Source organism: Syngnathus floridae, chromosome 1 (genome assembly GCF_059516105.1).
Source record: "Syngnathus floridae isolate MCC-2025c chromosome 1, RoL_Sflo_1.0, whole genome shotgun sequence".
In the NCBI taxonomy this organism is placed as follows: domain Eukaryota; kingdom Metazoa; phylum Chordata; class Actinopteri; order Syngnathiformes; family Syngnathidae; genus Syngnathus; species Syngnathus floridae.
In genome coordinates, this window is record NC_142413.1 from 3331392 (window position 1) to 4443873 (window position 1112482).

At 45.5% G+C, this 1112482-nt stretch overlaps 75 protein-coding genes, 8 long non-coding RNA genes and 16 other non-coding genes across 225 annotated transcripts in view; 40 read left to right on the forward strand and 59 right to left on the reverse strand.

Moving 5' to 3' along the window:
- Window positions 1–712, reverse strand: part of LOC148403394 (uncharacterized) — a 1166-nt gene extending 454 nt beyond the window's left edge. The window contains exon 1 of the long non-coding RNA XR_015862284.1: window positions 244–712. This is a non-coding gene — a long non-coding RNA (uncharacterized LOC148403394). The remainder of the gene's footprint in view (window positions 1–243) is intronic.
- On the forward strand, window positions 88–2305 carry LOC148403395 (uncharacterized). 4 transcript variants are annotated; one of them, XR_015862291.1, is made up of 3 exons: window positions 88–146; window positions 229–468; window positions 1084–2305. It is a non-coding gene; the product is annotated as an uncharacterized LOC148403395 (long non-coding RNA). The 4 variants fall into 4 exon arrangements; XR_015862289.1 differs by lacking the exon at window positions 88–146 and having other exon boundaries at window positions 153–468; window positions 1084–1288; window positions 1414–2305; XR_015862290.1 differs by lacking the exon at window positions 88–146 and having other exon boundaries at window positions 153–468; window positions 1081–2305.
- Window positions 872–2802, reverse strand: tmem179ba (transmembrane protein 179Ba). The gene is made up of 5 exons (XM_088394948.1): window positions 2679–2802; window positions 1694–1890; window positions 1491–1628; window positions 1335–1413; window positions 872–1258 (listed from the first exon to the last, which is right to left on the reverse strand). The coding sequence occupies exons 1-5, from the start codon at window positions 2775–2777 to the stop codon at window positions 1067–1069; spliced, it is 705 nt and encodes a 234-aa protein (XP_088251074.1). The 5' UTR covers window positions 2778–2802; the 3' UTR covers window positions 872–1066.
- Window positions 2803–3038: 236 nt separating this feature from the next.
- LOC148403397 (uncharacterized) lies at window positions 3039–15174 on the forward strand. Of its 3 annotated transcripts, XR_015862294.1 has the most exons (5): window positions 3039–3210; window positions 5005–5104; window positions 11923–12076; window positions 12675–13475; window positions 13727–15174. It is a non-coding gene; the product is annotated as an uncharacterized LOC148403397 (long non-coding RNA). The 3 variants fall into 3 exon arrangements; XR_015862292.1 differs by having other exon boundaries at window positions 11923–13475; window positions 13727–15169; XR_015862293.1 differs by lacking the exon at window positions 12675–13475 and having other exon boundaries at window positions 3045–3210; window positions 13727–15164.
- Window positions 4049–9178, reverse strand: prox3 (prospero homeobox 3). The gene is made up of 6 exons (XM_088394906.1): window positions 8803–9178; window positions 6243–7661; window positions 5767–5873; window positions 5344–5456; window positions 5163–5262; window positions 4049–5087 (listed from the first exon to the last, which is right to left on the reverse strand). Exons 2-6 carry the CDS (start codon window positions 7657–7659, stop codon window positions 4914–4916), a joined length of 1911 nt encoding a protein of 636 aa, XP_088251032.1. The 5' UTR covers window positions 7660–7661; window positions 8803–9178; the 3' UTR covers window positions 4049–4913.
- Window positions 11710–14518, reverse strand: snx15 (sorting nexin 15). Its single transcript, XM_088394917.1, has 7 exons — window positions 14339–14518; window positions 13807–13969; window positions 13601–13716; window positions 13210–13459; window positions 12980–13141; window positions 12706–12903; window positions 11710–12032 (listed from the first exon to the last, which is right to left on the reverse strand). Exons 1-7 carry the CDS (start codon window positions 14432–14434, stop codon window positions 11860–11862), a joined length of 1158 nt encoding a protein of 385 aa, XP_088251043.1. The 5' UTR covers window positions 14435–14518; the 3' UTR covers window positions 11710–11859.
- Window positions 15175–15186: 12 nt separating the features above from the next.
- Window positions 15187–15258, reverse strand: trnam-cau (transfer RNA methionine (anticodon CAU)). The gene has a single exon. It is a non-coding gene; the product is annotated as a tRNA-Met (tRNA).
- Window positions 15259–15349: 91 nt separating this feature from the next.
- Window positions 15350–15421, reverse strand: trnam-cau (transfer RNA methionine (anticodon CAU)). Its single transcript has one exon. It is a non-coding gene; the product is annotated as a tRNA-Met (tRNA).
- Window positions 15422–15686: 265 nt separating this feature from the next.
- On the reverse strand, window positions 15687–15758 carry trnam-cau (transfer RNA methionine (anticodon CAU)). Its single transcript has one exon. It is a non-coding gene; the product is annotated as a tRNA-Met (tRNA).
- Window positions 15759–15851: 93 nt separating this feature from the next.
- Window positions 15852–15923, reverse strand: trnam-cau (transfer RNA methionine (anticodon CAU)). The gene has a single exon. It is a non-coding gene; the product is annotated as a tRNA-Met (tRNA).
- A 428-nt stretch (window positions 15924–16351) lies between these two features.
- trnam-cau (transfer RNA methionine (anticodon CAU)) lies at window positions 16352–16423 on the reverse strand. Its single transcript has one exon. It is a non-coding gene; the product is annotated as a tRNA-Met (tRNA).
- Window positions 16424–16519: 96 nt separating this feature from the next.
- trnam-cau (transfer RNA methionine (anticodon CAU)) lies at window positions 16520–16591 on the reverse strand. The gene has a single exon. It is a non-coding gene; the product is annotated as a tRNA-Met (tRNA).
- A 105-nt stretch (window positions 16592–16696) lies between these two features.
- Window positions 16697–16768, reverse strand: trnam-cau (transfer RNA methionine (anticodon CAU)). Its single transcript has one exon. It is a non-coding gene; the product is annotated as a tRNA-Met (tRNA).
- Window positions 16769–17041: 273 nt separating this feature from the next.
- trnam-cau (transfer RNA methionine (anticodon CAU)) lies at window positions 17042–17113 on the reverse strand. The gene has a single exon. It is a non-coding gene; the product is annotated as a tRNA-Met (tRNA).
- A 103-nt stretch (window positions 17114–17216) lies between these two features.
- On the reverse strand, window positions 17217–17288 carry trnam-cau (transfer RNA methionine (anticodon CAU)). Its single transcript has one exon. It is a non-coding gene; the product is annotated as a tRNA-Met (tRNA).
- A 100-nt stretch (window positions 17289–17388) lies between these two features.
- Window positions 17389–17460, reverse strand: trnam-cau (transfer RNA methionine (anticodon CAU)). Its single transcript has one exon. It is a non-coding gene; the product is annotated as a tRNA-Met (tRNA).
- Window positions 17461–17565: 105 nt separating this feature from the next.
- trnam-cau (transfer RNA methionine (anticodon CAU)) lies at window positions 17566–17637 on the reverse strand. The gene has a single exon. It is a non-coding gene; the product is annotated as a tRNA-Met (tRNA).
- Window positions 17638–17923: 286 nt separating this feature from the next.
- trnam-cau (transfer RNA methionine (anticodon CAU)) lies at window positions 17924–17995 on the reverse strand. The gene has a single exon. It is a non-coding gene; the product is annotated as a tRNA-Met (tRNA).
- Window positions 17996–18106: 111 nt separating this feature from the next.
- trnam-cau (transfer RNA methionine (anticodon CAU)) lies at window positions 18107–18178 on the reverse strand. Its single transcript has one exon. It is a non-coding gene; the product is annotated as a tRNA-Met (tRNA).
- Window positions 18179–18281: 103 nt separating this feature from the next.
- On the reverse strand, window positions 18282–18353 carry trnam-cau (transfer RNA methionine (anticodon CAU)). Its single transcript has one exon. It is a non-coding gene; the product is annotated as a tRNA-Met (tRNA).
- A 96-nt stretch (window positions 18354–18449) lies between these two features.
- Window positions 18450–18521, reverse strand: trnam-cau (transfer RNA methionine (anticodon CAU)). Its single transcript has one exon. It is a non-coding gene; the product is annotated as a tRNA-Met (tRNA).
- A 111-nt stretch (window positions 18522–18632) lies between these two features.
- trnam-cau (transfer RNA methionine (anticodon CAU)) lies at window positions 18633–18704 on the reverse strand. Its single transcript has one exon. It is a non-coding gene; the product is annotated as a tRNA-Met (tRNA).
- Window positions 18705–20285: 1581 nt separating this feature from the next.
- On the forward strand, window positions 20286–25576 carry slc3a2a (solute carrier family 3 member 2a). 2 transcript variants are annotated; one of them, XM_088388553.1, is made up of 11 exons: window positions 20286–20576; window positions 21248–21454; window positions 21526–21710; window positions 22219–22392; window positions 22745–22839; window positions 22918–23057; window positions 23538–23647; window positions 23719–23918; window positions 24233–24313; window positions 24387–24606; window positions 25011–25576. In XM_088388553.1, exons 2-11 carry the CDS (start codon window positions 21264–21266, stop codon window positions 25151–25153), a joined length of 1539 nt encoding a protein of 512 aa, XP_088244679.1. In that variant the 5' UTR covers window positions 20286–20576; window positions 21248–21263; the 3' UTR covers window positions 25154–25576. The 2 variants fall into 2 exon arrangements, with proteins under 2 accessions (XP_088244679.1, XP_088244689.1); XM_088388563.1 differs by having other exon boundaries at window positions 25014–25576.
- A 688-nt stretch (window positions 25577–26264) lies between these two features.
- Window positions 26265–31319, forward strand: LOC148403417 (uncharacterized). Of its 3 annotated transcripts, none has more exons than XM_088395869.1 (13): window positions 26265–26314; window positions 26929–27013; window positions 27326–27440; window positions 27916–28782; window positions 28935–29032; window positions 29101–29273; window positions 29522–29661; window positions 29741–29844; window positions 29919–29979; window positions 30182–30270; window positions 30348–30476; window positions 30544–30644; window positions 30732–31319. In XM_088395869.1, exons 4-13 carry the CDS (start codon window positions 27930–27932, stop codon window positions 31066–31068), a joined length of 2085 nt encoding a protein of 694 aa, XP_088251995.1. In that variant the 5' UTR covers window positions 26265–26314; window positions 26929–27013; window positions 27326–27440; window positions 27916–27929; the 3' UTR covers window positions 31069–31319. The 3 variants fall into 3 exon arrangements, with proteins under 3 accessions (XP_088251995.1, XP_088251988.1, XP_088252005.1); XM_088395862.1 differs by having other exon boundaries at window positions 26302–26356; XM_088395879.1 differs by having other exon boundaries at window positions 26302–26356; window positions 30544–30635.
- Window positions 31320–31556: 237 nt separating this feature from the next.
- Window positions 31557–33984, reverse strand: LOC148403418 (uncharacterized). 4 transcript variants are annotated; one of them, XR_015862510.1, is made up of 4 exons: window positions 33818–33984; window positions 33263–33406; window positions 33044–33177; window positions 31557–32970 (listed from the first exon to the last, which is right to left on the reverse strand). It is a non-coding gene; the product is annotated as an uncharacterized LOC148403418 (long non-coding RNA). The 4 variants fall into 4 exon arrangements; XR_015862509.1 differs by having other exon boundaries at window positions 31558–32970; window positions 33263–33370; XR_015862507.1 differs by having other exon boundaries at window positions 31558–32970; window positions 33263–33370; window positions 33696–33827.
- On the forward strand, window positions 32484–146466 carry LOC148403419 (pyruvate carboxylase, mitochondrial-like). 2 transcript variants are annotated; one of them, XM_088395836.1, is made up of 27 exons: window positions 32484–32839; window positions 36982–37118; window positions 37970–38063; window positions 38429–38519; window positions 40004–40169; window positions 40249–40394; window positions 42128–42245; window positions 43048–43115; window positions 43916–43999; window positions 53301–53419; window positions 65465–65627; window positions 86071–86253; window positions 121382–121526; window positions 121610–121699; window positions 125357–125578; window positions 126945–127101; window positions 130261–130501; window positions 130608–130775; window positions 131166–131247; window positions 135790–135947; window positions 136828–136914; window positions 139627–139806; window positions 141168–141342; window positions 141589–141662; window positions 143745–143885; window positions 144092–144193; window positions 144915–146466. In XM_088395836.1, exons 1-27 carry the CDS (start codon window positions 32829–32831, stop codon window positions 145062–145064), a joined length of 3552 nt encoding a protein of 1183 aa, XP_088251962.1. In that variant the 5' UTR covers window positions 32484–32828; the 3' UTR covers window positions 145065–146466. The 2 variants fall into 2 exon arrangements, with proteins under 2 accessions (XP_088251962.1, XP_088251952.1); XM_088395826.1 differs by lacking the exon at window positions 32484–32839 and adding an exon at window positions 36429–36533.
- On the reverse strand, window positions 91813–114019 carry LOC148403420 (leucine-rich repeat and fibronectin type-III domain-containing protein 4). The gene is made up of 8 exons (XM_088395848.1): window positions 113497–114019; window positions 112050–112777; window positions 102273–102869; window positions 102045–102207; window positions 101757–101927; window positions 101023–101184; window positions 99602–100309; window positions 91813–94535 (listed from the first exon to the last, which is right to left on the reverse strand). The coding sequence occupies exons 3-8, from the start codon at window positions 102841–102843 to the stop codon at window positions 93215–93217; spliced, it is 3096 nt and encodes a 1031-aa protein (XP_088251974.1). The 5' UTR covers window positions 102844–102869; window positions 112050–112777; window positions 113497–114019; the 3' UTR covers window positions 91813–93214.
- Window positions 146467–150334: 3868 nt separating the features above from the next.
- LOC148403421 (macrophage mannose receptor 1-like) lies at window positions 150335–166699 on the reverse strand. Of its 6 annotated transcripts, XM_088379644.1 has the most exons (52): window positions 166381–166692; window positions 164115–164332; window positions 163943–164049; window positions 163634–163749; window positions 163502–163564; window positions 163269–163424; window positions 163099–163184; window positions 162591–162705; window positions 162467–162517; window positions 161924–162144; window positions 161752–161858; window positions 161442–161563; window positions 161310–161372; window positions 161077–161232; window positions 160910–160992; window positions 160337–160451; window positions 160213–160263; window positions 159673–159890; window positions 159495–159607; window positions 159185–159306; window positions 159047–159109; window positions 158801–158956; window positions 158634–158716; window positions 157971–158085; window positions 157841–157891; window positions 157594–157764; window positions 157245–157361; window positions 157068–157178; window positions 156638–156846; window positions 156447–156562; window positions 156145–156266; window positions 156000–156062; window positions 155758–155913; window positions 155571–155659; window positions 154955–155075; window positions 154843–154881; window positions 154597–154764; window positions 154308–154427; window positions 154117–154227; window positions 154012–154047; window positions 153794–153946; window positions 153359–153505; window positions 153071–153205; window positions 152845–153005; window positions 152645–152768; window positions 152506–152560; window positions 152362–152428; window positions 152147–152280; window positions 152033–152076; window positions 151789–151962; window positions 151526–151680; window positions 150335–151454 (listed from the first exon to the last, which is right to left on the reverse strand). In XM_088379644.1, the coding sequence occupies exons 1-52, from the start codon at window positions 166451–166453 to the stop codon at window positions 151197–151199; spliced, it is 6180 nt and encodes a 2059-aa protein (XP_088235770.1). In that variant the 5' UTR covers window positions 166454–166692; the 3' UTR covers window positions 150335–151196. The 6 variants fall into 6 exon arrangements, with proteins under 6 accessions (XP_088235770.1, XP_088235764.1, XP_088235755.1 ...); XM_088379638.1 differs by having other exon boundaries at window positions 152506–152768; window positions 162645–162705; window positions 166381–166695; XM_088379629.1 differs by having other exon boundaries at window positions 152506–152768; window positions 166381–166695.
- Window positions 166700–171917: 5218 nt separating this feature from the next.
- Window positions 171918–214198, reverse strand: LOC148403422 (uncharacterized). The gene is given in 27 exon segments (XM_088372709.1): window positions 171918–173111; window positions 173184–173354; window positions 173837–173963; window positions 174068–174209; window positions 174289–174476; window positions 174559–174673; window positions 174745–174893; window positions 174968–175036; window positions 175628–175743; window positions 175814–176019; window positions 176101–176206; window positions 176298–176424; window positions 176498–177912; window positions 177914–179521; window positions 179853–180353; window positions 180435–180599; window positions 180662–180835; window positions 180947–181024; window positions 181120–181414; window positions 181485–181580; window positions 181694–181817; window positions 181919–182184; window positions 183510–183595; window positions 191819–191888; window positions 212655–212693; window positions 213275–213399; window positions 213809–214198. Coding segments are annotated over 21 exon segments (6003 nt in total). The 5' UTR covers window positions 181813–181817; window positions 181919–182184; window positions 183510–183595; window positions 191819–191888; window positions 212655–212693; window positions 213275–213399; window positions 213809–214198; the 3' UTR covers window positions 171918–173075.
- Window positions 214199–215692: 1494 nt separating this feature from the next.
- Window positions 215693–239533, reverse strand: dnah2 (dynein, axonemal, heavy chain 2). 4 transcript variants are annotated; one of them, XM_088372508.1, is made up of 88 exons: window positions 239392–239533; window positions 238960–239084; window positions 238736–238840; window positions 238326–238624; window positions 238076–238240; window positions 237770–237998; window positions 237356–237466; window positions 237042–237277; window positions 236766–236957; window positions 235958–236115; window positions 235783–235870; window positions 235513–235718; window positions 235298–235427; window positions 235041–235223; window positions 234765–234973; window positions 234306–234452; window positions 234074–234230; window positions 233879–233988; window positions 233652–233781; window positions 233391–233579; window positions 233171–233315; window positions 232898–233090; window positions 232639–232839; window positions 232394–232550; window positions 232106–232280; window positions 231857–232020; window positions 231631–231792; window positions 231453–231556; window positions 231236–231392; window positions 231070–231152; window positions 230826–231006; window positions 230611–230749; window positions 230319–230536; window positions 230163–230255; window positions 229961–230086; window positions 229789–229899; window positions 229539–229727; window positions 229351–229454; window positions 229090–229279; window positions 228823–229003; window positions 228616–228743; window positions 228384–228536; window positions 228194–228319; window positions 227906–228124; window positions 227711–227828; window positions 227372–227646; window positions 227149–227301; window positions 226862–227014; window positions 226676–226767; window positions 226410–226608; window positions 226075–226299; window positions 225899–226003; window positions 225640–225828; window positions 225478–225563; window positions 225279–225409; window positions 225062–225211; window positions 224823–224990; window positions 224443–224743; window positions 224207–224339; window positions 224001–224140; window positions 223725–223935; window positions 223533–223649; window positions 223302–223443; window positions 223055–223224; window positions 222868–222984; window positions 222638–222802; window positions 222437–222559; window positions 222206–222354; window positions 222052–222118; window positions 221772–221922; window positions 221537–221685; window positions 221312–221445; window positions 221105–221249; window positions 220818–221017; window positions 220613–220739; window positions 220345–220531; window positions 220006–220154; window positions 219734–219917; window positions 219468–219658; window positions 219206–219397; window positions 218961–219145; window positions 218489–218723; window positions 218235–218383; window positions 217700–217814; window positions 216890–217066; window positions 216282–216356; window positions 216072–216222; window positions 215693–215984 (listed from the first exon to the last, which is right to left on the reverse strand). In XM_088372508.1, the coding sequence occupies exons 2-88, from the start codon at window positions 239021–239023 to the stop codon at window positions 215830–215832; spliced, it is 13737 nt and encodes a 4578-aa protein (XP_088228634.1). In that variant the 5' UTR covers window positions 239024–239084; window positions 239392–239533; the 3' UTR covers window positions 215693–215829. The 4 variants fall into 4 exon arrangements, with proteins under 4 accessions (XP_088228634.1, XP_088228580.1, XP_088228499.1 ...); XM_088372454.1 differs by having other exon boundaries at window positions 226075–226329; XM_088372373.1 differs by having other exon boundaries at window positions 230163–230536.
- Window positions 239534–239936: 403 nt separating this feature from the next.
- acadvl (acyl-CoA dehydrogenase very long chain) lies at window positions 239937–244765 on the reverse strand. The gene is made up of 21 exons (XM_088388750.1): window positions 244611–244765; window positions 244326–244413; window positions 244155–244218; window positions 243633–243701; window positions 243473–243545; window positions 243332–243396; window positions 243126–243260; window positions 242912–243056; window positions 242702–242831; window positions 242403–242528; window positions 242106–242304; window positions 241921–242025; window positions 241761–241847; window positions 241614–241676; window positions 241437–241538; window positions 241281–241378; window positions 241134–241206; window positions 240971–241043; window positions 240812–240884; window positions 240649–240724; window positions 239937–240564 (listed from the first exon to the last, which is right to left on the reverse strand). The coding sequence occupies exons 2-21, from the start codon at window positions 244397–244399 to the stop codon at window positions 240427–240429; spliced, it is 1968 nt and encodes a 655-aa protein (XP_088244876.1). The 5' UTR covers window positions 244400–244413; window positions 244611–244765; the 3' UTR covers window positions 239937–240426.
- A 2309-nt stretch (window positions 244766–247074) lies between these two features.
- On the forward strand, window positions 247075–249154 carry pnp5a (purine nucleoside phosphorylase 5a). Its single transcript, XM_088369145.1, has 6 exons — window positions 247075–247224; window positions 247765–247934; window positions 248006–248109; window positions 248189–248364; window positions 248429–248619; window positions 248761–249154. The coding sequence occupies exons 1-6, from the start codon at window positions 247202–247204 to the stop codon at window positions 248976–248978; spliced, it is 882 nt and encodes a 293-aa protein (XP_088225271.1). The 5' UTR covers window positions 247075–247201; the 3' UTR covers window positions 248979–249154.
- A 41-nt stretch (window positions 249155–249195) lies between these two features.
- On the reverse strand, window positions 249196–257889 carry capn1 (calpain 1). The gene is made up of 22 exons (XM_088368948.1): window positions 257662–257889; window positions 256724–257081; window positions 254422–254491; window positions 253925–254043; window positions 253152–253285; window positions 252906–253074; window positions 252585–252668; window positions 252443–252528; window positions 252183–252257; window positions 251945–252105; window positions 251723–251883; window positions 251640–251651; window positions 251360–251571; window positions 251258–251297; window positions 251126–251191; window positions 250992–251049; window positions 250855–250919; window positions 250713–250781; window positions 250563–250641; window positions 250379–250495; window positions 250253–250311; window positions 249196–250183 (listed from the first exon to the last, which is right to left on the reverse strand). Exons 2-22 carry the CDS (start codon window positions 256976–256978, stop codon window positions 250157–250159), a joined length of 2118 nt encoding a protein of 705 aa, XP_088225074.1. The 5' UTR covers window positions 256979–257081; window positions 257662–257889; the 3' UTR covers window positions 249196–250156.
- A 352-nt stretch (window positions 257890–258241) lies between these two features.
- Window positions 258242–262994, forward strand: sf3b2 (splicing factor 3b, subunit 2). The gene is made up of 21 exons (XM_088368918.1): window positions 258242–258436; window positions 258704–258750; window positions 258837–258887; window positions 258973–259185; window positions 259260–259311; window positions 259380–259477; window positions 259552–259654; window positions 259744–259844; window positions 259911–260108; window positions 260264–260386; window positions 260504–260584; window positions 260649–260876; window positions 261120–261269; window positions 261332–261421; window positions 261490–261597; window positions 261668–261775; window positions 261851–261996; window positions 262088–262189; window positions 262265–262364; window positions 262449–262637; window positions 262821–262994. The coding sequence occupies exons 1-21, from the start codon at window positions 258307–258309 to the stop codon at window positions 262890–262892; spliced, it is 2490 nt and encodes an 829-aa protein (XP_088225044.1). The 5' UTR covers window positions 258242–258306; the 3' UTR covers window positions 262893–262994.
- A 504-nt stretch (window positions 262995–263498) lies between these two features.
- Window positions 263499–271205, forward strand: pacs1b (phosphofurin acidic cluster sorting protein 1b). The gene is made up of 23 exons (XM_088368906.1): window positions 263499–263770; window positions 264567–264654; window positions 264760–264849; window positions 264985–265110; window positions 265179–265323; window positions 265385–265476; window positions 265565–265642; window positions 265728–265787; window positions 265861–266021; window positions 266468–266561; window positions 266641–266721; window positions 266897–267018; window positions 267864–267993; window positions 268065–268169; window positions 268263–268369; window positions 268440–268594; window positions 268667–268777; window positions 268948–269050; window positions 269124–269209; window positions 269299–269437; window positions 269505–269755; window positions 269829–269948; window positions 270050–271205. Exons 1-23 carry the CDS (start codon window positions 263643–263645, stop codon window positions 270166–270168), a joined length of 2691 nt encoding a protein of 896 aa, XP_088225032.1. The 5' UTR covers window positions 263499–263642; the 3' UTR covers window positions 270169–271205.
- Window positions 271206–271352: 147 nt separating this feature from the next.
- Window positions 271353–276842, forward strand: ccdc171 (coiled-coil domain containing 171). Of its 5 annotated transcripts, none has more exons than XM_088368901.1 (20): window positions 271353–271425; window positions 271975–272084; window positions 272154–272313; window positions 272379–272520; window positions 272747–272895; window positions 272963–273028; window positions 273098–273178; window positions 273280–273419; window positions 273483–273621; window positions 273776–273851; window positions 273915–274003; window positions 274081–274170; window positions 274240–274335; window positions 274465–274629; window positions 274705–274860; window positions 274948–275329; window positions 275441–275562; window positions 275629–275769; window positions 275829–276008; window positions 276147–276842. In XM_088368901.1, exons 2-20 carry the CDS (start codon window positions 272005–272007, stop codon window positions 276372–276374), a joined length of 2682 nt encoding a protein of 893 aa, XP_088225027.1. In that variant the 5' UTR covers window positions 271353–271425; window positions 271975–272004; the 3' UTR covers window positions 276375–276842. The 5 variants fall into 5 exon arrangements, with proteins under 5 accessions (XP_088225027.1, XP_088225017.1, XP_088225004.1 ...); XM_088368891.1 differs by having other exon boundaries at window positions 274948–275011; window positions 275072–275562; XM_088368878.1 differs by having other exon boundaries at window positions 274705–275562; window positions 276147–276375; window positions 276709–276842.
- A 365-nt stretch (window positions 276843–277207) lies between these two features.
- On the forward strand, window positions 277208–278433 carry LOC148403430 (uncharacterized). Its single transcript, XM_088369179.1, has 4 exons — window positions 277208–277350; window positions 277435–277638; window positions 277709–277838; window positions 277909–278433. The coding sequence occupies exons 1-4, from the start codon at window positions 277303–277305 to the stop codon at window positions 278199–278201; spliced, it is 675 nt and encodes a 224-aa protein (XP_088225305.1). The 5' UTR covers window positions 277208–277302; the 3' UTR covers window positions 278202–278433.
- A 142-nt stretch (window positions 278434–278575) lies between these two features.
- LOC148403431 (uncharacterized) lies at window positions 278576–290305 on the forward strand. 3 transcript variants are annotated; one of them, XR_015857114.1, is made up of 21 exons: window positions 278577–278884; window positions 278955–279055; window positions 279116–279185; window positions 279252–279382; window positions 279664–279752; window positions 279816–279915; window positions 279997–280040; window positions 280140–280217; window positions 280283–280479; window positions 280552–280616; window positions 280684–280790; window positions 280958–281060; window positions 281120–281219; window positions 281384–281423; window positions 281499–281659; window positions 282198–282281; window positions 282343–282460; window positions 283241–283331; window positions 283423–283492; window positions 289046–289125; window positions 290268–290305. XR_015857114.1 is itself a non-coding variant. In XM_088368987.1 (19 exons), exons 1-19 carry the CDS (start codon window positions 278722–278724, stop codon window positions 283495–283497), a joined length of 1917 nt encoding a protein of 638 aa, XP_088225113.1. In that variant the 5' UTR covers window positions 278578–278721; the 3' UTR covers window positions 283498–283795. The 3 variants fall into 3 exon arrangements, 2 of the variants coding, with proteins under 2 accessions (XP_088225118.1, XP_088225113.1); XM_088368987.1 differs by lacking the exons at window positions 289046–289125; window positions 290268–290305 and having other exon boundaries at window positions 278578–278884; window positions 283423–283795; XM_088368992.1 differs by lacking the exons at window positions 282343–282460; window positions 283241–283331; window positions 283423–283492; window positions 289046–289125; window positions 290268–290305 and having other exon boundaries at window positions 278576–278884; window positions 282146–282279.
- On the forward strand, window positions 283941–286232 carry LOC148403432 (lecithin retinol acyltransferase-like). Its single transcript, XM_088369167.1, has 2 exons — window positions 283941–285130; window positions 285997–286232. The coding sequence occupies exons 1-2, from the start codon at window positions 284531–284533 to the stop codon at window positions 286147–286149; spliced, it is 753 nt and encodes a 250-aa protein (XP_088225293.1). The 5' UTR covers window positions 283941–284530; the 3' UTR covers window positions 286150–286232.
- Window positions 290306–292333: 2028 nt separating the features above from the next.
- npy2rl (neuropeptide Y receptor Y2, like) lies at window positions 292334–294674 on the forward strand. Its single transcript, XM_088369111.1, has 5 exons — window positions 292334–292483; window positions 292554–292686; window positions 293362–293527; window positions 293592–293745; window positions 293897–294674. The coding sequence occupies exons 1-5, from the start codon at window positions 292334–292336 to the stop codon at window positions 294464–294466; spliced, it is 1173 nt and encodes a 390-aa protein (XP_088225237.1). The 3' UTR covers window positions 294467–294674.
- A 148-nt stretch (window positions 294675–294822) lies between these two features.
- On the forward strand, window positions 294823–297927 carry fga (fibrinogen alpha chain). The gene is made up of 8 exons (XM_088368960.1): window positions 294823–294989; window positions 295057–295161; window positions 295236–295419; window positions 295497–295642; window positions 295720–295818; window positions 295982–296128; window positions 296240–296798; window positions 297197–297927. The coding sequence occupies exons 1-8, from the start codon at window positions 294933–294935 to the stop codon at window positions 297832–297834; spliced, it is 1935 nt and encodes a 644-aa protein (XP_088225086.1). The 5' UTR covers window positions 294823–294932; the 3' UTR covers window positions 297835–297927.
- Window positions 297928–298074: 147 nt separating this feature from the next.
- Window positions 298075–300642, forward strand: LOC148403435 (fibrinogen alpha chain). 3 transcript variants are annotated; one of them, XM_088369198.1, is made up of 4 exons: window positions 298075–298683; window positions 298830–299016; window positions 299397–299542; window positions 299672–300642. In XM_088369198.1, the coding sequence occupies exons 2-4, from the start codon at window positions 298887–298889 to the stop codon at window positions 299984–299986; spliced, it is 591 nt and encodes a 196-aa protein (XP_088225324.1). In that variant the 5' UTR covers window positions 298075–298683; window positions 298830–298886; the 3' UTR covers window positions 299987–300642. The 3 variants fall into 3 exon arrangements, with proteins under 3 accessions (XP_088225324.1, XP_088225317.1, XP_088225328.1); XM_088369191.1 differs by having other exon boundaries at window positions 298833–299016; XM_088369202.1 differs by having other exon boundaries at window positions 298881–299016.
- A 508-nt stretch (window positions 300643–301150) lies between these two features.
- fgb (fibrinogen beta chain) lies at window positions 301151–304214 on the reverse strand. Its single transcript, XM_088369060.1, has 13 exons — window positions 304059–304214; window positions 303957–303989; window positions 303739–303842; window positions 303572–303674; window positions 303275–303343; window positions 302977–303091; window positions 302794–302900; window positions 302443–302557; window positions 302262–302381; window positions 302067–302189; window positions 301899–301993; window positions 301642–301832; window positions 301151–301431 (listed from the first exon to the last, which is right to left on the reverse strand). The coding sequence occupies exons 1-13, from the start codon at window positions 304146–304148 to the stop codon at window positions 301203–301205; spliced, it is 1494 nt and encodes a 497-aa protein (XP_088225186.1). The 5' UTR covers window positions 304149–304214; the 3' UTR covers window positions 301151–301202.
- trim2b (tripartite motif containing 2b) lies at window positions 302780–315059 on the forward strand. Its single transcript, XM_088368974.1, has 16 exons — window positions 302780–302945; window positions 304827–304982; window positions 305551–305741; window positions 306592–309051; window positions 310361–310531; window positions 310603–310748; window positions 310825–311005; window positions 311087–311346; window positions 311478–311616; window positions 311689–311859; window positions 311929–312228; window positions 312328–312495; window positions 312656–312824; window positions 312893–312963; window positions 313056–313196; window positions 313295–315059. Exons 5-16 carry the CDS (start codon window positions 310433–310435, stop codon window positions 313445–313447), a joined length of 1998 nt encoding a protein of 665 aa, XP_088225100.1. The 5' UTR covers window positions 302780–302945; window positions 304827–304982; window positions 305551–305741; window positions 306592–309051; window positions 310361–310432; the 3' UTR covers window positions 313448–315059.
- Window positions 304335–306408, reverse strand: rnf175 (ring finger protein 175). The gene is made up of 9 exons (XM_088369133.1): window positions 306264–306408; window positions 306040–306077; window positions 305792–305933; window positions 305572–305726; window positions 305347–305454; window positions 305164–305284; window positions 304963–305096; window positions 304785–304886; window positions 304335–304701 (listed from the first exon to the last, which is right to left on the reverse strand). The coding sequence occupies exons 1-9, from the start codon at window positions 306282–306284 to the stop codon at window positions 304581–304583; spliced, it is 942 nt and encodes a 313-aa protein (XP_088225259.1). The 5' UTR covers window positions 306285–306408; the 3' UTR covers window positions 304335–304580.
- gltpd2a (glycolipid transfer protein domain containing 2a) lies at window positions 314490–316739 on the reverse strand. The gene is made up of 6 exons (XM_088369153.1): window positions 316534–316739; window positions 316386–316447; window positions 316150–316316; window positions 315982–316087; window positions 315441–315637; window positions 314490–315333 (listed from the first exon to the last, which is right to left on the reverse strand). Exons 1-6 carry the CDS (start codon window positions 316622–316624, stop codon window positions 315105–315107), a joined length of 852 nt encoding a protein of 283 aa, XP_088225279.1. The 5' UTR covers window positions 316625–316739; the 3' UTR covers window positions 314490–315104.
- A 774-nt stretch (window positions 316740–317513) lies between these two features.
- Window positions 317514–322986, reverse strand: LOC148403440 (atrial natriuretic peptide receptor 1). Its single transcript, XM_088395621.1, has 23 exons — window positions 322957–322986; window positions 322695–322806; window positions 322495–322627; window positions 322293–322425; window positions 322116–322220; window positions 321941–322043; window positions 321739–321884; window positions 321603–321675; window positions 321398–321542; window positions 321247–321333; window positions 320969–321112; window positions 320788–320909; window positions 320571–320709; window positions 320424–320472; window positions 320207–320308; window positions 320026–320145; window positions 319869–319962; window positions 319710–319797; window positions 319488–319627; window positions 319135–319287; window positions 318925–319023; window positions 318722–318813; window positions 317514–318659 (listed from the first exon to the last, which is right to left on the reverse strand). The coding sequence occupies exons 1-23, from the start codon at window positions 322984–322986 to the stop codon at window positions 318519–318521; spliced, it is 2550 nt and encodes an 849-aa protein (XP_088251747.1). The 3' UTR covers window positions 317514–318518.
- A 4113-nt stretch (window positions 322987–327099) lies between these two features.
- Window positions 327100–329179, forward strand: gpha2 (glycoprotein hormone subunit alpha 2). Of its 2 annotated transcripts, XM_088369215.1 has the most exons (4): window positions 327100–327448; window positions 328173–328296; window positions 328488–328672; window positions 328736–329179. In XM_088369215.1, exons 2-4 carry the CDS (start codon window positions 328173–328175, stop codon window positions 328838–328840), a joined length of 414 nt encoding a protein of 137 aa, XP_088225341.1. In that variant the 5' UTR covers window positions 327100–327448; the 3' UTR covers window positions 328841–329179. The 2 variants fall into 2 exon arrangements, with proteins under 2 accessions (XP_088225341.1, XP_088225346.1); XM_088369220.1 differs by lacking the exon at window positions 327100–327448 and having other exon boundaries at window positions 327456–328296.
- A 2256-nt stretch (window positions 329180–331435) lies between these two features.
- Window positions 331436–332614, reverse strand: gphb5 (glycoprotein hormone subunit beta 5). Its single transcript, XM_088369228.1, has 3 exons — window positions 332342–332614; window positions 331853–332051; window positions 331436–331676 (listed from the first exon to the last, which is right to left on the reverse strand). The coding sequence occupies exons 2-3, from the start codon at window positions 332048–332050 to the stop codon at window positions 331488–331490; spliced, it is 387 nt and encodes a 128-aa protein (XP_088225354.1). The 5' UTR covers window position 332051; window positions 332342–332614; the 3' UTR covers window positions 331436–331487.
- A 674-nt stretch (window positions 332615–333288) lies between these two features.
- On the reverse strand, window positions 333289–340647 carry ppp2r5b (protein phosphatase 2, regulatory subunit B', beta). 3 transcript variants are annotated; one of them, XM_088369083.1, is made up of 14 exons: window positions 340498–340647; window positions 340055–340421; window positions 339033–339229; window positions 338851–338952; window positions 338696–338788; window positions 338494–338624; window positions 338359–338418; window positions 337685–337793; window positions 336101–336154; window positions 335512–335682; window positions 335161–335288; window positions 334973–335086; window positions 334734–334907; window positions 333289–334651 (listed from the first exon to the last, which is right to left on the reverse strand). In XM_088369083.1, the coding sequence occupies exons 2-13, from the start codon at window positions 340245–340247 to the stop codon at window positions 334766–334768; spliced, it is 1494 nt and encodes a 497-aa protein (XP_088225209.1). In that variant the 5' UTR covers window positions 340248–340421; window positions 340498–340647; the 3' UTR covers window positions 333289–334651; window positions 334734–334765. The 3 variants fall into 3 exon arrangements, with proteins under 3 accessions (XP_088225209.1, XP_088225214.1, XP_088225200.1); XM_088369088.1 differs by having other exon boundaries at window positions 333289–334907; window positions 334973–335074; XM_088369074.1 differs by having other exon boundaries at window positions 333289–334907.
- Window positions 340648–341727: 1080 nt separating this feature from the next.
- On the reverse strand, window positions 341728–346455 carry mus81 (MUS81 structure-specific endonuclease subunit). The gene is made up of 15 exons (XM_088369037.1): window positions 346084–346455; window positions 345694–345823; window positions 345066–345142; window positions 344782–344889; window positions 344627–344707; window positions 344454–344542; window positions 344032–344196; window positions 343825–343911; window positions 343619–343746; window positions 343429–343541; window positions 343027–343242; window positions 342667–342789; window positions 342496–342599; window positions 342340–342423; window positions 341728–342245 (listed from the first exon to the last, which is right to left on the reverse strand). The coding sequence occupies exons 1-15, from the start codon at window positions 346222–346224 to the stop codon at window positions 342179–342181; spliced, it is 1713 nt and encodes a 570-aa protein (XP_088225163.1). The 5' UTR covers window positions 346225–346455; the 3' UTR covers window positions 341728–342178.
- Window positions 346456–346977: 522 nt separating this feature from the next.
- Window positions 346978–351572, reverse strand: ovol1a (ovo-like zinc finger 1a). The gene is made up of 5 exons (XM_088369121.1): window positions 351184–351572; window positions 348238–348467; window positions 347899–348090; window positions 347671–347815; window positions 346978–347595 (listed from the first exon to the last, which is right to left on the reverse strand). Exons 1-5 carry the CDS (start codon window positions 351281–351283, stop codon window positions 347270–347272), a joined length of 993 nt encoding a protein of 330 aa, XP_088225247.1. The 5' UTR covers window positions 351284–351572; the 3' UTR covers window positions 346978–347269.
- A 1300-nt stretch (window positions 351573–352872) lies between these two features.
- LOC148403446 (N-acylneuraminate cytidylyltransferase-like) lies at window positions 352873–355652 on the forward strand. The gene is made up of 8 exons (XM_088369099.1): window positions 352873–353370; window positions 353909–354051; window positions 354129–354284; window positions 354357–354490; window positions 354560–354654; window positions 354714–354885; window positions 354958–355123; window positions 355194–355652. The coding sequence occupies exons 1-8, from the start codon at window positions 353147–353149 to the stop codon at window positions 355394–355396; spliced, it is 1293 nt and encodes a 430-aa protein (XP_088225225.1). The 5' UTR covers window positions 352873–353146; the 3' UTR covers window positions 355397–355652.
- LOC148403447 (E3 ubiquitin-protein ligase TRIM39) lies at window positions 355645–360571 on the reverse strand. 2 transcript variants are annotated; one of them, XM_088369007.1, is made up of 14 exons: window positions 360372–360571; window positions 359483–359624; window positions 359160–359409; window positions 358867–359072; window positions 358696–358800; window positions 358398–358493; window positions 358063–358296; window positions 357745–357892; window positions 357623–357670; window positions 357432–357458; window positions 357278–357342; window positions 357100–357210; window positions 356924–357042; window positions 355645–356040 (listed from the first exon to the last, which is right to left on the reverse strand). In XM_088369007.1, the coding sequence occupies exons 2-14, from the start codon at window positions 359621–359623 to the stop codon at window positions 355791–355793; spliced, it is 1800 nt and encodes a 599-aa protein (XP_088225133.1). In that variant the 5' UTR covers window position 359624; window positions 360372–360571; the 3' UTR covers window positions 355645–355790. The 2 variants fall into 2 exon arrangements, with proteins under 2 accessions (XP_088225133.1, XP_088225142.1); XM_088369016.1 differs by having other exon boundaries at window positions 358063–358291; window positions 358396–358493.
- A 155-nt stretch (window positions 360572–360726) lies between these two features.
- tkfc (triokinase/FMN cyclase) lies at window positions 360727–372288 on the reverse strand. Its single transcript, XM_088369028.1, is given in 24 exon segments — window positions 360727–360932; window positions 360934–360962; window positions 361054–361146; window positions 361237–361270; window positions 361569–361675; window positions 361746–361852; window positions 361960–362097; window positions 362243–362362; window positions 362521–362637; window positions 362711–362800; window positions 362872–362956; window positions 363015–363049; window positions 363226–363315; window positions 363383–363461; window positions 363539–363726; window positions 363812–363916; window positions 363976–364165; window positions 364621–364705; window positions 367545–368068; window positions 368144–368327; window positions 368405–368743; window positions 370816–370956; window positions 371038–371709; window positions 371868–372288. Coding segments are annotated over 18 exon segments (1731 nt in total). The 5' UTR covers window positions 364627–364705; window positions 367545–368068; window positions 368144–368327; window positions 368405–368743; window positions 370816–370956; window positions 371038–371709; window positions 371868–372288; the 3' UTR covers window positions 360727–360814.
- exoc6b (exocyst complex component 6B) lies at window positions 365027–382379 on the forward strand. 2 transcript variants are annotated; one of them, XM_088368929.1, is made up of 23 exons: window positions 365027–365269; window positions 366399–366564; window positions 366638–366685; window positions 366756–366846; window positions 366926–366971; window positions 367524–367728; window positions 368606–368776; window positions 369416–369484; window positions 370507–370590; window positions 370725–370771; window positions 370838–370958; window positions 371032–371103; window positions 371188–371285; window positions 371886–371991; window positions 372062–372171; window positions 373903–374014; window positions 374088–374222; window positions 374292–374480; window positions 375425–375454; window positions 375991–376132; window positions 377858–377931; window positions 381241–381353; window positions 382146–382379. In XM_088368929.1, the coding sequence occupies exons 1-23, from the start codon at window positions 365181–365183 to the stop codon at window positions 382270–382272; spliced, it is 2445 nt and encodes an 814-aa protein (XP_088225055.1). In that variant the 5' UTR covers window positions 365027–365180; the 3' UTR covers window positions 382273–382379. The 2 variants fall into 2 exon arrangements, with proteins under 2 accessions (XP_088225055.1, XP_088225064.1); XM_088368938.1 differs by lacking the exon at window positions 375425–375454 and having other exon boundaries at window positions 365030–365269.
- A 1330-nt stretch (window positions 382380–383709) lies between these two features.
- Window positions 383710–396362, forward strand: cyp26b1 (cytochrome P450, family 26, subfamily b, polypeptide 1). Its single transcript, XM_088369048.1, has 7 exons — window positions 383710–384102; window positions 389957–390181; window positions 392952–393070; window positions 393146–393302; window positions 393375–393530; window positions 393941–394225; window positions 394314–396362. The coding sequence occupies exons 1-7, from the start codon at window positions 383899–383901 to the stop codon at window positions 394704–394706; spliced, it is 1539 nt and encodes a 512-aa protein (XP_088225174.1). The 5' UTR covers window positions 383710–383898; the 3' UTR covers window positions 394707–396362.
- Window positions 396363–421062: 24700 nt separating this feature from the next.
- Window positions 421063–439686, reverse strand: dysf (dysferlin, limb girdle muscular dystrophy 2B (autosomal recessive)). Of its 4 annotated transcripts, none has more exons than XM_088368833.1 (57): window positions 439469–439686; window positions 438020–438075; window positions 437849–437940; window positions 437670–437775; window positions 437344–437467; window positions 437007–437263; window positions 436815–436943; window positions 436636–436698; window positions 436527–436577; window positions 436428–436458; window positions 436244–436359; window positions 435974–436100; window positions 435808–435911; window positions 435654–435722; window positions 435543–435586; window positions 435378–435460; window positions 434811–434926; window positions 434552–434665; window positions 434302–434479; window positions 434102–434226; window positions 433933–434039; window positions 433654–433849; window positions 433439–433585; window positions 433133–433264; window positions 432898–433064; window positions 432717–432831; window positions 432520–432625; window positions 432296–432438; window positions 431528–431701; window positions 431372–431456; window positions 431228–431305; window positions 430578–430759; window positions 430362–430502; window positions 430269–430298; window positions 430160–430195; window positions 429831–429872; window positions 429644–429746; window positions 429262–429506; window positions 429064–429162; window positions 428685–428871; window positions 428543–428616; window positions 428118–428177; window positions 426201–426299; window positions 426001–426129; window positions 425767–425922; window positions 425590–425681; window positions 425342–425512; window positions 425135–425277; window positions 424909–425048; window positions 424754–424842; window positions 424519–424614; window positions 424319–424460; window positions 424151–424250; window positions 422899–423071; window positions 422678–422787; window positions 422462–422609; window positions 421063–421991 (listed from the first exon to the last, which is right to left on the reverse strand). In XM_088368833.1, the coding sequence occupies exons 1-57, from the start codon at window positions 439554–439556 to the stop codon at window positions 421935–421937; spliced, it is 6567 nt and encodes a 2188-aa protein (XP_088224959.1). In that variant the 5' UTR covers window positions 439557–439686; the 3' UTR covers window positions 421063–421934. The 4 variants fall into 4 exon arrangements, with proteins under 4 accessions (XP_088224959.1, XP_088224968.1, XP_088224975.1 ...); XM_088368842.1 differs by lacking the exon at window positions 429064–429162 and adding an exon at window positions 435006–435038 and having other exon boundaries at window positions 429346–429506; window positions 439469–439685; XM_088368849.1 differs by lacking the exons at window positions 428118–428177; window positions 429064–429162 and adding an exon at window positions 435006–435038 and having other exon boundaries at window positions 429346–429506; window positions 439469–439685.
- A 954-nt stretch (window positions 439687–440640) lies between these two features.
- znf638 (zinc finger protein 638) lies at window positions 440641–454748 on the reverse strand. 4 transcript variants are annotated; one of them, XM_088368804.1, is made up of 32 exons: window positions 454643–454748; window positions 451840–453851; window positions 451127–451188; window positions 450781–450996; window positions 450273–450703; window positions 449965–450200; window positions 449748–449882; window positions 449546–449644; window positions 449434–449471; window positions 448890–449356; window positions 447931–448560; window positions 447833–447861; window positions 447610–447744; window positions 447409–447537; window positions 447306–447344; window positions 447100–447225; window positions 446903–447029; window positions 446654–446824; window positions 446386–446588; window positions 446176–446310; window positions 446067–446108; window positions 445835–445978; window positions 445666–445748; window positions 445557–445580; window positions 444940–445480; window positions 442680–444854; window positions 442154–442259; window positions 441971–442069; window positions 441604–441894; window positions 441212–441322; window positions 441014–441135; window positions 440641–440941 (listed from the first exon to the last, which is right to left on the reverse strand). In XM_088368804.1, the coding sequence occupies exons 2-32, from the start codon at window positions 453745–453747 to the stop codon at window positions 440879–440881; spliced, it is 9117 nt and encodes a 3038-aa protein (XP_088224930.1). In that variant the 5' UTR covers window positions 453748–453851; window positions 454643–454748; the 3' UTR covers window positions 440641–440878. The 4 variants fall into 4 exon arrangements, with proteins under 4 accessions (XP_088224930.1, XP_088224949.1, XP_088224939.1 ...); XM_088368823.1 differs by having other exon boundaries at window positions 449965–450048; window positions 450091–450200; window positions 451840–454733; XM_088368813.1 differs by having other exon boundaries at window positions 447100–447222; window positions 451840–454733.
- Window positions 454749–455240: 492 nt separating this feature from the next.
- On the reverse strand, window positions 455241–465678 carry LOC148403453 (type I phosphatidylinositol 4,5-bisphosphate 4-phosphatase-A-like). Of its 3 annotated transcripts, XM_088369476.1 has the most exons (9): window positions 465524–465678; window positions 465337–465440; window positions 457377–457610; window positions 456547–456713; window positions 456366–456472; window positions 456162–456273; window positions 456040–456092; window positions 455872–455962; window positions 455241–455805 (listed from the first exon to the last, which is right to left on the reverse strand). In XM_088369476.1, exons 3-9 carry the CDS (start codon window positions 457480–457482, stop codon window positions 455668–455670), a joined length of 774 nt encoding a protein of 257 aa, XP_088225602.1. In that variant the 5' UTR covers window positions 457483–457610; window positions 465337–465440; window positions 465524–465678; the 3' UTR covers window positions 455241–455667. The 3 variants fall into 3 exon arrangements, with proteins under 3 accessions (XP_088225602.1, XP_088225595.1, XP_088225585.1); XM_088369469.1 differs by lacking the exon at window positions 465524–465678 and having other exon boundaries at window positions 465337–465512; XM_088369459.1 differs by lacking the exons at window positions 465337–465440; window positions 465524–465678 and having other exon boundaries at window positions 457377–457665.
- Window positions 458974–461776, forward strand: LOC148403454 (uncharacterized). The gene is made up of 10 exons (XM_088369378.1): window positions 458974–459207; window positions 459265–459446; window positions 459510–459656; window positions 459722–459830; window positions 459905–460079; window positions 460192–460333; window positions 460440–460580; window positions 460675–460721; window positions 461053–461123; window positions 461206–461776. The coding sequence occupies exons 1-10, from the start codon at window positions 459106–459108 to the stop codon at window positions 461302–461304; spliced, it is 1215 nt and encodes a 404-aa protein (XP_088225504.1). The 5' UTR covers window positions 458974–459105; the 3' UTR covers window positions 461305–461776.
- Window positions 462250–466160, forward strand: LOC148403455 (uncharacterized). The gene is made up of 10 exons (XM_088369364.1): window positions 462250–462567; window positions 462644–462825; window positions 463157–463294; window positions 463370–463502; window positions 463578–463770; window positions 464137–464278; window positions 464539–464691; window positions 465056–465102; window positions 465396–465478; window positions 465552–466160. Exons 1-10 carry the CDS (start codon window positions 462460–462462, stop codon window positions 465639–465641), a joined length of 1269 nt encoding a protein of 422 aa, XP_088225490.1. The 5' UTR covers window positions 462250–462459; the 3' UTR covers window positions 465642–466160.
- A 150-nt stretch (window positions 466161–466310) lies between these two features.
- Window positions 466311–472426, reverse strand: otud4 (OTU deubiquitinase 4). The gene is made up of 18 exons (XM_088369237.1): window positions 472026–472426; window positions 471556–471639; window positions 471145–471195; window positions 471014–471060; window positions 470870–470942; window positions 470628–470709; window positions 470356–470540; window positions 470187–470289; window positions 470054–470118; window positions 469879–469979; window positions 469377–469474; window positions 469176–469293; window positions 468995–469109; window positions 468126–468921; window positions 468015–468055; window positions 467585–467927; window positions 467134–467183; window positions 466311–466542 (listed from the first exon to the last, which is right to left on the reverse strand). Exons 1-18 carry the CDS (start codon window positions 472155–472157, stop codon window positions 466339–466341), a joined length of 2688 nt encoding a protein of 895 aa, XP_088225363.1. The 5' UTR covers window positions 472158–472426; the 3' UTR covers window positions 466311–466338.
- A 558-nt stretch (window positions 472427–472984) lies between these two features.
- On the reverse strand, window positions 472985–478843 carry LOC148403457 (uncharacterized). 2 transcript variants are annotated; one of them, XM_088369285.1, is made up of 9 exons: window positions 478382–478843; window positions 476897–477221; window positions 476638–476829; window positions 476077–476535; window positions 475945–476005; window positions 475816–475868; window positions 475300–475342; window positions 475043–475222; window positions 472985–474805 (listed from the first exon to the last, which is right to left on the reverse strand). In XM_088369285.1, the coding sequence occupies exons 2-9, from the start codon at window positions 477075–477077 to the stop codon at window positions 474157–474159; spliced, it is 1818 nt and encodes a 605-aa protein (XP_088225411.1). In that variant the 5' UTR covers window positions 477078–477221; window positions 478382–478843; the 3' UTR covers window positions 472985–474156. The 2 variants fall into 2 exon arrangements, with proteins under 2 accessions (XP_088225411.1, XP_088225418.1); XM_088369292.1 differs by having other exon boundaries at window positions 478003–478843.
- Window positions 478844–479903: 1060 nt separating this feature from the next.
- Window positions 479904–483342, forward strand: reeld1 (reeler domain containing 1). Its single transcript, XM_088369249.1, has 5 exons — window positions 479904–480158; window positions 480301–480508; window positions 480581–480857; window positions 480924–481084; window positions 481164–483342. The coding sequence occupies exons 1-5, from the start codon at window positions 480045–480047 to the stop codon at window positions 483026–483028; spliced, it is 2625 nt and encodes an 874-aa protein (XP_088225375.1). The 5' UTR covers window positions 479904–480044; the 3' UTR covers window positions 483029–483342.
- slc10a7 (solute carrier family 10 member 7) lies at window positions 483043–486836 on the reverse strand. 4 transcript variants are annotated; one of them, XM_088369444.1, is made up of 12 exons: window positions 486578–486836; window positions 485881–485963; window positions 485672–485808; window positions 485349–485424; window positions 485239–485277; window positions 485132–485167; window positions 484566–484649; window positions 484330–484495; window positions 484139–484190; window positions 483985–484058; window positions 483765–483910; window positions 483043–483607 (listed from the first exon to the last, which is right to left on the reverse strand). In XM_088369444.1, the coding sequence occupies exons 1-12, from the start codon at window positions 486675–486677 to the stop codon at window positions 483587–483589; spliced, it is 1014 nt and encodes a 337-aa protein (XP_088225570.1). In that variant the 5' UTR covers window positions 486678–486836; the 3' UTR covers window positions 483043–483586. The 4 variants fall into 4 exon arrangements, with proteins under 4 accessions (XP_088225570.1, XP_088225563.1, XP_088225554.1 ...); XM_088369437.1 differs by having other exon boundaries at window positions 483043–483610; XM_088369428.1 differs by having other exon boundaries at window positions 483758–483910.
- A 310-nt stretch (window positions 486837–487146) lies between these two features.
- On the reverse strand, window positions 487147–497848 carry ttc29 (tetratricopeptide repeat domain 29). 4 transcript variants are annotated; one of them, XM_088369345.1, is made up of 22 exons: window positions 497830–497848; window positions 496664–496840; window positions 496024–496110; window positions 494719–494838; window positions 493706–493942; window positions 493461–493559; window positions 493255–493373; window positions 492695–492848; window positions 491695–492156; window positions 491432–491597; window positions 489656–491340; window positions 489338–489417; window positions 489173–489232; window positions 489035–489094; window positions 488712–488875; window positions 488468–488647; window positions 488172–488384; window positions 488016–488101; window positions 487868–487959; window positions 487682–487805; window positions 487531–487620; window positions 487147–487457 (listed from the first exon to the last, which is right to left on the reverse strand). In XM_088369345.1, exons 12-22 carry the CDS (start codon window positions 489397–489399, stop codon window positions 487302–487304), a joined length of 1287 nt encoding a protein of 428 aa, XP_088225471.1. In that variant the 5' UTR covers window positions 489400–489417; window positions 489656–491340; window positions 491432–491597; window positions 491695–492156; window positions 492695–492848; window positions 493255–493373; window positions 493461–493559; window positions 493706–493942; window positions 494719–494838; window positions 496024–496110; window positions 496664–496840; window positions 497830–497848; the 3' UTR covers window positions 487147–487301. The 4 variants fall into 4 exon arrangements, with proteins under 4 accessions (XP_088225471.1, XP_088225477.1, XP_088225457.1 ...); XM_088369351.1 differs by lacking the exon at window positions 493706–493942; XM_088369331.1 differs by lacking the exons at window positions 496024–496110; window positions 496664–496840; window positions 497830–497848 and adding an exon at window positions 495073–496000 and having other exon boundaries at window positions 493635–493942.
- On the forward strand, window positions 490372–492283 carry LOC148403461 (endothelin-1 receptor-like). Of its 3 annotated transcripts, XM_088369398.1 has the most exons (7): window positions 490381–490834; window positions 491002–491129; window positions 491206–491404; window positions 491478–491630; window positions 491700–491833; window positions 491902–492010; window positions 492098–492279. In XM_088369398.1, the coding sequence occupies exons 1-7, from the start codon at window positions 490493–490495 to the stop codon at window positions 492158–492160; spliced, it is 1128 nt and encodes a 375-aa protein (XP_088225524.1). In that variant the 5' UTR covers window positions 490381–490492; the 3' UTR covers window positions 492161–492279. The 3 variants fall into 3 exon arrangements, with proteins under 3 accessions (XP_088225516.1, XP_088225524.1, XP_088225532.1); XM_088369390.1 differs by having other exon boundaries at window positions 490372–490834; window positions 491478–491833; window positions 492098–492282; XM_088369406.1 differs by having other exon boundaries at window positions 491902–492283.
- On the forward strand, window positions 492650–496018 carry LOC148403462 (transmembrane protein 184C-like). Of its 3 annotated transcripts, none has more exons than XM_088369312.1 (12): window positions 492650–492937; window positions 493262–493388; window positions 493449–493579; window positions 493653–493689; window positions 493752–493957; window positions 494026–494100; window positions 494404–494497; window positions 494560–494672; window positions 494745–494844; window positions 494916–494993; window positions 495052–495145; window positions 495221–496018. In XM_088369312.1, exons 2-12 carry the CDS (start codon window positions 493272–493274, stop codon window positions 495481–495483), a joined length of 1308 nt encoding a protein of 435 aa, XP_088225438.1. In that variant the 5' UTR covers window positions 492650–492937; window positions 493262–493271; the 3' UTR covers window positions 495484–496018. The 3 variants fall into 3 exon arrangements, with proteins under 3 accessions (XP_088225438.1, XP_088225428.1, XP_088225447.1); XM_088369302.1 differs by having other exon boundaries at window positions 492650–492934; window positions 493264–493388; XM_088369321.1 differs by having other exon boundaries at window positions 492650–492910; window positions 493264–493388; window positions 493653–493957.
- LOC148403463 (serine/threonine-protein kinase DCLK2-like) lies at window positions 496600–503198 on the forward strand. The gene is made up of 17 exons (XM_088369273.1): window positions 496600–496927; window positions 496996–497126; window positions 497493–498053; window positions 498605–498984; window positions 499217–499343; window positions 499605–499730; window positions 499791–499879; window positions 499965–500037; window positions 500109–500214; window positions 500277–500334; window positions 500502–500621; window positions 500692–500838; window positions 500895–501028; window positions 501103–501180; window positions 501251–501347; window positions 501702–501782; window positions 501875–503198. Exons 3-17 carry the CDS (start codon window positions 497663–497665, stop codon window positions 501971–501973), a joined length of 2106 nt encoding a protein of 701 aa, XP_088225399.1. The 5' UTR covers window positions 496600–496927; window positions 496996–497126; window positions 497493–497662; the 3' UTR covers window positions 501974–503198.
- A 294-nt stretch (window positions 503199–503492) lies between these two features.
- On the reverse strand, window positions 503493–510954 carry LOC148403464 (uncharacterized). The gene is made up of 16 exons (XM_088369260.1): window positions 510731–510954; window positions 509521–509557; window positions 509094–509134; window positions 508947–509004; window positions 508730–508880; window positions 508504–508660; window positions 507441–508388; window positions 505939–506053; window positions 505558–505768; window positions 505355–505495; window positions 504967–505004; window positions 504677–504870; window positions 504574–504602; window positions 504285–504459; window positions 504066–504160; window positions 503493–504000 (listed from the first exon to the last, which is right to left on the reverse strand). The coding sequence occupies exons 1-16, from the start codon at window positions 510819–510821 to the stop codon at window positions 503893–503895; spliced, it is 2589 nt and encodes an 862-aa protein (XP_088225386.1). The 5' UTR covers window positions 510822–510954; the 3' UTR covers window positions 503493–503892.
- A 1045-nt stretch (window positions 510955–511999) lies between these two features.
- tm4sf5 (transmembrane 4 L six family member 5) lies at window positions 512000–513419 on the forward strand. The gene is made up of 5 exons (XM_088379110.1): window positions 512000–512264; window positions 512484–512564; window positions 512665–512807; window positions 512878–513070; window positions 513151–513419. Exons 1-5 carry the CDS (start codon window positions 512091–512093, stop codon window positions 513166–513168), a joined length of 609 nt encoding a protein of 202 aa, XP_088235236.1. The 5' UTR covers window positions 512000–512090; the 3' UTR covers window positions 513169–513419.
- Window positions 513420–514006: 587 nt separating this feature from the next.
- Window positions 514007–521707, reverse strand: lgi2a (leucine-rich repeat LGI family, member 2a). Of its 2 annotated transcripts, XM_088379094.1 has the most exons (10): window positions 521434–521707; window positions 521202–521273; window positions 520091–520162; window positions 519952–520023; window positions 519767–519838; window positions 519539–519705; window positions 518937–519101; window positions 517980–518793; window positions 515243–515283; window positions 514007–514791 (listed from the first exon to the last, which is right to left on the reverse strand). In XM_088379094.1, exons 1-9 carry the CDS (start codon window positions 521598–521600, stop codon window positions 515280–515282), a joined length of 1605 nt encoding a protein of 534 aa, XP_088235220.1. In that variant the 5' UTR covers window positions 521601–521707; the 3' UTR covers window positions 514007–514791; window positions 515243–515279. The 2 variants fall into 2 exon arrangements, with proteins under 2 accessions (XP_088235220.1, XP_088235212.1); XM_088379086.1 differs by lacking the exons at window positions 514007–514791; window positions 515243–515283 and having other exon boundaries at window positions 516025–518793.
- On the forward strand, window positions 514477–516738 carry LOC148403467 (uncharacterized protein C17orf114). Its single transcript, XM_088379122.1, has 3 exons — window positions 514477–514590; window positions 515366–515459; window positions 515526–516738. Exons 2-3 carry the CDS (start codon window positions 515375–515377, stop codon window positions 515672–515674), a joined length of 234 nt encoding a protein of 77 aa, XP_088235248.1. The 5' UTR covers window positions 514477–514590; window positions 515366–515374; the 3' UTR covers window positions 515675–516738.
- A 491-nt stretch (window positions 521708–522198) lies between the features above and the next one.
- sepsecs (Sep (O-phosphoserine) tRNA:Sec (selenocysteine) tRNA synthase) lies at window positions 522199–526437 on the reverse strand. The gene is made up of 11 exons (XM_088369688.1): window positions 526069–526437; window positions 525162–525277; window positions 524947–525101; window positions 524754–524872; window positions 524360–524672; window positions 524130–524232; window positions 523930–524059; window positions 523393–523484; window positions 522921–523014; window positions 522746–522836; window positions 522199–522641 (listed from the first exon to the last, which is right to left on the reverse strand). Exons 2-11 carry the CDS (start codon window positions 525273–525275, stop codon window positions 522410–522412), a joined length of 1443 nt encoding a protein of 480 aa, XP_088225814.1. The 5' UTR covers window positions 525276–525277; window positions 526069–526437; the 3' UTR covers window positions 522199–522409.
- Window positions 526438–528368: 1931 nt separating this feature from the next.
- LOC148403469 (sodium/potassium/calcium exchanger 2-like) lies at window positions 528369–549621 on the reverse strand. 8 transcript variants are annotated; one of them, XM_088369628.1, is made up of 12 exons: window positions 545451–549621; window positions 543654–544738; window positions 537940–537978; window positions 537301–537409; window positions 535979–535993; window positions 534604–534654; window positions 533414–533512; window positions 532633–532715; window positions 530989–531123; window positions 530817–530906; window positions 530533–530699; window positions 528369–530425 (listed from the first exon to the last, which is right to left on the reverse strand). In XM_088369628.1, exons 2-12 carry the CDS (start codon window positions 544536–544538, stop codon window positions 530176–530178), a joined length of 1923 nt encoding a protein of 640 aa, XP_088225754.1. In that variant the 5' UTR covers window positions 544539–544738; window positions 545451–549621; the 3' UTR covers window positions 528369–530175. The 8 variants fall into 8 exon arrangements, with proteins under 8 accessions (XP_088225754.1, XP_088225747.1, XP_088225761.1 ...); XM_088369621.1 differs by having other exon boundaries at window positions 537940–537986; window positions 543653–544738; XM_088369635.1 differs by lacking the exon at window positions 537940–537978.
- On the forward strand, window positions 548968–550017 carry rpl34 (ribosomal protein L34). 2 transcript variants are annotated; one of them, XM_088369699.1, is made up of 5 exons: window positions 548968–549044; window positions 549380–549451; window positions 549526–549625; window positions 549696–549799; window positions 549885–550017. In XM_088369699.1, the coding sequence occupies exons 2-5, from the start codon at window positions 549387–549389 to the stop codon at window positions 549967–549969; spliced, it is 354 nt and encodes a 117-aa protein (XP_088225825.1). In that variant the 5' UTR covers window positions 548968–549044; window positions 549380–549386; the 3' UTR covers window positions 549970–550017. The 2 variants fall into 2 exon arrangements, with proteins under 2 accessions (XP_088225825.1, XP_088225830.1); XM_088369704.1 differs by lacking the exon at window positions 548968–549044 and adding an exon at window positions 549142–549166.
- A 528-nt stretch (window positions 550018–550545) lies between these two features.
- On the forward strand, window positions 550546–552126 carry ostc (oligosaccharyltransferase complex subunit). The gene is made up of 4 exons (XM_088368428.1): window positions 550546–550784; window positions 551529–551622; window positions 551693–551890; window positions 551966–552126. The coding sequence occupies exons 1-4, from the start codon at window positions 550646–550648 to the stop codon at window positions 551982–551984; spliced, it is 450 nt and encodes a 149-aa protein (XP_088224554.1). The 5' UTR covers window positions 550546–550645; the 3' UTR covers window positions 551985–552126.
- A 56-nt stretch (window positions 552127–552182) lies between these two features.
- On the reverse strand, window positions 552183–557680 carry etnppl (ethanolamine-phosphate phospho-lyase). The gene is made up of 13 exons (XM_088368413.1): window positions 557565–557680; window positions 557361–557479; window positions 556578–556737; window positions 555552–555626; window positions 555390–555483; window positions 555171–555287; window positions 555014–555096; window positions 554711–554936; window positions 553530–553684; window positions 553376–553465; window positions 553177–553307; window positions 552846–552890; window positions 552183–552699 (listed from the first exon to the last, which is right to left on the reverse strand). Exons 1-13 carry the CDS (start codon window positions 557621–557623, stop codon window positions 552686–552688), a joined length of 1368 nt encoding a protein of 455 aa, XP_088224539.1. The 5' UTR covers window positions 557624–557680; the 3' UTR covers window positions 552183–552685.
- Window positions 557681–558222: 542 nt separating this feature from the next.
- On the reverse strand, window positions 558223–588820 carry col25a1 (collagen type XXV alpha 1 chain). Of its 18 annotated transcripts, none has more exons than XM_088368163.1 (35): window positions 588795–588820; window positions 587573–587599; window positions 582379–582450; window positions 582018–582134; window positions 581326–581361; window positions 577316–577342; window positions 576669–576713; window positions 576161–576205; window positions 575834–575860; window positions 575276–575320; window positions 571889–571921; window positions 571783–571818; window positions 569858–569902; window positions 568706–568768; window positions 567784–567852; window positions 566598–566642; window positions 566478–566522; window positions 566328–566405; window positions 566145–566168; window positions 565386–565430; window positions 565271–565315; window positions 565125–565205; window positions 564990–565052; window positions 564875–564925; window positions 564739–564765; window positions 564598–564678; window positions 564313–564348; window positions 563907–563960; window positions 563782–563835; window positions 563678–563704; window positions 563323–563376; window positions 562575–562661; window positions 562243–562320; window positions 560756–560794; window positions 558223–560072 (listed from the first exon to the last, which is right to left on the reverse strand). In XM_088368163.1, exons 3-35 carry the CDS (start codon window positions 582448–582450, stop codon window positions 560046–560048), a joined length of 1701 nt encoding a protein of 566 aa, XP_088224289.1. In that variant the 5' UTR covers window positions 587573–587599; window positions 588795–588820; the 3' UTR covers window positions 558223–560045. The 18 variants fall into 18 exon arrangements, with proteins under 18 accessions (XP_088224289.1, XP_088224332.1, XP_088224404.1 ...); XM_088368206.1 differs by having other exon boundaries at window positions 558223–560620; XM_088368278.1 differs by lacking the exon at window positions 562575–562661.
- Window positions 588821–593717: 4897 nt separating this feature from the next.
- LOC148403474 (collagen alpha-1(XXV) chain-like) lies at window positions 593718–620441 on the reverse strand. The gene is made up of 5 exons (XM_088395634.1): window positions 619524–620441; window positions 619374–619443; window positions 595506–595550; window positions 594434–594441; window positions 593718–593732 (listed from the first exon to the last, which is right to left on the reverse strand). The coding sequence occupies exons 1-5, from the start codon at window positions 619767–619769 to the stop codon at window positions 593718–593720; spliced, it is 384 nt and encodes a 127-aa protein (XP_088251760.1). The 5' UTR covers window positions 619770–620441.
- Window positions 620442–620573: 132 nt separating this feature from the next.
- larp7 (La ribonucleoprotein 7, transcriptional regulator) lies at window positions 620574–624154 on the reverse strand. Of its 2 annotated transcripts, XM_088368400.1 has the most exons (12): window positions 623670–624153; window positions 623502–623602; window positions 623344–623427; window positions 623066–623230; window positions 622884–622986; window positions 622377–622667; window positions 622168–622303; window positions 621953–622077; window positions 621759–621874; window positions 621101–621260; window positions 620937–621028; window positions 620574–620878 (listed from the first exon to the last, which is right to left on the reverse strand). In XM_088368400.1, exons 1-12 carry the CDS (start codon window positions 623854–623856, stop codon window positions 620801–620803), a joined length of 1638 nt encoding a protein of 545 aa, XP_088224526.1. In that variant the 5' UTR covers window positions 623857–624153; the 3' UTR covers window positions 620574–620800. The 2 variants fall into 2 exon arrangements, with proteins under 2 accessions (XP_088224526.1, XP_088224515.1); XM_088368389.1 differs by having other exon boundaries at window positions 621759–622077; window positions 623670–624154.
- Window positions 624155–624425: 271 nt separating this feature from the next.
- adamtsl3 (ADAMTS like 3) lies at window positions 624426–712460 on the reverse strand. Of its 8 annotated transcripts, none has more exons than XM_088382830.1 (29): window positions 712324–712460; window positions 711939–711988; window positions 711367–711504; window positions 659367–659424; window positions 644931–645047; window positions 636015–636142; window positions 634639–634684; window positions 634303–634539; window positions 633964–634090; window positions 633794–633868; window positions 633012–633169; window positions 632828–632939; window positions 632592–632730; window positions 632471–632521; window positions 632196–632400; window positions 631676–631823; window positions 631513–631597; window positions 629538–629842; window positions 629333–629465; window positions 628715–628925; window positions 628469–628648; window positions 628243–628396; window positions 627345–628176; window positions 627141–627268; window positions 626507–626591; window positions 626236–626443; window positions 625689–625793; window positions 625408–625610; window positions 624426–625317 (listed from the first exon to the last, which is right to left on the reverse strand). In XM_088382830.1, exons 1-29 carry the CDS (start codon window positions 712333–712335, stop codon window positions 625239–625241), a joined length of 4509 nt encoding a protein of 1502 aa, XP_088238956.1. In that variant the 5' UTR covers window positions 712336–712460; the 3' UTR covers window positions 624426–625238. The 8 variants fall into 8 exon arrangements, with proteins under 8 accessions (XP_088238956.1, XP_088238940.1, XP_088238923.1 ...); XM_088382814.1 differs by having other exon boundaries at window positions 625689–625798; XM_088382797.1 differs by having other exon boundaries at window positions 625689–625798; window positions 626236–626591.
- Window positions 661006–663835, forward strand: gba3 (glucosidase, beta, acid 3). Of its 2 annotated transcripts, XM_088382871.1 has the most exons (7): window positions 661006–661187; window positions 661765–661989; window positions 662126–662145; window positions 662215–662487; window positions 662598–663038; window positions 663145–663268; window positions 663331–663835. In XM_088382871.1, exons 1-7 carry the CDS (start codon window positions 661133–661135, stop codon window positions 663531–663533), a joined length of 1341 nt encoding a protein of 446 aa, XP_088238997.1. In that variant the 5' UTR covers window positions 661006–661132; the 3' UTR covers window positions 663534–663835. The 2 variants fall into 2 exon arrangements, with proteins under 2 accessions (XP_088238997.1, XP_088238985.1); XM_088382859.1 differs by having other exon boundaries at window positions 662126–662487.
- Window positions 712461–716743: 4283 nt separating the features above from the next.
- Window positions 716744–863264, reverse strand: ppargc1a (peroxisome proliferator-activated receptor gamma, coactivator 1 alpha). 11 transcript variants are annotated; one of them, XM_088372472.1, is made up of 15 exons: window positions 862851–863264; window positions 804426–804467; window positions 760866–760985; window positions 744230–744409; window positions 733461–733652; window positions 732612–732737; window positions 730068–731223; window positions 729219–729264; window positions 728927–729000; window positions 725915–727037; window positions 724687–724770; window positions 723854–723974; window positions 721980–722101; window positions 721380–721531; window positions 716744–719256 (listed from the first exon to the last, which is right to left on the reverse strand). In XM_088372472.1, exons 1-15 carry the CDS (start codon window positions 862917–862919, stop codon window positions 719153–719155), a joined length of 3711 nt encoding a protein of 1236 aa, XP_088228598.1. In that variant the 5' UTR covers window positions 862920–863264; the 3' UTR covers window positions 716744–719152. The 11 variants fall into 11 exon arrangements, with proteins under 11 accessions (XP_088228598.1, XP_088228592.1, XP_088228627.1 ...); XM_088372466.1 differs by having other exon boundaries at window positions 733461–733655; window positions 862851–863263; XM_088372501.1 differs by having other exon boundaries at window positions 730875–731223; window positions 862851–863260.
- Window positions 859556–861253, forward strand: LOC148403479 (uncharacterized). The gene is made up of 2 exons (XR_015857854.1): window positions 859556–859707; window positions 860639–861253. It is a non-coding gene; the product is annotated as an uncharacterized LOC148403479 (long non-coding RNA).
- A 1017-nt stretch (window positions 863265–864281) lies between the features above and the next one.
- On the reverse strand, window positions 864282–878526 carry dhx15 (DEAH (Asp-Glu-Ala-His) box helicase 15). Of its 2 annotated transcripts, XM_088384675.1 has the most exons (15): window positions 878361–878526; window positions 877353–877626; window positions 876998–877191; window positions 876763–876922; window positions 875874–876092; window positions 873155–873322; window positions 870604–870690; window positions 870382–870531; window positions 870208–870316; window positions 867927–868118; window positions 867721–867843; window positions 867483–867661; window positions 867252–867421; window positions 866212–866351; window positions 864282–865716 (listed from the first exon to the last, which is right to left on the reverse strand). In XM_088384675.1, exons 1-14 carry the CDS (start codon window positions 878363–878365, stop codon window positions 866243–866245), a joined length of 2139 nt encoding a protein of 712 aa, XP_088240801.1. In that variant the 5' UTR covers window positions 878366–878526; the 3' UTR covers window positions 864282–865716; window positions 866212–866242. The 2 variants fall into 2 exon arrangements, with proteins under 2 accessions (XP_088240801.1, XP_088240796.1); XM_088384670.1 differs by lacking the exon at window positions 864282–865716 and having other exon boundaries at window positions 866097–866351.
- LOC148403481 (uncharacterized) lies at window positions 870114–870588 on the forward strand. The gene is made up of 2 exons (XR_015860255.1): window positions 870114–870304; window positions 870401–870588. It is a non-coding gene; the product is annotated as an uncharacterized LOC148403481 (long non-coding RNA).
- Window positions 878527–880941: 2415 nt separating the features above from the next.
- On the reverse strand, window positions 880942–886075 carry LOC148403482 (coiled-coil domain-containing protein 149-like). 4 transcript variants are annotated; one of them, XM_088391841.1, is made up of 14 exons: window positions 885922–886075; window positions 884949–885110; window positions 884836–884874; window positions 884695–884736; window positions 884498–884605; window positions 884310–884426; window positions 884074–884246; window positions 883932–884004; window positions 883691–883775; window positions 883432–883576; window positions 883277–883353; window positions 883142–883174; window positions 882047–882136; window positions 880942–881387 (listed from the first exon to the last, which is right to left on the reverse strand). In XM_088391841.1, the coding sequence occupies exons 1-14, from the start codon at window positions 885967–885969 to the stop codon at window positions 881044–881046; spliced, it is 1536 nt and encodes a 511-aa protein (XP_088247967.1). In that variant the 5' UTR covers window positions 885970–886075; the 3' UTR covers window positions 880942–881043. The 4 variants fall into 4 exon arrangements, with proteins under 4 accessions (XP_088247967.1, XP_088247977.1, XP_088247993.1 ...); XM_088391851.1 differs by lacking the exon at window positions 885922–886075 and adding an exon at window positions 885675–885816; XM_088391867.1 differs by lacking the exon at window positions 884695–884736.
- Window positions 886076–886497: 422 nt separating this feature from the next.
- On the forward strand, window positions 886498–898293 carry adgra3 (adhesion G protein-coupled receptor A3). The gene is made up of 19 exons (XM_088385400.1): window positions 886498–887296; window positions 888669–888740; window positions 890177–890248; window positions 891938–892009; window positions 892094–892165; window positions 892242–892402; window positions 893456–893669; window positions 893762–893926; window positions 894068–894269; window positions 894350–894499; window positions 894601–894759; window positions 894848–895015; window positions 895213–895423; window positions 895502–895710; window positions 895854–895978; window positions 896052–896175; window positions 896253–896398; window positions 896474–896569; window positions 896780–898293. Exons 1-19 carry the CDS (start codon window positions 887091–887093, stop codon window positions 898101–898103), a joined length of 3948 nt encoding a protein of 1315 aa, XP_088241526.1. The 5' UTR covers window positions 886498–887090; the 3' UTR covers window positions 898104–898293.
- A 976-nt stretch (window positions 898294–899269) lies between these two features.
- Window positions 899270–931627, forward strand: kcnip4a (potassium voltage-gated channel interacting protein 4a). 3 transcript variants are annotated; one of them, XM_088360278.1, is made up of 8 exons: window positions 899270–899456; window positions 928413–928512; window positions 928854–928974; window positions 929388–929457; window positions 929563–929741; window positions 929809–929913; window positions 930175–930237; window positions 930317–931627. In XM_088360278.1, the coding sequence occupies exons 1-8, from the start codon at window positions 899279–899281 to the stop codon at window positions 930362–930364; spliced, it is 864 nt and encodes a 287-aa protein (XP_088216404.1). In that variant the 5' UTR covers window positions 899270–899278; the 3' UTR covers window positions 930365–931627. The 3 variants fall into 3 exon arrangements, with proteins under 3 accessions (XP_088216404.1, XP_088216555.1, XP_088216477.1); XM_088360429.1 differs by lacking the exons at window positions 899270–899456; window positions 928413–928512 and adding an exon at window positions 915957–916029 and having other exon boundaries at window positions 928850–928974; XM_088360351.1 differs by lacking the exons at window positions 899270–899456; window positions 928413–928512 and adding an exon at window positions 919999–920131 and having other exon boundaries at window positions 928850–928974.
- Window positions 931628–931813: 186 nt separating this feature from the next.
- Window positions 931814–939924, reverse strand: sec24d (SEC24 homolog D, COPII coat complex component). The gene is made up of 22 exons (XM_088360152.1): window positions 939834–939924; window positions 938405–938595; window positions 938219–938321; window positions 938008–938129; window positions 937693–937938; window positions 937140–937255; window positions 936951–937062; window positions 936743–936870; window positions 935663–935801; window positions 935471–935586; window positions 935279–935403; window positions 935016–935207; window positions 934848–934941; window positions 934473–934760; window positions 934304–934400; window positions 934093–934238; window positions 933884–934022; window positions 933698–933816; window positions 933057–933236; window positions 932788–932979; window positions 932510–932599; window positions 931814–932438 (listed from the first exon to the last, which is right to left on the reverse strand). Exons 2-22 carry the CDS (start codon window positions 938553–938555, stop codon window positions 932298–932300), a joined length of 3036 nt encoding a protein of 1011 aa, XP_088216278.1. The 5' UTR covers window positions 938556–938595; window positions 939834–939924; the 3' UTR covers window positions 931814–932297.
- Window positions 935369–949472, forward strand: synpo2a (synaptopodin 2a). 5 transcript variants are annotated; one of them, XM_088360029.1, is made up of 7 exons: window positions 935369–936897; window positions 938205–938346; window positions 940702–940842; window positions 942409–942560; window positions 943239–943729; window positions 944540–947736; window positions 948636–949472. In XM_088360029.1, exons 3-7 carry the CDS (start codon window positions 940735–940737, stop codon window positions 949113–949115), a joined length of 4428 nt encoding a protein of 1475 aa, XP_088216155.1. In that variant the 5' UTR covers window positions 935369–936897; window positions 938205–938346; window positions 940702–940734; the 3' UTR covers window positions 949116–949472. The 5 variants fall into 5 exon arrangements, with proteins under 5 accessions (XP_088216155.1, XP_088215811.1, XP_088216068.1 ...); XM_088359942.1 differs by having other exon boundaries at window positions 935371–936897; window positions 944540–947106; window positions 948670–949461; XM_088359856.1 differs by having other exon boundaries at window positions 935372–936897; window positions 944540–947106; window positions 948636–949456.
- Window positions 949473–949662: 190 nt separating this feature from the next.
- Window positions 949663–954276, forward strand: myoz2a (myozenin 2a). 2 transcript variants are annotated; one of them, XM_088360551.1, is made up of 6 exons: window positions 949663–950026; window positions 950358–950447; window positions 951128–951294; window positions 952279–952423; window positions 953502–953676; window positions 953736–954276. In XM_088360551.1, exons 2-6 carry the CDS (start codon window positions 950366–950368, stop codon window positions 953926–953928), a joined length of 762 nt encoding a protein of 253 aa, XP_088216677.1. In that variant the 5' UTR covers window positions 949663–950026; window positions 950358–950365; the 3' UTR covers window positions 953929–954276. The 2 variants fall into 2 exon arrangements, with proteins under 2 accessions (XP_088216677.1, XP_088216746.1); XM_088360620.1 differs by lacking the exon at window positions 949663–950026 and having other exon boundaries at window positions 950040–950447.
- A 3662-nt stretch (window positions 954277–957938) lies between these two features.
- usp53a (ubiquitin specific peptidase 53a) lies at window positions 957939–975312 on the forward strand. 2 transcript variants are annotated; one of them, XM_088384284.1, is made up of 18 exons: window positions 957939–958337; window positions 961325–961514; window positions 962151–962593; window positions 963511–963603; window positions 963684–963818; window positions 964950–965060; window positions 965881–965963; window positions 966037–966121; window positions 966249–966395; window positions 967268–967417; window positions 968230–968392; window positions 968653–968802; window positions 969292–969432; window positions 969998–970763; window positions 971205–971263; window positions 973489–973543; window positions 973740–974392; window positions 974462–975312. In XM_088384284.1, exons 3-18 carry the CDS (start codon window positions 962450–962452, stop codon window positions 974539–974541), a joined length of 3015 nt encoding a protein of 1004 aa, XP_088240410.1. In that variant the 5' UTR covers window positions 957939–958337; window positions 961325–961514; window positions 962151–962449; the 3' UTR covers window positions 974542–975312. The 2 variants fall into 2 exon arrangements, with proteins under 2 accessions (XP_088240410.1, XP_088240400.1); XM_088384274.1 differs by lacking the exon at window positions 961325–961514.
- Window positions 975313–975856: 544 nt separating this feature from the next.
- On the forward strand, window positions 975857–1004906 carry LOC148403489 (uncharacterized). 9 transcript variants are annotated; one of them, XR_015861336.1, is made up of 9 exons: window positions 975857–976074; window positions 976404–976491; window positions 982566–982745; window positions 986510–986571; window positions 986648–986675; window positions 986745–986815; window positions 991570–991664; window positions 1003788–1003852; window positions 1003917–1004906. XR_015861336.1 is itself a non-coding variant. In XM_088389885.1 (6 exons), the coding sequence occupies exons 1-6, from the start codon at window positions 976026–976028 to the stop codon at window positions 1003996–1003998; spliced, it is 441 nt and encodes a 146-aa protein (XP_088246011.1). In that variant the 5' UTR covers window positions 975857–976025; the 3' UTR covers window positions 1003999–1004906. The 9 variants fall into 9 exon arrangements, 2 of the variants coding, with proteins under 2 accessions (XP_088246011.1, XP_088246019.1); XR_015861335.1 differs by having other exon boundaries at window positions 986759–986815; XR_015861324.1 differs by lacking the exon at window positions 982566–982745 and having other exon boundaries at window positions 986759–986815; window positions 990392–991664.
- LOC148403490 (uncharacterized) lies at window positions 997003–1000700 on the reverse strand. The gene is made up of 3 exons (XR_015861338.1): window positions 1000590–1000700; window positions 998487–998603; window positions 997003–997319 (listed from the first exon to the last, which is right to left on the reverse strand). It is a non-coding gene; the product is annotated as an uncharacterized LOC148403490 (long non-coding RNA).
- A 5337-nt stretch (window positions 1004907–1010243) lies between the features above and the next one.
- Window positions 1010244–1112482, reverse strand: part of ptprda (protein tyrosine phosphatase receptor type Da) — a 196149-nt gene continuing 93910 nt past the window's right edge. Inside the window, exons 10-47 of one of the 9 annotated variants that reach the window (XM_088394179.1) lie at window positions 1100220–1100257; window positions 1070046–1070226; window positions 1056384–1056529; window positions 1053130–1053271; window positions 1044054–1044242; window positions 1042723–1042731; window positions 1042190–1042207; window positions 1039805–1039915; window positions 1038920–1038931; window positions 1037020–1037289; window positions 1034831–1035412; window positions 1034430–1034575; window positions 1034222–1034366; window positions 1032137–1032442; window positions 1031348–1031541; window positions 1031162–1031188; window positions 1030811–1030928; window positions 1030036–1030623; window positions 1029616–1029716; window positions 1028861–1029117; window positions 1028268–1028361; window positions 1026505–1026714; window positions 1025259–1025419; window positions 1024411–1024422; window positions 1024120–1024232; window positions 1021754–1021795; window positions 1021170–1021267; window positions 1020777–1020900; window positions 1018361–1018536; window positions 1018159–1018278; window positions 1017942–1018096; window positions 1015055–1015340; window positions 1014520–1014698; window positions 1014326–1014452; window positions 1014133–1014258; window positions 1013648–1013802; window positions 1013372–1013507; window positions 1010244–1013138 (exon numbers count right to left, since the gene is read on the reverse strand). In XM_088394179.1, coding sequence (XP_088250305.1) covers window positions 1013070–1013138; window positions 1013372–1013507; window positions 1013648–1013802; window positions 1014133–1014258; window positions 1014326–1014452; window positions 1014520–1014698; window positions 1015055–1015340; window positions 1017942–1018096; window positions 1018159–1018278; window positions 1018361–1018536; window positions 1020777–1020900; window positions 1021170–1021267; window positions 1021754–1021795; window positions 1024120–1024232; window positions 1024411–1024422; window positions 1025259–1025419; window positions 1026505–1026714; window positions 1028268–1028361; window positions 1028861–1029117; window positions 1029616–1029716; window positions 1030036–1030623; window positions 1030811–1030928; window positions 1031162–1031188; window positions 1031348–1031541; window positions 1032137–1032442; window positions 1034222–1034366; window positions 1034430–1034575; window positions 1034831–1035412; window positions 1037020–1037289; window positions 1038920–1038931; window positions 1039805–1039915; window positions 1042190–1042207; window positions 1042723–1042731; window positions 1044054–1044242; window positions 1053130–1053271; window positions 1056384–1056529; window positions 1070046–1070139 — 5838 coding nt within the window. In that variant the 5' untranslated portion in view covers window positions 1070140–1070226; window positions 1100220–1100257 and the 3' untranslated portion in view covers window positions 1010244–1013069. Of the gene's footprint in view, window positions 1013139–1013371; window positions 1013508–1013647; window positions 1013803–1014132; window positions 1014259–1014325; window positions 1014453–1014519; window positions 1014699–1015054; window positions 1015341–1017941; window positions 1018097–1018158; window positions 1018279–1018360; window positions 1018537–1020776; window positions 1020901–1021169; window positions 1021268–1021753; window positions 1021796–1024119; window positions 1024233–1024410; window positions 1024423–1025258; window positions 1025420–1026504; window positions 1026715–1028267; window positions 1028362–1028860; window positions 1029118–1029615; window positions 1029717–1030035; window positions 1030624–1030810; window positions 1030929–1031161; window positions 1031189–1031347; window positions 1031542–1032136; window positions 1032443–1034221; window positions 1034367–1034429; window positions 1034576–1034830; window positions 1035413–1037019; window positions 1037290–1038919; window positions 1038932–1039804; window positions 1039916–1042189; window positions 1042208–1042722; window positions 1042732–1044053; window positions 1044243–1053129; window positions 1053272–1056380; window positions 1056530–1070045; window positions 1070227–1091003; window positions 1091309–1100219; window positions 1100258–1112482 lie in introns of those variants that run through there. The other 8 variants (XM_088394169.1, XM_088394186.1, XM_088394204.1 and 5 more) reach the window with 8 other exon arrangements.
- LOC148403492 (uncharacterized) lies at window positions 1021181–1024935 on the forward strand. Of its 2 annotated transcripts, none has more exons than XR_015862141.1 (3): window positions 1021181–1021290; window positions 1022656–1022970; window positions 1023042–1024935. It is a non-coding gene; the product is annotated as an uncharacterized LOC148403492 (long non-coding RNA). The 2 variants fall into 2 exon arrangements; XR_015862142.1 differs by having other exon boundaries at window positions 1021190–1021290; window positions 1022860–1022970.

Genomic DNA, 1112482 nt, shown 5'->3' on the forward strand with positions numbered 1-1112482 from the left:
AACGCTGCCGTGTATGTGATGTTGAATGTGTGTGGCTTTAAAAGGCGGGGCTTAATCTGGTGGATGACGTCACAATTTAGCAAAAAGGTTTTGGGGCACACTACTTGCTCGGTTTTGTTGCGCTAACAAACACCGTTGGCATTCATGTAAATAGATTTTAAATTTGACTTCGAATTCCCGTTTTAGCCCCCCGCCCCCAAATATAAATTGTGTTTATTTTTTTTACAGTGTGGAATATCTTACCATGGGTTCCAGAGTCAGATCTATAATAATCCTGGTACCTGTCTTTTCAGACTCAATTTCCAGACGTTCCTCGGTCTGCTCCAGAGTGCTTCTCTTCTTTGGTCTTGCGCGTCAGAAAATGGTGTGTGCTTGAAAAACGAATGTATCTCAAATACACTACTTCTTTAGGCCATGGAAGAAGCCCTCCCCGCGTCTCGTCCCATGGCGTCTTCCTGTCAGCGTCGAGTGAGTATGCTTAACCTTCGAGCTCAAGTACAGTCTGTTAATCTGAAGGGATTAGACATTTACGCGAGAGCGAAAGGGAGCCGCGAGAAGGCAAACCGTAAGCTTATTAAGTTTATTTCCATTGATCTTGGCGATGACACTTTGGAATGCTGATTCAACAAAATGTCGGCTTTCAACATAGAAAAGTCAACACCTCATTTGACAAGATTTGTCCATTTTAAAGCGCAAACGCATGCAGGAAAGGGACAACTATTTCCTTGGCCGGTCACACATCCAATTCACAACGCTTCAAACAATACTGCATTTTCCATTTTGACCAACAGAGGGAGACAAATACCTTTTTATCTGGCCTAACGGAGAGGACTATTCAAAACTTGGTTTTATGCCAAAATAAAAGAAAGTGTTTAAAGTGGAGAATTTATTTCATGAAATAATAGAACAGGAGGTCAAAAACAACTGACAATTTACATTATGTTTAAAGCGGTACTTGCCAGAGTCATTAAATACATAATATATTATTTAGCCAATATGTATGAAATTAAGTGCATACAGTCAGTACAAAAAAGTATGTGTATGTGTGTGTGTGTTCAACGCCACATCACTGTGGCCTAGCAGGGTGGTTGAAAAAGGGCTCAGTTTCGGCAGCTGTAACCCCCGGGTCACCGAAAAGCCCGCCGGTCGGCCCTCCCAGACCTCCTGTGATCACTTTAGGCCCCAAGTTCTGGCGCCTCTGAATGAAGATCAGCGCGCCGATGAGGAGCCAGAGGAAGAAGTTCACCCACACAGCAGTCTTGAGAGGAAATATACTGGTGATTAGCAGGTAGCCATGATGTACTTCTAGTAGCTTGATTGAACATAATGCTGACCTCTGCCTTCTGCAGTCCGGTGAAAAAGTTGTCTCCTTTGATCGGACTGACCCATTTCTTTGTCTGGGCCTCCTCGCAGCTTCATATGCATCCCAAGTAAATATATCATTCATCTGCAATGTCCTTCAGCAAGCAAAACGTGAGCGAGCAGACTACCTGGTCATGTTGGGAACGCTGCGTGTCACAGAATTGCAAAGCGTATCTCGGCCGATCTTGAGCACGCAGCCCGAGATGAGGAGGAAGAAGAGAAAGATGCCGCTCATGCCCACCGTCACGTTCATCCACACGACCTCCCTGCGTTCAGACAGAAATATATATATGTATGCATGTGTGTGTGTGTGTGTATTATTTTCGATTACCTGCGAGCGTCACCGTCGATGCAGACGGCGTACAACCAGTACAGGGAGAGCGAGAAGCACAGCACGGCCACCATTACCGATATGGCCGACACAAAGTAGCACAGGGAGGCTGAGCTGGTATCCTGAACCCCAAGGACGCTTGCTGTCGCATTGTACCTCACAGCTCCATACAGCATGCATAGCCCTCCAAAATTACCCTGGAAGAGATTGTAAATATCCCTCACTGACTTCTGTTTACAACCTCAATTAGAATTGTTTGTCATTCGTTATGTTATGATGTTTCGTGCAGTCCTAATTAGTTAGATGACATCATATCACTTTTTTGCATCACTCCATTGGATTCCTGTTTGACTTTTATATGATGTCATCTCCCCTTTTCATCTGGTTTTTAAAATATCTTTACTGTTATTGCTTTAACTTCACATAAGATTTTTTTTATCCTAATGTGTTTTATTTGTTATTTTTTAAATTATGATATTGCCTGGCTGTATCTATGTTTTTTTGTTGTAGCTGTACATAAATGTTTATGCTACGTGATCATGACGTTTGACAAAGCACTTGTTTTCAATCGCGACATGTAAAATAAATGTATTTTTATTACTACGGTGAGAACCGTTTGGAACATTTTGACCCAAATGGTGGCCAGTAATCAATTTAGATGAAGAGAAACAGCAGCATCCGAATGTTTTCTGCTGGTGAGACGGTTGCACGGGTCCGGCAAAATGGGGCACGAGGACCCTGTGGTCACATGATTGCACATGAACCCATGACTGTTGTTATGACGAACAAGCTTGATAAATAACAGTTTATTTCAAGTTAACATGCTGCGGTGTGAGGAAAATTAGCGATGCATTGACTGGTTTGAGGGGGGGGGGGGGGGGGGGGGTCTCAGAACTTTCTGTCAAGGCAACTTTTCCCGGAAGGGGATGGTGACGAAATGGCGTTTAAAGTTGTAAACGGCGCGTTGATCGGTGTGTCAAGTCACCTGGACGATGGTGAGGGATGCGGCGGTGACAATCCCGCAGACGAAGCAGCTGGCGTACAGCACCAGCTCCAGAAGCAACAGCCCGGTGAGCTCCATCATTACCCAACGGCCAGATTCTCCTCTTCTGTGGTGGTCAAGACAGTGTGATTGAGATCGATAAACATCCGCTTCAAAACCCCACTTCAAAATAAAAGCTTAGCGGAAGTAAATGTAAAGCTGTGGGCATTGAATTAATATACGGAGTTTTTTTTTTAAATTGACACAAATGTTAAAACATACTCACCACAAAACAGAATACTGTTATAACAATTAATTTATTTATCAACTAATTATTTTAGCCGTTCATCCATGCGTCATAATTATGCGACAGCAATGACGCATTGACTGTGCGCCCAGACTGTCGAAAAACTTATTTTAGTATCCCACTGTAAAAAAAAAGGAAATAAGATAAAAGTCCTACACAGTGACTAAGAAGTACACAATGATTAAAATATCCTGATGCAAGCCAAGGAGAGGCGAATCGTTCACAACGGTAACTATTTTATTTTTTTCGTTTACAACTGCCCGCCGTACAAGCTAACAGTTAGCCTAGCTTCATTCATTTCGGCTTCGTTTGTCAGTCTGCAAGCCCATGTTGCCTCACATCGGTCAGCCTTTGTACTACAGCTCGCGTGTACTATGACTTTTACTGTAAATTTTTAACTTTTTATTTCCAAAAACGACATCGCACCCAATTTAGCTCCTCGTAACCCAATGGAAAATAAAACGTATGGATTGTCCCTCTAAACAACACAAGATAATTGTTTTCTCTCACAGAAATTCAAACACATGGCCTGTCTGCAAAGTGCATTGTGAATTACTGAATTGATTTTGATTTGTTTTCACTGCCTATTCTTCCCAGCTACGTTCCTGGACCCGATGCCGGCTGACTTTGAGCGAGAGTATAACGGAATTTTTTAGTTTGAATTTGTGTCATCTCATCAGATGCCCATAGAAGAGTGAACTGACCTTTTAAGTTCAGGTTGCTGGGGTTGAATGGGAAAAATGTCCTCCGTCAGGTTAAGCTGGCTGAACTTCACTCAGATGTCGGTCATGTAGTGAGACAAACTTCTCTCTTAATCTCCCTTACTTCCCTCCCCCGGTAAAAATGCGTGGAAATGTGAACAATTGGTCACACTGAGTGCTCGACATACTCGAACACTGGCTGCCATGCACAAAGATTAGCTTTGGGTCACATACTTCTCTCAAACGTTACGATAAAGTGGACAAACATTGGTGAGAATCGGATTGAGGTTGTGTATAAACAGGCGTTGTCATTTGCCAACCTGGGAAAAGCCTCAAGAAACTTTCCGACACAGCAACAACCCCCCTGACATTTTTTTTTTTTTTTTAATTCACTGCTCATTTTAAACATCCAGTTTCACATGAGTGTATTAGAATGAGGCACGGATTTCAAGAATACGCTCACTGTACATTTAGAATAGAAAGCAACAGGTTATAATTCAAAATGCAAATACATCACACATTCACTTGAAGCTACATCACAAATAAAGTCAAAAATTGAAGAGTAACAACAAAAATAGCTGCAGGCTGAACCTTTGTAGAGTTCATGTGTCATTTTAAATATATCGTTGCAGTGAACAGATTGATTATAAATCCGCTGTACTGAATGTCCTCATATTTCGCCAATAATTTTCAAATGTTTTATAATACATACAAAGACACAAGAAAGGACTTTAAAGGAGCCATATCATGCTATTTTGTTAGATATTTTTTATGTTCAAATACAAATTAGATGTGCCAAAGGTAGTATATAATCACATATATGCTTATAATTAACCGCAGAAAGCATAAAATAGGATGATAGAGCTCCTTTAAATTTAAAACAGAGACTCAAGTATGTGTAAACATCGTGTCTGAAACCTGTACGGTTTTAAACGTCAAATGTAGAGTAGAAACTCGTCTTTTTATGTCTGAAGGAATACGTTGGTGCATGCATGTATGTTCATCTTGTGTACAGTGGTGCCTTGAGATACAAGTTCAATTCATCCCATGACCGTCGTCCTAACTCAAAGCACCTGAATCTCAACTCATCTTCCATAAGAAAAAAAAAAAATACAATAGTCACACAATTACATAGAATTTAAAGAAGTATTTGGCTCATATCTTGACATGACTCCCAGATACGCCGGCTCTTATCTCAAGGCACCAATGTATTTCAAAACAAAACGATTATTAGCCAACTGGGCAACCAGGCAGTCTGAAGGCATCTGGCACGCCACTGTCAAGTTTACAGATTATTTTGTATATTCCTTTCTTCCAACAGGGGTCGCTGTCTCTGCCTGTCCAAATGGCCGAGTGGAACTCCCTTAGGGCCACCTCAGACACTTCGATGAACCTCTCCGGGACCTGGAAACAGCGAGAAGGTAAAGTCATTGTTTTGTGCTCCCAACGTGTATAGAAACTTGCGGAGCTTAACCTCACCTGGTAGATGTTACTCTTATTGTAGTGCATGTTGAGTATACGGTAAAGTTCGGTATCCCGGCCCACTCGCAGCTGATTCTCTCTGCGAGGTGCGCCGTCCCTGGGTCGAACACACACGGACCCGAAAAATAACGTTTTCGATGCTTCACCATTTAAAAAAAAAAAAAAAAAGCAAACTAACCGGGTGAGAGCCTCGCGGACAGCCTGCCTCGCAAAGCGCTCCATCTGAATGTAGAAGAACTCCCGGAAGTTGCTGAACCATTTAATCATCTGGGAGGTCACGCAGCGGTTGAACTGGACAGACAAAACATAGAAACGAATTGGGAGTGGTGGGAAGTAACCAAGTACGAATACTCGGTATTTAAAGTCGAACTAGTCGAAATTGTTCTGTTTCATTTAATGGGATATGAATTAAACAGGCAAAAATCCACCCGTTTTTATCCATGTCAAGGGGCGGCCATTTTAATACTTGCTTTCCACAGCAAGCAGCAAAATGGCCGCCCCAACACCAATTGGTTTAAAGCGAGTGAATTCTGCTGCTTAACTCGTATTCCACAAACGCAATATTGATCAGAATGCTTTCTTAGCGCACACACGCACGCACCTTGACATCAGGGAAGTATGTCTTGAGTGTATTGGAGCTGGGATAGCGAGCGTAGAAGAACATGAGTTTGGCTTTTTTCAGGTGGCAAGGAGACAAGCCCTCCTGGGTGTATACATGAGGAAGGTTAAGGAGACATGCTCTTCAATTCAAGGTCAATCTATTCCGTTCCCAATCTGATTTCAAGCGTCGGCCTTCAGTGATTTCTTCACGACGCTATGTTTTCATGTCGATATATTTTTGTGCATTATTACCAATTTTAGGTGTTCAAAATAGCTTGAGAACCAAAGTGCAAACTCTCTTGAGGTTTGACAAGTGTTGTATATTGACTTAATCAATATCAGAAGTTAAGTATCGGTAGCTAGTATCAGCAGTACCGGACACCTTAAAACAAAGCTGATATCAATACCCGGTATGGGTACCTTCCGATCCCGAGTTTAAAAGATAATCATGCCGAGTTTTTTGTCCACAAAAGGATATTCCCCCGGTGCTCAGGTAAAGCTCTCCTCCGTCCATCATGCCCCCTCCCCTCACCCCCCTCTCCCTCTCTCGGCCCCCATGGGCGTGGCGCACCAGGGAGGGTCCCAGGGGAGCGAGCAGGGGCAGCGGGGGGAAGGACGGGTGCGTGGGGAATTCTAGGTAGGGGTCAGAGCTGAGGAAATCCTTGCGCGGCGACGGCGGGAGATGGGGCATCTGCGGGTGGTGGAGTGAGCGGGAGAAGAGCTGCTGCATGGAGTAGTGGAGCAGCGGGAGGGCCAGGGGAGGGGCGTGGAAGGAGGAGGAAGAGGAGGGCGGTAGGCCGGAGGAGGGCTCCTTGGCTTGAGGAGCCGGGGCTAAAAGAAGAGGAGGTCGGGGGAGAAGCGGGCTGAGGAGGGGGTGTGTCTTCTGGAGGTCAGGTGACTTGTGTGCCACTAATGGGGATGCCAAATCGGCCGTCTGGACGCCATGAGGCGCCAGGCTGCTCATGATTTGAAGCGCTCTTTCTCCGTCTTCGTCGTTCCCCCCGGGTGTATCCTCCTGACCTCTGACCTCCTCCTCCGCTCTTGCACTCGCCTCGCCGCCTTCGGGGCAGGACGCGTCGGTGTATAGACGCAGGACGCGGTCAATGACTCTGGCCACGGCGCTGCCCAGCTCCAGCTTCAACGCCTGGGCGAACTTGTGGCCGCCCTCCTCGTCCTCGTCTTTTATCCCTCCGTCCCAGTCCAACCACAGGCCCACTCCTTCCATCGCACCTTCGCCTCTCCCCCGCTCCATCCTCGCTTTGTCGTTTTGCTTCTCCTCCCTTGACTTGAAGCTATAAAAAGGGGTCATCGGGGAGAGGGTCTCATTTCCCAGAGGACCTCCATCGAGGTCCTCCTCTTCGTCGAACATCCGCTCGTCATCATCCTCCACATCTCCGTTCCCGCTCCTTTTGTGCTCCTCTTCCTCCATGTTGCTCTCCCCAAAGGCCCTCAGCACTTTCTTCTGCAGGGCCTGCAGTCTTTCCCGGGCCTCGTCCAGCTGCTCCTTCAGCTCCGCTCTCCTCCTCCTCCTCAGCTCCCTCCCTCCCCCACCGCGCCTCCCGCCGCCCTCCTCCAGCTTCATCCTTTTCACCCTCGCCAAATCCGGACCCCAGCGGGCGCCCGATCGCTTCTTCACCTCGTCGCCCTCCCGGCCGTCTCGCTCTCCTCTCTCCACGTTGCTCTCCTCGGCCGGGAGGGCGCTTGGCGTGCCGCGAGAGGTTCCGTAGGACTGGCTGAGCTCATGCTGGATGAGGGGAAAGCCGAGGGGTCTGAAGTTACTCGGAGGAGGGCGACCTCCAAACACGTCTGCCGAGAGGAGCGGGGGGCCGAACGGGCGGCCGAACGGGCGGCCTTGCGGATTGGAGTCTTCAAACGGGCCTGGGGGCGAGTCCATCACTGGGGAAGAATTTAAGAGCGCAAATTAGGATTATTTGCTTTGAAAGACTTTGCAGCTTTTTTTTTTTTTTTTTTTTTTGGTCCAATCGGCCATATCAATAAAGCTGTACCTCATTGTATTTTTACGGCACGGAAGAATACGCCGGCAACTGTCAGGTGTTTAATTGTGACATTTCGCTCCATACATCAACGCCAAATACCCCCGGCCCCCCCCTTCCTTCCTCTGTACCCCAGCAATCCCGCCCGCCCCCCTTCCCCTCTGCCTCTTATCAGGTCAGGCAGCCTGTTAAGCACTGTTTGATCAGAGAGTGTTTACCATCACACGCACACACAGGATGATTCACACTGTAGTGAAGCATGAGAGGCTTGTGAGAGGGCTAACAATGCTCTCTGCTTGTGAGCGAGATGGACTCCACACGTGTGTGTGTGTGTGTGTGTGTGTGTGATCAGTATAGTCCGACTTAGCTCTGATAACACCCTTAATCCACTTCAGATGGATACACTCACCGCACACAGAGATAGATGGACTACTGGACGGACGGATGGATGGATTGATAGTGAGCATGTAAGGTCCCCTTGGTGAAAGACTAAGAGAATAATCCCCCTATAAATAGCTAAATATCAATTATTCAAATGCCCTCTCCTCCCTGCTATAACACAGCCCAGATGGCAGGCAGGCAGGCAGGCCAATGCGCTTATATGCGCCGGCCAGATTAGCTTTTTTAAAGCCAGCCGCAAAGCTGGCCAAAATATTAACACCGAGAAATGGACATGAAAGCCGTGTCGCACTCGATTCGATTTAAGCGGGGGATATTATTCACGATGCGTGGATGAGGGAAATTGAGAAAAACAAAATATGTTGGTACATATAGTTAAATTTTAAAAAAAAATTGTTGGTCTAATCTAATCAAGATGTTTGTTTGTTTAATTCGAATTATTCTTTGCGACAATTTATGTATGAATCGATCACAATTAAAAAAAAAAAAACACTTGGCAACATCTGTCCGAGGAATACGTGCGCGTGCCAGCTAATTGGCAGTTGGACAGAGGATGTCGCATTGTCAAATAATAATAACTTCAAAAATGCAGATTTTTTTCTGAATGCACAAAATAAAAACTCTTAAGGAAACAAAACACTCACCGTTAAACAGCAGAGCCGACCGAGGCTTTTCCGCTCAGGTGTCTGCTGATGTGCGGCTCTTCCTCGCTCGACTGTCCTCAGCTGGCACCCGTGATGATGCTGCTGATGGTGGTGGTTAAAAAAAAAAAAAAGGGGGGGGGAGAGAGAGACAGAGAGGAAAAGGGGGTGGGAGGGCTCGGACATGTGAGTCCACAGCTCTTCGGCCGTGTTGTTTTGTATTTTTCAACCGCCCCCTCTCGTGATCCACTTCTTCCCGTCCCTCGGCAAAACAATCTGTACTCGGCTGGCACAGTGTGTCATCATGCTTCAATGCTGCTGCTTCTGCTCTTGATGTCCACTTGATGACTCTGCTCCGCCCATAGTTGGGCTCACTCACTATGGCAGTGCTTGAGTAGAAGTATGCGTCCCAGATTCGGAACTGGTGTACTTTAAAATACAGGAAGTTGCCCAAAAAAATAGCAAATAATTCGCCTCCATTATCTCTCGCTCCCACTAATTAATGTTGTCATCGCTGCCCTTCACATTAGCACCCCTTTTTTATTGTCTCCCTCTGCTTCGGTGAAGGCAACTCACCCAAAGCCCTCAGTTGTCATGGAACCAGGAAGGCTGGCGAACAACAGATGGACGCCGGCTTCCGACGAGGTCGAGTTTATGGGGCTTAGATGAAGATGTGGATGAGGCTGACATACAAGCAGCTAGTCAATTATTATTAATAGGAATCGTAAAAAGAAACATGCAGAGGGGAGGATGGCAGGAGATAACAAGGTCAATGATGGCTGCATCTGATCTAAATAACAAAGGACCGTGCACGGGCAGCGTGTGTGTGAGTGTGTGTGTGCGAGAATGCAGTTGATGGCCTAAAACAGTCCCCTCTAAAAAGCGCGTGAAGCCCGAAGCCGAAAAATTGTGCGTCATTTCTCTCAGGTTTGATATTATGTAAACTACTCAAACACTATCCTTCTCATCCATCCATAGTGGGAGCTTAGAAATACAGCGTACCAGAGTGAGAAGTACCAACAATAATTTGTTAAGGGGGTGGAGGGGGGCGGGGGGGGTGCATAAAAAGGATCAATAGAAAGCATAAAGTGTATGTCCATTGATTTGCTTATGAGAGAGTGCAGCGGGCTCGATGGAAACATGGGAGGGTAGCAGGAAATGGCAAGAAAACAGGATAAAGATCATTTTTCAGATCTAAAAGCAAGCCACAATGTGTGCTTCCGTGCCTGGACTTTGAAACCGTTGTGATACATGCATGATGGATAACACGCGCAAACGTAGCCTTGTTTCTGCAGCTGAGCCCGTCAAATTACGTCGCATTACTTTCCTGTGGCTAAATAACACTCGGAGAGTTTATTGAGCTTGCTTGCTTACATTTTCTTACACATGAGAGGCCAATGACATAAATTAAAACAGGCAGAAGAAAGGCTCAAATCAGCGTTCTCCATTGAAATGAACGGGACCATGCCATTCATGTGGTCCAGTTTTGTTTTGTAATGTGTTTTATGCAAAGAGAATTTCAACCATATTTTGACAGAATTATTATTATTTTTTTGACATCATTTTTGTTTCCTGTCAACATACATCGGGCTGCTCCTACTGCCACTGAACGCATACAACCAACACTGCCATCTAGAGGAGTCTTAAAGTACAACAACTGGTTCATGAAGCAGATATGAAGCTTTGAATTCCCATACAGTATTTAAATGATTTTTTTTTTCTTCTCAAAATTTCGAATAAAATTTGGATTCTTTTGTATCTCAAAGCACCACTGTAATGCAATTGTGCGCGTGAGAGAGGCGTGCAAAAGTACACCGAAATAGCTGAGGGCAAGGTGAATGGAAATGAACAGTGAAATGACAGTGAATAAAGCTCATAAAGGCGGAGTGTGTGGGTGGAAGGGGGGGGGGGGTAGTGTGTATGTATGTGCTGAAGAGGGAAAGAGGAAGCAGCAAAAGCTAGGGCTGGAGTCGAACAAAAAGAGTGTGGCGGCGGACAACCAAAGGTGTCAACTTTCACCCACGGAGGTCGGAATGACTCCTCGGCGTGCGACTAAAAACCCGACTAATGTCGAGCGCATTGGGAAGTGGGCCTCTCACCATGTGCTTGTGGGCAAAAGGTTGGAGAAGCAATTTTTACACCCCGCGCCGTAAATTGGCTTGCGTACGAACAGCTGCCCTCCCCTGTCATACATGCGCAGGTAATGCACCATGGTATGGCACTAAATCATCGCACACACAAGACACACATCCCTCTTGTGATAACACACACACACACATATGCGCGGTGATAAGCTATTATGCTCTCAGGGCTGGAGTGTTTTGATGGTATAATTGCAGTGACCAGTGAGGAGAAAAAGGCAGCAGGGATGGAAAGGGGGGATGGTGAGAGAGGTGGGGAGAGGGTAAAAAAAAAAAAAGAGCATGCTGACACTCAGCATGCTAATGTTATTCCTCCTCTGTTTCATCCATCCCTCCCTCCATCCATCTCTTTTGTCTGTGCTCGTTCTGGCTTCCACACAGGTGGAGGGCTAGAGGGATATGTAACAGGATAGAGCGGCGTTATCTCCCGCTTTCATCCCTCCGTCCAAAGCTCAAAGTGCCAGGGAAAAAAAAAAAAAAAAAAATGGCTGAATACAGAGGACGAGGGAGGGTCACTTTTTCCCATCCCTTCAACAATAAATGGATGATCTGTGCTTATCTTCTAATCGCATCCCTCTTTCTCTCATCTCCCCTACCAGCGCTGTCTGTCCTTCCACTCGTCCATCATCCCTCGTTCTTCTCCGGGGAGGCTGTATGCCACTGTTATGCTTCCTCTGCTTCCTCAAAAACCGTTTTTGCCCCCCCCCCTCCCTCCTCCTAACTTCCCTTTGCAAATCTCATTACATCTGGAAATAATCACTCCGTGACATCATTCCAAATAGTATTTATAAAGAAATCAGTGCAAATTACATTCACGCATATATAACAAGAAAACAAACTTTACAGTGTACTCGTCAACGTTTTGGTCCAAACCAGCCAGTGTCCACCATGTTTTTTTTTTTTCTTGGTTTTTCAAATGTCAGTCCTGAGAATTTGGAGATACGTCTTTGATATTTGTTTTTACAAGGTGTGCTCCTTTCAGGTCCGGCACATGTGTGGGCGAGTCGTGTCCTTCCAGCAGCTTCTCGGCATGTTCCAGATACTGAGCGATCCTACGAACGACGGCCTCTTTTCGCGCTGGATCCGGATCGTCTGGAAAACAAGAATTCACAGTTGCGAGGAGAATCCTAAATCAGGTTTGCGGCTAACAAGGCGGGGGGGGGGTCACAGGATATTTCATGCGGTTTTCCGTTAAGGCCACCAAAGATAAAGAGCACGAGACTGCTCGCTTCATTCTGTTCACTTGAGAAGTTCAGCTTCAGAACAGAACCACATCCAAATCCATTCACGGTCATGATATTATGAATTTAATCTTTTTAATTATGAACCTATTTATTTAATCTAATCAAATCTATTCTCTTCCTCTTTTGTTATTGTTTTTGTCGTGTCCGATGTTTATATTGTCTATTAGCAATTTTCTTTTTAACTGAATGCGGCTCTTTCTTGAGTCAACCTTTTGCTCGACTGATCCTCACTGAACTTGTGCAATCCATCTTAGCTGCAGTACCGACTTTTAAACAACAGAGGGCGCTAATAGACGACAAGATGGTCATAGGGACCACGACTTGGATTTGCTTAAATGTTGATATCGTGTTCAATCAAAGATAAACGTGACCTTTAGGATAAATTAGCCATTTATATTGATTTTGCATTGTCTTCTGTCTTTTTTATTTGTGGACGCCGACTTTTAAAAACGGATTAATGACGAAAACTAAAGTTTCGAACATTCTCTAGGTGTTAACGGCATTCCGTGCACTTCGCTCACCCTTCACTCCTGTGATGAGTATTTCCACCGCCGCCCTGTATCCACAAATGGCGGCGCTCACTGCTCCTTGCGCCTCCTTCGCAATGGCACACTTGAGCTCGGCATCCGCTCGGGTCAAATACATCGCCGCCTCGTTTACCGGATTGCCTATCGGCAACGAAAACAACTCGGAATGGTCGTCGCGGTATTTGCATCTGTCTGCAACAGAAGGAGAAATGAGAAGAAGTCACGGTGGTCAATGCCGGATTCGTCTACTTTCTGGTTGTGAGTTCACCTCGTTTATAGCAAGGATCAAACACTTCCAGGTCATTGTCAGAAAGCACGGGCCAGACATCCTCCCTTGGTGGTGAGGCGCAAACTTCGGCCGCCACGTCGAAAAGTGACTCAACCCCCTCTTGAGACCTTCGCGATGTGCACCTTCTGGCTGCAGACGTGACTAGAGGTTGCAAAGGTGAGCTGCTACTTTAACGGCTTAGAAGTCAAGGCGAGAAAAATGTACCCTACCTCTGGCGTCCATCTCGGCGCATTCCCCCCCTTTACTCATCTCGTTGTAGGCCTCCGCCGCCACTTCCGGCTTCCCCATGTCTATCCGTAGATTGGTGCCCAGGTCCTGGGGCAAAGTGGGGGCCTCCCTGCCGGCCTCCTCCTCTGCCGGCTCACAGTCCGAGGCTCTCCGCTTGGGGAGGGGGATGAGAGGGGGAGGTAGAACGACGGAGTCGGGGGAGGGGTCCTGTGGCCTCGTGACATCTCCGTCCTGAGGAGGACAAAACGTACGTCAGCAAATTAATATTGTTCCAGATGAGTGTTTTGTACCGTTCTTTGAGACGTGCCAACTTCCGTAAGCTCATCGGTACAGCACTAACTGTTCTTATGTATTCATGCTCCACATCATTACCCTGAAGAAGTCAATAAGGTGTGGGCTCTTGTAGAGTGCGGGTATGCCCATACAGAAGACCAGCATGTCTTCCGCAGCCTTCCTCCTCTCCTCAATCACAGCCTCATCAAATCTTCCTGCCAACAGGAACTTCAGTTTAACAGCGTGGTCGTTGACGTAGCAAAGACGAGACAACCGAGATGTCCAATTGTTTCCCGGAAGCCCACCTCTGCCAAAGCGTTGTGCTGTCGGAAACGGCGGGAATTCCTCCTCTCTTCGGAACAAGTTCCTGTGGGTGTTGGCCAGCTCGGTGTGGAGCTTCTTCAGCTCCGAGTACCTCGTCCACACGACCACCTCTTTCACGTCCTCGGGGCAAGGCTTGGGCACAAACTAGAAGGTAAAAGGATCCAATCCATGTTGAGATTGAACATGCCATTTGCCTCATTTATGCGGGGTGGGGGAGCAAGTCATGAGTTTGGATTTGCCAAGGAGGATCAAGGCCACCTTCAGGCCTATTATGATATGGAACAATGATTCCCCTTTGATTGTGTCTGAAGGAATTTCCAAAGCGATTGTCATGAAACAATCTCAAGTTCTCATTCGCTGCGCTCAATATGTTTGGCATTACAAAACAAAACTTGACTTTGAAAGATTACAAGAAACTTAAAAAAAGGACATCATCAAATCAAGACTGTCTTGGTGTCAAGTTATGGCGTAACCACGAGTCAATACAAAGTCGTAACTTTGAACGTAACTGACCCTTCCGATCACTTTGTACTCCGTGTATCCTTTCTCGTGCGTGCGTATGTCAGTAACGCTAAAGAACCGGTAAAATTCTTCTTCTTTCCGTGACATGGTCGATTTCGACGGGAAACAAAATCAAAACAACGCGTTGGGACGGAGAGAGCCTCCCAACTGACTTCCGTGTTCTACGTACGTGCGTGATGACGTACGCATAAACGTTCAAACTCGACTTTTTTTTTTCTCTTGTTGCCATTAATTACTTTTATTTACGGTTTTGCATACACCCTCTCGCCAAATATAGATTCAATTAAAATCTCATTAATCTAATAATATAAAAGAGTGGTAGAAATATATGAAATGACGTTTTTATTATCCAGTTTGTAGTCCTCATACAGCAGTTTGATCGATCGATTTGATTTAGTGTTTTGTGCAATCATCAAAAATAACGTTACTCGAGGAAACAAAGCCACTTGTTTGCGTAAGAGCTAAAACAACTATGATCAGGAGTCCGCTTTAACTATAGTAACACAAAACACCCCCCAGGGGGCGCTCAAAGCAAAACTAGAACGGCTTGAAGCCTTATTGTCACGTTTCCTTTTTTTCAGACAATACGTTAAAAGCTGCATATTTTTTCAAAGCAGACAAAATAATAACGTTTGGGGCCTCATCCTGTCTCACACAACAGAACAAAAGCAGCAACAACAAATATATTGGGGAAGTCAACGTCAGAGGGAATGCAGATCACTTCTGAATTCATATCACTTCCGTCCCAAATATGCGTTGATATTTGATATAAAAAAATAGACGACATAAAGTGGTGGCAACAATTTTAACTTATAGGTGATCAGGTGAAAAAATGTAGATAGCAGAGGATGGTTTCGATCCATCGACCTCTGGGTTATGGGCCCAGCACGCTTCCGCTGCGCCACTCTGCTCTACGTACTCAAATTGGACAAATGTCGTATATATACACTTGATAAAAAAAAAAAAAGGAAACTTGTAGGTGATCAGGTGAAAAATTGTAGATAGCAGAGGATGGTTTCGATCCATCGACCTCTGGGTTATGGGCCCAGCACGCTTCCGCTGCGCCACTCTGCTCTACGTGTAAAGTTAGGACAGATGTCGTATATATAGACTTGATTAAAAATATACATAAAGGTGGGAACAATTTTAACTTGTAGGTGATCAAATGAAGATAGCAGAGGATGGTTTCGATCCATGGACCTCTGGGTTATGGGCCCAGCACGCTTCCGCTGCGCCACTCTGCTCTACATGTGAAGTCAGCACAAATGTCGTATAGATACACTTGATTCAAACATATATAAGTGGCAACAATTTTAACTTGTAGATGATCAAATGTAGATAGCAGAGGATGGTTTCGATCCATCGACCTCTGGGTTATGGGCCCAGCACGCTTCCGCTGCGCCACTCTGCTCTACATGTGAAGTCTGCACAAATGTCGTATATACACTTGATTCAAACATATATAAGTGGCAACAATTTTAACTTGTAGATGATCAAATGTAGATAGCAGAGGATGGTTTCGATCCATCGACCTCTGGGTTATGGGCCCAGCACGCTTCCGCTGCGCCACTCTGCTCTACATGTGAAGTCCGCACAAATGTCGTATATACACTTGATTCAAACATATATAAGTGGCAACAATTTTAACTTGTAGATGATCAAATGTAGATAGCAGAGGATGGTTTCGATCCATCGACCTCTGGGTTATGGGCCCAGCACGCTCTGCTGCGCCACTCTGCTCTACGTATAAGGCCCGGACAAATGTCGTATATACACTTGATAAAAAAAAAAAAGAGCAATTTTAACCTGTAGGTGATCAGGTGAAAAGTTGTAGATAGCAGAGAATGGTTTCGATCCATCGACCTCTGGGTTATGGGCCCAGCACGCTTCCGCTGCGCCACTCTGCTCCACATATGACACCTGGACAAATGTCGTATATATACACTTGATTAAAAAATATATAGTAGTGGCAACAATTTTAACTTGCAGGTGATCAAATGTAGATAGCAGAGGATGGTTTCGATCCATCGACCTCTGGGTTATGGGCCCAGCACGCTTCCGCTGCGCCACTCTGCTCGACGTGAGAAACTTGGACAAATGTTGTATATATATACACTTGATTAAAAAATGTAAAGTGGCAACAATTTTAACTAGTAGGTGATCAAATGTAGATAGCAGAGGATGGTTTCGATCCATCGACCTCTGGGTTATGGGCCCAGCACGCTTCCGCTGCGCCACTCTGCTCAATGTGTGGTCTTCGGACAAATGTCGTATATATGCACTTGACTAAAATATATATATATATAAAGTTGAGGCAACAATTTTAACTTGTAGGTGATCAAATGTAGATAGCAGAGGATGGTTTCGATCCATCGGCCTCTGGGTTATGGGCCCAGCACGCTTCCGCTGCGCCACTCTGCTCTACATATAAGGCCCGGACAAATGTCGTATATACACTTGATAAAAAAAAAAAAAAAATAGTGGAAGCAATTTTAACTTGTACGTGATCAGGTGAAAAATTGTAGATAGCAGCGAATGGTTTCGATCCATTGACCTCTGGGTTATGGGCCCAGCACGCTTCCGCTGCGCCACTCTGCTCAACGTGAGAAACTTGGACAAATGTTGTATATATATACACTTGATTAAAAAATGTAAAGTGGCAACAATTTTAACTTGTAGGTGATCAAATGTAGATAGCAGAGGATGGTTTCGATCCATCGACCTCTGGGTTATGGGCCCAGCACGCTTCCGCTGCGCCACTCTGCTCAACGTATAATATTCGGACGAATGTCGTATATATACACTTGACTAAAAAATATATATATAAAGTTGAGGCAACAATTTTAACTTGTAGGTGATCAAATGTAGGTAGCAGAGGATGGTTTCGATCCATCGACCTCTGGGTTATGGGCCCAGCACGCTTCCGCTGCGCCACTCTGCTCTACATATGAAGTCTGGACAAATTTTGTATATATATATATTTGATTAAAAAATATATATAAAGTAGCAACAATTTTAACTTGTAGGTGATCAAATGTAGATAGCAGAGGATGGTTTCGATCCATCGACCTCTGGGTTATGGGCCCAGCACGCTTCCGCTGCGCCACTCTGCTCTACGTATGAAACCTGGACAAATGTCGTATATATACACTTGATTAAAAAAAAAAAATAGTGGCAGCAATTTTAACTTGTAGGTGATCAGGTGAAAAAAATGTAGATAGCAGAGGATGGTTTCGATCCATCGACCTCTGGGTTATGGGCCCAGCACGCTTCCGCTGCGCCACTCTGCTCTATGTATATGTAAAAAGTCTGGACAAATGTCGTATATATACACTTGATTAATAAAGCGCAAAGTGGTGGCAACAATTTTAACTTGTAGGTGATCAGGTGAAAAAATGTAGATAGCAGAGGATGGTTTAGATCCATCGACCTCTGGGTTATGGGCCCAGCACGCTTCCGCTGCGCCACTCTGCTCTACGTATACGTAGAAAGTACGGACAAATGTCGTATATATACACTTGATTAAAAAACCCACAACAATTCTAACTTGTAGGTGATCAGGTGAAAAAATGTAGATAGCAGAGGATGGTTTCGATCCATCGACCTCTGGGTTATGGGCCCAGCACGCTTCCGCTGCGCCACTCTGCTTTACGAATACGTTTGAAGTCAGGACAAATGTCGTATACATACACTTGATTAATAAACGCAAAGTGGTGGCAACAATTTTAACTTGTAGGTGATCAGGTGAAAAAATGTAGATAGCAGAGGATGGTTTCGATCCATCGACCTCTGGGTTATGGGCCCAGCGCGCTTCCGCTGCGCCACTCTGCTCTACATATACGTATAACATACGGACAAATGTCGTATATATACACTTGATTAAAGTACACAAAGTTGTGGCAACAGTTTTAACTTGTAGGTGATCAAATGTAGATAGCAGAGGATGGTTTCGATCCATCGACCTCTGGGTTATGGGCCCAGCACGCTTCCGCTGCGCCACTCTGCTCTACGTGTGAAATGCGGACAAATGTCGTATATATACACTTGATTAAAAAATATATAACGTGGCAACAATTTTAACTTGGAGGTGATCAAATGTAGATAGCAGAGGATGGTTTCGATCCATCGACCTCTGGGTTATGGGCCCAGCACGCTTCCGCTGCGCCACTCTGCTCTACGTATATGTATAAAGTCCGGACAAATGTTGTATATATACACTTGATTAATAAACGCAACGTAGTGGCAACAATTTTAACTTGTAGGTGATCAGGTGAAAAAATGTAGATAGCAGAGGATGGTTTCGATCCATCGACCTCTGGGTTATGGGCCCAGCACGCTTCCGCTGCGCCACTCTGCTCTACGTATAATGCTAGGACAAATGTCGTATATATACACTTGATTAAAAAAAATATACGGGAAAAATTTTAATCTGTAGGTGATCGGGTGAAAACATGTAGTTAGCAGAGAATGGTTTCGATCCATCGACCTCTGGGTTATGGGCCCAGCACGCTTCCGCTGCGCCACTCTGCTCCATGATTCCAACTTCGGCAAATGTCGTATATATACACTTATGATAAAAAGGAGTAAGTTAATGTATACCGACCATACCCGCGAGTTATCAGTGAAAGCCCATAAAGCAATAATATGACATCACAGTTTGACTTTCCTTTATGCCATAACAGTCCTAAACGGGTGTTTGCACGGTGTATTCTGGGAATTTGAATGCAAGCCACGTTGCAAGGAAAGTTCAAGTGTGCGTCAGTGTGACCTGTGACAATGACTTGAATTGCACAGCCTTCAAAAGGGAGGCAAGTCTAAACCGGTTTTCGTGCATGTGCGTGCGTGTGAGAACTTCCATCTTGTTCAGACAAAATAAACCCCCTCAGATCAGACAGGAATTTCCAGTGAGGCCCTGCATGTGTGCACTCACGTGCTTTCGCTTGGCCTTTCAGACTTGCTTTGTAGCTTGAAACTGCGCTCACTCCAAAACATGTTAAGTCAACGCTTGCGGCCTTTGCCCTATTTCCTTCAGCTCCACCTCATTTCCTGGTTCATCAATTCTCATCCTGATATCTTTTATCTCCCTGCAAAGGAGATGTGCAGGGTCGACGTACATGTGCTAGGTCAACGGCTGTGTTACAGAAACGCCGCCAAGAGCAGGCAAACACGCTCAACGGTTAAAAACAGCAACAGGTGGTGTGTGTGTTTGACTTGCCTCCAAGTCACATGCGTTTGATGTCACTTTGAATACGTCACGTTCCTGTTGATTTATCTCCAATCAAGTTTGAAGATTTCCACACTAACAGTGGAATGATATAATTGATGATGTCAATGATTTTGTACCACATAACGGATACTTTTAAATGTGTGGCATATTTCAATGCACTGGCACAGAAACAAATAATAAAATAACTCATCATTCCATCAATTTTAATTTACTGGAGCCCATCGAGAGGCCCTTCGACTCGGCGAAACAAGTCTGAATAAATCTTTGCAGAGCCGATAGTACAAAAAGCTCTCCCATCTTTGTCCCCAAAATATTATGTTGCGTAATGCACAGACAACATCTTACTTTATTCATCAACAAAAAATACTTTTAAAATATTACTCAGATTAATGATGTCTGTTGGAAGAAAATCAACTCCCATCAAGATAAGGATACACAACAGGAGCTACATGACATTTCCTTTCTTTAAAAGCTTTTCCCAGAACTAAGCTTAGCTCAGTGTAAAGTTATTTTTGTAACATTACTTGCATAATATTTGGAACTTGCAAAAAAAAAAAACCTTCAATGATCCAATCAAGAGGTGAATAAAACATGAATCATTAAGAATATACCGTATTTGTGGATTCTACTGATTTAATCACGTTTGAATGACGTATTTGATTGCATCAGAAGTTGGTTATCATAGCGATTGCTTTGTTGTTACAGCAAACTAGTTTTTCGGGCTTTTCTTGCACACATTTTGCAAAGTACACAAAATTAAACAAAAACAGGCAACGGTATTCAATCGAAGTTTAATTTAGCTGAAATATGGTTTTTAAAAAAAATGTTTTTAGGGCGTCGTCTGGAGTCGTTTTCTAGGAAGAGTGTCGACACCCACACGGGAGGAGGGCTCAACTCACCACCGCAGCTTCATAAACAAAGAGCTGCTATCCTAATCAGATTACAAACTGACTGGAAGGAGCGCCGAGGTGCAGCTACGGATTCATAATTTACACAAAGCAGGTAAATACAATCATTTTCTTTACAGTTTTTTCCCCAATACGTCATTACAAAGTACATGTGCTTTTGATGATAACGTCCTAGGTTGCGCCATCTTTTTTTTTTGTGTAAAAATTAGGGTGAAAAGATTAATGATCGACGAACTGCATTCAGAATCAGCGTTCTGATTGCCCATTTGGTGTTTATTAGAAAAGAACGATATCTTTTTTATTCAACTATTTGCTGGATAGCACGCTAGCTAGCAATTTAGCCTCGTGCAACGTGTACGGACCATTACATCATACTGTTGGCTGCGGTGCACAGATGTATTATCGACAATAGAACCTCAAAGTAGTAAATAGATAAAGTAGCGTCTTAAAAAAACAATATTTACTATAAAGACCTTTTTAAAGTGATTTTATTTGTATTTGTAAGCATGGCTAAAGCGCAGTATGCTCTTCAATTGGATTTTGAAAATGTTTAAAACGCCACACTTGCTCCAATGGCTACAAAAGTGAAAATTTACCCCACGTAATTTACAATACTTACACTAAAGGCCTTTAAAGTGGCATTTGAACATTTTTAACTTAAAATAGTATTTCTCTGCTGAACCCAACTCATGACAAGGTTGGTTTATTGTGACTAAGGTGACACAAAGTCAAATTGCCTAAATGACACTCTGTGTGTGTTTTCAGTCAGAGTCGAATAAAGATGACCGCTGAAGTGGACATGAAGGATGTGGAGCTCAACGAGCTGGACCCTGAGAAGCAGCCCATGACCGCCGACGGGCAGGCGGTCAGCGGTGAGAAAAATGGCAGCGTCAAGGTGAAGATTCCGACAGAAGAGGCGGCGTTCACGGGCCTGTCCAAAGAAGAACTCATGAAGGTTGCTGGCACTCCAGGGTAAGAGCCGCTGGGAACGTTTCCTAAAAACTGGAATGTCACCAAAAGAGAATTTCCTTTTTATTTTTTAGATGGGTGAGGACCCGCTGGGTGCTGCTCATCCTCTTCTGGCTGGGCTGGGTGGGCATGCTGGCCGGCGCCATCGCCATCATTGTCAAAGCCCCACGTTGCAAACCCATCCCGGAGATGAACTGGTGGAACCAGGGACCTCTGTACCAGATCTCTGACGTTGAGGCTTTCTCCGAAGGATTGGCAGGTATATTGCTTTGTGACTCTTAACATTAAGATTGCGAGGTTTTTGACCCTTGATAACCTCCTCGAAATAGACTTCACGAGACATCACGTGTCCCGGCTCAAGTTCTCACAGGCCGGCTTCATAGCAAACTGCTGACACGTGGTGTCTAAGGGACACTAAAAGCCCTGAGTCATTTCTTTAGTATCATGTGCTCTGATATCAGATGAAGGTTAAGCAACTGCGGCGATTTTTATGTGTAGCTCGGAGTGGCAAGTTTTACAGCTTTAGCTAAGCTCAGCGTTTTAGTTTCCACATTTGGTCCTCCTTTAGAAGACGGCAGCATTTATTCAGCGTTCCAACAGATCCTTGGCAGGATTCCAAGTACCACCACCACGCATGACCTGTCCCCCCATAAAGGATCTTTTTGTTCTCACATGGCCGCCAGACGGCTAGGCGACAATTGTTCACGTGTTCCTGCCTCGTGCCTCCTCATCAGGCAAACATTCCCATCTGCTCTCTCCTCGCGCAGGTATCGAGCAAAAGCTGGACAGCGTGAACCAGTTGAAGGTGAAAGCTTTGGTGCTCGGCCCTTTTCACACCGTGCAGGCCGACCAGCCCAGCACTCTCAACCTGAAGCAGATCGACCCGACTCAGGGGAGCGAGAAAGACCTGATCACTGTGCTGGAGAAGGCCCGCAAGAAGGGTGGGTTGCTGTTACACTCGCTGGATAACTAATGGACGTCAAAATGCTTAAAATTGCATTTTGCAACAGTTCTCTTAAAACTCTTCAAAATATTTCAAACGCAATATTCATTCTCAACGCAAATTATTTAGGAGTTGCCAGGGCTTTGGCGCCATCTTGGGGTCTGAGCAAAAAAAGACCCAAAATATCTCCGCTTAGCATATGAAATAAATTTGGCTCGCTTATAACTTTTGTTATACACAGAAAATAATCCTGTTGTATTTACCAAATGTTGCCTCTGTATTAGTGTCGTAGTATCGGAGTCGTCGCATTCCACATTTGCATGAATTGAGAGCTTTCCTTACGATTTTAGGTATTTCCGTGGTGCTTGACTTGACTCCAAACTATCCGGGAGCTTCCCCGTGGTTCGGCACCAGCGACATCAACAATGTGTTGGACCACGTCCAGGTCGGGGGCTCACTCAGATAGACCATTTTTCCAAATGGTTGCTTCCCATTCGCTTCAACGTCTCCTCGCGTCTCGCAGGAGGCGGCGGAGTACTGGCTCAAGCTGGGCGTGGACGGCATCAAGATCGCCGATCTCGCCACGGCCTCCAACACTGGGGACTTGTCGCGATTGCTGGCCGTGGTCAAGGGCAATGACACCGACGGGGACGCCAAGAAAAAGTAATTGCACTTAACCACACTTTCGGTCGACAAAGTTAGTTTCCCTCTCAAAGCAGTTTGAGATGATTTCCAAGACTCGTGGGAATGTTTAGGTTGGGCATTTAGACGCTGTTGGTGAAAAGCATTCCAGCTCCGCGGGGGGAGGCTTAGCCGGAGACAAACGGCGAGGGCTTCAAAGTCAACTCTTGCGTAATGGCTGAACATGGATTCTTGTGTAATCAGACTTCAAATTGAGTTTGCTCGCTCAAGATTTGACGTAAAGGAGAGGCCCAAAGTGTTTAATACAGTTCTAATTGAAGCCGATTAAATCATTTTTTTGTTTGTTAAGAAAAAACAGCAAGAAGAATATTGAGGGGCAACAATGATGATGATTCCTCAAAATTGTTCAGCCCTGCCACACACTAGGAACAAATGTTATAATGGACACGGGTGAGAAGCTTAGCATTCAGGTTATGTCCTAATTGCAACGGTCTTCTCCAGGATGCTGATGGGCGTGGCCCAAGGCGTTTCGGCCACAGAGCTCTCCCAGCTGGTCAACACCACCGGCGCTGATCTGGTGCTGTCGGACCTGCTCAGCGCCAAGGGTCAAGGTAGGTTGGCGCACGCTCACACACACTCCCCAGTGTCGTCAGGCAATTGACAGCCAATTGATCCCCAAAAGGTGGAGAGCGTATCAACGCTTTGAACATTCTACACTCCGACCAGAGAAGTCTGGGCTGGGGTCTCGGCGCCGCCCAGGGGGATCAGCTGTCTAAACGGGCCGCATCTCAGGCGCTGATCCGCCTCTACCAGCTGCTGCTCTTCACCATGCCCGGAACGCCTGTCTTTAGCTATGGGGACGAGATTGGCCTTCAGATGGATGTAAGGCCATTTTGGGCTTTTATTATTATTTTTATTTTTATGATCCCGACTTGGCCACAGTGGCTTAAAATCCACTTTTGGTATTGAAACAAGTCTATTTTGCATCAGAAAAAGAAAAAAACCTCATAGCACACCAGCAAACAAAACGGAGCAAAGCATGATGATCTCCATTTTGTGTAAAATTTCTCCAGAGTGAAATCTGGGCCTGTTTATTTGCGCAAAATGCTTTCTTCTGCCATCTAGTGGCTTGTACTTGTTAGGCCTTTGGTGGAATTGCTAACTAAATCGACCGTGTGTATTTGTGCCCTCATTAGGGTGAAAAATCTCCCAAAATGGTTTGGAACCTCGAGGAGGACCCCGCCGCCGAAGGAGCCCCCGGCAATGAAACCGCAGAGGTGGTCAACGCTTGAGGAAGCCCGACGTTGGTAAAGGAGGACGTTTGGTTCTCACACTCGCCGCTTTGCACAGGCTCAGCGCAAGGAATACGTCGGCGTGAGGAAGTGGTTCCGATCCCTCAGCGACCTGCGAGGCAAAGAGCGCTCCCTCCTTTATGGCGACTACTACACTCTCCAGTCCTCCGTCTCCTCGCTCGCTTTCCTGCGCCTGTGGGACCAGAGCGAACGATATGTCACGGCGGTCAACTGGGGCGATGCGCCAGAGACACTCCAGCTCGCAGTCGCGCCGACAGGCAAGTATTGCCGTGCGAATCAAGTTGAACTTTCCCCCTTTGTTTATTTTCTCAAATGTCTGCCAGGGCGTAGTTAAGCCATACCCAAAAGACTTTTTCTCATTTCGGAAACCTGAGATAACAAGACGTTTTTATTTCTTATATAAATTATTTATATGAATAAAATAAATGTATATAACGAAATGTATTGAATACATTTGGATTTGACACAAAATTCGTATAAATAATTTGTATAAGAAACAAAATGAATTGTCTCCAACTGGTGAACAATGTGAGGAATTATTATAGTGCGTGTGGTATTGCTGGACGGTTGTAATTTTATTTCCTATTTTTTTACGTTATTAACAAATGTGTATAGTGTGTTTTAAAACAAATCTCTGAATTCACTTGATATTTTTTTCCAGCAGAAAAAGTGGAGTTACCAAAAATGGCTACGGTCAAGATGTCCACGGATCCAGAAATGGAGGCTGACTCGACGGTGGACCTGGACAAACTCACCCTGGGACCTGGACAAGGCGTCCTCCTGCAGTTCCCCTACAATGGCTAAAGATGGCGCCAGATGATTAATGTTGAATCTATAGTTTTACAACTAATGTAGCTTGTTCAAAAGATTCACATTTGTCTTGACGCGTTTTACAGAACTAAATTAGGTAAAAAAAACATTATATATTGCGCATAGGCCAGTCTACTTGCATTTGATTGGTTTTTAAAAGCTGGCTACCTTTCACACATGCACTCCGTGAATATGCAGATTGTTTACAAAAAAAAATTACATTCCGTTATTGTTGTTTGGCCATTTCTCTGTGAGCTGTTTGGATGTTTTTTTGTTTTTTTTAAAGAAGTAACTTTTATTGTCATTTTTTTAAACATCAGATTGAAAGTTTGAACCTGAGAGGCGTGTATGTTCTCACACTAAAGCGTTCTTGACAAAATGGTCACGAAAATGAATAAACAGAAAGTTCTGTACTGACTTGCGTTTAATTATTGGGTATGCCAAACTAAATGCACTCTTTGTATAAAAAGTGCAAATGTGTTTAGCAGCACTTTCATTATTTCGTTATGTGTTTCTGTTCAACTTGATGGCGTTTTAAATGTCAAAAAGGTGTGAAGGAAATTTGGGGTCGTTGTGGTGTCGACAGGGGAAGTTTGAAGGTGACTTCTGGGAATCAAGCCTGACATATTGTCTTAGCCGCCTCCATTGACACTCAAGGCCAATTCTCAGTCTGACTCGCTCCCTCATCTGACAATTCCAACAAGAACCAAAAAAAAATTGCCTTTAACTTCAAAGCTACCTTAATGCTAACACAAACACCCTGTATATTTTAGCTTGTGCAAAAAAACTGCAAACATTACAACTTATTGAGCGTTTGTGAGATGATTAATAGAAGGAGCAGCTTGATAAATTAAAGCATTACATTTTGAGGCAGGAACAGTTTGACTCTTTACATTTATTCATGTTATTGCTCTGTTTTAAGGAAGAACAATATTACTATTTTAGTGGTGTGAGAAAAACAACAAAAAAAAAACAAGGTGAACTAGTGACTTGGACTGGATTCTTTTTCTAGTCTTTTAAAGTGGAAAAAGTTTTATAAGATTCTAATGTCAGCGTAATAGATATTCCACACGATATATATGCATAAAATTTAAAAAAATAAATATATAAATATTTTTTTTTTTATTACTGCTGCTGCACCAGAGACCTCGACAGGTATTTCGGCCGTGTAACACGCGGACGATTTGATATCGTTGGGTATTGTACTGCTTACTTTTCTTGTATATACGTATATATTTTTTGTTTCAGCAAATCCTTGAATGAATAGATTCAGGCAGTGTTTAGTACTTGACAGAAAGGTTTCATGGAAATACAGTAAACAGTTTCTTTTTGCGACCTGCTACTAGACTGCTAGCCCGTTAGCATTAGCAAGCCGTGTTCCTCGAGTGACCTTCCTTGTTTCTGTCCGTAATTTGTGATTTAATTACTGTAAATTAGGGATCCTAAGTGAAGAGAAGGAAGACAATGTATGAGTTTATTAGTAGTTGGTAGTTAATTCAATTTTCAATCGTTTGGGTATACGTATAGGCTGGTCCACTAGAGGGTGCTATTGTGCCTGTTGATTTTTCATTAAAACTAAGAAGTTTTGTAGCCTCCCAATCCGGAAATTATTTGTACTTTTGTACTTTGTTCTTCAGATGGCAATTGGAAGTCCACCCATCCTTGTCTTGTATCATCTTTTAACCACCCCGCCATAAAATACTAAACAGAAAAAATATTAGGACATTTCAAAAGCACTTTATCTGATAAATTGTTCATTGTGACCCCAGAGAGGAAAACCAGCATGACTCAGTTGCATGCGGGGCCAGATGAGCGTAGGTGACAACAGCCGGCTAAAGACAAGAAGAAAGCAAAGTAAGTGTGAAAAAGTGATGAAGACAACGAGATGGAAAAAACGGGAGGGGGGCATGTAGACTTAAACATAGACGAGAGGAGGGAGATCCGTCAGTGTTTGTTTCCTCAGGATGTGGTTACCACGACGACGAAAAGGCAAAGCGGCAACATCACGACATTGCGGGTCTTTTCTGACACCTGTCTTTAGTGTCAAAGTGTGTGTGTTTTTTGAAAGAGTGATGTATGCGGTTTGCAGCGCCTGCGTGTCTTTTGTTTTACTTCCGTGTGACACTGTCTTTGTACTCATCTTTGTGGGCGTGCGCAAACTTTCAGGTGACGCACAAAAAAAGAAGGCAGCTGTGCAGAGACGATGGTCTGAGAGAGGCCGTCCAAGACAGGATAGCGGAGAATGAGGACGACCTGCACAAGACATGAGCGCCGAAAACTGGTAAAAACACACACACCGAAAAAAATGCGTACTTCATTCCGTCTTTCCGCTCGTCGACGCTTTCTATCGTGTCATGCGCTGCACGCATAACGTCTGCTTTATGTATTTTTCTTATTTTTGCTTATTTAACTTAAATTGATTATTTGCAATCAGTTCTGGTGGATTTTACTATCCTTTCCTTTGTGCCGATTTTTGGTCACATGCAGCTTTTTGAATATTTGGTCAAATGTAAAACAAATTGGGTGGTACAGTTAACCCAGCGATGGGTCCAACAACAACTAAAAAGTAGTTCTCATGTGTTTCATCTTGTCACAATAGCGCCAAATGGTTGATGCAACCCCCCCAAATATAATATATTTAAAGAGTAGAATTTGGAAATGAGAAAATCAAACCAAAATCGCTGTTTTGCAATAACGCTGTAAAAATGCTTTTCAAAATGCATAACTTTGTAATTTTTTTTGCATCTCTCCTATAGTTAAACAAACAGCCATGATGGATGATGACTTTTGGTCCACTCAGCAATTTTCCAATCGCCATCCCCATCATCCCGAAAGACCCTCCTTCCACCTGATACCTGTGATGGGTTCCCCCCAGGACTTCCCTCAGCAATTTGGGAGTCAAGAAAAAATACACGTGACCTCCTTCTTTTCTGCAAGACGGAGCACGAACGCCTTCGAGTGGTTGGAGTGCGGTGAGAAAGAGAGAAGCTGCGACGATGCGGAGGCTGAATTTTACAGCAGCCCGAACTGGGACGTCAACTCAGGTCAAAATTTCAACCCTGATTTGCACAAGTGGAGCGAGAGCTGTGGAGAGCTGCAAAATTGGGATTTGGGTTCGAGCTGCGAGACCCCAAGCCCATTGGCGGAGATGCCCTGGCCGACTCAAATTGGGACCCGCCAAGTTTTACCCTCGCCGAAGTCAGCAACCCAGAAACCGGACCCGGTTCTAGAGACTTTCCCCCTGCAACCGAAGCAAAGCATCCAAGAATCTCACTGGCCCATTTGGAGATCGGGGGCGACCAAAGTACAGCATTTTGGATCAGAGAAGTTTTTCAGTCTAAACACTTGCTCGTCCGCCGCGCCGCCCTTCCCGTTCTCTCAGCTGGAGGAATCCTCAATGCTCAGTCCTCCTCTCACGCCTTTGCCTCCCCCGTCTCACTCGCCAGCCACGCCATGCATCCAGTCGCACTCGCAGGCCGGAGACGACAACGGGGCGCTCCACTTTTTTGCTTCCAATCCGCAGCCGCTGCCGTCGCTCAACTCCCTTGGCGTGACGTGGATGTTTCCCGCCGGGTCAAACGGGACTGCGCAGGGCAACTTGAGATCTTCATACAACATCCAAGGTACAATACAATACAATTTAGCATAGATAGCTACAATAGCTAGCTAGTAGGGCAGTGCAAGTAATGGAAATATCCTATAACCCTAACCCTACTAGCTGGCTTTGCCTACACCCTCAAAAAATGTGTCGTTAATCTTTTCCCATAATTTACAGAGCAGCTCGCCTCACTTGGAAAATCCTCTATCAACTCACGCAGAGACCCGAATCACGCACTTCCAAGTCATGCGACAGGAAGTGCCGCTCACTATTGGGTAATGAACAATTTCAGCTTTTTCTTTTTTTTCCCTAAAACGCCCTAACACGCTGCTCGTTCTTGTAGAAAAGCCAAACCTACACCGGAACTCCATTTCCCAGCCTCCTTCACGCTAATGTGGAAAAAAGAGATCATTATACACCTCGACCCCTCCTCAACCCGGCTCGGGAAGGGACAGGCCTTTACTCCTCCTTCTCCTCCATTCAGCAAAGAAAGCAGGATGATCATGCTATTGAAGCGTAAGTATAGTCAGAGACCCGGATGGGCAAAAAAGGATTTTAAAAATGAACAATTATCGACCAATTAGCATCTATTTGCTGACGTTGGCATTTAATCAATCAAGCAATATATTCTTTATCCTCCGCATAGAACACCAGTACTATATATATACTCGTACATCTGTCTTATACTGCCCCCAGGTGGCCAAGGTGCGAAAGCGTCAATCCTCATTAATTATGAACCTTCATTTGCCCTTTATCCTCCTCAGAAAGATCAACATCGGCAGTGATTTCCAGGCGGAGCTCCCCCCTCTCAGATTTGGTGCTGGGGCGTCGACACGAACCCGGGAACAGTCTCTGTGGAAGCCACGGGAGAAGATCACGGAGAATCGCCAGGCGCAGGAACAAGGTGAAGAGTCGTCCGAATGAGATATTCCGAATCTTTGCCTCAGTTCACGACACAAGGCATCTTTGGTGCGTGCGCTTAGTGGAAAAGCTGCTGTTACTGAGTAGCTCCAGTTGCCTACCAGGAGGGGGCAGCAACGTCGAGCTGGCGCTGCATTCTCTGCATGCCTGTCAGGGCGACGTCATGGTAAGCCGCCTCCGTGTCTTTTTCATGTCGTTTCATGTTTGCATGCTTTACAGCTCAGTGGCTTTCCCGTGCAGGCCGCACTGGAGATGCTACTGCTAACAGGGACATTACCGACCGAGGACTACCACTATGCTGGTAACCTTTAACCTCAAACTACTACATAATTACGACACAAGTGATATTGAGCTTTTAAACAACGTAATTAGCCAGCAAAGGTCAGCCTATTTCCCATCGTGCGTACAAAGGGGGTCTTTGTGTGACCCCCTCACCCCCACCCCACCCGCCCACCACCACTTGTTGTGTTCCCCGCTTACAATTCCACATTTGTCATCTCCAGGTAGCGACGCTTGGAGCGAGAGCGAAAAGAGCACCTTCAACGTAGCCCTGAACACTCATGGAAAAAACTTTTCGCTCATACACAAATTGGTATATTATTTAGTGAATATTGCAGTAGTATGGGAAGAATACTGTACAAAATAGAAACATATATTTTTGTGTTGCAGGTGAAGACAAAAACAGTGAACCAGTGCGTGGAGTTTTATTACCTGGTCAATAAAAGCCAAGCTAAGCTGCACAAACAAACAAAGCTGAAGATTTGTGATGTGAAGTCAGAGCAACACCAGAGTCAAATTGTGAGTTAGTTTGTTAGTTTTGGTTAACTATCATAACCTTGGTTCACACCGGTACCATCTCCTACAGGAAATCCCCGCCTCGCTGCCAACAGAGACACAGCCTGGACAGGAAGAGGCGGATGCCGCAACGCCATTGGCTGGCTCCTACCCTTGCACAAAGTGCGGCAAGTGGGTCCACCCTGTCTTTTGTTGTATTTTTTTTTTTTTTTCTGAGGCCTTGTTGTGATCGAATAACATCTCCCCTGTTTGCTCCAGAATTTTCACCAAGGTCAAGTCTCGCAACGCTCACATGAAAATCCACCGAAAGGCTCTCAAGGACTGGCCCAACAAAATCCATTTGGCTCCTGTGGTTGACTCGGCAGCCAACGACTTCTACCATCCATGCGCTTATAAAGTCAATCCTGGTTACTTTGCTTTGAACGACGCCGGCCCGCCTGGAGCGTCCTCCTACACCGGTGGCCCGAACACTGACGTAAGCGCCATCGTTGACGGCGATGGCTCAAAACAAAGAGAACAACCCGCATATGCCTCCATTTTTAACCAATCGTGGCACTCCTTTGAAGAGTTTGAAACGCAGGCTCACGCACCTTGAATCAAAGTTTCCCAACTTTTCAAATTGAAATCAACGTCAAACTTCTAAAAAGCAACGTCACATCTCACTTGTTTTCCGGGTTCGAGATGTTCACAATGCGAGGCGGAAATCGAAAACTGTTGTAATCCCGAAGGCGGTCTGAGGTTTGTTTCATATAAATTCAAAATGGACACTTTGTTTAAAATGACATTGTTTCGTTTAAAGTTGTTGTGGTATTATTCTGCCACCATACAAGTCATGTTTTGAATTTATATTGTTTGGATCTTTGGGTGTCAGAATTGGCTGCTAAATATAGATTTTTTTTACTCCTGCCCAATTTTCTATCTCCTTCCCGTCTGCTGCCACGTTTGTCTTTCAACGTTTTTTTTCATGTGTTATCAAATCTGTTATGAAAAGCAATCAAGAGAAGTTAGGTAACATGACACCCGCTAGTGCTTTTTAATAGCGCAGGATACACCTGGTATGGCAAAGGGCTTTTATAAAGTTTTTTTTTTCTTTTTTTTGCAGTGAAAAAAAAACAGATCAAATCCTCACGAGTAAAAAGAAGTCATAAAACTTGTGACAACAATGTGAAGGGTGTGCCAGGTATTACGCAACCAAATACCAACAGTTTGGGAAGTCGGCTGTAATTACAACCTCCGAGGAAGCACTTACAGGGATGGAGATAGAAAAAAAGTTCAGTGCATGCGTGGAAAAAGTGGGTCAATGCACATTGGACGGCATTTGAAATGTTATTTTGTGACGCCTATGTCAGCTTGTTTATTCAGAACTGGTAGACCAGCAAACACAAGAACAGCAAATGGCAATCACGAGTACAGCAGTCATGAGTTTTGTCAGTTTTTGCTCTCAAAAACGTTTCGTTTCAAGTTTTACATCGGAATTGTCACATGGTTTTACTCATAGCAGCTCACATTTGATGTAAGTAAATCTAAAAATACTGTGGCAAAAGCTTTTATACCTTCAAGAGTAGGAATGTACATATGCATTTTGGTGGCAATTAATCACCATTTCAGACCACACCAGATTTAAAGAAAATTGAAAAAAAAAAAAGATTGCTCTATGTTGGTAAGTAGCTAATTATTGCAGTAAATTTATGGTGGAAAATTGTGTTTTGCTGATGTGTTTTGCGTATTTCAAAAAGTATTTTTTATATTTTAATATAAAACCAGTAAAAAATGTTTTGACAAAAATAAACAAATAAATTAGGGAGAAAAAAATAAAAATAAAATAATATATCAATAATATAACCACTGAATGATTTACACTAATATATATTTGTTAATTACTGTATTATTTTCAATGCACCAAAATACCTTCATCGAAACTCGCGCCAGCTGATGACGCCACGCCCTCTTCTCTGATTGGCCGAGAGCAGAGGGGGTGTCGTGTGACGTCAAAACTGAGCGAGAAGGATCAGAGTTTGTGCGAGAAGGGAAGAGATTAACTCGGGGGACGCGCAGGCAAACCACGGAGCCGCTAGCAGTTAGCCTTAGCCTCCTTGCCACTTCTCCGTCCTCAAGTCCTCTCCCGGCCACTCTGCTCTCCAGCCCCGTCCTCTCCACGCCATTTCTTTGAGTTCGCATATGAAGCAAATTGATCCAAAGTAGCAAAGGATCTCCCTCCCCACCATCCCGCTTCTTCCTCCTTCAAGCGTGACCGTGTGTGTGTGTGAGCTACGTGGGCAAAACCCAAACAAACAAGCCAACGCGCCCTTCAAATAGGCTACTGTATACAATCGGTGTCCTGTTACCTGTCATCGGATGCACAACACGTGAGTACTGATGAGAGACAGTGTGCTAGCTTTCCGGATCTTCTTCTTCCATGTGTGCCTTTTTTGCCTCCAGGCTGTCCGGTTTGCCATTTGTCTCTCCATGCACGGGCTCATGTGTCACGCTGTCACATCTGTCGGAGAGCATTTATATAGGTGTAAAAAAAACAAAAGGGGGCTGTTAGGAGCTAGTTGACTTGCACTAGCCTGCTAGTTTGGAGCATGCTGGCTTTTTAAACGTGGATGTTTGCAGCCTGCAATGCAGTTGCTCCCGAAGGAAGTCTTGTCGACAACTTTGGCGAAGATTCACCCCCGGCCCCATATATAGTGTATTCTTGATTCTAAAAAAAAAAAACCCCAAAACGAAGTAAAGTAACTTTTAATTATTTTCTTTTTAAAGAATTTTCAAATCCGTTGCGTGCTTACAATAGGGTTATTGTTGCCAGGCACGGCTGGTGAACAACCATCCTGCATACCAACCAGCCGATCACTCGCCTGGTGGCCGGTCATAGTTATTCCAAACCAGGGGCGAGCCTAGGGTCAAATGTTTAGAGGTGCTGAGCCCCTGGCCTTGCAAGATAAACGTAATAAACAGTCATGTAGAATTAATCAACAGTAATGGTGGATTTTTTTTAATACACTGTAATGTAAATAAATTATCTGATGCTAATCAATTCTAAAAATATTCAGTAGCGATAGCCTCATAACATCGTAAGATTAAAATTACGATGTATAACATTCATATTTTATAACGATACATTCCACGTGATAAATATCACCTTATCATATTTTATGTCGCGTATTGTTAGCATACAAAGTTGTTAGCATACAAAAAGACCCTGGATGAATTACATGTTACCGATTATCCGTGTAATTGTTTTTCCTCTTCTCTGTTGCTAGAGTTGTTTAGTTAGTTTAGTTAGATGATGTATCACTCATCAGCATTGTTTACTAACTGTAATGCGAGGCACCAAACCCAACCTTGTTGACATGTTGAAACCTGCTGGAGTGCGCAAAGTGCTTGTTTGCTTGCCGGCCACACGCTGCGCACGTCCTCATTCCGCTGTCTCCTTTTAACCTTTGAACTGTGTGTCTCTTCTTCTGTTTTAACAACCTTTACTCCACTCACGCTTCATCCCTAATCTGAGCGACGCTTACTGTCTTGGTTGAGCGACAAGCACAAGTTCATCTTCTCAGGCCTTTCGTTTTTCCTCCCCCCCCGATGTTGTTGTTGCGTTACATTCTTTTACGAGTCGCTAAAGGAAGCATATGGAGTTGATCAAGTGTGTTGTGTAATGAAATTAAATTAAATCCAGAGATGCATCTGAGAAGTATTTGTAATATGAGAGTTTTGGACATGAGCTGAATAAAATTGTCCGAATCGTGGAGCTGTTTGAACCCAAAGTGGAGGAAGGCGTATGCACTCGTAGCATGTTGTTTATGAATGTGTGTGTGGGTGTGCGTGCGTGCGTTTGCAAAACACCGAACGTGGAATTCTCGTGAATCTGTGCCATGTCTGCCCAGCAAAACCGTTGCCTGCTGGGAACTGTAGTGGAAACACGATGCCAGGCAGCACTAGTCGAAAATAGAAAGCGTGATCTCGTAGCAAGTGGGTTACCCAATTTGACCTTTTCATTTTGGACTTCAGAAGTTGCTTGTTGTGGACTTTGCGACCTCTGATGCAACCTCTGATGCAAATGCGTGTGTGCCTTTGTGTGTCACAAGGTCGCGCGTGCGACAAAACAGAACTTTGCTCACTGAAAGGTTAATAAGTCAACCGCAAAACATCCTCTGCTCTTGCAAACCAGACATTGATTAAACTTTTTTTTTTTTTTTTGTCCCTGTCGCAATGCTTGTGTATCATTGAACGAGATGTGCGTGCGATTGAGAGGCTGAGGTCAGGGAGTTGACTTGGCATCGGAAGTTACATTCCTCTTTGCTGACTGTAATTTTGCTCGAAGATAAAGTTTCTAAAATCACCTCATATCAACTCTGAAGATTTTGTCAGGAGCGTTTGGATTTCACTTGCATCTCAGCTGAAACAAACACACCACCAGAAAGACTCCCAGCAGCACCCATAGTTTGAATATTTTTGGAAATATTATATTTAGGATGATTTAAAAATCCAGTACAATTTTTGCAATGGGCAAAGTCAGTGATTCGCAAATTTACACCAAGTACTAGGCTTTAGATTTTGGAGCCGATTTCCCGATCAATGAGTTTCAAAAAAAAAAAAAAGGAAGATAACTGATCACAAGAAGGACCAGGCATGAGTGAGCGTAAGGAAGCCAAATCGATCCAAATTTCTACTCGCGTTGCCGCATTGAACCACAAGAGGGCGCTACCGACTTATTTCTGTCCTTTTGCCAATTCAGCCTGGTGGTGTTGACATTTTAATCACACATTTTGTATGATTTGCATGTGAATCTTTGACTTGTGTCAGTCCCACCTCATAAAGAAGATAACGGGGCAAAGTCGAGCTGTTGAAAAGGGACCTCACCTACTGACATTCCGCTCATTCCACACCTGATTCTCCATTTATTGTCCCCCATAAGTGACGCTACATGACAAAGTACAAAATGATTTTTTACCTGGGGGATATTTTCATGGCTGCGTGTGTTACGAGAGGTTCAGAAGATGTTCTCTGCTGCAAGGCTGCGCTGCCTGCTGTATTTCCATCTTCAGAAGTGATCAAAGAGCATTTTTGATACTCGGCTCCAGCTTCACTCACCATCTGCGGGCTGGCTAGTTCCCACCATGCTTGATAGATTTAAATTCCGGTCATGGAGTGCAAGGCTATCAAAATGCCACCTTTCATTTCTTATTTAGTCCGAGACGATATCATGTTTTTATTAATACCACGATGACAGCATACAAGATTAGCAAAAAAAAAAAGTAATTTATGTGTTTACAACAGCAGGCAGTAGCACTGGATGTGACATCTGTACATGAATAAATAAATGTAACGACAGAAGGTAGCAATGTTTTAGAAATAGATTTGTGTAGTATTTAACTAGAGGTGTCAAAATTGATTCATCGATTGTCAAATTGATCGCCTGGTGTTTTAATAATCCAATAATAGTTGAGAGCCATTTTTTAAACTAAAGCTTGGCCATTTTTTTTTTATCAGGTTCTCAAAAGTCATTTTTTATCTGATATCAATAGTTTTTCATGACATAATTAACTTGTGTGTATAATCAAAATAAGACATTTGCAAACATCTACTTTAGGTATTTTTGAAATAGAAAGATTTAAATTTCAATTGTGATCCATGTAAATGTGTCATGTTGATTTTTGAAAAATATTGAAATTGGACCGTTAATTACAGGAAGAATTTGCAAGGCGATGCATGCCAAAAAGTTTAAGGAATAAACAAATATAAACAGTGTAAAGGCTTTCACATAATTAGTATCTCCGTTTTTACCATCAAATGTAAAGGTATGTTTAAATAGATCACGGCTGATTTTTAATTGGATTTTATAACTACTGACAACTCCCGGTAACGCCAAAATTCCAACTGTTATTTTTTTAAATGAAATATGATCTCGTTTTGTGATGCTACCAATTGGCCACGCGGTGGCAGTAACGTCCCAAGGTGCTTTGAAAAACAACCACTTAGTCTTCCTCTACCGTTATTACGGATACCAATTAAAGAACTGGAACAAGCTTATTTATTCATTTTCATGCACCATGCTGGGTATTTTTATTTTATTTTTATTTTTTTTAGCCTTAGACATCAATATTATTGAGGAAAAACATCAGTTGAGTGTTAAGTAACCAGTAGTCCTCACTTAGCATTTGTAATTAGCATGCTAAGCCGTCATTCTCTAAACAAAAACACGGCTGAATATAGATATATAGGGGCGTAGTTGTGGTTTATTTTTATTTTTTTAATAGTTTGACAGTGTTGTTGTGATTTGGAGGCAAAGTTAGACAGCTGGGTGTTATTTAGGAAACATCTGCAGCTAGTTTAGTTGGGCCGTGGGAGGCTGAGCAGCTGCCGGTTGGCCGTCACACTTCCTGCTTGTAAAATGATAATTGCAATGCAATTTTTTTTAAATGTGGTTTGCCGTGCCCCAAAATGATTCATTTCTATCTTGACCGCCAGGTAATTAAATAAATGTTATTATTTATGTCGCACGTAGGATGATGCGCTACGTTGCAGTGCAAGGCGGCCTCGGCTTGCTTGCCGTGAGGAGGGCGTGTCTGCTCTACCGGTTCGCCCATTCGGCCCCGCAGAGCCACTACCGGCCCATCAAGAAAGTGATGGTGGCTAATCGAGGTAAGAATGGAAAATCTCCAAAAAATAAAGCAACCTGATTTTGGTGATCATTCATGTTTGAACACTGTGTGGGCGGCTGCACGATTTTTTTCTCTCCCCGCATCACTGAATAGATTTAAACACTCCAAAGTGTCGTCTATTAATATTACTGCAGAAAGTCAGGTTACATTTAACACATATTAGTGTTTTTTCACTTCAACGCTTTGAGGGGGGAAAAAAAAAATGTCCTGAAGAGGATTTGCATGCCATCAGTTATGCTATTTAATTAGCGGGCTCTTTGCAATTTCATTCCTGGGTTGAAAAATACGAAACATAAAACCTCAGACAAATTATCCAATTAAGACTCGTAACATCTGCTGAATATTACGACTTATTTCATACTTTATCTGACAATAGCCAGTACTATAGAGACCCCCCCCCCCCCTTCCGGACGGCGTGCACATTGAAAGATTCATGTCAGCCTTCCTCCCTTCAAAGCTCTATTAAACTGCTTTAATCCATCATTTTGATTCAGATGGGTTTTGGTCTGACACACGTGCACACACACACACGCACACACTGCAGGGCTTTCCGTCAGTGTCTGTCCTTCACTTTGGTGTGACACGATATCTACACCACATTAGATCACATTCATCACACTGCAGTGCACCAGAATAAGCTGGGCTGCAGTGTGTGTGTTGTGTCCATGTGTATGAGTGTGAGAAATTTTCCAGAAGTTTCCCAAGGTCTTTTTTTTTATTTTGGTGTTCCGATCCAAAACTTGTACCTTTTGAACTGTGATGCCATGTACGTCATTCCAAAGCCAAAAATCGGTCCCCCTTTCAACTTTCTCAAAACTCCTCCCCTCCCAGGTGAAATCGCCATCCGTGTGTTCAGAGCTTGCACCGAGCTGGGGATTCGGACGGTGGCCGTCTACTCTGAGCAGGACACTGGCCAGATGCACAGGTAAGTTCCGCCCGCCCGCCCGCCCGCGTGGGGGCGCGCTCAAACTCTCAAGCCCAATTAAGCCGCTTACAAAATGGCACCCCGCAGCATGCAGAAGCTCCCGCGGCGGTCGAACCGCCGAATCCGGCAGCCAGACTCGTGAGCTCAGTTGCCACGGCAGATTATTGATCACACAATTAGAAGAAGCCTTTCAGCGCGTCTTTGTGATGCCTCGCCAGGATGACATCGACGCAATTATATCGACATGACGTACAAACATTTCGGCCAGCGTGTTTGCCCGAACGTCCCCCCCCCACAGCTCCTCTATTTAAATGTCACATCCTTCTGAGATAAATCACACATGCACATTTTTTTTTTTTTTGCAGGCAAAAAGCAGATGAGGCCTACCTGATTGGAAAAGGTCTGGCGCCGGTCGCCGCTTACTTGCACATCCCTGACATCATCAAAGTAGCCAAGGTAAACCCGTCAATCAACTTTATTGATTGAGCACTTTTCAGCACACAATCTTGAAACAAACTCAAAAGTGCATCGGCAGCCCCAATCTGATATGCTCCCGCCTACATGTTCCAGGTAACTCATTCAGTGCCATTGACGGTTATAAACGTTAAAGATATGAAGTAGGTTGGCAGTGAATGAGTTGGTAAATAGACATAATTTTCACCATGCAGCTGCAATTTGTTTGTAATCTGATTTATTTTTTAACACATGGAAATATGAAAAAAAATACAACCTCATATTAAACTGGAAGATTGAGGGGGAAATTAGATTCGTCTTTTAAAAATGGTGGTATCGATTACTCCAATAATTGTATTTCACAACAATCTCAACCACTAAAACTGCAGATCTTTCAATCCACCATTCTTCCCCCAACCTAAGATATAAAAATGTCAGGGGAAAAAAGAAGCCGCCTTTTTTATGAGCGTTTCCATAAGCTTGACATTTAATATGTGCGCGTACGTCATGTTGCAGCCCCTCCTCTCGTCGGCAGCCGCATCGAGCAATTATCTTGTCACTTCTCTCTCTTTTGTCTTTTTCTTCCCTTTATACACATTTGAGCACATCCACAGAAAAGCTGATAAAGAGCTAAAATAATGTTACGTGCTACTTGCACATGCTACCGTACTGCTCTCTTGTGTGACATTATTGTCGTCTTGTGTGTGTGTGTGTCTTTGTGTGTCCATACTTCCCTTGACAACGGTCTGGTTATATTCAGCCTTGAATCATGGAACAGATGGTACACACTGGTGTGTGTGTTTGTGTGAGAGTGACCTTGTCATCATTATATGCGTCATTTTGTTCGTATATGACTAACTTTGAAAGCTCCTGCAGGTCCAGTCTTCAGGCTTGTGGACACTCGAGCAGTTTTCCCCGTCAATTAAATTCAATCATCTAATTAGCCACTGAGGTTAGAGTGAAAACAAAAACAATGGGGGGGGGGAGATACATTAGCAAGACCGTTTCATAGATGTGTAGGAAGAACAGAAGAGATAAAAAGCCAGCTTCAATCTTTCTAAACAAGTACGCCATTTTTCTTGGTGGCAAGGTATAGGTGGAATTGAAAATCACATCACTCATCAAACCCTTCACCGAACACTCTCTCGATGATGGAACCATTAGCGGCAGAGATAAAAACAGTGTTAGGAGCTTTAGCCTTGGAAAACATTTTGTTCTGCTCATGTTAAGGGCAGGCTGCAGATAATAAACAAGAGCTTCTTGAAATTGATGACGAGAAATTGGCAGGTTTTCAACCAATTTTGCAACGGGGTCAGCTACGTAATTATAAAATTGTGTCATCGGCGTAAAGATGATGATTGTTACTTTCCAGAGCCGCAATATTTTGAAAAAGCACTGGACCTAGAATTGACCCCTGAGGGACACCATGAGGTCAGAGCAGACGCCCCACTTTCTATCTTTTCGACAACGTTCCTTTCTTTCCACAGGACAACAACGTGGACGCCATCCACCCAGGCTACGGATTCCTGTCAGAGCGCTCGGACTTCGCTCAAGCTTGCGTCGACGCCGACGTGATGTTTGTCGGACCGACTCCGGAAACCGTCCGCAAGATGGGCGACAAAGTCGAGGCCCGCTCCCTTGCCATCAGTGCCGGTACGAAGATCAACAGAGAGCGACCGAGTTTCAGGAACTGAAGGCTTGTTTCGATCTACGTGACTTTGTTCTCGTCAAGGTGTACCGGTGGTCCCGGGAACCGACTCCCCCATCAGCAGCCTACAGGAGGCCCACGCCTTCGCCCAGACCTACGGCTTCCCCATCATCTTCAAAGCGGCCTACGGGGGCGGCGGCCGAGGCATGAGGGTGGTCCGAGAGTACGAGGTGAGCCCCCAGCGTTTTCTATTCATGGCATTTCTGTTTTGCGCGGAATTGCTTGGATTTTATGACCGTGGCTGCCAATCACTTTTCTGCTCGTCATTCTGTCATGCGAAATTGCCTCCGGAGGTTCCTCAAGCATGCATGGCGGCTAAAAACATTGAGATCAATTTTCTGCCTGCCCGTGGTCCAATTACCAGAATGTATCCTAGCATTTATTGCGCATGTGGAACGTATGCCTTCTATTTCTCACATAAGTGATTTTTTGTTTTTTTTTTCCGCAAAAACAACCCTGCCAATGTCTAAATGTAAATCTCCCGAGATGCAGGCAGCAATGATTGACACATTTCCTTCTCTCTGATAACGCTCGCCTTACGGCATTTATTCTGCTTTTTTTTTTTTTTTCCTCCGCAAGCCCCAGCTATTTGTTTTTTGCATCTTATGAAAACTAATTGAATTCTCTTGTCGACGACGCAATGCAGATTTTCGCATAACAAAGTCAACGCGGAGTGACGCATTTTTTTTTTTTTTTTTTTTTCCCTCCTTTGGTGCAAGCGGGACTGACGACGCGTCTTTCCTCGTCGCTTTCATGTCCTACCTGAAACGTGGAGCTGGAATGTTCAAATGACCTCCCGCAGGCGCAGCTACATGCGCGCCGACGCTGTGCGATATTTCACTGACAGCCTGCCGCCAGCTTCTTATGCTAGCAATGTTTATTTTTGGGGCCTCCCATTTCTTAAAGCCGACCACGTCCGACCAACTTCAGGTTTTTATTTTTTTCCCACCGCCAACTTTTTTGTTGCCATCTCTGAATATGTGAGAACTTCAAAATGTAGGATGGATATGTAATACTCGCAAAGGCATATATTCTTTATTATCCGCAAAGAAAGACAAATATATGTGTAATTGAAATCTTAAGTGTGTGCATTCACCCAACATAATGGCAAAGGACATTATTCTCCACTTTTTGTTCCATTTGATGCATTTTAACCTTTTCGAAGCGTGACAAATTCGTTGTTGACATTTGTGACTATTGCGTTTAAGGTACTTAAGTGGTGACAAGATTTTGAAAAGCAACTAAACACAGGTCGAGTTAAAAGAAAAAAAAAATCCAATCTTGACATATCACAGATCGCTTGCCGGGTTTCTTCTTACCGATACACAAGCTACATTTTTTTTTTTTTTTTTTGGGTGGCATTTGTACATTCAATTTCACTCTCATCATTTACACAGCGCTAAATGTTGGCTGCTAATTAGAATGCTAATTAGCCTTTCCGCTAGCTGCTCACATAACCAAAGAAGTCGTCTTGTTTATCGAGTCAAAGTTTGGGCTGGCGCTCGTGACGCATGCCACGGCCTTTCTTTTGCCTCCCTTGGAGAGGACAGCTCCCGGGTTGGCCGCAATGAGTCACCTCTCGCCTCGTCCCAAAGTCGGATTTCACACGATGGCCCGGCAAGATGTCGCAGACCGACAACACAGATTGAGTCACGACCTTGACTTGCCCTTGCGCCTCAGTGCCGCATTGTCTCCCCGTGGATCGTTCGCAACAAATTCTCTGCTGATGGAAGGAAAGGGGAAAAATGGAAAGTGATAAATTGGATAATATACCAGCAATGGTTTTAAAACGTAACGACCAGCTGCCGAGGTGCACAAGTTGACGTTTTCATTGTTCATTACGAAGAGCTATTTTTTTTGCCTCCTGACTGATGCTTATGGATTTTCTTGCTCTGTTTGTCAGGAACTTGAAGAGAATTACCAGCGGGCCTACTCGGAAGCGCTGACGGCTTTCGGCAATGGCGCTCTGTTTGTGGAGAAGTTTATTGAAAAACCGAGACATATTGAAGTGCAGATCCTCGGTAAGTGCACTTGACGACGTGCGCCTATTCCCGAGTGGACCGAGCTCCCCGGTGGTGTTGCCACAGTAAATCCGTTACCTTACTACTGATCACATGACTTTGAAAATCCCTTATTGCTTACAAGTTAGGTACTTAAAGATACTTTATGAGTTACATTTAACAGATGCGGACACTCTTAAGACGTTTTTATGGATTTCACTTCACCTAAAAGTAGTCTGTATTTAATTGGATTTTTTTGAAAAAATATTTATTTTTTATTTATATACATATTTTATTTATTCATATTTTTTATTTATAATTATTTTATTTATAATTTTTGAAGCTAGATCGACAGCACAGTCTGTGTGCAGCCTAACTTATTTTACTCTTATTATTTTACTCTTATATTTTTTAATTCTGATTATTTCTAACTCATTCACTGCCAGCTCTGGGGGAAATACATTTTTGACGTTTTTAGCCATCAATGGCAGCGAATGAGCTGATAAAACAGACTATTTTCGTTTGTTATGCGTAAACATGATGCTCCTTAATATCGCGCGGCTGCCGCAGTGCGAGTAAAGTACTTATCGATTGATTTTTGAGCTATTTTCCAACACCATCAATTGGTTAATAATGCGTCAAAATAACACACGACGTGGGCATCGATTTGTGGAACAAAATATGAAATTCACCTCTGGGCTTTTTTCTGGAAATGAGTCATAGCACTACCGGTTTTTAAATATATATATATATTTTTTCCCCTTTTACTTTTGAGTGGGGGGAGGTCAATTGTTTTCACCTTCTGGATTGTGTGTTTCCGCAGGAGATAAATACGGTAATGTCATCCACCTCTACGAGAGAGACTGCTCCATTCAGCGGCGCCACCAAAAGGTGACGTTCTCACACTCGGTCTCTCCTTCAAGCGCGGCCGTTACGATAAAACTTCACGAGAAGCTTTTGTCTTCCGCCCAGCGTCTCATTAGGCAACATATTAATACTCGATTATGATAATGGAGATTACAGCGCGTGCCGCAGGTACCGAGAGGATAATACGGCAATGAAATCGTCCTAATGCCGTTATCCGCGGCGCTTAAAGAAGCCTCCGTCAAATGGACTTTGCGCTCGGAATTATCTCGGGAATTCATTCCAGCCCCTTTGGGCTTGCTCTTTGATTCCTTCCCAATTAATTAGCGGTAATAACGTCACCTTAATAAATGCACAAATATCCGTCATCATATATGCGCTACGCTGTAACTTTCATGCTGATCATATTAATATGCTAGCTAGGCGCGCTGCTTTTTGAGCTGACGTGACTTGATCTGCATTTGGCCTAAATCGAAGATTTTTTTTTTTTCCCCTGGCCCCTCGCTCACATGAAGAGCCGCCTGTTGGAATAGATTTGGAATGGTGGAGTACTGATGGGATATTTTTAGTCCCTCTGTCTTAGAAGCGAAATTCCGAGATGCGATAAGAAGGCTAATTGACTTCCTGCTGTGTTTTGTTTTTATTTTTGGTGCCCAACTGAATTTCCTTGGCTCACAGTCCAGCATTTTTTTTTCCCTCCTCAATCTTCAGCTTAAAAATGTTGTATCACACTCTTGTCTCAAAAAAGCCACCAAATAGGGACGTGTTCTCTCCATCGTCGCGCAAACATGCTAGCTTGTCGCTAACACAGTGACCTTACTTTGAAGGTGGTGGAGATCGCGCCGGGTTTCCAACTGGACCCTCAGCTAAGAAACCGGCTTCATTCGGACGCTGTCAATCTCGCCAAATTGGTAAGTGCTCGCTCCCCCGCTGTGTTATAGTATATATATATATATTTTTTTATAGCACTCAAACGTGTCACTGTAAGAAGTAGAAAGTTTGACAATAGTTAGAGCCAATGAGGAGAAAAAGAACCAATGACATTTAACTTGCGCTAGCTCATTTTATGCATTTTTTTTGGGGGGGTTCAAATGTACTTAGTGTTTTTTCAAAAGGTGTTTTCATATTTTAAAGTATTTAAAGGACATTTGGAGTGCAGTCCCAAGCGCATGTGTGTGTGAGTGAACTTGAAATCTGTGGAAATCAAATGTGATGAGTGTATTTGGAATCAACTCTTAATAATATCCAGGCTGCCTGACTTTGGCCTAAAGTAGCTTTGACAGCATCATCTGAAGGAGTGGGTGGCGTGGGTGGGTTGGGGGGGGAAGCTCAAAGAGGAGATTTCACGCAGATAGCAGATGAAGACAAGGACAAGGGATTTGCCAAAGAAATAACGGAGAGAATATCTTATGTAAGAGAGGGGCAGAATACAAAGTGTTTACACTGGCCGGGGATGATTATTGGTCATGGCACAAGACTGATTTTTCTTTTTTTTTTTTTGGGTTGACCGCCCCCACCCACTCTCCCCCTTCCTGTAATGACGACTCTTTGAACACGTTCGGGACGTCTCCTTAAAAGCCTCATCAAATCACACATTTAACGAACCATGTGATCTAATAATGTGTCACTGCTAAATTCTAAATAAGATGAAATGGCTGCCATCAAGGCAAAATGGGCTGCTTCTTCCTCTGTCAGTTGTAGCATGAGGGCATTTTTCAGAATATGCTATATCAATTAAATTATATGAATTAAATTAATTACTATAATATATATATATACACACATTTTTTTTAACATTTTGTTGGAATATTTTACAACAATAACCTTTCTCTTTATTGACGACTTCAATCTAATAAATAACAAATATAGCATAGATAGTATTTTTGTATGCCACAAATGATTTTGGGACTTTCTGAAATCACAAATTTCACACTGACACAAATACTCGCAAGTGGATGGTGGAGAATGCGCAAAAGTACGACAGACTTGCTCGGTTGAATTTGCCTTTAGCATAAGGCTAACAAAGAGCACAAAGCATTTATCTGTAAAAAAAAAAAAAGTTTATTCCAATACATATGCATTACTTTATTGTTTTATTAATCCCATTTTTTGGAGTGCAGCCATTGTTGTGGCCGAAAGTGCCCTCTCAATGTGTACAATCCTTGCAAATGAGAGGGAAAGCACTTTGGGGTGGCCCCCACTGGGAGGACACAGAAGCCTTTCGCTTCAACCTCAACTAGTCTCTCGGCAGGGATTGAAAGCTGCTCCCTAGCAACGTTCCACTTCGATCGCCCGCCACCAAACACAAAACAATGAGTTGCTCTTAAGCAGAAAATTGTGCTCAAGCATCTTCTTGCAAAGCCTCGGAGTGAATAAATTGCGTACATTTGTACTTGTTAAATACGCGATGCAATTGTAGCCTTTTCATGCTAATCAGCGTCTCATTGGGCAGTAATGACATGTTCTTGCGGACATTCAACCTGCTATTGTGGTGATTAGTGGTTTCTTCAAACTCAACTTTTATGCTGACAGTATTAACTAATTTGGAGAAAAAAAAAAAAAACCCACATAGCTGTGTTTTTCTCGACATGAGATTTAAAGAAGCAAAATCCATTTGTCATTGAATTTAAAAGATTTTGTGTCCTGTGCCAGCCCCAAAATTACCAGTTTCGGGCACTCGAAAATTCTCCATCTCACCTGAAAAAAAAAATAAATACAAAAAAAAAAAAATGAATTCGCTAATTTTGCATCTTTGTGTTTCTCAAATTCACAATATTAGCAAAACTATAGAAACACTTTCCTGCCCGTTGTAGTTATCAAAACAAGTATTGTTTAGAATTCACAGAAAACCTCATTTTAGTACTTTTTTGCGTTTATTTAACCCGTTCACTGCCATTGACGCTTATAGACATCGACGATCCATTTTTCCTGTTTTTGAACCATTTTTGATGGCAATATAAATTTAAAAAAATCAATATTAACTGGCAGTGACTTAATTAAGCACCAAAGTTGAATCAGTACATTTTTATGTGAGAATTTTTGCCATTTCTGATCCCTTGCACATCGCCTCAGAATTCTGCAAATGATTTCTCATTGGTAATCACTTACACACATGCATGCCTGCAATTTGTACATTGCGTTCTCTGTTGTCTGAGTAAGCCAAAGTGCCTTTTTGCATGCAAATGCTGGTGAATTCTCTCGCAGAAAGAACGGTGTGAAGTAATTTCATGCTTGTGTAGCTCCAGACAGCGCAGATCGGCGCTGACAAAAGCATTATTACGCGCAAACATTTACACCGGGCGTCTCGAGATGGGCGCGGGAGGGGGGGAGATTTTATGCAGACGTGCTTTTGACAACTCATTAGACATTTTTTGCTTCTTCTCTGAAATATTTTGATCATAATCTTCTCTGGGGTGTTTGAGAGGCTGACGGACTGAGTGTTAAAAGTTAGACCCAATCCACCTTAACTTGGCGCTCTGTACAGTGAACCGTGTCATGCTAACATTTTTAGCATAGATGTTCTAATTATTTTATAACTTTCAAAATCTGGTCCTTCATGGACCTGTTTTGTACGTTTAATTGCAGTAGATCAGTAAATTGTCTTCCTTATGAATTAATTTTTTAGCTATAAGTATCGGTGGTTGGTATTGAGTTCCCGATATTACTCGATACCTTAATTTGAGGCCAGTATCGACCCGACGTCGCTTTTATCTTAGGGTTAAGAACCTTTTTTTTTTCTTCCTTTTTCATATTTCCCTGAACGTGTCGGGTGCCTGCGGTGCTTTCAAGTGCCGATCGTGATGGAGTTCTCGCAGCGCTTAGATGCCGTCTGCCCTCCAAGCAGATCAAGCTCCTTTCAAATCGAAAAAGAGAGGTTTCAACTTTTGCTTAAAGCGAGCACAAATGCTAAGCGCGCTCAAGAAATAAATAATAGGTTATCTTCATTGACGAGGATCGTGTTTAACATGCAAGGAGGCTCTTCCGAGATGTCCGCGGGCAAGAAAAACAAAACGATCTGTCTAATTAGCTCAGGGTTTTCTGTGGATTCTTATAACTTGCTTTTATATCAGCGAGGCTTCGTACTGTATTTAACCTTCAGACACAGAGGAATGGTTTTCATAGTAATAATATCTTGTTTGTATTGTTTGACTTGTTTATATACTTTGTTTAGAGGTTAACTCAAAGCTAAGCTTCTTTACGTGGCTAGAGAAATTCTATAAATGGCACCGAAGGCTCTGATAAAGAACACAAAGGCCATAATAAGTAATAAAATGCAAAACGCATGCAAACGAGGATGCGTGGGTTGCCGAGAACGAGTGTGTTGTGTTGACACCGGGCGCTTTGTATGTATAATACACACATCACATATACATAATTAGGACACGCAGACATTCATCGTGTCGACTCCCACTCTTCCCGTGCGTCCTTGCTCTTTATGCACGACGTACGCAACCTGCGTTATGAAAGCGGAAACCTTATTTATTTTTTTTCACCCCAACATTTTGTCTCTAATATCAGCGCCGAGAATAGAACCTATCGGTTGCACGCGTGGCCGTGCGTGCTCATGTGGCGCTCTGTGATCACTCGGTGGCTTTATTCCCTCTACTTTTTCATCATTTCACAGACAAGAAGCTCATTATGCTTCCATTAAAGTGCTGACGGCGCAAGGGGAGGGGGGAAGGGCAGATCTGGGCCAGTGAGAGAGCTCTAAGACCGAGATGAGCACGGAATCAAGGTTCCGAGAAGTGAGGGAATTTTTACACCAAGGGCCTGATTTACTAAGATCACAAGGAATGGCTGCTTAATTGCCACTGAAAAATCAGTAACAGAATAAAAATGTAAAAAAAAAAAATGGCCACTACTTAAAGCATCTTTTTTGCTTCGCGGGTGAAAGTAAATATTACTTTCTTAAGATGGAACAATATAAATCGCAAGGGCCCTAAAATTGTGGAACACCTGCCACTCAGGGAAACCAAAGCTAACGCACAAAAATTCTTGCCAACATAATATCGTAAATCCTCACGACGTCGATTTTCGTCCATCGATAAACGAGTGACTAATTCATATGGATATATAGATTACATTAAGAAATAAAATGTAAAATCTGAAATTGGGAGCTCGTAACCTAGGGCAGGAAAAAATTATGACGCAATATAGGTCAAAAAGAAAAAAATGCGGCCACTTTTACGTGGTAACCTTTTATTTTTACAGTGTCATTAAACGAATCGGGTTGGCGTTCCTCTTCTCTCAATATGTCGAAAATTATGGCTCTACTTGGATGCTTTTTCCTCCCATTAATTGATAGTTAACATCCATTTTTACGAGCCCACAATGTTGTACTTGGCCTCTTATATCACGCATAAATATGGATAGAATTTCAGCGACGGAATTTCAGACGACTCTCCGCGTTCTCTTTAGCTTCTTTGGGTCCACTTTACGGCTTCATTGTACCCTTCTCGTAAAACATTCGTCTTCTACATCTTTCTCTTGCTGAATAATACGAGTACAGCGGTACCTCCGCTTAGAAGTCATCTGACTTTTTCAAGATACAAGCCGTCGCTAGGGCTAACTTAACCGCATAAAGTCTTCAAATTATTCCACTAGCTTAATGCTAATAGATATTAACTTAACGCTGGAAAAAATACATAGACAGGCTAATGAAACTAGCATCAATGTTGTAATTATAACCAACAACTTAATATGGTGCGGCACAAAAAAAAAGAAAAGTTTCAAGTGCTACTTTACTTATTAAACATTTGCGTTAAGCTCCATCGCTTCTCGTTTGGAACTCCGATTGTTTCCTTTCAACCATGCCCATGCATTGCTCCCTTGCCATCTGCCCACGTGTGACCTTTGAACCTCCTAGCCACATCTGCCATGCTTTTTAATTAGATTTCACGGAGAGTTAGTCGCGAGAAGACTATTACCATTACTTTTGGACTCGTAGTCATAAAGGTGTGGATAAGTGTGTGGCGGCAGGAAAGAAGGTTAGAAAGGTCTTACCACACAAATGGAGCTGATGTATTGGTGAGTGTGTGTGTGTTTTCACTTCTATCAGCGAGAATTGTGTGTCCAGAGTCTGAGTAGGAATTGGATAAGATTAAGGTAGAATCATCTCCAACAGCAGTTCTTGCCGGAGAAGCGAGAGACAGGTTTGCAGAGGAACAAAGTTGCAGCCAACTCACGACACGCCGCCTTTCACTTTTTAAGATGCTCTCGTGTCTCACCCCAGAATTGGAAATGAAAAGGAAGCGACACAGTGGCAATTTTCCGGTTCATGCCATCTCCCCGCTCAGCGCGAGCAAATGAAAGGCATGAGCGACGAGGAAAAAGGCTTTTCTGGCCTCACGGCGCGTCGCCACTTGACTTTGCTTGATTATGTCAGGAAAAGGAAAGGGATGCTTTTGTCTTCGGTTTTCTTTCTGGGGATTTAGGAAAGAGTCCCATTTCCTGTGTATTATTAGAAGCATTCTTTACGCATTTTAAATATTCACTTGTAACCTTGCAAAAGAAGAGCACTAAAAATAAATTGCCTGAGTAGAATGCGCCTACAGAGAATTGACTGTACCCCGAATGATTAAACTCGAAAAATATGCAAACACATAAAATGGAGGACATGGGGAGCAAACGTTTTTTCGAAAGATATCAGAGGAACATTTTTGAGTTGCTTGCTCCATGTTTGCATTTTGATTAATGCATGCTGTTGAATTAATACGCTTTAACTGCTTTGAAATGATGGGGGGGGAAACGATATTGCCATTTCACCGCTACATTAAATGTAGTCTTTTCGTCATAAAATATTACGTCATTTAGCGGGCTGCCGGAGAAGATTTTCATTTACTTTACATTTAACGCTTACATTTTCAAGAGGAGTATTTGTTGTTTGTATGGGTTAAAAAAAAAAAAAAACTACCACAAAATCATTGGCTTTATCAGAATTTCATTCTGCCAAATATATTGGTCAGGCCTTAACCAATACACTTAACTCAAACTATTTCTTCCACAAAATGAATAGAGGGACATTAATCTGCTTCAGCCCCGCCCCCCAAAAATGTGGTACTGTTTTTTTAATAATAATAATAAATAACTTTGTCTATATGCTGCACTGTTTGTGTTCATAGATCCACTATGCCAATGCTATTCGTTAGCATCTCAATGACATTATGCATTGTTTGTTAGCCTCAAGCTAATATTACTTTATTAAGGCCAAGTTTCGTGAGGTTTTTTTTTTTCTTTTTCCCCAAAAAATCAAATTTTTATCTTATGTTTGGCACTGGAATAAACAGCTTGAAGCCTCTTTTTGAAAAACTGCCTATCATTTATCCTCACATTTAAAAGCAAAAAAAAAAATGAATGATGAGTCACTCCATCTCAAGTTACCACTCCAAATTTTTACAAAGGGGAGTTCACTGGGTTGTTGCAAATTTTGTGTATAAACTTGAGTTTACAATTACCATTCGCCATTGGGTTAGTGTTGATCTCAGCATCGCATAGAAATACTAGTCAAAATATGAATCTGTAAATAAACACGGGAGCAATGGCTTAGTGCTGTCTGTTAGAAAAAAAATATGCAAATGCTGCAAATATTGCGTATATGCACATAAATTTACCTGCAGGGTAAAAAAAAAACTGTATTGCACTGGAGGAAAGCATCGCACAAAATAAACAGCATATGAAATGCAGCAGAATGATAAATTGATGGGGGTTGAATTGAAACAGGGGAGGAGAGCGAGTGGCTGGGATGGATTCTTCAAAGTTTACTGAAGTACTTTTTGCAAAATCCTACAAATTAACAAACAATAATCGAACAAGCTAAGGCGACTTATCAGCCTCTCGCTCTCTCGCACTCTCTCTCTCTCGCTCTCTGCAAGCACTTCACCCTTAAAAACCATTTGCAATATTTGGAGAGGATGTCAGAAATTCTAATTCAAGCAGTGCACTCCACATTATTATTATTTTTTTTTTGCCAAGACCAAAACATCACATCACATCTACCATGTTGAACTGTTGAGAGGACTCTTTTAGCTTCAAGAGGCAGGGAAGAACAAGTGGCATAAAAGCACTCTTTTTCTCACCCCTCCCAGAATATATTTGATCACACCGCCGAGCAGCTCAAATTACACATCAAAAATAGATTTACATCCTAAATTCAAACATTTGTTTCATCTGCTTCGTTTGCTAGTGTTTTTCTAGGCTGCCCTGCTTCCAGCATGTACATTTTTTTTTTTGTCCAATCCAATTTCAGCTTCTACTTGCTAGCATGTCACAAAAATCTGCCCACAGCCTTGAGAATTACTTTTGCTGATGATTTCTTTAACCAATCACTTGACAAATTTATCCTCACACAATTCAAATAATAATTAGCCTCACTAGTGTAATATTATGCTATTTCATTTCACAGTGTTGGCACTGTGATGTAAATAAATAAATAAAGAAAGAAAGAAGCAAACAAATGAACAATTAAATAAATAGACAACTGACTAAATAAAAACAAACACACACGTAAAAAATACATAAAATAACAAATGAATAAGTAAATAAATAAATAAATACATAGACAACTGAATAAATAAAAATAAGCACACACGCGTAAAAAATACATAAAATAACAAACGAATAATTAAATGAATAGACAAATAAATAAATAAATAAATGAACTAAAGAGTTTACGATATGAACTACTGTCCATAAAGAAAATGGAAAATATGAACAGAAAAATATTTAAAAGTCTCATTCAGCATTACAAACGTCCAAAATAAAATACAACAGGGGACACACGATGTAAATCACAATCGCAATAATGAGGTAAATAGTGTAACGCCAATTCCGACCAGCAGAAGGCAGCGCTACCTTACGAGATTCAAATAGCGAAGAAGAGACACCTGTCGGAACGTTACAAACGTGTCAATCACCCTAAAATGTATCAGCGACCACAATCACATAATCATTCATCACGATTACGTTATGGCCCAGCTTTTCTCCAAAACGGCACCAGAAGCAGCTTGGTGGATGTGCAAGTAATCACACAGCCAGATATTTTTGTTGACACTGGTCTTTTCCTAGTGCAATTGGCGCAAATTCATCTGGACAATGTGCCTGGATGTCTCCAGGCGGTTGAGCCGAGTGCTTGTTTACTGTCGCCTAGCGCCGAACATTCAGGCTGGCAGTTTTGAGAGGTGCTCACAGCATTATTTCTCCGTCGCCATTTTCTACCGCTGCTACACATTTTGAGTGCAGCAGTATCGCCGACACCTCTTTTTTTTTTTTCTCTTCCCCCCCTCACCTTACATAGCAGACATTTGCAATTAGGCTTTGTGCATCTGCTTGGTGCTTCAGAGCAAGTTCTCTCAGCTTTCCCCGCAAGGACATCTCGGTGAAGAATCCAAACAGAAGACGGGTGGCGGCGAGCATAACAATCCCTCCAGTCTTTGAACTCCAAGGACAGAAACAAGCGCAAACTAAGTTTAGCAGGCGGGAGGGGGAGCACCACATGAAAAGTTTAAAATTCTCTTTTTTTTTTTTTTTACATCAAAACAGTCCCAAGCCTGTTCAGACTACGCTCGCATTGAAAAAATACGATACGATTTAGACTGTTTTGTGTTGAAAAATAATCGGACACAGGTCGCATATTGGCAAAAATTGAGCTGCAATGCAAACGTAGCCTTGGCCATGGTGTGTGTGTGCGTGTGTAACGGCGGCCTTGTGTGCGAACGTGGCTATTTTACTGTCGTCGAACAGGCCTTGAGCGTTGCGTATCCATCATGATTAGTGCGAGAGGTTCTGGTGGAAGCTCTCCTTTTTGTTTGCAGAGCACATCCGTTTATGCTTCAATTCTCGAAGTGAGGATGAATCAGCGGGCTCTTTGTCAGTTTACAATTGTGATTTCTTGTAAAAACATATTTGTCAATAAGGAAATAAAAAACTGAAAGGAAAAAAAAACGGTTGTTTTTGCTCTACTTTTTAATGAGATGAAAATAAAACAAAGGAGTCTGACTTGTGTGAAGCCCTGTCCCAGATTTTATATTTTTCAGCTTGAATCAAGTTTCTTGAAGTTTCTTTTTATGTTTGTTTAGTCTAGCAGAACAAATAGGTCTGCTTTCTGCTGTGGGAATTATTATTATTATTATTATTTTTTACATGTTAGTGTTTAATTCATACTGCAAAGAGCAGAGGAGTTAACCCAGGGTGATTTTTTTTTTCTTCCTCCTGCAGGTGGGCTACGAAAACGCGGGCACGGTGGAGTTCTTGGTGGACAAACACGGCAAGCACTACTTTATCGAAGTCAACTCGCGGCTTCAGGTGGAGCACACGGTGACGGAGGAAATCACTGAGTAAGTACTAAGGAATTTTACAGTTACATATATTAATTCGCATATAATCTGATTTGTCAGTGATGTCCACCACAAAGCATAATTTTTTAAAAATGTAATAATTTCTTTCCACTCAATATTGCAATTCAATATGCAATTATTTTGTCAAGGTCAGTTTCGCATGTATTATTATTTTTTAGATGTATTTTTTTCCACGCAATATTGCAATTTAATATGCGATTATTTTTTCAAGGTTAGTTCGGCATGTATTTTAATTTTTAAGCTAAATTACCAAATGCCTTCCTGTCACAAAGAAAAGACAGACAATTGACATTATAAACATTCAAAATGAACGTTGACTGTCGCCCTGGCCCCCACCCAACCTTTCCTGTTTCACAAAATTTACAGAACTCTCCCAAGAATCCTCCAAACACTTAATTGGAGTTAAACTTTTACAATTTCCGACTATCTCCGAGGCGGGGAAAGTGTCTAAATGTGATTCCGCAAGTGGGTCGGGCTGGGCGACGCCGACTGCATCATAGAGGAGCGAGGAGCAAGTCTCCGTATGTTTGCACGATCAGTTGAAGTCATTTCCATCAAAAGTCGGCGTTGAAAATTTTTTGCATTAATTTCGAGCTGGAGGCTGATTTGACTTGGCCCGAGAGGAGCGGCGTCCTGCGTGAAGGTGGCCGTGTGGCGGTCATCTCGTTTGCACAGGCAGTCGTCGGGCCCCGGTGGCCGGCCGCAGATTACGCCGGTGAGGGGAAAATCGCATGAAACTCGAAAAAAGCATGTTTGTTAAATTCGCTCTCCAAGCTCGTTCGTCGTCAGGCTTTTTCCCAAGGCTGTCCGATCAAACTCTCTGTGTGCTTGACATCATTTTCATCCTAAAAAGCCAAAGCCCTCCCCGTCTTGCCTTAAATTCCCCTCCATCCCTCTTCACACCTTGCCTCTCTATTCCTTCCCTCATTTCAACTAGCTCCAAACTGGCAGAGATTTAAAAAAAAAAAATGGTTGCCTCCCCGGACTGCAGGTGGTCTTGTGAGCCCCTAAAGTCCTTCTTGAAAGCCCCTCCAGTCGCTGTTTGATCAACAAAGCCCGGCTGTGTTTGCTGGAGATTATATCCGCCCGTTTCCTTGGCATCCTCGCAGCGGGCCCGGTGGACCCGTGCCCTTGTCAACGTTTGCGGCTATTTCTGCCTTCCCGTCTTTAAAACCAGAGCTTGTTTTAGCGCCGGTTAACTTGTCTCTCATCACCTCCCGTCCCTACATCCATCTGTCTCTCCGTTATCACCGCTGTCACATTTGATAGCTAGCCCGCTCATTCATCTCTCCACTTGATGGTGCCGTCCCGAACTTCACCCTTTGGCTCATTTGCTCCACGTGGCGCTTCGTATTTCTCATCCTGCCCCCTCTCTTTTCAAGTTGAGTTTTCAGAATCTTGCTTGTCATTGCACCACGAGCGATACCAAATACTCAACCAGAAAAATAATGACCAACAAGGGGATACCGCCAAGTTACCTGACAGCACCCTATTTACGCAGATGAAAGGAAAAACATAAGGGAGGGGGAGGGGGAAAAAAATAAACAATCCTAAAACTGAGTTCCTCGAAGGAAAGCATAATTTGTAGTTGGTAAAAAAAAAAAACCTCAGCAAACAGACCTGTTGAGGTGTGGGTGAATCTCTCTTTTGGCTTTAGAGCGCCTCGTTGTTAGCCACGAGTGCACGCAAAGGTGGGCGGAAGAGTGACAAGGAATCCTCGCACATCACATTTCTTCGCCGCAAATACGAGAACGCTTTTGTGTCATTCGGAGAAAGGAAGCAACATCTCTCATTCGCGCGTGGGAAAATACACCCTCGCGTCGAGAACTCTTGACGTCCAAAGACTCTACTCTACTAATGCCTTCACTCCACGCTCCTCGATATGCGTGTGAGAGACCAAAAAATAGCGTGTTGTATAATCTCGCCAAACATTCAGAATATCATCTTTTGAGTGGCAGACGTTGTGTGTGCAGGATTCGTGAGAAAAAAAAACACCAAAACAACAAAAAGCCCGCCTCTCAGTCCAACTCTGCCCTCCCCTCCTCAATTTGTCCTTAATTTAGCTGTGAGTAATCTTTGCGCTGCTCTCATGTTAAGTATGCGTGAGCGGCCCAGTGCTCACCACGGCGAGCCCGTCAGATCCTCAGCTCGCCCGTGTGGGACAGACTTATATTGAACGCGGGGAGCCCTGTCTGTAACGTGCAACATATTTATCGTGTGTTGCCGGGAGATGTCTTCTCTCCCCACCCTAACCCTAACCCTAACCCCCCCCCGGCAACGCTCAAGCAGCCCTGTGGGGTGGACAGTAGTAGCGTTTTCTTCTCATTAAGTGCCGAGGCCCGGGTAGCCGCCTCTGCCGCATCTTAAGAGACTGCGGGCAAACAGAAGCAAATGAACATCTTCATCAGTGTGACAGCGCGCGAGGAAGAGTGAGAAAAATCTGCATGAAGGAATTTAATTCATCCATGCCACACGTATGAGAGTGAATGAATAAACCATAAACGCCGGAGCAGCCTCGTCTTCATGTAGGCCACTTAACGGAATTGTCTTCAGGCTGCTGATGATCATCATCATCATGCTGTTCATGCGCGCGCAAGTTAAAAGTGATTAAATGTCAACTTGACATCGGCTTGAAGTGCTTTCTATTGACAAGCTTTATTGATGGCTTTCACAACGAGTCAGACCGCATCCATCCATCCATCATCGTGACAAGTCACACAGTGACGCCCCCTTATCGGGCATATCGTTTACAGACTCAACCGTAATGGGTAGAAAATCCCTGATGAATGTATATACGATATTTCTACAGCACACATGTTTATATAATATAAAATAATATATAAAACAATATAATATAACATAATATAACAATGTATAATAATCAGAACAATAATAATAATAATAATATAATGTAATATAATATAATATAATCCATTAGAGCCTCTAAGAAGATTTCACAGTGCAAATTTGTAGTTCTATGTAATAATCAGGAAGTAACATTCATATTTCCAGGCCATTGTCGTGTCACTTTATTGACAGCTGACATAAAAAGAAATAGAATTGATTAAAAAAAGAATCAATATAAATAAAAAGAATTGAATTGAGTATGTCCAACCCATATCGTTTCGACTGATAAAAGTCCCCTAGCTTAACGCTAACATTTAATGGGAAACTCCATAGATGGGCTAAGGAAAATTAGCATGGACTTTATTGTAGTTATTATAATCCGCGCTGAACCACCGCACTGTTAACACTTGGGCAGCAGGAAGATGTCTTAAAGTATTGTCGTGCGCTTTCAATGCACGCCCTACGTGGACTCGCCCTGCCAACGCTGGAGGTTCTGAGGCCGTGCCTGCACATGCATCGGCATGTCATTGCCTCCTGCTAATTTGTCTCAAATGACTGCGGTCCATCTTCACCAGAGCCACAAATAGCGACGAAGCGTCAGGAAGAAGCAGAGATTCATTTACAAAAAAAAAACCGGGGCTGACAAATGAGTCAGGTAAGAAGGAAGAGGGATGCGGTGAATTGGAAGAGGAGGTGAATGACCGCAGGCTACAATGGGAATATCGTCCTGAATAAGCGGCGCAAAGGTTTCCGCCTGCGTGGCTTCGATACGTTTCAGCCCGACGTCGACTTGCCGGCATTAGTACATGACACACGTTCTTATCTCCTCGCCGCACTCTTTTGTCTCCTCGCATTGTCGTCGATGAAAGCAGCTGCCATTAGCTGCTTTTGCCGTGAAGCAGTGTCACATTTATCCCCCCCCCCAACCCTCACCGCACCCCCCCTCCCATGTCCTGCCTCGTCTTAGTCATTCCCTCTTAACCCTTCTTCAGCGTGGGCTCTCTGCTCCGCTGCTCCATTTCCCTCCAATTTTACTTATTTATGTCACTCATGGATAATTGAATGTGTTTTGCCATCGCCGTCTTGGCCTCACCTTGGCCTTCCTCGACCTTCTTGAGTCCTCGGCATCCCCCTGCCAGCGCCATACCGAGCGGCGTTCCCTCCGGTTCTTTTCGTTTGTTGCATTTCCACGTCGTCGACAAGCTCGAATATTGATTATGATGATTGCAGCTGATTTCGAGTCACCCATTTTGCTGAATACCAGCTTCTTACGTACGTGTATTGTCGCGCAAGCGCATTTATGCGGTGCGGCGTTTCGTCCGTCCGTCCGCGCGTGCGTTTCCGTGGCCTCCTCGAGCGAGCCGTGAAAAAAAATTCAGGTGATTGCAATTGTGCAGCGATGCATCCCAGCGAGTGATTGAGAAGCAGGCTGATGAATGAGTGGAAACGCTCGAATTGTTATTATTTATGATAATGACACAGATGCTTATCACGACGACGCTCACGTCCGTCATTGTTTCGGATGGGATGTTTTTGTTTGCGCCTCTCTGCTAGCATTTATGCCTTTTTAATTTGCCGTTTGCCACGTTTGCTGGTCCGCTAACGTGCAGTAATTGTATTGCGCACGCCCATAAAGCACAGCGGTTGATTCATTTAGCCAATAAACAGTCTTACCCTGCTTTGTTGCCGTTCATCATACCCGAGCAGCTGTTTTTTTTTTTTTTAAAAAAAGCTTGTTCACAGTATCATTATTGTATTTAAAACCTTTTTCCCCATTCAAATGAATGAAAATGCAATTAAACCATTCCAGCCTACGCTAAAATCACAACAAAAATGACGGTGAGCAAAAATAGCGCTCCCGAATATTTGTGCGTTATTTAAAAAAAATAAATGAATTAAGACCATCCGACGTTATAACTCCTCTTATCAGTACGGCACTAATATCAGTCCTTTTTCGCAGAAATGTGACTATTTTTCGTTTTGTTCTACATACGTTGCTTTTATTCAATTCGACGCTTGAGCGCAACAGATGCTATTTAGCATTAGCAAGATGCTAGCAGACTGAAAATCTAAGGTTGTTTTAAATACACCGAGAGTTATTCTCACTTTTATTTTTCCTGTCACCTCGGTTTTATGTTTGACGGTAAATTTCTACCGGGAGTGGCATTAGTCGGATGTAAAATTGATGCCGAAATAAAAATAAAAACGAAATGACAAAATTCACAACAAGCATCAAGTCATGCTTTTATAAGACAAGCCTAGCATTAATAAAACCCCTCATTTACATAAATTACCGTGACCTAAATGATAAATTAGACTGTAATTTCCATACATTCTATCCAATAATCCCCCTTTGGAGTCCTACTAAGCCTTTTTCGCCCTCTCGGGGGTTGTGAGCCGGGTGCGATCAAAGGTTAGACACCAGCATGGGGATTAAGCATGGTGAGGATGGAAAGGTCCTGACACGCACACACATGAAGACTCAAGCACGCACACACTCTTTTTGGAATCCCGCGATCCCTCTGCCTCTCCGCATTCCGATGTCTACCGCCACTCAACGACTATCAATAATAAAGAAGTCACTTTTTCCTGAGCCGGGCTCTCACATTCATAAAGCACGCTGGGTTTGCTCAACAGCGATTTGCTGGGAGTGATACGACTCCTGCACTTATGTTTAGTCGACGCCACTTGCCGCGCACACACGAACACGGTCAGAGCTGGCCGAATGCCTGAAGGGAGATGTCGTGGCGTGAAATGACAGATTCAAGACCTGCGGCCTTTTCCGCCAGCTGGTGGGTCTTACCTGTGCTGATGTCATCATCCCCATTTTACACACACGATGCATATAATTGGCCCAATTTGCTTCCACGTGCTTGTTACTCATGCATACGATGTTTGCCAAGATGTTTATTCTTAGTGTGAAAAAAGAAAGTCATGTCAGGCTAAATCTTTGCGGTTGTAATGTTTTTTTAACGACTTGTACACATTAGCATTTTCCGCTGTCTTTACTGTGTCTCTCGTCAAGGTTGTTTGCGGGTGAGACGGCGGTCTCGGTTGCAATTTGACATTTGTGTTGTCTCTTGTTTCCCAAAAAAAAAAAAACAACAGTAGAGAGAGCTAATGTGGCGTGATGCTGAGTTTTAGTTAATGTGCTCCTATTAATCAAGGGCGCAAAGCCGCAATGATTTTAATTCGACAATTAAGCAACCCCAATCAATCAATGTTTTAATATGACCTAACTTTTCCAAACTTCTGCATTAATGTCAACTGTAGGCGTCTTTGAGCAACACTTAAAACCTGAATAAAGCAAATTACATCGGAGAACAAAATGCTTTGAGGAATTGTACGTCAGGGGCCGAAGGTGTTTCCTGTTGAAAGCCAACCTGAGGGCTCATGAATATTCCCTTCACGAGTGTGAGCTAGAGACGTCCGGCCTTTATGGAAATAATTGGAATTAAGCACCGGGCGCAGAGTTGAGTTGCACACCAACCAAATGTCAAATAGCGGTTTAAAACGTTGTTAAGCGTAGAGCGAGCTGTTAAGTCGTGTGTGTGTGTGTGTGTATGTGTGTGTTAATACAGAGGAATACATGGATTACCTTGCCAAATGGACTTACTAACTTCCCTCCCGTATTACATGTGTAAGTTCATGCAAAGCACCTCGAACCACGTCACTTGTTAGCATAACGCGATTTCATTTTTGTCATTTTAGCCGAAAAGCTGAAATGAAAGAAGGCTAACGTGCGTTTGAGTGTACCATCGTTTACTCCACAGTGTTACGGATAAACCTTAACCTCTATGAAATGAAAAATGTGCTCGTTTAAACGTAGTATTGTAATTGATGTTGGGTTTTGCGGAATTTGAATTCACTCGTTTTTCTCCATCTCGCGCAAAATGGCCGCCCCTGAGAGAGATAACGTTTTTTTCTATTTGTCACTCACAGTGAAAGTTTTGTGTAAACCAAAGAAAATTAAATATTGTATATGTAAATGCAAAACTATTAAAGCAAGTCATATTTCGTCGAACAAACGTTTCCTAGCTTAATGTGAATTTTGCTAGCTCAATGCTAATTGTAGAGACTGGCTAACAGAAATTAGCATAGATGTTACGGTAATGATTAAAAGTTCCGCGTTTTGACTTATTTTGCCGACACGTTTTGATTGTTTGCGGCGTATTGGCGTGTCATGTAAAATGCAGTGCGAAGACGCCGTAGAAGAAGAAGTCGTAGCGACGCTCTTGTTGTTTTGAGTATGCTAATCGGATTTGTATCTCATCCGATGTGGCAGCGAATTTTGGGTGCATAAATATCACATGCGGGGGCACATTAATGATTCATTAGGTCTCTAAAATGATGCTTTCATGTGATGTGCTATCCATACATTGGCGCAAAGGGGGTTCCGTGCGTGTTTGTCGTTGACCTCGCATGTTGGCCGTAACGGAAAAAGGCGTCGCTCCTCCTCTTCTCGTCTTTCTCGTCTCATCCACCGCTGCCTTCTGGACGCCAGGCTTATTTTGTTTTCTCCTCCTCACTCTCCCATCTGGTTCATAACAAGGCAAGCAAGAATTAATTAGGGGGCAGATTGCCAGGCGGAAGAAAATGACGGAGCCTGCGAGCTGAAAAGGAGACGGAATCGCATCAGATAGTTGCGTGCGTCTTTGCTAAATATATTTTCAGAGGCTGCTGTCCATGCTTTGTTTGCGTTGGCCATCTTTTCGGCTTCTTTGCTAAATTGGAGTCAAAATGGCATCCTCGTACCGCAGTGATTGCAATTCCTTATTTCTCATCCTCTGTGTGGCACGCGCCTCCCCGCCATCTCATCTGTTTCCTTTTCTAAAAGCATCTAATGAAATTCATACAAGAGCCTCGACGCATTCCTCGCCACCTGTGTTTTGTGTGATTATTCATACATACACATCCTCTCCCCTGGCTTTTCTCCACCAGCTTCTTTTTTCACGGGTTGCCATTTTTCTTTTATTCGTCCCTCCTTCGCTTAAACGATTTTAGCAGAGCCAATGCTACTCTAATAGCTAAACCGGGTCCAGCGGTAAGCAGTTGATTAGGATTGTGTTCCCTAAAACTGTATTGTGGCAAGGGAGTTTGCTATTTAGCATTTAGCGCTATTTCCGCCACCGCGGGTTCCAAGCCTCTAATCAATTGGACGTCCATTAGCATCTCCTCCTCCCACGCCACCAGCTCCATCCTTTCTTTCACAGACTTCCCCTTCGAGTGAGGCCAAATTCAATCCCTTTCCACACTCCCACTTTGAAAGCAGCTGTTTATCCTCTTCCACACTCCCACCGCCGCATCGCTCCCCCCCCTCCTCGCCTTCCGTCGGAAACGTCGAGCTTTCATCTTGTTTGTTTCTCACTCTCTTCTTTGTCAGTGTGCACCGAAGGACGACGGTTTTCCGCTTTACCTGCCGACTTCTTCTCGATCACATCGTCGTCTTCTCGCGCCCGCTGCGTTTAGTGCAATGACCTTTAGTGATCGGTGACTGGAATAATGAGGCTAATGTACTGTTAGAATGGAGCGAGCGTACGTTTTGTTTTTGTGTGTGCGCGCTTTCACGTCTTGCACTCCGAATAAGTATTGGGGGTTACATAAGCGTGTTTTATTTGTAGTGATACAGGGGCATGGGAGCTTAAAGGTGCTGCTCTACCTTTGTCAGTATGATACACCCGTCCTTTGTAGGCTTTGCAGATAATATCCAGTGCAAGAAAGCATCCTTTTAGAGAGCCAGAAACTGTCTTTGTATTCTGGCGTGCCAGTGTTATTGATTTTGGACAGATTTTCTTTCTTTTGGACAAAAGTATCATGAAATGTTCTTTATTTGTTGTTTAGGGACCGATTCATTTATGTATTTTTATTTACCGTAATTTCCGGACTATAAGCCGCACCGGACTATAAGCCGCACCAGCTAAAATTCAGGGATATTTTAGTTTTTTTCTTACATAAGCCGCACCGGACTATAAGCCGCACGTGCACATGAGTTTTTTACAAAGAAAGACAGTACACAGAAAGCCGTAAAAATCCATAAATACGCCGCACCGCCATTTAAGCCTCAGGCTTCAAAGTAACCCTCTGAATAAAATGCATTAAAAGTTCACATTCATTACAACTTGTTTTTGGTGAGCAAAATGTCAGAAGAATTGAATTTAAATGCTGATTGATTGGGTTTTAATACAATGCAGATGGTCCAAACAGCGCCACTGCTTTGTGTAATCGCTGAGTCACATGGCAGAGTAAGAGAAAGGGTTTAGAGCCCTTTGACGCAGGTCACCTAGTGTGCATTCCTACTAAAGCTCATAATAGTCACAAGCAACACAGCCAGAATAAGCAGGAGCCATAGTGTTTCAAAATAGTATTTTTGTTGTTGTTTTTTTCAAGATACCGCACAACAGTGGTCCACAGCCTTTTTACGAGTGTATAAAAGTGATCAAGTCATCACAAAAATCACGAAAACAATTTTATATAAGCCGCACCTGACTATAAGCCGCAGGGTTCAAAATTTTGGAAAAAAGACGCGGCTTATAGTCCGGAAATTACGGTATTTGTTGATAGATTAACCGGTTAACAGAGTTTCCGTCTGCCTAGAATCAGCATTACGTTGGAAAAATCCTTATTGACTCAAATCAGCTCATCTTTATTTCTAGAACAATTTAAAAACAAACTTTTTTGCTTAGCCGGGCCATAGATCTAACTGCATCGCGGTGAAAGGAAAGGACTTTTCTTAAGACTTAACCCAGGGGCAGCAAATTCAATGAAAACAGTAGGGGCTCCGAAGTTGAACCCTGTGGAACACCAAATGAAAGTGAGGCAAAGTCGGACTTGGAGCACCCAGTGCTAACCCAAAATGTCCTATTTGCTAAGTAGGATCTATACTACTCTTGCTCACCTGGTCTTGCAAATGAGCAAACAGGATACTGCGATCCACTGTATCAAACGTTGCAGTCAGGTCCAACAAAAAACAAAACAAAAGTCTTTAAAGAGAGCCAGTCACACTTAAGTCATAAAAATCCATCAAACAGAGCGAGAACATTCTTACCGCCTTGATGAAAAGGACTTCAAGTGCTGCCATTTCCTCATCTGCCGAATAGCCAATCAGGAGATTTTTTTTTTGAGTCCGACGCACGGAACGATGTGCAAGGTGGAGGACCGGTGCTCCTCGAAGCATTTTGTTTTTTTTTGACTGTCAGCGATAAAATCGAAACTTGGCAGCCATTCAAAGGCCTGAGAGAAAACAAATGCTCGAGTACTCAGCTGGAATTGCCTGCAAGAGAAATAGATGTACAGCATCGGGCTTGACATCTCGGTATGGCGGAAATAAATAGATTGACACTTGAGAACATCACGTAAGGCAACACCAACGTACGACTCTGCGAAATAATCTCCTTGGAAGTGAGTCATTGATGGATTGAAAATTCAAGGAGGAGAGAAATTAAATTGATCGTGTCCCTTTATTATTTCAGTAGATATAAAAAAAATTTCAAAATGTGCTGGGTTGGTTTTAAAAAATATGGACAAATTTCCGTCACTCAACTCCGAGCAAAGACGGTAGCGTGCCAGCGGAGCCGTCAGAACAACAACACGAGCGTCAAGTTGTCTACCATTCGACTTTCTCCAGCAACACATTTCACAGCAGGCGGCCGCATAATCGTCCTTCTGCTCGCCCAGTGTGACACAAGCGCTAATTGAGACGAGCGGTCCGAGACGGCTAGCTTCTGCTTGTCGCACATCCCGCACTTGTTGACTTCTGCTGCTGTGTGTTTTATTATGAAAGGTCAATTATCTGAACCCAGAAATGAGCGCTCTCTCGCTCTATTTTTTTTTTTATTTATTTATTTTTTATTATTTGACATTCTGTGTCAAGTCGTAAAGTGGAATACCGTATTTTCCGGACTATAAGGCGCACCTAAAAACCTCACATTTTCTCTAAAGCCGACAGTGCGCCTTATAGTCAGGTGCATCTTATATATGGACCAAATTCCGGCCCGTGGGCCGCATAATTTTATACTGGCCCAAAGCATTGTGTCATAAAATCAATCATAAGTGGCGCCGCTGAAGACTATGAATCATGAATCAAAAAGACTATGAATCCATATTTTGTGATTATAAAGTAATTTGTTGCGTCTGAAGTTGAAATAAAAAAGATAAAATGGAGAATGATTTGATTTGGATTAAAAATCTGACATGATGCAACCTGGCCTGTTTACTGCAGTCACAAACACCAATATCACCCTTCTTATTCATACAACACTCACAACAATAAAACAAACTTAATACATCTAATAAAAAAAATTCATTCACCTTTCATAAAATTATTTTATTATTTCAATCTTTAACTTTAACTTTTAAAGTTTACTGATCTATCTGACTGTTTTGTACTTATTAAAGTAAGCTTTACATGTTTATTTTGTGTGTTGAGTGATATTAACATTATTGATATATTGTTATTGTTTTTACTATTTCAAGTTATTATCTTGTGATTGCATTAATATATGGACAAAGTTTTAAAATGGGCCATTTATTGAAGGTGCGCCTTATAGTCCAGTGCGCCTTATAGTCGGGAAAATACGATAACTAAAACCTCCCGCATACAGTACAGACAATAGCACAAAATTGGAGAAGCGTACTAAATGACAAAGATATTTCTTGGACTCACCAGTAATCAATTCAGGTTTTGCTCCCACCAACCAATCAGTGGATGGAAACATTTATAGGTCCCTCTATAGGCAAATTCTTCTTGAACTCAGATGTGTTTTTTATTTGCTAGCTTCTTTTTGCAGGCTTCCTTGCACTCAATAATAATCTCCAACCTGATATCCTTAATTCCAGGCTAATGACATAAGACTAAACTGGAATTAATGATTTCCTTTTTGAGTGTAGCCAAGCCTTTCCTCGGGAGACACACTTACATGATCACATTACACCTTTTGTATTTTAATCAAATTTGCTTTCTTATTTGACGGCATATTCATGCGGGCTTTATTTCCTTTCACGCGTGGCGGATTCATTTGCCCAAATGTGATGTGCTTTACAAAGTCAGCCATCCACGGCAAATTCCCGCGCACTTCATTTGAGTCCATGAGGAGCTACTTAGCGCACTTTTGAATAGAAAGGTGCAAACCGTATTTACAGCAGGTTCTCAAAATGTCCGCTCTTTCTGTTTCTTCTCAGCGTGGACCTGGTGCACGCTCAGCTACACGTGTGCGCCGGCCGCAGCTTGCCCGAACTGGGCCTCAGACAGGACAAGATCAGAGTCAACGGCTGCGCCATCCAGTGCAGGGTGACCACCGAGGACCCGTCCAGAGGTTTTCAGCCAGACACCGGCAGGATCGAGGTAGGACTCATAGCAAGTTGCGCTAATACCTGCTGAGACTTCTGCGTTAGCTTAAACGCTATCAGAAGCATTGACCCGTATTCATAACCTGAGTTGAAATATTTGTTGAAAAGCTAAATGTAAAAATATAAGAAACATATTCACTAAAGAAACCAGCAGAAATAACTAACAGGATCGAGATAGGACTCGTAGCAAGTTGCGTTAAAACCTGCTGAGACATCTGCGTTAGCTTAAACGCTATCAGAAGCAGTGATTGTTGAAAAGCTAAATGTAAAAATATAATAAGCATATCCATGGAACAAACTAGCAAAACTAACTTGGTCTGTTTAGCGGGATAGCTAACTCTCCTTTCTCATTCGCTCATACACATACTTTAGCGTTAGCTTAAACGCTATCAGAAGCACTGACCCACATTCATAACCTAAATTCAATTATTTGTTGAAAAGCTAACTGTAAAAATATAATAAGCATCTTTATGGAACAAACTAGCAAAAATAACTCGCTGACACCCACGTCACTCACCACACACGCGATATTACATCCAATGACTCAAATAATTGTTGATAAATGACTTGAGAGCTTTTTGATGGACCGGATAACAAATTCACAGCCACACCACTGGAAATTCCGAGTCCATTTTCTTCTTGGCATTTGTTGTGAACACAGCAAATGTGCCGCTTTGAACGGTGCCTTTTCAACAAATGCGTTTCTCTCACCACGGGCTGGCGTTTTATCACTCATCCTCCACATCTTTGTTTATCTCAAGGGCCTTGTGAGCAATTCAGCGGTAATGAGGGCCGGTAAGAGTCCATAAAAGCGCAAGTGCGTATTTTTATTTATTTTTTTATTAGGATGACGGTAAGATCACTGGGACCCCCCTCCCCCCCCCAACCCGAGCACACGCAGGACATTCGACTTTCTGCGCAGTCGTAAACAAAACGTTATTTTTTTTGGTCTCCTTTTAAATATGATTGAATTCGTCTCGCGTTATTGACTTGGCGATAAAACAAACCATCAGTCTTTTGTCAGGTGGGGGCGGGGTGGGTTATGTGCTCAAAGCCTCATTTCAATCAAGGCGTTCATTTATCAGCCACGTTTGTTTCGTTATGTGCTTCAATTACCGACAGCCTATCATCATTAACTCTCATATTGGAGTATAATCCGGAAAGAAGCGCAGGGTGCGCTCCCGTTTGCTTTCAGGTCGCTGACATTCTCACTTTCAGGCTATGTTGCTCCCCACGTGAGGTTACGCTACGGGAAAAAAAAAAAGGACAACCAAATATAAAAAACCACAGCGGCATATCCGTGAAATAGCTTGCGACCTTTCTACTTGGATGACATTTCTGCCTGCTTTCCTCCCCATCTTCTCCTCCGTGTTCCTTCTCTGTGCATCACCCCTTCCCTCCCACCCTCCAAGCGTCTTAAAACGATGTACATATTTTCCCCCTCATCCTTTATAGCTTCCTCATCTCTCATCTTTGCCACCATTGTTGCCTTCACAATCCCCACCCTGCGCTCGCCTATTTTCATCTCTCTCTCTCTCGTACCGCTATCTGGGCTCACATCGACCCCCCCCCACCCCTCCCCCTCCCTTGCACCACTTTGCCATGCCGTTGAGTTATGAAACGTGTTGACACAGTGAAAACCTCCCCAGTCGCTATCCATTATGAATGAGCCAAACACAATCAAGACAAAAAAAAAAAAACGTCAGGATGGAGCAGTTGGGAGGCTTGGAGGATGAATAAATGATTAATCAAGGGCAGCGGCAAGGTCATGGCGAGCGTTCTTATTGCCTTTGACAATGTCTTCTCCTTTTTTCGTCTTGCTGAAAAATAGAGAGCCTGCCTTCAAACGTTATCATTAAAAGCAAATTAGGTTTTCAGAAGCCAAACTCTGTGAGTGAACAGCATTCCAAATATTTACCTCGCGTCATTTCCAAAGTCGGAGACAAAGCATGACCGCCGTTTTTCTCGGAATACTTTGAACATTTCTTGCGATAGACAAGCCTTAAAAAGCCTTTAAAACATTTAAGGGATTTTTTTTTTTTTTTTTTTGAAGGTGTCTCAATTGTAGGATGACTTTTCACGTCTGTTCCACCATAATAATAAACTTTTGTGCGTCTTTGGATGTGTCAGTCAAGTTTGAGCGCTATTATCCTTGTCGAGGGAGAATTTTGGATTGTTATTGAGTCGAGTAAAGCCCAGTTGATCAGTGCTGCATGATGAGACACAATGTGGTACACAAAATTAACACTAATAGTTCTATTCTTCTATGAAATATCAACCATAAAAATGTGCTTTTGACGTCAAAATATTTACAATGAATCACGACGTAACAATTTTACATTTAACAAACGTATCTGTATGTTATTTAGTAATAGTATTTTGTAGTGTGTGCGTGCCATGCATGTCAATGTGTGTGTTTGTACTTAAATGATGTCATCACTTTTCCATACTTAAATAGTTTTCATCATTTTTAACTTCAAAGTAGACTTGGCCAAGACTCTCGTCCATCCCCATTAAAAAAAAAAAAGGATTTACGGCATTTCACGTCATTGGCACTCAGTGTTAAAAAGCTTTAGTAAGCTCAACATTTTAAAACAAACAAAAAAAAAATATATATATATATATATATATATATTTTTTTTTTATTGTGAGAAAATTCATTCTCTGTGTGTGAGAATGAATTTTGTAGTGTATCAAATTAATGTTTTGTTTTTTTTCCCTGGGGTGATTTTGTGTTGGTATAAGGTGTAATCCCACCTGGATGTGCAAGAAAATTGCCGTGTTTTTTTTAATTTTTTTTTCGGGAGAAGCCAGGATTCCGCCCGCTATCGACGATAGAGTTGAATGGCTGAGCCTCAAGCGGTGACTTACAATGTTCTCCAGCCTTGAGCAATGCATTTCAAAGAGTGATGCCACGACAAAATCCAGGGCCGAGTCTGGCGGTAACAAGAGTAAACAGCGCAGAGGACAAGCGCTGATGGATGTCATAGCTCCAAAAAGAGGTCACTCGTATTGACGGAGACGGAATAACCGCAAAGGCCGGACTGCACGCCGGCGGGGGGGGCGTTAAAGCGACACCTTGATATTTTCTCTCCAACAAAAAAAAAAAATGGCAGCACAACGGCGGCGGCCATCACTCTTTTTTGCCTCTTCATCAATCCCATGCCACATTTCATTCCTCAACCCTGATTAAGTTCTCCCGTTTCTCCGTCCTGTACGCCATCTTTGGCTTTCTCTCATCTTGCTCCGCCTCCTTCCGTTGCCAGTAATAAGGTTCAGTTTTCTGCTGTAGCTCTCCCTCCTGTGTTTCTATTATCCACCCGGCACCTCATTTCACGTCTTCCAGCTCCCATCCCGCTGTCATGTGCGATTCGGTGTGCTTGTTTTACCCGAAGCGAAGCATGTAGCTCTGGAAGGCAGCATCACCCTTAATCTTGGAATCTTTGCCTGCCTAGAGACATGCAGAGAAAGTGAGAAGGAGAGATTGAGCAATGTCCCTTATTGTTTTTCCAGACAGAATTGGAATACAGTATGGGGAAAAAAAAAAAAAAATCATCATCATCATAATTTATCCCATACATCATGTCACCATCCCAATATCCGGTCTTCAGTGTTGACGTGCATCAGTTTTTATTTACCCGCCTAAGCGCGTTTGCATCGATCGATCATTGTGACAGGACTGCGTGATTTATTGATACGGATGGATTACATTAATATTAATTCATGTTTTTGTTGTTGAAATGGACTGTCGCGTTAAGCTTGAGTGGATTACATGTTGTATGTTTAAAACCACCACAGGTTTGCCTTAGCGGAGCGCGCTAAGTTTAATGCTAACAATAGGTTCCTTAGCATGCTAAGTTCAATGCTATCAATGCAAAATGCCACGCTAACAGCTAGCATTGACAGTTGTGGGTATTGAAACACAAATGATGCAGCAGCACTTGTAGACAGACAATACTCCCAGGCGTATATTCTTTATCCTCATTGCCATTCATTTCGATGATGATCGATGAGCTTCAGAGACTAGAAAGATAATAAGTCGTGTTCCGATTGGGCAAGCCCTAACGCCACCAAAAGAGCACACCCTTTGACCTCGACAAGGTCACACTTTGAGATGTCATCCGACACGCAGCGCAGGTGGAGACAATGTCAAGGCCGAGGTAATTATCGGAGCAAATTCATGCTGTGTTTAAGGACTCGATTGTCTGCTTTTGTGCCTTTTCCGCTGCTTCCTCTTCCTGCGTGTCATCTTTTGGCATTTCATACGGCCAAATTTAGCCCAACTGAAATTGTAGCCGCATCCGCCGCCAGACAATTTAATTGCAAAGATTTGACAGCTGAAATGGGTGAAAAATGTTCACCGCGCCGTCCCAGCTCTGAGTCGATACGTAAAGACTATTTGTGGCTCTGCTAACCGCACAGCTTAATGGAATATTTATAAAAACTCCAGATGCCCCCCCAGTGGCTTTTCTTCTTTTTTTTTTTTTTTTTTTTTTTAAATGTTGTGTGGTAAGAGGACAGGCCTCGCTATTACTGGAGACAATCAGCCTTTGGATGTTCCGACCCGCTCGGACAAAGCGATTAGTAATGATTACCTGTTTGTTTGCAAAGTGAGCAGCTAAGATACTCATTCATTCGGGGAAATTGGTCTTGCGATGGAGTACGTTTGTACACTTGAATCGACTCGTCCATTTATTTTGCTCTGCTCACTGCGGGTAGCTTTTTTTTTTTTAAAGTTTTATGAGATTGTTTTTCCACCTAAGAATTGAGTCAATATTGCCCTGCATAAAATAAATCGTGATTGAAATTGTCCATTGAAAATCATATTGCATTAAGATCTTATGTTGTTAGAAATACATACTGGTCACGCTCCCACAGTTTATTTTAATTACAGAAATTAATTGTAAACAGAGAAAATGAAAACAGAGGAATAATTGATGTGAGCTTGCTGACAAGGTGGACATTTTTGCTTAATGTTAGCATTGCGGACAGGGTGGACATATTTGCTTAACGTTAGCATTGCCGTGAACGTTTTTGGCTAATCTTAGCATTTCTAACTTGTTGGACGATGACAGTATGGACATTTTTGCCTCACGTTAATATTGCTGGAAGGGAGATTTTTTTTTTTTGCGCCAATGTTAGCATTGCTGACAAATTGGATAATATTAGCTTAATGTTAGCATTTCTTACAGGGTGGACATTTTTTGTCAACATGATTGACAGGGTGGCGCACAAAGAGCTTTTTTTTTTTTTTTTTTAAGGTAATGATTCAACCTTTCTACTCTGCCCACCGCTTCTCTCAAAACCACCATCGAGCAGACACTGACATGTTGTGTTTGATTCTCGCCATAACGGCGCGCACGGCGATAGCTGCCCTTTCTCTTCTGTACTTATTACCTCTTGGCCCACGCAATGTCTTTACGCTGCCATTTTGCAGCCTGCCGCCATCGATCGTGTTTATTCCAGCCGTTTGGACTCGCAGGTGTTGAATGTGTCTTCTTTCTGTTTCTCATCATCTATCATCCAGTGGCGCTGTTGAACTTTTCTACAATATTTGTTGGATAGCTGGGCGCTGTCCAGCGCTGTTGCAGTCAATCCTCATCTTTCCCTGGCATGCTTATGTGTCTTGCATCCAATCCTTTATTTGTCCTTTTCAAGCTCTATTTTTGCATCCTTTCCTCGCCTCGCCTTTCTCTCGTCTCGGCGATTTATTTTAGTGGTTCTTCCTTCACGCCCCCGCCCCATCCAATATTTACCCCACATTCTCTCCATTCCTCCTTTATGGAAATCTCCTTAGTCGTCACTTTTTTTTTTTGGGGCTCCTTCCTCCCCCCTTCTCCCTTTCCTAATTCACTTTGAAATCACATTCTCCGCAGGCCCTCAATTTTCACCTTGTCTCCGGTTTCTTCAATAAAAAACTCCTTTCTTCCGCGGCCATTTTTCATTCGTTTGTCTTCGGGATTTGTCTCCATTTGTCTGCACTGTCCTCATTTCCTCATCCTGGCTCAATCCGCCTCTTTTGCAATAATTTCCTTCCGCGCGCGCTCGCATCATTCACTCGTCTCCCGACTACGCTATAAATACGGCACCTGTTATTGTTTCGGATTGGACGGCGCTCGGCGGAGGAGTGCGTGTCGGTTTTACTTTTTGCATTGTTTGCTAAAGACTAAGACTTTGTGTGCGCGATTAAATTACATAAAAGAAAACTAAAAATACATAATAAAAATAATGAAATAATACATAATAATATATATATATTATATAATTATTTAATTCCCCATTCTGCGGCACAAAAAAAACCATATATATATATATATATATATATATATATATATATATATATATATATATATGCGTGTCGGTTTTACTTTTTGCATTGTCTGCTAAAGACTAAGACTTTGTGTGCGCGATTAAATTACATAAAAAAAACCTAAAAATACATAATAAAAATAATGAAATAATACATAATAATATATATATATATATATTATATAATTTAATTCCCCATTCTGCGGCACAAAAAAAAAAAAATAATATATATACTATATATATATATATATATATATATATATATATATATATATATATATATATATATTTATTTTTATTTTTAAATTTATTTAGTTCCCCATTCCAGAGCATTCCGGGATATTTTGCAGCAATATAAAACCGCTTAACATTTCAGCAAAGCAGGCCGGCGTTTGAAAATAAACGAATGTGAAAACCTGCAAGGTGGCTAACCTTGAGATAAAAAATGTTCAAAGGCAGTAGCGTAAGTTGTCAGTGTCAAATTAGGGAATGTGATCTGAGGAGCCGCCGTCGCACGTGATGAACTTTTAATGTGTTGCCCAAGTCTGCAGAAGCTGTCAAATTTTTTTCCCCCCCCATGAGACCAAATCAGCGCCCTCTTCCTCTTCAATGGTCCAAATTACAGAAGGTTAAAAGCTGCACTATTTTTACCTGGACTTACCGGCTTGTCACCCCAAAGCGACTTTTCAGTATTATATATGTGAACATGTGCTCCGCCTTCCATTTTGCACTTTTCCTTCTCATGCATCTCTTCTATATTGCTCATCTTTAGTCCAGCTGCCATCTTGTTAAACCAAACATCTGGTTTCGTCTCCTTTTTCTACCGCTCGTCACCTGCGAGAAAGGCCCGGTACATTCTGCGGAGGCCTTCCTTTTGAATGTCGGCCGAGCACTCTTGTCTGTTTCATTCCGCCGTTATCAGCATGCGCAGACATCCCGACGCCTCCCCCATCCATCCTTCCAGTGAATCCCTCCGAAGAGCGAAGGCAGGGAAGACGGGGATTGACACAAGAGGCGCGGGGGAGAGATTAGCGACAGAGTGGACAGAGAGACTCCGTTGCGGGAGTGTGTCGTCTCAAATGAAATGACACCAAATGTGACTTTTTAAGTGGGCGGGTGGAAACGTTGTGCAATGTTTGCCGCTGATACTTACATGGCGTTAGCTCGGGGAGGGAAGGCAACAAGATGGAGGATGGTAATTGACAAAAGATGTCGGGGAAGGTGAAGAAAGGGGAAAAGCATCCACAGAATCAAAGCAGAGTCTTCGGGGAGTCGGTGCTAGCGTGTGTAGCCCCCGCTCACTTTGGCCTGTGAAATGTCACATCACGCCAGCTTTCTATTATGTCGGTCAAAAGGGCAGCGCAATATTGGCATGCCGACATGGCGGGACGCACAACGGGGAGAGCGCAATCCCGCCATTCTACTCCTCCAATGGGAAATGTTCCCTTCGCGCTTCATAGCAACCGATGGCTTCGAGTATTTCGGCCTTCCTGTCTTACACGCAAATACGTTGACTTTCTTCTTATTGTTTTGATTAAGCTCTAACGCCAATTTTTGGAGAATCCTTCATTATTTGATGTTCTTGCTTGTGAAGCGATATATTTTCTGTCGATAAGAGCAAGGCCGTTGAAATTGCTCGGAGGATGGAAGGGAGAATTTAACAAGGTGTAGCAGGTGCACTTATCTTCCATCGTGAATGCGATGCGACACTGCAGAAGACACCTGTTTTTGTTTACGCAGCACAGCCTTGAATCCTTCCCACGCGGGTAGCGATGCGCTTAACACCCCACACACACCCTCCCCGGCAAAAGCGGGCCTTTTAAATGTCACACCAATAATTCAATTCATCCGACGCAGTCAGACGGGCGTCGGCCAGCAGTCGCGCGGCAACGGCGAGATGGCATTGAGAACTGTTTCGAGGCAGGGCTGCGTTTTTGCTATCAACGTCTTTTAATACCGCCGCTCTCGCGTAGTATTTGAAAAAATATGAAGCGAAACAGACAGGATACAATAATATGAGATGTTTGCGTGTCAACGACTTCTCAAATGGCACCTTTGAGAAACAATTTGGTTTTAGGAGATCGAAATGGGAGATGTTTGTTTCCCGGCATGCTTTGCTTGAGTTACAATTATCGTGTTTGATTGTCATGATTTTTTTTAATGTATTCATTTCCATGGAAATGTTTCTTGGCGTGGAAAGTACACTTCAATTTTGACTGCTTTTGGTTGCGGCAAATGTGGAATTAATGCATATTTGTGATAGTTTTGGTGAAAAACTCAAACACACACTGAATGGTCATTTTTAAATGTTTCATGGGTCGGATTTTGCTCGTGGAACACTTTCGCCATCCAATCAGACGAAACCGATTGTGAGGACAATGTAGATGAAATCGATGCCAAATTTGTCTTTTGCGGGCCACTTAAAATGATTCGGGGGGGCCTTGAGTTTGACACCGATAGTTTAAGCCCTACTGAGTGTGAAGGGAAATTAGCTTAACATGGCAACACACAGTTGCTGAAATCTGATTGGGTAAAAAAAATGAATCTCACAGTTAAGAAAACCACAATTAAATCGAGTCCCTTAAAATCGCAAGCTAATTAATCAGGTGTCACGTGGACACGTTTCCTATTTCCATCGGCTCCGATTCTACTTTCCCCGAATGTCTCATATCTTGGCCGTGGGCTGGCAGCTGGCTAAGTATCCATCCCTCATCACACACGCCGCCGCCAGGTGCCCCTTCCCTGACAGTTTTGACATACGAGAGAGGTGATACGGATGCTATGATGGGAAAAAAATGCTGCAGAGGATTCCGGAAAGATGTTGTTGTCTCCGCGAGCACCCTAATGGAGTATTTAGGGCGAGGGCTGAGATGGGAGAAAAGAACTCTCCCCCCCCCCCACTGTGCAGTGGTGCGTTGATAAGCAAGATTCAATATCTAATAATAGTCTGGCAGCTCGGCCACGTGGGCGCCTAACGTGGTCAACGCCGGCTGGCGGGGGGTCGCCGCGCCGACAGCCTCTCGTTGTCTCGTAACACCGTCGCGGTAATCATGTTGTTTAACAGCTGCCCGCCACGCAAAACACATCCGTCCTGCTAATAAGCTCGACATCTGAGCTCCATTTAGTACACTCGTCTCTCGGTATTCCAAAACGCTTTTCAATGAATTCATCCGTTTAGTCAGCGGAAGGAAGATAAACAGAAGGCCACCTGTTTTTTTTTTTTTCTGTCGCTGAATAAGTCTCGTAATCGCGGAATGCAAACCTTGAACTGGATACCCGCACATGGCTGCTGGTTTATTCTTTGTTGTCTGATATTTGTCAGATATTCCACCTTGTTTGAAAATGAGCAATATTGCTTGGCATCAAACAGACAAGAGCCACAGAGTGCTGTCATAATTCATTTGCGATAAATGCTCCATTGGGAAAACAGCAGTGAACAAATTAAGCATATCAGCACAACTTAATCGGATTTTTTTTTCTTTTCTTTTCATCGTATCAAGATGAGACCAAAGCCTCGGCGTGCCTATATGATTTCTCCATTGAGTGTTTTTTTTTTTTTTTTTTTTAATAATCTCCACCTTTGCCTTTTGTTCGTGTCAGAGCCAAACAGACGCCATGCGCGCGAGCGTGACTCAGATTTAACACCTATCAGCTCAGGATTAGAAGCCGCCGCTTCGGAGGTGCTAAAGAGAGAAAGAAGCGAGCTCGTCCTTGTTAGAAAAGTGTGAAGTTGCGTGGGTGGCTCTCGAAGACCTCCGGAATCTTTTTGGATTTGAAGTAAGGCACCAGGATCGGATGGCTTCAAAGAGTGTAGCGAAAAAAAAACCCCGATTTGAATCGGAAAATCGGTGTCGATTTACAAGCTGCGAGCGCATCGAATTGAACCGAAGCGAGTAGTTCCACTTTCACGTGAAGCGTATCAAATTGTCTTTTATTGGACGGATGCACAAAATATTTGAACATTATTTAAAATCTTAATTTTGTTCCACTTTCTCGTCCACAAATTGATACGACTGGGCTGGCTCATTGGCTTTGTGACGGCAAGTCCGAATTTCACCAATCAAAGTTTGACAGTCTGCAACCTAGCGCGCCACTGCTGACGCTAGTAGCAACCAGCGGGCATCCACGTTGAGAATATCGCTCTGTGAGCATAATTCCTCGATGGAGTGGCGTCGGCGGGGGGCGCCGGCCGACCCACCAGGGAGCAAAGGCAATAAAGGGATGTGTGAGTGGGAGAGCTCCAATTCTCTCCCTGGCGCGGCGGCCATCTGCGCAGAGTTCGATTAATCATCCCGCTTCCCCAGACGTGGCGAGCCGATGCCGTGACACTCAAAGCCCGTCTGTGTGTGCGCGTGTCTTTGCCCAGTCAAGCATTTGCAAGTTTGGTCGTGTCAGCGCTGTCTCTGCAGCCATGTGTCGAGCCACGCGTTGGCATTTGTTAAGCCTTCTATTTACTACGGTGCCACCGGTGGTTCGGAGCAGTCCCGCCGGTCAGCGGCAGTTGTTGATGGTGTTAATTAGCAACACGTCCCCGATGGTCCGCTTGACTGGCGCGTCGGGAAGGCTTGAAAGATGCACATGGCCTCTCTGACAGATGAGCCCGTCTTCTTAAAATTAGCTTATCGTGCAACTTCCCGGCGTCAACAAAGAAAACGCCGCCGTTGTCAATCACTTTGACTAGTTGATGAGAAGAGGGAAGATTTCCCGGAGGAACATCTTTGAGGGAGGAGGCTTTTTTTTTGGGGGGGGCGAAAGACATGTCGTCCGTGAATCACACTAAGGAGTCCAAAGATGTGCTGCGGTTTGGAAGACGTCCAACGAGGCTAAACAAGCTAAATCTGGATCAGCAGCAAGTTGTGCACCTTCGAAGAGCTCCTGAATATGCATGGTTTTCTCATTAAGCCTCATGAATTATTCAATGTGAAATGAAGGAAATGTCAAAAATGCTAGTTAGGCTAACACCAACATTCTCTGTGCTAGTTAATAAAACAAGAGGAAACATGAACATTACACGCGGAAAGACGTTAAACTGTCAAATAATTTTGCCATTTCACTTACGATCATGATGTAAGTCATGATCATGTTAGCTTAGCGGTTAGCACGACTTTTCCGCCTTGTTTCACATGCAGTGTCTCCATCTAATTTAGTCATAACTCAAAAATTTACTTTATAACTAAGACTTGGAGGAGAGGCCAAGCTAGCCCGCTGAGCAACTTAGCTTAGCGCCTAGCATTCCTCTTGCGTTTCCCCAGCAGAATTAATAAAATGTATTTTTCGCTTGACACGAGACAATGCTTTTGTCATAACCAATAATGTCTCTACAAAATTCAAACATTATTTAAAAATAACCTCCCTATTTTTTAACACGCTAACAAAGCTGCATAAGCGAGAAGTGATGATTGAGATAAACTAACGTTGACTGCTTGATGAGAGATGGCAGGAGGCACTGAGGAAAGGCACGCCAGAAAAGTGACACCAGCTTCACTCGTTGGCATCTAGCAGAGATGAGAGAGCGAAATGCTGAGAGCGCGCTAATGAGGATGATCTGCAGCTTTTGGGGGAGGAAGCGTGAGTTTATCCCAATGTCAGGCTAATTCCCCAGTCAACAAGCAGCCCTGGCGGGACGGGGGCTGCTAGACATTTTGAAAACAAGATCCGGGCTCTATTTATGCTACTGCCCCGGATAATAGCACTAATATGTTTTAAACAGTCTTAGCCTCGGGGTGGCTGGGCTCGTTCACTTGAAATTCCTCCGCCTCCCGGGTGTAAATGCGGGCTTCGACTTAATATCCTTACATTAGAAAAACAGACAACACTACAATCATATTGTGACCGACAACCGCTATTAATCAGTATGGAAAAATATGCCAAGGAGGAACATCGGCGTCTGCTTGTTTGCACTCGTTTGACCTCGAGAAAAAGCCCGGCGTCCACCGGCGTCGAGCACAAAAAACACTCTGGTGCCCAAAAAAAATAAATAAAGACAATTCTTTTTGAAATTTCAAAGCGGCCCAACAAGAGCTTGTAATCATTGTGAGAGGATGCAGGAAGACACACGAGGGCTGCGGAGGGAAATAAATAATAGATGGCGAGCAGGGAGGGCAAACTAATGAGGGTCTGATTTCAAAGCGTCAATGATTGTCAAGTTTAATAGCACCGATCCTGACACTCACAAGCCGGCCTGGCTCGACATGCCAAATGGAGCGAGCCCAATTCCATTGAAGCTGGAAAATAGTCGAAGCGCATTGAAAACAGTTTTTGTTGACGCACTTGTTTCCTCTTTCCGGTTTGCGCTCATAAAAGTTACGATTCCTGCCCATTATTGTTCAATATAGGACACAAAGTTTAAGTAGATCAAGGCAGAGGAATAACGATCAAAGTGCTTTTAAAAATACGAGAAGGACGTGGGGGAACCTTCGCCGACTATTTTACATTTCTCATTAAAACAGAATCCCGCTTATGCAGCCACAAAAAAAAAAAAAAAAAAACTCACGTTCCGTCACAACATTCACTTCCAGCTTCAGAAATGCATCAGCGGCTAATTCATTAGTCTGGCTGATGAGGAATGCGACTCGTTAATTCACAAGCAGGAGGGGTCACCGGTAAAATTGGGCTAGATTGGAAATTAATTTCAGTGCGGTGTGTGTCAGTGAGCGAGTCCGTTAAGCAGCTGTGCCGCTCGAAGCCGAACCACATTTGGGGGGGGGGGTTCTTTTGCGTTCACGGGAGAAGGTTGCTTGCTGATGGAGATGTCAAAGCGAGGCCAGCAAAGGTGGCGACTGTGAGACGTTGCGTGCCGATGAAAGAGGATTACGAGGGATAACGTCCTATCAGAGGTGCCGGAGGATAGCCAAGATAAGAAGACGTTGGATGAATACGCAAACAGCTCACAACGGCTTGTCGTTTCCGAGACGCTACGGTTAGCTTGCGCCTGGAATTAGCTTGCACCTCTTAATCTGTCCTTTGATGGCCTTTTATTTTCTTGAATGGTCGCACTGTTCAAACCCGTTCTCTTGATCACGTTTGCTTCTTTTCTTTTTCACATGCGATCGGAATAATTTCTTCCCAATAGAGCATAAAAATTACGTGAAATCAACACACACATTTTTTTTTTTTTTTTTTTAATGCGGGAAATGACTGCTCTTTATTGTTTTAGATCACATCAGATGGTGCCGGTAGAGTTAATGAAGCAACCTCAGAGTGCATCGGACAATTTATTGTAGGGCCAGATTCCATTTCAGCTTTAGTATTCATGTCGGGCAGCCGGCCAGCGTTGGCTTGCGAGTCCTTGTCTGGCCATCACGGAGAGAAGCTCTAGAGTGGGGGAGAGAAGCTATAATGACGGGGAAATGTATCCAAAGAGCTGCAGAGGAAATGGATTAGTGGCAGTCGGCCATGTTGGATCGACTGGCTGAAGTCGGTGAAGCTTCTAATGCATCTAATGTGTAAAAATGAAGAAAAAAAAAAGTTTTCTTATACATTAGATATATTGTATCAATTGATAATGCTCCATTTTTTTTTTATTGCCCTGAGCATGAAATGTTATTTTTATTATGAGCCAAAGTTTGAACAGTTACCTCATGTGTCCCCTTTTTAAAAGTTCACCATTCATTATTAATGAGCACTGTGCGCACATGAATCACATTGCATCAGCGCTCTAAGACACGCCACGTTGATGGCACTTTTTTTTTTTTTTTTATGGGTTGAGGTTGGGAGAATTGTGAGCGTTTTGTCTTCCCTGTTATGTCAAATATACATTCTTACACCAATGTTTCAAATCGTTTCATGAGTGAGATTATCGAGGTGTACCTAATGAAGTGACCTCGCCGCTTGACCACTTAAATTTAGGCCGCTCATTTTTAAAACCATTTAATTCAAATTAATATGTACGGGAAGCTATATCTGGAAATCTAGAGCAAAGTTTTCGTACAATGATTGCGTTTTGTTGATGCGTTCTGTTGAAGCAAATGTACGAGTTATGTAACAGATGAGCTTTTGTAAAAGTGCCTGTGCAGATGGGAGTCAGGCCTTTTGTATTTCGCCGCATTAATGTGCAAAACATGAACATTTTATGCCAACCTTTCTCGCAGCGAGGCAATTACGAACATTCCCCCCCTTTTTTTCCTGCAACAATTGCGACGAGGCGGAAAGTGACGACGATACGCGAGTTTGAAATTAGGCGTGATGAAAGGGCGGGGAAGGGGGAGAGCGGTCGGGGTGGCTGGTGAAAAGGCGACGGAGGAGAAGGTGAGGAGGGATGAGAGAGCCTTGTGAGGAGGCAAAGCAGAATGGGCCTTAATTGATAGAACATTCAGACAGCGAGGAAAGCAGAGCGGCTTCTCTGCCGCTTGCTCATTAAGGTCATTATACCTCCGTCTGGAACACACACACACACACACTGAAAGGAGAAGCCAATTTGGACGTGCATCAAAAATGAACCTTTTGATGAGCGGCAACTCCAGGACTGAGTGTTTTGTTTGTGTCAAAGCAGTTAGCGCATGCTCACGGAAAGGCATTTTGTAGCCCCGGCCCGTAATTGCCCCGCTCGCTGACAGAGCCAGACGACGACGTCCTCTTGAAAAGGCACCAAAAGAAGAAGCGGAAGAACAAATGAGTGGGCTGAAGAGGTGGAAAGGAAGAAAGAGTGAAAGGAGAAATGATTCCATAGACGCTCTGGGGAGCCATAAAGGCTGACGCTGAGATCAATAACGAAAACAAATCATTGTCGCTATACAGACAGGAAATGAAGGTGGAAGTGGGCGAACGTCGATGGCCGGCGAAATGATTCCAATTTGATTTCGGGTGCAAGCGGCAGACTCGTGAAACTTTAGCCAGACAAGATTTCACGTGGTCACCAGTTTTCAATGTCCTATTAGCAAGAAGTGAATGAAGTCAGTATTAGTCACTCAATAGCAATATTGAATCCAATCAATAGGCCCGCTCGTTAACCGTTTAACGTTTCGAGTAAGTTGATCGTTAGCGAGCACAACGTCGGCCGAATGACTTTTAATTAAAGTACAGGGGGGCAACTGGCTGCTCACGAGTGGAAAGCCTGGGAAGAAAATCCTATTAAGGCCTCACGGCGCCATGATCAATTCCCGGGCTCCACAATGGGTCCGCTTAAAGGCCTGCGCAAGAATCGCTCGGCCGGTTCGGTCCATGTCAATGCGGATCGATACTCAAGTTGCTGAGTGGGAGCCGACGGCCGAGGAGCACTAGGTTGACCCCCAAGTGTGCTTCCTTTGACAATTTCCTGAGAACCAGTGGTTGACCGACGCATTTGTTCTTGTATGTGATGGAATTTGATTTGAATTCGATTGATCGTAGGGCGCCACTCACCCTGTATGGTCTGAATATTTTAACATTAGTGGTGGTCAGAATGGCCTCAATCTGGCCAAGCTAACTCCTATTCTCATCCGCCACTTCCGTATACTCACTGACCCACTCAGAACGATCCAGACCACATTTGACGGGCATTTCGTTGCTTCGCAGCGTGTTGTCGTCCGGCGAGGGCAGCAGATGCGGAAGTTGCAAATCCTCCGTAAATTAGCCGACTGGAAGACGAGATGCTAATAACAAACAGAGGAGCCATTTGTCTGTCTGTCTGTCTGTCTATCTGTCTATCTCTCTCTATCTATCTCTATCTATCTCTATCTATCTCTATCTATCTCTATCTATCTCTATCTATCTCTATCTCTATCTATCTCTATCTATCTCTATCTATCTCTATCTATCTCTATCTCTATCTATCTCTATCTATTTCTATCTATCTCTATCTATCTCTATCTCTATCTCTATCTATCTATCTATCTATCTCTATCTATCTATCTCTATCTGTCTATCTCTATCTCTATCTATCTCTCTATCTCTCTCTATCTCTCTCTATCTCTCTCTATCTCTCTCTATCTCTCTCTATCTCTCTCTATCTATCTATCTATCTCTATCTCTATCTATCTCTATCTCTATCTCTGTCTATCTCTGTCTATCTCTGTCTACCTCTATCTCTCTATCTCTATCTCTCTATCTCTATCTCTCTATCTCTATCGCTATCTATATCTATCTCTATATCTATCTATATCGCTATCTATATCGCTATCTATATCGCTATCTATATCGCTATCTATCGCTATCTATCGCTATCTATCACTATCTATCACTATCTCTACCTCTCTATCTCTATCTCTATCTATCTCTGTCTATCCCTATCTATCCCTATCGATCTCTATCTCTCTCTATCTCTCTCTATCTCTATCTTGTGCCCTCTCTCTCTTTCTCTCTCTCTCTCTCTCTCTCTCTCTCTCTCTCTCTCTCTCTCTCGCTCTCTCTCGTATTGTGTTAAAAAGTATGGTCTGACTACACCGCAGATTTCCACATATGGCAGGTGGGTCTGCACCACGTTCCGCATGATAAATGGGGTTGATTATACGACGTTGCATTTAAATACGCTTTCAATTCAGGATTTTCCATCCACTCTTTTCCTTGCACGTCAGCCTATTCTAATAGTCACAATATTGACTGTGCTACTTTTCTGTGTGCATAGGAAAGAAGAAATGACACAATAGCAAAGTACTGCTCGTGATGGGCCAATTTGGAAGGACTATTTCAAGCCGCTGCCTTATAGTCACGCTCAGCTGTTATTACTTCTCGATGAATTGAAAATGGCGCGCCAGCGTCACCCGCCACACGATCCCCGTAGGCATTATTTGTTTGCACTCGCAGGTAAAAGAGTTGTTTAAATTGAATTGGAAATTTAATGGAAACCGGTAAAGTGAGCGTGTCACGACGTTTTCCCTTCCTCCAAGAACAAGCAATCTGTGAAATGCTGAAACCTAAAATGGGAGGTTCACAAAGAAACAAGGTCCAGCCATTTTCATTGCTCGAAAACAAGAATGCACAATAACATTTGAAAATCTTGTTTTGGCTGCCAGGCAATCATCTCTTCATGTATAATTCAGCTTGCGCGCAGAGATATTTATCTCGGGGATCCTTTGCGGCGCACTGTGACAAAATTCACATTTGCCGTGCAATTTTTTTTTTCGTCTGGGCATCGCACCAGCAAATGCCATTAAAACATTGAGTCTCTCAAACTTCATTTGGAACTCAAAATCATTCCAAGGTGTTTTTGGAAAACCTTTTAGGTTGCACTCTTAACACGCTGAGACCGTTTCAGCCGTTTGTGGAGAGATGTGACATTGCAAATTCGTCTGTGGATTTACCCTTGCTGCACTGTTGCCTTGACTTCAATTCTTCTTAACATTGTGCTCCGGCTTTTTGTGTGTGATCAAGGAGCACCATCTTATCTGTGGGCGACTGCTGTGCCAGCACTCATCTGCTGCGTCTCTGTGCCCCAAGGCAAAAACGTATATAGAGTGGTGCCATTAATCTGTCTCAAATATTTTTTTTTACAAAGAAAATGGGTCTCTATCATAAAAAAACCCACAAACAATTAAATAGAACGTAAAGAACAGGTACAAAAAATACAATATTTTTGTGAGGAAAAAGACTCCCTATTAAGTAGAATTGAAAGAACAGATAAAAATTATTTTTGCTATTTTTTGCGAAGAAAATGGCTCCCTTTAATAAAAAATAAATAAATAGAATGTAAAGAACAGGAAAATAGCTGCCTATGATAAAAAATTAAATAGAATGGAAATAACAGGTAATTGGATTTTTTTTAATTATTATTTTTTGCTTTATTTTAGTGGACATTGGGCAGCTCCTTCTGGTGTGCTCACCTTGGCCACCTGGGGGCAGTATGATAGAGCCCAGGGAATAAACAGTAAAAAGAGAGGCTCATTTTCCAAGAGGATAAAGAATATATGCCTCAGAGTATTGTGAGGTCTGCTTACGGTTTAGTTACTGCGTTAAAATAGGCTTAAAATACGACGATGCTGATGCGGTTTGTTTGCCTGTTCATGGCTTTTGGCGTTTTTTTGTTAGCATTAGGCTTTGTAGTTTTAAATACCCAACATGAAATTCTCTTTGTTTTATGTTTGGTTTGATTGTGAACTAAAAAAAATATTGGTATTTTGAAAAACCTGAAAAATGCGTCATGTCGTGTAAATATAAAAACCAACCCTCATTAGCATATATGCCGACAAACGTAAATATTCTTTGCGCGTGACAACGTCTAGCTTTTGTTTTGAAATTATTTGCATCGGCCACGCTTTTTCGAGCGGCCGTTAGAGGCCACGGAGGGCGTTGCGCATCCGCAGAGGAAGACGGCGGCGGCGGCGGTGGCTTCAACTTTGATTACAGCAACCATATACAATAAGTATGTGCGTAGTAAAGTGAAACAGCAAACATCTGTCTTGCAGCGTCTTTTGATTTAATGTCCTGACAGGACAAGATTCGCAGGCTTGCAATTCAATTTCAAGCCACGCGATGCGAAAACGGCTCGCGTGCGCACGCACGCACGCACATCGCCGCCGCGTATTTAAAAATGCATGGATGCATTCCGCCGCAGCGCCGTTTATTCGGCTCTTTTCACTCGGCCGCGATGCTCCTGCCATTTTGATTTGTCGGTTTGTCGTCTTTAGGGAGGCTCTGGGCTTTTACGGATAAAATGTGTTAAGATGCGTTCGCTCCATTTTCAGGTCCCAGGCGGAATTTTTTTTTCTTTTTTTCTTGTTTTTGTTTTAGCCGCATTGCAACAACGGTTGCTTGACACCTGCTGTTCGAAACCCGTCTACAAACACAAATGGACAAATAATCACTGTTGGACTTCCAAATGGGACGTTACCACCTGGGTCCTTTTTTTTTTTTTTTTTTTTATCGCAGTGCCTTTGAGTCGCAGCCGCCGATCTCTGGCCTCTCCTCTTTCATCATTGCAAATTGTTATGGATAAAAGTGTGCACATCAAGTGTGCACTTGCCGGAGGGGGTTTCCGAAAATAACCCTGATACTCACTCCTCGGCCCTCCTTGGATGTAAACTGAAACGAGATTCCGGCGGCAGTGTTGTGTTGCAGTCCCCCCCAGAAATAATGGGATTGAATCCATGAGTCTAAAAAGAAAACATTGGCATTAAAATGTTTCAGCTTTCTAAAGCCTTTAAAATATTAACACACGATAAGTAAAAAAATTTTATGGTAGTAAAATATTTGCGTAACGTAAAAAAAAAAAAAATCCACTTGTGTGTTAAAAATGATAAGTCGAATTTTTGATTGTAATAGATATTATTGCGGCAGAGTTTGTTAAAAAAAATATACAAGGGAAGAAGACCTTGAAAATAAATAATCGCTTATTCGCTATATTCAGGAAAGAAAAGACACAATTAGTTCATTTTTCCAAAATTGTTCAGCCGCTCTCACAAGCATTGTTGAATTGAATTAATAACTAATAAGCTTGCGTTAGCCATCTTTTGGATCAAAGCGAAGTGGAAATGTTTCATGGTGGTAAAATGTTTGCGGTCCTGTGCAGCTGCTGACGTGGGCTGGCAACTCACCAGAGTGGCACAACATTGTTATAATTACAATTGCGACTCATCTCTCCCTTGCAGCCCTCCAGGGGCTCCATATGTTGCCGAGTTGGCCCCGGCCCTCGCTTCCCCTCCTCACATTTCCTCCCTCGCCTGCTCTGCTCTCCTGCCAAGTGTTTTGGAGTGCTCCACCCTTTTCCACCCCCCCCTCCTCTCTCACCTCTGCCGCCTCTCGCTCACAGTGCAGGTTCATTCGGCACTTAGCGAACGTGATGCACTGTCTTCCCGTCATTCCATTAAAAAAAGATCAAGTCTTGCATTTTTTTTATTTTTTTTCAGTCAAATTAATCTTCAATACTTGGAAGTGGGAATTTGAGGACATCAAATAAACGCAATCATGATGAACGAGAGCGTAACTGACACTTTATGCGCGGAAAAAAGCAACACTGCTGGCATTCATTCGCCGAGCACCGGTAGTACGCTAATGAAAACACTAAATCTTCCTGACAAATTGTGCGTGCATGTTTCCAAAATGCAGGAAAATGTGCAAAACTAAAGTCCTCAGTGTTGCTCAAGGCGTTGCTTCCCGCGGCCCAATCGCTTTTTTTTTTATGTGACAATTTTTTTTTTTTATGTCATGATGCCAAACCATATTTTAAGTAATTGTCTGTATTGCAAATTCAGTTTGTCATTGTTTTTTCCGGTTTGCAGGTATTCCGAAGCGGCGAAGGCATGGGCATCCGTCTGGACAGCGCCTCGGCCTTTCAGGGCGCTGTCATCTCGCCGCACTACGACTCCCTTCTGGTCAAAGTCATCGCCAGCGGCAAGGACCTGTCCACCGCCGCCTCCAAGATGAGCCGAGCTCTGGCCGAGTTCAGAGTGAGGGGGGTCAAGGTAGGACAGCCAAATAGCAAATATGAACCCAACATTGATTTGGTTCCATTGATGATTCCATTTGATTGAATCTCAAAATTGAATGAATGCTTAAGAGGCTCCATGTGAAGCCACCAAACACGTCAAGGTAAAGATTGTGTTGTGCTATTCGGCACTGGCCAGCAAAGGGCTCACTCACTTTGTGAAAAACCTTCGCTTGCGTCTGCACGCATTCATTCATTCATTCAAGGAATGAAAGCATTTGGTTTCAAGGTAAAAGAAGAACCACGAGCAATCACAAGAATATGTTTTAAGGTAAATCATTTTCATGCATAAATAGATTCCCGCTGGTGAAAGCGGAGATTTTTTTCCCCAAGTCACCTCAACTGTCCTTATACAAATGTGAAAGAAACACAGAAAGTACTATACATAGTCAAAAGCAGAGACAGTTGAAATAACAAATTAATGACTTAATTAAATTAAATTAAGAAAAAATTAGACACAATAAACGCAAAAACAATGCAGGGTATCACGTCGAAAGCCAAATAATAAAGATTAGCAGAGGGGGTGGGGCTTGCCTATTGTTTCACAGAAAGTCACTCCAAAGAGAGGGACTGGCAACAGAAAAAACTCGAGGCCTTCGGCGTCTTCGCTTAGTCGTCAGTCACTCTAGTAGCGTTACTTGAGACGTGACACCGTTCTTATTTTTAGACACCCTACTACCTCCCAAACGTATCATTTGCTTCACAGGAAAAGGAAAGATGGAATCCAGGGGCAGTAAATACAAAAAAACCCAGCAGGGGCCCCGAAACGGAACCCAGTGGAACGCCGTATTGACTAAGGGCAACCAACACCAAGTCCTGCCTGCCAAATTGGTTCTAAAGCGCCTAATGCCCTGAGTGTGTTTATTAAATGAATGATTCTTTAAATGATTTTTTTCCCATATTGACATGCATATTTTGTCCCCTTTCCTCAAATTTCCACGTTACGTAGGCGTATATCAAGACTAGGTGTCGGGTTGAGTCGAGCTCATCCTCCACCTGGCGTCCCCGCTGATTAAATCTTCACAAAAACACCAGATGGGTTTCAGGTTTGGAGAATCTGGCTGGCTTATTGTGGCGCTAACGGATGTTACCGCGTTTTGCCATAATTGGGATATATTTCCTCAAGCTGTAAGCGAGCATATTGCATTGAAATTACTGCAAGCAAGTCATTAACGCAATTATTTGTGTGCGTGTGGTTTTAGAGGAGGCATTAAGGCATGCTTGGAATTTTTTTTGTTGTGGTGGATCTTTTGTTTATACTCGTGTGGTTCAGCTGCCCAGTGTGAGGAAGAGCGTATTGTGGCTTCAGATTTCTGTCAGTCAATCTAACCCGATGTAAAGCTTATTAAAGCCGCTCTTATTGACATGTCGGCAAGTCGGAGGGAAAGAGAGGGGCAACAAACGTCAGCCTTTTCAAACATCAAGCCGCTTGTTTGCTCGCCCTCACTGCGGGGTGCAATTACATTCGGCACTGCGTGAAGCTTTGTTTTGATAAGACTGCAACCCCGAAAAAAAATGAGGGGTGTGAAGTGGCATTTCAGCCATGGCCTGTTTGTAAAAAAAAAAAAAAAAAAATGTGCGCTTTCGTCACATCGGACCCCGAGAATTTCGAATAATACAACTTGTATTGCGTTTCCGTTTAAAGACGCCATTTTGAAGTTCAGCTCTGTCACTTAAATGTCACGTTGATGTAAACGCTCCCTTGATAAATAACTTGACACAAGATAGATGCGTTTATTTGCGCTGTCGTCGGAATCAACGGCGCAAAGCGCTTGTTCGACGGGGCGAAGTCCGCGGGGGGAAAAAAAAGGGATTTAACGCTCGGAAATCATCTGTGACAACGGCGGGGAGGAAACGGGCTCTGACTAAATAGGCGAATGTTTCTGTTGTGATGTGTGCGGATTTTAAGTGTCTTATATCGTCATCATATTGTTCAGAAGTTCGAAAAAATGAACAAATTGTTGGCCATCCATTTTGTTTCTGGGGTCGGGTGGTGAGGGCAGCAACCCGAGCGGTGAAGCCAAGACAAAACTTCGACACTCTCTTGTCTCCCAGTGCAGAAGCCGGAACATCTCTGAATGGTAATTTATCATCAGAGGATGTTGAGCAGCAAAGCGGTAGGGGAGGGGCGGGGTGAAGCAGAAGGTGATGACCTTGCAGTAGATAATAAATGTGATTAGTCACAAAGAAGGAGGTCGGCCTCATTGCGGAGTGACGCAGTATCCCGCAACACGGGTCAGGCTCGCTTCACTCTCAGGCACCTCGAAGGACGACTCGTGCGCTTACTCGGAACGACTGCTGCAGCGTTGAGAGATGACGACGAACCGCGTGGGCAGTGAGAATAAAAGAAAAACAAATTGGCTTGCTTTGAAAGTAGGCAGCGGATGATTCAACCGGGAAGGGAATTGCTTTGCTTTCGTCCGTCCATCCGTCCCTGACATACCGCCTTTAAGGACAATTAACTCATTCACGGCCAGCCCAGTAAAACGTGTTAATTGACTCGTCAGTGGTAGCCACCGCGTCAAAAACGCACGTGCTCTTTAGAACTGCAATCATCTCATCGTTTAAACGGCTTCACCTGAAGCTGGAAAAAAGCTTTAGGCATCTCCGGTTCCTCCAGTTGTGTCCGAGGAGGAGAACAATGATGAGATGCAACATTGACGAGCCAACCGATTTTCCCTGTTGACGAGTCTTTATGCTCGCAGATCAAAAGCGACACCATTTTGTAGTTTTGCTACGACGGTACCGTGGAAACGCCCCTAAATGGCCGACATGAATCAGAATGTAAACGAGGGTGTTTATGATCTCGTTCTAGTCCCGTCTGCTTCTTTTTGAGATGAGTAGCACTTTGAACGATGACTTCAGACAGACGAGTCAATCTGTGCACGAGTGGGATTCAAATGTTCGCGAAGAGGAGCCGTGTCGCCGACAACACCTGTTGCCGATGCTCGGGTCGCTCCGATGACTGGCTGAGAACAAAAGTCTTCATTCTCATTCTAATGAGTTTAATTATGGCTTGCGCGGCGATATGAGATGGCGCCTGTATTCATTAATCGTCAATTCAAAGGAAAATCAAGCGCAGACTCCCCCGAGCCCAAGGAAGCGTTCCAAACTGTTAAGTGCTTGTTGTAGCGTCTTTGCTAAGAAGTGGCGTTCGACTCCTTCACTGCCAACTGATTTCAAAGCAGATTCACATTTTCCATAAGGGCCGGAGCCACGCATGGGCTGCCACGCTTCTGTCAGCCTGCCCCAGGGCAGCGGTGGCCATGTTGTGTCGTTTACCAACACCAGAGTGTAAATGTGTAAGCGTATGAATAATGCATCCATTGCAAACGCTTTGAGTATGCTAAAGAAAAACGCTATATGAATGCAATGCATTATTATTATTACTACAGAAAATGGATGGATGGATGATTATATTATTTAATATATTATTATCATCATTATTATTATTGTTCTTCTTATTATTATTACTACAGAAAATGGATGGATGATTATATTATTCAATATTATATTATTATCATCATTATTATTATTGTTCTTCTTCTTATTATTATTATTATTAATATTATTATTATTGCCAGTATTTTAACTGATCTTTCAAGACCCAAAGAACATTGTGCCAATATAAGCACCAAACCTAGCCAAAAAAAATGTAGATTCTCTTCTTTGACCATAAGAGGTTTGATTCTACTGTATTTTATGTTTTTATTTTTTATTTTTAATCAATTCATCAGAGTCTGTTATTACCACGGTTTACAAATCAGAATTTCACTGACTAGCTGTTGAAAAACGGCCATATTTGTCAGTGGGAGTGAACGGTTGGATTCCAGATGACGGATATAAACATCCATGGCAGTGAATGATGAGTATCCAATAGCACAATGGTGGACGGTTTTGGTGGCGGTGGGCTGGAATATTTGACTCTGTTGATGTTTAGTCATCTTAAAGCAACTTGGATCAGCATCATGGTGACCTTGGGCATACAGATAAAAAGGTTTATACCTCGGCGACGTCGTTCCTTTCCCGGTTTTATCATCCGTGTCGAGCTGCTTTAATCGAAGGCGCGCGGCGGCACAATGGTCCCCCGGGAGTCTCCCGCTTTAAATCTGTGAGCACTCTGTAAATATTGTCCAAACGTTGTTGTGCAACCAGAGATAAGGAAGGTCTCTACCTCCATCAAAGTGGCAGCATCTTTCGCTGGAGCGCCTTTTTTGTTCATTTATGTGGCTTTTTGTTTTTTGGAACAAGAGATTTCAGGATTTCAAGTGTTAGGTGGCCGAAACATCACAAGGACAATTGCCATGTTGTCGCCTGTTACCAGACGGCACACTTGTCTTCATTTCCTAAGTTCAAACGAGTCCAATACTAGAAAGTCGATAAGCTTTTTCGAATGTTCAGAAAAAGCAGTGATGGGGGAATAAAAGCCAGTGGGTGAACTTCAAACATATAAAAATATAAATAAATAAATAAATAAATGAATAAATACCAATAAATAAATAGGATGGATGAATGAATAAATGAATGAATAAAATGGATGAATGGATGAATAAGTAAATACTAATAATATAATCAAATTAATAAATAATTAATGCAATTAATAATTGATTAATGAATGAATAAGTACCAAATAAATGAATGAATAATAGTAAATACTAATTTTCTAATAATAAAACTAATTAAACAGTCAATGCACGGATGGATGAGTGAATGAATGAATGACTGAAGGAACACATAAATAAATAAATAAATAAATAAATAAATAAATAAATAAATAAATAAATGTTTGTCTGATGGTGGGAGAAAACGTAGCCAGCCAGAAAAGGTCACGCGTCGGAAAGACAATGAGCCGGTCATTAAAGTGACCATGACGGGTGACAAATATTTTCTCCTCATCTTGCCCAGAAAAGCGAATCAAATGGAGGGCCGTCATGTTGACGATGATGGGGAAAACAGGCTCGTGAAGATGAAGTGGAAAAGTAAATGGTGCATTAAGGGTGCTCAATCACTTTCATCCCCGAGACTAGGACAAACACTTTTGCCTCTCCGCCATTTTTCTTCTTTGTCTCTTCCACTTTGAACTTAAGTGCACGCTGTCGTAATAAAGTATCTCCAAGCGACATAGCTTGCTTCCGGATGCACTGGGCTCGCTCGTTCCCGTTTTTCCGCACGAAAAGAACATCCCGCACGCTATCTCTCCATCAATTTCACTTTCATCTTAACCCCATGATTACTTTTTGGGGAATGGTCCCAACTGGTCCTCGTGCTGACGCATGGTGAGCGGGCGCTTGCTCATGCGGCGCACCGGAGGCCCGGGACATGGCGATGACTGTAAATGTCACACTCGCAAGGTTGCTTTGGCTACGGGCGGACGTCCTCCACGATGGCTTGTTGGTGTCTCAGAGTCTTGACGTTTGGAGGAGGCTGCGTGAGCTTGCTTGTTACTCAGCATTTTGGATTAGTCAAATTGGGGGCCGTGCTTTTGCCTTTAGCCGAAAAAGCAGCGCGGGAGAAATGACGCCGGCTAAACTTCAACTCACTCGCTTTAAGCGTTTGACAGTGTTCCATAATTTTTATTCATATCATGTCAAGAGAACAATATTGACTTTGGCAAAATGAAAAAAAAAAAAAGCAAGGGAACAATGGTAATGTTTAAAATGGATCATTTATGCAAGAGTTTCTTTTCAAAGGAATCGCTGTCTGTGCTTCGTGTTTTGCGCTTTTGATCTTGTCACCAGACTCGTTTTCGCTATTGCTGTTTTTTTTTTTTTTTTGGGGGGGCCTAACACCATTCCCAGAAAATTCCAAAGAAGAGAAACGCATAGTGCAACAAATACAATTATTTCAACGTGTGTGTGTGTGTGTGTGTGTGTGTGTGTGTGTGTGTGTGTGTGTGTGTGTGTGTGTATATCTATATACAGTATATTTATATACCATATATGTACTTTTTTTTTTGGTCCAAACAAGTTTTGTGGCTTCTATTGTCTTTCATTCCGTCCATCTTGTAATACTTTCACCATTTCAATGGAGATTCTGTGTGGCACAAATGAACTAACAAGAAAAAAAAAAACCAAAAAACATCATATTTATCTCACATTAAACATGTTTCAGTCCAAGCCACAGAAATAGTGATTCGATTGATCGTGGTGTCGAAGCTTTTTCAATTACAGACTTCTGTGTGTTGCAAGAAAAAACAAACAAACATAAAAAAAAAAAAAAACAGGAACAGAGGTGCCGAACTCTAAAACTCCTCACATAAACACACACAGGCACATTGACACACATCCTGTCCGTGATCCTTCGTTGCATGCACGCCGGAAGCAGCAGAGCGTGGCGAAAAAGTTCCATCCAATGCCGCCGCCGCCATTTTGTAATCCACATCGACCGCGTGGTTTAATAAACGTCCGTGCCCCGCCGCGCTCGCGCCGGCACGCATCGATTGATCATGGCCGGTGCGCACAGCTCGCTATTTATGCTCCTATAATCCGAAGGCATGGCTGGCCAAAGTTCAGCCACAGAGGACGTGTAGAAGTCACATTCGTTGTTTTGCTGAGTCCCAAAAGCACTTTGACAAAGTGCAGCCGCATGGAACTCCACCCCCCCCCCTCCCCTGCGGTGTTGATCCAGTTCTGTGATGGTACTCGATCCAGCGCGAACCTTTGCGTTGTTGTGTGGGATGCGACGAGTTCGATTAGTGTCGAGGTTTTTCTCGGATCCACGCTGAGCTCTGGGCCTTGTTCTCGCTTCACCTCTTGGATTGTTTTGTCATGTGAGAACTTTTGCGTGGTTGATTTCAATGCCATGAACACCTCGCAGCTATTTGACTCTCAAGGCTGTATGGATTGTTTGCTTCTTGAACTCAATTTCTGTCCTCTCTTTATCTCGTTACGATACAATCTTCCTTCTGTCATTTGCAGTCTTTGCCTTCCGCCAACATTCTACACGACGCTTTCCTCCAGCTCTTCGGCGCTTCTTCCGGCCTTGCCTTTCTGTTTCACTCTCTCTTTCCCAGCGCTTTCTCTCCCGGTAGCGATGCCGCTGTTAGAGTTGGAGTTGGTGGTGTTGTAAGCGTGGATGTATCCACGTTGAAAGTCGCACGGCGCCCCGAACGGCCCGCCGCCGCCTTCGCCCTCGTCGCTGGTGGCGGAGGAGCCGGTGCTGGTGGTGGAGGCGCACTGCACCAGCATCCCGTGGAGCGACTGGCTCCGCCTGGTCCAGATCACGCTCAGCCGTTTGGCGTAGCCGATGGCACCGTAGCGTTTGGCCACGGCGGCCGCCGCGTCGGTCGCCAGGGCGACGGGGGAGCCCATGTCCAGCGAGTGGCGGCGTTTGCTGACCGTCCCGCAGGCGGACTTGAGAGGGGAAATGGGGCTCTGATAAGCCTGAGAGGAGTTCCATTTGTCCCTGCCGGGGGACGTAATCCTCCAGGCCAGCATATCGGAGTCTCTCAGGGGCGCCGCCAGAGAAAAGCTGGCACGGTTGGTCAGCTCTCGCTCCAGACGGGGTTTGGGCCCTTCCCTGAAGCGTGACTGCCGGGGCAGGGTGGACGAAATGGAGGGCGGATAGTCCAGCAGAGTTCTGTTACTCTCGGCGCTGTACGGTGGGGCTTGGTCCGACTTCCTCTGCCGCACAACCAAGGCCATCTCCCCTCCCGCCCCCGCCATGGTGGAGACCACGCCCCCGGCCGAAAGAAACTGCTCCAGGTTGACCTTTGGCTTGAACCTCGGCTTCGGGGGGAGCTTCGGCGGCAGAGAGGACGCGCAATCTGCGGCTTCCTTGTCCTTTTCGCCCTCCCCGGTCCTCTTGGACGGCAGACCATTAGGTAGGACCACCATCATCATGTCGCCAGCGCCGTTGGACTGGTAGCACCCGCCGGCGTCCCCTCCTTTATCCCGCGCCGCCACGCCTCCCCCCTGACCGCAAAGCCCGACCGCTGCCTCGCCGTTGCCGTTGTGACACAGGACGTGGTCGGCGTGATCGCACACGCGATGGCGGACCATCAACGCAACGGTGAAAACCAGCAGGGTCACCACCACCACGCCGCCGACCAAGATAGTCAGCGTTCCTCCCAGGAAGTGAGCTTGCAGAGAGCTACAGGCGGGGTAAACGTCTTTGGTGGAGAACGTGGTGCAGCCCAGCACTTTTGTCGCCGCCAGCGCTGTGATGGAGTCATCGAAAATGGCCAACACACACAAGTTGTAATCCACTCCCGACACCAAGTTCTTCAGCAGGAAGCGGTCACTGGTGGACGGCAGGATCCTGAAGAAGGCCAAACAAAAAAAGAAGGTGATGGTTACGCTTTCATCAACTGGCTGAATGTGAAATACTTGCGGCAAATTGAAGGCCTGCCATGCCGACTACGATGGGGAAAAAATATGAAGTATTGAGAGAACCTGCGGCAAGGAGAGCCAAATAGCCCACGAGTGAATACAGCACGGCGGGAAAATGAGGCTATTGATGAAGTGTGCGCCAAGGGAGCATGAAAAGAGAACTCTGTCTGCCCACCCCGCCCCGCGTGTGCGCGTGCGCTCAAATTGCCCCGAAGAAACAAATGTCAGGCCGTTTTGTGCTAAGAAGCCATTTTAGGTGCTCGCAAGATTACAGTAATGCTGAAGCCACTCGAATTCTTCGACAATGTGTCAATGTTTTGTCACAAGGGAGTCACCGGCGATGTCGTAGAATCAGCAAGCGCTTGCTTTTGGGGCTCGCGTAAAGACAACCGCTGTAAATTTGTCACCGGCTAAGCTAAAGCTAGCAAGCTAGCGAACCACGAGGCGGTCCGTTGTGGAGCATGTATGTATTTGTAGAATCGTGAGCTTGTTTTGTGTTTGCGTGTGTGGGAGAGAAGAGCGCGGCTCAAGTGTCTCTCGCTGACCAAAATGACTTTGGCCTCCGCTCTCACCCTCTTGTGTGGGCAACCATGTTTGCGTTGTTATCGAAAACAAAACGCGACTCCTTTAGCTGTGTTTTTCTTTTTCTTTCATCCGCCGTGGCCGTGAGCGCCTCGTTGCTTATTCGGTTCTGCTTACACACGCCAAATGAGTTCTAATAAGCCCAGAAAACCTTTCGCTAGTTTTCCCGTGAAGCGAAATGAATTCACGCTATGCCAGTGTGGGTCTAATCTGAACGGCCGCACGAGGCTTTCCTGTTAAAACGGCCGTGTCCAGATGTCATTAAGTCGCCATAGATTGACATCTAATGCCGACAGAAATCCACTTATGAACTCCTGCTACCCGGGGGGAGCGCCGTGCATGTTGCCATGGCAAAGGCTCATTACTTAGCCCAATAGTGCAGTGAAAAGAATCGCCACACGCGGCGGCGTCAGCTGGCCTCGGTCACGTGATCAACACGGTCGGAAAGCCAACGCCGGGCGAGGACCAGGCCACCGAGTGGTTGTGGGGAGAAAAAAAAATGAAATACGTGGAGGACTCTGCGGTGCATTTGAAAGTCTTTATGAGTGCCGTTTGATTTGTATTCTGCACGGCGCCGCCATGCTGCGCAGTGTGGATGAAAATAAGCGTCCGGGAATGCTATGCATGCTAAAGTGGGACACGCGGAAACACACCTCGAGTCACTCCCCGAGTTCTTTTCTTACCCGGGCCTCTTTTTACATTTTTGATTGCAATCACTTACTGAACTTGCTCTCTGGTTCTTTAGGTTTTTCACATTCCCGCCTCCATCTTTGTCCCTCTGCCCCGCCCCTCACCTCCGAGCGTGAGCCACAAATCCTTTTGGCATTCCTCGCCGGACGCTCGCTGACCCTGCACCTTCTGCCTCCGCCTTTTCTTCTTTCCCAGACACGGCGCTACATCTCCATTAGCCCGCGCTAGAACCGCTTGTAGCGTTATTTAACGACCAAGGTCACGTCTTCTCCCTCCTCACTGATCATTTCTTTTCTGCCCCCCCATCATTCTTTTATCCTTCCTCTTTTTTTATGAGCCTGTGAATCACTTATAGTGCTTTTTTTTTTTTTTTTTTTCTTTTTCCTTCACAGACACAATTCACTGAAATGTGCATACAATCCCAATTGCGATGAATGGTCATCACAATTTGAACAAGCCGGGATAGCAAATTGTCTATAAGGTGCGGCGGCGATGAATCGAAATGGCAGCGAAGTTATTTATAGACACCACATGTGCGAGTGTACACACGCTTGTCTCACTACTTCTAATTCTGCTTAATCTCAGCTAAGGCATGCTGACACTCGCCATCACAGATGCTGGGAGAAAGTCGAGTCAACGGGAGGAAATTTTGAGGTGGGGGAGGGGCGGTGTCATAGAAAGAAGTTATTATTAGCGCTTGTGATAGTCAGGAAAGATGGCGTATTATTTTCCATCATCCTACTTGTTTGCTCCCCAAGTAAGCTGGAGGAGGAGGACGAGGAGGAGGGACAACAGAACGATTATCTTCTCTCTGGCGCCGGCCTCATTTCCCTCCTTTTACATATCATGTTTGTTTACCCTTTCCTCCGTGTTTGCTGTGGATTTCTGCGGTCTGCTTGTCGGCTGTCTGCCGCAATTGTGTCTGAGCTCTTCTTCTGTTCTCCTTCATCACTTTCTCTGCCTGTCTAAGCGCCAGGAGGATCACCTTTTATTTTCTCTTTCGAGGCCTCTTCTAATTCTGGAACGTCTTGCACTTTCTGGTTCAATATTAATTGCATAACCAACACTTTATTCTTCTCCTGCGTGTCCTTTCATGCCCGTGTCGGGCTTCCTGACACCACTTTTGTGTTCTCGCTGCGCGGCGTGTAAGGTACATAATGAGCGGCAGCCATATTCTTTCCCGCTCTGCTTTTCCAATTGGCTCCTGGTTCCGTGGGTGTCTGTCGGCTTCGCAGCGCGTTTCCTCTCCACTGTATGTAAGCGCCATCCACTTTCATTCTCGTTATTTCCTCCACTCTGCGGTGTTCACTTGTGACGCTTTCAAAGTTGGATTGCTCAGCGTGAAGGCCGCTCCTGTTGTGCCTGCAACTTTAATAGACTGGAAGGCCTTAAAAAAAAAAGTCGATCATGTCATCCAATTGCATACGTTCGAAGGGTTCATTTGCAGTAAATTTAATGTCAAGTCCAGCCATCTTACAGAGGCCCAGAAGCACGGCGTGGTTTTTTTGGCCAAAGTAGCAGATGGCATCGTGTGAGTGTATTTAAGTGGTGCTGCCTCATTAACATGGAGGGACATTATCTCCCCCGTTGCGCGTCCTTCAGGTGGGATGCGCTCCAAAGGAACCCAGTGTGAAGTCTCCCCCCCCCCCCCCCCCCCCCCCCCCCCACAGCGTTGTCGTGTACCGCGGAGGCCGAGCTCCAGGATACGTTCTCAGATGATCACGTCAGGCCCTGACAGCTCGAGCGGTTCCGAGCAGATGCCACGCGGTCGCTGTCCCACCTGGCCCTGTCACACCACGCCGTCCAAATGAGACAAGTTGTGTCTCTAGTACTGCTGACCTTTTGAAGAAATGATTCCATCTGACAGAAGCACCAAGTCCTCATTCTAGACACCGACGCCATCTCATTATTTTGCTGCCCCAAATGAATTTGGAGTGCATTCGATTCTCCCGGCTTTGTTTTATTTATTTATTTATTTATTTATTTATATACAAATTCAGCTGCCAATTTAATCATGACAAAAACAACAGTCTAAAAAAAGTAATGTTTTCCTTTTTTTTTTTTTTTTTTAAATTAATTATTTTTTTTATATAAATTCAGCCGCCAATTTAATCGTGACAAAAACAACAATCTAAGAAAGTAACGTTTTGCTTGATTTATTTATTCATTTATTTATTTATTTAAATTTATTGATTTAGATTTCATTATTTTTTATTTTTTTTAAAAAAAAATATCAATTCAGCCACCAATTTAATCGTGACAAAAACAACAATCTAAGAAAGTAACGTTTTGCTTGATTTATTTATTCATTTATTTATTTATTTAAATTTATTGATTTAGATTTCGTTATTTTTATTTTTTTTTTTTTAAATATATAAATTCAGCCACCAATTTAATCACGGCAAAAACAATTTGAAAAAAGTAATGGGACCGTGCGCTTGGATTTATCTCCGCGCTCGCTGGTGCGATATGGCACGATAGAAATCTATACTGGAGATCCCTGCCGCCATTTTGCCGCACCTTCTTCCATCCTCATTCTTTCTGCTCACAAACCTGATTTGCCTGCGCGCACTCTCAAAGCTTTCCGACATCTTGTCGTCTCCATCAGTCTTTGTTTTGTTTTTTTTCCCTCTCTCTCTCAATTTTAACAAGCGAGCTACAGAGCAGCATCATTATGTCGCCGGTTTGTGCGGCTCTCTCACTTGCGTGTTTCCTTATCGCAAAGCGCACACCTCAACTCCTGCTCCACTCTCAATTACGGCGTGTCAACTTTTTTGTCTCGAAGAACTAAATGCAACTCGGATTTAAGAAAACCAAAAAATGAAAAACAGGCGTGTCACTAACGACTAATCCAGCCACTGCGGCAGTCCATTTGTCAAGCAGCCCGACTTGCGATCCATATTTTATTTATTTTTTGCCATGAGTTTGCATTTCAGCAGAAAACGGCAAATCCTGTTATGCAGCCAGCCACTTTCTTCTATTATTAGCGTATTTGTCATGGCGAAATTAGCAGAGCTGATCAGCGAGGGAGCTCAGATCTCATTCAATTCAATCATTTATTTAATTAGTTCTCCCTGCTTAATTGCTGCGCCTTTGCTGATGCGGAGGAAGACGCTCTGTGTTTGTTTTCGTTTGCCATTTCTTTTCTCCTCACTTGATTTTATTCCTCCTTTTCATCCCTCTCCTCACCTCGGCGTTACCCCGCATTTTTGTCTCCTCCCCCTCTGTCTTTCATTACATCTGGCGCCGAGCCCCTGCATTCATCCCAGATGTATTTTTCCATCTAACTCTATTCCACTGATGGATTTACTTCTTCTCCTGCTGCGTTTTCCTAAAGGAGCATTCAGCCCACCCATCTCCCTTTTTTGCCTCGGCCTCACCCGCTTTCTTCCCTTTCAACAGTCCTCCCTTTTCACTCTAATCTTTCCCATGGGGATTTGTTTCCAGTCAATCTCAGATCTTCAAATAGCAAAATCTCATCCCGGTCCTAAAATCCACCAGCATCCATCTATTCAAAAAAACAAACATCATCCTCATTCATTTTTTATGCATGAGATCCCAAAAGCCATATTTCTACTTGCCCCATTCAAGCCACTAATATTCTCTCCTTAATACCTGAGGGACGCTTTCGTCACTTAGTCCAGTCGTTCGTTAGCACACCTCATAATGCACATCTTGATAGGTAGTCGTAGCAACCGGCCGGCTTTCAAAAGTTGGACTGACCTGTAGATGAGGGTCTCGTCGGCCGTGCAGTTGTATTGTATCTGGTACATCCACACGGCGTACGCTCCGGACAAACGTCCCAAATCCCACCGGACCTGAGCCGAGGTGGACGTTATTCCCTGTACTCCAACCGTCCTCCTGTCTCCTTCGTCCCCGTCGTCATCCTCGGCGATCCCGTCGTCGATTCTCTCCCCTTCGGGCTCCCCGCCAAAGTCGCCTTCTTCGTCTTTTTTTCCGTCCTCTACGTCGCCGCCGCGCCCCGCGCCGTTATTTTTCCCCGTGCTGATATCCGAGGATCCCGGATCAGTCCGTAAGATCCCATTGGTTACGTTCCTGTTTTTATTGTTCCCGTTGTTATTCCCGCTTTTTCCACCCGCTCCGCCCCGGTGAGGGAGGGGGATTATTTTCAGGTCTACAGTGGCGGTGGCTTCGCCCGCCGCGTTTATTGCGATGCACGTGTACGCCCCGTCGTCCCGGGCCACCGTCACCAAGATATCCAAAGTGCCGTTGTTGAACGAGCTGGTCCGCGATGAGTTTGCAATGATGCGGTCGTCCGGCGACACCCAGTGCACCACCGGCTCTGGGTCGCCGATGGAGCGGCATTTCAGGGTGGCCCGCTGACCTTCCAGCACCCACAGCTTGTGAGTGTGGCGGGTGATGAGGGGGGGCTCACACGTGAACTCCTCCTCGGGAATCGACCAGAAGTACCTGCGAGAGGAGCGAAAAAATGTGAGCCATATCGATCATATGTATGAGTCTGACCTGTGATTTGTCACAGTCGTAGTTATCAGTTACTACAGAAGATCCTGGCAGCAGATGCTCATTTTCCTCCTCGATACTTTGCTGGCACGGCGTCATTTTAATGACACGCTTAGGCTGGAATAGGATGGAAGATAAATGCAGGGACGATGCCAAGTAGCACTGTAATGACTTTTACGGTGTTACAGATCCATGAATTATGGCGCAGTCAGTGTATCGCCATTAGCGGCACATTATCCCTCAAATCAGTTCCGTTCTGAAGGCATACAAGTTTGTGCTTTCAGTTCTAATTGTCCAATTAAGGAACCGTAAGAATAGCGATTGCTGTGCGATTGCCGAGATGCTCAAAGAAGCTGGATCCAAACTAAAAAAAAAAAAAAAGGTTTGCGTGCATATGGCTTGGGGGAAGATGCTAATGCTAAAGTTTATCAGTGAATGAAACTTATAAAAAACAGGTTTGCGTGCATATGGCTTGGGGGAAGATGCTAATGCTAAAGTTTATAAATGAATGAAACAAAAAAAAAAAACGGGTTTGCGTGCATGTGGCTTCGGGGAAGATGCTAATGCTAATGTTTATATGTGAATGAAACTAAAAACGGCTTTGCGTGCATGTGGCTTGGGGAAAGATGCTAATGCTAAAGTTTATAAGTGAATGAATGTACCTTGCAGCCAAGTGGATCGGCGTGGCGCAGGTCTCCATGTCATCACGGCGGATAAGCCGTCGAAGCCACAACAGTTCGCAGTTGCAGTGCAGCGGATTCCCCCCGAAATTCAGACTAATGACAGCGTTGTAAGGGGTGGGGCTTATTGCGCCTGTCTGGGACCTGGGAATGGTATAGAATAGTTCATTTTAATCAACAGCCAAAAATATTATCCACACAAAGGCAGAGGAGCGTCAAAAAATAAGGGTCATTTGTGATTTTTTTTACACGTCAGTCTTTGCGATACACTTTCTGAGCGCCAACTCTTCCTCCAGAAAGAATGCAGTCCTTCTCAGACTGCTTTAACAGACTGAGTTCATTGACTCCGTCACAGCTGCTATTTGCTTGACAGTTGGAGCTCAGTCGTTGTTTTACTTGCAGTCGATTTTATCAAGCTGGTAGTCGCCTGTCTGTAAATGTGATCTCTGGGCTGACTTGTAAGGGCCTCTATTAGTCACCCCGAAGCCACTTAGACCTCTGCAATCTGGATCAAGCGGATGCCTCAGTCATGTATGTGAAAGGGAATGAGGACAGCAGATTTGACTAATCCCTCACTGGAACAGCTGGCTCACGTCTTGTCTGTGTTGCTCTGTGGTGCAACAATAGTGAATCATCTGACAATTAACATTTCCTCGCGTGCTGTTTTGTCGAAGCTCCGCCTTTGAGCACCATGAAGGAATAATTATGTGCACTACCTTGCGAAGAGAGGGTCAGGTGGCAGAGTCCTGAGCCGGTTGGAGGTCATATCAAGCCTGGCGAGCTTGTACAACTCCCCAAAGACTCCCGCCGCGATGTGGTCTATGAGGTTGTGGTCCAGGTTCAGAGTGTGCAGACTGGCCATGTTCTGGATGGACTCCCACGGTACCCTGGTGAGATCAAATTGCGGCAATGAGAGTCGGTCCTTCTCGGCGTTCTTCTTCACAGCGGGGGACGATGGATTTGAAGCTCACTCGTAACGCAGGGTAGCACGTTTCGGAACCTACTTTCGAAGGTTGTTGTAGGACATGTCGAGATCCTCTAGCGTGAGTAAGAAGTCGTCAAAGGCCTGCGCGGACACTTTGACCAACTGATTGTTGTTGACGATCAGATGTTGTAGATTGACCAACCCGGCCAGGTCCCTGGGGCCCACGATTGTTAAACGATTACCTGGAAGGAAGAAGAAGAAAATGAGACGCCGGTTCTTGTCGATTCGAGCTTCTGATGCTATTCACCGTCCAGATGCAAGGAACGGAGACTCTCCAGATCAGCAAAGGCCATCGGTCGAATCAGGTGGATGGTATTTCTCGACAGAGTCAAATCAACCAGTCCGCTCATGTTGACAAAGTCCGATCCTCCGACTTCCGTGATGAAATTGTCAGCCAGCCGCAGCTCCACAGTCCGCCGGTCGACGTGCGGCGGCACGAAGAGGAGCCCCTTGTCGGCGCACAGCGTGCTGAGCGATTCGGAAAGGTTCCGACACACGCAGTGGAACGGACAGGCCGACACCACGCCCCACGTCTCCCCCGCTCCGATCAGAGAGGGCAGCAGGCAACATGTGACCAAGGTCAGAAAGTGGAAAGCCGGGAACTGGACGCCGCTTGGGAGTGTTCTCCTCGAGGCGCCCAAGCAGACGCAAGGGATCTCCCGGGACGAGGAGGGCAGAGGTGAGACCAGATGAGGGGCGCCGGCAAGCGAGAAGACGGACGGGGGGAAGGTGGGCTGCTTCGCCTGTCGATCAGGGCGGGGACCTGTGTGAGGCGGGTGCTTCTCTCTGCTGGGGTTTCGGGTTGGGGGGGCAGGCATGGTAGAAAGCCTGGCTATCCACAGACCTAAAGACAAAGAGAAATTCAGAATTTGTCTAAAAACAGGCCCTTTTTACTTTTCAGCCAGTACGGCCTTGAAAAAACACCTTACAAGGCTGAACACGGCCAGTCACCATGGTGACGGTTACCTAGAAACCTGTAAGAGAGGATTCGGTATGTGTTTTATCATCGGACAGTTTCTTAAGGCTGAGGGTCAGGGAACCAAAGTGGGTCAGCGGCCGGATCTGCCTCGATTGTACCGTGTGAAAAAAGGCGGTATCGGTGGTTTCGGTCCGCACTCGATATGACAGCGTCTGGTGTGACAAGGTGTAGAGATGAGTCACAGAAGCTGATTGTCATGCATATGGGTTGCCTTAGCAACGTGGATCCGCAGGGGGACACAGGCAGAAGTGGCTCGATAGCACTTTTCGACTTTTCGACCGCGGTCGTCATATTGGCGGTGTTGTCGTGCGCGTAAGCAACCGCTTCATGCTGCCGCCGCCGCATTGGCCTTCGCACATTCAGCGTGAAAGATCAACAGGCTTTGTTTTATCGCACCTTGGAAAAACATGATGAAAGCATCACCGTCCAATTTAAGAATTTCAAGTTTGCATTAAAAGTTTTACAATAACGGTGAAAGAACATTTTCGCACGTGCAAAATACGAATGTCAGAAATTAAGACGCCTCAGTGGCATTGATTGAAAAACTGAATGGAGGTGCTGAACATGAAAATGATTTTGATTGAACCTGCCACTTTTCTTTGCTATGTTGGCCATTTTAATGGAATCTGGATTCATTTTGCTCCAAAAAAAAGATAAAAGCTCAAAACCAGAACACACAAACTCCAAGCACCCGATCAAGTCATTCACAAATTTGAGCTCTGTCAAAACTATTTCCAATAATTTGAGGCTACTTTAAGGGACCGAAATAGACCCCTTGTGTCTTTCAGCTTGCCATTACGCTTTGTCATCAATCCTCCAGCACGATTTCTCGCTGCTCCTTGTGTTTTCCGTCTTGCTCACTTGGCTCCATCTCTGAGCCGTTGTGCCTCTAGCGGTGCTGTAACTTTCTACAATTTCCTTGTCTTATTCCCCACAATCTGTTCCCCACTGTCTCGTCTGCCCTTGAGGCAACCCGAGGATGGCGGCGTTATCAGTCACAGCTCTGCCTGGCCACGTCCTTTCGTCTCTTCCTAATCTTTTATACGCCTCGCTCGCGTACCTTTGCGCCTCTGTGATATTCAACCGCCGCGGTCGCCGTGTGACCCGTCTATTTTGGCGTCTGTGGCGGTGCGGGCCCCGGCAGCGAATCCGGGACACACTGGCAGGCACGCAATGATCGATGCGACCCCCTGAGAGACGCTTGGCTGCTTGTCCCCTTCATTTACACCGCTGTCGTTTGCTTCTGTGTCCTCCGTGCAAGCCGAGCTCGTCAATCCACTGATTGATTTTCCTGACGGGTGTGTTGACCAGTGGCGGGCGAGTTGTGCATTTGGTACCTGGCTCGGCCAGACCTGACTTAATGCAGCTCTTTATTGCACAACGATCACGTCCTAAGAACCCATCTATTTGATACAATAGCTACTAGCTAGCTATTAGCGAACCCTAAGGCTAATCTGGAGCAGTCCCTAATCAAGATTGATGGATGGATGGATGGATGGATGGATGGATGGATGGATGGATGGATGGATGGATGGATGGATGGATGGATGGATGGATGGATGGATGGATGGATGGCTTAGGGGGAGAAATTCAGGAGCCAGTGGTTATTTCTTTGATAACATGACAGAAATAAAAAACATAACCAAAATGCATCATGCAAACTGAGTATGATGCCTTGATATTCTTGATGGTGATTTTATTGCACTTTGCAGATGTAGCAAAGCTGCCCAAGAACACAAATGGGCCTGCAGTGGCTCGGATCATCACTGAGATTGCTCAAAACCGATGAGAGTGGAAATTGCTGAAATGCATATTGACAAGCCACGATTCCTCTGGGACAATTTTCTTCTGATTGTTGAGAGTTTGTCGCTTGCGATCAAAAGCTGCCTCAGTCATGCTGCGTCTAAGGCCGTTCGGTTCGCGTATGACTCCCTCCTCCAACACATCAGATTCAAATGATCGGCTCATCAGAAAGCTCGGCGGGATTCTTGTAATGATCATTAGAGTCAGGTGTGCAGAACTGAAAAAAGCGAGATAACGGCCTTTGAGGGTCTGTGGCCTAAGGTCCCTATCTGATCTGAATCCTATTGAACATCAACCGAAAAATAGATTCTTGAGTCAGAATATATTTGGCCACGTCTATGAGCACCATATTAGTGTCCGCTGCAGTTCGCAGTGTTCTCTCTTATTTATTTCCCTGCGTTTCAGTCCCGCACTATTTTGGGCAATGTCTCGCTTACGCTACCCCGCATGAACTCACCAAGTCATCGCAACGGTACAAAAAGAAATCTTCTGAAACTCCGTGTTGGCTCATGACTCACCGCCGTCGGGCTGAACTTGCCCTGACTGAACTCCCGACTTCCCCTAGAGTTCCTTTTCCAGTCAGCACTCATGCCCCGGCAATTTAAGAGTTCAAATTGGGCTCGAATGAAGTCATTAGCTTTTTTTTTTCACATTAAAGCTCGTCAGTGCATATTTTCATCCGGACCCGTGCAATTAAAAGAGGCTTGGGGCTCAAAGTGGAAAGTGCCTGTTGTTTCCATATAGCCGACCTATCGCACTTTAGGACTTCATTTCCTTTCAGCCTCAGTCTGTAATCCCCCACTGAGGACTATAAATGTCAAGGCCCTCATTAAATGCCAACTACAATTTAGAACCTTAAAACACATGATGTATGTGTGTGTGTGTTTATATTTGCATGCCTATTCTCTCATCAAGTCATCTTCGGAGCAGCTAGCGTGGCCTTCCCGAAATGCCACCAGTCCCTAATGGACTCAAATTGGCTAGTGCTACAGTATTGATAAACGTGGAGGCTAGCTATTAGCTCCCACGAGCCACTTATCGTCCTCCACAGAGCCGATGGCACAACCGGCAAATAGAAAAGACCCGAGATGAAGAAGCAATATGTTCACGTGCCCCCCCCCCCCAAAAAAAAGGCAACGATAAAGTGGAGTCAAAGAGGAATTCTTTCAGTCGCACAATGGTCTCGATATTAATTGTGCGTTTGCATGCAGTCTCCCACACAGTCGTAATTATAGTGAAGCCGACAGATACGTTCGCTCTCTCGCCTTCTTTCTGTCTCGCTCTTTCGCTCTTTCTCCGGGCGAGGAAGAACACAACGCCCACGTCGCTTCTTGTTGTGGCAGTCGTGCGCATGCAAGCCTACTCATCCTTTTGATACTATCGCTTCTTTGTCACTCGTCTGTCAAACTCTGCTTCTCGTCGGACGAAAAAAATGCGTCGATAGCGCGGCGGTTGGGAAAAAAAAACGATCGCAAACCACGGGCCCGAAAGTGAAGCCTCGAGCGACCGGGCCGGTACGGATGCGTATCATCAAGCAGATGGGCAGAGAAATATGTAAAGACGATAAACAGGTGAAGGGCGCCATCCGTCACTGTCGCGGCCAGAGGAGGAGGAGGCGCACGGACGATTTGATTAGGGCCGTGCGGAGCTGTGCCGGAAATGAGTTTGTGGGAGGAGCCCCGAGACGCTTGTGGAGGAGGCATCGCCGCAGGTGAAAGTCTGATTACAGTGGCGGGGCGCACCTTTCATCCGCGCCACTTGTCTGCTCGCAGCGTGGCCTCGAGATAATGAGTGCACTTCCTCAAAAATACCGACTCGTTCCTCCAAAGGCGACGACGACACATCATCCTTGTTTGTTTGTTTGGCGAAAAGAAATTAAGCGCCGCATGACTGTCATTGTCCTTTTCTTCAAACTCTTTGAAAATGGCCGCCGTTGTAGCCCTTTGTGGAATAAAGACAGTTTCGTTTTCTGTGTTCTACTGCTCTTGGATGCCAGGCACTGCTTTCTGGTGTCTACTATCATATAAGTGCTTTCAAGTGCGGCCTTTTTAAGCGCAGGTCGTCTTTTTTTTTTTTTTATTGCCGAGATAAGTGCGGAAACTAATATTATGTCTGCGTTCCGTCGTCTCTGCTCGGTGGGTGGGAACGTTGCTCTGAGTGAGGCTTTTTTGATGTTTGGAGAATAGGCAGTGTGCCACAATTTGTGGGCAAGCAGATCATAAGCTTAAATTTGGCTTCTTTAACGCAGGGAAAAGTCAAGTCCAAAAAAAATGAAGTACTGTTCAAATTAGTCGTCCAAATTAGCCACAGCTTGGTCGTCACGGCGGACTTATTCCCCCACCCCGCTTGCTCGTTCGTCTTCTCTCCGTACACTCGTGGCCAACAACGAGGCGCTCTGAAGCAGCCGTGACAGCCCCGAGCTCCCGGTCCACATGCTGACTGTCAGCTCGGACTCACCCTGCCCGCTCACCATGACGCGTGCACTCGTGGCAGACAACGAGGCGCTCTAAACCAGACACACCAGCATGGATCTGTTCCCACCCTAACGACAAGGTCTCCCTCGTTAATTCCCGACCAGAAAGTTTCTGGGATTTTGAAATGTTTGGCGTGTTTGCAGCCGGTTCGTCTTGGAAAGTGTGCGCGGCTGGCGGGGGGATTCCACTGTTGTGTGCTGACGATAAACTGAAGTGGCAAACAACAGAGGTGACAGTGATTTTCTTTGGCAACTCTGTTGGCTCACACAGAACTTTACATGATCTGGAATGAAAAGCTCCCATTTCTCGCATGCCCTCGATGCAGCCTCGATTAGTATGAGGCTCACTGTGTGTGTGTGCGTGTTTTGGCACAGGTTAGCGAACAGCCCCCCCCCCCCCTATTTTGTAATGTCACGGGGCTGACTGCAAAGTATCATGTCAATGTTATCTGTCAGCAAAGCCCTGGTGTAAACATCTGTAAGACTCAAAGGCAGCTAAGCGGGAAAGCGATGGGCACAGTCGAGCCCTGGCACTCCAGTTTCGGAGAAACACTCGAGTGCAAAAAAAAAAAAAAACGTTAGCTTGGCGGCGCGTCGTTTTTCACCCATTGTGAGCTTGTCACCGGTGCAAAAAGCCGACTCCATATTGTTTTACTTCATCCGACTGGATCGTTTCTTTTTTTATTTTATTTTCACGCAATTTGCATGATCAATAACCGTACATGAAAGAGTTCCTGAAACGAACAAACCCATCAAGCTGTATTTCATTAATTTTTCCGCACCGTGCACTCCAGTCTCGGAAAATAATTATTCCAATACGTCCGAGTCCTCCACGCGCTGTTCCACATGCCCGCTTTCAAAGTTGCAGACGCACCAAAAAGTGGACGCGCTTGTGCCGACGCTCGTAAATTTCCATTTGCATGTATGAACTGACCTGCCACTGTGGCTGCACATTATGTGCTTGCACTTTATTTATTTTTTTATCATTATTATTTCTTATCATCATCCTCCTCCCGAATGCAACCCAATCGTTACTACACTGCCGCATTGGCTGTCAATTTTTTTTTTTTAGATCCTCACTTTCTTTTTTTCTCCGGAAAAGCCATTTTGTGTGCCGCACGTTTGTACGTCGCTAAAAGCCAGAAATGAAGCTAATCTAGTGCTAGTTGCGAGCCGCTCACGCTCAATCGGAACCCCCGCAGGGCCAATGATATGGACCCTGATTTACTGACAGCACAACTTGTTTCCAGTTTGACAAAAGTAAATCTGAGTGTGTATGTGGAATGATTCTGCTAGCTTCCAGGGTGGAAATCTTAGGAAATCCAATGATTAGCCAATCATCACTCAGCTTCCAGCGCGGTCAGTCAATGACATGTCAACCAGGGCGCGTTTATGGCGGTGACGGATGTATTGACAGATGCTATAAACACACTAAACCGCACTTCTCTGCTCTTCCCATGACAAGAAGGATTACATAAAATCGGATTTCGACTCCACTCACTTTATATTAAGCAACAACTTTGTCAAATTGAATTCTTAAAAAAACAAAAAGTCAAACAATCCTGTTTATTTTTTAGCTTTTTAGTCCACTGTCTTAACGCTAATGCTAAATAGCATCTTATGTTACAATGTTAAAACCCTTTTCCCATGACAAGAAGGCTTACATAAGATCGGATTTCGACTCGGCTCGCTTTATTTTAAGCAACAGGTTTGTCAAATTGAATTGTTCAAAAAAAACTTTGTGTATTTAAAAGAACTTTTTAGCTCAGCTTTTTAGTCCACTTTCTTAATGCTAATGCTAAATAGCATCTTATGTTACGGTGTTAAAACCTTTTAAACACAAAAGATACCGTAACACGTCTAGACAGACAATATTACAGTACCTACAGTCGTGTTCCGAGGAACAACTTTTATTTTTTGCCGTACTGAGCTGAGAGGAGGAGCAGCCAAAAACAATGCAGTATGACAAAATATACCTTATTGTCATTCTGTTTTGATTACGTATAATGTCTGAATGTGCTACATTTACCCATTAAAATAGAGGCAAGGCATTTCAATGGGAAATGATGATTTGGGATTTGAATGTTTTACTATTTGGCAATCAAGTACCTCAAGGCACCACCAAATCTTTTTTACAATGTATTTGTACATAGGTCACTGCGGCTCTCGCTCTAAAAAGAAAAAAATATCTATTCTTTATTTCATTGATATTATAATCAAGCAATTGATGGCGGTTACATTTTTTATTGTGCTGTATTCAGTCATATAATGGCACAATAATTCAGCTCCTCGTTTAGGAATCTTTTATTTGGCACCCATGTCACTCACCACCCACTAGAGCCTCAGTCGCTCGCTTTCTTTAGTCTCTCTCTTCCAAAGCATCCCTCCGTCTGTCACCCACGGTTGCCGTGGTTACACTTTCTTCTGCTCATCAGGCTCCTGTTGTGCCTCAACAGACTGTTAACATTTTAATTACTCATCCTCGCGACCTCGCCGCAGTAAAACAAACCAGCCCGTCGTGTTAGCTTAGCTCTGCTTTTGAATAAACTATTGCGCCAAGCATTTCCCCGCTCTGAATAAGTCCTCCGTTCACATGCCCGGCTGCCATTTCCACCCCTCGTGCTGGTCTCCTCCTCCAGTCGCTCGCCGGTCTGCTCATTTTGACAGCAAGCGTCCCCATCTGCCGGCATCTCGGAATGGCAGACGCCCTCGCCAACGCTGACGGGATAATTGAAGGAATGACAAATGCTCGTGGCGCTCCAGCCATATGACGCTTACCCTAAATGTATCACCAGCATGAAAGCGAAGCCAATTAGTGTTCGCTGTGCATTCGCGCCAAGGCGCTGCATGCTTTTTGAGTCAGGTATACAACTCAGCCCAGGCCAACAAATTGATTCAATACCAAAGTGTGCGCCTTCAAGAGCTGCTTCCTACATACCCTTCAATGTTGTCCTATCGAGGTAATCAAATCAAATTGAAAAGACGGATATAATATAATATCAGCTCCTCTCCTCAGTACGGCACTAATATTAGTTGTTCTTCGCAGAGGACAAACAATATATGTGTGATTATCAGTCTGTGTATTGCTAATTGCAAGGCTAATTGAAGTAGATGAACTCTTTCATTCATGCTTCATTTGTCTTTATTTCAGAGAAGACCAAAACATTGACTTATAATACATCTAAAATTTTAAAATCGGTTGATTTTCTGGAGTAAAAAAAAAAAAAAATACACGGGGAGAGGACCTTGGAAAAAAAAAAAAAAATCACCGTCTATTAAATTGCAATTAAAAATTGAGGGGAAGCAAAAAAAAAAAATCATCATCACAATTGGATCATTTTTCAAAATTGTTCATCCTTAGTCAGGAGCACTAGTAGATAATGACAACTCATCTTTCATGTCTGACTGCTCTCATTCATCTTCCTATGATGTCAATCATCAAAATGTCTGCAAATGAATCACTGCTATTACACTCCTATCAATGAATCCTTCATTTTTTTTTTTTTTTTACTCTTCTTTTCGCTGACCTCTTAGTCCTCATCATGTTGCGGCAACCTTCTCCCTTTTCATTCTCTCCGCATTATCGCCTCTCCTCACTTTATCTTTGGCTCTCTCCATGTCTCGCGGCCCTCTTATCCTCCCATACATCCACTCAGTCAGTTTCCTGTGTCAGCAGGCCAAATAAATGCAAGCGTGTGCGTTTGCGTGTGTGCTTATGTAAAACCCCTCCGAGGTTGCCGCCCGGAGCCCCAAATCCCCGCGCGGCGACACCCAAACGACACGCCATGCGAGATTACATCGAAGCTTGTGAGTAAAGTGATACAGCATCTGGCGCACACACACATGCTTGCACACTGGAGGTGAGAGATGTTCTCATGGGATCTAAAAGCACGAGAAACTTCAATTAGAGGTGTTAATGGATGGAAATTGAAAGGAAAAGCTAAAAATAACCCGCAGGTGTGGGCTCCGTGCGCTTATGTTGTTACCAAGACACATGTGTTTATTATTTATAAGACAGCCCAGTGTGTGTTTTAGAGTCAGAACACAGAGTTCCTTTCCTACTCGCAGTCAATTGCTCTATGATTCAGCACAAGTGAGCTAAATGTGAATACATTGATTTCATCTTGACTGGACCGATATACATCTAATGTGTGAGCCTAGTTTTTTTTTTTTTTTTTTTGGGTGTATGTGCACCGTGAAAATATTGTGTTGGTATCCTTAGACCCCTTGAGACTTAGATAGCGCTTCTGTACCTTTGGTACTCGAAGGGCTTCACACTGAATTCACATGTTGACCCACTGATGACGAGGGTTCGGTGTCTTGGTAAAGGACAATGGATGGGAATCGAACCCCTGACCTCAGGGTTGAGAGATCACCATTCTACCACTAATCCACGCCCCCTCACGGCTTCAAAAAGTTCGTTTATTACAATGTCAATCAGAATAGCAGGATAGCAAACAACCAACATGGGTGACAAGTTTGCCATCCACATTCATGGTTCCATCAAATTAAATCCACACATACTTGGACCCTTGCTCAACGGCACGTATTCACAAAACAAGCAGGAGCAAAGCGAAGCGCAGATTAGCATTGTGGAGAGTAGAGATTTTTTTTTCTCATCGTGCTTTTCAGATAGGATACGAATGAATGGGCCGTCAAAATGCAATGCTGGCTCTGATTAGCTGTTGGCTAGCGAAAATGGGGAGGGGGGGGGCGTGTGTGTGTGCGAGCGGGCGAGTGAGAAGATTTAGGGAGCACTTTTATCTTACCTTTTCTGTCTGTGCTGAACAATTGGAATCAGCTCCTCATGTTGACCAGGTTATTGGCATTGTTTGAGTGTGTGTTGTTGTTTTGTGTGTTCATCACATCTGCCTTGGGTGCTTTGTGCTGCTCAGGGCGGGGGGGGGGGTCCAGTAAGCTTTGTGTGTTTAAGTCTGAAACCCGTTCTCGGTGCCCTTCTCGCCACACGCATCGAAAGATACGTGAAAAGCCAATCCGGGTTGGAGAAATTCCACAATATCCTCTTAAGCTTCGACCGCGGGAGGGAAAGAGAGAGAGAACCTGGAAAATTCCGAATTACTCGCCCAATCCTGGCCCGTTATTCCGAGATGGGGACCTCAGTTTGAAGAAGGAAGAAAGAGCGAGGGGGGGCAACCAAGAATCCACTTTACTTTAAATCCTCTTAAAGGCCTTTTTGATACGTGGCTGCCTTGGATGTCGATTTGCTCGGCTCGAGTTCTGCCAGGATTGGAATCCAAACGGCAGCGAGGCGTTTCTCTCTTCCCGGCCTGCGCATCGTCGCGCATCCCGGCCGTCGTCGCCTTGCTTATTTATTCATCGCCTCCTCTTGGGCTCCATCCCATCACGTGTCGACTTCCTCTTCCTCGCTTAGTTCCTGGAAGGACTTCCGGGGAGCGCCGCCGCTCGGCCTCCCCCTGGCCGCATTTGGCAGCCGGCGACTCGGTGACCTTGGCCAGAGGGCGTGACAGGGAGGGGCCTATGAGAGAAGACAAATAAGAAGTGTGTCCTGTTGTTGTGAACCCCCCCCCCCCCCCCTTCCCCTCCCCGCTTTCTTGGGAGCAGGTGCCCGTCCATCATCAACTCCTCCCTGATGGCGGCGGTAAATCCTCCCCTCACCTCTTGGCAGCCTGTCTCCCTTACCTGTCTGTCAAGAGGCGATCAATAGTCCCGGGACCCCCTGAACGTCTCTCTGCAGGCTGCCCTGGTGTCGAAACGCGAGCGCACAAAGTAGCGCATTCATGCGCGCGCACACGCACGCACACACACACTCGCACGGGCGGGCTGATGAAACAACCGGCCTATTGATCTGCAATGTGAATGTCAGACAGTTCAAAAGTCCGCCCGCTCCGCTCCAGCCCGTCAATCATCTCTGACACCTCGGAGAAGTCGATTTTGGGATCATTTTTTGCGCTCGAGCCGCACGCTCGCTCGCTCGCTCGCTCACTGGCCGCCTTTTCTTGCCTACGATGTGCGTCCCGCATTCCATATGCGGCGTTCTTGCCCTGCATAGAACAATCTGTCTTTTTTTTTTTCTTCTTCTTCTTTCCGTCATCCCCCCTCCCCAAGGTGTTTATTTGCCACTTCAAAAGCACAATGGAGCTATTTTGCCTCCCTTCATCCTCTATGCTGCTTTCATGCACCCCCCCTCCCCCTCCCCCCTCTGTCCGAAGCAGATGAAAAGGTGAAATTACTCACCTTGCTTTCCTAACCATTCCACCTGCCAGCTGCGAAGCCGTCACAGCCCCATCTCGGCGACACGCTGGCGCTCCCTCAACTCGGCGGCGGAACAACACCCATCACTCTCTCCCTTCCTCTAACCCCCTTCGTCTCTCCCCTCCTCTTCACCGTCACTCTCTCTCTCTCCCCCCCCCTCGACTGGCTCGCTCTGGACAGCTGCGGCGCTCTGTCTGCCGCCTCTGCCGCTCTTTGCTCGGGCTGCAGGCTGATTGAAATTTAAGTCGTGTTAATCCCAGAGTACAGGTAGTGAATGAAGGAGGAGGAGACGGCGAGCGCGGAAAAATGCCGCTTGTCCTCTTCCGAATGTCCTCGTCCTGCCGTTCTCGCTCTCTGCGTTCATTTGCCTCCCGGTACACTTGTTTTGACTCTTATGTTTTTCTGGCGCCTGAGAAGGAAAAGAAGACGGGACTCAGGTCCTTCTACGCTGGCGCCGATGTGTGACGGAGCGAACGCGAGAGAGATAGAGATGTGGAGCCGGAGTGATGAAGTCGAGAGGGGTGGGGGTGGGGGGGGTGCAGACATGAGGGGAGGGAGAGGGAAGGCAGCAGGATGGAAATGGAAAATGCTGCGTAGGAACAATACACATAATGATCAAGTCAATATTCTGTGTTGATCCTGTTTTACAAAGCTCGGAAGCAGCAAGGAGCAACTTTCTAATTTTGTGGAGCAATTTTTTGGGTTTTTTTTTTTGGGCAGGTTAGTCCCACAGACACGATGCAAGGTTTTTAATAATATGACAATATAACGAAAACAGCAATTTTTTGGCGTATTATGTAATCAACAGTTTTTATTTCATATATTCACATCGAATATGGCCGCAAACTGGATTTTCTTATTTCAAAGCAAAGCTAAATCGATAAAGAAAAAAAGAATACAATTTACTCTAATGTAATTTTGAGATCTTTTGTTTCGCAGTCTTCAGAAGTCAAAATCAAAACTCAGGATTCTGTTGTGAAAAGAAACAAATAGCATTAACGATATAAATATTTTAGACTGCTTTCTGTACTTTTAACTTTATAGCTCAAAATTGCTCTTTGCTTTAATGTGGTTCCAGACATCTGTGTAGTGCTCAATCACCCAAGCACTTCATTCCAAGTTGAAACGCCCTCGCTGTGTCAATTTTAATTTAGCTTAGCTATTAGCATGGCTCCTGCCTTTATCACGAAATTTCTTGTCAGAAGTGTAGCTTATTGACGGCGATTTCTGACTTTGGAGCGAATCCGTCTTTAGCCGCAGCAGTAGCTACGTAGCTATCTCTTTGCTAGCTAACCGGTACAACCGGGTTGTGCGTCAACTTTGCAGCTGTTGACGTTAGCTCAAACCAGCTCAGCGAAGCTTTTTGGAACAAAACGGAAGAGGCGCATAAATATATCATGTTGGATGGCATTCATTCAAATGAAAAAAAAAAAAAATCAAAGTACGGCTATACGTGCTCCGTGCCGTCGAGCTGCTTATAGTAGTTAGCGATGCGGTTTATTTTTAGTTGTCCTTGGAGGACTAGCATGACGGACATATGGAGGAAGAGCGTGAGATGAAAGGAAGACAAGCTCTTAGCGCCTGCAGCTACTCTGGGGCCGATGAGAGGGGAGGGGGGGACAGGAGGTGAAGAAGGGAAGAGCAAGGCCGGGGCTCTCCGAGGGCGTTGGCAAGATAAGCGGGCGAGCGCAGGCTTGCCGAGGAATGGATTTCAGCCCAACACGTGTAGCTCGTATCAAACGCGTCTTAAATGGAATCAGGTGTGGCGGCAGAAAAGATGGAGATGAAAGTGAGATGGGACGCAGCACTTTGGTTTTGCCACGGCTCAATTTCTTCCGACTTCTGGTGCGCCTTGACCTCGCTTGATCCCCGTCCCCCTCCGACGGTAATTATTTGTCCTGCCGTCAGGTATTTTTGGACCTCCCATGGCGCGAGCAGTTTTGATAGCTCATCCGGCCCAATCATCTCCCGCTTACGGTGTTCCGCTTCACGGCTCATTGGCTGGCAATTAATGCGCCTTGCGGCAAATGTTATGAGGCACCTTGGTGTTCTGTGACCTCGGTATTCATGTGGGTAATATTTATTATTAGCTTTTGTATGCATTCACCGATTTAACTAGACTTCAAAACCCGGGAAAGGGAAATGTTTTTATAAATGCATTATGCACCACAATCCAATTTATTAATAATAATAATAGAAATAAATTATTACGTAACATTTTTATTACTTTTTAAAATATTAAATTTTCTTATCAGAGATGTGATTTAACTTTTCTTAATTTGCCCTCATTTTTTCTAGCACATTTTTTAATTAAGGGGTGACGTCAGGAACTAGTGTTTTTTTTAGAAATGTCACAACACATGATAAAGCAAAATTAGAAAATGAAAATTAGTGTGAACTATGCTCATCAATCGAATCCATTCGTAGTCATGGTATTTGATTGACAGCTGAGCGGGGGCGTGGTTTGAGTGCATTCTGCGGACACGACCACGTTTCAGGATGGAGATGAGAATTTTTCTACCTTTTTTAATTTTTTTTTTTCTTCCATTCAAATTTGGCAACGCTGTTGTGTCACATGTCAAATTTGCAAAGCCATTTCCCCCCCACTTTGCGAGGACCTATAACGACACACACTCAGGTTGATCACATGATTGTGCGCCCACACACACTGTTACTCAGCTGTGATGTCGGTTTGAAATTCTTTGAAGGCTGAAGGGCTGATCCCCCTCCATTTGTCACGATCCAAAGATAATGAAAGACAAGAACACACGCACACACACATGAACCAGTTCCAAGTTCCGCCCTCTAATTTTGTCTTCAGAGCTGTTTACATGTCATTGTGCTTTATTTATGTGATGTGCATTAGTAATACGCTTTCCTAATGATTACCCGCTTACTGCCGCCGCTGGGAAGCGGTCAATGGACTCACAAGAAAAAGTACGGTGCTTCTCGTTTGCCGGCATCGCTCCGACTGCTAAAAATCTCCACTCACGCGCTCGGATCTTAGCGAAGAAATTACTTGAGGGAGACGGTGGCCCGTATTGGGAAATCAAAGATGCGAGCCAAATGTTTCCAAGGGAGGCTTGCCGTGCATAATCAACTGGCGGGATTTCGCAATCGGACTCAAGCCTGAAGAAAAATGACGATTGGCCCTCACCCGCTGCTTTTTCTTGTTTTGACATTTTTCTTCTCACCAGCCAGCGGAAGGTTTTCCCCTGAGGGAGCAAGTTTCTTTCTCGCGCTCATCAAGACAGCGCTGCTCGAGTGTCACACCAGCTGACATCTTTGGCATCCTTAATGGTGCCGTCACTACGACATTGTGTCTTAAAGATTAGATTAGAGCTCCTGAAGAGTTGGCTGAAAGGTGCAACTCGAGAAAATGTGCAGCCTTCAAAATGAAGACTGGTAATGTGCGGTTGCCCTGGCGACGACCTGACCGCACTTGATGTTTAATTATGGAAAATGGTGAGCGGTTATTTCTTTAATATCGCTCCGCCCGCTCGCATTAATTGGATGCCGGGCTGCACCTGGGGTGTGAGATGTCTGATGCCGGAACGCGAGGCAATCGTTTTTGTTGTCGCTCTTCACAACAGATTGTACGCTGTGTCACTTTGCTGAGGCCGCAGTCGCCGCTTTGTGAAAATGGAGCGCGGTGTGGGGGGGGGGGGGGGATTATTTTCCTCTTGTGAACATTTGTCTTGCGTCGCTGCTCAACACCGGAGGTGTCCTTTACAAGCGCACGGTTATCATAACACCCCAATGATGTGTTTGTCTCTTGCGTGCAGGCCGGTCTTGGCAAACACTTTCAGGACCACGGACAGCTCCCCGACAATCCCATGTATTTCAGGACTGCGGATAGCTCCACTGCCCACTGCAATGCTTTGCATGTTACATGCAATGCCGCTCTTGGCAAAGCTTTCAGGACCACGGACAGCTCCACTGCAATGCACCGCATGTTACATGCAATGCCGCTCTTGGTGAAGTTTTCAGGACCACGGACAGCTCTGCCGCCCAGTACAATGCAACGCATGTTACATGCAATGCCGCTTTTGGCGAAGTTTTCAGGACCACGGACAGTTCTGCTGCCCGCTGCAAAGCGTTGCATGTCACATGCATGCCGCTTTTGGCAAACGCTTTTTGGACCACGGACAGCTCCACGGTCCACTGCAGTGCATTGCATGTTACATGCCTGCCGCTTTTGGCAAACGCTTTCAGAACCACGGACAGCTCCCTGACCCATTTCAATGCATTGCATGTTCCATGCGTGCCGTTCTTGGCAAACGCTTTCAGGACCACGGACAGCCCCACGACACACTGCAATGCATTGTATGTTCCATGCATGCCGCTTTTGGCAAACGCTTTCAGGACAACGGACAGCTCCACAGCCCACTGCAACGCATCATCGCATGTTGCTTACTGCTGAACAAGTTCTACCAAATCATTTTGTATGGCAAAAAAACATCAGAACTAACAAAGAGAAGCTTCATCACACAACAAAAAAATGACCCCCCCCCACACAAATAATTTTCATTCTGATCACGAGAATACCTGAAATGAATCTCTGAAGATTTGCAGTTCATACCGTTGCTTCCAGACATTTTGGTGGTTCACTATTGAGGAAATTAGTTATACTATTAACATATAAAATGTTTGGCTCCACCCCTAATACACAAGTGAGCCCCCTTGACCATGTGGCGGGCTATTATTATAAAGTTGTTAGCAGCCAGCTGGGAGCAAGCAGTGCGGAATTTTTTCTGTTTGTGTCCTCCTGTTTATCTGTCAGAGCTGGCGGTTAAGGCGTGACAGATGGGCGAGCAAGTGGAGACGGAGGAGAAAGCATGAATGACCCAACGGTGCCTCTATTCAGCTCCTAATCAGTGAAGGGAGCACAGAGCGAGGGAGGGAGGGAGGCGATCTGTGATCCCCGGCGCGTCACGTCACGCGCCACAAATCGACCTTTGTGCCTTCTCCTGTTTGGAGTTTCCAAGCATTCTGGATTGGCCTTTAAGACTGCATATATGCGACGCGGAGCTTTTATGATATGTCGTCGTTTGTGGGCAAGGATTTAGGAGCGCTCATTTTTGAAGATGTTATCGGTTTGAATTTTTTGGGTGGTGTCTGCAATCGATATAAAAATCTGAAAGAAATGATGAACCCACCCGTTGAGCAGAAATGTCGCTAATCCCCAACGTAGATATTCCATCATAGTTTCAGCAAAGCCTCCAAGGTAGCAAAGGGTTGAGATTTTGTCAGTGACAATTTTTTTTCCTCAACCTTCAGGGATGAGAATTTTCCGCGGAACTGCGGATTTCCGTGTTTTATTCCGTCAAAAGTATTTTCGTGAATCGTGTAAATCCGTTAAGAAAATTATTTCTTTATATATGGGGGGTGGAGCGGCCGGCTAGCTGGCCGGGCAAAGTTAGCCTCGGCGACTCTCGCGACAGCGTGTTCCCCCCCCCCCCCCCCTTCCGTGTTTTTTCACATTTGCCATTCTCATCCCTGAACCTTTGTATCAGTACAGCTTTTTGGTACTTAACACTGCGGCCCTCGATTGCCGATTGCGACGTGATCGACGAGCAGTGAGAGGCAATGCGGCAGCCATTTACGATGAGACGACGTAAACACAAGGCCACTCACAAGTTCACGTCATCTTCTGGAGCTGAGCGACATTTTTGGGACTAATGTGGGGGGGGGGGCGTCATTTGCATGCAGCCAGCATAACTCTGAGAGCTGTATCCAAACGGATGTTACAGCGCATCCAAATCAGGGAAGGGGGGTGTCTGTTGAGGGGAGGTGAGTGTGTGATGTTGTGTAAAACAGGAGGGGGAGGGGCTGAGCAAGCGCGTGCGTGTATTGTAGCGCCAGGCATGTCAAGCAGCCTGCTAATGAACGCATTGATCTGATACAGCAGAGTGCAAAAGGACGCGGCTCCCCTCGTATCGGTTGCAGTCATTAATAGCAGCAGCTTGTGTTATTTGTCTCCATTCATATTTCACAACATTGGGTTCGTGCGCACTCCATCTCATTAGAAACGGCACGGGAGCCGCCTCGAGCGCGGTTGTGCCTTTGCAAAGATTCTAAGGCTCAATTCGAGTGTTTTCATCACACATCTTACTGAGAATTGTTTTTTGTTTTATTGTATTTATTTGTATCGCTGAGCTGTTAAATGCAATTATGCCTATTGGTGTGGCAGGGTTGGCTATTAATTGAAAAAAATAAATAAATGTGTATTTTAAAATGTATTTATTATTGAATTCATTTATTTAAAATGTTTTAAAACTCAAAAAAATAAGCAGTTATTTTGAAATCACCATTATTTGTTGACTTCAAAACTTTTTTTTTTTATTGAACTACCCAAACTCAGCTAGTCAGAACGACCATCGTCCCCACGTCCCTGCACGTCGAACACTTTCTTCTAAAAGACGGTATTCTTTTTGTCAAGTATAAAAATGACCTTGTCAAATATTGTGTTTTTTGCCATATTATGTGAAAATTTGTGTTTGTATGACAAGCGCAATTGTCAAAAACTACGTTTAAAAAAACTGAAAATCGGTAATAAAATAAGAATATACACAAACAAATTCATCTGTGCACACATGTCGGCCTCTTAATATTGTTCTTTTTAATATATATTATAATGCTAATTGACAGTTAGCATGTCAATGAGATTTTTCATTGAGTGTAGCATTAGCACTAGTGCTGTTTATAAAACGGAGCAAGCCTTGTGTTTTGTGGATTGTGCAGCACATTTTCAATTTGAATGTTTGCGAGATCGCGAGAAGCCCAAATCAAAATTCCTATTAAATTTTGATTCATTTTTCAGCCCAATGTTGTGGGGGTATTGACTAACTTTTTTTGTCTCCTTTTGACTCTGTTTCGCTGTTTGTCTTTGAACGTTTTCTCATATGCCGCCAGCCAGGTGGAATAGTGATGCAATAAAAGCGGACGCAATCGATGTTTCATAGGTTGCATGTTTGTCCTTGGAGACAGTTATCTGCACGCGCGACATCCATTCTAATGCGATTACCATCGGCTATCCTATAAATGCGAAGGAGAGTCATAGTCCGGCCGCGGCGTCCATCACTTTGAGTTTTGTCTTTCGGTCCACAACAGCTTGCGGCAGCCCAAAGCCGGCAGACGTCAGAGAGCCTCGTGAATCCCTCGGCTGTCTTTGTCCCTAGCTGGCCTAAGAATATAACCCCCCTACCAAGTCCTCCTTTTGCCTGCGCTTCCACTTTTCCTCTCACTTTCTTAACCCTAAGGTCTTTTGCGAGCTCCTACAAAGTGCTGCCGATGTAAAATCGCTCTCTCTCTGTTGTTTTTCATTTTTTTGCGCACCCCCCTACAAAACAATCCGCGTCTCATTTGTGTGACCCACTTGTGCATTGACTCGCCCCCACAGATTGACCTCTTTGCTCTGCGGCGCTCTCTCGGGAGCACTAATGAGTTCTGTTTGTTTTATTTTTTGCCTTTTTTTTTTTTTTTTTTGCGTGTTGCGTTTACTGCACCTGCTAATTATTGGATTCCTGAGTGACTGCGGTGCTAATTATCTCAAGTCACTCTCTCCAGGTGATTGGGAATGCTAGCTAGCTAAATGCCAACATGCGTGCCTTGTCACAATGTGTCCGTCTGATCTATTTATAGACTTCCTGTGTAAGACGCTGAGGCGTAAGCGTGGGCTTAGAGGGGGGACGCTTTTTACCCAATACCCGGGGGGGGTCTTGGTTAGGGACCTTGCGCTGAGAGCGTGCTGAATAAGAACCTAGCCTGGTGTTATTTTTAAAGACCGCACAGCGGGTTGCATGCAAAGACATAATTAGCATCCAGCGACGTTTGTAATGTTTGTCTACCTTTCTCGCCATCCTAGACCAACATCCCGTTCCTGCAGAATGTATTCTCCAACCACCAGTTCCTCCACTCCACCGTGGACACGCAGTTCATCGACGAGAACCAGGAGCTGTTCAACCTCAAGCCCACGCAGAACCGAGCACAGAAGCTGCTGCACTATCTGGGTCAGGACAGGCCCTAACCACAACCTACACATTGTTCATGTGTGCGTTTGTTGATGCGGTGCGACCGTCTGCTCCGTTTGAAGGTCACGTGATGGTGAACGGACCGACCACGCCCATCCCGGTGAAGGCCAAGCCGTCTTCTATTGACCCGGTCATCCCACCTGTCACCATGGGTATGTGTCTTAGCTTGGCTTCCCCCCTCCTCCCCCTTTTTCCCCTCTTCCTCCCCCTTGTTTCCTCTTTCTTCTCTGAGAAATATGGATGCCACCTGGCGATCCGACACATTTCGCGTTCGTGTCTCCCTCGGTTAGGTGTCATCATTATTTCATGTTTCTTGGACGGGTTGAAACTGTAAAAAGAATTTATCTTGCTCTGTAGTTGTGGCGTGCATTAACCTTTTCTTTTCCAGTTACACGAGGGCTGAACAATTAGTGTTTAAAAAAAAAGGGGAAAAAAAACAACCTTCTATATTAATTTATTTACTTATAATGTATTATCATGTTAATTTATTGATTCATAATATTTATTTATAATAAAACATATTGTGTATTGTGATAACGTGTAGTACAAAAATACACGAGAAAAGGTCCTGAAAGAATGATCGCGTTTTAAACGGCGTTCGTAATATTGAGGCAGAAAAAAAAAATACACAATTAGATCATTTTCCAAACTCGTTTCCCATTTATCAAAGTCAAAGTCAGCTTTATTGTCAATTTCTCCACATGCCAAAGACACACAAAGAAACCGAAATTTCGTTCCCCCCTATCCCACGGTGACAAGACATGGCTCACAACAGACAAACAGTAAACAAGTATAACAAAAGCGTGCTGAATAAATAATGAATAAATAACACAACAATAAATAAAAAAATAAATAATTAAGAGGAGAAAAAAAAAAAAAAAAAGGAGCAAGTGCGCGTACAGCAGACATTCCCGAAAATAGCGCAACAGTGCCGCACGCTACGCAGAAGGGGGTAGCATCGCATTTAAGGAATTTCTCAGTACGACACAAAAATGCAGCTGTTCTCCTTTCTGACTTAACAAGTTATAGTGATTAAAACACAATTTGCAAATTACATAAACTGTATAAAATTATTGCTTGAGGAGAAAGGGTTCCCTTCCCTCTGGGCCTGGCGTTCTTAAATTGTAAACACTTGTGGAACCTGAGGGCACTTTGGATACAAATAGTGTCTGAATGACAAATGGTCTGTCCAACAGTCGGATGGCTTCAGGCAGAAAAAGCTTCTCTATAAGGTTCCGTGCGTTGAGCGATGAGCAAATCAACAGGCGAGCACGTTAGCATCCCACAAGTGCTGCAGGACGGACGTAACGGTCGAGCTGCGCTACTGCGGGGCCGAGCGGTTTCAGCAGTCGTGCTCTTTAGCCTCGTCGTTCCTTTACAAATTTGCCCCAAACGTTCTCAACGCGTTGCACTTTGGTTCGATTAACCAACCGGAGGTTCTGTTTTTTTTCGAATGAACAGTGGATGCGTTTCATTTTGCTCCGTCAGAAATATGTCTAGACTGCAAGTCAAAGTGTCAAGTCAACACCTCGAATGGAGTAGATAAAAAAAAAAAGGTGTGTCACATGAATCAGTCTCTCGTCTGCTTTTATTTTAGCACAAGACTGACCGACGTAGAAAGAATTTTTTTTTTTTTTTTGTCATACAAATTTGTTTGTTGCTCATATTTGTTAAGCATACACTGAAAGAAGACCTTGAAAAATTATTTGCGTATTAGGAAAAAGGAAAAAGAATAAAAATGAAGTCATTTCTCAAAAGGTTCAGCCTTTCTGTGGACACACTTTTTTTTTTTTTTTTTTTTTTTTTATTGATGGACCTGCAAACATATTGAGTCAGCATTTTTGAATGACTGTTATTGGATTTATTTAATTTTTGCGACCATGACTGTGCGCTTCATCTTTTGCATGGATTTCAATGACATTCTCAAGTCTCAGGAAAAGTATATCATTGAAATCCATCTTAGTGGTTCCCCATTCATTACCAGCCAAGGTTATAGCAAAGTAGGTAAAGAAAAGTAAATAAATAACTCAAATTGAAACATTTTTTTCTTTAACTAAATAAAATAGAATTAAACAGCTGTTCAGTGCATGCATTAAAAACTAAAATACTAAATACTAAAAGTAATAATACCTCATAAAATGAATAAAAAAAATAAAATAAAGTGAAAAACGGTGAAAGTCAAAATTAACTATAATATAATATTAATTTACAATATATTGATATTCCTGCACACAGCGGGTGTGTGCAACCTTCCGACGGGAGATTCTGCATTTCTGAAAAGTCCAGCTGCTTTTAAACAGACCTCTCTCAGCTTGTATCAGAGTACTGTGAGGAGCAGCTCTGCTGGACTGCATGAACCTAAAACCGAGTAATGAGATTTGTAACGTTTGTTTCTTTCATTCAATTGAGGAATTGTGGGCGAGAAGACAGAGATTAGTCCGGCATTATCACACTTTACCAAGGGAGAGCGACGTGGAAGGAGAGCGCGGCTCTAAAAAGAGGACAAGAGCGGCTTTGGGACGTTCCAGGCAATAATCCTCCCATCCTCCCCGCATACACGGGCAATCATCGGCCAGGTGCCGACATGAGGAGCGATGAAGTGATCCTGAGAGCGCCGCGCCGCATGATTGACATTAAAACGTAAACTTTTAGTCAAACTTCTCCCTGATGGAGGTCATAAAATGGCCAATTAACTCCACCACCGTGCGTGTAGGTTACGTCGCGTTTGTGATTGCAGTAATCGTAACGCACACGGTAGGCGTGCAACGCAAATGGATTTATAATGCGTGTTGTGGCGCTCTAAGTGACATTCTATTGCTTGTTGTATTATTTATGCGGGTGCCTGCCTGCGCCATTATGTCTGTCGCCTGGCCTTGGAAATACATTTGGCATTTGCTGTGAAAACGGACGGCCAAATGTTTTGCCTAATTCCTTTTTGATAAGTTTAAAGTGTCCTTTTTAGTCGGGGCTGAGTTTGCGCAGCTCATTACTGCCGTGTCCCGCGACACGGGAGTTCATTTGCTTTGGGTGAGAGGGGGGGGGGAAAGGTCAAGTGCAAAGAAAGCCAAAGGAGAAGTATGAGAGGGCTGCGAGCATGCGGGCGGGTAGACGCTAGCTCATTAACTGGACTAATTGATTGATGAACATCCAGTCCCCAGCTCAGATTGATCTCACTCGGGCTACCAATATTTGGAATCTCTGATTGGGCTCATGTTTATTTGCCTAGCAGAGGCTTGGTGGGATCAGCGTGGGAGGAAAAAACGTGTTGTTTGTGCTTTGATGGCAGTGTTGATGTTGACGTGAACCCTTGTTTATTGACACGTTGCAGACCCATCCACGATAGGCAAAAAGCCCCTCGAGAGACACCTCGAAAGATAATACAAAACATAATAAAGAATTGCACGTTTTGTTTTTTTAACAATAGCTAAAAATCTGTTAGCTCAATGCTAGCATACAATGTAAAACACCATAGACAGGCTCCCTGAAATTAGCATTGTTGTGTTACAGTCAGTGTAACAACAATGCTAACACTAACTAAAAATATGTTAGCTCAATGCCAACATACAATGCGAAACACCATAGACAGGCTACCTGAAATTAGCATTGTTGTGTTAGTCAACCTTACTGACTGTAACAACAATGCTAACAATGACTAAAAATCAGTTAGCTCAATGCTAACATACAATGTGAAACGCCATAGACAGGCTATCTGAAACTTGGATTGTTGTCAGTCTAAACATTGTACATAAAGTGAAATGGCTTTACTGGAGTTATAAACAATTTTATTGTCCTCTCATTTTCCCTTTTAGGAGATCCTCCGGTGGGATTCCGCGACATCCTGCTGCGCGATGGGCCGGAGGGATTCGCCAAAGCCGTGCGTGACCACCAGGGCCTCTTACTGATGGACACCACCTTCAGAGATGCCCACCAGTCCCTGCTGGCAACCAGAGTGCGCACCCACGACTTGAAGAGAATCTCACCCTTTGTCAGTCATAATTTCAACAACCTTTTCAGCCTGGAGAACTGGGGAGGTAAGTTGCGTAATGACAGTGCGCACGCACACTACTAAATATTACTAGCAAATAGCCTGCAATTAGTTTGTAAAATGTACTAAATGTAAAATTGTCATACTCATTATTTTTCCATTGTCTATTTTTGTTTTGGGTATTTTAGCAAAGAAAATGAGATTCAGATGGTCGAGGCAACTCCCAAAACAAAAATTATTTGCATCAAACATCTTTTCACCCCAAAAATATTTTGTGAGTTTTTTTTAATTGTTTTTGATTTGCCACATCCTATTCCTGATTACTAAAAGAAATGGAATGAATTACAAACGGGTTTTTTTTTCCCCTGTGATAAAAGAACAGAGTCTAATCTTTCATCAACAGGTGTGTGTTTACATTGTCTTAAAAGACTTTTTTTTTTAATGTTCGCCTTTGAAAGGGTTAATATCTCAGGGATTAAAAAAAATAAACAGTTTAAAACACAGATGAGTCAACAGGGTTGTCGCCATACACGCTGTCCAACGATACATTTAGCACGCGGAGGTGTCAATCTGTGACGAGGCGACGCTCGGTTATCTTGGCATATTGTCTCGGCGCCGCGCTTTCGGCTCATATTGGGCGTCACGTGTTCCCGCCGCTCGGGGGCACAATGAATCATTGGGCAGATTAAGCTGCGAAAGCCCTTTGAGGATTACTCCCTTCCCGATATAGCCTTTCTCCCAACACCGTGGAGGATACACCACATTTGATTTGGGTCACGTAACGTATGGCTCCACTTACGCCGCGCAACACCCGTATCAGATCCGCCAAATGTGGAGCGGATCCGATTCATTTCAAAATGAATGCAAATGAGGGCGAAGATGCTCTTCTCGACCGCGGTCCGGACCGGCTCGCTCGTGCTAGTTCCCGCAATCTAATTAAGCGCCGCCGAGCCCGCCCGCCGTTTGGGACCGACTCCTCGGCTCAGCTTCATTCCATATCAAAGTCCGGTGAGCTGACGTCGGCTGAAATCCAACTTGGGCGGCGCGGTAAACAATTGATAAAGCAGAGGCTGCTTCCGGGGCTTTCCCGCTCTTCCCACACTCACTCCATTTCCAAACGAACGCTGCAAATGAGATTTAATGGTGACAGTGTTGGATCAGCACAAAACCACCGGCGGCTTCAATATTTCTGGCTTACATGATAAATGTCTAATCCACGACGGAAAATGAGAGATTGCTATCGTGCCGCCGCCCCCTCCCGCCACGATGGAGACATTTCATCCAAACGGCCTCAAGATGGCAAGGTGGTGGAACGAAAACCAAACATTTAGATTTTACATGTTATTTGCTAGCGTTTAGTTCCAACCTGACATTTAATGTCAATGTATGTGTGTGTTTGTGCGCACACCCAGGTGCCACCTTCGACGTGGCGATGCGCTTCCTGTCCGAGTGCCCGTGGAAGAGGCTGCAGGAGTTGAGGGCTTTGATCCCAAATGTTCCCTTCCAGATGTTGCTGAGGGGAGCCAACGCCGTGGGCTACACCAACTACCCCGACAACGCCGTCTTCAAGTGAGTCACGCTCGCGCGTGCGTGCTTGTGTGTGTGCGTGCGCGCGCTACCCGGCCACTCCATTAAGCACATCTGTGCCAATATTAGTCGTATGGAATAATCGTGGTAATAATATTATAATCGGGAACTCGTTTTTATTTCTCCTTTGTGTAATTGTTTCTGACGTGGTGTCAAACTCAAGGCCCGGGGGCCAGATACGGCCACCACATATGGTTTCATGTGGCCCGCAAATTGCGCCCGGACGTCACAAATTACAATTTGTCTTTGCTTTGAAAAAAATCGAAAAATTGCAAGCAACGTCCATTCACCTTTTTAAAATATTTTAAATAATTACATTTTAAATATTATTCATCAGTTTGTTGTGTAGCCTGTACTTTATATGATATAAGGTGTTGACAGTCATAATGGCCCTCTGAAGGAAACTACAACTACAATGTGGCCTGCGCCAAAAATTAGTTTGGCACCCGTGATTTAGAGTTTGAGGAAGCACTCTTTATTGTAATTTATAGAAACATACAGTTGAAGTTGAATACAATGAAGTGATGGCAAAATGAAGCTTCAAATTTGCGTCATGAACCACTTTTTTTTTCGGACTTTTGACCAATTTGCTATACTGCTTTGATTCAGTAATGCGCCGTACAATGAAAAATACAGTGTATGATGGAGGTTATCGATCCTCAGCAAACTCCTGTATTCGCCATTTCCAGCGAGGATAAAGAATATATGCCTGTATTATATTACTTTTGATAGAGAGTTTTGAATGGGTTGAGAAATATCGATGATAACTGTACAAAATGGGATACTATAAAGTGATCCTTAGAAGTACTCAGCGCGCTTCCGTTTGCTTGGATTCCATTACACACGCACACACACGTGCATACACACATTTCATCAAATTGCATGACACACATATTGACAATGGTGTGAAGCTTTTGAGAGCCCCTGAATAATAAATGTCATATCTGCCTCAAGCCCTTTCCCAAATAGATTGATTAGTCATCTCCTTGTCGTGGGTGACTCATGTCTGTACACACACACACACACACACACGCGCGCACACACAAACACTAAGATGTGAGAACCCTCCCTCCTCCACTCACACGTAAATTAGCGGCGGCTTTATTACACGTGCGCACGCGCACACACACCGACCTCCCGTGTCCTCTCTGATGTTGATGCAGCCGCTCCTCCCTCTTCAATTTGATTTATTTATCCCTCCTCTTAGCGCTGCTTTTTATGCTTCCATTCATCTCTCATCTCTCTCTTTATGCTGCCACGGAAAATGGGCACCATTGCGATTAATGTCTTTGATCCATTTGCCTCGTTTTCACTCTCTCTCTCTCTCTTGACAGTTCCTTTTTTTTTTTTTTTTTTTTCCTCCTCCTAGTGCTGCCGGCTGCGAGTGAAATGGCCCAAAGCGGCGCTATCGACACGATGAAATCAAAGTGTAATTCTGTGGTGTCTAATTGATTTAAAGTGGGTTTTATCCAGTCACGCTACAAGTTCTCCCAATGCTAATGAGGTTCTTCCTGTCGCTTCAGTACTCGGGGTCTTCTTTTATCTTTTTTTTTTCTTGATCACGGCAACATTTAGGACGTGTTTGTGTTTTGGTGGTGCCAAGCAGCGGCACGAGCACTTGTGTAAACACCGGACACAGCGCCTGATAATACTCCCCTTGTGGCCCGCTGCTAAGTACGCGTGTTTGTCGAGCGAGACAATGACTTTGTGCAAATGTTGTGTTGAAGCGGCTGCAGTCAGGTGCTGACAAACCCGATTAGGATTGCCAGGTAGCGCCATAAAAGCACGCATTTCCCCGCTCGGGCTTTTTATGGTTGGATTTGAACAGCTTATCCCGGCTGGCATGTGCGCCGTTATCTGTGACACGACCACTTATTTGCTGCGTGTGTGTGCGCACGTGTGTGTAAGCAACAAATCTTTGCTGTGTTAACTCTAAATCATGAGGTGTCAAACTTGTTTTCAGTGCTGGCTACGTCAAAGTTATTGGTACCTTCCGGGGCCTTGTTTATAACGGTGAAACCACGGAAATTGAAAATTTGTCAGAATGTCACAGAAAAGGCAAAAGTGATGATTTTAAAGGATCGGGTTTACGTCGGCTGCGGTTGTTTTGTTGAATCGGGTACCGGTTTGATTTTAATTTAATTTTAAAATGAAAAATAACAGGAAACGTGTATTTAGGAAAGTACGTTAATAGTATGTCTTCTTTTGGCACTCTTAGTCCATATTCGTATCCGCTGGACTTTCCCCCCCCACCCCTCCATTATAGGCACAAATCTTGGAAATTATTATTTTTTTATTTCACAGGGTTGTCAAACTCATTTTTGTAGTCATAGTTTCCTTCAGAGGGCCATTATGACCCAAATAAATGTATGAGTCCCCATATTATATTCTGTTCATTAATCCCTCGCTACATCGCGGTTCGTTTATCGCGGCTTCAGTACATTACAGATTTTTTTCCAAATAAAGAAGAAAATATCACAATTTCAAAATAAACCTTCTAAATTGAGGACTTATGGCACGAAAGTTACCCCCACGCCACCAGAAGGCAGGGAGTGTCCACACAATTGTAGTACTTAGTTGTACCTTTTTATAAAAAGTTCTAAAAACATATTTACAGTCTTGTACCTTGTTATAAAAAATATGGTAATAAGAGTTCTAAAAACATATTTACAATAGGTACACTTGTACCTTGTTGTAAAAAAAGTTGTTATAATAATAAAACAGCTCTACACACGTGCGCGCACACACACACACACACACACACACACGATAAACGAGGGACTACTGTATAGGCTACACAACAAACTGATGAATAACTAGTTTTGAAATCAGAGACTATTAAGAACTGTTCACATTTTTAAAATGGTGAAATTGAAATAAAAATGACAAGAAACATCTCAGTTTTTCCAAATTTAAGACAACTTGCAATTTTACTACAGACAGTTTGTCTTCACGGGCTGAATATAATTACACTGTGGGCCAAATTCAACTCCTGGGCCCAGAGTGTGACACCCCTGATCTAAGAAATCCGGGTCTAGCATTTTGTCTCCTCCTGTTGGTCATTTTTTTTGTATGTCGCTTGTAAAACTGTGACGTGAATTTCATTGTTCTGTACTCAGATGGCAAAGTTTGTCTCTTCAGGTTCTGCGAGGTGGCAAAAGAGAACGGCATGGATGTCTTCCGGGTTTTCGATTCCCTCAACTACCTGCCCAACATGCTGCTGGGCATGGAAGCCGCCGGGTCGGCGGGAGGCGTGGTGGAGGCCGCCATCTCGTACACGGGCGACGTGTCGGACCCCGCCAGACAGAAGTATTCCCTCGGCTACTATCTGGAGCTGGCGGAGGAGCTCGTCAAAGCCGGAACGCACATCCTTTGCATCAAGGTGGGGAAGTAGCATTGGTTCCGTTGGACCTTCATCTTTCGCCGTCTAGGACCGGTCCGATGAGGGCGAACATTATCGAGGCTTTTTCCACGTCTTTGGATTCCAGGATATGGCCGGCCTGCTGAAGCCCGAGTCCAGCAAGCTACTTATCGGAGCCTTGAGGGACCGCTTCCCGCACGTGCCCATCCACGTGCACACGCACGACACGGCCGGCGCCGGCGTGGCTGCCATGCTGGCGTGCGCGGAGGCCGGAGCTGACGTTGTGGATGTGGCGGTGAGGGAGACCCACATGGTTGTTATTTGGGGGAAGGGGATGAGTAACCGCGTCCACGTCTGCGCTCTCATCTCGCGGGGAAAAGCGCCACAGCGTCATTCCATTAACGTGAACAAATAGGATTTTTCTCATCTTTGCATAGTGAGATCGGAAAATATGCTCAAAAGCATTCGTTGAACCAAGAAGCTGCTATTTGCAATTTGGACCTGTGAACATTTCAATCCTACTTGTTGATTCTACATGACAATAAAAGAAAGTCGAGTTTATTTGCATTGTCTGGCTGCCGCCCAGATGAATGTGGCGCTTTCATTTCTTTCCCCCATTCCCCCCCACCCCCACCCCAATTTTCTTTATGTCACATACCAACTCCGCTGTTTTGCGATCCCCCAGGTTGACTCGATGGCTGGCATGACGTCTCAACCCAGCATGGGAGCGATGGTCGCCTGCGCCAAAGGAACCAAGATGGACACCGGTAAGCTCGTTCCCGTCCCTCTGAAGAAAAGTGCGAGCGTGCCTAATGTGTCCCGAGCGCACGGGGGTGAACAAAAGCGCGCGCCTTGTGCGAGATATAAATCGTGGAAGGGTCGTTATTAATGATCTGGAACATGTCTGGGCCGGCAGTGATTTGCGTTGTGAGAGCGTCCTTCCCACACGCTCGGGGAAAACAAGCAATCGATGAACGGCAGCGTGTTTCTTCTTGTAGTCGCCGACTCGTCGGACTCGCTACGATCGGGCCAATTATGAAGGGGGGGAAAAAAACGGAGCTGGAGCCAAATACGTAGTCATCAATAATAAAGACGTTGGCTGGCTTCATTAATGACATGATTTGAAGTTGTGCGAGATGGTGGAATGTACATTTGGAGATTTTATTAGCGTAATTGTGACATGCGCTAAGGTATGCCCACTGCTGGCGAGGCTGCTTTAGAGCGCCTCGTTGTTGCTGTGAGTAAGCGCATCTCATGCAGGGAAAGTTGGAAAAGCCAGGAGTGGGAGTTTTTTTCCTTATTCTTATTTTTTATAGTCTGATTTGATAGCCAACTTGGCTTTGGTGCCTCGTTGTCAGCTGTGAGTGTGCAGGTGTCATTGAGAAAACGTTCAATGTCAAATTGGGTATTTTTCTTATTTACCAAAACAAAAAGTCAATTGACAAATGACCAAATTAGATTAATGAGTATAAATAAATAAATTGTAATGAACAATTTAACCAAAAAACATTGATTTTTCTTATTTACCAAAAAATCAATTGACAAATGACCAAATTAGATTAATGAGTATAAATAAATACATTTTAATGAATAATTTAAAAACATTGATTGCACCAGTTATTACAGGACTCTTAGGTGGAACTAAAGAACCAAGTGGGGCTCTCCGTGCTCTGTACTTTCCCTTAACCTTATTTATAATTTAAAAAAAAAAAGCCTGGAGTCTCTGTGGCTTTCAAATCCTTTTTATCCAGAATCGAGTTTCTGTTATCAAATTCCATAAGGTACGACTTTGAATTTCCGTCCAAACCGTCACCTTGTGTGCTGGGTTTTTCTTTTGAAGGCCTTCCGCCTCTCATCTTTTCAGTCTCACCAAACAACACGGCCTTGGATTCATCGAAATAGTTGCTGACCTTAGAGTGTTTCCATCCCTACCCCCCCCCCCCCCCCCTCGCGTTATATGGTTGTTGTTTTTTTATCCCAGCTGGACTCTTGAGCAATAATGAGTAGTTTTCTGCGTGCTCTGCTTCCTCTTTTCTGTCATCTCCCCCTCTTCCTCCTCCTCGTCCTCCTCGGTGGCATAGCAATTAACAGCACTTTGCATGCACATTTCAGCATCCGCCCCCTTGGCAAGCACGAGCGTCACTATTTGTTTGTGGTGAAAAGTGACTGTTCATCCTTTTGTCTCCTCATTCAATTACTGGCACACTTGCGGTTTGACATATTTATCCGGCAAAGCGGCCATTTGTTGCTCTTTCTTACTGACTGTGAAGATGATTTTGTTAATGCCGAGAGAACGTCGTCGTTTGAAGACGCACGGGCCAGCCAACAACAACACGTGCGGCTCGTTTAAAGTGAACTTGAACTTGAACTTAATGCAAATATGCAGAAAGGAGACACAAAGGTAGAAATTGAGGAAAAAGGCGTTCAAATCAATTATATTTTACCGTTTCAAAAAAGATGATTGCCTTCAAACACATACCAATTAGTCCAACCTGCCTTGGATTTGTGCCAATAAAAAGCTGATAGGATTGTAATATCCTGTTACAAAAAGCATAGTTCTTAGAATAGTATTTATTTTATTATTATTTTATTTTTATAGTTTTTCGTTTTTTAATTTATTTTTTAAAGACTATGGGTATCCCTCCAAAATTTCTATTATAACCTCTTTTTTCACTTATAGATCATATTATGTATGATATTACTTTTACTTAAATATAATGAATATCTCAAACTATATATACAAAACAACTTTTTGTCATGTTTGTAGTTTGTGTAGGAAAAGGAAAATAACACTCTATAGTTCTGATATTGTACTTTATATATATTTATAAATACAAAATTAAAGATTTTGTTTTATATATAGATATGTAATTTGTTTCGTATATATAGTTTGGGATATATATTTTGGAATTTATATATATATATATATATATATATATATATATATATATATATATATATATATATATATATATATATATGGCATGCCGTTCAGGAAATTAATATTTGAATATATTGAATGAACCTTGAATATATTGAATGAACTTCGGAATATATTGAATGAAACTTGAATATATTGAATGAACTTCGGAATATATTGAATGAAACTTGAATATATTGAATGAACTTCGGAATATATTGAATGAAACTTGAATATATTGAATGAAACTTGAATATATTGAATGAACTTCGGAATATATTGAATGAACCTTGAATATATTGAATGAACCTTGAATATATTGAATGAACTTCGGAATATATTGAATGAACCTTGAATATATTGAATGAACTTCGGAATATATTGAATGAACCTTGAATATATTGAATGAATTTCGGAATATATTGAATGAATTTCGGAATATATTGAATGAACCTTGAATATATTGAATGAACATTGGAATATATTGAATGAACCTTGAATATATTGAATGAACTTCGGAATATATTGAATGAACTTCGGAATATATTGAATGAACTTCGGAATATATTGAATGAACTTCGGAATATATTGAATGAACTTCGGAATATATTGAATGAATTTCGGAATATATTGAATGAACTTCGGAATATATTGAATGAATTTTGGAATATATTGAATGAACTTCGGAATATATTGAATGAACTTCGGAATATATTGAATGAACTTCGGAATATATTGAATGAACTTCGGAATATATTGAATGAATTTCGGAATATATTGAATGAACTTCGGAATATATTGAATGAATTTTGGAATATATTGAATGAATTTCGGAATATATTGAATGAACCTTGAATATATTGAATGAATTTCGGAATATATTGAATGAACTTCGGAATATATTGAATGAACTTCGGAATATATTGAATGAAACTTGACTGACGTCATCATTGCCGCCATCTTGTACATGCATTTCGTTGCTGCCGCAATTATGAACCAGTCAGCTCGCAATATCGTGTCAGCTATTCTTAGCAATGATGAAATTGTCAATGCACTGGCGAGTGCTTGTACCACCCAAAATCCCCCGGAGACACATGCCCAGCAATATCATGCTTTGGACGAAGAAGTCCAGGCTGCTTTTAATCGGGGCGGTTTAATGTCAGACAATATTTTCACGGACCATATTCACGGCTCAACGTGCGGTTTAAATTAACCCTACCTATTCTTACTTCTTCTGTCTTGGGCCCTTTCTAGTGAACGGGCGTAGATTGTTGTGGGGCACTGCTGTGAGGTCGATGGCAAGCTGAGGTTGCGATGATTAACAGAAGCCTGGTCTGTTGTGCGCCCAGGTCTGCCCCGATTAAAAGCAGCCTGGACTTCTTCGTCCAAAGTATTATATTGCTGGGCATGTGTCTCCGGGGGATTTTGGGTGGTACAAGCACTCGCCAGTGCATTGACAATGTCATCATTGCTAAGAATAGCTGACACGATATTGCGAGCTGACTGGTTCATAATTGCGGCAGCAACGAAATGCATGTACAAGATGGCGGCAATGATGACGTCAGTCAAGTTTCATTCAATATATTCCGAAGTTCATTCAATATATTCCGAAGTTCATTCAATATATTCCGAAGTTCATTCAATATATTCAAGGTTCATTCAATATATTCCGAAGTTCATTCAATATATTCCGAAGTTCATTCAATATATTCCGAAATTCATTCAATATATTCCGAAGTTCATTCAATATATTCCGAAGTTCATTCAATATATTCAAGGTTCATTCAATATATTCAAGGTTCATTCAATATATTCCGAAGTTCATTCAATATATTCCGAAGTTCATTCAATATATTCAAATATTAATTTCCTGAACGGCATGCCATATATATATATATATATATATATATATATATATATATATATATATATATATATATATATATATATATATATATATATATATATATAGGGGGCAGTATAATACAGACATTCAGAAATCCATGGTCACAATTTCACAGTACGCCACATTAATGTAAGTCCAAGAATACGTCTTGTGTCCTTCAATAGAGTTTGGGTGTGGGCAACAGTGGACAACGGTGTCCTCAGTCCACAAACGTGCGTAAGGCCACGAACGACATGTGACTGATGCGCGCCCGCCGCGATGCCGCCGTGATGGATGCGCGGGGGAGTTTTAACCACACAGCCACAAATAAACATTGCCACTGATTTCTACCTCCGGCTCCGTCATTGAACATTTAATGCGCCGTTAAGCTTTTCGGCATAACACGAGAAAAGTCTGCCTTGGTAATAATACAAATGAGTGGCCAAGCCACATTACTGCTTAGATCCTGAAAGGCATTTGAGGTTGCTTTCAAACTTGTGCCAGGTATCGCTCTGGAGAAGGTGTTTGACTACAGCGAGTACTGGGAAGTGGCTCGAGGCCTCTACGCTCCGTTCGACTGCACGGCCACCATGAAGTCCGGCAACGCCGACGTCTACGAGAACGAGATACCCGGAGGACAGTACACCAACCTTCACTTCCAGGTGCCCCGTGGCTATTCTTAACCACTCGTCCCCACCCGCACACGTTTGTTTTTTCCCCAAGATCAATGAAGCGAAATGGCGTTTTAGTCTCACAGCTGACCTGTGAAATTGAACTGATGTAAACACAGGCCCCACTGTACGCCTGTAGGGCCAGCCATGACAGTCTAATAATAGAGCTGCTTTTCCACCAGAAGACATGTTGATGTGTCACACAAAGTACAGAAAATGTCTTTGCTCTCCTCAGACCACTTTTTTTCTCACCACGCCTTCACAAGAGATCCACTACATAAATGTCAGTTCAAACAAAGTATTGCAGTGCACTGCATCATAGTGACTGTGAGGTCACAGTAATTCTCAGAAGTGTACTAGTGGTACACTGGCTCCCTCTAGAGGTATATGAAAGAATCGCCACCTAAGGACAGGTCAGTTGTGTTTAACTTTTTCCAGTACTCTATATGTTTTTAAACATTTAATTAGGTACAGTTGTTATGTAACTCCTGCGTGCATTGGATTTTTCTTTTGTTTGTTTTCGATATAGTTTTTTATTTTTACTTGTTTTAAGCACAGTGCTAATTTTCAAACTATGCCTAATGTTATAGTAGCTTACAAAAATAGTTTCCAAGCCTTAGCACCACCCAGGACTACTACACTTCTCTTTTTGGCGTTGCAATGATGGTGAGACTAAGTTTCAGCACCGCTGCATTAGAAAGCACATTTTCAGCACTATGGACAGCTCCGACACACTTTGAGCTGTCCGTGATTGTCTTTCTGGCGCAGTGCAGAGTTTTTTTCCATGGGCAAAAGAACATTAGAACAGAAGCTGACCCACAATTTCCATCTTTCTCTCGCCCTTGTTGTTGTCGTTATTGCGTGACCACAGGCGCACAGTATGGGCCTGGGGAACAAGTTCAAGGAGGTGAAGAAGGCCTACACCGAAGCCAACAAGCTACTTGGAGACCTCATTAAGGTGAGACATGAAGATGAACAGTGTAGTGCCGGGCTCACATGGTCGACATATCAGGTTAAATTTCAACATATATGTTCCGTAGTTAAAACATAAATTTGCCTCTAAGTCTACTAGCTTAATGCTAACACATAATTGGGAACACCATAGACGGGCTAACGAATAGCGTTGCTGTTACACTGTGTGTTAGGGCAAGTGAATTTAATTATGAGCTGGAACCAAAAACTTGTAACTGGAGTTACAAGGAGCTCCGTCTGGGTTCTTGTTTATTTTTTGCCCCCAAATCAATACTGTGCTCCCTTTTTGGACAGATTGTGTCAGTTCCATTTCATTGCACCCTGTGGTGCAATGACAATAAAGCTCATCGGAGCTATTCTGAAGTGTACCACTTTTTAGTCTTTAAATTGCCTCCGGTTTCAGTTGCGCAACAGTGAGGCCTGTCTTCCTGCTCACTCTGTGAAGTGCCTTGCAATAGAGCGACGATTTGTGCACGTATTTGTCAGTATTCGCTCGTTATCTTTACGTCAGCTTCCTTATGTAATTAGAGGCCACACACACACACACACCCACGTTTTCAGCACTCTTGCACCGGCTGCAGGACTGCACGTGGTCTCAGTCGGCCTTTACTCGCTCCCATTTTTGTTTTTTCCTTCCTTCACTCCATCATCGCCTGCCGCTTGCACGCCGCCTCCATTTGGTCCCGACTCAGACGTCTGTCTAGCCCTCATTTTGATTAGACTCTGGGCTCGTATCTCTAATCTTCGCGTCGTTTCCCCCACTTCGGCCGGCTCTCCCAGTGTCTCGTTATCGCGCCTGTCTGCTGTCTCCTCCTCCGGTGACAGGTACCATTCTTCACCGCCGCCACTTCCCTGCCTGGCTCCCTTGACGCTGTAAAAAGCGAGAGAGTTGTTTATGTGCTCTCACACACACACACACACACACACACACAAAGGAGTGAGAAAGATGAACACATTCCTCAGGGTGGGTTTTAGGAGGAGGAAGAGGAAGCACGGAGGTATTAAGAACAGAAATACCTAGCAGAGGGGAAAGTAAAGGAGCGATAACATCGCAGTATATGAGCATGTACGTGATTTATTTTTATACATATATATATATATATATATATATATATATATATATATATATGTATATATATATATATGTATGTATGTATACATACATATATATACATATATATGTATGTATGTATATGTATGTATGTATACATATATATACATATATATGTATGTATGTATATGTATGTATGTATACATATATATAAAAAAAAAAAACTTTTCCTCACCCCCCGTGGGTGGTCTCTTTTTCCCTTCAAGCTCGGGTCCTCTACCAGAGGCCTGGGAGCTTGAGGGTTCTACGCAGTATCTTTGCTGTTCCTAGTACTGCACTTTTCTGGACTGAGATGTCCAGATGTGTGTGTGTGTGTGTGTGTGTGTGTGTGTGTGTGTGTGTGTGTGTGTGTGTGTGTGTGTGTGTGTGTGTGTGTGTGTGTGTGTGTGTGTGTGTGTGTGTGTGTGTGTGTGTGTATATATATATATATATATATATATATATACACACACATACACATATATATAAACTGTGTATATATATAAAATTATATGTGTGTGTCTTTTTTTGGTACTAATACTTTTTCCCTCGTGTGTGTGCACGTGAATTATAGGCGCTGGTCGAGAACGAACACAGGCGCGCGCGCATGTTAAGATGATGAGTGGGTCGAGTACTTGACGTGTATGAGGAGCAAATCCAAGAGTGTATAAATGGGGGCGTTGAAGTGCACACAGGGTGACAGATGAGATGAGAGTGACGAGTGAGCACAGTGTGTCGCCGCTGTCAACAATTCGTCCGTATTGAAGTGCATGAAAAGACGCATATAGACCAAAAAACAAGTAGGGATGTTTTTGATTATTAGGTTGTGGATTATTACTGCAACAGATTGTAATATTGAAAGAAAGAGGTCTGTAAGTGAAGAAAGGGAGTGTTTTAGTGTTATGACAAATGCTGCTAGTAAGCAGCCAGGGAGAAAGTCATGATTCTTAAAGACACATGAGAAAACAAAAGGCAATGGTCCTTTTACTTTGCAATAAATAAGCAAAGATTGCCCTTAGGAAATGCTGATAACATTGGAGAAAGGGAAACTTGGGATGCACAGTCACGCTTTGACTTTAGTGTGGTTTTTTTTGGGGGGGGGGGGGTGTTAACTTGCTGAACTCGCATAATGGCCACTCTGAAGGTTTTAGCCGCCTCTTCCGATACCTCGGGCATTCCTGCGAACAAGTGTTTCAAAAACAAAAAGGGAGAGGGAAAAGACCACTATTTAATTGCCTCGAATTCACCAATAAAAAAAGCTTTGATAAGGTATCCGGGGATGACACCTGTCACCAACACTTGGGTGCCGGTGCCTCATAGCTTCAAGTGAAACGTCAAGTTAACATTCCGTTCACTTCTGCAACAAAGCCGCTTTGTCTTGCGAGAGCCAATTTCATTTTTGTTGCTGAGTCAACTGCTCGTCTTTTGTGACCCACTTAGCAACGGGAGACGGATGCGCTCGTCCTCGGTAACGGATGCCACCGATACTTGCGTGCCTGTCCAGAAAAACTCTTCTCATCGCCGTTATGCAAATGATTAGCATCACAATCTGCCGGCTCGATGTTTTGCTTCCGCGCAGCGCTCAACTGTCGATGTGTTGTCTTTCAGGTGACACCGTCCTCCAAGATTGTAGGGGACCTGGCTCAGTTCATGGTCCAGAACAACCTGAGCCGCGCCGAGGTGGAGGAGAGGGCCGACGAGCTTTCCTTCCCTCTGTCCGTAGTGGAATTTCTTCAGGGTTACGTTGGGATACCGCACGGAGGATTCCCTGAGCCCTTTCGATCCAAGGTAATCCAACCTCTTCCTAAACGCACACACACGCTCCACAACATGGGAAAATCCACACGATAGATTTTATTAAGACATTTTCAAATTAGTTTTACACTCCCCACGTGCTTTATTGAAAGTCACTTTTGAAACATTCCAATGAATTGGAACACTTAATGTATGTTTTAGGAGTACTACGCATGCCTGGTGCGGTGGTCAGCTTGTGAGTGTGAGCTGTGGTCTAGTACAGCTGCGCTTTCATTAGTTTCCTCTTTCATTTTGTGGTAAACTTTTCCTCCGACAATCAACAAAAGCTGAAAAGTGTGTCAGAGACTCATAATGAGTGAATGAGATATTATAATTTTTTTATTTACTTGAGGTAGATGCCAATACCGATATTTAAGTTAAATTTTGATTAATCTGACAATCATTCAAAAACTAAATACAATAATTTATGTTTTGGGGCCACTTAATGCTTAGAATTTTTTTTTTAATTAAGGGCAGAATATTTGACTTTTTTACAATACTTGACTTCTTTAACTTAAACAGAAACAAAAATCAGTTGATTTGTTTTGGGGCGGTAGGAATGTTTTAATGTAATATAACATTATAATATTAAAATATATCATATATAACATCATTATAATATATATTAATATTTAATGTAATATAATTTTGTCTTATATTGTAATGTGTTAAATTTTTTTTAGAAATTTAGCGGGCACATTACATCACACGACATCAGTCCAGCGTTTGTTTGTTTTTTTCTTAGGTTTTTTTTTTTTTTTTTCTCTTCATGCAAATGCGCCCACCCCAAAAAAGAAAAGTGGCCCCTGTTGTTTTGTCCTTAAACATATCTTTGAAGAGAATGAACTCATGGACCTTGCGTGGGAGTGCACTCTTTAATAATTGCAAACGAGCAAGCAAACTGCTTTTGTCTTCATTTGTTCGAGGTACCTCTCGAGGACGCGGCGTCGATAACAAGCGGGAACTTCAGCGGCACGGTCGTCTCTGAAGTGTCGACGTGACACATACGTTGAGTCAGCTGCCGTCGAGCCGCCAAAGCCGCGCGTGACTAATAGCTCACCGCCGCCGCACCTCGAGCCTCGGCGAGGACCTGCTCATATGTAATTTTAGCAACACGGAAGCAGAAATGCTTTGAAGGAGCGATTTTGAATTTCTTTGCTCTCCTATGATGGTCCAAGTCAAAGTCAGGGTAAAGCTTTCATGGAAAGGCGAGAAGTACGCCGTGAACTTTCCCAGCTCTTAACACATCACAAAGTCTTGCGAATCCCACGAGGGTTTTCCTTTTGACGTGAAACGTCTCGGCCCTTTTCCCAGCTCAATAGAAAACGACTCAAACAAGTCTTCACTTTGTCTAGGTCCTCAAGTCGCTCCCCCGCATAGAGGGCCGCCCCGGCGCCTCGCTGCCGCCGATGGACTTCAAATCCCTGGAGGAGGGTTTACGGGCGGCGCACGGCGATGACATCACCCCCGAAGACGTCATGTCAGCGGCCATGTATCCCAAGGTGTTCCAGGAGTTCAAGGAATTCACTGGTGGGTTAGGATGGCCAATAATGATGTTTTTGAAATATTTTATTATTTATTTATTTTCTTGTTGTATTTTTTTGTTTTTTATTTGATTTATTTATTTATATATGTATATATATATATATATATATTTTTTTTTTTTTTTAATGTTTTTGAAATATTTTATTTCTTAATTTATAGACGCGTTTGTACAAATCCTGCACACACACATCTTTATGCAACATATTTACTATTATCTGTCCTCCACTGCAGCTAACTTCGGGCCAGTGGACTGTCTCAGCACCAGACTCTTCCTGGATGGACCAAAGATCGCCGAGGAGTTTGAGGTAATGTTCCACACTGTGAAGCTTTCAACTTTAATTAGAATTCAGCAGAACCGCCACTGCCCTTGACCTTTGACCCATAAGACCCAGGGAGGAAGTAATTGGGATTGTTGTTGTTTGTAGCAAGTGCCTTGACAAGTGTGAGTGGGCTGATAAATGAGTGGTTCCCCAAAGTGTCGCATGCTTTTCATGTGTCAAGCTCGATCGACTCTGGGGTCGATCAAGCGCCTCCCCCCACCCCCCCCTCCTCCTACTTTCTCCCTCATGTTAACAAAGTAGTTCACATCTTCATTCCAGTCAGGCAGGCAGTCTTCATTTATTTATTTATTTGCACCTGCAGCAACATTTAGTCCTCATATGTGAAATGAACACATTCACATCCGCCTTGATGAATAATTTCCTCTTTTTCCCCACAATATCAATATTTTCATTACGGGCACGCTACGTTATCGTGCGGGGCCAAAGGCGCGCGTGCATCATTTGACGGCAGCAGGGCACCAGGTTGATGTTAATTGATTTTTATATTGCTCGGGACCCAAGGAGCAGCACTCGGGCGCTGCCGCGTTATCAAAGATTCAACAGTTGCATCGATCGCTCAGATATGCTATTGACCCAAACGTGCGAAGCGCTAACACGCCACTCAAGCATTCCAATGGATTTTACTGTTTCTCCACACTTGCTTTTTACGCTCTTTGCGCTTCCCATCAGTCATTGCGGGAAACAATGAGCCTTTTGTTGTCATGACGATGGGTTATTCCCACCGGATGGCGTCCTATTAGCGGCAGCGAGGAGCGAGAGACGGACTGAAAGCGTGTCAAAAAAAGTGACAACTTTTTGCTTTTCCGCAAGCGTCGCTTTATGGCCTGTGAAAGGAGGCGAGGGAGACAAATGGCACTGCAAAGAAAAAGGCGCCCTTAGTCTTCCGAGCGGAGAGCAAATCATATACTTTTCATGGTCTTTCTGCAACTTTTCCATTCTACAACGGAGCAACATCGGCTTATCTGTCATCTTTTGTTGCCATTTTGAGGGCTGTCCAAACTGAGATCCACTACAAAGATGATATTTAGATAAATAAATAACTATTACAGAGCTGCCAACGACGAGGCGCTCTAAATCGCCCCACCCCCGTCCAACGAACCGACTCCCAACGACCGAACGAATCGGAATGATTGAGTTCTAAGGGCTAGTTTGCAAATCCGCAACTTGTTGACATGCGAGGTGCCTCTGGCGTCATTTCACACTTCATTTCCAGTCCCTCGCAAATCTGGTCCAAAATGCGGCATGTGGCGTGCACGCATCCGCACCGCTGTCAGTCACCCACACGTACGGGCTAATAAAAACCTCCACTTGGCCGGCTTTGAGCTAGTGATTCAGTATCATTCTAACGATGTTTGACAGAAATGTAAACTTAGATTTGCATAAACATGGAGTCGGACACACACGTGCGTGATTTCATGATCTTATTCCGGGACAGCTTATTAATAAGTTCACCTCAAGTTTAGTATCAAACCTGTTTTGAGTCAGAGACGCCATGAGAGCCCATCGTGTTGTTCGCTTAGCGCTGGAGGACGCTCCTGTGTTTGCTCACAGCGTTGGACAAACACGCCCGACTCGACACACAATGAAAGGATCTTCTGAGCATTATTATACGCTTCTTGACTGTTTAGGCAAGAAAGGGAAATTATGAGCTGGCTGTTTTGCACGTTGCACTTGACTGTGTTGAAAAGAAAAGCAATCACATGCGAGATTTCACTTGTCACCTCACGAGTGGAGAATAACAACGCGGGGGCTGATGAAGCCGGAGCTTCTCACGTCAGTCGATGCTGATGTTTACCTTTGTGACACTCGTGCTTTAATTGGTCTGCCGGCTTGATGAGACTGGCAGGCAAAGGCGCAAGGCGCCAGCGAGAAAAAAATAAAATGATAATAATAAAAAATAATATGAAATATATATGGAATATAATAATGAAAATAAAAACGAATGATTTTTATTTTAATTTTTTTGGTTTTATTTTTTTATGATAATTCTAAAGATCTTTTGTTGGTCTCTCCGGCAACGTCTTATATTCCGCCCTCGGCCTGCAGGTGGAGCTAGAGAGGGGTAAGATCCTGCACATCAAGGCCCTGGCCCTGGGTGACCTGAACAAGGCCGGCCAGAGGGAAGTCTTCTTTGAGCTGAATGGACAGCTGAGATCTGTGCTGGTGAAAGACACGGTCGCCATGAAGGTACGACGTGATGGATCGCGCTGAAAAGAGAACGAGAGAGACGGATAAATGATGGGTGCGGCGTAAAAAGAGGATGAAGTGCTCCGAGTCAACAATGAGGACGTGTATTAATGGCGAGAGAGCTTTGCGATGATGACGTTCTATTTCTCCTCACACCTGTAAGCGCATTTGTACCAATGATGGATGCTTGAAATCTTCCCCTCCAGGAGATGAAGTTCCATCCCAAGGCCCAAAAGTCCATCAAGGGTCAAGTGGGCGCGCCCATGCCCGGAAAAGTATTGGAGGTCAAAGTGGCAGTAGGCGACAAGGTCAGTTGTTTGCCAGACACAAGCCCACGCAAGATTTTTGGGGTTGTGGTGGGAAGTACGTACGTCACAAAGTACTTGAGTACTGTGATTGAGAATTTATAGAAAACTAAAAGTTGTTTCATCATCATGCTAATTTAGCTAAAGCTAAACGAGAGAAACTCCTAAATTCAAACTCGAATAAATACCAGCAAACTAACTCCTAGAAAAGCCTACAAAATCCAATTAGCTCCAACAAGGATCCTACAGACTCAACTAACTCCTACTAATGCCTATAAAAAAAATCTTGCAACCTACCAACAATGTGGCTAGCAACAATTAGCAACGACTTAATTAGCTCCAAACTAACTCCTAGAAACTCCCAACTCGCGCCGAGTTGAGTCCCAACGAGCTCCCACAAACTCCCGACTGCTACAAACTCCCAACCCCACCATACTATTGACTAACTCCCGACTAACATTTACAGATTCCCAGCTAACTCCCAACTGAGTCCTTACTTAGTCCTTCATCACTCTCTACTAAGTCATTCAAACGCCAGACACCAACAAACTCAGTGAAGTCCAACTAACACCAAAAAAAAAAAAAAAAAACGCTCAAATTGATTCATGACAACTACGTTTTAAGTTTTTCTACTTTTGACGTTCCTTAAGTATGTCTACTTAAGTCCACGATGCAAGTATTTTTCCAAGTTGTGGTGCTGACTGACGCCGTTGTCCCTTTTTAGGTGGAGAAAGGGCAGCCTCTGTGCGTCCTCTCCGCCATGAAAATGGAGACGGTGGTCAACTCGCCGCTGTCTGGCACCATCAAGGCGGTGCACGTCGTCGCCGACTCCACCCTGGAGGGCGACGACCTCATCCTTGAGATTGAGGAGTAGAGTGAGAAGGTCTGTTGGGTGGGGTGGGGGGCAGCAGGGGATAGGGGGATTCTGTCTAGTTTGCTGCAAGTGAGGTGCGGGCTTTATTTTTACATACACACACATAGCCAGGAGGATGTAGAGTAGAAACGCACAATAATATATACAATGTAAAATAGTAATTATTTAGTCATTCTCCAGGATGAGGACTAGTTTCGCCTGAGCTACATTCCATCACTCGTCTTAAACTAAAACACGCGCAACGCTACCTTGCAATCAAATGTTGTCAGCGGGCCGATGATTTGCAACGATAAGACGGAGCAAGTAGGCGCCGCGTAATGCCGTCGGCTCGACTTATTCCTTTTCCGTCATCTCAAAGTTCCGAGGCCAAGTGTTAAGGCCCCGGTATCGGCGCTTTCTAATCATTAGGCTTTCGTGTCAAGTGCATTCTGGGAATGTGTGATAGTGGTTGGGAGGTTGGGACCGTTTGTTTGGGCCGTATTCCAGCTCGTCATCACGGCAAAGGTCGCGTTACTGTATCAGTAACATCAGCGAGCGCTCGTTAATCCGTATCACGTCGGAGTGTAGACTTTACGTGGTGTAAACGAGACAAGGCCCCGATGTGAGGCAGACTCGCTGTGTTGACCCCCCGCCCCCCTCCCTCCATGAAACTCTGCTGATTCATTTCTTCGTTAATACTCTGTCAAGTGATGTGAAATTAGCCGGACTAATAAGAGACTCTGGAGACCCCCGGCAGCAGCGGCGCGGCTCCGATTCTTCTTGTGCCCTTGCATACATTAGCCTAATTGTGTGTACGCAAGCAAATTTCCAAGCGGCTCCTGCCATGCTGCACCTCCAGAGGTTGAAAAAGTAAAACAGCTTCTAAACGAAATGGCGTATTGACAAACACGGAGGCATTAAAGCGTGTGGAGGAAATAACTATGCACCAATGGTAAATTCAAACACCTATGGCCCCGCCCCCTTTCCTCCCCTTCAGTGCCGCTTCCGCCACACTCTCCCCTCGACATCATGCTAGTATACGGTTGGCTGGCGCCGTCGCCGACCTGAACGCTGGCTCCGTCCTCGCCAGCCTCTGCTCGTCAGGTCATCAAATACTTCTATCGTTACGCCATCTACTGGTCAGTTACTGTGATGTATGTTTTGTTTTTTTTTTAATCTCCATATAGTTATATCCAAGCAACCAAAATGTTTACGCTTTCAAAAGCAAAATATTTTGCAAAAGTGTTAGTTTACATTTGCTGAAGGTGCCCATGTGTAGCCTGTACTAGATTAGAAGCACAACTGAAACAACAAAGACACGAAAAAAATAATAATAATGAAGAAAAAAAGGGAAATGATTACATATCGAGAGCTCTAATTGTAATCGTTGTCTTTACCTACCAATAAAGGTGAATTAACGAAACCTCTCGGTATCTGTGTCATATATTTAGAACCAGGTGAGCAAAGAAACACAACGCTCAAGTGCTGGTGTGTCCACTCTGCGTTCTTTTGAGGGGATTTTTCTAGTGAAGCTGTTTAATTATGGCTTAATGGCCGAACCCTAAGTGCGAGACTGACAGGACGTTCCCGCGCGGCCGGATGATGAATGAGGATGCCCCTTGCAGCCTTGCAGGGTATCTGCTTAAATACCGACGGAGCGCACTGAATCGATCACGCCTGTCGCCTGAGCGACTTCATCGATCAGCTGCCCGACAATCACTAGGATGGCGTTTTTGCGGCTTGTTTGGGACGCCGTGCGGCTAATGACACGCTTGCCGCTCGTTCAGGCGGAAGACGAAGAAAGAACGGGATGTTCGAAGACGAACCGGCATGGCCGGTAATTGGTCTGACCTTGCTTCAACTTTTGTCGTCACCGTGATTGACATGTTGACGTTTCACCCTCGGCGGTTTGAGGTTATTTTAGTATTGTCTGAAGCAAGCCCTTTGACAAAACGTCTTTCACAAATGAACTTAGCTTGGCAGACACTGAATAATACTTTAAAAAAGAGGCTTCAAGATTTTCATCACCTCTTTTTAATCAAACCACATAAGTGAGGAAAATCCGCTAGCCTAATGCTAACCAAGAATGCAAAATGCCATGCATACGCTAATGGAACTAGCCTCACTGTTGTAGTTAGCCATTTGACAAAACTTCTTTCACAAACGAACTTCGTTTGGCAGACAGTGAATAATACTTTAAGAAAGAGGCTTCAAGATTTGCATCACCTCTTTTTAATCAAACCACATAAGTGAGGAAAATCTGCTAGCTTAATGCTAACCAAGAATGCAAAATGCCATGCATATGCTAATGGAACTAGCCTCACTGTTATACCTTTAATTCTTTAAGCAATGAGTATTTGACCACAATATTCTCACATGCATATATTGTTTATCCTCTGAAGAATGAGTAACATTATTGCGGATTGATAGGGAGTTGTGATCCCGCCCCCGCCTCCTTCTATGTCTCGAGACACCTCTGCACACCACGTAAGCACGAGAGAGCCCCGAGACGGACGAGTATGTGTTTTGTCTGTCTCTGTGCGTGCATGTTGTGTGTGCCTCCACTTTGAGAACAGTGCGCTGTTACCGTGGCAACAGGCACATTCAGGCCAAAAGGATGCTGTTTGGGGAAGAGCGCGCAATGTTTTTGGGTTTTTTTGTTTTTTTATCTGTGACGCTGCACGCACGCACGTGTTTCGGTGACGGGAAAAAAAACGTCGATTTCTCTGACAGGACCCCGTATAGCAAATTAACCCAAGCCCTTTTTCATGCCCACAAGTGAAAAGCATGGCCGCAGTAATATGTTTAGAATGGGAGTGTAGTTGTAAGACGTAAATGTAATCATCTGAGGCTGTGAGTGCGGCGAAATATGATTTAGTGCAGTCTGTCACTTGTTATCAGCTCCAGCACACCTTTTAAGATGACAGACGACACACACTGCGTCGTGTGATCGCTCCATCTGCACTCTGCTGGGATGAAGCCCCCCGTATCGTCCTAATTATCAACTGTTCAAAAAAAACTTCATATCTTATCTGTTATGAGATTTTTGGGGGGTTTGTTTGCAATAAGTGTCTCGCCACTCCGTAACCTTTAAAGCTTCCCTGAGCCCTCTTCCCAAAAGATGATTTCATCTTTTCCGATGGTGACGACAGGACATCAGGTCCCACTTGGAGGAAAGGAGTTATTTGGACACTGTTAGAAGTTTTCATATGAAGCAAATTGCCATGATATGGTGGGGGTCCCTCAAGGGTCAATCCTTGGGCCCCTTTTGTTCAGCTGCCCTTGGGTCCAAATCATCACAATGTGCCAATGTTACTAGCTTGATTGACCAACATTGCCTTCAACTAAAAGGGGGGGAAAAAAAAGAAGAAAAAACGCCAACCCCAAAACCGAGGCATTGTTTTGTTTATTTAACACAGAGTCACTGTGTTTAAAGACTGCGGACCAAGTCCGAAAACCCCGGATTCGTCTTGAAGACGCATTTCTAAATGGGAATGACTGTAAATCACAGTTAGTTCTTCAAGATCTTTCCATTAAGACTGTATTGTGGTGTACAAGCTCTCGACACTTTGTCTCTCAAGTGCGAATGAGGCAGGAGACGTGCGGCTCCCAATACAATGAGATATCGGCGTCCCGGCCAAGCCTCCATGGCGGCGTGTCGCTTCCAGAAAAGTCAACCAATCGGCCGAGGCAGCGCTGTAAAGCGCTACATTGCCACCGTGACATTATTTGCTGACCAGATCCACATTTTGCCAGCCGGGAGGGAGCGTATGCCAAAGCAAAGTGTCGCGGATATTTCAACACAAACTGTGCAGCACCATATAGAGTGGTCCACGCATATATTCTTGAGTGCTCAGAAGCTGTCATTCGACACGGAAGCTCGAGAGTTCTGTCGGCTAAATGCTGCCCCCAAGTGGCTAAGTTGATTCTCGATGTTTTTTCATGATACCCAGAGTAGAAAACAAGAATGAGTTATGGCTCAAATTGCATGTGGCCACATAGGATGTACACACCAGGACCAGTCAGTGACTTTCAAGACTATCAGTGCAGTTTTTCAGATTTTGGTCTACTGCGCACCTTGTGTGTGTGTGTGTGTGTGTTTCAACCACTTATTGGCGCACCGTTTGCGTCTTCTCGCAGATGGCGTTCACGTTGTGCGCTCAAGCAGTCTTCGAGCATGTGGAACAGGGGTGGGCAATTAATTTTTACAAGGGGCCACATGGAAAAACCCGAGTTGTGTCAGAGGGCCACACCTACGATCACTTAAACCTGCTCAATTTTCTTCCATTGTAAAATGCACTAAATTATTTATTTTAAATAGTTGGTACTGGTAATTAGAAGAATACAATTATTCTGTTCATATTTATATGAAGCTATGTGAAATTGTGGTGTCAAGGTGAAATAAAAAAAACCACACGCAATTATTAATCAGTACAATTTATTCTCAACTTCTTTAACTTTTCCTCAAATGACAAAGCCGCTCCATCTCTGGGTGTGAAGTTTGATAAAAAAAAAAGTCCTTGTTGGGCTTGCAGTTTTGCTCGCAATGCATCAGCCTCTGATGCGCCCTGTTTATCAGACACATGTATTTTTTTCTCATGCTTGGTCGTGGAGTGGCGACTCAAATTCTATTCTTTAAACCCAGCGCTCTGTGTACCACCAATCAGGCACTTGGCTTTACCTTTCATTTCTGTGAAGAAATACTTGGCAGTCCATGTCTTGTTGAATACACGGCGCTCCTCGTCAACTTGTCTTTTCTTCGCGGTGGCACCCATTTTGAGGGCAGCATGACTTGGCGCTGTTCACCTACACGCGCAGCTCACGTGCACGCACGCTCCACGCAAGTGCGACGCCTTTCAAAATAAAAGCGAAACAGTTGCATTGTACGCACGAGACAGTTCTTCTTTTCTTTTTATTTTTAAATTACGGTTGGCCTCATGCGGGCCGGACAGGGACGCACAAAGGGCCGGATGTGGCCCGCGGGCCGTGATTTGCCCAGGTTTGAATTGTGGAAGAACGTCGAGCAAGGCCCGCAGCGAACAACATCAACATTCAAGCGCTCTTGTGTGGCGCTACCCAGTTTCCATCAGCGGAGCACCTCCGGGGGGAATCTGCCGTTCACCCAAAACAAAAGGTTAAAGCTGCTAATAGCTGACATCCTTTTGATAGTATTCGCTCTCACCGGGCCAAGGTCGGGTTCAGATTTGATTCAACCAAAGACATTGAGAGTTTATTTTAAAAATGTGACTTTCGTAGCAAGCAAGCAAGCAAACAAACAAACAAACCCAGAATCGTAATCAATTGCTTTTATTTTGGAATGTTTACAACAACAGCGAAAACCAATTTTTTTTTCTGACAGCAGCGATTGATTCGAGTACTGCAGTCAGTGTTGGAAAAGTGTAATCCATGACTGGATATACATCTCCATGATCGACAGTGAGCTGTAAATGCAAAAACGTCCCGTCGAGAGAACGACAGTGAAAGGCAACATTTGTCCGACAGTAGTGACCGGGTCAAAAACTGCAATCAGTCATCAAAAATGCAATAAGTGGATATAAATTGACAGTGAATTGTAGATGCGGTAACAGACCATAGAAAATGATGGAAAATACCGGATTGCCCTTCCAGTGACATTCCTACGGTCGCAGACATCATTGGCAGTAACATAACTCTCTAATGATTCCACCTTCGTTATTTGTAATCGCACAATCTACGGAAACTTGTTTTTTTTTTTATTTATAAACTAGAACGAAACAAAAAGCTGTCATGTCTGGGCGCGCTTTTGAAAGGGCGACGAGGACAAGACAACGCGACACGAATAATAACAAAACAATGAAGGAGAGCAACAACCGACTTTGGACTCTGGTCAATCGGGCTCTTTGAAGGCACTGGAATTTCTGTACAGTGTGTTCAGCTCTGCGTCAGTAACTTCACGAAAAGGCAGTCAAAGTTGTCAAGCGCGCAAAAAAAAAGGCACAAACCAAGTAGAGTCGAGGGTTAGTGAACATAGCACGCTCGCTCACATTGCATCTGGACACGACATCTCGTTGGCTAATACCAGCTAAGCTAAATGCAGCTACTGTAGGAATTACAAACTGTTCTGATGACCAGTGTGATACTATTTATAGTTACCGCGCAGAGTAGAGTGGGCTATTAATTCTGCTTCTTCTTCTTCTTCTTCTTTGATGACTTGCTTGGAGGGCGCCTTTGTAGAGTTTCCCCGCCGGCAGCCTGCGGCTCGGATGAGGGACTTTTGCCCGGGGCAAGCATCGGGCTCGGGTTGGCCACGACCTTGGGGACTGACACGACGGGCATGGTGGGAGTCGGTGAGGCAATTGGAAAATGCGCTGTGGGCACTTTGCACATGAAGCTGTTGACCTGGGCGCAGGACATGAGCTTCCATCTTCCAGTCTGAAAGAAAACAGTCCATTTGAGCGGGACGCAAAGCTCTTCTTCTTCCAAATGCGGATTTGAGCACGCACCTGCCGTAGCACAGCCACACAGTGTTTGCCGAGGCCGCCGCGCTGGCTGGGTTCTCCCGCGGCCCAGTGGGTGAAGGTCACCTCGTGGCCGTCCGACCACACCAAGGTGCCGGCAAGCGCCAGGTCGTTCAGTCCGGTCCACATGTCGCTGGTTTCTGCAAAGGACGGAAGGGAGGGAACAGAGCTCTCACTCGGTTCTCAGAGGTTGCACCCGTCGAGTCGCTCGACGGGGACTGTTGGGAATTCAAGGTTGGGGTGCGCACCGAGGTTGGAGACATTTTTCACCGTCGCCTGCTCCACCTCGGAGCGGATGGACACCAGATGGGCACCGAGACCACGGCAGACGAGTTGCGCATCATCCCATTTCTTTTTGCCCTCAAAGGTTTTGTAGCAGAAACCGGCAAACTCCTCCCAGTCAGCCGCTGAGCATCTGGGCTCTGCAGGTGAGGTGCCGCCACGTGGCGTTCAGTCGCCATCAACAGTTGGGGAGATCGTTTTTCGACTCACCTCCGTCTCCAAACGTGTGCGACGCGCCCAGTGGGTCGACCAAACTGCAAATAGCAAAGCGATAATTAGCCGGTGGCTCTTCGTGGGACTTTTCGGTGAAGGTCGCCCACTCACTCGCTGGAGGTGATCCCGTTCCTGCTGGAGCCCGTGTAGACTTGCTGTTTGGGAGCTCTCATCACCACACAATCTCCTCCGACGTCGCTCCGGATGACACCGGCGTGAATAGCGGCCGCGCAGATGTGCGAGCCCTGCATTTGCACAAAGTTGCAGTCACAGACAAGAGGTCGACGGACCGGCCGGCCGGCCGGCGGGGTCAGGCAAGCCCGTACCGCAGAGTAGACCATCGATCCAAAGACAAAGTGTTCCTCTTTGTCACAGCCCGGGGGACAGTAGAACCTGCAGAAGAAGACGCACATGTTGCGAAATTGACGACAGGCGCTCGTGAAAGAAACATTGGGTCGAGCGTGACTCACGTCATCGCATCGGTCACGTGGAGGCTGTTGAACGTTCTGGCACAGGTCGTCTCATCTGTCGGACAAAAGGCGAGAGTTTGCGGCACGTTTGGGCTTGTTGTTTTGGGCGAGCAAAGCGGCCGCGGGTTGCGTTGCTCACCCTCGTGTGGGCATCCCAAGATGTCGAAGCGGAGGCCAAACTCTGGACGATTCTCCAGCGGCAGGATGCGGACGTACTGAGCGAACGCGGGCGTCTCAAGCAGGTGAGTCCCACCGCCGATGAACTAGAAATACAATGTTTCCTGGTTTGTTGTGACAAGTTTGGAGGTTGAGGTCGACTCGATTGGCCCTCGCGCTCACCTTCCCGTTTGGGTGCTCGGTCCACCGCCTCCAGTTAACGCTCAGCTTCATCTCGAGATGGATGTTCCAGGAGCTAGTATTAGCGCCATCGCAGCCCTGGGTCACGATCCCCGTCACCTTTCTCGTGTAGCCGAGGTTCACCTGGATCCAACTGCCGATGGCTGGAGGGGGCAGACATGAGAACGCTCAGGAGACCAAAGGGCCAAGCTGTCAATTATCCACATACGAGCTTTTGACGGCTTCCAGCAGGACTCCCCGTCGAGGCGGGCTTTTTCTGGGGTGGCGTCTTCCATTGAGGAGGAGGCTATGAAGGACGAGTCTGCGAGGCTCCCGTCGGCGATGCCCAGACTCTCGAGACATACTGAGGGCAGCCGAAAGTCATTGGAATCTGACACCGATGCTTAAAGGCCAGATGAAACACAAATCTGGCCACCCAGGTACTCCTTGCATGGGACTTTGAAGAGTCCTAGATTCGGTGCAGAGCGGAAGGAAGATCACGGGACGTGAAACCCACCTTTCTCTTCACAGCTATAGACCATCTGCAGATATTTGGAGGAGGAGGCAGGGCAGGACTCGTCGGACAAAAGCTCAATGTGGCATTCTTGCTGGCTGTTGCACATTGTCCTGTAGCGAGGGAGGATGCCTTCCACTGCGCAGTACTCTGAAAGTTACAACACATCACTACGTCTGTGCGGGGGCCTGACGAGCATGGATGCAGCTTGAATTTGGATTTGAGAATTTGACATTGAGTTCAACAAGACAAAGTCGAACCACGCTAGCGTCTGTCTCTTTCTGCAAACAGTTCCATTCTGGCATCTGAACGATTTGCGAGCATTGGATCGTTTTCAACGGCAGGAAACCAAGCAAAGCTCGCCGAGTGGGCCTTCAGAGGTGGGCGGGCAAATGACTCAATTGGAATCATCAAAACGATTGGATTCTCGGCTCTTACCGTAATTGTATGAGTCGCCGTCGGCCAAGCAAACATCCCAGCTCCGCCGACCGTAAAAGGCAGACTGGATGCTGATGCGACCTTGCTTCTGACCCTCAGCCTCACATACCAGGTCAGCAGAGCGGTCGTTGCAGACAAGGATCTCCTTAAAGCCTGCAAAAGCGTCGGGTCGTTTGTTTGTCTCGCATCCTTCGAAGCCACCGTTGAAGGAGACTTACCGTCATGAGGCTGCTGCGAAGGTTTCGGAACGTTTCCTGCAAGACAAAAGTCAAAAATGCGAGTCGGCACGTTGCGAGGATCGGCCGAGCGTCGCCACGTCTTACCTCTTTTCTTGCAGACGTAGCCTTTCCTCTTTCGGCAATCGTCAAACTTCCAGCGGTCGTTGCTTTTGCGCAGGGAAAGACAGGACGCACCAGAGAGGTCACCGGGGTCATCTGGAAGGAGACGACAGATGCTCAGCTCCGTGCCTCCGCAACGTCGCAGACGTTTAACGTTGGTTGGGTTTTTGAGCCACCTCCGTCCATGACGATGTAAGCGAACGGGGATCCGTCAGTCCACTGGCTGCCGTCTTTCGTGATGTTGTTGTTCACGCCCAACCACAGAGAGGGAGCGCTCGGCAGAAAATTGAACAGATCTTTGGAGGTAAAATGGTCAAATGTGCAACAAGAGTTGGAAACATTCCACGTTGGGGGAATTTAACAGCCCTGATCGCCACCCGACGGACAGACAGACAGGCAGGCAGGCAGGCAGGCAGGCAGACAGACAGACAGACAGACAGACAGACAGACAGACAGACAGCCCACTTTGTACGAAGTCCTGTTCTTGTGAGTCGGTGATGCTGAGCAGGTCACCCCCGCGGCGGCGGCAGTCGTCTCGCGCCTCCTTCCAGATCTTGGTTGGCCTGCGTTGGATCAGGTAGCAGAAGTCGGAGGAGGTCCGCTCCAGCCACCAGCCGCACTTTGCGCTCCGGCCTGCAAACGAGAGTGGAGTCACTCGAGGGCAAACCTGCGACAAGAGACCACGCGTCGACTGCCGAGCGGGATGCCCACCTGGTGGCGGCAGAGAAAGAAGAAAGTCTTGGACCTTGGCTGCAAGGAAAGAAGAGGGATGATTATGAGCGAGCGCATAAAAGTGGAGAGCGAGTGCTCGTCATTTGCGGACCTTTTTTACAGATGAATGGCTGGTTTTTGGTGCATGGCCAGTCCTCAAGTTTTCCAGTCTGCGTCAAGGCAGCACAGTCGCCACGTCCTATCGGCCCGTTTGGAACCCACTCGGTGTTGCCCTGCGGACGACACGCCAGACGTGACTTTGGCGCGTTTGGTCTCGCTTGCCACCACATTTGAGTCCTTTGTTCCTCGCACTAATCAATATTTTCCTCAAACCTTTTCTCACCGTATAGCCGATCTATTTTTGTGGAGCCGCTTTGTGGTCGTTTGGCAATTTTCTTGCAATTGAATCACAGCTCGAGTTTCGCACTCAAGTCATTTTATTCTCAGAAATGTGCAGCTTCTGCATTATTTGTTCACTTCTTTCAAGTTTTCCTGAAGATGACAATTTTGTTCTTTTGATTCCACAACTTTGTCCTTGTTATTGCTCCAGCCGATTAACACCTTCAATATTGATCACTTCTTGCCAAAGTCGAACTTTTGTTCCCCCTAGTTCATTGTTCTGCTAAAATGTGCCTTTTGTCCTCACTTGGACCTTTCGCCTTCCAATCTGACACCTTCATTCTGGACCAGTGACAACTTTTGCGGACCGCTCTAAACCTTTCACTTACTGCAGGGGTTGAGTCGCTCCACTCAAAGTTGCCTTTGTTCTTCTTGAGTCCCACCCAAGATTGCAAACCTTCTACATATGGCGCGTGAGCTGGGGGAAATCAGAAGAAGCCATTTAGCATTGAAACGTGACAGACTTTGCGAAGCGCCGGCTGGCGGACGGTTGCTGCCACAGGCAATTTGACTCACCAGCCAAGAATTGGCGCTCTTCCCATGAGAGGACGCTGGTCAGGTGGCCGTTCCATTCTTGGCAGAACCTCTCGGCTCCCGCCCAAGGGCGCGCCATTCCCTCAAAGTGATAGCAAGAGTCCTTGTACAGGAAGTCGCCAGTGTCGCAGTAGGAAGCTGAAGCCGGCAAGAAACATGGATTACAACTCCACAAGGGGGCGCTGCAGGTGTGAAAAGAAAGAAGAAGCGTCGCTGCCACTCACTCTCCACTCGATGGTAGCCCAATCCGTAGTCTTTGTAGGAACACAGCCGTCCCTCCTGGCAGGCTGCAGGAGGACAACGTGATTGCATTTGGGTTTGTTTTCCTCCTTTGAGCGTCAACATGGCAAGGGACGTGCGCACACTTACCGTCGAGCGGCCGCTCGCACATGTACGCCAAGGAGGATCCGCACGAGCCATGTCTCCACTTGCCAGGCTGACTGCCTCCGTGCGCACCTTGGTTGACGTACGCGCAGGAACCAACGTCGGCGCTGTCGGGAGAAGTCGTGAAAAGCCAGAGACGCATCTGACAAACGTGCTGGCAATTTGAAAGCGGCGGCGGCGGCGGCGGCGATATGTGCGCTCTCTCAAATTCTGCAGACGGGTTCCATAACCTCGCTATGTGTGTCCCGCCTGGCAATGAAAGGACGCAAAGCGGTGACCCTTCTTACCTTCCGTCTTGACGCGAGTCCCAGTTGGCATAGGTCGGAGTCGCAGCGGTGTCGTCGGACCCGGCCAGCCTCTTTTCTCCCGCTTCCGAAAGCTGACACCAGGCCTCGTTGCATTTCTGCAGAGTCCAAACTTGTCAACAACGGCGTACCAATAGCGAGTCAACGGTTGCTTTCCTGCGCTTGCGTCTCACCAGATTGGAGCGTCCGATCCAGAACGGCTTGTCGCCCATTTGCTCCTTCGCAAAGATTTCCTCGTAAGGCGAGGTGATGGAGACCAGGTCGCCGCCTTCTAAGACGCAATCGTAACGAGCCCCCAGCCAACCGTTGGTGGTCGCCATCTTCTTGTAGCACTTGGAGCCCAAGCGGCGCCACCCTTTGGTCCTATCACATGTCTGGAGGACTGAGGAGACACATATTAGGATTATCCTGACGCCATAGCACCATGTTTTCTGCATTCTTCGGCATTTGGCGAAATTGAGATACGCGACAAAGTAGCGGACCGCCCCTTCATTCGGTTTCAGCCTGTCACTGACGTCAGACAAAAAAAAGTAACAATCGCCATTTTGCTCTTCTGATCCGATGACACCCATTTGGCAGAGTCGCCCGAGCACCTTGTCTCACCTCTTCTCTTGCAGACGTAGCCGCGCTTCTTCTCGCAATCGCCAACTTCCCGGCCGCCCTTGCCAGCGAGTAAGGAGTTGCAGCGTGGGCCGGAGGGGTCACCAGGGTTACCTGCACGGAGACCACAGACGCTCAGTGTTCCTCCGTTCCTCCACACCGACCAGGTTTTAGACCCACCTGCGGCGGCCAACTGGACGGAACTCGGTGAGGACTGCTCAGACTTCTTGCTGCCGTCTTCTACCATGGTGTCGTCGGCGTCCAACCACAAAGAGGAGGAAGCGTTTGGCAGAAGACCTATGGGTCAAAGGTAAACAAACACGTTTGAAACATCTTACAGGCAAAACGCTTCACGGCAATAAAGTGCGGGAGACGTCTGGCTCGTGTCCTTGTGGGTGGGGGCTGGCCGCAAGCTTATTATGGGTCTTTTCTTTGGAACGAAAGAAACTTGGCAAAAAGTGAGTCGGTGGTCCCTCGAGGTCACTTTCTTCCGCACGGATTCTTTCATCAAGCGCGCGAGACAGCCTACCTTGGACGAAGGTGTGATCCTGCGAGTCGGAGATGCCGAGCAGGTTGCCTCTGAGGCGGGCGCACTTGTCTCGCGCCTCCTTCCAGGTCTTGGTGGGCTTGGAGTTGATCAGGTAGCAGAAGTCGTCGTTGGCGGGGTTTTCCTGCCACCAGCCGCACTTTGCGCTCTTGCCTGCAAGCGAGACTCGAGTCACTTGAGGGCAAACGGGATTTTGCACGTGGGCTGCAGGGTGGGACCTGATGCCCACCTGTTGCCGATGTCGGCGCCGGAAGAAGCGGCAGAGACTCTCTGGCCTTGCCTGTAAGGACGTGAGAGGGATCACATATGAGAGAGCAACCAGGAGACAAAGGGAAAATGAGAGGTCGTGACTTTCCGACCTTTTTGACAGATGGATGGACGAAGGGTTTCGCAAGTGTCCATGTAAACTTCACCGTCACTCGTCAATTTGGAGCAGTTAAAGGGTGTTGTCGGAAGATACAACGGGACGTCATCCTGCGGAGGGAGGGAGGGAGGGAGGGAGGCAGGGAGGGAGGGAGGGAGGCAGGGAGGGAGGGAGGGAGGGAGGGAGGACGCAGCGGGTGGGCGTGACTTGAGCGTGTTAGGTGTTGCAGTTGTTCCGATGGCCTCCCAGCAAATTCCTCCAAAGTCACTTTACTGATTCAAATCTCTCCAGTTCCTTTCCATCACCTCATTGTCACAATCAGAATTGTTGCCATATTCAGATTGAAACTTTTCAATGAAAAAACATTACCCTGTCAAATGAGCGGTGGTGCACTTTGATTCGACCGATCACTTTGTTGTTTTTTTCCTTCTAAATTATCATTTGAATCCTCATCAAATGAAGACCAAAAAAAAAACAGTTTTTCTTGTAACATGACTCCAGTCACAATCCAATCTATTTGACAGGGAGAGCATTCGTGTCACGTTTTTCCTCCTAAATTGATCGGCTCAAATGACACTTTTGCCCTCTCACGTGACAGCTTCATTCTGGCCAATTGACAACTTTTTGGACCTCGATCTGTTGCACGCGTGTCACTTACTGTAGCTGATCCGTCGCGCCACTCCAAGTTGCCATTGTTCATCTTGAGTCCCAGCCAAGACCACCATCCTCGTGGCCGGTGAGCTTGCGGAAATCAAAACAAACACTTGTTGTGAAACATTGCGGGTGGATGGCTGGCCTGGTCAGTTTGTCTTGGCGCTCGCTCACCAGCCAAAAATTGTCCGTCAACCTGTGAGTGGATGCTGGCCAAGAGACCTTTTTTTTCTTTGCACGAACCCTCAGCCGCTTCCCAAGTCAGGTTCCCGCCCTCAAAATGGTAACACGAGTCCTTGTACAGGAACTCGCCAGCGTCGCAGAAGGAAGCTGAAACCCAAAAGAAAAATTCGATGATAAGTCGTTGGAAAAGCACAAGGAGATAGTGCAGGTGTAGAAAGAAACGTGGCTGCCACTCACTCTCAACTCGTCTGTAACCGTAACCCAAGTCTTTGTAGGAACACGGCCATCCGTCCGGGCAGTCTGCAGGAGGACCACGTGATTGCAATTCCTCCTACTTTCAGCGTCGTCAACGTCCCATGAACGGTTCAGACTCACCATCCGGGGACCACTTGCACATGTACGCCAAGGAGGATCCGCACGATCCATGTCTCCACTTTCCAGGCTGACTGGAGAGGTGCACACCTTGGTTGACGTACGCGCAGGAGCCAACGTTGGCGCTGACGGAGAAAAGTGGGGAAAAACGAGACACGCATCTGACAAAGGAGCTGCCAATTTGGAGTTTATTTTCCTCTTTTTTGTCCAAAAGAAAACCAAGGCTGCTTTTTAACCTGCTCACACATTTGTGCAAAGGGGTTCCAAAATGTTCCTGAGCGTCTTGCTCGGCCGACACTGGGGACCTTCTTACCTTCCGTCTTGACGCGAGTCCCAGTTGGCGTAGGTGGGCGTCACAGCGGCGTCGGACCAAGTCAGCCTCTTTTCTCCCGCTTCCAAAAACTCACACACGTCCTCGTCGCAGTTCTGCCGAAACCAATCCCGGTTGTCAATTAGTAGCGAGCCAACAGCCGCTAGCACTTTGGTCTTACCAGATTGGAGAGTCCGATCCAGAACGGCTTGTCGCCCATCTGCTCCTTCACAAACATTTCCTCGACCTCGGAGGTGATGGAAACAAGGTCGCCGCCCTCCCAGAGGCAGTCGTAACGAGCCCCCAGCCAACCGTTGGGGGTCTCCATCTTCTTGTAGCAGTGGGAGCCGTGAGAACTCCATCCGCGGGCTGTGTCACATGTCTTAAGATTGATTGATCCTGATGAAACAGCAAAGCTGCCTTGGTCATTTTCCAGCATTTGGTGAAAAGCAGAAATTCCGCAAAGAGACAAGCATGCAGTCGGCCCAATTCAGTTTTTGCCAAAATGCGTCTCACCTGCATGACTGACAAGAATATAATGTGAAATCAATAAAGTGAAAGTTCAATGTGGTCCAGAGGCTGAGATCAACCGGAGTCAAATTCCCTGTTTAGCGTGCAAAAACGTTTTGGGTCAAATTGGCTAATTTGATTCTGAAATAATCTAGGGGTCGCCCATATTGCCCATAGCAAAACGCGCCCCTGCGCGGGACTCCCACCTCACCTGATGCTGATGTCGATGCCGGAAGAACCGAAAGAGAATTTCTGGCCTTGCCTGGAAGGATGGGATCAAATATGAGAGCGCAACCAGAAGACAAAGGGCAAATGAGAGGTCGTGACTTTCTGACCCTTTTGACAGATGGATGGACGAAGGGTTTCGCAAGTGTCCAATTCAACTTTACCGTCATCCGTCAATTTGGAGCAGTCATACGATGCTGTGGGATTAACCAACGGGACGTCAGCCTGCAGAGGGAGGACACAGCGGACGTGACTTGAGCGTGTTAGGCGTTGCAGTTGCTCAGATGGCTTCCTATTAAATTCCTTCAAAGTCACTTTATTGATTCAAATCTCTCCAATTCATTTTCATAATCTCTTTCTCACAATCAGAATTGTTGCCATCTTCCAAACGTTTTTCCCTGTAAAATGAACGGTGCACTTTGATTCTACTGATCACTTGATTGCTCTTTCCCTCTAAATTATCATTTGAATCCTCCTAAACTAAAAAAATAAATAAAAAGCTGTTCGTCTTGTAACATGACTCCAGTCACAATCCAATCTATTTGACAGGGAGAGCATTCGTGTCACGTTTTTCCTCCTGAATTGATCGGCTCAAATGACACTTTTGCCCTCTCACGTGACAGCTTCATTCTGGCCAATTGACAACTTTTTGGACCTCGATCTGTTGCGCACGTGGCACTTACTGTAGCTGATCTGTCGCGCCACTCCAAGTTGCCATTGGTCCGGTTGAGTCCCAGCCAAGACCACCATCCTTGTGGCCGGTGAGCTTGCGGAAATCAAAACAAACACTTGTTGGGAAACATTGCGGGTCGATTGCTGGCCTGGTCAGTTTGCCTTGGCGCTCGCTCACCAGCCAAAAATTGTCCGTCAACCTGTGAGTGGACGCTGGCCAGCTGACCGCTCTTGTTCTTGCACAAATCCTCAGCCGCTTGCCAGGTTTTCCATGTCCCCTCAAAATGATAACAGGAGTCCTTGTACAGGAACTCGCTAGAGTTGCAGAAGGAAGCTGAAAACCAAAAGAACCTCATTAGAAAAGCACAAGGAGACAGTGCGGGTGGAGAAAGAAGGGTCGCTGCCACTCACTCTCAACTCGACTGTAATTGTAACCGAAGTCTTTGTAGGAACACGGCCGTCCGTCCGGGCAGTCTGCAGAAAGATGACGTGGTTGCGCTTTTCCGCTTTCAGCATCAACATCCCGAGAAGAGACAGACTCACCATCCGGCGACCACTTGCACATAAACGCCAAGGAGGATCCGCATGATCCATGTCTCCACTTTCCAGGCTGACTGGAGAGGTGCACACCTTGGTTGACGTACGCGCAGGAGACAACGTTGGCGCTGACGGAGAAAAGTGGGGAAAAATCAGACACGCATCTGACAAAGGAGCTGCCAATTTGGAGTTTATTTTCCTCTTTTCTGTTCAAAAGAAAACCAAGGCTGCTTTTTAACCTGCTCACACATTTGTGCAAAGGGGTTCCAAAATGTTCCTGAGCGTCTTGCTCGGCCGACACTGGGGACCTTCTTACCTTCCGTCTTGATGCGAGTCCCAGTTGGCGTAGGTCGGCGTCATATTGGTGCTGGACCAAGTCAGCCTCTTTTCTCCCAAAAAGATACACCAGCCCTTGTCGCAGTTCTGCCGAAACCAATCCCGGTTGTCAATTAGTAGCGAGCCATCAGCCGCTAGCACTTTGGTTTTACCAGATTGGAGAGTCCGATCCAGAACGGCTTGTCGCCCATTTGCTCCTTCACAAAGATTTCCTCGTCCTTGGAGGTGATGGAGACAAGGTCGGCGCCCTCCCAGAGGCAGTAGTGATGAGCCCCCATCCAACCGTTGGGGGTCTCCATCTTCTTGTAGCAGTGGGAGCCGTGAGCAGTCCAACCATCGACTGCGTCGCATGTTGTCTTGGGATTGATTAATCCTGATGAAACAGCAAAGCTGCCTTGGTCATTTTCCAGCATTTGGTGAAAAGCAGAAATTCCGCAAAGAGACAAGCATGCAGTCGGCCCAATTCAGTTTTTGCCAAAATGCGTCTCACCTGCATGACTGACAAGAATATAATGTGAAATCAATAAAGTGAAAGTTCAATGTGGTCCAGAGGCTGAGATCAACCGGAGTCAAATTCCCTGTTTAGCGTGCAAAAACGTTTTGGGTCAAATTGGCTAATTTGATTCTGAAATAATCTAGGGGTCGCCCATATTGCCCATAGCAAAACGCGCCCCTGCGCGGGACTCCCACCTCACCTGATGCTGATGTCGACGCCGGAAGAACCGAAAGAGAATTTCTGGCCTTGCCTGGAAGGATGGGATCAAATATGAGAGCGCAACCAGAAGACAAAGGGCAAATGAGAGGTCGTGACTTTCTGACCCTTTTGACAGATGGATGGACGAAGGGTTTCGCAAGTGTCCAATTCAACTTTACCGTCATCCGTCAATTTGGAGCAGTCATACGATGCTGTGGGATTAACCAACGGGACGTCAGCCTGCAGAGGGAGGACACAGCGGACGTGACTTGAGCGTGTTAGGCGTTGCAGTTGCTCAGATGGCTTCCTATTAAATTCCTTCAAAGTCACTTTATTGATTCAAATCTCTCCAATTCATTTTCATAATCTCTTTCTCACAATCAGAATTGTTGCCATCTTCCAAACGTTTTTCCCTGTAAAATGAACGGTGCACTTTGATTCTACTGATCACTTGATTGCTCTTTCCCTCTAAATTATCATTTGAATCCTCCTAAACTAAAAAAAAATAAATAAAAAGCTGTTCGTCTTGTAACATGACTCCAGTCACAATCCAATCTATTTGACAGGGAGAGCATTCGTGTCACATTTTTCCGCCTAATTCAGCACAACTTTGTTCTGCTCAATGTCACTTACTGTAGTTGATCCGTCGCGCCACTCCAAGTTGCCATTGGTCCGCTTGAGTCCCAGCCAAGAATACCATCCTACTCCTCGCGTGTGATCTTGAGGAAAGCAGAACAAACACTGGTGGTGAAACGTTGCGGGTGGATGGCTGGCCTGCTCGGTTTGTCTTGGCGCTCGCTCACCAGCCAAAAATTGCCCGTCAACCAGTGAGTGGACGCTGGCCAAGAGACCTTTCTTTTCTTTGCACAAATCCCCAGCCGCTTTCCAGGTTTTCTCTGTCCCCTCAAAAAGATAACAGGAGTCCTTGTACAGGAACTCGCTAGAGTTGCAGAAGGAAGCTGAAAACCAAAAGAACCTCATTAGAAAAGCACAAGGAGACAGTGCGGGTGGAGAAAGAAGCGTCGCTGCCACTCACTCTCCACTCGATAGTCGCTCAATCCGTAGTCTTTGTAGGAACACGGCCATCCGTCCGGGCAGTCTGCAGAAAGATGACGTGGTTGCGCTTTTCCGCTTTCAGCATCAACGTCCCGAGAAGAGACAGACTCACCATTCGGCGACCGCTTGCACATGTACGCCAAGGAGGATCCGCACGATCCATGTCTCCACTTTCCAGGGTTATTGAACCCACCTTGGTTGACGTAGGCGCAGGACTCAACGTTGGCGCTGTCGGGGAAAAGTGGGGAAAAATGAGACACACGTCTGACAAACGAGCAGATTTGGAGTTTATTTTGCTTTTTTTCTGATGAAAAGAAAACAAAAGCTGCTTTTTAACCTGCTCACACATTTTTGGAAAGGGGTTCCAAAGTGTTCCTGCGTATCTTGCCTGACACCGAACGCAAAGAGGCGACCTTCTTACCTTCCGTCTTGACTCGAGTCCCAGTTGGTGTAGGTCGGCGTCACAGCGGTGTCGGACCAATTCAGCTTCTTTTCTCCCGAAAAGATACACCAGTCCTTGTCGCACTTCTGCCGAAACCAATCCCGGTTGTCAATCAACTACTAGTAGCGAGCCAACAGCCGCTAGGACTTACCAGATTGGAGAGTCCGATCCAGAACGGCTTGTCGCCCAGTTGCTCCTTCACAAAGAGTTCTTCGTCCTCGGTGGTGATGGAGACAAGGTCGGCGCGCTCCAAGAAGCAGTCGTAACGAGCCCCCAGCCAACCGTTGGGGGTGTCCATCTTCTTGTAGCAGTTGGAGCCGTGAGAACTCCATCCGTGGGCTGTGTCACATGTCTTAGGATTGATTGATCCTGATGAAACAGCAAAGTTGCCTTGGTCATTTTCCAGCATTTGGTGAAAAGCAGAAATTGAGCAAACGTACAAGAATGAAGTTGGCCGAATGCACTTTTTGCTAAATTGCGTCGTCACCTGCATGACTTGACTTGGGCATTAAAGGCCATTGGCCGGAGAGCATACAAGAGATAAACAAGGCAATTTTTTTTTTTTTTGTCAGTTTCAAGGTGCTGAATAATTTCAGGGACTATTGCACGTGTCTAAAACTGGAGGAATTTCAGTTCAATCGTTTCATTCTGACCCTCGGACAGAGAAAAGTTTGTTTATTACTCAAGTGCTGCGCACGTCAAGAGTCCACATCCAACTTTTTATTGTTTACATCTATCGCCAAAAGATACGTTTGCAATCTATATGCAAAGGAAGACGTCTTGACAAGTCATGCCTCTTTTTTTTAACACAGGTACCTAACAATTTAAGCTTCCTGTTTTTTTCTGATTTCATGCCCAGTTGCAAGTTTTTTTCAAATTGCGTCATCTGCATGACTGACGAACATAACATGAAATTGTCACGGACGGAATGAGTGGAGCAGGGGCGACCAAATGCACTTTGATCCAGGGTTTCTTGAAGTGAAAAGGGGGGTGAACAAGACACAGGCGGGATGGAGACTCACGGCCAGCAGACAGACAGACAGACAGACGGACTGACAGGCGGACAGACAGACAGGCGGACAGACAGGCGCACAGACAGACCGACAGGCGGACGGACAGGCGCACAGACAGACAGACAGACGTGAGAAATAACATTCACAAAAAATTAACGAGGCACATTTTTCACAAGATAACCATCAACCAGTTTCAAGATGGTGAGTATTTTCAAGGACTGTTGCACATGTCTAAAAACGGAGGAAATTCAGTCCACCTCTGTCATTCTGCGACTCGGGGAGAGAAGAGAAAAGCTTTTCGCGCTCATTTTCTGCCCACAGGATGGCGCTAGAGGCCAACAAATTCCACATCCAACTTTTTATTTTCATCAATTACCAAAAGATACTTTGGCAATCTATGCAAAGGAGGACACGTTGGAATTTCATGCCTCTTGTAACTTGGCTACAGAATAACCTCTGTGACTATCACTTCCTTTATACCCCCCCCCCCACCCACCCCACCCCGCCGCCCCCACACGCTCCAGTGCCAAGGCGCCTCCTCGAGAGCGCGCTGGAGGGCTCTGGATACACTCCATTAGTATTAAAATGATTATTTGATCACTTATGCTTATCGTCTCATTGAAAAGCACACTTCTGTTTTTTTGTTGTTTTTTTTTGCAGAGCGGACATGGTCATGACCATTATGTACAAAATTGGCTTATTTCCAATGCAGTATGCGAGGAGAAAAACGGAGGTTGGCTTTTAAGAGAAACGATCCATCATTTTGTCCTCACTGGGGCTCTTTTACTCCCCAAACTCACAACATATTTCTCACATGTCTACGCTGAGGAGTTGCTGTATCAAAAGATATCATCCTCCCTGTGATATTGGGCTTCTCGCATGTTCATATTTATCAATTACAATCATTTTCTTCTGCTCTGTCACTTCAGTTAAGGAGTCATTTTAAGATTCGGTTTCCTCGCAAACTTCTTTCTCTAGAATTGCCGTGCGCATTGGAGGGAGGGGGGAGTCGGGTTGGAATGCGCCATTGTGTCTCACAATCAATGTCAGCTTGTTAAAGAGGTATAGAAAGAGGTCAACCAAAAAGACAGAAGACTGAGATAACTCCAGGGAAAACGCAAGGACAAGCGCTACGTTACATCCATTTGAAAACCACTCCATTTGGGTCCGAAAAGTGGACCGAAGTTGGGCCATGAAACCAAAGCAAACGCTTTAGCGCAGAACAGTCCATTTTGTAGAAAACAACTGTTAAAATGCCCAAACAAGTCATAGTTGAGACCAATTCAGCCACTTTTTAACCCAGCAGCGGATCCGCACTGCCACCCGAACCATTTATGCGTCCTTCCAAAGTTACAATTAGAGCAGAACAATGGCAGAGTTGGACATTTTCTTTGGCGTACTCACCGGCGGTGCAGCTGTAGAACATCCATATAGCGCAAGCTAGGACCAGCGCCAGGCGCACGGCCTGCGGGGTCATCGCGGCTTCGGAAGCCCCCCAGAGATCTCAAGGCAACGAATGTCGATGTGGTGCATGCACTTGCTCCGCTCAAAACAAGAGATGGCCGCTCCGCCGCTCGCTCCGCTCGACTACCTGCTACTGCTTCCGCCGCCGCCGCCGCCGCCGCTGCTGCTGCTCGGCCCCCACCTTCTTGACTTACGCACCTTGGAAGAGCGCGTTCCTGCGGAGACGTTCTATTCTTGTGCACGTCTTTGACTGAGGGAACGCGATATCATTTTCTTTTGTCCAGACTTTATGACACCACTATGATTTCATTGGGGATGAGAAAACAGGGGAAGTAAGCAGAAAAAGAGCGACAACCTTTGTGGCCATTTAAACCTACGTTTTGAAGTGAAGCCAAGTAAGGTGGAAACGTATTTGGCTCGACATCGGTGCAAGTGGATTCAGCTCATCACAACGTTGGCTGGCCGAAAGATCAAAAACATGGGTTCACTCAGTCAGCTGACATTTTCTCATCACTTGTGTCACATCAGGGCTGCTTGCCAAAAGGTCAAACGAGCAGCAGGTTGGCATGTCACGTTTTGGGCTATGGAGCCAAATGCAGGCAAGCCGGTCGATATGGCTTCCCAAAAGGCTCCGGCGGTTTTAGACAGTTTGGATTCACTTTCACGATCCGTCTCCGTTGGTTTAAAGTTAAGTGAAGGTCCCAATGATCATCACAAACACATCTGGGTGTGGTGAAATGTGTCCTCTGCATTTAAGCCGTGAGCAGCAGTGAGCAGCAGCAGTGAGCAGCAGCGGTGCCGCGCTCGACAATCATTTGGCGATCTCACCCCCCAATTCCAACCCTTAATGCAGTGGGTCCCATTTTTATAGCCTTTGGTATGACCCGGCCGGAGTTTGAACCCACAACCTTCCGGTCTAAGGGCGGACCCTCTACCGCTAGGCCACTGAACTGAGTTTTAACGTTGCCATGGTTTGTGTTTGCGTCGCCCCTCCCCTCCTGTGTCTGCTCACAATCTACGTCATTGCCGTCACCCGCCTCTCGTTACCTGTCTTGTCCGTCTGCGTCCTGTCTGCGTGTCACTCCCGCTCGGATTGTTCTCGTCTCATGTTTGCTTGTTTCTAGTCTCCACTCCGTTCTGTTCTGTTCTGTTCTGTTCTAGTCTCGTCGTGTCCTGTCCTGTCCTGTCCTGTCCTGTCCTGTCCTGTCCTGTCCCGTCCCGTCCTGTCCCTAGTCGAACCTCCAGTCTATCTTCGGAGTTCTTCAATACAGCCTGGTCCGAGCTGCTTTTGGTCGCCCAGCTCCAATCACTTCATGACATTCTCTCTTTTTCCGCATTGCCCACATGTCAGGTTTTATGCATATCGCATGAATCACATATCTGAATGCGAGTTTCAATTCAGGCAGCCACCAATGCTCCTTTGACGAGTCAACCATGGTAGTCACTATTAAGCTATCCCATCTCACAGCAGCCAGCAGCTGCTCTTGCATAACCGTTATGACAAAGTGCTCAAAGTCTTTATGAGATGTACAGAAATCAAAAGTACATTCAGCTTTGACGGAACTGCGCAGCTTGGACTCCTAGTTCCCGACACGCTTTCTAAGTGATGGCGCTGTGGTCTGAACGTCTTGAGCACGAAATGCATTTGAACACGCAACCAACGCCGACCGACTGTACACACTTGCACTGTTGGCAACGTTCATTTTCCACACCGACAGGTTGAAAGGTTGGTTTTCAAACGAATTGGGTCAGTTCAGCGTTCATAATTGAAATTCTATCAACTAAGTTCATCATTCCCAAAATAGAAACGTCATCGCTCTTTTCTGCCCGCCTTCCCGACTTGCTCCCACATCTGCAAATGGCACAAGTGACATGAAGGTTGGGACACGTTCGGAAGGGCTCCTTTTCTTTTCTCTACCACCGCTCTTATCCTGGAGCCTGAATTTGTTCCAGAAATATTTCCAACAAGATGCTGCTGGTAACAAGTGCTTCCAGCACAGTGATGACGCTCAGGCTGTCTTGGTTTCATTCCATTCGTCTCCATTCCATTTTCATCGATTGGAATTTCACTCGCTGTCATTCCACAATTGTGGTTTTCAGTGACACACACACCCACTCTCATTCACGAGGAGCGCCTAAAGGATCGTCCGGCTCACTTTTACGTGGCACCTGCATCAATTGGCATCAATTGGCAACTAGCAAATACCAAAGCTACTTTGACACCAGGCAAAAGAAAACTTGCAGTAGTATTCATTTTGCAACAAACGTTTCCATTTTGCAACAAACTGTGAGTTAGGTTTCGTTTCCTTTTCTCTGCCTCTTCCCTTGTTTCCAGCAAAGTGATACCCAGACAGCCAAGGTCATTCGTTGGTGCACCGCCTCCTTGCCGTCCTGAGTCATGCAGCCTTGGTGGGGGTCCTTTCAATGCCTGGGAGGGGAGCGCTCATGGTGTGTGTGTGTGTGCGTGTGTTGGTTGTGTGCGCGCGTGCGTGCGTGTCTGTGTGCGAGAGAGAGTTAGGTTTTGTTTTCTTATCTTGTTCCAGACATATTTCTGACGAGATGCTGCTGGTAACAAATGTGTCTATTTCCAGCACTCTCGGGTCAAAGTCAAAGTCAAAGTCAGCTTTATTGTCAATTTCTCCACATGCCAAAGACACACAAAGAAACCGAAATTTCGTTCCCCCCTATCCCACGGTGACAAGACATGGCTCACAACAGGGTTGACTTGCTTTCATTCAAGATTATTCAAAGATGCCTTCATCGATTGACTCTCTGGGATTCCACAATTGTCATTTTCAGTGACATACACTCACTCGTGCACGAGAGCACCCGAATGACCGTCCGGCTCACTTTTACGTGGCACCTGCATGATGGCATCAGTTGGCAACAAGCAAATACCAAAGCTACTTTGCCACCAGGGATAAAACAAGTATCAATTTGGGAACAGACGTTTACCTGAGTAGGTTTCAATTTTTTGGTTTCTTTTTGTGCCAGAATGCAATGAGGAGTGCCCAGCTCAGCCGCTGTTGAATTGCAAAGTGCTTTATTTGCCTTCAAAATTAACTCTATCACAACAACAACAACATCAACAAAAGTACACATGCACATTTCCACTGCATTTCAGCCCTGCCACAAAAGGTCAGAAGGTCAATGGCAAACGGGTGTCGCACATTGCTGTGGATGTTGATGACAACGAGGCTGGAGATCAAGAGGTGGAATTGAAGCCGCAACCCTCCTAACCGTGAGGCGGACGTGCTAACCAGTGCTCCACCCTGGATTTGAAATACGTAAACCTTACCATTCCGATTTTTTTTTTTTTTTTCCAACTAAAAAGCCTTTCTATACATCAGTGTTTCCCAACCAGTTTCCCAACTGGTGTGCCGTGAGAGATGTTCAGCTGTGCCGTGGGAAATAGTCCAACATTAAATACCGAGCGCATTGTAAACAGGATTGCCAGACCACAGGTCAGGCCTGGTCAGCCACTTGTTAATCGTGCACGCGCGGCAAATCGGAGAATCTTGAGATGTCATGTTGTGGCATCAGCACATACTCTGTTTAAGTGTGTGTTGCTGTTAGTGTTGGCTCGTGAGTGAACGATTCGTTCAAAAGAACGATTTGTTTTTCAGTGAACGAGAGCGAGCGAATCACTTCCTAACGTGAAGTGGTCTGTGATTAGGTACACCTGAAAATGGCGCTGTACCTAATAGAGTGTCCGAATGACGTCAGATCAAACTGCCAATCAGAAAGTGGGGGTGAGGGCGGCTGTGGCACTTTTCACTTTCACTTAAGCTTTTTCCCGAATGAAGTGGCCTGCGATTAGGTACACCTCATGGACACTTCAATAGGTACACTACACGAGGTAAATAAATAAATACATAAATATAAAAATAAATAAATAAGAAAGTGTACCGAACGATTCGGGTAACGATTCTTTTGAACAAATCTTTTGAGTGAACCGATTCTAAAGATTCAGTTCACTTAACAACTGGAATGTACATCACTAGTACAAAAAAGTGCAGACAGCCAAGGGCTGCCAGGTCGAAATAGTTAGTGATACGGGCTCTCGCTCGGAAAGAACTTGGTTTGATCCCAGGTATGAGCATGTACCTAAATGTGCTTTTGGAATTGGAACCTCGCTACGTACGCATATGCAAACAAATGCAAGCATTTATGTGTAAATACATAAGGTGGCCCGCCGGAGCAAACCAATGTATCACGCCCGCTACGTAGGGGGCGGGGTGGAATCCAGTAGTGTAAGGGGCGGGGTGAAGAGAGTTAGGGTTCCAAAGTAGGGTTCAAAGCTAGGATTAGGGGCAGGCCACCTAATGTATGCCCTTGGCCGTCTGCACTCTTTTATACGAGTGATGTGCATTCCATTCTTTTAAGTGAAGTGAATCTTTAGAATCGGTTCACACAAAAGATTCGTTCAAATGAATCGTTCAACAAATCCTCCCCCCCCCCCACCCACACACACACACACACACAGATTTTTTTTTTTTTTTAATAAATCAAATAATCGGAAATCATGGTCAAAGCTTCACGGAAAGTGAAAAGTGCCACACCCGCCCTCAACCCCACTTTCTGATTGGCTGTTTGATCTGTGACGTCACTTGGACACTCCGTTGGGTACACCTCCATTTTCAAGTGTACCTGATGACAGGCCACTTTATTAGGGAAATATCATGGTCAAAGGTCACAGGTGTCAAGCGCTAGTCCTCGGGACCGCATTCCAACATGTTTTCCAAGATTCCCTTGTTAACTGCACCTACGTGAAAGGTTTTAGCTCCTGCAGACATAAAAATGACCAAAATCTTTTTGGTCATAGAGCTAGTCTAAAACAGTAAACAAAGCCATATTGATTCTTTTGGATTTTGATCACAGTCACTTTCAATATTTTATTCCTTACACTGTCTGAAACCTTTTTTCAAAAACTGTCACTTTCATTTCCAAAAGAAATACAATTTAAAGAATATTCATTTTCATTCAATTATTCGACTCTCCATACGTATATAGGAATAGAACTTTACGTCTTTTGTTGTAATATAACTGATTTTAATATAGAAAATCAACACAGATTTTTGTTGGTGGTGTGCCTCGAGATTTTTACCAATGAAAGCTGTGCTGTGAATGAAAAAAGGTTGGGAAACACTTGCTATACATTATCGTTCTTTTATCGAGCTGCAAAAATATAATGATATAGTTGGTCATTGTGAAGATTTTTACTGCCACGACAACGAGGCACTGTAAAACTCTCCCCCAAAGTGTTGATCCACAAATGTATTATCGAGTAAAGTTTCATTTCCCAACACGCTTCTTTAACCTTTCTCACTGTCGTCTGCAGACAATGAGGCACTCTAAAGCTGTCATCCCAGCAGACGATCATCCAAAGTGAAGATCAATTTTCAGAGTGGAGGGAAAAGCGATCTAACTAAGTGCATGTTGCAATCATTCCGTTTTGTGAGAGGTAACCAGGCGGGTTATACAATTCGTCTCGGTTTATTAATAGTCATGATAATGTCACACAAGTTCACAAAGTGTTTTAAGACAAGTCTGGCTCAGTTTGGTGTGTGTGTGTGTGTGTGTGTGTGTGTGTGTGTGTGTGTGTGTGTGTGTGTGCGCAAACTTTCTACACAGTGTAGTTATAAATTAATGAGCACAAAGAAGAAGGAAAAGTGTAATATTGCAACAGGAAAAATAGTATTCTCAAGAACACAAAAAGAGCACCATCTAGCCCATTGACATCTTTGCCAGATTGTAGAATAAAAACCAAAACAAAAATAACTGAAGTGTCATTGAAAAGTTCCCCAAAAAAGATCATACAAATTCTACGTAAGCAGTGTCTTTAGTCTACAGAAAAATGTGACGTCATATAGGTTCATACACATCGGAAGTGGGAACAAAAAAACTGCATCATCATCAAAGGACAGCTTTAAAATGACGGAAAGCCCTGTTTTGTTTTTTGAAGTAAAAAAAGGCTGTGAAATTCTGTTATCCAATAAATAGAGGGAATGTTTTTAAATTAAATGTACAATTTCCCCTCTTCAAGAGGACACACTGGAACAAAACAAGTAGGTCAGCACCAACCAAATGACGAAAGAAAAAAACAACTTTGAATACTCATCATTTCCAGGAGCGCTAAATGTACAATTCATTAAAAATAAAAAATAGAAGAAGACAACAATAAAATGAAACCCCACCCCTAATTTTTTCTTTAATGAAAACCCGTATGTTTTGAAGCATCCCGAACAATTTTACTTTTCAAAATTCTTAATGCTTTCGAGAAAAACCTTCCATATTCTCTATTATTAGTATTTTTTTTTTATTTTCCTTCCTAAATACAAGTGACAAGGCCAATGTGGTATATATATCTAGGTGAATCTAGTTTAAGAAAACAAATAAATTATTTTTATTTTCAAACCCAACATGTACAAATGTATTCAAGACAAGGAGAGAAGCAAAAGAATCAAAGCACCATCTGAGAGGCGTAAACTGCTGCGTCTTGATTTGTAAACAGTAAAAGAGGAGTAAACAAACCCATTCGACGATCTCCAAGAATCAACATTGAAAGTGTTTTTCTCTTTTGTCCTGACTCGCAGGAGTTTTGGTTGCGGCTGGGGGGGGGGGGGGGGCTCCTGTCACCGTGACGACGGTGACGAGAAGGAAGAGGAGGCCTAGAAGAGAGGAGTGATGAGTGGTGAAAAAGGCGAACGAGCGACCGAGGCGGTGTGCGTGAGTCGGCGTACCAGGCTGAAGGAATCGTACGTGCCGGTGAGCTCCTCCATGGAGTACTGCTCCAGCACCACCACGTTGTTGAGGTTGGGGGTGCGCTCGCGGGCGCAGTCCTCACAGTGCACCACATACGTCTTCCTGCTGCTGCTCTCGCTTGTCACAAACAGCAAATTGAACACTTCCACCTGGAATGGAAGCAAAAAGATGATTAGAAAAAAAATACGCCACATGATGGAATGGGGTAGCTGGTCATTTTTGCATTTGTAGTTTGCAGCGGTGGCCTCTAGAGGGCATAAACACAACAACAAGGCTACACAGGACTATTTTAATATATATAAAACGTTATCTTTATATTTTACTTATTCATTCATTTATTTAATGATTAATTCAAGAATTTATTGATTGATTTATTTGTTCATGTATCCATCTATTTATATATTTGTTTATGTATCGATTTATATGTATCGGTTTATTTATTCATTTATTTAGTTAGTTGTTCATTTATATGTATCCATTATTTATTTATTGGTTTATGTATTGGTTTATTTATTTATTCATTCATAATGGTGTTCTACTTTAATTTACTTACTTGTATATTTATTTATTTGAGCTACACAGAGGAGGAAGGAAGGTGTAACTTGGAGGGCGTAACTTGGAGGGCACTCACGTCACACTCGTTGCAGTAGTAAGCCGGCTCGTCCTTGACGCGGCCCTGGTAGGAGATCTTCTTGCCTTGAGCCACCAGTTGGTCACGCAGGATTTGGATGTGCTTCATGGACTGCAGCAGACAATGTCTGACCATGGAGCAATGGGAAGAGAAAAAGGCGTTGAGACTTTGCCTCCTTCATTTTTTTTCCACTCAGTGCAACCAACATTAAAATCATAAAGTAATCCTCACCTGATCATCTTGTAGGTGTCCGGGTCGGTGATTTTGAGTGTGCGGGCCACGTTCCACGACACGTGAATCATGGGTACGATGGACTTGACCTTCTTGACTTCGTTCCACTCGAACCTTTCCAGGGCCAGCTGGTACTGGTACGCTGCACAGAGAGCACAAAGCAGCCACCGCGCTGAGCAGGCCCGGTTCCACCTCCATCAGCTTTGCCGCGTTTCTCTTACCGTTCAGAGGTCCCACGTTCCAGGCAATGTTGTTGCACCAGCCCACGGCCTGAACCCAGTGAACGGTCCCGGCGTTGATCCACACCAAGTCGCCCGGCCTCTGGATGAAACGGTACACTGGGATGTTGGCGTTGTAGAGGTCCTCCAACACGGGCCACCAGGACCCCGTCAGGTAGTCCACCCCGTGCCTGCGGTAAACACGACCAAGACCGAATCACTATTTGGATTCCAATTCCGAAATTTGTTTGTGTCATCTTCTCAGCGACTCACTTCTCACAAAAGTCACTGATGGCCTGCCAGTAGTTCTCGTGCACGGAAAACCACTCGCAGTCTCCGGGGCCGATGTTGATGTTCACCGAGCAAAAGTTGTTGTTCTCTTGGTGGCCTGCGGCGACATATTTGGTCAGTGAAGCGTTACGTTTACGAGACGGTCAAGATGGGCGAGCGAGGGCTCACCTGGAGTTCGGCTCCCCGGGACCTTCATGTAGAGCTGGACGGTGTTCATGCCCAGGATGGTGTGTCCAACATGGCTCAGCATGTTGCCGCTGGATGCCACGCGCATGAAGGCAGGCAGCTTTTGGAGCTCTTGCAGCTGCGGTTTCCATCTGAAAGACCATTGATGTTGTTTTTGTTGTCGTCGTCTGAGAGGAGGGAAGCTCCAGCAGCACGCAGAACTCACCTCTTGGGATCCGACAGGTCAATATTGGTGCCAAATTTAATGATCTTCCCCACTGGCTTCTGCTCGCCGCTGTGGAGAAGAACGTCGTTAGGTATTGGGTGGACAGTGAGAAGGGGGGGGGGGGGGGGGGTTAGGGTTAGGGGGGACAAATGAATATTGTGATTTATTATTATTTTTGGTTAAAGAGCCTCTTGATGCATATTTTTTAGGAAACATAAGCAATAAATCCGAATCATAAAAAAAAAAAAAAAACATGTATTATATAGAAACATTTTGGTCTTGTTAATGCTAAAATTAAAGGCAAATTAATCCGTAATTTGATTTAAAAAATCCAATTAAATTAATTAAATTATTATTATGCACTTCAATTACTGTTAAATTGTCAAACAAAACCTTCTTTTAAGCATTTCTACCGAACAAGCGTGGAGCAAACATAATTCAGTAAACCATAAAGTCAAAATCAAACAATATATAAATACATGAACTGCACTTTTTACATGTTAAACAATTGAAAAGAAAAAAAAAAAAAAACGTGGGTTTTTTTCACACTCATTGTAGGTTTATCAATTTGAAAATTGGATTCTACTACACTGCAATGTCTACTTGAATTCTCTAAATTCTTCGACCCAGTTGCGCTTGGTCATGAAAAGCAAAACATACCTGCTAGTTTCTTTGGCGTTGTTGTTGTCCTTATTTGGGGTTTCCGAATTGCTGAGCGGCTCCTTGTCTTCTTCGTCATCGTCGTCGTCCTCCTCTTCATCGCTCCCTTTCTCCTCCTAACACACGGCGTTGTGACATTGCGTCCAAGCGGCGGCTCCATCGCCAGCCAAACTGGCGCCGCCTTACCTGCAGACTCTCCTGGAAGCTGGACGCCTGGTACTGCGCGTACTTAGCGATGGTGGTGTGCGAGCGGCTGCTCTCGCATGGCCACGTCTGACCCGTCCCGCTGGGGTCCCAGTTCTCATCCGCCGGCTGCTGCACCTGAGTCCGCACCTCCACCGCTTGCTCCGCGTTGGCCTCCACCAGAGACTTGGTGGAAAACAGACCCAAGTCTGTCAAACGAGACGAGGAGCGTTACGAGAAGCGGGGGGGCGGGGCGGGGGGGGGGGCGACCCGCACGAGTGCAAACTTACTGATCCGTAACGATCCGGCCAGTCCTCGGATGACCGTGACGGGATTCTTTGGGTCTGTACAGAACTGCAGCAGCACGGGAGAGAAGGCGTCCCTCTTGCTCTCCAGCTACATGGAACAAGAAAACGAATGAGCGACTGCAATTTGCTAGAATTGTGTAAATCAATCGTGTAGTCAAATGGCTGGGCAATGGTTTTACATAAATGCTAGGTGTGGGGGGGTTGAGTTTCTCTCTGGGAATGGGCTCCTCCGAGGTCATGATGGGCTTGACGGAGAAAGCCGGCAGCAAGAAAGACTCCCTGAACTTCCCCTTTACTCGGGCCCCCCTGAGAGAATAAAAGAGCGTTATTGAGGGTGTGCCGATTTTTGCAACTTGTGGGTCCCATGTGGAGTACTGACTTGCAAGATCGGATGATTTCAGCGGCTGTGTTCTTGATGCTTATCTGCTCCAGGGGAATCCTCTTGTCCTCCACTTCGGAGGCGATGAAGGTCTCCCGGTCGCCGCTCTCCACTTTGATGAGTCGGATCTTCAGCTCCTTGGGGGGTCCGTCCGACAGAGCCTTCAGCTTTAGCAAGTCCGGCGACGAATCTTCGCTTTTCTTTGACCTCCACTCGGTGTGCTCGCCCTCGCCGGCGGAGGTGGCGCCAGACGCGTCTTTGCGTTTCTTCTTCTCGGAGTCGTGGTGTCTGCAAGTTTTTCCCTCCTTGCTCTGGAGGTTGAGGTCGCAGAGGATTCGCCGGTCCTTCTTGTCCTTGTGGCTCTTGCCCTCCTTGTGTCGCCTGCGGCCGCTGCTGGAGGACGACGAAGACGAGGAGGAGGAGAAGACCGCCTCTTCCCTCTTGTCTCGGTGCTTCTTCCTCTCCTTTGTGTCTTCCTGCTTGTGGCTGTGGCCGTGTTTCCTCTTCTTCTCCCGCTCTCTGTCCTTGTGTCGCTCCTTCTCGCGGTGCTCCTTCGCTTTTTCCGGCTTGTGTCTGTCCTCAGTTTTGGCGCGACGCGCCAGCTTGTCCGACTCGCGAGAGAGCGTCACCTTGGATCCGTCGGTCAGCTCTGCCAGCGACGACTCGGAGATGGTGGTCAGACGATGCTCCTCCTTGATGGCGCGGTAACGCCCTACGCCGGGCGTGATCTCCTTTTGGGCAACCCTTTCCACTGTGATGGTTTCATCAACGAGCTCCACCTTGACGTCTTCGAGCGGACGCGCCGGAGAGGACTTTGGAGGAGCTACGGCTGGACTGAAAGGAGCATTGGTGGAATCGGACGTGGGTGAGCCGCCGTGCTGTTGTCGGCAAATGTCGGGACCCAGCGAGAGCGACGAGGAATATTTGACTCCGAGCAGAGCCGACGGCGGGGGTCTCCCGAAAGGTCCGCCTCGGTACGCGTACTTCTGTCTCTCCAGGGCCGTGCTCATGGACTTGAACGTGCTGTTGACGTCTGTCTGGTGGAGGTGGGGTCTTTGAGGTGGCGGGGAACACGACGGGGCCTCCTCTTCCTCCTCCTCGTCTTCATCGTCATCAGCCTCGCTTTTCTCCTGCTCAGGAAGACCGTAAAGTTTGGCCAGGTCGCTGTGGCGGTAGGTGCTGTTCCTGACTCCCAGTGTGCTTTGCAGAGATGTTTTCAGGTAATCCTCCTCCTCCTCCTCCTCCTCCAGTTCCTCGTTGAGAGAAGACGTCCGGCTGCACGGGGAAGCCAATGAGCCTTGGCGGCTGAGCACGGGCGGGCTGGCGTGGGGGTCAGCCCCAAAGTCTTCCTGATTTGGCTGACCCTTGAGCGCCGGGAGGAGGTCAGGAGCGCAGAGGTAAGCCTTGACGGGGGGGGGGGGCGCTCGGCGCAAACGTATCCAGGAGACCCTCGGTGTACATCTCCTCCTCCTTTTTGATGGATTCGTCCAGCATGGCCATGATGTTGGCCAGGCCATCGGGGAGCAGCGTGGACAACTCCGACGGCTCTTCCTCAAACGGAGAACTGTCCGAGCGCGGGGTGGGCGCGGGCGGGTTCTCCCTAGGAAACGCCTGATAGAGTTTGGGGGGCTCTCGGAGCGCGGGCAGAGAGACGGCTGGCTCTTTGGCCTGCGTGGCGGGGGGCTTGCCAGAGTAGAGCGGCTGCTGCTGGTTGATCCCTGAGGTACTGTTGTGTATGGTGGTGGGAGGGGGGCTGCCCCACATCTCGCGCTGCCTCTGCTTCTCGCGGGCGTAGTCCGTCTGCGGCGTGAGCGGAGGCGGTCGCAGCCTTTCCAGCGGAGCGCCGCTGACGGTCGGCTGGCCGGAGGAGCCGCCGCGGCTCAGCCACGGGTAGTGGGGCGAGGTCTCCGACGGGGCGGGGGCCGGGGGAGCGGACGAGGCGTCGCCACACAGAAGCCTCTCTAGACTCTCCATGGCCGTCTGCTCTTGAGGCTTTTTCACCATGGCTTCTTCCTCCTCCCTCCTCTTTTTCTCCTCCGCCTCCTTCCTTTCTCTGGCCATCCTCTGGCGCTCCTCCTCTTCTCGCCTCTTCTTCTCCTCTGCTCGCCTCTCCCACTCTCTCCTCTTGCGCTCGCGCTCTTGCTTGTCACATTCCCTCTTCTTCCTCTCCTCCTCCTGCAGCCTCTCCACTTCCCTCCTCTTCCTCTCTTGCTCCTGCAGCTCCCACTCTCTCCTCCGCCGATACTCCTCCTCCTTGCGTTTCTCCAGCTCTCTCTTCTTCCTCTCCTCCTCCCTCCTTTTCTCCTCCTCCTGCTTTTGCTTCATCTCCAAGTCTCTCTTGCGCCGCTCGCCGTCTTCTCTCTCCTTCCTCCTCCTCTCTTCAGCTTGCATGTGGCCCTCGAGCTCCGCGTCCAGTTTGTCCAGCGCCTCCACGATGGACTGGGGATTCGAAGCGGGAACCGGATGGTTCTGCCGCTGGCAGTACGCCTGGGAGGACACCTGCCGGTGGCCGGAAGGTGGGAAATACACGGGAGGAGAAATGGGAACAGCCTTGGAGGCTCTGCTCATAATGACGCTGTCCCCCGTCCTGGGTAGCCCTGAGGAGAACAAAGACGACGACGTGGAACACGTCGGAACGTGCGTCGCCTGAGGGTAGAAGGAGGTCTTCCCCTTGGAGGGTCCATTTTCTTGAAGTCTTCCTCGTACCTCGTGGTGAAACTGGCTGGCACTCAACTGAGGGCCGGGGGGACATCCATGGGGACCTCCGATGGAGCTTTGGGGCGCCGGCTCGTTACTCCTCTGCCAGTTCCTGCTGGCGCCGTTCACCTGGCAACCGCCGTCTGAGACACTGCTGTTACCATAGCCACCGACGTGGCAGGAGGAGCGATTGGCGGTGATGACAGGGGTGCGGGTCGAGCTGACAGGGGGCGGGCCGACGTGAGGTTGATGCTGACTGTCTGGACCCTGATTGTGGCTCTGCTGGTGATGAGGTATCGGTCCTGGAGGTCTGGGGATGCCGGCGTCCTGGGGGACGACATCAACACTATCAAAATCACAATTTCAGCACATCCTTTTTTTCCACATATTGCGCTTCTGATGGTTTTCAACCATTGAACATTTTGCGAGAGAGCCGCAAGCGCAAAATACGATTGCAGATCTTTGTCATAGGTGACATGACTCCTTTTTGTGATTGGCTCAAGAAAACGTCAGAATTTGGACCAGATGAAACAATACAATATTGATTTCACGATTTCAGTATTTATCGACACAAAATCAGCCACTGCAATGCAAAATTTCAACCATTTTGCATTTGTAGGAACCGAGTCGATTCACTTTTGGTGTTACCACAACTTACCACGGGGTGACTGCTGGACCTACTCTGGTACCTCCACACATCATAGAGCCCACTCTGCTGAGGTACTGAGGTGGTGCTGGTGGGAGGTGGTGGAGGCACACGTTGACCCAGAACTGGGTGAGGCTGAAAGTGGCTGTAAGGCACACCGCCGCTGCCGCCGCCGCCGCCGCCGGCTGGGGGTTTTGCTGGTGAAGACTGAGCGTGCCGATGTTGATCCCTGTCCCCTCTGCTGGGGGCCGGCGCCCCAGTGAGATGGCTTCTGTGGCCGTGGGCCTCCGTGGTGTGACAGAGGGGAGCCGGTTTGGAAGAGGGGCTGCGATAGGAGGAGTGGGGGGACTGCTGGTTGACAGCCTGAGGTTGAAAGCAGTCTCGAGGAAGAGGAGGCACACAAGCCGGGTTGTAGCTCGGCGGCGAGTTGACGGGAGGTGACACGGTGGAAGGAGAGGAGGTGGCCGGGGGCGTCTTTTGGGGGTAGCCGCTTAGTGCTTGTTTGTGGGCCTCCTGAATGAGAAAGAAGGCGAGATTCATATTTGGTGTCATGTTCAGATCAATGAGAGCAGCAATCGGCCCAAACGCTCTCACAATTCGGCCTTGGAACTCCAAAGATGCCTTGCGATCGCAGCTCGGAGGCTGCCAAGTACTGTTGTCCTTTTGAAGTGGGTTCCAGAAGGCCGGTTTGGGGTGATGGGCCTGAGATAGCAAAGCCTGGCCCGGTCCAGGGAAGCGCTGCTGGCCAGGATGCAAAACCTGCACAGGTGGAAATGTGAGTGTGAAAGAGCAAAGATGCAAAATGTAAGGTTCTGTGTTACCTGATCGGAACTTTTCTTCCTCTTGCTGGGGCTGGGCCAGTCTTCGCTGGACGAGCGGTTGGGCAGGTGCACGGACGACGACGCGGCAGTGTGCTGGATGACAGAGTGTTCGCCGAGCGGAGGGCGCGGTCGCTTTAGCTGACTGGCAGGCATCTTGCCAGCGTGTCCCCTCTGCTGCTAAGAGGGGATTTCAAGTGGCACTGAAGCGAGCGTGTCGTGACGATTGCCATTGCTGCCGTGCGGGTTTCGTGATGAAACATGATCGCAGCCAATTAGAGCGCTCACCTGATGCACCTGAGCCCACATGTCGTCTCCCGGCAGTGGCGGCCCCCGTGGGGCATGGTGCTCCTGAAGACCCCCAAACTTGACAAAAAAGCAGCACGGGGGAAAAAGAGAAATCATTTAACAACAGCGCACAAACCTAAGTTTGAATTCATCACGAGCAGACCGGCTAAAACCTTTAGCGGTTGGTTCGGCCTATTGGCAGGGGGATGCGGGGTAGGGGGCGGGCCGCCACTGCCAGTGTAGCCGCCATTGTGGAGGCGGAGCGAGTGCTCGGGGAGAGTGGCGCCTGGATGTCCTTGGGGAGGGTGGTGGGATTCGTACAGCTGGCCGAGTTGCTCCCATGCTCGGTGAGGAGGGGGAGGATGAAGATGATGAAGAGGATGATGAGGAAGCGGCCTCAGCTGCTCCCTCGGCAGACCCGGCAACATTGGCTGGGGGAGATCCAGCTTCTCCCCGCCTCGCAAGGGCCTGGGAAACAGAAAAATAGTCAACTACAGCTGCGCTGCGTCGTCCATTTGTCACTTTTACGCACACTTACCCATTGTTGAAGAATTTATTGGCTTGGCTGAGTCCATGAATTGGACCAGGAGGTAGATGAGGAAGGAGCTGGTGTTGGCTCATTCCCGGCAAACACCTGATGGACGGAACAAAACACCACAGCTTCATCCCGTTCCAATTTGAACTTAACATTCTTGCGTGTGCCCGGTTAGAGAATCTGTCCGTGTTTATGCGGGCATGGCAACCCACCTGCCAGGTGGCTGCCATGCGCGGCCGCCCACGGGAGCCCAAGGTCCCCGGTTGAGTCCATCCAGAGAGAAGGAATCCCGTGTGCCACGCCCGCCAAACTGCTCCACTGCGTGATGCATTCAGCCTGCCGACAGGAACCGAGACGCACCAAAAAAGCTCACAATGTGGAAGTACACTATGAGCATATTTGTCTTCCTTGCAGAGATGGGAGGTGTTTGTACCCACCAGACTAGCTGTGTCCGTGAAGCCCTCCACTGCAGCACAGAGAGGGCCTCACTCCAGTGCTTGAAATCGCTCGACTGTCCCGTTTCTCTGTTTTCAGCTGTGACAGAAGAGTACATTTAAGTCAAATGTATTATTCATATCCAAAAGTCATGTCATCCTAGCAACCTTGGACAGAACTCTAATATATATTGCACGTATTGTCAACCAGTGGTCCGTGGCCCTCTAGTGGTCCGTGGCAGTATTGCAGGTGGTCCGCGCAATTGGAACTGGAAAATAATTGTAACATTTTTAGAAATATTGATTAGACTTATTTTCCTGCCATTTTTATGAATCATTTACCCATCCAAATTATGTCAAATGTAGCTATAATTCCCCAAATAGACACACTGATGCAAATAAATAGCCTGTATAGGTCTATCCTCCTTGGGTCCAAAATAAAATAATGTTTTGCCAAAGCAGTGATCCCAGAGTTGCTTCTTGGTTATGATGGCGGTCCATTGGACGTAACCAGTTGAAAACCCCTGATATGATCATGGATGGAGGAGGCCTTTGTGTGTGTTGGGCATGCACTACATCAGATGGCCTGCTGGGGGCGTTAGCACAACAGTCAGAGGATTATTATCAGGGCGCAGATGGCCATTGGGGGAAGGGGGGGGGGGGTCACCTACGAGGACATACCCTGGTTACTGTAATCCTTCCAAAGGCCTTGTGATGATAAAAGGAAAAGAAAGACTTGCTGTGCCAAGTGTGTGTTTAAGTGTGTGCGACAATGAAAGTGTTGCCAAGTGTGAGAAGTGGGCGACTGTGTGCATAAATTGTGTGCCTGTCGGATACATGGAGGTTTAATCTCATTACGACAGACATGATGGAAGAAGGGGGGGCAGTGACAGACGGTCTGAACTGGACGGAAGGACAGATTAAGGAGAAACGATGGAGATGGAAGGCGTGAAGTGTGGGAACATGGAGGACACCCACGCATCTTCACACGAGGGGGAAAATACTCGCTCGATCGCCTCCCTGCTGCTCTTGGAACAGCAAAGCACACAAAAGATGGATGCTGTAAACAACATACCAGGAGGGCTTCCAAAGTACTTGAAATTGGTCGGGGGGAATCAAAATTTGGGGCTTTTGGGGGAAAACAAATTTCCAAGGAGAAATTTTGATGATCCCTAATATCAATTAAACACAAATACTGTGTAATTTATTGCGCTTGTTAAAAAAATACATTGGAGGAGGACCTCGCATATTAAATCACAATTGCAATATTGAGCGTGGGAATTGCAATTAAAAAATGTAATAGTGCACGTACACTCAATTAACTTTTCCTGGCTGTGTATGGGCGCCCGTTTTTACCAGGGCTCCCAAATTCGCTTCACTCATACGCAATTCCGCCTCTAATGCACCCACACACTCTTCATTTCTATTTAAAGCGGTGGATATTTCAGTCGCCGTGCACTTTTAGTTCGCCGGGACCGCCGCTGCCCGAGCTTATCTAGACACCTCCTGCCTAGTCCAAAGCATGCGTGAGAGACCAGATAGGCCGCCGACTTTTAACTGTAAAGTTCAGGCACGTGCGCACGACCTTGTTTACCTCCACAGTAGCAGTCGGTTCCCGACTGACAATCGTGTCGCGCCTCAGCTTCGGCCGCCGGTCATCTCTCGGGTGCCTCCTGGACGCTGGAAGACACAGACACGACATACAGACATCAATCGTTGTAATGAAGGCTTTGTTGAGTCACCGCTCAGGAACACGACACGGGTGAAACGGACTGCAGGCGTCGTTAGAAAGTGATGTTAGCAATAATAGCAAAGCACACCGGTGTGTGTGTGAAAGTGATGACTCAGCGGGAACAGGGCATACCCCCCAAAACTGTTCTGAAATGTCACTTTGCAGCTAGGTGAGAGGGAATTTCTCAAGAGCTGATATGTCATGTGTAGTCTACAAGCGAGCGGGTTTGCGTGTGTATAACAAACAAGTGGGTGGGGGGGTTCAAGTGAAAGGCCACGAAAAACACAAAGCGGCTTAAGATGAACGTTTGACAGCCATCTGGTGGAATGTCCCCACCACCACGCTCATCATCATCATCATCATCATCATCCTCATTAAGCTAATACATTGGTGCCTTGAGATGATTTGTTAAGAAAAATAATAGCACTTGCATCAAGTTAGCAAAGGTTGTATGTAAGCTGCTGTAAGATCAGTCGCTCTTCGTGGAGGATAAAGAAAATATGCCCGTGAGAAGCGCAATTAGCTGGTTAAATGAGTTACTTTATCTTTGTGCTCGCTGCTTAAAAGGTGACACAGATGTCGTATATTAGCTCGTATATGGAATTTTCAATTATGTGTTAGCATTAAGCTAGCAAACGCGGCACCTAAGGCACCAGTGTACAACAGCGATTTAGCTCTGGGCTCAGTACGTTAACCAGTCCCGCCTTAGCCTTCAAGCCCAACAGTCAGTCAAAACAAAGCAGATTCGAGCTGCTCCCGTCTCTTTCTGTTCTGTATTTTGGAGAATCACCTTGAACCACACAGGACGATGAAAAAGCCCCAGAAAGGAGGGAATTTGCGGAAACAAAATCAGAAGACTCTTCTCGTTTAGTGTCACTTACAAAGTGCTTAAATGCGGCTTTGGAGAACACACCAGAGGCGGGAAATGTTCCCGATTCGGGCCGGCGTCACTGACGGACGGCCATTTTGAATAATGTTAATGACGTTTACACTGACGGAACTTCAAAAATAATTGCAGATTAAATCACAATACCAATATTGCGGGGAGGAGGAAAAACATGCGATTAAGGCGCTTGGATTATGCAGGTGTACCTAATAAAGTGGCCAGCCAGTGTCTGTACATGTTGGAGATTAAAGAGAGGAAGTGAAGCTTTGAGGGGAACAGGAAGTCACACCCGAAGAGGAAGTAGGCCTCCCAACTGGCGAATGAAGCGGAGACACGCAGGATTGCGACTTCCTCTCGGACACAAACTGCATGTGCGCTTTAAGGGCAACTGAGGTCACGACACGTGAGCTTTGGTGTACACACACACTAAAAAAGTACTTCCAACGTTGGCGGTGGCCTGGCTTTGCGTGTAGCATGACTCACAAAAGCCTCTTCGGAAAAAAAAAAAAAAAAAAAAAAAAAAAACACCGATGTCACCCCCCCCATAAAAGAAAAAAAAAAAAAAAAAAAAAAGAGGACGTAAGCCTTGCTTCCTACTCTGGTAAGATTCTGATGAAGATGTGTCCATGTGTGACACCGGCGATTACTCAACATTTCTGTACGTCGTTTCAAGCAACACGTGCCAGACAAAAAGACAGTGACTCAACTCCCGGCCCGGAATGCTGACACACAAAGTACAAGCGTAGGCGACTCACTCTCCATTTCCACAACGCTCATCATCAAAATCCCCGTCAACGTTTACTTTTCGTGGTGACTGCAACAAGCCCCGCCCCCTAGTATGACCTCACAGGCTCTCTGACAAAACAGGACGTTTCATTGGCCGCAGAAGGGGAATGCTGTCATCACACCCACAGAGCGTGTTGACTTTGTTGAGGGAAGGTCCGCGGAAGATCCCGGGTCTGTTTGGGTTGGTCTTCCGGGCCCAATTTGGGTTGAAACGGCCACCTCTTATCCACATGAGCGACCACATGAAGCGGAAAGGACTTTGTCGCTGTTCCACCCGAGCGTGATGCTCCCTCTCATTTCACGTTAGGGGTTTGCTCAGACTTTCATATCAAACGCCACTGTGTCATTTTCTCAACTGGCCTATAAAGTCTCAAAGAAGTTTATTATGATAGTGAAACCCTAACAACCACAGACTAAACACATATACTGCTGCGATGCAGTTAAACTTTTACGGCACTCTATTTCTTGCAAGAGATCATTAAATGATAGAGAATTAGGCAGAGAAGAGTTGCTACTAATTTGAAGTAATAATTGTTTTATATATGATGGAGTAACGATACTGGTTTGGTTGAATATTTTTAAAAGATTATAATAATAAATAACATTTCATTCTCTTTTATTCTATTTGCTATTTTTACAGTCAAAAGTGACCAACAACTTGAGGCATGCACACTGTGCCTCTTTATTTTGAGAATTCACATGTGCCAGACGACTGAAAAAAGTGAGCCTTAAAATATGAGGGTTTTTTTTTCTTTTTCTTTTTTTTAAATGACACGTTAGGGTCTGGAGCTGTGGTTCTTAACCTTGTGTGAGGCACCGAACCCCATCAGTTTCATATGCGCATTCACCGAACCCCTCTTTAGTCAATTTTTTTTTTTCAAGACAGAGATGTTTTTACTGGTGCACAAAAATGAGCCGTGCATAAACATCACCTTGTTCAAAGAATAAAACCAACACAATGCATGAATTCACAACAAATGACATACCAGAAAATCAGTGTGACTTCTGCTTTTGCCTTTGCAAAACCAGTTCAGATATGCGGATATATAAATCAGGTGTGTTCGGACCTCTGCAGTGGAGGCTCTGCCGAACCCCTGAAACCGACTCACCGAACCCCCAGGGTTCGACCGAACCCAGGTTAAGAACCACCGGTCTGGAGCATATCTACGGCGATAAACATGGGTTCACATTGCACTCAAAGTGAAAAGTCACATGTGTGTGGGAACAGCAGCATGCATACAAAGCTCAGTCTCACTGCATGGTGGAATTCCACATGTAGCCGCTTGTGGAGCACTAAAAGCTTCCTCTGTCTCACCTTGTGGGGGGGGACAAGGTGTCTGCGTAAGGTAGACCGCAACAGTGTGCCACCACCAAGACAACTGTTTGGAGTCCCCTCTGAGTGACGGAAAAGCTGCGTTAACGCTTAACCTGTTGCTGTGTGCCCAATGTTATTCCACACCTGCCTTCGCTCCATGGCGGAAAAATGACACCCCAGACAGCAACACACACACACACACACACACACACACACACACAAAGATGCCGTTTCTCCTTTATTTAAGCATGACATCCAATCCGGATTGTCGCCTGCTGTCTGGAGAAGGCAACAAAAGCAGTCACATGCAGGGTGGCGGACAGCTCCATGTCCCCCCCCCCCCAAAAAAGTCACAAAGCCAATATACACGGCAGCTTGTTCCCTACGTTGCCAGGCAACCTGTGAGTAAACAGTTGAATGCACCCTACTGACCCATTTCTTTTGATAAATGCAGTAAAATACTCAACTAACACATTTAATTATCATTCATTGGTGTTGAATTGTTGAGGCTGAAATGTGGATGTCACTTTAACAAAAGTCATTATTCATAGTGCACACACGGGATAGACGTAGGGGGCATGTGTGTGGGGGGGGTCTTTTAGCTTTTTACTGCCTCACCATCAAAGCTGTTTTTCCATGTCAATCGATCAGATCGGAAGCGAACGTTCAAAGGCTTTTTGAAGGGGGAGGGACTCGGCCAACACACACTCCAGGGGGTTGGTGTAGAACTTTATGACCCGTAATATAGCGGCGCACATCAAGAGGAGTCGACCAAACAACAACACTTGGTCTTTACTGCACCGTTTGTCTGGGTTGGGCTGTGCGTAATTTGCGTAAAAATACGCACAAAACACACGCGGCAGTCAGCATGCTTGATGACGTAACAAAACCACCCCCATCTCTCTTCCCACAGAGCCTGATTAAAGTCTTCGCCGATTCAAGGGTGGGGAGGCAGACATTGCCCCTCCCCCGCCAAACAGAGAGGTGATGCAAATCACTTCTTTTCAATCCGTCTCTTTGTGTGCGTCAGGAATGACTTGGTGGGGGTGTGTGGGGGCAGCTCGCCATTCACTTCATACGGCTGCCGACCCACCCCCAACTCCTACTCATGCACAATAGTGTGAGATCTCCTTACACAGGCATTTTCTTTTTTCAAAACTGCTCGCTTGCTTCCTTTTTCTAGTAAACGAACCATAAGAGGCGCCTATTACTAATGAATGAAACTCCGCAAGTGGACCAATTACGGGAATGAGTCTCCCCCACGTGTGGAATGATTATAAATAGAATAAAAATAAATCGAAACGTGGGACTGAGGTCACCTGCAAGAAAAAATTACGCACCAATATTCCCCCACCTGTGAATATTTCTACCTACTATGACAATACATTGACAAACAAGAGTTCCACCAGGTCACGTGATAAGAACTACTCCGAAGCGCTTATGACATAATACTGAGACAAGTTGTAAAAGTCCACGCACTCACCGGGTATTCCAAGTCAAACACGAAAACGCCGATAATCTCCGAATCGGAATATGTATCCACTTCCCTTGCGTGCGTTTATATCCTCAATTTGGCAAAACAACTCTCCGGGGAAACGTAATCCTGCGAACGAGTTCCGTGCGTCCCCCCAGTCCCCAGTCGCCCCCCCCCCCGACAAGATCCGAAAAGGTAGCCGAGAACGACGCCTCGTATTCCGCTTGTGTTGCTCCTCGTCGAGCTCGTCTCGCTGTGGCTTTTTACACACACGCAAGAACCACGGTTGCGCTCGGCTCACTTTTTAAAGGGCCAGAGCCAGCCACGCACAGTCACACGCTGACGTCATCCACGGCCCCGGAATTCCCTGACAGAGCACACTGGCACCGAGTCAGGCCGCCTCACGACTCGCGCTACCCGAACCGCCCCCTCAACCCACGCCACACTTGAACACACAATCACAGTAGCACAGGCGGTGATTAATAGACAGTTGCCAGTCATAAAAATGGTGTCCCCACGCTACATGTCAAGAAATAACATGGAATAGGAAATGGTTGCTCGACAGCGCCCCCTAAAGACGCACTGGGTTAAAAAAAACAACAACAACGACAATATTCAGACAAAATATACATATGTGGTCTTGTAGCCACAGACAAGCAGTTTACTAAATGTTGGCAGTCTATCCTTTGTTTGTCGTTCGAAAATTAGCATGTGTTAAAACAATGCAACTTTGAATAGCGACATTAGAACCATCACAACATTAGACAGCGCCCTGACTGGGCCACGAATATTATAGACTTGTAAAGAAGGTCATCCTGGGCCACTGTGACAACGTCTAAAATCGAGTAGTCCCTGGAGTACAAAATGTGCCTTTCTCACAGGCCACAAACATTTCTATCTTATGTATTAATTTTCCCATTCAGTAATAACCGCAAAGAGCAGTGTGTGTGTCACACGCTTGTAAACACAAAAGCGGTTATATTTAGCAAGCCTTGGCTCAGCGGGACAAGGGGAAGCCGAATTATCAGGGAGAACGAGAGGATGAAGCAGAGAGGATGATATAAGGAATAATAACCATAATAACGCAGATGACGCACGCTCACATGGCTCCTTTTGGTCTAATTGACAAAGAAAAAAAAATGTAATGAGAACATTGTGAGCAAGCCTTTGTGCTTCAACAGTTGTGTTGGCTCACATGACAACAAGTGGCCCATTGACAACAGAAGACGTTTTGTAGGAAGGAGTAATGGAGTGTATGCATGGAGCATTTGCGTCCACGGGAGTCCATTGTTAAGTGGTACTGAATAAATAAGTCGCACCTCGTAGTTTTTACAGTCAACCTCTGCCAACTGGTATTGAGTATTGTAGCACATCTAACATCTATGCTCAATTTTGTTAAAACTATATGGCGTATCACCTAATGTCAGCATTAAGCTAGCTGACTTTCATGATATTATATCTTTAGTCTGCACGCAGAATTGTCCAAGTTATTGTGGGTTTTTTCCCCTCTATGCCTGCGTAGATTCTCAGTTACCCGGGTCATGGAAACATGCAAATTTTCAATTGAGGGAAATTGACTTACCTTTTTTTTTTTTTAAAGCTTGAAGCTTATATAGCACTTTTCAGGAGGCAATGGAGACAAAACAAATAACAGTAAGAAACGCGTTTAGCGTGAAGTGCGCCAGCAAGCTAACTCGCAAAAGGAGGTAGAAGTCCAAGGTAAAGGGGATTGACCAACCCAGATTGACCAAACCTCGATGATTTTGATTGACACTAAAACAAATAAAAATAAAATAAATAAATAAAACAAAATTCCAAAAAAGCTTTCTCGAGCGAGAAGCAGAAGCCAAAATGTACCAGTCATTCTCCTTCAATCAGTTTGGTTGAGCAGGTTCATGTTTTCATATACAGTATCAATTTTTTTTTTTTTTTAAAATATGCCAGTTTTACAGAAAACCTCCACTGGGAGCGACGGTCTCAACTATCAGAGGGAGGGGGAGCGAGAACAGGTGCTAAATGCTATTTTCATATCTTTTTATGTTTTATATGGTCGTCGTATAATGGGTACTTTAACCAAGTCCGGGTGTGTCTGGAACGTAAGGGGCTCACTGTATAATAAAGCTATTGTTCAGCCCTCGCCACCTTATGATGAAAGGAGCCAGATTTTATGATTGGCAGATGTGGGAACACACACCACACGTACCACACACATTGTGGATGAATGACAATATGAAGCCGCAACAAAGAACGCTAAACCGTGGCAATCGGTCGTGGAGGTCCAACTTAGTGTGTGGCGCAGGGAGCGACAACTTCACGCTTATCACTCCGATATTGATCAAAAGGGAGCAGGAGGGCATGCGAGTACGATGGGTTTAATTAAAGACCACGGCTTAGTAGTTCTCACACTCTCATAAACATATACACTTAGCCGAGAATTCCCACCACACCAGATGCGTGTAATTCCACAAATCAACCTTAAAAAAAAGAAATGAAGCCTGCATGGCATGTTCGTAGGAGACCGTGTGTGTCCCCACCCGCTGCAGATGGCTCGTGTGTGTGTGTGTGTGTGTGTGTGCGTGTGTGACCACGCATGAGTATGAGCGAGACGGCGTGAGTCAGACTTTTGGGTACACTGAGAGACAGGCAGACACAATAATAATAATAATCATAACGATCATAAAAATACAGTCACTATTTCGCGGTTCGTTCTAAGTGAAACAAAAGGGTATTTTTGAGGGTTACATTGATTAGGACAGTTGTGCGTCTTTAGTGTAGTACCACATTGTGGCACAATATGGCCAGGCTACTGTTCAAAATATTTTGCATGCCTGTTTGTGTTCTTTTGTTACAGAAATATCTTTGCTAATTTTCGTTAGCCCCTCAATGGTATTTTCATAATAAATCAGATTTAAGCAAGCGGACTTTTGTTAAGACAAAATTCCACATTTGGTTCAAAGGTTTTAGTGTCAACACATGATATTGAGTAGTGTCGCATGATACCGATACTAATATCGACAGGGGTCCCGATAGGACATATGAACTCTATAGAACGTAGAATGCAGCTCCTTTGGGCTTGCTTTCACACGCCACTCACTGACTTGTGATCACGTGTTCAGGGCATGCTATTGGTCGCCAAAATAAGGGCTCGCTAACCCTAACATTGAGAATAGAATGTTCAAAATGAGGGCCGACATTGCCCCGCAACATTTCATGAATGAAACGGAAGGTGATGATGAAATGATGTTACTCCTCATTTTCATTATGAGGCGTCACTGTTGTCAGTTGGATTGTCGTCCTGTGCCCATCCCTATTTATTTATTTATTTATTTATTTATTTTTTAAATCGATACACACCTCCAGTTCATTTACAGACTACTGAAGTTCAGTGTTGAAGTGCAATTTGCATGTTTGGAACATGAAGTGTGAACCTTGAATCACAGGGGCAAGGAAATAGCGATTAGATTATTTTAAGACTTCCACATTCTTGCCAAAAAATCCTATCAAATCCATTTCTGGCTTTGACAAGAGGCCACACAAGTACATGTTTGACAGCTTACACAATCTTATCTTGCGAGTCCTGCTCACACGCCCAATTCTTACTCAAGCCACAACCTTCGCAAGTGATGACGGCGTGGGCCGCTGCTCACGCTTGCAACACATCTGGCGTCATCTCGGCTAAAAGAGCCAAAACAAAGAGGAAGCGGCCTTACCACGTGAGCATGGGGGTGGGAGTCGGTCTCTCGCTCGATTTCACCGGGCCGACATCATGCTTTCCGCCTCCTAAAAAAAAAAAAAAAAAGCACACAAAAAATGCTGAGATTTAAAAGCGGTCGAAAAAATGGGAGTTCCTTCTAAACTTTGCTGCCGTTGTTGAGTTTCTCTAAAACTGAGGTAGTGGCCTGAGGTAGTGTGTGTGTGTGTGTGTGTGTGTGTGTGTGTGTGTGTGTGTGTGCGTGCGTGTGCGTGTGACTCATTCAAAGTGTCAATGCCAAGCCGCTTGGCATGAACAGGTGGCCCTTCTGACGTCCCTCCCCGCCCCCAAAACACACCTCCATTTGCACCATGAGCACACACGACACCTGCGATATGTGTTCGTGTCACAAACACACCCACACACCTTGTCCTCGAATGACACCTCCTCTCCCTCCCTCTTGACACTTCCCGTAGAAACCGTAATGCAGTCGCCACAACACAAATCAAGATATTCACAACTACTGAAAGCGTCTTAATTTGTTGTTTTCGGCAGAAGGGAAAGAATATATGCCTGTGAGGATTGTTATACTGTCTGTCTTTGTGTTGCCGCACCGTTTGTGTTCCAATCCCAGTTGCTGGAAGCTTCCCATGTGTGCCGCAGCCTCGGGTGTTCCGTGTGCATGTGTGAGACAGCTTTGTCAATACAAACGCACATACAGTTGGCCCGGCTCCATTGATCTTGCAGCCTGGAGGGTCGCCCCCCCCCCCCCTGTGACCTCTGAACTCTAGTTCAGAGGTCTCACCCTTCTACGCCACAGCTGGCCTCAGTGTTGCGCACATGTGCGCGCAGGTGGGCAACTATTTACGTAGCGCCGACCCCCACGGCAACGCGGTCATAAACCAAATCAAGTATGTAGAAAAGTACCAGCAGAAAAAAGCATGCAATGGACAAGAAGTGGAGCAGTGAGCATAATCTGGAAGCCACACCGGTTGTTAATGAGCTTCTCACATGACATTCTTGTATTTATTTGTTTTCAGCTGGTAAATATTTTTATATTGTGGGTATGGTACTGAAACTTCTATAGAATAATCAAGTATTCCGCAAAAATATATTTTGGGTTATTTGAAGAACGATTATTAAAAATACAGAAGAGAACAACAAAGATTTTTTCTTCAATTTAAATTGTGTGTAGCGACAAAAATATTCTTGTTTGCGAAACACGAGTAGGTAAAATTTTGGCCAATGGGATGACAAGACATCAGAACCGTCGTAGCGTTTTTGCCGGCTAAAACAGCCCATTTGAGTAACGTCTGGTTTCTTCAAATTTGCCAAGCTGTTAGCATTCAAATGTGCATTCTGTTTGATAAACTACCTTTGAAAAGCAGTTTGACAGCGGCTGCTAACTTATAGTGCTAGAAGCAAGCTGCTAGCTGCTAACTACTAACGGCGGCAACTAGTATTATACAATGAGAGCGCAAGGAATAAGCTTGGTTAGAGTCTATAATTAGCGACTAAACGGCTAGCTGCTAGCTACTAACGGCGGCGACTAGCCTGTATTGTTCAATGAGAGCGCAACGAATAAGCTTTGTTAGCGTCTATAATTAGCGACTGCACATGATTTTGGCATGTTTGACAACAGAATGTCATGGCCATAAAAACTGGGCTCAGAGCAGCCTCCAGTTGGGACGCCGTCACACGCTGCGAGAGCCAACTTCAAAATAAAAGACAAAGACCAAATTATTTGGGAAGCACGTTGGCATCTTATTACGTCACGCATGGCATGAAGAACTTTTGTTGTGGCTGGCTTGTCTCGTCTTGCGGACTCACTTTCACAAAGCGCCAATCCAAATGACCATTTGTCGCATGCTCTGTGAACTTTGAACCGCAGCCAAGTAGCAGGCGGCGTGCGCGAGCGAGCCCACATGGCGTGAGCGGAGTTAGTCAGCGCTGATTCAGCGGCTGCCTTCAAGTTGGGTCCGACTCTCGCTCTCCACGCGGGCGGTCGTTACATTCCGAGCTTTTGCCGTGCAGCCGCATTACTTTTAGGATGGCAAGAGCCTGAAACAAACTTGCCCGAACAAACCATCGCATTAACGTGACGGGATACAAGGAGTTCTATTTTAGCTCAATCTGTGGGTGCATACAAGGTCACGTGTGTCACTTTCTGCCATAACCGCCGGTCAGTGCGCACGCCAGGCCGGACATGGCGAAACTACAGACATGGTGGAGGCGCGTCAGGCCCGCAAGTGGCCGGCGCGGTTTTACTCCTGACCCTCAGCCAAAAGGTCACGTGAGCACACTCACAAACGGACTTTGTCCCACGTGAGGAGGAAGAGGAAGGTGGCAGTCAAGTAGCTTGTTTTTGACAGCAAAACCATTTTTGGGGGTTACTGGCAGCACCATTTTCATTCAAGTGAAGCAAAAAAAACAAAAAAAGGATTTTTCTATTTTAAAAAAAGAATCGCATCACAAAATGTCTACTGTGAGTCTCAAGTGGTTCTCTTGTGCCTTTCCTGATTTACACACACAGACACACACACACACACACATTGAGCGGTACAGCAGATGACAGTCATGTGACGAACCATGAGCGCTCCCCTCCCAGGCATTGAAAGGACACCCACCAAGGCTGCGTGAGCACCAACAACACATTTATGGAGCCGCTTCTTCAAGCGAAAGAGACTCATCCCCACAGTACTCCCGGCAGCCGGCACGCCTCGACTCGCTTTTCCCACACCCTTTTTCCCTTCTCATTTCTCCTCTTCTTTTCATGCCAATTCTTGTTTTACTTTGAAAGTGCACTTTGGACCATTTGTGAGTGTGCGTGAAATGCAAGTTTACGCAATATATTGTAGTGTTGCACAATTCACTTTCTTTTTTTTCACTTCACCGTCACATTGTAATTAAACTGACCCGGAAATGCTTTTGCATGTGAATCGGGTTGAAAATGTTTTTGCCTTATATGTATTGAAAATCCAACAATACCCAAAAAGCATCCACATAAGGTCACGTTTCAAAGGGCTGCAATTTGCTGACTGCAGATTAGCTCATGCGGCAGAAGTACTTTTTTTTTTTTAAATTATTTTAAATTCATTCATCCTCTATACCGTACGCGAGTACCAAAACGCCACACCATTCAAAAATCAGTCAAGAGTTGCCATGGAAATACATGTATGAGTGTGTGTGTGTGTGTGTGTGTGTGTGTGTGTGTGTGTGTGTGTGTGTGTGTGTGTGTGTGTGTGTGTGTGTGTGTGTGTGTGTGTGTGTGTGTGTGCGTGTGTTTGTCCTTGACCAGCTGCACAAAGCAGAGGAAATGAGACGGAACCCAATCTGGTCTTCACCTGTTTGTCTTTTTTTTCTCTGGAGAGGCCTCCAACACACACACACACACACACACACACAGGCACACACACACAATCTCAGCTCGAGTCTTCCTGCTCAATTTCGAGACACAACCCCGCCAAGCGGCATAGCGCAACATCCCGACGCAGGAATCTTGTCGGACGGCGACAATTGCTCGCGACACAACAGGGCGACGTAAGCGCAGGAAAAGAACGAGCGAGGGAGAGAGAGAGTGAGAGAGATTGGTATGTGAGCGAGGTGACAGGGGAAGGGAGGGTTTACTCTAGGACGCCAGAACCCGGTGACATGACACAGATGCACTCTGCTACTGTGCGCGGAGGCAGAGAGGAGGTGGGGGAGGGGGAGTGATGCTGTAATGGGAGCGACTGGGATGAAGAAGAGGAGGGAAGAGGAGGGAGGGCGGGCGGCGTGTGCCGATGCACAGAGACGCCTTTATCTGCTTCCATTACAGTTGTAAACTTACTCAACACCTTGACTACAAGCAGTCTTGTAAGCGTTCACAGTCTATTTGTAATTCTACCAAACAAGTGTAGCGTAAAAAGAAAAAAAAAAGAAATAAAAATCTGATTGGGCTCAGACTAATTGCTGGAGCACAGCTGGAGTCCACGCCCGCCCGCCGTGCCAAAGTCATTTCACCACTGACGCTTCAAATGTATGTCAGGAGGTCACGTTAGCGCAATGTCATCAGGTAGCAGATAGGGGGCGCTTTGCCGACAATAAAGCACAAATGACTCAGAAATGATGCAGGATTGTCTGGACGCATCACATCAATTATAAGCGCTGAAACGTACAGGCAATGAATTTGCTTCCACCCTCACGTCCATATTATTTCTTCTCACCGCAGTGTTTTACACATTAGCATGCGTATATACGGGCAAGCTATCAGTCTGCCACCCTTCCCGTAACACCTGCCAGCCCTACACCAAGGTCACACACCTCAATTACCCCGTGCACATGCACACACAAAGAGTGAGCGCATGCGAGATCAGAGAGGGAGTGAGGGGAGAGGGTGGAGTGGAGCCTGAACAGATTTCACGCTAGCCTGAACACTAGCTAACACGCGCTGGCGCTGCCGACATTATTTATGATGTGCAATGTTTGGGACGTGCCCTCTCGGAGCAACTGGGGGGGAATAATGTCCCCATGAGGTGTTTCAAATTAAAACGGCCACATTATATCACTGTTCAAAATGAAAAATTTCACAGAATAATTTTAAGTGGAGCATATCGTCTCCAAAAAAAACACACCCTCCTCTGATCTCTGTAATCAACACCATCTAATCAGAGTCACAAGCTTTTTGGACTAGACGCAGCGAGGATTTGGACAGCTGGACGTCGGCTTCGATTGACACAGGATTTAGAGAGGGGGGAAAAAGAAAGTAGGATGATAAAGAGGAGGGTAAGGAAAGAAGAGAAGGCTGCGGCGGGGAGAGCAAGATGCAGGCAAGAACAAGGAGGGTGCAGACAGACAGGGAGGAGATGGAATGGCTCCCCAAGACAGATCATGTTAACGCCCCCCCCCCACACACACAAAGTCAGACCCATAAAGGTCAAAGTCCACCCTGGCCCTCCTGACACACTCACACAGTCTGAGTTTTCAAAAAAAAACTGTAATCTTAAAGCAAGCAAAGAAACAAAAGCAAGCAGAGGCGCGGCGCCGGTGCCGAACTTGTGCGTCACAATTCTGACGTTTATCTCTGGCAGTTACACAAGCGAGCGACGGGGTCAGGGTTCAGCGAGGAACTGGGTTAAAGAGCCAATCGGTGCAGGAAGAGCTCCAAGTGCACAGGTGGCTAACCAAAATGGAGTCACATGCAAACACCGTCAATCCGTTTACAACAATCAGGTTAATGCATTAGCGTAAGCTGATCAGCTGCATTGATTGAAGTCAGGGGCAGGGTCACGTATGTCATGTGCTCTCTTACGTGTGTGCCAGTGATAGATTGATAGGGAAAGTGTGTGTGTGTGTGTGTGTTTGAAAGCAGAGCAGCTCGTATGACTGGTGAAACCAGTAAGTCAGGTCTTTACAAAATACTTCAGATGCACATTTTCATTCATGAAATGTGCACGCTGTTGTTTGTTTGTGGCCTCACAAACACACATAATTATGAATTTCAGTCACGCCTTCAGATAGAATTACCATAATTTGCTGTAGAAAAAAAAACATCCTCTAACATGATACGGGTCAAGTCAGTTTACACTGCGGTCAACTTGCACCCGTATAATTTCAGGTTAGGGGTGCTCTTGGTAAAACTTCATCTGGAACCCCGCAACTGCCTTGCCCATTGATATCCTGCCCTAAATAAAATGCTGGAATTCACAAAAACATGGAGGATTTGAAGGAACGACACCATCTAGTGGCTGGAAAAATAATTACGTTCAGAAACATTATGAAAAGTTTATTTTATTTTTCTATATTTTAACTTAAAATAAAATAAGAACTTCAATAGTGATTTTTAAGAAGCAACGGTCGTTGCCATGTGGCGGTACAGTATGCAGATAGCCAACAAGATACCCTTATGTGTTCACAAAAAGTGCCGTTAATGCTTTGTGGCCAATGCTAGTAGGCTAATGTCGCTAAATAATGCACAACAATACAGATTAACTGCAGGATACAAGCGCACATGTGCCTACTTTTTGTCAATAAGCTAGTGTTGAGGAGTACATCAATGAGATTAAGTTTAACGTTAAATAACATGTTGGAATGTAGGTACACTTTTTTACAATCTGGTAAATGTAAAAAAAATGTGGAAAAAAAATCATCTGAATTTTTAATGAGCCTTGCATATGGGACGACTGCTTTCTGTCTTTTTGGCCCAAAAATTATGTATAAGTCAATTAATCTCTATGATGACTATGACATGGCACTGTACAGCGTATAACACCATCTGCAAGTATACATTCTTTATCCTCTACAAAGAACAACTAATAGGTGGCTTACTGAGCAATGACCAATCTTTGGGAGGGGGGGGGGCGTTAATGACATTTTCCTTCATTTTGATGTGAAAAGTGCTGACACCCGTCCAACTGAGATAACTGATTTACATTATCTGAAGAACACAAAGCTCAGTACAGAGTCTCCTTTTTCTCTTCTCCTATTCTTTCTCTTTCCGTTTTACGCAGTCCATCGGCATGGCCGTGACCTTGCAGCACACGTCTGTCCCTCCCATGTAGCCCCGCCCTCCTGCGGACTAATTACACACACAGCTATCTTGTGCGCTCCTGCGGTTGACATGAAAGCAGCAAGGCCCAAAAAGCGAATCTGCCTCAGCCCTTTGACAAGCGCATAATAGAATTAAGGGCATAACGCTAATCCAAAGTGCACTCTGCGACCCGGCGAGGCCCCCGGAGTGTTTAGCGGCGGAACAAAATGCGGCTACTGTTTCAAGCATGTGTACAGTATGTTCCGCGGCTCAGTTGGGATCATAAAGAACTGGCAGCCAGTCATGAAAAATATGCTCGCTTAACAAGCCGACGGCTATGTGCACTTGCACGCGTGTGCAGATTATTGCAACAAAGGCGGCTGGTGCCATCTATACTTGTATACTTGCAACAACAACAAAACTTTGAAATTGGGTCACTCGTATCATCAGGGACGACTGTTATGTCTATTCCACAAGATATTTATAGTTCAAGTTTGCACGGCGGCATGACTTTCCCAGGGTTCCTTGCAGATGTGCATTTATTTACATGGCGAGTGCCCAGTTGTAGACACGGCGCCAGCCAGCCAGCCTCCTCTCACCTCACCTCCTCTACTGGCTGTCTGCTTCTCACCATCTTCCCCCCCCCCCCCCCCCCCTCCTGTTTTTAAACACAAGGCATCAGCCGGCCCCTTCCTCCCCCCTTCTTCTTTTTCTTCTCCGTGCAGGCAGCACACTCAATCACCCCGCTCCTCTCTCTCTCTCTCTCTCTCTCTCTCACTCGTCATCTCAACCTCCATTCCAATGAATGCACAATCTCCCTCCTTCAGCTGTGAGGGGGCAGCCCCCGTGCACATGGCAGAGGAAGGAGAGCAGCAACACTCGACTACAAAAAGAAAACACCCCCTCATGTGCGTTTGCACATCTGCAGGGGATAAGCAGGAAGTAGACAACCGTCATCATGTTCATGCATACCCCAACATGTTCAAGAGAACTCGAGCTGCCAAAACCACAAAACTTCAACAATAAAACTACATGGCGCCGTAAAAAACTGCCGATCCGACGAATCAACAATCAGTTTACTTGCCGTTATGCCATCGCCGCACTCAATCCTAACCAATTCCCTTGTATCGTAATTGAATTTAGCACGCATGTCAGTTCACATCATAATAAACAACATAATAGATACAAGGGGAGCAGTCGTGTAAACAGATTAGCGTAGCATTAGCATCCTGCGCTGTCAAATGACGGGCGACCCGGGCTGAACCGCGCCTGGCACGCTGCTACGCGACGATGCCAGATGGACAGGAAGTGGCGGTGGGATTTAAAGTCTGAGAAGAGGAGGAGGGGAGGAGGAGGAGGAGGAGGAGGAGGAGGAGGAGGAGGAGGAGGAGGAGGAGGAGAAGATGATGATGATGCTCCACTTCCGCTGGTGGCGAAGGAGCAGATTTGCCTCTTGGACGGCCGGGTGCAGCAAACGGAAGGGTGGAGAAGTGCGTGCTATCACTTGACACTGTGAGGTGTCTTTCTAGGAATCTTGAAACACGGGGACAAGGACTAAATGAGGACATGCGCATACAAACACACACACACGGATCATTAGCTCCAGGCAGACAGCAGAACAAGTGTTGTGTTTCTCACACTACACACGCCGGCTACTTTTAGCTCGATGCTGACCGCAGACCAGACGAATGATCCGTACATGTTGAGGCCACAACACAACACACTGCGCTTCCTCCTCAGTCCAGATTACGGGGAAGGGTGCAGAACTAAAAAAAGAGGGGGATGAATGTGCAAGAAGGAAAAGAAAGAAAATGTGCATTGTGAGGACTGAGCGGGGGATTTAAATGCCCTGTCGTCTTCTCCTTTGTTCAAATTGCTGCTTTCAACACAATTCTGAGAGGGTTCCGTATTACTCGCTGGCACATGCAAAAAGTTTGGGATGCCCCATGACATAAACATTCCATCCACAGAGGCACACACACAAACCCAGCTGGAGCACACAAGCTCCCTTTGTGCGGCATTCCTTCCCTCCTGCCTGCTAGCCAGCTAGCTTAGCCCCTCTCCCATCTGCTTCGCAACTTTCCCCCCTCGGCTTTTGTCCGAGGGCCAGCCGGCCGGCAAGGAAGACTCGTCTTACCATGGGAGACGCCGGGGAGGGGGAGCGACGAGGTCCAAAAAAAAAAAAAAAAAAAAATATCCAAAAGGGGTCCGTGAGTTCAAGCGGCAGCCAGCTCAGCAGATTCCCAGCAGTTCTACGGCGGCGATCCTGCTGCCCGCTTGGCTCTCTGCACTCGCAGCTTTGTGTGCTGTGTGTTTTCCCTTTAAATTGCTCCGGCTGCCTCCCCCCACCGCCTTCGCTCGCTCGCTCGCTCGCTCACTCGCTTTCACACGCACACACGGAAACACACACATGCATATACAGTCAGTCCAGCTAATGCACTAAAAGCACTCACATAAATGACATTGTTGTCAAAAGCATCTGGTTCAAGTAATCTTGCCCCTATTCCTCACTGAAATCCCCTTTGTCTTCAGGAAGAAGAAAAAAAAAAGACCCCAAAAAAAGCGTGACACTGGTTTTGGAATTTTTTTTTTCCCCTCTCATGTGTTTTCTCCTCCTCACCCTCTCTCGATATTGCGTCTCGCTTTTTTTTTTCTCCCACTCAGTAGTCAAACAAAGAAAGGAAAGGAAGAGAGCGAGCTCACACACACGCGCACAAACACGCGCACACACACGCAAGCACGAGCTCAGAGCCCAACCCCCAGATTTTTTTTCACATTGCCTTTTTCTAAACTGCACGCATGCACACGAGCACTCCCCTCCCCTCCACCTCCCTCTCTCCCTCCCTCAGCCTGATCTGGCCTCGTTCTTATTCGTCTACTCCCTCCCTACCTCCCTCCCTCCCTCCCTCCCACCACTACACACTCCCCCCTTGTGTCAAGCAGATGGGATTGGAGCGCTCACACTCCCTCCACGCCTCATACGCACGCTTAACGTGCACGCCCGGCGCGGGTTCGGATCACGCCGGGAACCAGGTATGCATGTCTTGCATAAGAATGACAATAATACAATGACAAGAAAGCAATAAAAGGTGCTAATGACATTTGAAAGGGGACACAACATGCTAAAACCTAGCAAGATTATATGGCGTATAAAGCAAATACACAATGAACAAGAAGTGACTTTAATCAAATGCATCAGAACTTATTGGTTAACTTGATTGATTTAGTTTATATTTGTGTTCTGCAATTGACTGGCAACCAGTTCAGGGTATTTTTCGTCAACCGCCCGGGTTAGGCTTCGAGCACATCCGCAATCCAAATGAGGATGAGCAAAAATATCGATGATGTCATCGATGGACTCTACTTTTACCACAATATGGCTTCACACTTGTTGGCATGTCACAGCCAAAACTTGTTTCACTGTTTTCCTACAAAAGACACATTAGCAGTCACGTGCGGATTGAAGATGGAATTCCAGGCTCGAAAGGAAGGAAGGAAGGAAGGAAGGAAGAAGGGTGCCGAGAGAAGCAGATGAGGGATGATGGGATGGAAACTTCAACAGCGAGTGAGTGGTCGCGTGCTCTCTCTGACCAGGGCAGCGGCGAAAGGAAATATAGGTGCTCTCGCTGACTCCTATAGAGCAGCATTGTTATTCTCTAGACTTTTCTTTTGGGATAATATACATTATCAGAAAAGTATCATCTGCTCTGGTTAAATGAAGACAAAGACAAGTGGATGGACAAGCGTCCGTAGACAAATCTTACATAATTTTCTGGCAATATTGATTCATCATGTTAGCCATCTGGAACCCTGCCAGCGAGCTGAAGCATTTCTAGTATTTCTGCCGCTGGTGCGAGAGAGGGACAAGGGAGATCGGATGGACCGATATGGGCTTAAAAAAAGACGAGGCGATGGGACTAATCGGCGGGAATCATGGGATGCCGCCAAAGAGTCGGCGATAAAGTGGGCAGGCGATATTGGATAACGGAGGAAGAAAAGAGGGGAGACAAAGCGTTTAGGAAAACGTTTAATTGAGCGGTGACTGAAGGGGGGGGGGCGGAAAAAAAACAAAAAAACACGGGTAGCAACCCTTTTTGGGAGTCATTACATAAGAGCTGGTAGCATCGAAAAGACCGGGGACAATAGTGGGACGGACAAGAATGCAAAAAGTGAAATTCCTCTGGGAAGGCCCTTTTATCTTGCAGCATGACAAAGCAAGACTTGTTATGTAACTTGTTAAGTCACAATGGGAAAAAAAACAAGCCGACGAGTCGGCTAAATTTCAAGCGAGTCGGGTCACGCCCTATATACGATCTTCCACATTAGCCACTTTGTTAACTAGCTAGCTAGCATCGGTACAGATAGCAAATGAACAAAGATGAGCTATTTTGAAAAATTAACTGATTTCCCATCAAGATGGAGCTCTAACATGCAATTATTATTTAGTTTCATGATTTGTTAGCAAACACAAGCAATCAATTAGTCGGTATGACAATAAACAAGATCAGATTCCTTATAAATACAACATTTTTGGTTTAAAGTAAATGAGCCATAAATTAATAAAGACATCTATCTACTATACATAAATTAGAGTTGGAAACTTAGACTTTGATGGATCACATTCGAAAACTGTTTTCAGTCCCACGTCAGGTGAGTTTGGTTTGGAATCAGCCTGACAAAAAGATACGTATGTTGATAATAACTCATCGAATGGAGCTCAATGGACCACAAACGCTAAAAAAGATCAATTAATTGCCAGTTAATGTTTGATGAGCGACGACTGTGTTCAATTAACGTTGCCTTCGAGCACACACGCACATGCTCACATCACATGCTCACATCACGTCACTGCCACACTGCTGACTAGGACCTGACCGATTAATCGACTGGCCGATTCAATTTGCCGATAATGGCTTTTTTAAAATTGTCCGAAATCGTAAAAATCATCCAAATCTGCCTTTTTTCTTTTACTTCAATACAGTTCAACATAAGAGAAAAAGAACGACCCCCCAAATTCCTCTCCCCAAGGAAAAAAAAAAATCATATATTTTCAATTAATCAGCTGATTATTGGTTATCATTTTATTATTTGTATTATTAATTTAATCTTATTTCGTCAAATCAAATCGGCATCTGCCTCATAAAATTTATATATATCGGGCGCAATAGCTGACAAAATAAACAAACTACCCCGATGATTCATCAAACTATACAAAGCATGATGCAATCCAGAGACAAAGACGAACAAAAACAAAGTCGTGACGAGATTTGAGGCGTGCACACGTTAATCACACGACGTGGCCACAGTAACTCACACGAGCGGGACAAAGACAAACAAGATCGTAGCGTCGTGATGTAACTGCGTGCAACGACAACAACACACGTAGGCGGAGCGGCCGGCTTGTTTTTGCCGGCGCGTTAAAGTAGGACAGGATGAGATCAATGCAATCTGACACGGATGCGTGACAACATTTTACACACAATATCGTAAATCCCGACCATGTTGTCTGTCAGTCAACACAGTCAATCAGGACTATTTTCAGCCAATCGTTGCTTTAATTGCCAAGATTGACGCAATCATTTCAGGTAAACACTTCAATATTCCATCATCCGCAATTTTCCTCAGATAATCGTATCGTCTAGAATTCCTCCACGGATTATCCTTTGGTTGAACAATGACGAGAGCTGAGGGGTGAAATCTTGTTTTGAGTCTGTGAATCTTGCTGGGCTTGCATTTCCCCCGCGGACATGCTTTGTGCACATCCACGAATGTGCTCCCCACCCCCTTTTTTTTTATTCGCATTCCCTTCTAAGTATGGACTGGGGCTACGCCGCAACAGCCCGGGGGCCCCGTCACAACACAGTGAAGGCAAACGAGAGAAAAGAGGAGCCCCGAGACGCAGCCTTGAGGCACTCCATCCCGCCGACACAGCAGGCAGCGCCTTCTTTTTAAACAGCATGGCCGACCGACCAACCGACCGCCTTTGTTTGGCAGAGTGACGACAAGGACCCACTCCCCCAGTTTTCCCGAGGAGTTGGCTCGGAGCGGAATGTACAGTGGGAGCAGCTCGCGTTACACGGCGGGGCGGGGAGCCCCGTGAACTCGGGGCTGCATAGAGGGAAGGGTGAGTGAGTTTAGCTTCTATTTTTAGGCCAGATGGCAGTCTGCTTTTAAAAATCCTCACCCATCTGCATGTCGGCTTGCAAATCCCACTTGATTAATGCGGCGGGAATCCCTCTGAGACACCTGCAGAAATCAACACCTCACTCCAACTTTTTTTTTGCAATTAGCTCCTCTCGCTCCCTTTGCTTTCTTTTGTTCGCCGTCGTCGACGCGACATCTTGCTCTGCCCAGTGAGGCGAGTGTGACAGTCTGCACATGGAGCACACCAGTGAGAAGGGAGAAAAAAAAAAAAAAAGATTTTTGCTGACAATGCGGAATAAACACCACAGGCACTGTTTTTTTTTAAAGGCTGGCGAGGGCAGCCTGTGATTTACGTCTCCTAATAAGTCAGTTCACTTGCTTTTATGATGTCGTCATTATGAATTATAGCGGGCCTAATGAGGGCGGCGGCCGTGTCCTTACAAGCTCTGGAATAACGTTGGCTCAAGAGAGGGCGCGCAAAAGGCCAGGATGCCAACCGCGGCCGGTCAACGGCGGTCGTAAATAAAAAAAGATGTGAAGCGAGGGAGGTGAATGAAAAGATCCAAAGATGCACGTGTGAGGGAGTTTCACGGGGCGGTTGCTAGGACAACCGCTCGAGGCACGTGCATGTATGGCCCTGAACTTTGACCTCACCGAGCACTTGCTGTCCTCCGTAGAAACATCAGCAATAGAAGCGTCAACTGCATACAAAGTAAAAATCCCCAAAAATGTCCCTGCCCAAAATTACATTCGACCACATTGCGATGTTGATTTGAATTTGAACTATTCAGCCTTTGCATAAAACGTCAAAATGCGTAACACACTAAAGTACAAAAAGCAGCCGAGTCAGCATGTGTGAACAGAGGAGATAGACCAAACACAACCCCACGCACATATGCCACACAAAAAGTGTGCTTGCAACTATAAAAGGACAACACAAAGTCCGAAACACACACACACAAACGTGCACATCTGGCTCCTTTTACACACACAAGCATATGAATGCCGCATTGTGTGCATGTGTCGGAGAGTGAGTCGCTGTCAGACACACAAACACAAACACAAACCACATGCAGCTGTGCGGTGTCGGTCACAGATGCACGTGACACACACACACACACACACACAGGCGCCGTAGCAACAGAAGAAAACATGGCTGAAAGCCACTGCGGTATGTTGGATGAGTTCAACACCACATGCGACTGTGGAAATCCTTAAGTGTGTGTGTGTGTATGTGTGTGTGCATGTGAGAAATGAGAAAAGGGGCAAGTGAGGTAAACCAGCTTTCCAATTCCAAACAGCGTTTGAAGTTCCCTCCCCGCTCAGCCACGTGCAAACTTTAACATGAAACGCTTTTAAGATGGGGGGGGGGGTGCTCCTCTCGGCCTTCATCACGACGTCCACCTCCTCTCCGCTCATCATCCTAACGCCCCCTTAACCCACTCCCCCACTCCCGCTCTCTGATCTGGTGGAGTGTCCTGCAGATAAAGCGGCGGCCGGTCAGATTAGACGTAGTGACGCCAAGCTTTCTCAAACACAAACAGGTACACACACACACACACACACAGGTCAGCTTGCCCTTGAGCGATGGTGGGACAGAGAAAAAGATAAGACGATAATCGACCCGCCTCTTATCTGTCAATGGAAAAATAGTTGATTCAAATTTGGATTCTTCAAGGACCATTGCAATTATTGCAGTTTTTGTACGATGCTCATCACGCACAATTTTCTTTTTTAAACACTTTGCAAAAAATGTCAGCAGAAATGTATTTGGCGTTACTCAACCGGACTTAACATGACTTGTGATTGGTTGATTCTCAACACATCCCAGTCATGAGGGTGTGCAGAATTTTGCAACCTCCTTTTTTTTCCCATTTGGGTTGTACGTTATAAGTCACAATGGCAGAAAACACTTTGAAATGATTTATCTTGCTTTTTTGATATGACAAAAAGGCAGCAATTGAACAGGGGTGTGTAGACTTTTTATATATACGGTAAAAGGATGTGGGTGGTGAAGCAAACAAATGAAGATGATGATAGTCACACAGTGGGAGGCTAGGATAAACGCACATGGTGGCATGTGTTCGCCTTTATCGGTTCGCCAGAAAGTTTGATGTGGCGGGGGCGCGGCCACACACACGACGGACACATGGAACACACACTGCAACGAGTGTCAATAAAGTCTCAACACATTTGTAACAGACAAGCTCACAAATTCAGTGGGCTACGTTTATAGGGCCTATACAAAATAGATTTTCCGATGGGTGGCAGAAAAAAAATCAAATAACTAATTCACCAATAACTTTAAAAATATACGTTGACATTTTTTTTGCAGCATGAGTGAATTTACTGGCGAAACTTTATTTACGTGTGATCCCATTTCTTCTACGCTAGTATTTTTTATATTTTTTTTTGGTCATTCGTGCCATCACAGGAAAGTCAGAGCTCCATCTAGTGGACTGATGGCTCAAGGACGACAACGTAATTGACTTCAACACTGAACTGGATTTACTGTTTTCATGCCAAATTATATATCAATGTTTTATCGGGAAAACTGACCGCTTATGATTATTTTGAAAAGGGCAGTTAAAATCATCTGCCCGACACTCTCCATTCGAAGAGTTTTATCAACATCTCAGTTCGCAAATTCGACCCTACTCGTGTCCGTCAAGAGAATATTCACCTCATTCGTGCCTTAAAGCTTTATTAAATAAGTAAATAAAGCTTTTACAGTGGATAAAGAAATTGGATGTTGCTAATAAAGAAACCAAGCGACAGCCACATACTAAGATTGAAAAAAAAAAAGAAAAAAAAAAAAGGGCGGCAGGCGATAAAACGAGAGTGGAGCGTCTGGCTCAGTCCCAGCTTTGTCTGCGTTCTCAGGGGAGGTAGGTTGGCAGAGGCGAGCGGTCCGTCTGTCCTGGCTCGGTGCCAGGCGGAACGCCGCACTGCCGTGCTACCCCCGGGAAAAAAGCCCGAGAGTGGCGGGAGGCAGCGGAGATCCTGAGTCAAAAATCACAACCTCGGCCCGGAAAGGACAACCGAGTTGCGTCTGGCTCGTTCACTTTGACGTTGGGCCAAGGTTGTGACCCACTCAAGCCATTTGTCCACTTCAACTCAATAGATAGAGAACGCTCAAATGTTCTTTAGTCTGACGTCGCAGAGCTGACCAAAGTCCATTTTCAAATCAGCTATTAGCATCAGAGTCTCCATGGCAACGTTGCTTTGCTATTGCATCACTGCGACAACACAAAGTACACATGGAGGCATGTGTGTGTGTCAATGACCTCTGTGTTGGCTGCGAACTCATCACCTCAGCTCACGTTACCGCCAAGGCTTCCCTCTCTGAGCAGGTATCAACTTTCCATTGGCTCCAGACTGGTCTTGCTCGTATTGAGCTTGCCTCGCCTCACCTGACCGACCGGCGACCGCACACACATCGGGCCACGATGAACCCTCTCACCCCATTTAATGAAAACGATGCCAGGGTCCTTGACGGGTTCACGCACACGCCCGACTTTGACCCTTAGCCACAAAGTAGCCTTTGAGATGCTAAAAGGGAGGCGTTAGAATATGTAGTAGTCAAACTATGCAATGACGACTTCCTCTTTACAATTCCACCGATGGAACCCTAACCCTTTGTAAACCACTGTAATGACAAACAACTTCCTGTAGATGGCGGCGTTGCGTTGGATTCGAGATCAGTAAACGTTTGCGTACAAGATAAAGCATGGGCTGAATTTTGGTACCTCACGCTGGAAAATTATGTACTTGTTGGTTTAAGCGGAGGCGGCCGACTAAAGCAACGTGTCGAACGCGTGAAGAAAATGACGGCGAGTCCTCACAAAGAAGCGGCTTCTTTTTATTTAAGAGATGAGAGACAAATGTACGATTTTCTATTTTTATCCTTGCTCACCAACACGTTGCCAGCTGCGCACTTGGAAACGTCCTCAGTGTGTGCGTGTACGACATTTTCCGTTGGAGGAGGACATGCACACACGTTCTTCTCACCCACGTTTTGCAGACGTCGCCAATCGTGACTATTTTTGTCATTCCCAACTGGAAGTTAAACTTGCTGCGGCACCACAAACACACACCAAAAAAAAAAAACACAAACTGCAAATTAAAAAGAACAAGTAGTCTTAGGCGGGATTTATCTTGGTTGGATTTGAGGGTTGTTGTTTTTTTTTTTTCAATTGCACGAGGTGAACGTTGCCCCCGTTAACCTGCACTTCCTGTTCTCCTTAATGAATGAATGATGTGCGAGTGTTGCTGCCTGCCGACTTTGATTCACAAGCAGGAAGGCGCATGCACTTAAGTGATCCCCCTCAGCGCGGCGGATCCATTCCACGCACAAAAGGCGGAGAGGCGGAAGGAGAGGCGAGCGATGACAGCGGAAGGAGAGAAGAAATGTGGCTGAGGGAGAGCTGAACAAAGAGAGCCAGGAAACAGGAAGTGTGCTGGGAGGAAATGGGAAAATGTGTTGAGAGAGCAGATGCTTTGTTGGGGTGACGTACAACATTCCTGCTGGGATGATGGCGCGCCGGATGCATGGCGGGCTGCGCGCCATTTATTCACTGTAAAAACAACGATATCACAGAAATTCTATAAAGCTCCCCCTATTGGCCACTTAAGTGAAGCTACTCTAAGGTGTAAACAAATATGTCGCTGTCAAATTGAAACGGGCAAAAACAACCTATCATCAATATGAAATATAATTTTAAAAAATCTGGAAAACTGAACTTATAAATAACGATTTCACACTATAACTTGACAGTCCGCCCAGAATTCCGAAAAGTATGACGGAGTGAACAGCATGGCAAGTACCGGCAACAAGTGACCAATCAGCTCGCTACGCACTGACCAAAAAAAAACTACGATAGTAACAATTTCCTGCATATACCATAAAATTATGAACCTCGTTATCCCAAAGTGCTCTTCATTTAAATAATTACACTCTGCTGACACTGATTGCAGCTGCAGAGACTTCCGTTTATGATGTCCCAAAAGTTTAAAGGCAGAGTTCAGCGGGGGTATACGTGGAGGTGCCAAGTCAATGGGGAGCTGCGGGGTACCGAAAAGGATGGAGGGCAAGGGGGATCGGGGCTCCGACATTCATGCGAGATACAAACAAAGAAAAGACACGCATCTACAAACACACACGGCAGCTTGTAGAGAGGGAGCACAACACTGCATTAAATATTCAGTGACTTTTTCCAGCATGTGCACTTTCCCCTTTCACACGTGTAGAAGTGCTAAAAAAAAAAAATGCAGCGGGAGAGGGATGGGAAGGCAGCGAGCGACAAGGGGGGAAGGAGTCAATGAGGGCAAAGCAGCGCGAGAGTGCGAGTGAGCGAGCTTGAAAATGTCAGAGAGAGGCGAGAGAGAGAGAGAGAGAGAGAGAGAGAGAGAGAGAGAGAGAGAGAGAGAGAGAGAGAGAGAGAGAGAGAGAGAGAGAGAGAGAGAGAGAGAGAAAAGCAATCTGACTCTGTTCCAAGCTACTCCCCTTAGCAACAGCCCGGCTCAGCCTGCATCCTATTGGCCCGATGACAGCATGCATCACGATCCCATGCATGGCGCCGCAGCCAATCGGGGGACACTTTGCAACTCTTGCATTTTGGATTACGTCGGCATGGAAACACAAGCCAGCACTTGGCCCTGAATGTGAAGCGCTCAAAAGTTGAGGAAAGCGCCCGTAAAAATAAAGGGAGCTTGCAAATTAAAAAATCTTTGCTGAAACCTGACCATAACCAGCACAGGTGTCAAACTCAAGGCCCGGGGGCCAGATACGGCCCGCCACGTCATTTGATGTGGCCTGCGAAGACAAATTGTGCATCAAATTCTATTACTAGAATTGCAAATTGTCTTCACTTTTAATAATATCTTTTTTTTTTCAATATTTGACCAGTTTTTACTCGTCTGATCTGAAAACAAATTATTTGTCAGTTTATTTTGTAGCTTTTACTGTATATAACCACTCACCCGAGCACTTTAACACATGTCATGTCTTAGGTTAGCTTAGCATTTAGCATGGCTTCCATGTCTTTTCTCGCCATCCCTTTGTGAGACTACTTGTCAGGAACGTATCTTATTGGCCACCCCGAAGGCAATGATTACCGACTTAAATGCGACTCCGCAACTTGTTTAGGTGGACTAATCGCCATCCACAGCTGGTTGCTAGCAAGCTAGCTGCTGTGGTGTAAGTAGTGCAGACCTTCCTTCGACTTCTGGCTACCAGTGATAAGTGACATGAGCCCAGCGAAGCTTTTTTATGGACCAATTTCAGTGGTTGATTCTCAGTTTTGCTTTTAAGTGTGTTTTGATGAAGCAAAAAAAAAAAAAAAAAAAAAAAAGCTAATTCTGCCGGGCAAACTGCAATGCAAAACCACTTAGATTGACCCCTGCATAGTGTCAAAGAGGTCATTGCCCGTACATGTTTGTATGTCAATATGCCAAGAACGGCTAATTAATAACAACAGCAACGCTTCCCCCTTGGATTTGGTGATAAGCGGTGTAAGTATACCAAACCAGCAGCAATTAGCCAGCTAATTACCCCGGGGCCTAATTACAGTCGGCAACCACGGGACCAATGAGGATGGAAATAACAGGGCGTGCTTGTACGCAAGCTTGTGTTTATCTAAATACTAAGTGATCAACCATTAGCGTGACGGCAGCTAAAGGTCAGCCCCTCACAGGAGATAGCAGAGGCACACGAGCTGACATTTTGGCGGCGCCGTGGACCAGCGGTTTACCCACAATGCCTTTCTGTGACAGTTGAAGCTGCAAATTCAATAATGTGGCTCGGTTTCAACATCAATAGGAGTCGGTGTGCGTGCGCGTGAGTGCTCGGCTAATGGAGTTAGCTGTGATAACAGACAGAGGCGGCAGCTGGCTTTCCAGGAATATTCTTATTCGCATGTCACGCGCACGCAGCTATCCACGGATTTTTAAAAATGCATGCGAAGGGCTCGGCGAATCCATAATGAATGTTCACATTCGGAGACGAGTGTATTAATGTTGGCACATCACGATGCTTGACATTAGGTACGCCTGCATAATCGAATGATGTCCTCTGGGAGAGATCATCGGGTGTACCGGGGGAAATACATATTTGACTAAACTGATCAGAAATATAATTTATAAGAGAGAGAGCAAAATATCGGCCGATCCAATGCAGCCAATTATATCTGTCTAAAGTCTACATGACATTGTCAAAAAAAAAAAAAAAAAAAAAAAAAGGACTTATAATCGGTGCCACATAATATTTGCATCATCTTAATAAAAGTTGTGGAACTTTATGATACGAGTCTAAATCTGCTTGTGTACCAACAAAGGTGTGAGGGGTAGCTAAACTAAGGCTAAACCTGCAAATCCAAAAAGAAAAATAATCCATCTCATTTGGCTCTACCGCCTCATACTGCTCTTCTCCCTTCACTGGCCTCTTCACACAAAGGCTGGGGGTGGAGAAAGCGGCGAGGGGGGGGTAAGCACAAAAAGGACTCTTGCCTGGGGGAGAGGGAGCGTGATAAAGGGGGTAGATGGAGGGCAACACAAGGGTCAACGGAGATGGGGGGTATGAAACCTGAGAGGCAAAAAGCCAGCAAATGAGGAGCTGAGCTACAAATATGAGCTGCAGTGATTGTTCTGTCGGTGGACAAAATACTTCCAAGTATCCCTTCAAGTACGGTTGTATGGAAAATCCAGGTTTGGAAATCACAAACAGATCCACGTAGATGGTGATGTTGCATCGCTTTGTGATCAGCAAGATAAAGATTAGGGCTGAATCTCAAGCAACTATGTACACGCCTCCAGGCAGAGGAGCTTCATTCAAAACACCTTCACGGTTTGTATTTTTATGAACGGGATAAGCGTTGAGACGCCCTCACGAAGCACCCGCAGGCGCATGATGTCATCCACGCCTCTCCTTCAGCAGAGGATGACAGGAGCGGCAAGAGGACGAAGAGGAGGAGGCTCACACACCCCCTGTCCGTCCTCTTCCTTACCCACGGCTTCCTGCCGTCCACACACACACACACACACACACACACACACACACACTTCTGATCTGACTCAGCTGCACCTCGCCAACCCTACTCACAAAATCGTTACGATGACAAAAGCTTCCATCATTAAATTATTTTGCTCTTCAGCACAACCGCCCCTTTTGTTTGTCTACTAATATAAAAATATGAGGTCGACTCACCAATGTCGTCAGATGATTCGAGACAGGAGCAGCAAAATCCTGAAGAGACATGAATTTGGATCATTACATTTTCAACATAAACATTCTGCTGTTATTTGCAAGCAAGTCGTGAGAGGCTGTGTGAATAAGTCTCCATCTAGCGAACAGCGTGTTGTATCGCAGCTCTCACGAGCCACAAGATTGCTGATTATCTCCCCCCCCAAAATATTTAACCTTATATTCACTGTATTTGGTATTAGAGATTTTGTCACGAGATCTGCAGTTGCCACATAATGACCGTGGACAACAATTTCAGGGACACCTGCAAGATGTTCACTGACCACAAAAATAAAATATAATTGATTTTAAAAAATGTGCTTGTTTTGAGACTTGTGCATTTTGTGGCGCGTACCAAAATGAATTAGAAAGTGGTATAAAAAAAACAACACATTTTAAGTGACTTTGAGTGACTTATTTGAAGCACCTGTGGAATGGTACATGAATGCACACTGCAAACACATTCTGTAATTTGAAATAATCGGCCATTTTTCTTAATTTTAAATCTCGATATCAAATTATTTTTCAATGTCACTTGGGCTTGAATACACTTAAAACGCAACGCCGTTGGGAAGTCAGCTCACCAGTTCCCCGCAGTGCTGTAGCGCCCTCCGGTGGCGCTGAGCCCAAAGTGCAGCAGGATCGGCGCGCAGAGGGGTGGAGACACCAACTGCATCCATTCCGGAGGAAGAACATTCAAACGCTCTTCCTGGAAATTACAGAGAACCCGCCACAACTTCACTAGATGACATAACGTGAGACAAAATACAACGAAGCCTCCTGCCCGACGAAAACATAACCCCCGCCCAAAAAAAAAAAAATTAATAAAATAAAAAACAGTTCCCCTCCCAGAAATTGTCCGCCAGCGCTTCACGCAGCGTGGGCACGACTCTACGCAGATTTAGGAGAACGTCGATTGCGACATCTCACCTTCCCGTAAACTATTCCCCGTGTGGCATCAGCAGCATCGAGCGATCGAGTCAAAGTTAACATGGCTGCGAAGTGGATCCACGTAAACGTTCATTCACACGCTGCTCATGAGTTTCTGTCCAAAAAGGCCTGCAACATAGTCACGGCGTTTTCTAACAGCTGCAGCAAAAATTTGGGATTTTTCTCACCTTTTCCACGGCCTGGTAGTTTTAATGGAGATTGCGCATCTCCTCTCCCGGCCGCGGATGACGCAGAACAAGTGGCGATGTGCACATCCATGACGCGTTTTGATGCAAACATGCGCAGGCAGGGAAGGTGTCGGCCCATGGGCAAGGCATGATCCACAGCTCGCTTCTCCTCCTCTTGATGCGATTGTGGAACCATCTGCTGGGAAAATCGGCCGCTCAAATAGAATCAAATGCGATCTGGGCTGACGATAGAATCCGCTCCGGAACATTTCCACGGGGGAATGTCCACGCAGGCACTCGGTCAAAAGAAATTGCGCAGTTTTATTTTCCAGTGACACGCAGAGGCTCCCTTTTTCTTGTGTCCCCGTTGAAGGGCCCTTTCCCCCTCCTCCTCCTCCTCCCTTCCTCTCCTCTCCTTTCTCTCTTCCCTCATGCAGGTTTATTTTCGGTGGAACTGCCTCGCTCGGACATTAATCGCCCCGCCCCCGTAGTCACATACTGTAAGAACTAAAAAAAAAAAAAAAAAACTCCAAAATGTCTCGATGCAGCCATTAGTAGACCTCCCACTCTCTTGGCTCCGCTTCAGGAATCAAATGTCGGGAGATGCTATGCGTGCTGCTAATCGTATTTTCCCCGAAGAGAACGAAATTTGAAGCAGCTAAGCCCCGAAGGTCGTCTAAACTTGATTCGAGTCAACAGTATTTTACAGTCGCATAATATACACCGCGTAGTATTGGTAGATGATAATCAATCAAGTTGACGATCGTAGCAATTAGTTTTGCATTTTTGGGGACATCAATAAAATTCAAATGATTTGCATTGCTATCTTGGAATATTGTATTCACATCATTTTCCATCTGGATTGTTTTTTTTTTTTTTTTACTTTTTATGAACAGTATATTTTTTAAGCACATTTCTGTTGTAATTAATTTGACGCCAGTGCATTTGCATTTTTTGAACTCTTATGTGCAATACTTAATTGAATCACAAAGTATTTTTCCACATCTGGCTAGGATCACCCATGTTGAAAATTCAATCAATTTGTTTTGGGGAAATCAGAACATACGTAAGTACTGTTGGAACACTTCTAAAAGCAGTGCCAATGTTTCTTTTGGGTTCTTTTAAGTGCAGTGGTTCCAATTAGTTTTACCCTGGCTAATAATAACACAGTTAAACTTTTTGGGAAGAAAACCGCATTCATCTTTTTTGGGGGGGGGCAACTACATTCCAGTATTTGAATGTTGATCTTTATGGTCATATACTTACTTGGAGAGCCACATATGTTGTTTTTTTACGGCGGTACTTAGTGGCAAAAATCACAGTAACCTCACAATTCTGCAAATCAAATCCAGGCTTTGGCTTCCTCCCACAATTTCAAAACATTTTCAAAGGGTCTAAATTGTCTGTAGGTATGAATATTACTGTTCATGTGGATGCGGTTGGCTGGCAACATGTCCCGGATGTATCCCGTCCTCTGGCGCAACGTCAGCTGTAGCTCTCCAGCGATCCTAATGAGGACAAGCGGAAGAGAAAATGGACGGAATTTGAATTTGAATCTCCCACCCACATGGAGACCACCAGTGGCTCTGCACAGAATGAGCCTGCTCTGATAAAGAGCCTCTTCAAGCCAAAGGAAGTCTGTTTGGGCTTTCAGGGGACAATCCTTGAGTCTGAATACGACCTTGACCCCCCCCCCGCCCCCCTCATTGGCTCTATTCTTCTTCCAACTCACTTTCTCCTGTGCCTCCCTGACCGGTGGGGAAATGTGGGCCTGAAAGATTGCGTCTTGCCTGAGAGGCTTCATTAAAATTCATTTGTTTGAATAGCTTCATTTTTTCCCTCCTCCCTTGGTCAAAATTTGCATGAAAATAGACCTCCCTCACCTTGATTAACCACTGCATGTTTTTTCTTATTTTTTTTTCCAGGGAAAGGACTTTGTGGAGGTGGGGAAAAAAACTAAGAAAAGCAAACAAAAAAAAAAAAAAAAAGAAAGTGGATGGTGTCCAGAGTATGCGAGTATGTCAGCTGTCCAAGCTCATGAGGAGCGCTGTCCCCCTCTTGATCCAGTGATCTGGATTGACATTGCCGGATTTCAGCTCCACGGCGATCACGAAGGAGGCCCTGCCCGCCCCGCCCGATCGTATGGGAAAGTAGTAGCAAGGGCACAGGTACATGTCTACAAAAACGGAGAGGTGAAAGTATTCAGCCATTAAATATAATTGCACTGAAAAGTAGACAAAGAAAAAAAAAATAAGGCCCTTACTCTTGGCCATCTTCTTGCGGTTCTCCACGGGCTTAAAGTTGATGGCGGGGATGGAACACACCATCTGCATGGGCCTGGCCTCCACCAGGCACGTGGCCTTTTTATCCCAGGCGGCGCCCTCCAGGTACAAACCTCGCACGTACACGCCATCCTGGAGGCCGACAGACAACCGGTTAGACGTTGACTCGGGGTGGGAGGGGAAGGGGTTACCTTTGGTGGGTTCTGGATGTGAGTGTCCTCTAGACTAGACACTGTAAAGTCCCACGATAGGGTGTCAACTGAGACCTGCATAAAAACAAAAGGCATAAAGCAATCAAAATCAATGGTTTGGTATTAATCCAATGACTTCCAGCGAACGAGGCACCTTCGCACACAGATTACTTCCCTCTGATACATCCAACACGACATGAAGCACTGCTTCATAGTCCTGAATGGCAGCTATTTTATATTCATAGTCCTGAATGGCAGCTATTTTATATATATATATATATATATATATATATATATATATATATATATATATATAAAATAGCTGCCATTCAGGACTATGAAGCAGTGCTTCTTGAATAGTGGGGCGGGCCACCCTGAGAGGGGGGTGCAAATGTTAATTAGAAAAAAAAATGATGCAGAGTACAATTGGGTTATACTGCCCCTGGTGGCCAAGGTAAGAGCACCAAGTAGAAGCAGCCCAATGAATTGAACGGAAACATTCAATTGTGTAATTATTTACATGTGAAACTTATGTTTTCAATAATATACAATAACATAGCTATTTTTCTATTATTGATGAAAAAATGTGAAACTGCCACCTATGTCACCTTGTTTTGACGGGCGGCCGACTGCAACACGGCGGTGAGGAAGCCGTTGGGGAAGGTAAAGCCGGAAAGCCAGAACAAGACGGGGGGCTGCGCCAGCTGGGCCCAGCGTGAAAACTGAAGAACCCGCTGGCAGAGGTCGCGGGTCCACGCTGCCAGGGGCTTGAGCGAGGGGTAAGCCTGGTGGAGCGAGACCACGGCACTTTTCAGCAACTTTGCTTGCTAGCTTGGAGTCAAAAGAACAATTAGACGCCGTACGGGATAACCGCGTGGACGCGGAAGTTGGACGGCCGAGTCATTCTTAATATTGCTGCCTGATTCAAATGAGCCTCGCACAGATGAGAAAGGAAGAACGTGAAGCGGAAGGGAGAGAAAAACAAGCAAGGGATGGCAGTGAGAAATGAACTGGAGAGTTTTCTGGCACGCAAGCAGTCGGTTAAAAAGAGACAAGCCGAGCTGAAGGCAACGGAGCTAATAGCTGTCCAGTGCTCCTATGAAATGGAATGCGCACACACACACACGCACACACACACACACACACACACACACACACACACAGTAATAAGCCTTTGGCCGGCGCTCAATAAGCTCAGGGTCCTTTTCGGAAAGTGGGGCCGGCCTAAAAAGCTTTAGCTGCTTATTACTCTGCGATTAGATCCACAGATGCTGGCTTTGTTGGTGCATACGCTCCACTGGAGTGAAAGAGGGCTAAATACATTTTTTAATAGCAGAGAAATAGGAGGGAACGTAGGGAAAGGTACACGTCATGCTTGAGAATATGTCAGCGTGTGAATCGCATATGTTGTGTGTCACCTTCTCCCAAAGCGGTGGGACTCTGGCGTCGTACATGCAGTTGAAGGTCTCCTCCAAGCTGGATGTCATCACCACCAAGCCTTTGATTCCCTTCTCCAGCTCCAGTAAAGATGACCTACACATAAACATTCAGATGAAGTGGTGCTTGAAGATTCGAGGGACCCGTTTTTATTATTATTATCATTATAGTTACAAGTTGAAATTTAGATTTAATATCAAACTAAGTTGGCATCCAATTATTTAAAAACTATACAGTACACACTGACACAGACAAAATATTGAAATAAAATCTGTGAATAGTATGCATATATATATATTATTCATTTGCTAAACTTACTGTGTTAGGAAGTAGAAGTCTATTCTTTGTTTGACTAAACGTTGACTAAGATACTTCCTTCTAGTGGCCAAGACGGGCACACCAGAGGAAGCAGCACAATGAACGACTACAGTGCGTTGTTTTGATAAATATTACAGAGGGCTAATTTTTCTTTTTGAAAAAACAATAAAAACATTTAGACTAATGTTAAATTTGTACTTGATCATGCTCAGCAGGGCGTTGTATCTTTGGATCTCTTGCAGCAAAACTACATCCAGGGGTGTAGGATCCAGGAAGTGCGAGCTGGCGCTTTCATAGTCAATGATGGCCGGAATGGTCTGACGCACATCCGCCAAAAGATCTAAAACCTGGAGCCATTACAAAGCCAGCGTGTGGGACGGGCAAAAAAAATACGGGCAAATGTTGTGTTCCTGTTAAAGTTGTCAGAACTAGCAAAGGTGTTTTGGCCTCACCTTGTCCTCACGACTGGGACCGGCCCCCGCCGTACTGGCACTGGTCACCTGTGGCTGCAGGGACAGAAGGGTGTCGAACAGAGACCTGGTCTCAGCGATCTGGCTGGCAATGTCGGCGTTTGGGTGCTGGCCAAACAAGTCCGGGTGCTCGTGGGTGGGCAGCATGTTGATGAAGTCCTTGTAGGAGGACAGGGGACCATCGTGGGGGATGTAATAGGCAGACAGAGTTGACAATCTAGGAGTGAAAGGAAAAAAAATTGCTTCAGTAACAGCACACATTGGCCGACAACGATAACAAAAATTCAATTGCCAAACATATTTGAATTGTTCGTGGTTAATTGGAGGCTGCTGAGTCTAAAAATACATTTCATGTATGTTCTTGCCACCAAAATGTGAGCTGACCACTTTAACTGTTTGGATTGGCAGAGATTGTTCACTTTCCGTCCACTTGGTGGCACTGTGTGTCACTAACTTGAAGTAAGCCTCAGTGACGGCAGCTTCGCAGAAATAGTCGTTGATGTACGTGGTGAGAAGGCGTCTGTCCCAGTCGTCTGTCACGTGACCTCCGTAGTTGACCTCGGCGATGAGATACTTGAGGGCGTCCCATGGTATCTGCTCATACTCGTTCAGGTACAGACTCAGAAGATTCTCGCTCACCTGTAGGAGAAACGTCACGGGGGTGATTTGAAATCAAAACTCACATTGGTCCTGATTTACCTCAAAATCTGAATTGTTGAAACCGTAGATGATGTTCCAGCCCAGCTGCAGGAATTTCTTCCTTTCCAGCAGTATGCTGTGAAAAAAGCAGAGGGAGAAGAGCAGCTTCCTGTAGAAGACGGGTTTGGCGCAGCGGGTGAACTGAGCCTCGGTCACCAGGTGGTACAAACGCTTCATGTTGGCTCTCACGCCCTGCGGACGACAAAAGGCGCAAAGCCGTGACACGCGTGGACGCCTGCATTTTGCCGGCTCCAGGTTCTACCTTGGGCGGCTCCGTGGTCATCTTGATGCCCGCCTGCAGGATGTTGATGGGAAACTCAGGATGGGGCGAAGAGCTGAGCCATAGTCGAAAGTCTCCGTGAGGCTTCTGGACCTCCAGCTGCTCCACTAGCTTGTCCAGCTCGGGCATCCAGGAGAGAGATAAGTGGCAGTTGGCCAGAAAGACCCAGTGACCTGGAACAGTTTAAAAAAAAAGGAATGAGCAGGAAAAGGATATCAAATAGATTTTACACAAAAGACGACAAGCACCCTTTTTGACTCCCTCTTCGATCATTCTCTTGGCGATGGGCGCCTGGCCTTGACCCAGAGAGAGCGCGTGGAAGAGTTTACTCATGCCGCTTGTCTCGGCGAGCTGCAGCAGGGCTCCAGTGGGATCCACGCCGGGAGATAAGACAAAAACCAGAGGAGTCATGCACGTGGATTCCTCTACGACCTGGAGAGACGACGAGCAAGGGCAGCGGTGAGCCAGAAGCAACAATTTGAAATGACCAAAAAAAAAAAAAAAAAAAAAGATAACTTACAGCCTTCATGTCAAGAACAGGTGGCTCCACAAAGCGAGGGCCCAGATAGTTGACGATGAAGGTGGTCGCGCAGAACAAGACACGGTCCGGCCGCAGAGAACGGACGATGAGCATCCTCTGGAGCTCGTTACAGTTGTTCTCCCAGTCTCCTGTAGGGGGCGCGCCGGGACACAACAAGTGCAAGAAATGCCACAAACAATAACAAAAAGTCAACAAAATGCCTCACTCAGTAAAGTTTGTGAAGTTTGCGAACCGCCCGGTTTTGTTGTCGTGAATGCCGACCCAAATAATCAATCAATTACATTTTTTTCCCATTCATCATAGTTATAATTCACACACCTGGTAGCGGGGACTTCTCAGGCTCCGCACTGGTGAACCAAAGCTTCCAGTCCCGTGGATGTTTCTCAAATGAGGACATGATGCCGTGGAAGTTGGCCAGCTTGTCCAATTCTGTGACATTGTCCCAGCTGGAATCCACAAGCCAACTACTGCACGGATTTTCCATCTGAGCCCTCTTGTCAAGTACCTGAAAACACAAAGAGGAGTCCACGCGTCGTCACGGAGGGATCGGGCGAAACCTTCGGCGATCCCAGTTGCCTTTTCTTACAATCCCGCCACGGAGGAAGAAGCTATACTCGTCCATGTTGAGTGTGCCGGCGACCTCGAGGATTTTGGCGCACATTTGGAAGCTGAAGAGGAGTTTGTGCATCTCAAACAGACCCCGGCAGGCATACCTTTAAAGAAACATACAGAGAGGGGAGGGGGGGAGTGAATGATGACAATTGAGCAGCCTACCCCTTAAGGCGTCTTACTTGTACACGGCATATGTGTGGTAGTCGTTGAGGTTGCCGATCCGTTCCTCCAGTTTTAGGCTGCTCTTGCTCTTCTCAATGCTCAAGTTGAACAGGTTGATGTAAGCATCCAGTGAGAACTGGTACATGGGATCAATGCGGCCCATGTCGTTGAGGATGAAGAACAAGATGGACGCCCGCTGAGCACACGCACGGTAGGCCTGTGGAAAAACAATACAATATTTTTTTCAAAAAACAGGAGTTAAAAATCATGATCGAATTTGCGGGGTGGTTGCTTGGTATCGGACCTCTCGAGCGGTGTCGATCTTGATTTCCGTCACTTCGCTGCGCTCCAGCTGCTCTGAAACCGCAGTGGCCGTCACTTTGGACGTCTGCAAGGTGTTGACCAGCTGCACGTCGTCCAGCAAGGAGCCGCTTGCCTCGTTCAGCAGCCTGTCGGACGCAACGTCAAAGAAAAAGCTTTTGGAAGGAGGGGAAAAAGCAAATGTCTTCACCTGAGGATCTCATCCTCCAGCTCCTGCAGGCTTCGCTTTCCCGAAGCGATGCTCATCACCAGGTTGTCCTTTTGTTCTTCCAGGTCTGGACGTTCCTTACGCACCACAATGCCGAGGAGTTGGGCTTCCAAACCCTGCCGCAAAACCCGAGGAGGTCACACTCGAGCTCAGTGAGCACTTGGCAGCAATTCAGATGAAATTTGAAACAAACAAACAAGATCCAACCTGCTCCTTAACGGCAAAATTGACAATGGTGGTCTTTGTTGATATCTCCGGGGTATAATGTGGATTCGACAGTTTGGTGGTGATGTAGAAACGGAATTCCGGACTATATTCCAACTCCTTGTCGCCCAACTTCAACAACAGCCTGCCACCTAGGAGCAAAAGCCAAGAACATTTATTTTAATCGTACGGCGGCCGACCATTCCACCAAGAGAAAGTATGTCTGTGCGGGTGTCACCTATTCGTGTCAAGGACTTATTGAGAACTGGGTTGAGAGACGGGTCCAAGTCCTCCTGGACGTTCTGCAGCAAGACAGGATTCCCAAACTGGATGGCGTTCTCCAGTATAAGCATGTAATCCGACATCTGAAAGTCGATTAATTTTAACCCCTGCGCAAAGTCGCACACACAATTAGGTAGTTAGTCAGATTAATTAATACATATTAAAAAAATAGAATTGTATTATTATTTAGTATTATTATTTAAATATTAGTGTTATCGTCCTGGGACATGACTTGCTTTCTTCATCTCCATTTTCTTGATCCACTTCAGAGCTTGGCCTTGTGGGTCGACCATCAGCGGCCATCTTAAAAAATAATAATAATAATATGAAATTTTACATTGCATTTACGTATGTACACACACATATATATATATATGTATTTGTTCTGACCGGTTGCCACGGGTAACGATGACGCCGTTCTCAGTGGAGAAAGCATCAGAAGGCAGGCCTTGAATGTTCCAGTCCCTGACTGCTGTGGGGTTTGAGAGGAACGTTGCAAAACTGAAGCCTGGAGTGCAAGGGATATTCTGGCGCTGGACCTGAGAAGATGAGTAGCGAGAAGACCAAAATGGACACTTCTAGTGTTACACCATCGCAACACATTCAAAATGTTGTTTTTACCTCTGTCATCCAGACTTCAAGCAGTTCTACTCGGTAGTTGGAAAGGAAGGGGCCCATATAGGAGAGAAATGACGCTGCCAGCAAACAATCTCCAACCAGGAAGCCCATGTTATCTTCAAGACCCTGAAAGCACAGCGTGAGCTCACAATTTTCTACAACAGAGTGTACGAGTGTGTGTGTGCGCGTGTGTGTGTGTCCTACCTTAACCGTCTGCTCCCAGCGGACACCCTCCCCGGCCAGACCTTTCACCAGCTTGTCGGCTCGGTCCAGTTTCACTTCCATCTCGTCCGACCTCCTCTTCAGATCTTCCTTGGTGGCCACTTTTTCCGCATATTGTTTGTTGAGCCGCATCAGCGTGTCCGCCACCTGCACACGACCATCCCATCAGCTGTCCCTAATTTTATGGCCGATGGCCGAAACAGCGCAGGTACCTCTTTCAGTTTGTTCTCGGACTCGGCCAGTTCGGCTTGCTTCTGTGCGAGTTGGGTCTCGGCGGCGTTGAGCAGCTCCCGCTTTGGCTCCACTACCCTGAAGACACATCCGTAGACCTGCAACACATTTCTCCTTAGTTCCGTCCCAAATTGTTGCCGTCGTTGACGCACGGCGACGAGGGCGCACCTCCATGGCTCTGACCCACATGCAAAGCGACTTGGCAGCCAGAGACACTTTGCCGATGATGTCTGGCTGGAAGTCGGGCTGCCTGCAGTAGTTGCCGATCCTCTTCAAAACACGGTCCGATATGTTTTCCTTGTCAAAGTTGATCAGGGTTTTGATAAAGTTGGCCTCACCTGCCACAAATATTTTCAAGTGAGAAAGCGTACGCCGTCCGCATTAAGATAAAAAAAAAAATGTCGTCCTTACTGACCCAACTGTCTCTTGGCTTCTGCCCACGTAGGCTCCTTATTGAGAAGCGTCATGACCGCCTGCATGACCCTCTCCACCAGAGCAGGAGGACGACCGTATGACTTAATCTCTGTCATGTCCTTCTTGTTCAGAGACTCCAACGCCTTTGTTGCGGGCAAAATGGTCCAAGTTGCCGAGCAGATTTGCACATGGACGCGATCGAGTGGTCTTAATATGGCGAGTTGCGTAATACCTTGGTGGCCTCATCCAGGGCCGGCAGGGCTTCATCCAGCTCTTTTAATGCGGTCTGCGCCAGAGCTTTGCATTGAGCCTCCTCTGCTGAAATCTTCTCCTTTTTGGCACCCACCGTCTAATCGCGCACAGAAACGCAGTCTGCACAGGACTGGACGGGATTTGCAAAGGAACCCGTCTTTGGCGTCCTTACCTTCTGCTGAGTGTCGGCTTCCCTCGTCTGCTGTACGATGACGGTCAGGTACTCGTCGCACTCCTTCTGGTAGTCGGCCACTTGCCGATTGGACTCCTCCAGCTGCACGGTCATGGCGGCCACCTTCTCGCCCGTGTCGCTGATCTTAAAAAGTCCGTTTTTCAGCTTGTTGACCTGCTCCCCCAGTTCACAGCGCTTCTCTCCCAGAAGCCTGAATCGGCAAAGACAACCATTCGTAAAGCCATGAAATTGACACGAGTCCATCGCGGTTCCTACTTCTTGTATCCAGACACCAGCTCCAGGTAGTTGGTGGGTGTCACGTAATTATGCCTTTTCAGCTCCAGCTTCATCTTCTCCGAGCCGGTCACCACTGACTGATGTGTCGTCACAAAGATGGAGGCCACCTTGGTCTTGGCCTGTTATGAACTAAATTTAATAATCTCGTTTGGCAAGATTACACACAGATGTTGAATGTGTCCCACGTTCTCAGCGGATCCCAGCTCCAGCCCTTCCAAGTAGCGCTCGGCAACCTCCAGCAGAGCATCCTTGGGCCACTCGCAGAACCAGTCGATGGTAGTGCAGTTCACGAGAGCCGGGTATTGCAGGATTCGGTTTCTGCAAGTGGCAAACACTTCTGCTTGGGATGGGAACTTTTTTTTTTTTTTTGCATCAAATAAATTGTTGTGCAACTTCAGGAGAAGAAACGCGTGGAGGCTACCTGAAGGGGTCTCCCACTGGACTCATGCAGAGAACAACATGCATGTTGCTTCTGACCCGCTCTATCAGAAAGCTAAACAAAGAGTTGGGCGTCTCCAACACATTCTCCTTTCTGGCGGCGTCGGACAGAGCATTGCAGATCTCCACAAACTCGTCCTGCTTATACAGGTTGGGGACTTCTCCAGAGCTGAGGATATTGTTGATGTCCTCCAGGAAAGATTCGACCACAATCTGCGTATCGTTGAACAGGAAGACGGTGGGCTTGTTGTCCACACCGGTCAAACGGTAGAGCTTCTTAATGTCTAGGGATAAGATGGAGAAGGTCCTTGTTTTCTTTGAGTGGATGAGAGGAGGGATGGAAGCTTCCTGGTGTCAGCTTACCTTCTCTGAATTCCAGCTTGCGGTACTGTTTGGTGATTTCCACCTCGAACACCTGGTACTCGCAGATGAAAGCCGCCATCCTGGACAAGCTCTGTCGACCCGAGCCCCCAACGCCCACCAGCAGCATGTTGCCCCTCGGCTGGCTGATCACGCGGACCACGCGGGTTACTGCGAACGCAGCAACAAAAAGGTTGGTGGAAACCCGGCAATGGCAGCCCGTGGCGTTCTCGTGTTCTCACTGTGTTCAATGGCGTCCCTGAAGAGGACCAAGTTCATGGGCACGACACCGGGCGTCAGGTTGTAGTCCTCCAGCTGGGTCTCCATGAACTTCTTGAGACTCGCCATGTCCAGAAGATCTTCGTACACTCCGGAATCAGTTAGGAAATCACCTGACGAGTACCAGAATAATCTCAGAAACGGCAACCATGACGAGGCCATCTTTGTGAGAGTGCGTACCAAATACTGGGGGTTGCTTATCGGGGCAGATATTGTGGAAAACAAGGTCAAAGATGGAGCCCATCTTCTCCCCCAACAACGTGATGAAGGTATCCATGTCACTGCGGTCGATAAGTCGGTCGGAGAAAACCCTGCGAGAACATCGTACCAAGTAGCGCCAATCAAATCTCTGGACTCAACCGACGAGTGTGTGTGATACCTGAAGCACTCGTGGATCCACAGTCGAACCATGCTGTTTTTACTATCCTGGAATTCTGGATGCGATCTCAGCAGACCTTGAAACACCTGCAGTCAAAGGAATGGTCCAGGAAGACAGAAATCAGATCGACACTGTAAAATCAGTCCAACGGGTGAGGTGTACCTTGGAGATATCTCTGAGGTTGAAGAGGTAGTGCGTCTTGGCCGGAGTAGGAAGGAAACGAGACGTAACCGAATAATACAGCTCCAAAGTAGCCTGGGTGACAAGCTCTCCGACGGGCTTGAGGTCCTCCTTAAAAACTTGAAGCTTCTGGTTAATCATGGTGCTGAAGATGCGCTTGATTTGGGAGTCCTGAAGGAATGACGTTTTGTTTTTTATGTGGATGTTGATCCAAACATGAAGGAAGGTGAGCGAAACCTACGTTGGGGAAGGTCATGTTGATGAGGTTGAAACGACTTTGCAGGCGGCCAGAAATATGAGTCCTTCCACCTCCGGGGGGACCCATAGCAGCCAGCAGAGACATTTTCTAAAAGTCGCATGCAACAATTACATCTACTTTTGGATTTCGGCAGAATCTTTCCATCCGTCTCCTCTCACCTTGACATACGTCGTGGTCTGCTTCTGACGGTCAAACCAGAAGCCGTAGTCGATCCAGAGGCGCATCAGCTCCAGTGGCGGTTGTGAACCAAAGAAGTCGTGAGCTGGCATGTTGAGGTCGTCCAGGAAACACAGCAGGTCTTTCCCGCCCACAGGGACATACACACCTTTGGTCCTCTTCTCTAAGCGGCTCTCCACAATCGCCTGGATGTTGTTTGAGGTGGTCTGGACAGACACAGAAACAGCGAGGCGGAACTATCAAAAGACCCCGAAAGCGAGCATTGATGAATATTAATCAAAGTTTGACATTTCAAGTGTCCAGGTAGCGCACCAACCTGCGAGGACATATTGATAGTGAGCGTGGACCACTTGCCGGTGTCCAGACTATGCAAGACCCCGTGAATCACCGAGGTCTTCCCGGTGCCGACCGGCCCGCTGAGCAGCACCGGGTACTGAGCATTCACCATCGCCGTGACCAAGAAGTTGTAGCGGACCGTGTCAACAGTCGGAACCATAATCTTGTAGAACGGAGCACTGTAAAAGAGGGACGGGTTTTTTTCCGAGTGTTTTGTCTGGAACGCAAAGCTATCTTGTTACTCACTTGGGATTGAAGCGCCAGCCCTTTGGCAGTTTGTTTTCAAACGGAGCCCAGGATCTGCTTTTGGTGTCTACGTAGTACTCGTAGACTGTGTCCTAAAGGATGGAAAATGAAAACAAGAACTTGATTTGTTTTTTTGTTACTATTGATGATGTTTAATGTGCATTCTCCAGATGCTCAGACAGGGACCTTAATGGGAAATGTGCCATCCAACTCCCGTAGAAAAGTATCCATCTTCTTGCGGCCCTCCTCATTGACGGAGGCACAAATGGACCAGATGAGGCTGAAGGTGAACCAGAGCTCCACGACCCGACCCAGGTTCTCCTCGTCAGCCATGTTCAACTGCGGATGGAATGGAGTTGGAACATTAACTCTTTCAGTGCCAGCCCAGTTAAAAATGGGTGTTTGACGTCTATAGTCGACAATGGCAGTGAACGAGTTCAAAACTGGTCACGATGCGTTTTAAAATCGGCAACCTTTTTTGTGGTCAGGGCGTCGTAGAGGCGGCAGAGCGAAACGAGGCCGTTGAGTTCGGTGATGGGGATCAACTCCTTGCAGTTTTTCTTCTTGAAGGTCAGTGTCTTCTCAATGAAACTGTCAAACAAAGGCTTCAGATGTGCCACCTCGGCCTGCAAAAACGTGCGAGGGAATAAATACTGCGGCGCGGCGTCGGGTTAGCCTGAAGACTTTGTGGCGTACCTTCTCACGTTTCTCCAGCCAGGACTTGACAAATGGCTTCCAACCCAGGTCGACGTAATCATTGTAAACCATCCCGCAGCGGGACACTGTCGCGGGAGAGGCCTGCGCCAGGTTCTCCACTTCAAACAGCAAAGAGACCTGCTCGGGCATGGAAATTCTCTCCCCGTTGATGAGCGTGAGCACCTTGTTGTCGTCCATGACAGAATTCATGCTCTCGATCCACAGCGTGTCCACCGGCCCGTCAAATACGATCCACTTCTCATCTGGTTTGTCGTCTACAAAAGTTCGGGTCGTCATATTTTCACGTGTCGTGACGCATCGGAATGTCTTTTGGTTTACCTGCGCAGGCCGTTCTCATGACAGACGAGAGGACTCCATCAGACCACTCGTTGGTGGCGAGGTCATTCTCACCATACAGCTCTCCAAGACTCATGGATTTTGGATTCAGGGGATAATCCTGAGGAGCAGTGAATGGTCATCACGCTTTGAAGACATGACGATATCAAGCCATGGGGAAAAAAAAAAAAAAAATACCTGCACAAGCTCGTAGCCGGGCTCTTCCTTGTTGTGCATGGCAATGAGGGAATTTTTCAACGTCTTCCACGTGACAGTCTTACCGCAGCCCGTCTTGCCCACCAACATGGACGAGTGTCGGGAGTTTTTGGTCTCGTAGAGTTGGATGACTTTCGTCACTGTGAAAGGAGTGACCTGCAGGCCTTTCTGACGAAGCTCCACCTGGATGGCTTCCTTGAGCTTGAAGAAGAAATGGCAGCTCAAAACAAAGCACATTTGAAGACTGTTTTGGAATGAAACCCGGCTGACCTTGCCGTAATCTATAACGGGCGTTTCCGCGTCAGGGAACAAGTCCTGGGTGATCCCGTTGAATAGCGGCAGGTCAGCTGACGTCAGTTTAGCAATATTCATATCTTTCATGGCCATGAGCAAGACCTGAGGACAGAGACGGTACAAGTTGGGAATGGATAGAAAAGACAGACATTTCTCTAAGACTTACCTCTTCACCGGGGACGTTGGGGCAAACGCGTCGCTTCTTGCCGGCATAGCGAAGCAAGGAGGTGAGCGCCCGGAGGCCAAAGTCGTAATGGTCCTGTTTGGACAACTGCTGCATGGCCAGGGAGTAAAGGGTGAACACCTTCTTAGCTAGTAGCTGCAAGCACAAAGTCACAAACCGAGCAGATGTTAGTTTACCATTTTCAGATGGGTGTCGTAAATTGCCGTGACGTTACCTTGCAGTCATTGAAGCCCTCTCCGAACAGAATGATCTCAGCGATTAGAGTAGAGTCGGGCACCACCATGGAGATGGGTCGGAACATGGACTTGAGGTTATCCGGAAGCTCGGAACGACCGGCGTAACCTAAGAAAAACAACAACGGAGAGTGGAAGTACCTCAAGAGTCCGTTTTCAGGAGAGCACCTTCTCAATCGTTGACCGACCTGGATTCATGGTGATGAAGACGCCGCATGACGCCACCAGGGCGATGTTGTGTTCCTCAAACTGGAACCTGGTTTGCAGCGCCGACAAGGCGGACAGAATGGAGAGGATCTGCTGGGCCACCACGGACAACACCTCGATGTTGATTCGGTTGAACTCGTCGAAGCAGCCCCACGCTCCCGTCTGGTTCGGCCACGACGAGGAGAAAATTGATTATTTGGCTCGCCGAGCGACGGGACAAGTATCTTGCTCTCCTGCGGTCTTCCTACCTGCGCCAGCCCGGAGAACATGCGGCCCATGGACTTGTAATCGAGTCCTTCGGAGCAGTTGATGACGATGACGTACATCCCTAAACTTTTACCCAAGTCTTTTGTGGTCTCCGTCTTCCCGGTGCCAGCGGGCCCTTTGGGGGAGCCGCCTCGATGCAGATGGAGCGCCGTCGTCAAGGTCATGTAACACCTGAGCAGTCATACACCGTCATTGTCTATCTATTTCGGAGGATCCATCTCAACCACGAGAAGGCCAGCAACCTGTCTGTGAGCGGAGTGATGACAAGCCGGCCGGAGTTCCCCAAGTACTCGTAGCCGTATTTGAAATGCGTGTTGGTCTGTCGGATGATGCAGTTGTGCAAATCCTGTGGCGAGGGACAAATAAAAAATAGCCTTCAAGAATCTTTTTTGGGATAACCAGGAGGGGCGTGATGGGCGATGTTCAGGACCTTCTCCCAGTAGAGTCTCAGCTGGCACAGCCACTCAAATGCGTTGACGTCGTTGCAGCCCGCCTTGGCCAGTTTGGCGATGACATCACGCGCGTGGACCTCCACTGTGACCAAGCCGACGATCTTCAGACGCAACACCTTGGACAGGTTGCTACGGATCATATCGGAGTATCGCCGAAGAAGGGACACCTGGGCGAGGAAAGGGCCTTTAATAACAAATGCATGCAGAAAAAGTTGCACGTGTCAGCACCTGTTTCTTCATCATGGTTTTAAGAGGGCCCTTGTCGTCCGTCTCCTTGCAGCTAGCGAGGGATTGCGTGACATCCGTTGTCCACTGGATCTGGCTGGCTGTAATGAGCATCTAAAAAATCCAAGCGGGTTAGTGATAATCATCCTGAAATTGTCAGCTGGTGGTTGTGTACCTGTCCTGGCCAGTCTTTGGACCACTTGTCCCTCTGGCTTTTCATCTTCTTGAGCGCGACCATGCAGTCGTAGAGGCAATTCTTGAGAGTGGCCCGCATGGCTACCTCAATATCGCACAGCCAAATCTAGACCAAATACGAGACCTTTTTTTTTTTTTTTACAGATTTGCGGTCACGGTCGAGCTGTTGAAAATTACTGTACCTCCACAGCCTTGTCCAGTGGGACCGCCTTGATAAATTCCACCATCTCTCCATCCGAGGAGAACATGGCAGTGGCGTCCAACCTTCTGAGCACCTGCAGGAGACATAAACACACGACGTAAGAGATGCTCTCCTCTTCTGTGTTCAAGCGACTCGCCTTTTCGGTGCGCAGGCTCTTGATGTTGTCAAAACACTTCTTGAGATGCGGCTGCATGGCCTCCGGGTTCTGCGACTGGCCTAGGATCTCCAGAACGTCGTCGTTGGACAGGAAGTAGAATCGTGGGAATATCTGCCTCTTGGTCTCCAGGTACATGTCCAGGGCTTTCTGGATCTCCTCTAACTTGCTATTCATGCTGGATAATGTCTCCTGCAAGCCTGAGCCATGACAGACCGGTTAAAAGGCAATTTTACGGTTCCGCTCAAGTCATCAGATGAAACTTTTGAGATACCAGGATGGTGTGTTCCCTGCAGGGCGTTGTTGTTCTCATGGAACCGTGTCATGATGATCTTCCAACTGCAACTGATCTCTTCAAATTCCTTGCACTCTTTCGGTAGCTGCTCCCTGATGTCCTTTCCTTGGAAAATATTCTGGAGGAGTGGAAGAATGGGAAAATTCAAACGGCAGTGGCGAGAGTCAGCCTCGTTTCGAAACGAACGGCTATACCTCAAGATAGATCCACTGGCGCTGCACCGTGAGCACCATCTCGATGATTTCCATAACTTGGGACAGCTGACGCTCCCAAATGTCCACCTCTTTGTCAAAAGCTTTGACAAATCGAGAAGCCTTCATGGTGGACAAGGTCACCTGGTTGTCTTCCAAGGCCTGGAAAACGTCCTCTGTGCCCCTGCAAGGTGTTTTGCCAATTAGGCGTCTCCTCCTGCTTCCATCTCTCACTTCTCGGCCTCACCTGAGACGAAAGTGGCCTTTCTCTTTGTAAGCTATAATATCCAGGGTCATCTCCTCCCACGTCTTGACAATCTCTTCCAGACCCTTCCAGGGAAATACATCAGAAGTATTAATTTTCCAGCCGGAGATAAATCCTCCCCACTGAGATTCGGGTAAGTAAGAGGGACCTGTTCTATGGAGAGTTCCTTGCTGGCGGCTCCGGAGATGGCGTTGATCTTGTCCGAATACTTGTCGAAACCCAGGGAAATAATCTTCTCCAGGTTGAAATCAGCACTCGTGGGATCAAAGGAGCTCTGCACCTCATTACAGATATCCTTCCAGTGTCTGGAGGAGGCATTGGAGATGTTGACTCGAGCCACACCGCCGACGTCATCGGTACTTTACCTTTCTCTCATGGCTGGGTTCCTCAAGTCAGCAATAAGAGGGATGATTCTCCTGAATTGGTCAACCTTTTTTTTGGACACATCCACAATTTCCCAGTTCTTATCCTGCAAAGCAAAACATATAAGGAAGGTCAAAATGGAGTCAAGATCAAATCCGTGACCATTGCATGAACTCGTACCCTGAGTTGTCTTTGGAGTTTGTGGAGGATTTTATAGATATCCTGCGCTTTGGTCTCCATGTTCTCAGTGCGAAGGGTGGCCAACTGTCCACCTTTCCATTCGTTCCAGTTGGTTTCCCACTCCTGCGTGACCTCCCAGACCTGCTGCAAGAAGTCCATATCCTGCGCCAGAGAGTCCAAATCAGCACCACGTTCTACTGGAATGACATTGATGGCTATATCAGACCTTCTCCAGGGCTTGGATGGCTTTGGAAGGTTCCTGCTCTATCTTGAAGAAGCTCAAGCCGTTCAGAATGAAGTTCTCCTCCTCTTTGAGAGTCTCAAGATGTTTGTGGTGCTCCGCGGTCATCCTCAGGGCCAAGCTGGTGGTAACGGCAGGATCGAACGGACCTAGATGTGAAAAACACTTTTGGTTTCATATCTGAAGAAAAGTCAATGTCCAAATCACACAGAATTAAAAAAAGGTGTGTGGGACCTGAGGTGTTGAACTCCTCCATAGCGGTGAGGACTTTCTCATTCAGCTCATCAGAGGAGCTGAGCAAGTCGCTCTTGAAATTATGCTTTTGTCCTTGCAGCATGACGTCGCTGTCGGTAAGAACCTGCTGGAACCACTCCCACTTGGTGTTAAGCGTCCCACGCAGGTCTTGAAGCTGAAGAGAGAAAATTGCAGATGTACCGAATTAAGTGACGGTGGTCAACTCTTCAAAAACTGAGCGACGCGCTCCATTTTTTTTAGCATTTTTCTCGTCACATGGATGCTTACATTCTGATCAAGAGGGAAACCATATTTGTCCAGAACAGCAAATTGTTCATGGATTAGATCAATGCCCGCCTCTGTCTTGGCTAAACTGCCTTGGAAGGACTCCAGGAGCGCCAAGCTCTCACCGAGTTCCGCTAGAGTTGCGTTGGGTTCACCCAACCTCAAAACATAAAAAACAAAGATCTCAAATCAGAACTCGGATAAACAGAAACGTTCCGTTCGGTTGGTGTCACTCTTTGACGACTCACCTCTTGGCGTTCCGATTCATGGAGGCGTGCATGTCTTTGAGGGAGTTGCCGGCGATGCGGACGAGGAGCTGCATGAACTTGGTTTGCCAGCGGCTGCAGTGCTGCACCAGTGAGGTCTTAAGCGGCGAGCAGTCCAGCACAATGAATTGGAAGTTGGTGACCGTCTCCTCCTGCTGGATGCTCGTTTCGATTTCTGTGTACCTGAGTTTCACGGTGGTCTTAGAGCAAAATTCACCCGACGGGAATATGGCGACGGTACCTGTGGATGTCTGCATCGAAGGAGGCGACTGGTTGATTGAGCTTTTGGTAACGTTGTATGTAGTTGTCCTTGTTGGTCTCCCAAATGTCCCGATACTTGTCCCAAGTTGTTAAATATTCCTTGAGATGGCTGGCAGTAGCTGCCATCCCTGCACCAACTGCAGCCTGAATGCCTTTTATTTCTTCATCATTTTCTACGCAATCAAGATGGAGAGTTAAAAACAAAGGCAGCTCAACAGAAGAACAAGGCGGATCAATTATTTTGTCCCCAAACCGATGTTGACGTGTATGGGAGTCTCGTGGGACTGTTCGCAGGAGAGCAGCTGGGGCAGTCGCTTGAATTTGGAGACGGTGTTGATCAGCTGAGGTAGAACGTCCAAGATCTGACCCAGGTCTCGGAGAGACGGCGAGAACTCAACCTGGACGTTGGACGCACCTTTGAGATGTGCGTGCATTTGACAGGTTGGAATGAAGGCCGATACGGTCGCTCGTACCCTGAGATCGGATTTGAGGTCCGATTGGCGTAGCGACAACAGCACTCGGAACAAAGGGGTGGGTGAGGACTTGCGATCTCCGTTGATGGCCTGCGCTAACTTCTGCATGGAGCGCTTGACGTTGGTACGGAGGGCCTGCTCCAGCATGTGGTCCACATTCTCCGTGTATGTGACCCAGTGCACCTGAACCTGCAGCACCAAGGTTACATCATCTTGAGAAACGCCTCTTACTCAAAGTGAAGGAATGTGCCCGGAACGAACCTCGGGTCCATCTTTAGCGAAGGTGTTGTGGATGTCGACCATGATGTCAACGATGCGCTGAAGAGCACCGCGCATTTGATCTTGCTGTCGCAGCCGGTGAGTTCTCTGGTCGTTCTCAAACTCCCAATTCCTGACAGCGATGAGGGGGGAGGGGGGGGGGGGGAGAAACAGCACCGATATATTGGAAGTCCGAGTAAAGCCGCGCTTGATACGTAACGATCGTTCACCTGTAGAGACTCTTCCCATCCAGCCGAACAAGAAGTGTTTCACTGATCTGGCGGCAGAGGTTCATGATGGTCAGATTGGATGCTTTGAAACCGTCAACTATCACCTGCAACTGAAGCAGAAATATGAAGGAGACTTCAAATCAAGCACTTGAACTCGGCTGAACATTCAAACGAGACTCGGTCATGGATTGAAACCTTGGAAATATGTTCGATGCAATCCTTCACAAAGGTATTGGAGGAAATTTTAAACATCCAGAAGAGTTTGGTGAAGCCCGGTTGAATCTTTTTGTCAAGGATGTGGATTTTCTTGGAAAACAAACCCAGCTCGAGGGGAGAAAGCATTGCGATGATCCTGCCACACACCAGGTTAGACACACGGTAAATCAATACAAAATGGCGCTGGAGCAGATCTTCGGTGTCCGCTGACCGGTTGTAGTCCCGGGCCAGGTGCAGCGCTCGTTCCCTGAGGCATCGGAGTCCTTCGCGATCCTGGTAAATCTCGTTCACAAAGTCTGGGATGTCATGACCCTGGCGACTCCATAACTTGATCTCGGCAAAGAGGTTCAATAGATTGCTGAGAGGGAAGGTAGGAACAAATAAATCAAACGAGAATGGCACTCATGGGCGCCCCGGTGAGTGGTCATGACTTTGCAGCAGTAATGGGCAAAACGAAGCTTCAAATTTGCTTCATGAAAAGGTGGGTGTATTTTTCAGTCCTCTAGGTGGCACTGCCTGTTCAACATTGGGCTAAAAGCACACTGACTTTCCATTTCTTAAACACTTTTATTTAAACCAACAGCGCCATCTGGAGGAGTGGAAAAATACAACTAGTTCATGAAACAAATTTGAAGCTTCATTTTCCAATCACAACTTTGCAGTGCCCCACCTGTCAAAGTTGACCTCGATCCGGTTGTCCTTGCCGTGCAGCAAAAGAGGCCGCTCCAACTTCTTGGTGTATTGCAGCTCCAGACTCTGGTGCCACTCGGCAAACCTCTGCGTCACCATGTCATTCAGAGTCTGAATGGATTGGTCGTAGAAAGTCCGCACCTGCTTGCAGATGTGTGACTCCTTTTGGACGGGGATCTTTTGGAGCACCTGATTGGGAAACGCAGATGGGAGTCATACGCGCAGATTGATCAGGAATCTATTTGTCCGGACTCACCTCCATGAGGCTTTCCAAGTGGAATTTAACGGCCCTGGCTCGGTGGGCTTGACCAGCCAAAGTTGGCAGGTAATCGGGGATGGCGACCTTCTTCTCATCAATTTGTCTCATGAGCGTAGCGAGCTCCTTCTTGAAGATGCCATAAATTGCATCCACCATCTCGGTTATTTTGCTCTTGATGGACTGTGACGGGACAGAACGTAGCACACGATTTTATTTAGTCATGTTGCGATGTCTTATCGCTACGAACAACTCACATCGCGGGCAGAAATGGTTTTAAAAATGTCCATCAGCCGAAGACCTTCCTCCACAGAGTTCACGGTCTGGAACACCGAGGTGATCAAGTTTTGAAGCATTATGTCCAGATCCTTTAAAAACGCACGGAACCTGAACACAAGCGCACATGAAAACTTAGGATCCAAACCAGACTTGAATATTTTGGCTTTCTTCTCGTGGCAATGCTCGTTCCTACCTGTTGAACTCAATCAGCCATGCCGTGTTCTCCACCTCCAGGATACCTCGGTCAACGGAGCGAAGGATCTGAAGGCCGTGCTGGAACTTGGCCTCGATCTTCACAAGGGAGAGGGTGTGTTCCGGGCCCTGGTAACCGCTGAACCACGGCAAAGGTCTTTGGTCCCCGTCTTCCCAACGGGCAAATTGCTGCTGGGTGTTGCACACCTACAACAAAGTCATCGGGAGAGTTTGAACGAATTCAGAGCGGCGCATGCAGATACAAAATTACCTCAACCAAGTCTTTCATTCTTTGAATGCAGGCATCAATCGGGACAAAAATATTTGTTTGGTCCAGCGTCCACCCTTTTGGCGAATTCCTGAGGTGTAAAAAGAGTGGAAATGTATTTCGAAAACACAACAAGAATTCCAAGTCAACGTCAATTTGATCGGCTTCTAGGTCTTACTCGTCGTGCACCTTAGAGATTTGTGAGTACATGTTCTTCCAGGTCAGACAGCACTGGATGCAGGTGTTAAGGTCTTTCTTGCTGGAGATCACGTAGCCTGCAAAGATCCTGTCCAATGAGATGGTCTTGATGCACAGGTTGATTATCTCATAACTCATCTGCACACACACACACACACACAATATAAGGATTCATTTTGGGAGCCGGTTAAAAAAAAAAGAAATTATTCCAGAGTGTTAAGAAGGCAATTGTCCTATTTTCAAAGTGTCTGGTTCAGACTTGCTTGGAAATGAAATAATATATTATCATTATTACATAACAATATTTAAATTATTTGTACTTTGGACTGTTTTACGGCAAATTCTCGTCACTACTAACCCTAACCCTCTGTGGTTTGAAAGCGTCTTTCTACAACAGCGATTATCAACCGGTCGTCCGCGGTCCTCCAGTGGTTCGTGGCGGTATTGCAGGTGGATTGGAAATGGAAAACTATTGTAACGTTTTAAAAAATAAAATGGATTCATTATTTAGACTTGATTTATTTTCCCAGCTAATTTTGTGACTCATTCACCCATCCAAATGATGTCAAATTTAGCTGAGATTCCCAAAATAGACATACAGATGCAAATCTAGCCTCCTTCGGTGCAAAATAAAATAATATTCCGCCAAAGCAGTGGTCCCCGAGTTGAAAACCAGTTGAAAACGCCTGTTCTACAACTCTGCGCTATCAATTTGAATTCGATTAATAGTTCTGCCCTAATAAAGAGCCACACAAATGAGCATGACTTTTAAAATAGCGCCGACGTACCTTTAGGAAAAGGCCCGTGATGCGCTCCTTGGTGTTGTAGTGGGTGGAGTTATTCCAGATGATGCGAATGACATAAATTATGTGCTGCAGTTTGGGAGCCAGTTCGCTGATGTTAAGAGTACGCAATTCTTCGCATGGGCCTGCTAGTAAGGACAGGAAGTTCAAGTTGGATTGCGCCTCCATTGACAAATCCTGGGCAACAAAACAATATTATTCAATTATGTCTGTGAGCTGAAAACAATAATCAGTTTTAAAAATAAAAATAGAGGCCTTCACCTGAAGTTCCGAGGACAATTTCGTAAAGCGCTTGACATATAACGAGTTGGCCAGCTCCAGTAGTTTCTGAATATGCCTGACGCCGGGCTTCTGCAGCTGCTTACTCATGTCTCGTAACTTTTTGGAGTGACTCTCCCAGTACGCGATCTCCTGGAGCGGGCCGCTGTTGTCGTTCCTGCCCGTGTCTTGTATGTTCAGCAGCTCCTTGATCTGATCCGACCAGTGGATTAAGACGGCTAAAAATGCGGACGAGAACGAAGCGCATCAGGTTGGGCTGTGATGAACTTTGTGGGCTTTGTCATTCGAATCCTTACATTCCATCCTCTGCACGAGACGGGTGTCCTTGCTGCCTTCCGCGGCACTGTCGTTCAGGCCTTCCATTGGGATGTACAGCACTGTCTTACCTTCCTTCTTACTAACATCATCTGTTCAAAACGGGATAGACAGGGCATTACACATGGGAATTTTGATTTGTGTTTTTTTTTTATCAATAAACCATCTAAATATGTTCAGTGCTTGAGAAGTACAGTCCACATGAGTGAATACGGCCACCCAAGTAAAAAAAAAAAGGATGTTTGACGTCAATGGCAGTGAACGAGTTAAAAGGTAGAAAGAGGGAAAAAAGAAAACGATGGCAAATTGATTTTTTTTTTTCCTTCAAAATCATTGAGCTCTCCTCCCAGTCTAATATGATGACGATCGAGCCGCTCGAGCATCCCCGTCGGTACCTGTGAGGATGGCCAGATAGGTATGCATGCCGTTAATGTAGTTGTCCTTGATGCCCGCTTCCCACTCGCTGCTGATGTCATTTTCATCCGAATGCAAACTGGTCAGAAAGTGAAGCAAGCTCTCGGTGGGGTCGCCCTGCACCGTGCTGTATTCGACGTCTTCGTAGAAGTTCTCCGATGTAATCACTGTTCCAGGCTCACGGATAAAGTAGCCCAGCTGCTCTACCGCCTGGAATGAAAACGGATTTTCCAATAAACGTTCAAATGAAAGCACAACGGGGTTCAAAATCCAGTCGTCCACTGTACCTGTGTGGGAACGGTGTATTCCACCTGCAACGTCAAGCTCGCGTCCAAGTAGACCATCAAGGTGGGAATGGAGGTGTCCTCGATAAAGTGTTCGAGTGACTTGACATTTTCCTCCTGCCACGATTCTTTGGTGACACCTGAAATATCCACGCGACGGATGAACTTCTACAAAAGAGGAGGAGGAGGCACTGATCGAAATGTCATTCGACAAAACGGAAGAGAACAATTCCAAAATAAATGCTAGTTTTACATCACAAATCTTCCGTAAGATTTCTAAGGGGTCGATTTGTTCAACGACTTCAATGGGACCGGCGTCCTCGTCGTCAATTTTCTCCTCGTCGTCGTTCTTCTCTTCCTCGTTGTTGTTGTTGTACGAGCTGTTCTCTTTACTGTCTTCGTCATTGTTCATGCTGTTCTCTTTACTGTCGTCGTTGGTGATTTCAGTGTTGCTGTCATCGGCGGGGCCGTCGTTGCCTTCGTCCTTGGCACCATTGTTGTCGTTGTCATTGGCGTTACTGTCACCTTCAATTTCCTCCGCGGTAACTGGAGCTGAATAATGAATTATTCGGCAGAGGGTCAGCCATAAAACACCAATTGAACATAACGGAACTAGAAGCAGATTTGTATGATATCTGGAGTCATTTCATGTGAGGTACTAACTAGTATCTTTGTCAGCATCGTCTCCATTGTTTTCCTTGTTTTCCATGTTGTCGTTTTCAATGTTTTCATTAGCGTTACTCTCATCTTCCTTCTCCTGAGTGGGAACTTAAGCAGTAACGGGAGAAGACAGAGTTAAAAGTCATTTTAAAAATAGAGAAAACACACATTTGACATAACGATGCTACAAGGAGGAGACTTCTATTCAATTACTCGATACAACTTACCGGCATTTTTGTTGTCATCTTCACCCTCAGGTGTTTCTGTGACATCCTGGCCTGGTGACTCCATCTCACACACACTTTCAATTCGACAAAACAGAGGCAAAAAACGTCTCACAGATGTGGAGAAACTACGAGAAAGTGAGAGAAACATTCATTGAAACTCACACTCAAGCCAGACTTTACGAAGTTTTCGAGCTGCGCGGGACAACAGGCGCGTCAATGTCACCATAGTAACCACACGAAACAAGGCGACTTGAAGTTGGGTTCCATAGCGCAGCAACATTTACACGGTAATGTTTTAATTCAATTCAGTTGAATATTTGAAAACCGGAATAATGTCCTAGACGTAGAGCAATGGTGGCGTATTTTCATGGCAGACAAACAAAGCCACAGAGTGGACAGCAACTCTTGGCGAAAAACATTTTCCAAACATACCTTTGCAGAAAGTTTCCCTTCTTTTCCCTCAGTTTTCATTGCAAAAAAATATATTTACTATCGTCGAATAAAACTATTTGACGCAGCTAATTTCCGTAATGGTTGCAGGTGCGGGGCACCTCCATGCGAGGAACCGATGACGTCATAAACATGTGCCGTCATTTAATGACATCACCCAATGATGTCAACAAGTGTTTTTTTTTTAGCATAATTTGCGTGTTTATGTGATTCATTGAACGTAGTTCGTTAACAGTGATAAATGTGTATCCAAAAAGGACAGATTTTTGTTGACAAAACCTCAGTCACTATAAATGACCGTATACTTTGTAACAAAGCATACCGTATATTACTATTTTAAAAAAAGATTGGCAAATGTACATTTCAGGCACAAAAAAATATATTTAACACTTAAGCTTAAAATACTCTGGTACATTTACTTATTGGCTTACGTATTCAACCAATACACTTACTAAAGAACTGTGAATCTCATGAGCGTCATGGTCCTGGCAAATAATTGTAATATACAAATTTGAAATACAGAAAAATGCACCAGAACAAATAACTATTTTATTGAGTGTCATATGTTACATAAGGCAAAGGCGTTACATTTGTTAGTGGTGATGAAAACCCAACATGCAGAAAAGCACTGAGAACATAGTCATTAAATGTATCATAAAATTTGATGACACTCAACAAGAATCCATTTCAAAGTATACAATTAAAACAAGTGTGATGCATCAGTCCCTTTCTACAGCTTAAATAATGTTCAGGAAGATCGGCGGTACATTGAGGAGTCACATATCATGAGGACATTTGGTTCATTGGCGCTTGTGGTGTTTGTTAGAAGGCCTTTTCACTCAAAAAATGTTATTTCTGCAGCTGAGAAGTTCCAAGTGCAGATTTGGAACACCAACAGACAATCTGACGCCCTTACAGATATAGACACCAAAGATGAACCTCACGACCAGCTCGACGGACAAAGATGTGCTGCTTGGCGATTCCACAAAAGATAAAATCGAACAAACCATTAAGGGTTTAGAAACCCAGCGGGTGAGGGGCGACCGTTCCGCCATTTTCCACCACTGCTGCGGAAATAGCCCGAAAGTTTTTGTATAGTTGCCTGGACTGGCTGGAGCGCAGAGCCTTAATATCCCGCTCGAGTCTGCCGGAAGCCTGCGGGACCGAAGGAGCGTGAGCAAAGAGAGCAGGGAGCATTTGGAGTCAACATATGTGATGAGATTTTGGAGAAACTCTCACCTCCACACACCAGGTCTCGCACAGAACTTTCTCATGTTGGGCCGAGGGGTGGCCCTGAGTCAGGGAGCGCGACGCCCTGCGGAAAACAACAATCCCATCTGGCCTATGAACATACTCGGAGGTGCTTATTAGACACAGAGTGTGTGTGCGTGTGTGTGTGTACCTCGAGAGGACAACAATCATGGTGTAAATGTCAATGGCACAGTCTGCGACTCTCATCAACACAAACTGCTCATCTGAAACGAGAAAGTATCGTTCATTTCCTCCTCGATGCGTCAACATGCCGAACCGCCGGTTCTCGCGGGAGGTTTTGCACGCTCACCAATAATCTTCTTGCCGTGCTTAATGAGAAGCTCCTCGACAGCCACGCCAAATTGTTCGATGGCTTTCACGGCCTGTGTGGCGGACAAAAAAAGTGATGATAGACACACAAAAAAAAAAAAAAAAAAAAAAGGAGTTGCACTAATTCGGCTATGACAACACACCATATCGCCGCTTTGTGCCAGCTCAGGGTGGATATTTCCTTGGAGTGTCAACCCCGTGCTCATGCCTGCCTTCCTAAAACAAGACGGCAAAGCCAGTTTTACCCCGACGTGAACTAAGCGGCACTCCGCTGCATCTCGTGATGTTACCTCTTTGCTCTCTTGGTGAGTTCTTCCGCCAGCAGCCCAGCGTTGCCAAGTGGGTTCTTCAGTGCTTTTTGTAAGCTCTTCAACTGGTTGCCCGCATTCTGAGGAGAAAGGGTTGAAGTCAAAGATGGAGTGGGAAAAGATGACGGGAAGGCTCACCTGGAACCCGTTGAGTGCCACAAAAAGCCGGAGGATATCGTTGGTGCCCTCGAAGATCCGGAAAATTCTCAGATCCCTCATTACCCTCTCGATTCCAGAATCCTGTTAAAAATGAGGCCATTTGTAAACGTGCGTTGGTTTTACTCGACTTTCAGAGGCTGTGGAGTGATCCCTCACTTTCATGAAGCCCATGCCGCCCATGACTTGAATACACTCGTCCGTCACGGTCCACGCGGCTTCCTGTCAGAGGTTCACCGAGACAAAGAACCAGTTGAGCTACGGCGAAGTACCAATCAGCTGACCTTGAACGGAGAAGGTTCTCACAGAAGCGAAGATCTTGCTGATGGCCGCCTCGATCTGGAACTCGGTCGCTCCGCTGTCCATGTTGCCGCTGATCATGTAAGCCAGAGACTGCGGGAAGCGCAAAGAAGCTATCAGCGTAAATTCATGGCGAGCCATTTGCGTGAGCTGAACCTCTACTGACCTCGGTGACGTACTGCAGCATGGTCATGCGGGCCACCTTCTCCTGGATGGCCCCATAGGTGTGGATCTTGTTGCCAAATTGGGTCCTGTTGGTTGCATGGTCCACCTGACGAAAGAAGGAAAGTCTAACAGTAACAATATGCTCCACCTATGCGTGGAGGCGGTGGTGTCGAAGCAGGAGGTCACCGCTTTGTGGATGGCCCCCTTCATGGTGCCGGAGAGGGCGGCCGCCATGCCGAAGCGGCCGTTGTTGAGGATGTTCATAGCCACCTTGAAGCCACCTCCAACCTCACCCAGCACGCAGTCGGCTGGCACGCGGACGTTATCGAAGTAAACTTCGGCCGTGTTAGAGGCTTTGATGCCCATCTTCTTCTCTGGTGGTCCGCTGGAAATGGGTGACGGTCCAAAGAAACACGTGAGAATCTCCACACATGGTATAATTGAGTCTATTTTCGAATGAAAAACTAAACAGGGTATTCTCACTGTGTCACGCCACCAAAACTCTTTTCCACAACAAAAGCTGTGATCTTGTCCTTCATCTCTCCTGTCTTGGGATCCTTCATTGGTGTCTTGGCAAACACAGTGAAGATCTCAGCCAGACCGCCATTACTGAATGGGAGGGAACAAAATAAGTCTCACAAGTAATAAAAGATTCTCGAGCCAATGATTCCTTTTTGGGAGAACGTATGCAAAATGATTAGGAATATTTTGGCTCGAGAAAGGATTAGAAGAATTTGCTTGAGTTCATTGAGGGCAAAAAAATTCTTCTTCTGTGGTCTCACCTTATCCAGATTTTGCTTCCATTGAGAGTAAAGTACTTTCCACACGGGGACTGTACAGCCATGGTTTTGATGGACGCGGCATCAGAACCACTAGCCGGTTCAGTCAGGCAAAAGGCAGCAATGTGCTCACCTGGACACACAAACCACAAGCGGCTTGTGTCTGACCTTCATGACGCACAAAGCGCTGAGTGAACCAGCGAGCCAGATTACCTGATGCAAGTTTCGGCAAGTATTTCTCTTTTTGTGCTGGATTCCCAAAAAGCAAGATGCCCTTGAAGCCGATGGACTGGTGGGCACCGAGCGTGATGCCGACGCCGAGATCATGAGTGCCGACGATCTCCACCAGCCGAGCGTACTGAGGGGAGATGGACGAGCTTATTGCCGATTGTGTGAACGTCATCCACGCTGGTTAAATAATAAGCACCTGTGTGTTGGTGAGGCCCAGTCCTCCCAGGTCGGCCGGCACCTGCAGGCCAAAGGCGCCCATCTCTTTCAGGCCCTCCATTGTGTGGTCCTCGACTTTCTCCAGCATATCATTCTTGGCCGGATCGTTCACCTCCTGTAGACAGGATGAGAGTCACGAGGGAATGAAGGATAATTAACAGCGAGCCAGAGCGGCTTCAATATTACCTCAAAAAACTTTCCCACAGGGGGCACGAGTTCACGCAGGAACTGCTCCTGCTCTTCGTTCAACACTAAACACAGAGGGAAAATTGCTCATTAAGGTTGTCTGTAAATTTAAATAACTTGTCTGTGAAACGTTTGGTTTACCGGAAGGGTAGGGAAATACTTGAGCTGTGGCAATCTGCCCCTTGAAAATGTTGACGGCAAAGGATTTGGACTCCTGTGGAATAATTAAGCAGCACAAAACCATCAGAAGCTGTCAAACACTATTCAGACGTGCTTGATAACATTCGGGGAAGCGACTTACTGCTGCAGCCGTCTTTTCCACTGCAGTGGCAGCGTTTGACGCGACTGCTGCTGGCTTCTCCAACACTGCCTACAATGAGAGAACATTGCAGCTCAAATCAACATTGAGGTTATTTTCTAAATTGTATGTTTGCGTCCAAAAGGCCCAAACACCATGTAGTGATTTAGAAAACTGAGTTGGTGTGAAAGAGGTGAAAGTTGAGTTGAAAGGTAACCATGTCCACATTTGGAAATGTCTATATAACATTACTATGCATGGAAAAAACAAAGAAACATTCGAGAACAATTGTGGCAACCACTAAAAATATGACTACTTCCTATTTGTGTGCTGATCACGACAGCTGAAGTGTCACCTTAAATATGAACCATGTGACCAGTGAACTTTCACCTACTTACTCTGGAATGGGACGATTGTGTTATGTCATCAACAGTATCACAGCATTGGGCCATAAATGATGTATAAGGTGTGCAAGGATCAAAATATTCATAAAACGGGCGCATTAAAAGGCATTCGGAGACATACCTGTGTAGCTTGACTAGCATAGAGACGTGTGTTGTTTACAGCCACGACAGCCTGACGTTTAGCCCTGAATAACACACACTTAAATGTAAATAAACAACATTGGAAAAAATATATATTTTAAGTGTGTATTTGTGACGTGAAGTATTGATTGTAAACATTAACGCTACCAACCCAGTGAGTCCGGGTGCGATCCGTAGAACGGCACCACAAAGCGCAGACGACTGGCCAACTTTAAGAAGCAGCATGATTGTTCCGTGAACTTAAGAGAGAACAAGAACAAATTCGTTCGTAATTCGAAAGAAGAGTTGAAATCTTGGCTAACCGTTAGCATCGCGTTGACACCGGCGGTCAAACGTTACGTCACGACTATACCACCAAAGCGTTTTGTATTAGTAGTTTTATACTTAGTAGATTATTAAGGTCAAGTGGATAACAGAAACCATATTTATGTCATACCTGTATAGGTTGTAATTTAATAAACGCCCTCTTTCCGAGCAGAAGCAGACCTTATTCTTGAAAAGTGGCAGATTTTTTTCTCCTCCCCTTGACCGGGTTACCCGGATAATGACTGCACGTCGTGGTGCATTATGGGACATGTAGTTTTAGAGCATATTGCGGCCACGTAGGACCTACGTAAAGTACTTTCTACGTCGTAGGCTATAAATAACTTGGTTGCTCCCGGTAGGGGTCGCCAATTCCAACGCTTTTCCCAATGTTACGGTGAAAATAATGACAATTTATCTATTATTATCTTGTTTCAAATCTTGTTTCAATCACATAAGAAAATGTCTTATTCATATTCATTTTCAACAAACACAAATTGGTGTTTGTGATGTGGAGAAGACAGATATCCAACATTATTTTACTATCTTGAACATTTCCACATCCATCTGGTCTACAATAAATTTACATACATGGTGTGGTAGTAAATGAAACCAAACCAACCTCTTTTGAACTGAAACTGTTGACTGACATTTTGTAATATTCAGTGTCTTAACATATTTCAATAGTATTCTTTTTCACATACCTATTTGCTTCACAGTGCAAAAGTGGCACAGCATTTTGTGTGACGTAAGCCAGCTTTGCCCCCGAAACTTGACATCTTTTAGCCTTTACAAAGACATCAATATCTGGCATGAAATCCTGCGCAGCAGCCAATTTCAGTAGTTGTTAGTGCTTCCTCCAGTGGACAAAATTAAAAACGAACATTGCTTTTCGCCTAAATGCCAAATATGGCCCGCCACATCATTTTATGTGGCCCGCGAAGACAAATTGTGCATCAAATTCGTGTCATTACTAGAATTGCAAATTGTCTTCACTTTTAATAAAAAAAAATTTTTTAAGTATTTGACCAGTTTTTACTCGTCTTATTTGAAAACGAGTTATTTGTCAGTTTGTTTTGTAGCCCATTTATTTGGGTTGACAGCCATAATGGCCCTCCAAAAGAAGCTATGACGACAATGCGGCCCGCGAAAAAAATGAGTTTGACACCCCTGCCGTAAGGCACTGACTCATTTCTATGGAGAAGCTGTTGTTTTTCAATTCCTGGACATTTTTTCTTAACTTGGCAGCAAGCACCTGGGACCTGTGCTGGTGTTCTCACGAAGACTCTTTTGTGCCACGTCACATAGTTATTTACATAGTTAGTTACCAGTTACATAAACCACGCTACTCGTGGTTCTCATGCGGTGCTAATCAACACGCTAAGTCTTAGAAATGTGTGCGAAATGTGTCATGTGAACTTGAAGCTGCTTCACATTCTTCTCCCATCTTGGCAGTGCCCTTTAATTTATTGGACCTTTGAACGTTGCGAACAAGTTCAATAAAGGAAGAGCAGACAGGATGTGTATTTAGTTAAAAGATATTTTAGCATTGTTATGCTAAGCTCAGCGGCTGTCGGCGGCTTGTTGGCTTATCATGTCAACGCAAAATGTCACAGGGTTGTCATAAAATCGTCGATGCAACTGACAGACGATTTATTTTAACCCAATAAAAGTTTATGTAACTTCTTACAGTCGCCATACTCGGTACTTGCTTGTGCATTTTTAGGACTGACCGTGTTCCCGCTCAGGTTTCACCATTCTCACGTCCACATCTCATCAGGTCACATGTCATGACACCCCCGTGTCACAAAGTCAAGCTAGCGTAGCCACAGTGTGCTCATGATTGTGGACGATTAGAATTGGCACGTGGATTAAGTGTAACTTGAACGTGGCAAGGAGACAATTAGATGCGGAGGGTATTTGGACATGGCGTGGGGCCAACGACATGCGGTTCAGGCCTCGTGAAGTCGTCTGTTTATCTCGTGAGGTCTGTTATGTCAAGTGGCCGCTTCATCGATCAGCTTTGCTGTTTGATGACATCGGATGGGATACAAAAACACAATACAATGGTTGTTCTGGTTCACGTGTTTCCTTGACAAAAGCTGTTTTGAACGTGACTGAACTTTGTTTAGCTCCTTATCTCGACCCTATGTCCCAGTTTAAACTTTATTAGTTTAACACAGATCAACATCTGTTCTGTTTATTAGCACTAAGGTGTATGCACTCCTGACATGTTAATGTTGTCTTTTTGGAATAATATCAATCTGGACGCCAGCTTGTCCGGGGAGATAACGTGCGGGGACACTCAAGGTCAACTCTGTGGAACCACTAAAGTTATTATTTGATTTATTGGATTTAAAGTCATCACATACCTGCAGACAGGTTGTAGACAGGGTGTTTTGATTGGGCTCAAATAAATATTTCTTATCACACAATATATAATGATGACTGATAGTGGTGATGAATGATAAAGTAGGCTGCAATAAAATATTTCAAAAAAAGAAAAAAGAAGCAGAGGTTTTGGGGCGGGTTATTTGAGCCAATGAGAATGCCGTTTGTGCATGCGTCATTCGGAATGGGGGGGCAGCCTTATAAATTGCGCGCGCTCCCTGGAAAGTCGGAGACAACGTGTAACTGCAGGAAAATAGAGCGCGCAACGTGACACAACGTGACTTGTTTGTTTTTGTACCCGTCTGCTTTTTCTGATTATTGCACTGCGCCGTCATGTTTCCTCAAGGTAACAAGTGGTAAGTCATGAACGGATTTAACATTTTTCTTAACAAAATATTGAAAGGGGTTTAAATGTGAGCCCCCAATGCATCTTTGCCCACTAATCAATACAAAACATAACAGACGTGTTATGCTTGTCGAAATTGGCTGTAACAAATTTTGCCGTGACCAAAAAATAGAGAGTAGAAAAATGCTGACGTGGTCTGGTTGAACTTTCGATAATGAATTTGAAATCTGATTGGTTAAAAAAAAAAAAAAAATGTGCGTACTGGAAGGGATTCAACCAAATGGTTAGATTAGAATGTGGGGATATAAACTGACTTTATGGGACAAATATTAATTAAGTAAAAATATTAAAATTGTAGTTGTTGGTCAGTGCATGTAATATTGTTTTATTACTATTCGTATCATGATGATTATCCTTTACACATGTATTAATTAAGCCAAGTGATGTAATTTTTGTAATAGAGATGGGGGTTTTTTTTCCCAAAAAAGAGGACCATAATAATAGCTTAAGAACAAAAAGTTACACGTCTCACATTCTTTTGGTGCTGCAGCTACACGTATGAGGACTGCAAGGCCACAGCTGATTGGCTGCTGGCTCAGACAAACATGCAGCCTTCCGTTGGCATCGTGTGCGGCTCGGGCCTCGGCGGCTTGGCGGCCATGTTGAAGGACCAGGTGGCGTTCAACTACAAGGACATTCCAAACTTCCCGCAAAGCACAGGTGAGTCCGGTCATCTCTTCCGTAAACATCCCACCGGATGATTGGCTGATTTGCCGTTTGGTCTCGTACAGTGCACGGACACGCCGGACGGCTCGTTTTTGGAACATTGAAAGGGCGATCATGTGTGTGCATGCAGGGTCGCTTCCACCTGTACGAGGGCTACCCCATCCAGAAGGTTGCTTGCCATATAAGCTCGAGTCATATGTCAGTCCAACAAGGCTAAACCCAATTTGGTGCTTTTTGGTTTTGTTCAGATCACGCTGCCCATGCGCATCTTCAAGCTGCTGGGCGTGGGCACGGTCATCCTGACCAACGCGGCTGGCGGTCTCAATCAAGACTTCAAGGTGGGAGACATCATGATCATGAAAGACCACATCAACATGCCGGGCTTCGCAGGGAACAGCCCACTCGCCGGACCCAACGACGAGAGGTAGGACGCCGACTAAGCCCTAAAGCAACCAGCAGTATCGTTAAGCGTAAAATGTGCAACGTAGGTTCGGAGTGCGCTTCCCGTGCATGTCCGACGCGTACGACCGAGAGCTTCAGCAGCTGGCCATGGACGTGGGGCAAGAACTGGGCTTTGGGGATTTCCTGAGGGAGGGTGTCTATTGCGTGCTGGGCGGTCCCTCATTTGAGACCATCGCCGAGTGCAGGATGATGCATAAACTTGGCGCTGATGCTGTCGGTGAGTTGCGCCGGGTAACCGGTCAACGTTGACTCATTACTGGCCAATATCAAGCAAGTCCATAGAATCTTTAAGTCTGACATGAGCCAAGACATGTGACTCACCCCCCCCTCCCTGCACATCTCTCTTCCCCCACGCCAGGTATGAGCACGGTCCACGAGGTGATCGTGGCTCGCCACTCCGGCATGCGCGTCTTCGCCCTGTCACTGATCAGCAACCAGGCGGTGATGGATTACGACAGCGAGGCAAAGGCCAGCCACGAGGAGGTCCTCCTGACGGGCAAGCAGAGAGCGGAGCAACTGGAGCAGCTCATCTCCACCATGGTGAGCAGGATGGAGCACAACAACAATGACGTCTAAAGCCACCTCGCCTTATTCTGTAGGTTAGACTTTCGTTCCATTCCAAAGTCCGACATTCCGTTCTCCCTCCTTGTTATATATTTTTTATGTTAATAATTGATCAACATGTACAAGTGTAATTGAAGTCAGCCTGTTTTTTTTTTCTTTCTATTGTTAATAAAGGTTATTTAATACAACACACTGTGACATTGATTTTACAATGCGTGTAAACAGGAAGTTCTTTTTAAGAGTACCAAAAGTTTTATTTTGTTCCACCGATAAAAAAAACAGACATGCACAGCCTCGTAGGCGCTTGGAAAAACAGCCAGCAGTTTGGCACAAGAAGCAGAGCTCAAAGCTGTGTTGACACTTTGCAGCCATGTTTGGCTTGAAGCACGGTGGCGGAAGTGGACAAAAAGTTGAATACTGGCGTCCCAAGTTGGTCCACACCAGATTTCAGTGAGGTTACAAGAGGCTACAGTAAACTAATGGAATTGATGTCAAACCAGATACGGCCGCCGCTTGACTTTATGTGGCCCACCAAAGCAAACGGCGTATGATTGTGATTTTTTTTCATTTTGGCTTAAAATCAGGACCACCGTTGCCCTTGTTGTTCACTTTTAACAGATATGGCAAGCATTTTCCCCGAATCCTTTCTTAACGTAAACTGAACGATACTCGTATGCTTTAATAATTGCATGCTACAATTCTATGATTGAATGTGCTCCAGCACGCCCGTACCCCTCGTGAGTAAATGTGGTTCAGAAAATGGATGAATGGATGATTCCAAGTTCAACTTGGTGTTAGCAATATTAAGTTATTAAAAAAAAAAGCGGATACTAGGCTTGTAATTATTTATATGATTGAACCTACAATGCACTATAAATTTTACTTAAATTGACCTGTACCCCAAAAAAATTTATAGTGCATTTTTGGTTCAATCTGTATTTTGCCGTCTTTCTCTAACTTTGAGTGAGAAGTGTATTTTTCTAACAATTTCCCGGGCGATTGTGTTTCTATGCAGCAATGTGATGAGGTGATTATACATTTAAATGGTTTTCATAGTCGCAACAGCCCAAAAAAGCCCCGCGACGAAAAGGCGTCGGGCACCCCTACGTTGTCGCAACACGCCTGTGTGACGCACCGTCGGTGATGATGTCACGGCGTTCGAAGGCACCAGATACGCCGTCCGCTGACATCTAGGCGAACATGGTGAGGGAGAGCCACTGTAGGCAGGAAAAAGGAAATGGTGACACATGATGGCATAAACTTGCCGTCGAGAGATTTTCTGTTACCTGGGAGAAGTTGAGCGAGATGAAGCCATCTGCGTCCGTGTCCATGACCTTAAAGGTTTCTGTGGAAACATTAAGGTCAGAGCGAGGTGGGCTGCAAAGCAGACCGGGCTCCCGGACGACACTCACTAAACATGGACTCCAGGCGGACCAGACATGTGACAAAATTGTCAAAGTCCACGGCCATGTCTTCCTCCGTGTATCGCAGGATGATGAGCTGGAACAGGTGATTGGTCAGCTTGAAGCCTAAGGCGAGGCGGAGGGGCAAAGGTCAGCGCTAGAGTGACTGTTAAGGTCGTGCACGCAAGCCCACCTGCGGACTCCAGCGCCATCCTCATCTCGTAGGAACTCATGGTTCCCGACTTGTCCAGGTCATAGTTCCGGAATATGGTCTGTTTAAGAGGAGGAGGGTTGATGTGATTGCGGGAGTGACCAGCAGGTGTTTGCGTGTGGGAAAAGTTACCAGGTAGCGTTTAATCTTCTCCCAAAGTACATGGAACTCAACCAGGCCCAGCTTCCCACTGCCGTCCGTCTGCCGAGACGTTGAGGAAAACGTTGAGTCGTGTGACTTGACTTCAAACCCAAAAAGGAGACGGCAAGGATACATCCATGAGGTTGATCATGCTGCGACACGCCTCCTTGGTGAACCCGTCCGTCTTCAGGTCTTTGTCTGTCGCCGTGGAAACCGTGTTAATATCCACGCGGGTGAGTTGGAGCAGCGCTACGAAATAATCTCACTTACGCTTGCTGATGATGCGGTTTAGGATGGTTTGTAGCTCGTTGATGCTGATTTCCATGTCCTTCACGCCCGCGCCGGCAAACGAGACAACGGTGAGGTCACACACGAAGCAGAAGGAGGAAGGAACGTGTGCTTACCGGGCCGGCCAACTGTCGGAAGAGACTCTTGAAGCCAGCCTCAATTTGACTCTCGTCCAAATAGTTCTATAAGGACAAGTTGTCTCATGTTATTAGATAGCGTCAATATCGATTGTACTGTACTTTCCTCACCTCGGTCGGAAGGTCTGCCACCACGTCGTCGTCCAGCTCCCTGAAAGGTAAAAACGTTAGCGACCGGCTTTGTTTTCAAGGACGCTATTAAATGTCGCTCACTCTGAATCGGCAGGTTTCTCGGAGAAAACCCGCAGGACGAAGTCGGCCTCCTTGTGGGGCTCGAAGGTGGACGGCACGATGACGTATTCGCCGGCCGGGAGACGGAGACGCGAGCTGACTTCCCTCAGGTTGATGAAGAGTTCGGAGCGGGCGCTGGAGGCGTGCGTCAGGAAGAAGTTCTGCTTCAAGTGGACCCGGGTCTGCCCTTTGGCCTGAGACGGAAGTCGGTTACCACCATCGTTCGGATTTGTCGGAAAAAGCCTGACTATAGAGCTTGTACCTCGCTAGGAACCTGCGAGAAGAGGACTTGGTGAGATTACAGAGGATGAAGTACCGGCAGGAGTTTTGCGGGCTGACACCGACCTCGTAGACGGCGAAGCCGATGGTCTCCATGTCTTTGCCCTCCCGTCGTTTCTTCCTGCGGTCCTTCTGCATGAGCGCCACCAGGAAGCTACAGTCCGACATACCGGGCGCGTCGGGATTCTGCAGCAGCAACTTGAACTGCGGGTTCAGCCAAAAGGTCGCTGGGTGGAAGCGATTAAAGGTCAGGCTCGTCTTTTCAGCCCCTCCCCGCTCATTTCTCACCTGGATAGTTCCGGCAGCCTCCGGCCGTGCTGCCCCGTCTCCACTCTCCCGGGTACAGTGATGTGCTCCAGGTTTTCATCTGGCTGTTCTGGAGGGCGTCAGCTGTCAGGTTGCAGATTTCCAAACGGGTGAACTCGCGCAGGAAGTCGCTGAAGGACATCCTGCAGCGAGAGAGGAGGGGTGAGGGACGAGCCGAGGGTTTTAAAGAAACCATCCTTCACGGGAGCACCAAACTCACCAGAACTCGCCATCCTCGCTGCGGTTTTGGAGTCGAGAACGGACTCCGCGATCTATACCGTCCCATTCTCGAGAACTGTCCGGGAAAAGAATCAAGTGAATGGAATGCACCAGCAGGGAAAACTTTGGAATGTGTGCTTACATAATCCTGCTCCTCCAACCACCCCACCCCACCCCACCCCACCCTACGCCTTCCCAGACTCTCAGTTGAGCACAAGGCGTGTTTACACAAGGCACGTTTTCCAACACGAGAAGTCTCACTTGTCGCTCCAAGCGCCGGTCCACTCCACTTCCCCCCACGGGTTTCTGATGCGGACCAACTTGGTCATGTTTCCACGATAGACCACCTACAAATAAAAATAACAAATGAGGACACAACACCACCACCGGGACGCTCCCGTACCTCGTCCAGGCCCGTGACGGAGTAAGCGTGCCCCTTGACCAGCTTCTTGAAGGTGACTGCCTCCATGTCTCTGGTACTGGTGATCTAGTATCAAAAACAACAGAGGTCGGAGGAAGTCAGAGGTCGCATCTCAAGTCATCTTGTTCCATTGAAATGAATGTAAATGACATTAATTAGCTCCAGCTTCACCAGAAAACATAAATTTGAGGATTTAGGTCATTTTACAAAAGACAGACGGATATTATGCACAATATATAGTATGTCTTAGCTCTTTACAGAGGATAAAGAATATATGACGATCGGGTTGATGTTCTGACTCACGTCAATGGAGCAGCCGAGCAGCGAGCCCCTCTCGATGGCCCGGCCCATGATGCTGAAGAGGTCGGAGGGCGCCTTATTCAGCTCGAACATTTCCGTCACGCCACCCGTGAAGTCCTCGAAGCCTTCGGATGTGCTGCCGCCGGACAGCGCCTCGTAGCAGCCGTTCAATCTGGGGCGGGGAGAGTCCACATGTGAATTTGTCAGCGTCCGGCTCGGACCTGAGCGGCGACTCGGCGCTCCACTTACTTGGCGTAGGCCTTCTCGATCAGAGCACTCCAGAACTCTCCGCCCTCCGCGGAGTGGACGAAGAGCAGTTTGCCATCTTTGACAGGCAGACGGTCATCGATCACTACCTCCACCCACTCGCCAAATTGCCAGAACTGCCGGAACAGGCGATTTGGAAGTTGTATTAAACTTTTGCATTTAATAATGTGCATTGGCATTTCATTGTTGGTGACATTTATTTATTGATGTCGAATTTGCTATCTAACTTTTTAGATCATTATATTTTATAGGATCGTCATTTCGCTATTTTTTTTTTCTAAAATCCACAATTATTTAACGCAAAAGAATCACTGCTAAAAAACAAGTGTATTTGACTTTCAATTGTTAACTAAAAGATCATTCATAAATTGCCTATAGACGTCATAAGATTGCATCAAAGCACTACTTTTCTATATGATCAGGCTATGACCTGACTAAATGACGCTCCTCCTTTCAACATACGGTACCGAGGTGCCACAAATGGCACCAAAGCGTTACTTTTATATTGGACAGGACCAAAAGGATGGAGCACAAAAGCAGCCATTAACAAATCTGCAAATCGCAAATATGTGACGGATCAATTTGGGGCCAAGTAAAAGCTCTGCTATGATTGTGACACGTCACAAATCATTCCTATGGCATTTAAGATCACACAGTAGTTACTAGCATTAGAGTCCTTGGATTTTTTTTCTTTTCCAATGTAGCAGAACCAAAACAAATCAATTCTGACTGCAATACTACCCCGCAAAAAATACCTGGAAGTGGAAAATTCCGGCATATCCCTGCTCAAAACTCTGTCCGTGCGGGACCACTCGATGGAGTAGGGTGTCATTTAAGGTCAGCGAGGCGATGGCGGCCAGCAGCCAGCAATCCCCTGTGAACACACACCCACACATCGTCAGGCATGTCACATGACCAGGCTGAGTATGGAAAAACCATTTGAGCATTTATTTATGATATCCAAATCATTTACAATTGCTCGACTACATTCCGTACGACTAGCAAGGCATTTCTGTATATTGGTAGAAAAACTTTAGCATGCTAGTGTAATAAGACAAAGACTTGGACCTTGAGCTGGACATCAAATACATGGTCCAACTTCAGTCCATGTTGAAAAGATGTATTGTTCCACCCCCTAGTGGTGAGTTAGGCATACGTGTACAGTATGTACTGCATGTGCCCATTGAGCACGGGTGGAGCTTTCAGTTTGCATTTGAATTCTCAATGTGACGTGCAAAGAATTCTCGCTCACCCAGAGCTCCCTGGCAGATGTCAGTTCGGGTCGCTCCGTCCACAATGAAAGCGGGACGCTTGCACAACTCCTGTAGACACACACAAACACACAGCTCTTGAACATGGACACACACTCCTCTCATTGCTATAGCGCAGGGGTGTCAAACTCTTTTTTTTTTCCGCGGGCCGCATTGTAGTTATAGCTTCTGTCAACCCAAATAAATGTACGAGCACCTCATATTGTATACAGTAAAAGCTACAAAACAAACTGACAAATAACTCGTTTTCAAATCAGACGAGTAAAAACTGGTCAAATATTTTAAAAAATATATATATATTAAAAGATCTTTATTAGACAAGATATATGTGAATGTTGCAATGTTTTGTCCAACCTGTATTTGACATTGGTGTTCCATCCATACCTGAATATATTAAGCTGAGAGGAGACATTAAGGGCTAGTAGGGAAAGAACGAGCAAAACAGGAAACACCTGCATCCGGTGGCCGGTGGCTGTCGGGCGCAGTGGTTGCTGCTTGAAGCAGGGTTGCCAAGACAACCAGAGGGGCAGGGATTCTGACTTTTTATCTACATATTCCAATGAGGTAATGCTGGAAGCCTATAAATATGATGCCCGAATGCAAAGCGGCGCTTCTTCCTAATCAGGGCGTTAGCCGTGACGCTGCTAAAAGAACGAAGATGGATTTTTCATTCTTTTTGAAATTGAACTAAAATCTACTAAGATGAATTTCCAGAGTCTTCAAATTGGACTTGGTCAAATTTTAAGCTTTGAGGAAGGGCAGAGGAAACAGCCGCTCCGGGCAGAAAGGGGAATTCGCCAGTTTTACTTTTTAGGCTACGCTCCTCACGGCCAGAACCTTTCCTATTTTTTAAACATAATTCGGATTTTGGAACAAAGGAGAGCTGATCACTCGACTTGTTCAACCAAATAGGTTTTTAGACCTTTAGTCTCCTCTTCTGTTTTGAGTGGGTGAGTCTTGTTTTCTTTGTTTTTTCGACTTGGAATACTTTTGCTTGCTTATTCATTAAATCTCTTCTTAAGCCTTAATTCGGTTATCGATTATTTCGTAGTAACTATGTTGAGCATGGTTTTATATGCAGTAATTACAACTTTAAAATGTTTTTATTCCCCTATCGTAGTCATTCTTTAAAGCCGTTCAATTCTTTTTAAAGTGAAGACAGCTTTAATCCTTAACATCAGGAATTGTCATATCTGGTTCGAAGTAGTTATCTTGAGCTCAGCTAGGGCGAGGGCGCTCTAGTAAATTAATGAATCCTTGAGGTCTTAACAAAGACATCGAAAAATATCCGTAACATAACAACAGCTTCAAACAGAAAAAAGGGGAGCCATCAATACGATGCGGTCACTTCGAAGTTTTGCCTCGAATTGAGTTACTCGGCTCGAGCTTCGGGTGACTTGAGAGGGATTGGCGTCGTAAAGAAATTAGATTGATTCTGGTAGAGTCAATTTAACTCGGGTGGTTAGATTACGGACGAATCCCCTAATCCCGGCTAAGACAAACCCGTTACCGGGAAGCCGGTGCCACCTTAATGAAAAAGGTGCGTTTGACAGGATGGAGATAGCAAAGAGTAGCTGAGCTAAAGCGTCACCTGTGACACTGATTTGTCAATCCAAAGATCATAAAAAGTTTTGTTAGGACAAAGATAATTGGTCAAGTAATAAAACGATAACAGAACTGATTGATGTGGTGCGTCCGAACAATGTCTTCGCGTGTCTAGACTCGACAATTCTCACCTGTTGAATGAGGAAATATCAGATTCCCCGTGGTTAGCTGTATGGCTAACTTTAGCATCATAGCATGTGAGAGGGCGCTGCTTTTATAATTAGAAATAGATTCTATATTTTATAAGCTCTATTTCTGACAGTGCTGCATGCTAGCGCTTGTGTGTGCGCTCAGTGGAAGCGCAGCTAAAAAAAGGAGCGCGCTTATTTGTGTCATCGCACACGTGTGTACGCTTGACTTCACGTTTACATTTGAGTGCAGACATGTGTTGAAAGTGCCGTGCGCGGGTAGCAACTTGGGGCGCACAATCACTGCCGCTCGTGTCACGCTAACATGCAATAAGATCAGCACGCTACTGTCATGTTTGTGAACATGTGAGGGAGGCGAGCTGAATGTGTGACTCCTGAAATAAGTCAAAAATTGTTAAGCTCCATTCAGTTGTATTTAACTTTGGAATACAGTACATTCATTCTGTAGAAATCTCAGAAAACCACTCGGTAATTCTCAATTACTATCTTAGAACACTCCGGAAGCGCTGTACGGTTTGCTTTGTCTCACCGGGGGCCTCATCCAGCGCACGCCGGATGTCTTGGACGACCTCGGTCCCAGCTCGTTGAAGCCCAGAGAGGAGGATGCGCAGGGGAACAGGCTGTCCTCAAACAGTCTCCTGCTCCGGATACATTCCGCTCGCAGACTTTCATAGTCTTGACCCAGGAACTTGACGGCGTTGTCGTTTTGGCCCAGACCTTCTTCTCGGTCCCTCAGATTTCGCAATTGCGCCGCCGCACCCGTAGCACATATGGGCTCCACCATGTTGGGGGCGTGTGGGTGTGTTGTGAAGTGTGTCAGGTTCTAATGTAGCTCATGAACGGGTCAGAACCCACCTGTCTGGATCTTTGGGAATGGTATGGTGCTTCTGAAAGTAAACATGAGAAGCTGATTAAGAAAAGACCATGTTCTAGTCAGGGATTTGTCTCTATCGGGGTCAGAAACAAGTTTCCTGTATAACAGCGGCTGTCAATCATATGCACATTTCCTGAGCTTCTGTGCCAAACAACACCCAAGCTTATCACTATCCACGCATGACGGCAGTAAGGCCACGCCACCCTGCATGACTACGCAAACAATGACGAATTCCTGGTTCATCTCTCACGTACACACACGCATAAAATTGACTGTAATATTCAGTGTTGTATTACACTCATGATGTGTCAGTAAACAGAAGGCATGTCAACAAAACTTCAGAGATAAAAGGTGAGAGGTCAACTATGACTCCTGGTGGTGGGCGTGGCCTCACATCCGCCTGTCAACGGCCGGGGGACACACGAAGTAGCAGCTGCACCCAGGTTTGGTCACGTGACAACTTCCCCACCCACCCAATAAGACATTTGTCCCGTTGAAGACAAAAAGTTCTGGCAACTTGAAAGGTTGTGGAAGTGTTGCAAGAACCGGAAATATTTGCAAGTGAAAGAGTGCGGAATTGGAAGGGGTGTTACCTGCGCGCGTGCACGTTTTCTCGCGTTCTTTTGCAGCACTGAAGACAAGAAGTGTGTTAAGATAGACAAGGAACACACGTACTCCTTGTTTTTCTCCTTCTTTTGCCTTCTTTTGCCTTCTTTCCTTTTCAGCCCTTTTCCTTCTTAGCTTTCTACTACCTTCTAGTTCCGTTCCCTTCTGCCTTCTGGTTATGCCGTGCTCGTTTGGGTCGATCCGGTGCGCATGCGCGAGAGGGAGGTGATGGCAATGTTTTTTTTTTTGTTTTGTTTTGTTCTGTCTTGGGGTTCGGTAGCTCGCTACTGAAACCCCTTGAAGGTTTACCTGACATGCACACACGCGTATTTTTACACGATTACTACATGATAATAGTGTAGATGTGTATAACAAAGGCTAAAATTAGACCAAATATATTTCAAATATATTGAGAAAAAAAAACAGTTCAAAGTGTAAAGAAATAACATGCATTGTCCGCACAAATATATTAGAATTACATATATCCAAGTCAAAAGGCACGCCCGTTGCTGGTCTATGACTACATTTCCCAGATGTCAGTGCGCCTCATACATTCCCACCATGCATTGCGTCGCATCGAAGCTTTTCCCTCTAACACGCGCCGCCATTGTTGCAGCCATCGAAAGTTCAACATGGCCTCCGACCAGCCACCGGGATCTGATGCTCACCAGAACGACCTGGGGATTGCTATCGCGGGTTTGAATTCATGGACCCACCGGGAGCTCCAGGTCAAGCTGGCCGAATTGGGCATGCCCGTCATGGGTAAGAAAAGGCTCTAGACAGTTCGATATCGACGCTTGTGATTAGCCGAATGTTGCTATGCTAATGGTGACTGCTAACCCCGTTTACCTAAATTAGCTCTCTGTACTCATTAACGATCGTTTGTACGTATGCACACTTAGACTAAACATCCATATATGTTTACTAATCTACTAATTTTATTCACTTCAACGTGCATTTGTTTATTGTTAGCATGGTGAGCTATTTGTCGTTGCGGAAACATAAACCTTCTCTGTTTTTGCCGTGTAGGTCCAAGAGAAGAGTTGATGGATAGATGTAAAAATTACATGATCCAGGTAGAGTTAAAGAAGTTTCTGTCGGCTGCTAGCTTATTGTATGTATGTCTTTATTTATTTTTATGGAATGATTTTTCACTCTGTAGACAGGTATCCTGTTTGGAAAAGTTCATGATGACAATGGAATGGTGTCTCAGGTACACGTTTCACCTTATCACTGAATGTTTGTGTCACCCACCCAATCCGTGCCTTGCTTGCTCACTTTTGTGACCTACACACCAGATGCCTCCTGGAATGGGGGGAATGATGCACCCAGCGATGGGCATGATGCCCGCTGGCATGCACATGGCCATGGAGGGCTCCAGCCTGCCGCCTCCTGGCCTGTCACATGATGACCATCTGCATATGGCTCAGCATAGGGCTGCAATGATGATGCACGACGAGCACGATTCTCGTGTCATGGATGACCAGGACCTCCTGGAGCAGCAAAACAGGGTAAGAGTAGGAGACGCAAACCTATGATGGAAGTGCCAACGTGGACATCATGTAACTTGTTTGAAACTCCTCAGGCCGCCATGCTGTTGGAGCAGGAACGCCACCATCCGGTCACTGCAGTCCAAAGTATGTCTGTGATCTTCTTCACGGAGGATATCCTTCGTTTCCTCATTCCTCGCTTGTGTGTCCTTCAGTTCCTTTGGATGCACATGGGGCGCTGCCGCCAGGCATTGCCATGCTGGCCCAGCGACATAGATTGCCACCGCCGCCCCCAGGGGAGGACAACAGGGAGGTGAGCATCCTAATCATAAGAAAGAGAGGAGCATTATGTTGCACAACAATTTGATGTGTGATGTTTCATTCGAGGCCTGGCAGGGTGATGACATCATTATTGGAGGGCCCAAGATCCCCCAGGCCTTGGAGAAGATCCTGCAGCTGAAGGAAATCCGACAGGAGCAGCACATTGACCCTGCAGGTTGATATCCTGTAGCTCCTCGTCAACAGAAAGACCTCTTTCTTTGCCAGCATTCATCTTGACAACTGTCCCGTGTTTTCCACCTGCAGAAGCAGCGGAAGACGATGGGCACCTGGGTGGCAGCAACTCTGCGCTAGGAGCGCTGGAGGCGGGAGACGACGACAGTCGCATGTCCAAAAAGGATGTGAGTCTTTTAGGACTTGAGTCTCTTTTGCTAGGCTGAGCTGTAACCAGAGCTCTTCCCTTTTAGAAGAACCGCCGGCGCAGGAACCGCAAGAAGAAGAGCAAGAACAAGCGGGCTCAGGAAAAGAAGGAGAAGGGTGAGGGAAAGGACGACGGCAGCGACAAGGAAGACGAGCCGGAAGTGGAGATCGAATATGTCACAGAGGAGCCGGACATATACGACTCCGGCTACATCATCTTCAAGCGCATCTTTGACGCCTTCAAGGTGAGTCCATCTGTAGCACGGGGGAAAAAAAAGGTTTAGTATGAACAAACAATTTTCCTGTCAGGAAACCATGTTGTAGTCATCTAGTGGACAAACCGATTAATCTGTCAGACTCTAGTCCAATGCAGTAATGAGCAACATCATTTGATTTACAGGTCACTGACGATCTGAAGAAAGAGAAGGAGAAAGAACCAGAAAAAGCGGAAAAGCAGGAAATTGGCTTTCTGAGGAAGAAAGCCTTCGAGTTGGAGAGGAAAGACAGCGACGACAGTGACGAGGTTGGACAGTTGTCCTTGTTTTGATGAACGGCTGTATTTGGAATTACTCATCCGCGGTATAGTACTATGTCTATTCAGACAATCCAAGATATTTTTCTTGTGTCCCAAACCTGACAGGATGTCCGCCACGATGTGCCCAAGTTGTCCAAGAAGAAGTTGAGGAGGATGAATCGCCTCACCGTGGCCGAGCTCAAGCAGGTAAGTCACGTCACCATGCGTCCTCGCCTTGAGCCAGTCGGTGACATCGACCTCCGCCCCTCAGCTGGTAGCCCGTCCGGATGTGGTGGAGATGCACGACGTGACGGCGCAGGAGCCCAAGCTGCTGGTGCACTTGAAGGCCACCCGGAACACCGTGCCGGTTCCTCGCCACTGGTGCTTCAAACGCAAGTACCTTCAAGGCAAGAGGGGGATTGAGAAGCCACCCTTCCTGCTCCCAGAATTCATCAGGAGGACTGGTATCCAGGAGATGAGGGAGGCTCTGCAGGAGAAGGTGGGTTAGGCCAGACCATCATTGCTGGCTTTATGAATTTGGATGTTTGCGCTCTTGAACTGGAATATCGAAAAAGTGATTTTTCATTATTCAGTTGTCGGCTTGAATCTGATATCAACATTTGTTTTTGCGGTTCCAGTCCTGTTAACTATTTTCTCAAATGTCAAATCTGTATTTTCCTTTCTTCTGCCAATTGAACATTAGCAGAGTTAATAATAAATTGTTTTATTTTGTGTCTTGCAGGAGGACGCCAAAACCATGAAGACCAAAATGAGAGAGAAAGTCCGTCCCAAGATGGGAAAGATTGACATCGACTATCAAAAACTTCACGACGCCTTCTTCAAGTGGCAGATCAAACCCAAGCTGACCATCCACGGAGACCTTTACTACGAGGTAATGACATCGGCCGTCCCGAGCTGTCCGTCAACGTCACTGACTGACGTCGCTATGTACAGGGTAAAGAGTTTGAAACCCGCCTGAAGGAGAAGAAGCCGGGCGACCTTTCCGAGGAGCTACGCATCGCGCTGGGAATGCCGGTCGGCCCTGTAAGTTTCGGCTCACTGTGGCATTGTTGAGCACCGGTCATTGGGGGTGTGTTTGTCTCCGTTCCCAGAACTCCCACAAGGTTCCTCCCCCCTGGTTGATTGCCATGCAGAGGTATGGCCCCCCTCCATCATACCCAAACCTGAAAATCCCAGGACTCAACTCACCCATCCCAGAGGTAACAAGTAGCATTTAGCATTTAGCAAAGTGCAGATACCTGACGTCTATCTGCTTTTCCTTTTCTTCAGAACTGCACCTTTGGTTACCACGCCGGCGGCTGGGGGAAGCCCCCCGTGGACGAGATGGGCAAGCCGCTTTACGGCGATGTGTTTGGGACCAACTCGGCTGATTTCCAGGTGAGTCAGTGCCACCTCCACCACAAAGACTCTCCTGTGATACATGCGCTCATATGTGCTGGCTGATGCGGGCAGGCCAAAGCGGAGGAGGAAGAAGTGGACCGCACGCCGTGGGGCGAGCTAGAGCCTTCTGATGAGGAGTCTTCTGAGGAAGAGGAGGAGGAGGAAGAGAGCGATGAGGAGAAACCGGACGAGACAGGATTCTTCACACCAGCGGACAGGTAGAGAGTGGACCCGTTAGAAAAATCTCACAGTCACAAACATGTCATTGGGGGATTGGAAATAAATAAATTATTCTCCCCCCCATCTCAGCGGGCTGATCACGCCAGGAGGCTTCTCGTCCGTCCCCGCCGGCATGGAGACTCCTGAACTCATCGAGCTGAGAAAGAAGAAGATCGAGGAGGCGATGGACGGGTGAGAGACATCCCCGTTAGGTGTCCCAGTCGCTTGCTCGCTCTCTCTTCGTTAAGTGTACTCCTCTCCTCGCAGCAATGAAACGCCGCAGTTGTTCACCGTTCTCCCGGAGAGACGAACGGGTCCGGTGGGCGCCGCCATGATGGCCTCCACTCACATCTACGACATGTCAGCGGTGAGCCAGCAAGCACACGCGCGTACTTTCAACGTATTTATTTTTCCATCGGGAGGTTTTGACGTGCACATTTGTGCCCACCAGGCCATGGCAGGGCGCAAGGCCGGCATAGGTGATACTCACGGCGTGGAGGTGGCGCTGGCGCCCGATGAGTTGGAGCTGGATCCGATGGCTATGACTCAGAAGTACGAGGAACATGTGCGGGAGCAGCAGGCCCAGGTGGAGAAGGAGGACTTCAGCGACATGGTGGCCGAGCACGCAGCCAAACAGAAGGTACGCAACGACTTGAGGGCGACGATTTATTGTTCTTTTTTTTTAGGGGGGGCATGCAAGATAAAAATATTATAATTTTACAAAAAAATCACCATACCATATACATTTATATATGGAACCCTCTTGTACCCTTGATTTTAATTATAATGATGTCATGCTTCACAATGTCTTTGTGACCTCCAGCAAAAGAAGAGGAAGGCTCAACCACAGGACACACGAGGCGGTGCCAAGAAATACAAAGAGTTCAAGTTCTAGACAACGAGAAGACATTTTATTTCATGTTTTTGTTTTTTTCATATAATGTGAGAACCCTCATGTGTTTCCTCTTTTTTTGTAAATAAATCCCAACCAGCCGTTGCTGTTTTTTTGTTTTTTTTAAGAGTATTCAATCTGGGGCCACTTTGTGTGGTTTACAGACACACACACACACACACACACACATTGAGGTTTCTTCTACATTTCTGGCCGCCTGCCTGCTAACAAGTGTACACTTAATAGACTTGGCGTCACCTGACACGAATGAAAGGTGACCCTGCTCGGATTATCTGTTAACCTCCTCTAATCGTCTCCTTCTAATCACCTCTGACGAATGTAATTCAAATTCCTTGTGGGTGGCCACGCCCTCCGCATGACAAGAAGAAGCAAGCTTTACAAAATATGAATAAAAAACTTTCGACAGTTTTTTTTTTTTATACTTGCAAAATGCAGCAAACTGCCCAATTACGTGTTGTTTTGTATTCGTACTCAAATTAAACGTTGAAGTAAGATTTCAAAATGCGTTTTTCTGCTTTACTGAACGGTAGAAGGCACGTCGATCCCGGTAGCGCGCACGTACGCCGCGCTGCTGCGCGCGCTCTCGATTTCCGCTTCCTGCGTGCTCAGCGACGTGCTCGTCGACGTGCTGGCGGCCATTAGCGCGCGCACACTCCGCCTCCGTCGATTGCGGAAAGTAACGCGGAGGAGGAAGCGGAGAGGACGGCTTGCGAGCCTCCTGCAAGCGCCAGCATGGAGCGAGGCTTAGGGGGGCTTCCGCAGCCCTCCAAGCCGGTCAGCATCTCATCCAACCGGCCAGTTCACATGAACTTGTTCGCCACCTGGGAAGTGGACCGTTCTTCGCCCAGCTGCGTGCCCAGGTACGAGAAGGGGAAGTGGGGTGAGCTCATCGAGGCAGTCGGTGGCAGTGGCGATGGTGGTTGTGGGGGTCACCTTTTGTTTACCAGCCACCTCCTTTTGTGTGCGTCACGTGACTTTGGCTATCACCTGCTGCTTTGTTCTGACGAGAACATGTATTGTATACTTATCAATGACATCATATGGCAACCACTAATTTCATCTTGGCGTGTATGCAATGCACGCATATGAGTGGGTCGTGATAATTGCCGGTTGCAGCCTGTTGCCATGGCAACGCAGCCCTTCAAACCGAGGCGTCAAAAATGGCTGTCTTCGTTCTTTTTTTTGTTGTTTTTTTGTTGTTGTGAAGAGCATTGTCCTCTTGTGTTGTTGTCGCAACACCCCCAGGCACTTCCTGTTTACCTCAGACACTCGTCATGTTCTTCCAGGAAGTGATGTTGCAATAAGGTTGCGTGATTGGTCGCCTGCTGAAAGCAATCGAGAAGCTCTCATTGGCCTGAATGGCCTCTGACCTCAAGGTGGTCTTGTGATGTGTCATGTTCATGGAACAACAAAGCAACATTGTCAATACTGTAAAGTGTACAAAATTGGAAGGTGGCTGCTAAAAACTCAGACATCATAAAAACTGTTCTTACACGAGCGGGGTCACTTTTAAAAGATTGATTTTTCTTTCTGTTTTTGCGTGTAATAAGCAAGTCACACACGTGCGACTTTGCTAGCTTTGTTTGTGTACGTTTTTCACCACGCTTTCCTGAATGACTGTTTTGTGACATGATATGATCACGTGTGCTGTGTCAGGCTCTTCAGCTTGACCCTGAAGAAGCTGGTCTTGCTCAAGGAACTGGACAAAGACCTCACCTCGGTGGTCGTGGCCGTCAAACTGCAGGTGAGCGCTTGCAGGTCACGTGGATTTTCTGCCGAGTCTAGGATAGGGGACTTGAGCTAGGTTGTCACGACATCACTGTGAGCTTTCTACTTGCGTTGTGTTCAGGGTTCCAAACGGATCCTTCGCTCCAACGAGATTGTTCTGTCGTCGTTGGGCCTGACGGAGACCGACCTTCAGCTCACCTTCTCTCTGCAGGTGAACATCACCCTCGCTCTCACGAGTCCCTTAAAAGAAGAAGAAAACCCTCAACTGTCCTTCGCTGTTTGTTGATATGTACGAGTTCTGCGATTTCCAACACGTTAGCCAGTTTCACTCTTGTTGTGTGTGCAGTACCCTCACTTCCTGAAGAGGGACGCCAACAAGCTGCAGATCATGCTGCAGCGCCGTAAGCGCTACAAGAACCGGACCATCCTGGGCTACAAGACGCTCGCCCTGGGCCTCATCAACATGGCCGAGGTACGTCGCCATCCCCGCCGCTTGTTTAGGAGTGAGTGAAAAGCGGGACGCCGTGTCTCCTCTCGCAGGTGATGCAACACCCGAGCGAGGGTGCCCAGGTTCTTGGCTTGCATAGCCAGCTGAAGGACGCCTCGCTGCCCGTGGCTGAGATGCGCGTCTACTCGCTGTCCAGCCAACCCATCGACCACGAGGGACCCAAGGCCAAGATGTCGGGTAAGGCCTCCATATTGATGCATAATACGATGTTATTTAAAATGCATCTTTTTCTGTCCAGACCGATCTCCGGACATCGACAACTACTCTGAGGAGGAAGAGGAGAGCTACTCATCTGAGCAGGAGGGTAGCGACGATCCCATCCACGGACAAGTAGGCGGGCCCTTGTCTTGATTTTGGAAGCACGTCCCTGTTAGCCCAGTTTAGCCACAACCGGTAATTCCCTTCCCGCCCCTTTAAGTACCTGTACGATGAAGATGAGGAAGTGAGGAAGAAAAAGCCCAGACGGAAGCTGACGTCAAACGCCGCCATCACCAGGGTGAGCTCTTGTGTGCGACGCACATCAACTGGTCATCTTGATCCTTTTTCATCTTAGTCATTATCATCTTCATTTTGGCTTGCAGCAGCCAAATATCAAGCAAAAATTTGTGGCCTTGCTGAAGAGGTTTAAAGTCACTGACGAGGTACGTCTGGATGCCGGGTGAGGGATCGGTTGTGATCTGCGGCTTACCCGTGTCCCCTCGCTGCCGCCTCCAGGTGGGCTTCGGTCTGGAGCACGTGTCCAGGGAACAGATCCAGGAAGTGGAGGAGGACCTGGACGAGCTCTACGATAGCCTAGAAATGTACAACCCAAGCGACAGCGGGCCCGACATGGAGGAGACCGACAGCATCATGAGCACACCCAAACCAAAACTCAGGTAACAGCGCCCCCTTTTGGACTGCAGTGATAACCCCCCCATAAAAAAAAACACACATTTTTATATGGTACAGAAAATATCATCCTAGAATTCTGTAATTCATAAAAACATAGCGCAGTAAGATTTACATAGAATGTGAAAAGTCGAACATTTTGTGCATGAATTCATCGTTCAATTCATGCTACTCCTCTTGTGCCCGCTTTGGCCACTAGGGGCGCACGATACTGTAGTCATGTAGACAGACACAAGACTACTACTTATTTAATAGGAACGTAATATTTTGTTGTCGATGAGTATGTTGAATTTTTACATTCTAGACTTGGAATGCATGCACACATGCACTCAAGGTGCATTATTTTTTAAAAAAATGTTGCAAAATAACTTTGAAACGCAAATGGTGGACCCACAGCCACAAGGGAGAAGCACTAAACTCTCTTTGTGTGCAGGCCCTTCTTCGAGGGCATGTCTCAGTCCAGCTCTCAGACGGAGATCGGAAGTCTTAACAGCAAAGGCAGTTTGGGCCGGGACACTCTGAGCCCAGTACGTTAGGATGGGGGTCTTTAGGGGTTCTTTTTGTGCGTGTGTGTGCGTCATATGACGAGCACTGTTCTGCCAACAGGGGGAGCCGCCTTCTGCGGACAAGATGAAAACATCCCGCAGCCGCATTCTAGATGAGGCACTGTCAGAGAGCGAGACGCTGGTACAAACTTCCTACTGAGAGTTTGCGTGTGTTTATCATGTTAATTATGTTTTTTTTATGCGGGCTTTTTAGCTCTTGGGGTCCCCCTAGAGGTTGCATGGCCCAAAATACAGCGCGCTTAAGGTTTGGTGTTTTGTGTGTGTCTTTGTGTGTGTGTCTGTGTGTGTGTATACAGGAAGGGGCAGATCTGGAGCTGCTCGCTGACGCCGCGCCCTGCATCACAGTGTCCGTGCCGGAAAAACCCCGTACACCCATGAAGACGGGCAAAAACGAAAGTCAACCGGCGCCGTCACCACGGTAACCAGAAAGCCGCCAACGTCGTTGCACCGCCCAACCCCTAATAGACCTTATCGCCCTGAGATCGCACATAGAAGAAAGAAAGGCGAACTACCGTGTTTACAGCTCGAAGTGAAGTATTCTTGGACTTGACAATTTGCATTCTCCTCGGGGAGAGTGACGTCACGTATGTGCCATGGCACATTTCGACCACGTGAAAAATAAAAATGGAGGAAGGAGAGGCAGTGGTGTTTTCAAGGTGGACATCCAGTCAATATTTTTGAGTTTGTGTCAGCTAAAGAAAATATAAAGGTACGTTGCACTCTCTGCTGTTGACAGTAGCTTCAAAAATTAAACCGCTATTACAAAAAACAAACCTTGATGGCAGCACATTCAAGCTTAAAGAGAAAGACACAGACTGTATGTGGTCCCCACATTTCATTATTTTATTTATAAACGATATTCTGAAATGTTGTAAATGTGCAATGACAATCTTAACAGTTATATGTCAGACAAAAACCGATTGCCTTAAAAATATATTTATTTTAAGTGAAGTTTAGAAATACTTTTACATTCATATTTAAAAACAAGTTGCTTTTTTTATGTTATCTTTTTTAAAATAAAAAGACCTATGATAAGTAAAAAAGCTTGTCGTTATTTTATTTGTAATAAAAAAATACTTTTAAACCTCACTATTAAAAATGCACTACAGTTGAGGAATAGCAAAATCGATTATCAATTTTATGGTAAGCAGGGTGGTTGGCATCTGTTGAATTTAACTAAAGTAACTTGTAATCCAATCACATTCTGCTTCCTGAAAGTACGCTGGCGCCTATCGTTGACAATCTTTATGAAACGATATGCAGGTTGGACGGAGGCCACACCCCTTCACGGCAGAAGCGCAGCAGCACCACCCCCATCAAATCCAAAGCGCCGAGCGAGCGCGCCAACAGCTCCGACTCGGAGAGGTCTCCCGAGATGGGCCACGGCACGCCGGTAAACATGGCCGCCCGATCCCACCTCGCTTGTCGGGCCCCTTTAAATCGAGCGCCCACCCGTTCGCGTAGGTATTGAGGAAGGCCATGTACGACCAGCTCAACCACATCCTGTTGGCTGACTCCGCCCTCCCGGAGAGCCTCATCCTGGTCAACGGCGGAGACTGGCAGGGGCAGGTAGGCCCGGCTCGCTCGCCAACCCATGGAGGTGTCTCCGCCCACTTTGTTACCTGACTGTATGTGCGCACCTATTTCCTCTGTGTGTCTCAGTACGTGTTGGAGCAGCTGCAGATGCACAAGCAGCCGGTAGTGTGCACGTGCTCGCCGGCGGAGATCCAGGCCGTCCTCTCCGCCATTCTCACGCGCATCCAAAAGTTGTGAGTACATGTGGGGGATCCCACACCTCAGTTATGATTTATGGGAGCTTGTTTGTGTTTGTCTATGCAGCTGCAACTGTAACGCCTCAATGCCACGGGCGGTCAAAGTGGTGGCGGTGGGCAGCCAGAATTACCTGGCGGCCATCTTGCAATTCTTCGTGACGCAGTTGGCCAACAAGACGTCGGACTGGCTCAACCACATGCGCTTCCTGGTGGTTCCTCTGGGTGAGCTGCAACGCCGGTGCTCAATAAGCCCCGCCCACAGCATCTTGTGACATCATAACGTTCCCTCCTCAGGCTCCCATCCCGTCGCCAAGCATCTGGGCGCCTTGGACAACCGCTACAGCTCGTCCTTCCTGGACGGCGCTTGGCGAGACGTCTTCAGCCGTACCGAACCTCCTCCCACAGGTAAAGCCCCACTGGTGATGTCATCAATGTGGCGTCTACACGTGTTACTACAATGCAAATATATGTTGTGACTGAGAAGGATTTAAGAATTGACCTTGACTTGCTTGATTTTGACCACTGTAACTTTGGACTTGCTTTAAATTTGACGGTTAAGCTTTTATGACTTTCAGACCAACTGGACGTGGCGGGAAGGATATCTCAGTTCATCAGCGGCGCCACGCTGACGCACCAGCTTCCCATCGCCGAGGCCATGTTGACCTGCAAACACAGGACGTGAGTAACGCGCCCGCCGGCCACGCACTCGCCATTTCCTGTGCACGCAGTCATGGCTGATGTTTTTCTGCAGGCGAGAGGAAGAATCCTACCAGAAGTTTATTCCCTTCATTGGCGTGGTCAAGGTGGGCGTGATCGAGTCTGGACCCTTGCAGGCCGGTGAGTAAAAGAAAATAAAAATGAATACAGCCACCCTCTCTTCTTGATGACATCATAGTCTCCCTTGATTTTTTTTTATGGTTGTCAAGGCGATGCAGATGAAGGGGTAGCCGTGAGCTTGGCCGTCCCCTCCTCGTCTCCTCCCTCCCACGGTTCCCCCGCAGGGATGATCAAGGAGGCAGCCACTCCCCCTTCGTCCCCGTCAATGGGAAGCGTCTCCGTGCAGGGGTAAGAATCTTCCCCTAAGACGCCTGCTGCTCTGCTAGCATCCTAAAAGGCAGACGCTCGCCCTTAGGAGTCCCGGCATGTCACATGGCGTGGACGCCATCGGCCTGCAGGTTGACTACTGGCTGGCTTCGCTGGCTGACAAGAGGCGGGAAGGTGAGCGGCGGGACACGGCGTGCAAGAACACGCTGAAGAGCGCCTTCCGCTCGCTGCAAGTCAGCAGGCTGCCCGGCGGTGGCGCCGGCGGGGGAGGCGAACCTCACGGCGTTCAATTCAGCACCATGGCCATGACGGTGGTCACCAAGGAGAAAAACAAGAAAGGTGTGAGGGAATTCTAAACACTCTTATCATCTTGGGGAACGTTCTGCTCACATGGTGTGTCTTTTGTACCTAGTGGCCACCATCTTCCTGGGAAAAAAGCCCAAAGAGAAGGAGGTGGATTCCAAAAGTCAAGTGATCGAAGGCATCAGTCGCCTCATCTGCTCGGCCAAGCAGCAGCAGACCATCCTGAAAGGTAACCGCAACAAGTCATTTGCGTCAGGTGTAGTCAAGAATGAAGATGAACTCACATCTCCACTATTTGGCACGCTGACTTTTTCCTCCGTTGCCCTTCAGTGTCCATCGACGGAGTCGAGTGGAACGACGTCAAGTTCTTCCAGCTAGCCGCCCAGTGGCCGACTCACGTCAAATATCTTCCTGTCGGCCTTTTCGGTTACACCAAGCCCCCTTCCTAGATGGCAGTGGCGGTCATTGGGCACCCCGGCTTAAGCTTTGCCCCTCCTCCATTCTGCAAACGCACAAACGTTGCGCTTTATGCAATCCGGGCGACCTGTCACATTCCTTTGCGCTTTCCTCTTGGCAACAGGGCCCCTTAGTGTGAAAGCTCAAGAACTACAGTGTTCCCCTGCTAATCTGTGAGTAATTGACACCCCGCCTCCAAAAAAGGTTTGTCGTTGCCATAAGATGGTGGCAAAGCACTATTTTTTTTTTTGTTAGACAGGGTTGTGGCCTGACTACATAAAACTGGGATGAGTTTGTTTTCAAATAACAGAAAATATGTTTAAAAGAAAAAAAAAATTGAATTAGCAAATAAGGGGAACACTATACATTAAAAATGGAAATGTATGTGTAAGAATATAGCTTCCATGGCACAGAACAGGTTTGTCATGCCACTGTGTATACGTTGTATTGTGTGAACAGGAAATATGGCATCTGTGTTCCATCAAAAGAAGGACACCAAAATGGGTGACTGTCCCAAAAAAAAATGAACATTAGTGCTGTCTAAATGTCTGAATAGCCACATGGAAAATTCATGCAAAACAAAAGCAAATGGAGTCGTAGATTTTTATTTCCAACTCGGTGCTTTAAAGTGTTCTCTGTGCTCAAGTCCACGTTCACAGTTCTGTTGTGTTGCTTGTAAATGGACTCCGGTTGTAGGTTGTAAGTGACGTGTGGAGAGATGTTTTTGCACATTAGCCGTCGTCTCTTCAGCGTTTTGCCTCTAATAATAATAACATTGATGATGATGATGCTTGTACATATGTGACATTATTTCATGTTTTGTATGACTGCTTTTTCATGGTTGCATTTGTCAGTCAAACAATTGAATGGAAAGTGCTTGTTTTGTTGACTCGAAAAAAAATGGCACAATTGGATATTGTGTGAGTATGTGTGTGTACACTTTGTTGACAACGCATAAGTCATATAACAATGTGTATGAGGAATATTATGAGGAATCTGTGAAAAACCACTAAAAAAATGTGGAAACAAACTGTGCAGAGTAAAAATTCATTTAAATTCATTTACATCTGGTTCAGCCTATTTGATTGACGTTACATTTATTTACTGATGATCTGTTTTTAAAGTAATGTACTGTAAAGTGTCAACAAAATTAGCGGAAGTATGAGAAAACCAATCGGGGCATTTTGCGGAAATGACGTAACGACACAAAAATGGCGTCTGATTCAAACGACTTCGGCTCGATTTCAGCAGTGAGTAACAAAAAAATACGCTTGTGTGACACGTTTCACAATGAACCAGCGTGCTTTATCTACACAAAACCAACACAATTTTTTTTTTATTTTAAAATATATTTTTAGTGCTTAAAATAAGCGCTGTTAATTCCTCTCACGAATCATGTTGACATTCGGCAATAGCGCTCATGAATCAGGTTGACATTCGATAATCGATAGCTTGTAAGAACACGCCTGTAAAATGTAACAACTTTAAATTGGTCTGTACCAAAATGCATTCGGTGCATTTTGCTTGATGATATTCGTGAGAAGACTAACTGTTTGCAGTGTAAGAAAATACTTTGTTGTGTCTTCCGTACTAAAAAGCAAATGTCGAGTTGGTATGGTGTTTGGGTCAGAAATCAAAATGTCGGACAAATCACTTCACCTATCACCCAAATATACAATAGTGTGTGACGCCCATTGGTATAAACGGTTGCCCTGCTACCTAGGCAACCAAACACCATCCTCACTCAGGGCGTTACACACTTGTTGCTCCCATGAACATCATTTGCAACGCTTTTTCAGCGTGGTGACGCTACCGTTTGAGGAGCCATAATGCAGGACAAGCCAAAGGAGCAAAGGAGAGCACCCGGCCAGGCGGTGGAGAACGCGGCAATGATGCAAAATGCTGGCAGGTGACCAAGGGGCCAAATGCACTTCAATCATGTGGTCATGTCTCGCTATTTGTTGGGTTTTCTTCTCAGCTGCACCGAGCTGGATGCCTCCCGGCAGCCACGAATGAAAGCGGGTGAGGAAGGGAAGGACAAAGTCAAAGCATCTTGTGACAGCGACCTGACAGGAAGGAGGAGGCTCCATCAGTTGGAAAAGGAAAAGCTGGAGATGATGTCCACACACAACCAGCAGGTCAGACCACATACGCCGCTAACCATCATGTAGCAGATGGTGTCATCCGTGTGTGTATGTTGCAGCTGTGTACGTTGGAGGCGGAACTCACCCGCCTCCGGGCCTCTGTGGAGCACGGGGAAGCTCAGAAGGCAGAGCTGCAGTACCAGTTGACCGTGAGCCGCAGAGATGCCCAGCGAGCGTGCGACAAAAACGAAGCACTCAAAGGTATGGAAATCATTTCTAGGTTCTATCTGTCTGCCTGTCTGTCCACTCCAGCCTCCACCCCAAAAAAAACAACAAGATTTTGGGGCACGTTTTTTTTTTATGACAAAAAATACCAATACTGATTTTACTATAATAATACATAAAAATACTGGATAATTAGTGTTTTTTTTAGGTGACGTTATTTTTCTCAGAACACGCTATAAATATGTAAATGTTTGTGTGTCAGAGGAAGCTGCATCACTGCAGAAGGTTCTGGACATGACTCAACAGGCCCGGCAGGAGGAACGGCTCGCTTTGCAGCAGGAAGTGGCCGAGCGTGACGCATTAATTGACAGCTTGACTTCAGAGAGCGAACGACTGCACCGACTCCTGCAGGCAGGTCTCACACACACATGTACACACACGGAATCCATGAAAGCTTGAATATGGTGTTTGTGTCCAGAATCAAAAGGAGACTCTGGAGGAAGTGCAGAGGAGCATGATGGCGCTGCAGAAGGAGCAAGAGAAGGTTAGCAGAAGAGGAAGTTACACAGACAGAGAGGAGTTGAGAATAATTTCCTTGTCTCTTTGTCAACAGGATCACAAATCTCTGGAGGCCAGCATGGCAGCCGAACGAGCGGCTCACCTTGAGTTCAAGCAGAAGTGTGAGGTCACACAGGTGAGACCCATGAAACAAAATCTTTAGAATCATTCACTAACCGACTAGTCGACTCCGTACAGCCACATAAAATAAGTCATTCCCAATACACTTGTTTGAAGGCGATGCTTGCAATTCAGCGGCGTGCCCAGCAGGAGGCGCAGTGCAATCTAGAGCTATTAAGAAGAGAGCGTCAAGATTTGGAGAGAGATTACCAGGATGAGAAAGAGAGCAGCCAACGCACTGAGCAAACTCTGCAGCAGTGAGTGTGCACACACACGCGAATATCTTGATTACTTGTTGACATATTTGTGTCTGTGTGTAGGCTCCAGACGGAGTACCAGCAGTACAAGTGCGATCTGAGCGTTGCCTTGGAGACAGAGAAAAAGAACATCGTTGACCTGGCTGCGAAGCTGGAGGAGGAGAAAAGGCAACACGGCAAAACACACCTGCATCTGGAACAGGTCTCAAACACACAAACAGACACACACACAAATAGCTAAAATCTGTGAGTATACGGAGCAACAAAGCACTACTTGTGTCTAAATTAAACTCATATTTACGCGTATTTCCTTGTCAAATATGGGCACAAAGATCAATTGCTTTGACTGTGTTCAGCTGCTGAAGAAAGAGGTGCATTATGGGAAACTCCTGGAAGACATCATGGAGGTTCTCCAACAGCACACACGTAAAGGTACGGCAATGACGTGATCGCTTTAAGAAGCCACGCCCACCTGCTGTCAACTCATGTTTGCAGGTTCAAAGAATGATGGAAATCAAAGTCCTGCCAACGTGATGCAGCTGCTCAGTTTGACGCTCAGCAGACAGGAAGTAGCTGAGCAACAGGTGGATTTCTTGGCAGGTCCAGGATCCGTTTGTAACTAAGAGAGGCTTGACCAAAAAAGTGTTGTGCATCTTGGCAGGTCCAGGATCTGCTGTTGGCCTGCGAGAGACTGGACGAGGAGAAGCGGACCCTCAAAGGCGTGGCTGCGCATCAGAAGCAACTTCTTCAAGTAAGCAAAACTTCATTTGTTTGGCTAACGGGCAGGACACTTTGATTGACGAATGTCCGCATGCCGCAGGAGGCTCGCCAGCTGTCACTCACGCTGCGGGAGCGAGCGACCCACCTGCAGGAGGAGAGCCATGATTGGTCCGTGGAACTCCAGAAACAGTCAAAGGTGAGTTTGTTGAGTTTGTTGACTTGAACTGCTCTGTAAAAAAAAGCTGTGTGCGCTTGTGTGTGTGTGTGTGTGTGTGTGTGTGTGTGTGTGTGTGTGTGTGTGTGTGTACATGTATGTGTGTGTTAGGCCCATCTATCCTTCCTGCACTGCGTCTATCAGCGCCTACTTGCGGGCCGCGTGCTGGCAGAGCCGCAAAGCATGCTGGGCACTTTCAGCCGGTCAGACTTGTGTGACCTCATCAAGGAGCTGGTGGAGCAGCTGACCTCTGACCTCCAGGAAGCCAACGATAAGGTTGGACTGTCAAAATGTCATCGCACTGAAGTTAGCTCATGCCCCCACCTGACGTTTTGCCCTCCTCACCCGTAGGTGGCGCATTGGCAGGCGGCGTGCGAGGAGAAGAGCGGATGCTTGAACCAGCTGCAGCGGCGTCACAAGCTTATGCAAGTTCGTGCTCAGGAGAGCGGGAAGAAGCGGGCGGAAGCCTGGATCGGCCGACACGCGCGCACTGTCACTAAGCTGCGGGTAACTGGCATCACATCTTGTTGTCCATCACTTGATGTTTCATTAGGGAGGGTCAACCACACCCACTCTGTCGATTGCCACCTCCAGGACCTCCTCTCGCAGAGCCGCAGAAAATCATCCTCCTTCTTGTCGGCATGCGCGCTCCTCGCCGGTATGACGGCGCACACCCAGCGCCGCCTGAGAAGCCTCGCTGAGCAAAACCGTCTTCTAGCCTCGCGCTTGGCAGCGAGGGAGGAGCTGGAGGAGGAGCTGCGGCGGCTTGCCGGCGCTCTGAGCGGAGACGGAGGGGAGAAAACACTGGAGGGGACACTGGCCAAGAGGCGATGGAAGAAGTACGTGTGCGTGGTGTCAGCGCTGAGGTGGTGGCGCGCCGTCGGAAGGAGGAGCATGGAGTTGTTTCGGCTGGAGATGGGTGGGGCGGGTCCCGTGGTGTGCGTCGCTACGGCAGCTCTGACGGGAGAGGATGTTGGTAAAGATCCCGATGCATTGTGTGCTCGCTGGCTTCGCTCCAAACGTCTATCCTCCACCATCTTGGCCTGCATGGTCGACCTGCCTCCTCCCGCCTCCTCTCCAACAAAAGTGAGGTCAGCAGCACGGTCTGGATTGGCTCGGCTCCTGGATCAGATTGCGAGCCAATCGGAATCTGCCCCTGACATCCTGCGTGAGATGATCCCACAGACTCTGCCCCCCAGTGATTTGAAGGTCTCGTCAAATAAATAAACCCCGAATCTCACCTTCTTCTGACCTTCACCTCTGTCTTCCCGTTAGATGCTGGTGTCCCGCCTCCAGCAGCACTTTCTCCTCCTCAGCCAACGGCTGCACTCGGCTGAGGTGGAGAGGCGGAGCCTGAGACTGCAGGTGGCCCATCTGAGGAGGACAGAGTGCAGCAGGGAGGACAACTGCAGGACGGTGAGAACACACAAACTCACACACTTGTAGTCATATGACGTGTGTGTGTGTGTTTACAGGTTCCAGCAAAACACTTCCACAGCGTGTGCGCGGACCTACGGCGAGCACTCACTGGCGAACAGGAAGCACGCGCACTGCTTCTTGAACAATCGACACAGCGCGACGCTCTACAGCTACGAGTCAACGCACACACTACCGAGCGGGACCAAGCCCACCGTGCGCTTAACCGCATGGCGGAGGTATACGTACGCAAATACGTGATCTCGTAAGGCACAAAACGATTGTGGTGAAATGGTATCGATGTGTAGTATCGGTGCATTTAACTTCTGTCAAGGTGTCTGCGCATCCCGAGCTTACACTTCTTTGTTCTCACACAGGCGCTGGCAAAGGCTCGACGGCGCCTGAGAAGAAAGGAGCGCTCGTTGAGGATTCTGGGCAAGCACCTGTCACGAGTGGACAAAGAGAGGCGGCGACTGGAAGGGCGACTGCGACATGCCTCGGCCGGCAGACGCCAGGATCACGCGATCGGTTATCAGAAGGCAGCGGCGCGCCACTGCAAGGAGATGTCCAACGAACTGCCAAACCCAGGAAGTGAAAGTCTTTAAGGTCAGAGGTGCCCAATTCTGGGCTACAGAGAGACTGAGCAAAAATGTTTGGGAAAAAAAAATGGGCTGACTTTTCCTAAATGGAAGCTTCTTATCCTTTTTGTCAGTCACCATCACAAATTGAGGTTGAATGAACTTCCAAGGACAACGCGTCGCTGGTTTCCATAGTGACAGCACTTTTTATATCCCATTATTCATGCTTGACATTTGTCTCAAAGGAATATCACATACGAAAACGCATGTTTCTCTGTGTTAGACTAAGTTAAAAAAAAAAAAGTAGCGGAAAAGTAGCACAAGCGCTGACACCAGTGTTTTCATTCACTTTCTGTCACAGTCCGAGTTTGTCCCACCAGATTGAAGTCAAATTCCGCACATAACAGGACGCCTTTTCCTCCTGATGGGCGAAGCACAAGGATCAAAGTCTTAATCCCCCTGACAAAGAAATAAAACGGAATCATTGAAGTATCATCTCAGTGAATCACTGCCTCTAAACACGGCGGCTCAGAACTGTAAATCCTCTCGAGTCCCCAGAGTCATTTTGACAGCAAGACGACGCTAATCGGCTTCCTTGTCGTTTTCACCCTCAGGCGACAAACAAGTTGTCGCAGCAACAAGAAAAAAATAACTTGCCCTACTTGGAGCTGCCATCCAGAACCTCTCATGAGCGCCTTCTTGTCATGTCAACTTTCCTGGAGGTCCTTTTGTCACGTCCACGATCCCGAGTGCCTTTTTGTCATGTCATCTCTCACCTACTTGAACTTCGTGAAGATTCAGCTGCAGGCATTCCTCGAGCTTTTTTCACCGTTATCCAATTGGAGGCTGGTGGGCGGAGTCAAAGAGTCAAGAAAAAGAATAAAACAGCCAAGCGGCATGCAGATAGGCGAGAAGACGACGAGGACTCGAAGGAAGGTGCTGCTGTTGAGAGACCATGTCTGAAGAAGTCATCTTCTCCACCAATCGGCAGATGAAGCATGAGGTACGATGTAAAACCCTGGAGACACATCATGTGCATGGCGCTTCAAACCGGCGAGTGTTGATGCTCACTTTCTGTCGCCTGCAGGTTTGTCACATCCTCCAGTCGCAGGGTCAAAAGCCATCCCAGTTGCTTCTCGTTGCCGATGTTTCCGACAACATTCAATTGGGAAGGTGCCGAAGCCCTGAGGAGGAGCTGCTACTCCTCCAACAATTACTCTGCTTTGCCAAGACATGGCAATTCATCCATGGAATGGCTACTGCCAATCACATAAATCCTTTCCCCGCCAAGGTGACGACAAACTTGGGATCTCCTGACCTGGTGATGACATCATGACATACACCTACTTTTGTTCTCCCAGGATCAGGTGGGTGGGGCCAGGTGGAATCCTTCCCCCCCGCATCTGGCCACCTCTACCCTCAGGTCTCTACAATGGCCTCATAAAGGACGAGTCTTGTGCGGCCTGTGTGGGAAAAGTTTCTATGACAAAGGTAGGTGCAACCTGGTGTGGTCATGTGATGCTCATGTGATGTCACATTTTAATTTTTTTCCTGTGCAAAGGAACGTTGAAGATCCATCACAGCGGTGTGCATCTCAAGATCAAACACGGCTGCACAGTAGCAGGCTGCGCCATGCTCTTTAGCTCTCTACGCAGTCGGAACCGACATAGCGCCAACCCCAACCCACGTCTGCATCGTGGTGCTTTCACAATGAAAGATGACTGGACCCCTCCGCAAAGTACAGGTGGCAATGCCCCTGGCATAGGAACAACGTGCCAGTCAGCATCATTATGTGGCAGTGCGAGCAAAGCAGAGCAACTAGTTGCTGTCGCCGGCTTGCCGGCCAATCAGTAGCCGTCCTGAGAGTCACATGACAGCTTGCCCCAAAACAAAAAGTCTAGATTCTAGAAAGTTGAGCATGCCGCTAAAAGTCGTCGGTCAATTGGAATGAATAATATATTTTAAAAACTCGAATGATTCACTTTGTCGCCATCTAGTGGACAAACAAGTTGCTCCAGAAAAATGCATGCTTTTTGTTCTTTCTTTACTGTCAACTACGGGGGGAAAAACAATACAAAGAAGACAAATAAAAATCACAAACGATCTTTTTTTCGTTTTACTTTACGGAAGCGTTTTGTGAAAGCGGAGATTTGTTTCTTTTGTTGGTTTAAAATTTTAGCTTGTCAGAAACCGAAACAGTCACCTTTATATTCCACCACAAGGGGGTGCCATCGTGATACATCAGAAAAAAAAACATCAAAGAAGACAGACCGGAAGTGCCTCCAGTCTCAATCCAGAGCACCTTGAACTAAGAAACTTTTCTTTATTTTATTGTTTTATACTCTTATTTTGTTTCGTCTTCCACCTTTTGAGAATGTTTGCGTGTTTGCTGTGTCGTGTAAGGGCACCAAAGTGTGTCGCGCGCTCCTGTATCGGCTCGTTCGCAAACACTAGACACTTAACGGACACCTGTAGTGACAAGGGGCCAATCCGCATCGGCTGCGCCTCGGGATTCTGGGGGGACACGGCCACCTCAGGTACAGCCCACCTACCGTGCTAATACAAACTTAGTACATATTCATCTTTATTTTGTGTGCGTGTACACAGTACCTCAGCTGATCCATGGCGGTAAACTGGACTTTTTGGTGTTTGATTACCTGAGTGAGATCACTATGTCGCTCCTAACAGCAGCCAAGGCAAAGGCACCTGTAAGTATCATATGATAGCATGTGAGAGTGGGACATTCAACTGATGGCATTGTCTGGTAGAATCTGGGTTACGCTCCAGACTTTGTCCATGCTGCCTTGGCGCCGTCCATCCACGAAATCCACAGAAAAGGTGAGTCTCTTGTTTGCATAGCAACCTGGATGGATCTCCACAGCAACCAACTTTGTCCCCTCACAGGTGTGCGTGTGGTCAGTAACGCGGGTGGGGTGAACCCATTAGCTTGTGCCGCGGCCATACAGGACGTGGTCAAGAAGGCCGGCCTGGACCTCAAGGTTGCAGTGGTGACGGGTGATGATCTCATGGCCCACGTGAGGAACACTGCTACTCACTGACCTCTTGTGACTAACTCGGTTACGTTTGACACACTGGCTCGTTTCCTTTTGACAGGCTTTTTGACTCATTGACTTTCTGCCATGTTGCCATATTGTTGTTACGTCACCAAGATTGACTTATTGACATGTTAATTCATTACTATTTTGCTCAATAATTTTCGCCTCACATTCTCAGTGACTTGTGGCTCACTTTATTGTTGACGTTTTGACTCAATGCGACTCATTCATTGGATTTCTTTTTAACCGTGTCTCCACAGAGAAGCAGCCTCGCAGAGGTCAAGATGGCCGACGACGGCAGCAGCCGCGCTTTGCCAAAAACGCTGCACAGCATGAACGCATACCTCGGGTATGTGAATGCTCACGTGCGCATCTCGTTCACCTACATGCTAATGTCTTGATGTGTGCACAGGGCACTGCCCATCCGCCGCTGCCTGGACCTTGGCGCTGACATCGTGGTAACAGGCCGTTGCGTGGACAGCGCCCTCGCTCTCGGCCCTCTCATGCACGCCGTACGTTTTCAACTTTTGGGTTTTTAAAATATGTCGTTGCCCTAAAAACATGCCTTCACTTGCTAATCTGCTCCTTCGCAGTTTAGATGGGGAAAAAGCGACTTGGATCTGCTGGCCGCCGGAAGGTGAGGAAACTGACTCTGATTCACCGGCTCTTTGACTTACTGACTCATCATACATGCTGCCTCGCTGACGTGTTGACCGCTCCTTGTCATGTGGTTCAGTCTGGCAGGCCACCTGATCGAGTGCGGCGCCCAGAGCACTGGCGGGATCTTCACCGACTGGCACCGCGTCCCTGACTGGTGAGAACCTCGCCAGCCGCCGAGATCCCTGCTAAGCCCTGGTGAACTCCGATGACCTCTGGCAGGGACAACATCGGCTTCCCGGTGGTGGAATGTTCCGCTGACGGCTCCTTCGTTCTCTCCAAACCACCAAAGACGGGCGGGCTGGTGGCGTTTGGCACGGTGGCCGAACAGCTGGTGTACGAGATTGGCGACCCGCGGCGATACGCGTTGCCTGACGTCGTCTGCGACTTCAGCCGTGTGCTCATACAGGAAGTCCCCGGTATGTGTGCTATTTTGATGTTGAATCTTAATATTGATAGTGATGGCAACGATGTGTTTTGTGTGCGCGCAGGTATCGATGGCGGCGCCGTCAAAGTGAGCGGCGCTAAAGGCTTTGCTCCGTCACCTAACTACAAGGTGAGCTATGACGAAATTAGCCCAGGGGGCGTGGCTACAACCTCAACATTTCCCGCTCCGTCCGCAGGTGTGCGCCACGTACATGGACGGCTTTCGTGCGACCGCCGTGTGTCCGCTCGGCGGGCCGAGAGCAGCGGAAAAAGCCCGCAAGACCGCGGAGAGCATCGTCAAAAGGTTTGTTCGTCGTCATGGAAACATCCGGAATGCTCACTGCTCAAAAAATCTGGGGATAATCAGATTTTGGCTCAAATTAACATCATCTGTGAAGGTTATAGTACATCTTAGGTTCATTCTTAAATTTCACCTGAGAGATGCGTATTCCAAACTTGATGTTTGCGTAGGGCAAAGCGCATATTTGAGCATTTGCGTCTGGAGGACTTCTCAGCCGTCAACATCCAGGTTTTGGGAGCAGAGGACACGTACGGCGCCAACGGCTCCAACAAGGTGAGACCTTTCACCTTTGACCTCAGGATGCCAACGAGGCTAACGCGTTGGCTTTGCAGGATGCCAGGGAGGCGGTCCTCTGGTTGGCTGTCCACCACAAAGACAAGAAGGCACTGGAACTCTTCTCCAGAGAGATTGCCGCTGCCGGGACCGGCATGGGTACGATTGTCACTCTCACGCTGTCGTCATTCAGTATCTGTACTTGTGTTACTTTCCCAGCACTTTTGTCGTGACAAACTTTTGAAGGTGGCAAGTAATGTCTGTTCCTTTTAGTCGCGCGCGTTTGCCCGTGTGTCCTGTGACGTTTGTCCCCTTGCTCACAGCTCCTGGACTGTGCGGCATTGTGGGCGGGCGTCCCCGAGTGTGAGTACGATGGCCACTTCTGTCAAATACATTTTTGTCAGACAGTCATTCACCTCAATGTCGTCATCTTCCAAGGTCGCCGGTCCTGAAGCCGCTTTTCTTCTTCCACCCCAAGTCGCAACTCCAGCTCGACATCTACGTAGATGGACAGTGGGTGGAGTCTCTCTCGGAGGCGGAGCCTGACACGCCGGAGCCGGAAGCCCCTCTCGACTGTGCAGAGGAAGCACCTGACGCAGGTGAGCTGGGAACGGCTTGTGGTTCTTAAACTTTTTACACCCAGTACCAACTCATAAATATGTAACTCTCCGAGAATGTCATGATCAAGATTGAAATAAAGCAACATGAAGTAACATTATGGATCATTTGAACACCTTAAATTCAGGAAAGAACAATTAATGTTATTAAATATCTTGCGCAAAAAAATTCAACGAAAAAAAAACGATGCTTTTTTTCCAAATACAAGTGAGCTGTACTAAAACTATAATTAAGTGAAATTAAAAAGAAATCTGAGCAGTTTAAACCAGTTTGAATCTGCAGGGCCCTTAATTTTAGCCAATAAACTGTTCTTGAACAATGATTAAATTAATCTAAATAAATGTTTGAAAACAAGACTGGTTTCAAAAGTCAAATCTGATTTGGACTTAACAAATGCACTGTACTGGATTAAAAAGGAAAGTTTGATGTTGCCCAGTATATTTCAGTGATCCTTTTTGTATCACTAGAGGGCGCAGCGTTCGGGCTCCCATTGTGATATATTGCCCGTTGATGTTGTAGCGCTTCCTAGCGGGCCGCACTGCTACCGGCTGGAGGACGTGGCCTACGCTAGAAGCGGCGACAAAGGAGACTCTGCCAACATCGGTGAGCCTCGCTAACCGCTCGCACTTCTTCACGCTAAGCTAACCGTTAGCTTCCGACGCAGGAGTGATCGCCCGCGACGCCTGCCTCTACCCCTACCTGAAGAAACACCTGACTGCCTCTGTGGTGGAGGAATACCTGGCCCACCTCTTCCCGCCGGGTCTGCACGGCGCCGTGACACGGTGAGTGGCTTGCGAGCGGGCCACGTGGAACAACCGCAATACTTTTTGCGAACCGCTGTGACTCGTCATGACTAAGCAGATGACTGCTTCAGGCTGTTCGTGTTCTGTTCCTAATTGGTCCCAAATGTCTTTCGCCGCCACCACCACCACATGGAATCTTGGCGCTGAAAGACTCCACTGTTTGTCTTCACAGCAACGCCAAAATGGGACGACATGCAGCCAAAACTCTGTACTTGAGTAGAAGTACAGATACTGGTTTAAGACTTGTAACTAGATGAAACAAAATGCATTCATTGTTTTTTGTTTCGCTGTATCTATTGAATGGCCATTGTGCTCCTCTTGGCCACTTGGTGGTAGTATAATACAGATAGATATAGTCACAACTCTCAGCTCATCAGTACAGCACTGATATTAGTAGTTCTTTGCAGATGATAAAGAATAGTGTTAGCTTTAGGCTAGCACACTGAAAGATTAAGCCTTTTTTTTTTTTTTTTAAAGAAATGTTCCGTCTGTTGAGTGCTGCTTATTGTGATGCGAGTTGAGTTCACTGCCACACAACAGCATAAGTACGATTGCAAAGTATTTGTATTTCATCATTGCCAACACTGGTTACCCGTTTGCTATCAGCATGTGTTAGCGATTAGCTGTAAAAGACGCAATGAAATGCAACGTGGCCGCCGCAGGCACTTCATTAGTACGTGTTGAAGTCTCGTTAAAGTGGTGGAAACGTGCACACGCATTTGTGTTGTCGTGGTTACAAGTGCTTTTGTGTGTGTGTAGGTACACTCTACCAGGGATCAATGGACTCAATTTTGTCCTGAAGAATTCACTCGGTGGGGGAGGGGTGGCGTCCCTGCGCAGTGACCCCCAGGTAAGACCCTCACGCACGCACACATTCACACACACGCCCACATGGGGTGGCTGTCAATCAACATGGGTTTGTGTGTGTGGACCTCCTGCAGGGAAAAGCCTTGGCTCAGATGTTGCTGGACTTGAAACTCCGTGGACTTCCTGACCTCACGACCATGCTCGGTTAACACACACACACACACACACATACACATGTGCACACATGGTTTTAGCTGCAGAGGACTTGACTGTCAGCTTCGATCACATGACCTTACCGGACTTCATTGGAGTGGCGACCTCTCACCTCGCTCTGTGGAATGTCACTTCTTCCTTAATTGCAAACAGGCCTTCGGTCGTCATCACGACCGCTGCCAGTTTGGCCCCTTCACTCTTTGGGAAAACCATTGCAGAACAATTGCGACGTAGCCAAGCTTTCATTGAAAGTGCCTTCCTTCATTGGCAGGAATTAAAAGGTGTCGACAAGTACGGCCCGTGTGTCTGGGAGACTGCCTTTTACGACCTTTAACCTCTCTGATGTTGTTTTTCGGCTTCTTGCGAAGTCTGGTGACAAGTTGGCTCGCTACTCGCACATCTGGCCAGCGTTTCTCTCTCTCTCTCTCTCTCTCTCTCTCTCTCTCTCTCTCTCTCTCTCTCTCTCATGCTGTTTGTCAGTCAACATGTGGATTGTTGTCCCGTCAACACACCCAGGGGGTGGGGGCTTAATGATGTGTGTATGTGTGTGTGCGCACGTATGTGTGTGTGAATGAGAGAGCGCAAAAGCGAGAAGCCATTTGGTGGTCTGGAAGCAGTGATGTCAGCCTCACTGCTAAACACACTTTATTTTCCTTCGTGCTTTTTGTGTGTGTGCCTGGAAAGTTGCTGGAGAAAGAAAACAAAGTGCTCTTTCTTTAAGTGTGCTGTATGACCCCCCCCCCCCCTTACTTCCTTTCACGTTTGCGTCCTGTGCTTCTATTGGCTGGCTGGATTGTGTGTGTCCTTGTGTGTCTGTTAAACCATCCAGGTGGTATTAAGTACTGCTGCTTTGCATTAAGTTCCACATAGTAAATAACCATACTTATAACTAGTCTCTTTACCGCCCCCTGTTGGAGGCGTGGTGGTCTAGCAGCGCCACTTCCCAATTTTTTGTGGTAAAATCAGAATTATTCACACCCCAAAAAGTGGGTCGCTTGTCACGCCCATCTGGCCCCGCCCCTGGTGCCAATGTGCCCGGGCCCATTCGGAGCATCAGGCGCGTGGCGTCATGGTGGCCGCGCTCACCTTCTTGCCGGACAAAGTGCTCTTCTAATCCTTTACGTCATGCTGGACGCGCTCGCCTTTTTTCTGGACAAAGTGGTCTTCTTGGTGACGTGCGCGCACCCACCACCTCCGCCCCTTGAGCGTGGGCGCGTCTATAGGCGCGGCGACTTGTTGGAGGTGCCGCGCACGCTTTTCACGCACTTCGGTATCTACCTGGGCGACGGCCGCGTGGCGCACCTCATTCCAGACATCCTCCCCGCCGTCACGTCGGATGCGCGCCACCTCCGCCACAAGGTGACCAACACGCGCCTGCTCCTCGGCGTGCTAGCCAAGCGAGCGAGCGTGCGCGTGGATTCCGTGGAGGACTTCGCGTACGGCGCAAGCGTGAGGCTCAACACGCACGCCATGGAGCGCGGCGGCCGCGTTCCTCCCGACGCGGAGGACGCGGCGCGGCGGGCCGAAAGTCTGCTCGGCAGCGTCCCCTACAGCCTGCTGTGGAACAACTGCGAGCATTTCGTCACATGGTGCCGCTACGGAGCTGCGCGCAGCCTGCAGACGGAACAGGTAAGAAACGTCTCCGTTAAACGCGGCACCGGGCGTTTATAGTTTTGCCATGTCTGTGTAGTATTTGCTTGTTGACATGTCAGAAAATCGGCAAAAAATATTGATCCGTTCTCTCAAGGTAGTTATTTCGCTTTAAACAGTGGTTTTTGAATCTTTTACACCAAGCACTTTCTAAAAGTACTTGGATTTTTGAATACTGTAACAATTACATATGTACATCTTTATATAAATATATATTTTGTAGGGTGTGTATACATCGTGTATAGCGTGTTTAGAGATATTTTGTATACACTGTAGCTACCTGTGTGTACCTTACGCAGTGTTAATTAAAAATGAGTCAAGTACATTTAATATTGCAAACTTGAGTGAAAAGCACAGTATTGTTTCGTTTGCCGTTTCAGTTTTTCCCCCCTGCAAATGAAAACAAAATCAGCTACTTAGCAATTCAGTTAAAAGTATCATAAAATTGTACCTGAATAACTGCTTGAAAACGGTGTTATCTTTAAGTTAATTACAAGGGAACTCAACCAAAACACTGCTGGTTAAAAAAGAAATAATATGGATGATTCTTTGCATACCACTAGAGAGAGCCCATGTGCCACTACTTTGAAAATCACTGCTTCAAGCACGTTTGCTTTCTAGAAACACTTATGTTAAAACACGAAGAGATAAGGATAAAAGGATAAAAAGACTTATCTTTTGATAAAAGATTGCCAGAAAAAACAGAATTTTACAGAAGTTTAGTGTTTCCATTGGGCATTTAGTTATTTGGCTACTTAAGTTTTTGCTGTCATTGTGTTTTTAATTCAGGAAGTTAGACGGTCGAATACAAGATGATAATTCACAACTCTTTTGTTCTTTTTCAGTTCTGCCAGTGGTTGAAGTCTCAGATCCGAGACCAGCGGAACGCATTTGTGGCTGGTCTGCTGGGCCTCCTCTCCCTGGCTTGCTGGGGCGTGTCCTCCGGGACCACCCTGCCTGTCATCCTAATCCCCTTCACGTTGTGGATGGCCAGCTGAATGAACATTTCAAACCACCTAACACTAATTTGTGAATTTTTCTATGCAATCTTTCTGTTTTCAGGAGCCTGTAATGTTTTCAACTTTTGTAAATAAAGAATTCATTCGGAAAGGCCTCGTACTGTTGGTCTTTATGTGAGAGCGTTTCAGTATGTTTTAGATTGTAGCCTATTACAAGATGTGTAAGAGAGCGCTTTAGTCTAGTGAGGCAAAATGAAGCTTCAAATTAGCTTCATGAACAAGTGGGTGTATTCTTCAGTCCTCTAGATGGCACTGTCTGCCTAACATTGTGCTGAAAGCACACTGTCTTTCCATTTTTTTAACCTCCCGTATTTAAACTAACAGTGCCATCTAGAGGACTGAAAAAATTACAACTGCTTCATGAAGCAAATTTGAAGCTTCATTTTCCCATTACTAGTGAAAAACAACAAAAAAGTTTCAAGTGTGTGTTGAGGCAGATATTTTTCCGTACGTGTGAGTGAAAACATTTTCTGTTGTGTGTGAGAGCATTTTAGTTGTGTGAGTCAAACATATTTTAGTATTTTGTGGGGGGGCTTCCGTTCTGTGCGAATGGAAAAAAGTCAGGGTGTGTGAGAGCAATTCAGTTACGCGTGAAGCAAAACGTTTTAGTAGTTTGTGTGTGCCTATGTAAGATTGATTTAGTATTGAACACTTTCATTTGTCATGATTTTTTTTGGCTGGTGTGACGCGGGCAGAAATTGTTCTTAGTAGTGTGGGAGCGTTTTAGTAGAGCGGTGTGTGTGTGTGTGTGTGTGTGTGAGAGAGAGCATGAACAAAATGGAGCACTGCGCGTGACAGAGCATTTCAATCAGGGACGTGTGTGTGTGCATTGTGACCCCGTCGCCCCCTTGTAATGCTGCAGGTGTGTTCCTAGCAAACGAGTCTACTGAGGTGGGGGATGGATGGTAATTGTTGTCATGGTTACCATGTATTGTTACCGACAATGTTCGTCATTGTTGCGCTGGGAGTTTATTTTCCGGCCCGGCGTCTCTCGGGATGCTCCCTTGTCCGGAATGTTCTTGACGGTTCGACCTTGGAACCCGGTGTCATTTCCGTGGTTCCGGCTGTCAGCCTGACCTTTTGCCGTGAATGCCGTCATGCGATTGGTTGAATCCCCCCCCCCTCCCCTTGCCTTTTGTCTTGGGCTGTGCAAGCGTGTGGTCGTAATTTGCTCATTGTTGTCAGCCCTGACAAGGACGGGCGGCTGCCAGTCAAAAGCGCATTAATGTGCAGCGCGGTGTGTAGTGGTTAGCGATTCTGCCTCGCAGCTCTGGGTTCGAATCCCATTTGAATATTTCCTTTTCCGTACATTGAGGACTTGTGCCGTGCTAGTCGTTTGTCTAACCAGTCTGGGTTCATTCCTTTGTTTTTGTTGGATGCTTAATCAAATTTATAAAATAAATTATTTGGATTCCTACTCAGAAAACAGATGAGACAAGAGTTCAGAATTCCAGCTTTTTTTTATAGTCTTTACTTGTAGCAACAACTACACCAAGTATGACCATGACTTTACCAGACTGACATATTGTATATAAAAATACTTTTCCAGGTCTGTCTTTCTTTTCTTTGTTTTGGGTTCTTTCTCCATTCAGTTCCCTCTTCAGGAGGTAACGTACATGCTCAATTGGGTTGAGGTCGGAGAAACAAACAAAAGGCAGTCAAGGCCCGGAAAAGCATTTCAAATGAATAAAGCGGTGGCCTCAAAGAAAAGGGGCTGGGCCCAAATTCCATGATATAAAAGCAGTCTTGCTTTGTCTGTGATATTCCTCTTTTGATTAGAACCCCAAATGTTTTGTGTACACAACAAAAACAAAGGAATTGATCTTGCCATTCCCATACTTTGAGAGGAGACTGCATGTATGTGCAAGCGTGATAGAAAATGGCTGGATGGATGCCTTTCACGCAAATTAACATCCTCGTCCTCCTCCCCCCTCTTGGCCTCCTTTGTGACTTTGCTCCCCGCCCCCAAGTTGCGTTCCCTTGGCGTCGGCCTTGACGCGGCACCACCTTGATGTGACGTCAGTTCTGACATCAGGAGCCAGCGTGCGCTCCTTCACACACCTCCTCTGTGCCGTGTGGAAGAGGGAAAGCATGTGTGCGGTTGGGGGTGGTGGGGGGTGGGGAGGATGGGACGATCTCGAGAGACCACCATAATAGTCTATTTTTATTTTTCTGCTGGCAACCGACCACGCCGGCGAGCTGCTGGGGTAACAACCATCTTGTCGCTAGTGCAAGGGTGGGTAAACTTTGTGTACATTTGGTATTTATAAATAGAAGCCAGGATCAGTAATGAATATATGTAGTCTCATTTTTCTTTATAAAATGTTTAAAGTGGCAGATGCTTACACTTGTTTGTTCCAATAATATGTTACTTTATTTACAATAAAGGCCTTGATGAATTACATCATGAAATAAATAAATACAAAATACATTGCAATTTAGAAAAGAATGCTAAATTAACACATTTTGCTGAAGAAAATGTTAAAAAATCAAAAATAATATACTACTTAATTTAAGATGAATTATCTGATATTACGATAGGATTGTTTGACCTCAACAATTTTCTTTGGAGCCCCACCAGAACACCACTATGTAGTTGTGGCTGAAAAAGCAAAGCGTGAAGAGTCTCTGTCACAGAGATATGGAGCCTCAAAATCTATAAGAACACCTAGCGCTCACAGTTTTTCCGCTACAGTGAGTCGATAAAAGTGCATCAATCAATCGCCAGATGTTCCGGCCTGAGTCTAGACTGTATTTTTTTTTTAATGCGACTCCAGTTTATTCACGTCTGGCCAGATCACTCAGTGTGCTTTAATTCTGCAATCTGAGTCGGATTGGAATTTTCAAAGCATAATAATGTACTTCCTTATTGCAGTAAGCGTCTGTCCCAGAAGGAGGCGATGAAGCGCTCGGCTGCTGCCCCTTCATTTCTGATTGACTGCCAACATCAAACAGGTGTGTTTAAATGTCGAACAAGAATGTTAGATAAGATGAGGCAAAACTTTAAACTTCTCCTCTCGTTTGACTGCATCGGTAAACAGAGCGCTTCCATCTAGGCCAAACCTTTATCTCGACCCTGCGCTGTGCCCTTTTATGGTCACGCCAGCAAAATGGTGCGCACGAATTTTGCCCACGATTTTTCTTCCGAGAGCTGCATACTTAAAAATCGAAGGACGTAAGGGCCACTTTGACAATCTACGATTTAATAAACACTACTTCTTATCAATTTAATGGTGTCATCTTAATTAGGGCGCCACCAATGTGGATTTCTTTTGGCCGATTCTAATATTTGGCAGAATACAATTCCTCCATCCGATTAATTAAAAAAAAAGTAGGCTAATGAGTATAATAACTCCCTAATGAATTAAACACACAACTGTTCTCCCATAATTAGTTTTTTTACCGCATGTAATTATACAACAGACAAAAAAATTGACCGAATATTTAAATGTCATCATTTTTTAATGTGTTTAAAAATTTATAGAATTTAAAAACATGATTAAGTGGGACATCCAATTAATTGGTTGGGCCCTAATCTTGAAATAACGCGATGCACTTTGATCTTTACTAAGCAGCTTTTCTCGGCCGTGTAGCATCAGCGCAGCTAGCTTCTTTGTGGGTGGAATATTCCTTTGGGATGTTTGGCCGAGGGGAAAGTGGATCCACTTTCGCCCCAGTGCTTCCATTTGCTTGAATTTTCTACTTGTTTCTTGAGCATTCATCCATTCATTTTGTCACACTTTTTTACCACTGAGATCATCCCATTTCATCCATTTTGTATTTTTCATTCATTTATTGATTAATTGATTTTAGTCAATGGCTGTGATTTTGTATTGTCATGGCAATGCATTGTGCCACCTCCCGTCTGCTCACTTTGATTTGCTCTTCCTCCTCCATCATCTTCCTCCTCTCACTCACAAACACGCCCCGCCTCCACAATGTGACGCTCCCCTGCCTCGCTTGCGTCTTTTTCTTCTTTGCCGCCTCCTCGCACTCGCGCAGTGATGCAACGTGCTCGTCTTCTGTGACAAGGCATTGGATGATTTGGAAAAGTAAACAACAACGCCTTTCTTCTTTTTCTGTGTTTGTCCGGACAGCCAAGGACTTTTAGAGGCCGGACCACGGAGACGCCACCGGTCAGTGTGACAGCTTTTTAATATATATGTAGATTAATATTCATACAAATAAGTGTCACTTTTATTTTGGGGGATGATGTCAGAGGCTTGTCATTTCTCAGAGAAACACGTCTGCGATAACATGAATTTTTTACATACATTATGTAAATGTAAGCGAATACACTATTATTGAAGTCATCATTCACTGGCAGACATATTTTGGAGCATTTTGAAAATTTGGGGGTTTAAGAAATAGAAAAAGTTTGACTGTGCCTTTTTCTCTTCTTTTATAATCATCTGTAGAAAAAAGGCAGGTGGCACAAAATTTGTCCCAATGGACTCCCAGTGTGCCAATCTCATTTCTAAAATGGTACATTAATGTTATCTAACATTGATTGTGCTTCTGTAAAGTTATTTCCAAGCTTGGAATTTACAGTATGCCAACATTGGACTCTCCCTTACCCAACGGCTGTAAATAAGTTTATGAAAAAAGTACGTATATGTAAAAATAAAAATACATTCATCATAATATGCCACTAATTTTGTGACACTACTGTATACCTATTTTTGCACCCCCTTGCATATTATGTAATTAGCCCTGATGCCACACCGCCGTCAGCCTGCCCATTTCCATACAGCCACATATAGCTACATACGTAGTTTACCACCATCAGAGTGTGAATGTGTGAACGCATGAATAAAAGAGCCAGAAAATATACAAATATACAATATATAAACATGATTCATTATTATTATTTATTTATTTGTTTATCTATTTATCTATTTATTTGTTTATTATTATTATTATTATTATTATTATTATTATTATTATTATTATTATTATTATTATATTATTATGATGAGGATTATTATTTAATTAGCCCAGGGTGTCACAATGACGCACTGGTTTGCACGTCCGCCTCTCAATGTGGGGGTTGCGGTTTTGATTCCAGCTCCTGGAGTTTGTTCTCTTCCGTCCTACGTGGGTTTTCTTCGGGTTCTCCAGTTTCCTCCCACATTCCAAAAACATGCACGGTAGCCCGATTGATCGCTTCAAATTGTCCGTAGGTGTGGTTGAGAGTGGGAATGCTTGCTCGTCTTTGCGTGCTTTAACGATTGGCTGGAAAGCAGTTGTGAGGAGAAGCGGTTCGGAAGAGGAATGAATGAATGAATGAATGAATGAATGAATGAATGAATGAATGAATGAAATTAGCCCTTATGAAGACGCGGACTTGGTCTGAGTTGATAGTATTAGCCATCAAGTCAGCAAATTTTCTTTGCAAAGTGATCAATACAATCAATGTCCACAAGTGGCGTCAGCACTTATACAGTATGTATAATTCTCCACCAGATGTATTTGACTTCTATGGTGTTGCCATGTCGGGAGGCCTTCAAATGTCACTTCCCTATGCCGTCGTTTATCTCGTCTCGAAAACATTAGCATTTGGGTGTGGCGTCCCTCAGGGCAGCATGCCCGGCCCCTGTTGGTTTGTTTATCGTAAATGCTGAACAGACACCTCCGTCCAGGTGATGTCCGCGCCTCTCGCTACATCGGCTCCTCCAGATGAGAGTGAGCCAAAAATAGCGTCGGCGGGAAACGTGTTGATGAATAAATCAGTGTCCGCTCATGCTTCGCTAACTGCCACGCACTCCGTTGCTCTTGATCCCAAACGTCGCAGCCGACTTAAATTCTTTAAATGTTTCTGTCCTCTCACCTTCTGCAGGCAACGTGGGATGGCCCTGCCAAGCCGACAAGAACGACAGGACGTTTCGTGTGTGCAACTGGACATACAAAGTGTGTGAGTTCACAAACTGTATGTTTGCCTTCGGAGTTCCCAGCCGCGACATGTGAGAGCCGGACGAGAAATGATTGAGCATCTTCAGTTGGTCGTTAGACTTGCGGGCAGGGACATGGGCCCGGAACTGGACATGCGAGATACTTAATTGGACGTCGGACCCATGCGATTGGACAAAAGTGTGTGAATCGCTAACTGTGCATTTTTGTCGACTACGAGTCGCTCTTAAACGTGTGTGATTGGACATACGACATGGACTGGCTTGACGTCAGTCAGGAGGACCCACCCACGCCCGGGGCTGAGAACCTCAGTTGCAAATACGACTTTGCGGCCGACGCAGAGCGCCTCGGCTTCGAAGGCGGGACCTTTCTGGAAGACCCCATCCGACTGCCCGGCGTGCAGGTGAGTGGCAGGTTGACCCCTGAAGCAAATGCCCGTCGGCTAACTCCTGCGCGTGTGTCGCTCCTGGCAGGTGGTATTGATTGTGGCCTACACCGCCATCATCCTGCTGGGGCTTGTGGGTAATTCGCTAGTCATCTACGTCATCTACCGCTTCAAGACACTGCGCACCGTCACCAACTTCTTCATCGCCAACTTGGCTGTCGGTATGTTCGTTAAGAGGCACACGTGGTAGTTATGTTAGGGTCATGTGATGGGGTCGGCGTTGTTCATAACTAATATTATTTGTTAAATTAATAATAATTAATAATTAAATTAATTATAATTATTATTTTTGTATTGCTAGTTTGGGATTTGTAAATGACAGTTAATTCTCACATTTTTTTAAAGCATTTTTGTTTTTATTTCATTGACATTTTTTTCTCAATTTTTTTAAATTTTGTTTTTGTTTTTTCTCATATTATTTTTTAAATTAACGATTAATAATTAAATGAATAATGATTAAAATTCATATTTTTTATTGTTAGTTTGAGATTATAATTTTTATTTTTTTAAAGCATTTTTGTTTTTATTTCATTAACAATTTTCTTTCTCAATTTTTGTTTTAATTTTGGTCGTTTTTCTTAACTCTATTAACCGGATGAGGTCCATGTGAAACGTTTTTACAATTTTTAAATATATATATATATTTTTTTTAAAGAAAAACAACTTTATCCAAGGCGTAGATCAGATATTTCAGCTTTTAACTGGCCCAAAGTGAAGGTAGCAAGGAGTAATTTGTTTAATATGTTGTTTTTCAAAAAGCCCCCGAGCTACAGCTCGCTCGCAAAGTCCAGTTTAAATGTTGCGTGTTTGTTAAATGCCACTTCCTGCCCCCTCAGCCGACCTGCTGGTGAACGCGCTGTGTCTCCCGTTCACGCTGGTCTACACGCTGCAAGGCGAGTGGCACTTTGGCGCCACCCTCTGCTTCCTGGTGCCCTTCGCCCAAGGCCTCGCCGTCCACGTCTCCACTCTGACCCTCAACGTCATCGCCCTGGACCGCCACAGGTCAGCTGGCAAGGGAGCGCACCTCCGTGGGCCGAGGTTTGACAGTATGTTGCCGTGGTTACAGGTGTATCATTCACCATCTGGAAACCAGGATGCGTAAGGTCACGTGCTTCTGGGTCATCGCAGTCACGTGGTTGCTGAGCGCCGCGCTCGCCAGCCCCCTCGCCATCTTCCGAGAGTACGGATCGTTCACGCTGACGCCGGGACACAGCATCCAGGTAGAGGGCGCCGTCTGTATATCAGTGAGATAGGGACTTTACTCGAGATTAGGTGAAAAAGTTTAAGACCTGATAATTGACTTGAAGATTAAACTTGAGATTTGCTCTTTTGACTGTGAACCCAAAAAATAATTGGCGCCTTTGACTGCAGGTGTGCACAGAGAAGTGGCCCGGGTCCAGCACGGACGGGACGGTGTACAGCGTCTCCATGCTGGTGCTGCAATACTTCCTCCCGCTCTCCATCATCTCCTTTGCCTACGCCCGCATTTGGTCCAAGCTGCGACGTCACGTCAGCCCAGCAGAGGGCAGGGGCGACGGAGCGTCGGCAGGTTCCGAGCGCCACCGCCGCCACTGTAAGGCGACCAAAATGCTGGTGACCATGGTGGTGGTGTTCGCCGTCAGTTGGCTCCCTTACCACGCCTTCCAGCTGGCCACCGACATCGACAGCAGCGTGCTGGACATGCCGCACTTCCGCCTGCTCTACACCCTCTTCCACGTGGTGGCCATGTGCTCCACCTTTGCCAACCCGTTGCTCTACGGATGGATGAACCGCAACTACCGCGCCGCCTTCCTCGCCGCCTTCAAGCTCAGCGATAAAGGCTGTCGGCGCAGACGCCAAGACGCCATCCACCAGGTGGGCGTGGGGGACGGAGGGAGGACCAAGATAGCGGAGGGCAGGCAGGAAGTTGCGTCCGCCTGCCTCAAAGCTACTGACGTGTGAACGTGACATTTCTTTACGGGTTAGAAAAAGCAGCTGACTTTGGGAAAGCGCTCGCCATTTCAAATTGACGTCTTTCCGTTCTCTGATTGGCTGGTCAGAGCAAAACACACATGAATAGATGTAATAATCAGCACTTTTGTGAGTACAAGATGTCTTATCAATTTTATGTTTTGTCACGTTTTCATATAAATATTGATTGTAAACAGTTGATGTTGCCTCCGTTCGTATTTTATTTGATATCAATGTTTTCTAAAATTGCAAGTCTCAGGTGCCAAACATAACTTTTCACATTTACCGGACGAGCGTAAGCATGATGGGAAAAGCGCGAGTCCGTGTTTGCGTACAAAGGGCAGCCGCACAAAAGGTCGTCGCCCCCTCGACGGTTTGCTCAACCTGGTTTGAGTCACAAGTGTCAGGGGAGGCTTCAAAACCAGCCAGCTCCGGGATCTTCGGAACATTCGACGAAATGCAACGTTTGAGTTTGCTGCTCTGCCTCGGCCTCGTGTGCGCCGCCGCCTCACAGGTGAGACGAATACTTTGCGGTGCTTGAATGTTAAGGGACGGATATTCACCCTAAAAAATTTCCTCAGGGGACCGTGGTGGACCCCAGGGGAGCGCGACCCGTGGTGCCCAACACCCGATCTGAGAAATGCGCCACCGAGAAGGAGTGGCCGTTCTGCACCGACGACGACTGGGTAATGTTAGTTTTTCGCCAAATTTAGCAAGCACCAAGAGTGTGAGTATTTTATTTTCCCACCTCTGCTGCCAGGGTCACAAGTGCCCATCAGGCTGCAGAATCCAAGGTTTGATGGACCACCAAGATCACAGTCTCCTGAAAAAAATCGAGAAGATCCGCAGCGTGCTGGAGCAGAACCAAGTTGGGCATCGCTCGGCCGATCAGGTGACCAAGCAAACGTACGACTTCCTGAAGGAGAAGCTCATCCTGAACTCCGGTCGGTCCTCGCACACCTTCTGAAACCCCGCCCCTCTTTCGAAGCGTTACGTGACGTGTTCCGTGTGCCTCTCGCAGGTCAAGACGACCGCTACTACAACTTGGCGCAAAATCTTCGCCAGAGGATCTCTGATATGAAGGTTAAGATCGATCGACAGCTGCGGGTTCTGGCGGCCCTCCGTGACCGAGTGACGGATCAGGTGGCAGACATGCAGAAGCTGGAGGTGAGCCTTGTTTCACCACGTCGAGTGGAGAAATCAGAAGCAAGTTCCTAAGGGTCCTTTCCCCTCCCTCCCTTTAGGTGGACATTGACATCAAGTTGCGTTCCTGCAAAGGTTCCTGCGAGAAGTACTCTGAGTACAAGGTGGACCACGACACCTACGTGGCTCTGGGCAAACAGGTTCGCCGTTTTCTCAATATATGTTCTCAAATATTTTGTATCAGGGAGAATTTTTTCTAAAGGCTCCTTCATTACGCTAAATTCTTTATCCTCTGCAAAGAGTGACCGATATGAATGAGTAGCTGACATTTTACAGCGTTCTGAATTCTATTGGCCTTTCCAGATGAATCAGCTCCAGGGCCAGCAGCTGCAGAGCATCCATACTGTCCACCAGCTGGGAGTGATGCAGAGCAGGCCGCTAGACCAAGTGTCCTCGACCACCGTCTTCAAGTCCAAGACGGGACAGCAGCTACAAGATGTCTTCCAGGAGGTGAGGGCGCCTCAAGACGCAGGGAACATTCTTTCAAATATAGTCTGACAAATGATGACCTTATCTTCACTCTCATGTTGACCTCATCTTCTCTTGTTCTCCACTGATCAGGTGAAATCATTCCAGTTGACGCTTCAGACCGAAGGCTCCAGCTCCTCCCCCGCAACTATCTCCAAAGTTCCAGGTATTTCCACCTCTTCATCAACCTCCTCCACGCACTCCAAGTCCATCACTGAGGTCTCAGGAGGCAACAACGAAGGCTTTTTTGGCGGCAACTTTGATGACGTCCACCTCACCAGTATGGACACACAAAATTGCGTGATTGTGACCAAGCAGACCACGGTGATGACGCCAGATGGCCCCGTGGAAAAGTTAGTGGAGACCAGGGAGGGTGGTCCCGCCTGTCAGGGGGTCTCCGGCACCAAGGGTGGGCTGGATTCCCTTTTCCCCGGCGTGAGTCACGTCTCCTCCAACATCAAAACCGTTCACGTGAGCGGCGTCAAAGGAAGCCTCTCAGACGTTAAAGCCGGCATCTCTGAACCCTTTACGGAGGTGGGCTTCGACCTGGGAAAGTTCTTTAACGACAACAAGGAAGACGACGTTCCCGCCGTGCACGCTCGCAGCGTGCAGAGTGAGCACGTCGTACGCCAGAGCGATTACACGGGAAAAGGTACCGCGACCTCCGGCCTGGAGTGACGGCGGGTTCTGCTAGCTTAGCGTCGTTAGCCCCAGCCCCACCTTACACTACTCGCAGAAAGTTAGGAAGTGAATAACTATACTAAACTTGTGAATTAAAATTTCAGATGTGCCTCAAATATGCGATGGCAAGGTGAACTAAATTTGAGCTCTAAAATATCCAACCGTTGAAGCTTCCTCCATCTTTTCGTGTTCTCCAACTAGGAGCTAAATGGCAAATTTTAGAGTTCAAATTAAGTTCAATATTGTGAAATTCCACCCCAAAATGGAATATCCCCAACTTTTTCCGAGTAGTGAAACGAAATCTGATTTTTAGCTTTAGCATCCGTGTTGAACTTTCTGGAATTTGAAGAACCGAATGATGTGTTGCAGATTGCGTGGATATCTTTCACAAGCACAGCCGCGGAGAAACGAGCGGCTTGTTTAACATCAAAGCCTCGGCTACTGCCGACCTCGTGTCGGCGTACTGCCTTCAGGAGGGGCTGTTGGCCGGCTGGTTGTTAGTCCAGCAAAGAGAAAACCAGAACGGCTTGCTCAACTTCAACCGAACTTGGGCCGAGTACCGCGACGGTTTCGGACGTGTGGACGCGCAGGGGAGGGGGGAGATGTGGCTGGGAAATCAGAACCTCCACTTATTGACCAAGCAGGGTGAAACCCTGCTGAGGGTGGACATGGAGGACGGGCAGGGGGGCGCAACCACCGCAGAATATGTCATTAGGGTGGGTCCCGAGGAGGAGGGGTACCCTTTACACGTCTCGGGCTACAGCGGCACCGCGGGGGACTCCCTCGCTACGGTCGATGCGACGTCCTCCGTGTCCCACAGCGGGATGAAGTTCACCACTTGGGACCGTGATAATGACACGGGAGATGAAAACTGCGCAGCCACACACGGCGGGGGCTGGTGGTACCACAACTGCCAGTCGGCCAACCTCAACGATGGCGACGGTGCGGTGTGGGCCGGTCGGCGCATGAAGAGAGTGCAAATGTTTGTGCGACCTGCGTCTTTGTGACCTTCTGTATTGACATTTGGTTCTGTTGCCTTTCCACCCCTTGTGTCCAGAATGTTCAGCGCTGAACTCAATAAAGAATCGATGTTCACCTCATCTGATCTGTGCGTGTGTTTTAGTGGGATCCAGTTCTCGGGGCTTCAATGGTGAAAGTTTTTCGGGAAGAACCTAAAATGCTCTCGAAGCTTCACAGGTTTCCTTAATATTTTGAATGCGCATTCCACGGGATCTGGTGTCCTCACCGGTCAAGTCCACACATAAACTACTTACAAAAAATAACGACCAACCTAATTTTTTGAATGAGCATATCCAGCTGGTTCAATAGGTTTTGCAAAATTCCGTTTTTTGTTTTGTAATTTCTCAAGACGTCCACTTTTCCGTCTTTCCGTGGCTCTTTCGGTTGTCGTATCCCAGCTGCTACCTCTGAGAACATTTGAAGCCTGGAGTTTATGATGTCATCAGGAGGTTGCAACAGAGATAAAGAGAGACTGGAAGAGTCACAGAAAGTTATAGAAGTAGACATCCTGTAACTCGGGAAATTAAAGTTCATTTCGAGTTGACTCCACGGATGCTTGGTAGCTGCGTCAACAGGGAGTTGCGTTTTTCATTCTTGTGTTGGGCAAACCAATTTGTCAGTGTGTGTTTGTGTCCAAGTTTGATCCAAGAGCAAACAAACATGGCGTCCTTGGACCCTCCGTGTCCCCGTGTGCTCGCTAACCACATATTTGCTCTGCGCCCACAGCATGTGCAAGGCCTCACATCCAACATGGCCGCCAGCAGCCCGGCCTCTTCCCCCATGAACGACGCTGCCCCGCCCGGTCGGACGTGCCGTCGTGTTCCCATGGCGACTGGGTAAGAACAGCAAATGTGTCTCGTAGGTCTGAAAGCCAATAGGATGACACCCAAGCGTTCGCATAGTAAACAAATCGTTATGTGTCATTTGACTGAAAAAAACGGGAAATAGCTTGAATGAATATTTTAGCCTTCTTCTCTACAAGCAGGTCAGGAAGTGTCCATCTGGCTGCCGACTGCAAGCTGTCCTCTTGCAGGCAGAAATGGAAATGGACAGGAAGCTGGACGGGTTCTGCAAGAATGCCAAGACGTTGGAGAACACGTTTGAAGAGTTCATGGCGAAGGTCGTGAACGTCTACCGTCATCATCGGAAGGCCCTGGTCTTCCAACATGGTAAAACCCTTCAATTGTTTCATGCAATTGTTCTGCAACTACTTCTCATAGCACTACTTTTGTTTAAATTAAATTCCTTGACTTTCTTCATCACCAGAATGCCATGCTGCCAAAGCACTACTTTTGTCTAAATAAAACTCATTGGCCTCACTTCAACATGGTTCCTTGGCACCAAAATGACATAAGCTGTCACCAAGGCACTACTTATTTATTTTACTCGTATCAACTACTTTTCCCAACACAATGATGTGATGCAATATCAACAAAGCATAACTTTTTTCTTAATGAAGCTCTCAACTCACTCGCAGTGTAACTCCTTAGCAGTATTGGTATTTGTACATGTCTGTTGTCAATTAATCACTGTAATGTGTCCTCTGCAGTGTCGGAGCTGAAGTTCGTGCGAGACGCTACTGAGCTGGCGAAGAACTTGACTTTGCTGCGGCAACGATCTTGGCGGCTGCAGCAGCGGATGGACGAGCTGAATGAACGTGTCCAGCAGCAGGTGGAAGAACTGTGGAGGGCTGAGGTGAGGCACCTAATGGTCTGGGAGGTGGCCTTCTGGTGACTCGGCAACTAATTAACCGCTGCCACCCAGTGCGGTTCCACATTAATTGCTAGATTTAGTCATAAAAATTTTTGCATCCATGCTCGCCAGGTGGACGTGGACATGAAGCTGCGAGCATGTAGGGGTTCCTGCAGGGTGGCGCTGCCATTCAGCATCGACCATGATACTTATCGGACACTTCGGGGCGATGCAGCTCAATTTGGCCATCGGAGATCGAAGCAGGCTTCACCTCCAAGAGATATCCCACAAATCAAACTGCGGCCTGTGCTTGTGGGCCCGCCTCCATCCAAAGAGTACAAGCAGATCCCGATCGTGCGGAGCGAACTGCTTACCCAGTTTGAGGACATTGGACAAAATCAGCTATTCGTGGAAAAGTCTGAAAATGACAAACCTCAAGAATCCTAACACTTCCCCAACAAACACTACCAACAATATTATTATTACTATGTAGATTAGTTCCACGGTAACGCCTAGCCTGGCAAGCCACACCCACTAAAAAAAAAAAACTGGTCGCAAAGCGAACCGTCCAATCAAATTCATTTACTTGCTGTGACGTAGAAAACGTCACAACTGCGGAAGTCCATCCTCATTCAAAATGGCGCGCGGGAGAAATGGTACTTTGTTGACGCCATTCAGCATTAAATCAGTTTTAACTAATTGGAAACACACAAGAAAATTAAACCCCGAGTAGTTGACGACACTGGAATCATTTATTTCAAAAGAAAACCTTGTTTTGTTTGTTTCTTTGGCGTCACGTCCACCCCTTGCTGTTGAGGTCCTTCGAACCGTCTTTGCCCCGCCTCATAAATGCACTTGAAGCGACTCCCCCCATCCGACCCAACCCGACAGCGTTGGATCTGGCTTGCCAGGCTAAGTAACGCCACCATCGAATCTATTCTAGGACGGCTTGACTTCTCTCTATCGAGTAAGCCCACCCACACCAAGTCAGCGTATGAGTAAGATAGCACCCAATGTTAGCAAACTTAGTTTTTGTATTGCAGCGGTGCCATTACGATAAAATGTCAATCTTGAGCTTAATAAATTCCAGTAATTAACTTTGACCGGCTTGACATGCCACTGACAAGGGAATTCGCCTTTGTCATATCTTACTGAGGAGCTACTTACTGCACATTTAACTTATTAGTCAAATCAATGGGTAAAGATTTCTGGCCCCAAAGACCGGAAATGCGCCACGAGATCAGACACCAGAGATAAATAAAACAATTTTAGTCATCATTGACTACTGGATTCGATTTATCTTGCTAATCTGAAAATAGATATGCATATTGGCTCCAATGCGCCCACGACTCTCGTGGGGATGAGCGGTTCAGATAATGAATGGATGGATGGATTTCATTAATTAAAGCTATTTTTAGTCTTTAAGGTATTAGATGTGGTGGGGCGGCGTATAGCGCCCTCTGTTGACCAGTCGACAAAATCCCAATACAGTACAGCATCCTTATTTAGCAGTGTTATATGTGTACTGTGCTAATGTTATTGAATGAATTACGAATGAGCTGGTAAACACGTTGACTGTATTTTGACAAAGATGAAATGGACACAAGTTCCTCAAGTAAGTGTGACATTTATTAACAAAGTCTCTTATTATTGTTGTTGTTTATCAAGAGGCGAAGACGGGTCGTATCTTCATGCTGATGGCTTTGAGCGAGTACCAGCTTCCCTTCCAGTTCATCCACACGATGCCGTCGTCTGTGCCGTGTTTGGCCATCTGCTTGGTGTAGGCTCCGCCAATATAGTATCGGCCGTTGGGATTGGCTGAATGGCAGCGGTTGTACCACCAGCCGCCGCCGTCCTCTCTGGCACACTGCTTTGAGGGGTCGCCGGGGTTCCTGGGGTCAAGTGGAAAAGTGTGAGGTCAGTTGGAAGCATTATTGATGGCATTCAGGGCTGAACACTTAAAATGGTCAATATCCATTATGCATCTAGCTCATACACAATCATGAACCCTGAAATGTAGTAGCGAGCATACTCGTTTAAAAACACACTAGCACAAACTGGTCTGAGTGATGGTTACATGGGCCGTAAATGGCCACACCCACCAGTTGTCGTTGTCTCTGTCGTAAGTGCTGAACTTTGCGCCATGGTGTTTGGTCATCGTGCGGTTTTCCCCAAACAGCTCCAGAGCGCCGTCCAGGAGACAGTTCCCGGCGTTGCCCGAGTATTCGCTCACTGCCAGCATGTAGTTAGACGACTCGGACTGCATTGTGAACTGGCGATAAAGGCCGGAGACCTGAACGCAAAATGACACAACGATGACTGGTAAGTACATTTGTGTTTGTTGAGACACCAAGCTCACCTTAGCGCCCGTCCAGTCCTGCATCTCGATGAGGAGCTCCGTCGGACCCATCTTGGTCAGCTGACTGATGCGTTCGTTGCCCAGCCAGTATTCACCTGTCCCATGATTGGAAGTGAGATTTTTCGTTCTGCTGCCTTTCTAGGCAACATAAAAAAAAACAAGACTGACCTGGAGTCTCGCAGTGACCCTTGCCCACATCCATTGCGATGTTCCCAAAACCACGGCGGTACTCGTCCCAGCGTCGGCCAAAGTCCACGCTGCCGTCCAGTCGGTTCTGGATGAGGAGCCATCCTGGTGGACAACGTTTACGTGAGACAATGCTCCTTGCGAGCCAGCCAATACCCCCCCCCCCCCCCTACTAACCTCCGTTCTGGGAGCTTTGATCACAGAAGACTCTATATGGGGCAACGAAGGGGTCCGGTTGGATCAGGTACATCTGCGACTCTTTTCCGCCACGGCGGTAGATGTCCTCACACTCCTTTCCTGGAATTTCAGAAGGCCGCTTGAGCATCTGTTTTCCTCCTCTGCCATTTTTTTTTCTCACCAGTCACCACGGGGATGGGGCATTTGGTCTTGCACGGCTCCTTGCACTGCTCCCTCTGCGTTTGGATGGCCTTCTCCAGCTTCTCGATCTTCTGACGGAGCTTATCCACCACGCCCTGCAAGGGTATGACAACAACGCCCCCTGGTGGTGAAGTCTGTCACTGACGATGACTAATTCAGTCAGTTTTGCCAATTAACCAAGATGGAATGTAGCTATATTTGTCACGAAAAAACGTCATTGCGTGGCCAGAACGTTCTTTGTTGCTAAGGAGTTGCTAAGGTAGTCTGAAAAGTTGCTAAATACGGCAGCAAACGTGCTAATTGCAATCAAAGCATGTGGTGTGCCACCCACTTGCAGGACTCGAATGGTGGAGGGGAAGATGGTGTCGACCGTCTCCTTGATGAAGGCGTGCTGTTCCTCGACCTGACTCGTGAACTGATTGACCACCCGCCCGTTGTCTGTGGGGACAGGAAGCGCATGATTGGATGTGAGGAGCGCGGGAGGTAAGAACGCTTCGCGGGCGAGTGGCGTCACCTCCGATGATTCTCTGGCGCTCGGTGAGCGAGGAGGACATCTGAGTGGCGAAGTTGTAGACGACATTGGACGAGCGCGACAGGTCGTCCACCAGAGGTGTCAGCTGCTTGATGCTCTGGAACAAATAGGAAGCGTCTGATTGGCCAAGGGCTTGTTTAGGGGCTCCGCTCAGTATGAAGCTAGAAATGGAGCAGTAATTCCAAACCAGTGTGCTGCGGCAAGATTTTTTGGGGACATTTTAGTTTAGTCCACCTTGATATGTAAAATAAATTCCTTGGAAACTGTGGCGTAGACTTACCGTCGAGACGCTCTTCTCCTGCTTGAGCAGCGCAACTTGCAGCTCGCAGCCAGTCGGACACAAAACACCCTGGCGAGGACGGTAGAAGCGTAGAAATGAATCGTAGCAATAGTTTTACTCTCAAAGCTAAGGCTGAACCGTGTCGAAAAATATTTAATCAGTGATGACATGGTGTCCCTGAAATTATTTTAGAAAGAAGAAAAAAATATTTATTTATTAATAAGAAAATTATTACAACTACACATTTTCTGGGAAAAAAAATTGCTGACGTTACCATTTTTGAAAAATGTAACGTACCAATTCTCCGCCGCCATACGAGCAGCCGCCTGACTCGGGGTGCACCTTCTTCTCCTCTTCCACTTTGGGTCCTCTGGACGTGGTGGTGGGGCGTCCTCGATACCTGGGCAGATAACATGTTGTTATCGTGGCTCATACGTACACACATGCGTGTGCAAAACACTGACCTGTTGCCACCACTAATCGGGGGTGGCGAATAGCGGTTGGGGTTGTAGGAGTCCCGGCCGTGGGTGACTGGGCGGTGACCGCGGGCGTCGGGTCCATCTGGGTTCTGTGAAAACGACGACGCTTAGTGGACGTGGACAGTGAAGAGTCCGACAGATGTTAGGACCCAATGACCGCAAAATGGCCATCTGACTAAATGAAGAGCGCGACGTAGTCGTACCGTGGCGTTGGTCTTCAAAGGCTTCTTCGTGTCCTGAATGCAAAGCACAAAAGTGTCAGCAACTCATTTGAAGAATGAATTCACGCGGATTGCCGGGCTCACCGAGTCGTATTCGTCGTAGTCCAGGTCATCCTGTGGGGCGACGCCGCTCACGCAAAGGAGCAGCAGCAGCAACACGCATGTGGTCTTCATCTTGGCTTTGCTCTTGTGTCCCGCGGCCCTCAAAGACGCTTTTTATGCTGGCGCGCTCCACCCCTTGCTCCTATTGGTGGTTCTCTGAGCGTCCAGGTCATCGCACGGCAAACATGACCAGGGACTGACGGGAAACTTAGTCAGTGTCAGGAACCTGCCGGATGTTTGAGTCCAAAGGGTCATCAGCATGTTGAAGTTGAGTTTATTTGATTGGATTTTTGTTTTTGTAAAAAACAACACCTCAGTGACACACAAAACATTACAACCTCCAAAAGAGATGTAAAGTGAGACAGACATTGTCCAAAAACACGTCAAGCAAAAGGACGCTAGTGTTCAGGAAGCAAAAAAAAAAAAGCATCCTGATATTTAGTCCATAAAATGGCGACGTTGCTTCAAGACTCTAGTTTTCGGGAGGCGTCCTCCTCAGGGATACTATTCCAGTCCCAAAGAGAAGTTGATCCCGTGGACGATGCCGATGATGATGGGTTGCCAGGCAACCAGGTACCGGAGCCAGTCCAGCAACTGTCCGTACAGAACATGTGTCTTTTCCCAGCTGGGTGCGGAACCATGTTAAGGATTGACACACACGAACGTGCACACACACATACACACACACATACACACTTAGAAGGATACGGGTTGTTCATCATTGTCTTCAAGTCCACTTTCTCGTTGCAGTAAGGACACGTCTGCTTCTTCCCCACTATGCACCAACCACGGATGCAGAATTCGTGGAATCTAAAAGTTCAGGTGGCCAGTTAAGATGCAACAGGAAGCTGCTATTCTGGAGATGCTTTGGAGGCGGTGAGGATACATGTGACCGCAGGACAGCTGGTACGTATCTTCGATGACGCCCTCCTCATCCAGGTCCACCAGGATCTTCTGAGCGCACACGGCGCAGATGTGCTCGCTTAAACTTCGGCTCGGAATACCGCCGCCGCTGTAGTACTATGCACCCCCCCAAAAAAATGTTTTATTAGCAACTGTGAATGAGCAAGTGATTTATTTCTGTTACCCCGATGGTAGACGCCATAAAGTCGGAGCAGATCTCAGCAAAGTCTCGGCCCAGCACGCCGTAATAAAGCCCGTAGAACAACATGACCACGCCCACATCCATGGAGTCCTCCGCCTTGATCCTGCACATTGGTAAACGTATCGTGAAGTGCATCACGTAATCGGGTACGCCACGTAGACTCACCTGAAGAAGACGTTGAAGCCAAACATGGTGAACATGATGGCCATGTAGCCCAACAGCCCGACGGCATAGCTCAGTTTGTAGATCAACAAGAACCACTTGTACACCATCCTGAAGAGAGAGAATTAAGGAAGGAGCTTGACGCTATATAAAGATATTATGCATGGATAATTTTTTTTATATACTTTTTTTCCCTCTTTCCCACAGGAACGTTGGACTGCCGCCTACCTTGGCGTCCTGCAGGCCAGCGGTTTGCGCGTGGCTCTGAAGATGACATAGCTGGTGATAACGGAGAAGACGCCCCACATGGATAGGAATCTCCACCAGTAGAGTTTGAGAGTGAAGTAAAGAGGAACTACCCACATTTGGACCAGCGTGACCAGCTGAGGACAACAAATGTGAGACTTTCTGAAGCATCACACACAAACACACGCACCTACACGCTTACGTTGTAGGAGCGGTGGTGGCGTTGCTTCCACTGGACCAGCACGATCTGGGCGACCACCAGAGTGGCCACCAAGATCATAACCATCTCGGCGTGCATGGCCTCGTGACCTTGGTGTTTGGCGTGCAGACGCTCGTGTTGCATCCTGCAGACACGATTGCAAAATAAGAGTCCTCAATTTAGGAATTTCTTTATTTTTATAATAGCTTAGTGTTGATCATCAAGTGTGAATGTTCAACGGCTCCACTCACCGCCAGTTTTCTCGGTGAGTCATTTTTAGTAGGTCATCCTAGAAACATTAGTGGAGATTGGGTATGTGTGGAGAAAAATAACTCATTTACAGATACACAGACTTCCTTCTGGAGCTATGTGCCACGTCAAAGAAGCAGTATATTTCCGCCCCCTCCCCAACATGGATATTAGCCATGATGACGAGTGAGTTTTCAAAAACGAAGTTTATCATTGTCTGCCCTACCTGAGGTTGTACATCCACCATCCTGGCAGAATGAGAGTGCCCTGGTGCCGGCAGGTTAGCCGAACGGGCTAACAGGAGCTGCTAGCTTAAAGGGCTCAGCTGGGTAACACAACCCCCGACCGTACGGCACACCGAGAGGGTCATAACACATCATGAAGTCATTTCATTCTGCTTGCTACAAAAAAATGAATTAACACGCTATTTTCACCCAATTTAAAGTCAATGTATGTGCAAGGGAGTTATGAAAAATAATCATCCACACAGCAGGTATTGCAAGTGTTTTTATTATGGTCAAACAGTCATTTATAAGAAAAAACGTTTCTTCCAGATGCGAAGACTTGAAGTCAACCTGTGGAAAGAGAACAAGACAAGCATCAGCATTCTGCCCCATGACCACGACAGACGTGACAATCCAGCTATTCGCTCAGACATCCAAGGAGCAACCATCTTTGGTCATGTGACCTCCGGTGGAAACTGCGAATGTTTGACTCAAGTTGTCATCACAGTGAGAGAAAGGTAAAGTAGCTTTTATTTTTTACATACCTGACTGGCTTGCTTGCTAACAAAATGGCCAACACCGGATTTTCACCTGGAACAGACAACAGAGACTGTCAGTTTTCAATATAAACAATTACGACAAGAAGCAGGACTACAAAGTTAGCTCAGACATCCAAGAAAGCGTTTGGCCGTCTTTGGTCGTGTGACCTCCGGTGGAAACTGCGAATGTGGGTGAAAGTCATCACAGCGAAAGTAAAAAAATCCAAAGTAGCTTTATTTTTTTTACATACCTTACTGGCTTGCTTGCTAACAAAATGGCCAACACCGGACTTTCACCTGGAACAGAAAATGGAGACCGTCAGTTTTCAATATAAACAATTACGACAAGAAGCAGGACTACAAAGTGAGCTCAGACATCCAAGAAAGCGTTTGGCCGTCTTTGGTCGTGTGACCTCCGGTGGAAACTGCGAATGTGGGTGAAATAGTCATCACAGCGAGAGTAAAAAAATCCAAAGTAGCTTTATTTTTTTTACATACCTTACTGGCTTGCTTGCTAACAAAATGGCCAACACCGGACTTTCACCTGGAACAGAAAATGGAGACCGTCAGTTTTCAATATAAACAATTACGACAAGAAGCAGGACTACAAAGTTAGCTCAGACATCCAAGAAAGCGTTTGGCCGTCTTTGGTCGTGTGACCTCCGGTGGAAACTGCGAACGTTTGGGTGAAATAGTCATCACAGCGAAAGTAAAAAATCTAAAGTAGCTTTATTTTATTTTTTTTTAAACATACCTTACTGGCTTGCTTGCTAACAAAATGGCCAGCACTGGACTTTCACCTGGAACAAAAAATAGAGACCGTCAGTTTTCAATGTAATCAATTACGACAAGAAGCAGGATTATAAAGTTCGCTCAGACATCCAAGGAATTGCCGTCTTTGGTCGTGTGACCTCCGGTGGAAACTGCGAATGTTGGGTTCAAGTCATCACAGCGAAAGTAAAAAATCTAAAGTAGCTTTTTTTTTTTTAAAAACATACCTTACTAGCTTGGTTGCTAACAAAATGGCCAGCACTGGACTTTCACCTGGAACAAAAAATAGAGACAGTCAGTTTTTAATGTAATCAATTACGACAAGAAGCAGGATTATAAAGTTCGCTCAGACATCCAAGGAATTGCCGTCTTTGGTCGTGTGACCTCCGGTGGAAACTGCGAATGTTGGGTTCAAGTCATCACAGTGAAAGGAAAAAATCTAAAGTAGCTTTTTTTTATTTTTTTTAACATACCTTACTAGCTTGCTTGCTAACAAAATGGCCAGCACTGGACTTTCACCTGGAACAAAAAATAGAGACCGTCAGTTTTCAATGTAATCAATTACGACAAGAAGCAGGATTATAAAGTTCGCTCAGACATCCAAGGAATTGCCGTCTTTGGTCGTGTGACCTCTGGTGGAAACTACGAATGGTTAGGAGGAAAATCATCATCACTGCGAGTGGATGGGAAAAAAAAAAAAAAAATCAATGTAGTATAGAACAATGTTTCAAACCTGTTGTAGTTTCCTGATGAGATGACTACCAAGTCCTGCAATCACAATGAATCATAAACTTGAAACGGGCACTCGACCACGTGTTAGCATTAGCCCACGTGTTGACATATCAAGCGAATATGGTTTAATATAGTAGTTAAACTAGTTTCAAAAACCCAAGAGGCGGTTGAAAAGTGTGTAACTAAGTATTCGGTATGCTATTGACAAATTAAGCAACGGTGATCTCTCAGAACGAGGCGCAAAGACCATCGTCAACCATCCTTGTAGTACAGTAATCCCACATGCAAACTACTTGCACGATAAGATATACTGTGCTATTCTTCTAAAAGAGAGAAAAATATTAAGTGATCAAAGATGGACATTGCATTTTAGTTACCACTTTCTTAGAGCTTACCTAACGCCTTAGCAAGCAGGATCCAAATAGGCTCTTCCAACTCCGACTCTTCGTATATATAGCCTCTTGCACATTATCGCCACCTGGCGGCTGGAGGGGAAACGACGGATTCCTCCTTTAACCCTTTTCATGATTGGCGGACGTTACATTGAAGCCGATTGGACGCCCTATCCCCACCCCCGCCTCCGTCTGTTTCTGCTGCTGCTGCTGGTGTTGCCATGATGATGATGATGATGGTGACAGCCCCCCTCCTCACACACACACACACACGCAGACAGAGGCAGAAAAGGATGGCTTGAGGCTGGAAAACGCACACATGCTGTTCGGCCGTGCGTCCGTCGCACTGGAACCTGGTGAGTATCTCCCCGCCCGCCTTTTGCATGACACTACGTGGTGATGAAATGGTGGGTGAAGGAGTGAAGATGGAGGGATGATGATGGAGGGAGGAGACAGGAGCATCTGTAGCTTGTCCCTGTGCGACATCCGGCCTGCGTGTGAGCCTGAAGTTAGCATCCCGGGTGCTAATAGTGACAGCGGCTATGCCACCAAAGTGACATATGTCATCATAGTAATAATCATATAATGACTGTAAAATCGTTAAATGCAAACTATATTCAATGTCACTTTGCAAAAATACAGAATGGATGATGATACCATATAGTAAACGCCCGGGGAGTTTCCATTAATTCAAATGAGCAAAGACCAAGCCCTGCCGATTTTTTATAATTACCTCTATCAACAGTTTAAAACAGTAAATATAACACGAATCACGATCCATAAACCCAATAAACTTGCAGTTGACTAAACAGCTGTGCATTGAGATAACAGTGTGGATAGATTTTCGAGATAAGAGCCATCGTTCGGACGATTTGTTTGCTTTGACTTAAGAGCATTATATCGTTACATCTAAAAATTTGAGATAAGAGCATTATATTGTTACCTTTAAAAAAAAGACGCTTCAGGCTGTTGAAAAGAATTACATGTTGTGTACTCTATGTGAAACAATAGCTTTGCTTCTGGAGCGTTCATTAGCTAAATGCTAACAAAAAGTGCAAAATGAGCTAAAAAATCTGTCATAGTCGTCGCTGTGATCTTTTAATGAATTGATATTTAAACACAAATAGTGAGGTGACATGAGTAGACTGACCATAAAACAAGACTTTCAACCAGCTATTCTTTATCCTCTGCGGAGATCAACAAAAATAATTTTCTCTTACTGGGTCAATTAGAGTTATTGTGAAACTCTTTAATTTGTGTCTGCAGGAGTGCATTATTCGTCTCCTTGGAAGGGTTTAATGTCATTCCCATGAATCGAAATGAGCAAAAAAGATTTTGTGTTTTGACTTATGAGTGAGGTCACAGAAAAAATGAGATTTGTATGTCAAGCTGCTAATGCAAATGCACGTGTATGCATAAATGTAACATTTTAGGATCAAAAGCTCCGCTTTTGGTCTCCATGGCAACCACAGCATCACCCTCACTAAAGACATGAGTGTGACCTACTTAACTGTTCTCGCGTGTGTGTGTGTGTGTGTGTGTGGGGGGGGGGGGGGGGCGTTTCCGTCATAAACATCTTCTCTTTCTATTCCGTAAGATGCCGAGTGAACGTCGTTTGTGTGTTTGCGGGCTCGGTTCGCTCATGACTTGGGTCGGCTCCGACAGCCTCATGGACTGAGGGCGGTGCGGAGAGCATCGCAGCAGAGACGTCCCTCGACAGTCTCGCCGCCCAAGCTGATGGCGGGGCATCAACACTCTCCAGACAGCAGCAGTGAGGAGTGCACCGTGCTCGAGGCTCCGCCCACTAAAGACGCTTGCCCGCAACATGGTGGCAAGGTGAGCTTTGCCGGACAACCACGTGATACGCGGCCGCTCCGTCGCCATCCTTGACGTCGCGTCATCCGCAGGTGTCCGAGTACTGCCGGGCGTGCACACGTGCGCTGTGTTGCGAGTGCGTGCCTGAGCACAGCGAGCACCCCAGGATGTCTTTAAGCGAAGCCTTGGAGCAGCACCGACGCACCTTGGAGGCAGGGATGAGGGCGGCTCATGACAGGTGAAAGGAGATGGTGACTTGAGTATTGGTCACTTGGGTTCAAGTTGCCAAATTTGGGACTGCTCCTGCTCTCCAGACTACCGCAGATTTCCGCCGCTGCCGCGGTGGTGGGAGAGATGGTCCAGCAGTTGACCAATCAGAGAACGGCCATCGAGGAGGACATCCAGTCTAGCTTCGAGGATCTTCACAAGCAGCTTGACGTGAGGAAGAGCGTTCTTCTCATGGAGCTGGAGGTCACTTTTGGCCTCAAGCACAAGGTGATTGAAGTGAAACACAAGTAACCATGAAGTGAAGTGGTTCTGAGTCCACGAGTTATTTGTCGTATGTGGTGACCCCAGGTGCTCCAGTCTCAGCTTGAGAGCCTCCTGCAGGGAGAGGCCACCGTGTCGTCTGCTTGCACCCGCGCAGAGAAAGTCTTGGCGACGGAGGCGTGTGCGAGTGACTTGGAAGTGGAGCTGGACCTCAAGGAGAAGCTGGAGGAGCTGGCCGGACGAGGCGTGTCGTGCCAGCCGGAGGAGAACGACCAGCTGGACCTGGTCCTGGAGACAGATGGACTGCGCAAATGGATCCACAATCTGGGCACCATTGTGACCACCAGGTAGGAGGCTTCTAATTTAGAGATTCCAGCGGAAACTTAACTGAAAAGGTTTTTGGGAATGCGTTGAACAGACAGAGTGAGGCTAAGCCTCAAGGCGGTTTGACTTTAATCCACGTTATCCTCTTTCTCAGTGCCGTGGCGAGCCAGAGCGAGGCTATGGGCACCGGACTGGAACAGTGCATCGTGGGACTCCCTTCCTCCGTCACCATAGTAACCAGAGACAAATCCGGAGGGGCTTGCAAGAGCGGCAATGCCATCTTGTCAGCTGAGGTCGTGAATATGGCCGCCGAAGCAAAATGTGGCTTAGGCTTTCTGAACTTTTTCTTTTTCTTTTTTCCACAGGTCTTCACGCCTGACGGCAGCATCGTGGACGGCGAGATCGTGGACCACAAGAACGGAACGTACGAATTTGTTTACGTGCTCCCCAAAGAGGGCGACTTTTCACTGGCGCTGCGTCTGTACGACCAACACATTAAGGGAAGTCCCTTCAAGCTGAACGTTGGCACGTCTCAGGTAGGCCAAAAACTCAGGAGTGTGTGCGTGGTTTAAAGCGATGCTCATAACACCAGTTTTGACCACCAGGTGTCGCCCTCCACCACCACGCCGTCCAACTCTGCGGCCAACGCCACGCCGTCCACAGGCTCCTCAGAGGGCGCCAAGAGACGTGGAAAGTCCCCCGGCCAGAAGAAGAAAGGCTCCAAGAGGGCCAGCAGCGCCCTGGGAACACCACGCCGTAAAACCCAGAACCCCATCGAGGACGATCTCATCTTTCGGATCGGAACCAAGGGACGGAACAAAGGGGAGTTTACCAACCTTCAAGGGGTCGCCGCAGCTGCCAGCGGGAACATCTTGATCGCTGACAGCAACAACCAGTGTGTGCAGGTGACACATTGCGATCACCATATTGAAGGGAAAAAATGCACTTTGAGGAGATCTGTTTTCAAAGTTGTTTTGTTTGAATAATTGTTTCTGGTGCTTCAGGTGTTCTCCAGCCAGGGAGAGTTCAAGAGTCGATTTGGGGTCCGCGGACGGTCGCCGGGGCAACTGCAGCGACCCACGGGTGTGGCGGTTCACGCCAGCGGTGACATCATCATCGCCGACTATGACAACAAGTGGGTTAGCATCTTCTCCAGCGATGGCAAGTTCAAGGTGGGTGTCAATCACATTCATTGTAAATTCTAAATTGTCCAACTAGTGAGGAAAAAGGGTGATGGACCTGAAGCTGGATGATAACAAGGATATGGAATAATTGCTCAAATCGCGTTGGGCTTGCTAACGCTAAGGTTGTCACGCTCACACGGGTGGACAGGCCAAGCTGGGCTCGGGCAGGCTGATGGGACCTAAAGGTGTGTCGGTGGACAATGAGGGTCACGTGATTGTGGTGGACAACAAAGCGTGCACGGTCTTCATCTTCCAGCTGAGCGGAAAGCTCGTCACCAAATTCGGGAGCCGCGGGAATGGCGCCAAACAGTTTGCAGGTAAGACGCGTCGGACGGATCACGTGACCGACTCGACGGCTTCACCTTTGTGTGCTTGCGTCTCCGAGGTCCGCACTTCGCCGCCGTCAACAAGAACAATGAGATCATCGTGACCGACTTCCACAACCACTCCGTCAAGGTAGCAAAGTTCGCCCAATCAAAGATTCAAGACTTCTTTGTTCTGTCATAGACATTGTTTTCAGATTCAAGACTTGCATCTGTGCCTGCCAGGTATTCACGCCCGAAGGAGAGCTGCTCCTCAAGTTCGGCTCCAATGGCGAAGGCAACGGACAGTTTAACGCCCCCACCGGCGTGGCTGTGGACACCAACGGGAATATCATTGTGGCTGACTGGGGCAACAGTAGAATACAGGTCCGCTGTGTTTGTGCCCCCCACAAAAAAAAAACCTTCCCTAGTCCTCTGCAATAAAACTAAAACATCCTTATTGTTTTCCTGTTCAAACCATGAAGGTGTTTGACGGTAGCGGTTCTTTCCTGTCCTACATCAACACGTCGGCCGACCCCCTGTATGGGCCGCAGGGATTGGCCCTGACCCAGGATGGACACGTGGTGGTGGCTGACTCAGGAAACCACTGCTTCAAAGTTTACCGCTATCTGCAATGATGGCAAGACAGAGGAAGATCCAGCAGGCGGCGGCTGCCATTTTCATTCCGTTGAGGTCAATATTCGTTTAACATCCTTGGATGGACAGCCAAGATGGCGGACGTGAGTGATGTCCTCTGATCGATTCGATGTCATTTTGTGATCGTTCAATTTGGGTATGTATTCCACCTCCCGGCCTCCAGGAGGCAGTTAAGTGCTAACTTCCTTAGCATGGATGGCTAACGGGCAAAGCTAGCAGTCGGCAGTATTGTGACTCGCAGTGCAGGCCCCCTCCCTTACCGGGACAACACGGTGACCAATCATCCCTTTAAAGTGACCAGTTCAAATTTGACACTTTTGCGTGATCGAAGGAATGAATCCGTGTGCGTGCTCACCAGCGGCGAGAAAGACTGAGTGGGCGGAGTCGGTGAATGACATCAAACTTAATTAGCAAATTCATGAATTCATTTCATGGCATTCTTACTTTTGATTGTGTTCCATTGTGTGCATTGAAATTCTTAAGTGCCAAAGCGTTATGTTCACCTCTCAATTGGTTCGACTCACAAAAAGTTGCGGGTTTTGACCTTTTTGTCTGACGTTTCAGGAGTAGCCTAAAATGCACCACCACCGATGGTGTATATTTTCTTTCCATCTTTGAAAAGCTTATAGTGCATTTTAAGTTCACCCTAAAATTGCAACCGAAAGCCCAGCACCCATAACTCTTTGTGAGTTGCAAATTTTCTTTGATATTCAGTAGTCAATAGTCAAAATGTGACGCTAACAAGCCAGCACACACCACTAGCTCAGTGCTTATGCTTGTTTTTAACTATTTCCCCACCAAGATTGTCATTAGCATAGTTTATTAGCATGTTCCCCAACCGCGGCTAATGTTCTACGTTTTGTGGCACTAGCAAAGCTGACATTATGATTTTATTAGCATGTGGGCCAATTCGGCTAATGTTATTAGCATGTTGACAGCGTGGCTAACACTTTTTTTTTTTTTTTTTAAAGACAAAATATATATCAGCATGCTTAACGAACGTAATAATGCTACCGCAACTAGTTTCTACATTACACTTGGCGTCAAATTTTATTGATTAGTTTTTGTGGTACACGTAATGCATTAATCCCCTGCTATTCAGGAATAGCGAGCAGCCTAATGGATGCCCAACACAAATATTTATGGTTGCTTATATTAATAGTTTAAACCTTAAATATAGCTTACCACAAACTATAAAAAAATGAAAATACTCATCGTACAATATTACCTTTAAAAATAAATATATTCAAGATTATTTGATCTCAGTCGAGGAAAAATCGCAAATAACACCAGCCAATGTGAATCTATCAAGATACAAAGATGATAAAGAGTCTAAATCTGTCAGAGGTAAATTTCTGAATGGTGAATATTCAGGGGATTTCTGTAAATTGGTTGCATCATATTTCCATAAAGAACCAGCCTAGTCGACCAAAGATTGATGGGGAAAAAGTTAACAAACCAGCTAGTTATGCTATCAGCGCTAACAGTCAAATAACGACCAATGAGGGATGTTTGTGTGCTATTGATTGTTAATCAGTTGTGAATGTTTCCTGCATGTCCATTCAATAACCAATAAATGACTTCCTTCATCCATGCCGAGCAGCATTTAGTCCTTTTCGTAATACGGGAAGGCCACATTCAGGGCAGGTCCAGCATGGCGTGCTGCTCCAGAATGCGCTGGGTCGCAGCGTGGACCCTCTGGAGAGCGCGGATGATGACGCGGAGGACGGGCTCCGCCTCACGTTGATTCTGGGCGCACACCAGCTTCAGAAAGTACTCCCGGTCCGGGAGAGCGAGGAAGACCAGCTCTGCGGCCTGCCGGAGCATCCACGAGTGGTAGGGTGCCAGCGCTACCTGGTAGGCGTCCCTGCGGGGCAGAGGTGGCAAAAGTGCTCACACCCAAATCAATCCAAACATTGACCATCATGAAGGTGGAAACAGGTGATGACATCATCAGCTAGCACTTGTGCATACCTGCCGAGCTCGCCTGGCGTCTTTAGGTGTCCGTGCTGGTCGGGCACGTGCCTCAGGCCGTCCAATGTCATGGTGAGCCACAGTAGCGAGCGATGCAAACGCAGCAGCGTCCTGCAGCCCGAATCGGTTCGGCGGGAAAAGTTCACCAAGCCCGCTTGTAGCTCCGCCTCCACCATAGACCTTACTGAACGGTACGCCTGCAGCGAGAGCACAGGAAGCCCTTTTAGGTCCACCGTACGTCTGAACTACAGTGATAATCAGCATCCCGTTTAGGCAGCAATTATGTATGGCCCGTTTTGACAACAAACCGGTTAAGGCCGCTAACAACCCATTTAGACAGCCCTTGATATTCCCCTCTGCAACCCGTCAGGTGTCAAATGGGTTCAGTTCTACCATCCGCAACCCGTTTAAGCAGCAAACGGGTTAAGTTCCTAATGCTATGTAGACGCTAGGCAACTAATGAGAATTTGTTGCAGAATCACACACACTGCGCATTTGGTCATGCAGCCGCTTGAGGTCGCATGTCCTCAGCCCCTCTCACCCCTCCCTTCAGCCCATGTGTGCGAGCCAGCTGTCGGATCAGGTCCATCTTCTCGTTGACCTTCTGAGAGAAGAATGAGACTACCGGTCCGAGAGACTCCATGAAGCTGTTGACATCACAGAGTGCGGTCAGTCTCCGATCCCGCCATTGTGTGTGATTGGAACGTACATAATCAGCTGGTCCCAGCTTTGCAGGTACGGTTCCAGGAGGACATCGTCGGCAACCGAGACGCTAGATGTCAAAAAGCGCAGCAGATGTGACGCCTGAAACAATTGGCCGGGACACTCCTTGATTGTGGGCAGGGCCTCGTCGGGCTCCACCAATGGAGGCTGAGGCTGAGAGAAAAGGACTTTACACCAGGGAAAACAAATTCCAAACACAACCTAACGTAGGTTTATTTTTACCGTTTTACTATATGGCAAGCATGGGAAGTGTGCTGGGCCACAGTCTCCAACGCCACCTTGAGCTGCGGAGTGTGCGGTGAGCATTAAAAGCAAGGAGAGTGGGTTGGTTGACGAGCCACCGTAATAACGTGTGAGTGAAGTGACTTACGGAGCCACTCAGAGCTGAGGAAGACAACCACCGCCAAGATGGCCGACAACAGCAGGCAACAAAGTCGCGCCGTCCGTGCGAGCGTGACCATGACGACCGCTCACACAAAAACCTTCAAAACACACATACAAACACACACATTGATCATATTGGACACTCCGTGACAGACGAGCACTTGTCACTGGATGAACTTTAAACTTGACCTTCGCTCTCTGGTGTTTATCTTTTCCACATAGACTCACAGAAACGATAAGTTGTAAAAGGTAATCGGGAAACAAGTACTCAAATGTAGCACATACAATCCAATACCATACAACTTTATTTGGATCGCGCATTTCACAAAAAGCTGGACCAGTAACAAATCGCTTTACATTTAACAATGGGAAAACCACAAAAATAGTGAAAACAGAATAGTAGACCACTTGATTAACACGAAAATAAGGTAGGAAAATAACAATAAAGTCAGTCGAAACATGTTGTAGTGTAGTATATGTTCCTAAAACTCAGTAGCAGCAGTATTTGGACTTTAAAAAGTAGTTTACCCGTTATTCGAGTAAATGTAGTTTTAGGTTAGAACACAGAGCGGCGCTGTGACTACGTGCCAGCCCTACCAATATAGCAACGAAGAACGTGGCGTGACGTCACTGGATAGCAAATTATTTAAAATTCCAGCTTCGCTTTTTGAAAAAAAAACAGTGCCTTTGAAAGGATACGGATTATAAATTGCACCCAAAAGTGACAACATGATGATAGTCAACGGACGAACTCTGGACTGGATTTATTCTGTGGTAAAATTCACGCTCGTTTTAAGTAATGCCAAACAGCTCTGTTTCTGTGGAGCTAGCAGCTAGCTAAGTTGCGAGCAGCTAGCCAAATAATAACTTCGTATTCACAGTACCACCATGTCAATTTTGAAGAAATTGCAATATTTTTTGAATGTTTAATATAATTAATTTATACAGTTCAATTTCAGCACGCATTTAGGGTAATTTGATAGATTGAACATGTAATCATATTACAAAATGAAACTAACAAGAACAAGTTAATGACTGCATGGACATAAGACAAATAAATCATTTTAAAACTTTTATAAGTCCCAGTTTTCTAGCGGTACACTTCTAATGCAATGAGCATTGTTCTCATGTTGCTCAAACCTTTGCTTCTGTGTGTTTCTGTTAGGTTTTGTTTGCTGTTGTGATCTTGTCGTGGTCTTACGTCATCTACGCTGGCAGGGTGTCAGCCCAATGGTTGCTGGATGAGATGACCACTCTGCAGCGCCATTGACAGGTGCTCCAGTGTTAAATATGTTGCCCAGTACGTACGACATTATGACCAAATTTAAAAATAGCAGTAAACAGGAAGAAACACAACAAGGTGGACAAAGCAGCCATGGAAACGATGCATGGGGCTTCATTGTTTGCATCTGTGCTCTGATGTATTCTGTAATTAAAAGACGGGCGGGACGCACGCTCACACACTCGTGCTGCCAAGCTTAAGAGTGCTTTGAAATGTGCGCGTGCACATGGATCTCAGATATGTAAATGCTTAACAGTAATGAATGAGCCAGCTTCAGAGCGGCGAGAACGTATACTTGACACGAGTGGCCCTCTACACACACACATGCACACGGCCGTATAATTAAAAAGCTGTTTTGCATGTGCGCTGCAAATGGTCTTTGGAAATTCAGTGGAAATGATTATATATTTATTTTTGCCGACATTATGTTTACCATCATTACTAATCCACATCACATTACAACATAACATCAGACATTTTGTGGCTGTTTAGTGGACAAAGTTATGAGTAAGTAAAAGTCTTTTTGCTATGGCAAAAATCAAGCTTGAGCACCTTCCACGTCCTTCTTATGCGTGTTTTCAAATTCTACAAGTATTTATGTACAAAAAATAAATACTAATATAAATATAAAATAATACACGACTGCTCCTTATCTACCTAACATTTTCCAACATGTTGCCTTCAGCGGTTCAAGGGTCTCCATCATCGAGCTCGCCTGGGAGGGAGGACCCCACTTCCCTGTCTCTGACCGTCCCCGCGGGGACGCATTTGCCGTCCAACTCCTTGGAGGTCTTCCCGTCCAGCCAGTACGTCACCATATCACCTTTACCCTGACGAGAAGACGCTCGCCATCAGCGGCCGCCGGCATCCATGCGACGCTGGCGGCGCTCACCTTGACCTGCAGCATTCCTCGGCAAACCAGCACGTAGCCACCGATCTCCTCCAGCAGGTAAAAGACGCTGGCGCTGCACTGGATCTTCAGTGCTGTGTGATAACGTAACGCAACGACAACACGCGCGACACAACACGTTCACTCACTCATGGCGAGGGCAGAGGACGGACATGGCATATGCATGTGTGTGGTGGATACAATACCCAGGCTAGTGGACTCCATACGAGAAGCCGTGTTTACCGTGTCGCCAAAAAGACAGTAGCGAGGCATTTTGGTCCCGACCACACCCGCCACCACTGGACCTAACCATAAACACAAACACACACTTTTGTATACGCTAAGGTTTATATAATTTATAAGAATTATTTTTTTCAATACTACTCCCGATGGTGCATGTGCACCTGGGAGCGTACCCGAATGGATGCCGGCGCGGATCTGCAGCTGCGTGTTGGGCTTGTGTGGGATCCGAAAGGTGCGACACACACCCACCAGGTCCAACGCCATGCTGGCGATCTCGGAGGCGTGACGGATGCCGTTCTCTTGTGGGACACCCGACACCACCATGTCTACATACAAATAAGGCGTGACATAGCCTTTTTGACATACTGATTAAAAAAGTAATTCTGGATTTTCCAGAAAATAAATTGTCTGCTTGTTTTAGCTTAAAAAATAGTTTCCCTAGGCTTCACTTAGCATTTTTCTTTTACACAAAACAAAAACTGCTCTACTGCACATGTGCATGGTTGCGTCACCGTGCGTCGCTCACAGGCGTCTCCGATGGTTTCCACTTTGTAGACGTCGTAGTTGTCGATGATGTCGTCAAAGGTGGTGTAGAGCTTGTTGAGAAAGTCCACTACCTGGTATGGAGTGCTACTGCTGGACAGTTGCGTGAAGCCTACGATGTCACTGCTCACACACACACGCACGTGTTGAGTCAACCCGTCCGCCTGTCAATCAACACCGTCTGCTTTCTTCCCGTCGGGCTAACCTAAAGAAGACGGTGGCGCTGACGTAGCTCTGAGCCTCAGACGACTTCCCTTGCCGTAGATCGTCGGCCACCTGGCGAGGAAGCATGCCTACACTCGCGTGCACACACAGCAGATCAATTTCTGTGTGTGTGTGTTGCCTGTGTGTGTTTGCTTCATACTGTAGAGCAGTCTGTCAGTCTTCTGCTTCTCATGCATCAGATCTTGCGTACGCTCGGCCACCAGCACTTCCAGATGTTTGCTGTACTTCTCCATCTGAAACGCAGTGCACGCGTGTGCGCACAAGTGTGCGCGTTTTCAAGGTGCATCACGTCTTACCAGGTTCATCATCATGTCCACCGGGCTGACTTTGACCGGGTTGATGCGGTAGACAAACTTGCGGATTTGTTCAAAAGTGGGTCGCTGGGCGGGATTGTGGGCGCCGCATCGCCGGATGAGCTGCATCATCCAAGACGAAGTTAGCGCCCAACGCTAGCGTCGCGTTAGTTAGCCGACTCACCTCCACGTAGTCGGCCGGGCACGGGCAAGTATTGTCGGCTTTGCTGGAGATCAGCTCGGGCAGAGGCAGACAGCAAGAACAGTCCAGACTGGACTCGTCCACCTGCAGAGCATTGAAGGTTGCTTTTTAGTGGCGGGATTCCCAACCACTCTGCGGTTACAGATAATCAAGTGTGTCGAGGGAAACAAGCGCAACTATATATTGCATGCACACTTACAGGTACGGGGTCACTGCGTGTGGCGATCTCCAGTAGGATTATGGAAAAACTGCACACACACACACACATATGGATTGTTGTTAATGTGTGCTGGGTCTTCAATACAAATTCCAAATAACTCTTTGTGTTCTGTTCTTGTGTGTTCACCTGAAGACGTCTCCAGCCAACGTCGGCTCAGCGTTGGCGTCTTGAAACTCGGGAGGCATGTACACTTCCTGGAGTCTCTGCTGATAGGTGGAGAGAGGCTCCGTCCCTTCCCCGCGGCGATACACTCCCAGCCCGTAATCTGCCGGGGCGACACGCAGGTCAAAGGTGGGTGGAGTTCGGTCCATATATGTGTGTGTGTGTGGGGGGGCGACCTCACCGGTGATCTTGCACACCCAGCGGTCGTCCAGCACACAGTTAAGAGACTTAAGACGGCCGTGACAGATGCGGTGTTGGTGCAGGTACGCCATCCCTCTGGCGATGTCAGTGGCGAAGGAGAACCTAGGAGGTGCTGATGTCATGGCCGCATTGTCCTAAACAGCATGCTGTGGCCAGCTTACCTGAAGCCCCAGTTGAGTGGGACCTCCTCATTGAGCAGGACGTCGTTGAGGCTCCCCTTGGGGCAGTACTCGGTCACTATGGCAACATTGGGCACCTGGACGCAACCTCCGATGAACTTGCACAAGTTTGGGTGGTCCAACTCCCTGGACACACGCAAGCTCTGTTTGGAATCGCTTCGTACCGACGACAATAGTCGGACTCAAATTGCTGCAAAACTATCCGCATACAGTGACGAGGGATTATGGAATGACGCCGTTTCCATCTTGTGACGTCTTACCTGACTTGCTTGACTTCCTGCCTGATGCTCTTGGATAGAGAAAAGGACTTGCTGGGAATCTTCTTGATGGCCACCGTCCTTCCATCACTGTAAAACACCGACACCACTTGCCTTTGTGTCCAAGGGTGAAAGGTCAAATATTTGAGCGTACTAGATCCCCGTGCGGGTGAAGGTGATCTTCTTGCTTCCCGCCTGCCCCCCGCAGGAAGTGAAGGCCGTCACGCAGCTGGTGTTGCTGTCGCTGTGAGCCACGGGCACGCTCATCAAACTGCTCATGGTCACCCGCGCGTGCTGGTCTGTGGCGGCAAAAGACCCCTAATGAGTAGTTGCTGCTCGGCCGTGGCGGATTTCCGTACCTTGCTTGATGAGGTCAAAATCGATGATCCAGCTCTCATCCCACAGCAGTTTCTGCTTCTGGTACCTCAGCCACTAAACACACAGCAGACACGCTCAGAGGCACGCACGTGGCGGCGGCCCGAGGCCATTTCTCACCATGGCGGTCAGGACGAAGCAGAGGCACAGCAGGCTCAGCGGCAGTCCAATTGCCAATTTGGCCGACGGGTTCATGGGGCATTCGCCACAGTCGGCGGGACAGGTGGAGCAATGCTCCTCTTCCTGGCACTCGCCGTCGCCGCAGACTGAAACGGCCGGAAGGTGGTTAGGTGTCGACGTTGCGGCGGCATTCGTCTCGTACCTGTGGAGGGCAGTACGGTGCTCTTGGCCTCCAGAGCCACCTGCATTTGGCCCACTCGGATGTGAGCGATGAGGGAAGTCAGGCCCACGTGGTGCAGAACCACCTGGGAGAAGGTGACGTGTCTTCATGAGGCCCCTCTAACCCCCCGCTGTGCTGCCCGTCAAATCTGTCTCACCTTGGCGCTCCAGTTGGTCTGTGTCATCTTGCCTGATGTGGAGATGGTGTGCGTGAAAATCTTTCCATCATCAGGAATCCATGGACCGCAGATGCTCTCCGAAGTCTGGAAACAAGTATGAGTGATCGGTGCACGCGAGCGTCCCGCCCGCCCGCGTATGCTCGTGCGGGTCAGTACCATGTGCGCCAGCGGACAGGAGTGGATGTTGGCATGATGAATGCAGCAGTTTTCACCGTCGGCATCCTTCCAGTTGGCGGGACACTCGTGATGCTCACAGAACCTCCGAGCGTCTTCCGCGTCCACTATGGAACTGAACACGTGTACGGTCAAGCATACATGTGCACACGCCTGCCGGCAGTGACTGCGTGTGCAGGGCTACCCGTGAGGGAAGATGCGGTTGTCCACGGCCCAGCTGTAAAAAGAGTCATGGACGGAGACCGAGTAGATGACGCTGAACACCTCGCCGCTCTTCACCATCTCGGGAGGCCGCACTACCCACGCCATTTCCAGACCTGCGCGCGACACGCCGCCATTAGCGCTGCCGGCACCGGCATGCCTGGATGCGATGAAGGCTCTCACCTCCGCAACTGATCATGTTGGAGTCGTTGGGGCGCTCCAGAGGCCAGCAGTCGTACTCGCTGTTGTCGAGATCGTGCCAGGAGAACGCGGGTGTGACGCAGCACACGCACACCTTTGCGCGCACATCACAATAAGGTTCTATTTCATTCATTCGCAGGCAGCCTCAAATAACGAAATATTTGTACCACCATTGATTATTTTCACATGTTGCATTCACCACACTGAACAGGACAAGATGGAGGCGGTTGGTGAAAGGTCTCACCCAGAAGATGTAGCACAGTTTGCTCCTCATGACGGACCAGACTAGACCGGGATGGAAGAGGACGTACAACTGTGATCAGATCCAGGATGGAGAGATTCAAGGAGGACGCAGCAGACCCGACCAAAATGGAGCAGGACGTGTGCAAGCTGGTGGACGTCTGAGTACTGAGTGAGTGTTGAGCAGCTGGTTGTCACTTTTCGCCCTTTTGAACATCAAGCGGTAATGTTGCCCTCTGCTGCAGGACACTGGTAGTACAGCTAGTGTTACGATTTATTTTAGGCCGTCTTTTTTTGTCGAAGTAAACACACTTTACACATAATAACATTTTTTTTTATTATTATTATTTTAGAGCATGTCAGTTTTTAGTAAGACTACTTATCTTTTTTTTTTCAGACAGCTTGACTTTTTTCAATAATGATTTACACATCTGCATATACATCACATATACATATACATTTGATTCAATATGCTACGGCTTTAGGTTTTGTCATATTTCTTAACATGTGATGCGTAAAAGTTCTCCAAAGCCCAAAATTTTTAAGGTAATTAAATTCAAAGAAACAACAAATCTGATTACTGATTACGTGGATGATCTTAATACATTTCAACATCTTAATAATTGATGTATTTGTCTATTCTTTTTTTCAGTTATTTGATTAATCTAATTTGATTCTAAATTCGAATCTAAATTTCAAACCTCTATTACTGTACACAAAAACAGGTCATTATTTCGAAACGACATTGCCGAAAATGCGTAAGCTTATAATTCAGTTACAGTACTGCTTTGGCACCTTTATCATGTAGCTTGCCACTAGAGGGCACCAAATTCAAGCTCCTGCTCTAGCCATTGGAATTCCACGATCTGACATTTTGCCGAAACTTAAAGTAAAAGCCCAATTTGCAGCACTAATGCATTGCAATAAAACGTTAATTGTAATTCTTTGAAATTTTCCATGACATAATACACAGGAGTAATTTCCCCCATCACTTTAACTGCTGATTAGCCGCCATTGCTCAATCCCGGTGCGGTCGCCCCCCAACACCAAACGCCCATACAAACAGTGGCCGTATTGTCACTTGTGAGGCAGCCTCAGGCAAGCATGAGTGCAGACAGGTAGCAAAAGAAGTGTGATTAAGTTTAATGATAGCATTGCGGCAGTCAGAGAGAGTGCACGTGTAATTGTGTGTTCTTGGTGATGGCAACCAAGTCCCCAAATTATATCCTCTTTCTTTGCCACTTGTCCACTCCAACTTCCCAACACTTCCACCTCCACCCGCCCAGTGTGCATTCGTTTCGAATGGAAAAAATGATTTACACTAATTGTACCGTCCTATTGAGTTATTTGTTTTCCTAAAATAAGAATGAGGCGCCTTTACAAAGCTTGCAGGGCTTTCAAAAGTATTACATTTGATCTGGAGAGTGAGCTCATCTCCGGCGCTGTCGCACACAACCAAATGAAAAGGAGTGAAATGCGCAGCGATAATGACACTTCCAACGTTCAATTTGAAAAAAAAGAAAAAGCCTTCGATTCACTTTAGACTGAAAAGAAAGAAAAAACAGCTTAGCTCAACTGTTGCTAACAGATTTAGCTGGATGAAGTAGAAATACTTAGTTACTGTTCTTAAGTACACTGCCTGGGAACTTTTACCGACTACATTTCCTGAAATGATCTTGAATTTGAGGAGGTCTTGGAATTATTCCCCGCACTGACTTAAAACGCACCGAAGCGCTGGCGCACTTGAGATGTTGGATACTGAACCAGGATTTCCTTGAAGTTGTTCTCCATGATCTCACAGAACTCCTTCCATGCCTGACTTTTTGCCTCAGTAACCGTCAAAACCGCCTTTTGCTTGACAGGACTCGTTTCTTAGCTTGATGGTGTCCCTCATGTCCACTGACGGCTTTGGGAATTGTTGCCCTGACAGGCACCGGGCCATTGCACCAGTCAGCCACCTCAACGATGGAGTCACGGAACATGGTCCACTCAGATTCAATGCCCCCTCGCCTAGGATGGACAGTGGACAGGGAACTCTGCCAGACAGTCCTTCAGACCTTCACAATACGTTTCGGTATTCGCCACTGTCTGCTTCGGGGGCTTTACAAGGGCTGAGGTTAATGTCAGTGGCGGAGCTATGAGGGGAGGCACGGGGGCACTGCCACCCCCCACAAATATGCTTGGACCGGATATCCGACTAGATAATAGACCTTTGGATTTTTCAATATAGTTTTTGATATCGTTTTGACTTTTTAAATTCAATTATTTTGTTTATTAGTTTATCAATTTGTATTAGTTTTTTTTTTTAATGGCTTTATTTCAAATGAGTTTTAATCAGTTTTAGTATTGGTTCTAGTAAAAAATAAATCTAGTATTTGTCGAGTACGAGATATAAAAAAAGGCTCACTGTTTTGTGATAAAATCTAGTAAATTACATTCTTCTGTACGGACGTTGAGCAATATTGAATAGAAAAAATACATTCATGTAAACAAAAAAGTTGAAGTGTTAATTTGTTAGGTTGGGTTATAACCTTGCTCTGGACATTAACAAAACAAAAGCTAATATTCGACCAAATATCACCACCTAAATTGTCTTTTTAGTTTCTATGGACTTTCCGGCCTTTTTGGATGATGATAGAGATAATCCCTCCAGGATGGATTTCCTCTCTTTCATGTCATTTATATTAAACGGATTTTATGGATTAGACGCTTTTCTCTTCCGTCTCTTCATGTAATATGGAACACATTCCAAGGCTTTACTCTGCTAATTGATGGACATAACGCCGCTCGCCTCATGTTTCCACTTGATGGTGTCGTGTGTGTGTGTGTGTGTGTGTGTGTGTGTGTGTGTGCGTGCGCGTGCCGAATCTTCAGTGAGTGTCGCCATATGGAAACTCCACTTTCCTCCCGTCAATCTAAATTAGTCAAGTGTTCCGGCTCCAAGGGTGTGTGCGTGAGGCATTGTCACGATTTTTGGCACACACACCTAAATAAGTCGATTGCGTTATGTGTTAGCTTATCGGTGGTGCACATGTGAGATTTCCACACGTATGTATGAATATAGTTCAATATTTTGGGGAGGGGCCGGGGCGCTAAGGGAAACTTTGCCTCATCCTCTCCTCACATTATCACACAGCCCAGAATAACATGGACTAAACACTAGAATACAATTCATATAATGTAACACACACACACACACACGCACACACACTCGTAGATCTTAAAGTAACAGTAATGACAGGGACGCCATGGTAACCGAGGTAACAAAGGTGCTATGAATTAATACAAACATCAGTCATCCCTGCTGAGTCACAGTGTACGTGTGTTTGTGCATGTGTATTAAGTGGGTGTCCCCTTGTTGAGGAAAGAAAAAAAAAAAAAAAAGGTCCCCCACGTTTAATCTGAGGAGGCCATTCACTCGTGTTCCGTCGCTGCCACTAACTGTCACCACAATAATTGTGTGTGTGTGTGTGTGCATGTAATTGGGGGTTTGGATGATGATGATGATGTCACAAATTCCACATTTCCATAGCCAGATTGAGAATGTGTGGGGTAGTGGGGCCATAAATTGATCACTACGTTTTCCTGCTTTGTGTGTGTGCATGTGTGTGCCATTTCATAGTGATCAAATCGTTATGACTTTTTATTGTCACATTGGAATTTTCATTTCATCTTCTTTTGTGCTGAGGAACTATGTACCTTTAATAATTAGGTCAAATTAAACTCAACAAATCTTTAAATTTTTTAACCAGAGATGGAACTTTTCTAGATGATTTTAGCACTGATTTTGAATCTGAGTAATAATAATAATAATAATAATTTATATAGTATTAAATGTAGTAATTTATTAATGAAGGGTTAGTTTCAGCAACAGGTGGAATTTTTGTGCTGAAACGTCAGAGCAATAAATTACAATCATGTTAAAATTTTTATTCTGCAATCTTGAAAAAAAATGTGGTGAATTTGTATTTGAATTGGATGGTTATAAATTTATTTACAAACGAGAGCACCAAATGGAATTATTTGGAGCCAGATACTTATTTTGTATAGTATACATAATGCTGTGTGTGTGTGTGTGTGTGTATGTGTGTGTGTGTGTGTGTGTATGCATTGATGGAAAGTCTAATCTATTTTTCCTTTGTGTCAAAGAGACCCCCCCCCCCCCCCCCCCCCCCCCGCCACCCCCTTTAAAGGTTTTGTGAGGGAGGTGGTACCCTGGCTGACATGCTAACACGCCGCTGTTGGAGGACAAAGAGCAGCGAAGGACATTTTGGGAAAAATTCTTACCCTCAACTCCAGAAGGATAAAAGTAAAAAGGGGACCTGAATGGAAAAAAATTGTGGGCGTGTTCTTAGCTATAATTGGACTCTCTCGTACCTGCTGCTGGCATCACCACATGAGCCTCACAACACACATAAACACACACACGCACACACACACACCCAGGCTTACACACACCTCCGTGCTGCTGTCAAGTTGTGCTCTCCACTCTGCAGGTAAGAATCGAATTGAATTTTTACTTTACAGAAATTCAAGTTTTTTTGTAATTCATTTTTTATGTTAAATGCTTCTATACAAATTATGTGATTATTTTTTTGTGAAGAATTTTTTTGGGGAGTTTCAAGTTTGGTTGGTGGTTCGCTTGTTTACATCTAAGAGTTTTCATTCATTCCGATTACACTTGATGACACTTTTAATGATACAATTAGCACACAAAGTCCACACACACACTCACACTTTTGCAACCAAAACATCAACTCTAAAAATGTGAACATGCTTCTAAATACAAACCGCAGGCATGAAAATCCTTCAGAGGAAAAAACTTGGGTACCCCCCCTCGCCATTCCAAGCAGTTGACACAAAGTTAATTATGCCTCACATACACACACATATAGTCAGGATCATTTAGCTGGAGTGTAAAATGGGGGTGCCCTGTGGTCCCGTTGGAAGGAAACCAAATGGCAAAGGTCAGGCCGAGCAAATTACTGGGAAAACCTGACTTAGATTGTGTGTAAAACCAGTTTGTGTGTGTGTGTGTTTAGCCTGGGTTGTTATAGAAAATCTTTGCCGCATCTCATTTGTTTGTTTTAAGGGTAATGTTGTCAGTGACCTTCAAACGACATTGAACAGATTTATATGATTAAACAATTAACCATGGCCATAAGAACGTTTTTTGGCGGTGAATAACGCATCCACCTGCGTCTGTTTGTTTTATCCCAGATGTCACACCCGATGAGCCTCAACGTGTGTTTGCTGGTGCTGCCGGCGATGTCACTGCTGCTCTTCTCTCCCATCAGTCGGAGCGACGAGAACGTCACCCTCAGCCCGGGCTGTCACTTGCATCGTGAGTCCAAAAATACCCAACGGCAAATCGACAAAGTAACTTAGCTCCTTTTATTCAAGGGATCGGAAATGCAGGCGTTCGGCTTCACACTTTTCCGAAAAGTCATTCTTGGAATACTGAAGTTATGCAATATCCAATCTGACTTTTCCATGAGAGTATTGAATACTAAGTGGGCCGTTTATGCTCTTCAGCTTTCAACGTGAGCGTCCGCAGCGACCGGCGGGGCACCTGTCGAGGCACCTACCTGGTGCACGCCTGTGTGGGCTACTGCGAGTCCAGCGCATTTCCGTCCAGGTACTCGGTGCTGGTGGCCTCCAACTTCACGCACAACATCACGTCAGCGGCAAGATGTTGCACCATCACCAAGGAGGCAAAGGTGAGGAAGCGGACGGGTTAGCGGTACCATGTTTGCTCAACGGCGCCACCTCTTGCCGCCCAGGTCAAAGTCCGCCTGGAGTGTCCCGGAGGACGTCACCACGACGAATTGGAGATCGTGACGGCCAAGGCGTGCCGCTGCGACATGTGCCGCACGTCCCGCTACTGACCGCAACCAGGATCGGAATCGACCGTTACAGTTGACGTGCACTAAAATACAGCAAAATCAGTTTTCCTATTTCCGCAGTTGGTTCAGAAAATGGATGGACTTTGAAAATGTCATGTACAATCCACTTCAAGACAAGAGTGGACATTTTGGATAGAATTACACAATTTACAATAATCACTAACCATGAACAAAAAGACTAAAGAATGTAAAAGCATCAAATATTTATTTGATTTTAATGTTTTTTTTTTGTAAATTATATATTATGGAGAAACTAAAAAGTGTTTGAAATGGCTGTAAAGGAAAAGGTACATATTTTGAATATTTTTTACATTGTGAGAATTAAAGCAAGACTTTGGAATTTTGGACTTGGGTATTTTATTCCCCTTTATTGCAAGGATGCACAACCCGAAAGAGAACCTGGTGGGCATTTACAAAATGTTGCCACTCTTTCATTCATCAGCCGCCTGGCCACCCAACCATCCCATTGTCAGTCCTTCTAGTGTTGGCTCGTAAGTGAACGATTCGTTCAAAAGAAGGGATTGTTTTTCAGTGAACAAGAGTGAACGAATCACTTCCTAAAGTGACTCGTTCTTTTTTCAGTTCATATGACGTCAACCAGTAGGTGTCGGTAATGCGCATTGAAGCTGGTGCCACCTCGCCGCTGTTATTAGGTACCTAATGGAGTGTCTGTGTGATTCCCTCGTTAAGTGCACCTGCGTGAAAAGTTTTAGCTCCTGCAGAACTGAAAATGACCAAAAACTTTTCACGCAGGTGTGTTTAACGAGGGTAACTTGGAAAACATATTGGAAAACGGCCCCGAGGACTAGAGCTTGGCACCTGTGACCTTTGACCATGATATTTCCCTAATAAAGTGGCCTGTTATTAGGTACACTTGAAAATGGCGGTGTACCTAATGGAGTGTCCGTGTGATTCCCTCGTTAAGCGCACTTGCGTGAAAAGTTTTAGCTCCTGCAGAACTGAAAATGACCAAAAACTTTTCACGCAGGTGTGTTTAACGAGGGTAACTTGGAAAACATATTGGAACGCGGCCCCAAGGACTAGAGCTTGGCACCTGTGACCTTTGACCATGATATTTCCCTAATAAAGTGGCCTGTTATTAGGTACACTTGAAAATGGCGGTGTACCTAATGGAGTGTCCGTGTGATTCCCTCGTTAAGCGCACCTGCGTGAAAAGTTTTAGCTCCTGCAGAACTGAAAATGACCAAAAACTTTTCACGCAGGTGTGTTTAACGAGGGTAACTTGGAAAACATATTGGAACGCGGCCCCGAGGACTAGAGCTTGGCACCTGTGACCTTTGACCATGATATTTCCCTAATAAAGTGGCCTGTTATTAGGTACACTTGAAAATGGCGGTGTACCTAATGGAGTGTCCGTGTGATTCCCTCGTTAAGCGCACCTGCGTGAAAAGTTTTAGCTCCTGCAGAACTGAAAATGACCAAAAACTTTTCACGCAGGTGTGTTTAACGAGGGTAACTTGGAAACCATATTGGAACGCGGCCCCGAGGACTAGAGCTTGGCACCTGTGACCTTTGACCATGATATTTCCCTAATAAAGTGGCCTGTTATTAGATACACTTGAAAATGGCGGTGTACCTAATGGAGTGTCCGTGTGATTCCCTCGTTAAGCGCACCTGCGTGAAAAGTTTTAGCTCCTGCAGAACTGAAAATGACCAAAAACTTTTCACGCAGGTGTGTTTAACGAGGGTAACTTGGAAAACATATTGGAACGCGGCCCCGAGGACTAGAGCTTGGCACCTGTGACCTTTGACCATGATATTTCCCGAATAAAGTGGCCTGTTATTAGGTACACTTGAAAATGGCGGTGTACCTAATGGAGTGTCCGTGTGATTCCCTCGTTAAGCGCACCTGCGTGAAAAGTTTTAGCTCCTGCAGAACTGAAAATGACCAAAAACTTTTCACGCAGGTGTGTTTAACGAGGTTAACTTGGAAACCATATTGGAACGCGGCCCCGAGGACTAGAGCTTGGCACCTGTGACCTTTGACCATGATATTTCCCTAATAAAGTGGCCTGTTATTAGGTACACTTGAAAATGGCGGTGTGCCTAATGGAGTGTCCGTGTGATTCCCTCGTTAAGCGCACCTGCGTGAAAAGTTTTAGCTCCTGCAGAACTGAAAATGACCCAAAACTTTTCACGCAGGTGTGTTTAACGAGGGTAACTTGGAAAACATATTGGAACGCGGCCCCGAGGACTAGAGCCTGAAAATGGCGGTGTACCTAATGGAGTGTCCTAATGTACCTAATGGAGTGAACTGATTCTAAAGATTCAGTTCACTTAAAAGATCTGGAATGCACATCACTAAGTCCTTCATCGAACTAAATTGTAATTTCATCATTGCTTCCGTCACTAAATTTCACCGGTCTGATAATCGTCACGCCTCTCGTCATCCGATTGTCAGTCTTGTTGAAATGTAATGTAATGTAATGTAATGTAATGTAATGTAATGTAATGTAATGTAATGGCTCCACAAAAAAAATTATGCATAATCTTATTTTCACACATTCAAAATACAGCAGTAAAGAAGAAAGCAAAAATCACACATCGATATTTTGTTTGCATGGTTTTAATGAGGATCTCACACACTCACATGTTGGTGACATGATGGTTAGAAGCTCTCACATTCGCTGTCCAGGGTGGTGCACACGGCGCAGTGACAGTGCACGGCCACCGGGTAGTGATAAAGAGGCGAGATGCCGGGCTGGCAGCCGGGCAGCCGCGCGCTAGCATAGCGGGTCAGCGCATACGTGCACACGCGGTGGTGCCGATGGATGTAGGGAGGGTCCAAGATTGGCCTCTGGGGGGGGGATAAAAACAAGCAAGTATGGCGGTCAGCAATATCAAAATACTATGTAATATGCTGAAAGAGTCACAAAAATGAACCTTCCTTGGAAATTTTTATATTGTGAGTTTTGTCAAAATTGTGTACATGACTGTATATTTTTAGTGAAGGTTAATGGAATATCGTTCTACCTCCCAGGTGTGACAGCGCCCCCAGCAGGCTTCCGTGGTGACCCGCACACCCTTGCAGCCCGGCTTCTGGGCCACGAAGGTGAACTCTCGCACTGCGCAGCCGCGGAAGCCATGCAGGGCCGTCGTCTCTGCGACGCGCATCACAGCCGAGCTCTGGCCCAGCAGCAGCAGCAGCAGCAGCGGTGGAAGGACGCGCATGCTGTGGAGCAAAGGCACGCTTGTTATACATGAACAAAGCTGCCCTCTGGTGGTCACCTGACGAATCGCTACAACAAGGTACTTTATAGTAATTCGAACTTCAAAGGAGAAAAATGTTTTAAGTGAAATAATCTTAACTCGGAAATTTTGACAGATGTTCGAATGGGTTTATTTGGGGGGGGGGGGGGGGGGTTCAAGACTAAATAGCAAAATTGACCACAGTTTCTTTTCTACGCACAAAGTAGCAGTCTAAAATGTTTGACTTTTAGAAAGAAGAAAAAAAGCTCTCACCTTGAATGTCTCACCTACAGCCGGGATCGGAATGTGTGTGGCTCCGTCCGTGTGACAAGCAAGTGAAATGGAAGCTGGAAGGCTTGTCTTTGTTGTTTTTTTCCCTCCCTTTTTTTTCTGTGTGAGAAAGTCATTAGAGAGGACGGACACTCTGACATCATCGTAATTACAATTAAAATACCACACGAGAGACCCAAGGCAGTAATAATGGAGTCTCCCTCCCTGGAAAATACTGATAGTCGTCTATACTATATTATTTTCTTAACCTTGGCGCGCATGTGCAGTTGCAGGTCACGTCTCTACACTCGTGGCCAATACACTACACCTGCGTAATCCTAGGAGTTTTTTTTTTTCAAAGATAACGCATGTCACACATTTCTAAATAAGGTAACAACAATAATAAACACTAGACCGATATGGCTGAAAAAAGCTCTCAATATGCTGATTGGAGATAACGGAGTCAGCGCTCCACCTAGTGGACAGACAACACAAAGACATCGTTCGGAGACATCGTCCCAACATTGAACAGCATTTACGGTTTCACGAGAAAGTAAGGCTTTTTTTTTTAAAAAAAATGAGCATTTATAATAAGCTTTTTTTTTAATGACTATGTATAGTAAGACTTTTTTTAAATGACCACGTATAACCCTAACCCTGAGCTTTGACCCATGGCCTCTAACTCTAACCTTTGACCGCTGATCCTTCACCCCTGACACTTGACCACTGACCCCTGGACTTAGACTCCTGACATTTGACCCCTCACCTTTGGTTCCTGACCCTTCACCCCTGACCTTTGACCCCGGACACTAACCCAAACAAAATAATCATGTCTACATGATGTATTGCATAGTAGAGCTTTTTTTTTTTTCTGAAAAAAAAAGATGTATTTATAGATAGAATAGAATACATGAGACATTGTTCATGAATCAAAACACACACAGCCAGAGTTGTTTTGTCAAAGTGAAGTGTAATGTTATGTTACTTACAGTAAGCTTTCTATATACACACCCAACTTCCCCCATCCCACACCCTAAACAAACATCTTTTCCAGCTGTTTCTTCTCGGAGACAACAAAAACAAGTGAGTGAAATTGCTACGTGTAATGCCGCGACTCAGTCAGACTTCTTTGGAATTTAAAAAAAAAAAGGTACATAAATAAAAACATAAATAAATAAATAAATACATACATAAATAAGATAGATAGATAGATAGATAGATAGATAGATAGATAGATAGATAGATAGATAGATAGATAGATAGATAGATAGATAGATAGATAGATAGATAGATAGATAGATAGATAGATAGATAGATAGATAGATAGATCAGCAGCATCAATCAAATGCTCCCTGCTTTCTTGCTGTTTTTTTATTTCATTTTTTTGCACTGTGACAAAATAAAATATTTTAACCAAGGCTTTAGCTGACAGGTAGATTATTAAAACAACAATAAAGACAATCAATTTTGTTTCACTATACATTCAAATGTAAACCCTGTCTCTCTCGCTCACACACGCACGCACGCACACACACATTCAAATGACGGTGCTCATTGAGTACAAAATAATTATATCATTCAAATCATTTAACTGATGTACAGGTAAAAGTACCGTTTAAGACAACGGGAAGAACAGTGATCAAATGGTACATCCAAAGTATTGCTAAAGTAAGATGGACGAAAGCACACTTAAGGTGCAGTTGCTCAAGCCAGAGGTCAACTTGTTTTGATGAAATAAAAAAAAAAAAAAAAACGTTCCGCTACCAACAAAGAAGAAAAGAGCCACTGGCATCCAGTTGTTTTCCCTTAAAGGGCAGTTGTGTGGAATTTCTGCACACACAATTTCTGTTATCTGCTACACGTGTTTCTTTCATCACACACTACAGACACGTTATGAATGCACATAGAATGATATAAAGATAGAAAACATCCTCATTGTCATTAGTACTAGCGATAATGATGACGTTTAGATACGGCGCCGTGAAAAAGGGGGGCAAATCCACTTTTCACGCCGCCGTATAGAGTAGATTAGTGGGAGAGTAACAAGTAAGGAGAAGGAACTTTGTTGTACTTTACATCATCTCTTGTAAATAAACAATTAATCCGAGTGCGTGGACAACTTTTTGGAAAACACAAGCGTTGATGATTTGCGTACGTGACACACGTTTGATTGAGCCAACTTGAATCTTGTGTCGTGTTGACAGAGTCGATCCCAAAAATTGTCCGCTTGCGTGTTTTCGGATCCATTTCTGATTTATTAAGCGGCGCAACTCAGTCCCGGAAAAAAAAGGTACGATCTTGACCTTGTGTACTCTTTGAAAAAAGTAAAAGCAGGAAAAAAAAAATTCTACCACTTCCGTGACACAAATAAATAAAATATCGATCGGGTTTGTACCTCTATCGATCTTAGACCGCCTGACTTGGCGCCTAGGTGGCGCTCTCCCCGGCCTCGGGCCGGTCTGCGCCTGCCGCGGGGCTCGGCTGCTCCCCTTTGTCGTGATGCTCGCGGTCGGCCCGTTCCTCCAGACGTCGCCACAGCTCGGCCTGCTCCCTCTCCCGCTTGACGTCCCTGAGGAGGGCGCACGAATAAGGACCGGCACCGACCGTGCGCCGACCGCTCCGACTTCTACTCACTTTTGTTTCTCCGCCTTATAGGAAGTCGCCAGCTGTTCAAACAGCTCGCCGTTCATTTTCATGAAGGTCTCCAGGATGTCGAAGACGAGCGCCACGATGGGTCTAGGGGGAGACCTTTGCATGTTCAATGTGGTTAGGGGAGCTCCGATTCACAGCCAAAGCCAAACGTCCGTGTGAGCGCCACCTACTGGTTCCATTGCTCCTTGGAGAACGTGTAGAGGCTGGCGAAAACCAGCGGGAGGACAACTTGACAGTTCTCCTCGATCAGACTCAGGATGTATTCGTTGTTCCAAAAATAACAGGCTCGCTCCACCACCTGATGCAGACGCCGGAATGCTTTCGATTCATTTCACACGTTTCAACATCGCCGGTGCTCAAGCTAGCAGTCAATGAAAAATCCAATAGAGACGCTAACAGGAGAAATTATATGAATGAATAAAATTTCAATGATGTTTCCAGGTAATAATAAAAATAACAATAATACATTTCATTTCATTTCATTTGGTTGTTCAAAACACTGACAGGAAATAAAAATGGACCTGGAAGTGAGGACTGGCGATGCAGGCGGCGATCTTTTTGAAGAGCGGCTCCTGCACTCGGACGAACTGAGACGGCTCGATGGCGTCTAGGATCTGCTCCATCTCGCCCAAGAACATCACCTCCTTCCGCGTGCACGTCTTGGGCCAGTATTTTAGCATCCCTCGGATGATCTGAAATAAAAGAACATACAGTACAGTGGATAGAAAAAGTCTACACACCCCTGTTTTAAATGCTAGCTTTTTGTGATAAAAAAAAAAAAAAATCAAGACTAAAATGAATCATTTTGTGTTCCACCATAAATATGACCTATGACCCATGGAACTTGCGTGTTGCATAACTGTACACACCCTTTGCTGTATACATTCTCACATATGACTAGGGATGCATTTGAATGACTCTTGGTGGTGCCCTTTTTTTTATAAAATCCCAATCAATTGGCTTTTGAACAGGGGTGTGTCAACTTTTTCTACCCACTGCCTTCTTGGATGATTTTGTACTCTCTCGATGATGACTCATTTGACAAGCAACGCTCGACATTTCCTCGTCCCTGGCGTCATTGTCAACTGTGAAAAACAAACTTCAACTTACATGTTCAGCGCACGTGGAGTCTTTCTCAATGAACTGCACAATACAGTAGGTCAGCTGGGAAGGACCACACACACACACACAAACACACACACACAAACACACGCACAAAACAGTTGCGAGCATGAGACACGAGTGTCTTTTTGTTGCGCAATGTCACAAAGATCTTTTCCACCTGTAAACGTGTGCGGCACGTGTGTGCATGTTTGGTGTTCGCCCAGTTGCCGTCGCCACGGCGATTGTGAGCGACAACATTGGGCAAAAACAAGCGAGTGACTTTCTCTGCTTTTCATTTGACGAACGAGGTTATGAGACATTGTAAAGTTCAAAGAAGAAACGACAAGAAAAACGCCGGAAAATAATTGTCAGGATTAGAATAAAACGTGAGGATGGGTCAAGCTATTTGACGTTTTGTTCAAAGTCTTAGCCGGCGTTAAGCCCGCATGGGATAAACACGACGTTTGGATTTTGTTGCCAAGACGGCCTTTTGTGGGAACGGGAGGTCGTTGTCAGGGGAAGGATTACGGAGACAGACGAACTTCCTAAAGGCGGATTTTTTTAGGTGTCAGTTTGCATTCGGTGCATTTTCATTCATGAAGAGAAAGCTCGTTTGGATGGCAGCTAAGAAACGCAAGATCGGCTTTTCTATAAAAGCGCTGTTAAGCTGGTCTTTTTTTTTTTTTTTTTTAATTTCTTGCGGCGTCTCAGAGGGATTTTTGAAGGGAAAAGCTCTTCGAGGCGGAATAAATGGAAATGGCGAAAAAATGCGGTTCCAGAATCAAATCCTGAGAAGTTTAGGGGAAAAGATTCACAGGTAGAATTTCGAGCACTTGTAAGAAATGTTTCAACATCGCAATCCGCCGTGGGAACGCTATAAACAAACGGAAGCTGTTCTCTTCCTGACAGGGAGTGATGTCACCGGGCAGATTATACGCTTCTCCCCTTCCAAAAACATTGTCACCGTTATTATACTCAAAGCGCCTATTGAGCCACTGACATGATTAAAAGGTCTTGCACTCATTTCTCACTTTTGTTGGCATTGCCAACAAAAACTCCACCTGAGCTTGGTCTGCACAAGATTGAGTGTAAGAATCAATGCGTGTGTGTGTGTGTTTGTGTGTGTGTGCAGGCAGGAGGACTGGGAGATGTGTCATCACTTTCTGTATAACAATCAAATTTTGTGACAATAAAAAAACCCCAAAAAAAACAGGCAAAACCAAACATTATGACCACATTCACAACAATTGTTTCTCACACACACACATAGGGAAGAAGAGAGACATCCACACACACACACAAACACACACAGACTAAACAGAAACATGCAGACAAAGCGCGCAAAATACACAAAAACAAACACACACTGACGTGCAGAAAGAGAGACAGGGAGAAACGAACGCAGCAACACAGACTCACTCACGGTCACACGGTGAGACTCAGACGCAAAATGCATTTTGATGACATCTAGTGGCCAATTAGTGTTATCACCAAAAAGTCAGTGACTCAACTGACAGGGAAAAACATTCTCGTCCAAATGACTGAAAGCCCTGTGAGCGAAAAATGTAACGGAATCGGAGCGTGACTGACCGGCGCGTGGAAGACGGACAAAGACTTTGCCGTGTGCAGCGGGATGAGAACCCGAACCAGGAACTGCTTGTGTTCGGCCTTCAAGGGCTGAGCGAAGCCGTTGATGATGCTGGCGGGCGACACAAAAGCCAAAATTAGCACCAGCTCATGGTAAAGAACATTTGCTCGATATTCATCAAGGCTCATGCCAAGAAATTGGGGACTTTGCATTCCATTACTAGCTAGTGGAGCTCCGCCCCTTTATGGTGGCGTGACGTCGGCTCAGCCGTCTCTCCTCCGGCGTGTCCTCCTTCATACATAATCGCCAGTGTGGGCGGGGCTATGAATAGTAGCAACATGACTGCCAGCCTCTCTCTCCTCCCTCTACCTTGGCTTCCAACGTTTTTTTTGTTTGCCATTTGTTTCTGAACTCAAATCATCTTTCCCACTGATTTGAACGGAAACGCCATCAATGCTCAGCTCCTCTCTGGACTCCTCGCTGCGGCAGTTATATTAAGTCGCTCGTCGTAGAGGATAAAGAATAGATGCCTGCGCGTAATGTTATATTGACTGTCACGCGTTGCGTAGCGATATCACCACATGGATGCTAACTGTTAGCCTGAGCACCTATGGAGTTTTTCATTGTACGTTGGCAACAAGGTAACAGAAGCTAAAGCAGTCATTTTTGTGCTCACCTGCCGAGGATCTCCAACAGCTCCGCGACGCCGTTAAATTGCTCAGCCTCATAAATGAACCTGGACAACAAATAACGCTTTATCATTAATATTACTCAGAAAGGGCTTGAGAATTGGCAGAAAGTGGACCGGTACCTGAGGAAGATGTTATTGATCTGCTTGCGGATATAGGCTCGCAGGCCGAGAAGTTTTCCATACATGCGGTGTAAAATGGTCTTGAGGTACTCCCTCTCCCTGGGGTCCTCGCTATCAAAAAGTTCCAGGAGCTAAACACATAGTAAACGGTTCTGGTGGTGGTCTGTCTGGAACACCGGCACACGTGGGAAGGACAGATTACCTGGAATACGAATTTCTGGTCCACGTAGCGCTTGGCCACGGAGGGCTTGAAATCAGGACTTTCCAAGAAGCGCAAGAAGAATTCATACACCAGCTAGGAAAGAGGCGCAAAGTTTGTTCACTTTTTTGGACACTTTGTGACAAGATGGAGTCTACCTGAAGATGTGGCCAGGAGGCCTCTTGCGGGGGGTCGTCCTCTTCCGGGTCAAACTCGGGATTCTCGCACGGTGGGAGACAGCGGAAGATATTGTCGGATATCTGCGATGAAAGACAAAAGTGGACGGCGGAAATGAGCTGACAGGGGAGAGAAGATGAGCGAGGGCGTTCTCCTGCCGTACCATCTTAATGGCCTCCGGGTACAGCGGCTCGATGAGGACTCCTTTGCTGGTGGCCACGTTCTCCACCAGCTCGTTGAGCGCTGCACGCTTGATCTCCTTCCCGTTTAGGTCGGCCACGCAGTCCAGGAAGTCAAAGGTCACGCAGCACTGCTGCAACTTCTTGCTGAAGAGGTCGTGGAATTCAGCTGCGGGGGCGTCTGCCGACCGGTAAACCGTACAAGAAGAACGAGAACAGGTTTTTGCCGTGATGTACCACATAACACAAGAGCAACCTATGTTTTGAACACAACCAGATCCTCAGTTATAACAGGGTGTGTACACTTATGCAAAGACATAGTCTCATTTATTTTTATTCCCCCTCCATAGAATATTTATTTTTGTCAATTGGGTTTCACAGGTTTGAAATTCTGTATCTTGTTTTTTTTTTAAGTATCACAAAACCCATTTGAACAGGGGGTGTAGACTTTTGCTATCCGTTGTAAAATGAGGCAAATATTCAAATGCTCAATCGTATGACTTCAGACAGCTTTTTTCTTTTGCTTCCAAGAGACCTCTACTTTATTAGCCGTGCCTTATTTGTTGGTGTTCATGAGATGGTGCCTCGATGTGTATTAATGGTACAAGATTAAAAAAACAAACAGTTTAAGTTAATTTAAGTTCAAATAAAGACTGAGACTAAGCGAAATCATTTCAAAACTTTTTCTGCCGTTAATCAGACTTATACTCTTAACAACTTAAGTGATTTAAAAACAGACCATGCACAAGTGTTCACACCCTCTTAACGGAACACTGACACTAGCATTTAAAGCAGGGGTAAGCAACTCCGGTCCTGGATGGCCGTTGTCCTGCTGCATGTCCTGCTGCATGTCTCCGTGTTGCAACACACCTGATTCAAATCTGATCAGTTGAATCAGGTGTGTTGCAACACTAGTAACACTAGCAATGTTAACTTTACAAGGAAATTGACCGGCAACTTTTGGATGACTGACAAATGATGTGTGTGTTGTGTGGTGCGGACTGACCTTTGAGAAGGGGCAATGGCGTAAGCTCCACCAGGGAGCTCTGGTAGCGGAAGTTTGACGAGCTAGGGGACCTCCTTCGGCGCGCCCTGCGGATGGAGCGTCGCACGAAGCCGTCCACTTTCTCCGCTGACGGCACCGAGAAGCTGCTGGTGGGTGAGGACGGACTGGATGGGGGGAGCTTGGTGGTCTCCATGGTTGGGGGGCGGGGGGTAGGGGGTGGGGGGGCTCACCAAATGCGGGTGATGGGGGGCCTCCGAATCACAGATGGGACAAGGTGAGGTGAGGAAGGGAATCTTCTGGGACTTGTGGGGGACAATGATGTCAAAACTCGCACGATGAATGAACGGCAGTCCTGCTGGTCCTGATCCTAGTCCACATCCGAACACGTACACTCCTGATAAACGAGCCTGCAGGTTGTGGTTTTAAGTGCAATCCGGGCCCACCTCGGGCTCCTCGTCAAGCACCTCGAGGCTCGTCTCCTTTGCTCCAGGCCTCCCTCGGATGCTGGTCCTGATGCTCGCCGTCCTCCAGACGCGCGCGCAGATCAGGGCGGGGGAAGGAAGCCTCACCTCACCTCGCCGCGCGACTCCCCTCCGTCTGGCTGGACGACGAGACGAGGCTTTCCTGGCAGTGGCAACCAAAGAGACCAAATCTTAACTCGGAAATGTTCTTTGTGAGACAATAGCGATGGGCTCGCCGTCCTTCGCAAGTCGTTATTCGAAACGGGCAAGGCTCAACCGCTCAGGTTCGACTGCTCATCGTTAAGCTAGACGCTAGCTAGGACCACGCCGGAAATACACGATCTACTCTTTCACAATTACACACAAAGAAACGCGTCGAAAACCATTGGAAGCCGTCAAAATGAGAAGACAACACAACACTAGGTGCATGGTAGTTAGTCTGAATCGAAAGCGACCCACTGCGTCTGCTTGAAATATTTTTGATACGCACTCTGAACCAGGTTGAGGCTTTATTTTGAAACGACAAGACCAGACGACGTAGGATCTCAACCTGAACATTCTGACTTGATGCAGGAGGAGACGAGGCTCCATCCATACTGCGGATGACGCTAGCAGACGGAGAGATGGATGGAGTTATTCATGTCATTCTGCATATAAGACCACCGTCTAATGAGCTTCAGCGGGTAAACTTTTAAAATAATTTTTGGTCTCGTTTTTGGGGCTGATCAGACTGTCAATTTTGTTTGATCTAGAGAGCACTTTCAACAGCCGTACCTGTAAAAATACTGCACATAAGATCGAACATAAAATGCAAGAAGTGATGTAACCATTTTAAGAAAGCATTATGAAATAATTAATTCAACGTTATTTATAGAACACTTTAAAAACAACCAGAGCCGCAGAGAAAATTCTGTAGCTACGTATTAAGTAATAATCAGAAATATAAAAACAAGTAAAACAATACTTTAACTGAGTTAAAACAATTGAACACTAAAACAATGCCAAGTCTCATGTTGAGTCAAAAGCCAAAGAATAAAAATGTTTTATGAACATATATTACGTGCCTATTAATTCATTATCTGGTAATAATTTAAGAACTACAAAAACTGTCCAGTTCTGCCCAAGGAAAGTGTAACTTACCTGGTAGTAGTTGCAAGCATGTGGTCTATCCCAAGTCAATGTTCTAGAATTTTCTTAGGGGACTGACAGCACTGAAGATAAACATTTTATTTTAAAACGGGATCTAAAAAAAAAATACAAAACAGGTTGACACAACCCAATTGAGACACACAACAACCATACAATTAAAATAAAGTTCAATAAAAAATTTCGAGCTGACAGGAAATTTGGAACTTCAAACTTGGCAGGAACTGTTTTTTTTGTTTGTTTTGTTCTTCTCCTGTTTTTAAGAACATCAATAAAAAAAAATGGGGACCAGGGGAAAAGAAATCAGTTGCCCTGTTTTCATCAACAGAATCCCAATCAATTTGGCTCTTCTTCATCTTGTGGTGTTGGTTTCCAGTGACATTCCTGAGGAACTCCAACCAACAGTTGGGATGGAAATGTACAATTTGTAGTCCCGTGATCTGTTTGACTACTTCCTGTATCAGCACAAAATCAAAATAAAAGCAGCAAAGACTCCTTGATTCACTTGGACCACAATTTAAGACAGCGCTCCTTTGGTGCAGTACAGCTGGTAGAGAGTTCGGCTCAAAGCGGGACCCAGGTTCCTCGGGAAACAAAGTGGCACATTTTTAATGTCTTTTGAGGAAATTGTTTGTGTTATTAGAGTGAACATTTCAAATAGCAATGCTATTGGCCAACCTGTTGAGCCTCCCGCATGGAATGGCGGACAGCAGCTTCTCCTTGCCTGCTTCGCTTGCACACTGGCCGTAGGCCGCCAGGAGACTTAAGGGAGGAAGATTCGAGATCAGCAGCTCACTTTTGTCCTCTGAGGAGTTCACAAAGCGAGTCAAGTACCTGTGGGGCGTGGTGTATCGCTCCAGGATGGCCGCTGCTTTGTCTGCGGACAAGCCGCTCACTTGCATCAACTGTCTGGCAAAGGCTTCACGCACTGTCTGACTCTAAAACAGAGGCGGGGCGTCGGTCGGTTAAAGTGCCGGGCGCGACCCCGGGAACTAGGCGGCTCACCTTGTTCTTGACGGCGCCGTGGTTAAACTCGGCGAAAGACTGGAGGGAGCACAAGGGGGCGTTGTGGTCACGGGGGTCCTGGTCACCGTTCAGTTCGCGAGAGTAACACACCAGTGTGCGCTTCTGAGGATTTCAGGTCACATGCTTGAACAACATTTTGTTTCCATTTTTTAGCTAATGTTTTTGCCAATATTTGTATTTTGTCAGTTTAAGAATTTGACTTTTTTTTATTAGTTTTTCAGCTAGCAAATTTTTTGTTTGGATTTCTGTATGTTTTTCTAATATTTGTATTTTAACACAATTTATTTTTGGGAGTTTTTACTTAACAGCAGTTTGAGAATGAGAGAATTATGGTCTGACCTGGTAGAGTTTGCTGAGGTGAGTGGTCATGAAGGCCAGGTAGGCGGCCGATTCCCTGATGTCGCACACCCGTTTGACGAAGAAGCCGTCTACCACTTGCGTGTTGACCACGGCCTGCTGCAGCGTCATTTCGGGGAGACTCAGCTGGGATGCCGCTTTCCCGTGTCCCTCCACCAGGTAGATGGGCCTGCGTAGGCCGCACCTCTTCAGGCGAAACTTGACAGGGACACGGCGTGTTATGCCAAAATCTCTTTCCACTGTATTTACGGTGGAACTTCCATTTTTGTTCTCAATCTGCTCCAGGCAATTTGCATGCTTTTATTTTGTATTATGATGTCAAAATGTAGTCATGTAAAGTAATATATTGGGTTCAACCTGTAAATTAAATTGTTCTTAGCTGACCTTCTGTTCCCGGAAACGTCCGTCGATGATGCTACCACACAGGTCGTCCATCCGCTTCCTTTCAATGATGTAATCGAGGACCAGCTCTCTGCCTGCGCTTGCTCGCGAGTGACCTGAGAAATCTTTAATGTTAACGAGGACACTCAAACGGGACGGAGGCAGGCTGGCCGGACGAGAGCAGAAATCCCACCTGACGCGGGCGTGACCTTTTCCCGGGCCACCCACAGGAAGTCGCCCACGTTGAGCTTCCTGATGTCAAAGTTGACGCCTCTCCTTCGCAGCTCAGTGACCAGCTCCTGCTTGCAGTTGCGGCTGCCACTGCGGGCGCACCAGTGCGTGAAGATAAGTGGCGGGCGAACGAGATGACAACACGGCCTTTCGGGCCGCTGCACTCACCCGGTCGTCTCGCTGACGTCCACGCAAAGGACGATGTCGAAGGTGCCGGCCAGTAGGCGTTCTCCGCTTGACGTCTCGCACTTTGGCCTGATACAAACACTTGGCTCATTTTATAGCTCCCCATTTTAAAATAAGAAAAATTGAAGTGATTGCAAATTGCGCTCCTAAGCTACCACTAGAGGGTGCTAATTTTACTCGCGTACTTACTCGACTGTGTCTTTGTTGACGTCATCCTCATCACTCACAGTGAGGTCCACGGCCACAGGACAACCTTCCTCAACCTCTTTGTCGTCCTCCAGAGGCGCCTCGGACGTACACGCCGCCGAATCCAGACGCCGCGCCAAAGACACGCCTTCCTCCGTCAAAGAGTAGCTGACAGGACGACATGCCAGTCAGTCATCGACAGACGAAAATTTGCAACTAAAATATTTTCAATTTTGTCAAAGTATTATGTTCTTTTTTTCCCTGATATTTTTATAGTGCTCTGTTGTGAATATTTTGGTTCATTTTACATTTTGTTTTTTAATTTATATATTAGTAATTTGTGGTCTAATATTTTTGTACATCTGGTCTAATTCTGATTTGTGTATTTTCCCATCTACTATTCCATGATAATGGGTGAAAGGTACCGTGCAGGATTGTGCGTCTTCATCAGCAGGTTCCTCTTGATCAGGGTGGCGACCGCCGACCAGGCGGCGTATTTACTTCCAATCTCCGGCTATGGGCGGAGAAAGCGGAGACGTCTTGACTTGCCTTGGCACGAGAAGTCAATCTGGAAGTGCGGACGCTGAGCGGGACTGACCACGGTGAAGGATTTCTGGCAGAGATGCTGCGCTTGGGTCTGCAACTCCATCTTGAACATGAAACCTTTACTGCCCGCCGCCTGCGCTCAGACACGACGCTTGCTAAGTCGGTTGAAAAAAAATCAAGACACCAGCGGAATCGTGATAACATTACCTGCGAGTGTCTATAAAGGGTGAGTAGCACAGCGTAACCGCCGGATCCTTTTTGGGGCGCGTACTCCCTCTTCTTCCTCTTGGTCGCTCCTCTTTCTCTTTTCTGATCCTGGGTCGATTTACACAGAAAAGCATCACAGAGGGAAACATTTTATGCTTTTGTTTTCTGGATGAAGAGGTAAAGAACGCTCATGGAGGCAGCACTTCGCAGGGCACTGAATACGCATGTCGGAATGCCACGTGTCGTTTCCCTGAAAAGACAGAAGATGTTTTGAATCGTGTCACCTTTCCGCTGGGACCCGGACTCTCGTCGTCGGAGCGGCCGGGAGGCGACCCTTCTCTGCCGACGGCTGTGTGCTCACCTGAGGAGAGGATGAGGTCAAGTCAAAATTATATTTTTGTCTGTTTCCTATCATAGAATGTTGTGCTTTTTTAAAAAAAAATAATTTATTGTCATATTTATGAACTTTTGCAAAATGGTTGTACTATTTCATCTAGTAGTTTTATAATTTTTTACATTTCTTTTCCTATATTTTAATGTTTTTAACCCTTAATAGTTTATATTTGAAGTCAATTTTATGTTTGTTGTAATATTCATGTAGGTTTGTGTCCAATGTTATTTTTTTATCAAATATTTTGGTAGTTTCATCTGGTATTTTGTATTAATTTCTTTGTCTTTCTTGGAATGTGTTCTGTTTGTGTATTTTTGTCTTTTTCAAGCTAATATTTCTGTATATTCTGTTAAATACTGCATTTTACATGTTGGTGTAATATTTGCGTGTTTTTACTTATTCTGGATTTCTACCAATCAACTGTTGAACTGCACTGAATCAATCAATTTATTTTATAATACAACAAAATTGGAGTGAAAAACAAATCATCAGAGTAATTGCGTATGTTCTGCACAACTCACCGCACTCTCTGTAGTGTTGTTGCAGCTTTGAGTCCAGGATCTTGCATATGCCGTCTCCAAAGTTCTGCAGAATTTTCGCCTCTCTGGCATCCCGAAGCGGAAGAGGATATTTATTCAGAGAATTGATGGCCTTAAAAACAAACAAACAAACAAACAACAACGGTTGACTATTTTCCCCCCGATTAATTCAAAAGGGACTTGAGTAAATCTGATTAAAATTGGAACTGTTTGTATTTATTTTAATTTAGAGGTCGTTTCACAAGGTGGAGTTGGTTGGGTAAGTAAACATTTAAATATTTTTCTCTGTATTTCCTAACATATACAGCCCAATTTTGGCTCTGGGAAGCAATTCGGAGAATCTGGAAAGAAATATAAGCAGACATTGTGTACCTTCTGGTAAGTGTACTGGATCTTCTGGCCTTTCTCCTTGGCTTCGTCTCGGAGTTCCGTGAGCCACTTGAGGAATAGCGGGTTCGGGCACGCAGGCAGGGCGCGTTTACGGCCCATTAGAACAGGTTCGGGGGCGGACATGTCGCTGGATGAGCCGTGGAATGCATAAAGTGACACAGTTGGCCACTAATTACACTGTGTCAAGAACAGACTAGTTGTGGTGTTTGGGATATGGACTGCTTCTCTGTCCGCATTTTACCGACAATATTAATTCGGGATAATCGACAAACATACCATTTTAATGTTAACTAAATTCACCATCCACTCTGGTCCAATCGGAAGTCTCGCGGGCATTACTTCCTGGTTTGCCACGAAGAAGAAGAAGGAGGAGATAACCCAGCTAAGCGCAATGGCAACATCGCCGTCTAGCGGTAATTTCCTGAACTAGCATTAACATTTGTAAACAAAGCATGTTATTCTGTATTTCGCACACCATTACCTTATTTTCAAATAAGTCTATATAAAGTTAATAATAACATTAGGTCACGATTTTTATGAAATGTTGTGACCATTTTCATTTTGAACGATTTAATGAAGGTGTGTTTTTTTTTTCTAATCAGACACTTGATTTGTAAACTATTTCACATTTTCTTTTTTCTCCTGACAGTTACCAAGTTACGATCGGCCCAAGTGGAATTTCCAGACCGTTATCCAGGCCTGCACACATCCTCAAGCGAAGAGGGCGTTTGCCGGATTCCTCCAACAAGACCTGACAAGAGACCAGGAATCTGACTGCGCCCTCTCATCCAGCTCGGTCACATGATACTGTCTCTGCTTTGCAAGTGGCAAGTTTGCATAGCTGCTCGATGAATACAACACACCCAGAGAACTCCATTGTCATTCCATCTACATGTCCCTTTTTAATGAAAAGTTGTCTTTCATAGAAAAGTTAGATTATTAAGTTGCTTTACAGTAAATCCCGCGGGTCATATTCACAAGCAGTAAAAAGGTGTAAAAGTAGGTTTATAGGCGATCCCCGTTGAATTCCACGCAGAAATCAAATTGCTTGTTGTGCTTTTCATACACACACACACACACACACACACACACACACACACACACACACACACAAACACACACACACGAACACACAGCGTCGAGTCTTTTTGGCGCCTCTGTCCTCGCTTCACTGGCCCGCCGATCCGGTGGTGTCGTCACTATCGGCTCCTTGCGGGGAGCCTGGCGTGGACTCGCCCTCCCCTCCCCCCATCCCTCGCCGCGCCCCCTTGCTCTTCAAGAGGGCACTGTCGGGATGCGTGGAGTGCAGGTGCAGCAGCAGCTCGTCCTGGGTGGCCGCCGTGTGGCCGCACTCCTCGCACACGTAGAGCTTGTTGCGGCGCTCCTTGTAGGCGTACTGCAGCGTCACGCTGTGGATCTTCTTCATGTGGGACTCCAGAGAGCAGCGCTGCGTGAAGGCTTTGTCGCACAGCTCACACTTGTACGGCCGTACTCCTGCGTGGACAAAAGCGTCAACGACTACGGGAGGACGTTTGAGCAGCTTGAGGTCCATATTTGGACCTGACGTACCCGTATGCGTGCGCACATGTCTCTTGAGGTCGAAGGTGTCGTTGAATCCTTTGCCACAGAACGTGCATAGGTGGCGCTTGGTCTCGTTGTGACACTTCATGTGTCTGTTTAACATGCGCTGGTACTGGAACGTCTTGTGACAAATCTATATTCAACAAAAGATGACGAGTCAGCTCCACACTAGTGCCCCAAAAGCCTCCGCCCCTAAGAACGTGGTCCGAGGGTTACCTGACAAGCGTAAAGCGGAGCCGCCACGCTTGCGGAGTTCTGACCCGTCGATCGGATCATCGAGGACGCAAACCTGGCGGGGGCGTCGTCTGTCGTCATGGGGACGGCCGTCTCGGTGGAAGGTGGCAGCGTCAGTGGGGTCAAGGTTGTAAGTTGGAGGTCAGCGTCCGATAACAATTCGCCTGTGGTCACCTATGATGAGAGAGAAGCAGAGGTTACTAAAGGGTCCCCTCCCCCCCTCTTTTTTTTGTATTTTTTATATTTTTCGTTTTGTAGACCCCCAATATGTGCTTGGCCACGCCCCAAAAAAATCCTTCCTCCGCCAGTGATGATCCTCACCTTTATTTTGGAGCGGACAAAGACCAGGCCACCCTGCGACTTCATCCTAACCTCTGAACTCTCGTCCGGGGGGGCCGCCGGACTCGACGGCCGGCCCAGCGCCGTGCAGGACGGCAGCTCAGCATGTGCGTGGCGCTCGGGTAGTGATGGCTTGGCCAGGCACAGCGGCGTCACTTCCGCTGGACTCGCTTTGTCCTCGACCATCAACACGGACGGCGGGAAGATGGAGACTGCACATAGATTTTAGGGGGGGGAGCGTTAGTTATATATTTTTTTTAAACAGAAGCTTTCAACAGCGATTCATGAAAAGATACTTTGAAGAACCGTGTTGGACCTGTCTGACCAGACAAGCTTGCAGGGCCAGCACCTTTCATCTCTGAGTGTGCATGAGAGAGAGAGAGCGAGAGAGAGAGAGAGAGAGAGAGAGAGAGAGAGAGAGAGAGAAAGAGAGAGAGAGAGAGAAAAATTTGATTTCGAGGTGGTGCTCCTATGAAACCCAAAGTGAAATGCAAATAGACGTTGCGAATGGTGTGTTCAAGTGCTTTGCTCTGCAGTTATTGTCAACTAAGCGGGGCTTTTATTGTATATGTGAGTGGGGGGGCTTTTTTGTGGCCTGTCACAAACTGGAAGTGGTGACGTGGAGCGTTTAAACATCTTTGTAATTAGTCCCGATAGTTTCCGTGGTGACTGCTGCAGGCTGGATATTTAATCTCATCTTATTGTTTGCTCAGCCCGCCCTCCTTTACCAAAGAATGAATGTGAGTGTGTGAGTGTGCATGTATCTGTGTGTAACACTAGTGTTGTTGGGGGAGTGTTTGTGTCTATGTGGGGCAGGAGGGGGGGGGGTGTCTTTAAGTCAGAGAGAAGAGGAGAAACCTGACTTGACTTGTTAACATAATTTATACTTCATATTTTCATGTCATTCAAGCTCACTCAGATGTGAGAGTCTACTCGTGCATGTGTGTGTTTGCTCAAGGCGTATAGCATCTGCAGGGTCCGTTATAAGTCCTGGCGTCCAATAAACATTAACCTAGTGGAGGAAGCGTAAGACACACACACGGACACGCACACACGCACGCACGCACACACGCACGCACACACGCACGCACACACTATCAAGCCAATTTAGCTGATTTTGTGTTGTTACATCCTTTGTCCTCTGGGGGCATTGGGGCTGAGTAGGCATACTTTTTACCTACAATACAAGCTTAGCGTGTTAGTTTAGCGTGAGACCATAATAGTGAAATGTTAGCGTCAAGTAAAATAGTTTGTGAGAGATTATAAAATGCACCATTGGTGAAGTTTCAAAAATTGATGAGATTGTACGTAAAGTTGTGGGCTAAAAACAATGTGAGGACTTTTGGATGTGAAAAGTTTAGCTGGTGAATGAAAAATGCTGGCGAGTGCTAAGTTAAAAAGATGCCAGGTGATTTTGGAACTTACCAGAGACTCACACGCACATACACACACGTAGACACAAACACACGGGTCAGGCAGGTAGAGCAAGTAACGGCACATACCACAAGTCTGGAGACCGTTGTTGGGCTTGGTGGAATCCGTTTTAGCGCATTGAAAATTATTCATACATCGTTCTTCCTTCTATTGCTTACTAGGGATGAACCATTTTTAAAAACACAATTACAATTTTTTCTTGGAATTGTGTTTACGATTGAATACGATTATTATACAATATCAGGTTCATCAGGCATACATGTTTGGGTTTTATCGGTTCGGCTTATGCCAAATAAAGGCAAATAAACAATGCAACAAATTATAGTTTATTTATCTACATGGGAGAGAAACTTGTGTTCACTACAACAACTGAATTGTACTCCACAGTAATGTCGATTTAAATTCGATTATTGGTTCAGCCTTATCGCTTACACTTGCCTTTGTGCTTTCCTTCCTTCAAACATAAAAAAAACATGCTTTTAAAACAGTATCGCCTCTTCTGTCTAACAAGACGGCACACTATTAGAAAAAGTTGGGGTCCATGCAGGACAATGATGACAAGGTGATGGGGGGAGTTTGGGTGGAGTCTGTTATTTGTTATCTGATGGTGACGGTCAAACGCAACAATGGAGATTGTTGTCTTGAGGGGGTGCGCTTCAATGTAAAGTTGGTGTGTGGAGGGGGGGGGGGGCAGCAAGGTGGGGGCAAAACTGATTTAATTTTTTTTATTTCAATGATTCGAAGCAGGGATAACAGATGCCTGAAATTTGCTCCTGTCTAGTGGGAAGTAAGAAACTACAAATGATTTGTCAATGAACTTAATTGAGGAGAATATTTTTCGAGTCTTTATTTATTTTTATAGTAGTATTTATATTTGATGTAGTAGTATAATAGTATATATTAATTTTTAACATGAAAATTGATAAAAGTGTGAAGAATTTGTTTTGAATTACAAGAGATTTGAAGAAGCAAGGTATACCACATCCCTTGCATTATTATTATTATTATTATTTTAACATTGTTGATCGAAAAACCACCAGCTTGTGTGTGTGTGTGTGTGTGGGGGGGGGTGTTCTAATTAAAAACAACAACAACCCGGAAAAATCGAATTAAGGTGCAGTTTTCACTTGTCATCAACTAATTTAGTAATTTCCCCGTACTTGTCAGTTAAGGTTAACAATGGCGTTGTTTTGATTGTCCAGTATTTTTTCCCCCTGTGTACGATTATGTGAGCAAAAATGTGACAAATATCCCCCCCAAATTTTCAAAACGGATATTGTACGGTATTCTTTTCAACTTTTGTGAAAGAAACTACTCAACCAGAGGACTCCAATCCGTAGTTTTGACTTTCGCTTTGACACCCAGAGCGTGCTCACCACCGCTGCCCGTTACTCGGCCGCTCGCTCGGTCCCGTTACAACGCAGCCCCCACCCGCCCCCAAGACCCGAAAGCAGCCGGAACCGGAGAGCTACAGCCGAGCTAGCGGGCACTCACCTGGGATGTAGACGTCTCCTCGCTCGTCGTCCCGTAGCTCGCTCCAGTTCCGCTTACCCGGCGAAACGTTGGCCTTCTTCACCAGGAACGCTCGGGGCATGTTGATTCTTTTCCTCCTTGGTCTTCTTTTCTTTTCCCTCCACCTCCGCACACCTGAGCTTCTCCGTGCAGTTGCAAGCAGGTGAGGAGTCCACCTGGGCAAAAGTCCGTTATTTATTCCCCGCGTGGACTGAGAGCGACGAGGACTTGTCCACGCACTTGCGCGCACACGTAAGGAAGCCCGCGTCGCGACAACTTTGGCGGATCGAGCGGTACGGCCACGCACAGGTAGTCGCTTTTAGAGTAGGGCGAGCGGTGGCAGCGCGCATGCGCCTCAGAAATAACGGTGACAAGGAGAGGTAGAAAAAGAAGGGAGACGAGAGGCTCTCCCTTTGGGGCGGAGGCCTCAATTTACCTGCTCGACCGGTTCGCCAGCCTGTCCTACTCTGCCTGCACCGAGGAGGGCTGCAAATGAATGCGCTCGTGTCAGCGTCACAAATCCCCATCAGATTAAAAAATGCTACAAATACACTAAGAAATGATTATTGGTTCCAATATAGCACATTTTGATCACGTGTTCCCGATGCACATGGTCGAATTACGTCTTTTCAAGTGACTTGACTTGTTTTACATCTTTTTTTTATGCTAAAATAAAATCAAAAGCATAATACCAAACAATGCACATTTTACCCACTGGGGAAAAAAAAGAAAGAAGCGAAAAACACCAAAACAATGGGAATCGTTAGCTTACGAGAAAAACAAGATAAGAATATGCATTACTATGACTAAGCGGTAAATAATCAACCATATTCACGTAAAAATAAACAAGTGAATAATAGCACATTTTAATCATAAGCATCTGATGCATATGTTCGAATTAAAACTATCAAATTATAGTTTTTAAGTAAATTAGATCGAATTAAGTAAATTCAAATGACAGTTCGTTTTTTTTAACGTTTTAACTTTAAAGACTAAATAAAAACAAAAATCAATGCTCATTTTTCACACTGGAAAAAAAAGCCAAAAACACAATCTCAACTAAGTTTTACAGGCAAAACAACAATAAAACAAAGCATGCTTAGCTCTCTTGCATGTGAGGTCACACAAACCTGGCTGTACACTGAGATTTGCTGAGTTGATAGATCTTGTACCTATTTTTACATTTTTTTGTTTCCACATTACTATTTTTCAGTTACTGCGGGGGGAAAAAACTACATGAAACGTTCAGCCCTGTTCAACAATGTGCAAAAATGCTATTACAAGTTGCAATTCTTTTAACAGTTGGTGTGAACATGCACGCGTCACATAGGAGAGGCTGATGGGTGTGTGGTATGCTACCCGGGCGGTCCAGGGAGTTTGGGCCGTCAGAGAGCGGGGAAGTTCCACATCTCTCTGACCGTTGGACCTCTTGCCTTTCAATCCCTTTACACAACGTACACATCTTACTCTATGGTACACACAAACAAAAACCTTTTGGGTGGGGAAAATCAACTGTGAGGGACTACTCACATGCATATACATGTATTTTAGTCGGGCCTGATTCCTCCATGATGGGCAGAAATACTGGTCAGGTGGCATACCTGTGCGTGTGTGCAAAGAGATTATTGCACTTAATGCGGAACAGTTTGTTGCATACGTGCCTTGACATTGACTGCTGCGCTGGAGGAATAATAGTTGTCTTTTGTATCCCGCCTCTCGCCCAAAAGTCATCTGGGGAAATGCTGGATGAATAATCGGGTTGGCACTTTTGGGTCGGTAAAATACATTTCCAGATGCTTTACTGCAACTGACCAACAGAGGGCAGCAGATAGCATTCATGTGCCAAGAGTGCTGAAGAAGAGCGCAACCCGGATGCATCAGAGACACGCCCCACTCGGACTTACCCAGCTCCTCGAATCGAAGCAACCTTCTACACTTCCTAACTATGTCCTCCAGGAAGAGATTTATGGACGGCGACGCTATCGCCGCCGGCGGTAGGGCCGGAGGCAAACTGAGTAAATCTGGAAGTGGGAAGCGGCACATTGCTGCACTCGTCCTGGCGAGGGGCGGAAGCAAGGGTATCCCCCTGAAGAACATTAAGATGCTGGCCGGGGTGCCGCTCATTGGCTGGGTCCTCAGAGCCGCGGTGGACTCTGAGCTCTTCGACAGGTACAGTCACTTAATGTCGTCGCGATGGTGAAGCGAGCCGTGCACTTGCCAGTGAACTTTGACGTCGATCCTTTACTTTGTTCTCTGTCGTTATCTGCGCATGCTCAATGAAATGTCAAAAGGTAGCAACTTTTAGATCGGTTTACGACGACTCTTTACTAAAAAGCAATGCACCATCGCTACAATATCTGAGAATTAATTATTTAAGTACATATCGATGGCTGAAACTGCAAAAAAAAAAAACGTGATCTGGAAGCAGACGTCAGTGACCCTGGTTGGAGGTAGGTCATGTGACTTCTGTCACAACACAGGGCGGGATGTTATTGTTAAGTGACTAAACTGAGAGATTCTCGCAGGTAGTTGTGCGTTTAGGATCTACAAAATAGGCGGAACAGCCACATCTGGTGCAACTGTAGAATGAATAGTTTGATTACTCTGAGGCAATGTGTCTAACTTTCATTTGTAAATGCTTTTAAATGTTGAATTTAGTGAAGGCACCTTGTTTGTTTTTTTTGACTGTGCACGTATCTGTTCACAGTGTGTGGGTGTCGACCGACCACGACAAGATCGAGGAGGTTGCCCTGGCTTGGGGTGCCCAGGTGCACCGACGAAGTCCCGAAGTCTCCCGAGACTCTTCATCTTCGCTGGAGACCATGCAGGAGTTTGTCCGACTCAATCCACGTACGGAATGGCACGCTTGTGAATATTTTGAGCCCTCACTCGAAAAGGAACGCTGAGCTGTTTGTCTTTCTGTGCAGAGGTGGACGTCGTGTGCCACTTCCAGGCCACGTCGCCGTGTCTCCACCCGTTCCACATCAAGGAAGCCTTGGAGTTCATCACCGAGCACGGCTACGACTCGGTCTTCTCTGTGGTCCGGAGGCACCAGTTCCGCTGGCAGGAGGTCAAGAAAGGATGTAGGTGAAGCCACGTGCCGGGCGCCTCTGCTTTCCGCTGCCTTCGTTTCAAAGTGCTGCTCTTCCCCTCAGGTCCAGAAACGACCAAGGCCCTCAACCTGGACCCGTGCAACCGTCCTCGGCGTCAGGACTGGGATGGCGAGCTGTGTGAGAACGGCTCCTTTTACTTTAACACCAAAGAGCTCATCGAGCAGGGGAACCCGCAGGTGAAGTAGTCACTTTGTCGTGTGGTGGAATTCAGCAAGCGTGAGACTAACTAGCCCGCTGTTGTGCAGAGTGGGAAGGTGTCCTACTACGAGATGCTTCCCGAGTACAGCGTAGACATTGACGTCGATATCGACTGGCCTGTCGCAGAGCAGAGAGTCCTCAGGTAAAGATCAAATCAAGCCCTTCCTGCAGATGAACATCTCAAATCTCCAAATTTGGCAGATACGGCTACTTCGGCCGAGGGACTCCGGAAGTTGTTCGATTGATGTTCTGTAAAGTATCAGGATGTTTAACGGACGGGAAGATCTACCTGTCGGCGGCCGGGGACGAGATGATGTCCATCAACAGCCGAGACACCTCCGCCATTCGCATGTTGCAGGAAGAGGACGTGGAGGTTGTGGACACACGCCGGTCGCGAGCCGCCGCCCGGGTCTTCTCCATTTGACTTGTGCGCGCTCGTCCGCAGGTGGTGCTGTTGACGACCACCGAGGACCCGGTGGAGCAGACGCTGGCCGATAAATTGGCCAAGCGGACGGGCTGCCGGGTGATGCGGGTTGGAGCCAAGCCCGTCAACGATTTGGCGTCCGAGTTGCAACGCAGCAAGTTGGTTTGGAAGGATGTGGCATACATGGGTAATCCGCCTCTCTGACCCTCGTGAGAACCGCACATGGCTCCATCCGTGACGTCTTTGTCTGTCGCCAGGTAACGACGCGCCAGACGTGGACTGCCTCAACCTGGCCGGCTTGAGCGCCGTGCCCGCCGACGCGCCGGTTCTGGCCATCAACGCGTGCAAGTACACGTGCCACCGCGCGTCTGGCGACGGCGTCGTCCGGGAGTTTGCTGAGCACATTTTGATGCAGAAGGCGAAGGCCAAGTCTCAACTGAAGCAAGACCGGATCAACTGACGTCAGGGGCTGAAACCTGACCTTTTTGATTCGAATCGGGGACTGAATCGACGCTCATTAGTGGCGCTGCATTACAATCAAGATTACTCCACTTTATGATTTGAGGTGCGACCAATTGAAGCCAATCATGAAGGAAATAGGTATGCTAATGCTAATTAGCTAACTCACTATATTAAAGTCGCTGACTTCAATGAAAATGATCAAAATCTAAAATTGTTTGCAATAGTACATAATAAAATCATTTGATCTAAAACAATCAAGCTGTATATATATTTTTTTTTGCTTGCATAAATATCTTTGAAATAAGACAGTTTCAATCGATTGAAGAAATCCAGCAAGAAGAATCAACGTGAATCAGGTGTGGCGTCAAGCAAACAGGACGTGTTGGGTTGGCTCATTCTGACATGTCGACGGGCGTAATGACAAGCGGCCCGTCGTTCTTTCCGGACCTGTTGGTGCAGGGGCTGAAGAAGGGGAGGATGCACTCTGTGAACGTGTCGTTGAACGTATAGATGTGCATTTTGGCCTCCACGTTGTAGAAGGAAACCTGTCCTCGTTCATAGTCGACAAAAATCCCAATCTTGTTGGGTCGGAGGTTGAGGTGGACGTCGGTAGACGGCTCGGTGCGAAAAGCGTACTTGTTCCTGTGAACGGGTTAGGGTTGCTTGTTTTAGGATGGGTATGTGACTCACAAACAAAAATTGTGATTTTTAGCCGTTGGGAGCAATTTCAGGATGAACCTAAATTGACATTTACAGGTGAATTCAACACTGCGACCGAACTGAAAAACTGGGAAAAAATAAATGGTGGTCTTATCTGCACTGATAAGATTTTTTTTTTGCCTTTCGGGGGCCCAAAAACCTTTATTTAATTTTCCTTTTACTATTTAAAAAATGGTTGATTAAATATTCCCTCCAGGGTACAGTGAAAATGTGGCAACATTTTCCCGGGAAAAAATACCATAAAGTTTGAACTGGAACCTTGGGGGGGGTTCAGTGCCCCCACGGCTTTCCCACTAGCTCCGGCAGTGCTTATCAGGAAGCATCATTTTGTGGACTACTTCACAATAGCAAACAACTGATTACATCCTCTTCTCAAATTTGTTCTCAAAGGTCATGGAGCCATGAGTGATGCAATCAATACAACAACGAGCTGACGAAGTGGTTTGATAGTAGGAAATTAATTTGCAAGCGAACTAACCTTGATTACGGCTTACCGAAATGTAATCTAAACATTTGATTTGCGCAGAGGGAAGAGGCGGATTTTTAAAACAGACATTCATTGGTTTGTTTTCAACTGATTTTCAAAACTTTGTATTATTTGCATGTATTATTTACATTTGTTTTGAATTTATTTTTAAATATCATGTGTTACGGCGGCAGATTTTGATTGACTGTCTCATCCTGAAAATTGTCTGACTTTCGTGTCGACTTCAGCTATGATTGTGCTCTCTAAATAAAGTTTATTTTAGCTTCATCCTGAAATTTCACATCATGTTTTACTAGCTTGATTATTGTGATGACTCACTTGTCTCTCAAACTGAGGAACCAGTATCCATTATTTGGTGTCACCTCAATCTTGCCTTTCCTGTTGATGGACTGTTTGGCGACGCCCAGATCCCAGTCTGTCTTCCCGCCTACTTGAACCTGACCCGGAGGCACAACGTTCAAACGGCTCGTACGATAGCTAACGTGCGCGCTTACCTCCCAGTAATGTCGCCCGGAGGAGATGGCCTCCCTCCCCAGGACGCAAACGACGCGATCAAACCGTTCCACGTTGTCGGGAAGCAACTGGTGTCGATCGCTGCAGCGCACCTGCACAAGCGGACACCGACGTGAGAGCGCCGCAAACCCGCTTCGAAAGACGACTTTGACGCCTCACGCTCTTCATGTCGTCGGACAGGATAAGTCTGGGATGGGCCGTATTACAGTCCAGAGTTACGTCCACTGCGGGATGGGAGAAAGAAGGCGGATGTTAGCTCAGGGGCAGGTCCATGTACACAAACATGCATGCTTGCACTGCTTGGCCAACCTACCTGCGTACTCTTGCACTCTTCTCATCTCTGCGGAGAAGCAGACATGTTATGACATCACACAAATATGTCTGTACTGTATGTGTGAACGTGTGTGTGGTCCAGCGGTGTCTAAAGTCAAACCCAGGGCATGTTGTGTTTTACCACGTTTGGATTTTTGGAAAGTGTTTGGATGTACACAATGCGACACTCACTTGGCTGAGGACGTGCCAGACTGGTCTCCAGTGATGAGGCAATGAAACCTAAAGAATTCACATTATTGAAAGGAAAAATAGTTTTTATACCGTTGGAGTGAAATGAGATATTTTGGACTCACCTGTCTCTGTGATGCCCCTCAGCTGCTCCTGGAACTTTTCCACCTCTCCAGCCAGCGACCTGTAGATGGTGCTGATCCCCAGGTCGGATGATAGAGAAACGCCCGACCAGTCTTTGGTGGGCGGAGGAGCAGGAACTGTGGCGAAATTCTGCGGCGAAGACAAATTGAACTCTTTTCCCCCAGAATCTTGCTATCCAGCTTTAGCTACTAGTACGATATTTGTTTTTACGTGTAAGGAACAGCGTGAAATTGCAAAACCAACACATTGGCACTTCTTTCGTTCATAATCTGACAATCCGAAATTTACTCACGGCTCACCTTGACACCCTGCAGGTGGTCGTCGGTTGTGGAGAGTTGTGTGAGAACGCTCTCTCTCTTTCGCAGTTCTTCCACCTCCAACTCCAGTTGTCGTATCAACATGTTGGCCTGGTTCTCCGCCACGCGCCGGTTGGCCTCCATGACCTGCATTAGCTCAGCCTGCGCTCGCTCGATGGTCGCCATCAGCGCCGAGAACATACAGACGCTGTCCGTCGTGGCCCGCTCCACCACCAGCTGGGTCCAGACAAAAAATCCAAAAGAAACTTCTCAAAACAGACGGACAATTCTCCCCGGTGGAACAGTCGAACAAAGCAAAGTGCGCGTAAAGGACAGACCTCCAGTTGGGACACCGATGTTCGGATCTCTTCGACCTTCAGGAGTCTTTCTTGGATCATCTCCCGAGTCTCCTGCTCCGTCTCTTTGAGCTGGGCCTGTATGTGCAGACAAAGCACAATTTCATGACATTTTAATGAAAATTGCTATTTTGGGAAACATACATCGAGTCTTATATTGTATAAGAACATCGTAAAACAATTACAATTGTTTTGTTTACGATGCTTCAACTGTAACTGTGGCTCTCCTTGCTCACATGAGGACCTTCATTGCTGAGAGGATTCATCTTTATTCGCCCACCTGCTTCTCTGTCCACGCCGCTTCCACCGTCACCGTGTCGTGACCGGAATGCGTCTCGACCTCGCAGTTGGGACAGATGCACTCCCCGTCGGTGCGACAGAAAATCTGCCACCAAAGACCGCAATGAATTTGTTGCCGCTGTCAACAAAAAGTGTGCAACCGTGCGGTTACCATGATGCCCCTGTGGTGAAGGTTGCAAAGAGGAATGCTGTGTCCGCTCGCCGCCCCGCTCACGGTGAACCTTCTTCGGCCGTAGGATTCGACCAAGCGCGGGGCCACTTGGGGGGGTCCACCGGGTGCAGAGATTGGACTTTGGACCGGGACGGAAGAGGCCGTGAAGGATGTGGACATGAGAGTCCCGGGGATGGTTTGACCACCTTGTTTGTCAAACAACAGTGGTCGTGAGCCCAGAAGCGCCGCCTAAATTCTAAAATTTCTTCCGACATTGTGGAGCTCCAACTGACCTTGCTCGTTGATGCTCACTGGCAAGCTAGCGTGGGGTCGTGGCAGCTTCCTTGTCAGTTCGTCCAACAAGTCGTTGGGCATGGCGCACTCTCGCCCTTTTACTTCCTTCTTGTCCTTGGCCACGCCTCCTCCCTCTGCCCCGCCCCCGGACATGGACCTGAACTGCTCGGTGATCTCACGGAGGGTCCGGTTGATCTGGAGGTCCGGACGCTTCTGGAAGGTTCTTTTGCACAGAGGACACTGACATACCTGCAGAGGGAGAAGACATGGTGATGTTTGAGTGCACGGCAGGGGATTTTTGCGGAGTCCTTCAAGGATCTACCTTAGCCCCATCCCAGTACTGGTTGATGCAGGCGACGCAAAAGCTGTGGCCACACGGCGTGGACGACGGGTTATTAAAAATGTCCAAGCAGATTGAGCACTGGAATTGGTCGATTGACAGCAGACCACCATATAAGGACATCCTGCGGAAACACACAAGTCATGTGATCAAACAAAACATAATCTTAAAAATAAACGCACCGACAATGAAAATAAACCAGTTATGCTGTTTTAGTTATGAGACCATTTTGAAAAAAGTGGAGATGTTTGAATCAGAGGTAAAAAAAATCGGGCCCAATGATCGCCGACCTAATTTCGCAGTCCAACTTCAAAACCCAACCTTGAGACGAGGGCGACATGTGCGAAGGAGTCCGAGTCAACACACATAAACACGTAAATCTGATTAGGATGAAGCGAAGATTTTAGGAATGAAGCGGAGTGAGATTTTATCACATCCCAAAGACCACATTCTGTACAAAGTCAATGTTTTTAATATGTTGCTCTTGTCAAGCTGGTTAGCTCCATTCCCCCCCAAAAAACAACCTTTGTCAAGCTCAAAATATGCCCAAAAATACACGAAGACCTAATTACCATGTCAGCAAATTCCTGATGACGTCAACAACATGACATTTACCACTGTTTTGGTTAAGCTAGTTGGTGTCATAACACTCTCAAATACGATAACCGGCAACAATAATATCTTCAGAAGAAAATGCTGAATTAACTCAAACCAGAGAATGAAACCAAAGACATGAAGACATTTGATAGCTTCCTTGTTTCAACCACAAATTCCTGTTGGCCTGCCTTCAAATCTCCTCCCGCTGATGACAACCACTTAACTTGACAATTAATTTCCACTTGATGCTTTACTGATGGTCGGGAGTGTGTACCTGATTCTCAAGGGGTCGTCTCTGACGTCGACGCGGCCCTCTCGGGGATATGGAACCGCTCTGCTGGGAGCCGGTCGTCAAAGTGAGAAATCAGGGTGTGTGACGACTGCGACTTTCCCTCGAGGCCACGCCCACTTGAGTGTCAACTTCCCGGCTCAATGTGGCCGGACTGGTTGAGTTGGGAGAACTGGGCACCTCCACCTTTATTTTGGCCAAAACAATTTCTGCTTTTTCCCTTGCGGAGAAGGCTTTGCAAAAATCTTTCAAAGTTAATTTTTAGAGTTTTGTGAAATTATTCATGCTGTATTAACTGAGACATTCCTTTGTATGTGTGTTTACAAATGAAATGCATCCATTTATTCTACACTTTATTTCTTGCGGAATGGGTCTAAGTTTTGTGCACTATGAACTTGTCATACAGTCGTGATGATGCGTTTCTACCACTACAACTCTTCGAGGGCCTCCACCACGGCGCTCAAAATGGCGGCGACGGCCTTGGCTCCGGGGTCAGGCAGGGTGAGGCGCTCGGCTGCGATGTAGCTGGCTCTGCCCGCCTTGGCCGCGAGTCGATTCGGCGCCGTCGGCTGCTCTCTGGACAGCGGCGCGAGTCTGTTAGGTTTCTCACATGCTTGCGCAATCGCGAGCAGCAATCGGAAAACAGGTTGAGGATGTTTTGCCGCACCTGAGCAGCTGCTTTCAGCGCGGCCATCTCTCCACCGGGGGGCGTGCTGTTGACTTTCATCAGCTCGTCTACGGCGGGGCACAGAGCGTCTAACTGCGGCGGGAGAGGACAGAAAGCAGCTCGGGAAAAACAAACAAAAAAGTGCTGAGTAACGCAGAGCAAAAAACATTCCAAGTGACTCACCATGGTTCTGTCTCCCAAATCAGCACCGCCATATCTGTTGATACCAAAATGGATCCATTTTAGCATTGCCAGTAATAAGTCATCAGATTCTTTCAGGGTCCAGTTTAGTTGAACACTAAGCTAATATTCTGCTGGATAAATCACAAAATTCTAACTGTACCTTCTACCATCATAGTGGAAAATTATTTAATTGTTTTCTCTGTCCTGACAGGAAACGTCATCGGCATTGATAGATGAGCAAAGATATCGTTTGTAGTAAATAAATCATTGTCTGACCATGATGCCTGCTGATCGGCACATTGGTTGAGATCAAGTCAAATACTTACACTCACCTTCTCATGGCCTGCATCCCTGCATGCACTGCATTGGCCCATGCTGCAGTGTGACTCCGCCCCCCGGTCATGTGACCGCTCGCTGCCGTGAGGAACAAACTGTACAACTGACAAAGACATCAATGGGTGAAAAATGAGAAAATTCTTAAAAAACAAAATAAAATCTTAATTACTTACTGCGCCTGAAGACCCGCCCATTTTCTCCTGAACCAATCCAGCAAGGGCAGACAACAGTTGCCCGGGGCAACCGGGGACCACGTGACTCTGGAGCCACACCTGAATGGCTGAGTGAGCATTGTCTTTCAATGAGGTGTGGTTCTCAAACGGAGACCCGGGGACCCCAAGGATGCTGCGAGTCCTAATATTGAGGTCCGTGAAAACAATTGGTCACCTTTGGCCGCCTGCGCATGAGTATTCCCACAGTCGCCGTCCCCAGAAGCACGGTCCAATGCGTTGAGCTCTTCTTGGTATTCCAAAAGTGTAGAACACACCCTCTCCAGCACCTTGCGCATCACAGGACTTTGGGGTCCTAGCAGGGAGGAAAATTACCAGTAAACAGGAAGTAGAGGTGGTGCACCCCGAGAGGACACCCGGTTCAGTCACAAAGGTGCAACGCTAGTCACGGGTTTAAAAATAAAAGTTGCAGACACAGAAATTATTCCATGAGTCTCAACCTTCGAGCAGCACATCTTGGGGCGCTCCTTTAGACATCGGGGTCGGGTCTGTGAGGTAGCTGCGGCCACTCGCACAACCGCCGCTGAGGTTCGGCCAGGCGGGGGCGCTAGTCTTGGCATCTAGATGAGAACGGGAGGGTAACATTGTCAGTAGGCTCCTCTGTTAATGCGCTCGTTGTGTTTTAGTAAAGTACCACGTTCAGAATAAACATCAAGGGGAACATTTGATCACATCCCATTTTATATTTGCCTGTTTTAAAGAGTTGTGTCTCCTTTACCAAAGAGTTTAAGTATTTCAGGATTGGCCCTCATCAAGGTCAGCGACATTCCAGCCATCTCCAGTGAGGTCATGAAAGACCCGGCCATCACCCTGGCGACCACCATCCCACGATTTTCTGCAAGCATTTGGAGACCATGAGTGCTGTGGGTTATTTTTGTTCATTAGCATGTGATCAAATGCGTCATCACCCAGACAGAGGATGGCGGCACGAGTCACCACGGCCATCTCCAGACGTGACAGCGCCCCGAGATTGTTCACGCAGACAACGAGCACGTCACCTTTGTCAGAGTGGCACAACGGCTCAAAATAACACACAAAGAGGAGGTCGCAAACACGATGCCCGGCCTACCAGTCCGCAGGTGCAAGCACGACTGACTCGCTGCGTTGGTCATGTGATCAATCATGGCTGACACCACTTCGTCTGCTGTCGCCACCTGGTGGGCAGAAATACAAGAGGGCATTTACAAACGTTTTGCTCATTTTGGGACTCACCTTTGATCTTCTGACCCCAGGCTCCCCGTGGATTCCTGCACGAGACAAACAGCACTTGGCCAAGGAAGTTCTGTTTTAATAAAAATAGTGCAGCAATCTTGGCTAACTAGTCACACATTCACTTATCTTTTTTTTTTTTTTAGGGGGCATCATTATGTGAATTTGGGGGTGGGGGTGGGGGGGGACACTGCACATCAATCTCCATGCTCACCCAGGCCGAGCTCCATGTCACCTGGAGGAAGCTCAAAAGATGGCCAACAGCCCGGAACGCTGCACGGAGACAAGCTAACTCCCAGCGTACCTGGAACACAACGCGGCGTTGTTTCCGGCTAGTCGGAAAACGGGAACAATCCAGCACGGAGCCTCACCTATGCCTTGCAAAACCTCCGTCACCTTGGCAACGATATGGACCAATGAGCAGCCTTCGTCCGCTAAGGCACCTGCCAGCTAAAGTAAACGTGTCATTACACCCTCCAAATGTGTTTTTGACACTGGGGGGATATTTTGGCGTTTGTTTTTTTTACCTTGTGAATGAGAATAGTGCCACACAAGCCCCGCTTCCCGGCCTTACTGGGGCAGGTGAAAGCGCAGTCGTCAGCGACGACCACCATTTCAACATCCACCCCGTGGTTGCGGGCCTGCTCTGCGGCCAGCCCAAAGTTGAGGCGGTCTCCCGTGTAGTTCTTTACGATGAGAAGGACCCCTGATGCTCCTGAAGGCATGATTCATCATTTAAAACCGGGTCACTGCTTTGATTGTGTTTAGGCCAGCAGATTGGGAACAACAGGTCAATTTACCTGCACCATGTAGGCAAAGTATGGCAGCCAAGATGCTGGCAGGAGGTGGAGATGCAAAGACGCCCCCCGCGACTGCCGCCGACAGCATACCAGCACCTACGTAACCTGGACGCAACGTTTTCAAAGAGTTGCCATGTGGGTTGTTTGAGAGGTGTTAGACGTACCTCCGTGTGCAGGTTCGTGTCCTGCTCCTCCTCCTGACAAAAGCGCCACTCTGCCGCTCATTTGGTCCAGGTCTGAGCGCAGCACGACCCGGTGGCCCCGCAGCAGAGACAGCCCGCTGGAGGCCCGGACGAGGCCGCAGAGAGCCTCATCAACGCAGTCCTCTGTAGAGTTGATCAGCTTCTTTGGGGGCTGCAACACAAAAGGAAAAAGTTTGCATGATTCGTATGACATGGACTCAAATTGAGTACATTTGGTTCTCTGGTTTGTTAAACAACACCAGCCTTGGACGATCAATCAATAGCTCATTAATTCGGAACAATTAGAGATTGGTGACATACATCATAAATTCTGCCTTCAGAGAGAAACAAATAGGTATTTATTAAAAAAGTGTCCACATTATGAAGTTTGTACTTTGCAACCACAGTAGTTTTTAACATTTCTGTTGGGCACTTTAGCTCCATAAGTCAATATTGTGAAATGAGCAAGTCTAGGCTGTCGTTCACGCACGGACTTTGATCTCAGTCTGCAAAAACGTCTCTTTAAAGGTGTCAAAAGTCCTCATAACAAATACAAACAAGCGTGAAAGTGCTGGACTCTAAGGCTACCTCTTGAGGCTCTGCATTTAAAAAAAAAAAATTTCTTACCTCCATGACAAGTTGACAACACTCGTGGGCGCGCTCCCTCTTTGCTCAGCGTGTGACGTCACACAGACCCAACCGGATTTTCTCCCTTCGAAATAAAAGTAATTAATCGGGATAGTTATCAAATTAAATGTTTAACCATGCGAGAGGGTGACCAAAAATGTTTAGAGACCTTGGATTTAATTCACGACCTGTATCGTATTTTTTTTTTTATTTTATAAGCAAAAAAAGAGCACTGGTTTGCTGGGCAAAACTTACGATTCAAACCAAAATGTTTCTAGTTTAGTGACAAATAATGTACATGTTCATATGGCGATCGGATGAAATGTAAACAAACCGATGCATTGTGACTGATTTTATCACGCTACACGCCGGCAGTCTATTATGTGCATATGAAGCGATTATAAACAGGCGTAGCTCCGCTCAGTCGGGTTGTCCCGAGCTCACATATCGAAGCAACCCCCGGCAGCGCGACATGACGCACTGAGCTGAGCCCAGCTCGCTCGTCCGCTCAACCCAGCTCGGTTCAACTCATCTCGGAACCGTCCGGAGCAACATGCGCCATGGCGAGTGTGGAGACAGCCGCCGAGCACGAGCGAATTCTCCGCGAGATCGAGAGCACGGACACCAACTGTATCGGTCCCACGCTGCGGTAGGTCTTCGTCGGCCAAAACTTTAAAATGACGACGTCCATTATCGGACAGCTAGCAAACACGCCTTTTTTTTAGCTGATGTTAAATGATAAAGAGCTTAGCTTCGGCGAATGAGCTTTTGTTCACAAATAGATGTTGGTTGGCTACCTTTAGCCGATTGCGCTAACTGATTATAATGTCGGTCACTGCTGTCGGATGTGACATACCGGGGTGTCGAACCCGAAACATTCGGGTTGAAAGAAGGCTACACTGCTCCACTTGTTTGAGTGGCTGGCAAGTGGAAACAAGTGGGGCAGTATTTCTGCCAAGTGTGTCAAATCCAAGAGTTCAGGAACAAAGTTCCGGTGTCGGAGGTAATCAGATCACATCTTCCAGCACGGTGTGGTAGTGGTGAACACGTCTGCCTCACAAGTCTGAGGTCATGGGGTTCGAATCTCAGTGCCGGCCTTCGACATCCAAAAACATGCAAGTTAGATGAATTGAAGTTTCGTAATTTGTTGATGCTACTTTATGCATCTGTGCCTTTCAAGTGCCTCCAGCTCATCCGTGACCCAGGATAAGAACAGAAAATCAATTAATAGATTGCAATGCAAGCGTCCAATCACTGAATCACATTACATTGACGTCATCGCTTATGCCGCTCATAGCCACTAGGGGAGGACATGTCTGCCGAGTCAAAGGTAGGAACTATTCAATCCATTGAAGAAAGCGTTCCTGGTTGCGTGAGCAGGATGAGACAAGCAGCAACATACTTCTGATGCGTTTTGGAGTCACCCAATCGAATGGCAGCGATGGCGCTAATGCTTTGCTCATTTGATGACTTGACTGTTGTGCTGTGGATCTTCAGAAACTCAGTTATCGCACACCCTATTTAGTTGGCTGACGCACACACACACGCATCCATTGTACTCCTCAACACGTTGGCCACTTCCTGGTTGATAGGAGGCTTGGGGATTTACGCAGGTGTACAAAGGAAAAGAACACAGGAAGAAGCTCGTCCTTTGTTGCTTAAAATAGAACCGCGAGCCTGCGTCCGCCTTCCTGCTCCTTTACCTCCCAACCATCTAGTGCTTCCAGTCTGCCTCCCCGACAGGAACTCACATGACCCTTCTCCCCCGTCTTGTCCAGGTCGGTGTACGATGGCCAGGAACATGGCCTGTTCATGGCCAAGCTGGATGCCCGGATCAGGAACCACGACCGCGAGATCGAGAAGATGTGCAACCATCACTTCCAGGGCTTTGTCGACTCCATCACGGAGCTGCTGAAAGTGCGCGGCGAGGCGCAGAAGCTGAAGGTAGCGTGGGGGTGAAGACGAGGGCAGACGTCATATCACCTTCCTCACCTGTCGCTCCTTTTTCACACTTCAGAGTCAGGTGACTGAGACCAACAGGTCTATTCAGGGCGACGGCAAAGAGGCAAGTCTCCTCACCGCCACCCTAAACCTTCACCTCAATTATCCTCACAACTTTTCCTGCTCTTGTGCAGCTCATGAGCTCCATGGAGGAGCTCAGACAGTGTCGAGTGCAACAGAGAAACATTGCGACCACTGTCGACAAACTAACGCACTGCCTGCCAGGTAACACACACGCACAGATAAGCACACAACCCATCCATCAAGTCCTGACAAAAACTTTTTTTTTTGGGGGGGGTGCCAGTCCTGGAGATGTACAGACGCCTCCAGGAGCAAATGGACGCCAAAAGGTATGACAGCAGAGAGCGTCTCATGCAAAGCACATGTCCGAGCAGCAGGTGGTGCTAAATGACCTGCAAATGTAAACTCGAATCCAAACTCAATTCACCATTTGTGTTTCTCTCATTGAAAACTTTACACAATTTGACGATTAATTAAAAATCTTTGTGGGGATGGGCGGTATAAATTATTTGGATTTTTTCTTATTCAGTCAATCTTTGGTCTCTATTGCTTGCGAATATCAATCAGATTATTATGACACACTGGAGTAGAATGTTTTCCTGTGAGGTAGTTTACCAACCACCCACGAGGTGGCGCCAGAACACTAGGAATTTCTTCCAAATGGCCCGTTCCTGACCTGAAGACAGAAGTCTCTGCTCATAAATGAATGCTTTGTTTGTGTGCTTTTTTGTGTCCCCTCTGAGAGCACAGAGCATCATAAGGTCAGCCAACGTTGACACATGCACAAATATGCGTGTGTGTGTGTGTTCTGTGATTGTGCTAATTTTCCCCTCATGTCTGAGAGTATTGTATTTTAAAAAAAATATTTTCGTGTGTGTTAGGTATTACCCAGCTCTGCGCACCTCGGAGCAGCTGGAGCAGACATGTCTTCCAAGGGCAGGCCAGTACCGGTTCTGCGCCATCATGGCGGAAAATCTTCCCAAGTTGCGGACGCAGATCCGCGACACGGCCATGACCCAGCTCAAGGACTTCCTGGAGAGCATCCGGAAACACTCGGACAAGATTGGAGAGACGGCTATCAGACAGGTATGTCGGGACGGGGGCCGTGGCGGTCAGACGCTGGATTACCTCTGCGCGCGTTGACAAGGGCACACACACACCATTCATCAAGCGTCCTCTCATAGTTGTGCGCACACACATGCAGAAATCTGCTTTTCAGCACTTAGCTCATTGTTTTTGTGTTTTCCAAGGCCAAGGAAGCTCCAAGTGGAGGCCTCTTGTTTATTTGGGGAGTGTTGTTGGGTGAAAAGTGCAGGAAGAGGTGGGGGGGGGCGGGACGGGAACAGGCAAGGAACGGTTGGCCAGGGACAGATGAGCCTCCGAGGAAAAGCGGGCCGACTGTCTTGTCGAGCTGCGCAACCGTGATCTGAAATAAATACAACACCTTTTATTGTTCTATCGCCGGCGGCTCTAAAAATGTTCCGAGCGGTTCGAATGTTACTCATGTTTGTCGCCATTGTTCAGTCACAAACTCGTCTGTCCCGGAACGTCTTCCTTTCCATGTCCTCATCTTTCCATGCGTTGGCTCTCTCGCCTCCTCTCGCGTATTTACTCGGAGAAAGACGCCGGGTGTTCGGTAGTCCGAAACACGCGCACGCGCGCTAATGGGAAACAGATTGTTGGGTCTGTGAAGTGGAAGAAGATTGATTACCTGTATTTAGTTACTGAACACACACATGCGTGCGCGCGTGGCGGAGAGTACCCGCTGGGTCGCCATCATAGAGAAAATGCAGCGGCTGCCCCCCGGCCGGCGCGCCGCGTCTGCCCGCCGAGTTCACCGCCGGCCGGGGACGCCCCCCCCCGTCTGGAGCTTTCCTGTTTCTGACCTGCCGAATCGATTCAGTGACATTGAGCGGCGCCGTGTCACCTTTCTAATGGCCGCTGATCCGTTTGTGGGTTTCAGGCCCAGCTGCAGCGCTCTCTGGACAGCTCCACGCAGCCTGGGGTTGTCGTGGGCCGGCGCCCCGGGAGACAGCCGGCGGCCAGCAGGGTCACACAGAGCAACGGGCAGGTCGACAGGCTGGAATTGGACTCTGGCGTCCTGGATTTGGGGGATGAAGAGGAGACTGACCAAGTGAGTCACACACACACAACAATTGGACTCGGTTGTTTCAATTTGAAAACGTGTGCTGAAGTGAAAAGGAGAAACAAATAGCGGAGCATTAATGGGAATGTGGGAATTAACGAGGATGTTTACTCGGAACTTGTGCCACTATTGCCAAAGTGCGGGGACAATGAACTCCTCGAGTTGCCCCTGGCGGGATCCGAGCTCTTTTATGCCGCCGACGTGTTCGCGTTCAAGGAAGGCCGAGCACAATGCGGCTGAACTTGTCACCCTGGTGCTGCCATTCTCTTCGCAGGTCCCCGTTGTCCCTTTTGGCTTATTTACGTCCTGTAAACTGGCCCGAAGCCTCGGCTCCCACAAAGGCTTGACCCCGCGGTCGCCGGGGTTACGGCCGCGTCGGCGCCCGTGCCAACCTTACGCCGTCCCTGCCCCTGGCACGTCTTCCCCTTCCCGTCATTCACGGCTGTCCCCTTGAGTCTCTTCTTCCTCTGCTCCTTTTGTCCTCCTCCTTTCCTCCTCAAGGCCTCGAGATTTTTTTTTACCTGCTTTCCCCGTCTCTGGAATGTCATCGTGCCTCCTCCTATGTCCTCGTGAGTGACCTCAAGCAGTTCAGTCCTCAACGAGCACTTCCTGTTTGCTTGTGCGCAGGTGACCGGCGCCCAGGATTTGGTGGACTTCTCACCGGTGTACCGCTGTCTCCACATCTACACTGTGCTGGTGAGCTCATCACACCTCCTGGACCAATTGGAACACCTTGGTTCCGAACCTCTCGGCAGCTCAAGAAAGACGTTGCGAAATGATGCGACACTGCTTCCATGGAATTAGCGACGAGCGACAGCGGCTCATCACATGTTGCAGCTTGATGGGGGGGGGGGTAAAGTTCCGATGAAGCGGAGAAGAAAAACCTGGCTGAGGTCCAACCAGGTGGCCGCAGTGTGTGTGTGTCATGTCAGTTGGAGTGTATGTGTGGAGGTGTAGCCTGGGCCACAACTGAGTTAGCTGCACATTTTGTGTGCGCGCGGCTGCAGGCTCTTTGGGGTTGTGACCGGGGCAACACATCGGCTGAGTTTCTGTTCACCGTATGTGTGTGTCTGTGTGTGTGTGTACGTGCGCTCTCTGGCAGGGGGACAGGAAGTGCATGAACTTTGACAGGAAGGAGAAAGTGAGCGATGGCGGGAGGGAGCCGAGGGAAGAGAGAGGTTAGGGAGAGGCTAACTGGGTGACATGACGGCGAGGAAAGAGGTCAGCGAAAGGTTTGCTGCGAGCGAGAGCGCGTTAGCTACACGCTAGTAGCTGACAGTAGCCTGACATCACTTAGCGATACTAATGCCTTGTTGTTTTTCTCCCCCCACTCCCCGCCCGCCCGCCGGGACCCCGAGGTGAAAAAGGTTAAATCTTTCAGCACCTTCTCCTGACACGGCACACTACTTTCCCTGCTCCCTACCACTTGACCTCGTTATCTACTCGCTGGTCTTATCCGCGCGCCGCCCCCTCCCCCGCAAAAGAAGAGCAGCCGTGATAAGGTGCTGCGTCATGGAAGGAGGAGATACTAGCGCTTTTAGTTTGATGCTGGACGCTTCAGTCCAACTTTATCTCAACTCCAGGCGTGCGTTATCGCAACTTTCCCATCACAGAGTCATTCTGGCCTTCGATGTCCGTTTGGTCACATCCTCCCGGCGCATCTCACGAGTTTTAACATCACGGCACGCTCCCACTTGTACCTGTCATGTGTGTTGCAGGGCTTGCGTGATGTGTTTGAGAACTACTACCGAAAGCAACGGAGGAAACAGGCTCGCCTCGTGCTGCAGCCGCACTCTAACATGGTATCACGTCACTTTGTTTGTGTCCACACGCACACCCCGCTAACCGCACTCCTGTAACGTGGATGACAAAAACGGACCACCTTTTAAATCTCTCAAATTCCAAAAGTATGCTCATGTGCTGTTCTCCCTCCCAGCACGAAACTCTGGAGGGCTACCGACGCTACTTCAATCAGATCGTCGGGTACGTTTGGACGTGACGCGGTGACAAAAGTACGATGACATCACCTGCAGCGTATGCTCTTCTCAGGTTCTTCGTGGTGGAGGATCACGTGCTTCACACCACGCAAGGTTTGGTCAACAGAGCCTATGTGGAGGAGCTGTGGGAGCTGGCGCTGTCCAAAATCGTGGCCGCTTTGAGGACGCACTCTGTAAAGACACACATGACGTGAGCGGGAAAAACACGCGTGCAAACACGTATTGATCCCGAGCGTGTGTTCGCAGTCTTACTGTGACGACCCGGATCTGGTGCTGGATCTGAAGAACCTCATTGTCCTCTTTGCTGACACACTTCAGGTACTGAAGCGGAGTGCCTTTCATTTTGTCGCCGCGGTGACGTGTAATTAAAAGCCGCATTTTGAATGAGCACCTCTCGGGCAGGGCTACGGCTTCCCAGTGTCGCAGCTCTTCGACATGCTGCTGGAGATGAGGGAGCAGTACGGCGAGATCCTCCTCAAGAGATGGAACGTCACCTTCAGGTACATTTGACATGTTCCTGACCTTGCCAGCCCTTCGCAGGTTGCCCGGTCAAAAGGGCGCACACCCAACAGTCAACACAGCGCTTTGTGGGAAATGTCGCCCTTTTTGAAGTTTTAACGAGCGCCCCGAGGCAGGAAGTGTTTTAAAACCACGTCCGCAACGTTCAGGATGGGTAGTGGCCCTCACAAGATGTGTGCGAGGGCACCGCACGCCATTGTTCCTCCGTCTGTGCAGTGACACCAGTGGGACTTTGAGAGGCAGCGTGCAAACAAACATGCTGAAAGTTTTTTTTTTTTGCTTTTCTTCCCCCCCTGCGTGCACACGCACGCACACACGGGAAAGCCACAGGAATGCGTTGCATTGTTGGAGAGGGAGCACTCTCCGGTTCATGGCCTCTCCATGGAACGTTGGAACGTCCGAAGTCTCGAGAGCCAAACAAGAAAGGGGGTGATGAAAGAAGAAGAGGGTGGGGGGGGTAGGGGGGAAGAAAACCTCAAGCATTAGAATGACACCCCCTCCCCACTCTGCGAGACGACTGCAGCCGACTTCTCGCGGCCTCAGCAGAAAAGACGTTTGCTCACCTGCATCTCCTTCCACAGGCAGGTGTTGGACCAGGACAACTTCAGTCCCATCCCCGTGTCCACGGAGCAGGAGTACCGACACTACACCTCGCAGTTTCCCCTGCAAGACCCCGAGCTGGAGAAGGTAGAGGGCGCTAGAGGCCCGCCGATCCCAGCTTTTCAATTGACATGAAAATGTGCATTGTTGTGTGCAGCTTCCCTTCCCCAAGAAGCTTCCCTTCTCTGAGTTTGTGCCAAAAGTCTACAGCCAGCTCAAAGAGTTCATCTACGCTTGTCTCAAGTACTCTGAAGACCTGCACCTCAGGTACACGTCGCCTCTTTCCTCGCCTTCATCAAAATTCCTCGCGAGCCCGCTCTGGCCTCCTTTTTACAAAAAGCGCTCACCCGATCTGACCGCGCCTGAGACCGCTTTCAAGACAAAAAAGCTGTGAAGACGTCCCCCCACCCTCGTCGGTGGGTGCAAAGTCCGGTCGTGGAAACGGACGAAATTGACCGCGAGGTGGAGCTGCGCTGGCGACGCCATCCGGATTTGATCTGCGCGCTCGTACGCCGGCTGCGGCGCGTGCGTGCGCTGGTTACGCTTGATGTAACAAGGAACTCAAACAAAGCGGCTACTTTTCCACTGAGGAGACGAGCAATCAGGGAACATCTTGCACTGTGCGGCGGGAGGATTCCACAAAGCTGGCACTGCGCCACACACACACACACACACACACACACACACATAGTTAAAATCCAATTCAACTACAAGGCATTTCAAAATAGCGCAATCATTAAACCAGACAGAGCTATAAAGAAAGTAATGAGCACAACTTTACATTTCGGATGCCCACAAAGTTCCTGGACTGAAAAGCAAACGTTTGATTGAAGATCATTTGAAGTTTGCCTCGGGAGCAGGTCGGCGTTCCTTTCCGTGTGACCTTTGCGATTTATACAGCCGCTTGAGATGTTGGGGGGAGCATTTGGGCTACTTGAAGAAAGGCTGGAAGGTTAAAAAAGGGGCGCAAAGGTGTTGAGCCGCGAAATCCGAGCGCGGCGTCGGCGAGAAAGAACATGCGGCGATCGCTGCGAGCGCTTTTTTCATGCGTACGTCCATTTTGGCGCTTTTCCTTCTTGCTCTGGTTGGGCTGCAGCTTCTGTTGCGTTGTCAACGCTGGCTCTCTCACATTGGGCCCTGTAATCCACCCCAGACGATTCCTCGCATTTAGGGAAGCATATGTAGCGTTTAAGTAGCTGCTTACGTGCCCTCTGGCCTCTGGACGCCGGCGTGCTGGCCTCCCCCTGACTGCAACAACCTCCCCCCTCCCCCGCCCCTCGCACATCTGTTGTGGCGGCGCAAACGCAATGAAATTTGATCAAAATTCTGCGGTGCGTCCGTCTATATTTGTGCGCTTCAAGGGTTCACTCGCGGACGTTGACTTTTTGACACGCCGCCGCCGCCCCCCCCCACACACACACCATGCCGCCTGGGGTGAGCTACAGTTAGAACTCGCAGTGTTTCCAAAAAAGTACAAGAATCCTAAATACATTCCAACAATTAAAAGCAGGGGGGAAAAATTCCTGCAGAAGTGCAGAGTGAGCAGAAGTTTGCATGTGTGCGTTTTCAGTTCCAGGCACAGACAATCGAGTGAATTGGCCGGAATGTGCTTATTAGCCGCAGGCCGCTGGAATTGAACTCACAATCACACATGGACGCAGCACAGAGTTGTTTGCGTCGCCCTTAATTAGACTCCATGTTTGATGAGCATTTTGCTGCCCGGTTGGTCTGGAGAACGCGAGCTTTGGCCCAGACAGACGATCCTTGAGCAGACTTCCAAAAGCTGTTTTTCTTCAGCCGGACACGCAACGCGTTTCAAAGCAAACAAACTCGAGAGTGTGCTGCTGCAGACTCGCTAAGCGGCTCGTGAACTCGGAACGTGAGATTCTTGGAGAATCAACAGCTGAGCAAATTGGAAATAATTTCAAGAAATAATCATTTCTTGCCAAAGGATTTTTTTTTTTTTTTGGACACGTTAATCTTTGTGTACTTTCTCAGCTCCACAGAGGTGGATGACATGATCCGCAAATCCACTAATCTGCTGCTAACCCGAACCTTGAGCAACTGTCTGCACTACGCCATTAAGAAGAAGAATGTCGGGCTGGCTGAGGTTACTGCGCCTGTCCTTGTCACTCTTTGACATTTTCTTCAGCATTGTGATAACTAGCTTACTTGTGCTCCAGTTGGTGCAGGTGATCATCAACACCACCCACCTGGAGCAGAGCTGCCATTTTATGGAGGAGTTTATATCAAACATCACCAACGTCCCGTCAGACACGGCCAACGCCACCAAGCTGTACGGGACCTCCACCTTTAAGGTGAGCGTCTGCACCAACCCGGCCCGCCGTTTCACGGATATGCCCGTCACGACCCGTCTGCTCTCGCAGGATGCTCGCCACGCAGCCGAGGCGGAGATCTACACCGGCCTCAACGCCAAAATCGACCAGTTCCTGCAGCTGGCGGATTATGACTGGATGGCGGGCGTGCCCAGCGGCGCGGCACCGGCGCCCAGCGACTACCTATTGGACCTGGTGGCCTTCCTGAAAAGCACCTTCAGTGTCTTCACCAACTTGCCCGTGAGTCATCAGAGAGAGAAATCGAAATCGTTTTGCGAAAAGAGTACGCCACCCTTGTGGTGGCTCATACAACAAAGCAGTTTACAAAGCAGTCTTGCACATTCAAGATGGCCGACATGCTTTCGTAGCCCCCTCGAGGTGGCGTCTACGTGGACAAACGCGTGTTAGCGCCACACGTCGACGGGACGTTACGAGGCGCTCGCGTCGCTTTAAGATCATTAACGCCACGCCTGGCTCAGCTCATTAACGCGCTCAGCTGCAGATTACGCCGCCGCAGCTCAGATTATCGACTCCGTGGCCACGCATCGGCGCCGACGCAACACACCGACACACTCGACGCGGTCGTCGTGTCGCCATCGAGCCGGTCCGATTGTTGCTCGAATATAAACACACGCACACACAGGGCGGTTGAGCAAAGTGTTTTTCAACACTTCTAAGGAGCTTTACTTTCCACCCCCACGAGCCCCGGACGTGACCCTGTCACACACACACAGAGTGGGGCCGCCTAAGCAGATCGGATGCTGCGGATCAGTAAATCTGAGTGGCATGACCCTCTGAAATGAGAGAAGTGGAGTTGCTCACACTCGGGGCCCAAAAGTCACATCCTGGTAGCGTTACCGCGTGACCATGAGGAGATCATTACGTAGCGGAAAATCGCTTCGCAAATTTAATTCCGTTACGCGACCGTTTGCAAACAGAAGCGATTTAGTTCCCCTTATATAAATAATAAAAAAAACATATATAATTAATATAATACATACAGAAAATAAGAACCTACAGCGAGTTATGTTTACCTTGTTTGAATGAGTTTAGTATTTAAAAAAAAAAAGTTATTGGGATTTCAAAAGACATTTCAGAATCGCCCTTAAATTTCAGCCGAAATCCAAACAGACACAACTTTCTTGTGAGTAGTCTATTTGTGGTTTATGTCTCTCCCCATTCAGGGAGCGCCCGTAGAACATGCTATCTTGCCGGTGAGTATGTGTGTGTGGCGCCTTGCTAACCCCTCAACGTTTGCCCTCACGTTGTGGCCCGAGACTTCAGCCAGCCAGCCAGCCAGCAGCATGTCCAGGAGCAGTCGTGCACGTTTGTGTCATGTGTGAAGTGTTCTGACGCAAATGGGGGGGGGGGGGTGCAATTTAGACGCCATCAAGATCTCGCTCATCTTGTGTGCTGTTTTGCAGATTTTTCGAATGATAGTGGTAGTAAGAGGCGGGTTGAGTCCCAACTGAAGGCCCAGGTAGCAAAAGCACGGCCCGCATGTCGGTCGGAACCGTGCCAATACAATTAGCTCGTTTCACGCTCAATCTCACCCTATTATGACTGACCCAGAGGTTGCGTGTGTGTGGACATCCGGTGTGTGTTCCTCCGATGTGTGTAATTGGATTTCCACGCGAGGTGAAGCCGTCGTGAACTAGGGGTGGGCCGGAAGATCGTGTTTCAAGCTTCTTCACACCCCTCCCCCTCAGCTCCCCTGGCAGCTTTTTAACAGTGTCTGTTTCTTGGTCAGGGCAAAGTGGCGCAGACGGCGTGCATGTCGGCGTGCAAGCACATCTCCACGTCGCTGATGCAGCTGCTGCTGGACCCCGAGGTCAAGCAGATCTCCATGGGGGCGCTGCACCAGCTCAACGCCGACGTCGACGAGTGCGAAGGTGAGCGCTGGTGGATGACGGAACATTGCTCATGTCCATGACACTCGTGCAAACTCGCCTACGTCACACCCTGGCCCACCTGGACACGCCTTTTACGTAAAGCCAAACATTTCGCATACGGCTACGACAATACGCATTTTATGCTTACAAAATATCCTTTGGGCAAAATTTTGGGGGATTTGATTGGTTCATCTATTCTGTGGATTTTCGCTGACTACGGAAAAAGGGGGTGCAAAGTACATGACTTTTTTAATCCGTGCCGCGGGTGTAGTTTGTATTCTGACCCAGAGGGGGCACTGTGAATCAACTTCCATTTCCCGCCGGGTCAAAATCGGAACTTTTTCTCCCCAAAGACACAATTTAAAATGGATTAAAAGGAGACAAAAGGCGCAATGGGATGAAAGGGCCCGAGGGAAAATAGGATTAAATGAATGAGGTGCGAGGAGGAAAAAAAAAGACGAATTCGGCAGACAAAAGAGAGAAACATGCACGGCTGAGGGGAGCGAGGGAATGAAAACCAACGTGGACTTTGAAAGGGAGGGATTAGAGGTGAACTTTGGGCTTCAAACGTGTTTAGAGAAAGATGGCCGCCATCAAGCTCCACGCAGGAAGGAAGCGACAGACATCAGACGAGGGGGGTAAAGGAACAAAGAAGGAAAAAGGAAATCAAAGTTGAGTCGCCGGTGTCGGCGTTCAGCGGCAAAGCCGCCTCTTGTGTGTCACGGGGTCACTGGAAATGGCAGGCATGTAATCGGCACCGTGGTGCGTAGGGGCCGCCATTTTGTGTCAAGTGAAAGCCTCGTCGGGAAACACCGGCGGTGTCCAAGCTATGGCCTGAGGGCCATTTTTGGCCCAATGTTAATTTTTTTAAGCCTATTGTAGAAGCGACACGGAAAACTTTTTGGGTGCAAAGTTCTACAAAATTGCTTTTATACCGAGCTTTTCCAGATCAGTCAAACGTTTCTCTGCAACAAATGAAATCAGCGCAGCAATTGGCGCGAGTCATGCTTTTTGACTGACAGCCTTTCATAGTAAACAAAAGCAAACCATTGAGTTGACATCATCTTCACAAACTCTCTCTCTCCGAAGGCTTAGCGCCACGAGTGATGCAATCGGCACGAAAATGAGCTGACTCAGCAGTTTCATCGGCAAAACTAAATCTGCTTGCGCTTACTTCAAAGGCTGCGCAGTATATCGAATAAATATCGATGCCACGATATCGGTAAACATCATCGAGGTTAAAAATGTCTTATTTTTGGGTACGCTAATTTTTCACACGCCAAAAAAAAAAAAGAAAATCCAGACTACTTTCAATCTCAAGGCAGCACAATTTCACGTTGGCCCTTGTGGATTTTTTGAGAAGCAAAAGCTTGGCCACCTCTGCTCCCTCGCACACCTCTCCTCTTCCCCGTGGGCTCGTTTGCCAAGTGACGCCGAGACCCCTGCTAGCACTCCGCACGCACCAGCATCACCACAACAATGACATGCTACACACGGACACACTCACACACACATACGCACTCTCCCCTCTCTGACATGACTTGAACAGCCACCCCTCCCCCCTCCTGCTCCTCCCCCCCGCCCGTCATTTGTCTGCCAATCTGTCCTGATGCATAGCGAATCTAACCAGGTCTTTTATTCTTCCCTTTTTTTTTTTTATTCTTCCCTCCTCCTCCTCCTCTCTTCCCTCGCTCCGGGGGTGGACCGTTTGTATTTTTCCCACAGGTTTTGCCAGAGCCGGCCCGGTCGCAGGCTTCCAGGGTGACACGTTGCTTCTGGCCTTCAGTGACTTGAGACAAGTAGGTCTTTGTCTACGTCGTCGTTGTCGTCGTCTTCTTCGGTCCTTGCTGTCTCCCCCCCCCCCCCCACTTCTTTCATCCTTCCGCACATCCTCCTCCTCTCCTCGGACAAACGTCCATTAAAAGTCTGCAGACTTCTTGGGAAGAGAGTCGTGTTTTACTTCACTTGTAATTTTCTTGCTGCCCTAATTTTATATTCAATCAATTTATATTTTTGTAGTATTTTATTTTATCTTCAATTTTGATTTTTTTAAGCCAAATTCTAAAAAAATATATGGCAACCTCCATCACGATGAAAATAAATAGCAAGGAATCAATGAAATCCCGAGAAGATTCCCTGACAGGAAGTCTCCCGGCTCGGCGTCTCACGCGGGCCCAAACAGAATCGCCGTTGGTGTTTTTTGGAACTCGGGCGGCTGAGGTCGGCTTGTGTGCGCGTGACAGCGGATGACGGATGGGCCGGCAGGACGGAGCGGGAAGGATGAATGAGGTGACGGACAGAGACGGATAGCCCTTTATCCCCGCTGTCACAATCCCGCTTTCTCCCCGCCTCGCTTCTCTTTCTGCGCCTGTCGGGATGATGCAGTGCCTCGGCTTCATCCTCCTCTTCCTCATCTGGTCCCTCCTTTTCCTGCCTCCCGTCCATCTCCTTCCTCCGCATTGTTTCTGACGCCATTCTCATCACGTCAAAAGGAGCTTTTCATACCTCGCATGTGTCACGTGCCAGCGCTTTCACAGGCGCATTCTTCTCACGCGGGCTCGCCGCTCCCGTACGCCCTCCGTCGAGCCCGCCCAGGAACGCTCGATAAATCACGCTGACGGGGCCCCGTTAGCCGCTTGCTCCCGTAGACATTTTTCTCTGTCAATTATGTCACGTTTGAAGAATTCTCTCAAGCCGATCAACGTGACTGATTAGATTTTCCCATTGATTTGACCGGCTGAAGAAAAAAAAAATTCAGATGCGGAAAATCTACTCGAGTGATGCACTTGCGTATCAAATCGATTTTTTAACCCTGTATGAAATTGAAAGGCCATTAATCTATTCCAGCCCCCCAAAAATAAAAGCGCTGTAGGAGAATGTCGAGAAATACACAGGAAACGGCAGACATTGTATCGGTGGCTCTCCTTTCCCACACGCGAGGGCATCTCAACACCTAAATTGCTCCCATTTACAAAAAAAATAAAATAAAAATCATCTTCGCAAAGGCAGAATTGGCACGGCTATTTTTAGACTGGACGCAAACGCGAATGTGTTTCGTCGCATGCTAGCTCGCAAGCCGATGTCTCGGCTTTGGCGTCGTTTTCGATTCGGGTCCCGCTTGTGAATGTGGCGGCGTGTTGATGCCGAGTGAAAGCGTCCAGTCAGGTGAAAGTGATACGTACAGGGTGGTCTCTCGACCTCGCTCCCCCTCGCTCTCCTCGGGAGGCCGACACTTCCCTTCAAGCGTGTGAGCGCTCACATGGGGCGGTTGGGGGGGGGGGGGTTCGCCATCAATAGTGGGGCGAAAAAGGCCGAAAGGGAGGATGAGCAGCAGATGGACGTGTAAATGCTCGCCCGCCGATCCCGTGCACACACGCAAACGTGACTGTTTTTACAAACGCAAAATACGACACTTTTGATGGACAAAGAAAAGCCTTGATGGACCCCCCCTCCCAAATTCCCCTACTTCCTTTTTGCTTCCCGGTGTGTGAACAAGCGTATCAATAATGAAAAAAAAAATCCTAATTTGGAAGTTTAAAGGTCAAATGAAGTTCACCCCGAAACGTGAACATCCGTTTTATCCCAAAATCGGAACATCCGCCGCAACTTTAGCCTACTGTTTGTCGATCATATATGAGGATAAGCACTACTTTTATCTGCGGTGAAAGGGTGATTATGTGATATCAGAGAGACACACACGCCGGTGCAGTGCAGTGGAAGGTCAGTGGGCTCACTGGTGCCAGGGAGGGTGGAAACTTGTCTTAAGACCCCCGCAAGTCTCTTATCTGATGCCACATGTGTGTGTGTGCGCATACAGCAGCTCGGGCTAACGCGGCGCCCGAGATGACGGCGCAAAGTAAAAGCGTTCTTATCTGCCGGGATTTATGACTTCAAGCTTGTGTCGGTGTGGGAGAGGTCGCCGCGCGTTCTTCTCGACCCCCGCCTCAACTTCCTGCCCCGTCTGTGGCCGGGCCTTATCGCCGTGACGACGGGTCAGCCAGTGGTCATGACAACATCGCCGCTCGGGGGGCCCGCCCGATGGGACGGGACGGCCGCTTCCGAGCGATAGGCGCTCGGCATGCGCCCGCGCCTCGGCATCGGCTCATTGTTCCGCGCTATCGGACGGGCCGATAGCACCTGCGTGCGCGAGCGCTTCCTGTTTGCGCCACGGCGGCCATCTTGGTTGGCGATGATTAGTAAGCCGTAATTACGTTGTGTCGGTATAATTTTTCATAGTACAATATTTGTCTTTATTTCTTCGGATTTATAACGTAATTAGCATTCATGAACCACTTATTTAACTACTTTACTACCCTTTATACTCATCAAGTGGAATCTAACTTGCCCTAAACTTGGCAAAAGTGCGCAAAAAGATGGAGTCAAGGGAAAAAAAAAACGTAAACGTTCAACTAATCATTTCATCGTTGTCTACCGGCGTATATTTGGAAATAAATTCATATTTTGCCTTTCCTTCGACATGTTTTTATTGTTTTAAAGTTTCAGGTGTCAAAAAGTGAAAAGTATATTAGTGTCTAAGTCATTATCAGCCTAAAATATTTTTTTCTTTCTGAGTCTACCTAATATTTTGTGTCTGGAAAGTCCTGTCACAATATTACCTAGCCCTATTTTTTATTTCACTACTATTTTTCTATTGTTCACAATGAACCAATTATAGAAGTTCAAAGCTGACCAAATAACCGAACGTAACAGCAATATTTTTATTTGGAGAAGGACTGGCCTGTACCTTTGGTGCCTCCTCGCCGCCGTCTTGCGGCACTTTTGTTTGCGAGCGGTCGCGCCGGCGTGACGCCGCGCGCTTCGCCCGCTCTAAGGCACCGGCGGCTGTCGTCCAAGTGGCTTGTGTATTTCCACTCCCTTCCCCCAACATGTGGTTTCGCTCGCCATCCCTCTGCATCCCCCTCGTCCTCTCTCATCCCTCGCTCACATATGGTTTCTCTCTTGTGTGTTTGGTGTTACCCGGAGTTCACTGGGGCTCCCGGCTCGCGTGTTCTTAAAGGCGCGGATCGTGCGTGCGCGGGATTGGGGGCAGGTTATGCAACACTTTGAAACGTGGGTCACTTATTTTGTTGTTGTTATTGTTGTTGTAGCTGCTGGAGCTCTTCACGCAGTGGGACTGGTCCAGCTACCTGGCCGACTACGGCAAAGCCAGCTGCAAGTATCTGCGCGTCAACCCGCACGCCGCGCTGGCCGTGTTGGAAAAGTGAGTGGCCTGCGCGCCCCCGTCCTCATCCTCAAGCGCTGTCCGCGCGCTCAGCTTTCTTTTCTCTCTCTTGTGTTTGTCGCGTGTCAGCAGGTTGTCCAAGCCGTGAGTATTGTTTTCCGCATGTACGCGCAAACAACTTGCAGTGTCTAGTTTGGTCTGATTTGCTGCCATTTGAATAACGTGGATTTTAAAAAAAAGCGCAATTAAGGTTACTGATACCTTCGCATGTGGGAAAGGAGAGCCACAGTCACAGATGTTTACGGAACAGGACGTACGGGACTCGTAAGGACTCACACGTGGACTAACCGCCCAATCTGACGACAGTAGAAGTTGGTCAAAGTTGCATGTTGTGCACATGTTTGTGTTTTTTTTTGGGGTGCTGTGATTAAATGCCACAATCCCAAGAGATGCATGACAATAACAACGCCGACTGAAGTGGACCATTACAGAAAAATTACAGTTAGCAACTCTTCATTGCACAACTCCTGACTAACATGCAACCAAGTATAAGGCTTTGAGGTGACTCTACTTTTTTTGTAAACAATTAAGAATCTAATTGCTACAAAGTGAGGAAACAGGTGAGAAGAAGAAGAGTGTGGATTTTGCGAGAAGGTTTTGCGTGATAGGCGCACGGGGACTATCTGCACTTTGCTTTTTAGTCAACAATCATTGTAAAATATGCATTGAATTCTGTCGATGGGCAAAACTGCTATCAAGGCCTAATGTTTCATTTTCCAAACGTTTCTTGGCAACTCCTAATTGGGCAACACTGATTCTTCCGTGTCTCAGGATGCGGGAGAGCAGCAGGAAGAACGTGGTCTTCGCGCAATTCCGAAAGACGGAACGCGACAGACAGAAGCTCATCGACACCGTCATCAAGCAGTTACGCAACCTCATCGCACAGCACCAGGCCTGAACGGACACCCGCGCACCTCTCTCCCGCACAAAAGCCACATCTATGCATTCTCACCGACGGGGATTTGTTTCTTTTCACTTCACAATAAATGTTAGACTTGTACGTGATAGACCGTGTCGTGTCATCATTACATCGAGGAGGAGGAGCTTGTCCTACCTTCAATCGGTGCTTTGCTTTTGGTGATGGTGGGCGGTCACATCACTGATGGAAGGCGTCCTGAACCAATGCCAATGTGGCCATTTTGCTCCTGTCAAAAAAGAAAACCAACACATTAGTGTAACTTGCTTCGACTAAAGTTCAGATTATTGGGCTTTCTCATGAAATGTATTGATTAGTCTAAAATGCACGATAGCCTTGACAGGTGAAATCATTTTGATTCTCGAAGATGTCTTTGCTTGCACACACATGTTGCATTCTTCAACGAGCTCAAGCCGGAGTGTGTTGCACAACAGATGTGAGCTGTCGGGTCGAATGCCAGCATTCGGCTTAAAGCAAATTATTTCTCTACTTGTATTTTTATTTTTTTTAACGTAACATTTACCCAGGTAAAGGCGTTGACAACAAATTCGCGTTTACGTTGCTGACCTCAGCAGAGTAAAATAAACTAAACTATGTATAAAAAAAAAAGTTTTTTAATGTATTACAAAAAAAGCATCTCTCCTTAATGTTTATAATAATACATGCATGTTTTCCACAGGAAAAGATTACATTGGAATAGCAATTTTTTAAATAAAAATCCCTCCTTCACATCAATTGAGCAATAGTAATAATTTACTTGTCACTGTTTTTCCATTACTTTTGATGATTTTAATAAGTTGTTAAAATAAATTAATAATGAAATGCTGTGCCAATGTAATACTAAGAAGTGACAATTAAATGATACATCGATGTGGTTTTCTTGCTACATTCCAAAGCGTTGGCACGCTGCTGTGCGCCGCGTTGCCACCAGGCGGCGACATTGCGCTTCTGTCTCAACAACAAGCAGGAGCGGAGCGCAAGATGCGCTTGACACAAACTCTCACACAACCACGCACGAAACCGTTGCGTACCTATGACGTGACACTTGTTTCCCCACACAAGATCGATTAAGGTCAATTTAACTTCTGTAGCACCAGCTCCTGCGCAGAAGTTGTCCCAGCAAGAGCGCGCGCTTCTCCGACGTGAACGGGCCAACAAAAGCCGCTCGATCTAATTCAAACATCACCACTTGACGCAGCTGCACGCCAAAAAAAGCAACTTTTGGAAAGTTGACGTGAGTTTGGCGCACTTCCGGCGCGCAGGTGACTAGTTCAACAGTTGACACGCCGGGCGCACTCCTCCTCCTCCTGCTGAGAGGAGATGTGGGTGGGGTGGGGGTCCTCCAGGAGCCGAAGGAGGTGGAGCAGAGGGGCGGGGAGGGGGGAGACCTTGGCCGCTGCCTGCGCGCTATATAAACACTCATTTGACTGACGCACACACGCACAGTGCGCCCACACGCGCGCGCCCACAGAAGCAGCAACCGAAGCATCCTCCGCGCCTCCTCCTCCTCCCTGCGCTCGTCATCATCATCTTCACCTTCACGCGAGCGGCATGAGGTGGTCCGGCTGCTAGGAGCTCGTCGCGTCCCCTCCCACCCCCGGCCCCAGCATGCTCTTCGACACCTTCGACCTGCTGTCTGCGCTGGCCACGCTGGCGGCGTGCGCGCTGTGCGTAGCGCTGCTGCTCGCCGTGTCACAGCAGCTGTGGCAGCTGCGCTGGACCGCCACGCGGGACAAAAAGTGCAAGCTGCCCATGCCCAAGGGCTCCATGGGCTTCCCTTTCATCGGCGAGACGTGCCACTGGCTCCTGCAGGTAAGCGGCGCCTGTCCAGCCCTTCCCTTCCCTGCCTGCCTGGCTCGCGTTGCGTCTGCTTGTTTCATTTGCGTGCGCAACACTTGGCACCGCTGACTTGGAGCGCGTGCTTTGATTGGCAGGCCGGAGGAGGCTGGAGATGCTCATTCTTGTTTCTCGCTCACAAATTGAAAATATCAATGAAGCGCCGGTTGCTTTATGGGGTTGCCAAAACGCATGAATGTTTGGATTCAATTTATATTTTTAAACACGTTCAACGTAAATATGGTGGAAGTGGAGTCCCTAAATTTAAATTGTGCTTAAGGCTTGTGCAATTATCTCATCATCTTGCGTGGTGTTTCTGTCCATCCCAAACGAGATCCGTGGGGGTTTGGTCTGTGGGGACGCTGCCTAAAATGTCTAAAATTAAGATTATTTTTTAGTTTTGGGAAATCTTATTTTTTTCAGCAGTAACCCTCGCATCAAACGAGCTTCTCAATAAATTTCAACTGCTTTCAATTGGAAAAAAAAATTATGGTGTTCAGAAACGTTTGACTAATATACAAGTTAAATTTAAAGGTCAATGGCATAGTAACAACCAAATACTTGATTGATGTAAACAGAAGTTGAACGATCATAGTCAGGGAACCATAAATTGTGAAACTGATTTTTATACCAAAATCAAGAGAAAAAAATATATTTGTGAAAGAAACATTTGCTTTGTTGTGCCTTATAAAATGAAAACAATTGATCTGACAAATCTTTTTAATAACAAATTAAATTTTGTAGCCATTGAAATGAGATGACAACACAACTATTGTGAGAAGCGATTTTTTTTTAAACCAATTTTAGATAATGTGCAACTTTATTCCCTATTTTCTGCCAAAATAAAATAATCAAATCCGTATTATAAGTCTTGACCTATTAGGCTATTATAAGCCTACCCCCCTTCAAAAAAAAAATATGTGCACATTTTGTGATCCTATCATGAATTTTCCTGGTGAACCTTGGTAGAGGTCACTTTGTTGTTGTTTTTTTGTCCCATGTACTAAATGGTGTGTCAAACTAAAGGCTTGAGGTTCAGATCTGGCTCACCACATTATTCTATATGGCCCACAAAGGCAAATAAAGTGCCCGCAACAGCGCCCAAAATTGAAAAAACACGGCAACATTTACTCACCACTATTTAAAATACCGACGATGATTACACAATTTGACGCTCATGTTAAAAAAAAAAAGTCTCAAATGGCGTTGCTTTTAAATTTGAATTTCCACGCGTGTCAATAAATGGCGAGGGGCAAAAAAAAAAAAAAAAAAAAAAAAAAAGTTGGCGACTTTTCCTGGCTATTACACAGATTCAAAGCACATGGACGCGGGCAACGGGAGATGTTTGAAACGGACCAGAACTCGCTCGTCGCCACCATCGTGCGTTTGTGTGATTGGTGTCTTTGCCGTCGAAGGTTCCATTACTGCCTTTCGTGGCATACTTGTGGTTACGCACACACAGCAGACTTTTTTTTTTTCAGCAGCTCAGATTCAGTTTTGGGACCTGACGTGTGTGTCTTTGGCAGTGGTGGGAAATCCAATTTCTTTTTTTTCTTTTCAAGAATTTTGATTGCCCTACATTTGAAAACAAATATCAGTCCTTTCAAGTTCTTACTTTGTCCAAATAGGTTTGTAAGCTCCTTTGACCTCCACCAGACGACAACGTGACATCGAAATGAAAGCGGTCAAATCTGTCAAGGTTGAGCTCTTGATTGTAAAAACTCAACATTTTTGTCCTCAAAGTCTGTGTGAAGTGAAAATAAATTTCTTGAAAATTTCACACGCCACAAATAAGAGTGCGTCAAATCTAAAATGAAAAAAATTGGCAAAATGAGGCTTAAAAATTGTGGAAAATCAAGTTGTTTGTTTCTCCACTCTCAAATGCTACTTTGTCTAGCACTTTTTTTTAATGCTTGGCCACGTCTATGAAGTCAGATTAAAACTCCAAATTAAAAAAACAAAATAGCGGTCAAGTCACATTTCAAACGTTTTTTTTCGAACCTCACCCGTCATGTGTGCACTCACGGCAGACAACAAGGCGCTCTAAAGTGGCCGCGTCAATTCCTTGTCCACATGCTGATTGCCAAATCAGACTAAAAATATTTAGCGCTCTAAAATACCCAAGGGCCAATCTGAAGCAAAAACAAATCAGCAAAACCGAAATGGTGAAAAACGCTATGTGACCACAATTAAGCCCGACACAGTTCTCAGTTTTTGCATGTTTTCAGCAATTACCTTCAAACATGGAAGGTCTTTTCTACATTTGGGCAGACTAGTTTATGCGGCGGAGGAGCACGCCTCGGTGCTGCCGAGTGTGTGCGTGTGTGTGTCGGGGGTATTAGCGGGGGTCCCGGGGTGAGCGCTTAGAGCGTTTTCAACAAGCATAATCTCCTTTTCTAAAATGTCCTCAGGTCAGGGGCCAACGCTCTCGCTCTCTCTCTCTCTCCTCTCGATCGCCCTCGCCGCATTCTACTCGTGTTCTGGCTGAACTATCTGAAGCCCTTCTTCGCTAATCCGCCCCCCTCCTCCTCCTCCTCCTCCGCCGCCGCACTCTCGCTCTCCCTCGTTTCGCCTTCCTCCTTTTCTTTTCCCGCCTCCTCGCCTTCCTTCCTTCCTTCCTCTGCTCTTTCTGATGCGACGGCGTGACCGCAAGGCGACGCGGGTCATTGTCGAGTCGAGGCCCTATCGCGGCGTTCACACACATGCGCGCGCACACGCAGGTTCCCTGGCATCTCTGGCAGCGTCTGAATGATTGACAGCTGAAAAGAGGGAAGGAATTCCCTCGCAGCCTTTGGCCGCCTCTTGTCCTCACGCTGCTCCTCCTCCTCCTCCTCCTCCTTTCCCCCCTCATTTCTAACCTTCGTTTCACCCACTCTGGCTTCGAACGTCAATCAGGCCGAGTGGCGGGTTCGAAACTCCGGACGGCGATCGCCCGCTCGGCCATTGCGGGAATAATAAAACTCGTTCGGCTGAAGTTGACAGAAAACAAAGAGAATGGCCAGTGTTGTATGGGACGAGCGCGTAAGTCAGCTAGCTTAATGCTAACACGGAATGGGAAACATCATAGACGCGCTAACTAACAGCACTTATGTAGTGGCCTCATAACACTTTGAAGGAGTCCGACCACATCACAAAACTCAACGGCATCTTTTTTTTTTTTTTATCTTCAACGAAAACTACGTCAATAAACTCTGCCTTTGACGTTACCTTTGACTGGAAGATATGTGCATGTTCTTTCCTTGCTCCATTCAGGTGCCCCCCTTTCTTGCCATAACACGAACCCCCGCTGTCTCCCTGCTAAGCATCACCGTGATATGTCACACACACACACGTACACACACACGCACGCAAATCTAAGTCAACATAATTAGCTGTGTTTTTTTGTCATGGCCTAATAAAAGAGTCATTTGTTGGACATTTCCACGGCGCTACAAAGGGGACATTTATAAGGCCCCGGCGCAGGTTCGTCGGCGGGCCAAGGCCAACAGAACACGCGGGTATTTTTAGCGCCGCTCGGACCCTGGGCGTGTGCGCATGGCGGAGAAACGCGGGCGCTTTTTCTGGGATGTTCACTTTCGGACGAAAAGCGGCAAAAGTCGCTTATTATTTTACCGATTTGAATATGTGGAGGTGCCCGTTTTGCGATTTGGCTTTCTGCGTCTGAGTGTGTGTGTCACAAATCCTGTATGTGGTTATGTTCTCTTGCGAGAAAAGAGTGGCGTCATTACATCGCAACTTTTCCATGCTTGCTGTGCGTGTGTGTGTGTGTGATTGTCTTTGTGCATATTGCCAGATTTGGGACAGCGAGGGGGGGGGGGGAGCCGACTTCTCACCTTTTTAGCTAAATGTCATCCACAACACACCTCCGCCCCCACACACACACAGTGTAGTATTTGCCAGCGACAAGACATGAAAACATTTTGTATGCTGTGTGGAAAAACTAAAAATGGAGGAAAACAAAATGGAAAATCATATAGTGTCGTAACGTATTGCGCCTACACGCGCACACGCATCAATCTGATGGTGTATCTTGGGAGTGTGAAAGGGAGCCTTGTCTGGCTGCTGAAGGAACTCCCCTTCCACTGTGTGTGTGTGTGTGTGTGCATGTGTGTGTGTGTGCGTGGGTGCGTACGTGCGTGTAGGCCGGCATGCCAAGCAGACATACTAAACCACTCTACATCCATGTGGCAGCAAAATGTAGCTTGGAAAACAACCCTCACACACACACGCGCGTGCACAAAACACACACGTACACACACACCCTGAGGGCTCCAGAGGCCAGTCAGCAACCTGGTGAATGTGTGCGTGCGTGTGTGTTGTAAAAAAGAGGAAGTATACAGGAGCTGTGAAAACACTTCAGATCAGTAGATTGAAGATGAAATCACGTGTTGAGGATTCCTCGTCGCAGCCAAAGGAAATTTCGAAATGCAGTGGCGGGGGGGTGGGGGGTCGCGGCAGGGTTGCAGGGGTCACGGCGGTGGAGACAAAACGTCGACACCTCGTGAGGGCGCGCACATCTGAGGCGGGTTAGCGCAATTACAAAATGCTAATTAGCGGCATCTGGGCTCAATTGGTGCGAGCCGACGTCGCAGGCGACAAGAACGTGGGCGTGTTGCTCACAGAGAAAAGAACCATACAGTGAGGCCTGGTTAGCCGCAGGGGTTAGGGAGCAAGCCCCCAATGCCTCCCGCCCGAAATGCTTCAAATGGCCTGTGGAAAAGTATTTGTCCCTTTCCTGAACCGTTTGGTAACTATTTCCAAAATGCAATTTCTAAATTAAGCTATTATTAATTAAATGGCAGCTGTTGTCAAAGCTGAGTGCGCCAGTGTGCCTGTAAAAATACAGAACTACTTTCCTGCTAGCCATTTTATTAGGGATTTTATTTCAAGTGTTTGACTCAGGCACAGTAGCAATTCATGACAATTCTGGGTAGCTTTCGGTGAGCACTTAGTGTATCTTACGTTGAGCATCTGTCTGCAACGTCAACCGTTGCCATTAGCGATTCTGTCCTTTGTCTTGAGAAATGTATGCACCTCTCCAAAAACGAAGCTACCGCTTAATATTGCCACACAGTTTTGCTTTAAAACTGAACACAATGACACATTGCGTAGTTGACCAAAACACTTTCCCTTTTCTCTAACTTGATGCTAACACATAATGGTAACTCCCATTGACGGGCTAACAAAACTATCATTGATGTCGCAGCAATTACAAACGTTAAAATAACTTACGATTGAGCACAAATGGTAGCAACACACGCAAACTGAACATACAGCAAACAGTCTTCTTCTGTTTCTCACTATTACATGTAAGCATGAATTATACTGCCCCCTGGTGGCTAAGGCGCACACAAACTAATGAGCCTGCCCTAGCAAGTGACTGCCCCCTGCTGGTCTGGAGTGTGACTTGCGCAAATGTTCGAGAGCTGCAGCAAGATCTGCAGAAACAGAGAAACAAATGTTCGCCATACCTCACAGTCGTTGTCGGCATGTGTGTGAGTGTGTGACTCTCGCACATATCTCCCCCCCCGAGAGGCCTCCGGGGTCAAACCAGTTAGTGTTGTCACACTGCGGCCTCGCCATGTTTGTTTACTTTGCACGTTTTTGTGAATTTTATGAATTCACTGCGAGCATGTGTGTCACCACACGTGTTTGTGTGAATAACGCACTTGTGTGTAACACGGTAAACTGCTTCAGGCGCACACACACACAGCCCATTTACAGGGCAAGAATCCAAAACGTCTCGCACCGGCCGAGAGATGGCATCTGTTGCGGACGGCGACGGAGTGACCCGCTTGACCCGGATGTTTCTCGCTTCCCTCCCACGCAGGGTTCGAGTTTCCACGCCTCGCGGAGACAAAAGTACGGCAACGTGTTCAAGACGCACCTGCTGGGCCGCCCGCTGATCCGCGTGACGGGCGCCGAGAACGTGCGCAAGGTGCTGATGGGCGAGCACACGCTGGTGACGGTGGACTGGCCGCAGAGCACCGCCGCCCTGCTCGGACCCAACTCGCTCGCCAACAGCATTGGTGACATCCACCGCAAGAGGAGGAAGGTCAGTACGCCGTCTCTTTTTTTTTTTTTTTTTTTTTTTTTTTTTTAAATTTGACCCATAAAAGTTTACGCAACACAAATTTTTACCATGAGTAATAATTTATGATGATAATTTATAACTACGGCGTTTCCGAAAAAATCCACCTGTTGCTGAACCTATCCCATAATTCATAAATATTACTTAAGATTACTATATAATGTAATAATAATACAAATAATAATAATATAATATATATATATATATAACAATAATAATAAAATGATTATAATATAATTAGATATTACAATAATATTGATAATATTAATAACATTAATAATAAAAATGATAATTATAATAATAATTGATATTATTATGACGATGATGAAAGCTCTATGAGCTGAAGGAAAAAAAAGTCAGATTTGGAATCAGTGCTAAAATATATCTATAAAAGTTTATTCCGTTTCAAAATAATGTCATAAAATGATATTTGAAGCCGGACTCAATTAGGTCATCTCCTCCACCGAATTTCTAACCGGCAAACAAAACAATGTGGCCGTCATTTTGGGTGTTTTGGGCGAGTCACTCCTCAGGTCGTGACTGTGCACCACTTAATTCCTCCCTGACGCCGCCTATTATCTCTCTTTCCGCCATCTTTTCCTCGCCAGGACCATTTCAGGTAATCAGCCACTTAGCGCCATTATCCCCTCGTCCCTGGGGCAAATATCTACCTTGCTCACACTCAGGCGCAATCCAGTGCATTTCCTGTAAATCGTTCTCCCGCCGGATCCTGGAGGGGGGCGGGCGGGGTGGAGCACGGCGAGGCCGCGAGAGGTCGGCCGGGTCGATTTTGGGCTGTGATCGGGCCGGCACAATGTGTGACCTCAGCTTTCCAAGTGGGGTTAACGTTTCAAACTCGGGTTTCAAACTAGGGTTAGGCTTTCAATTTAAGTTTCTGATCTGGGCTCCCGACTCCCCGGAGACCCCCCCTTGCGCTAACCTCGTGTAATGACCCTTGATTAGGAAGGCACAAAGAGGGGCATTCTGCGGGGGGGGGGGGCACCGACACACACACAGCGACCCGCTCGGCGAAAGACGGCAAACCCCAGACGGAAAAGCTGGCGACGTGCTTGAATTTGGGAGCAGCTCAGAGAGAGGCTGCTGCACCTGCAGGCCTGGAGCCAGTAGAGGGGGCTGCCACGTGAGACGCAAACCACTGCGCGGGCGTTCTAACGGAGCGTGGCCAAGTCCGCTGTGCCATTGCAGAATAGAGAATGGAAGCTGGGGAGGACCATTTTGTGCGCGTGTGTCCATGTGGACAAGAAGGATTGATTTCGATTCACGTAAAGCACTTTGCGCTATATAAATCAAGTTTGATTGATTGATTGATGGGAGTTACTTAGTAAAGTAGAAAATAAAAGCAGGGGAGTCGGGAGAGAATAAAATAGAGAAAGAGGGGATCGTGGAAGTTTGGGTGAAGGCAGGAGCGAGGGAAAAGAAGGCCGGCGAGAAGAATAAAGGAGTCTTTACATGTTTGAGGAACCAGCAGCTCACAGCACTTAAAGCACATAATTTAAGACATATGGACGTTATTAGGACCACTGTGTCTGTGTGTCGCTCACTATGCCGCGCTGTGCGAGTGTGTGTGTGTGTGTGTGTGTGTGCATGCCGCGGGCTACAGAAAGACAGTCACGTTTTTGTGGCGTAGCAGAATGACTCTTGAACAATTAACCCCCCCCCCTGCACCCGAACCACACCCCTCTCTCGTGCCAAGTTTAGAACGTCCCAAAATGTCGCAGATGCCCAATTTAGACAATTCAAACAATTTTTTTCCAAACCTGGTATAGTTGCGGCAATCTCGTCCGGACCGTCGCGCCAATCGTGCTCACTGGGGTGCCGGTCGTCACATGATCACGTTGTGGCGGCGTCACCTGGAGAAGTCAAAATAGCAGACAATGTTATTTTACATTCTGTAAAACCATTAGCATGTGGCTAATGCTACACATCCATGTCGGTTAAAATGAGTTAATATAGTTAAAGAGTTAAAATAAATTAATGACATAAAAATGGTAAACAACAAAACACCAAAAGAATGCAAAATGCCATGCTGAGACGAAAGACAAAGAATAAAACTGCAACGGAAAAGGTTTGACTAGCTAACGCCAGTAGCGTCTGGTTTGCGGACCTGAAGTACCGGGCAGGCAAGATTGAAAGAGAAATAAAAGTATCTTAAAATGAAGTCTCAAATATACAAGGAGGCCAGAATTTGAGTTTTGTGCTCCCTCCTACGAGCTCCAGTTAGGTGAGAAACAGCATTTTGTTGTGGAATACGACATTCACTGCCAGCACAGTAGATGTTTGACGTCTATAGCCGTCAATGGCAGTGAATGAGTTACAAAAAAAAAAAAAATTAACAACAGCACCAATTTGCCGTTCCGATTTTCAATCTCCTGAATAGATTTTTATTGATTGAAAAGAAAATCATCCATCAAGCAGGAACTATCCCCCACAAGCACAAACATGCCCCAAGAGTCTAATCCATCATGTGTCATGAAGTCACCTCGGGAGATTTGTGACAATGTACAGAAATGAATCCCCGATGGTATAAATTTCCCATCAGCATTTTTGTCTGCGTCAAATAACAAACGTGTAAATCATCTCGCCGCATAAACAACGTTGCGGTTGTGCTGACTCCAGGGAGATTACGCGCTCGCGACGCCACGTGGGGGGGGGGCGAAAATGGCCGCCATCAACCGACCGCTTCGTTAACGTTGATCCGTTTTGATTCATGCAGGTGTTTGCAAAAGTGTTCAGCCATGAGGCCTTGGAGTCGTACCTGCCCAAAATCCAGCAGGTGATCCAAGAGAGCCTGCGAGTGTGGAGCTCCAACCCCGAGCCCATCAATGTCTACAGGTAAAACCCGCCCCGCCACTGACACGAGCGGCACCGGCGAGTGTCCTGAGTGGAATTTCTTGCGTCTTCCCTCAGGGAGAGCCAGAGGTTGTCCTTCACCATGGCCGTGAGGGTGCTTCTGGGATTTCGGGTCTCCGAGGAGGAGATGAAGCACTTGTTCTCCACCTTCCAGGACTTTGTCAACAATCTCTTCAGCCTGCCCATCGACATGCCCTTCAGCGGCTATAGGAAGGTACGTGGGCCCAATCTCATGCGGTGAGAACTACCACAACTCAAAGTGATTTTGGCATTTCTTCATGTTCAGGGTCTGCGAGCTCGCGACAAGCTGCAGAAGAGCATCGAGAAAGCCATCAGAGAGAAGCCGCTGTGTACGCACGGCAAAGACTACAGCGACGCTCTGGACGTCCTCATGGACAGCGCCAAGGAGAACGGCGCCGAGCTCACCATGCAGGAGCTCAAGGTTGGACTCAAAGTTTTTCACGCGACGCACATAAGCGCGCTTGTCACTCATCAATCATCCGAGCTAGAGCGAGAACATGAGACAGACACGCACAGAGTAGCGTAGGGGCACACCCTCTGTTTACCTATTCAAGTCATTCCGAGGAATTCTGTGGAAACTCAACTCGCTCTCTCTCCATGTGGTTTCTGGGTTAAGTCCAGGGCCAAAAATAAGTCAACACTCCCCCTGGAGGGGTCTGAAAGAGGCCTCCTGTACACACACACATTCACGCACATAAACACACACAGACGGAAAGTGAACTGGGGAGGCCCTGTCGTGCACACGCAAGAGCCTCCGTGTTATTTATTCCACTGGCCGCTTCTTCCCGCCAACAAAATTTGTCAAGAGCTCATATTTGCGCATTGTTACAGGAGTCCACCATCGAGCTGATATTCGCCGCCTTCGCCACCACGGCCAGCGCCAGCACCTCCCTCATTATGCAGCTCCTGCGCCACCCGCCGGTCCTGGAGCGCCTACGGGAGGAGCTGAGGGGGCGGGGCTTCCTCCATAACGGCCGCCTGTGCCCCGAAGGCGAGTTGCGTCTGGACACCATCGTCAGTCTCAAGTATCTGGATTGCGTCATCAAGGAGGTCTTGAGGCTCTTCACGCCCGTCTCAGGGGCTTACCGGACCGCCATGCAGACCTTTGAACTTGACGTAAGTGTGGAACGTGTCACCGGTGATTCGGCCCTGAGATGAGAGTCAGCCCTTTTGAATTTTTTTTTTTTTGTCTTGCGGCTTGCAGGGGGTGCAGATTCCAAAGGGCTGGAGCGTGATGTACAGCATCCGAGACACCCATGACACGTCGTCCGTCTTCAAGGACGTGGACGCCTTCGACCCCGACCGCTTCAGCCAGGAGCGAGGCGAAGACAAAGAGGGGCGCTTCCACTACCTGCCCTTCGGCGGCGGCGTGCGTTCCTGCCTGGGCAAGCAGCTGGCCACGCTCTTCCTCCGCCTCCTGGCCATCGAGCTGGCCAGCACCAGCCGCTTCGAGCTGGCCACGCGACACTTCCCCCGCGTCATCACCGTGCCCGTGGTCCACCCGGTGGACGGGCTGAAGGTTAAGTTCTACGGCCTGGACTCCAACCAGAACGAGATCATGGCCAAGTCGGAGGAGCTGCTCGGAGCCACCGTGTGAAGGCGTCGATGGGTGGGATTGAAGGAGGGAAAAGAAGGACGCCACATTTTCTTCTCCACGTTTTCGGACTAATAGGAACATTTTTTTTTTCATCTCCTGTTCCGACGGAAGAGGAATAAGCTGCCATAAGGATTCTGCTCTCAACTTAACAAAAAAGTGATGGAATATCTTGGGAATGCATCGAGGGGTGCCGGGGAAATGAGGTGTTGATAGGCAAGGTGGATCAAACAGGGTACCGGAGAACAGGAAGCAAAGGCTTTGGGGAATTTGCTTCATCCAAATTGGTCAATCATCGGAGCAGGGTAAACAGGGGTGACAAAGATCCAGTCGTCCGGACGCCAAAAAAAAAATCTAAAGTAAAACGTGAGCTAAAGTGTCGAGTTCAACTGCATTCCCAATGACTGAAAATCACCTTGGTCTGGCTTCAGAAATGCCTTTGGAAAGTTCGCTGCCTCCCAGCCTCCCCATTGGCTAAATCTCCCCGCCTGCTCATTTCCGACATTATTTCATTGGAAAGTCGCCGAAGAGGGAGCGCGTCGGAAGCAAACGAGCACCCGCTGCTTCCAATATACATCGCTCATAGCTAGCATCGCAAACACCGGCGAGTGATGAACGCAAAAATGGCCCACTTGACATGTAAACGCTGCTCGTCCTCGTCTTGTCGTCGTGTTCGTTCTTGAATGTCGCTCCCGCTTTGCTGCTCCTCGCAAGCACGTCGATAAAAATAAAAAGAAAAGAAAATCATTCCATCCCGGCGTCCCTCAAACCAACCAAAAGCCCGAGCGGCGCGGACCAATGAGGTTTGAGGGGCGGGGCACGGAGAACGACCATTAGCGTGGCTCGCCGTCCTGTCTTAACACACCACTGACTTGTTCAGGAAAACACATGACGAGTATTCTCTTTGCTGCTTTTTTGTGGACGTCGTCTCACGGAGACGTTGAGATGTCCAAACGTGTTTGTTTTTGTCAAACTCACTTTGTCTCACTAGATACACGTTAGTAGGCGCGAGCTAGCTAACTAGCTAGCTAGCGCAATGAATGAAACTAATCAACGGTCAAGTACGTACAGTACACACGCGTCAGTATCTAATTTGAAGGTCTGCATTTTGTATAAAGCAACACAAGAAAAAAAAGAGCGTTCACATGCTACTGTTTGAAATCGTGTCATACTCAAGCAAGCTCGCAAACCGCGGGAAAAAAAAAATCAGCTATCGACTAATAACCTAACATTATAATGTTATTATTGTTGTTCTACTTTTTATTCTACCACAGAGTGATTTTAGTTTTGAGCCGAAATGAAAAAAAAGGAAAATACTGGATTTCTATAGAATGTTATGTATTTCATTTACATTGTGTACACATTGTTTATAGTGTTAATTGATTCCTGTCATGATGTTTTGTTATTCAAGACTTATTATCGCTGCTTTTGCTATTAATTATGGAAAAAAACGCAAAGCACTTGGGGGTAAGACTATTTTTTAAGGGCCAGGCGACTACGTTTCTTCTTTCCTGAACGTCCTGTACATATTTTGGATTTCTTTTCATAGGAAATATTGTGTTGCTTAGCTGCATTACGAATGTCTTCTTTCTCGGTTGTTTTTGTAACCGTGATGGTTTAAATGTACTCCTGCAATAAACTATGTAGTTAAAAAAAAAAAAAAAAATGGCTGTGAAATTAATTCAATTCAGAATATTCCAAAAATGATGTTCTACATTTAAGACCAAGCGTGTTTGAAATGAACTCGTTTTAGTGGCGACCCCCCGGTGTGACGGGAATGATGCAAGAGGATTCCTGAAGTTTTAAGACTCTTGCTGGGCAAAGGTCAAGGTGAATCAAACGGGTCACTAGCGCAACATCGCTCTCATTCTCTCGCTAACTCGCATACGCTGGCAAGCGGCAAACGTGAGGTCCAAGGTCAGGTCGGCTGCGGAAGTTTTTTCCCAGCTTTCTTCCATTTTGAAGAAGGGAAACGCACACACACACCTACACACACTTCAAAGATGTGCGCTAAGTGCTTCAAGATGACGAAACCGCACGTCCTCACACGTGACATCCGACACCGGCTAGCAGGAAATGATCAGTGATCGCTGTTGCCGTAGCAACCAGAGTGCCGACGCTTCCGGGAAAGCGAAAGCGGAGCTCCTCGTCTCCGATGGCTTTGCTTATCGTCTCGCCGTGATCTCACAGCGCCAAAAAAATCAATCAAGAACAAGCTCGTATAGACCAGCGGGCCGCTTCTGGCATTCGGACGTGTTTCCGCGATGCTGTGATGTCATCGCACTCGCTCACCGGCGGCATCGGCGGTTCCTTCCAGAAGGAACAATGGCTTCTTTCTGTCCGACATTTGTCGGCGCTTTGGGTGCATGCTTACATGGACACTCAAAGTGGGCAGCGGATTTGGGCGACAAAGCACTTTGTTAACACGCATGCAAACTTGAAGGCCTCTGCTCCAATATAGATCCTCCATCATTGTTTTTTTTTCTCCTTGAAGGTTTCGTTTGCCAGTTCAACGGTCGTACAGAATCATTTTGTTTCCACAGAGCTCGCTTCAACTCAATAAAGCGAAAGACCGGATCCAAAGCCTACAGTGGCGCTGGCCGAGGATTCCCTCTGGCGCGTCTGGCGTTGTTTTCACGAGCTATCTAATTGCAAGCTAGCGTCAGAGGGAGGAGAAAATGACCAGCAGACACCTAACGCACGACGGCTCGACGCGCTCCGTTACAAGAGAAGAAAAAGTTTTCTGTCCTCCGCATGAATCTGTCTGGGCTCGTATGGATGGATTAGATTTCAGGACGTAGCCAAGCCCAAAATCGCCGCAGCTGGCTGAGGTCGGGGCATGGCTCATACCGAGAGTGAGTCACTGATCACTTGCTTTGTCTCTAATGGATTTCATTTTGGCCCGTATCAGCTGACAGCCCACACAAACATTCACCATCAAACCAACAGCACCAGTACCAGGTCATAAGGTCTGCTACTAAACTCATTTTCTTGACAAAACCACTTCAACATCAACCAGTTCACAGAACAAGCGGCGCAAATGTGCGTCACTGATTTTTGTCTACAGGCCACAAAGGTAAAATGAATAAAAAGTGAATTAAATACACGCACACAAAAATCTTTCCCGACACTCGTGATGCACGTATACTAGATCAGTGGTCCCCAACCTTTTTTGCGCCACGGACTGGTTACGTGACAGAAATATTTTAGCGGACCGGCCTTTATAACAAATATAACAAACAAATATAAACCACATAAAAATAAAACTCACCTTTACGTTGAATTAGTGGAGGTTTGTTTCTCAGAAATCTTCACCAATAATAAAAGGTTTCTTCGCCTTAGCAATACGGTTAGCCAATAAGGACGATGCTCTTAGTGTACTCCCATTTGTTGATGTGGTTGCGGTGGCCTTCAGTAATTGCTTCCGTCCTTGTTATTCACGATTTTTTTTCTTTAAAAAAAAAAAAAAAATCCAAAGGTTTGTCTTTTAATGCGGGATGCTTGGTCTCCATGTGCCGAAGCAGTTTTGAAGGCTTCATTGCCTCGTTAGCTAGCCTGTCGCCACCTATTATGCAGAGTGGGCTTGGCTCGTCACCTGTGGCAATAAATCCATATTTTAAGTAGGACTCCAGAATTTTCCTTTTAAACGCAGCTTTTCTTTACTTAGAAGTCGTAGCCTCTTCTTCTTCCGTCTCTTCATTGGGCTTTTTTCCCTTTCCGAAGAAGCTTTCCAAACATCTCTGTTTCTTGCTAATTTTTGCGAGCTTCGCGGGCTCGACCGAGGTGACATATCACGTGACGGGGACGAAGGTCAAGAGACACAGATGCACTGACGGATGTAATTAGGAGAGAATCGCCAAATGTTTTATATTTTCAAAATAAAATCTTACTCATTTTTGCTAGTTTTACGGGCTCGACTGGGGAAACATGTCATTGACCGGGACGAGCGTCTTGACCTGAATTAATTGATCGCCGATTAAAAAAAAAAAAAAAAATACGAGATGTCTAACACAAGAAATATGCAGGTTGTAAAATTGTAACTTAAAAGTCTACCAAAAACATGAAGCATGATATTTCTAGATTAGAGGTATGGAACATGAAAGAAGATGTAAATAAATACATTTCAGAAATATACATTAGGCATATAGTCAACAATATTTATGATTTTTTTTTTCCTATTATTTTCTTCCATGACATTGGGCCAGGTGGAACTTTTTTGGAGGTGTTCAGTTTAACGTCAACACAGAATTGTGCACTTAGCCCGAAACTGTGCTGTGTACTGCACAAGACAGGACTTGATTGTCTGCAACACACACACACTCGCACTTGCACACACTCACGTCGGCTCTAAATTCTCAACTGGAAACGTTTCTCTTTCTGTTGCTAATTTACACTCGCGCGGCGACCTGCTTGGCTGCTGCTCTGGGCGTCGCGCAAACTGCTGATGTGCTGAGATTTTCTGGCACGCCGCTCGTGTACCACAGCGTGGGTGTGCGCGTGCGCGCCAAATAAATGGAGGGCTACTAAATGAGCGGTCCTCTCTGCGAGACATTCATCTTAGCGTGGTGAGAGAGAGAGAGAGATAGAAGAGCGAGAGAGAGAGAGAGAGAGAGAGAGAGAGAGATGGGCGAGTCCAAAATATTTATTTCGCTCATCAATCAGTCGGTGGAAAGAAGTGCGTGTGTGTGCAGTGTGTACAAAAAGAACAGCAGGTAGAGCTGAAGGCCACTTTAAGTGGCGGGGCTCAAATTGTTGCCCCTGTGCGTGTGTGTGCGTGCATGTGTGTGTGTGTCTGTGTGTGTGTGTATGTGTGTGTGTCTGTCTGCAGTGGCACTCCAACCGGCATTAACATTTGGGCTAGGGTCTGCCTGCCAAGTGACGTCGTCTTCGGGCTATGCTGCGGTTCTGCTTCACACACACACACGCACACACACACATATAGACGCACACACATACACACAGACACACTTGTGGCGTCATGACATAGGAGCACGCTGTCGTGATCCATATGAAATCCGAGCTACTGTCAGACGACGACTCCAACTCTGCTTTGTCACCACCACGCGAGTGTGTGCGAGGACGACTTGGCACGGTGTGTGTGTGTGCGTGTGTGTCACCGATGGGAATGTCGACTTTGGTGAGCCGTCGGGGCCAGCAAGGCCTTCCCTGCTGGTCTAAACACGGTTCAAAAATATTTACATTCCTCCCAACAATCTTGTGTGTATGTTAGATTTGCTTCGTCCAATCAAATCCCAACCTGTGTTGCCATGTCAATCGAATCTGCCCACGGCCTTTGGTTATCTTTGACGTAATCTAAACAATCTTTTTTATTTTTTAAGTTTTTATTTTTAGATCTGCAATCTAGTCATAGCGTGCTGTTGTATTGCATTTCGACAGTATTAAAAGAAGAAAAAAAAAAATCGCTGTAGGTTTTGTACTTGGGCGATCCCTCCTCGTGTTGCACCTTTCACACTTTGCTGGAAGATACCAACTGACCAAAACGACCTTTGCTGCCGTTGGCGTACACAAACGTGACTCATTCATTCCTTTCATTCAACACACAAACGCACATGCTGGTGAGCAATGCTGCGGTCACGCGAACCACAACCAAACAGAGCCGAGTCCTCGATGCTGTGACGCGACATACTATCTGTGGGCGGAAAGGGGCGTGGCCAAATGCATCACTAATATCTTGCTTATGATGACATCACCGCACTGGTTTCCCAAAGTTGCGATCAAAGGGAACGAGCGATGATGCTGGTGCGTTTGGGTGGATTCCCGGCAGGTCAGCCAGAGGTCGGCCGAGCGTGGAATCTTCTGGGAGTCAAGCTATCTTTGTTCTCTGCTTACCGTGCGTACCACAAGTCTCAATTGCCTAACTTGGATAAGTCAAGTTTAAAAAAATAAATTAATAAACGTGGGGCAATTTGGACGAACCAAAACGAATGCCCGTTTGGTTGTCTGATCCGATTCTGATGGATTGCGCTGCAGTCCAAAGCAGGATGGAAAAGCGAGTCAAAGAAGGGTCATTTTTCTAAATCGTCTCTCCGCATGAGTCACCTTCGGGGACGACGCGAAGATAAAACACACACGCAGACAGCCGCGCACGCGCGCTCCTACACGTGGCCGGCGGTAGCGAGATGACTTGTTTTGGCGAGCGTCTGTATCGCTGAGCTCAAGCAAAACACACTCAGTGGAAGTTGGGCGCCGGGCCAAGGATGCTGCATGCTTCTGGTCAGCTTTGCTATTCATAGAAGCCCGCAAATGTAGAACTCAGCACGGGCGCGTGTGCGCCGCGGCCGGAGCCGGCTCGTCAATCTGAACAAAAACGGCCCGCAAACAGATCAGAGGCGGGCATTCCTCCGGGTTCCTGAATGCATCACGAGAAAGCCGTGAACACATACAAAAAAGTCATAGCTGTGGTTTTGGAACGTCCTGCGGTGGGGATCCAGTCCCTGAACTCGTGCTGACCTGCAGCCTCCAAGGACAAAAGAAAAGAAACGAGACCGGGCCGGCGTGCCACCTAAAAGTTGGCCATATTGTTGAAAAGTCCCACCTGACCGGCGGCGGGGACAAGTGCGGCGATCAGGTGAGCGCGTTGGGATAAACGCGCGTGCGGCAGTTTTACGGCCGGAGCGAATCGCAAACAGATGAGAGGAGAGACGGGAGTCAAGTTAAGGACGCACACGAGGATTAGGGAGCTGATTTACAGCAGACGGCTTCTGGCGACCGCAGGAGGCCTGATTAGAGGTTTGGACGCGGCGCGTGGGGGGGGGGCAGCATCTTGTAACTTGTGACCTCCTCACCCCAGACCGAGCAGGCGTCATGTCGGAGGACGGGCAGCCGACAACAATATCGTCACAAGTTCAACCTTGAAAGGTCATCAACAAATATGTGGCATTCAAATTATTATGTTAGCCGCACATAGAAATCGGAAAATCAATTTAACTTGTTTTCAAGACTAGCGCAAGTTTAGCTAGCGCAAGGTGAAAGGTCATCAACAAATACATATATGGCACTCAAATTATTACGCTAGCCACACAAATTGGAAAGCCTAGCGCAAGTTTAGCTAGCCCATGTTATTCAGTGCAGGTATAGCTAGCGCAAGTTAGTTAGCGCAAGTTTAGGTAGCGCGAATTAGCCAGCGCAGGTTTAGCTAGTGCAAGTTACCCAGCGCAAGTTTAGCCAGCGCAGGTTTAGCTAGTGCAAGGTGTACACACGGGTTTGTGTCTTCTGGTAGAAGGGAGGACGAGTACTTTTGCCCCATTGGCTGACGCTTCGACGCGTGTGTCAGCAGCGTGGAGCTGATAGAGATACAAGACAGCCGATGGAAACCTCCACATCTTTGACCCGTTCACTTATTTTTAGACGGGACGGCGTCCAAGGAGCATTTATGGGCCTTCAAACCCTCGGCTGTCATGTAGCGGGAAGACGAGCGGGGAAATGTATCCGCTCGCCGCCGCCAAATAGTCCGAGTCGTGCAAACACAAGACACACACTCCGCCTTTGTGTTGCGGTGAAAACGAGCCGGTCAGCACTCGGTTGGATTCCCGTAACTGAAGGCTTTTCCTTTTTTCATTTCACGCTTTCTGCATTCCTCAAATAAGCGTGACTGTTAACATTCCTCTTTCTGCTCTCCGTGAAGGTTACGCGCTTCCACCGCACGTGTCCAGCCGCGTCCGCGAGTCTTGCTCACGTCTCGCGCGGCGGCGTCAGGTGAGCGCCATCTTGGGCTCCCTCTAGTGAGCTCACCTTGAAAATTCCAAAAAGTTTTTGCTCAGAAAAAAAATTAAAAAATGATGGGAACTGAAAGTTGAGCGTCAAAGGAAAATAAAAACTCGTTTTTGTTCTTTTCAGTCTTTGAGGTGTCATTATCCAGCCTTCACCCCACCTCCCTCCCTCCCTCCCTCCCTCCTTCGCTCTCTCTCTCTCTCGCTGTCTCTCTATTGTGCCGGCACACTACCTGGCGAGCAACTTTATTCGGTGAGTGCGGCCAACGTTTGTGCACATTATTGCTTTCATTCTCCATCAATGGATTCAGCATCTGTCTGCACTAAAGTCAAGGCTTGCTGGCTGGAACACACACGCACACACACACACACACACACACACACGCACACACGCAAACACACACGCCTGCACGCACGTAAACTGATTTCCAATAAGGTTTGAGCATGCCAAGATTTGGAATTTTTGACTGGAGGATTTTTGCTTGACCCCGGCCCGCAATGACACATTTGATTGAGAGATGATGGCGAGCGTGCGCACACGCACACACATTTCTCTCCAGCCTCGCTCGGTACTGCTGCCGTAAACACGTCATAAAGGCCTGTCCCGACGAACGACTCGGCTAAATCGCCTGGCTCCGTCCGGCTCGTCCGCCCTTTGTCGAAAATGATCGCTTAAGTATTCCTGACGCCACAAGCACCTTTTTTATGGGTCGGTCGGGGCGAGTTTTGGACTTTTGAGGAACGCTATCGAAGAAGAAAGCCCAGGTGGCGTTCGCCGTTCGCTCCATGCCAGGCTGATCGGCTCCGCAGCCAAGCACAATAATATTGTAAGACGTCGGGAGACCCGCACTTATAAACACTTCCACATTACTGGAATAGTTAGGGAGGGGGGGCTGGAGGACGCTCGTGCGGGGGTCTTCCAGAGGGCAAGGCGTTTGATGATCGCTGACGGGAAAAGGAAAAGAGAGAAGTCGGCTCGTTGTTCTCTACGGCTCCCCCGGAAAACCTTCCATAAGGATCTGGAGCGCTGACAAGCAAAATGAAGAAGCTTCTGTAGGCCACAACTCGCGCCTGAACTCTTACACGCAGACCTGAAGTCGTTCCTTGCCAAACCCCCAACGAGCTCCACTTTCTCCTCTTCCTCGCTTCCTTCTCTTCCGCTTCTTCCGCAACACCTTTTGACCCGAAACTCGACTCTGCAGCTCCTGCCCCGCTAACACTCAACTCACCTCGTCGCCTCTCGGCAACCCCAAAACTCTCACTCGGTCCAAGCAAAAGCCCCCCCCCACCCCCGCCGCCAGCTGTAATCCGAAACGCACCTTTACACATTGTCACACCCCCACTTTCCACAACACGCACACACACACACATACACAAACACACACCAAGTCTCCCATAACTTCACACGGTGCTGAACTTGTGACCTGCTTTTCTCCGAGACCTGCACCAACCCCTATAACACACACATATACACACACACACACACACACACACACACACGCACACGCACTCACAATTCCAAATTTTGATTAAGGGCAACGTTTTGTCCTCAAAACGTGGCAAGAGATACAAGTCCATCCAAACGCAGGCATGCATTCAATGCAAACAACTGGTGTCAACACGGATGCTAATGCTAACGTTAGCAATGCTAGCAGCGCGAACCCTGCCAAGTGTTTTTTTTTACAGACAGTGACAGCGGGCTTATACCACTGAGGACAAGTTATGCTGTGGTTTGATTTGGTGATACACAGTCCTTGCACTGCGGTCAAATCATTGCCACAAAAATGTTTTATATAACTTTATGGGCCCATTTCTTATATTTAGAGCACAATGCCGCATCTTATGTTACCTACTGTCTTTTTTTTGTGTGTGTGTGTGTGTACGTGCGTGTGTTGCTACAAGGTCTGTTCTTTTTATTTATTGCTCTCTGGGCTCCAAGTGAAAAGCAAATCTTCAACTTCAGCCTCCGCCTGACCCGAGCCCACGTGTGCGTGCGTTTGTGCGTGAACATCGCGCCAACAGTGTCATCGTTACCTCGACTCGACCTGCATGTGCGCCTGTGCGCGCGAGTGAAAAGCGGAATCGTTTTCACCTATTAACCTTGTCAACTCTCAACTCCCCACAGGACTCACTTTCACAACTATGTGTTGGCATGTGTGATTTTACGTAACATCGGCGTTGTCGTTAACGCTCACCTAATCCCGACCTCGCCGCATAAAAAAAGAGAAGAGTGTAAAACACGGGCTTCAAAGCAGCTGCAGCTCACTTGCAGCGGCGGCGGCGGCGGCAGCGGCCAACGCTTGTGAGCGTGCGCAAAAACAAAATGTGATATTATTCACTGCAACGTCAATGAAAGTGAAGAGAATAATAAAAGTGTCGGAACACATTAAGACCACACAAAATTACACTACTTTTTCAAAACCGTGTATATCCATAATCATGCCGCGTCTCACAATTGGCCGTGTAAATAAAACCATATAAATCCTGCCGAATTCGAAAAACATGGCGACCCTTCTTTTACCTCGGAAACACCTGCGCTTGTTGCTCCTCCAACCCCTGCGGCTCCCCGTATTGGCAAGGTGAGGCGGCCTTTCAAAGCTCTGGCATGTGTGTTTTACAAGCACATGGACATACTTGAGCAGGTAAATAATAGAAGGCATCACACTGAAAACATGAATGAGGAATGCGCGAGCCTTTTTCCACCCCGACTGCAACACGTTATTTCTTTGTGCCATGCGTCTACGTACTTAATATTGAGGTGTGAGATGACTACATTTGTCCGAAGTTGCCATATTATACGGGGCGTCCCACAGGGTTCCATTTTAGGCCCAGTGCTTTTTAGCATGTCTGCGCCCTTCTTTGTGATGTCACTTTTCATTTACCCTGACGAGACAGTAATGTACCTGTCCAGGTGAGAACAGATGCAATTTTTAACTTCATCTTCGATCTCAGATCCTGGAAGGTAGAAAAAGTTTTTATCATCAGTGCTGAAGCACTTTACTTAAACTACAGTAACTATATTGTAATTTGTTTGAATGTACATAATAAAAATACTATATTTAATAATACTAATATTTTTACTCCAGCAGCTCCACTTTTCTGGAGTGTTCTCAAATCTAAAGTGACTCAACGCCGCCATGAGGGAGTCGCTGGTCATGACAATGGACTACAACGCTGAATTTCACAGACAACCTCCCCAGCAGTGACCGAGTTCATTTCAAGAATGGATGTTTGATTTATTATCATTAATGGGACATGTTTTCTCACACTTTAAATTTGGCCACAAACGCACATACGCACAAACGTGGAACTGACAAAATCATACACGCACTAGTTGGTGATTAACAGCTGACTTGTTTGTCCACAAAGCCAAAAGTCATGCACGACTTCACCCCAACAAACCAAAAGCAGTCGAAAAATGTGGACGACATCAAAACAACATAACCGCACAAACATCTGCAAATGTGTGTCAGAAAGGCAACACACATGCACGCACACACACACTGCATTGGCACCGACTCGCCAAAACATCCCAAGTTACGCAAGATTTCCAGGAAAACATCAAAGGTTGTGACCTTTGGAGCGCTCGCACGCACGCACCCACACACACACACACACACACACAATCTGCAAGTGCTCGTGCACGTACGCGATCAGATATGATCTGCGACATTTTATCTTTGGCTTCTCACCGTCAGCTGCCAGACAAGTTCAGGGCTCGTTCAGGTCGTTTATCGGCGCGCGAGGGGGAGATGATGTCACGGGGTCATCGGCAGGTGGGGAGGACTCATCCGCGTGTTTACCGCGGGCACGCACGTCCGCATCACGTCTTATCATTGTTTTGTTTTTAAAAAAGGGATTTTCCAAAAGAAAAAGTGAACACCTGCACGATAACGTTACATTAGGCGTCAGGAGTTTTGCTGAAACTATCGTGGAATATCTAGAAAATTGCCCATGCCTTGATCAAGTGCGCTTGTTTTGTGCATCCATGCTGAGGATGTGTACAGTCCTGGTGTGTGCGTGTGTGTGTGTCTGTGTGTGCGTGTGTGTGTCAGGTGTCAAGTTTACCCCTGGATCGACCCAAGCTGGGAATGATCTCGTCTCAGCGGGGGAAGCCAAGAAGTGCTCTTCTATATGCTGTGTGTGTGTGTGTGTGTGTGTGTGTGTGTGTGTGTGTGTGTGTGTGTGTGTGTGTGTGTGTGTGCACATCTAACCCGAGGATGACTCACAAACCATCTGGTGGCCAGATGCAAATTTCACCCCCCCCCATCCCCCACAACCGCATCCGCCACCATACCCCCCCCCCCCAGTTTCTGAGTCCCCTTAGTTAACCTGTGAACTTTGACCTGCGCTTGGATAACGGTGGCGTGTGAGCCGTCAGTGGGCGCACGGCTTTCCGGTCAAGTTCACGTCACGTTTTGGAGCCGGCAACGGGGCCGCTCGGTGGCGACGGTTACAGCTTGGACTCGATTAATCGGCAACACGGAGGGCGCACTGAAATCAGATGGTGGTTTCGCCCACCAAGCTGGCAGTGGTGCCGCGAGCAAATCAGTACCTTCTACTAAGACCCAAATCACAAACAGTCGGAATTTGCCAAAGTCATGCAACAATTCACGGAACACAACTGCAGCTTTATTCGCTCCTCGTGTCAATTCCTAACATTAGGAACAGCGTAGCACGAAGCGCCCCTTCAAGTTGCGCTAGCTAGCGTCTTACAATTTTTTTTCCGAGGCCTCGAAGACGGGAAATCTTACTTGTGTGACAGTTATGAATTTTAATTGTTTCTAAAACACCGCACCGAGTTCTAAGACGGCTTCAATTGTTTTTGAAATGGCGTGAGTTGGGCGCCAAAAGGGATTGCGGTCGACGTATTTGCACACAAAAAGGAGGCGTAATAATAATGATAAAGGTAGCGAAGGAAGTGGTTTGACATCAATGCGCTCGAAAGCCGCCGTCGGGGCCTGGAAGCCATTGCGCGACACTCTGGGTGATGATTAGGAGATAATTGGTGGACACGGATAATGTCTTAATTGCAGCCATAACGTTTCCCCCGGCGTGAGAACAAAGGGCATCTTTCAGCGGCGACACACAGCCCCTTTCGTGTATGTTTGTTGTCGCGCCTCTTCGCCAAGCAGTAAATCTCGCGCTGACCTCAACTGGCGCGCCGTTGGAACGCGCCTTTGTCACGCTTACGTCATTTCCAACGCCTCGCGTTGTGCGTCACCTCGGCGGCGCCTTTATTTGGAAGGGATTCGATTCGATCTTGTTCTGGTTGACTGGATTACGCGGCGTTTGAACCATGTTTACATAATTGCTCAAAACGTGCCGGGGCGGAGAACTACGTAGGATGCAACTGTGGACATTTGTGACATCTAGCTAGCTAGCCATCGTAGCTAGCTAGCGAGCTACGATGCTCGATGGAAAAAAGCTTGATGTCACAGTGATCGATCTATATTAGCTAGCTAGCTAAAAGCTTGACGTCACAGTGATCGATCTATATCAAAATTTTTGGTGATGATACATAGCATTTATCTGATATGATTGTTTTAGACTGTCCCTGAAAATGTTCCTTGAGTGACTCACGTATGTCGCAAGAGTACAAGATTTCAAAGTCGTCCAGGTTGCCGTGGCTGCTTTAGAGCGCCTCGTTGTCGCAATGTCAAAATTTTGCGTATGCAATTAATTAATCAACCCCAATAAAATCAGGTTGTTGTTGTTTTTTCAACACGCTTAGCTGGAAATGTGTAAAAGAGTGGTCAGTAGCTGGCCCTTGCGCCGCCGCCGATTCCGCTGCCCCGCAACCCCCGCTGACATTTCCATGAACCGCTGCTTGATGTTCCTCAGATGACGAGGAGTGGGATGAAAGCGCAACTCCAAAAAGAAACAATCAAAATCTGCCGCGCAGATGTCTGGTGTGCGTGCGCGGCGACTGGAGGAAAATCGGCCCTCCCACCCCCACCCCCGGTTTTCTCCAGGATGAGACCAGAGCGCGCGTCCCCCGATGGGAGACAACGTGACATTGACAACGTGTGCGCGATTGGACGCAACTTAGGTGAAGGTGAAGCACGAGAGGAAATCACGAGGACACAAAATTAAGAACAAGCAATGGGCCTAAGGAGACTTACCAATAAAATGTAATTAAAATGTTACAAAACTTTTAAAACTTGACAAAAGCAAATAAGTGTGCTTACATAAGCTTCCCAAATTCCTTCTCTGATGCAGTAATAGTAGAAAAAAATAGACAACTAAGCTAAGTGAATCTGCCCACCTTTACCCGTTCCTTCTGCGACAAAGCATTCCCACGATTCATTTTTAACACAACAGACTCATTCAAATGGATCTGACCCAAGTAAATGTAGCTTCACTTGTCTCAAAAAAACATCCGGAGCATTCCTTTAATTTTACCGTGAAATGACTCATTGCATGACAGGAAGGTGAAAGAATGAACACTTCAAAAAAAAAAAAAACTACTTACATGTGATCCAGCCTGGAAGTCCAGCCAAGTAGAACAGGCTGACGGGAATCACTCACTTCCTGCACGTCACCACCTGTAGCCGTGAGAGAAACAAGAAATCGTCTCACACACAAACACAGGTAATAAACATCCCAAAAACGGCCGATATTCATCTTCGGCTTTCCTCGCCTTGTTCTTCTTGTTTTGTTATTGGTCGGGGAAGTGTAACACAACAAAAACGATGCTCGGTGCTCTAACCCCAGTGAGTGAGCAAAACGGAAAAAAAAAGAATCAAGAGCACTGTATTTTATTCAAACATAGTAAAGGAGTCTGGTTTGTGTGAGTGTTAAAGTGTGAGCTGTGGCCTATAGCAGCTCCTTGACCGTGTTTTCATTTTCTATTTCTGTTTGTCTTGTTTGTTAAATGGTGACTGGGGGTCTTCTTGCCCACTAGCGAGAGCGTTAGCTGTTACCCACCCCTGCCCCCTCCTCCCCAAAAGCGGCGGTGAATCTGAATCTCGCTCATCAGCAACTCAAAAAAACGGATTACGTCGTATCTGTTTGACACGGAGCAGAAGACGATGTGACGTTTGTCTTTGGCAAACAGAAGCCAGGAGTGCGTCTCGGCACAGGAAGAGTGGGGGGGGGGGGGGGGGCGTTTATGAAGCTCTGGACCTTTCCCTGACCCTCCCCCAGCAGTTCCTTGAACACATTCTGCTCTCCACCGCCGCCATAAAAACGCTTTCCACACAACGTTTTCCCAGCCGCCGAAATTCATATGCGTGCCCCCTCGCCAACCTTCCTAACTGGACCTTCCCTCCTTCCCGTTTGAGCTCCCCCTTTCATGGTCCCGCTCGGTCTGTCATCCAACCGTACGTGCGCCTCGCCTGCCTTTTTCCTACTCTCCGCATACGTCGTTCCAGCTGGCGGGCGCAACCGCCGCGGCGAGCCAGCGGCCGCTCGCGATTTGTAAAGCAGAGACGGCGGCGGGCCCTGACACGGGATGATTTCATAGTCTAGTGAAAGGAAGGGGGGGATACGGCAGATATATTGTGAAGACGACGCAGGGCCAAGAAAGTAAAGCTCCAGCCGTGTCACGAGTTGATTAAAAGATCAAGCCAGGACGCCCCCTCGTGACACGAATAAGCGCTCCCGGAAGCGCCCAAACCGTTTGCACCGCACGACACGGACTCTGGCTAAAGTCTCCGGCTTTTCGGTGGTCGCTACGCTAACGCAGAAAGCAAAAATCTCACGCTAGCGAGCGCGAAGCAGCCGCGTGTGGAGGCGTTGGAAAAGAAAAAAATCGTACTTTAATTGACGGTCGATAACCTTCGGAAGTCGATAAGGTCTACCTCCGAGTCAGACGGATGAGGTGATAAAGAGCAATGGGCCCGCGGCGGTGCCGTGTGGGAACAGAGCTGTAAAACAAGGCCTTGGACACGCTACTGACAGCAAACGCTGCTATTAAAACGTAGCTTACAGGTGCGTGTGTGTTCAAGGAAACTTGCAAATGAGATTAAGAGGAGAAAGTCTTGCCATGTGTGTGTGCGTGTGTGTAGCTGTAAAAGCCTATACAAGGTGCCAACGGCTCTGACCCTTCACCTCTTTTCAATGTTGCTATATGTCGGAATGCGTATTAGCAGGATTTGGTGTTCCGGTGCCCCCGAGGGTGTGTGTGTGTGTGTGTGTGTGTGTGTGTGTGTGACCTCAGACATGTGTTGGTGTTAACTGGCACCACGAAGCCTGGAGGGGATCATTAGTGGGCTCTACACGCTTTCTTTACTGTACATAGCGGGAGGCGCTTTGCACACCAACGCACTTTGTGTGTGCGTGTGTGTCCGCATCAAAACGTCCCGACCGCGGCGACGCCAAGATGGCGGCCTGAGCGCTGCCCCCCGCAAGCATGCCATTAAAGGTCCTAAAAGGACCATAAACATGCATCAGCGTCAACACGGATGTTTGTTTGGGTTACCTGCCGTGATGGGGGGGGTGATTTTTTTTTTTTTTTAATATAGTAAATCTACTGGCAATGCTTGGCGGCGGTAAAGACGACGAAGGTGACGAGGGCCGCCCCGAGAGGAGGGAGCCTAAGCTTGTGGGCCCTTGCAAACACACTCACCAACTTCTTGGGGAAGTTTTAAGTGGTCCCTTTTGTCTGCCGTCATGGTTCCCTTCCCTCCTTTTCTGCCCGTCCTTTCTTCGGGCCTTTTAACAGTAACCAGAGAGGCCAAGAACAACGCTGGGACACAGCGGGAGACGGGGAGGGTGAGTGGGGGACACCGAGGGCGGAGGCAGGGGAGACAGCGAGGCGCTTAAAGGGAGCTCGGAGATAAGAACTGTCTCCACGCTGTAAGAGAATCCCGTCTTCCTTTTCCCCTTCTGTTTTCAGATAAGAGAAAGAGCAGGTTTATCTGCGTCTCTCTGTGTGTGCATCTCTGTGTGTGTGTGTGTGTGTGTGTGTGTGTGTGTGTGTGTGTGTGTGTGTGTGTGTGTGTGTGGGCGCACCAGACAGCTTTCTCAGACCCTTGATGCCGATCATCTGTTTTCCACCATTCATCCATTCACAACTGTGTGTGTGTGTGGTACACGGATAGGGGTCGAGGAAAAGGCTGGTCCCGTCTGACGCGACTCGCTGTGGAAACTAAGCAACTACTGCGGACGTTATGCCCCTCCCCCCCCCAACACCTTCCTTAGCATGAGGTTACACGTTAGCCAAATCAGGTGCCAGCCAGTCTTGACGTGTCGGCGCTTTAATCATTATTATTGCAGAAACAGGTGGACGTGCAGGTTCGTTCTTCTCTGAGCAGTTCCTGGTTGTGCTTGTCAATATACGTCACTGCCATAGATAGAGATTTAGAGCGCCTCGTTGTCTCGCCTTCTGTTTTGTTAAACGCTCAAAATTGGCAGGTTTGTTAACAACATTCGTCTCAGTGATACATCAAATTTATAAGACATTTACGGTATTTTCACTTTACGGGGACTATAAGTGAAATTGGATGACAACTATTGCTTTTCTTGACTCATACACGGCCAAAGTTGTTTTTAATGAGTGGCGGGCGATGGAAAAAAATGGTCGTGAAGATCGTTCCCGCGGTTGCTCAAGCAGCGAGCGGGGGACACGCGTCAGTGCAAGAAGAGGCGCTACGCTTCATTTGATGGCTCGCGGCCTCCCAATCAAGAGCGCGACGCCTCTCATTAGCCCGTCTGCAACCCTCGGCCATTTCCTCCGACGGGCCCCGTGAAAACAAGGCGAGCGAGCGCACGCCTTTCGCACCCTGTCAGTCACGCCCCTTCTGATGGATGGCCCGGCGGCCCGTGCAAACATTCCCTGTTGGTTTTGAGGTGCGCGCGGCACCTGCTCGGCGCGGTGATTAAACGGCGACATTTACGGGCGAGAGCTAGAAAAACAGAGGAGTGAGGATTCGCCACCGCTTAATGATTTCACCATGTTGGGTGGTGAAACGCTGCCATCTCATGAAAGGCAAGAAACCCGAGCCCCTCCTATCGTCCGCTCGCTCTCCCCCGTCCTTTCTCCATTGACGGCGCTCAATGCTATCAGCGGCGCGTAATGCCCGCCATTACATCGCGACTCTTTGTCCGGCTTATCGGGCCGCATCGGGGCTTTGCTTGAGTTTCCATTCTGCGAGCGACATAAGTGGAACGGAGCCGTCCAGGATGAGAAGACAGAACTTCTGGGTCGTCAACTTCCAGCCACAAGCCGACGTGTTGCGTCATGTCCCGAGAGGGAAGACAGATGGCGCTCATGAAACCATCAAAGCCGATGTTTGAACGGAACCGAGCGTTGTTGTTTACGAGATGTCGCCTGGAATATTTCGTGCTTTGGCTGATTTATAAAGATGCCCCACAGACCGAGTTGCCCATAATTACGCCGACTGAGCGGAGGTTTTGGTGGCTTCCTCAAAGAGGGGGCAGACAAACCATTTCGAGGAGGAGGGGAGGGGGGTGGGGGGGGCGGTCGACCATGTGAGAGGTTGAAAAGATCCCCCCCATCCCACCCACTGACAGATCCTTACAATCCTTTTCCAAACCATTTGCCGATGTTCCCCCCACGAATTCATCTTGCCAGTTCCCATGGTAACGCAAGGCAGCAGCGCATCTTTGAAGCGCGTGCCATCCAATAACGGCTCTGATTGATACCGCCGGCCAGCGCGACCCTCGGCGCGTTGCCGCGGGAACGGCTGACAACAAACAGGCCGCTGATTGGGGAAGTTGTCAAAACAAAGAGCGCCGCCGCCATCAAACACTCCTGCTCGGACACGTCACAGCTCCCCAAAAACGTCTGCGTGCTGGCGTGGAGTGAAGCACGCTGGGAAATATCGAGAGTCATCTTGAGGCCTTTGGCTCTGTAAAGGCCTGATGAGTTTAGAATGGCCTCTTGTTCCCGGAGAAATCTGCGGTCGTGGCATACGAGAGTCGGCGAGGACGAAGAAGAGGAGGAGGAGGTTGGTGGTGGTAGTGGTGGCGGCTGCTCTACCAGGAAGCAACGACTCTTCGCTAAAAAGTCAACGAAAAATCCCCGCGCAGTGATTAGGGAGTCGGGAATGATGGACGATTTCGAACGCAGTCTCGTTCATCATTCCGACTCGCTAATCACTACGCAGGGATTTTTACAAGTTCTTCTGGCCATGACTGCGGCAACGTGGAATAAAAAGAGTTGGGTCAAAAATAACCCAAATTTGCTCCAAAAGGGACTGACCAAAATTTTTGGGGTTATTGATTTAAGGCAAAATGTCTGTCAAAAGCAACCTGACTTTTGAGGTTAAACGAATATCCCAAAAAAGTTGGGTCGGCCCATTATTGACGCAAATTGGGGTTACTTTTGACCAAACTGTTTTTCAGCGTGTCAACCATGAAGCTGAAGATGATTTTTTTTTCTTTGGGTTGACTTTAGGGGTTATTTATTGAACTCAAAACGTGTACTAAAAATCCATTTTAACCTCCAAATTGGGTTAAATGAATAACCCACAATATAACCCAACTTGGATAACCCAAAAAATTGCGTCGGAAAATTATTGTCCTAATTGGAGTTATTTTTGACCAAACCGTTTTAATTTTGCAGATTGAACTTTACCAAGTGCAACACACGTTTAGAAGGGTGGAAACCGTATGCAATCATTGTTTTTGAGGACACCTGACCTTATAGGGGATAACCTAACAAAATGGCGCCCGCCCTCTTTCCCAACGTGGCCTCGGATGCCACGCTGACTCATTTCTTGTGGGCAAGCAGGCCTCGGGTCCCGCTTGACCATTTGACACACGTCCAAGACGGACAGTGTAATTACACCTCTATCTAGGCTTCTATTTATATGCGATGGACGGTTGCCTAGGCGACCGTCAGGATCACGACCCCCCCTCATCGTGCACGAACGTGCTACACAGTAGCTGACGGCTGCTGGATTCGCAAATGTGTGTGCACGTGTGAGTGAGACATCTCAATCAAGTGAATGGAAAGCGTGAAAGTGCTGACCTGACACGGGGTGGAAGCGTAGCGTGGCACGTCCTCCCCACGTGGGAACGACTCAAAAGGAACATGTGGATCCTGTTGGGAGACAAGAGGGGGAGGGGGGGGAGGCATAAACACTTTTGCCAAAGTTTTGTTTTGCGCGCGTCTGTCTGATGTTGATTTTCACCGCGACCAAGACGGAGGAAATGAAAGAGGAGAGGACCGAGCGGGAGGAGACGGACAAAGAGGACACGATTGAGGTCGTTGGTTAGGTCACATGACATCAGTGAGGTATCAAAAGAGGTCAAAGAATCAAGTTGAGCCTTCCTTTATGAAACCTTTGAATGCAGCTATTGAACGCCCCCCCCCCTCCCCTTCCGCCCCTCCCCGAGGCTCAAAACGAATCATTAGCATTCCGCGTGAGACGCCGACAAGCCCGTTCGGGAGGAAATGAGAACTTTCGTCTTTCATATTTGACATTTTCCAAGCTGCCGTCGAAGCTCGGAGTGATGAAGTGATTTGGATGGTGAACTCTTCGTCTTAATCCAGGTGGGAAGACGAGGAGGCGGCCTGTCCAAAATCATGTTTGCTCTCGCGACTTTCATCTCAGAGTTCTTTTCTCATTTCCTCGCGCATTCCTCCCTCTCCTCCGTCCAAGGCCGCGGGGCCAAGGCGCTCGCTCCTTCCTGCGCCGCCGCGGACAACAAATGGACTCAATCATCAAGCGTGACGCTCGCATGCCGGAGACCAACGTCCGGCGTTTGACGGCATCTGCCGCCAGACGCTGGGCCGCGCGCGCTCGACGTCCTTCGTCGCGAGGTCATTAGGACCGCCGGCGAGTTTAGAGCTGCGCGCTGAGAAAGAGCCCAAAAGTGTGGGAAAGGTTTTGAAAAGAGAAAAACAAATGGCAATAAAATTCAACATTGTGAGAACGAGGAACTCACACACGCTAAATCGCCGTTTGTGGTGAGCCCCGAAGAATTAGACTTCTTCTGTCATAACTGTGTGTGTGTGTGCGTGGACACAAAACACCAGCAGCATGCGACCATGAATGATGACCAACGTTAATCACAAACATATTTCCACATGTGCGCGGAAGACACAACAGGCCGCGCCTCTCTCCTTTGCTACGCGAGCGAAGCGTCCGCAGGAGGGAAAGCAAAGATGGGAAGATAGCAGACGTGACATGACATCATCGCGTTTGGAGTCGATTCACTCGTGTTACCTTGACTTCAATCTGGGGGAGAGGGGGTAAAAAAAAAAAAAAAAAAAAAAATCGTATTGATCTCTATCTAAGGTCTGAGCGCAAAATCGGCAAATACGTGAGTAATGGAATAACAGAAGATTGTTTCTGATTAAGCAAATTTGTGAATTCTTATTTGCACGCAAGTCAGGCCTGGACCATGTCCACAAGTCACATGACCTGGCCAAAGAAAACGCCACTTGCTTCGTTGTCGCCCATTAACCTTTGCCGCCACGCTGCTGATGTCACCGCAGCGTTGCGACCCCCGAGGCGCGAGCTCGGCGCGCCCAAAAGTGTCCCCCCCCCCACCCCGCCCTCGGCGCGTCTGTCTGCAGCGTCCATCCATCATACGGTGACGGCACTTAGTTGCCATGGCGGCCGGTGAGTGAGCGGGACTTTTGGAGTCATAAAAAGATGATGTCATATTTGGACTTGAGCGGCAAAACAAATAGATTTCAATCCAGCGATGCGTCATGAACGTACACCCGGCTTTTTACGCGACGCCCTTTCATTTACGACGCCAATAAAAAATATTGATTAGCTGAGCATTAGCGAGTCACTAAATCCCCCTCTCAGCACCTTTGACCCTCGCCGCAGCCGTAAAGTAGCACCTTATTATCACAAGTTGGGCGCGTCACGTCCCTCCTCCTGCGCTTTCATCATCGGGTTCCAAGCCGGCGGGAGGCCTGCGTGCGCTTTTCACATCGGCCCGACAAGACGAACAAATCACTTTGGAAAAAAGGTGCTAAACCGAACATCACACACCCACGCACACAAAAGCCCGCTTCCTGCGCCATCCTGTTCTCCGTCGCCATTGTACAGTACAATGTGGCGTCTGTGCGAGGGCGCAGGTACAGTAACGGCGCCTCCATATGGCTCCCATTCCTCGCAGGAAGAAAGACTATATTGTTGGCGGCCTGTAAAAAATTAACTGGGCGCGCTCTTGAAAGTGTAACAAAAGCGCCGCCCCTGCCGCTTAACGTGGTCTGGACGACTCCTTTCACCTGGACGTCGGTGCCAGTGGACCAAAAATGAAGGCGACAAACGCGACGTTTACACCAAACTCGTGGTCGTGGAACGTTTCAAATATGTTTACGATTGCCTAACAATAGCTTAAACTAGTTATAGTGTGATACGAACACTATGAGTGGGACACAGACTCCCTCTAGTGGTATGCAAATGTATCACCTAATTCTATAGTTGGGTGCTATTGTAAAAGTTCAAATGTTAAATACAGTTTAGTTGTATGTAATGCGCGCTATAAATAAAGTTATATTGTATTGTAAGTAGGGATGAGAAAGCGCAGGATCGGTATAAGTTCCTCGAGGAGTAATTTTGTCATTGTGTCAAAATTTTACACATCAGAAGTCTGACAATGGTAGCTACTACTGAAATATGCACATTTGTGAGAAGAGATTTTTATTTTTAACAAATACTCATTAAACAGAAAAGGCGAGTCATTTTTTTACCATTTTTGTGATTGTCATTTGAATAGAAGTGCTTTTATTCTAGTTTAACACACATATATTTAACCTGCCTCCTTTAATTGGCCGAGAGCTCTGATTGGCTCCTGGACCACTGCCAAAGACCACTGAGAGGCCTGTGTGCCACATCAAAGATACATGTGTGTGTGTGTGTGTGTGTGGGTGCATGTGGGTACTTCAAGGTGACCACACACACGCTACGTTTACTATTAAACCTTATATCAATTAAACGTGTGGTTGTGTGTGTAGGGGTCTTGACACTCACAGTAGGGGGGGACATCGAAGTCACAATGGTCCTTGTAGTCTTACAGCTGCTGTGCCTAAACACACACACACACACACACGCACTAAAGTCAGTTATAAAAAAATGCAGACGAGCAAATTAAAAGAAAAGTGCAGCGAACAGGAAATGGCATCATGGCGCTGGCGGCTTTCCCAACTCTTTGAGGCGCCGTTATGGCTCCAAACATTTAGGCTGAGTTGGGAATCACTCCCTATCCGCTATATATATACAGTGCCCTATAGAATGAGTTTGCCATGTAGTAGTGCTGTTGGAATGTTTAGTGAGTATGGGTTATCCTCGATATAGTGCCTTCAATGTATCCCACAATGCATCATGACAGTCCAAGCATGAATGACACCCAGGGCGAGACATTCTTGGCTTGTTTAAAATATACATTCGCCATTCTTGCAGCAATTTCTCCCGGTCCGGTCTCACATAATGCACATGGCCAGAAACCGCCGATGCAATCAGTGGTCACTACAAAAGCAATATATCCCATGATCCATTGCACCGATGCATTGTTGGTTGATTTTTAACACAGGACACAATCATGCCTTGTGGCCCTTAAAATCTTTGATAAATTTATCACAGGACTGGTCATAAAGTCATCAGAATGTTTGTCTAATATTTATGACAAAAGGCTAACGTTGATCTGCTATGTTACAATTATGCAAAAGCAAGTAGTGTTCCAAAACAATTTGTTCATTGGAAAAAATACTTAGAGCGTGTCATTTAAAAACTCCAATCTACAACTTCATTTGTTTATCATTGCCTAATTCATCATCTTCAAGTCTACTGCACTGAATATTTTTTTTTTAAAAAGTTTCACTTTTGTATTTAAGACATCACAGATTCAATACTCGACAAGTTAAAAGCCATACATCACCTGAAACTTAACGGCGTCTTGTTCGTATTTTTAATTATTCTAACTTCGAACAAACGTCACGGCTGCGTCACATGAAGTGATTCAGCCCGCAACCAGAGGCGAAACATTTCGCTTTTTCTTGATTTAAAACTCGTAAAACACCACAAACTTCGTTCTTCTTTCTGAAGATCTACATAATTTTGTCATGCTTGGATATACGTAACAATGTTTGCTTACCTGTCAAAAAGTGTGTTTCCCCGCAAAAATTAATTACGTTTCTTCTTCGGTTCACATGACTAACGGAAGCAACACAACGAAGGCAAGCGTGCGCCCTCTAGCGGTGATTCTTTGTATAGCAGTTGTAGGAAGTTGGGGGGGCGCATTCTCACCAGGAAAATGTACGTGACAAACAACGATGAGTGTTTTTAATGACTCACATTTATAGAGCAATCATCACAGCACGACACAAAGTTTACAACACGGCTTAGATTGTGCAAGTGTGAACACACAATGACTGACATATGCACATTAAATTTCCTATATATATTTTTTTTTAGGTAAATACTCATTTAAATTACTCATTAAATGTAATTACTGATTGGAATTGCTGATGGTGTTTCAGCACATTGCTGTGAATTAAAGATTCCGGTTAAGAGCACTGATTCAGCTCCTTACTAAAGTAAAAACAGAAAACAGACTTTGAAGATTTTAAAAAATAGATGTATTTTGATGGAGTAGAATTTTTTTTTTCAATTTTCAAATGTAAGCCGTAAAAGTAAAAAGCGTTGAGCTAGATTTAGCCAGTAACAACAGTACTAATATTGTTACATTCCACCATTGCCTGTGTGTGTACGTGTGTGAAAGAAAAAAGGTTCCAGCTCCCACAGCCGTGGTGACTGTGCTGCCGTTTAATTGGTTGGAAAATCATGAAAAGCAGGATGCTTTTAGTCACCTTGCGTGACTTCCTGTCCCACGCAGGAAGTTGACCTGTGTGTTTGACATTCTGTTCATTTGCAGCAGTTTTCTTTTAAAAGTCCCTTCAGAATAAAGCCGTCCCCGGCTTGATTGTTCCATAACCGGCGTCAAAGGGGCGAAGGTCAGGACATGGGAAATTTCCAGGATTGCGGTATCTTTTTTTTTTTGTGAGGGGAGATGGTGGGGGCAGGATGGAGTCAGTGGCGTCACTCCTGTGATCTTTATTTAGCGGGCATTCTTGAAGTCTGGGGTTCGGGATGACCCAGAGGAAGAGGTGAGTGAGGCGCAGCAGCGGGCCCGGGCCACGCTCTGACTTCACGCCGCAACAATCCCGTGATTAACAATCTTGTTAAATTATACAGCTTTTTCCCAGCAAGCATTCCTGTCCGCCATTTAACACCAAGACTGAGAGGAACATGGCGTGGAAAATGCTGGATAACAGGAAACAAATAACACCCGTTCATCAGACAAGTTGTGAACTGGCACTGAAATGGCACTTTTATAAGGAGTTGAACTCTGACTTTTACCCGAGTATTTTTTGACATAAGTATCTGTACTTTTCCTTTAGTACAGAATGTGAATACCAGCCCTGCTAACAATGCAGGTACAGATGTTTGACTTCTCCGAAACACATCTGCTTGATGTCTCATCGTTTTTGTTGGCTGATGTCATCATGCGTTATTCGACGCTGACATCGCTACCTTTTACGAGCCGCAAACATTTGATGTTGCCGGCCTCCTCACGTGTTCGAGGTGAGAACCAAACAACGAACGAACGCTCGCCCGCAGCCATTTTCCGCCACATCTGGTCGAGGTTGACCCATCCATTGCGGATTTGAGTGAACGAGATTGAAATGAGAGAAGGAGCGCTGATAATGAGCGGAGGACTTGAATGTTTAAGGTTCCTAAAACGGAACCCAGAGGGACACCAACATAGATTTTTTTTTTTTTTTTTATCGTGAGCGATATGTTCCTGAAGTGGGGAAAATCTGCAAAACAATAGATCAATAAAAAAAACTTTTTAAAAAGGGTTTTACAAAATCTGGAGGCCGTTTCAGAGCTTAAAACAAAACTATTTTTTCATGAATCGATACTATTGGTCTGTCCCCACGTTCTGTTATTTTTACACGTTATTAAACATTGTAAAAAATAGCTTGGGAAAGAATCTATTAACTCTCCCGGACACTCGGTTTGATTAATTTCTTCCTCACGCCACAAAGCCGTGTTGTATTATGTCTCAAGATTTAAAGTCTGGGTTTTACGTAAGCTAAGCTAGTTTTGTTAAAAACGTAGTGCAAAATTGCTCTAGAGGCAAATTTCCGCTGTGACAAGTAGATACCTTCGCAATAAAAATCATTGGGGCCTCCTAAAAGCGAATCACGGGTCAGTGTCAAGCCCCATCTGTGTACCTTTTAACACACAGGGAGAAAAACTTTGACGGGCAATGTAAAAGGAAAACACACAAGTTCATAGGTGAAAAGACAAAGCGAGGAGGACGAGGAGGCGAGACGACATCGCGGAGGAGGAGGAGGAAGCGGGTGAAGGTCGACAAAAAAGGGAGACGGAGGAGCCAAGTCGGATCCCCGCCGCAGCCCACCCACACCGCGCAACACACACACAGACTGCGGTCGGCGGTTCACCTGCAGTTCACGATGACCATAACAAGGCCCCGAGGACGAGGGCGAAACCCAAGACGAGACAAGGACGAGGCGAGCGGCCGAGGATGAGGCCGGATGCGGTAACGCCAGGCATGGAGAGGAAAGGCGAGGCGGGAAGGCTCATTTGGAGCGCCGGGAGCTCCGGACACAAATCACTCCCGAAAGTTTGGCGGCGAGTTCACAACCAGGTCAGAACAGGAGCCGGTGCTGTCGAGTCAACCTTTATTGATAATACAGCTAAAACAAAAACATGGAGACAAACTGCACAAAAATTTCAGGATACCTGGCTGCATGCACCTAAAATCATCTATGCAGGTGAACTTAATCCGACTAGTTTGACAGGTCAAATTAAATGCACATTATAGCTCAATTTGCCATTTTGTTTTTTGTGAGCAGTAGCTTCAAGAAGCCTCAAGGCACGTGAGATAAGTTTGCATAAATGAGTGCAACGGAGCGAGTGAAAGGAAGAGGAAGAACTAACAAGCGACACCGGCTTTGGGCCTGGCACGTGGGCACGGTCCCAAAAGTCTTTCCAATGTTTGAGCACTCAATGGGACTTTTGTTTACAAGGCTCGCTCGCTCGCTCTTTGCCGGCGGGCTGACTAAGTCAACTTTTCCACTCGGGTCGAGTTCGCAGACTAACTTTTCCATCGGTGGCTTGATCCACCTTTGCGGCTGCTGATGATGACGCCGACGGAAGCGATGAAGATGAGAAAAAGAAGCATCTGAGGGCAAGAGGAGGAGGAAACGAGGATCTGAAAATTTCGGCACGAACGGAGCGGCGTTCAAAGAGAATAACGAGCCCGTTTGGAGCGTTTCCTCCTCGCCGCAGCGAAACGAGTCGGAGGCGTCACAGCGGGCGTTCGCAACATCAGAATCCATCTCCAATTCGGTGGCAGCCGTTCAGCGTCTGCTGGCTGCTCTTCCTCCGCCCGCCTCGCTGCGTGAGCGCACATGAGAGGAACGCATGAAACAGAAAGAAAGATGAGAGACGCCACGAGGGAGACGGGCGTGACGCAGACGAGACGAGCGCGCGTCACGACTCGTGCCTTCTGATGGGGAGAATTCTCGCCGGGGTCACTCGGCTACCCGGGCCGGTCCAAATGGGCCCACCATCCGCATGGCGGCGTAGTTCTGACACGGAAAACAAAAACAGAACATTTAACTTCCAACTGGGTGCGTTGGGAAGTGAGAAAAGTGTGCTGGCATTTTGTAATGCTGTTTGAATAATTTGTGAGAAGGGCTGCCAGGCGGCGGAAAAGTTCCAATAAATTTTTCTGACTGTTTCATAACGTAATACCCGCTGGCATATTTATTCTTTATAGTCTGCAAAGAACAACAAATATTAGCACACATTCCTGAGTCACTTAATTGTTGAGTTGAACTCTTCTTTGTTTGTCTACATGACTAATATAGTGCCACTCGGTGGCCAAGTTGTGCACACCAGAAAGAGTCGCAATAAAATCATCTTTTCATTGTCATTAATTTTGATTGGTCCGCTGTACGGAGTGATTTTGAGTTGACATTTTAGTGAACTACCACTAGAAAAAAAAATAGTATAGCGATTGGAAAATGAGTAAATAACTTTTAAGTCTCAAACTTACCGGGAAGGAGTAGAGGAAGACGCAAACGAAGAGGAAGATGAGGAAGAGGATGAGGAAGCAGATAATGAACCACTTGTATCGTCTCCACAGGATGAAGCGCATCGTCTTGTAGGGGGACGAGAACCACAGGAAGGAGGTCTCGGGACGCCTGAGCAGACCGCCGGCAAAATTCGTCCTTGTTTTTTACACCAAGTTTTGTTTTCTGTTTGCTCTCACCGAGGTTCCTCCAGGTGGGGGTTGACGTTGGGCTCGTCTCGGCCGAGCCCGGCCGGTCTCTCTTCTTCTTCTTGCTCTGTCACGATCTCCAGAGACATCTCCACCTTGCCCTGCAGCGCCATGGAACGTCACAAACATGTCACGGCACAAACACGTCTGCCGTCCCAATACTTTTTGAAGGGCTGTATATTTGGCATTTTTGTGCGTTGTCATTATCTCACAGCAAGGAGTTTTTGTCCATCCTGCTCACGGACGCAGGGCCACCAACCCTTGACGGTTTTCTGCTCAAAGAGAGACACCCGCGGATCGGCCGGCTGCTCCAGCAGATGCAGGTCGCACTTCTCCGGCGACTTGGCGGGACGTATCATGCGGTTCAGGTCCATCACTAAGTGACCTGAAGGGAAGACAAGTTGATTTAAATTACACCATTTCAAATCCAAACTGCTTTACAGAGCCCAAAAGATCAGCCAACAGTTGACTGTATTGAAAATGAATTCATAGAGCAGCTTTTCTGTGTCTTGTTTGGACAGAAGAGTTCTGATTGGTGAGATGTTGTCAGGTGGTCATAAATGTGAAGGAATAGCGTAGTGTTTTTATGTTTTACTTTTTTCATTCGCTCGCTCGCTGGCCACAGGAATTTTCAAGATGGCCGCCGAGTGGCGCGCCGCTTAATGCGTCCCGACTTGGAAACGTGTCTCCCTTGAAAGGTCAAAGCTGTTTCTGATGATTTTATGGATTATGAAGGAAAATGAGATCAGCGTCAGCCCCTTTTTCCATATTTACGGACCTTTGAGGGATCCCGAGGTGAACGTTAGCGCAGTTTGATCAGGGTTGACGTTAAATATGGAGGCATTGCGGCGTGATGAACGACTGGAGCGAGACGACGCGTCCACTGGAAGTGTTTTTCCAGGGTTCCCGAGTATCCGACGGTAGGAAAATGTCTGACCCTCACACCGAGCGGGAGCATGAAGAAAGGCAGCGGTCGCGCTGATGAGCTGAAGACAGGCCGGAATGGAAGAAATGCTTTGAGGTGGCCGCGCCGCCGCTCCGAGTACGAGCCGAATAAACCTGAGCGACAGGAAACGCCGACATGGTGACAGATCACAATCTGGATTCCTCATCTTCCTCCTCTCGCGTCTCGGTCGAAGGGAGAACAGACGAGCCGAGCGACCCGGTTATTCACCGGGACGAGGCTCGAAGGAGGGCGGAATTTTGATACATAGCTCCGAGGTTATCGACATGTGACTGGCGAGCTCCATTTCGTTCAGGGCCCAATATGAGCTGGAAGGAACTTAATGTCACCCGGCATGAATTCAATGTTTTTCTAAGGTGCTTTAATGGCTCTGGCAATACGGCATCCTTTCCAGGAAGCATTTACCCAGGCCCCAGCAGCTCGGGGAGCTCTACGTTATTGCAGGTTGAAGGTTCAATTCCTGACTGACAGTGACACACACACACACACACGTGATTTACCAAGGTAGTCGTCGAAGGAGAACTTGTCATTGTCCCACACTTGAATGGTGAATCTGGGAGCAAGTTTACTTTCACTTTTGTCCAGATTCCAGAAATGTTCCTGCAGATGGAGACAAGCAGGTCACGCCAGACATAATATTCCACCGTCGACCGTTTTCCTGTCCTCACCTTTTTGTCCACCACGCACAGCTGCTCGGCGGGTAAGTAGAGGAAAGGAAAGACGAATCGGTAGTTGAAGTTGGCTTCCCCGTCCAGCGAGCGGTAGTGGACGTCCGTCTTTTGTTTGTTGTGCTCGTGGCCGTCCAGCCAGCTGAGGGAAAAAGACGAAGAATTCAGCGGGAGATGACACGCGAGTTTCTCGCACCTACCCTTTCACGTAGATGTCGCTCATCTTCTCCCCGCTGATGCTGACGTCGTCGAGGATGACATCGCTGGTGTTCCAGATGATGCAGCGTAGCAAGAACCTGCACATCTATTGATTAGAACAGTGATTCCCAGCCTTAGCCTAGTTCGTCTAATTTTAGCTACGTTTGGTTTGGAGTCCCGTGAATCTTTTCAAGTATAAACCTTGACTCAAAAATGTGATTTTGTGTGAGGTCCTACTTCTTGGCCTTGCGTGGTGTGATGTTGAAAGGAGGTCCAGGAGGTCCCAGAGACTTGGGGAACAGGTCCACCCACATCATCAAACGTCCCTGCACGGAGGGACAAAACAGCCAATCAGACGTGAGCAGGAGACACAAAATATAACAGTGACTTACCTGCTCGATGTCGGGTTGCAGGGGGTTGTACAGCGCCCGGGTCTCGACGTGTTCCGGCACCAGACCCATTTTCCTCAGAATGTGCAGCGAGAGACGCTCCTCGATGGGGCCCAGATGCCGTTGGCACTTGAGTCCGTCCGCTAAGAGGCAAATTTGAAATCAAGTTAAAGCTTTCCCACGCTTAAAAAAAAATCAATTCTAAGATTATAAACTAAAAGTGTCTCACCGAGATCAGCTTTGGTGTACTGCACCCCTCTGAAGAGAACCGTGTCCCTGTGGTAGATGGGCTTCGGCAGGTTCCGCCGCTCGCACAATCCGGATAGCAGCTGTCTGGGGGTGAGCTGGTCCCGCCATCGGTTCACACCCGAGCTAACATAAAAGGCGGGTGATTGTGTGCCCGTAATCATGGTGAGCGGTGGCGTAAAACACCCACAGGCAGTACGACTGCGGCAGACCGCAGCCGGCTCCGTATTTAGACAGGAAGCGGTTCTCCAAGTCGATGACCGTCTCGCCGATCTTCTCGTCTTTGGTCAGCCTGTCGTGGTCGTACAGCGTCACGTGCAGGTCCTTCTCCTGGGGGAGCGAGCAGCTCAGCTCGAACATCCTGGGCAAGAGACGGCAAATGAAAACGGGGGCCAGGTGGCGGCGACGTTGCCTTCTCCACGATGTAACTGCACCTACTTTCCAAAAACAGGCTCCAAAGTGCAAGGGATGTAATTTTCATGATCATTGATGGTCTTCTTTCCGAGTGTGGTCTTCACGTAGGGGTCACACTAAAAAAAAAAAAAAAAAAAAACACAAAAAGATTCAAAGACAATACATCAAAAATGTATTTTTTTTTAATCTCGCAGGACAAACCTTGCCGTTGGCATCTTTCGGTTGAAGTCCTCGAGCCTGGATGACGTATACTCGGACCAAACACTCCACCACGCCGTTGGGAGGAAGCTTCCTAAACTTTCGTGGAGGCGGTGGGGCCATAGGGTCATCCGGCAAGGCGTAGATCTTAAACATACCCTGCCCCGGCACACAACACAAAGATTTTACGGCTCCGGTTGTTGCATCACTACTGGGACACGATGGAGAGATGCTCACCTTGAATTGTCCCACCACCGAAGGATCCTCACCTTCCCCCTGCGTCTTCCCTCGGCGTAGCTTGAAGGTTTGACAGAAATCCGACAGACCCCCGAAGGCCTCGACCTTCTCCAACTCTCTGTCGTAAACCTGAGGATGAGAAAAATTGAAAGCGGGAGAAAAAAAATGGACGCTCAGTTAAGAAAACGAGACTCGCTGACCTGCAAGGTGTCCGAGCCTTGGTCCAGATACGTTCCGCACTTGTTTGTCTCTCCTGTGGAGGCATAAAACTTGCTCCACCAGTCCATCAACTCTTCTTCCTATTGGGGGCACAATCAGAGGTCAATGTTCACCGGCGCCGAATCGTGCACCTGACGGCGGAATCGGTGAATAAATCAAGGAAAGCGGTGCCTCCGGAGATGTCGGAGCGGTCCCAAAGTAGAAGATTAAACACGTTCTAAGTCGCTTGTTAACACATTTCTGCGACTTTTTCCTCAAACCACATGAAAAGTTTGCTCTTGGAGAAAACAAGAAGTCTCTTTGTTCTGGAATGTGCGCTGGCGTGAAAGTAAAGCTTGTAAAGTGCGAGCGCGGCTGCCATGAGTCATGTGAGGCCGCGCTCGCCGTCTTCCATTCTCGACAAATGTTGACTGACGGCTTTCTGCGGTTTGGATGCGAGGCCGTCCGCTTTTTATGTCACTTTTTTTATGGAGACTCATTTTCCCAGTATGAGAGCGAGCGCGTCGTCAAGTTGACTAAAAGTCATCTCACTTTCGCTTTGGCCATTTTTCTCACAGTGCAACTGTGAAAGCGGTGACTACAAAGCGGCACGCACACACACACACGTTTGATTTGGAACCCGCCGTTGCCCGCCCGCCAACCTTCAACCCTCCGAGGAGCGCTAAAAGGCTCATGCGCCACTTTTTCCTTTTGTGTGGGCGCTGCGATGTTGAACAAGAGCGTTCTCATAGCGGGGTGGGCTCAGCGTAGGATCCCCTCTCGTCTGTTTCCCACAAGCCCGCATAAACACCACGACTTTCCGGCATGGCATGGAAAAGGGCAGAACCTGGCGTCTAACTTTGCGCCAATATCGACTTGCGCCGCCATTACTAAAAATATATATTGAAGATATCGAAAGGGGTCAACGATGACGTCGCCGACAGACGATTCTCTGAAAAGCTTCCGAGGCCGAAAGAAAATAGGACACGACGGGTAATCTGGTCATCATCACGACTCATGATCGAGCCCATGAAAGAAGAAGCGGCGGGCCATGAGAGCGCTTTTTTTTTTTTTTGGCTGCCATGACTTATTATCCCTCCCTTTTTCGGCTCCCTTTTTTAACGTCGTGCTTCTGCTTTATTGACTTTGTCCCTCCTTAAGCCGCTCTTTGCTCACTGTCTGCGGTGCAAAGGATCTACAGTGTAGCGGCACTGTTGACTTTGGCTGTAGCCAGACAGAAAGCCAAGCCTTTAATTTGACTGGCTTCAATATCGGACCCTTAATAAAACAAATATCTGTGTTTAGAGAGAAAGAAATCACCCCCAATTACTGGTGAGCAAGGGGACGGGGTGGGGGGAGGGGCAGGACAGGCCAGGAAGTGTACCCGCGCATGCAACGTGAGCGTCAGCGTGTGTAGTCTGGTCCGGGTCACGCTAAGTCTTCTAATTGACCTGGCTTGGATAAATAAAATGGAAGAATGTTACGAGGAGCACGGTCTCCCGCTCAAATGGGGGGATCCGATTTCGCGCGTAACCGCACAGCGCGGCGTGCGGCGCTTCGCGAAGGCCTCGTCTCGCGAGCGCCGCTTCTTTTGCCGAGCCGCCGACCGCAAGAGCACAATGTAAGAAGTGTCGTGTTTCATCCCCCTTCCATCCTCCGTCTTCATCTCGGCGCAGGCACTGTGATCCATCAGTGTCGCGCTGGAAATAAACGCCATCAATAAAAACGTTCCAGCGGCCCGAACGCTAGTTAGCAGCGAGGTAACGTCTTTTGTCTGCCGCTCGTGAAACAGTAGCGCTTAAAATAAAAGTCACAAGTAGAACGTGTGCTTTCTGTTCCGAAGAGCCGACTGACACCGCATTGACATGTTGGCGAACCGAACGGACTCGAAGAAGGCGAGATGCAAGTTTGTTACCCACGTGGAGGCTGCAGCTAGAAGCGGAGAGGTTAATAATAGCGGAACTGGCTCCGTCTGCAAACTACACACACACACATAAAAGTTAGTGGCATTAAACAGTCAGTGCAAACCGAGAAAAGAAATTGCATGGGCAAAATATTTTTGTGATATTATTTGCGGAACTGAGGTGGGCATAAGACACAAATGATTAATTATTAACATCATTACTGGATGATTGGGTAAGCAAATTGAGCGCATTTTCTCCCAAAACAAGAAGGTGTGCTCCATTTGCTGACCTGGACGTCCAGCATGTTTGTGGAACAGACAAATTAGTATTTTGTTAACATCATATTAGTAAAAGCCCACATACGAAAGTGCTAAACTCGAGTTGGGCGACAAAGTGTTTCGTTAGACAAGGACAAGAAAGAACTTTCAAGATGACGCAACCTGATGAGGGATGAGCGGCTCCTCGTCATCCACGGTGATGAAGACGTCGCCGCTGACCAAGCGGGGCATCAGACCTACAAGCGAACACGGCAGAGACGTTGACGACGCGATGGGGATCACACCCCCCTCGCCGTCTCCTCACCTTGGCTTTCGTCCGCCTCCGACTGGTCCGTCTGCCCCGCCTCCTCGTCCTCCTCCCCGGGAGAGCAGCGGTACTCCTCCAAGGAGCGGATGGTGCACTGTCCCACCACGGGCTTCCTGCCAAACTGACGGTTGTCGATGACCTTGATGACGATGGGGGGCATGTAGAGCTCCTCCAGGGGGAGCCTCTGCGACAAGGAAGAACCCAAAGTCAGTCCCTGCCAACCCACTGTGCAATGAGACATTATCCAATTTCACTTGAGTGGAAAAATGAATTTAGGCTACTACAAAAATACACGTTTTGAACTCAAAGGGGCCCCGATTACACGCTGAGTAAGTGAATCGGGAGCGGATCGAGATTATTACCACTGCTCGTTTACCTGAAAGCAGACATACAATAGCTGGCGCGATTGAAAGGGAAAATATGTGAACGTTTCCATCGTGGGGGCTGTGAATGTCACACTGAAGCACCCTGACGGCTGTTTGGGGGAAAGTGATGAGAATGTTTCCATCCGCCAGCGCTCGCTGCCACAATAAGACAACAGCGATCGCGCCGCAGCTGGAAAAAAGTGTGCAACCTTTTCCACATTTTGCTGCGGCTTTTCCAAAGGTGAGATGTAAAGGCAGAACGGAAAGGTCAGTCCCCGCCGTTTGCCGCTTACCACGTCGAGAAAGAGGGTGTTGACGTCAAAGTTGGCCTTCTTCTTCACGCTGCGGATGACGCAGCTTTGGACGGTGGTGCCGCCGCACTCCACCTGCAGGCTGGGAGAGGTAACGCTGGCCAACTGGAAGCTCTTCAGGTTACGGACACCCCATGCCAACACCTACACACAACGGATTATCTTATCGTGGATGTACCTGATCCCAATTTTGACTGCCCCTTCTGACAGAAAAAAAAAATTCAATTTGCCTTTTGGCATCTAAATTTAAAGGAGTAGTCATAAAAAACACTTAGCCGTTCCTCGATGGCGGTTCTCTGCAGAACAGGTTTGATCCCCTGAGGCACCACGAAGACATTGGGCTCCCTCTGAGGGGGTAGGCATGGAAGGTCCGATTCTTCCGGCTGCCAAAAGGAGGCGACATTTGTAAACGATTATTCGATCAACTTTGAGTTCATTCGGGAAAAATGAGTGTTCAATTTGCATACCCATGTCTGCGCGCTGTCACAGAGGAATCCCGGGAACATCAACTGAGGGCGACACAAAGAAATTGTTTTTTTTCTTCAACCCAACATTTCACATTTGTGAGGAAGTTGACATGAGATAATCATTATTTGAGTGTATAAAATGCTTGTGACTTTTTTTGGGTCATACGCCGTAACATTCACACTCACATTTAAACGATAAGGCTTTAATGAAGCTAACATGAATGAATGAATGAATGAATGAATGAATGAATGAATGAATGAATGAATGAATGAATGAATGAATGAATGAATGGTGAACACAGCAGGCCGTACCCCCAAGTTGAACTTACCTCATCTAGAACATGGCTAGAAGCCCCAATGTCAGCCTGAGTGGGAACAAGCAACATTTTAATGAAGAGCAAATCAACCTAAAGACTGAGAGGAAGGCGATGAAGTCACCTCGAGCCCCGGAACGTGATGAACTGCTGGCTGCAGAGTGACATCATGAATCAACACCTCAAACACTTACAACATCCAAAAATGACCACCGACCTTCTCCCGGCGTATGAGCTCAAAAGCTGCCAGCAGTTCACCGGCGTCTTTGTCGGCGAGGCGGATGGGGAACCAGGCCAGGCTGGGCGAGCGGCTCAGCGAGGGCGAGCAAACGCAGCGACCCATGAACTCGTCTGCTCCCTGCGGCGTGGTGTTGACAACCAATTTTGCAATTGGGTTCATTTAGAGTACTCGGCATACTGCGTTTCAACTCACGTATGTGTCCTGGTCGTAAAGTTCCACCACCACATGCGGGGGGCTGGCCACGGTGGCTTCGGGGTCCCCAAAAATCTCCACGTCGTAGAAGATGAGCGTCTGATCCCAGGTGGGATTGAGGGTGTTTCGCACAGTTACCGTCTTCTGGGACTGATGGAGGAAAGACACGATGGCGTAGGGGTCTGAAATTCAAAACAGCGCCATCATTTTTGCGGGCCGAGTGGAGTGTGAGGTTTCGGCGTGACCCCGAGCGCTCACAGAGAGGTACAGTGACGTGCGCGGCTGTTTGTTTTTCCAGGCCGGGGGAAGAGTCTCAGAGGAGCCGTTAGCGCTGGAATCAACTGAAGCTATGTTGCCTTTTTCCCACCAGTGCTCAATTAACCTCCTCAATGACCTTGCATCCTTGTGTCCTTCCTTTCTTTCATTCCTTTCCTCTTTATGCACTCTTCTAATGTTACACACAGGCACTCACACACACACACACTCACAGTACTAACAACTAGACCACTCATGGCCAGCTATTCAAATAGCCCATTAGCTCACGTAAACAGAAATACAAACAGCCCAGAGGTGTTATGCAAGTGTGTGTGTGTTGCAGTAGATGGGGCTTCAGTCACGGCACTTTAAGCTGAGAGTGTCCAGGACTATACCAGAAAAGCTGTCCTTGTCCATGGCCATCAGGTCCCTGGCTTGATACAAGTAGCAGCGCAAGTGGTAGCGGGTGCCCCCTAAAAATAGACAACAACATGAGCAGACTGAAAAGGGCGAAGACACGGTTAGGAGCGGTGACTCACGGTCAAAGAAGCAGGAAATGGTGGGTCTGTTGACTCCAAAGGTGGTGGTGACGGACTTGTCGTCGTGTTTGTCTTCGATGCTGCTCTGCGGGGGTGAAACGAGGTACGGGGTTCAACGGCGAGTTGGGCAATGTGCTCTCCGAGGGCGCTTCTCACCAGGGAACACTCCAGAGCAAAGATGGCCGCCGGGCCTGTCTTTTCCAGGGGCTCCATGCGGCATCTCCACCTGCGCCTGCGGAAGCTGTCCGTCTTCCTCGGCTTTAGGTGGAACCTCCAGCCGAATAGCGAGGTGTACTCCCAGCCCTCCCACATCGCCTCGTCCGGACGCTGCTAAGAGGGAACAGAGGCGGAAAAACTCACAAAGACTTCAAACTGATGCGTGGAAGGCAATGGTGGAAAGCAAACGAGCACTACTCTGTTACTGTAGTTCACCCATACTTGAGTATTTGTTTTTCACTTTTACTCCCTGTATTTAAAAACAGCTTTACTTTCTATTTTAATAATCATAATCTAAAAATAATTTGAATGTTTTTTACATCTTATTTAAAAATTACAAATAATTTGTCAATACTGGTTCACACTTTATCAACCGTCAGCGGATGACACATATTACAAAAGACCCTAAAGAAAATTCTTTATAATTGACAGTACATTTGTCATTTTTACTTTGGTAGAAAAGTTTCCGTCTAAAGTTTTTTTTTTTAAACATCTGTACTTTTAAGTACAGCGCGAGGACTTGGCCACATTCAGTAGCAAGAGAAAAGCTGCGAGTAGATTTGTGCGGCAACAGCGACACCTGGTGGATTATTCCTGTTACAGCAATCAACTTGTTCATTAATGTTGGTGGTGATTAGCGGGCTACCAGTCTGAGAACAACAGATTACTGTGGATTTAAGTCAAGTTTTAAAAGTTGCAATTATTCACCTTTCTGAGCGCATCCATCTTCTGCTGGTCCCGCCTTCTCATGCGCATCCACCGCCTCCGCCGGTTGGTGTGGTACATCTTCTCGGCAGGGACCCACGACTTGGGCCGGCGATCTGGTGGGATGGTGATGCCGTACTCCCAACCTGTACAAAGAACATGACGCCAAAGAAGAGGCGCGTCAAACACGCACCTTCACTGCGCATTTTTAGCAGATGCCGACGCACCGTGATCGTCCACGCCTCTGTTGAGGTCCTCGCTCCACTCTGGCTCCTCCCACACCCAACCCGGAGGACACTCCACATCGTCTTTAGGCACGGCCTTCTCGCCATTCTGCCACACAGAGAATAAAGGACCCCCCCAGCCACAGGATCATTTTCAAAAAAATGTTTTTTTGAGTGCAAGTGGTCTTTGTAGCACATACCACGTCGGTGTAGCCTTCATTCATGCCAATCCACTGGCCACCAGGTAACCTCATCTGGTTTTCAAAGACTTCCTCCGTGTAGGTCATGTGACCGGCATCCGCATCAAACAGCAGTCTGTCATGGGATTGAAGCCAGATTCAATATTTTTTATGTGTTCTACTGTGAGCCATAATGACTTACGTCCTCTCGGGACTTATGTACCAGTCCCCAGCCCAGGTCCAGCCGGGCGAGGGTTTGAAACTCTCCTTGGGCAGTTTTACCCTTCCTGTCACATCACTGAACTTGGGGCAAGTAAGACCAGTCGTCCCCCAGCTGCCCACTAGGGCGAGCCGAGTCTGATTTTCATACTGTGGGTAGAATAAAGTTTCAAAGTTAGCTGTTAGCGCTAACGCGATGAGGATGGCGGTGAATTTACCGTTTCTGCAAAGACGGACAGCTTTCCTTCAGCGTAGACGTTGAAGTGTTTGTCGTCGGCAGCCAGTCCGAACCAAACTTTGATCCTGAGCTGACCGGGAAGTTTGGCCTCTCCATCGCCACCTTGTGGATACTACCACAAAAGGGCAGATATGATAGGTGAGTAACCTTGATTTTTTTTCTGTTTTTACTCGGATGGGAGGGGCATAATCTATTTGTAACATTTTGGTTTTGACTTGTAATATATGTGTCTCGACACAATAAAGAATAGAAAACTTGTTTAGGAAAGAGTTGCTTTTTTTCTCACTTTGAGGAAGATGGTCTGCAGCTGTCCGCAGTGTTTGCCACCGTGACGCTCAGAGTAGAGGACGGTGTGTGCTGGAATGCGATGGTACGCCACCCTCCGTTCACCCTGCAGCATCCAGATCACGATGTCGGGAAGGCTGTTCTGGGGCTGTAGAGAGACAAAATTAGCTTTTCTCGGCAAATGTTTGTCTTTCCCAGCTCTCTTCACGTACGCACCTCTTCAGCCAAGTCCCTGAGCCGGCTGGCCCAGTCCTCTGCCTGCTCCATGACGGTGGAAAGTTCCGTGGCAGGTCCGTGTTTGAGTGCCAGCGCCGCCGCCATGATCTGCTGCAGGTGCAGAGAGCGGATGTGTCGGAGCGAGCGGTCCAGCGGGGTCGCGCACGGCCAGCGTTCAAGAGAGGGCAGCTCCTGACTGCAGAATCCCAGCACGACATCAAAAATCTTTTGTCACCCATCAAATCAACGAGTGGGACAAGCACAGCAACTTGATCTTACCTGCAGTCTATGATCACCTGATCCAACATCTCCACCACTCGGAGCTCCAGCTCGTCCATATCGCTTCCCGCCTTTATTTCCAGCTGCACCCGCTGCAAGTTGGCCTCCTGGAAACACACACACATTGGCATCTGAGCCAACATGACGATATTCCGCAGCCAAACCTCACCAATCGATCCAGCGCGGCCAAAAGCATGTTGAGAGCCTCGATCCTCGGCGCGATATCTTCCCACGCCGACGACAGAACAACCACCGGCTTCACGTTCCCCCACGGGAGGTAATAGTAGTGACAACCTGCGAGACGCAGGAGGACAAGGCATCCGTTTGAAGAACGCGAACGGTCACGTGGGTTGCACGCACGTGACCCACCGTCGAACACGGCTCTGCTGAACTGCGTGGTGGAGGCCAGCGGCAGGCAGCTGTAGTCAAACTTGTTGCCGTAGTTGCCGATGCTGACCTCAAACTGGATTGCGTCGTCAACGTCCTGGAGATGCGTGGCGGAGTAGAACGCCACAAAGAGGGAGAACTTCCTCTTCCGGAGGAACTTCTGTCGAGTGAAAAGGAAAGCAACAATTTGAGATTTTCATGTTGTGTGACTTTTTCTTCGCGTCTGTCTCACCTCAACCACGAGCAGATCATCTGACGGGATGTCTTCATTTTTGGGCTCCGGTTTGTCCACCAGCTTTGTGGTCAGCTCCACCAAGACTCGACCTCGATAGGCCACGCCCTCCCCCTGAGGAAGCCGTGTTAGCGTGTTATATTACGACCCTTAAAGATCAGGTAAGGAATGCATCATCTCTATATCGCAAATTTTGCAGATGGGTAACCCTCGCCTCAAACAGTGGCAAACAATAATAATGTGATTTTAAGAAGATTACTTTTCCGAGGTTCAGGACTTCATGGGGGTCATTGAAGGTGCTGAACTCTCTGGGACTGCCGTAAAAGTTGACAAAACAGGGACCAAATGTGGGAAGGAATCCCAGCGTGTCGTCCACTGTGAACAGACAGACGGAAACTTAAAATGGTGACGAGCTTTAGCGCACGGGAAATTGACAAGAGGACAGCGGACGTACGGCCAGAGGGGACGCCCCGCGGGGTCAAGTCGTCTGAAGCGTGGACAGGAAGTCAGAAAGGCAGATAGAGATCGAAAACAAGAGAAAAAGAAGTTTTTCAAAGTCCCAAAGGATTAGTTGAATGCGTAAAGGAAAAGAATTGAGCAGTGATGGAGAGATGATTAAGTGCTTATCCAAAATGCAAATACAAAAATAACTACTTGCCACTGTTACACAGATGTAAATTTTGATCGATTTTTCCAAGATGTCAGCTGGCGTACATCTGTTCGCTATGCACTTTGGGTAACCACAAAGTCTACTTGACAAGCCAAGCCAATGTTTCCGAAGATTTATTGAGCCAAAAACGACACAAATGTTTCAAGCACAACTCACCCTCAATCTCGCCTCCAGGTGCGGAAATCTTGGACATACAGAGGTGGGCGGTGCCGATGACATCATTATGACTGGCTCGGTCCCTAAACAAAAACGGAGGGAAAAGAAAATATCTTGACGTGATTTACAGATGCAAATGTAAATGGTCCGAATCAAAATGTCAACCAGTCAAGAAGTCGAATCCTCATCTTCTCACACATGGACGGAAACTGAGTGGAAGGAAAAAAATTGTTGAACATCTCCTCAGACTTCAATCACACACACAAGAGGTCTCACCCGAATTGGCATCGTGAGACTCTGGTGCCACTGCGGATTGGCATTCTTCTCCAGAACCTTTGTGCAGACCTAAATAGAAGCAAACGTTAAGTTTCAAATATGTACCGCGGCACATCTGCAACGTGGCGATGAAATCATTGTCGGAGGCGCGTACTGTTTTGCCGGCAAAATGGATCTCCACCAGAGGATCCACCAAGTTCTTCCTGTTGCTGTCGAATCCAAAAATCTGCTTCACTCCATCCATGAAGGCGTCGTCCACTGCGCACGAGAGGATGTCAGCTGACAGTGTCCGCGGCCCATCCATGGTGCACACGACTCACTCTGAGGAAGATCCTCGGCCCTGAAGACCCTTAAAGTGAAGGCTGCGCCTCTGAGGGACAGGCCGGCGGGTCTCAGAAGGTTCCCCTCGATGTCCTCCTTGTCCTCCACGCACTCGCGCTTATCTGCCTGAAAGTCCAACGCAAAGAATCAATCTGATATGTTGAGATTTAAATAAAAAAAGGACTCGGAATGAAAATAATGTGGACAGCACTGTCTTAAAGTGACACGTGGCAGATAAGAGCAAGGTCATCAATGCGTTGGCCTCTCACCGGCGGCTCGTCTCCGGCGGCCAACACCCACAGGCTGACTTTGAGGTAACCTCGAACCCCAGCAGACAGGTCGTCGGGGTCACAAAGGAGCAGCCACTTCCTCAAGTAGCAGTGTCCTAGCAAGAGTAGACATGGGTTGCTTATTTCACGTTGGCTGACTCGGGATGAGCTCGTCGCTACTCACGATGCTCGCTGTAGATTGCGCCCACGTCCAGCTGTGGACACAAGCACGAAAATTCAGTTTTGACACGGCCTCATTTTTGACCCCACCCTGAACGCTCACCTTGAATTCTCCGATGACGGCGTCGGTTCTGAGTGAGCGCGAGTCGCACACCTGTGGGGCCACACGTCAGTTGGGAAGGGTGGGAGAAACGAGGACGAGGTCCACTCACCGTGATGAAGATGGGTTCGTCAAACATGTCGGACGGCGTTTCAAAGAAGTTCAAGAAAAAAGTCTGCACACAGGAAATGCGCTTGGCATGTATTTAACGCGTAGTAAAATTGTTTTCTACTGTAATACAAAAATAATATTTTATCATTGAATGAAAAAATGAATGGTTAATTTGACCACCTCATCAAAAGCGGGGTTGTTGCCTTTGCGGATGCGCGTCCTCCTGCTCTGCCCTGCTACCGAAACTTTGACGACAGGGTTGATGTTGACGCCCGGCAGCTGTCGAGCCTGGATGATTCTCATGCGAACCTGCGCAGGTAACGTAAACGTAAGAACAAGCCACTAGAGGGCGCTCACGTCCTCTTTGCGTACCTGAATGTCCTGAGGCTTGTTAGCAAGTGCTTTGGGACGACTACTGGCACCCCTACGCCTCTTCTTCAGCCCTCCGTGAGTGTTGTAAGACGGCGGTGAGCGTTTGGGGGTCTGGGCGGCGGGCGAATCCTGTCCCTGATGCCCCTGGGGGCCGACCACAACCATAGAGCGCCCGTCGTCTGCACCCTGCTCCTCCGGGACCTCCAGCATGATCATGCTCTCCGTGTCCTCCTCGCCCAGTGTGTCCAGGGAGATCACTGCATGGACACACATCAATACAAAACTGTTGAACAACAGGCGACCGGCGCCCCTTGTGGGTGGGAGTGAGACGTGTTACTTGTGACAGTGTCCATTTCCACATTGGGGTTGGTATGAGGCAGGGGCTCAGGCAGCGAAGGGGACTGGAAGATGGGAGCTGATCCTGGGGGAGGGATGTAGGAAATCTGCAAGGTGAGTGTAGCCTAAAAAAAAAAGAAAAAATAATCACGTAAACTCATGTTTATTGCGAACATTTTACTGAAGCGACAGAGAAGATGTCGCTGGCTCACTTCACTAAAGTTTCGCCTAAATAGGATTCATGTGCTAGCGGGACCAAAATCTAGCTGGGGAACACGGTGACATCCAAAAGAATGTTGAGAAAAGCATTGGGCCAAACTCTCTCACCCCCGTGTTGTTCCTCTTGGTGTCCAGCAAAGAGACGGTGAAGGAGGCGGCGAAGTTGGGAGAACTGAGCACGTCCCTGAGGGCGAGCCGACTTTCACCCAGAAACCTGCAGACAAGCCATCTGTGGAAATATCTGCCAACATCTGGGTGTCGTCCAAGCTAGCATTAGCTGCAGTCACCTGTTCCTCCCCATCTTCTCATGGTCCTTAACGACGCAGTGAAGCTCAGCTCCCGGGTCCAAAGGAACTCCCTTAAGATCCCATTCAAAGCCCTGCAAGTGAAAGTTCGTAGCTGTAAATTAACACGATGGCTTGTTGAGTTTCGGGTTTGCAAAGTTCTGAAGAGCCCACCTCGTTCCAAACGGGATTGGGGTTGTTCTTGATGACCTTGGTCTTCTTCTTAGACCCTGAAGGAAGTGAGAAGACATCATCATCTATAATATATGCACCTTGGTACACGGAAAAGGCTCATTCTTTTCTCCTGCTTGTTTGCTTTCCTGTTTTTGGCGAGAACACGCACACAAACACCACGTAAGCGCACCTCCGCTCTCGGCAGATATCTTAACAAAACACCTCCGCCCTTCCTCGGAAGGGTCAAGAGGGTGCGCTTAGAATCCATCTCCCGAGAGCCAACGTTCTGACTTGACGTCTCCGGGACGGGAAGTGGCACAGCGTCAACTTCCTGGCGGTTTCAGCTTGGCACGGGTTCACGGGCCGAGAATAGACGGAGACCGGAGCGTGGCGCCGTGAACCTTTTCTATTCCGTTTTCCTGTGAAAACGTTTCAATCACATCACACCAACTCGGTGCGGTACGAGGACGAAGGCGCTCATCATCGGCATGCCATACTGCAGGAAATGGCGCTAACACAAAGGCAGGAAGTTAATAGAAGCGTTCACCTCATAAAAACTAGGACACTACTTTGTGGAAATATGACAGCAGTTTTAAAATTTGGAGCTTCAACCGCGACAGTACCACAAGTCCTATATGTCAACCATGACTCAGCATTTTAAAGATGAGCAAGCTTTAAAGGAGACAACGCTTCCCCTCAAGTCTCCATCCTCTTCTTACCTCGAAAGGTGACACTAGCCAAGGGGTGCGAGTGCCTCAGGTTGTTGGCCCGCTGAACAACACAGCGCAACATGGTCGAAAAAATGAGTTGGCGAGTACGATGCTACAGATCGTTACATCAAGATGACGAAAAATGACAATCAGCAAAAAACAAACTAACAAAAAACAATCAATTAAAATTAAACCTTGGAGATGTTCACATAAAAAAAAAAAAACGTGAAAGAAAATTAATAAAGAACCCAAAGGAGATAAGTCCTCACTGTGGCAGCTTGTCCCCAAGACTGATCCCACTCAGAGGAAAAGTGGGTAACAATCAACTCACACACATACACACACACACAAACACACACACACACCCCTCACATCCAGAGGAAATCCCAACATTTCCTGCTCTCTTTTCCTCGCCTGTCTCCTGCTTAACTGCAGTGCCGCCATCACTTTTTATTTACTGATTTTATCTGTGTTTGTATATTCCTTCACACAACTTTCTCTCCCTGATTACAAAAACGGGAAAACATTGTCGGGGAGCATGAATCGGCAGCGTGACCCCCACCCAGCCCCCTCCCTGGGGGGACACTGAAGCCAGCTTTCCAATAATAGCCTCTCAGCTGTTTGGCAGGAGGGGGAGGAGTGCTTTGATCAATTCTAACACAAATATTAACAATGTCTATCTTTCATTCATATTTCACACCTCCATCATATTTGCCAGCTGTCTCAACCACGCCCTTACCTTCATGGGTGACGGTGCAGTAGGCGTCGCTGATGTCGTCATCCGGCGTATGCAGGCGTTCTGCACACAGAATGAAAACACGCAGCATGACAAACACACACGATCACAACCGAACCGTGTTGGAATATCCAAATGCGGTCCTGATAGCGACTGTAAGGGAGAGAAAGCAACCGACTGCTGCTGCTCTAAGCTGTCTCACTTTGCCCAGCATACACCCTCTGACACACATACACAACAGTGGATTTTATTTTCAGACCACAAGTGCATGCACACACCAAAATACCAAACACACGCAGACTGAGGTCAGACTTCACCAACCGTAATAGAATTTTTTTTTCAAAAATTAAACAGTAAATAATATACAGGGATGTACAAGTACTAAGTTGTGGTTATATTTGGTTTATTATTTACGTTATTATATATATATTGTTTTAGCCACAACGATCATCATATCTCAACCCAATGGATTTCTAACTGTAGGTAATTGTCAAAGTTAAAAGTATGTTAAAAAAGGCACTCGGAAATTTACCTGTCAAGTGTGCTTGGGCACAGAAATGAGACGACAGCAATGAGGAAAAAAAAAAAAAAAAGCCAGCAATGAGCTTGTACTTAAATTTTACTTTTTATTTCATATTGTCAAGAATATTTTCCGCACAATAAAAACTGCTTACTGTACAACCACATAAATTGTCGTTATTCAAAGTTTGTTATTCGGGCTTTGAAAAAAAATCCATCTTTTGCGGAATGTGCTTGTGTCGCGCTGCTTTTTTTCCTGGCGGTACTCAGCTAATAGCTGTGATGCTAGCTGAGTCGGCGGTGTTTAATGACAAAAGCTGAATTAAACTCACATTTCAACTTACTGCTTTTCTCCAAATTCTCCAAAGCGGTGGAGGCTTCCAATTTGTTCCGTTTCGTACGACTGTAAATGAATATGGACAAAGTATGAGTAGTTTGCTTCCTTAATTACTTTCAATCCGGGGGCCCTGATCTGAATTGTTAGGTGTCCGTGATAAATGCCTGAAACAAACAAAAGGTTATAGTGCAAATTCGTTCTTTTGTCGGTTGTTCAGCTACTGCAGAAATAATAATAATAATAAATAATAATAATAAAACATGGATACTTATAATAAATACCTATATACATTGAAAAAGAAACAGTTCAAGTCCAGGCAGCTATTTTACTGTGAACCTTTAATAATCGTTTTACATGTTTAACTTTTTGTTTAATGAATACACAAAAACACAAACTTGTCAAGATGACAACTTTTGCTGCCTCCCTTTTGCAGCACACAAACAAACCAAAAGGCCTAAAAACGTACATCAAGATGGAACTCTGAAATTTGATTGGACAATGGAAAACTTAACAGTGTGAAGACAAAAATTAAAACGCATTAGTCATGGGAAAGGAGCTCAATCAGAGATGGAGCCTTGAGTGGATGCTCGTGAATTCTGCTCACACTTGCGGTAGTATTTCTGTGGAGAGACAACATGGAAGTTATAGAAGGGGAGATTTGCAGCAAAGCACTTTAACGGAAGGAAGCGCACCTTTAGGTTGTCGTAGTGCCTCCTGCTGCTGCAGTGCACATTATTGGCCGTGCTCTCTTTCAGGTAAAATACTGAGCAGAGTTCGCAGAAATAACCAGATTTGGGCAAGACGAACTCCCTGCCTGTCACACCAATAAATGACACGAATTGTCAAAAAAGGGAACAAATGAAAAGGGAAAACAAGTGTGCGTTTTGTACCGAGAGGGTTGTTTGGTTTGTACGCTGGTAGAACATAAGCTGGAGTGCTGCACGGAGACTCAGAACGCGATCGTTTCGCTGAGGTTGTGGTCAGCTCAGCTGCGCGTTTGCCTGGGGAAGAACACAATGGTCACATGATCGGTCACATGGTCATTGAAAATAAGCATCCAGAAGGTACTTTCACTATAAAACTCAAATCTAACCAAGACTAAAAACCTCCCAGATTTTTCTTCCTACCAGGCAGTTGGCTTCAAGTATTTTGTCCGTAAAAATCTTACGTTATTGTAAATTGTTATTAAAAGCTTATTTTACAATACAAAATGCAAATCTTCAAATGCAGGTTGACATAATGCCCCAATTCTGGTTCAATTCGGCAATATATTGACCGTTACCTTTCCTCAATTTCTGCAGTGAACCTTGCAGAGACTGCCCAGCAGATGGCGCTTCCTCTTCATTCTCCTCTGCGTTTTCCTTCTCCTTTTCTGTGTTTTCCTCCACTTCCTCCCCCTCCTCCTTTGCCTTCTCTTCCTCTTTTTCCTTGTTCTCCGCCTTCTCATTTTTCTTCTCCACCACTTTTTCCCTCTCCTCTTCCTCCTCCTCATGGTGGTCGCTCGGAGGCCGGGGAGCGTCGCCAGAGGCCGCTGCTTCCATCTCGTCTTGGTCTGCTCCGGTTGAGATTGTGGCTGCGGCACAACAAAGTGTAACCGTTTAATTCCAATTCACATCATTTTGTCAACCCATCCATCCCGTGAGACTAACCAGAAGCCGATCGGTGTCGCTTTTCAATCGTGCTTCTCAAGACGTCCTCTTCAACGTCTCCCACCTGGTCCAGCGTCACCAAGTTTGTGTTGTCCTCTTCTACAGGCACAAAAAAGCAAAACATCTCATGTACTCCTTTGAACCACCATGTTTTTTTTGGTCTCCAGCGACTCCATGCTGTACCTGCATCGTCGCTACGTTTGCGTTTAATAGACTGCGAGGTCCCCGCAGCTTCACTTTTCTCATCCTCGTCCTCCTCTCCACCGGTCTCGTCCAAAGTCAGAAGAGTCTGCAAAATACAAGCCAGGTTTAGTGACGTCCAAAGATATCAGAAGAGACTTTGGATGACGTGTGGCATTGTCATATTTGTATTTTAGGTCCCATTTGTCACAAATCAAATTCGCTAGCAAATAAAATTATTTAAAAAAACTGTGACATGGAAAGATCACTAGAAAAGGCTAACCTGACTCTAAAATGGCTGCTTCGAGACAAAATGGCCGACTTTAACTTAAGCTAAGGCACCAAATCACCAATGTTGGTTAAAAACCTCATATCCTAAAAGCAAGGTCAGTTTCATATTTTCCTCACAAAAAGATTGTCCTCGAGTCATTTGTTATTTTAACACAATCAATTAAAAGCTTGAGCACAAATCTATTAACCCTCTTGGACACGTCAAGAATGTTTTTGCACGGCACGCTCATTAGTGTACCTCGGGGTTGAGACAGCCCTCCGATTGTTCTCCCTCGCTGGATGGGCGTGGCCCTTTTGCCTCTTCCTGCTCTTCCACAAGCTCGTCCAGAGTAACTAGAGCTAGCTCGCCCTCAGAGACATCGCTGTCCGGCGCCAGCTGCTCGCCGCCCTCCTCCGCCACCACTTGGTCCAGCGTGAGCAGCTCGTCCTCATCCTCGCGTCTCCTGGCCTGCCATCTGCTGGAGCCGTCGCGTTCCAGGCCCCGGTCGCTCTTCTTCTGTTCTTTCTCGGCGTGCTCCGTTGGCTTCTTGGCGCCGTCGTCGGGGAAGTCCTCCTCTTCGTCGCTCACTTGGTCCAGCGCGAGCGTGCTCGGCGTGTCGTCTTTGGTAGCAAGCGGCGGGCTCTGAGCGGAGCGTTGTTGCGACCTGGTCTTCATTTGGGAAGGCGCATCTTCTCCTTTGACGTCAGCCTCTTGTTTGTTCTCGCCTTCCGTCGCTTCATCTTTCAATTCAGTTTGTCCTTCTTCCGTCGTCATCGGAGCACAAACGTCCGAGACACGCGCCTCTTCTTCGGCCGGATCTTCCTCTAAAGAATCAACCACCTGATACGTTGGTTCCTCTTCATCCTCTAGCTTCACCAGAGACGTCCCATCGGTCACGTCTTCCTGTTTTGGGCTGTGTGGCGCGTTCTCAGAGGACGCCATTTCCTGGCCCGTCTCATCGTCCACAGAGTCCACGACCTGGAAAGTCGCCGCTTCTTCATCATCATCATCATCGTTGTTGTTTTCCTCCGTTTTGACCACTTTCTTGGGTCTTCCTTTTCTTCCTCTGCCTCTTGGAGCTGGAGGAATCTTCACCTGGTCCAGGACTTGACAGCTGGGCTCCTCTTTAATGATGGCCTCAATTTTCATTTTGGCCTGGGGCCCTTCCTGTGACGTTCTCAAAGGGTAAGTCCTCCTCGTGGCGGGCTTTTCTTCTTGAGCTCTATTCTCGCTCGATGCGTCTCTCTTGGGCGGCCTTCCTCTTTTGCCTCTGGTGCCTCTTGGGGTTGTGCTCGATTCATCGTCCACGGAGTCTATCACGTGGAAAGTGGGCTCCTCGTCTTTCGCAGATATTTTGGCGCTTTGCTCTTGTGCTTTTCCACGGGTGCTCCGCCTCCTACCAACCGTTTGTTCAACTTGTACAGAATCGACCACGAGGTACTTGGCAAAATCAGAAGTTTTGGGGGTGGCGGTGGACTCTTGGTTCTTTAGAGACGTGCGCGCTTTACTCTTGAGTGTTCTGCTTGAAGCGGCACGACTCTCGCACGCTTCGGGGACGCTGTGCTCATCCTCAGCGGAATTTGGCGGCTCTTCGACAGAGTCAATCACCTGGTATGCTTCTGCTTCCTCCTCGCCTTCTTCTTGTCCAGAGGCCACGGTGTCTTCTTTGCTCAGCAGGCCAGCGGAGGTCTCAGCAACTTGTCGGTCGAGCTCGGCTGAGGTGGGCTCCTCAGCAGCATCCTTGTTTGTTTGCGAGGATTGTGCCGTCTGCTCTTCACCTACGCCGTTGTCCTTCACATCTGTCACCTCATTTTCTCCTCCTCTGTTTTCCTGCTCTTCAACTTGAGATTTAGGAACTGGCGGCGCCTGCTCTTCCTCAACTCCATCAACCTGACCGATGTTGTCTTGCTCCGGAGAGGCTTGGAGCTCAGTAGCGCCGGTTTCGGAGAGCTCCACGTGGCCGACTTCCACCGAGAGAGGTTTCTGGTCTTCGCCGACACTATCCAACACTTGATAACTTTCCTCGCTGGCCATTGTTTCCAGACTCTCATCTTTGCAGTCAGTGGTGGACAACTTGATTGTCTGATGTTGTGAAGCCTTTGGTTGTTTTCTTTGCCTTTTTTTGGCTGACATTGAAACGGGCGAAGGCGTGAACCCAGAAGAGAGGCCCATTCTTGTTGAGCTTCTGGTGGCCCTGGAGGAGGGAGACGGGGTGGACGCGGAGACCTTTGACTCTTTTGAGGTGCTCGCTTTGGTCCGTTTGGAAGCAGGCGGCAGCTCTGCTTGGGAAGAAGATCTCTTAAGCCCTGAGGGGGCCTCGCCGGCGCTGTCCTCCTGTTCGCCCACTTCATCGACTGTGACAAACTCGTCTATATTGAAGGGGGGCTGGTCAAAAGGAACTGCGTTTGAAGAAACGTCTTTTTCACAATCCCCCTGCATCGGAACGGTGACGACAAAAGTCAACATTTGTCAATCCTCCACACAAGAGTCGGTGCGAGGTGAAGTCGACGCTACTTACCAGGGCATTGTCACTTTTCACAAGGCTTTCCTCTTTGTCCTGATCTACGGCGGCTGATGCATTGTTAACATCTGGAACATCTGGGACGTCATTGGCACCACCAGTGGAAGCTGGCAGCGTCGCATCTTTATTGTCCTGAACCTCCGGAACAGCTATGGTCTCTTCAGCCATCGAACGTTCCACTTTTATAGCTGCCGTTTCTTCAGCGCATGGTGCTGAAACGAGGATCTCGACAGGTTTTCCGGGATTACTAACTGCCGATGGAGCGGTCGGGAAGTCCGACGATATGGGCGGGGGATCTGATGAGTTCGCAGTCTGAGCAGCCAATGATGAAAGCGGGGCATCCGATGAGGTGGCGGTCTGGGCGGCCGATGAAGAAGGCGGAGCATCCGATGGGGTGTTGGTCTGGGCGGCCGATAATGTGGGCGGGGCGGGCAATGGGATAGCGCTCGGGGCGGTCCGGGAGGCTGACACCGCGTAGATCTTATGGTCCAATGAAATCTGCCTTGGGTCCTGAAGGCACTCTTCCAGCCTCTTAGCGCTGAAACGAAACAAAAGGGCTGTTACTTCTGCTACGACTTGCTCGTATCATTTATTCAGTTATTGGAAAGTCCTACCTGCAAAAGCTTTGAACTGGCTTCCTGATAACAAGAGTAAAAATGAGTTAGTACAACACTCTTGATGAAACAAAACACCCACATTATAAAGAAAAAAAAAAATACCTACCAAGCTATGTCGTTAATTTTCAAATCTCTGCATTTCTCTACCACGCAGGCAACCCCCGCGGCGTCTTCCATCTCAATGCATATCTACCGAGGAGAAAGTCGTTCAAACGGAGAAACGACAACCTTCATTTGTCCGGGTTTACAAATCGGAAACGTTGTCACTCTTGTACCCGGTTGGCCAGAGGGAGGAAGTTGACAATCTTGGCGTGAGACGAGACCTTGTCCAAAACCATCTCATAGGTGTCTTTTCGGGCCTGCGAGATCTCCACGCAAAGCAGTCGCTCGGACAGCGTCTTCAAATCTTCTCCGACGTACTGAAAGACACGCGGCAAAGAAGCATTGCAGAGGGCGGACACGCGGAGACGCACGCGGGGTCCCGCGGCTTTTGCGCTGGCCACTCACCGAGTTGCTGAGCCGCATCAGCGACACGTACATGTCGGCTTCCTGTCAACAGAGCACAAATGGCACAGTCAGCGACGTCATCACTAGTTGTTGTCTCTGGTGTCCGTACCTGGCTGCGTTGCGCGTAAAAAGGCTTCAGGACAAAGTGCACCCCTAGAATGTCGCGGTCCAGCCGAAGCGGGCTTGGTAAGTGAGTGAGGGCAAAGTTGCAACACGAGTTCCAGTCGTTGAATTGCACAAAGGCCTGTAAGGCAGGAGAAAACGAGATGGGGTGCAACCAGTGTGCGATGGCGGCGGCGCAAAGCTGCGGCGTCCTCACCCTCCGCTGGGCCGGCAGCACGATCACATTGTAGTAAAGTGCCCGCAGGTCCTTCTTGGCAAGAAACGGCCAGGCCAGCTTCGCCACATCCTCGTGTGTGTAACATCCTTGAGGCAAGCCGGTCAACATGACGGTTTTCACCATGGCCGCGCCGCCAAACTCGGCATTGATAATGTCGGCTTTTCTTTTGACCGACCGGAAGGCTGCGAGAAGCACGACGGATTGGATGTTAGACGGGCACCGGGCAAAGAAGCGGCGTGGCTCTCACCTGGAATGATGAACCAAGGGGAAATGGTGGAAAACAGGAAGGGTTTTTTCCTCAAGGTCAGGTAAAATGGGGAAGCGGTGCGACCCGGAAAGTCGGGCTTAAAGTCGATAAGAGTAGCCTCGGCAAACGCCGCATGCCTGTCCGGCATGGCTAGCTCAGGGCTTCTTGATTCTGTGGAGAAAAGACCACATGATCTCCTCGAGTCCTCATTTGACATTCTGATGCCGGCCGGCTGCCCGGGAGACTTACTTGGTGAACATTTGTTAGCATTAGGCTGCCCCAACCTGTAGATCTGATAGGTCGGACACTGAGCGTGGAGCGAGTACCAAACACCAAAGCGATCGACGTCATAAATCGACCCAAATTCTACAAAGACCTGCAACAAAAGGGTCAAACAAACAACCATTAAGCACTGCCTTCTGACACAAAACTTCCACACAACTAACCTTGGTCATAAGCGGCATGAAGTTTACGATTACGCAGATACGCCTCAAAACTTCCCGGAGGACGGGGATCTCGCTCGGCTCAATGTTTTTGATGTAGACCGTTTTCGGGCTGCGCGTGCTCACCTGCTGCGGGGTCAAGGTCAAAAAGGTCAAAAACGGATGGACAATGTTGGGACTTTTGACTCAGATTGTTCAACTTAACTTACATAATTCAACAGCATCATCACTGACTGATAGAAGCCGCCCTGCAGGACAAACATCAGGTTATCAATATTGCCAATATTGGGCCATTTTGTTTGGACTGCGTACCGGCCACATGGGGATATCCACCACTTGCGCATTCAACTTCTCCTTGTGGCCTTTGAGAGCCAACATTCCGTTTTCGCTGGCTTTTGTGGCAGATAACACACCTGCGTAGCCCTTCAGTTGAATAAATGCCTGAAAAGAAGTTTTCGAATCAGACGACAAAACTTCGCAAGAGTACATTTGGATCTATGAAGCGATGCTTACTATTTCTAATTGAGGAATAACATAGATGTTGTCATCGGAGTTTGCCATTCCAAACGGCTTGAACACGTCAATGACATCTTGCTCGCAGTAGGTGTCTTCATCATCGGGCAGGTTGGTGATCAACATCTGAGAACTCTGGTTTTGATAAAAACAAATAAATAAAAGGAAAGACACAACAGCATAACCACCAGCTGCTTTTCAATCTGTTAAAATTCAATCTTACGTCTCGTTTCCAGCTTGTGGTTCTGATATCTGCAATAGACAAATGGACATTTTAGCAACGAGGAGTGATTGGATGTGGACAAAAATGTTGGGGCTTACGGAGATTTTCGGGAACCAGATGTACTTTCATTTCCTCTCCGACGGTATAGAGTCTGCTTGATTTAAAAACGCCTGGAGGTTCCGCATTCTTCTTTGATGAAGCTTTGGGGCCACACGGGGGCGCTGTAGACTTCTTCGCTGCATCCTTCTTTGCTGATGCATCTGAGCTATGAGAGGGTGCTGCCCCCTCCTTCACCGTTGCGGCCGAGTCATGCGGGAGCGCGACGTCCGTCTTCGTTGCTGCGTCAGATGACGCCGCCGAGCCATTTTTCTCAGCTGTGCCCGAGACGCAAGAGGTCTCCGGATTCTCCTCTGCTAATTGATTGGATTCACCCGAGGTCGCCGGATCCTTCTTCAGTGTTGGGTTGGAGGCGGGTTGGGGCGCCATATCATTTTTAACCGTTGGGTCTGAACCACACGGATCTGCCACATGGTCCTTCGCCCCCGGATGGGATTCACCCGAGGTTGGCGGATCTGTCTTCGCTGCTGTGTCAGAGTCACGTGGGGGTGCAGTATCTTCCTTGACTGCTTCCTCACCCTTGAGTGAGGAACCCCCGTCGGGCTCTGATTTTACAAAGCCAGGTTGGGACACGGGCTCCTCCGCCGGTGCTGCATCGGTAATTGTCTTGGCTGACATCAGCAAGGAAAAAAAAGATTGAATGAGTGACAGTTGTAGTATAAATTGTTTCGTATTGGACATTAACATATTTCCATATCCGAGTTTTGAGTATTCATTTTTCTTACTACTTATTTTTTTCATTTGTAAGCAGATAACAGTAGATATAAAACCAAGTATATACACCATTTTTCAAATACCTTTTTTTAGTCATAAAGAATTTAAATTTTAAGACTATTTCCACAATGTTCCCAACATTATAATTGCTACACGGGCGGTACAATATAACAAAAATATTGATATCGCGACAATTTCGCCGTGACGGTAATTTTGATCGACAAACCTTGCGCGGCAGCTCTTTCAGCGTCAGTTGAGTCGCCTTGGGCACACGCCGGCCCTCCAGCGGGTTCTGCTTGAGCCCCGATGGTCTGCTGGTTCTGCTCCTCAGTCGCTACACCCGGGTTCACTTCCATGGGCTCGGGCGGAGGTTGCGAGTGGCTTTCGGCTTTGGACGGCGACTTGCTTTTACCCGTAGCTTGCTGAGGGACTTTAGTCGTCTTTCCCGGCTGCGTCGTCTTGGCTACCGGAGTGGTCGTGTCGAATTTCTTCCCAGCAGCACCTCCTGATGGCTTCACTGTTTTTGTTTGAGCTTTTACATCGCTGACCTTGGGTGTTATCTTGGCCTGCACTGGAACTTTTTTCACCACCTTGGTAGTCTGCTTGCTTGGAACAGTCTTTGCTTTGTCCTGAGCGGCGGAGGTACTTTTCGATGTTTGCGTCTTTGAGGCTTTGGACGGCGCAGGTGCATTTCTACGAAAACAAAACGATTGCGACGTTATGACCTTTTACCAAACGTGATCACGCGAGGGGAAAGCAATGCCTCTTACTTTTCAGGAATGTTCTTCTGCACTTTGGAGTCGCTCTCCTGCCGCAGAGCACAACGTCGTTTAGATTTAGCGACAGAGAAACCGCGCAGATACAATATCAACACACCCCCACCTTGTCTTCCACAACGAAGACTGGCCATCCTTTGATTCTGGGGTTTCTTGTGTTCCTCAGTTTGTCTGCGTCTTCCTTATTCTCAAAGCACACAACTGCCTGCGTGGACAGAAACACACACACGCAAGCAGTGAACATAGCGGGGAGTCTGAAGACAAAGTGTCACTGAGCGTGAGTGTCAAGATACGACAAAGATCACTACCTCCCCTTTGGTGCGAAACACGACGACCGATTTAGTTTTTCCGCACTGCTCGGCGGCTGCCAAGATGTCCTCGTAGGAGAGAGTACGGTGGATTGATCCAAGAGTCACAATGGTTGGGACGGAGGCTTTGACGGACTGCGCAAAGACAAAAAGCATGATGTGACTTTGAAGGCAAGCAAAAAGACGACCCTTCATCTCGCGATCAAGTACGGCAAACCTTGGGTCTTGCAGCATAAGCTCTCTCCTGGCCAGGAGTGGTTTTGGTCGCTGCTGGCTTTTTGTTGGCCGCAACGTAGGAGGAGGAAGAGCCGGCGGCCGTTGATGTCGCGGCGGCGCTTCCTTTGGAAGAGGTTGAAGGAGTCGACTTCATTTTGGCCAATTCGGCCAACAAGGCGGGGGCCAGAGTTTTGACCATAGTCTCCACGTCAGACTCCTTCGACAAAGACTGGACGGCTGGAAAGAAGACAAAGTGGTTAACTCACAAGCTTTGCTACCTGGCGGGTGTGTCGAGGACGCCGGCCGGACCTGATGATTCCAGAAGCTTCTTTGCAAGTCTCTCGGCGCTGGTTGAGGTCTCTTGACTCTTTCGGGCGGCAGTGCTCTCTTCATGGCTCCTTTTAGGAGGCGACCGTCTCTGACGGCTTCTCTGTGGTGACGGGCGCCTATCATGGCGGCTACGTGACGAAGACCTCCTGCGCGATGAAGACCGCTTTTGCGACGAAGACCGCTTTCGCGACGAAGATCGCCTGCGAGACGAAGACCGCCTGCGAGACGAAGACCGCCTGCGAGACGAAGACCGTCTGCGAGACGAAGATCGCCTGCGAGATGAGGGCCTCTTTTCGTGGCTCCTCCTCGACGATGAGTGGCCCTCTTTGCTTGGGCGCGGATGGCGCCTCTCGTAACTTCTCGAGCGTGAGCGATGGTGGTCGGACGAGCTCGTGGAGTAAGAGCGGGACCTGAAACATTTACAGAATGACAACTTCATACCTGCCAAAAAAGCAATCCGGCAAGGAGATTGAAAATGTGCTAGCACCTGCGTTTGTATCTGGAGCTGGGAGGCGAGCGGGATCGTGTCCGCCTCCTCGTCCTCTTCTCTCTCGGGGCGTCCGAGCCGCGCCGGCACCGGGGCGTGCTAGAGCGGGAAGACGAGCGAGACCCATCACGGGGTGTCTTACTTTGGACGGGCGCTGACTTGTTTTTCTCTTCCTCCTCGTGGACATGCAAGACCTCGCCCTGCCAATTTGGATATCTGCACAAAAACATCACACAAACACCTTGAACAAAACATAAGCATACAATTATATCTAATTAATAGAATTAACAAATGCAATTGTGTCTTTTGAAGTAGACAAGGTGAAAAGAAAAAAGAAAACACTGACTGCTTGCGAAGGACTTTGCAGTTCTCAAGGTGGAGATTGGTGTTCTGGTGAGAGATCCAGTCCTGGCAGGCAAAACACAGCAATTAATAAAAAGACCAGACAACACAAGGCATTAATACCAGCGTTCTAAAATTTACAATGACAGCTGCCACAGGACTTTTGGTATTCCGCAGGAGTCATAAAAACACACACACACGAAAAGTACTCGGTTCCTCGCTGAAACACAAATCGTCGTGGTAACCAGTCCATCGGGCCCCAGTGACGTTATCCCCCCGCCCCCCCAAAAAATATCCTTCTTGACTTGGTTCTGCTATAGTTGGAGGTCACGTCAGGAAGAGCCAAAAAAAAAAGGTCATCACAGGGAGGAAGAAAATGTGATCCCACAAGTCAATACAAAGTGGACATAGTTGGCTTAAAAAAAATAAAAATCACTATCAAATATGATCCAAATGTTTGTCCATGAGTACAATTGCTTCGAAGATAAACAGATAATCGCAAAAAAAAAAAAAAAAAACTTTAAAAGGCTTCTTCTTCATCATCATCGTCGTTGCTGGTTTCTTCTGTTGATGTTCAAACGCCGGCAGTTGATTGGTCGAAATGAAACACCGGTTCACAACAGTGTGTGTACAAAATGTATAGAACAGCGTGACGTACAAAGTGTGACGGAAAGAGAGAAACGGGCATCCAGAACAAGAGAGGGCAACTGCACTCACCTGCATCACGGTGCATCGTATGTTACACAGAGAACATGTGTGTGGAAGGACTCTGGGCGTGGTCGCCGCATAGTCCAGCGTCATGGCTGCCGTCGGCAAACCCTTGAAGACGGCCACCGGCGGTACCACGCTGGCGCCCGGGCCGAACAACTGCATTTGGGGTACGTTCAAGACGTTGGCGATGGGTTGAAACTGCTGGCTCACTGGGTAACCTTGCTGCCACGCCACCTGCCCCAACGGAGGAGTCTGCAATAATGTCTTCTTTTTGACCGGCTGTTGAGGCTTGGCCTTGGCTTTGACCTGGGTCTTGGCCACCTGCTGCTTCTTCACTTGCTGAGTCTTCTGTGCGGGCACCTGCACTTTCTTGACATCAGACAACGTCGCAGGCGTTGCAGGCGTCTTTGGTTTCGTGGACTTGTTAGGATCCTCCGCGGGCTTGACAGATTTTTTCATTTGTGGTTGGTTGCCGCCGCTGAGCATCACGAGGTCAGGTCTGGTGGGGTGGACACGGCGAACAAAAGTGGGCGCCGGTTGCGGTTTTAAGATGGGCTTGGGCTCATCCCGCATTTGTTCAAAAGCCGTGGGTTTCGGCGCTTGAGGTTTGATGTCTCGAGCGTCTGTGTCTTCAGTCGCCAAAGTGAAAGGGCGAAACGTTGACGGCACGCCAGTCGCCGCCGGTTTAACCAGGTCCTGACTTTTGGGAGGGTTAGATTTCAGGATGGAGCTGAACAAAGATCTGAGACTTTCCTTCTGATCACGGAGAGAAGGTGCTAGGCTAGCATTTCTTGTCGTCTGCTGCACCAGCTCCTGACCGCCTCCTCTTCTGTCCAAATTGTCCATGCTCAGTAAATTGTCACCGTCACCTTTTTTAGCGCTGCACTCAACGTCCCCCTCCAACCTTCCAGTGTATTTGCTCGTATGTCCATAGTCTTCTCCACGTTGAGAAGGTGCCAAGTTAGCACTTCTTGTCATCTGCTGCACCAGCTCCTGGTCGCTTCTTCTTCTGTCCAAATTGTCCATTTTCAGTAAATGGTCACCCTCAGCTTTTTGAGCTCTGCACTCAACGTTCTCTTCCAACCTGCCAGCGTATTTGCTCGTATGTCCATAGTCTATAACTTTACTTGACTGGAGAAGAGAAGACGGCGCGTTCACTCCTCCCGTCCTGGCCGGTCCTGGACCTCGCCAATTGTCCCCACTAGCAGGTCCGCCTCGAGCGGGGGCGTGACCAGAGAACACTTTGGTTCGATCGGCTTCAGTTGCCTTCTTGGTCTTCTGAATGCGGATTTGGCGCAAGATGAAGGGCAGGTTGGCAGGTGTGATCTGGTCTTCAGGGTAGGAGATAAGATGTTCCAAATCGTCCTTTTCAAGTCCAAAGTGCACCAGGATGTTGGCGGCCGTCTCAGAAGTATATTTGGGTTGAGCGGATTCGGAAGATTGAGATTGGCCTGACTCGCCGAAATCTCGCCTTGGAATAGGGCGGAGGTTGCGATCATCCTTACCGGAGGCGCTATACAAAGAACGACCCCCTGATGTTGACGGCTGATAATAAGCGGAGGAGGAGGAGGAGGCGCCGCCATCTGCTCGGCCATAATTGGACAAGCGATCGAGAGAACCGCCGCTGCCGTCAAACGACCTGCTAAGGTTTTGGGCCGAGCTTGCTGCCGTACCCGAGGAGCGAAACTCCTGTCTGCGAGCGTCTTGATCCAAACCCGGGATGTCTTCATTGGTATTGGCTCTTTGCTGAGGCCGAAAATTGGCCATCAGCGAAGAAACCGGCTGGCTTTCAGAAGGCTGCAGCCGACCCGTGGAAGAGCTGAGACTCTGTCCAAGTTCTACAAGAGAAGACACCCTGCGGGGCTCGTTCTCTGGCTGCCTTTGGGCATAGGGGTTGTAGAGAGGACGGGACATGGTGACAATCGGGAGCGAGCTCCCGGCTCGTCCGCCAAACAGGGGTCTGTTTGGTGGGGCCTGGAGCAGGAGAAGCAGTACAATGCTTCGATGTCAACACAAAGCTGGAAAAGTTACAAAAACAAAATCTGGTTACTGCAGGGAACTGGACTGCTGCTCACTGGACAGGAACGCTTCCTCGGGGGGAACGTCTCGTCTCAGCCGGCCCGTTCTGCTTCTCCTTTCGGACAGTCCCGCAGTCGTGGTCACTTCCTGCTCGTGACTCGCATAAAATTACACACAGATGAAGTAGCACCAGCATCAACCACACACAAATCCTAACATGATTTATTGGGTTGTCTTGAATACAAATCCAACAGGAAGCACGCAATGTATCAACATGTCTTCCAAGGCGATGCACACATATGTTCATTTAATCCTACCTTAACATGAGATACATCTTAAAACCATCCCAAATGGTCCTGTTGTTTACACAACTAAAATATTTGTAGAAGAGTGGAGTTAAATGCAAAAAAAAAAAAAAGCGGAAGTAAGGATGAAAATTCAAGCTAATATGTTTGAAGTTCCTCAAAGTATGGTTCGGGTCGTGTGGCGTTATCGGGCCGAGGATGAGAACTGCGCCCAGCAGATGGATATGGACTAAAAGCATTCATACATCCGAAAAGAAAACACGACAAAACTTTCACAGTTCTGATAACGACAGAAAACTATTTCAATACTTTGAATTATCAGGGGGGGGAAGAAATGAAGAAATAAACGGCCACCGTGTCGGTTGGTTGACAAAAGCAAAGGCCTTTAAAATCCCAACAATACAAATGGATGACTATCCAAACAATACCAAAATAAACCTGGTATTGTTAAAACAAAATACCAAACAAATTGCTTTTGTGTTTACCTTTGTTGAACAGAAGCACATGCAAGCGCTCGCGTTCTTCGCTGCGATGCTGCTAGCAAGCCGCTGGTGTAGCAACTAGCGTTAGCCTCACCACGAACGGAAGTATATACACTTCCGCTTTAATGAGTAAAAAATAAAATCCAGGAAAACTATATTTCTGTACAAAACGGAGTAACACGACACTGTCAACAATATTTTGCCATTGTGGTGAATTGTCTTCGGTGCTCAAATGGAAGGAAAACTTTTAGTGACACATGGCTGATTGGGAAAATATTTTATTCAACCGATGTCAAATGAAGTGTCTCACGCCCAAGGAAAATTTATTGAGTGTGCCCCCCCCCCCCCCCCCCCCCGAGTCTTCCAGTCTCCATGCCTTATACCCCGCGACTCTTGACCCCGTCGCTCTGCTTAACAGCTGCGGGTTGACCCCCAACTCGCCAATTGACCGTTCTATATTCTGTTGTCTGTAACGATACATTCCTGAAACCGAATCCCAATATCCCGCACGAACTGGCCTGACCTGGTACATGACCCCAGCCTTATGAGAGAAACATACAAGAATAGGAGCAGAATAAAAATATACCACACCACCCTCATATGAAATTAGTTTCACATTAATATTCTAGCAGCGAGACATATTTGACAGTACAGTTGTTTTTGCACATTACCATCCCTTGACCGCCACGTTTCCTTCTTAGTGCAACAAAAAATAGATTTGTTATTTAGTTTTTTTAAATTATTAGTTTGTCCGACAATACAAAAAGAATCAGAACTTGGTAAAACAGTGGATCCAGTCGGCAGAGCTCACGTTGAATCAGAATGACGAACTAACGAATACAGTGACTAAAATCGATTCACGCATACCCGCATTTAGAAACATCAATGACTTCCGAATTTACTACGATTAGCACCTTGCTCAGTCCTTAAGCTCAGTGAATAGCAAGGCTTCACTGTATTGCTAATAAACAAACTAAAGGCACATATTGAAAAGTTAGTCATTGATGCGGCGCACGATGATTCCGACATCACGTTGAAATGGGGTGGCTAATTTTTAGGCAACTCCAGTAGACGGTTCTGGCCAGGGCAAAGGCGGCGATAAGAAGGAGCAGCACCCACGCGGCGTAGATCCCTTTGGACTCCCGAGCGGGCCGCCACGTTCCCACCTGGATGCAAAATGAGGGTTACGTACGCCCTGGTATTGCGTTCACATGGCCTCTGTCAACACTCACCATTAGTCCAGCGGTGGAAGCGGCCACCACGGCGAAGACCATGAGACACAGCAGGGTCCTCCTCCTGGGGTACCGCCGGCCAACTGAGGAACTGGAAGAACACCGAACAAAAATGTCTCCACTTCCTATTGAGGAGTTCTCGATACAAAGCGACAAAGAGGCGCTTACACTTTACGACAGTGCGGACATCTAGACAAGGTCCTGTCGGAAATTTCTGTCCACTGGGAGAGAAACAGAAGGTGAGTCAGTTGCGTGAGATGTTACGGAGGAAGAGGGACAGGAACAGGCACCAGGAACGTATTGGAGCAATGGCCACAGATGACTCGGACACCGACGGGTGGGTTCTGCAGCTCCGGACTATCCTCGCCGACGTGAACTGGGCCCAGATTGATGATACGTTTACTGGAAGGAAAATCACAAACAAACGTTGTCATCTGAGCTTCCGTTTCGCTTTCAGCCAGTGTAGGCCAAAACTCATGAATGAGTGAACTGACCAGTACGGTCGTGGACATGCGATCTTCTGCGACGTGACTTTGCAGATGAGCAGACAGCTACACGGACATCTGACATATTTCTTGCCAGCCGGGGCGTTCTTGATGGGCTGCAGAAGGGAGGAGCGTTTTAAACTCTCGCAGGCGCACACTACGTGGGGGGTAAAGGTCACACGGGACTCACAGTCGCTTCATTGCAAACGCTGCACTTGACCACATGCTGGTGCGTCTTGCCTTCCACGCATATGGCTCCCTGACAAACGCGGCAGCTGATGACTGGAGCGCTCCCACTGAAGCTTTCCGGGCTGCTGTGTGGCGAGTAGGGCGGCGGGGGTTCATCAGGCACCAAACCTACAGGAGGAGGAGGGGGCATTCATTTAACATTCATCACTGATACCTTCCTCAGCAGCATTTTAGATCTACTGTATAGTGTTATGAGGCACGGTTATTATTTTGTCCACTTGGGGTCGCCATATTCAAGTTCCACACTGTCGGAGCTTCCTCAACAGCATTTTAAATCTACTGTATACTGATGTGAAGCACGGGTATTATTTTGTCCACTTGGGGTCGCCATACTCAAGTCCCACACTGTCGGAGCTGTAACTTTTGAATATCTGCGAGTTCAAAAGGCAGTTTTTACCTTTACTGCAAATTCTCATATGGCAAAAATGAGCTATGTAAAATTAGAGATCACAATTTCAAAATCCACGATACGGCGTGAACGGTGATACGATGAAGGGACATTAGTAGACATTTTATATTTTTGTACACTCTGCTAAAGTCAGATAGATGTCTATGATTCTATAATATTAAAGAACTTTACGTGCTCATACTTGGTATGAATAATTCTTACAACGTGACCACCAAGAACAAACCATCATGTGACCACCAACTATTATCTATGGATCTTTAAAAGAAACACAATACAATGTTCATCTAAGCTTGGGCGAATTTAAAGCCCCTAACATTTCGCGAATCGTTTATGTCGACATATTTCTTGCATTTCTGACATACTCTGGGGTTCAGCGAGGAGTCCGTAGGACGTTCTACCGAGAAAATTGCCATTTGTCTCGTCGTGGTGCTCGGAGGACAGCAGCGGTGAGCTCTCCCCGTCCGCCATCACTCCCAACGGGCCTCTACTAGTCCCACAGCACGAAGGAAGAGGCCGAAGGACAGCGGCGACAACTCAGGGGCTCACTCTTGCAACTTTTTAGCGAGATTTTCAGTCCCAAACTTCGGATGATGACACTGTGGAGTGAGACGGCGGAAGGCGGAAGTGAAACACTGTAAACACGAGTCACATGACCGTGGTATGTGATTGACAGTGCGCTCCACCTCTGGGAGAATCTCAGAGAAAGTAGGCGGGGTCAATTACAAAGCTACCGTCACCTGATTGGCTGCAAGTCACCTGATTAGTTGACAAAGACTTATGATAAAGACTTTTGTCTTTCGTGCAGCGAAGTTTACCAAAATGTACAAGAAAACATGAAAAAAAAATTGGAACTTGGCTATTAATTATGTGACAAACAACAAAGTGTGAAAAATCTATTCATCTAATTGTCGTAAATTTTAAAGATTGGTAGACGTCTCGTTTATTTTCACTTGCTGGTTTATCTAATTTAACCTAATCCGATAATATCAGCAATGTATACTTTTTTTCAGTTTCCTCAGATGTGCTCAGCAGAGGCCTAAAAACAGCATAGAGAAACTTTGGATGAGAAAGTGGCCATTGTACAAAAATACTATCTCGACACAATTCAAACACCCCTAACCACCTAACTGTGTGCGAAGACAAGCAACAATAAAACTGGGACTGTTCTACCAAATGTCTTAGTATCTTATATATTTTATAGATGTCCGGACTCTGTAGGAGTGAAAACAGCTCTGTTGTTTTGTGAAAACCACTATCTAATTGTTGTCTCCATGACAAATGTACTGTCTTCTTGCCAGTTGGAATGCTTTATGAAACCGGAGTTCCCCAAGAAGAAGCACCAAGAACATTTTAACTTCACACAGGAAGGATTAACCTCAGATGTGAAACCCTCAACTTTAGACACGAGACATCATGTTAACCATTAGCTCAAAATGATTCCCCTCCCAAATTATTTTATTTGTCAAGTTCTGCTTCTTTCCACAAAGTCTTGCTATTGCGCAATGGTTACAGCACCTTGTTAAAAATTCCACTTAGGTTAGCTAAGTTGTTTGTTACCACAATGAAATCTTTTGGAATGCTGTCGACCGACATTTTTGTCTACCTGTCCTTTTGTAACGTCAGAAATCAGGAAGCTGTGATGTTTAAAAAGCTCATCCGTGTAAACACAGCTAACCACATAAATGTCTAATTAGAATCTAAATTAATCCGTCTTCTTCCTTTTTCAAATAAATTTTTCTGCGTGTGTGACAAGAACTGGTCCGGCAACCACTGTAGCGCAGAACATTTTAGCCGTGACTTGCAATTTCACTCAACCATAAAGTGTCCCTCCTTTTCTCAAGCATAGAGAAATATTATTGAAGGGCCAAAAAATGTTGCTTTGGAAATCATTTCAACACGGCAAAATATGAAGCGGCAAGCAATTTTTTTAAAGTCTCGCAAATGTGCACAGGCATAGACAGACACAGTCACCCACTGTTTTCAGAATCTCCTCATGCCAGGCCACGCCCTTGGACATTGTTCACTGCAATGCAAGAAGCTGGCCAGACCAGAGGCACGAACGTCCGTGACTAAGACCATCCACTGTTCATCATGTGGTGCCACCTGCTCGTCTTGTCTCTGCTCGTCTGCGGCTCCCATGCATCCACCTTCCTGAGCGCGGTCATGATCTATGACCCCTCCGTGAATAATACGGTACGTAACCTCGACCCGTTTGCAAAAACCTGTTGGAATGACTCGACGTCTACGCAGGTGGTTGTTCGCTCCAAAATGACATACCAAAACAAGTGCCCTGGATCCTTTTGGACGTGCCAGTCAAAGAACTGCACCGCAGGTGCATCTCGGGCCGTAGCCACCATTGATACTAACGGAACGTGTCAAAATGACGTAGAAACATATTATGATGTGACGCAGACCTCCAAGCTGGTGCTGCGGTAAGTTGCGTGGACGTCCCAACCGCCTTGAAATAGTAAAAAAAATTATGTGTGTTGGTCTAGCCTTTCTGCTCCAGTTGTACTCCAGTGGATCAACGTCACCAATAACGTAACAGAGGTGGTGGCCATCGCACACGCACATACCTGGACGAGGTCCGACACTGGCCGGGCAAACGCGTCGCCCCGGGCCAACATGCTGCCCGTTCTCAGGTACAGTAAGACCACCCTAACGTGGAAGCGTGATTGACTTCCAGCTGTTTGCGTGCACCCCGTAGAGTCGCCTCCAACTGCCAGAGGAACGTGACCCTACCCACCTTCGACCCTGACGGAGACGTGGTGAGGTGTCGCTATCAAAACGCAACATCTGTTCTCAAGCTCTCGGCAGTAAGTGACCCTTGAAAACAATCTCAAACGATTACTTCAGTCGTAAAAAAGTCCTGACTACTCCGTGTTTGCAGGATTGCAACATGTTTTTCGTCCCAAGCATTGACATTGCGGAAGGTGCGTACGCCGTGCAGGTGCTCATGGAGGACTTTCCTCGCCAGAACATCACGCTGGCTTACGGCAGTGGGAGTGAGAATCTCACAAGCGAGGATCCCCTCAGCCAAATCCCCGTCCAGTTTGTTCTGATCGGTAAGAAAATGGACACATTTGGACTCTAGACTGTTGATTTTTTCTAATGGTGTTGTTCCTCATCAGAGGCTTGCCGTTAAATTCTTCCGTCTGCGTGCTAAAAAATGTGTAGTAGGTCCTCGGGTGAAGTCCTGCGTGGATGGAGAGTACCTGCCTGTCTTCTGGCTTTCTACACCAGCCAACGGAGATCATCTGTTCGCCTCAGTCAATCAGACCCTGATAATCCGCTTAAGTTTTTTCGCGCCATCTATTCAGTATGTGTTTGATGAACGTGATACTAGAAAAATAGTAGCGCATAAAAAGAATCGAATCAGTAGCAGCTTGTGTCATCCATTTTCTGAAGAAGGTTTTATGTTTTAGGAGCCTGCGTCTGCTGTTTAGCGGGCCATTGGACATGACTAATAGGAGGAACGTTGAGCTGGTCTGGACGCCGAATGAGAAGGACTTGGGTCTAAGTCACCCAGTCTGCTTTGTCCTTGAAACGGTTGACTTTGAAGTGATGTAGGTGTCTTAAGTTTATGAGCAGTACCGCTCATCAGTGACAACCATAGTCACGCACTTAGCATGCTAACACGCTAATATTACTCTCTCGTAGCACACGTCACTCAGAGATGCGCTGTGTCATTGTGACGGTTCATCCTGGTGAGTTTGTTCCTTCAATTCTCAAATGTTTTGAGTCCAGGAAGTTTGAAAACTTTTTTTTTTTTAACCTAAGATGGTACGATCAAAGCGAATCAAAATGGTGGATTGTATCAAATAAAAACCCTTCCTAATTTTTTTTTTCAAGCAGACAGGACGATTTATAATGACACGTCATAATTAGCGCTTTTACTTGCCCCAAAATTTAAGAAGCATGAATAATTGCTTAATTGTTTTGTCGGGGATTGGCTCAATAATCATTTAAAAATCAGATGACATCATCACCAACTCGCTGCCAAGCCAGCCAAAAACTAAAAGTCATTTCTGCATTTAGTTGTGGTTACAGTGACAGCAAGGCTCCAGTCGGCATTCCCGCTGTCTGCGGACCACATCGACGTAGCGCAGGTCCGTCATTCAGCATCAGGTGTGCAACACACTCAAGTCAACGCTAGCACGCTTTTGAATCTCCCGTTTTTTTGACCCGCAGCTGAAAGCAGAGCTGGTGTTACGAGGGCTGCCCTCAAACATCACCCTGAAATTGGTGAGCTTCAGCGAGACCGCAACACAAAGCTCCTTTGTACCCTGAGCAAAGTGGGATTCTGGGGCCTTCACTTTGTGCCAATGCCAATTATTTATGTTCATCATTCATACATTGAACACACATTGGACCAATTAATTTTTTTTTCGTAGCGAGTACACACATTCGAGTGCTTGCCGATAATAAGCAGTGAAGATACTTGATGTCATTACATCTGTGATCACGATTGTGATTAAAGTGTGTTTTTAATTTTAATTTACTTATAACAAAAAATTATGTTCGGAAACAGAATCTTGTGCTGAACGCTATCGGTGATGTGGTATCGGAACTTTTTTTTAGTACAGATATATCATATTGATGCCTCTGTAGTTTTTGCTGCAAAAATGAGCTAACTAAGCAAATTTTTTTTTTAATCCTGATTTTTGAAGAAAATACAATCGGGAAAACAAAAATTTATCTGTCTTTATTTCTTATTTTATCTATCTACACGCACAATAAAGTAACTTTTAAAGAGCAGTGACTTTTGCTGTAAGAATTTGTTTTAAGACTTCTGAGTAAGACTAAAAAAACACACGGGCAGACCGGTCACACCGCCGTTCAATTTTATAAAAAAGATGAGCACATCTTTTCTTGGGACTCCCCCTCCATTTGGCACTATAATTAACCTTTTGTGAAACTTTTTTCAGGCTTTTTCTTGGCAAGTTACCAGCACATGTCTAACAATTATAATGACTGCATGTGAGTTTGTGTGTGTGCATTCATTATACAATTTTTTTAGGTGAAAAGATGTTTCTGTAAATTGAAAATTAAAGCCATTGACATTTGAAAAATAAAAATAAAATTGCTTCCCGTCTTACTCTACTTGACGTGTGCGCACTCACGGCTAACAACGAGGCACTCTAATGCTGTTGCAGTGTAGACAGAGCACGCTAGCAAACTACACGTTAGCAAATTGTAAGATGAAACATGTGATGAGCAGCCAGTATGAGGAAAGAATAGTTTTGTCAAATGCGCAATAACATTAACGAGCTGTCACACTGACGTTAATTACAATGGCAAGCTGCCAGGCCTCACCTTTGCATTCTGCTGGTAAATCAGAACACAGTTTTTCCCCTGAGAACAAGTCAGACCGCATAAAGAAGCCGGCGTCAGACGCTCGACTCGTTATTGTGAGTCGCACCAGTTGAGGTCCAGTCGTCCGTCATGCGTTGCTGCCTGTTGGTTTTGTCGTTGCTGGTCTGCAGCTGCCGGGCCTTGAACTACACGGGCTCGGCGTTCACCTACCACCCCCTCAATGGCACGGCCAACACGGTGCGTATTCCACCTTTCCCGAAGCGTATATCAACGTCTGCGCTGTCGGGTGACATCACAAGTTTATGCTCGGCAGGCGGTCGTTCGCGCCAAGGTGGCCTTCCAGGAGTGCAACAACTTCACCTTGGGGAACTGTGAGGCAGAGGTCTGCACAGTCAACTTGGTGTCTGTGAACTTTGTGGACGAGAACAGCGGAGAGTGGTGTCAATATGAACTCATCTTGCATGTGAACAACTCCCAAGAACCTTTTCATCTGGCGTGAGTCTTGAGAGCTTCACTTTCGGGCTATTGGATATATTTATGGATACAGAGAAAGGATAAGTTAACCACGCTCGATCTTGATTGACTAATGGGGACTTATGGATCAGGCTGAAAAAAAGAACAGACAGATAGATCCCGCCCTTCCTCTGAAGCTCTCTGTCTCTCTCTCTCCCCCTCTGGTCTTCAATTGGCTCAATTTCTAAACAATCCTAAACCAGGGTTATCTTGTTTCCAAACCTTCCAGTCAGTGCTGTTCCGATTGACGATCTTCCTGATTCTGTCCATCCCAAATCCACTCAAGAACGACTTTTTTTTTTTGTTCTTCCAGACTGGACGGCATCAACTGGATCGACAATATCAACAATGTCACGGAAGTCAACGCCTCGACATACCTCGAGCTGAGGACAAGGTCCGACACAGGTCGGCCAAATTCGTCCCCCCGGACCACCATGCTTCCCATCTACAGGTACGACCACCCTGACATTGACATGTGGGCGCCATGGCAACCAGCCTCCAAAGAATGTTTGTGTCAATCCCAAAGGGTCCCCTCCAACTGCGACAGAGTAATAAGGCTGCCCATGTATGACACAGACGGAGATGAAGTTCACTGGTATGAGAAGATTAACAGCTTTGCGAAATTTAGTTTCTTTCCCAAAGTTCTTTATCACAATCCAGTAAGTGACCCCCACCGGCTCAAAACAACACCCTCCTCAAGCCCAAGCCTAGTGCTGACTGCTCCTTCTTTGCAGGATGGTCATTTATTCTATGATGCCATCGTGCCTGAGGACGTCGAGGTGGCCATGGAGGGCGCGTACGCTGTAGAGCTGATGATGAAGGATTTCCCACACGACGACTTGCTTCTAATTGACCCAAATGGGGTCAAGACATTTCACTCACATTTGGATCCCCTCAGCGAGGTCCCCATTCAGTTTGTTCTGAAGGGTGAGAAAATGTGAACGTTTGGATTTGACTCATGTTCATTCTCAGTGAAAAAGTCGGGAGAGTCAAAATGCGGAAAACATTCATAATACTGGTGTTATTGTTTTGTATTTTCAGTGGCGGGAATGGGAATGAGTAGAGCTACGTGATTTATGAATTTTCAGGGCATTAAGCTTTTTTTACTGTTGAGGAGTCAGAGCGTGACGGTAAAACAGAAAGTTCTGTCTTGCAATGCAATTTTGTTGACGCTAAAAATCACGACTGCTAAAGTGGTATGATAATGCTACATAATTCTGTTTCAAGTGATTTTGTAATGTGTGTCACTATATTAACTATAACTTTTCCCCTGTGTGAATTGTTAATTTCCAGTGGATCCACCAGTGGAGTCGTGTATACCAGGGGATATTGTACCCAAATTTGTGTCTCCTACACCTGAAGATGAAACTCACCTTTACGCCTTTGTAAACCATACGCTGAACATTGACATTTATGCAAGCGCGCTGAGATCAAGGTAGGAATTTTAAATAATTTAATACCACCACAGAATCATGCAGTACTGAAAGTGCCAAAATGAAATAAATAAATACCCCATGAAATATTTACTTAAAAAGCTCATTAATTAGTTTACGATTTTATGTATTCATTGGATATGGCATTTATTAAATGAAACAAATAAATGGTTAAATATTTAAATGCATGATTCAAAAATTAAATGTCTCATTGTTTCATTTATTAATCAAATATGGAATGAATTCAATCCATGTGTGATAGCATCGAACAAGTGCTGTTCAGCGGGCCGGCTGGCACAAAGAAGGAGGATCTCGGCGACGGCCATTTTGTTTTGTCCTGGACACCGACTGTAGAAGATTCGGGCCTACGTCACGCCATCTGCTTTGTTGTTGAATCGATTCTAGATCCAGAACGGTATGTATATACAGTAATCCTTCGTTTATCGCGGATAATTGGTTCCAAAAACCACCCGCGATAAGTGAAATCCGCAAAGTACGGTCACCAACGAGAAGGACAGGCTAACGAGTTAGCGGAAAGATGCTAATTCGCGATCGTGCTAACACAGACTTCTAAAGGAATGTAAACGAACATTTGGAGCAATACTACATTATCCTAAAGGTTAAACACACGTTTGCTCACTTTAGAAGTTTTAATTTGACTTTTAAATGTTGTTTTAATGTGGGGGAAAAAATCCGCGAAGTAGTGCAGCCGCGATAAACGAAACGCAAAGTAGCGAGGGATCACTGTATACTAACATGTCAATTTTGCCGTCCTACAGCAAACTTAATTCGGAGATGCGCTGCGTCATCGTAGCAGTGGACCACTGTGAGTCAAACCTCTTATTGTCTCTTTTATATAATAATAAAACAGACTTGACATCACCATGTGACAGTGGCGGGCCTAACGTCCTCATTTAAAAATGTCAGCAAGCTAGCTAGCTAGCTAATTGCAATTCTGTCTGCTCTTAAAAGTTAATTGGCGTGCATATATAATTCTAAAGGCCCTGGGGAGATTAGACATGGTTGAAATGTTGATGGGGGAGAAAAAACAACAACTCACCACTGCCACTGGGTCCATCCAGGCCACCCGATTTAAACTGTGCGACGTTTTCTTTTTAGTGTATTTTGCCCTGGATGCCAGGTTGTCGGTCCGAAGCAACTATCCTGTCGAAGACGTCATCAAAAATTACGGTTTAAAGGGGGTATGTAGTCTCCGTGTCACATACACAACCCATTATTATGCACACCGTTTAAGTGTCTTGTTTTGTCCTGCAGTTGAAGGAGGAGCTGGTTAAGCGAGGACTGCCCACCGACATCCAAGTGCGATTGGGGACGATAACAAAAAAAAAACACTTATATGAATGATTTATATATTAATAAAAATGAGGACGAAATATCGTCCTGTACGGGACTTTATGGCGTGAGGGAGACGAGACGTAACGATAATGCCGGTTACATAACAATAACTAAATCTGTAATGCCTTTTCGTTGACGAATAAAATCGGGACTAAATGTGATTTAGAAACAAAATTAGCATAAAATGTCGTTTTCATTTACCAAAACGTGACAAAATGTCGTGCTCAATCCCGATCGGTATGACGGCGTACTAGTCATCCCCCCCCCCCCCCAATATTATCAGACTTGTATTTTTTTTTCTTTTTCTGAAGTGTACTAAATATTATTTGATGTTTTAAGCACCTTGTTAGTTTTCTCCGTGATCGCGTGTATTTGCATAGGGTTTCTGATTACCTAGTAGCAACTTCCGTGTTACAGGTCAGGTTACTCTTAATTAACCAGTCATTAGGCGCCTTCATAAGGTAGCAATATCTTTGTGTCTTGAAATTTAATAGTCAAAGCTCATTAAAAGAATGAGGTCTATTGTCATATTTGACTTGTTGCTGCACAACCAGTTGGGGCAGAGTTGATGCGCCACGCCCTCAATGAGGCCTGGAGCAGAATTTGACACTTTTGAATTTGTATTACCTCTCTTCAAAATATATGTGAATAACAATAAAAAAAAAAACATGAGAAAAGTTGCAGTTTGAACATCTTTATAGGTGCATTAGAAGTAGTTGCCTGGTTCCCGCCCACGTCTCCTCCTGTAGCCTCCTCGCCCACCTGGTCTTCGTCCTCTGTAGTGTCTGCTCGGCCCTAGCCGCAAATTGGCTGACTCGTCAATTTCATCGGTGTTGCAGCCCACTGACGGGTGATGATGAGGCGCCCTGTGACCCCCCGGAGGGATGTGGGCCAAAGGGGCTGCCCTTCCCTTCCCGAAAAATCAAAAAGGAAATGTTACAAAAAGTGGGTGGGATAAGGAAAACCTTTCTTAGGTATAACTGCTCAATTTCCCCATTTATTTTGAAGATATTAACATACTAACCAAAAAATTGTTATTGTTGGTTAAATTTGTTGTTTTTGCCTGTATTTAACTTTATTGGACATGTTTTTAGTTTCATAATTTTAGTGCAATAGATTTTAGGCTAATATTTTTTATATTTACGCGCAATGGTAATGATCAACCTACAGAATTACATAGAGAGCTATTTAATGTTTAAAAAAAAATTGCATAAAATGTTAGATAACCACTGCACAATTAGACTATTAGACTACTTAGCTAAATTACAGACATTATTAGTGTGTAAAAAAATCTGTAAAATCCAACAAAATATTTAAAAACTAACTAAAAAAAAAAACAGCACATTGCTTTAAAAAAAAAAAAAAAAAAAGACCATTATCGCCTGAATTTCCTGCCCCCTCCCTAACAACAACCCACTTTTCTCAATAGCTTCCACACGACATATACAGAGAAAGGAAAGCGCTTCAGACCGAAAAAAGGAGATATAAGGAGATACAGTACCAGTGCTGGGGGGATGTCAGGCCGCGGCATCGCGTTCATGCCATTGTCTCCTGAAAACAGCGGAAAAACTCTTGTAACGTACACGATGTGTGTCGACATAAACTTAAAATAACACTACTCATAAAAAATTTCAGGTGAAATTTCAGAATGAACCTACAACGCACTAGATCCTTTACACATGAACTTCAGTTGGCTTTCTTCGAAGCTGCTGATAAGTTCACCTGGAAAGGTTCCAGTGCCATTTTAGGTTCCTCGTGAAACTTCATCCGAAAGCAGAATTCAGTGGTGCCTTGAGCTGGGTGGACCACGTGGGTATTTCAAAACATCTTATTGCACACAAATGAGCTGAAATATAATGAATCCGTTTCAGCCTGACCGATTTTTTTTTTTTCTGGTGAGAGAAAATCAGCAATCTATTACGATGTAAACAAGAAAGACTGTATGTTGATACCCATATTATGTGCAAGCGCCGCGTTGACTGGAAAAGCATGCAGGGAGCCTCTGTGGAGCACATTGAGGTGGGGGTCCTGAGGGTACGACGGCAACGCGGCACACTGTGGAGTCAGCATGTCGGATCCCGCTGCCTGGTACGCAGGTCTGTGGGGTGCAGGCCACGCGTCACCACAGCCGTTAGCGGGCTCACCTGGTTGCACAGGAACCGCTGCGGAGGGACACGTGGGCTGGAGGGGGGCTTCGGGAGGGCAGTGGGGCATCTGGACTCGGGGCTGCATGATGTGGGCCTGCTGGAGGGGCAGCAGGTACAGGTAGGGCATGTAGAAGGGCCAAGTGTATGCCTAAAGCAAAACAATGAAGATCTGAATCAAACAGTGGACGTAACATGGGCTCATTATGGTGTACGTGCTACATGGTTGCTGCTTTACCTTCACACCCAAGTTGAAGAAAAACCTCAAGACGTTTACATCTGTGGAAGGAAAATCATCCATCAGCAGACCGACACGAGGTGCTGCAATACTTGATTTGACATCCCTCACCCTGGGGGAGGTCTTCTCCCGAAGTGGAAAACTCTGGAGCTGGCAGCACATTGCCGTTCTCTCCTTGGGGGAAGCCGGGGTACAGGGGATCCTGGTAGAGGTGGTGCACCAGGATGCCTCCGGGGAGTGTCGGGGGCTGTCCGAGTGGGAAGGGAGAAGTGGGCAAAAGCTGGGGGGAGCCAGAGGATGGGGCGGGCAAGGCCTCATGAGCTGGTGAATTCTCACTGGGATTCTGGAGTGTCGGACTGATGGGGGGAGAGGGAGTAGGCCGCGATTGGACCTGAAGGTCTTGGCTGGGAAGGGGATCCCACGTTTTGCTGCCGACATCCGCCACCCGATCCTTCAATTCTTGAGCGGCCATCGGGTCCATTGTTGCACTGCCCTGGTTGTGGAGCACCGACACACTCCCGGCGTCTCCGGCATCCGGACATTTAACTGGAAAGACAGAGAGGTCCCATGTCTTACGTGGCCTCTGAGCTGAAGGTCGGAGGGCATCAGTGACTTGTGGAAGAGGAGGCACCGGTGACGAGGAGCTCGGGTACACTGGAGGACTGGGTGAGGATGGACGGGGAACAAAGGCCCTCGTGGCCCCTGGACACGGTGCGATGGGAGCTATGAACGTGGGAGCTGGGAAGCTCGTGGGTGCGGGAGGAGGAACATTTGAGGGCGGGACAGCGGTCACCGGGGAAGGAGGGACAGGCGAGGGAGACGCGTCACCCATGTGAAGAGGCTCAGGGGTGATCTTCTGTGTTTCCGCAGCAGAGAGAGAACGCCTGCCAACAACTTCAAGTGGACTCTGAAGAAGACAAAATTCATTCATTTCATTCTGTGGACAAATGGAGAGAACGACCGACGAGTGGATTCCTAACCCTAAGAGCCGGGAAGCTGAGCTCATCCTTGAGATGGATTTCCACCTGCTCCTCCTCTTTGGGCAAATGCTCCCCACTGGTCATACCAAATGACAAAGTGTCTGCTGAGCTCCTCCTGAAGAACACCACCAACTTGGAACAACGCTGTGACCAAAAGAAGCAGGCCAATCTCCGCACTTACTTGTAGCGTCTCGGATCTTCATGCGGCGCTCGTGACTTCTGCTGGTACCCACGTCCACTTGAGCCCACTCTGAAACCAGATGACTTTGGTCCGGACTTGCCAGAGCCCCGAGGCCCTTCTGGAAGACAAAGCACGCGTCATTCTTGACATGGACATCAAATGAGTGGAAGGCCCATCTTTTAAGATCAAACATGCCAATACCTTGCTGTCCGTTGCAGATTCTCCTCTCCCGACGGTGGGCGGGGCTCCGTTCCGGGCTTTCTGACGTCACAGGTCGCAGGCTCCACAGAGGAACACGTCTGCAGTCACGCATGTGCAGCAGTTAGCATGACTGAGCGTATACAGTGGCGTCTTGAGATACGAATTTTGATGACAAGCAATCGTTAACCTGATTTTTATTTTATTTTTTTTGCCTTGGCTTAGCTTAATGCTAACAAACAATGCAAAACACTATAGACGGGCTAAAGAATTCTACCAGTGTTGTGGTGTTCAAAAACTTTAAGCAAGAGATATTTGAATATACAAACAGTGGAGCAACACAGACAGAAAATATAACACTATTCAATATTTATTAATACTGAGAAAATAAATAGATAAAAAATCAAATAGCTAAAGTCACAGGTGAATATTTGAGGGGCATAATGGTGATAGTAAAAGTGAGTTGCATGATAACATTTGCAGTTTGTGTATATGCGTTACGTACAGTTGGCCTTCTTCTTCCGTGTAAATAGTCACCGGGCCGTCATCAAGCGGGATTTCCTCAATGGTGGCGTTGTAGCTCTGCTCACTTCCATCCAGCCACACCTACAGCCATTGAGCAACAATCAGTATGCGTGCATATATAAAACATAAAATGCACATTTTAAAGTGTGCAAGACCTGACATCGTTGGCCGACAGTGTACTGCATCCCGGCAGCCATGCAGTAATCCTGCTTGAGTTGAGCTGAAAGACGGGAGAGTTGATTAGTGTGGGTGGATTTAAACAGGAGGAAACCTCTTTCTCTGCCTCACCTTTTTTGGACTTGTGCCACACGTCATATGCAACATTTCGGTACAGACTCTCGCTCAGTGAACGGCGCACACTCTCTGGCAACGGAAGGCCGCGACCCCGCCCCTGCACTCACATAAAGGGCATTGTGGGATTTACATTAGGCTAAAAAATATGGTTAACTGTGTTTACCCTCGTCCGGCTGTTGTTGCTCCTGAACAAGTTCTCCGCTTCCGAGTCGGAGTCGTCGCTGCTGAGGCACGGCGCCATACTGTCGTCGGTCAGCCGCTCGCTGGTTCGGCCTCTCGACTGACAGGAAGTCACGGTGTGCCGGCTCAGCTTGAAGACGTCGGCGTACAGCAGCTCGTACAAGATGGCTGCAGCGTAAACACACGTGTCAGCGATCAAGTCTTCCCTTACTCCAGCAAACCATATTTTGGGAAGCCACTTGTGACTCGACTCACACTGGCAGAGTGCAGCATTCTTTATATGGCTGATGGGATAAACACTGTCGTAGTGATTTCCATTCAGAAAAATTAGCTGGAACTGAAAAGGGGGGGGGGGGGGGGAGGTTCAGTTTAGGCAGAGTATTTACATGCATGGTAAAAAAAAAACTGATTATGTGTTGTGGAAGGTCAAGGTGATGTGGTTCATGGAATGGAAAATAAAAAAATCCACCAAATGGAGCCATGTGTGGAACGCAGACCTTCTCCTTGAATTTGTTGCCTGTGATATCCACCGGGGATTTGCCAGGCTCTTGAAAGATCACAAAATCCCTCCTGTGCACACACAAATGGTTCAAATCTTGAATAAGCTGAAAAGCGGAGCACATACAAAAACTTAGGCTTACTTGAACATGACGGCCAGCGCGTTCATCTCCACTTCACCTGCCCACTGCTGCAAAAACAACCAATTGTTCGCTTTCGCTCAAACAAAAGCTAACAAGTGTTTGAGTGTGTTGGGAGTACACAGAGGTCTTACCTGCGGGTCCTGAAGCCGCTGCAGGTACTCTTCAAAATCACCTTCAATGAACTTCACACACATGCACACACAATTTTAAAAAATTCCAGCGGCAACGCAAGCGCATCATAATGTCAAGTTGATTATTACTAATTACAGCGTGTGCCAACTTTCAGGCGCACTATAGCTTAAGTGGCTTTTTAATGTCTTTGAATACAGCGCCATCTGTTGGAGTGGATGAATTACTGCCAGCCCCAATGCATTAAAAAAAAAACAAAGCAGCAAATAGCAGCATTGCTTCCATGTCACCTGCCCTGCTGCTCAGGCTAAAAGCCCCACACGCAGCACATAAACACGGCTCATTGTAAAAAAGTGACATATTAAACAATTTGAGGGACTTTTTGGTTTTGCAGAAACCTGATGTGCACTTACTGCCTCATAGCTTTCTCTATGTTGCCTTAGGAAGGAAACACACTGGGTGCGAACTTGTAAGTGAAGACTTTGGGAGTGAAGAACCTGCAACAAGAGCATCCATGAGCACATTTGAGAGCATACAACAAATAGGTCAAATATTTTTTTCCTTTGTATTTATTAAAGAACAGCTCTGACAACCCAACTGTTTGAGATAAATGGGGAGTAAAAAATGTAAAAACTTATTATCTGTTTGTTTGGGTCAGAGCATTGTGACGGGCTGGGGGGGGGGGGGGGGATCGCCATGGCAACACATTTGCTAAAATATTTTCAGAGGTACCTTAAAAAGTCTGGGTTGAATTTTATCCGGGCAAATCAAAATAAAGAATACAAAACATGTACATTATGAGCAATATGAATACGCTCTGCTTAATGGCAGTTAATGACGTCACACGGGCTAAACTACAAATTGTTTGTCACATTGTATTTACCTGTTCGGCCACGGCACGAAACAAGCACGACCCGTCCTTGGCGACCCGTTTCCGATGCAGTCCGATGGAGGCCAAATAGTCGTCCATAAGCGTCTCTTCCTCGCTCGCTCGCATGTTCCCAACACGGCTCATGCTAACTCAGCTTAGCGCTGGTATTTTAAGCAATCTGAAACGCACTAAAGACAAGCACTCGCCATCGACCCAACAATCAGATGACGCATCCCGTATGACGGCGTTTAGTTTCGTTTCCGAGGAAGGCCCACTCTTCCTACTCCGCCTGCTCCTAATCCAGGCAGTCATGAAAGTGAAAGTAAACTTTTCTTTTGACAGGCGCTCGCTCGATGTCGTCAATATCATTTAAAAAGCCCACCACTTCCGCGTTCCGGCTACTCATTTCCCGCCAAGACCCGGAAGTCATGCTGCCAATAAACACGTGACGAGAACGCATCGTCGATACGTTGATTGGCTGTCAGCACAAAATGATCGTAAAGTCTTTTAATTTGGATGATTACGTAATTAATCAAACACTGTCCCGGCTAACCTTGTGACAATAAACACAATATGATAATGGCCGTTTTCAGAGATGGATTACGTCACGTAAATCCCCAGTGAAGGCCCAGGTACCAAAGGCACTGCTTTCTCGAGCCCCTCTTCCCTTGCTTCCTCCCATCCTCCTCCTTTCATTTAGTGAAATCTAATAATGACCTGTTTGTAAAGCTCCCTCGGCTACAACAGGCCAGGTTACCGTGGCAACCAGAAGGGGGGGGGAGACAGTGGGGCAGGGCCCATGGCGATTGACACTCATCCTCCCACTTGTTTGTGTGTGTGCGGAGTGAGGACTGTGACCTTCATGGCTCTGACTTATTTATTAATTTCCGGCCTCTAGTCATACTTTGTGACGATGGTCATGATCATGCCATGACAGAAAAGGAACCAACGAAGGCGTCATTCGTGAAATGAAACTTTATTGATCAAGCAGAAGCAAACAGGATTCAGCAGAATAGACCACAGTGACCTTCTTCATCTCTGACTCTGCTGAATCTGTGAGCTTATTTGTAACAAGACAATCAATCGACAGTCGCTGGTCAAACTGTCCCGACAAACAATCTTGGTATGCGATATACGTATATAAAAAATGGCGTAAATCTTATGATTAGTCTTTTTTTTTGCATCAGCAAGCCAACAAAGTGCACATGGATCGCTATATACAACAGAAAGATCAGAAAGAGCATCTTTGTCCTTCAGAACCTCCATCAACACAACTACAATGCAAGCAAACCAAGATAAGTAACACACAAAAAGGAAACAAAACATACTGCAGCATTGATTTAGAACTGGTTTGGCAAGAAAAAAAGACTGATACATTTTCATGCAGATAATTTGGGCAATCATCACGTTAATTAGGGATGCTCCAATAGCACTTTTTTCCAGATTCCGTGCAAGTAGAAGTCGATAGAAAGTACCGATACTTAATGCCAATGTGGTTTGCAATTGTGATTAAAGTGTGTATTATTTTAACCAATTTTTTCATACGTCTAATTTAAATCTAACTCCTTTGACATAAACAATTTGTCATTTTAACATCCAACTGCAAGTTTTTCTTGCCACACTTCAAGTAAATGAAGTTATTTAGTGTCTCAGTTCGAACACTAGGGGGCCCTATGTAAAAGATCACAGACAAGAATGTAGTCTAGTGCAACTCTATTGCATTGTGGGCAATATTATTTCCCCATTGCCAAGGTATATTGGAGCATCTTGAACATGAATTGCCGTTAGCTGCTAGCTAAATCAAAATGTTGAGGGTGCTAATGACCTCAAGGTAATATTTACAGTTTTGGTCCAATGATCTGGCTGTCATCATCCATCACGTTGTAAATTCACCCCAAAACTTGACGAAGCTGGCAGTTTCTGAAGGACAACACATACTGAGTAGTAATAATAATTCAAGATAAGAAAAGGAGTCAAGTGCTTTACGAGCTAGCACTTCAATGATTAGCGAAAAACAGGCAGCGGGTACTGCGCCGCTGCTGCCGCCGTTCAGCGTGTCGGTTTTGGACATTCTCAAATGGGGAGGCGGGAGCGTTACATCCATCGTGAGCGAAAGATGAGGACGGAGGAGAAAAGAAGACATTCATAAAGATGTCAGGCCAAGGTAGCCAAGGAAAGAATGTTTGTTGGAAGAGGAGGAGGAGGAGGAAGAGGAGGAGGGAGCGGACGGAGGCGCAGTAAATTGAGGCTTCAGCGAGAGGAGAGTCGTGATGGGCACGAGAGGAGACAAATCCCTCCACCCTGCTAGCTCACATAGCGAGGCCTGAAGAGGAAGATGAGGAGAGGATGAAGATGAGGAGGGCACGTTGGTGTGCAGCCGCCGAACGTGTTTGCTGGGATTGTCCGCGTGCACGTAGGAGCGGTGCGTGTGCACGTTGCTGGGGGCGCTGGCAGCGGCCACGTTGGCGTGCGCTCCGTGCTTGACCTTGCAGTGCAGGCGCAGGCTGTCCCGCCGCTTGGCGCTGTACGGGCAAAGGTGGCAGGTGAAGGGCCGCTCACCCGTGTGCACGCGTACGTGCTCCACCAGCTTGTTGGCGGTGCGCGTCAGGTGGCCGCAGCGCTCGCAACGGTACTGGTTGCCTTGGCGATGACCCTGGAAGTGAACCAGCAGCTCCGGTTGCCCGGGAAACGACCTCTGGCAGATGCGGCAGCGATGCTCCGAGGTGCTCGTCTCCGGCGGGGTTGCCGTGGCAACTGTGGGCGCGCTGCCGGCGGGAAGGGTGAGGGGGCATCTGGCGGGGGTGGAGGTGAAGAGCGGTGGTTAGCGCCGCGCGCAGTCATTGATGCAGTCACACATTTGGCGCTAGCAACTTTTTGCCCCCATAAAGCACCATGGCAGCAAATTTAGCTTCAGTTGGTTTAAATACTAGGAAACCTTCAGAAATAACCCAAATACTAAAAGGCACACTTTGTTTCCCGTAAATGACAAACTAGATTATGGATTGCCAATTAGGGGTTAAGATTTTCACCTGGTTGCTCTGCCCAGCACGTGCTTGTCGGCGTGCGCCCTCATGGCCGCCTCCTGATTGGTGGAGTGGTCGCACACGCAGCAGTGCAGTGAAAAGGAGCCGCGCTCCTGCCGCCGATGCTCCGTCATGTGAGATCGGAAAAGGAGGCGCCCGTCGGTCTCGAAGCCGCACACGTGACACCTGACCACAGGGGAGGAAGGTCCTTCGTGTCCGTGGCGACGGCAAACCTAGCTTCTCGGTAGATGAGGTCAACTCACCGGTAGAAGAAGCTCGCACTTCCTGGCGGGCTGCTTGGGGTGCCTGTCAGAGACATAAATCAACAAATGTCAATATGAAGAGTGACAAGCAAAACAATGGAAGTTTTTCCACTAGATGGCCACCAGGGGGCTCTAAAAGCAAATAACAGGCAAACAGTTTGGAGTTTTTCGGATTATGGATAAATGGAAAAAAAACTGTTATGTTTGCGACGGTTTGAGTTTCCTTTATTTGTGTATTCATGATTTTCTTATACTGCCCTCTGGCGGCTAAATCGCCGAAGTGACAGCGGTGATACCGAAACAGTTTTATACATTTAATTCAATTAATTACTCAATTACTGATATATGCGACACACATGGGAGGCTCCCAAAAGGAGCATGAAAACAAGTCGGCATGCTGCAATGAGTTGACGCTACAGTTTGTAAATAAACAATTAATAATAATAACAACAGAGGGCGCCAAAATGAAATTTTGCTAACGGTGCCAGTGAGGTTCTGACTGTGTGTGTTTCATACCATATGCAGACTCCAAGGGAGAGGACCAGGCTGGCTCCACCTTCAGGACAGGGCTAAACGTGACACAAAGACATGGACACACTGCTTAGGAGAAGTAAAAGAAGAAGAAGAGACTAGCGGGACACTCACCTGCTCCTGGCAGGGGGGCTGGACCTCAGCGTAAGCACACTGCCGGACTTAGCGACCCGCTCTGGAGGGCGGCAAAAGCGCGAGGTGAACATGATACTTGACGTGACAAAAGTAAACGGTGCTGTGTGATACCTGAGAGCTGTTGCAGTAACGTGGACGCCAGGTTGACGGACATGTCCTGCCATAGCGCCGCCCGGAGGCACTGCTCCGCCATTTTGGCTCCGGAACCTAACTGGTCTCCAAAGAACTGCTGTTCCTCCACCGCGACCCCTGAAAACAACCTGGGTCGGGTCTCCTCTTCCGTTTTCCCTCTGAGGAGAATCTGCTCCGCCAGGGTGTCAGCGGAGATCTCCTCCCCCTCCTGTTTGACACCAAGCGGAACGTTGGGAACATCGCCGTCCAGATGTGGATCTTCCATCTCCGCCACCCCGCCGTGTTCCGTTTTGACGGCCAGAAGACGGTGACCTCCATCGCCTCGGAGGTCTCCTATTGGTCCTTCACGGATGACGCTTGACATCCTCGGCGTTTCTATTTCCATGGCGTCCTCTTCCTCCTTGACCTTCACGTTGGGCTGGGTCAGGAGCTGACTCTCTGCCATTAAAAACATGATTTGCTCATCTTCTCTATCCGTCAATAAATGACTTAATCCATGTCTTCATACAAACAGATGGATGAACACACACGTGCACAAACCTGCCAGTTTCCTGAGCAAGTCTGAAGCCAGCGTGTCAGTGGCGGCGTCCCCCTCAGGTGTGTGCGTGAGCGAGGGTGGGTCGGGACTGGCCCCGGGACCATCGGGGGACAGAGCCAGGCCCGGCTCCTCCTGCTGTCCCCCTCGTCCCTCGGCTCGACCCCCAGGGAGGACCTGAGCCTTCTGAGTGGCCTCTGAAGACACACAGACATAAGACAGACGCCTCGTTTGTGTGTGTATGTGTGTGTGTGTTTTAACCACCTGACATCCTAATGAGAAGGTCAGACGCCATCTTGGTGCTGACATCAGGGCTGAAGAGAGAGGTGGCTGCCAGGAAGGGGCTCGAACCCGCCTCGCGCGACTCCGCGTGAGCCGCCCGCGTGTGTCGACCGGCCGCGTCCGAAGGAGGAGCAGGCTGTAACACGCTCAGCCCACGCTTCATTTTCCAGCGACGAGTAAGAGAGTCACACTCAAAAGAGAGGCGAGCGATACGAGAGGAGGGATGCTAAAATAAGACGTGAAGGTTCTTGGCCACTCGGAGGAGAGGAGAGCATGATGCAAATCTACTCCTCTGACAGATTCTGACCTGTGAGCGAAGGATGAAGGCAAAACGAGAGACAAGACGGAAGGTGGATGACGAGCATGACAAGAAATAAAACACGATCAAAGTGAATCTCTAATTAGGCAATGATTGACTGGATAAGGCCCGATAATGTCATAATCACATCGCCATGGTAACAGGCTGCAGCATCTCCTGCCATGACCTTACTGGCAGAAATCAATTGTGATCATGGGGGTTAAAATACATCGATTAATCGACGCATCGCAATAGCTCCACGAGGCTGTCATTTTTCAGTATTTAATTAATTTGTACACAACTGCCACGTTTATTACTTTTGTAAGTTATTCTGCAAATTTCTATTTTCAGATGTGTTGCACAAAAACCTGAGGCGGCATACCCCATGTTCACAATAATTGTTGACAAGTATGCTAATCGTATTTACCAAATCATAAGCAAATCATTTAAATTCGCATAAAATTGCAACCTAGACAATCGAATGGAATCAGGCCAAAAACATTGTTAAATACATTTTTAAATATCAAAAAATAGTCCACACATGGCAATCCAAAGTGGCTAAAAAACGTAAAAATGACGACGAGAATCTCCGAGTGGAATTGTAATTCAGTCAAATTGTTGCAAACTATAAATATGTAAATAATAATCGAACATCAAATCGGTCCACTCTGACACCACAAGACCCGGTTCGCTCCAGCCTCTCGACTCATTCATGCCTCACGGGAGTCTGCAAATGAGCGTGACCCCGTTCCTCCCTGCTCGGTACCGGTCGGACGGTGGCTGTCCGAACCTTCCGGACGAAGCCAGAGTTCTGGAGCACACGCTCGTCCCCTTTCCCGTCGCAACATGGCTGACACACCGAGTCACAAAGTCAATTCCCGGCGTGGGAGGACGGTGCGCCAATTCAGTACCAACGAAGCGGCGAAATTGTTCCGTTTCAGCTGGTACCGGGAAGCAGGGCAGGTGTCAAGAGTCCAGTCGCCCCCTCCCTCCTCCCTCTCGCTCTCTCTCTCTCCATCACGCCCCTGCAACATGGCTGAGCGGAACTCGACCTCACGAGACCTCTGAAGTCATCCACTCGGGTCATTTGGCGTCGACAACCCGCCCCGGGACGACCAGACGACGCCTTGTCGCCGGCTCCCTTTCCCCGCTCACCCTCGGAGACTTACCGGTGCCGGGAGGGCAGGTGGCGGCGGTGGTTGAGATGGTGCAGTCCGGGGCAGAGCCTATATATAGACCGCACATTTTACTGGCGGTAAATTCGCTCTTTTTTTTTTTGGCCCCCCTCTTGCGTCGACCCCCGGGCTTGCTCCGCCACTTTCCGACAGTGCCAGTGGAGGGAGGGAGGGGGGCGAGGGGAGGAGTGAGGCGAAAGCCGCGCGGAGATGTCTTTTTCCAGGCCGAGAGGAGGATGACGGGTCGGTCACTGAGCAGGGCAGATGGAGGTTTCCGCCTCCTTTCTCCCTCTCTCTCTTCCTCTCTCTCCCTCTCTCTCTCTCGTTCACACGCGTGAGCGTGCGCGCGCGCGAAAGGGACGCAGTGAGTCCGTCCACGCGCCAAGCTAACACGGGCACACGCAAGGTGAACATTTGTTCATTTGAACAGAACAGTCAACACTTTTGAGAGCGCACAACCCGAACCCAAGATAATTTTTTTAACCTATGAAAACATCTGAACTTTATATTCGTTACGTTATCAAAACGCTTTTGTATTTTGTTTTTCAACTTGAGCGAAATAAATAAACGTGCAAACCAACCTCATATGAGAGAAACAAGATATTCCCAGGCAACCTCAGGTAGAGGGGTTATTTCATTGGAAACGGCCCTTTTTGTTCAAAATGGCGCCCGGGGAGATGGGTGTTTTTCCTTTTTAATTTGGTACTGGAACCACGAATAAAGTGATAATTTTATCACCCGGGTAGCACAGCGACTGAAATGTGTTAAGAGTGGGACACATGTTGACACCTGGAAGACAATTCGAAGTTTGGCCTTGTACTAAGTCTGCATCGTAGTACTTTATAAAACTTGTGAAAGCAATGCAGTCACACAAAATTTGGTGGACTGTATTCTTGCTTTGCAACTTCATGGCAATACCATATAGTGGGGCAGGCACGTCAACTGCTGTAATGCCCTTCCTGAGCCTCTAGAGGGAGACAAACAGCAGTAACGTGACACACATGCAACCACCAGCGTCATCAACGCGAGAGAACCATCAGCACCGGCAAGAGTCACCTAAATTTATTTTACTGCATCAATTTAATATATGTTGAATTTGAATCTAGGGTCATAGGTGACGCACCTATGACATCTCCACCCGACGACCTGATATTCCACGTGACATCTTTCATGCCGTCTGGTGTCTGTAGTGTGTTTCTCCGCTCCAAACGATGGAGGCTGATTTAAGCCAGTCCCCAAAGTGTAAGAACTGAACCAGAGTGGCTTACATAATTTCCCGCGGCACACTTTTATGATATCTTAAAGAATCAGGTTGGGAATCAGTGCACTACAACCCCGCATGTGACACTGGATTGGACTTGTTATCTCGGAGGGAGGAGGAGGAGGAGGGGGTTGCCTCTGTTCAAATGCTCCGGAGATCCTGTAGGGAGGCGGCTGCAGCTGGTGTACATCCTGTTGGTGTGTTGGATGAGGGGTGGGGGGCAGGGGGGGGGTCTTAATCCTGTAGAACTATAGATCCTCCAGACAACACTTAAGACAAAAATCTATCCAGTGCTTTACTCGACCTTTCTTGAGTGTTGGCCAACCCTGCTTGTTCAAATCGTCACTAGAGGGAGTGCTCAGAAGCACCAGCAGCAGATCTAGTAATTGTGGCTCTATGCCCACCCACCTCCCTACCATCTCACTTCAAAGTCCCCTGCCCAAAATCCCTCCAGCTCATCTTCAGACACTCTCACACATTTGCTCAGCACTGAGAAGACATCCTAGCAAGGTAGGAACAAATGTCATCTCTTTTTAGATTTTGCAAATACAACATCAATGTTGTCCCAAGATAGTCCAAAGATTTGATTTAGGTTAAAAAACAAAGAAATACTCGTAGATTACAGCAACCTTTCTTTTTATGTCCTGCTAAGATGCAGTCCTCCCTGCTTCATTTGGGGACAACCGTGATCTTGTCATGCTTTGTCCTGCCTGCTGCTGCGTTCTCTCGCGGCGCGGGTCCCGCTTCCTGCCAGGCAATGAGGCCGGGCCACATTCGGGTCCAACCTCAGGACCCGCAGCAGAGCTATGTCACAATTCGTACGTCGGTGGACTCGTATCTGCCCGGACAGTTGGTAACAGGTAATGGTGACAAATTCTCCAGTTGATGGATAATAGTGATGATGCAACAACGGTCCAATCTTCGGTCCGCAGTGACAGTCCGAAGCTCTCGGGACTTCATGGGCTTCCTGCTGCAGGCCCGGCGTGTTGAAGATTCAGAAGCCACGGCTAGAGTCGCAGGTGGGGCAGGGTCCCCTCCAGAAGGTCCGGTTCTGGTGGGCGGATCCTGGACCCTGGCCCCGCCCGGGACCCACACGTTGCGCTGCCTGTCGGAGGGCGATACGCTCACCCACTCGGACAAACAGCTGAAACGAAACCTGTCGTTCGTGTGGAGGGCTCCTGATGCACCCGTCGGAGACATTCGCTTCTAGTGAGTCCAGAATCCAAACGTGCACATTTCTGTCAAACATTCACTGGGGGTTTTGTGTCCTCCTAGTATCACAGTGGTTCAGTCCTACTTTGTTTACTGGGCCGGGATTAAGTCTGCAGTGGTGCGTGATGGGACTCGAAGTCTTTGGACTACGAGAAACACAACAGGAGCCGAGACAGGACGAGCAGTTTTTGGGCTTCATGATGAGACTTTTACTCCGATACCAGGTACAAACACATAGAGCTTGAACCTTCAATTGTGTTTTCATGACTAACAGTCCTTTTGGTTTCATCTTTTGGCCTGAAGCTCCACTGAACCAACCCAGTCAATCCATCGGTTCTGCTTCGTTAGGAAAGCAAAGCTTTACCCCCAAAAAGTTCTGGAAGAGCACTTCAAGTCCAGTGACGCTCGCAAGGTACCAAAAGGGCCGAAGAACTAAGAACTACTCAGTCCTTCAAACTTCAAGAGATCATTCAAGCAGCAACTACCTGGACTCAGGATCTCTGGCTGAAGAGTCAGGCGGAGATCCTTATCCTTTCATCACCCCTTTCCCACCAGATGAAGGTGTCTCTCGTCGATATTGGAAGGGTGCAGAAACAACAACACCAAGTCCACTTACGTCTCCAGAAAATAAGCGTCTCCTTAACACGAACCCCTCAGAGCCAACATCGTATAAACCGACAAGACTGCTTAATGTTCCAACGACTTTGTTTGGTTACAAGATCCAAAGTAGCTTACAAACATCTCAGAAGAGCCTCACGACACATGACGTAAGAAGCCAGTCTAAGTCTTCACTTCAATCACAGTCCAACACCGACATGGAGAGTCCTTCCAGCCGGACAGTTTCCAAATCCACAACCTTTTTACCGACTTCTCTGAAGTCTACAACCCAAAGTCTTCTTCAGCAGCCCTTAGACTCCAGAGATGGACCATCGCACCCTCCCAATAGCGCTCGTCAAACTCTGTTCCAGACATCCATGTCTCAATCTCCGCAGGACGTTAGCGACACCTTAAAAAATCTTCTCCTGTCTGACAAAGCAGTTGAGGGAGCAAGAACGACACCACAACCATGGTCCAAAGAACATCCTCAAACTGTGACTCACAACAGTCAACCGTCAGTTTCCACTAGAAGATTGAACACTTTGGTTTTCACAACAAAGTCTGAACATGCTGCTGGCTCTTCAACCACAATGGCAAAAAGCATGAGCTCATTTGATTCTTCTGGTTCTCCTCAATCTTCACCAAGCCACAATGTCACGAAACACCCAACCAAGAATCCTTTCACACCTTCTTCCAGCCAAGAACAAACCATTCCTGTTTATTCCCATCTTCCAAAACCTTCTCCTATGTCTACACCTCCTAAATGGATCTCAAGCATTCTGTCCTCCACTTACCAAACCATGTCCCCCACAACATCAACATTTCCCTCGAGTAGCTCCGTCAACTCTCCATCATCAGTCACATTTGACCTTCATGGTCCATTCAAGATTTCCGTCCCGGGAAGCACAAATTCCCCATCCTCTCCTACAACAATGCCCTCCTCCTCCTTGATCCCTTCAAGTTCTCACCTTCCTCTCACCTCAGTGGGATCCTTGTCTTTTATTTTAGCTGCCTCACCTTCCTCCCACGCAACTTCCCCACATCCAGGACCTTCTCCAGCTCCACGTCGCTCCCTCAACAACCGACCCTCAATATCTCCCGTACCTTTCCCATCCCAAAGACAGACCCACGTTGCATCATCTAACCCCAAAGAAAAATATAATCCATTAACCTCTAGCCACAAACTCCATTCCAACATCAGGGAGGAACTAAAACCCAAACCTCCAAAAATGGACACCAAGCTTCCCTTGAATCCCTTGAAAACTCCAGGCATGGAGGGTAAGTATCCGGAAATTGTGACCAGGCATAGCTCTTGGGAGCTGGGAATGCTGCTGGGCTGCTCGGCCGGTCTGGGAATGGCGCTGGTGGTCGGCGTGCGCTACGTCTACAGACAGGCCTGCGGAAAACACACCGAGGTGACGCTGCACGACCGGGAGAGAGATTACGGGAGGGGCGAGCGAGGGATGATCCACGTTCAGGAGTGCGGCGATTTGGTGCGAGTCCGCCGAATCCGAGAGAACAGCCTGGTGCTCCTTGCCGAGTACGACATACTAGCCTCGCCTGGAGACTGAGACGGAATCCAGTGTGAAAATGATTTGGATTTATTTCCTTTTCTGAAAATAGAGGAACATTTCTGATTCTTTCTGTAGACTCAAAAGCAGTAAATGTGCCGTGACACTCAAAGTAGAAACTCTTTGGTATTAGGTGGTGGGAAAATGCTTTGTAAACGTTCGTAGCATCAAACACATGAAAACACAATGTTCATGTCGGGTCATCATCACTATTAAACATTCAAGGCTTTAAGTTAAATTAAATACATAATCTAGCCTCAAGACTCTTGTAACAATATCAAAACCATTGTAACAAAAGTTCACATTCCCTGTTACTGGAAGCTGGAATGCTGAGTAGAAAATGTAGAAAAGACAATTAAAAAAATGGTCCCAGCCACCCCACGTGTCCTTTATCAAATATAAAATGTGTACCTTTGCTTCTGTTAAATAAAGAAGAATAAACGTTTTGTGTTTTGTCCTTTGCGGAGGGCGGCAAGCCAGCCTTTGGTCCTCGTGTCCGAGGTCGCTGCTGATTGGCCACGGGAAGGCACACGATCGTTCGGTGAGTCGCTCACTTGGTCAGACGGGCTGCAGGCTGGTCTGCTGGACCCACACACAAGTCAAAAAGTCTTTCTCAAGCAACTCAAGCCCTCACAAGAACCTTTATGGAAACTACTTGAGCGTGGAATGACAAAAAAATCGATTCCAAAAAGTCTGACTGAAGGACGAGGAACAAAGAGGCATGCTCACCGCTCACCTTCTGGCGGCCGGTCATCCAGCCGCGCATGGTCGGCACCAGCACGGATCCGAGGAGGATCTGGGCCGGGTGGTAGATAAGCAGGGGGACAGAGATCAGCGACAGACGCTCGTCGCCCGCAAACACGATCTTCAGCATGGGGATACCTGCGCAGGTCCATGTCGGACACATGCCAATCAATACCAGCAACATCTCATTGACCGTAAAGGCGGGCTCGTACCTAGCGTCAGCGACTTGTGCGTGGAGCAGAACATGATTGCCACCGTGTCGGCGGGACTAAATCCTGAGCCGGCTCTGACGACAAAATAAGCAGCCGGACGGACATGTAGAGATTAGACAACTTTGAAAATGGACAGAAAGAGAATGGTGCTCACCTGCTGGAAAATCCAAAAGTGAACAGCATGAAAGTCAGCTGGATGGAGAAAACTGCAAGAAAACAGGGGATCACACAACTTTCTCAGATGAACCAGAACTGAGCAGTCACAAGTATACACAGGAGAAAAAAATCCCCCGTGAGCAGATACAATATTTTCTTTGCGGTAGTTGAGGATGTGCGTGCACTCACTGATGAGGACGACCATCAGCAGGCTGGTGGGGTCCAGCTCCATGTTGGCGTTGCTGAACGTGTCGCAGAAGGTGCTGTAGATGATCATGAGGAGGACGGCGCTGCTGACGGTGCCGAACGGAGGCTTCCTGCGCTCTAGACACTCCCTCAGGAAGCGGCGGCACACCTGCGAGGAATGGGGGGGGGGAAATCATTCAGGTGGCGCTCGTCGCAGCCACCAAGATTCCCTTGCGTACCTGACCCACGACAAGCGGCACCACCACAGTCATGAAAAGCTGAGAGAAGATGGAGCCAAAGGCCACGGAGGATGAGGAGCCCAGCTGGAAGAAACATTTTACTTCAAAAGCTGATGATTTTTACTCATTATTAATGTTTCTTTTTTTTTTAGCCTAGTCAATCCCTTAAAATTATTTGTAATATTCTGTGTGCACCCTAACTAGTCAAAACACAATGTTCTGATTTATGTTTCGTTTGTGGAATATGAATTAAACAGAAAAAAATCTACCTGTTTCAATCCGTCTCACGGGGCGGCCATTTTACCACTTGCTGTCACTTGAAAATGACATCACACTTGCTACAACCAATCACGGCTCACCAGTTTTCTGAAGCTGACCCGTGATTGGTTGTGACCCGAGACCTGGCAACTGTGATGTCATTTTTAGTCGACAGCAAATGGCAAAATGCCCCCACTCCTCTGAAGGGTCTTTCATTGTGTGAATTGAAACTTTCTGTATAAAAAAAATGGAATCCGTACTTGAGTAAATACTCATACTTATTGACTGGCCTGTCAGGTGTGACTTACAAAGAGCAGGAGGAGGGTCGGTGTCACCACGATACCCTGCACAAAACAAAAACATGCTGAAACGGTGCTTCATGTTCTTGACAAGCACTGCGCCACTCCAACCTTACCAGGAAGCTCCCAAACGCAGAGTTGAAGATGGCAGCCGCCTGGCGAGATAAACCCAATCAGTCACCATGGCAACGACACATTGTTTCTCACCTCGCGAGGTGCGTCTTACCTCGTTACCGCCGACGGCTTTGGTGAGAATGACGGCCGACGAGACCGGAGGCGGCATACAGCTCACTGTCTGTAACCTAGGCAACGATGACACCATGATCATGTTACCGTCAGAGATTGGATGCCTTCAATGCAATACACATGGCAGCAGTAAAACTTTTTTTTTTTTTTTTCAGAGTCAAAGTGCGTCAGGAAATTGACAATAAAGCTGACTTTGACTTTGAACTGCAACGAATGGGGAGGGCATGAATGAGACTTTTGTGAGTACTTCCAGGTAAAGTCAACAGTGCTCAGATTAAAGACTACATTCACATGAAGTCTTACCCTCTGAGCAGCCATTGGTCGATGTTAGTCAGCGTCAGCACTCTGACCAGCAGCCAAATGGTCATTGGGAAGAAGACTAGCGTGAAGGACTGCACGAAGAGGTGAAGGCGCACATGAAGTAAAGCGCTGGTCAACTCCTGCACACACGCAAAAAGAATAATGTGAAATCCCGAGAATTTTTCAGGCATTCTCATCAGGGGGGGCGTCACCTCTGTTTTCAGCGAGAGGCCGCTGTTGAAGAAGATCAGCGAGACCGCGAGATACGAGATGGTGATTTCTGGCTTCAGCGGTCCTGAGGCAGACAAAGGGAAGAGTGGTCACTATGGTAACCATGGAAACACCCAGCCACGTTTCTTCGTCCCGTTTAATAGTTAAACTCTGCAATCAGCAAGGCATGTCATATTCAGTAGCAGGGTTATCTTACAAGATGTAATGGACCCTAGTCCCTGAACGCATCACACGGTAGCTCTTATCATCCCAGACGATAAACGTGTTTGCTCGAGCAAATTACGATCGTGACAATTCATCTTATCGTCACCCAAGCGACACTTTTACTGGCTGTGATCCAAATGTGTAGCGGTGGGAGAGGCGCGTGTGTGTGTTGACATAAGTACAGGATGCAACGTGTCACACAAACTCCCTGCGAAACTTCCGGATCGTACGTTTCCATTCAATTTGGAGAGAACGTCGAAAATGTTTCCCTTGATGTGATTTGTCAGATGATTTCATCACGTTTCAACTCACCTTCAACAGTAATATTAAAAAATACTGATCTGAAAGACGAGTCAAAAATAAGTGGCAAAATAACCACGTCTGGAAGCTCAAAGCTGAGATGTCACACAACAAGGTACGGGTTATTTGAAGTCCATTAAATGTCGTCGTGCCGTATGCAAATCCGGTTCTCACCTCCTTTGACACCGAAGCTGGGCTGCACTTTAGCCGACAATATCACCAGTACAATCCCAATGATGAACCATTCTCTCCGTATCGTGGCCAGCAGTCCCATGTTTCAGCGCCGGCCTCTTCCGGATCACCCGGCGGGCCCGTAAAACGCTGAACGACTCTCTTTTCTCGGGTCTTCTTGTCCACTCGAAGTCCGCTTGACAAGAGTTCCTTGTTGCGATGTCAAGAGTTCCTCAAACGCAGCGTCTTCCTTCTTCTTCATATCAATAGTAGTTGTTAAATAAATTGAGAAGTGCAATGCTGCCACCTTTTGGTTAAAACGTGCATCGGCCTGCTTCAAGAGTGTGTCGCTCCAGTGCGTTCCTTGCTTTCCTCTTCGCGGAAGTCATCAGTTGAAATAAGTGTATCCAAATTGGATATCTAGTTTTTTATTTTTAATCGTGGGCTTTCTCTCATTTCCTATCACAGCCCGAATATTACATAATTTCCTGCCAAGAGTTTTATTAATTGGTTGTTTGAGTGCACCGCCAACATCCCAGTGTGGATTGAAACACTAATGATAATAATAATAATAATAATAGCTTTGATTTATATGGCTTTATGTTAGCAAAGTCAAATATTTATTAAAATGCTTAAAAGGAAAGTAGTGCTAGCGACACATTTGCTGGCATCCTTGGCAATCCTTGGCTCGGGGAAACGTCAAAGTAACTCAGTCCATGACATGTGTCTAGTAGTCGCAGATGTCAGCATTGCCGCTGGTCTCGTGAAGTCCTCTTGACACTTTCCAGGCCAGCAGCCGCGACAGAGCGGGCGACGTGGCCGACTCCACATCCGAGCTGTACTTCCCCACAATGCAACGAGTGTGAGCACTGGCCAGTGACACCTGACGGATGCAAACACTTGTAGCATTACACACTTTTGTAAAAAAAGAAAAATGAACCAAACAGATAACATACCTGAGCTTTCTGCACCAAAGCCACATCTCCGATGTCACAGGCAACGTTGTAACCTTGGAGTAAGCTCTCTCGAGCTTGGTCATACTGTTTCTGCAGGGAGGGAGTGAGGACCATGATTTTGTGTATGTGTGTGTATGTGTGTGAGTGTTACCATGTTAGTGTAGACATGGCCCAGGCATAGGCATGCGTCGACGAGGTGGTGATGTAAGCTCTTGCTCCGGGAGATGTCAACCAACGTCTCCAAAAGCTTGATGGTGTTCTTGATGTTTCCCTTACTGAAACACAAACACACTTTTGTCGGAAAAGGGCGAGTCTCATTTTCAGTATCCGAGAGTACCTTTCATATAACTTGGCCATGGCCTTGTAAGCCTTTCCCAGACCGTCAAAATTCTCCGTGCTGCTGCAGATGGTCATGGAGGTGTTGAGGTACTGCAAAAAAAACCGAGTTACATTTCAGACATCAACTCTCAAGCGCTCGCACGCACCTGTTTGGACGTGTCGTAGTCTCCGACTCTGTAGTAGGCGAGTCCGAGCTGATAGGCGGCTTCCCCTTCGATGTTTTTGTTTGCAGCTGCAACAACGCACGTCTGGTGTTTTACGAGCGGGATGGCGGCGAGGGCGAGCGGCGGCGGTCCACTCACACTCGGTGGCGGTGGTGTAGCCTTTGTGGAGGAGCTCCAGAGCCTTGTCGGTTTTGCCCACCTTGATGCGAGCGTCTGCCTGGCGACTGTAGATGGACCAGAGGCTCTCGCGGGCTCGACGCGGCAGGGAGCGACCGGACGAGTCCACCCAACCGCCTTCGTCGGCCATTTGCACGCAAAGTTCGGCCTGGTGCCTTGCCTTGTCCAGCTGACCTGCATGTGTACGAATTGTTATTTTGATGGCAAATAATTTGAGGGAAGACTAAAAATGAATTTCAGGAAAGAAGGTTGCCTGCCTTGCTGCAGGTAGAGCTCGGCCAAGCAGGCCCGCCCCTCGGTGGCGTGCCGCTTGCATCCTTCCTCCTGCGCGTCGGTGCACGTGTGGTAGAAGTGCAAGCTGAGCCATAAGTCCTCCAACTCGGCCGTGAAATAGGCGCCCAAATGCAGACGTTGCTCGTACGCCGCCGGCCAGCGACCTGCCGCAACCGTCCGTTAGACCCCGCCCCCGAAAAGTCAGATCTCAGAAGTGAGTCAGTATACCGTCCCGTTGCGCCTGCTCGGCACGGCTCAGGTAAAGACCGATGCTCTCCATTTTGGCGTGCTGCTCCTCCAGCGGCGTTTGAAGACTGAGCGCCGAGTTGATCTCCGCCCCCTCCCGGCGCTCCTGATCCAACCGCAGCAGAAGGAAGAGCTCCGAGAAGGACCTGGAACAAGAGCACATTTTGGACAACGAGGCGCTCGAATGGCTATCAACTCAAAAGGGAATTCTGTTTTTTTTTTGAACAACTGCAATAACATGAAAATTTTTTCAACCACTCAAAACTGTCCAACAAGACATACAAGCAATAATTCACGTGAGCTACCTGTGGAAGCCATGTTTTAGCAGGCCCACGCAGATGTTCTGCTTCCGGCTATTGATGAACCTGCGAGAAGGGACATTCGTTAAATCAAATTCATGCTTAGCAGTGAAACAAATTGGTCACCGTGGCGACCAAACTCACTTTGCGATATCTTCTTTGGAGAGACAATGTGCTGATTTTTCATTGTGTTGGACAGGCTTTCTATAAAAGACACACAGAATGTTCCAGTAACTAATTCAAGTCAATGTTCCACAATGTTCCCATCGTAGCGTAGATAGATTTATCGTAAATAACCGATTTTCTTACTTGCTTCTCTGCCTCCTGACCCTCGAGGACACTCCTGGTAGAGAGCTGCCTTGCGCTTCCATTCTCGGCTGTCACTCAACCTGGAGGCGGGGCCAATATTTTAGAAAAGGTGAGCGGAAAGGAAGGAAAAAGAGGACGAAGGTAAGAAAGGAAACTTAGGGAGAAGTTAAGAAACGAAGGCAGAAAAGTAGGTTTAGCTAAACCTAGTAAGATGGGAGGATAAAAATCGCAGAAGTAGCTTATAGCTACTTTTGTGCAACCATGTGGACCTGTTCGTAAAGTTCATTTCACGTTATTTACAATTGAAAGTGGACTTACATTTTAGCCTTATTTCCTGTCTGCAGTAACCTGAATTAGTAGCTCACCTCCACTCGGCCTGGCGACAACAACGTACAGTCGGCGTCTCCTCTTTTAATTTCGCTAGCGTCACCAAGGAGCTCTGTTTTCAGTCAGCTTGTCATGTTACCCTGGCAACGCACGTCCCCCACGCGACATTTATCTCCATGGCAACCAAGGCCGATCGTCGCCGGCGCGGTCGAGCGAGAGCAAGAGTCGCCACGAGCAGGTTGCTAAGCAGTTGAAACGTGCCAACTGATTTAAGAGCTCTTGAAATTGTCTTTCCCGAGTGTGCGTCCACGAGAGGTGAGTTTAAGTAGGGTGATCAGACGTCCTCTTTTTCCCGGACATGTCCTACTTTTGAGCCCTAAAAAAAACGTCCGAGGGTTAATGTCGTACAATCAGTCTTTTGCATTTTGTCATCTGTTGTTGACAACTTAAGAGGATGGAAATTGTATGCGTTTGATTTGCCACACAACTTGTTAAAGTCTGAAGTCACGTGTGGCGCACAACACAAACACATCTCATCGTTGTGGTTCGATGGGGACTCGTCTTTTCTTTCTAAGTGAACCAATTAGGCCGACAACGTAAAGAACATACGACACATGGCAACACTTCGCTTCAAACGTACTAATAAAGTCAACGCTAGGCCGCCGACTCTTTATTAGCCAAAATAAAAGCAAATTTGTGTTTACAAGATGTTCCACTGGGAGGTGGCAAGGGGGAGGAAGGGCGTCGACATGTGTCCCTCTAAAGCAGGGACCCACAGGATGGGGTTCAAGATACAGACTGAGTTCTCGAGGTCCATCCGTGGCAACAATGCTGTCTTCACTGCTGGTTGTTTTGCTTCTATCAGCCGGGTCCCGTTGCCATGGGAACATCTCAACTGACCCAGGGGACACGGAATCTCCCTCGTCCCGGTCCGACTCTTCCGCCATCCCCGGCTGCACGAGGACCACGGCCATCGACGGTACCTTCAAGTGCATCAACACCGTCGTGTCATGCCTCATCTTCGTCGTGGGCGTCGCCGGCAACGTCACCCTGTTGAGGATCATCTACCAGAATAAAAGCATGAGGAACGGCCCCAATGCTCTCATTGCCAGCTTGGCCCTAGGTGACCTCATCTATATCGCCATTGACATTCCCATCAACGTATACAAGGTACCGGTTACCGTCTCCCACTGAATTTTGCAAGCTGGTAGTACGTTCAGATGATGTCATTATTATGATATATCAGATCTTCTAAAAGTTGTGGGGTGGGCCCTCCGAGGAGAGCAAGGTGCGACCCAAGAATTTGACGGTTTTAAGACAAATTCTCGTGCTTGTAGCTTTTAGCTATGCGCTGGCCTTTTGAGGACAGCCGCTTTGGTCTCGTCCTGTGCAAGCTCTTCCCCTTCCTCCAAAAAGCCTCGGTCGGCATCACCGTCCTCAACCTGTGCGCTCTCAGCGTGGACAGGTAGACACGTACACACTGCCCGAGAATATTTCAGTCCAGGTTGTACTTAAACGGAACTGCAAAATGGCGGCGCCAGGTACCGCGCAGTGGCATCCTGGTCACGCTTACCGAGCAGGGGCATTCCCACGGCAACGGCGGCGGAGATCCTGGCCATCTGGCTGCTGTCGGCCGCGCTAGCCGCGCCCGAGGCCGTCGGCTTCGACATGGTCACCTTTGAGTACAACAACGTTACCATGACGACCTGCATGCTGCGGCCCACTTCGCCATTTATGACGGTGAGTGAGTGTGACCAAAGTACTCACACTCTACTCAAGTCAAAGTACTTAGAGTCTCTGACTTGTGTTTCAGTTTTATCGGGATGTCAAGGACTGGTGGTTGTTTGCTTTCTACTTCTGCGTCCCGCTGGCGTGCTCCGCCATCTTTTACGGCTTGATGACCTGCGAAATGCTCCGACACCGCAAGGGAAGTCTGCGGATTGCATTAAGTGAACACTTGAAGCAGGTTGGACTCAATTTGTCGCCCATGATGACGAGTCAATCAACATCGATGTTAATGCTTCCCTCACCAAAGCGTCGTGACGTGGCCAAAGCCGTCTTCTGCCTGGTGCTGATCTTCGCGCTGTGCTGGTTCCCGTTGCATCTCAGTCGCTTGCTCAAGAGGACGACCTACAAATCTCACGACGCACATCGATGTGACCTCTTGAAGTATACTTGTAGATAACCTTTCCATTCTGTTTTATATCAGTGATTTCAAGTTGCTTTTATTTTTTCAGCTTCCTGTTGGTGCTGGACTACTTCAGCATCAACATGGCCACCATTAACTCCTGCATTAATCCCATCATCCTCTATTTTGTCTCCAGGAAGTTCAAAAACTGCTTCAAGGTAACGACGAGATTTTTTTTTTTTGTAGCCACGATACCTGAAAGCATGTCGGTCATCTTCTTGCTCTGTGCGTGTCTTTTCCTGCAGTCCTGTTTGTGTTGCTGGTGCCAATCCAACTCCGAGCTGCTGTACAAGCACACGCAAAGCTGAGCCAGGAGAGAATCAAGAACATGGAAGAGAAAAGACAGTTTTCATTTTATTCATAGTCAACTCTTTTAAATGTGTTACAAGACCCATATTTTACATTAAAATGTGTGCACGTTTCATGTTTCTCACATTCAATTCCCTGGAAAATGTGATTCCGTAAATCCTCTTTACTAATTAGTGCCCTCTGGTGGCTGGTTTAAACACTGCATCACAGAACAAATCTTTTGTTTTACTACAGCCAACAAACGAAATCTATCGCTCGTATTTTTAAACGTTTTATGCATGTATACAAGAGGCTAATACTTAATTATCGTTGTTTTCCGTTCCACTGCTCATTTCACTTTATTTTAAATGTACTCCGATTAAGAAAATATAGACACGTCACCGTAAATATGACTTATAAAAAACATTCATTCATTAAACTATGCGTAAAATCATTTTCAATATCGAAATCTACATCTTCACGTGACTGAGCTCGCGTACGTGACGCAACACACAAACAAGGCGAGCACGCGCATCGTGCTCGCGCGTACGTACATGTTCTGTGGATGGCGATTGATTGATTCAGCAGCTAAATCGGCTGGTGTTCCTCGGTCGGGATCGCATGGCGGGACCTGGGAGGAGGTTACGACGGTTTGGGGCGGGGGACACAAGAGGCGTTGCCTGGTAACAGAATCCCCCCCTCGGCAGCCTGCAAGAAGACAGCAGAGCAGGCCCACCAGCGCCTCCATCAACAAGCTTCGACGTTCAAACGTAAAAGAAACAGTAAACATACCTGTAAGTTACAGACATTATTTGTAATATTTAAAATGCTATTTTTATGCAATACACAATATTTATTAAATACTGCTTACAGTTTGTATGGAGCCAAGATATATTATGAGTGAAATTTAACTGTGGCCAGACGTAATGTGAATACAAAAAGCTATGAAATAGATGTAATGAGAGCACAAAATAAAAATGTATGGAAATATAGTTGTGGCTCCGTTTTTGGAGAGCTCAGTATCCTTATCTAGTGCCCAGACTTGGGAAAGGGGGGGTAAAGACTAAATAGTGAACTAAGTGAATCTCCCGATCGATATTAAAAGGTGTCTCACGATGTATAGGTCCCGCAATGCCGTGCTCGTGCGTCCAGTGGCGGCGATGGATCCGCCCGCTGGTTCTGCTCCTATACGTCGTCCTGCTGTTGGCTGTGGTTCCATTGTGCGTCTGGGAGCTGCACAAGGATAAGGTTGGGGAATTGTCTTGATGAATGTCCCCTCTGAGCTTCTGAGTGAGTGTGTGTTTTCAGGTGGGGACTCACGGCAAAGCATGGTTCATCGCCGGTATCTTTGTCTTCCTCACCATTCCCATCTCAATGTGGGACATCCTGCAGCATCTGGTCCACTACACCCAGCCGGAGCTGCAGAGGCCAATCATCAGGTGAGTACCACCACAATTTAAACCCTAGTAACCATGGCAACATGTAATTAACTACCCGCTTGGACTTCCTCAGGATACTATGGATGGTGCCTATCTACAGTCTGGACAGCGTGAGTCAAAACACACATCCAAATGTGTCCTCACAGTGTCCCTCACGGTCTTGTCTCGCCAGTGGCTGGCCCTGAGGTATCCCGGCCTGGCCATCTACGTGGACACGTGCAGGGAATGCTACGAGGCGTACGTCATCTACAACTTCCTGGTGTTCCTGCTCAACTTCCTGAGTAACCAGTATCCAAGTCTGGTGCTGATGCTGGAGGTGCAGCAGCAGCAGGATCACCTGCCACCGCTTTGCTGCTGCCCGCCCTGGCCCATGGGAGAGTAAGAGGAGGGGGGGGGAGGGGTCGCATGAGTAGCGTGTAAAAAAATAAAACTTCATGTCCCGTCAGAGTGCTTCTCTTCAGATGCAAGCTAGGAGTCCTCCAGTACACTGTGGTTCGGCCCGTAACCACGGTGACCGCGCTGTAAGTTCCCTTCTGTACTTCAGATGCCGGTAAATCATAATCGGTATCATATGACACTATTCTCAGTTTTATTTGACTGTATTTACTTTACAAAGCAAAATGTCAAGAGGTTCCCATTTAGTCCGTTGTCATGGTGACGGGAGAACATAATTCAAGGAGACCCAATGGTAACAACACAGCATGATTTGCTACCACTGCGGCGGCAACACCGCAGAATGGTTACGGAAACCATGGCGACGCACGACCAACCGTGACGACAACTCGGTGACACAACACGTGATTCACTTCCTGGGTGTCCCTCAGGGTCTGTCAGCTGTGTGGCGTTTACGACGAAGCCAACTTCAGCTTTCGCAACGCTTGGTCCTACCTGGTCATCATCAACAATATATCGCAGCTGGTAAAGAATTGATTTTTGGATTTAAAGGATTAAGTCTTGGATATAACTGTGTATGCGCATAGTTTGCCATGTACTGCCTGGTGTTGCTCTACCGAGCGCTAAAGGAGGAGCTGACCCCCATCAGACCCGTGGGCAAGTTCCTCTGCGTCAAACTGGTGGTCTTCGTCTCCTTCTGGTACTAACGTCAACTATCGAGGCAGAATTTAGATTTCACGCAGCACCTGATGTCACCATGATGTTGGTCCAGGCAGGCGGTGTTGATCGCGTTCCTGGTGAAGGTGGGCGTCATCTCGGAGAAACGTACATGGGACTGGGCCAGCGTGGAGGCGGTGGCCACTGGACTGCAGGTGAGAACAGACAAGAAAACAAACTTGAATTTATGATGGCAATGCTGTTGTGTATTTCACCCACAATCCAGGACTTCATCATCTGCATAGAAATGTTCCTGGCGGCCATTGCGCACCATTACACCTTCACCCACAAGCCCTACATACAGGTGCGCACACACACACACACACACGCACACACACACTAACTGTGGGTGAAACATTTAGGAGGCAGAAGAAGGAACGTGCTTGGATAGCTTTCTGGCCATGTGGGACTTCTCGGACATCAGGGCCGACGTCACCGAGCAGGTCCGCCACGTTGGTGAGCACGCGTCCTTCCCTTCTGCCGCCGTTCGAACGAGAACACAAAAGAACACCGAACCTTTTTGTCCCTGAGGCCGCACCTTCGTGGGCCGACCCAACAAGATGTACTTTGGCGCAGCCGCCCGACCTGAGCACAGCGAACACACCGGGCTGCTGTCTCAGGATGCCGCGCCCGCTTCCGTGCCCGCCTCGCCTTCTTCGACCGGTCGCTACCAAGGCCTCGGACACACCGTGGCCCCGCACTCCGTCTCGGCCCCGGCGGGTTTCACCGCGGCATCTTGGGCAGAAGACGACGATGGCGACCGCTCACCAACGCAGGCGGGAGACGCGCATTAACAGGTCAACATGCAACGCTTGCTTCTCAGTGTCGTGAATGGAGCTGGGCGACCAAATGCAGCTTGGACCAGGGTTTATTGAAGGAACTCAAAAGTTCCTCGACTTGGGACAAGAATAACTGAACAGAAAGACCAAACAAGACGAGAACATACAAGCAACTAGAGAACCACGAAACAAGAAGACATGCGACGCAAACAATCCGACTGGAGTGAGGGGGCAGACGGGACTTAAATACGAGACAGCTAACGAGAGGCAGGGTGAGGGTGATCACACTGATCAGGGCACAGGAGGGGAGGGGCGAGCACACAGACAGGCAAACCGAAACTATGACAACAAGGAAACGAACTGTGACAGATCTTGACACTCAGTCAAGATGTGCCACTTTGTCATACTTCCTTGATATCAATTCCATCTTAGGAAATTTCAGGGAGCACAAAAAATGTCCCACTAGTGGTATGTATATAAAAATAGACTTTAAGTTTACATATTAAGTCTGCTTGTTTTATGTGCAATAAATAATACGGTGAAAATCAAACTGACTTGCTTCCTTTAATATTTCTTTACGTGGCACTTGATTCTGGATGAGGCGATCTGGGCCCAGCGACAAAACTATGGCATCTCGGGTCTCTGCAAATGAAATGAAGAAATTATTTTCAATATTGTCAGACAACACATGCTAACTCAACATGTACGTACATGTACGTAAACTTAGACAATCATCAACATTCACTCTGGCAGGCACGGACGGCTTAAGGATTTTTTTTCTGTCCCGGGGCAAAAGAGGTTCTTGACTGATACATAGATATAAATTAAAAAAAACATAAAAATAAATATACATATTTTTTTTAATGACCGTGACTGTCATTAGCAAAAAATGACCATGTACTATAGTGAGGCTTTTTTTTTTTTTTTTAGTCCCAAAAATGATCATATATCTTTTTTTTATTTTAGTAAAAAATATATTTTTCAGCTTAACTTGACAAGAATGGGACAAGATTAAGCTGTGGGGGTCGAGTGGGGTACACAAAAGACGCGGAGAGAGAGCGAATGGAATCGAGAGTGACAGACTGGCGAAGTGTGAGAGACAGAGAAAGAGAGCGAGAGAGAAAGAGAGCGAGAGAGAGAGCCTCGGAGGAGGGGCGGGAGCAGAAGCTCGTTGTGCCGGCGTCTCCTCTCTTGCCTCTGCTGCAGCGGCCGCGCAGCTGCTGATACCCGGACCCCGTCGCGGCGCATCCCTCTCCGATCTCGCCGCTTCTAGATCGCCAATCCCCGGATAGCATCTCGGCTTGGCCCGAACCGGTCGTCGTCACGGTCCAATCCACATGCAGCCGCCGTTTCAGCCGGAAAATACCGGAACCTGCGCACCGGGGAGGAGAGAAGGGAAGGGTTGGGGAGGGGGGGGGGCGAGACTCCATAGCAACAAACCGGCTCCACGGCATTATTGGTAGGTGCCTCCCTCCGCCGTGCGCGCGTTTGGGTGGATTCGTGCTTTTGTTCTAATCCTGTGTGCAGGTTGTGCCGAATGGGATGTAAGGCAAAACACGTGACTGGACTGCACCTGCAACCTTGACTGACATGCTTGCATGCTGCAAGGTGATGCTGAAGCTCTTCTGACCTTACGGCGCGTGAAAACCGGCTCATCGGTGAGCTTGTGGCCCGGGTCAGACAATGTCTGGACCTGGAGGCTGCTGCTGCAGGATGCTGTCGTGACCTCTATTCCCAAATCAGGCTTATCGCTTCTTTTTAGGATCTAATTGGAGATTTGCTTTCTGTTAAAATTATTGTGATTCACAGAAAATGACTGAGTTCATTTCCGTTTGACTCCAAATGAAGATTGTCAGAATGAACTGATAATTCTGCAAAGCAAGTACATAAATTGTGCACCTGAAATGCTAAATTGCAGCCTCAAAATCCAGAATGAAATTACTTTGAGCAAAATTTATGGAGGCTCAGCTTCATTGTGGCCATTTTCTCCAGCTGTAATTAAATATTTCACTTCTTATTTTTAGGATCCAAGTGGATTCTCAATTTCCCACCAGAATCTTCCCATCTCCTGAAATCTGGAATGACGTCCTAGAAACATTCCAGAGCAGTCTTCTAAAAATTTCCACGGAAGCTTCTCAAAATGAATCGCAAGTAGCAGGACTGTCCATCTGGACCCGATCCTGACATCAAGACCATGGAGGTGGAGCACTTTGATGAACGCGATAAAGTCCGTCGAGGGCGCTCAGCTCGGGCCAAGCGGGAGGACTCGGGCCCGAGCTCGCGGGGGAGCAGCCTGGTTCCGAGCCCGGCGCACAGCACCAACTGCAGCTACTACCGCACGCGCACTTTGCAGGCGCTCACCTTGGAGAAGCGTGCCAAGAAGGTCCGCTTCTACCGCAACGGGGACCGCTCCTTTAAGGGACTGGTGTACGCCGTTTCCAGCGACCGCTTCCGCTCATATGACGCCCTGCTGGTGGAGCTGACCCGCTCGCTGGCCGACAACCTCCACCTGCCGCAAGGGGTGCGAACCATTTACACCATCGACGGCTCAAAGAAGATCAGCAGCCTGGATGAGCTGGCGGAAGGTGAGCACAATATTTCGATAGTGATCATATGGAATGATAGAAACACTCAAGAATAGCATCTACGTTTTTTTTAAAATAAAATTAACAAGCATTGCTTCAACTTATAGACAGAATAACAATTCTGACATACATATATTCTTTATCCTCTGCGAAGAACAACTAATATAGCAGCTTACGGAGGAGTTGCTAGTGTCTCTCTCTCTTAAGCATTTGATCTAAATACAGACTGAACAAGAAGGGGATGAGGATTGACCCTTGAGGGACACCAACATAGTCCATGTGTAGTAGCTATCTATACTTAGGCCCATGAAATACTTTCCGGATGCATTTTATTAAGACTAAAAGGATTCCAGCTCAAGGGACTTGAACTGCTCCTTTACATCCGCTCATCAATATTGATCACCGCTAATGTGCACTAATGTACGGAAACGACATCATCTCTTTGTGACACAAAAGCAGACAGTACAACAAAAGTCACGAGGATAGTTTGCAGGACATTTTTGGTTCATCTGAAATTTTAAGGTCCTCACAACTCACGTTTCCGTGCCCAGGCGAGTGCTACGTTTGCGCCTCCAATCAGCCTTACCGTAAAGTGGACTACACCAAGATCTCTGTCCCGAACTGGAAACCCGGTGCTAGTTCTGGGAGCAGCGCGGTGAGCTCTAGCAGGTCTTCCGCCGCGTCCGGCGGAACCGTGACCGGAGTCGGCGGGAGCGTCAAAGAGCGCCAAGAGAGCCGAGAGAGCAAAGACTTCATCAAGCCCAAGCTGGTGACGGTGATCCGAAGCGGCGTTAAGCCTCGCAAGGCGGTGCGGATCCTCCTGAACAAGAAGACAGCTCACTCCTTCGACCAAGTGCTGGCCGACATCACGGAGGCCATCAAGTTGGACTCGGGAGCCGTTAAGCGGCTATACACCCTGGATGGAAAACAGGTGAGCTCAGTTCGGAACACAAACTTAAGCAGACATTCATTGTTGAGATTTTACCTTCAAAGTGTTTTAAGCCAAGACAGTCAAACTTCTGTTTGAAGATTCTCTTTCTGCACAGACTAAATGGATCACGAGACTATTTTTAGACATACACTTACGGATTGAAGAAAGATAACAAAAAACAGACAGGGCTACTGACAGCCCAGGCTTCAAATAAGTTTTTTTTTTTGTGTAGCTGACATGTTTGCAAGATTTCTTCGGGGACGACGACGTGTTCATGGCGTGCGGTCTGGAGAAGTTTCGCTACGCTCAGGACGACTTTGTGCTCACTCACAGTGGCAAGACGGCGGCCTTTGTTAACGGTCTGGCGCCAACACAACTACAAATGCAGACAGCAAGTGTTAAATCCAGATCCAGAAAGTAAAAAGCAAAGCTACCTCAGTTTGGTTTGGTTCTTCTACTCAAAGGGAAGCTGAAGGAGCTCCCCAGGTAAAGCACCTGAGGCTTAAGCCAAACTGTGGCAGCCATTTTACTTTCTGGATCTGAGACCTTTGTCTAAGATACGGGTGCTCATATCAAATATCACCATTTTTTTGCGTAATTAGTCTTCTCATCTTCTCTAGAATGTCGAGTCAAAGTGACTCGTCCTCCTGCATCTCAGAAGACTTCGACTCCTAAGAGTCCCAGTGGATTGGGCTCCTCCAAGGCCTCAGTAAAAGCAGTGCCGCAGTCAAAGTCACCAGGATCAGGTAAAACATTCCAAACCGTTCATAGTTGTTTTGAATCTCGTCCTCATCTCTCTTCCGCAGCCAATGAGACGTCAGGATCCCAGGTCCCAGCAAAGTCGTCCAGGTCGAGCCCCTCCCCCACAAGTCCCGGGACTCGCAGCAGTCTCAAGGTGAGCTATTCAGTTAAAATCCAATATCTCGTTATGTCATCTTCACCGAGACGATCGGCGTCAAGCATCTCTGCTTCGTCTGCAGGTTTCTTCTCATCGCTCTTCTTCCGCGGACATCAATGGCGCGGATGAACACGCCGATGACGTCGCTCTCGAAGGTACGTTATGGCGTCCTTCCAACTGTTTGTCCAACGGCCACGTGACCACACCGTCAAACTTCTCTCCCAAGTGAATGGAAACCTGTCGGTGTCGTCATCGCTCATCAGCAGCAAGTACAAAATCGGGAAAGTGATCGGCGATGGGAACTTCGCGGTAGTCAAGGAGTGCGCTGAGAGGTAAAGACAAGGTAAGTTCTTGTTCGGTGAAAGTGGAGTGACGGTTCTGATGTTCCTGGCAGGTCAACTGGGCAGGAGTTTGCGCTGAAGATCATTGACAAAGCTCGCTGCTGTGGGAAGGTATTTTATGACAATACACAAATTAGCATTTTGTGCAGATTAGTATCTGTGTTGGTGTCCCTCAAGGGTCAATCCTCATCCCCTTCGTGTTCAGTCTGTGTTAGATCAAATGCTTCAGAATCACAATTCTGGTTATGATGGTCATGACTTGCCTTCTGTTCGAACAGGAGCACCTGATTGAGAACGAAGTGGCAGTCTTGCGCCGTGTTCGACACCCCAGCATCATCCAGCTCATCGAGGTGGACGAAACGCCGTCCCAGCTCTTCCTGGTCATGGAGCTGGTCAAGGTGCTCCTAAAAGAGTGACGACGGGTTATCGGGACAAAATTGCAACTCGGTCTCTCTCTGCCTGCTTTAGGGAGGTGACCTGTTTGACGCCATCACCTCGTCCACCAAGTACAGCGAGCACGACGCCAGCGCCATGGTGTACAACCTGGCCGGAGCCATCAAGTACCTGCACAGGATGAACATCGTGCACAGAGACATCAAGCCAGAGAATCTGCTGGTAGGTGTCAGGCGGACGGCCAACGTGGACGCCAGATACAGTTTTCTTCCCGCCAGGTGTGCGAGTACCCGGATGGCACCAAGTCCCTCAAACTGGGAGATTTCGGTTTGGCCACGGTGGTGGAAGGGCCGCTTTACACCGTGTGCGGCACGCCGACCTACGTGGCCCCGGAGATCATCGCCGAGACCGGGTGAGAAGACACAGGAAGCGAGCACAGATGTTATTCAGAGCTGGCAATCATCACTTGTGGACATTTGTTTGTAGTTACGGTCTGAAGGTAGACATCTGGGCAGCAGGTATCATCACCTACATCCTCCTTTGCGGTTTCCCACCGTTCAGAAGGTCAGTGAATCTAACACAGTGGAGGACAAAAAGGCTCCAAAAGAAAACATCCGCTTTTAATCTTCCTCAGCGAGAACAACGTCCAGGAGGAGCTCTTCGATCAGATCCTCAGAGGGAAACTAGAGTTCCCGTCTCCGGACTGGGACGCCATCAGCCTTCCTGCAAAGGTGGCACCTACAACCATCCATGAAAAACACTTTCCCACAGTTCTTAGCAGCTTTTAAAGACCCACTCGAAGATTTGTTTCTAAATGTCGTTCAATATCAATTAAAATACTCATTTTAAAATAAATAAATAAATACAAATAAATAAATTAAAAACAATTAATTTGAATAAATAAAAATGTATGAAAACTTAAATAAATACATACATACATAAACAAATAATCTATTTTTTCTACATTATGCATGCATGAAGACAATTGTTGAAAATATGTAAAGGCTGAAGATTTTTTGGGGGCGCCACGATTGTTCACCGTGTCCATCTTGATATTGTAACAAGTCCCACAACTTGTTCCTCAGATGCTGATTAGTCAAATGCTGCAGGTGAATGTGGACGCCCGCTTCACAGCAGACGAGGTTCTTTCGCACCCGTGGGTGTCGGTAAGCTTGCATCCTTGTGACCGCCATCTTATTTATTTTTTTATAACTGTTCTAAATAACGACGCCGTTCACTGCCGTGTGCGCTCATGCAGGATGATGCTCCCGTCGACTCCGGCAACGAAGAACCGAGCGCAACGGAAAAGGAATCTCCGGGGCTGGAAACCAAGCAGGTTCCTTCCCCGCTGGTCTAGACATCAGCTGGACCAGATCATCTCCTGGAGCATCTTTTTTTTCTAGAGGTCAACAAATTTTGGAGGACCTAATATCCATCTGTGACAATCCCTCAATCCCGTTCATGCAATCACAATAAGTGTGTCCTCAACTCTTCTTACGAAAAAAAAAAGACAGGACGAGTGGCCAGATCATTTCAAGTCTTTCTTCGTACCCAGAATGTCTTCCACTTTTTCTGGGAAGATGCATCCCATGCTACTTCTGTTGGTATTTCCCAATCTGAGGCCAGAAGCACTGTGCCTGTCTGCACTGATCCACACAGGGTTTAAAAAAAAAAAAAAAAAAGGTTTCAGGCCATGTTTCAGCCCTGTTGGCATACTACCTTGTTGAAATTCTAAATATGTTGTACATGTTAGCTGTCATGTGAGTGTGAGTCTGTCGTGAAGTCGGAAATTGTAACGACTTCGGGTGGGGGGGGGAGAAAAAAAATCTGGTGCTTTGGAACTAATTATTCCATTCCTCCATCATTTTGTATGTTGTCTGTGAAGGTGGAATTTAAAGCAGGGGTGTCCAAACTATGGCCCCCGGACCATTTTTTGTAATGAAGAGGAAGAAATCCAGCTTTTATCCTTTTTTTTTTTTTTTAAATAAATGCATGATACAATAGTGCCTCATTTCAATGGGGAAAATGATTTGATGCATCTTGAATTCAAGATGGAGAATGTCAAAAGCGGCAATTGGAAGGGAAAGTTTGGACACCCCTGATTTAAGCAGGAATATTTCCAGCTGTCGACACGATGCAGTGTTTGAAGTTTTTGGCTAGAGCCATTCTTAAGTATTACAAGTTTTCTCTTTGCTTTACACCAAACCAAAAGGCGCCTTGATGTGTCGACATGGTTAGCATTAGCGACGCAAGGTGGGCTAGCAGCTAAAATCTCCTCCTTACAAACATACTTTATGTTTACGTATGTGCTCGTCGTCATGCTTTAGTAGCCTTCAACCAAGTGCCGTAGATTAGGACGTTTTCCAAAACGCTTTCCATGACAAAAGTCCTTTTGAATAGCATTTGTGTGTTTTTGCCAACCAAAACTGGCAACCTAAAAAGGCATTTACTGTAGGAACGCTTTGCTAGCCCCAAAGCATGTGATGTGGTTTTTCATCAAACTGGTGACGGTGCGTTCAAAGACTTTGAAATGGAGGACGCAGATGCATTCAACTGTGAAATAAAACTTAGAGAACGTCGAATTTGTCTTGTTTGGAAATCAGAGCTGGGCCGAGAGATATAATAAGTCAGCCACTAGAGGGCCCCCGTGAGCAGAATGTCATATACAAATGATTTTTAAAAAATTAATTTATTGATTATTAACTAAAACTACTGCACATTTTATGACCTAAATTTTCACATTCAGTACTTTTTTTTTGCATCAAGTTATTTTTATTGCACTTTATCATCCTTGGCTTGCACTGAGAAATAAAGTTGGGACTGTCTTTTCTTAAAGGAGAAGCTCATTCAAACGAAAACAAACGAGGTGAACATAATTAGAGGAATTATGAATAGGTTTATTCGGATTTAGAAATTGGAATGTTTGTTGTGATTACATTCATGTAATTTTGCCCAAGAAGCATAACATTGTTCTGGGGTAAAAAAAAAAAAGACTTTGAAACGCTCCATTCCACATATACTCTTGCTCGTGTGTCAACATGCACTCAACCAGGAAATATCCGACAATATTGGTTAGTTGTGTTATTCAATATTCAAGCAAATGTGTTATGATTAAAACAAAGAACCAAAAGAGTCCAGTATTGAACAGGATGGGGGAGGGAGCAGGGGAGCCGAAGGCCTCTCCATTTGCCGCTTATCAATCAATGTAGACTGAAATATTGTTGTCCTCACCTCCACCGCGAAGCCCCGAAACATCCCGTCGGCAGATTGTCCTCGTCAAAGAAGCTCAATGTAATTTTTGGGCACGATTCCACGCTTACCGCCGACAACTCCCTCAATCCATTGCTCATCGGCACATTCCACCTGCGTGATGATGTCGCCAGGCTGGAGGAAGAGAACAACGGACAAGTCAGATCAACGGCGCGATTTCGGCGTTTTGAGAAGTTCACCTTTACTGTCAGCTCGTCCTCTTTCTCAGCAGTGAAGGCAAATAAAACTTTGGCGGTGACCTTCGCTGCGGCTTTCTGGCTTGTGATAGGCGGAGCTGGAATGAAAAATCGATTTGGTCAGCATCTTGATAAATTTGGGAATTTGTTATTTATTTTAAGGTATGGGTGACTAAATTATAAATATATAATTTTGCATTTAATTTTATGCCTGTGTCACACCTTGGCAGGTCTGCGTGAAAGCTGCGGGATAAAGCCCCTCCCTCCCGTCCAGTCGTCCTCTTCTCCATTCAGCATCCACATGTTCGGTTACTTGGATATACGCCCCCTTGTGGAAGGGGAGATCTTCAGCGGTCTGACCAGGAAAGTCAAATAACGCCACTGCCCACTCCTCCACCTGAATGTATTTAAATAAATAAATAAATTTTTGTTGCAATAATTTCTGAATCAAGTTGGAATATGATGTCATTAATTTTTTACTATATTTTAACATGCATCATTTTACACTCACCTCTGCTGCTTTTGAGGGCATTGTTGCCACTGAGGAAAAACACAAAAGGAAATATTGAATTGTGTTATTTCAAAAGGGAAAAAAATAATTGGATGAGTCTCACCAGGACTTTCCGGCGGGAGGCCCTCGGTGACTCGGGTAAAGCTAACCGGGAAGAGTCCGACGCGTCCGTAAAGTTGGCCGCGGCCCCACTGTTGATCAACTATCTCCAGGAGCTCAATAGCGTCCCCCTGGGAGAAGGTGAGCTCGTTGTCATCTGCCCCCTCAAAGTCGAACAAAGCGACGTAACGAGGGTTGCTGTGTGCACACACGTCAACAAAAAATCAGTTTAAAAATAAATAAATATTAAAAAAAAAAAAAAAAAAAAAAAAGATGGCGTTTGGCATGTCCAACCTGACAGGAAGCGGCTCAGGATGTTTCTGCATGGACGGCTGCCCAGACAACACCGGGGGGGAAAAAACAAACAAGTGATGGTTAAGTGAGTAATTGCCCCCACCCACTATAATAAACAAAAACAATAAAATAAAAATAAAACGTTTTTGAATGTCCGTACAGGGTTTACGCTCCAGATATTCCAAAATTTCAGACATGTTAGATTTACTGTGAACTTCAAAAGGCGAGTCACAATACTCTTCTCCAATTCAGACGCCATTTTAAAGAAGGAGCATAAAATCCACATCTAGGTGAGTCATTTGGTGAACGGTTGAGAACGAATTCCACGGACAAGAACGCCCACGGATAAAGTGTCCCCACATTCTCGCGTTATGGAACCGCCTCATACCGGCAACCGAGTCTGCAAGGCGGGTTCCGGGGGCAGTACGTCCAGGTCGATGAGACATTTGGATGTGCTGTGAAGCGGCGCGACGAGGGAAGGCGGAGCCTCTGGCGGCAGGTCATCCAGGATGATGAGGACTTGTTGTTTCTAGGACACAATAGTTTACTTGATGTACTTTAAACTCATAATTGTGATTTTGATGTTTGTACCATGCAGGTGGGAAAGAGCAGATGTCCGGGCCTGGGGCGAGGGGGCAGAGGCGGCCCTCGTTTGGACGCTCTGTGATTGGCCGCCACGAAGGAAGACGGCGCCTGCGGCTGAGGTTTGTTCGCCGGCGGGATGACGGTGGGAGGCGGTGGACGGGCGGGGATGGATTTGATGGACGGACGTCTGGGGGGGAGTTGCTTCACACTTGAAGGCCTTCGGAAAAGAAACGTTGAGTGAGGTGCAGACGAGCTCGGCTAACGTTAGCATGTTTGTAGTTGGCATCAATTAATTAAATCAATGCCGGCCATTTTGGTTTTTTTTAGTGTTCAAGCCACACTTGGATCCGGTGATTAAAAGAAAGCCGCACACGTTGTCGCTCTTACCTCGGGGGGAGCGGAGGATCGCAGATACTTTCAGCCTTCCTTAGGCTAGGCAGTGACAGTCTGGCGTGGAGCACGGGAGCCTTGCAGGGAACCGGATTTGTTTCCAGGGAGAAACCTGGAAAGATGCAAATGGCACAACAGTTTTATTTTGAAAATCAAAACTGATTGTCTTGGTCACGTGACAGTTCTCAAACAAACCTTCCTTCTTACATACAGCAACAATAAAAGAAATGCATTTAAAATAAAATGCCAATTTGAATAATTATAGTTTTAGTTTGTTTTAGAACTCTAATGTGGTTTCAGTTAGCTTTATTTTTTGTCAAAGCATGTTTGTTTTTATCTCTCAAATGAAAATGTTTCAATTTGACTGATCTTGTTAGCTTTAGTTAACAATAATAACCTCAGTCCACACAGAGGCTCCTTTTTCGGCGCACACAATCGGCCAATGTTGAAGCGGACAAGCGCGATCGTTTCACAGTGGCCGTGCACGTTTACGTCGGGCCTCAAAAGCCGCATTGTGCTGCGGCGCGCTGCTTACGTTACCCACAATGCAACGCGGGAGGTCGGCCAGTTTAGCTGAGTTGCAAAGACTCATTGTTGATTTCTCGCTTCGGAAGTAGAGACAAGCGCATTTTGTCTTAGCGCAGGCACGGAAAGCAAAAGGTTTCCTTTCCGGTGACACATTTTCCTTTTTTCCAGTGAGTGCGGCGTTTTTTTGATGTGGCTAACAACAGGCGAGGTTTCAAAAGCTCCCATGTGACCTACATACTCACCCATCTGATTCCAATGCACTCATCCATCAATTTGTTGGGTAAACAGTGGGTTACAAAAGTCTACACACCCCTGTTGGAATGCCAGCTTTTGTGATACGTAAAACATCTTTTAACCATGTTTCAATTGAGTATTGCAGTTTAGTGGACCTACTCAAAAAAAAAAAGGGTTCACGAGAGGACTAAAAATAAACAATGGAGAAAATGTGGTTGCACAAGAGTGCACACCCTCCAATGACTGTGTTGTGTTGACAATTAAGCACTCGCTTTCAAAGTCGTGTCGTCGAGTCAACACGTGAAGGTATCACATCTGGCTTACCCCAAATCGGGTTTAGCTTTTCTAGGGGGGTTTTCACTGACGGTTTTGTACTGACACAGTCATCATTTGCTCTTCCAACTCCCATGAAAGAGAAACAATTCACAAACAACATAATTAACGGCAGGCATGTTTGTTTGGCAATGAGCAGTCGTGTGCTTTCGTCACTTTGGAATTCTTTCAACCTTGGTCTAATTAGCGACACAAACATGCTTTGCAAATTGAAACGTAGGCTGAAGGAACTACTGGTTGAAAAAGTTTGGAAATTATATTTCCTGGTCGTATCTTTTTTAGACTAAAAAAGAAAATTCAATAGGGGTGTGTAGACTTTATATACCAATCTAATATTGGGGGAATGGGAGCGGGGGGCATTAATGAGAGAAAAGAAAAAAAAAAAAAAAAAAAAGATTGTGTACCTTTAAGAGAAGAAGACCTAGCCAGCAGGTTAACGGTGTCCTGAGTTTGTGGCCCCCCGCTGACCTCTGTGGAAGGTCTGGGGGGGCGGGTTGGGGCCACCTGTTTGTCGGCAGGTACCTTCTCATAAGACACACTTGACCGTGGGGCGATCGGTGGTCTGGATGCAGATTTTGTGGATGGGGTCTCACTGGGGGAGGGCGTGGCTTTAGGTGGAGGGAGCCTGGGGGCTGGCACAGGGGAGGGGGAGGTGGTGCGAGTCGGAAGGGGCTCTGTAATTGGCCGTGGTTTGGAATTCGGGACTTCAGGGGTGGGTTCAGCCGAGTCCAGCGAAGCTGATTTGGGGAGGCTTTTGGGTTTAGGCGCAACTGTGGGGGGGAGCACTTTGGCAGGTTGCCCTTGGAGACGAGGGCGCGGCCGGGGTTCGGGTTTCTTGGCGACCACTTCTTCGTTGATGTCTGAGGCGCCACGGTTCCCCTCGGGCGTCGCCTCCTTCTGCTGCTGTTCAAAGGCCTGGATCCTCGCCTTCATGGCAGCCATGTCGTCGTCGTCCTCCTCGTCCGATTGGCTGAGACCACTGTCGTCACCTCGCTCCTCCGGAACACCCCAGTCGTCGGAGCTGAAGGCCTCCAGGAGCTCTTGGAGGTATTTACCCTGACTCGCGTCCTGTTTGCTGATGTCACAGCGAGCGCGGGCGGCGAGTGTTGCCAAGCCGTCCTCTCGCAGTTTCACCAAAGTCTGAACCTTCACCTCGTTGCTGACCGAGGTCACGACGGGCTTAGATCGGGGGCGGGGCCTGGGGCGCTCTGCCTCGTTGGGAAGGGGCGTGGCACGCGGGGGCTGTTCCGATCGACCGTTTTCAGAAGGTGCGGTCAAAGGTGAGTGGATTTCAGCGTTGGCTTGAGACGGAGCGGCGGGGCCGGGCGGACGCTGCGGTTTGACATGTTTCACTGGACACAAAAACGATTTCAGACAATTACAACTGCCTGTACAGTTCTCTATTCACAAATTGTGTTTGATTTCTGTATTCTTGTTACGGCTTCAAACAAATGAGCATCTTCTCACCTGAAGAGCCAGAAGAGGATCCAGTGTCCGTCTGAGTGGCGATGGTCGTTCGATAAGCCGGATGGGACGGCGATAATAACGATGGCGGCGATGGAGATGTTTGCACAGCCAGCTCCTGCGTCTTTTCCCTTATCACCTCATCATAGGACGGAGGAGGCTGCGGGCGAGAAGGGAAATTTAACTTCCACGTAGCGAAGTACGGGATCACGGGAGGGAGCGCCGCTACCTGTATGGACGGCGGGATTGTGGGTCCCCAGATTTGTGCGGCCGGAGGAGGAGGGGGCGGGAAGGCGCCGGGCGTTCCGGCTAACCAAGAAGGGGAGGGGAGCGGCTCGGCCGAGAGGATGGCGATGTCTGGTCGCCTTGCAACCAAGACCCTGAACACAAAGTACATTGGAGGAATAAAAGGCACGTGGTGATGGCGGGAAAGACAAAAGCCTCACCTGGGGTCTTCGTCCCGGTTTCTGTCTCGTGGAGTGTCAGAGAAACTGGACCTGGTGGCTGAAAGACAAAAGGTATTAGGACACATTTGGGAAAATCCAACCCCAGGCTCATTTCTTCCAAACATTGTGCACTTTTTGTGTACTCACTTCTTTTGATGGCTGCTCTGAGGGACCAAAGTGGACCTTGGCTGCACAGAGAGAAAAATGGAAAATCCGAGTTAGCTCAACAGTTAAACAGATTTCAAGATGTTCTGAATGGAGCCTGAGATTTTTCTTTGTTGCCAGGCAGATTAGGATAGGACACCAACGGAACACACACACATTCAACAGAACCACTTTGAGGTTTGCCCCATAAACACACGCTGACACTGCCCCCGGCTGGTTACCATGCCAACAGCCCAAATACTTTCAAGAGTGTGTCAGAGGAAAGAGTAAGGGGGCTGGTGGGGGAGGGGGGGTGCAGACACAGCAGAATGGGGATGGACTTCAAGCACAAAAGTTTCGGAGAGGCCAAAAGAGCCGACGAAAAGATCGCGTTACACACAGACACACAAAATAGCAAAAAGTGTTCAACCTGAGACGATTTTCAGGCTTCCTCCTACCAGGGCGACCTGCGGGGACACAGATGAACGACACAAAGGTCGTGACAGGAAATATCAACGTGTCATCAGTTGGCAGTCATCCTCAGAAAACAAAAATAAACAAAAAAAGTCCTCTCTTCGTCACCGCGTCTTCTCCCCACGAGAACCGAGACGGATTTTCTCGCCGCTTTTCCGCCGCACTCCTGCCTGCTCCGGACTCCCAACTCTCCTGGCTCGCTCTTCTCCAGGAAGTCACTGCGATTGGCTGCGGAAACTTCTGCCAGAGTCCTGGCGCTGCTCTTAACACTTCCAGATGTTTGCAGCCCCCGCCCTCAACCCAGACAGCAGTTTCTTGTTTTGATCACGGCTTTCACTAGTTGCTCGGGTTTTGTGTATTACTGATGTTTTCTATGAACGTGGCGTGATAATTTAGGAGGTGGACTGAGTCCCATCCAAAAGGCCCAAAACGCACAGTCCGCCCTTACATGGATAGAAAACACCAAAAGGCGAAAACCACCTGCTCAGAGAAGACCCTGCTCATCTGATACCATGATTTAATCAATCTGATATTTTCTGACACACTCCTATTATTTGTTTATTTTGTTATTCCCAAAACATATTTCAATGTGACACGGCAATAAATTCAACTCCGGCGTAGCAGGTTAGCCAAGTAAGTCCCACAACTTGTGAGAACCAAAACAAACAAACGATAACAAGATATGGAAATGCTAATCGCTATTTGACTGTCTGCATAGATGCAAGGTGCGGAGGCAGCAGAAACACAAATGAAAGAGGTTTTGGAGTTTCACATGATATTTACAAGACTACAAAAAAAGAGTTAAGTGTTAATTCAACGTGCAGGGATAAATAATCGTGAGGGGGGGGCTGATGCCCACCGTTCGAGTGCAACAGCTTCCGGGATAATATTGCAACTTTTTTTTTGACAAAATGCAACTATATTTTGGGGGTAATTTAAGTCTTCACATCCCTCGAAGATCCTTTATAGTACTTGTATGGAGTATTAGTTTTTCCTCTTCAAATAAGAACGTTACTTTGTGATTGTAACTTTTTTCCCCCTCGTCTTTTATTTTATTTTATAATTTCTCCCTGTAAGTTTTATTTGGACCACTGAAGTAAATGTCACGCAGAACAACGGTAGATTAAGGTAGCTGTCGTGTCTGTGTCGTGCGGTGTTGTTTTTACCTTCGTTGCCGTTGGACTGTCGTCGGACCACTTGTTCCCTGACGTCCCTCCTCATACTCTCCTCGTCGTCCTCGGGCCGAGCCTCGGCCATGTCTGCCAAATGTCTGGCGTTTCCTTCCCCAGGCAGCGACTCTGCGGTGCTCCGGCGGGGTTATTGTTGTTCGGCAAAACTCCCGACAAGTTCGAGCAAATGCCGTCGACCATAGTTATGAATAAGTTACGACACGCCCCTTTATAGCTGCCTGCTTGCGGCGACGCTAAGCTAGTAGGGGCAAACTCGTCGGTTAGCACGTTGTATTTGTGTGGACAGGGAAAAAAATCACGAAAGAAAAGAATGCAGGCAAATTTTGCTGCATTTGCTTGCGCAAAATGTAGCACAGTCAGAACTGGGGAAGTGGGAATTATAGTTTACAGGTGGACATTTTGTTTGTCGCTGCTATATAAACAACTATCCTGTTTTAGGAGAGGGCGTTTTGGCAGCAACAATACAAAAATAATTAAATCAGTTGATAAATTAGCAATTTGTAACTTAATTTCCAAGTCCATGCAACACCTTTAATGGGAACATTGCCCCTACAAACATGGCTGCCATGCAGGGGCGTTGATTGACTAAGTGCAGCAGCGCTATGACGTATAACGCCCCCCCTCCAAAAAACACACACACACACACACACACACACACGTAATTGAAATCTTCATATTGAACGACTCGACTCACTTAGCCTGCGCTTGGCTGTGACGTCGGCACCCATAGCGCAAAGATGGGAACACGAAAATGCCACGGGCAGGTGAATTCAAAGGAGTAATTTGAGAACAGGCCTGTCAGGTCATAAAATTACTCTTGGCTCCAGAAAGATGAGGAAATATTGATAACAAAAACCGAAACAGTTACTACTAAAGTCAACTGAAAACATGTAACGTAAGAAACTACACTGCCAACAAATTCACAGCCTTATAAATCTTGGATGGATAAACAAAAAAAACATCCTCTCCATACTTCAATGATATGATGAAATGGATTAACAAAGAAAAAATACTTCAATAATAAAAAGTGATCCCTCCGAAACTACAATTGTGAAATGCTGTAAAAGGAAATAACAGCTCTCTTTATCAGCTCTGCATTGATTTTTGACAATGACGAATAACTTAGAATTAATAATTCATTCAATCTGCTGCTGTAAAAAAAACACAATCAGCAGCCTATCGCAGGTGGGGAAGAAAAACGCGCATCCACCCTCGGTGGCCTTTGTTCCTTCCCTGTCTTTGCTTCCGCTTGGATGTGTTTGACTTTCATCGAGTGACGCACTCGGTTTGCCCGCCTCGTGATTGTGGCAGCAAAGCCGCGGAAAGCCAAGCAGGGATGTGTTGTACGGGCAAGTGCGCCCGCCTGGTGGGCCTGATCCTGCTGCCTTCGGCCTTCATCTGCATGATCGCCAATCTCTTGCTATTCTTCCCCGATGGCAAACGTCTGGATAACGATCAGATCTCCTTGCAGGTGTGGCTGATGGGCGGTCTCATCGGCGGAGGCCTCTTTGTGAGTATCACGGCAAAAACGTCGTGGTTGTTTTGAGGGTTTCTCGGCAAGATGACGCCAACAATTTGATGGAAATTATTAGAAAGAATTTTGTGATGACTGACTTGGTTGGTATTGACAAGAACTTTTCCAAGGTGGCATCAAACTCATCAGGTGCGTCTCCATAATGCGTTTGAGGTCCAGCGAACATTTTTGACCCCCAATTTTCTCTGATTTCAGATGCTGTGCCCGAGCTGCTCTGCTATCAGGGCCGGGGGCAAGGGTTGCTGCGGAAAGGGTTGCTGCGGCAACCGCTGCCGGGTGAGTGCTTGAGATTAGAGCGCCATTAGATAACGAGCAAAGGCAAACATGGGAGGGGACGGGGGTGGGAAGCAGCTAACATCCGGGTTCATCTCACCAGATGTTGAACTCGGTGTTCTCGTCGGGTTTCGGTCTATTGGGCGGCATCTACTGTTGCAGCGTGGCCTCGGCCGGCCTGGCCATCGGCCCCAAGTGTCGCGTGGAGGGAGACGTTTGGAAGTATCCCTTCGAGGAGCTCGGAACGTGAGTGCCTGCTCTTTTGGCGGGATTTGAGGGATCACGAAAGCTCATGGAAACGGGCTCCTCCTGCCAGGGGTAATGAGAGCTACCTGGTGAACCAGGCCATATGGGACATATGCCAGTACCCCAAGAATGCGGTGATGTGGCACGTGGTTCTCTTCTCCATCCTGCTGGCAATGAGCGTCCTGCAGATGACGCTGTGCGGCGTTCAGGTGCTCAACGGCTGCCTGGGCTGCATCTGCGGGGACTGTCGCGAGAGCAAGGAGGTAGGCGAGACATCGGAGCCTGGAGCGAGACTCCTTACACAGATTTCCCCACCCTAGCTAACTCTTGTTCTCTGTCGCAGGATGAAAGCGGCTTGTGAAATCCGCTGCTGGGATGCAAAGGGATTCTCAGATCGGGATTTTCTTCTCGACAGATTTTTATTATTGTGGCACCTAAATCTACATTGACTCTATTTTGTGTACCTTTCATAACAATGTGACAATGGCTACTGACTATAGGCATGGGCAGAAATCTGACCATGAGCAAAAAAAAATCACGCTATTAAAATTACAGCTGTAAAATGACTGTTTTTGAAATATTTGGGGGAATAAAAACTATAATTTCTTCCAACTATATTTTTTATTGTACCATGCAAAAATACATGAACGATTATTTATCAAGTTCAACATCTCATGCGTGACCTAGTGTTATAGCGACACTCAGTGGAAGAATTATGCAACGGCATTGCAAATAAATCACGTTGGCTTCTTGTTTAATTCACTTTCCAATTGCAAAACATTCAAACATGATGAATCACTATGAGCTCGCCACCAGACGCGTCTCGTATGTGATTAAACGTCCTCTTCTACAGCTAATTGGATTGTTGGTGTTTAGACGGGGACAAAGGTTCGACGTCGAGGAGGAGGAGGAGCGGCAAGTTAAGCCTTTAAGCATTTGTTGTCAAACGGTGGCAGTTGTGAGCTTTGTAACCTTCGAGTGTAAATATAGTAGGAAAAGGACAAGTGACAGACTTGTTGGCTTGGAAACGAACGCGCGGGCTCAAATACAAGAATGACGTAACAAGTTGGCGAGTCCGACACTGTGCTCTTCTTTTCTGGAAGCCGGTATCAGCCGGAATGCTCGATTTACTTTTCACTTGTTCTAGTTTTAACCTGATGGTTGAACTTCTGTCCGGTTTTCACACTTATTAACCAATATTTTGAAGCGGGTGGTCAATGTGTTATTTTTGTTTTGTTAATTTTTTTTTAAGACAGCATAGCCACTTTTTCTCTTGACGTCAGCAATCTTAGAACTGTTGGATTACGCCAAATTTCAGCAAAGGGTGAAAATATACATTTATTATCCACATCATTACTGGGAACCCACAAGAACTTTTGGAAAATAAAAAAAATCGAGAACTGGAGACATTTTGTTCGGTTGTTACCAGGTTTAAAAAAACTTATTCAAATAAACTTTTGTTTGCCAACAATGTGGAGAATGAAGTTTTGTAAACTTGTCAGAAGTTATTTTCCTGGGAATTTAAAGGATTTAAGGGCACAACAAAAGTGATATAACTCATGATTGCTTTAGAAATAAATTAGTAGTACCGCATTGACGATGTGTGAAAGCAAAAGCTTGAAGCGCAGACGGAAGAGCAAGGGGGCGGGAGGGAGCAGGCGTATCCTCCCCTGCCTGGGGCGAGCTATTTAAAGTTCACTCGGAGAGTGCAGAGAACACAAGGACGATTTCCACCGGTGGCTCGCAAGTCATCCCGCTCCCTCAACACTTCGCTTGGACTCAGGTGGGTTCTTTGGATTGTTTTGCAAAATCTAGTGTGATGATTTTAGAAGCTTCTGTTGTGTTTTTGGAAATTATCGAGACTCTTCAGCTCATCATGGGGTGCTTATAGCTTACCGTCGGCAAGTGGAAGATGTTGCGAAACATGCGATGAGCGGGACATTGTTCGCGTCCGGAGAAAGAAAGTCCGAGCCTCAGCTGTCACCTGCAAGAAAAAAAAAATGCCATTAGGTTATTTGTGCTTATTAATAGTGAGGAAAGAGTGAATACGATTGCTATGCATCGCAAGAAATGTCGCAATCGTTTCCCACAAGCCATTTTCCAACAAACATTGGATGGGTCGTTTTGTGGAAAACAGTCTTGAGCCACAGTTTTAATTAGGTCCGGTGGCGCCCCACATTGGCTCTTGGCCCGTTTCTGCAATGTGACCTCATTTGCTAATCTGAATTTGTAGTCCTGGCTCTTCTTAGGTCAACGTCACACAAGCTTGAGACGATCCAGCTGCACGGGTTTGTAAAATGGAAAGAGGGCCATGGGGGTAATTACTAGCACTTCTCCATATAGGGTCAAAACACCATGACCAGCATAGTTATCATCTTTCGACGTGGTAATGTGAGGTAAACCTAAACCATGCAGAAAATGGCTTAGCATCTTACCTGGCTGATGATGTAACATGTCGATTCGCGAGTGTCGTCACCTGAAAGCGGATTCAAAATTGGTGAACTATTTCTTTTCGGACAGGCTGAACTTACCGGCTTGTTGTCTTTTATTTTCTGCAGATTTGCACAATGGGTGTGAAGATGCTGCAATGTTTCCCTTTCTACAAACACTGCAAAGAGCGCTGCAAAAGCAAAGGTTTCCCCTCAGTGACAGGTGAGACACGCATTTGACGATCCAGGCGCAACATTTGGCTAAACTTGCCTTTGCTGTCATCCAAAGAGGAGAGGAACCTCCATGTGGCCTCCAGCACGTCGTGCGGCAGCGACGGCCTCGCCCGGGGACCCCACGTTTATTTCTCCTCCAAAGCTAGGATGTCTTTTCGACACCAGCTGGACAGCAATGTCAACGCGGTGGATGCTACCAACTGAGCCGGCGACGCTGACGGACGCGTGCGTCCGCGCTTCACGACAACCGTGTCCCGACCGGCCGCCGTATGGTGGCAGTGAAGGCTTTCACTCTTTATGACAAGCGGCGGTTTGGCAGTTAGTGAATAACATCTGGAAAAAAAAAAAGAGGCTTCCAGCTATTTCGTGCCACTCCCAGTTAATGTTTACTCAAAAACTAAACAAAAAACAAAGGCAGAATTACGCCTTGTGTTTTGGAAACTTTGTGATGGCAAAGTGAGGGCAAAATACGAAGCGCTATTTCCATGCTAACGATTAGCGTTGCTAGCTGCGGGTTTAGAAACAACGCATGTGGACAAATAACACGACAATACTCACGGGCATATATTCTTTATCCTCTACAAAAAATTTACAACATTACAGCATATTCAAAGTCATGTTCTTTGCTTGCGTCTACATAAGTATTATACAGTGCTGCCTCCTGGTGGTCAAGGCCGGAGGGCGCAGCACGCTGAATTAGATTGCTGCTTTAAATTGGATTCGCGATTTACATTCTTTTCATCACGCCATTAGATTACTATTAAGTACAATATTTCAAAAAACAAACAAAGGCAAATTTTCTTTCGTTTTTTTTGCTTTTTTAATGCCTTACGAGCTATGGTCTTTTTTTTTTTTTTTAACACCTGTGTATGGAGCTCTTATAATGCCATACATGTTTTTTTTTTGTTTTAAAGACTTTCCTGCCTAACAAATGAGGCCAACGATATCCACATTCAATAAAAATGTATGATGCATCGCCATGGACATACAAAGATTGTATTTTAAAACTTCAGTATCTTTTGTGTTGCCTTTAATTGTTGTTTGGATGTGTGTGATTATTTTTTTGTTATTTGTGTGTGGCTATTATTATAGATATGATGGCGGAGGAAGAGCCCATCTTGCAATGTAGGCTTTTATTGTTACGTTGACATTCTGAACGGTTGGATGGATGTTCATTCGCGTCACATATTTGTGTTCATGCTCTTACAAAATGCTCAAACATGATGACATTATTACATAAAGCTGTTGAGTTCTGTTTCGGATGGCCAGGCATGTTAATTTTTTTTTTTTTTTTTAGGGGGTGGGGGATGAACGTGTCATTTGCAAATTAACATTCAGCTCATGGTCGAGCGATGCCTTGTTTGATCGGCAGGCTACGAAACCCAAATGCAACATTGGTAGCAGTTTAAAGGTTTGTGCTTCAAGACTTTCCCAGCAAAAGGGAAGCGATGCTCGTTCACGTGTCGAGAAGGCAACGGACGGGACATTCGCGCACAAGCTTCCAAACAAAAGCTTGGAGCTCAAATGTGGCCAGAAAAAGACAGTCCTTTCTGTCCATTTTTAATCACACATCAACGTTTGAAGAAAATCTATTTAATTTTTAAACTCCGCGTGGGGGTTGTTAGAAATTTTCAAAACCTTCTAGAAATGAACGGCAAGAAAGCAGGAATTTACAGACTTGGAAGTTAGCGAGCTAAGTGAAATAAATTTGATCATAATTAAAATTAAAACCACAAAATTGTCATTTAAGTATAATTGAATATTTAGGCTATTCCTCGATCAAAAATGCAGAGTGCAGGGCGACTGAGTTGGGTGCACGACGCCTACATGCAAAGTGCATTCTGACGTCACATGCACAGACGACGTCCAGACTCGAGAACAAAACGCGCGGGGAACGCAATGAATCCAGAAATTCAATATTCAAACTTTGCTATTCTACATTTGATTCAAATTGGCTGGTTCAAAAAATATTTTGTCATTTTTATGAAAGAAGGGCTAGGAAGATTTTTTTTAAACACCGTTCTAGCTGTATTCTATTACGACGCATAGTTAAATGATATTGCGTAAGCTTTTATCACGGAAGCGTGGAGCTTCCAATTTTGATTAATTCTATTTATTCGGCAAATAAATTCAAATGTACTTGGAGCTAAATGCTACAAACGTAGCATTTTACCCATATTTTTTTTATTTTGGTGTACTGTAGGCCAAATACTAACACAAAAACAAAATACAAATTTTTACTTGCACGTGTAATAGCCTGTGGCATTATGGGTAAAATGCTATTTATGCAGCATGCTACTTATGTAGCATTTAGCTCCAAGTACGTTTAAACAAATCTTTCTAGTATGTTCGAACTAATTTGCAAATATATTTGAACGTATTCGTGTTCGGTAATATAGCTAACGTCCTGGAAATATACTGAACATTTCGTGAAAATCCCGACACGTCGTTCCTCAATCGCGGAAGACTTTGGGTAGTTTGAACATTGCAATATGGCCCAGTAACTCACGAGCTCAAGTCCACGATGACGTGCTCCCAGATCTGCGTGCTCCCCTTGAAGCTGGACGTAAAGACAAAGTCCCGTCGGTCCGTGGACACGGCGGTGAAGGATCGCGGTGCCTGGATGTAGACCTCCTTGAAGCGCTCAAACACACTCTGCTGCTCATCCCATTGGAGGATCTGCGAGAAGGTGTAGTCGCTTCCCAGGGCCAGATAGTGGCGCTCTTTGAAGGAGAAGGGCTGCAGGATCATGGCGCCTCGCGATGGTAGCGCCTGGACCTCCGAGAACTGCTTGGCGCCCCAATGCAGAACTTTGGAGTCCCCGATGTAACGCGTGACGGCCAGGTAGAGCTCGTCCTTGATCCGGAAGTGCTTGACGGCCACCACGTCTTCAGTGTCGGGGATCTCGCCCTGGAGCGCGAACTTGCGGTTGGTGCGGCTCCATTGGTAGATGACGGGAACCTGCGAGCGGCTCGCCAATACCAAGTGCGCTTTCCCGTCCAAGTCCAAGAACTCGGCATCCGTGTCGCGGTACCACTCGTGAAGGGACTGGTAGGAATAAAAACCGCTGTCGTTCCACTTGTAGAGGGTGGACAGGCCCGCTTTGGAGCTGTCGGCAATCACGAAGAAGCGGTCGGAACCGATCTGGAAAACCTCGATGTCGTTTGGCTTGGAGATCTTGGACACCTCGATGTCTTGGAATTTGGTGAAGGTGCTTTGGTCCTCGTCAAACTTGTAGATGTGCGAGCCGCCGAAGAGCTGAGCCACGATGACAAACACCTGGTCCTCGATCACCACCGACTTACATCCCACGATGGACTGACCTGAAACAATTACAGAAAATGAAGAACCGATGCTGGACTCCAATTCACGGTACAAACCAAAGAATCTTCAGGCGTTGGCATTCCTGTGAATCCAGCAAAACCAGTGCTCGATCTCGTTCGTCACGCTGGACTGCCATATTCACCTGTGATGTTATCGTAAGTCCTGAAGTTCATTTCAATGTGGTCCCATTGGAGGACCATGCAGCTCTCCACGCCGGGAGCGGCGACCGCCACAAAGACGTCGTTCTTGTAGCTGAACGTGTCGACGGACAACGACTCTGAGCTCATGCTTTGATGCAGGATGAAATCTGCCAAAGGGAATCGTCATCGTCAATGCTGAGTCATCATGCACCAACGCCTCGATCTGGTCGCAGGAGGCTCACTTGAGCTTTATCTCACTGCAGGCAATTTTGTGTTTCTGCTTTAAATCAGCCCTCAGTTTGGTTCCAAAGATCAGAGCTCGCTTGTGTTAGCGACGTTATAACACTCGACGTTTCCGTTGTGCTTGCTCATTCCATAAAAACAAGAAACTGGTTCTTTGTCCAGTCACATTTAAAATTTGTCTCACGGGTCCAGCTAGCGTAATGTAAATATTTGTCCATCCTACGATTGCTTAATCAGAGCTAGCAAAGTTCGATTTGTAAGATTTGTCGGTAGCAATGAAGACACATCAAAACATTTAATGAAGTTGATGGATTCTATTCGAGTAAAACTTTCTCCTATGATCAAAATTTTTATTTCTCACCTGTCGAGATACACTCGTTTTGCAAACTCATGTCGTTGAGGCGCTTGTCCTGGACGTCCTCCGGCCCGGCGCACGGCACGTCGGACACGGTGGCATTGGTACTCCGCAACCACGTCATCAACCACTTGGCTTGGCAGTCGCACTGGAAGGCGTTGCCTCGCAGGTCCCTGCGGAAAGATGATGTTTGATGTCACCAAAGCAAAAATATCCAAATATTGACAAACTCACAGTTCGATGAGAGAGTCCAGCTCATTGAAGAGGTCCCGAGGTAGCGCCTTGATTTTGTTGTTGGCTAGCGACCTGCGGCCACAAGCCAGACGAACAACCAAACACAACAATCCATAAAGCCTCCATTGCGGTCAACTCTCTGGTAAACAAATCCAGATTAGCCAAATCTAAAGCGAGGAACATACAAGTGCGTGAGGTCCCGCAGTCCTCGGAAGGCATATTTGGAGACTGTCTCGATCTTGTTGCTCTCAATAAACCTGTTCAAGAACAACAACTTGCTCAGTTTACGCTTACTAACCTGATTGAACCTTCACTTCCACTTACAGGTATTCCAGATGCGGAAGGCCAGAGAAGGCATCATCCCTTATTGTGGTAAGTGAGTTGGAATTGAGAAGCCTGTGAAATATGAAAGGACAAATTTCATTTGAAATGCATGTGCTGTGACGTTGAAGCTGTCGTCATACTCTGTTAGCAGCACTTAGCTAGATTGATGACTGGCGGTGGCAAGCCAAAGACTTTCAATACTTGCTGAGGTGTTAAAAGCTTCTAAAAGCTTTTGAATAGCTTTTAATAGGCAATAAATCTGTCCGTGCCTTCCATGCACAAGCTGCAAAACAACCTGGGCTTCATGCTAGAAGTTCACAAAATTCCAGGATCCTGTTTCTTTTGTTTTTTGCAGGCATGTGAAAACATAACCACTAGGTGGTGCTCAAGCACCTGCCCCACTACCCTGGATGAAAAAAAAAATGTCTATTTTTTTATTTTATTTTTAATTCATTCCATTAACCCAAAAACTTTTTCCAGGTTGTCATATCAAATATTTTTAGAATTGAATAATCTATTGATACTCCATCGAGTAATTGATAATCAGATATAATGTTATTTGCATTTAAGTGGATTAAAAATACATTTTGCCCTAATTACTGTTAACTTGTTTTGGTTTAATTGGTCTTGTTCGGTGATTAAAAAACAACTAAACACCATTTGAACAATGTTTAGTTTAAAAAATGTCTGATTACTCAATTATTAAAATGCAAGGCATTTAATTTGTAGTTTTAGTTAATTTAATAGTTGTTAATTAATTGATTAATTTGGACACCTCTACCCCTTTCTAATTTATACATATAATTTATTCATTTATTATTATTATTATTTTTACATCTTACAGGTTAAAAGTGAGAAAAAAAAAAGATTTATCTTGGTTTGAGGTGTCGAGGCGCTCGTCCGGTGAGCACGCCTGCCTCAAAGTGCAGATGACGTAGGTTCAATTTGGGGTTCCGGCCTTTCTGTGTGGAGTTTGCATGTTCTCCCTATGCCTGCTTGTTTTTTTCCCTCCGGTCAATTTTAGCAACGGATGGAATTTTTGAGGGGTTGAGCGCCTGCCTCCTAAAATGTTTGTGCGCGTGCCTGGTATATGAAAATGAGAAGCTCTTACAGCAGCTGGAGTGACGGCATGTGCGAGAACATTGCCTCTTTGACCTCTGAGAAAGTGCCATTGACGATACTCCTGCAAACACAACATGAAAAAGTGTCAGCACGGAAATATATAACCTATTCTGTCATTTATGCAAATAAGTCTGCTCAAATATTGATTTACTCGTTTTGCACTCGTGTTTTGCGACTGCGTCAACTAGCTGGCGCGGGCTCGGAGGACGGCGAGTACTTACAAAGAAATGATGTCGCCGGGGCTCATCCTGGGGACGGAAGAGGAGCCGACGCAAATGATGGATTCCTTGGAGCAGCTGCAAGTTGAAGGGCAGCGAGCAGGTTTCTTCGCCAAGCTGCTGCACAGGCACACGCAAAGGACGAGCCAAAATGTTCCTATCGGCGGCATCCTTGCTGCTGCTGTTGGACTGGCATGCGGGACTCGGAACGGAAACAAGCAGGCAGGCTGGCGCGTTTCCACCCTGCACCACGCGACGCAGTTGCGGACCGCAGCGAATCAGCGGCAGCCCCCCCCCACCATCCCCGCCCCCCACCACCACGCACTTTCATTATTTATTAAATCAATTCTCGTCTTGCTTAAACAAGCAACCACCGCAATACTGACCACTTCACAACTTAAGGTGCGTTTTAAGGCACACCTTTTGTTTTGTAGCCAGAAAGCCTCCCCTACTTCCACCTCACAATAAATAAATAAATAAATAAATAACGTCCCAAAGAGATTGATTCCAAATTTGCACGACATTTATTTTCACTTTATGTAGAATTTGATGTTATAGATCAGGGGTTTCCAACTGGTTTTGTCTAAGGGACCACCATCATAACCAAGAAGCAACTCGGGGTCCACTGCTTTGGCGGAATAATATTTTCTTTTGGACCGAAGGAGGATAGGCTATTTATTTGCATCTGTATGTCCATCTTGTGAAAGTCAGCTACATCTGACATAATTTGGATGGGTAAAGGATTCACAAAATTAGCTGGAAAATAAATCAAGTCTAAATAATAATCAATTTTTATTTTTAAAAATGTTACAATTATTTTCCGTTTCCAATTTCGAGGATCACCTGCAATACCGCCACAAACCACTAGAGGACAGCGGACCACTGGGTGACAATCCCTGTTATAGATGGAGTCACACCATTTTACCATAATTTTACAGCATAAAAATATAAATAGAGCTAAATTTGCCGATCTTTGGATTTAATTTGAATTTGGAGATGGTAGCGGAGAACTATTTTGAAGCGAATTTGCCTCTTTGCGCAGGGTCTTGAGGCACTTGTCCAGCCTTTTGATGCAGAGCGCCACATCGTCACGGGTGATGCCCACGGCGGCCGCCGCGTTAAGGTACGGGCACGGGTAGGACTCGGAGTGCGACATGAACCCTCGAAAGGTGTGCCCGCCGATGCTCTGCTCCTTGCCGAGCGGTACCACCCTGTAAACAGCCACAAGCTAACGATTACAAGAGTGATCTTGATTTTTATTTCTGCCGCTTTTTGGATCATCTACCACCTCTGGATTGAAGATGCAAGTACATACCTGGCTCCTGAAACTTGGCGTGTGAACAGCATGGCGCCCAGCTGAGTCGGCGCCTGGTCGCAGCCGGCCCGCAGCCCGTCCAGCGACATGGCTGCCACCCCGAGGGAACAAAGTCACAAAGTGAACAGCACGGGAAAGGCAGCTGAAGGGACGGCACCTCAGGTGGGGTGCTCACCGAGTGAAATGGGGTTATGGGGGGTGTGAAGCAATCGTTCCCCGTGCACCGAAGCCAGCTTCTTCAGTTCCTCGGCCAGGAACGCGTAGATCTCCTGCGAAGAACCGCATACAGGACCCATGGAGCACGCCTAGCATAAAACTGGACGCAACTAGAAATAGCTCTTCTATCTTTTCTAGCCCTTTGTTGCTTATCAAGCAATTCTTCCAGAGAGCAACCCTTTGAAAAATCGAGCACAGCAAATTTTTGAGAGCCTCTCCTCACAGGGGAGACACTATCAAAACCAGGAGGGGAGTCCGCCTCATTGTTTATGCACAATGCGGGGCAAGAGGCAGCATTAGTGAGTCTTGATGGCATCGGGTCACCGGAGGGAAATTTCCTCTTTATGATCCATCGATCACACTTTTGAGATTTAGTTTCATAGTTCATAAGCAGAAACCGTGTCGTCGCTCCCCCCCCACCCCCTTCTTACCTTCCTGTCCGCTAAGAGCTTCTTATAGCCGCTGCTTCCCAGAGTGAGGAGCGTGATGAGGAGATCCAGAGAAGGAGAGGCAGATGCTCGGCCTGGACAAACAGGCCGTTTAAATACATACAAACTTGATGTAAATGACATGGCATCATTAAAGACAATTAAACAGAAATTGTTTTTGACTTGGCCACCGGGGGCAGTATAGACAAATGGATGTGTTGCTCACTTAGGTGTTATATACCCCACTGGATTTCTAGGTGGTCCTTGTCTTTTTTGCAGCAGCCTCTTATTGCATAGATTAGTCCTCCCAAGAACTCAAGTGGGATTCATAATAAAACCTCATATACTCTGTGCTTGTCAGTACGGCACTAATACTAGGAAAAGCAACACAGATGCTAGTTATGGTAGCATTAAACTATAGTGGGCCTTTCTTCGGGCAGTTTTTTTTTTTTCAAGCAGTCACTAGATGTGTTAACATAAGAAAACAAAACAAACAACAAAAAATGCACACCTAGTTGTGCGACAATGAGCTCACTCCACCTGGGTAAGTCTTGCTAATCTCCTGTACGAAGGCTTCGTCAAAGCCGGCGATTACAGCGCCCCCAACTGGGACCATAAAGTTCTTGTCCAAACTTTGGACAAAGGCGTCAATTCGTCCGACACGAGCCCCCTGGTGGATGAATAAGTATAAAAAAAAATAAGAATTTGCAAGTGACAGGCGTGACTGATGTCCTACGTACCTGTTGGATGAGGTGCATGCACTTGGATGATTGGACGCCATACGCGTTGTTGACTATGTGGGGGATGTCATATTTTGAGCACAGGGTGGCCAGCTCCTCCAGCCTGTCAACAGTCACAAAGATGGAACACTGGAGAACAACCCAAACTCCAAACGTTGTTGCATTCGCATCATAAAATGATAAAGATGATTTTTTATTCTATTGAAGATTCAGTAACGTGCTCGGCTTACCTGTCAGGAACTCGCGGCGCAAAGCACGACGTCGTGGAATGAACGCACAAGACGGTTTCGGCTCCCAGCTCGCAGATTTGGCGTTCCACCGCATCAACGTCCGTCCGCAACTCGTCACCCTCGAGCACGTTCTCCACCACGACTGGCACGAAGCCTGCTGTGATCATGGCCTTGAAGCAGGACTTCTGGTCGATGCGCGGCCAGATGATGTAGCGGGCTTTCGGTCGCCGTTGGCGCAGGGTCAGAAAGCAAAGAGTCAGGCTCATGCCGGTTGCCATAGGAACCACGAAGCAGCTCTTTACGCTCCTTACGCCTGTCGGACAAAAGACGAGCAGTCTGTAAGGTAAGGCCAAGCAGGTTATTTTAATTGCTGCGTCCGCTGAGCGTCACACACCTGCCATCTTTAAAATGTCCAGCACGAGCAAGTTGGTCAGTTTATTGAGCAGACTGGAGCCGGCAGCTTTTGGCTGAACAGCTGCGATGTCACCTGATCGACCGATGCCATGGATCAACCTGCAGGCCCAAAAACGAAGAACATTTGCGAATTGCATTCACGTCGTCTAACTGAGTCCAAGAGTAGACGGCACCTGTAATGTCGTCTGGCCACCATGTTGGATGCCACACGGCCTTCCCGCTCGCCCACGCCGCAGTTGCCCAGGAAGTTGTTACTGTCCATGACGGCCAGTTCGTTCAAGAAGAGCTCAACGGTGGCCTCGCTCCAGCCTTCCTCGGGACACTTCCCCTGCAAACAAACAAAAGGCGTGAGATAAAGCAAAGCGAGGATCGCACACATTGATTTTACCTTCTCCAGCAGTTGCCTGACGAGCTGCTCATGGCCGCGGCGAGCTTCACTCGCTTGTCGGATGTACGACGCCGACACCATCTTCTCGCTCAGTGTGAAATTTTCACTGTTCATGGCTATTCAATGCACATTACGTGTTAGCATTAAATAATACATGACCGAGCCCTGTCATACAAAAAATGGACACCCCCCCAAGGAGTTTGTAATTGCATTGCCACAAGATGGCGGCAGAGGATCATGACGAATCAACACAGTGCTTCGAATACACTGGCTCTCAAATTCTTTCAAGAATCAGCTCCCAAATATTTTTTTATTAAAATAGTCAACCGTAGCGATGTTTTATTCCCCAAAACTATAGAAAAGGCCAAAAGACACAATTTCTGTTTGATGTATTTTAACTTGATGCACTCTGAAAGAATACAAGGTTTCAGTTTTTTCGACAACAAAAACAAAAGTAAAAAAGTGTACTTTAAAAATGAATATATTACAAAATTTAAATAAGAAATGCACTTACGATTTTAAAAACAATTATTTTATTTTTACTTTCACTTTAACAGTGCACAAGATGCATTCAAAGACCACCAATAAAACAGGACATCTTAAAAAGACACGAAAATAAAAAAACATAAGCGACAAAGAAAGCTGGCACGTCCGTCACAAATACAACAGGTCTCACTTTTCAATGACAAATTAAACTCTCAGATGGTGCACCAATAGTTGTGCTGGTTAACTCGTGCTTCCTGTCCTGTCACGTTGCATATGGATGCATTTACGTGACGATCCTTTGGCTAAATCAACATTTTACATGTTTGTAAACGCACGACCTATCCAACAACACCCTTTGCATAAATCACAGAAAATTAACGCGTAACCTTACATTAAATGTGGATAAAAAAATGTTGCTCACCTTTATGAGGTCCGGCCGTATCAAACCCGGAAGTGGCTGATCATATGACGCGTGGTCAGGTGACTAACTTTTGTCACCCCTTAAAGGGCCACAGTACAATTTGACGTAATTCGATTTTTAATGGCAATTAAAATTGAATGAAAACATTATTTGAACTTATTTCTATCTTATCACACTTTTTTTTTTGTATTTGATCACGTGTGTGTATAGGATATGAACTTGATAAAGCCACGTTAATCCTTTAAATCACAATTTATTTATTTACACAATAGTGTATTTAAATCCTAAAAGATCAGCAGGACACATTGATGACAAAATGACAAACTTGTTTTGCGGTCTTTCAGGTTGCTTGGTTGAAAGAGGGGCGAGAAAGAGGGCAAGTTGTTGGCATAGCAGGTTTTCTAAAAGAACAGCTATGCCAACATCTTGCCTTCCTTCCTGGACCCATTTCTCTCTATTTCCAATATTTGAGATGGTAGTGGTCGATTTGCTCCAAGAGAGGCTGTACAAACACATATTATTTTATTTCCAAAAATTAAATATACTCGTGGAAAAAGCAATGCCGATGGCTTACCTGTTAGGATGTTTGTCTCATACGAGTTACCGTCGTTGTCCTGCATCACAGTGAGTCTTCAAGAGGAGCGCAAGGAAGTTTGACGCCTCAACAAGATCAACTGGTCACCGCCCATTTATGTGAGTTTGTAAAGCCGCTCCACGGACTGTCTGCCATTGCGCAAATGCGCATGCGCTCATTTGGGTGTCCAGCAGCGCGGCCAGCATTAAACAATCCAAGATCGTCTGATTTTAATAATCAAAACTTCATCGTGACGTCACAGTGGCATTGTGAGTGGGGTATTTCCATCCGATGTGATTTGCTGATGACGAGATTTGGGTCATTCGTGATTCACGCAATGATTCAAAACGTGTCTAGACCAAAAAGTGAAGACCAGGCAGGACAGGATCATGCTGTAAATAAGCAGAGAACAACTTGAATTGAGTCAGAGTGTATTTGTTGAGTCGGACATACTTTTTGCGGTGGCGGCTGCATAGATGCAAGTGGATGGACTGGATGTCGTCTTTTACACAAGATCAAAATCACATTCCGGACTCTTCCACCATTGATGACTCACTTCTCAAGGTGCCGACTTTGCCACTCCCAGGATAAGCAGCATTTATAGGTCAATTTTTTTTTTTATTGTCTGTTGTTTTTCATGGTTACAAACGTAAACAGCAACCAAAGAAGTTATGCCCAAAGGAGAAATGATGATTTCCATACAAATACAACAACCATCAGGATGTCCCAGTTGGATTTAGGCCTGGGCTCTGGCCAGGCTTCTTTCTTTTGGCCACATATGCTTTATCTGTATCACTGACAATCCAGCTGAATAACACACGCCATGTGAGAACCAGCGACTTGTGAGTCAGTGCTTCTCTGCTGAGGCCCTCATTTTCATGACCACCCAGCCACCCCCTCCAAATAAAACCATGACCCCACTCACACTGCAGCCTCCCCGGGAGACGTTTTCTGCTGACTCAAACCCAAACACGCCCTGTGACGGCGAACGAGCAATGTCGACTCAATAGTCGACCGGCCCACGTGCTGCTAACTTTGCTCCCATGATTGTCCAGTGCTGACTAATCGCTTGCAAATGAAGCTGTGAATGAGTTGCCCAGTGGCCGTGGCACAAAATGAAAGGGAGAATCCTAACCTGCTCACATTTTTGCAGTGACTCACGCAATACAAAGGTCAATCAAGCTGATCTTCATATTTGCATTTTTTTAAATGACCATAACACCCTATTACCATGACTTTGAATTTTCAGGGAAACAGGATGGACATTTAGACTGTCTTTAACATTCTAGTTAACCAGTTAAAAAATTCCTTCAGTCTTCGGTACGTTTCACAAGAGTGCCATTAGTCTAAGTATTCCAAACCCGGTTTTCCTTTATTCATCTCCCTATTTTTTCTGCTTATTCGAAGCCTTTTAAAATGACAATGACGTGCTCAATAGCCTCCTTTTCAACTCTAGTCACAAAAACAGAATTCAGATTTACTAATTAACTGCATCGTACCATTCCAATTTTGACCACAAGAGGACGCAACATTCCTAGTAACCGCGGAGAGCTGGCTGTCAAATTCCATGTTTGGCACTTTAAAAAAAATAAAAATACGGTATTGCTTCCATTTATCCATTTAAGAAAACAACTTTAATTTGGAGTCACTACCCTATCCAGAATTTAAACAAAAATACCCGGATGTTGTCACCACTTTGTCGCAAAAACAATCCACAAGCTCACCGTTGCATATTCGAATCGGATCAGCTTTATTCGTTTCATTATATACTTTGTGTTTTTACATAGAGACAAATGTGTACATTTATAGGTTATATGGTTAATTTGTTTCTGTATATATGTACACGTGAAACCAATCTTACATGAACACCAAGAAAATAAAGACATTTACAGTGCAAAACGTTTGACTGGTGAATTGTGCCACTTCACTCACCTTTATCAAGCACAATCCAAAGTCCTTCGACGGCATCATTCAAGCAACTCTGGAGTTCACCTTGAGTTGAGCGTTCGGACCTTCAAGTGCACAGAGATGATTGTCCAAACTGAAGCAAAATTAGCTGACACAACAAGCCTTAGAGAGTCACTTTGTGAATCTTCCATGTTTTTTTTTTGTTTTTTTTGCACTTCAATACGTGAAAAAAAATGTTGGCAGCAGCAGCCCTACGTAGATTTGCTCAACGTGAGTATAAAAAAAGAAGTCATATCCAAACTGGGTTTGCTCGTTTGAAACAAAAATAGATATTTACAAAGTAAAACCTGCTCTCTGTTCTAATCAAATGCATAAAAGTGAAGAGTTCCGTTGTACAGTCGGTGGGTAACCAGCCCAAAAGAACTTGAACGCAAGCACCTTTCCTCCTTTGCCACCAAGATGCTGTACAGAGGTTGAGGTCAAAGGGCGTGGAGATAGAAAGGTGAATGGGTGCAGGGCAGACGCATGACAACACGTATATTGCTGTTTAATCCACATTCTATTCTCACATATTGTGATTAGGAGTTCTCTTTTTGCCAACAAAAGACAGATGGGTGGACTGTTTTTTTTTGTTCTAGTATAGCGCCTCTACAGGTAAGGAATGGTCATTGCAGCTTGGAAAGTGAGCTTGACTATAGAGATCACTGTTTTCTACGTCGAGACCGAGCACTGGTTTACATGTTTGCATGTAACACGGTGAAAAAGTGTACATTTTGGTATACAAGTTGTTTAAATGCGGATTACTACGACTCATCTGCGAGTGTCTTTTTTTTTTTTCTTTTTTTTTTTGCGACTGAAGCCCAAAGCGCTACACGCGGACTAATCTATCAATTGTGACGCATTTACACCGACAAGTTCTTTTCAAATGAACTACTTTGACTTCATAATAGAGGCTTAGTGAGCCCTAAGTACTCATGCTTTTCATTCCAGAGGCCTTTTTTTTTTTTTTTTTGCGGTGGTGTGAGTGTGTGACGTGTTATCTACAATCAGAAGGAGCAGATTGTCCTGCTACAGTACGTCTGACGCTACCGCTAATTATTTCATGGTAAAGTGTTCAAATTGAACGTGAAAAAAAAAATCCTCTTAAGAGAGAGTGCTGCGGTGAACAATAAAGTCATCAGAAATAAATCCGTCTGCCTTTTTTTTTTTTTTTGGTTTAAGGAGTCTTTTCCTGGTTTTCCGTCTTCTTCTTATCCTGTGAGCAGCAGCTTCATGTGTACAAAGTTCACAGGAGGTGCTTCTCCTCAACCTGCCAGTCGTGATAAGCCTGATCTAATGACACTAATGGCATGCATAATGCTTTTGCGATTTGGCCGGTGCGCCCGTAATGCACCTCCTCCTCCTCACCAGCTAATTAAAGAACACCGAAAATCCACTCGGGCGAGACAAAGTTTGGTGTCGCTCGTTGGCATCTCCACTGCGCATTTGCTTCACTTCTCTTTCATCCAGCACGCAGGAAAGCCAATGAGGATGTGTTTTTTTTTTTTTTTTTTTTTTGTCGGTCGGAAAGAGGGAAAGCTGGGGGCCGGGCCTTCGGGTGGGGAGCGGGGGGTCCGCGCCCCCCTTCAGACCGAAACTGGACACGCAAGCACCCGGTCCTCCAGCATGACGCTGACCACCAGGAAGACGAAGTAGAGCATAAACATGATGAAGCCCAGCAGCTTGCTCATGCGCCACTTGCAGGCGGCGATGGAGATGATGACGAAGATGAGCATGAGGAAGAGCAGCACGATGGCGCAGAAGAGCCCGTTGGAGCTCACCGTCACAGGTTTCAAGCCGCTGATGAGCGACCACATCAGCCACGGGAACGGAAGCCTGCACCAAACACAAGACACTCTTAAAAATGTGTGTTTTTTTAAATCAAAACAATAATATAATGACGGCCCCAAAGAGCAAAAGTGCTTTTTTGTACGACGACGTACCCGACAGTAATGTCAAAGATGTTGGAGCCGACGGAGCTGGACACGGCCATGTCGCCGAGGCCCTTGCGTGCCACAATAACGCTGGTGATGAGGTCAGGGATGGACGTTCCAGCTGCTAATATAGTCAGACCCATAATCTCCTCGGTAATCCCGATGGTCTCTCCAACCTGCATAAAAAAAAAATAAATAAAAAAAATGCTTCAGAGTAAATAAAGCCTCGTGTGCCGCTCTGGCTGTTTGTCGAGTGACATTTGGTTCGGTCGGCGTCAAACGGGGTGATTTACCTGGTGGGCCCACCACACCATCAAGTAGGAGAAGGCCGCAATCCAACAGATGGAACCCAGGAAGGAGATGGGGAAGAACTTCTTGGCTGACTGGCAGAGGAAACCAGCAAAGGAACGTCAGCGGCAAATACGTATTCCCACGCTCTTGGCGACGGTTAAAAAGCACGCCTACCGGTTTCCTGACGTCGGGCAGCGTCAGCCACAGGGGGAGGACAATGGGCATGATGAAGAGGTAGGTGAAGCGCTTGCGGCCGGATTCGGGCCATGACAGGCTCAGGGGCTGGTCGTCTTCCTCCTCGTCTTCCGCCTGAAAGCCAGTCAGCAATTTTCACGCCTCGCTACATTGCGGTTTTGGTGCAGCGCTGATTTTTCGCTCTATTGCTGTGGTTATTTTTTCACACAGAATCATGTCGAAATAAGCGCGAGCCAGGAGGAGTGAGTAGGAAAAAAGAAATCAGGAAAATAAATTAGACAAAACCAAGAAATTCTTCATAAAACGCTGATTAACATACAATCTATGTTCCGTACAGCAGATGGGAGGAAATGTGGAAAAGAAACTCCCGGAAAAATTGGAAAATACCCAAAAGTCAATTATCTGTACCGACACCTGGGGGGGGCTCCGAGCATATTTTGGGGGTGGTCGTGCCCCCACGATCCCCCCCCCCCCCTAGCTCTGCCAGTGCTTGCTCGTATCTGCAAACCTTCGTAAGTTGAGAACTGTCTGTAAATACAGTTCAAATGAGCCCCAAAGCTCACGTATGATATCAATTGACAAAGAAGACATTTTGGTAAAAATGAGTTTGTTTTATAAACGTTTCAATCAGTTTTTGTTTTTTTAAAAAGCATTCTCGTTGAAATTTTTTCCCCAATTGAATTTTTATTTGATTTTCTTGAACTCAAATAACCTTACGCTTAAGCCAGTTAGCATTCGGCTAGCTAACTGTACATCATCACCGAAAATTATTGCGACATCTCATGTGTACAGATTGCATGGTGGCATTATACCTCGCAACAGGAAGTTGCCATTAATCTATTTATGATTGGATTTAGTCGCGTGGGGGTGGGGGGGGGCTCTCTAGTTGGCAAATGCCAGCCCGTCAGGAGCTATTCCTGTAGACCGGAGACCCCCCGCCAAGACCCCGCTTAACGTCGTACCCGCTGCAAGGCAAAAGTGACATTTGATCCGATTTTTTGACTTTGATAAACGTGCTTCATTTACATGACATTCATCCACGCAAGAATGTAAAGATCGTCTTCAAAGGTATTCAAATTGGGATGTTATTTCCATCTCATAATCCACCGACGATACACACGCAATTCATTTGAGCTTCTCTAAAGACCGGATGAGTCAGAAATTGCCTGTCGCTTGCAAGCTTTAGGTTCCTCATGAATATTCATAAAGGCAATATTTAGATGCAGCAGGGGATGATTTGACTAAATAAATAAACGAGGGGGGGGGGGGGTATTTTGGTTTAGCTCCCAGGAATTGCAATTTGACCTGCGCTTTCCCCTTTCTCTCCGAACGCTTGCCAAAGAACGAACAAATGGTGTGACAGCACACGGAGCTCCCGGCGTCTTCCTGGATCACACAGACAGGTGCGCTGTGGGAGGCGCTGCCGAAAATAGCCACAAACGCCGACGCCAGCCGACGCCCCCCTGATGTTCTGGCAGGTGATGCCAGGAAAAGCTGCTTCCGCAAGTTTCACTTTGGAAGGGGATTAAAGGGCAACTTTCCGCAACACAAGGTGATAATAAGAAATAAAAAGTTTGGACAGCCCTAAGGGTTGCGGTACGGATGAACGGTGATATTTCTTACCGTTTGTCCTTCCTGTCCCGCTGTGCCGTTCATGGGCGGGGCCGCCTCCACTTGCACGCTGGAGCTATTTGGCAGGTTCTTATCTGTGCGGGGGGGGGGGGGGGGGGGGGGGGGGGGGAGAGACGCACCAAGTCTTGAATTAAAAATGCAGCCAATCAAAAGCTGTAACCGCCTTGGTGTTGACTTTCATCAAAGCCCCCCAATAAAAAAAAAAAAAAGCTCATCTCCATCCTCGAAAGCGTGTGATGCCCACGATGAAGAGGCTAACACGTTAATGCAGCGCCGTTAACATAATTCCGTTTCACTTTGATTGCGCCAATGAAAGCGATTCCTGCGGCCTCCTCCGCCTCATCCTTCCTTTCAAGTGACACTTGGCGCGTATTAGTGGCTGGCTGGCCTCAATCACATCCTAAATAGCGCTTGAACAATCCATTTGGCAATTCTTCATCACGTTGCCGCGCCACGCGTCTGTCTTTCAAGTTCTTCCACACCCGAGCAGGAATGAGTCACTTTGACTTCACCCGTTACCTGTCGTGCAACTAAAACACACGTCTACGGATACACTAATCAAATATCGATTTGAGTTTGGAGTTAACAAATCCGAGCAGATGGCGCAGCTTTTGAGTAGAAAAAAAAACAAAATCTGGGCTGTGAATCTTGGCTACTCCCGTTGGGGAGGGAGACAAATGCCAAGATGTTTGGAGGTGGTAAAGTTTCAGCACCTCACACTCAAACTGTGTGTGTGCGAGAAATAGAGTCATGACGTGCCGGCAGTTCCTACCTGAACGGCTGGCGACTCCGTTGGCCTTCTCGCTGTCCTCTACTTGGCATTTCTTTTTGGCGATCTTGTGAAGAATGGACGCTTTCTCGCGGAATTTCCCTGCAAAACACCGGCAGGCGGGGTCGTTAAAACGCCGAAACGAGCTAGCCCGCCGCTGACTCGGAACCGGAGTTTCTTTCTATGCCTGTGTTTGGCAGCACGAGGCTGCGGCGTCTGGGAATGGCACAGGTCGGAAAAAAAAACGTCACGCAACTGCGAAATGAAAAATTGGAGGTCGATGAAATGCTACGACCTTGGTGTGACCTCAAAACTTAACGTAAAGTTCTCACGCTGGAGGTTTTCCTGTCCTTCTGATCTTTCCAATAAAGTGACGTCATTATTTGGAGCAGTAATTTATCCTAATATGTAATAAAATACAAAATGAGGATTATTTTTTTTTAAAAATAGCAAGCGTGGCCTGCCTTCAACCAATTAGCCTTTTGCGATCGATAAGTTTCTCATTTTTTGGAGCGCATGGGTGATTTGACGCTGTCAATATGCGCTTGCCCAACCATGTCTGTGACCTTCCGGCAAAATCGTTAGGCACCACCAGCCTCTGTCTCATCTCACCATCGCACGCACACACACGTGCACGCAAATTATTTTGTTTTTGTTTTTGTTTCATCACTTCCAGGAATTTAAATTAGAGAGCATTAGAGTTGCGCAATCCATGTGAAAATTGAGAATGAAAAAAAAAAAAAAATGGTAAGAAGAGCTTCAAGTCATCATTGTTGTTACACTCCGTTTTTTTTTCCCCCACGAGCTCTGCCGCTTATGAAAGTGGATGACTCACTGAAAATTCCGCCGAGTAGAAGCAGAGAAATGAACGATGGATTTCTCGATGAAAGAATGTATGGAATAGAAGACTCGCAAGGACGAGCGACGGTCGTGTTACTACGAGCATGCCTCTGATGAGCATTTCAAAATAACACATGAGAAGAGACTCAAGACACAGATTAGTTCAAACAATCATGACGCCACCAAAATTGGACGACACAACTGCCACGATTTTGCACTTTGGCGATGAAATGGCAGAAAAAAGACAAGCTGCTGCGTCCGCAGGAAAACAAGAAAGCCAAATCATAATCGATGTCGATGGAGAAAAACCCAAAATGGACGCCACAAAGAAATGAAAAATTTTCAGGGCTTACCTTCCTCAGTCATTGAGTGATAATATTTTAGTTTCCCATAAGTCCCAAGCTCTACAAGGCCACAACAAAAGACAAGGAAGGGGGAAGGGCAACGGACACACAGAGAAAAGGAAAAGAGTGAACACCACTGCGCGGGCGCACACGCAGGAAATCCAAGTCATCCCCTGCAAAAAGTGCCAAGCAGCAACAAAAACCAAGACGACGACAAGTCAGCGCCATGAGTGAGACATCTGGAGGTGAGCGTGCGTAAACAAAAGCAAAATGATGAGTCCTCCTCTCCTCCTCTGACTTTCACGTTCAAAGGTCGACTTGTGACCTCCAATACAAACTTGAACGGATTTTGCGTCTTATGATTTCTCGTGTTCATTTGGGCTTTTTTTTGGGATTCCTGCCAGGCCGGGCCTCGAGCTGGCGTCGGACGGAGGGGGAAACTCACTGCACTCATTACAAATAGAGAGAGGAGGGGTGAGGGAGGGGGGGGTGGTTGTTGTTGTTTACCAGGGGCCCTCTTGTCCTTGTGGAATGCCCTCTAAACCTCGGCTGAGCCATTTGACTGAGTGCATGCACACGCAGAGTGGGAGCTTCAGTCTGAAGCAAAAGACGGGAAAAAAAAAAGAAAAAAAAAAAAGCTTTTAGCATCGATTCTTTCACTTGCCTGGTGCGAGCGTGCTCACAAGAAGTCTGTGTATGTGCAATGTACAGCTAAGCGTGTACACATGATGGATGGTGAGTCACGTCTACGTGTTGGGCACCTTTCTCGGTGCAGAATTCAAGATTCGGTAGATACCCGTTTTGATTTTTTTCGGGTCCGATGAATGGTGCCAGCACAAGGTCGTCTGCTCTCTCAGCGCCACCGCACGTATTTTAGCCGAGTCAGGCTGCGATTGTCACTGCCCTTGCAAGACAATTAGGACATTTGCGCAAATGGGGACAAACTAAATAAAAATAAAAAATAAGAAAATAATACATAAATAATCATAAATAAGAGGAAAGTTCCGCTCAAATTGCTAAAGTGGTCGGATGCAGATTAAGCGTGCATGCAAACACGAGCGAGGTCATCTTTAATCCCTTGTCAGGTTGATTGATTAGAAATCCTGAGGAAGGTCAGCCATCTGGCCGGGACATGAACCCCATCGATGCCTACGGACTGACTGCTAATAACCAATAAGAGGAGGGAGAGGATGGGCTCGGTGAGGGGGGAAAATGATGGGCACAAAGAAGTCAAGGGAAGGGAGACGGATGGGAAGTGCACGCTTGACCGTATGGGAAAGTCAACAGGACATAAAGGAGACATCAAGACTTTCTTCCGGGTTAGGGTTAGAATGATAGAAAAAAAAAAGGGGGGGGGGTCATTACAGAAATAAGATCAACTCACCAGAGTCGGCAAATTCTGAGGGGGACAGTAGCCGAGAGACGTGCAGAGACAGAAACACACAAGATCAATCCGAGCACACAATTTTGTTTCAATTGAACACCAAGGTGAAAGTCGACGAAGAGCGTTCAGAACGAAAAACAAGCGGCCTAGCAAATGTTATTGCAAAGAAAACTTTCTGGGAAGGTATCGCCCATGAAATGGACACCTCACGTCTCACTTAGTCAGAGCGAGTGATTTCTTCAAAGTCACGACAATGAGAAGAGTTATGATTCATAATATATTGTCAAAGTGAAAATTATAGATGCCTCTGTAGCAAACTGAAAATCTGCACTGGAGACGGAATTCATCTTATATTGTCTGATGACGACAAACACCGGACCTAGAGGAAGGGGGGCCTGGGGGGCCTGGGGGCCCTGCCTCCCCCTGCTAAATGCCTTTTTTTATTTCACGATTTTTCTGGGAATTTATTTCAAATTTCCACCCACTTCATGAATATTGTTATTTATTGAAGAATTTCTTGGGTTTGCAAAAAAAATATTTGCGGACCCCCTGAGATATTCTTGCCCCCTCCCCCCCAGAAAAAAAAATCCTCTTTCCGCCAGTAACATTAAATGCAACCTCAGACCTCCTCCTCAGCTCTGCAGCGGAGACAACTTATTTTGAGAACTGCCCATGAAATATACATGCCCCCTCCCTCCCCGCCCCCTACCCTCCACTTAAAAGCCCGCCGGGTGTATGCGGGGATCCGCTGCACCTGCTCAACTCCCACCGAGCAGCCCAAAACGCTGCGTTGTGCTTTTACAACAGCCTCAATCAGACATTCAGCAGTTGTGCTTTGGGGAACAAATATTGGAAGCAAGTAGTTCCCACCTCCAGTCATCCGCAGCATGATGGATGCGTTACTCGGTGAACTAGATCCTAGCTGCTCTTTATTTATTTATTTATGTTTTTCAAATCGCTCAGACAGATTGATGGATATACTTAGTGATGCAATGCATGCTAATTGCTAATGGCTGCTTGAAAGCCCATCTCGGCACGGCGTGCTAATCTCTCCTGAGCTGACTCCATTCCAGGCTTGGCTCGGCTCTCAAGGACCGTAAAGACTTTTCAGGGAAGTCCCCCAAGACAAACTTTTTTTTTTTTTTAAGTTGGATTCTTATTGACCAGCGCTAGCTTCTTTTTCGAGATAGCGATTCGCGTCATTATGCATGTTTGTTATTGCAGATTTTCAACATGTTGAAGGCTTTTCTTTTCATTTTCAACATGGCGAATAGACAACTTTGTCTTCAAGTTCCATACTGCCCAATAAGTGGCAAGCTCACCTTCACTTAAAGGGTCCAAGGTGTGAATCATGAGCTGGAAAATGCTGTTCCTCATCAAGCTGTTGTGCAGGGAGGCCGAGCTGCCCCCCCTCTGAAGACGAGGTCTGGCCTGCGAGGAGACGGACACGGTGTTAAGAACTCTACCGGGTCGCCAAATCGACAGCGGGTCAGATACGCTAGAACGTCCCGTGTAGCTCTGAGGGAGGAACGACTTCCCCGAGAAGGCTCGCGCTTGGAATATGATTTGTTAATCCGCTTTTGCATAAAACCCAAAGTGGAACCTGCAGGCAATGAGAATAAAATAACCCATCAATTTCTAACACGAGGCCCTCGGGATGCAGTCAAAATCGTATTGAAGTTCTCGTGAGCTCCACCAAGGTCATGCTTGGTTCCCTGTTCAACTTTTTGGGAGAATCGGCGCTCCACTGGGGCAAGTCGGAAGCTGAAGCAGTCAGTCTTACTTACAGGTGACGAATGGCTCGGCGGTATTCCGAACGCATCACATCTCCCGTGTGGATTTTGTGTTTTGCCGCAAAAGGGAACGACTCCGGCTTGGATGAGTTTAACACAAAGTCACGGTGTGGTGGGAGACAGACATGTCATCTAACAGCCGCACAAAAAAGGAGACAGGACACCTACCGCCAACTTGCCGTCATCCTCGGGCGCCCCCGGACTCGCCTTCTCATCCAACACAAAGAAAGAGGACGATCAGAAAAGAGGAGGGGGGGGGGAGAGAGAGAGAAAAGAACAAGACAAAGATGTGAAGCATGCCGCACGCAAACATACACAGACGTCACATCACAGTTACAGCTGAGATGAAGATGACGATGAGGACGACAGAACACGTTTGACGGGACAAGTGTTTTGAAAAACGCAAACTTTGGATGATTTCAGCCTTCTTTCCTACACTGCCATAATTTTAATGTCCGGAAAGAGACATAAAAGAGACGCTAAGTTTATCTTTTAAAAAAAAAGTAACGTTCAGTAGAGCCAGGAAGAGCTTTGACAAACTCAGAGGAACAAAAAAAAAAAGTGCAAGTGGCAAGTTGTCACACGGAACTTTTTGTGACTCAGGCCTTCAAACAATCACTCACTCCCCCCCCCCCCCCCCGACCATCCTTGCCAGCAGGCATTCTGGCACGTCTATTTTTGAAAGGCCAACAAAAAAGTGGCGCTCGTCGCAGGGAGGAAGGAAAAAAACGTGCGCATGTGTGAAATGTCCCTCTGAAGACTCACTTACGAGCACATTTACTTGGACGGCCGAGTGTGGAGGCTTTGTTTGCCAGCCTACACACTTTGCTTTGTACAAAATGTGGAGGCGTTGACGTGTGGCGAGACGATATGCCCGGTCGGATGATCAATATATATATATATTTTTTAAAGTCACTTGAAAACAAAGCGACCTGATTCTAAACCATACATATGAAAACAAAGCTCTTGAGATTATTTTAAAAATAATTTCTGAAAAACTCGGAACCACCATTATCTGTTTACCGCCTCCCATTCGTCTATAAAACAAATCAGGACCTTGAAATTGCGCAATTTCCAGAAAAACAACCAAAAATAATTAAAATAAACAGAAAAAAAAGCTGCCGGGGGGGCTTCAAGCTGATCACTTCCTGAGCTTATTCCTTGCACACTGCAAATTGAATTGCTCTTTTTGGCTCGCTCCTCCTCCGCGGAAGTGAGTATGGTGCCAGATTGAGCTCAACCACTGGGCCGCCGGTTGAGACAACGTTAGATACTATGACTAATAACGGCACAGCGGGATTAGTATATTTCTGCGCTTCTCTAATACCCGCGATGTTACATCAGGACGCTTCTTGGGATCGGCTCAGCTGCTCAGAGGCGGATGAGCGGGATGACTCTATGGACAGACGGCCGGATGAATATTCTCTCGTGCACATGGCGCAATGCTACGGCGAATTATCACTGGGGGGGAAGTGTTACGTATATGAGCACTTTCATTCCCGAGTCACAAATTGCCAGCAGATAAACTGGGATTTTCTATCAGGATCTCTTAACATCAGATGGGAAGCGTTTAGAAATGATCTTTTCCTTCTTATAAACCAGTGTGGCATGAAAATGATGACGTGGCAGTTAGATTGTGAGGTTGCAGCTATTAGTAGCTTTGTACTGTAGCTGGATGCCGAAAGCGACTCGTGCAAATCTTCCGGCAGGCAACCTAGTCTGCTGGAGCGTGAGAGAACACCCTCCGAGATTTGTCCGTCTCCATCAGCCAGTGCCCTTTCTTTCCATTTTGCCTGGAGATGATAATAACCATCTTTAAGGGGGTGGGGGATAAAAATTTGCACAAGTCAAGAAGCCGCCCACTTGCTAATTAGTAACCCCTTCAATTTTTTTTTTTTTCCCGAGCAAGCAGAACTAATTACAGAAGCTGCCACCGTGGCTGATTTCCCACAAGGCAGCGCTCGGCAGCTAAAATTGCTTCCTCTCACCCGCCCACCGACCAATCAGGTGGCGGCTTCAGGGAGATGCACACAAGAGGACGGAAACGCAAAACTGCTGCGCCGCATTCAAAAAGCAAATTCAGCACTCGAGCGGGCTTCCTTTGACGCGTTTCGATAACCGGAGTGATCGTTAGCGGTGCTGTCGATTGGGTGGAATCGATGGTGCGTTCAAATGCGCGAGGCGACACAAACACCGGTTGCGTGTGCAAAAATTGCACGCGCTGACTGCTGATTTCAGCTGGGGGGGCGTCATCGTACAAAATGCTGAGGGTCCCGGGTGTTATTTCATGCGCCGGCGAGATAAAGATCCCGTTGCCCTTCACATGATGCGTTTACAGTGCAGTTATCTAATTCGACCTCGCGTTCAGAAATAGCTCGGGATCGATAAAGCTATCAGTTTCTTGCTAGGCAATCAGACCCTCAAAAAAATAAAAATGAAAAAAACAAACAGACAACTCCCATATATAACGTATACAGTCTCGGGTTTCCGAGAATGCACATCCGTGAGACGATTTGACCTTGTTGTGACTTTCAAGATCAAAACTAACTGCTGCTTGCCTTGAGGGGGGGGGGATGCGGCGCGCGAGGGAGCTGTCCAAGGTTCTTAAGTGGAAACAAACACTCGGCCGTGGACTCGTAATGAGCTACACTTTCAATTTCTTAGAATTCAAGCGCCCGGCAGCGTTAGGTGAACTCCGAGGGGGCCGCCATTATTCATCGGGAATCCAAAAGTGGACGGCACAATGGCCGCACGCACGATGATAATTTGTTTTTTTTTTTAAATTGCACGCGGCGATGTTTAACTCCTCTTGGATGCGCTACAAAATGCTAATGCACTGGAGAGAACCACAGTAAGCAGCACCTGGGATGTAAATGAGCTCGCTGTTATTAGCGATTGAATGAATGTGGCTCCAAACAACAAGGGCGCCGGGCTATTGATGGCCAAAGTCCAGTCATGCTGCAGCTGCATTTGGATGATACGACTTGGGACTTTTTTTTTTTTTTTTTACCGTCACGCTGGGATCAAACTCAACAGCTTTTCTATTTTTAACACTTGCAATATTATTCAAGTTGGCCACACATAAAAAGACAGCTTAAATCTTGTTTCCTCCCACTTTCTGGAACTGAGGCCACTTCCTCAAAAATAGCTCATCAAAACAAATATGTATTCACGTTTTAGATTGGCATCGATATCTCTAGTACTTTTGATACCCAAAATTTTATTTAACATAATGACAAGAAATTGCAAAAAAGACCTCTCCGATGCAAATGATGATTTGCTAATTTGTCAAACAGCGCCATCTACTGCCCAGGAGGACTTAGTTTCCTATGCTCGAAGTCAGAATATTTTTGCCATAAATCTTGGTGGCTGGTATCGGTATTTGCTCATCTCCAGGAGAAAAAAAAAGCAATACATTTACGAAAACAAGGTGGTGATGATTTTTTTCCCCTGATTGTAGCTTCCCTTCCTCTCTTCCCCACCAGACCAGTGAAACTGGATCATTTCTTGCACTAGCTGGGAATGACTGACAAGTTACCGAATAGGACCACGTGACCGCAGGCAGGATCTTACGTGTCAAGTTGCACCGAACGCGACGGGCATCGCCGACGAGAAAGGAAACGCCAGCGGTCTGGCTTTGTAAGCGATCATTGAAACCCCCACCCTGACGAAACAAAAATCTCGCCTCCGCATTGGCTATTTATAGCCTACTAATGCTGCGAGCAGAGGTCGCAACCCTTCCATCTCAGCAGATGCAACATCTGCCTCTGTGCACCGGCAACTTATCTGACCACGATGGAGGAATCTTAACCGGGCTTCACGGTGTAAAATATTTTATTTGCCAATAAAGCCGAAATGACATCACTCCCAGGCTTGCCCTACAATAGCGAAGTATCATTAAATCCTCCCATGAATGTATTTTAATGACCAGGACTGATGGAAATGAGTCGGGGGTCAGAAGAGGCATGAGTTATCGAGTGACCTCATTTGCCCCCGCCCCTTCGCTTTTAAACCGTGGCTTTCATGGCTTTTCTTTAATCAGAACTTTGGGCGGGTACCTGGCTTGACAGGCGTCAACAGCCGGCAGAATAAGAAGCTTAACCCAACGCGTGGCAGTCACGATACCGTGCGTCGAGACGGTCTACATCTTGACGGATGCGTCCCCGCATTTTTTTCCAGCCCCCCCCTCACACCACAACAAATTTAACAATAATCACTTCCTGCGGCGCTATGGTCCAAAGCCGTCGTGAGATTAACCCGGCGACCGAGCGCCCCGTTAAGTAAACAAAGGTATTAGGCAGCAGCGGTTGGGATGAACAAATAGGTAAAGACATTCATCCAACATCTGTGCTGATCAAATTAAATCGCATGCTGTGCGCCGGGATTAGCGCAATAAAATTCTGATGCGTGACTCTGCTGCTTTTGCACGACTTTTGCCAAAACAGCCTCCAGGGGGGTTGAGAGAAGAGGAACTATCAGGACTCCGAGCGTTGTTTTAGGAAGTCTATTTTTTATCTTTACAAGTCGGAATTAAGTTTCAGTCATTTGGTGGGGTGATAAACAAGTGTTTGCTTTGCCCTTTTAGGTTGTTAATGAAGGTAACAAAGATGCTTCACTCGTGCATTTTGTCACTGTAAACGTGTTAGCTAAGTTTTATTAGCTTTTGTTGCGGCACACCAATGCAAATAGTGTCTTTGCTAAATTGATTTGTTTTTTTTATTCTGGCACAAAAAAAGACCCCTTACCAAATCATAAATACGATTTAAATTTGGCTGTGACTATTTTCCATGACTTCTAATTTCAGATTCACTTTGTTGCAGTGACTATTTAGCATTACAATGAAAATTCGAGGCCATTGTGTATACACGATTATAAATTCATAGAATTTTCACAATCGGCATAACGACAATGTAGCCTGTGATGACCCTTTTTTTGACACCTTTTTATCGTCCTCGCTTATGTTCCGATGGATCGCGGGAACATCGCGGCTGAGCTGATGGACCTTGCCGCTGTCTATCTATCTGTGTCACAATTTGAGTGCATGTCACTCGCCTGCTAAATTGCCAATTAAAACCCAAAATAACACACGTGCAGACGTCCCTAGTGTCAAGACTTGATTAAAAATGGCGGCTCTTTGGAAGATTACGGTTCAATTAGGCACGGGCCTGTGCTGCCCTAATAAACCCGGACGACTCGTCTGACCACAAATGCCGCGCGGTCGCCTGCGGCAATAAACCGCCACGTCTCCGGCGTCTACGATTGATCGAGCGCACACACGCAGTCAGCGGCGTCCGCTCCCAGAATGCTTTGCAGCTCAAGGTCACCTCGCTTGTCTGGCACCGAGCCGGCGCACCTTCCTCCTCCCCTCGCCTGTCAAACAAACCCATCGAGCGCAACCTTGTGCGACATCCCAAAAAGTAAAAAAAGCGCCGCCTCGTCCTACTTCCTACTAGTGAAAATCTGGAGAAATAAAACTGCTGGGAGCAAATCCTGCCGTAATAAAGGCTTTACGGGACAATGCTCTCCAAAATTTCATTCCCCCCCCATGTCACAATGAAAGCTAAATCCGCGTGGATAATCTGCACGCTGGTGTCCGGCGGCACTGCTGTGCCGGTGATGGAACGAGCCGACTTGACGTTTGGCGCCATTGTTAGCTGCTTAATGGGCGCGCAGTTGCGACTATGTTATTCAGGCAGGGGACACAATCTGGAGTTCTGAACCCAGGTTTGACTATCTTTTATGAATCGCCGAGCAGGAGCTTGTTTTGGTTCCGGCCGACATGATTTGAAGCGTAGCTCAATCAGCAATGGCAAGCTCGATGATATGGATGTGCGCATCCTCAAAGTTGCCTTTTGGAGAAGATGACAGAGGAGGCCACTCACCTTGGGCTGCACCTCCACCTCCACCACTTGGTTCTTGTTCATGCAGCCTTTGACGAAGCCCTCCACGGTGCCGTTGAACTTCATGAAGATGACGTAGGCGGCGTATCCCGACAGCAGCGTGATACTCTCCCACACGGAGATGAAGTTGTCGAGGAAGAAGACGATGAGCAGGATGAGGTCCAGGATGTAGAAGGAGACGTCGCGGAAGAGCGGCCACCACGTCAGGTTGAGGATCTCCTTGGAGAAGATGGCGCACATGCCGATGACAAAGAGGATGTTGAAGACGGCCGAGCCCACGATGGTGCCGATGCCCACGTTGCTGTGCGAGATGAACACGCCGATGATGGAGGTGAAGAGCTCGGGAGCCGAGCCGCCCGCCGCCATGAAAGTGGCGCCGGCCACGTCGTCCGAGATGGTCAGCTTCTCGGTGATGACCGTGAGCGCCGGGACGAAGAACTCGTCGCACACGATGGCTAAGGCGATGAACATGTAGATCATGCCGAACATGTGGAGGATCACCGCCCCCCGCCGCCTCTGCTGGATGTTGAAGAGGTCCGGCGGGTATTCCCCTTGGCTTTCGTTGCCACCCGCTGTCCATTTCGCGCCATCCGACCCGTTGGCCTCCTTCTGCTGCTGGCTGAAGAGCAGAGTCCTGTGGGGCACCGGCTGGCGGAGGCCGTCCCGGGAACCCGCCGGATCACCCGGAGCGGCCGAGTTCCACGTCAAGGCACAGACGGAGACGGCACTCGCGGCCAGCAGGCTCACCGCCAAGCCCAAGATCCGCACCGGCCTGAGTTTTCTCCGCAAACGGCAAAGACCCCTCCGCTTGCAGGCAGCCTCCGTCGCGGGCTGCGGCTGGGCCGGCCCGACGCACGGCGGACCCATCTCTGCGTGCTTCTGGAGCCGCCTAGCTCCCGCTGGCTCGGTAGGGTGAGGGGACAGTCGGGCGGCGGGGAGGGGGGGAGGCGGGGGCACGGGTTTTACCGGAGATGGTAAAACATGGCTTTGGCCTCAAATGCGTTGAAAGGACTTCTGGTACTTTCCTGGATCTGGCTTGCCAAATGTTGCCTTCATATTAGCCTCGGCTGGATAAACAACAGAGAAGAAAGACATGGTGACAAATTGACAGCACATGAGTTTACCTGTGTTGTCATTTCAGGGCCTCATACAATCGAAAATAACCGATAACACATGGAACGATTTATTTTGTACTTATTTTGGAGACTTTGTGAACCGTGAGAACAAAATGTAGCTTTTTGGTGCCTGGGGCGCAATGATGACACCATAAGGGGTGGAAATCAACACCTACTGTACCTCCGTCTCTGACAGCGCATACAACAAAGAGCGATCACGCTGGCCGCTAATTCTTCGGCCTGACTCGACTACGGAGAATAACAATAATCCTCATAACCAAACATTGCAGATCATATTCAACATATGGAAAACTTGGTAGGGGCAGATTTTTATTTGGCCTGCGCCAAACTGCGCTAAGAGAAATAACAAGAAGGCCGTCGGGTAACGGGCATCGGAACCGTGACGACGCTGCTGAAAACGGCTCATCGCTGTTATTATTATTATTCCTCATTTATGTTGACGGCCGTAGCCCGTCTGCGTTGCCGGTGACTCTGCCCTTTACTGAGGCGTTCGTCCTCTCAGCTGTATTCAATGAAGAGAAAGAGGAGGGGGGGAAAAAAAAACAAACAGAAAAAAAAAAAAAAACGACCCAACGTGTAATCTGCACGCGGAGGCGCATGACGCGCGGCGGCGTGGCTGCAGACGTGTAAGGTCTCGTCTTACCTTGCCAGCAGCAGGTTGCAAATTCACAGTCCGGTGCCCTCTTGCTCTCATTCAGCACAAAAATGTCACCGGTCTCGGCTGTAGCGATGGACAGAGGTGGAGCTTTTGACAGAGAAAGAGGAGGTGGAGGAGGAGGAGGTGGGGGGGGGGAGAGATGCGCACGCTTCCTCTCTCTCTTCACAGTCTCGGCTCAGCAGCATCCATTCCGGCTCGGATGAAAGCAAACGCGTTAATCGCTTCAAAAAAAAAAAAAAGGCGAATGTAGCCAAGTGACGTGCTTAGCTGGTCTGACCACGTGATGGAGATGTATAAAGTCAGGTAAAGAGCCCCCCACACCCACCCACCCTCACGCCAGGTTGAAGCTGCTTCATGCGAGCGGCTGCATGTTACCGTGGTTACCGAGCAATGACAGCTTCTCCCACTTTTCTTTATCCCCTTTCCCCCCCCTCCTTGGTCCTGCTTCAGGCCGACCGATGGGCATAAAGGTCATTTCAAGGTTACACGCAAGACACAGCAGGAGGGAGACGGTGTCTTCACATTTTGTCCGCCAACTGCAGCAGTGTGTACTGTAGATCAGGGATGGGCAATGCTGGAAGGGGGGGCACAATTTTTCATCCGTCCTACTGCTGAGGGGGGGTCACAAATAAAGGACAAAAATGTTATTTTAATTATGCACAAAATACATTCATACATGCAAACGTGCTCTTAATATGGTGTATGTAAGTGTTCCGGGAATATGTTTGTAACAGTATAAATATATAATAAATCACGATTGACTGATTTTATTGATTGACCTTCACCCGTCTCTTCCCGACCGGCCTTCTGTTACCTAACAGGAAACACTCGTGCAGATCACATTAACGGGCCCTACCTCCCGCGATCAACACTTTAGTATTATTTGAAATCCTAAAAAAATGTGTTTGAGCCCGAAATGAAATGTGTGCGGACGTTCACCGAGCGCCATTGGTCGAATAAAAGTCCGCACGAGGCCTCGGAGGAGCCTCGCCGGCAACCTCATCAACTTTCCAACTGCTGAGTGGACACGTAAGTGAGGACGAGGAGGGGATGCTCTCGTGTGAGTGATAGCGGGACTCGTTATTAAAATGCACTCAAAGATGGCTTGTTGGAAAAGTCCATCTAATTAACGCACACCGTCCTCACGCCAGCTCTCCCGATGACGTCCGTCGACAGTTTTGTCATCGAACCAGATCCCTCCGGGTCGTCAGCTCTATTCACACCCCCCCCCCCCCCAAACAATGGCTTGGCAGCCTCGCCGCTCGGGTTCTGGCTGCCTTTCCAGCATAAAAAGTGTTGACTGGTTACGCGTGGGTCACGAAGGAGGGGACGGGATGCGGGTGGGGGGTCTGTGCTTGTTTTGATTTGACAAAAAACAAGAGAAATTTCCACGCCGGTCGTGCCGCGCCCCCTTCTGAACGGGCACACCCGGCCCACCCCTCGCTCGGGCCCGGCGGCTAAATCCGAGCCTTTGTGCTCCACATAGTTGTATGGATTTGTCAGCAGTGGGGTGGGGGGCAGCGGGGGGGTCGGATAGAGCGATGATAAGCAAACGAGTTTTTCCAGTCAACGAGGAAGGACAATTGAGCGAGCCCTGCGCGCTATCGAGCTAGCGTGATTGTAAAGGTCTATCAATAAGCGGTTTCTCTCACATGCAACGCTTCTCCCACGGATGAAAGGCCGGAAGCCTCAAATCACAGGCTCGGCTCGCACCGATTGCCGCCCGGCAAAAAAAAGATCCAGTCAGCACAGCTAAAAGGCAACTGGGGGGATTCCGGGAAAACCAATCAATCAGCGAGGCTCTTAAAATGGCCGTGTGAAAGTATTGTCAATGACAAATGCGCCCTGTCGTCGCGAATTTAAAGGGGGGGAAAGGAAAGTGGAAAAATAAATCTGTTGGGTTGCAGCGGGGAGATTAATAAATTGATAATCCTCAGGCAGGTTTGATGGATACTGTAAGTACTGGAGCTGAAAGTGACATCCTGCTTGAAGGACTTCGCAAATACTAAAGGCCAAACAGTACATGTATATAGCCAATATACTGGCGGAGCTAGGATTTTTTTCCTTGTGTAGGGGGGGGCAAGGAGGAGTCCACAAAACAAATAAAAAAATATGTACAAACCCATAAATGTCTTCACAATATGGGACTTAATGAGGATAAAATAAATCTGGAAAATATGAGTCAACTATCTGGCCTGGCACTTGGGAGGCGGGGGTCCAAGCATGTAGCTTGGGGGGACCCCCTGGTGGTCGTCATAGATTATAGAACAAACAACTCACAATGACACGGAAGGACATGGAATGACCTTTGGCAGCGGAATATGGCCGCTTAATATTTCATGGCTTTCCGTGGGCAGGAGACAAAAGAGCAGCCAGATGTGGTGACGGACACACGGGAAGCTTTGGAGGTCCTGTGCGAGCGAAGCCCAAATTGACACAGGGAATATGATAAGTAACAGAGTACAAATACTTGGCGATACGCGAGGGTGGCAAAGTGTCAAGTGAGGGGAAGGGGCGGGACTGAGCTGTGATTCTATTCTAATCGCACTAGATTTATTAAACGGGAGCAGCAGGTTTAAATCTCAGCAGATTACATGGAATTCCCAAGGAGAAGTGAGGGTGGCACTAAGGGGTCAGGGAGGATTGCGTAATTGAATGTGCTTGAGGTTATCGCGGCGCCAGTCAGCTATGACAAGCCCAAAAAAAAAACAAAATAAAATAAACACAATATGGTACCATGGATGCAGATCTTAATCGATTAACGCAGTCTTTTGAAATGATTACGTTTGAAAGATTAAGATGGTACTCCTTTTTTGTACTACGTAGTGTGTGTGTGTGTTTGTGTGCGTGCGTGTGTGACAGCCTTAAAATGAATCTTCTCATGAAAAGCAGGTTAATCCCTCATGCCCCACCTCGCATGCAAATCACATTGTAGGGGCAAAAGCGAGGCGCGGGGACAAAAGCTGGCCCGTCAAACTAAATTAAGTGCCGAGTTTTGGTTTCTGGTTCAATTAATTTCTTCCTTATCAATAATAAGAGGGTTTGCTATTTTTCTTCAAATTTATCACACGCATATTATTATTATTATCATTATTATTATAATCATGAGTAGTATTAACATCATTGCAAAAAATCATTTCAAAAACAGAAATAAGTTTTCTCATTGACTTTACGCTCATCACAGAACTTGTTTGTGGAAAAGCCTCGTGCGAAAAGCTTGCCAGGATCGCCATCTGTCGGTGGACTTTGGCAAGTGCCTGTTTGTCTTTTTGCTTTCAGATGTGTGCAGTGACATCAGAATCAGCTTTATTGGCCAGGTTTGTGCATGCCAAACAACGAATTTGACTTAAAAAGCAAACATGTTTTACTGTTGCAGAGTGTGTGTGTTTTTGTAACGTTACTTTTACTCAAAGATCAGTACCTTCGATTTCCAAGCTAGAGTTTAAACACAAGCGTCTGCGTAACAGCCATGCAGTACATCATTAGCACCAGTAGAGGGCAGGGCAACAACCGGCGTGGAGCCGCTTAAACCTTCCACATCCGCTTTCGTCCTTCCTCTTCCGGTCACGGCCAAAGCAGGTAAAGTGCCAATAGAAACTTGTGCAAATCGCCGATTGCAAATCTGTTTCAATCCGCCCGATTGGTGTGTTTAACGACGATTCCACGAATCAGGGATATAAAGAATATCTCGACACTCTTATGTGTGTGACTCTTTTTCTGTTCGGCGGCTAAATTATTGCGAATGTGATGAATAATCGGCCAGCTGCCGGTTCCCATTTTTGAGCGTTCGTTGTAGCCGTAAACCAACGCTGATGAAAAACACACCAAGTCGCGTTTGTGTTTGAAATTGAGGCAACATTTGTTACGGTGACGAACGTAGTTGCCATTCTAACGCCAGTGTGTTGTTTTGCTAGCTTCAAAATGGTGCAGCGCCTGACTTACCGACGTAGGTTGTCCTACAACACGGCGTCCAACAAGACCAGACTGTAGGTGCCCGCCGCGCTGGAGGGTTTGCAGCCGCTTGTACAGCTGTGTAATGCCCGCCTGCCCCGTCTTGTAGGTCCCGAACGCCTGGCAACCGCATCGTGTACCTGTACACCAAGAAGAGGGGCAAAGCCCCCAAGTCAGCGTGTGGCATCTCCCCAGGAAGACTGCGCGGAGTAAGTGGAAAGAAGCTTGCCCGAGCTGCCACATGACTTGAGTCGGTTCTTACTTGGTTTTATTCTCCAGGTCCGGGCTGTGAGACCTCAGGTTCTTATGAGGCTCTCCAAGACCAAGAAGCACGTCAGCAGGGCTTATGGAGGCTCCATGTGCGCCAAGTCTGTGCGTGACAGGTGAGGAGTGCAGCTTTGAGCGAGTGAGACAAAAAACGACGCTTACATCTCATGATTAAAAACAAACAACTCAACTTTTTTCTAGGATCAAGCGTGCTTTCCTGATCGAGGAACAAAAGATCGTCGTCAAGGTGCTCAAGGCGCAAGCACAGAGCCAGAAGTCAAAGTAAATTGTCTGTTTGTAGTGCCACAATTAAAATAAAAAAAACACAAAGTGATTGTGTGGGATGATCTCATTTTATCAAGTTGATGTACAGAACAGTGCTTCACGGGCTCCCCCTACTGGTAGAATAAAATACACGCGCATTCAATGTTAAAAAAATATATTTTAGGGTGTTGATACTAAAAAAATATTTGAGCCAATGTTATAGAAGATCCAATTAAGTTCGTTGTTTTAATTTGAGTTTGCCAGTTGCTGACACTATAGCGTTAACTTTAAAACACTAAAATATTTATAACTTTTAATGAGATTTATTTTGAGTAGGTTACGCATTGCAGCGGTTCTCAAACCGAGGGACTCCACCTAAAAATCTGTTGAATGTATTTGAAATATTTCATATACTATCTACCAAGCATGACAAAGTTGGGCCAACTAAAACATTCGGTATGATCGTGACGTTGCACGCATTGCGCTAGTTTGTGCATTGACATTTCTCACTATTAGTTATGCAAAGATAATCAATTTAACTCAATTTAATTTGGTTACGTGAAAAAAATAATATTTCTGCAAAAAAAGAAACGTCACTCACTTGACTTCCGGGACACGTCACCAAATGCTTCCGAGACGGCAGGCAGCAGCAATAGCCGGGTAACAGCAATCTTCGATTTGGTCCTGTCGGCAACCTAATGGAGACTTTGTACAGCATCCCGTTCACTGTGCTCGAATGCCCCAACGTGAAGCTGAAGAAGCCGTCATGGCTGCACATGCCGTCGGCTATGAGCGTCTACGCGCTCGTCATCCTTTCGTACTTTCTCATCACCGGAGGTGAGCACGACGGGCGACTGACCGACGCGCTAACGCCAGAGAGGCGACACCGCAAAACAAAACTCATCCCTGCACACTCTTCATTTTCAAACTCGAAGGAAACCACTGCGAGTCATGTCGAGCATGTGGATTTGCTTCAAAATGTTGCAAGTAACCAAGCTAACCGAGCTAGCATTAGCTAACAATTAAGTAATTAAACATCTGAAGAAGCGACTGAACGTGTGCTGTTTAACTCATTTTCACTGGCACGTCGACATTTTTATAGGCTGCGCGTACGAGATGGGTAACTTTTAGCTAATGGAAAAGAGTTGGAAATACTACTCGGGCGCTTTGTTATGACGTCATTACCGTCGCATATTATAGCGTAGCGCAAGGCTCTTTAAATACGAACAGCTGTGTGTACTTTTTAACTTTCCCGTTTGCATGCAAATATATTACCATTAATTTTAAATATGTATTTTCCTAGCCAAGGCTCACAAACTTTCAACCGGTGCATCCTTCTTTTAAGATAGCTGGCAACAACATCCGGGTATTCCGTGCCTGAGGCTTTTAACGAGAAGGTTTTGCAAAATGACGTCATGTCCAGCCGTATTGTGATTTCGCTCCATTCGAATTAAAAAAAAAAAAAGTTGTTTTACATTTATCCAATAAACTAAGTGAGACAGAGAATGTTTTAAAATTGTGACCACTTTGTGTAAAAAGTCTGGTGACTAGTTTGTGTCTTACCTTTTTTCCTCCTTCCAGGTATCATCTATGACGTGATCGTGGAGCCGCCGAGCGTGGGCTCGATGACGGACGAGCACGGACACCAGCGGCCGGTGGCTTTTCTGGCGTACAGGTGAGCGCGTCGTCCACGTTGGAAGGAAGGATGACGCAAAAGATGCAAGCACGTTTTGTGCGTTGTGTAGGGTGAACGGCCAGTACATCATGGAGGGTCTGGCCTCCAGCTTCCTGTTCACCATGGGAGGCCTGGGCTTCATCATCCTGGACCGCTCCAATGCACCCAACATCCCCAAGCTCAACCGCTTCCTGTTGCTCTTCATCGGCTTTGTCAGTGTCGTCCTCAGCTTCTTCATGGCTCGAGTTTTCATGCGCATGAAGTTGCCGTAAGTCTCAGAAACTGTTTGTGATGATTCTGTCCCGTTTAGCTCACTTCTTTTTTTTTTTTTGTTCCTCACTAGGGGATATCTCATGGGATGAATTCCACTGTGGATGATCATTCATCTGGACTCAAAGCACTGATGTTGCCACAGAAATTAAGCGCGATAAACAACCAGCAATGGAAAAGAAGCAAGTGAATTTTTTTTTGTTACCAAGTCTTGAAATAAAACCGTTTTCAGAAGCTCTTGCTGTGGTGGTAGTTGATTAAGGGAAAATAACCCAGAACAGTAGAAAAAGTCACATTTGCTTGATTCTGCATTTAATGTCTGCAAAGCTATCGACATTGAGCGATGAAGAAGCACAAAAATCACATTTTTAAAACATATTGCACGAGTCAAGCCTTAAATCTATTAAGAATTAGAAACCTAAATCATGAATTAAATATGGTATTAAAAAAAATCCTCCTAAAGGAGTCATTAAGTGCCATTTGCCCCATGCTGAGCGGGCATCCCAATCTTCTTCACTTAGTAAGTGTCCCTTTACCCTGATGTCCTTAAACGTCCCGTCAAGATCAACTCATTCAAACCAGGACGTTGCGCATATTAAATTTCATTTCACATGTTGCAGACTTGACTAGACCAAGTGCAAAAAATTACCTTTATGCTCCTCCCTCTTAATTGTCGTCTTATTTGACAATCAAGCTTCATGTTGAGTTGCCAGCAGCACGCTTGCTTAGTTTCGGAATTTCCTGACTGATACCTTATTGACTTTGCAGCCGTGGCGATGACGCAAAAGGGCGTTTACCCACTGCCACCTATAGTAAACAAGAAAAGCGATGCATGTGTCATCTTGGAGTTATTTTGTTATGATGAACCACATGAAGCCAAGTTCAAAGTAGTTCGAACTACACATGAATTGTACCTTTTTTCGTTTGCATAAGTTTATGGACATGATCCTTACCATTCAGTATGTTGGCAGTGGTCAAACCTGTGGCTGTTTCGATTTCTGTGGGTAGAAAATAAACAATAGTTAATTATGAAATTATTATTATTTTGTAAATGATGATTGTAGGTGGAAGAGCAAAACACACCAAGGATTTTGAAAATCTGAGTTTTTGTGTAGCAAAAAAAAGAACGCTTTTGTGTATAGTATATTTTTTTCAATGTATCGGGTACTCATAGAAGCCGCCGATACCACCCAGCCGATACAGTACCTGCCACCAATTGTATTTTGCCGAATATAATTTGTTCTGCTGGATTTTCTGAAGCAGTGTTTGGACTTTCCGTCACACCTGTGAGAATGGCATCCATTTTGTCCACCACAAAGTCGGCGTCATCGGTACTGAAGCACAAGGGGGGCTTAAACTTGAGCACGTTACGGTGCGGCCCGTCGGCGCTCAGCAGCACGCGCTGTTCCTTCAACCTGGGCGCAAAAGGGTCAAAAGGTCATTTTGACTCAGCGCGTTCGCGGCAAGCGTGGACGTCGCTCACCGATATATGACCTCTTGGGCCTCTGCCGTCGCGGGTGTGAGCTTGGATCTGTCCCTCACGAGTTCCACACCCACGAATAGACCGCGACCTCTGCGGGTGGTCACACGGTCATTCCTCGCTGCGACCGGCACGTTCTTTTGGACTCGTATGTTACCTAATATCACCAATCAGTGGGTGCTTCTCCTTCTGTTTTTCCAGCAGGGAGGTCAGGTAGCCACCGACACGCAAGGCTTTACCCTGCAGGTCCTCCTTGGCAATCACGTCAAGGACGGCCAGACCGATGGCACATGACACCGGGTTACCTCCGAACTGAACGCACACAAGTTAGCGTCAAAAGTTCCAGAACAATTATGCAGTGTTTTGACTTGGCTGATATAAATGCAGAAAGTCCTGCTTCTTGGAAAACGTTATTGGCAGACATTTTGACATTTCTGAGCCTACTTATTATGTAAAGCGTGAAACTTGCCTGCGGCGACAACCTGGATTATATGTCGTTCTGCTAAAATTGTTTTTTTAGAGGCAGCTTTCTTTCAGGTGGAACTTCTTCTGTGTCATTTTAAGGCCTTTGCTACTTTCTCAAGAAGCTCTCTAAAAAAGTTTTTGTTGTTGCTGGTTTGTAGGTATACTGGATTTTCAACATTAAACTTTCCGAAAATAACATTTGTTCATTCTGTGGGCTAATTGGTTTTCCGGGGCTAACTACAAGCGCAAAAACAGAGCAGCTAAGTGTACCTAATAATGTGGCCAGTGAGTGTACAATTGAAAAACATACATTAAAGCCGCACTCCGCAAGATTTTGCCGCAAATAATCTTTACAATAGTCTTTTCATTTGACCATTTATGACTCGCACATCTTATAAAGAGCAGATTATTATTTAATCTGTTTACAATTGAAAATTCTTGTAAGCCTCGGGAAAATAATTTTCACAATGAAATCGGGTTTGAATTTCCGGCACTCTTTCTGCCGATATGACGTCAAAACGTGTTCTCGCTTCATCTGGCAACCAGAAGCTATAATTTCACCATGATGGATTCTGTAAATTTAACGTGCAGTAAATTTAAAGTAACAAGTGTGTACCCAACAAAGTTAACATTTGACTATTCAAATTCGTTAGTAAGTTTGTTGAAGTACAACAAAATGGCTGTTTCAAACCAAAATGGCCGACTTCCTGTTCAATTTTCCTAAGGGGATTTTTATTTGGTTCAAGTTGGTTCAGATTTTCTGAGTGGATCCCTTCCAGGGTTGCTAAACAAGTCATTCCAGAATCGTTAGAATTTCGGCAGCATCATTTTTGTTTTGACCAATGTGATGCAGTCATCACTGAATGTTCTTACCGTGTTGAAATACTCGTTGCCCGACGACATGAAGGCCTCGGCCACCTCCCTGGTGGTGACAACGCACGACATGGGGTGCCCGTTGCCGATGGGCTTGCCCATGGTGACGATGTCGGGCACAAAATCATCACCCTGGAGCTGGAAGGCCCAGAAGTGGCTGCCGACCCGGCCGAAACCCACTTGGACTTCATCGGCGATGAAGAGTCCGCCTGCTTCACGGACGTGCCTGCGGGGGGCGACAACGAGGCGATTCAGTCATATGCAACGACATGAGCACAATTTTAATTTCTCGCGCACACGTACTCGGCCACTTGCTGGAAATAGCCCGCAGGGGGGATAACCTGCCCGCCGCAACTTTGCAATGACTCGGCGATAAAAGCGGCGATCTGCAGAAAAGTCGAGATAATCGGACGACCTCTTTCAACCGTCGCACAATGTTCAAGGTTCGACATGACCTCACCTTGCCTCCTTCCGATTGCACTCGCCGGATGATATCTCGGACTTCGTCGGCGTACGCTTTGGCCGGATTCGGGTGGTCGTTTTTGTATTTACCTCTGTACACGTCCGGGCTCGGGGCCTGACGAGCAAAAGCAAACTTGCTGACTCAATCGGCCATTATCGAGTAACGCGTCACTGCATGACAGGTCTGGTTGAGTCACGACGTTTTAATTGCACTCACCACGTGGACAAATGGATTGAGCGGCGCGTCCGCCAGATGGTGCAACTTGTAGGGGCTGATTTCGATGAGAGACGTCACGTGGCCGTGATAGGCACTACGACAAAACGCAAACAAGATGTTGAAGGGGAGGAGGGGGGGGAGGGCACGGTCGGTCTTACTCACTTGTCCAGGGTGATGATTCCTTGGCAGCCTGAGTATTGGCGGGCGAGGCGAAGCGCAAGGTCGTTGGCCTCCGATCTAGAGTTGAAAAAGGGCGCCGGGTCAGTCGCTCGCTACCGTCCAGTTACTGAGTCACCGTTAAACACACACTCGCTCGAGGCCCCACGCGTGACTTATTCGCACATCTTTATGCTTACAAGCAACACACAAAACTGAAATGATGATACGTTATTCAAATACAAAATCACCTTTTGTTTGCGGATGCCAGTTAAAATACTTATTTTATTTTCCACAAGCCAATAGCAAAACAAGAAGCAAATATAACACCTGAGGCTAATGTTTGTGATCCTCAGCGTAGTTACTTATTGACACATCTTGCTGCCACGCTAACTTTGACTTATCTGAGCAAAAGTCCCAATGTGGAGATTTATGACTTGTTAGGGATGTTAATTTTCCTCCACAGAATAAAGATGACTCGTTATCATATTATATATGTGTTGACTGATTACAGTCACCCTCCCGCACTTAAAGCCACAGTGTGCAATCATTTACAGTTAGTCACATTTTTTTTTGGACGTTTCCCAACAAAGATTCAAGTCAGTGTTCTTTCTGACACCACAGGATTTGATAATCATTAATTACAGAAATTAAATCACATTTCGGTTGTACGTAATATTCCGGGAATTCAAGCTACAGTGTGACCCTTGACCTTAAATTGCGGAAAGTGTGTTTAAACAAGAGACAAGTGTTTTTTTTTTAGATCGTGATGAAACGTGTTCCATGTTTGCAATTATAATGCAGCCAGGACATCATTCCTATTTTTGTCGTATCTGTACAAAGAAAAACACCACCAATAAAGACTTGGAACCAAATAGAGCAAAAAAGGGCTGCTCCCACTTTTGTCGTCTGGGTTGGACGAGTTTTACGGAATGCGGCATAGCTGCAAGTCAGCTTCAGGCAAGGTGATGAGACCGTGAGAAGCGTCTCCCTCTTGCCGTTCCGTCTCAGTGTTGTCACGCGTGTACTCACCCCGAGTTGACAAAGTAGAAGACGGAGAGCTGAGCGGGCAAGGTGGCCTGCAGCCGCTGTGCGTACAGCACCAGGTTGTCGTGGAGGAAACGCGAGTTGGTGTTGAGCGTTTCCATTTGCTGGGCGCCAGCCGAAACCACATCTGGGTGGCAGTGACCCACTAGTGGGGTGAGGAGGAGGGGAAATAAATAAATGATGAGCCATATTGCGCCTGTAGGCAGGTCAAGTGCAAGCTGTGGTTGCTTCTCTCAGGTCTGGCAAGTTACGGAAAAAATAAAACATTACAAAGGACTTTCTCGGTTCGAAACCGGACCTTAACCCAATCGAGCATGCAAATGAAGAACACAACTGTCTGGTGAAGTCAATGCTTCGCAGGCTCGATGCAGTTTTTTTGCAAGTAAGTGGCATAACCACCCGATATTAAATTCATTTTTTATTTATGGACTGTTCCAATACTTTTGCTCACGTAGAAATTGGTTGCTGTCAAACAAAAAGAAGCTCTCTACTGAGTTGTTTAACACATCATCCAGATGTAAATAGCATAAAATAAAAATTCTGAACGATTGTCTCGTATTCATCTTTTGAGGTGAAAACTAAAGTTCAGTACACAACAAAACAGATTGACCTTGCCGTTCCAATACTTTTGGAGGGCACAGTATCTATTTTCTCTACCTTGACTTTGTCAAGCCAACGCAAATTCCAAATCAAATATTCAACAACATTTCAACCCTTTCACTTTCTGCACTTGTACTTTGAAGCCGCGACAATGACGTCATTCGTTACCGTGCGCCACGTTATTGATGCAGTCCAGGTAGCGCTGACCCTTCTCGTCAAACATGTACTGACCCCTGGCGCGCACCATTTTAATGGGGTCATCGCTGAAGAATATTTTGCATGATGGCCTGCATAGAAGACGTAAAAAAAACCTCAGGCAGTTAAAAAAAAAAAGAAAGTCAGTCTAAATAAATAAACACATTTTGCTCGTACCCAATGAACTTCTGCCTCAGGTCGATCGTCTGCGCTTTAGCCAACTTCTCGGCGCACATCGTGCAAGTGTCCCGCGGGAGGACGACTCCACGGACTTCTGGGCCTGACGATGCGCGCCGCCCATTTGTGAGTGCACAGAGGCCACACGCGTCTCAATTCAACGCTTCTGCTGCCCCCTACTGGCACTATGCGTGCACCACACCAGCGCCTTGCCATTTTTTTCAATTAAATACATAAATAAAAAAAATACAAGTACTCGCCGATATTTTTCATTTTCAAAGCAATTAAAGGACAAGGTATTTGAACACGTATTCTATTTGGGGAGACAAATAATTTAAAAACAAAAGAAACAAAAAAAAAATGTGGCAACAAAATACATCAGCATGCCCGACAGTCTTTTGGTTCAGGATTTGAATCGCTCCATCTACCCTAAATTAATTCTTCGGTCTCAAAACTGGCCAGAAATTTTTAATAAAATGGTAGCTTAATTTAAGTAAAATTTCTTTCCAGAGATTACGTTACGTTTTTACATCGTGAATGATGATTTCAAAGTGAGTGGTTGGTTAATCAAAGTTCACTTGCAAGCACTTTAGGAATACACTAAATTACAACTACCATTGCAAACGTGTGTGTGTGTGTGTGAGGTTATTACCAGTGATGCAATTGAAAGACTGCATTTATTTGGCTCCAACAGCACAGTCACATGAGCATGATTTTTCTTCAAAGAAATGTCAATTAAATGGGTAAAAAAAACAAAATAAAAATAGTACAAATTCAGAACAGAAACACAGAACACAATCCCAAATAATACAAATAGCTATATTTCAACTCACACAACTGTTTGCGCTTTGTTCCAAAACCACATGTAGCATTTCAGAGTCTTTTGTAGATTTTTGAATGGCAAAATATTGGATTGGATTACTTTGGCACTTGTGCACATTAAAAAAAACAATCAAAACCTAAAACTCATTAAAAAAATAGCTGCACACGCTAAAAACACAGCACCATGTGAGGACAAACACTAAATCATTTGCAGAAAAAGAAAACTAGAGGAAGGTTCAATGTTTGAATTTAAAATCTGAAATCTGGTTTTCTATTATTTGTTGTCCTCTCCAAGTGGTATATTTGAAACGGGGGCCGCAGAAATCACTCTTGTTGCATTACACACGCACACACAAACATACACACACACGCACGGACGCGCGCGTGCACGCACACGCACAGATCATAAAATTGCACTTTTTGTCAAATGAGCACATCTCAACAGTACATGAACTCATCCACTATACAGAATACAAGTACACACACATATATATAGATATATAGAGAGATTTAGAGACCAAACTACATTCAATGCAAACAAGTGAGGGAAGAAAAGCAAAACGTATCGCAATAGCTGGGCCCAACAACATTCAGGTCACCGATACAAAAGCAGATGTGTCGTCATGGCGACGCCCGAGTGAGACACGTACGGGAATGTTGCTTGGAAAACCCAAGCAATCCAAGAAATCATAGAAAAATAAATTATGTCATCAAATACAAATACATCATATAGGCAAAGAAATCGCGTCATACATAAACGACCCGACGACAAAGAAACTGGTGAATATTTGGGAAGAAGAAAAAAAAGCTGGCATAGCAGCGACTCAAGAAACAAAATGCACCATAATGGTCTCGTGGGTGTTCCGTTTTGGACTTCTCGCGATATAACGCGAGTGTTCATGCAGTGAACTGACGCCACCTGTGTGTTTGTTGTTTGCACCTACTTAAAGCTGAACAATTGAGAAGAAGAAAAAAAAACACGACACATTTCACTACATAAATTCCTCTCCAATCAACAATAAATGAAAAGATGCTTATAAAGTTTGTGATAAAGGAATGAATAACAGCTCCAGGCACCAAAGGCTATCATACACCAAATAGAAAACAAGAAAAAACAAAACGTCATCGTAGCGTCACGTTGCCAAAGCGCCCTCATCCTGACATCCTGTTGTGTCATATCTTTGTGGACAGCGGTTTTTTGTTTGGGCTTTTCGCCAAAAGTTTAATCTGTAATGTACACCAAAAAAGTCACGTGGGCAAGGAGAGCCGCGGGACAAACAGTCAAACACATAAATTGAGATCGGGAATACTCATGTCTGGGTTTTTTTTCCGACAAGCAACCAAACAGACAACGCAACATGTCAGGTTGCTTGGGGCTTTGGCAAGACCAACCAAAAACTGAATTCCAATAATATAAAACCAAAAACCATGACTGCATTCCATCAACACTCAGTAGATCCTCAACCGTCTCCGCCGAGACCGTCTCCGGCTCAAAAGTGGGGGACCAGTCTCAACTAAAACCCTTTGTGGATTGTTATCAGTGCAGCCGAAAGAGGTGCGGGGTCCCCGGACCCGGCAGGGCGGCGCCCATCAACGCCTCTTGCAGGCACGGCGGGCGGACGCATTAAAGCAACAAACACCTTTCGCTTTGGGGACTTTTCAGGCGACCAGCCACGGCGTGACTCCCTTGGGAAGATTCAGCAAAAAATGGAAATTAAAAAAAAAAAAAAAAAAAAAATGGAATCTCTCTTTTTTTGTTGTAGTTAGTTTCTCCTCTGCAGAAGCCAAAACAGTGTGCGCACAAGACATATCAGCATGCTTTTGCGAGGTTTTGTCTTTTTTTTTTTTTTTTTGATGCTGCGTGCGTTGGTGGGCGGTGACAACACAAAAACGTCTTCCTGTCTGTGAGTCCGAGCGCCCAAGCCAGAGCCCTGTGGCACTCCAGTGTGGGAGGTTGTAAAGTTCCGCCACAAGCTCCGAACAAACCAGCCAACACACACAAACACGAACAATGTGAATGTGAGAAAGCGGACATTTTGTTTTCCCCACACGCTGATGTGATGTGAGTAGAAGCAGGTTTTGGGGCGTGACACATCCCAGGGTTTCTTTTGTTGTTGGTTTTGCATCCTCATACACGTAGATTTTTTTTTTTAAATCCCATTAAAAAAAATATAAATACCAACAAAAAAAAAAGATTATTTACAAACTCCATGCGGTTCAGGTTAGAGTGATCACTGCAAGAAAAAAAAAGGAGAGAAAACCACATGAAGTGTGCTCGCATTCATACTTGTGTGGACGACATGAACAAACTCAGGGAGGGCACAAAAACGAGAAAATGTTTTTGCGCTCGTCGATTGTTGCTATCTTACCTTCTGCCAGCAGCCGGGCATCGGTAAGCCGTCGGGACCCTGCCGCCAGCACAAACACACAATTAGACTGAACCGGCATTGGAGGTATGCTCGACACACGCACTCATTAAATGTGGACACAGATAGACTGATATTATGTGTACAATGATGCATTAAAAGTCTGCACACCCCTGTTCAAATGCCAGGTAGCACGGTGGTCAGTCCGGCATTTTGACCCCCCTCTCTAAATTATTTGCGTTTTTTAATTTTTTTTTTTTTTTTTAAATCTTGGTTACATTTTTATTTTCACACAACCTGACATTCGAACACTGGTGTGAAAAATTGATAATTACTAAAAAAAAAAAAAATAGCTGAGTCTCTATACATTTATTGCACATGCATGTCAGTTATCTTTCAAATGTATTTTCAATTTTGACATATACACAGTTATGGCTTTTTATTGTATTTATTCATTTGGATGTGACTTTTGTTTCAATTAGTTTTCAGAGCAGGCTTCTTAGTTTTTATTTTTTCAAATTGCCTTATTTTGGTTGTGTTTCTATTAGTTTTAGTGTAATTATTAGGGATGGGCAAGTATCGATACTCGCGACAACAGCCGATACCAGTAAATACCGCCCTCTTGTGGCTGTTTTACAACCGGGACCTAAAGGCGTACAGATTTGGACAGATTCTCATTAAGATCAAATTTCTCCAATTGTATCTATAGAAATAGAAAAAATATTTAAAATTGGCATAAATATTAGGCAGTTCTAAGGGAAAATGGCATTGTTTTGGGAGGAACTTTATTTATTAAAAATAAGATCGGTATCGGTACTTGTTATCAGTATCATGACCACTAAAACTTGAGTACTTACCATCCCCAGTAATTATACTTAATTTTATTAACTTAAGATGTGGTTTCAGTTTTTTTTTTTTTTACAAACAGTATTTTGTCAATCATGCAAATAATACAACTCAAAATTATATCAATGGCATGCAAGCTAATACACTGACTCAAGTCTCTTATTTTGCGCGTGAATAATCTAGCGTGTCATGTCGCAGATTCGGCTTGCGCTAAATAATGTAAAACATAACAAGAGCTCGTAACATTGAATTGTCCCCCTCTCGTGATGGTCTGGCCCAATTGGTACAAGAACAGGAAGGAACGAGTTAATGATAGGGGCGGAGCACTGGGTCACTCGTCAGTCGAGAAGTCCGTTAGCTTCGTGTTAACTTTGAGGGATCAGATAGAAGAAAATAGGACGGGGAAGTTTTAATCGGGCGTGAAAGGGGTGCGTTAAAGGGACTTGATGCCAGCTTGTTTTTTTTGTGGACTTGTGTTTGTAAAAGGCTGCGTGCAGTCAACAAGTTAGTCACGTGCAGTGGCTGTTGTGCTCGTGTAGAAAATTATAAGATGGCTGCGCATGCGTGTGTTGCGTTTCTTGATGCCTGAACGTGAGCGGCATGCAGAGGTGGTGAGTGCTAGAGGAAGGAGAGGAATACTGTACCAATTGGCACGGGGCATCCAGCCCGTCCAGACCCGGCTGCCCTGGTTCCCCCTTTTCACCCTTAAATCCCCGGAAACCCTGTTTGCAAAGATGACCTCGTAGTGTTACTGGGACAGAGGTGGACCGAGTGACCTCATACGTGGCGGGGTCGCCTCGTGACCTTGCCGACGCCACAATTTAGCCTTGAAATGAGTTTGGGGAGATTATTGCGAGTTGGGCGTCAGGGTGGCCACGAGGCCCCCCCCCATACCGCACCCCCCCCGGACCCCCTTGTTCGGGGCGACCACCCTTCACGTCTGGGAGGCAACTTCCAGCTCACAGTTGTGACATACCAATGGGCAGGGTGCATCTAATCCAGGGGCACCCTGTTCTCCTTTCTCGCCCTTAGGCCCTTTTTTGCCCTTCTTTCCCTTCTCTCCCTGTGAATACAACCATTTGGTCACATTAAAAAAAAAATCACTTTTGTGGAACAGCAGTGAGATTAGGAAAAGGGGAGCGATTAAAGAAGGGGAGCCCACCACAGAGGGAGGTTAGATTGATCTCTTGGGGAGGAAAAAAAGGAAGTATTACAGTCGGAGGGAGAAGCGGACCAACTTTTAAGGCTGTCAAGGGCACAAAGGTTGAGAAAGAGTAGCAGGGAAAACACCGCTAAAAAAGGTTATCAATCTTGACAAAACATTTGAGTCATGCATTACACCTCAAGTCGGGTTATCTGGTGCAGATAAACAGCAAAATAATACATACACAAAATCATCTTGACTTTCCAGATCAGTAACTTAATTCAATCCAGTTAGCATATTTAGCTAATGTTAGCACAAGCGAACAAAGAATTAGTCTTTTTTTTCAGGACTGTAAGTGGTGAGATGCATTGGTGACAAAGATGGAAGCCTGCTGTCAATGGACTTTGGTTGGAATGACGATGAGAGGTGATTTGTGATTGGGAGATTGCTTTGGATGGATTGACGATGACGTCGCGAGGACCTCGCCGTAATGCTAACAAATGGAAAACACTCGTCCTGTCCATTGACACCAGTTGCCTCGTGTTAGAAATCGGTGCAGCGCATCTACTTCTACATCTACCTTCTCTCCTCTTTCCCCAAGGTCGCCTTTCTCGCCTCTCAACCCGGGCAACCCCTGGAAGAGGGCAGCGTTATTCATCGCAACAAAACAAACACATACAGCAAACACGGACTGGAATGTTGCGTCCCACTTCGAAGGACGGGATCGCAGGTCCTAGAAATCTTCACATTTTCAAAAAGTTTTCTTTTAAATCACGCTTGCTGATTCCGATGGAATGTAAACATGAAAATCAATTAAAAATACTTAGCAATGGATGCCGATGAGACGTTTGGAATGAGAATGCGGCTTTGAAATGTGAGCTTTAAAAATTCTACTTGACAACCTTCCCGTGTTTTCCAAGTTCCCCGAGACTTACATCCAAGCCTGGTGTTCCTGCTGCTCCCTGCAAAGAAGAAGAATGACATGGATCAGTACCATGCAAGGTCCTCGCTGGCAAAAAAAGATGCATCCCAAACTCACCGGTAATCCGTAGGGCCCCCTGGGTCCCGGGTCCCCCGTCGCCCCTCGCTCGCCCTGATCCGGCAACAGCAACAAAATCAGCCGAGGCTTCAAAACCGAGACGAGTACGGTCGAGCGCTTCTTACCCTGTCCCCCTTTGGGCCGGCCGGACCAGCTGGACCCAAAGGCCCGTCGGTACCCTGCAATGAAAAGTGTTGCCGTGGTGACTCCAAACCAGAGGCGCTCCTCCCAAAACAGGAACTCACATTTGGACAACAATGCAGCGCACACATGCAGTTAATGAATGAGTGTGTTCATGCTGGACTAAGATTTGTCCCAGTGGTACCTTGCGCTAAGACCGAATCATTACTTTGGTACATCACTTCAAAATTCTAAATAAAAATATCAATCGACATTGATATTGGAACCACTGAACTAGCTAACGTGTTTGAGCGCGAAACAGGAAGTGGTGAAAATGGGACAGGAGTCCGCTTGAGAGGCGGAGACAGGACATCGAGAGTTTGGGATGGTCGAAGCCTCTCGGTCACTCACCCTAATCCCGGGCTTGCCGTCCAAGCCGGAGGCTCCCTGCGTGGTTACCGACGACGTATGAGTGACATGGACATGGACAAGGCGGGATTAGTACCAGATGAACTTTGTTATTCCTGCACAATCTGTTGCCAAGTTCCGTTGCAAATTATACGATGGGTTACTGGGATTTGGCAAATTAATCAGGCAAATGAATGAGAGCACATACACACACGCACATTGTCAATAAAATGCAAACACACAAATACGGTAGCAGTGGGAGACGAAATGTGGATTCGTTCCACTTACAGGGAGACCTAAGGGTCCTCTGTCCCCTTTGTGGCCTGGTTCTCCACGTGCCCCCTTTGTACCGTGCAAACCGGGTTCACCCTGCGACAAACACACAACTCAAAATCAAGTGCACATGAAGGCGGGGTCTTAATGAGTTACCTTTGGTCCGGAGAAACCATGGGGTCCCTGAAAGACAAAAGAACAGAAGAAGTGTTTCAGAGAACACACAGTGCTGGAGTGCTGCCATCTACTGGCTCCAGTGTGTAAGTACAGTTATTTACAAACTAAGACTTACCATGGGTCCCGGAGGCCCGTGAGGTCCCGGTGCCCCTGGAGGGCCAATAATCTAAAGAAACAATCGAGTAAGGTTTTGAACACTCCCATCCGTCGGGTCGCATCATGAGACTCACCGAGGAACCTTGGGGACCCGGCAGACCCGAATCTCCCTTGTCCCCTTTCACCCCGTTGACACCCTGCACAAAGAAACAAGGGCCATCAATTGACGTGTCTCTAAGGTCACTATGGGAATTCTTGCACCTTCTTACTGGTAAGCCGGGTAAACCGGTTGCTCCTTTATCTCCCGATGCTCCGGGCATTCCCATATCTCCCTTGGAACCCTTGTAGCCCTGCCAAATAATGAGCCCTGATGATAAAACCTACCCACTACTTTACGTCGACAAAGTGATCTTACACGTTCTCCGTCAAGTCCCGGGAGGCCAGGCATGCCACGGTCGCCCTGCCGGAACACAAACCCGTCACGTTTTATTGCCTTTTTCAACAGTCATTGGAAAAGGTCCAACATTTACCTTCATACCGTGGGGTCCTACGGGCCCGGGAGGACCCGGCGGGCCCTGCACACAAGCAAAGTTGCCACGTTTAGAATGACACAATTGTGTTAGGTCATGTGATGACTTGGAAAAAGAGCAACACATGCCAAGCATGGTTAAAACGTGTTAGCCAGAACACATCAATTCTATTAATGCAATGCTGCCTTGACTTAGAAATTGTATTTGTTCTGTGTCCATGCTTGTACTTCAAAACAGTACCCCATTCCACTAGCTTCCTCTAAATTTCTCTTTCTTGAACAACAAATTTATTTTCTCCTAGAGCGGATTATTTAATTCTCAAAAATGAATCAGATTGAGTTTGAATTTTGAGCGGGGTCATGTGATGAATTCAATTTGTAAGTCAAGGTACCGCCATATAGAACATAAATGTCAACAATTTTGATGAGAGCATGCCAATGCCGAGGAATGCTACAAACAAGTACTGTATTCAATTAATGATTGAATAGTAAAAAATATGAACACAAAGACCTACTACGCTACTGTATTTTAATATTGGTCATTATGGTGGTACTTGGAGTGCTAAGTATTTTTTTTTTTAGCTGCTTCAAATAATAAATAGCTTGCTAGTGATGGAAAATACCATCATTTTATATTTCAGTCACAGCTTGGTACCCATATAAAAAAAATTGTTGTGCAAACCAAAGCTAGCATTGTGCTCATGCGATAAAAAACAAAAAAAAAACAACAAACGCTGATGATGGCAAACCGAATAATTACCGTCACTGTAAGAGTGGTAATCTTCTGCAGCACACCAAAGGAGCGCAACGAGAAGAGGAGAGAAATAACATTGCAGAGGAAACAAACCTCCGTGTCAGCATATTGTCTCCATTGCACAGATGCACCCTCAGAAATATATTTTCAATCCACAACTCAAGATAATAGAGTCATCCGTTGTCTGACCTGCAGCGCTTCCTGAATATTCCCGTTGTAGTCGATAATTTCCGTGGCGCCCTGGTCTCCTTTTTGCCCAGGTGGGCCCTGTGAAAATATCGGACACCTTCATTCATTGACGATGAGTTGATGACGTCACCGGGAAGGCAAGAGTGTCACCTTTGGCCCCTCGGGCCCAAAGTCTCCTTTATCGCCATTTTCGCCCTGGTTTGGGAGGGAGGAATTAGGAATTAGTGCAAGCAGAGAGAATGGAAGTGCTGATGAGGCGGGATCAAGTACCTTTGAGCCTTTTGTTCCAGGTATGCCCGCCTCTCCTTGCGCACCCTGACAAATAGATGACAATTATGACAAAAAAATGGCAGGGAAGAAATAAAATACAAATATTTGGTTGCTGATTTTTCAGTACTTGATTTGAGTATGTATTTTTTTTGGATGACTTTTTAGTTTTACTCTTATGTGTATTTTCTACATTTTCAAAACAGGCTTGTTATTTATTTTCAAATTCTGCGGATGATGATGTGATTTAAAAAAAAAGACCAAAGTTGTTTGGCGTGATTGGCTAAAAATCTGGCGGGGAAAATAACTGTGTCATGTGCCTGCCCAAAATTACAGTTAATCTGAAGAAGAAGCAAGATGTATCAAGAGCTAATTTGTCTTTTTTTTTTAATAAATCGGTTCACAATTTTACAAAATTAATTTTGTTTTTAATACATTTTAGAGCCGCATCTTTAAAGCCATATACTTTCAAAGTCCCAGATACTCCAAAGTAAAATATGAGGGTCACTGTATTTGAACAAAAATGACACCAATTTTAACAACAACAAAAATTCAAATGGAAATTAGAATAAAGTAAATCAGATTGAATTATATGAATTACAAATCCTGCAATCGAATACTTGATCTTTTTCCAGGCCCTTTTCTATACTTCCAGATTGTGAGTACTTTTGCCACCTGTGATGACAAAACCTCCTGCCGCCTTTACCTCATTCACAAGGTAGTGAAGTCGGTGGTGAGGTTTCTATGTCATCCCACTGGGATGCCGGCCAAAACATAAACTCAACGGCGGAGGTCCAATTTCAAAGAATCACACTCCTCCTCCCCGAGGGAGCCACGCATGCCGTGGGCTTTCACTAAAATAACCAAGCGTGTTTATTTGCAGTCTGTCATCGATTAAGGTGAGGTTTCACTTTTTTTTTTTATTAGCATGTGAAACACATGTGTGGGTCATCTGAGTTTAGACTGGAGTTTATTAAAGCTACCTGCCGGGCCTGGGCCAGACATAAACAACAGCCGACTCATTTCCATCGAATCTCCCGGTAGAATATTAAAATCACAACTTTGATTTGAATAGTTTAGGTAGCACTCGGCTAATACAACTAAATGATCAGATAAGTTGTACACAAAGAGGCCAAGTGTACGGACCACCATAGAACCGATATTAAAAAAATAATTAGGAATGACATACCTTTGGGCCGACGGGTCCCAAATCGCCTCGTTCGCCTTTCCCGGGCGGTCCGTGCTCACCCCTCTCGCCCTTTAAACACAAACAAAACTTATTCAGTCCTGGAAGTTGTCATTTGTCATCATCTAGTCCACATCAAGCCGACATTTATATTTGACATTTAAATTTGCATCTTAATGCATGCGTTTTAGTGAAGTGAGCAAAAACGGCCAGCAGAGGGAGCTGTGGCGCAACTATGAGTCGCTTCGATCCAGCGTCATCTTTCCTCCACTGACCATCAAACCGAAGTTTTTATCATCACAAAAAGTTTCCATTGTGAGCATACGTAAGGTCAACCATCATATCAAAAATTCCCCTGCTTGTGTTTTTGGATGAATCCACAATCCAATCCAAACATGTGCATTCTGACAAGAACATTATTAATGATCCACCTGCATGCCCGTGTGGAGCTTCTCAGTGTGATAATGTCAAATGAAGCACACATCGGCTTCTTTCCCGCTGACATTTGGGAAGCAAAGCAAGCAAGCAGTAAAACAAGATCATGATGATAATCAAAGCCTCAACATTCAAACACATGTATTAAAATAATCTACATATGGGGAGATAAAAATAACCTAAAAAGGTGCAAAAATAAATAGTACTGTTCTTCATGCATAGTAAAATGTGTCTATTGGGATCATATACTATATAGATAGATAGATAGATAGATAGATAGATAGATAGATAGATAGATAGATAGATAGATAGATAGATAGATAGATAGATAGATAGATAGATAGATAGATAGATAGATAGATCATGACAGAAAATTATACCATCACTTCTTCTAAAGATAGAGAAATACAGCCGAGTTCCCCTTTTGTAATATTCCACGCAATGTCAAAAAAATAAAAATAAATAAAGAAAGAAAGTGGAGCTCACTCACCTTAGTTCCTGGAAGGCCTGGGAGGCCTGGCTCTCCCTGAGGACCGAGGAATCCTGGCTCACCCTAAATTTAAGAAAATACATTTAACATGCAAAGTGAGAGCCAGCTTTCAGTTGAACGTGCACGGACAAACAGAAAAAACAAAAAACAAATGCGCGCATTCGCTAACTAATTCAACGTCTGTTCTCGACGCAAAGTGTACCGATGGTTCCGACTCTGTTGGCAAGTCAGCAGGAATTCTTGTTGTTGACTTACGAGGAGCCAGTGGATGCTATGAGGTGCGACGCTCCATCTGATTTTCACGGGAGCGCAATGGTGGCGTATTGCTAAACCATCTGTACCGGCTCGCCGTCACGCACTCGGGAGGCCGCAGTACGATGCAGAGCGCGGCAAGCGTGCAAGCTCAGAAATAGGTGAGTGCTACGTTAGCAAAACGCTGTTAGATCCATCAAGCATTCAAGCCTCTTAAGTAAAAAAAAAAAAAAAAAAAAAACCTTGAACAAGCATAAAAAAAAGGCCTCGTCACCATTTGGGCATTCAGTGCAAAATTAAATGTCCATTTTGTCTGATTAAACATGCACAGGACACATTGAGGCATGGACAGTTAATAAAAAAAATCAATTCCACAACCATTTACAATGAAAGATTGTTTTATGTGATTATTCTGCTCCAAAAGCGGCACTAAGGGCAGATCGTGCAAAAACCAAAGCAATATTTCCCCCAGAAAACAATGCAACTCTAAATGATCTGTCCCCGACAGCCATTAAAAAATGTCAAACATTTTAGCGCAAATAACCATAATTTAAAATAATAAAATAAATATAAATGACTAATGAAACATCACTTTGAGTTTTTAATTGAACGTAATGCCAACGTTCATGTCAAAGCAAATCACAGCAGGTATTTCTATTCTTACGGTAAACACCAACTCACTTCCGATTAATCCTTGAATGTCAATCAAGCTTTGAACACAAGGGGGCGCTAATTGGATGATTGCTTGCAAATGATGGAGCCACAAACAAGCACAATGCTAACACCTTTGGTTGTGACACAAGGGTGCTTTGAGTTTTTGCCGTGGCGGGCTGAAGCAGATGGAAAGCGGGTCAAGAGAGGGTGTGACGAGATTCGGGGTGGAAACAGCAGAACATTTACCTTAATCCCTGGCAGTCCAGGCAGCCCTGGAAGTCCCGGCTCTCCCTACACAGGAAGAGTTGCGACATGTTACAGCCAAGCTAAGCTAAGAGGCGCTTTGGGAGTCCACAGAACATTTGTCCTTTCCATGTTCAATTGGCAATCCAAAATCCCCAATTAATTAATTTATTTATTTTTAAATCTATCACAAGACAAAGTATTTTTTTCAAAATAAAATTTTAGGATGAGATTAAAATTAATTTGGAAAAAAAAAATATAACACAGGATTGAGTTTGATTTTAATGTTGAATTAGTTTGGTGTGACCTGGAAACTTTGGTTAAGTACCGAAAGCTAATTGGACTGTTTTGCTCCTTCCCGATGATGGATGACCAAATAAACTTGAGATCTGAGGTGTCTTAAAAGTGGATTAGCGAGGAAGGGCAAAAAGAAAGTGCGTGGATAGTCAGTGCTTTTCCATTCACGAACTGCATGTGTGCATTTCAGCCACAGAGACTCTACACGCTTCGCTTTTTAGCAACAAGTACATATAACATAAAAAAAAAAATCTATATTATTGTAAAACTGTATGGCTTGGCGTTTATGAAAAATCTCTTGTATTTATTTTTTGTGTGATATAAAAATGTCCCCCTCTTTTTTAAATTTTTTCTGATTTTGGATTTGCCAATTTCAGATGGAAAGAACAAATGACACCGACCCAAAACTTTTGGGCTTCTATCACATCTCATCTGGTCGACCTGCTGTGCCTCATCATCCGTCGCTGGTGGCTGTCACCAGGAGAAAGTAGCGCACATGCACTTTCACACCAAACCATGCCGTCTTCATGGATTAGTTTGGTTAAGTCACTCAAACCGGCAACCAGCGATGCCATTAGCTTTTATCTTTGCTGGAGGGAAAAAAAAAAGCTGCAGCTGTCACACACTGCGCAGTTGCAAGAGCGCTTTTTGGCTTTGGCGGAAGCGGCCGGAGCTCGGGATAGCCGAGAACATCAAATAATGCTCCGACGATAAGTCTCGACATCATCTCAGGTTGGGAATGATCTACATCTCCGTTCTAACGTCCATATTTACAACGCATGGGATGGAAGGATTAACTGAAAGGCCACTCGGGGAATCAAGGCTGTAAATTTTCACGGCTGCAAATGAAAGCGTTGTAAAAGTCAAGAACAAAAGCCTTTCTCGCTGTATCTTCTGCATTAAGGACACATCGGGGAAAACCGTCCAACTGCGGCGTTTAACGCGCGACGATAACTTTGTGGGACGCTGAGTCGGGGAGAATCGTTTGTCAGCACGATTGCAGTGGTTGTAAATTGTGTGCTAAGAGGAGGCGAGTGTTTGCTAAAAGCTCTCGCGTTTGTCGGCGGGGGTCACAATAGTCACGTATTCATGTGCTGGGGAATACATTTTTTTTCCCATTGTATGTGCCAAACCTAGTCAAAAAAAATTACATGGGTGAAGATCGGTCAATGATTCTGTTTTGTTTTGATTCCCATGAACATAATATCGATTGGATTATCGTTTGGAGTAGTTATGGCACATGCAATGTATTCTTGCAGAAATGTTCCTGTTGAGTTCCTCGTGAGAACCTGCTGCTCGCTTACCAAAAGGCTAACACATTTCAAACCCAAATCAGACATTTTTTGGTACAGCCACACAAGGATTGCATGGCGCGCCTCGTGCCAAAATAAATGAAACGAGAGATTGCCATGATGCTCCAAAAGTGGAGCGTCGGGTTCTGCGCAGCGGGACTTTAGTGGACCTCAGTCCTTGGTTTGGACTTAAAACAAAAAGGCCCGCCTGGATTGGAATTCTCTTGTCAAAACTTGATTCTGAGCTATTTGAGCTTGCGTGACATGCTGCTCTAGCGCCTGGACCTCGGGTGGCACAGACATCAATTTGCTTTCTAGCTGCAGCAAAGCCGTCATTACCTTGTGTCCGCTTCTTCCGGGCTCGCCGGGTTCGCCCTGGAACAAAGGCAATGACCACGCTTGTCAATGTTACAATGTAAACTTGTCGTGACAACTTGTCTTTTACCTTGATGCCTGCCGCAGAGGAGCCTGCATCCCCCTGCAAGGCAAACAAAAAAGGATGAAAACAAATAGGACTTGGGATTGACCCTTGAGGGACACCACAAGTGACAGGGAGCGTAACCAACTTTGCTCCTCTCTAAGAGACAAACTGTTCTGTCAGTGAGATATGAAGTGAAGAGGGTCTGATGGTGGAGTGACAGTGGTGAAGGATGATGTGGTGGTCAACTGTGTCAAAGGCTGTGGTGAGGTCCTTGGTTTTGCTGACCACAGCAGTTTTGGTACTATAGCCAAAGCGGAAACCAGACTGCGACGTTTCCAACAGACTGTTTGTTTTGAGATGATTGTGGAGTTTGGCAGGACCTTAGCTGGACCTGGTTGAGCAGTGTGGCTGAGGTCAAAGGTATGGGGGGAGGGACTGGAGTGAGTGGATGTGTTTTACTTTTGTCTCGAAGGAGGGAAATAGAAATGCTGCAATGCTCCTTTGAATTTTCAGTTTGAACTTTAAGAAGCTATTTTAAGGTGGAAAAAAGTTGCCTGTTACAAAATTCTACTCGTTAACATCTTGTGTCTAAAATGTCCCGAGGTGTTTCATTAGTGCCCCTTAGTGTGCTAAATTATATTACTAGCAAGGACAAAGAGTGAATGAGTGCATAGACAATTCAGAACATGAGTAGAATATGGAATAAATGTTCAAATAGCTTTCTGCTAAATGCAGACATGAAGAAGCCAGACCGCTCCCCATGTGCCACCTTGCAGACACAACAAGGGGCCAACGGGTCTCATCAAATGCAGTTGCGGGGAGGGGGTTAGGGTTAGGGTGCGCCCAGAGCACGAGAACAGGTTTTGCTTTGGACTTTGTGGGTTTCTCCACATATGCCTGCTGCTTAACCAAGAATTTTTATTGGACACATAATGGTGCATTTACTTTACATTTACTTTCTTAAATGTCACATATGAAAGTATTAATGAAAAAAAAAGAGTCTCGTTAAACTGCGAGATAAGCAATTTCCATCAATTCATTCACCCCAAGGGTCTTCCTTGGTATATGGATTTGAACAATCTATCAAATAGTTGTAAATGTCTGGATATGTGACTGGCGGAAAAGTCGCCTTATTAGAGGACCAAACGCTTGCTGTCCCAGCTCCTGCTAGGCTTGAGCTGGTGGCGTTCTTACTTGGTTTCCACAGCAGATTATATTTTTATTTTTTAATATTTTTTCAACTTTTCAATGTATGTCTTGGTTTCCACAGCGGATTATATTTTTATTTTTTAATAACTTTAAAAACTGGACGAAATAATCACTCACGACACCCATCCACCCACACACCCAGGCTGCCATCCTCACGAGTCTAGTGGCAGCGGACGAGGGTTTTTGGCGACAAATAATAATGGCCGCCCGGACATGTGACGTTAATGCATTTCGGCCTCACGACACCCACCCACCCCGCCATCCTCACGAGTCTAGTGGTAGCGGACGAGGCTTTTTGGCGCCAAATAATAAGGTCATGTGACGTTAATGCATTTCGGCCACTGAATTTCCCGCGCTCCCCTGTCCATCTTGTACTCGCCTCGCCTCGCCTCGCACTTGCCTCGCCTCGCCTCGCACGGGAGCCGTTTTCCTCACTGCCGACGTTCACGGGACAATTTACAGGGACTCCCCGATTTCAGAAAATCCCATCCAATCCGATCTGAGCCACAAGACCCGCAACCCAAACCGCAACTGCGTGTGGCGCGGCTAGCCCAAACGTCCCGACTGGGCCAATTAGCATGCCGAGGCAACATCCTGCGATTAAAACAAACGTCGCCTCAGCTCCGATTTACAAGCAGCCGCGACCCACGCTGACGATTGCGAGTTGAAGATAAAAGCGCAACTGCTGCTCGCTAAATTGGGCAATTTTCCAGCTATTTGCCCAAGCGAGGATGTCTGGATGGTGGCGAGCAGCTGCGCGCCGAGTCGTCAACATTTGCAATATTTCAAAAGGACAAGCTAAGGAGAGAATTTGTAAAAAAAAAAAAAAAAATGGAAAGGAAGGTTTTGCACTTTTCGATTGTTCGATCGGATAATTTTGGGGACTTTTGGAGCAAAACTTTGATGCAGTTTTGTTTTGGTTGGTGACGTTTCAAAAGACTGCACCCGGTTAGTAAATCAACGTCCACATCTGTTCAGGCTCCGGCGTCACCATATGGCTTGCCACTTTCTCAAGCCTGTGAAGTTCTTTTTGCACGCGTGACAATTAAACATTAGAGGCCTGTGGTTTGCCTTTTAACTGCTGGTTTGCAGCAGACCTTTTTTTTTGTTTTTCCAGATTTTTTTTTTGGTGACCAGCATTAAAAGTGAAGGTGTATCTACCGTCACCCCCCCCCACCCGCCCTTCCCGGCTGAACTTGCAATCTCCAGCCAATCCTGTCTTTGCAAAGTTCCCTCAAAAGCTCCTTCTCTGCGGTTTTTGCTCTTTCCCAGCGCGTCGCCGCTATTTTCCCCGCAGTGCGTGCTGCCTATTGTTAACTTTGGCATCGCCGCGTGCGCTCATCTCGCGTCCCGAAAAAGAAAAAAAAAAACACGCGCATACATATATAGCCGCCGACGGATCGTGCTTCTGCTTTTGACAATGACAAATATTCCCCGGCAATCCAATACTTTGAAATGGACTCTTCCCTTCTCCGCCGGTTGCGTTTGCAGCTCCTCACACGGACGATCCCTGTCTCTCCTCATCATGTAATAAGCACGTCTGGTCTCAACTCACTTCCATTTGTCCAGTGGCACTGCAACAATTTTTGCTTTGCTTCCAAGTCAAGCTCGATCCCGATGGAGCGTTAGCCGCTATCTCATTTTCCCACACTTGAGGTTTTGCGTCCATTTTCCGTCTTTCTTGGCAAAGGTGTTAAGTGAGAAACAATCAGAGGCCAGCGGCGCGAAATTGACAGTGACGTTTTGAGTGCAGCGCTCCTGCCATCACTCAGACGTCAAATTTGGGGAAAAAAATAAATAAATAAAAATACAAAGTATCTAAATTTGATACTTGTGTGGATTTTACAGATCTTTCTGCACACGCTGATTTGGCACCAAATAACATTCCAGTCCATAATCGCTATTTGAAAGAGGTTAAAATTTCTTTTGACAGACACTCGACATGTTTTCACTTGAACAATAATCAAAGAGGCAGCGTGAACGCTTGAGAAAATGATGTGCAATAATAATCAAATGAAGAATGCTTTTAGGGCCAACTTAACCACGCTGGAAAAAAAAAATCGTTTTGTTGGATCACTTGCTGCTAGATTTTGTCCTTGGGCTCCCCCTACATTTGTGGAGTGGAATTTATTTTGACAGGTGTCACCTTGCAGTATTCAGCAAATGAGGTCAACGATTTTCGGTAATTTGAAACGCACGTACCTTTTCCCCAATTTCACCTTTTGGTCCTTCTTCTCCCATATCACCCTGGGATAAAAGAAAAAAACAATTTCAAAACAGGCAGAATGACAAACCCCCCCAGAGGCGTGTTCTGCTTTATTCCTCGAGAGCAGCTAATAAAACTGCACAGGTTGCGTATTGGGGCACGGGGGCGGGGATTGGTGGGGGTCACTTTTATGAACATCTTAAATTCAACGTCTCTCAGATGGTTTGCACATGGTCTCAGTACTTCGGTTAGGGGCACTTTTAATGAGTCTCAATTACTGGGCGGTTGATCACCAAATCGTTTTTCAGTCAGGGAGGGGCTCCTTCGAGGAGCTGCAAAACATCACGGTCGGTGAAAAATACCGGATGCTACAGCTCCACAGCGGGTCTCGGAGGAACCTGCCGGGTTGTACGGCCAATGAGTCATCGCTGAAGTGACACCGCCGACCGATAATGGCCTAGAAGCGCCTCCACTTTACAGTAAGCAATGGTTACCCCCCCCCCCCCCCCCAGCGCTCGAATTAACCCGGTGAAGGATCTGAAGGAGACGCTTACCTTTTCACCTCGCTCTCCCATTTCACCCTGTTGGCAAAGAAAGCAGCGGTTATTACTGACGCCGCAGTGGGTCCGATCAATTCGTGTTGGATGAGGACAATTCTCAGCGTTTATCCCCAGACGGAACATCGAGTATCGATTTCCTCTCCAGTCATAGTTACAATTTTTCCACAAGAACATTGTGATGTCGATAACCATGCACAGAAAAAACAAACAACATATTTGTCCCGAAAAAAGGAAGGCGGGAAAGAAAAAATATGGAGGGGTGAGTTTAAGGAGGAAAAAATATGCAATGGCGTGATGACACGGAATACGTGTGCACCAGACCTTGGCTCCTGGGATGCCGTCCAGTCCCGGGATGCCAAGATCCCCCTATGAACAGCACACACACACAAACATGCAAATTGCCACATCAGCAATATTATTTTTATTGATTCGACGCCTTCCGATCGGCCACACAACGCTGACAAACAGCTGATATGCATCGCGACTCGAAATTCAATCCGTCTTTATCGAGCCGTACAAACTCTCATATTCTTGATGTGGGATTGAGATTAGAAAGATGGCATCGCTTTAAACGATTCCCCATCTTTCCTTCACTCCTGAATAAACAGGCTTCATTTCCCCCCTGGTGAGAAACACCTGCAGCGTGTCTTGTTTTGTTTGCTTTGGAAATTCGATGCAGGACAAGACGTACTTGCTCGTTTTATGAGGGAAAAATTAAAATATATATATACAGATTTTTTTCCCTCTCACACGAGAAACACAATAAAAAAAGTGCCAAAAAGCCAAGGTCGAGAATCCAAAATGAGTATTTTTCCTGGAATGAACTCACCTTCAGTCCATCAACACCTGGAATGCCAGGCGGCCCCAAAGAACCCTGGAAAAAAAAAAAAAATTAGAAAAAGCCTTTAGGCACATTCTAATTGCACTGGAGAAAGCATTAAGCAGCGTGACAAATGTTACGCATATTTAAGTATTTCAAAAACAGTTTACATTGACACGCTGTTGTCACGGTAACCGCTGTTTTGATTTCAAATCCTCTTTCAAAACACCTCATATGGTTCAAATTAGACGTCGTCACCTCAGTCACCTAAAAAGCCGCACGATGAGAAAACCTAATTGAGCGAGCCTCGGGGCCAGGCCGGCCAGTCATTAACAAACTGCCGTGTCATCGTTGACCCCGCCTGGCCCCTCTTTGCCGGCGGTGAGGTCCTGCCGACGCGTGACAGCACAGACAGGAAGTGTCCGATTGGGTTACGCTGAACAAACACTGGCAGCTACCTGATGGCTGGATATGGCCAACATCTGCTCCTCACATCAGCGCCGGCCGGCCGGCATCACACTTTTCCCTCGCTGGTAGAGTTATTGCCCTTAACGTGTCTATTGCCGTGCGTCGGATCGCGTATCGTCGTAGGTGCCGCGATCAGGTATTATTTATTGACAAGCCAAGGTTGTAAATTCAAAATAAAGGTAACTTACCTTGAGTCCTGGAGGCCCCTCTGGTCCCTGGAAAGAAATAGAGTTACACAAGGGAGGTCAAATACAGTAGACCCCCATTCATGGTTGCATTCCATGAAATTATATTGTCGTATTTATGTGGTAGGAAGGTCTTAGCAAAGTGAGTCAAGGCAACAGATTTGGATTCAAAGCAGGGATGGAAGCGCATTTCCTCTTATGAATGAAACAAAGGGGGGGAAGTAGGAGAAGCCCATAAAACTCATTTTGGCGCCCTCCTCGACTGCAATCACAGAAACAATCGAGGACTACATCTTCCGCTTCAGACGGGAACAGATTGCTTTGTTTTGGTTTGAAGAAGTTTCGATTGTCCCTCCAGCAAGTCCGTCTCGGTTAAAGTTGGAGTGAGCAACTTCTGATTATCCCCCAAAGGGGAAAAAAAAAAAAGTCTTTCCTTTGCTTGCCTTTTTGAGGACCATCCTCAGCGGGGCTTGCTAAACATCTTTATGACCCGCCAGGTATGTGAGCATGTGCCACTCGCCTGAGCGCTAATTAGCTTGGCTCCATCTGAGAACACTCAAAAGCACCATTGAGAGCGAGGGAGCTAGTCAAGAACTCCCCTGCGGTAATCCCGGACCCTTTTGTTCCTGCCAAACGGAGGATCAGCACAATGCGTTTGTTCCAAAACCATAAGTACCATGAATGTGCACAAAGGGGCAGCGATCGGAAACAGAGCGCTATTCCGCTTTCGTTCGAGGTCGGGAAAACGACAATGAGGAAATTAGCTGCTTTTTAGGAAGTTCTCAAACCGTTCTTGAAAGCGTCTATTGTTCGGTTTCGTTTTATTATTTTGCGACTATCCTACAGAGAACCTACAGGTTTTACCAACAAAGCTATATGTTAGCATAACAGTGTGCTAACCGCAGCAGCGGGGAGCTTAGTAGGCTGGCATTTGCTTTATTTAAAGGGCAAACGTTTCAATCTTGAAGCTTTTGCGAGAAGCGTAAACAAAGCGGCGGCGAGGCGAGCTGGCGGCAACGTCGTGCCAGCGAAACACGGCGTTACCATCAAGCAACTGAATTGTGTTTACACATTACAAGCTTGAGAAAATGAAGTTGGATCACTGGGTCGTTTTGGAATGAGCGGAATGTAATGGAAGGCCAGGAACAGTGCAGTTTGAAATGGAAATAACACCAAAAGGCAGATTTTTTTTTTTCTTCCCCAGTTACGGAGGACACCACAAGCGTACTCTTCAGCTTCCCCACAAGTTCCAAATGAAAACTGTTTCCCAGATGGCCTGTGAATGCCTCAAGACCACCCCCCCCGAAGAGCTGAACGAAGTGGCTGCATGGGGAGAAGAAAATTTGGGCGTCCTTACAGCTCCCCCTGCGAACTGACCCAAAATAAGCAGAAGACAATGGCCAGATGGATGACTTTACTTCAGTGGTGAAATTAAAGATCTGTGCGTTGGCTAGCTAGCAAGGTTAGCTAGTACGTGTTAGCCTGGCCGTCATGTTAAAGCAGCTCGTGTAAACTGATTGACGTTTTGATTTTGATTCATAGCGATAAATGTAACAAAGTTTTAAGTTGGCAATGTGACAAAGTGGTAATCTGACTGGTTTCTTGAGTGACAGCTGTCGAAACCAGTAGAAGGCAAAATGTTGCGGAGTGAAAGGGAAAGTTCCCGGAATTAAATGGTACCGCCGAAATCCTCACTTAATTTGGTTGTTAAAATGTAAAAATGCCAACCAACTTAATAGGTGAAAAGTAAAAATATAAAATTGACCAAATTGTGGCATAGGAGGGTGCGATTTGACGCCAGCAAAATGAGAAAATTTAACATGACAAGAGAGGCTCGAGCTTTTTTTTTTTTTTTTCCCCAGAGAAAATCTTACGGCAGTGAAGATTTGGATTGAAATCCTGCAAACTAGTCCCTCCTTTTTCTCTCCCTCTTTTCCCACCTCCGCCCTGCAAGAACTTGTAATCCTTCTAACCAGCACCACATGTCCTCGAAGGCTGCTGGAAAAGTCTGGAATCTCCTCCTCCATGCCTCTTAAACAATAGCACGCATCCGAAATGCGAAGCTGCGTCAAGTGGACACTCCGAGTCCAAGAGCAGTCCACATTTTGGACTCGGAGATCAAAGCTCCTGTTTTCTCTCCATGCGTATCACATTTTTAGATTGATTTTCAAGGACTTGTCTCGGGTGGAGACATGATGGAAATGTTAGGATTGTTTTTTTTCTTTTCTCTCTGTCACATCTTTTAACAGCCTTTGGTTCGTTTTGATTTCAAAACATTTTAACAGGCTTGAGTTACAAAATTTATTGGCATACTTATGAGACAGTACGTTTGTTGGGTTTTTAATTTAGAACTGGGCGCACACTCTCCATTTATGATATATTGTTTTTGGGGAACAAAGATTTTTGATTATTTTTTAAATTTACAACCACGGCTTACTGTTAGTTTCCTTCATCGTTTCCCTCAAAGTTCCATTATGACTGTCAGTGTCTTAAATTATATGTATTATAGGCTACACAACAAACAGATGAATAGCTAGTTTTGAAATCAGAGACTAGTAAAAACTGTTTAGATATTTTAACATTTTGAATGGTAATAAAATTTGCGAGCAATATCTCTATTTTTTTAAAAAAGTGAGACAATTTGAGAGAGAGAAAGAGACAATTTGTAATTTTAGTATTGACACACTGAGGGGAAAAAAACAAGAATATTTTAGTGAATTGTACGAATCCGAACATTAAGGTCAAATATGATACTGAAATATTGCGATAATGACGCCGAATATGATGTGGAAAAAGTTAGTATATGTCGACGCACTCGTCATCACGAGCCACATAAAATAACGTGGTGGGCCGTATCAGGTCCCCGGGCTTTGAGTTTGATAGTTGAGCTAGATGGTTCTCTAAAGGACACTTCAGAAGAAGGTTGAAGGAGCTTCCTGCATCCTTCAATGCACTTTGTGACACAATCATATTTCCCTTCCTGCACTTTTAACGCATGCATCTTTTTACGAGCAAAAGGGCCGTCAAATGTGTACTCAGTAGCCGTTAACTAGAACAACGTGTTCCGAACGCGTCAGGGCGCCAACCTCTTGCAGCAGAATCGGATCGTACGCCGTGAGTCATTCTCGCCGTAGTAACCGTTAAAGGCCGTGTAATATCTTGCATATTTAATCCACTTTGAGTAAGATTGATCACGTTGGACGCTTCCATCTGTAATTTTCCACATCGTGTTGTCTTAATCCCGACAGGGCTTTTAATGCCATTTATGTCACTGAGCCCGTTCACGCAACTTAATGATGACAAAGTGCCGTGTAATGCTCATAAAGCTGCCACTTGACTTTGGTACTTGTGATTAAATTGTTAAGTGTTATGAGAAGAAATGTGGTATTCATAAATATGCAATATAATTCAGATGTATTTTGTCACTTGAGATGATAAAAGTTCTTTTATGCATATTAAGTGATGTCAATCTTTTCTTTCTTTTTTTGCGCATTTGGGTACAGTCATAAAAGCAAATTGCATTCCGGCGGCCATTCTCGACAGAAGATTTGAAAACGAAGATTCGCCAGGCCAATTTTGGCACACATCAGAAAATGGTCCTGAGCCAAGCCATAGTGTAAATAGTATTTTAGACGTGAGCGTGTGTAAAAAGAACATTTCAAGCAGCCCGTCGGAATGGGTCTGAAGTTGCCGCGGCCGGCGTGTGTTTACTTTCCAAAGCCGAAGCTAATCACACCGCCGTGCTGGCTTTTGACTATTTGGAGACGAAAAGCTGCCGAGGCCGTGTATACATTCGGGCTAAGTGACGGCAGTCACGCTTGGATTTACGTCCAAAGTGTTTCTGCTTGTTTATATCCATCACGTGATTGTCCTCTTCCTGTAAAAGGACAACCCCCTGCCGCCCTTTTGCTTTTAAAGATCCACTTCTCCTAGCTTTTAGCTCCTAGCTTAAACGTGAACATCAGCACTTTTACATATGAAAGGTGATTACGTGTGGAAAGGATTGTTCTTACCATCGGTCCGACGTCTCCTGGGTTCCCTGGATCACCCTGGAAAAAAAAAAGTTCATGAGATTGATCTTACTCTTCTTCCAATGAATGCAACAAACGTACAGCTAGCATCGCAAAACGTACAGCTAGCATAGCTAATGAACCTCTTTTACATTCAAAAGGAGAAACTCCAGCTCCTTTCCCGCTCGCCTAGTCACTGAGAAAAATAAATGATGAGAGAACAGAACGCGGCACGAGCCAAGGGAGGGTTTAATTTCTTGGAAAAACAACAACTATTGCAACTGTGACTGGAAGAGCTGACAACAATCATCAGAAAGTTGGAGAGCGGCAGCTAGCAACACTTAATTTCTCTGCGCTTCTACCGCCAGGCTTTGGCTGGGCGTAACGGGCAGGCCTTTCTACTTCTTCTTTGTCTCGCGCATCAATTAGCGTGATGCCACTGACGTGGACGTGGAAAATGTTGCGCTCCGACCAAAATGCGGCCAACTGCATGTAAATCTATACATGGAAGCATTCTCGTGGGAAGCGCAATCATGTTGCGCTTGTCGAGCGTTCGTTACGCGTTGGAACAAAAGCTTGCCGCCGCGGCGAGATTTAAATTAAATATGACGAAGACAAAAAAATATAAAATAATGCAACGTGACGGACATTTTACGATCAAATCACAAATCTAGATTTTGGATCGCAGTACTCACCGGTGCCCCCGGTACGCCCCTTGGTCCATCTTTGCCAGTGTCCCCTGGGGGCCCCCGTGGGCCTGGTGGACCCGGGGGCCCTGGAGGTCCAGGTGGTCCTGCTTGCCCCTGGTCCCCCTGTTCAGCCAGACAGACTAAGTCAGACCAAAGTAGACTGCAGGGAAAAACTAAGGCACCATTTTGCTTTCTAGTTCTTGTCATGCACTAGGAAACATTCAGGAAATTTTGAAAACGCCCTTCAGAAGCATCCTGAGATGAATGCTACATGGTTCTCATGACTCATCTTGCAGCAAGGTGGAAACAGAAACAAGAAATGCTACGATACGTGCGAGCGGAAGAGACTCTGAGATTCGGCCACTACCTTAATGAGACGTCGCTTTATGAGCTGCTGGTCAGCAGAAAGAAAGCCATGATTGATCTTAGGGAAGACCATCTGAGCAGGGCAGAAGAAGGTTGAAGAAGGTTAAGATCCCAGTAGAATAGGAAGGAGAAGCGGTCGGAAAGCGGATGCCGGAAAGAGAAAGACTGAATCAGAGGTCAACATTCTTGAACGTTTGAGGAGCATCTTCACAGATGATTGGAGAAATCCACACTTTTGCACCACATGGAAGTCTTTGCTAATTATTTGGATCTTAACGGCTAAAATTAGGCCTAAGTCTGTGGACAGCATGGGAATTTCTCCATCTCTGTGAAAATGCCATCATCATCATCCTCATTATTGTCGTTGTTCCTGCTGCAAAGTGGAACCCCTGAGCTGCTCATTGCCCAAACACCCAAATGGATTTGAAAAGCTCGCTGCTCCAGCTCTCTGGCAGGAAGCAGCGTTCGTGCTCACAGAAAAACTACAGAAGGCCGCATTGATGGATTTAAGGATTTGTGGTGAACCATTGGCATGAATTTAAAAACAGCACTTTGCCACATAGGTTCACCAGCATCGGATTTTTCTTGGCATTTCCTCTCTTCGCTTGAGTATCAATGGACACAAACCAGACCGGCTCAGTTTGAGGATTCTGCTTCTTGTCCCAGTATTAATGGATCCGTTGGCCACAATGTGGGGACGATTTGGATGGAGGGCTGTTTGTGACAATGGAAGGGGGGGGGGCTGAGTTCCTGGCAAGTGCAGCGGAGGGATGCCACAGTGCAGCGAGGCGACGCTGCCGCCGACAAACCTTGACGGTCAGGATCTGATTGCTGTGCAAAGCGGCTAGCGTGGGGAGACCGGGCAATCCCTAAACGGGTGAACACGGCACAACGCACACATTCAAAACATTCCAACACAATGGAAGACACCATTTACGTGCAGGGGGGGGGGGGGGGGGAACAATACGATTTAGATCAGTCATTTTCCACACAATTTTTTTTAAGTTTTCAGGTTTTAAGTATTTTAAATATATATATATAGTAAAAAATGCTGTTATTTTATTATTATTATTTTAATTAATATTTTAATTTCTTCTTTTCCTATTTTTGGCTGTAAATTACTTTTTTTATATTGTTCAAAAATAAGTATATACGTATATAAAAATTGCTGTTATTATTATTATTTTAATTACTATTTTAATTTCTTCTTTTCCTATTTTTGGTTGTAAATTACTTTTTTATATTGTTAAAAAATAAGTAAATAAATAAAGTAAATAATATATATTTGCACACACACGCACGTACGCACGCACGCACGCACGCACGCACGCACGCACGCACGCACGCACGCACGCACGCACGCACACACGCACACACGCACACACGCACACACGCACACACGCACACACGCACACACGCACACACACACACACACACACACACACACACACACACACACACACACACACACACGAAGTATTTTAATTGTGCATCACCCCATCCAAAAAATAAATTCAATTCTATGTCCAATGGCACCAGAATAAAATGACCAACTAATCATTCCCTGTTGTTTGTGCCACATGCTCTAAACAGATGAGGCGTTTGTTGACGCCATTATCACACAACCGACTTTGAACTCTGACGCGGCGGTAAATTGAGACGCGCTGTTGTTCCGACATCAAGGAAATTCGAGCAAGCGTTTCCCAATTTACCCCGGTCAACCATCCTCGTGACAGACACGATCCACTCATGAAAATGGAATAAAGGAAGGAAAACATTGGGGATTGTCGTTTCGAACTGGAAACAAACTTTAATCCCGTTCCAGCAACGTTTAAAACATTTGGGGCTTGACACGCTTTGTTAGAACTCAAAGTTCACATGAGTTTACGTGTAGCCTCTCGAGCTTCGATTTTTTAATTAGCGTCTCTGGGAGTTTCGCAACACTTTAGGAGCAGCGACTTTGTTTTCATTCATTTGGTAATAGTTGTCGTTTATTGTCCTTGAAAACGGCGCAGAAGCCGACACGCGTCGCGATTCAGGTTCTACGTGAGCGCATTTGACCACAAAAGGCTAAAAAAAAAAATCTGCGGTTTTGAGTTATTTTACTTCCATTTGGGGATTGATCTTCCCATCCATTTTGAGTGGGGAGATCAAATCAGTCCAATCTAAACATCTCTTTGGTGCCATCATTCTGGTTTTGCTAAGCTAATTCAGAAGGCATGGCTCAAGCTGACGCTGGCCGCTTTCATCGAGCCCAACGCAAACGGCCATGTTATTGAAGTGCAAATATCTCCCAAGTTATTGACAACCTCAAACATCTTGAGAACAGAAAAGTGGATTTTGGTCATGTTACGTAAGCTCGCGTCTTTTGGTTTTTAGCTTGTTGCGAAAACCTCGCGCTACCTTACGCTACCAGGACAATGGACACGTTCTAACCGTTCCCAGATTTCCAAAAGTTAAAAAAACAAAACAAAAATAACCAAGATGTCGGTTATTCGCTTTCGCGGTGGAAAAGCAGCTACAAGGACAATCAGCACCAGCCGCCGCGTCGGACGACGGCCAGAACACGCATCCTCGCGACCGCAGCAGAGACAGCGCTAGCCCGCTAACAGGCGGCGAGTCTTGTCGGCATCTGCGGCCGGGATTAGCGGCAACACGCACACATGGCTTCAATACAGCCGGCGGGGGACTCGCACACATGCGATGGCCTCAGATTTGACATCGATACCACACGGCACTTTTATCTGCGACCCGGTTCAAGCTAACGCTGCCAAATGGACCCATTTTTTTTGCATTTAGAGGTCACAGATATTGTCCCGCCACCCAAGAAGGCGGCCGAAGACCACACAGCCACACGGTACATTCTTAACACCGTCCGCGTGTTTAAAAAGTGGCCAATTCATTGGTGGCTTGTTTACTTGACCTTTTATGTGGAACTTGACCTTTCACCTTTGGGTCCAACAAATGGCGGACCTGACATGTGGGTAGCAGGCACGGTGGAAAACTCTGTGCTGATTCTTAGACTTTGGCACTGAAGAGGTCCATCAGTCCTGATGGAAAGATTGTCAGTCCGTCTCTTCTAAAATAACCATGACGAACTGTCATTTAGCAATGACGTAATCGTGGTTAAAATAACGATGACGGACCGGCTAACTGACGATTACACTTTAGAACGATTATCTGACACCATACTTAGCATCCGTGTGTACTGTTAGTAGCTTTTAATTGTCAACCCTTAAGTGTGACACCAAACTCAATAATGACCCAACATTAGCTCAAGGGCTCGACGGAAAATCCACTTAGTTTTGAGCGCCATGTTTATCCGCCCCCGCGGGGGCTTCACTTGACACCCCATGTCACACGACAGCCGGTTTGACGCAAGGTCAGCCAACCCTTGTCGTCTTCCGTTCGTATTTCTTGCCAAAAATCTTCCCAGCGGTGATAAATTAGCTCATCTAACGCGGCGCGATCGATAAACCACCCCTGGGGGAGGTAATACGATTTGGATACTAGCTCTCGTCGTCCTTCAGATGTTCATTGGTAGCCGCGTGAGAACAATGCTACTGCAAATTGGACGTTAATGAAATACTATCTGGAAGTGGACAGTTTATTTATTGACTCTGGGAGACAAATAGGTTTTGGCTGGTCCTCGTTACCGAGCCGTCAGCGGCCGCCGCTCCCTCGGAGGTATATGAATCATTTAACTGATCGAGACAGATGACTCCATTTCCGAGGTTAAAAGGGTACAAATTATGGGCAACCGTGAAATCCGAGCCGAAAGGACGTGGTTTACTCCGGTCAGCTCGTCTGGGGAAAGCAATGCTAGTTTTCCTCCCGCATTGTATTTTTCTGTGGTGCTTTAATTTAAATTTCAGTCAACCGAAGTGATATCGATTATTACCACGAGCTAAACGAGCAAAGTCAAAGGAGAGTCAGCGCGTCAGTGTAATACAAGGCGGCGTAGCGTGTCATATTGAGAATGCTAATTCAATTTCACAAGAGAGGCCGTTCGTACGGACTTCCCCGCCGGTACGAGCTGACAAAGTTATCGGTGTCGTCTGAGTGGGCGCCAGCGATGGATTGGAATCAGATCCACTCGGGAGATGGCTGCTTCTGGTCACGAGACAAGACTGCGTGCTGTTCTCGTTTACCCGACCTCGCCCATCAAATACAATTAGGAGCGTTGCCATGGGAACGTGACAAATAGTGAGTTCAATGCGAGTCACTGCAGTCTCGTATAAACTTGGACGACTTGGGAGTGGATTCGTTTGGGACAAATGAAGCTCGTTTCTGAGTCGAGCTGAAAGAAGTACTCACAATCATGTGCTAAGTTTTGGTGTTGTAGGAATTCTCAAGATGGACGGCAGGTGTCCATGAACAGATTCGACTCGATTGCCGCATTGAGGTTACTTGACAACAAATGTATTAAATAAATGTGTACGTTTATTCATATATATTTAAAAAATATATATTATGTTTATATATAGTATATATAGTATATATATGTGTGTGTGTATATTAAATATATGTTTTAAATAAATTCCAAACAATGGCACATTTTTGTTGACAGTGACGATTTTCGATTTCACCTTCTTTTTAGTCATCAATATCGGGATGAGTTTTCACTATTTTGAATCACAGATATCGAGTAGCAGTCATGATAATAGTAGCTTTAATATACAAAATGTATAGATTTTTAAATTAATTTTATTAGGAAATGCCAAAAAAGAAAGTGATTAAATACCCTTTTTGCAGTATAGCGCCAACTATTGTCGAGGTGGACTTTTGCAATTTTATTTTTGTCTTTTGTATCAGTGGCCGGCATCGGCAGCCTTAAACAAGAACCCGTAATCTTAAAATATGGTTCGTATTGGCTCGATATCGACGCTCGCTGTGCCGGTCAATTCCACCCTTCTCAAATGCCGAACCAGATACGGCTCGCACGGCAAGAGTTTGACAGTGATTTAGAAGCTTGACTCGGGTTGAGATGTCAAACGACAGCGCTGGGAATAATTATGCGGATGGGCCTTTGTCTTTTAAGGTCATCTACATGTTTTCGAGCCCTTTTTACTTTGAAAATAAACAGACTTGTCATTCTTGTTGTATTTGGCGCCAGCCGCGCTATCCCAAGAATTTCATGCATCCCCAACCCGTTGCCCACATTTCCGCCGAGGGAGATGCAGTCAGGCACATACCCGTGGTCCCTGGTCGCCTTGATCCCCCTGCAAGATGAGCAGAAAGACAATTTTATCTCCAGTGCACACCGCTCAATGATGCTCATTAATAAGCCAAGACAAACAATGAACTAACTCGGAACACATTGACGAATCGAAAAAAAACACCGGAGGCCACAAGAATTTGTTGCGGCGGGGAGTGTTATGATAAGAGAAGGTGATGGGCGGCGGGTATGCGCGAGGTTTTGGAAAAGGAGCGAAATTTCACGTGTGGACTTGAATTGAAATGATTTCAGTCAAATGGTAGCGGCCAGTGACTTTGAACACCTTGTAACTACGCTCTGATAGCGTTCAGCCAGAGTCAACCGAGCAAGGTGTCATTTCTGGACAGCCATTTTATTTTTATGCAAGAAATCGATTCAACGCCCCAACGAATTCAAACAAAATAGCTCCCGGAATTCTTTGCTTCATTGGAGCCAGATTTAACGGAAAAGCTGTGGAGAGCGGCCACGCTTCTGCACGCTTCTTGGGTGGGAGACTGTTTCTCATTTTATTTCGCTATAGATAAAGAAGGTCACAGGGGAGGCAGCAAGATGGAGCCGGATGCTCGGCAAACGGCGCCCGGCGTCTCACGCTTCTGTTTCGCCAATCCGCAAGAAGTCATCAAACGCTTTGCTGGTGATTACTTTGACGATTTGGACGGATAAAGTCGTCATCAGCAGTCTGTGGGAGGGCATCGGTCCTCCCAATTAGTGTTTTCGAGGTTTACACTAACGAGTACATTCAGGGCCTTCATTTTAGTCTTTGGAAGCCAAATTTGTAGCTGCGCGCAATGCGGTTCATGGGGAGCTTTGAAGGCCTTCAGCTGACTCATGCCATGATTTCTTAGTGATGTGGATTTGTGAACGCCATTTGAGTAGCCCCTCCCGGAGATTGAACTGTATCAGTTGTTGGTCACTCAGCTGAGTCACCTATTTTGTAAAATACACATTTGGTAGTTTTTTTTTCCCCCGGACATTCCACCACAAAAAAAAATATTTATATGTATAAAATAAAATATAAAAAATATATATAAATACATAAAATAGAAAAAATGAATAAAAAGAAAAAAAGTATATTATATTTTAGATTATAGTATATGTGATCTATATTTGATTTATTTTTTATTTATTTTCTATTCAATTATTTAGTTATAGACATAAATAAATGTGGATAAACATGATCATAAACATAAAATATTTACCTTTTCACCCCTTGGACCTGGAGGGCCCTGAGAAAGAAAAGAAAATACGAGTAAGATTAAAATCAACATTACAATACAGGACAGAACATTATTTTTTTTTTCATATTTGGACGATGGGCAGTGAATTTTTTTTGTTTTTTTTAGCTTGGTTAGCGTTGAACCACATAATAAACAGACTGCAATGCTGTTTGAGTGAAGAAATGTGTGCCTGTGTATTTGATCGCTTACACATCGTCAATGTTTTCAATAATAAGCTCAAGTATGACGATTCTTGAGGAGCTCACATTGCTTATTTCGAGGATTTGGAAAATCTGACATGGGAGGAGTTAACGCGGGATTGGGGGACAGCAAACTGACTAATTGACCACCCACTTACAAAACCCCTCAGATTAATGCAGCGTGTATTATTGTTGATAAATTGGCCACATAAGGAATAAAGTAAAAATTCAAAAGGCACAATTTGTACCAGCCTCGTTCCTCTACCGATTCAAATCAATCTATTTTTGCCTCAGCTGCTTGAAGTCATGCATCAGACGTATGCCATTATAAAACCTTTCAAGATCCTGAAGCCATTCAATATACGGAAAAAAAAAAATCAATGCCAGTTTTGCTTTTTGCAGTTTGGACAAAAGGAAAAAACGGATTGAAGTGAGGCAAACATAAGTATCACGTAATAAATTCCGGCCCAGAGCTGGAATTGGAAAAGTGAAAATGGGCTCATTGAAATTGCTTTGCTTTGTGTGACTTTGCAACTTCGGCCGCTATACGGACAAGCGCATTAAGTGGGCGTCCCCAAAAAAAAAAAAAAAAAAAAAAAATGCCTGTTGGCTCTTCCTGTGCTCATTTTTGTTTTAACGTCACGTGCAAGTTATCAGCCTGCATCACTTGGCAACACTTGGTGTTTAAAGACTATTAACCCCACCCCCCACTTCCCACAAAGATTATTTTAAAGTGCATTTCCGTAAAATAACAGCAGGCATCTATTTAGCACGTTGCCTGTTCCCCCAGGAAGCTTTTCTCATCACCACCTGTGAGTTTTTCTTCTCCCACAACAAAAACAAAAGGAGTCTCAGATAAGTGTGAGTGGTTGCCATGGTAACAACTTCAAGTCTGTCAATGAAAGAGCCAAGAAACTACATAAGCACCAAAAAGTTACTCAACAAATCACTTCTAATGTCACTTTGATCTTCATGCCAAGTGGTGTAACCTTTGACCCTCGTGGTAGAAAAAGGACATTTACAAGCTGTTCTAAAAGTCCGCCCCTAATTTTGCTACAGTGCAGAAAAAGAAAAAAAAATGGTGCACATATCACATCTTTTGCCACTTAATGCTGGGAAACCACAAGAAGATTTGTAACAGAATTTCCCGTGTGCACATCGTCGGCTTTTACGGCCGAGCGTTGGATGCCGATGATGCTTCTTTCCCATCCAGATACAAATCTCGCTTTTTTTTTTTTTTGAGTCTCTCGCAGCCAAACCATGACCACTGTCTCCTGTACTGGACCGAATGAGATGTTGATGTTGTAAAAATAAAAAAAAAGAATTTTACCACCTTAGGAAAAAAAGGAAGGGGGGAAAATATGAAAGGCAAAAAGTTAGCAGGAGCCAAAGCCTCAAGCAACATGGAGAATATGGACGTTTCAAGCACACAATGTAACTTTCTTGACTTTGTATTACTGGCAGAGCGTAAACGACGCCTAATGAAACGATCCTGGCACGTTTGACTGTGACTTGAAAGAATATTTTTATATGGAGCGAGTCTGTTTACCTTTTTATTAATATGAGCCTGGTTTTACTTTCATTTTTGTGTGTTTTGGTCCTGTGCCACATCACAAAACATTTCAAAAGTATTATAACCACTTGTCTGGAAGCTTAACGTTAATATGAGGCCTTGCGTTTATCACAACTTGGAAGAAAATTTGTTTCAACTTGACCTTTTGGGCTGATTGCATTACATTTGGTGAGGATAGATTATTTGAGATTGACAAGTGGGTAGAAGTTGTCTGACCTGTCAATCAAAAGGTGGCTACATCCCAACAACCAAAATGTACTTAAGTCATCATTTTGTGGCTGGAAACTCACACGGGGTTTATTCAAAGGAAGACTAAACTATTGATTCTTAGTAAGCTAGCTATGTGAAGCGCTATACTAACAACAGCTACTGGATTTTTCTCCATGTGTCTCAAGGGGTCCACAAAAAAGAATATGCAAAACACCGATAAACATTCATTATCATCTTCCCTATGGGGGACGTGGGAAATTTGGGGGAAAATTTTCAGGGAAAAAAATATCTATTTTAGGAGGTCTGCAAAACAAACCCAAATAATTCTTCAGAAAATACTGATTATGGTTTGATTCAGGACGAGTGGAAATGTGGAAAGGAATTCCTAGAAAAATAAAAAGAAATACCAAAAAGTCAATTATCTGGCCTGGTATCTGGGGGGGGGGGGGGTCCAAGCATTTTTCAGGGGGGGGACTGCCCCCGCATCCCTCCCTCTGGTTCCGCCAGTGCTAAGAACCCAGAATCCATACAATTGTTGGATCCTAATTGCAAATCCACTTTTGCTGTAACACAGGCAGTGTTTTTGCAGTTGTCGTGGACACGAGCAAAATCATTCTTGCGGTCTTGGCCGTCTCATCCGACAAGACGCGCAAACATCAGCAGCGGGATGGCGCTCGGGACCTGGCTGGACCTGGCTTGTAGTCCTTTTCATCACAGCGACCCGGTAAGCGGAGCCAGGTCCAGAAAAGTCATCCATCAAACGCTCGCTGCGGATCGTCGTCGGAGGCGCCCGGCCAAGCGGCCCGCTTGCCAGCACATGGATCCAATCAGCTCACCGTGCAGCAGGAGCGCATTTTACAGCCTCGTCTTTACAGGCGCGACCAGCTCCACAACATTAATAAGCATGTGCGTACACAGGAAGCCAAACAAAGCCGTCCTCGAGTGTTGACAGCAAATGAACAACGGGAGGATTGTCGGAATCCTGGCCAGCGCCCGACGCCGTAAAGTGGCCTCGCTTTGTTTCCATACGTTCAAACAAATAAGTGGACCGATTTCACAGTTCCTCAATCTATCAAATGGACATTTTGATCAAGAGAAACAACCGGAGGGTTCTGCCCGCTGGAGCCGAAGCTATAACTCCTGATGACGCGGGGAGATATACTGAAGCTACGTCAAACACAGAGCGGGTCTGTAAAAAGAATTCTGTTTTATGACGTGTCAACGCCATGGTTACGGTTTAGGGAAATATCGTATTTTGGGTTGAGATAATTACTCCCCGATGCTAAGGTGACCTTCGCTGGCTGTCATGCTTGCAATAATGAGCACATGGTTAAGGTTAGGAGATGATCGAGTCTTGACTGGCAGGACAACATGTGAAGTTTGCGGTTGGAAACGAAGGAGGAAGAAGCCGCTCGCCGTCTCCCGCCGCAGCGTTTGGCTTGTCGGTCATTCACACGCAATGTGTGGATGTCGCCTGATTTTCTTCTGTGCGAAAAATCACACGCCCTCCGGCCACTAGAGGGCGATGAATAGTGAATCCATCCAAAGGGAAACTGAACTTTCTTCCAGGCTTGACATTTTATTCTTTAAATCCCTGCACACCAAAAATAAATCCGTCTAAATATGATATGTGGAATTTCACATATCTAAACCTAAAAAACAGATTAGCGAGCTAGCAGGTTAGCACAAAGCTCTGGTCCACATGCTGGCTGTCATGCCTGCCTTTTTATTTTTGCTTGCTCTTCAGTCTTCTCCCTGGTATGTGCGCACACTCAGGGTTGACAATGAGGCACTCTAAAGTAGACTAATGGGAAGATGATATTTCATGGTTTTGGCATACATAGCTACCAAGCTACCTAGCTAGCTTCCACATCAAATGCTAATGAAAATGCACAAAGTATTCAATACTGAGGGAGGGGCGACTCCTGTGCACCATTTTAGCCACGCCCCCTCCGGCTTCAATGTTTGCATATGCCCAGCAATTATTTTACGAGAACATTTTCACGATGGGCGACTACAACAGAGCGCTCATTCCAGGGTGAGAAGAATTCAAGGCAAACTAGTCCAACCCCTAACATATGGATGAAGAGGTGCGGCCATATTTGTCCGTGAGTCATTCCAAGCGCCGCCGTGCTTTTGGCCACAATGGAGGTCGTTGGCACCTGTTTCCAGTCTTCATGCCACAGGGCTAAGCAGCTACTGGCTATCTCCCATGAAGCCATTTGAGCTCCATCCACCCTTTCGTCTATAGCTCTTGGCAAGAGAGGGGAAATTAACTTCTTTCCCAGGGTATCAAACTATTCCTTTACACACGCAAAGAAATAAGCGCAATCTTCTAGAATTGCGATGATTTTCGAAAGACAAAAACGTCCCATCTGGATGCAGCGAATACAAATCCGTTGTGGCTGAATTTTGCATATAAAAGGCTGCTGCGGGCATCATTAGCGGAGAAATCGCTCAACGTTGGAAAGGAGCTTCGAGCCCTGCTGTAAAAACAAAACAAAGGGAATTTATACACCTCCATCTGTTACTGGTGCAGCACACGAGCCCCTGAGACTATTTTAACCGTCGGAGGACACGCATGCGAGCAATCAGAAAAGAACGGGCACAGACGGACGACCACAAACGGCTGGTGTTCGTCGTTCCAATTTGGACGGAGAGGTTAGGCCCGCTTGGGGAAAACCGCACTGGAAAAGCGACCCGGAATTGCATCTGGTTCGCATATCCACAGTGTGTCACAATTAGCCAGTCGAAAATGACAATATAGTGTATTGTGCGAGTTGGAACGAGTCGCTGTGGAAACTTCTGAGATTTTTTGCCGGTCTTTAGACGCTAACACGGAGGAGATTAAACTTCCCGCTCATGGGTCTGGGGAGACATTTAATGAAATGAACTACATACAGGTGTTTTTTTTTTCTCTCTTCAAGAACCTTTCACCTGCGTACAAGAAGAAACACAGAAGCCCGATTATTCATTCGCACCTCCTTCGATCAGGATTACCGAAATCTCATCTGACGTAGCAGTTGTAAAATCCCATTACTGATTCCCAGTGGGACTTGGCCATTTTGCTCCAGTTACATCGTGCAGGTGTCCCACAATGAAACAATCACGACCCATACAAGTCTATCAGCAATTGATTATTCCCCAAAAGTACAAACACATGTGTGGTGGGTGGAATAAAAAAAATTAATCCTTGGTGGAGTAGCAGCTTGTGAGTGATCGAGTATGATTTTATTTGCAAGACCACCCGGGCTCACTTAGAACCCCGGCGTCAGCAAAGGCTCCCGGGATTAACGTACGACTTTTACAGCCGAGTCAGCACATGTCAATTCGACGTGTTCGCTCACACTCGCCGCCGAACGATAAATAATAGCGACGACACACACGCACAAAGTTCCCCTGAGCTACGGCAAGCATGCAAGTGTCCAACATGAAGAGCGGAGATACCAGTCTGCACCAGGACCACCACGTAAAACCCGCACCAATGTTTCAAAGGCGAGACCGGTTGTTGACTTCCTGTTTTGTCAGCGTGGCCTGCCTCATTAGTTGTTCATTTGTAGCAGGAAATGAGCATTTTTTGTTGTTTTTTTGTTACCTTGTGTGTCTTTAAGTCGAAGATGCAAAACAGGCATACTTACAGGAGGTCCTGAAAGACACAAAAAGACTTGTCGTTATTGGAAAGACAACAGCTCATTTGAATCGTGTACCCCCAGAAGGCGTTTCTCCCATTGTGTAAGAAATTCTGCCTTTCCGGGACTGCCAATCAAACATTTGTAACTGGCTCTACTTTTACAACTACAAGAGGCTGTGTGCTTGTTAAAAAAGCCCCTTCTATCCCCCCCTTGTTTCTTTTTTTTTTTTTTTTTGTGAGGTGACACCCGGAACGGTCGTGCGCTCCGGGCTTCTTGTTAAAACACCGCCTCGAGAAAGAAGTTTTTTTTGGGGGGGGGGGGGATTTTACGACTTTGAAGTGTTTTTCAGAGCGCCAATCAAATCAGTTGTTCAGAATTTCACGGCTGCGATTGTTTGCCTTTCAGATTCAGCGAAATAAAGCGGCGTTGGTTGCGGCTGGCCGACGAGCGAAAGGCACAACGGCGCCATTGATAGCGGGCCGGCCGGCCGGCCGGCAACATGTTTATTGAGACATTACGGCGTAAACAAAGCTTGGCGGGATTTCAGAGCTGAAGCAGAGCGTAACGTCGAGCTATTGTTTGCCTGTCGATGGAATTCCCGACCCAAATGAAACGCTTTGAAGTGGTCCACTTCTTTTTTATGACATCCTTCAGTTTGCGTAACCGTGGTACAGTAAAACGCGCTTCTGAAAAGGAGAAAGCATAAATGCAAATATTTTATATGCAGCCGTGACTAGAATGTAAACAACTACAGTGCAGCTCAGCCTCCATAATCGCGTCTTGCTTTCAGCTCAGGCCTTTGGATTTTTCTTTTTCAAACGCTGACAGACACTTTTAACTTTCTCATTCTTCCCCAAGACGGACCAGTCGGATGGTATTCCAATGAAAATTTAGCATTGCCATGGCGACTAATACGCCAACAGTGAAACCACTAATTGCACATCTACGAACTCTTTTTGGCCTCCAATCGTACACACAAAACTTTAACATGATTGTAAAATACAGCATGCTTTGTCGATATTCTTCCAAATCATTCCTCAAATGATTGCCCCCCACACACACACACAAACACACATACCGGGTTCTCCATTGCGGCCTCGCCTTCCTCGTTTCCCTGGAGGTCCTGCAGCAGAGGAAAAAAGGTTACATTTAGTTTTTTTTTTAACATCCTAAAATTGAAATAAAAGGATGTAAATTGCTAAACAATGCAAATTGCGTTCGTCAGAATTGCTATTGACGACTGTACAAAATAGCAGTTCTGTCCAATTACTCCTCAGTGTGACTTTAAACAAAACCACAAAGGCAAACTTGAAACTCTTCCTTCCACTACATACTGTTTGTTTATCCATCGTTTTTTTTTTTCTTTTCAATTTGCCATTTCCCTGTCAACCCTCGCAGCCTGCTGGAGAAATAAGACAATTACACGCTTTGGTGACTTTCATGTGCGATGGAGCCGCCTGGCTTGTTTTTGTATGAGGTCGCATTCAGTCCCAGGCAATGAAAAGCCGCAGCATGGTTTCCAAAACGAGCCCGTCGATGGCAGGTATGGAAAGGAGCTTTCCTCCGCCGGTGCGTGTCAAAGGCTGCGCTTGTTGCCGGCAGACGTCCTGGAAGTGAAATGTTCAGCTCAAGAACCTTGAGAGTGCACGTTTATAGCCTCTTTCCATCTTTTCTTTTTACAAAGAGATCCTTTGTATTAAAAGTTGCATTTGGAGTTTTTAAAAGGAATTTTTTTTGGGATGTGCATGACCCGATTCGACCTCGGCTTCTCTGGCTCCTCCTCAGCATTTCATCACTTTGACAACACAAGCCGGCTTGATTTATGTCCCTCTCGTCGTCTTACTGGGGTGCAAAATGCAAGCTGATGTTTGCTTCTGCTGCTCCTCAATTCCAATCCCTCCGTTTGGCTGAGCGTCAGTCCTCCAAGTTCTTTTGGACGTCGTTCAGGATAATGTCGGACGCTGCCAACCGAGGCAAACGCGTAACCACAGGTGGACGCGCGCTCGGGTTGTTCTCATCAAAGGCCTTTGTAAAAAAAAAAAAAACTAAAAGCAGTTTTCCCTTCCTTGGCTTTGTCATCCTCTTCGAAATGTCACTGGAAAGCGCTCCGAGGACAACGACGACACACTCGTGAGAAGACCTTGGCCGCGCGGGGACGACGACAGGCCAAACAAAATAAGCTGTATTCGTTTTCAGATAGCGTCACGCTTTCACACTATTTCAACACTCTGATTACAAGCTGAAAGATGAGATTGCCGCAAAGTGTACCAGCGTGGGTCTCCAGAAGACGCCAAGCAAAACTTTGACAACATTTCACTGTAGCAAAACTGAAGAATAACCTGATGGCTTGCATTGAAAACAGCTTTTCCGATATTGTGACAATCCAGAGCCAAAGCATGCAGGCATCCTTCTGCCGCGTGTCATTTGGACATCACGTTCCAAAGGCGCTGGTGGAGAATCTCTCAAACGTGGATTCCGTGAGAAGAAGGAGAGATGGCAACACTTGTTTGATTGACTGATGGCACAGAAATATGGCTCCGAAAAATGTGCACCCGAACTTTCTGCATATATTTTAATTTAATCATTCGGATAAACACAAACGAAAATTGAAGGGGACTATTTTGAAATACATTTAGTTAAATATTGAAAGAAAAGGCCATTTTGAGCTGATATATTGACATGACCTTCAGACTAATACATCGCTGTAAGTGGGCCACGAAAGAGTAGCAGCACTTAATTTTAATTTAACGCTTGGCAAACCAGAACTTTTGGTGTCTTACCATAATAAAACGACAACACAATAGCTTAAGTTAGCTTTTATTTTGAAGTTAGCCTGCGTGATTGCGTGACAGCCAGCTTGATTGGAATTTTACATTTCGGTTTGTATCCCAGCGTTTATTTACTACCAGCATCAACACAACGCCATCCTTAAGTCATTTTCAATCGCTAATTTAACAAACTAGTAATTTCACCGTCATTGTACACTACGACACAAGTTAAGACTTGAGGTGCATTCAAATGCAGTGGGACATTTCAAACTTATAATTTATTTATTTACTTATGACCTATTTTCTGCAAAATATTCATTTATTTATTCATCACCTGCTGTTATCCGCCCTTTAAATACCTTGAAATTGGACTGGTTTAGTTGCAGCTCAAGAAAAAATAAATAAATAAAACCCAGAAGTGGACCAAAATCAAAACATTGCTTGACTAATAGGCGCTTGGACGCTAAAGTTTTGTGGAAGCTAAAGTCTACAGTGCATATGTTATTATCTGAAGTCTACATAAACGGTAACATATTGTTTTAGTGGTAACAAGTAACAATGGCGCACTTCTGCTCACAACAAAACCACACTGAGGCAAAACCAGGCCAGCCAGCCTCCCTGGACAAACGCAGGGCTCGTTTGAGGGCTCGGAGCAGGCCACTGAAAGCCTCCCCCCGCCAAACCCGTCCAACATTTCTTCGGCATTAACGCTCGGCCGTTGCCAAAAAAAGCAAAGCCGGGGTCCCGGCGCAAAACCTCACAAGCATCAATCAGGCATGACGAGCACTGGAAGTGCTCAGTTTGCCTTCGCAATCGGGTTTTGCGGCGGCAGAAGTGGCCTGCTGGTGGCATTGTGGACAAGCACCTTTGATCGAATATTGAATCGTACTCTGAATTCCACATTATGAAAAAAAGCTCCCAAGAGAAATACTTTGCTTGGTCCTGATCCTGCAACTGAGTCCGGAATGAAAAAAGAGAATCGGCGGTTTATCCGCATATCTCGGCAGACGATTTATAATTACGGCTTGGTTCAATGTCGGCAAACTTTTTACGAGGTCTCCGCAGCTTGAGAGCCTTCTTGAGTGACGCGCTCATTTCTCGCATAGTTGACAAAAACACTACTGTGCGACCCATTGAAAAATTTCAGGAGGATTAAGTCGAGACAGACTTTTACATCTCCCGTGAAATCCCACAACACGCTCGGATGACTTGATTCGACCTGGCAACCTTCGAGCATCCAGGTCAAACAGAACCCAAGCTGCACACTCGGGTTTTTGCGGGGGAAAAAAAAAAGTCTGGCAAAGAGGAGGCCCATTTTTTATCCAGAGGCTCATAATTGAGGCGCATGACAATGAATAAATCCTAGCGTAGAAAAAACAGAAAGGAATGAATTGCAAATTTGAAAAAAGCAGTGTCAGCTGAGGATTTTGTCTGCCTTCCGCAGTGATGCTTTTTGTTGCCTGGCAACAGAGTCTGCAAGTAAAGCCACAATGAGAAAAAGCTTCAGGAATAAAAAAAAAAGAATTTTTGGAAGTGATAGCACCTGAGAATGAAAATTATCCAGCAAAACGATTCCAACTTGAAGCAGCCCAACATTATCAGTCAACAACATACGAAGTGAAGCTCTGGAATTCGTCTCCGTCGACTCTGGACTGGTTTGGAGGTCGCCAGTTAAGTGCGTTGTTGACATAAAATAGAAGTTCCCTTGACCTTGTGACCCCCTGTGAAGCACAAAACCTTTTCCTGGACAGATGCTGGCCTTCTCACTGTCATTCGTTCAACTTCAAGCAATTTTTATGTGAAGTCCAATTAAGACCCAAACGCAGTCGATGCGCTTTGCTAGCTTGCGTGAAGAAGACAAAAACTGTGATTCTAATTTATCGAGAAGGGAATCTGGTAAAAATGCTGCATTTAATGCCGCATTCTTGGCAGTGATAGAATACACAGCAAGACACAAGAGATAGCTGCGAGGCGTTCAGGAATCGTGAGCGCTCTTCCTTCAAGGCCGCGGCGGCGCCCGCCCGCCCGCCCCGCGAGACGGAAGCCTTCTGAGAAAGCCTTTTCATCACCTCGAAAAAGATCAACGCGATTTCCTTCTGGCAGAAGTGCTGACATATTTAAGAGTCTTGCCAGGCAATGGAAGCGGTAAGGTAAATGGGTGGGGGAAGGGGGGCGCTAATGAGCACATTGATTGGCTCCCTTGTATCTCTTTAGACAGCCGTGTCCCAGTCAGGCCTATCATAGCAAAAAAAAAGGCTTCAGAATGAATAACACACGTGCATGCCATCTCAATGTTACTCTTGGATAAGCACGCCAGCAACGATTCCACATGTATTAAAAATAAAAGAGGCATAATGAGTTTGGCTTGGCGTGATTGCTCAATGAAAATTTTCCTTTTGATTGTTCAATCTTGGAATAGATGTGAGTAGAGCAGTTAGAAACACACCAGATGAACTAATGTTTTGACAGAAGGGAAAGAACCAAGAAAGGAGACAAAAGTTTTGGGACACCCGAGTATTGCAGAGAGGAGATTATTTGTTGGTTGTAAGGAACACCAGAAAAAAAACAGCCGTGCAACTACAGCGACATGAATATTCGAGATTGTCTGGGGACATTTTTGAAGCTCGCCGAGAGTTTCAGAGTAATGCCAACATGATATCATGTAGGCTTGCCTGCACTTGTTTATGCCGTTCTAAAATACTCGAGTCGGCCTGAAAGCGAGCGGGCCGGCTTTGGACTTCAAGTAAAATACTTTCTATGTGTTTAAGACTCACGTGGCTATTGGATGTCGTGGTGAAATCATGCGGCGGCAAACACCTGCGGCTAGCGGACGGCGTGACTGCTGGCCGACCTCCGCGCCGGCGAAGATGTGTGCCCGCCTGTGCGTGTCTGTCTGCGTCGGGAAGTTTAAGAGACCCAAGAGTCGTAAAACGGGGACCGCAGGGGCCTCTCGGCAAACTGCTCAAGGACGGTTTTTGGAGACATGCAGTCATGAGAGACTTCATAAAAAAAAAAAAAAAAAAGAACAGAAAGGAATCCTGCTTTCCGGAAAATAGTTGGATAAAATTGAAAATGTAGAACTAAATGGAATTAAAACATGCTGTTGAATTTTGCACACACTTTGTTGTTTTCTGTTTACATGGTGATTAAATGCGCAAAGTGGATCAAATCCAGATTTAATTTGGTTTGACTCGTCAACAGCTTTACAGCCTCTTTTTTGCACGGAGAATGTAATCCAGATATATTTATAGCTACATACCACTCATAAATCCAAAATTCTCCATCCCCAGCACCACCGGCGGGCGGGCGGGCCTCCTGCAGTAAGACTTGGTGGTCCTTTGTCATGTTTACTTGACCCATGTGGGATTACTTCGTGCGGCAGTTGGTGCACACGAGCGTGACGGGCGCAGACTCTTATGTCACGGATACTCCATCTTGTTGACGGCAAGACAGAAAAGTATGACAAAGGGATGGATGTCCTTTTTTCAAAGCAACATGGACGCTTAAAGTGAAAATCGTCTAGCGGTCTATTTCGTTTTTTTTCCCATCCCGGAGTGAGCCTTAACTCACTCCCGGGGAAATGAACTCTTCCTCCAACCAAGTCAACTAAAGCAAATGAAGCATATCGAGGCACTAGGGACCACATTATAGCATCATCTTTGCACTTGGGAGCGTCAAAGACGGGCTTGTAATCAAAAAGACTCCACACAAAGTATGCAGGAGTGCAATCCAAGGCGGCAAAAATAGCACGAGCGAAGAAGCCAAATGTTCCAGCTAATGAACAAGGCTGCCGTTTTCCCAACTTCTCGCCATGTTTCCTTTAAAGAAAAAAAATGTTTTATACAAAAGTTGAGTCATCGCTGTGAACAACAAGCTTCATGTCAAATAACCAAAACAAGAATTGTTTTCGGCAGCAGTCACCTGGCTGCCGCTTTGGAATTTCCTCCCGATGTGTCACTCAAACTGACCAGGTCAAAGGAGACCGAGCAGGGCTCGTCCTCTTGGGATGATTTGTAATCCGGATCTTGTAGTTTCAGCTGGCCCACGGGCCACGGGGAGAAACTCTGTCGACACCCCTTTGTCTTTTTCTGGGTTTGATCCCAAAGGGACTTTTGAAAAGACGCCGAGAATCCAAACAACAAACTCAGCCTGGGGCGCTAGCTGCTTCGACCCAAAATTTCCAAAAGGTCCGCCTCCGAGTGTTGCATTAGCCCGAGTGTCACATTTTTGGGGGACCCTTAAAGGCACCTTATTCAGCACAGCGGTCCAGCTGGCGGCCACACGCCACCACCGGCGGCATGCGAACCAGAGCCAGAGCAAATATATCAAAGCGGCAGCGAGAAATCTCCAGACGTTTTGAATTAAGCCGGACAATCATCTCCTCTTGCGTCGCCTGTAATGAGGGAGATTAGAGCAGATCCCAAGTCATCCTGTTCCCCCCACCGACCAAAAAAAGAAGACACGCAAGATTGAAGCGGTGATGCAAGCTTTGAGACGGCACGCCAACCTTGGACTTGTAAACAACAGCACGCTACGAACGGAGAAAGCTAACGAGCTTTGCTACTTCGGGCCACCCGTTGGTTGCAGTCGCAGCCAAAAGGAAAAATGAGGTCATGAAATTGTTATGATCAATCAATTAATCCAGAAATGGTTTGGCCTGACCCTGTGGTTAGATCGAAATGAATGATCATTTTTATTTTGATGGAAGCATGGGTTGATCTAAAGCTTTCTCGGAATTGTGGCTCAGCGTTCTTAGGACCCTTAGAACCACCTTGTCCATATTTTGGACAGATCTTCTAACCTCAACTTTTGAAATGTCAATGTAACAGCTTTGAGTCTTATGACCAAAGTCTAAATGGTTCAAGGAGGTGGAGTCTTTTCCCAAAACTGCCTCAATGGCATCGATGCATACCCCCTTTCACCACGCCATCGCTTGACAGAACTTGAAAGCTTCATTCCCGAAACAGAGCCAGGCCACGGATGACGACATGGAGGACGCTGAAGACAGTTGTGATATGGAAGAGAAGAAAGAAACGAGGTTCCTCCCGGCAAATGGCTTTGCTGATTGCCGCATGCTGTTCACATTACACTCGGCGTCTTACAGCGTCGTCGTGTTCCGTGAGAACTTGACGATGCTACGCGCAAGCTAGTTCTGATTGCGCAACACCTACCGGGCGAGTCTCATTTTTCCACGAGCTCCACTTTATCAATCATTCCTCGTACGGAGGCCCTCTGCTTGTAATTCCATTGGTTCGCGGCGATTCGAAAACTACGGAATATTTACATCAAAAACAGGTGAGGGTATGCTTTCGATCAAGATGCGCTAAATCAAACAAATTGGTTCTTTTTAACCCAAACTGACAATCTCGGATGAAACGGACAGTAACAATTCATCCCTCAAAGATGGCCGACCTGAACCCTACCGCAGTTCACTTTGCAAGTCCAGACAACATTCTTTTCTGATTTTTGCTGTTTCCATTATAGCTTGGGAAATTCGCACTGAGCTTTGGAGCAGCCAAAAAATTCTACATGTTTACTGTGGAAGCAAAAAAAAAAATCCTCCGTTCATTGGGCTTCCATGTGCCAAAGCTCCGCCATGGAACAACCTTTGAAAATGAGCCTCGCACACAATTTACAGTCATTCCACAACAATAGTTTTCCACACAACCTTTACCGAGCACAACTTGGAGCAAGCTAATAAGTCAGCATGATTGCGATTGGCCAATTACTTGGCTTGGACACCACATTACTTTCCAGTATGCTAAATTGTGATCTGAAATACATTTCGCGAGTCGCCCTGTAACATAAAATCGTTTGGCTCGCAACGGAGACATCAGTGACGTGGAATCTGCCTTGAGGTTTCGCCAGTATTCAAGTAAATTGACCCAAGACTCCTCCGTGATTGTCTGTGGTGTTCTAAAAGGCTAAAAATGTCAAAGTGCACAATGGCGCATTTGTTGCGCAACTCGGTTGTTCTACTCTGACAGAACACACAGGGTGCTGCCAGAGGGCATCACACACACACGCGAAAAGAAGAAACGACGCGAGAAAGTGCTAGCGGGGTGGCTACGAGAGTCTGCCTTGTCATATCGGAGTAAAACTGCTTTACGAATTCATAAACCTGACAGCTGACTTAACAGAGACACTTTCCCGCCAAAAGTGCTTTGCTAGCATCCGTAAATAAAAAGGAAGAAACGACGCGAGAAAGTGCTAGCGGGGTGGCTACGAGAGTTTCCCTCGTCATATCAGAGTAAAGCTACTTTACAAATTTAAAAACCTGACAGCTGACTTAACAGAGACACTTTCCCGCCTTAATTGCTTTGCTAGCATCCGTAGATAACAAAAAACGTTGCCATTTCCGGCGCAGCTGCATCTGGTCAACTTCAAGGCTCTCTCGAGCACGAGCAATGTCTGGGCTCTTTTTAGTAAAGCCGGGAGGGAGACAGGTGCTTCCGAATGCGAGGTGAGATACTTCAGACCAAAAAAAGTCACGGGCTGTTTTGAATCCCGTGGCTACCGAAAGTTCTGGCAGGCGTTGACAGCTGCACATGCGAGACCTTGACTCGGGTTCACAACCCTCAAGAGGCCGACATCTTCCAAACGGCTCTTCTAGCTACTTAAGACCAAATGAAATCGTTTTTCCCCCGCTAATGCCATCATTCAAAGGCATGTCTACCGCCGTAATGAAATTGCTCGGAGAAGCCGTTCTATTTAAACCAAAGCCTTTAAAAATTAATGACTTCCATCGTCTCGCCCGCCATGCACAAAAGGAATTTGATCATAATGGACTTGATAGACTGTACTTGGTTAAGAGACAAGCATTTGCTTGTTCTGCTCGGAGGAAAGCAGATAAAACGCTCGTGTACGTGATGAAGTCTTGCGGAAGTCATTTTTCTGCTCGCCAAATGCGAAACCCTCCTTGACATTTCGATTCTCTCGGGTAACTGCTGTGTTTTGTCTCAGTCTTTCTCGCAAAGGGTAATAATGCACCAAATCATCCATCTCTTAAAATGCATTGAGAAAGAAAAACTGCTTTTTTTTTTTTACTGCTGCTTCGCAATTCCAAAAAAAAAAAAACATTCCATGATGACGCGTTTTCTTTTCTTCATTCAAAGTCATCTCACTCCACCTTCTGACTGTTATGATGTCGATGGGGAACTAAGTGTTTGTTTACTTCTCCTCTAAGCCTGCCGCCCACAAGAAAGGCGAGACCAGGGGGGGGCGAGTCACAAGAGTGGAAAAATCATTAACAAAGCGCCAGAGCAGGTAAACACGAAGCTCGCTCTTTGGCTGATTAGCATGAGAAGATAAGGGTCTTCTAAAAACAGCGGTGATGTTCTAAAAATCTTCATTGCAACGGCACACTTAGCTCAAAACGACAGGTTTTCTTTCACTGAGGGATCTCCTCATATTTTACGACTCTCAATATGGCCAAGATCATAAAACGTCAGCTTGAGCATCTTTTCTTTTTATTCTTGATGTCTAAACGATGTTCCATTCCATGTCTTTAAAGCAGACGTCGAATCACATGCTTAACGCGAGCACCCGACGAGATATGAATGAATGAATGAATCTTTAATTCGGACATGATTTAAAGAATAAAAAACAATACAAAACAAACAATATACATCACTGTTCGAAAAGGAGTAGGAAGAAGCCTAAGCTATCCATCACTTAGTTCCAAGTGAGAACATTAAACTACAAAAGAACAAGAGAAAAACAACAAAAACTGTTTATAATCCACTTGGTGTGAACTTCCAGAATCCTTCCGGTGAGACTTTTGATAGGCACCAAAGCTTCGCCGCCATTTTCTGCCGCATTAGCATTTTCAAGTTGACAAAAAGAACTTGCTGTGTCGCGCAAAATGCGCTCAAAGACTCAGCAAGTAAGCAGCGCCCGGGAAACGCGCTCGACACGGGAAGCAAGCGAGCGTCGACCTTTTTAAATCAGACTACTGATGCATAACAAGATACGTGTTGAGAGGTGGCGGCTGGGCTCGAAATCACCGCCAGGACTCCAAAATGGTTTGCAAAGCAGGTCTTTGACTTGAAAGTCATGAATTTAAAAAGCCAGAGAAGTGCAGTGTGTGCAAAGTCCCAAAAAAAAAAAAATCTGGCAAAGGCAATGACAAAGAAGAGAACTCCAAATAAGTTAACTTGAGTGATGAGAAATGTCAAATATGCAGAAATGCTTGCGTTGAAGCACTCTCAGGGTTCCACCGCTGGACAGAGTTCAATTCATAGTCACATTTTGCGGCTAGCGTAAAAGAGCCAAAGATGAGAAGAGCAAAAAGGAGAATTCCAGTCAGCTGTCACAGATAGACCAGAAAACAGACTGGTAGAAATATCTGGCAAGCAAAAAACCCGCCAAGGAAGCCTCCAGGAATCAATGAATCAATCAATACTTTGATCTCGGGAGTACCAAGAAATTCCAAAGCTCCTGCATGATACATATCTCGATTTGCATGATGCGGAGTATTTAAGCCGTCACATTTTCGGTGGCTTTTGGCTTCACAGAATCAAATGGAAATTCAATCTTGTGTAATTGGCTACTCACCAACACCAGAGGAAATTTGCGAGTGAGAAGAGCGAGCAGCGGTCCACAAAATCCTCACTGTGACAATCTTGGAGTGAATTCAGAGCAATAAAATTGATTTTTTTGTTCGGGTGGGCAAAGTTATATCGGTAACTAAATCGCAGGCCACATTTAGCCGAGCTTGCGTCATTCAGGTAGAAATAGTTAAGAGCAAACAAAAAGCACCCCCACAAAAAAATGTTTTGCATTCTGGTTTGGCTGGAAGTAAACAAACCAAATTGGGATTACACAGTGGCAATTTCGGCTTCTTTCTATTTTTACATCCAGTTGGAGCTTCGGGAAGCATTCATGATTCTAAATGATGAAAAATGTGGACTGGATTTAATTAAAGGAGAAACACACCCAAATTTTTGGTCGATTCAAGTTCGTCATAAATCCTCCACCAAAATATTAAGTCAGTAAAAGGGCATATTTTTATCTATAGAAGGGAAAATGCAAGTTCTCCCAAAAATTCCGATCATGCACCCCTTGGTAGGAGCAAGTGGATTTCAGCATGAACCCTGCAAAGCACATCCACTTTTCAACGTAAACATCTGTAAAACATCAGCACCAGTGTCGGCCTCTCATTATTTCGGGAGGGGGCGGGGTGTGGGTGTGTGACAATTATTGCTGATGAAATCAAAACGCTTTCCTTGTCGTAAGACACTCGCATCTTTTGACACTCTCTAGGAGGCGGAGCTTTGAGGTCGAGTTAGGGGCGGGGCATTACGAGACCACACAGCACAAGTGTGAAGAACAAGGGGGAATGACGAAGATTCCTCCGAATGAAATACACACCATAAACATACATGGGAACCAACAAGGCGGCTCAGAAAAGTGGTTGGAGGTCTGCTGCCAACTTGGAACAGTAGCAAAAATGGTTTCCAGCTTCATTAGCGTCCCAAAGGAGTTCAAAGCGCCTGAAGACTTACAAGAACGGGCCCCTGGGCTAATTGTGTTGCCCGACGGGGATCTCGCATCTGGCGAAGAAATGCGACACCGGGTCGGGTGCTAACTGAGAAGCGAGAACTTCTGCGAGCGAAGACACCAAACCAAATCCATGGCCGTGCTGTTCACCGTCAAAGCGGTGTCGCTGGGTTGTTAGCAGTTGGCCAGCTGGTGTCCGATGCGTGTCGCTCGCAAGAGTTAAGCGGCAACAATGCGCATTTCGTAGGACGGACGGAATGCAGACCGCAAGCAGCAGGTCTGAAGTGGCAAAGGGGGTTCGGGATTGAGTTTCCACCAGATTAGACGGAGAGCGCGAAACAACTTTGCCGCTTAGCCGCTCGGCTTTCTCATAGTGTGACAAATGCACTCGTCGGAGTTAAAGTGGATCCTGGGATAAAAGATGCTCGCGGTGTTTTCGTCACGGCTCTATTAGCATCGTCAGAGAGAGCTTTTGGATTTTTTTTTGTGGGTAGCTGTATCTTGTCATTATAGACTTTAGCGAGATTTTAGCACGCAGGGAGGGGAAAAACTTGGGAAAGCCGCTAGAGCTTTTCAGCATGAGGGCTTTCTCTCTCATCTGCCATTGGGATGGGACGATGGGAACGGCTGGTGGGGATGCCTGCGGTTTGGGTTTCCTCCCGCCAAAAACCTCGCTGGGTCACCGAGAAGAGAGTAATGAATCGCAAAGGGTGGCGTCGAGTGCGAGCAGACACCCTGCCCAAGTTAGCCAAAATCAAAGAACAGCTATCAATTCCAGGAATTTCAAATGGACAGATATATGTCCCAACGGTGTCTCCGCTAAAGCAACAACGAAGCCGCCTTGTATTTAGCCAGATACGGAAACAGCTATCCGATGGAAAACTTTCATTAAACGCAATCCCAAAAGGCTGTTTTGTTAAGTGGAGCTAAAAACCTCAAACATTTTTAGTGGGGGTCGACTTTTTAGCTCCCCAAGCTATCTTTATATGCTACATAGATCATATGTTCGTATGCTAAAATGTTAGCTATTGATTTTTCCTTTTTCAAGCCAAACATTTTAAATGGAGGTCGCTATCTTTATATGCTAGTATGCTAATATGCTAACATGCCAGCTAGTGTTTTTTCCTTCTTCATGCCAATTACTTGGCACAGTCACAGTGTTGTGTCATGGCTGTGAGCCTTTCATCCCTCGTTTCTCCAGGGAACCGCTCCACTTGTGACTAAAACAACCAAAATGAGCATTCCATCCCTCAGAATTTTGGACGGCGTGGCCTTTCTAATCAATAGCGGCAACAAAAGCCTCTTTCTAGTTTTGAGCGTTTGCTTGTCTGCATGACTGACTGTCCCGGGAGATTGGAGTTGCTGCTAATGAGCCCCCCCCCAAAACAAAAACAGACTGGGATGCTAAATGGAAAACCCACAAGCATTTTTGATGAACTTTTGGCTCATATTTGACCTCGGTGAAAGCAAAGTTCAACGGGTTATCCTGGTCAGAAAGCTCAAAAATCATCCCCGTCGTGTACCTAATGAAGCGTCCCTTGGTTTCCTCATGTCTGCGGGGCATCTGCGAGCGTTCAGTATATCAGCAATTAGCAGCCCAGCCTCTCAATGTGAATAATCCATGAGAACCTGCCTGGAGCTTGGAGACATTCATTAATTTTTTCTCCCACATCGACATCGCCTCTGATAAATCTGATCTGTGAGTGGCCAAGGAATAATAATGGCAAGCTTTTTATTCACGTGAACCAAAATCTTGGCCAATCACAGCAGGTAATGAAAAATGAATGCGCTGAAAGGTTAACGGTTGTTCTCGGAGAGACTTTTGATGACTAATTGATTGCTCCTCCTTTGAAGATGGAAAAAGGAAGCTTGTTCTTTTGTTCCTTGGCATAAACTTGCAGACACAAAACGCGCCGGCGCTGTTGTTTCCTCCGCCACGCGGGATCAGCGCACACTCGCTAGCTCGTCCTTCGTCGTCTCCAAAATAGCCGACACCTGACGCGACAACTGGGATCTCGGCGCGCCGACAACTTGGTCCAGAATCCGCGGGTCCCGTTTCAAAGCCTCGCGAGCCGCCGGGCCCTCGTAGCCCGGCCGTGGGGGCTATTTGAGAGTGATGACCTTTGACCCCTGGCTTCCGCACTGTGATCACATCCCACTGCGCATGCTTTTGTGCACCAACTACTTTGGAAAGATCTAATGACCAAACATGAAGCCCCTATGGAGAAGATACGAGTTATTAACATCTAAATCATGAAAAGAGGTCAAAAGTAAAATCTGTCCATCATAAAAATAAAAAAATTAAGAGCAATGTGGAGAATGTAACTTTGCTTTAACCTTGGCCTCATTGCTCCAGCGATTCTCCCGCGTGTGAGTCAGTGAGTTCCAACGCCATGCGGCATGACTCGACTCGATAAAAGAAACGTCCTCGCTGGCCCTTCGGCGCAAGAACACGAGGAGGTCGGAAAACCCGAGGATCCGGGAAGACGTGATGTGAAATTAAGAGGAAGTGACGCATAGGCCATGTCAGGCGACACATGCCAAAACATTTGAGTTCATAGTTCGCTTTAATTTGGTCCCTCAATAAAAAAACATCATCACACACTCAGACTTGTTTTTCCTCAAAATGATTCCAAAGTGTGCGGACGTTCTCTTAAGTCAATCGACACGGAACAGCTGTCGCGCCGCCGTAGCGATTGTTGTGGCTAACAAGTGCATCGTACCGTCGATCTATCATTATTAAAAATGAAACGTTCCAATAATGGATCCACAAAACCACTAGAGAAGCTCATGTTTATGACATAAACGTTTTCACATTTCATGTGAACAGGCCAAATAAGGACCATGTTTTCATATTGTTGCGTGTTTATGATGGGCAAAGCCGCCATGCTTGGGCTACATTAATGAGTTTTTATGATTATTATTTTTTTTTCCCCTTCCAAGCTGACTTTGGCCTCATTTCTCCCCTTTTGGCACCAACAAGAAGCATTTTGCACACCTTGCCAGGATTGTAAAATGTATTGAATGCAGACAAGTAAATGTCAACTTTAATGACATGCCTACTAGATGTCTGCAATTCAGTTGTGTCACATCGTTTGTGTGTTTTTTTTTTTTCCTTCTGGCATCAATTAGAACACTTTACAGTCCGACTGGATTTAATCAGAGCAGCCAGCCGGCTTTCCATCCGCGGCAAAAGGTGACAAAAACAGAAACAGTGCACGCTTGTTTTGGATGTTAAATAAAGCCGCTGACCTTCAGAATTCATTTGCAACACGCAAGCAAGAAAAAAAAAAAAAATCTTTCATCAGACTTTGGTGACAGAGCCAGTAATTGGAGCGCCCTCTGCGTTAAGGCCCCGGCGAAGGCATGATTTACATCCTGGCCTTCGATCGGTACGCACTAACTTGAGCGGCCACCATCTCTTGCGGCAGCTGAAAAGTCGTCAATCAAAAATGGCCGCTTCCTCTGCGGTGTTCCGACCCGATGGCTTGCACCGCTCTAGACTCAAATTGTGTGTCTCATTTGGTGGGCCTGTTAGTTTGCCTGTAAATCAGATGAAGGAGGGGGGGGGGGGTGCTTTTGTTTGATGACGGCCTGAAGCATCTCTTAGGATGAGGCGCTAACGTTAGCTAACGTGCGCTGCAGCCGTCATGAGCAACACACCCCAGGAAGTGACTGACTAAACGCCACTGGAACAGTTCACGTCAGTTCGCTCTCTGTTATTGTGGCCTGGAATTATTTAAAAACAGCCCGCAGAGGCTCTTAAGACCTTTGTTTGTCTTTATGAAAGCTTCATGTCACGTCCTTGTCAAATTAAAAGTCAAGTAACAAACAGCTTAAGACAAGGCGCAAGCTAGGTCGCTACTTAGCTTGACGCGGCTGTCGGGAAATTAGCGAGTTATCAAAAGGAGGGCTTGGGAGGGTTAAAATGTTTTTATATAGCGTCACCTGAACGGCTGCTTCACTGGGAGCTCGTTTGTGAGAAAGCATTTCTTGCTGTAAAAACAAAACGAAGAATTCCTCCCAAAGTAGAATAACAAGTGCGGCTGCCGCCCGGCCGCTGCTCTTTATTTAGTAGATCAAGGGAGCCACTTGCCAAGGAGACATCTTGTTTGTTTTTGCACAACTGGAAGGGCCACACAAGTGGAAGCAATTGAACAATAATAGACGGACGGCGCTTTGCTGAAAGCGTTCCCCTTTCCGAGTGATCAAGTGGTTTGAAGAAAATTATAATGCATGATTCCTCTGTGATACTCATGGGTCACAGATGAAATAAAGGTCCTGGCAGATCCATAACGACAACCCGCCTTAATATCATCATTGTCAGTGAGCGATGCACTCTTCGTAAGAATTTGATGAAGTAGACGATTCAAAAGAGTTTATGACGCCACTAAATATAACAGGTGCGAAAGAAGCGCCGACTCAGCGTGCCGAGCAACCGTCCTGACGCTCTCGGCGCCTGTGATGCGTATCCAAGAGGAGCGGCGGTAACACAAACCCGTCGGCTCGTAAATCGACAGGTTCTCTACGGCGGCGATGATGAAAAAGATGAGGGTGAGTGAATCCGAAGCGAGAGGACGAGAAGGTGTCTTATGCAACTGAACAAGCGGGATCGTCTATCAGCGCGGGAGGAGCACTTTGCCGCGCCACTGGATGAATGCGCAAATGTTTTTCTTTTTTCCTGATTAAAGCTAAACAAGAGAATTGATGTTGGGTAAAGGAACAAAAAGCTAACTCGATTCGCCAGAGTGGAAAAGGAACAACATTTGCTTTGGTCTACCCAAATTTACACATGTTGTCTTTAAACAAACCAGGAAAATAATACCCACAATAAAAGGTTTTGGCGAGAACCCGCAGGGTCCCAACCCAGAATTCTGTCCTGCCAGCGATCGCAATTAAACATTCTATTTTTCCGAGTATTATTTTTAAAAACTCGATTCCGTGGCACAGCTTTTACAAGCCATCATGGACGGTAAATCAGTGCAAAGGTATAATCCGAGGTTGCCGTGGCAACGAGAGGGATGCTATTCTTCGCGTTATACGAGGCTGGCGCAGCGACCTAAAGCGGATCCCGACGTGACTCGAGTTTCATAACATTGCAGACCGGAAGCCTGGCCAACATTCCCGCCCGACCCGTACCACCAGAAAGCTGACAGTTGTCACCATCCGTCATCGCAGGAACCCGTAAACGATCGTGGCCCGCCACGCCGGCCGATAAAACTCCAGCCGGGCCCTCATAAAGGCCTCCCGTCGTCAATCAACAAACATGCTGACATGACAAGTGGGACCCGCCGCCGTCAATCATCCTCACACAATGGGACCAATCATCGGACTGCACACAATGTCGGCCTTTTCCTGGCCTTTCCGCATCAGCCTGTTGCTATGGTGATGAAAATATCAACGAGCGATGCCTGATGATGTGGCCATGTGATTCACAAGTAAAGAATCTGGATTTAAGAATGGAAGATGGAGCATCTCCTCGCCTATGATCCAGAAGTACGCGATCACTGATTTTCCTGCAACTGATTTTTATTTATTTCTTTTTTTACTAAGCCTCTGAGCGAGAGCTTGCACTCACGGTTGGCACCGGTTTGAGTTTGGACACCTCGAAGTGCCAGCAAATGCGGGTGGGCAGCCGCCTGTAACGTGAGCCCCATCCCATGCTCAGACTAAGACGGCGCTCCTCCGCTTTGGAAGTGAAGAGCGAGCAGCACTGTTGGAATTTTTCAAACTAAACAAGACATTTGTCAATTTTCTCTCTGCCGCTGCCAGATTGATCTGAATTTGTGTTTGAGAGCTCCCTTGGGATCATTTTAATAGCCTGGGATATCCATATTTGATGATACCACTTGGCGGGGAACGACAGAAGTCGATTCCATTCAGAACAGTGGACAGCGCCATTTGGTAACTCTCGACCTGTATTTTGGCAAGTGAACATCCACAAATGCCTTTTTTTCCCCCTCTTACATAGGTTGTAAACTGCCATGGGATCATAAATAATCCGTCCTAGTTTCAAGTTCAGATCCCGATTCCCAGACAGTGTTTTCCTACATTAAAACCCTCGCTCGCACATCCGCCGACATAGTCGGATTAGCAGCCAATATAATCGTATCGTGGCTTAGCTTGGACGCTCGCTTTGGGCTTGCTAAAACAGGACGAGGAGACACGGGACGACTGTTTGCAGCCTTGCGTGTTCCCGACTGTCCGTTCCTCGTTGGCGTAGAAAATCAATCGATGATGTAACGCACGTATTTATCTTACGGGCTTCAAATCATGATCAGTTCTTGTGGTCAAATGTGAACAGGTGGAGCGGCCATGTTGACTTTTCAACTCCTCACTCATCTAGACCCATTTGGGGAAAATGGCTGTCCATTTTTCGGCTAATTTTGCACCCCGCCATTCCGGTTTGACCTAATTGGCACCACTCACAACTACATTGCCCGATCTCAGGTTACACTTTACTATGGCGCTCCGAGAGCAGCTGCCAGACTGGACCAAGTTACCACGCGCCACATATAAGCAAAGGATGAAGGCTTCCGACGCACAGCAGTTGCGCGGATTACGCCACGCCGCGTTAGTTCCCACATTGTAAAGATTTCACCACAAGGCTTCAAATCGGAGGAAATGTTGCCCGGCAATTGGCGTCCAGGGCTCCCGAGGTACTAAAGTGTGTTTTGGCTCGTAGGTGGGAAACTGCTGGACTGTCGCTGCAGCCGCAAGACACACTCGCGGGCCAATTATTTTTTTTTTTTTGGTACCACCCGGGTTTTGGGGCCAAAAGAACACGTCCATTACAAGTAAATGACACTTAGGACGAGACAGGAACACTGGCACCCTTTTGGACTTGGCCTATTTAGGGCCCCGATGTGTGTGTACTGGCTCAAAGTAGTCAGTCATCACAGTCGTAATTTGACAGTGAAATGATGGAGGGCGGTGAGTTCGAGAAGGTTGTCTCCGGGGATGTCGAGTCAGCGGGAGACTAATATCTGCACTCACATGCCACCTCGACAAGGAAAAGAGAAAAGGTTGCATGCCTTGGCAAATGTAATTCTGCTTTTTGCCTCAAGGTGCTCTCTCGTTAAACACCGACATTGCAGCGTAAGCGTCACGACAGATGGGCTGATATCTCAGGTTTCCTCTTTGAGGTTTTTATTTTGGTCCCGCGTGTCATTCTGTAGGGCTGCCTCCCAAGTCAGAACAAAGTTCCCCGAGGTCAAAGGCCGCATCCACTTCGAGGGCGCCCGTCATAAACAAGAGAGCGGTCACCGCCGCTGCTTTTTATTTGTCACCGCTGATGTCATGTGACGGCATCTGCGGCATCTCTACGAGAGAGAGCCTCGAGGGCCCGGCTGGGTGTCGACTGATAGGCGAGCTCGGGGGCGCTAGCAAAACACGCTGGACGGCTGCAATCAAGTACTGCCTCCAATAATGGATGCTAAATTCATTTTGCAGATGAATAAAAAAAAAATGCATGCACTTAAAACTCAAACTATGGCCTGGGGGCCTTTTGTGGTCCACATAAATACAAAATAGTAACATCATTTCATAACAAAGATAATTCAATGTCAAAAACCAAAAATCTGCTTAGTGCCAAGCTCTAATTTGCGAACGTTTCCCATAAATGCACCTCAAGTATGGTCATCGTACGACAGATTGCTCTCGTTTTGGTTATAAAGCAAATTTCCAACAAGATGCTCCAAAGCAGCCACACCAGCCCGAAGCCCCGGATCACAAAAAATAGTTTAACGCTATCTCCACAATTCACTACTACATAGTTCTCAGTCGTCTCCTGCACTGGGGAGTTAGAGGGGGGTACCCCCCTGAAATTTGTTGGAGTCAGGTGCCAGGTCAGTAAATTGACTTTTGCATATTTTCTCCCAAATTTTCATCTGTCCCCCGTATGGACCTTGTAAGAATTTCTTTTCTTAAATATCCTTGGCCACCCAAGGAATAAAAAAAAAAACCTCTTTGAAATTCCCTTTACAGACATTTTGAGAACTGTGTTTACAGATAAACAGGTGGCGCTCCCAAAATGCATCGAGCAGATCGCGGTAGCCATAACTTAGTGACACCCCTCGAGGATAAACACAGACAAAGAACAGAAGGAGGCCTTTCAACACCCTGCCCCAACCCCTCCCCTTTCCCACTTCCATCTAACCAGACTCATCTGTTTTCAGTTTCGGAACAGATCATCAACACTCTCACCTTTGCTTATATCAAATCCTCACCTCCCCCTAAAAGACCCCCCCCCTTATTTGTGGAGGACCCCGAGGTAAGCACCTGTCCGCGGGGATTCAACCACTATCTGCAACGCCTGCAGCATGATTCATTGTTGTTGGACGCCATTTGCTGCACGGCTCGCTGCTAATGATGATAATCACTCATCCCATAAAGCTTTCCCCAAATAGCGGATACAAAACAAGTCCAGCAAATACGTTCTTATTGTTTTGCGCCAACACGAAACCGTGAGGAAGTTGTAACTTCTGCCGAGCGTTAACAAAAACGCTTTTATGCCTTCAAGCCTGACCAGAGCTCCACCGCAGTGTTGACACATCATAAAATGTCATTATTTGGAGGGAAATGCTCCGAAATGGCTGATAAAAGGCTCCTTTAGCAAAGTGCAGAGACAATATCGGAAGCGGCGTGCTTGAATCGAATGCAATCGAGACTTCGCGGTTAATCCTAACTTCCTGATTTGGCTTCTGAGAAGCAGCTTTGCTTTTCAAACGCAAACTTTGAGAGGTCGCAGTGGGACGTCTGGCCTTGCGCACTCCGCCGCAAGCTTCTGACACATGATTATTTCCAAGTGTCATTTCTCCGCCCCCCCCCCTCCTTTCAACAGAGCCTGTATTTGTTTCCGGGACCGTCACTTAATGAAACGCCGACTTCCTCGCTCCCCGGGGGTGCGGCGGAAAGGATTTTGGAGGCTATAAAAAGGACGCGGCGCTGGCGGCTAGCAAGACGCCTGCTACGTGTGATGTGGCTCATTCGCTCCGTACCATCGGCAGTCTGCATACTGTCATCTTTCAACCAAAGGCGTCCCGCCGGCCAGATTCTGCGTCTCCTTTAGCAAATTTACAGAAATGAATGGCGGGAGAACGGATGGTTTCAATGAGCCGACCGCACGAGGGGATGCAAATCCCCGCAAAGCCTTGCGAGTGTTTTTCCACACACTTGCCAAGAGTACACAGAGAGGAGAGAGTGGAGAGCGTTGTTAAAAAAGGTGAAGAGGATTATGGCTCTGGTGGTGGACTGTACATACAGTCAACATTTACAGTGCTACACGATGTCAAAGTGGCTGTGTTAGCTTAAAAGCTAGCGGACAATTAATATGGCAAGTTTGAGATGAAATAGGGGAGCTGTATTACATTTCCTTTCCAAATGTCACTACAGTTAGCATCATAACTTTCAGGAATGGAAAAAAAAAATGATTGAGTGTTATGAAAATTCTCCACAAGCTGCTATTGAAGAGGAAACACTTGGAGAGCCACTCAGTTTTGTGGCCCGCACCGAGTCATTGGTGGATATTTTTAACCGATATTTTTCAGCCAATCAGAGAAGGCGTTTCCCTAAGTAGTCGTTGAAATGAAATGACCCAGGAAATTAAAGTTTGACTCTAATTTGAAGGCCAGGTTCTCTATAGTGTCAGTGTCACCGCTCTGCCTAACATTTTCTTTTTAGGCTTGTTTTCTCTGCTTTTTGGTTACAAAGCAGAGTTTTTGGTGAAAATAATCCACATTCTTCTGTTTATTACCAAATGATGGAAAAAGCTAGAAACAAACTTTCAAAGCAGTAATTGCAATGACTAGATACAAATCAGATTTTTTGTGCCAACATCTTTGGGAAGACTTCTGAAATTAAAAAACAAGAAGAAGTAGAGATGCGCCCATACCAGACTTGAAGTAAGGTATCGGGCACTTGTGAAGGCTGCCGATACCAACAACCGATATTTGAGACAAAAATTAGGACATTGAGTCTTCCTCTGCAGTAGTTGGCGCTATAGTGCGGAAGTTTGACAATTTTTTTTGTCATTGTGTTAAATTAATTTTTAACATCAGGCATTACCGTTACTCGGTATCGGTGAGTATTCATATACTAGTATCGGTTCGAAAAACGTGGCCTGGAACATCCCTATTATAATAAATGTTCTCGTGCACATCCACTGGAACACGGCACAAGTTATGTTTTCATGCATAAACAGGCCCGGCTTTGATGGCGAGCGCAAATATTGACTCCTCCGAGACGGTGTCCCTGTAGCCGAGGAGACGAAAGCCGTCTCACCACACCTGCTGCGGCGGCCATATTTACACCCGGCAGCAGACGAGGCCGAGATCCATTGCGCCCCCCCCTCGTTGCCGCTCCACACATCAGCACACACTCTTCTCCTTCGGCTCCTGACAGGGCCGGCTTTCTTGGCGACGGAGCAGCGGGAATCTCGCCAAGCGCACAACCCGAGCTGGAATGCGTGCGTGCGCTAAGTACACAACATCCAAACGAGCGACACAACCCGACTGACACATTCAATATGCGAAGACATCGCCGCTGGGCCCAACCTGACCTGCACGGAATGCCACATGGAGTGTCCTCCAAAAGTATTGGAACGGCAAGGTCAATTCCTTGTACACTCAAAACAATTGGCTTTCATAGCAAAAGATAAATGAGGCAAAAATTCTGAATTTCATGCCTTGCTGTGTTACACAAGTCAGAATGGAGCAATTTTCAAATGAGCAAAAGTATTGAAACATGTGATGGGTGCCCTGAAGAGGACAACGAAGGGGAAAACCCCAGAAACAAACACTTTCAGTCAATTTAAAATGAAAGTGTCTTTCGAACGGCAAGAGAACAAATAAGAAAAAAAATCCCCGTATGACAACAAAGAGCGACTGTTTGAAAGAAGGTCTCCAAAAGTGCCAGCCAATTGCAGTGCGGGCTCGTGAAGAGAGCTCAAAGGATGTCTTAGCCAGGGGTCAAAGGGCACCGGTGGGATGAGACAGAGGGTCTGTGAGCTGGCTTTTGTGGTAACTCTGAACCCCCTCGCCCGCAACCTCAGGCCAGCTCAGACGCAGATGGGGGGAGGGTGGGGGGAGTTGATGCCGCCCACGTCACATGACAAAGACCGTCTTGAATGAGACTGCAAAACCAGAATGGCACTTGGAGCGCAGACCTCCACCAAGGCTGGGACAAAAACCCCCTCATTTCTATATAAGCCCCTTCAGACAGGAATCATTTTTTTTCCAGCTATGGACTGGCATGTACCCAAAGTCAACAGAGCAGGACAGTAAATGTTGATGAACACGCGCAAAGAAGCACTTTCAGCTATTTGCTTTTTGTTTGTAGGTTTTCCATTCAAAGTTTTGCCCTCAGGTTCCACACGCGTCACAAAAGCAAAGCGGGAAAAGTGTGCCGCGCTTTCAAAAGAGCTGCTTTCGGTTTTGAAGATGAAAAGCTATTTCTGGCCTTCAAGTGGAGAATTAGAGCAAGTGTAACTTGCGATGAGTCATCAGGAAGAAGTTAAAAGCTCAACTTGATGGGCTCGATTCCGACGGAGAGGCAATCGAAGCGTAATTGCGTGTGAGTCGTCTTAAGCAGGAACAGCTGGCTGCCGCCGCCGCCACCTGCTTGGCGTTACCGCGCACTCGCTAATTATCAGAGTTGTGCGACTCGAGTCATATTTGAGTCGGCAATTTTAAGAACGTGAATAAAACTTATCAAAGACAGAAGACTGAAAGACTCCAATTGACTTTGACTCGAACTCAGTGACAAGTCATTCATTTGAAAATCAGTCGCTTGAAAAAAAGGCCAAGCTAGCTGTGTGGTGTGATGCTAAGCTAGGTATTAGCTTGACGCTGTCGCTTACCAATAGCGGTTTACATCATAATCAAACTTGATGTTTGTTATGCAATTATTTGAGAAGACAATGAAGCGATAGAGTGAAGAGTGTAATATTGAAATAATGAAAAAAAATCTACATTTACATCCATACATAGATTGAGAAGACAATGAAGTGATAGAGGGAAGAGTGTAATATTGAAATAATGAAAAAAAATCTACATTTACATCTATACATAGATTGAGTACCATTCTGTTCGTGAAGATAAATGAATGGAGACGAGAACCTCATTTCGGCCAAGACTAAATGAAATCTACACACCACAACACAGAGCTCTGCCAAGACTGAAGCAGCAAAATAATTGTCCACTTTGCATTTCAAATTTAAAATGCATGCATCGTTCGCTGAGATTTTAAGGAAAATGCCATGCTATGCAAATTTCGTGGGATCTGCACCAAAATAACAACGGTGCATTAAGATGCACGTTTTCACCAAGCACTTTTGAGTGCAAGTAACTTTTTTTTCTTTCTTTTTAAGTTTTAATGCTAATACCGTGAGACGGTTGAGCTGTCAATCGACAAAAAATGAACTTGAAACCGTGTTGGACACAAAGCTGAGGGAACAAATGATTCCATCTACCGGCGGCAAGCGGGAAGCTCATGTGTCGTCCGCCTTTCACGACAACATGGCAAGTGTGCCAGCCACTCAGCACGTCTATGTTTAGGCCGCTCACTCAATCTCAGCTGCGCGCATTCGTCACAGCGGAGCTGCCAAACACGCGGCAACATCCGCGGCGTCCTTGAACGCACCACTTCCCATTCACTCCCACGCGCCGCGGGTGGCTCACCTGGAGGACAGTTGCATTCAGGTGACGCTTGCCGGGCGCTCCGGATCTTGACGAATTGCTCATAAGAACGCTGCAGAGAAGAATTACAACATCGTTATGTCTGCGTTGCTTCATTAGGGAGCATCAACCACTCGCACGGGTCAATCTCACCTGGGAGAGCATCTCGTTGACTTTTTGCGCAACCAACGCATCCAAATCGTCGGCGGGGGCGCGCGTCGACGCGTCCGCGCCGCGCTCCAAGCCCGCCAGCCGGCGCCTGACGTCTGCTGCGTGGATGCTGAGCACCACGCAGAAGGCGATGGACGCCACCGAGCACAGCGACGGGATGACGCTGGCGGCTCGACGCCGAGGGGTCACTTTCTCGTCCATGTTCCCCGTGGACGCTCCACGCTCCATCCGAATCACAGCGCGGGTTGACGGTCACGATGCGTTCACGTCCAACGCCGCAAAACTTGTTGCACCTCAGACGTCCGCGAGAGGAGGCGCTGAGGAATCGCGTGTAAATCAAGGCGGCGTGGGCACTCAGAGCTTTTCCACGCTCAAGCACAAACACACACGCCCCCACCCTCGTTATGGCAGCAACACGCCCCCAAACTCTCGTGGCACCCTGCAGTCACTCACCGGATGACGACAGCCGTGAAATCAATTGGCATGTAGCCTTCATTCAATTCAATTAAACTTGCAATTGACAAGCTGTCGTACTGTGACCGTGAATTTCTTGTGTGTTTATATTTTCTAGATTCACGTTGAACATACGCGATACACGCAAGAAAGAAGCCATTAGGATGGAGACACGGAAGCACACCAGATACTAATTAATGTTAATTAGCAAGCGGTTGTTCGATGACGTTTTTTGGGCAAAATATTGCCACCTAGTGGATAAAAGCGATAAACGCTACCAGCTTCAAGGGGAAGCTTTAGTTCATTGCGCCCATCCACAAGGAGAAAAATGCATACCGTAATATATGTCGTATATGGGGTGTTGCCGAATAGGACGACATCTGAACATCTGAAAATACTGATGAATCATCCTTTTGCAATTTAAATTAAAAAAAAAATGAAAATGTTAGCCTAATTATAATTGTCAGTATGATGACCAATGCAAGCAGTTTAAGACATTCCAAAACAAAACTAAATCATAATTTAAAAAAAGAGTTCTTGGTTTGAGTGAACCATTTTGTGAGAAAAGAAGAAAAAATGCAAAAATGAACCCATGGTCAGGGCATTTATGTCAACAATTCTAAAAGTTCAAACGTTTTCTTTTCATGCACTCCACATTTGAAAGAATCCATTAGTCAAACGACAATAAAAAAACCTGCACATATTGAGGGGGAGCTTCATCCTATTTACACCACTAACTTGAACTTGGTGCTCCAGCGCAAACGCAAAAAGTATAAAAAAATCAACAACAACTAAGTAGCAGCGAGTCAGTCTTCTTGGAAGCGAATGTGCTTGTTGGCCTCCTTGGCGCGAGCTGTGATGATCTTCTCCGCTTTGGACAAGAGCTGAAAGGATTTGAAAGATGAGTTTGAAATCAGAGCCTTGAAGGAGCCGCCGTCTCACCTTGGCCGTGCCGCGCTTCTTCTCTCTCGGCCGGTTGAGCTTGACCTGCCGATCCACCAGGATCTTCTGCCAGTACCTCTGCTCGTTGTCACCTGTTGACAACCAAACCCGCGTTTTCTCTCGGATTCTTGTGACTTTCTTGGAAGCAAGCGTGTGGGGCCCACCTGAAAGGATCTCCAGCTGCCAGCTGTGCACCTTCTGCAGCTCGGCTTTATTATCGTTAACGGTCTGGGCGTACTCTGGCCGCTCGAAGCGCACGTAGCCCTCGGCGTCGCCTTCCAACAGATCCACGTACGCCACCGGCGAGATCTTGCACAGGGTGTCCTGTGTCCCAAAGGAAAGTGGGATGAAAGCGCTTCTTTTTTTTTTTTTTTTTTATGTAAATGGAGGGCAAAAGTCTCGGCTCGCTTTGGTTTTATCATCAAACCGGAAAAGCAAAGTAACTCACTAACAAATAAATAAAAAGAGAGCAGGAGAGGGAGAGATGTATGTGGATTATAGAGATAGAATAAAGTACCGACTACGGCCAGCAGGCGGCAGCAGTGAGTTCCTTTAGGATGAACTTACTGTATCAAAACAATGCACAGGTGCACAAGTTTGTGAACATTGAACTTTAGAATTTTGATGATTGCTCAAAGCGTTTGTCACGTTGTATCTACAAAGTCTGTCAGAAAAGGGAGGATGGAGATTTTTTACATTTTGAAGTAGAAAGTTTATGTAGTACACACAAACTCACACATGGCATATACACAGTTTATCAAACATAAAATTGTTAAACTGCTATATTTTTAGGGTCGACTTCCCCTTTAACATGCTCTGTACCTTGATTATCTTCCTCCCCGGAAGCGCCTTGTTGTCCGTAATCTTAATGATGACGCCGCTGGTGAACTGCGGACCCAGAGCGCTCGCCTTCTCGCTCGCCTCCTCGCTCGCCTCCACTGCAAGAGGGAAAAAAAAAAAACCCTGAGACCTTTCGCAAGACGTTCCGAAATGAAGCGGTGTCGTGCTGAACTCACTCTTCTGGTCGCTTCTGCCACCGCGCCGCTCCTCGCCGTCCAGCTGCGTCATGCACCTCTTCAGGGAGGACATGCTGCGCTTCTGCAGCCGCAGGTACTCGGACTTGAGCTCCAGCCACGCTTTCCTGCCATCGCACAAACGTGGTTATTTGCCCGCACACATTTTTTGTTTTTGTTTACTGGAGTGTGGCCTCGTTGTTGTCGTGCGCTCGTACTTGGACATGACCCTCAGCGGGATGACCTCCTCGCCAATCTTAAGCTTCTCCTTGTGTTTCTTCTTCCTCTTTCTCTTGGCTTTGACCAGCGGGTCTTCTTGGTTTTCTTTCCCATGCTCGCCCTCTAGTGGCGGATCTGCACATGCAATCACATTGTCAATTCACTTGTTTTTTTTTTTTTTCTCCTTGGTTTGTTGACAGAAGCTTACTGCTCTCAAACTCGACTTCATCGTTCTCCTCGAGCTTCCTCATCTTGGCGGGCAGCGCCGCTTCCGATTCGTCCACCACCCGCGAGCGGCGTCTCTTTTTCTCCGAGATTTTACCCGTCGTCTTCTGACTTGCGGCATCTGAGCCTTGCTGCTGCTGCTTCTTTTTCTTCTTCTGCTGTTGCTGCTGCAGAACTGGCGGCTCGGCGTCCATCGGCGCCACTTTAACCTCCTCGGCCAGCAGCTTCTTTTTCTTCTTCTTTTTCTTTTTCTTCTCTTCCTCCCCGCCGCCACCTGCAAAACATTCTTTTTGTTAACTTCATTGTATTGTTTTCTTTTCCCAACAAATTCAAAACAACCCAAGCACAACCTTTTGCGCCACAGCTTGTCCTTAGTTTTCAATCAAGTGTTTTTCTTTTAATTGTAACTGTCTTGTGCTCAAATTTTCAATCAAATTAAAATAAATAAAATAGGAAGAGCAGTTTGTTTTTTTTGCCAGGCAATGCGTACCTGAAGACGGATTGTCTGCAGTCATCTTGATGGGCTTCCCCTTCTTAGTCTTGGGAAATATTCCCGGCTTCCTAGGAGCATCTTCAGGAGGGTTATTGAGCATCTGGATGTGGGGGGGAAAAAAAAAGAAACCAAGTTTTCTTCAGCTCATCAGTGGCTTATTATTATGAATGAAAGTTCACCTCAATGGCTTTTTTGGCTTGCTCTGGGTTCTCGAACTCCACAAAGGCAAAGCCTTTGGGATCGTTGGTGGTTTTGTATCTGGGGATGCTGGCGTAAACGACGGTCCCGCATTTAGAGAAGACCTTCTCGATCCAGCTGTGAGTCACGTCCTTGGGCAGGAGCTCCTATGTGACGGAGAAATATTTTGAGAGAAATGATTTTGGGCTGGATAACATCAGCGTGGGTCAATTTGACCAAAAACATAAACAGAGGACTTAAAAGAAAAACAAAAGTTTACCACGTAGACTGTGCGGCTGTCCACGTCAGGTGGAACATCTCCGATGGGAAGTTGCCGTCTCACTTTATCACCCTCTAAATTCACCTGAAAGTTTGCCACACGTTTTTGATTCATTGAGTCGGATTCGAATGCACAGGCAGGCTTTTGCCGCTCCTCACCTCCAGTACGGAAGAATTCTTCAGAGCCCGGGCGATCAGTTTAGTGTCGCTCGTCAGCTTCTTCATGCGATTGAAGCTCGCCACCACGGATAAATCAACATCTGAGAGCAAAAATCCCACAAAACAATCAAAACACGTCCGATACATTTTTCGATGTGGGTGACTTACAGCCGTCATCCGACTCGTCAATGAGCTTTCTCAGAAAGCGGTCCTTGTGGAGGTTGACGTCTCCGAACCAGAACTCCACTTGTTTTTTCACTTCGCACAGCAGCTGCTTGACGCGGGATCTTTTCTTCTTGTCCGTCTCTTTGGTCGAAGCTCCTCTGTCATCCGCGGCTTCCTTCGGTTCGTCCATACTTTCCCTCCGGAGCCCGAATCGACAAAAAACGCTACCACAACGTCCAAGATAAACTCCAAGTTACAAGCAGTCACTTTCCAAACTGGGCTACTGCGCGACTTGAGAGCTTTAAAACTACACACTCCTGCCCGCTACATATTTGTCAAGTGGAAATTCATATGCCGGTGCACACGATTTGGACAGTTTAACAGAGCAAAATGTGAAAAACGGTATAAGTCACTAATTTGGCATAGGCGATTGGGCTTGAAGCGCTCACGGAAAGCTGCTGTCGCGGGATATATACGTCACACGTATGCGCCACGTAAGGGGCGTTCAAAATTAGAAAAGGTAGGAAACTCGAGTGATCCATACAGCAATGCCAATAATAATAATAATAAATAATAATAGATTATAAGTTATTGATGGCACAAACATACGGTGTCTTGTCATTATTGAATACCATTCCAATTTTGTTCCTCAGGTAGCAATATTACATAAAAGCAGAGCATAATTTTATGAAAACTAAATAATACCAGCAGAGGGCGCTCTGGGGATGTACGTCCAATACGTATAATCACCAGGCAACATCAATTCCAACCATTTTATTTATTTACAAAACTGTACACACAGACGCGCATGGAAATAAATAAGACAAAATACATATCTACACAACTGAAGCATATACTTGATATGTTGATGACGGTTTCTTCTCATAAAATCAAACAATTGCACCTCAATAAAACACCAACATGTTGCACTCAAATCCAAAAGTGCCAATCCGGTGAATAAATAATGTTGGAACAAAAAAAAACAAGAATTCAAAAAGAAACATTACTGATGCTTCAAAATTGCTGTTTTTCCAGCATTGTGCTTTCTTGTCACCTGGGAGCCAAAAGGAAGAATTAAAAATTGGCGACAACATATGGGCATGTCACGACTAAATGTGCAAAGGCATAAAAAAAGTGGTTAAACTAGACATATACTGTAGATAAATACCTTTTAAAAAATACAAAGCAAAATATATAAATGTAACATAAAAAAACATCAACAAGTCATGTTTTTAACAAAGACTTGTTGAGTTTCGAGTGCAAAATATTTCTTTTTCCTGTTTCCTCCCATTGTGTGTTTGCTTCAGTCATGAGTGCAACATTCAGTTCAAACTCCCATCCAATTCAATTTGTCAATTCAAATATCAGATTGGAGTTTTTTTTGGCATACCCAAAATACTTTGGAAATTGTGTTTCAAATCCTTTCCAGTGGTTCTCACATCACGTCACATCTGAAAACATCCATCGTACGACATGTCCCTCCGTTCATCAATGCCTGCAGCGGGAGGTCTTTGATGGTATCCGACGTGCCCCGCCCATCAGGTGTTGAGACACGAGTGACAGCATCGACTTTTAAACTGTGGAAGTGTGCACAACTCCAACTGCCGCACCTTCTCGCAGTACCGGGTGCTGTCGCGACACTCTCCTGCGGCTACGGTTAGCAAAGCGCCAGCGACCGTGGTGTTAAAAATTTCTAGAGTGCAACCTTGGACATTTGCAGCGTGACGTTAGAACGGCTCACCTCTGCCGCAGGACACCGTATTGCAGCGCTGCCAGCTGGCGGGACGAGGCCTCCGCGAGCAGCTCCCGCCGGGTCGCCTCGTGCACGCCACCCGGCGCGACTGGAAGCCGTGTCGGCCGCAGGTGGCCGTGCACTGCGTCCACGGGCCGACTCGCCAGCGCGGAGTGCAAGCGTCCGCCGAGCAGTTCCTCGTGGAGCTCGGCCTTGGAAGGGGAAACGTATCGGAGTCACAAAGCCGATACCCGGCGGAAGGAACGTTTGTTCGGGACGGCAATTTTTACCGTCTGAGTCCGCCGCACACCCTGGAAGGGACTTTGGTGCCATTTGTGTCTAGGCAGAAAACATTGCGGTGCTGTGCAGCCAAACTTGGACCCAGGCATTGACCACTGCACTGAAACATTCAAAAAGAACAAAAAGTTACGACACAAATAAGTTCAGAATACTAATTAACCCTGCTTGTCTGTGATATTTAGAGTTGTAAGCCACTGTAATGACTACCAGATACCACTAGATAGCGGTGTTGGGTCACTTTTGATTTTTAAGATTAGGCGGGAATTTTCAGATTGTCACATCAATTATTTACACAAAAAAGCCAAATGCTGCCACGTTGGAAGTTGACACGCAGAGAATATTTACGGGATAAATAGTATATTCAACAGTATGTGTCGCGATTGTGAGAAACACTGATGTAGTTTATGTCGTGAAAGGCGAACGCCATATTTGAGCCGTGAGTCAGCGTTGGCATTGGCGCCAACAAGGTCAAAAAGCGAGGCCCCCTTAATGTTTCCATGACTTGTTAAGATGATTGGCTACAAGGAGCGGGCTTACCAATCCCCAGTTGCTCGTAGCCCAAGCGACGCAGGGCAAAACGTTGCACGTCCTGCTGTCGGAGGGTTTCCGCCCCGCGCCGAAGCAGCGCCGCTGCTCCACCTCCGTCGAGCCGCTCTCGGGGCCGTCCACGCAGCGCACTCGTCTGGTCTGGGAACCGCCGCCGCAGCTGGCTGAGCACGCCGCCCAAGGGTCCGCGCGCCAACGACTTGAAGAGAGTTTTGTGAGATTTGAAAAGGGATGACTAAAAATGTGCATTGCGGCCGCCAACCTGTGGGCAGCTGACTGGATGCTGCTGTTGCTCCTATCAGGGCAAAAGGAGCCATCAGCTTGGACGCAGTTTCTTCCTCCGCTTCCTGATAAGTGGATAGGAATTAAAGGAGAAGAAAAAAACAAAATAACTTGTCCTTTGACAGCCCCTTTTATTCTTTGGCCCTCATAACGTAGCAGCTTATCGTCTTTGAAACGTTCTCCCTCGAGCCTTCTAATTGTTGTCGTATGGGCGAGAAAATCAGCAGTGCCGTCCGCCTCTTTGATTGCAATCCAGAGAGGTTGCGAGCGGCGACGCTTTGAGGGGAGGTGGGACGGACGGCGCGGCTCTCAGGGGACTTCTGCTGATGGCACGCAGCACGCATTCTCCACCACTGACTCAGCCAGGCAAGCCACGGCTTCGCGACCCAGTTTGAAAACATTTGCGGTGGCCGAGTGCATGAATGTGACTTCCCAGAAACAGCAAGTTTTCAACCCAAAAAAGTAGACACATCTTTAAAAATGGAACCCATCTCATTGTTGCTTTAGGTGGAAAAAATCCAGACTCGGAAAGTAAAAATCCTGCCATAGTTTGGCTTTAGCCACAGGTGCTTTGCACGGATTTCGGATTTGCGGGTCCGGGATACGGTTCTCACCTGTAATCTGCAACCAAGACGAGCGTGAGGTGGACCCGAGCCGGTTTCTGGCGGTGCAGGTGTACAGACCCTCGTCGGCCAGGTTCGGAGAGCGGATCCTCAGCGAGCCGCCGGGCAACAAGTCTATTCTGCCGGTGTCAAGACAAGATGGCCGCTCAGTTAAATCGTAATCTCCTTTGCAGTTCACGAGTCGCGCGGTCATACCTGCGATCGGAACGCAAGAGTTTGCCATTTTTGGTCCAGGTTAGGGATGGTTCCGGGTAACCGAGAGTCTCACATCTGATCTCCAAACTGGCATACGGTTTCCGCAGCAAAATCGCCCGCCCGACATTGACGCTCGCGTCCGAAGACGATCCCGCTCTGACTTTCCAGGGGCTCTGGATGATCACCGGGCTTCTGTTCCTGCTCGGCTGGCTTTTTCCGTTTGATTCCATTTCTGGAAGGTGACGAGTTGAGTCATTGGTCTCGTGGTGGGAAACGGACAGCTCGTCGACTAACTGAGCGACGGCTCGCTCGCCTTGCTTTCCTCCGAGGCTGCCGATCTCATCCAGCCTCCGACTATCGAGAACGATGACATCGGGGATGTCGAGAAGATCTCGCCTGTCTTCCGAGATGGTCTTGTTCTTCTCAACCTTGAGCTGGAGCAAGCGCTCAACAATGTCGTCATACCCGTCAGGCGAGATGGAGGGCTCCTGTGCCCTCGTCGCTTCCGGTCTGCGCAACTTGTGCTTGCCCCCAATGACCCGTAGGACCAAATGTTCTTTAACCCGGCCCGCCACGCAGGTGTACGTCCCGGCATCAGACGGGCCGACCTGCAGGATCTTCACTAACCCCAGAGGTGTCGCCAGGGGCTTCCCTTCTTTCAACCATTGGATATTTGCTTTGCGGATATGGCGGGCTGGACAGCGAAGGACCACAGTTGTCCAGGGGAGAAGATAGGCGGTGCCGCCGACCATCAAATGGACCCTTTTACTCCTCCTCCACTGAACATAAACATTCCTCCGAGCCAGGATGGTAGGCTCCGTTTTCAGTGAATCTGTGACAAAATGTTGCACTGCTTCGGTTATTCTCGTTACAATTTGTGAGTACGAGGGTGTCTTACTCTTGCAGAGTCTAAGAGAGCACGGTCGGATCCTGGTGGGTCGTCCCAGAGAGGAGCAATTGTTTGGATCGACTGTGTGATACTGTCCGTCCTCGCCTTGCTTCATGCAGACTGCCTCCAGTCTTTGCATCCCATTTCCGCAAGTTGCCGAACACTGAAAAAAAAAAAATTCAAAAAGAAAGTTGTCATATCTTTAAGTTGGTGTGATGGATTAGATCAAGGCTACCTGGGACCAGCTGGTGACCCACTGGGGCGGGCAGCGCTGCTCTGTGCTACACAGCCGCTGGCTGGCCGGCACCTTGGCGGGACAAAACGAGTCTGGCAACTCCAGGAAGCTTCCGTCGGCCAAGCGCTGTTTGCACACCACCCGTCTCTTCTCGACTCCATTCCCGCAACGACTGGAGCACTAAAATCAACAAAGACACAAACATCATGGTCTTGTGAAGGATCACTTCTTCATTTGTCTTTGTACCTTCCCCCATTCCTGCGTCTCCCACGTGGGGGGGCAGTCGAAGCGGTTGCAAGCCTGGATGGGGTTTGGTTTTGGATCGTGGCAGTTTTCATTTGGCAGAACCTCCGTGCTGTTGCTCCCCACGGACGGACGGCGGGCGCACGCTACGGTGCGGGACATCAGGCCGACCCCACAGGAAGCGGAGCATTTGCTCCACCCCCCTGCTTCCCACCTGTAAAGAGCATTACAACCAAGAATGTGAAGCACTTGAGATTTTTCTCACCCACACGCTGCGAGTTTGATGAACTAATCCTTCTCCCACTTCATGAATCCAGCCTACTTTAAACATTTTCATTTCCAAATGATTCATATTCACTCCGAGGCCGTTTCTCCTCATGTGGGGGGGGGGGGACTATCCAAAGAGCGCAGCTTCACGTGGAAGCGCTCGGAGGCCTCGGGGAGAGCACGCAAGGCCAAAGGAAACACGTGCGATGCAACGTTTGTTGTGCTTGAAAACAAGACTCGAGGCCTGCAAAAACAAGTTTGCAGCCTCCGCCATTGAAAGCGTGACGTTGCGAAAAAGTCATTCATTACATGTGCTCCTGAAAATATTCCAAAGCATGGCGGCGAGGATTTTACCTGGGGGGGCAAGGCTGCGTTTGACAATCCAGGAGGAGCGGCGGGGGCCTGCGGGCGCTCACGCACAAACTCTGGTTTGCCGACGCCATCTTGGTCTGCTTGTTCAGGCAGATGACCACGGCTTCCTGCACACCTGAGATTCAAACGCCGCCGAGCGTGAACGGCGGTAAAAAATGACACGGGGATCCCCGGGCGAGCTTCTTACCGCCTCCGCAACTCTTGGAACACTCGGTGAAGCCGTCGTATTCCCATTCGTGAAGCTCCTCTCCGTCGAGGTTCTCCTCCTCTGAGCCCTCCTCCTCCTCCTGCTGCTCATCGTTGCCTTCTGACATGTGGCAGGGAATCTGGTGGCAGGCTTGACTCAGCGCAGGTTTGATGCCTTTGCATTCTTCGTCGGGGAGGTCGGCCACGGTTTGAGAGAAGGAGAGCAAGACTCGGCACTTGACTGTGCGCCGCTGAGTCCCGGTGCCACACGTTCTGCTGCAAGGCTGCCAAGCGCCGGGGATGAAGCTGCGAATGGGACACGAGCGTCAGACAAGTTAGTGGCCGCATTTATATATGGTTTTTCTTTCCTTTTGATTTTTGTTATATTCACTGAATTTGTTTTCAGAGGAGGTTTTATTAGTTTTTATCATTTTTTGGAAAATGTTTCATTTTTGTTCTGTTTTTGTTTTAAAAATAGATTTGTACGTTATGGAGCATTTGAGCAGACGCTTATTAAAACAGAAATAAATACATTGAAAAGAAAGCTCCTGTGTAATATTAATTAAAAAGTAATCTTTTAAGGACATATTTACTTTTAGTTGAGTAACATTTAGTTTCAGCTAGTTTTGTTTATAAAACATGTTTGTTTTCTTTCATTAACAAAGATGTTTTTCATTTTTAATCTTTTTGTTGACGATAATAACCTCGCTTGACCTTTTCGAGTAGCTTGCCAAGGAGTCAAAAATACAGCAGTATCTTTATTTTTATTTTCTTTACTATTTTTTTTCTTTAGTTTTCCCCTCCAGACACACGTTTCATTTCAATCCAACTTCCTGAGGAATGCTAATTATAAAAAATAAATGTGTCAGCTCGAATTAACAGATCACAGAAAGGATTTTCGGTTAGAATCAAAAACGCTTTCAAGGTCGTGCGTGATGACTAAAAGCCGTTTGCTCCTGCTCATTAACACAAGATGGATGAACCCGTCTGAATCATCTCGTCGCGCAGTCATGCTAGCTCCTTCGCGATGCGTTTAGCCTTAACAAAGAAAAGACGTCCAGCAAAAGATGTTTGTGAGTTAGCGTGCTGTCTTCCGTCAGACAGATGTTTGCAATCAGCGCCAAAGGCCCTTCCTAATCTCATCAATTACATTTCCGACAGTGGAAATATTTCATTGAGTCTTTTCTTTTTTTTTTGTCTTTTTGGGTAAATTCATTCCAGGGCTAGCTAGTCTTTGTAATTTTCTCCCATATGGTTAGCAGATCCGCTATTAGTGTTGGCGTGTGACCGAGGCTATATTACACGCATATATTTGCGGCGGGAAAAAAGGCGCTTCTCCGTCCTCCGTCGCAGCTTTCTCACTTCGGAGATGAGTCAAAGTCGCAGATGTTTCAAAACTGGCGAACACGCTCGCTAATGCGAGTCACGCATCGCGCCGGGCCGCGCTCCAAAAGTCTTTGGAGGATAGCCGGCTTTTATTAATCGATCGATACGCACGACAAAAACATCTGTAACATCTGCCGGTGTGCTGGAGCAACACGGGCCGCCGGACGTTTCTTTTTTTTTTTTTCCCTCCCTCTCCTGTTGCTTTCAACTTGGCTTTTGTTACCTTACGTGACCCCGTACATCACATTTACGAGCGGGATCTGACATCGCAGGTGCTCGGCGGAGGAAAGGAAGCGTGAAACATCGACCTTGGGAGAAAGCGAACAATGAGCAAATTTCGCTTGGGCTCGACCCAATCTAGTTAAAGTGTGGACTGAGTTTATCCTCGCTGTTCTTTCACGCTGCTCGATTTATAAGACGCATGACATATTGGGAGCCCGACGCCAAACAGAGCACGCTGTGTTTTGACAGGTGCGGACGACAGGTGCACGCTGGAAACTGCCGGCGGCTCTCGCGACCGCAATCCCGTCGAGGTCCGGGGAAAGCTGTCAGCGCCGAGTCTTATTTGGACCGTGGGCTCGGTAACTCACTTTGGCTCCTCGGTCACAAGCGTCTCCTCGTGGAGCTCGATGGCCTGCTTATGCCACAGCGGTTTGGCCTCCACCGGGAGTGTATCTGAAGGAAGCGGGGAAAAGGAAAAAAAAGTCAGGCTGGGTTGCTAAACGGTTTTCCTTGCATGATTTCCAAACGCACCGATGGCTTTGTAGCAAGGCACAGTGACCAGGCACTCCTCCTTGATGTGCGGCTTGGTGGTGGGGTCGCAGCCTCCTGCGTGGAGCCCTCGGTGATCCATGCAGAGCACCACCCGGTAGCGCAGACCCTGACCGCATGTCACCGTGCACTGAAGAAGCGAAGGGGGGGCAGTTAATACCATTCACCTCGTATATATTCAGAGATAAATCTGTGTTAGTTGGCTAGCCCTCATCCTGTTCTAAATGTCTTGGCCTTTGACTCGAGGGGAGAGTGTCCAAAAATCCCCCACTGGTGTCTGAACAGGAGTGAACTTTGTGTGTTCTCTGCCAAACCAAGCATTTAAAAAAACGGCAAGTTCCGGGAAGAATGTGCAAGGTAAACTGCATCCAAGTTTTTTTTTTTTCTTTGCCTCTTTGTTTGTATGGCGGCCATTGAAGATTGAAGCGGAATTAATGGAGTCTGTTGCAACAACAAGTGAGGGGTGAATTTCCATTCAATATAAAAATGCATTTGAACTTACAGGTGACCAGTCCTGGGCCATCCAGGTGGGACACTCAAAGGTGTTGCAGGGTTGCAAGACGGCCATCTTGGGGGCGTAAAGGCACTTCCACTCGTCTGTGGCGCTGACGATCCCCTGCATGTCTTCCTCCACGCAGGAAACCGAGCGACTTTGGGTGCCCCCGTTGCAGGAAGTGGAGCAGGTCGTCCAAGGGCTGCTCTCCCATCTTACGAGACAAGGTCCAAAGGTTGAAACAGGTCCTGGACCTCGTGGATTTCTTAAAGGACTTTACGTACCGAGGTAGGGGGTGGTAGAGGTCATACGGCATGATCTGCTTGTACCCGTCGCTAAAAAGACAAAAGATGTCCATTCAAGTTTCGATCCTGTGCCTTCAAAAAAGCAAATAAGAAACGCAACCTGGCCAAGCAGGGCTCCAAGTTGCACTCCTGCAGTTTGGGTTTGGGCTTGCTGTTCTCCGGGTAATAATGGCAGTATTGGTCCGCCACCACTCGGCCGCCACGGAGGTCGAAGCACTCTGCGGACGTCAGCTGGTACCCTGAGTCGAGGAAAGTAGAACTCGTTCACTACCAATGACGGCTATCGACGTCAAATAGTTATGTGTTTATTGGGATGTCAGTGAGATCACAGCTTACCGCCGCCACAAGTGACAGAGCAAGGGAAGAAGTCGGTTTCCCTCCAGCGGTGGACGATGGGCTGGTAGAATATGTACTGGGTGACGCTGTCTGGTCCACTTGCAAACTGGACCTGACGGAAGAATACGGTTCTAATTCCATCCGTGTCTGTGTAGGCTGGATAAGGTTTTGACTCCACGCTTACTTGGATGGTGAAATCAGCCCCGAGCGGCCCGGGAATTTTGAGGACTTCCTTATCGGAGAGTTTCTGGTACTCCAAGGTGGTGTTTTCCAGTTGGTACTGGCCTGATTTATCCAAGATAAGTTGACCTTTCACCCCTTGCAGAGTTTTACTCTCCACATCTACAAAAAAAAAAGGGAAGAGAGGAGAAATAAGTCTTTGATTCGCACTACAATTGTCACAGTCTTGCATTCGGCGGACATTTTGCATCCTTGGCGAGCGGCTTTCTCTTCACGAGCCAACCGTGACCACATTTCAAACAAACAGGCACGAAATGTGCTTGAAGTCGCTCCCTTGGACGTGCTGCGGCTAAGCTCTTACAGTTTTTGACCTCACTTCAACCCTGACCCAAGACGGCAACGTGGATTTCCAACAAGGACATTAAGGGCAACGAAAACATCGGCGAGCACGGGAAGGAGCGCTCGCCGACAACAGTCAACACATGGTTCCGATTTGCATGCCAAAAGGAGAATGAAAAAGCTCGCCATTGAGAAAAAAGGGGGCTTGGGAAAGAAAGCTCACGTGAAAGGAAAACATACAGAAGGTTAAACGCACGATTAGCGACTGATTCAATTTGTCTGCTGTTGACAGTTGATGGAAGCATCTGCTGCTGGCTCCAAAAGCTTTTTTTTTTTGGCACCGGATTAAAACATGTCGATATAAGAAATGCATTTGAGGCTATCAGGTACAAGTTTGATATCTGGCTGATTTGGATGGAAGAGCACCCTGGACCTACCAGGACTTACACAAGTGATCCGGGCCTTTTAGGATCAGACGTACTTGTCGACTCTTGAAGGGGATGACGACGACCGTGTCCTCCGCTTCACAAGAAGATGGAGGAGGGGGGGGGGCACAAGATGTATGTTAATGAAGTCATTTAACCAGTGCAACAACCAAATCTCGGCATTGGACGTACTTTTTCCAGAGGCATGCTGGGATTTGTAGTGCCCTCGCATCAGCCTGCACGAAGAGCCGTCGCCATTGCAGACGCCGCAGTTGTCCTCTTTGGCCCCGCTGCCCAACTCTAAATCGCAGCCGACAATCTAAAACACAGTGACGGGATGTTGTGATTTCCTAGGAACGTTGACCATTCGAGTGTATTTACATAGATCAATACCATTACTTATGAATAACAACATATTCCGCTCATTTTCCGCCAGCCCAGTCAAAATGGCCGTCAATGGCACTGAATGAGTTAAAAATGAAGACGAAGAACAAATTGTGTTCCGGCTGCTCTTTTGGTATCCTTTCCCACCTGGCACACGCCACTGATGCACATGTCTAACGACTCGGTGTAGCAACGCGTCCCGTCTAGAACCTTGGGCGCCAACTCCACCAGCAGCCCGGATTCCTTGGCTTTGCATTTGAGTGCGCACGGATTGTTCGGATCGTTGTACACGGGCAGCCACTCGTGGTACTGGCCCTGGAAGCGGACGTCGGCGTGGGCGGAACACTGCTGAGCCCGGAAGTCTCCGGCGTCCACCGGACAATCCTGAGTAGGAGAAAACGTCATGATGTTTTCCATCGAGGGGAAAAAAAATGATTTGCGTTACAAATACGAAGCGCCAACATACGAAGATGCCGAACTTACCACATTACTGCATGTGCGATATTTGATATTCTGCCCTTCGCAGGTCCTAGAGGAGAAGGAAGGAGGGGGGGGGGGGAGCACTTGTGTGAACTGGCTTTGGCCGCTGTTGAATGATGAGGCGAACCACAATACACGGCAGTCATCTGCACCCAAAAGGCGGCGGTTAACTCCACATTTGCTCAAGACTTTTCGCTTGTGGCTAGCCGCAAGCGCGCGAGGTTCTGCGGCGAGCTGGCAAAGACATAATAGCGGCGGGTCGTACCGTGTGAGCGTGCGTCCGGCGCAACACTGCGCCACTATAGTCGACGTAGATTTATCACACTTTCAAATCTGCTGACCTTTAATAAAACGAAGACGTTTACAAAAAGAACCATTTCTCATCGATCCGTGCCAAGATAAATCTCGAACGAGTCCAAAAGCATGGTGGCAGACGACCACGAGGGAACCAGGCCGTCGCCTTCCAGTTTTTGATGCTATACAGGACGGTTGTGATCAGCCTTAAAAGTACCCAGGGTGGAATCTGAATTCCGGGGTTCTGAGGTTTGGTTTTATTGCTAGTTGCTAATTGCTAGCGCTTATTTACACTGCATACGGCGGACACGATCGTTAAGCCCCAACCCAATTCCACCTAGTGGTAGCGTTTGGTATGAAAGAGTCCCAAAACGATGTGACGAAGCTAACTCAGCTAGCCTGCCTTTTTGTTCCACTTGCTAATGGAGCGAGGCGAGCCATCTGGCTACGTTTGGTGGTTTTGGGTGGGTGATACATGCTGGGAAGTGTAAAGTAGCAAAATGCAATGAAGTCACGCCGTGGCTACTGCCCAGTCTGTAAACGTGACGTTGCTAGAAAACCTACGAGTCCTTTTGTCCTCACTTGTTGTCCTTGGTTCCGCAAGTCCTTTGCTAAAGACCCCAAGCTTTGATTTGACTTTGGAATAGTCATCCATTTTCATTCCTCTTGTCAGGAATGAACTCGGGCCCGCCTCTTTGGATGTCTGGATAGTTTTAGTAGCTGGTTGAGCGGCATTTCGGGAACTCTGCTCGCAGACTATGCTAGGTTGACTCACACTATTAGGCCAATTGTCTGGGTTTATTTGGCGGAACGACTGGGAGCAGCAGAGAGAGGCCGAGCAGATTGAATTCTAAAGCCAAATGATGGCAGTTTAATAGAAAGCAGCCGCACTGCAGGCGGGAGGCTTTCTCTTTCAAAAAGTCCAAATGAGTCTGGAGAACGTTTGAACGCACGCTTACAAATTGGCCACGAGATGTTTCCATTTATCTAAAGGTCAACGAGGTTTTCCATTTTCTAAATACGGCTCGTGCGATCCGGGCCTCTCTCTAGCGTTTGCCATTCGTGACGACTAAAAATAGACTTACTTGGAACTGAGGCATCGTCGGAGGGAATACGACGCTCCTCCTCCGCAGGTACGGGAACATTCGCTCCACGAGCCCCAGGCGTCCCACAGAGTGTCTCGGTCCTCTTCGGAACGGGCCGTCCGAGAACTCTGCGTGTCGAGAAAGCGAGAAGGCATCGTGAGATCAAACATCGCGCTTCTGCTTCACTTCAGGCCCGACGTGCGCTCCCTGCTTTCGATGGCGTGCTGCCGCCAGATTTGGCAACACAGCTCGGAATATTTCCCCAGCGTCCAAAGTCAATATTATGAGAAGATGAATTTTTGTGACTCTGAGGACAACGTGCGTCTCAAATGGCGAGTGACAGCCAGAAAAAAACATGATCCTCCCCATCTATCCATCCATCATGCCCCCCCCCCAACCCCCTGGTGGTGGGGGCACGGGGGCGGGGCTTCATTTTCTGGTGATTTAATAGGACAGATTCATTAAGCTGTAAAACAATGTGTTTATTTCGAAAAGGTCGGCATGGTCATGTGATAGGCATCACCTCCGTCTGACTGCATGCGTGTTATGTTGACGACGCCGTCGGCGGTGCGTGGAATGACGCCCGAGGGTGAGAAGCGAGGCAGGCTAAGCTGGCATTCATCAAAATAAGCTGGCGCTCCCGACAGGCCGGAGACCCTGTGTTGCCTCTTTTTCACACATCAAAAAAAAAATACTGGAAGAAACGCTGGGACAAATCATCCAACCACCCGTGGTAGTGGGAATGCGTCTGAAAAGACTTGAGCTGCAAACGCATTCAATCAAATAATCTGCCATTCATTGGAGGATTTAAACTGGTGAAGAAATGCAAAGGGAGGGAAACAAAAAAGACCTTCGTATCATTTCACGCAGTCGCTGAAACACAAAGACGGTATTTTGCATTTACATTTATCCCTCCACAGCTACCTCAAAACACCCCCCAAGTCAGAAAAAAACCAAAACTTGAGCTGAGTGATCATTCAAAGCCATAGGTGTCAAACCCAAGGCCCGAGGGCCAGATATGGCCCGCCATATAATTTTATGTGGCCCGCAAAGACAAATTGTGCATCAACTTTGTGTCGTTAATAAAATTACAAATTGTCTTCACTTTAAAAATAGAGATATTGCTTGCAATTTGTCTTTTTAAACTATTTGAACAGTTTTTACTAGTCTCTCATTTCAATCTAGTTATTCATTAGTTTGTTTTGTAGCCTACGCTTTATATCGAAGACGTTGACCATCATAATCGCCCTCCGAGGGAAACTAGAAGAAGCAAAAGAGGAAAATATGTCGACCATCCCAAAACGTTTTTTTATGTACTTTGTCCTGGTCAGTCAACAACAACAATAATAGATTCAAAATTCTAATCCACCTGAGAGCTTCCAGTGCATTCAAGATCATTTTTATATTTTAGTTGAGACACAGTAGCAAAAAGAGAGCACATGGAACCAGCGTTCATCTTATTCGAAATGTGCGTGTAGTGAATGTAAACGGCGGCCGGAGCCAAAGAGGATGGCAGCCGCCAACGCGGCCAACGCAGACCGCAGCCAACGCAACGGCGCTACTTTTAACTTTGTGTGCTAGCCAACTCCCCTCAATGTTTGGATCCACAGTAAATAAACAGACTTTGTCGGGCAGCCTCTTAATTCTCCTCCTTTTGAAAGGCAATCAGAGAATTTTGCAGTCAGCTGGCGAGCCAAGAGAGCCGGAGGCCCGACGAGGCTGGTGGAGAGACGAGAGGACAAGAAGGATGGAGGACGGAGAATTGGCTCCCGGCTCCGCTATTGTTCTCGGTGAAAGCGGGATAATAGAAGCTCCTGCGAGGATTCGAAGCTAATAATCAAACGGCTCGCGTGTCCGCTTGGCGGCTATCTAATCCGTCGGAGCAGCATTGGGGACACGCTGAGCTCGTTTGCATGGCGGATGGGAAAAGCAGAAAGGCGGCCCGTGTACTCAATCAAGCGGAACGGCGGAAATGAGCGAAAGCGCCGATGCTCGCTGATGGACAGAGTCAATGCGAGTCACCTGTCAGCACCGTGAGGACATTTTCCTGGACGGGTGGAAGGGAAACCCGACTCGTACACACACACACACACACACTGGATTGGCCTTGTCAGGTTGGCAAGACATTCGATAGGTGCACATCTGCTCAATCCCTTGTCTTGTGCATCGTTGCATCCTAACTAAAAAAACGGGATGGGAGGGGGGGTTGACCTCAAGGGAAGGAAAGGGACACTTTTCAGTCGCTGCAGTAAAGTCGAAAGAACATCCAGGCGTGACCAGGCGCCGCTCTGGAGTGCCAAGCCGCATAGTAAACAACATTTAAGGATGCAAATGCAGATGTGGTGAAGATGAGAAGAAAAGAGAGATGTTACAGTACCATGATGAGAATCGCCGTGAGAAGCAGTTTGCAAGATGTTGAAGGTTCCATGAAGCCTGACCAAGCCGTCGGTGCTCCTCTTTGGGTTAATCTAAACGTCTGGTCCGCCTGGAGCCTTCGTTCTGCGCCGAGGGTCCTTAGTAGTAACTTGGAGTCGGGGAAGGGAGGGAGGGATGGTGGGAGGGAGGGAGGAGTGTATATTTGTATGTGCAATGTGAGGAGTGGGGGGAGGCCTCAAGTCTGGCACAGGAGCCAATCAATAAATGGGCTTCACTCAAGCGTGCAAGGAGTTGGAGGGCAGCTGCAAGTTCACACGTTTGCGTCGATTAGGATGTCCAACAGACTTTATTCTTCTCGATGCTCACGTAAGGTCTCCTCTTCGCTCGCTCGTCCCGTTTTGCTTCTGGACAGGCCCACCGAGTTTTTATTGAGAATGTCGCCCCCCAAAAAATACATAGTTAAAAAAAAAAAAGGTTGCGACTGCGAACGAGCGCCATGTAAATCATCTCTTCTCGCAAAAAGCGGTCAGGAGTGACGTCGCCTTTCATAACATCTGGCATTTTAGGCCCAGAGCATGTGGAGTGGAGGTAGGGAGCCAACCAGGTGGATGGACAATTCTGGGGGAAAAACAAGCAGCTGGATGGACGGCTTTTGGCATAAACCGAAAGACTTTCCACCTTCTGCAATGGCACGAAACAAAAAAAAAAAAAATCTAGTGCCAGCCGGTGATCAAACCAAATCTCGCACCGCAAATGGACATCCACTTGACCCCATTGCGGGCGGCGCCAAGGGGAAAGAGCCTTTCCACAATCCCGATGTTTGCTTTCAGAAGAAATCCTTCTCACATTTGCAAGTGCAAAAGTACAGAAAATAAACCGCCGCATTTGGCCTGACGACGAGCGCTGCCGGAGAAGGAAATGAATGCGTTTGATTGACAAGCCACTGGACCACAACATTGCTGGAGGTGTTTCGGACTTCAAGCAATAAAGTCGTGAAGGTTAATCATGTTGAGTATTGCCTTCTCACGCAAGACTTCCCGGGCATTTGAATTTTACCACTGTTGTTACCACGGCAACCCCAGATCACCTGCTTCACTGGTTGGCGTGGCCCCTCGTAATATTTCTCAACTAAAAAAAGGGCACATTTATGTAGTTCTCTACGCTCTAGGCATGATTTACATCAAAGTTATTGTTAAAACAGCTTTCTGGGCGACTGCCTTCAAATGTTTTACCAGGATAGATTTTTTTTTTTTTTTTTTTAACGACCTGCAGCTGAATAGCGACCACATTTCCCAATGCTTGTCCAAAGCCGGCGATCGGAATAGAGATGTAATTCCCCAGCGCCGCTCCAAGTTAAGACAGATGGAAGGTGAACGACTAAACTGCAGTTTTACCGAGTTCTTTGAAGTACACCTAATAAAATTGTGTCTTTTTTTTTTGTTACTTGTTTGAACTCACCGCAATTTTTAGCTACCGGTCTTATTTTGGAGGATTAGCGTAAAGTCGATTCAAGTGAGCCATAATCCCAATTTGCTCACTGCATTTTATTTCTCACTGAAGAAATTGTTAGCACCAAACGAGACGTCGAGCCACGGTTTCAATTTTCATCCTGAAAAACGGAGTCACATCGCTTACATGTGTTTTTCATTGCTGGCGATGTATTAGGTGTTGTCGTTGGCTCGGGAACAAGCGGAGAAAGCGATAGTCATGTGATGAAGGTGCTCAAAGTGAGGTTTGAACCCGTTTGGAGCGTCCTCTGCTATTGATTTGCGCCTCAGTTGGATAATGATGCAATAACAAGGAGCGCGAGGCGGCACTTGAGTTCCTTGTCGTGACCCGCGTCTGACCTATAAACGGCAACGATTAAAGGAGGGGAGGGAGGAAAAAAAAAATCTCAAGCGCAACCCATAAATTTCTCTTTTGATATCCGCGCAATTAAAGTTTCAACAAGGCATGTATCAAACAATCCCTCCACCTGTCATGAAGGCTCTTGTGTGGATTCCAGCAAAGTTCAAATATGAATGAAGCACGTTAAAATGGAGGAGAAAAAAAAAATACATTAACCTCAGTTGCTCCTGAACTCGGTTGGAATATAAGTCAACAAGACAAATCTGAATTTGATAAATGAGGTTACGGTTTTGACCATGATCTCCACAAAATCTTGAAATTGAACAAACTTGTCAATAAAAAAATTTCGAACAGTGAAGTGTATTTCCTGCAATACAAAGACAAATTTCTTTGAACACAATCAAGCTTGTTCTCGCTCCAACATTTTCTGTCCGGTTCACACTGGTCCGCTTAACGGAGCAAGACAAAAAGTGGCGGCATGACTCACCAGCATCCCGTTCGATTAAACCTCTCAACCAGCTTTTCCGCAAACTCCCAGCTGTCTAAATACGCTACCGTGATGAGAGCTTAATCGCTGCTCGGCCAGTAAATACCGCGAAGAGGCGAGAAAAGGCAAACAAGGACGTCATTTTAAACACTTTCTCGTCGGTGCGGTTGCATTCAGCTCAGCAGTGACACCTAGTGGCTACGATTAAAAGCGACAGTAGCACGGCCAACCAGCAGTCAAGTCTTAATTAACCGTGTGTGAGGCACCTCGACGTCGCCCCCTTGTGAGGAGGAGCCGCCCTTCACTTCCTTGTCATTATCCCAAGTGAGGTCGCTGAGAATTTGCGGAGGAATGCTGTCGGTTTGCTTGTGGTCCAACCTGGAAAACCCCAGGCGCCGCAAATAATTGCCCAACAATTTGTAGTCCAAACAAACCCTTCCTTATCGCAATTACTGCAAGGAATGCGAGCAGGGAGGGGAGGGGGCGGTGATAACTCGTCTGATTTCGGCACAATCACGCCGATCAATTGATCGATGGCCGCGAATCCGATCAGATATCTTTGCGTTTGAAATCATCAATCATAGGCCCGTGCGGCGTCCCAACAGAATGTTTTCATGAGGGAGATCCTCGTTGCGTGCAATCGCCCATAAATTTGCCGGGTCGCCTCATTTTGTGATTTGGGGATGGAAGGAATAGTTGAGGAGGCGGGAAAACACATGTTGCAACAGGAAGCATATTCCCTCAAGAAGAAATCATTTTCCAACCCTTGACTTGTTCTGTAAACACCTCGCAAGTTCATCCATCTTCCGAGGAGACCTGCTTCGTTTAATCAGGTGAACCCAATCAAATTTTTGAATTTGGAATTTTTTGAATTGAGTCAACCTGTCATTCATTTTCTTCTCTTTCAGATCCATTTGAAAACTTCTTTCCATCTGGTTCTCGGGCTTCTTCGGTCGTCTGCATTTTCTCTTCTAACATACCGTCCTTGGGTTCTTCTCATCAGTCTTGCTTCTTGGATTCCCTTCTCTTGAACTTGGGTTACCTTCACTGCTGCATTTGTTTCTGACTCTGCCCTTTCGAGTCACTGCGGACATCCATCAGCATCAATTTCATAACATCGAGCTACTTTTCTTTTCTTTTGCTTTCCCGAGTCGTGCCGCTTCTGTAATACTGGTCCAAGCACTTTACATTTTACTCTACCGGGACTCTTGTTACATATCCCCCATCCAAGCCCCGCCTCTTTTTTTTTTTTTTTTTAAATGTCTCCAGGGCTTACTACTTTCCATCAACACAAAGAGACTTAAAATATTCATCAAAGGCTTATCTCAATGTTCTCGCAATGTTTGGTCCAAGTGTGCCTTGTCTTCCAAGCGCTGTTCACTTTTCAGCTTGGCAAGCGTTGTCAAGGTTATCGCTCGCGTTTTCTCGGCGGGTTCCAGCATATTCAAAAGTGTGTGTGTGTGTGTGTGTGTGTAGCTGCAGGTGTGCGTTTGCAGCGGTTGGACGGACCCAACAGGGACGCCAGCACGCTCTGGCCGCCAAGACCATAACCTTCTGTCGATATGTTAGCCGCACGCAACCATGTGCAAGTTCACACCAGGCGGAAACAATGGCGTCACGAGTGTAATTTCATGTTACTGGTCACATGACTACACGCAACCAGGCAGAATTCATTTTAGAATCCTCAAGTACTAACCCGAACCCTCCTCGACATCTCTCGGGATTTGCAAACAACTTCATTCTCGCCAGCCGAGCCATTAGAACCCACATGAAAGTGATGGACACGTTGCCCAGCGGTTAACCGAAACGCCGCTCCGCATGGGTGGCGGGAGATCTTTCAGCGGCAGGTAATTACGGGCAGGTTAAAACGGTTACTTACACGAGAGTGCTGTTTTTGTGCTTCTTCACTTTAATAAAAGTGGTTAAATAATAATTTTGCAAATAATAAATAAAGAAATAGTCTTCACTTTACCAAACGTGATTAAATAATAAACAAAAATTTTGCAAATAATAAATAAAGAAATAGTCTTCACTTTAATAAACGTGATTAAATAATAAACTAAATTTAACAATAAATAAATAATCTTCACTTTAATAAACGTGATTAAATAATAAACTAAATTTAACAATAAATAAATAAATTATCTTCACTTCAATAAACGTGAATAAATAATAAACTAAATTTAACAATAAATAAATAAATGGACGAATAAATAAAAAAAATTAAAAAAAGTTTCTTAAAGTGCTACACATAAATATATCATCATCAATAAATCATCTTCACTTTAATAAACATGATTAAATAATAAACAAAATTTAACAATAAATAAATAAATAAATGGACAGAAAAAAAAAGTTTCTTAAAGTGCTACACCGATAAATAAATAAAAAGTTTTTTTTTTTAAAGTGCTACACAAAAATGGCTTGGCACTGTTTTTTTTTTTTAAACAGCACTTATGTTTAAAAGCAGGCAAGGTGTTTTGGGAATTCCCTTTCAGGACAACATGTTTGTCTTCCCAACGCAACAAACGAGGAGGCGCTTAACAGTAACAATCAGCTCCTTTTGGAGTCCGTCGGAGTGTGCGGTGCCAAGGTAGCGCCAAGGACATCCAAGAATCCTTGGATCGGACTTTTTCTTTCCACAGTTGTACAAGCATATCTGTTTATGGAATATAAACATTGGTGCAATCTGATATGTAAACAATGTCGTGCAAATTATTGGGAAATGTGTGCGTTGCTTGATATGGTGAAGAGGTGCAGAAATGGCTTTTTTGGGGGGGAGGACAGGTGACAAAGCCGAATCTGCCTTTGGTTTCAAACTTTTTTCACCACAGTCAAAATGACAAGTGAGCGAACTCCACTGAAAAGGAGATCAGATGTATCCAAATATGCAGGCAACAGTAGCTGGCCGCACACAAGCCCACTTTGTCATGCGGCGAGGCCTCGTACCTCAACAGCATAACTTTGGTACCCAGAGTGCAACAGCGCAAGACCACATCATGGTCGCCAGGAATTTACTGAGAGCGAATGTTGACGGAACAAACAGACGGGCGGGATGACAGAAAGCTCCCGCGAGCCAACGCCACGTGGCTTGCTCGACACCGCACTCGCTGCTCGGGAGCTTCTGTCCAAACAGCATCTTGTAAATATACACGGCTAAGTCAAAGCAAACATGTCAGGGAAGGCAAATATGGGCTGGCTCCCCAAAGAAGCATTTTGTGCTTGGAATGGCATCGTTTTGCACTTTGCAAATAATCACCCGTCCTTGTTGCAAACGTTCAAATTTGATTTATTCATGCCAAAATTCATTTGGCTGTAAGCAGTATGGAAATTGGATCGATGTGTCAGCGAGTCAAGTGTTTATTATATATATAGACAATAAACGGTCGGGGGTACATAGAAGCACATCCATGACGGAGCTTCCATGCTGTTCCGTCAGCATAGCCTTAAGTGTCCAACAAATAAGACTCGAAACAAGCCCACATGAAATGAGAGGAAGAAAAATTAAGAAAAAAAAAAAGAGAAAGAAAGAAAAGTAAAAAAAAAGAAAAGAAAAAGACAAGACAAAGAAAAACTGAAAAAGAGAAAAAAGAAAAGAAAAAAAGGAAGACATTTATTTAAATATATTGATTTATTTCACTCATTTTGAATTTGAAGAACAGGAGCAAATGGCCTGGCAAAAATTCCCCTCAGTGGATCAAGATGGAATTATCTCCTAATCCTCACACTAACTCATTGGAGTCAGCCAACATCTCAGTCACCAGACCCCCACTTAGATGAACTATTTGTCTATAACTGCTATTCATGTATTATGCTCATTTACGGCTGAAGTATATTCGAACACGGTTGCCGGGAAAACCAGATGCAAGCAAAGGTGTCGCGCTCTTCTCGAGGGGACGAGGTCAACAATGTCAGCCTCCATGCGGCCTACAGAAGTCAAAGCGAATACTCATCGGAGTCCGCTGTCCGCCTCCCGGAGCGCTCGCTAATTAAGCCGCGTTTATCTTGGCCGCGAATCAAGCTCAATATTGAACGGAGATCCAACATGGACCATGGAGTCCGAGACCAAGCGAGCACTGAGAGGAATCACAAATATGGCTCCGGGGAGTCTGCGGCCTCCGAACAAGCCTTTGGTGACATCACTCATCCGCTTTTCGTGTCGTCGGCCTCCAAGCCCGCAATTTGTGGAATTAAAAATGGCTTACCGGATCTTCGGGTTTTTGGCTGGTGTCGTGGAGAGGCTCTTCTGAGAAATGGTCTCGACGAATTAGGGCGAACTCTCGGATGAACACCGCGTCGCCGTTGTTAGCCCGCACGCCAACCTGGAAGCGAGAAATTCATCAATGTAAAGGCAAACATTGGAATGATCCATTTCACTCCGCAGGTTAATCATTTGTATCGTAGGAAAACTTCTATTTTTGCTCGGAGTCCTCGACAGGCTGGATGTGGGGGAAGGATGTGATGTCATCGGACATGAGCAAGCATCCCGGCTCGTGTGGCGGCGACAGGCGGGAGGAATGTTGGACAGGGCCCATTAGCAACGCGGCAGGACCCGCATTCTCAAGGATTCACACATCGGGGGGCCCACAGCTGCTCTCCGCAGCTCGTAAACACCCGCCAATGACACGGTTCGACTACCTCCGCCGAGTTGGACTTAGTTAGCGAGCAGAAGTGATGACGTGGATGGCAACGTGAATAAAAGTGCCAATATTTGTTTGTATCTGCCCAGCCATTGGCTTCAAACTAAAACAAAGCATTTTCAAAAACTAATTTTAAAACTATAACTGAATAAAAAAAAATCCAAGTGGAAATAAAATGAACTATTTTTTTTTTGCTAGCCCACTTCAAATGGATCTTCAACGTCTATTCCCGTCAATGGCAGTGAATGAGTTAAAACCTGAAAGCACATATTTTTCCAACCTTAGAAGTTCCCCAGTGGTACACAAATTGCGTCAATGAGGCCTTCAGTGAAAAAAAAAAAAACTCTCCTAAGTAGGGTGGATCAAATTTGGTTGGGTTGAATGTACGATTTTTTTTTTTTTTTTCCCGTGGCCACCAGCAAAATGACTCAACATTGGAGTCAAGCCAGTCAGATACGAAAACCACACAAATCCACTTTATACATGTGAGAAAAGCTCCGAACGTGGCTCCACTGCTTATTTCTCAAGTGGTCTCAAGTGCTTTCAAGACCCCCACGCAACATTGAATGCGATGGGAAATACAAATGGCCGACACGAGAGAGGCTTTATCAAAATACGAGCGCAACACGAGAACCTCAGCTTCGCACCCGAGCGAGCGTGTCGTCCCTGCCCACCGGTGTTTAACGATTCAAACTAAACAGCCACTGGAGAACGGACGGCGGTTCCGTGATGACATCACAGCTCTTGCGACATCAATTTGTGTGACAAAGGTCAAGTGAAGAAGCTGACAAGGTCAACGACTCTTTTTGATGAAGTCTCGTGCGGGGAGGCCGAAAGTGAACATCAGCTTTACGTTATTTCATTGACGTTGAGCCAGAAAGCGAGCATGCTAGCAGAGAGCAGAAATCTGGATTTGTGTTACAAGCAGGCTCACGTCCAACGTTTGAATAAGGACAGGCCGTTTTTTTTCGAAGACTGGCTCCTGTCTGAATGAAATTGAAGAGGAAAAGATTTTTTTTTGCTAATCTGGGATTTCTGCAAGTATTCACTTAACACATTTTGGAAGAGGAAACATTGCGGCCTTCTTTTCCTCTCCCTCGCTGCTCATCTCGTCAGAGGAAATAAAAAAAAGCTTTTTCTCTCGGATGCCATATTGGAATCTATTTTTCCATTCTTGATGATGAAACCTTGGGATTAAGAACTTCCTTGTGGCTATTTTGTAATTTTGCAACCGATAAGACGACTAAAAGCCAAGAGAGTTCTGGCTTACTTCCTGGTTCCAATTTTCCCTATTGGCCACGAGAAAGCGAAGCAGCACTTTCATCACGTTCTCCGCCTCCTGATGGATTGTTTAATTATCTTACAAATCTTCTTCAAAACCTTCTCAGCCCATCTGCCAGATTCCTTTCAACCTCTCCGTCTCTTGAGGCTCGTCTGTCGGCCCAACACGGATTCTTTATAAAGCTCCTCCGATGCGTCCAACTTTGCGGGAAGGGCTCGAGAACGACTGCGACGATCCATTCTTCAACCTTGATCAAACACCTTCGGGATGAAAACCCGGGGCAAGCGTGAGGTAATTGTTGCAGCAGCTGCCGCCTCAAAGAAGCATCATAAAGAATATTAGTGTAAAAACTTTGTGCGCGGGGGGTAAAAGGCAACTGGAGAACTCATCTTACGAATCTTACAGCATCCATCATTTTTTATGATGGTTGTCGGCGGCCATTTTTTTTTCTTTTTCAACTATCTCCCGGCGTTCGGGACCGCAAACTATCGGCTTGTAACACAAACAGGGGAGCGAATACGATAATGTTCATACCGGCTGTGTCGTCTCTGCTGTAAATCGCGCTTCATCACAAAAAAAAAAAAAAAAGCGACGTGAACATTTGACGAAAGAGTGTAACATAAGCAAATCGCATAATTCCTTTTGAGATTCAGCCCACCTGCCCACCATGTGTGCGGGCGCCAAATTGCTACGAACTGATTATGTGGTGGGACAACACAAACAGACCTGCGAAATCCACGCCGGAGGCCTTTGGAAGCCATTAACGTAGCCGGGCAGAATGTCACACGACCAAAATAGATTCAGCAGTAAACTTCACGTCCCGCTCGGTAATAGCCCGGTCTTATATTTAATGTGGAGCTTTTTAATGAGGCCCTCAAAACAGCTCTTTGACAGCTCACAAAACAGCAGCAGCAAAAGTTTGTAACCGTCCAATCGCAAAGCTAAAACTTGCATAGCGACAGAGGAAGGGTTCGTAGGATCGGGCGGGCTTTCATGTGTCGCGGAGGAAATTGACACCTTTGGCCCTTTGGTGCTTCAAGTGCATATCAGCGGCAGGAAGTCATGACAGGCCCGCGTTGGTTCCCACGGTGATGTCAGGGACGGCACCGTCGCTTGTCATTTCCTGAAAGGACGTCTAGTCAAAGGCGGGAGCCTCGCTCGGGTCGACTAAAGTTACACGTTTATTAAAACGCATCCAGTTAATCACGTCTATAGTCGTCAATGGTACTGAATGAGTTAAAGAGTAAAATTCACAGATGTTGCTTGTATTTCTTTCGCTCATTTGCATTGGCTTGGCTTTGTTGACGTTCTCCCGAGCTTCAAAAGGAGGCAGCTGGAAGGCTTCGTTCGGACTTTTTGCTATGACATCCACCCAAAATGCATGCTCCATCACACCCACTTAATCCGAAAAAAAAAAAAAAAAAAAAGCCACTTGTTTTTCTGACTACTGACTCTCGCCGTGATTGATGGCCTTGGCTCCGCATTTAGTGGATTGCGGCATGTAACGCAGGCGGGAGATTATGTAAGGATGTGAAACTCAAGCGAGCCAGGGTGGACAATCCTGAGTTTGTTTCCCCCAAATCATCCATCTTTTCGCTCCTCTGCCGAAATCTCCTCTGTCCTGGGGTCCAAAAGCAGATTAACCAATTTATCATTCCGCTTTCACGCCAAGCGAAAGCTTCACAAGGTTATTCATTTGAATATAGGCGGGCAGAGATGAAGGACTCTGCGGAGACCAAAAACGTCCAATTAAATCAAAATCAGGTCGAGCCAATTGGCGCCGATGATGCAACAATTTGCATCTGTTACTTCGTATTGAGCAATAAATGCTACAAATCATTACGATTTAAAAACTCCGTGTTTTGAACGAGTCAAAAAGATTTCCACGGAGAGGGAAGGCTGATTTGAAGCTGTTGGGAAAAAAAAAAGTGCGAAACTGTGTTTATGGTTTTCAGGCCAGTCCATCACATTAACATTGGAAGCATTCACACGATTAAATTTTGGCAAGTGAGCAAAACTCTGTGCTGCAGTTTAATAGATGCAATTGACTTACTCGCCTGGCTGTGGCTGCATTAAAAAACCACAATCGCTGGCTATAAGCACTAATGAAGCAAGGTGTGGTTGGAAGCCGCTGAGCTCAAGACCACACAGCAGCGACAAAGATTGATGATGTTGCAGCATACGAAAACCACAACAAGAAAACAGCAGCCCATTCAAAGTCAGAGCTTTATTCGTAACCGCACGCTGGAAACATCTTAAGTTTCAATTTAATCAACGTGTCTGAAGACATCAAGAGATAAGTAGGAGTTGCTCCGCAGGTTCGTACTGACCTTAGAGATAACACTAATAAAATTCCTCTTAAAAAAAAAATTGCCTTGAAGGAGGCATTTCTGGAGCAAAGTCAGTCATTTTTCAAATATCTTATCACTTGAGCTGTAACAGTAACAGCATGTGAGGGAAAACACCATTCCGTACAGTACCATTCCCCAAACGAGAAATTCTGCTCAATGGATTTATTTCGCTCAATTTCACTTGTGCCATCAGAACGCGAGTCATTGCAGGATTAATCATGGCGGTTCCCCTAACACGGACCTCTTCTACTTTTAAAACCTACGCAATCTGCCCACGCCAGACCTCCCAGTAGACCGATGCCTGAATAGCTGTTTTCTCTGAAATACACAAAGAACAAAACTGGCAAGCATTTGGCCCAAATCACGACCACATTCAATGAAGGAAATGAAACCTCAGCGCCGTAAAGCAAGAACCATTAAGTATAAAATGCGATCTGTGAAGATTCCCGTACCAGTGCGTTGGGGCCAAGAAGTTTGTACTGTTGAGTTTTCCTGAACTTTTTTGCCAGCAGCAACATTCGCTGCGTTTGCATCCACTGCTGAACTCCAATTGTAGAGCAAAACGTGTTCAGAAATTTTTTCCAGTCAGCTGCTGTTCCTCGTATGATAACAGGAAAAGGTCGATGGTCCATTATCGAGATCACAGACGCTTTGGTTTTTCTCACCGGTCCAATGGTGTAAATAGGTCCAAGAACTGTCTTGTCAGTGTTACTCCCACAGGATACAATTAGCTCGGACGACATCATTGAAAGGTACCCTACGAAGGGCGAGACCTGCTTTCAAGAAGACATTAAAGGTTGAGTTAAAAGACATTCCGAAAACGTGTCTGGAACGTTGGTGTAGTCGATTTGAGGATTGCCAGTACGTTGACTAATCATTCCCTGTCATTCTCGTGCTATGGCTGGCAACAAGGAGCGTTAGCATAAATTATAGCACTGACATCTGGAGCACAGCCGGCCTTTAAATTAAGAAGATCGAAGCTAACAAAACTGCCTGGTGCTGCGTATGATTCTCGTGAGCCAGCTGCTTTTGTTGACTTTGGTCTTCATCTTCTAAACACGTGGCTAAAGAGACAAGCTAGCGTTAGCTCAAAGCTAACATGTTGGGAGAAGCTCGAGGAACCACAAGAAAGAAATTTGTCAGGCTTGTTTAGCCTGGCAAAGCGGCTCATGTTCTGAACATGGTGGCTGATTGGGTGCTACTGAAATATTACAAAATGTATCAATTTATATTATATATAAAAGAAGGGTGCGGGGGTGGGGGAGTGTCAAGGCTAGCTAAATAATTGGATTTGGCTCAGTTTAACCATGCGAGTGTGCTCAGCAATAAGGCTGTGTTTGTACAGCTGGAGCGCATGCCCAGGGTCATCTCAGTGGGGAGCAGAGTTTGGCAGCGCTTGGGCATAGCTACAGAACAAGCGTGCTGAAGAATCCCTGGCTTCTGTCCTAACCCTGTCCTTCCCCTTTCAAAAAACAAGCAGGTTAAACTCACTAAAAGTCTTGAGCTGCTTAAGCTATACAGAAAACAAAGTCTTTAAACCAAGACACAACAAGGCCGTGACTAGCCGAGCAGCTTAGAGGGTCAGCGAAACGGTATTGACTGGGCATATCCAAAAAAACATCCAGAGGAAGTTGTCCTTCAAATATAAGATTGATTTTGGAACAGTGCTGATAACACAGATCAAGGAACTGAATACCATTACACCTAACATTCCCAAAGACTGTCAGGAATCTTCCCTAAATACCCCGAGACATTTCAGACGCTAACCTGTAATCGTAGTAATGAGTAGAACAGCCAAAACAAGCTTGCAAAATGTACATACTCAGTTCAGATATTCACGCTCGGACTTGCTCTGGCATCTCGGGTTCCGACCTGATAGCCCCCCCCAAATTGTTTCTGCCATCAAAAGCCTTACATTGCTGTTCAATGAGGCCTTAGTTGTCACGTCGAACAGATGGCAACGCATTCTGTGGGGTTGGGAACTTTCCAGACTTGACACAAAGATCCAAAGGGTATACAGTATGTCAAGTCAGGAGGTGATGAGATGGAGTTTACCAAGATGGTAAATACTGTTCTTTCCTGTAAATCCAGAGACTATCAACAAAAAGGGCACTGTTGTGATCTGAAAACCATGACCGGTCTCTCAAGTTCCCATCAAGAACAACCAGAACCTTGAGACCTCAGTCCTGTTAGGTGAGTCGGAGACAGGTCATTGCCGGATACTTTGTCTCTTCTTCAAGAACTTTGCTTCGGAACCAGACAGATTAAAAGCAGCTACAGAGCAACAAGAAGCAGAAGTCCCAACTAATCTCAATAAAAGCTCTGACAAGGTAACCCTGTTAGATCCTACTGATCCCACCCTACCATGGTCTGGATTTATTTTATTAGGTGTGATTGGACAGTATGTTTGGGAGTTTTAGAGCTGATTGTGGGCGCCAAAGCGGCCACTGTGTTTGTGTTTTATGGTTCTGCTTTTCAGTTCATCGTGCTCATGGTTTACGAGGGCAGTTTCAGTGGAGGGTGGAACCCGTCCGACCGAAGAAAGATCAATCCTGTTCTCGTCCAATGACATGGATTGTCCAAGATGACAGAAACACAGAAGGCCTTTCAAATAGGGAGAATTATGACAACAGCTGGGTGTGCCTGAAACTGATGAGACACAAGTGCTGGATCTGCCCCGATTCTCTTGCGTCATCCAGATAAACTCGGGCATGCGGGTTCACTGAGGGTCCACGAGTAAAACTCACAACCTTTAATATATATTGAACCTAACAATCTGGCGATGAGATGCCAACTTGAAAAAAAAAACCTCTCTATCCTTTTCACTCAAAAAGTGGAAATCATTTTAACCTCAGTGACCTTCCCACTCCTCTGCAGGGCCAGCAAAAGAAGCGGCGGTCATCCATTTGGAGAGTCCAACCAGTGAGGCGCAGGAAACCAGAAATCGATTAGTTCCAGGAAAAGGGAGAGGCTGAGTATGATGACATGAAAGCAGGATTTACGACAAAACTACATCTGTGCGCTGCTAGTGTCATACGCTTCAAGACATCCATAAAACTAGACAATTAATGGAAAATACAGATATAGAAGACAAGCTCGGAGCAAAGATTTGGGGCATGTTAGCGCAAGAATATCGCAAGGGTCCATCAATCTGTGCGGGAAAACGTCATCTTTTACTTGATTTAAACAAATGCGCTCTCACTTTTTCAGTGTCGCATGATTGCGGCGAGTACAGAACGTCGCCCGTTTGCTGCGTAAACCGCCAGCTCGGTGTCGTAAAGTAGCCACAAATTAGCCACAGCTATTTCAAGCTAGCAAATGTTGTGATATTAACGAGCGGTTAAGGATTATTCATTACCGAGCTACCGCATTCGCTGGCGTGGGTGAAAAAGCAATAAATACTTCAACCGTTGTGCAAAAAAAAAAAAAAAAAAACAGCCTAATTTATTTACGTGTGGCTAGCTGCCAGGATTTTGTGGCTAATTAGCATGCGTTGGAGAAGACTTTCAATTACATGAAGCCAATGGGCGTTATAAAAGTTTCATTTTGGCTTTGAGCCATTCTTGGTGCCAAGTACTAAACCCACGTTAATATGGCGGGAATTAAGAACACATAATACAGTGTGCATGGTATCACGACACAGTCTCTTGCTAGCTGGCAACCTGCCGATCACGTAACGATTTAACAGTAACAATTATGGTGATAAAGCCGCTTTCAGGAAGCACATTCCAGCTTTGCCTCTCCTGCCAATCAGCCTCTCGCAGGCACACGACTTCTATTAAAAAACAAACACAAGCACACAAAAAAAAAGACATTCTTGCCCTGCAAACATTTTTTTGCAAGTGGAAACATTCCTGCTTTGTCAGTCAGAATTAAATCACGCATTCCTTCCTCCCCGCATTGGCAAAACAATTGTTAAACATTTGTTTGCCTGGCACATTATTCACTCGGTGGCACCCTGGGGGGTATATTTAGGTAGAATTCTCAGAAAGTGTAAGTTAATTGACATTCAAAAAGGTTTTTATCTACTGTTTAGAAAAAAAAATGAAATCAAATTTCTTCTTTCTGCTTCAAAATAGGGGCAGGGCAAAGGGGATAAAAGAAAACTACTGCAAGGGACAAATTCCAACACGTCGGGGACACGTGAGATGTTTTTTTTTGTCCCCCACCGAGATGACTGTGAGCGCGAGCTTTCGGGCAAAGTCATCAGACGTTGGTACGGTAGGACGAAATTCCTCAGTGGCATTTTAAATTTAGCGCCACGCACGGACAAAGGCCGTCAAGTGAGTCAATGCCTTGAAACAACAGTAGCCAGCGGGCGCGTTTTTTTTTTTTTTTTTTTTTTTGGATGTTGTACGGGTCAAACATCCATCACTGCTCAGCATTGAAACAACATGCTGCGGGCTTCTGGAAAACATCAAATAATAATAAAAAAAAGGTCACATAGAGTTGGCAGTCAAGTTCACGCTAAGGTCTTTAAATTATGCTCCCAGCTTCCACCTGATATAAGCAGTTAAAAAAAAAAAAACTTGCTTCATTGATAACTTTTTCTTACACTAATTTACAGCAAATAATATATTAAAAAAAAAAAAAACACGTTTGAGAAGTAAATGTCAAAATGTCAAACTAAAGGCCCGGGGGCCAGATACGGCCCGCCACATCATTTTATGTGGCCCGTGAAGACAAATTGTGCATCAAATTCGTGTCATTACTAGAATTGCAAATTGTCTTCACTTTTAATATCTTTTTTTAATTAAATATTTGACCAGTTTTTGCTCGTCTGATTTGAAAACGAGTTATTTGTCAGTTTGTTTTGTATCTTTTACTGTATATAATGAGGTGCTCATACATTTATTTGGGTTGACAGTCATAATGGCCCTCCGAAAGAAGCTATGACTACAATGCCGCTCACGAAAAAAAAAATAGTTTGACACCCCTGCAAGAAAGCAGAATATTCCATCCGTTTTCCTCTGAGGGGCCTACCGAATAGCGCCCTCTGCTGTCAACTGATATTGACGTCAAAGTGCTCATCCGACCGAAGACTAGAAAACATCGATTTTCCGACGGCTGCTTCAAGACATGATGAAAAAGGTTTGTTATTGATAAGTGAACGCCCGGAGCTATGACCCGCCACCCAAGCAGTCACCCAGACACACAGGCAATCTTGTTAGCAGTAGATTGAGCCTTTCTGTCCTCCCCCTTGTCCATTTCTCACACTCCAATCCAATCTCCTTTCCGCCCTCTCCCAGCAGCAGACAGATAGCCGCGCTTCGTTTTCCAAGCCGTCACGGAATCTGGAATTAGTGCCGGTCGGCTCCCTCGCTCCGGGACGCTGCGAGATTATCTGCTCGGCGCGACATGCTTTCATGTACGTTTCCTTGGACTTGGCCTTTTTTGCTCTGGGGGCATCCTTCACAGGACTCTGCCGCGCTTTTTTGTTTTCAAACAAAATATAACGAATTAAACTGTTTGTGTATTGTGATTTAATGCTGCTATAGGATAAAAAAATGAAAATAATGTTTCAATACACCGTATGTCTAAATGTGTTGCTCCACCATTTGTGTTCAAATGCATTGCTTCTAAAATGGCTGCTATTGATGCTAACCATTAGCATGTAAATGGCGTTTTCCACATATATCAGCACTAAGCTAAATCAACTCTGGTAATTACTATCAATATGATTACGATTCTTAAACCTGATGAGCTAAAAAAAACAAAACAAAGGCGGATCTGTAATCAGCGCAAAAAATATTTGTTTCCTTATTGACATAATCCATCGTACAAATGTGAATAGTACAAATGTGACCAGGACAAATCATAGCCACTTAATCATGCTCCGATTTCAACTTCCTTGTTGACCTTTTTCATCCATTATTTCCTCGTTCTGCCCTCTGAAGTGTCAAATGGGGCCTCTTTCCCGAACTTTACAACTCTCCCAAGTACCGTTTTCAACACTTTGACAAGACTGCTCGCACACCTCCAAGCTCAACTTCCCTCTAATTTGACCTCTCCCGTCAGGGGGGGGGGGTGATCCCCCCTTCTCGTTAGCACCACTCCCGAGTGCTCCCGCTGCAGCTCCTGCCCTGGGAAGAAGGGATTCGAGGTCAAGGCTGGGGCAGAGCTGAACGGGCGAGGGGGACGCTCCAGTCGTGAGCCACGTGAAAAGAAAAAAAAATATGCCGAGCAGATGACGCAGTTCGGGACAAACAAAACGGGAATAAATCAACGGCGCTCCATTGCAATGACGGAAGAGGCAGATGGAGTCCAACATGTTTCATGGGGACGGAACGCCAGAGGCTGGATGGTGAGAAAGCAAACCTCCTGCTGAGGGAACAAGCGTGCTCACAAGAGGGTTCAGGGTGGGGGGGGTGGGGGGCTCAACCACCTGCAAGTCACACAACTGTAAACTATCCAGGAGGAACAAAAGTGCCCCTTCTGCTGTAACGTTGCCATCTACTGGTGGCCTCTTGGCAATGCACGATATGTACTTTATTGCTCCATTTTTTTCCCACACTTGCTCCGAACGCCAATTTTGGCTCAAAACTGTCAAGTGAAGGCACCGCTGTATCAAATTTGCACAACAACTTCGAGTGCCAGTGTCTCAACTGACGAGCCCTGTCCCCGTTCCCATTTTCCATCGCCTTTGCCATTTTTTTCGTCCAAATGGAATAAACGCCCGCTTGAGCATCCGGGCACACCTTGAGCGGAGTCGCTCACGCGAGAATGCCAGCAACACTGTGAAACGTTCAAGTACCACCACTTCAATTTGGCTTGACATGACACACACCCGGCGGAGATGAAGACCAGATGGCAACAATGGGATGGGAATGAAAGCTTTTGTTGTGTAACTGAAAGCAGTCCTTCTTGTTAACACACTCCAAAAAACTTGCTCCAGCCGTCTATTGATCACAAGCCAGATGTTGTGAGAAGTGCCCGATCCGGGCCCATATTCATTTTCCGTTCCATCCCGCAACAAAGACACTCGTCAAAGCGAAATAAAAATGCGTCTTTGTCATCAACACTTGAAATGACTTCCACATTAGCAAGCTGACTTTTGTTAACTCAAGTAATCAGTACTTGACTTTTCAAGTAACCCGGTTATCTTTTTAAGGTCTGGATCCCGCCATCAACTTCCTGGAGTGTTTGCGGGAGGCGGCATTCAAACGTTAAGTGGCTCCATTTCCTTGAATCAACACGACAATTTGTTGCTTCTCTCGGCCGACTTCCTTGTGAGAATTCCAGCGAGATCATTCAAAGGAACTGTGGTGGCCCGGCCGGCACTGTGACAGAAGAGAAATTGTTGCGCAGATAGCTGCTTCTAAAGGGCACATTTGTCCTTTTTTTTTTTTCCTTTCTTTCTTCCCCCTCCTCCGGGAAGATTCTGCATGGCTGCACGAATCGAGGGAATGTCGTGAGAGCCCTCCGAGGCTCGCTGAAGGTATGCCATTATGTCACCCACAAAGGAAGGTGTATTCCATTTAGGGTCAGAGCCACAGGCCACTTGGCCCACACACGCAAATCACGTACAAGAGGACCTCCAAAGACCAAACAAAGTATAGAGCCTCATTTTTCATCTTGGGGCCAGAATAGTCGCGCCGATGACCTGACATGAGAGGGTCACTTGTTGATCGGAAGTCACCGAACAAATGCGCTGATTCGTGCTCTCCGTGCATCTCGTCATGTTTCGGCCACCACCTTAGTGAGAAGCTCTCTCGAAATTTCGTGAACTAAAAACAGACATCGGCTGTAGAATGTCTCAAAGTTGGACTAAACCTTTAAAAGGCCATTGAGGACGGCGCCGGATGATTTCATTCATATCAGACGCTCAGTGATTTAAGAGCGGACGAAACCAAGGCCGGACCACCGTGAGGAGTTCTCGGCACCTGTCGCGGCCGCCTGGGAGGGGAGATAACGTGCTGGAGAGGCGATTAGTGGGCGCTGAGTGTACACACGCTGCTGATTAGGATGAGACGCGTGCGGCGTCTCATCGACTTGAGCGCCTTCCTGGGGGATACGGCACGTAGGAAAGGGGAGGGGCCGCTATCTCTCTATCGCTATATATTTATATATAAATATATGGTTGCATTGCCAGAAGTTTGTGTCCAAATCCATTTTCAATTAAAAGTTACATAGTACAGTTGACTAACTCGGTAATATCGACAAATATTTTTCGAACGTTCAAAACAGGAGAATAATCAACAGTTTTCTGTTATTGCAGATTTTTTTTTTCCAACAGCAGCACGTCCGTCCCCATCTCTTGTGCATTGTTCAAACAAAGTCATTTGTCATGATCAGACCTCTCTTGACTACACAAGTGCGCTCTTTCGAACCTTACCTTGACCCAAACGGCGAACAGAAGCAGTCCGGTTGCGCCCCAGCTGCCCCCCGTCATCTCTCCCTGAATTCCGCGTGTTTGCACACTGAATGGAGGGAGACGCGTCTCTTTTCCCTCTGCTTGGTGCTTGTGCGTGTGTGTGACGGGGTGGAGGGGGCGTGGATGGAGGGGGCGTGGGTGGTTGGAGGGAGGGAGGGAAGGTGGGAGGGGTGTTGACTCAGCGCAGCTACCGCTCCGAAAAAAGGCGCGCGGCTGACGTAACATTTTTCAGATATGTTGCTCTCGGTGCGAACACGTTACTGCTCAATTTATGTTTGCATACCAGGCAGGAGTCAAGAAAAAAAAAAAAAAAAAAAAAGAGAGGAAAAGAGAACAAGTGGGGAGGGCGGGAGATTCTTAAAGCAACACGCTCCTGGACGGCAGAGATCAACACACTGATGCACGAGTTCAAAACATGACTTGGGACAACTTTTAAATTGCATGCTGATGATGAGTTTCTGTTTTATGCGAATGGTCAGATGGATATAGAATAATGACAAGGATTGAAAAGAAAGATGACTGGAAAAAAGAATAAGGAAAACCTTAATAGGCAGTTAAATGGTGGCCGGGGGTAACCATGACCCCCCCCTATTTTTTTTATAAAATCAGGCCATGCCTTCACCTACAGGGATTTTTTTATTTATGCTATTTTTCCCTATTTTTAACCTAAAAGCAAAATTTAGAACTGACTGAAGAATTTTTGATACGGTCAAAATTGATCACTCTGATTAGCTTTTAGCTAGCACAAGCTAATTAGTGCTTGACATAGAAGTAGACTACGAGACACAAAAGAAAAGCAATGTAAAATAAAATGCTTTTATCTAATAAGTTAAACTTAACTTGTTCCTGCTTGAATCATTGTTGTGATTAAGTGTGAATTTGATTTTATGAAACACTGACTGTGGACGCTACGATAAAAAAATGACAGATAAATGCTTTCTTTTTACGAGGGGGATGACACCAACACCCTCTCCCACGTGCAGGTGGTCAAATGTCAGCTTGACCCCCATAAAAACATTTATGCGCGTTGAGATAAGACGATCGGCTCCTAGTTTTCAGATCCCCGCTGTCTTGTTAATTTTTTGGAAGCAGAAGAATCAGGCGAAGCGAGCGGTGCCTCCGTCGGAGCTCCGAGAGCAAGCTCACAATAGTGCAAGTATGCGAGGTATGAAGCACCTGAATTGCTGGCTGACACGCAGGCTCCAATTCGGGATAATCTCCATTAACACGCCGAGCGCAGGAACGCAAATATTTATACCCCGAGGAAAGCGAGACAAACCCCCTAAAGTTTCATCCTGGAAATATTTCTTTCAAGGCGGGGTTTGTTCATGGCAAATTCATAAGGTGCTCTTGAACTTTGACCCCCCCTGCACCAGCGAATATCATGAATAGTTGACATTGAGAGCGGCGAGCGAATAGCTCAGCCACATCCTCATGTTACAAGCGGGATCAAAATGAACTTTCCTGGGTTGCCGCGGTATTTTTAGCCGCTGGAAATGCTTAATCGCCGCCGACTTTTCTCTCAAGGCAATCAGATGCCGCGGTTTGTTTTCATACGACGGTACGAGTATGTACGCAGCGTGCGGAGATTTCCTCGCTGAAAATTCTTCTCGGAGGTCAGCACTACCCCCCCCTCCCTCATGAGTAACCCGCTTGTCTCCCCTTTAGGCCAAGCTCAAACGAGCTGTTTGATCAGTCCCTGTTTGGGCCGGGAGTCAAAGTGCTGCTTGTCACATGTGTTCAAAGAGCGGGGCCAGGAATTTGCCAGCTACATGCCCCTTCATGGGACAGCGGCTAGTTTGTTTTTGCACTCCAGCATGTTGGAAAGGCGACCGCAGGGGCTGATCCAGACACGATTACACGATTCAAGACAGCCAAATACAAAAAGCAAAGGCCAAGAACAAAAGTCTTTTTTCAATTAAAAACAAAAATGTATTGCAACTGACATTATGTCTCATTGCATGACAGTATCCAAAAAATCCAAAATGTCTGACCTGTAGGTGGCGCTCCACTCGCTGGTTCTGCTCAGTTACTGCCGCCGATGCAAGTGCACTGTAACAGGGAAGATAGTCAAAATTAATGATCACAGCTGTGTTTTGCTTGGATCATCACGAAACGTTCTTGATGGGCAAGTTCAAGAGCTATAAGAGAGGCACAAAGGGTCACGCGGTGCTCGTTTGCATAGCGTGCACGACACTTAACAACACGTGGTGCTCAGGTAGAGCGCTTGCAAGCCGGCTACGTTGTTCTTGGCTGCCGTGTGTGCCCGGTCGGGGGCCTTTAACACTCCCAAAACAAAGACATTGCTTGTGTTGTTGCCAACCCCAAAAATGTTTTTCTAATTCCTTCTAAGTGGCTATTTAAGCAGCTGTTTTCTGCAAACATTTAGCTGCGAATCGTTCTTAATTTGATTTTCTAATCCGCAAATCTGAGACGAGTTAGGAGTGGAGTTATTTCCTCGCCTCTCTCTCTTGCGACTTGGAGGTCAACATACAGCGCAATACGGAGACTTTTTACACCTTGTTGACAAAATACTTAAGAAAAAAAAACAAAAAAAACATTCCCAGGGTGGTCATGAGGTCAAGTAAACCCGCATTAAGACTAGAATAATCTTACATATATATATTTTTAGGGCATAAAAATTTGGTGTCAAAGCTTTAAGAAGCACTGTAGCCCTCTCTGACAGCAGGTGACGCTTTCCCCGGAGAGGAGCACGCAGGTATCTGTTACCCAGCTCCATTAACTGCCACACAGGGACAGTGGAAACCAGAGAGGAGAGCCACAATAGACTTATTTTGGTATCCTGCATAGCCCCACTTGCATTATTCACCACTGTATTAACTACTAGCAAATCTGCTTTGATTCAAATACCTCATATATGTGCATAAGATGGTCATACTTACTAATATCACAGATTTTTAAAAAATATATATAATGGCATTGCATCTTCATGACGTATTTCAGTATGAAGCGCCCAGCAAGGTTTCCAAATGTTCAATCGGTTTGCTTCAGCGCCATCTGGTGTTAAAAGTTATAGGACACGCTCCATTGCAACTAGAAAGGCCACACGCACTAAAAATTTGGAAAACCTGACCGATTAAATACATTCACATATATTCTTTGTTCATGAAGATTTACTTTGAGTATTATCTACCTATCATTTGTTTCCAGACTCTATTAAAACAGGCATCACCTTTTAGACTTTACTGCCATCTTGTGGCGGAACTCTTTTAATGCAAACAAAAACATTGAGTGACATCAGTGAAACACTTAAAAAACTTTATAAACAGACGTTATGTATAAAGCCAAATATAGAAATATATACATTATTTTGTGTTTTAATAGCATTTGAGTAAGGCAGTCTTTACATCGTAAGCAAATGAGCTGTTGACGTCATTGCGCAGGAAAACTACCCTCACCACTTATGCTGCTTTCACAGACACTCGTAAAGTACCCCAAATCAGTCATTAATTAAACCATGTAAATAATCCCTCTCGACATTTACAAAGATAATAGTAGTTTAAGACTGCCTCACGTTTTAAGTCTAGCACTATGCTACACATATCGCTAATAAAAGCTAAATAAATATCAATCTGTGGGATTCTCCGCGTTTCAAACGTCACACCGGTTAACACTTCCGGGTTGTTCGCCACTCGCGTTGGCTACCCGCTTTGGACGCAAAGATAAAACAAATGCAACTAATTGTAAAGTTGATAATGAGCATTGGAGCCACGATAGTCCGACACTGACCTGCAAAAACATGTTTCCGAGTGACTTTGCATGGGGAGCTGCAACTGCAGCATATCAGATTGAAGGTAGGGACGCAAACTCCGCAGCTACGACCAATCATTGATTATTATTAGGTTTTTTTTGGTTACAAATCTTTATTTACATTAGTTGATTTACAAAACAAATATTTATTAAATACATAAAATAATAATTTTGTTTTTTCCCCACCCATCTAACTTTTTATCAATGCTTACAATTAATGCAATGGACATGAAACAAAACAGAGAATCATAAAAAACAAGAAATGAAAGAATAAATAACCAGCAACAAATTAAAAACATGCCGGTGGTCACGAGTAATAATTGAATTAAATAACTCTAAAGACATTGAAATGGGAGCATTTGATAACTTTAATTAAGGTTAATTAATTTCTATTCCAGTTCTATCATAGATTTTACCTTAGTAAATTCACATTTGTAAAAATATTTTTTTATATTATATCTCGCCATTTTTTCACGTGTAAATTTCTAGAAAAAACAAACAAAAAAACAATCATTGTTTAAAATAGTCATTCTGTCAAATTGACATTACATTTAAATAGTAAAACAAGAATTTGGAGGATGAACCTCAGAGCATTCATCAAGAGTTTTCAAATTGTTCTAGGGGGTTGGCAAGCGGACGGCAAGGGTCCGAGCATCTGGGACACATTCTGTCACGAGGAGGGCCATGTGTGCGGTGCGCAGACAGGTGACGTGACCTGCAACAGCTATGAATTGTGGGAAAAAGACCTGAAGTGCATCCAGCAACTCGGGCTGACCCACTATCGCCTGTCACTCTCCTGGTCCCGCCTCCTTCCTGATGGGACTACCGGACATGTCAATCAAAAAGGTACCAAAAAAGATTACGGATGATATTCTGATGACCTATCAATCGACTGATTACATTTTCCCCACAAATTCTGATTATTTTCAAAGTGAATCAGTCAGGCTTTAGTTGCAAGAGCAGCCATGTGGTCTCTCCATAGGTGTCCAGTACTACAACAAGGTGATTGATGATTTACTGTCATGTGACGTGTCCCCCATGGTCACGCTCTACCACTTCGACCTGCCTCAGTCCCTGCAGGATCGCGGCGGCTGGAAAACGCCCGCCATCGCCGCCCTCTTTGACGGCTATGCTCGCTTTTGTTTCCAAACGTTCGGGGACCGTGTCAAACTCTGGCTCACCATCAACGAGCCGTACGTGTGTGCCAAGTACGGCTACGAGGACGGCGTCCACGCGCCGGGCCTGAAAGAAGCGGGAACCGCGGCCTACCTGGCCGCTCATAACATGTTGCGAAGCCACGTTATGGCTTGGCACAGCTACAACTCGCTCTACAGGCCAAAGCAGGTGCGTATGAAAAGCTTAACGTCCAGCTAGCTTGGAATATGGTTGGACCTCCCTTCAGGTGCCAGACACATTTCAAGGACATATTAAAATGTTGGAAGGACTTTTTGTAGGGTGGTGCAGTGTCCCTGGCCATCAACAGTGACTGGTTCGAGCCGTTTCGCCCAGAGCACGCCGCGGATGTCGCCGCTTCAGATCGCTCCCTGGCCTTCACCTTGGGGTGGTTCGCGTGGCCGCTCTTCGTCACTGGGGATTACCCGGACGTAATGAGGGCGGCCATCGATGCTCAGAGCAGCAATCTAGGCTACCACGGTAGCCCGAGACTTCCCGCTTTCTCCAAGGACGAGCCGTCCGCGTTAGGCACGGCCGACTTCTTTGCCTTGAACTATTACACATCCCGAAAGGTCAAACACGGATGCGTCGGCCAGCGGCGGATGTGCATGAAACACGACCGGGACACGGAGGATGTCTTGGATCCCAATTGGATTATTTGTGGGGCGCCCTGGTTGGCAGTGGTGCCGTGTGGCTTGCGCAAGCTCCTCAACTACATCAAGGTAAGGCTGAGACAAAATTGGATTATTTTTCCTTATATTACTTTGGCGCCATCTGGTGGCATTGTGGTGCTTTGAGGACTTTGCCATTTGGCCTTCACCTTTTCAGGACACATTTGGCGACCCAGTGGTCTACATTACAGAAAATGGCTTCTGTCAGACGGGGCCGTTGGTGATGGAGGATGCTCAGCGTGGCGAGTTTTACAAGGAAACCATCCAGGAAGTGGAAAAAGGTACCACAGCTGATGTTTTTGGGGTCAGCGGACAGACGCTTACATGCCTCCCTTCCGTGCAGCTATCGGAGAAGACGGCGTCAATGTCCGCGGCTACTTTGCGTGGTCACTTCTGGATAACTTTGAGTGGACAGACGGATTCGATCTCCGCTTTGGATTGTTCCACGTGGACTTTTCCGACCCTGAGAGAAGGCGAACGATATACCGCTCTGGATTGGAGTATGCGAGGATCATCTCAAAATACAAAGCCGTGCACTCTAAATGAGGCCAATTCCTTCAATCCATCAATTTTTTTTTTTTAAATTGGTCACTTTTGGGCTACATATTCTATAGAAAAACAACCAATCACATTCACTCTCACAGCTATGAAAAAATCAGAGCACTGATTCTTTAATGTCGTGCTTCTCAAACTTTGTACACCAAATACCATCAATTAAAAACAAATCGTACTTCACGATTTGCTTAAATTGTATTTCACATCAGCTAAAAGTATACCTAAACAACAATCAAATTACTATTAAAGATGAAATGAAATTGTATTGTTCAAAAAAATGAAACACAACTGAACTGTACTTGGGCATTGATTCCTTCACGTACCACTAGAGGGAGCCAAAGTAGCACACTCAGTGCTTTTGCGGAGGGGAAAAAACAAATTACCCAATTTTCAAACTGCATCATGTTACATTGGGTTCAACTTTTTGACAGTCAACTCATCCGCCGTGCTTCTCATTGCAAATCATTAAGAATGCAAACTGAGGAGTGCTGTTTTTCAGGGACGCGCGTGGCCTTTCGCGGAACGCACCTTGTCAGTGTCGCAATAAGCAGCGCGATGCATCATAGGTGTACAACACTTAATATTCATGCACCCACTCGGGAGAAAATGTCATTTATATTCGCTACGGAGAGACTTTATTTGCATTCATAAGCATGGTGCACGGTGCCACCCATTTGGCTGTGCGTTTTTTTTTTCTTTTTTACCCCCCCTCTTGCACACGTGTGAATAATAACACCCCCGTGGCCTCTCTCCATCTACGTCAAAGCCAGTGAGATTCTCCTTTGTCTTATGATGAACGGCACGCTATTGTGGAGCCATGAATAATCCAACTTCTTTGTGGGCTCCTGCGGGCTCCAAAGTTGAAGCGCGTATTTGAATATCCGAGGCCCCCACCCGTTGGAGTCTGAGCAAGACGACGAGGCCGATTGTTCCTTTAAATAAACACGCGTCCGCTCGTCTCGCCTTCGTCACGCTTAACCGCCGGCACTCGAAGGAAAATATCAATTAGCGTTGAAATCATTCACTCCTACGGCCAAACTTCAAATATCGCACTTGAATTCATTACTCGCAGCCAATTTATTGTGATTAGAGTCAAAGAGGAAAGCATTTCGAAAATGTGCTTTCCAATTAAGCGCCAGATATATCACGCACGCAGATAAGTTGCTTTTGACAATGAATTAGTGCCTTTAATTGTAACATTCAATCACATCGGCTGCAGGCGGAGATTTACCCCAAGGAACAATCTGGCAAATTATTAAGGCAGGGCCATTTGTATTGGACAAGCATCAGGAAATATTCAGGATTTATTGCGTTATTCTAAATTAGCTTAATAATTTAGCAGTGAATTGTGAACTCAAAAATTCAAATTTCTCTCTCTCGCTCTCCAACTTGCGGCAAATAATTTTTCTATTTACCGATTAGCCTCATTTGCATATTCCCATTAGGAATCTCTAATTAGATTGTTGGTTCCATTTCTAGATGAAAAAAACGGCGGCCACTCCTTTCCCCCAAATCTCAATCCAATTGCTCATTTGCGATCGAGCGGAGGAAAGAGAGAAAGAAAACTTTGACAATCCCATTGACCTACTTTGCAGAGAATTCACGCCAGCGCAAAACGAACACGGAAATGTTTGCTCTCCTTTCCCAAGTCTTCTGAGCTGTGTTTGGATGTCGCAAGCGTGACATCAGAGTTATGAAAAGTGGGTGGGGTGGAGGGGGTTAAGTGGGGCTCTGCCAGGAAGACAAGAAGTGGAATTATGACAAAAAGCCATGCAGAGAAGAAATACCTCGGCGGCCCCCCCATACACGCCTAGTCCCTTTTGGGAACGCCGATGACCCCGGCTAACAAAATTCTTGAGCTTGATGGCACCACTGAGGAAGGGAGGGGAGGAGTTGGGGCAGGGGGGTTCGCGGACCTGCCTGAAAAATTCAAAGCCCCTTAGAATATTCAAGCTTGGCCGAGGGAGGTGCAGGAATTTGTATTCACGGTGTGTGCACATCCCCCACCACTACCTGTGTGTGTGTGTGTGTGTGTGTGTGTTGGCAAATGAGCCGAGCACACACAGTCTCGTGGGAACAATGATACGGGAAGCGCAAGGGAACGGGAGCCCCGAAAAAATGAAAAGAGTCAATTTATAGGAGCTTAATAAGAATAGAAAGTGTGATTTTTGTAGTTATCAGGGCGGAATCCGAGCGACTAATGACGTGCGAATAACCTCGTGCTCCCAATATTCACACACAATGTTAGCAAAAATACATAAAAAAAAAAAAATATTCTGCTTGGAATCTCCTCGGGAAACAAGCTCGGGAGAGACGTCTTATCTTTTGTGATGATGTCAATAACACAGGCAGATAAGTGGCGGACTTGTTAGGCCGACTTTTTCGACCGAGTTATGTCCAGCATGCATTAAAGCGACAAAATACAACAATTTGGTTTGAAAACCTCTTCGAAAACCTTGTGCCAGACAAAGTAGGAATGAGTGACAAGAAAGCATGTTGAAGTGATGCATCTCAATTGAGAGACAAGCTATGTACATTAGGGGCGGAGCTAACTTTAGCCTGGATTGTAAGAAGTTACAGATTTTATTTAATTTATTTTTTTTAATTCTTTCTTTTATTTTTTATATTTTATTGTATTTATTTATTTTTATTATACATTTTTTTTATTTCCCAATTCCTGGCACTATCCCCTATATAATAGTAATCTGTAATTTACGTATACGGGGCGTTGCTGGATTATTGCGGTCGGAGCCCCGGTGTCCGTTGTCCGAGTTGGGGAATGCGGCGGCGGCGGCAGCGGCACAAGGAGCCGAGACGCGTCGGCCTAATTAACTCTAAGTGTTGTACGACATGCTCCCCTTCTCACCCGTGTTGTCACTCAGGGTTTGAGTGGCGCTAATGAGAGAATTATCTCGCCTCGGACCCCGCTAATGCATTTAAATGAACACCGGCCCGACCCGACCTACCAGACGCCTTTTTAATCTCCAGCACTTAATAGAAATCAGAAGTGCTTTCTCACGCGCCCGCACGCCCGCAGCGGGAGGGCCCTCCGCTCCCGACGCCGACAACTGTTGATCCGAGGGAGAGCGCTAATTGTCTGGGACGAGTCGAGGGGGCCTCCGCCGGTATTATGCCGAGTACCGCAGGTGCGGGCCGCTTAAGTGTTTGCTAAACATAAACGGGTTGGCATTTGCGGGGAGTCCCTTATTCCTTGTGGAGCTTTTTGCCGATGTTTACATTAAGCGGCAAAAATCCTTCAGAACACAAGTTGCAGCGTTCTGAATGAGCTGCAGCTGTTTGATGCTATTTTGATGGAGTCCAGTCAGAAGACTTTTACAATAATTAAATATTTACTGGAGATATAAGCATGGATAAGATTTGCTTGGTCTGCTTGAAGCATGCGATCCTTAAATGGACTCTGCAAATCATCTGCATAGCCATGACTGGCCAACATTGGCCTTCTGAATAATTTGCTGTATATAGGCTGAATATAAGTGGCCCAAGGATTGACCCTTGAGGGACCCCACGTGTCATTGCCAGCCACTCATATCCAAAACATCCAATGGTCACAAAAGTAGTTTCTTCCAAACAGGACCTGAACTATTTTAATCCTACAGAAAATGTGTCTCTTGAGGCATCACTGTGTACTTTAAGTCTCTCTCGATAGTTTTTGTCTCCAATTTGACAAAAGAAGTCAGCTCGTCTTTGTATGTAACAAGCTTAACGAGGATTTTGTTTCGGTAGAGAGACTCCACTTTAGAGCAACACAAGCAACAAAGCTGTTTTGTTGTTGTTTGTAATGCCATCCGAAGGAACAATCAACTGTTTAGCATTTCAGCCGCAACACCAACAGCGCCATCTGGTGGCGCACCGGAATGTCATGCTGCATTTCTTTGCAAATAAGGTCCAATTAATGGCAAATTACGGCCTCCCCGTCAACAATCGCTAACTCTGTCTGACAGCTTACATGTTAGCATGTCGATTGCACTACGGAAATGTGCCAGCCAGCTTGTGTGTCCACGCGGAGCCCGCGGGCCGATTGCGGGCGCCCCGGTAACGCTTCTGCTCGTCACTCATCTGCTTGACGGCTTTTGCTATCTCCCCTGACGCTGACTGATTACGGGGTTCCAATGTGGGGAGTTTAACGTGTTCGCACCTCCCAGTGTGCCCGTGGCGGACAAGCGGGCACAAAAACGTTTTTGTTAGAGCCACACATGGGCGAGTCTCAAATCCTAAAGGGGAACTTTGCTCTTATTTAGTGAATCGAAATAACCGGTCATAATATTGCCAATGTTGTCATTTCCCACAAGACTGCCACGATGTTGCCGTGTCCTCCACACGTGTGTGTGTGGAGGAGGGGATGTGTGTGTGCAGGTGTCAAAGCGTGGGAGGAGAGTGGGCCGACAAATGCTAAATGGATGCGATGCAAATGGCACCAGAGGACAGAGGAATCAATTTACCTTATTGAAACAAATGAGAGGCGCTCAACCCCTGCCATGGCATTTTTTTTTTTTTTTGGGGCCGCCCCCATTGTTATTGTAATCAACCCACCCAACGCGACTCCCCCGACCCTCCTTTTCTACAAACACAAGCCCTGCTCCCACCCTCATCGTTCCTTCCTCTTACTGTAATGAAAAAGCCTTTGAGGTGACCAGGTAAGAAAAAAAAAAATCGTCTATAATCGTGATTCATAGCCAGGGTGACATGCTAAAAGGTATGGCAAATCTGCCTTGGTGAGCATTTAGGGATGCCCACAACACAGCCAGTCTATCGGCCTTTCACTTGTATTGACTTACGGTCAATTCCCATGCCCTCCCCCCCTCCCAATAACTAAATGGGTGAGTCCAAATGACCTCCAAGCACAATGGTTATTTTGTAAAGCGCTCTGCGGCGTCCCGATTGAAAATGTGCTTGTTTAAAAGCTATGCCACATTGACACCCGCGCTCCCGATTCCCCCGTGCGGCATTGTGGAAGGTTCTTGGATCAATGCTTCGAGAGAATGAAAAGGTGGTGCGGTCGGGGAGAGGGTGGGGGGTGGGGGGGGGCATTCACCGTGGAATCAATGCGCCGGACAAACGACCTCCAGCTGCCGTCTTCCAAGCCACTCTGACACCTGAGGCAATCTCCGCCCCGACGTCCTCTGCTCAAATGCCAACGGGCCACGGGCCGCTGAGCAGCCGCTCAAGCGGCGCTCCCCAAATGGAGCGGCGTTATGCAAAGCGGACCGGCGACCTCTCATCCGCGGCGAAAGGCCTCGGCTCGGCGTGACCACGTAAGCCAAAGCGGAGCTCCACCTGGGGAATGTCAATGACTCGCCGCCCGCGCCGTTTGACGGCTCGCCAAATCTGCCGGTCGGCGTAGAGGTGACACCGGATGGTGCCAAATCTTAAAGGTCATCGTCATTATTTTGGTGGGTCAAAGATAAGTGATTCACTTGAGACGCCACGACTGCGACCGAATTGGCGTGACCTTGTAGGTGTTTTATAAAAAACACTTGCTTGTCAAATTGATGCCAACTTCTGATGCCCGTGTGGGTTCACAGTGAGGTGGTGCATAATTCCACCAAACATCTGACTTTTCCATTTCCCCTTTTCTCTTTTGAAGAGGTCAATTCCCCCGCCGACTATCTGTTTTTCATTCGTGTTACCTGCCGACACTCGTGACAACACGCTGCCGTCGTATCGACCCGTCCGCCCGCAACAACGCTGTCTCCTTTTAGAAAACTGATTATAAATGGTCAATTTGAAAATAGAGCCCAAAGTCCCCCAAGGCTGTTTTGTCTCGTCAAATTGAATAGGGACAAGGGCAAGTTGGTCCGCTCGGCACCCTCGCCGCCGCCGCCGTGTGTCGGAGGCAGAAAAATTCCCCCTCCCCCGGATGATGCGGGGGTGAAGCGAGGGATCTTCAGCATCTTGCCCTCAGCATTTATGTCACAAGTCCCCACAAAGAGTCTATGGATCACCGTAGCCAGCTTGTGGCGGCGGCGCTATCAGGAAAAGCCAAAGGCTGTCAGGGACTATCCGCGCCTTCCATATTTCACCGTCGACAGCCCTTCCCGTCTTGCGGCCTCACTCACAGCAGCCTTTGAGGATAATATCTTCAAATCTCTCCGCGCTGAGAGGCTATTTTTAAATAGATATTTATTTCGCTCCCTCAATTTGTCTTCCCCTGTCCTCTCCGTCTCCGAGGCGCCACTTTGCTCGGCGCCCCCGCTCGGAAAAATCGGCGCCGAACGGGAAGAGGCGGACCTCCGTTACCTCGGGCTAAGCCTTTTGAGCATCCATTGTACAATGCTACCTTGACTTGAGCGGGCCCCACCTTGCGGGTTTTTCCAGCGCGGGCCGTCACTTGGTTGATGTTGCAAGGCGACGCTCCAGTGAAGTGAAACTTTGGGCCTCTATGGGCTTGGACGGAAAGACGAGAATCACGGCCAATGGGAGCGAAAGTTGGAGTTCCTGACATCACTAACTAAGCCACGCCCCTTAAGGGCACACGTTACACAAAGTCACATGAGAGAAGAGCCACATTTGCAAATGCACTGCTGTTGTATTTAAAGGTACAAATTGAAAATACTCGTAAGGAGTTTTCACGCGAAGACAAAAGTTGACCTGACTCCAATTTGTGATGTCACTTCCTAGGCTCCGCCCCTTGCAGGCATGAATCCTCCCTCAAAACTATCCCCCCAAAACTATTTTCAGATTCTTCCTTTAGATTCTCTTTTATGATGTATTTATGTTTTTTTTTTTTTTTTTGCTTTCATTGACCGTAACACGCAAGTCAAGGTAGCACTGTAAATCCAATTCCGTTGTTTTTTTCAACACAGCTCGCGTACGTTCATCACGTCAAGGCAAGGGGCAGGGGTGAGGTTTGGGGGGGCAGGGGGGACCTTCGGACTAATCGGCTTGAACGTGAACGTTGTCTTCGCCAGGTATCGGCGCTCTCCGCTGAATACATTAGCGGCAGGGTGAGCGACGGAATCATCAGATAGCGGCGAGGCGAATTGAAGTGGTCATGAACCTCGTGTCAAACTCAAATAGCGCCGTGGCGGCAGATAAAACAAACAAGGCCCGCCTGCAGAGGGCAGCGACGACGGCGGCGGCGGGCTGATAAGGGCGAGTGCGGCGCCGCCCCAGCGCAATTGTAACATTTGACCCCAAATTTATGTACGCCGTGAACTTTCTCCCCACCTGAGTTATGTTCCACGTTGAGCGCGAGATGGAAATTTATGTGCGGCGGCGGCGGCGGCGGGCGACTTTCCCTCTGGGCTCAACGTTGCCAAATGACCTCGCCCGGATAAAATACACAACATGACTCCAATGCACTTCATTGGCGGCCATGATATTGCCTTCATGTTTACAAGAGCCAACAAGCAAATACCCTGCCCCCCCCCTCCTCGTTCCCCTGGTCCGGATTGCACAGCTAGCACATTCGCTCTTCGTTATCTTATTTCACCCTTCTAACCGTGCTTAATAACACTGTGTCCTATCTTTTGCTATTTCTGGGCTAAGCCGTCCTCTGCCTCGCAAAGAAAAACGCTTGTCTAAGCAATGGGAGGATTCCACCCTTGCATCCTCAGGTATCACCCACCGCCCCTCCCCCCCTCCCATGCTTCCTTCACCTTCTCCCTTACGCTGAGATTTCCATCCCCGACCCTTATTATCACCAAACAAGCACTTTTTGATGAGAAGTAATAGCCTCAACCCCGCCTCACTTCTCAGGGGAGGAAAGAAGAGCGTCACGCTCATCTTTCTTTGTAGTTAGGATAACCCTCAAGGGGGAGGGGGGGGGCGTGAGAATGTATTGGGATGCCCTTTCGTGTGGGCAAGGAGAGCCGCATTTGCCGGAAAATACAAAATGAGAATAGAAGCAAGTTGAAACCGCAACGGATTTATTTGCCCCAAAGTTAAAGCAGCAGCGTATTGACGGCGTTATTTTGACGAGCAGGAGGTTTTTTTTTTTTTGCATTTGAATGCGCGGAGGTTTAGCACAAAAGAGGTCGAGTGTATTAATAACGCTGCCCTTCAAGATTAGATTTGAAGGCATTCAGGAATGGCCACATGCACACGCGCATTAGCCGAGTCTCCGGCGTGGCCGAGATGAAGGATGAGCGCATCATAAAAAGGGTCAGCTCTTTCCCGCCCCGAGAGGAGTTTTGTCACCGCCGACAGCGCGCTGAAAAGATCTCGCATAAATAAACAACATCACGCCGCCTAATCCTGGAGAATTTCTCTACAGTGGCTTGTCAAATTGAGCAGACCAATTTGAATGCACAGCAGGGGTGGGGGTGGGGGGGTCCTTTGCTCCCTCAATCTGGCACTCATCAAATTTATCTGCGACGGCATCTCGCAACTCCGTTTGTGGATGCGGTTGGAAGCCGGGGTGAGCGGTCAGGGCCAGCAAGGCCGTCATTCTCCGCCTGCCAAAATCATCACAAACGCCGACCTACATTATTTTGCAAGATAAATTGTACTTTTCGCCCCGTCATAAATCAAATGAATTTATTCCAAGAGGCGATTCTCTTCATTTGTTCGTGTATGGCTTCGACCACGAGCACTTGTTATAATTATTTTTTTTTTTTTTGGGGTCCAATCATGTCCATCTATCTTGCCCAAAGCCTCCGCAATGTAATTTGAAGCAACACACACTTAACGTCACAGATACTACAGGGTAGAATTTTTGGATGGTGACCCCTAGTGGACAAAAGTAATACTGACACAGATGTAATGATATCTTGAAATTATTTATGAATACAGTAAATAATCTATTGTACTCTCTATTGTAATACTAAATAATAATAATAAATAATAATAATAAGAAGATAACAAATACTCTCTTTCTGCACTGTAGTCATCTGCGCAAATTTATATGTTTACCAATTAGCATCTTTGCTAAGTTTGAGATTTTTTTTTTTTTTTTTTTTTTTTTTTTTAAGTCAGTATTTATTAGTTAGTATTTGATCATTGTCACTTGGTTTAATTGCATTCTAGACTGACTTGAATTAAGTCAGCAAAGTGGTTCTGGTAGAAATGCAGTTTTTCTTTTGGGTCTGAAGGCTCCGGCGCTCTTTGTTTGCTTTCTCAGGCCTCGCTCGGCGCGCCACTTGACAGAAATGATATTCAAAGCAGACGTCGGCGCAAATCCTATCAAGCAGATTGATCCCTGAGTCCGTGCCAGCCTTTGCGAGAAGGCTTTCATCCTTGCAAGGTGCAAATACCCCCCCCCCAGCGTTTTTAAGGAACAATATGTAGTTATCTGAGCTCGCAATAACAGCTTCGGGAGAATCGGGAAGATGTAACAGGGAGGGTCGCATGTCTGTTTTCATCACGCTGACCCGAGATTATCTACTTTTGTGCTCTATTATACCAGCGGAGCAACTTTGTGGTTGCTATGGTTACTGTTTAGCATTTGGAGGTCTTTGACAAGTAAATTGCACATTCATGTTGTACCAATTCACAAAATTGACGTTTTTTTTTTTTTTTTTAAGTTCCCTTTCAATGAATATTTTTTAAAGCACAACAAAGTTTAAATCGAACCAAAAAGGTGTATGGTGAAGCTTCAACTTTTGATGTCTTTGTTGAAAAAAAAAAATACTTTAGACAAACATTTAACAACTTAAAGAGTGAATTTAGTTTTTTAAAAAAATCCCAGAATTTATGGCAACCATCATTTTCAGTTCCTTTTTTAATTTTCTTTAATTTTTTTATAATTAAAAAAAATTTAAAAATATATTTTTAAAAGGGAATCAGAATCACAAAATTTATTCGGCAAATTAAAACCGGCAAGAAGGATGCATCTCTACTTGATATTTTTAGTTCTTGTCTTTGATATTTTTTCCCATCATATCAAGAGGGGAATTTTTTTTCTTCTCTAATTTCAAGTAATGTGGCAAAGTCAAATATTATCCATTATTTTTACATTATCTGTGCACTTAAAAATTCTACCAAATCACAGAATGGAAGCGCATTCCAATTATTAAATCGTGCATTCATTGGTTCTATGTAGTCAGAAACATTCATTATTACAAAAATCAAATAATAGTGATCCGATGACGACCACAAAGTATCCAACAATCGGTCATGCTTCTGAATGACTCAAGAAACATTCCACCTGCAGGGGGAGCTCTTAGGCAAAACAACACAGATGTGTCCTGAATCAAATAATTTGGGCCAATAGTCGCAGTTGTCATAGTGCCCCCCACTTAAGCACGTGTTTGTGTTTATGGTCTTGAGCTATGGAAGGTGTTGCCTCCCCCCCTCCCCCTCCCCAAGCCTTTCCTTCCCGGTGGCTGTCACAGCGATTCCCCAAGCTGCCGCAGAGCAGCCTGACCTTTGCCTTCGCCTTTTAGCGCATCGATCGGCCGGTCGGTCATTGCGGGCCAAGATGGCCTCCCTCGTCGCCCGTTCGTCCCAGCCCAGTTAACCCGAGCACACGCCGACGGCCGGGACCTTTGCCCTGTTGCTCCCGCTTCCCAAAGACATTTCCAAATGTCTTTAAATGTATCCAAAGAAAAACAGATAGGCCACGCTCATGCAATTAATCCATTTCAGCCTTCTACAAAAAACACCACAAATTAGTTTTTAGAAGAAAAAAATGTTTTGTTGTTTGAAATAATTTTTTCATCCAAAATGAGAACACTTGTAAAGAGCTGCTGTAGGCCTCAACTCACGGAAAGATGCTCACACAATGACGAAGCCAGTTTTTGACATCACCCACTACTCGTCCATTGAACACACAGCCAGTGTGTACAATTCTATTCTTCTGTATTAAAACCATCCAAAATGAAAAACTCCTTTCAAAATGAGACTTTTTGTTTACATCCTCTAGGTATTGATGAACATTTCTTAATCTACAATACAGGACATTTGTGTATCCTTTTTTAGGGTGCCCAAAAAATGCATATTAAATTAATGATGGTAAATTCCATTACATTCAGCTATGATCCACGAGCCACAGTTTTGAAACCACAGCTTTCCATCTCTTTCCATGATTCATCGTTGATTACGCCACCTCTGACAAGACCACCCATGATATGCGGAAAAGCGGCAGAGTGAAGACCCTCCTCTCAATATTCCTTTGCCAGCGACACCTCCTTGGCAGCACAGGTTTGGCTTTCCAAATAACTGCCAGCCAGCCAGTGAGCTTGTCCCATAAGGAAGAATGCATGCTATAGACGAAGTAAATGTCAAGGCGCTCCCATGTTACATTTCAGGAATAAGTGCCACAAACAGAGTCTGTACTTTCTAGATATTATTATCATCAAAGCATACTCGGGGATGGGGAGAAAAAAAAAAAGGCAATGTGTAGTCCATAAAACACAGCGCCTGTCTCTGTGTAAGTGGGGACGTTTTATCACTCCAAGCTCTGGGAGTTCACCCCTTGGTCGGCCCTCGTAAACATGCAGACCCCACGCATCACCCTCCCCCCGCCCCCTCCCCTCGCCACGAAAGAAGCGCGGCGCAATCGGGCGTCGCATTTCAAACGTCTTTTATTCGCCGCCCGCCACACTTCCAGCGGGGGCAGTAATTAATCCGCTTGGAGTGGAGGGAGGGAAAGGATGAAACGGAGAGGAATTGGTTGAATATTGCACGCCTGGATTGGTTGACAACATCACACACAAGCGGCGCTTTGAAACACTCCACTTAACTCTGCGCTCTGGACCGAAAGCAGCAAGTGTAAAAATGGCGTCAGTGGGAAGAAAAGTGTCGGATACCTGAACACAAATACCGAAGCAACACATGTAGACAGCATTCTCATTTCCTCGCAGAGAACTACGAATATTAGCGCCGTACTGATGAAACGAAACGAGTTGCGACATCACAGCAATATGTCTATGGACACCGATGACTATTTTGCTATTATCCAGGGCTTTGGCGCCATCTTGTGTCATGACGGATAGGTTAAAAAAAATTCACAAGAAAACTGCAAATGGCTGCACTTTTCAGGAAATAAAGTATACCAATCATTATTATTCTCTATGAATGTACTTCTATAATGTTGTGGTTATTCTTCCAAAACGGATCTTATGAACACAACTTGCATTTTAAAACGAAAATGAACAAGCTCAGTATATTAAAGTCCTGTTACAAAAAGTTGGGCTTGTTTGGAGAGTTAAAGTGCTCCACAACCAATTTTCAGGCTTAATGGAGGTGAAAGGGTTCATTACACTCCCTCTTTTGGTGATATAATTTCACCTCTATCAGTCCTCATTTTTTTTTCTCATTTTTTTTTAATCAGTGCTGCATTTGAGGACGCTCGCATCGAACGGGTGTTTTATTATTTCCCAACGTTTGACACATACTGTTAACTTTTGACGAAAAAAAAAAAAAGCACACTTGCTAAGTAATGACTTTGCGAGCGCTCTCCGCTAACTTGTGCTCGGAGATAAATTAGCGGCACGCTAACGCGACGGAAGGACTAAAAGGAAAGGGGAAAGGATTTGCACTAAGAGGGAAGTAAACAAGCCGGAGCCGAGCTGTCGGCGTAATCGATGTTTGGGGCCGAATAATTGCAGACTACACAAGCGATCCGGCGCTCAAATTGGACTGAATGCACGGCTAAAATTGGCCTGGCTTTCTGCTTGAACACACCTTTGGACTTGTTCATTACTTTGACTCGAAATTTCCTCCCCCTCCCTCCGCATCCGACCGAGCGAGTTCGGTCCAGAGCGGTTCTTTTCTCACGAAGGCTTTCAGGTGGCATCTTTTACGGCACAACGAGCCAAATCAAAATCAATCTGACATCAAACTTGCAAAGATTGAACAAACGCAAGCCATCCGAGCGCTTCTTTTGCTTCGTTACGACTCCCGTTAAATTTCTTTTTTTAGTCTGGTGAACAGAGAGGGATGAGCAGGAGGGATTCAAGTCTGAAACAAGTGCAAAAACTTTTTTTTTTTCCCCCTTCCTTCCCAGCCTCCATTTAAACTTTGAACAGAAACTCTAATGTGTTTCCAGTCGAGACTCTCGGAGGATGAGGAAGGGATTTGGGCTTTCGGGTTTTGCCTCCGTGCTCATTTTAAGCCTTATTAATCGAATTACTTGCCCAATTGTAAGTATTTAACATTGTCCACGAGTCGGCACCCGGCTGAATTACACATTTTGTCTGGAAACTTTTGCCAGAAAGCCTCAAGATGGAGGACACAATGGCCTCCATAACATGAAACCCTCAAACTAGTCCTGGAGATCCCCCAAAAGGTAACAATTTCTTTGAATCACCACTAGGTGGCAGCAGTGGGCATTAGTGCTTTATAAATATTCATTGTTTTGGACTCGCTTATAAAAAAGGAGTTGTAGAAAAAGAAACAGTTTTTTTTTTCCCCCATCCACAAAGTGACAAGATAACATCAGGGCTAACCTTGAGGGACTCGGCCCAATCGGACCTTGATTTGAGGCGTCACTTTTACTCGCTGGCGAGTGATGAGCGTCGGGCACCCTTCATCCATACACTCCCCCAAAACGCAAGGTTAGCGTGGGCGGACAGGCGGGGGAGGCAAAAAAAAAAAAAAATGTCTTTGAGAGAAACAAATCCATCGAGTGTAAAGAATGACAGGCAACAGCCGCTAAAGTCTTCTCTGGATTTGAAGCGAGCGGCCTCCTGTTTGTGTAAAAGCTAGCGGGGCGCTAAAAGGGAGCCGACAAAAGTGACAACAGGAAGACACGAGCAATCGGGGGGGCGACGGGGAGAAGCTAAAAAGAAACAAGTCGGGGAGAGAGCGGGTAATGAAGGGCAGGAACACGTCTGACTGTTTCAACGCTTCATTCTGATGCATGGAGACGGACGGGAGAATAGATTGCTAGCCTTGGGTGGATAAGGACAGAACCATTCCCCGGAGAGATGGATTAGGCCAAGGAGTGAAAATAAATGATCACAGTTTTTAATGGCCTTTTGGCTTGCGCCGCATAGCACCCCCCCCTCCCCCACCCATCAAGCGGGCTTCCCAACCTTTCCCACGTCCATGTGGAGGCGAGTTTTACAGGCGTGACATTTTCACACGCCAGCTGTCAAGCCCTTAAAAAAAAAAAAAAAAAAAACGCCTTCCAGAATGCCACTTCGGTGTGAGATGCGACTCACTTAATGAATCAAAGAATTTAGGACCTTTGAAATTTGACTGTATTTTTATTTCTAAACTAAAAATCCCAAAAGTGCAGGTTGAAAGTTGTTCAAAGTGCAAAGCAGGGATATCCGTGTCTGTCGAGTTTACCACCAAACAGAACGAAAGGAAGTTTATGTTTAATTCATGAGCTGACATGTCAGTACTGTCACAGCTCGCTGCAGCGTCCAAGCTTTTGGATTGCTTAATTTTTAACAAGGCGCCATTTGATCTAAATACGTTAAGACAGCGGACATGTCCGGCATCGTCTACTTGGAGAAAGCACTGCTCTTCCTTTTTGAATTTAAAAATGAAAAAAACTCTTCCCAGTTTTTTTTTGTGCAAATCTAAAAATATTTCGCAATTTTTTAGTTTTGACAAAATGACTTTGTGTTCACATCCAATTTGCGAGCCCTCCCTGCCTTTCTCGCAAGGGCATTGCACATAAATGACATTCATCACCTCATTTTGTATTATCGCAAAATCCAGTCGCGCATTAATCTTGGCAATTCCAACATTACATATATATGTATATTTAAAATATAGAATCATTCGTTTTCATGGAAACGTAGCCCTTGGGTTGCGGAATAAAAAATTGCTCGCCCTCCTAATTTGTGTTATGATAAGTTCTATAGCTGATTGGCTCCATAAGAGGCAGATCTGTCTTCATAAGGCGCGCTGAGGTTCCTGACACCTATTTAACTCCGCTAATCCATTTGTTTGATTTATTTCGTACAGTGCGTAGTCAATGTCTCTACAAAAAAAAAAAAAAAGGCTCACAAAAAGAGAAAAGGCAAAAAAAACGAGATGATAACGATCAGACTTTTCAACGTCTAATCATTCTTGCGCGCCTCAAAATTCTTCTGGTTAAATAGATGAGCTGCTCGATGAGCGTCGGAGATACCGAGTTGTCTCGACGAGATAGCCATCGCTAGATATGTGATAAGCATCCTCTAAATAAACTCCAGACTCGGGCCGCATAACAATCAGAGGTGTTTGAAATCACAACCGGTGGCTCTTTCGTACCGTCGCTAGCTCGTCGCTAACTTGCCGCCGGCTTGCCGAGGAGGCTTCTGGGGGGGGGGATGTTTGGGCCGCCGAGCCCGAGCGGGAACATCCGTCACTGTCGGAGTGACCGCGACCGAGCCTCGGTGTAGCACGCAGGGAGGTGGGCAGGTGAAGAAGAGGGGTGCAAACGCGAGAGCTCAAGACTGATGGCTGAGGGGCTCGGGCTCCTCTATCATCGTTTCACAGAGCTGGGACTGTGAGACGTGGTCCTCAAACTGGGAATCGTCACGGATAGGAAAAGTAGGATGCGCCGGGAAGGCGGAGCAAAGACGGTAATTGGCGCACAATGCCACTCCGGTAGAATATGCAAATGTGACGATCCGACACATTGAAAATAAACCACGCGCAGATTAGACCACTGCGGGGACTCGGGAGAACAGCTTCGGGGTGGGGTGGGGGGTTGAGACACGGCCACGTCGATAACTAATCTTGACCTTTCCCCGGCCTACAAATTGAAAAATAAGAATAAGGGCAAAAATAAATAAAATAGATGGCGGATGCTATCGAGGCGGCTCCAGGTTAGGAAGGCGGATGGGCTTGGCTGTATCTTCGAGACTCGCTCTGTCTGTCCTTTGCGCCAACCTTGAGAGCCATTTTGTTCATCTATCTCCCAATCGCACATCGGCGCGACACGAGATCGGCGCTACGATGGCACGCCGTACATGACCTATACAAAGCCAAATGGCGGCCCCACGGTTCATTAAACGAGGCCCGTTTAACCTTTACAAGGCTTGACAGAGCCGCTCGCATTGTCATACCTGTTAGAGCTGTAAATTAGCTTGGCCGCGACCGACGCCCGCTGTCGGCACGCGTCTCGCAGGGGCGAATATATTTGGTTACATTACCCAACCATCCGTGGCGTGGTGCCAAAGGGGGAAGAGGTTACGTGGGGGGAGGTGATGCGCTTTACGCCCCGGGGTGGCTTCAGCCATGTGAGTCCGTCGTCAGAACTAGAATAGCACAAGTGGTTCAAGTGGTAGATTCGGACAAACAATCTCTTCTCCATCTATCTTTTTCTTCCCAAAGGTTGTGAAACACTCCTACACTACGCCTGACATTTTACAAAATCCTTACACGCCCTTTATTTGTTTCTCCCGCAGTATTTCAGGAAGTAACTGACCAAACCTCAAAAAGTGATTAGAAAGCGTCAGAAAAACGAAATGAACCATTCACAGCTGCCTCGCAGTCACTTAGAGATTAACGGGAGGCGGGGCTTTCGTCACAGACGCCGTTCGCGGCTAATGTCGCCGATGCTACGACTTCAATTCGTACCGATAGCTATTGAGGAAGCCACATTCTCCAGCTGTCGCGAGCTATGCTAGCTACAAGTTTGGTCGTCTTTTTCGGTCCACTCCGGGCATTGCTGAGCAAACAGCTGCCTCATCTAGCAAAAAAAAAAAAAAAAACATATCTTGGGAGTGGTGTTTGCGTCCGACTAAATATTCCCCTTGTGCTAATGTTTTCTCCTCGGGGGAATGTTCCGGCGCGGCTGTCATCACCATTGTCTGCCGCACCGTTGCCATTTCGCAAAGTTGATTCTTTATATAAAGACAAACATCCCATCGCCACGATATGTAACACTGTTTGATTACCGGGGAACTCGTTTGGAGTCGTTCTTACAGCTGGGGAAAGGCTGAAATGACATTCCCGGAAAAGCATCCGCATCCTGTTGGGAATTAGCGGCAGTCCGATGGCGGCCATTCACGAGATTCAACAACTTTAGTGAAAGTGTTAGTCGTTCAAAAACAGTTCACGCAGCTCGGCTCTCGAGAAGGTCACTCTCTTATTAGCCACACCGGGGAGGAAGCGAAACAGCTATTTTCTACCATGTTTTACTTCACTTTAATGAAGTATTGGCCTCCGGATATCCTGAACTTGGCTAATTAATCGGAGTAATTATTTGCTTAGGCAGACAAAGTGAACGTTTTGTCTGCGTTCGGCACTTTTCCGCAGGAGAACATTAGGTTTAGGGAGCACGGGAACGGGCAAGAGAGCGCTGATTCCACTGATTCTTTGGCACGTGGGAGGTTTTGGACAACGTGCGCTACATATAAAGTCAAATACAACTTGGGCTAATTTAATGTTCAGTCTTCCTTTCGAGTCATGATCACAAAAAGTCCGAAAAACTCACCTAGCCGAAAACTCTCCGACAGCCGAATTGCCATTTCATTTCAGCGACAATGACTTTTTGTAAGCACGATCTAAAACAAATCTAATTACTTCTGATGTTAATGTAGTTAAATTTGTTCAGTTCTTGAGGTTTCTTGCTAAATTAATTGGCTCGAAAAGGCCAGAGAAACAGTCAATCATGAATTGATGGGATCAAAGCAAAACACACACACACACACACATCACCCTGGCCTATATATCGAACAGGCTGGTGGTTCGAGGACTCCAAATCTGTTCATCTGTCAAAGTGTCAGACTCTATGCATCACGGCAAAGCGTCGGGCGCTCACAGACACACACACCACACACACACACGCTCAAAAGAAAAGAGCATCTCTTCCAAGCAAAGCAGAAGGCTTCGCCATATTTTAAATAACGCCGTCTCGCCGAGATATCAGATTGCTCTCCATCTTGCGCGAGACGTCTGCCGCGCTCTCGTCGCGCGTGGGAGTAACACAACATAAACTATTTTCAGAAGGCCCCTAAACACCGTGGAGAAAATCAAAGTCACACAGGTGGAATCTATTTGCTCGCCGCTGCCGACGACGACTTGGCGACGCTGTTCCGCTTTGCTTGGGGAGGCCAATCGAGGTGTCACGGGAGTGTGACAATGCAACGCGTGTAAGACTTAATGGCTGGGAACAGGCAGGCCACATAAAGGCATTGACGCACTGTTAGCATTCTGGAGGTGACTATATTTATGGGCAATGGTTACGAACGATTGGGCGCAAATGTGGCGGTGGAATCACCTTGAGGTCACGTCGGGCTCAAGTCAAGTTCATTGCAGTCGCAAAAAAAAACTTGGCGTTTATATTGGTGCTGAGCGGCGCACCAATGATACACGACCTTCACGGCTTGGAAACGTACCTGCACTGTTTTAGCTTTTACCGCGCACTTAGCATAAAGTTCTGAGAAACCTAGTAACAAATGAAATATCGGTCAAACTACTCAAGAATGTCTATTTTTTAAAAGTGAAGACAATTTTGCAATTTTAGTATTGACACACAATTTATTTTTGCGGGCCACATAAAATAATGTAGTGGGCCATATATGGCCCCCCGGGCCTCAGGTTTGATACCAGGTTCTTACAATATGCTATCTTACTTAATCAATATTTCTGTTTACAGACATTAAATTGCATGATCCTAACTAATTACAAGTACGAAAAATAGTAAATAAAGAAAGTCGTATTTTACTTTTAAAAACAGTCCGGTTAAGAAAGTGTTTTCTTTTAAAAACAGACGAAGCGTGGGCTGACAGGCAAACAGAGGTACTTTGACAGACTCTCTGCATTCCATTATAATAATGTCCTTACGTGATTGTTCTTAAAGTAACCCCACTTACGAAGCACTTGAACGCAACAAAGAGATGTTGGGCTGCCGCATTACTCAGACGGCTGCATATAAATGGCTACACATTGTGTAAATGCGATTATGCTTCAGAAGAGGGCACAGAGCTTACTTACAGGAAAGGACTGGAGACGGAATTGCTCACAAAAAGAGTCTTTTATTTTCTCTTGGTCGTTCCCCGCTTTTGAATGTTGGGTCAATTCTTGATTCAACAAACAAACTTCACGATGCCTATCCAGTCAAAGTCAACATGCTCAAACGATCGCAAGCAACAATCCTGACTCAGCACTTTTTGTTACTGTTATATAGTTTTGTAATGAGTTAGAAGAGTGAGAGGGGAGAAAAAAAAAGGACTTGGTGGCAAATTTAGACCTGATAACACAAACTAGCTGGCTACTAGCACGACACAAACACTATTTAAAAGGTACACCGGTTAAAGTCAAGTTTGACAAATGTAGTAATCACAACCAAAGCAACATGTCAAGTTTCACCCAACAAAATAGATGCAAGCGTTTTAAGATCAGCCGTCAATTTACCGCGGAGCCCGATTAGCATTCCCGCCGCTAACTCGCGGCCGCCCCTCATACTGTTTGACAACCCCCTCCTTCGTCCATCTCTCTTGCTCGTTTATGCTCGGTCCATCACTTCCGACACTTTATTGGACACTTCTTAATGTGTGTAAACAACAGTTGCCAGAATACTTCCAGGTGACGGAAAAGTGATTGAAGTGAAACAATGAGGAAAAACATGCGAGGGCTTCCACTGCTTCATACCCGGGTAAAATGTTGTCGGTATCAAAAGGTTTAGGTTAAATATTTATCACAACACTTGATAGCCATTTCTAAAGGGACATACTAACTCTCACAGACATGTATAAAATGTTTGGTTGTCTTATAGCTAGCCTGCTAGCAGAATACGGCACGCTAACCTTTTAAAAGAGCATAGCTGTGATATTAATCCAAACAACATAAATGTCAAATGATCAATGTCTTTGTTAGCTAAGTAGGAAATAGAATATCTGCTATAGCCTTTTCAACAACATCAGTCGGGGAAAAAAAAAATACTCAATATAAGGCTAGGCTAATTTACAAATGTATGCTAGCGATCCGTTTGGAGAAAGCGCCAGCTTCTGCCACCTGGTCATACGTGAACGTCCTGATCTGATAACCATCACTCCTACATCCGAGTCACAATTCGTCTTAAGCCTTTGGCTTTATCGAACGCGCCCCTGATGTCCAACTTCAGACGCTATCATGAAACGGCGCCCCTCGGTTAAGCAATAAGGATTTTATACACTGCACAATAAAAGATCGGGGGAGAAAAGATGGATGAAAAAGCACCGACGTATTGGCACGTTATCGGCATCGCACTCCACCGTGTCGTCCGACGTGGCGAAATGGATGCGTTGGCTGGGAGAAAATAAATCCAACACGCATTTACAAACAGCGCATTTAAGCAAAAGTGCTCCATCATCTGCTCCACCCAGTTCAATTTCCTCACGCAGGTGCAGCGTCGGGTTGGGGCTCGGCGGGCAAGCACTCATTCACCTGAGCACTGTTGCTTTATTCTTCCATACATCAAAATAAGAAGCGAGTGCGTCTCTTTTTGTCTCGCTGGGTGTATATTTACAAATGAGGGCTTTTAATAGAAAAGAATGAGCCAATTCTCAGCCGGTGTCAAAGACATGATGACGAATGCGTCGCCTTGAGACTCGCTACAAGTGATTGCTTTTCTATTGCATCAAAATCTGAGATTCATAGATCATGATAAAGCAACGCGGCCGGCGACGATGTTTCGTTAATGGTCAGAAAAGGACACGGAATTTAGGAGGGTGTTTGGAGAAACGCCCCTTTGCTCCTTAATAACACGGAAAATGAGAGGAACTTTTACGCAAGGTCAATAGAAAGCAACAGTCCAAAAGCTCTGGGCTTTGACTTAAATACGAAAATATGAATTGGTTGAGAGTTGCTAGCAAGAGTCAAAGTCTTGGTGTCAAAGCGTCTTTAATAAAGATGCCCACTGCCTTCAGACTGGCAACTCTATTTATAACCCTCGGCAACCCGTCCACATCAGGGGCCCTCAAATTGGGTAGTTAAGGAAGCCGCAAGCAGAGGAGCCCATTTTATTGCCAGATAGGCCCCGAAATCAATGTGCCCGCTCAAATGGCTGGCTTTTTATGGACCGTTGGGGAAATATGGGTGGAAATAGAGGAGCAGGAGGCTCGTGGTTGTTGGGGGGGGGGGGGGGGGTATGAGTGAAGGCCTTCATTTCTGGGTCGTTCCTCCCAGTTCAAAACGGACATTAACACACAAAATGTCCCATTGGTCAACTCTGCCCTTGCTGCTCTGGAATAGGTGGTGGGGAAGTCATGCACTACAGGGATTGTCAACCGGTGGTCCGCGGCCCTCTAACGGTCCGTGGTGGTATTGCAGGTAGTCGGCAAATATGGAATGGAAAATAATTGTAATATATTTAATAATAAAATGGATTTATTATTTAGACTTGATTTATTTTCCAACTAATTTTGTGAATCATTTGACACCATCCAAATGATGTCAAACGTAACTGAGATTCCCAAAATAGACACAGATGCAAAAAAAAAAAAATAGCCTGTATAGGTCTATCCTCCTTTGCCAAAGCAGTGGTACTGGACTTACTTCTTGGTGGTCCCTTGGACAAAACTAGTTCAAAACCCCTAATGCACCACATACTGATGTCTGTTTGCGTCGAGGCGGATGCTGCGTTTAGGAGCGTCCCTTTCCTTTGGTTAATATCCGATTTCACCTGTCACGATGTTGATTGTTTACAAACATTCCCAAAAGGTCTACAAGAGTTGAAAAGTGAGAGTCTTCCCGTGGTTTAGCAGGTACAGGGTGGCAGATGGCGGCGCCGGCTCGGGCGGCGCACATGTTACCTCAGTGCAATTAAGTTGAGCTGACCTCATCGGAGCCCCCTGCACCAGCGGGGTGTTTCCGGCACGTTCCTCCGTGCAGATGCCCGGGCCGGCGCGCTTAGCGTTCGAACCGTCGTCACGCCACGTCACACTGTGCACATATGGTCGCTTCGTGTTCTGCATGCTTAGTGGCATCCACGTGTTTTTGGCTGGAATAGGCAAAGGTGTCCAAAATATGGCTCGGGGGCCAGTTGCGGCCCGTCATCTATTTTTGACAGAAAAAACCCCTCAGATTTATGAAGCTATCACATTAATTCTAAGATTCTTAAGTAACTGCTCTTTTTGGGTTCTGAAAGTAAAGCTGATTCTGTTGCTGTTCAGTGCAGGGGTGGATCTAGTCTTATGGGAGAAATGGCCGTCGGCCACCTCAAAATCTTGAAAAGGCCAAAACCACAAGAAAATACAAACAAGACATGTTTCAAGACTGTTTCATAAACTAAAAGTAAAGAATTTTGAAAAGGCCAAAACCACAAGAAAATACAGACAAGACATGTTTCAAGACAGTTTCATAAACTAAAAGTAAAGAATTTTAAAGTGACCCTCAGGTCATTCCACTTTTCAAGATGTAGCCTTCAAACAAAAGTTTGCACCCCCCTACGACAGTGCATGTGAGCCTATAGTCAACATAACTTGTGTTCATTTCTTGCGCTGTTTGTTTGCTTATGCCCGGAGAAAAAGTGCTTTGTTCACTTTCCGCTCTTAAATCAAATTCTCTTTTTTGATTGAAAAACAAATCTGCCGTCTGATGGCGGAATTGCGTCCCTCTGCCTCTCTCTCTCTCTTCCGCTCTTCTCATCCACACACACAGCAAATATATCTTTCCATTTGCATGCGCAGCCCGCACCCAGGCATGACAATAAAAAGAGCGGCTTAATATATCAAAAAAAAAAATCTGTCTTGATTTATTGGCATCTGAAGTGTTTGCTCGCAACAAAAATCATTCCCGTGCCAAATAGTCTTTGTAAGGCTTGACTGCTATTTACTGTCATGCGTCTCATTTTAGTGTTATGGGTGATTATGACGGCGAGGCCTGCGCGGTCATATATTAGCATGCGCCGAATGAGCTGTTGGACACGACGCCGCGCGACTCGCGAGGTAAATGAAATCCGCTCGCTTATGCAGATGCGTTTACGGCGTCGCACAAAATAGCCTTGAACATTATGCAGCGATGTCGAGCTTTGCGCATAGTCGTGCCTTGGCTATATTTATGATTTATCCATCTTGTGCAACTGCACATCCGTACTCATCAGTCTGCGCAATGATGTCCCTGAGGAGTTTTTTTTTTTTTTTTTTTTTTTCTCCAGCGGGGCATCAGTCAATCTTCCAGTGCATCCAATTTGGGTAATTCGTTCCGTGTGTCAGCGTGCTTGTGATTGTCTGCTTGCGCGGCAATTATTTGGACCCCTTGTGAGCATTAAGGCAACTTGAAGAGTTTACGATCGACGTGGAGGAACATGGTGTTTTTAGATTAGTATTAAGGTAATTATATATATTAATTGACAGAAAGAATCTGATCGGTGGATCTTCGAGGTATCGGATATGAAAAAGCTGTATCGGGCCATTCGTTTTTTGTTAATTCAGAAGTTGGCTGAGATGAATAAATCCGATCGAACAAACATGTTTTTTTTGCATTTTGCATTTCATTTCGGTGGTTTTAACAAACTGTTCAACTGATTCCTTTGCAAACAGCTGAGCAGGCATTTCTGGTCCTTAACACTATCTTTGCTTTATTCCCGTGCTCCGCTGATTGGTCGAGCCGCTCGTTAAAGCGTTTGAGCGCATATTCAGGTCTTTCCCATTTGTCTTGAGAAGCAGACGCTGAAAAATCCCGAGGGAGAACCAGCCTCTAATTTTAGTTTAGTTAAGTTCCACAGCTGTCTTGTTGCATTTCATCAGAGGCACCCGAAGGGACTGAACCCAACCAAGCAATCGATTTATTGATTAAGAAGCGGGCGTCAATGCATTTGTATTGTATCTGACCCTTTGATTCAATTTTGATGTTGAAATTATTCACACGTGATGGATAGAGCTTAAACACGCGCACGCACACACAAACACACACTCAGCACTCAGGTGCTGGCCGCAGCATTCATCCTATCAGCTGCGCTATTTCTTAATTTAGATCTCCAGTAGGATAAGCGGTCAAAACACACAACCAAACACAGTGATGGATAAATAGACTGCCTGCCTGTCGTGTCGCCCCCCCCGCCCCCTTCTCCCCCTCGCTCCGGCCACATGCCACAGACGCACATCAATTGATTCGCCATCTCTTTTTCCCGTCTCCGCTCGCTCACGACTCCCCCTCCCTCTTAAACACACACGAGCACAAAGTCCCTCCCCCGGGGATGAAATCACTTCCACACGCGCTCACGCACGCACGCACAAATATGGGGTGGCGCGTTGGTGGAGTGGACAGGCCTTTGTGAGATAACGGGCAAACGCGGCCTGACAGGCTCGGCCGGTCCATTATTAAATTGCAGTGAAGACTATATTACTTTAGAGTGAGATAAAAGACTACATACAAGACGGATGGGTGGGGGACATCAAACAAGACCGCGTCCGGATTGTGCCAGGAGTAATGCGGCTGAAGGCGCCGCTGATTTCCCCTCAGACCAGGTGCCGTTTCTCCTTGAATAATCTTTAGGAGTTTGGGCCGATGGTGGTGACCAACATTTGGCTTCACTAACGCTTCCGGACAGCCTTCCACGTGGTACCGAAAGGATCAAAACACTTTGATTCACGCTCACAACTTCAAGCGCTAGAACAGTTTTAGAACGCTAACATTTGATAATATTTTGGAAATGGAAAGGAAACTATGGCCCGAGTCTTAATATTTGATCAGCAATGATGTATCGAAAAGGAAACATGATTGGAGATACGGAAGTACTGATATCAGGTCATTAGGTACTGGCTACGGCAAGGCGCCCTCTTGTGGCCGTTTTACTATCAGGAACTTTTGGTTGGTCTATGTGGGAGTTCATTTCATACCTTTACTACAAAAAAAAATACCAAGGAACAACAGCAAGGACAACGCGAAGGGAGATCTTCATCGCTCGAAGCAGAAACGGCAGCGCATGGTGATGAAGCTCCTTCGTCGCCTGGCAGCCCCGAATGGCATTGGGCTCGATAGCCACGCTGGCACGTCATTAATCAACGATATGCGCGTTGAAAGCATCTCGGCGCACTGCCATAAGTTACACTTAAGTGGCAAGGGATAAAATAAGTGGGGTGAAGACGGGCTTTTTCCTGCGAAATTGCACCGATTGTAAAACGTGTGTGTGTGTGGGGGGGGGGGGTTCTTGCTCTAACATAAATCCCAGGTCTACGTTAATAAAATATCAATGCTCGGTGATATGGGGGAATCGATCCTTTGGAGTGGCACCCATTGAATTACAATCAAAAGCACTTGCGCACGACAAATATTTCATAATTTCTCACTGCTTACAGTTGTTCTTGTTATGGTATTATTATTCCTAGCCAGTTTTTTGCCCCAATCAAAAATCCATAATAATTTACATCCCCTCAAAGAGGCCACAAGGTGGCGACAAAACACATCTTTGCTATTAGATAAGTCAACGGGCCTGATCAAATGATGCTCCTCCCCTCAGTTCATCATAGTCGATCGGCAGCAAGATACCACTACATGATGCTAAAGCTAATTCTGGTGCTAATATTTTCATGGTAGACACGACTCATGGTAGACATTTCCGTAAAAGACAAACCTCGACGATGCAGCGTTTCACTTTAAGACTTTTGTTTTCATTTGCTTCCAACCTAATTGTCTTATTTGTCCACTGATGTGATTCACGCCACAATAATAATTAACAGAGGTTATTAATTTTTAATGGCACCTAAATGGTGCGCCCCCAAGGGCCTATAACCTACGCTTTTAATTAATATGCAGCGGATGCACATTAGGCTTTCAATTAGAGTCGTCCCGGCAATAGCTAACCGCTTCTAATCCATATGCTCATCAAGGGTCCGAGTCATGCCTTTTTAATCAAGCGCCACTCCAGACGTGAGGAGAGCGAGCACGCGTGTCGATCAGTCACTCACTGGACCTGAAGAACAGCGCTGCTGTCTTTTAATCAGCTTGCCTTCAAGACGTAATGTGCGGCGAGCAGCGGGGGGATTCCGACGGGGCGCTGGCCGGCGGAATCCTTCAAGACGAGCCGCGACTGGGGGTCGCATTAACGAGATGCAAATGAGTCGGCCGTTTGTTCAAATGTGGACAGCCGGAGAGTCGCTCTGATGGGGCTCGCCGTCGGTTTGAATCGGCGAAAATAATCACGAGGGTTTTGGTTTTTTTAGCACGGCGAACCACCCGAGTGCTGGCTCATTACGACGACACACAATGTGGCGGACTCATTAAATGGCGCAGGTGCCTTCGGAACATAATTCCTCCCGTGTGAGTCTCTCCTGAAATAAACAGAAGCATTGCCCCAATCAATCCTGACAGCGAATCCGCGACGAGGAGCTACGAGGAGGGTTTCACGAGCGTGATTTAATCAGGGACAAGATCCGTTCATTAAAAACGACTCGACACGAGTTGAGTTCTTTATTGTGACTGAAATCACCCGAGTTGTATCAAATCAACTTTCGCAACTGAAATAGAAACTTGATTCATCTATTTGAGCCCAACCAAAAACTTTTTTCTTGGTTTTACGGTTTCTTTGATAAGAAAAATAAGACCAAGGTATTGTACTGTTCGGTACAAAATAAAATACAGGAACAACAAAAGTAAATTTAAGATCCAAGGGAAAAAAAATGGGATTTTGATAGACAGCAAAAGTAAAATAATCTGACAACACCATTTTTGGGACGATTTTGAATAAGGTGACATTTTTCAGATTTTTTTTTTTTTTTATTGCAAAAACTTTGTGCCTTGCCTCAAGAAAAGTTACATTCAACAATCTTTGTGATCGCAAATATCGTAACACTGTTTTGACAGTATGAGGTCTTGGTTGATCGAATCAATTCGATCGATCATTGTACAATCAATCACTATACAAAACGGCAGTGAACTCGAGCGTGATTTGAAAGTGAGCCAGGTGGATTGTGAGCGGAGGCGGAAGTCTACCAAAACAGTTATCAGCGTTGAAAAGGAGGCGGCGATGTTTGTGTTTTGCAAAGCAGCTAAAACGCACACCATCAATTACAGGCCATCATGATCACAGCATCCACCGACAACATCATCACGGTGCAATCAGGCGGCCAATCAGAAGCAATTTCCTGCCTGTTGCCACAGATCGGAGAAGGAAATCCTCACATTGGCGTTCGGTCCTTTTAAAAGGCATCATAATCTCATCATAGACGCACGATTTAGGAAAACCTCAGAAGAGGAGGTGACTAGTCAGAATTTCACAAGGATGAAAAACATGCACAGAGCAAAAAAATAATAATAATAATACCCAACAAGGAGGAAAATGGAATTTGAACGTAATAAATAAGCGTGGCCTCCGCCTTCACTCCTCACCACGATAACAAAAATTAAAATTACCGCTCACTCGCCGCTTTCGCCATCTTGCCATTTTGTCGGAACATTCCATAGACTGTAAAACTAGACGTTAGATTTCCACGTCAGCACGGCTCCAGATTAGCATAGCCGGCGCGGGTGCGACGACAGCCCCTCACAAATGAACCGGAACCGCAGTCAGCGGCCTCCATTATTTGAAGGACACTTTCGACAGAAATCACAATTGACGGGTGCAAGTTTTCCATTTCAGAGGTGCACATGTATGTGTGTGTGAGGGAGGGGGGGAGGGCGGGTTTCATTTCGGGGCCGTTTTGGTGGTCCGCCGTTCACGTGGGACTCGAGAAGCCCACAGCAGAGAGAGTCAATCTGAGACATCTATTATGCACTTCATCAATCTTTTTGGGACTCTTGACATTTCACTAGCTGAACAAATTGTCAGTTATCAAAACTCAATTTTCTGAAATGACACTACGAAAATTCAGAGCACGCACACGCAGGCACACACACACACACAAAAAAAAATCACGCACATACGAGTTCTCCTATCCTATCCTGCCGGTAGCTTGGAGCTTGGCTTAGTGCTAGTTTTATATGCACACAGTTAAGCGGCCCTGCTTTACTGCCGTGCCTGCGAGGAGATAAGACTGTTTATAAATTGATTTGGTTATGCTTCATTGATACTAAAAAAAGAGGCCAGTCTTGTTTACCTGACAAAAAAAACACACACACACAGCCCGCCTCTGAATGTCCGTGCGAGCCTTTGTGTCTTACGTAAAACGTACCGCACGATACGTCTTCCAATAAATGGCAAAATGTTTGTTTGTCCCCTGAGATCAACATTTCCCAAAAGCTTAATCTCTAATCTGATGACCGTATCACCCGCTTCGTTTGGCGCGCGATAAGATATAGCGCTAGCCGCTAGCTTATGTGACAAACGGCGTTTTAGTGGCAATGACGAGACTCGGGGGGAAGTTTGACTTTCAAGCCTCCAGCCCGACTTGTTATTGGAAAAGAAACAAATCAAGGTGGTTTTCCGCATGAATGCCGTGCGCTTTAAATTCAGACTCAAGAGGACACAATAATGAGAGGAATGATATATACTCGGACTTGAGCGGCACTTATTTCAAGAATAGCAAAACTTTGGTGAAAACAAATGCTGCTTTTGTACTAAACAAGCTATTTGAATATTCATGGACGAAAATGCATTTGACCTATGCTCTTGACGTCAAAATATATCATTCCCTCTTTTTCAAAAGGGGGGAGAAACATCCTGACCTTTTCTTGGTAACAGCAATAAAAGCCTCGGCGCTTTTACGCCACCGGTTGCACGGAACGCACAGTGGATTAGAAGATCAGTTTCTCGGCTCGGGGGACACCGCCGCTGAAAGATTTATGACGACCGAGAAGCCCATCAGAGCAAGAGAGAAGAAGAGAAGAGTGTAAAAAAAAAAAAACAAGATGAAAACATCGAGTGAGAGGTCCCAATAATCATAAACATCAGTATTCCCGCAACAGTGCGCCTTGTGCATTAGCATGCGGCCGACTCGTCGCCTGGCTCGGGGTACTACTCTGTGATTTGCAATAAAAAATAAAGATGCCAAAACAAAAACAAATTGAAGATAATGCAAATTAGGAGATGCTTTTCAATGCGCCGCATGTGGAATACTGTGCCGAGTAGAAGCAGAAGCTCTTAATGAGCTATTCGTGATTGGATCCCAAAAGAGTAAAAATAATATTGACGAAACTCCACAACTCTTCACCAATTTATTTCACTATTATGGTTTGGGATAGAAAATTTACTAGAATGATTCTATGCTAAGCTAATGGCCATCAAAACGGCAAGGTAGCTCCAAAAATTGTATCCAAATTTTGCTTGGGCAAAACGCCATTTCAAAAACAATCATGGATGCCTTTAGCAACTTTTCAAAAGGTTACGACTCCTTGTCAAAAATCAACGGCGTGCATATGCGTTTGTGATTAGCGCTTCAAACGTGGGAATTTCCGCACGCAGCGTTTCCAGGCAAACAAAAGCGTCCGCTTTCGAGAATGTGCCTTAGCCGTTGCATTCGTTTCGATGCGGCTCTGATACGGAGCCGACGGAAACAATGGGACGGCTCGTCCTGTCATTGTCACCTTCACATAAATCCCTGACACGGCTGTCTGGAGATATTTACAGATAGGAGGCGGCGTCAGGGGACAAGCAAAGTGCTGAGATAAACCTTCCTCCGCCCTCCCCCCCCACACTCATTTTTATATCGAAAGCCATAAATATAAACATGTACATTCGTATTTGCCAAATCGAAGCGGCGGCCGAGATGCACGGCTGGCGACGGGAGGAGGCCACGCGAGAAATAATCCATCACAGCCGGGAAATAGCAACCCTAAACCCTCGGTGGAAATCCCACACTGCGTCCTGCTGGATGCCCGCAAAGATCCTTTCTATAGGACCCCTGAGCGGTTCTAAGATAGGGGATGAGAAAAATAAATAATGCCCCGCACTCTGAGCTTGGCAGCAGTTCTTATTGCAGACTATGTATCCATTACCGCCTTCCTCGAGTGACCCGACATCAATACAACCCTGAGAAATCTGGTGCGGTGGCACCTCCCATTGACAGAGCATGTCTGGATGGGTCGATAGTGTGTAAAGACAGGAGGACGGTGCCAAAGCGTCCTCTCCGGCCAGCCAACGGACCCGCACTTCCGCTGGGGGGCCGGGCCGGGTGTTAAATACCATCGCTTGGACCGCCTTCACCGGTCTACTGTCCATTAAGATTGATTCCAGAAGGTGGACGATTCTCAATTGAGCAATCAACAGGTCGTCTACCAAAGCGTATCACTCCAAAGTGTTCAATGCAATTAAATGACTTCTGAATTTATTCTGCTAAATCCTAGCTGATCCACCAAAGAAGCTCCATCTGAACTTGATAATCTACTCTTCTAAGACTGTATATTCTGAGTTCAGAAGCCATGAAGCCTTTTTAAGCCCAGAGGTGGAGAAGAAGGTCTGTTAGTGTCCAAAATGATTCCCCCGTTCATAAACCTTCTTCTTAGCCACACCCACAAACAATGTATTGGTATTTTCCTCACGGGTCTACATGTGCAGAGTGAAAATAAATCAGCAAAGATTCAGAGCGTCCATCTCGGGAAGGTCACAGGGTGGTAAAACAATCTTAGCTCGAGTCACTCATCATATTCCAAAGAGGCTGAAATCCAACAAAGGGAGTCTGTGAGTAACTCTTGTTGATTACAAACCAACGTAGCATCCTTTTTAAAGCTGCTATAATAAGTTATTTTAATACTGAGGAAGGGAGGTGCAAAAATTGCGTCATGGCGGTATATACCATGAGGACACGCATGCAGGTAATGCTGAGGTTACGTGGGAGGTTGGCAGGTTGTGTCACCCTCTCCCCTTTCCCATTATTCCAAAGGTAAAAAAAAAAAAAAAAAAAACTATATGAATGTCTTTGGAGGCCCACTGGCCAGAGGCTTGTTGACTTGCTAAACAGCCCTGCAAGCAGAAAGACATTTTCCCGAGGATAAATGCCGGGGCTGGGTGTCTGCCGCCCTTCTGCAGCCTTTACGAAAGCTGCCAGCATCTTCCGTTTGGTGCCAATTCACCTTACAGGCACATCTACCGCCTCTCGCCACGGTTTGTGAGGACCATCTGTGCGCACATGACAGTGACATTTAATTGGTTTGTTCCACACGTGCACAATATCCAATCCCCCCCCTCCCACCCTGGAGACAATTACCACATTGATGAAAGCGTATTTACAGTAGGAAGGCGTCACAAGCGGAGCCATGAGTGATGGCGTGGGTTTTTACCACGCCATTATGATTTTAATCTCCGTAATCAACTGACCCTCTTTCGGCCATTTCAGCAAAGTCGCAACCTTCACACCTGACGGTATCTCCGAGCCGAAGCGTCACGGGGACGAGCGCGTGAATGGCGCAAATTGATTTAAGGGCGCCGGGGAGGAGAAAAGCTGGCCGCTTTTTCTATCGGCCGCTGTGTTTACTGCCTGATTACGTTAACAAGGCACATATATCACATAATTAATCCAGAAGATTACCATCAAAAATCTATAAGGCTGCAACATGCTTGCTCGAGTGCCGCCGTTAATTATATTTGCGGCGGCGAAAGAAACGGAATGAAAACAGGGTCGAACCAAACGCTGATTCACGCGCAATTGCCTCGCTACATCACAAATGTACGATCGGCGGCGTTAAATCCGACGCGACTTCTTTTGCTTCTAATGCGTGAAGGAAAACTCAAGGCCGCCTTGTGTTTTTGTGATCAATCGTTGTCAGAATACATATACCCCCCCCCCCCCTTTTCAAGGTGCCGGGGTCGATCTCTGAAGCCCATTATTTCCTCTCTGACGGATATAGACGTTGTCAGCTCGACGGTACTGCCCCCCGAGCATAGCCGGGGGACGACGCTGCGCGGCTTTGATTCCATTTCGACTAACTTTACGTCTCTCCAGGCATTTCTATCTATCTATATCTGGATATATCTGTTTATATTCGTCTTTCGACTATTTGGAAAAACAAACCACCCTCATCTATGGCATATAAACAGCCTCGTTCTGATTAATAACTAGCCGATTCCATGCTCAGTGAAAAAAATCTGGGAATTTTACAAAAGTACGAGATAGTATTTATAGTGTTGGTGCCTTAGACAAAAAAAAATGGGTTGTCTGAAATGTCTTTTTCAACGCCCTTTGCAGATTCTCCTCTTGTCTATGCTTGAAGTCTTACGTGTGTTCTCCAACCTCCATCGGGCTTCTTGATTATGATGGATGGGGCCCCTACGGATGAGCGGGCGGTGAAAGCTGGCCTTGGAGAGGATAGCAAAAAAGTAGGGACGGAGATAGTGAGAAGACGAACGCGGATGATGACGTCGCAATCAGTTGCTAACAGTTGCTAATCCAAGATTATGATGCTCCTGTTCTGATCTGGAAGACAACTCGAAGGTTTCTGAGAAGTTCAAACAAAGAGTTTGCAGCTATTTACTACTTTCCAGTTTAGAACCCAGAAGCAACACCTGATCCGTCTCCTTGGAAATCGGGACAATGGCTACGCTGCAATTTGTACAGAGCAGAATAATGCAGGCGGATGCTTTAATATTGGATGAGCAAATGTGTTTGACGCCGCCGTATATCTTTACATCCCATTGCTTGCGAGCCATAAACGCAGGGATCTCGGGATGATAGCAACATTGTAAAGCCTGATGATTTTCGACTCCCGTCGTAAATATACACCGCACCCCGTGCTGTCAATGACACGGCCCCATCCGTCCCCACCTCGCGACTTACATTCTATTACCAAGAACGGAAATGAAGGATCCCTTGAGAGACCCTAAAGGGGATCCATTTCCAGAAGAGGCTAGTTTGTGCACGGTGAGATTTTTGACCCCCATCCCGCAGCCCGAGGTGACAACCGGGACCGGAATAGCTCTGTCACCGGCAGAGCCTTGGGGTCCTGCCACCTGCGTGGCGTGACTTGTGACGAGATACGGGGAAGGTTCCTGATGATGGAACTCGGTAATGTGCACGGCTGATCAGAGTCAGGACTCCGAATAAAACGTCCACGACTTAGAGATGTATTATGAAAACGAGATGCGGGGCGCTAATTAGCATTGTAAAGCAATAAAATGTCTCTCCAGCTTGTTTGCACGTAACCTTGTAAGGCATCTCATATTTGTTTGCACGTTACTCCGTGTATTAGCTCATTGAATATGCAAAGACTACACGGTATGTCAGAGATAATCACAACACATACACGACGGCAACATGACTTACAAGTAACAATTGGAAATCGTGTCGGTGGCAACTCGGATTCCGCTAAGCATTGTGAGATGTGGCCTCAAAGCAGAAACGTCTGATTCTACCACCTGTCCCTTCCCGTGACACAGGTAAGCTCATTAGCATGGGAAAAGGTCACTTTGGGAAGTGGAAATCAAATACACCGACGGACTCGGGCACGGCCATTAAGCCACCGGGCTATTAGTATTCATGCAGAGCAGATTAATGGAAAATGAGCTGGGACAGTGCGGCCCGAGTATGAAACTCGCAAAGAACCTCTGACATCTCTGTTTTCCCACAGCTCTTCTCCATTTTAATATTAAAGCATTTCATTATTTCTCCTTTTTTATCTGCGGACACAATTCGATTTATTTACAGTTCTTGTTTGCTGCTAGGCAGGATTCATGGAGTCCAATCGGAATAACTGCTCTGTATTAAATATAAAGGGATGAATTAAATTGATAAATATTTAATATATAATATTATATAAATTACTTATTTAATATAAATGTATAAAATACATTTATAAATATAAACGAATAGATTCAATAACTGCTCTGAATATGGAATAACTGCTCTGTATGAAATATAACGGAATAAATTTAATTTATAAATATTTTATATATTAGTATGTACATTATTTATTTAATTTTTTTTCCAATAACTGCTCTGAATATGGAATAACTGCTCTGAATAGAGAAGAAAAATATTGACAGAAAAGTGAGATTCTTTGGCAAAGCCTTCAGTACCTGTGAGCAGCACATATTCACAGACATCCCAGCCTTTCCCGATCCCTCCATCCAACTCCCCCCCCTCCCATCCAGTGCACCCCACCTTCCTCTCCATCTGTCAGCCAATAACTTTCTGGAACCCGGCATGCCGTTCGCGCACCTGTGCCTGCCACCACAAATAGAGGCGTTTGACACACGCGGGCGCAGGACTTTGTCCCCGTACTAAGTCATCCATTCCTAAGAAGTCCCCCGCATTGCAAAGGTAATTCATTGGAGATAAAAACTTGGCCTGTTTTTTTTTTTTTTCTTTTTTCTAATGTTTCGCTCAGACGCTTACTGAGCCGTGACGGGTACAACGAGAGCGCCGGCGGCCACGGTCCCGCTTCTCCATTACCTTGCACGGCGCACGCTAGCAAAAGAGAGGGCGACACGGACGGCTCTTTGCTCATTAGCTTTGAAGAAACGACCGGGTTCCTCTGGAGTGTCGCATTTCATTCCCTTCGCGCAACGCTAGAGGAGACCCTCCTCTGCAATCGTGCCGAATTATTGCATCTTCCTCAACCATCTGTTAACAAGCAAACCGGGCTCGCCGACGGTGTTCTCATATGATCCTTTTTTAAAGCTCTTAAAGTTGAAATTACGACGTAATGATACCCTTATTTATGTAAGTATTTAAGTTTCATTTACATAATGTTTTTTAGATAACTATTTGGCTACCAGACATGAATGGGAAAAGTTTTAAACCTCCCAACGGTGTCTCCGCTGGCACGGTTCCAAAAGCGGCTAACTTTAATGCTTCCGTTCGGACGGGAATACACCGTTCAAACATCTGCTGCTCGGTCCAAATGTGAGTCGAGCTCTTTTAAATGATGCCCCCGCTTTGTAATGACTTAACTGTTTGGAGCGTTTGAAACCAAGGGGACATGTGGGCGGCGACCAAAATATCAATTAACACGAGAGAAGCATCATTCAAGAAACGGCAATAAAGACAAAGAGCAGCTTCGGAAATGGTTTCGGAAATAATAAACGTGTTGGAAAAAACGAGAGCGCCATTGGTGGCATTTGCCTCAGTGGGATGCCACCGACTTTCCCGCCAACTGTTGAATGACAGGTCATTAGCGGAACACCTGTTCTACCTTTTGCGCTAAATGTCAAGACCGGTGATCAGCTGATAAACACGAGCTTCAATTGAAACGAGGAGTCAAGACGCGAGACTCGCCGTTCTTTTCTTTGCCGTTCATTGTGGCTACTTAAAAGCTCATTGATATTCCGGTGGCCATCTTGAAGAGCGCTCGAGACCCCCCCCCCACCCACCCAATCGGGATTCAGCTGAGGACGCAGATTGCTCCCGACACCGGCTGATGATAATTTGGCAAAGCGCGGCTCCGGCCAAAATGCTTACGAGTTCTTCCGATGCTCTTGTTTGAGGCTAATCGCTTATGACGTCTCAGTTATTTATTGTGTGGAGCCACGCGACGGCAGCCTGGAATCTGTTCAAACGCTTAACTGCGTGTTATCGCAAGGATCGTCCTGTAAACTGGCATTCATTGGCGTGACGGCAGCTAAAGTGGAGTTAGGGGTGACCATTAGCAGTTAGCATTTGCTAACAAGACTTTCATTAAGCGGCTACCACTGCTTTAAGTCCTGACAAATTTTGACAGCGGTAAAATGTGGCACGCTTGTGACGAAGTACACAAAAATGAAAATATTTTTTTTTTACAGGTTTGTGTAAACTGAGGCTCTTTCCTGAACAGAATTTAAGACATTTTTTTTTCAATCAAGGAAAACTTAAAAGTGTGGAACCGTACTCGCCATGAATCGTTTTGAGCGACAATGAAACACAACTCTAACTGCCAACGAGCTTCGTGTTTATGAATTCGATCTTGATTGCGGCTTTCACCATTCTGTCAGGGCGTGTTTGGCAAGCCGCTTCCACATCCGCACTTCTTCCTCATCACGATTGCCGATATGACGCCGAGCTCACAATCCTTTCGTAAGCGTTCCTTGACTTTGTCTCGAGATTGCTTTGGAGCTAAAGAAATGGCAATGCCCGGGCAATCGTCAACCTCCTCACCTTCTCTGTCAATCAATAGGTTCCTTCCTGGGCTTGGTTTCAGTTATCATTAATAATAGCTGAGACACTCCGATAGTGGTAATAAACTGAGGGGAGGGGCCGATCTGGTGTGTAATGGCGCAGGAATGGCAGCCTAGTCGACAGCTGCTGATGGATAAACCCTGCGAAAATGGATGGCGAAGCGTTTGGATATGCGAACGGGGAGTCCCACAAAAAAAAAAAAAACTGCAGTGAGGGTCAATGGCTACTCAAACGGGTCACCCCGGAGACAACTCTTTCCCCGTTGATGCCCCTTCGTCTTGCCTTCGCGCAGACCGTCGTTTTCCAGACGACGCCTCGCCGCTTTGGACAGGAGACAAGACAAAGAAGCCGAGCCGGGAAGCCGAGATATTTTTGCCCTCTAACTGACAAGGCCTGAAATATGGTCCATTCTGCTTAACCAAAAGGAACACATACATTTCTATATTAGAAAGAATTCCCATTATTTCTCCCTGAGCCATGAAAATCAATTGTAAAATGATTGCTTTCGGTGACGACGGGCGGAGTGCGCTTGGCCGGTCCCAACAGGAAGAAATAGAAGTTATTTTTTCATCCCCACTTCTATTTTCTCACGGGAAATGGCCGAGATGGGGTATGCATGTCTAACTATTTCTATTTTGCGACGCACATCATTTTGCTAAAAGTGGACCGACGAAAAGAAGGGTCCATCTGTAAGTATACAAAAACCTTACGGGGAACTTATTCCCCCCAAAAAATCCTGCTTCAGAGTTGTGTGCGTTTCTTTATTCATCGGCTGGGAGAAATCAAAAGGTTTCATGTGACAGAATATTACTATGATGTCCAACTAAACTGATGTAATAGTAAGTCCATAATGGCTGCATGATGCAAGACCAATATACTGCGCATTTTATATAGAGCAAGGCTGTCAAATTCATTTCTGTTGCGGGCCACATCGTCATTATGGGTTCCCTCGTGGGGCCATTAATGACTTAAATAGAAAAGGATGGCCGCTCATATTATCACATACACGCAACAGAATCTAGTACCAAAAAAGTTTCAATTTTCCATTTTGAAAGTTCGATTCGACAAAAGAAAATGTTGTAATATCTTACTGTTCTTAAAAGGGGAGACAATTTAGAGTTTTGGTATTTTAATAAGAAACATTAAGGTGGTGGGCCGGAACTGGCCCCCGGGCCTTGTTTTTGATACCAGCTTTGGAAAAAAAACAAATTAAATCTAGTATTTTTATTTTCTCAATATAAATATTCATCAGTGTGTTACTAGCAAAATCATAAAAACTCATTTCGCATCGGTCCCTCCATTTCACCCAGAGCTGCATATGCATTGCATCGGGATTATTAGCATACATTTTGCCATACGGCGGAAGCGCCGCTCTTCCGCATGTCCCATTAATGACGCTGTTGTGATTCATCTCCACCCTTCCTCTCTCTCGTGAACCATATGAAGTGCCCTCTTCAAGGGCGGGATCACTGAGCCGCCCAAAGGCCACTTTCAGGCAAAAAAGGGGCCATCATTATACTCACTGGCATTCTTATTTCATGACTAATGGATGGGAGTTTCATGGCGCGTTCCTCCGTGTAAAGTGACCCCGGCTTGCACCGCTCGTGCGGCTGGCTAAAAAAAGCAAAGCGCCCTCAGAGATAGTCACAGGAGACCGCCGTTCCAGCTCTCCATATTGATACTCGGCGAAACACGGAGAGGCTTTCAACAAAAGTAAGGCCAAGACCACTAAAGATAATGGACTGGCGATCCCGGTGACCAATATAGTAGTCCGGGATAAGGGGGAGCCCTCTTGGAGATTCTCACGCGCTATTAAAAAAGCTCATCTGGCGTTGAGAGACTGGCTCGTTCGTTAAAGACATCCTCAAAAACAATGTCAATTTTGCTCCCGCAAAGAAAAATATTCCGAGCCTTGGATCGATCCGTTTAGGTTCTCGTGGCTTAAATTCAAAGACTCGTGCCGTGTTATTAAACCTAAACGAGACCGGCTCAATATCGCTCGCTTGGCCTCTTTGCCACGACTCTCGAAGGCTCCTCCTGCCACCGCCTGCATATCTTTTTTCATTCTTTGGGGTTATTACTTCCTCCACTAGGCCACTTTCGGATGCACATTAGAAAATGTTGACTCGCTTTTGAGTTTTGCGTATTTATAATTCACTGGGCCAAGCGGTTCACAACGTTTAAAGCTATGGTGTGGACCTCAGGGAAACACATTTGTATACCAAATTCGAATCCAATGGGAATCATTTTCTCCATTGGAATGCGCTAAAGTCAACCGTAGCACATTCGGGCTGTCCTGTATTATGCATTAAAAATTGAGGCAGGAGTTGGACTCTCTCCGTTACCGGTCGCCATTAATATTTGATCACAGCGAACAGCGACTGGTAAACAGTACAAAAACAAGGCGACTGGTGGAGAAAGGTGAAGAGCGAGGCTCGAGCGGAATTGCCGACTTATGACGGTTGCTTGTTGATGCTAATACTCAGCTTGAAGCAAACATGGCCCAAAAAAGACGTCAAAGTACAATTTAAGGCATATCTTTAAGGATAGCGAGTGAATTACAAAAAACTAACCGAAGTCCTCATCTTAGAAAAAGAAGAAAATATAAGCAGGGCACTCATCGCTAGCAGTTAGCTGCTAATGCCGGAAACTTCTACTGTTGTATCACGCAATGACGCCGGTATTAACTAGCGGTTTCTTGGCGTCCTCGTTTAGCGAATATGATTTTGGGATGGCGTGTTTTCATTAGGAGCAACTCTGTGATGGCCATAAAAACTGGCAAGCTGAAATCTCGGGAAGCTAGCCACGACGCGCTACTTTGAAATAAGGCTACTGCATTAGCTTTTAAGTTAGCCTATGCATTGTCATGCGGAAACTACTCTCATGTCATACAGAGACGTAGGTGGGGGTGGGGGGTGGAGTGAGTTAATCATCTGAGAGTAGCTTCTCCCATCAAGTTGCGGTGACTTTAATCAAATTATGACCTTGTAAAGCAAGCGCTTGTCATTTGGGACCCTAATCTCCTCACTAATGACTAATTAGCCCCATCACCTGTTTCGCCAAGCCTCCATTACAACTCAGACAAAGCTTTAAGATAATGGAATAATAATATGAAAAAGAATAGGGGGAAAGGTTTTTTTTTTTTGTAAATATAAATCAAAACTAAATATCAAAGGGGGATCAGGCTGACCAATTGAAACTAGAACGACGCAGCGGGTTTTTTTTTTTTGCAGTGAGGCCAGTGTGTGGCGCTCCAGACGACAACGAGGGGGAATACATTCATTAGGGCTAATTAAGCTAACATAGCAGAAGAGAGGAGAACGGCACATGGGTTGAAATGATCCCATCTGTAAGACCACCCGACATCGAGACGAAAGCTCTCCGGATGGCCGCTCCGGATGGACCCTGCCCGGTTTAGGCGCCGGTCACGGATTCAGCCCTCATGTGAGAGTCTTTGCAGGTGGAGGTGGAGGGGGGGGGGCGCCCATGCAGCTGCGGCACTTGGCGGCGTCTACGCAAACAGGCGGCCCCCATTCATTAAGCCTTTTTAGAGCAGACACGCGCTCTCTCTGCGGGCCCCGAGCATCTGCCTCCGCATCGCTAAGAGGCCCGGCGAGCGTGCGAAGGCCGACCACGCAGCCAGACTTGACAAATTTGGGGAAATGATAGTGGCCCGGAGAGGGGGGAGGGTGGCGACGACGACGACACACAATCAGCTCTCAGTAAGGTGCAAGCGGAAAGGAACCTGCTCTGTTCTTCATCCCTCCTTCCTCATCCTCTAATCACGGGAACATCTGGCTACGAAGAATGTGAAAATATATATCCTGCCTGATTTGACACGGGAGCACCTCAATTAGTTCTTCAAAGACGCTCGTGGGAGGGAGGGAAACAGCAGCTGGAATGCAAACTACGCTCTCGGCGTACTTTTTCGGGTTTGCGGTCGGGTGGTACTGCGCTGACCTATTAGCTTGGGCTTCTGAAACTTTTTCGAACCTATTCTTGGACTATCTGCCTCCAGGGGGAAAAAAAAAAAGAGATTGATCCTTTGATTGCGGAGCGCAATCAGGAACGCTTCTTCTCATTTTCACCTGTTTTTGGATTTTTAATTGAGTGTACATTGATTGCACTAATTCCTTTGATGGAATTAGTGAAGTGAGGCGACACAAAAGTCTTACAAGTGCTTTTAAAATGGAAAAGTCAGCAGTTATTAAGAGCCCGATTTCCCGGCAGGGTGAGATCAGCAGGTGGGAAATGATCTAATTTCACTTGATTGATCTGAAAATGATTGATTTACCTTCTGAGACACTTCATAAAAGGCAGTTTGTGCTTCTGTAGTTGTGCATAAAGACTTCAAGTCCCCAGCAAGGTGTCTCATTGAATATCACTGAAGCATGCACACAAAACACACCAGCAGGTGCAAGGACAGTGACTTTTTTTTTTTTTATTCCCCCAGCCAGGGGAAAAAGAGAAAGGGAAGCAGGCAACCAGGTTATGCCAGGCCATGAATAAATAAAACATCAGCTATAGCTTCACATTAATGCAACTGGATGAGAAGTTCCCCAAAGCAGTTGCGCCTGTCATGTCTGATGTTGTGAACGCTGGAACGAATACCGCAAAACAATCCATTATTGTTATTATTGAGCCAGACGATTCCAAATGGAAGTTTGATGATTGGCATTTGCGTTGTTGTTGCCAAGCCACCTTGGCCAAATCCACTATCAAAACATTCTCTGCTAAAAATTAGCATCAATGAGCTGGAAATGCTTTTCCTTGGATTTTTTTGCGACCCTTTTCGAATAATGCCACGTTTATTATTTTACTAAACCAAAAAAAACTGGAGCAAGGGAATGGAATCAAACGAGTATGGAAAATTGGTAGGTTCGGGGACTCTCCACGCTTCGCCTTTTAGCCACAGTTAAATACGAGTTTAGAAAATTTAGAAAAACAAAAAGTATTGTTTAAATCAAAATATGTATTGATACGACTGGTAGCGTCACGTTTCCTGTAAATGTGACATTTTTAATCGGGCAATACGTTTGTGACGTCGCAACAAATTTCAAATCGCAGCTCGTTGCTCGACAGTCGAGTCACGTTGGGTCACATGGCTCGGCGTCCGGCAGGCCAAAGCGGTCGGACCGTATTTGTAACGCTTGGACAGTCACTCCGCCGCTCCGTTCCTTTGTGGCGAAGGAATCCCACGGAACAATACAGCGAGCGAGCGCGGATTCCGTCTGACGTCCTCGGCGGCGAATATTTGATGTGTTTTGATGAGGCTCCCGTGGCGGTGGCGGGCTAATCAAAACAGCGAAAAGAAATCAATGTTCTTTTAATAAAAGAGGACTTTAGGTGGGAGGGAGACAGACGGTTTTGCCGGTGACAGGACCTGTCGCTGCCTTATCTCGTGCCTCTCAGATCCCCCAGACAGGCAAATATTTTCACTGCAAACACCGGCGGCTCGACAGGCTGCGTGGGCCCACCCTGTCACGCTTCTCCACTCGCGACTTACTCGCTCACGACCGCAAGTTTCTTGTACGTTTTCTTTCAGATGACACAAATACGCGTGTTTCCCATGACACTTACTACAATTAACCACTTCGGAGAGGAGCTGGATTTTGTGTTTAGACACGTTGCAGCCCCTCCCCTGACAGGTTTTTGTTTTTTTTAGATTTACCATTAAAAAACATTTATGCTGTTGTACCCCTCCCACGTGTTTTAAACACTTTAAAAGTTACCAAAACAGACTTTTTACACGATTCCTCCCTCGCCTGGTGTCAAAAAGACGTTATTACTCATGCGGCTCTGCCCAAAAAATGAAAAGTGGGCTTGTCACTCCCAGTTGAAATTTACTGGATCACTGACAAAAACAGAAACACTGACATTGGAAAAGTTTTTCCTTAATCTGAGTCCACTTTTGGAGGACAGGCGGCACCGAGGATGAACTGAGACATCGGTGGGGGTTCACTGTACCTGCGAGATGACCCCCCCCCCACACACACACCCGCTGCCATCCAAATCCACCGTCATCCAGATTAGCCGGCAAAGTGGCATGTGCCTCCGAGCCGCCAAGAGAAAGACAGCGGTGGTGCAGTGAATTCCGGTAATTAATCCCAGATTACATGTGCTGGCGCTCCATCAGGCCAGTTAGCGACATGAGCGTCTTGTACACCCACACACACACCCTCACAGTCTTGTCTTTTGAGTGTACAACATTTTTGGCAGATCTTCATTGCTACTTTAAATCTCAATTACTTCTCGAACAGCGGTAGAATCCTCCGGATGGTACTCAAGCAGTTGGGTCATCACCATGGCAACCACGACTCCCCAATGTTAGTGGACCAGCCAGGACACTTGTTGGGTTACTTTAGAATGGACAAACGATGACATCATCCTTACCGACGACATCATGTGACTATTACTTTAAATCATTGACTGTACTTTCCAAAAAATGATTTCAAATCATTTGAGAAGCAATGAAGTCAACCTGCATTCATTTTGACTTTTTTTTCTCCAATCACAGAAACTATCAATGCCTATAAAAGTGTCGGTACCCCCGAGAATAGTTTCCCTGAATATTCCATTCCTTTCCAGCAATCTAAATATTGAAACAGCGGCAAGTGACATATGGGGGAGGGGTGACAGGGGGCGGCGTGGGCGGGGGTCTACGCCAAAGAGCCCTTGCATTACGGTAATCATTTAGTCGTGACAAATTAATTAAAAGGATAATTAAATAATGAACACGTTAAATATGGCAATTAGAAATCTTGTCCTACATGAGTGAATTGGAGGGAATTTAATAGGAGAAGCCAACGATGCGATGGAGTGTACCAAAACAATTTTTATTTAATGCCTCTTCTACAATAAAATGCACGAGAGCTACACTTATAATACGATAACACGATAATGTTATGACAGCAGTAACAGGAACGAGTAAAGGGTGGAAACATCCTCGCCTTGCTCCGGCCTTGAATATATTTCGTTTCCAAACCGGCCTTTCCGGTGACTCCGGCCACTCCTATGCCTGTTGCCTAGCAACCGTGGCATTCTCGGCGGGATCCTGACGACGCGGGAACACCCCGAGGTGGCTCCCGGAGCTCGGCGCCACGACCCAAGAAAGTCCGGTCACGAGAGATGATGACATTAATTCCGAACTAATTCCTTCTATACGTCCTCGACCAAGACGTGATCTTAAAAAATTGAATTTATGGAATTTTCTTTCATTTCAAAGGGAAAAGTTGATTCTGTTTTCTATTTTGCGACTGCCCCGCAGAAGACGAGGAAAAATGGCCTCCCATTTGTCATGCATGAGCAAATACACGGGCGTCTCTGCTTTATCCACTCGTCTTCCTACGCATCGGCGTTCCCGCGTTATTCCAAACGTCCCTATCCGTACATCTTGATGTAAATTCAAATCTGCTCATCTCACACTCCAGCGGGGAGTACGCGATCTCGGATGCAGCCCGCGTTAAATCTCGCTCAAACCGTCCGTGGGCTAATGTGCGTTTTTGCTCGTGCGTTTGATGAGCTCGAAACGCTCGGTATAAGACGACAACACCGTTCCGCCTGCGGGACGTGAAAATGGAAGAGAAATGCAAAGTTTGGCAAGAATCCCTGGTTGAGGTTTGGGGTCGAAAATGGATGATTCAGGAGCGCTGATTATAATCTAAACACAATGGCGGGATGGGCATTTGGTACCTGGGCCTGCAACCAATCAGAGGACGGAAAAAGCCTGATGTGGGCCGGCTCGTTGGCCCTGTGAGGTGAATTTGAAATCTGATAGATTTAAGAAATTGAGCCTTTGCTAATCTCGTTGAGGTTTCACGGACCAGCGCTGCTAATTATAAAGCAGATTAGAATCACATGGTATGTAACAATAGATTTAGAAATATTTGAATTCAATTTTAAGGGGAGGCAAAAAAATTCAGATGTAAATGCAGGTCAGCGCTTCAAATTGTTTAGGCCAGCAAATCTGCACGGCAGGGCAAGGCAGCTTTATTGAAACCGTAAAAGCACATTTCCTCCACAAGGCAATTCACACCACCAAAGACACAACACCTAAAAGCTTTTACAATCACAACGGCGAAAGACATGCAAGCCATCAATCACGGTGGAAGGCCAATTACTTAACATTCGAGTTCCTAAATTCCATGAGGAGTCGACAGCTCACAGCATAGTCGTGATATGGAACTGCCTGAAGGTCGTGCGGAATAAGCATGTCGCTGCTTTTCTATGCAACAAAATCGAGTGCAAAAGTCGCTCAGACAAAAAAAGTGCAGTCCTATTTCAAAATCCATTACTAAATCATTTTGGCAAGGATTTGAAGTCGCCGGAGCAACGCCGGGAATCAGGTGGTTTTCCTGGCCTGACAATACGCAAAGCTCCATATCTACAGCGGAGATAGACGGATAGCAATCAGAAGGTTTTAGCGGCAAGCCAAATGCAAACATCTTGACAAGAGCGGCGCTTGGGAAAGTTTGTCCCAAAAACCTGAAATGAAATATAGATGTCGGTGGCGCCGCCGCCACCGCCGCCTTTCACGGGCATTACTCTAAGCCGGAGGTGTTATGTTCCATCACAGCAGCTCCATCTTGCATTATGAGATGTGAAAATAAAAAGAGGAAGCCGATACAGCAGCCGTCACGACGACAACATTAGCATCCAGTCCTGAGGGCTCTCAATTGCATCAATGGCTCGAGATGTGTACATGTGGCGAAGATCTCTCCCATTGATCCTCTTTGGTATAAGCGCTTTTAGAAAGTCATCGATTCTATCGGCCCGCCGTGTTCCGGGAAGCCCCACCAGACAAATGTGACACTTATTTATGTTCCCCGCTGCAAATGTAATAAATGAACGCAAACGGGAGTTGTCGCGTCGAGTCAATAAGTGCGGCCTCATTTAGCATTCAGCACATTTTAACTCCTTTAATGGATGATCAAGTGGTGAAATATTCCTAAGGATGACGCAAATGTGTCATCAGTTATGATGATTCGAAGCGCACAGCGCCAATCCACAAATTAGCATGCCGGTAGTTAGCGGCTGGGAAAGTAAACAATTTTGAGGGGGGCTTAACTTAGCATTAGCTTAATTTAGCATTAACCCTTGACAAGGGTGAACATTGTATGTGAAAGATGATGATTCAATATGCTCGGGGCGGACTACTATTAGCATGAAGTCACTTTAGCTACAAGCTAATATTGAAGGTAAACAAGCAACTGTGGTTTGCTAACTTTGTAACACGCACATAGAATGTTTGGGTCAATTTTGTAATTCAGTAAAAATAATCACTTTAAATCGTGCTAGTAGTGTAATAAGGTCCTCCTTTCAACGTAACGTTTTATCCGACCCTTTTGATGTGGACTGTGGTTAATCTTATTAGCATGCGCGACACATTGCCAAGGCTCATCAAACTGCAGTTTGATAGAAGCGTTTAGTTTCCCCGAGTATATGAAAATGCAAAAAGAAGGCGACGCAGAAGGCACAAAGACGGTCATTAACAGCCTCCGTTCCCAACGACAAACTGTTGAAAAGCGAGCGAGTAGTCGACTGGCCCGCGTTAGCGCATCCTGGCTGGCTCAAAAGCGTTTATGGTGCAATTCATTGTTTGATTGCGCCTGCATGACCAGCAGCCATTTGGGTGACAAAATACTATTAATATGCTTATGAAGGGCCAAAAGGCATGCGCACATTTGAATAACAAACCCGAAAAGCAATGCATTCAGCAACTTTGAAGTGCAACACAAAAGGGGGGAAGATAAGGATTTTCCTTGAAATACGTATATTAAGACACATTATTTGGAAAGCACCATTTAATGCCACCCATCAGTACACCAATAAACAATGCTTCCCTCACGGAAATTGCGCTGTGGAATTATGCAATGGAATGAGATGTCGAAAAATAAATAAATAAATAAAGCTAGAGTAGAAAGCATGCATACTGTTGTCTTGTTTGGAGTAACCGCATGAATCCACTAAGAACGTAATGAGGGCACAACAATAACGCACTGTGGCTTTAAAGGCTTGTTTGTTTAATGTCAAACCTCGCTAATTACTATTGTTGAAAAATTCTTGGTCACAATTGAAATAAACCGCAACAACAAATCATTCCTTGTTGAAATGAAGAGTAGCATCTGAGTTTTCAAACATTTACAGCATACTGGATTGATTGCATTGGAATTAGCCATCATTTTGGGAAAGTAGTACCAACACGTATATACTGCTAAACAACACACATGCACACACACGCACACATGTGTTAGCAGACCATCAGAGGTTGTAAAAGTGTAGTCATAATGTTCCCCGCCTTGGAGGCTTATTAGGAGGCATAAAACTTGTATGATACCTTCATTCATATTCCCCGTAAACACCCGGCCACATTTTTTCAGCCACACACACATCCACACACACACACATCTGCAAAAATATAAGCCGCTGTTTTGTGCCGCATGATTGATTTGCAAAGTAGGCCGGCGCTGCGAACGTATGGGAAGAAGGCGAGGATTTGCCTCCGTGTGTGTACGCAAATTGCAGTGTCAGATCGCCGCATGGATGTTGTTTGTCTGGCACGGACTCAGCATGCCAGCAATTTTTGGGCCGCTCTCGACACACTGACGTCTGCGTAAGCTGCAAAAATTGAAGCTGGCGTTGATTATGGCAGTCAAGGAGGCAGAAAGGCCTGGGTGAATTGACAATGCCCCGGCGAATAATAAAAAGCTAGTGGAATTCTTCACAGAAGGGAGGTACGGGGAGAAAAAAATCACGGCATCTGAAGCGTTTACATTTCCGAGGGTTAGGAAATGTGATGTTGAGAGAGGATTACGTGGCTTTAAAACAGACCGTGACCATGGCAGCCGAACACATCAAACGATCCCATAACAGTTCTGACAGAGGGCTGCGGTGTGCATGCCACACCAATAAGTTGGCAGTTTCATTTGTTTTGAGAAATTATCATCATCATCATCATCATTAGACAATTGCATTCAATTAGAATTTTTTTTTTTTCTTGGGGAGGCTCCGGAAAACAACAGAAATTTTACAAACCCCCAAAATTCCACAGAAAAACCGATTAATTATACAAATAGGGGTAAATACTGAGGAAAAAATAAGTTAAAAAAAAATACCCAAAGGTCAATTATCTGGTCTGCCACCTGGTGCTGGGGGGTGTCCAAGCATATTTCGAGGGGGGATAGTGCCCCTGCGGTCCCCCCTCTAGCGCTGCCAGTGTCGGTTTGACATATAGGCAGGAGGGGCATAATCTGAGCATCCAGACGTCAGTTACATTGGATACATAGCTGATGTATACGCAAACAAAAATAGGCTAGATGAGAAGAGAAATCTTGATGTAAAAAAAAAAAATAAAATCATAGTTGACTGCCAATATAAGGACATGATTCTAAGGTGTCATGTGCAGCAACTGATGGGACTGGGCTATTTATTTTCTGTTCTCAAACACGCACCTTTACATAACAAGCGTGGGGCGTTAATTTGCCACACACTTCAACAATGCTCAAAGTAGGCCAGGAAAAGACGGCGCGTCGGAAAATAAAAATGTGAGCCCTGGTGCTTTCTCGGGGCTCAACTTGCGCTCCTGCTTTGTGCCGACTCAACTAAATTGTGCCGTGTCGGCACTCCGTAAATACGTTAGCACCAGGTATCTCCGCTTACTTGTAGTGTCACCGAAAATTCACACGTTTCTCTCCAAACTAGCTGAATATCATAAAATAGATATAAAAAGTCGACACACCCCTTAAATGCCAGCTTGAAAAAAAAAATTAGACCGTAATAATTCATTCAAAAACTTTCCCCACCAAGAATGCGATCGGCACCATGAGGGAAATTAAAGCAGCTACTTCAAAGTATCCAAAGCTGCAATTAGCTAAAAAATGTGTGGGCTGCCTGTCACATCCTCAGCGGGGATGCGCGGTTACAAAAAAAAAAAAAAGCAGCCGCAGACTTTGACGCACTGCAAGAACATTGGAGCTATCTCCTTGTTAACATGTTGCCACCCCCCAGCCAGCAGATAAGATGACAGATATCAAAGTCTTTCTTGCCCTTGTCGCAAATGGTTTGATGAAATTTAAAACACACACGCTTACCTCTTGACAAGTGATGAGGAAACAAGCAGCCTTAATTCTTGAATGCGGTATCGGTGACAGGATTGCATGCGAAGCAGTTGCCCTTGGCCAGGATGCACACACTCCGAGTGGAAGTGATCCAACATGGCAGCGTGTCGTCTTGCTTGACCCGAGGACAAAAAAAAAAAAAAAAACACACACAAAAGGATGATTGGTGTCAAAATCATGGAGGATGACGCTGTGACAACTTGAGTAAACACAGCAAGGCGGGAACTGCAGTGAACACTCACAAATTCTGGAGTTTTGCTTGACTGGCTGTCATGAGCATGCAAAACAACAGGTGCCTTCTCACAATGATGTCAAGTCCCAGAGGCAAAAATTGTCATTGGCATTTGACCAAAGCAGAGGAATTTTCGAATAAATTATGTGAATAAATATCCACCATAGTTTTAATGTCGTCAGTTCAAAACGTGATCATTCAACAACTGGCTCGTTCATTTTAATATTCAAAATGAACTTCGAATTAAACTAAACTCAGTAGGAAGTGTTTTCGACATCCCTGTATTTAAAAACATAAAATGAAATTGACTCACATTGGATGAGGTCCCATGTTGGATTTTTCAAAATGTCTGCCTTCGGTAATCTAGAAATTCAAGGAAAAAGAGAAAACTTTTGAATTTGTTTGTGGGCCGTTGTCTCCGTACTAGTAGATAAATAAATTTTCCAAAATGTCTGCTTTCAGTAATCTAGAAATTCAAAACAAGGAAAAAGAGAAAACTATTGAATTTGTTTATGTGGGCCGTTGTCTCCGTACTCGCAAATTAATGAAAGGTGTTCGTAAGAAGTGAGTCACCATTTTAGAGAGCTTCCTTGGCTCATAATATTAGCAACAATGGACAAACATCAACGAACATACTCCAACTATTGAAAACAAGACATTGTGGGAATAAATAATAAATAAAACAGTATGTTACATACTGTAATGGACATTTGCTTTCCGGGTGAGTCTCGTCTCGACGACGTCCGCCGCCTTCAGCAATATGCCGCCACCACCCATCGTCCAATCAGCGCTAATCGTAGGCGACACGTCAGCTGACGGCCAAACAACCAATAAGACGACACCATTTAATGACGTCAACAATAGCAAATTTGGTTTTTAATTTTATTCACACTCTTCATTATATTATTTTGTTTATATTATTTTGCTTCTTTAGGGTCAGAGTGAAAAAATTGAACCAAATGACTGTCTGACTAGAGACATTTTTGACATGTTACAACAAGTGGGCATTTTGCTGCTACAGTGATCCCTCGCTACTTCGCGTTTCGTTTATCGCGGCTTCACCACATCGCGGATTTTTTTTCCAAATTAAAAAAACATTTAAAAGTCAAAATAAAACTTATAAATTGAGGAAACGTGTGTCTAACCGTTAGGACAATGTAGTCTTGTTCCAAATGTTCGTTTACATTCCTTTAGAAGTCCGTTTTCACGTGTTAGCACGATTGCGAATTAGCATATTTCCACAAACTCGTTAGCCTGCCCAGTACTTCTTGTTGATTACCGTACTCTGCGGATTTCACTTATCGCGGGTGGTTTTTGGAACCAATTATCCGCGATAAACGAGGGATTACTGTATTGCCTGACACATATCTAGTACTTGTTGGGCCCAGTTGAGCTACCAGTGCAGCACAGTAGTTTACTTGTAAGCTTTAATTCTATACTAAGCTAAAAGTGCTGACTCGTGAGGACAACAAGCATACCAGTCGCTGGAAATGAAGGATTTCAGCCAAATGCTCCAGCAGCTTTCCATTCTGCTGAAATCATCCCTGACAGGTGGCTTTGCCTGTTCCAACGCCACCCAAGCGTCTCGCGTCAACTCTCCAAACTGGACATTTCCTGCGGCCTCATTAACGAAATGGAAGTAAACTGAAAGCAAATGAGCCTCCCAGGAAGTTGAAACAAAGTGGTAAAAAGCCAGGGTTAATTGAATTGTAAGCCTTGTCACACAAGATTACCAAATGCTCCAAACAGCACTTTAATTGCGTTCTCACCACGTGGATTCATTTTTGCCCGCTAATTACAGCTCCTCTGTCCGTACATTTTAATGCACGATGACAGACGGGGGGGTAAAAAATATAAATAAATAACAACACAAGAGCTTGACGTGTTTGTGCGGATTTTGATCGTGATTTTGCATGACAATAAAGAGATTGGACGCTTTGATTCGAGAAGAGACAGAGTTTCCTGGAAGGACTATTTCTTTGTTTTTTGTTGACATTTTTTTCAGACACGGGAATGAGATCAGGGCCGCCTTACTTCTCACAGTTCCGGATCGTCATTAGCCTGATGGACGGCGGAGCGGGACGACGGGAATGACTGATTACATTACGGGGCCATTTGCCACAGACTCTACATTGACATAAATAGTGCAAACAAACAATAACTGTCCATGTGGCCCATCTACTGTGGCGTGATGAGTCGTCAAACCACGGTCTGGAAAAAGAAAGTGGGAGGTAGTCAGGAAGTAGCTTGCGACTGGATTTTGACTTGATAAGAAAATAAATAAATAATGCCAAAAAAGAATGCAGCAAATAAAAGGAAAGAGCACTCAGGATTCATTTCCAGCCATCCCATCATCAGGAATGCTTGAACGGAGCCATTATGGCGTCTTGATCCGACAAATACTAGACGGTCCTCTGATGATAGGGAAAAACAGAGCGGGAAAGCCTGCTTTAGAATTTCAAAGGAAGTCGATTGTGGAAGGAGGTTAGAACCCCCAGCAAGGGGTTTTAGGACTAAGGGGGATTTCAAGTCTTCAAGTCAAAATATACACAATATCTTTTCTATTTTTATGAATAGCAATGGTAGGCATGTCCATCAAGTTGCCCTCTCGGAAGCCAGTTTTACTTTGCAACTTGAAATTTGGTTGGCAGGTCTATCCTGAGTAGACCCACAAAAAAAGTCTGTCCATTATTTTTAATTGAGGCAGCAAGTTTCAGGTTTTTGTTTTTTTTCTGACACTAAACTGTGAAACATTTTGAGTTGTGGATGGGACATGTAACAGTCAAGTTTGAAATTCTTAACCAATAGTTATACAGTATTGTCATATTTTTATTGTTAAAAAAACTTGATTCAGGAAAAATACTCAAATAAAAATTTTTAAAAATTGTTGAAATTTCCTCCTTGATTTGCAGAATTGCTCCTCAAAGCCAAAAAATATTTTGGAAATAAAATATTTGAAAAATATTCTAACAGATATTTTTTTATTATGAAGTCTGTATGGAATACCTAAAAATCACATTCTACCATTTGAGCTCTTCACTATTCATAATAAATGACAATCAATGACATGTTTTTTGTACAAACCGCACACAGACATTTGTCAAACAAGACCCCTGTTTACTTGTTTGCGTAATGAGGCTCATCATTTACTAATTCAGATCTCGCGACGCTCTTTAACTCAGTGCAAGTCTCCATCCGCTCCTTAATAAAACTGGAAACGACACATTTACATGACAAAAATTTAATTTGTCAGCGCTTTAAATTAAGCCATCGAGTGCTGAAATCATGCCGATGTTAAAATTGTTACTGATGGTGAGTGCTATGTAATTAGCGATGATGTGCTACAGAAGAAGAAGAAGAAGGCGCGCCACCGGCGGCCATCTTGTAGCCGACGTCTCTCCCGAAGAGAACCACCATCGTCCAGCGATAAAAGCGGCGAGGTTTATCAAAGCAACACATTTACAGCTTCCTGGATCTCATTCCTTCGATAATCCATCAATAAAACCTACAAACATCCCAACTAAAACACAGCAATCCTGTTGTTGTTCTTCTAATTAATACGCCGCGTCTCAGGCACACTCGAGGTAATTAACTTTTTTTTTTTTTTTTTTGCCGGCGCTGCACAGCAGATGGTGATTGAAAATACGAGGATGAGTCCCTCAATCAAGCACCATTTGTCAGCGACCATTAATTATCCAGCGAAAGAATACATCCGGTCCCCAAAGTTGATCGTTTAGAAAGAGAAGAAGAAGACGGTCCTTCTGTTGCTCATTACTCTTTAACGGCAGAAAGTGCTGAAACTAGAATGTCGCGTGGGGAGATTGCAATTTTAATAGCACTGTCATTATCTTTCTCCCATAAGGTGGCATAAAAGACTTGGAAGAAGAAAACAGAAGTGGGAGGGGGAGGGTGGGGAGGGGGCTCATCATCTATGTGATGATGAAAGGGTTCAAAATGGATTCATAATGATGCAACGTATGACCACAAACCAACAGATGGTTGCTCAATAACAAGACGGTTCTCGTCAAAATCAAAATCTGGAGGCATTTTGTCTGCCGCTCAAAGTTGGGCGACCCGTTGAACTGATTTGACAGCACCAAGCTCCATCTTTGACACCGATAACCATCCTTAGAAGGCATTAGAACATGAATTATTATTTTTATTTCATTTACCCTAACCCTAATCCTATTTTAGAAGGCATTAGAACATGGATTATTATATTAATTAATTTATTTAATCTATTTTTATTTATTTATTTATTTATCTATTTATTCATTTATGTGAATATTTATGACATGTCACATTTGGCTGCAAGTGGCCTCGATAGTCTTGACATTTTATTCAAAACACATCCTCAACTTTTTTTTTTAAGGTATTATGCCAAAAAAAAAAAAAAAAAAAAAGCTCCAGTTTTGTCTCGTCAGACCAATGGACACTTTTAGCATATTTCAGTCTTGTCAAGTTCAAGTTTTATGGATTTTTCATGGGTCTCAATAATTTTGTCCATGATGTGAAGTAAAAAAAAAGCTTGAAGGGAGTGGATAAAAGTGATAGAGCGAATTCCAGGAAGGGTTCCATCGCATGAAAAGGGCAAACAAGAGTGGAGACCTCCCGCTGAAATGAAAGCCCGTCGCTTCTCTTCCTCGAAGGCCAAACAGCAGTCTTAATAAGAAAATAAAAATAAACACAATCATACGCTTCCCCCGTATTTTCCCTTGAAAAGGAAGAAGGGGGCAAATAAAAAAAAAATCAATATATTTGGGGCATTTGTTTTTGTTGTTGTGCCTTCTCTGAATGACTAGCTTCAGGTTTCTATGCGGACTTTGATTTATTTTGACCTGGGGGGGGGGGTCGGGATACGGAAGAAATGTCCATTATCAACTAGCTCCCTTGTCTTAATGAAATTGTTCCCTCGAACGTTTTAATTAACTCGCAGTCTGAGTCAAGTTGTGGACACAGACCGAGGCGGCGGAAGAACCTCCCAAATGATCGGAATACCAAAGAGGGAAAGACTTTCAAGAGGCTCTCGTCAGCTTTCATTCTCAGGCAAAACACACACAGCAAAGATAATGACGACCATGGTAAAAAAAAAAAAAAAAATAATAATAATAAAATATATATAGTCACATTTTTCCCTTTATTGGCATGATGAGGCTGATGAGAATTGCACATGAAAAATGAAATTCACAAGAAAATTCCTACAATAGGTAGAACCACAAAGGCATTGGTAAGGCAACGTGGATAGGACACACACACACACACATACACACACACACGCACAAAATTCCCTCTCCACCCATAAAATCACACCCACACATATTGTCCTTCCAAAGAAAAACATGATTACCCGACAAAGCAGTGGCAAAATCCTCGGTAGGTCACAATACTAAAAATTGCTCTAATATATTGCTACTCTAGGCCATTTACAAAGCAGTTTATTACACTGATTAAAGCCGCACATCTATTAAAAACGGGACGCCATTACCCAAACCAACGTCAAGAAAACAGTGCATGGAAACATTTGGCCTACCATGAGGTAGGCGGGGTTTTTTTTTTTCTCCCATTGTCAGCACCCTCTCGTTTTTGGCCATGCACACTAGCAAACCACAAACACGACCACGTCGAACATTAAAGTCGGGAGTTTGCCACAAACGGATGTCACAAAGGTCACACGTGCATTTACCGGCGCAGAGACGTCTTAAAGGGACCGGCCGGCACGAGGGCGCTGACATCACAGCAACTGGGTAATGGGTCAAAAAAAATATAAAAATAAAAAATCACAACAATCAGCACTAAAATACAATTCTGAAAAATAATTTATTGCTTTTTATATATTTTTCCCTCTTTTTATTTAGATTATTATTACTCTTCTTGTTATTACTGCGAATAATATCAGTAGTATATGTTTTTTTCTTTTTTCAAAAGCTCTTTTTTTTAAAAAAATTTCAAGAAAGGAAATTGTAAACTTTTCGTTTGGCATTCACTTAATCGAGCGAGAACGGAGACGCAACAAAGTCTTTCAAAAATGGCGCGAAATTTCTGCAAAGAAACCCCGTTTATTGCTTTCTGTTCTACGTGAAAGGAAAAAGCGAGCGGGAAAGTGCCGCTGACGTAATGAGACTGGATGAAGCTACTGATTGTTCCGGAAAAAAGGCATAGAAGGTCGTATTATTCCCTACCTTGGAAAAATTATTGGACACCCTGTCTCGTGATTGAGCGTTAAATAAAATTAAAAAATAAATATATATATATTTTTTAAAAAAAAAGTCATGTAAAATGTAGCCCATAAATATTGCTGATTCAAAAAATAAATACATAAATATGCAATTTCCGCTGATTGAAAAGATTCCAATGCATCATCGTCTCCCTGTGTTGAATCAATGACAACCGTACAAAGCACTAAAATCAAACATACATGTATTATGTATGTGCATATACTGTATATAGACATATATATGCACATATTTACACACTGTACACACACATAAATATGTCGCATACAGTATATACACAATATCTTGTGATTGTTTTAGAAATAATCAATAAAAAAAAAAAAAATGGGGTCGGTCGTTTTTACAATCATGAAAAACGTAAAAAAGAAAATTTTACACAGTGAGGAAAAAACAGACTGAATAACTTATAAAAAAAAAAAAAGGACATTTGATCACGTGCTGCCTCAAAATGAGCAATCGGTCATTTTTTTTGCCTTTTTTTTACAATCATTATATGTCTCTAAACATCATGTCGGCGTACAATATGTTTTACAGTATCGTAATTACTATCGACATCCATCGACATTCGGAATTAAGAAAAAATTTTCCCCCCGCATTTTTGAAAAAGGCTGCGTTTTACAGTGCATAGCTGTAACAAATAAACAACTTTATTTCCCAACTTTACACGAACATAAAAAATATTCCTTTTTAGAGTTATTTGCAAATACACAACTACACTTCTCTATCAAATGTAGACAACAAGAGATACGATTCCCTCAAACGCTTGCTTTTAAAATGTAACACCGGATCCAGAGAGATTTAAAAAAGAAAAAACAGCAAGAACTCCCCCTCCCCCCCAAAAAAATAAAACCAAAATAAAATCTGGCTGAACAAGCTGCATCTTTTCACCCCCTCCAAAGAATTGTGGGTCTTGTAGTGCTTTGGGGGAGGGGGCGGGTTGTGGTTGGGGGAAATCCCTTTTCCTTTTTTTTTTTTTTAAATCCCTTCCTTCGTTTACGGTTCTACAGCCGTCAAAGCCGTGCAGCAGGTTCTGAGGGTTCACTGGCTTTCCCAAAAGTCGCTTGCTCAGCTTTTCAGCAGCTATGTTCATGTAAACTTTTGTTTTGGATAGATTCTGATGACAGGTCTATAGACTTTTTACTCTTCTTCAATACTCCACCGCATATCGAGTGTAAAACTTCACGTCGTCCAAAAAGAAAGAGACGCGAGTGAGGTATCGGGAGTCCCTCGTGGGGGTGGGTGGCGGGTCGGGGGAGGAAGGTGGGGACGACTCGGGCGTGAAGCCACGAGAGGGTTACCTTCTCAGGCTGCGCTGGGCCTCCCTCAGCAAGCTGTCAAAATCCAAGGAGTCATACTTGCTTTTGGTGGAGGCGGGGTCAAAGTCGTCCGAATGGGAGTCTGTGGAAGTGAAAGTTAGATTTAGTCTCAAGTTTACGATTAAAACCAAATTTGAGCTTCGTGGGTGAAGTTGACGAAGCAGCGTAAAGGTTTTGGAATTGTTAGCATTAAGCTAGGAGACCCACGAGTGAGACATTCACCAGGAACGTGTACTTTTTAAAGGAGGGAACGAAGTTGACATATTTCTGGATTCAAAAGGATGAAAGAGAGTCGCTTGCAGCTTGATGTCACTTTTTGGTGGAAAGTAAAGAGACAGGACTTGTCTTTGTCTCCTCCACTCGTCATTTTTTTACCTCATATCTACACCTTAAATTCCCGAGGATATCTCAGAGAGTCTGCAAAAAATAAAATTACACATTTAAAAAAGTCTTGGGGAAACGCTTATGAAGATTCATTCTATATTCCTTACAGGGGAAGGATGGAACTGAAAATAAATCCTGGAAAAATTGGAAATTACCCAAAAATCAAACATCTGGCCTGGCACCACGCATATTTCAAAGGGGGCGGGGCTACGCTAGCTCTGCCTTTGACCAGTAATACGATCTCAATAACAATTTATAGTATCATATCGTACAATTTTCAAAGAAATAAAATGCTCAAAGCAATTAAAATCATCCAACGTAAAGTGTACATAAAAAAAATAAGAAAACAATATTGTGCTTCCATTTGAGACACATCATCCTGGTTCCATTTGAGTGTTTGCAGCGTGCGAGCGTATTTCCAAATTCCTTCGACGGTATCGGCAAGACCAACAAACCCCCTCCTCCGAAAATCCCGATTTTGAGATTGGGTGTGTTTCAAAAAAGTGGCTATTTTTATACTGACGCCTCCACTCTCTCATGTGTCCTATTTTTCCCGATGGAGCAGATAATACGCAGGCTCTATCTTATCTCTGGCAACAGACAGCTCCAACAAATGGGGGGCCCCAAAGGGACCCGGCGGCACACGCTGAGAAATGGCACTGACCATGGCAGCGAGAGGAGATACCAGGCGTGATCTACGCTAATGCGATGGCCGACGGCTGCGTTTGTGTCCCGCTGCGCACCTTGAGGGATGAAAAATAACCCCGGCGCTCTACTTTAAACTAATGGACAGTGTTCTGTGAAAACAAGCGCACACACACAATGACACAAATAGGCTTGCCGACAACACTTATTAGGCTAACCTCTCCTGTTTAACGTTGATTCATCTTAAGAACCTCACATGGGCTTGACACGATGGACCCCATTAATGGCAACTTCCAATATTAGAAATGCACCAAAGAGTTTGTGTGAAACTCTCGAGTACTGTGGGAAACTGTTAAGTATAAATCAAAATTAGGGATGTGCGATATCACATTTTTTCAACACCAATACACCACTTGTACGTTCCAGGCCGTAAGTATCAGTCGCTGGTATCGGCATCATTCCGGACTACTCGATACCTTGGAATGAAGCAGGTATCGGTACTCGCCTAATCGTAATGAAAATCCAAATCCAAAACCAAATTTTACCCCAAAATGCCTTGCTAAATCCACTGGCTTCAAATTTCACAAACCTACCATGAAAATTCACACAAAAATGTCACTGGCTTGAAATTTCCATCAAAATTTTTGACTAAGCCTAAAAAAAAAAAAAAAGCACAAGCTGAAATTCACATATGACTCCCTTGGAGAAAAAAAACATCGAAATTGACACATCCAGAAAATACATTGACTTGAAATGTCCCAAACGCAATGCTAAAAATAAAAAAATTGACTCTAACTTGACATGATGGCTCTCCTCGCCTGTTGTCCCGCCGCCATTGTTTTCCTGCCGACAAGCTTCCCACATCAGCTGCTTCCTGCAGCCAACTATGTTCACCAACTGACCTCTGAACTCAAACTGACCCTTTTGAGCAGCGAATGCCCAGCGGACGTGTTGAGGGCGATGGAAGAATTGTTTCCGGCGGAGATGAGTCTCCTTTTATCTACATCGCCTTTTTGTTTTGCCGTATTAAACATCTACACTGCCCCCTTCCTTTTTTCCCTGACAGTCCTCGCAGCCATGTAAACATACAAGGCTGTCTCGAGGGGCTTGAGATTGGAAATGATGTGTGTGTGTGTGTGTGTGTGTATGCAGACAACAACAAAGCTACGCACTTACCCAAGTCTGTGTAATGTGATTTGCAGAATTGCTTTTGTCCGCCGAAGCACAGCTCGAAGCGCGGCTCGTCGGCCCGCCGCAAGGTGTGTCCGTTGTCGAGGGCGGCGAGGGCGTCGCACGTGTAGCGGTATGTGATGAAGCCAAAATTGTCCCTGGTTGTTCAAGGACACACAAAGAATGCATCACGGTGACACAACGGATGCGTTATTTAAATGAAATCGATGAAAGTGGCTGGTCGGGTCAAAAGCAGTGCTAACAAAAAAAAAATAAGGCTAATTATATTTCACATATGGCGGTAAATGATCCAATTTCACTTAATTGGTCTGAAAAGGTTGGCAAAACTGCTGCAAACTCAAGTAAACAAGTGTGGAACAGCAAATTAAAAATAATAATAAATTATTGACATTCATGGCGGCAATGCTAATAGTTAGCATAACAAAGCAAGCTTACTTGTTTACTCCAAAAACACTATGCTGACTTAATTAGTTCTTTCAACTCAAAGTTTCTTGCGTTGACATTTTGAGTTCACTCAACTTTTGAAGAGAAAAAAAAAAAAGCTAAATGTGTTGATTTATGGCCGCACGCTAGCTGAGAACTTACCCATCATCCCTCAAGTTGACCGCACATTCTTCAATCTCGCCAAAGACTTCAAAGCGCCGCTTCAACTCGGTCCGGGTGCAGTCGGACCTCAGTCGTCCCACGTACAGCGCCCGTCTCTCCCCCTAACAAGAAAGACAGAGCAACAAGGCGAGAGATGAACCGGGGTGCCTGGTCTGTCCCTTTCACCCCCACCCGTGTTCTCCTAATGGACTAGCCTCCATTGACGTCTTCTCCGCTACGTTCCTTTGTGATTGGTTTGCTCCGCTTTGGCTTATCTGATGGAGCCGTATGAGGAAAGTGCCTCGGGTCTGCAGTGGCACTACAATTCCTCTTCCTCTCGGTGCAACACATCAACCGCGGGGAGACTGATTTTTATCAAATGATGCAATGTCTTCACTCCGGGACGGCTGCTTTTTCTTCGTCCAAGTCTAAAAATAAAAACTGCGCGGTGACTCAGCCTCATATCAGGAAGCATCCGCTTGATTGGGCTCGCAGGCTGACGACTTAATGGCTGATTAAGGGATTTTTTTGTTTTTAGGAAAAGGGCAACCTCGAAAGTTTGGCTTCTTTCTAGAAAGTGAAATTCAACAGAAAGCCTTTTGAACAGTTGACGGCCACATCATTTTCTGTGGCCCGTGAAGGCAAATCAAATGTAAAAATTCCCAATTGTCTTCACTTTAAAAAAAATGTCTTTTTAAAATATCCTCTTTTTTAAGATTTCCACTAGTCTGATTTGAAAATGAATTATGTGTCAGTTTGTTTTGTATCTTATACAATATATGAATCATTCATACGTTTATTCGGGTTGACAGTCTTAAAGGCCCTCCGAAGGAAACTTTGATGCGGCCCGCGACAAAAATGAACTTGACACTGGTTTACATTGAAAATAGAACTGAATCCGGTTGTATTTGTTTACATTGAGTGCCACGTCCGATGGACAAAATATGGCCAAAACACATGTATCGTCACTTTTTGACCCGTAAAGCAAAAACACCCGGATTTCCTGGCACCTCGGAGGATGTGAGGGTCAAAGCGGAATAATGAAGCCACTAACTGCGCCAGGCTGCAATTATATCTTTTGAGGACTTTAATTGCATCCGCTAATCATTTTTACACCGCGCACGCCTCGGGATACGGCGTACAAGTCGCATTATTTATTTATCCCTTCATTTACTTCACTGCGGCAAGCCGACGGAGGCCTATCGAGACGGCGAGCGGCGTCTCGAGGGTGCGTGTGACATATGGAAATCAGGTGTCACGCTCAAACTTCACCTACGCCCCGGGAGAAATCCAAATTAACTACAGATTTATATTTTGTAGCCTCTCTTTCATGCTTGGCTTGTATCCATGACGGACGAGTAAATGCTGAATTAGGGCTTTAGTTGCTGACAACTGATAAATAGGCGGAATGTTTTTTGACGGCACCCCCGAGGGCTGCCTGTGTGGGAGAGAGGCAGCCGGCCGGACGGACGGAGACGCTCTCCCGTCCGTCTCTGCCCTCTTAAACCTCGTTTGACAGCATGAGCGGTAATTGTTTGTCTCCGCGCCAGCCAAGTTTGCATTAGCGCGCCGTTTAATGCGTTCTTTATCGACGGGCAGTCGAGGCGTTGCTTTTGCCGGATTCACCCTGTCTCAAGGAGACAGTTCAGAGCGTCCATTGTCTCCAAAATCACGATTTGCCTTTCTTCTCCATCGGCCCCAACTTCCTCGGAGGAAAGCATTTTGTGTTTTGTCCTTGACTAATTGATAACCTCCCGACACAAAGACATCTAAAAATACACCCCAACGAGACATAAGTCCTCTGGGTGTCCTAAAGAAAGATCTCGCGTCAGTGTCTTTGTTTTTGCCCAAGGAGGGGACAGAAATTGACTCACGATTGCCTTTTGTCGTTGCACGTCCTTCTGCTCGGCCATTTGGAGCTCCCGCTTCTCGTAGTCCCGAAGGTACTCTTCCCTCTTCAGCCTCTCGTGCTGATACTCCTCGTAGCTGTCGTACCTAAAGGAGAACATCTGATCTTCAAATGGAATCCAAACGAGAGGAATTGACGGTACTCTATTTGCGTAAAAACCGTAGAGTTGAGTCTTTTCGGAACTCAAGGGGACCACGGTGGCTGCATCTGTCAGCAAACCTTCACATGCCATTACGTTCTAGTTTGGAAGTGCACCATCACCCCAGCTCACCGCGCTGATGAGTAACTCTCAGCCTTGTCGGATGTCATTAGGCGCATGGGTACCAAAATCAGCTGGGAGTGCCGCGTTGGTGTCACTCCACTTGCTTCCAAATTGCCCTTTTGCACAGGTGCAAAGTTGATTCTGCATCACGGTCGGGCATCATTGGGATTTGGACAGTTCCGATTCATTTTTTTCGATTCCTAATGATTCTCGATTTAAATAAGAAAGACAAAGAAAAATCTAAATTGACTATATATGGATACACAGCGCCAGAAACACTCAGCTCGTTTTGGGTCGTTTGCTACTAGGGTGGACCAAAAAAACTCGATTTTTTTTCGATTTTCAGTATCTTAACCTGGAGCATCAACTGAATGAATGTGTGGTGTATTTCAGGGAGGGGCTTCATTAATTTTGCCTGGACCCAAAGGTATCAAACCATTCCGTGGTGCTTTTACTAAAAAAAAATTGTGCACCTGTCACATTGCTAACAAACATGCTGCTAAATAACACGACAAAAAAAAAATTAAATGTCTCACCTCGGCCTGCGACTGAGAGGAGATCGCGACTGCGGGCTCTTATGACTCCTGGAACGGAAAGTGCTTGATTCATTGTTGCGACACCTGGAATGAAGGAGGATGAAGACATCTTTGAAATGACTTGAGTGTTTGAAGCATTCAAAAAAAAAAAAAAAATCAAAAAGCTTAATAATTGGAAGAACAGAAGAAACCCAGCTGGCCCAGCTAACTACCGAGCAAATTGAGATCCCCTCCTCAAGTTTTGGATGCTTCATTATTGAAGCATCGCTGAGAAACGACAGCGTGAATTATGGAAGAAGAGAATCCCGGAAAGCCGCTTTGGAAAGATGGCAAATCTCTAACTGGGAAGATGTGAAGAAAAAAACACATCAAGTGTTCTCTTCTCTCCTGTTCTGCTGTGGCCTCGTATTTTCGGGAAGCTTGTCAGACTGTGATTGAATTGCCTTGAGACTATTATTGGATAAATGCGTCAGTACGTAAGCTCCCGGCAAAGACAAAACGACGCCACGGAATTGAAGTGACTCTGTCGGCTCCGTGGAGTAAACTGACCTTTTTGGTAATCAGGTAAACAAACTGAGTCCGGCGCTGAGAGGCGCTAACTTTGTTTACTCAGACTCGGTAAGAAACCCCGAAGAAAGCTTCGACACACTGATCAAAGAGAACCATGGGAAATGAAGTTCTCACAAGCGCTGGGATGACACGAATCTTCTTTTGAAGAGGATTCGAGACGACAATCCCGCAGCCTGGATCTGACTTTCATCTCGGCGAGATGTAAAAGAGGAGGGTTCGAGTGCGCCGTAAAAACAACAGCTGCCGCTTAAAACAATAACACTCGCATCAAACGGAAAGAAACGGCACCGGGGGGAACGGGGGTGGGGGAGGGGTGTTAATATTAGAAAGACGCTCCAAACTCTTTCGAGAGATGAAAAGTGTTCAGATGATGCGATTCTGACGGAAGCTTTCGTATCACGATATTCCCTTTAGTTGATTTGGTGTTATTTTGGGGAGAACACACAAATTGATTGATCAGGTAGTTAAGTCAACCTCAATTGACCTAAATACGACGTGATATGTAAACGAGAGTGAGCTGGGAACAGAAAGTCTAGAGGGGTTGATCCAGTCTGACGCTGACTGATCGGGCTACTAAGCTGCTTTCCAAGCCCCGTTTAACTGCAGGGGTGGGGATCAGCCAAGGTTCAGACAGAGGAAGTTCCTTCGGGTGACTTACCGTCTATCAGGCGAGCTGGAGAGGGAGCGTCTCCGGTAGCCTGAGGAAGAGCTCCGAGAGCCAGAGTGGGAACGAGAGCGGGAGCGTGACCTCCCACCGGTCCAGCAGAAAGGTCCGTTGGGTGACAGAAGGAGGGAGGACGGTGGCGAGATGGAGCCCCGTGAAGGGGAGCAGCTTAACGGTGGGGAACAGGAGGGAGAACATGGGGGGCAGTCAAAGAGTAGGTCCAGAGGGGTGCCCTCCCACGGGTAGAGGAAGCGACTCTCACGGCCTTGGCCGAGCTCGAGCTCGTCGTGGAGGGACAGGAGCCCCGAATGCAGGTAGCCGGAGCCAGGCAACCTTTGGGAGTCAATCTCTTCTTCCTCAAGAGATGGAGAGGGGTCGACCTTGTTGGCTTTGCTGCCTGGCTCCCTCTCCTTCTCACCCTGACTATACAGGGCTCGCAAGGGGTGGCCAAAGTGCTTGTTGAGTTCAGCTCGGATTTCCTGGTCGCACAAGAGCTTGCGGCTCAGGGCGGATGAGGTGTCCGGTTGTGAAGGGACCTGGGAGTTCTGGGGAAGGGACTCCTTCCCGACTCCGGGGACACGAGCTTCATCTCCAGTCGTGGAGGCTAATCTTTGTCGCTTCGCTAGAGGACAAGATGATGATGAAGGTGAAGAAGGTGGAGGCGTGGCTGAATCCTTACATCCGACAGGCTGGTTCCCCACTGCGCCTGCCGCGGCGGCGGCGGCACCTGGGGCGGTTAGCTTTTCCCCCAATGAAGTCATAGCACCGTCGACCATGTTGCCGTTCTTCTTTGTGCTCGCCTGACAATAGTCATGGTCACTGACGCCGCGGGGAGGAACCCGCTTATGGTTGCTACCACTGCGAAGCTCCTCGAGTCCGCCGCCTGCCGTTTGTTGAGTGACGGCGTACGGGAGCACAGTGGACGCTCTGCTCAGCTGGGCATACAGCTCAGTCTGTTCGGGACCCTTCCGGTTGGGGCCAGGACCCAACTCAACCAGCCTTGCTCTTTTACACGCCAAGGCTGAGGAGGAACATGAAGACAACTTGGTTTTGAGCGAAACTTTAAATGGATTCTCTTGACTGGCTTTGTGTGGGGGCGTGGTAGGTGGTGTCAGACCTACGGAGATCAGGAGAGACATTAAAACGGGGATTGGAATAGAAGTCAATAAAAATCAAAACAAGCCTCAAATATAGCACATTCCCTTCATTCAACTCGCTTTATGGACGAGGACAAAGATACGTGGCTTGATTAAAATATGCACTTTGGCTATGATTAATCGTGATCTCTATTTTATTACAATCTTGACAGATTAATGTAATGCTTGATGTAACTTAATATGGTGGCGCCGTAATACGCTCAGATTGCCACCCCCCTCGGTGACCTTGGAACGATCCCTTTTGCGAGGGGAAAAAAAAAAAAAAACACCACCCGGGACATACCTAATGATAAAGCAAATGAAAAATGCCGACGTCGTGACCCTGTTTTGCGGAAAAGCCCAAAGCTAAGGTCTTCTTGTTTTACATCGAGGATGTATAACGGAATCACTAAGGGGGCAAATTGATTGTCATTCCTCTCAGATGGCCGCTGGTGGCCTCCCGTCTATTCCTCCACCCTGGTCAGATTTACAAGCAGACAGATGGCAGTTATATGGGAAGTCCTGAGATGAGCCCACTTTATAGCAGTTAATGCACTCACACAAGCAGCCGTCGCCATTACAGTCCCCCCCCCCACCGTTTGCGAGTCTTCCTCCTCTCCCTCCCGTCTGCCATCTTAGCCTACATATTCGCCTAGCATACGAGAGTCAGGCACTCCCGACACACCTCCGCTCGCCACTCTTCTTTACCTTTCTTGTAACGCACATCATCCCTCGCTCGCTCCTGAATTGCATCAAATGACGGCTATTAGCATCAAACCCGCTGTGAGGGGAGGCAGCAGAAAAGGTAAATACTGCATTCCCAATGCCTCGTCGGATTGGATTATCATGCGGTACGCGATCCTTAACTCCCTCGTGCTACCCGTTGTCCTTTTCTCATATTTGAAATACATATCTATAAATTATGCTGACACAATGAAGCACCATCTGTCCAAAACGATGCGTACGTAGGGTCATAAACTAGGCAGCCATTAGCGACGAGGGGGGGGTAAAATAAATCAGAATTAGAAATATTTGTCACTCTCAGTCAAACTTTTGAGTGATGGATGTGACACAGACACAAATCATGCCGCCGCTGGAGGGAAAATAATACAAGTTTTTTTATCGTCATCCATCACAAAGCGGTTCTGCCGTAAGCGACGCAACTCCAGCGCTGTACAAAAAGTCGCCATACGCTAGTCCGGTTAGTCATCAAGCAAGATTCACGGAAAGTTCCATCAGAGCTACCTCGCCTTGAAGGAGGAACTGCCCCCTCGCTGGTTATCAGTTACGCCACTGCAATCTTACGGTAGCGGAATGTTACTCAGAACCGAGAAGCTTTCACCTTGGCTTACTGAGATCTACATTCATCCGTCTCATTCAGCACCAGCTAATCCCGAGGTCGGAACGAGTAGGGGGGGGGCTTAGTAACCTGGAGCTTCTGTGAGCTAATAACCTCCCAGCTAATATTCAATCCCAAATTTTTGCACTGAATAGAGAAGTGGGTTGAGGAGTTTTACGGAGCGGTCGCTTCGAGAAAACAGGCCACGGGTCGATTCACGCGTGCAGTAAAACCATACGAAATATTAACCACATCAGGTTTAGAGTTTCAGCGACGGTACAAGGTGCACCACCATGCACGGTGAGCCATTTCCACAACTGGTAAATGAATACCTAAAAAGGGGGCCGATGGAATTTAACTAACAGCGCGAAGCAAAAGGACACTGACCTTGCACAGGTGGAAAAGTACAAAACTTTAGATCGGGTAGAACCGAAAGGAAACATTTGAGAATGACGCGTTGGCTAACGAAGCAACCGGTCGAGGAAGAGGAACTAATCAATAAATCCAAATCAAAAAATGAAACATTCTTACCTGGGGTTCCAGCAATCTCCACACTCAATGTGCATTCAATGGTTTTGCTCTCAAACGGTGATCCCTTGTGGTCACTGGAAGACACACACAAAAAAAAAAGAAAAGTGTTTTACTCCTCAGTTCGACAACAAGATTTGAAAAATGATCTAAAATGTGGAAATGAGTTACAAAAATGCCTCCGATTCGACTTGTGCTCTCCGTCTGTCTCTTTCTGATCTCTTTGCTAGTCTTATTTTCAATTAAATTTTTTTATTTTTTGCCTAGAAAAACGTGGAAAACTTCTCAGACTTACTTTGGAGACTCTGGGGTCAAAGGAAGTGGCAAGGTGGTTGGTTTGGCTGCAGAACACAAAGGAGCATGGGTAATTATTGATCTAGTTAGAACACTGTTGGCAGAAGAGAACAGGTCCACATTCTGCAACAATTAATATCAAATTGGCTCATTAAATGCACTACAAAAAAAAAAAAAGCACCCATCCCTGGTTAGAAGACTGCACTAGTGTTTTGTTTTTGTTTTTTTTTGTTTTTATTTCGATGACCCCATTTTAACAATTTACTCTCTAAGGACTGTTGACTGTGTGAGGCAGGATGAGATCATGGCGCGTGGGTCACGGGTATCTCCCGTACAGACACGTTGGAATGAAATCAAGACATACAGAGACGATGCCACAGACAAGACACAATGACGGTGGGTGAGCCCCTCCACGGACAAGTCATCATCACATGCACCAACAGCAGAGGAGGGAGGAAATAAAGAAAGGTAGAAAGGAGAGTCAAGGAAGCTTGTGCAGTTGCCCGAGGCTTTGGCCGACTTGTGCTCCGGCAAAAACGCGGCTTTAGTGGCTAAAGAGCAGCTTCCGGAAATTCTCAGCACACTCAGCTCAACCGGCCAACTGTTTGCCGAACGGTAGCAAGACAAGGCTCCGCCCCTTTTTCCCCACCCTCTACGTTTTGGTTTTTCACTCACTAGAAATCTGGGCGGGGGGGTAAAACGGTGTCAGTCGAGTCGATGCGCTAATGAGAGTTAGCTTCGAATTAGAATAGCGGTTAGTCGTGACGTCAAACTGGGAAGTGGTTAGAGCAGGAGAAGGAGAAGAAGGAGCAGAGATACGGCCAGTGGGGGGGGATGCAGTCATGATTACCTAACAACAGGCGGTCGTCTGGGTGCTCGCTGAGGGCCTGCCTGTGCGGCTGCCCGTGCCCGTGTATGAGGCAGGCAGGGGTGGGCTCTGCAATGCTAGTATCTGGGAAGAGGGGGCTCGGCGGGCCCTGCGAGAGCACCGCGGCGGGGCTGCCCGTGACACGGTCATCATCACAGACACCATCATCATCAGCAGCAGAAGCAGTACGATTATCATGGTCCACATCCTCCCCATAGCCTCCCTGGCTCGGTCCAAAGCCCGCCGCGTCTAGCTTAGCGGGGTTTCCCGCTCGACTCTGCTTGGGAACGTCGACGCGCTCCTTGGCTTTGCTACGCTCGGAGGTCTTCCCCGCTAATTTGCCGTCAGCGGTTAAGGGGTCGAGGAAGTGCCCTCGGTAGCGAGCGGGTCTGGGTTTGGTGGTGAGCAGCTGACTAAGTAAGGGGTGCCCCGGCTTTGCGTCCCTTTTTCTAATAGTCACTGTGATGTGCGTGCGTTGAGCGCGGTTGGCCCCGCTGCTCTTTTTTCGAGCGGCGCCTACAGCCTCTCGGCAATGCTCACAGCTGTGACTCGCCTCTCGGGGAGGGAGGGAATAAGAATGCATATACCTAATGAACCTAGCGGCGGCCAGGTGGCCCGCATCACCTGGCGGCCTTCCTTCTTCGCTGGCTTTAGGGCGAGCGCGGCCGCAGCTGTAGGTTCTGTGGCCGACAGAGATAGAGGCCCCCTCCGACTCCTCAACCCCGTCATCCTGAGCGCAACGCTGCCACTTCCCAGCCCCACTACATTCGCCTGCAGCCCGGCTCTCACCTCGCTGGTGATGCTGCTGTGCCGGCGGAGGCGGCGGTTGGGGCGGCACGGACGACTTCTTTTTGGAGGCGGCGGTGGACGAAGAACAAGTGGAGGACAGGGAGGAGAAGGAGGAGGTGGACGACGAGGACGGCGAGGAGGAAGAGGAGGAGGAAGCGCCGAGGCCCAGGCTGTTCTTGTCCCTTCCGGGGACGCCGCTCCAGCTGCCTTTGACGTCGTTGGCTTTGGTGTGGAGCAGGATGTCATCGGTGGCTGTTAAGTACTTCAGCAGCTCTGTGCAAGGCCGTCTCAGAGGGCGGTTTTGTTGGCTGGAGACCCCTCTTGATTTGCCATTCCAGGGGTTCTCCGTCTGTTCAAAAAGGGGACAATTTCCAAAATGTTAGGACCAGGTCTTATCAAATTTTGCCAGTGACATTCATTGAAATGACATACATCCGCCAACTTATTGCCATGTTGAACATGCTAGCTGTGTCAGTCTTAGGTTAGCTTAGCATTTAGCATGGCTTTTATATCTTTCCTTGTCATCTCTTTGTCAGTATGACAGAGATGTAACTTATTGGCCGCCGCGAAGACGATGATTACTGACTTAGGAGCGACTCCGAAATGTGTTTAGGTTCATTAGTAGCTAGCTGAAGCTGGTTGCTAGCTACTAGCTGCTGTAGCGTAAGTAGCAAAGAGCCACGGTTGTTGACGGGAGTTTTTTTCCTTATTGTTCTTTCTTTTAGTGGTTGTCTCAGTTGATTCTCAGTTGATGCTATTCAATGTGTTTTAAAATGCTAACTTGACCTATTTATTTCAAACAGACATGCCGCTGAGGCTGCAAGCAAGTTTTTGTTTAACAACACACGAGTTTTACCGCACAATATCCAAAATCCATTTTATGTTGAACTTCCACTGGAGCGAGTCGCACTGCTTAAGAGGCCCGGGAGCACAAAGGCGAGGTGGGTCAACTGATTCTAGTTTCCACATCTGCCTTTATAGATACCCACCTTTTCACTTCACTGGCGCGGTGGCCCATCTGAAGCTTGCTAGCAAAAAAAAAAAAATCAACCAAGCAATAACTTAAAAAAACATCTCCGGTAAATTGGGTCATTTGTAAATCCCGCTGTCTTCTTCAGAACAATGTTTATCGTCAGACGGGGCTGGAAAGAACAACTCGCTGCCTAAGTGACTCGAAGGCGACGCCGGGTGTGAAGTCATCATCTTAATTGCGCGGGCCTCCGAGCGCTCTGCTTGCACGACGCGTCCGCCGGGACCTTTTCCGTTCGCTGCGCTCCACAAATACATGACTCAAAGGCACCGCGTGAAAATGGAATCCGACACTGTGCAAACAGTGCGCGGCTCCAATATGTGTCTGATCATTTCAAAGTAAGAGCAAATGAACTCACGTAATGTGTTTGGACACAAAATGACAACCCGTACCGAGCAACTTCATCGTGAGCTCGTTCGACGTCGAACATTACCAGATATCTGGAGCCCCATCAATGTTTTTCTTCTGACGGGTCCCTCCATATCAAGGCGGGTAAGTGGCGCGGCTAATGAGAGAACGCCGCCGAAACCGTGCTTGCAAAGCCCAACAGCAATCAGCCTGTTTTCATTACCAGAACCCCCCCCCAGGCTCGAAAAGCGGTAGTCTAACATCTTCTAAAGGCGGCGACCAAAACAAGAAATTTGCAAGCACGAGAGCAGAGCGAGGAAGATTAACTAACATAAAAATGAGCGTGCGTGCGTGCGTACCTTGACGATAGCAGGTGGCGCTCGGATACGGTGGTTGCTGCTGGCTGCATGGTTCTGTGCCTTGCCACCTGTGTATTGATTATAGCTGAGCTGGGAGTTTGCGGGCGCCAGAAGGAGCTTCTTCAGCTGGACCCGAGCGACGACGAGGAAAAGAGAAGGAAGCTGAAGTTAGCACGGATTATGCAAATGGACATTTTCTTTCAATTGCCGCTGATTTTTTTTTTTTTTTTTACCCCTCTGAGCAGATGGGGGGCGCTGGTAAAGTGTTGAAAATAAGTACGTGACATGTTTGTATTCTCTGAGGGGACTGAACAAACACACTGGAAAGCTCATTAGGAAAGTTAAATGAAGTATAAGTTAACATTTTAGCCCTGAAAGCCAAGAGAATTGCCTGTGTGTAAAAATAGCCACACAATGCTAAGAGGGCCGCTTCGCTGCCAAAAGAGACGACTTTGGCAAAAAGACTGAGGTGGTGGTGAAGAGGGGAAGGGGGGGGGGGCACGGATTAGCCGAGACCTACCGGGAATAGAAGAGATGAATTTCCCTTTGCCGTTTCTTTCATTCAATGCCCACTCCATTTCCGGCCACACCATTGTTGCTCGTATTTGAATGGAATTAGCACTTAGCAGCCATTATGATTTGCGTTAGCTCATTTGTTCATTTAACTTGATTGGCCAAATTTAAATACGAGGGCTGGTAGTGTGAAGACGCAAATAGAGGGCAGGGAACGGTCACATCATCAAACCGACTTGAAGCCCGACGGAAACAATACGAGAGTCACATTGGGATCCCCGGCCAGCTCTGGCTACAAATGTTTCGAAGCGGCCAGGACAAATAGGGAGGCTTTACCAGGGAAGGCTCCTCGGGCTCCGGGGTGCGAGGCGAGCCGTCGGGGGAGGAGGGACAGCTCTGGTCACTGGCATTGGTCACGTCCCCATCTGCCAGAGCCTCAAACGAAGGCAGACCGTCCTCATCCACCGGGATGCTATCCAGGGTCTCTGTAAGCACTGCCAGCAAGTTGGCCTCATTTTCTTCATCTATCTTCTTAGCAGGCGGGAAAAGAAATAAAAAAGGGGAGGGGGGGAGCAGAAGACAGACAGAAACACAGAGAGAAAGGAAAAATAGGACATTTTAGTCTGGAAGTTGTAAATCTTTTCCTCCTAGGAAAGTAAGAGTGGTGGGCGGCTGCATGCAGACTTTTATTGTTAATACTGTTCTTTTTTTTTCTCCTCTTCGGAAGCTGGCTCTATTCTGGCAAACAAAATTCTCTCCCCTTTGCAGAGTGAGTTGAGCCTGTCACTCATATTTTAAATACGCAGCTTTACTGGACCAAAATAATATCTACTCTGAGAAAGCCATTACCAAGGCTGACAAGTAGTAAGTATCTGGGGAAGGCAGCAATGTTTGGGGGCGGGGTTTGTTCAATCTATCGCCAATTTTCAGATGTGGAGAATTACTGTCCGCTTATGCAGAAATAAACATGCTATGTTTTAAAAAAGAAGTTGACAGGACAAAGGATGCTAAGGCATCAAGTTTCCGTCAAATAATATATATATTTTTTTTGGGCACATTATAATAACAATAATAATAAGAAAAATAAAAAATAAAAAATAATATAATAAAACTACAATAATAATAATAATGATAATAATAATAATACAAAATAACTAAAATATCTGAATAATAATAATAATAATACAAAAATTATTACAAATATTTGAAATATCTTTCAACTTTCAATCAAATGGGAGTTTACGGCCAACAAAATGGAAGTGCTGTTTGCATCCAAACATCCATTTGCAGATAAATAAGTGTTATTATGCTTCCCTTGACAAAATGTCACCGGCCGCCACCGGTTATTTTCATGCCCAGCTTCAAATTAATTTTCATTTCCAGATGACACAGACATCTTAGATGTTCAGTTAGCTCGCTAACAGTGAGGAAAATGTTAATCGGATGCTCAGCGAGTCGATCGTCTCTCTAACAACATGAGCACTCTGTCATTATTAGAAAATGATGAAGGGGACATATTTCACCGAGATAACGCGACGTCGACCGGGGCCGTGCCACACCGGCAAGCAAAATGCCTCGCAGGAAATTGCTCTGTATGAGGTGTCACGCTGTTTAATTACTTGTAAGGAGCTTTAAATCCACCGCGTTGGAACGGTGTGCAACCCCTTTTTTTGGTGCTCTTCAAACGACAAAACACCTCAGCCCAAACTCACGCGAAAGATTAAAAGTCGGATTATTCTCGCTGATCATCTTTTAATGAGCCACCTGTTTTGGTTTGACACTCGGAAAGCCAAGCCACGTAGAGAAAATGTTCCGGAAGCCAGATGATTCCTTGCTTTTTTAAATACCAAACAACAAAAAGAGGCTTAAAAATGATCCAGTCACGTAATGAGTAACTGAAAATGTTTGACTGGGATATTTGATAGTATCAGGAGACCAATAAACAACCTGTTTTTCTAATAATTGACATTCGTCAGTGTTCGCACCAAGAATCTCAATTAAGACCAAATCCAATCATCAACCAATAACCAACCGAGGGTCACATGAAGAATAAGTCACATGCTTGAGTGGTCCAGCCACCAACAGATTTGTAATGATTGCTATGCCCCCCAGACAATGTTTAAAAAAGGAAATCATGTGATTGGCTCTTTAATGATTACCATGCAGACATGGATTGTACTTTTACAGGACCGAGTCAAAGTCAAACGTGGTAGACAACCTCCCAAAATTTCATTTCAGAGTCCAAGGTAGCATCCTAAAAAAAAATGCTTCGACACGTCCGGCGGATGCGTACAGTCTGCCGGCTAACCCGGTTGCAGTCCACTTATATTGATTACCACCGAGCAGAGTAAATATCGAGGGCAGGAGGAACAAAGAAAGGAAAAAAATAAATAAATAAACGTCTCGGTGGAAGCCCATCTCGCTTAATGGACCTCGCCGAATTAAAGAGATCTTAACAATCCCGGGCTAATTGTGGGATCACAATATATTAACCCCGCCGCAATTCTAAAGGGTGCCATTCTGTGGCTGTTTTATTCCAAATGCTTCAATTAGCCATAAAACATGCTGGCAAGTGCTTGGCAGAGTTTCCTCGTCCCCTCCCCTTCCCTTCTTTGCCCCACGTCGGTGCAAAGAAAGCCGCTTGTTCATTATTAGGTGAGGTCCTTTTGTTATCAGGTAGGGCTGTCTTTGAGATTGTCCTTGCCATTAACTATTTTATTGAGTTCCAGACCAAGGCATTGTGTTCCGGGAGATACTATTCACCAGGCTGATAACAGAGAAAGGGAAAAAGGTGAAAGGAGTCGCTTTAAACAAACACTCGCTTCTCAACGGCGGGGCCAAATAGTCAAATTAAATCGGTTAATTGCTTCTTGAGCATTGCAAAGGCTAGAATAATTAAAAAATATATATAAACAGTTTTTTTTTGGGGAAGCGAGACAATGCTTCATTTGCATGTGGTGAAAGGAAGCAAAAAGATGAAGTTCCACCAAAACATCTGCGACAAAGTGGGTCATCTATAGTTAAAGTTTCATTTATCTCGCTTTTGCACCATGACAGTTTAATTGCATTGCTTCATCTAAATCTTTCCCCGCACGGTCACATTTCAGACAAATGGTGTCAGCGTTCAACTTTTTTTTTTTTTTTTTTGAAAGAAGCTAAACAAATAACGGTGACTGAATCAAGGTGAGTCCACTGGACGCACATATGGCCACCATGACAGAAGGTGGCGGGAAAGGGGAAGGGCACAGCGAGAGACGGATCGCCAAAGACCTCACAGAAATGGAGAGAGGGTGATTACGTCCCGTGTGCAGTCATGCAAACATACCTAAGATCCTCCCCCCCTCCCCCCCCGTGTGTGCCTGACAGAGTTCCAAACCATAAAACTAAATGTTAAACCTCCATCCGGCCCGGCGCTACGATTAGCTTTAATAAATAGCGGCCAACTGTCTCTTGTTATCATCAGACGTTACTCCCAATCCAATCATTTGATGCGGTGGTGGCGCTACCGTGACTTTGTAATAATCCATTAGTCCTGCTCGGAATTCACCGCTCGGAGTCTCCTTGTTAAAGCGGGCGAGCTATGCGGATGAGTTGACATTAGGCGGCAATGCAGGAGGGCGCGGGCTATTTATATGCCAGATGTCCGTCTCTGCTTTAGGAGGCTGTGCGGCTAATACATCAGAGAGGGAAATGCTTTGACCCGTCAATGAAGATGCGTGTGTGCCTCGAAAAGATAAATCTCCCGGGAAGCATTTGACACCGTTAGAACGCTATCAGATGAGCTGATGGGGTGCAAGAGAGGAAAAGTGAGAAGAGATATATTTGTATATTGGATATACTGGACAAGGACAGGATACGAGCGTGACCGCATCCGATTGAGATGACCACCCTGGGGATGTGAGCGGGAATGGTCTTGTTCCTGCAGATCAAACCCGTATCATGAACGGGAGCTGGCCAGCTAGACTGTCCGAAAGTCGGCAGAAACTAGATGATGATGTCAACGAACTGATGTTTTGGGCCAGAAGCGAGTTACAAGACCAGACAAAAAGGAGTTGTCCTGAATATTTGGAACAAGATTGGCTGAGCTGAGTTACAATGACAACTGACCAACCAATTATGGGCAAGGAATGAGTCACATGACTGACCGATACTGGTGATGACTTTCCCAATGGGTGAGGAACGAGTTATTGGTCGATCGATCCCTGCCGCTTCTTGCCGTGACCGCAATGGCTGATATGAATGAGTATTTGGCGGCCACACGCAGAGTCAAAAAAAGCTTTCAGACAAAACTACGGCCTTACTAAATAAAGCTCCTCCATTTTCTCCAATTCTCCACCATGACTATAAATAGTTTTATATCTCTATAAAAGTTCTTGCAAGCGCACCTCGGCATAACATTGTACCCTAATTGACATCAAAGAACAATAAATCTGAATTATTTTAATTTAATTGCTAATATTAACAAGCACACCACTGCCACCTACTGTAGTGGAGGTGCAATCACACTTCATTTCTGCACCAAACAACAAACTTTTTAAAACTACCTGAGCAGGTGACACATGCACATCGTGATGCTAACAAACGTTAAGTGCTACCGTCAACAATACCACCAGATGGCGCCAAAGCGTTTTATTAAACATGCAAATCTGTCAATTAATAAATACCAAATATGTACGGGGGTTGGTTGTCATATTTCTAAACAGAGGACACCACCTTCACGCTGCGTGTATAAGTGAGTGCCAGTGCGTGTATATGTGTGTGTGACCTTCTGAGCCCGGCCAAGCCCATCGATAGTGTTTTGTCGCAGTTACGGCGTCCTCGGAAGGACGCCCATGTGCTGTATCAAACAAATTGTGCACATCGTTGTCACAATCCGCATCGCGCAGGAAACGCTGTGTGTGTGTGTTGGCAATATCGCAGATGTATGGTAATTGAAATGGCAGAATCTTTTTTGGGGGGGAAATGCAGTCAATTTGACGCGGCGGCGAAAGAAGGTCACCGTATTCAATTTGCGCTGAATGGCGCCGTGACAGGGAAACACCTGAAAGCACACGATCTTATCAAGGCCTCACAGGCGCCGCCACTTACCCACTGGCTAAAAGCTATTTGCTGATTACCAAATAAACGTATTATCTTTTACCTTGACTTCTGTGCGCGTGTGTGAGGAAGCAGGTAGAGGCGGAGTCTTTTCTCCTGGTCGTGACTTTGCAAGCGCGCTATCTCAGCTGTCCCCGCCCCCTACCCTGCAGTTGTCGCGTACTTTCAAGTGCCATATGGGCTCGTCAAAGAGAGAGGACTTCACAAGGCTTTTGCGTCCCTCTTTACAAGTAAAGAGAACAAAGCTGGTACAAGGTTCATCTTTGTCGAACATCAATGGCACACATATGGACGGGAGCGTTGTGGGAGTGTGTTTGATGGGGCTCCTCCGCACCAAACTCACCTCCCCGACCCACATCGTTCCCGTTTGGTTTGTTACGGGGGTCAGTTTGACCTGCCGGAAGTAAAGATGCTAATTTGAAAGAACCGAGTTTACATTTAAAGCAAAAAGCCAGTTTGTCTCTGTGGAGGAGGAATTAGCATATCTGCATCACAGTTCAGCAGTTCAGGGTTTGAGTCTCGGCTGTGGACTTTGTGTGATCTCCCTGAGCTTGCGTGAGTTGTCCACAGGAATTGTGGCGACCTCCCATACTCCCAAAATGCACACCTGAGGTCAAATTGAAGAAATTTGATTGTGGGTAAACATCCACAATTACTGTCAATTTACTGTTTTGTTTTTAATTGAGGATTATCACCTTTGACTCATAATTTTAAAAAACGGAGAGTGATTAATTAGAGTTTTTTTTTTGCAGAAAAGAACCTCGGGCACAAAGTTTCATTTCTTTTAAAATCATGTCACGAAGATCCAAATCCTTTTTGAGGTCTCCTGATTGGACAGCCAACTGAGTCATTCAGCTTCCGAGAGCTTCTTGAGCTACTTGTGCAAATGCTCGGAAATAAGCCGCAATGCTAACATCAGTGTGACAAAGACCCAACAAACATTTGTTGCCTTTGTCAACTTTCTGCGTAATCTACTGATTGATGGATTCAAGATATTGACAAGCCACTTGTCTGCCCTGGTGACATCAGAGTAATGTTTCCCAAATTAAAGGCGGAATCTCGAAAGTAAGGAAGAGTATGAAATAATTCCATAGTTGCAGTCCAGTATTAAATAATACATTTGTTATCGTGTGGCATCATGGCAACGTGTGTGTGAGTCTGGGGGAGGGTTGGATTATTGGCTTAGTGTTTTGGCCAGGTTAACGTGAAACAGCCCTGAAAGGCTCTTAGCCGAGATTACCCCATTGGCTAAAAATAGCCGTCAGCGCCTGATGCACGCCGGCACCAAAAGACCACTATCTGACATGCGTGCGCTACGTTTCAATTACACACCTGTAGACGGCGGTGGCGTCGGCGGGGATGCATTTGCGGGTTTGGGATCAGCTGGGGGAGGCTGACCCCAAGCGTGCTGCAATCAGCAGCGGCGGTTTATCACTGGGACAGAGGCAAAAGGATGCTCCTTCCTTCCTTCCTTTGCTCTCGTTCCCAAACGTTCCCAGAAGGGACTATTGTTTGGGATCCGACCGACCGCCTTCCCCCTTCTCCCCGCTCGGTCTTTCCAGAAGAAACAAATTCTCCGCCTCGGGAGCCAAAGGAGGCGGGGAGTTTTGTGGCGGCGGCAAGACGCCCGGGCGCCCGTCTTCTCCACCGATCGCCCGAGCGTCGATGCGATAACAGTGGAGATGAGGAAGGGGTGGTGCCTTGTGGTGACTGTGGTAATTCATACACCCCTTTGCTGGAGCGCCCAACCGGTGTGGGCGGTGTTTTCTCAAATGTCAGCATAAATTTGCAAAATCAAAGCGCTCAGCAGGGTGCAGGAACAGGAACAATAAGCCTGCCCTGAGTGTGTGCGTTTGCGAGTGTGTTTCCACTGACAAGTGTGTGCTAATCTACTGCTGATTGTTCAAACCCTTCAATCCAATTCTGCCGTTAGGTTTGTTTCTCGGGAAGTGCAATAAGGTTGGAGGGCCAGAATGTTTGAGCATCTAAAAATGGCAGCAGTGAAAATAATCCGAATTAACATTTATTAAAACAAGCAGATTAAAAAGTTTCACACTGGAGAACAACTGCTGTTGTCTAATCATATTTCCTTAACTTCTTCATGTGCCAGTTCCATAAAAATCAAAATGATCCAAAAGTGGCAAAAAATATATAATAATTCCCAAGACACAAATTAAGTTTCCCACTAAAAAATAAAAATCTTAGTCTTGCCTTATCTTAAAATCGGGCCATTTTAACCAGAATTAAAAAAAATGCCTATTAATATTGTCAATTAAACTTGTTTCTATTTAAAGGGGGTCAAATTGACTATGACATTATTTTTAACGAGAGAAATTGGCCTAAAGCAGCTGGGCAAAGGCCATCAGAGGGCACGCGTGAGCAAGAGCTCGGCGACGCATGATGGCATGCTCGCAGAATGTCCATGCACACTATCTTCGTAAGACTCTAAAGCCTTGGCATTTCATTTTACTAGCTGCAAAGCCCACAACCTTTTACTTGCAATCCTTGGGCTTTGATTCAGGTTGGCACCAGCCCAAACCTTCTCCTTCTCTACCCATCTGTCCTCATGTCTGTCTGGCCTCCGACGTGGACAAATGCGCTCGGACGTTTGGCGATGACACGAACGGGCGCGGGCGCACGGACCACCAGGCAACTGTGCGAGTGACTCACGAGAAAATGGAACCAATGAAATATTTTTGTAGTTTGAATCACTACTCTGTATTGAATATAAAACATCTTGTGTTGCCTGTACGGCAGTTTCCACCTGTTGACACCACACGACGACAGTTTAGTTTTTGGGATGATTTGTATTCGTCCAAGTAATAATACTCGATTAAATAATTGGCTGATTGAGGAGTCTCCATATATTATTCATCAAGGCTCTTTTTTTTTTTGCAAAGCAATTTAGCCAATCAATTAATTATTTTGAGGAGCAACTTTCTAATTTTGTGCAGCATTTTTGGGGGGGAGGGGAGCAGCTTAATCCCTTGGACCCAAAGAAGGGCTTTTATTAAACAGTAAAAATATAACTAATATCTAATGGATGAACACTATGAGTTTTACTTTTGTGAATTCACATTGTGTATAACAGCAAATTTCATTTTTCTGTCTGTAAGCAAAGCTAAACTAAGTTTAAAAAATTCATTTATTTCTGTTTCAGTTTAGCTATTTAATAGTTTAATAGTAAAGTTGGATGTTCGCCGTTTAATTGCCACTCAAAGCCAGATGTCTGTGAAAAGTGTCATCGATCAGCCAAGCACTTAATCGTGGCGTTAAACGCGCTAGCCATGTCATTTTTAGGTTAGCTTACCATTTAGCATGGCTTCTCTGTCTTTTCTAGTCATTCTTTCGTTAATGTCATCCGAAATGTAACTTACTGACCGCCATGCAGGCGACAGTTACTGACTTAGGAGGGACTCCGCAACATGTTTACGTTAGAAGCTAGCCGAAGCTGTTGCTAGCTAGCTAGCTGCTTCTGCGTTAAGTAGCAAAGAAGCTTTTTTACAACCACTTCGCTGGCTCATCTTTTTCTACTTTTTTTGTGGGTTCTCTTTGTTTTGGCTATTTAATAAGTATTAATGATGTGCAAATTATCCATTTTGGCTGATGCGAAACGACTTATTTCGAGCCTGTCTTTGCCCTCGGGCCGCTCTGCCACCTCCCGTTGACCGCCGGCCATGTAATCCTAGCAGGGTTCTGACTCGTTGGGTCAACACTTCCATGCTGTTATCTTTGGCAGTACATCAGGAAATTATTCAAGCTAGCGCCCCCTTAATAACTGCGGCCTGAAATAGAGCGGCCACGTTGAGAGTTTTCAAGAGGTGTCGACTACGAGCAAAGAAAGTTTCGCTAGTGTGTGTGCGGCTGAGCGGACATGGCCTATCATACCGCACGGGAACGGTCAGTAAAAGGCCAGCCAGGGGACATCTCGTGATCCCAGCCAGCCACATGTTGCTACATAAAAGATGCGTCCTATCCCAAACAAAACCAGTCTGCCGCTAAAATAACCCTGCAACAAGAAAATGACCTCATTTTGATGTTTTGTCAAGCAACCCGTGACATCATTAAAATGCCTTCAAAAGTGGCAGCCATGTTGGTCAGGCCGAGACTGAAAGTGGCTCCAAGATGACAATCAGGATTTTCTTATGCTGATGCTCCAGGAGGCTAATTAGGAAATACATCAGCAGCGCGCCCGCCATCACCCAAAGCCCGAGTACTCTCCCTCCCCCCCCGGCGGCGCTCTAATCCTTGCCAAGAGGCAAACTTTCCCCTGTCAGATTAAAAGGGATTAGCCGGGTCGTGCTACATGAGGAACTGGCCACTTCTAATGGTGATTTGAAACTTTCCAAAGATGGAGCGAGGGGGGGGTTATAAACTGTACCCCCTCTCACCCCCTACCCCTTGCTTCTTCGCGGCTTCGAGATTTGCCGAGCTTTCACTCAGCGCGACACAATAGCTGGCGGCGTGCATCGGCACGAGTGGGTAATATTCATGCCTGACACGTGCGCTGGGGGGGGGGGACACGTGAGCAGGCCACATGTCGGACCACCGCAAAGCGGGGTATCGTGAAAGCCCATTTCGGACCAATCATAGCGCATTATATTCATTTACCCAGCACGACTAATTATTGGACTCCCAGGTGGGAGGAAAAAGAGCAAATAGAAGAGATATTGAAGACTGTGACAAACCACTGGAAAGTCAAGATTCAGTAAGGGATGTTTTTTTTTTTAAATGAAACACAATCATCAGGAAGGGCTAAATGGGAAAGACTTTCCAAGAGCTAAAAAAAAAAAAAGGTTTGACTGCTTGACATGGAAGTTATAAAATAAACGCTGAAAGAGTAAAGTGGATATTAGCTTCAATAAGATTAATTTTTTCTTGGATATTGTCAAGAAAATTCAAAATTCTACGGCTCACAAAAAAAAGAAAAACAACGTAACTTTTTGTCGATATTCTGTTTTGCGGATTTACAAAGGAATATCAAATGTTGAAAGTGCTGGCATAACTTTGCTGTATTGTTGTCCACGCAACGCAGAGCTCCCCCTACTGGCCAGGAGTTGAATCAATTCCGACAATTTATTGAATGAATATTGAATTACATCAATATTTTTAGCCACCTGTGTAAAAGTGCTAAAAAACAAATTTCTTTCAAAGACCCACAAACTTTAAAATGGCACCACCTGACACTTCCCAACATATAAATTGTATTATTATACAAATCCAACTTTAAAAGCTGATCATTTTGACCCGCAACATGACAGCAGAGTTAAAGGCTATTTCTAGAAACTGGACTTGCATTGTTCTGTGCATTACACTGACACTTGTCGGTATTTTTAACCGTATCGCTCGGCTTGACGGCAGACAGCCACGCCAGCTACCACTTAGACTCCATTTGTGTGCGTGAGTGTGTGTCCTCAGAGGCGAGGCGCACACACACAAACAGTTTCTAGCGGTAGTCAACGAGGTTAAAGATGGAAAGAATTTCGCCTGTTATCAAGAGCAGCGAGCACACGTACGGCAGCAGAAAAACGTGAGCGCGTGACACGACGCCGCTTTCGCCCCCAAGAGGCCAAACCGCCGCGTCCAATCCCGGCCTGTCTATCTACGGCGGCGATAAGGGCCCCTAATGAAGACTGCGAGACTGACGGTTTTATAGGCCGGACTGGATCATCGACCTTGTTGGCAGTCTCACGGGGTGACGAGAAAAAAAAAAGGAACACCGCGAGGGTGATAGGGGGAAGATTAAAGTTTTACAAGGCTTTTGAGAAGCCTTTCTTTACGACGTGTCCAGAGTTTACTTTCAGATGTGAGCCGCATTAGTAAGTTGAAACTGAAATAAACACTTTTGATAAGGAGGCCCACCACTGTCAGGCCCCAAATAAGGGGACAAAGGTCCCGCCGGGGCTTATCAAGCTTCACGTTATCTCCCCTGCATGCCTGCACTGTTTTTTTTTTTCAGCACCCGACATCATTCTCACAAAAAAAATAAAGATGCAGCCGTGACCTACCTCGAAAAGATTGGACGCCTCGTTGCCATACTGCGCAGAAATGATCTCCGATTGGTCGCTGTACCACTTGAGGCCGCCCAGGAAGCCGTCGGCGTCGAGGTCGCTGACGTCCAGCTCCGAGAGGTCGAGTTCGGGGAGATCGGGACAGAGGGGCTGGTCTTCGCCAACCAAGGCAGCGCACTGTAGGAGGAGGGGGGGAGGACACAGTCAGTACAAGCGGCATAGAGCTGACGGGCGCGTCGTTCGATTCCCCCCGACCTGCAAAGCGCCGTCGCCCTGCATGCGATTGGCGCGCACGCCCGCTGACATTTTATGTAATCTCCACGACTTGTCGTGTACTTTACGGAGCAGCTGCCTGTACCACCCAACTGTAACAGGACAGAAGGGGGACTGGTGGGGGGGGCAGTGGGGGGAAGGGGTCGAACGAGGATCTGGGTGTTGTGAAAACAAACAGAGAGAGAGAGTGAACGAAAGAGAAGCAAGAGCCTGATGGAAAGGGGTTGGGCTAATTTGCATGTCTCAGCTGATTTTTATTTTTTTTTGCAGGGTCATTGTGAATGCAACTGGAAGAGGGTTGCTGAGATGCGCCCGCCAAGGATGGACAATTGCTGGCTTTTTTTTTTTTTTTGCATCAACAAACAAATTTGATTGCAAAATACCCGTGCAAACTTCCAAGTCACGCAACAACCCTCCTCGTCTAACGGCACCTGGCCGCACATGTCAGAAAGGTGGATATCCCCCGAGGGGGGTGTTTCGGCCCCGCCTGAACAAAAGGGACGTGAGGTTGGGCTCAGGTCAAAAAAGACGTGTCGTCTCTTGTGCCGAGGAGGCAAAGCGAGGAGCGCCCAGACACCGGTGTCACCGTTCATCCCCCCCCCCCCCCACACGAATACACAATGACTTCAAGACTTGTGATGAGACAGCTGGGTTGTGTTGCACACGCAAGTGTATGGGGGGGGGGGGGGGGGGGGGGGGGGGCTGTGAGATGATCCAGCCTGACAAGGCACGGCAGCCAAAGACTGCAAACGTTCTGCAAAGCAGAGGTTGCGCTTATAGGCTGCCCAATTATCTTATGGACTTGCCGCTCGGGTGCAAAGTGATGGACTCGCGCCTACACAGACAAGACAAACGGTGATTTACGCACATAGAAGACGAGCGAGCAGGGAGCATTGAGAAGAAGCTCCTGCAGCCCGCAGCCTTATTCCTTCCGCTGCAAATATTTATAGCGTGTGCGCATATTTTGGACACAATCTGAAGCACTGCGGAGAAATTTCCACAAGCAGGGGGAAATAATCCGCACCTCCGGGAAGAGCATCACTGCGCAGCACGGCGCAGATTAAAAGGGCTGGCAGGTGCGAAGACGACAAAAAGTCGAATGGTGTGCTAATGTGCTCATGTGGCTGATTAAAGATCGAATGCCAAACAGTCGTCCCCCTTTTCAAGTGCGCAACCTTTGCTCCCCTTGCAAACGCGCGCGGACGCTGGCCACCAAGGGACTCCGTGCGTAAAACGACACGCACGCGCGCGCGCACACACGACCTCACACGCACACACACACATTGTGACGCCGAGAAACCCTCTCCGGTACATGAACGCACCACGGGAGCGATACATCCGATAAAAAGAGTTAAAGGATCCTTTTTTTTTTTTTTTTTTTTTTGCAAAAACTACACCAGGAATTGCGATGGAGGGGAAAACATTCCGCTTGTTTAACAGTTGCCAAATAGTCCCGCGTTGTGCATCCTCAACTGGCTCCACATTACGCGTTACGCATCGGGAAGAGAGGACTCCGCAGCCACTAAAAAGCTCCGTCGCTCCAGGAAATAATATCAAAGCAGTCCATAAGGATAGAACGATTCATTTGGTTTTTCGATTTGTTTCTTTTTTGCATGAGCTCACCTCTAATTCTCTCCACACCGAGTCCTGGTTACACCTGTCCCACGCCATCCAGCCACTGAATGACGGCTCCGTGGAAAAAAATAAAAATAAACAAACCCCAAATGTAATCGTCAAAAAGCGTCGGTAAAGGGGCTGAAAAGAAAAAAAAAGGGAAAACAAATCAAGTAAAAAAGAAATCCACGCACGCTTCCCACTCGCTTGCACACAGGCAACTGCCGCCCCTCGCCGAGAATGAACCGAGGGCACCTGTCTTACAACTGCTTTCCATCACATGACAAAGCTATTAAAAGTAGGCAGGGAGTGACTCCGCGTCCACGCTACTCGCCAGTGACGCGCGCGGCGGGGGCGTGGTCTGCCTGCAGCTTCTTTGCTTCAACGTATTACATGTTCACTTTGAACATTTTCAAGCATTCCTATTGGCTCGCTCAACAAATCGAGCCGAACGCGTAAGTCTGCTCGCAAAAAGCAAGTCAATTAAGTGGAACTGCACAGCGCAAAAGGAAAGTGTATTAGAAAATGAATATTTACTAACAAAACTAAAAAAAGATGGTTCACGGCGTACATTGTGAGCATTTGCTGTAAAAATTCAACAGAGATGTATTTTTTAATTAGTGCTCTGCATCAGAGAGCAAAATATATATTACATCACTTTCACACGAAATCTTGATTTATTTATTTTATTTTTATTTTTTTGCCCATACGTGACATCTCATGCAAATGTTGAATAATTGTGTCTAATCTGGTTAGGTAACAATGAAACAAGCCAAACTTTCAGTGTTATGGCCAAAATGTCAGGAAGTCAAAGAAATTGTTTTACTATAATCCCGCGAGTTAAATCCAGAAAAAATGTTGCACATATTGTTTCACTACCTTTGACGTAAAGTCACACATGTGCATATTGTTTCAATACCTTTGACGTAAACCCACATGCACAAATTGTTTCAATACTTTTGACGTAAACACACACATACACACACACATACATATATATATATACACACACACACACTCGCACGCATGCACACACACATGCACACAAACTGGATACATTGTTTTGTGTTCAAAATGATTTTTTCAGCAGCCTTTGTGCAACATTGAACTGAAAATTTGTTCGAGCCCATCATTAAATCGTTTTTGGTTAGCTAACATACAATCTACAAATGTAAAAACGAACAGAATTTCTGTCCACCGTTTCTTAATTTTCATCATTTCATCATTTTTCTTACATAAAACATTCCTTAAACATAGGCTGTGTTCGTTCGTCACTGACGGAATGAAAACATTTGTTGACGTTAGCTGGCAAAAAAGAAAAAGTATCCACTTCCAAAATAAAAACTAGCTAACAAAGCCCACCTAGTCTCTCGAATTCGAAACGGTAGTCCTCACACCTCCCCACAAGTAAAAGGATAAAACATTTGTCTGAAATTAGAGTTTTGGATTTCCTGCCGGATCAGATTCCTCGTAGACTGACTTGATATGCGCCTGCTTTGTAATGCAACGTTTCTTGGGCCATTCGAAGGCAGTAAAAGGACAGCTGGCAGTATCAAGTGTGTATACAGTGTCAACACAACGTGTATAGGCAACATGAGCTGACTTAAATCAAAACAAGAGCCTTGTGGATACATTCAACAAAGAGGCTTTTTACACCAAAACGTGCATTTCTTTACTCTAATCCAACCAGTTAGTTAGCTATGTGTCAAACTCGCCCCTATTTCCACGTTAATAAGCTTATTAAGGAACGATTATGTGGTCATTTGATCTTCCAATAACGTTTCTTGGCTGTAGTAAACAAGGATCATCGACTTAAGTGAGCTAAATTACCGGTGGACTAGCCTGGAACATTTCTTGTATTAGCATTAGCATCGCTGGTGTTACTGACCATAACGGAAAATTTCTGGTGTATTCCACAGGCGGGTTTCGGCAAACTTTTGGACAAACTACTTTTTAAAATCATTAGCTTGAACGACGAATACAATGTGCCTGCAACATTGACTATTATGTGTGTGTACGTGTAGCTTTAAATCGCTACATCTGCTTCCCCCTTGCACAGTGGGCAAAGACGCCACCTAAGAGCCACGCCACCGCCCGATCGGAGCAGGTGGCGTGTTCAGTGACCACACAGAGCCCAGATGGACCAATACCACATGGGCCACTATAGGAGAGAGCAACGGGGACTGAACTGTCCTCCTTTGCTAATGAAAATGAACAGTTCAAAACAACATTCTGGGCCCTAGAACGACACCATATGTACGAACGGGGGATGTTGTCTTTCTGTCTGTGAGTCACTCTCAAAAGGCTCATCTGATCCGACTCGTTATGTCCATTAAGACTAAAAACAGCTCTGATGGGATGTTTGCCAATCTTATCAGGTTCATGTGAGCTGTCACTACGAGCTAGATTTTCACAAGGATGATGGACATGATTTCCGAAACAAAAATACATAACCTTGTTTTATCTAGCTACGGACGCCCTAAACCCAAACCCTATCGAGTAAATCGGGGCATGTTCCTATCATGTATATTGACATCACCATTCCCAAAATGGCCGCGGCATGTAGCCACTCTTCTGAACACTATGTATATCTGGAATGGAAGACGGAGTGAGAAAAGTTGTCCACACCCAGCGCATGTGATGGACGCTCCCTCGAGGCGTTAAATGTTGCACATGGCGCCGGCGCACATTGACAAACACACTTCAAAAGGAGCCATTAAAAGTGAGCACTTTCATTGGCTTCACTATGAACCGACGCCTCATTGCTAAATGGCTCACAAGTCAGGACATAATATATCTTTGCGACCCTTCTCGTACCCATTTGCGCTGCTGGCAGTTCACAGAGAGCGAAAGGTCTTAATGATTAAACAATCTCTCTCAGGAGTCCACTGACAAGTAGAAGTGGCCCCAGCCAAAATGGGGCTAATCCACAGATAATTATCTTTGTTTGAATATTCAACATGGGCTGGTTGGCAGCGCGAGCGGCTCTTCTTTGCATTTCTCACCTCAGAGAGATCTACAGACGTCAATTGTCTGCTGGCTGATGGGTTAACGTTACAAAACGGAGTCATTACCACTATAGGACGGACTTGGTACGCCGCAGTTAGGCAGGAGGCGTCAGTCAAGCATCGCAGTGATTTCGGTCCGTAGATTTACGGATCACGGTCACCCCAGGAGACCCACTACTACAAGGAGACTACAGATTGCAGTCAGTACAAAACAGTTATCTAAAGAGACTTTGGACTACAGTCGCCAATGAGGAGTACTGTCCTATCCTTGCGAACGAAATGTTGCATCTCAAGGGGTCATCCCAAGTAATAAAGAATTTTCAAACAAACTACAGCGTGTCGTTGTCTGGAAGACTTTGGACAATGATAATCAAAGGAGAGTACTGACTATGATAGTCAAGGAGACTACGGACTAAGGTTAAGCCAGGATACTACAGTCGTTTCAGGATCATGGCGACTACGGTCGTCACTAGGGTTTTGTTGGAAGACTTCGGTATTGTAAACCAATGATAGACTGATCAAGGTGGTCTTGGAAGACTCCGGACTATTTATTTAAAGGATAGTACTGACAAAGGTGGTCTTGGGAAACTATAGACTGCAGACACTTGAGGGGACTCAAAACTCATCAAAAGCAAGTACTAATGAACGAACGAACGAACTGACCGAACGAACTGACTGACCGACTAGCTAGCTAGCTAGCTAACTAACTAAAGAACTGACTAACTAGCTAGCTAACTAACTAAAGATAATATGGCGGACAGGTATCAGAGAGTGGAGACTCTGGGTCATCTCAGAATCCCGCAGCCTATGTTTCTTTTTTCACAACGTGAACATAAGGGGTGACAAGTTTAACACATTTTATGAAGTACATTTACAAAAGGAGGTTTTGGTAGCGGTTCAAGTGCACAAATCTTTTCAATCGATGAACTCCGCTGTGTCATTTAGCCCCTCTCAGGATGGCTGCGGCGGTGGCGGCTACTTTCCCCGCAGAGACCGCGGCCCACATTATTGAGGCAAATGGGCCAGTTAGGCGTGGAACTGAAAATAGCATCTGTCCCACACGGGGAGTCCTGGAGGGAGAGGGGCAACGGAGGACAAGGCTTTCCGCCATAGCATAGATGAATAATATCAGTCACCTCCACTTCTGTGTTGTTGCGATGCTATTGAACTTGTTTTAAGTCATAAAGTCATGCAAGATGCATGCGGAGAGTGAGTGGCACGAAGTCTGCGCTAAACTGGCGCTCGGGGGGCTGGGAATCGTGCGCCACTTTGCTTGGATATAGCACTCGGAAGGAATATTAAAATTTATGGAATGAGTGGCTGTGCAGATAAACAAGACTTGTGCTTAAAAGGAGACAAATTCTGAGACACAACAAGTCTAAAAAAAAAACTCTGCCAGCTCAATTTTTAACACTGAGTAGCTATAGCTTGAGCGAGTGATGACGATTCCAACAAAATGTATTCTGGAATGTGAAAAATTCATTGCCATCTCATTGCTCGCTTCAGGCAAATGTGTTTTTTTTCAGCAAAAGAAAAAAAAAAAAGTCCCCCGTGAATCACAAGGAGCCCCAAAGCACAACAGATGTTGCTTGATTTCCAGAATTAATGGCGAGAGGCGGGGCCGGATACCTTGACGGAGCAGCGCTCGCGATGCTCAGCACTTTGAAAGAGCGCCAGGGAGGAATTAGGTCAACCGGAGTGCAGCTTGCGCCCTGTGGAACGCCGTGTTCAAAAAACATCAGCGGGAGGCAAACGAAATGGCAGGTAGAAATGTTCCCGAAAAGTCACACCCATGTGTCTGGCCTCGTTTTGATGAGACGCCTGTACGGTATATTCACCAGGCTGGAAACATCTTTAAGGCACAATACAACTGATTGTTTTCTCACCTTTTTTTTTTTTTTCCCCCCAGCCCCTCAGATGCTGCATTTTTACACCTTCTAGAAAAGGAGCAGTGACTGTCAATAGACGCGAAGAGACAAAAGGCTAGCGGATGGATAGAGGGAAGAATGTGACAGGTGGGAACAAAAGCCAAAGAGAGTAAGCCGCAAAAGACGGGAGCTTCAATTAGAGGGAGAAAAGATGGGAGGCAAAAGATGTCATATACCGCACCGATCACTCTCTCAGGGGTAATCAAATGGTTGGCGCCAAGCAGGTATGATCACCAAGATCTTAAAAGCAAGGAACATGTGGCGAACAAGGACTCCCGGTTGGCTTTCCTTTTGTCTTCATTTGGGCCAATTAAAAAAAAAAAGATTCACCGTCTGGTCAGTTTGTATTTGACGAACTTTGAGGTAGAGATGTCTGAAGGATTGCAGGGATCCAAAACGACCCGATCTATATCTCACACTTTCTGATGGAGGTTGTTCTCATAGGAGAGAGTTCAGATTGTGGTCACTATCAAGGCTACAAATTGACGACTGACAGGCTGAAACGATTCATCGAGTCATTCAAATGTATTCAGGTATTTTATGTTTGGACTTTTAATGCTCATTTAAAGAGCTTTTACAATGCAGTAAAAAATACAAGAGTACAAAATCTTCCGTCATGTCTTAATTTTCCAAAATAAAATAGAAAAATCGGCAAAAGTAGGATTTATCCGATTAATCGATTAATTGATGTAAACAATTTTTAGATTACTCGAATAAAAAAAAGAATCGATAGCTATATATGGACTATTGTTGGCAAAGACGACAGCGGCAGAATTTTGGGAAGTTGAATGAATAAAGAAATGCAGCATCAGCATGAACTCAGTGCCCCTTTGGGAGTGCCGCGCTTTGGGAAAGGAAATTCTGACCGCTCCTTCTTTAGCGATACGTTACGACTTGTAACCGGACGCGGCACGATTATTCTCGATGTATGCGTAAAAAAAAAAAATCCAGATTTTCATGATCTCCACACAGCTTGGCAGCCTTCCATAAACGTGCGGGCTGGTGTAAGCATATTGCGGATTGTGCTGAGAAAGAGCAACCAGCTTGTTTTTCGAAAAACAAACGCTGCTTTTCCCATACGACAAAACCGTCATATGGAAAATATTTTTTTTTTCCACAATTACGACCATTCCCAGCTGCGGGTTTTTCGCCATCCCGTGTCCGCCGGAAATACCGTCACCACCACCACGATAAATTGATTATCACCACTAGCATTGGGCACTTTGGTCCAGATGATGCGTGTAATTAAGGAGTAATTAGCATGTCATCTACATGAGAAAATATGACACGCAAGATTCGGGCAGCCGAAACCTGAACGCCACGTCCTCAGAGATAACTTTCCTTTCGCTGACACGTTAGCTTCTTTAACGTCTTTAGTCAAACTGCCTCACTTATTTATTTCCATGCTAACGTACTTAAACACTCATTTACAAACTCGTTGGTGTATTTACATGCTAACCCACTTACAGGTGCTTCTGTTCTATTTCATTTGGACACACACAAAGTCGTCGCTTAATTGAGAGGCAACTTTTTCCTTCTGCTTGGCTTTTTTTTTGCAGCTCTCTCCTCACAATGGGAGATGGCCGAGATGCCCTTTCATGTTGCGGGTCATCCTCGGCTGCAACAATAGGTCTGAACCTTATCGCTGCTTGTAAAGCTTCGGGAGAAGTCAGAGCCTCGCTTTTGCCGCTCTTGTGGGAGATGTCAAGATGAATACAACCAAAGGGAGCTTCTCTGCCCTTGCACCTTGTACTGTATTCCCTCTCGTCGTCTGAGACGAGCTTCCCGATGATGTTCCGCCTCATTATTTCGCATTTACCTCCAAGAATCCCTCGCCGATTTCCGTATTCCCCGCGCTGTCCTATTAATCCGAACGCTGTCGAGATTATTAAAAGGTGCACGATGGCGTTTTGAAATCTCATGTTTTCCCAACACATTAATTTTAGTTAGCAAAGTCAATATCGATTAGGGGGAAAATCTTTACGAATCAATTCTCATCCATGGCACAAGGTTGGAAAAGTACCTGGAATCTTCCACGGAATTCCAAAGGAGGTTCATATTATGACCTCTTTTTATCACTGGTTGAATATGTGTTTATTTAAACTGTCATGACACGTATTTAACCTGACAATTGCTTTATGGTGTCCTAGTCAAACATTTTTTTATAGATCCTTGCGTCACCTCGGCCTTTCATGTGTTTGGCACGGCGTAAGGAGAACATTTATTGAACTACTGGTTGTAAAATACTCAGCTATGATTTACACATGATTAAATAGCAGGAAGTTTGATAAGGGGCGAAAAAAAGAACATACAATTCCAGTGAGGAAACTTTTAGGAAGGGATTTGTCAACAAGGCTCTGATACGTTGAATCATCTTCTATTCTGCATAATTAATGATGTGCATTTTTAATTACCCCCGTGTGGAGCTTTTGTTTATGGAGCCCCACTGATGGCCATATTAACAAAGTTAGCTTAATGATAGAGGTATTTTACCTAATAGCATTTTTATTACTCCCGCCAAGAACGGAGCAATTAATTAACAATGGGCAAATTAAGTTCCTCGCCTGTAATGGCGATACCTACACAGGACATCATTACAAATAGTCAGAATAATTCATAATGCCGCCATGTCGGGTGGCGCGACGGCGGGAGAAATTAATATTCCCAACAGACAACTGAGCTGAGATGAATTACGCATACAGGCTGTTAGCGGACATGTTGAACGTATTGCTTGCCGAAGCAAGATCATCTTTTTTGGGTGAGATTACTTACCGAGCAGACACTGACAGGAAGTGGAAACAAAAGAAGGAAGCGCCCAGTAGCGCCCTCTGGAGGGTTAAAAATATGAATTTAGTCATTTTGGTTTAAACAATTTGCCGAAATTTATTATATGAAGAAATGCTCCAGATCAAACCCAAACAGTTTCATAGAATTGTCCATAAATCGTCTTTAAAATTTCAACAATTAAGATCAAATAACAAATTCATGATTTTTTAGTGCAAAAAGGTGTAGAAATGATTTAAACCTGAAACCACACAAAAAAAAGGTGGAGATTCCGTCATGAGGGAGAGAATTGGACTGCCAACGACGTATATGAAAGCGCATAATCTTTTAAGCTTGCATTTGAAGCTAATCTTCCATTAAAGAATAGTACAGTCGCTATTGCTTTGTGGAGCGTAAACGCAAAGACAGCAGAACCGATGGGCACCGTTGGCCGTGACTTTCGATGGAGAAAGAAAAGGGCGAAAGGTTTTTTTTTTTTCTTATGCAGACTTCGAGCTTCAATTTCAAATGAAAACAGCGAGCAATAATATAATCTCCAAATGCACATCCGCGTAAATACACATGTAACAAAAAAGCAGGAGAGATTAAACGAATTGGATCCTGGCATAAATTTGGAAAAGATTGTTTGGGGTTATCGAGTGTGTTCTATTATATGCAAATGCAAATCAGGGTTGCACTCAAAAACTTGCTTGGCTTTGATAAGAGCTGAGTGTGAGCGGGTGTGAGATTGTGTGTGTGTGGTGACAACAGGTGCGCTCTTGTGCGTGGAAAAATACTCAAACTACCAGAGCGGCGTTTTCTCTACAATGTTCGCACCACTGGGCGTGTCCGTAAACGTGCTCGAGTATTTCCATCACTGAACCGCATAGGATAGATATGGGTCATGGTCACTGAATATTCCCATCTCTCTAGGAAAAAATAAAATGATGCTGGACAACAATCATCTGGAAATAAATGATATCCAGGATTTTTTTTTGAAAATCAGGCTAAAAAAAAAATTATACAAGGCCAAGTTAAGTGTATAGGAAGGTTGCCTTAGCATGGCAAGGAACTGTCAGATGCTCCAGGCAATCTGAGCAGCCATGAGACAACCACTGGGTGTCCCTGACAGAGAATCTCTTTGTGGACATTCTGGTTGTCGTTTGGATCAGTCCTGGAAGTTTTCTGACGCACTTTGTGGCACTGTTAACAAATGTAAACAGTAATCCCTCGTTTATCGCGGATAATTGGTTCCAAAAACCACCCGTGATAAGTGAAATCCACGAAGTACGGTCACCAACAAGAAGTACTGGGCAGGCTAACGAGTTAGCGGAAAGATGCTAATTTGCGGTCGTGCTAGCACGGATTTCTAAAGGAATGTAAACGAACATTTGAAGTAAAACTACATTGTCCTAAAGGTTAGACACATGTCAATATAGAAGTTTTATTTTGACTTTTAAATGTTTTTCAATTTGGGAGAAAAAAAATCCGCAATGTAGTGAAGCCGCGATAAAACGAAACGCAAAGTAGCGAGGGATCACTGTACTTGAAAAGAAGCTAACACAAAAAGTGACTGTTGCTCTCAGTTGCTATTATTAGAGTTGAACCTCTCTCTTTTGTTTTCACTGTTGACTTTTAATTTTTTAGGATTTCTCCCTGGGGAAGAGATCCCAAAAATCCGCATTAGGATAAGATCAACTGTGTCAGGTTAAATGAAAATGAAGCCCCGTGTAGTTACAATAACAACAACAGCGTGTTTAGCATAGCTTCCTTCCGTTAAATGCGAAGACATTGGATAACTGCATCTTTCATGACATCATTAGGCCCGCAGCGTGATATTCTTATCGTCGGTCAGGGGGACGGGGGTCAAGGAGAAGCGGTTGCAGCCACCGAAGCATGCTTTCAACTGTAACCCGAGTAGGTTACAACGTGGCCACATCACAAGCACACGGAGACCCCTTGTCGGACTTTGATGCCGGCGTGGACAGAATAGCTGGCGTCGTCGCCATCCCGTAGCAACCGGGGCTGAAAATAATCATTGTGTGAGGGAGGCACAGCTTTGGAAAGAGGAGAAGAGCATCTTGCATGTTGCCACGGTGACCTCAGATCACAAAGTCGTTTGGATTTAGCTTAAATTTAGTTAGCTGTTCGCATAAAATATGTTTTCAGCTTTTCTATTGGTCTTCTTCCAACTTGGCCAGCTGCAGAAAAGAATTCGTACTACAATTAGACATCGGGATTATTGAGGTCTGGAAGGATTTTGTCGAGGTATATATGAAGAAGAAGAAAAAAAACAAAAGAGCAAGCACTTGTTTTTCTCTGTTATGGGCTGCATGTCTTTGGGGAGTGCCAAGCTCAAACCGCTGTTTCACAGCCATTTTCCACACCGAGTTGGCCCACACTCGGCCGAGGCAATTTGGCTCTGGGGCCATCTATACACTGCCTTGTCTAGGAACGGATTTGGCGATTTTGATCTTTTTTTTTTTTTTGTACCTTCGCTCTTTGTCTGCATTGTGAAGGACTGAGAGAGAGAGACGACAAGCGAGAAAGGAAGAAGAAAACAAGTCTGACCGAAGCCCAGTCAATTATCTCCCAGGTGTTTGACTGAAGCGATTGTAAGCGATCGCGGCGGTTCCCACGAGTCCGCCGACTGAGACGAGCTAGAATTAGTCAGGAACAAAACCCAATTCAGCAGAAGTGAAGGAACAGCAGTTTTGAATAAAACCCGGCGGAGAATGCACAAGAAAAGACTCCGTGCGAAGATAAAGTTTTCCCTTCTCCGTTCCCTTGTCACACACATCCTATCACACGGCGGAGTCTTTTAAACAAACCCCGGTGCCGGGATTGCGTCTGTGGTGTTTCCAATACCGTATTGTGAGCGGGGTTAATTACTGGCACGGCGAGAAAATGACATTCTCAAAATAAAGTATTACGACAACGGCCCTTTGCGCGGGGAAGTTAAGATAGCTGGGAAACCGGATTTCTCGTTCCATATCAAGTAGCCTCGTTTCAAGTCTACTACAAAAGCCGCCATTCGGGCCTGCAAATTACCTTTTCCCAGGCCCCAACATCATTTCCGCCAAGATTAAGTCATAGAAAACGGCATTGTCATAACATGGCCACGTTTCCATTGATAGCGATGAATTTGCTTGTGTCTTTTTCGTGAGAAAACTCTGTCATGCTGAAGGGCAGCGTCTCTGTAGCGCCGTTGTGGGAATTGACATTTACAAATGGCGGCAGAAAGGGGGGGGGGGCTGGACTGAGTCAGCCAGCTCTGAAACCGGTCAAAACGGTGAAAACGGGCAAGGCCTTGGCAAGGAGTCTTGGCAAGGATAGAATCTTATTTCCTCCCGCCTTCCACATGAGATAGCGGCGTCAAGGGCGGTTCGTGGCGCTTTCGCTTCACCGCTCGCCTCGCACGTCAGCTCACACGGTTAATAGATATGAAGCCGCGGGAAAGTAGCTTTGCCCGCAGTCGCAGATCACACGCCGGGACGGTTAAGGCAGCTTTGGACTAGGGGTGAGCTTGTAAACACAAACGGTGATGTCCGGGCGGTACGGTTCAGGTATGATTTGGGGCAATGGATGTGGTTTTGTGTTCTCCGCCGTGTGAGTCCAATAAACTGTAAAGATGAGGAACGGGAATCTTTGCGATCCATTCCCTTTGTCGGCACAGAGGTGCAAAAAAGCAGTAAAGCGAAGATTCGTTTTGATGCCGATCTTGATACTTTATGACGAGCCGTAATCAGAAAAAAGAATTTCATCCTGTTATGGTGTTTCTCAACCAAAAATGATGTCATCACAATTAATCTCAATCCTGGAAAGATCATACTCAACAGTTACCCATCTGAACGATGTTCTTTTTAAAACCGTTGCTTCAGCTTCATCTGACGAGACTGAGAGAAGGAAATTTTTTCTTTGAGCTGAACCGATGATCCGATGTCACGTAAATTTAACGCTATGTCAAAAGCATACCGGCAGCAATGATATCTGCTAGCCAAAGCCTGAGCGGCACTCGATTAGCGTGCGAGTCAAACTACCAATCCCTTATCCTCGATACGAACATTTTGTTTACCGTATTCCTGTGAAATCAGTGAATATTTCTACAAGGTTCAGAATAGAAAAAAAAAATAAAAATCAACAAACACGAACCGGCACTATTAGCATCGGTAAACTCCAAAGCGTCTACCTCAGCATACAACCGTTTGTATTTGCTGCATTTTGCTAAGCAACTCTCGAGCCGTTTCTAACAACCGCCTGCTCCCGTCACCCGTTCCCTTTTAATTCCTTTATTGCCCCTCTTCTTGCAATTGATCCCTCGTCCTTTCCGCCACCGGCCATTGACTACAGAGAAGGCTTTTGTGTTGCCGGCGGCTCCGTAGCGAGTGTCACGCTGGCCTGATAATAGCTACCGAGCAGTTATCGCCCCTCCATACCTGGTTCATTAATTAGGCTTAATAGTCAAAGATATAAGGACCCTCTGCCTGTGTTTATGGGCAGCCACTTGTTTGCATGCAGTGTTTTATTGAAGGCTGTTATTTGTGTAGCGGGGAGCTCAGGCGACTTGAAGTGACAAGTTGCTAGCTTATCTGGGCATTGATGTGGCAGATGCACAATGGCGCAGGATACAATGGACCTTTGCTCGTCGGACGCTGGGGGGGAAGGGGGGGGGTCGGATCTCCATATTAGAGGCTCAGGAGATGACAGAGCACAATCCACAAAGGTGTCTCGGACGCTTTGCCATGGAGGGGTCATCCTGAGGTGACAAACCATCAGGCGGATTTTTCAGCTGATAATAGCTTTGTCACGTCGGGTGACACGATGTTTTCTTGCCAGTTTAATCCACGAGAAATATGTCAGATTTCCAACATGAACCGGTCATGTGGTTCTATGGTTTGATTTCTACAAGGAAAAGGAGCTTAAGTTAGAGACAGCTCTGAAAATATTGGCAAAAATGTTTTGTTGGGGGCTGCATTTTGTTAATTGATGCTGTCCTCTTCGCCTTTTAATCAGATAATCCCCAGCATGAACCTTAGTTTAAATCGCTGATAGGATGCCTATTTTCCAGCTCACAGTTAAAGCTGAAGGGATCAAGCCCAAGCCAAACTTCTCCCGCAGCTGCCGGCGAGGCCCGGAAGGCTATCGAGCAGTTATTCCGAGTCTCGTCGTCGTCTTCCCACCAGAAGACGGATCGAACGATTTCATCTGGTCACATTGCATCGAAAGTCCAACCCTACCGAGCTTGCAGTCTTTTATCGAATTGTCTTTTTTGTTTGCTTGGGCGGTTAAATTAAAATGGTTTCAACTGAGATAAGGTAATCACCCCAAAGGCTTACCGCTGCAGCTCAATTTCCCCTTTTGCTCTTATTTCCATATTTCCTCATATAGTGTACATTTTTTTATGTTTACTTAAGCTAGGGGTGGAATGGTACATGCATTTTAATGTTTCTGTACGGAACAATCAAAGTGGAGCTGGAATCAAACAACTCAAAATGACAACCGATATCTTGCTAGCTTGCTAGCTCGGTGGTCTCCCGGCTAGCTTGGTCAGAGGTTAGCATGTGTTAGCGTGTAACTAATACTTCAGTCTTTGTTTGTATTTATACTCTCGCTAACACATCCGGAGCGAAACGTGAGCGCGGCTGATTACAAGCGTCGTTGTTAACTTGGTCCTGCAGCCTTTGTGGCCACCATGTTTGGCATTCTCTAACCCCCTCCCAAGTTTGACCTTTCCACATACAGCTGTCTGCCTCATAAACTATATTTCAGTGAGATGGTAATGTGTCTTTAACTGTTATTTCGCTGTTAAATAATTGTTTCGCTGCTAAAGGCTTTCAACACAGATGTCACAATCTTGTCGGAATTCTTTGAGGACCTTTGCAAATCGCCGATTTGTAAGCGGCTATCGCATGCAAATAAATACTGCAGCTAAGCCGTTTAAGACTCCAAATCAGACGGGAGATGTTAACGCGTCTTTTTTTTTCCTGTCAAATGATATTGCCGCTTCACAGCTAGCATTTATGTGCGCCAATTTGCCGCTAGATGCTCCGTCAATGGCTATTTAATTGACAATTGTCAAGTTATAGACTTCAGCATACACAGACTTAATTTTGAAAACCCAGAATAAAAAATAAAAAAAATCACTGTAATAGTCTTGCTAGGCCATGAGTCAGTGAGATATGAGCATCTCAAATACCCCCGACAATCATTTCCAGTGCGGTTGGTGTCGCTTTCGAAAAGACATCGCTTTATGACCCATTTTCAAAAGTTTACAGGTCGTTATCCTGGAAACCGACAGTGCTCCTTTTATAAAAAGTATTATTTGAAAAATATTCTAAACTTGTCTTTCCATGTTTTCATATATATATGTATGTATAGATAGATAGATAGATAGATAGATAGATAGATAGATAGATAGATAGATAGATAGATAGATAGATAGATAGATAGATAGATAGATAGATAGATAGATAGATAGATAGATAGATAGATAGATAGATAGATAGATAGATAGATAGATAGATAGATAGATAGATAGATAGATACTGTATATAGCAGCAGGTTGTGAGACTCCGTTGGGAAACTAAGAACAGAGGAGGTCCAAGTTGACAAACTGCAGACACCAACACTATGAGCCCAAGCGAGTGAGTCGGGGGGGGCTAGAAAAGGCGGATGAGGTCCTAGTGGGGGAGGAGGGGGTGAAGCCGTCTAAATCTGTGAGAAAAGGTCTAATCCCTGGATTGCTGAATCTTCGGAAATCCTAGAAATAGATTAGGAGCTTCGCTGGGCCAGTTTGTCTTTAATAAGGAGGCCCGTTTGGCTCCAAAGTCATGGCGCAGCACTTGCATAATGTGCCGAGCCGCCACTTCTTGTAATTATCGTTTCCCCTATTTGGGAAATGATTCAATAAACACTGATCCGCGCCGCCCGGCGCATACTGACAAGCGGCGGCTGGAATACGGCGAAAAGTTCGGCTGCGTGTACGCTGTCCGCTTAATCCGAGTACAAGCCGAGGATGAGGCGAGCTCTAATCGAATGAGGACTGACCGTATCGACGGACGATTCCACCGAGAGGTGTTTAGAAAGGGCCGCTGTCAGATTTGGGAAAGTCTGCAAACTTTGCCCACTTTCTCCATCCCGTCCGTATTGATGCTCTTCAATTTGGCCCTGAGGAAAAAAAAATGGGGTTTAAACTTTTTAAACTCCAGCCGGAAGATCGACGGACGAGTGACGGTGCTCGACGGTCTCGTCGTTTTAACGGCAGGTGGTCGGTCAAGAGACTCACAATAGTCAATTTTAAAAGCCCCCCCCCCCCTGACTGTTTTGCATCTAAAATAGAACGTGACACCCTGGCAAGTTAGTCAACCAATAAATACCGGAATGTCATCTTTGCCGTAACGGAATGTAAGGCATTTGGAATAGCTCCAACGGTACGAGCGTCTGGCTTTATCTGAAAAGGGGAGCACGGCCGGTGATTATTCCTATTTCGAAATGATCCTATTACTACAGTAGGCGAGAGGTCCTCAGATGCTTGTCACCGTCACCCGAAATCCATTCTCATTTATTGACACTCCTGAAGCTCCAGTGGACAGGGCTACGTTGCCATAATGGATGTGTCAAAATGACAAATATTAGCTCTCCTCTCCCTCAATCAATTAAGAAAACTGCTCAATGAGAGGCTATCGATGAGAAGATTCCAAGAGCCTTTTTTTAAATTGCCTGCCTGTCTGCCTTCTGTTTTGGCCCTCCTGCTTTTGGGAGCTTCTTCTTCTCCCAGGAAAAAAGGAGGGTAATGTGCTATAAAAGGTATCCCATATTTCACACCTTCTGGGCCAAGCAGCTGTCCTTACGAGAGCAAACGTGTTATTGGTGAAACAATGAGACTCGCTGAGGAAGGAGGGACTCGACTAACAGTGAGCTTCGAATCGTTTTGACGACCAACTCAAGCGCCTATTCGGGGAAAACACGTTAAATAGAAATCACGACTGGATTTGTGTTCACAAAACAAAAACAAGATTCAGACCCGACCCCCACCCTCACCCTGACTCATCGAAATGTCCACTTTTAAAGAAAGCTTGTCAGGCCTGCTGGAAAAGCTCAGCATCATCCCGGATGTAGCTTTAAATCCGGCAATATCAAAGGCACTCGGGCCGCTATCAAAAAAAAAAAAAAAAAAGGACGATATTCTTTCACTTTCCCTGTGAAAGTGCCAATAAAAGTCTGCCACACCAAGCCTTAAACGGCGGTGGCGTAACACTGGCGAGGTGTACAGCTCCAGGGCACAATTTTCCATAGTCTTGCACTATATTGCTGGATGAAAATGCTATGGAATGTTATTGTAGAAATAATCATGGCTGGCACGTGGATGGAGCCTGGCTGGCTGCTACTGATGTATTCATGTCACACTTATTCTCTCTTGCCTTTAAATCTCTCTCTCACACACACACACGTCTGCAGAAAGCCTCCATGTGTATACCTTAGTTCCCAAAATGCCAGTGACAAGATGGGAAAGACAATGAGCTGATTAGCATGTGATTTCCCCCCCGAAAAAGGCCCCACAGTGTTATTTCATTTGAAATTGAGAGCCGCACACAGCGGAAGAAGTTAAGACTGTGACTATTTTAAGAGCAAGATGGAGATGCCGCTGATTAATAGTGAGGAGGACCGTTTGGAAATTGTAATTGGGAGACGCCATTGGAGTGAACAAAATAATTTGAACTGTATTGCGTTGCGTGTCATTCAAATAGAGTGGAGCCTGATTGTTTGTGCAAATGTGAGCCACTTCCAAACAAATATAATCCCTCGAAGTTTCTAGAAGTAAAATCGGATTACCGTATTTTCCGCACTATAAGGCGCACCGGATTATAAGGCGCACCTTGAATAAATGGCCCATTTGAAAAATTTGTCCATATATAAGGTGAATCGGATTATAAAGTGCACCTTCAATGAATGGCTCATTTTAAAAATTTGTCCATATATAAGATATATACATTTGGCCCGCGGGCCGGACTTTGGACACGCCTGCTGTAGTGGCTCAATATTGGTCCATATATAAGGTGCACCTAATTATAAGGCGCAGTGTCGGCTTTTGAGAAAATTGGAGGTTTTTAGGTGCGCCTTATAGTGCGGAAAATACGGTATGTGGAAATTTCCATTTTAGTACTAAATTCATTCAAAATGGATTCCATGCAATTGATAATTGGACAAGCAAAGGACTGATTGGCTGTGGGGTCTCATTTTTCCTCTCTCCTGCAACCCGGTGACAATAACTGAACTGTCTCATGTTGGACTTTAGCCCCAAAAGTTTGGAAAGAACACACGAACATCGTAGCCGTTTTTCGGACAGCCGGGTAAGCTGCTCCCCATTCCAGCCCCCCCCCCCCCCCATGTTTTTTAAAGTCACAGTCACTTACGCGTCCAGTGACTCAGCAAAAACGTCCATTAAGTGCCAGAAGACAATTTGTCAAATGGCTCTTTTTCTTTTCTCGCCCTTGTCCATTCTTGACCCTCCTAAGAATGTGTCCCCATCAAAGTGGCGCTCTGACAACCTCTGCAGGTTGACACCGGGTCGGCGGTCCCAACCCAATGCCGCCGCCAGTCTATAAGTGGCTTTGAGATGGGAGAAGTGATAGAGGCTAAGCCCTTAATAGCCATTTCTCTGTAATCTTTCCTATGAACGGCTAAACGACGGGCGTATTGATTTGTTTGAAGAAGGCGGCGGCCGAGAAAAGTACTCCATCAGGACGGGGCATCTCCAAATGTGACAAAGGCCTTTCGGTGGCCCGAGCTTGATAAGCTCGGGATTGAGCTAACTTTCATCAGATCACGCACTTTGCAGAGAATGAGCGCAAATGACGCACAAGCGTCCCCCGCTTTGGCTAACAGCGTCGCCATTGTTCGGAAAAACTCCACACGCGAGGATGGTGGGAAAGGAACGCGCCACACGTGAGCTTTACGGATAGGCCCGCCGCGTCCCGTTATTTCAATGAGCCGATATCACGCCGCACATGCCGACACGCACTCCCCATAGATAGAGCCCTGAAGGCTATGCTAATTGAGCTATTATTAGACATGACAGCGATAGAATTGTTCTCTTTGTAGTCCCAACGAATGCATATTCAACTCTGACGCATTGAGGGAACGCACCATGCACCCTCCCACTCGGGCAACAAGAATTCAAATAGTTGAATCCCATTGTCCACATTTTTTTACGTGCAAAAAGTTATAAACATCAAACGGAGTGGAAATTTATCAAGAGACGCTGTTGGTCCACAATGGTGAAAAAATTTATGTTTTCAATGGCAGGATAATATGCTTGCTCAAAGTATTTCTTCTCGTCAGGCAGCTTCAACTATTTATTTTGTTAAAAATCTTGCCAAGGCTTTTTAATTTATGATCAAGATTTTATAACTGGTCTTGAGTCATCTTAAAATTACAAATGGTAAAGCTACAGGTAATTAATATAAATGGATAATAGTTTTAAGACAATAGTTATTTAATTTTTTTTTTTTTAGACCAAGTTAAATTTTCATGTACCTTTGGCAGATTTTTTTCCTTTTATATTTTACTGATATCTTTTCCTGTTTTTAAGCTCGAAATAAAATTGAAATGAAAATAATTTTGTCATCCAGTACTCATTCCATTTCATTTTTCAAGCCTTGTTTTTTTCCATGCAACATACGAGACATGCAGAGCTATTCCTAACCCAACGTGACTATAGACGTCAAACGATCCCTCTTAGGTACAGTTGTTGCGTATTGTTGCTTTAACAGTCAGAATTCCCCGTCACGCTTCATTTGGCAGTCGGGACAAATGCTGCGGGTGTGTTTTTGGAGCGCAGTGAAACACGGAGACGTCTGCTTCTGCCAGGACTGGCATTGGTTTGATCAGTCATTAACCTTTGTGTTGAGTTTATCCAACACAAACAACAGGTTCTTGACCCCTTGACCACTAAAGGTTACTCATTACCGCACGACAGGAAGGATCGTCTACCCGACCAGTAGACTGCGACTAGTGGAGTCAATAAGGGCCCATTGAAAGACATTGAGTGGCCAACGAGGGGGGGGGGCGGGTGGTAAGCAATTAGTCATTTCTCATTTACAGCGCATTCACCCACAGTGGGCTAACATGCAGCGGTAATTAGCATCAACCAAAAAAAAATAAGAATACAAAAATATTGCAAAAAAGAGAATGCATGTAATTAAATCTCCTGTGGAGGACTTTGTAGCAATTTGGGGCGCCGCAGGATGTAGCGCTCCGATGCTAATGAATGCACCGTAATTGTCACAGTTTATACCCAATAATAAGACATTTTCTCCAGAACAAAAACACAAAAATGTAGGACAGGAGATGTTTTGGCTGTTCATGCAGAGTCATGATGTGTTCGAAGGGGGGGTCCGGAGTCCACGGTGGCCTCGGTCTTGCTGATTTATTGGCTAACGGGGCTGTTTGGCATCCCCTGGACGTCACTAGAAGCGGGGCCCCGTGCAAACATCATAGTGAAGTGACGAGCGCTCACATGCACACACACCCACGTGGAGGTGGAGGAACAACAGCCAATTACACCAGCGTACGGTACCGGACGTGAGGGGGAAGGCAAGCGTCCCCCCACCCCCCCCCCCCCCTCTTCCCGTCGCTGGCTCGTCACATCAGAAATTTCATCTTGTGTAAATCTCGGCGCATTGGCGTGCAAGAGGAGGACAGGCGGAATCAATAGTGATCACAAGCTCCGCCGTTTAGACAACATCACTCCATTGTGATTATTCACGAAAAGGCGTTTGCACCCCCACACCACACGGAGATACCGACACCCCCAATCTCCCACCTTACGCAGGGTCTGAGGTGATGAAAATGACACGGTGCGCGGTGGGGCCTTTATGCTAATCTAGCATGCGCCGCAACTGGTGTTAGAGATGGGAGGAAGGTAGCACATAGATAGCTGTGCAGAAATGGCTGGTAATTTGTTCACTCAGGCTGATTCATAATCAAATTATAATTTGCAGGTTAGATGATGTTGGCGTTTTGTTTACAAGCTATCTGTTAGCGCAAGTCCATTTTCTATGATAGAAACACAAATGTTTGTATTGACCCCCCCACGGTTGTTAGTTCAAACGCAAAACAAGTTAAGAAGCTGCGCAAAACATTTTTGCTTAAGATTGTTTAGAAACAAGAAACACAACACGTATCAATACGTCGAGCTTTTACTGATTGTCGTCTATTCTCGTCGATGGCAGTGAAAGCCCCAAAAGTCAAAATGGTGAAAGAATTCATTGAGTTACAATGAACGGAGCCAAACACAAATGTTCTAGCTGTAGTCTGTTACATGATCTCGTCAGCTAGCTAACAAGAAGGAGAAGCGTTCAAGCTAACCCGTCCAGCGTTAGCTATTTTGTAACACCAAGCCCAAACGCGCAAAAAAGCAAATTTAATTTTTTTCTGTTAAATTTTAAACCATTTAAACCAAAGATATCAAACTACAATGTGCTAAAAATACAAAGTGTGTGGTATCGAGTAAACAAAAGGTGATGCTCCGTAATTAAAACATGTTTTATGAGAATCAACGTTTGTATTAATCAGTGTACCGCAGTGACACATGAATATTTACATACGCTGTTATGCGGTGAAAGGTTTTATGGGATTGTTTTACAACAGCGTCGAACGTGACCGGCCAACGCCGTTAAAGCCGACGGGCGTGTTTCGCTCTCCGGGGGCGTTATTGAAATCCGAGCCGCCGACTTTACCGTTGTTGTGCATGAGAATGTCAGACGCGCTGCCCGCACGACGAGGCAGCTGCTGTAAATACAGGCCTGGGAGGTACGCTGGCCAAAATGTCATGACGGGGCCAAAATATCACCTATGGAAGAAAAGTAAAGACCGACACGGGCCGAGAAGGGAAGGATGCGTTTCGGGAGAAGCGCCCCGGGCGGAAAGCAAAGGCGCCCTGTTTAGCCCTGCAGTGTGCCCGTTTGTAATTGGCCAAAACAGCAGGCAGCCTGTAGCTATTTGTCCGCTTGAATAATTGATCCGGAGAGCACGGCAAACGCAGCACTTTAGCTTTGCATGTTTACGCAGGCTTCTTCTTTTTGCACGTCATTCATCGGAAAACACGCACAGGTCAGCAGACGGATCAATTAGTAAAAACACGAGCAGGTTTTAATGGCGAGATACCCTTTCGGGATTCTCATGTTGCTAAGCAAAACCGGTTCTGCCCTTGCGGAGATGAGTTTTATGGCGAATCATCAAATTTCACGACCGTGCTCTGCCCACATGCAATTTCAAGAATCGTCTTTGCATCGAATGCGAGACTACGAGATCGATGCAATCAATCGATGCTAGCTTTCAATAACACAAACGGAAAAAGCCTGTTAGCGTGGACGAGATTTCTACAAAGAATGACCAGTTTGTCAGAAGTGTCAAAATGGCATCCCGAGCCTTCATCGCTTGACCTTTTCAAGCGAGCGGGCGGGTTTGATGTGTGCCTTTTGTTTTAATCCCCCCCCCCACCAATTCCTCGCTCTTATGTCCTAATTAACTCCCTTTTGTATCACCGTGTTTTCCAAATGAGCACTGTGATTCTCTATCTCACTGTTATTCCTGTCGCTATTAAATGAAGGTTGAGCGCCGACTGCCTTGTAATTAGTCGGAGGAACAATGCGAGCGTTTATGGCCTCGGTTTATTTTGGCGAGGCGCAAAAGGGAGAGGAAAAAGCGAGCATCCCGCGACGCCAGCGAGGAGAACATAAGCCGCATCGCAGGACCGCCGACTTGTGATGCCAGATTAGTGACGGCAAATCACTGTGCTGCGTGAGCGCAAAGCAAAAAGGCACACAATTAAACTGGCGGTGCTGGAAATGGAGTTGAAGTCGTGTTCCCACTGACAACGCCGACTTTGGGTGACACGGCCAATCGGCTGCCGGTAAATAGAACAGCGATGATTTCCAGAATAAACGCAGTGACTACAATATCCTCGCGGTCTAGCCTTGTGAATTAGAAATTTGTCTTTTGTTTTCATCAAACTTGTTGCCATGCTTGGCCCACGCGCAGTCACTTGACTTACAGCTAGCTTGTTAGCTCGCGAGACACAAGCTAGACATTAGGTAGCTAGTGTCTCGCTAGCTAGACATTAGGTAGCGAGACACTAGCTAGCTTGGCGCTAGATAGATAGAGCGATAAATAGAGAGCGAGAGAATGAGAAAAAGAGCAAATAAGGGAGAGCAAGAAAAAGAGAGAGATAGAACTAGCAATCTAGCTAGCTAGCTAGCTAGCTAGCAGACAGACAGACAGACAGACAGGGGGAGAGAAAGAGAGAACGAGATAGATGGATGGATAGATGGATGGATGGATGGATGGGTGGATGGGTGGATGGATGGATGGATGGATGGATGGATGGATGGATGGATGGATGGATGGATGGATGGATGGATGGATGGATGGATGGATGGATGGATGGATGGATGGATGGATGGATGGATGGATGGATGGATGGATGGATGGATGGATGGATGGATGGATGGATGGATGGATGGATGGATGGATGGATGGATGGATGGATGGATGGATGGATGGATGGATGGATGGATGGATGGATTAGGTAGGTAGGTAGGTAGGTAGGTAGGTAGGTAGGTAGGTAGGTAGGTAGGTAGGTAGGTAGGTAGGTAGGTAGGTAGGTAGGTAGGTAGGTAGGTAGGTAGGTAGGTAGGTAGGTAGGTAGGTAGGTAGGTAGGTAGGTAGGTAGGTAGGTAGATAGATAGATAGATAGATAGATAGATAGATAGATAGATAGATAGATAGATAGATAGATAGATAGATAGATAGATAGATAGATAGATAGATAGATAGATAGATAGATAGATAGATAGATAGATAGATAGATAGATAGATAGATAGATAGATAGATAGATAGATAGATATCTCTATATATATCTATATCTATATCTATATAGATAGATATAGATATAGACATATATATATAGAGAGAGAGAAACTTTTACTGAGAGCCTTTGTAATTTCTGTCCATTTGGACGCAAGGCAGCCTGCTAAGAATGAGACTTGCTGATGTAATAGGGGAAACGTCTCACAGCAGGCGTCCTCCAAGGACATTGGAACTTTTGCCTGCTTGACTCTCTCCGCCTGCTCTCGGCGCACCCGCCGGTATCCCGCTCTAGTGCCAAACGGTGTCATCGCCCGGCCGGCGTGCATTGCCAAATATTTACGTGAGAGCATGAAGAGAGGAAGGAGGGCTAGTTGAGGGTCAAGGTGTTCATTTCAGCACTCAGTATTTCTGCCGTCTTTTTCAATCCCCTCTTTTTCCTCCATCTCATCGCTGCGGCGCTCAAGTGAGCCAAAGTTCATCTGAAGGGCAAACAGACTTTACAGTTGTAGGCAAGAGAGTCATGTGTCTCAATAGCGCCGGCGTGCTCCACTCTTAATTGACCCCCCGTCCACCCCATCCTGCTTGCGCGTGCACACACACACATGCACTCTGTGTGTGTGTTTTTTTTTTTTTTTTTAATCTGATTCCATTCCACCAAAGCTGGTGTTGACAGCGGCGAGCGCTTTATGGGAACAGCACGTCCATTCTTTCTAACACCTCCTAATCACTGGCACTGCCGCTCGCTGCTCGCCTGGAGAACGGGAGGAATGAAGAGAGACAGAAGGGGGGAATCCAGCAGCATGGAACGAGATAAAACAGGGGTGGGAGGGGGGGGCTGAATGGCAGCAAAGGGTAGACGGGCGATGTGGACAGACAGAGAGAAGGAAATGTGAAGTCTATTTAGCAGCACATCAGCTTGGCATAGAACAGTTATGGTACAGGTGAGCGGTGAACGGACTGGGCTTTGCGGACTGCAAAACTGAAGACCAGGGATCGATGGATCCGTACGTGCATCTACTCGTCCGTCCTTGCTTGCATCTATCCAGCCGACGAAAACGTAAATGTCAGTCAGGCCGTATACGTTACTAGCATAGATGATCACAAATGGCTTGAGAAACTTTTTTTTACGTCTCTACTCATGATAGACCTTCCGACCAAATTTCTTGTTACTATGTGGTTTTCAACAAATTATAATTTGTAGCGTAACATCACAAAAACATAGCCCCAAAATAACGATGCAAAAAAAGTAGCAGGTTAGCCTTTGACCAATGACTGTTAACACGGTGGATCAATTATGCATGCGTAGAATTGTAAAAATATGCCAGGTCATAAAGTCACAATTAAAAAGATGCCTTTCTCCCCCCCCCCCCAAAAACAAAATACGTCGGCCGTGTTGTTCTTTGCATTATTTATATGCATGGACATGCTTTGGGCCAAACAATCAAAGCAAGTCCTTGCAGCGCTGCATGACAGACAAGGCCAGGAGACATCATGCCGTGCTTCGGACTGTTAATTAAACTCAAATTCTATAGTTAAACTTTTTGGTACTTTAAGTTCCAAAAACTAATTTGTATTTTTGTTCCCATCATATATGTTATGTTATTAAGTGCCTGGCATGCGGGTGGAATTTATTTATTTATTTATTTATTTATTTATTTATTTATTTATTTTGCTATTTTTTTTAATTATTATTATTATTATTATTATTGTGGTTACTACTACCACACACAGCTTGTTTCCAATTAAATGCTGAGACACGATTAAAAAGTCGTTTTCTGGATAGAAAACGCATTTGTCAAAATACAATAAATGAATAAAACAAAACAGAAAAATCGAATAATTTACATCCATGAACTGTAATTAGAATATCTTAAATATTTGATCATATCAAGTAGGTGAGACTTAGTGCATCCTTGGTGGGCTGGAAATTAACTGCGGTTTCCACAGTGCTCATTTATATCACTATTTATGTAATAAGCCCTCATTTATAGTATTTAATCGAAAGCCGAGTTGCAAGTTAATTTTTAAAGCTGTTTTCCTCGTTTGCTCCCGACAACTCTCCCATTTCGGAATTCTCCAGCATCTTGTGCGATAGCGTTCGTCTCTCGTTTAAACCTCACGCACACGCCTGCCCACTAAGTGGCCTAAAGTGACCCCCCCTCCCCCCACCGCCTCCACTTGCTTCAAAAACTTCTCATTTGCAAGGATGATGCGTCATCTACTTAGAGAAAATCAGGGGGAACCATCGGAATATCAAAGAGGCTGACATTTACTGGTAATATAGTGTGTGTGTGTGTTTTTAGTATCTACTTCATCATAGAGCCGCTCCGGTTTAAAGCCCGCCTAGTCCCGAGTCGACAAATTCCGAACCGGTTCACCTATTTGCGTCCCGCTTTTGATGGCGAGGAGAAAAAGGAAGCGTGGCGATCCCTCGCTCGCTCTGACTGAGTGGAGTGTCAAAGCGGCGCTGAAAAGTGACGGCGCCATGAAAGATTGAATGCTCGGCAAGACTCCGTGTTCCAAAACACTCTGACAGGAATAGTCGGGGAGACGGGGGAGGCAAAAAAAAGGGAAACGTTTAGAAGAGCAACTTTAAAACACAATGAATATTAAGGCGACCCACGGCAACGAACAGACCCCCGAAAAAGAAATTGAAGCCTCGGGAGCGGAGTTGACACATCCAGACTTCTACAGAAGACGTTTCTCGTTATGAATTGCTATCGCTATACCTTGAGACGCTAATTGGCACTTATGGGGAAACCCTCCCACGTACGCTACCCAGGAAATGGATTGACCTGATTCACAAGGCTTGGGGGTCTGTTGTCAAAAGGTAGCTGGTCACACCTAAGTGAGAACCATGCCCTACTTTGGGAACCTCTATTGGGAACCGAGAAGGATTTTGACAAGGTTTTTAATGGATGGTCCATCTCCACCTTTGCACTCATATGGAACAAACTTTGAACCTGGACATTGCCTGTCAGGCAGTAGAGGGATTCCTATTCCGAGATTGGATCATCTTCCTGGTGCTTCAAAAAAGTGGTGTATCGTGTCTAACCCACGCAAAAAGAGCAGGTGGTTATAAATGATTTAAAGCTAGCAAAGAGTTGTCTTTAAAAACAGCCCACCTGCACGGAGATCAATGGAGAGTGGGATAGCAGCGGAAAGAAAGGAAAGAGGGAGTACCCCGAGGCGTCAGGCCTTTTCCATGCAGCAGGCGAGAGAAGCTTTACACGGCACGGCCATGATTTGTCTATATAGGCTCGCAGCCTTTTAAGGCACCGGGCGATCTACTGGATGTATGCGGACGATGCATAATGCATCAGACATTCAAGTCGCCGCGCAATTAGCAGGGCTCACACGCGAGCCGTGCACGCATGCCGCCGTAGGCCAGTGGCATGAGAATCCCCTCGCCCTCCCCCCAACGGAAGACCCTTCTTCATCTAGTCGTAAGGAGGTGGTGGCAAAATAGAGAAGGCAGATAGAAAAGTTCAGTTCCGCATTTGCGTGTAGCATAACAGCAAAATGCTGACGCAGCATGTTTGCTTTACTAATTGACCCGAGTCGGCAGACCTCAAAATCCTGTTGGGTTTCCATTCAATGATTTATAGACCGGTAAGGAGAATAATTTTAAAATCTATTCTAGAGCCGACCGGGAGCCAGTGTGAAGTTTTAAGGACCGGAGAATTATTGTTCCGATCTTTGTTGTGGTAAGAACTCGAACTGCAGCCTTCGGAATGAGCTGCAGCTGTTTGATGCTCTTTTGAGGAATCACAAGACCAATCATCGGTCTATTATTGCTAAAAATAATTTCCTCAATTTTATTTTGGTGTAGTTTGAAGGAAATTTTGGTTCATCTGGTTACTCACATCATCTTTTCTTAAACTGCGTATCATCGTCATGTATGGGATGATCTAACAACAGAGGTTCAAGAATTGACCCTTGAGGAACCCCACATCATTCAATTCGATTTAAACCTACCAATCATTAAAGAAAGATCCTTTCCAAAAAACATTTTAGAACCGTTCAGGGAAAAAGTTGTATTGAAGCTAAAGTGCAAAGTGAGTCATTCATATGAATTTCGATGAAAAAAAAAAACCTGCAGTGGTGAGGTAAATAAAGTGACAGATTATTTCCTGCGTTCGGTTGAAATGACCCCCCATCAATAGCATGAAAGCTTCAAAACATTTTTAAAGTCTTCCCAAATCCCCCAGCAAATATTTATGACCACGTTCAGCTGCTGAATCCGCGTCCTTCTCGACAGCCAGAATAGTATAAATACGCAAGATGTGAAAATAAATTGCATGGAGGAACGCAAGAAATCTTACGACACAATTTGGTGGCATTATTAAAACAAGAAAAATGAAGACGTCAAGGCAACCCTCTCATTTGCATTCGGTTTTAAATGCCAAAATAGCCGCACACGCGCTCCAATACCAAACTGTCATTTCTCTTTGTCACCAAGCGAGGGTTATAAATGATGAAAATAGGTTTAATTGGGCTGCTTAACAGTAAAATGACTTTTGCGTGTACAGAGCTAAAGCGTCCCCAATCATTCATCGCTGCTACCTTGCCCGAGGGGTGCGGCCATGTTCGGCGATGGCTTCCTTTGGGGACGCCGACACTTGGGGTCACCTTTTTGTGAGCCCGATTTCCCCTCCCTTTCTGCCAAATGTCCCCACCTCCTTCATTCCCCAAATAAACACCGGAAAAAGCCTAAAGTGCTCCATGTGGCGGTAAACAAGGACTTTATCCGTCAATCCGGCTGCAGCCCAATTGGCTTGAAAATCTCCTTAAGGCCACTTTGGGGTGCGAGGGGTGAGGACAGACATCAAGGGAGGCTCAAACGTGCATCGGCGAGCGATAAAGACTAAAAAGGGGATAGACGGAGAAGCAGATTGTGAGCTCTAAGGTGGCAAGGGGGGGAGGCGAGGACGAGAAGGCGATACGATCGGTCAGTGAGAACTGGAGGAGGTCAGAGTTGGATTAACCTGCGTAAGGCTTTAGATAGCGCTGCTGGGGGCGGGGGGGGGGGGGGGGGGGGGGGTGGGGCGGGGGCATTAAGGAGCTGTTTTACCCCCCACATATCCCTCACTTGCTCCTAGGCTCCACCTACAGGCGTTATATACTTTTAAAGTCAATTGTGATGGTAAATAAATGCCTTATGAAGCACGCAACGTCAAGGGAGTGACATTAGCAACAAGGCTAACGCTAACAGAGAGATATCCTCAAGGAGCGACATTAGCAACAAGGCTAACGCTAACAAAAGAGATGTCCAGGTGTCCACCATCAACTCAGTTTCCAAAGTTTCCACTTAAGGCTAAATTGTTAAAAAATAAACAATAAACAATATAAACAATATTGAATAAAAAGTAATTTACGAATATCCTCTGCATTTTCCCGCCACAGATTTTCAATGGGGTTGAGGTCTGGGGACTGAGCTTGATGGGAGGAGCTTGATTCTGTGTCTGATGAATTATAGCCTACTTCTGGAATATAAAAAATATATTTGATAGTTTTTAACACATCTTTACCAGGGGTGCCAATAATCATAGCGGTCACAGTAGATTTGAGGTTTTCATCAGAGTGTGACGCAACACACCACTAATGAAGTGTCACTATTTACATTTTCCTCACATTTTCCGCAGTCTTTTTTAACCATAACATATTTTTGGGGATAATTAAACGCTGTCCCCTGTCACCCACCCGCCCGAAAGAAAAGATTTACATCTTTACTCGGCAAATAATTGGCTTGGGGCTGCAGTCACGAGGAGTTCAAATAATGAGAGTCAGATTAGCACGTTATTGGTTTTGGTCCATTAACGGGATTTGGGAACAAAAGAATTAAAAAAAAATACACATTAAAAAAAAAAAAAAAAGTCTTATCTTTTAAATTATTCAAATGACAGGTAGAATCACCTTGCTGTAAAGTCAGTTTTAAGTAACTGGGACTTTTTTTGACTTTTGAAAATGTGTGTATATTGGACACTTGGTGACCATCTGTGGAGCTGCCCATCGCTGCAGCTTTTTCCTCTCTTATCATTTGGACTCGACTGCAGAGGGGCTCTGGGCTATGTCATCTTGTCTCTAAACACACACACACACACACACATCCTTCCTCCATCACAGTAGGAGTCAGTGGGCTCAGCTCCCTCTCTGATCTCGCCACGCAGCCATCCGAGCCTCCGAGATAGGGTCAGCGCAATGCTCGATGGCCTTCCAATCGCTTCTCGGATACAAGCGCACGACGCTCGTGCGACACGGCGTCGGCCGACTTGCACATCACACAGCGCCCTGGGTCAATAAGCGGGCTATACCAACAGCAATCACAGCCTGTGTATTTGCGTGACATTCGATCGGACGGATTCGCCTTGTTCTCGACCGTCTCCGGGGGAAGCCATCGCTGACATTTTTTTTTTTTTTTTGGCGAGGCCGACTTTCCTCTCTGATCACGGTGGCCTGGACTCGACTGCGGGGGGTCCCCGCTCTGAAACAATCTCGCCACAGTGGGTATTATCCAAACGGGCCGGACATCGCAATAGACTGCAAACGGCGGAGGCAAAATGGCGTTTTGTGAATCGTCGAGGAAGAAACGGCTCGAATGTGATGTAACGTTATGGTTGAAATTCAAGCAGGGAACAATTTAATGCTACCATAAAGAGTATGAAGCACATTTGTCTCATAACAAGCATTTTTTTTTTGCCTATGTTAACGTCGGCTGGAGTCCAAGTGGCAAGCACTTATCAAGTGAATATTTTCAAGCAAAATAAAGCAGCCATGAAGAACGGCAAGCGAGTTCCACTTGAAAGTCTGCTAGCGTCCACGTGCAACACTGACAGGATATCTATTCAGCGGCGAGCAGTCAACGGCTGGAAATGTGTTGCAATCGACTGGGGGATTAGAGTGGAGCTTTTTTTTTTTTTTCATGCAAATTCAAATCAGGCGCTTGATGGCACTCGCCTTATTGATCCTGACTGGGGTGGAACAGCCCGACGTGAAACCCGGGAGAGGGAAGAACTGCGAGATCCCCAACGAAACCATTTTTTTTTTTTTTTTTTACACAAACACCAACATACCCCACCGGCAGCAACAACACTACTCATCGTGTGTCTCTATCGCCGTCCCGAGGGTTTCAATTACCGTCTCCCTTCACCTCTCATTAGCACGAGCAGGCCGCTCATTCTTAATCCTTCCAAATAATGGAAATGGAGCACGAGTGTGGCGGGCACACCAAACACTCATCTACGCAGATAAACACACTCAGGCCCTCAAGCCACTTAGCAACAACAAATTTAGTAGACATGTCTAGCGTAAAAAAAAAAATAAAATAAAATAATTCCCAGAAATTGTGCTTTGTTTTGAGGCAGCCATTTTTGGTTCAATTCGACCATCTTTGAAAGTATAATTATATCGAATATAGTTCTGTAATACATTTTTAAAAAATATTGTTTTTGTGCTGTTATTTTAATAAGCCACAATTTGATTTTTTTATCTTGAATTCTTTTTTTTTAAAATCATTTATTAGCCATATGCTAAATGTGCTCGACATCATTGCGTGTGGCCCGGAGCGTGACGGCAAAATTTGATGACTCTACGACCGTGCCTACTTTAATATCCTTTCTGCATCCACTAATTTCCTATTTTCCTACTTTAGCGTACTTTGGCGAATTTCTCTGCTGAGGCAAAACGCATCAGCGGGCATGTAACCCGTGACCCTAATATCGAAGAGATTGAAGATAAACACACATTTGACTCACCAAACTTTTCAGTATGTGATAAACTTCAAGCGGAATATTTGCTGCCTCTTTATCTCATCGGTCGCCGTTTCGGTTACCCCCTCCCCCGCCTCCCTCACCCTCACCCCGCTTGGTTGAGACATCCAAGTTAGCCAGCAGGCTAATTCTGCTAATACAGATTAGCTCCCTCGGGTAGTACCGTATCGATCGGACAACAAAGGCTGGGAGAAAAACGCTCCAACATTCTATTATCCACACCGATAGACATAATGCCATTCTGCTCCTCCTTCGATCCCTCCCTGCCGATACTCGCCCTCTCCTCCCTCATTGCTTTTCCATCCCTCGCATGGCGCAATCCATGTGGTCACAAACACGCGTGTCTTCTATCTTGACGACTTGTTAACTGCAAACGTACATGTAAAACATATTTAAAATTTTACGCAGGGCTGTCAAAACTAATCGATTATCAAATTAATCGACGACCAGTTTCAATTATCGTACAATCGTTTAGAGCCATTTTTTTTCCACCTTAGAATAGTCTGAATTCTCAACAGTACTATTTTTTGTTGTTATTAAAGAAAACAAAGTAGCTTGGAATGCGGCTGGAATCCGCACTACTCCTACGTAAAACCCGCGCAAGCACAAAAACATGCAAATTCAAACCCCGAACTGCAAGCCAGACTTGCCAACCACCCGTACACCGCGCCGCCTCTTGGAGTTGTACTTTTTAAAAAAAAAAAAAAATGTGCACGCTGCAGTTTTGTTCCATAGATGAACCTTTCATTCCCTTTTTCAGATGTGACCAGAGATTCTTTAAATAATCAAAAAAGCTGACGTAAGAAGGCTGTAACATCTTCCCGCTCCTCACCGTCGTCATTTCCAATCAATCTAATCTCTCCTCGGCAATTGGGAAACTCTGTGAAACTTTGCGGCGCGCGGCCGCCGCCGCTACCGTCGACCCCTTTTTATTGCGCGGCATAATTGGGACCATAAACCTGGTCTGAGCCTCATTCAATAATGATTCCCTGCACCGAATACCTGCTGGCCTTTTGCAGAATATTACTTATTAAGCACTCAAAAATCGAGCGGAAGTATTATCTGTAAGGTCAAGCGTGGAGAATCTTTGGAGACTTTATGAGCTATGCCTCTCGGTGCGGTGCAGATGGCATGCTAATGGACGCCGAACGGCCCGGTTGAAGCATGCAAATATACGTTTGCTATTAAGAACGGGTAAACCGACTCTGGGAGTGTCTCGTGGAGGATGACGGACGGGCCAGTCAGCTCCCGCGTATCCCCCACGCATCACATTTTGATGCGGCTATTCCGATCGGGTATGTTACATCAATCCGCAACTTTTAAGATCACTCCTGCATATTTCATCCACGCTTTAGACTGACATTTATTGGGTGGTGCACATGGGGAGGAAAAAAAAAATAGTAGGAAACATGATGACAGATTTGACCCGTTTTTGATCATCGAGTAGCTTCAGTCTAGACGCAGCAGCAGGCAGGAAGGCAGCGGGGTTCGCTGTGGCAAAAAAAAGCTGCCTAGAAACGGCGGCAAACTAAAACTGTATATTTGAATTATTAAAGCGGAAAAGTTCCAACGGTAATGGGAAAAGGAATTTCAGACACGTCCCCCAAATATACTAACAATTCACATCAAAGAAAAGCTAAAAGCAAAACATTTTGAATGTTTTCATTGGATCGCCATCAATCTTAAATCAGCAACATATGCTAATCCGACGGGATAGTTTAGCTAGCTTGCGTGTCGATTGACCCTCGCCATAGAGGACACTGTGCCGGGTGCCGTAACATTGTCACCAACTAATAACTCAAAAGTGTTGCGCCTTTGCCAAAACACTTTGGGCAGGCATGCACTCAAACTATGTGGCCAGACAAGCTACATAGCTAGCCGCTAACGACATCGATGTGGGGTTAGCCAACGAATGCGATCAATGCAGGATTAAAAAAACAACAACAGATCGTTAATCGAGTACATACAGTTCGGGAAAGTTGAGTTGCTATATCTGTGGTGACCTGTCATTGGAACCAACCTTTCTCGAACCTCTGACCTTAATGACAACATAGCTAACCCCGGCTTACTTAAAGAACAATCGTTAAAGATGGCCGTGACAAATTCATCTGTTATGTTTGTGCATATACGAATCAACAAATGTATTGGAAACCATCCAGCAAGTACTTTCATTTAGTGCTTTGGATCTTAGTTTCAGACATTTGTCATGTTTTCAAGGCCCAGGCTAAAAGTATTGAAAACCACCCAATTGATTTCTCTAGTTACGCTTCAGGTAGTCTTCCAAAACTTTTCCGGAATACCTCGAGTTCTAAACGACTCCGAGAAAGAAATCCCAAAGACGCCATAAAGCATGAAAGTGCACGGGCAGGCTACCTTGGCTCGGCCCTGAGCTTGCCATTCCTATACTTCGAAAACAAGGCCTTAAAATACCAGAGTGTGAAGAGGGCGGGGGCAAAAGGGAGGGGGGATTTATGTGCGTTTGGAGAAGGTGAAAGAATATGGGACATATATAAAAAAAAAAAAAGAAGCAGAAAGGTCTAGCCCATAAATTTAGGCCAAGGGATGCGGGGCAGCCGTGGAAGGACCCTCCTCATTGGGTGAAGGTTTATTTATGGTGCTTTGTATGCACTGATAAGGCAGGTTGGGAGGGTTCAAAGGAAGCAAACAGTACCAGAATCAGAATTAGATGCAATTAAACGCCAACTTTGATGCTAATGCGTCATATATTTACAATGGAGGAGAGCACAGCCCCCCCTCCCACAAGACCTTTCTCACTCTTTTCCTCACAGGACTGATGAAGGACTTCATTTCAAGTGCTAGCTCATCATTCCAGTAATCTAATTAGCGCAGGGTGGGTTGGGGCGGGGGCCGGTGTCAGTGTGGATTCCACCATTGGGGGCTAAGATGCGCCTCCTTAACCTGCCTTACTCGCCCCTCCCTTCTTGCTTCCAAAAGGCCCGGCTTACATATTTCATGGCACATTACAGATGTCTTGCCTCAGTTCGACTGGCAACTCATTAGGACCTTTACAGAGGGAGGAGAGGATAAGAGCTAGAGATAGCTTTTTTTTTTGCTGAATTTCTGTCAAAATGCTCCATTTGTGTCGAGCCGCCACGGCGAGAAGCGTCACCTTGACGACACATCAGCCCATCCCCTGTACGCCAACGCCGAATGTATTCACGGAGAGCGGTGGGTGCGGCCTGACAGCGATTGATCGCATGCGTCGGTGGTAAACGGCGAGCCTCATCGTTTACAGACACAGACGAAACTGACTTGAACTATTGAATTCACCTGTGGTACTGCTGAGACGCAACCGAGCCTTCTGGTGATGGGCTCGCCCAAACCCAAATAAATCATGTGTACCGTATTTTCCGGACTATAAGGCGCACCGGACTATAAGGCGCACCTTCAATGAATGGCCCATTTTAAAACCTTGTCCTTATATAAGGCGCACCGGACTATAAGGCGCACCATTAATGCATCATGTCAGATTTTTAATCCAAATCAAATCATTCTCCATTTTATCTTTTTTATTTCAACTTTAAATTACTTTATAATTACAAAATAATGATTCATAGTCTTTTTGATTCATAATTCATAGTCTTCAGCGGGCCACTTATGATTGATTTCATGACACAATGCTTCTGGCCAGTTTAAATTTAGGAATTTGGTCCATATATAAAGCGCACCGGACTATAAGGCGCACTGTCGGCTTTTGAGAAAATTTTAGCTTTTTAGGTGCGCCTTATAGTCTGGAAAATACGATAGTAATTCCGGCGAATATAAAAACATTGATGCAAAGGAGCATAACTCTTTCAGACTCTATTGTGATTAACTCATTCAGTGCCAGCCTAGTTAAAATAGACATTTGACGTCAATAGTCGTCAATGGTAGTGAACGACTTGAAGTCTATATAAATAAATTTTGCCGAAAACTGTATGTCTGTAAACTGTATGAAAACTGTAATGTGTGACCGTGCCCATGTGGAGAAAATGATCCCATCGTGATGTTTTATAGCAATTGCATTTTGGGTACAAATGGAACTACCTGTTTGTTTGCACGCTTACATGAAAACCTCCCATAGAAATTGCATGCGATTGCCATAATGTCGATGGTGTAATCCAGCTGCTCCGGTTCCCGGGAGGCAAGCGTGTCATGCAATGGGGAATGACGGGGGGAGCACTGAAGACGAGGCGAGGCGAGGCTCAGCTGACGACTCGCTGGTGGCCTGATTGCGCCGACCCGGCGGCCCACTGAGCAGTGATTGCCACAGCTGGGGCCTGCGGGACGGATTCCTCCAGTGCTCCCATAGCTCAAAGTTGACATTTCTCACTAAAGCACTGTCTGCCCACGCCAACCTCTTATCCTGGAAGATAGAAGGACAGGTTTGGACCTACGTGATCTTCCGCTGATTAGGCTTTTTCTTCCGCCTCCCTTGGCTCATCCATCCATCATTCCGAGCCTTGTGGACTAAGACCACTCCTACCTTGTAGGCCTTACCTCCAAAATATCAAAGTTTATGAGGTGGGTGGCGATTACAACAAACAAATCAGTACATTTTGAAAATGTATAGATCCGTTCCATTGGCACATTTGCCCTAAGGTGTGAATCAGGAGACAAACTTCGTACTGACTCTTTACATCCCAGTGACGAGAAAACCCGTCACTGAAAATACAGTGATCCCTCGCGTTTTGTTTATCGCGGCTTCACTACATCGTGGATTTTTTTTCCAAATTAAAAATACATTTAAAAGTAAAAAAAAAAACTTCTATATTAAGGAAACACGTGTCTAACCTTTAGGACAATGTAGTAATGCTCCAAATGTTTGTTTACATTCCTTTCGAAGTCCGTGTTAGCACGATCGCGAATTAGCATCTTTACGCTAACTCATTAGCCTTCTTGTTGGTGACCGTACTTCGCGGATTTCACTTATCGCGGGTGATTTTTGAACCAATTATCCGCAATAAACGAGGGATTACAGTAATAACGTAATATCCCGTCGACGAATATTCTCGTCAATTTATTTTTATTGTATGAATGGACAGATGAGGCTCTCGGGCAGCTCTCCCCTTAATATTAAGCCTATAGAACATTTTAGCGGATAACATCTTAGTCTTGAAGGTCTGCCCATACTATTTTCTTGATGTCTTCATCCTACTGATCCCTGACACAATCCATATCACCTTTTTCCCCGATTTGATTGTCCCTTAGACGGCTACCACCTCGCAGGGACTCATCCGCAAACTGCTTCATTCATACAGATGACATTATCAAATCCCGCTGTTGAAGTTGGCGGGATTAATACATCTGATTCTATTCTGCCCATTGAGTTCATTCTGGTAGCACAAATGGGAGATGAAGAGCGCTACCAAAGAACCACAAGGAGGGAGAACGCAGTGGTCTGCTGGATTCTCGTTTAAAATATTCAGTTGGATGAGTGGGATTTCTTGCACTGGGCGAGGTTTAAGTGACCAAACGGGAAGACCATGCTGTACCTAAGAAGCTAAGCATTAATACGCTTAAGGCTTCCGACATACACATATGATTGCACCATGACATGTGTGCAGCTTTACGTCTTGCATCTGCTGAGCCTCGTAAGAAAGCGGCCATTTTTTTTTTGCCCACTGGGCTTTTAACTTCTTTATATGCAGAAAGTGACATTAACCACGGCAACATACATGGAGATGCTGCTTTAAGCAACATGTACATGGACTGGCGTGACATTTTTAGGACCACGCTCGATGCATCATTCAAGGATCGCATGTCACCGCAACCTTGTCAACGTATTACGTTGGTCCGCTTGCCAACTTGATCAGTTTCTATTGTTATGGTAAAATATTCTACACTGCAAAAAAAAAAAAATCTAATCGAGGCTGGCTTGTCTGCCAACACTAAAAATTGTAATACTGTAATTTTATAATTTTGTATTAAATAGCAAATAAGTGTACGTCATTTTTTAAAATTATTATTATTATATTGTTATTTACTTATTTTAATAATTTTTACCAAATCATAATTAATACTGAAATGAAGTAATATATTTTATTACCCGAGAGAGAGAAAAGGAAAATGTTCCTTGCGTCGTAAAAACCTCCTCAAGTCTTGAGTGGATATTTATTAGGGTGTCTTGCTTAAACTATTATTGATTGGTGAATTGGTTGATTGGTTTGCAGCATATGAAGAGACACACCCTCCCTCCTCCCCCCTCCCTCCCTTTAGCCAGATGACACACATTGTGGCTGATCTGTCAGTGTGCTGGCATCATCAGAGCAGGACATGCATGATGTGTCAGAGATAGAATGTCACGCTAGGGGCCCGTGAACGGGGAGAAGGTTGGGTGGGGGTTGGGGGACGGATGACAGATGAAGCGGGATGGACAAACGAGAGCAGAAAAAAAAAATGGGAGGGAGGGGGGGGGCAGGTGGCTTAAAGGCAGGAAGAGAGGACAAAAAAGTAACGTTGGGGATTAAGCACAATGAATGACTTTGAATGTGGCACTCTCTTGAAGCTGGCACGAGAGGCGAGGAGGTGGATGCTTATACAACACACACACACAAGCACACACATAACTCCATGTTGCCAAAAAGACCTGCTGGGGCGCCTGCAGGGAAATGAGTCAGAGTATCCATATCGCTCCACCACAACACACACAAATAAACATATTCCCGGCCAGCCGTGTGGTGTTATACTCCTCTTGACATTTCCTTTGCATAAAATACATACAACAAACATGCACAAATGAATGGCTGTCCTTTTTTGTGCAGGAAGTTCCAATCGTTAATCGTCCTCGGCTCCGGCTCGTGTTCGTGCATTGGTAGGGTGTCGCTATCTGAAGTGGGTGTTGATGTTGGGTGTGGTGGTCATGTGGGGTTGAGCGTCAGATAAATTTCTGGCCCACTTGAAGCACAGTGTCGTCACCATCATCCACATCTACTCTATCACGACAGGTTCAAAAAAACTTAGTGACCTGGTCATTCTATCCACTTTGATTCAATTACCTTGACCTCCATGCTTGCACGTGCCTCCTTCTCCACTACCTGAGTCTCGTGCTTGGCTAATTGAAACAGAAAGATCATTTCCTTACTGATAAAAGCAAAGAGTTTTTCTCTGACCATAGCGGGAATGCTAACAAGCTAAACAAGTGTCGCGTTTGCGGACGAGAATGGTGCAAAAGTTCCCGCAACCTCATGATATCGACTTTGATTCGACTACCTTGACCTCCGTGCTTGCTCGTGCCTCCTTCTCCATTGCTTGGCTAATACAAATAAAAGCATAGAGTCTCCGACCATAGCGGGAATGCTAACAAGCTAACCGGGTGTCGCGTTTGCGGACGAGAAAGATGCAAAAGTTCCCGCAAACTCATAATATCCACTTTGATTCAATTACCTTGACCTTCTTCTTTGCTTGGCTAATTGAAACGGAAGGATCATTTCCTTCCTGATAAAAGCAAAGAGTTTTTCTCTGACCATAGCGGGAATGCTAACAAGCTAACAGAGTGTCGCATTTGCGGACGAGAAAGATGCAAAAGTTCCCGCAAACTTTTCCAAACAAGACAAACTCGGTCGCCCACAACGCAACAAAACTCCCCCGTGTGTGCATCCGACTCCCTCTCGCCCTTCATCTGTCAAAACATGATAAGATATAAAAATGCGCCGGCGACGGGAAACAAGCAGCCTCCTCTTCAATCTCCTTAAACAAATACCAGGCAAATGGATGAATTTTGAGCAGCCACTGCCGTCTCTATCGCCAGACGGATCTGCTGCTTTATTTCACGCCGCCACCTTCCCGAGCGTTGCGGGGAAGACGCAAAGCAACTCGCTCTAATGCGATTTCTCGACTCTCTTTCCAGCCGCACTCCATTGTTTAACCGTCGAGTCGATTAAAAAGGCAATTAAACACCATGCAGGTAATATGTATAATCCTTTGAACAAATCCCGGATCAAATATGCAAATAGAAATAATGAAATGTTGATTAGTGTGCTATTTTGTCTGCACTATTGATTCAGTGAAGTGCGAGAGAGAATGCGAGAGAGGCCTGCTGTTTTCATCGCAAGAGTATGTGGTCAGTTGATGTAAAAATAACAATCCTTTTAGATTGGAACATTCCATGTCAATTCCTATAAGTTCTCTGGGGGTGGAGTCAAAAGACTTCAGGGGACACAGCTTGATTAAAAAAAAAAAAAAATGTATGTATCATTTCGGAATGGTTGCATTTATGATGATCCTTTCCACGGATTAATTGCCGTGACAAATTAACTTGACAAATTTCAAATTATCCTCCAGCATCAGTTTTACAGATCAATCTGAAGATGAGTGTGCCTACCACAAAAAGATGCAGGAAACAAGAAGTTGCCAATGTTGGTTTCAGGCATCGATTTGGGGGCGGAGCTTAAGGCTGGGATTGCGAAACTTTTGGTTGCAGGCAGAATGTGACTTCATTTTGGTTTGTCAACATATCAAGGCCTATTCTGGACTTAAATTGAATTTTCATACAGCAAAATAATTTGTGACTGACCTAAATTTGTGTAGCTCATTTGGGCAAATTACAATCCTGAATTTAAGATTTGGTCAATACCGACTTTAAGTCAATGAGACATTTCATTATGTGTCCAGACTGAAACTCGTGTTGGGGGTGATTTTATTTATTTTTTTTAGAAACTTTGCCAGGGCCTAATTTGTGTGTTTTGGATGGAATGGGTTCAGTCCCTCAAAAATAAATAAATTTTATAAAAATATGTCGGTTTATGGGCATGCTGACGGGCTGAAAAATTCATTTCATTCATTGCAGCACTAATAATAAGCACAACGATTCCAAGAGGGCCTTTAATTATGATGATTTTGTATTTTTCTTATTGTCGGGACAATGACATGAGGGAATAATTGCACAGAAGACCCAAGCCAGGAAATAAAAAAAATAAAAAAAAACAGAGCGCTTTTACACAGTCTCGTCTTGATGCAGCTTCTCTTTGGGGGCTTTGCTTGTTTTGTTTTGAAAGATTAAAAGTACAAGCTGGAGGGAAGGCAGTGGAGGTGGAGGGGAGGGGAGGGGGTAAAGGGAGGAGCGCCGGGTTTGGTGACAAGGGAGGCGCAAGGAACGGTGGCGAACGTTTGTGTTATTGATGTGCGGCGGCAGCAGCGGTGGCTCAGATAAAGTACTGGTGCGAGCCAGCTTCTTCCTATCTGGTACCTCCAGCCAAAGGCCCGTTTGTGTCAAAGCCGCCTCCGAAACCAAAGTTTGCGTGTTTGCATGTGAGCGCCGATAGGCTCGGCGAAGGGAAACGCAGATAGGCGCTCGCGTGTATTTTGGAATTAGATTCTGCTTCCCTAACCGTACAATTAAGCGAGAGAGAGAGGGAGAGAAATTTTCCGGGTTAAGCAAAATGGACAGACAGCGGTGTCACAGATGGAATGTGATTACCATGGATCCATTTCTGTCATGCGAAAAAGCAAAAGGGGGAATAAATAGAAGCAAGCATATGGCCGAAAATAAGCAGAGAACAAATCAATACGGTTGGTAAACGGAGCGTCAAAAGACCTTGATGAAGAGGCGGCTTCATAAAAGAAGATGTACAGTAAATGCGGCTCCTGATTTATATCGACACGGATCCGCCGATGATGCAATCTCAATTATGGACCGATGCGGTGGCCACATGTGGAATATTTGTTTTGACAACACGGACAGGCGTAAGATTCTACTCGAAATTCTGTTAATTTTCCGCGTCAAGATTCAAAGGCCACACGGGCCAATGATTACCACGAAATAATGATTGACAGTTGCGTATTAAAACTGAGAATATCTCCATGCAAATTTCTTTTTGGGATCGTAAATTAAACAATTCAGGAAGTGACGGTAAAAGTTTGACTCAAATGAGTCATCCACTTGCACCTCTCCCTCCCTCGTTGCCTTCATTGTGAGTGATATCGGCGCCGTGCTAACTTCCATTTGTTTGACCCTCCAGGAGGGAAGTGATGTGCTGATCCATCAGAAGCACCAGGCTCTATTTGCGGGACCGACCCCCTGCGTCGGAAGCGGCGGCACCAGCAGGCACCGGCATCTGGCTGCCTGCCCGACCGCCCGCCCGCCTTCAAAACCAAGGGCAAGTCCAGATCTCAATCTCCGATCCTCTCAAGTTTGGACATCAGGGGACGCTAAACTGAACTTTCGGCGGCCAAAGTGAACTTCCTGACAAGCTCATTAAAAGCAGTGCAGTACCAAATCATTCCTTGAGGGCCGGTTGCAAGAAGGTTGTGGCTCCACTGCCATCGCGGCGGCCGCCGTTTTTCCAGCCCATTCATGGTCTCATTTGCAGATGCCGAGTAGCACGAGGAGGAGGAAGGATTGCCCTGTGTGGCATGCCTTCATGAAGCCAAGCAGGAACTGATATCCCCCACGCGCCCACTGAAATGTGACGTGACTGTCGGGGAGGTGGGTGGGATACACGTCAGGCATCTTTAAGGTTCCACGGGTAGGTTACACTCCCCAAAACTCGTGGATCCCAGCATTTGGAGACACATACCATTTTCTATACCGTGTATTCAATTACATTGGGATTGTGAAATGCGCAGAGTTCACAAAAGTCGACCAGAGAAGATTTTTCTTCAACCCACTGCCCTGCGTACGAGACACCAATGCATCTAATTATCTGAAAGCTTGAAACTGCAGCAGAAGTAAAGTTCTGTCCCAAATGGACCAGTGAAAAATTCCAAAAGGTTTTTTTTTTTACCCGGCAGCGTAAAAGTGGCTCATGTGAAAGCAAACATTCTCACGGACATCTAAATCGGCGGTGCCAAACTGATTTTCGTCACGCATTTCGGAATCTCTCAGAGGACTGTTGTGATTGTCAAAGTAATAAAAATGTCATTCGATTCCATGTACACAACCACAGCTGAATTTTAACGTTATATGTTTTAGCGGGACCCTTAAAATGATGTGCAAGGTCAGTTTCGGCCCGCAGACCTTGAGTTGAACACCGGTGCTCTAAATCTAATAATTTTGCTGTAAATCTCCCGCTCCAGATGAGAAATGAAAGTGAGTTGGTGACATTATGAATGCCGTACGTAGGCGGCGACAGAACACCATCAACTCCATTTTTTTTTTTTTTTAAATCCTTGTTGAATAATTGTTCCGACTGTAGAAAAATCCGGCGTCAATAAGTAAACGCCTGTGACGGCTTCCTCTAATGACGACGGCTGGAGTTGTAACACATTTGAGTGTTGAACATTAACATTGTGCAGACCAGCTGACGGATTCATCCATGGAAACTTGCTCATGTAACGCCCCCCCTCCCCCATCCCCCCAACCCTTACACATGATACGTCCACTTTCCCAAGCTCGCCCCTATCCCGTGGGTCATACAGTACCGCCATCCAGCTGGCTGTAACCTTAGCCTCATCCGACGGCGCATAATCTCTCTCATGTGCCCGCCTCTCTCAACTCTGCTCTAATCTCGCTTGTCACCCCCCCCACACACACTCCCCCCTCCCCCACCCACCGCTCCAGGCTTTATGTGGAATGCCGCAGGCCATGTCTGCCCGGGACCACCCTCCCTCGCCTCTCTGTCGGTGACATCACTTGGCCGCCCTCTCGGGCTGTGTCACGAGTAGTGTGCTCCAGTCACAGGATCGGGGACACGGGATAGGGGAAGAATCTTCCATTAAGTTTGGACCGCGGTATGCGTCACCCCATTGGAGTCGGAATAGAAAGGAACGACGGGAATGATGCAAGCTGTAACTGACGCAAGCGAGACATGGCGTTTCCGTCGCTTTTCTTCTTCTTCTTGTGCCATTTATTGCAAGCTTTTACATAATCTGAGCGGGGGTGGTCAAGAGGTCCCGGCCGCACCGACGGCGAGGCCGCCACCGAGAGTGGCAGGCGGGAAGCGGCGGGTTGACGATAACAAGAGGCGGGGTCAGCTGGGAGTGACGTGAAGCTCTGCGGTTTGGCTGACCCCGATGTTCACGTCGGGCTCATGTTCATAGACCGATGTGAATGTCACAGAATCTTTTTATGGATCGGCATACTGCTTGCACCTTATTATGGACAATTTTGGCAGTCGCCGCTTTTACACTGGACACGGTTCAGGGTTTAGGATTCGGGGTAATAGCCACTTCATACTTTCCATATTGCGCGTGCACGGACTGCAGGAGAACGGGAGATTTCATTCATATTACATTTGCGGGTTGGGGCCGGTGCGTGTTGCATGAATGCACATCGGTCGGCACATCGGTCGGCGCATCTTCGCCGCACGCAAGCAAATCAAAATGGCACCGCAAAAGACAGGAGAATAAATGACGGTTTGGCGCCATGCTTTGGGGCTCGTCCCATTACAGTGCTTCGCACGCTCGACCGTATCTGCTCCACGCTTGCCATCCCCGCCTCAAACGTCAAGTGTGGCCGAGTGGTTCAAACATGTAACTTTCATACCCGGCGATGGAGACTGTGGCCTTCACGCGACTACCGACAATACACAAATAAAGCTTTGTGTGTGTGTGTGTTATCTGGCCCTGACTACAAAGCCACTCTCTTCTTAGCATGAGCTCCATCTCTGGGCCTTGTAAAACAAACGGCTCCTGGCGCCTCTTTCCGAGGCATGTGCCATAGCCACTGCCAGCCCCGCCGAGGCCCCTTTAGCTGGCATCTTTAATCCCCTCCGCCCCCCCACTGTCCGAATCCTCGCCCCAAAACTCATCCTTGTTTACATTGATTAAAACGGTGGCTACGAAGCCCCTCAGGGGTGTTGGGATGCTGCCTCCGATGATAAACCAAGACCACCGCTCGCTGCCCATGGCTTCCTCGTGCCATCCACTGCTTGTGATGGTGCCCCCTAGCTGCCCCCTATGGGTATCACACTCAGCTCACTTGGTAGGGCTGCCACCATTTTCCTGGCTAACTTAAAGCAAGTTCTCCAAGTCATCAAATACCCACGTTTGTTATTGTGCCTTTTCTCTACCTCCGTGTCTATCTTTAGGTTTGATCGGTTGTTAGAGAGAGGAAGGAGAGCCCAGCCCAACCTTTGTCTGAGACACAATACGGTGCAGGGAGACACAACACCGACAGCAAGGGGTGCGGTTTCCTGCATGACAGGTACCACGGCAGTATCCTTAGTGTCTTCCATGCCAGAACAATTTCAAACTGGCAGATGAGGGGTCGTCCAGTCCCCACCCCTGCCCGCGTAGTCGGGGGTCACGCTGTCGGGAAGGTGGGACGCTTGCATGATGGATGAGTGCGGTAAGGTGCGCTGAGAAAAATGTGGTGACATGAGGAGGAAGCCATTTTACAGTGTTACGGACTGCGGGCGAAACCGGCCGCAGGCTGATGGGGTCAAAAGCTACCAGGAGTGGCTAAGCTAACGAAGAGATGAGGGAGACAAGTGTTAATTACAAACAGTAAATCGGGATAAGGAAAGGGATTAGGTCAAACTGGGGATGAACAACAAAAAAGGCAGACTTTAATTAGCATCACTGGAGGGGCGCTCACCCTAAAGAGCTAAGGCTAGCTGTCATTAGCATTCTTAGAAGAGCAAAGGGGGCATTTCAGAGCCAATTACTTTAGCCTACCTAGTGCCGCCATGCTGAGGCTCTCCACTTTGTGAAGAAAAAAAAAAAAAAAGCCGCTGGATATTCACACATACCGATCTTAGCACGTCATTAACTTCTATTCCGCCACGCCGACCGGACGTTAGGAGCTTATCACGTGGAGCAAACGGGAATAATTACCCAAATACTATCCGCCGTGGCCATCTTTAATCAGGGAAGTGCGTAATTACTGCCACGCAAATGACTTCAGTTCATTATGAGAGGCTAGCGTGACATGTCCAACGACGGACGGTTCATCATGTGAGTGTATTAGTTATCGCAGCTAACTGGAAGACGGACACCGTACGTATACAACCAAGCAAGAAAGACAACGGAGAACCTACTTCATTTGTTAATCGAGCGTTTTATCGAATGTTTTTATCATACAGCAACTCAGTGACTCATGAAAATATTTGGCTTTCCCATGGAAACAAAGCTCCCTTTTTCTAAGCCGGGCTTGTTGTTTTGCTTTAAAGCGCACACGTGACACGGACTTTCAACTAATCTCGGCAAACCAGACGTGTCGAGCGGCAAAAAAAAAAAAGCCTCCGACGCTAAACGTCTTCTGCATCGCTACCGGCCAGATATGACGCCGCGTCCCTCAGGGGATTCTTTGCCTTGCCGGACTCAACGACATGGCGGAAATACTAACGGTCAGACTTCAAGTCCATCGTATGGGAAACGACTCGCCTATACGCGTGTTCCCGAATGATAACATTTGTTTATTCGGCAACAACTCTTGCCAAGCACGTGACGGCAAGTGTCGGCATACAGTGTGCACCTTATCAAGAAACTATGTTTGAAAGCCCCCATTAGTTCTTCATCAAAACTAACTAAGCATAAAATGGAAGCCTTTATCGCTGTATCAAGGAACAGGAAATGAAGGAAGCCACTCGGCAAACAGATAAGCGACGGGATCTCCGAGATACGTTTCTAATCCAAATCATTAGTGTGCCTCATTGAGCCGATCAATCATCGCAGCGTGAGTCGGATTCACAGAAAATAAGATGCTATTACACCTGGATCCATATCCCAATATTGGTGGGGCAGGTCTTTTGGATTTTTGTTTTCAAAAGAGCAACCACAAGAAGCTCAAGTCATAGTGAAATGTCAACCGGAACCCCGAAAAAAGGGGGGGCCAAAAAGAACTCCACCGGTGGTCATTCCTCATACCTGCGACACTAAATCATTACGCCGTCATTGCGATTGATTAACAGTCCCTCGGTAATTGATCTCGGCAAAGGGAAAGGTTTGTTTTTACTTGTGGGCTCGGAAAAACACGTTGGGCTTTTCCTTTCATCGCCCCTTGTCTCCACGGTGAACAGCTCAATTTCTCAACTCAACAAAGCGACACAGCGCCGTTTCATCAACGCAAACATGCGCTGACACCGCGACAAAAATCACAAGTCTGCCCTGTCATTGGTCATTTAATCCTTTTTAAAAATCGAAAAGGAGGTAAAGAAATGTCCATTTATGCTGATAGAATAACATCCATTCACTTGGTTGATATTTATTGATTTCGATCTTTACCAACTTCCCATTTGACGATTGGCAACTTTTGCGTTCAAGGACAATTAACACACGATTATTCCTACGATTTTCTGCCGCATTTAAAAGCAAATATGTCCTAACTTTACTTCCCCAAGTTAACATTCGTCTGTGGCTCCTTGCTCACAACCAGAAGATGATACACGCTGGAACACAAATGCTCATCTGCTTCCTCTCACATCCGTATAAATGACCGATTGCAGGAGTCTAGCGCCCATATTTTCCACAGCCTACCATCTCCTGAGGGAACGGAAAAGCAGCTTTTCTATTGGGAGGACTTGAATAGAGTCTGTTCAGCACGGAGGCTGAGCAAATAACTCCTACATGTGGCGTGGCACTCAGCACATTTACCAGGCCAGTGACACTGGAGCTTAAGTGAAAAGTGAAGACAGGTTATGCAAATGATGTTCAAGTATTTGGTGTTCTGAGATGGCTTGTGTTGAAAATTAATACTTCGCAAAAGCACAAGAAAGATGCTTCTACAAATGTTCGCAACAATTAAGTATTTTTGGTTCTATTAGCATTAGCATCTTTTGCTTAATTCAGTCCTAGCCGAAACGTGATTCTGGCTGTGGTGGGCGATTTTGCAAGATTTCCCATTAATCGTATAGCAGAGTAAGAATAGATGAAGTCAATAATTAAACAACTCCCAAAGCGCAAACTTCTGGCAAGATCAGCTGGGTACACTTTGGATTGGTTGCTAGTCAGTCACATGGAACGTACAAACAACCAGAAAGTCCATCCAGGCATTCATTTTCTACATAACGCACGAGTAATTGCAGTTTATCCTTGCAGGCGAGAGAAGTGGGAGAGATTTTTACCCCAAACACAATGGCATCCGTTCACGTAATAGTATTTGAAACACTTGCAAACGTCGCAAAGATTGCTGAACGGTTGCTGTGCGTAGACATCAACAATTCTGCTGCTGCTGATGATGAAGAATAAATACAGAGCACAGGAGTTAGGTTGATGGTCTTGACATGCCCTGGGGCGGGATTGTGCTGATGGGAAATGCCGCTGCTCTGAGCGACGTAGCAGCTAGCTCTAAAATGGCTAACCTGATACCGTTGGATCTGAGCGACGTAGCAGCTAGCTCTAGAATGGCTAACCTAAAAACTGTTGAAACAGTCGTAGAAAGATTTTTGAGATTTTTTTAATCTTTCAATTGTTTCAAATCTGAAATATATCTGAGGATCAGCAGGAGAAAAGGAAGTCCCAGAATAAAAAATGAGTATTTTGGATTGGAAAGGTGTCGGTTGGAGGGGGGTCGTCAGAGGGATAGAGCATCGAGGGGAACCGGAAGACAGCCGTCAAAGGAAGCGGAAAAGGTCAATGTTTGAGTGAGAGGAGCCCACTGCTGCTCAAACAAAGTTAGCGTTACCACCCTACCCCCCCACCACCCTGGGGTGCCCGGCATACACCTCCACCTAAGATAGCAAAGAGGAAGTGATGGCCAGACAAAGGCAAACTTCGGTTGACTGTCAGGGACAGGTCACGCAAGCACAACAATCGCAATTGCACCCAACGTTGATTCGCACAATTGTCCTGCTTCTACTGATTTACAACGACTTTTGTTTTGAATTCCCAAAGGATTGCAGGAAGAGCTTTTACCAATTGTCCCCATTGTTACTAAAGATTGTATTCATTTGTCTCTTCTGTGTTTTAGGGTTAGGAGGGTTTGTTTTTTTATTGATGTTGCTGTCCTGTAAAAATCATGACCTATATCTGCAAATGTTTTGTATATATATTGTTTGAGATCCTAACGAATCTTTTTTAAAATTTCAATTTAATTTAAAAACTTTATTTTTATTATTTTTATTTTTTTTATTTAATTCAATTTAATTCAATTTAAAAACTTTACTTTTATTATTTTAATGTTTTTATTTAATTCAATTTAATTCAATTTGATTTGTTTTAATTTAAAAACTTTATTTTTATTGGACTATATTTATTTTTTATGAACATTTAATGTCACTTCATGCAGTATAGTATGTACTCAGCTGTTTTTATTGCTGACCAATTCAAAATGTGATCATGTGACATCTATATGGGTACAGGACCAAATAGTGGCCGCTGTGCAGCCTGCTAAAGTCCTCTGTTAGCGCAACTAAATGAAATCTGTTTAATGTTGACCGATGGGTCATTTGGGTGTCCTGCTGCTCATCAGTGCCCCTCCCAGATAAACAAATCACCCCCGCCATCGGCCAAAACAAAATGGCCTCCATCAGTACGCTCACGGTGACAGCTCCATCTGCTGTCAGACAAACCATTAAAAGTGCACAGCAACATTTCAGCCCTGTCAGTGCATATAAAGTCGCTCATTTCTCTCCATCAGCGCCAGTCCAACAGTCCCGAGCAACACGCACAGACTCCATCCAAAGTCCAACTCCCGTACACAACGTTTTGATTTTATTACCACCTGTCACTGAATATTCATTTTCTTTTTTTTCCTTCTCTTAGTGAAGTCACACCTGGAAGCGGCGGGACATCATACGTTATTCATGAGCCCGAGCCAACGGGGGTGTGGCCTAATAGAGTTTCTGCGACTCCGCCGGCTGACACATTCATGAGGCATCTTCTGCCGGCGGCCACGGCCAACTAGGAAGTGGCTCCTTTATTAGACCGTTTAAATGCCTTGTTGCCAACTCACGAGAGCAAATTATTAAAAATATATATATATATACGGGTTGTATACATACAATATAACCCTAACCCCTTAAAATACAATTCAGAGATCCAACGCTGTCGAGATTGTCCGTTTCTCGGGGTGCAACCAGATCAAAGTCAACGTAGATGTCGCCAAAGACATGGAAATAACCGACCTCCAGTGACAGCCGAGAAAGACAAAGATCATCACTGAAGCTCAAATAGTGCGATGTCCGAGTGCCTCCCGTCCAGTCGCCACGCTCGGCCACTCGCGACGGTGGCATTTACGGGTCCGTCCCGTGGCAGAAATACGGCGAGCGAGCTTGAAGACGGGCCGGTCATAGACAAATGACCAAGCCTCGGAAGGTTAATGTCGACCAAGTGCGGAACAGGGAGGGAGACGCGGCGGGCCAATGCAGAAAAAGAAAAAAAAAAGTACGTCCCAGACACCCCGGCAGGCGCGAGAAGCTGTAGTCTCTGATTAATGCCACACTTTGGCTAATTACCTCCTCGGCGGACGTTGGCTTTAATGACACGAGTCATCAGAATGGTGCGGATGGATGACTGGTCGCATGAGGAGAAAGGCAGGAGATGTATCAGCGCAGCCGAGCGTCCCGGGAAAGCCATCGACTTCGCCTTCCCACCCCATTAGGCCGATTCCGAGCCGGCCTGGGCGACGTCCGGACCCAAATAACCCACGCGACCTTTGCGGCGCTACGAGGCTCGTCGGGCGCTATAAGGCTAATGTCCAAAGATCGCGACAGACCTCACGTGAAGTTGCTGTGGTCATCCCAACCCCTGCGGGGAAGACGTGAACCCTGATGGCAAAGCTAATTTGGATCCTCTCTCAAGCGTGAAATATGGAAAAGAGTTGCTAAATGAGCAATTAATCCCGCCGAGATACCGGGTAGCGGCGAGGCGGCACATTTTGTACCTGAAAACACGCAGAGAAATCCTGCGTCTTTTGCACACACCTCCGCCATATTTGCGAGTTGCCGTATTGCCCGGGAAGGTTCCGCCTAATTGCCTCGTGGATGACTTCAGCCTTTGCATTCATTCCCTGAGGGGGCTAGCTTGAATGTATATTGCTTATTTTTTGCCAATTATCGGTCATATGCGGTGATTAATCATATGCTGTTTTTGGACATTTTCCGAGACAGTCACTGCTGAAGGGGGAATGGATGAGTGATTAGCACATCCGGCTTTTTCCTCCATTGATATCGATGTGAATAGTCTGATTGGTTGGCGCTGTAGTGTACTTCCTTGCCCAAATCACCAATGACCAGAAGTGATGCTGGGTTATAAATTGGACTGACCCAAGACATTGGGATAATTTGGCGCAACTTTGGGTTGTTTTGCAAAAAAATACAAAATTCAGGCAATTGGGTGCATTTGACCCAATTTATCCGAGTTTTAACCCAAATTGGGTTGTTTTCAACTCAACATTTTGAAAGGTGTGGTGAAGGTGCAGAGATTCCTTTATTGGGTCAAGGCACATATTTTAAGTTTCAAACACTCCACACAACAACCAACAAAAGTGTCATGAAATTTATTATATCTCTATATATTCTAATAGAAAATGATTTGTTCTGTTAATCACTATAAGTCACTGGCATAAATAGGTAAATATTATTTATTCTAATAAAAATTCTGGGACCAATACAATTAAATTTGATAATTGTCCAAGGCACATTATAAGCTCTCTCACTATTCCGTTTTGTAGCGTGTGATGCATTCTTGAGCAATAAACGTATTTTACCGGAGTAGGCAAAGTTCTTCAAAATGGGCCTAAAATCTCACTTCCCATTCCTTGCTGATGTCACAGCCTTTTCTTACTTAGGGGACTTTTCTTACAATCCTGACCCCCCAAAAAAGTCTGTGTGAGCATGTCTGCCCAGTGAAATATCGATTCCCGGGACCAAGTGAATGGCAGCGTAAACGTTTGCCGCATTTCTGGGAGTAATGCTGTCTCCCGACGGAAAAAAATATATAAACTTCAACAGTGGCTGTTTTTGTCCTTGAGGTTATGTTGGAGGCGTTCAAACTATTCCAATAACAATTTGTACAAGACTGCCAATGTTTTTCTTTATTCAAACAGCTCGGGATAATCTCTCCCACTGCGGCATGTGCGAACACACACACACACACACACACACTAATAAGTAGCAATCATGATAATCTATAACTGCATTCTAGCAGAGTCCCCGGACGGGCATTACAGTCATGTTGCAGGGCCAATAAATAACAACACAAATAAAGCGTCTGTCCATTTGTGTGCACCCTGCGTGTATGCTAAATAGGTCAATAACACGACCCTGGAGGTCATTGCCAGACCATTTGCGCCATTATTGACTGTTACGGCGATTCCGTGGGAATTAAGTGCTGTCACAACTCATACCGAGTCATTGACGGGGGAGGGAAACGAAATGCGGTTTGGTCTAATTGAAAAGGTTTTGCTTTTAATATTGTTGGACAGAAAATTTGCTTCGTTAGTAGCTTAGCGGGAAACACGGAAACTGTTATATTTTGTATTGGAAAGCTAAGAATGGTTATTGGGACGTCTTTCCCATTTTGGATCTGGTGCTCGTGATGCAGAAAGATGAGGAAGGCAACAAAGGTTATAACGTGATGTACGGATGAGGCATATCTCACGAGGCATCCGGAATTTGGTCAATGAGAGAGAGGCGAGAGGGGTATGACTCATGTAAACAAACTCCGGCACAGGACAGGAAATGCGAATCAAACATGAAAGCTACAAGCAGAAAACCGCAAAACCTCGGAATGATCATCGAACTTGACATCCGTGGAACATTACGGTCCGCTATCTTGCATGTTTTTCCATGTTTGGCTCCTTTAATATATGGATTGAAATGATTGGTTCATCAGTCCTAATTTGAATCAGGAACCTCGAGGAACTGAGTTTGCCCTTCCCTGCATTAACTAATCTAGGTTAAAAAAAAAAAAAAATGGGGAATTTAGCGTCAAATAGAGCCAAAAAAAAAATAAAAACTCTCGCTAAGTTCTGTTCCAAAATGCTGACGGACGCGGCAGCGTCAAGTCTGCTGGGTTTTGATACTGTCACAAGAAATCTCGTCCCGCCTTTCGCCCGTCCCGTGCCCCCCCCCTCCTCCTTCCCACCCATCATGATGGCCTGAGCACGACGGAGTCATCTGTCACTCGGCACTCGGGTCCTGGGAGCCTGCCACTCGCCGCTCAGCCGCCTTGGCTGTCATGTCCACTGGCTGTCGAGAAAAAGTGACGAGCAGCGACAAACGTCCCCAGCTTGAGCGTGTCGCTAATACCCCCTTTCCTTCTTTTATCCGCTCCCTCTTTTCCTGCATCCAAATTCAAAGACGCCAAATCAACTCCCTGCATCGGCCTTTGGAGAGCTCGATTGATTTTCTCCATTTTGCGCCAGTGTGTCTCCGTGACAAAGGGGTGGGGGGGGGATGATCGGTCGCGACCGGACGGGAGTGTGGTAATTCCCCCGTCTGACCATTACGAGCGGCGTGTCAAACGAGGGCGGGAGACAGAGGCCTTGACATGGGTCAACCCGCACGGGGGAAAGGAAACAGCAGCGAGGAAGGGGCGGGGGAAGTTGTAGAGGAATAACATCGATCGGGTGGGTGTAAGAGGGGCAAAACAACAGATTGCATGAGAAGCCACAAGGCCAGTCCAGCCAATCAGAAACATGGAAAAAGTTATTGTTGGCAAAACAAAGTAAAACAATGAAAGGGGTATCAAATAAACCGATCAATTTCCAATCATGACATCAGTGAGAGTTGCCTTTGTCGTTTTATAGACTTCTCCTTACAAAGTGGTATTTTGCATATGAAAAAAATTGCAAAATATTTGATCGCTTAAGGCTTAAGTGATCAAATATTTTGCAATTGGTCTTAAACCAAAAGTTTTGTGAAACAAAAAAGATGTACATCCTTGGTGTGCCACAGGGTATCATAGCGGGCACCCTCTGATTGTTTACGTCACAATGTGTATGTGACAAATAGTCCACAAAAAAAAAAAAAAATGCACATTCAAGTTAATATCAAAGTGAGAGTCATGTTTTTCGTGGTAACAGCCTCAGGTTGCCCCGCCTCAACATGGCTGCCTTGGCGCTCTCCTCCTCCTCCTCTTCCTCCAACCACTACAGTGAGACAGACAGTGAGAATGGAGTGATAGCGTGTGATTGTCAGCTGAAGTGGCAGTTATAAATTTAGCCATTTACTGTGACGGTTCGGGAGATTGAATGAGTGCAGCGCCGAGGGAGTGGGTGGAGAGCGAGAGAGACAGACAGACAGACAGAAGAAGAGAGAGAGAATGGGGTAGACAGAGAGAGAGAGAGAGAGAGAGAGAGAGAGAGAGGCGAGAAGGTAAGAGTGAGTGAGAGAGAGAGTGAGCGAGCGAGAGAGAGAGAGGGAAAGAGGGAGAGAGGGAGAGAGAGAGAGACAGAGAGGGAGAGAGGGAGAGAGAGAGAGAGAGAGAGAGAGAGAGAGAGAGAGAGAGAGAGAGAGAGAGAGAGAGAGAGAGAGAGAGAGAGACGAGAAGGTAAGAGTGAGGGGGCAAGCAAGTGCTCTCATCTTTGGCTCCCATCATCCTTTGTGATAAAGGTGATTTCATGGTTACCGCCAATCGAGACACACACACACACACACACACATGCATGCACACGCACACTCACACACCCGCAAAGGAAAACCCTCCAAAAATTCAACCCTGCACAAAAAAAGTGACCTGTTTTTTTGTCTTTGTTGACAATATCTGCCCAATATTTGGCGGCAGGCACTTGCATCCCCCCCCCACCCTCCTCCACAATTCCTGGTGGATGATTCCTTCAATTTCTTAAAAGCCGACGCCTCGGCGGGGATGGTCCAGTCGTGAGCGAGCGAGCGAGAGAGTGAGAGTGGAAGGGCGAGCGGACGCGGGAAAGCACTTGGCATTTACAAATGCTGTGTGCACAGTGAAATATGGGGGCCATATTTCAACACGCGCAAGTGCAGGCGTGCCCCTTACCCCCCCCACCCCCTCCCACACACACACATTGGGTATGTGATGCATCATTCTGCAGCAGTCGGGTGTGTGCGAGGCTTGTACACCTTTAACACCAGCCTGACAGGACATAATTGCCTCCAAAGCCCGTGACGGCGTTTTGTTTTGCACACATACAAGATGCTCATGTGCTTGGGATTCAACGGAACGCTCCACGGGAGGCTTGTTAATGAGGCACAAAATATATGTATATACTGCGTATATTCCCATAGCAGGGGTCAAAACGATTCCCATCCACATTAACATTTTCTCCCAGGCTGTCAATCACACTCCAAAGCAACAGGTGGCGCTACAATGCCTAATTTGAGTCAATCGGATGAGTGGATGTTAAGAGAGTCACGAAAAAAGGCCGCCTCGAGCCAAAATGGCCGCCTCGAGCCAACATGGCTGACTTTCTGTTCAATATCAGGCATGTTTTTGAGTTTTTTTTTGTGCGTCCACTGAGTTTCGTGGTGATGGGTCAAATTGGTTGACAGGATTTTGAAGGTATCGACATAAAATAGTTGTGAAAGTCACCAAAAATGGCTGCCTCGAGCCAAAATGGCTGACTTCTTTTTCTATATCAGGCATCTGTTTTTGACTATTTTGTGCGTCCATCGGGTTTTGTGGTGATTGCTCAAATTGGTTGTTGTAATTTTGAGTGTTGCGCCTGAACCTGACTAAGCATTATGAGCGTGGCACTTTTATGATATTTATTAGATTGAACTTTTATTTCTCCAGGGAAGGCAATTGAGAACCGATTCTCTTTTGCCATGCTGTCTGACTTTAACGGCACATTAAAGCAAGGCAAAATAAAAAATATATTCTAACAATATTTTTTGGGTAGCAGTTTGTGAACGTGCCACACTGTACATAAGCTTTGTACACGTCTTCTTTACGAAGCGAGGTTCCTTTTGTACAATCTAAAGAGATGAAAGGGAATTTTTGTTTTCATTTGAGTGCATTTAAGGTTCGGCTTGGCTCTTTGGCTCTCCTGACAACAAACAAACAAACAAAATGAACGCGCACTTGTTTCCGCAATCCCGCTGGGTAATGAAAAACAAGGTTTTGTGCTCTTTTTATTTTTCACAACTAATTTGCATATCTTGAATGGGCACTTGAAATGATATAGCGAAGCCAGCGTGGCAAACATGATGATCACACACAGGTATATATTTTACATTATTAGTATGTTGTTGTTGTATATTGACTCATTTTCAGTGAAATCAATTTAAAAAAAACAGTTTGCTATGGGGCGTAAATATGGTTTACATTTTAGCATAAGCCTGATTTAAGAAAAAAATTAAATTATAAAAACATTTAAAAAATTAAAAATTTAAAAAATTTAAAATTCTTAAAAAATCATACTAGAAGCACCAGTGATTGTAAATATGGTTTACATTTTAGCACAAGCCTGATTTAAAAAAAAAAAAATTACAAAAAAATTACAAAATTAAACATTTAAAAAAATGTAAAAATGTAAAAAAATTTAAATTCTTTGAAAATCATTCTAGAAGCACCAGTGAGACCAAATTTTAGTGAGTTAGTAATTCTTAATTCATATTTAACTTTCAACCCTCCCATGGAAACTTGGCAGAAATCTTTGAACCCTTCGCAACCCTAGCAACCCATTTTTCTGTGTCAGACACGCCCCGGGTCAAAATGCCCCAGGAACATGTTTACGGCTCTTCCTGAGAAACCGTCCGTCACAACCGGAACTTTATGGTGAATAAACTCATGCCGCACTCCACTTCGACACTCGGTATGGGAAGAATCTCCGTCCCCGCGGAGCACTCGTCTTGTTTTCCATGTTTGTACGAGGACTGGGGCGGAGGCGTCACACGCCGAAGGGAAAGCGTCGGTTCAAAATGGATTCAGGCGGTGGCGGCTCACGGGCCCCGCCCACTATGGGCCTCCCAGGGCTCATTGTAATTTCATTAGGTGACAATGAACGCCGCATGGCATCAACACATCAAACCCCCAAGCCGCCGCTACCCCAAAGAATTGCACTTGAGGAAACACGAAAACCCACTCACTCGCTTTTCGCACGTTCCCACACTCGTATCCTCGTGCATCCCACCCCTACCGAGCTGTTCTCCCAGCGGCGGTTCCCGACTCCTTCTGGGGTTTTCCCTGCCTTCCACTTTTAGAAGACACGGATGAGAAAGAGGAGACGATCGGATGGGCTTTGATATATGGAAACAGCTTTGATGGTCTCGGCCTTCTCTCCGCTATAAATAGCTAGGTGGAGCTTTAGGGGGGATGGGGGGGGGGGGGGCTGAGAGGTTGTCAAGGAGGAAAGGAGAGGAAGAAACAAACCCTGGAGAGAACTCTTACACGCATAACGTACTCGCGTAAACAAGCTGACGGGGAAGTCATCAACGAACACACGGGCAAATGCTACGCTGTCCTTATTTGCTTGTTTCCTTGTCGCGGTTCACTTTTTGCATTTTTATTTTTTATTTGTCCTGGCGGTGATTATTTACTGCTGACTCATGCAGCAATGAACAAGAGTCAGGAGGAATATCACAATATTAAAATGCATATATTCTTTATCCTCTGCAGCAAACAGCTAATAGAATCTCTGACCGTAGTGGTGACTGGGTACTATATCATACTGCCACCCGGTGGCCAACATGTGCACACCACAAGGAGCAGCACAATTAATAGAAACAAAAAAATATAAATCTTGACATTGTATTTAATTACAGTATGTCTTAAATATATGTTGTATTATTTATTTTATGGAAGGAAGGTCAGAACAGATTCTTTTCATTCGTTTCAGTAGGCAAAGATGACAAGTTGATATGTCCAACATGTAACAAGTGTGAGGCTTTCCATGACAGTGGACTTCATGTAAAGCCGTGGAATGAAAGAGCAAGGCCATGTTCCATCAAACGACTACCCAGCACGAATGCAAAATCCAACCCAACTTTTAGCAGCGAGCTGTCAATGACGGCATCTGAAACAATGTCGGCTGAGAAAGCGATTCAATTTGGATCCCGCTTCCCCGCCCGCCCTCACGTGTGCACAAATCTAATGCAAACACGCGGGCCGCACGCCTCCATCAGCCACGGGGGACGGCGAGCGCTCCGCTTCGACTCGCTCTTGTACCGAGCCCGAAAACAAATGGTCGGCGCGTTGGGTTCGGCCGGCGCGTGGGCGCGAGCGGAACGCCTAATCGCTTGTCGTCGGCTAACATGACAGAGCTTGGCCTGAAGTTATGACTCGGGCTTGACGACACACTTAGGAGGCTTGACAAGGCGCGTTAGAGAAGCGACAAATGTATCAAGGCGATGGCGGCGGCGGCGCTGAGGACTCGCCTCACCGCCGCCGCCATCATCGATAAGTGACAAATGAGTTGAAGTGGCGACGTTAAAGGCATTTAGAACATTGATCTGCTCCCACGCTCATAATAGTCCTTTGAGCTGCTCCGGCATGTGCATAAATACAGCTTGTGCTATGTTTACGGTTTAATCCTGTGGTGTCCAAATGTTTTCCCAAAGAAATAGAAAATCCTCGAAGGACGCAAAGGGATCGACATTCCTTATTTGAATTTCTTTTGAGATGTAACAAAACAGCAGTGAAGTGTTTTTCTCAAGTTTATTTACTACTTACGCAATCAAAATTTACGAGCCAATCACCAATTAGCGAGTTTAAATAAAAAATAATCATGACTAATCTGATCAGAAATCGGACCGATTACAACCAATCACCGATTTTGCATCCAATCCAAGTTTCGTATTTGATGGGTGTGTGCCTTTAAGGGCCTTATAAGTGACAACACAAGCGCGTGAGTGTTCAGACGCGAGTTGTGGTCTACAGCAGCTCCTTGTGAGTGTCCTCATGTTGTATTTCACCGAGTACGGCTCTCCTTCCTCACATTCCGAGCAAGCAAAGGCGACTCGGCGACAAAACGGCCAGCCGGCTACTTAGGCAAAAGACTGATCTGCCTAACTCATGAAAATAAACACATTAGGAATGGACGGCGTCAAGCGACCTCTGCGCTGCCCTCACTCCATCTTGACACAATTAATCCCTCGTTAAGGGGGTAATTGTTTGCCGCTGCTCATATTTATTGTTGATCGGCGTGGCGAAGGTGCCCGCTGTGTTTCAACAAACACACGCACACACACCAACCCTTGTGATCTTGCGCGTGTGCGCGGGAGATAGCGGGGGCCCGCGGATCGATATGCAGAGGGAGAGCAGCGGCTACGGGGGCACTAATTGAAATGAATTCGGCGGCGGAGAGATGAACGATCGGACATGTAACGCGGGGGGGGGGGCATTCGCCTTTCTTCCCCGTCTGGGGAGTCTTAAAAAGAGAAATACGACGAGCAATAGGAATTTTACAAGTGCCCCAATCAATCTCGTGAGATACGTGAAACAATGCGGTAAGATGGTGAAGCTGTTTTTACATCCTGGCCATTCAACTCAATTCAAAGTCATTCATCGTCTTTTTTTTTTTTTTTAGTTTAGCATTAGCCACTTACCTTCATTAGCATGTGCATACACAAACAACATATTGTTTTGTAAACAGTATAATCTGCATATCAACAAATGAAGCATTGAACATGGAAAATAGAACTAAAACAATGTAAATAATACAACTTACCTCCTCATCCCTTCATTCCCTTTTAGATCAGTTCGTCTTATTCAATTTTCAGTCAAATAAGTGATGAGAAAAATCAAAATCAAGGGTGTCCAGGCCAAAGGTATTACAGTTAAGGAAAACTAACAAAATGATTAAAATATAAAAATATATTTTCATAAACTTTTCAGTTATATATTTTCAGTTTACTTCAGTACACAAAAATTAATCTAATTAATATTTAATAATTTTACTTTTTTGATCTTGCACTTTCAAACTCTATATACTATTAAAAAAATAACACTAAAACTAACAACTAAATTAAAATGAAGGATTTGGTTCAGGGGGGAAAAAAATTTAATAAAAACTATCAAACCTGGTTAAAAAAAACAAATTAATTGAATTTTAAAAACAAAATACCGTTGAAAAATCCAAAACTAGTCCTGATTTAATCACTGTGCATGTGCAGGTTGATTGGAGAGCGATGATTGGAAAATTCTCAAAGGTTTCAAATTCCACCTAATTCCAACTAATTTCTTGATGTGTGATTCAAATATGTAAAAATTAAAATGTGGACCTACCTGAGAAGCAAAGTGTTTTTCCATGTCCACTCCCACCAGTGCCTGGAAGAAAAAAAAAAAGCAGAAATTAAATCTAAAATATTCACAACCTGTTTACACGTGATAAATGGTTGAATTGTTCTGTTCGCGCGATCAGCATCGACTTGACATTTGTTTTTACTTTTAGCCCGCGTTGATCCAACACTTCTCTAATTGGAAGGCAAAAAAACAATCAATCAATCACCTCTCCCCGAGTTAAACGGCCGCGACCCGACCGAGTTTGTCTGACCGCTTGGGTAACGTCTCGACAAGCAGCCACGAGCCCAACGGAGCAAGTTTGGGAAAACGAGATGATGGATGACAGCTGTCCGCCATTCATGACACTTTTTACATTTGACTTTCTAATTAACGCGAGGCGCTAATGTGTTTGTTAATTCTGTCAATAGCAATTACGGCTCTTTGGGCCCGCTTTTTGCCCGGCTTTATGCTAATGTTCTGTTTTGTATGTGTTGGCACCGCAAACGCCAAACAAGCGGCGCTCGCTAAATGGGCTTCGGCTCCCGAGCGGCGCCGCTCGTCGGTGGAAGCGGAAAATGAATTCAAGGCAGCCCTATGCTGTTGTGTGCTTAAGGAAATTGGCAAAATAATTTGAGAATGTTCAGGAAGCATCATGTTTACGAAGCAAGGTGAATGAAATGATGTTGATCGTGTCGGGAAGTTAAACGAGATCGTAAACGATGCGGGAATGTTAGGATTTAATACGAGGAACCAAGTTATTGAGTTGAACTGTTTTAGGCCGAGTCATAAAATTTTGCCGCCATTTTTCACCCAAATGCCACCAAGATTTTTATTTTATTTGGGTTTTTTGTGAATATATAGTTGAAATTTGGAGGTTAATTTAAAGCACAATACGTAGATACGGTAAAGAGCGGAGAAACTCATCTGATAAATTTGCAAACTTTTTAGAGCAGCAAAAACGGCCGGATTTAACTTATCCCATCATGATTTCTTGTGATAATATTTTGTCTTTTGTTAGTTTATTCCAGACCAAAAGATGCAAATAATGTTGGGAATCCAGGGACGCTTATTCAAACATGTTTCCCTAAAACAATTTCCAAAATGAAAAAACATTTGGGACTTTTTGATCCATATTCATAATCATAGGTTTATTTATACTTGGGGGGGAAAAAAAACAAAAAAAAAAACGTGAGGCTGACTTCACAGGATGACGTGAAAACCGAAAGATCCGCATTTTTTTCCGGATCTGTTTTTAGCTTCAATTTAAGAAAAAAAAAGCAAGAGATAGGAAAAAAAAAAAAAAAGGAAGGCAGCCCAGTGTGGAAGATGAGTTGTTGGAGTTCAGGAAGCACGAGGGAAAAGCCAGCAGTACCTTGCAGACACACTACATTACTTTTTCATCAGCACATGCACTCCCGTAAGCCTCGGTCCACGGGGGGTGCGTATTGAATCACAAGCGTGGCCTGGGTTGCTTCCCTTTGCACTCTCATATATTGCGTACCCAAGTAATGTAAGGGGGGGGGGGGGGCATGGTGAACTCATATAATGCACACGCACACACCCCAAAGCGGAAATATAGAAGTAAACATTGAAGGAGAGTTCTGCATGTGTTACCGAGAAAACAAACAACAGCCTGAGAGGCGTCCTGGCTAGTCCGCTAATATTCCGCACCGCTGAAATGGAGGATGTAACGGCACATTTTGATTATTAAAAGCCGTTGGAGCAACGGTGATCATAATTCTATATTGTTTGAGTGTCAATGCAAGGTAAAGACTGGACAGTCACAAGCGCTGGTGCCATATTGTCAATCTTGCCACTGGCGGTGTTAGAGGGGGGGCCGAAGGGCCATGAGACCCCCGCCTAAAATATGCCAGGCCAGAAAATAGACTTTTATTTTCAAATTTTTCTGGGGATTATTTTCCAGATTTCTACATGACTTCCATAGGGAACACACACTGATTTTTGATCAACATTTTTGACGAAGTTTTGAGGCTTGTAAATGTTTTTTGTTGAGATCTCAGCCCCCCCCAAGAGGAAAAACCCCAGCTCCGCCAGTGCACCAAGCTTGGCTATTTCCAAAATGGACTCAGATTATATTATTAAGACAACATTCATAATTTCTTTAGCAAGGCTGGCAGAAGTAGGCGGGGCTTGTGTTAGCGAGCACCCCAGTTTTCAAAATGTATCATTTTGACTATTTAAGTTCATTGCTAAAGTCTTTAAAGGAACATTGCTAGACTTTCTTAAATTTGAATGTGATTTTATGTATTTTTTTTGAATGAATGTTCAACACTTTTCACTTGAAGTAAAAAAATAATAAAGCAAGCTATGTAATGCAAAGTAATGTGAATTCTCAGAGAGCAGCTGTGTTTATGTTTACGCAGCTGTCAAGTAATTTGTCGCTCTTGTTTTGCCGCATGCTAACTGGCCAGCCCGCAGTTCTAGCGTACATCCAAGGTGGCGAGATGTCCGAAGAGTTGTGTGTGTGGGTGTGTGTGTGTGGGGGGGGGGGGGGGGGGGGGGGGGGGGGATGTCAATCCAGACAGGAAGGATGTTCACTCTCACTCTCTTCTTCTTTAGTATGCCATAAAAGCTAACGGGCGCAGAACAGCGCTCACCTCCGAATCGCCCAATTGCCTTTTTTTTTTTTTTTCCAGTGGGGGGGCTTTTTTTTCCCTCCGCTCCAGACAAATTGGTAGCCTGGATGGAGGTGAGGGTCATAAATAAAAAACGCTAGTCATGTCACATGCACATGCTTGCATGCACACACGCTCGTGCTGTCTTGCACTCATGCACAGCTCTAGGCAGTAACCATCCCCCCCCCCCCCCCCCCCCCCCCCCCCTCAGCTAACTGTCCTTCCTTCTTTAGTCACACACTTGGCGTACTTCAGGTGCGAGGGAGGGGTGCAAAACTTCTAAAAATACAGTCACTGCCATTGCAGAGGTTAAACAAGCCAAGAGCTGCAGGCAATCATTCAATTTAAAAAGCACCAGGAAACCTCGAGGGCCGCAGGCCGGAGCGGGACGCATAAAGAAATTTAACAGCTCAATGTTTTACGGCCCACGAAAATGACTTCTGAGTACAGGAGCGAGGCAGCAGCGGCGGCGGCGGTGAGTGCTTGCCGGCTGGCTAGATGAAAACAAACACAATTGGTGGAGATAGGATCATCAAGTGATTGCAATTCGACATTCAACTGAAAATAATCCATCCACAAAAAATACACATTGAAATTGAATTGAACATTTTTCTGCCATCCATGTTCAATTTGGAGATAATCAGTTGTTTTGTTTTTGTTCGAGTCCATCAAAAGGCGATCAAACGATAAGAAAGCAAAGCACTCTCCATCAGGCGCATTTTACAACTGGATGAACTTTTTGAAGAGTTTTTCCAAAGTTACACCTCAAATGACTGAAAGTAATCGGCCCTCTTTTATCCGAGCAGAAACTCATCGAGAAAAATATAATAAAAGTACAAAAATCAGGGTGGCTGGGTGACGAGACGAGACAGCTCGTGACAGATGCTAAAACCAAACAGCCAGGTCGCCGCAAATCTTCGGGGACAGGCTGAGAATGGCGAAAAGAGAAACGCAAAGGCAATGATCCATACAGGAGAAGACAGGTAGGACGAGCGAGAGACAGACAGGCGGCAAGTTGGGGTGGGGAGGGAACGGGAGGGGGGGGGGGGGGGGCAGACAGCTTAGTCGAGCCGAGGACGACACAGTGCGGCTAACCGGCGCGAGCGAGCGACAAGGAGGGTGTCACAAGCGATGAAAGCAAACGCGCAAGACGGACTGTATTTTTAAAGCCACGAGACGACAGAAAGAGAGCGAAGGCGCGCCGGGCCGAGCATTTTTAGACATGTCTGCAACCCAAAGAAATAAAAAACAGTGGCTGCTAGCTTTTGATGGCGTCCCAACTTAAGTGGTCTGCAAACGTTTTAGGATCGGATGAATGATTTGTGGAATCAAGATGCTTCGGACCGTCTTCGCAAATATCAGCGAGGATCAGTCTTCTCGGGCAAATATGGCGTCGAGCAAAGGATTTAAAAAGCTCAAAATGTCTTATGTTGTATACTTGTGATTATCTGTTGTCTGCCATTTTGTTTTTTGGAAGATGAGATGGTCCTAAATCTCCTAAATGAAATAAATTAGATTTTTTTATTATTTATTCTTATTATTATTATTATTATTATTATTAAGGAATAGAACAATTGTCTGAGTTATTTCAATGACTTTCTGGGAGTATGCTGCCACCTGTTGTCTTGGAGGCTAAAAGCCACCCAATTGAACAGTTTCCTAAATGTATCTTTTTGCAAAACACTATCCAGACAAAAGTAAAAGAAAATTATCACTAAGCAATGGATTGAAAATGGCAACATGGCTTAACTGAAGTTTTACCTCAGCTTCCCCAAAAACATTTCCCTTCCCTTTTTTTTGTCCCCCACATTGCCTCTTTTCCCAATTGTCAGTCCTCTCGTCTGGCATCGTCCTCCACCCTGGCAGCGTGCCCGAGCGTGTGCCCGTCCCCCTTTTCTCGACCGCCGCGTGCCCACATTGTGCGGCGGGCAAATGTGCTCCATTGTGTCCGTGCCCCTCGATGCGGAAGTGGCTCTGAATGCGGGCTCGTTAACCAATCAATAGAGCAGACGTGTCGAAAATCTCGTCCTTGAAATCCCTTTTCGCTTTTGTCCCATGCATGACAAATGAGTTTGAAGGAGAAGAAAACACCCGTGCTCCCCCCCTCCCCCTCCCCACCTACCCTGTAATCACGCTAAAAAGCAATTTAACAAACTTGATGAGAGCATTAACGAAACACAAAAACTGCAGATTGGACAGAACATGAAAAAGGAGCATTACAAGTTTTGGTTGCTCCGGAATAGACAATCAAGTCATCCCGTAGCCCGATAGCGCTAATGGTACTTCAAGCTAACAGCCGCTGACATCTTTGAGAAGCTGGACGGGAGCCACGCTTGGCAGAGTTCCGCCGGCCACGTTCAAAGCGTCCATACTTGAACCATTAAGTCGGACACACCAAGGGCACTTTGTCAAGTCGCTGCTAGGACTCCTGTCAAATATGAATAATACACCCGGAGGAAAAATGTATCACCGCTGTGTTGCAGGGAACAAAGTCCGGACTGATCTACTCAGGGAAGGGCCTTCGCACATTTACCCAGAAAGCTATCGGGTGAAGTTCAAGAACCCGACTGGGGCCAAAATTCCTTCCACCTGTGGAAATCTTTCCGACATCGTAAAGCGGTCTCTGCATGCTGATGCGTTCGCTGACTGATTGCCATCGGCGGCTGACGACTCCCTCATCGACGCAACCCCCCCCTTACGTCACTCTCAATAAAGTCGCTTGAATGTTTTCCACCTGTCATTCCTGATCAAGTAGCGCATGATGAAGGAGATTAAGGTGGATCGGGAAACGCGCCAGATCGCAGAGGCAGAATTAAAAGCGATGTCCGATTACCGCCTGGCGACGGATCGACCCAATCCAAGGGGTCCAGATGAGCGGTGATCACTTTACATGTGCCTGGCAATCAACTGGTCTCTTGTGAAGAGCGAACGCATTCCCAGAAAGACAGCGGAAGTCAACCATTTTGGTCTGAAGCAGCCATTTTAGGTTCGTTGGGACATTTCTAAGGGTCCTTAAAAGAAAAACACCATCAGGATTACATCACATGACATTTGATAGGAAATGCTGATCTCAGTTCTTTTGCTTACTATGCACCCCAAATTTCTTTTTCAGTAGTTTTCTTAACTTTATTACTTTTGGTTGATCATCTAGTCCATTTTCTGGTACAAACGAGCGGAACACTGCAGAAAACAAGACTTAGGAATCTTTCATTGACAATGATGTCATAGCTTATCTATATGCGAGTACGTAAATTTGTTATCGACATGACAAGAAACGTCTTCACTCCAAATGACGGATAAACTTCAGAAAAAGGTTCCAATAAGAAAAACGAGGTTCAGAGTTCAACTGCGAATAAAAAAAAAAAAGCCTCGGTCTTGAAACGGTAAAGTCTCGTGAGGGAACTGGGTCGGATGGCCTCCGCAAAAAAAGAATAAATTTGAATAATCGCCAACTGGGATGAGAACAGCTGTGCCGACAACAATGAGACAAATTACGAGAAAATCAACCACAGGAAGTCGAAGAGACTCACCTCACGGGCTTGCTGTGTTTATGCAACAAAACGCCTTCTATTTTTGGTGTGTGGCTGAGGAGAAGTCAGCATGTTTTCCTTGGGGGAGGGCGTTCGTTCTGTCCAGGTGTGGCGTTAATGAGGGGCCGTTTGTTTTTTTGGAGAATAAACGAGAGTACGGTTTGAACTCTGATTTTGGTTCTAAATTAGATTTTCAAAGCAGGGTTAGGTCTTCAAAATAGAGTTGGAGGTTCAGATTAGGGTTTTAAAGAATAAATTTTAAAAAATAAAGAAAATAATAATGAATTAAAATTAAACCAGTTAGCTGAACCAAACGAGACAAAATTAAACAATTAATTGCATAGTTAAAATATCAAAAACGATAAAAGTAAAAAAAAGGTACCAATAAATCTCAACAATTCAAAACTAATTTTTCTTCTGTCTTTGCACTTTCTCAACATTTATGTGAAAACATTTAATAGATTCACAAAAATCAATTCATAGGGTATTTTATACAAAGAATTTTATCACTAAATTTAATGAAATAACAAATGAGACGACACAAAACAATTAACCAGAAGATGAAAATAAATCAAAATAATGTAATTGAAAATCCAGATATGATATTAAATCCATCTGCATTATATTTCCATTTTTGAAAGTTTTTCTTTATTTGAGCGTGGATTTAGCAGTGGAGAAATTTATAGCAGCTTCTTTCCCGATTTCAATTTACATTCACGAAAACGATGTGGCGGCTATGTTGCCGTTTTCAGCCATTTTACAACCTTGTGTTATTTGGAGCGGGAGACTGACGGCGGCAAATGAAGTTTGGGCAGGCGCCCTTGGGGGCGGGCCAATTGTAAACAACAGCACGTACTGTACTGTATATCAAATTCCTGCTGGTAATTTTCCGTCCCTCGCCGCCATTCTGCATATGATTATTGATTCCATTAAATGAGAGCCTCCAATAGCGCCGTAGTATTTGCATTTATATTCTGCGGCGCTGCTGGAAAAGAGAATGGAGTAAGGAAAGAGCTTTTGCTTCATTTTACCTCCCTTATCGGGCGCAACTCGATGAATTGGACGCAAATTAAGAGGCATCGCTTGTGCTTGCGTGTGAAACAAGAAGATTTGGAGACTCAAATGGGGGAGCTTCAAACAGATTCATCTCTTGCCAGTCTTGCCACAGGCACCTTGAAAAAGCTACTTAGTTACTTACAGATTACTTTTTAGTTTTACGACATTCAGCATCTGCCAACAACACTGCCTCAACATAAAAAAAAAAATACTTTTGCCAGTATGTATATATATATATATATATATATATATATATATATATATATATATATATATATACATATACATTTATGTATACATATACACACACACGGTCTATATAAACCCTCATGCATTTAAAATATGCATTTAAATAAGCTCCTTAGTCTGCATGAGTGTGACTCAAGCAAACAATACACGTGTTTGTTTGGTTAACATATGAATGGACACTTTATTTGTGGAAGTACACCAATCACTTGAGGTCCATTAAATTCCATTTAGCCCCGATGAAGCCTCAAGCAACACAAAGACAGCGTGAGAGAGCGAGCGAGCGAGAGCGACGCGATATTGTCAGGGAGGCGAAACAATGCAGCATAATGGCGAGCTGCTTTAACCCCTTCCACGCCATCGTTTCAGGAAAATTCTTTTTGTATTTCTCATCGACATTTTGCCATCAGAGCCCAAAAAGTCGTCAAAAACAGTTGGACCAATGATTGTCATTGACCGCCAACTTTGAAAGTGATGATGGGAAATACGAGTAATTTTAGCACTTGCATGCTGGGCCTTTCCTAAAATTGTCCCTCCGTACATCACATGATCGTTGGTCCTTGTTTGTGCCTCAGCCAATCACACGTTGCACCGCCGCGCCACATAAAGCTGCCTGCGACTGGGCCAAAGCATTTGCGGCGAATGACGGCCACTGATTAATGCGCCGATTATCTGCTCCATAAATAGACGCCGCCGCTCTCTGTTTAGTATTTTATGTCGCCGCCTTTTACAACCGCAATAACCGTCGCCGGGGCCGTATTTCACGGCCGCTCGGGCCGCCAAACTCGTCCCCTCGCTCTCGTGCAAATTGCTGTCGCTCTTCCCTTCGGGCCGGGCTTCATTTTTTTGAAGACAGCTGAGAGCGCGGCCTGAAATAGCCTTTAAGGGAAATAGTGCGAATACGGCCAAGAAAAGGCACGGCAACAAAAAAAAAAAGGGGCCAACCAATATCACAGGTCAGCGAGTCTCAGGCCAAAGTGGATGGCGAGTGAGCCCCAAAACGTTTTTCCCCACCCGTCGCTTGGGAACCTTGGCGGTGTTTTGAGATTCAAATCTGCCTGCCGCCTCGGGGCGCTCACCCTCGCATGAACCGCCGCCCGCTTTAGCTTGTGGATAAACAACAGCAGCCAAACACAACAACAAAAGGCAGCATATTCCTCATCATCGTCATATTAGTGCCACATTCAGCCTGTGTACATTTTCATTTAAAGCAACAACGTGGTGTTGCGTGATTCGAAAATCAAACCATGTTAACTGGGTTAGAAATGAAGAGAACACAAGACTATGAAAATTCTTTATCCTCTAAAAAAAAAAAAGACTGAGTCACAGAAGAAGTCTATTTGTCTTTGTAGCTGCACTGTACAGCAGAGGTTTTGTCCTAGGGACCATCATTATAACCAAGAAGCAACTCTGGAACCACTGCTTTGGCGGAATATTATTTTATTTTGCACCAAAGGAGGCTCGACCTATACAGGCTATTTAATTGCATCTCTATGGCTATTTTGGAAATCTCAGCTCCATTCGACATCATTGGTCAAATGATTCACAAAATTAGTTGGAAAATAAATAGAGTCTAAATAAATAAATCAATTTTATTCTTAAAAATCCATGTCCAATTTCAAGGACCACCTGCAATACTGCCATGGACCACTAGATAGCCGCAGATTGAGCAGTATTATACTGCCCCCCGATGGCCAGGGTGGGCACACCACAAGGAGCAGCACGATCAAGTAAATTAATGAAGCATTAAATCATTATGCGTAAACTGTTTATTCTAATTTTAAGTTTAATCTAAGTCTTATAATAATTGTAAGCACCAGTGCAAAAGTTGAAATCGTGAATGCGTCAGAAACTATGATCCCAAACTCATCACGATTCCACTTTAAAAAATGGCTAACACCTTACCTTTTGGGCGGGACTTTGGCGCCATCTAACGGCATCTCAATGCGTTACACAAAAATGAAAATAAAGAAAACTCATTTTTCACCCCATACTTGTACAGAACCTTCACTGTTAGTTTTATTTGCTTTTTAAATTTAAATGTACTATTGTTTGTTTGGATTTGTATCTCCATTTCATCATTAACCTTTTCTGGCTTCATTTGTCCAAGTCTGTGGAGGCTACCAAAATAATGGACGCTCACGATTTTTGGGCGGCCTTTTATGTCGGAAGGCTAGCAATGGCTACACACTGGTACAAATGTGCTACTTAAAATAATATGAAATGCAATAAATTAGCTGTAAGAGCGTAACAAAGGCCATTAAAGGGTAATCCCTCACTCACCTTCCTGACACTTAGTGCAGGATGCAAGCGAGTATTGCTACGCTAACCCAGAAAAGGCGGGCGGGCGGGCGGCTAGATTGGCTCTGGCGGAAAGCAGGTCACACATACATCAGAGAGCAACAGAGCGCGTTGCCTGTTACAGCTTAATATCCACACGAGGCAAAACGCGGCCACGGCGGCGAGGGAGCGGGAGGAAAGCTTGACAGAGGAAAACAGAGGAGCGCACACGGCGGGCGTGAGAAAGAGAGAGAAAGAGAGAGAGAGGAGGGAAAATTAGACGGGAAATTGAGAGGGAGGAGAGAAGAAAGGAAATGAAATGATGCGGTTGGGGTGCAGGAGTTCATGAAAGAGTTCAGAACATTGGGCAACGGAGTTGAAGCCAAAGCAAAAAAAAAAGAGGGGGAAAATGACCTTTAACCCCGGTTTCCGAGATTAAAAAAAGTGGCATACAGAGTGATTAATAATACGCTACCAGGAGTAGTTTGTAAATAACAGTTGACATTTTTTTTAAGAATACAATAGAGTAAAACTTTGTCATTGGGGCAATGAAAAGTGACAAGAAGCGCGTATTGACTAGTTAATAATAACTGAGAGCAGTTTAATTATTACTGTCGTCAAGTTGGAAAACACTGTTTGACAACTGAGGGGCGCATAGAAAGCCATTAAAGCACTTAAGGAGTCCTCACTTCTTTGTCCCGAGGACCAAAATTGTCACCAAAAAAAATAACTGCGGGAAAAATATTGTTATTAATTTGGACAACAAATGCATACAGACGGGCTGAGTTAATTATAAGTTACAATGAGCAGTTCAATTTGGAAATGGCGGATGACAATTGCGACAAATGGACACATACGGGTAATTTTTACCGCGTCTACCTGAGCACACTCGAGTTGATGCCGTGGAAAATCACTCGGGTTCTTCCTTGACCAATAATCGATGATCGCAAACTTGTTAGCGAGCAGACGGCATGTAAAACAACAGAACAAGTGCGGCCCAATCAAAACAAGGAGACGCAAACACCGGTTGCTGTTCTTCGCCAAAAATAGCCTCCATTGTCCCGACTTCATCGAGTCAATCAAGGCTTGAAATCAAGCGCGGTTAAGATGCCAAAGACAATTTTGCCAAGGAGATCAGCACGCATGCTCTCCAAAAGGCTTCCAAGTACCCAGTTGATTGCATTTTCATTCCGTTTTTTTGGTCAGCGTCTGCATTTTCAAGTAACCGGCTCATATGCTGACGCTAACAACGTTGGGATTTGTGTTTTTATTGTGCTTTTTTTTTGTTGGTTTGTTGTCCGTTGTTATCGACGGAAAGCTACGGGGCTAAGCTACGGGGGGTTAGTTGAATGGCGGCCGGACGCAAAGGCTTAGCTGCTTACTTGAATTCATCAAGGTTTGATTACTTCTATGAAGATTTGCTCCTAAGCCTGATAACCCGATGCTCCCCAATTAAGGCTTTTCTGCAATCCTGCCGACGCTGACACGATCAGAGCGCGTCGAGCCGCCTTCTGTTCTCCTCTAGCTCTTCAAACATTCTTAAAAAGTTACACTCTAGAGTTTGACCGATAAAATGCTATTCATTCAAGAAAAGTGTATTTTCTTCAGAGATAATAAAAGGTGCGACTTTGATCCCTCATTGAAGTTGGACGTGTATAAAAATACGGATTTGTTCTGGTAAAGATTATTTTCTTTCTTACGTCAAACAAGACTATTCTCATCATATCTGGAAGAGGATTAGAAACTTGAGACTATACAATATATTAATTTGAACAGGCTATGGGTGAGTACCGATACTAGTTATCGGGCCGCGGAGAAAAAAATACGACATTGAGTTAGTCAATATCAATCAAAACAACGACGGGTATCTAAGTATCGTACTGGTCTGAAAAAAGCGGTTTCAAACATCCCATGTAAACCTTCTTTGAGCAGCATTAAGCAATTCACTATCATGCTAACGTCCATGTAGCACTAGCATGCTGCCGGGTTAGCCTGTTAGCCTTAGCCCGAAAGGATTGGGATTGTGGAAGGCAATTTGACTGTCTCTCAAAGAGCGTCACTTTCCCCAAACGGCCTCATATAGTTGAAAATATATGGGCGATATTGGCCTCGACTAAGGGACATCATAAATGTGACCACATAATGAACATCCGCCGGGAGGGCGACTGCGATCGGGGCCATAAACCCTCCGTCGAGTCGCTGGCGCTCTTCTGTTGCTGCTATGAAGGACATCAAAATGGGACTGCAAGTCTCAAAGGGCTTCGAGGTAATTCTTGGCTATTATTGCTTCCAGTCACATTGAATTTTTTTTTTTTTTTGAAGTTGAGACATTTGCAGTTATCTCCAATGCCCCCCCCCCCTTTCTCAGTTCCTTGTGATTTACAAGCAAGTCCGCAGCCTTCGATTCTACAACCTCTTTGGCTAATGCCCCATGTTCAGCCTTCATCTGCACCATTAACGGAAAAACGAAAAGACGGGATAATAATCTCCCGAACTCGTAAAAAGTCCGTTACAGCCACCGCGACTCGGACTTAACGGCTCCGATCGGCACTTCCTCTCACGGATAGGCAGCGTCCAATTTGAAATGTAGACAAACGGTGGACCACCAGGATGGGCGAGCGGGTTCCCCCCCTGCCGCGGCCCGTACACTTGCACCGTGTTTAATTACAGATGATTTATCACCGTGCCGTGGCTTGCTAACTGGGCCCCCTTCCATTCTCTGGCTCCCACTGTGTGCTGCTGGGATCCTTCACATCATTATGAGGAAGCTCATTTGTATTAAAATGAGTATTAGTGCCTAATTCCTGACATACATTCTGGGGGTTCGGCGTGCAATCGCTCCGGTGCGTCGCCGGTGTGGGCATACATCAAGTGTTTTACGGGCGGGAGATTTAAAGGCGCATTTGATCCCCGCTGCGATCTCCCATAAAGATGAAAGAACAACACGGGATGTCACACGTACATCACGTCAGCGTGCGCGCAAACACTATAAGTTAACGCTTAAGGGACGTTTATGTTCTTTGACGCCGTTAACCTCACATCATCAGCAATATCGCATCAAGGGCATCCCATTTTTAATCCTTAAAGCCGCCATAAGGGCGTTTTTTTTTTTTGGTAAGGCTCCCCCCCTACAGTTCCACTGAGGTAAGTATTAATCATATATTTAGATGACAAAGCAAACTTAAATAGAGATGATTAATTAACAATTAATCGATTATCAGATTAATTAATCATTTAGAAGACCTTGGTGTGTATGTCCTCTGAATTTCAGCCTCTCAGCAGGAAATATTCTCCTGTTTCTGTCTTCCTCCGTGAAAGTGTTTTAATTCAAATAAGACATTTTATGAAGGATGTTAAAGCTACTGTATGTGTTTCGGTATAAGTTACAGAGCTAGCGGTATTTCGGTATTTCTATCAGCAAAGATAGGAAGCGTGTGTCCATGAAAAGGAAGTTCATCATTTTACATGTGTACAATTGTTGAGTTTATTCAGTAAAATTGCCTTAGTGCTAAGCTACCATGCTATGCTAAGGGCTGTGCTTTGTTAGCTTCGCGAATGCTACATAATTAGGGCTCATATTGTGTTAGCTGTCTGATTTATTTTTGTTAATATTACACTTTGAGACTCAATAATCAGTGTTTTTCAAGTTATGCTATAAAGAAAGAATCAAAATGCTTTTTCAAAGTAACTGTGGCAATGCTAACTGTAAGGCAGTAATGAAGATGAAATGGGAGTTTTTGAGGTGAATGTCATCATATTTAGATTCATTTCTCAAGAAAAAAAACCTCAACATAAATGTTTATGATTAACTAAATTACAAACCATTCCCATCTCTTTTCATGGGTCAATTTGACCCGCAGCAAAATGGGAGGGTTCAGTCAGTAAACAAGTACATTTGAGTCAACATCCCATTAACCTCCAATTTCTCAAAATATATAAGCAATAAGGAAATATTCATCATGAAGTAATCCTGGAGGACCTCAGACAAAACTGGTGAATAGCTTCCTGGCTGCTCACGGAGGGCAAATATTAATAGAGGGTATTAAATACAGTCAGCACATGAAAAATAATAACATATCGATCGCTTTCAGGGGAGCTTAATGGTCTGATTTCTGATATTGATCTACAAAAAAAGCCCTGCGAGTGAGGATCATATTTAATTTTTTTATGATTACGATGGTGGGCATCAGTTCAATATTTTTTTTAAAGATTTGCATATGATTTGTGATTAAAATATGCAGTGAATATGAAGTGCGAGCAAGCACTGATAGAGATCATCATTGAGTTGCCAGATAAGTGCACATCAATCTGTGTTGTTGCGATCAAGTCCCCATGGGGAGGGGGAGGGGGGGAGTGTGTACATTGCAGTGGGTGAGTGTGTTGAGGGAGGGGCTGGGGGGGGGGGGGGCGCAAAAGCCATTCTCCAGCTAAACACATGTGATCCCTAACACCGCCTCTTCAAAGTGATCTTATTCCTCGCTCAAAGAGACAGAAAAATCTATATCTCAATTTGGTACACTTCAACAGCACTCCAAAAAGTGCCCGCAGAGAAAAAGCGAATTAAACTGCGACAAGCTGATTCAACACCCTGAAAGATGAATCTAAGTAGTTGTTTGTGAAATATGTATTTGCCGTGTGCAATATCGGGCATCTTGCAGGGGGGGGGAAAGAGGAGGGGTGGCGTGACGGAAAAATGCGCGCATTGGGAATGCATCCACCAGAAAAAAAAACAGGATAGCTGGCTTGACATGGAATATATAGGTCTGTCCTTTCTATTCCAGAACATCCACCAAAAGGAGAAAAAAAATAACTCTGTGGCTGTTACGGGTCATATTGACCCATTTTAAAGAAGTATCTACTGGAGACTCAGATATAAAAAAAAAAAATTGGGGATTTTTGTTTTATAGTGATCCCTCGCTACATTGCGTTTCGTTTATCGGCTTCACTACATCGCAGATTTTTTTTTCCAAATTAAAAAAAAACATTTAAAAGTCAAAATAAAACTTCTAAATTGAGGAAATGTAACCTTTAGGACAATGTAGTATTCCTCCAAATGTTCATTTACATTCCTTTAGAAGTCCGTTTTCGCGTGTTAGCACTATCGCGAATTAGCATCTTTCCGCTAACTCGTTAGCCTGCCCAGTACTTCTTGTTGGTGACCGTACTTCGCGGATTTCACTTATCGCGGGTGGTTTTTGGAACCAATTATCCGCGATAAACGAGGGGTTACTTCCTTTCTAAACATAACCAGGGTCCAAATGACCCAGGGACGTTTGACTGTTCTTTATATTCCATAATGTGTACCAAAGGGCAAAAAAGGGGAACTTAACCGTAATTTTGACCCAGTGAAAATATTTCAGAAGCAAATGAACCGCCCCGGGTCAAACGGACCCAGGAACGTTAACAGAGCGAAGACAGTCGTGTCAGCTGGACCACCGCCGTAAAATTGTCACACTCCACATCCGGCTTTTTCCGTTAACAATTGCTCCCGACTTTGCCCCGCTCGATGGAACGTGACACTGGAGGAATTGTGTCCGCAGGGCCCCCCTGGATTATATTGGCACACTGGAACAGGTGGCCTTTTATTGGCTGTGTGATAGTGACTCTCGTGCTGCCTTTGAAACCGGATGCAGAGCTACGAAAAGACACGAGGGTGGTTGTCAGGGGGGACCTTCTGCTTGGACTCAATTGAAACGTGAGAATGCAGCGCGAGGTGCTACGACGACTGCTAAGGCGGCAGAAAAATATGCACATTGTCCGGCTGTCTGCCTGGCGACAAGCCTGCAAAGTAACACAAGTAAGTCATGCGAGGAACATTGCAGTCAACAAGAATACGTGAGCGGCCTAAAAAGAGTGCAAATAACAGGAAGAAGGATTTCAGGCAGCATTGTGACTCACAATTTGTATTTCTTGCCCTTTGAAGTATTCCAAATATCCTTTGGCAAAAATGAAATTAAGGATGACTGACTCATGTGTGTCTCTTATTATTTTATTTTTTAACTTGGGGCTAAATTGGCAAACTTAACAAATATTGATGTCTTTAATGCTACTTTAAGGAACATTTTATTTAAATACATTTATGAGTGTGTTTTTTTTTTTTACTAAATTTGCCATTAACCTAGCTTTTAAGAGTCAATATGGTCATTGAAGGAACGATATGATGTCAAAATAATACCAAACTACTTATTTTGGACTGAAATGGACGTGACTGTCCTTCTGAGTGACGTAAAAGTGAGCCAATGAGGATGAAGAGCTAGCTGGCTGTTAGCTAGCTAAACTTTTAGCCACCGTCTTTGTAATGTGAAGGTGTCAGTTGTTCGGAAGGTCACATAAGAATGTGCTTATTGTATTTTGTCACTATTAATACCAATATCCAGTAACAAATAATTCAAAATATAATTATGATAATATCTGCTGTAGTGAACTCGTAACGCGAAGTAGCGAGGGATGACTTGTATTCCCAAACAATGGCTGCTCTCTCTTGGTTATTTATTCCAAAAGTTGTCAGCGGATCTAAGATTCTATCTCAGGACCTGATATTACTAAACTGTGCTACAATCCTCCTTTTTTCATTCCTTTAGTCACGGATGACCTTAAAAGTTCTCAGTGAAGGTTGTTGGACCCGTGGCAGTCCTTCAAGTTAAATTAAGAGGTGAAGAAAGTTTTTAGTGGCGCGATGACGGCTTGGGGGAGTCTTTTTTTTTTTTTTTTTGTCATGCTCCAGTGCCACGCTTGTGCCCAGAAGCCCCAAGGAAAAGTCTATCTGTAAATATGTTGAGTTACTTTCACCGTGTCAGCTCAGAAAATGTCAAAGTGTGTCCATGTTGTCGAAACGGAATCAATTGAATGTTGATAATAGGGCAGCTAAGGGGCAATGGTGCCTAAATGCACGTCAATAACTTTACAGTTTTCTGTCGAAGTGTTCTTGGACTGGACGGGAATGACGCCACGGGTCAACCTCCATCTACTCGATGAATATTTATTCGGCCCATTCAAGAAGAAAAGTCTGAAAAATCAATAGAGTCGGCGGGTGTGTAAAGAATAAATGTGTCACCACCTCTCCGTCTTTATTGCGGCGCCTCAATCCAAATAAAACATTTTTTCTTTTCCTTATTCCGTCTTCTGTCACTTTGCCGCTCTTCGGAGACCCGGCGAACGAATGTGACGCTCTTATAACTCGATTCCGCGGGTGTGCCGGGAATAAGCGGCGTTCTACTACAGCTAAATCAACATCAGACGCTGGTTTAGTCCTCAGGGTGGTGTGGGGGGGTGGGGGGGGGCTGGAATAAGGGCTTGTGCCACCAGCCCCCTCAGCTGAATATCCTGTAATGTGTAACTCTTCATTTTTAGTTCCCGACTCTGGGTGGAAAAAAAAAAAAGGATTGCCTTGTACTCTAAAAAAAGACCAAAAAAGTGCAAGACCAACAGAGGAAAGCAGTGTAAGCTGTTAATGCTACGCTAATCCCCGACTAAAAACGTCTGAAGGTAATGGAGGGAACTCAATAGCTATCAGAATAGGAAGAGTGAGAAAGAGAAAGTGAAACTAAAACAGCACGCTAAAAGCATCCTGCTCAAAACGACAGCTCAGATTGAGATTCTCCCATCCCAGTAAAATTATTTTCAATATGGTAAATAATAATAATAATAATTAATAAATAAATAAATATAAAAAGAGCTCACAAATTTACAAAACGTCACTTTTTTTTAATTTGAGTTGCAAGACGAAGTTTCAAGTTTTAGATAAACTGCCGATTGAGTGGAGTAAAAAATGAAGGAGCGTTTAAGGTCGTGTGATGCTCTCACTAATGGGAAAGGAGAACCACAGTTGATATTTGCTTTTGGACAAATTGAATCAAGGGAATTAGCACTCTAGGGCTCCTCGGAGTCCCTGCGCGTCAAAGACAACGCAGCTCCAGTTTGCAGACTGGAATGAAATAGCAGAAACCCAAGCGAGGGTGCATGAATATTCATGAGCGACACAACAAACTGTGAAAACGGCTTTGTTAGTGAAACCAATTCCCCGGCCCTCCAGAGGGGGCTTGGACAGCAGCCTGCGGAGATGTTTGCCACACCGGTGGCGGAGAAAGATGCTAAAAATGCTGGCAAACGAGGGCTAGCACATGGCTGAGATGTTGTTTACCTCATTGCCTGACTTCAAAGCCACTGAAACTCACTTTTGCTCTTATTTGCTCAAGGGCTCCCCCTGCTGCTACTGTGAACTTTTATTTAAACATACGGTGGAAGACGGGCTTGTGCGTGCGTGCGTATTATATATTATATTATATTATATTATATTATATTATATTATATTATATTATATTATATTATATTATATTATATTATATTATAACTCATGTATCACATTATATTATTATATTTCATACATGATATTATATTTATATATTAATATATGTATAAATATATATATATATATATGATGCCATATTGTAGTTTATACAGGGAGCCTCCTAGCGCAACCAAGCTGTTAGGTCACTACGAAAAGTGGATTAGGTGCCACAATAACGCTGATGCAGCATGCCAGAGATAAGGCTTTTGCCAGAACGGCGAGAAGAAGGGTCTGGTGGGATTCTAACAATTGCAATGCCAGTATCTAACCTTTCCCCCCAACCAACCTTTATTTTTAAAGTCTCCATGCTTGAGTTCCTTCCCACTTGCAAAGGATGGCTGGTTACTTGCAACTGCTTTTTGACCAGCTTTTGTACAACAATTAAAGCAAGGGGTCAAAGGTCACCCATCTGGTGCCACTCGGCCTTCATTTTCCAAATGTCTACAGTGTATCAACACTTAACACACACAGAATGCTTAAAAATCTAATGACTTCACAAAGAGGAGGCAGTGAAAATGCTGATTTTACGCTATTTGCATTTGCCGAGGTCAACGCCACAGTGACGCCTCTAATCCCATATGTGAACGTGAGCTGCAGCCAGTGTATTAGTATTAGCTCTCGCATACACGGAGCATTCCGGCGAGCATGACAGCTAGCTAATGGCTTTGTCACAAAGGGGGTGCGGAGTTTAGACGCCGCCATAATCGGGATCTCAATAAGCGCGTCGCTCCGACGTCACAGGTGGCATCGTCGTGACATACTTCGTCAAACACAAGAACGCTAATCCTGGTTGTGCATCGGCATGACTGTTTCCGAAAAAAGTTTCACGCAGTAAAAGAACCCCGCAAATCAAGTTCCCACTATGTCAAATAAACAATGGTGGTTGAAGTCAGCTCCCAAGCTCCCCCTGGAGTTGGCGAGCGCCATTGAAATTCCCGCCGCAGCCGCCGCCGCGGCCGCTTCACTCGCTTCGCGATGAGCCAAACAAGCATTCGAAGCCATGTCAACATGGCCGCCAGCACTGCTATCAAGGTCCCGAGTCATTCTGCGACCCTCCAAATGATCAAGCTCCCTTTTTACTTTCTTTTTTTTCCCCTCGCCGCTTTAATGTGAAGCAGCGGCCGGCTTAATGATCCGTCCCCTCACATCGGGTGGTGAGTGGAAAGAAACGGAGAAAGCTCAAATCGTTGCACGAATCAAAATCAGCACAGCTACAAAAAAAAAAAAAAAAGGAGGGGGGGGGTAGTGGACAGAGAATTCTTGTTGTCACTGTCATGAACACCAACCTCTGAGAAACTAATTAGCATATTTCCCATTAATGGGAACAAAAGTTGTTTTGGCCAAGTTGTCCAACTGCAGTAAATTCTGTAATTATGCGCCTTTTCTTGTTATTCTTGTTTGCGAAAATTGGAAAGTCACAATGAACAATATTCGGTGGATTTATGAGCAAGAGGCGGGAACTCTGCTTGTAAGCTGATAAAGGAACAAGCTGAGCTGGTTTGGGCATTCCAGACTTTTAATGGTAATAGGGAGCATTTATATGAACTTGAAGACGAGCTTTGTGCCTTCTACTGGAAAAGTGAAGAAAAACAATCATAAAAAATGCTTGTTAGACGCACTCCAGTACCTCGCAGCTGGAGCGTTAGATTTTTATGAAGCTCAACATCATGTCAATTGTTTATATTTGAACTAGAAGGCTTTGTTTTTTTGCGAGCGTGTGTGTTAAAGTAAAGACACACGTCAAAACGAGGGCGCTATTGAACTTAGCGTGACTCCGTTTCTTCCGAACGGCGGGGGGAAACGAGAGGGGATTTTTCGACGCTAACCCACCCGCATCGATCCAGATCAAGCTCGGCAGAAAAGCAGTGGGCGTCGGGAGCCGAGTCGTCTTTGATCAAACAGTGGTCATGACTTCTTGGAGAAGCGGCGAGCTCCTTACTCGAGTCTGGGAACAGCGCGGAGGTCCCATAAGGGATTACAGTTGAGTATGCCTATTATGGGCTGGACGCTGAGGGACTCCGGGGTACAATCGGAGAGTCTCTGGGGCTCAAAGTTGCCTTTTGTCTCTTTATTTTGGTTTTGTAAAACTCTTTGTGACGTTAAAGCAACCTGTAAACAGTGTCATAGAATTTAAGGCAAAATCTGATTGGTCGACAGAATTGGCATTCCTTATTTTTTTTATGTATGCATTTTAGGCAATGGTTTTCTCATTTGCAATTCCAACCGAGAAGTCGAGGTCAAGAAGGAAGAGGTTGATAAAATCCTGTGATTGAAAGCGCATCAGGAATCCATATTTGAATTTAATGTTTACAAATGTTCATTTAATTCTATGGGATTAAACGCTGAATATCAATCACCCATCAAAACACATGCTCAGAATTGTGTTCCATCTTTTTTCTTTTAATTCCTAGTTACGTAGGGTTCTGTAAAAATTAAAAATAAATAAATAAAATTGTTCCCTTCCCACCCTATAAACACATTTTTTTTCCCCCGGATAAACCAAAGAAATATGTTTTGTCAACGGACAGCAAATGACAAAACAAAAAGCCAAACAAATTTTCATTTCTCATCCTGCACTTTGGCAAGTAAACACGTTTCCCTCCTCACACTCCGCTGCCTCGTTACTCGGGCTCTTAATTAAAACCCCGACGCTTCTCCTTCAGGCGGTTACCAATACTTGATGCGCAGGATTAGCCGCATTGAAGTCGGACATAATTTGTTTTTAATAAAACATTGGGAGGATTAAGGCGATGGAGTTTACCGAGATCGGGGCTCCGAGGAGCTCCTCGCGAGGCACAAACAAACCCGCCGACGCTTTGGCGGCTTCAATCGGCGTTTAATTGCTCTTAATATGCACGCAAATGAAGGTAATTCTTGGGATTTCTCACATAAACGGAGAAAAGACTCTGCAGCCTAATGAAGGACTTACCTGTGTGTTTCTATCCGTTCCCCCTAATTTAGGATGCTACGGCTGTGCACGATGTCATTTATTAATTTGTGGCCTTAATTAGGAGTTTTATGGCTTGCCATGGCAGCAAGTGCATAAAACAACAGCAACATCACTAACTCAACATGGCAGGCCTGTGGATCACCATCTGCTGCCCAGGATAGCCGCTAATACAGTCACCCTTACTTTTTCACAACAATTTTTATCGGGAATACCATTGGTAAACTGAGAAGAAGAAAAAAAAAAGTATTTAATTCAAGTACATGCTAATGATAATTCCGGGTTTCATTGCTGATGATTGGAAACAAACGCTGAGTTTCATTTGTTAATTGCGCTTCGCGTCGGCTAATGAGGCGACGCCACCAACAACAAAACAACAGCAAAATAAAAAAATAAATAAAAATGGCCTCTAATTGCACAGCTGGCTATCAAAACCCGGCAGGGAGAGACAATTCGTCCCGCAAGGTTGCCGCGCGGAGCCCGTTCCCCCGATCGATGGCGGGCTGCCGTGTTTACGTGTCGTTTCTCATCAAGACCCTTCGCCGCCTTGCCGGGCTTTTGTCGCTAAGAATAAACGGTCAGAAGAGCGGCCTGATAATTTTGTTAATCCCCTTTTGCCTAAGACCTTGACGAGTTTAATTTGCGGCGATTGTTTGGACGATCAATACGGTGCATTTCAGCTCGGAGAGTGCTTGTCCCTCATGGTGAGCTGTTTATGGAAGAGCGGATTCAATATCGAATAGAGTCGTCATATATTTATGAGCCCGACTCCATAAATGCTACGTATGCTAACATTCGCATTTTCTAGCCGTTTCCCCACCTTCACTGAGCCACAAATTTACATTTGAAAATATATCACGAAACAGAAATGTCACAAAAAATATATATTTTATGGTTAGATTATCGAATATAGTTGTCTTAAAAGTGCTCAGGGAGGAAGCCATTTTGTTTTGGGGAATCTTCTGTAAAGAAATCACTTAGCAAGTACAACATCCTCATTTCAAAGAAATGCTACATATGCTAATGTTAGCATTTTCCCGCTGTTTCCCCACCTTCACTGAGGTCGGGCCGCAAATTTACATTTGAAAGTACATCACAAAACTTCACTGAGCCACAAATTTACATTTGAAAATATATCACGAAACAGAAATGTCACAAAAAATATATATTTTATGGTTAGATTATCGAATATAGTTGTTTTAAAAGTGCTCAGGGAGGAAGCCATTTTGTTTTGGGGAATCTTCTGTAAAGAAATCACTTAGCAAGTACAACATCCTCATTTCCAAAAAAATACTACATATGCTAATGTTAGCATTTTCCCGCTGTTTCCCCACCTTCACTGAGGTCGGGCCGCAAATTTACATTTGAAAGTATATCACAAAACTGAAACGTCACCAAAAAAAAAAGACTATTTTATGGCTAGCTCATCAAATATAGAGCTCATGGAGGAAGCCATATTGTTTTTGGGGAATCTTCGGTAAATAAATCACTTAGCAAGTACAACGTCATCATTTCAAATTGTTTCCGATGCTTGATTGTGAATTCTTGTCTGCATTGATGTTTTGAAAGCTCAACTCTCCTGTTTTGTGTTTTTAATGAAATGTAACCCGGCTGCCGATGCATAACCACATTTGTAGCGAGCAAGTGCGCAAATTAAGCACGCCCGTCGCTCAGACGGTTCTAGCTCCAAAACGGTATTTGGGGAAATTACTTCACTCGTTTCATTTATGGCCACGCTTTTGTTCACCCGGTGGTAATTGACAGTGATGTAATGAAATTGCAAGTCCAAATACTGGATGTGTTATTAAAGTCAATAACACAAAATGGAATGGCCCGCTGTGCAAGAGTGTGGGAATACGATTTTTATAATCCAGTGGAATCCTTAGGGTAGGGTTTTCCGGATATCTAGTATCTCCGTTTGCGTCCCACTTCAGATTCAAGAAATATTCCAAACGGCACAAGAACATACGTAAAAAGTCACTGCCGTTTTTTTGCCATCCCAACGTTGAGCCACAAGCATAATTTTCCATTTATCAGGCTTTTAATCATTTCTCAAACGCAGCCCCAATCAAACGACTCTTTGTAAAATCTCCGGCAGTTAATTAATCGACCCACAGACTGATGAGCTCGCATCAAAAGCCAGAAGACTTGGCTTGTCTTTCAAACGGAATCCGAGACGGACTTTGAGGTCTACCTGCAGGATTCCCAAAAACCAAAGATGGTCTCTCCCAATTTGCAACTCCTAGAGCTCCCTCAAAAACATTTATTAGCTTAACAGAAGACTCCAGAGTGGCCGTTGGACGGACGCTAGCGACAACACATTCAACCTTTTCTCCAAATAAAACTTTTAACGCCGGACGTCCGCGTAGGTGAAAGTGAGCCTCGGCGGCAGGTTAAGCGCGATAAGCGAGAATGAGCATATGCCAAGGGGAGCAAGATAATGACCAAAAAATGACTTTCCATCCCTCTGACACAAAAGCGAGACAGGTAGAAGGGGCACAGCTGCTGCGGAAGATTAATGGCGCTGCCAGATGTGGGGACTCTGGAGAGGGTGACCAGCCCTTGGTGTCGGGAAAGGACAAAGCCGGCATGCAGATTACTCGACGGCCTGAGCGCAAATCGGTAAAGATGACAAGCACCGAGTGTCGCAAAAAAAAAAAAACGCTAATAATGATGTCGTTTGGCGGCGGTGAGACTTAAATCTCCCGCATACACCTCCTAATCCGAAAATAATGAAGCAGCTAGCATTGATGCAGAGAGATTGACTTTGACTTGGTACTTCATTTTGCTAAAGCGTAGCAACACACAAAACGCAAATCTCAGAGGAAAGAAAAGAAAAACTCGGAAAAGGTTGACAAAAAAAAAAGAAAGTTCAGCAAAGAGCGGCGCCACCTACAGCCGGGTCACCGCCGACTCACCTTTAGGTCAACGAGCATCACCGCAAAGCATCAATACGGCAATTTGCTTTGCCATTCCGCCTCTTATCAAGGTTAAACGGAACAAATCAATCATCCGGTGGGACAAAGAGAGGCTTCTCGTCCCAAAATAAAAAGGTTAGATGCACTTTTTTTTTTTTTTTTCATTTGGCAAAGTGAGAGCGAGCGAAACCCGAAACAAACACTGTCTGAAAGCCTTCCTGCCAAATGTGCACATTTGAGCGGTCGTTCTCGGGAACAGATAGGGTTTCAATTACATGCAGTTTGCCCTTGCTTGGGCTATTTCAATATTTTATGTTGATGCATTACCACCGCAGCTCGCCGTCATTCATTTCCATTCGAGGGACGACGCTTTGAGGAGAAAATAGGCTCTTTATCGGGGGCCCTGCTCGGTGTTCTATTATTCCGTTTGGATCGTAGAGAACGGAAAATACATAAATTACAAACGCGCAATTACTTTTTACGTGGAAATCGCTCATCGCGCGGCTCGCCGCGTATCAACGACACATCTTGCCAATGTTGCCGTGTAATTGGGGCAAAGCGGCCGGACGCGGTCATATATTCGTCGGCCATTTTGAAAAAGATGCAGAGCCGCTGACAAGAAGCCTCGGTGATTGTAAAGCTAATGGATGGACCCGATTGAGCTAAATTGGCAACTCTAAGGGCTTCCTGTAGGGTGCAGGTGTCAAACACAAGGCCCGAGGGCCAAACACGGCCCGCCACATCATTTTATGAGGCCCGCGAGGACAAATCAAATTCATGTCGGTACTAAAATTGTACATTGTCTTCACTTTTAAAAAAAGATTGAGATATTCAATACTATTCATCTTTTTAAATGATTTGAATATTTTTTTTACTTGTCTCAGATTGAAAACTAGTTATTCATCAATTTGTTGTGTAAGTCTACACTTTATATAATATGAGGCATTCATACATTTATTTGGGTTGATTGTCATAATGGCCCTCCGAAGAAAACTGACGATGATGCGTCCCATGACAAAAATACAAGTTAAAACAGAAATTAAAACACGTGTCATCATTACATTTCATTGATCATGACTGTTTTTGTTCTTAGCTTGTTGTTTAGAAGAAAACCTTCGCCTAAATACGGTTGCTAATATCCTTAACAGACCAGATGTGTGTGACAATACATCACAATCGTTTCCATCCAGCCTGCGGAATCCAAGTTTGCCGCCGAAGGTCCTTTACGGCAACATAACGCAGATTGATCAGCTGCGCCGCCACTGCAGGCCCAGGTGTACAAGTAAGGAGTTGTTTTTCTTTTTTTTTTTTTATATCTGACTTTATGGCGCAGATGCTTGTGCTGAGCTCCACACAAAACCACACTGAAACGAAGGCGCCCGTCGTCAAACACTCCAGAAATGCAAATAAAAAAAAAAAGAAACGAGAGAGGAGAAAGTCATGAAAAGAACGTTAAAGACCAAAAAGTTTACCCTGGAGGAAGTTTTAGGCGGTCTAAACTTGACATGAACTCGCCAAACTCTAAGAAGTTTGTGTCTCATTAAAGCTATTACCTCCTCCGAGTAGCAGCTACGCTAGCACCTTAGCTAGCGAGTGTACAACCCCCCGCCCTTCTGGAACAGCTCCACTGGAGTGGCGCTCTAATCATTGTAATGCATCTCTGTTCTTTTAATTAAGGGATAATGTCCAATTTCATGACGTTTATGAGGTTGTAACATCCATTAGCCCGCAACAGATGCTGCGGCGGAATAGCTAAGTAGCCTCGAGCTGGGCCGGGCCAGCGAGCTGCGTTTCCCGCCGGTTAATTGGTGAAAGACTCGACCGACTTTTTGGATACTCATTTCCCATCCTCCTGTCTTCGCCCAGTCTCTATTTTTTTTTTTATCCACGAGATTTAAAGCGCAACGGAACTTTCAACAGCTTACGGCCGAGGAACATATAAGTGGCATTTAAAATTTGTGATTGCAATTAAACGCGAGTTATTCGCAAAAAGGAATGTCAAAAGCAGTTCTCATCATTTTTATTGGGCCGCTTCATTATCGCGCGGCATCGGCCAACCTTCGCTCAACGTCTTGCCAACAGCCAGATGAGCAATGAGCACCTTGATTTAAAGGCAGATGAACTTTCCCCAACACCCTCCATCCAGCCCTCCACTGAAGGATGAGCGAGCAAAGTCGGGGAGGTATCACCACCATTTTGTGACGACGGAAATCCGCAGCCTCGTATCCCTCACGGGCCAGATGGCATCCGGTCTCGTAACAAATGAGCTTCGCGATGACTGTTGGAGGTGAACCGCCAGAACTCCCTGGAGGCGTCGTTGCCAAGCTCCGGTGATGGAGATGGACCGGAGCTGGCGTCCCGCCCCGCCAGGTCTCAGGTCTCGGGGTTTCGAAGGGGGAAGTGAGATAGGCGCCATCTCTGAGGGCAGGGTGAGGGTCTGCTGGGCAGCTGTCCTCTAATTAGTCCCTCCCGCCGGCATCTGTCGGAGCAGCCAGCGGTGAAGGGAGCGTGTGGAACTCATCCAGCTCTCCGTCGGACACCATTTGACTTTATTTAAGCACGCCCACCTGCGGTTAAAGCGGCACCTGATCGAGTGGTGTGACAGATGTGACGGCGACACAAACACAATGTTTTACTTCTTATTTGAAATCACAGCGATATCGCTTGCCGATATTTGCGAGTAGCAGGGACTGAACTTGGGCACTTACAGCAAACAAAAAATAATTACAAATATTCAGGATTGCCCATTTTACAGTATTTTCTGGACTATAAGATGCTATTTTTTTCCCCGACGCTTTAGACCCCGTGACTTTTATTGTGATGCGGTTTATTTCTGAATTTTTAACAAATTTTTAATCAAGCCGCTAATCTCATCACATCTGACTACCAATGACTAACGATTATTCGACGATTAATCAACAACAAATCAAATGAATGGCTTCGTATTTCAAAAATTTACGAATTGTTTAAAGCCATTTTCGAACTAAAGATTGTCCAAATTTTAGGCTCTAAGATGTAATCATCTCGTCCTCCATGAGAGCCCCAAAGGTTCCTTCGCTAATGTCACAGGTCTTATCATTTGAAGACACTTCTGGATGCAACTCTGACCCTTGACATGGTCCACAGCAATCGTCTCCTTCACTTGCATTTTGTGGCACACTTGACAGGAGAACCTAAGTGTCCTTGGGCAAGGGGGGCTCCGGAGGAGCTAATGGTTCCCGCGCTATGACTAATGGGGGGAAAGTGTGACAAAACAAGATGAATGGTTTGAAGCGACTTCATTACCTAAGTGACAGCTTGACGGCACAGCTGTATCGTAACTTATTTTTCATGTGCGAGGCATTGGACAAAGGAAAATGACATTTGTGTCAAAGCACCGCCTGAGTATCAAGTGGCGGCGATGATTTTTAAAGAAGCTTTTTTGAAAGAGAAGCACACAATACACACAATTTTCAGATGCATTATTTGGAATTACTGGAGATGTGCGGGCTTGTCAACATCAAACTACCCGGCAGATTGCCGCACACTGTCACAATGTTTACTCTCAAATCGTCTTGTTCTTGTATTATACATCTATCGGGAAGCACAATGGCGCATTTTTCAAATGCATCAACAAAGCACAAGGTGAAAGCTGGAGTCAAAGCCACAATATTTATTAAAGATGCCTTTTTCACGACAAATCATCGACTTAACTTTAACGCCAAGCTCCCGACACAATAAATGCAAAAAAATTAGCCGATGAATGTCTGTTCAAAATGGCCGACTCCAATTGGGGCAGATTTTCTTGTGGGTCAAAGTATGTGATTTGGGCTTTTGTTAATTTTTTTTCCATGCATATCATTATGATAGACATGTCCAAACCATGTCACCCATAGGGGGAGCCCTGGAGCAATAGCCCACCCCGAATTGCTCCGCTTCCCGCTTTATCTGAGCTCCCCAAACAAATCCCGCGCCGAATCAATAACAACTCTATTGTCCCATCCATTGTGGTGATAAAACAGTGCAAGCGGACAGCAAATATTCCTCAGTCGTCGTTGAAGCTTTGTGCTAAATAAAGGCTCATCTGCTCAATATCAGGCTGCTTAATTTTTCATGAAAGGAAAGGTCATGTGGTCCACTGTAATCTCAAGTCTCCGTCCGCGTGTATCAGTGGCAGCTTCGCTCACGCTGTAGCATACATTATTCAACAAATACGCCAGACTTCATCAGCGCGGAGGGCAACGCTTGGCCTCGGCCATCTCACCGCCACATATTGCAAAGGTGTCCGAAATTATTTGAGGTTTTCGACAGCAATCAATTCCGCATCTTGTTATTTCTCTTTCCATGTAATCTAAACAAATTCTACTTCTGTTTTTGAACACACCTGCGGGATGGGATGCTTCATTTAAATTAGTTCGGTATTTCAGCCCCAGTTGTTACAAACTTGGCAGCTGAATTTCGCAAGTAGATTTCTGTATTTTACCTTCAACTGGGCAAGCGCCTTGGGTTTATTTTATCTTTGCATTGTGGTCAAGCTAAAAAGTAAATGGCTAAAATGCTTTTTTGTTGTGCTGCAATGCAACTTTTACACTTTATTTTTCTCCCATTCCCTATTGATTAACATATATTTAACAATATTTTATCTTTATTATATTTTATATAATACATATATAATATATATTAATATATTTTAGTTATATTTGTTCTATAAATATTTTTAGATTTTTTTTATATATTTTATATTAAGATATTTTCATTTTATTTTATTATTTAGAAATGTACAATAAAAAAGTAGATGGCTAGAATGTTTTTGGTTGTGCTGCTCATTTTTCTGCTATCCCCTTTGATTATCTTAAAATTAACAGTATTTTTATTTTATTTAAAACGCAAAAATACTACAAAATTGAAATTTGTTAGAAAAAAAAAGTGTCGAGCCATTCCATAAAATTCTGATTTTTTTTTTTTTTTTTTTTACAGGGCGCAGACTAGATTCAGATCAAAAGTAAGAATATAACCAGAGAAAAATGTGGAAGCATTTTTTTTAGGTTTTACAATACTGCAAACTTACAAGAACAATAAAAAATTACTCTGACAAAAAATCAAAAGTGACAATCTTGCAACAAAAAGTCTTCAAACATTATTATAATATTGGTATACTATTTTTGATGAATATTTAGAATTCCAAAGTCTAAAAATATCACACGAGAAAACTTGTAACGCTGTCTGCATAAAGCTATCACGAGGAAAAATAAAGTGAGTGAAGAAAAAAAAGTCATTTGACTTTACTCTTACAAGAAAAAAGTTGGCAAATTACGAGACAAACCTCGCCGTATTAATCTCAACAATCCACTGTAATGTTTGCTCAAACTTGAGCGTCTTCGCTGCCTAAGTGCGGCAACTTGAGTAAATGTACTTGTTAATTTCCTCCACTGCATATAAGGATTACCCCCGAGTAAATTGCATTTCATGATTAAGGGCAAGTGTTTAATGGCGGGAAGTGAGACGAATCAGCATCAATAATTAAAACGCCAAAGACAAAAGAGCCGAGCCGAGCGGTAAGATGGAGTGATCAAGAAGCAGCTTGATGTATAAATAGACTGCTGTTGTCTTGTTGTTGCTACAGAAAGGAAAATCTAATCTGGCTTGTCGTCGTCACTGCGCTGAAGTGCTTTTTAATCGCTATCCCCTCGGCGGCGGAGTGGCCGGATGTGCTTGCGGCAGCCTTTCCCGAAGTCCACCTGGGGAGGGAGGGGGGGGGGAGGGAATCGTCGTTGTCCGTATTCATCGTTACTGTACATCGATTAAATGTAGCTTGACACACAAAACAACACGTTTGAAAGCGTGGGAATACAAATTAACCTGCGATGCCATCTGCAATTAAGTCTCATTTCAATAACGTTTCATATTCATGCGCGCTTCTCCCCATTAGCGTAATCAAGCCACGACAAATGTTTCCCAGCGTGATAATGGCAAGCTGCCTACTCCGTGTTGGGAGAAATTAAGGAAAACACACTCCGGCGACGATTCAATTTGGCCTCGACAGGAGGAAGGATCGGGGGCGCCCTCGAGACGACGACTCCCCCGACGAAAAAGCTCGTGTGTACACATTCCGCTCAACTCCACCGAGATGGGTAAAGAGACAAAGCGAGAGATGCCAGAATGAGATGGATCGATCGGGAGAAGCGGTGCCGGTAAAGAGGAACGTCAACGGGATATAAGGAGGTCTTGAAGGAAGGATGATTTAAGCCTAAAAAGGAAAGAAAAATATCAGAGAAGGGGAAAAAAAAAAAACTCTTTCCCAAACCTCTAACAGCCCATGTGAGGTTCTTTGCCGCTACTAGTTTGGTTCTACTGACCGGGCAGAAATGACCCTAAAGGAATGTTGGTGATGAAATGAAGGAGATGAAGGAAGTGAGGTGAAGAAAAGAGCGGGAATGATGAAGAACTTTGCAGGAAGTTCTGTTCCGACTGATTGAATCCGAGCTCACTTCCCGAGTCCATGGACCAAACATTGCTTTTAGAAGAACAGGGCCGCTCTTCCAAATTTAATGCCACAACCCCAAAAAAGAAAAAATCAGCCCCGATGGATTTCAAGTAACCCAACGAGTTCTTCTAAAGAAAGCATTTTGCACTTCTGAGACTCTGCTGTAAGCCCAACAATAAAGCTTAGACCAACAATACGGCAGAAAATGGCGCCGCCTTAACCGAGATGCATAATAATCCCCCCCGTTTTTTATTTTTTATGGCTCTGCTATGACCCGCTTCCAAACAAACACAGCCCCCCTCCGCTTGCTCACACGCCGAATTCCCGAAAGCGTGTCACGGCCGTGAGGCGGTTAAGCGTCCTGCCTGCATGGCGCTGGCTTTTCCGTGCCTGCCCGCATGCACCTCAACCGAGGGAAAAGACCTACTGTACGCCGTCTCATGAATATCACATTATTTCCCCGCCAGGTGAACCGCGATAAGGCGGCAGCCTCGGAAAGGAGGCGGCTGCGGACACGGCGGGGCTCGGCGACACACAATAATCACGCACTTTACATGCGCACATTTCGGCGGGGTGCGGAGGGACCTATGCAACAGAATGATACAACGTACCCGCCCGTTAATAATGTACAATGATTAAACATCGCAACACTGTGTAGTCATTTGACCCTGTCACAATGAGTGTGAGCTTAGCTTCTTATTAGGCAACTAGACATTGGTGAACGAGCCCAGATACCAATTTCTGCTGAGCAACAATACCAATTAGTAGGGCCGTCCGTCATTATCAATTATATTTTTTAGAATCGATTATTCCACCGATTAATCGGATAATCGAATACTATTTTCGTTGCACCGAAGTGTATAAGAACATTCTTCCCTGATGACTGCTTATCAACCACTTATGTTAGTTTATTTGGTCTTATCTAGTGATTAAAAACCACTAAACTAAGATAAGATAAGCTAAAATAGGCTAAGATAAACTAAGCTAAGCTAAACTAAGCCTTTGATGGCAGCAGCCCCCACTCGTAGGATCATAATTTCGTTGTACATCAGTTGCACAATGACTATAAAGTCATTCTATTCTATTCTATTCTATTCTATTCTATTCTATTCTATTCTAAAGTAAGCTAAGCTAAGCTAAAATAAGCTAAGGTAAAATAAGCTAAACTAAACTAAATCAAACACGAAGGATTGATGGTCATTGTTTAACATTGCTGCATTGTTGACGGCATTTCTTGACCAGATTTTCTCTGGCCACACAAAAAAATCCCATTAAAAGAAAAAAATAATAATTTCCCCAGAACCCATCATACTCAAGCAATATGTGATACCGAAATCTACGATCACACACATTTTGAATGTTTGGCAAACTGTTTCTTTAACATACAACCATGCTAAATGTAGACACAAAAATGTTCTTTCAAACTAGCCACGAATAATTTGAGGCTTTCTGCAGCTCCGTGCTGATGAAATAAAGTCCGACACTGACACACAAATCAGGTTTGCAGAGTGCATCGTGTTTAAAGTACAATTAGGCCACGAGCGTTACAACATTTCCGCCAAGGGAACGTCGTAAGTAATACTTGATTATCGTGAAAGCAGAGCGAGGCCTCGAGAGACTTCAGAAGGAAGTTTCCATTTCAAAGGCTGGAGCGGCGCGAGCTACCTGTTGTGAGAGCGAGGAAGAGGTGCAAGGCTGAGGGAAGAAAAAGCGGGTGTCATGCGTGTATACATGCTCGCTTTCGCTCTTATCAGCGCCAAACACATCTGTTCAAAAACGCCGGCATATGAAAAACAGACCATTCGGAGAATTCAATCAGAGATGCTTGGCTTCCCGCGATAGCTACAAACGCAATCCTTTCTTCCGTGCGGCGGGCGCCAGCTGCGATTTTTCGACGGCGGGCCCGATGCTTTGTGGCGCTGACAATTATCGGCGGCCATGTGTGACGGTATGATGTTTGTTGAACGCGCCGACAAGTGTGTTTGGTAATAAGCTGGCATGAAGGGGGCAGAAAACAACAGCAGAATATCAAACTCATAACATCACGTCGCTAACCGTAGAGCGGTGGTGCCGCATCGCGCTTCATCGTTCCCGCCCCTGTTTTTCAAGCAATGGGTTTTTAATAATAGTCTGAATTTAGCGTTGTGCGTCTAACATGTTGTGCCGCAACATTCCGGGCATGCTGGCTATCGGAACATTTATGCTAATTTACGTTAGCCCATTTATGTCTGTTCACATTATATGTTAGCTTCAAGCTAGCTGACCTTTATTAGCTTGTTTTGTTTGGGTGGACATTTTGGTGTTGAGTTTCTTTTTTGTTTAATCTCATGTGTCAGTTTTATAGCCAAATTTAACCGGCAGACTTTTGGAGAACTTTGTGAGACAGTTCTTCTAGTAATAGCTAAGGAGTACTTGAAAATGTAAAATCAAGAAGTTCAATTGTGGGAGGTTTTCATTTGGTCTCTCTGTGCTGGATTTTCGCGAGTGTGTCTACGGTTTCACATATTAAGATTCTCATGAGTATTTTGTGTGAAACTTCACACTCTCTTCCACCTGTGGCTCTGATGCTACGTCGGAAGCCGACACATTAGCGGCTAATGAGAGAATGGTGTCAAAGGATGTGGATGAAATCGCAATCAAAGTGAAATTGTTGGACCGAGTGGTGGAGCTGGGAAATTACAGTTCTGTCCTTTAATCCTTTATAAAAAAAAAAAAAAAATTCTTGAATCTGTCAGAAACGAATACACACAATCAAACGTAAATGTTGACTCTATTAGCGGCGGTGATATTTGGAGATTTTGTGGCACCGGGGGTCGCCAAAGACAAATTTCACGCTATGTTAATGTCCACCAATTAAGTGCCACTTTCAATTAAGATCATTTTCCGAATCTCACAATTGAGATATTGCGACGGGGGTCCCGAGACTAACCGCGCAGCCGCTTTCATCTTCCAACGGGGCCCCCCGCCGCTGACAGGAGAGGTTAGCGCGCAGCCAACACCTCAACGCCACCGCCATTTAAATGAAATTGGCTTGACGTGCTGACACCCGCAGATGTTTAGCATTCAATCAATATTTGGCGGCGTGGCACAATAACGCTTTGAAAATGCAATTAACCGGCCGGTAGCGGCTATGTAAATAGACACGATTCAGGTTGTCCGGTACAATTACGCCCCGGTGGGGAAAGCCGCCATGCAGAGTGGCAATTTGGCCGCGCCTTTGGACCAGCGTAGTATTATGATTACCTTTTGAGGTCCCCATTGATTTCTTGATGACATTACGACTTGTAATTTCACAAACAATCTCCACGCGACGGCGGAAGTTTACGGTCTTGCTTGCGTTTTTTCTTTTCATGTCGCGCTCTCCTTCGCCAAACAGATGGGCATTTCCAAGAAATTAAAATCCCATTTTCTTTGGCTCAAGTTCAATCTCGCACACACAAGACCTCCCTTGCTCAAGCTTCTGGCACTGAAATGGGCCATTCATGACAGCAAAGATGAGTGAGTACACGAGTGCAAACGTTTACCCGTGGCAATTTCCTCTAACAAGATGAGGGGGATTTTTTTCCCGTTTTTTTTTTTCTCCGTCTCATGTTTGATATGTTACAGGTAATGATGTTGCCGCTCAAAGCCCAGACAAGTGCACTGTAACATCCCTCCTGACTAAATACTTGTAGTATTTGCATCTCCAGGAAATGAAAAAAAAATAACGGCGCTACTTCATGTTCATGATGGAATTGCGGGTTCTCCGCGATCAGAAGAAGGGGTTGGGCGAGCACCTTCCATCTTCTAAGCGCTTGGCGTCTAATCAGACTCTGTCACCGTTGCGGTGTGATTTTCCTCTCGATGGCTCACCGTCCCTCTGGCAATTACGCTTTTGACAGCTCCAGTAAGACACGGCTCGTCGCTATAATTACCCGTGGCGTATTTACAGAGGATGGGTATGAAAAAGGCACGTTGGACACTCCCGGACTTGTAGTCGTGATCAATGCATGAAGTGTTTGCACCGAGTGGAAAGCAAATTCCCCTTGATGTTCCCTTGACTTGCGACTTGTTCTTTTGATGAATAAAATGTGCATGAAAGAGAAAGCTGATTGTTGAGGCTTTTCCGCGACGGCGCTGATGAGGGTCAAGCATCCGGCGCGGCAGCCGGAAAATAAAATCCCGGCTAAAGTCGCCCGCAGTGATTGAAATAGATGACGAGGTAAAGAAGACTTCATCTCGTTTGCGACCTCACCTGATGAGATTCCGATTCTCATCAGTGTGATTGGTGAGGAGTCATTCAGGTTGTTTTTTTTGGGGGGGTTATCCAACGTTTACTCAAAACCTTGCGTGAATTGCAACAGGTTGAAGAGTACCTTCTGCCATCTAGTGGAAGAACATTGAATTGCATTGCTACGGTCATTTTTTTTTCACATATACACTCAAGCTGTCGCCATTTCCTTTGGATCAGCATTTTCCCCTTGCGAAATTGTTGGTCGGTTTCACCCTCAGCACGTTTCCGAGTGGAAATGCTAGCTAGCTAGCTAGGCATTTAAGCAATATAAATCACTGTCGACACATTTTAGCCACTGAATAGCCACGCGACAATGCTAATCAGCGCTAAAAGTCTTCTGGCTGGTTCACCACTCTATTGCCAATTTCTTGCTCAGTAATTCCGGTGATGAAATACTCGTATAATATACTTCTGTTCTGACGATATGTACATTTAATGCTTGTCTGACGCCATTTCATTGTAAGATTCCGCATCAATCTGTAGCGCCGACACTCCAAAGCCATCCAGTCTGTACGGCTTTAATTATGACAGCTGTTGCCTCGACATTAAATAAAAGCGCGGCGGCCATTTCCCGAGGGAAGTTCATCAAAAATTCCTCCCCAGGTCCGCTATGATGTCTCCGCGTTGCCGGGGAATGAGGAGGCTGCCCATTTGCCATGTCGATTACTCCGGAGATTCACAATATGATTCATCCTCACAACGCATCGGTTTGTCACTTTACGGCAGGATAGCTCAGACGAAACGCCTCGTTTCCTTCCCCCTCCCTTCTCTGCTGCGCTAATTTTGCCACATTTCTAAACATGGCGCCGCTCGGCTCGTTACCGTCACTGGCGACCATAAGCGCGGCATTGACAGAAAGCTGACAACTTGTATTATGCGAGGCGAGAAATAGAAGGGATTTTAACTAAGCGGTTAGCCGGAAAGTTGTCGACGTCGTGATGAATAATGGCAGCCGAGTATTCGGGAGTTCGCTTGCTGTCACGGAGGTTCTGAACCCGGCCTGGTTTCATTAAAACGATACCGAAAAGCATTCAAACGCGGCTAGCGGTGACCTCTAATCAAATCAGTACTGTGATGTTTTCGAAGCGGAGCCGAGCAAAAAAAAAAATACATGTCTCTAATCCCTGCAATTTTCGTCTCGGAGCTCAAAGCAAGTGAATGTTTCACTCACAATTACATTTAATAGATAGATTAGACGGCTTTTTGGTGTGTGTGTGTGTTGAGCTGGGATGGCGGAGTCGACACAGGTGTGTTAAGCGGCATCAACAATCCTTCCTCACCTTGGAGCGACGGCTGGGAATTAAAATGTTTGGCATCCTTATGACCTTCCTTCCGAGAAATATGCGGTCAGCCCGTTCGCACCTGAAATAAACAAGTTCATCGACAAGCCCGCAACAAAGTTTTGTTTCCGTTTAACCTTCGTTTTCCCATGTGAGGCAATTAAAAACAATTAAAAGTTACGAACTAACTAAAAATAGCTTCAGCGGGGATGCAGAGCTCAAGTATCAGACTCCAATCCTCGAGGGCTACCTTGTGTGATTTTTATATTTTCCTCCTCCAACACACCTGATTAAAATGATCAGGATCATTATCATCAGAACTCACTGATCGTTTCAATCAGATGTGCTGGAGGAGGGTAAACGTTCTGACATGGACCAAAAGTTCATCGGTTGAGACAAGAGGGGGGGGCAGATCGTCATCACGCCGTCGTTTTATCCAGAACATGCAGATGATATGATTTGCGGCGGATCACTAAAAGTCACCGAGACGACCAATGGAAGACTTTACACCGCAAATCCGCTGTGATCAAAGCCATGGACGGACAGCATCGCCATCCCCGAAGCCGCTGATGGAAGGGAAAGGGTGTGTGTGTGTGTGTGTTGAAGGTTTCACCAGCGTGTGATCAAAGCGCGGCAACATTTTCAACATCAAATACAAAATCTTCGAAGGCCCGGGTAATGAATTTTACGGTGGACGTTTTCATTAGGTAGCGTAGCGAGAGACGTGCGGGGCGAGCAAGTCGGCAACGTCACAGATGAACGTAACTCACATCTTTGCCGCTTGGCCGAGCGACACACACAAAGAGGTAAGTTAAAACATTGAAAATGAACACGGTGGGGTTGAGGGGAGGGGGGGGGGGCGCTGTTTAATCTGTTTCACTCTTTATCCTTTCCAGTTCCAGTAATTAAAACATCACGGCAGTTTTTTTTTTCCCCCTCCTTGCCTGCATGTGCACAAAGTCTCCAAAGCATCAGCACATTACAAACCAATTTCCCTATATCAGCTTATATTCACATTTGATTCTGTCGTGGCGCTGATGGGAGTTGGAACGCGGGAATGTAAAATAACATTACCGAGCCCGGCGCCGACTTCACTTAAAATCCAATGCCTGGGCTGAATCCCATTATGAGTTTTGCCTTTTCCTTTATTTAAGGGAAATAAGGAAAAGTGAAGAATATATATTTTTTAAAATGTCATCAATATAGAGACGTTGATTTTAAACGCAACATCTTTTGGTTGTTTTTGACAGGTGCCACCGGGAAAAAAAAAAAAAAAAAGGTGTGGCATAGCGGCATCAAGCCCCAACAAAAGCGCTATCGTTACTTATCAAAGCGGCCTTCCACATCAACATGCTTAATCCATTTCATAAATGTGTGAGAAACAATTTGGGGATTTTTTCCCTCGAGAGGAGGAAAAATCAATTGCAATCCAAAAGTCCTCCAGCTCTTCCATATATATTTGCTAGTGCGAGGACAACTGTACATTAAAGCAGGCGGCGTGACAATTGGATAAAATTTCCCTGTATTATTATATAATTTGACTTAATTCACATATAGGAGAATCCGTCCGATTGTTATAATCCCGACAACGGTAAATCCAGTTAAACATACATAGAGCGTGTGGATGTGTTTATTTCTGTGGAAATGCCACGGGGGTCTGACTCCTTTCATCACCGTTCTGGAGCTCGGCGGGCCAAATCCCGACAAATTAGCCGGAATTGCGACCGGGGGAAGGGGGGGGGGCCTTAAGCATTGGCGGAGGACACCGTGTCCAGGCTAATCTGTTTATCGCGCTCGGCATTAAGATGAGGGCCGACGCATTTGAACATTTGTCGATATTGAATCACAAAAGTTTTTTTTTTTTTTTTTTTTTTTTCCAAGCCTCCGCCGCCGCCCTCTTCCCTTGATGCTAAAAAGTCAGGCATGTTTATACATGAAATGCCCACAGAATATTTGCTCTGAAGGGCTTCCTCTGTGAATCACAATAGCCTTCTTAAGGAGTCGAGGAGGAGGGAGGGAGCCAAGGATGGACAAATCTGCTTACTTTGGAGCTTATTGAGCAGAATGAGTCATGCACAGAGATGAAACGTGACTGCAAAGTAAAAGGTAAAGGATGCCTGCTGAGAGATGGGAGGCGACCGTGAGGTGAGACAGGCACCTGAATATGGTTGGAAGAAAGGGAGGGAGGTTTAAGGGCCACCGGCCACTAGGGGCGCTGCAGGCCACGTTCAAACAAATCACATGCTTGCCGAGATTTTTGTTGATTGATTTGATTTAGCTGCTCAAATTTGTATTTGCGCCGCTTTATTATGACAGCTCTGTGAAAAATGGACTCGATCACCCAAGCAACTTAAATGAGCTAGCGGTGTCAATCTTAGGTTAGCTTAGCAATTAAGATGGCTTCTCCATTTCTCAGAACGATATTTGCCCGAAATGTAGCTTATTGAATGTCAAGGAGGCGATGGTTACGGATTTCAGAGTGACTCCGTAGCATGTACACGAGCTAGCCGAAGCTTGTCGTTAGCTATAGCGTATAGCGTGGGTAGCACCGACACTACCCGTGGTGGGTTTTTGGGAATATCTTGACGGTTGATTCTCAATTTGACCATTCAACATCTTTTAATGAGGTCCTAAATTCAAATTTTGCCTCAAAAACTGCGACACAAAGTAACCAGTTATTCAAAGAAAAACAGTTTTGCTCATCCTCCATTCGAAATCTTTCCCTGTAATTACCTTTTGTGTATTTCAACGGGAAGCGTAACAAAAAAACGCAGTTACACGAAAATTAACAAAAGAGATATATGGTTATACCTTTTTGTTGCAGCACCTGTTGCAAACACGAATTGTTTTTTTAATCTACAGTTGGCGAGGATAGAGAATTAGGTGTTGTGGGCCGGGGGGGGAGTGGATTTACCTCAAATCTCGTGAGTTTGCTCACTCTCTTTGTCTTTCTATCTCTTATCCGTCTCTAAACCTTTGCATTTTATCCTAGCCTTAAGCACAGTTCCCACAGTAGCCTTTTAAGCGTGTCCAAGAGTGTTAGCCCCCATGACTGAAGAAAAAGTAAAAGAGGGAACACGCGGGAACGGCCTCCACTCACGTCCCGGAAGAGATCAATCATGGCCGACATTACGGTACATGTCACAAATATCAGGCTATCGTGTAAAGGGAGGGGTGTGATCACATAAGCGTTAATGGAAATTGAAGGGGAGGCAAGTTTCAAAGGCTCCGGTTAAGCTTGTTGACATATTTTAATCTAAGAAAGCCAGACGTGCGCCTCCCAACCCATTGCTTTGTGGGGAGATGTAAAGGCTGGAAAGTGCTTGGAACAGACTCCGCCCCCCTTACGTCCCCTTTGAGTGCAATAGGAAGTGCCGTCGACATCACGGAGCGCCGTTCAAATCGGCGTTATTGTGGCCGGCGTCGCCGAAGCTCTATCTTAAAACGCGCACCTGGTTTCGTAAAGAGAACAAGTTCCAGAGTCCTTGCAAGTGGACTCGGAATCCTGCTGGGGCTTTGCAAATTTACCTTGATGCCTAAAAGGATTTTAGGAAACAAAGGCTTTTGTGGAAAATGAGGAGAATGCAATTGATCTTTCATTTGCATAATCCGTAGCACGTCCAAGCAGCTCATTTTCACCTTGGTTTTGAAATGAGTACTCGAGGTAATTTTGACATGGCCGATGAAGCCTATTAATTGATCCAAACGCGATGGAAAAATTGTTTTGTATCAGCTGGAGGAGAAAGGTCTTAAGACGAGACGGAATAGCAAAACTCGGGAAAGAGGAGGCTCGACCATCAAAGCCTGGCATCTTTGTTGTCTTTGAATTATTTGTAGTGACAAAGCCCTCAAGTGAAGCGACCACAAATCGACAGCAGCACGAGCATCCTGCCAATTAACAGGAAAGTGATCAAAGTTGATTTGAATGAAAAAAGAAGCAGGCGGACAGTTTGCGTCTAATTGCTCGCTGCGGTGGCATTGACTGATCCTCCATGTGAAAACAAACAAGATTGAGTAAAGCACTTCAGCGCACGACGTTGTATTTGTGTTCAGAGAAAAAAAAAAAAAAAGTGAAGATCACCTTTGTGTAAAGACCAGTTCAGGGTCAGCCAACACCATAATCGCTTCATAAATTGAACTGTCACATCGGAGCCTCTGCAAGCGCTTAAGTTCTACATAAACATTTGCCGCAATGGAGCCAGATAAGCTGTACAGGCGTGCCAGTGGGAGATAGCGAATGTGAACACCCCCCCCCCTCATGTCCGTTTGCATTCTCCTCTACTTCTCTAACCCCTGCCGGCCTTTACTACTAATTATAAGATTTAGCCGTAATCCTGTAAAAATCCAAAAGACCAACGCGTCGGCAAACGGGGCAACCCTCGCGAACGTGGTTCCCCTCCGCCCTCCTGGGACACTCGGGGTGTGGAATCGCAGACGTAGCGGGAGGGAGGGTCTGGAATGACACGTTTAACTCCCAGCGGGATGGGTTAATGGGATAATATAGCCTGAAGGTCGATGACCTGATTTGGCGCAGTGGCCTTTTGGCAACCCCACGGAAAGTAGCTTAGCCTCCCATTGATCCAGCCTGATGTTGATTACTTCAAAAATGGTTCCTCACAAGAAGTTGAAGACGATTCATCACCTTCTATTGTCTTTGCGGCAAAGGCGGTAGATAAGAGCGCGCTTGCAGCCAGCCAAGGTCCTCTGGCTAATGACATCCACTTGAAGGTGACAAGAGACGAAGGTCCCGACCCCCATAAACCTTGTCGGCGGAGAGCTGTCAATCAAAGTGGAAGCGCCGTCGCCGGGCAGTTTATTGGCGAGACGGGCCAAACGAGGGCTGGGCCCCCGCCAAGAGATAGACATTGACCCGCGTGATTCTCTGAGCAAGCATCTGCTGTGGGTGCAGGTACGGCGAAGCGAGGCAACGTGGGGGCGGAGCCAAATCAAACGGGTGTCGTTAATAGCTACCGACACGGCGGCGGCGGATGGATGCTCGTATGTTCAATCGCAGGCCATTTGGATATTTTACTTGGCCTCGATGAACCGATTTCAGTCCTGTCAAATATTTATTTAATCATTCTTGTAGCCAACACCATGTCCACTAGAGGTGCGAAAAATTAATCGATTAATCGGCAACTCAATTGTCTCATATTTTAATAATCGGGTAATCATTCTTGTAGCCAACACCATTAGACATGTCCACTAGCGGTGAGAAAATTAATCAATTAATCGGCAACAACTCGATTATCTCATATTTTAATAATCGGGTAATCATTCTTGTAGCCATTTTTAGATATATAGATATATAATAATAATTCTAAAAATATTCAATAGTCTAAATATCTAGAACAGATATCTGTTTGTAGTAAAAATAATCCAGGAAAATAAATAATTCAGGAAAATAAATACTCAAGTATTTAAGTGCAGAAAGAAAGAATTTGTATTTCCTGTGACGGTCAACTCATCAAATCATCAAGACACAACAAACAAGTTTTGTTTTTTTTTTCCACGGAATAGCGCAGAGAAAAGCTTTGAAGGAACGAAAACTTGAAGGGAAAAACATTTCATTTCCGTGTTGCAATTTCCAAGTCGGCCCCGCAAGAAGTAACATTTCATGTGGTGCCAGCTTGAGGCTACCCTGGAGAAAGCAGACTGCGGTAAACTGTCACACAAGCCAGCGCGGCGCCAGTAAAGCAAAGCTCGCCCGCCCACTGACCTCCATTTCCTGCCTCCCTGTGCACCTGCAACTTGGCAAAAAACTGCTCCTCAAGTTTGTTTGCTTGCTTTTGGACACCTGCATGTACAAACTCATTTCAAGCAGAGAGCTGTTCCTGAGATTTGTCTTCCAATCCCCCCTAATGGGGGTGAAGTTGATCCATCTTCAATCTGCGTCAACAATTGGACGATTGTCTTTAAACTACAACCTCCGATGATGCCATCAAATAAACTGTGAAGATTGTACAGAAAAGAGAGTCAAAATAAAGACTGATGCCCTTCTATAGTTTCCTTTTTTTTTTTACAGGATCCCACCTGTGTGGCGCGGGCAATTTCCTTCCCAACACGCAGCATCCCGGGGAGAAGCCCAACGAGGTGTTGTCACGACAGCACAAACTACGGCCGTCGAGATGCTTCGGCGGTGCTGTGACAACCTTTTAGTCATTACGTAGTGTGAGGAAAGACTGACTGAGACAAAGCTGCTCCAGCTGCTGTCATTTTCGAGAGGCGACGACATTTTTTTTTCATTGGGGGGGGTTCTTAACTCCTAATCGCCCTTCCACTCCTTCCTGCTCACCTCGTCTTGTCCCAAAGCCCAGCACAATACATCAACGGCTGTCCACGCCGCCGCCCTGTAATAACTCGATCGTCTCTGGAGACGGATGTCGTCTGGATTCATGAGACAACATTTTTTGGTTTTACCTCTAATCAATTGAGCCACGTCAAAACAAAATGAAGACACAAAAAAAGCTAAACTGCATTAGCGTCATTTTTGAAAAGGAAAAACGGAAACAGGTCCGGACAAGTCATAAACAAAATCGTTTGAAGCAGCCATTTTTAGGTGACTCATTTTGACAAAAGGAATTTATCCAAATATTGGATATAATGAATTTGTTTATTCAAATAAGCTAAAATGCAAAGTTTTGTCTTTATTTCTTTAATGCAGACCAAACATGGCGTCAGAGTTTCCCACCCCGAAAAAGCTGCTCGCAGCTTTAACTCTAATTGTGTTCATTTCCATCACTTTTAATGATTTTAAATAGTAGTCTTTAAAGCTGCATCTTAGCGAACAACTTTCATTTAGCTTTACAGTTGGCTGGCCTTTATGTTCCTCTGAAAACTACCTTCAGAGCCACAGAATAAGGAGAAAGGGGGGCAGGGGGGCAAGGGGGTGGGCTGGGTTAAGATGGATGTGATGAGGGAGCACATCAGTCCACACACACAATGGCTATAATTAATCATCAAGTGTGCTATTTCTTATCAGGAGATTATTTAGGAGGGAACATGGAAGAGGGGGTTGGTTGGTTGAGGTCTGTTGCATTGCAGACTTTAGCCATAGCCCATTCGGCTGGTCGAAAGAAAGGTTTTTTTCTCAGCAGACACGCACCCAAAAAAAAAAAAATCAATTCAAAGCATATCTACGAGAAGCAGAGGTGCCGCCGATGAGTGCCTGTCACCTTTAGCTGACCTTTTAGCCAGCCTTAATTTGTTTGCGTCCATCACGAAAAGGATTTGCAACAGGATGACATGCATCAAAACAGCTAAGAGGAAGTCAAGATCGTGGCAGTATAATCCTGCGGCCGAGGAATATTTCTCCAAGGAAAAGGTACGCTCTACAGTCAGATCTCAGAAACTTCTTTTCATTTCTTAACATGGGGAACCTCCGAAACGTCAGGCTAGGTGTTTGGGATTGCGCATCCTCGCTAATGACTCTAAATATCAATCTACATTGGGAAGATTCCAAAAATGTCAACTTGAAAAAAAGCTAATATGTCCGAACATGCGGTTCGCAGGGGGCCTTTGTGACTCAACCTCGACAGATTGCCATTGCGGGACAAAAAAAAAAAAAAAAAAAAAAAAAAAAAAAGGGAGGACATCCAGTCCTCAAAAGGAGGCCACTCCCAGTTTGCCCAGAAATAGGAAAACTCAAATGATATAATAGCTTTGCAATAACAACAGGGTGCTGGCATGAGTTTTGAGGAGACATGTATGACGTGTTGAATGCGGCAAATTAAAAAGGATGATATAGAAACAAAAATAATCGTGAATATTTTGATTGCTACTGAAATCACGATTAATAAGAACCACCGAATCATTTCAAAAGATTGTTTTTATTCAGCTACCAAAAGTCAAGCGACCTAAACACTTCATCTTTTCTCATAGCCTCTCCCTTATCTCTTTTTTCCATTTATTAAATCCTTTTTTAAATTGTTGTCTCTCAATAGCATCTCAATGGGATTTCAGTGATCCCTCGCTACTTCGCGTTTCGTTTATCGCGGCTTCACTACATCGCGGATTATTTTAAAAGTCAAAATAAAACTTGTAAATTGAGGAAACGTGTCTAACCTTTAGACAATGTAGTATTGCTCCAAATGTTCGTTTACATTCCTTTAGAAGTCCCTTTTCGCGTGTTAGCACAATCACGAATTAGCATATTTCCGCTAACGAGTTAGCCTGCCCAGTACTTCTCGTTGGTGACAGTACTTTGCGGATTTCACTTATCGCGGGTGGTTTTTGGAACCAATTATCCGCGATAAACGAGGAATTACTGTATTTAACTCGACAATGTGTCAACTTTGTTGTTGTTGTATGTTTAGTTTGACAGTAAACTCCAACTAGAGTGTCATTAAACCGGTTAAAATACGCTCAGATGGCCGAATTGCATAACATCGCATGCTAGTAGCGCAAGAAACATGGCGCAGTCAGGGTAATTTGGCAATGTCAGGAAATTGCGCTTTCACACACTCAATCATTATTTAAGATCGAGAAGAACCGAAATCTAAATGACTATTTTTGATCTAACCAACCTTTACCAAGGTATTAAATATCATAGTTAGCTGCAGAGGCGAGCAGCCACCAAAGGCTTTCCTCCTTGACAGCCCACTTTGTTCCTCATCACACTCCATAACCCAACCGACGGCCATTTGTCACTCATCTCTCCAGCACAAAGGCTGTCCTTGCCTCGTTGCCCCCCTCGACTGACTTGCTCTAAATCTTTCAGCAACGACGGCAACGGCGTCGGGGTTTTCCTTCTACAGACAGATTCGGAATGAGCTCGATAACCCCCGCGGCGATTTCCGACCCAGCGGGTGTGCCTGTGCAACCCTCCGCCACCCTTTGGTGCTTTTGTGCAAATGGCAGCACATTAAAAAACATAAATAAATAGAGACGGGGGAGAAAAAAAATGCTGAGGCGGAGAGAACGCCGCTGTTTATCCACTGCCAGATCTGCAGATGAGCTGACCGACCTAAAGCAAGCAAAGCTCGGGGGCAAAATGAGATTCCTAATCCCAAACAACATCCGAACATGCGAGCGGAAGAACACAAGCGCGGCGGCGGCGGCGGCCTTTATTTAGACAGGCCGCCATGGCAAACACAAGGAGACAGCCAGGACAAATGTCAGCCTTGTTTGGCTTGCTCACAATGCAGATTAATACGGGCCGGGCCCGACATGATCTTCTTTTAGAAAAACAGATGTCAATTATTGGTCATGGGTTGCTAAAATACCCAGAATAATATCTGAATCTGAATGTCTGAGAAAGCTAGGGCAGGCTAGCAAACCAACAGATCCAAAAGCAATCTGGTATGATGAAGTGATTTACATCGGATCCAGAATAAATGGCCAAATACTTCAAGTGTCCACCTGGTGCTGAAGGAAAGCAATTTCCAAGTTACCGTTCAGCTGACTCAACCGGCTTATTATTATTTACATGGCAGGACGTCAGCTGGCACACTTTCTCCGCAACAAGATCTTGGCACCGGGGCAATTGCACACTCAACCAGAGCTGGCGTCAGCCTCGGCCCCCCCGCCCGCCACCATCCCCCGCACGTAAACCTATAAAAACAGCAAGCCGTGACGCAAGGCCGCAAGGTATTTTGGGAAGTAGTGTGTGGGTTTCCAGAGTGCGATCAGGGGAAATTTTTAAGCGGCTGATTCCACTGTATTCCAGCATTCCAGCAGAGAAGCTATTTATGGCTTTACGAGACACAGCAGACCGAAATACCGCCTGGTTGGAGGAAGAGGGAGCGTGACACATCTGACACAGTAAGCGCTAGGTGTTAAAATGCTGCTGCGTTACAAAAAAAAAAAAAGTGAGTCAAGCTTATTTTGAGTTAATTCCAAGAGGGCCATTTGGGGCGTGGCTAAATGGGCTGTGTTTACCAATTTATACAGCAAGCACAAAATGAATATTTGAATATTTTTGGCCTCGGGGCTTTGGAGGGATAAGAAAATGCAAAAAGCGTTTTAACCAAGTTGAAATGCTGATTCTCCGTCATTCATCTTGGAGCATTCCTGCTCTGGAAACACCAGTCCCACCCGATCCAAGAATACAACCGGGTCCTCACATTGTGATGTCACAAAGTGAGGAGCCGCCCCCTGCAGACTCAACTCTCACCATGTCCCTGCATTTTGAGTTGCAGTTGTTCAACTAATTGCTGATTAAATGAGTTTTTTTTTTCTGTGATTATGAGATGTCCTACTTTGGGAGAGGACATTGAACGCACCTCGAGTCTACCAACGAACGTATGCGAGTACAGGAAAAAAAAGCCACCAAAATAATTCATAAATCATTATAAGGTGATTTATAATCATATATATGCCTCGAATTAACTGCGGAAAGCTTAAAATAACCCGATAGCGCCTTTAAAGACACCTACAGGACAGACGACAAAAAAAAGGATAAAAATGGAAACGAATAAAGTATGACATTAAAGCTAGTCTGTCTGATGAGGGATATTTTGGCGGGAAGTAAAAACGGTTGGTTAAGCGTGCTTTTTTTTTGTGTTAAGTGTGAAAGCGGCGCATGTTTGCAAGATCCGTCGCGCGGCAACTCGTTGCCCTAATCGTGCGGAAACTGTGACTACTTACAGGAGCAATGAGGGAAGTAATGAGAAAGTCATTTTTACTCATTTCAGCCAGTCCCGCTTCCTGTCTGCAGCCGTCGTCCGCATCATTACCAGCAGCATCTCCAACGAGAAGGGGGCGGGGCTTGATGTGGCCATCAAGCTCATACTGCCTCCTGTTGTCGGGATCCAAAGTGGTTTTTGGATTTGACAAGCAGCAGCCGCTAGTCGGTTAGCCGAGCCATGCTAAGAGGCCTGCTTTAATCTGCTTCCAACAGCCAAAAGGTGGCGCCAAAGAGTAAACCAACTTGATTTGTGTCCTTTCATCTGTCGATGTGATGTTTGTGTCACTGTATTTTTATAAAATCAAATTTGCTCAATCAACAACAAAAAACTTTCGCTAGCGTCCATCGGCAGGGTCATCATCGAGATCCGTTAGCTTTGTCGTCAAACTGAACGAGGCGCCTCGGAATGCTCACGCCGAGAAAGAATTGCGAATGGCAAGAGGCCGCGTGAAAATTTGACGCTTCCGCCCAGGGGCACATGAAGGAACAGGTGCCCGTGAAATTAAAGTCAGGGGAGGTTTGAAGGTGGGGGGGGGAATGCATGGAGGCCAGGATGCTGCAGACAGCAGATTACCTCTATATGGCACCGGGGCCACTGGGGAGCTGCTGAAGCACCCACGGGGAATACGCCAGCACAAAATTGCCAATGACATCTGGACATTTTGTTCTGGACTGTTGGGTGATCCCAAGCCTTTGTGATATGTTTTTCTTTTCTATCCAAAGATGCGAGCGGTTGCCATTACTGTGCCCCCCTGCGCTTATTATAGATTCCATTAAGATGGCAGTTAAATTGGACGTCGCGCCATAGCACCCCCTCGCCCCCCTCCCCTCCCCATCTCCGTCAGCTCAGGAGTATGCTGTTTGTTTTAAGACGCCGCGATGCTGAGTCACACAAGTGCTCAAGTCTTCCAGGAGATAACAGATAAATTAAAATGTCAAAGCCACCAAGAGGCGGCTGTTCTGTCCCAGAGAAATACAAACAGGAGAAATCAAAGATAAATCTGTCTTATTGGAAAGGTTCACTGCTTAGTTTGGGGAATAACAAGGCAGGAGGGATTGATTTAACAACGGGCTGCTCGAGAGTTTGGGTTGTTTCAGGAGACCGTCCCGTACAATGCCTGTCCAAGCTCAAGAAGAATAGATTTTAATTAGAATGCACAAATGTAGAAAATAATGAAATAACAATAATAATAATAATAATAAATATAACATTTGAATATATAACAAGTTAAAATATAAAATAAATTTAAAATAAAATAACTAAATATAAAATAAAATATATAATGTAAAATGTGAACTAATAAAATTTAAAATACAAAATATAAAAAAATAAAATACTATATAATGACAAAACTACACTTCAAGTCCAAGATGTACCTTAAAGGGCCCTTATACTGGTCTTGCCATGATTACTGTGATAACAGAGCTGATACAAATGTACCAAAACTACCAAATTCCATCTCCAAACTTTCAACCGAGCATCTTGCCAAAAAGTCTCAAGGTGGCAAAGGGACACCGAGTCCATCCTTTACTTCTTCCCAACGACAACTCCGAGCAAATTTTGTCAAGCATCCCACCCTACAGCCAATGCGATCATCCCACGGCAGGCTTTTTTTTTTTTTTTATTTCTTTGCACGAGTGAAGAAAGAGCCCATTTGAAATGAAAGATGAGGGCGATTGCGTTACATTACTGTGAGGTTCCCCTCTCCGCTTAGGCTGATTTGTGAGCGCGTTCCGCAATGTTTCCGGCGCACGCCCTTCATAATGGATGCACTGGGCCTTGAATTGTTGTGCGGTAGAAGCAGTTCAATTAATAGAGCAGTGCTATAAAATAACCATCCGAGTGACAAATGGGCGAATGAATAAGCATTTGTTGGAGGGAGGGAAATTTATTCCGGCAAATTGTGCGCTTTTAGGGACGCCGAGTGGTGTCACGCCAACGCCGTTCTATCTCACATATCATCGACTGACACATTTGAATATTTACAGCTACATTTAGGCCGGGCGAGGATTATCGCTGATCGTTACGGGCTATAGCGCTAACGCTAGGTGTTAGCGGGGCCGATAGGGATGAGAGCGAAGGCCTCGAGCTCCACGTGGAGGGATAGAGAACACCCTCTCGTCGTCAATATGCATCTTCAGAAGACGCGGACGCAAGCTGCGGGGATAAATATACATGAAGGATGAAGAGGATGGTTGCCGCTTTTAGAGCCCACAGTGTTCACTGCATGCTGATTAAACACTCGAGTGCACGATGACTAAGTCGGGGAGTTTTTTAATTTACACTCGGCCGCGTCCGGCGGGTCTCCTCGTCTTAGGCGAGGCTGCACTTTTTAAACGCAGGTGAGAGACGTCGATTGAAATCCATTCACAAGAAGCCTTTGAGGTGGATTATTATTTTTTTTTTTACCCCATGACCAAATAAAGTCACGCAACACTTCAGAATTGGAACCGTCAAAGACACACAAGACAATGAGCTGTGTCCAGAGTGCGGTTCAACTCCAGTTTCAATTATAAGCCACAAAATGAATTAAGAGCTTTAAAGACATTGCCGTTCCAGTGGCGGTATTAACCCGGTGCTTCTCATTAGCCACCTCTGGCTGATAAAGAGTTGGGGGGTGGGGGGGGAGCAGCCTTGCACACAGACCCCCCCCTCTCTCCGACAACGGGTGACAGAGTAGATGACACCGCCTCATGAATAGTAATGGCCGCCAACACGTCCCGTGTGAGGAGTGACGGATTCCTGTGTCAACAGGGCCCGTGGCTAGGGAAAAGGGACTGTGACAAGTGACGGAGACGTTCTGCAGGCTGGAAGAACGGGGAGGAGACAGAGGAAAGGGCGACGGGGGGGGAGAGGGGAGGGGGATCCAGCCCTGACATGAAGGCTGCATCATAAGATTGTTTGTCAGCGCTGCCGTCTTTGCCTCCCAGAGAGTGAATAAATAAAACTTGTTTGCAGGGAAAGAGGGCAAGTTTGTTTTGTTGGGTTGTTTTAAAGCGCGAGGCCGAAACTATCAGATGAGTGATGTCACCCACGGCCTTCTTGGCGGGTGCGCATGTGGACAGTCGGACCGAGAACGGGGTAAGGCTAACGGAGCCCATTTCGTCTCTGTTATTCGAGTCCATTGGACAAGGAAAGTAATTTAAATTCATTTTACGATTAAAAAAAATCGATGGCTTGCAAATTTTATGATTTATAAGGGGAAGAAAATGTGCGTGTGTGTTTGTGTGTGCCTGCAGACTCTGGCGCCATCTTGTGGTCTCCTAGAGCATTCTCGAAAGAGGCCCTGATTGGTGCGAGGGGCAAAATTGATGCATGATGCAAATTATGGTTCAGATTTTCCTCTTGGAAATTTTACAAATTAGGTGAGTTCATGACCTTAAAAAGAAAAAACATCAACAACAACAACGTATGAGCTGATTTCCCTGACTTGGCTAGGCCAAGGACGTCTCAAGTAAAGAGAACTCTTTTGTACAAAGTGAGCGCTCGTGTTGCTAATATTGGATCTCCCTCCCTCTAGATTTGTCTTATCACACACAAAAAACGTGCAGCGAGGCTGACACGTCGCGTCGCCGTTTGTCAGACAGTCCTCGGAATGTTTGGTGTCCCCCGCACAACCTCCCCCCCCTACCGAGGACTAACACTTGCGCTGATCAAACTGAAGGAACTCGATTTTTTTTCCCGCCTGTGTTGTCACAAACATTGCGATACGCGCCTTGTGCGAGCCGTCAAAGGTTTATTGGCGAGCGACTGCTTTTCCAACTTTAATTAACTCGTTCACTGCCATTGACGAGATTCGATGTCAAAAGTCATTTTGTACTGGGTTGCCAGTGAATACGCTAAGAAATCCTTCCTTTGAGCTTCATGTATTTCTTCTTATCTGAAGGTTGAGCTTTTCTTTTCATGTGACTCTGCTTGTACACAAATTAAACGTACTTTCTTAGATAGGCCTCTTAATAAGGAAGAATAGCAGCTCGTCGGTTGCCACGGAAACCACGGATCACCACAATTCACAACAGCGTGTTTTGGTGGTGTGAAGAATGGAGGACAATGCCCGAAGCATTGATAACAGTGTTCCATTAAATCCCATTGAATCAATCATTCCTCCGATCACTGTTCATCTTGTTGTTTGTCACCCCCACTTTTTTTTTTTTTTTTTTTCATAGTGGGGGTGCACTGACAGGCGGCGGCGCTATCATTTATTGTCTTGTTTACGGCAAACACGGGAGGTTAATGTTCTTTTTTTTTTTTTGGCGGACGGCTCGCGCTTAAGGAATCAATTTGACTGGACAGCCTTACAAATTGCATAAAGAGACAAAGTTGTCCTTGGAGTGCGTCACCATTGATTGATGGCTGGACCAAGTCGCGTCGTAAATCCTGCCAGGTGCCAGGGAGACAAATCAGTGGCACTATTTGCTTATACCGCTCTTATCGGCGCCGCTTGCACACTAAACGGCGTGCCGGTTCAATCCGTTCAAAACAAAAGCAAACTCTCGCGCACGAGCGTGATGATTGAACACTTTATATGTAAATTTGACAGGAGATTTGAATGGCATGACTTTATTGGATTAAAAAGCTGTATGGCTAAACATTTTTTTTTCTGATGTCAGGAGGTAGGGCGCTAGTGCTAAGAAAAGGCCCAGGCTTCCCTGAGGGAGGCCACATAACTGTTTGTTCCAGGAGAGAAAAAAAAAAAGTATTTTTAACAATAGTGGCCACCAGCAAGGCTTCACCACGATCATCATCATCATCACCACCACCAGACGGGAAAGATTACGACAGCTCTTTGCATAAATTCGGACATTAGCTACACCGTAGTCCATAGGTGTCAAACTCAAGGCCCGGGGGCCAGATACGGCCCGCCACATCATTTTATGTGGCCCGCAAAGACAAATTGTGCATCAAATTGGGTCAATATTAATATATATAATATTATCATATATTGACAGTCATAATGGCCCTCTGAAGGAAACTATGATTACGACAAAAATGAGTTTGACACCCCTGCCGTAGTCAGTAATTAGCTGTAGCTGTACACAACTGACGTTCCAACTAAAGCAGATGCTAAGCTAGCAGATGCTAGCATCCAAATCCTAACAACACACGCGAGGAAGCGAATGAAAGTCAGGCCGTCCTGGCTGACGATGCAACACCGCCCGCCGCTAACAAGGGAGCTCTTCTATTTTCTTCTCTCTAACAATTAAAGAGCAGGAAGGGAGGGGGGGGAGCGCTTATTGATTTCCAATGCCATTCTCTCAAGTGAGTCCTGGGGTAAGGTGACCATGTCTGCGCTCCACGTGATAAAAAAAACTCGCCAGTCATCAGGTAGGGAGGACGGCGTGACCCCTCCGTTCCAAGTGGCCGAGGAAGGAAAAGACCTCATTGATTCAAATTGGCTCCCTTCCAATCTCCATGTCAAAGCAACAGGTGGGTGCATCTTCTATTTTTGCCGTTTTTTTGTCATTTCACGGACATATTCCAAGTCACAATGGTTTTTGTAATGTCAACAATTACATAAGAAGGGACAAAAAAAAAAATCCATAATTGGGCATCACGCCCAGCCAGTGAACGACGCCAAAAAACATGCGGAAAAGAGCAAACATGGGCGTGTGGAACACTTCCTGCGTGTTTCCAAAAAATCCAAACGAATGGAGGTGTCCGTGTTTTGGCGGCGTTTCAGCGTCCGCCAAACAGAAACAGCAACAACCCGCCATTGAAACGGATGGAGAGCAAATGCCAAATTGCACGCGTGTTAAGCAGCCCCCTTTCGGGACGGGAGGGGGGGTTTGTGCATTTTTTAATTATTCTCAGGCCAAGAGCGCGAGCCTTTGGCTTGTTTACCACAAACAGCCTATGATTGCTTTGTAATTATCTCGCACAAAATGTAGAATTTGCCGGCAAGCCCCAAGACCGCTCTGTGCTCATTCCCTTTTTCTGTCCTTTCAAAAGGCGGCGTGCGTTTATCCCCGGGCCCCCGCTTCTATTTCGGGGGAGGCGGGACGTTAACGCGACGAGATGACGGGTTAATGAAGCTCGACCGCAAATCGGCCTTGTTGTGGCGCGGCGATCATCAGTCGAGCTTTTGGGAGTGTAACCTTCACCCAAAGAGCGCAACGTTTCCCCTCTGTGAGGCTTAATGAGACATTAGCCGCACTAACAAATGGCGGACGAGGACGTGAAAGTGACTTTCCAGGTAAAGGCCCTTAGCCGCCGCGTAATCAGTCCCCGAGTGCAGCTAAAAGACGGAAAACGACGCACGGTCTCCGTCTCAGCAGCTTGCCGGCGGATTTTACGGCAGGCCGCGGCGGGCCCATCGGGCGGCGTGTTACATCTTAATATGCCTCAAATAGAACACATAATCTGCTTTTGTTGTCAGCTAGTGGGCCGTGATGCACACAATGAAGCCCGTTTTAGCCGTTGCGTGCCACGCCGCGATACCGACGCGTCCCGCTTTCAATTTACACCAGGCGAGCTGGAGTCACTGGGAGTTTAGGGCTCCCCCTGCAGTCATCAAGTGGAACTGAACGCTAAGCCAGGCGACTTTATTGACGAGCGCGTTTTATATACAACACCTAAAAGCATTTACAAACAGAACAACTGAAGATAAAAGTAGCTAACAGAACACTGGCAACCTTTAAACACGCAAAGTAAATAAACTCAAAAACAGTGTTGTGAAATCGATTTTAAAAATGCTTAAAAAAACTTGTGGAGTAGGAAAAGAATCACATTTTTAATCTGGATTGAAACGTATTTATACTTGAGTCCGTCTTCACATCAGTTTGCAAATTTGTTCCATTTCAATGCAGCATCACAACAAAATGCTGCTTCACCATGTTTGCTTTAAAACCCAGTAGGGCACTACTCACCATCGAATATTTTCGGAATCGATTTCTTTTCGATTAATCGAATAATCGGATACACACGTTTGGTGTCAAACTACTACTGATCTATATCACGTGTCCTGAATAATAAATTCTAAAACAAATCCACAAGATTTTGGACGACCCACGAATTGGCTGGGAATCGTTGTATTATCGAGCCCTAAAAAAAAAAAAAAAACGATGCCGTGTTCCATTGAGAGCAATAAAGACATCCACAGACAGTAGTGGATAGCTAGATGGACCTGACCAGCTCTCACCGGGCCTCCCAGCTCAATTAGCTCAACTCTTTTGCCATTGTTATTTTGTTGTCTTTTTTTTCGCTGAGGGCGAGAACCTTCCAACATCATACTGGCCGCGCTGTCAGCGAGCCGGCGGATGAGTCAGTGCGCTCCTCACATGCTGATTTGCACTTGACGTGGGTGGGCCGTCTGTACCAGAGGAGCCCCGTGGTGCCCCTTGCGCCACCTGAACCAATTAAGCCGCCTAAACTTCACTTGGAAAAGAAAGTCCACGAACGACAAGAACATTTCATTTTTTAAAGGGTTGATTTTGGAAATGATCGTAAAAGCTCCGCCCAGATTTGATGGTGTCGGTGTTGCTCAAGGACGGACGTTTCCGATCGGAGTTTGGTCGGCTTCCATTTCCTGAAAATCGACTCCTCGATTTAAAATGGCTGACTTCCTGTTCAATTTCAATCCAGCTCCTTGAGACTTTTTATGATAGACACGTTCATCCAATTTCATGTCCATCACTTAAACTGACTTTTTTTTTCCAATCAAATCTTTTCATTATTATCCATATCTTTCCTTGCTGATGGTTGAACTGAAATTGAAATGAAATTGAAGCACGTGGCCTTCATTTTAACTAAGTGACCAAATATGGCTCCTTGAGCTTTATTTGACGCATCGTCTGTTCTTGAAAGAAAGACTGGGAACGCCGAGTACTTTAACAGCCTTTATCCCAAACGTATATGCACTTTTCAAATCTTTCAAATGTTAGTTTGGGCCACTTGGAAGAATTTCCCGCACCTGTGGGAACGTCGAGCTTCAGTCGAGAGCATTTGAGTCCAAACGGCGGCTCAAGGTGGGCTACTCGCGAAATGGAGAGCATAAATCATTGACGCCCCCACCCCCGCCCCAGGACATGCTTTCAGGATGTCCTGAAGGAGGAAAGGGGGAAGAGATGGGATGCACACGTGTGTCTCAAAGGCGAGTGGGGGGGGAAAGAGCACTCAATGAAGATGGGGGCAAAATGAAGTGAAAATGCTTCACCAGCAACAACTCAAGGCCAAAATGTATTTCAGCAAGCAATGAGGATAAGTTGACGAGAAAAAAAAGTATGCCGCATCCTAACTCGGTGACCTAGAGACGCCCACCTCCAGCAACCATACAATACTCAACCACTAATGCTTAGCGGTTTCCATAGCGATAGTCGGCCTTCTTAATTGAATCGATTTTTCAATTTTTTTTTTCGACCCAAAATCCTTTTTTCTTGGAATAATTTTGCTTTCTCAGATTTATGTGTTTTCTACAGTCTCCACAGAAAATTGTTTTTTCAATCACCAAGCTTTTAGCCTCCAATATTAGTTGAGGACTATACCGTTTCCATGGCAACCTACTCAAACGTTTCGCCAATTGACGCACAGTACTGCAGTATTTCCTTGAGAACTTGGTACAGTCCAAAACAGGACTAAAAGGACAAGAAGATTGAAGGGCTACTGCATCATCATTACAAAATAGGAATTGAAAAGACAAACTTTGATGAGAACGTCACTGATAGCGGCAAAATGAAGCGATCGAGGTCAGTTATTGGGATTTGTTGTGAGTTGTTTTTTTTTTTTTCATTCTGGCAGGCGTCCATTTGGTGCAGCCAGCGGGCATCAGCTGGGTAGGAGTTCAGAAAAGCAATTAATCTGCCGCAGAGGTAATCAAAAGGAACACCTTGGTAGGGGGTGGGGGTGGGATGGGGGGAGTCGCAGGCTGGGGCGTGTCGGATGGGGATGCGATAGTTTCCACGCCGCCATCAAAAAGGGCCGCCGCTGATAACGCTTCATTGTGTCATTCGAAGTTTTGCCAGAGTGTTTTTTTGCCTCCCGGTGAGAAGGCGAGGATGCTTCACGCCGCCACCGTCGCCTTTCATCTCGGGATTCCGCTAGGGATCAACAGATTGTCGAGTGGAAGTTGCTTTTTTTTTTTTTTTTTTGCCTCTCAACGCAATCACAGGCAAACAGAAAGCAGAAACAAAAAAGCCTCGCATCGCAATCCTGCTTAGCTTAATGCTAACAAACAATGTAAAACACCATTGACATGTTAACGGTTAGCATCAACAATCAAGATTTTCAGAGCAACTAATATTTGAATAAAAAAGGTGAGGCAACACACTTAGACATAATGTAACAATACTCATAGGCACATATTCTTTATCCTCTCGAACTTCTTTGGTTGTGTCTCAATGATTATACTGCCAAGATTGGCACACCAGAAATTCAATATAATAATAAAAATAATTAGTTTAATATCATAAAGTGTTAGTTTTCCTTATTATAAGAAAAAAAATTCCTCTGTGGGCGGCTAGATTGAACTGATGGCATTTCCATTCATTTCAGTGGAGGGGAATTGAGATAAGAGTATGGATTAAACTTGTATCTCAAGACACCGCCGTTATTCTTACTAATGGGCAAGTCTTCTTTTTCTTAAGCTATTCATGTTCCATTGTTTGTTTTTGTTCTCAGCAATTCCCAGCTTTTGACGACAACATGTTGCAGCCAGACGGCGAGCAGGTCAACAGCGACGACACTTCCAGCAAGTCTCAATTAGATCATTATCCATCCGTATCTCGGCAATATGTCGCTCTCCGCCGTGCTCATTAAAGCGTTGCGTGGCGTTCGCCGAGCGTACGCTTGTTGATGAGCAAGGGCAAAAGTCAGACGGAAGAAAAAAAACAACATTCTCCTCAGGGGCGAGCGTGGACTGAAGCCATGAAGCAAAGTTTGCCGATGGCGCGGGAGATAACGCGGCCTCCCAAATGTCGTTCTTCTTATCTGTTCTGCCAGCCATCTTGAAGGCAGTCGACGCTCGCACACACACACTCGCGCACACACCCGCGCACGTAAATCAATAGCCGCTCCACCGCGTGCTATCACGGGCCGACCAGACGAATAGAAAGGATGCAGAAAGTGGGCCAAGCAATACTCAGATCAATTTTGTGCTACGCGTTGCATTTCACTACTTAGTCACCTCCCAAATGTCATTAGCGACACATGGTTGCAACGTACAGTTTTCCAATACTTCCAAAATACGACTTTTACTGTTTGCTGATCACAATTACACATTTTTATACAGTTGAATTTGTCGTGCTACCCTTTATTGAGAAGAATCTTATTGCTCCCCCAATTTCTGACTGGGTAACGATCTAAGAGCCGAAATTGTTTCAGGGCTGTTGAGGACTGAAACTTTCAGCACCATGGACAGCAGCCCCAGAGAAAAAACGAAAGAAGCTGATGTTAATTAGGCATCGTGCTCCCGCCATGCCCACAAAGTGAAGGCGTGTGCCCCGAAAAGTGCTCACGGGTCCAGACACGCATACACACGCGCACACACACACACACACAGTCCAAAGTCATTCATGTCTGTATGTGCGAGTGAATAATGCAGCGCCTTTTTAGCCAGCGCTCAAGCATGAGTGGCTAATGTGGCCACAAGGACGGCCTCTGTCAACATTTGCCTTTACTTGCTTCCTATTTATTTATTTACCCACCCAGTTGGATTTAGGGTTGGGAGGGGGGGGGGTTCGGAGGCGGGTAAGGGTGAACAACATGGATGAGATGACCTGCTTACTTCAATTCATCGACTGTAATGTAATTCAACAGGATTTATTGGGCCAAACACAAAAAGTTCAAATCAAAACTCGGGACCACAAAACAACATAACTGATATTTTTTTTACACTATTTAGTCTGTGATTAGAAACACCCTCTCTCAGTATATATTGGTTCTTATGTATTTTTTTCAAGTTATGATATTAGTAGCCTTGATGGGAATGCAATCTTAGCATTCGTGTTGCATTCACAATAATGCTAAGATCACTGTTCAGTGTGCTTTATAAAGTCTACCAAACACAAAAAAGACAGTTCTCTTATTGAGCAACATTTTAAAGTCATTTCAAGAGTGGAATTATAGCATAAAAGGATATTACAGTGTTAAATTAAAAATATATACAGAGGACTTTGAGACATAGTAAGAAGCAGGCTTTAAATTTGCTTTTTGTAGACATTAGCAGTATTTCAATTAAAGAAAAAAATGGATTTGTTGTGTGAGCGTAGCCCAAAAACACAATGAGTGCAACAAGTAGTTGACAATCGTCCCACCTTTGCATATGTACTTGCTTTGTTTGCTATGTAGTTGCCGGAATAAGACACCCATTAAAGTATCTTTTCGCTTCTCTTTCATGTTGAGGTTAAAAAATAAGTTTCCTGGACTAACTAGATGTTAAATGGACGTTTTGTCTGACAATGCTAAATAGCTGCATTTGAATATTCTAAGTTTGCGCAAATGAGAACTTCAAAAGGGGGCTGAAAGTGAAACCTGGCAACCAACAAGTTGCACTCACACGAGCCATGAACATGGCAACCTGACCAATATTCACGTCGCCTCAACTGGGATTGCTCTTTTTTTTTTCTCTTCACTGCATCTTAAATATTGACTCAGTTCTTCAAAGCACGCATTTATTTTTATTTTTTAAAGAGCAGTTGTTGGCAAAGTTTAATAGATTTTTTTTTAAAGGAACATAACTGGAGTTAATTAGAAAAATAATTAATTCAGGTTTGCCTCACAAGTGCCTATTTTTATGAATTAGTTTCACTTCACGAGATTTTAGCTTCCATTCCACTACAAAATATATTCAAGCGTGTGCCAGAGTCAGCGGCATCATGCCGGAGTGTCCTACCTGCTCGCAGCGGCTCTCCCACGTGAGGCTGACCGGTTCGTCGTCGCTCCGGCGGACCCGGGTGTCCATTTTACTCGCCAGGCGCGTCAGGGTGGGTGATCCTCGAGATGGGATTCCGGTCGACACCGCTGCGACGAGTTCTTCCAGCCGGCCTGTCTGGCTGCGGACGGAACCGCGGGACCGTGCGGATGCAGGCGAGGCGACGAGCTCCGCCGGAATCCTCAGTCAGTCACATGGTGTGCTTCCCCACCCTCACTTCCCACTTCCCAAATAAAATGAAATAAAAATGATTAATAGCGCAAGGTGGATACCACGATTCTAAAAACTTTTTTGAAATTTTAATTGTTTTAAAATTTCCATCTTCCTGTTCTATGATGTTTTAGTTGATTGACATGTGTAAAACGGCAAATAATTAAAAAACTAAAACTTACGCAGCTGTCAACTTATTGTATACTATTCAATACGTACTTTGTTGTGATTGGCTAAAGTTGCCTTGTATCTCGGCGTTGCAGCGCCACCTGTTGTTCTGGCATGCGTTTCATACATTAATGGCAATGTAATGGCGTTTCTTGCAACAATATATTTGCGTATTTTAGCGCCAGTGACGTATGAGTGCTCCGACTTGGGCGTTTTTGGGCTACGAGCCATTGCTTTGTGATGCGAGCCAACAGTTACAAGCAGGATCCAAATGAGAGAGCCGAGCTGAAGAGGACAACTCCAAGAAATGTGGGGCGAGATAATTTTACATTTAAAAACAAATAAATTCATCTTAAAATGTACTTTAAAATGCACGAGTGAAGTGGGTGCAAAACTGGACTTGTGTGCTCCGTCCCATGAGCTCCAATCCCGATCCATTGCCGATCATATTAAAAAAATCATTGTCCTATTTAAATTCCAGGTTGGACACTGTTTGCTTTAGATAAGACACAAGGAAGAACAATTCTTCCATTCTTCTTTCCATTGAAGTTCAAGTTCAATGCCACCAGGCTTTGATACGCATAGCTGTGAAAAGAAAGACTTTTTTTTTTTTTTTTTTTTAAGGGAAACCAGGGGCAGCAAATACCAAAAAAAAAAGGTGCCCCAACATTGAACCCTGTGGAACACCATGAAGAGTGGGACTAAAGCCAACACAAAATGTCCTGCAAAATCTGACTGGAGAACCTCCATGATGTTATATTCATTCCCCAAATATATGTGCAGCACTTTTTCCAGATTTTTTTTTTTTTTTTTAATAAAAAGCAGCTTGGAAATGGGATAACTAAATAAGAGAATATTACTATTATTCAGTGTTTCCAGTCACTTTCTGTTCTTCCTGTTGAATGCATTACAAGATAATATTAGCACAAGTGCTATAATTCACAATAATCTGTCATGTTTATTGTAATTCCAGGTTTCAAAAGTACTCGTGGTATCGGAGTACTCAAGACCGAATACTATTTGCTGTCCTATATAAAGTATATACGGTCCACCGTGATGGTCCTGTTATGGCAGCGGAAGAAAAGTAAGCGTCACCTTATCCGCCGTAGAGAAATGTTATCTTCCCCGCGCCGTAGAGATTAATTTAAAGATAGCCGAGCGGTGTCATACGCTTTCGCAGCGCGTCAGGGGAGGGCCAAGGTGGCGAGCGTACGACACGGCTCAGCTCATTTGATACATGCATCTTGTGTTTCCTCTCTCCGAGCTGTCTCGTTTTCTGCCCGGCCACGCGTGAAAGCTTCTCACTGAATCAAATCAACAGCCGCAGACACTTTGGTGACAATACGTCCGTCCGTGAGGCTATGATGCTCCTGCGATGAGGCAAACGGGGTCAAAGTTCACCGTGAATAAATGAGGTCGAATCGCTCGGGCCTCGTGCCTCGGCGCCATTCCTGCGGGCCGCCTCGTCATCCATCAAGGCTAACCCGGCCTTCGTGCGAGCCCGCGTCGCTTGCCCGGGCGGAGACGTCGCTGTCGTAGGCGGCGTGATGGAATTGTTCCCTCGTACCCTCACCGGAGGGGCTATTACTTCAAATTAGCATACAAATTCAAACCGGGACAGATGGATTTGTCACATTCCCGTCGCCATCTTCCCCAAAAAGATTGGCTGTGCTGTGTGCGGAAAGATGGGAGATAAGACACCTGGCTCGGACGAGGAGAACAAAAAGAAAGCAAGGAAAGAAAAACCTGAGGAGGAACAGCGGGTGGGTGGGTGGATGGACTTCCCAGAACGCTGAGGTGTGCTGCAATAAAAGTTTCCTGCCTGCAGTCATCAAATGATGATGAGGCGCCGGACGGCCAGGATGGACTCCGGGGGTGGGGGCGGATTGGAACCGCTCATTCACACACCGCCCGCCCGCTTTGGGTAAAGTTAGTGAAACGACGCTCGGGTAGGTTAGCTCCCATTTTGGCTCACGACACAAAATTTAAATAGTTGTTGATATTGACCAATATCCGCTGTGTAATTTACACTGCAATTCGTCACTTGCCACTAGATGGCGCAAATTATCCTTTCACTTGATGCAAAATGACATCGAAGGAGCCTTTCTTATTTATTGAATGTCATTCGCTAGGTACAGGTGTACCTAATAAAGTGGCTTCTCAAGAGGTTTAAGCCAATGCTTTCTATTACAAGGAGAGGAAATCACTTTTGTGTGCACGAGTGTGTGCGATTCAGTTCAAAACACAAGTTGGCTCCGTAACGATTTTCATTTATAATTATAGCAGCCGGAATCGATGGGAAGTATCGAGCCTGAAAAAGTGTTCTTACCTCAGGATCAATTCCATATAATTTCCAGATCAGTGCCGACTAATGGCCTTTCTATTGGCTTCACTTTGGGAGGGATGACTCTCACTCTTTTTCGCTTTCTTGCTGGCAAAGGGCCACCCGCTTTTTGGAACAATGCAACAAAAAAAAAAAAAAATAAAACACATGCTAACCTCTTCAATTAGCACCTTAAAAGGCTCTTTCACACAAGTTGACGCGGATTGAGTCATACTCTAGTTGGCATATTTTTGACAGGGTACCATTATAGCCGACTTTAAAATACAGAAGCATAATAGGCTTAATTGCTCATCATTACCAGAAAAAAAAAAAATCCAAAAAGCGTATTTAAGCTTTTCGTAAGCCATGATAGCATAGCGAATTGATCTTAAAAGTTAAATATAACTGAAACGCGCTTAGGAAGTGATTCTGTCACATACCACTAGAGGGAGCCGAGTGACATCTTACATTTTAAAGGTCTGTGACCAAATTACAGACACTCTGGGTTGTTTTATACCAAAAATTATGTTTATGACGTGTAAGAGGCGTACATGTGACAGCAATCCAATTCTCAAAATAGATGAGCGGCGGATGCGAGACCTGACGAGATGGGAACTGTACCGGATGAAAGCCAATCTCGAGTTTCTTTTCTTCACAACTGCTTGGATGAGAGCTGGCTGTTGATGCGCTGCAACTGTCTCTTGGCTTCGCTCGGCGGGAAGTTGCTCATCTCGTAGTAGCGCGGGGCGATTTCCAGAAGCCTTGGAAAAAAAAACATCAATCATTAGTCTTCAAACTTTTTGATACGGGAGGAAGCGACTTGGTCATTTTCCAACATTTATTGAGCCAAAGTATATACTTGGCGTACGTAATATGCGTCACGTTTTCAGCGAATCGACGTCTCACGTGTTCTCACAACACTGATGGAGGAAGGAAAGAGATTTGGAAATGCAGGCACTATTTTGAGTTTGTAGCACACACTGTGCCGTCGACAGTTTTCTAGCTTCAATGAGAATGCTTGAAAAAAAAAAGTGCGATCGCAGAGCAGTATGCATTCAAGCTTTAAGAGTTCAAGAGTTTAAGTTCCCAGCAGATTGTGTGTGTGACTGCAGGAGGTCTTTGGATTTAATCGTTAGATTTAAAAACGTTGGACATTGTAAACGATGAGTTTTGCCATTGTAACATTGAGAGTTAAATATAGAAGTAAAAAAGACTCTTAACGTTAAGTGAAATCTAGAAAAAAAATTGAAATAAAATTTTTTAAATCAAAGTTTTAAATACATTTTAAAAAAAAGTCTGTCTTTAATTTATTTCTAAGAAAAAAAAATTCTGAAATGTCACTTTTAAAATTGTACTTCCAATGAAGTGGTAAATATCGTTGGATATTTTTTGTTTTTGTTTAGCAGGGACGTCGGTATCTGCTGAATGCAATGCAATTGTAATCTAAGTTCCTCATAAAATCAAGTGACCAGTAAAGTAAGTCATCTGTAAATTAACTAAATTACTTTTTCAACATACTATCTGCGGCAATATTCCTCACGCGCATCGATAGCTGTAATGAAACAGATTTTCTTTGCAGTCAGGAAATAATCGTACCAACTGAGTTCAATTGCATCATTTCCGCACCGGTTGCGATTGATGAGCGTGTGGGCGGGACTCACCACTGCGGGTGGATGCGGCTGCACATGCGGATGTAGTTCTTGGCGGTGAGCACATACTCGCCGTAGAGGAGCCACTCGGGCTTTTGGCCCAGCGCGCTGGACGGGTGAAGTTGGACCACCTGCTTGTCCTTCACCGTCAAATAGTGACCGCTGCGCTGCAAGTGAGCAACCTGCGCTAATCAAGAAAAGTTTGTCATTAAACAATTCCGTAAAATGCAAAATAACTCAGACCTGCATGAAGAAGCCGGTAAGTAGCGCGCGGCGGACGTGGACGTCGTCCCCTTCGCAGCTTCGCCGGGGCAAGCCCAAGCGCTCGATGATCCGGCCTAGCTGGAGGCGCGCGCTGTCCGCCGCCATCAGCGAGCGATAGCTGACAAAGTTGTCGTAGCACCACTGCGACGATCGGTGGCCTGCCGAGGAAGGCGATCGGGTAGGAATCGGGATGAGGGGAGGGCGAGCACGGACTTACTTTGCTGGAAGGCGAGGTAGACGTTGAGAAGAGTCAGGTGGTCTCCGTCCGGGTGAGCCAGACGCATCTTGGCGTCGTCGGCCGCCTTTTTGGCTGCGGGGGGTCGCAAGAAGCACTGCGGGACTAAACAAGGTTGGGATGGGCCCACAGGGAGAAGTTAAGATGGGCAAAGTACAGACCGCACTTGAAAAAAAAATTGGACCAACCTGACAGCATGGCGGTGATGGAAAGCGCCTCGTCCGAGCAACCCGACTCGCAGCTGGCGACCACCATCTTGGCCAGCTGCGGATCCAGCGGGAATTCGGCCATCATGGCGCCGAGATCCGTCAGGTCGCCGTCGTCGTCCAGCGCCTCCAAGTGGTTGAGCAGCTCAAGGGCTCGCATCAGGGTCTCGGGAGCTGCCGGGGAGGGACGGGACCGATTGTGCAACAAGAAACTCAAACATTTATGATTTATTTTTAAACCTTTCTTTCAGTACAGTTTTTATTAACTTATGTGCAATACATTTATTTGAATAGTTATCCGAGTACATTCTAAATAAATATACATATTTATATGATGCGGATGGCAACATTTACGTTGTAATATCACCATTCACCACTAGATGGCAGACATGGCTTAGCTGCACTTATTCTGTGCTCCTATCTAGTAGCACAGATGTAAAAAAAACTGTGGTTCCATGGTCGAAATGGTTAAAAAAAATGTTGGGTATCACAAAGGCTTTTCCTGAATGTTTGACTCCCATCGTGAGGCATCGGGGCGAGCACATCAAGTGAACTGTACTACACTCACTGCAGGCCAAACCCACATTAAACCTGGTTGCGGCTCAAAGGAACTTCTTTTGTAGATGTCACGAGGCAAATGAAACCATCGTCCGATAAGTCATTGGCGTTTGGGGCTGATTAGCCCGACAGCACCCCCCCCCCCCCCCCCCCCCAACACACACACACACACACACACACAGTGGCGGGAACAGGCAAACAAAACACGCTGTTAAGTCTTTATATCACAGCGCGTCGCCTCTGGAGACACATCCCTGGCTGGCCCATTTACTCGGAGGCGGGCGCATAAAAATCGATCGGAAGCGACGAGATATTATAAAGAGTCTGTCCAGGACTCAAAGCTAGCGGCGGCTTCCAGGAGCTTGTTAGGTTGCGGCGTCAATGCCACCGGTGCATCAAAGGAATAAAAAGTCATCTTTCCTCCCCACTTGAGCTCGTTCTCGCTTGGCCGGTCGACGAGGCCGATCCGATATGTTGACGCTTCCATTTTGTGAGGAATGCGGGGGTGATGGTGGAGGTCAGTCACTGGAGGAATATAAAGGAGGAGGCAATCGTCGAGGCGATAGCGCCGCTATTGATGTAACCAATTTCGTTCGCAAAATGGCGCTTGCCATGCTGGACGGAGGTGGGGGGGGGCGAGTAGATGGGTTTAATCTCGGAGGTGAGATGAAAACTATATTATGGCGAGGAGGAAAAGGGGGGGAGGCGGTCTCCTCGGGAAGATGTAGTAACGCACGCTCTCACAGGGGAATCTGCTTGGCCTAATTCCGCCGTGATTCACAGCAACCGCCGCGCGTTTCCAAGTCAAACTGCTCATCAAAACCGCAAGCGCTCCGAAAATCTCCAAATATGCCGCGTTTGATATCTGCCGGGATCATTTGATCTCGTCATCTTTCGCCGGCTCCCGAGTGACGCAGCGGATCCCCATTTCAAACGGCCGCGGGGTTTCAGAGCGTCTTCTAACTGCGTTTGTATCGATTAAAACGACACTGATCCCAATCAAGACGACGGCGTTGTCTGATATCAAATCAAACACGAGAAGACGACGGTTCCCTCGCTGTATGGCGGTTCATCTGTTGCAGCGTCGCTTGATTGCAGATGGTTTTCTAAAATCGGGTTTTTATTTCATCTTCTTTTATTGAATATGTAGCCGCGCCATGCGCGTTAAAGTAAAAGTTAATTAGAAGGTTAATCAGTGCTAATTCCTGCTAGCCCGTCTCTGACATTTCACAGTATTTGTTAGCAATAAGCTAACTGACAGTTACACGATTTGGTGTTCAAATGTAAAGTGTTGAATTCTATTTTGGTTAAAGTAAAAGTAAATTAGCAAGTTTTTTTTGGTAAATTAGCAAGTTAATCAGTGCTAATTCATGCTAACCCGTCTCTGACATTTCACAGTACTTGTTAGCAATAAACTAACCGACGGTTACGCGATTTGGTGTTCAAAAGTAGTGTTGAATCCTATTTTGGTTAAACTACAAGTAAATTATCAAGTTTTGTTTTTGTAAATTATCAAGTTAATAAGTGCTAATTCCTGCTAGCCCGTCTCTGATATTTCACAGTATTTGTTAGCAATAAGCTAACCGACGATTACGCGATTTGGAGTTCAAATGTACAGCGTTGATTTCTATTTTGGTTGATGTGTCACTTTTAAAACGCACTTTTTCAACTATTGTAAGTGGATCTGGAATCCTTTCACGCTAACCTGGTGGATCCATGAAGTCAAAACGCACCAGGTCGTCAATTCCCAACTTCTTCAGCTGCAGCACCGTGGAGCCCAGATTGGACCTGAGGATCTCTGGGTAGGCATTGTCCTGTGCCAATTGAAGGTACAGTAAGCAAAGCATGATTACTTTTTCTGAGATTTACCATGTCCTACCTGCATTTCTGTCCTGTAGGTTTTTTCCGTGTATAGGCGGAAGCACTTCCCGGGACGCGTGCGTCCGGCTCGGCCCATCCTCTGTTGCGCCGACGATTTGCTAATGGCCGTCACCAAAAGGGACTCCACTCGGATGCGAGGGTTGTACACCTATCCGAGCAGGAATTCAGCCCTTTATACTATGAAATAAATCCAAATAGTAATAAATCAAGCTTTGCCGACCTTTTGCTTGGCAAATCCAGGATCGATCACAAACACGACACCGTCGATGGTGACGGACGTCTCGGCGATGTTTGTTGACACGATGACCTGTGTGGTCAAATGAGTCTTCGTGACACTCGTAAAACAGAGTCTGTAAAACCAAACTGAGGCAAGGAAAAGTTATATTTGCAAACAGAAGAGGAGACAGAATGTCCAGCGCGTCGCGGGATCAGTTTTGATGACAATTATCCCCACGGTAAGGCCGGCGATGAGAAATGACAGTCAAATGAGTCATCGCAGCCGACGGGTCTCTGGCTGTCAGCATCCACGCAAACGGCACATCACGCGAAGGCAAAAAAAAACGCCCGCCGCCGCCGCCGGGGTGAGTTCTACTTATATAACGAAAGCCCTTTTAGATTCATCACAGCACTCGGGACTGTGACGGCTGACTAATGGCCCACTCCAACTGGCAACTGCCTCTCGAGTGTCATAACTTAATGTGTGGGTGGGCGTCGGGCGAAAGAAAAAGAATGCTTCTTTCGGGAGCGTCGGCAACTCGTGGTTACCTACCGCCGCTGAGATGAGGCCACCGTGAATCTAAATAAGTGGGAAAAACCTTGGAGAATAATTACGCTGTATTCAGCAGATACTGTCAGCAAACCTGAAAGGAGCACAAAATGGCCGCTTGAAAATAAAATTTTCGTTTTGGGTAAGGCTTTATCAGGCTTGTTTTTTATCTACTTGTGATAAATGTTGTGTTGCTAAGTGATATTTTCAAACCCAATTTTGCCAATTTATATCATTTAATGGCCGGACAACAAACCAGGAATTAGCATAAAATGGTTGCTTCAAAACAAAATCAAAGACTTATGTCGTTTTGGGCAAAGATTTATCAGACTATTTTTGTATCTACTTGTAATAGATCAAATTTTGTGTTGCGAAATGACATTTTCAAACACAATTCTGTCCTTTTTTAATGTTTATGGCCAGTCCGCAAAACTGAAATTAGCATAAAATGGCCGCCTCAAAACAAAATAGCAGACTTGTTGTTTTGGGCTTCTTGAGACTTTTTTTCATTTATTTAGATAGAGATGTCCACCCAATTTTACAAGTGACATTTTCAAACCCAATTCTGTCCATTTTTAATATTTGATGGCCAGTTGGCAAATCTGAAATGAGCATAAAACAGCTGCTTCAAAACAAAATGGCAAACATTTTGTGTCTTGTTTGGCATCATTTTTTGAGACTTTTTCCTACGTCTACTCATGAGAGACATGTCGAATTTGGCTTTGGGAGCTAAATTCCTTTTTTAAATTTTTAAGAACTGAACTCTACGTTATTTCGGAAACAAGGCGGCTGAGCACTGAGGGGATTTAAAAAGCGCCGATACTCGAGGTTGTCTTCGGGCCAGAAGCAGCTGCCGCGCATGACACCCTCTCCCATTTCGCCGTCATATAGTTGGCTTCATTGACTGCATTGATTGTGAAGGATTATCTCGGCCGGGGCCATTACGCCCGACGCCTGCTGGCTCCTTCCAGTGTGTTGGTGCGCCGGATAATCCGGGCCTTGCTTCATCAGTAATATCATTAAAGCGTCGTTTCTGCGTGTTATTTCTGGGTTATTACCTGCGGAGGGAGCAAGCGCAGCGGCTAACGCGGGCCATCGCTCACTGTTTAACGCTCGGGACGCGAGCTTTGTTGACAAATAAAGCCTCGATTTAAAGTGAAGGGAGCGTCAAATGACGCCGTCGCATTCAAAAGCGTCGAGAGATTTTGACGGAACACTCCAGATAAACTCATTTTGGCACATTTGTCCAAGTGAGATTACAGTCTTGGAAAAGGGGGGGGGGGGGGACGCGGCAAGACAATCAGCGGCTCTCCCGGACAAATGGCGAATAAATGACGAGCGAGTGCTTTATGTTAATTGAGGGCTGCCTAATGCAGTCGTTAGCATGCGCAGCGGCGGGCGTGACAAGCCTTAATTCTTTTTCACGACTTCCTCTCGGGGAGGCTCCGATGACATCTCTGCATTTTTCACTCGACGTGAGGCCGAACAGGAGTACGTGTTACCTCCTCCTTCCATTTGGAGCAAAGATTGGCTCAGGGAGTCGCTTCTTACTTTATTTCCCCGTTAGTATCAATGACTCAAAAACAGCGGGGCCGAACTGTGGGAACCATGTTCGATTTCATACCAGGTTTAGTTTTGCTAGGTTGTTGATTTTGGCACCGGGTTGCCAAGAGTTTTGTATTTACAAATCCAAAACATTCTTCAGAAAATGCTAATAAATATTCATGGTTCCCTGCATGGGGGAGAGGGGAGGTGTGAAAAAAATACCTGAAAATATCCAAAAGTCAAAGCATATTTGGGGGAGGCAGTGCCCCCACGGCCACCCCCTTAGCTCTGCCAATGTACAGATAGATTTCACTTTCAACAGGACAAACAAACACACTAATGCAAAAACAAAAACACTCCTCAGAAGTGACATCACGCACTAGGCCACACCCCTTAAAGGCACACATCCAACATGTTCATCAGTCTGAGCTTTGCGTCCGATTGCCAACTTTTTGTTTACCTTCCTTCCGATGGCGCCGTTGGGTTTATTGGCAGGAGGCGGCTCGAAGATCCGTTGCTGCTGCAGCGACGGCAACGTGGAGTACAGGGGGATGATTTTTACCTCGCCGGCATCAGGCCCCAGGTCGTTGACCTCCGCCTCGATGCGCTTGCAAGCTTCCTCGATTTCCTGTAAAAGACACGGCGAGCGACGATCAAACAGAGCGTCCGGGAAAGAGTTGACGCCGCAACTTCAACATGAACCGCAGCGAGCGATCACGGAAAATGTGACGTGCGAGGCAGCCAGACACAAGCACGCTTCGTGATTCTGCAGCGCTGTAAAGCGGATTGTGCCTCACCGCCGGCAAGTCACTGAGTCAGGCGCAAGCTTCTGGAGCCAGACTGAAGGAAGGCTTGAGTGGCAGCAGGAGTTAGAGAACATGACAGTGCCAGCGCAAGGCGACACGTGCGCGCCGAGGCGACAGGCTGCACACTTTTATTGTATTGCGCTCACATCCACATAGAAACACCTCAAAACTGCACATGTGCTTGTTCTTTTTTTTTTTTATCTTTTAACTGTCAACATTGAGGCCTGGATAGGACAAGGGACGACAAGCCTGGGCTGTAGCATCACCTGCAGGCCAACGAAGGTATTACATTGACAGCAAGCCAGCAAAAAAAATGCAAAGAAAGATCAATGCATGGCAAGCAAAATTACATTAAAAAATAAAAATAAATAAAGAGACACTGAGAGAAGGATAGAGAGAAACAGAGAGAGAGAGACAGGCAGACCGAGATACTGTACAGTCAAACACGTGTCCGAAATGTGGCCCGGGGACCATTTGTGGCCCTCGGTCTATTTTTTTCAGCGGCCCCCAGCATATGCAAAAAACAACTATTGACCCAGTCTGCAACTTTATTGGCTGCGGGCGTTGAAAAGGCAAAAGGGTGTGATCCACCTGATAACTGCAATGACTACTACTAATATAGTTTTTTGTTTTCTTTTTTTTTTATCCGTTGAATGTGATCGAGCAAACCCGCCCCGGTGGTCCCCGCGTACACGAAATGAAGTCAAAGCCCGCCAATGGCTGTGTGCCTCTTAATCAACGCGGTGACAAGTGGGGAAACGGGAAATCGTAATAGATCGGTCAAATTAGCCGGTGTATTAATAGCCAATCAAGCCCTGGGAAGCGGCAGCTGCTGTGGAGACAAAAAAACGGCGCTCTTTGCCAAAGCGCTGGAAGCAAGCTGGGCTGGCGTTCCCGGAGGAATACGGCCCACGTGTTGGGTCGGGCCCACCAGCCAATGCTTTCCTCCGTGAGGCCAATCTCTCTGGATTTTCCCTGCTCACCACACCGCAGTGGGGGGGAAACTTAAATATTAGGACTTCGTTTTACGCGACAGCTGGGATGGGTCTGGTGTTGAGAGCAGGTGCAGCCTTCCTCATGCTCCAAAAGAGGAGAAAAAAAATAAAAGACAGACACAGATTGCCTCCCCATCATTAGTCCATTTGAAAGTTGCTACCAGGTCTTGGAGGTGAAGAAGAGCTGGAAGGAGGCTGCAACGGCACCCTTTGAACGTTGCGCTCCTTCAACCCAATTAGGATTCCAGATAGTAAACATACCACCACCAAAAAAAATACAGAGCATGACCCGAAAACATCACAGATGGTTGAAGTATGTGCGAGACAAGGCCTGAATTTGAAAAACAAAAAAATCCTTCACCATTTTTTTTTTTTTATGATCTCAGACCACAAGTTTGACCATTTTTTTGTCTTATGACACAAGCAAACTGTGTCACAAACAAGTGTCCATCAAACCCCATTTTCCATGTTTGCAGGAGAGCAAATGATGGGTAGGTTTGAGGTCATATCTAATTATTTCCTGCAATGACAATAAGAAAAAAAAATCATTTAGATTTCCAAAGCAGCACCTTATGCATGTCTATCAGGCTCCAGGTTGCAATCTAGAGACGTTTTTTGAGCTTTTCAGTGCGCATGTGTGTGTGTTCACCCAGTTGTAACCAAATTCATCATTCCAAGAATGAACCCTGCCCTCCATTACACATCAATGGGCAAAGCGTGTGCACGAAGGAAAAAAATGATTTCAGGAGATGGTGCGGAGGAAGGCTCGATTGGTCGGTCACTCGTCTCCTCATTGCTTAGGTATGCTATTTGCATTAGTATTCTTAAGAAATTGTATAGATTGCGTCCAGTGGACCCTCGGAGCTGGAGTGGCGGACAAACAACTCAAAAGGTGACCAAAATTTTCAAGTAATGGGGTCCCAAACAGGAAGTGAGAATTATCGGCTTTGTTTGAACGATAATAGAAGCTATATTTGGTGACGATTAGCAAAAGTTAGCTCAAATCTGACACATCTGACATGCTAGATGTTTTCTAGCCAGATATTGAGCTGCTCTTACATCAATCACGATTTAGAGAATGAGAGGTGGTTAAAAATGTACCCTTACACACCCGTTCACATTATATGATCGGAAAAGTTTTGACCCTGAGTGAGTTGAAAACATTTAAGAATTTTAGTTAGCTAGCTATCTAGCTAAGAGGAAAAACTCACCCACTGTTCTGCTCTTTCTAAAATGCCCCAAACTACCACAAGATTGATTTAAAGCCTTGTTTACTGCTTTAAGATTATAATTTGTGGTATATTCACAGTTTAAACTATAAATGAAGCAATTATAATGAATTATTGCTATGCTATGGATTACAAAAGTGCAGTCGTACCTCTTGCCCAGTAAGGAACAGTAAAATATCCCCTGGGTCCTGTTCGCACATGTGGATCTGGACCACCGTGCGGACGGCCGCCTCCAGGTAGTCTCGCTCGGGTTCGGGCGTGTAGAAAACCTCAACGGGGTGCGTGCGTCCGGGGATGGACAGCAACGGGCAGCCGTCAAAGAACTTCTGGAACTTGCCGGCATCCAACGTGGCGCTCATGATGACAATCTGCAGCACGAAGAGACATCAGAGGAGAACGGGTGATTACGGCGCGGGCACACAAGCGGAAAATGAGTTTATATTTTGTCATGAAGAAGATGATGATGATGACACGAGGCGATAAAAAGCCACACGGGATGATTGAAGCTGTTTATTAGGCTTCCGGATGCCATCGCAAGATGTTGGCGACCTACACGGAACACGGCAGTTCTCGTCCGCCCGTGTTTGGCAAACGGCATTCCCTCACAAGCCGTCAGGTGGAGGGCATTAAGGTTCTGATGGGAAGCGCTTCACCCGCTTTTCAATCTCCGCTATTTTCCGGGGCCAGCGTCTCGGCATTTTTCGCTTTACGCTCGGCGGGGCATCGTAATTGCTCTTAATCAAGGCAAATTAAATGTCCCGGATTCGGCGGCCGAGATGGGGAGGGCGTGCGGTAGAGCGGAGGAGCGTTGGCAATAACCTCGGATTCTACAATGACAAACAACGAAGGCGTTATCCATCTGCTTCGTGAGTACTACGGTTAACGGCCGAGTCGGATGTTGGTTTCTTTGTTCGGAACAACAAGGATATCTCCGTTGATTTTAGGTAGGAACCAAATACCAGACATATGTGTATATTTCCGGAAATGTGCAGTGTGAGAAGACGACAGGTTCTAATTGGGGGACTTAATTGCATTTACCTTGAGGTCGGCTCTTTTTCGGAGCACCCGCTTGAGGACGCCCATGAGGATGTCTGTAGCGAGCGTACGTTCGTGGGCTTCATCCAGCACGATGACGGCGTAGTGCTCCAGCCGTGGGTCGCTCATGGCTTCCCGTAGCAACATCCCATCCGTCAAGTATCTTTGGAGATAAAATGTGATTTGGAGATATTTCTGTTGGAACCCTCAGAGTGCTTAGAAACTGCGATGTTCTTACTTGAGCACGGTCTTGGAAGAGCTACAGTCCTCAAAGCGGATGGAGTAGCCCACTTCTTGGCCCAATGTGACGTCCATTTCATCGGCTACCCTCCGGGCGACGCTCATGGCCGCCACCCGCCTGGGCTGGGTGCAGGCAACCGCCCGCTTGGCTCCTGCCGTGGATTGAATCGTTTCCACGCACCACTGGGGGATCTGACGGACAAATAAAGCGGAAGTGAGAAGAAAGGTTCCAGAACTGGATGATGATTAGCACCAACATTTGTTGAAAACAGGAGATTAGCGCGACTCGTGGTAATTCGCTTGATGATAGCTCACGTTATTCCCTCTTTATATGACCCACATGTTTGTTCTACCTGTGTGGTCTTTCCAGAACCGGTTTCTCCTACAATGACAAAACACTGGTGATTCATCAGGATGTGTGTGAAGTTCTCTCGGTAGTCCCACACAGGGAGCTGCTGCCGCTTTTTGAGGATCTGGTAGTAGCGAGCCGTGTGGGGCAGCTCGGTGAACGGATTGATGTGCTCTCGCTCGGTGGGTTGCCTTAAATCGTTCTCCATGTTTCCACGCTGAACACGAGGGCCAGCCCTTGACCACTCATCAACACCTCGGACCCTCTCCCGGTCACGCCTGGAGGAGATAGCGACGGATACACAAAACAGTATTAAGTGAGGATTAGGTATTGCAAACCCAAGTAAGTGGAAACCATAAGACAAGAATTTCACATCATTTATTGTGAAAATAATACTGCAACTGAAAACAAATGGTTGGTTTCGTGCTTATCTTTATTAAAAAATAATAGCAGTAAATATTTATAATCAGCATGTTGGTTTGGGCAGGTCTGGGCATAGCTGCCACATTCAATATGGCGGGCACATACCCGTATTGTAACGATGAGCTCAAAGAGGCGTCTATGTATTCCTTCATACGGCTCACCAGGATTCCGTCATTATATTGGGGAGAAAAACTCCTCGCAATAATTTATTACAAGATAGTAAGGACTGACTTGTAGCATTTTATAACAATAAATAAAACCAGAGTGTTGTTGTGGACAAAACTTCCTTAGTGCGAGTCACATGACCTCTGTCAGCCAATTGTATTAATGCTAAACCAAAGCGAGTCGCCAGCTGTCAAACTGCTATAAGTCTGTCTTTTAATAACATATTTGTGAAAAAAAGCAACACATTTTATATCCAATTACTCGCTAAAATATGTTGACTTTGTGCAAACGATGATGTTTATTAAAATACCCCTAATTATCAACAATGCTGGACTAGCTTCACGGGCTGCCGTATGCTACAATCACGCTCCATACATTCTGATCTGAATCGAAAGTGAGAAATGACAGGCAGGTTCGTCCTCACCTCATCGTGTTTATCCTTGTACACCTGTCATGGGATCGACACTTGGCATGTTTGCAAGAATGCGAGTCGTTCAAGCTTGATCAGGATGACGAGAGAGATGTTGATGCACTGAGCGGACGCCCCCTTCGGCTCCAAACGCTGCTACATCTTCATCTGCAACACTGACAGCATCATTACATGACTACTTGGAAAAATACATCACGTACAAATTTAAAATGAATTAAAAAATATAATCAAATACATTTCCTAATCGGTTGAACAACCTGCAGATCATTTCAGAATTGATAAACATCTGATTATCCGGTTATCAAATTAATCGACTGAAAGTAGCCTGGTTTCTTATGTGTTTAATCAAAACAGCTCATTTACTCTCTGCTTTTATTTTGGAAAACAATATTCAACATTTGATTTCATGGCGGATGCTAATGAACCAAACCAATATCGAATCGTCATCATATGTGTATTTTTGCAGTTTCTGCAATGTAAATATGAAATAATGTGGCTATTTTAATTGTTTTTCCCAATTCATTGATTAATTGAAATAAATCACATGTGGTTAAATCAGTTAAAATAATGATTAGTTGTACCATCAATATTTGTAAATACCAAATCGCTCTCGATTACAAACCTACATATCCCATTCTAAAGAGAGCATTTAAAATCATTTTAAAACATTTTTTCTTTTCCTTGTAACTGTCAAACCATTTTAATTAATCATAGACATATTTTAAATGGTTAAAATCATGCTCTGCAGTTGTGTGACTCATCATAAATGACAACCTAGTCCCAACACATTTTAGCCATCAACATGACTCAGCAAAATAAATAAATAAATTGGTGGCGCTCAAACCCTCTTTTCTATTTTTTCATATTTTTTAAAAAATTAATTGAATCAATTCAATCCTGATTAAAATACAATAAAAAAGCCGTCCTGCAATGCGGCTTTAGCACTGTTTTCCTTTTCAGCTATCATACTACTGATTTAGCAGTATGCTTTGCAAGCTTTTGTTCACCTTCTATTGTGATTCTATATAAAAAGATGAGTGACAAGCTCTGCTTGTTTCCCTCTTCTGGCGCACTGCTGCTCTATTCTGGCAGCTAATAACAAGGCCTGTCAGCAGCAGAGCAGAAAGTTACACTTGTCAAGTCATATGCCCTAAAAGCTGCGGGCGTCCAGCCGTCTCCCGAGACACGAGAACAGTCGGGCCATCGCAAAGACGAAAAAAAAATCAGCCGCCTGCGAGAGTCATTAACCTCAACTTGGAAAGTGCGGCCTTGGAAAAGTCCATCTTCGCCCTTCAACCTTGGATGAGATGATGATGGTCACACTTATTGGAGTTCACGTGCATGTGGAGACTTTTTTCACTGCAGGTGTCATGAAATTGTGCGAAAAGGCAGAAAAAGTCTTCCAGTAAAAATACAATGAAGGACAACTATGTTTATCGAACCACGAAAGGAATAAAATAAGTAGCATGAGCGATTGATTGCTTGCTGTTTATACAGGTTTATTCATATAAAGTTTTTTTTTAACTAGTTAGAGCCCAGGTTTCAAACTTAAGGCCCGGGGGCCAGATTTGGCTCACCACAATAATTTATATGACCTGCGAAAGTAAATCAAGCATTTCATGATGCTAGGGAAAATCTGAACTAAAATGTCTAATTTGTATTTGTAATAAATAATAACATTGAGATATTGCAATGATTTTTTTTTGTTACAAACCCATGAATAAAAGGTCGTGGTCAGTCATTCAGAGCTTTTTTTACTGCTTAAATAATGCAAAATATACAGTGAATGAATGAATTGACAAGGACCAGGACAAGTCAGGTCATTTTGAAACTGGGAGTTGATGATTTAAAAAAAAAAATCTTGCTGCAAAAAACTGGCCCTATGTGTCAAAATAGGAACAACATTCATCAGATTAATTCCATTTATTGCAACCTTTTTAAAAACCGTCCTCGACCACAATATTTCCATGAAAATCCCACACGAAGCTCCGATGTTGGAATTTAAGTTGAAGGAATGTATGTCACGCAAGCAAACGGCTCCAGGATCTTCTTGGCAAAACACAGTTTTCTACCCAAACAACTTTGCAAATCTCCTCGCTGTCTTGAAGGCGTGCAGAGATTCCTGATGAGGAATCCAAAAGCAAGCTGCTATCGTCTTACATGTTGATTAGTTTGCACTCCATCTGCTTGAGAAAGTTGTGCTCCTCGCTCGGGGAGGAAAGCGGCGTGCCAAATCAGCTGGCTGGTGCCGAGTTCACGCCGCCGCCCGCCGCTCCAATTTATTTAGTGGCGTGGGGATTAAAAATAGCAAGTTGCGCCGAGTAAGCGCTTCATGGTTTTGCGTGGAGAGGCCAGCTGTCACCTGCAGAAAGGCTGAGATTCATATCCGCCGTGTGTTGTCTTGGTGGAAATCATAATTAGCAGTCAACTGGAAGAGTTAACAACAAATCCATGAATCGACAATAAATCCATTATCAAAGATCTTGTTTACCTTCATATTGTGCAAATCCTCTCTCAACAGTCAATATTCTCCGAGTTCCCAATGAAAGCTGTCTGATAATCTGAATCCTACAAGGATATTTGCACACTTTTATTTTGAAAATCACATTGCTCAACATTAATATTCCATTTATGCTCTGCCAAAAGTTTCTCAACCCATCGAAATCTTCGTACGTCTTCACACCAAGCGATGACATATGTCACCGTGCTCAGCGTGACGTCGGACGTCCTCCTGGCGGCGTTCCAGCAAATCGGAGTTGCAGTCATGCGAGGCGTCCAGCGCCACCGCCGCCTCCTCGCCCTCCTCCACCGCCGCCTCGGCGTCTTCCTCTCGGGCTTCTCTCCCCGCCTCCTCCACGGGACTCCGTCCGTCTTCTTCTGTCGGGGTCGCCGAGTCGCCTCCTCTGTCGTCGATCCCGTTCGTCTGCGTTGCCGCCGCCGGCTGTGTCGCGCCATCTGTGCCAAGGTCGCCGGCAGCTGTGTGGCACTCCCACAATGATTCATCGGTGCTGCTGCAGTTACCTTGACAAAGTAACCTGGTTATTGTACAGACTACTTACTTTAAAAAGTACTTTACTGATTACTCCACGTAACTAAGGGCCCGATATCCAATTTATTGCAACTTCACTGAGAAGCAGCGCCACCTATTGGTTCTGACGGGGCCACCATTACCTCCCTAAAGCAAAGTGAATGCTTTTGTTTGATAAAGACAGATGAAGTTATTTCAATTGTGACTGGAGCGCTTCCATAGCAACAGTCTAAATATAGCTGCAGCAACAGTGACAAGGGGGACGTGTGACAGCTACAGCTTAGTTCTGCCTCTTCGCCAAAATGTGGCCGCACTTTGGGGGATTACTGACCCATATTTGTTGACACGCATGAAAAAAAAAGGTTAAAGACTCTCAAAGGCCCCGCAGATGAACGCGGGAGGAGAACGACGTTACTCCGGTCCGGCATCCATATTTATGGGCCCCCTTGCGCACACATTTCACACTTGGTCGTCTTTCAAGAGAAGTTTGTGAATGTCAGCGGGCGAGAATTTGCCTCCCATTTTCCAAATGCCACGGCATTTGGGCAAGTTGCGCCAATGAGGAGGCGAGGCGGCACAGGCGACGTACGCTCGGCCTAATGGCGCTCTTCGTGGCGTCTCGTCCCGCTTTACGCACGATTACTCGTCTTACCTGGGGGCGGATGGCGATGCGGGGACGCCGCCTGCGTCGGATGAAGCCCCGGCGGGAGGTTTTCGTTGGGCGGCGCCTCGTTCCTCGTTCCTGCCAAGACAACGAGTTATTAAGAGGTGAGCGCTGACCTACATTTGAAACATCAATTTGTCTCTTGGAATTGTAACACTAGTTATATATCAGGTCAAAAAAAAACTACCCAACGGAACCAGCAAACTGGCCTTCGATGACATCAGCATTTTCCTGTCCTCTGATTGGTCGGTTAGAAGAAAACTTGCTCGGGCCGAATTTGACAAGCATAACACATCTGGGGCGAACTGCACTCATTAATATATTTGATAATCAGCAATGAAGTTAAATTAGATCATTTCCCGCGGCAAATGGGACGATCTCTCACGACGAGGCGTTCGGGAATCGCCCAGGTGATATTTCATCCTGTGTGTGGGGCTCGCACACATGTGAAAAATCGTTTTTTTAAGATCGGTAAGCATCGCCGTCACGTCCATAAAAGTGTGACTCCGTCAAAAGTGGCCTCGACTTTGCCGTCATCTGTCTTCATTAGTGATGGCTGCGCGCCTCTTGGCCCGACACCATATGCTACTTATGGCGTCACAAACACACACAAACCTGCCAAATGCGCTCATCAACCTTTACGACGAACCATTCAAGTGTGAGGCTCCGCCGCAAAACAACACCCCAAAATGGATGTGCGCAAACGCTTTTGTTTTGGGGTGATGGGGCGCCGAGGGGGATGTCCATCACGCGCTTTTCGCTCAAAACAAATAGTTTGCCTGTTTCATTCCGTCCTGTTTAATACACATCAAGCCCACACCTCTCTTTCGGGCGCCTACAAATCCCCTAATAACGCCACATTCCCCCCTAAATGTGTTTGTAATGTGGGCAATCATTTTCCATAATGGACGCTTGTCAGTTTTATGGCGGAGAATGATGGTCTGGTGACAAGCCGGCAGTTCCCCCTCCCTCTCCCCGTTGCCCTATATATGGCACAACACCGCTCCCTTGTGGGGACACGTAGAACTGCACGGTGAATGGTAGATGGAGTTGACGCCGGGTAAAAAGACAAAGAATACATACTCCCAATTCCCACGGATACGCGGTAGGTCAGGCCTGAGACGCAGCCGCCGCAAAAGGAAACAAAGAGACACCAAAAAAGCGTGAGAGCGAGAGAGAGGAAATTTCTACGCTTATTGATTTTAACTAAAGACCCACCTGGAAGACTCCAAAAGCCAGCAACCTCCAACGTCTTTAACTTCCTTTCCAAGTCGGCAACTCTGTTCCCGAGGATTCTACCACGTGTGGGAAAAAAGCGTTTCTTAAGTTTTCCAGATCCCGAGCTAGTAAACAACAGCCGACTAGTCGCTCACCTGTTGGTGTGCCGTTGGTGCTGGATGACGAGATTCTTCTCGTGGACGGTCTCCAGCAGGGCCGTGGCCAGGGACTTGAGCTCGCAAATGGATTGAGGAGTGGCCGGGAGGCTGCAGCCGTGCTCCTCTAGAAGCATCTCCTCCACTGTAGAAGAAGCAAGGAATGTCACTTTTATGTCATGCGTCATAAAGTAGGAAGGAAAGATTAGATTTGCACCCAAAGCACACAAAAAATTTGGTGCCGTTAGTTTTTGGTTACCTTGTTCGGCGGAGAGGACGCCAGTGATTGGACTGTTGTGTGACTTCACGTAACCGCTGGAGTTTCTCCTCCTCGCCAGCGCGGCCTGCAAAGATTGCAGTAGAGCTGCCAAAATTAATCGATTAATCGACAACTGATCGATTAGAATCATTTCGAGCCCGTTTAACTTCAAATTGTCCAAATCCTCTGATTTCAGCCTTTCAACAATACAAATTTGATCTCATTTCTATCAAGCTCTTACCTTGTACTTCATGATGTTGGATTTGAGCAGGGTCACCTCCTCTTGCAGTTGTTTGAAGCGCTCGTGCAAATACCTGCCAGGCAGATGGTGCCTTCAAAAGCTCCCCCCAAAAAAAAAAAAACTATGAGTGTGTATGCGTTACCGGTTTTCCATGCAGAGCGCGTCCACGTCAAGGATGCGCGAGTCCCGGTTGCCCATCACGTGGTTGAGCTCCACGTTGAGTCGCTCGGCCTTGTCGCGGTACACGACGCGCTCCGCCTTCACGTCTTGGAGCTCGTCCGACAACGCCTTCGCATTAAGCGCCATCTCTTCCATCTGGCAAACCATAATCTTAACTATAGGGCCATCTCATTGGACACCTCACGGGGCTTTCCCTACCTGATGGCCGGCTCTCTCCAGCCGCCGCACCAGATCTTCACGCTCGTGCGCAGGGAAGTGGCGTGCGCCCACCTCATCGTCCCCCAGCCGCTGTCGCGTGATAGTCATTCGCAGGAGCTGAGCCCGCCGAGAAAGACGACATTGACAGTTTCAGCAACCTCCAGCGGACAAAGCAAGTTTCCACTCACCTTGTTATCCCCTTGAGCCTCCAGTAGCCGCTGAGTCAGCTCCTTAGCCTCCTCGGTGAGCTGCTTCACGCGTTCCTTGGACTCTCGCAGCAATTGGGCGAGGTTCACCTACAGGAAGAAACAGGGCAGGGAACTCTGGTGATTGCCAAGGGTACCAAAATGAAAAACATGGCTGACTTGGTCATTGAACTTCTTACACCAACTCTCCAAGTAGTAGCATTGTCACACACTAACATGAACTTCTCACCCAGGGCATGCAAAAAAAAAAAGAAGAAGATGAAAGGAAAAATGTGATTGGTAGAAACTTCCATGACAACATCATCACACAAAAGACTTACCTGATTGCGTTTCTCTGGTGCTAAAGACGGGTCTCTTTCCTAAACCGTGAATAAATGTCAGCGTTGAAAACATAAAAACCTGCTGACACACAAAAACACACGCATAGACTCACAATGAGCTCCTTGTACTTGTTCTTGAGACCTTGGTGGCGCTCTCGAAGCTGGTTGGCCATCAGCTTGTACTGGTCTCGCTCCTGCTGACACGTATCCAGCTCCTTGGACAGAATGAGCAGGGCCTCTTTTTTGCTCTCGAGCTTGCGCTTGCAAACCAGGAACTAGAGCAAGCAAACACACACACACACACACACACACACAGACACACACATGTATCTTTACCAGTGCTGAGAAAGATCCATGTGCAAATACAGTAACGCCTCGTTTATCGCGGATAATTGGTTCCAAAAACCAGTGAAATCAGTGAAATCCGCGAAGTACGGTCACCAACAAAAAGTACTGGGCAGGCTAGCGAGTTAGCGGAAAGATGCTAATTCGCGATCGTGCTAACACAAGAAAACGGACTTCTAAAGAAATGTAAACAAACATTTGGAGCAACACAACATTGTCCTAAAGGTTAGACACACGTTTCCTCAATTTAGAAGTTCTTTTTTGACTTTTAGATGTTTTTTTTTAATTTTGAAAAAAAAATCCGCGATGTAATGAAGCCGCGATAAACGAAACGCGAAGTAGCGAGGGATCACTGTACTTTGTCACTGTGCTAAGTAGGTTTTTGATTTTTCGGAGGAGTTTTTACAATTCATGGCTACTTTTCCGACGTCGGATTCTTACGTATAAATTTACTGCTGACATTTGATCAGGTGACAAATGTCAACAATAGTTACCTGGACAGGAGGTAGAAAGGCAAACATTGTAAGTTAGGGGTGCAAATGAATTAAAGGGCCCTCAACCCGACTCGCCACATATAATCTACTTTGGCTCAGTTGTTCGATCGTGGACCAGAACCACATTTTTTTGTATTAGGTGTGCAAAAAGTTGAGCATCACTCCCACCTGCTGGCTCCATATGCTAAGGGGGAGATTCGCTAACAAAAGGGATGCCCGTGTGTACATTCGTGAACGGCGCACTCACCTCGCTCACCAGGCCTTGCCAGTCATTTTCGCTTCGAGAAGACTGCATTTTTCTTCCGAATGTCTTCAAGAGAACGTCTAAATGGTGAAGGACTTGACACGACTCTCCTTCTGTTTACCGGCTACGTCACACAAACCAGCCCCCGCGTGGTCAAGTAGGAGTTTGTAAGAAGGATAACCATATCCTGTTAATCTTCCAAATTTAAATTGCTTTTCTAGTTCTTATTTTTCACTAATTCAATCTTAATGACTTGAAAATGTCTGTTAGATTTATGTATTGGATTATTTTTTATGTTATGCCTTTACATAAGGCCTACTTTTATTTTAAACAAAAGATAGGAACGTTTAGCTGTAGGCGGAAGTGGATACGACTGTAAATTACAAATTGCTTTACTTCCGGGTTTGGTATAAGTTAAAACGAATTTAAATAAACGATATTGAATGAGTCATGTATATTATTATTTTTTATTTGTGGTGTATGACATTAATTATTAAATAAAATCATCTTTAACAAATAGAATATTATTTGAGTTGAAAAAGCACTTCCGTCAAATGTCTTATTTTGAAATACGGACGAGGAAGCTGTTAGCCAACTCGGCTCCGAGCGGGCAACAGCGAAGACTTCTCAATGAACAAGAACTCGCCTGGAATTCTTTACTACGGGCGAAGGGAACTAAAGAGAAGCTACAGTACATGAGGAGCTTCCCCTCCTAAATAGGTTCCCCTTGCTTTCGACGTTTTGAGCTGTCGTAACTTTTGCTCTCGGCGCTCGTGTTTTTCTGGCCGATTTCCCGTTGGGGGAAAAAAAGGGAGAAAGGGGACTTCTGTTGGCTCGGATTTGGGTCCGACCACTACCCGAGACCTTTTTTTTTTGTGTGTGGATAATTTGGGGATGACCGCAGCCGCCTTCGGTGAAAAAGGAAACTCTCACGCGATTGGCACCAAACGCAACGCTATTTGGAAAGACGATTTGAAATGAAGGAACAAACAAAGAACCCTTCCGTTGTATTGAAGGCAAAGAAGAATTGGACGATGGGACAGTACGACAACCAAAGAAGCTATAAGCTAAAGTAATATGTCTGTGCTTAATGTAAACAGAAAAGCAACTTTTGCCGGATTCATGAGATTTATCAATTTTCACTGCGGTTACTTTACGGTCCCGTGGGAAAAATGAGCGCTCATTGGCTCAAGTTTGTGACTTTGCTGCTCTGCATCGGCCGCGTTGTGTCGGCGGCAGACGCGTCCGGTTGTAAATACGACGAGCACTCGAAAAGCACCGGGAAGAGCCTTGGGTCCGACAGGAAAGTGGTCTGCAGCAACATGGAGCTCCGTCAAATGCTGCCGCCCGACTCCTTCCCAAATCGGACTGTCACACTGTGAGTATAAGCGATGGGCGTTTTTGTTTACGACGCCACTTGAACGCACCACGTCCTTTTACGAAGTCTCAACAGGTCCATGACAGACTGTGCACTTGAATAACTAAATAATCAAGCTATTCATGACTTTATTGACATAAATAAGTCGGCTCACATCACTAACACAATTGTTGCTTTAGCTTTCCCATGCAAACGCATTCAATCTTTTTGTGCACTTGTGGAAATTCCACAGTGCAGCTGTGCTTTTTTTTCCTGTCTGTGCTTTTGTGGTGGTGTTGAGTGATTGCAGCAACATGAGAACACCCGGAGCAGGGAAAGGAAATAATAGACGCCGGGGCCTAGAAATGTAAAAAGGGGAGGATTTGCTGCTACCCCAGAAGTAAATTGTTGTCCCAGTGTGTGGATTTGTTGAAAGGATTGTTGTTGACAAAAGGCTGGGATGGGTTCTTTTATTTCATGACGTGACGAGTCTGGATGGACAGGTAATAGCTGGGATTACCTCCCTGTGGTCTTTCTTGGATTTCAGGTCATGATCTTATGACATTGAGGTCATACCACTGTCACAAATGTCCTCGTTGATGGGTAGGTTGGATGATGATCAGCTGACAGCTTGATGCCGCCTGGACAAAAGACAATTAAATGGCATTTGGCTTACTCCCGCTGAGGAATCTTCCCATGTGGATAATTTTTGAAAAATGGCTCCTGTTTTTCCCCCTTTACCATTTTTATTCCGATGATGTCACTCTTGTCATGTTTTGGTCATCTCAGTCGTTGAATGGGCAAAGCAGAAGTGGTTGTGTCAAGGTCTGACTTTGACTTTGAGGCCTGTCTAACAAGTATTTTAAATTCAAGCAATGCTTGGGGCCTTTCCAAAGATATCTCAGAAGCCAGTATCAGATCTTGCTGATCTTAACCCATGTAGTTCGCCTCGGATAGGAGATCTCCGCTGTTGCAGTCGTGAGGCAGGATGTGGGAATCAGTTCGACTCCCCCTTGCAGTTTGTTCCTGGCTTGAGCTCAAGCTGGACTTATCTATGCGTCAAGATAAGGGAGAAGGCCCTCTCCTGGTAACTCCAGACTCTTTCTTGTGGAGCCCTCCCAGGCAGATATCCAGAGAGAGGCTGCAAGGGAGCAGACGCCCTGAGGGCAGAGGATGTTGAGTAGCATTGATCTCCGGCCAAATTCCCGTCAGATTGTCGTCAGAATTACAAAATCAAAAAGAAAAACTTTTGGGAGGGATTGACTGGCGTTTGTTGGAACGTATTAATAGCTTTTCCATTCATTTCAATGGAAAAAGATAACTTGATTTGTGAATTTTTAGCTTGAGCATTAACTTTCTTTGTATTAATGTGCTTTTTTTTCCCCCTTCACAGAATTCTTAACAACAACAAAATTCAAGAATTGAAGAATGGCTCATTTCTCGGCTTGTCAACGTTGGAAAAATTGTAAGTAGCCTTTCCCGTGCGCTGCAAATGATGTCAAAGATCCAAAGGAAGTACTTTTCTTGGCGCACCGGTTCTCTCCTGGTTTGAAAATGTCATCGCCCGTGTTTCCGAGCGACGGATTCTTTTGAGAAACAAGACACCGACCGGGCCACGCATGATTTATCACTCGGGAATGGCTTCCTCGCAGATTGAATAACCAGGCCGCTAATGGTCGTGCTTTTACCCGAGGCAACCATAACACATGACTGCATCAGAAGGGAATTAGAGGTATGTTTCTGAGCCACTTTGAGAAACTCGTGTAGCCACCCTTAATCCTATCCGGTCTTTGAAAACTGAACCTTTGAGAGGCCATGTTGTGTGATACTAACTTTTTAATTGCCCTTATATTAATAGCCCCCCCATGTCAATCTTCCGTGAGCTGTTCTGATCCTCGGGGCAATTTCAAGCATGTTATTAAGACACCTAAGTTGTGGGAGGAAAAAAAAAAAAAAAAGCACTGATTTAAGAGTTTCCTCCAAAATGTGGTGTTGTTGATGGGCTGGCGTGTTTTTTACTGCCCGGGGACAATTTGCTTAATTTGTGTCCCTCAAAACTTTGATCTTCACCCTGAAAAAAAAACAAAAGCCCCTGGAAGGCTTTTATGTGCTTTTTGTCTGCCGGCGGCTAGACGATTGGGTCGTAAAAGCGCGCTCGGACCGTCGTCATTCGAATCCGCGGGGCAAGTTTAGCTCCAAAAGTAGCTCTCCTTTGTGCCCCCGGAAGGCTTGCCTGCTTTGTCATTGTAATGAAGCCAAGCAAAGGTCGGAGGTGTCGCTGTCTACGATTCCCGACGACTCCCTTCCAAATGTTCATCTTTGGTGGAAATAAAATAAAGACTCCCATCCCTCCAGCCCCCACATTTTTTTCCTAGAAGCCTCCAGTGGCTTTCTATTTTCTTTGTCCGCCAAGAAACTCTCCTTTCAGCCAGTCAAGAACATAAAGACGGCAAGTTAGAGAATCAATTTGAGTGAATTTCTGTGGAGACGTTTTGGGCAACACACAATTCCCATTATTACGTCACCCATAAGAAGCTGAGCTAGCCCAGCGTCACATGCTAATTCCTGAGTCAATTTGCCGCTTTGGAGGAATGCTTATTGTGGGACACGGCTCAAAATCATCCGGGTCATTTGCTCAGCTTGGCAACCATATTTATTGTTGAGGTTTCGTCTTTAATTCAAAGAGTTCACGTTTTTTTTTTTTTTTTGGTCCTATGTCTCGCATGGAAACTCATTTCCAAAGAGTCTGACCAAAACCAGGTCATGCAAAAACTGAAGAAATGTTTCCAAAAGGAAAATCTTACACCAAATAATATTGATAAAAATAAATGTTATCGGGAATAGTTTTACATCTAGACAAAAATGTGTAGTTGATATAATACGGACGTTTTTGTTTGGCAGAGACCTGCGGAATAACCTGATCAGCCGAATCGAACCGGGTACCTTCCTTGGATTGCCAGCTCTCAAAAGACTGTGAGTAATCACCTTTCCTGTACATTTTTTTTTTTTTTTCCTTTCCACTATGGCCGCCTTTGCAGACTTTGGACCGCGCTGAGAGCAGCTGCCACACATATCTATGTTTGCAGTGCGCTGCCTGTTTGCATTCAGCAGCTCTGCTATGCGTCCAAAAGGGAGGACAGGACGCTCGCTCAAGTGCTATTTTATTTCCATTGCCGTGTTTAGTCTGGCGGCTTGCCAGATACAGCTTGGGCCCTTGGATGCTTTCACACGCTCCCACCAGTGTCAGGGATGGGCGTAGAGCGCTTGGAAATGAGGGGGGGGGCGTTTTTGTTATCTGTGCATTTAGGAGACCGGGAATCCGGCATGTTCCCGAAATGCGGCGTGATTTGGAATCAAGAGCGTTGGGATGCTGCCAAGCCAAAGTTGAGTTTGGCTGGGCCTGCAGAGCAATAAGAGGCAGACAGGAAGGCCGTTCAGCCTGTGCGTGCTGTGCTGCTCTATATACGTGGCTCGGTGCTGCCCCCTAGGAAAGAGAGGGGGGGGAAATGAGTCTCTGATACCGGTTTGACACCAGATTGGGTGGACACGTAAATCCGAGGAATTCACTTTCCATTACGATTGCAAGATTGGTATATTTGTAGTAAAAAAAAAAAAAGAAAGATTATTAACTTGCATATTTATATCCACTGCACCATGTTTTATATTTAAATTCATTAAATACAAGAGTAACATTTTTTTTTTAAGAATAACACATTTTGTCAAATTTGCTTGGTCTAAAAAAAATCTAAATAACCATTTTTACATCTTGTGTTGTACTCCACCTCCCAAAAAAAAAAATAGCCAAAGGGTCCCAGCTCAGGCCTCTTCACAACAGACTATTTTTGCCTCTCCTTCCGGCCCCCTCTGTGCTATTCATCACACCCGCGGGGTCTTGCGAGGACCCCCAAACCCGCGCCGAGCCGTTTCAGAAGGAATGAAAAGCAAAATGATCTTCATTGCTCACAATTCCGCCACTTTTTTAACTTTAAAATGGGCTGATTTGAACCGCAAAATAGAAGGAGGGTTCATTTCATGCGTAATTCTTCCAGGCTGGAGCGCTTACATGGCACCGGCAGCTCCTGACACTCGATAATCACGTGTGATGAATCACCTCAGTCTGCCTTTTTGAAGTGCAGACACCCACATGCAGGCACACAAACATGTTTGGGAAAAGAAGGAGAAAAAAAAAATCACTTTGAACTTCAAGTAGTTCTGTCTCAACACGCCTCTTTTACGCTGATTTTTATTTGAGGAAATGTATAACTGTAGGGGTCAAAATAACAAAAAATCCCTTCAAAAGCTTTTTAAAAATCCTTGTACATTAACAATTACAATCTATAATTTTAGAGTTCAATTTAAGCCACAGTATAACAAGAAGGAGAAAAAGGTAAAAAAAATAAAAGATCTAATGAAAAATTATAAATAATAAATACAGAAATAAATAGATGAATAGATAAATAAATAAATAAAAGTTTTAAAATGCTTCAAAATAAATTACAACACTATATTTACTTTTAATTTTTTTACAGGTCCAGTATAAAAAAATAAAACCAACAGAAGAAGTTTCATTCTCATTGTTATACATTTAAAACATACCACAGTATAACAGGGAAGGATAAAAGAACACAAAAATTAATAAAATTGTTTTTTTGGGGGGGGCAGGGATTTGTCCAACAACAGCATCGGCTGCCTCAACGTGGACATCTTCAGCGGCCTCACGAGTCTCATCCGCCTGTAAGTCTTTTCATGAGTTGAGTGATGAAATTGAAATTGAACGACGCCCCCATGACCGAGTCACATGCTCAATCATATTTACAGGAATCTTTCTGGGAATCTCTTCTCTTCGTTGGCGCAGGGGACCTTTGACAGCCTCGTGTCCTTGAAGTCGCTGTGAGTACGAAGCCAAAACGGGGACGATCCATCGGCGCACCATCGTCACCTGGCCGATTTGTTTACAACCCCGCAGGGATTTCCAGACGCCGTACCTGCTGTGCGACTGCAACCTGCTGTGGCTGCTGCGCTGGCTCCGCGACAGGAACGTAGCCGCCAAGAGCACCAAGTGCTCGTACCCGCAGTCGCTGCAGGGCCAGCTCGTCTCAGCCGTCAAGCCGGAGCGCCTCACGTGCGGTAGGTCGACGCCGGTCCAGCCGGGTATTTAATTAAACTTCCCTTGTTTCGCTTTCAGCAGGCGAGGTTGAAATGTGACCATCACCGCCTGTGTCTGTTAATATTTATCAGTTTGGCGGCCATCACAACCTTGGAGGTTATAAATGGACTAAAAGAAAGCTTGCAGCGATACATGTCGGTTCGCTATTTTCGCAAGAGAAGTGACATGAATTAGCAGTACCGCTTTCTTTTTGGTAGGTGACTAGACACTATAATTAAGGGTCTACCCGTCCCTGGCGGACTTCAAGCACACTGAGTGGCCCCTTAATTAATCCCCCCAGGGGAAAAAAATGACAGAAGCTTTATTTTTACATTATAAAAACCCAGAATTCCTTAAAAAAAAAAGAAAAAAATCCCCCAAATAATGGAAAAAAATACGAAATATGAAGAAGCTATGGAAAAAAAATTAATATGAGAACGTGTATGTTGACTGTAGTATTAAGTTGTAATATCGCCAAGCACCACTAGATGGCAGTTATGTCTTAGTTGTGGTTACACTGGATTTCAAAACTGGCCCTATATTACAATAGGAGTAGGCCTGATAATTTTGGGCAAATGATATAAGAAAAATAATAAAATAAATAATATACAAACATTAATTTTAAAATTTTGAGTGAGTTTATTTTTGTGAAAAAAAAATATAGAAAAGGAGTTATTGCACTTGATATTCGTTTCTTTATTGCGCCGTCCTTTTTTTTGTATGCAAACCTTTGCGTTTGCCATGATAGAAAAAAAAAAGTTAGTTTGTCTGCTCCCAACTTTTTCAGGCGCGTGGCTCTTTTATATGTGCATTGAAAAATGTATTATCAAAAAATCTGATTAATTAACAGCATGTACTGTATTTTGTCCATATTTGAATTGGCATTTTGGTGTGGCCCACCAGTAGCAAAGATGGAAAAATTGTGCCTTTAACTTGTTTATTATTTATCCAGTGCCTGTTTGTGACATCTGAAAGTGTTAATATGGGTTACCATGACAACATTGTTTCTCAACTGGGCTCACTTGCTGTCGCAGACGCCCCGCTCGAGCTGCCCTCCTTCCAGCTGACACCATCCCAGCGACAGGTGGTCTTCCAGGGGGACAGCCTGCCTTTCCAGTGCCAAGCGTCCTTCGTGGCCGAGGACATGCAGGTGCTGTGGTACCAGAACGGGCGCATGGTGACGCCTGACGCCGCCCAGGGCATTTACATCGAGAAACACATGGTGCAGAACTGCTCCCTGATTGCCAGGTGATGAGATCATCAAGCATTAAAAAAAAAAAAAAAAAAAAAAAAATGCAACGCCGCCGCAACTCTATAAATTAAAACATGTCTCCTGGTAGCGCGTTGACCATCTCCAACATCCAACCCGGATTTACCGGGAACTGGGAGTGCCGGGTCAGGACGAGCCGAGGGAATACCACCAGGACGGTCCATATTGTTGTACTGGAGAGTTCTGCCAAATACTGTGCCCCTGAACGCATCTCCAACAACAAAGGAGACTTCAGGTTGGTTCAAATCATTTTGTAAGCAGTCGTCAATAAATGTTTCCAACTTTGAAAATCCCCTGACTTTCATAACTGTGGTTGCAAGCGGTGATTATTTGGCAGCAAGGAAATGTAGTAAGAACCGTTCCGACAACATTCCAGGTGGCCGCGCACCTTGGCGGGAATCCGAGCCTTCCTCCCCTGCAACAGATTACAATCGAGCGCAGGAAGCTACTCGGGCGCCTCCGGCGAGGAGCAGCGTGCTTGGCGAGACTGTAATCGCAACGGGCTGTGGGCGGAGGACGACTACTCCCGCTGCCAGTTCCAAAAAGACGTCACACGGTTCCTCTATGTCATCAACCAGGCGAGACTTCCTCTTCCCTACATTGGATTCTTCCTCATGTCGTACCCCGTCATGACGTTCCCCTTTGTCCCGCTCGTCAGATGCCGCTAAACGAAAGCAACGTCGTGCCCAGGGCTCGCCGCCTACTGGTCTACACCATCGACGCCGCCAACTTCTCGGACAAGATGGACATTATCTTCGTAGCGGAGATGATCGAGAAGTTCACCAAGTTTGTGGATAAGTTTAAAGATGTGAGTGGCGAGCTCGAATGTTTGTCGAATACAGTCTATTAAAAAAAAAAATACACAACTCAGTTTGAGTCACGACATAACAAGCCTGTTTTGTGTTCCAGCTCGGTGAGGTGATGGTGAGCATGGCCAGCAATCTGATGCTGGCCGACGAGCGGGTGCTGTGGATGGCGCAGCGCGAGGCCACGGCGTGCTCCCGCATCATCGCCTGCCTCCAGAAGATCGCCACCCACCGCTTGGCCTCAGCGCAAGCCTTCTCTTTGGTCAGTATCTTGGCCTTGTTTGTTTCATCTTTTTATTGAATATGGAACGGTGTCATATCAAATCATGTTGCAACGATGTTGTCGGCAGACATCCCCCAATATCGCGCTGGAGGCCCACTCGGTCAAGGCTAACGAGTGGAACGGAATGACCTGCATGTTGTTCCAGAGGCCCAGTCCGGAACGGACTGCCGGGCAGGACCGCCAGCTCACCTTTAAATGCAACACCACTGGTTCCTTTTCCAGCGTTCTACTGAAGGTCAGTCAGGAATACTGCCACCTAGTGGTAGTCACCACACACAACACTTATTTTACTTTTTTTTTTTTTTTTGTAATGGGTTTTACAACGTGCATGGCATGAGAAGATATTCATTGTTCTGGAACGTATCCATTTCAATAAGCGGGCGTTCACCGGGTTAATAATATTTTTGGTTCTACTTTCTCATGCTCCTTTAGAGCACCACGGTGGAGGCGTCCCTGCAGCTTCCTCAGTCGCTCTTTACCCAGGCAGCACTACTGCCCGGCCAGGCGGAGGATACGGTTTACAAGCTCCACCTCCTGGGCTTCCGCAATGGCAAGTTCTTCCCGTCTACCGGCAACTCCTCCCAGCTGGCTGATAGCGGGAAGAGGAGGAACGTGGCCACGCCGGTTATCATGGCAAAGATAGGCAAGTGGGATTTGATTTGCGTTGGTCTTACATTTATAGCTTTCCGATTAGTTGACTTGTCTCCTCTCTTGGTGGTAGACGGCATTTCCGCGCGTATGCTGCGGACGCCCGTCAACATCACCCTGCGGCGCTTCGCCCGCGGCTCCGACGCCGTGTCCGCCTGCTGGAATTTCAGCCTAGCGGGCGGTCAGGGCGGCTGGCAGAGCGACGGCTGCCGCATTTTGGGCCATCACGACAACTTCACCACCATTTCCTGCAACTCGCTCGGCAACTACGGGTTGCTCATGGTAAGCGGCCCGCTTTGACTCCTCTTTGACCTTTTCCAAAACGTATTCATGGAGAACTCTCAAACTGCACACACGAGATTGTCACGATGCTGGCTGGTCCAAATTTGGCACGCGATCCAAAGCTGCTGTCTTTTCCGCTACAGGACCTCAGCACCGTGGACTATTTCACTCCCAGCATCGAGCCGCTGCATCCCGTCATCTACGCCACCAGCATCGTGCTCCTCTTCTGCCTGCTGAGCATCATGGCCAGTTACATCTACCACCACAAGTAAGCGCTTCGCCTTCCGACCTTCCCCACTTGCCCATTCCGCTAACTCCCCGGTGTCGCCGCCCGCTTCCAGGTCGGTGCGCGTCAGCCGCAAGTCTTGGCACATGCTGGTCAACCTTTGCTTCCACATCTCGCTCACGTGCGCCGTGTTTGTCGGCGGCATCAATCAGACGCGCTACGCCAGCGTCTGCCAAGCGGTAAGACCCCACTTTGCATTTTCAAAACGTTCTTGGTCACCTTGCTGACGGCCAGGCCCCCCACCCCTCCCCCCCAGGTGGGAATTTTACTTCACTACTCCACGTTGGCGACCGCCCTCTGGGTCGGCGTGACAGCACGAAATATTTACAAGCAAGTGACGCGCAAAGCCAAGCGCTGCGAGGAGCCGGACGAGCCGCCCCCGCCGCCTCGCCCCATGCTGAGGTACGTGCGTGCAACAAAACGCGTCTTTATGATTTCTGTGTGGAGCGCTAAGCTTTCTGTTTCTGCTTCCCAAAGGTTCTACTTAATTGGCGGAGGAATACCCACTATTGTTTGTGGCATCACGGCGGCGGCTAACATCAAGAATTACGGCAGCCAAATCAATGCGCCATAGTAAGTGTCAGACATCATGTAATATTTATTTTATTTTATTAACGTTGAAGGTAAATTTGGAAATGAATTGAGATGAGACCATCATTATTTCAGCATATGCAAAAAAAGTCAAGATCAAACCCCAACGTGAAAGCAGAATGAAAAAAAATAACATGATTGAAGTCTGCTGCAGGCCAATGAGATGACTTTTTAAACTTTTTGTTTTTCCAGCTGCTGGATGGCGTGGGAGCCGAGCATCGGCGCTTTTTACGGCCCGACGGGTTTCATCGTCTTCGTGGACTGCATGTACTTCCTCAGCATCCTGCTTCAGCTGCGGCGCCACCCCGAGCGGCGCTACGAGTTCAAGGAGCTGGCCGACGAGCGGCAGCACCTGGCCGGCGAGGCCGCAACAGACAGCCCGCGCCGGCCTTTCGCGCCCGGCGCCCTTCCGCGAGCCGCCTCCCCGGGGGCGCTGGAGAACGAGCACACCTTCGGCGCTCAACTCACGGGGGCGGCGGTGGCGTTGGGCTTGTACGCCAGCCTGTGGGTATTTGGCGCCACGGCCGTGTCGCAGGACCACCCTTTTGATTTGGCCTTCACGTGCCTGTTTGGTGTGGCGGCGCTGGCCCTCGCCGCGTTCATGGTGGCGCACCACTGCGTCAACAGGCAGGACATGCGGCGCTTTTGGTCGCAAGCCTGCTGCTCTGCCGGACGTGACTATTCCGCACAGGAGGACGCTCTTCTGCCGCAACCCGGCGTCGCCGCGGCGTCCGCGGCCGGCTCGGCCAAGACGGACGCAGATTCCAACAAGGGCGCCCGCAGCAGCAGCGCCGACTCCTCCTACACCAATAAGAGCGCACCTAGCGTGCGCAACTCTGCCCACGGCAGCAAGCTGACCAATCTGCACGCAGAGGCTGCCCAGTGCAAGCCCCCCGTCGTCACCCCCGTCGCCGCCCCCGCCGCCCTGACGATGACCATTTTGGACAACAGCCTGACGGAGCATTCGGTGGACAATGAAATCAAAATGCACGTGGCGCCGGTGGACGTGCAGTTCCGCCCCGTGGAAAACAATCCGGCCTCCAACAGGCCCCACAAGAACCGATCGCGCGCTCACCGGGCCAGCCGCCTGACTGTGTTGCGGGAGTACGCCTATGACGTTCCCACCAGCGTGGACGGCAGCGTCCAAAGCGCCTCCAGCCGGCGGCACCACTATTACGACATGGCGGCCCGCAACAGCCGGCGTGCCGCCTACATGGCTTACAGAGAACGCCACCGGAGCCAGCTGCAGAACGACAGCAGCGACAGCGCCAGCCTGCCGCGACGCTCTCGCAAGGCCGGCGCGGTGTCCGAGGCGGGGGCGGCCCTCACCGGGTCCAAAGACTCCGTCGAGCCGTTCGGGAGCGGCGAACTGGAAACCAAATCGTACGGACTCAACCTCATCACACAAAATGGAAGTGCGCTCAAAGAAAATGACCAAGTGGTTCCACTAATAAGCACGGGCGAAAGCGCCCCCTCTATCAAAACTGGCTTGTGGAAGCATGAAACTACCGTGTAGCGACACGTGCCATCCTGAAGACACTGTGAAAGGCCATTTTTTAATTTTTTTTCCCATCTGTTTTGTATTTTTTCACAATTCATCCACAAGCTCATCTGCTTTCTCGAAATGCTCTATTTTTATAAGACGTGACTTTGCCACTGTGTTCATAACAACAACATCAGCTGTAATAAAAAGCTACAAAACCATGCACCTGCACTTTATTTGTGTTCAATGTTTTTTTTTTTTTTTTTTTAAATGAGAGATACGTATAATGTTTGTATGTTCATAACAACAGCAGCAGCAATAAGAAGTAATTGGAAGTTTGTGATTCAGGCAAAGCCGTCTCTGCTCTGGGGCTCCCAAGCCGGTTCAAAGGTGAGCATGAAACAAGAATTTCTCTTGCTGACACGATGTGAGAAGCTGTTAATTGGGTTTTCGGGCTGACCTTCAGAGCTCCTTCCCCTTCGCCAGGTGAGCTGAGATTTTTTATATAATTGCATTCCTGAGGGGCTCCCTGTCAGAGAGGCTTTTTGGTGGCACGCGTGCACAAATGGACCCCGCCTCGGTTGTGGTTGACAGCTGACTTGACAAGTTGGGACACACTCAGCACATGTCCTTGACTGCCATCATCCAAAACCTCTTTTCAAGTTTGTCATCATCAGTAGCCTCACGTTGTAATCCATGTGAACAAAAACAAAAAATCTTTTAGTTCCATAGTGAGTAGAATCAAACTTGAAACTGGAATGATGCTCAAAGTACAAACTGTGATTTTCTTCTATATCCAAAAGTTCAAACTGCTTAATATCAGTGTCATCCCATAAATTTGCAGTTTGAAAATGTCCTTTTAATGAAGCTCATATATCACTGAGATTCATTGCCTTGCCAGTTTAGCTTTGACACACTCTAATAAGAGCTTTAAATTATGCAAGTGGTATTAAATTTATAGCTTGAAATCCAGAGGGACGTTGGGCACGAACTTGGTGGGACAGAAAAAGCAACCATTGGAGGTATTTTTAGGAACAAGTGAGCTTTGTAGTTAAAAATATTCTCTCTTCAAAATAGCACACTTTTTTTGGTGCTCTAAATGTGGACTCAACGAGTAATAATATGCAGGAATGAGTCGTTCGACTTCAAAAAATTCCATGTCAGCTACTTAATGGTCCTAATTGATGTCGTGCGCATGCGCTGTTGTTATGCTCGCCCCCGCCAAGGTGTGCGCGCCGTCAAACGACTCAGCAGCAGCAAGTGGTTGGCAGTCTGGCTCCACGTTTACGTTTGTGCCGAGTTTTTGTTATTTTCAGCCCAAAATGGACACAAGAGAAAGAGTGATGACCATTTCTGGCCGCGTGGATGCTGCCGTCTCGTCTGCTGGTAGGACGGTCTTGTCTTGTCCTATCCTGCGTGTGCGTGCATGAGAGTTGCATGGTGTCGTCGAGTTCTTCGTTCTCTCCTTGTCATTATTTCTTGCCAAACAAATGTAAATACTGTTTAAGTAAAAAAAAAAAAAAAAAAAAAAGACTTATTTTAAATTGCTCTTAATTTGTTTTGGGTGTTTCTTTTATGTGCTTTGTCGAGCTGCTGCAACTCTTGCCTTCTTTTCAATTTTGCAACTTTGTCCAGGGCCTCTTTTAGTTGTGCGTGTTTCGCCATTTTAGTATCAAACAAGCAATTTGTGAATCTCAATTACTGGTCAATAGTTTTGTGGCGCGTTAGTGGCTTGCAATGGTTCATTAAGAAAAAAAAATATTCGAAGATTGTTGAATTACTGAAAAAGTTCAGCTTCATGTTCAGCTCATTACAATTTATATTCCGTTTGATTATGATAATGCTGTAATCTTGATAATAAATAACGAGTTAAATCGGAGTAATATTAAATGATCCAAAAAATCTAATAATTATTTTAAATATTCAGTAATAGCCTAGTATATATCTAAGCAATTTGGGGATATTTTATCTCATGTCTGCAGATGGGATGTGAATATTTCATATTACTATTTTTCCGTCAAGTTGTGGGTGAACTGATGGAACTTTTGTTATTGTGTTGTTGTTGAGACTTAAGCTTGCTTGGAATTCGGGCTCAAGCCTGACCAGGCTGACTTGCTGGTGAGCTAAACATCTCTTGGGCAGCTTTTTGTTTGTTTCTTCCCTTTGTTGGGCGTGGCACGGCGGGTTGGCAGCATGGACCATCTGCCGTGGGACTTGGGCCAATAGAATGTGGATGGCCGGTGGGGCGGTCAAGGACCTTGAGGTTGCCGATGCATACAATGAGAGGAAAGATTCCACAAGATGGTGGAAGCTGGCTGTTGCCATGGCAATAGCAGAACTAAATTCATTTTAGAAGAGCAAACATAGTTTCATTTGAACATCTAAGGAACAAAAATAATCTGGTGTATTGATTTTAGTCTTCAAAAACCACAAAGCAGTGCACAAACATGACCTAAAGTGTGGTATGCTAGCACCCTCTAGTGGTAGGCGCTAGAATCACTGCTACAGTTCAGTTGTATTTCTCTTAAGTATCTTTGAGGTGGGACTTGTAAATAAAATGTTTGACAACTACTGTGATTTACTGCAGATGTGACTTACATAATGTACGTAATTATTTTTTATTAATAACCTGAGTGCATGCGCGGCACCCGGCTCATCTCCTTCCCTGCTGCATTGCGGCGGCTTTACTCAACGAGACCGATTTGCCGATGCCTTGGCTAATTTTGGCCAGCGAGTCAGAGGACAAGGTCAGCGTGCGTGTGCGTGTACATGAGCTCTTCTACCCTCATGGCAACTTTGCAAGTGACCTGCCAACACTGATTTGTGAGAAGTGAACATCTTGAGGGCCCCTTTAGCTTGCCTTGGTGTTCATCCCAGGTTCGCCCAAATCTAGCGTTCTTCTCGCCGGGAGCAATTACACCATTTCCCTTACCAGCTTGCCATCTATCGCTGCACTCTAATTAAATAAGAAGGTGATGATGCGTTCATGGTCATAAAGTGTGTGCGTGGTCCTCATTACACTAAAAGCAAGCGCTTCTTTGAAAGGTAATAGACGCCAAGTTGTACGGGGATGCTAATCCCCCCCTAGCAGTGTTTTATTAAACACTGCTTTCGTTTTGGAGAGCTCTCTCTCTCTTCTCGAAGCCCTCACTCTCATCCTCCCCCATCATCTCCTCGCACACGCTTTCTTGGCTCAGGAAAGGCAAAGTCCCAGTGAGGATCACTTTTGGAGCGGGCAAGGGGGATTCATCGGGTCACCACGGTGACGATAGCCTAAGATTTTTGTTTCACTGACATATCATCAGTGGACCTCGGCGATTATTTCTCACGCTTCTCGTCATGCGTACGCCGCCCGAAGAACGTCACGAGGCCACGCCGGTTTTCCGCAAAGGCTTCTCCAAGAAAGTGGTGCTCAACTGCTGCCTGGTGCGTCGTATCCTCACCTGGACCTCCCCGAAAGCTAAAGGTAGCTCGTGTTTGTGGAAATGGCGTGACCTCATGTTTACTTAACTGTAGATGTAAAGTCAGCCAGTTGCTCTTGTGAAATGATCCCAAACTTTGGATATTTTCTGACGATGTCGAAAAGTATCATTAATTATGATTTGCATTCAGGCAGCAGGGGATGTTTCAAACATTTGCGTGTCCGCAATTTTTCACTTTTATGGCTTGGCCTGAGTGAAGTGGGGAGGGGAGGAGGGACAAGCGGGGTTGGGTATGTGATTTAGTGCTGGGAGGGAATGTCAAGTCCCACCGCTGGATTATCGATCACACGTCTCGCTCGGTGATTCTCATGGTGATTTTTTTTATTTTTTTAATATACGTATATACTGCATATTACATTACATCTTTTCACTTCTTGCTTCACTTCTTGGTATTATTAGTACATAAGAGTGGCATAATGAAATGAGAGTGCATTCTTGCTTATTTAGCATCATGTGAGCGCCACTGCTTTTTTTTTTCTTTTTTGGCTTGATTGCTTGTGCTTTGTGGGACGCTGTTAAGTTGCCATGAACGAAGCTTTTGGTTGTACCTGCGGGCTAACAACAACAACGACAGCTGTTCTTATCACGCATTATTAAAGCGCTAATATGCAAATTCGCCCTTGTTTACATGTTAAAAATAGAACTCATGTCGTATTGATTTGTCAAGGTCCCACATATGGGGCAACATATCAGTGCAAAAATTTTTAAAATTGGCTTGGCCGCTTCAACCTGTGAAACTAGATGATTCCGAAAACTTAGTTCCTCTCTTGCTGCATGCGTGTGTTGACTGAATTATATCACAACTGTTGCCCATTGATGAGGGGGGAAAAAAAAAACCACATTCATTTGGCACGTGAAGTTTCTGGCCGCACTTCTTGCTTCTAACCCGCAGAGGGCAGCATAGTACAGGAAAGTGAATTTCCAGCGTTAATGTGAGGTAACTGCTCTAAGTTGGCTCATATAGTTGGTAATTTTTCAATTAAACACACAAATTGACCCAAAAACAACATCATCATTCCTGAACACCTCGCAAGTCCAAAGTTTGACATCCCATGTGATGAGTCACCACTGAAAAGACAAATATCTCCAGGCCTTTTTCTTTTTATTCTATTTTGAGGAAAGACTCCTGTCATGTTTATCCTTGGTGATATTGAGAAGGTCGCTTTTTCCGGGAGGGAAATATATTTTGTGGCTCCAGACTGGTCAACAGTGTAGGTGAGCTGGAAATGATAATTGATGAGCAGCCTCCATGAGAAGACCCCCCGGAAGGGGTGTGAGCGAGAGGGGGAGGGTGGGGGCGTTGCGCTGTTGTCATTAAAATGATTCATGTGTTGTGGAAACAGTTGGTGAGGAATGATGGGAAAATGATGATCCCGCTCCTCCGCATTAATCTTGTTTCGGAGACATGAAAAAGAGGAAATGCTGCACCAAAGTGATGATGTTGATTATGATCACAGCTAGGGATGTTCCATGCCACTTTTCCAGACTGGTACCAGGTCAAATGATTCTTTCCTGATTAGTCACTGATATCAACACCAATTTCCAATCGAATGTGTACTTTTGAAAAATGAAATTTTCCCTAAAAAACTGACAGATGTTTTTTTTTTTTTAGACCTTGATATCCCAATACAGTAAATTCCTTAAAATTGCATTTGATTGATTGGCAATTTTGGTACCGGTACTCGCTACTCAGTACTATTTGGTTCTCGCCCACTCCTACGTATTTTAATCAAAAAATTATATCCATAAATTTGTTTTATGTTTCAATATTCAAGAACAGCGTCAGAGCTGTGAATGATGTTAGTAGCCATTAGCTAGCTACATCCTTTTATGTTAGCAAGCTAATAAAGTGTGCTTACTTCTTTGTTAATTTCATTTGGGGTTAAAAACCGTTCAGAAATTGCAATTAGTCTTATCTTTTCCCTCCCAGTAATGAATTCAAGAGGAGCACTTTCCAATCCTTTGTAAACAAGGAATTAGCCGCTAACAGCCAGGGATTAGTCCCGCGTCATTTTCAAAGTAGCCTCTTGAAAGACAATAGCACTCTCTTGCCCGTCCGTTGGCCCAGCTTTTGGCCCGTAACCGAGCCGGCGCCGTTTGTGTTAACGAGTGCATTATTCACGATGCATTTGTGCGTTCCTTGAGCAAGACATGCTTTGACTCATTTAACCAACTATTAGTCATGGCTGGACACAACATGCAAAAGTGCACTGCAGCAGAAATGAGGCAGGCTGTGTTTTGGACTTGTGATTTTTTTTTTTTTACTGCTTCATTGGGTGGATCAGACAGATGTCCGCAATTGTGAACGCCGGCGTCATCAGCATATTTACCTCGTACACCAGATGGAGTGAATTGTGCTACATTACTTTTGCTCAAGAGTAAGACCGCCTGATGTGCAGCAGCCCTTGAAGCGTTTTTAGACGAAAGAAAAAAACAGCAACAAATGTTTGGAGCAATTCTGAGGACTGATTTTCAGCAAAAAAACAATAATACTTGCAAATATCCAGTCACTAGTACCCACTGGCACCAGTTTTATTTTATTTTTTAATTTTATTTATTTTAAATATTTTATTTTATTAATTTAGGACAATGGTCATCAATCCTGCAATTTCCATTGACTAGTATCCACTGGCACCAGTTTATTTAATTATTTTTTTTAAATAAAAAAAAATATTTTATTTTATTTAGGACAATGCTCATCAATCCACAGAGCAAAAACGCATCGTTGTTTGCAATACTTTCATATCCTGACATTCATCTTGCTCCCTCCCACCCACTGCTCACCCCTCCCCTCTCTGCTCGCTGGCCCATTTTTTCATGAACCTCTCCAGTTAACTGCGAGCTGATAGTTATAGACAAGAGTTTTTCTCTCTGGTGGTCCCAGAGCAGCATACACGACCTGCAAGGTCCTTGACGCATCTCAGACAGCGGGGGTCATTTTGTCACCTGTGCAGCCAGTCGCACATGTCCTGCTTTGCTGATGGCGCCGCTCCCAATTGCCTCCCTCGGGGTATCATCACGTCGTCTTTGAGTTGACTCTATGTCCGCAGACGCTTTTCTGGAATTGGGTCAACAAGGCACGTCGTGAGGAAGGAAACCAGGTCAGCGCGGCAGGCACGGCGTGTATATGTTGTCTTAACAGGGACGCGTGTCTGGTCCAGAATTGTAAATAAAGCCCCTCTCGCACTTTCAAGGAAACCACTCGACTGGATCTGGAGGTTCACGGGAAATGACTCCCGTGTGTACTTTCTCAACCTTAGTGGAGAGATTACTGGCACTCCACTTGTGATGAACCGATTTGATTGGCTTGCGGGCCTCCGCTTGATGATGTCATAATTACATGAGTACAGTTCAAAACAATCTGCCGTGGAAGTAAAACAGACTCAAATCTGGCAGACTCGGTCATTTCTTCGGTGGTAAGGGATCTAAAAAAATTTAAAAATAAGCAAAATCTGCTTTTTATTTACCTTTCTTTCCAGTATGTAGACTCAAGCTCGACTGCATTATTGGCTATATCGCCGAGAGCCAAGCACGGCGTGTTGGCTCCGACACAAACAAACCTACAGAGCGGCGATATTTACCATCGCCGAATGAAATATTGACGTCTCTGAGGACGCCGGTTTTGGCCGGAGCTTCACGAAGCGCTCATTAGTATGCCCATGTGAGCACATGGCACATGTGTCAAGATCAATGTTCTGGAAAAGCACTTTTTCATCAATTCCCAGCAGGTGATAATATAAATAAAAAATATCCTTCGCAGGAAGGCTGTCAAACTTGTTGTCAGGGCCAAATTGTTGTTATAATAAACCTCAGGGGGGCGGGGTTATCACGATGGGAACGGAGACAATTATAATCACGGTACAGTAGGTTTCAATTACATTGGGCACAAAAAGGGAAAAAAAAATTGGGAAAATATTTGGAGTTTTGGAAAATAATGTCAAAATTTCCCTTGATGTGAATGGTTGTGACATTTTCAAAAAGTCCAAAATTTTATATCGAGTGTAATTGTGTAAACTCACTTTATTGTCATCATTTAATTCAATATACTCTCTGCTATGACATTACGTGAACCCCCTTTATGCGGAAGACAGAGATTTATCAAAGTTTTACTGTGCCATTACTTTTAAAAAGCCAGCTGGCCCCCGCTTAAAGTAAATACGGCGACGCTGACGCTCTCCAGGCCGCTTTGGCACGTGGACAGCGTGAACGATGAGTCGGCGGGATGTTCACGGCTGCCCCGACGTGTTGGTTAGCGCCACCTTTTGTTTCAACCGCGCATTGCTTCAAGTGAGCTTTGCGCGTAAGCATGAAGATAATTCAACTAAGTCAGTAGGTTTGCGTTTATATTAATAGACTCTTCAACATCAGCACATTTTTTAAAGATAACGATGATATCCCTATTTTAGTCGTGACCTTTTTCCCCAAAGGTCATTCGGCAAGAAAAGTGCTCAGGCAGGTTAGCGCATACAAAGAGCACAAAAAAGATTCACGCCAAGAAGCGTCTCGTATGCGTTTCAGACGAGCGCCCCCGGGGAGCGTTTGCGTTAACGTCCGTACGCTCTGTCATCAGCGATTCATTACTCTCGTCGGGTATCGAGCCGCAGGCGCTTATCTGCGGCGGCGCCCCGCTTCGGTTCGGCCGTCTCTTAGCCTTCTACATGAAAGCACCAAATTGGCTTTTATCGCTTTTGCACAGGACCCAACTGGCTGCCTCGCCGATGTAGACTTTAGGGCAAGTAGGAATTGTGCATCTTTGCATCCGACTGGCTGTTTGCTCGACCGATATCGATGTTGTCGCCCTTTGAAGAGGGTTTGACTTTAGGTACATGTGCCACGCAAGAGCGAGACTGTACTTTTTTTTTTTTTTGCTAGAAATTTTTTTTTGGTCTTCTTCAAATGCATATATATATATATATATATATATATATATATATATATATATATATATATATAGTATTTGTTAGGGATGCACAATATTGGGGAAAAAAATGCAATATAGTTGTTGAATAAAGCGCTATATTATTGTGATATTTAACTTGTACCTCAAGAAATACCATTTTTATTATCTATAATTAAGCAATAAAAATGTTTTCATGCAGCAAAATAAGCAAGCTCAAAGTATTATTAGTGAATTAATTGTAATTGCTGTATATATAATGTTAACTATATAATATAACCTATATAATATTAAACCATTGGAGGCCGATGCATATATGTTTGCGTTTGTGAAATTTAGACAAAATCAAATAATTCCGTAACTTATTGAATATCTTTGCGATATGCATATTGCATGGGCCAATATCGATATATCGTGCCTCCCTAATATACATATATACTGTTTAAAATGTATATATTTCTCCTGTCACTGCTTCCACAAGACTTCATAAATAGGCGTAAATGTGCTAATAGCTCTCCGGTGGCGGAGAAAAGCCCCCCAGTGTGCTGACTTTGCCTTCGTCAGCAAGGATGGAAGGACCATCCGTCGCTGGGCATCGACCGGCTATTGTTGTTTGAGAGGACGCTAACTTCAAGCTACTTTCTGCTTTGCTAGCGCTATCTCTTTTTGAGAGTTTGTTGGAATTGCGCTTTCATTCGACGTGATCAAAAGTCCTAATTGTGCTACCTTAGCCAAATGTGTTGTTTTCTTAGCGTACACTCCACCAGTAAATCGGCACGCAATGAAAGTGCTAATATTTTCAGCGTGCATCGCAGCTTTTTAATCAGTGCTTGATTGACACTCTGAGACTTCAGCCCGAGTGCTGCGACGACGTCTGATATGAACGCACCACCTTGAATCGGCTCAATTAACGCTCCGTGTTTCATTTTAATGACTTGTTACGCCCGTGGTACAAAGTCGAAAAAGCTATGCAGGCAATCTGCTATAAAACAAAACCTTCTGGAAATTCATGAGAGTTAATAATTATCAGAAGCCATTTCCAGCTACGCCGCCCCGGCAGTAGCGGGATTTTGTGTCCTCATTGCGCGATTTGCTTTAAATTGTCAACATGTGTGTGTTTGTATCGTCACCCCCCGAACACACACGCTGTCATATCACTTGAAGTAAACATACGTCTTTCCCCTACTCTATAAGGACTTGGAATGTGGTGATTTTGCGCCGTACATCACACAGACATCCAAATGTTGACGTTTCTGGTACAGATGAAAAAGTCGAAATATTGAACACCGGGATTAGAGTGAGCAAGCAAATTGAAATTTCCTGACCTCAAAATGCATCATAACAAACCATGTCAACATGGAAGACTGTTTGGCAATACATTTGAAAATAATTGTTATATTGACGTTGATAAACCACCAATTTAAAAGTACGAATCCAGCGGAGAGACGCCAGCGTGCGAAAATGAAGTTGTCTCAGCTGTCTGACACATCAATAGCAACCATTTTTGTTGTTAGCTGCCGATGCTATTGCTAATAGCATAACGGAGGAGTCTCAGAGACTCTGCTGTGTGAAAATTTTAAACGATAAGAAAAGGTGAATTTGTAAATAGTTAGCTGGTTTTATACGGAATTCCTGGTCCGACATTATATGAGGCGAGTTGATGGGAGTCGCGCACATGTTGAGCTAAATGAAGCGCAACCAAATTGGCGGGCGGAGCTTGTCAATGATTCACCTGACCACAAGTCAGCCGCCTGTGTATACAAATACTGATTCAACAACTACTTTTACAACTCCAATAAAGCCGAAAAATGTAATTTCCTCTTTTCAAAAGTCCTCCGAAATAAATATTCATGTGAATATTTTGCATCACTCGCATAAAGTGCCTTGGCTACCTCTCTACCATGTGTGCCTTCCATCTCTCCTCCTCCTCCTGGCGGGCCAATCAGGCTCCACCTCCATAGCAACCGTCAGCGACGGTAAAACATCCACAGATGGTGCCGAGCGGCTCAAGTGCGGCAGCGTGCGCTCGCGTCCGGGAGAAGACTTTTTTTCCCCTCCCCGCACCTCCGGAAAGTCTCTGGCCGAGACTCATCGAGCTTTTACGCTGGAGCCGCTCACGAATGACCGCCGCGCCGCCAAACGTGCGCCTCTGACGCAGCCCGAGCCGCAAACGGGACCTCGTTTGAAGGAGAAACCGCTTTCGGCGGCCAAGATGAGCTGCAGGAGAAGGTGCAAGCGGCAGGTTTTTAAGTTCGCCCGCTACTTGTTCCGACTCATCACCGGCTCGCTGAATACCGGTAAGACTCTTCGCGGGGGGGTCGTTTGTCACTTGTGGCTCGTTGGCCGAATTACTACACAGGAATCAATCAACCGTGTTTTTTTTAATTGAGTGTTGCTGTCAAGACTCTTGGCTGCGGAAGCGAGATAACATTGATCCTCCAGAGACGTGACGCTAATGAACTTGAGGGAGCTTCCGTACGGTTTTTGCACCCGTGCCCGGGTAGCAAGTCGACATTGCGGCCCACTTTTGTGTGCTTTTTTCCACTGTGGCGGAGTGAAGACAGCTGAAGCTTTCAAATCCAAACCAATAAAAGCAGATTAGCTGAATGGGAGGAATCCATCAGTTGGCCCAATAGAGTTAGCCATTAGTTTCCATAGCTACCGGCGGGCCATTCATTAGCGTTTATTAACCCGATGCTCGTATTGATGGCGATCCGCTTCATGCTTTCCGTGTTTATCAGTGATTAAAAATTGAGTCACGCCAATAAATAAATTGAAAATAAATGGACTCAAGGAAGAGTTCTGATGTTCTCATCCCAGTGAATCACAAAGTCTTCTACCTGATAACTGCAGTGTCAGCAGTTATTCAACTTTTGACATCTTTATCTCCTTTTCCCCTTTTATTAACTTTTCGATTGATGTGATAAAGCTTGTGGGAATTGCTTCTCAGACACGCACGTGTCTGCGCCATCAGACGTGCCGGCGTCTGCTCACCCGTGACCCGATCCGACGCCTCGTCCGTCATCGTGGTCCTAGACTGTTCTAGCACAGTAGCGGGTTTACCTCTGACATAAAAGGGGGGGCCCTCCTCATTCTTTGTTTGGATCTCTTTGGTTTCCTGACAGGTCAGGTCATGTTCCACTTGCCCTGTGCCGACTGTACAGTAAACACTGAATATTTGATACGGCCGTGCCGTCATGTCGCGCCAAGGACGAAGACGCTAGGGAGGGACAGGTGTGGAAAAGTTCCTCTTTCATTAATCACCACGATGTGAGAGGAATAATTAGAAAATGATGAGCTTGTCAAAGAGATGTCACCCTCACAGTTGAAGTGATTAAAGCTCCAAACGACGACGGTGTGCGGCACTCACTTAGGACCTCCCTCTGTTTTTGTCTCGCTTCCTCTAAAATCTTTTCGAGAAGCTTTTCCGCGTCCTCCAACCAGATTGAAAATTAGACGGCACCGCAACATGAGAGACCGTGTTCTTTCCGCGCATGGTTAGCCGGCAATTACGAAGCAGACTTCCTTCCAGCGAGTAGGAAATCAATACACCCTTCAGGGGTCGGAATGAATCCTCTCAGGAGCTCCGACACCTGTCATCAAGAAATCCCAGACGTTTAAATTCTTGAGTGTAAAATTTGTCATTTTCTGCTGAGTGACAGCTCGCAAATGGTTTTCAGGTACCGTTTGATTGGCCGCTCGTGGGGGCGGGAAGGGGGGGGGGATCTCGACGGATCAATCTTGGGGCGCTTTTGTCACAAAACGGTTTGCATGCGAGGGAGGGGCGACAACAGGAACAACCTGTTCTCATTTATTCCCACTTGGCCAGTGACTGGCATGTTATATCTCCGCGTGAGGGTCTGATTGTGAGCTGCGGTCAACAGCATGTTTTGTAGATCTCTTTTCCCTCATACAAAGGAAGATGCCACGCCATTTCCAACCCAGATCGCTGATTTATATTAATGAGGGTGCCAAAGACTCGTGAGGTAGTGTCCGAGCTAGAATGATGGCCGATGTCGTCACGCGTGACCTCATTGCGTATGAAAAAGAGCTTTTTATATTGTTACAGAGGCGTGGCTTTTTCAGTAACATCCTCCAGGGGTCACATGCAGGAAATAGACTCCCCCTGGTTTGCTGTGCGCCAAAAAGTCACCTTCCCAAGGACACGATGACCCTTAGCTACGTCCCACCCCCTCCTCTCTGCTTGTCTACTGTAAACTGCTCCACACCTCCGTTGTAAACGGGCACAATTGCTTCCTCTCCCCCGGGCCCGTCTGTCATGGCCGACCGTGCAGAAAATGACTCCGGTCACGTTACATATTGGCTAAATCTGTGCCAGTGGCAGATTGCTACAAATGACAGCGGGGAAAGTCACTCAGTGCTCATTCCGGTTGAAATCCAGGTTGTAAACGTGCCGACAAACAGATGTTTGGGCCAATTTCCGAGAAAACAACTTATTCATTTTGTCGGAGTGAGTTTGTCACAAGTATTGTTACTCTCTTCTCTAGTATGATAACCGTGAGCACAAATGTTGCGTAATCACATTATTAAAATAAGCCCTCTAAAATGACTCTTTTATAAATATTTGGGGAAATAAAGAGTCGGGTTTAAATGAATAAATTAATAAATATTGTTTTAATTCCGTTTTTACAACTAGTCCATTCCTTGGGCTGACAAATTTTTTAGGGCAATGCACATTAACCAGAGCGAAGATTTGATTTTATTGTCGCGTTTGATTTGCTCCCTCCTCCTGCGTAACTGCTCGCCCCTCCCCTCTCTGCTCACCGAGAAGGAGGCAGGGGGGGAAAAGTTAATTAATGAAGGCGATTAAAGAGGCTGCCTGTTGACTCAACTCTTCAAACATCCATATTTTGCCCCGCTTAGACGTCCCCTCAAAAACCAAAAGAAGAGGAAAGTTCATTACTGCTGACAGTCAGTAATAGCCAATATTGATATAACCTTGTCTTTTTAAAAAGACAGTAAAACACACTGTTTAATTTTTCTTAAAGCAAGCCAGCCATTTTTACCCATTGTAAATTTGAATCTGAAATTCGGCTGAGTTGTTTCCCATGCAGATTAGCCTCTAGTGCGATGAGTTGATGTATGATTTTGAATCATTCCGCCTTTTTTTCCCCCCAGCATTATCTGCGCATTACTGAGCACACCGAGAATTCAATTTAAATGCAAAGCGACATAGGAAGTGCCCGTAATTTGCCGTGTACGCCGTCGTGCTTGTACCCCGACTTGCTGGCCGAGGTTGGGGGGGCGGAGTCACTGTTGTCTCCGATACGTTCGGCCCGCACCTAATTAGGATTGATCGCCATTTCTTGGTTGGCCTCTTTTCGGGTTATGCGCCCTATTTGTTTTTCTGCCCTCCCCATTAATTAAAGTGACCAATCTGTAGAGCACATTATAAGCCGAAATGACTTTTGAGGAGTTGATCAAATGTTTTGTTCTTGTGCTGTTGCAAAGCAGAGATTTATAATAGAAATATGTTTGTTGTATTGATTGAAAAGAAAATCGTGAGAAAAATATGAATCCAATCACTCCCAATGCTGGAGCTGTTTTTCTTAAAAAAAAGAAGTTTTTTCCTTTTTTTTTTTCCCCCACCATTGTTGTGCTTGTCCTCACTGACCACTCAAGGTGACAGGAAGTCACCTGAGCAGACAGGAAGTTGCCGTTGGAAATCTTTTGCCTGTCCAAAGGTGTTTTCATCATGTCTGCCTGCATCTCCCACAGCCGCAACATGGCCGCCTTCCTAATGCGATTTCATGTGGCCTACAGGAGGCGAAAAAAGAAAGCAAATAACTGTAATTGCAGATTTGCTGGCGTAAATAGAGCAGAGCGGGCTGAGAAGACGCAGCAGTAAATAGAGACGAAGTCAAAACAATGTTTGTTTTGCACATTATGCTTCTCAGTGGGACGTGTTGAAAGTGCCCACCAAACTATTCCCGGAGGTTATCCTTGTGCTGGACAAGCCAATGATTTGTCCAAGCCAAAAAATGAAGCTCTAAAAATAAAACATCCGGCAAGCTACCTCCTGCAGCATTATTGAATCATTTTTTTTCTGTATTAAAGCCGCTAATTAAGTTTCAGCAAAAGCCTTTTTTTTTTTTTCCGCAGAGGATTAATGTATTGAAAATCATGGAGCAGGCAACTGTTGGAGCATGAACGGAGATGAAGTGTACTGTGAAGATGCTCCCAATCCGGTTTTCTGCCGACGTACGTGCCCCGCCCCCGCCCCCCCGCCCCTCCCCTCTGTGAGTTGCGTGTTTAATGGGCGACCCCGAGATGTCACAGCCTGGAGCCGGCGAGGCGGCCGTGCTCAGACGTTCCTCAGCTAAATGTGACTACATGTCAAGGCTGTAGTAAAAAAATACTCATCAATGGGCCAAGTAGGATTTTATCTGCTTTAAATTGACTTCCAGATGACCCAACGTGAATAATTTCTGCTTAAATCGCCTTTGGAAGGCGTCACCATGCAGGAGTCTTGTCATGAGAGAGGCAACCACTTGAGAGAACTCAGATGTGAGCAATAACCAGCCAGGCCTACCAATTTGGCCCATTTCTATCGCAGGGAGAAATGAAATTCATTGATTTTGCTCCGTGACGCCGCAGTTTGACCATGAAATGGCTTTTAACAGTGAGGCGGATGTGAACCCTTTCTGGAGTAAAACACAAACGCCGTCCCCCCTCCACGAAATCCACGTTGTGTATTATTGCATATAAAGGTCGTGAGCTAATTTAAAGGGCCAGTGTGTAGAGTATTTGGATTTTTAAATGCTTATACATTTTTACATATACTAGGTCTAGTAATTAAAATAATTATAATGTATTTATAAATAATGTATATAATAATAATATAGCTCATATATAATAGTACTCTAATAGCAATTGTAATAAGTCTTGTAATTATAAATATTAAAATATACCAAAGTAATTCTAGTATAAATTATCATTAGAATAATTAATTATAATCTAAGATAATATGAGGCTGACATGCTTCCTTGCATTCCACTAGTCCACCACTAGATGGCAGACAATTCTACACACTGTCCCTTTAACACAACACTGCTAGTTAGAATAAATAGTAATCCCTGAAATCCTTGATTAGGTAGAGGGCTAATTTAGAACAAAGCCTGCAAATGGGAGATTTTTAATACCAACATGAAAACAAAATCAATCATTGTGATCTTATTGTTGCTGTTTATTTTTTCCACGGTAGGCGTATGTTTATTTTCTTTTATCGATGACTTGGGGTCTGCTTAATTGGTTTTTAATCCTCTTTATGCACAGTTTTACATTTTTATGGCCCAAGGTTTCAAGCTGTGTGACAGTATGATTAATGTCCCCTATTAAAACCTTCCGGCGCTTAATTCATGCCGCAGACGACGACGCCGGCACTCAGAAATATGAAATTATTTTATTCTGTTTTTAAGAGCTGCAGTCGCCGCTGACGTTTTGGATGCAGAAGTCGCTTTCGGCCCTCAAATAACGATGTTGCTCAACTTTGTTCATTTGTTTATGCATTTGGTGTCTTTTTTTTTTTTTTTTTTTAAGCATATTGACACGCGTATTCCCTCTCAATCTGCTGGGATTAATGACCGAAAGCGTTTGGCTGCGCTTCAGCTTGTAAATGAGATGCTAAAAATACGAGCTACGGCTTCTTGATTTGGATCACGTTGCATTCGCTGTTTGCTTCGCTTGGAAAGTCGCTTGATGGCTGAATTGATGGGCAGCGGGAGTTTGCAGTGCAATATACTTGAGATGCGGGTTGAATGAAACCTAATTGCAGGGGTGTCAAACTCATTTTTTTCGCGGGCGGCATTGTAATCATAGCTTCTTTCGGAGGGCCATTATGACTGTCAACCCAAATAAATGTATGAGCACCTCATATTATATACAGTAAAAGCTACAAAACAAACTGACAAATAACTCGTTTTCAAATCAGACGAGTAAAATCTGATCAAATATTTAAAAAAAACGATATTTAAAGTGAAGACAATTTGCAATTCTAGTAATCGCACATGAATTTGATGCACAATTTGTCTTCGCGGGCCACATAAAATGATGTGGCGGGCCGTATCTGGCCCCCGGGCCATGAGTTTGACACCTGTGCTTTATTGAAGGGGGGGATAAATTCCAGACCCACAAGAAAAATATTTATTATACACTTCCTTCAGTGGGTGTCTGAAAGAGATTTATTGGATTTACATTATTTCCTATTTTTGATATTGTTTTGGTTTTCGTACGATTTGTTTGGTGTGATGAAAAAATAGTAATGGTTAATCTGTTTTGCGTAAGCAAAAAAAAAAATGGGGCTGCCACGAGACACTCCCATCTATTTGGAAGCCTTCTTAGAGAAATCCTCTTTATTTTCAAACTTGGCACGGGACTCCAGCTGTGAATTTTTAATAGTGCTCAGCAATAACCCACGCATGATGAGCACGCCACGGCAATCTCAAGTGGGACAAAATGGAGAATGCTAAAACACCGCCGCCAAATAAGTGTGAGGAGTTACACTTATTGCCTCAGCACTTTGATTCCGAGAAAGTTTTTTTTTTTATGGAGCGTCGAAATTGCTTGTTCTGTGACCGTGTAAGATGGACTCATAATGACGAGGCTTAAAAAAAAAAGAATTGTTTAGAAAAGAAGCTGTGACACCTCTCACACCACTTTTGGTGCTGTGTTACGTCATGGAAAAAAAAAAAAAAGACTTATTTACACTGGGCCCCTTCTATGTCTCATCTTTTCCTGAGCTCTTCTTCCAACAACGGAATGCTCTTTCGCTTGACAGTGTTTGGAGCGTGTGAGCAAAATTCTCAAGAAGCTTTTAGATTTATCAGCCGCTACAAAATTGCGACCTCTAGCGTCCAAAAATGTGAGATACAGAGGATAGTATAAATACGCCGGTGTCTATTTTTTTAAACAGGCATTTTACATTTCAGTACTCTGTGGCCATCTAGTGGCGGTTTTGAAGTGAGACATTTTTTTTATTATATTATTTTGTGTCCATAATCTTCTCTGACTTTCCCTTCGATTGAATTGAGACCTTCACCTTAATCCACGCAATCTTCTTCAGAGTTGAGGAAAAAATAAATGTCAAAGTAATGACACGTCAAATAAAAAAAATACAACAAAACATCCTTTACAGCTCTCCCACTGAAGCCGAGCCCACACTTTGGTCTCCGCTCCTCTTGAGCGTGGCAATTCATCTTGGTGACTTTCTTCGGAGCTGCTCCCGATCTTGGAGGAAGAAAGCGGGGAGGGTTTTTAACCGTGGCTTACGTCAAAACTCCAAACTCCGAGTGCTTGTCGTGCATTCGAAGCAAGCCAGAGTGGCTGGAAAGGATTTTTTTTTCTCACCCCCCTGCCCGTCTCTCTCTTTCGCTCACTCACTCCAATGTGAGACTTCACTATCAAGTGTGGGAGGCAAAAGTGTGAGAGTGTGTGTGTGTGTGTGTGTGGAATTCAAGCAGGACTTTCAGATCACTCGCGACGAGCGAGCCAAGCAAAGGTATCATGGGAGCTTTAATGGTCATCTTCTCTCTTCAGCCCAAACAAAGACGCAAGCCCACAGGTAGGAAGCCAGACAGAATTTTTTTTTGTGTATCATTGGAATCGTGTACGAACCATCCTCCAGATGCCAAGCCCGTATACGGCCGTCGGGGAAAAGCGCTCAGCCAACTTGATGATTTCAAGCTGGTGTTAACCTTCCAACAGCAATGCAAAAAATCTCAGCTGTTGCTCCATGCAAATTTGGACACGAGCGTGCAGAAAGTTCTTCCGTTTTCTTGCCAGACCAGCAGATCATGAAATTGCTTGGAAGTCGTCATTTCTTTTTTGTAGAGGGCGGGTGTAAAAAGTGGAAATATTATTTGCTTTGCCTCCAGTGTACTGACACTATTTGCAAGCCATCCAGTTGGTTTAATTGGCTCCGCGAGAAGGGAAGCACAGTGATATTAATGAAAGTCGTTTTTTTTTTTTTTTTTTTTTAAGGGGCCCGCGGTGAGCATGCAAGGCGCAGCAGCCTGGTTTTGCTGCATGTGCACTGTAAGCATATCTTAGATAGAGCCACATGGGAGGCTAACCTATATACAGTTACGGCAAGACGAGTGATCTATACGGTCGGGATGGTTCATGTTATCTATGGAAGCTTCTTCTTGGGTTGTGGGCTGAGTTGACTTTGTTTTAGGGGTATGAAACTTCGGAAACATCAGCTTTCTTGAAGCACAAACGGTGAAATAATTGTGAGTCAAAAGGTTAGTCATGACCAACAAAAATTGAATAATTGGGATTTATGGAAAAGGAAAAATGCCCCGGGTCATATTGACCCGGGTGTGAAGGTGACGCAGTTCAACAGATTTCAGAGATGGCTTTACCTGTCCCTAAATGTGTTTCTGATGCTAATTTCAAAAATCTTTTGACTTTTTTTTTGTAGTTTGTAGAGGTTTTCATTCTTTCAATTAATTACACGCTAAATTTTGCTATTTCTGGGTGGGGCTTGTCCCAATTCTCAACGAATAGCCCCCTTCCGCTGTACACTGAATTAAGATGATTAATTGGATCGGGTCTTCCTCTGATCGAATCTATTATCGTTTGCTAATCGATGACGGGCTCCAAATTACCGATGGTGTCGAGCCTTTTGTGTCCTTCCAACCGAAAAGGCTTTGCTTTCCCCCGCTACATTCAGCAAATAATGGCGAGTGGCACTTAACAAGCCACTCTGCAGCCTTCCATTTATCTCCGCCGTTTGCATGACAAGAGGCGCCCGCCCGTCCGTCCCACGAGTCCAACAAGCCCCCTCAGGTGCTCGCGCAGCGTGTGCGTGGTCGGGATCTGAATGTTTGTGTTTTTTGCCGTGTGGGAGGAAGCTGCTTACTCAGGCTACCAACTGGTCAAATGAGTTGTTTGCGACAAGAGACCACTCACTGAAAGGCATGTGGAGGAACTATTGTTTTCATCCCCCTCATCCTCCTCATCCGAGTGCATTGTTGTAGGTCGAGCACCAGCGGAGATAGATTTTTTTTCCGTGGGGGGGCTGGGGGGTCAAGGATATCTCAGGGTCCGCAAAACATTTTTTTTACAAACCCTAAATATTCTACAAAAAATGCTGATGAAGATTCATTATGTGTACTTTACGAGGGAAGGGTGGAAATGTTGGGAAAAATCCTCGAAAAATCGGAAATTACCCAAAAGTCAATAATTGTATCTGGCCTGGGGTTCCGAGTATATTTCAGGGAGGGGCGAGTACCACCCCGCTCCCCCCTCTATCTTGTTTCTGTTTATTTTTTAAATTATTTTTTCATAGTCCCCTGACAACCTCACATGCTTTTTTGTGCTGCATCTTTGTCGAGCGGTTTTCATTCTCCACCACCAAAGCTGGTAGGCCTTAATATTCCAACTGGCCATGTTTGTCACACACGGGCTTCTTATTCAGCGGTACCAGATGGGATGTTACAATGACAGCCCGCCGGCCGGCCGGCCCGCCGCTTTCTAACCAGGCCCGATTGATGACGTGGGCTGCAACAGTTTCCGATTAGTTCCCAGATGGTCAATGTCAGTCTGTGCTGTTGGCTATTAGGAGCCCGGGCTAACAAGAAACTTGAGCAGCGGGGAACTTTGGCGTTCACTATTTGTCTCACAGCACGTGCTGATGTTTGGAAACGAGATGCTTGCTAGTTAGCACCCCTGTTATGCAACACTTCAACTTGACCCATTTCAAAATTTGAAGGAAACAAATTAGATCAGGAAAGCAATGTGTAAAATGTTGATTAAAATGTATAGTGGGGAAGTTAATGATATTCTTTGTGGGGTGATTAAACAATCCCTGGAGCGTTATTGCTGATCTTGAGAAACAAACATGGTTAAAATGTCTTTTTACAGTGTTTTGTTTTTGTTTTGATTTTTAATTTGTCAGCAGTTTTGTCCAGCTGTGGTTTGCACTTCCTCTTGTTGTCCACTTGGGGGAAGCAACGTCACATAATACAGCACATCACTGCTTGCATTTTCATTATTCTAATTATGTGATTAATTAACTGGCATGACTTACAAGATTGCACTACAATTTTTGCTATTTTTTAAATCAAAGATGCGACGTCACATAATACAGCACATCACTGCTTGCATTTTCATTATTCTAATTATGTGATTAATTAACTGGCATGACTTACAAGATTGCACTACAATTTTTGCTATTTTTTAAATCAAAGATGCGAGTAAATGTTTCAAGATAAAATAAAAATAAAACCAAAATAATATATAGATAAAATATAAATCTTCATTGTGCAAGCCTTTCTAGGTCAAACTTTAAAACAAAACAAAAATTGAAATCAACCCATAATAAATATAAAATAAAATAAAAACAAAAATAATATATAATTAAAATCTGTATTGTGCAAGTCTTTCTAGGTCTAACTTTAAACAAAAAAAAAAAAAGAAATCAACCCAAAAAGCTGATGTGCAAGTAAATAAATGTTTTAAATCGGCATCAAAAATATATCTAGGGACACAAAGCCTGATTAAAATTTGCTGTTCAGCAGTATAATAATTTCAGTGATGAAAAGTAGGCAAATTGTTTTGCTTTTTTCCAAAGGTATGCTATGTTTAAAACAATGGTGACCATTAATGAAAAACTAGCAATGTGTGTATGGATTAGGAGACGATTTGCTACTTAGAAGAATCTCATTCGCTTGTAGTGTTGCAATGTATTGAATGGCATTGTGTCCATGTTGGAGTTTTTGTGCTATGCAGGTGTCAACATGCACGCACGCACACACACACACACACACACACACACACACACACACACACACGCACAACTAATTAGCTTCACCACCAATCACACTGATTGATACGACACACTGTGCTGATTATTTACCAGGCCTTGATTGCGCCCTGAATTGATGAGAACGCATCATGTTTCACTTGTCGTACTCCTTTGCCTCTTTTTGGTCTTAATGGAGGCTACTTTATAAAGTAGGTTGGAGATATTCACGTTTTTGAAAATCTGCGTCTTATCGTTGGTAATGACGAATCTGAAGAAATATTTGTGACTTTGCGTAGAGGATAAAGAATATATGCCTGTGTGTATTGTTGTATGCTGCCTGCATGTGTTGCTAACATTTGTTTTCAAATGGATCTTGTTTAAATGATTATAATTATTACAATATTGACGTTAGTTCGGTTAGTCAGTCTGTGGCGTTTCCCATGTTGTGTTAGCATTCAGTTAGCAGTAAGGCGCTAATTATTTTGGTTTGGTAAAAACAAACATTCAGCTTATAAAAAAAAAAAAAATGCTCACAAGTCAAAATAATCACTATTATTCCCCAAAAAAGCTTCTTTTTTTCCTCTAAAAATATTTTCTCTTTTATATCTTTCTCTTATTTCTAAAATATTTAACTATAATACTCATTTTAAAATTTTATTATCTACATTTAAATGCTTGGTAAATAAAACGGTGAGCAAACAAGGGTGGCCAATCACATTCTTTCTCCCCCTCCTCCTCCTTGTTGTTGTCCACACGTGCCTCCCGGCCAAAGAGCGCCGCACAGGCGAGTTTGTCGAGCGGCGTTTTTGATGGCTCGTCGACATGAACTCGGAGGATCTGGAGATGTTGCTCGTAGTGGTCCTCGTCGTCAAAGTTCTGGAACAGTTTGGCTTGTTGGATGTCGGATACGCCGGTAAGATGAGCGTGAAAAAGCAGAGAAAGTTAACTTCGGTGTACACTTGTTAATAAATACGGTAACTCCGTCAAATTGTTTGGACACACTGAGAAACATTATTGCAGATATGACATTTTCCCTTTCCATTTGTAATTTTGAGAAGAGATGTATTGATTTTTCCCGATGGTGCTGATTAGCTCTGCCGATTGTATTTCACTTGCCGACCGGCGGCATCGGACAGCGGCTCCGACCCTTCTGGGTCGCGGCTGCCTTTTTATGTCTCCCCGCCGTCCCAGCCGATGTTTCTTGTCCCTCGCCGGCCGTTGACCTTTTCACCGGCCTGTCGGACCGGTCGCCGGCAGGCTGACAAACGGCGCGGCGTAAATCAAATGTTATCGGTTCTTCAGTGTTATCAGCTTCTGCACGCGGGCCTGCTCGTCTTTTGTAACCCTGTCACTCACTTCCTCTTTGTCCATATTAATTAAAAGATAGGTGGCGCTGTTGAGCATGTCAGTAAAATGTTTGAGGGTGGAGCCGACTGGGGAAAAAATATATTTTTTTGTAATTTTATTTATTCATCAGCATTTTTCAATGCCATGGCATTTTTTTTTTCTTTCCAATAACAGCAAAAAAGAACAGTTAGCCACACAATATTAAATATTTTGTATACCCGTGTTTGATCGTCCCAGTTTCCTCTTTTTACAGGCGACGGCCTTTCCACCTCGCCACCAAAGATGGCGGCTCGCTTTCACTTTCTGTTGCCGCAGGTGTCCCTAATTGTGTCCTCTAATTGTGTCTCCCTTCGTAAATGACATGCCAAGCGGCTTTGATTGATGAGCGAGCGAGATAAACCATTCACGGTTCACTTAAAGCAATTAATGAAAATTCCCAGATGAATTGTGGACGAGGGATGCTGATGAGTGGCACTCATTCAGCATGGCTGTTGGAACTTTGCATGTTGTCTTTTTTGCTGTCACAACAATTTCCGGACGGAGGAATTTTATGTAGACAAATGTCGAATTTTTTTTCACCAACAACTACGATCAGTGTAATTCTTTCCTGACTGTGTAAACAAAAGTTGCTAGTTTTAGAAAAGGCCAGTAGAGGGCGGTATGCTCTTTTTTTTTTTTTTTTTTTTTTGCTGCTGACCCCCCAGCATGTCAACATGCAGTTGGATAGAGGAAACATGTAGTGAGAAGGTCCCACAAAAGAGGTGGACGTGGAGTGGTTCGTGTTCTCTCACCGTGACCCCTCCCTCCCTTCTTCACACGCCCCCTCCCCTCCCCCTCCTCCCTCACCCTCCTCCCCTCGCTCAGCGCTTCTCAAGTGCAAGAGCGGAGTTTGCTCCCGCCGCTTTCCCGTCATCGTCGTCTAGATCGAGTTCACGTCCCCACCGGGGCCATGCGATCGCTTTGGTGACCCGACGGACTCGAGGTCTCGACCTGGATTTAGGGAGCGGGCAGGCGGGAAACGGGTGCCGAGGGGTGCCCGGCTTGTGCGCCCGGCCCGGCTTAGCGCTGGAGTGGGCACGGGGGAACTGGAGCGCGGGACCGGGTGCCAGCCCCGGTAGCTTGGAAGGCGAGGAGGGGGGCGGCTCCGGCTTCGGCTCGGGGCAAGGGGGCGACGAGTGGTCCGAGGGTGGCCCGGTGCTGAGCGCCATCTGGGAGACGGAGGGGCTGCAGACGGTGGGCATCGTGGTGCTGGTGTTTGCTTCCATCAAGCTGCTGCACATCTTGGGGATCATCAACTTCTCCGAGGGTAAGAAGTGTCAGACAAGGGTGGTCCCAAATCAATATCCTCACACTTGAATGACGTCTTTATTTATTCGCATATAAGATACAGTCGAATTAGCCTTTTTCCAATCAGGGATAATAACGTTCAACAACAAAAGAAAAGGAAAAAGTGCAGTTTTTGTTTTAAAGAACTGTTTAAGACTCATCGGGGAAAAATGACTAGTATGTCTCATAGAACTCTTTTATGCTGCTTGAAATAAACTGTTTTGTAAAGAACATTTGACAGTTTATTTCCTGGCTAGAACTCGCTTGTCTTGTAGCCATCATTTAAGTTCATGTTTTGATTTCATTTTTTTGTTTACTTGAACTCTTTGTTTGGATTTGACTCTTGTCATTATCTATCCATCATTTTAAAAAGTGAGACATGGTCTTCAAAGTTCTTCATTCAAATCAGTCACTCTGCGACTGTTTTTGTGGTGTAAATTTTTGTCTTTGAGACCTCATTAAAATAAAATCCACTGCCGTGAGGTCACTGGGAAGCTCTTCATTGATTTAACTCCGCCTACTGTCTTGCAAATTGCCTTTGAGAAATTTTCAAGCTCCCACTTATTCTAAGAAAGGTCACCTTTGCAAGCTTAAACAAAATCTTTATTTATTTATTTATTTATTTATTTATTTATTTATTTATTTATTTATTTATTTATTTGGGACACACTGTAAAGGAAAACGATTCCAATGTGTTGAGGAGTCTCGAACGGCGTCTCATATGCATCTCAAGGAAAAGCCGTCTAATTAGCGAGGCAGCGATAAAAACTCACTCAGCGCGTCGGGCCCGAGCGAACGCTTTAATCCCGACCGACCGCGTCGGTCTCATTAAATCAACCTGCTCCGATGACACTTCAGTTAGACTTCCAATTAGCGTGGCCATTCACACACGTATGTGTTTGCTTCCTTCTAATTGGGGATGCGAGCGTACTTGGCGTAGATTGAGTTCAAGTTTTTGCTTCTCCGAATGGAAATCGATGAGGCCAGACGACATCCACGTGTGGTTATCAACACGATACGTTGGGTGTCTGGAGGGATAATCGCTGCGGGAAAATCAAGCATCTGATGAGCTTGTCAGTCCCTGAGCGGGAAGTTTGGGAGATATGGAGAAAAAAAATCATTTTGCAATTATAAAACTGGCGAGATGGTCAATAACGGTAGACAAATAGTTATTTTTAAAATTACCTCAAAGGAAAGTCGTTTTCAAGTTTAGGGATTAAATATTGAGTTTGTGGCTGCGACTTTATCGCTTTGTTTTTCATACCTATAAATGACTTATTTATTAATTTATTTCTTCATTTAAATTACTAATTTCAAAAGCGCCATACACAAATAATGCGGAAGTTGTTGTTTTTTTTTATTCTCCTGGGGTGAATTTGGGAAATGTCAAGTCGTAGCTCCATGAGATTTCACACTTGGTTGAACATGCGTCCATGCGCACATCTCTCCCCCCCCCCCAAAAAAAAAAAAAAGCCACCTGAGCAAACTCCATCTGGAGGCCAATGTTTATCAACCCACCGTAAGCAAAATTTCCCATGCTTGTTGTTTTTTTGTATGGAGTGCAAAAGTGCTTCGCATTGCGCTGACTCAGCCACTTTCGCTCAATCCATCATTTTGGTTGCTTCACTTAATTGCATTTTTTTTGTATGCTTTTTTATTTATTTTCTTAAACAATGCTGTATCTGGTCTAGAAATCAATTCAAAGGGACTACAAGCGTGTGGTGCAATTAGCCTTTTGCTTTTTTTTCCTCAACCCCTTTTTAGCATTGAGGAAGTGATTGACGTGGCCTTTTGCCGGCGTCCCTTGGGGGTGTTTACACTCAAGTGAAGTCTGCAGCGGATTCAAAGTAAGAGCCAATCACTTTGGATGAAAACATCAACGCTAATAGATTGCGATGGAGACGATAGCGCCGCTGATGTGGAACAAAAGAAGACAGATAGGACGAGAAGGGCATGATTGGCACTGCTCTAGCTAACGCGGTGTAGTCAAAAGTATTGGGACACCTGGCTTATGCGGGGAGCCATTTTCGCTGTTGGGCAATAAAATCTCAATATTGATATTTGGTGTATTTGTTAAATTAGATTAAAGATTATTAGTTCTTTTAATTTTTTAAAAATATTTTTAATTTAAAAATACTGGGAGCCGTTTTAGCTGTTGGGCAATAAAATCTCAATATTGAAATTTGGTGTATTTGTAAAATTAAATTAAAAAAAAAATTTTCTTTTACATTTTTTGATATATTTTTTATTTAAAAATTGGCATTTCTCATGGGTCTAACAATGGAAGCACTGCATGTTGGCCTGTTCATAATCTTGGAGACTTGATGGATTTTGAATGTTAATGAGTTTTTATCACTCTGATTTGTTATTATTTTCTAAGTGATTGTACTAATATTTGAACAAATGAAAAAAAATTTAATGAATTAAATAAAAATGTCATTCAGACGAATTCGAACTAAAATTAGCGCGAAAGTAAAACAGTACATGTAAGCAACAAACAATACAATCGTCTTTCTAACGACGCCTTCGTTGGGCCCTACTATGTCGTCAATCTGTCAAGATGGCAGGTCTGTCTACGTGAAGCCATATACAGTATTAACCGCCTGGCTCACGTCTTTGCGAAACGCTGCGTGCATTTTCCCGTCAGTCGTAAAACGTCGCAGGCACTTTTTATTAAATAACGACAATGACATATGGCTCATGCCGACTCGCTCCCGCGTTGGGGCTTGTTTGTGCATCCACCTCTGGAATCTGCTGTGTGGGTTATCTGATTGGATGAGGGCTGATGCTGGTAGTGGGGGCGCTTTTTCATTACACGGCGGGGACTTTGTTTGGATCTCTTTTGCTTTATTGACTGAGCTTGTGTGGATGCTAATCAGCGTGTGTCCTCCTTATTCTGCAGCAGCACTCCTACATTATTCACATTTGATAGATACACTACCTCTTCCTGTCTGTCGTGGAACTTTATAATATCTTGTTGTATTATGTAGTACCTGCCAAAGAACTGATTCACACCTCTTAAGACTGTAGTAATGGAAAAATGAAGCTTCAAAGTTGAATCATGAACCGGTTGGGTTTTTTTCATTCCTCTGGAGCACAGGTGTCAAACTCAAGGCCCGGGGGTCAGATACGGCCCATCATAGCATTTTATGTGGCCCGAAAAGACAAATTGTGCATCAAATTTGTCATTACTAGAATTGCAAATTGTCTTCACTTTTAATAATTTCTTTTTTTTTAATATTTGACCAGTTTTTACTCGTCTGATTTATTTGTCAGTTTGTTTTGTAGCTTTTAATACATTTCTTCGGGTTGACAGTCATAATGGCCCTCCGAAAGAAGCTACAATGCAGCCCGTGAAAAAAAGAAGTTTGACACCCCTGCTCTAGAGGACACTGTTCAATTTGGGCTACAGCGCCATCTAGAGTAGTCAATAAATACAACTGGTTCGTGAAGCAAATTTGAAGCTTCCTTTTCCCATCAGGATAAGCGTACCACGTTTTAGAAGAATCTAGTACCCTGTCATTCAAATATCTCGAAGACATCATAGCATAGCCAATTACCCGTCCCTTGACATGTCTACTATCCGATGTGGCACAATTTGATTCTGCCGTAGAACAGTCGAGTAACATCAGTCCTTTTCCGACAATGACATTTCAGCAACGTTTCTCATTGTACACCTGTTGACGGCCGGCGGCGGCGGTGGCGGCTGGTGTTGATGGATGCGCTCCTTCCATGGAGATGAGCTGGCTGATAAATGTGCTCCTATATTAGGAGCTTCGCGCGGCTGCCATCGAGATACAATCGGGTGTCGGGTTGCTTTCAGGTGCTGACGCTTTGTTGTTGGATTTGCTTGGTGCGCTTTAACAGTGATTTGAGGGGCGTGGAATTTTTTATCTCATTCTTTCAACTTATTCCAAAGTCTGTCATCGCTGGAATTATGACTTTTTTCCAAATTATAATTAATAAATGTGTGTCCACATTTAACTCTATCATCTACCTTTGTGAACTAAATAGATTCATCTATTTTGATTCATCTTTAGTCATTTAAATTCTTGCATTTTTAGAGTCCGACTCGATATCAGATTTACAAATGTCACTTGTCCTCATGTTTCGGTAGTGACCACTAAAGTTCCAAACGCTCCGTGCTGGGTCATCGTATGCATTTCTAGGTCAAGCAGACTCATTAAATATAAATCAGCAGCTCCTTTTCAGGTTCAGGGAGCTTGTTAGTTTAGGGTCAGCCAGGTTTGATCTTTACTTTCAGATAAATGACAAACCCGGAGGCTGCCTTTTGATTCGTTCCAGCTTCCCGCTTATTCACTTGTTTTGTAGTAATTGACAAAGCAGGTGCAACAGAAAACATCGCGCTGTCGTGTGCAAAATTGGCCGTGCTGTGTCCTATGGTAATTCCATTTTGCTGAGCTTTTTGTCTCGCGCTTATAAACCTTGGCACGGCGTTCAATCTTAATAATCCCTTTCTGTGTGGCTGCGCGGCGGTGAGGGGAAAATGGCGATGACAATATCTCACGGAGTACAACCACGAGGTTTCTTTGAAGGGAAGAGAAGGCAAAAGTGCAGCAGGGATGGCCATTTGATGACTATTTCCACCCGTTATTTTTAATGTGAAGCCCTCTTTGAATGTTCTGAATGTTGCATCATTGCATGTAGCTCAACTTACTGTTCGACCCACCATTTTTGTGTGTATGCATCTGTAGAAGTCCACTAAAACTGCGTACTTGATTCTTCAGGTCAACAACACCAGAATCCATTGCAAAGCTCACATGAAAAATCGAAAAAGTACAACAGTCCCTCGCATTATTATTATTATTATTATTATTATTATTATTATTAATAATAATAATTGAGTAGGTGGCTACAGGTAGTTTGAATTGTATTTTGACCCGGAAATGTTACTGAATCAATTATTAATTAAATTAATAATAATAATAATTACTATTAATAATAATAATAATAAGGTCATCCAAAGACACTATACATACAGGAATAAAAAAATAAAAATAAATAAACCGAGAAAAACTCTGTGTTGTTATTAGCTAAACTGGCCTATTCACTCTTTTTGTGCTCATTCAAACACCAAAATGAAAATATAAAATTTGTGATATTTTGGATTTAGTGCTCATAGTTTGTGGTATTTTTGTGGTTCAAACAGTGAACATGTACAGACCAAATTTAAAAAATTATGTAAACACATTTTGTAGAATATTATTTTGTAATCTGTTAATCAGAAAATGTTCACTGAGCTAAATTGCAAAACGCACTTGCGACGGCAGTCAACGTTTGGATTCCGGTAAACAATTTTAAACGTCTATGGCAGTCAATGAGTAACACAATGCGGTGCTGCTACTGAAGTCGCACAACTCCGTAGGCTATTTGGACTCGGCTGTGAGCGAGTGAAGCCTTGAGCAGTGAAACGACATTGTTGTATTCGTCTGGCACCCACAAATAATTCGTCTTCCGGGCCAGCTCTTTGTCCTTGAGCTTCTCGCCAAAACGTCTGGCTACCCGTGGTGTGAATTAAAATCAAGCTTCCTAAATTCACAACTGCACGTTATCAAAGCCAGCGAAGCTTCACTAGAAGGTAATTGCGAGCGTGGTGTCAGCCAGGTAACGTCGATGAATCAAAGTGGCTTAAAGACATCAACAAAATGTCTCCCTCATCGCTGAGAAATGCGTCAGGCGCCGTAATGGTTGCCATCTGCACTCGGCAACGATGCTCCACAGTACAAATGACGACTTTTTCCGCCCTCCCCCATTAGCGAGCGTCGCCAAGTTGGGGTAAATGCGTTTGGCAGTGCACTTTTTGGATGCTCGCTGTTGTCAGTCTGTCCAAGGAATAACAATAAAAATTGATTGGGAAGTGTTTTTTTACAACTAGATTGGTGTTTTTGTCCTTTTTATGAGGCCATTTTATCTGGCTGTTTCAAGATGTACTTGCAACTACCACATTTTTATTGGCCAGATTATACAAGCTTCTTATACCTTACCCAGTTAAGTACAGTGGTTATAAAAAGTGTACACACCTCTGTTTAAACGGCAGGTGACATTAAATGAGGCCAAGAAAACTCATTTCAAACTTTATCCCTACCATTAACATTTTTTCACACCACTTTTGTGAATAAACAATTAAAATAATGAGGTTGCATAAGTGTGCACACCCTCTTATAAGTGAAGATGGTGTTGTCGCCACGCCGACAGGAAGAAAGTCGGCCATCGGAGCACGGCCTAATGAGATATCAGTCTCTCCTCTGCACGAGAGGAGGTCAGCAGTCTCGAGTTCTGCTGACCCAGTGGCAGACTTTTCAATAAGTCATGCCGAGCGGTGATGTCACCCTCATGGCACCCCTCAACTTGTTTACAGGTGTCGCTTTACACCACCATGACGCTTGCAATCACCGGCCTTCCTTCATGTTGTTGCCCTGAAGAAATCCAGCCCATCTCCCTCCAAATGTCTCGGTTGCCGCGGTAACCGCACTCCCTCCCCATGTACTTGTGCTCTCCAGGTTACCCGTCGCTTGTCCGCGAGGGCGGGGTGAGGGCTCGCCTCATGAGGTTGCTCCCGTGCGCCGCCGCCAAATCGTCATCGGGCGCCGAACAAAGCAAGTGGCACTTCTCGGGCTCTTCTTGTCAAAGACGCTTAACGCAACATACAAGATGTTCACCTCGTGACCTCACATGTGACCAAAGGGGGCGCTCTTGAGAAAACTGGTCAAATAGCTTGAAAGAGTTTTTGTGCGTTGGCGTGTTGTGTTGTGGGCAGTGAAGGTAAATCGCATCTCCATGTTTGCTGACAGGAAAGAAAAAGGCATCCATTTAGGGGGCGGAGCTTTATTTATTAAAGCAGATGACTGCTGGCAAACATTGCGACTACAGAAGTGAATGTTAACTCAGGACTGTAGCCTTCCAAATTTGATATACGACCTTCATTTTCCTCCCCCAGACAGCATTGAAGACGAGCTGGAACTGTCGACCGTGCGTCACCGCCCCGAAGGTCTCGGACAGCTGGAAGCGCAGACGCGCTTCTCCCGCAAGGAACTGCAGATCCTCTACCGCGGCTTTAAGAACGTGAGTGATGCTCAGCAAGCCTAACTTTCCGGCGACCGAACATAAGAGGAGAAACTGAGCTGTGGGCGAAGACAAATAAAGCGCCTCCAACCCAAGTGGCAGAAGAATGAGGCTATTTGTCCGGAGCGCACGCTCAGGTGGTCAAGCAGGCTCTGAATAAAACTCCCTAAGGTCTTGATGTGAAAAGTCACAAATGATGACCTCGGGAAGGATTTCACGCCTGGCTGGGCTTTGCGTCATGTTTTCGATGTTCACGGATGAGCGATTTGTTTTATCTAAATCAAAGAAGTATTTGTTTTGCCTTTTGGATGCATTTGGTTGGCTCTGATAATCCGAGTTAAACTTCATCTTCGGGTTATATGCTGTCCCCTCGCTCGTTGACAAAAAAAAAAAAATGTGGTGGTCTCTCGCAGGAATGTCCAAGCGGCGTCGTCAACGAGGAAACCTTCAAAGACATTTACGCCCAGTTCTTCCCACAAGGAGGTTTGTGCTCACTCGTTTTGTTCATCCAAATCCCCTTTCGAGCAAGAAAAGACAAGTCGGACACGGGCTGCTGCTGATTCTTCGTTTTTTTTTCGTCTCCTGCAGATGCGTCGATGTACGCTCACTTCCTGTTCAACGCCTTTGACACGGATCACAACGGCTCGGTGAGCTTTGAAGATTTTGTCATGGGTCTTTCCATTTTATTGCGGGGCACCATTCAAGAGAAACTCAATTGGGCTTTCAACCTCTATGACATCAACAAAGATGGTTACATCACCAAAGAGGTACAGCTCAGTGGACCTCCTATAAATAAAATGTCAAATTTTCTGGGTTGACGGTATTGTCCCGCAGGAGATGCTCGACATCATGAAGGCCATCTACGACATGATGGGTAAATGCACGTACCCCGTGCTCAAAGAGGAGACGCCACGCCAGCATGTAGATGTGTTCTTTCAGGCAAGTTGTAGATTTTTTTTCCTGGAAAGGTATGAAGGAATCTTGGAAATTGGAAATGACCTCTGTCCTGAGTACGTCGCTGTTTAAATAGCATGAAATCAAAGTTGGACTGAATCTTTATTAATTGGCTTGACTGTCCCAATACTTTTGAAGCGGACTGTTGGTCTTGTGAATCTGTTTAATTATGTGATGGGAAAAGGTTTTATTTTCGGAATGTGGAACCGCAGTAACGATGAAGTAATGTTGCCCCTCCCCTAACAGAAAATGGATAAGAACAAAGATGGCGTGGTGACCATCGACGAGTTCATTGACTGCTGCCAAAATGTAAGCGGCGGCGGCCGTTGTGACATCCCGACATTTTGGCACGCTCGCCTTGTCTAACCGTGTTTTTTTTTGTCGCCAGGACGAAAACATCATGCGCTCCATGCACCTCTTTGAAAACGTCCTTTAACTCGACGTCTCGAGGGAGTGTGTATGCGCGTGTGTGCGTGTGTGTGCGTGCATGTGTGTGTGGAAAATGCAGACCTCCACCCATCACGTGTTGTTCCTGGCTGGGAACATTCTGGAAAAGTTGACTTTTATCGTTTATCCATTCTTTTCCCACCAGGTGATATCACTGTGACCTTTATGTTCCTGTCGTTATATTTCCAGTCTTCTTTATGACCGGTGTATTGTTTTTAATTCTGTATAGCAGTGGTTCTTAAAGGGGAAGTCAACCCAAAAAATGTATGTATAATTATATGTTCTATGTGGTGCCACTTGTCTAAACTCTGAGGAATATTCTGTACGTGGAATATGAGTTTTATTCATCTTGGAGGGCGGCCATTTTGCCGTTTGTTGTCAAATGACATCAACGTTGCCTTCTCAAGCCACAACCAATCACGACTCAGCTTCAGAGAACTGGTCAGTTGTGATTGGTTGTGACCTGGAACCTGTGATGTCATTTTCAGTCAATAACAAATGGCAAAATGGCCGACCCTTGAGATGGCTAAACACAGGTGAGTTTTAGCTGTTTCATTCATATTCCACAAACAAAAATTTAATCAGAACACCGTTTCAATTAGTTGGAATGCACAAAACAGACTCAAAGAAAATCTGGGGGTTGACTTCCCTTTTAAACTTTTTACACCAAGTAACACTTCAAAAACTACTTGGCTCTCAAAGTACCAACATCATGACCGACATTCACATACAGTAACTTAAATTTAGGGAGGAACTAATGATTGTTTTGATTAAAATATATTTAAAAGTTAGTAAAACTGAACTGTACTTGACAAATGCATTCGTGTGCCACTTTTGAGAATCACCAATATAGTATATATACAGCAAAGATAAAGATTGATGGAAGAAGACCAGTATTGGACTGAATGGATTAGTCCACATAGCACACTAATAGTTTATATTGAATCTATGTATAGAACATTAGACGGCAATAACACTCCAAGTGGACCTCTTTATTCACATTACGGTCATTGTACAGTGCGGTTTTAAGAGACAAATGTGAATTGTAGTTTTAAAGGCGATGTTTGTTTCATTTGACTTCCTTGAAATGACTCAATGTTGTACAGTTTATCTTTGACAAAGGCGTGGTTGTATTTATTTTATCTGTTAGTTAGGTAAGGAAAGCCTGACGTGTCACTTCAAAATTTATCATGATGCATTTCTACATTTGTGTAAATATACCACAAGGTGAAAATAAACTGATGAACCTCTACTTCTTCAATTTGCCTTCATACACAAAATACTGACGGGCGAGAATTCGGTAAGTTCGGTATGTTTTTTGTGCTCTGCTGACCCCTAGCGGCGTCAAGATGAAGACACTGAAGCACGTTCTCAAGTATGTATTTTTTAATCCATACTTTGTATTTATGTTTTATATTTTTCAAAACAAACACTCCAATGACCTGAGAATATGTTTTAATACAAACCAAATAGGCTGTCAAATTTTAACTAAAAAGCTGATGGTCAAAGTTGCATTTATCTTGCACAAAAAAAAGACAATTGAAGGCAGCACAAAGGACAATATTGAATTAGGAATGTTGACGTGGACAATTTTACAGACAATGAAATAAAAAGATATTCTCAAAACATCCCTTTAAAAACAAAAAAAATAGTTTGCTGTTCCTTGTCTCAGCATCATTGACATAAAGGTAACGAAAATTTGCTTCAGGTAAGTAAAATAACACGAATGTTTCATGTGAAATTTGGCAGGATGGTGTTGCGTTTGTCTAGTGGCACGCAGGAATGTGGGAGAGGGGCGATGGGGTGGAAGGCAACTTTGGCACTTGCAGGGTCAAAAGTCACATTCTCCGCTTTCCGTGTTTGGTCCCAAAATGTAAAACGTCCATTTGAGTTTCTGGTGAGGAGATTTTTTTTTTTTTTTTTTAGGTAAGCAGTTGTCTGATTTCGCAGTGAACGTGGCAAAGGAAGTCCATGTAGGAGGTGCCCCCGTGCAGGCCTTTGTCCTCCACCAGGAATTGGCGGAACATCATTTCAGGCCTGTCCTTCTGCCTTACAATCTGAAGCTGGGATGGAATAAACAATTATTTAGTGCGTTTTGCAAATAAATGCGAGTAGTTTCACGTGAGTCTCCTACCTTCATGGATCTGGGCCTCTTTTCCAGAAGGTCATTAACGATGGCTCGGACCTTCTTGGACAGCGGGTTATCCAATTCTGGCAATGCACACTGAAGAAATAGGTTTGGAAAAAAATGGTGAGTGTATATTTTGTGTTTTGAATCGACCCAATTAAAATAGAATTTCTGATCCAGATTTTTTTGTCCCTTTTGCCTTTTAAAGATAAATTTTGCTGATGAAACAGGTCACATTGACCCATGAACATGCTTGGTGCTCCTGAGAAGAACATTGAACGAACCACATGGGCTTGCAAGTGGGCGAGTGAAGGCACGTTGAAGAGACCCTGGATCACATCTGGGGGGCTGGCCTGGCCAAGCCACAGAAACAAGACGTGACCATTCTCCAGCAGGAACACGCCGTCGTCCGTCAGCCGCTCCTCGGAGCAGCGGGTCGGGGCGGGCGGGACCTCGCTACTGACATCCATGTTGTGCTAGACGGCAAGAAAAACTCCATTTGTCATTATTATGAACTTGATTGGGCTCGTTGCCAGAAAAATAAAATCGGTACCAGCGGGGTGAGGCGGGGGTAGAGCAGCAGTTGGCTGTCCTCCACCGCCATGGCCATGAGGGCGAGACGCTGATGGGCGCGCTCGTCCGTGGACAGCTCCGTGCTGCCCGTCAGGGGGGGCGTTTTCATCAGGCTGTTCATGTAGACCGGGAACACCTTCATGGCGTCCGGCAGAATCAGCTAAGCATAAAGGAGGACGCACATGTCACGTGATCATCTTGCTTCATCGGCGCTATTAATGCTGCGTTCTAGAAAACGCTGACGTTGGAGCTCCCCGAAGAAAAGCAACTGCTAATGAAACTATGTCATGGACCCAGTGAGCCTTTACAGGATATTCTCAAGAGACCACTGGCGGAGCTAGAGGGGGGGGCGCAGGGGCACTGGACTACCCAAGGGGCAGGACAATTAATTGTGTATGTTCAGATTTTTCTGAGAATTATTTTCTATATTTCCACCCTTCCCCTGTATGGAACATAGAGTGAATATTTATCAGCATTTTTTTGAGAATTTCTGGATTTTGTAGAATATTTTTCTTTTGTCTTGCAGGTGGTCTGCACTGCCCACCCTCGCTAGTCATTCTACTACTACTACAATGGGTTGTCTTACAAATGAAGGCTGACGTAAAGCATCTGGAAGCTCACCTGGCTGGCGACCGAGGCACTGGCGCAGTTCTTCCTGTAGCAGGCCAGCATGTGGGCCGTCTGGTTGACCAGAATGTCCCTCACGTTCTTCAGGGGCTGGTTGAGGATGGCGCGGTAGGCTGGAACATATATATGACATATTTGCTCAAACGGCAAAGCTGGCGTTACGCAAGTCATCCAACTCACCAGATTTGGCAAAGAAGTTAACGAGCGTGTCGGTCTCGCAGCTCTTGTAAAGCTCGGACAAATGCGAGCTGCAGTTGAGACCGAGGTTGAGGATGCGCAGACGCCGTTGCCCGCCAACCGTGGTGTACAACAAGGCGCACTGCAAAGACCCCTTTGGTTTGTTATGTGTCATCTAAAAGCGGCGGACCGCGCGTTAACGGTGGAGGCACCTGGATGAAGGCGCCCGTCTCCTCGCTGAGCGCATCGTCGTGCTTGAACTCCACCGTCACTGCCTTGTCGCAGTCCACCGCCGCCATCTCCACGTCAGTGGTGTTGTTCATGTGGATGGCGCCGAAGAAGTCGGTGGCTCTGAAACCTGAAGAAACATTGTTCAAAAAAGAGAAACAGCACTGCTGTGTAAGATATCTTCATATATCGCACCTGTACTGGTACGAACACGCATGATGCCGTCAAATCCGATGCTCTTCTGCACTTCCTTCCTCAGGTCCCGTAGGAAGTGCTCGCCGTCCGTGTCCATCTGCGAAGACGGCTTATTAGAAAAGTAACCGAGTGGCAGGCCGGTGTCTTGGAAAACAAGTCGGAGCCTCACCTGGAAGTTGTTGTACTTGAAGACGGAGCCGCCCGTGTGCGACGGCACGTCCGCCATGGTGGCCACGTCTACGTACTGGTTAGGGAATAGGAAGAGATCCACGCAGCATCCCTGAGCCACGCAGTCCTTGGACAGATCCTCGTACGTGGCCTTCAGCGGCTGGAACAGCGTTTTCTCTTTGTCCGTGTTCACCAGCTTTTTGTCGTCTCGGTTCTTCAGCTTGCCGGGAGCCTCAGCGGTGGGCATGGATGAGTGGAAGATGAAGAGCTTGCCGCTGCAGTCTGCTTCCTGGAGGAGAAAAGACCAAACACCCCCACCCGCTTCAGAAAGATGGACCACAGCTGCTGCGGGTATTTCCAACCCTTTCATACTGACCTTGAAGGCCTCCACACCAGCTTGGATGACAGGAGCAAAGACCGTTTCGCTCTCGTTGGTCTCGGTAAACATTTCAGGGATCTGGCTCAGGAGGCTGCGAGGGCCACAAAGCAAGTTCATACCAAAGTTTTATGTTTAATGAGTTTTACAAGACAGGGTCTTCCTTACTTGCAGACCACCGCCCTGGATTCCTGGAAGTCGACCAAGAAGCCATCGGGAAGCGGCACGTACATCTCGGCCATGTCGGACACCACCATCATCTGCGGCTGCGACAGGGAGCTCTTGACGTTGTAGAAGTGGAGCGTCTTGTTGTAGGTGACAAAGCCCACTTTGATGGCCGAGCTCTCGGCGCCCTCCTCCCTAGTGGATCAAGTGAGTAGTATCTACGTACGTACAAAAAATAAATTTTTGCGTGGTGTCTTGTTTTTTACCTGGGCAGCTTGTCAAGTAGCGTCTTGAGCTCGTCGCAAATGAGCCTGACCAGTCCGCTCTTGATGTTGTTGTAGGACACGTCGATCATGAAGATGTAGGCAGGTGGCTTGGGCGGCTTGTTGTTCTACGGAAGACCCGGGACGTAAGTACGCGACCGCTCGGCTCCTCATCGTCCTGCACGCTTGCGATACCTTGCAATAGTCCAGCGTGGCCACCATCTCGTAGGATCCCAGCGACAGCTCGGCTCGCTCGTAGAAGTCCACCCGCCGGCCCATGTGATCCAGATGTTGGAAGTAGAAGACGGGCACTGGAGAGAGGCACATAATTTGCTTGGAATGTAGCCAAAAATCAGCTAGCTTGTTTATTTTTTTTTAGTGTGGCACCTTCGTTGACGCAGCTGCAGAAAGCACACTGGTAGCGGCGGCCGCCGTCGAGGAACTGCATGTAGGGGCACATGTAGGCCTTGCACCGATTGCAGCGGATGGGGCCATTTTCGCCGTGATTCACCAGATACAACGGCGCCTGGCCAAAAAGACGGTGACACATTTGCATGTCAGCCTCCTCGCTTCCACTAACATTGCCTAAAATGGAGGCCAGCTCGAGTGTGGTCTTACTTCAGAATAGTTTGATCCAAATGATTCAAAACAAGATGTACTGGTAGTCATTTTATAATCGGCCAAGTAGATACGAAGCCCTGTCGCGAGTAACGACGCTGGTCAAACAGCACATTTTAATCCGAGATGGCTTTTATATGTTTGTGGTTTTATACGTATATTTCAATTGGACTGGAAAAAGCTTACGAAATACGAATTTCACCATTCATTCAAAATATTATTAAATATATTAAACAACATTTTTATATATATTATTATATATTATATATATATTGTTATATATTACATGTTTTATATAATATCATTATTATAAAAACTTGATGTGCTACATCTAAAAGCAAGGGCAGATTTGTAATTGACCCCAAAAAATCTAGAAAAGTTTACTTTCATACCAGATTTTAACAAAAGTCCAAATTTGTTTATCAGTGTAATTTTCATGCCCCAATTTTATTTTATAATTGCCTATATTAACTGTTTAAAAATGTAAATACATTACTGTGATCCTAAAACAGTTTGCAAACATGTCAAACTCATCAAACATCCTTCAAATTGTTTACAGATGATCCCGTTTTTAAATCAAATGCATAAGAAGATTGCGTTTACATGCTGGGGTGGCAAAAACTCTTCGTAAACTTCTTGGCTCCTATCTGGCAAACTAATCTCCTCCCCCAGCCCATACATTCTTGACACTAAACTATACTACTGCTTATGACATTTGAAAAGGGACAAGATCAGAAACTACAAAAAGGTAATTTTGTTAATGGCGAACCACAAATAATCATCTGTACTTTACAAATAATCACAGTGAGAGACGTGACTCTGGTTTTGAATATCACATGTGAAACCTACCTCATTCTTAGGCACTCGAGCAAAAGGTTTGACGACACACGCCAGGGGCACCTGACACTGTTTGGCCAGCTCGGCGGTACACGGGAAGGAGTAGGTGGTGCAGCGGATGAACCTGGGACTGGCGTGACCTAAAGTGGATCAAATCCAGAGTGAAGGTGAGAAAAGGATAAGGTTTCTTCCAAAGGGTGGCAGGGTGTATGTTAAAAACCTTGGTCTTGCACGGTGAAGTTGGTGGTGACCCGAGGTGGGACTTGTCCTCGGACGTTGGTGCTGAAGACTTGTCCTCCGTGTCTGGCTTGGTCGTCCTCGATCACTTGGGTCTGAAATCAAACCAGGAATCAATCGATTGACTTCCACCACGACCGTGCCGCAAACGATACAAGAAGGGGCCACTCACTGTGCTGGGGATTGAGTCCAGATCCAGTTTCTTCTGGGGAGGACCGGGTTGTGGGCCCAGTCCTCCAGGGAAGCCCCCTGGCTGAGGTCCTGCCATGTGGCCTCCCATAAACGGACCTGTTCACAAATCGGGACATCTTACACCTAAATTCTCCATACTATAATTTTTTTAGGATTCAGCTTGTGAACGTCACATGATCAAACCCAGAAAACAAATGAAGCTTCAAATTTGCTTTATGAACCAGTTGTATTTTTTCGCTATGTTCAACATGTTCAACATGCACTATGTTCAACATTGATCTAAAAATATACTGACTTTCTTAAATTCCTTTATTTAAACCAACCGTGCCATCTCGAGAAGTCCAAAACATACAACAACTGGTTCATGAAGCAAATTTGAAGCTTCATTTTCACATCACTAGAAAACAGGAAAGCCATGATGGTTGTTATCTGAGCTGTTACACACTGCAATGTCATTTTCAGCCAATGGTAAGTGGCAAAATGGCACATATTTATTTTCTCCCCAAATGGAAATGGTCACCCCATTCATGTACCTCCTTGTTGCGGGTAACCAGGTGGACCGGCCGGTCCAGGTGGGCCGGCCAGTCCAGGTCCAGGCTGATGGAAGCCTCCGGGAGCTGTAGGAGGAGGCGCGCCAGGGTAGGGGTGACCCATGGACATGCTTGCCGGTGGAGCCATCTGGGGCGGCATGGGGGGCTGCGCCGCGGTTGGAGGAGGGGGTCCTCGGAAAGGCTGCTGGGTCATGGGGCTCGTCGCGGAGGGGGGGTTCTGAACAGGCCCTGTGGGAACAAACCAGCGTCCTGGATTCACTTCCGACTCCGACCAATGACATTTTGAGGATCGCTTACCGTAGTTGCCCAAGTTCATGCCGCTCATCTGGTTAGTGAGCTGCATGGGTGGAGGCGGGGCTGGAGAGGCCATGCTGTTGTATGACGGCTGTGGTGGTTGCCCATAAGTGGCAGGGGGGTACCTTCATAACAAAATACCATTAAAAAAAAATGCTTGACTCAAATTTGAAGGAAGTCAATTTACAATTTCTTCACAGGGAAACATGCAGACCTTTGCATATGAGCTCCATTCTGTTGGCTGTTTGGATTGTAATGACCGGGCCCAGGAGGTGGAGGTAGACCTGGACCAGAGGGCGCCGGCAATTTCTGCACGGCTACGCACATACAGGAAGTCAATAGGTAGGATTTCTGGATTCATTTTTGCCATACACGCCGCAATCTGCTGAGATTTGCTCACCTGTAGGAGGCGCCGTGAATGCCTGCGGCGCTCCTCCGTAGTGTCCGTAGTGGGGTTGCGCAGGAGCAGCCCCGAATCCCCCTTGGTAGCCTCCCAAGCCCGGCTGGGCCTGGGAGTACGAGGTTGCGGCAACGTAACCGTGCTCACTCATTTGGACCCTCTTTTCATGCCAACAATTGGCCTCTTACAGTCTGCAAGGACGCAAAAGCACAATTAGAAAACAAAATTATTTTACTTTTTAATAACTGCAAAATACAAATGAAGTTTAGTCGTTGAGATGGCGACTGCGATGCTTCAACCTGATTGTTAGCTTACTTTATGTGCTCCACTAATTACAGAGCAGGTAGTTAAAAGGTTAAAGTCCATATTGAATGAGTTCACATCGATTTTTATAAATAACATCATCTGCTAGTTAACACGTGCGTCCATGTGCAACATGGACCTTTGATATTTCTCGTTGGGAGATAAAGCGGGAGGGCGTATCGGCACAAATTATCTTTTGTTATCTATGAGAGGAGCGAAAGAATTGAAACACACCCGCGTTGTAGTTGCAAGAAGGACATTGGTGCATAATTCATGTTTTTATAAACTCTGCTCAAGGCAGAAGTCGACTGAGCACCGTGCAACCACTAGGGGCCCACAAGAGGAACAGTGCCAAGAGTAGGAATAGTATTGTAGTAGTACTGTAATATGATAGTAACAAAAATATTTCAATTGAAGTAGTTTATATCGATTTTTTAGCTTTGTACATCTTTTTGTTTGTCCGTATTTGTGCTTCAGGTTCATTCTACAATTCTTTGCTTGTTGTTGATTGATTGGTCTTAACTCATTGCCTGTCTCCTATTTAACCCCAATTTGCTCTTTTATGGATGGATGAAAAATTAATTTCGACAATAAACGATAAATGGGCCATGAGATAAGGGTCACACTGCTTGTCCTTGTAATGAACATTTGCCAAAATTGACACTGGATCGCAGCCTATATTGGTGTGCCTAATATAGTGCATTATGCACGCGTTGATTGACAAGCCCCTGTTCACCCCAAAACCGAAAGTAAAATGCATGACAGTCGCATAAAAGGAACGTTAGTTCAATATTTGTAACGCTTTTTCTGCTCATTTCCACACTGACACTTGCCACGTCAAACACTCTTAGGAGCGTTCTGAATTATTCCTGACCCGCACAAATAAGGCGAAATACGCTTTCTAATCCATTGGCATTTACAGATTTATTTATTCCATTTCAATGACGTGATTGTTTTGTTTCGTTTTGTAGAGCGCATCTCGCTAGCTGCTTTGCGCCCATTTGAGCGTAAAGTTTGCTATTATAAAACAAACAATCGTGACACGAATAAACTCGCTCCCTCGCTCGTGCGATGTTTGGCGTAAGTGGTGGCCATGCTTGTTAATGGTTGCGTTGTTTTTATTTACCTGTATGATGGGCTTCTGCTGGCCTCGTCTGCTTGCTTTGCGGAATGCGGAGTGCCACGTCAAACTCCAAAAGCGCCGGGCGGTCCATGTGACGTCAGGGAAGACCGGTCGTGGGAGGGGGAATAGAAATATTTGCTTCCGGTTTCAAAATAAAATCTAAGGTTGACATTGACCAGACAGTAGCAAACTAATACAAGACATTCGCGGACTAAATTGAAAATTAATATCCAGCAGCATGTGATGTGTTTCCACGTGTCCTTATATAATTTTATTGGCAAGGAAAGTGATTTAAATCGCCTTATTGTGAGGGACACGTGGAAGCGTTCCTTGGTGGTTGTTTGCTAACTTGACTGTGGCAATGGCAACGAGTGCGCTTGCGCAGATGTTCAGAGATCCTATTCACGTGACGTCAACACCGTAAACATGATAACACATGCACAGATAAAACAGAGTAAAAACTATCTTTTATACATTATTTTATTTTATGTTTCTCTTTAGGATATTTAGTTTTACAAAATTCTTTAGTTTTGCTTTTTTATTTTGCATTCTCACATACTGTGCACAGCTTTGTGTGTGTTTTTATATATATGTATTTATATATATATAAACATATATATATATTATATATATGATATATAATATATATATATATATATTATGTGTACATCTATACGTATACTTAAATTTGTGAATGTATGTATGTACCATTAACAGAGGTGTCTTCAATCCCTCTAACATATGACGTCACGAAGCGGGCCGGACTCGGCTCAGATGATGCAGAAGAGAGGATGGAGGGAGTGGGTCTAGTGGGGGTGTTGTTCTAAAAATCCTGCTTCCCTGCCCAATTGTTCTGTGATCTGCTCTGCAGTGGTGCGGATGAGGAGCTGTACGCGCATACAGCATGAGAACTGGTGATTACATCTGTGTGACTTTGCAAGGTGGTGGGCCCTGGGGGTTCACCCTGGAAGAGGTCCTGGTGGGCACTGACACGGCGATACTGGTTTCACAGGTAAGGCTTCTTTTTACAAACATTTGGAGAACTTCATCATAGTTTGCAAAGTGGAATGCAATTTTGCAGGAGGGTGGCTTTTTGGGCCAAGTTTTGGGTGCATGAGATTCCTCAGCACCCCCTTATATGGTCAAGACCGAGGACAGGAGCGTGTGTTATGATCTGTTGTCACTCCCAAAGACTTCAGTGATCAGCTCCAAGGTGAAAGGTATGCCGGTTATGCAGGGATGTCTGTGTAAAAAGAAAAAAAAAGTGACATACAAGTGTGCATCGCTAAGTTTGAACTTGTACTTCATGCATAAACAATGACGTGAAATTGTATCGAAACACGGGGGTGAAAAAGTCAACAACACACGTTTCTCATCAACATCCACTCTAAATTCCTGACTATTACCTCCTTTGCAACACTCTCAACTCAAATTGTGAACTTACAACACATAACATACGAACACAAAAACACACACGCACTTGGCATTTCAGCTTAGGAGCTTGATGGATCTACTGTGAAATGTTCTGTCCATATAAGGGAACTTGTGTTTTCTCCTCTTCTGACCTGTGTACAAAATTGATGAGGTCACTTTAGTTTTAAAGCAACAGAGACAGAGATTTAAAACCGCCGACGTAAATGGGAAATGAGGCGGCCCATTGTTGTTTATCACACAAATGAGATGACTATTGTCTAATAGTGAACCATGGAAATCTTATTAAGCACCAGGGCAATCATGAAAGCGGCATTTATGACCGCTAGCAAGTTTTTTTGTAGGGCAGACTGATGGGCCTGAGCTTTGAACACCAATCCTGTGCAGGAAAACATTTTGCCGCAACACAAAAGTTTAATCATTTAAAGCTGCTATGGCCAGGAACTGCCGGGAGCTAGAAATTAATTGAAAGTGGATTTCTGGGTATACTTTGGACTCTACTGTTTGGAGAGAGGGGTAAAATAAATGTTCCCCCTCCTTTTTTGGAGGTAAGTCTCAATGGAAGACACACAGGATGCCTTGTAGGGCCTGGCTACACACAGGGGATTTTATCAGCTCTATAAAGTTACTCATAAAATCAAATTTCTTGCAAACAAGGTAGGGTTGTGTCATTTTACGAGTTTCCCTCGTAGGATCTGTTATGGTTGATGCAGAGAATGAACAGTTGATTACAGTACAGTACTAAACCGTATTGGATTTATTTGACCTGTTGAACGCCTCTTAATGTCACTGTGTTAAAAGGCCGCCATCTAGCGGAAACATGGTAATACTGCACGTACTGCTCAGCACCTGAAGTGCACAGAGGGAAATTTAGACATAAGAAGATGATGAAAATAAACGAAAAAAAAATTCAAAACACACGACAAATTTACGGATATTATTTTATTGTATATATCACTCTGACTGTTGTAAATTATTAGTTACCAGCAGCCAGAATAGAAAGCGATAACTGCCCTTTGCATCACAGAGACTTTTTTTTTTTCTAGTAGCTGAACAAACTCTTCTTTCCGAGAAAGTAGGAAAATAAGGTGTTAGATGTTGGTATAAGGTTGTGAGTAATGTGACTTAAACATATTTTTGTTTACAGGTGGAAGAAGGCGGCCGTGCTTCCCGGGCTGGCGTACGGGAAGGTGATGAGATCGTGTCCCTGAACGGAGAGCCGTGTGCCGGCGTGACGCTCTGGCAGGCCCGCGCCCTAGTCAACGCGTCGGAAGGCTGTTTGCGGGTGCTCATCAAGAGGTAAGGGGGACCGAGACAACACACTCGTCCAAATATTTTTATAGCTTCTGCTCTTATTAAACCTGCCCTTAAAAAAAAATGTATGAGGAATACAATATCAAATTAAAGCATAACTAGCTGCTAATAATTTTTTGTTGTTGTAAGATTTCTTTTAATAAGTAAACCCCATCAGTTGTTTGCTTACTTTGATTTTAAATTTTGCTTTCTATTACAAACTATAATACAAATAATAATGATCTTGTTTCTATTTACCCACAAGTGTACTTCCACAGAGCAAAATGTGGGCCTGTTTAGTTGGACACAACGCTGTTTTTGTTAAGCGCCATGGCAACCGTTTAACAGATTCTGCCCTCTAGCGGAAGAGCATTGAATTGTTCTGTCTGTTATATACATCCCTGGCATAGACAGATACATGAATTACAAGAATTCTCACCTATGCAGCCTAATGGCAGATTTTTCCGTTGAATCTTTCTGAAATATTTTGACATTGTATTTTTTGCATATATGATCCAAGTTAGGTTCATGGAAGATCTGAATTGTCCATGTGAGTGTGAAGGTTTGGTTAGATGCAATGACCAAATTCCTTGCAACCCTAATGAGAACAAGTGCTATCGAAAATGGATGTAGGCAATAAAATTTGTTCAGCTCCATTTGATAGCGGCATCTCATCTCCTCCAGATCGAGAGACGAGAAGGAACCTTTAAAGCTGAGGGAGCTCTACATATCCGAATCCCAGGACGAGATTTCTGATGGAGAGCCGCACGGGGATCCTGGTGATACGTCCTCGCTGTCCCTTTCCTTGCAGACCTCGGACAACATGAGCCGTACCTCTTTGGGAAGCGCACACGGTGTCGAGGGGGAGCGTTGCACCGGCGGCGCAACATGGGAGGCCCCTCCGTCCCCCGTCCGAAAGCCGCTGGGCCAGCACGGAGTGGTGCGAGGCAAGGAGCCGGCAGCATCAGCATCACCGGGGAGGGGCATCCCGAGCCATGGGGTGGGAGGCCCCGAACTGAGCGCCGGATCCCGAGGCGCGGGAGGAGGGCCCTGTGAGCTCCCCGGCTCTTTTACCGTCGCTTTCCAGATCCCCTCAGATGAGGGAACGCCCACCGAGGAGCAGGATTCCGATTCCGATCAGGAGAAACCCAACAAGCACCGAGCGAGACACTCCAGTGAGTACATATTGGAATGTGTTGATTCTTGGAAGCTGTGTGTACATGCATGTGTGTATTAAAGCCGATTTGTCGACATGTGCATTCCAAAGCATGATGCCCAACCTGTGTTTCCAAAAATAGCATGTCGTCCACTTCAGCTGGCAAATAGCACCCGCCCTTTTGAATGAATGTCCAAATTTGTCCAAATTTTAGTCTTCTAATCAGATATAATAGATCAGAGACTTGAAAAGACTCCATGATAGTGACCTCGGCGTGCTTTTTCTGGAGCTGTCGCGGAAGCCATAAATACACCCGCAACACGTTCCCGAAGCGTGGGCCTTTGACAGACACCAACATGTGCGCCCCGAAAGTGTTACCTGATCCTTCGCTCCGACAGGGTGCTTTAACTGAGCTAAAAAAGTGAGTCGGACGCTCACTCCGGCTGTCCTCGCCACCTTCAGGTTAGTCTTGTAGGAAATTCAAACAAGCGATTGTCCTCTTAATTCTTAAACGATTTAAATATCAAAGTCGGTGCTCAATAGATCATTTGCAGACTTGTGAAGTGAATTTGCGACCACTTTATGGGAATACTGATTTAATGTAGCGTGTTCTCCACGGCTTAGACACGGGTCAAAAATTTCTAATTGCTTTGCGGCTTTATGACTTACAAATGAGGGTGAGACAATGAGTTAAATAATTTATCGGTATTTGTTTGTGCAACTGTCTCGTTGTGTAACACAATCTAACATACGATGGCTTGATCTTGTAGTTCTTTCTTGTTGACTTTCCTTGACCAGAAAAGCTGTCAATCAAAGCGTCTTCCCGCAGGGCTCAGGCGCAGCGAGAGTCTGTCCGAGAAGCAGGTGAAGGAGGCCAAGTCCAAATGTAAGCGGATCGCCCTTTTGCTTAGCGCCGCGCAGCCCAATCCCAACAACAAGGGCTTGTTGATGTTCAAGAAACACCGCCAGAGAGCAAAGAAGTACACCTTGGTGAGCTACGGCACCGGCGAGGACAACGAGCGAGACGACAGTACCGAAGAGGACGAAGAGGACGCTCAAGGGGGAGTCCATGTTGTTGAGTTCACTCTCACTGATCGAGACCGGTCGGATTTAGAGACTCGTTTCCTCACGAATGCCCGCAGTGGCAAAGGCGTCCTGACGATCCGCTTGGATAAAAGCCTCCTTGACATTGAGCAGAAGCGAACTCAGATGGAGTGTTTGCCCGAAACCAAGGGCAAAGGCGCCCTTATGTTCGCCCAAAGGCGCCAGCGAATGGACGAAATTGCCGCCGAGCAAGAAGACCGGCGTCAAGCGGTGCCCGTGGAAGTGGCGCAGAAAGTGGAAACGGCTTACATGCGGTCCGCCGGGGAGGACCACGCGTACATGGACGTGAACCTGCACCAGCAGCAGCAGTACCAGCAATACCAGCAGCAGCAGTACCAACAACAGCAGCAGTACCAACAGTATCAACAGCAGCAGCAGTACGAGCAGCACCAAATGTATCCCCAAGGTCAGCTCGGCCCGCTCCAACAGCAAAGTTCTTCTGGCAATCGCACCGCAAAACCCTTTCTGGCCCAGAACATGGCAGCGACGCCTTACTCTCCTGCAATGAGCGGCACTAATCAATATCCGACAGTCCAAGGAGAGCAGATCGCCTCCCGAGATGAGCGCATTTCCACACCTGCAATCAGGTCGGGCCTTCTGGATAACAAGAGGAAAAACCTTGCCAAGCCCATGTTCACATTTAAAGAGACGCCCAAGATGTCACCTAATCCCGAGCTGCTGAACCTCCTCAACATGAGTAACAAGAAGATGGGTTTCGACCCAGAGGAAGACTACCTTAGCCTCGGTGCCGAGGCTTGTAATTTCCTCCAGTCTTCGCTGTCGAAACATAAGACTCCTCCGCCGGTGGCACCAAAACCGCTGATTGATCACAGCTCTGCCCCCTGGTCTCCGCAGATGGAAGTCACCAACCAGGAAATGCCTCAGCATGCTGAAAATAGTTTATCCACACCTGCTATAGCCCCCACTGCAGAGACCACCCCTTCGAGTGACCAAGAGCCAACCTCTACTGTGATGCCCGCCGGGTCATCGCCCCCAAGAGCCCAATTGGAAGCGCCGGCCTCCGCAGAGCAACAACAAACTTGGCCCCCTCCAGTGGCAGAAATCCAACAAGTGGTCGCGCATGAGGGAAACGGTTATGTCCACTCTTCTCCACAGCCCGAGACCAGCGTTGGAAGGATTTGGGATCCTGCACAAGCACAGGTGCAGCCCCAGGAGCCGCCCCCGAGTCAGTCCTCTCTACAGCCACAGTGGTCAACGCCTCAACCCACTCACAGTCAAGCGCAGTCTCAGCCCCCTGTCAGTACCTGGTCGCCTCAAATTCAAGCCTCCTGGAACCAAGCAGAGCAAGCACAGCCAGACGCTCAACCGGTCTGGTGTCAATCCCAAGAACCAACGCAGTCTCAAACACAGCCAAACTGGACTCACAGTCCGGAGCCGCAAATGCAGCCGACCTGGGGGCAGCAGCAGCAGCCACAGGCTTCCTGGGCCCAGCCTACACAAGCAGAGCCTCAACCGACCTGGACACTGGCCAAATCCCAATCAGAAGGTCCTTGGGTTCAGCCAGAATCCCAGCCAGAATCCCAGCCACAACCAGCGTGGGGTCAACCAGCGCAGCAACAAGCCTGGCCAGAGACCCAAGCACCAGATCAGCATTGGGCTCCAGTTCAGGCTCAAGCACAAGTTAGTACCTGGCCTGCATCAGAACCCTCTTGGACTCAAACGGCCCAAGCACAACCACCGACGCAGCCTCCAGCTAGTTTGAATCAATGGGCGCCGGTTCCCGCCCAGCCTCAGCCATCTTGGGCCCAGCAACCTCCAGAACAGGTCCAGCGTCCCACTAATTCCTGGAGCCCCGAGCAACGCCAGCAGTCCTGGGACCAGTCCGTCCGTCCGCAGCCACAGCCAACCTGGCAACAAGCGCCTTTGAAAACAGCGCCGCAGCCGCCGATAAATGCGTGGCCAGCGGCCCAACCTCAAACCCCAGCCTGGGGATCGCAGTCCCAGCAAGCACATGCGGCCAACGCTCCGCCTTTGCCCAAGCCTTGGAATACTCAAAAAAAACGGGGCCCGCAGCGAATCAACGCCTACACCCCTGGCCAGAAAGTTACACCCCCCGTCATCAACCCCTTGGCCACCGTCTTGAACCCATCACCAGCCGGTTCCGCTTACGAGATGCCGGCCGTCCGAGGCAAAGGAGCCGACATGTTCGCCAAGAGGCAGTCTCGCATGGAGAAGTACGTGGTGGACTCGGAGACCGTGCAGGCCAACATAGCCAGTCGATGCACATCGCCAACCGCCTCCTTACCAAACGAGTGGAAGTACACCCCCAACGTACGTGCTCCGCCCTCACGGGGTTTCAATCCCATCCAATCTCCCTCTTATCCGCCCGCCGCGTCAAAGCAACCACCTTCTAGCGGCCCTGCGTCCAAAACCAAGAAAAAAGGCAAACAGGGTCCTCCCCCGAAACCGCTCGATGTAGTCGACGTTATGAAGCATCAACCTTACCAACTTAGCGCCTCGCTCTTTACGTACGGGCCCGCAGCAGAAGCTGCCAAGGAGCCTGCTCCTAAACCTGCCTCGACACCCCAAAACCAGCAAACGGCCCCAGTTCAGTCAGCTGGAACATTTAGCGCGTCGTACCCCCAGCAGGCCTACAATGGCCAATATCAGCCAACCGCTAACACTGATCCTCACCAGCAATCTTCTGCTGGTCCTTATTGGCAAGCAGATAACCAACAAAGCCCTCAATTGGCCAGCCCCCAGTACCCGCCCCCGCAGGCGGCCTACCAATCAGCAGGTAGTCCGCCTTACCTTTCCTCGGCAACAATAGCCTTCGCGCAGCCGCCACCTGCTAACGTAGCGCCAAATTTCCCTGTAGTGTCACCGCCGGGCTCCACAGCCAGCGGTAACACTGGCGCGGCGCCGAAACCAAAGTTTACGGCTAAAAAAAGCAGCGCTCAGGTGTGGAAACCCACGATCGCTGAGAAAGAGTGATTCTTGCCCCCTTTTAGTTTGCGTGTAATTTTTACGTTTATTGGAAGAATTCATATTTGAGAAGTTAAAACTCCAAAGTAAGCAGGTGAGTTGAACAGATAGCAAACGAGGGAAGAAAAATGGACTGGGGCGTATATTAAATAAATATAAATCTCAGGTTGCAAATCAGTCAAAGCTCAAAGGTAAAAAAAAATTAATCGTTTGAGTCGATTCGCCCTGCAGCACTTGGCTCATGTCAATTTATTTTAAGCTTTTTTGGGGTCAGCTGTTGCATCATGCTGGCTGTTATATTTAAACCGATGTGCGTGGATGGGTGGCTTGAATTTCAACTCGAGCCACTGTCACCCAGATTATTATATGTCCAACATACAAAAAATGATGTTCTTACATTCATTTTATTTTTTCTGTTTGCTCTTCAGCTGCTATGTTTTTCTTGTTTTGTTCCCCCCTTCCCTTTTTTCCCCCTTTTGTGTGTTTCTTTCTTGACACTGTGCACTTTCTGTACGATTCACTGCAGTGCCATTAAAACAAACTCGTTACCCTCCTTTGACTTTTTCTTTTTTTCTGTTCTGCATGCCTTTTGGGTTTCTTCTATCTTTTGATAAAATAAAACACAAATTCACCACATCAACTATTGAATCTGAGGTGGAACCACGTAAATTAGCTTCTTGAGCAGATTTCTGAGGTCATGATGTGGTATTTGTCTTTCTACCTCACTGGACACACACTGGGATTTCCTTTTCTGTTTCTTCCTGCGTATCCCTTGCACCTCCATTTTTCACCACACAAGGGCAGCATTGCACAATCTACATTCTGTCCAACAAGATAAGTGCAATAAACCTGTTTGGGTTTTCCCCCCTCCCCAGGTAACTGGCAGGAGCTACTCTCTGTCCCCTCCAGGTAGAGCGCCCTCTACTGGCCATCGGTCACCCTCTTCCTCTACTCGGCCGTCCAGGCAGTCTTCCTGGCTGGAGAAGACCCCCAAAGCGCTCACGCCCTGGGAGGCAGCATCCCGCCATCCCCTGGGGCTGGTGGATGAAGCTTTTGCCTTCCAGAACCTCCAGCAGAACCTGGCCTCCAGTGTTTGTCTGGCGGCCCAGAGGAAGCTCGTTCCGCAGCCGCCTGCCCAGTGGACGGCCAGGGCGTCGCCGCAGAAGGCTGGCGGCCAATGGGGCTGGGGTCCTCCTGGTCGGGGGGGTGTCTCCAGCACTGGTGAGCGTGTTGGTTACGGGTCCCTGCCAAGAAAATGGCAGCCTCATAGGTTTGTGAGCCACTCGGGGCCTCAGTGGCCCCCAGTGGGACTGCCTAAGTCTTCACACAGCACCAACTGCAATTGGCAGCAGTAAGACGCAAAGACTTGGAAACTTTGCATGCCGTAATTGTATTCAAAACTTTTGTGACTGTGGCGAGCGTTAGTATTCTATTTGTGTGCGTGCCCCTTTTTGTCACTTTTACGTTCAATTTTGCAGTGGTAGTTTTTTTTTATAATATAGCATGTTTTTTACCAGCCTCACCTTCCATAGTTCCAAAATCAGAGCACCAGCGCGTTTTTGTTTGCTTGCTCTTTAAAGCAGAGTTTTCCAACCACTATGCCCTGCTACAAAAAATGATCCAATTTTACTTCATTCAATCAATTAAATAAAATTAAGTGGTTAAAAATTTTAATAGAAAAAATTTATAAAATTCATATTATATAATATATATATAATTTGATTTAAGATATATATATATGTTTTTTTTAATTCAAAACATTGGGCTTTATTTTCAAAAAACACTGAATATTCGTTTCACTAGGAAATGAGTACCATGTTGAATTAAATGGATTAAACATTAACAAAACAAAAACTATTTGATGAAAATGAATTTTTCAAATTGCTTTGCAGCCATTACTGTGTTCAACGAAAAAGTCACGGTCCTTTATTCGAAAGGTGATGGTTGAGAACCTCTGCTTTAAAGGACCCCAAAATGCATTTCTGCAGTTGCCTAAAGAATCCAACCGATTCTGAAAGAGCAGTGTGTAGCCCTCCCTGCTGACCAAGACACTGTACTGCTCTAAATTTAGTTAGGCCTCCTTCACTTGTAGCAATGACACCCAACTGACACCCAACGACCCACCCGCCCACTCATTCAGTCGCTTTGTGAGGTCGAGGCGTAGACCTCCGACCCTTCCCCTGATCCCCGTGGAATTGCCCACTCGTCTCACACCATCCACCCTTTTCCTGCACTTCTAGAGAACCAGCAGGCTCCTTCAGTGCAGGTAAGCGACCCACCTGCTCAGGTGATCCTTTTATATTGCATTTTTCATCCTGCCATTCACACCGCTTGCCTTCCAAAAAATGGGAATGGACTAAAGTATGAGGACACCTGCCGTCCTTTGTGAAATGAACCAATTGTTCTCGTTTGGCCGTTCTCGACATGCATCGATTGGCGGGACCTGACGCGGCCGTTTCGCACTGTCCGACGAGCATGTGTTTGCAGTTTAACGGCCTGAGGTTATTTAAAGAGATGTGCTAACTTTGCCCTTTTCTTTGCCCTGGTAAGTCAGCTGGATGTCGAGGTCATCCTAATGTGTCTTCCCTAATTCCCAGGGGCAGCCATGTCGCGTTTCTCTACCATGACGACCGGAGAGAGGAAAGCTCAGGCCGCGGCGATATGCAGGGAGATTCAAGCTTTGGAAGGTAAAGACACTTTTTAGCAGTGTCACAGCTTCTGATTGGCCCAAGATTCGTAACCCCCTTAATCTACAATTGGGCTTTCTCCAGAACCTTGTAGTATTTTTTTTCTTCAGTAAAAACCCACAATTTGCTGAGTTTATATAGTCTACTTCTATCTCACGTGCTAATTTGCATTTGCTAGCTAACAGCCAATCCCGTTTTGCATACCGTGATTGCTGACCCAGTTATTCAAATCATATGTAAAAAAACACAATACCACAAAAATCTCTTAGCTCACAATTCTAAATGTCGCTTTTTACTCTGGAGTCGCTCCAGCTTGTATTATGAATGTGTTGGGCAAGATAGACGTGTGTATTTGATTTCATGAAACCATGACAATTAATGGAATGATAAACGATGACTTATCAGTTATATCATTTCTCAGAAGTGAGTCGTTTCTATATTCATTCGCTCATTCACACACTACTTAAGTTGACCAAACCCGAGGATGTCTATAAATAAACAAATGAAGACTTTTACTGCCCCGGAGTAACCGATCCCTTTGTCGTGGTGGTCTCGGACATGTTATTTGAGGCGAGGACAACTGTCGTCTGGCAGGAGGAGGCTCCCGATGATACCGACAGCTGAGAGACACTCGGGCAATGCTCGCGGCCTTCCAAAGCGCTCTCGGTTTTTGTGCGCAGACATGGAGGTGGACCTCGGCAAGAAGGTGAGCGTGCCTCAGGACATCATGCTGGAGGAGCTGTCCCTGGCGTCCAATCGGGGCTCACGGCTCTTCAAGATGCGCCAGCAACGCGCGGACAAGTACACCTTTGAAAACGCCCGCAATGACGTCAACTCGCAGCGCAACGTAGGCATGGATTGCATTTTGCTATGTACCTATTTAACCTTTCAATACCGCCCTGACGTTTTTTGTGATATGAGCCATTATTAACTCACCCTAACCTTTTCCCCCCAAAAAATATTTTTAATATCACTCCCAGTTGAAGTATACCCGAAAACTAAACTTTTAAATGCACAATTTTGCTTAATTACAAATGCACTCGCAATAGACAGGCTAACAAATAGCATCTGTTTTACAGCCTTGTAATTTGTAACCTAATTTGGAATAAATGTATGAGCACCTCATATTATATACAGTAAAAGCTACAAAACAAACTGACAACTCGTTTTCAAATCAGATGAGTAAAAACTGGTCAAATATTAAAAAATATATATATTATTAAAAGTGAAGACAATTTGCAATTCCAGTGATGACACACGAATTTGATGCACAATTTGTCTTCACGGGCCACATAAAATGATGTGCCGGGCCGTATCTGGCCCCCGGGCCTTGAGTTTGACACCTATGCTTTAAGCAGAGATATTTTGTGTGTGCTTGTTGATTTTGGCTTGATTTTAGTGGAAGGAAGCTGAATACCACTCCCAGTTGAAGTTTACTCAAAAACTAAATATATACAACACAATCTTTTAAATGCTTTGTCTTCCGTATGGGCTTGCTAGCTTAATGCTAACAAAAGAGGCTAACAAATAGCATCTGTTTTCCAAATTTGTCTAATTGTGTGTGTGTGTGTGTGTTAATTTTGGCTTGGATTTTAATGGTAGGAAGTCCGCCCCCCCACCTCCCCTTCACAGCACTCACTCTTATCTTTGAAGTGAGATGGACACGCATATTTTTGTTTTGTTAATTGCTTGAGGGTGAATTGCGGGATTTACTTTCAAGTTGTCAACATTTCCTCAGAATGTTCTGGAGTGAATCATCGTAAACATCCTTGACGGCGATGCCTGAGCCGCAGTACGTGGAGAAAACAATTTGTTTTTGATGTTCTTCTAGAACACGACGGAGGTGCGAGCTGATAACGTGAATTCCACAGAAGAGGATCATTCTGCTGAAAAGAACTCGGGCGTGGACCGGGCCTCCTCACAGAAGGTTTCTTCAGAAACTGCAACGGTGCCAGATCCGCACAGCATTGCCCCTGGTAGGCCACGCCGGTGACGCAGACGTAGGAGAATTGAGTTTTTCGAATGTCATACCCAAACGATTTTTCCCTATGACATTTTTTCGGGGGAAATGCAAACAAATAATGAACTAAGTATACCAAGAGGGGAAACTTAAAAAAAAGAATAATCTGTGAGTTCTGTGATGGACTTGACTCACCACATTATCATTTAAATTGTTTTGCCCCCAAATCCGCTCACATTTAGGCTATCGTCTCTTTTCCGCCGCAATCAGCGAACTGTCTTCCGAGTACGCGTTTTGCCCGTGCTGAGCATTTCCTGTTTGATAACACTCCCCCACCCCTTTCCACCGCCCCATGAAGCGTATTCCATGTGCTCCGATCATCTGCTGTAGACTTCCCACAGGTCTGTTTGGTCTGTGCTGCTTCCGCCCTGGGGGCAAAACATCAACTCAGGAAAGAGGATTGTTCATTGTGAGCGCTTCGGATGTGACATGAAGTCTCCCCTGGTTATGTAACCTCCTCCCCAACCCCCCCCCACGAGGCACTGGCTTTGAAGGATAGTGCTCGGGATAGGCCTGCCTCTATCTCGCTTGTACACATGGCAAGGCAGCTTTGTTTGGGGTTGACTTCACTTCTTCTCTTCTTCTATTTTCTCGCAGCATAACCTTAAAATGCTGCATCACCATGTTTGCTTTGAACGACGGGTTCCACAAATGCAGACCTCAAATGTCATTGAGTTTTACTGAGAATGTAATTGTGAAGATTCAATACGGATGTAGTAATTTTATTTAAATTTGTTTTGGATTCATTATTTATTTTTAAAATGGAAATAATATATTTGCACTGCGAGGCAAAATGGCCGCCCTCTGAGATGGCTCAAAACAGTTGAATTTTTCTGCTTAATTCACAAACTACAAATGCAATATTATCCAGAATGACATGTTAAGACGATGGGAGGGTGCATACAACATTTTGTACTGATTTTTTATTTTTACTTCACGTTCCCTTTAAAAAAAAAAAAAAAAGTAAAATATTACAGGAAAAAAAAGACTTGGTAGCTCAACCAGCATCTACTCTGTGCTTTATAAACCCCCAGGCTATGGTGGTCCTTTGAAAGATGTCCCTCCGGAAAAATTCAACAGCACAGCCATCCCCAAGTCTTACCACTCGCCGTGGGATCGAGCTCTTGTCATGAAATCGGCGCCCGTCGAGACTATCGTCCCTTTACCTGAACCACCAGCGGACCTGCCAGGCTACAAAAGCTTCAATAGGTGAGAATGGCAAAAGCTCGACCAAGCGTCGCCCTTTGCTGACTCACTGTCGCCTCCAGATGCGCCATCCCCTTTGGCGGCTTTGCCGAGGCGCTTGGGCACGCCGGCGTCCAGAACATGATGGCGGAAACCGTCTTGCCCGACTTCCCCGAGCTCAGAAGTCGCCCTTCCTTCAACAGGGCTGCTCAGGGGTGGGGATCCACAGGCCCTTCGCTTGCCCTCCACCCCGCGCCCGAGTCAGATGACCTTTGAACCTGTTCAGAACACTTCTAACATCATATGAATCCACTTTGCAAAAATCCCCTCTTTGAATAGTTTTGCCTGACAAAAAATTGATGGCCCTTTTTTTTTCTTTCAACGCCGGTTTTGATTTGTAATTAATTCAATACGATGTTTTGGACTTAAAGTGCTATTCTAACAGGAAATGAGCTAGCGCCCGTTTTGATTACAGAATGACACGTTACAAGAAATATTTAGCAACTGACTTTGGTCAACAGTCAGATCCAGTGCGGTCATCTTTCCTGCAGCATGGATGTTAAATGTATGATAAAGTGCTGAGATATTTTTGCTCAATAAAATCGTGTCCAATTCACAAATTCACGTTCATCTTCTCCGCTCTTGCTTGTTTGGGAGAAGAATTACGCGACAAACATGTCGCAGTAAATAACACCTCTATTTAACTCATTGACTACCAGCCCAGTTAAAATGGATCTTTGACGTCTATAGCCGTCCATGGGAGTGAATGAGTTAAGCACAAAAAGATCACGGTACTTTCTTGTAATTCCTGTACCTGTTGACAGTACCCTCACCTAGCAGGGTCTTCTTTTGGCCCAGAAACAACAGTCTTAAGGCCAAAACTGTTTTTCCAAAATGAGGTTCCTTTGGCCTTAGTCTGCCAAGTGCGAACCATTTCTTGCTACCTCGCCTAAAATTAGCCCCAACTCCCACGAGGCTTTGCCGTGCCGGACATGCAACTGCGCAGCCTCGCATCAGGGAATCGTTTCACTCATCGATTGAAAAATCTACGATCCACTGAAACCGCAACAAGTGAGCCACGATAGGGCGAAGGACGACTGTAAATAAAAATGATATATTACCTCTCTTGATTTAAATGTACTTTATTGTGCCAGAATCGGGCATCTCAGATTCCAAACGTCATTCAGAGACAGCTTGGAATGCCGCCACTCCCTTTACCACCCACCCACCCCTCACTGTCTAATTTGACTCACTGCTCTCTTTCAGGAAGCCTTGGAAATATATTTAGTGCCCCTCTGCATTCAAACAGATGCGTCAACTCCACGTGAACTGCGATTTGAGCGTTTATCAAAAGGCCCAAACAGGAAATTATATTGGCACGGGCGGCGTAATTCCACCGGTCAAGGAGGGTGGAGGGAAGCCAGACAATTCGATTATTAGTGTCTGACTGCTTTCCCCTCAGGCGTGTTTCTCTTGGCATGAGGCAGTGCAGTTACCATCGGACGCTGGATTATCAACTATGTACTGAGTTGATTTTGTTTTTAAGACAGCAAAAGGAAGGCGGATTTATTTATTAACTTGTATACAGGTCAAAATATGATAAGTTGATGAGTCTAATTTTTTATTTCATTTTAATCGTAGTCATTTGCTGGAAAGTGTTGTTTCGCATCAGGATGCATCAGGTGGCCGCCCGCCTGCCCTTCCCTGGAGCTCCATCAGCAGTTTCCCTGTTGTTGTCTTCGCTCCCTCGGGTTACAGTCAGTAGCTCAATGCCAAGCGAGCGTGCTGATGGCGGCGAAATGACGCCATCCTTAGCGTACGCGGGTCAAGCGGAGTAAAAGACGCGAGGGCACACAGCCCTCTAACAACTGATGGACAGTTGCAGCAGGTGTCTGTTCTCCTGGGAAAGTGCAAAGCCTTTTGGGATATCTAAAAATACAAAACGCAGACCTTGCGGGTCAGCCGGGGTGGTGTTTGGTAACTTCGTGAGCTCCTGAGATGAGGTGAATTGGCCGCAGCGTGTTGCCCATGAATTATTGCCGTGGAAATGTTTGTTTGGACGCCCAGGGGACCAATTAGAGTTGCGGTACAAACACGAGATGCAGTCGAGGGAGTCCTTGACACAATTCATCTCCCATTAGAACCAATTGTGTTTTCCTCTATGTCAAAGATTTTCCCAGTGTGGTACTAACAGTGGTACATGAGCTCCCTCTAGTGGTACGTGAAAGTATCACTGAATTAATTATCCAAATTCTATGTTAAGCTTTTTTTTATTTTTATTCCGGTACAGTGCATTTACTCAGTACAGTTTAGTTGTATTTCACTTTCAAGTATGATATATTATTATTGTTTGTTTTTATACATTTATTAGGTTAATTTTTTACTTCACCTTGCTAACTTCAGACTCGTTTTTGAACACCACATTCTGCTATGGCGTTTTGTTGGTCGTTCTGGACTGGTGCTTCTTAAAACGTGAAAGTAAATATTTTTTTGAAGTCTTACATGATTTTATGAACAAACGTGCAAGCCCGTTGGAATAGGTTTATATGCATTGATGCAAATTTTGCAGACATGGCTGCATGCCAGCACCAGACGGTCAAGTGCCAACAAGGGAGTGATGCTTATATCATCCACTTTTCTGCAGTGGGTGACCTCAAAGAAAGAAAAAGCACATCATCACGTCACATCATCAGCGTGCTCTTAGTGAGTCAGGAAATAATGAGCCACAAAGTCATCATGGCAGCAGACACATGAAAGCTTTCTTTCCCACAGATGGAAGCAGGGGAAATGTTCTTGAAAAACTTCTGAAGATTTAATTAAATAATTTAAAATGTTTACAAAGGTAGCAGAACAGTTTTTGTCAGTTAAATGCATTTTCTCTATGTTATATGAACATTCTTGCGCTCTGACGTGCCCCTAGTGGTGAGGAGGAAATATAACTATTCACCAACGTGAGTCTATTGTAAAATCTGTTACAAAATTAATAAATTTCGATCGTGAGAGAGAATAACAAAAAAACACTATATGGGCCTGTTAGAAAATAAATGATCTACATTAAAAGGGAGACAATATTTATTTGAAAAACAAAATTCCATGTCACAAGAGGGCTTCAGTCATTTAAAGCGTTATCGCCACGCTCCGAAACTTTTAAATTATTTCAAAAGGAAGTGTTATATGTCCCCCGGGGAAATGCATGGAAGGAAATAGCTCGGTCTTTCAATGGACTCCTTTCAAGTACTTCCTGGGGAAAGACTGGACTCTCCTGATACATTGTGACCCCTCATCACACAAACACTACATCAACACAAGCGCTTTTCCTTTTTGCCTTGATTTACTTGAAAGTGGATTTACATGACTTGCAAATGCAACGGGATGCAATACAAGTGGCGAGCAGTACATTCTTTTCTTGAAACACTCACTTTTAATGGACACTATATGTCAGAAAGCTGAATAGTGTTTTTAAAATTGTGGAATATCGATTGATTTTTATTTATCTCAAACACAACATGAAAACTGCACATAATAATAATAATTATTATTAATAATAATAAACTTTATGTAGCATATTTCAAACAAGGATTGCAGGTCAAAGCATTAGTGCAGTGGAGGAACGTTCGGCGGTGGAAAAGTTAGTCATATAGTGACTTCGTTTATCGCGGCTTCACTACATCGCGGATTTTTTTTCCAAATTAAAAAAACATTTAAAAGTCAAAATAAAATTTCTAAATTGAGGAAACGTGTATAACCTTTAGGACAATGTAGTATTGCTCCAAATGTTCGTTTACATTCCTTTAGAAGTCCGTTTTCGATCGCGAGTTAGCATCTTTCCGCTAATTCGTTAGCCTGCCCAGTACTTGTTGGTGACCGTACTTCGCGGATTTCACTTATCGCGGGTGGTTTTTGGAACCAATCATCCACGATAAACGAGGGATTACTGTATACCAAAACAAGGAAGTATTTAACACATACAGTGGACAAAAAAGATTTTTTTTTTTTTTTTTAAGTGTGTTGGGCTTTAATTGTACGGGGCTTTTATATAACACGAGTTCATAACGCAGATGGCGTCTGGCTAACGAGAGCCTGCAGATGTCACTTTTGCCTCCGCTGTGCTCCGTTGGAAAAAAAAAAAAATACAACAAATATGCAATCCGTACAACTGTGCCATGGCCAGTCAATATTTAACACCCAGCACCCCGCCCCCTCTTCACCCCCGTCCCGTTTAATCATTCGCTGACACACAGTAGTGCAGAAATAGCAAATGTGCATGCGATGGGCAACTTGTGCAAGTGTGTATGTACACGCGTGAGTGCGTAGCACGCCGCAGGAAGGAGAGTTGAGGAGGAAGGGGCGTGGCTTGACTTGGACATCTCGTCCATCTCTCCTCGAAAAACATCTCGAATCCAGTTCAGGTGCCGAAAGCAACAAAGTGGACCGGTCCGTTTATGGTGCCTCGTCCGGGACTACCGCCGCTGAACTAGCTTCCCTTCCTCTTCCTCATCGCAGCCTTCAAAGCAAATCCGCTCCAAACCGTAAAAGGAATTATTTGTCACAAGAAAGGCGACATTTGGAGTTGAAAACAAGGACGGAAGTTTGCGGTTTTTCCCTACGTCTCCTCCCACTTTTCAATTTCGCAACTCATGCTTTTGAAGATATTGGAAGCACATCTATTTCGGACTATCGCCAAGGTAAATTATTTTTTTTTAAAAGTCTTTTGATTTATTTTTTATTATTATCATTGTTTATATTTGAGTACTGCGTGTTGGAAACGTACCTGAACGCAGGTAAGCGCAAGAATCAGGAAGTCAGGTCGACCAGTATATGAAACAAAGTTAAGCATTATAAGCATAACTAACGAATTAAGATAAATATAAATCGACATCAAAGTTCATCTCGTGCGAAAAAAAAGTTTGTTGTTTACACACCTCTGTCGTATGTTGACTGTCAGCCAAGTCAAGTGTTCACTCGTGTGGTAGTAAAACAACAAGTCGGAGGGCAAAGTTACAAAAAATAATCAAAAACCTACTTGACAATTCGCGTTTTTAAAGAATTGAGTATTAATAAACCTCAGTTCCAACAAAACACCAGATATACACTTTCACTGCGGCATTATTTACGATGTGGATAAAAAGGTAGACGACCAATAAACTTGAATAATTATTAAACAATATCCCACACTAACAGTATGAGTAGCAGACACAATGGAGTGTCGACTTTGAAGTATTAACAGAAAGAGCGAATGCTAAAAGTGGTCAAAATATTCTCATATTGGCAGTTTTAAAGAAACACTCAAGGTTCTGAGTTCGAATCCCAGCTCTGGCCTTCCTGTGTGGGGTCAATAATTTGTGACGTGTTCCAGGTTGTACCCTGGAACATAAAATGGATGGACGACCACCTGCAACAACCTGCACGATGCAATATTTGCTTTCTCTGGTGAAAAACCAAAAGTGTCGCGATCCAATGCCGTTATCTGAGCTGTACGGCTCATCCTGAATGACACCATTGTGGTCGATTTCTGTCCTTCAAAAGGGAGTTCGAAGCATGTCGACAAACCTGTTTTATGTCTTTTCTGTTTGAATTTTGTTTGCCCTGCAAGAGCTCTGCGGGAAAAGTCTGCTGGCATGATTCTGCAAGGACAAAAATTAGGTTACTGGGGGTCAAGATGGTAGCTGCTGAAGTGACACACTTTAAGACTAAAAGGAAACTGACGTTGGAATTCTTGACATGACATGACTCTTGAATCTTGAAAAGAAGTGGTAGAATGCAAATCATTCCCTGGCATTGCCCCACCCCCCTAAAATAAATAATATCTTCCACTCCAATTGCTCAAATGTTGCTATATAAATTCACTGCTGCTTCAAGGCCTTTGTTTACACATTAACTTGAATATTTAGGTTACTGAATCTCGATTATTTCGGTAATAATTGAAATCATGATTATGTAAACAATCGTTTATTTTTGTTATAACATTTCTTTGAAACATAATAATTATGAAAGTTCCTTTAATGGACCCAACATGTAATTTTTTTTTAGAACAATGCAAATAAATGTACTGTATAAATTCAAGTATAGCATCCTTGTATAAACAAAAATTATGTCTATTAATAATCGGTTTTTCTTACGATTATGCCAATTTTGTAATCATGCAATAATTGAATTTTGATGAATAGCACAGCCCTAGGAGAAATGCATACTCTATTATTTTTTTCAGGGGGATTGATTAACAAAGTCTTGACTTGGTTACTGTTTGATTTCAATTTTTAACGAATTGTTTTTAAGTGAAAAGGAAAGCAAGAGTTTTGCTCTTGTTCACACGTCGTTCGAGTGGGAAGTCTTGGAACATGTGCTTTTGTGTTGTTGTAGCCTTTCCTCTGCTGGACAACAGCGAGGAGGAATAGCGAGTGAGTCAGCACCCTGTGGGTGATCCGATCTGTTCCGCAGGCCCGAACGTGGCATTGTTGTCCGAAAGGCTCCACAGCCACCTTCTGTCTGTCGGGAAATAAACTGTATTTTTTTTGAAAGCACATTCAGCCATCTGAACAGGAGTTCAGGAAATTCACACAAGGGGAAAATAATGGATCGGATTTTGTATGGAGTCATCGGGAATTCCTGCCTCCCGCGCAAAAGCGGGCCTTCCTAACGAGCTCGTCCATCAGTCGATCAAATGCCGATGACTTGGCGCCAAAGCTTCAACTCCCTCGGCCCCCAAGTCCAGACTTGCTGATGCGCCTCTTCGCGCGATTGCTCCGAGGCGCTAGCTTGTACATTTTCTAAATGACCGGAGAGAAAGAAGCTCTGGACTTTTTTTCACTTGACACTTCCTGGGCGAACCTTTTTATTGGCGGGCTTCCGGACTTCCCCTTAAAAGAAACAGAACAAATCATATTTGCTTATAAAACTGGGCAGCTCAGAGTATTTATTCCGTTTTCATTTCAAGCCTGCATGAATCTCTTCCGTTAGTCGTCACAAAATGTCCCTTAAAAAGTTTAAACCCATTTTTGATTCGTCGTGTTTGCCTGATTGTTCTGTTCTCTGCTATTCATGTTTTTTTTTTTTTGTGTGTGTTCTGATCCAGCTGATGCACTGACCCAATTTCCATACTGGGATCAATGGTTTCCTTTTTATCGCGTATTAAGTAGACTGCTCTCCATCCGTCGGCATTCCATGAGTCAATGCTGGGGGAAAATGTGATTTCGATGGAGGGATGGAAAAACGATCATTTCTGTCTGTTGAGCTGTCGGTCGTTGCCCAATGGATAAACCCAAGGCGGCGACCGAGCCGCTGAAATTGATTTCAAGGGGGATCCGATTTTCTCATGGAGATTGGGTTTTTATTAGACAATCGTAAAATGGCAGATGATGGCAGGCTGTAAGAATGCCGATGCTGGCTCGTCACTCTTTCGCCATGCGCCTCTTTAACCTCTGTGGCTTGTAACCTGGTCCGGCTCAGTCTAAAAATGTGTCGGGGGTCAATTTCGAAATGCTTTGTCGGACAAAAAATATGTCATGGCTCACTAACCGTGAAATTTGAATGATCTCTGTGGAATATCTTCATTGCTACTAGCTAGCATCTTAGCTAACAGTATTTCAAAATGATTTTGATACAAGTGTCATACATGGGATTGACTCTTTGTATTTAGGGCGTCAAAATGATTGGCAGGTGTTTTTTTTTACAGCCCCTTTGACCTCGTCACACCTGATAATAGCTGCCGCTTTCGAGTGCGGCGCTCGGCGTACAGCAGTGGCAGGACGGCGCCGCGTTCCACTCTTCCCGCCAGACCTGAAACTAATCTGCAAAACTCTTAAGCAACTCCGAGCTTAAGTGATTGCTTCGGAATCCCGTTGCCATGGAGGCCGGGCTGCAAAGTACGAGCCCACTCCCCCGCCACTCTTTAATTGAATCGCACGAGGATGATGACTGTCAAAGCAGTGTTTAAACGCCAATGGTTTCTTCCATGCTTGCCGTGTTGTCATCTTGTCCGGGATTCTTGAAATACCGTAATGGCAAATGTTGTCGGACTGGTTTTGGCTAAAAACCTTGCGGTAAGGTTCGAGATTTCTTTTGGTCTTTGTACATAAACGTGTTCGGCCATCTTTGTTCTACATTCATCTTGGTTAATGTGTCGCATGGACCAGAAGATTAATGAGTGACAATAATGAGATTCAATTGGTGACATGTCCTGGGTACCGTGAGTCAGTTTTTTTTTGTTTTGGCTTGACAAACGTTTTGTTTGTCAACGCTCAGTGAAAGCAAGCGGACGTGAAAGCGCCGCCGTTGCCGGGTACGCGCTCCAACTCGACCTTGTCCTCTGTTTTAAGAGCTGTTTGTAAAAGTTAATGTGCAAGCTTTGTTGACATTCCTTAAAAGCTGCAGTTGGGCCAAGGGTGGGGAACATTTTATTTCCAAAGGCCGCCATTGAAAATTTATGAATGTTAATGATATACAAGATTCCTGGCCAGGTTGTGAAATCCAAATGATCTCATTGTGGTTGTTTTGGACAGAAGCTGAACGTGGATCTTCAGACCGCCGAATGTCCTGAGAAGCATCACAAATATGTGGCAAGAAGAGTCCTCAGTGGTTAGAAGACATCTCACCTGTGGACCAGTAAACCTCACAGACGTGTTACTTGGATTATAAAACCACGCCCCCCCATCCTCGGACCCACCTTTTGATTTTTAGACCTTCCTCATGCACGCAAGACATGGACTAGTGGCCCATGTGTAGCAGGACATCTACAGCTCGTGGGATTACATAGCCCCAGACTTTTTCAGGGGTCACTTTACTCCTTCAAGTAAACCCGATGGCATTACTCAGGTTGTTCAGGAAGCCCGGAAGCAATCTGGGGAAGGGCTACCAGCCGGGGAGCATGATGTCGCTGGCCCCCACCAAAGGACTTCTGAACGAACCGGGCCAGAACAGCTGCTTTCTCAACAGCGCCGTGCAGGTACGACTTGGCTTGTTCCGCTAACATCTAGCCGGCGTGCTGGTTCATTAGATTGAGTTCCAAACGCTGTGTGACGGTTTATTAGAGTGCGATGAGAGATCAACAAATAGAATTGAACAATAAATTAAATATCTGAGGTAAATTAGATAATGTAACACTCAGGCTCTGTTCACAAAAAAATGTAAAATCAGCAAATTTGAAATGTTTGGTACTGTAGAGTTGCTGAGTCATGACTATCACAACAAATTTTAAGTGACATTAAAGTTCAATATAAAATCAGTATTATTGGATTTGGAAAAAAATGCAATTGTACTGTTTGCACTACTTGAAAAAATCAAAATGAGCAGTTTTGTGACATTTTATTGGATGGTGTGTCATCACATTTGACTCATTCGAAAATATGCGCTTTGTGACAGAAACAGTTGGGAAACTCGGAAGTAGGTGACGTCAGTGACGTGATACTCGAGCGTTAAAGCTCACACACCTGCTCCAGAATTGCGTCATCCCCTTAAAATATAATAATACTTCCTCTACCCTAGAAATGCTTAAAATGACATTTCTCCCAATTATTATTTTTTTTATTATTCTCAATCTAGTCTTACATTTATTTTTGTCTTTGCCAAAGCTGAACGTCAAGTCGTTTTAGTCCCCCCCCCCCGTGTTGTACGACGTAACAATACACTTGACAGTTGTGTTGTGTGACTGGTGGGGTGTTGGCTGTTGGGTTGCCTCATGGTTTTCCAGTCAGCCGCCTGGAGTGAGGTCACCCTCCAGCCCTGCGTGACTCACGGGGTGAGGCGGCAGATGAGCTGGTTGGAGATGAGCAGTCCCCCCCCCCTCCCCCCGGCGTGGTTTCTCTTCTGGGAGACCTTGGAAATGCAAAACAATGTGTTTTTTTTTTTTGTCCTATTGTGTAGGTTCTTTGGCAGCTTGACATCTTCAGACGAAGCTTGAGGCAGCTACCAGGCCACTTCTGTTTAGGCGAGTCGTGCATCTTTTGCGCATTAAAGGTAAAGAGCGTTTCGGGGAAGAGCAATTTTGTGGGGTTTTTTTTTTTTTTTTGCACCAACCCCCCCTCCTCTCTCCTCAGGGCATTTTCTCCCAGTTCCAGCACAGTCGGGAGCGAGCGCTGCCTTCAGACAACCTGCGTCACGCCTTGGCCGAGACCTTTAAGGACGAGCAGCGCTTCCAGCTGGGCTTCATGGATGATGCCGCAGAGTGCTTTGTAAGTTCCTCTGGAAACCCCTCGGGCGGGAAACGAGCGTAACCGGGAGAGTGTGTGTACCCGTGTGTACCGCAACAAACTGTTTGGCGAGGTCACAGAAAAGAGCTTCTGTCTCTCCTTTCCTCTCCCATCGAGCCCCCTAGCAGGTTGCCGCTAAATATCGAGATGACAGATTATATAAGTGCTGAGGATTGCATCACTTCTGCGCTACGCCGAATGTGTTGATTTTAAAGCAAATAAAAAAAAAATAACAAAATAGAAAGGGCTAGTATGGACAACCGAAGCAAATACTAGGCCGAATCTTTGCTAGGTGCTGCCGTTTTGGTTCGAGGGGCTTAACTCATGAGCCAAATGGCACCTGTGAGAATCGCGGGAACTGCAGGTTATTTTTATTTTTTTATTTTACTTATTTATTTATTTATTTTTCACAACTTTCCTCCCATCTTGTGTCAATGAGTTTGACATTTATTTCTTTGGATATGGGCGAGTATCGATACCACGAATGAAGAATTCATTAGTCAAAGATAATAATAATATTATTATTATTATTAGTAGTAGTAGTAGTAGTAGTAGTAGTAGTAGTAGTAATAGTAGTAGTAATAATGATAATAATTTAAAATTAATATGAATATTAATAATAATGATATAATAATTATTATGTAAAATTAATATAAATAATATAAATAATTATGCTACTATTTAAAATTAATATTAATAGTAATAACGATAATAACCATCCTAAAACATCTTGATGAGTACTAATTGAGGAAATAAGTTAGTTAAGATGAATAAGGAAATAAATAAATCTAGCTTTATTTACAATGGCTGTGCGGCAAAGTTGTTTTTGCAACAACATCAATTGCCCACAGATCTTTACGCTTGAACTCTTGGCACGCCACTGGAGAATTTAGCATCCGTTGTAAGATGAACTGGCTGTGAAGCTGCAACCATGCAGTCTTGAATATTTTATCACGTGGAGACCTGACAACACCTGAGTCACCGGGCGCTTGTCTTTGAAACCTTATGCCTAAATTTCACCTCGCTCTGTCCCATCCCAAAGCTGACTGGGCGCTCTTAGCCAGGCTGTTTTTTGGGGTTGTTGTTGTTGATTGATGTAATATTGTGTGACAGGAAAATATACTGGAGAGAATCCACTTGCACATCGTGCCCGAGGAGACGGACGCGTGCACCTCAAAGTCTTGCATCACCCATCAGAAGTTTGCCATGTCGCTTTACGAGCAGGTCAGTGGGACGTCATTTCGCTCGCAATTGGCTTGCGCCAATGCCGGAAACCCCAACTCGCAAGGCGTGTGCATGAATCAACGTCTGAGACTGTGCGAGTCCAATCCGTCACGTTCTGATAGCGGGCGGCCTCAGTGGAGTAAGGCCGATTTGATTGGACTCAGGTTCTTCAATGCAGCATCAGCAGAAGCCACTAAATCACAGATGGTGTGTGTGTGCGTGTGTGTGTGTGTGAGCGAGAGAGGGAGTGTGTGTGAGACACACACAGACACGCAAACACCACTGGGTTTTGCGTGATGCTGACTCGCTTTAACAAACCAGTTTGACCTCACTCTAAAATACATGAAAAAATTTGCATTCAAAAATGATTTACATTGCATTTTCATTCTGTTTATAGGAAAACACAAGATTGTAATGAAAAGGAGCACAGGGAAAATGTCACATTTCCTGCCCCTTTCTACAGAAAAACACTTCATTTTCCAATTTCCCCTTTAGCCATTTAAAATCAAAATCTGCAGTTTTATAATTAATTTAACCTATTCTGCAGACCACTGTCTAAATTAAAATTATCATATTTTTTTTGCACTTTTCTTTAATGATCTTATTAAAGCAAAAAACAAAAAACAACTAACAATTTAAAAAAAAAATGTTGCTTGCTGAATGACCATGTTTACAACTCGGATTTACATTTTTGTGACACTGCCAACTGCTGGCCCGGCATGCACACTACAACCTTGAGTCATTTTCGCTACTGCAGTGAATGTAATTGGCCAGGCAACAATGATAGACATTTTTGCTCACTTTGTCTCCCCGTCTGCAGTCTGTGTGCCGTAGCTGCGGGGCCTCATCTGACCCGCTGCCGTTTATAGAGCTGGTTCATTACGTCTCCACCACCGCGCTCTGGTAAAGCAACAAAAACATGCTCATTACCGTCCTCGTCCGCCTCACTTGCCCGTTTGGCTCTCCTCTTCCTCAGCCAACAGATGTTACAGCGCAAGGACGAAACTTTCGGAGAACTGTTACAAGCGGCGTGTACAGTCGGAGACCTCCGGAACTGTCCCGTAAGTGTCTTGGAAACCGTTTAGAAATAAACTCCTTCATTGCCAATGACGGTTATAGACGTCCATTTGAATTGGGCTGGTGGTGAATGAGTTCAGGATTTTTATTTTCACTTTTTTCCCGCTCTAGAGCAAATGCGGCCAGAGGATTCGGATCAGACGTGTCCTCATGAACTCCCCAGAGATCGTCACCATCGGCTTCGTGTGGGATTCGGACCAGTCGGACCTCACCGAGGACGTGATACGCTCGCTGGGGCCTCACCTCAGCTTGTCAGCGGTGAGCGCCGCACACACCACGCACGCCGTGGTCAGCTGCGACCGTTGCGTAATCAGTCGGTGCCCCGCCGGGGTCTCCCTGCCCCGCTGATCAAAAAGCACCCCCCCCCCCTCCCTACTTTTAGTTCGTGTCAACCGGTTCAAATCCCCTCCCTACCAGAGGAGCTTGAGCGCCGTTGGCGAGTTGTACAGCGCTGCTGGAAATCAAATGGGGGTGGGCTCCTCACAGGTTACATAACTTCCGCACTCAAGTGTTGAGTTTGTTTATTTGACAGCCCTCTCTCCCGCATGTTTCTCGAACTCTCGCCGCAAAAAGCCTCGATTCATTCGGGAGGGTTTAATGTGACATTATTGGGTGTTAAATGCAGACCCACCACCACCGCCCCGGTTGTTTGCAAGCTATTGTTTGCGAGGGTGAGAACCGGCGGAGCAGGAAACGCGTGAGGATTAAACCAAACCTATTTTTTGACATTCTAGTGCCGTTTCCCTCTGGAATTTATATTTTGTGTGTGTGTTTTGGGCAAGGGGTCAACCAATATTTTTTGGTCCACAAAATGGTTTCATGCAAAGTTATATTTTGATGGACCAGTATATAAAATAAAATAAAATAATAAAATAAAATATATAATCAAAAATCTTGGGATAATTATTTGTCCCCCAAAGGTTTTTGACTATTTTTTTTTTTTTTTTTTAAATTTTAAAAAAAAAAATTCTCAAATTTTGCTACTGTATTACGTGACCGAAATGAGAACTTTTATAACAACAACAAATTCTTCAATGCAGCTTTATGCTAAGTAAGCTTTAGACTTCACCGGTTTACTTTTGGATCTTTTATTCAGTTGTGATTTAAAGCCGCTGTTTTTGCGTGCGCAGCTTTTCTACAGAGTGACCGACGAGCACGCCAAAAAGGGTGAGCTGCAGCTGGTGGGGATGATCTGCTACTCCAGCCGCCACTACTGTGCCTTCGCTTACCACACCAAGACCTCCAAGTGGGTCTTCTTCGATGACGCCACCGTCAAAGAGGTGCCTCAATCGTACATTAACCGTTATTTTGCGTTTCAAAACAAAGTCGAATACTACAAATGGTTGCTCACCATTTTATGCCCACCTCAAGTCGCACTGCGCAGAGCTCAGGCAAGCTAGCTGCCAAGTCTGCGCAATCCTAATTTGGATCAGCGCCAAATTGTCCATAGATACAGCAGAACCTCCATAGATGAACGCATTCTGTGTGGCCGCTTGACTTCAAGCATAAACTCGTCTTTTTATAATGTCCAAAGTCAATTAATTAACCCTGAAGTTACGTAATGAAACACTTTGGAATAATTTCCCAAATGAAACTAAATGCAGCTCGACGTTTGAAGCTGCCTGACTTTTTTTTTTTTATATAAATTGTGAGCCAACATAATTTAAAAAAAATATTTTAATCTACTTTGTAAAATACATTATTTATTGACTTAATAGTTTGCTTATTGTACTCCATTTTCCCATCCTTGCATTTTCAATAGCTATCACACTTTCCGTTGTTCCTGCTCTCCCTCATCTCGCCGCTGTAATCTTCATTTGCTTAATTAAGAAGCACACGGGCATCTGCTAGCCCACAGCTCGCCTTTGCGGCGTCTCCGCGCCGCCACCTGACGAAGCCCCGCTAATGTGATTGTTCCACGCGCTCGCCAATTGGACTGCGAGTATGCGTTTCATCCTCGTTTTCTTTTCAGTCATGCTTTGGCTTCTGTTCCGACATCTGCCGCTGCTCACGGCTTTTATTTGAATGTGGGAGCGGTTGTGATTTTTTTTTTTCTCACATGCTGTCCTTTCTCCTGATGTTCTCACTTTAGGTCGGGTCCAGGTGGAAAGATGTGGTCAGCAAATGTATTAAAGGTCACTTCCAGCCTCTCCTGCTGTTTTACGCCAACCCCAATGGCAGCGCCATAACGCCAGAGGATGCATCACAACAGAACCTGAGGCAAACCCAGTACAAGAAACTTGAAAATAAAGAAGGCAAGTCATGCAAATGGAATGGTGGATGTGTTGAAGTCAATCTCGTGCAGGCAGAGAGCGAGAGAGAGAGCAACATCTCGCTCTTGGGTTATACACCCCAGGATTTGTGAGCTTGGGGAGGTTTTATCCCCGTTTAAAGATCCTCCTCAAAACCTTCCACGCTGGCCGTAGACCAGGTCCAAGTCGGGTGGCAGCCGGCCTGAAAGCATGGCGTGGTGGGCTCACGTGTGCAACAATGTGTTTTCATCTTCCCGGTTTAGGTGTGACCTCTCCACTTGCGTCTCCGAAGAAGCTGGAACTGACCAAGGAGAATCTGAACGCGCTGCTGAGTTTTCCACGCTCGTTACATCAGAAAACGTCTAACACCTTTAGCCGCAGCGGTGCTCATACTAGCGGAGGACGTGGGCAAGGTACACTTTGAGATACTTGAATTAGATTTCCACAGTTGGAACTAGAGACAGACGAGTACAGATACCAAGTGTCGGTATCGGTACAGATACCAGCCTTATTTTGAGGTGGCGGTACTTTTGAGGCCATTTTATAATCAGGAAGTAGAAAATGAATTTCATGTAATTTGAAGGAAAAATGGTATATTGAAAATATAGGTCTATTTTTAAGATAATCTGTCAATGCTTTAATTACTAGTGGTATCGGCACTTGGTATCGGTGATTACTCAAGATTTGAGAACTGGTATCTGTTTGGAAAAAAAAAAGTGGCAATGATCACCCATAGTTGGAACCTACTGATCCATAAAAGAAGCAAAGTTAAATAAAAATAAATAACAAAATAAATATTAATAAATAAATGGCAAATAAATAAAAATTAAATAAAATTTAAAAAAGTTTAAACCACCTTTCTGTACCCTCATGACTCTTATTTTATACATTTTGTTTGATAGTGAAAATCGGCACCGACGAGCCCAAGCGTCAATTCCGAGAGATTGTAAGAGAAGTTACACAGCGAGCCGGCAGAGAGGCGCATCCAGTCGGAAGAGACTCTGATCGAAGCGGTCATCGCCGGCCGGAATCACGCTCCAGAGGTCGGTCAAACATCCTCATGTCCAGCCTGTACATGTGACGCCGCGCATAAAACACGCACGGGGAGAATCCCCAAGCTTTTATGACACACACGAGAACGGCCCGCGTCTCGGATTCAGCGGACCTTATGTAAGCGCGGGTTCGGGAGCGACGTGTCAGAACGGGGATTAACTGCTGATGTCCGTCTGAGCTCTCTTTCATCCTGCTCTCGCTCAATTGGAATTCTCTGATTTCCCTCTTCAGTCAAAAAAACAAAATGCACAACACATGCGTTATTTTACCAATATTTTATTAATAGATTTCGATTTTATTTATTTTATTGGTTATTTATCATATTGTATTTGTTATATTTATATTTTCTTTGTTCTTGTTATCATCAAACATTATATTACTTGAAAAGTGCGGTGATATTTGTGTCTTGCCCGACTTCCTTTTTATAAAAAATTATTATTATTATTTATTTTTTATATTTTGGACAACCTCATAACTCGATATCCTGTCGCCTCTGTATCACCTGCTTCAAAGTGGGCCACTTTGAATCTGACAATATGCATTTTACTCCCACAGAGCCGGGTCAAGACCGGGCCAACTCTCGCTCTATCTCCCCCCCGGAAATTAATTTCAGGCAACACGTAGAGCCTCGTCTGTACAGCAGTCAGGGGAAAGGTCCCACGCGGAGTGAGCGCCCACCCCAACTTAGCAGCAGGCCTTCTCACGAGTCCTTTCACTCCAGCTCCAGGGTTCAAGTGTTACCCAGTTTGGCGGGCGTGAGAAGCGCTCAGTACAGCAGGAGAGCGGACACTAACGGTTACGACACAGATAGCAGCCAGGATTCCCGCGGGCGTCCCGGGAGTGCGGGGAACGGTCGCAGCAGATCCAATCGTCCCTGGAAGCCTATGAGGCAGGCGCTCAATGTGGACAGCATCTTAAGAGGCGACGACGGCGAGGTGGCCGGTCCGGAGCGGCCGCAGCTAAGCCCGCGGAGATGGCCTCGCAGCAAGTCGCCTACACGAGAGTGGGAGGTGACGTCGGGAGGCCGGGAGGAGCGCAAGCCCAATAACCTTATGACCATCTACGAGGACGACCAGAGGCACGAAAACGGCAGCAGTCGCAGCTCGCTGGATTCGCTCGGCCGGGGCGGCTACGGTGACAAGGACAGGACGAAGGGCACGGCGACTCTTAAAGTCTACGACAACTGGAAAATCCAGCGAACGGAATCCGGCTACGAGAGTAGCGACAGAATTAGCAACAGCTCGGCCAATCTGGATTCACCCGTTGTGGAGAACTTTCCCCCGAAAGAATTACGGCCCATACCCGAGCTGCATCTGTCACGGTAAATAAATGCATTCATTCCACTTTTGTATCAAAAAGCAAAGCCATCCAAAGTAGGGAATGGGAAGTGCCCATCCCAGGTATTGGTGATCATACCGGGCTTATTTCACGGTATCGGTACTCGCGACATTAGCCGATACCAGTATTGTGCAATTTTAAGGACAATTGATATTGATTGGAGTATAAAGATATTTTAAAAAAATGATCTCTCATTGTTGTTTGGGTAAATATTGTGTGTCAAAAGTAGAGTGCTGGTATCGGTGCTTGGTATCGGTGACTACTCAAGATCGAGTACTCATACTGGTATCGGTTTGGGAAAAAAATGGTATCGAACATCCCTAATCGTAACATCACACTCACCTGGAAATTGTTATGGAAAATTGTATGACGTCTTTCATGTAATATTAACAAATAATTTTATTTATTTTTATTTATTTTTTAGGGATATATTCCCTCCGAGGGGAAGTGATGATGACAAATCGGAAACTTCTTCTCCTCCTGGTAAGTCACTATCTTTAAAAGAAAAAAGGCACTCGAGAATATTTCCAATGTATCCGAAGATTCAAAATCATTTTTTGCCCTTCCAGTTTTGTGCTATAATAAGAGTAGTTGATTGGATTATTGTCATAACTTACTGATTGAAGGAGGAATAAGTTGTCAACATCATTTGAAAGAAAAAAATAAATAAAAAATTCAGGAAGTAATATGATTTTAATGCTCACCGATGTTAAAAACTGAAATTCCCTCAACAGGAACTCTAAGTTAATCTTGATGATGGTGAGCGAGCGAGCTTGTAAGGGCCACCCAGCTGTGCTCAGCCGGGCCGAAAATGTCTGTCAGAAGGTGTATTCAGACGGGAACCCAAATCGCAGGCGTGTTTATTGCCAGGTCATGTTGCGTTTCAGAATGAAACACAAAAACAACAGCCTTACCTCTGCCAAGAATGTTTTCATCAGACTAGGGTTAAAAGTCATTTCTGCCCCCCCAACTTCTTTTGTTTATTTTTCTTTCTTTCTTCTAGCGGATGTAGGCGTCTTGTTTTGTTTTGAATTCAGGGCGGAGTGAGTACAAGTCGAGAAGCTTGAAACTACCGTCTTGAAACTTGCTCAACTTGTTTGGCAAAGTACTCGATGTGCGTGTCCATCGCCTCAACACGGCCACCTGTGCCAGAACAAAATATTCAAGTCGACTGCTCCCTTTTCCCATGAGGGAAAGTTTAATTACCGAGCAATCCGGGTTAGGTTAGTTCACTTGTGACCTTATGGAAGATAAGCAGTATAGAAAATAGATTTATGGATTTTTCCATATGGTGGCCTCGTCGTCCCCTTTTACACTCATGTAAACAAACATCCGCAAGCCACTTTCCATTTGTAGAACATTTCAGGTGACGCTCTGGGGGGTGTTTTTGTTGTATGCTGGCATTTTATCTGTCGGATTCAGACGTGGCGGGACGGAGATCCTGTTTAAAAGGACCACGGATGGGTCTCGTGTGGACTACTTGATGCCGCCGCTAAATCGTCCATGGTTGCTCATTGTCGAACCGCACAGGAGAGGCTATTAGCGTTCCCGCTCGCACTTGACCTTAAGACCCCAGCCAGCCCCCCTCGTGCCTGGCACAAATATTGTCCGAATGAGTTTGAACCCACGGGCTGATCTAATGGATTCCCTCGCATCGCTGTTTGCGTAAATCGTCTGTCCTTGAGTTGCCGAGGCCAAGCTTGAGTTATGGTTGTGGCTCAAGCGGGCGGACATTTTAACATTACAACGGTAGATGTAAGATTGAGCCCCGCCCCCTTTTTTATATTGCCATTTAATGACATCGCTTTATTTTGTAGAAAGATCACAGATCAACATTCTCAAATTGTGAATTGCCTCGTGGATTTAGCGGCTTAAAAACGCAATAGCGTCGTGGATGGAGTGGGCGGGGCATGTTCTGACCCCGGTGTAATTGCATGCCAGCACAAAGGATTTAGCCTCTAATGCTTTGAGAGAGCGAGAGTGCTGACGCATGGCAGATGGCCGCTCACTCCCTTCGCGTCGTCCGTTTGCGTGGATCACCTTTTTCCAACTTAGCTTGCTGATCTGATGACTAGACAAAAACTATGAGGTCAGGACTCTTTGGCGGTCAGACTTGTTCTTCCAAACTAAATAAAAAAAATAAAAAAAACACTTACTGTGTTTTACATTCCGAAAATGTCACAAAAGTGTTTATTCTGAAAGAACGATGAGACAAAATTGGACCAAAAAATGTCCGCTTCAGATTAAACTGCAGAATTCCAACGACTTGGGTATATTTGTTTCCTTGAACGAACTCTGATGTGCATACATTCGCTGCCAACACTCAAAGGGGCTTTAAGAGGTACAAGTCCGAGCCTCCGAAATCTCGTTTCATTATTTGCTCTTGTAAATCTGCTGGAGTTCTTTATTAGCTCCATGTTAGTACGCGCCATGTTATTAGGCGCCAGATCCTCTTGGAGGGTCCATGCTCATTGGCTAGACTGGATGTACTGAGTGCCCTCTTCGCCCCCCCAGGCGGCACAAGCTGCTCTGATACTTCCGTTCCCGACGCAGAGCCTCGTTGTGACCCCTGTTAGATAACACGCCTGAAACATCATCACATCGTTCCCTTTGTAAAGTCAAAGCTGCGACAGATGTCGGCTAGGTTTATTTCGGACCATTTGGTGCTGGAAATAAAATTTGAGGAGCTATTTGTTTTTCTTTTCCAGGTGAACAAGGGAAAAAGTCTCTGAACCTGCATGACTCAAACAATCCTTTACAGAGGTAAATTGATTTCAATGCGTTCATGTTAATCTTCAGTCAATCGAATGCTCATTTATTTTTTGGTTTTGTTTGTTTATTCATTTATTTATTCAAGAATTTTATTTATTTATATATGTACTAATTTCTATTTATTTTTTTAACCAATGTTTTTTTAATATATTTATTTAACCAATTTTTTTTTTTGGGGGGGAAATAGAAAAAGAGCCTTCCGATACACTCCTGGAGTCTTGGAAAACAACGGCCTGGACAGCGAAAAAGAAGACAACATTGATAGTCCAGTGAGCCCGGTTCCGCCTTACTTGCCGAAGACGATCAGTTCTGATTGGATCAGTTCAGACGACCTCGGACGCTTCTCTGAACACGAGGAGCTCCGCAATGATGACTTTGCACGCAACTCCCCCCCTCCCCTACCCCCTAAACACTTTGGCGGAGATCGCACGAGCCTGTCGGAACCCCCGGAACTACCGGCCCGCCGGCCCAAAAGCACTACCCCTGCACTCTCAAACAACACCCTTATCCGCTGGATCGAGACGCCCGCCGAGCGCAGGCTCTCGTCCGACGCCAGCTCCAGCAGGTCTTCGGACCAGGACCGCAACGACTTCTCGGAGAGCGAAGAGCGGCTCCCGGGCCGAGAAGGCGCCGACTCCCCCGATGTGGTTCTGCCCACAACTTACTTCTCGGTGGATAACTGCATGACGGACACTTACCGAGCCAAATACCATAAGAGGCCCGCCTTATACATGAGAGCAGAGGAGCACACGTCTTCAGGGGAGAGCGATGTGGACGCCAGAGGACTTCCTGTGTCAAATGCTGAGTCATCACAACTCCCTGCAGACCGACCACAACCAGGTACGTTAAAAATTCTAGTGGGTTCGCCTGAACGTTAGCGTATACGTCTTACTATTTCTGCTTTTGCAGGCTATTCCACTTCCAACAAGCCCGTTGCAAAGTGGAACCCGGTGACCCCGAAAGGACTCGATGAGCATGGTTTCCTGTAGGGGGCGCTAAATGAGCCTCTCACAGGATGACCACACCTACTGCCTCCCTCCCCCAAAAAATCACTATGCATTACGACTAACTGTTGTACTGAATGTCTTGAACGAGAATGTGATGTGGCAGTCAAACAGATTGCTCCTCTGAACAAGATTGAATGAAAACTGAATTTGCACAACCAGAAAGGTACAGAAAAGAGGAACTGTCCTGCTTTCAGGTCAAAAGTGTACCAACTCCTGAGCAACTTTGGTACATTAATGGATCCTAGGGATTCGTATAAATGGGTACACCCACAAAGGGATGTGTGTACTGCAGCACTCCAGAGCAGGCTTTCCCTAATTTAGGGGCAGGAGCCAAAATGGGCCGAGGTGAAATCCGGTGCCAATGTCTTCCTCCTGTCTCTTTTGTGTTAATAATAAAGGCCGGGCAGATTGACCCTCCTAAGGTGACAAATAATTAATGCTTTTTTGCAGCAAGTATGTGGCACAAACAGAGTCTTAGCACTGGATGACACTCCTAACTGTACTAATTTTTTGTAGGAAAATACAAGCATTTTGTTCCGGGTAATTGTAGTCATAATAAAATGTTCTAAATATATGTACTATTTGGTCATGGTTCACTGTTTAATAAGTGACACAGTGCCTTTTTGTATTTTTTTAGTGCCAAAGCAAGGTTTGAATCAGCTGTAATTTGTAATTTTTTTTTTGGATTCCAGAGATTTTATTTTATTTGTATTGATCACCACTTGTTGAGTAAAATAAACCGTTTTAATTAAACTTGGATACAAATATGTTTTGTTCGTTGGCTTAAAAAACATTTTTAAAAAATGTCAAACTTGATACTAACTTAGAATATTCACAATGTTATGCTGCCATCTGCTGTTAGGTGCACCCAATTACACCCAAACGTTTGTAAGTTTGGCCTACTGCCGCCATTTTGCATCGGCCCAGGTGAGTGTAAAATCTTAAAACTGCCTCTTATTTTGGTCATTTCGTTTTTCTAACTGTTTTATCACCATGTGTAATTTCACTCCATTTTGCACATTTGTGACATCCCTTGATTGTGTTGCCCATTTCAAAGAAATTGCTACCTAGTTTTAATCAACGGTTTATTTTAATAGTTCGTCTCTGTCAGGTCAGTGTAAATTAGAATTAAAAACAAAAGGCTCCAGTTGAACCATCACACAACAGGTTTACAAGCTTTATTCACGACAGCACCATCTGCTGGTGGTAGAGAAACCATGCTGAATTTTGTTGATGCTGAGTAAATCCTAAATATCAGTAAATTAACATAAAGACATATTTTATTTGAACTCAGCATGACAAGCATTTAAGTGTATTTTCACACTGTGTGCATCTGGTCTCTTTTGTTTGATCATTAATCACTTGCCTCTCGGTGAAATAAAGCATAAAAAAGGAGGCTTAATAAAAATGAAATTGTTTATGATGCGCTTGATTACCAAGGTGGCTTTCCTTGCTGAAGATGAGCGATGGGAGCCTTCGGGATCGCCGCCAACCGTTCAAGCAAAGTGTGCACAGGTACTCAATCATGTGAAAACATGTTATTGACTTGAAATAATTTGCACTTGCATGAGTGCTGTATTTACTGTGTACTTCAATTTTAAGTGATGCTAGTTTCTTTGATGCAACACAAACGCTCATGGATCAATATAGAGACAATTGTAAATAAAGCAATTTGGGGGGGGGGGGGGCGATAATATCAGAAACTTTGATAACCACCCGAAAATTTTCTTTGTACTCCTATATTTGGTGTGGCCCAACTAGTCAAAACACGGTGTTGTGATTAATGTATTGTTTGTGGAATATTAATTAAACAGATTAAATCCAACTGTTTTTATCCATCTCAGGGGGCGGCCATTTTACCACTTGCTGTCGACTGAAAATGACGTCACAGTTTCTGGCCACGATCAATCACAGCTCAGCTTCAGAAAACTGGTAAGAATAACATATTATTGTAAAGACTATTTTGAAGTTGACTTCCCCTTTAATGATATGAATGATTTAGATTATAACGCAAGAACGCAAGTTCCACATCTTAGATGTCAAAGAAAAAAAAAATTAAATGAAAAATAGAAATGAGTCAAGATTTGTGTTTTAACAAGTTTATTGACTCTGACTTTTAGTTTTAGAACTCAATTATGCAAATAAATGCACTTTTGTTCCATATGTCAATTAAATTCAAAGTGGCTTCATTTAACCTGTAGAATACCCGCAGACATCGAAATGTTACTACAGTTTGTTGTCAAATGAGATATTTGTCTCCTTGTTCACGTCTGGTGTGTTTATATTGCTGGCGACAAAGTAAAAGTGAATCTTCTTTGACCCTCTCAGAGCGATGGAGCAACCTAGCGAGTGCGTTTGTCACATTAATTCATTTTGGATCCCGCTGATATGGGTTATGATTGCCGGTTGTCAGAGATGGCGGCGGTGGTGGCGGCGTTGTGTGGGGGGCGCCAAACGCTAAGCAATTGGACCAGCGCGGCGCCTTCCCATTATCTTGTCCCTCGCATTGTAATTATCACTGGTGCTCTTTCTGCGCCGCCGCTCCTGTCTCTCCCCCGCCATTGTAATCGTGATTGACTGGCGTGGCGGCCAAAACAGCGACGTCTTGAAAAGGCATCTCATAACCGTCCTGCCATTTTGATCCCCTCCACCGCCATCATCCCTCTCACTTCTTCAGCTCAAAGGGTTTCGACGCCACCCTCGGCGTTGTCCTCATTGCGCGTAATGACGCTTCACGCTCGAATTGACGCAGCATTTGTGATCTCGCATGAAGCTATCAGGATGATGTCAAACAATTAAGTTGTTTAATTGAGTGTGCTGCGTGACACACTTTTTAGACTATTCAACTTTTTTTCTTATCGTATGGTGTCGCTAGAAGCCATCTTGGATTGCCATGTTGGGCTGTGATGCATTTTTGTTGCTGTTCAGTTTAATACAGTGGTACCTGATTTTTGAAGTGTGCCACTGTTATAATAATAAATATAATAATAAATAACAGTATGAAAAGCGATTTTCCTTTAAAATAATAGCTACATGGGTTGTAATAAGGCAAAAAGCAGCTCTGTTGTTGCCATGGCAACACAAGATCGCCCATTTGAATGGCGGTTGTGTTCCAGCTTGGCGTTTCTTTTCAAATGCACTTTTAGCACATTTTGCTTTGAAAGCGGTGGCTTAAAAATGACACGGGACAATACACAGCAAATGCAATGGGATTTTTTCCCCCTTTGCTTCAATCCTGTTTGTATTTATTGTGTGTGGATGCGATAACTAGTTACCGCAACAGGTCAATATAAGCACCGTCGGGCTCGTTTGGATCCGCTGCAGGGCTGGCCACTTTTATCAGCGTTTGAGCCTTGGCTGTTTTTTTTCTTTTTTCTTTTCGGTGCTGCCCTGTGACAGCATTGAGTGATACACCTTGTCACATAGGGAAGTTCATCAGCAGCCACTGAGAAGCGCCATCGATTGGGCTGCCCTGAGCCTTGCCAGATAATGGATTGGATTAATCCCTCGCCGCGGAGGACTTGTGCTTTATACACACACGCGGATGGTGTGTGCATACAAAAAAAAATATATATACAGTCGATGGTGGTGTTTTTTGCTTGGGGCCCAAAGGGCATTTAAGTATCAGTCAGCAGAGGTGGTGATGCATTGCTGACGTGCTGTTGATTTATTTTCTTCAGGCATTTACCTCTGCTTACTTGAGAGTTCACGTTTTGAGACCTGAACATGCAACAGTCACAGGTACCCGCATGTTCTTCCTTTTAAAAGAAACCAAGAAAAAAAAAACACACACAAACTGATCCGAAGCCAATCATCCTCTGCGAATTCTTCCGAGCTCCGATTTCCAGTCTCATTACGATGACGAGGGTAAACAGATTCAAAGATGCAGCGTAGTCTATTAAGGCGACGCGTCGCTCGCTTCGCCCCCGTTTTTTCTTAAAGAGGCAATGCATCAGCGACGTGTCCAAGCAGAGATGAGCGCAGCCGAAGAGCCAACTCATCAGACTCATTTTGTTGCCAGCGGGGTTTACCTCAAACACTTGTAATCTATGGACTGTAATGTGATTTGCCGAGCACTTAGTGGCAATTCATCTTGCCTCGTGCCTCCCGGGCAGCGTTGTGTGTGTGTGTGTGGTTGTGTGTGTGTGTGTGTGTGTATACATGCATGCTTGTTCATCCGTAGTCACAAAAAATGAAAAGTAAACTTTGTTATTGATGAGCATCGCGCATTTTAGATGTTTCCCGCCTGTTTAAATAATATCATGCAAAGTTGTATTGTTTGATTAAAACCCAAATTAAAGCCCTCCACTCAACAACTACGTCAAAAAGTGATGTCTATAAAAATCAGACATATCAAATTCAAGGCAGTTAATAACCTAAAAACAGTAAATATAAGAAAAACAAAGAATAAAAATGTGTTTTTAGATGAGTTTTAAGACACCGCTCTTAAGGCGGCCCCATCAAACAAGATACTATTTGTTCCTCGAGATCTGACCTTGCGTGGACCTGTGCTTTTATTTTCTAGGAGTCGTCAACCGCCACACTTGAAATTTCTTTTTGATATCATCCGTCAAGCTTACAGGAAGCAATTGGACAAAATCTCGACGACAACTTAATCGTTGAAGGAAATGTCTCTAAAATGATCACGCGGAAGCAAAATAGCAGACCTGCCCTTCAGATTTTTCGCCAATCCATTTAGGATAACCACGCCTGCTGTATTTCATAAGTGCAGGTGGTTTCAATTTGGACCTCGCCATCCCCTACGGAGCATGTATGATACTTTTTTAGCTGGCAGATGGCAGCATAGTCACAGTCGTCATTGCCGGTCGCAACCTCGGCGGCCTTCGCTAATGAGTCGCCGCGGCCGAGCATCTGTCTTGCTCATGGAATGTCACTCGTCGTGCGGAGGACGCCACGTACCGTCTGGCCTCTCTGAAATGTTCGAATTAATCCTCAATCGCGCCTTTGTAAGGATAAATGTGTAAACTTTTTTATGGATTCATGTTCTTCCCTTTTGTGGTTTTAGTGAGAACACAAAATGAGCGATCCTTTCAGGCGGCACACCAGCACGCTAATGCTAGCTATCAAGGGCTCTTCAGGGCCCATTTTCACTCTGTGGAAATCAGCAAGTCTTAGAGCAAAGAAGAGGCGGCGTGCATAAAAGCTAATGAAGCACCCGCGTCCTCTCGGTCGTGAGTGCACTTGGCTCCGAGGCAAAGGACATCTCCAAAAAAGGGACGCTCGCCACGCGCCCGCTCCCCCCCCGAGTGCGTAATCACAGTGCTTGATTACGAGCGGCCATTAGAAGCCGGCGATGGCGCCGCAAGTACGCTGTGAGGAATTAAGGCCTGCCTGATTGAGTTCAGTATGTTTGGAGATGAAAAAGAAAACAGGCATGATGGAAAGTCTCATGGTCATCGGACCCCCTGTGATGGTACAATCACAGCAAATTGGAGCAAACCACCAGGTGATGACATCAGCACTGTGAAGAAATGAATACAATTTACAGTCGTATCTAATGTTTGTTTTACGTATAAAGAGCTGTTAACCCCCCCTTTTCTCCATCCCACCATTTTCCCTCGCTGACCATACATTGCCGCCGCATTTCCCGGTGCACCTGCTTCATCCAGCTGTCAATTACCGTGCCCAATTACAAACTGGCACGCAATTAGGGTCCGCCTCCCGCGCCGACCCACGTCGGTAATGAGTTTCCTCAACCATTGATGAAAGTCACAATCACACAATGTTGCCTAGAGTTTTCCCAATTATCCCCCCAGTATTGACCCCTCTTGAGTCCGTTTTTACATTTATATGCTAAAGCGGACGTGATTTCTACCAAAGGGGAGGGGGTGTGTGAAGATAATCCTATTTCACTATCATAGCTTGACAATTTTTCGACAAAGAGGGGCAAACATGCTCGCTCACTTATTCGCCGCTCGTAATTCTCAGCCAAGCTTTTCCTGATTTCCTACATCGGAACACTTTTAATTGTTGTCGAGGATATCTGAGGATATCTCGCTGTATCTGAAAGTGCATAACAGAATCAAAAAGCATTGATAAAAGATGGCTTCGTTTTTTTTTTCCTCATCATGCAAGTGTCAACGTGGCTTGCTTTCAAGTGAGCAGTTCAGAGACGCTGTTGTGTTGTTTCCCCCCTCAGATATGAAAGTTGCTGAAGCAGGAGAAGGCCGACACGCGGTTGCTCGTGTGCACAGGTTTTTGTGATTGACAGCCTGGTTGAAGATCCGGTTTGCACATTCTCGCTTCAGTGTAATTGCTTTAGTCACAAGGCGACACTTTATAGGAATCCTCTTCTTTTGCCAGATTGAATTGCGTCTCACTGCTTCCAATTTCCATATCCTCTCACATATCGTTTGGTGAAAATGTATTTAAAAAAAAAATAATAACGATAAAAAGACACTCAAATGAAGCTCCGTGTCGTTGATCGGCAGGCACAGGGTTAAAATTGGGCTCGCGGCTCTGCAGTCAAGGGAACAAGGTTGAGTAATGAGACGAGGAAGCGGCGATAATGGAAATCTAAATGATTAAAGCGTGTGTTTGTGTGGGGGTGGAGCAAAGTTTTGCTGGGAAATTAATTACATTAATTTGGCTCCAAATGCTTGAATCTCGGATGATTTTTCTTCAGTTTCATCAAATTCGGGTTAGCTATTGTTGAGAATAATCCGGAATACTTTGCGCATTTCTCTTCCAAACCGGCCTTGATTGGCTTTCTGCATCCATCGACGTCCACAAGGTGGCGAGCGACCTTTGTGATTTAAGACACGGGCTCGTTAAAAACAAGGACTCCTGACACTGTTGATTTTTTTTTTTTTTTTTAAAGTGCAAAGAGTGTAATGAGTTACGGCTAATCAAATGAAACGGCGCCGGAGCACTTCTCCAAAAGGCAGGGAATGACCTCAGCCATCCACTTCCTGCCAATGTGGCAATGATGTACAGTATGCATATTATACACAGCCATAAACTTCAACTACATTCACACAAGCAATCTATCGAAAAACTCATTGTGAGTGGGAGAAGGTTGGGGGGATAGTAAAAGTTGGGCGCTCTCTGTCAAACTATTTGGCTGCATCAGCTCAAATCTGCTGTTCGTCTTTTCACGATGAAATTTATCGCCATTGATGACTGATTGCACCCCCCGCCCTCGTAGGGCCTTTTGAAAGTAACCTGGCAGCACATTCATTTCTCCAAAAGTCAAAAATGTCAGTGGTCATGATGACCGAACGCTCTCAAAAATGCTTTTTTTTTTTCCTCCTCCCGATCTAGACGTGTTGCATGAAACAGACAAAATGCAAGTGGTCTGGTTTTGCTCCTTGCGATCGGTGTTGGTGTGTCATGTTTGCGCTTACTTAAATCGGCGTTTTTGTCCGCAGTCTTGCACCGTGGCCACACTGCATTCCTTTTTACCAACTACCCTCTTTCACCTTCCCCACCCCCGGGTGTGTCCTTAAATCACGGCAAGAAGCACCGTGCGGTTATTTGATGTAGGATTTGATAGATTTGTTTGCCGCCACATTCATTTGCTCTGTATCACGGAGCTGACGGGCCGTAAAATGAAAATTTGGCGTAGATTTTCAACATGACTGTTTGGGGGCAAGTGCAAAAAAACTCTCCCCGTACATATTTCTCTATATCTTTAGAGTGCCCGATTGTTTGCCGTGCATGCATTGTCAAATGGCTCCCCTACTTGAATTAAAATCATGCTTTTAATAATCCCTAAAACAGTTGCTTGAGGGATTGAAGCTGTTCCACAATGTCGTTTGTGGCTCTTGTAAAAGCAATTTGTGATTGTGAGTCTCATGTTACCCTGACTTTAAATATAGTTACTAAAGGTTTCAATTAGAAATGAATTAACTTTACATGATTTCCCGAGGGTGGGGAAAAAAATCGCTCCTGTGTTCGATCACTGTTGTGCTCTCCATGGAGTCATTTCTGTAGTGTTGCTCCACCTATTACTTAACTTGTCCCACTGTGTTGTTTTTGGCCAGCAAGGTGAGCACGCGTGAGGTGCAGTCCGGAAAAAAAGGCAGTGGTGATGCCGTGAGGGAGCGAGGCTCGCAAAGATGGCGACACCCCATTGCTCTTTCCACCCCGTTGCTCCGGCCGGTGTCAGCCAGGGCGTCGCATGATGGAGCGCTCTCATTCCGACTAGAGACAGAGTGCTGAAGGTGAGAGCCGACCACGGCAGCCAGTCTTTTAATCCCGCCTCGGCTTCTGCCATCTTTTTCTGCCAGATAAATGGTCTTTTTGACACGGACGAATTGCGCGCCCCGCTTGGTTTTAGAAAACAAACAAATCCATTTGTTAGTCGCTAATTAAGTATTCCAACGAATAGCAATGCAGTGTGTTTGTAGAAACTCGGACAGAAAGCTGTCAAATGGAGGAAGTGTGATGATTAGAGGTTCTTGTACTGATAATGTGTCAACATCTTGTCCCAAACTTTGACAGCCATTTGTGCGATTGTCCATTTCCTGCTGTGAGGCGCACACAACAGCCGCGGGCGTGCAATTAAATGTCCCACACCTGGCCCTGCGCTTGATGGACATTTTCTCGCACTTTTTCGCCCCATGTGTTTTCTGCTCCCTAGTCTTATCGGTATTCTTGCAAGCTTTAAAAAAAAAAAAAAAATCCGGAGGAGTACTGCAGCTGCCTGTGGCATTGCTGCTTATGCATGCTGCTTTGTTTTCTTCCGCATTTACGTGGGCAAGTGAACGTATTGACCAATCAGATGGGCGGATTCTGTATCGTCATACCTATGTTGTCATCTGATTGGTTACAGGGGGGGGGGGGGGCTCCTGAACGTTAATGGAAAGTACAACCTTTTCTACAGAACATCTAATCGTTGTATTCATTTATTCCTACATCATTACTCACATTACCCTTAAATTTCAACATAATCGATTTCCAGTTGTGTGTGTGACAATCATTGGGACTTTAACTTTAACTTTATATAGGTAGTATGTAGGCCTGATTGGGGTGCCCCTAAACGGAATCAACGTTGTGACGTCATATCCGGGGCGCCATATTTCTTCCCCAGGCGGCAAAAGTGCCGATCAAATGGCAATGTTTCAGGCTATATATCTCTTGTATATTTACTTTATACTAAATCAGTGCCTGTGTTATACAGGTTGAATAAAGGTACCCTTTAAGGGCATTTCTACAGACTATTTTTGACTTTCGCGCACAAAGTTTACAATACGGGACGCGTACTGATATTTCTAAATCCGTGACGAATCAGTTTTTCAAGGGACAGTTAGCAATTCTACTTGTAAAACTAAGATCTGTCTCAGTTATGCCTTGCCTTTGTTTATTTTGTGATTCATTTTAGGCCTCTCCTTTGCTTGTTCTCCTCTAAACCATATCCGTTTTGCTTTCTTCAAACTTAAAAGGAAGGAAAAGACACATTGGTTCACAATATTGAAATGACTGAACACAATAAGTATTGTTGCCTTCCATGGTTTGTCCTTGAGCACATTTCTGATTTTAATTAATTCCCACTTTGGCGTTTAGAGACCTTTGAGATGAATGTTGTTTAATCTGTAGAAGCACCCACCCGCCCAAACCTTGTGCCATCTTAAAGAATGAAAACCGATATTGTTCCTTTTACTGCACTTTGGCTCCCCATTTGATTGCTTATCTCTTTTATTAGCTTGATGCTATTACTGGCACGGCTTCCCGGCTTTCATTATCCAATTTTTATGCCGCAATATTCCCCTGGAATTGTTATTGTAGGCGAGTTCATCTTGTCGCATTGTTTATGCATGATTGATTTGTGCAGCTGACGATCATGCCTTGCCGCCGTCCGTGCCGGTGCAGACTTGGAGCCCCGACAAGGTTACTTGTTTGCCCATGATGATAGACATCTTTATTAGGCGATGGGAGTGCTTTAAAATCTGGAGCGCAGGCGATTATCCCCTGGCGAAGAGCGTCTCAGAGGTCCAACGCAGACGTGCCCTGAAGCAGTCTATCACTACTTAGCCGACGGCTCGAGTTCCACCATTTTGCCCTCATTGTCAGAAGGACGGAGCCCCATATGACTCTGCGGCTTGTTCCCGCTTGTGTGCCTTTGAAATTAAGAGCAATTAACATACTAATTAGGCAAACTAGATATTTAATGAATTGTTGGAATCCACCAACTGCATACTGTTCATGTCACTGGCCAAAGCCACATCATTGTAATTTAAACTCACCAAACGTGCGACCGTTTAAGGCCCACTCCAAATCATCTACGTAACACAGCATCTCCCTTTTTTATCTTTACGACTTAAACGGGCTTCCCCTTCACCTCCTGCAAGAACTTTAATTATTCATAGACATTAAAGTTTAACCGTACTGGCTCTTCTAAGGTGTGCAGTCTTTCAAATAAAGGTTGTTGCCCTTCATGGATATTAGTTTAAGTGTGAAAATGAATTTTATGGTGGTCAGAGTGAATAACAGATATACAGTAGGAATGCTAAATTATAATACAAACAGGTGCAGAGTATAAAAAGACTACAGTGCTTAGTTAATTTTACGTTGACTTGGGTTGTGATCAAGTCGGACCTCTCTATGGGCCCAAACCAAGTGACATCGGTATCGATAGGCTCTTGTGAGGGTGGGCTCCTCAAGTCTCGGATTCCGCGAGGTGTTCTGGATTGTCAGCTAATGGAAATGTCACTCTTGGCCACCGATAAAAAACCGCTCGGTCCCCCATCCGCCGTCCTTGCTGTCATATCAAAGGGCTTATAAATTCAACGAGGTGGCAAGTCGATAACTTAAATGCCATTTTGTGTTTCTTATGACTTCACTAGAGTAGGAATTCACACAACGGTGTATGATTTGTGAAAATGCAGCTAAAATGAACATAGTGGCAAAAAGAAAACTGCCTCGTGAGTAGAGTTTTATCCCGTCGTAAATAAATAAATACGTCGAGGGTCAAGCGGACATATTGTCGCCGTTTTCATAGTCAGGTGAGGCTCTGCTGCGACAGCTTTCATCAATCAGCCGCTTATGTTTTTTGGCACCGGGTTGGGTCAATTGATGCAGCGTGCCGCCGACATCCCTAACGAATAAAGCTGTACGAGGCTCCCCATCTGGCTCCTGCATATGTCTTCTTATGCAAGCTGGGACCAAAGCCACAATGCTGATTGGAGCGTGTGCGTGTTCACATTGATCAGTTTAAAAAAAATAAATAAATAAAAGGTCAAGTGCAAAATGTGGTTGTGAAGTGTGAAGGTAAATAAGAATTTGCGGTGTTTTTCAATCACACAACTCGCCCCCTCCCTCGGGAAGACTCCATTATGTGTCACCAGCACACAAAGAAACTTCAATTTGCTTCCCCGCTTTTAATGCGACCATTCTAAATATTATTTCGCTTCTGTATGGAAAATGGCTGTGCTGAAGAAATCCCTTCCCTGACTTTTTCCCATTATTTTTTGACAATATGTGCTCATTACTTATCATAAGCACTACTGGCAGTGACTCTTAGATAAAACTATATTATTATTTTTTTGCAGTAAACAAGAGATAACTGAAATCCCCAATCTTCTTCTTTTTTTTTTTTCTTCTTTCCCCCTCCCTCATAACCTTGGCCAAGACCTGGAGCTTTAGATAATGAATGCAATTAAGTGTGCGCTACGTTAAAGCGGCTGGTAAACAGTGGCCGTAAAGCTGCATAATATGTACCCTTTATTTTGTGGGCAGAGGTCAGAGCAATGGACATTTTTTGAAAGCACTTTAATGACAGTATGGAAAAAAAAAAAAAAAATTAAACACGACCAAATTAATTGGATTGGGTGGAATTAATAATCCTTTCTGAATTTTAATGAGTCCATTCAGCGAAATAATTTTGAACAATTTCAAGTTTGTGTTTTATGAAAAGATTGACGAAGGCTCTTCAAACCACATTAGCGTCGCTGCATAGCGTTGATGAAGGTGTCTTTTGTCTTTGCAGGTGCTTCATGACATGCCTCCTACCTCCTCGACTAGCACCGGAAGATTCTCACAACCACGCCGGTGAAGTGAAGCAGCAGTAAAAGCAAAGTTTATGTTGTGAAGGATCACTCCGAGTCGTAATATGATTTGCATTCAGGTACCCATTTGCCGGAGGAGCAGGCAAGGTAGGATCTGCAGGTGGTCTGAATAAAAGCCATATTATTGGTCACCTCAAAACAATCAAATTATTGCAGATGACACCTTTCAGAAAAGCCAGCGAGGGGTCCGTCAGCTTGATGGAACTCTAATTTATCTGCACCATTTGGTAAGTGCGTCGCACTCCTTCTGCTCTGCTCTGATGACCGCGCCGACAACAGTGACATGTTATTGGACAAATGCGCCGAGCTGCCGTTCACAACCTCCATTTATGTGATCAAAAGATGGCCCTCTTTCAAGTCTTGTCAATCCGGCCCATTAACGCCTTTTCTATTTATTTTCCGGAATAGAATTTTACTTTGAGAATCTCTCGCCACACTATGCAAGAACGCAAAGCAAGACGGGTCATTACGACCCAGGGCATGTTAAAGAGGCCGTGACACCTTTCTGAATATTCTTCTGCGTTGGCTTCGAGGTTTCGCGTTTCACCGTGAATCAAATTGTTAGAGCTCGTCTCATCATCTGTTTTCCGTCACTGGGAGCCTTGTAACAATCTGCTGCCATGTCATTTTGGCCGATTTGACTCCACTGACAGAATTGCCTTTGTAAATCAAATGGTTGTCTTTTTAACACTCGTGAATGACATCATGCCCCTCACTTCACCCAACTGCCTCTGCATGTAATAATATTCTTCACTCATAGGGGGCAGTGTTGTCTTTCTCTCTATGCATTAGTGCTACTCTTTCTTTGAAGAATAGCTGAATTCTACTTTTTGCGATAGTGCTGTGTGCTGGGAACATTTTTTTTTTTCCAGGCGGTGTCTGGGGATGAAAAAAAATGTAGTATTTGCCCCATTTCATATTTTCAGTGTTTGTGTTGTCAGTCCAATATAGACTTTGCACTTTGTTAAAGCTGAAGTTGGATGCTAGCAAGGCAGGCTTCACTGGCAATTTCCAAATATGTTTTCTCCCCCCAGAGAAGCCCATCTCTTTAATGACATTGGCTATTCAACTTTGCCGACTTCTTTTCCTTCTGCCCGGTGCCGCTCACAGCAGGCTCGGGCCTCAGCGCGGGCAAAATGTCAACCATGTTTTTTCTTACCTGCTGGGCAAACAGCCCCCGGCGACAGCGATGCCTGCGCGTCTCAACATGTACCCACTGTGAAATTAACTATGCATCCAATTTCCATCATGCTGGAAAAGTGCTCCCCGCAGTTGTATAGTGTTTTGATTGCGAGGATCTTGCAAAGGTTTGCAGAGAAGCAAACATTTAAGCTCCTTTGACACGGCAGCACTTTTTTTTTTTAAGTCTAATGAAGACAGCACAGATTATGGTGGGGTCAAATGAGTTCACGTCAATGCTCATCATATTGGCGATTTATTGGATCGGAAAATTGGGGTACGCTAACACCTCTGACGACATCTTCTCTAACCAGTACCCAGTTTTTCAAAAATGACAGCGAGTGGAGCCACGCCCCCTGGCTCTGTTCTTATTCATGATGTGATCTCTCTCCAGCATAGCTGTCAAACTCAAGGCCCAGGGGCCAGATACGGCCTGCCACATCATTTTATGCGGCCCGCGAAGACAAAATGTGTGTTGACTTTGTGTATCGATACTAAAATTGCAAATTGTCTTCACTTTTAAAAACTACAGATATGGCTAGAAATTTTTATGACCATGCATCTTTTTAAAATATTTGATTATATTTTACTAGTGTCTGATTTCAACGCTCATTATTCATCAGTTTGTTGTGTAGCCTATAATGTATATACGTAATATACACGTTGACAGTCGTAATGGCCATCCGACGGAAACTGAGTACAATGCGGCCCGCGACAAAAATGAGTTTGACGCCACTGCTCTACCGATATTTTTCAAATTATGCTTTTCCTGAGAAAAATCTTGGGAAATGATACGGGGGGGAAAAAAATATTAACCCTCTGCACTCGTCATGTGGCTAATTACGGAAAACTAAAACCACAGCAATAAACGCACTTATATAAAGGTACATAAAAAGTATCTTTGCAATGAAATATTAACATGCACAAGTTGTCAGTCTCCAAAGTCTAAATTGCGGTGTGTGTTCCGAAGTTGTCTGACTGCACCGCAACCTCCCGCCCTTTCGCAGGCTCCGGTGAACACAAACAGCTTTCGCCAAGGGATTTGCGGATGTGTATGAATCAAGAGCGAGACGTTGGGAGCACTGGGCGTGCCGTTTTGTTAATAGAATACGCATGGTTGGCTTTCCCTGGGGCTATTAGCGATGAGAGGAGAATGAAAATGTTAATGTTTGTGTAGACGTCGCAGGATTACCACAGCCACCTTTTATTATTATTTTTTTTTAGCCATGTCAATAGGAGGAAGAATGCATTGCTAGAGAAAGTGGAAAAAGTTGTTACAGTGTTTGTTATTCTCAAGTCAAACCAGACACCCAAATAGCTTCATTTTCTAGCAGCAAACGTTCTAATCAATATGTTTTGATGAATTAAATTGCTCTTCGATTGAAAATAAAACGCTACATGCCAATTCAAGTTAGCAAATTACCTTCCGTCGTCGAATCGTTAAAGATGGCGGAATTTGAGCAAACAAAAGGAGAACAAGGCTCATTAACGGATGTCAGCGTCTGTTGTGTTATGAAAAGAAAATGCGAACAGATACAAAATCAGAGCAGTGAAAGTAGGCCCCGTTATTCTGCTCAAAGAATACTGGAATATTTCTTCGTGCCAAATCACCCCAAAAATATGTATCCCATGAGATTCTTGAAACGATAAAACGGTAATAGCTAGCTGATGCTGTGATTTTTAGCTTTCCTTTAGCACAGGAACAAGCGTTTGACAGTAATCTTTTTTTTTCGGAGCAGCCATTTGTCATTCCGCCACGGTTGTCTCCGGCAAATTGCGGCCTATCGGGAAGAGGATGAGTCGTATAAAAACACATAGCGACCTTGCAAATGGCCTCTCGGTGGAGGTTTGACGCGTTTGTGTCACCGCAATTGTTTTCAAAACTTCATTGGCTCAAACGACGGTGGTCCAGGAACATTTAATTTGAATCTTATTCTATCTATAGTCAACCAATTGCTTGACTATGTTCCGTTTATTCTGTATATGTCTCAATTAAACGTGATAATGGAGACCGAGCGTTAAAACTTGAACTTCCTTGTTCACAAATTCGCTTTAACGTCGCTTCACGACTTATTTGCTGGTGTTTGAAAATGATGCGCTAACTAACCCGCTCTCGGTTAATTGTCATTAATGAGGTGGAGGTTCGCTCGAGTGGCACCGAAAATGTTTTTAATCCACTTGCCTGCCGGGCGTCGTTCCATCGGCGCAACACAATTAAGCTCATTACCGTATCTGTCTGCCAACTTGCCGCACGTTTCCTTCTGTCTTTGCCCCAAAGTTAAGAGAGAAGCCGGAATCGGTCGAAAATTCCCCATCCGAAGCCTACAAGCGGCAAGTTCCACTTTTGGTTGGAGAATTATTGTGTTTTGTTTGGTTTTGGGTCTTAGTGCTGTCCACCAACTGAAGACGTCTTGGGTGGCAGCATCATCACCTCGGCAGACTCCTCCACTCGGTCCAGTATCTCTAAAAGGCTAAGCTCGCAAACTCATTTCAACCGCATCCATATCTGCCTTTGCCATCTTTTTCCCGTCGCTATCCGAAGCTCGTTATCGTAGCCGAGGGAATCCGCTGGTAAATTGAGAGCCGCCCCTTCAGATTCACTTGCACGCTCTTCCGTCTTGCAGCCACACCTGATGATGGTCTGGATGGACGACAATCTCAATTCCAGCAGCTGTCAACAGTCGTGGAATCTGAACCTACTAAGCAAGAAGAGCTGGCTGGCCGGTCGGGGAGACATTAGCCAAATCCAGACGGGATCACAAGCTTCTGGATGTGATCCGGGAGGCTGATTATGCTTCACCTGTCAATTCGCCCATAAATCCACTCGTTGACGAGAGCTGCTTTATTCCCGGCTTTACTTTCTCTGTTCCACCTCACACCTGCTCACTTGCGAGTTTGTCATGGAGAGATTTGAAAAATTGGGGAATGCAGTTGACTGGATGGAATTTAGAAAATTCCCTCGTGTGTACAGCTATTTTTATAAGTGATTGTTGAAAGCAAAATTTTCTAAATCTTCAATTTTAACCCCCAACAGTAAATATTCTCAGATTTCTGTGACCCTCCGTGATGGGATATTTTGGAAATTAATTTACTTTGAAAAACTGTCCCAAAAAACTCATTACTGACATGTTGCAAACCAAACTAGTCACTGAATCATAATATAAATGTATGAGAAATAAAAAAAAGGAGTCAGTTTAATGTTAAGAAAAATATTTTTTTTTCAGCCAAGGAATCAATAAGATATAAGTAAACTAGTGAACTTTGATATTAATTAGCACGCAAGAATTAGCTCTTCTTTAACAAGGTTAAGGTACTCGTACATCACTTCTCCTTGCTAAGTTGTTTATTTAGTTTTATTCAATTGTTTAAAATATATATACCAAAGAACAGTCAGTTATTAAACAGAAATTGGAAATTTTTTTTAAAAAAAATATATAATATTAATAATAATAATATGTAAATATTTTGCAATAATTTTAATGAATTTTTTCAAAAGCCAATTAATCGATGGAATAATTGATTTTGAAACTATTTTCTCGCTGTTTCTATCTTCAACATTCACTTTAGTATTTTTAAGTATTTATGTACATGGACTTGAATGTGTCTTTTGTCATTCTCTTCCTGTACGGGCCAACATGTTTGTCTTCCACAGGCAAGAAAAGTTCACCTCAAAGTGGCATCTGAAAATCACGGCCACTTAAACACTTTTAGCACTTATTAATTACATTAGGCGGCCAAATTGGGCAGCCGGGCTTTGATTTATTACCCGGCTAACTAGTTGTGTCACTCTGGGAATATGCAGATGGAGGGTGGACGTCGCTGGGAGATTTGACCACGACGCTCATCGCCAACGTCAATCCTGCTTGCGAGGGACGAGGTCGCCTTGATCCCCTCGAGGTGAGTGCGTCCATGCTGAGGTAGAATGTCAGGGCTAATGATTACCGCCTAATCAGCTGTGATCACTTCTCATTTATGGTTTTTACAGATATTAGCCCTCAGATTTAATAGCCGCACTCAAATCACTTTTGGGTTTTTCCATTCAAAAGAATTGGTGTGTCTTCTCCGTAAAGCTAATTGCAAAATCTTTCTCGTGTCCTTGAGCTGTTCTGCCCTTTGTGACACGGAGAATCCTTTGTATCTCACCTGCCCTCTAGAATGAACTTTAAAAAGCTTAATCTCATAAAATATTCATGCTGCTACAGTTTCTTCCGCTCTTTCCTTGCAGAAAAAATTCAAGTACGGTATGTAGCGATTATCTGAAATTCCTTCCTACTCGGCATAGCTCGTGTTCGTGTTGGCTTAGTTCATTAAAACTCATTGAATTGTTTAGATATTTTTGATGATCAAGTTCTTTTTGACGGCTGTCGTGATTGCAAAATAGGCTCCTCCTCCTCGTTACAAATATCGGCCATTTTGGCAGAACATCGCTATGTGTTAGCATAGCAACGCAATTATTTTCAATAGCAATAGAAACATGTTGCATGACGTCAGATTAATTTCTTAAAATCCTCCAGGTTGAACTAAGAGCTAATGTTGACTTAGAATGATATAAAAAAGAAAAAGTCTGGCACACTTAGCCAATTGGAGCCTCTCTGCTCTTTGTGTTTTGACTGCGTTAATTCCGTCCCTTTTCTCTTTTGCTTTCACGCCTGGTCGTCAAATTCGCGCTCAGCCTCTAGTCATTGCTGCTCGGTTTAATCAGTGTTAAGCGGCGCCGAGTGATCTCAATTCACACGTCGGCGGATGCCCGACTGAGCGAAGTGCCACTGTGAATTTTCCCTGACCAACCCGTCGGCACCGGCCGGGGCCATCTTTTAACCAAAGAGGGGTCAAACCCTCCAAGTAAAAGCATGAACGGCGTTTGAATTCAGCTAAATAGTCTTCTGTTAATGTCGCCATTGGCCATGTTTTTTTTTTTTTAAAAGCTCTTGGATAACTACCGTCCAGCGTCGCTTTATGGGCGCAAATGGGCGGGCTGCGGGTTCGCCTGAAAGTACGCGGCTCCATCACCTGCCAGGGGACAAGGTTGAAGGGCACGGGGAAGGATGGAGGGCCGCAATGCTGCTGGGTCAGCACTTGGCATGCCAGGAGGGAAGTAATGAGCCTTAGAGATCTCCTCTCTCCAGCCCCCCCCCTCACCCAACCCACCCACCACCCTTGCCTCATTTTATCTGGGGTACTTCATCCCTTTTGTCTCCTGATTTTCCTCGCCTGCTCAGTCCTTACTGTCAGTCCAAATTTCCATCAGGCTCTTTCTTGTGGGCTTAACCAGAATGAGTGTATGCAGAAAGTCTGATGACGGCTGTTAAATGGCTATTCATTAGCTGCCAGGTAAATTTCCCTGTTAATAGTGTGCCGGTTTTACGGTCATATTTAAACGTAGCATAGTATGACTCCAACTATGGCAAGACAAAATACAGTCATTTGTTCTGTGAAGAGAATTTCACAAGATGCGGCCACCCTTACTAGGTCTCGACACTATCTGAGCCGCTTCGAGAGGCCGAGCGACACTCGAAATGATGCATTCGAGTCGCCCTCGGCGACGACGCCTCAGGCTTCTCCGAGGTACTTTTGCGGAGATTCGACAAGATCCATGCCGACTTGAGAGCGATCAACATGCTTTTTTTCCTCTACTTCACGCAATTAGGAAAAAAAATTATTGCTACGGAGGTGTTTGTGAATCAATAAGTCCACCGGGGAAATCAATCATTAATGGTGGCCGAACAGAGTGGAGGCGATAGATTTATCGATCGTTTTGCAACAGCACAGCTCTTTGCGGCTCACAGTAAAATAAGCTGCGATTTGTCAATGACACAAGGCACCGCGCTGTCGTATTTATTTATTTATTTATTTGCATCTGTTTACAACCAGATCTGGCAGCCTTCCCACAAAAGGCCCAATTATTGTTATTATTATTTTGCTTTATAGCCTCCGGTTTCTCGGGTAAAACAGAATTTATCTTTGTCAAACAGCCATGTCTCTCCTAATCAAATATCACCTGTGACTTTGCCATTTGGATTCAGTAGCTGTCCTGCTCTGCATGTTTCAAAATCTGGAAGAAATTTGTTGATGTTGCTTACGCTACCTCTCGGGCGACATTTTGACTCTCTTAAAATGGTCAAAGGACTCAACCAAACCAGTCTGCTTCTTGTTCTGCTGTTTTGGTCTTGGACGTGGTGAAGCAGCATGTGGCTGTCTGCCCGGAGTTGTTTTGGTACCATGACAGCAGTGGCTCACGTTCGGTATGCATCACAGCAGCTTTCCTTGTAAATCAGAAAAGACTTTGTGTGTCTTTCCCCACACTCTTATTGCAGTCTTGAAAATCTCGCCGCAACACAACCTGCGGTTACGGTTATTTCTTGAGGGACACAAATGAAATCTGACTTGAAGTCATGATTAAAGGCATGTAACTGCAGTACCAGATGATAAATTGTGGTGAAGTCAGTTGACTAATTTCCTGTTTGCAGAAAGCCACAGGGGAAAATGTGAGTACTTTCTGACAGCATGATTGTTAGCAAATCACAATATTTTCCTACCCTGCGCTGTTATGTGACTATATCATTTTGTATAAGCGTAATCAAAGTGCTTTTCTACTTCTCATACTTCCAGATGCACATTTTATGAATGCCGTCGTAGAAAAAAAAACAAACTATTTGCTTGATAGTGCCAACCCAAGCTACCGTGTATGACTCACCCGATCGTCTTCCCACACAGTTCAAGTTGGGTGAAATAGAGAGTCAGGCACGAAATTGAGATTATTTTCCTCATTTCCTAAAACAAGAACTGGAAAGTGCTCAAGTATGCGTGCGTATGTTCGATTCTGATTCACTCTGAATGAACGCTAGCTTCAGATCTACTTTGGCTAATGCTATGAATAGAATAGTTAGCTTAATTACGGAGCAAATACTCTAATCGCATCTCAGGAGAAAGTCTATAAGTCTTTTATCTGGTATCTGGATTGTCCTGTATGCAAATAACAAAGTGGGATGTGTAGAAAAAAGATATTTTTGACTTTACTTAAGAGTCAAAGAGTTCATGGAAGCTAACAAAACAGTTTGGACCACAAAGACGTAGAAGTAACTTCCCCTGAAAGGTCTGCTGGAGTGAGCAAGCGGAGGATTGTTGTTCTCCTCTGGCTCTCCATCAAACACTTAGGCCATAATTCCGAAGCGTTATTAGCTAGCTAGCGCATGCTTTGTATGCAGTACAACAAATAGGACCATTTATGTATCTAAAAAATGCATAATTGTGTGTTATGTACCGCGACACTATCTGTGCTGTTTAGTGTACTTCCGAAATACTGCATTTATGCTTGTCTGACTCTGAGCACTGTAAATTATGTACAAATAATTAAGTGCGCAATGCACAAACTTTGTCATTCCAAATTTATGCGCAAAAAGCTTTCTGTGTCTCAGCCGTATGAAGAACGCGCCAAATCCTTTGTGGATTATTATCCCCGAGAAGCTCTGGTGAAGGGCAGCCACCTACGGAAATGCGGAAAGGGGGGGGAGCGGGGTGAGGCCTATCTTTGGATGCCACCTTGGAAGCCTACATTGTTTCCGTGTCCCTGCCAGTTAATGACATGCTTACACCGTGCTAATTCTTTTCGCTAGTTTTAATTGTTAGCTTTACGAAAGCTCGGTGTTGCTCGCCACTTGGGGAAAAACGTCTATTTCAAATGATTATTTCGGACTGTTTTTGAAAAATTTGTGCATTTGATATATTGAAAGTTTACATCGAATGTTTGAGTTTTCCTTCTTTTAGCTTCTACCATGTTTTTTTTTTTGTATTGGGGCGTAGTCCCTGGAACTTCCCTGACCTTATTCCACAAAGTTGGAGGAAGAGACTCATCGCGAATATTTTGGTGGACGGAAAATTTTAGCGCCTACCCAAAACCCTGAATCCTGATTGGCTTATTTAGATGTGTCATCAATTGTCGGCATCGTCAAAAGTTTTGCCAAAAAGAACTTTAAATTGTCACACATATCAACAAATGCAAATGTTTCCACATTTGCTTCATTTCCTTTTCACGACCGCATGTGCTCACTCGTAGTCATTGCCATTTGAAATTGAATATTTTGTTTATCCACTTGATGTACTTGGCTTCTGTTCCAGCACTTCGGTTTGACCACGTTACCGCGATTCCAATGAATTTCAGCCAAATGTCATCCGGATCCGAAAAATATTCTCGTCATCCTGAGTGAGTCATAGCAGCGAGACAAACAAGCTCGCTGGAACTCTTGAGTTAGCGTCGAGTCGAGCCGGACGCTGACGTCAGGCTACTTTGAAATGACCTTCTCCTCGCACCTCTGGACTGATGTTTTAATGATGCATGAAAATGTGCAGATTAGCTGTGTTAGTTTCATCGCCGCCACCCCCGTCACTCTCGGAATCGGTCATAGGTTGCTCCAATGACATATTTATGAGACCCGAGCTGTCTTTTCAAAGCGAACTTTTAAACTCGGCACATGGGAACAGGTCAGCGAGTGTGTCAATTTCCAGGGATTCATATTTCATGTTGGAATTCAAGTATCTCACCCGTCCATCAGAATTCTTCTAATTTAATGTCTATCTACTTCTTCGCCGTGACAAGCAAATCAGCATCTTCATAACTGACTTCCAAAGGGGCGTCAAATCATTTTAATTCGTAAATTGGAAATCAAACAGCGAAATGCCCTCGAGCAACAGCAACAAGGCGTAATTAGCTTTGGAATATTGTACTGAAATTAAATCTTTTCTGTTGGTTTGGTTCGAGTTTTGACCCCCATAAACAGGGGGGACCTATTTAGTATGCACAGGCCAAACCTTTTAACTTGTTCTGATTACCGCCGATGCCGAGCGACCCTGTCAGTGAGCGATGCCGCCGCCGATTATTGACGGGGGCTTGAATGGATGTGAAGTTAAATGATGTTCACTCTGTAGTGTTTGTCAGCATTAACGCCACAGAGACGAATGCTGCACAACGGGACCGCATTGACAGCCTACGGGGATTTGTCACTTTACAAGTACGTGGCGTCGTGACACTCCCCGACAATGGACTTGCGTGTTCCAGCCGGAAAATGGCAGGATAGTGGCTAGGGGGACAAGAAAGCCTTATTGAGGGTGCTTGGCCAGGACTACACGGAAAAGATCGTATTCAATTTGACAAAGAGACACATCGGATCTCTGCGGCGGGAGTTTTTCCGCGGCTCGGTCGACCTCCGCCGTTAGGCCTCAAAGGCGGTTATTTAATTAAATAATCTTGGTAACGATTAACCGTCTGTGAAATGAACAAGTAGGAGGGTGCAGGAGGAAGGTGCCTTTCGCATGTGTCTGCTCTGTTTGACGACTTAAGGTTTGACGTGGGCATACTGTTGCCCTCTTAAGCTGCATCTTGCGTTTTAGCAGTCTTTTGTCAGTAAGTCGTAGCTGGCAGGCAGTGAATACACGACAAGTCAAACAGGCGGTCCCCGGTATACTTTACGTTCCGGCTGCACGGCGACGAACGCGTTGGCCGCTTCGCATGGTGCCGGGCTTGGAAGCCAGCTCCAGAACGTCGTTTCTACTAGGCCTCTGTGGAAGCAAGATAGCACCGGTGAAAAGCAAAAAGAGCAGCACCGGAGGGCAGGGTAAGACACGAGAGAGGGAATGAAACGAGGTTGTGCAGCAACGTGTTAACCGGAGCCAACAGAGAGAACAAAGGCAGAGTTGAAGTGGGCGTAGAGGAATGATAATGAAAATCATTTGCACATGGAATCTTTACCAAAAATGATAATGAAGTTAAATTATGGCGGATTTTTTTTTTTTAATACGAGACCAGAAATTGACACGGTTGGGGAAGACTACCATGTGTCAGATGAGTGAAGCTATTTAATGAGGTTTGACTTTGAAATTCCACTACTGAGCCATATGACGAAGAATAAATGCAGTGTTACATCATACTCAGAAAAATATAACAGATGGGTCAAGAAGTCCCGCCGCCGTGACTTAGCACCTTTAACAGTCCACAACACGAATGGTAACAGCTAAAAAGCTAACTAGCTAGGTAGCATGTTAATTGCTAATAGCTCAGTCGTCATCATTCTTCATTAGGCCCCTCCCATAGTCTCCCTTTCTTCTCTAATAGCCACTGAAATGATTAATTGAATCTATTTTAGTTTTACATCGGCGATGACACGGTACACCCGCTTATCAGTTTCCCGTCATTAGGTGGCCGAGCTTAACAATGGCACGGACGCCACTTTATCGGGCTGATGTATGACACTCCGTATTTTTAACTTTAGCGGTTCTCGTCGGGTGATATTTCTTCATTTTCCATTGCCGTGATGGTCAAGCCTCGCCACAGTCCAGTTGACCTGAAATTCTGCCAACATTTTAGATAAATAGAATACTGCTGGAGTGTCAAAAAGTTCTCGATTGGTGTCACAAAAGACTCAGTATATCTAATAATTACCATGCGGTTAACTCAATGATAATATAGAAAACACAGAAAGAAAATACAAAAATACAGCACTGTACTCAGCGATTGGCAACGCAAAATGGCCGCCAGTGCCGTCACACCTCCCTATGGCTAGTTAGCAGTCCATTCATCCATCCGTCAGTTGTGCTTATTACGGCAGTCATTTTTACTGTCCCGTTGGGGGCCTTTTCTTTCTCCTCCCATCCGACCCTAAAGTGAACGTTCCCTGAGCCCGTCCGGCACGGGCAACGCTTGGGAAAATGGAATGAACTTTCACTCACCTCCTCGCGTGCCGCTCAAACTCACACACCTCTGCACACACGCAATCGTCCACAGCTCTCGTAGATCGGCAGGAATTGGTAATGACACGATCCATCTCCAGGCCATTTTCAATTCAGCTGTGGGGAAATGAGATAGGACGGTAATAGAATCTCATTGATCTGCGTTTGCTCTCATGTTTATGGTCCATGAGTGTGAAAGTCATTCCTAATGCTCCTTTTTTTCTCTTGAAAACTGGATCGTTTCCTCATGCAGAACTGCATACGTAGTAAATGTAGGAAATGCTTTGAGACTCAGGAGGTGGCTGACTGCCTTCAGCGTCCATCACGGCTAAAACCGTCTATGTAAGCTAGCGGCAATGACACCCCCCTTCAAAACATTTGTTAAAATTCAGAAATATCAAATATATTTCGATATTGTTCACCTAATATAATGCAAGGCAACGTGAGCGTGATCAAACCGGATGTGGCGATATGGCCACAGCGTTACATCACAAAGTCTCAAGCCAAGTGTGAAATTAAGCGATGTGATGACATGTCGAGATTGGTAACCGCCACGACGACTCCACTCCGCTTCTTGCATTAATCTTCGAGGAAATAATGTGACATAAACACCAAAAAAAAGCCAGAAACTGATACTTCCAAGAGACTTTGCGTTGTAGGTGGATGCCTACATGTAGATTGGCGGACACTTTTATTATTGATGGGATAATGAAGCTTCAAATTTGCTTCCGGAACCAGTAGGTGTATTTTTTCCTCCCATAGATGGCACTCTCTTTTCAACATTGCCGTGACTTAAACCCCTTTACCCAAAACAACAGTTCTATCTAGAGGAGTCAAAAATACCATAACTGGTTCATGAAGCAAATTTGAAGCTTCATTATCCCATCACTCCCGCAGGGTCCGGCGTCTCTGGTGTCCATTGACGGACTTAAACGTTGATGTGGTGTCGGCACTTAGGCGGAACATTATTACATCCTAATGAAATATATAAAAAGTGTGGAATTAGCTCAAGATCTGTTTACTTTATATTTTTTACAAAACATAGGCATGGTAAATTTAACACGTTTCTCCTTTTGTTTATTTGTTTTTGCTCTCCTCCCTAGTGTTGCTATGAGGAAAATAAGAGGCAAAAACTGTTGGCGGAATCAGTGAGCCTTGCGATTTAATTTGATGAGCCCGCAAACAGCAAACAATGGCTCATTATGAAGCGGGAGCCCTGATGGAAGCCAGTGGGCTGTGAAGCTTCGCGCATTCTGCAGCCATCGGTTTGACACCAGGGGAGAATCCGGCTTCCATCTATCCCCCCCCCCCCCCCCCCCCCCCCCCCCCATCTTCCTTATCGCTTGGCATTGGATTCCATGTTTGACTCTTAGGGACCAGCTAATGTCACATTCCGCCATCTTGGCAATACAAAGACACCACCGGGATCTTTGTCCCTCTGGAACTGCGTGGAACTAAACTGGTCTGACCAAAGATTTTAAATTTACAATTATCAATTTAGTCTTTGGAATATGTTCACTGGTATCCCTCTGGAACTGCGTAAACTGGACTGTGACTAAATAACGGTTCTCTGTTGAGTACAGGATTTTTAAAACCAGACTAAACTAAGAACAGTTTTTTTTTTTAGTCCGACATTCGCCTTTGTTCCGGAGGGTCTAATCTTTCAAATCAGTGGAGCGTCAGCAGTCAGCTGACACTGTATTTCTTATTTGATACTATTCCCAGGCGAGCCTGATAAGGAATTGCATTTCAAAGATTCCTTCATGATCAGAAGGAACGACGGCGGGAGAGTGGGACATGGGGAAGAGATAACAGAAAAAAAAAACCATATTTGCCAGCATTTTGCAGATAGATATACATACAGTATATCGTATAATGTAAAACAAAATGAACATGGTTGAGTTATTCTGAAAAAGGTCAAAGCTGAATTCCAGACCTTACTAAACGCAACAACATGAACAAGACCATGATGTCGTCATACAAGAAATATAAAGAAGTCAAAATATGACGACTTTTCAGATCTCATGCACATGACGTGGTTTTAAGCGCTGTTAAATAGCAGCGCGTCTCCGTAACAGCTGCCGGTGAAACGGCGCTAATTACCGATTGATTGGACGCCGGCATGTCTTCATCTGCAATGCGGAGGCGCATCTGCCCGCGTTCGCCTTCCTGCTTTTCTGATTAGTCACATTGTCGGCGGCTGTTTACTTAAACGGCGGCTTAAGGAAGCTCCAAATTGGGCCCCTCTCTGAAAAGAGTGTCAAATTAGATGTTGTTAGCGCAGCCCCTCGAGGCACACGTGTAGCAAAAGAGGCGGGTCGGCCATGGGAAGGAGAAGTAGAGGAAGCCGCTTGTGCTAACGGGCTCATCTACCGTACAATGAGGCCTTCTCAGTAGAATGACCAAAGCTGTTTTTTATTCCATTTAAATCATCCATCCATCCATCCATCCATCCATCCATCCATCCATCCATCCATCCATCCATCCATCCATCCATCCATCCATCCATCCATCCATCCATCCATCCATCCATCCATCCATCCATCCATCCATCCATCCATCCATCCATCCATCCATCCATCCATCCATCCATCCATCCATCCATCCATCCATCCATCCATCCATCCATCCATCCATCCATCCATCCATCCATCCATCCATCCATCCATCCATCCATCCATCCATCCATCCATCCATCCATCCATCCATCCATCCATCCATCCATCCATCCATCCATCCATCCATCCATCCATCCATCCAAAAAAACTCAACTTAATTTTCATAACATTAAAACCTCTGATCCCAACCTCGTCCTTCTTGAGACTTAGCACGATTCCCTCCGGTCAGATCCAAACGTGGGAATGCGCCGTACGTTGCGTGGATACAGTCGATGACCCCGTGTGGGATGAAAGCGAGCACATGGGATCCATTTCCTCTCGATGTTATTACCGCTGCTTTAAGGCATGTACGGTCGAAAAAAAACAAAACACTTGGATTCCTCAGCGCTGGTTGTACTTTTAGGCCTGTTTCCCTTAGCAGGCCTTGAGCCATAACCTGATTATTCCATTTTAATATATTTTTTTAATGTCTCGCCCCCATCTGTCAGAGGGTCAAACTGTGGCCATCCAAACGGTCGGTAAAGGCGACGAGAAGGTTACACAGCTTTCTTTAAAGCGTAGTCCATGTTCTTTAAACTCTAAATTTAGCGGCAGACCTTCAGTGAACTGAGTGAAGGCTGCTTTAGTTCTTAAAGTGACATGCTGATTTTTCGCTCTGCCATAATCTAGCATAAATGTGTGGGAGTTATAATCTCAAATATAAAAGAATATTCGAGTGGAACAACTTCAAATTAAACACAGGACGCTCGAGCACAGGACAGGGGCGCTCAAGTCCTGGCGTTGAAGTCACCGCTGGCGCTGTACCATTCAATGCTGACCTCATCTGCAAAAAACGATGACTCGGCAATATGGAAGTACACGGCGGTCCTCTTGAAAGGATGACACCATATTGGACATACGCTACCAATCCCATCTTGCACACATTAAGTTAATTGGAAAAAGACGTCATCCATAGAATGAGATCATATTTGTGCTCAAGCGCTTTGAGTTGAATATGTATTCAAGGTTTTTTTTTTTCCCTCCCCAGTCACCGCCACAGCATGATGAGACAATAAAGTACGCAATAACACATTTTAATGAGCGCAACCCGAGGCTGTGCATCAATTCAATTAGGCCGCTGTTGTTCTTAAGTGTTAATATACTATAGAGGTTCACGTAACGATGTGGCCGAAGGCTTCCCACCTTGCAGCCTCAGCATCTGAGGCTGTTGCTTTCCAAGAGCACCGTAAGAAGGTAACTTGAGGACATTTAGTCATAGATGTTCAATGCTAAACTAACCTCTGTCTAATTCTATTGTGCAGCTCCCTCAGCGTCCCAAAAGTCCCTGGCTGTTATCTTTCATCCCCGAGGCGCTAAACCAGGACACGTAGACCACCAGTGGGACTACAGTAGTTAATCTGTGCTAGTTAAATGCTCTTGTATGGCCCTGAGCTGTAGCAGTCAGCCGTTGCATTTTTTTTTTCTGCTTTGCTAGCTCCCTGTGGACCGTACTCAGCTCCATTTTATTGAATTACATGATGGCGAGGAGTAAGTTATTTCCAGGTAGCGGGCTGTTTAGTATTTTGCTACTGCTTTGCTTTGGCGGTCCTGTTTTCTGCCATGTTTTCTGTCCAGTTTCATTTTTTTGCTTTTAGGACTTGCAACTTATAATATACAAAGACCACTTTCTATCTTAGGTTGATCATGGTGATACTGCTCGGCTACATATCTGCCTACAAATTGACAGCGAACAGCTTTCCTGTTTTCCTGTCTGCCCTAGAAACCAGCCTACCCCGCAACCTAACCAATCACAAACTAACCTAGCTATCTCCATTGACAACTAGCCTACCCACAAACTACACGTCAGTCCTCGAAACCTATCTACTTATCCGTCTGCCAGTCATACTCATCTTCTCCAGAAACCAGATTTGTTTTTATTACAAGTGTTTCAATTTTTGACTACCCACTTATACAAGTAGCCAGCCTACACTGATTGAACTGCCCATCTAACCTAGAATCCAGCCTACCTTTTTTCTAAACTACCTCAATCCTCCAATACCTACATACCCATTGACCCAAGAAATCCAGCCTTACCAACGACGGTAGTAACCAACCTAACTAACCCTAACTAGCCTCCAAACAGGGCGACCAACATGATATCCTAACCTCGGAGCCAGAACACAAACTCTAAGAGTTAATGTTAAGGTTAAAACAAAACAACGCAAAAACAGAACAGGATTTCTACTAACCTACTATCCGAACATCTACCGACATAACCTCAAAGCCCAATCAATACCTAGCATCCTTGCCCCCTTGCTCACCTATTAGTTATCCATTCAGATAGCATCACTTGTCCTTTCTTTCTTAAAGATCTTTCTGACCGTGCAAAGCTTCATACGGTTTGTTGTCTTTGGACATAAGAGCTGACGAGTTAAACAAGGGCCTGGGCACAAGACAGACAACATAAAAGCACTGTTGTGCTCGAGAATGGTTGCCTAAAAGCACTCTTGCTGTGCGTCATTGAAAGGACACACATGATCTGACAGTCAAATGACTAGCAGCTGGAGTGGAGGGAGGGTGTCAAATTAATTTCAGGACAATTCAATATGGCTGACATCTTCCAATGCATTGCTTGAGACTGCCTTTAATATTAGGAGGATCAGAATGGTAACATTTACAACTTGCCTTTCTGTGACTCTTCCAGTGTCTATATTGGATGTTGCAGCTTGTCGATGACACAACGCTTAGTAGCCGCTTCATTACGAGAAGGTACTGCTGGGCACGTAGGCCAATGGATTCGACAACATGAAACTTTTTTTTTTTTTTTTTGTAGTTCTGGTAACCTTATTAGACTTCTGAGGAGCTCTCACTGCACACAAGTTCGCAGCAACACACTGGTTGGAAATCACTGCTAGAGGAAATTCACGGAATCCTGTCGGGGTTCGACTGGAACCACTCAAATGGGCCAAGAGCACTGATGCGTCCCATTTACCTTGTCCTAATGGATTTGTTTGTGCCCTTTTTTGTTGCGAATATTGGACGGTTTAGTGCCTTTCACTTTCTGCTGCCCTGGCCATTTATTTTGATTAGGGAATGAAGCCCAGCACAGAGCTTTGGCCCATAATAATTGACACCGTGTCCTGTGAGGTCACCAAATATACAGCATTTATCCCCTTGGTGAGGTGGCAGCCAATGAAAAGACTGCAACTTCAAGTGTAGCTGTATTATTGCTTTGGCTTGCAACACCACCACTAACAACAAAAAACTGTCGGGGAGCTTGTAAATTATTTTCCTGTAACTCTGCCCAACCCCACCCTGGCTTGACAGGATAATTGATGTGCAATTCCCCTCAAGTAGCCTACTGTATATATATTATATATATTTTTTGCCAGGTCTTAAGTTCACCAAGGGTTCTTACCTGTCAAAGTGGGAAAACAAAGTTTATTTAGAGATGGAAAATACACTTTCAATTTTGTATGTACAATTGACCTTTTCTTTAATTTCAGTATTTATAAAATTAGTTGTTTGCAACTCATTTCAGGTTGACCTTTGTCAACCATCATACTGACCTACCCGCCTACACACATAGCTAACCTCACAATGACCCGACATACCTTGGTAGCTAGTGACCTGCCGCTGCAACCAATCGGCTAACAAAAACAACCAGCTTACCTACGTACCTAACGACTGACCATCATGCGGAATTCACTTTTTCTACAGACCTAGCTACGCTCCTAATAACGCCGCCAGCCTTACTACGTAACCAGCTAGCTAAAGCGACAAGCCCGCTCACCTACATACGGTATCTACCATCACTCAGCTGTCATATATATAATAGTATAATATAGCAAAGCGACAAGCCTTCGTTATCGTCTCCATGACAACCCAGTGAGCAACCTAGCTAGCCTAAAAACCAGGGGATTAGCCTACCTAGCCTAGCATCCAGGTTTTTCCGCTGGTTGTCCCCTAGTGATTCTCCTAAAGGCAGCTTCCTCAGCACTTTTGCAGAAATTTAGAGACATTCCTCACTCCCGCCCCTTTGTCTTTCCTAGTAAACTGATGTGCGACGATGATGTCTGCTCGCATCTGCCTCCGTCAGTCTTTCAGCGTACGACCGCTCGCTCCATTGAGGTTCCCTGCACGGATCATCATCACCCTCATCATCACTTGGCCACAGGGCACGCCGCCCGTCTCTCCGCGGCACAGCTGCCTTCACTGACACGACGGCACAAGGCCCTCGGGTTGGCGCTGCTCGCAGAGCCGTAGCCGTCTATTTCAGACGCTCCACTTGTTCGCCGCGTCGCCTCCAGCTCAAGTCGAGCCCGGAAGACTTGGCAACGGGCGGAATGTCTGTTTGCTCAGCTGCTTCACCGCTCAACTTTAAGATTCGTGTGTCAGCCAATGGGTAAAAATGGCGCGAGGGTAGGCAATCACAACATTACCATCTTTGGTGTTGACTCAAACACGTGTTGGCTCGTGAGTGAACGATTCGTTCAAAACAACAAATTTCTTCCGTGAACAAGAGTGAACGAATCACTTTAGGAAAGTGAGTTGTTCTTTTTTCAGTTCATATGACTTCAACCACTAGGTGTCGGTAATGCGCATTGAGCTGGTGCCACCTCGCCGTAAAACATTCCCGTTGACCAACTGAATCGATCTGTGACTGAACGAGTCAGTGATTTGCATTTCCAGTTCATCGCGAGAACGGATCAGTGAGGGAACGAATCCTGACTTTACCGTTCATTAACGAGCCAATGGGTGAACTGCCTTCCTTCCCGTGCATCAACGGATCAGTCAGTGAACGTGTTGCGTCTCCCTCCTGCGTGAACTATGTAAATCAGAATGTAGATTTACGATTTGCCAAGGAAAGAAAAAAACACTCACTGAAACACCACTTCTTTTATGCACGTTTTCTCCAAGCTAACGGCTATCTTTATTGCATGAAGGGATGCGCCATTATGCAACAACGGGGAGATTATGTTCATCTTGATTTTATAACACTTAGAGTAGTTTTTAAATAACGTGTATGCACATATATACCTAAATATTATTATCCAATATATCTATTGAAATTTCACATGAGATTGCTGGTTTGAAATTTACGTTTAATAAGATTTTTTTTTAAAAATAAACATTCATGTTAAACTTGTCCGGTGGTTTTTTTCCTTGTTTTTATATTCACCAATTAAAACATAAAATTCAGACATTTGGTTAACTGCTTTATATGACAATATGTGGTTTACGTTGTTATGAGTTGGTGTCCCCCAAAATAACAAATGTCGGCGTAACGGATTTTTTTCTCAACCTTTTATTCCAACACAAACACATTCGGTATAATAACACCATATCAAATTTTTTGAATGAACCAATTCTAAAGATTCAGTTCAGAGAACTGGAATGCACATCACTAGTACAAAAGAATGCTATCGGCCACATTTGCCAGGTTGAAATAGCCGACTGGTTCGTGACATGGGCTTTCACTCAGTAGGAACCCGGTTCGATCCCAGGTGTGGGCATCTACCCATGTGTAATTTTAGAATTGGAACCTCGCTCTGTATGCGTACGCACATGCAAACAAATGCAAGTATTTATGTGTAAATACATAAGATGGCCCCACCCCCAAATTGGCAGAACAAACCCATGGATCACGCCCACTACCTAGGGGGCACAGTGAAATCAAATAGTGTAGGGGGCAGGATGAAGAGAGTGAGGGTTTAAAGCTATGGTTAGGGTTTCAAAGTTTCAAACTCTAACCCTAACACTAATAACAGGCCACTTTATTAGGGAAATATAATGGTCAAAGGTCACAGGTGTCAAGCTTTAGTCCTTGGGGCCGCATTCCAACATGTTTTCCAAGAGTTCCTCGTTAAGCGCAGGTGCGTGAAAAGTTTTAGCTTCTTTCACGGTCAAAAGGAGCTAAAAGTTTTCACGCACCTGCACTTAACGAGGGAATCATACGGACAGCCCATTAGGTACACCACCATTTTCAAGTGTATCTAATAAGAGGCCACTTTATTAGGGAAATATCATGGTCAAAGGTCACAGGTGTCAAGCTTTAGTCCTCGGGGCCGCATTCCAACATGTTTTCCAAGAGTCCCTCGTTAAGTGCACCTGCGTGAAAAGTTTTTGGTTATTTTCACGTTCTGCAGGAGTTAAAACTTTTCACGCAGGTGCACTTAACGAGGGAATCACACGGACACTCCATTAGGTACACCGGCATTTTCAAGTGTACCTAATAACAGGCCACTTTATTAGGGAAATATCATGGTCAAAGGTCACAGGTGTCAAGCTTTAGTCCTCGGGGCTGCATTCCAACATGTTTTCCAAGTGACCCTCGTTAAGCGCAGGTGCGTGAAAAGTTTTAGCTTCTTTCACGGTCAAAAGGAGCTAAAAGTTTTCACGCACCTGCACTTAACGAGGGAATCACACGGACAGCCCATTAGGTACACCACCATTTTCAAGTGTATCTAATAAGAGGCCACTTTATTAGGGAAATAACCTTGTCAAAGGTCACAGGTGTCAAGCTTTAGTCCTCGGGGCCGCATTCCAACATGTTTTCCAAGAGTCCCTCGTTAAGTGCACCTGCGTGAAAAGTTTTTGGTTATTTTCACGTTCTGCAGGAGCTAAAACTTTTCACCCAGGTGCACTTAACGAGGGAATCACACGGACACCCCATTAGGTACACCGCCATTTTCAAGTGTACCAATAACAGGCCACTTTATTAGGGAAATATCATGGTCAAAGGTCACAGGTGCCAAGCTCTAGTCCTCGGGGCCGCGTTCCAATATGGTTTCCAAGTTACCCTCGTTAAACACACCTGCGTGAAAAGTTTTTGGTCATTTTCAGTTCTGCAGGAGCTAAAACTTTTCACGCAGGTGCGCTTAACGAGGGAATCACACGGACACTCCATTAGGTACACCGCCATTTTCAAGTGTACCTAATAACAGGCCACTTTATTAGGGAAATATCATGGTCAAAGGTCACAGGTGTCAAGCTCTAGTCCTCGGGGCTGCATTCCAACATGATTTCCAAGAGTCCCTCGTTAAGTGCACCTGCGTGAAAAGTTTTAGCTACTGCAGACCGTGAAAATGACCAAAAACTTTTCACGCAGGTGCACTTAACGAGGGAATCACACGGACACTCCATTAGGTACACCGCCATTTTCAAGTGTACCTAAAAACAGGCCACTTTATTAGGGAAATATCATGGTCAAAGGTCACAAGTGTCAAGCTTTAGTCCTCAGGGCTAGGGAATCACACGGACTCTCTACCCTATGGAATCCTTGCTTACGTTACATGGAATATATATGGTTTTATGGAGCAGCTCACAAGCAAATAGTTATATTAGTTATATGGGGAAGCACACGAGCAACTGTGTTGCAAATTTTTCTGTGATAAAATATTTTAGGTCTCACTGGGATTTGAACCCAGGTTGCTGGGGTGAGAGTCCAGAGCTCTAACTACTACACTATGGAACCCTCGCTCATAATGCATGGCATATATATGGCGCAGCTCACAAACAACTGTGTTATAAATGTTTCTATGATAAAACAACTTAGGTCTCAGTAGGATTTGAACCCAGGTCGCTGGGGTGACAGTCCACAGCACGAACCACTACACTATGGTACCCTCGCTTACATTGCATGGCATATATATGGTTTTATGGAGCAGCTCACAAGCAACTGTGTTGCAAATTTTTCTATGATAAAACAATTTAGGTCTCAATAGGATTTGAACCCAGGTCGCTGGGGTGACAGTCAAGAGCACGAACCACTACACTGTGGTACCCTCGGTTAAATTGCATGGCATATATATGGTTTTATGGAGCAGCTCACAAGCAACTGTGGCAATTTTTTCTATGATAAAACACTTTAGGGCTCACTACGATTTGAACCCACGTCGTTGGGGTGAGAGTTCAGAGCACTAACCACTACACCATGTTACCCTGGCTTACGTTGCATGGCATATATATGGTTTTATGGATCAGCTCACAAGCAACTGTGTTGCAAATTTTTCTATGATAAAACAATTTAGGTCTCACTAGGATTTGAACCCAGGTCGCTGGGGTGAGAGTCCAGAGCACTAACCACTACACACCGGAAGCCTCGCTTACATTGCAATGAACCTATATGGCTTTATGGATGAGCTCACAAGCAAATAGTTCTACATGTTATATGAAGCAGTGCACGAGCAACTGTATTGCAAATTTTTCTATGATAAAATATTTTGAGTCTTATTGGGATTTGAACCCATGTCACTGGGGTGAGAGCCCTGAGCACTAACCACTACACGATGGAACACTTGCTCGCATTGCATGGAATATATATGGTTTTATGGATCAGCTCACAAGCAAATAGTAAAAGATAAGTGGTCCCAAACCTTTTTTGGGGGGGATGATTCGTTGAATGATTCGTTTGAACGAATCTTATGAGTGAACTGATTCTAAAGATTCTGTTCACTTAAAAGAACTGGAATGTACATCACTACAGTCCAAACCTTGCGGGGTCATTCGAAGAACTGAAGGAGACATGAGGTAAATAAAAAGGAATGAGCAGTTGGGCTGGAAAATGACACGAGTGTTCATGTTTGGACTGGCTGTTCCCGCTGGAAAAATGACTTATTGGAGTGTCTTTATTAGAACTCGAGATGCGATGGGGGAGGCGTGGGGTGGGGTAGCGGGTGGTCTGCTGCTTTGCTTTGAAGCATTACAGGGACATTTTGGCCAATTTCTTCAAAAACCCAAATTGTGCTACAAATTTTGTTGGATTCCTGCCAAACCTCGAATGCTGGACCAATGATAACAATGTTGACGTGAATTCATCTGTCATGCGGAAACTAACTTTAACTTAATTGGCCAAATGTCTTAATTGGATTTTTTTTTCTTTGCCAGTTATTTTTCGTGACAGGCAGAACATTTTACTTTTCTTTTATTACATGGCAGGAGATCCAATTCGCCACGTCGCCATTCATTTGACAGAAAAAAAAAAAACATGAGAAATTTGGAATTAATTAGTTTCTGTGAAAATTTTGATTGGTCTGTGCGTTAACATTTTTCTAAAGCACATGTCTCGGCTAAATTAAGAAACACGTTAATGTTGCAAAACGTTTGAACATGGTGGCCATGTTTGATGCCCGATAGAGGGAATAGAATGAAACTCCAATGCATAACACAGACATTTTTTAATAGAATTCATTTATAACAAATGTGAATTTTTGATTTCTTATACAGACTTCTTTCCCCACCAATGTGACCTAAGTAAGAAAATAAAAAGCACTCCTTTCATTCAGAAAAAAGAAACAATTTACGCTTACAATTAATCAGAGGTAATTGTATGAACAAGCCGTTTTTTTTGTTTTTTTTCTTTACAATTCATTTCTTCATCTTCAGTCTATGCATCCAGATGAGAGATAGATAGAGCGCGCAGAGGAACACAACGTTTATTTCTGTTAATGACACTCCAAGCTGAACATGTGATCTTGGGGCGAGGCGGCAGAATTTTCCAGAGACATTGCTGGAGTAACCGCAGCAACAGAATGGACGTTCTTTTTTTTTTGTTTGTTTGTTTTCCACAACTTTTTTTTTTTTTTTAAATAGCTGATACCTTTTTGTGTTATTTACATACACACAAAGTGAACGTTGAAGGAGATTTTTTTTTTTTTTTCCTTTCCATAATGGGTTCAAGTAATATATTATTGGGTTTAGAATCAATAGGGCAGTGCATAGTACAAAGACAGAGAAAGTGCAAATCTTCCTTAGTAGGCCGACCGGGCCCATCCTGCGACGTGTGACCATGCGTCTTCGATAAACAAAAACGGAAAAAAAACACTTCACCCACTAACAGTACTTTTATGTCTGGAAATGAACAACATAACATGTTTATAAGGGAAAGAAAGACCTGGAATGCACATCCATTAAGCCATCACAAAAAGCGAATGAATGGTCTTTAAAGATGCCAATCAATGTGAATTCTTTGCCGTGATTGAAAAAAATAATAATGCATTGTTGAACTTTTTTTAAATTTTCATTTTCCACCCGGTGTGGGTAAATTCTGCAATTTGAACAAGTTTGTTTCTTGCCCAAAAATAAAATAAAACTCTGCTTCCCCATTGCACTATTAACAATACATGTAGAAATTTGAACAAAATAATGATTTGACTCGCTCAAATACCAATGCTACTATGAATTTTTTTTCCAAGGTCGTTTAGGAGCTATTTAGTAGCCATTTTACCTCCCTCATTTACACCACTTAAGATCTATAAATAACTTTTAGCTTCTCAGTTGAAATGCGTACAAAATGTTAAGATCAGACTTGAGTGGCATTTTTCTTCACCCCCGAAAACATTATGAACAATGATTTTTTTTATCTTCTCGCTTTTAGCTTTGACTATTTTGGCTTGCAGAACACACGTGGACACGCCTGAGAGACTTCCAGCTTGGAGTCTCACTCATTTGACTGAATAACAGCACCAAACATGTCCTCATCTTGCTCACTTTGAATATTTTACATTTCGAAAATCTGAATTTCTATCCCCCCCCCTGCCCGACAAGGTCCGTCGCACCCACCCAGCCACGGTAAGGCCACTGAAAATGACAAAATGATCTTAAAAATGTTTGCATATATAATCTCATGTGACATAGTGAATACTACTGTAAATAAACGCAAATATATATTTATATATAGATACTCAAAAGATACACTGAAATGGTATAAAAACAGGCATAAATATAAGGCACTCTAAATGCAAAATGGGAATACGAGAGAAAGGGTTTAAATAACATACAAGACGTTTCTTTGTAATTTGCCCAATTGTGTGGAGTGGCGAGTGACAGACAGCTGATGAAAAATTCCACGTGTTGCCTGCAGGAGGCGGGACGTCATGACTTCATAACACGTCGATTATTGCACAAGAAAAGATGCACTGAATCAGAATTGTGTCCTACCGATGTGCATTCCAGTGAAACATCACTTTCCCACGCCGTTCGCAAAGCGTTCCCCAACCAGAACATTTTCTTTTAGACTTTATATTTAGAATATATATTTATTTTATTTCATATCTCATTATATATTTATATATATATATAACTTATCTGATTAATTCCTCTGATCATCCTGACATGGAAGAACTAAGATAATTGATAGCAGCAACTTCATACTTTGCTCATCCCTGTTGATTCCACAAAGCCCCAGTTTATCGGATGGGAGGTGATGGGGAAACAATCGAGGCCAAAAGGTAAGGCTGCCGCTGAGCCTTTTTTTTTCTTTTTTTTAGTCAATCCATGTGCTACAAACCAGAAAATGTAAATCCTGCACAAACAGCTTGAGAAAAAGGAAAATGTGGATGTCAATGTTTCTTTCAGTGTGTAAAAAAAAATGAAATGTACATTTTCAAAAGAAAAAAAACCCACATCAGCTGTATAATAAAGTACTAAAAAACTAAATTAATTATTTGATTTATTCCATAGATTTTATTTTTTGTATATCCCCTTGCAAACTTTAGATGATGAACATTGAGACCGGAGGGGAGGGGGGGGAGTACTTCAACGTCAGGGTCCGTTCAAGTGATGTCTGATGTCCCGATGGATGTGATTGTGATTTATTTTTCTTTACAATGTGCGTCAAGTTTCTCACGCTCCTCGTAACTCATTCACCCAGCTCGAGTCACATTCTGTGCTGGGTTCGTTTACTCCCAAATAAATCCTTGAAGCAAAAAAAAAAAAAAAAAAAATCCAACGAGATGCTTCAATGGTCTAGATTCCATCACTTGATGACAAGGCCGGTTCAAACTTGGATTGGGAAAATACTGTACTTGGTCCTCCAGGGAATCTTTTTTGTGTGTGTGTGTTCATGTCGCACATCCAACACTTAATGAGTTGTTTGCAAGGAGTTTGTACGTTCTCAAGCAGTCATGTATGGCTCAGAAGAGAGGCGCAACTGGGTTTTTTCTTTTCTTTCCTTTGACGCTTTTCCCTCCGATGCTGAGTCCTTTTACGTTGCATAGTGATCAAAGCTTCCCAGATACTCTAATCCGGCCCTGTAGCAGAACTGGTATTGATCCTGGAACATCACAAACAAGTGCAAAAGTCAATATTTTGTGTCTCTGATGACGTGTGGTCATTTTAAGGCAGTGGTGTTCAAACTTTTTTTATTTGATATCATCAGCATATAGAAAATTAGCAATTCATATTTTCTTATTAGACATGCTAAAATCAATCATGGTTTCTTATCAGTTCATCTCCACATAAGTGTTTGAATGCATGCGGTGGGTCAAGGTTCAATGGCCTAAGTACCTCTGTCTGCACCATGGCTGGTCTCTGCGTCCGCAACATCTTCACGGTCTGAAAGATGTCTACGACGCCCTCATATCTCATTCGCTCCAAGGCAATGCTAAGGGTGATGAAGACTCCGGTCCGACCGACGCCAGCGCTGTGCAACGGGGGAGAGATGGGTCGGTAATGAGAAGCTAAGAAACAAGTAGCACAGCTCGGAGACAAGATCGGAAGTCGTTGAACTCCCCTGAGAAGCGTCAGGGTCAAAGTTTTACCGAGTGTGTTACTTTCACTTACCTACAGTGGACTGAGATAGGCCCATCTTGGCCAAACTGTTCTTTCGTTTTATGTACTTGGCCGATGAAATCAATGAAGCCCTCCCCGGATTTTGGCACTCCTTGCTCGGGCCAGTCTGTGAACTGGAACTGTCGCACCGTTCGCGACTGCCCGTCCTGAAAAAGCCGAAAGTAGGGCGTGAAGGGGAACCCTGATGTCTCATTAATGGTGCCTTTCAGTGTCAAATGTCAAAAATGGCAATTGATGTTAAGCTGACTTTGCCCGTGTCTGACTTAGCAATATTGTATCCCTTTGGTAAGGATAGCAATGCCATTGAGGGAACCAGTCGAACATGGAGCACAAAGAAGCGAGCCTCTGCCATTATCTGCGTAAGCCTTTGATGGAATTAGAAAGTCTGGCTGCATTGAGCTGCTCCCGCATTTACGCTTAAAAGACTCTTAGTTCGGGATAAACACACGCTTGACACTATGACAACGTCTGCTTACCCTGGCATCCGTCACTTTGAACTCCCGGAGGATGTACTGCGGCATGTTGTACTCGGCCATGGGGTCCACCACAAAGTACTGGTATCTGGCTGACCTCTCTGCGGGCCAGTACTGGTGGCATTTTTCCTGGGAGAGACAAGCACCATGATATACAACTATCCCACGGTGTCCGATTTCTCGTAAAATCTCGTACCCTGCCCATTTCTCTGAGCTTGGTTAGCATCACGACGATAGTTGAGTTGTGCTCCCAGAGCATTCTCCAGAAGTCCTCAGTGGTTTCCGCCAATGGTCCCTGTGTGGCAATGTAGGCCTTTTGTTGTCTGAGAAGAAACCAGGGTGGGGTTAGCATCTCTTCAGTTAGCCGCGATAGTCAAATGACGCGTTTACCTGTAGCCGTCAATGAAACTTGCGTTGATGTAGTCGGATCCCTCCACGCCCCGAATGGGCTGTAGAGACACGCGTGTGGACTCGTATGGCATGATGTTTACAAGGCGGTTCTTGAACTTGTTGCAGGGGAGATTGGCACTGATGAATCGTGAGGTGTGGGCTTTCGTGTTGGCTAAACGCTGCACAGGAACAAAAAGAGCAGATGGTCGAATGCTGCGATCCATCAGAAAATATTGCTCAAGACTTTTGGTTTGGCAGATATAGTCTGGGAAAACGCTCGCACCAAGGTGGGCAATCTATGGTAAACCAAAGAAGGGGAAAATTCCCGAGCTGTGTTACAACATGGTCTCCTGGGGTTTAAAGTGTCTGGAGTTGTGTGAAATTTCCCGTACAAATATTTGGAATGCAGTAGGAGTCACTGACGGAACAGTCTGCACAAACATACCACAAAAAAATAATACTCAGACTCGAAGGTAACTTTTCTATCGTATGTTCAAAGAATTAGCTTGCGTCGTTATTCTTCCAAACAACCAACCTTGAACTCAAGTTCCATGCCGGTGACATTCTCTCCGGCCTCTATCTGCGTCAGTTTCTGGATGTAAGCGTAGAGGTTCCGGGCGGGCACTTCGGTGGTGCCGCAGTTAACGGCCTCCTGCAGCGCGTCGTGGATGAAGACGTACTGGTCTTCCGTCTGCACCATGTAGTTGCGTTGGGCCCGCATCAGCGTCACATGCCCGTAGATGTCCACCGTCTTCTCGTGCTTGATTCGCTCCAGCATGGCGTCGATCACGATGAAGCAACCCGTGCGACCCACACCGGCGCTGTCGAGGGGACAAGGACGACAAAGTTATCTTCATGTCGTCTTTGCCAGAAGGTGGGAGAGAACTTCCTCGCCAAAGGACTGGATCATTTAGCTTGGGGTGTAATTAAACTTGAAGCGCCACAGAGCGGAGACCGAAATTTGGCAGCAACTCAAATCCAGTGGGACCGTTTCTGGCTTTGCTGCCGTTCTGTTTACACCACCTGTGCTTTCCGACCTATCAGGACCACTGCGGTTCTCAGGACTTTCATTTCAAAGAAGTTGCTAAAATCCTGTTTGTCAACTTTGGAGACCTGGCACTCCAAAGTAAATAGGTCATTGGATCCATTATGCCTGTGAGGTGGAAGCCTTGATCTTGTGTCTCCGTCTCATGATGGTACATTTGTTTTTCATTTGCTCAGGAGAGAAAAGAGAAGCAAGGAGAGCGGCAACCCGGGTGGGAGCATAAAGTCGGACGCCCGAGGCCAAGTCTGCCTAATGTGCCATGCAGCAAATGGAATAAAGACACGTACGGGAGTCATTGGCTTTAACAAATGATCTGATGATCACTTTGAAAAAAGGGCTGACTGAGGCTTAACTTTTTTACATGACTACATATTTTTTTTTCCCTGGTGACAATTCGTCACCCCTTTAGGGTACGAAAAAATCAGGCGGCAATGAAATGCGCAAATATTCCAAGGCGCGAATCGGCCGACTTTTTGTGATTGAAAACACGTTGGGACTCGGGAGAGTGATGACCAGAGATCCAATGCGTGACAGAGTGTCAGAGATGCGGGAAGAAGATGAGACATGTGGGCGGGAGGTGAGACGGGGGACACGCTGTCAGTTAGCTTCAAGACGGAAGCGTGGCATATTTTCAGCCAACGTGCTGTTAAACATAAGAGCGGGGAACAATATTCTTTTTATTGACAAGTGCAGATAAGGCGTCCGTGTATTTGGCAGTCGGCGGGGGAGCTGGCAGACTGACTGCACTAATGACCTGACATTGGCTTCTCAGCCAGTCAGGCCAGCCTGCTTTGGACGTTGACACACATTAAGTGTCAGACTAATGTGCTTTCCAGAAGTTGAGGGAATAGGGGGAGGGGGGGGGGGGGGGTGGGATTGTAAAATACAGCTGCACTGAGCTGCAAGAAGATAAAGGATGCAGAGCAGCCAAAGCAATTACATATGTATTGTTACCAAATCTCTGGCTGTCAGCTAACGTGCCAAGCGGACCGACATGCACGCACGAGCATACCGGGCTGAGCTGATTTAGCGCGGTTACGGAAAAAACTTGAACGCAATCCGTTCCGAGGGTCTGTTTGTCCGTCGTCGTCCCCCTCTTAAAAGAAATATTAGTGCCTCATAAAATGTAACGTTACTGCAAGGATACATTTCAACCAGTTGGGGGCGGGGTCTTTGAATTCCTTCTCTTTGGTCTGGCTCTCACCGCACCATTTTTGCGTTTTAGGCCGAGGTATGAAATTCCGTCGGAACAACCGGAAAAATGCAGTTTTTCACAACTGGGCTTTTTTTAATTATGAAGAGTTCATTTTGAAAACAATAATGCGGTAACAGTTCATTTTTTCTGTCAATTACTGCCGAATAAATGTTACATCCTGGTGCTAATTAACTACGGAATATGTTACGTTGAGATTCACGCTCAGCCGCCTTCCCGTTTTCTTTGGTTAGTTTTTATCTCTGGCACGTACTTTCTCTTCTGATGGCGTTGCGGCGCCCTGCCGGGAGTCCGGACACGATAGTCGGCTCGTTTGTTTCGAATGCAAGAACCAGAGGGGATAAGGCCGGCACTCTTGGGCCTGATGATGTGCAACATGTTTGCAGCGTAGCGGCAAATCTGCGCTGGCTTTGTGGCAGTGCGTGGGGGGAGATGTTAGCTCGAGGGAATGACACCAGAACTCGTTGTACCGTAATGTTAAAAGGTTTGCTGAGAAACTTAGTGAGTTGACTTGTGTGGGATGGAGGATTTTCTTTAAGACCAAATTAGCTTATACATGCGAGTCATGCCCCCATAAACTGATCCTCCATCTAATTACTGTTCACAAATTTACTTATTCAACTCCCTCTTGTGGCTGAAAGAATCATTGCCTTACTACAGTTGCATTCAATTTAATCTGCATTGAATTTTTTTTCTTTCATCATTAAAATCTTGAACACATTTTATGTAACTGTTTCAATTGCATCATTATTTTATATGCCATTATCATACACTTTATATTTACAATAAGACAAAAAATTGTCTTGTGTATGGAACACTGGAAAACTTATTTAAGAAGTTAAAAAAAAAAATGGCTGCTACTGGCTGGTGGTGAGTGGCAGTGCAAGCTAATAAGGACAAGGGCTATAGAAAAATGAGTTAGTGTGTGTGTGTGTGTGTGTGTGTGTGTGCTTAACACACAATGAGACTTCTGGTTTCACCCACCTACCATTAAAGTGAATTTGAGAGCTTTTATTTGCTAATGAGTTCATCCATTAAAATGATTAAAACCCCTCGTACGCTGTCATACGTATTCATAGATTCATTCCAGCAAACTAAGAGGTGGAAAAAAAAATCAATTTCATGCTTGAGGTTATTTTTATCATTTGAACAAGAATTTGCTACCTGCAGTGCACCACCATGGGCCCGGCGTCCGGAGGGTTGCACGCCTTTACCCGTCTCAAGAAGGCCAGGAACGGCGTCGGGTGTTCAGGCACCCCATGGTCCGGCCAGGCCGTGAACTGGAACTGCCGGACCTCCCGTTTCTCGCTGGAGCCGTTCTATAAAAAGCCAGCAGGTCCATGAGAGCCCAATCCCAAATAATGGCAGACCTCTTACTTACTTTAAAAAGTGCAAATGTCCTGACGCAGTATGTGGCCAATTCCACCGTGTCCAACAAAGTCACTTGAATGAGGCCATATGTCTCCGTTGCTCTGCTGGGCCAGTACTGGTCACATTTGACCTGCCATCAAAGCCCTCACATTAGAACATACTCTGTGGAAGTAGAACCAGATCACCCCGTATGGATTTTGATTTTGTCTTACCCTGGATCGTTCCTCCAACTTGGTCATCATGACAACAATGGCGCTCCTTTGTTCCCAGACCATTCGCCAGAATTCCCCAAATGTTTCGGGCAGAGCGCCTTGCGTGGCGATGTATGCGTTCTGCTTTCGGTAGCCGTCCACGTAGTTGGCGTTGATGTAGTCGCTTCCCGGGATGCCTTGATGATCAATGAAAATAGTTCAATGTGGAAATTTCAATGATATTTAAAAAACAATACTAAATACTGTTTATAATACACAATGAAAAAAAAATATATATATATATATAATATATTTTTTTAAAAAATCCACATTTTCTTCATTATTATTATGCGAAAATAATCTTATTTATTTATTTATAATAAAATAAAATAGAGTAAAAAAAAATGCAAAATGAAAGAAAAAAGGATACAATTCATCAGGATTTATCATACCATTTTCAGTGTGATTTTAACAATTATCCATCAAACATCTAAAATTAATAATATAATGTATAATTTTCCACTAAATCAAAATACATTGCAGTCATTGTCCATCGAAAGTAAGATTGACAAATAGCACCTCCAGTAGAAACGACGCTATTTGGATGTGCACCTTATGTGGCTATACTTTTTTTTTTTTTTTTCTATTCTCCCAACTGTAGAAGTGGCAAAATTGCTGTGCAGGAAAACAAGCCTCCCTCTCTTCCTCCCTCCTCTTGCTTATTTTAAATGAAAGGCACAGTTTTTTTTCCCCTCCTAATCCAGCGCAAAGAGACAGAGCTGACAGCCAGTCAATGCTTCAGGACTGGCAGTTTCGGGGCTCGGCGCACACATGCTCCACCAAGATAAGTCTCATCTGCATGGACGCCACGTCTCAGCGAACCCCCCCAACCCGCTCCCCTACCCACCCCTCGCTCTCCAGCCCCTCCTTCATTCTCCATTCCGGGCTTTCTTTCCTCCCAGGTAACTTGTCATGGATAGACAAAAAGTATAACGTGAAAACCACATGTCTGCGTGATGTTGACGTCCCCCCCCCCCCCCGTCCCCCCCCTTGCTCTCACTGCGTTTGCTGTCCACGCAAATTCAGTGACGGACAAAAGATAAGACACAATTAAGCCCGCTGTAATTTCCAATTGAAAAGACAAAAAGACATGATTTTTTTTCTTTTTTGCTTAATAGCACTGAATAGATGTTTATTTATGCGAGCGGACGCATTTATGCCGTCTGCCAGTCAGGATTTGCATTCATTATGTCATTCGTTCTGTCTGCTTATGAGCTGGAGGAGAAAAACAACGTAACTGATTGAAACGCCATTACACAGTATTAAAGCAGAAGTCAACCCGAAGGAATTTGTTTTTGGAATACACTGTAAGCAACAGTAAAAAAAAAAATATATATAAGAGAGTAAAACAATAATTTATCAACCTCAGCGGGGCGCCATGTTGGGCATTTTTATCACATTGATGGAAAAATACGTCATTAATGTCTTTCACGCTCTTTCTGGTACATGTGGACCAATCCAATGGTGCGTTCAAAAATACGCTCAGAGCAAGCATCGGTTCACCCCGGACGATCGGAAAATCAGCGAGTTGCTCAAATTTGCCATTCGGAAATTCAGAGTGGAACAAGAACGGTGTGCCGCTAAGGTGGGCAAATATACGTCATATTCTTGCAGCTCAAGAGCATGAATGGCGCCTCCCTTTGGCGAGTAAAGGTATTTATAGAGAATAAATATTTTGTAGACTAAGAAAAAAACACTGTTAGGTAAATATGCCAATTTCAGATTGTTTTGACTTTCCTTTAACGACGAGGGATTGCTTTGAAGCAACTCTGACCCGAGTTTATGTTCTAGTTTATCTAAACAACGTAATAAAAATGTATTGAATTTGTCTGCGTTGAGGAAAATGGCTGTCACGCATGTGCGAGAGACATTTTTCTTGTTACGCATTAGCCTATAATGATTTTTGCGATTAACATTCTGTTCAAGACATTTTTTCATGTTCTACATTTGTTATGGAAACGTCCTCGTTGAGCATGTGATGCATGTTGCAACTGCTTTACGCTTGAGTTGCACACGGCATCTACATATGCATATTTCGTCTCCTTAGTTCTCGTTCAATGCTCCTGCAGAGACTTAATGTGAAACCCGGGTGCGGATCAAAAATAATCACGGCGCGGCACCACGGAGAAATACAACTTACTGGCATCTCTCAGGTTTTTGCAGGTGATTGTTCAATCGGACTGGAGTGGCGCGCTCAGAGAGGTGGGGGCGGTGGGGGGGAAATTGCCTATTTCAAAAAGCCATCTATTTCCCCGCGAGCACCCACGGCATGAAAGCAAATGACATGTTGGTGTGAGGACGGAGAAGGCGGGGTGGGAGGGGGAGTACAGTGTGGTGATGGGGTGATGAAGCAAGACGGAGGAAAGGTGTATTATACCGTCAATGGCGCAGAGCAAGACTCGCGAGTGGTCGTAGGCGATCACGTTGGCGTAGCGGTTCTTTGGTTTGTTCACCTCTAAGTTGGAGTGTTCCCAAGTGAACTGCTGCCCGGGGTCGATGGACTGTGGCGGGAGAACAACAGTGGCCGTCAGTGAGACAGTATAATAATTAAAAAAAATAAATACAATTTTTAACGACATCTTCAATTTCTTTGTACCTCTAAAAATGACATTATTATTCTTATTCAGTTTTTTTTCAGCATCAAATAATCTGTATTCGCTTTTATAGATAATGTTGAAATTAAAGGGTTTGGGATTTGGACTATATTTACAGTTTAAACTATGACGCAATAACGCTGGACGTGTTTTCATTGGCTCTTATCAGCGCTCACCTCGTACTCTTGTGAAAACTTGAGGTTGTCGTTGGCTTTCAAGTGCTCCAGATGCTCCGCCAGGTCCATGACGGGGATTGGGGGGTGGCTCGCCATACCTGTCAGTCGGAGAGAATCGCAGGTCAGTCGTCTGCCATGCTTCCGTTTTGGGATATCAACAACAAAACGATCCCCCACCACCACCACCCAAAAAAAAAAATCAGAACCCAAGCGCAAGCAAACTGATTAGATAAGCATGAGCAGTGTGGAGGTGGAAGATTTGATCGAGTTAGGTTAGCTTGTGTGCCATGCTTGAATGGAGACGACATGGAGGCCAATGTGTCTCCCTACGGAGAGACAAGGGTTGTTATTCCCATAGAAAACTAGCTTGGGAAGTTAGCATGAGAAGGAAAAGATGTTAAGAGAGAGAGAGAGAGTTCTACTTCGGAGTGATGATTGATGTTCCCCGCCTGTCATTTTCTCGCCTCCTGCCATGACACGGCGTTAACACCAAAGCGGATTAGATGGGGATAGGAGACTAGGCGGGAAAGAAGGGGGAAGGGGGGATATAATTCATGGCAAATGCGTAATTGAGGCCAACTAACTTGACAAATGGAGGCTACTTGAGTGACCGGACGAGCGCGTACCTGTGGAGGAAATGGTCGTTAAATATCGCCATCATGGCGGCCATGTGAAGTGTGCACAGCCCTGTTTACATCAAGCGGTGCTAAACAAGTGATCGAGATTTTTGGCATACCAACAGTCTGTAGTTCTCGGAGCAAACCGTACCGCTTGGTGCAAACATGGTGTCAAGACAGTGGAATGATTTGCGTGTGTGCTCAATGGGTTAATTATTAGTGACGTCATGCTAGACGCTAAGCTAGGCCAGCGGCATAAGCAGTAACTATCGTAGCAGCGCAAATCAGACACAGGCGTTTTAGGTACAGTACACTCTTCGTATTCACAAAGGACTGGGACCGAGCATGAGTAATATAAATATTTATATTTATAGTTTAAACCTTAGGTGTCAAACTCACGGTCTAGACCGCTATATCATTTTATGTAGGCACTTTAAATGTCTTGCTAAATGAATTTGTCTTCACTTGAAACATTTCATTTGACCAAATCCTGTCTTAACAAACAATTGCACATTAAAATATTTAATAATAATGTATTTCAATTTAACATAATACTACGATTTGAATGACGTCTGATTTTAAATTAATTTGTTTCTCAATTATAATAATCCAATGCTGCAAATGTGCTTCTGTAAAAATACCGTACAATGAGGTGATTTGTGTTTTTCAGTCAAAATGACAGTGGCCTGTGAAATAATTGAGTTTGGCACCCATGTTTTAAAGCATAAATAGACCACAAACAATGTTTACAAAACTATCCTTAAATTCTCTTCTACTTATCCAGAGTTCAGGAGTTCATTGTAACGCACAAAAGACAAAGGTTTCCACTCAAAGTTGCCCAACCTTGACACGCTTACACTTGAATACAGGCACAAGGCGATGAGGCTCATCCACACTTGCCACAATGGGAAGTAGAAAACTGCACTCCAGCCTCTGGCCAATGTTGCGTGACACGAGTGGCGCTGCTCGTTCCCTCCTCGAGTCGCCGGCACAAGTGGGCATTAGCTAATGGAAGCAGGGCCTCATTTTCCCATCCACTTTCACATCTCCCTGAAAGGGTGTTTCTATCGCAGCTTGCTACTTAAAATCCATTTCCACCAGCGGCTGACAATGAAAGCACCATTCCCGTCGGTCGCTCAAGCATCCTCAAAAGATGAAAACGCCCAATGAAGGTTGGCAGCACGGTAAGGGGAGGGAAAAAGGTCGTCTTGTATTGTCAGACAGTGGGAGTAAAAGTATGTCCTGTACTTTTCAGAAGAGCCAGAAAGATTGTCTGGCCCAGAAGGAGACTTGAATAGTGGATGGACGGGATCACTCGAAGCCAGAAGAAGAAAAAACGTAATGGTCTGAAAAGAGCTTTCATAAATATGCAACATCTTTTTTTTCTCCAAATGAGCCTGCGGGGATAATTCATCATCCTTTCATATGAGTTGATGTGGAAGATGGCGCTTTGATAAAGCAACATTATTGGTTGTGTCTCACGTGTTCTAAAGCAGCCAGAAAAAGTCGTCCCGGTTGATAAATGGGCGTCGGATGATTCCAAAACACCATCGCAACAAATGAGTAAATGCGTCTCATTTGCATTCCCCGTATTAACCGTAGTCCGCCCAAGTCGAAACGCCGCAAAACGCTATTCCGATACAGAGATGCTACCAAGCGCCTCATACTCGAATCAGTATCAATGCTGATCCCTGCACCACCTCCAACACCCTTCCAATGTCGGGTGCCGGTCTTAAAACTGGAATTCCCTCAGGAAATTGTATGGAAATGTTGAGATAATCGTTTAGGGCCTTGTATCACATGATACGCCCATGCAAAAATTCCCAACTTGTTTAAAATCCTTAATCGCCCATCCCAGAATTGCCCTATGCTTTTCCCAGTTTTGGTGAGTCAGCCCCTCCAAAAATGGACAGCCATATTTTCCAGAACCATTCCCCAAGTCTAACTTGAGGCTTCCACTTGGATGAGACATGCCCGGGAGTACCGTTCGGCCCTTCATCGAACGATGAGACCTGAGTCTCCGCGGAGGAAACAACATGCTCGGAGCCGAGACCTTGCACTTGACCTCACTAACCAGATTAGAGGTTAGTGTCCGTCAAGAGGAACCCTTCGTCCGAGTCACAGAGACTAATCCCTTCAAGAACTTCAGTCTAGGACACCTTGTAGTGATTGTATGTGCAGTTAAGATAAGAGATGACCTAGTAAATTCACAGCGGCAGTGTGATACTTCCAAACTCCTTGAGGCAGAACACTCGGTATTAGCCAAAAGGTCAAGTAGACAAAGCAACCGGTAGTATTTTTTCTCGATTTCACTTAATCGGACGAGCACTCACCAGGTGTCTGAAAGTTGAGGCGGCGAAGCTCAACGGGGTCGGTGGGGTGATGCAAGGGCATCTCCTTGCTGTTGGGGAGACTACCTTTCCTGGCTTCTGATTCAGCCCTTTTCCTGCAGCGGGGAACAGTTTATTTTTATTCAGGCAAAGAAGATTTGGTAAAAAAAAACGAGGGTTGACCATTTTTGCAGTGCAACTGTGGAGCAGGACTTTGATTCAGCTCTGTGCTCGTGTCATTGGTTTATTTTTTTGGAAAGGGCAAGCAAGTTTTTGCTTCTCTGGCTCTCTTACCTGTCGGGTTTGCTGTTCCATTGGTCAGCAAGAAGAGAAATATCGAAACAAACATGAGCTGGTAAGAGTTTTGGCTCCATAAAGTGAGATACACAGGAATAAATAGTGAGAGCAATCATATCTCAGTCTTGTTTTTTTTTTTTTGTGAGGACTTGCTTGAGAGCTGTTGCTTGGTTCTGCAGCCGCGGGCTCCATTTCAAACAACACGGAGAGCGCCAGGTGCAAGCAAGATTCAAACATTCGAGCGTTTTCAGCTGATTGCGTCTTGTTGGAGCATAAAAGTCATCTCCTGGCTTCTAATTACTCTTTGTCTTTTCCTGCAACCTTATTGATTCATCAGGATGGGCAACATGTATTCAGATTTGCCAGTATATTCGGTACGGGACTTACTAGAAATGGAGACTTGGTCACATGATGTGAGTCAAACTTGTTAATTTTCGGACATTCTTAGCTAAAATTTATGAAAGACCCGAGTTGATTTTAACTTGCTGGTTTATATTTGAAAATGGGAATTTCACCTGGCAACCCACCTTTTCAATCATGTATGGATGAATCACCATAGATGATTGACACTGGATTTAAGGATTATGCTTTTCATAAAATTGCAGAAAATTTGAATAACCCTCAAAGGCAGGCAAGCAACGTTAACTTTATAATTTATCTTCCTGATTGCTTGGATGAACTTATTGAAAGGATATAGTGAGACCGAGCAAGATCGTACGATGAGACATGACAACCCAATTAACGACTTGACATCTAGTGGTGAGTCGACATACTTTCTTTGAAAACATTGACGCTGCTATCGCTAGTTCGTGTCACGTTGAGTGTTATGTGGTTGTAGCGCTTACCTCTTGTACAGCAGAATAGCGATGACGATGCATATGATGAAGACAACGGCGAGCACCGGGCCAACCACCCAGATGAGACCCTCCTCCTCGTCGATGATCGGCTGGGGGTCGATGTCGGCCGAAACCACCGGGTCGGAGTACGGGCTTGTGGCGTACATGATCTAAAACGATGGACATTGTACAATTTATTTAGAAGAAACCGTTTTTAGGTTTGGGCCACATGAAATCTACTAAGCTCCAAGTGACCGAGCAAAATTAGAAAAAATGACGTTCATGGAACATTGCTAACCAAAACAGCAGTCACTCTCAAAACCTTCAGTGGTGCTAATGAGCAATTTCATTGATGATCTCGGGCGAAGAAGTTTTCTTTAACGCTATTAGCTTTTCTGTTTGACTGAACAGTTGTCGCTTCGCAATGTTGTGCGGCGGGACTTTTCATCAATCCCGAACATTTATAATCTGCAATAACAGAAGCGGCACAATTATTCCCATGCAAATTTTCCAAAGATGACCCTCTGCTATTTGATTGAGCTATTTCATACTCCAGCAGAAGATAAAGAAAAAAATTGTCCTTTGGGAAGAAACTACACGCATAAGAGAGTAAATTGGAGATCTTTCTGGGTGAGCCATTATCATTTTACCTGCATTCAAGGTGAGCGAAAAAGTGTAAGAGGCAGGAAGTATACACACCCCTCAAGCTCATCCCATCCATCATCTTGCCTACTTAATCATGCCGCTTTTCTTGCGCTTTCATTTATACACATGCGGGGGCGTACACACACACAGACACACACACACTTAGGCTGCAGCTGAAGAGATAAGGCAGACGGGACGTAATTAAAGAGACGCCCCGTTATCGAGGTGGTCTTGTAATCAGCTCTGGTCTTACGGGGGCTTCTCGCCCTCGGGCTTCTCAAGTTTTGCAAATCTTAGAAGGGCTCAAATTAACACGTTTAACCGGGAGCAAATGGCTGCCCACTTTATACGTCTATTGACAGCGCGGGGAAGATTAAGACCACCTGGTCGGTCCGTCACGTTGAAATAGTAATGCTCGTAGATATCGAGAACAGTGGCTTCGGGTCACCTGTGACCCTAATGAGGATAAGCATTAAAAAAAACAAATCAGCTTCAATATAAGAATTGTTCTAATTGGTCACTTGTTGCTAGGCAGATTTCACCATTCACTGCGGTCTTTGTGGATTGTCGCACCGGCTCTGTATTCAAACATAAACAGATAACGCCTCACGTTGTCGGATATCTCCAGAGCGGCGAGCACAAAGAAGATGTACTCCTGTCCGTTTTGCAGTTGCTTGTTTTCAAAGTCGCCGTAAAACTTTCCATCGCCCAGCGTGAAGTCTTTGGGTAGGTCTCGGAAGTAGGCGGCGATGTACGCCTTGGGCTCTGCCTGCCTGCGGAGTCGGAGGCCTCTGCTCGTGCGGTTTATCTCCTTCAGCAGCTACAGTGTGTGCGGGAGCAAGAGAGGCACATGATAAGATGGGGGGGGGGGGGGGTTGGGGGGGTGCAGCAGCAAACACATGAAAACCACAACAAACCGTATCTGCCTGTCAAGATTTCATTTTTTTTTTCTTTCTTGTGCACAAGCTGAAAACGCCGATAGCGGAAGGCAGAGCATTGACAGATCTGACTTATCTCCTCTTTTGGTAGCAAAGACAAGCAGATGAAACAGTGTAACGGCATCAACAGTGACGACGTCAATTCAAACTGCAATTATGCCTCGCCATTATTAAACCCTCCGTTATGTAAGATGGGGATGAAATGCTTGATTTATCTGTGCTATGTGAGTTTAATTGAGGTGAAATAAAGTGTAAACTGTCTATGACATGAAAATCAAAAGTAAATACATTTTGCAAGAAAAGAGTGTAGAAATTATACATTCATTCCTTGCGGTGTCAATAGATTTAATATTTTAGGTACTATGTGTAAGTGAAGTTAGTAACCCTAGAGCAAGTAGTTGCACATTTAAAAATATATAGCAAAGAGAAGAAAAGAAAAAGGAGCATCTAAAAAAAATTCTTTCATACAAAAAATATTTTACATAAAAAAAGTTTTATCTACAGTAGATTTAATTTGACCAGCATGCAATGCATTCAATTGAAAATAATTTTGTCACAAAAAGTTCATTATTGATTATTATTGATTATTTCCAATCCCAATCTATATCGTCATAAGGGAATTAATAAAAATAATTTACAAAATATTTGAATAAACATGGTATGGCTTTTCCCCAAAATTCAGCCGTATGTATTTTTTCAACAAATGAATTTTATGCATCAAAATCGCACTGAACTAAAATCCATTATTTGGCATGAGAATGCTAATTATGCTAATTAGTCCCGTCAAGTCATCCTAGATGTAGATTCACATCTGTGACTCGGGTGCACGGATCATCAGCGTGCACGTGCGCCAACAATGGATGCGCCTGTCATTCACATTAAACTGTTTGTGTGTGCGTCTTTTGCTCTGTTTTGGCTGCGGGGCTGTTGGTGCCGCCCGATAATGTCTTCAATCATCTCCGCTGTCAACAGCGACGGAATCTAGTTGCCCTTGGGAAAAGTTGTGAAAAGGTGAGTGCCAGTATTGACAAACAAATAAATTCTGACAGCGCGGCGACTTTTTTTGGGCAATCGGTCAAGGCTCCAGACACGAGGCCCCGAGGCTCGAGCTGTAAAAGCCAATGCCAGATGGAATGGGGTGCGCGCTCGCTTTCAGCTATCCCTCCGTATGATATATCCTCGTGCCGCAGTGAAAATATGAGGCACGGCTTCGGAATCTTGTAGCAAAGCTCTTGAAATGGGCTAAATATAAAAGTCAGTGAGTGTGTTGCAAGTCCATAGCCTTGCCCCGGGATTGGAAACTCGCCGGCGACTCTTCATGTAATTGCAACGGCGGCATAGAGGACGAGGACTTGAACGTGCACTTGAACGGCTACTTCACGTCCTCATTTGCATGTGAAGGCTTTTGAAGAGAAATGTGTGCGTCAGTGCCTACCTCCTCCAAATTCATCTCGTCTGGATTGTCCCAGGGTTTGAGGAACTTGCCGTTACGTTGCTTCTTCAGGGGCACCACCACGATGTAATACGCCCTGGAAAGAGCAAGACGTCTCTGGTTCAGATCAGGAAAAGTAATAAAATATAAAAAATAAATAAAAAAAATGTTTACTAAGATGCCCTGGAAAGAGCAATAGGTCTGGTTCAGATCAGGAAAAGTAATAAAATATAACAATTAAATTAAATAAAAAAGTATTTACTAATACACCCTGGAAAGAGCAAGACATCTGGTTTGGATCAGGAAAAGTTAAATACAATTAAAAAAAAATTACGAATTAAATCTAACTGCACTGAGGGGAAAAGTAAAAAAATGAAAATTAAAACTATTATATCCTCAATGCTTCAACCCTCCCACCACTAAATGTCAGCAGCAAACCTCACAACATTCAATCACAATCAATTCCATTTGGTTTTCCTTGAGGTGAAAAGTGAATGGCGCACATGTGGCACACCTATCATTAGGCAGTCCATTCGTCTTTGCGGCACGAAAAAAAACAGTCAGGAAATCCGTACTTCCCAGTGGCAACGACTTACCGGACTTTTTCGGATGTCTGCACCGAAGGGAGCTCCACCGTCACCATGCCGTCCGAGTTGGTCTTGCCGATCAGGTAGGGCTTGGTGCGGAGGATGTCTGGCGCAGTCATGGTGGCCACGCGGTGCTGAAGACCGCCGGCACTGTTGCCGCGGTTGGTCAACAAGAAGGAGTACTGCGTCTCCGGCTGAAGCCCCGTGATCAGCTTCTGGGTCAGCTTGCCGTCCACCTCTACGCTTTGTCCGTCGTCATACAGGATCTGGATGCAAAACCGGGTGATCTTACTCTTTGAAAACACGCTCTGAATTCTTTACCAGGAACCCTTGCGGGATGTATTTCATGATAGTATTTATCTTTCAAATTCTTCCAGTCTTTAGGATGGAACAGTAGGCTTGTTCATTACTACCGCAGAACTGTCACCTTGGGTCGAAGGTACCGTATTTTCCGCACTATAAGGCGCACTGGATTATAAGGCGCACCTTCAATGAATGGCCCATTTTAAAACTTTGTCCATATATAAGGCGCACCGGATTATAAGGCACACCTTCAATGAATGGCCCATTTGAAAACTTTGTCCATATATAAGTCCATATATTTGGACACGCCTGCCGTAGTGGCTCAACATTGGTCCATATATAAGGCGCACCGGATTATAAGGCGCACTGTCAGCTTTTGAGAAAATTGGAGGTTTTTAGGTGCGCCTTATAGTGCGGAAAATACGGGACATCCATGGGCTTTACTGAAACACATAACTCACCGTGAAAGGCTGAGCGGCGTTGTAGGTGTCAGGGATCTCCCACGTCAGCAGCACGGATGTCTTCATGGCAGCTCTCACATGGAAATTTTTTGCAAACACTGCTAAAAGAAAGGGGGGGAGCTGATTTAGACACGAGACACCCTCTTCTTGCTTACCGCCATGCTAAGACTTACCTTCCGAACACCCCCAAAAGCGGACTACTGTACCCTGAACACTGTCCTCTTACCTTAACACCGACTTTTACATGTAATGACTGACTTTTAAGACACAAACACATGGGAGGTAATAAATAGCTCGAAGGGTATGACGACTACTTCTTAATACCTTCTTGTGGTTACGCTCTGCCTTGTGGAGCTTGTTGTTAGCTGCAATAGGGGAAATAGCAAGCAAGAGCAAAGATGGCTGAGGGACTGGTCATACCTTGATCCAAAGGCTGTGTCCTGATTTGGACACTTGGGCTATAGGGACCAGAACCCTTGCTGGTGAAGGCACACATTTTAATATCGTAAGTGGTATCTGCCTTAAGGCCGTCCAAGACCACTGTGGATTCAGGGGCGGTGATGAAGAGTTCCGAGGGACTGCGCGGGCTGTTGATGTCCTTGTACTGCAGCGCGTACTTGACGATTTGGCCGTTTCGCTCGGCCAGCAGCACCTCTTGCCAGCTGACCTGAATGGTGGATGTGGTGGCGGCGTCGGCCGTGATCCACTGGGGGTAGCCGCTCGGCACGTCCTCGTTAGTGGTCACTTCCTTGACCGTTTCTTCGCCAAAGCCCACCTTATTGCGTGCCGAAAGCCGGAACGTGTACGAGGCGCCTTTATGGATTTCCCTGGTGGTGTAGTGGTTATCCCGCTCGGGGAACTCGATGACTGTCAACGGATCCTGGTCTTTGCGGCCGAAGCGGAGGCGGTAACCTTGCAGAGGTCCGTGGGTGACCGCTGGGGGATGCCACTGGAGGAGAGCCGTGCCCATGTTGGTGGGACTGACCATTAGCCGAGGTTTATCAGGAACTATGGTGATCAGTAGAGAGAAGAGCAATATTACAGCTCATTCGGAATGGCAATAACTTACAAACATGTACCCTAGCACAACAAAGAAATCAGGTTGATCGATCATGATACCAAACACTATGGGCGGAACGGTCGATGATTGTAAAGTGACTTTCTGGCATACCTTCAGAAGAATGACCAAACGTACCTGCGCCAGTGGTCGTAACCAATTTGGGCTTGCTGCGTGCACCGTCGCCCTTTGTGGTATAGGCCCCGACGGTAACGGAATACGTGGTCTCGGCCAGCAGCTCTGAGATGACCATTTCCTGTTGAGACGAGAGACTTCAATGAGGTGCAGGAAATCCGTGGGTATTTATGTACACAGAACAGGCACATTCTCGCAGCTGGGGGCATGCTTCATTGGACAAGGATAGGGATGGTTGGGTCTTAACATTACAGCTGGCTATTGATAAACTGTACAAAAGTCACATGCCATTCATGCTGAGGACGACAGTGAGGGGTGGGGGGGACAAAACTCAAATCTGGTTGCACTACTCACATGATCGGTTGAATCATCATATTCCCACTGATTAGGTTTAGGGAAAGAGACAACACATAAAGCCAATAATCATTACTGTTGTCACCTACGTCATATGATTTGTAATTGGTGTTTTTCCCATACTAAATGTTGGTGACTGTAAAGAAGGTCTAGCAAAGAATATTTGGTGTAGGAGGATGGAGGTACCTGGGCATCATCAATCAGGATATCCTTGATGGCGGGCTGTCCCGTGGGCTCCCCATTAAGCATCCTGACATAGTGCACCTGGTAACCTCGGATCTGCCCATGTTGCTTGGTGGGCATCGGCGAGCGCCAGATGACTTTAATTGACGACGAGTTGACAGCTTCCACCTCGACTTTACGAGGTGGCCCGCTAGGAACTGGGGGGACATCATGGGATAGAATGAGGGGAAAAAAAAAGGTCAACATAACAGTCAACCTCTTCGCTCGCGGTTTAGAATCTTCTTCCGTTGTGCAAAATAGTGACCCACGCAAAAAAAAAAAATATTGAAAATCACAAAATTGCAGCGATAATATTTCAACAATGGTAAAAGGGGTAGCAAAAATAGGTCTGGCGACTGACCTAATTGTAAAACATTAAAAATGGGTAGAGTGGGAAAAACATGTGGAGCCAAAAGAGTGGCTTCAAGCGGATCAAAGCTTGAAGCGCAACAAGAATTTTTGGCTATGAAGCAGGCAAAAACTGTATGATAATAAAAAATGATTCTAACACATCACAGCTGAAAAACAGTAAAAAAAGGTTTTCTGTTAAAAAAAATTAAAAAGAACCAAAAAAAAAAATCCCACTGTCCAATCTTCCAAAAAAAAGGAAGTCAATGTACCATGTGTTGAAATTGAGCCAAAAATGTTGGCCAAAAAGTCGATCAAAAGTCCAAAGAGTCTTGTTAGAAGCAGGCGGAAGGGATTATTAGTAACTGTTGTCATGGCGAGGCTTTGGAACTGAGGAACACATACCGTCCTCCTCTGTGCGGACCAGTTGCGGCGTACTTTGCGGCCCGGCTCCGACGTCCGTGTGAGCAGTGACTGTCACGTGGTATTCTGTCCATTTTTCCAAGTGTTCCAAAAGGTACTGCGAGCTCTCCGGGGGGATGTCCAGAATCTGTCTCGTGGAGGTGTCCTCCCCTTCGATGGCGGCGTATTCGATGCTGTATCGGGTTATGATCCCGTTCTGCGATTCCATCGGGGGCGCCCTCCAACTTACCAGGATGCTCGTGGAAGAGGGACTAGAGCACCTGACCTCCGTGGGCGGGCCAGAGGGTTCTGCTTGGTGCGGTTTAAACCCAGTTGTTGTTTGGCGAGGCCATTGTTTGTTTTCATTTCAGGTTTTTGATTGTGGTGGTGATTGTAGAAATATCCAATGGAGGAAAAAAAAAAAGGAAAATAAAGGAAAATGAGGACAAAGCACAATGAAAGATGGAAGTGAACCAAAAAAATGTTAACACAAAACTGATGATGAATGGAAGGGTGTCGGTTGGAAAGAGGACAGCTGTGCCTTGTGTAAGTTACCTACGTACGATAACATCACCTAACCCATAACTGTTTGACAATCAACTATGATCTTCTTGGTCAATGCAAATTTGGCAAGCAGTTACCATCAATCCAAAAACATAAAGGTTGATGCGTTCAATGGGTTTGTAAAGGAGAAAACTGCATTCGTCACCAACCTTTCCGAAGCCTGTTGGTTTGTGGTAAAAGCCTGATTGTACGACAAAGAAGCTTCCCAAGGAGACATGACTGTTTAGTAGATTCTCAAACATTAGCATGCATCCGACCGCACAATCTAGCCACGAGTGTTTAATACCTACCTGCTAGCTGCTAGCTTGTCTTTTACAGACCTCACATTTACGCCAGATAACTCCAGAAAATAAAACGTCACGTAACTATTGACACAACTTTCTGTGAGGCCGTTATTTTTAGTCTTTGATTTATTTGCTGGCCTTTTTAAAGGAGGCATATTAAGCATTTTCTTAGAATTTCAAACGTCTGTCTTAATATGTTTGGAACACACTTCTGGGGTGGGCGTGTCTCATGCAAATGAGCCACTGCTTACACCACTCCTTCTAGACCAGAAAGGGTTTTGGTACCATCACGTTATGTGAAGGTCATCAACAAGGCAATAATGGCCCATTTTAAAATTTTGTCCTTATATAAGGCGCACCGGACTATAAGGCGCACCATTAATGCATCATGTCAGACTTTTAATCCAAATCAAATCATTCTCCATTTTATCTTTTTTATTTCAACTTCAGACGCAACAAATTAGTTTATAATCACAAAATAATGATCCATAGTCTTTTTGATTCATGATTCATAGTCTTTAGCAGGCCACTTATGATTGATTTCATGACACAATGCTTCGGGCCAGTTTAAATTTAGGAATTTGGTCTATGTATAAAGCGCACTGTCGGCCTTTGAGAAAATGTTAGCTTTTTAGGTGAGCCTTATAGTCCGGAAAATACGGTAATCAAAATAATAATAATTGGCATGTGGGTGGCACGATCTAAAATTACCGTAAGTTACGTACATCACAAAGTAGCTAAATTCATTGTCAGACATTTTGTTTTTGTAAAGGAGCTCAGAAAAGATATTTAAAGAAAAAATCAATTTGAAATAACATGTCCCCCTTTAATATCCGCAGACTTGCTTCTGGGCTTCACAGAAAGCTCATCCCATTTAGTTTTTTGGCATGCAAGGTCGAGAGAAGGCTTACTAAAGGCCAAGAAGAGGCCTTTGGCTTTAAAGACGCTTGAGTGAAGCCCTCTTCAACCTCGTCTACTCACTCCACATTATTTACAGCAAGAAAAGCCCTTCCTATGACACCGAGTTTTTGAATGCAGACTTTTTCCGACCAGCTGGTGCATTAACGCTCCTGTTTATTTTCCCTGATACGGTAATCCCCTGATCACCGATTAGCGTTTTGAACAATATTAAAAACTGTTAATATTTGACCCACAACATAACAAGGGTGTTAAGGCCAGCTGTGTTGGTATCCACTGGACATTTAGAGGCGTCACCCGGCGGGTGTGGAAGAAAACCTACGTGTTTGCGGAGTCTCTGCGGAGATCTCGCTGGTGTACGCGCCGACGCCATGCTTGCTACGGGCCGCCAGGCGGAAGGCGTATGTGGTGAAGGGCTTCAAGTCCTTCATGAGGTACGTGGAGGTGGGCTCGAAGCTAATTCGCCTCTGAAAAAGACAAGGGATTGTCAAGTTGGTGAAGATTCAAGGGTCAAAGTTGAAGTGTGTTACCTCGTCTTTATCGTCCCTCTTCTTGTACAAGAGGTCGTATCCTGTGATTTGGTTCTCCTGTCCTGTCTGGACCGGCGCGACCCACGACAACAAAATGCTGGTTTCCGACTTGGCCTCGCCCTTGAAGTCCGTTGGTTGGGAAGGAACTAGGCATCAGAATGAAAAGATGTTGACATATTGAGCCGCGGTGGATTTTAAGAGACGGCTTATGTTGTCATCCAAAATAGTCGTAGCTAGAAATCGCAGCTAATTAAGTCGGAAGATGTTTTCCCACAACAAGTTATTTGCATTTCTTCTTTTTGGAGTTCTCCGGATTAAATTTTGTTGACAGCCCCGAGACGCAACTGGAACCGACTTTCGGAAATGTCTGTTTGCCAATGAGGAGATGAAAGCCAGCTCACCTCCCGTTTTCGCGATGATCTGAAGATCAGGAGAGAGAGGCCCGTCGCCGACCGAGGTGAAGGCCAGCACCTTGATGTAGTATGTTTTATTGGGGATGAGGCCTTGGATGGTGACAAAGTTAACCCCCCGGACGATTTGTTTCTCCCACAGGTTGACGTGCTGGTTGGAGTCCAGGGTGTAGTACACTCGGTAGCCCATAATCTGCCCGTTGGGTTCCTCCGGTTCTTCCCAGTTAATGGCGGCCGTCGTGGAACTCAGCATTTGTCCCCGAACGCGGCGCGGCGCCGTACTGGGCGCCTGCTCGGCCGTTTTGGCCTCCACACTCTCGCTGGGCGGGCCCCTGCCGATGTTGTTGACGGCCACCACGCGGAACTCGTAGTCCGAGTAGGGGCTGAGGCCGCCCACGCTGTAGCGCGTTGTCGCCACACTGTCAATCTCCTTGTACGAGTCCTCAGAGTACTTGGACTTGTGCTGGACTATGTAGTGCGACACCGGTTCAGGATTTCCCGAATCCCAAGTCAGGGTGATGCTGGTGGCGGTACGCTCGGTGACCACCGGGACGCCAGGAGTCCTTGGCAATGCTGCAAAATTACAATATTGATCATTTCTGGAATATGTGAACATCTGCGATACCGATTTGTCAAATGGACGCAACTTCTGGCAAGGAAGAATTAATTATTCGGTCAGGCTTTTTTCTTTCTTCATTAAGTATCGGTGGCTGGTATTGGCATACTTCGCGACTCGGCCTCATACACTAACCCTAACCCTACGTTATTGAGTTTTAGTGACTTGTTTTGTTGTAAGAAGACAAAAAGTTGAGCCTGTCCTTCCCGAAACATATCGAGAAATCTTATTTTCTTCTGCATGGTCAAGATTTTTCTCCGTCAAGAAACATAAATGCTACTTAAATGTTCACGACTTCATTTACTGTACATGAACTCATTTTTACTGCATTTTTTTTTTTCAAATTAACCACAAAGCTAGTAAACTAAAAAACATTTGCTATAAACTACAAATATCAGTGATATAGTGCAGATTTTTTTGACAGACAAGCAGATACTTGCTACAAAACACCGTGATATACAGCCGGTAGACGAACCGCTACATAACGAGGAAATATTGTTTACACGGCCAGCCCAGCGCGGCCGCTTGTGCATACGAAGCTCCACGTTGTTCATCTCCGACACCAAGCTGCTTATCACTTGAATAATTTAGCGGCGGAATTTATGGCTTTAATTCCTCACGCGGCGCAATGTACCAGCAATAGATTGTCTTTATACGCCGTCTGAACTATGCTACAGGGGGCCCTCGCTGTCAGGCTGTTATATTGTGACTAATATCTCTGTTATGTCTCTAGAACAAGAAAAGCGTGTCCCTCGTGCGCATGAGGCGGCGCACGCTCGCCATATTGTCCTCGCGCTCATGCCGCACCGATATGATTTATATGATATGATATGATAACAAGTGGCGGGCCTCCAGAGGACGCCAAACACTCAGGCCTTCTTCTTGTGTTGGCTTCCAGCTGTGAGATAAGTCCCAAACTCTTATTTCATTACTTTGACTGACTAGTGATATATTTTTATTCATTGCTATCTTTAACACTGACACCTCTTTGTGATAAGAAAATAATGTAAATATTAATGATGGTAATAATAACAGTTTAGTTTGTGGTGTAAGTCCCAAGTATGATTGATGTTATCGTTATAAGTGGTCGCAGCAGGTGGCGGTAGTTCGCAGTAGTATTTAATATTTATAGTTTTCGTTGATCTTTTTTTAATAGCTAGAATTAGATCTAATTTGAGTTTTTATGAAAAGCTGTTGCTGTGGCAACGCTCTGTTCTTCAAGAAAGCAAAAAAAAATTGTTTAGGGTCGAACTATGCGCAAAAGGTTTTTGGCAAACACATCAGGCCTGACATCAGCATTTGATTGGTTATTTTAAAAAATTGGCTGAGCAGCGCCCCCTACATAAAATATTTTAACAAAGCAGCCCCAGTTGTTTGTTCTACTTTCAAAATTTGTTGGTATATCTTACAGCTCAACAAGACCTACCAAAAAAGTATCCATAAGTATCTACATATATACAAAATGTTTCCATCATTTTTAATTTTCTTGAACATTTGGCAGGTATGGGTAGTAGTGTTATTATTACTAGTAGCAGGTGATGGTGACAATCACAAGGACGGGTACCTTTGACGGTGATCTGCGCCACAGCCTCAATAACACCCAATGTGGACATGGCCACGCAAGTGTAGTTGGCCGACTGACGCACGTCGGTTAGTTCCAGCACGTTGCGCCCGATGGGCATGTCGTCCTCGGGCGTCAGGTCCTCGGCGCCCAGCATCCACTTGACGTACGGCATGGGCGAGCCCACCGCCACGCACGTGATGTTCACGCTGCCGCCCGGCATGATCTCGTTGTCCGTGGGCGGGATGGAGAAGCGCGGCGGCACCCGGCGCACTGCCACGGGACAAAAAGACAAAGAGCTCGTTGAAATGATGCCCGCGGGAGAGCAGCGGTAGGATTTACCAACGTTGGACGCGTTGTGATTGATGAGCGATCGACACGAGGCCATGGTGCAGCACGGCATGCAGGCGCACTGTACACGGCTACACGCACAACAACTTTGATGGGATTATCATCATGAGGATCATGACAACAATAATAATGATAATAGTAACAACAACAATACAAGGGCATTTCTTTTTATAAATAAACACTGGTCAACAAATATTTACTAAAATTTTAAATCAGAGATGGCTGGAGATGATTTTTTGTGCTGATTCAATAATTTTCTGTAGCACATCAGCTCTTCAAAATATTGATATTAATAATAATATAAAAATAAAGTATATTTTGGTAATATTTATGAATGAAATGTTTGGTTTGGGGTGATATTTTTTGTTTTTTTTTCCCCGAAACGTCATTGCTGTCAACTACAACACAGTAAGATTTGTATTGCACAAGCTTTAATAAATAATATTTTAAAACAAACAAAAAAAGTATCTAAAAAAATTTGATGTGCTGAAAAAAGTAGACATTTTAGAAATCAGCATCAAAAAGACACAAAATCATCCCTGATTAAAACGTTGCTGTTGACGAGTGTAAATGATTTATATTTAACGAAGAAATACATTATATATAATGTATAATACATAATGTACAATATACTTGCATAATGTACAATATAACATAGCATTATAAATATATAATAAGTGTGTTGAGTCCTGCTACTAATAACTCTTGAGCAACATAATTATGAAATATATAATTATATTAATAAACACACAAAGTTGCATCAAGTAGTTGGAACTTATGAAGTAAATGAATAAAAATAAAAATTAAACTATACATTATGCATTTTTTTCAATGTATCATCATAATACTTTAGTCAACTATTCAGTCTAAATTCACTGACAATAAATAAATGATACGTTTACACTTTCATTCCATTACTCACGACAAAACAACATAAAAAAAAGGCCGAACTCGAGAAACAAAAATAAATATCAACTGCACAAAAAAAAAAACAACAAAAAAAAAAAAACAGTGTTGCTGCTCCTCCTGTGCAAATAGCCGCCTTTCATCTTCGGCCATCACTTCCTGCGCTGAACCGGTCTGCTCGTTCATTATTAAATACTCTGGATTTAATTAATATCCAATTGGATGGCGTGCACACGCTTCCCCACAGACATAATATTATCCCGCTCATTTGAATATCATTACATTTGTGAGGGCTCATCGTAATAAGCCGCTATTCTTTCAAGGAGCCTCCCTTCAATCTCTTGGGGGCGAGGTTGCTTTCACAGCTTACCACTCGCATTTAGTGCCAATTACAATCAAGTACACATTCGTCATTAACGTCATTCAGGAAGCTTCCGTCGGTTCCGCTCAAGACGCCGTATTTCTCGGGATTTCCGGAGGCCAAGCAGGAACACTGACAACATGCAAATGAGATGCAAATAATGGTCCTGCGTGAACCAATAATGACGACTGGGTGACAAGTGAAACAATAACAACAATAGCACTTGTACATTTCTCTGAATGAAGAATGCGTTGCTGGATTTGGAGAGAAAGAAAACACACTAACCTTCTCGCAGCTCTGAAGGGGAGATGGAGGATTTTTTTTGGAGGTACAAAAAAAATGAACACAAAGAATAAAGGAGAAAAACAAGGGGAGAGTAAACAGGCGTCCAGATTAATCAACTCAAAAGGACTTTGCCGTCTACACCCTGCTTGAAAAGCTTAAATCACTGACATTAAAGATTACTTGAATACTACACAGTCAAGTCTGAGTCAGAACAACACACATGAGACAAAAGTATTGAGACGATCCTTTTGAAAATCAATATGCGTTTTTTTAAAAAAAATTTTAAAATTTATTTAAGGGACAATCGGATTGTTTTTTTTTTTATCGGCGAGCTTTATCTTATAAATTTAATTCAAATGTATTTAAAATGACAAGAAAAATGTTATTGCATCATATCCTTTCAAACTAAGCCGTGCCATATGGAATCGAATCGTACTCCCACCGCGTCAAACCGAATCAAATGCTTCCACTCGAAACGTCTTGGATCATTTCGCACCCACGAATCGAACACCGTACTGAATTGTCTTGTTTACACACGTATATATTTATACTGCAACATTCGTGCTCAAATATTTTTTGAATATGCCTCTGACATACAGTATAGATTAGTTGGAAATGTGAGATAATGGTAAATTCCTTGACGTTCTCTCAATGCTGCTCAACGGGGAGGATTAGAGAGGGGAAAAAAAAGTCAGATAAAAACACCAAGCAATCCTCGCCAACTGGGCCGGGAAACGGGAAGGGCCGGAAAAAGGTGCATACTCTATAGGTTCACACATCAGTGCGGGTAAAAGTGCCAGAAAATAAATTGACGAACTACTTACAACATAGAATGCGGCCTTCGGAGGATTTATCTACCAAAAACTTTCAACGCTCTTTTCGTACCTCGGACATAAAGGTTGGCCGGCGCCGAGTAGCGCGTCCCATCGTTGTTGGTGGCCACACATTCATATTTTCCCTGGTCCGACTCCTCACTCTGCTCAATCTGCAGGGCTCCTATTAGGGAATCACAGACAGGGCAGCAAAAGAGAATTAAAATGTGGCAAAAAAAACACAGAGGTATTCTTTATATATTTTTTTTATTTGACTTTTTTAGCAGCTCTCCTAATAACTAAATATGAAGGAATTGTTTCCAGAATCATTTGTTTGATCCACTAAGTTGGCCTACAGCCGAGTAGCTGCGCGTGGTCACCATGCAAGACTTGAGAAGACGTACACAGTGGAACCTCCAAAGTCCAATGCCATCTCGTTCCGCCTTCTCCATCGTTCAATAATAATAATGATTTTTATTCCTAATTTTATTCCTACCCGAATTTTCCACTCTTTAGGGCAGTCGTTTTGCAAACTATGGCCCCAGGGCTATTTGTGGCCTGCTGACTATATTTAAGTGGTCTGCAGCAAGTACAATAAAAATTAGCATCTAATAAATGTCTTTTGTATAATGTAGAGCTTTTGCAAATATTTAAATTGATTTTGTTATTCAAGTAACATTTGTCCTCATAACTGTGTGTAGCATGAAGTTAATTCATTTTTACAATATAAATCCACTTTCTGCTCTCTGTCAACGTCCAAATTGGAGACATTGATTCTCAAGCTTTAAAAACGGTCATCTATTCTGTTTTGGTTCTGAATGGAGGGATAGGATTCAGCTAATGTTCAATGCAGGGGCGGATCATTTCTGGTGGGTTACAGGGTCTCGGACCACCCCAAAATTGAGTAAAACTATTTGTCTTGTAGACAGCTAGGTGGAAGTTAAAAATAAAAAACAAAAACTAATATATAAACAACATACTGTTGATTTTGGTCTGCTTGATAAAATAAAGTAAAACAATTTTAAAGTGGTCCTTGCATCCTTCGATTTTTGGCCCTCCGAGAAAAACGTTTGCCTGCTTTAAGGCATTTGACTTTGGAGGTAGACTACAACTAACCTTTGAAAAATTTACAAAATTACACAGAATTCAAAAATAATGAGTTTGAAAAGACACTCATCCTAATGCCAATGTAGATAAGTAAGTAAGTTTTATATACAACATGTAAGTTGACTGGTCAATATGGGGGATGAGTGGTACTGCTTTAGGGAGACATGGATCAAACAAAAGAGGTTTACAGTAGAAGAAAGCAGCAGAACAAGAAAGGACAATTGAAAGAAAGGAATTTTCGGAATGAATTTTTTTTCCCCAGCATATTCAATCACAAATCGCGTACCATCCATTTTTTTTTCCATTTTGGAAAAAAGGCAGCATTTTGCAAAAAACAAAAAATAAAATTGCTGCTCATAAATGAGGAAAAAGAGCAATTGCAGGAGAATGCGAGGCAAATCCAACACATAACCCTCTGGAACAATTTTTTTTTTTTGGACATGCAAATCTTGGCAAGAAATGTATGTCAGCGCAACTTACAACCTTGCGACAACCCCTAGCTGAAAAATAAAATACAAGTGTATTAGAGGACAAAATTCAAAATGCGGGCCCCTGAGTCAACAAGAACCAACCACTGCTTTTTTTTTTTTTGGAGTTTCAAAAGACACCAATAAAAATCCACAATGGGATCAGCAGTGTGGTGTCACATTGACCAGACAAAAACAAACTGCTGCGGCTCCCCGGGTCAACATGGGCAAAAATTGAGCCAATGCATCCGCTTCCCTCCGTCCGACTCTACTGTTTTTCCCAAAGCCTGAAGACAAAAAAATAAAAAAAAGTCAAAAGCTCCAAAGAGGCAAGAAAAGTCAGAAAAATAGGTGTGAAAGAGGTAAAAAAGCACCGTAGAAACTTTATCAAAAAAGTGGTTGTTTGGGCTTTTTTGTAGAGGTACAGGAGAGGAGAGCAAGTAGAAGAAAGGGGAAAAAATAGAATTTGGGGGGCGGGGAGGGGCGTTGACTCCACAGCAAGAACAGCTAAGGGGGGGAAAAATGCTTGGTTGTTTTAGTTGGACAAAAAGAGGGACGCATGATTTGCTATATGGCAAACAAAAATGGAAAGAGTTTGACAAAAATAATTGTCATTGGATATGCTTTTTGTTGTTGTTGGAGCCGAGGCAAGCATATCACAACTGGGCTGGTGAAAGCGGAACTTAACGTGTGTGTGTGTGGGGGGGGGGAACATAGATGGAATCGAGTCAACAAAACGGGACAACTCAGAAAAAGGGGAAATGCCATGGCGACCGAGAAACAGGACAAACATGGAGAGTGATTGCGTCGAGTGGACGGCAGTGACAGCAAGAATGAACTTTGGATTGTTTTTCATTCTGCGAGCGTCAGTTCAGCACACTTACCTCTTATTGGCGTACCACCTGGGTGGATAATATGAATGCAAATAAGATTAGAAAGAAGAAGCATTAGTACGTGTGTAGATAGAGGTGGGAGGGGGGTGGGGGGGAAGGGAGGGGGGTTTTGGAAGAAGAAAATTTTCAACAGTAAATAGAAGATACTGGAGGAGAGAGACAGGAGAGAGAAAGCCAGAGAATAAGAACGTTCTGTGCAGGAGTCAGCATTGCGAAATCACAGGAACTTTTTCACATGGAGGAGTTTCTGAAGATCGTCTAGTGAAGGGAAAAACTCTCGAGGCCTTGTGTGCTTGCTGTCCCGTTGTGCCTTTTGGATTTTTTACCATTAAAATAAAATAAATAAAAGTGTCAGCTCAGTGAAAGCGTGTGAGATGTGAGCATGTGAGTGTCGCTCTCTACCGGTGATTGTTGTAAGCCTAAAGTCATCTGTTAGTAAAATACATGCCATGCATTTTTAATCATTGTTGGAAACATGAGAATTAGTGGGAGAGGTGATGTGCGCTTTAGAGCTAAGCACTTACCAAAGGATTCTGTAGATTAAAAATAAAAAAAACATATAGAGAGAAGAAAGACATAAGCGTAAGAATATGATTATATTCTTAAGTCGTTGCTTGACAAAAGGCGTCGTTAAATGAAAATCATCATCATCATGGCGCAAAGTTAGTTTTCTTGGAAACAAAAAAAAAAAGGACAAGGTGGTCAAAGACACGTCGTAAAGCTGCGGAACATAAGTTGCTTTGGGGGTTTGGATACACTGTCAGAAATAGGGGTACTTTAGCTAGTTGGTGGATTTGTGGAAGTACGGGTACCATCGGAATGGAATGATGTCATAAGAGCTTAATGGCTATAAAGCTACCATGGGGAGTTAACGGGTCTGCAAACTACGATAGAGAAGTTGATAGGAATGGCTAACAGGATGTTAATCGTTTTCTAGGAAAAGGCATGAAGTCAATAAAAGCCAAACAATTCTATTCAATGCAGTCTAAAAGGCGCTATCCCACTGAGTGACGAGCAATTGCGAACGTTTTCCGAAGGCAGCGAACGTTGTTTGTTCAATGTCGCAAACGTTCGGCAAAAGTTCAACATACGTTCGGCAACTTCGGTATTTTAGTGACTTTCTTGTCGCAAGGAAGTCAGGAACAAGTTTAAAATTCCCTTACCACAAGAAAATTCTGTTGAATGTTAGCGACCTTGAACGAACCCCGGCAACTATTCTCGCAACTATTCACCGCTCAACTGGATCGGAACTTAAACAATTGTAGCCCCAAAAGGTAGAACAGGGATCGATGCTCACTCATACACCTCCAAAGAGTTACTCATCTGACTTGTGATGTAAATTTCCCAAGGCAAAAAAAGGTACAGGTACGTTCCCAAGGTGAGGATGGCGTCCCAGTGACAAGTTGTTGTACCCCTAAAGATGATTTTTTCTGAGAGTGTAGATTATGTCAAACTACAACAAAAAACACATAGCTGCTATATAGACCGTTATTCTTCAAATCAGATTCCAATAAAGGTCCATATACCACAGACAAACAAACAAAAACCATCCTAGAACTTCCTCAACACGATTTGGTGTTTATTATCAACTTAAAACCAAAAGAATGGACTCACAGAAACAAAAGACCGACACAGCCGAAAAGAAAACCCAAAATTGGTTATAGCCAACACATGAGGGTCGACAAATCCCAAGTCTAATGACAAGACCGGAAGAAAAAGTGGGACACACTGGGATACACTCAAACAGGAAATAACGGAAAATACCATCACCTACAAAAAAAATCAAATGGGAAGTTAAATTAAGAAGGACAGAGAAGACAGCGAGAACATCTTTGATGACAGAGAAGAAACCTACCTGATCTGAGCTGTTTAATGCGCCCGTTGTTGTTGGTGGTATTGACGGGGAGGAAGTCTTTAAACCAGGAGATATCCGGGTCCGGGTTACCGCTGGCGGCACAGAGCATGGTGGCGGTTCGAGTTCGCTCCACCACTTTTAGTTGTGGGCCCATGTCTATGGTGGGGAAACCAGGGGGCAGCTGGTCCTCTGGGGAGAAACAATTCTCAAGTGAGACACGAGTCTTGGGACTTAAACGAGGGTGCTTAATGACACTGGACCTCTAGTGTTATGGTCCATGACTGAACCCAAAACTGTGACTTTAAAGCAAACGTACGTATTGTCACACCCTGAACCGAACCCCGAAGTTACCCAATGAACCAAAACCCTGAGAACCCCAAAGACAAGAGACCAAAGTTGGGTATAATTTCTATAGACCAAGTCTTTTAGTGCAGCAGTTGCTAACCTTTTTTGCGGACCGGTTACATGTCAGACAATATTTTCACGGACCGGCCTTTATGTAAATATATAAATATATAAATTCAAAATAAAAACTGCATAAAAATAAAACACCATTAAGTATCTGCTCCATAGCTTTGACCTGAATTAATTGATCGTCGATAAATAAAATAAAAATTCATTGCGGCCTGGTACCAAATGACCCACGGACCGGTACCGGTCCGCGGCCCGATGGTTGGGGACCTCTGCGCACCGATTCCAACCCCAGTCGGAAGGTTCCAGACAGTAAAATGTATTTTCATACAACAGAAATAATTCGTAAGAAGCATCCATGTTTGCTTTCTGTTATTAGACATACAAACATCACACAAAGAGCAGCTTCTCTAAAGCGCATTTTACTGGAGTGAAGGCAGAGACAAGAAAGCAAACAGCCAATTCCCCCTTAAAAAGAAGGGGGAAAAAAAAGCCAAATTAGTTTCTTAATGGCGGGCACCACGGTCTCCTAATAAAGCACTTTTTGATGTTCACTTAGGACGGCAGGTGGCTTTTTGCTGCCGGGCAAACCAAGGACACACTGATTCCTCAGGATTTTAGATGTTTGGTCTTTCAAGTCCATAATCTCCACACGCCAAATTATACAAGGTAAATCCAAACCCAGCTATTGTTACGTGTTTATTTTCCGAGCAAACGGCCATTATGTTGACGTTACGTTCCCACCATACGGCTAATTGCCATCTTTTTCCGAAGCATTTTTCGCCACTCTGGGAAAACGTTTCGCAATACATGCCATCTACGTCCGCACGCCGCCAAATGACAATCATGGCCGACTTCCAACAATGCTTTTGGGTACTTGGCATCGGGAGCCAGCGTCATGGATAAATCTCAGAGAAGTAAAAACGTGTTTACGAGCAAGTGACTTCAGAGTGAACTGCAAACTTTTCCCCTAAGCAATTCTAATGTCCCTACTTAAACTATCAGATGTTTGTTGTGTATGAAAACCACACCGGATAAAATCAGACCTGTCTGCTTCTACACACATTTACTCAATTCCACAGTTAGACTAATATGAAACCGATCGATATCCAGAAGCCAGCCACAAGCGGCATCGCTGTATGTCCAATGTAATAAGAGTTGTAACAAGCCGTGAAAACTACACGGTAAAAGTCTGTTGGATCCCCGAGCAAAGTGTTTACAACAGTTTACCTCACATGATGATTAGAAAAATAAATCTGATTGATACGGAAATGAACGGACAGGTTAATCAAAACACGACGGATGAAAAGTGATTTGGAATTCGCATTGATGAGGGATCTTTTCCAGGATTTCCCCATGAAAAAAAATGTACGAGGGGCCGTTCGGTGGTCCGTGGAGCTTTCATTTGTTTCCAAGCAGGAAGTTGATCGGCCTCCAAGCGAGCCAATGATGTGCTACAAACGATGATGGCCCTGGCTTTGAAAATGTCATTTAGACCACAAAATGGTGACATCAAGCTAGGGAATGTGATGGCAAATGCAATGCGGCCAGTCTCCCTCACTTTACAGAGTTACCATGGTGATAATAAATACAGGACGGGAAATTAAACACATTTGTTGGGTGCGATTAGCCGTGTGCGCGTCACAAAAACTCCGTCAGATTTTCCCCCCCTACAAGGCCAAGATACTGAAATGAAATCAGACTGCACTGTTCCTTTTAGCTTTGGCAAAAACTTGTGAGCCGGTAGTTAGCATTTCAAATGTAGCGCTTGAAAAGCTTCACATTAAAATAGCTGTTAGTCAAAGATGTAATTAACAGGGAAGCAAATCCCCCCTCCCTCTTGGTAGTTCTCGGTAGCTGAGCACTGCAATCTCAAGGACAGTAAGAGAAGGGCAGCTGCTGCTTTACACATCCATACTGTATATTCAACAATAGCTCGGCACGCTAAATGAGATGGAAGCGAGAGAAATGCTGAAGTCACCTTCTATAAAAGTGCTGAGCGCTGGTGCTTGCTATGAAAAGACCCCCAATGACAATTTGCACACATTAGCCACCGCCGTCGCTATCGGGCCGCATGAGTGCCAAGTGTGAAAGGGACGTTGGCTCCAAAAGTACCTCAGCGAGCAGATTCCCGCTAATGACAGAAGGCCACTGGACATAAACTCCGAGCCATTAGAAGATTATATCGATTGATCACTCATACGCAAAGTATGGAGGTGAACTCTCGGTTCTCGTGTACGACAACGGCGGTTGTCTGGAGTTCCTCCACTGCTAACGCGTGCGGGGGAGAATTACACGTTGTTAGCGTGTAGCTGGTTGAGTAACGGAATAAATCACTGTGCTTATATTGCTCTTGTTAGCTTGTTGTTGATCAGAATTCAACATTTCAGACTGTGATTTAGTTGCGCTTTAGCTTGAATTCATTAGAGCTCGGCAGAGTATGATTTATAAAAATCGACACCGATGTCAGCGGGTAACAACGCAGCTTAGCTCAGGGGTGCTAGTTTTTGGAAGTAGACGACTGGCGTCACATGACTTGGACTTGAGTCGACCAGTTGCTAATTTTCTGATTTCGGCGGGGAACATCGCAGTTTAGGCAGGCTTGCTAGTTTTCAAGGTGGAGGAATCGGGTCACATGACTTGGATTTGAGTTGACGTCATTTGCTAATTTTCTTATTTTGGCAGGTAACATCGCAGCTTAGTCAAAGTCAAAGTCAAAGTCAGCTTTATTGTCAATTTCTCCACATGCCAAAGACACACAAAGAAACCGAAATTTCGTTCCCCCCTATCCCATGGTGACAAGACATGGCTCACAACAGACAAACAAGTAAACAAGTATAACTAGCCAGGGTTGCTAGTTTTTAAGGCGAAGGACTTGAGTTACATGACTTGGAGTTGACTTCAGATGCTAATTTTCTAATTTCGGCGGGTAAGGTGTTGACTTCAGTTGCTAATTTTCTATTTTCAGCGGGTAACAACGCAGCTTTGCCAGTGTTGCTAGTTTTCAGAGGTGGAGGACTCGGGTCACATGACTTGGACTTCAGTTGCTAATTTTCTGACTTGTGTCTCGCTTGGTAGTATAAAATGCATTCCTATGCTGCACTCGGCCAACTCCCTGGGCGCTTTTGTCGTAGGTACGTGTCTTATCGCTGACAGGTGTGTGTAAATAGCCAATCTGCAACGAAAACTAGAGTTCAGAAAGTTGAATTGTGTTTCCGTATGCTGGAAGCGCTGCATTTGAAGCTTTCGCAACTCTTTCCCGAGAAACCCCCGTCAGTCAAATTGTGACTTGAGTTCCGTGGCTGTCGCACAAGAATTGGATTGTGTTTGACCCTCTTCCTTCGCTATAGTGGAACAAGACGATTCACCCCGTGCTGGCGAGGTTACTCTTCATCGAGAATCCCCGCAGGCTTTTGAAAAGCTATATTTGTTGGAAGTATTTAAGTGGCTACAATCCCCTCAGCTTGCCTCCGTCGAGGCTGTCGCAGGTCACTTGCTGGAGAAAAGCGTGTGACGAGACGCATTGTTTGCAAACTCTTTGCAGCCAAGAATGCGGGATTATGAATTCTTCCATTCTTAGACCGCTTTCTACACTGATCTGCCCTGAAGGTTATTCTTGCCCAGTTTAGGAATCAATCTGATTCTCCCTGCCCCTCCCCTGATATGATTTAAGCCTGCGCAGAAAGCAGGCCAGAAAACATTACCCGCCGAATGTGTCAGCAGCAAGCTATTTTTCGCCCCTTTCCACGCCGAAGCGTATCACTTCAAGTTGAGGGACACTGATCAAAGCGTTTTCCACGCTCAAAAATCCAAAAGGAGATAGGGAAATGTAGGCGGGTGCGAGGGAGGTGGGGGTTGCTAATCAAGTGAATCGTAGCACAGTGCTAACAAGGACGTCGTCTGGAATTGGCTCGTTTCATGGCTTGCAAATGCATTAGCTGACCTAGAATGAAATAGGAAGGCCACTTTCCGACGTTGCGGAGATAGGAGAGCTTCTCATTGTCGGTCTTTCCTCGGTTTGATAGCTCGCAAAACTGCTTTTTTTGTAAAGCCAGTCTTTCATTTTATAACGGGCTCTTCTCCCACCCAAATGCTACAGCTAGCTGTTTTACGAACAGATTAGCTTTTAGCTCGCAAAACAACTTTTTTGTAAAGTCAGTCTTTAATTTGTGTCTTTAATGTTTTACGAACACATTAGCTGTTATAGAGTCACCATTTGTAGCCAAGTGGGGCAGTGGGAAACCAATAAAATAAAAAAAGAAATTCCCAAAATAGAAGTCTCGCCGGATCTGAAGTTAAGAGGCCTCACGTTAGCGTGTTAGCCCGTTTTCCATTAGGACTCTTTCGTGTGGGATGTTAGCAGGCATGAATGACGAGTCCCCAAGAAAGCTTTTTAACATGATCAAATATTAAAATGTCCACGGCCGGGAGATTTTTCTTCCACTCAACTCGGGTGGAGACGTTTGCCTTTTGATGTATGCAGTAGGTGCTTGTCTCCGACTGATGATACGGAATTGTGACCCCAAAAGATGGCAACAACATTTTTCAAATGCAAAATGGTTGCCTTGGCTCAAAAAAGGTCGGGAAGAACCGCTGTCGATGTTTTGTTTGGGCGATTTTTATCAATCATTTGTTTCATCGTTTCAACATTATCGCAAACGTTAAGATAACTAAGTGGGTGGTAGAAAGTCTCATAGTTATCCAAAATAAAAAATCATACCCGTTAAGTAAATTATCCAAGAAGCTTCTGGAACGCCCCAAGCTTGCGAGGCGGAACAGCACTTAAGCTAAGAGCGGACCTGTTCCTCCTCACACTCGATTACAGCAAATTACAATTAGCTGGCTGAGCCAAATCTGGCACATTTGCAGCAATCTTTAATCGCAACATTTCCACCAGTTGACTCAAAGCGTTCGGAGAACTCAAGTCTTCGTCCGACCTTTCGGAACATATCGAACGGCTTATTTTTTCCCGTCCGCGGCGCAAGGTTGAATTGTCGACACACTGGCGTGCGCTTTATTAGAGCGTAGCGCTGAGCATTTTGTTCCCTCTTATTGGATTACTTAAGCGGCATCTTCCCAGAGCTGCTCCCCCGGGGGTCCTATTTGGGCTGCAGAAGCTCTTTAATCTGATTCCCGGCTGGACAACATGTGTAAGCGAGCAGCGCTGGCTTATAGCCGTACCTCGCGGCGTTATTTAGTCACCGCTTCTGCTTCTTGACTTGGCAGCAGCAACGTGACAACCGTGCTGAATTTGTGCAGAGCTACCAGTGAAAAGCGCACTTGGCCGAGCTAAAAATCAACTTGGGCTCAAGAGAAAACAAATCAATTAAAATATTCCGATAGATTTGTGAGAGATAGGGGATCCTAAGCGAGGGATAAAATAGGTTTGGAGTTTTTAGTATGGTTGGTTTTTATTTCATTTTGTCTTTTTTTTTTTTTTATTGAGTTTGAATTCATTTTTGGAGGAGTTTTTTTTTTTTTTAATGTAAGATTTTAGTTCCAGTATTCATATTCATTGTTTATTTCATATATGGGATATTTGTTGAGTTAAGTGCAAGGTATTTAAAAAAAAATCCATAAGTATAATTAATGAAGTTTGACTTTCCTTTTTCTGTGTGGACTTGGAACAATAAGGAAATAAATAAATAAATAAGTAAATAAATACATTTAAAATGAAACTCGAATAATCATGTTTTGATATGAACTGACAATAACCAAAACAAAGGATTTTTTTTCTACAGTATTAGTTTTATAAACATGTGATGTAGTTTCAGTTTTTGTTTGTTTTCAGCCTATTTTTGTGTTTTCTCATGAATTTTTTTTTTCAGTTTTAGTTTCATTAGTTTCCGTTAGCATGGAAGCAAGTCTCGACCAGCTTGTCTATTAAATTCATATTCCAACTAAGAGAAACTGGATAATTTGTTTTTTGATAACAAGTGCTTTCCGTGATAACGCGACGGGAGTCGGCTTGTTCTGACTCGCCGTCCCTCCATAGGCCTTTGCGACTCCAGCAGATGATTTTCCCAGCGACTGAGAGGTCTGACATCAATCTCGCCGGCGGCCGCTTGGTCTTAAATAACTCACCATAGCTTGCAGATACTGATTGGACCGCCTTGATTTACCATGTAATATTGAAAGGGGTGTTTTGTTTTTTTTTCTCCCCTTTTTGCCCAGTGAGGAGATCAATTTCCGCAGGACAGCAGGTCCCCATCTTTTTAATAAGACTAATGATTAGCTTGTTCATTTTGGATGTACGACAAGCCGAGTTTGGACCAAGATCGTTGTGGTAATTGATGAGGAATTCTTTTTAGTAACATGTATTCTAAATTAATATAGCTTTATTATTTTTTATTTATTTGTAGTTACCTTTTTAGATTTGTGTCATGTATTCTTTGGGGTTTAATTAATTCCTCGTTTGGATTTTTTTAATTAAAAAAGAAAAAAATCAAAAATTTCCATAGTTCTTTTATTGATGATATTTTAGTTGTATTTGTATTTTAGTTCATTTAAAATATCGCAGTGGCTTCTGATTTTTTATTTTTTGGGTACTATTCATATTTTGAATGCATTTTTTACACTTTTTTAGTTATTTTTTGTCACTTCCTTTTAAGTTTTTTTAAAAATCTTTTTTTTACAGTCTTTTCTCGTTCATTTTATTTTGACTTGTTGGCTTGCTTATTAAATAGATCTTTGTTTTCTTGGCCCCACATGGCAATGATGCAATTACACACTTGCGAGTGAAGCAAGCATGTTGTTGCATGTTATCTGATGTGAGAATGCACGTTTCTTGTTAAGTCTTCCCAGAATACAAACGAGGTTGCCTTTGCCATTCCCACTTGGTAAATAATGACAAAAGAGCGCTCATTTTCTCGGAATAATGGCCGCTCATGTAGTAGCTGCTGCGTCCATTGTAAGCAGAATGATCCACCTCCCAGTTTTTTTTGTGGTCGTTACAACCCCCACACACACGTACAGCCCCCCCCCACCCGCCCCGGCAGCCCTCCACCTCACCCTTCACTGGCAAAATGAAATTGATGCTTTCTGTTTTCCCGTCACAGGAGAGCGCCTTCTCATTTTCCGCTCTCTCTGTCGACTTGTACACAGCAACGTAAGTTTGTTGCTATTTGTGTGTGTGTGCGTGTGTGTGTGTGCAGGCAGGAAATGGCTGTTGACAGCATAATGGGGGTATGAGGATGCAATATAAATCCTTAATCATGCCTGAATCATGAACTCCAACAACCCAATGCACACATCATCCAGAAGCGAAGCTAGCTAGCCTCAGGGGATGTTTCCTTTTGGCTGTTTCCTTTAGTTTGCATGAAGATACACACAGTTCTTTTTATTTATTTTTCCGATTCTTGTCATTTTTATTCCTCTTGAGGCATTGCTGTTCATTCTTAAAAGTGGTTTCTGATTGAATTGTAGCATCATTTCCCAATGCCGGTACATCGACTGCATTACCAAAAAATATGTCGGTAGCTCTTTCTGTGTAATCTGTATTTTATTCAAATATTTGCGTTCATGTGCACGGAGGCGACAAAGGATTTCTCCAGTGCTCGCTCTCGTATGTGCTACAATGATGGGAAAATGAAAATGGCAATAAAGATGCTAATGCTAGTAGAGTAGCTTTGGTGTGTTATTTGTGCGCGTGCAAAATGTGCAAAATATTGCGGGATGCAAACGCGCCACCTTTTTCTACCAATCGGCCTTTTGTTAGCTCGCCGGGGAGATAAGGCGGCCGGTGATGGCGGGAGGATTGACGCAGACGCAGCCTCATTTGATGCTTTGTGTAATTGTGGCATAAAATGGCGCGCACTTCACTCAGGCGGCCGCTCTCCAAAGCTCCCCGTGCCATTCCAATCACATTTTATATACAAACAAAACAGATAAAATATTTTTTTTTGCTGGGCAGGGCAAGGAATATTATTTCGTGACCCCCATTGCCATCCATCGGTCTACCTTGGCAGAGGTCTGTGCTGCCTTTAAAGTTTTTTTTTTTTTGGGGGACCTACTAACACGACATGGACAAATGTCGATGAGACAGACTAACCATTCCATTGAGGTTTTTGTTACACACCTTAACCTTATTCCACAATCCCCCTTCAGACTTGGCAGGGGGCATTTTTATCATTTTCGTACATAAAAGCAGCAGTTTTGGCTCGCTTCACACGGTCAAGTCACAGCACAGCTAATTTGAAATCATTAAAAACAGCCGCCGGTGAAGGAACAGACGTCAATTTGCATAATTTAACTGGCATCTTAATTATTGTGTCAAGATGTATGCAAATGAGTTCAAATCCAAAAGAAACTTTGTCGGCTGACGGAGAATGGACTTATCACGTTATGCAAAAAAAAAAACCAAAAATTTGTGAAACCTTGTTCATTTTAAGCAAAAGTGACCTTAATGAGAAAGCTGGAGATAGTTCTGCAGTAAAAAGAAACATCATTCTTTCTTAAGATAAAACCCAGTGGCACCAAACACAATGAAAGCAACAGTGGACCCGAAATTGAACCCTGTGGAACTCCAGACGGGTTGGGCTGAATAGTACTAACAGTTCAGTCCACTAAATAAAATCCAAACCATTTGAAAACGACAATGAATGAGTTAACCCGTTGACTCAAAGTGTGTACTGAAAAACCTCCAAGCGGAATATCCTTGACGTACCACGTAAAACGGTGAGCCGGGTGGTCGCGCTGGTCTCGCCAACGCTGTTAGAAGCCACGCATTCGTATATGGCCTCGTCACGCGGGGTGCGCAGTGGTTGGATTCGCAGCACCGAGCCGGAGCCGTCATCGAACTCGATCACCTGCAGGTGCGAGAGACACGGTGTGTTAAAGGAGAATGGCGGTAGGGGGCCGAGGGGGTGGGGGGTACAACGAATGCGGGACCACCATTCACACACAGAACACACAGTCGGGACATTTGATGGCTACACAGTGTCACACTCTAGTGTTTTCCTAGATTTTATACAGCAGTATTCTTAAGTAAAGTACGGCACAGAAAAATTCAGTCAAATAGTTAACTATCTTTGTGCTTGTCTAACTTTAAGAATGGGCACATAGAGTTTAGAAGGCGAGTTATGTCAATTGCAAGGCGTCCCACACTCTTAAAGCTAACACTGGACATCCTGGAACAATGCGTGGACAAAAGACGATGAGGGCCACGCTGAAAAGGAATAAACAAACGAAAACATCGGAATGCTACGGCAAAAGTTAAGGAATTACCAGACAGAAGTCATCCTACAAAATTCAAGTTGTATTTAAAAACCTGCGGGAATGAAGACAATCCCGGAATCACATGGGGATGACGTGACTAAAGATACTGTAAGAATAATATATAAAAAAAAAAAATCTATAAAAATTCAGTCTTTTTTCAATATCTGTTTTTATTTTACATAAAAACATGGCAATTTTAGGAGACTGCTTCATTTATCAATCAAAAATAGTAATCCTACACGAACAAGATTTTTTGAGAATTTTTTTTAGACATTCCTACACGTATGTTCTGTTTACACTGGTTGAAACAATAAAGTTAGACATTTTCAATTAAGAAAGAGTCAAAATAAAAAATAAGATTAAAAATTACATCTAGAACAATGTCCAAGTACAATAAGATATATATATATATATATATATATATATATATATATATATATATATATATATATATATATATATATATATATATATATAAGAATGTATATAAATTAATCTACTGTCTTCATCCTACATATAAAATTAATCTACTGTCTTTATCCTCCTCATAATTTCCTTCTTTGTGTCATTTTCGGCGTGGCCCTAAAACCGGTTGTCAGACAGAAACGAAGCACAAACAGTGATTTGGTTGTACCAAAAATTGACGTAGCGCCACAGAAAGAGACAATTTTATCAGGACGGATGACACACAAAATGCCCACAAAAACAAACAAACAAAAACAGGACGGTATTTGTTATATTGTGGTCATGCTCCGCATTGGGTACTCACTGATGTCTAGAAAGCCCTGTCATAACTCAAAACTTGGGTTTGAACAAATAAAAACTTCTGCATTCACCCACTCACACATGCACTACTCCAAAATTGTTCAAGAGATTGGCGTCTGGGATTAAACTTTAGGATGAACCCTAAAATTCAATATAAACCTGACAGACGAGCGGAATTTGACCTCATGTAAACTGTTGTGGCCACTGAGTTCGAACAGTGGTGTCAAAACTACGACTCGGGGGCCATTTGCGGCCCACTGTCCATTTTAGACGGTCCGCGGCAAATACTAAAAATAAAAAAAATACAAAAAGGAATGCGAGTAGACATCTTGGGAAACTTTTTTTTGCCATTCAGTTACTGCAAGAGTAAAACAAGTTGCGGGATAAAGCACTGAAATAATGGACAGGTTTCCATTCAAAAGATTAGAGAAAATGAAATTAATAATCTCTTTTTGGGAGTAGTGTTCTCACACACACAAGCACGCTCAATAAGGATAGCCTCATTTAATACAATTTCAAACATTTTCTTAGCCATGCTCGTAAGATGGTGGAAGGCCAGGGAAATGTTTGTGTCAAGGGATGAACGTCGTCGACATGCCAAGCCATGCGATTCACTCTGATAAGATGTTAAAAAGCCATTGCAGAAATCCTGAGGGTTGACACAGGAAATGAATACAAGTCTTATCAGAGCTCTTCTGTCACACCTTTCACATGGAGGCGGAGGGCGGATCCGTGTTTCAGCCGGAATGAAAATGCAGTACGCTATATGGACAACCGTATCGTCGCCGTAATTGCCAAACCGGTGGAAGGAAATTTGAGGTGACATTTGGTTGAATATGCTTGTCCATGTGGAGTACATGTGGAGCAAGCTGCCATGAAGCAAAAGGAAACGATTAATCTGTTACGGAATTGAAATCATTTTTTACATGTAATAAGAGATTGGCTGTATTTATTTTGATTTGTTGAAACTCATGTAAGCCCCAATTTCGTGCTAGGTCAGGTTTGAATGCTTCGAGTAAATTATTAGCGTGTTGCTAACAAAATGATTGATTTTTTTTTTTGTAAACAAAATTTCTGCACGGCTGGCTGAGCATTTTTCCTCCTTTCATATGCCCAATAAGATCTAATTTCTATCGAGTGGATTATATTATTATATATTATTTATCATATTATTAGTGTGCTGTTACCAATATGTATAATGCAATTTGGGTGGTATGATGACTTTCTCCATTATGGTATTTGATGGATATACTTATTTTACACATTCACTTGCTTTTATTGAGCAAGAAAAATATGAAAGTAATTACATTTTATTTTTCAGTCAGTGCATTAATAAGGTCCATTTTTCTTGTTGATAGCGGTGGAGGCAGCAGAGCTTTTATTTTACTTGTGTGTATTACACAGTTGCTAACTTCATTGCGTCATGCTTAACAGTTGTGTTATTTTGCACTTCAATTTGTTTTGATCAAAGAGCAAAACCGATGGGAATTGTAAGTTTTATTTTGTTTCTTACAAACTAATCCAAAATTCAGATTAAGTTGTTAGTGTTTCATTGAGGACAATTTTGTTGTTTTGCTGTCGTGCTGCCCGCCAAAATAAAAGCAAATCAATGTTTTTAACTGCCTTTCAAGCATATTTATGGATATTTTCATTTTTTTTTCTTTCTTTAATCCATCAATAAGCTACTTTTGCTATAAACTACGCATTATGCTTGAACGGACCTCACGATTAGCGTTTCTCAGGCTCCGATGGACAAACTAGCTGCCGCGAACACGACATGAAACCCAAACCCGAGCGACACGCGTGTAAACAACAGCCGGCTTCTCCCTTGCTTTCGTGGCAGCTTTGAGGGATGGATTTGCGTTTGTGCTTGCAGCCCTCAAGCAGTGCAAAGTGTTTCTCAGCGAGCATTTTACATCAGAACAATAGACCTAATACCTCGAATCGCTGGTTGCTCACTTTCTTCCCCTTCTTGTTCCATACGATCTTGGGACGTGGGTCACCAGTGGCCTGGCAGATGAAGGAGGCCACGCCGCCCTGTACGCCCGTTTGGTCGTTGGGCGTTCGTAAAAACTTTGGCGGCGCTGCGGGAGACAGAAGATTCGATTAGACAAACACAATATGTATGAATCATTGTAGTACTCTTGAATATAACGTCACAAAGCCCGAGTGTCAGATTTATTGGAAGGTGATCTCCATCTGTCCTCCTGCAGGGGTCACGGGCCTCCTTTTATCAATCACTTTGCGGCAGGCCATTAGGTAATGCCCACCATCTGAAGTGGCTCATTTGTTTGTGAGCGTCGTGAGCGAAGACCAAATTAACCCGCAGGACTCGCCGATAAACAGACGGGCAGCTGGGCCTCCGCTGCTAGCGCAAATGAGTGCGGGATATCACCGTGACGTCTCTTCCAAATCGTCCACGCGCTAAAGATTCCACGTCATTTGGGGCCTGGCGGGAGCTGACGGGCAATTGATACGGTGAGTGTGGGGTGCAGGGGGAGATGGTGGTGGGGGTGGAACCCGGTGGCACAATGCAGTAGCGACCGAGGCGTGACGTGGAGGTAATGGCGTTTTCACAGACACGGCTGGCCAAATCGCCATCGCTCGCCCCGTTGTCACCGTGCCAGCACTGCAACAATACAGCGGACCCCGCCTATGGGTGCTTTCCCACTCGTAAATTCTTTTTTTCCTGTGCAACCTGAATTCACCATTTTAAAGAATATCGGAGTTTCTGTGCTCTTGCTGTCATGCCTTGAGATGCTACATGATGACGTCAAAGCTTTGAGTAATAGGAAAGTAGTACATAGTCATTCGTGGGCAAATACATGTTTTTTAAAATAGATTGGATTGATTGGACCATCTTCGTTTTTATTATTTTTTTCCAGTGATGGGCGATCGTTTCTAAAATCCTGATCATGTAAAGCCAAAGGATTATTATAATTAACCATTGCACAAAGCAAATGCGACGGATGCACTACACAAAACATTCAAATGTGAACAGTCACTAGGGAGAAAGTGCTCAAAATAATTTGAAACTAACTGAAAAGATTCCTACTAAAACCTGTGATGGTGTTTCCCAAGAGATTGAGAGAAAAAAAAAAGAGATTCAAGCTCCATCTGTTCACCAAAGTATATGTTCAGAAACATGGACATACATTTTAATTACCCCCATGAGTTCTTGTTGAACACCTTTGGGTCTGTTAAACTGCGTGTTAAGTTATTATTCTTAAAGAAAAAAAAAAAAAACTTGGATGAGGACCCACATGCTGCTTCACCCTGACTCTGATATTATTCCATGCACAAAGGAGGAATGATTGTTCAGCGCAAACGAGCTGCGTTGTGGCCAGGGCAATCTTTTCCAGTCACCTTGGATAATGAACCACATGCTGCTTCACCTCCATCATCCAATAAAATATAGCAGCCCGGTGGATTTTTTTATTCCTCAACGAATCCGATCGGACTTTTGTCTAAAATTTCTGTCGACCCGCAGCGTGTCTGGCGTTGCGCAACCTCTGCTGTTTTTGGCACGTGCGCCTCCATTAAAAAGTTTCTTTGATACAAGCTCGACCTACAGCCAAAGTCGGCGTCATTCATCAGCGTTTCCAAGTGGCCCGACGGGGCTATGAAAGCACATGAATCAAAGAGCGCCAATAAAGCCACTTTCAGTTCCATTCCGAGTTGGAGGGGGAGCCGGATTCATACAATCCCGCTGACTGACATGTTTAATTTCATTTGCATGAAAGGGGGCCATTTCCTCGCTGAATATTTAACATGCGGGGTGAGGCCGGGTTGCGCTGGCTGATAATTAATCCCGATGCACGCTGCACAATAACCGCGCTGCATTTTCAAGTGGAAGAAAAGAGCATTTAGGCGACGCCATTAACCTCCTCCGCCATCCTTTAGGCACGCCGATATTGATGAAGTTTCACCGAACGGCTAAAAACATCCACTCTGACCTCCCATTACAAATATGAGGAAACAAACAGCGTCGAGATAAACGGGCGGAACAAACGGTGGCGTTTTCTCGAGGGCTTGCTGCCGCCGCTCGCTATCTGCGGCATTGTGATAAAAAATGTGTCTTTTGTGACGCCGAGGGAAACAAACTCCGCATTGTGTGTGCTCACAAAGGGAGTTTTAGGCGCACAAGAAAAGGAGAGGAGCCGCGGCTTAATTAGAAGCGTTGGCTGACTGGAGTCGCATGTTGGGCTGCGATCCTCGCCGGAAACCCGAATCATAATTCCAATTAGCGAAGACTTGAAAGGGGATTGGCCCCTGCCAATGTTTGTTCATTAGCACAACGGGAATAGGACGCTGATTCACGGGTGCCACCAAAGAGACTTTGTCAACGAGAGATGCGTGAAAATCAGCATGCAAATACGGAATTGGGAAGAAATAGGATTTCAACATTTTTGGGGATCTTCAAAAACAAACACATCAACTTGACTCCAACACACAAGGAATTTAGAAATTTGGATGATTGGATTTTTTGGTGTCTCAGGAAAAGCCTCTTTCTGTGATTAAAATCTTGTCAACAATCACCTTAAACTGATTACTTTCTAAGATATATTGCCTTTCTCCAATCATCTGACAGGTTTTGGGTAAAAAATATCCACCACTAAGGTTGTACGGGAAATCTTGTCCGGTTCTCGAAGTCGGCCATTTTAGGCTCAATTTGGCCATTTCAAAAACAGACTACACGTAATTTGTGTGACTGCTAGCTGATTGGAAGCGGCAATACGAGGAAGACGCTAAATTGCAAGAAAATTGTTACTTATGAAAAGCAAATGCTTCAAAATTCAGATGGTGACACCTCGACACTTTGGAGCATTTAAGCTAGCACGCTTCAAATGCTCTCGTCCAACATTCAAGACTTTGCGAGACCCTCCGACAGCCGTCTCCGCTTTCTCTACACTTTGCAAAGGAAAACGAAAGAAAGGAAAAACTCGTTCTGCCCTCTCACGTCTTCATCGCCCTCCCCCCGTGGGACACATTAGCGCGCTAGTGGGATCCAGTTTGTCACTTAATAAAATGGCCCACTCAAACAGATGGCTCTAAAAGCTGCGAGGAGACGAGTTACAAAAGCAGACATGAAAAGACTCCACTTCCTGCCATCACGGCGGAAAGCAAACGCTAACATAAATATTGAAACACGTCTCTGTTGTCACAATGCCCAAAAATTGGGAGACTTTCATTTGCCTTCTGGTTTTTGTAAACCAAGAGAGAGCGGAAAGAAGGAAATTTGGATTTGTTTGTTTTGCCTCTTTAATAATAATAATAATAAAAAAGAGCGGAGATAAGTAATTCTAATTGTGCAGGCTGCTTGGTAGTCGGCACAGTCTCTTGGCAAAAAAAAAAAAAAGGGGAAGAAAAAAGTTAATTATCTGATAGGATAGGCAGCGGCAGCCTGGAACGCAGCAAAGGCATTTGTGTTCATTTTGTTATCCACTAGGCAATGGAACGATTCATTAAATGGTGCGAGCGCTTCAGTATAACCACTGCCAGTTATCATGCCAGGGCTGCACATTTGTGGTGAAGAAAAAAAAAATTGAGATACCTCAAGCTGACATTTTCTGAACATAGAAAAAAAAATGGGTGCACTACCATGTGGCCTGAGTTTATTATTCCTCATAAACTAGCCAAATAAAAAAGTAACAATTTTGCAAAACATAGTCAAAATCATTTTGATATGCAGCATTCATCCATTTGAACCTTGAAATTCACATAAAATGGCCAACCTGTTCATTCCCCTGCATGTTTTTTTTTTTAGATTTATTTATGTGCCCTGTCATTACACGTCCACCCAATTTTTGTAGCCATCAGGAAAACTGGTTTTACCCAAAGATTTTTTCGAGTTTTTGGTCGGTCATGTTTGATGAGAAGTCATTTTCACACAAATATACAAAAATAAAGTGCACATGTTAGTTTTGACAATTTTTTTGCCATTATATGCATTATATATAAGATAGTTGTTGCTTTAATGCATAGACGTACCACAATTCTAAAACTTCATCATTTCAACATTTGATGAATGAAGATACTTGATCTTCCTAATATCCACAAAGCCCAACAAAAACTCAAACGTGAGAAAGACTCTCGTAACTCTCGCGAACAACCCTAACTAAAATTTACTCCTACCTGACATAAGGGACACAAAATCCACAGTAATAAAAATGACAGTTTAATTCACCTGCCGTTGTCTTGATGTATGTAAAAGTGACACTTTGAGTAACAGCTTGCTGTCTAAATTTTGTACATTTTGTATGAGCGGCACTTCAAACCTGAGCGAGGGAGAATAAAACGACAAAAATAAGTGCCGAGGTTGTTGCAAAATGCCGCGAGGTACGTCGGCGTTCCGGTGAGTTAACGGCTTGATCCGTTTTCTCACATAGATTAAAGGTTAAACGGCGAGCTGGCACGGGGACGAGGCTGTTCATTAATGTTTGCACCTTGAAGGCGCTCACATTAACGGAAAGCGCCGAGCCCAAAGCGAAAACCGTGATTAATGCCACACGCCGAATTAAAATACTAAAAATACTTTCATTACCATTCCAAATGACAACTTTGATCCAGAACCAGTCAATGTAGCAGACAAAAATGTTAAAGATTTGTGTTTTTGGCATCAGCGAAAATTAAATCCAAGTTTGAAACATAAAATGTGGTTGGTGGCCATCTCTAAAGAAAAGACGGCCATTTTGTTTGGAAACAAACCAGAGTAGCTTTCAGTGTCTATGGATTTGGGGTCTGACGAGTCGTTGCCATTTTGTATGGACAACACTAAATTGCAAAAACATTTGTGTTTTTATCTTGGTGACCATGTTTACGGACAATAAACAAAACACAAACCTCTAAAAGTCGAGTTTGAATATTCCGTCGCCAAAACCAGTTTGACTTGGCTGTGCTAAATTTGTTTATCCCAAGGGGACCCACAAAAAAAATTCCCATACCAAAACAGATAATTTGGGAATTCTACTATTTTGTTTTTACCGCAGCCAATTTCCGTCATTTCTGGTGGCCCTTCAAAATCAAACGTATGCTAAATTTGAACATATAGTACAGACGTAAAACGCCGATTGATCAATATTTTAGCTTTTATCATTTCATGTAGGTGAAGAAGCATTTATGGCTCACCACAAAACCCAAAAATCTTATCAATTCTGGCTTTTACTGAACTCGATTATCGTTTTGAGAGTTTCAACGAGCGTCATACACACGCCACGCGACTTGACGCTTCTTGTGATGTTGGTCTACGTCTAAACACGTCTTTTGAAGCCCCGCGTCAACAACATGCCGCGCAATTATCTCTAAATGCCGCATGTGGCCTGTTATTAACTCGCTGAATGGCGACCTCTACGGCAAGGGTATTATTTATGGCCATTTGGCTCGTCGTATGGATCGCTCAAACTCTCCGCAAAGAATGGCACAAAAGCCGAGCAATTTGGCCCCCGCCGTGTGCGATCCTCCTACCTTTGAGGAAAGCAAATGGTGGCCAATAAGCAAATGGTGGCCAATAATACCGACACACTGTGCAAATGCAATGCAATTAAAGGCCACCTCACACTACGTACCCTTTTTATCCAAGTGCACTTACAAGTGAAGCAATTCCACCATGAAGTGACATTCATGTGCGTCATTTTGACAAATAAGGTATCCAAAAAAGGGGACATGATTTCAAAGTTGCATTGCGTACAGGCAGTTTAGCCATTGAGCAATCGATACGGACTTCTGAAATTAGAAATAGGTTAAAATTACCTAAAATATTGGTGTTATAAGGGCCTGATCTATTTAATTTGGTGGTATTAGCTTTTAAAAATGGTGGGAACTCAGCAAAAATGGCAGATATTTTTATACACTTTAAAGACAATGATGTAATTTTTTTAACGGAATATTAATATATAAATAAAATAAATAATAAGAACCTAAAAATTTTTTTTCAAAAAAATGAAAAGAATTTAAAATAGCAAAAAACAAACATAAATCTGTTTTTTTGAAATTCCCCTGTATGTGATAAAGTTAAATACTAAAAAACAAATAGTCATATCTGCCTGCACGTCATATTTTTTTCATTTTGTCAAGGGAGGAAAAAAAAGTTATTCTCTTTGTTTGATTTTTTTTTTTTTTTTTAAACTAATATGCCAATTAATCAGATATTCAAATTTTATTCTCCCAAATATCAAAACCAGTATCAGGCTAAAAAAAAAAACATGATTTTCCCTACCAATAAGAAAAAAATAAATATATATCATTATGCAGCCTACCATTTCTATAATCATCAGCCAGTGTTCACATTTTGAAATGATCCAGGGAAATCACAGGTGAGCTATTTTCTGAACAAGCCATCCAGGTGGTGACCCCTGACCTAAACCTTGTAAAAAGCCATACTTACACTCCTAAGTGATATTTCAGTTAATGATCCAATTTTATGTTTTGTTTAATGGTAGCTGAATTTGTGAACAGCGAACTGCAAATAGTAACATCTTTTTGTCTAGAAGACTAAAATGGCACCTTGTGTGGGAAGGTTGCCACCCTCGTTTGCTCTCCTCACAAAGCGTGTAAGAGCACTTGGCCCGAGGCCGCCGCTTTGCTTTCACTCCAGGTGTCCTCAGATTTCAACTCATTGCACTGATCTCGCTGCATTTGTGCAGCCCGTGCCATTCCGCAGGCGGCATTGGGAGCAGGGGAGGGAGGGGGTTTAATGGTGTAAGCCATTCGTCTCCGTGGATACCGCCTCGGGATTGTCGCCTTCCCTGAGGGCCGCGAAAGAAAGAAAGCTCCGCCTCCACCGAGCTACCTAAAAGCAGCCGCCGCCGCCGCTTGACGCACATCGTGAATCTTAACGCCGCCGGCTCCTCTTGTCACAGTCCATTTACATCGGGGCGACGTGATGGAGTGAAGTACGTCTTTGGAGAGCTGTCTTTCTCACCTTCCGCTCATTCACGCACTTTATCTTACTTTATCACTTTTCCCCGTCAGCCCGCCCCCTTCTCTCTTGTTAGTGCTTTCTCCTCCGCTCAGTGTTGACATTTTGGGAGGCCGAGATGTATTTATTAGGCTTTATTCGTTAGTTGAAAGCCTTCACTGAGAGGTGAAAATCATTTCCATTTCCACTATTTCTATTTGAATCCAGGCCAAATTTCTAAGTGCCCCGTCGCGCAATAAAAGACGGAATATACATTAACGCCCAGAGCCCTTTGACAGTTATAGTGCTTGGCTGAGCATCCATCAAAACGGGTTTTCCCCATGTCACTTTTAATCTCTTTACTTAGCTGGTATAACAAACAATCGTCATTATTTGATTCATGCTAACATGCTAACCGGAATAGGTTAGCATGTCTGCTACGCAAGTCAAATATTCGGGAATTTGATTCTCGGCCTTCCTGTGAGGAGTTTGGGTCTTTGCTGGAGAAAACCCAGAGAACCTAAAAAGCAAGTCCAACAGACGGGTTGAGAATCCCAAAATGTTGCCATAAATACATGAAAGTGACGTGTGTCCACATTCTGAAGCGCTGGCCCCCGCTGTGGATTTGGGAATCCTTTGAACCGTTAAGCTCCCGTGATAGCAAACAAGCCGGCTGACATATTTAATCACAAACTTTTACCTCCATGTTTGACAATCCCTCCACGAAGATCCCTTTAATCCGTCCCCATCTCCCTCCCAGCCTCATCGTTAGCGCAGGGTGGTGCCGGGCGACTTTCAAGCTGCCTGGATTTGTGCCCACGCGGTATTTCTTTACCTTACAAATAAGATCCGTTTCACCTCGAAAAAATGTCCCACGCCCGGCTGTAGTAGGGAAACGTTTTTGGCTTCTGTTCTCAGGCTTGTCTCTTTATTAAGCTCCACCATGCTACAAAACTTTGTAGCTATTTATTGATAGCTTGTACTAGCATGAAATTTGTGTTTCTATAAAGTCTTCGTGTCGATTTGAGTGTAGTAAATTTCATCAACCCATCAGGCTACTGCTCTGCATCTATAAGATGGGGAAGTATTGATTAGCCTATAATTAAATTGTCTACCCAGCAAGATATGGATTAATAATCACCCCACTAATACCCTGCCCTGACATTTTGCCGCATCCACTCGATACTGCTTACAGCAACGTGCCGATAAGGCTCGCAATCGTTTGTCGTCACGGTCAAGTGAGACGAATCATGGTGGTCTTGACTTTTGGATTTGAATCCAATGCATCTCCGATACTGTGTCGTTTGGAGTTTAAAATATGCTAGGAAGTCTGATTAGACAAAGAAAAATTAAGAATCCCGAGCCTGAACACAACAGAGGAATCTCAGACTGAGATTGAAAACCTAAAATTCCAACAAAAATAAATCGTTATCTTGGTGGCCTCCATTGGCAAGCGACATCTGAAAATGTCTTTACATGTGCTTTGTCATGATCTGTTGATTGGTTGTCAAAGTCATACTAAAAAGGACATCCTGGTACAAACAACAGTCCTAAAAATACAGAAACAAGAAGGCAGCAAGGGCGTTTTGCCACATCACCGCTTCAGCTTCCTCGCTACCATCTGTGAGCTCTCCTTCTTTGGCATTTTCACAAAGCCCCCCCCCCACGGTCCTCTTCCATTTCCTTTTGTTTGCTTGCTTTAATTAGCTTATTTTGTGGCGACTAACCTCCCAGCGCTTCATTACGGCGGCCAGTCGCGGTTAAAGCTCCCAACGGGGCCACTGGGCGAGATAAAAAGTTGGGACAAAATATGATAAATGTCACGCACAGGCGTGCGCAATGCAACACAGAGATAGTCTAATGGCTCCGCAGCTCGGGAGGGACGGGGAGAGGCTGTCAAGATGGCGACGTGATAAATCGCACTGGGGTCCCTGTGAGGACTGTGAGCAAGATGAAGAAAAAGCAAAGGATGACCACAAAATGGAGTCTAATTCATTTGGACTCGGGTTCTCCGCTTGACAAATTCAGTGCCGGGGAAGGAAGGGGAAAAAGCAAAGGGGAATTGGTTTTCTTGGAACCATTGCGCTTTCTTCGCGTTGGTCGGAACACGCGTTGATTTTGACGAGGCTTTTGCACCTGTTGGATGATTCATGGTAATGGGCTTTCCGACGAGCTACTCGGTGAAATAAGTAGAGCTGTGCCATTCCCGGAAGATCTTGATGCATACATGTGACAACCAAATTTTGAAATTTTGGAATTACAGGTTCCATTTTATGACATAATCGTCAACCTGGCTATCATGCTCCACCCACATGCAATGATGAAATGTCAAATGTCGACTTAAATTTGATAATGTATATAGTATTGTAAACACTAGTCATAAATTGTAATTATTATACCAATATTTAGTAATAATTATTCATAATTAGTCATATAATTACTCGTAATTAGTTGTATATAGTAATGAAGTTCAATTTACCTAGAAAAAAAAGATGAATCATTTCTTGTTGCAAAATTTCGTTCTAGAAAAGTCTTGCAATAGCTCAACGTAGTTAAAATTAAGATAATTACAACACTCATGTACCAAGAAATATGACGCATGCAGGCACACTATATTTCCTTAAATGGGCCAAATTTCCCCATTGTGTGACTAATAGAGGTTATCATATAAAATGACACAGCGGGCCAGATTTTGTCCCCGGGTCTTGAGTCTCCCAACTGTGGTTTGGCAAATCATCAAGTTTCACTAGCAAGCTTTGTCCAAAAGTGTTGAGGACTTAAATTCTTTGTGGCTCATATTTGGCAAAGGTCATTCATGTACGTGATGACTTTTGTTTTTGACACACCTCTAAAATTAGCCAAAATTGTCAATTGGCTCGTTATAAAACTGCAAAGCTGTCAGCATTTTCATCATGTGATGATGTCATTTTATACAGGGCGGCTATTTCAGCTTGGCTCGTAACCAACCGCCTTGAAATTAGCGAGCGGGGGGGCGACAATGGGATTTCCACTGGAGCAAACGTTCGGCGAGATGACGAACGATCTCGGTGGAGTGGCGAGAATTACACCAACGTCGATTTGACCCCGTCGCCCTGCTCTTCTCTGGGTTTAATGCCATTAAGAAGAGCGGCAAACACGTACTGCATATGTGTGTGTTCATGTGGGCTGCTCTTAAAAGAACATACCGAGCGTTCTTAATGTGTGTGTGTGTGTAAGGCAATACACTCGAATCAAATTAGCATGCGGGCAAATTAAGCAGAGGGATTTAATTTGAGCTGTTGTAAAAATGCTAATTTCGGTATAGCCCCGAAGCTCATATGCAAATACAACACTACTTTACAATAATTCAGATTAGGCCATGCATGCATAAAACACACACATTACAGCTCGCCGTCATCTGGGGAATAGTGGATCATTAGCCTTCGGACTAGCTGCGAGCTTATCCTGCTGCGCTAACATGTCGTCATCGCGTGCGTTTTGGGAGCTGTGTAGCGTCCTTGGCAAAAACGGAACGGCGTTGAATGATATTTTTGTTGTGTTGTTTTGCTTTCCAAAAGCAAAAAAAAATTGATATTTTTTGAAAATTTTGAATTTTTTTTTAAAAAAAGAGCATGGGTCAATGAGACCAGCTGAAAAATGTTCATAAAAATACAGTTGTTGCCTTGTGAATGATTTTTGTATATTAACCATAACATTATGAAATTTTTCCCCAAAAAATTGCTTTTGTTGAAAATTGTTTAAAAAATAATTAATTCTAATTAAATCAAATAAATAAAATTATGTTGATGTATTTAAATGTGTGTCATGTCATATATATACAATTTTATTTGACTAAAATTTCAATGCAATACTCCTTTGGAGCACCAAATTTTCTTGGTGTGAGGATTTACTTTTAAGTTTACTGCATTTGCAGAAAAGAACTCAAATACGACGAGTTTTTCGTCCCCGTGCTAATGGACAACTTTTTACTGCAGGCTCGAAAAAAGAGAGGGCCGACACGTTACATAGATTTGCCACTTAAACGTGCTAACGCCCGCGCAGGCTAACGGGAAGCATCGATAGCAATTGACGACTGAGAGAGAGACAAGTGGCGGGCCAATCAATTAAAACACTTTTCTGCTCGCGGTCTGACAGAGTCCACTGTGGCATGTGGTAACTGCCGCTCAAAAAAGGGTTATCTGAGGAAGCAGTCGCACAGAAAAGAAAAAAAGGTCAAAGTAGAATTACAGATTCAAATTTTAATGTAAAAACGTTGACAAAAAATGTCTCCGCGCAACAAAATTAATTCACGATAACAACAGAAATGCACTTTGCCTGTAATGTTTATTCATTTTTTTAATTTACCTGATTACAATAAGAATATTTCAATGCCAGAAATTTTCTTTGTTCGGCAGGGACGAGACACCATATTGCTCATAAATCGTGAAAATGTCAAACAATTCTTTTCAATAAAACGAAATGCCGTTTCTCCCAAATAAAACCCCAATGGTCGCAGTAAATAAAACGAAATGCTATTTCGCCCAAATAAAATCCCTTTTTTTTTTTGCCCGTTCGCCACTTCTGTCACGATTTGGCCCAAATTTTTAAAATTATGAATTATTGTGCATACTAAAAAGTTCCTCACTGAACAGATTTCTCACTTTAAAGAATTTTGGTAGCGCGCCAATCAACCAAGCCTAAGCGTACAGATTTTTTTTCATTTTTTTTTTCACAGGAGCCAAGGCGGAGATTCATCCTTATCCGATTTCCTTGTGATGGTTCAGCAGAAGACACAAAGCGTAAATTTCCCTGCTACGCCGTCCCCTCCTTTCACAGCGGCCAATTACGCACCTCTTTCAAGACGTCGCCAAGCCCAATTTGCTTCACAAATTAAAAATGGGCCGCATTTGATGAAGGAGAAAATGAAAAGAATGACATAAAATAAACAATTCCACAATCCTCAAAGACGATTTTTCACTCCATTTTGCGTCATGCTTCACATTTTTTTTACAAGGAACACATTTCCCATTATCTTTAATAGCGATTGTTGATTGGGTGCCGCGACATTCGGCGAGCGGGGCTGGCTCCGAGCATCGGGCCATCTGTTGAGCGGGCCGACTCAGCCGTTTTGGGCTCCCGCGTGCCTCATAGACTACGTCCGGAGCGCCGACAGAGGGCAACGCCGCCCCCACCTCCCCACCCGCCCTCCATCAAGGCGGGCACATTTGAGTACGCGTGACACAAAAGGTAGATAATTATACCTTGAAAGCAACAATGGCTTGTCACTCGTGGGAGACGCTCTAAGAGTCTGCTTTCAGAGTCCAATAATTAACCCTGTATGAAAACGCCTCCCACTCGAAAGGGTTTCAGCGCTCTGCCATAATTTTTTCTTAAATTGAACCAAAGAACATGTGTTTTGAATACCGATATTTTGCGGTAAATACGGCACACCGACTGTATATTGCCAGATAAAATGACTTCCATTGAAGAGCCGTTTTTTTTATTTTTAATTCCCGGCATGCCTTTACTGAACGTCTATTTTGAATTGCAATATTTGGCGCTCTACGGTAAGAAGCGTACATTGGTGTGCGTTAAAAAAGGATACGTTCGATTAGGACAGCTGTATGTTTTACGTCAGGTCGATGGGATAAGTTGGGAAAATTGAGCCCATCAATTTCACTTTGCCTGGCTCGCTGCTCTATGACCTTGGGTGAATTGGACCCCTCCCCTCCTACCATCATCATCATCATTTCCCCCCTCCGTTGCACTCCTCTCCTATTCAGTGATATTCACACTGAGGGGGATTTCAGCGGGTGCAAAGAGAGTGATAAAACTTTTATTCATCCCACTGTGCCTCCTGAAGCTAATGATTCATGGACGCGGGCGAGGGGTTGAGGGGGTGGGTGTCACAGGGCCAGAGCTCAATGAGGTTTGAAAGCTGTTGTCACACATCAACGGGCAGGTGCCTGATGTCGAGAAGTTCCATTCCCGACACTTCTCATCATGACATTCCCCGGCTGGGCTCAGCACTTGTGCTTCACCTGATCGTTTCGCTTTGGCCAGGAGACTTGAGCACATTTTGATGAGACGCTTCACTGGACGGAGATAACTTCCCGCCACTGAATGATGAATTGATATATATGTGCACCGATTTCATTTGTGCAAATACTATCGCGTTCAATTATCATTTGGGCCCGAGCAGTAAGTTTGATTTGCACTAAACTAAAGTTTAGAGCTTCGGTTACTGATGCACTTTCAGCCGTTTATTGAACGTGTCAAATGGTCACAAATGCAAAATGACTCGTGAGACGCTGCTGTAGGCCACAGCTCACGCCCAGATTCTCACACTGAAATTTACGGCGGCCAACCTGACTTCAGATGTCACTTATTGGGGCCACACCCTTTTAGGGTGACGTGTAGTCATTGCACTTCATCAGACCTATTTATTTATTACTGTATGCTTTTCATATAGTGCAATGCTCTTTTGGTGGTGTCAAATAGATTGTGGTGTTTTTGGGTAAAGGGATTTCAACAGTGGGCACTGACTGCTGTAAATTGAGTTGTGAGCACAGTCGTGCAATGAATGGAACTCGTAAGTTGAGGCACCACTGGATACTCAACTTGGGTGCTTAGCGGGCAATTTCGTTATGATCCACAGCTGACACAGACGGGCTACGTTGTGGAGGAACCGCGTGTGACGCGGGAGAGGGAGCGGCTCCACTTACTTTGAGCGTCGGCGAGGTGGACCAGCAGAGCCAGGGCGATGAGCATCAGCGCGGGCCTGGCGCGGCGCATGTTGGGACAGCTTGGCACCAGCATGCTTTGGCAGCCTCGGTGGCGCTGGCTCACAGAGCCCTGTGAGTCAATCCGCTCTGATTTCTCAGATGCAGGGGATGTAGTCACAGCCTATGCAAGACAGGCGAGGGAGGGGGGGGAGAGAGAGAGAGAGAGAGGAAGTGAATGAAACAAAGCTGTTTGCTCGCCGGGTTTTATCTCTCCCTGCACATTTGTGACATACCCCCGCACGGCCTCGGCTGGAGGTGCCACGGGATAGGAGGAGGCTGACGTGCTCGCGGGCTATGTTCTGACACTTCTCTAAATGGAATAGTCACTCCGCGACGCATGTGTGCGCGGGAGAATGCAAAAGAAGGAGCCGCACGCACATAGATCCAAATTCGCTCGCATGTCACTGTTGATTTGGGCTTCCGGGAGACCGAGACAAGCTCGGAAATATATTTTCTCCGTACCGACGGGTGCAAAAGCAGAAGTCACAATTAGAATAAAATAAAATTACCATTATGTACAATCTTGGACTGGCCTTGAACATATACATATTAGCTTTTAAGCTAAGGCGGTCTTTGTTTTTGTCAGTTTCATGCTTCTCTAATATATATATACACAATAAATGAAAATATATATATTGGTAGGTAAGGTATTAAATTGCTGCTCGTCTACTTCTGGATCTCGCTTTATGTGAAACTAGTGTAGTAGAGTTTCAACGTCCTACAGAGGCAGGCTCCCTCTAGTGGTACAAGAAGTAATCAATGGCCAGGAACAGTTCAGTTGTATTTAACTGTATTTTAATAAATCTGTGTTTAATCGTTAGGAACTATTTGTTTCTGAAACATTTATTTAGGTACAATTTTCATTTATTTTGTTCTGTGGAAATTATTTTGGAGTACAGCTTTTTATTTTTCCCACACTATTTAAGACTATGGTGATACTTGGAGAGTAAAGTATTGCTTGCAGTAAAAACTTTGAGAAGCACTGCTCTTGTATGTGCTTCAAACCAGGTTGCAATGGAGAAACATCTCAAGGACAAGTTTGTCTTTGAAGGATGGAAATTGACTGTCCATTTATCAGTCCTTGACACTTTTTGGTGTTCTATTCATAATAATCACACCCACCAGAAATCACGTAGCAATGTGAAACTGCCAAAATTGTGCTGCTACCGAACCAATTATTAGATAACGCCGTCAGAATAACACAGATGAAACGATTTCAATGGGCCTTTGCAAACCACGCTGGAGTCTCGATTCAAACTTAAATTCATATATGAAGTCAGACAAACGAACTTTGAAAACTCCCCACAGATGCAAAACAAATGTTTTTGCGTGTTTGTGTGTGACTGACTCATTCAAGCTGGACCGACCTCAGTGGAGGTTTGGGCTGACAGACCACAAAGCGTGAGGTACAAGTGCATGTTACGTCCAGGCCACGGCGGTTCACCACTGGCATGTCAGCTTTCGACACGCCAGCTCATCAGCAGTCGCTCCGTTTACTGGTCGAACAAAAATGTGACGAGAGAGCCTCGGTTATGGAAAACATCAACAACCCTCCCTTCTTCTTGTCTTTGGTTGATAGGGATCACAATCACATCGAAGAGGAGCCACGCATACACAGACACACACACACTCCACCCTTTTCTAATTAACACTGTGCATGTTGTCTGGCTTTGTTTAATAATGCACGATCGCTATCATCCTTTTGAATAGAGGCAGCAGTGAATGGGAACACAATAACACCACCGGGAGAAGAAAGACAACATTGTGCCCGTTTTTTTTTTGTTTTTTTTCTCCCGCTTTCTCTCCGTATTGTCATCGATGTTCAATGAAAAGCATCAGTGGCGGCACGGAGTGTAACGCGGATTTTTTTAAAGAGCCCTGCGCACTTTGTCTAGCTTTTATTTTAGTTATTTTTTTAGGGTGCTTTGGTAACTCAAGTGAAGTTATTTGTTATTGTTATATAAATTAAATTCCATAAATGCAAAATATGCAGCATGGTAATATTTATATACAGAATTGTATTTAAAAGCTAACATTCCACTATTAATTAGTTTTAACTTCTTCAAAAACGAGTAATTGAATTGGATTTAAAAATTCCTCCATTTTGATTTTGTGTTTTGAGTTCTTAATCAGTCAAACTCATGTAAGTCATTTTAATTAAAGGTGTAAACATTCATAGTGTTAATTAACAACTAATCAATGATCAAATCAATTGGCCGCTATTTCGATATTTGGCATACAAGCACCTCTGTAGCCAAGTTACGATAAGCCAAGCTACGATAAGATAAGCTAAAGCAAGCTAAGATAATCTAAACTATGCCACACCAGCCATCTCAAGTCAAGAATGGATGCCAAGAAATAATTTACTTGTCTTTCCTTCCAACACTCACAAAGAAGGCTTCTTTTATGATGCACTTAGCGTGTCCCCCCCAAACCCCCCAGCGAGACGCACCGTAGGAAGCTAATTAGGGCTAATGACCTTTGCCAGTGTGATAATTGCTGGAGAGGCACCTGCTGATACTGCGAGACCAGCAGTGTACCATGATATAGGTCAAAGGTCCGGCTCACGCTTTTGCTTTAGGTGCCTCGAACATCATCGGAGTGTTGCTAGCTTGCTTGATTCCATTCTTTTTACATTTTACAATAACAGCGAGGGTGCCCAAAATTAGTTTTCTTTGAAACAAAGCATCAAATGGAACATAAACCACATAAAAAAATTAGAAAATGTGTTGTGAGGATCGTAAAAATAGTTGAAATAGGGGCAGGGATATTTTCTTTACGCCAGTTATCCACCAGAAGTGGGCAATAAAAACTAAGTATAATTCCTGCAATTTAAACATAGCAGTATTTACTAATACACAATTTAAATGTTGTCTTTTTAATAAGGTGCAGCTTTGTGTCTTCTTTTTAGAACAAAATGAAATTAAATGAATGGAATGAAATAATAAAATAAATAATAAACAAATAAATAATGAAATAATAAAATACCATTATACAAGAAAATAATATAAAAAAACAATTGAACTAAAATTAAAATGAAACAAAACCGGTAACAGTACATTCTAAAGCTCAAATATTTTCTTTATAGGAACATCAACTCGTCTTTTTTCAGGAAATGAATGAGGAGGACAGTCCGACAGGAACACTTTGAAAATTTTGACATCGACTGCGTAATCGCCAGCCGCGACGTCGACTCGTCAGAAGCTGAGCAGCACTGTATTTGTTTACCAAGCATGTTCCACCTCTGTTGCCAACGTTTGTTTTCATTTTTCTCCAGCCTCTCCTTGACTTTTTTGCCACTCTCTCTTTCTCTTCCCTGGCAGCTGTTGGCTTCAGATGGATAGTCCTGAAAAGAGCAGGACCCTGACCTGCCGTGGATTGACTGATGATGCGATGGTGCACTATAGCACACAAGGTTACAGCACTATTAGGTAAGCTTTTGGGACACTGAAGGATTTTCTAAAAAGTATTTCGTCTTTGTCTACATGCTGAAATCACCCGCGCTGACCTTGACGGCTGCAGCTCACGCCTGACGATGTCGAATGATTGGCTTCTACGTTGTGTTATAGCTCGTCGCCGCGTTGTATAGGGTCACGCTTGACCTTGCGTGTCAGCATTAGTACAAGCGAGTTTGTGGAGGGTGGGGGAGAGGGGTTACCAAAAACGTTATCATGCAAACAGGCTGCTGCCGGAGGAGTCCATTGTGCCGGGAGCAGAGAGTGTGTCAGGATTGGGATGTGGGGGGAAATGAGAAAAACGTTAGGAATGGCAGTCAACCTGCAACGACTGGGATTAAATTTACGCTGCATGAACATGGGGGGGGGGGGGGGGGGGGGGGGGGGGGGTGTAAATCGTGTTACGTATTATGAAGCGAGGAAGAGTGGGGAACAGAGGGGTGCAAATTAAATGAATAAGGGGAGCAACAAGGCGAGGGGGGCGCTAACGAGGCAGCGTGCAAATCCTGCTTGATTTTTTTTTTTGCGCAATTAAATTGCAGTACTTAAAATATTCATTAATCAATCATATTTAAAAAAATATGTTCAAATTGACTTTGTGCTAAGAATACCACTAGCAGTTATGAGGGCTCCCTCTAGTGGTGTACCAAAGTATCACTGAATTAAATGATCGGCTTTAAACCAGAACAAAATATTTGTTAACTATAGCTGAGTTGTATCAATTTAACATTTAATCGTTTTTATTTATACTCAAGTTAATTTTGTATTCAACTGTTACGTGCACCCCTAAAATAAAATAACCATTAAATTGTAATCCCAATTTAAAGTAAGACATCAAAAAAAAGTGATGCCACCGAGAGTTCGCCAGATTCATTCCAGTTGATATTTACTTTAAAACATCTTGGCTGAGGCAACAAGGCTCAATTCTGACTGACGCTTTCAGGTGTGGCCCGGTGGGTTCACCGCCCCCTCCCCTCGGCTTCTCCCACATAACAGTACTTGCAGGGTGCATGCACCCATAGCGGTTGCACCGCACGCTTCTGGCACTTGCACATCCACGTCCACTCCCCCCCACTCAAACACAGTAGCGCTCTGTGTCGGGATGAATGATCTCGCTTCCGTGAGGCGGTGCGAGGACGGCGGGGGAGGGAGGGAGGGATGCGGAGCCGAGAGGCCTCCGACCGACAAAAGCAGCGGGACGACGCAGCGGCGTTTAAAACAACTCAACGATGAGGATTAAAAACACTTTTTTTTTTCTTTTCGTAAACAATTGAACACGACTGGTGACATTTTAGTGCTTTTTGAAGTGCGGCCAAGCTGTTTGCTGTGCAAATGGGCTATTGAGGAGTACGCGAAGGAAGCGGCGAGGTGACTCGGGGGCCGAAGCGCTATATTCAGAGGGCAGCAAAATAATTAAAATGCCAAGTGTCTCCCATTATCTAAATGCTAATTTGCCTCGGTGTAGCCTGAACTCGAATGTTACGCCACATTACGAGTACCGAGGCAACGGCGACGGTTCAAGTTTTTCGTCAATTACACACGCTGCACAATGCTATCGCTTCGCTGAAGGTGATGCGGTGGATGTTTTCGGATTTGGCGTCGGGCTATATTAGGTCAAATTCATATCGGCATGTTTCACCCTTTAAGGACATTACACTTCATTGTCAAATTTGATCAGAAAAAAAATGTTCCTACCTTTTCTATTGTGTGTAAATTCATAAAGATTGTGTAAATAATGATTTTAATGTAATTCTATATTTGTCACAAAAACCCTATAACGTCAAATGTGTGTTGCTCCCCCCCCCCCCCCCCCCCCCACAAAAAAGCAACAATGGATCTATCCAATTGTATCCCATATGGAAATGAAAGGTCCTTATTCCAAATAATTTTTGAACCATTTGACGAATGAGTGAGTGAGGAATGAGTCTCCCTTTGCTACCTCACCAAAAAAAAAATCAAGCACCAATCCATGTAATGGAACTATTAAATTTTATACTCCAAGAAAATTTAAAAGCCTTTCCTAAATAGAATCAGAATAGCTTTGTTGTCATTGTACCACAGAGTGCACCTGTAAAAAAAAAAAAAAAAATCTTAGCAAACAAGGAGGGGTTGGCGAGTAATAAAAAAGTTGATACTTTAGTTTTTTTTGTTGCCGAGTTTGCTTTGGACAATCTCAGCCAATTCTGCTGTCCTAAAAATCTGCAGTAAGCCAGAAAAGGTGACGACGTCATAAGAATACCCCCCACCCCCCATTTCTATGTTTTGCATGACGATAAGAATCCCGAGTCAACATCCCGAAAGAGCACACGGAGAGCGACGCGAGCGCGAGCTTATCAAAGCCTTTCGCATGGAAATAAATCAGTGGCGGCAACGGAGGCATGAAAATATGATAACAGATATGAGCTTATTTGCTGACTACACAGATGCGGGCGTATTTTTTGTTGTTGTGGTCGTCCTTCTATTTTGCCATCGCGATAAGACTGCCAGAGGACATCCTCGCTGGGTGGCACGCCGGCGTTTCACGTCCTTTAAATATTAAGTGCGAAAATATTCTTCACAGTGGCTGTTCTGCTGATTAAGAGATATTTGGGGCTGCCCTTGAAAGATTGTTAGCGCTTCAAGGTTCCACCCAAGGCAAAATCAACTCGGGGAGTAGATATATTAGCGCAGTCACTTGAAAGCGGCAAACCTATGGCGACGTATTTTTGAACGTTTCCCAGAATAGACTGAATCCGTTCAGGGTGGAGATTGAAATTCAAATGCCACCGCCATACAAATGTCAGTACGGGGAAATCAAAAACGTTTTGTGTACCCCCCCATTTGACATTTTCAAGAGATTTCATTTCCCTGCATATGTGTAAATGTCAAATTACAACAAGAAAATAGAAAAAAAATGAACATGTTCATTGGGTCCATAATGCTCGAGTTCAAATTGCGCTGAATTATATTTCCGCCAAAAATAACAACCAGAGAACAACAAAATTCAGACGTTGAAGCCTACTGAATCAATTTCATAGAGACATCCTCCCAAGTCTTGTCAGTCCCCCTCCGGTACCCTCACAATCCATGATTAAGGACTACGTTGTCAAGTTTGACGTGGCCTCGCCGGGGGAGTCAGCAGCGGCCTTATCATTAAAGGGGGAGGGGGAGGAGGCTGCCCGGACCGCCGCTGAGGGGCCTGCCCAAGTGTCATCAAAATGAGATAGGGCCCAGGAGCTTGGGGATTAGGCACTGCATAATTACCTATTTAAAGCTCCTAATTGAGCATTTGCAGGCATATTTTAGGAATCCGTTCACACCCGTCGCTGTGCGAATGTTTGCCGGTGGTCGAAACCTCGAGATTCGACCAATCGGAGAGAAAGAGAGAGTTTGGATATGTTTTTGTTTGCATTTTAGGACTAGCAGCAGAGTGTAACCTTGAATATAAGGGTTAGCTTATTAGCATGCGGATCCCTCGCTTGTGCATTTATTTAGTTATTAGTTTACAAAGCACTTAGGGTGTTTGTCAGAAATGTGCTGATGGCGCTTGGCTTCATGAATTATTTAATGCAGGTAAAAGGTCGCGATTGTGATGAGTCGACTTTTCTTTTGGCAAACACAATGATTCAGTTGTATGACATTTAGTTATTTTGTCTGTGACTGACTGAATCTAAAGGTTTGTATTTTTCGTCATTTTAAAACGTTGGTTAAAGAGATAAACGAACGGGGATGTTAGCCAAGATGACCAAAGTGAAACAGAAGTAATATAAAACATACTGAGAAAATGATTGCGATGGTCGTCGTGAGAGCCGCGACACGAGGGGCCCCTGTGGTCTTTTGTCACTGAAAACATTTTGAATGGCAACAACAATTAGAGCAGAATGATAACTCCGGATAGTTTCCCAATGACCCAACGTGTCCCACTTTCTGCACACGAGCGTACGAGGGATCACCGGGGACGTTGGCTTGTCTTGATTGCATTGCTAGCTAAAAGACTGGTGGCGGCGCTTTCTCCAGGGGGCTGGAGGCTGGGTAGACACCAGCTGCTATCTGAGAGAGATAAACTGTCCGGCCCTTGGGGGGGGGGAGGGACATACAGCCATCTCGGTCCGGAATGCTGAAGATGGCTGGAATGCCATAAAAATACCCCCCATGGATTGGGCAGAGGGCATTTTAGGGTTTCGGCTCAATCGTCGGTGCGAAGCTAGCATCTTTGAAGGGACCAACTCATTGTACTCCGACAAGGAGCGATCTAAGTCTCTGAAGAAGTTTTACTCGTATAGCATGTTGGTCACACTTCCTATGCAGAAATCAATCCCCTAACATCGATGCCAAGAGTTGCCCATGAAATCTCCCTTTGACTGATTATTCCATAATTTATGAGGCCTTAGCTTTGCAAATAATTCATCCTCTTGACTGTGCTTATGCAATCTGTCACACCAACATGACCACGTTGTAACCCCCCCTTCCAAACTGGAATAGACAGGAACACGCTGATTGTTCCGCTGCCTTTTTATTGTTCCTTCTTCCGCAGTGATGGTACGACAGCGGCTCTGGCACGCTGAATAAAAAAGCTAATTCGGTAGCTTCTGTGGTTCTGGCAGCCTCGATGGGTGCAAAGCCAACAAACGGGATGCCTAATGGTAAAGTCCTCTCCGGCCCCATTCGGCCCCGTTGACATCACCGAAAGGACAACGGAAAGGGAGGGGGTGTCTCGGGAGGAGTGGCCTCAGCACGCTGCAGAATAGAAGTTCATCTTTATGTAATTATCTCGGGGGCCGTTACGCCGAGCCGGATAGCCGAGTGTTTATTGCGGCCCGGTCGCCATTCACTTTACGAGCATCCTCTCGCGCACACCCATGCGGATGATTAACATTCACACGGCGACGCACACAAAACCCATATGAGGCCCAAGTGCCATAACAGCCCAATGAAATATATTCAGATTAGAAAGGTGTCGCATTACTCTCCAGTCAGATGATAAATACCCGGTTAGCGCCGTCATTAATCTTGTACGCCCCCTTACTCATTTTCGGCCTGCTTGGGGGAGCAGTGCGGTGAACGAATGTTGCGTTGCGGATTTCTTTGTGGCACCGGGTCAAGCGAGTTTGACCCGGCGCTTCTCGTTCTTGTCCGGTCTTTGTTAGCGCAACATTCGATCGCTGAAAGCGTTATTGATGTTTATGCTGGCTTTCCAGCTTCTTGAGGAATCTGGAAAGCTTTCTTTGTGGCACGAGGTCAAACTCGTTCTTGTCCGGTCTTTGTTAGCGTAACATTCGATCGCTAAAAGCGTTATTGATGTTTACGCTAGCTCTCCAGCTTTCCGATGAATCTGGAAAATGTCCCTGGGAAAAAAATATTCACGAGGTGTTTTGCTGATTGATTGAATGCCCGCTGTTGACGACTCGGCTATTTTTGTCCGATGAGATTACGGAGATAGTCGGTCTCCTGTCGATGCACGCGGGACGACAACTGGGTAGGTTTCATCCTTCCCAAGGACCTCTGAGCTTTACCTTGTGTAAGCAGAGCTGATATAAACTATCGTTTTTCATTGCAAGGTGTCTGATTAGCTCTAAAGGGGGTCATAAAAAGTGGATGCCATTGTTTGGGACAACGCTTGTTAAACCGGGGCGATGAAAAACGACCCCGTGCATGCCTTGGAATATAAAATGATAGAAGGTATAATCAAGCAGACATTCCAGGGCCAAATTGTCACGCTCACACAGTTATCTTGTGTTGAGCCAATTGTGATACCACAGTTTTATGGAATCTCTCAGTCGCCCCCGATTGCTCCGCGCTCCATAAAATGCCGGCGAGTGGATCGGGGCTTCTATAATGATGGCCCGGGACAGGAATAAACTTGTTTTACTGCCGCAAACAGAATGATGTGACCTGGAAAGGTTGTATTTTTTGCCGGGATAATGACTATATTTTAGAGTCGGGCCTCGGTGTGAACTTTAATTACTTGTCTGGGGCCACTGAGCTACACTGGTCTCGAGTACTTAGTAATAAAGTCCATATTGGTAGCCTGTTTATTAAACCCAATGTGAATGTCTGGTAAGATCATCTTTGCAAACAACAGCTCACCTCTGTTTGGACTTATTCAGCGCATGGGCCAATTGCAATACTCTCGGAAAACTTATAATCGACTTATGAATATGCAAATATCAGACAGAACGTGGTACATCACGAATCCTGAGCGTAAAAGCAATTCATCGGTAAAGCCGCGGCGTATCTAGGGTCGTGCAAGTATTGCCGCCCCCTCCCACCCTCCGTATTTGTGAGATCCCAACTTGTCACAGTAAATGTCATCACAGCCAATATTGGCACGGACTCAAAGTGGTAATGAAAGATAAATCTAATATAATACAGTTTGAGATCTCTGGACGCCACCGGCTCTCTTGTAAAGCACTTCTCGGCAGGCCGAGAAGCTTTTGTGTGATGTTGGGGGAAATAAAAAGGAAGTAGCAGAGGAGGATTTGTAGAAAGGCGTGCCCGCTGACTCTCGTATTATCCCGCCGTACATCCCTGATCATTTTCATTTCTCGCTGTGCCTGTTGCCGTTCATTTTGACATGAGGCCACAGGCATGCAGACTAACAGCTGGGAAAATCTGTGCCCTGCCGTACTGCCCTTGCACTCCTCCTCACGCCACCCACTCTTTCTTCCCCTCGTCGGCCTAGCGGGGTCGATGCGCCGGCGGCTAATAAAAGCGGCGACTCTTGACTGCGAACAGCTGGGGCCCTGTGATCCTTCTCCGCCGAGCTTTTTTCTGACACTCGGCGCCGAGAGAATTGGGATAAATTTGCGGGAGCAAAACGACACGCGTCGAGCGGTGAAACAGATGAATCAGTGGCTCTTCACAGTGGCTTAACCAGCAAATCGATACAAAGTGTTTGAGATCTAAACACGGGAGGATTCCAACTCTGTAGTTCATTTGTTCCGATCATGTGACACGAGCGCTGAGATCGCGAGGGACTGGTGTGCGTTTCTACAAAACATTCAAGAAATAAATTTAAGCCTCGAGAGGTTGTTGTTTTTCAAGGTTTGGCCTTGGTACTAGCAAATTCTTTTGGTCGATTCCATTGCCTTCGACTTTGTGGGAAAAGCTTGGGGAAGGCCCTTGACTGTTCCAAAGTGTGGTCCGCAAAATTATGGGTGGAGTCTGTTGTGGACAAAGTGGACTGGCACTCACTGAACATTGACGTAAAACACCAGATTCCTACAGACACCCGCAGATATCTTGTGGAGAGTCTTCCCCGAAGCGTGGAAACAAGCAATCCCTAAAAATAAAGTCCCGAAGAACCTTCATTACCTCCGACACTTAATTCTTTGGTTGAGACATGCTAAGAAATTTTCATTTCCTTGACATGGGTAAATGAAAATCAAAACATGTTCCCGCTTCTACAAAACTACTTTTACAAACGATGACCCGTACAATGATTGTAAAACCAAGTTTCGCACCCAACCGTGATTTCTGGTGTACCGTTACACCGTCACAAAATTCTATCGGTCTTATGGGGATGCTTTAGAAGATCCACTAGAGCAAAGGCTGTTGGGAATGGATATCCCAGGCTTGGTGCTGATTCCAAATGCAGAGCAGGGGGGGGGTTGCTGAGAATATGCCAGACCAAAATAGCGCATATGACCCCGTCATGCCTGACCTACACTCTCTTATCATACTGTTGGAAATCGTTTATTATTGTGCGTGTGTGTGTGTTGTACAAAGAACCCAGATGCTCCCAGCTGGCTATTGCCCAGTGAGGCTAAAACACCTAATTAGCCTGCACATTCACGTGCAACATCCCAACCGCTGCCCCCCCCCCGAAGCAGTCTTGTTTTTTCATGGATGCAACATATGTCCCCAAATTCATGTATTATACAGACCGCCCATGCCGATAGCTACAAGAACAACTCCGCGAGGGAGGCCGCGGGTGGGCATGGTATAAAACAAAGCAATGCGGCAAATGGAACCAAATTGTTGATTTGGATCTGAGTGGTGACTCAGTAAGTTAAAAGACAACGTGGGAGTGGATCTTCGACAAATTGCTGGAAACCGTTTACTGAGGCTTTTCTAATAAGCATAGCAGAGAAGCCAAAGAAAAAAACAAAAATGACATCTGAGGAAGGACGCCGTAATGCGTGGCGATACCCGGGCCAAGGCTGAAACAGAGTAAAAGATAAAGGTCATACTTGTCCGTATAAGGGGAGGGGGGGGAATGGCGTAGACAGATGTCAACAGCGATAAGCATCTGGCGTGACGAGCTCCAACTCAGCTATCGCTTACTACTCGGAGCCTGGGGGCCGTGCGCTGCCAAGACGGCGCTCACGCCTCTCTGTGACGATCAGTGCCTCCGGAGGTTGTGCAAAATGGCCGCCGCCTTGCCAGCACATTATAACGCGTCACTGACTTGGCTTTTTTTTTTTCTTCCCTCAAAGGAAGTGCCATCTGTGAGTGACAGCGGGACCTCGGCCATTTATTTCGAAGGCAGTAAACAAACGGGCTTCTTTGAGGAGGGGTTGCTATTATGTTAGCCGTCACGAGCGATATGAAACGGCGTGATGTATATCATTTAGCCATCTCCATTTATCTCAAGGAATCTCTCATCTAAGCATCACTCGAGGGAGAATAAATCCTTATTTTCGCATTTGATAGCCGGTCGGACACAAATCCAATACCCAGGAGAGTGCTCGGTCCTGCTTTAAGCATAACTGCTCACCAGATCAAAAAAATAGAAGATCGATAGCAAGCCATTTACTATCATACTCGGTGCTCATTGATGATCTGTCAAGCCATTTGTTTCGCAGTCTGAACGACAGAGCGAAAAATCATTTTCCAAAGAACTTTCCCTGCATCCAAAACAAATAATGGCTAACTTAGTAAATAGCAAATCAATAGAGGGTGCTTTATTGAGCTCACATGCTTGACTCGATTCTGGCACCTGGCCCATTTTCCGCTCTGTTCGCTCTGCTTTGTGTCAAAATGACAAAAACACACAGACTTGATGTGATGTTGGATGTTTGACACCAAGGCGTTTTTTCTTTCTTTGGGACACCGAGAGGTTCAGCTCGACGGGATCATATGTTTCCAGACAAGCCAAACACTAGACCGATTCAACCGATGTCTATTCAGACGCTCGGATTGGAATAGAAGCATCCGGCACCCTCCGACAGCACGTCAATGGGCCAGCGGTTTCCCCAGAAGGTTGGCAGTCCCACGTCCGCCCCGGTTCCACCCTGCTGTTTGACTCAAAGAGTCTGAGTCAAATCACCGCAAAAATAACTTTGGAACTCAAATCCTTTCATGACTGAATCCTGCTGAGACACAGCTTGTCTTTGGTAAACAACGTCCTACCTTTGTATTCTTGACAGTGACTTAAAAAAAAAAAGAGGACCAGATGTGTAGTGTTTGGAGTCGTGCTTTGATTCAGGGGGTAGAAATATACTCTCAATTTGTCCGCCATGGCTGCAACGGCTGTTCCAAGTTGGCCTTGATATTGCAGGTCACAGGGGAGCGTAACAAGAAATGCAGTACTTGCAAGTCCCCAGTCCGGGGTATGATCTGCCTCGAGTGCCAAATAAGCTGGTCAACATTGGTTTTGTATTTGTTGAAACAGCGGACTTTAATCCACCTGGATCAAACTGGTATCTCGAACAGTGCCCTGGGGCTCACCGTTTTTTTTTTTGAGTGTGCAAACTTCCGTGAAGTTTCTGCCAGCTCCAGTCTCAAATCCCGAGATTTAAGGCCCTGTACCCTTAACAGGACCCGATCAAGAATCAGTTGCAGCGTTTAAGAACCGCGCTAGTAGGCCACAACCCCCGCGTGTCGCCTGCGACCCATCGTGGAAAGGGTATTGATTCCCTATAAACTCATTAAGATCTAAGAGGAGTTCCTTCTTTGCTGTCAAAGCAAGACGCGGGCAGTCGGAGTGCTTTGACCTTTTGAACTCACTTTTGCAGGCCACTTGAACCATTGAATGGAGCACAATTGCTGGAGAGAACATCTTGACTGAGAGATCTTTGCATATCGGGAAGAAGCTAAGTTTAGTTGTATTGTAATATAAGCAAACAGTACTTGAGTTTATCGCTAGTTCGGTAAACACTATTTTGAGTTGCATTTCATTTCGTCGTAATTTCCTCCAAGTTGGCGGACATGTCTATGATTACCTGTCAAGGCAATGACCCGTTTTTGCACCCGCCACTTTTGAGCCGATACAGACGGACAAGACTTGTGTTATCGTAGCATTAATAAGATGGCCCAACGGCAGGCGTTATCGTTCTCCAAACGTCGCGGTGGCCGGCGGGTAAAAATGGGCTGAAACGTGTCAGCGTGCGGTTAATCGAAAATAATGGCCGGCAATTTATAGATGCCGTCCTGGCTGGTACTGGATGTACTGATGCGGGAGATGGAATTTTAATGTGTGCGTTCCATCACTTGGGGAGTAGATAATTCGGGCAGTAGCCAAACAGCACATGAATCCAAGAAGGTTATCATATGGCACTAATACTGAACAACATGGGACAAATTTAAAAAAACATGTTGCATTGTTTGGCAGCCATCTGATTTTCACCAGTGGCTACGGAAATAATGAAATACAGAGGTAGGATCTCATGAGGTATGGAATGAAGGCCACCTTCTGTGTTGGTAAGGCCCAAGGGGTCTAGGGTATGGGAGGGGTAGAGTGAGGGGAGGGAGGGGGGCTGAGATGTATGTCTTTTAATCTCTATCCCCTCGAACTGATCTCCCTGGGTGTTAAACAGTTGAAATAGTTCCACATGGTCCAGATGCTTAACAGTCCCTCGGTGCTTTGTGGGGCTGATTAAAGACCGACGGCACATTCAAACACACACACAAATATCACTGCCTCTCCGATGCCAATTCAACTGAAAGTTATGTGGACATGTCTACTTCTTGGATTCATGTGAAGAGCTACTAGATGAATATTTAATATGCAGTTAATGGTGATTTTATTTTCGAAATAATTTCCAGGAATTAATTATGACTCAGCTACTGGTTTGGTACATGTAAGAAAACATGAACATTGTTTTCCAAAGTAAAAGCAGATGGAAACATTTTAGGTTAAACAGCAGCTTTAAATGATGACTCAGTTTTAGTTGTTGATTAATTGCTGCACAAAATCCCAGTGCTGGCGGATTCACCACCAAAAAGTAGCAAGCACGTTCATCATTGCTTGTATTTTATTGTAATTTAAAAAATTCAATTTAAAATCCAATCTCGAAGCACTGAGTGAAACATTTTATCCAGTTTTTTTTTTGGAACCACATACTGCACGAATGGACAAAGTCTGTTTGCAGGAATTGGACCCTTACTTGTCTTAATTGCATTCTATCAGCCAAAGAGGGTAGAAAAAAAATATCCTTCCATATTGCATGGCAAGCAGTATAAATCCATTTGTGCACCGATATGTTGAGGATATACGATTGAATGATTGATTGTCCGACCTGATTTAGCAACCGATGCTCCAAAAAATCCACGGTAGCCACGAGCTATCTTGAGATTGCTGGATGGAGCAGGTAAAGTCAAGGTCGAAATCTCCGAGAACGAGCTAAGCGGGCAGATTTGACTCATCAGCTATGCTAAGAGCTTCTGATCTTCTGTAAGTTAAAATATAGAAATTACAGAGCGGCTCTGACTCATGTTCGTCGTCTCTGTTAAGCATTTTAATAGACTCCATCATTAAGTTCAGACTGTATTGTTGGCGTCCTCGGCTCGGAGCGCAAACACCCAATAACATCCTTAAGGGTTTTAAGAGGGCCAAATCAGCTGCCATGCAATTTTCTTTTCAGGCGCTTGCTTGCCTTTCACTTCCTGACGTCAACGGCGTTAATGAAGACGGCGTCGCTCGGCGTCGTTACCGGGTTCCGCACAGCCGCTCTAAAGATTTTATTTCGGCGCTTCCCCCAGCTTGCTTTATTTCACGACGCCTTAATGAGAGTCGTTTGGAATAATAGGCTCCCATTGAACGGTGGCATCTGCATCCAGCTTTAAACGAGTGAACTAATTTCCAAAGATAATCGCCTCTCCCGCCGAGTTACTTTTTGGCGGAGATGCAGTCGATTTTTTTTACGCAACAAATTTAACGATGTCAGAAATTACCTTGACGGAAGCTGGAACATTTGTTTTAGATTGAGGGATAAACTATCGGACTCATAGCTGTAAAATAATAATTACCCCATTGCTGTTAAAATAATTTCAGGGGTTTTGAGCAAAAATTGGATTTATTGCGCGATAACAATGCGACTATTTCAATGTGATCAGAGTTGACCCACAATTTTTTGTTTTGTTCGACTGCTACCAAATTTGAACCACACATGCTATACTGATGGACAATGACGAATAGCAAAGATTTTTTTTTTGTATTTCGCACAGCTTGTATGGTGTCAAATGGCAGCAAATCGTCATCAAACAGGAATCCAACAAGTTGAAATTTCAGCCCCTAAATCCAATTCCTGTAGGAACATGAATTTTTGCTGATGTCTCTCATGAAGACCCACAAAAAAAGCCTAAAGAAGCCATGTGTGAAAGCCATTTTGTTTTGAAGCCACCATTTTAGGCTTATTTTAGCCAAATAGATTTTGCTTCAAAATATCAAACTCCTAAACCAGATTGTAATTTGATGACTTTCCCTATAACCGTAAATTAACACATTTTAATCATAGAACGCCTTTTGATACTTTCAATTCAGTTTTTACGTAAATACGATTCGAGATCAAAACTCCACCAACATTAAAACACTCAACCCTCCTTCATCTGTGCCTACAGGAGGCTTGCCATCAGCTCCATTAGCATCGCAAATAATCAGCCAAACTTTCATCCACACTTTGACTAATTGCTTGAAATATTCACGCACAAAAAAAACTACAAACAGAAAAAAAAAAAGAGAGAGATGCCTGGGTAATGATGCCCGCTGGGATTTCGACCGTCTTTTGGCTCTGATGTGTGTGTGTGTGTTATGAATGACGACAGAGTAGCTGTGGTGTCATGCGGCCGCTACAGATGGCAGATATAAGAAGAATAAAGGACAAGACAGGAAGGGAAGAAATGTACAAACAAGGTAAACGCAAACATTAGCTTGAGCGTAATGCGGGATTTTGGAGGTTAATTCCCCGCACCGGCATTACGGATGTTGGCAGCGAGGCAACAACATGGCCGACAGCTTAGCTCGTCACAATGGACGGTCAGGAGGGTTTTCCAAATGACTGCGGAGGCTTTTTAAGATGGGATGAGATGACGGGAGGGAAAAGTCAAACTCAACATTGAGTGTGTGTCGTATTGTTTTCGCAACACAACTTTGGAGAATTGCTCACGCGGAAAACCAGGCCACAATGACAAAGCTTGAGGCACGTTTACGGCATAATCCATCATACTTTGCATATATTTTAAAATAAACTGAGGCAATTGACTCATTTCGCTGTTGACATGTTTCGAACTGTAAATGCCACTGGCGTCAAATTTTAAAAAAAATATCGTATTCCTTCCCAACTTGCACGTGACGCCTGTCCGCCCACATTCCCGATGTCAGTCGGCAACTTTATCCCCAAGTCAGTTGTTGCCTCAGGCCTCGGCACAACTTTAGCGACCTCGCGTTCCTAATCCCACGTACAGACTCTCCCTTTAGTCGGACGTGCCGGTGTCCGGTTACCGTGGCACTCACGGAATGTGTCTTCGGAATCGGCGCTTAAGGGGAAGACTTGCAAAGACAGTCGGTAGGAAAGTCCGTACGGAATACCGTTGAACCGAGGCCAACTGTACATTTACGTTCCATGACCTCACAAGATATCTTTTTTCGGCATGAGCTCTAACGAGGCGCAACCCAAGTGCGCGTCTAAAAAAAACGAGGCGCTATCTTTAACCATCAGCTATAGGAATGCGAGGCTCCCAATATAGTTCAGCGCAAAAAGCTAAATAATTAAAAGAGAGTGTCCTTTGGAAACCAAAGATGACACACTGGCACACTATAAATTCGGTGGGCGTTGGGTCGGGCACTAAATGGAAACCGCTGTTGTCCCGGCGTGATGCAACCCGATGAAACGTCTCTTAAAATATAAGCGAAGCAGGAGAAAGCAAACCGGCCTGATATCGCAGGCGTTCCCGCTTAAAAGGCATTTTAGACTCAATACAGAGGAGTGATTCGTTTTCCGATTCCAGGTCTTGGGAAGTTTCAACAGTGCCAGTTACATTAACGTCTATTAGCTGCTCATTTCTTTCCCACGCAGAAAGGGCTTCTGGAGTACCTCCCGGGAGGGAGGGGGGGGGCAACCATGGGCTTGCCAAATACATGCATGAAATTCCAGGGAGCAGACTTCGGCCCCCCAACCAAGCCAGAGTCGAAATAACTAATGATCAACAAAGCCTTTGAGACCTGTTTGGATGAGTTCAAGCCCTCGACTGCATTATACACTAAATGAAATGAGCCGGGTTCCGGTTTCAAGGTAGACAGGACCGCTGGACCAGAACGATATCGTTTCGAGTATGTTGTGATTTCCGATTCGATTTTGATTCTTTGGGTTGTTTTGATTCAATGTTGATCTGAATGTTTTCATAGTGATTCTACCCATTTTTTACTTTGATAGGTTGAAATGTTAATGGCAAAAATATGTGGTATGTAACCTCGCAGGTACGTATGTATCGATTTTTCAGCGCTTTGGGGAGAATTTTTTAGGTTTAACTATCATTATTGTTTTTTTATGGCGACTCATCTGTTCCAATCCCTTTTGAATAGCAAATTCGCACACGTTCCTGTCCAAAATCCAAATTCCTGTTCCCTTTTGATCTCGCAAAAGTATAATAGCCAAGTGTCCCGATACTTTTGCCCACATAGTGTTCTGTTGGGTGAGTAGCGGCTTTAGGTCAGAAAGAGAGGTGACCGCAGCCATTTTCCAGCTCCTTTCTCCTCAACCCTTCCCAGCACAGCCACCGCCACATGCCCGCTTCCAAATGGCAGTTATTATACCGGACACAAAAAGTCATTTTAGTTCCGCCTGGCTTCTTCAAAGCAGCGCTCTATAATTGCAGATTGAGTGGAGGGGGGAACATGCTTGGCTTACATCGACTCCTGACAGTGCGCCAATGCAGGAATGCAAAATTAGAGCAGCAAATGAAGAAGAATGGGGAACAATTTACAATATGTCGTTCTGAATTCCGCCGAGTTTATTTCGCAACCATTTCGCAAGCCGCCGCGGGCATACAATGTGCCGAAAATCGAGCGGAGGACTCAACTTGGATGTTCTGGATGCGCGGTTTTTGTAGAACTGTATGGAGCTCATTTGAGTAGCATTAGCTTGTAGCATTAGCTTGTAGCATTGCATCATCAAAGCTGGAGATCTTCAATATGTGCATCTTCTGTCAGACTTTCAAAGTACTGAAGGCGCTCTGGGGTTTCATTTGCCATTGCTTAGATTATTATATAAGAGACACAAGCACAGTGACAAAATGGGAGGAGATTTGGTAAGACGCGGGGAAGCAAGATGATGATTTAACGTGGTCCAACAAGCTTGACAAACTGACAGACAGCTGAGGTGATTTTGTTTGGGCGCAAAGATGATTTCTCCAACCCCAGGGCGACTTGAGAGGAAAAATAAATAAACTTGAAAAAGCTAGCATGCTAGCGTTCCCTGATAACTAATGAGTCATTCCTTGGTTTCTCTCAAGCTAGCCAAAATTGAAGATCGTTCTGCGGCGCTCAGTGATATCAGGCCATACAATTGTGGGTGAATGAGTTTGATGCGGACGAATTTTGCTGACCCCAAACCCACATGAAGCGATTTAAAAAAAAGAAAAGCCACTTCGGAATAGTTAATGTATTCAAGAACGTTGAAGAAGAAATTACATCAAATAAGCGGACAAAATAAAAAACTGTCACAATTTCTGTGTTTTTTTTTTTTAGTGATTCCAGTCTTATGAACAGCATGTATATAAAGTTTTAACACATTGTCTAAAATAATAAAATTAATTAATTATTATATTAATTATTAAAAAACAGACCTGATGTTACAAAAGCCTACAAAAAATATACAATTAAAATTATGCCTAATAAACTAAAATAAAACAAAATATAATGAAGAGAAATTATGTTTAAAATAACAAGGCCCATAGTTACAAAATATCTATATTTTTGCTCAAAAGAAAGATAAAAAAAAATCATCGCAGCCTTGTCAAAATCATGCATCGCCACCGTTATTGTCATACCCCAAAAACGCAAGTGCATACATAAAATAAAATCGATCGCAATTCAATACAAATCAAGCAAGCCTGATATCAGCAATTGTCTTTTTGAAGAAAAATAGACATACACTCTTCCTATTGGGCACTTTATGAGGTCAGCCCAAGGTTGAGGGCAAGTTCTTCCCCACCAAACTCATCCGAGCGCTCCTTCTTCACTTTCTGCACTGGGCTGCACAAAAGTGCTCTTCATCCAAGTCTTGAATGATTCATGAATTTGTTTTTCCGTGACTAACGACAACAAATCACGTGCCTTACCGACGTGACAAAAATGTTGGCGGTTAGCAGGATCACGTCCCCTCCCGAAACCGCTGCATCGTCTGCGGGCTTAACATATAAACCACGTGTGGCGGCAGATTTAAAAAACAGAACATCTGAAAGACATAAAACCTCGCTCCAACATTCCTGCTTCATTTTCTCCAGACACCATATGAGCTCACCAGCTCTTCAAAACACTTTTCTTTTCTTTTTTTGGGGTGGGGGGGTTCACGTCATACCATTTTTTTTGGCTTAAACACAAACGTCTAAGAAGTGCCCCCTAGTGGCCCCGAAAGTGCACAGCTCACTTTCGGCTCGGGACCGCTGCCACGAAAGTCAATTTGAAATGATGACAAACCTAAAATAGCACGCTAAGAATAACGCATACATCTCAGGAGAATTGCCAAGTTGTCAAAAATAGTCGTTATGAGTTGGCATTTGACCTCCAGCTACGAGCTGCGCTCGATAACAGTAAATATTTGGGGACTTCAACGCGCGGCTTTTTATAAGACATTTTTAAAAGCAGTTTGAAGGGATCGTTTTGGCACATATCTTCAATTTCTAAGAGCGCACTTGCAACTTGCACTCAAAGTTCACCTTAAATACGTAACCATGAAGTTGTAAATGATTCATTTGGGAATATCGAAAGGTCAATAAACACAAATGTGATTGCGTAGATAGTGTCAACAAGAAAAACAATCTCACAAATTTACAAGTGGAATGAATGACATTGTTTCCTTTTGAATACTTTTAGAGAAATAAATCAAATAAAAAAAAAAGCAGCAATGAAAATTGCAAGCGGGGGATTATTAGAAAAAAAACGGGGTGCCCCTAAATGCATCAGCGGGCCAGTCAGTCAAAGCATGTTTTGCGGGTGACAGCTGAGCGCACCTGAAATCACTGCGGCAGCGCAGCTGTCTCGCACACACGCACGCACAGACACACGCGCAAGCACTCTTCTTACCTTATCAGCATTTTTGCAATCACTTTCAAACTCGTCTTGTACGTCTTCAGCAAACTGTTTTTTGTTGTTATTGTTTTTTTTGTTATGCTTTTTAAATCCAGCAACGACAGTCCAGTAGGAGACACAACAACAACGTGCGGGAAGCGTGGAAAGAAAACCCAAATCCGCTATTCTTCCTCCTCCTCCTCCTCCTCTTCGTCTCGTGTTATTTAGAGTGGGAATAATCTCGGGGTTTGTGGGTTCCGTCTACGTCCCGCTCTCCATTGGCGTGAACGTGGCGAGACTGTGGCTTGCGAAAGTACTGCTTGCACGTCACGCTGCCTCCCTCTCCAGCTCTCCCTCCCTCCCTCTCTCTCTCTTTCTCTCTCACTGTGGAGTGATATGGAGGTGTGTGTGCATGCGTGAAAATAGACTCATGATGCCCCCCCCCCCTCCTCTCCCATAGGAATGCACTCTTCTAAAGCCCCATTTTGTTCATTGGTAAAAGAATGCGACGGGATATGAGGAGCACACAGAGTAAATGGGAAAAAGAAGAAGATGAAGAGAATCCTGTTCAATGGTGCAAAGTTTGACACTTTTCAAAGTGCATTTCATCCTAACTTCCCTCCTGCAGCCAATAGGGGGCGACAGCTATGAAAGCTACAAAGATGGCGGGAGTGGGAGCACCTGCATTGTGTAATGAGATTGTTAATCGAGTATACAGTAAAACCGATACCACTGAGTCCAAAATAGCTGATAATCGAATCTCTGCCGCTTAAAAAAAAAAAAATTGCCTATATTAGCACTTTAAATTTAAAAGGAGCCCAAAATGAGATCCAAAATCATATAATCATTTTAAATTTTTTACAATGTCATCATTAAAAAAGTTAAAAGAGTTAAGATCATTTGATTTTGTGTGGGGAAAAAAAAAATCCAAATACTCCATGACTTGCTCTAACAATCAACATATTAAGTTTCTTAGTTGAAACGTGATACTTCCTTGGCACCAATTAATACTTTTATAGGATTGGCGCCATCTTGTGGCATCAAAACATAAAATAAAAAATTCCCAGTGAAAACCTGAGGATAGGTTTCACATATAAGCAATTACGTGAATTCTAAACAGGTGAATTCGCGCTAGCAATGTAAAAAAAAAAATTAAAAAATCCTACCCTTGCACTCAAGTGAAACTGCCTTCGGGGGTTGAATGTGGCTTGAACTTAGTTGAAATAAAGTTCTCCGGGTTGTGCAAACACCACTTCCCGGAGCTACTATGAGTTTTGAGAACTTGCTGGACTGCAGATATGCCTCATAATGCAAACATATTAAGCTTGGTCATGAGTCATGTGTACTTTTGAGACCCACTAGGGATAAAACACTATTTTGTAGTCTGTGCGAGTGCAGGGTTAGGGCATGGGTCAACGAAAAAAAACAAAAATGTGTTGGAATGAATTTTGACAAAGCTGGAAAGTTGTTGAAAAAGAACGCAAGCAGGTACGTCACAATGACGAGTTTGCGGGGTCAAAACAAAGCAAAAGTCAAGAATTAAAGAAGCGGAAACGAAAAAAATGGCGACGTCAGGGATAAATTGTCAGAACTGCAGAGTTGTCAGCCCGCGAACACCCGACCCCACCCCTCCCCCGCCATACGCGCAATCGTGATCAAGTAAACCAGCCATCGTAAAATTAATTTCTCCATCGAGCCAGACTCGCTCTGCCTCACGATAACAATCGTTCCTAAGTGGATAAATCTAATCCCGCAATGTCGAGACCGCGGCTGGAGATTGACTTGTTTATGGTTGCGAGCCAAGCAAGTCAAGAGCAGGCGGAAAACAGTGCAGGGTCCTGAACAGCGAGAGGATGTCTCAGCTGGCGCCAAAATAATAATGATAAAAATAAAATAAAAAAAAAACAGCACAACTCTGCGGTCCTTGGCTGAGACAAATTCTCATCTCGGAATCTGTCAAAGGTGATGGACGGCTGAGCACGCGGGCTCACTTTCTGGCGCAATTAAAGCTTCGCCATAATTTGAGGTCTCGGGAGTCGTGGCACTGAAGAGAATGTGCCATTTTATGATGGAAGTGATTGTAAAGATGGATTAGTGTTATTATGTACGTGATAGCCAAGAGGTGGTTTACGGTTTGGCCCCGTGCCAGTTGGCTTTACTATCTGATCATAACTCACTAAAATTCCCTCTCTTGGGGTGAAGGATCATTTGAGATTGCGGGATATAAAAAGCGACAATGAGAAAAGCGTACTTGTAGAAAACGGCTTCGAATTAAAACAACATTTTTCGGGAGCTGCGACTGTAAAGGCGGGGTCGATTAGCATGCGTAGCTAATTAGCATTAAGTATACACCACCAAATGACAATCAGTGTGTTTTCCCAAAAGTTTTCCCAAAACAGACTTCAGATCATTCGATCTTCATCATTTGCCGGGCATTTACGAGACCCGTCCACGCTGCCCGACCAAGCCCCCCCCCCTCCCTGTGGACGATTTATCACGGGCCGTTGTTTGCGGCGGCGCCTCCATTTTACAGTTCAGTGTTCATGAAAAGGAGCTTGCGCCACTGCCGCTATCTGTCAAGCGTTGCCCGCCAATGCACACACACCGCTTTCTCTCGTTCGGGCCAGTGGTCTTCCACCGCCGCCCCCCGCCACTCCCATACCACCTCCGCCCACCCCAACTGACATTTTCACAAGTGCACCTTCATCAGTTTTGCCCTTCGACGCCATCGGTGAAGGTAGGGAGATGTTGACTCGATGGCCGAGTGCTGACAAGGCTATCTTAAATTCAAATTTATGGTGTGAAAAAGTTGTAGATCTGCCATTATATTCCACCGCTTCTCCTCCTGCACAATTTCTATTTGGAGTTTTGAGCTGCAACCTGAAGTTGGGGTCATGCGTGCCGAGATGGAGTTGGTGGTTCGCAGTTACTCCATTCCAGTTGCTTAAAATTAGGGTTGGGAGGGGGGGAGTGGGATATGGGCTGGCATTATTTTTGGAGTTACTGCTAGAGGTATAAATATGAATCGATTAATCGACAACAAATCCATGATCATTGCAATCAAGTAATTGTTTAGAACCATTGTTTAACTAAAGACAGCACCAAAATAACATATTAGCAAACATCAGCTTTGACTTTAGTAAACAACGGCTGCCAATTTCCTCGTGTGATATTGCTTAACTGTTGTTTGGTCGTTTTTATTTTTTTAAATCTCACTAAATAATAACAAATAAAAGTAATTGGTTAATAAACAGTAATTGGATGATTTTTTAGAATAAATCTTCATCCAAATAAAATTGTATTTTATTAATTGATTAATCGATCGAATAACTAAATAATAATAATATTAAATAATAATATTTAAATAATAATAATAATAATATATGTATATATGTAATAAAATATAATATATAATACTATCTATAATAATAAAACAAATATTTGATAGTGGCAGCTAGTTAGGTCCCATTATTTAATAATTTATTTATTTATTATAATATTTGGGTCGAAAGTTGTGTTATTGTTCGTAGTTAGGAGTAGTTCCCACTCAGTTTTAAGTTCAGTGCCAGAATCTAGCGATCATTGTTCAGATTTAAGGACGGAGGGCTGGACTTCATTTCTAATTTATTAATATCTAGATTAAGAGCTTTTGTTTGTTGCTTCCCACTTTCTAATTAAAATGGAGATATCAACTGAATCCATCAAGAAGCGGGGTAACTGACTAAAGAATTTGAATGACGTGTTTGCGAAAACAAGGTGCCTCGTTTGCCAGCTCTGAGGTTTATGGGATGGCTCCCAGCTGTCACTCTAGTGTTGTGAATCTGCGGTGCCGTAATATCTTAATTGTTTCAAATTAAATGCTCGTAAAAGCGGCAAAGGCAAATTAGTTTGCTCCCCCTTTCCACCTCCCCCACTTTCCGGCTAATCTAAAGCAGCCCCTCGACTTGCATTTGCGCGGGAGGCAGTTGAAAACGGTGGAACGGCTCCCGCGCGACATCGCTGGGGTTAGCTGGTGTGGAATTAGCTTTTATGGTTTGTTAGCAATCAACCAATCAAAGCGCGAGAGGGTCTCTCCTTCTTTCTTTTTCCGTTGCCAGTCTTGCTTTGTGTATCTCAACAAATGGAACTATCCTGTGAGGTTTCGTACGCTAAGTTGTCCATCTCCTTCACAGCACCACTGAGTTCAGGTGCACCCCCCCCTTTGCAGATGTGGAGAATAATCACAAAGCCCCCGTTTATTCTCCCCCTCTGTATGAACACATCTCGGTTCTTTTAAACACAATTCTCAGTCTGAATGGATATCAGCATTTCCATTTAGCCACGGTTAACTTGACACCCTCCACTCCACTCCCGCGCGGCAAAAGAGCATCTCCGAATGAAGCCCCCACCAGGCGACTCAAGAAGGCAATTATGCGGCATTACATGTTGCAAAGTGGTTCCGCGGCAGGGGCGGCCGCAGCGATTATCGTCAAAATAAAACCCTGACAGAGAAGGGACGACTCCACTTGGAAGCCTCCAGAAACGCCATTGTCGCCCGGCTCCGTATTGGAAATATGTCCTTTGGCTAGGACCTCCATATGTGTCAAACTCAAGGCCTGGGGGCCAGATACGGCCCGCCACATCATTTTATGTGACAAATTGTGCATCAAATTCGTGTGTCATTACTAGAATTGCAAATTGTCTTCACTTTTAATAATATCTTTTTTTTTTTTTTAATATTTGACCAGTTTTTACTCGTCTGATTTGAAAACAAGTTATTTGTCAGTTTGTTTTGTAGCTTTTACTGTATTTAATTTGAGGTGCTCATACATTTATTTGGGTTGACAGTCATCATGGCCCTCCGAAAGAAGCTATGACTACAATGCGGCCCGTGAAAAAAACGACACCCCTGTGTTATTGCGTTTGTTTCTACGATTTGGTCTTAAGCTATCGCACAAAGAAAAGATGGCGTTGGCTAAACAAAGGCTTTAATTAGCCAGTACGAACATTTCTAAACTGCGAAAAGAAAGCAATGAATACCTAGCATTCTATCTTTATGACGCGTGAATGCCTGAAATGTCGCTAACCAAAACAAAATGATGGCGTTGACTGAACATGAATAACACACCTCGAATTTCCCTAAAATGGCAGCGAATCAATTCCATGTTTGTGGCCTTGTCGCTGTGTGCACATCTAATGGCCGGGGTGTAATCCACCGGCTAATCTGCTGACAGCCCGTGTGACACGGCATTAGTTTTGTGTCACCGCCCGGCGCGCTGCGCCATGCGACTCAACTCGACATGTTTTGCGGGTCACAAAAAAAGAGTGCCTTGCTCTTCCATCACGGCAAATCTGTTGGTAAAATTATGTCGACGTGTGTGGTCGGCCATATTTGCGAAGATCGTTAGCAAACATTGGATTTGCTATCGTTTGGGACCAAATTAGATGTATGTAGCTAGCTAACGCCTCGTGGCTTAATCGGGTGTTTGCATTTTCAGATTACATGGAAACAAATTAATTGGCTTGTAAAGTTAATTACTGCCCCCTACTGGGGTGGAATTTTATTGATCACAATTTTTGACTTGCTGTTTGATTTTGATTAGAAAGCAAATTGAATTTAATTAGGCATATGTTCATTCTCTAAGAACTGAAATCATGTTATTGGGTCAATTTGACTTAGCAGGAAAAAACACCAATCATACTTTAAGTTGTTTTCAGTCTATTACTAATGATTGCAATCAATATTTATAGATCTCACATACAGAACATCTGAGGTGAGCTTTCTTTCTGTTTCTTTTATGTGCAGAATTGAGAACTCAACCACTGTTTGGCATTATAGTTGAGCCTTGGCAAAGGTCTTTTCTCCGCCAGGGTTGAGCTTTGGCTTCAGCTCGAGATGCGAAGAAATGCATCAAGCTTCCCGCCGCTCGAGGGGAAGTTGCAGGAGAGATTGCTTGAAACGCCGATAACCCGGCCGAGGTTTTTGGCCGAGCTGTAGCAAGTCGACTTTAAGACGACTTTTAATTACTGGCCTTTTGAAAAGGGGATCAAGGCAAGAGGAGAAAGACTGCATGCTTTGGAAGGAGATTTAGCTTTCGATGGGGCAAATGATAAGATTCATTTTCTTAAAAAAAAAAAAAATCATCAGGTATCGTGTTGAGAACTAGAGGAGAGCACGGAGGGTGGATTAAGATAACAATCGAGTCGAGAGCTAAGCTTGCGGTGGACATTTTAAGAGACCTTAGTCACCAAAGTCCAGAACGGGCTACTATGGCTGCTTTAGGACTGAATCAGCCATCAGACAGAAACCAACGGAAACCTCTGTCACGTCGTCACTTGGTGACGAAGACATTGTTGACGACCCCCCCGGGAGCGATTATTACCGAGCTTCATGTCATGAAAGCAGAAGCGCTTGCCAAAATACTGTCAGTGGCGGAGAGCCTTGACGGCTCGTCCAGCTGTGGCCTCGTCGCCTTCTCCTTTCCAGTTGCTGGGAAGAGAATAAGACAGACTCTTCTCACGTCATCCAGTGACAAGCGACGGGGTCGCGTTTGTCCTCTTGTTGTACTAATGACGTGTTGTCGCTGGTGGAGTGTCGGAAATACTCTACTGAATAAAATGGTCGCTCCCCCCATAAATTAATTGTAAAAATCATATATTATATTACATATTATATATAATTTATTTCTTATAACTTATATATAATTATTTTATATAACTAATAAAATATATATTACATTTTATTTGAGAATCTTTAATTATCCTTTATTTATTGGCTAATGTACAATTAGCTTTTATTTATTGTTTGTTTGTTTGTGTATTTGTTTGTTTGCTAATATACAACTAGCTTTTTATTGATGTTTCATTTTAAGTAAGTTTAGGAAGTTTGGGTCGCAGAAAGGAACCGCGTATTCCGTCCAACCACTTTCATATTTTATGTCTTATTCAGCAAACTTAAACTCATCGAACTGTGCAATTTGGTGCAACGAAAGGATTCGATATTTGATTCTCAGCATACTCAGGAATCTAAAAAATTGCTGTGTTGTTCAGTAGGTAAATTAACTCGAGCAGGAGGCAGTTAAATTGCCATTTGTGCGCAATATGGAACGTCAAAACAAAGCCAACTCGCGTTGCATGGAGCAAATGGCACAAAATCTATCTGCTTGTAGACCTGACTGCTTTCCTGCATTACAATTCAGATTACAAAACAACGTGGACATGCCCGGGTGTGTTCGCTCGGAGTGTTGGCTGGCAAGCCCTTCCAATTAAAACATAAATTGGACGTATTGTAAATAAAACGCAATATCGCAAATACTTTTTTTACAGTGATAGCCCGACCGACACCCGCCTAACCCTGAAAAAAAAAGTTCAGGGTTCAGTCCTAGAGCTTTTTCCTCTTGTTTCCCTCACGCTAACTATGCGTGACGCCTGAACAGAAGCACGGGAGCTGTGCTGCCGAGGTGCCATGTGGTGAGACTGAAGTTCCCCCGAAGAACGGCTCCGGGCGCACACCTGAGCCCCGTCATGCCGAGCGCACGCAGTCAACTTGACGTGAGCCGACAGTAGCCACCATTAGCCATTCCCAGGCTTAAATGAGCATACAGGTGAGCACAGGCGCGTGTGTGTGATGGGGGGGGGTTGGGGGGGGGGAGAACAGTGGGCTGTGCAGCAAAGATTGGCAGCAACAGAGGAAACGGCAGAGCCGGTCAACGAGAGATAGCAGAGAGTGGCGGCTAGAAATGGAGGAAAGCGCGGCAAAGGCCACAATTTTCTCCTCACGTAGGCGACCAATCCTCAAAGACACTTTCATCCACCTTCTGCCTCAGGTTGCTGCAACAATTCTTCTTTTTAAAGTCACATAGCAACAACTGACTCCAACCAAGACCAGTGGTGAGCAAAATAATCAATTTAAGACTTTATGACCAGTTGGTAAATCACAACATGTCTAAGGTCAATGATCAAAACTACCGTATTTTCCGCACGATAAGGCGCACCGGATTATAAGGCGCACCTTCAATGAATGGCCCATTTGAAAACTTTGTCCATATATAAGGCACACCGGATTATAAGGCGCACCTTCAATGAATGGCCCATTTTAAAACTTTGTCCATATATAAGATATATACATTTGGCTCGCGGGCCGGACTTTGGACACGCCTGCTGTAGTGGCTCAATATTGGTCCATATATAAGGCGCACCGGATTATAAGGCACACTGTCGGCTTTTGAGAAAATTGGAGGGTTTTAGGTGCGCCTTATAGTGCGGAAAATAAGGTATATTTTATTGCATTTTTTGTAACTTTCAACTTCCTTTGCAACAACAATGAAGTGAGTGACTTTAAAAAAAATGAAAGCACGGCTGACTAACACACTACGTCATGTCCAAGGCCTTGCCCTAATTATTCCCCCACTGTTACGAACTCAAATCCACGACGTGAGCCACAAACGGGCATTTAAATGAACATTACAACAATACAGACATGATTCGCTAGCAATAGCATATCATAGCAATCCCCAGAGAGTGTACAAATGTGGATTGAATTTCACTGAAGCAGAGGGAAACAGACAGGCTGAGAAATAGCAGTCCGTTTGCATTCACCGCCTTTTTGTTTTTGTGTTACCGGGCGGAAAACGTCGCTCCACTGATTTGATGGTTCATCTCGCAAACTGTCAAAAAACACTTGCAGCCATCGCAAAAGTTTGGACCTTTTTTCAGCATTGCAAATATTCTTTGTAATGTAAACCACATACAAGAATAGTGCCGCTATTTTTCTGTCCTAAAACTAAAATAAGATTCAATTGACTGCAAAAGTATCAGAAAAAAAATCTAACAATTTAATCAGCGCCATTACTAAGCTTTTTAATCAATATTTATACCTCACAAATCACACTATTTTGATACATAAAGTACACCGATACTAAAACGATACTGTTAGCATTAAGCTAGCAGTTTGATGACATCACATGGTTTAATTGAACATTTTGCTGCTTAGATATACTGTCAAATGTTTATATTTGTTAAAGTCGTAAGAGTCATATATTCAATTTCAACTGTGAGTTGTATTTAATACTGTGCAAGCCAAGTCCATAGAGCTTCAAGGCAAACAAATCTCGGGGAACATTAGCATCTCCACGTCCCTACATTTTCCTACATTTGCAATTGGCCAGGTCAGTGTCAATCCAAAGTTGTGCAACTCCTACCACAGGCGCAGCTTTCGATTATGTCAGCACACTAAGAAAAAACAATGCTTACCTTTCAGCACTCAGGCAGACTTTCCAGGAGTTCACAAGCTGCGGGATGACAACAAAAGGCCATCAACATCGGCAATAACAGCATGTTTGGGCATTGCGAAAGCATCGTAATCACAGTTATACGGTGTAAAGGGCAAACATTTATTATGCGCTGATTACACACGACAGGGTCGTGGGCTGAAACGTTCTTCAACCAATAACTCGAAGTAGGTCCTTAGTCGCTTTTCTAGGGTGCCAGTGAAAAGGTTAAAGATTGAGCGTCGGGGAGGTTAGCACATCACCGTTCAAGGTCTTTAGATGAATGCCAAGTTCTCTTTCAAAAGCATCGAGAGAGAATTAATCATGTGATTGATGGCCGGCATCTCTTCCACGCACCGCTTCCCTTGTTTTCCAGCTGGGAGATAAAAATTCATGCTTAGCAATGGTCGCCAGCGCAATTGATTCTGGCAGGCGGCGCGGTGCGAGGGGGCTAAGCATCTGAATAGCTGCCGTCAAAAAGATGAGGGGGGGGGCGGGCGTGTGGATTTATTCCTAGTTCATATGCAAACCGTATCACGGAATTGCTGAGACGACGGTTGTACAGCGTTGCTGCCTTTTCACATAATCGCTAGCGACTCTTGTCACTGGCTTACGGGTGCCACGTCTTATCAACGCAGGCAATGAACGCTCGCCGCCATTTGCTCGGACGTGACAAATCCTTTACAATTCCAAAATCATCGCCTTGTAATTACCACCGACTGGAAATAGGTCTGCGAGTCGAGTCGTCGGCTTATCTGCGCGACGTGACATTTTCCAATCTGATCTTTCACCGTGCGTTGCAAAGGGGGGGGGGGGCAGAAGTTAATTGGTAGGCCCTATTGGTCTGATCCACAACAACTATATCCTGGTTGGTCAAGGAGCGGTGTAAATGATTAACGACTGCGCCGTACTTATCAGCGGGTCATAAGGAAGGCACCTGTCTGTGGTTCTACAGCCCTACATAGATTTATGGCTCATAAACGGCCTTGAATAAAGCCACTCTGCTACCCCGTGGGACTAATAGCGTGGAGTTTAGGAGGATTATGCAAAGCCAATTTAGCAACTCGGTAGGTACAACGGGTAATAACTTGTTGAATCCGAGCATGGAGCCGATTGCGGAAGAGAAAACTGTTGCTGTTTGTTAACACGGTGAGACATATGCAAGGAGGCGACGATCGATGAAGGTGTTTTATTCAAGTTGGTTGGCCATTTTGGCACTCTTACTTTGTTTGAAAAGTTTAACAGCTTTTAGATGGACAGCAAAATGAAATCCCCAAAGGGAGAGAACCGAGATTCTGAAAACGCTGTCTGACGCTCGTGTGGCCATGTTAGCTAGCGAGAAGGAATCGGTCACAATGTTGAGATGCTGTTAGGGTCGCGTCCCACAGGTTCAAACTGATAACCCGGTTCATTTGTCGGTATCTGGTGCGGTGGATTAAATGTAGAGGAATGCTGGGAAATCCAAAATGATGTGTTGCCTTCCTTCCAATTCCCATTGCAATACAATCTGAGTATTTGCCTTAATTTGATCCAGATTAGAGAGATGTCTTTTTGGGGTCAAAGTCCCTTACCTGGAACCCCCACCCCTCTCCCCTTTGGAAATTCTCTATAAATTGCCCCTTCTGACAGCCAGCCGTCAACCCGGGAGCAATTTAAAAAGCCTGCCAGTCCACAGGGCTGCCTATCAGCCGAGCTGCCACAACGCAGACAGGAACTCCACCGCCAGCAAACACGGAATGTCAGCTGGCTCCCCCAAAATTCCAACGGCTGAAGGGGGCAAAGACACATTCTCAAAGATGCGTTAGGGGAATGACAGAACATATTAGTGAGTGTTGTGTCACAAAGGTCTTTTTTTTTCTGGTCGCCACTTCAAATGCTGAGACAAGGAGCCGCCACGTCGTCCCGTCGTGCTCCCCAGCCGGAACTCGACTAAATGCGCACGTTGCCCCAAACGATCAAGCGTAAACAGTCCGGGCTGGAGGATTGGCAGTTTGCTGCCGCGTACTTCTCTCTGCCATATGTCTTTGTCAGAAATATTTGCCGGGATGTAGGAGAGGAAATCAATCCCCCCCCTGGTTTCCGCACGTCACAAAAACAAAGCCGCACCGGCGGTGATGCTTGGCAGATCGGCGCCAACGGAACAACTGGCTGCCGACGACGGACCAGATGGTCCCCGGCGTCTAATCGGCGTTTAGCGGCGAAGAAGAACGGTTGATGCCTTGTTCTTCCTGTCTCAATTAGCAGCCGCCAAAGATGGATGAAAATCTTTTTGTTATTGACCCGTCACAGATGCATTTTTCTTCAAAAATCCAACATATGTCGTCATCACATCATTGGACAGTTGCTACTTTACAAAATTGGCACAAAGGCTCTTTTGAACGATTGCTTCTGGGCAGCTGACATTGTGCCACGGAGCCTCGCCGTTCGCCTTTCAGTTTGTGTCGTCGCAGCAGCAGCGGCAGCAGCATGTTTGCCAACAGCCACGAGAGCAAATGGAACAAAAGCTCCAGTTGGCCGGGTCACACTGTGATTTACCTCAGGGCTCTCGGCATGTTTTGCATGGACTGGGGTGGGTAATTTTGGTCTCCATTAGTGAGAGAGAAAGAGAGACGAGAGAGGTAGACGGAGACTTTTTTTTTTTTTTTTGCCTGAGGTGAGCTGGCATTAGGGGGACACATCCCCCTCCCCCACCCCTATCCCATTCAGCCAGGAACGTTAATGGAGTTGAAGTGGGTCATCTTGAGTTAAATTGAAGCCGCTGCCAATGGAAGAGGCTTTGAAGCAACAACCATTTAGCAATTGCTGTAACGCTATGTGGCAACCTCAGAGTGGAACATCGGTCTTGCAAAGCTTACGTCAACATTTGCTGAAAATCATTTATTTTCAGAGGGGATAATTTAAAATTAAAAAATTATTCAAAGCACTTTTTTGATTTTTTTTTTTAAATATGCCATGTTTTTTTTTCTAAATATGCCAAGTTTTTCTTTTCCTAATTTGTCAGATTTTTTTTAAAATGTGCCAAGGTTCCGGAATTACAGTACACCTTCCAAACCCCTAAAGCCGTTCACCTGAAATCTCGAGTTCCAGAAAGACGGTATTTTCATTTATCACTTATCAATTAATTTTCAGTCGCCAGTCATCTGTGCATCCAACAACACTGCTGCTCTGCTTAGCTTTTAGCGCTGACGCGTTTCTCTGTTGTCTAACCAATTTTTCAAAAGTACATCCTATTTAAATAATTGTAAAAAAGAGCTCCCTTCTGAGTTTTATGTTTTCCGAATACCTCTCTTTAGCCAACAGGTCTCCTTTACGGCACAAGTGTCCTTCCCTTGCCCTTTTTTTCTATGGGCAAAAGTCATTAGCGAAAGGGTTAAAAGACACGTCGGACAACCGTATGTTTCCATAATTACCTTGCTCTGGTGTCACGATGCGGACAGAAAGCTTTCTGCTAAAACGCCACAGTGGCGTTTCAATTACGCTGCCTCTTGTTGCTCGGCCCGGCGAACATTGGAAAGCGGCGGAAGGTGACAAAAGGTGACGATGTTATCGCGGCGCCTAGCGTAACGTGGGGTCGTCGTTATCACGCAGTAGTCAGGAGGCACGCGTAAAACGCTCCCGGTGGCTTTGACGCTTTAAATTACACGCAATTAAAATAAGACACCGCCACTTTAAATATGCCCTTGGGGATTTTTGAAGCGCTGTTTGGATCCGTGCAGCTTTGATACAACCCGATGGGATGCAAGACCACAAAATCAATGTGGACTTATTGTGCTACATGTCCTCCCCCCCCCACTTCTCGGGCTCACTTCTATTACACCGTGATTTAAAGTTGAGATTCTCCAGCCCAATTTGAAGTTATTACGGCCAACTGGAGTTAATGGATAAGACAAGCACCTTGCATTATTAATTAAGGAGATTGATTTGAGTCTTTGAAGCTTTTGCTCTCTCGCTCGCACACACAAACGTCGCCAGAAGGCTTGGCTTGAAGAAAGCAGTAGATTAAAACGATCCATTTATTTTGCTCCGATGAAAATTCATTGGGTTAAAATGTTTCATTATTATTTTTACACTCCTGTTTGTTTGTTTTCACAACTTCTTATTAAGGCCTGAACAGTTCTTGGAATTGCTTTAATTATTCTTCATTTGACAAATCCTTTTGGGGGGGCCTCAACGATCCTCAAAAACAGGATGGTTAACAACTCATTATAAATAAATATAAAAATAAAGCTTAAGTAAAAGCACACTTCCTTCCCCAGGTAATGACTTCTGTTGCTAACATTTCTCCTGTTACGATATAAATAGTTCAGCATCCTCTCTCAGTAGTGTCAAGCAGAGGCTGCTGCATGCCAAAACGTGTTTTTTTTTGGGGTTTTTTTTGCCACCCCACCAAGGTCAGTAGGTCTCGGCTGGCTTCCTCCGACGAGAGCCGCAATTAAAGCTGGGAGGCCGTGCATCATCCCGGGCTGAGTCATAAGTTGCCCACCGGTACGATGCATCACTCTCAGTTACACCACGCAGAGTATTTATTTGGAAGGCCACCCAACCAACGGCCCACGGGAGAGTCATCGTATGCAAATATGAGGGATGGACGCCGAGTTCACCTTGCCGTTGCGCCGCTGGGCCAACAGAGGGTCGTTTAGCCGGGTGGGAAGAGGCAACAGCGGGCAACCGTAACATTCTGCAGCACAAGGTTTTGTTTTGTTTTTTTACAGTCAAAAAGTCAGGGAAAATGTTGGAAAAATTGTTTTCTAGTCTAAAAGATTTGCTGAAATTACATTAAATATTTTTTCCATGGTCAATCTACTGGATTTTAATGCTAATATTAAATATATATAAATATATAACTATATAAAACTTTATCATTTTCCAACAGTAGCCAAATAAATCTATTTCTACTAGTTGTACTAATATTGACTAAAAGTTTTTGATGTCCAAACACTGTGCCCCACATTGACCCATGAACAAACAAATGTACCAGGAGGGTTAAGTGCAAGGAATTGGGCACAGATCCTAATAAAAGCACAAGAAATAAACCTCCAGGTTGTCTGCTGTTTTATGCGTTTCCTTGTCAGCGCATAAAAAAACAAGGAAAAAGAAGGTCTGACCTGTCACAGAGACTGATGCTACTGAGACAGATTGAGGAGATTTTATGCTCGGGTCAGAATGACCCAGGGGAAATGAAAACGAAGAGTGCTTCGAATTCCGCGAGTGAAACATTTGGATACAGGTCCGCGCACAAAGTACAGAGACGTGCGAGACTGCAATGTCACGTGCGAGAAAGGCATCGGCGGAACATTTAGCGTGACAAGCCGCGGCAGATCTCTCTCGATGTCATACTGCGTGAATAAAGGACCTACGTGGTTCACATTTTTAAACTTGGGACGTGGGAGTGCAAACAGTAAAAGAAAAAAAAAGGCACTGATTATACAAAAGCAACACTCGGAACACATAGCTTAGAATTATAACAGCCGCAAAATGAAACTCTCGTCGCTATGACAACCATTATATATTCACATTAAAGGCTATAATGTGTGGCCTTGTATTAGCTTTGCTTGAAACTGGACCTTAATATAACGGCCTGAATATGATTTGGATCTGCTGAGGAGAATACTGTCATTTATGTTGCCATGACAACACCACATCACCCAGGCTAAAGGTTGGTAGACCAGCTCGGACAACAAAATATACTTCCCTTATTCAAGCCATATGTAAAAATCGGAACTGCGACTACCCTGGATTGTGATAAGGATGCTAGCTGGCATGATGCTAGCTTGCACCATGACAACAAACACAAACAAAACAATCAAAAACATAACATGAATCGGCTCCAAATTTTATTGGACCACCCGGGACATTCCATTGTCGCGTAACGGTTCGCAAAATGTTTTGGCGGAGCGGGTTCTGATATTTGGCCATGTTCAGTTGGGAGAGAAAACGGAGGAAGGACTTGCTCAAGTGGAACGTGCCCAAAAACAATTAGCACAATTAAAACATAAAAGCTGGGGGGAAAAAAAAGTTGAGGAAATGAAGTGTTAAGGAACATCTGAGGCCGCGACAAGCTGCTACGACGACAAAGTAGCAGCAGCAGATGCTTCTCGGGTGTTTGCAACAAAGCTCAATCTTCACTCTCTGCAGGGGGGAGGGGGAGGGGGGAGGCCTCTATTTTTAGAGCCAATACTATTCAAATTCGTCTTCAAGATGGACCGCCTTCTCGTTTTCTCGGCGTCTTTCCCCATCAATGTGACAGTCACAGCTTTCCAAAGTTTGCCGCCGTTGAGGTGACAATCTCGCGCGGGTCCACCACCACTACTAGCAATTATGCGCACTCCCACTCACTCTTATTCTGCCGCGGCGTATGCTGGGAACCTCCTGTGAATAGTTGCTTTTTAGACATGAAATTAAGGTGCAATTAAAATGGCTTACGCTGTGATTATGCTCATTTACATGATTTTTTTTTCTTTTTTTTTTGCCTCCGCAATCACGACCACTTCTCAACATCCGCCACTATTATTTTGCACTAAACTTTAGATGATGTGCAAAATGATTTGCAAGTTTTTTTGCCAGTGACACACTGAGGTTTGATTCTTGTCATTTGGGAAAATGTGGAGAGTGGAGGTAGGAGGTGATTCTGACATATACAGTAATCCCTCGTTTATCGTGGATAATTGATTCCAAAAACCACCCGCGATAAGTGAAATCCGCAAAGTATGGTCACCAACAAGAAGTACTGGGCAGGCTAACGAGTTAGCGGAAATATGCTAATTCGCGATCGTGCTAACGCGAAAACGGACTTCTAAAGGAATGTAAACGAACATTTGGAGCAATACTACATTGTCCTAAAGGTTAGACACACGTTTCCTCAATTTAGAAGATTTATTTTGACTTTTAAATGGTTTTGTAATTTGGAAAAAAAATATGCAATGTAGTGAAGCCGCGATAAACGAAACGCGAAGTAGCGAGGGATCACTGTAATTGGTTCAAGAAACAACCCCATTCTTAATACAATTGAAATGATATAAACCAATGCTACTGACTCCCAAGAGCTCAGAGGACATTAGAAAGACAACCGAGGCTGTTATCTGAAAACAAAAATCTAACATCCACTTGTATTAGAGGCGCTAAACTTAAGAAGTCAACGTTTTGAAAGGAGTCGTCGAGTTTAGCTCGTAAACGTAGATCAGTGAGAAAATCTTACTGGTCAGATTTGTCTGACAGGTGATGAAACCAGGATGTGTTGCAATTGAGGAAATGTACCCTAACCCCACCTCACCCTCTCCTTCAACATCTGTCTGCGGCACATCTGTTTCCCATTTCCCCTCGAGCGAGCAAAGCTGCCTTTGCCCGGCGGCTCGACGGAGCGTGGCGGGGGATATCGCGGAGGTGCGCTAGCATGGCAGCTTCTCACCACTTGGCAAGCGACAAAGAAGTTGGATCAAACGGGGGGAGGGGAAGGGGTGCATTGTAATTCATCAAGTTTCCAAGCGGACATGAAGAATGTCCCCGTGAATACCGACGGACGCACGGTCGCTACGTGCGAGGCGGTGACAGCCTCTATGAAAAACGGCCGTCTTCCGACAGAACCCGAGGGGATGTACGCGGCGTGCCGTGATGGATGCGTCGCCCCTTTGGCCTGGCCAAGCATTTACTTTATCACAACAAGTCTTCACGACACCAACGAGGAGCTCTTAAGGTCTTGGGGTGTCCCGTGCCTTGAAAGGGGCATATTGATTGCATAGTGAAACAGTCACTTATGACAAATGGAGCCCTAAATCAAATCGGGAGATAGATCGTCTGGCGGCGGTGTCATTAAGATGGCGTGATGGCCGGATTAATATGGTGATTAAATGAGGGTCGGCTACTATGTCAGCGAGTCGTCTCTGACAAGCCGACCCCCGCGTGGGCCGTAAACACTCTTCATCATCTCGCACCTTTCCAGTGTCTTATGAGGCGGGGTTCCTTTCCCATCGCGTTTGGACCAGCCTGGAAATTCTGCTGCGGAATTGTGCCACTATCCCCCAGCAGATCGGAATCGTATCGTTTGGTTTTTGATTTGCATGGCTGACTGACAGACAGGGTACCCGGTAAAGATACCGTGTGTCACAATCCGGAAGAAAGCAAGGCATCTCAGAAAGATTCGGTTCTGCTTTGAGATTGGAAAAGACCGATTTATACTCCAAAATCAAAACTACGGTAATTTCCGGATTATAAACCGCTATTTTTTGCACAAGCTTTGAACCCTGCGGTTTATTTATAGTCCATTACGGCTTAGCTATAGATTTGTCAAGATTTTTTATAATATTGTAAGATGATTTGTCTTGGTAATCCAGGTAATAGTAATTAGCACATTTCCATTAAAACACCTGCGGTTTATAGTCCGGTACGGTTTATCTAGGATTTTCCGGGTTTTTTATCTGGTGCGACTTATATTCAGGTGCAGTTTATAGTCAGGAAATTACGGTCCTGTTTAAATGAAACTGGATCGTGGGCATACAGAATGTGATGCTTGATACTAAGCGTCACTGAAAATACCAGACCCAAAATCGGTACATATCGGAAAGACTTAGGACTGATGTCATAATGACACAATACAACACAATACAAGAACATGACTGTCTTGACTGAAGAAAATAAATAAATAAATTTCCATGATGTGATGCAAGATTATTTCAATTGAAGACGGTCCACTGTAAGGGTCTAAACTGACAAATCCAGCAAATGTTCTGCTTATTCAATCTCAAATTCCAGGACCAAAATATAGGACTTGTTTTTTCCAAACCAATGATGGTATCCAATGCTTTCAAAAGACTCAGTGATTTTTAGTGGGGCTAATAAAAATGCTCTTGGCTGGAAGGAAAGTGCAAACGTGGAGGGGGAGAAAAAAAAAAAAATCAGTGCTGCCAAGGCCAGCAGACAGTAGCGAGTACATTTGGCTCATTTTGTAAGCATGCGCTACGCTCGGGCGTGCGCGTGACCCCGGTGCTCCATATGGTCTCGAACATGGCGCGGCGTCCACCGCGCTGTGGGCGCATGCCGCTTTGGCAGACCTCGAAGCCGTAAAGGTCTGCGGAGTGGACGCACGGTCGAAATGATCCCGATAACCTTCAATGCTCTTCCTGCTCGGTAATATTACGGTGCTGAATAGAAACAGAAGTTGCATGATGGGAATTTACAAAATTGCACATCAAGATAAGTTTGATACTGTAATATCATAATTGATGAGAATTTACAATAAAATTAACTTGGCCTGGGTAATAAATTCAATATACAGTAGATACGATTTCCAATTTCCAAGAAAATGAGGTCGTAAAACTGGACAATTACCGAAAAATTAGCGTTTTAAAAAAAAAAAAGACATTAAAAGCAGTTCAAGTTTTATAGTAATGACTTTTGGAAATGATGAATATTATCATTAAGACAACGACGCAATTTGTGTCACAGTTAGCGACGCGGAAATCTTTCAAAGCATCTTCCAAAGCATCCATCGGCAGTTTGGCTCGATGATCTCCGGATGATTTGATGTGCGGAATAACGCCGTGGCGGCAGTATATTCATGCGTCAACCGTATCTTCCAAATGGCTTCCTAATTTGAGCAGACGGGTCCCACCATCAGGTCACCCGCCAGCATGCTGATCCATTTGAGCGGGAATAAAGCTGAAATCAATTTTCACTCTTCTGGGTTAGGTTGGGGAGAATGGTTGTGATGGGAGGAGGGGTCGTCAGTTTGAATGCTTCGCCTGTTTGTGCCCGCGGGAGCACTTACTCCACTTTTGCTGACCTCTTTGTCCTTTCCCCACTACGAGCATATCGCTCTCGTTGAAATGATAACGGCTTTCCAATCTGTGGTCAACACTTTTTTTTTTCTACTCTACTACTCTTGTCCTCTTGGCACTTTTAGTGCTGGTTAGTATCGAAATGGATTTTTAGCACCTGGCAAAACAGACCTGAGTTAAGTCACGGAAAGCCGAAGAAATAAAATTCTTGACAAATGCGATGATACTTAGCTTATTTCAATTATGCTAGCACCAAGCAGGACTGGAAATGGGCACAGAATGCTTCGCTACGACTCAGCGCGTTAGCTAATGGTGTTTTCTTTGCTCGGGAAATGACATATAATATCATTAAATAGAGATACGCACAACCGAGTGTCGACAGATTCATCTTTTGGGGCACGTCGGTTCGGTTCGTGGGTGTCGAGTGGCTCCCTGACGACAGATCCAGATCATCATTTGGAAACATCCGCCGCTCGTTACGTATTTTTAGGGATCTGCGGCTTTCTATACATTGTGGGCCTCCATTTAAAGTTAAAAAAAAAAAAAAGTTAAAGGAGGAATGCTGAGTGGTCTACCACTGTGACCACAAACTATTTATGATTTAAATTGGCCATGGTATGAAAGTTCCAAAAGATCCTTAAACACAACTAAGACCGCCACCACGGACCAGAAAAAAATTTTTTCTATCGTATAAGACGGCTGGTAAAGCGTTTCTAAGTCTATATACGGCTTAAATTAAGTCAGCAGCTTTTGTTTTTACGAACCGTTATTTGCAACGATGATCTTCTGGATCCGGTACCGGATATCTTCATTAGGTCTATGTTCTTAAACATGAAGTTCCTTACCAGAGCGATTTCACACGGCGATGCACTCTCCCTAACATTTCTTTGACCTTATGCAAATGAAATGATGTAAAACACAACAATCCTTCAAGGACACCGGTTAAGACTCGCACGGAGACGCAGCCACCGAGACGTGACCTTAACGGCGTTTTAATTTCCACTTGGAGAATTTCATCTGCATGATTACGTGGACGCTTTCGTGTATGATCGGCTGCTTAGATTTTTTTTTCGTGCGTCACTTTTGCCATTGCAGCACATTTGTCTGATGTACGGCGTAATAAATGTTTGGGGGTGGGGATTCAGGAAATCGTCATGTTGAGTAAAATCGGAAACATTTCATAACTGTTGGAACAATACTCTCAGTAGTTGAGTGATTTGAAGTAATTGGCGCATTTAAGTTCCAACCTCACTCTGGCTGATGTCAAAACATGCCCACCTTGCGGATCCGATAAGACTTTATTTATTTAGATAATGATCGTATCGGCGAATGTTATTCGCAGATATCCTCTGACGGGGACACTTTGAAGAGGCCACGACCTTCAAAGTGTTTGCTGCCACTGCTTGCTAAGGGAAAGGGAAGCCGTTTGCTAAAATTAGCCAGCCACCCGTCCCCTCCCGTCCGAAAGGATTCAATAATGGACTCCGGCTTTGTCAAAACAGCAGATTGATAGGAATCCTCAACGGGCCGGCGTTTTTGAAAGAGAGCAGCTCGAGAAAAGACGGATTACGTCCTCTTTGAAACAGCTAACCTCTGATTTTTGGTTTCTCTTTACAAAAAAATCAAAAAAGGTCAAAGAAATCAAATGAAAGACAGGCAAAGTGTTTTGTTTCTCATTTTTTCCAAAGTCCTATTCAACCGTCGCCGCCTTATCTGCCATCCGCAGCCGACCGTGTGGCCCGAAAACCGCCTTAATGCGACAAGTGTACGATAAACTCCACAGATCAACTTTTTCGATAGTCGCCGAGGCCATAAACAAGCGGGGGCCTCTAATCTGATAATCCACCTATGAAAGATTAGGGCACGGGGAGTATTATTGTGTTGTCACTCTTGCTTACAGGGTCACCCGGGCTTTGGCTGGCGGGGTTAGACATCCCTCAGTGAACCCCACAACGGTGTCACATCTCAGCAGGTGAGCTGAGGCGATAAGACTGACTGTGAGATGTTCAGTGGACACACTGGAAGTGTCACAGGTACTAATGAGAAAGCAAACAAGGTCAAAGGATCCGGGTCCTTGCTAAAATTTCCTACTCGTGTACCAAGCCGATGAGGGGTCAACTGTTGGACTTCAAGATGACTGTTAGATTTTAGAGTTAATTTAGCATCTTTACCTTCATATGATGGGGTGTCAAACTTATTTTTATAGTCGTAGTTTGCTTCAAAGGGCAATTAAAATTGTCAATCCAAATAAATGTATGAACGTCTCATATTGTATATATTGTATAGGCTACACAACAAACTGATGAATAACTAGTTTTCAAAACAGAGATGAATAAAAACTGTCTAAATATTTAAAAAATAAATATTGAAATCAAATACTTAAAAATAAAAATGATTTGAAAGAAAATGAATGGTAATAAAAATTGCTAACAATATCTCTATTTTTTTAAAAGTGAAAACAATTTGAAATTTTGGA

What these genes read in the sequence shown, in the direction of transcription:
- tmem179ba (XM_088394948.1), bottom strand. Translation starts at nt 2,777, where the DNA reads ATGATGGAGCTCACCGGGCTGTTGCTTCTGGAGCTGGTGCTGTACGCC. An exon ending in CATCCCTCACCATCGTCCAG is followed by an intron (nt 1,891 to 2,678) that starts GTGACTTGACAC and finishes AATCTCTTCCAG; the next exon opens with GGTAATTTTGGAGGGCTATG. An exon ending in CCGGACTGCAGAAGGCAGAG is followed by an intron (nt 1,259 to 1,334) that starts GTCAGCATTATG and finishes TTTCCTCTCAAG; the next exon opens with ACTGCTGTGTGGGTGAACTT.
- prox3 (XM_088394906.1), bottom strand. Translation starts at nt 7,659, where the DNA reads ATGGACTCGCCCCCAGGCCCGTTTGAAGACTCCAATCCGCAAGGCCGC. An exon ending in TTACCTGAGCACCGGGGGAA is followed by an intron (nt 5,874 to 6,242) that starts TATCCTTTTGTG and finishes CTCATGTATACA; the next exon opens with CCCAGGAGGGCTTGTCTCCT. An exon ending in GTCCGCGAGGCTCTCACCCG is followed by an intron (nt 5,263 to 5,343) that starts GTTAGTTTGCTT and finishes TGTTCGACCCAG; the next exon opens with GGACGGCGCACCTCGCAGAG.
- snx15 (XM_088394917.1), bottom strand. Translation starts at nt 14,434, where the DNA reads ATGTCACGGAAAGAAGAAGAATTTTACCGGTTCTTTAGCGTTACTGAC. An exon ending in CGCCGAGATGGACGCCAGAG is followed by an intron (nt 13,142 to 13,209) that starts GTAGGGTACATT and finishes TGCAACCTCTAG; the next exon opens with TCACGTCTGCAGCCAGAAGG. An exon ending in TGATCCTTGCTATAAACGAG is followed by an intron (nt 12,904 to 12,979) that starts GTGAACTCACAA and finishes CTTCTGTTGCAG; the next exon opens with ACAGATGCAAATACCGCGAC.
- slc3a2a (XM_088388553.1), top strand. Translation starts at nt 21,264, where the DNA reads ATGACCGCTGAAGTGGACATGAAGGATGTGGAGCTCAACGAGCTGGAC. An exon ending in GGAGAAGGCCCGCAAGAAGG is followed by an intron (nt 22,393 to 22,744) that starts GTGGGTTGCTGT and finishes TTACGATTTTAG; the next exon opens with GTATTTCCGTGGTGCTTGAC. An exon ending in CCGGCAATGAAACCGCAGAG is followed by an intron (nt 24,314 to 24,386) that starts GTGGTCAACGCT and finishes CGCTTTGCACAG; the next exon opens with GCTCAGCGCAAGGAATACGT.
- LOC148403417 (XM_088395869.1), top strand. Translation starts at nt 27,930, where the DNA reads ATGATGGATGATGACTTTTGGTCCACTCAGCAATTTTCCAATCGCCAT. An exon ending in CCTGTCAGGGCGACGTCATG is followed by an intron (nt 29,845 to 29,918) that starts GTAAGCCGCCTC and finishes TTTCCCGTGCAG; the next exon opens with GCCGCACTGGAGATGCTACT. An exon ending in AGCAACACCAGAGTCAAATT is followed by an intron (nt 30,477 to 30,543) that starts GTGAGTTAGTTT and finishes CATCTCCTACAG; the next exon opens with GAAATCCCCGCCTCGCTGCC.
- LOC148403419 (XM_088395826.1), top strand. An exon ending in GACACTGGCCAGATGCACAG is followed by an intron (nt 38,064 to 38,428) that starts GTAAGTTCCGCC and finishes TTTTTTTTGCAG; the next exon opens with GCAAAAAGCAGATGAGGCCT. An exon ending in CGCACATCCTTTGCATCAAG is followed by an intron (nt 130,502 to 130,607) that starts GTGGGGAAGTAG and finishes TTTGGATTCCAG; the next exon opens with GATATGGCCGGCCTGCTGAA.
- LOC148403420 (XM_088395848.1), bottom strand. Translation starts at nt 102,843, where the DNA reads ATGCCTGCCCCCCCAACCCGAAACCCCAGCAGAGAGAAGCACCCGCCT. An exon ending in CCGTTCCTTGCATCTGGACG is followed by an intron (nt 102,208 to 102,272) that starts GTGAATAGCATC and finishes TCTTCCTTCCAG; the next exon opens with GTAATCGTTTAACAATCGTG. An exon ending in CCTGACCCTCTCTTCGCAAG is followed by an intron (nt 101,185 to 101,756) that starts GTAGTGCACATA and finishes TACCATTCCCAG; the next exon opens with GTCCCAGACAGGCGCAATAA.
- LOC148403421 (XM_088379629.1), bottom strand. Translation starts at nt 166,453, where the DNA reads ATGACCCCGCAGGCCGTGCGCCTGGCGCTGGTCCTAGCTTGCGCTATA. An exon ending in GACTCGAGTCAAGACGGAAG is followed by an intron (nt 163,750 to 163,942) that starts GTAAGAAGGTCG and finishes TTTCCCCGACAG; the next exon opens with CGCCAACGTTGAGTCCTGCG. An exon ending in CGGTTACAGACGAGTTGAGA is followed by an intron (nt 158,957 to 159,046) that starts GTGAGTGGCAGC and finishes TTTGGGTTTCAG; the next exon opens with CTTCCTTCTGCGACGCTGGC.
- dnah2 (XM_088372373.1), bottom strand. Translation starts at nt 239,023, where the DNA reads ATGGAGTCACCAGGCCAGGATGTCACAGAAACACCTGAGGGTGAAGAT. An exon ending in AATACACCGTTCCCACACAG is followed by an intron (nt 237,999 to 238,075) that starts GTACAGTGGACG and finishes TTTTCATTCCAG; the next exon opens with GCGGTAGAGCAGCTGGGCTA. An exon ending in CTATCTGGCCATCCTCACAG is followed by an intron (nt 237,467 to 237,769) that starts GTACCGACGGGG and finishes CGTTTTGAACAG; the next exon opens with ATGATGTTAGTAAGAAGGAA.
- acadvl (XM_088388750.1), bottom strand. Translation starts at nt 244,399, where the DNA reads ATGCTGCTTCTTAAAGTTGGCCAGTCGTCTGCGCTTTGTGGTGCCGTT. An exon ending in CTGTGGGAAAGTTTTTTGAG is followed by an intron (nt 243,261 to 243,331) that starts GTAATATTGAAG and finishes TCCTGTCTACAG; the next exon opens with GAGGTGAACGATCCGGCCAA. An exon ending in AGTTTTGGTGGCGTGACACA is followed by an intron (nt 242,305 to 242,402) that starts GTGAGAATACCC and finishes ACCCATTTCCAG; the next exon opens with CGGACCACCAGAGAAGAAGA.
- pnp5a (XM_088369145.1), top strand. Translation starts at nt 247,202, where the DNA reads ATGTTTCCTCAAGGTAACAAGTG. An exon ending in AAACTTCCCGCAAAGCACAG is followed by an intron (nt 247,935 to 248,005) that starts GTGAGTCCGGTC and finishes GGTCTCGTACAG; the next exon opens with TGCACGGACACGCCGGACGG. An exon ending in ACTTGGCGCTGATGCTGTCG is followed by an intron (nt 248,620 to 248,760) that starts GTGAGTTGCGCC and finishes CCCCCACGCCAG; the next exon opens with GTATGAGCACGGTCCACGAG.
- capn1 (XM_088368948.1), bottom strand. Translation starts at nt 256,978, where the DNA reads ATGGTGGAGCCCATATGTGCTACGGGTGCGGCGGCGCAATTGCGAAAT. An exon ending in TGGCAGACCTTCCGACCGAG is followed by an intron (nt 251,192 to 251,257) that starts GTGAGGAAAGTA and finishes TTGTCCTTATAG; the next exon opens with AACTATTTGGACGAGAGTCA. An exon ending in TCCGACAGTTGGCCGGCCCG is followed by an intron (nt 251,050 to 251,125) that starts GTAAGCACACGT and finishes GCGGGCGTGAAG; the next exon opens with GACATGGAAATCAGCATCAA.
- sf3b2 (XM_088368918.1), top strand. Translation starts at nt 258,307, where the DNA reads ATGGCCTCCGACCAGCCACCGGGATCTGATGCTCACCAGAACGACCTG. An exon ending in GCATCTTTGACGCCTTCAAG is followed by an intron (nt 260,109 to 260,263) that starts GTGAGTCCATCT and finishes TTTGATTTACAG; the next exon opens with GTCACTGACGATCTGAAGAA. An exon ending in ACGGAGACCTTTACTACGAG is followed by an intron (nt 261,270 to 261,331) that starts GTAATGACATCG and finishes CGCTATGTACAG; the next exon opens with GGTAAAGAGTTTGAAACCCG.
- pacs1b (XM_088368906.1), top strand. Translation starts at nt 263,643, where the DNA reads ATGGAGCGAGGCTTAGGGGGGCTTCCGCAGCCCTCCAAGCCGGTCAGC. An exon ending in ACACCCAAACCAAAACTCAG is followed by an intron (nt 266,022 to 266,467) that starts GTAACAGCGCCC and finishes CTTTGTGTGCAG; the next exon opens with GCCCTTCTTCGAGGGCATGT. An exon ending in CTTCCTGGTGGTTCCTCTGG is followed by an intron (nt 268,595 to 268,666) that starts GTGAGCTGCAAC and finishes TTCCCTCCTCAG; the next exon opens with GCTCCCATCCCGTCGCCAAG.
- ccdc171 (XM_088368870.1), top strand. Translation starts at nt 272,005, where the DNA reads ATGCAGGACAAGCCAAAGGAGCAAAGGAGAGCACCCGGCCAGGCGGTG. An exon ending in GACTGCACCGACTCCTGCAG is followed by an intron (nt 272,896 to 272,962) that starts GCAGGTCTCACA and finishes GTTTGTGTCCAG; the next exon opens with AATCAAAAGGAGACTCTGGA. An exon ending in CCAACAGCACACACGTAAAG is followed by an intron (nt 273,852 to 273,914) that starts GTACGGCAATGA and finishes TCATGTTTGCAG; the next exon opens with GTTCAAAGAATGATGGAAAT.
- LOC148403430 (XM_088369179.1), top strand. Translation starts at nt 277,303, where the DNA reads ATGTCTGAAGAAGTCATCTTCTCCACCAATCGGCAGATGAAGCATGAG. An exon ending in ATCGGCAGATGAAGCATGAG is followed by an intron (nt 277,351 to 277,434) that starts GTACGATGTAAA and finishes TGTCGCCTGCAG; the next exon opens with GTTTGTCACATCCTCCAGTC. An exon ending in GAAAAGTTTCTATGACAAAG is followed by an intron (nt 277,839 to 277,908) that starts GTAGGTGCAACC and finishes TCCTGTGCAAAG; the next exon opens with GAACGTTGAAGATCCATCAC.
- LOC148403431 (XM_088368987.1), top strand. Translation starts at nt 278,722, where the DNA reads ATGTTTGCGTGTTTGCTGTGTCGTGTAAGGGCACCAAAGTGTGTCGCG. An exon ending in CAGCCAAGGCAAAGGCACCT is followed by an intron (nt 279,056 to 279,115) that starts GTAAGTATCATA and finishes ATTGTCTGGTAG; the next exon opens with AATCTGGGTTACGCTCCAGA. An exon ending in GCTCATACAGGAAGTCCCCG is followed by an intron (nt 280,480 to 280,551) that starts GTATGTGTGCTA and finishes GTGTGCGCGCAG; the next exon opens with GTATCGATGGCGGCGCCGTC.
- LOC148403432 (XM_088369167.1), top strand. Translation starts at nt 284,531, where the DNA reads ATGTGCCCGGGCCCATTCGGAGCATCAGGCGCGTGGCGTCATGGTGGC. An exon ending in GCAGCCTGCAGACGGAACAG is followed by an intron (nt 285,131 to 285,996) that starts GTAAGAAACGTC and finishes GTTCTTTTTCAG; the next exon opens with TTCTGCCAGTGGTTGAAGTC.
- npy2rl (XM_088369111.1), top strand. Translation starts at nt 292,334, where the DNA reads ATGGACTGGCTTGACGTCAGTCAGGAGGACCCACCCACGCCCGGGGCT. An exon ending in TCCGACTGCCCGGCGTGCAG is followed by an intron (nt 292,484 to 292,553) that starts GTGAGTGGCAGG and finishes CGCTCCTGGCAG; the next exon opens with GTGGTATTGATTGTGGCCTA. An exon ending in ATCGCCCTGGACCGCCACAG is followed by an intron (nt 293,528 to 293,591) that starts GTCAGCTGGCAA and finishes CCGTGGTTACAG; the next exon opens with GTGTATCATTCACCATCTGG.
- fga (XM_088368960.1), top strand. Translation starts at nt 294,933, where the DNA reads ATGCAACGTTTGAGTTTGCTGCTCTGCCTCGGCCTCGTGTGCGCCGCC. An exon ending in TACAAGATGTCTTCCAGGAG is followed by an intron (nt 296,129 to 296,239) that starts GTGAGGGCGCCT and finishes TCCACTGATCAG; the next exon opens with GTGAAATCATTCCAGTTGAC. An exon ending in GAGCGATTACACGGGAAAAG is followed by an intron (nt 296,799 to 297,196) that starts GTACCGCGACCT and finishes GATGTGTTGCAG; the next exon opens with ATTGCGTGGATATCTTTCAC.
- LOC148403435 (XM_088369198.1), top strand. Translation starts at nt 298,887, where the DNA reads ATGGAAATGGACAGGAAGCTGGACGGGTTCTGCAAGAATGCCAAGACG. An exon ending in GGCCCTGGTCTTCCAACATG is followed by an intron (nt 299,017 to 299,396) that starts GTAAAACCCTTC and finishes TGTCCTCTGCAG; the next exon opens with TGTCGGAGCTGAAGTTCGTG. An exon ending in AAGAACTGTGGAGGGCTGAG is followed by an intron (nt 299,543 to 299,671) that starts GTGAGGCACCTA and finishes CATGCTCGCCAG; the next exon opens with GTGGACGTGGACATGAAGCT.
- fgb (XM_088369060.1), bottom strand. Translation starts at nt 304,148, where the DNA reads ATGAAGACCACATGCGTGTTGCTGCTGCTGCTCCTTTGCGTGAGCGGC. An exon ending in CCCCATCCCCGTGGTGACTG is followed by an intron (nt 302,382 to 302,442) that starts GTGAGAAAAAAA and finishes CTGAAATTCCAG; the next exon opens with GAAAGGAGTGTGAGGACATC. An exon ending in AGGACTGGACGGGCGCTAAG is followed by an intron (nt 301,833 to 301,898) that starts GTGAGCTTGGTG and finishes TTTTGCGTTCAG; the next exon opens with GTCTCCGGCCTTTATCGCCA.
- rnf175 (XM_088369133.1), bottom strand. Translation starts at nt 306,284, where the DNA reads ATGGTGGATGTACAACCTCAG. An exon ending in GGCTTCAACGTCTTCTTCAG is followed by an intron (nt 305,285 to 305,346) that starts GTGAGTCTACGT and finishes ACCAATGTGCAG; the next exon opens with GATCAAGGCGGAGGACTCCA. An exon ending in CAGCTGTCCTGCGGTCACAT is followed by an intron (nt 304,887 to 304,962) that starts GTATCCTCACCG and finishes CTGAACTTTTAG; the next exon opens with ATTCCACGAATTCTGCATCC.
- trim2b (XM_088368974.1), top strand. Translation starts at nt 310,433, where the DNA reads ATGGCGGGGCATCAACACTCTCCAGACAGCAGCAGTGAGGAGTGCACC. An exon ending in GCCCGCAACATGGTGGCAAG is followed by an intron (nt 310,532 to 310,602) that starts GTGAGCTTTGCC and finishes CGTCATCCGCAG; the next exon opens with GTGTCCGAGTACTGCCGGGC. An exon ending in CTTTTGGCCTCAAGCACAAG is followed by an intron (nt 311,006 to 311,086) that starts GTGATTGAAGTG and finishes TGGTGACCCCAG; the next exon opens with GTGCTCCAGTCTCAGCTTGA.
- gltpd2a (XM_088369153.1), bottom strand. Translation starts at nt 316,624, where the DNA reads ATGGTCACGCTCGCACGGACGGCGCGACTTTGTTGCCTGCTGTTGTCG. An exon ending in CCTCAGCTCTGAGTGGCTCC is followed by an intron (nt 316,448 to 316,533) that starts GTAAGTCACTTC and finishes CACACTCCGCAG; the next exon opens with CTCAAGGTGGCGTTGGAGAC. An exon ending in ACGCCAGGCGAGCTCGGCAG is followed by an intron (nt 315,334 to 315,440) that starts GTATGCACAAGT and finishes TCTGCCCCGCAG; the next exon opens with GGACGCCTACCAGGTAGCGC.
- LOC148403440 (XM_088395621.1), bottom strand. Translation starts at nt 322,986, where the DNA reads ATGAGGAGCAAACTGTGCTACATCTTCTGG. An exon ending in CCACTCAACTGGGGCTTCAG is followed by an intron (nt 320,910 to 320,968) that starts GTAAGCTGGCCA and finishes AGCACCTCCTAG; the next exon opens with GTTCTCCTTCGCCACTGACA. An exon ending in GCCCGGCCGACTACGTGGAG is followed by an intron (nt 320,146 to 320,206) that starts GTGAGTCGGCTA and finishes TGGATGATGCAG; the next exon opens with CTCATCCGGCGATGCGGCGC.
- gpha2 (XM_088369215.1), top strand. Translation starts at nt 328,173, where the DNA reads ATGTCACACCCGATGAGCCTCAACGTGTGTTTGCTGGTGCTGCCGGCG. An exon ending in CCCGGGCTGTCACTTGCATC is followed by an intron (nt 328,297 to 328,487) that starts GTGAGTCCAAAA and finishes TATGCTCTTCAG; the next exon opens with CTTTCAACGTGAGCGTCCGC. An exon ending in CCATCACCAAGGAGGCAAAG is followed by an intron (nt 328,673 to 328,735) that starts GTGAGGAAGCGG and finishes CTTGCCGCCCAG; the next exon opens with GTCAAAGTCCGCCTGGAGTG.
- gphb5 (XM_088369228.1), bottom strand. Translation starts at nt 332,050, where the DNA reads ATGCGCGTCCTTCCACCGCTGCTGCTGCTGCTGCTGCTGGGCCAGAGC. An exon ending in GGCGCTGTCACACCTGGGAG is followed by an intron (nt 331,677 to 331,852) that starts GTAGAACGATAT and finishes TCCCCCCCCCAG; the next exon opens with AGGCCAATCTTGGACCCTCC.
- ppp2r5b (XM_088369083.1), bottom strand. Translation starts at nt 340,247, where the DNA reads ATGGAGACCACCAAGCTCCCCCCATCCAGTCCGTCCTCACCCACCAGC. An exon ending in CTGTTGGAGATCCTCGGCAG is followed by an intron (nt 337,794 to 338,358) that starts GTGAGCACAAAA and finishes GTCGCCCGCCAG; the next exon opens with CATCATCAACGGCTTCGCTC. An exon ending in TATAAGGCGGAGAAACAAAA is followed by an intron (nt 334,908 to 334,972) that starts GTGAGTAGAAGT and finishes CGCCCTCCTCAG; the next exon opens with GGACGTCAAGCGGGAGAGGG.
- mus81 (XM_088369037.1), bottom strand. Translation starts at nt 346,224, where the DNA reads ATGTCCGCCCCCGAACCTGTTCTAATGGGCCGTAAACGCGCCCTGCCT. An exon ending in ACAACACTACAGAGAGTGCG is followed by an intron (nt 345,143 to 345,693) that starts GTGAGTTGTGCA and finishes TCCTCTCCTCAG; the next exon opens with GTGAGCACACAGCCGTCGGC. An exon ending in GTCAACAAAGACACAGTCGA is followed by an intron (nt 343,912 to 344,031) that starts GTAAGTACGCGA and finishes TGTTTGTATCAG; the next exon opens with GCCAAAGTGCGAGACGTCAA.
- ovol1a (XM_088369121.1), bottom strand. Translation starts at nt 351,283, where the DNA reads ATGCCCCGAGCGTTCCTGGTGAAGAAGGCCAACGTTTCGCCGGGTAAG. An exon ending in TTGTCCGCTCCAAAATAAAG is followed by an intron (nt 348,091 to 348,237) that starts GTGAGGATCATC and finishes CTCTCATCATAG; the next exon opens with GTGACCACAGGCGAATTGTT. An exon ending in ACATGTGCGCACGCATACGG is followed by an intron (nt 347,596 to 347,670) that starts GTACGTCAGGTC and finishes TTGTCCACGCAG; the next exon opens with GAGTACGGCCGTACAAGTGT.
- LOC148403446 (XM_088369099.1), top strand. Translation starts at nt 353,147, where the DNA reads ATGTCCTCCAGGAAGAGATTTATGGACGGCGACGCTATCGCCGCCGGC. An exon ending in GACTCTGAGCTCTTCGACAG is followed by an intron (nt 353,371 to 353,908) that starts GTACAGTCACTT and finishes ATCTGTTCACAG; the next exon opens with TGTGTGGGTGTCGACCGACC. An exon ending in TGCAGGAAGAGGACGTGGAG is followed by an intron (nt 354,886 to 354,957) that starts GTTGTGGACACA and finishes GCTCGTCCGCAG; the next exon opens with GTGGTGCTGTTGACGACCAC.
- LOC148403447 (XM_088369007.1), bottom strand. Translation starts at nt 359,623, where the DNA reads ATGTCCTTATATGGTGGTCTGCTGTCAATCGACCAATTCCAGTGCTCA. An exon ending in CATCGGTGTCCCAACTGGAG is followed by an intron (nt 358,297 to 358,397) that starts GTCTGTCCTTTA and finishes GTCTGGACCCAG; the next exon opens with CTGGTGGTGGAGCGGGCCAC. An exon ending in AAGAGTGCAAGAGTACGCAG is followed by an intron (nt 357,343 to 357,431) that starts GTAGGTTGGCCA and finishes CCCATCCCGCAG; the next exon opens with TGGACGTAACTCTGGACTGT.
- exoc6b (XM_088368929.1), top strand. Translation starts at nt 365,181, where the DNA reads ATGGCGAGTGTGGAGACAGCCGCCGAGCACGAGCGAATTCTCCGCGAG. An exon ending in GCGAGGCGCAGAAGCTGAAG is followed by an intron (nt 366,565 to 366,637) that starts GTAGCGTGGGGG and finishes TTCACACTTCAG; the next exon opens with AGTCAGGTGACTGAGACCAA. An exon ending in CGACGTCGACGAGTGCGAAG is followed by an intron (nt 376,133 to 377,857) that starts GTGAGCGCTGGT and finishes TTTTTCCCACAG; the next exon opens with GTTTTGCCAGAGCCGGCCCG.
- cyp26b1 (XM_088369048.1), top strand. Translation starts at nt 383,899, where the DNA reads ATGCTCTTCGACACCTTCGACCTGCTGTCTGCGCTGGCCACGCTGGCG. An exon ending in CGTGCCACTGGCTCCTGCAG is followed by an intron (nt 384,103 to 389,956) that starts GTAAGCGGCGCC and finishes CCTCCCACGCAG; the next exon opens with GGTTCGAGTTTCCACGCCTC. An exon ending in CCTTCAGCGGCTATAGGAAG is followed by an intron (nt 393,303 to 393,374) that starts GTACGTGGGCCC and finishes CTTCATGTTCAG; the next exon opens with GGTCTGCGAGCTCGCGACAA.
- dysf (XM_088368833.1), bottom strand. Translation starts at nt 439,556, where the DNA reads ATGCTGCGTGTTTTCATTCTGTGTGCAGAACGCCTGCATACGCCGGAT. An exon ending in ATGGACAAAAACTCCTTGCT is followed by an intron (nt 422,788 to 422,898) that starts GTGAGATAATGA and finishes ATGGCGCTGCAG; the next exon opens with GGCAAGGTGGAGATGTCTCT. An exon ending in CCCCACCTGGAGGAACCTCG is followed by an intron (nt 422,610 to 422,677) that starts GTGAGAGCAAAC and finishes CGGTCTGCTCAG; the next exon opens with GCGTCCCGAGACCTCCTTCC.
- znf638 (XM_088368804.1), bottom strand. Translation starts at nt 453,747, where the DNA reads ATGTCCCGTCCTCTCTACAACCCCTATGCCCAAAGGCAGCCAGAGAAC. An exon ending in TCTTCGTTGTGGAAGACAAG is followed by an intron (nt 449,472 to 449,545) that starts GTGGGGGTGTGT and finishes GCTCTGCGGCAG; the next exon opens with GAGAGCGACTCCAAAGTGCA. An exon ending in TTATTCCTCAATTAGAAATA is followed by an intron (nt 447,538 to 447,609) that starts GTAAGCATCGCT and finishes ACTTCTTTTCAG; the next exon opens with GCATTTATTCAACTGAAGGG.
- LOC148403453 (XM_088369476.1), bottom strand. Translation starts at nt 457,482, where the DNA reads ATGGCGGACGGGGAGAGCTCACCGCTGCTGTCCTCCGAGCACCACGAC. An exon ending in ACTCCTCGCTGAACCCCAGA is followed by an intron (nt 456,714 to 457,376) that starts GTATGTCAGAAA and finishes CTCCTCCTGTAG; the next exon opens with GTTTGGTGCCTGATGAACCC. An exon ending in ATTGCTCCAATACGTTCCTG is followed by an intron (nt 456,093 to 456,161) that starts GTGCCTGTTCCT and finishes TTTCTCTCCCAG; the next exon opens with TGGACAGAAATTTCCGACAG.
- LOC148403454 (XM_088369378.1), top strand. Translation starts at nt 459,106, where the DNA reads ATGTGGTGCCACCTGCTCGTCTTGTCTCTGCTCGTCTGCGGCTCCCAT. An exon ending in CGTCCAGTTTGTTCTGATCG is followed by an intron (nt 460,080 to 460,191) that starts GTAAGAAAATGG and finishes AAAAATGTGTAG; the next exon opens with TAGGTCCTCGGGTGAAGTCC. An exon ending in CATTGTGACGGTTCATCCTG is followed by an intron (nt 460,722 to 461,052) that starts GTGAGTTTGTTC and finishes TTCTGCATTTAG; the next exon opens with TTGTGGTTACAGTGACAGCA.
- LOC148403455 (XM_088369364.1), top strand. Translation starts at nt 462,460, where the DNA reads ATGCGTTGCTGCCTGTTGGTTTTGTCGTTGCTGGTCTGCAGCTGCCGG. An exon ending in TCAATGGCACGGCCAACACG is followed by an intron (nt 462,568 to 462,643) that starts GTGCGTATTCCA and finishes TATGCTCGGCAG; the next exon opens with GCGGTCGTTCGCGCCAAGGT. An exon ending in CATCGTAGCAGTGGACCACT is followed by an intron (nt 465,103 to 465,395) that starts GTGAGTCAAACC and finishes TTTTCTTTTTAG; the next exon opens with TGTATTTTGCCCTGGATGCC.
- otud4 (XM_088369237.1), bottom strand. Translation starts at nt 472,157, where the DNA reads ATGAGCCGTGTTGGGAACATGCGAGCGAGCGAGGAAGAGACGCTTATG. An exon ending in TTCGTGCCGTGGCCGAACAG is followed by an intron (nt 471,640 to 472,025) that starts GTAAATACAATG and finishes CTCTTGTTGCAG; the next exon opens with GTTCTTCACTCCCAAAGTCT. An exon ending in ATAGAGAAAGCTATGAGGCA is followed by an intron (nt 471,196 to 471,555) that starts GTAAGTGCACAT and finishes ATGTGTGTGAAG; the next exon opens with TTCATTGAAGGTGATTTTGA.
- LOC148403457 (XM_088369285.1), bottom strand. Translation starts at nt 477,077, where the DNA reads ATGAAGCGTGGGCTGAGCGTGTTACAGCCTGCTCCTCCTTCGGACGCG. An exon ending in AGTGCGAGCTTCTTCTACCG is followed by an intron (nt 475,223 to 475,299) that starts GTGAGTTGACCT and finishes CCCTGTGGTCAG; the next exon opens with GTGTCACGTGTGCGGCTTCG. An exon ending in GTGCTGGGCAGAGCAACCAG is followed by an intron (nt 474,806 to 475,042) that starts GTGAAAATCTTA and finishes CACCCCCGCCAG; the next exon opens with ATGCCCCCTCACCCTTCCCG.
- reeld1 (XM_088369249.1), top strand. Translation starts at nt 480,045, where the DNA reads ATGCCCACCCACCTCCCTACCATCTCACTTCAAAGTCCCCTGCCCAAA. An exon ending in GCCCGGACAGTTGGTAACAG is followed by an intron (nt 480,509 to 480,580) that starts GTAATGGTGACA and finishes TTCGGTCCGCAG; the next exon opens with TGACAGTCCGAAGCTCTCGG. An exon ending in GACTTTTACTCCGATACCAG is followed by an intron (nt 481,085 to 481,163) that starts GTACAAACACAT and finishes TTTGGCCTGAAG; the next exon opens with CTCCACTGAACCAACCCAGT.
- slc10a7 (XM_088369419.1), bottom strand. Translation starts at nt 486,677, where the DNA reads ATGGGACTGCTGGCCACGATACGGAGAGAATGGTTCATCATTGGGATT. An exon ending in CTGCGTTTGGGAGCTTCCTG is followed by an intron (nt 485,168 to 485,238) that starts GTAAGGTTGGAG and finishes TGTTTTGTGCAG; the next exon opens with GGTATCGTGGTGACACCGAC. An exon ending in CGACCCTCCTCCTGCTCTTT is followed by an intron (nt 484,650 to 485,131) that starts GTAAGTCACACC and finishes TGTTTCTTCCAG; the next exon opens with CTGGGCTCCTCATCCTCCGT.
- ttc29 (XM_088369351.1), bottom strand. Translation starts at nt 489,399, where the DNA reads ATGGAAGCGCAAGGCAGCTCTCTACCAGGAGTGTCCTCGAGGGTCAGG. An exon ending in CGAGCAGGCGCAACGGGACG is followed by an intron (nt 488,648 to 488,711) that starts GTATACTGACTC and finishes CGGTTGCGGCAG; the next exon opens with GTCGCTGGCCGGCGGCGTAC. An exon ending in GCCATGTCTACACTAACATG is followed by an intron (nt 487,621 to 487,681) that starts GTAACACTCACA and finishes CCCTCCCTGCAG; the next exon opens with AAACAGTATGACCAAGCTCG.
- LOC148403461 (XM_088369406.1), top strand. Translation starts at nt 490,493, where the DNA reads ATGCTGTCTTCACTGCTGGTTGTTTTGCTTCTATCAGCCGGGTCCCGT. An exon ending in TAAGTGAACACTTGAAGCAG is followed by an intron (nt 491,631 to 491,699) that starts GTTGGACTCAAT and finishes CCCTCACCAAAG; the next exon opens with CGTCGTGACGTGGCCAAAGC. An exon ending in CATCGATGTGACCTCTTGAA is followed by an intron (nt 491,834 to 491,901) that starts GTATACTTGTAG and finishes TTATTTTTTCAG; the next exon opens with CTTCCTGTTGGTGCTGGACT.
- LOC148403462 (XM_088369312.1), top strand. Translation starts at nt 493,272, where the DNA reads ATGCCGTGCTCGTGCGTCCAGTGGCGGCGATGGATCCGCCCGCTGGTT. An exon ending in GGGAGCTGCACAAGGATAAG is followed by an intron (nt 493,389 to 493,448) that starts GTTGGGGAATTG and finishes GTGTGTTTTCAG; the next exon opens with GTGGGGACTCACGGCAAAGC. An exon ending in CTGCAGAGGCCAATCATCAG is followed by an intron (nt 493,580 to 493,652) that starts GTGAGTACCACC and finishes GGACTTCCTCAG; the next exon opens with GATACTATGGATGGTGCCTA.
- LOC148403463 (XM_088369273.1), top strand. Translation starts at nt 497,663, where the DNA reads ATGGAGGTGGAGCACTTTGATGAACGCGATAAAGTCCGTCGAGGGCGC. An exon ending in GTCAAGGAGTGCGCTGAGAG is followed by an intron (nt 500,215 to 500,276) that starts GTAAAGACAAGG and finishes TGTTCCTGGCAG; the next exon opens with GTCAACTGGGCAGGAGTTTG. An exon ending in TTTCGCACCCGTGGGTGTCG is followed by an intron (nt 501,783 to 501,874) that starts GTAAGCTTGCAT and finishes GCGCTCATGCAG; the next exon opens with GATGATGCTCCCGTCGACTC.
- LOC148403464 (XM_088369260.1), bottom strand. Translation starts at nt 510,821, where the DNA reads ATGGCCGAGGCTCGGCCCGAGGACGACGAGGAGAGTATGAGGAGGGAC. An exon ending in CAGAGCAGCCATCAAAAGAA is followed by an intron (nt 509,005 to 509,093) that starts GTGAGTACACAA and finishes TTTGTCTTTCAG; the next exon opens with CCACCAGGTCCAGTTTCTCT. An exon ending in GATCCTCCGCTCCCCCCGAG is followed by an intron (nt 505,769 to 505,938) that starts GTAAGAGCGACA and finishes TCTTTTCCGAAG; the next exon opens with GCCTTCAAGTGTGAAGCAAC.
- tm4sf5 (XM_088379110.1), top strand. Translation starts at nt 512,091, where the DNA reads ATGTGTTGTACGGGCAAGTGCGCCCGCCTGGTGGGCCTGATCCTGCTG. An exon ending in TCATCGGCGGAGGCCTCTTT is followed by an intron (nt 512,265 to 512,483) that starts GTGAGTATCACG and finishes CTCTGATTTCAG; the next exon opens with ATGCTGTGCCCGAGCTGCTC. An exon ending in CCCTTCGAGGAGCTCGGAAC is followed by an intron (nt 512,808 to 512,877) that starts GTGAGTGCCTGC and finishes TCCTCCTGCCAG; the next exon opens with GGGTAATGAGAGCTACCTGG.
- LOC148403467 (XM_088379122.1), top strand. Translation starts at nt 515,375, where the DNA reads ATGGGTGTGAAGATGCTGCAATGTTTCCCTTTCTACAAACACTGCAAA. An exon ending in AGGTTTCCCCTCAGTGACAG is followed by an intron (nt 515,460 to 515,525) that starts GTGAGACACGCA and finishes TGTCATCCAAAG; the next exon opens with AGGAGAGGAACCTCCATGTG.
- lgi2a (XM_088379094.1), bottom strand. Translation starts at nt 521,600, where the DNA reads ATGCCGCCGATAGGAACATTTTGGCTCGTCCTTTGCGTGTGCCTGTGC. An exon ending in CTTCCGCATCTGGAATACCT is followed by an intron (nt 520,024 to 520,090) that starts GTAAGTGGAAGT and finishes GTTCTTGAACAG; the next exon opens with GTTTATTGAGAGCAACAAGA. An exon ending in CTGGACTCTCTCATCGAACT is followed by an intron (nt 519,706 to 519,766) that starts GTGAGTTTGTCA and finishes ATCTTTCCGCAG; the next exon opens with GGACCTGCGAGGCAACGCCT.
- sepsecs (XM_088369688.1), bottom strand. Translation starts at nt 525,275, where the DNA reads ATGAACAGTGAAAATTTCACACTGAGCGAGAAGATGGTGTCGGCGTCG. An exon ending in TCAGGCAACTGCTGGAGAAG is followed by an intron (nt 525,102 to 525,161) that starts GTAAAATCAATG and finishes GTTTGTTTGCAG; the next exon opens with GGGAAGTGTCCCGAGGAAGG. An exon ending in AGCTCTTAGCGGACAGGAAG is followed by an intron (nt 523,015 to 523,392) that starts GTAAGAAGGGGG and finishes GGTTCTTCGCAG; the next exon opens with GAGATCTACGCGTTCCTGGC.
- LOC148403469 (XM_088369621.1), bottom strand. Translation starts at nt 544,538, where the DNA reads ATGGGTCCGCCGTGCGTCGGGCCGGCCCAGCCGCAGCCCGCGACGGAG. An exon ending in TCACTCAATGACTGAGGAAG is followed by an intron (nt 533,513 to 534,603) that starts GTAAGCCCTGAA and finishes GGTGTTTTGCAG; the next exon opens with GGAAATTCCGCGAGAAAGCG. An exon ending in TGGTGTGGTGGGCCCACCAG is followed by an intron (nt 530,700 to 530,816) that starts GTAAATCACCCC and finishes TTTTTTATGCAG; the next exon opens with GTTGGAGAGACCATCGGGAT.
- rpl34 (XM_088369699.1), top strand. Translation starts at nt 549,387, where the DNA reads ATGGTGCAGCGCCTGACTTACCGACGTAGGTTGTCCTACAACACGGCG. An exon ending in GCGTCCAACAAGACCAGACT is followed by an intron (nt 549,452 to 549,525) that starts GTAGGTGCCCGC and finishes CCCGTCTTGTAG; the next exon opens with GTCCCGAACGCCTGGCAACC. An exon ending in CCCCAGGAAGACTGCGCGGA is followed by an intron (nt 549,626 to 549,695) that starts GTAAGTGGAAAG and finishes TTTATTCTCCAG; the next exon opens with GTCCGGGCTGTGAGACCTCA.
- ostc (XM_088368428.1), top strand. Translation starts at nt 550,646, where the DNA reads ATGGAGACTTTGTACAGCATCCCGTTCACTGTGCTCGAATGCCCCAAC. An exon ending in GTACTTTCTCATCACCGGAG is followed by an intron (nt 550,785 to 551,528) that starts GTGAGCACGACG and finishes TCCTCCTTCCAG; the next exon opens with GTATCATCTATGACGTGATC. An exon ending in GTGGCTTTTCTGGCGTACAG is followed by an intron (nt 551,623 to 551,692) that starts GTGAGCGCGTCG and finishes TGCGTTGTGTAG; the next exon opens with GGTGAACGGCCAGTACATCA.
- etnppl (XM_088368413.1), bottom strand. Translation starts at nt 557,623, where the DNA reads ATGTGCGCCGAGAAGTTGGCTAAAGCGCAGACGATCGACCTGAGGCAG. An exon ending in TTCTACTTTGTCAACTCGGG is followed by an intron (nt 555,627 to 556,577) that starts GTGAGTACACGC and finishes TTTCAACTCTAG; the next exon opens with ATCGGAGGCCAACGACCTTG. An exon ending in GCAACGAGTATTTCAACACG is followed by an intron (nt 553,685 to 554,710) that starts GTAAGAACATTC and finishes GTGTGCGTTCAG; the next exon opens with TTCGGAGGTAACCCGGTGTC.
- col25a1 (XM_088368051.1), bottom strand. Translation starts at nt 582,450, where the DNA reads ATGGTCTTCCCTAAGATCAATCATGGCTTTCTTTCTGCTGACCAGCAG. An exon ending in CTGGACTGCCAGGGATTAAG is followed by an intron (nt 568,769 to 569,857) that starts GTAAATGTTCTG and finishes TCTTAAATTTAG; the next exon opens with GGTGAGCCAGGATTCCTCGG. An exon ending in ATGGTTTCTCCGGACCAAAG is followed by an intron (nt 564,679 to 564,738) that starts GTAACTCATTAA and finishes TGTTTGTCGCAG; the next exon opens with GGTGAACCCGGTTTGCACGG.
- LOC148403474 (XM_088395634.1), bottom strand. Translation starts at nt 619,769, where the DNA reads ATGGAGCGTGGAGCGTCCACGGGGAACATGGACGAGAAAGTGACCCCT. An exon ending in TCAACGAGATGCTCTCCCAG is followed by an intron (nt 619,444 to 619,523) that starts GTGAGATTGACC and finishes TCTTCTCTGCAG; the next exon opens with CGTTCTTATGAGCAATTCGT. An exon ending in TGAATGCAACTGTCCTCCAG is followed by an intron (nt 595,551 to 619,373) that starts GTGAGCCACCCG and finishes CCTCTGCTGCAG; the next exon opens with GACCTCCAGGGAAACGAGGA.
- larp7 (XM_088368389.1), bottom strand. Translation starts at nt 623,856, where the DNA reads ATGGACGAACCGAAGGAAGCCGCGGATGACAGAGGAGCTTCGACCAAA. An exon ending in CCGCTGAGGGTCATGTCCAA is followed by an intron (nt 622,078 to 622,167) that starts GTACGAGCGCAC and finishes GTGCGATGGCAG; the next exon opens with GAAAGCGTGGCTGGAGCTCA. An exon ending in CGGGGAGGAAGATAATCAAG is followed by an intron (nt 621,261 to 621,758) that starts GTACAGAGCATG and finishes TTTGGGACACAG; the next exon opens with GACACCCTGTGCAAGATCTC.
- gba3 (XM_088382859.1), top strand. Translation starts at nt 661,133, where the DNA reads ATGTTTCCGAGTGACTTTGCATGGGGAGCTGCAACTGCAGCATATCAG. An exon ending in CGCTCTACAGGCCAAAGCAG is followed by an intron (nt 662,488 to 662,597) that starts GTGCGTATGAAA and finishes GACTTTTTGTAG; the next exon opens with GGTGGTGCAGTGTCCCTGGC. An exon ending in AGCTCCTCAACTACATCAAG is followed by an intron (nt 663,039 to 663,144) that starts GTAAGGCTGAGA and finishes TCACCTTTTCAG; the next exon opens with GACACATTTGGCGACCCAGT.
- adamtsl3 (XM_088382797.1), bottom strand. An exon ending in ATCGCACATGCAGTAATGTG is followed by an intron (nt 634,540 to 634,638) that starts GTAAGTTCGGCA and finishes TCTCCTACTCAG; the next exon opens with GATTGTCCGGTGGACGCCGG. An exon ending in GGGCTGATTTCACCATCCAA is followed by an intron (nt 632,940 to 633,011) that starts GTAAGCGTGGAG and finishes TTCTTCCGTCAG; the next exon opens with GTCCAGTTTGCAAGTGGACC.
- ppargc1a (XM_088372466.1), bottom strand. Translation starts at nt 862,919, where the DNA reads ATGGACACCCGGGTCCGCCGGAGCGACGACGAACCGGTCAGCCTCACG. An exon ending in GGAGATTGCTGGAACCCCAG is followed by an intron (nt 727,038 to 728,926) that starts GTAAGAATGTTT and finishes TGATCTCCGTAG; the next exon opens with GTCTGACACCACCTACCACG. An exon ending in CCTCTCAGTCGCAGGCCGAG is followed by an intron (nt 723,975 to 724,686) that starts GTGAGACATTTA and finishes GTTCTCCTTTAG; the next exon opens with GTACGACAGCTACGAGGAGT.
- dhx15 (XM_088384675.1), bottom strand. An exon ending in CTGGATTTGCCAAGCAAAAG is followed by an intron (nt 870,532 to 870,603) that starts GTCGGCAAAGCT and finishes CTGCTCGGATAG; the next exon opens with GTGTACAACCCTCGCATCCG. An exon ending in TGACTTCATGGATCCACCAG is followed by an intron (nt 868,119 to 870,207) that starts GTTAGCGTGAAA and finishes CCTCCCCGGCAG; the next exon opens with CTCCCGAGACCCTGATGCGA.
- LOC148403482 (XM_088391841.1), bottom strand. Translation starts at nt 885,969, where the DNA reads ATGCAGTCTTCTCGAAGCGAAAATGACTGGCAAGGCCTGGTGAGCGAG. An exon ending in CACCAACGGCACACCAACAG is followed by an intron (nt 883,354 to 883,431) that starts GTGAGCGACTAG and finishes CACACGTGGTAG; the next exon opens with AATCCTCGGGAACAGAGTTG. An exon ending in TGGCTTTTGGAGTCTTCCAG is followed by an intron (nt 883,175 to 883,276) that starts GTGGGTCTTTAG and finishes GCTGCGTCTCAG; the next exon opens with GCCTGACCTACCGCGTATCC.
- adgra3 (XM_088385400.1), top strand. Translation starts at nt 887,091, where the DNA reads ATGAGCGCTCATTGGCTCAAGTTTGTGACTTTGCTGCTCTGCATCGGC. An exon ending in ACGCCAGCGTCTGCCAAGCG is followed by an intron (nt 896,176 to 896,252) that starts GTAAGACCCCAC and finishes CCTCCCCCCCAG; the next exon opens with GTGGGAATTTTACTTCACTA. An exon ending in CCGCCTCGCCCCATGCTGAG is followed by an intron (nt 896,399 to 896,473) that starts GTACGTGCGTGC and finishes TGCTTCCCAAAG; the next exon opens with GTTCTACTTAATTGGCGGAG.
- kcnip4a (XM_088360278.1), top strand. Translation starts at nt 899,279, where the DNA reads ATGCTCGCCCCCGCCAAGGTGTGCGCGCCGTCAAACGACTCAGCAGCA. An exon ending in TGCTGCCGTCTCGTCTGCTG is followed by an intron (nt 899,457 to 928,412) that starts GTAGGACGGTCT and finishes TGTGCTCTCCAG; the next exon opens with GTTACCCGTCGCTTGTCCGC. An exon ending in TCGGGCGCCGAACAAAGCAA is followed by an intron (nt 928,513 to 928,853) that starts GTGGCACTTCTC and finishes TCCCCCAGACAG; the next exon opens with CATTGAAGACGAGCTGGAAC.
- sec24d (XM_088360152.1), bottom strand. Translation starts at nt 938,555, where the DNA reads ATGAGTGAGCACGGTTACGTTGCCGCAACCTCGTACTCCCAGGCCCAG. An exon ending in GCGTGTTCGTACCAGTACAG is followed by an intron (nt 934,239 to 934,303) that starts GTGCGATATATG and finishes ATGTTTCTTCAG; the next exon opens with GTTTCAGAGCCACCGACTTC. An exon ending in GTGCCTCGGTCGCCAGCCAG is followed by an intron (nt 933,237 to 933,697) that starts GTGAGCTTCCAG and finishes CTTTATGCTTAG; the next exon opens with CTGATTCTGCCGGACGCCAT.
- synpo2a (XM_088360029.1), top strand. Translation starts at nt 940,735, where the DNA reads ATGAGAACTGGTGATTACATCTGTGTGACTTTGCAAGGTGGTGGGCCC. An exon ending in CGGCGATACTGGTTTCACAG is followed by an intron (nt 940,843 to 942,408) that starts GTAAGGCTTCTT and finishes TTTTGTTTACAG; the next exon opens with GTGGAAGAAGGCGGCCGTGC. An exon ending in CTAAAAAAAGCAGCGCTCAG is followed by an intron (nt 947,737 to 948,635) that starts GTGTGGAAACCC and finishes CCCCCTCCCCAG; the next exon opens with GTAACTGGCAGGAGCTACTC.
- myoz2a (XM_088360551.1), top strand. Translation starts at nt 950,366, where the DNA reads ATGTCGCGTTTCTCTACCATGACGACCGGAGAGAGGAAAGCTCAGGCC. An exon ending in TCCGCACAGCATTGCCCCTG is followed by an intron (nt 952,424 to 953,501) that starts GTAGGCCACGCC and finishes ATAAACCCCCAG; the next exon opens with GCTATGGTGGTCCTTTGAAA. An exon ending in GGCTACAAAAGCTTCAATAG is followed by an intron (nt 953,677 to 953,735) that starts GTGAGAATGGCA and finishes TGTCGCCTCCAG; the next exon opens with ATGCGCCATCCCCTTTGGCG.
- usp53a (XM_088384284.1), top strand. Translation starts at nt 962,450, where the DNA reads ATGGCATTACTCAGGTTGTTCAGGAAGCCCGGAAGCAATCTGGGGAAG. An exon ending in GAAACTTGAAAATAAAGAAG is followed by an intron (nt 968,393 to 968,652) that starts GCAAGTCATGCA and finishes TTCCCGGTTTAG; the next exon opens with GTGTGACCTCTCCACTTGCG. An exon ending in GCCGGAATCACGCTCCAGAG is followed by an intron (nt 969,433 to 969,997) that starts GTCGGTCAAACA and finishes TTACTCCCACAG; the next exon opens with AGCCGGGTCAAGACCGGGCC.
- LOC148403489 (XM_088389885.1), top strand. Translation starts at nt 976,026, where the DNA reads ATGGGAGCCTTCGGGATCGCCGCCAACCGTTCAAGCAAAGTGTGCACA. An exon ending in GTCGCCTTGATCCCCTCGAG is followed by an intron (nt 991,665 to 1,003,787) that starts GTGAGTGCGTCC and finishes TGACTCTTCCAG; the next exon opens with TGTCTATATTGGATGTTGCA. An exon ending in AGCCGCTTCATTACGAGAAG is followed by an intron (nt 1,003,853 to 1,003,916) that starts GTACTGCTGGGC and finishes TTTTTTTTGTAG; the next exon opens with TTCTGGTAACCTTATTAGAC.